This window comes from Typopeltis vanoorti, chromosome 2 (assembly GCF_054136105.1).
Source record: "Typopeltis vanoorti isolate ZY-2024b chromosome 2, IOZ_Tvanoo_1.0, whole genome shotgun sequence".
NCBI classification, from domain to species: Eukaryota; Metazoa; Arthropoda; class Arachnida; order Uropygi; family Thelyphonidae; genus Typopeltis; species Typopeltis vanoorti.
In genome coordinates, this window is record NC_143550.1 from 107,021,526 (window position 1) to 107,985,726 (window position 964,201).

General features: G+C 35.4%; 1 protein-coding gene, 1 long non-coding RNA gene and 1 other non-coding gene across 5 annotated transcripts; 1 reads left to right on the forward strand and 2 right to left on the reverse strand.

Moving 5' to 3' along the window:
• Positions 1-254,657: 254,657 nt before the first annotated feature.
• On the reverse strand, positions 254,658-280,400 carry LOC150109314 (uncharacterized). The gene is made up of 3 exons (XR_016549671.1): positions 280,177-280,400; positions 260,291-260,388; positions 254,658-255,244 (listed from the first exon to the last, which is right to left on the reverse strand). It is a non-coding gene; the product is annotated as an uncharacterized LOC150109314 (long non-coding RNA).
• A 104,349-nt stretch (positions 280,401-384,749) lies between these two features.
• On the reverse strand, positions 384,750-887,323 carry Nep3 (M13 family metallopeptidase neprilysin 3). Of its 3 annotated transcripts, XM_090407352.1 has the most exons (19): positions 887,224-887,323; positions 850,928-850,955; positions 722,648-722,963; positions 679,429-679,638; positions 651,482-651,609; positions 622,654-622,872; positions 596,558-596,674; positions 586,784-587,019; positions 581,866-582,088; positions 578,408-578,506; positions 564,636-564,713; positions 523,688-523,850; positions 510,332-510,383; positions 474,716-474,783; positions 437,658-437,782; positions 431,616-431,681; positions 416,578-416,750; positions 396,554-396,684; positions 384,750-384,874 (listed from the first exon to the last, which is right to left on the reverse strand). In XM_090407352.1, the coding sequence occupies exons 2-18, from the start codon at positions 850,949-850,951 to the stop codon at positions 396,585-396,587; spliced, it is 2,397 nt and encodes a 798-aa protein (XP_090263478.1). In that variant the 5' UTR covers positions 850,952-850,955; positions 887,224-887,323; the 3' UTR covers positions 384,750-384,874; positions 396,554-396,584. The 3 variants fall into 3 exon arrangements, with proteins under 3 accessions (XP_090263478.1, XP_090263494.1, XP_090263486.1); XM_090407368.1 differs by lacking the exons at positions 850,928-850,955; positions 887,224-887,323 and adding an exon at positions 829,280-829,306; XM_090407360.1 differs by lacking the exons at positions 850,928-850,955; positions 887,224-887,323 and adding an exon at positions 761,568-761,680.
• On the forward strand, positions 691,281-691,382 carry LOC150109316 (U6 spliceosomal RNA). Its single transcript, XR_016550568.1, has one exon. It is a non-coding gene; the product is annotated as a U6 spliceosomal RNA (small nuclear RNA).
• Positions 887,324-964,201: the final 76,878 nt, after the last annotated feature.

The following is a 964,201-nucleotide window of genomic DNA, read 5'->3' on the forward strand; positions in this document are numbered from 1 at the left end:
TCATCTTAAGACTCATTTGGTGACACATTAAGAGTATAAACTAAATCTTGTGAAATATTTCTAGGTAATACAGGTTCGACTTTTTCTATTTAAATATTCTTGTAAATAATATTTCAGCAAACTAAAATATGCATTTGTAAACTTAAATGAACAAATGTTTTGTGTTGTTGATGTGTTTTCCACAGAAGTTGATATATAAATCCATAATTTTATACCTTAATGCAATTCTGTTTAATTATTGTAAAACAAAGTTAACATTTATATAGGAAAAAGTAATGAACTTTTGAGATCTAGAAAATGACAACTATACAAACTGTTTGTGTAAAAATCGGTGACAAAGAAATCTTTAAGCAGATCTTTAACACAGATCAAAATACAAGAAAAAGTAAATGTGTGTGTGTGTGTGTGTATATATATATATATATATATATAAGATAAATATGAGGGAGAAAACTGATATCCAGTAATTAATTATTTAAAAAAATGTCTACTGCTACCTATTGACATTGTTTGAGTTACATATGTAAAACGATGATTGGAAACATAGGTTTCTGCTTAATTATGAATGAAAAAATATTCAAGATTTAATATTTACTCAGTTATTCTGCTTAGAAGTTAATATGTCATAATTTTAAAATTCATTATTTGATCCCTATTGACAAGAAAAATGTGACTACTACCTATTGACAAGAAAAACGTGAAAGAAAAAAATGTCTGTGTGTGTGTGTGTTTAGGGAGGGGCAGGAAAACACTGATATCCACTAGTTTATTACTGTAGAAATGTCCAACTGCTACCTCAAGAAAACTAGAATGTAAGAAAGGAGTGCAGTAGTACACGATTATGTTGGAAAATTCGTGCTGCCAACTATAGACAAATATTTTCCCATAGTTCCACAATCGTGCCAAAGACCCCAACACTTGACCATATCCTCCCAGAATTCCAATCTCTAATCATTAGTCATAATGCCATTGGGCTCAAAAGACCATCACCCAGAATTCCATGATAGAACCAAAAGACACAACCTGACATCATAGAGAGATGTGTTCCCCCAGGGAAATTCCAAGGATTCCATACTCTGACCATCTCTTAGAAATCCATATGCGAACCTTACCCACAATTCCAAACTCGAAACAAACACAAAACGTGACATCACTTATCTAATTTTTATCTGCACCTCAATCTTGTCAGAATTCCTTACTGAAATCATTACCCATAATGCACTACTGAAAACAAACAAAAAGAGGGCACTCATACCACTCATGCAGACAGGACACACACATGACGTCCACATCCCCACAGCTGACAAATGATGTTACTTATCTACATCTAATAACAACAGAAATGGATGGAAGTGACGTCACATTACCTCTTATCGACCAATGACGTCACGGTTTCTTATCTTATCTACATCTTGAACTGTTTTATAGTGACTGGACTACTACTCAGCTTGCATCATAATTTGTCGTCATCGTCATCAACATGGGTCCTATGCCCGTAGGTTTCTGATGCCATCTTCATATGATTCTTCCATTGCATTCTATTTTGTGCAAGATGACTCACTTTGTGTATATAGTTTCGCACCATATGACAATGTGATCGCGCCATTCTCTGTGTGGTCTTCCTTTTATGTTCTTTCGTTCAATCATCCCAAACAGCAGCATTTTTATTTTCCTCTCATCATTCATTCGACATATATGGCCAAAGAGACCTGGTTTCCTTTTGATTATTTTCTGGATCAGGTTTTCTTTCGATTGTATTCGTGTAGATTTCCTCATTGTTCACTTTCTGGATCCAGTTATTCTCATGATCTTTCTATAGCACTTCCTCTCGAATGCTAATATCCTCCGTTCAGATTCTCTCAAGTTTACCCAGTCCTTACATCCATACAACATGCTGCTGAAGATAGAGGTTTCTACAATGCGCAGTTTAGTTTTCATTATTATAGCTCTGCTCTTCCATATTTTGTCCATGGCTTTCAAAATAGTTATTGCTCTGGCTATTCTAATTTTTATCTGTATTTGGGGGTCCAAGTCACGCGTCATTTGGCAACCTAGATATGAGAAGTGTTCCGCATTTTTCAGTTGAAATCTGTCTATCGTAATTCTGTTCAGTAACTTCTGTTGTCCAAGTATTATTGTTTTAGTTTTTTCAAAGTTGACATTTAGTCCATATCTTTTCCTTCTGTGTATAGTGTTTGCAATGTCTGTTCCAGCCTTTCTGCGTCTTCGTCAATTAGGACGATGTTATCTTCAAAGCAGAGGTAGTTTATTCTCATGCCATTTATTGAAATGCCTCCACCTTCTTCTTTAATCTTATCTAGTGTCTTTCCAGATGTGTGATGACGATGATTGGTAATATTGGGTCCCCTTGTCTTGAGCCTTGACTAGTGGCAAACCAAACTCCAGTCGTACCTGCTATCCTGATTTTGGTTTGTGTTTGCTGTTGATATCTTTCAGCAGGCGGATCAATTTATTGTCCTTACCATAGGATTCCAAGACAGCCCATGTTATATTTTGGTCAATAATATCAAATGCTTTTTGGAAGTCCACGAAACAGTAGTGTACCTTTTTGTTCTTTCTTCGAGCTTTCTATGCTATTAGTCTTATTGCGAGTATTTGTTGCACTGCACTTCGATCTTTTCGAAATTTGTGGCAGAGCATTTCCCTAGTGCACCTAGTTTAGCGATGACGCCTTTTTCTTAAGACGGATGACTGTTCCAAAGGAGGGAAAGAGAACGAGAATGGACAACGAAAAGGTGAGATTTGTTCAGTAAGTTTCGAGGTGAATTTCGAAGGGATCGTGATCAGTTCATGAATGTGTGTGTTATGAGATTCATAGGAAGTAGAATTACCGATTGACGATGAACAAGAGCATTAAGAAAGTACAGAAAATGCACTCAGCAGAAACCGAACGTTTGTCGAAAGAATATTGGAGTTAATCGTTGGGAGATAGCCCACTGATCATCCTAATTGCGCCCCTTTGTTCTGAGTTAATAATATTTATGAAACTCTCATCCTGAACAGCTGGATCGATATTAAATTATACATTAGTTATATTGAATGATTTTCTGAAAGGATAGTGGACGTCAAATAGTTCCCTATAGAAACAGGATACCTTGATCCACTATATTCAATCTGAAACAAGGTTTTATTTTGGAATTTTGGGGCTTCTGAAATCGTACAAACAGTGCACAATATAACTGTTAATTTCGGAATGTTGAACAAGTCTGTACTTAAAGTGAGAAAAATCAGTCATGACTTAAACACAAGGAAATTTGTATTTATCAGTATTTGTTTTTGTGTCACTGCCATCACCATAACAATTATTCATACATTTATAGGTAAAGTTATTTGTTTTATAAACATGAGAACTTCCTTATAAAACAGTGCCTACTCTTTAATGACAATAATTCTCAGAGTAAAGTAACTAACTCAGGAATACCTTTGCTGATATTTTTCATCTCCCTTGGACCGTGGCTTCCTAGCTGAGAAATGAAGTGATAAAACATGAACATAATTCAGGTTATGAGTTCAAGCACACATGATTTCAGCCAAGCTTAGCATTTGCTAGAAAGCTAATCCTTAAAAATTGATTCTTATATCTTAATATCCACCACACCTCGCAGATCGTGAACCTTAAGGACTTGTGAGTGCTGCTGATTATTATTATTATTATTATGAAATTATAATAACACTTTTAAAGAATAATTTTTGTTAACCTAGAATACATTTTTAGAAATTACTTTAAGAATCTTATAATAATAGTATATTGACATGAATTGCAGGATGAGTACTGATGTGCAATAATACTTTGTTGATACGATAATTCCACTTCAACATTTAATTCGGAATATTCAAGTAGCATTTACACTAAGAGAAAAATATACATTGTAACGAAAGTTTTTACACAAAATGAGATACATGGAGTTGTTTCATGAGATACATGGAATGTGTTAGTAAGAGAGAGGTAGATAGATAGATAGATATTTTTATTATTATTTAATTGATAAAATATACATTCGAAGATAGGTAACAAAAGGACTATTTACATATTATAAGTATATAAGTGTATATATTACAGAGAAAGGAAGATTTTCCTTTCGGATATATAATAGAAAGTGCAATAAATGAATTCAACATTACTGTTCAGTTTCAGTCATAGTTATCTTTCAGATGAATCGTATTGTCGTCTTCAATCCAGAAGAGGGTACCAGTTGGATTCCACTCCTCTATGAATTTCGCGATAGTTATTTCTTTATTTCTTTTAGGTAAAAGCTGTAGATGACGGCCTTAGCGCAGATGAAGAGAGGAGATTGCATATTCTGTGTCTGTTTTCTTCTGTGTGAACTAAATTCCAGTAGTCTTCTTGGCTGTGTGCGTATCTACAAATGCTGAAGGCAGTATTCATCACTTTGTTTGCAGAACAGGTTAGATATTTGTATTCCAAGGTACCCTGGAACGTCACAGAATTGACATATTCGTTTCTCTGAGCTGAAGTTTGTAGTGCTTAGGAGTTGGCAAGATGTTATGCAATAGTCTCCACTGTATGTCAGAATCTGGTTTGGCACACGTTGATTTATATGGAAGATCCCACTGAAAACTGAGTGGCATATACAGCCTTGTAGATGAGAGGGCTACGGATGGATATAAGAAGGGCAAGGTTGGAGACACTGACATGAGGAAGTGGTATATTTTCTTGTAGTAGGAGGAAAGAATTGGAAGTGAGGCTTCAGATTGTACAAGATGAAATATCAGCCCCGAGCAGTTTATGGAAGGAATACAGATTTCCTGAGGTGTAGCGATATCTGGATAGGCTTTTATAATAGCAGCTTGCCTCTGTTGATATTGCTTTTCAGTTTTTGGGTTCTTCATTGGTAGGCTTTTGAATGTTTTCCACTTTAGGGTCTGGGTTAGGAGGTCCCCAATGACTCTTATTCCTGCCCAGTTCCATGTAGGGAAAAGAAAGGGCTGGCCAGTTGTGAGACTTGTGATGTTTCTGTTCGAAAATAGTGGATCTGTTAGTACAGCTGATTCTGTTGGTCCTGTCAATGTGTGATGAAGTTCTGTGTTTTTCAACCGCTGTAGAGCATCTCTGTAAAAATGAAGTAGTTTAGGACGAGATGGTGCAGGACTGGCTATTTGGAGGATTGCGGAAAGTGTTAATTCTCTGATGGATGATTCGTGATGTAATCGAAGGTGGTTACATAAGTGTGATTGCAATGAAGTGTCTTTAGGAGGAAGATTATCCTGAAGGATTAATCTTGTTTTCAAGGGAAATCAGGCCTTGACCTCCCTTACTGAGTGGCTTGCAGAGGTGAGGGTATGTTGTCCAGTGAGTTTTGTTCCAGTGGAAACATTTGATTGCCTTTTGAATGTGGTGGAGAAATTCTTCAAGAGGTGTGAGTACACTGAGGGTATGCCATAACACACTCACAGCTATCTGGTTAACTATTAGTACTCTTCCTCTAAGTGAAGACATGGAACCAATGCTTTTCCATTTACCCTAGCACCTGTTTAAAACATTTTGCAGCTGTGTCCAGTTTAGTGTGTTATATATTTTGGAGTTGCAAAGGTGCACACCTAAGTATCATTGTCCTTCGCTTGACCAGGTACATTCGATTGGAGAATCATTTCTAGCCTTCCATCTGCCTGCCCACAAGACAGTGGTTTTGCATTTAATTTGTACCCTGAGGCTTGTGCATATAGTCTGTGTGCTTCCTCGGTTACTCTTATTTCCTCTTCATTTCGACAGTTCCAAGAGAGATAGATAGATTGATATTTTTATTTTTATTTTATTGTAAAAATAACAATCTTATGTACATGATTAACCGGATTTTGGTTCTCTCAGTCAGGCAGAGAGGTTATACGGTCATACTCTTGTTGAGATATGTTACATCGAAATATTAGTTATAAGGTGAATTACATTTTTTTTAAATAAAAGCCATTAACAGTTATTTTGACTTGATACTATATAAGAACATACGATCTGACATGCATGTGGAAGAATGTAACAGTTACTATAGGAAATCTATCTATTTACATGAGAGTGACAGCTGAATAATATTCGCACTGTTAAGCACAAAAATCTTTTTTTTCTCTTTCTTTTGGGGGATGATGTCACTTCTATGCTGGAAAGTGGACTATGATGCTGTCGCCATGCTCAGCCAGGAGTTGATTCCGTGGTTTCCAGTCTTGGTTTCCGTGGATTCCAGTTTCACGAGACAGACTGATTAATTGGGTGTTCACTAGGCATTCCAAGTAGATATGCCGGACTGTTCCTGATCGGTAGATATTTTTATTTTTATTTATTTTTTATATTAAACTTGATAAAATATACATTGGAAGGTAGATAACAAAAACGGTCTATTTACATATTATAAGAATGTATATTACATACAAAAAATATTTTCCTTTTATATATACAATAGAAATGAAGAGAAAAACTACATTAATGGCAGAGAGAGAGAGAGAGAGAGAGAGAGAGAGAGAGAGAGAGAGAGAGAGAGAGAGAGAGAGAGAGAGAGAGAAAGCATCAATTAACTAAATGCTTCTTTTGGAATAGAGTTTGTTTAATTAATTGTCTTTCTTACATCATAAATGTAAGAGTAGTATTATAATCCTGCTCGCATTCCGGATTTATTATTATTATTATTATTCGTGACACCTCCAAGGAGTCCGAAGACTCATCGCGGGAGGACACCTAATATACAACACTCTGTCTCCACTACTGCACCGACCATCTACTACCAATCACATACATTAACTCCATCTACTGCCCACAACCACCACCACCACAGCTAGTATTTTTGTCTGTAAATTGCTTGTGTTCTAAAGGGCCTATTTGTTTGTATGCGGGATGAAAAACCCGCGTTTCTGGGAGAAAAAAACCCTGCTACCTCCGTATGACATCGGCTAACTCACCTTCAATTCAAAAAGCCCATATAAAGATTCTTCTGCAAAAGGGCAATGTACCGTGGGCGCAATGTACCGTGGTTCTTCCAATTGCGCTACGGAGGCGCTTGTACAGAGTTCGTAATTGGACAAATAAAATGTAATGCCTAGAGCAGTAAAGGACATGACTTTTTTAAAGCCTAAAGAGTCTTCAGATGTCATTGTCTGTGCCTGACGCTAGAGTTAAATGCCAGTATAAGTACTGATCTAAATCTTGCCAGCGAACCGGATATCATCAAAAGGAAAGGAGATGAACTGAGATCTTACGTGAAAAAAAGAAAAAAGTCTATGCTGTGGTAAAATTAAAGATGGTGAGTCATACTCGATTCATTGGTGGTGGGTTTCTCCTTCAGGAAAGTTGGGTTTTCATTCTCGCAAAATAGGCAAACCAGAGAAACAATCTCCAGACATAATATACAATACTGGCTTCATAGCCTTAGCCGCTTTTCCTTTATATGAACCAACCAAACGAAATCAGATCTCATACCGCGGTGTCAGGGATTTTCCTCCTGGAAACTCAGGTTTTTGATCATGCACAACAAACAAACCCGCCAGAAAAAAAGAAACGCAGTTAACATACATAATACGCTGGACTCTTTCTCTCAGTCACTTCGGTCATGATTCCATGTAGTATAGTAGCACATTCCCGCACGCAAAACGTGCGGGAATGTGCTACTATATATATGAATGTGCTACTATATATATATCTTCTCATCTTTCTCTTTCATTTCAATTATTATTTTCCCCTTTGGGAAAGCCTTCCCCACATTGTTTTCTCCACTGACGAATCCCCCTTCCCCCCACACACATTGGTTTTATTACGATAAGATAAGTTAATTTAATAAGATAAGTTATAAGATAAGATTATTTATAAGAATTTATAAGAGCAAGTGTACATTTAAATTAAGACTAACAGAATCTAAAGCAAAAGCTGGAACGAGATCCATCCTAATATTAGGAAACTAATAAGAAGATTATATTTCTCTATCTTCCATTTATAGGCTAAATCGAAACTCTAACTGGGGATATTTCCAGGAGGTAGTACAATTATAGGATGCTGTTTCTATACAGCTCTTAATCTCCATGGATAATGTTTCTGGAAATTTCTGGTACTGATATGGATTTCCCTCCGACATATTTTCTAAATTTTTGATACGAGAAGCTGCATATATTCTATTTGCTCTGATGTAATAGCTCTGGGATTTTGAGTTTGATATGCATCGCACCGTTTATTAGTGTTTGTGATGCAAAGGGTTTTTTTTTTAATCACTTTTTTGTAATAGCTGAAGAAACAGCTAAATGAGCTTAAATTTGGCGCTGTATAGTTAAAAAAAAGATATTATAAATCCATTGTTATTCTATAGCCAAGTCATTGAATTTGAAACTTTAAAAAGTTTCAAAATGTTGCTATTGTACTATTTAAAAGACACGAACTTCTACAAGGATATGCTCTGACTTAATTAATGCTTTTCTGATGAAAAGCAATAGGTTTCAACTGTTGTTAGCACCGGTGCTGAAAATGTATTCTCATAATTTCTGGTCAAATTAATTTTCAAATTTAGTTGTTCGGTATGAAAAATAACGATGGATTTATAATACTCTATTACTTTTAAAAAGTCGAAAAGCTACCAGTTCTTTCTTTAACTATTTAATGTATGCATATAGAGAGCATATATTTTTGAGGTCATTTCTGAAGCTGTTAAAGTTTCAAAAATAATCACATTCAGTTAGTTGCTTACGACATAAAATGGATTTATAATATCTTCTATTTCTACAACTCTATCAGTTTTTTTTTTCAAATGTTTCAGTTGAAATTGTATTGAATTAGGATTTATGAAACGTACTTTTTATGTTTACCAGCTGCATATCTGTCTAACATCGGATAACTGACATATATCATATCCATAATTCTGCAAGGCACTTGTATATTTTCAAGTGGAATTTCTGACATAACAGGTGTAATAATTGATGAGTTAGTCATCAATTATTACCCCTGTTATGACAAACACCTGTTAGTCAGCTTCTGTTTGTTACCTGCCTATGTTTACCAGCTGCATATCTGTCTAACACCGGATAACTGACATATATCATATCCATAATTCTGCAAGGCACTTGAATATTTTCAAGTGGAATTTCTGACATAACAGGTGTAATAATTGATGAGTGAGTCATCAATTGTTACACCTGTTATGACAAACACCTGTTGGTCAGCTTCTGTTTGTTACCTGCGTATCTATCTAACATTGGATAACTGACATATATTCATAATACTCGTGTATATTTTCAAGTGGAGTTTATAACGTAACAGGTGTAATAATTGATGACCAAGTCATCATTTTCGTTTAAGCTACTTTTATTACAAAACTATGTGAAATGCCTCAGGACACACACACACACACACACACACACACACACACACACACACACACACACACACACACACACACACACACACACACACACACACACACACACACACACACACACACACACACACACACACACACACACACACACACGCGCGCGCGCGCGCGCGCGCGCGCGCGTTAGTAGCAAATCCCAGTAAGAAACATCTTCCTATGCTGATAATATATGACATTCCCAGTGAAATTGATACGAACAATGAAGACTTTAGGCTTCATTCTGCATGAATGAAGATCTCTTCATTCATGCAGAATGGATAACTCTTCAGTACCAATACAAAATCACGCAGACATTTATCATGACAAACAAAAAAAAAAAAAAGGAAAGAACAAGTGAAACTTAATTATTGAAATCGATCCAACTGTGAGGAACAAATTGCTATAAACCGGTGTTAAAATGCTGTGGAGAATTGTCATTATGCAGACTATGGAAACGTGCTCAGGAGCTTTAACTGCAATAATTTCCACCATCACACACGAGGCTGCAGGGGAAATCCAGCTGCCTATTCTGCTCTAAAGAACGTACATTAAGCAAATTTATTCATGGAAAAAGTTTTTTCTAATTAATATATAGTATACATTGTTAATTTCTTTAAGTATACCATTATGGATAACCATCATATAAATCTTACCACTGGAATTACCTGGAATGTAGAAAAATTGCTTTATAATTCTCACGTTTACATGTAAATATATATATATATATATGAAGGCATACTATGAGCACAGTACACCAGTCATCAGGAATTCATCTTTCTAATCGATGCTTTTTGAATAAAACTGTTCTTCAATTTAGAGTATTTCTAATTAGATATCTTCTATCTCAGCTGCTTTCTATATTTCAATTTTCCGATGTTTTTTGTAATCTTGGGTAGATATGCACCCCTGATTGCATTTCTCTTGAATGACTATTTTCTACTTCTATCAATGCTTATTTCTTTGATTATTCCAAATATTTAGAATATCTTCATCTCTTGCTTTTGTATTGTATTTATCAGTTACAAAACGACAATCACAAATATCCTTGTCCATGGTGGGATTCAAATCCGCAGTCTGTTAGTTTGAATAGCAGACATGCTAAGCACTTTTCCAACCAGATTAACATCTGATTTTACATCAAGCCACCTTCCTTTACCTCCTTCAGTTCTAACTGTTGACTTACAGTTTAGTATAGACTATGAACTGATTGATATAATGTCTCATTTACATATATTGTAGTTCTGAACAGCTTTTTTTAGCACATGCCATAAGCCTTTCAAGTACACATTCTTCTAATATTTCCATGATTTTTTACACCGTCTTAAAGTGAAAATCTGATCCTTAATCCAACAATGTCTTATTTTGCTAGAACTCAACATGTTCTCCTGGTTTCTCTTCAACAATTTCTCTTAGCCTCAAGTATGCTTGCATAAATTACAACTAGAACATTCAGTAGATAGATTCCTCTGTAATTCTCACATTCGCTTTTAGTTCTGTTTTACTACGAGTGCTGTACTCCAATCATCAGTTCAACCTATGGGCCATGTCTTCTAAATTATGTAGTGCAGTTTCTGTAAAACTGTACCTTCATATTTGAGCACTTTTGACTTTTGAACAGATATCACCTGTTCAAGCTGCTTTTCGACATTTTAGATTTTCAATGGCTTTTGCATATCAAGATTGATATATACTCCCGAAAATAATCTTGAATATTTTCTACCACTCCACTATACTGTTATCTCTTGTTTCATTTAGTCTTTCAAAATAATTATTTCAGACATCTAGAATATCCTTATCTTTAGTTTTTGTGTCACATCTCTGTTTCCTTTCAGAGTACATTTTACTGTATTTCAAAGCTTTTTCAATAGCATCCTGAATGTTTGTCACCTTCTACGTATGTCTTCTATTCTTTCCACGGTCTTATGACTTTTGTTTAGGTTCTTTTATAAGTTGCTTTGCTCTCTTACATTTCTCTGTATTCTCTCAGAGGACATACTGATTTATTGCTAGGAGCTTTCTTCTGCTTGACCTTCGTCAAGACTCAGAAAGTTAAAGAGGTAGTCAGAGAAAAGAAGAAAGCTCTTTATCTTCCTGAGTTTTGATGGAATTCTGGGTTTCTTTCCTTGTAGACAATATTACTGCATATCTCAATGGCTGAAATGATCAATGTTTTCTTCAGTTTATGTAAGTTTAACTACATATTCCCAGAGTCTGCCAGTATGCTTTCTGAAACTCTCATTTCTTCTTGAATTGTGTTTATATATTTGAGTCTTTCAAATGCTTTTTGAAGGCTAACTGCTCCTGTCCACTCTCCTAAAGATCAACTCGCTCTGGTCTGTTTTACAAGGTGAATTTTTGCAATCTGTTCTGTTATGGTTGAACAGGAAGAAATACTACTGCATTTTTTCCTGTTCAACTTATTGTCTGTCTCAGTAGCGTAGCTAAGTTTTTGCTAACAGAAAAGCAAGAAAAATAACATTTTAGAATGTTGAAATTAAAGTTTTACTTCAAAAATAAACATAGTGCTTTAATTTATTTCCCTATACGTCGTTTTGACCTTTTGTAGAATTTTTGGTATGTATTGAGAGGGGCGGCAAACTCAAGGACCGCCCCGGACTAGCCACTGGTCTGTCTTTCTTGAAGAACACAAGAAATATCTCCTGCCACGGTTATGGTCTGTCAGATTTAACTAGGTTTTTGGACACTTTTCATGGAGTTAAATGGAAATAAATCAGTAGTAGATGTTACAAACTAACCAAATCTTAATAAATATGGTTACATGAATCTTCCTAAGATTTGGAAGGAGTAACGCTTGGGCCTCCTACCCATACAAGTAGGATAGCACACCATAATTATAAACCGCAGGCAAGAAGAGTCACAATTGTTGTATGTAAAGCTAAATCTGAGTATAAAAAGAAACTGCAAGCTAAAGACAATTCCAAAGAATTCTATCATTAGGCTGTAATAAAAGAAATAATGCATATGATAGAATAAATCTACTAAATGCAAACGATAGTGAGGATGACAGATGAAGAAGTTGTTCAACAAATGAGTCCATTTTGCTAAAAGCTATCAATCTGATGTATATAACATTACACTCACTGCTACCTCTTCACTGCATGAAAATACTCAGACGTATGATGAGGAGGTATTACAGATGTTGCACTAATGAAATAAGAATTCAATCATAGGAACTGATGGGAATATCAGCATGGGTGCTTATAGAGTGTTCAGCTGACCTAGCTATTCCTATAACCAGGGTATATAATTTGAGAACAGGGAAGATTCTCAGAACAGGGAAGATTCTCAGAAAGAATGTATGGTAATCCCATTGCACAAGGTTAGTGCAAAGGCGGACATATCCAACTACTGACCAAACAGTATCTCAGGAGTGGTGGTGAAGATTTTGAAAAACTTGGTTAGGGATAGCATTCAGAAAGGGGTTGACAGAGAATCTCTACTTTGCTATAAACAGCATTGGTTTACTAAGGAAAGGTCATGTTTTAGCAACTTGCGCACATTCTATAATAATGGTACTCCTAAGTTAGAAGAGGGGAATGTATGCGACATAATACTTTTGGATTATGAGAAGACTTTTGACAGAAGACAGCATGGAAGACTGTTACATGAATTGGAGAATATGGGTTTGGGTTATAAAATATTAGCATGGATGGCTGACTGACAGATATCAAATAGTGGTATATGGGAGGATGTGAGTGCAAGAGTTAAGATAATAAGTGGTATAACACAGAGATCAGTCCTTGGTCCACTGTTCTTTAATCTATACATTAATGACATTGGGAAGGATTTGACAGGTGACATACAGCTATTTACTGATGATACAAAGATAGAAAGGGTAATCAGGAATGTGGTTGATAAGCAGTACTCGAAGAATGATCTGAATAGGCTGGAAGTTTGGACATGGGAAAATGGCTGTCAGTTCAATGTTAGTCAATATAAAGTCATGCACTTCATTGAGATTAGATATCCAGCGTAGTATTATATTTACGTTCAAGGAAGTTTAAGTTCAAGGGCCATATAGCAAGAGGTATTACAAAAAACAAAGTATTGAACAGTGGAGAAGATTCCGAGGCAAGTTACCAAGATGGTGAGTGCTCTGTAGTATATTTCTTATGAAGATAGATTGAGGATGTGTAGATTGCAGAAGTTGGTCGATAGAAGAGAAAGAGGGGGATATGAGAATAGCATTTAATTTGCTTGAAGAGTTTATAGGATTGATGCAGGGGAAATGTTTCAAACATTGACAGGAGGGGTCAGAACAAGAGGTCATCCCTGGCAGTTCAATAAACGTGAGTTAGTAGCAGTGTGAGGACTAGATTTTTTTGCTTGGAGAGTTGTGAGTTGGGTCTCTTGGGATGAGGTTTTGGACTCCATGGAAGTATCCGTATAATAATAACAATAACTCAGAGGATAATTGCGATGCTGAAACAAGCTTTGACATGTAAAGATAAGGATGCCATTTTACCTCTTTACAAAGCCCTGATAAGACCTTGCTTGGACTACTAACGCAAGTCTGGTCTCTTTGTTTCTCTGGTGATTCTGACACAGTGAAGAGATTGCGAAGTAGAGTGTTAAAAAAAATATCAGAATTGTGGAATACTGATTATGAAGACAGACTGAGAATTTTAGACTGCAGACACCAGCAAATGAGGGAAAGATGGGTGATATGATTGAGACGTACAATTCTCTGAATGAATCATACCTGATTTAAGTTGAAAAATGTTTCATTTTATGGAAGGTTGAGAAATTACAAGAGGGCATCTCTTGGAAGAGCTGAGAGTGAATGCCATCAAGATATTAATTGCTGTAAATAGTAGGATAGCTTCTTTGAAATTGTACCAAGTGTACCGATAACCATTGGGATGACTATGGTATGTTTAAGCCACAGCCCGATGCCAGATCTCAATATTTAGTAATTTTTTCCAGTTCCTTGTTGTCAATGTTGTTACAATGGGTACTGTGATATCAATAATCCAAGCCTGTCTATGTTCGATAATTGTGATGTCAGGTCTATTGCGTACCAAAGGCAGGCCGATATCAGCATAAATTCTGAAATCCCAGAGAATATTTGCTGTTTCGGTTTCCAATATTGCCTATTTTATGGTGTCACCAGACGATATAGAAATGGAAAAGCCGTATTTTTTGCAAACATTCCAATGAATTATTTTGGCCACTTGATCGTGCTGTATTTATAATCATTTTGGGTTATCTTGCTGCAGACATTGATCAGATATTCTACAGTCTCATCTTTCTCATCGCATAAACTGAATTTGCTGTTATTACTGATGTTCTCAATTTTTGCTTCGAATGCATTAGTTTGTGACGACTGTTCTTCGAGTTGCTAGAATGAAACATTTTATTTCTTATTTAATATATCCATATTATATACGGATATATTGTAAAAATTGGTCATATCGATTTTTCCTCGTTGTCTCGTAGAAATTAGCCATTCAAGGGTTTATTTTTCCAGTGCACATATCGAATATTTTGCTGTTGTATTTTTGTAATCGGAGTTATTTTTTCCTATTGTATTTGGAAGAAGGCCTTTTTGTGAAATGGCTAATAGAATTTGCTTAGTGCTATTGTAGATGTAAATTTTTAAAACTAATTTTCCTTCAACAGATGGTTTCACTTGCAGCAGACCCTATCCACCTACTATTCTTTATAGATACAACCGGTCAACATCAATTCGTAGATGTATTGCATGTTATATCTATCTATCTATCCCAATGGCTTTAACAGGCCTTTAAGGCCCACAACCTTCCAAGCATGCTTGGATTTCGTAACCGAAATACGAGGATAGAATGGTCACTCCTATGCCTCAAGGTATTCTTGGCTGTATCCCTGTGTGTTCAAGGGGCCGGTTTGCCTGCTTGCGGGATGAAAAACACCAGATAAACTGGCGGAAAAAACCCTACTGCCCGCGCCCAAGACCTGGCTGAGGAAGATCCTTCAGCTCCTCACGTCTCCGACGGGAATCGAACCTAGGACACTCCTTCCCCAGGCATATGGTTGCGAAGCGCAAAGCCACTAGGCTAACCGCGCGGACATTGCATGTTATATAGTCATTAATTTTCGAGTTTATGGGTCCAGTTTGTCCAGATTATTTTTTGTCCAATCTGCTATGCCATGTGTATATCGGATCACTAGTGTAGCTGAAGAGTTCATTGCTGGAATGGTGTTCAATCCATTAAGTTTTGTTTTCAGAACTGACTCTTTTGGTGTATTCCGTTGTTGCCTGTTGTTTAACTTTCCAGTGAAGTATATCACTAGCTTCTAATATTTCTAGGTGTTTATAGTGTTAGTTAGCTGAAATTGCTTTTCTGTATTTCTCGTAGTCAAAATTAAAATTGCTGGCGTCATTAATTTTCCTCGTTTAATAGCTAACATTTCACATTTATCCAAACCAATTTCATTTTAATGTCTTCAATGTCCTCAGTTTATCTGCTATCCAATTTTACATATAACTTCAGTCATTCATATAGAGTAGATCATAAATTTTAATATTAATTTCAAGAATATCATATCCAAGTTTTGTTTTCTTAAAATAATAGACTTATCACCGTGGTTGGTAGAGTGGAGCACACCTGTTCATTAACCAACAGGTTGTGGATTCAAATCCCACCTTGAGCATAGATGTTTGCAAACGTTTGCTCTAGACTAGCATGGTACTTCTTTGAATTTATGGTACTTTGATTATAAAAAAATATATGCACTTTGATTGTAAAAAATAAAAAAATTCGTCAATGTCTAATGCTCATATCTACGAATCGCTCATTATTGATTATTTAAAGTTATTTCCCATGATTTCGTAGCAGCAGCCAGAAATGAATGTATGCTTTTGCTATTTTCAAATATTTATAGTGATTATAGGATCCACGAGTGTGGGAAGGAATCTAGTGCTTTTTCATTGTCTATCCATGCATGTTTAAGTTAGATTTTCATCTTTTTGAATTTTGATGATCATTTTATCGATACGGATCTGGTCTTTTGCTCCTCTAGATTTTTTTTTAAATGCACTTTTGTTCAATCGGATAAATTTGATTATTTGATAATAATGGTTATATAGAGTTGGCTATGATCACAGTGAACACCTTAAGCGTCGTTGGCAAGAATGTTGCAGAACGATAGTTACTTGGGTCAACATCCTAATCTTCATGAAGAGAAATGTAGGCCCTAATATCATCAAGTCTTTGACTGAGCCTGAATGCAACATAGAGTTAAGTTGCTCTGCCATTCGACCATGTAGACTGGTTAGATGCTTTTACCTAAACCCATGTAATTCATCTTTGCCAAATGCATTCAGTAATAACGACATTTTGCTTCTGTTTTTGTTTTTTGTTTCATTTCTGATTCTATTTCTTTAATCCATAAGGCATTTTTATTATGTTCAATAGGACTGACCTCCAAATGTCGAGTGTTTCTTATTTAGTTTTCTTTAGTTTATTCTATTTTATTTGGTAAATGGTTGATTGCATTAGTATTTCCCCATAGAGATTGAAAGACGTGACTTTCGTTCACTCAAATTGAATATTTTGTATATACTGGTTGATTCAACCAGTATATACAAAACCCATGTAATTCAGTTTGTATATACTGGTTGATTCAACCAGTGTATACAAACTTGATTCTTGTTCATATTTTTTTTAATTTTCTGTAGTCGCAATAATTCTTTGTTTTAGCTCATCAGTAACTTCAGCAATTGTTTTGTTGGACAAATTATATGTATTTATGAGTTTAGTTTTGAAGCTATTATTTTTAAGCCATCCTTGTTTAAGACTCTCTAAGTTGCTAAGATTACATCGAAGTTTCTCATTATTTCGTTCCAACTGGATTTTCCATGGTGCAGACCTCTTAATCGCTGGCCTTTGCTCTTGTGGTTTGAAAACAAGCTTTATTGTTATGATATCTGTACTTTATAAAAGCTGATTTCTTTCCTTTAAACGTTTAGTTCTGATTGTTTCTTCCACATTATTTGCATCTAAGAGGAACTGTTTTAGCCTTGATTTATGCATGGCTTTTAACTTGGTATACTTTATCCGGTCATATAACTAGTTCATGTTACATTATGGACAACTTCGTTTCAAACTCCATTTCGGTCAAAATATTCGGAGGTGCGTCGTTAGCGTGATGATCATCAAGTTGAATTTCAAAGTTAGATAGAGCTTTTTGCTGTTGATTTTTTTGTTATTGTAGCTATTGATTTATTATGTAACTCTTGCAACTCATGGTCAGTAAATATATTGTTGAAGAAAATATAATTATTTTTTTCCAGGGCAGCACTTCTTCCTGTAATCCACTTATCGCTGATGCCCAGTATCCCCAAGGATGTCCGAGTCATCAAGGACTGACGCAATCCTTGATGATCTGAGCTTCGACTGATCCGGTATGGATTTTTTCTTGCTTTTCACCATTAAGATGAGAGATGAAACACTGATAGTCTGATTTCTTAGTTCAGACCTGAGACCGGTCTGAGTAGTTGGAGCCCATTCTGGCAGCAATTCGCCAGTGTTCTTTGAAGGATTATATTATTATTATTATTATTATTATTATTATTATTATTATTATTATTATTATTATTATTATTAGGCCACTCAAAGAACAACTGAAGTTCAATTCAACAAGAGAAACTTCTTATAAGCCTTTCTTCGACAGGTTGCCGAATTAGTCTATCTCAAGCACAGGCAAGCGGGTTTTTCAGAGAGAAAAAATCCTGTTGGTGATAGTCCTGGATCAGCTCTTTCTGATATTGTCTGCCAGTAGAAATTGAACTTCCCGCTGTCTCAGTATTAGAAAGTTAGACATGGCTAAAACAGCGTCACTTACCTGCTATAATCGGATAAAAGAAGCTTTATGGCTTAATATTAAGATCCTCTATGGCTAAGTTGGTATAGACAAAGCCCTTTTGTGGAATAGACATGTGTTCGAATCCAATCCCATCTAGGATTCGAAGAACCTTTATCAGAGCTTTTCAGCTGGAGGTAAAATAGTAAATCTCATAGGGAAATGGCAGAGGTTTACCTCCTGGAAATTCAGATTTTTTTTCCCGCAGTTAGGCAAATCGGTTACAAGAACCCACGCAATTTACAACTGACTATTTATCTTTGATTTATGGCTACGAAATCCACGGATATTCCATTGATTGATTAAGCCATAATGTGGGGGTTTAGAACCACTGATTATTATCAGAGATCACTTACACCAGATGTCACACTTTCTCTTAAACTCACTCACACTAGATGCATTCATCACTTTAATAGCCAAACATTTCCTCACACTCACTGCTCTGCTCTACTGGAGAAAAATTGAATTTCGTTTCTTAAACACACAAAAAAACACATACTGCAAATTCTATTTTGCTCTTTTTTAAATACCAAAACCTGTGGTGAGATCATCATTAAAAGAAACACACGTATTAACCACAGTGAAAATTATTTAATTGTAAATATTTCATCCTAAGTATCTTAGGACATCATCAGTACAGTAATTTAAAACAATAATAGGAATAACATACAGTTAGGGCGCATGATTACAATAGAATCTCATTAAACGTGCGTAACGTGTTACAGAAGTAAAAAAAAAAAAATTATTATTATTTTACACAATTTTGTATGACAATTTCCCATACTTTAGGAATAGTAAGAACGTCGTTGCCGTTTAAATTTACATCAAGACCACATTCTTCTTTTTAAACCGCAGAAATCTGGCCTCTCTCAACACGGAATTGAAAATGCAAGCCATAGGATCCATTGGGAAAAGTCTAAACTTTTACATAGATCGTTATATAAAGAAAGTTCTGAAGCCCTACTACACAGACCAAATTCTACACAGACTAAAATGTTTTAGTTTTAGTATGTATGACTATAATTTTTTATTATTAAAATATAATAAGCACATGTTTAACTATCAGTGTGAAATGGCGCCTTTTTTATTTGGTAAATTAAATGTCGTATATTTGTAAAATAACTTTTTGCCGTAATACGGCGCCTACAGGAATATGGCTTAACGAGCGAACTTACTAAGCGGTGACGTGCGGCAGGCTGCTTCTATGATACGCCCTCTCGACGGTACTGAAAATATGTTGTAGGTCCGAATCCGTACTCCTTTATCAAGAAACGCTATATCACGCTAAGCTGCTCTATCGTATGTAAACTTATTTATGCGTTTCGTTTTTGTCATCGAGAAATACTGCAGACAGTTGCATTACGTTGTCATATTTTTGATTATTGAAGTTGGTTACGTGAAAGATGCCTAACATAAACACATGGCATCAAAACATGGCATAAAGAAAAAACTCTCCAAATTTGATATTATTCAGTTTCTCTGCCAAAATAATTAGAAAAGCTCTTCAAAATAAATATTACGAGAGCAGAATAGCTTAACTTTTCAATTAATATGCTAGATAAAGTTTCCGTACGGATGGGTATAAACGTCTTTAACTAGTCCATAATTCTTATCGCTCCCTGTGCGATCACCACTTTGGTTACTAAACGTCTGAAGTTTCTTGGAAAATTATTTGCCCCCTAATGCAGCGTAACCAAATTATCTAAAGCTTAGACTACGCATAGTACCAAAGTGCTAACCAAGCTTTCTTCTGCAGGATTGCCATAAAAAAGTAATAATTTTATTTTGATTGGAATAATTACTGCCGAAGGAAAGTCATGGAGCCAACATTGTGTCTCCTACCGGTTTGTTTGTGTTCTGCAGAATGCAAAACCCAGATTTTCCCCAGAAGGGAAACCCTGGGCACTTTCTTATGAGAACGATTAAATTATCTTCAAAAGAAAATCCTTTATGACGATTCCTCGCGTCCTCTACGTGATTCTAACTCAGTTTTTTTTTCCATCTGAAATACAAATGGTGCATCGTGTGTTACGGGGTTAACCAGATAAATTTATCAGTGCAAATGAATATGGAAAGATGGATAAATAATTAGGATCATCAAAATTTATTTGGTGAAATAATAATGACTGTTTGTCGAAGGTGTAAAACAGAAGTTTCAGAGTAGCAAGATGCTACTGATTTCTTTTTAAGACCTTTACTAAGTTATTAATGAATATTTATAATTATTCTTGACATTTAACAGTACTCAGTAGCAAGCTTGTTGATTAGGAAAATTACAATTTTTAGGTATTATAATCTTTATAATTAAAAAAAATAATTTTGCAAAATTTGAAAAGTCTGGAAATTTCACTTCAAAACTGCATTTTATTATAATTTGCTAAAATTTTGTTTTTAACACGAACTATTTTCGAAACGTTTTCACGATATACAGTTTCCACGGAGGAGCTATTTGAATCGCATATGGCACCGCTGCTTGGACTTTGCATACCAGGAGTTGGAGAGTTGTATTGGATGTTTCCATATGATCTATTCCCAAGAGTTTTTTTTGGCGAATGTTGTTCTGGAAAAGACGAAGTTTAGAAGATTTTTCCATCTTTCTATGCATCAGAATGCTCTCCCCAATTTTTATTCTAATTGGTATCTTGGCAATAATCTAAAATTTTGCAATCAGCACCTTATCGAAGAGCATTAATGTTCACTTTTTTCAGGTTAGCAAACAAAATGGAACACAGTGTTTCGAAGAGTTGTGTATGAAAATATACACAATCTTTACAATTGACTTGGTTATTAATGATAATTAATTTGAAGAGCTAAAAACAGTTTAAGGAAAACTAACACATCCCATACTCTGCTCTCTGTACATAAATAGTTTAGATGACCAATAAATAAGGAAAAAAGTTAAATAAGGAAACTTAACCACCCAACATACACTTTGCAATGTGTGAATAAGTAATATACTACCAATTACTTATGCAGAAACAATATAGTGATATATCCTGTGTATTTATCACATATATATATATATAAGTAGTTTACATAAGTAGTACATAAGTGTACATAAATAGTTTAGATGACCAATAAATAAGGAAAAAAGTTAAATAAGGAAACTTAACCACCCAACATACACTTTTCAATGTGTGAATAAGTAATATACTACCAATTACTTATGCAGAAACAATATAGTGATATATCCTGTGTATTTCTCACATATATATAAGTACTCTAATTTAGAAAACGTGATAAAAAACTCTTTTATTACTATGTAAAAACAGTGACATATAACTTTCAACTTGAGCAACTATACAATGTAACAGTTAAACTTTAGAGAGGCTGATAGGCATGGCTGCTTTGTTTCTATAATTGGGGAAGTTATTTTTCAGCGTATTGTTAACAAAATCACATTTTCATCAGAGCCTTGGTTAGTCGGTCTCATACGGAGATGGCAAGGGTTTTTGGAACCGTCTTGACTTCTCCATCCAAGTAATGTCCTATGACATGTTCCTTCAGTTCGGAAAGACATTTCGATTGTTAGATAGTTGGTCTAAGAGAGTAAAATCGGGGAAGGCGCATGGGAAGAGAGATAAATGTCTGCGGTCTTTCAAATCCATTTCGACGTCGCACATTTCACAGTCAAATTTTCCCCAACAACTAGCTCTTGGAGAACTGCTTCATTTGAGCTAAGCATTCGCTGTATCGTTGTTCTTCGTTCATGAAAGCAGCAGCAGCAGCTTGTATCAGTTGCTATATATATATATATATATCAATGCAATTTTTATGGAAATCGATGCACGAAAGATTATGAAAGTTATTGTTGCTAATTAATCCAGAAATTCTACTCCACAGACATGGAACGTTTACAAACAACTTCAGACCCTTCACTAAGTAACGCGATGAGAGTAATCTCACAAAGATCTGCACAATTTATCTACAATCAAAAGACATTCGCAAATATTGTTTTCAGGTTCGGAGTTATGGCCTGTTAGTAGTAGAGCACAAGAAACTGCTATCCACTTGGTCAACTAGGAAATCAAAACCGGTTTTACTGACGATGCAGCTGCCCTAGCAGCTTTGATTCTGAGGAAATTTATTTTAATTCCCTTTTGAGCTGTATTTCTTTTGCATTATTGCTGCTGTACCCGAACGTTATGTAAATTGATGATGGTGGAATAACTTCAGTGTGAACCATAAAGCAAACATTCTGTTATAACAACACAGAGATGTGTTTGTATAATAGGATAGCAGCATTTACGATCATAACACAGTTCTCTCTGATGAAAAATTGAAATATTAAACCGTGTTTCGTTGAGAGAGCCCTTTAACTAGGTAGTTGAATTTCCAGGATGCAAAATCATATACGAGTAACAGATTTTGTTACTCGTATATAGAACTGAGAGAATATTAAAATGTGCAGTGTTACTTTATGATGTACAAGTTGCACATTTACGATGTTAAACATTACACGTATATGTGTAACAAAATTAAAAATGAATGAATGCTTTTCGACATTATTTAATTTCGTTTTAAAAAAATTCACAGTACCTTTCATCCAGGCAAATGTATTCATATTTTGACTTTTCTCAAAACGGAATAAAATGGGATTTTAAAAACTCAAATTATAAATATTTCAATTCACGTGTATTTTTGTCAGATATTTATCAAAATGATGAAGCAGTAGTAATATATTAATTTTATTTTGTGATATTTGCAGAGCATTCAAACATTTTGGCTCCTGATCATCAACTAATGATTATACTCACCTGTTGTTGAAGCTAGACATTAACAAATAGCTTATCAATTTTGTAATCGAAGTAATCCTTTCAATTTTCGGCTTCACTAATTAGATTAATGAATATTTCCTAAATTATACGTGTATCTTACTTTTGATAAAATTCGACATTTCTGATTTCAATAATTTCTCTTTGTGAGTAATTTTTCTTTTACAAATAAAGTAGCTTGTTCGATATAACAAAATTAAGATGAAAAGTAGGATGCAATAACCGGCTTTTTTTGCGAAGTGAATGAAGGAATTAAAGCTGTCTTTAGGAATAAGTGTAAATCGCTGAAGGGGGAAAAATCGGGAAAAGGAGGTGAATATTTAGCAAGAGTTGAAAATCTTTTAAAACACGATGTTCTGAAAAGGATAACATCTCAATGTGGAGGCTGTGAAATTGTCCCCAGTAGAGACGTCGTATCACTATATACTTCATTCCCTCAGAATCTCTGTAGCACATTTGCAAAGATCACGCGAAAATTTGTTCTTCAGAACAAAATACATGTTCCCACTGATAAAAAAAAGCCATCTTTCAAATGTTTATTATCTTGACAACTTGCAACGAGGACAACTAATTATACTTCATTTCTTTATTATTTCAGCATAATATCATCCAGTTACAATGGAGAAAATAAAAATCTTCTCCTTTGTAATAGAATGCCTTAGATATTGTGTAGATAATTAGTTTAGAAATGAACATTATTTGAGGGCAATTTGACGATTTTTTTCGGAGAAAGCATAAAACTTCCTTCGAAATATACTTCTGATGTATATTTAAGATCAAAAGTATCTATTAAATTCAGGATGTAAATGAAGAAGCAAGATGAAAGGAAAAGTGTAAAATTATTGTAGCATAATAAGACTGTGAAACCTTACCTGTGAGATATGAGTTATTTCACTACGTGGTTGCTGGGAACCGAGTAAGAATATGTTGAGCAAGAGAATCAGGATCAGTTTATCATACACCGTTTCATTCTTTAAAGGTAAATACCGAAATATGTTTTATTTATTTAGTTAGTTAAAGTTTTTAGTGCAGTGACTGAGAATGAGTTCAAGCAAGAGTGTGATTGACGTTGTTTGATGTACTTGGGGACTTCTCGCGATGAGTTCGGGAATTCCTCGAAGTACCAAAATAACAATAATAATAATAAACGTATTTACAATCTATTCTCTACTATCCACCCTTTTCGTTATGTTTGTTATTAGGAAGTGCAATATTTTTCAGAGATATTGAGACCATGACTGTACTGACTGGAGGTAGAAATCAGCTTAAAAAAGTATCTTGTTTGGTTTCTAAAACAAAGTTGACACAGTATATATTTGTTAGAGCTCAGAGTAGTGATGTATTGTTGGTCTCAAAACTTTAATTGGTGTGATTTTCCTAAAATTCACTGGTTTCAGTTTGTCTTCATAAGCCCTTCTGAAAATTGTTATATGAAGATGTTGAAGTCCAAAATCATACTTTTTTTTCATTCTTCTTAGTCTTTCCAAGTAAACTGTAATAATATCTTACCGATATTATTTAATATAAACGAATATAAAGTACTCGTAATGGTGTGAGTCATATCCTATCGATACCTTCTTCACCCCATGTATTTTTTAGGTATGAATGAAAGAATGAATAAAAATAATTTCTGAGAATGGTAGATTAAGCAGCAATTCTTTACTGTTGAGAAAAATGAAGAATTATGGATGTTAAGTTCTAGTGATGGAATAACATAGAAGTATAAGCTGACACGCATGCTGTATGATAAGAAGTTGAGCAAATTATTGATGCTGGACTCATGTGGCTGTCTTCTGGAAAAGAAGCGAGTATTTTAATGAAGTTTTATCACCATCTATTCACTTATGGAAATGGTATTTTATTAGGGTTATTCAAGAATGAGAGAGAGAAATAATTCAGGAAAGAAAGAGCAATAAAGAACATCAATTTGGGATCGTCTCATTATGTTTGCATAAAACGTTAGCAAACGGTAAGAGTTTTTGTGCGTTATTATTGGCATTAGTTCTTATAAAACTGATTGCTCTTCCTGGTAATGGAACTGATTGTTAGTGTGATATACCATTTAGACATAACTGTTGTAGAAAGAACAAATTTTAATCAAAGTAAACACATAAAATAAAATGCTGTATATTTTACAGCAATCAGCCTTTATTTATTTAATTATTCTCCTAAACTTAAGAAGCTACTATGGAGCAAAACTAAGAAAATGATACTTACAATAATCAGATGAAATAAAAAAAACAATTAAGCTGTTTTGCTATTCGGTACTGAATATTTATTCTCTTAAATTATAAATTATTATAAGAAATTTAAAACTTTGAGATTAGATAAAACTTCGGTTGTACCGATGGATCTAAATGCAGTGGATTCGTATATAGTATAATCGTCAGGGCTGCGCCATGCGGTGTGCAGATTGTGCCCCGCACAAGGGCGCTAGAAGATGAGGAGCGTCATTTCACCACGGGAAATAATAAAAAAATATATATAAATTTTCTTATTCTTGAATTATATCGTACTATATAAATTACACAATTACAAATTATAGTTCATGAAATAAAAATGAAATTTAAAATCAGTCAAATTATTATGAATTCTTAATAATCTAACAATATTTTTTACTAAATACAACACCAGTTTTATTATAATTTGTTTGAAGTGAAACGTCATCAATATTACCACAGATTTTATTTCACAAAGTAAGCATCGACTCCGCGAAAATTGTATAAATATTCTCGATTGTTCATTATAATTTTAGTGGAAATTATTAGTTTAAGACAGACCGTGAATTCATTCTTATGCTGTGCTTTGCCCTTTGTGGATGTGTGATTGTGACTGAAACAGTGACATTGTTCTGCAAATTTGGAAGGTAAGAAACTATAACATAAAATAAAATAATTTTTGTTTATATATATATATATATATATATATATATATATATGTAAACATTTTTGAAAATTTTTATTATTAAAAATTTCTTATTAATGAACTTTAATGATTACAATGTTCTACTATTGTTAAATAAAATTTATTTTTATGTATGCGTATAAACTGTTTTGTACTTTTAACAAAGTAAAATTTTTCGCAAAAATTTTTCATGGAAACTTATTTTATGGGGGCGCTGAAACAGTTTTGCACAAGGGCGCTTCCTACTCACGGCGCGGCACTGATAATCGTTACAATTACGTAGTTCATATCAATTTATATTTAACTGTCTTTTCTTCGTATTAAGAAGTTAACTGTGTGAATATCAAGAAAAATAAGTTACTATTAACTTCTTTTCCTCATATTAAGATTTTTTAAATTTTATTTTTACAATAAATCTTATTAAAAGTTCAACTTAATCATAAAGATACGAAATAGCATCATAGAAGTGATCTGAAAACCGTCGATATAAATCTTTTAGCCATTATTAGTCCACTATATCATCAAGTTCTAAGATCGCATTTAAAGTAGCTAATTAACAGCTAGTCACGCTGATTAAGCAACTTAAGTTAATTTAGAAAAATTCACGTACTTTTGTAAATAACCAATTTTTGTTTTTAAGTCTTTACGCTTGCGATTAGAAAAACTAGATTTCCCTATGATTATGCTGACTGGACTTTCTTTACACACATTTCTCACTGCAACGTACTGGGATTTAAATGTTATTCAGTCACAATGAATATCATTAGCTTTTTGACATGTGGCAGCAATACTCATATATAGCATTCATGGATTAGTTTCCATAATAATCGTTACTTTGTAGGATGGGCGTAATAGTTGTATAATGCAATAAAAGTGTTTAACATAATAATGAGTCTTATATAATCGCATAAAATTTTGCACAGTCAAAATATTTGCTTTCTTCCAAATCTTTCAATAGTGGTGCATATATATGTATTGTTACTTTCATTAATCTTAATTACTGAAATGTGATTTATTATTATTATTTTTTCAATATCTAGAGTAATACTTAAAAGCTGTAATGTATTCCTCTTTCTCATAATATATCCGGAGGTCAGATTAAAAACATCTATTTTATATACACAAACGATCTGCCATACAGAACATACGTGCGTCGTTTTTACTTGATACTTTTCTTTTTAATAATACAAATAATACTAAATAGTTACTAATTAGAGTTACATTTTGATATCTTTAATAAAACTTATTAATGAAAGTAATATTTTTTTCTATGAATTTTATGTCAGTTACTTCTTTTCACTTTTGGATTTGATTGTAGTGGCTGCAATAAATCATATATTATTATTATTATTATTATTATTATTATTATCATTATTATTATTATTATTATTATTATTATTATTATTTTGTGTATAGGAAGGATCGAAAACGGTTTCTCTTCTTTGTGTGAATGAATTGGAATTCACACATAATAAAACAGTTATCTGAGAACCTAAAATTAATTTCTTTTATTTAACATACCCTGCTTGAAAATTAAAATCATTAGCCAAATCTTCATCACAGCTGCAGTAACGATTTGTATGCGTCTTTGTATGCGTCTAATCTATATTTGTGTTTCTGTAAATCTGGCAAGTTTAATACCTATTAATTTTAGTTATTTGTTTATTTATTTATTTATTTTTGCTAAATATTCCAATATTTTGCTACATATTTAGCAAAATATTGCTAAATTGAAAATCTAGGCTCTCAATGTATCGGGAGTCATATATGCCTGAAATTACTCCATTTTGTCTGAAGTATATTAATTTTATGTGAAATTATACATGTAGTAGATTTATTGTTTTGGGAGCCTTTCTATGTTAATATTTGCTAGTTTAAAATGTGAAAAGTATTTCAAATCACAAAAGGCACGGAGAGAATTGCTTTGTTTTCATGCAGGAAGAGGAAATTCATTCGAGTTATATGCGAATTTCGAAACCAATAAACAAAAAAGTATGGCGCTATTTAAATTAATATATAAATAATAACTTTATGGATTATCTTTAACGATTTGTCTTCTTCAACCGTGAATTAATTTCGAAACCATCAATTATTAGTGGTTCCATTATTACCTGTTATAATTAGGGAAATCCTGATACGTCACATTAAAAAGATACGAATTTCTTACATTCGACCTTTCTTATTCTTGGAGATTGTTATATTAAATAAAGCTTCTTCACTCTTTGAAGAAATATCTTGAACACAATAATAAAAGTATTGAAAGTATTTAAAAAGTATTGAATCATTTTAGCACTTACGTCCTTACAAGAAATAAATTCTCCTTAACTTAAACTTAAAAGAAACAAAAATTCTTCAACTATATAGCTTAAAAGAAATAACTTATCTTGACAAAGTAAATGATGACATACACTGTGTGCTAAGCAGTAAACCAAAATGAGAGTCATTGATTTCGCTGTTGAAATTTCCGATGCCTTTATTATGATTATTTTGATTATGTTGTTTATCACATTTGGATTCTTTTGAATTAGTTTTCATTTTTTTGATGATATTCCATCCAAACGTAGAAGTGATCTTTGGGGATTATTCTTAAGGCATAAATTATATTCTGTAGGAAATCTTCTCAAGGTTTACCGCACAATATGTAATGCAGGTACTGCAAATGAGTTCATTTTATTTGATTCAAACGTTAGCAACATTCAGTTATTCACTTATGAGTAGTATATGCAAATCCACTCAGGGAGTATTATGCATTCCTTCTATGTACTCGACATCGGAATAAGGAGTGATAAGGCGAAAAAAAAAAGTTTTTGATTATGTTGATATGTGATACTTGTACAACTGCTCACCTTGATAGACAGCGCACCGGTCGAAGCTGTTGCGGTAAGTAGAAGACATGCGACTAATATACCAATCGCTGTGAGGGCCATCCTGTGTCCGTTCGAGGTACGATGCGGAAGATCTACAAGTTGTTCTGCTGCGCCAGCGGTACCAGCCAGTTTATAGAAATGCGATTCCTACTGCTTGGTTGCCATCACATTTTCATGCTTAAGATTTAACGAAACGCGTTGCCAAGACCACCCCACCACACGATCTTAGTCAAGTAATACCAATTTCTTTGTGTAAAATCAAATCATGACGACATCTCAACAAGGGTAAGCAACCGTAGGTGGACATGTTTATAAACACGTGCAGATTTAAACACAGATTTCCTGTATTGACTAAACACTTTGTGCTGATTATGGACCTAATTGTAACGTTTATCTTTGATACGGAATCATGGCATGACATGTAGTACGTTCCAAATTACAAGAAGGACACAATATGGAAAAGACAGATACAGTGGCGAATTCTCCATGCTTGCCATGCTTGCTGCGCAAGCTCATTAATTGAGAAAGAAGTAATATTTATTTGTTAATAAATGCATGCATTTATAATCATTCCATTTAGGCTTTTATTTTTGTAGACAGAAGACGTTTTAAGCTTGCGAGGCAATAATTGAGCTTTGCGTTGTGTATCGAAGGCCGACGCTAGTCAAGCTACCTTGGCTTGCTCGGTAGTGCGAGCATCCAGGTCGTTGTTTCAGCACTGTGATTTTATGCGCACGCATTGCTATTTCCGCTCCTTCTACGTCATCTCACCCTGTTGCGTAAACACGGGCCATACGCAATCAAAGTAGCTCAAGCCAGTAAGCTTCAGCTAGCCTTTACAAGTGTGCGTGTTGCTTCGGAAAATTAAGTTACAACCAACTTTTTATGACGATGTTATTGATCACTTCATAAAGAAGAACTGTAGGGTAGAATTTGTATTCAAGTAGTTAAATTGAAAAAGATAGAATATCATTTGTAAAATAAATGTTGTATTTGTGTGATTAAATGTGCATAAATTTCTAATATAGTTTTAAATGGTCAGTAATTCATTATTCCGCTAATCAGACTTCAATCACACCTCTCATTCTCTGAATGATAACAAGAGCAAGCGTGAATTTCAAGAATAGTATTCACCACCCCTGATAGTTCGAATAGTTTTTTTTTCTCTACTCTTTCCTGAGAGCGGGGTCACTCCGAACACTTACCGTGAATGAGAGAGAGAGATGATGTAGTCAGTTCTTGGGAACAGTTAATTGCAAGATTGGATTGGCCTACATTTGTTCCACCAACCGTAGTGATGACAGTTCTTTCTCCTCTAGATAAGCGCAGGAAAGAGGTTGTCGGAAAATTTCATGCGACTGAAAACCTTCTGTCGTCAGTTGATTTAATCACAAGTATTCGGGAATGACTTGTTTCTGTCGCGTGTGACGTCAATGCACGTACGATGTGGGACGTTCAAACTGTCCCGTGTCAGGTCCTCATAATCGTTTATTATTGCACTTGTGAAAGTAAACAAACGCATTTGTTAATGGACCGTTTAAAGTGCAGCATATCCTGCTCATTTGGGATACCTGATTTGGAGACACAGCTTATTGTGTCATCTCTAATATGACACACTGCACATTGCAGGAGGTGAAATGATAGTGCGGGGAATGTATATGTAGAATAACGCATGGTAATATCTTTGAAGGAACAGATTTTTTTTTTCAAATTCATGTAACGCGTAATATCAGATATTATCAAGATTTTCGTTAGCAAATCATGTCTTATCAATAGAATACGTACGGTATGTTGTGCCTTATTTCTTGCCAAACTGATTAGAGATTCACTTAGTCTTTCTCGATTTAATTTATCAGTAATAATTTCCTCTTCAGTTTCCTAATGAAAATGCAGTCTGGATGGAATATTTTAAAATATTTCAAAGTACGAAATTGAAGCGGTTATCCATGCTGATCATATTCCAGTAATTACTGAGATCGTCTACAATTTTGATTACGAACATAATTGAACCCAAGTCTCTTGATGCGAGACTATCTTATGTATGTATGTCTGGGCGTTTTTTGAAGGAGATATCAGGTGCTAGTTAATTAAGAACGAAGGTATAGTATGATCACACTTCACGCTATGGCAATTACTTCTGACAAACATCGGTATATAACATCTGTTAGTTGTATGAATTCATCTGGCAGTAAAACAATTCAAACTTTTCCAAGTGTAGTAAACTTGCCCTTTCCGTTTGCAATCAGTTTGCTCATCGCCTGATTATATACTATTTTCATTATATATATGTATATATATATATATACATCCAATTCATGATTAGACATATCAGCAAACATTTTCCAGATGCAAAGTGTAACGGAATGATGTCAGCGTGGAATTCACATTGTTTTCATTTAAATGTTTCAAAAGAGAAAAAAAATCCTAAATTCACCCATCAAGGCAACAGCACAATCTTTTGTGATAAAATCGATTTTTTTAAATTTAGAACAAATTGATTAACATTTAGGTAAAGTTTTCAAAAATGTCTTCTCCACATGTTCGATCACGTAATGCACAAATGCGAAGCATTGCTTCCCTAAGCCGAAGACCTGAAGTCACATTTCGAAACCAAAATACTACACAGTGTCATTAGCATCTGTTGATTCATTAGTAATAAAGAATATACAAACACTCCTTTAGTTATTCAAGTAACTGGTTTTCTATGATAGTAATAGCATTCTGTAAACAACTGTTGATCGATTTGGTTGTAAATTATTTACCCTTTGAAGAATATCATCTTTTATTTTGGAATCATAAATCTCCAACAGAGGTTTAATGACCACAAGCAATATTTCGTTTACTATATCTGCATCGGAAAATGCTTTCGGTATTTTGAGCTAGAATCCAGGTTACTTTATTGCTGGTAACGTAACTAGTCCCATCGATGAAAAAATCGTTTTAGTCTTCTCTTTTGTCCATGAAGTTGTGCTTTGAGGCTGCTAATTTCATTAAAACGATTTTGGCTACCACTTGAAATTCAGCATCAGATCGCTGTGAAAATTGTTAAAGTGTCTCTTAAAGTTGTATAGATAGTTTTTTGTTTATTACTAAAAGCTTTGTTACATAAAAGGTTCACTGACTTATTTATTTCTATCATTACAACTCTCGCAACTTTCGCTAAATTTTCGTTTCACGTTTACCCAATCACGCGCCATTCTCCATTCTCCTTCCTGCAATCAATTAAATTGCCTTAACTTCTGAGTTTTCACAACCATCTTCTGAATTCTTTCGTTTTTGAATTGTCCACATCCATATTATGGATTTAAAATAAACTATATTTAAATACCTAAAATTGCAGAATACACACTTTTGCAAGTGCATGCAAAAGGAGCATAGGTACCTGCCAACACTTGCTGAAACAAGTTAGGTCAGACTGCTATTACAAAAGGTGCTGATTTGAGTGTGAAAAGGTACTCGAGATAGTGAAGTTGCCTTATGTTACCAAATTAGCGATAAAAAAAAAATAAAGTTTGGAAAACGTTGATTCCAAAACATGCGAATGAAGGAAAATAAATTTTACCAATGAAAATGTACCAAAAAGAATAATTATAATACAAATAATATAAATATCTTCATCATCCTTTCAGGGATTTAGACCAAGTGGCTTTTCCTGTCGTATTCTACCCCTTTCGTGGTGGTCCTTGGCTTCTATATCTTTCACCTGGGTGGTATCAGAGTATTCTTTTGGGTATTCTAAACTTCCCTGTTCATTCTTGCCATATGTTCAATCCGCTTCTTTCATTATTCCTATATTTTGTCCAATACTGAGTCTATTTTTGGTTCTTTACGTATTTTTGTGTATAGTTTGCTGTCCTTCGCAGCAATTTCATTTCTCCATGTTATATTCTTTTTTATTTTGCAATTTTTATGGTCCATAATTCACTTTTGTACAGTAGAGAAGATTTTGTCAAAACTTGATGAACTCTTCTTCTTGTTGTATGTTTTTGAACCTCTTATGTTTGAAAATATTGATAATCCCTGTTATCTCTAAAAAGTTTGAAATTTTGATGACAGCTTCTTTTGTATATATGACTAAGCACATCCAAGATATTTGACGCAGTTAATTTCTTCTAAAATTTTATTTTCCTTCATGATTTTATTTCTGATTGGAGATGTTCCTTTAAAAGCAATGGGTTTTGTTTTAGCTGTTGAATTTGCATTACAATTTTTGTTTGCATTTCTGTATAACGCGTATCTTCGGATTCATATTCACTTCTTGCTATGATTACCTGGTGGTCTGCTAACAAAAGGGTATTAAGTACAGTTTCAAGATCCAGTTTAAATGCTGGTTTTATATTTTTCTTCCATTTCTTTACTATTTCATTTATATAAATATTAAATAAGAGTGCGGACATTCAACTGAGATCCTTCTGTTTATTGATTTCCATTATGTAGCCTTTCCATTAATTTTTATAACTATTTAGTCGTTCTGATACATTTTATTTATTGTTGCAAGCAGCATATTTTGAATGTTTAGATTCATGAGTACGGTACATATTTGGCTCCTTAAAACTCTATTTTGGGCAAATGCTATGTGTGTGTGTCGATGTGCTGTAATCGTCATGTTTTCCATTAAGATTTTAATGTAAAAATGGTCGTTCTTTTCGGAAGCCATTTTGTTCTTCGAAAACTTTATCTTCTACATATGATTTTATGATAAAATAAAACAATAAATTTAATTTTAAATTTTTTCCGAAAGCACATTTGACCACTGCTGTGATACCCAGCGGCAACATGTGGCTATTGGTCATAGGGTTGAACAACCTTGGTCTACATGATAATTTCATATTGAAATTTAGAATGATTTTTGGAATACTTCAATTTTAGCGTTCGTTTTGTCTGGTAAGTTAAATGTTTTCTTTATTAATGAAAAACATTAAAAGTCTGTAAACATAACCAAACTGTTCAGTAAGGAAGAAGATTGAATTTGTAATTCTGAGATGGATAAATATTTTACTTCAAATGCATTATATATAGGGTAGCCTGTAAGTCACGAAAAGGTTTAAATTTGAATAACTTTTTTGATTATTAATTTTTTCAGAATTTTTTTTCAGGTAATCTACGGAACCTATGGGAAATTAATCATGGGAAAAGTTTACAACCCAACGAAGAACCAATATCGTGCAATTTTAATTTTATTGCAAATATCAGCCATTAAATGACCATCGCGTTCTTCAGAACTAATGGCGTCCTTCTTCCGATGAAAAGGTCCATGTGAAGAAGCAAGACAGTCAATCAGATTGAAGAAGGTCATTCCTGCAGAAATTAAGGCAATGCAACCAGAAACATTAAGAGCTGTCATACAGAACATGACAGAACGAAGCCCGTAGAAAGAGCCCGTCTTTGTGAATTCGAAAAGCATTTACTTGTTGCAATTTTTCCTAAATAATAAAAAAATCTCCTGGTTATGTATTTCTTTACAAACAAAAAAGAATGAAAATAAATAATAATTAAAAAATACCTATTAAATGTTAAACCCCTTTGTGACTTATGGGCCTCCCTGTATAACTATCTAAAAGTTAGCATCAACTTTATATAGGATTGCCCCATAAGTGATGATACTTTCTCGTCTTTTTAAAAAAAGCACAATGACATCGGTTGAAATTTTAATGAAAGATATATTCCTTTTTGTAATTTTATCCAATTTCCTACAAAACGTTTCTTTTAGTCCCAAGTTTTTAAAATTCCTTTATCCTTTAAGCCAAAAATGCGGAGCGATCAGTTTCGACTGACTCACAACTTTAAAGGTTGTCGCCAGAAGGCGACAACCTTTAAAGGATCATCAAGTTACCATCATATGGTAACTTGATGATGCAGGGACTGGTGAAAACGTCGCAAGTGGATTTACTTCCGAAATAAAGTTCTCTGTGTTGGGGCACGTGATCAAAGTGATATGAGGACAAGTAGTCTTCTGAAAAACAGCTTCTCGTTGGTCAAAGGATGTTTTTATTGTGATGCAGTGCAAAAACGTTCGCGTTGTTGGAAGCTTATATCGGCTGTGATAGTTTTAGTCGGTTCTGCCATTTTGAAATAAAATAGATCCTGTATCGTCATTGCTAACCAAACATTCGCGGGCGAGCACACTCACATACACACATGACAACCTATCGGTTGTGGATTTTAGGCTCGAGGACCTTTCTGTATTTTGAATTTCACGCTGCAGACCCTAGATGTAATGGAATATCCTTTCTTCTATGAAAAAAAATTGCTTCAATATTTGAAAAAATTAAACTACTTACTTTGAAGCCTAAACGGGTATGACGGGAGCAAATAAAAGTTTAGAATTTTTATGATACTCTTGCTAAATGACTATAAAGAAAAATAGGTCGCCTTCCATTAATTTTATCAGTTCAAATTCCACAGCCATTTGAAGAAATCTCTAATTCTGTTCATCGTTCAGCGTATTTAGTACATCCGCTTATAAAGATAATTTTTAAGTGCTTCTTATAGTAATATCAAATAAGCAAATTACATGTTGTAAGTTTTTCAATGGCACCAACATTATTGTAAAAGTAGAATAAAACATTAAAAAAATACTTCTTTTAGGTTACTCGGCAATGTCATTTCATATGGTTATATTTGCTAGGTATCAAAAATAGCTCACCTCGTTCTCGCCCCTTAAATATAATTTATTTTTTAAACGGATGTGATCTCGTTGTTAATTTTAATAATCATAATAATTATGATTACGAGACGTGAACGCAGCCTATGCTTCTATATATTCGTCTTCTGTTAGTGTATTTGATAAAGGTTTCACTGGCCTGAAAGCTGTTTCGAACCTGTTGGTTCTCTTCAACCCAATACACAGTTTTGCAGATTACAGCATTGCACTCTTCCCTTTCATTTGACAAACCCTCCTCTACACAACTCACTTCAACCCACAGAATATCAACCACCACTACCCTTAATTCCGACTTCAAAGCCATCTTCCAATGGGGCTCTAATAACCTCATCAACTTCAACGCTAATAAAAACCAGTTCTGTCTTATTTCTCACAAAAAAGAACCATTTCCTTCAGTATTATTTTTGATAACACTTAAATTCCCAGACAAGATGAGATTTTTCTTCTAGTAATTAACCTGACATCAGTCCTCTCTTGGCATAAACAAATCACTACCATTGCATCCTCAGATTCCAGAAAACTAGTATTTCTCTTTCACTCAATAAACTTACTTCACCACTAAACTACTGTTAACCTCATACAAATCACAAATACCCCCAGCTATCGAATGCTGCTCTCACATTTAACGTACTCAAAATGCTAGACTCAATACAGAGGATAGCAATTAGACTGATAAATGATCCATATCTTATCAACTCACTCCTAATTTTCACATAGGCGTCTGGTGTCTGCAAGTTGTATATTCTATAAATATTTCCATGGAAATGTTCATCTGCATCTGAAACAGCATCAATAATTCCTCCACTAAGTCCATTGGAACACGCACGGCTGCCGCCCAACATGCTTTCACCGTTCACCTTGCAGTTTCTTCTTTCCCAACCCACCGCCCATATACGGTACTAACGTACTATAGCTTGACCAGCCAACCTTTCGTATATGCGCCCAACATAAAAAAAAAAATGAGAGTTTATGTAACTTTAAAAATTCTATATGGTCTGTAATTTTTAATCCCATGATGAAGTCTAATGATATTAAATAAATACTACAAAGTCATGAGTTATATTATTCTTTATTTTTGAAGTGAAACACCGAGTGACAATTACAGTATTGTCGTTTTTTTTTCCTTTAAAGCAAATTACCATGAAATACAAAATGGAAAAACTGACATCAGTAAAATACACTGGATAAAAAATACTGCTCGAGTGAATATATAACATTAAATGCTGTGCTTAAACAAAATCTTGTCATAGATATTTTCCTCTCTTGGTTATTCCGAATATGAGTGATTATACATATGTGCTATAATAAATAATGTAAATAATAATCTTTTTTGTGAATTGGTATAATAAGTTATAAGAAATAATGAAGTAACCACTCCGGTAAGCTATACAGATTCCTCCATGTGTCACGAACTAATGTCAAGAAAGATGTAAGCAACAGCAAAAGATAGGGGAAAGGAAGAACTTGAAGGTCATGGTTTGCAATCGCATATAGTGCAAGTGAAACATCATGTTGGTATGTGCTGAAGATTTTTCACTTTTCATACAAATTCATGGATGAAGAATCAATCTCAGCCTATTCATTTTCAGAAAGGCAATGAAAAAGGTATACAGGTACATCGGGATGATCTGCACCTGGTTTGCAATATTTTCCTGCTGGGCAGTGACATCTGTAATGAGAAAAAAAAAAGTTGAACAATTAGAATTATGTGTTATACGAATATTTATTATTCATAAATTGTGATTGAAGAAACTGTCAAAAACAAACAATTACGCTTCCATCAGCCAAAAGGAGAACTTAATCAAGCCTAAACTTTATAACGCAAACAAACTTCGCACACAAATGCCCCAAATCAGAAACGTATGTTCGCATGTACAATTAAACTCGTCATTCGGAATTACCGGAGTGGATTAAATCTCTCAGAGAGATTCATTTTTTAATTTAATGGGAAGTTGTAATTATAAAATATATTATAATTATATTAATTTCATTTTATTATTAATTAAGAATATTAATCTTAGTAAGAAACTTTGTTCTAAATATTTTATTATAAACATATTACGACTCAGAAGAAAATGCGATTGCGAATATTAAACAAGTTTATTTCGCTGGGGATCGATGCCTGTTAGAAAACGTGTGGTGGGTTTCCATGATGAATGCAAAATTTCTCGCAGTATTAGGATTATTAGAAAATATCCAATTTTATAATAATGAAAATAGATGCAAATAGTTTCGCTCTCTTTTTTTCTGTAATGAAGAAAAATATTATTTTTCTTCATTACAGAAAGTTTCAGATACAACTTTAAATAGACAAAATATCTTCAGCCTCTCGTAATTATTAAATTTTTCGTGTTCTGCATAACATATAAAATAAATTCACAAATACTTAAAAAAAAAACTTGTAAAATGGACTCGGTGATACTTCTCTAGCCTAAACCCTATCAAGAAGTTGAGCAGAGGTTGAGTGTGCATTCCCACTATTTGCTTGATTAGAAGCAACGTATTGAACCGCAATTCGCATTTATCTGTGCATAGTAAAACATAAAGTAATATCTAGAATTAATAATTATCAAGAGCTTTACTTTTTTTCTTGACGCTCTCCCAACTTGAAGATCTTAGACAATGTCTTAGTTGCTTATAACATTACGGATGTTCTCTCCAAGGTTCTACAGTCGACTGTGTTGTCTTGATATTTTAAGAACCCTTGTTTCTTAAAAAAAAAAAAAAAAAAAAAATATATATATATATATATATATATATATATATACAGTAATTCCTTGATTAATGCGCCCCGATTAGCGCGTTTTTGATTAGTGCGTCATTTTTTTTCGATACCCAAATTCGATTAGTGCGCCTCTAAAATTCGATTAGTGCACCTATATACATCTTAAAAATAAATGTTACAGATTTTAAAAAATTTCTATCTATAAATTTTTATGGCTAACTATTTTAATAAATCACTCACCAGAATGAAATAATTTAGTTACCTATTTAAAAAATTTTACAAAGTTATTTTTAATGGCATACTACACTACTTCCCTGTACACTATGTATACTATGTTCCAAATTTTTACCGCCAAAATCGGTGTCACCTGCTATAGTACGCCCACAGATTCAAGACCGTTCGACACTTCTGCGCATGTCGCAAAAAGGAATAATCCATTCCGATAATAGGGTAATCAATCCGTCTTCTGGGATGAGTTGTTTATTATTACACGTTGGGAAATTAACTTCTCTTTTATGATCATTATAGTTTTTAAAATGAAAACTATCTTGCTTGTATAACAGTTGCGAAATTTTATCTATAATGGACCAATTCGTACGTCCTTCATTTCTTTCTCCCCTTCAATGATAACGACCAAGAGAGTTAATTAAATTTCATTCTGAAGAATTGAATGATTCCAACCTGATAAATTTAGATGCACAGCGGGAAGATCCCGAAGAATATGAAGAAAATATAACCACCGATAGTCAGCCAAAAGAGATTTCACAGAAACAATTTGAAAATAGTTTTCGTACAATCGAAGTTTTTAAACAGCGATGCCTAGAGGCAGACCCTGATGAAGAGAGAAGCAGTAAAATTTGCAGAGTAGAAGAGGCAATAGGGCCATACCGTCAGTTCTATGAAAAAAAAAAAAAATGCCAAACTACGTTAGCTCACTTCTTTGTTAAGAAGTAGAATAATAAAATTTATATTCTGAATATGTTTTATTGTCTTTCAGCTTCATGGTTTTCCTTTAACTAGGCCCTGAGACATACCTTAATTCTTTTATAAAAAAAATTAAGGTTTAAAAAATAAATTTGAGGAACGAATTATACTTTTTCCCATAGGTTATTATATTCGATTAGTGCGTTTTCGATTAATGCGCCTGTTTTAAAGAAAGCATTAGGCGCACTAATCGAGCAATTGCTGTATATATATAAAAAAAAGCTTCTAATCAGTGACTAGAATCCAACAGATGACTGTCTTTAATTCGCAGATCTCTCATAAACGTTACCATGGAAAGCATACTTCATAATCTGCAGATTTTTATTATACATATAACAAACAAGCTCTGTATATCGGAATTCTTCTTATTATTATTCCTTTCCTTTTGTTTTATCTTTCGGTGTCGAGGATTTTCTGTTCATTTAACAGCTACCGTATTGAGAATAAGGTGGATAGCCCTGTACCTCCTGTTGTGTCCTATGTCTGTTAGATGCTTCTATTCACGGGGCCGCTTTGCCTGTGCTGAGGACAAAATCCGAGTTTCCTGGTGCAAAAAAAATCCCCTACTTCCGTACGAGATCGGCTAATTCACCTTTATTCGAAAGAGACGAGATAAATGCTCCTCAGGTCATTGATGGGATTCAAACCCAGGTCTTTTCGACGAAAAGGCTTCGTCTATATTGACTGAACAACATGGCTTCGGAATTATTCAGAATCTCAAATTGTGCTATCATCTCTTGATCAATAACAGAAACGTACTTAATCAACTATACACATTAGAAGGACAATATCACATAAGCTGTAAATTGGCTGAAGCTAATAAACTTTTAAAAGTTTCTTTTCCCAAGAAGTAGGGTAGAACCATGCAAATCAATTAGTAATAACGCTGATGCGATATTTTCTTCTCTGTATGTATATATGTTATATTCAGTATTGAAGATGATGATGTTAATAATTGAAAAAAAAAAATAAAAGAGAGAAAGAAAGAATTTAAAAAAATCTGACTTAAAAAGTTTGAAATGCACATTTCTTAGAGAATTTCGAAACACAGAAATTTGAAATTCCGATGATAACATAGAAATATGTAACTACATTTATGCGACTATATTAAAAATTAATTTTTCTACTTAAGTATAAAGAGCTAATAAGCTTCATTTCGGCAATGAAAACATCCCCTTAATTTAAGTAAGTTAATTTTTCTATTTCGCGTTAAAAGAATGAATCAACTTCACTTCGAATAGACATGTCTGTTATTTAGAAAGAAAAAGGGAAAATTGCATGAAATTAATCCATTTATACTTAGGCAACAGAGTGAATGTATCCACAAAACAAATAATAATAATAATAATAATAATAACTCATGTTTATAATTTGAAAGTGCTGCTATTTAATTCTACTAGTCACGCTGAAAATAGGGATGTTTAAATCATCAAAATCAGCTAAGGAATATCCAAATTTTGTGTGCTGAAAATCATAGCGTGAACTTCTGTCACCAACCAACAGAGATCAAAGGATGTCTCCATTTTAAAAGTCGCACTACAGTCGCTAAAGGGAAGAATGTCCAAAGGTCACCGAGACAGCGAAGATCAAGCACAATGAGCTGTAACAAGTGCAATAAGCCATTAAGCAACGAAGGGGAAGGGCTGCATTGTTCTGGATGTGGCCGAAAACAACATTACAATGCTCTGGGATCTCACGAAGTACGTGGAAAGGCAAAAGGAGCCGCAAAACGGACCGAATGGCGTTGTCTACAATGGCGTGAGAAAACGAAGAACAAAGAACAGAACTAAAATTACAGATAACTTAGATTCATTCAAACGTATGGTTAAAAATTTGCTACATACACAGATGGAACAAATTAACAAAACATTCGAGGAGTATGAACGTTATATACAGCACAATAACATGACCGTTGAAGAAATGTTAGGAACCGTGCGAGAAATATAAAAATTCACGGTAGCGATAGAAACACAAAGAACACTCAATCGAGAAAATGAAAAATTACTGAAAGAGGGAAACACACTCAAGTGTCAAATGGAGCACATGCTACAAAAAGAAAGAAAAAAAGAATTTCAAATTGAGGGATTACCAAAAGAAAAGACAGAAGATTTAAGCAACATAGTGCATCTGATCGGCAGCAAAATAGGCATCCAAGTCCCAACCACTGACATCGCCTCTATTAACCGAGGTCCACAAGAAAAAAAAAAAAGAAAAAAAAAGAGACACCGCTATCAATCATCGGTCGTTTTACCAGGAGAAGTCTGAGAGGCCCCATTCTAGCAGCAAACAAGAAAACAAGGCCGACAACATCGATCTTAACTGACAAGAAACTCTCAACACTAATCTATATATCTCAACACTAGACTCCATACTTTAAAAATCTTTCATACCAAGCAAGGAAGACATAAACAGAGAACAACTACAAGTTTCTGTGGAATAAGGATTCATAGATAGTTATTAGAAAGAATGAAAACACCTGATTTTGTATTACTGCAAGAGAATACGAAGTTCACAGCCTACCAATATAAAGAACTAACTCTTCACATCCTTCAGAACAAGATTAGCAATCACTTAAAAACTATATAATGGAGTTATCAAATATAGGCGAACACATCCAGTCAGACAATACACACTTCAAGGTCTTTGAAACAATGGTCAGACAACATTTCCACTAATACTGCTTTCACTATCATACACAAAAACATAAGAAGTGTAAACAAACACTGGCTTACATTGATAATACTGCTCAACTACACCTTGACAAACGTAGATGCGCTAATAATGACCGAAGTTGCAATAGACGACAGAAATGTACGCATATAACATTAATAATTATAAACCTACAACTTATGTACACCAAACAAAAGAGAAGGAGTCATCGTGGCATTTATCAAAGAAAAATACAATGTGACTGAAAAACAAACTCATTTCGAACATGCGGAAACACTAATTTTGGAAATCACAAATAGCGAGAAACATAGTATCAAAAACACAATAAACATAATACAGACTCCCAGATAATAATCCAATCAGCTTTCTGAGTGAGTTAGATGCATGGCTAAGCGGCATCGAATCCCGTACAACACATAGGCTCATCCTAATATGCGACATCAATATAAATACTCTTGACTACGCTTATTCAACCACTAACACATACCTTGATATACTAAGCCAGCACAACATAATCTCTACTATTAAATCCCCAACAAGAGAAGAAATATTCAACCATACATATACATCATCAGTAATTAACGTCAAAATTGCTGATCACTACTTTGCCTCAACTTCGTGTTATTATGTTACCTAACAACCGACAACCGCCACAAAATTCGACAAAACTCGATCATACTAAAGAGCACTGTCGACAATCTTGTAAAAAATACAGACTGGAACTGCCTACTTAAAATAAATGATCCTGTAACATTATATGTGCATTTCCAACTGAAATTCACAGAAATATACAAAAAAGCAACAAAGCCTGCACAAACGAGGCGACAAACAGACTATAATCCATGGATGAATGGCGATATACTAAATAGTATTACTGTAAAGGAAAATCTATGGAAAAAACTAAAAAAGTCACCCAGTAACACACATTTACAAACATTATACAAAAACACAAGAAATCAACTAACAACAAAAATTCGTAAGACAAAAAGACACTACTACTTGCAAAAATTCATGGAATATAACGACAACATGAAACAAACGTGGGCTGCGCTTAACGAATTAGTAACTCAACAAAAGAAAACTTCAGCACAATATTTTATTGCAAAACGTTTCGGTTAGGACACAAACCAAGAGGAACTAGCAGACTAATTCAACCACGCCTTCATAAACAATATCACTCAATTCGAAAAAGACAATCTACCAACGATCAACAAAAAACTACCGATACAAGGTCAACAATAAACTATGTGTGTTTTCCACCTGTAACAAACAAAAGAATTGAAAGAAGAACTCTTACAGCTAAAACCAAAGACCACTACAAGAATAGAAAAAATAAGACTCACCCTTTTAACTCACTTCGAATAAATAAATCTAATACTTTTGAGACTCATGAACATAATATTCGACGCTGGCATTATTCCACAAAAACTAAAAACTGCAACAATTACGTTAATTTACAAACAATAGCTACCCTACTGGTCATTTCAAAAATTCTAGAAAAAAACAAACAAACATCAGACTACAGAACTATTTACAGAAGTACAACACCATCTCACAAAACCAATACGGCTTTCAGAAAACAAAAAGCACCATCACTTATTAGAAGACATCGCCGACACAATAAACAAAGCTCTCTATAAAAACAAGTACGCCGTCCTTATACTGCTTGACTTAACCAAAAGCATTTGATACACTTGAACTCGACATACTACTCACCAAACTATACTCAATAGGTATAAGAGGAACACTGCATACTGGTTCAGGAACTATCTCTCAAACAGACCACAAGTAACAAAAATAGGTACATGTCACAGCCTGGATATAGAAATAAAACACGATGGCCCTCAAGGCGCCATGTTATCACCCAATCTATTCAATATATACATTAACGATGTTCACAGTATGGCCATAAGAAGTCAAATATTTCAGTACATAGATGACACCGCACTACTAGCAATCCACACAGACATCAACACGGCTCTATCCAAAGCACAACAAGACCTAAATGAAATAACATCTACAAAAATGGAATTGTAATGAACGGCACCAAAACACAAATGTTAATAATACACAACCCAAGAATCATACGCCCCGCATCACTATTGATACACCGTCATACACACCGCTGCATTAACAAAAAAAAAAATAACTGCCAATGCCCCGAAATCAAACCTGTAACACATACAAAATACCTCGGTCTTTACATAGATTTCCACCTTAAATGGACGAAACATATAGAATACCTACATACCAAACTCCGGATCATCGCAGCAAAACTTTTCCAAGTAAACATTACTCCATCTCACATAAAAAAAAAACTCCTATATCACGGTATCTGCGAATCCCTACTTAGATATGATATAACAGTCTATGCAAACACATCAAACAGCCACCTAAAAAAACTAGAAGTATTATATAGAAAAATTGTGCCAACAGCGATTTGGACAACTTATACACAACAGCCAATACCCGACCAGCACATGGCGATTCACAGAATCCTGAGCATTGGAAATCTGAAACACTACTTAATATCACTAAGGAATTACTTCAACATCACCTATTGAAATAACAGAGACACATATCATATAATAACAAGGCCCAACAACAACTCTCTACATCCCTACACTCTTCAACAGCTCATACGGTTCTTTTGTGAGATCACATCACATACTCGCGCTACTCAACAACCTACAAAGAAATTCAAAACACATAAACAACTTATTCTTTCACTACGCGCTTTCCCGCTTCATATGCAGGGTCCGTCTGCTACTTAGGTGCGATTACTTGTTAGTACCACTCCCAACCGACCTGTCGCCTAGTATGCCGATGGCGTGGGGTGGATATATTTTTGGCTGTAGAAGCGTATGTTCAGGAAGCCGGTTTGCCTACTTGCGGAATGAAAAACCCTACTGCCCGCGTCCAAGACGGCTAACTTGGCTATTCCTGAGGAAGATCCCCAAGTTTCTCACATCTTCGACGGGAATCGAACCTGGGACATTCCTTCACTAGGCATATGGTTGCGAAGCGCAAAGCCACTAGGATAACTGCGCGGACAAAACACATAGACAACAACAGAACATTAAAACACGAACTCTGGAAAATATACCAAGAAAGTCAATATACCATTAACACGAATATACACATCAAAAATCACCAGCATTCGATGCCTACATCCCATCCATAAACAGTAACAACAACATAAATAGTAAGGTTAATCCCACTCTCTTCATAAAAGCTAACCCAAGCTTCGAAGTAGGTGGGATTACTCCGCTTCATTCATCTACACGTAATTCTCATAATCAAAGACTGCAAATTATGTAACAAAACAGTGAGTACAGTGTATAATAATAATAATAATAATAATAATAATAATAATAACGACGATACTCACATATATAAAAAGGTATATGAATTTGTATCCAAAGAAAAAAATATTGAAAAGAAATAATGTGCCTTAAACTACATACAGAATATTGTACAGAGCATCAAGTGTAATATGTATGATTGTAAATATGTAAATATTCTGTACGATGAAAATAGAAAAATTGTTATTTTATACATAATGTGTAAATAGGAAAAAAATGTCTGTAATAATCACCAATGTTAATATTATAATAATCTAAGTTGTAAACAACTATTATTATTTAAAAAAATACTATGTACGTGCACGTATCCGTTAAGAACAATTGTTTTCGTGTAATGTATTATAAATATTTATACATTGTATGTATATATATATATATATATATATAGATACATACATACATACATACATACATACATATATATATATAAATTATTATCATTGCTATTAATATAAGTATGTAATTTATCTGAGACATTATCATATTATTATATTTTTACCCATTATTCAAAAATTCCGTATACTCTTCTTGTAATTATTAGAAGAACACGTGTTGTAAATATAGATGCAAAAAATATCATTATCAAAATTTTAATTGAAATGCCATGTAGAAAACGAATCACATATGAAGCACTCAGTGCTAAATTTTGTAAAAATTACAAGTTGGAATATCACTAAAGATGAATATTGTAATTGCGCAAATATTTTAGGAATCAATAAAAACTACTACTACTACTACTACTACTACTACTAATAATAATAATAATAATGATAATTATTATTATTATTGAAGTGAATATCAAGAGAGGAGTTTTTCATGATTCACTATCATCTCTATTATTCATCTTTGCAATAATTCCTCTAACATTAATTCTAAAGAAAGCTAGACTTGGATATCAAACATCAAAGCAAACAGGAAAAATATATCATTTGACCTCAAGCTATACGGAAAATCATTCAGAGAAATTGAGTAACCTCAATACAGTCCGAATCTTCAGTGAAGATATTTGTATGGAATTTAGTCTTGAGAAATGCACAACATTCTTCATAGTACAAGGGCAAATAACAAGCAATAAAGGAATTTTCAATATTTGCAAATGGAATGAAAATTAAATATTTGCCACAGCCCGAATCCTATAAATGCCTAGGAATTATTGAGACAGACGACATTTTAAATTCATAAGTCAAAAAGAAAACATTGTGTGTGTGGATATCTGAAAAGAGTTAGAAAAATTTCCAAGTCCAAGCTGAATGAAAGCAGTACTGTAAGAGCAATCAATGTATGGACTATCCCTGTAATCAGACACACAGCAGAGATAACTCCCTGAGCGTCAGCCGATTTGAATGCAGTTACTCGTAAAACACAAAAATTAATGGCAGTGAATGAATCATGACTTTCACCCATTCGGTGATGTGGATCGATTATACATAGCCAGGAAAAGTGGAGGACGTGGTCTTTTTGCAAGTGAAGCGAATAGTAGAAGAGGAAAAGTGGGAGTTGAATGATTACATCAAGGAAAGCACCGAAAAGAAGTTAATTGAAACTTACAAAGAAAACGTAGTGAAGGTAGTAGATTCAAAAATTAAACAGTACAAGCAGAAAGAAATGAAAACAAAAATCAGATTGGAAAATTAAACCACTACATGGTCAATATTCAAAAGCTATTGGAGGGAATGTTGATAAGTCGCTTAACGTTGGCAATGGTTTGAGCAGGGCAGTATCTAGAAAGAGGAAGGTCTGATACCCGCAGCTCAAGGATAAGCACTACAAAATAATGCAATATAGGCGAAGATTGAAAAGATGTGTAATGATAGCAAATGCAGACTGAGCATCAAGAAGAGACAATGAACCATAAGTTCGTGCAGCAACATTGCCCATACAAATTACAACAGAGGCATGATCGGGTAGCGAAATCTGTATACACGTGAGAAAAGATGGTTTCCCAACTGGGAAAATCCCCTAGGTTGGTTCAAAAAAGTTATTGAAAATGAAAATGTAAAGATATTATGGGAATTTAAAAGTCAGATAGTTAGATATTCCAGATATCGCTTAAATCAAACAACAACAACATGGGAGATTTATGATGTGGCAATAACTGGAGATTGTAGAGTAGAAGAAAACATGCATGAAAAACTGACCAAGTATAGGACTCTGGAGATTGAAAATCAACAACTTTGGAGCAATAAACCAACAATAAATCCAACTGTCTTAGGTGCGCTAAGAGCAATACCAAACACATTTATGAAACATCTGGAAAAGTTGAGCCTCCCAGATATAACAACATCACAACTCCAGAAAACTGCACATTTAGAGACCACACATTTTACGACGATTTCTACACCTTCGGATAAGTTCTCAATTGGACTCATTTCCAATCAAAGATTTCATTATTTTATTTCATGTTTCTTCTTTATTTTCTGAGTGTGAATTCTGTTAATGAAATGCAATAATAATAATTACTGGGAGTAGTAGGAGGTGAAGGATTGGTATTGATATTAGTATTACGAAAAATTTTAACATTTTTTAAAATAATTAATCACTATAATATTAAAATATGAAATATAAAAAATATGAAAATATTCTCTTCATTATAGAAACAAGTCAGTGGCAACAAAAATAAAATAAAATTAATAAATAAATACTTACTGGTTACTGACATTTGCTATCACCATTCTACTTTCTTCTTCATAGAACACCCAACTGCATATTGCACCGTCAGGGCAGAGGTGTACATTTGAGCAGCTCTAATTAAAAATAAATAAATAAATAAAATGCTACAAAAATCAAACGATGTTTACTATTTGCAGAATTTTTTCTATATTAGTTTTTGCTAATAAATATAATTTGTTTTATTTAACGTTTATTGAAAATGTGATAAACTAATTTTCAAAACTGCCTTTAATAAGAATTCAGTGAAGATCATCAATAATGATTATCTACACTCAGTTATTATTATCTTCTAATGATATAGCTAAAGGATATCTGGTGACTTGGTTGATATTATTGAAGTACATTCACAGCCAGAAATTGCACATAAATATGAGTTCGGTTCGCAGCAGTTATGGAGTTGTGGGTATCTGAAATGCAAACTGTGCGTCCATAGACGAAGACATGCTCCGAGACAAGTCAGCACATTCGTAATCCTTCAATTAGTAAAACACGTGGTCAAATGTGTCGCATTAAATTTTTTACGCTTTTATTGAAAGGTAACCGTGAACATACCATTTCATTTTCCAATGAAGAATACGCAGATAGGCAATATGTAATAGTAGTACAACTGTTGATATTGGGGAGAAAGGAATGTTGTCGTTGGTTCGATGAACACCTCAAATTGCCTGCCTACATTTCATTTGCGTACGACATACCGTTTACTCTCAATGAAATCAAAAAACACGTGCCAATAATAAATCGATTTATGAAAATACTGGAGAAAAAATAATGGTGGTTAGCTATAATGTAGAAGTGGTAACTTGATAATGTTGAATGAAGAATAGTTGTTTATGGATATTTACGCGTACTAGTTATGCTAGTTATGATACTGTTCTTAATCTAAGTCTAAATGAACGGCTCCTCATCGAATTTGAAGAAAGATTTATAAACGGCATACCCATTTACCAAGGTATATATCCATTTTTAATGTGAACATTACACGACTTCCTTGTTCGTAGAATCGCAAAAGCAATGAGCAAGATTTCTTTGTTGTTATTATGTGAAAAATGTGGCTTTTAAATACTTGGTGGACGCATAAAGCAAGGTTATTCAATAATTTTTCCATGCTGCAATAAAAGTTAACAAGGCTAAAATAAAAGTTAACAAGGCTAATAAAAGTTAATGTCAATGAAATCTTTTTTTTTGTATACTCTCTACCTACAAATAAATAAGTTTTGTTGAAATCAAGATACGTTTCTAATATCCATAACTCTGTAGATGATGCCATCGTCAATGCACAGTTATAATAGATCCAGGAATAAAGTATTGAGAAATATGGCTATCAAGTCACCCTTTAATCATATAAACAATGCCCTATAACCATTTAATTAATAAAAATAAAATAACCGAATATCCCATTACATAGTTATTATTATTATTATTATTTTTATTATTTGTGTTAAGTGTTTAGTTGGAAGGTGGCGCTAACTATGCGCTAACTAAGAAAAGCAGACGTTGAAATCTGAGAATGTGTTGTGCTCAATTCGATTTCCCTGTTTTAAAGTTGAAAGTTAGTTTAAAGAATAACAAACGAAGATATTCCTTCCACAATATTTGAAAATTTGCTACTCAAAAAGATTCAGGTAATTAGATAACTATGAATTTGAGAATAATTATGTGAATTATTTTTGTAATGAAATTTATTTTGGATTAATTTTTGTTGTATATTTTGTTTTTATATTTTTCCCTACTTCTTGAGAAATGTTCACAAATTGTTTATTAGTTTTAAAATGAAACAGTACAAATTTTGAAACTGTACAGCAATTTTAAGATTTTAGAATCAATACAAACAAATACCGAAGTACAAAACTGCAAGTCGTAAAGAGTCCACCTATTCCTGTCTTAGGGTATTCTTTTCCATTTTCTTCTAACTTTCTTAATCATTGGATCTCCCTCCTTAAAGCTGGTCCACCAGGTTTCCTTTTGGATGGCAGTTTGTTACTCTGATCTATCTATCTAGATGAACTGACTACTGCATGCACAACCTTGCCCAAGAACAAATCTCCCTGACTTGATATAATCACAACAGAGTTTTTCCAAGTCCTCTGGAATCTACTCGGACCACTTCTTCTTAAAAAACTGCAAGAAGCCTACCTCAATGGGCTTCCACAATCCGTCACGACCTCAGTAGCACGCATAATACCAAAGAAGGGAGGGGGAACCACACGGCCATCCGAAACTGGCGTCCTATATCACTAATCAACACCGATTGCAAAATCATTTCCAAAGGTATAGCAAACCGAATAAAGCCAACATTGCTTGACATTATTGGCCAATATCAAACCTATTCTGTTCCAGGAAGATCAATACATGATAACTTCCATTTAATAAGAGATCTCATCCACATTGCAAAAAGCCACAATGAAAACCTGGCACTCCTCAGCGTTGATCAGGAGAAAGTTTCGACAGAGTAGAGCACGAGTACCTTTATGAAGACCTAAAGGCATTCGGCTATGGTCCTCTCATTATCGAAACAGTGCAATTGCTATAAAGAGATGCATTTGTCTGTTTAAAAATCAGCAACAGGTTCACCGGCACTTTGTCATACTCTCGAGGGATTAAGCAAGGATGTCCTCTCTCTGGCAAATTATACACACTGGCCATTGAACACTTCTTAAAAAGAGTACACGACACCATCATCTCCAAATGAACCAGTATAATAGAATCACATCAAAACATAAACCTGTCAGCATATGTCGATGACGTCACTGTAATAGTCCAAAATGAAGAAGAAACGACAGTAATCGAGGAAGCATACAGACTACATTCACAAGCCTCAGGGGCCAAATTGAGCTCTGCAAAAACCACTGGCTTATGGTCAGGGTTGGAAGTCTAGAACGGATTCTCCGATCGAATGTAGCTGGTCAAATGAAGGACAAACATACCTAGATGTACACCTCGGCAACACCAAAATATATAATAAACTGAACTGGACACAGCTGCACAACCGTTTTAAACAAATGTTAGGAAAATGGAACAGCATTCTGTCACTTAGAGGAAGAGTACTAATAGTCAACCAGATGGCTGCGAGTGTGCTATGGCATAGTCTCAAAGTACTCACCCCCCCCCTCCCTGGAGAATTTCTCGCTCACATTCGAAAGGAAATAACACGTTTCCTCTGGAACAATACTGACTGGATAACATACTCTGAACTCTGCAAGTCACTCAGTAATGGAGGTCCACGCCTGATTTCTCTTGAAAAAAAGATTAGAGACTTGAGGATAAACTTTCTCCAAAACACACTTCAGTCCCATCACACGTATGTAATCATCTTCGATTACATCATGAAATCATACACCAGAGGACTCACACTTTCCACAATCCTCCGAATAGTCAGATCTGCACTATCACCTTCTAAACTATCTCATTTTTACAGAGATGCTCTAGCGGTGGGAAAATACAGAACTTCATCAAACGCTTCCAGGATCAACAGAGTCAGCTGTCCTTACAGAACCTCTATTTTCGAACAGAAACATAACAAGTCTCGCAACTGGCCAACCCTTGCTTTTCCCTACATGGAACTGGGCAGTAATAAGAATCATAGGGGACCTCCTGACTCAGACCCTAAAGTGGAAAACATTCATATGCCTACCACTGGAAAATCTCAAAAGTGAAAAAGAAATATCAACAGATAAGCTGCTATTATAAAAGCCTACCCAGGGCCTCCAACTTTGCCCTTCGTATATTCATCCTTATCATTCTCATCCACAAAGCTTTATATATCATTCAGATTTCAGTGGGATCTTCCATATAAATCAAAGTGTGCCAAACCAGATTCCAACATACAGTGGAGACTATGGCATAACATCTTGCCAACTCCTTCTAAGCTCTACAAATTTCTACTTAGAGAAACAGATCTGTATCTATTCTGCGAAGTACCTAGGAACACGCATATCTAACCTGTCCTGCTAACAAAGCGATGATCACCTATGCTCTTAATACTGTCTCTAGCACTTGTAACAAAGCACATAGCCAAGATGACTACTGGAATTTAGTCCAAACAGAAGAAAACAGACACCGAATATACAATTTCCACTTCATCTGCGCTAAGGCCCTCATCTATACAGCTTCTAAAACACACAAGAATTAAGCAGTACCCATCCATCACCGAATTGGCACAAACTGTCATGTATAGCCTACGTCGGAAACTAAAAAGCAGGCTTTCACTGAAACTTGATTACTATAAAGAAACAAGAACTGTCGTCAAATTCACAGAGGAGTGGAATCCAACTGGTTCGCTGTTCTGGATTGCCGACTACAATACACTTCATCTGCAATGTTGATTCATTTATTGCATTTTGTATTGTATATCCCAAAGGAAAATCTTCTTTCTCTCTAATATATATATATATATATATATACACACATTTTGTTACCTATCTTCTAACGTATATTTTATCAAGTTAAATAATAATTAAAACTGGATAAATACTAGAGAATGTTGAATTCCCAAGGACAAATATTCAACTTTACATTTGAATCACTTATACTGATATTTTATAATTATTTGGGAGCCTGCAGAATACATTTAGTTTGCAAACGTTATATAGACTTAGGCGCGTTTGTCGTACTTTTAAACGACAACACCCCTGGATATTTTAGCGGGCTGTGCTTTGGTTTAGAAATAAGAAGTGCAGATATTTACAGAAAAGGCCAAAGGTGATATTGAATTTGAATATCTTCATAGAAATCGGAAAAGCGGAGCAATGTGTCACGATAAAGATGTCGAATATAATGAATGGGTATTACATTCTAAGCATATATTTTTATCAGTAATCATTGGAGCTCAGTACACAATTGGAGAAGAAGAAACCTAGCACATATCACATCATGATATACTAAAGTGCATAGATGTTATTGAACTATAGAAATGCTATGAGACAAATCTATCAACGATTATACTTATCTATCAAATCTATATAAATCTATCAACGATTAGTGAGTTTTTTAATGGTTTCACTGGTTTAACAGCTGTTTCAAAGTGGTTGGTTCTCTTCAGTGACGACAATATCGGTAAAGGGTCTACTCCAAAAACTAGCCGATCCCGCAGATCACTCTAAACTCGACGAGGAACGAAGGATCATTTAACTAAGCGGTGGCTCACCTCAGTGAGAGGCTCACCCTAACACCGAGGAGAATCGCTCATATTCCAGGGAAAGCACTCACCGACACGACCTCCCCATAGAGGCCACCGCTGAAAACACCAAGCACTGGATGGTCAAGGGCTCTCCTAAGTACCAAATCCAATGTCAGAGAGTTGATAATTACTATTTTATACTGAACAAGAGTTCACTTAGGAAAAACACAAATTATCAAAGAAAGAGCTAATATGGCTTCATTTCGGCGATATAAATTATATAGAAGTAGGGGATTTACAAATTTTTCATAATTACAACATGATGAAGAGAAATGATATTCGGATTTTTTTTCCATTTTTCGTCAGCACTGTTTCTTGATTATTTATTTTAATTTTTTTACTTTAAAAATTAATCTTACACTGCACAGCATTTTTGTACCTCCGTATATTTTATTTTGATATCGTTCTTATATTTTTCTTAATTTTACAGTGAAAACATGTTTTTATTTCACTATCAGAATCTCAGTTAAGAAACTGAGTTTGACACTTGTTTGATAACCTTTTGGGGAGTGCTTTGGTTACGTGAAAGATGCATAGCATAAACACACAGTATCAAAACATGGCATAAAGAAAAACTCTCCAAATTTGATATTATTTAGTTGCTACACCAAAATAATTAGAAATAGAAAAGCTGCTCAGAATAAATATTAGAGAGGAGAATAGGTTAACTTTTCGATTAATATACTAGATAATGTTTCCGTACGGATGGGTATAAAAGTCTTTAAGTAGTCCATGATTCTTATCGCTCCGTGTGCGATCACCACTTTGGTTACTAAACGTCTGAATTTTTTTGGAAAATTATTTTCTCCTAATGCCGCGTAACCAAATGATCTAAAGCTTAGACTACGCATAGTACCAAAGTACTAACCAAGCTTTCTTCTGCAGGATTGCCATAAAAAGTAATAATTTTATTTTGATTGGAATAATTACTGCTGAAGGAAAGTCATGGAGCCAATATTGTATCTCCCATCGATTTGTTTGTATTCTGCAGAAATCAAAACCCAGATTTTCCCCCGGAAGGGAAACCCTGGGCACTTTCTTATGAGAACGATTAAATTATTCTTCAAAAGAAAAAGGATTTTCTTTTGAATAATACGTGATTCTAACCCAGTTTTTTTTCCATATGAAGGATCAATGGTGCATTGTGTACTACGGGGTGTTAACGAGATAAATAATTTATCAGAGCAAATGAATATGGAAAGATGGATAAATCATTAGGATCATCAAAATTTCTTTGATGAGATAATTATAACACTTTGTCGAAGGTGTAAAACTTAGAAGTTATACAGTAGTAAAATGGTACTGATTTCTTTTTCAGAACCTTATTAAGATATAGATATTAATTATTATTTATAATTATTCTTGTCATTTAACAGTACTCAGCAGAATGCTTGTTGATTAGGAAAATTACAATTTTTATATATTATTATCTGTAATAATTGAAAAATAATTTTGGAAAATCTGAAATGTCTTTGGAAATTGTACTTCAAAACTGCACTTTATTATAATTTGCGAAAATTTTGTTTTTTACACGACCTATTTTTGAAACGTTTTCAGGATACGCAGGTTTCCACGGAGATATTTGAATGTAATATCGTATTTACCCTGTTTGGACTTTAAGGACTAGAAAGAGTTTGAGAGTTGTATTGGATGTTTCCCTATGATCTATTCCCAAGAGGATTTTTGGCGAGTGATTGTTCTGGAAAGGATGATCAGCGTTTAGAAGATTTTTCTATCTTTCTATGTATCAGAAAGCTCTCCCCTTTTTTTTAATCTAATTGGTACCTTGGCAATAATCGAAAATTTTGCAATCAGCACCTTATCGAAGCGTAAACAAAATGGAACACAGTATTTCTAAGAGTTGTGTATAGAAAACATGCGCGATCCTTACACTTTATGTAAATATAAAGTTGAATAAATTAATGGTATTTAATTTGAAGAGCTAAAATAATTTTAGGAAAATTAATAACCCCCCGCACAATTTGCTATATGTAAATAAGTAGTTTTTATTACCAATAAATGAAAAAAGCTAAATAAGGAAAGTTAGCAATTATAATATTACATATATATATATATATATATATATATATATATATATACTCTAATTTAGAAAACGCGATAAAAAATTCTTTTATTACTATGTAAAAACAAAGACATAAATTTCAACTTAAGCAACTATATAACGTAGCAGTTCAAATTTAGACAGGCCGATAGGCATAGCTACTTCTTTTCTGGGCAGTTATTTTTAGTTTAATTGGGCAATTATTTCGCAGCGTATTGTTAATATAATCACATTTCCATCATCATCACTTAGTTATTCAGTCTCATACAGAGATGGCAATAGTTTTTTCTCCAGCAAACAGGTCAGAAGAACATACTCAGTTATCAGGCATAAAACATTGCCTACATAGCCTTAGTTGTTTTGGAGATAATCCCTAATAAGACAGATAACCGTCTTGACTTCTCCATCCAAGTAATGTGCTATGAAATGTTCCTTCAGTTCGGAAAGAAATTTGAATTGTTGGATAGTTGGTCTAAGAGAGTAAAATAGGGGAAAGCGAGGGGGGGGGAGATAAATGTCTGCGGTCTTTCAAATCCATTTCGACATCGCACTTTTCACAATCAACTTTTCACCAATAACTAGCTCATGAAGAATTTCATTTCAGTTAAACATTCGCTGTATCGTTCCTCTTAAAAAAAAATAAAAGAAGCAGACGTTTGCATCAGTTGTTATAAATCAAGGCAATTTTTATGTGAATCTATCCACGAAAGATTATAAAAGTTATTGTTGCTAGATAATGCAGAAATTCTACTCTACAGACATGGAACGTTCACAAAGAACTTCAGAGCACCCTTCAGTAAGTAAGGTGATGGGAATTATATCACAAAGAGCTGCAGAATTCATCTACAATCAAAAGACATTCACAAACATCTGTTTTCAGGTTCGGACTTAAGGTCTGTAGGTAGTAGAGCAAAAGAAACTGCTATCCACTTTGCCAACTAAGAAGGCAAAATCAATGCAGCTGAGCTAGCAGCTTTGATTCTGAGGAAAATTATTTTAATTCCCTTTTGAGCTGTATTTCCTTTGCATTATTGCTGCTGATGTACTCGAACTTGATGTAAATTGATGATACCGATGGTGAAATAATTTCAGTGTGAACCATAAAGCATACATTCTGTTATAACAACGCATGGATGTGTTGGTATAATACGATAACAGCATTTACGATTATAACACATTTCAGTCTGAATAAAAATGAGATAGTAATCGTGTTTCGGTGAGAGAGACCTGAAACTGCGTAGTTAAAGTGCCAGGACGCAGAATCATATAGGAGTAACAGATTTTTTTTTTAACAAATATAGAATTGAGAGAATATTAAAATGCGCTGTGTTACTTTACGATGTATAAGTTATACATTTACGATGTTACATGTTACACGTATATTTGTACAAAATTTAAAAAAAAATGCTTTTGAACACTATTTAGTTTCGTTTTAAAATATAATTCACGATAACTTTCATCCAGACAAGTTTATTCATATTTTGAGTCTTCTCAAAACGGAAGAAAATGTGATTTTAAAAACTCAAATTATAAATATTTTAATTCACATATAGTTTAATGAGATATTTATCAAAATGATGAAGCAATAGTAATATGTTTATTTTATTTTGTGATATTTGTAGACCATTAAAACCTTTTGGCTCTTAATCATCAACTAATGATTATACTCTGCTGTTGTTGACGATAGACATTAACAAATATCTTAACAATTTTGTAATCGAAGTAATCCTTTTAATTTTCTGCTTCACCAATTACATTAATGAATATTTCCTAAATTACACGTATGTCTTACTTTCCCTGAAATTCATCAGTTCCGATTTCAGTAATTTCTCTTTGTGAGTAATTTTTCTTTTACAAATAAAGTAGCTTGTTCGATATAACAAAATTAAGATGAAAAGTAGAATGAAATAACCGGCTTTTTTTGCGAAGCGAATGAATGAATTAAAGTTGTCTTTAGGAATAAGTGTAAATGGTTGAAGGGTGAAAAATCGGGGAAAGAAGGGGATTATTTAGTAAGACTTGAAAATCTTTTCAAACTGGATGTTCTGAAAAGTATAACATCTCAATGTAGAAACTGTGCAATTGTACCCAATATAGACGTCGTGTCAAAATGTACTTCAATTCCCCAGCATCTCTGTAGCACATGAGTTCGAAAATATTATGTAGGATGCGAGGAATCTTTCTTTTCCTTTAAAATTGATGTTAAGTACAAATACATATTCCCACTAAAAAAATAAAAAGCTATCTTTCAAATTCAAATGTTTATTTATCTTGTCAACATTTCAACGAAGACAACTAATTATACTTCATTTTTTTATTACTTCAGCATAATATCATCCTATTACAATCGAAAAAATGAAAATCTTCTCTTGTAATAGAATGTCTTAGATATCGTGTAGATAATTATTTTAGAAATAAACAGTATTTGAGAGCAATTTGACGATTTTTTTCGGAGAAAGCATAAAACTTTCTTCGAAAGATACTTCTGATGTATATTTAAGATCAAACGTATCTATTGAATTCAGGATGTAAATGAAGAAGCAAGATGAAAGGAAAAGTGTAAAATTATTGTACCATAATAAGACTGTGAAACTACGTGGTTACAGGGAATTGGGCAAGTCGTCATGTGTGGAAGATTAGTAAGAATATGTTGACCAAGAGAATCAGGATCAGTTTACCAGACACCTTTCATTGGTTAAACTTAAATACTGAAATGTATTTTATTTATTTATTTATTTATTTATTTAAAGAAGTTAGTGCAGTGACTGAGAATGAGTTCAAGCTAAAGTGTGACTGAAGTTGTTTGATGTACTTGGGGCTTCTCGCCATGAGTTCGGGAATTCCTCGAAGTACCCAAATAACAATAATAATAAACGTTTTTACCATCTGTTCTCTACTATCCTCCCTTTTCGTTATATTTGCTATTAGGAGGTCCAATATTTTTCAGAGCTATTGAGACTCCGACTGCACTGAGTGGAGTAGGAATTAGCTTAAAAAAAGTATCTTGTTTGGTCTCTAAAACAAAGTTGACACAGTATATATTTGTTAGAGCTCAGAGTAGAGATGTATTATTGGTCTCAAAATTTTCATTGGTATGTGATTGTCCTAAAAATTACTGGATTTCAGTTTTTCTTCATAAGTCCTTCTGAAAATTGTTATATGAAGATGTTGAAGTCCACAATCATAAGTTTTATCATGCTTCTTAGTCTTCCCAAGGTAACCTGTAATAGTATCATATTACAGGTTACCTTGGGAATGCAGTGGATATTATTTAATGCAAACGAACGAAACTCGTAATATTGTGATTCATCTACTATCGATACCTACCTCATCCCATGTATTGTTTAGGTATGAATGAAAGAAGGAACAAAAAGAATTTCTGAGAAAGGTAGATTAAGCAGCAATTCTTTAGAGGAAATAATTCAGGAAAGAAAGAGCAACAAAGAACATCGATTTGGGATCATTTCATTGTTGGTTTGCAAAAAATGTTATAGTCCAACGATAGACGCGAGATCTGTCGTTGGCGGACTGCCAAGAAGAGGCGATTCATGTTGAAGGGGAGAAAGAAATATGGTGATGTACGAATTGTTCACCACCACGCGAAATCACATGCTTTATATGTAAAATTTTTCAACTATTATACAAGCAAAATAGTTATCACTTTAAAAACTACAGTGATCATAAAAGAGAAGTTAATTTTCCGACGTGTAATAATAACCACTCATCCCACAATATGGATTGATTACCCTATTATCGGAATGGATTCTCTTTCTTTTGACATGCACGGAAGGGTCTCGTATCTGTGGGAGCACAAATGTTAGGAATTTTTGCGCACAAATGTTAGGAATTTTTGCGCGTTATTATTGGCATTAGTTCTTACAAAACTGATTGCTGTTCCTGGTAATGGAACTGATTGTTAGTGTGATATACCATTTACACATAACTGTTGTAGAAAGAACAAATTTTAATCAAAATAAACACATAAAATAAAATACTGTTATATTTAACATCAATCAGCCTTTATTTATTTAATTATTCTCCTAGACTTGAGAAGCTACTCTAAGTAGTTTTAATATATGGCACTGAATCTTTGTTCTCTTAAATTAACACTTGATATCACAGAAGAATATACATAAAAATTATAAATTATTATAAGGAGTTCAAAACTTTTAGATTAGCTAAACCTTTATGGAGCTGAATGCTGAGGATTCATATATAGTATAATAGTTACAATTATGAGTTATACTTGAATATTGCTGCCAGATGTCAAAAAGGTAATATCCATTGTGACTGAATAATATTTAAATCCCAGTACGTCGTAGTGAGAAATGTCTGTGCAGAAAATATCCAGGTCACTATAATCAAAGGGAAATATAGTTTTTTCTAATCGCAGGCGTAAAGCATTTAAAAAATTTGGTTATTTACAAAAGTACGTGCAGGTTTATAAATGAACGTTAGCAGCTAGTTACGCTGATTAAGCTACTTAAGTTCATTTATAAAACAAAAAGACAAACAAGTTTCTCTTTTTGTGAATTTCAATTCATATATTCCGAGAACCTAAAATTAATTTCTTTTATTTAAGCTACCCTGCTTGACAATTAAAATCATTAGCCAAATCTTCATAAATGCTGCAGTGACGATTTGTATGCGTCTAATCCATATTTCTCTTTCTGTCAATCTGGAAAGTTTTATAGCTATGTTAAATTTAGTTATTTATTTGTTTATTTCTGCTGAATATTTCGCTTGAAAATCTATTGAAAATCGCTTAAAATTGTATGTGAAATTATACATGTAGATTGAAAGTAGATTTATAGTTTTGAGAACCTTTCTATGTTAATACTTGCTAGTTTAAAATATGAAAATTGTTTCAAATCACAAGAAGCACAGGAAGAATTCCTTTATGAAGGGGAAATTCAATCCAGTTATAGGAGAATTTCGAAACCAACAAACAAAGTAGTAAGGCTCTATTTAAATTAATATATAAATAATAACTTTATGGATTATCTTTAACGATTTGTCTTCTTCAACTGTGAATGAATGTCAAAACCATTAATTATTAGTGGTTCCATTATTACCTGTTATAATTAGGGAACCCTGATACGTCATATTAAAAAGATCCGAATTTCTTATATTCGACCTTTCTTATTCTTGTATTGTTATATTAAATAAAGCTTCTTCACTCTTTAAAGATATATCTTGAACAATAATAAAAGTATCGTAAGATTTTTAAAAAGTATTCAGTCATTTTAGCACTTAGTCCTTACAAGAAATAACTTCTATTTAACTTTAACTTAAAAGAAAAAAAATTCTTCGAAGATATAACTTAAAAGAAATAACTTCTCTCTAAAAGATATAATTCTTCTTGACAAAGTAAATGATGACATGCACTGTGTGCTAAGTAATGAACAGCAATTAGAGTTACTCAGTTCGCTGTTGATATTGCCGATGCCTCTATTATCATTATTTTGATTATGCTGTTTAACACATTTAGTTTGCATACTTTTGAATTAGTTTGCATTAGTTTACTGATAGTTCCACCCAAACGTAGAAGTGATATTTGGGGACTATTAGTAAGGCATAAATTATATTCCGTAGGAAATCTTCGGAAAGTATAGCACAAAATATGTAATGCAAGAAACGGCTAATGAGTTAATTGTATTTGACTCAAACGTTAGCAAAATTCAGTTATTCACTTATGCATAGTATATGCAAGTCCACTCAGAGAGTATTATGCATTTCTTCATATATAATCCACATCAGAATAAGGGGTGAAAAGGCGAAAAAAAAGTTTTTGACTATGTTGATATATGATATTAGTACAACGGCTCACCTCGTTAGACAGCGCACTGGGCGGAGCTATTGCCGTAAGAAGCCATGCGACTAACATCCCAATCATTTTGAGTGCGATCATCCTATGTCCGTTCGAGGTGCGATGCGCAAGATCTCCAAGTTGTTCTGCTGTGCCAGCGGTACCAGCCAATTTATAGGAATGCTATTCCGAATGCGTGGTTGCCATCATGTTTCCATGGCTACGATTTAAAGAAAGGTGTTGCCAAGACAACTCCCACAATCCTAGTTAAGTCATATTCAAATTTCTTCCTCCCCCCTCCAAGAACAGCAGTTATTCCGTCTTTGTGTAAAACCTAATTATGACGTCATCTCGACAAGGTAAGCAGCTGTAGTTGGACATGTTTAAAAACACGTACAGATGTAGACACAGAGTTGCTGTATTGGTAAATCGCTTTGTGCTGAATGCGGACCTATTTGTGTCGTTTATACACGAAAGTACTACATGACAGGATCATGGCATGTCATGCCATGATACTGTCATGTAGTACTTTTCAAATTACAAGAAGGACACAATAAGAAAAAGATAGTTCGAATATATATATATCCCCCCCCCTCTTTCCAGAGAGAGAGCGAGGTCGCTCCGAACACTTACCGTGAATGAGCGTGACGATGTCGTCAGTTCTTGGGAACAGTTAATTGCAAGATTAGATCGTCCCACATTTGTTCCACCAACCGTAGTGATGACAGTTCTTTCTCCTCTAGATAAGCACACGAAAGAGGTTGTCGGATAGTTTCCTGCGAATGGACACCCTCTGTCGTCAACTAATTTAATCACGAGTATTCGAGAATGACTTGTTTCTGTCTCGTGTGACGTTAATGCACGTACGACGTGGGACGTGCAAACTGTCCCGTGCCAGGTCTTCACAATCGTTTATTATTGCACTTGTGAAAGTAAACAAACGCATTTTTTAATGGACCGTTTAAAGTACAGCATATCCTACTTAAATTAATGTGGGGGACAACTATACTACCCTGAAAATATATTTAAATATTATTGATATTTAAGTTAAGAAAATAATATGCATCCCACATCATTTAAAATGATTTACGGATGTTCTGAATATGCAGAAATATATAAAATTTATTATTAGTTCAACTTGGTTGGGATTTTGACAAGAAATGGTGTACTACAAAAGTGGGTTCAGCGAGTTTTAAAGGGAACTATTTTAACAGGACAACATCGATTTAGTTTACGGCTGAATTTCTGATCGGTAATTGCTTGAGACCGTTACTTTCCCTCAAGATTTCACTTATATATTTATAGGTGAAAACCTATACGGTTTTCACCTATAAATATAACACACAAAAACATGAAAAAATATGAGATTCGGAATTTATTCACTTCTTTCAAACAGCATCTAGAAAATGTTAGGAAAGACTTTATTTGACTGTCGAGTGGGAGTGTAAATAGGAAAAGGATACCTGATTTGGAGACACAGCTTATTGTGTCATCTCTAATATGACACACTGCACATTGCAGGAGGTGAAATGATAGTGCGGGGAATGTATATGTAGAATAACGCATAGTAATATCTCTGAAGGAACAGATTTTTTTTTCAAATTCATGTAACGCGTAATATCGGATATTATCAAGATTTTCGTTAGCAAATCATGTCTTATCAATAGAATACGTACAGTATGTTGTGCCTTATTTCTTGCCAAACTGATTAGAGATACACTTAATCTTCCTCAATTTAGCTTATCAGTAATCATTTCCTCTTCACTTTCCAAATGAAAATGTAGCCTGAATGAAATATTTTAAAATATTTCTAAGTACGAAAGCGGTTACCCATTGTGATCATATCCCAGTAATTGCTGAGATCGTTTACCATTTTAATCGGTGTAGGTCATAGATGGCGAACCTATGGCACGTCAACGATTTACAGGCGATATCGTTTTATACTCTTATAAATTATTCAACTTTTTTTTTAATTGTTACAATACGTACGTGTTAAATTTTGTTTTACACCAGAGAGCAGCTATGAATATGTGCACGTGATTGGTGTGGTATTAACAAAAGGTCGCGCGACCCAAAGACAAAGGCAACCTACAATTTTTGAGTTGAAATGCTAATTCTCTTCAACTAAATTCCATAACATGTGAAACTGTCATAACAACATTCACTATATATTTCTTGGTTTTAACACATTCACGACGGGGTGCAGTTTATCGTTCTGTTCTAACAGAACTTCTATTTATCTGTGAGCTCAACTCACACAAAGTTTCAATCTTTGGTTGAATTTTATTGCTGCTTGTTTGCGTTTGAGCTGGCACAGGAACTCGCACATTCATTATATGGCATATTTCAATTCGTGGTAGAATTTTATTTGAAGTTAGCCTTTGTGATCTGCCATAATCACATCGAGAATTTCAAATACAATAAAACAAACACTTATTTCATGTAAGTGAAAAATTGGACAAGAGTTATTAGTTAAATACTGTGTTTCCAGTGCGACATATGGTTTTGCTTGAGTCTATACAGCATAGTTTCTCTACCGTTTTCATTCCAGCTGTTTCTAATTGCACTATTTGCATAGTGAGAAATATATTACACTGACTGCAAAAGCCTCCATACCTTAATCAGGGATAGAATAAAACTACTTGATTTTCTTGCATCTGCAGTATAATGGCTGTTGGGGGAGGGCGTGTTGTTAACCCACTATCGCCTCGACGTGAACATGTTTAAACATTTTTCGTGTGCGAGCCATATGCAACATTTTAATGCCTTTTTTCGTAAAATAAAATCACAAGTGTCAGTTATTTTCGAGTAAATATGGTAAGCGTTTCGCCAACAAATTGACATCCTTCTGCTGCTTCCCTTGCTCAGCTAACTTCGATGGTGAGTTACAATGCATAAATATTTTTCTCACTGCTGTTTTTTTTTCTCAAACCAACATAATGAAAATCAATTTAATAATACAATAATCAATTTTACACTGAATAACATTATAAATTTATATATAAATAAATATTATAAATAAAATAAAATATTATTCATAAAATATTATAAATAAATATATATTATAAATAAATATATAAATTTATATATAAATAAATATTATGAATAAAATATTATTTATAAAATATTATAAATATATATATATTATAATTTATAAATAAATAAATTAAGTTAGATTAATTTTCTATTAATTTTTTCCTTATTAAAATCTGCCGGCCATATCAGCAAATCAATTGGTAAATATTTGGCACGCGCCGGCACGTCAGCAACTCGATTTGTAAATTTTTTGGCACACGCACATAAAAAGGTTCGCCACCACTGGTGTAGGTTATACAGTCATAATTGAATCCAAATTTCTTAATGCGAGGCTATCTTATGTTACTCCATGTCTGGGCGCTTTTCAAGAAGATATCAGGTGCTAGATTAATTAAGAATGAAGAACTAGTATAATCACACTTCATGCTAAGGCAATAATTTTAACAAACATTGGTATATAACATCTGTTAATTGTATGAAGTCATCTGGTAGAAAAACGTTTTAAAATTTCCGAGTGCTCTTTCCGTTTGCTTTCAGTTTACTCATTTCCTCAAGAAAAGATGGAAAGAAATACACACACACACACACACACACACACACACACACACACACACACACACACACACACACACACACACACACACACACACACACATATATATATATATATATATATATATATTATTTTTTTTGCGAAGTATAATCTTATCGTTTTCAACAACATACTGTGTTATTCGAAGAAGTAAGGAAGTTCCAAGATTTTTCTTCTTACATCTTTCATTTGCAAAATTAGTAAGATCATCAAAAGTGCAGTCACCGCTTTTCTTCAATGTCTCAACAAACTGTTGACACATAAGAAAACTTCCATTTCTATTACAGTTTGTAGAACAATCCATCACAGTTTTCAATTCATCACTTTTAGACATCTGAGCACATGCACTTTCCAGATGCAAAATGCAACGGAAGGATTGCAACGTGGACTTCACGTTGTTTTCATTTAAATGCTTCCAAATTGAAAAAAAAAATCCTAATTTCCCATCATGGCGATAACACCTTCTATTTCAACAGAATCCGATTTCGCTAAATCCAGAACACATTTTTTATCATTTTGATAAAGTTTTCAAAAATGTCTTTTCCACATGTTTCATGCGAACAGTCTTTTAGTTATTCAAGTAACTGATTTTCTATGATAGTAATCGCATTCTGCAAACAATTGTTCTTCGATTTAATTATGTAAATCGAAGTCAAAGGGTAAAGACCCTTTGACTAATATCATCTTTTTTTTTTTTTTTTTTTTGGAATCATAATTCTCCAAAAGAGTTTGTGACCACAAGCTATATTTTTCGTTTACTAGTTATACATCGGAAAATACTTTCGGTATTTTGAGCTAGAATCCATGTTACTTTATTGCTAGCTAAAGTTACTAGTCCCATTGATATTAAAATCGTTTCACGCCTCTCTTTTGTCCATGAAGGCTTTGAGGCCGCTAATTTCATTAAACTGGTTATACCACTTGAAATTTTGCATCAGATCGCTGTGAAAATGATTAAAGGGTCGCTTAAAGTTGTATAGAGAGTTTTTTTTTTTCATCACTAAAATCTTTGTTACATAAAAGACACACTGACTTATTATTTTCTTCCATCATTACAAATTTCGCAACTTTCGTTAAATTTTCGTTTCACGTTTATCCAGTCACGCGCCATTCCCTTTTCGGCAGCAATGCTGAAATCAATTAAATCGTCTTTACTTTCTGAGTTTCCACAATCATCTTTAATTCTTTCGTTTTTGAATTTTCCACATCCATATTGTGGATTTAAAATAAAATTTATTTAAACACTTAAAGTTGCACAATACAAACATGTTTGCAAGAGCATGCAAAAGGTGCACAGTTATCCGCTAAGACTTGCTGAAAAATAATTAAGCCACACTGCAGCTACAAAATGTGCTGTGTTTCGTGTGAAAAGGATTTGCCCGAGACAGTGAAGCTGTCTTACATTTCCAAATTTGCGATAATGAATAAATACATTTGGAAAAGTTTACTGATTCCAAAACTTGGGAATGAAGAAAATAAGACTTCACTAATCGAAATATACAAAAAATATAGTTTTATAATACAAATAAAATAAAATATCATCATCAACATCATTCTTTCAGGGATTTATACCTTGCCTTTTCCGGTCTCATTCCATCTTTTCCTTGGTCGTCAGTGACTACTATATCTTCCAACTCGGTTTGTAACCGGGTATTGTTGAACTGCCCTGTCCATTAGTTCGATATGATCAATCTGCATCTTTCAGTATTCATATATTTTGTTCAATACTGAGTCTATTTTTAGTTATTTACGTATTTTTGTGTATAGTTTGCTGTTCTTCGCAGCATTTTATTTCTCCATTTTCTATTCTTTTTTCTTTTGCAGTTTTTATGGTTTTGAACCGGTTAAAGTTTCAAAAATAATCACATTCAATTAGTTGCTTACGAAATAACGATAGTTTTATAACATCATATTTTTCTACAACTCGATCAGTTTTTTTCCTCAAATGTTTGCGTTAAAATTGTAATGAATTATGATTAATGAAATGTACTTCCATAATATTTGTCAGCTGCATATCTAACATCGGATAACTGACATATTTTCATAATTCTGTAAGGCACTTGTATATTTTCAAGTGGAATTTCTGACATAACAGGTGTAATAATTGATGAGTTAGTCATCAATTATTACACCTGTTATGACAAATATGACAATTATTACACATGTTATGACAAATATGACAATTATTACACCTGTTATGACCCCGAAAAATCATATTTCCAGTCGGAATTTATGTACAAAGAACCTCGTACAGAGTTCGAGACTTGGCACGAAAATCAGCTCGACACTGAATACTGTCTGAAAGCGGAACTTTTAGCTTTCAGACAGTAACTTTAACTTATAGCTTTGTTTTGCATGACAGTTGCAATACTTTCGCACTCTCTTCATACAGCTCAGCCAGATTGATCCCTTTCTCCATGACATTACAATTACAGGAGTATGTTTGAGAGTATTTCTCCAGAACTTTTTAAAACCTAACACTTTGGCCATACTGCCTGCTCCGGGTTACAGGGGAAAAATGTGGAAAGTCAAGAGTCTTTGGTTTGGCTCAAATGGCAAGAATGACAGAACAACATAACCATACAACATGCATGTTCTGTGGGGGGGGCAGGGAGTCTGCAACGGACCTTATTTTGTTGATGGGAAATGGGGAACTTTTTATATGAATACTACGATTACGTCCACCATGGATGTCAGGAATTCTATAGACCAAATACTCACCAACTATACAGAAACACACACGATCACCTTTTTGAGCAAAAAAGGATCGCAAAAACTATTTTCGTACCAAAGGATTCGATGTGATCTCAATTTGAGAATGCCAATTTTATACAGAAATTTCCGAAAACACAGCCATGAAAAACTTTATGGCTGCTCTTAAAATTCCAGATCCCATTTTACCTCGTAGTAGTTGACTGAACTGACTGCTACAAAAGTATCACAAAATTCAGTCAGAAGGGGACGTTATTCGTTATTTGGACTTCAATAGCCTTTATCCATGGGTAATGAAATACCAGATATTTGCTAAGGGTCATCCCAAAGTTATTCTCGATGATTTCGACTATTCTTCTGGAGTATAATTTGGTATTTGCCATGCAAGAGTGGAAACACCTGCCGAACTCTTTTTACCGGTTTTGCCCATCACAGTGAACAAAAAATCTGTGGGATGTGTGCTTCCAAAACGGCCACATTAGGCTCTCATAAGGATTGATCTTTTACTGGATTTTGTGCACACCAGAATTAGATTTAGCACGTGCTTGCGATTATAAAGTTATAGAATTTTACGAGGTGTGGCATTTTTTCCAAAAATTTTAAGTTGAAGAAAACTTCTTTGCTCATTACATTGATACCTTTCTGAATCTGAAACAGGAAGCATCTGGTTCGCCTGAAGGTAAAAACCGACAGACTTATCTGGATTAATTTTTGCTAAGGGAAGGTATTATGCTAAATAGTGAACATATTAGTAAAAACCCTGTAAACGTTCGTTTGCTAAGCTTTGTTTGAATTCCCTATGGAGGGAAGGCTTGGTATGAGAATGTTGAGAACTCAGACTCAGGTGATTTACTCTTATGAAGACCTCGTAGAACTATTTTTAGATAACAGTAAAATTATCCAAGATGCCAGGCTAGTTTCAGAAGAGCAGATGATGGTTGCCTACTCTCCTATTGAAGGCACCGAGCTTGAAAATAGGAAAGGGAATGCTGCCATCTCCTCATTTGTAGCTGCCTACAGTAGGATAAAGATATAGGAGGTCACGGAACTTTTGCGAAGATGGCTTTTATGCACAGATACTGATTCTGTCATTTTCAGTGAAAAACCAGATGAATACTCACTCTCCACTGGTCTTTACTCCTTATTTCTACAGAACACGGGGGGAGGGGGTAAGATTATGACCATATGCAAAGGCATTACTTTAAATTCTCATGCTGCCACTGATATTAATCTGGAATCTATGATAGCAGCAGTAAGGGGTGAGCCACAAAACATCCAAATTCCTGTACAATATTCTGTCCATAGAGACAAATTGAGCTGTCAACTCAAAACGACCTCCATAACAAAAAGATTTGGATACACTTTCGCGAAGTGCATAGTGTCAACAGACACATTCACTTTTTCCCTATGGGCATTTTGAAGGATAATTCCTTACACAAAAAATGTTTCTTTTCAGGGCCATCAAAACAGTCCTTTTCAGAACTACAAATATTGATATAGAGATACCTGAATGTACTGTTTCCATTTTATCTTGAAGGCAAATTTTTAAGATCTTTTTATAACACAGAATGATATTTTCGTATTTTTGAAGGAATAAATAATAAGAGGAATTGGAATATTCTTTGTGTTTCCTCTTGAACTGGAAAGAGTATTCTGTTTCTTGTGTGAGAGAAAAAGGTAAAATGTCACTCTTATAATTATATTAGATGTTATAATGCCAAAAATAGTGAGAAAAAATTATTTGCACTTTCTCTTCAATACACAAAGAAAAACATTGTAAATTGAGACAATGAAAAAGAAAATACTACATATTTTTCTTCTGTTATCTGATTTTTTTCTTGTAGTACAAAGCAGAAATAACTGCATATAACATGGAGCATGCAGGGAGGAAAATCTGCAAATTGGTTACATTATAACGAATAGAGAAATCATGTTAGAAAAAATTATTCACATAAGATTCTAATATTAGCAGGCATAACATTTTCTTCTAGGTTAGATAACTAAAGTAACTACAATTTTACACTAAAATAAATGGGCATGTTCCCCAAGAGATTTACGTTTGTAACAGTTGTCTTAAAATAAATTTTCTGAAATATCTGCAGATTGAATAGATCTATACCCCCCCCCCAAAAAAAGAAAATTATGAAACGCATATGCACCTTTTCTTTTGATATAATTCCAATACTCTTTTTCAAGATAATTGTATGAAATAATTTATAATTTTTCGAAAATAAAGTGAAACAGATCATTATAAATTAAGAAATTATTTTGCCATAAATAATGTCTCAGCATGTAAAAGAAATGTCAGTATTTTTCTGTTAGGATATCTGTAATCAGCAATCGAAACGGAAACAAGACATTCTTGATGTATTCTGCACTACAGCTTGAGGCACTTTAGTGTGACTTGAGTATTCGCTCTTTTTTTTCTCAATAGCACTGAGAGTATAAGCCTTTAGCTTTACCTCAAGCTGAGAGGATGTTATCAAGTATTTCTAAGACGTAGATTATTTCAGAAATAGCACCCAGCAGCAGCAGAAGTAGTAATATTTAGATTTTTTAAAGAAAAACAAACAAAAATAATATTATTGAACTTTCTTTTGTGTGATATGCATATAAACCATTCTGCATGGTGAAAATATAGCATATTATTTCTAAAATTTCAAATAATTTCAGCAGACAGTAGAACAGCTGATTTTAGATTGCAAATAAATAGTACAGAATTAGAAACTTCACGGTACAACAATCTGGTTGCCCTATTTCTTTTGTCAAAATGGTAAAACGGAGTAATAGATTTTGAATACTTTCTAGAAAAACTTTCAAACCTGTAGAAATTTATAGTAGTTATGCCACTAAGCTCTAGGAGAAGATAAGGAGGGGGGAGCAAGCTTTAGAAAATCTTCAAAATGAGCAAACATTTTGAATCAATCCGTATATGATATTTTTCACATTATATTTTAAACATGCCTACGAGGATATGCACTCGATATTAGCGTAATGTGCATAATACAAATAAATAAATAAAAGATGAAGAATCACTGCTAAAATATCATTGAATATAAATTTTTGATACGAAAAGTCTCACAATCGGAAACCGAGTAATGCAATTTAACATATTAACATTTGTTGTTCATAACGACAAAATAAAAAAAAAGCGTTTATAAAGCTGATCCATATAATGGTATTTGACTAGAAACGAAAGCAAAAGGCGTATTCATTTCAATAAATATTATTTAAAAATATAAATATTTGACAATATTTTCAAAGCAAACATTTGAAAATTCTGAAATTCGAAAAAAATTTTTCTATATTATAAGTGCAACAACAATCAGTGCAACTCTTTGGTGCACTGATTTGTAGAATAAAATACACCAAATTTACTATTGCTAAATAAATTCATTGAAAAGGCTGATCGGTGGTCATTTCAGGATTAATTATTTTCGCACATGTGAAATTCGGTTCAATTTTTGGGAAGAGACACAATAAACCATACAGGCAAAAGGTCAGATATCTTAGGACAGTAAAGAAACTTCCAAGCAACACAATAGATGTAAAGACAGGGGGACACAAAGGTCACATCACCCAGCAACAGTTAATCCACTAATGGCTATAGAATAGCCGTAGCGAGGTTACCTGTGGATGAAGATAATGGCATGATAAAAGGTAGAATGCCGATGAAGTTCTGATCCATGAAAAAAAATAGGGAGGGCTGACTATTTCATCCACCTCAGCCAGTTGGTGGTTAAAATGGCTGGGTAAAAAGTAACTTCCATTCAGTGTTGCCAACATTCGATATTAGAATCATGGTACAAAGAATTGTAGTAATAAGTTTTGCTTTTGTTTAAAGTTGTCATAAAACATTTAGAAGTTTGAATTTTTTCTGTTTTAATCCCTGCAGGATGTTAGAAACATTGATTTTTAGAAAAGAGGTCATTAGTCACCAGCTATCCAGGGAATGTGCTGCCAATTTGCAACCCTCTGGCTCTTAGAGAAAGTACCACTAGTCAGTTATTAGATTTGAACCCATGTCTTTCTCCATGCAGTCAGGTGTCATAGAGTGCAAACGTCCCTTTTGCTGAGTTACAATAAAAATATAAATAATAAAAAGAAAAATAAAACTTTTTAATTATTGTTTCTTTTTATTTATTATTTTTCATTTTATTTATTTTTCATTTTATTTATTGTTTTCCTTTTTATTTATTTTTTATTTTTATTTATTCTTTTTCTTTTTTTGAAATAGAAGTGTGGTGATGAAGGGAATAAGGAGGAAGCATATAATAAAAATTAATAAAATGAAGCATGCATAATATAAACGAAATTATAAGAGAACGAATTCCATAGCTAAAAGGAAAATTAGAATGGTAGTATGGGAGGCACTGTGAACAAGATCAAGACCAAGAAAGATAAGGATTCGTGCTGTGATTGGCTGATAAGATCATTGACATCATTGTGTGTGATTCACTGTGTGACACCATGAGTGTGAGATGTTTGGAATTTCCCTGGGGGGGGGAACATGTCATTTATGTCACGTCGTGCGTTTTTGTTCATGTATGGAATTGTGGGTGATGTATAAAGATAAGACAGAGTATGGAATTCCCAGGGTGAGACATCTGTTTATCAACATCATATTGTGTGTTTATATAGAATTATGGGTAATTGTTCACATATGGAATTGTAGATGATGTTTAGAGATAATATAGAGTATGGAATGTTTGGAATTTTGCTGGGGGACACATCTCTCATTGATTTCACGTTGTGTTTTTGTTCACATATGGGATTCTGGGTAATTATTCGCGTATTGTGGGTGATGGTTAGAGATAAGATCGAGTATGGAATCCTTGCAATTTTCCAGGGTGACACATCTGTTATTGACTTTACGTTGTGTCTTTGGTTCAAGTGATGGTTAGAGTGTGGAATTCTGAGGGATATTTGGTCAAGTGTTGGGGTCTTTGGTTCGAAAGTGGAAATGTTGGAAAATATTTATCTATTGGTGGTAGCATGAATTTTACAATATAACTATGTGGTATTTCATTCCGATTATTGAACATGGGAATTTTTAGTTAAGAGTCAAAAGATGGCATCAGCAATTAGACATTTTCTAAATAACTAATTACAGGCTATCATTGGTGTCCCCATCCTAGTGCCTGCTCAAATACACTTTTTTCATGTTCACGTTTTCTAAAATAATGAATTACTGGCTATCACTGGTATCCCCTCACCCCCTTCAAGCACAGACACACATTTTATTTTCATATACTTCATCATCATCAAATTCCTGCCATGTACCCACAAGGGGTGTACAGGATATGACAGTACTACATGAAAAAATTATACCATTATTAACTTCCTATCTACAATTTTCCTCCAAATCAGTCTGTTACTTGTCAAGACTCCAACATTATCAGATCTTATATTTCTATCATCTAAGGCACTTTGTACCGTATCAATCCACACATATATCTTGGTCTTCCTCTGGGTCATTTTGCTGCCAACCTGGCAAAGAACACTTGTTTTGCTAATCTTTCCTCGCCCATTCTGTTTAGGTGACCATACCACCTGAGATTAGCTCTGCTAACGCATTCCTGGATGCAGACAATGTCAAGTTCTTTCCTAATATCCTCGTTTTTAATATGATATTGCCATTGATGCCATCTGTTCACACCTATAATCTTTCTCAGGACTCTCATATCTGCAGTCTCTAGTCTTTGGTCAAGTGTTTTACTTCTGACCCAGCTCTCAGATCCATAAGTTAAAACTGGTTTTAACACAGCTAATTTAGTGTTCCGACTAATTTCTCTCTTATTTCTCTTATATCTCTAATTTGGATGAGTTAAGTATATTTCATATACTTAACTCATCCAAATATTTTAATTTGTCTAAAATTTTAAGATCTTAAAACTTCATTACTTTTTCTTCATTAAAAGTTAACATTTTTACCATAATTAAACAGAATTGCATTAAGGTATAAAATTATATATCAACTTCTATACAGAATGACTGAGTAAAAATTTCCGGATAGTGAAAACATCCAACTACACCAAACGTTGTTCATTTAGGTTTAAAATTGCATATTTTTGCTTAAATATTATTTACGGAATATTTACGGAAAATATTGTTCACGGAGAATAATTCGAAACATGTAATTACCTACAAATATTTGCAAATTTTAATTTTCACTCTTAACATTTTCCAGTGAGTTTAATAATAAAAAATTTTCATGACTTACTTTTTTTTTTGGTTCCTGTACATCACAATATTTGGTCAAGCAAAAGTATCTCAATATTGGAAATCATAGAATTTATTATCGCTAACCATCTAACTGAATTTAGATGGTCAGCGATAATATTTTCCATGATATGAATACATGGTAATTCAGTTTGTCTCAATACATTTGATACAGTGTTAGTCTCGAAATGACACAATGCATGTTTATTGTTTCCATGTATTCCTTTGTCACCAGATATACACTATCCATCCACGTATAGTGTTTATAAATGTCCCATAATAAAGATTCTTTATCGAATTGAATAAAGTCTTGAAAATCTAATTTAACCACAGTGTGATATTAACACAACCTTGCAAACAAGTTTAACTATGATTTTATATTACAGGAGAGACAGCAGTTCACCATCAAGTATGCACAAACGGAAAGAATGAAGGTTGTCCAATCCCGTGTTTGACTTATTTCTGTTAGACACGATTGACTGTTGTCTCTCAAATAAGTATGGATGTATCTTGTTTGGAACTTGTAGCAGAGGATTTAACATGAAAAGTATAGGATCAGACCTAATGTTCACTTAAATATGAAAATGACAGCATTATAAATTTCTTTAATAAAGAAGTAATCTTTATAATGAAGACTCAACTTTATTTCCTAAATAAATTTGTATTTTGAATTGAACTATTGTAAGATTTACCTGAAAATCAAATAAGTGAATTCAGTTGTGAATTACTCAGAGTTCTATGAACTGATAAAAATAAGGCATTTCTTTAAAACGAAAGTTCATTCTTCTGAAAAAAATATGCGTGGTACAATTAAAGTAAAATATATTTATTTGAAGGTAAACATTTCATTTGTGTTTACTATTTTTATTTTTTTATTTTATTTTTTATGGTCAATATTGATGTATATTGTTCAAGAAATATGGTAATCCTACTTTTGGAAAGTTGTTAAGTTTAAAGTCTTAACCCATTACTAGGTATAAAAATTATGAATTTATATATCAACTTCTAAAGAGAATAATTGAGTAAAAATTTCACTGTAGTGTAATTTAAATATGGAAAACATCCAACACAAAAAATCGTTCATTTAGGTTTAAAATTGCATATTTTAATTTGGTGATATATTATTTACAACTATATCCACAGAGAATAATTTCATTTAACCATGCTGCCGGCCAAGACGTTTATGCTTCTATATATATATATATATATATATATATAGAAGACAACCAATCAATCTGATTGGTTGTTTTCTCTATTTTACTTTAAACATTGAAAATATGTTTTTCAAAATCTACTTTTTATGCATCATTTGTTGCCATACAGAAACTGTTTTTGCAAGCAAAACTGTGGGAAGAACTTGACCCTTCTGGTTATTAATTTTGCCTTCGATTCCTTGTGCTTCAAAGCTACAGAAGTATCTTTGAAGCACAAGGAATGTAGCTTCATCTTCATCATCATCATCATCATCATGCGTATCAACGATTTAGGCCTAGCGTGGCCTGTTCCGGCCTTACAAGTCATCGTTGAATCATTTAGAAGGACGTCCTGGTTTTCTTTTTCCTAATGGCTTGTACTTTAAGGCTTGTTTTGGTAATCTTTTTGTTTTCATTCTTCGAATGTGTTCCATCCATTTATGTTTATATTTTTTAATTTTTTCTATTACTGGTTCTTGGTTTAATTCTTTCATAATATCTTCGTTTCTTTTGTGATCAAATAGGGTATACTTTGCAGTTTTTCTCATAAACTTCATTTCTGTTGTTGTTATTCTTTGTTTGGCTTTTTGTTTTATTGTCCAGATTTCACGTCCATACATTAAGACCAGTAGGGCTAATCTATTGTATACTTTTAGCCTGGTTTGTTTTTGAACTAGGTTTGGTTTAAACATAGAGTTAATTACACCTGTTATTTTTAAATATTTTGCAATTTTTACATTTATATCTTTTTCATTTTCATATGCGATCATACATCCTAGGTAGTTAAATGAATTTGCCTGTTCTAAGATCTTGTTATCTATTACTATTTTACTTCTTGCTGGATCTTGTCCTTTAAATGGCATAGTTTTTGATTTTTCCATTGATATTATCATACCATAATCTTTGGATATCTCATTTAGATTTAAAATAGCTTTCTGTAAGTTATCTTTAGAGTTTGTAATTATTATTTGGTCGTCGGAAAAGAGGAGAGTGTTTAAGTTAACTGTAGGAGAAAGTTTAATTCCTTGATGTAAATTTTTACTCCATTTTATTATTATTTCATTTAAGTAGATATTAAAAAGAGTTGCTGAAAGGGGCCATCCCTGTTGGACCCCTTGGTTTATCTCAAGGAATGTAGCTGAAATTGTATTTCATTTTTTTATTTGCTACATTTTATTTTATTTCAGCTACATTTTATAAAATGTAACTGAATTTTATTTCATTTTATTTTATTTTTCAAAATGGTCTATTTTTCTTTAGCATTAGTACGTTTAAGTAAAGAATATGAGACAAACAAGGTTTGGACTCTGTGTTATCGTTTTCTTATTAGAAACTTCTTTTGCCAGCAGAAATAAATAGTTATTTCTTGTTATTTCAAATGAATATTAGCTCTGTAGTATACTTTGTTAGTTTCTATATTACAAATTAACTCACTCCCCAAACACTTAAAACTTTAGAGTGAGTGTAAAAGTCAATGGCGTCTAATCATGACTCATATCCTCCCTTTTGATATTTATACACGATCCTTCTGTAATGCTAATGTGACACCAAGATTCTAATTGAGATTATTAGTTCTGGGTTTTGAGTATATGGACATGTTTACAGATAACTCAAACAACGTCAAATAATTAAAATAATTAAGTAATTACTGGATATCAGTTTTCCCCACTTTGTTTTTCCCTTTCTTGACATTAATTTCACAGTAGTGATATATATATATATATATATTTTACATTTACATTTTCTTGTATTATGATGTATTATGACCTGTGTTAATGATTTTGCCTAAAGATTTCAGTCACCTATTTTTTCACATATAGTCTTCCTATAGATGTAATTTTATGGATCTTAAAAGTTCATTACGTTTTCCTAAAGAAATGTTAACTTTTTTACAATAGTCAAACAGAATTACATTAAAGTATAAAGTTATGATTTTATATATCAACTTCTAAACCGACTGAGTAAAAATTTCACTGTGGAAAACACATCATCAACACAGAACGTTTGTTCATTTAAGTTTACAAATGCATATTTTATTTTGCTGAAATATTATTTACAAGTATATTCGCACAGAACAATTTGAGCATATAACCTAAATTACCTAGAAATATTTTGCAAGATTTAGTTTAAACTCTTAACATTTTCCAATGAGGTCAATAAAGAAATGTTCATTACACACTGTTTCTTGATTACATTACATCAGGTCATGCAAAAGAGTCTTAAGAATAGTCACCATAGGAAGATCAGCTCCCTACATCTCATAAGGTGTTGGCCTGGATATGACACCATTCATCCCTAAACTTTCCATGTATTCTTTTGTAATGACATACACAAGCAGTCTTTGTATATTGTTCGTAAATAAAGAATCTGTATCTAATTGAATAAACTTTTGAAAGTCTAATTTTACCATTGATGAATTTAGATGGTTAGCGATAATTTTATCCATGATACAAATAGATGGTAATTCAGTTTCCAAAAGTAGTAAATGATTTTCAATGTCATGCATTTTTGGTGAAATGGATGACATTGATAATCACAACTTCTTCACAACATAGAGAAAACTGAATTTAGATGGTTAGCGATAATTTTTCCCATGATATGAATACATGGTAATTCAGTTTTTATAAATAGTAAATAATTATCAATGTCATACATTTTTGGTGAAAATCTCGCAGCTTCTTCACCACTAATAGAGAAAACTTTATTTTCACCTGCTCCAGTTCTGTCTTTTTTTGTTCTCCCAATGGAATGACATTGATAATCACTTCTTCACAACTAATAGAGAAAACTGAATTTAGATGGTTTGCGTGGGTTAACCATATAGTGTGGTTTGTCAAGTTTTGAAAAACGTTTCGACTGACAGTTACATGTTTTTAAACTTTTATCATGTACAAATGTGTGAAAAGAAAAGAAAACTGCACTTTCTGTTTATTAATGAAAGCAGCATAAACGTTTTCTGCCAATTTCTTCTTGTTACATTGTATAAAAATTAATTTATCTGGTGTTTTCACTCCCTAAAATTTGTGTTTATGTTATCTGAACAGTATGATACCTTTTTATTTTCTGCACCAAACTTTTTAATAGTTTAAGTAACATGATGGGTTAAAATATCTACTATCTCTCTCTGTAAAATAACCAAATTCTAACAGTTGTACTTCAAGTACAACAGTTATATTCTAGTCTACTGGAAGTATCTACAGATATAGTAACAAAATTGTCACTTTTCAGTTCATTTGTACTTTATTCACAAACCACAATTACGTTATTTGCTATGGCCTGTGTTTTTAATTCCTACACACTAGAACAGTATGGGTGGTAAAGTTGTGAAATAAGTTTCGACTTGCAGTCACTTGATTTTAAACTTTTATAATGTACAATTGTGTGAAAAGAAAAGGAAATGTACCTTCTCTTTATTTTTGAAAACTGCATCAAGAGTTTCTAATATCACTTGCTCTTACAGCCTTTGATATTTTTTGAAGTGTCTAGTTTTGTCACTCATATGTCAAAAATTGTTGGGATGGGGAAAAAAACATTCAACAAAACATTTAGTGGATTGTAGGGTTATTAAATGTTTCTTTTATGATATCGATAAGAACATGTTATCATCCCGGAGTCCTTGATTGCTTATAAAATCTCTGTCCAGGCCGACATACAGTAATTGAGTATTGTTACACAGTTTTGTCAAAGCATTGCAAATGTTTAAATTTCCATTAAGAGATTAGTCTTATGACAGCTTGAATATATTAATCACAAATGAATTACTTTAGCTTACTTTCACTATGAACTGTTGAATTATTATTGTTTTTTTTGACATAACTGATACACAGTAAAAACAAGATATCATTTAAACAACAGTTTGACTGGTGATTCAGAACAATTCAGATTCCAACCAAGAATCTAAGAATAGTCCGTCAGGTAGCGTCGTAAAATATGGCCTGTTCAAAGTAATGTTTTTTGTAGGTCATATGGAATCACTTGGATGATGTTTTATTGCAGTAAATAGTTGGATATTAACTTTGAAGTTGCACCAAGTGCACGGGTAACTATCGGGATGCTTTGGTGTGTTTAAGCCACAGCCGGCCAACTTCGATCTCGATATTTAGTAATTTTTTCCAGTTCTTTGTTGTTAATGTTGTTATCAGTGGGTACTGCGATATCAATAATGGAAACTTGTCGATGTTCGTCAGGTTATTATTATTATTTAGTATTATGATTCTTTCACACAAATGAAACACAGCTAAAACCAAATAACATTCAAACAACCACTCGATTGGTAATACACAGCAATTTAGATTCTACCCAAGAATTGTCTTTTTGGAAGTTTATTTTTTTCATATGATGAGTGATGTGAAGTCTTAGCTTACTTATACGAGTAGCCCCAGTCCTGAAAATACTTCAGGTGCAACTTTGTTTGCTTACACTTGGATAAAGGATTAAACCAAGTATATAATTTCTTGGTATCTTTAATCTAAGAATAGTCTGTCAGGTAGCGTCATAAAACATGCGCTGTTCGAAGTAATTTTTTTGTAGATCATACGTGGTTAACTCGTTGATTTTTAATTGCTGTAAATAGTTGGATAGCTTCTTTGAAATTGTACTAAGTGCATCGATAACTATTGGGATGACTTTGGTCTGTTTAAGCAACAGCCGGCCAACTTCGATTTCCTAATCTTAATATTTAGTACATTTTTCCATTTCTTTGTTGTTAATGTGTTATCACTGGTTTTTGCGATATCGATAATCCAAACTTGTCCATGTTCAGTAATTGTGATGTCAGATCTACTTCGTTTCAAACGCCGATATCAGTATGAATTCTAAAGTCCCAGAGAATTTTTGCTGTTTCGTTTTCTTGATGACTTTGGTCTGTCTCTATTTTGTGCTGTCACAGACGACATAGAAATAGGAAAGCCGTATATTTTACATACATGCCAATGAATTATTTTTGCCATTTGATCATGTTGGTATTTATAATCAGTTTGGGTTATCTTGATGCAGGCACTGATCAGATATTCTACGGTCTCATCTTTCTGATCGCATACTGCCTTTACTGTTAATACTGACATTCTCAATTTTTGCTTTGAATGCATTAGTGTGGGACGCTTGTTCTTCAGCTGCTAGAATGAAACCTTTTATTTCTTAAATTAAGGGGATATTAAATCCCATATAGTTTTAAAACCGAATAAGAAACTCAAAGATTGGAATCAGAGAGTTTCTTGCCGAATATAGTAAACTATAAAGTATCGGCGACACTAGCGTTAGCCAATGCAAGTGATCCTAGTGCGTAGTACAATACCAGGGCAACTCGTTGCAAAGGTGGGGAAAGTTCAGATCGCTATTCTTAGGTATTTTCCATAATGTAATAACAGCATACATTTCCTAGGAAATGTATGCTGTTATTACATTATGGAGGTAGGTCACTACCCAGACCGGTTTCAGCCTTATGAGTAAGTAAAGCCGTCTCTAAAAATTCAGATGATCCCTAGGCCACTCAATCGTAGGCAAAAGACCGTCCATCTCAGCGTTGGCTCCACTCAGTGATGGCCTTCCACCCACACGCCACCACCGAGCAGAACCCCCCATATTCCGAAGAAAAGCATTCACCGACAAAGTCCCTCAGCGGGCCGTGCCAGAGAACACTTTCCCCGGAGACTCAAATTGCTCCCTAAAGGCAAAAACCCTAAGGGAGCGAACTCATAATAGCCCCCACCGGTTTCAGCCTTTTTTGAGGCTTCGTCAGTGAGTAGCTAGACCTAATTTTTTGAGGCTTCGTCAGTGAGTAGCTAGACCTAATACCAAAGTCCTTATAGTCCTTATAAGGACTGGCTTAAAGGGGCGAAGCAGAATGCTTTTCATCTTCCCCGTTATCTGTAGAGGACAGTGTAGGGATAAGGTGTTATTGAGCTATTAAAGCTCTGATCATGGCAGGAGGGTAACAGCAATAGCCGAGCCTCAGTTAGAACTTCATTGGCTACAACATTGCCATCCACTACCCTCCAAGAGTATTGGATTGAATGAATCAATCACCGCATCTCACGGTCGATGGATCCCTCAGCGAAAAGAACTTATGTACTCTGCGAACGAGTTTTCCAAACAGGTGCAACCATTAAGTTACTTAAGTATAAATAGCTAATAAGCTTCATTTTGGCAATGAAAACATTACTTAAATTAAGTGGATATTAAATCCCACATAGTTTTAAAACAGAATAAGAAACTCAAAGATTGGAATCAGAGAGTTTCTTGCCGAATATAGTAAACTATAAAGTATCGGCGACACTAGCGTTAGCCAATGCAAGTGATACATTAACAGCATACATTTCCTAGAAAATGTGTTTTTACATTATGGATAATACCTAAGAATAGCGATCTGAACTTGCCCCACCTTTGCAACGAGTTGCCCTGGTATTGTACTACGCACTAGGATCACTTGCATTGGCTAACGCTAGTGTCGCCGATACTTTATAGTTTACTATATTCGGCAAGAAACTCTCTGATTCCAATCTTTGAGTTTCTTATTCGGTTTTAAAACTATGTGGGATTTAATATCCCCTTAATTTAAGTAATGTTTTCATTGCCGAAATGAAGCTTATTAGCTCTTTATACTTAAGTAACTTTTATTTCTTATTTAATATATCCATATTATATACGGATAAGTTGTAAAAATTGGCAACGTCAAATTTTCCTTGCTGCCTCGTAGAAATTAGCTATGCAAGGGTTTATTTTTCCAGCGCACATATCAGTTATTTTGCTGTTACGTTTTGTAATCAGATTTATTTCCTATTGTATTTGGAAGATGGCCGTTTTGTGAAATGGCTTTTAGCATTTGCTCAGCTATTGTAGACGTAAATTTTAAAAACTTATTATTTCTTCTTCAACAGATTGTTTCACTTGCAGCAGACCCTAATCCACCTACTCTTCCTTATAGATACAGGTGGCCAATATAATTTCCTGGATGTATTACATGCACATAGTCATTAATTTTCGAGTTTTGGGGTCAAGTTTGCCCAGATTTTTTTTGCTTAAACCACAATATCATGTGTGTATCGGATCACTAGTGTAGTTCAAGAGTTCATTGACGGAATTGTGTTCAATCCAATAAGTTTTGTTTTAAGAACTAACTCTTTTGGTGTATTCTGTTGTTGCATGCTGTTTAACTTTCGAGTGAAGAATATCAGTGGATTCTAATATTCTTAGGTATTTATAGTGTTCCTTAGCTGAAACTGCTTTTATGTATTTCTCGAAGTCAAAAATTAAAATTGCTAGCATCATTAATTTTCCTCGTTTAATAGATAAAATTGCACATTTTTCCACACCAATTTCATTTAGATATCTTCAATATCCTCAGTTTATCTGCTACTCCAATTTCCATATAACTTCAGTCATCCATATACAGCAGATGGTAAATTTTAATATTATATTTAGGAATATCATATCCACAGACAAAGATATGAAGAAATGTTTTTAAGAGTAATTAAGATAGAGTATCATCGACCGAGGTGATACTCTATCTTATTACTTAGTGGAATATTTCGTTCGAATTCCACCTTGTTGGTGTTCGAATCCCACCTTGATCATATATATTTGCAAACGTTTGCTCTAGACGAGCATGATATCTCTTTCAATTTGTAGTACTTTGATTATAAAAAATATATGTACTTTAAAAAATGTACTTTGATTATAAACAAGTAAACAAAAATCCGACAATGTCTAATATCACCGAATCGTTCATTATTAACTATTTAAAGTTGTTTTCCATGATTTCGTAGCAGCAGCCAGAAATGAATGTATGTTTTTGCTAATTCCAAATATTTATAGTAATTATAGGATCCAGGAGTGTGGGATGGAATCGAGTTCTTTTTTTATAGTCTATCCATGCCTTGTTTAAGTTAGTTTTTCATCTTTTTGAAATTCGGAGGATCATTCTTTTTATACGGATCTGGTATTTTGTTTCTCTAGTTTTTTGAAAATTGCCATTTTGTTCAATCGGAAAAATTTGATTATTTGATAATAATGGTTATACAGACTTGGCTATGATCACAGTGAACAGCTTAAGCATAGTTTGGCAGGCATGTTGCTGGACGATAGTTACCTGGGTCGGCATCCATATGCTGACCGGATTTCATCCAGTCTTTGACTGAGGTTGACTACAACATAAAGTTAAGTTGCTCTGCCATTCGCCCATGTAGACTGGTTAGTTGCTTTAACTAGAACGAATATAATTCATTTTTGTGAAATGCCCTCCAGTAATAAAGACATTTTGTTTTTGTTTCATTTCTATTCTATTTCTTTAATTCATGAGGCATTTTTATTATGTTCGATAGGACTGTCGCAGACTGACTTCCACAATTCGAGGTTTTCCTTATTTATTTTTTGTTATTTTATTTTATTTTGGTGATTGTTAGTAGCATTGGTATTTCCCCATAGAGATGAAAGAATTGACTTTGGTTCAGTTGAAATTGAATATTTTGTATTACATACTGGTTGATTCTTGGTTCATATTTTGTAATTTTCTGTAGTCGCAATAATTCTTTGTTTTAGCTCTTCAGTAACTTCAGCAATTGTTTTGTTGGACAAATGAGTTTGTTTTTGAAGCTCTTATTTTTCAGCCATCCTTGTTTAAGACACTTTAAGTTGCTCATATCAGATCGAAGTTTGTTGGCATTTTGATCCAACAGGAGTTTTAACGCGCAGATTGCTTCATCGCTGGCTTTTGCTCTTGTGGTTTGAAAACAAGCGTCACTGCAATGATATAAGCTGTACTGTATAAATGCTGATTTGTTTCCTTTAAACTTTTAGTTCTGATTGTTTTTATCACATCATTTGCATCTAAGAGGAGCTGTTTTAGCCTAGATTTATGCAGTGCTTTTAAGTTGATATCCTTATATATATATATATATAGGTCATATATGGAGTTCGTGTGTTTCATTATGGGTCAACTTCGTTTCAAATTCCATTTCGGTCAAAATATTCTGAGGGACGTAGTTAGTTTGATGATCACCGAGTTGAATATTGAAGTTAGATACAGATAATGCCTGTTGATTTGTTGTTACTAGAGCTGTTGATTTGTTACGTACCTCTTGCAACTCAAGTCCAGTAAATATTTTGTCGCAGAAAATAAAATTATTTTGGTCCAGGGCAGGAAGCTCTAATCCACTTATCACCTGCTGCCCAGGATCTCCAACATCTGATGTAGTCCTTTATGTTCCGGGTGTCGACTGATGCAATGTGGATTTCTTCTTACTTTTCACCATTAAGATGGGTGACGAAACACTGTTGGTCTGATTTCTCAGTTCAGACCTGACACCTGTCTGACTAGAGGTGGCCTTGCTGGTAGCTCCTAACATCATTGCCGCACGCAAGCCCCCCCCCCCCCCCTTCCCTGCATATGTTTTATTTCCTTGGGAATTATTATTATCATTATTACTATTATTAGGCCGCTCGAAAAAACTGAAGTTCAATTCAACTAAAGAAACTTTTTATAAGCCTTTCTTCCACCGGTTGCCGAATCAGACTATCTCTGGCACAGGCAAGCGGGTTTTTTCAGGGAGACCAAATCCGCTTGGTGATGGTCCTGGACCAGCTATCTCTGATCGCCTCCCAGTGGAAATTCAACTGCCTACTCAGTCTCAGAAAGTTAGACACAGCTAAAATGGCACCGCTTACCTCCTATAAGGGGATAATGGAAGGTGTTTTTATTATTGAGAGCTTCTATACCTCAGTCGGTATAGACAAAGCCCTTTTGTAGAATAGTCCCGGGTTCGAATTCAATCCCGTATAGGATTCGAAGAACCTTTATCAGAGCTTTTCAGCTGGAGATAAATTAGTAGATCTCTTAGGAGGTGGCAGAGGTTTACCTCCCGGGAATTCGTGTTTTTCGTCTCTCAGTCAGACAAATCGGTTAGCAGAATCCACGCAATTTACAGATTAAAGAATACCTCATAGGTATAGGGCTAACCACCTTATCCTCCATTTATAGTTACGAAATCCAAGGATATTTGGTTGGTTGATTGATTAAGTCATGGGCCCTTAGAACCACTGATTATTATCCGAGATCACTAACACCAGATGTCACACTTTCTCTTAAACTCACTCACACTAGATGCATTCATCACACTTTAGCAGGTAAACCATTCCATCCACTCAGAGCTATGCTAGAGAAAAATGTAACCCCTTTCTTAACCACAAAAACTTAACTTCAGGGAATTCCTCCTTTTCCTTCTCATCTTCCATATAAAGAAAATTTTCATCAGTCGATAACTTATAATACCTTTTCAGAAGTTTCAAATCTTCTATTATATCACTCCTCTTTCTCCTGTTTACTAGTATTTGTAGTCCACAAACTCTCAGTCCGACCATGTACATTCCATAATCACGATATCATCTTTGTCACTCGTCTTTCTATCCTCTCCACAGAATCTTTATCGGCTATGAACCCAGAAGACGTAATCTGCTCGAAATAGTTAGGTGCAGCCTTAATGCCTAAAGAGACAAAAATGAAACGGAAATTAACATATTTTATCCTGACATGTGAATGTTCCTTTCAACAACGCAATTATTCTGTCAGTTGTATTTGCGATGTTTGCAATGCGACGTTTAAACTTCAGTTTCCTATCCACTATAACTCCAAGATCCCTAGCCATCAGTTTCATGTAGCATAATCCCACCTACATAATATGCCCTGAAAATCTCATCACGTCAAACTGCAAACGTTTGCGCTTACCAAAACTAAAGTGTTAGCCGTTATCGTTTGCTCACACTTCCAGCCTATTCAAATCAAATGTTATATATCAGTAGCATCTCTGTGCATCTATATCCGTGCATCATCAGCAGAAACAATTGGAGATCTCCTCTCAAGCAATTCTCAGTATCATTAATGAATAGACGGAACAACAATGATCCAAGCACTGATTCCTGTGATACACTATTGGTTACCTTAAATCTGGAAGATTTACACCCAAGTATACCATTTGCTGATACTTGTTCTGTCATCTAACCATTTAACCAAGACAATAGTCTACATTCCAATCGCACATTCTCCAGTTTATGCAACAGCTTTTCATATTGTATTCTATCAAATGGCATAGCAAAATCCAGTAGTATCATAGTGTATTCATTTTCTTTATTCAACTCGGCCGTAACATTATTATAAAACATCATCATCATCATCATCATACGTATCAAGGATTTAGGCCTAGTATGGCCTGTTCCGGCTTTAGAAGTCATCGTTGAATCGTTTAAGAGGATGTCCTGGTTTTCTTTTTCCTAATGGCTTGTACTTTAAGGCTTGTTTTGGTAATCTTTCTGTTTTCATTCTTTGAACGTGTTCCATCCATTTATGTTTATATTTTTAAATTTTTTCTATTACTGGTTCTTGGTTTAATTCTTTCATGATATCTTCATTTCTTTTGTGATCAAATAGGGTATACTTTGCAGTTTTTCTCAAAAACTTCATTTCTGCTGTTGTTAATCTTTGTTTGTCTTTTTGTTTTATTGTCCAGATTTCGCTTCCATACATTAAGACCAGTAGGGCTAATCTATTGTATACTTTTAGCCTGGTTTGTTTTTGAACTAGGTTTGGTTTAAACATAGAGTTAATTACACCTGTTATTTTTAAATATTTTGCAATTTTTACATTTATATCTTTTTCATTTTCATATGCGATCATACATCCTAGGTAGTTAAATGAATTTGCCTGTTCTAAGATCTTGTTATCTATTACTATTTTACTTCTTGCTGGATCTTGTCCTTTAAATGGCATAGTTTTTGATTTTTCCATTGATATTATCATACCATAATCTTTGGATATCTCATTTAGATTTAAAATAGCTTTCTGTAAGTTATCTTTAGAGTTTGTAATTATTATTTGGTCGTCGGAAAAGAGGAGAGTGTTTAAGTTAACTGTAGGTGAAAGTTTAATTCCTTGATGTAAATGTTTACTCCATTTTATTATTATTTCATTTAAGTAGATATTAAAAAGAGTTGCTGAGAGTGGACATCCCTGTCGGACCCCTTGGTTTATCTCTCTTGTATATGATAGCTCGTGATTTAATCTTATTTGTATTTGATTATTTTCATATATACTTGTGATAGCTTTTAGGATATTATTTGGTATTTGTCTTTCTTTTAATATGTTAAATAATATGTTTCTTTTAACTTTGTCAAATGCTTTTTCAAAGTCAATAAATGCAATATGTGTTTCTAAGTTATATTCTCTTCTTTTCCTTATTATTAATTTTAGGCAAAAGGCTGGGTCTATACATGATCGACCTTTTCTAAATCCATTTTGTACCTCTAGAATAAAGTTTTCGGAATATTTCATTAGTTTGTTATTTAAGATTCTGCTATATATTTTGTAACAGGAATTTAGTATACTGATACCTCTATAGTTTTTAGGGTCATCTCTATTACCTTTCTTAAAGATAGGAATCACAATTGCTTTTTTCCATTCTATTGGGGGGATACCAGTTGAGTAAATTTTATTTAAAAATAATAAGAGTCTTCCTTTGAATCTTGTTCCTGCGTATTTATATAGTTCTGAACTTAGCTTATCCTCTTCAGGTGATTTTCCGTTTCTTCTTTCTTTCAGGCTGATTTCTAATTCTTCTTCAGTTATTTCCTTTTCATGTTCTTTAATTGTTTGCCAGTTGTCTTTTTTAAAATATTTGTCTGTCCACAGTTCTGTGTAGTAATTTAGAAATTCTTCTAATTTCAATTCAGTGTTTAATTTTATGTTTTGTTTGGTATCTGCATTTAGATGTTTCAAAATCTTATATACATTGGGTCTTATTTTATATAAATCATGTTCTAAATTAGAAACAAATTTATTCCATGATTCTCTATGTCTTTTTCTGACTTCTCTTTTAGCTATGGCTCTTATTCTTTTATATTCTATTTCATCTTCTAATCTTTTACTGGTTAACCATTTGTGATAGGCTTCTTTTTTCTTTTTGATTATTTCTTTGATTGTATCATCCCAGATCTTCAGTTTTTTCTTTTATTGAATTTTTTGGTCTTTCCTAAGCTTTCATTTGCTGCTGCATTTAGTATCGTTTTTATATTAAGCCATTCTATTTCTATTTCTTCATTTTGTTTTATTTTATCTAGATACTGGTTAATTCTTCGTTCATATAGCCATTGTACATTTGTGTCATTCAATAGTCTAGTTTTATAAACAAATGTTTCAATTTTTCTTTCTGTTCTTGTTACTTGTAGCCATTTAGGTGGTAATATTAATTTTATTTTAACAAGGAAGTGGTCACTGCTCATTTCATATCCTCTGTGAACTCTAACATCTAGTGAAAATTTTGATGTCTTTTCATTTAATATGAAGTAATCTAATATTGATTTCCATCCTCTTGCTGCTCAAGTATATTTATGTATGTCTTTATTTTTATAGAAGGAATTCATTATTTTTAGGTTATTATAAACTACAAAGTCAATCAATTTTTTACCATTTCTGTTTAGAGTGTGTTCTCCATGTATTCCTATATTATTATTAATTTTCGTGTTTCCAATTCTTGCATTTAACTCTCCTACTAAAATTATGTAATCATTTTTATTTATTTTATTATATATGTTTTGTAGCTGATTATAAAAATCAATATTATCCTGTTCTCTTCCTTCTTCTGGGGCATATAAACCAATTATTGTTAAATAGCCTCTATCTATAATTTATAATGTTTTAACATGATTTGGATTCATAACTCCTGTTTTGAAAGGGAGTTATGAATCCAAATCATGACTCCTGCTTGTGCTCTTTGGTCTCTGTCGACTCCACTGTATATCACATTAAAATTTTCAGTTCTCATAGTTCCTTTTAATTTCTTTTTTGTTTCAGTGATTACTGCTATTTTAAAATTTCTTTCATTTAATAACTGGTCTAATTCTATTTCTTTATATGCTATTCCTCTTACATTCCAGTTTGCTATGTGTATTATATTTTGTCGTTTCCATTTTCGTTTACCCTTTTCCATTCCAAGGTCGTTTCCCATAGATTCAATCCGATTATCTTTTTCTGTCAGCTTACAAGTACGGTTATGTTCTCCATGTCAGGGGACTAGCCTGACGATGGAATAGTTCAGTGGTAGGGCTGCTACCTTAAGGCTTCTGAACTAGCCTTCTTCCGAATTTAAACCCATTGGAGGAATAGGGTATATTGAAGGGGAAAGGGTAGATTATAGAAGAAATATAGTAAGGTTTATAGAGAGGGCATAGCTGTAAGGCCAGAAATGAAAATACCCCATGGCCCTCGAGTACTCTAATAGCATAAGGGTCATAAAGTAAGAAGAGTTGGCTGATGAGGCCTTATAGGAAAGATTAAAGTAAGCGGGTCTTCCTCAAAGTAGAAGAAGGAGAGGATAGATCCAGCTAGGGGTCGATGGGAGTGCCGCTTCCCTTACAATCAAGATGATTGCCCCTTATGGCCCTGTTGGTCCACGAGACCTTATTCAGTATATTCGGACCACCCCACCATATATATATATATATATATATATATATATACACACACACGCACGCGCATGTACACACACACACATGGTGGGCTCCCCCTATCCGCCACCCAGGGGACGCGCTCTCTAGGGGTTACAGTGTCCCCTGAGAGATTATAAAACATGACTTCCCTTTAATAAAGTCATGTTTTCCATTGCAAAGTATATCTTGTTTGCAAAACCCATTTCTGTATATGAGTTCTTATCTTCTTCTCTAAAACCTTTCCCATCGCTCTAGAGATGTTGATAGGTCGGCACTAAGAGATATCGGTTTTTGCACCACCCCTTTGTAACGGGAATATCATACATTCTTTCAATTTCTCTGGAATCCTACCTGAGCTGAGACTCAACCTATCCAAACATGTGAAGGCTATCGTCTGTTATGTCATTAATATTAGTGTCGACATTGACATGTCGGCTACACTTTCCTTTAGGATACGTGCTGATATTCCATCTGGCGCTATTTCTGAATTGATATCTAGGTTATCACAGGTTTTGGACTTCTTTCTCATGCTCCTCTATCCATTCATCCAATATATTGGTAGAGATGTGCATCATGTTACCTACACCGCTCATTAGGAAGATCAATATCATATGCTTCTTACAAAACAGTACTGTTTTCATACACTAAAGTTATTCTTTCAAATTTATTTTATTTAGATTTGGTCTGGTTGTAATTATAAAGCAACTATGAGGAGTTATGTTTGTTAATTTGTTTGTTCTCTTTGGTTAGTTTTTTCTGTTTTATGGAAGGAGAAAATCAAATTCGAGGTAAAGACAAACCCTCTCATCTCCATATGACACCGAATAATTCAACTTCAATTGAAAACCCTCTTGTAAAACTTCTTCACATCCTAGGTGGGATTCAAGTTCAGGTCTTCCTAATCTAATGGCAAATGGCAATTCAACTGGAAGAAAATTCTAATCTTTCCCTGATAAACTACTTTCAGTCGGAAAGTTATTATAAATTTTATTGCATTCTAGACGAGATTCGAATTTTTTGAGAAAATGTCGCAGCCGCTCAGTTTGGGATGACATTTCTCAAACTTATAGGCTGTTTTACAGAAGTATAAACTGACAGACAGGAAAAAGAAGAATTAAAAGTGTTTTGTTGCAGTATATTTAAAACTTTTAGAAAACACATTGTAAGCTTCTTCTGCGTTTATTCATTCTAATATTAATTTCACACGTTTCTAAATTTATACTGCTTTTATTTCGTGAATTTCTAGATAGCACATGCCAATAGTTTGCCTCTCCATTCTTTTAACTGTACTAAATGTACTGATGCAATAAATGATATAAGCAAAATATCCGCAATATCTACATAGTGCATTTCAGAAAACTTAGCTGACCTTACTATTATTAGTCTTATCTCACACACATTTGTATGGTATGACAATCTGATTAAGTTTATAATCCTTGGTTTGAATCTATCCAGATAATGTGCGACTGCAAGTACTGCCATCTTCCATAAACAGGATCAAATAAATTTGAATATTATCATTCTCAAATGGATAAAATCGTTTAAAAATGCTTCAATAATTATATATCCCTCGATTTATATTTATTTATCATCAGTTATTGACTAATATATATGCGGATCTCGAGGAAACCAGATCAACTTGTGCTTAGCATTGTGTCTTATAGTTTGATACAGCTATAAGCACAAAGATAATAATGAAAAGTAAAATTGATCTTCATGTCATAAATGGCATGAAGATCAATTTTTCCGACCAGAATGCAGGATTTTCATCAATGAATTTTATCTGAAAAGAGCTCGAGAAATCTCAGATGGATTGAAAATTTTGAGAATTTTCAGTTTACTCAGGCTTTGTTGAGTAAAATCAAAATATAATTCTATGATTACTCTATTAATGCGTAAATATTTCCTTGCCGTTATTTCAGGAGAGAAAAAATTTGGCACAGAATTATAAATATTTTACTTTTCATTATTATCACGTGATATGATTGTTTTTGTTAAGATATATCAATGGATTTTGGCTTAGACAAATGTGCAATCGCTGGAATAACAAGAGGAAAGTTTGAAGATATGAACGAAATCGAGCTGCTCAATGGTGAAATAATCAAAGCAATGAAATTCGAAGACAGCTACAAATATTTGGGAGTTTTAGAAGCATCACAAATTCTGCACAATAAGATCAAAGAAAGAACTAGAGCAGAATACATAAGACGATTAAGAAAACTCCTTAAGTCAATGCTTAATGCTGGAAATTTGATAAAAGCAATTAATAAAAGTAATTAATACCTGCTGAATATCTCAGAACAGGCCATCCCTGTTCTGAGATATTCAGCAGGCATTGTGTTGAATGAACACAGCAAAAGATGGAAGATTTAGATCGAAAAACTCGAAAATTAATGACAATGCACCATGCCCTCAATTCACGCAGTGATGACATTGATAGGCTATATCTATCATGCAAAAAAGGAGGTAGAGGATTATTACAAGTGAAGCAAGTTATTGAAGAAAAAAACGAAATTTAAATGATTATCTGCAGCAAAACGGGAAAATGTCTAATTGAGGTAAGGAAAGAGGGTTTATTTAAACTCATGGAGACAAAATTGGAATACAAAACCATCCAAGTAAAAGTTAGAACCGAAAGATGGAAAAATAAGGCATTGCATGGAAAATACTTTCACGGCATAGAGGACAGCGCTCAGAGCAACTTGACCTGGCAATGGTTGAGAAATGGAGCACTAAAGAAAGAAACAGAATCAGTAATTTTTGCAGCACAAGAACATGCCATTAAAACCAACGTTATGAAGGCAAAAATACAAAATATTCAAGAAGACAGTAAATGTAGATTGTGCAAAGAAAATGAAGAAACGGTAGGCCACTTTATAAGTGAATGCAGCAAAATCACAAATTGAGTACTGTAAAAGGCATGATAATGTACCTAAGATAATCCACTGGCATTTATGTAAAAGGTATGGGTTTGAAGTATCTAAAGACTATTGGAAGCATCAAGTTCACCAGAAAGTGGTTGAGAATGAAAAAGCTAAAATACTCTGGATTTCAAAATCCAGACTAACAAAAGCTTGGAATGTAATACACCAGATATTACAGTGGTTGAAAAAAGTGAAAACAAGGGTGTTACGTTTATCGAAATATCAGTACCAGGAGATAGTCGGATTGACAACAAAGAAAATGAAAAAATTACAAAATATCGCGATTTGCAAATCGAAGTTGAACGAATCTGGCAAAAGAAAACGAAAGTTGTTCCCATAATAATAGGTGCTTTAGGCGCCATCCCTAAAACATTGAAAAAAACATCTAGAAGCACTCGAGTTAGATGGATTAAAAATTGGGCAGCTGCAAAAGGCCGCTTTGTTCGGCACAGATTTCATTTTCAGAAAGTATTTCCACAACTCATAGGCCCTTGGGTAGGGCTCGAATTATATATATATATATATATAATATATATATATATAAATAAATATTTATATATATATATATATATATATAATATATATATATATAAATAAATATATATATATATATATATATATATATATATATATATATATATATATATATATATATATATATATATATATATATATATATATATATATATTTCATAATAATGGTAAGCAGATAATTTCAAAAACTCTTGTTTAATCCTTCTATACACTGTACAGTGGTCAATTTCTAAACGTATAAGCTCCGGGTCTCTTAATTATATATATATATATATATATATATATATATATATATATATATATATATATATATATATATATATATATATATATATATATATATATATATATATATATATATATATATATATATATATATATCGTCATTCTAGGATAAAATTTACAGCAGAACTAGAACTTGAAAGAAGCGACCTTTAAAAGTTAAAGTTCGCTTTTTTTTCTTGTTGTAAAACGTACATCAAAAAAAAGAAAACTTATACGTTAATCTAGAAATCTAAAACTCTCCATCTACAGGAAGCCTTCGCATACCAATACATATCTTCACGCACAGTCGCATCATTATCCACCTCCGGTACTCTCATGAGCAATGAAGAAGAGATCATCAATAATTTGAAGGTGTTTTTATCAATTTTTCATAATAATGGTAAGCAGATAATTTCCAAAACTCTTGTTTAATCCTTCTATACACTGTACAGTGGTCAATTTCTAAACGTATAAGCTCCGGGTCTCTTAAAGGATCATAAATATGAGGTTATTGCTAGATTGTCGCAACATTTTTTGAAATTTTATTTATTTATTTATTCTGGTGGAATTGAAGCCAATCAGGCCTTCTCACCACCAGAAACATTAAATACAAATACAGATACAAATACAAAATTACAAATTAATATAATACTTCTAATACATTAAAAGATAATTTAATTTAAGGTAACATTAGGTTTATGAACAATAAAAAAACAGTAGGTCTATTCGGGCTGGTTACGTAAATGCAGAAAGAAAAAAAATGGAAATACAATAATGATGAAAATAAATAACTCAAATTCCTTGGTAAATTTGTAATTTAACTTATTTAGACTGTAGAAGCATTGAATAATTGCCTTATTGATATTGATTTTTGAATGAATATGCTGTAAAATGTAAAATAATACTGTTCATTTTAAAGATAAAGTTACACAAACATGTTCTTTTACTCATATCAGTAAATTAAATTTGCTATATAACTAGTGAAATGCAGGAAAGTGTACAAAAATATAGGGGCTTTCCCTTAATTAACAGTTGCAGGAGGTTTACAATAGGCTCCACAAGGCTTCCTTCGATTTGTCTGTCTCTGGATCAAGTCTCTTTTTTACAAAAAGCAAAGGGCACTGTTTCTTCCTTGGGACATCCAGCGTTTAACATATGGAAAAGGATCCCACCGGGAAATTGGTGAACAACAACTATTTACTGCCAGCAAAGATGGGACATTATCAACCATGGGCGCATTTCTTGTCACCACAGTGTTCATAATGCTTAACTCCAACTCTGCATTGCTCACTGGTATTGTTTCAACACACTTCAGAAGTTTCTTCATGACGTCTGACACATGTTTACCTCCACTGTGCTTGAAATACTTATCCATCATCCAGCCAATCCTCAAGTAAAACTACTTTCATTATTTCTGAGAACTTTGTGTCCTTATCTGTCATGCACCGACTTGTCAAATTTGTGATTATACTCTCATAAAATTGTCCTTTATTTATTTCCATTGTGTTATTCCTACCCCAAAATACTTTCAATTCCTCAAAGAACAGGCCCCTAACCAGTTTTACGTAGCTTATTATCAAAAATAGCTCTCCTGGTTCTCGCGCCTTAAATGTAATTTATTTTTCAAAAGGATATGATCTCGTTGTTAATTTTAATAATCATTCTGTAGTAAGTCAATTTAATTTTAATAGTCAATATCTTAAACACGGTAAATATAATTATTCAATCATGGTGAAATAATCATTGATGGTCCAGTAGAATAGTGGCAGTCAGCAACATTTCCGCTTAAGTGGGATGCAGTTGTGATAATGTTCTGTGTCAGTTTTCTCTGATTTTGCAATCTTTCTTTAAACAGCTTGCCGTCCTAAATATCTTCGCTGAGTACAATAATAATAATAATAATAAAATAAATAAAACAATTACCAAAAATATAGCTAGAAAAGAATTTGAACATGGTTTTCGGTGACAATATGTGGTTTTCAATAGTCATGTATTCTATAAATTTTTCTTTGTAATTTACGTGTAATGCGATCCTTCAGTACCGTCACCATGGCCACTTTTTTGCCAGTTTTTTGTTCTTTTTGTTTATTATTTATTTTAAGCATTCATTCATATTGTATAGAAATTGTGGATATTAAAGATCCAAGATTATTTAAAAGCCTAATGTATGTAGAAACTTCGCAAGTTTGTAAAATTTGCAGTCCTCAGTATCAGAGTTGCCTTAGCTTGCACTATTCAAGAGAATGAGAGCTGTCTAAGCTTCCATATATTCGCATTCTCTTACCGCATTTCATAAATTTTACTGGCCTGACAGCTGTTTCGAATATGTTGGTTCTCTTCAATCCAATAAACAGTTTTTAAGATGATAGCATTGAATTCCTTCCTTTCATTTAAAAAACTCTGCTCTACACAACTGATTTAAATCCACAGAACCTCAACCACCACTCCCCTTAATTCTGATCTTCAAACCACTGGGGCTCTGATATCTTCGTCAACTTCAACGCTAATAAACCTCAATTCTATCTTATTTCTCACAAAAAATAACCATTTCCCCTAGTATTATTTTTGATAACACTCAAATTTCCAGACAAGATGAAATTTCTCTTATCTTGGCATAAACACATCACAACCATTGCATCCGCAGCTTCCAAAAATCTTGGATGAAGTAACGCTCAAGACGTTATTTCACCTCTAAATAGCTGTTCACCTTATACAAATCACAAGTCCGCCTAGCTATCGAAACTGCTCTCACATTTGGGGTGGGTTCCCAGGATTTCCCTCAAAATGCTAGACTGAATGCAGAGGAGAACGATTACATAGTTGGTAAGAGATAGATGACCCATCTCTTACTCATACCCCTCACTTTCACATATGCGTCTGGTCTCTGAAATTTGTATATTCTATAAATATTTCCATAGGAAAAGTTCATCTGAAACAGTATCAATAATTCCCCCTCTAAGCCCATTGGAACACCCACAGCTACCGCCCAACATCCTTTCACAGTACACCTTGAAACCCACAGAACAAGTTTCTTTTTCTCCTCCTCCATCCCTGCTACTGCAGCACGTTAGCACGTACAGTGCCCCCCCTCCTGACGTGTTTCCCAAGGAATACAACATACAGGCTTATAAATTAAATGTGAACAAGTTTCTTCTTTCCCAATCCACTGCCCATATACGGTGCTAATGTACTATAGCTTGACCAACTAACCTCTCGCATATGGGCCCAACATAAAAAAGAATTAGTTTATGTAACTTTAAAAATTCTATATGGTCTGCAATTTTTAATCACATGATGAAGTCTAACTACATTAAATAAATACTACAAAATCATCAGTTATATCATTTTTTATTCTTGAGGAGAAACATCGAGTGACAATTACAGTACTGACTTTTTTTTTCCTTTGAAGCAAATTACCATGAAATACAAAATGGAATAACTGACATCAATCTGCAGCATCAAATAGATGTAGCTTCACTTTGCGGTTGGCAAGTATAAATGAATGTAGATGAAGACATTTTGTCTTGATAAAATAAGCAAGATTCATCTTCATTACAGAAACATCTGTAATGAGAAAAACAAAGTTGAACAATTAGAATTATGTGTTATGCGATAATTTATTGGTGTTGTTTTTGTTGCTATTCTCCTACATTCAAAGTATTTTAATTCTTGGGCTCCATGTTTTTAATATACAGTAATAAATACATGCATTTTAATATACAAACATGAGAAATTTTCTCAAATTAAAAATATTAAATATTATTATTATTTAATATTTTATTTAATAATATTAAATTTTAATACTAAATTAAATTTTATTAATAAATATTACACACTAGAGTATACAGCCGAAACACTTCAATTTGGCATAAGTAAGATATTGAAATGGAAGGTGTGGACCTGTCTATAATTTATAGCCAAATATAGAAACTTAATAATTCGAAATTTTCCTGATAGCTTATGAGAATGTAAATTCGGCATCAGGATTGACTTGGTTTGATCTTTAAAAATAAGTACTCTACCCTGGATCATATATATTCGCTTTTTTTTTTTTTTGGTACTTAGATTTTACCGGCTCCTCAGCAGAGTCCATATCATTTATGACATGGACTCTTATGCTAAGGCCAACACTTTCCTTAACCAATTTGGGAAAGTTAATTAACTTAAAGATCTTCAGTAAAACTATAACACCAATATAATAGTTATAGTTTCAATTTCAATGTAGTGGATACGATGAATTCTGGGGATCAAAACAAGGCAGAAAAACTCACCACTAGAACGTGGAGTTTTTATTTTTTATGGAGCAAATCATAACTATCTTAAATACTTTTCCAATCTTTCACACAAATGTTGAACGATCGGATCATTCGACTAAATGCTGAACTATAGAAGATAAGTACGTTTATGCTTACTCCTCAGAAACCGATTTTTGACTCTATATACCCCATGATTTGGAATACTATTATACAGATGTAGGGTTTATTTTCCTACTTTATTATAGGTGTTCAGTTGATTTTAAATGAAGGGGTATGATAAGGCCAAGTTTTGTTCAGTTTGGTTGGAATTACATCTGAAGCAACTAAGGCCATTTGACTTATGTCTACTATGGAAAATTCAGGTTTCCAGGAGGAAAAATTCTGCCATTCCCGTATGAGAAGTTTTATTTTCGGTTGAAAAGATCTTATAGATGGTTTTCTTCGAATTCCAGAAAACCTTGAATCCTGGATTAGAACTCAACACTTTCAATCCAAAGGATAAATCTTGCGCCATCTTCGCGTCTGCTGCTGATTCGAAGGAACTACTAAGACAGGATTGCAGCACACGCTAAATCATCATCCTGAGAAATTAGAATGGTGATATATTGTGTGCTGAAATCTAATCTATGTGCTAGATTAGAAGCTTCTATGTTTCCAATGATGACATTTTTTCCCAAATAGCTTCTCCAAATATCTTTGAATCCTCTTCCGCTGTTGTGATTGAAGAAACTGTCAAAAACAAACAATTACGCTTCCATCAGCCAAAAGGAGAACTTAATCAGGCCTACATTTTATACGGCAAACAAATTTCGCAAACAAATGTCCCAAATGAGAAACGTATCTTCACATGCACCATTAAACTCGTCATTCTGAATTATCATAGTGGATTAAATCTCTAACAGAGATCCATTTTTTAATTTAATAGAAAGATTTAATTAAAAAATATATTATAATTATATTAATTTCATTTTATTATTAATTGCAAGTATTAATCTTACTAAGAAACTTAGTTCTAAATACTTTAATATATAAAAAATATTACGACTCTTAGAAGAAGAAGAAGAAGAAGCGATTGCGAAAGATAAACAAGTTTATTTTGCTGTGGGTCGAAGCCAGTTGGAAAAAGTTTGGTGGGTTCCCATGATGAATGCAAAATTTCTCGCAGTATTAGGATTAACAGAAACTTTTCAATTTTATAATAATGAAAATAGATGCAAATAGTTTCGCATCTATCTTTCTTTCTTTCTGTAAGAACAATAATTATTGAATTCTTGCATGAAAAATTTATATGAAAGGTTCAGATACAACGTAAATAGAGAAATATATTCAGCCTGTCATCATTATTAAATATTTCGTGTTCTACATAACATACAAAATAAATTCACTAATACATAAAAAAAAACTTTTTAAATGGACTCGGCGATACTTCTCTAACCTAAATCCCATGAAGTAGTCGATCGCTGAGGTTGAGTGTGCATTCTAACTACGAGCTAGATTAGAAGCCACGTATTTAACCGTAGTTTGCATTTATCTGTGTATAGTAAAACATAATGTAATATATAGAATTAATAATTTTCAAGAGCTTCACTTTTTTTGCCGTTCTGCCAACTTGAAGATCTTAGACAACGTCTTAGTTGCTTATAGCATTACGGATCTTCTCTCCAAGGTTCCACAGTCAACTGTGTTGTCTTGCTATAACAAGAACCCTTATTTCTTCCGGAAAAAAAAATACGTATAGAAAAATGCTTCTAATCAGTGACTATAATTCAACAGATAACTGTCTTTAATTCGCAGATCTTCTGTCATAAACGTTACCATGAAAAGCGTACACATAACCTGCAGACTTTTATTATATATATATATATATATAATATACAAGCACTGTATATCCGAATTCTTCTTATTATTATTCATTCTTTCTCTCTTCTTTTACCTGGCGTTGTCGAGGATTTTCTTTTCACTAATCCGCTGCCGTATCGAGAATAAAGTGTATAGCCCTATGTCTCCGGCTGTGTCCAATGTCTGTCGATGCGTGTGTTCAAGGGGCCGGTTTGCCTGTTCTGGGGGAAGAAAAACTCGAGTTTCCTGGTGCAAAAAATTCCCTACCACCGTACGAGACTGGGTAATTCACGTTTTATCGAAAGAGACTAAATAAAGGTTCCTCACGTCACTGACGGAAATCAAACCCAGGTCTTTCCGACCACACGGCTTCGTCTATATTGACTGAGCAACAGTGGCTCCCGAATTATTTAGTATCACAAATTTTGCTGCCATCTCTTGACCAATAACAGAAACATGCTTATTTAACTATAGGCATTACAATGACCAATATCACATAAGCTGTAAATTGGCTGAAGCCAATAAACTTTTAAAAGTTTCTTTTCCCAAGAAGTAGGGTAGAACCCTGCAGGTCACGAAATACCAATATTGTTGATGCGATATTTTGTTGTCTGTATGTATGATCTGTATGTATCATGATGATAAACACAATTGAAAAAAAAAAAAAAAAAGAGAAAGAAAAAAAAAAAAAAACTGGGACTTAAAAGTTTGAAATGTACATTTCTTGGAGAATTTCGAAATATAGAAATATGAAATTTCGATGATAATATACAAACATGTAACTATATTTTTCTTAAACGTTAATTTTTCTATTACTTGTTAAAAGAATGAATCAACTATATTTCGGATAGACATATCTGTTAACGAGAAAGAAAAGGGAAAATTGCATAAAATTAATCGACTTACGCTTAGGCAACAGTTAACATTGTGCAACACTCTTCATAGTTCGATGGGAAATAACAAGCAATAAAGGAATTTACAAATTTACAACATTTGCAAATGGAATGAAATTTAAAAACTTGCCACAGACCGAATCCTATAAATATCTAGTAATTATTGAATCAGACGACATTTTAAATTCAGAAGTGAAAAAGAAAAGAGTGTGTGTGTGAATATCTGAAAAAAATTAGAAAAGTTTTCAAGTCCACGCTGAATGAAAGCAGTACTGTAACAGCAATCAATGCATGGACTATCCCTGTAATCAGACACACAGCAGAGATAACTGACTGAGCGTCAGCTGATTGGGATGCAGTTAACACGTAAAACTCGAAAATTAATAACAGTGAATGAATCACGGCTTTCACCCACTCGGTGATGTGAATCGATTATACATAGCCAGGAAAAGTGGAAGACGTGGTCTTTTTGCAAGTGAAGCAAATAGTAGAAGATGAAAAGTGAGCGTTGAATGATTACATCAATGAAAGCACCGAAAAGAAGTTAATTGAAACTTACAAAGAAAAAGTAGTGACGGTAGTAGATTAAAAAAAAAACAGTACAAGCAGAAAGAAATGAAAACAAGAATCAGAAGATTGGAAAAATAAAGCATTCCATGGTCAATATTCGAAAGATATTGGAGGGAAAGTTGACAAGTCGCTTAAAGTTGGCAATAGTTTCAGTAGGACAGTAACAAGAAAAAAGGGAGGTCTGATACCTGCAGTCAAGGACAAGCACTACAAGCGAATGCAATATAAGCGAAGATTGAAAAGATCTGTAATGATAGCAAATGCAGATTGAGCATAAAGAAGAGACAGCGAACCAAAACTTCTTGCCCATACAGACCATAAACAGAGGCATGCTCAGTTAGCGAAACCCGTACACGTTTAGAAAATATGGTTTCCCAACTGGTAAACTCCCTTGGGAACAAACAATTGAAAAAAAGTTATTGAAAATTAAAATGCGAAGAAATTATTGGACTTTAAAAGTAAGACAGATAAATATGCCAGACATCGCTGCAATTCAAATAACAAAATGTGCGGTTTATGATGTGGAAATAACAGGGGGGGGGTTGTTGAGTAGAAGAAAACGTACATATAAAGCTGACCAAGTATAGGAATCTGGAGATTGATAATCAACCATTTTGGAGAAAGAAAGCAACAATAGATCCAACTTTCATAGGAGCGCTAGGAACAATACCAAGAACACTTATGAAACATCTGGAAAAGTTGAGCCTCCCAGATATAACAACATCACAACTCCAGAAAACTGCACATTTAGAGACATCCCACATTTTACAACAAATCCTAGACCGACCTTTGGATTAGACCCGAATTGGACTCATTTTCCAATCAATGATTTCATTAATCTATTTATATTTCTTGTTACTTTTTTGAGGTATGAATTCTGTTAATGAAATATGAAAATAATAATTATTGGTAGCAGGAGGAGGAGGAGAATTGGTATTAACATTAGTATTACAAAATATTTTGAGTATAACATTTTTATAAAATTCTTAACTATTATATTAAAACTTCGAAGGAAGCAGAAGAAAATATTCTTTTCATCATAGAAACAAGTCAGTGGCAACAAAAATAAAATAAAATAAAATAAATACTTACGGGACAATAGTATGTACTATTTGGGAAGTGTTTCGATTATAGACCTTCCATTTGCATGGCAAATTCTCAGCCGAGCAACGTAGATATGAGCTCCTCTAATTAAAAAAAATAACTAATTAATAAATTAGTATAAAAATCAAGATATTTGTTTACTATTTGAAGATTTTTTTCTATATTATTTTTTGCCAACAAATATAATTTGTGTAATTAAACGTTTACTGAAAATGCGATAAGCTCATTTACAAAACTGCCTTTAATAAGAATTCAGTGAAGATCATCAATAATGATTATCTACACTCAGATTATTATCTTCTAATGGTATAGCTATAGGATATCAGGTGACTTGATTAGCATTATTCAAGTATATTCACAGCCAGAAATTACACATAAATATGAGTGCGATTCGCAACAGTTATAGAGCTATGGGTATCTGAAATGCAAACTGTGCGTGCAGAGAGGAAGACATGCTCCTGGACAAGTCAGCACATTCCTAATCCTTCAGTTGGTAAAAAAAAAAGTGTATTCATATGTGTCGTATTAAATTTGTTAAGCTTTTATTGAAAGGTAACCGTGAACATACCGTTTCATTTTCCAATGAAGAATACGCAGATACGCGCATGTAATAGTAGTGCAACTGTTGATATTGGGAAGAAAGGAATGTTGCCGTTGGTTCGATGAATACCTCAAATTGCCTCAGTGATTAAATTATAAAGTAATAAGGACCTATACAAAATAACCAATTGTTTTAATCTTTGAATGCTATCCGGGAAAGCTGCAAACCTCCCCGCCCCTTTCATCATGCGTTCGTAATCAGGCGAATGTTGATGTTCAAAAATGTAAACAACTGTTAAATAATAACACAATAATTTAGGCATAATTACCGTAAAGGGAGAAAAGTCACAAAACAGATATATGTTCATAGAAAATAACCAATTGTATTTATCTTTGAATGCGATCCACTGGTCGAGTTTTCAGCAAGTCGGCAAATCTTTCCTTTCATTCAAAGGATTAATATTATCGCACTGCAACTAATGGAATTCTGTGTTACTGTGGATTTGTTACAGACCTCTTTTTCTTCAGAAACTACACAGAAATTGTCAAATTCGTTTTGTATTATCACTGTCATCCGATCTATTTTTCCATTTAAAGAAGATACCAATGTACTTATCCAAGTTGAAATACCGCACTTACTCGAATATAACTTGCCCTCACGTATAACTCTCACCCCCTGATTTTTTTTTCAAAAAAAGAAATTAAAGTTTTGCATAGACCTTGCACATGAAAAAAACTTCAATACGTTCAATATCTGGGCGATAGTAACTGCTCCAGCGCCCTGCCCGATAGCCACTATACAGCAGTAGTATAATAAAAGTCAGTGAATAAGAAAAGAGCAGTCTGTGTAATATATTTCTCAACAAATACTGAAATTAGAGACAACTGGGATAAAAACGACACTAATTAATGAATCTCACATCCCCTCATACAGAAACTAGGTTGTATAGACTCAAGCAAAACCGTATGTTGCACCAGCAAACACAGTACCTAACTAAAAACTATTATTATTAATTAGATGTGTGTGAGTTCGCAAAGCAGCAATAAAATTCAACCGAAAGTGTTAAAATTCGTAAACGTGTTAAAAATTAAGAAATATACGTATACAGTGAATGTTGTTATGGCAGTTTCACATCTGGAATTCGGTTGAAGAGCGTTAGCATTTCAACTCAATTGTCGGCTTGCTTTTATCTTTCGGTTGCATGATCGTTTGTTAATACCGCACCAATCATATGCACATCTTAATAACCCGCCATTGCTGTCTGTTTCGGGTTAGGCTTATTTACTGTATAGGGAGAGATGTCACAAAACAGAAAAATATTCCGGGTCCTGCACGGTGCATAAAAAAGTTCCGGGACAGGGCCCTTGAGAGCCCCTGCTGAATTTAACCACTGACTTGCCTTCCTACATTTTATTTGCCGACGAGGTAACGTTCATTCACAATGAAATCAGATAACACTTGTGATTGCCATTAATAAATGACTTATGAAAATCCATAAAAATTCTTCTTCTTTCACTACGCGTTATTCCCGCTTCCTATGCAGGGTCCGTGTGTTACTTAGATGCGACTTCTTATTAGTACCATTGCCAACCAACCAGTCGCCTAGTCTGCCGCTGGGGGGAGGGGATATATTTTTGGCTGTAGAAGGGGGACGGTTTGCCTACTTGTGGGATGAAAAACGCCAGATAAACTGGCGGAAAAAACCCTACTGCCTGCGCCCAAGACCGGCTAACTTGACTATGGCTGAGGAGGATCCTCAAGTTCCTCACGTCATCGATGAGAATCGAACCTGGGACACTCCTTCCTCAGGCATATGGTTGCGAAGCGCAAAGCCTAACCTAGGCTAACCGCGCGGAAAAAATCAATAAAGAATAGTTAAAAGAAATCAATTAACATGTTTTGTATGAAAAATAAACCAAACAAAAAAACCGGAGAAAAAAAGGTGGTTAGTTATAATTTAGGAAATGGCAACTTGGCAATGTTGAATGAACCATAGTTATTTATGGATATTTACGCGTGATAGTTCGGTTAGAATTTTGCAGAATGAACTGCAGGTCTTAATCTAAATATAAATGAACGGCTCATCATCGAATTTGAAGAAAGATTTACTATCATCATGACAAGGTATATACCCATATTTGCTGTGAACGTTACACGATTTTCCTGATCGTAGAAACCCAAAAGCAAAGTTACTGCACCGTGTTTAATGAATTTCTATCAACAAGATTTCTGTGTTTTATTATTATGTGAAAAACGTGACTTTTAAATGCTTGGTGGACGCATAAAGCAAAGTTATTCAATAACTTTTCCATGCTGTAATAAAAGTTAACGAGGCCACCGTTCATTTCAATGAAATCTGTTTTTTTTCTTAACCTCTCCCTCCCAACCAAATGACTTTTCTTGAAATCATGCACCGTTTTTCGAATATCCATAACTCTGTAGCTGATGCTAGAGTCCCTGGGCAGTTATAATAGTTCCAGGAATAAAATCTTGAGAAAAATAATTATCAAGTCACCGCATAATCATATAAATAATGACCTAATAACCATTTAATTAATAAAAATGAAACAACTGAATATCCTGTTACTTTATTATTATTATTTTTTTTTATTTGTAGGTGTTTCATTGGAAGGTGGAGGTAACAATGCAGACGTTGAAATCTTAATAAGTAGTGTGATGTGCGTAATTCGATTTCACGGTTTTAAACTTGAAAGTCATTTAAAATAATAACAAATTAACATATTCCTGCTGTGATATTTGAAATTTTGCCACTCAAAAGATTCAGCTCACTACATTACTATGAATTTTAGAACGATAAGTGAATTCTTTTTGTACTGTTTTGTTGTTTATTGTTTATATTTATCCCTACTTCTTGACAGATGTTCACAAATTGTTTATTAGCTTTAAAAATGAAACAGTACAAATTTTGAAAATGTACAGCAATTTCAAGATATTAGAATCAATACAAGTAATGCCGAACTATAAAACTACAGGTCGTAAAGGGTCCAGCTAATCCTGTCTTGGGTCATTCTTCTTCATTTTCCATTTGGTATCTCTCAGATACCAGTTTGTTACTCTGATATATCTATCTAACTATCTCTCTCTCGCGAAGCAGAAGGGAGCGGACGTGTCCAAGTTCGCTCCTGTCTAAAGTTGAATATTGTGTGGTTTATACTCCAATCAACTTAAAGTTGTACATCCGCATAATCGTAAGCATCTGACCTATCGCGTTGTAAAACTGGTTTTTTAAATTTGCTAGGCAAAGTTATTTTAAAATTTTAAAGCCCTCATTGTTCCTTTGGTTATTACCACAATGATATGCCCTCGAGTGCCGGGGAATTGTGATAGCTTACATTTTCCCGGATTCGCCCTAAGCAATGGCCAGTACAAACCCCAGTATATCACCACTAGCAGCCGATCCACGCCCGAGCTCAGCAGGAATCCGTCAAAGGTCACAGGGACCGATTCCTGCAGAGCTCGGGCGTGGAACGGCTGCTAGTGGTGATATACTGGGGTTTGTATCATCAAGGTAAAGATGCTGGCCACAGCTCCAGAGAAAGAAAAGACATCAGTCTCATCCCCCCCCCCCCAGACAACAAGGGACAAAGGTCTGTACTCTCTCTCTCTCTCTCTCTCTCTTATGCCAACATTGTTGCTAATGCCTCCTCGCGAATTAATACACAATAGGTCTTGTAACATTAGACCAAGAAAAAGCTTTCGAATGCATTGAACATCTATACGTGTTCAGCTGCTTGAAAACTTTCAGCTTTGGCTCAGGCATCATTCATTCTGTTAAGATGTTATATGCCAAACATACTTTTGCAAGAAAATAAACAACAGATTTACCATAAGTGTACCACATAGCAGCGGTATTAAACAAGGCTGTCCACTTTCCAGTCGTCTTTACACAATTGCCATTGAGACCTTTTTGTGTAGTTTAAGCATTCTGCTTAGGGCATCCCATCCTAAACTTTCCTACCAAGCCACAACCCTGAGAGCACCTGCTGATGATGTTACAATTATAGCCCGAAAACAAGTGGATTTCCATAACATACAAATAGCATACCAACAATACCAATTACTTTCAGGAGCCAAACAAAACACACATGAAACTACAGGACTGTGGTGTGGCAAATGCTAAAACCGAACATATTCCCCAATTTCTGGTCATTGGTCCCCAGAGGAAAACAAATACCTGGGAGGATTCCTAGGAAACACCCCCTGTTGTCATGTGAATAAGAACTGGGAAACACTAAATAAACATTTCTAGCAAGTACTAATAAAGTGCGCATCATTACATACCTCTGCCTCCACAAGAGGGAGAACAATAATTGTCAACCAAATAGCCACCAGTGTCCTTTGGCATATACTAAAGCTTTTCACGCCACCAGTGCAATTCATAAATCAAATAAAGTCAACCGTCTATCGATTCATATGGAACAAAAGAAACTGGCTTTGCTACTGCAAGCTACGTACTTCTCTCAAAGATGGAGGACAAACTTCACCTCCATTGACAACAGGATTACAACATTTACCGCTCGATTTCTCCTTAATACCCTACAATAGTAAAATCACAACCTTAAGAATGACAACAGGGCACATGCCAGTGAATCTATCAAACGTATACAAAGATGCTCTTCGAAGATGGAAGAAACTAAACCTCCAGAACACAGTGAAGATAGTATCCCTTCCTGAAATCCTAATGAAACCATTTCCACAACACGATGGAAAGAAACCGGATCACTCAGAAAGAGATTTTCTTTCCTCCATGGAGCTGGCTAGGCGTGAGAATCTTGGGTGACATTCTTTCTCTGAGCCTCACCTGGAGGTTTCCAAAATCACTCGACAACCATGAATACGGAAATCAGATACACACTGAAGGCCACTTTTCAAGCCGCTATGCATGATAGCATAACGGAAGAGGGGATTATCCCTCCTAACTCAGAAGATCCGGTGCCTATCTTTCTGATATAAACTAATAATTCATGGCAGAAACTTACACCCAGCAACGCTAATAAAATCTACAGCACTCTAACACAACAGTCGAACCAAAGCACTTTATTGGAAAATCCTGCATCATCCCACCAAATTTCAATTGGACCTACCATATCGCGCAATAGCCATCAAACCCGATGCAGATATTCAGTGGAGAATGTGGCATAATGTATTACCAACTCCAACTATATTACATAAGGTTAACTCAGATGTCTCAGATAAGTGCCTGTTCTGCTACTACTCAGGAACAGTACGTCATATCTACTTGGAATGCCCAGTCAACACCCAATTAATCAGTTGTCTCGGGAAACGGCAGTTTTCACCTGTGGTAGTCTTCATACAGAAGAGGAGTATTTCAATCTGGTCCATGCAGAGTCAAATAATCATTCATTCTGCAATTACCTCTTCATCACTGCGAAAGCGGTAATATACAGCTCTACCTCAGACATACAAGAGCAGACAGCTCAGCAACTTCAAAGAGAGAGACAGCTGACTAACTCCTTGCAACCTTCAAACAAAAGGTGAGAAGTCAGATCCTACACGAGCATCAGCACCACAGGCAAAACAACAGATCTTTTCCACCAAGACTGGAATCCACGGAATCAACTCCTGGATGAGCAGGGTAACTGCATCATAGTCCAATTCTAGCATAAAAGTGACGTCATTTCACCCCGCCAAAGAAAGGGGGAAGAAATGTTTTTTGTGCTTAACAGTTCGAGTATTAATCAGCTGTCACTGATGTAAATAGATAATATTATCCTATAGCAACTGCTATGTTCTTCACCATGCATGTCAGATTTTATGTTCTTATACAGTATCATGTCAAATAACTGTAAAACACGTCGCCATCAATATGGATAAAATACATCACTCCTCTACACTTCGTATCCATCACATATTTCAATATAATATCAATGGTATTACAATTGTAATATGCACTTCGAATCCATGATAACTTGAACGTATATATATATATATATGTCCAGTTTACCATGGATGCGAATTGCATATTAAAATTGTAATACCATTGATATTACATTGAAATATATGATGGATACGAAGCGTATGAGGATGCGTATTTGATCCATAATGGATGAAATCTCCTTAATATATATATAATATATAATATATAAAATATTATAATATATATATATATATAATATATATAAATAAATATATATATATTTATTAATTAAATAATAATTATTAAATAATAATAATTTATTAATTAAATAAATATATAAAAAATATATATATAAATATATTAAAAATATATATAATAAAATATAAAAAAAATATATAAGTCACCTTATAACTCATATTTCGATGTAACATACATCAAGAAGTGTATGAGCATGTAACCTCTCTGCCTGACTGCAGAGAACCAAAAAACCAGTTAATCCTGTACATAAGATTGTTATGTTCACAATTAAAGAAAAAAAATCTGGGTGGCCAAGGTGTTGTATGTGCGTTCATACTGCTCCTGCCTTCTTCTACCTTTTATACATTTATCCACAAGGAAGGATTTAGTTTTTTTATATAGATATATTCTCTAATCTGAGAGCTATCCACTCATACTAGTCTTATAGACGTAAGTGTAGTAATAAGTGATTCATGACAGTTTTCTTCTCCTGGTGTATTATTCCCATACATCTTCAACTTCGACGCCGTAATCCCTTCTTTGCCACCTGCAATAGCTGGATTCTTACCTACGGCTATTGCCAGCGAAGGATTACCTGACAATCGCACATTCCTGTACTACCACTGACTCAGCAAAGCAAGGATTCTCAAAACTTCGGACCCAGAAGGAAGAGCAAAGTTCAAGGGAGCTATGGACATGGAAAACAGGTCAGTCAATTGCAAATCTTATGCTAATGTTGTATCAAACGGAAATATCCTATCCTTCCCCAAAACACTGATTTCACTCAGGAATGTCACATCAGCCAGCAACAAACCGATTAACTCAAAAATAACTACCACGGTTAGCAACGTCATTTCTCGAGAAAATTGAATTGTTATTTAAGAAACCAAAAAAAAAAAAAAACATCGCACTAGAAGAGTATCTGACGGCGATCGCCAAAATTGTACCCACAAAAAAAATTACTGACGCTTCCAGCATAGCTGGCTATCGTGCAGGTATAATTCAGTCACATCTCATGGGCACAAAGTGTACTGCAAAAAGGCGTCGATATCTGCGATTATCACTTCGAAGCAGCCCCAATAGCAATGGCTCCGACAAAAGTAATGGTATCTAACGTTTCCCCTGAAATTTCCCATCAAATCATGAGATATATGTTATCAAGATACGGTTCTGTCACAGGAAAAATACGCACATTGTCGGCAGTCACGAAAAAGGCCGAAATCGCCCATGTTAAAAGCTTTCAAAGACAGGCATTAATGCACTTTCCAAACAACGACACACTACACGACCTCCCCAAATTAATCAACACAGACATAAATGGAATACCTTACACTTTCTACTTATCTTTCTCATCACAGTGCTTCTTCTGTCATGAAGAGAGTCACATTAGGAAACGATGTCCCTGTATTACCAAGGATCCATCAACAAATATCCCAGCCCAGAATAGCAAACCAGTTGAACAAAATCCAAGCATAGGAAAAAGTAAAAAAAAAAATTCTCTCCCCATCACGAATTTCAAAGCCAAAAAAAAATCAGAGCTGGAAAAGACAAGTTTCTGTCGAGTAATGAGATCCAAAGCTCTGAGAACGAAGTCTCGCAGCACACACAGTATGTAAACACTGATCCTCCCAACAGAGATGACCTGGATGAACTAATTAAAACCAATCAATGGGCACAAACACCAGAATTACCAACCCAGCCTCCCACTAATTCAAAACAGCCTCAAGATGGCCTTTCATCACCTGCATCCAGCCAAGCAGAAACAGAGTTCCCAGACGATGAGGAAACTGTACTCCCACAGGAAGACTTAGAAGACAAATAAGCTGAGGGGGGGGGGAACTTCCCCACACTGAGGGGTACCCTAACCATGAAGCAGCTGTCATTCTTCATACATTCAAAAGCCCTTAAATACACCACAAGAATCTGGAACTAATATCTCAACTTCAGGATCTATACTCAAAATTGAAATGTAAAAAGAGCAGAGCAGAGTTTAACGAGAGGATGTGCCTCTGCTTTACACAACAGAATAGTCCTTGACCAGGTACGAAAACATCATATAGACCTAATACTTGTGCAAGAAACAAATATCAACTCCTCATTCAGTTTATCTAGAAGATGGACAAAGTGGCCTTATGACCTACATCACTTTTCCAACAACATCATGGAGCAAGAGTTAGCGTACGTGTACGTCATCAATCTCCCTACAAACTAAAAGTGATTGCTGATATACCAGGATATGCCTTGCATGCAGGGGCGAATGCTGGTCTTGAAATTCACGCTTGCTCTCGTTGTCATTCAGAGAGTGAGAGGTCTGATTGAAGTCTGATTAGAGGAATAATGAATTATTGACCATTTAAAACAATATATTTAGAACTTTATGTACATTTAATGATACAAATACATTTATTTTATAAACCATAGTCTATCTTTTTCAATTTAGCTACTTGAATATAAAATCTACCCTACAGTTGTTCTTTATGAACTGGTCAATAACATCGTCATAAAAAGTTGGTTGTAACTTAATTTTTCCAAGCAACACGCACACTGGTAAAGGCTGGCTGAAGCTTGCTGGCTAGAGCTACGTTAACTGCGTATGGCCTGTGTTTAAGCAACAGACTGAGACGACGTGAAACGGCTATGCGCGCGTATGAAATCAGAGTGCTGCTGCGAGGACCTGGACGCTCCTACAACCAAGCAAGTCACGGTAACTTTGACTAGACGAGCAAGCATCGGCCTTCGATACACGATGCAAAGCTCAATTATTGCCGCGAAAGCTTAAGACGTCTTCTGTCTACAAAAATAAAAGCCTAAATGGAATGCTTATAAAGGCATGTATTTATTAACAAATAAATATTAATTCTTTCTCAATTAATGAGCTTGTGCAGCAAGCATAGCAAGCATGGAGAATTCACCCCTGCTTGTATGCTCACATAAAAGCACCCAACCATAATACCCTGCATGTGTTCAATATCTACATACCACAGCAGGATGCTATGGCATTACAAATCTTGGATTTCATTCAAAACCATCTTTCTAGTATTGACGATGAACATATCATAATAGCTGGAGACTATAATTGCACTCTTGACCAAGAAAAAGACAAACTTCAATGTACTGCACATCGTAGCTCATTAATAAACCAACTTCAAACATTAGTAAACGATAATGAACTCATTGACGTCTTTCGTCATCAACATCCAGATAAGAAGTCCTACACATGGAGGACAGCAATCACAGCAACTAATAGGATACACTACCAAGCACGATTGGACAGATTCTACTTTTCAAATGCACTGTTCCTCTAGTTAGAAATATCTCACACATTCCTTTGAACATCTCCATTGCTTCATCAAGTTGCAACTTTCATTATAGTTGGAAACATCCAATTCAGGAAGTGCCTATTGGATCTTCAACAATACCATCCTGAAAGATTCAGAATACATAACAAACACTCAGGCTTTAATAACTAACCTCACTCACTTGAAGGGGAATAAAGAACCAATAAAAACATGGCAGCCCACCTAAAATCACAAATAAAATCATTTACACAGATCTACAGTCACCAGAATAATCAACAGAGAAACATCATCATCCGACAACTTCAATAACAGTTCAAGTATCTCCTAGAAGAACCCGCAATATCATTCAGCCCTCCAAGCGATGCAAAGACACTCAGAATTATCTGCAAAAGGTGTCCTACTTAGATGATGGCCCATACAAATAAATCTTTCAGATGCCCCCCACAAAAATTTTTTTCTCTTTGGAAAAAAAAATCAGGCATCAGCTCTACAGGAACATCCCTTCACGCCATTCACCAAACTGAAAGAAACAAAGAGAATCTCTGCAACAGATCGAAACCACTTAGAAAACCCAATCACTCTACATGAACTGAAAACTGCATGCACAATCTTGCCAAAGAACAAATCTCCAGACCTTCATGGTCTCAAAACAGTTTTTCCACGTCTTCTGGAATCAACTAGGACCACTTCTCCTCAAAATACTGCAAGAAGCCTACCTCAATGGCAGTGGCGGCCAGTGAAAATTTTAAATGGGATACTGCATATACAAAATAAAAAAATATAAAAAAATTATTTTTTTCCTAATCAATAACCAATTTATTAATAAATAAATTAACATATTAAAAATGTTTTATTAATAATATTTCGCCCTTATCACGAACAAACACCAATAATAAAGTTTCGTATCTCACAGAAAAAACGCGCGCAATTCCTACACTGCCCAAACGAGCAGTGTAGGAATCACTTGTAACGTGTAATAAGAAGCGCAAACAAATATCGGCGAGGCTAGCTGCAATTGGCCTAACGCGATAAGTTTAACACTGTGTTAGATGGCAGTGTATTTGTTTCCTAATCTAAAGCGTTACTCGAACAATTCCAATTATTAACTATTCAATCAATATCAAAACATAAGCTGTAACCTTTAACATGTTGTATTGCATTTATATAATGTTGTAAGCATTGATATTATTTATAAATACAAACAAAATTTAAATTTTTCATTTTTTCCTTGGTGGTGCTGCAGTATCTCAGTGCTTATGTACGAGCCGCCACTGCTCAATGGGCCACTGTCACAATCCGTCACGACGTCAATAGCACAGCTGATACCAAAGAAGGGAGACCCCACGGACATCCGAAACTGGCGTCCTATCTCGCTAATCAACACCGATTGCAAAATCATTTCCAAAGTTATACAAACCGAATAAAGCCAACACTGCGTAACGTTATTGGTCAACATCAAACCTATTCTGTTCAAGGAAGATCAATACATGATAACCTCCATTTAATAAGAGATCTCATCCACATTACAAACAGCCACAATGAAAACCTGGCATTCGTCAGCCTTGATTAGGAGAAGGCTTTCGACAGAGTAGAGCACGAGTACCTTTATGAAGTCCTAAAGGCATTCTCTATGATCCTCGTATTATTAAAACAGTGCAATTGCTATACAGAGATGCACTCTTCTGTTTAAAAATCAACAACAGGCTCACCTGCACTTTGTCATACTCTCTAGGGATCAAGCAAGAATGTCCTCTCTGTGGCCAATTATACACACTGGCCATTGAACCTTTTTTAAAAAGAGTACACGACACTGTCATCTCCAAAGGAACCAGCATATAGAATCACATCAAAAAATAACCCTGTCAGCATATGCCGATGATGTCACTGTAATAGTCCGAAATGAAGAAGAAATGACAGTAACCAAGGAAGCATACAGACTATATGCACAACCTCAGTGGACCAAATTAAACCCTGCCAAAAAGCACTGGCTTGTGTTCAGGCAGACAGAAGTCTAGAATTGATTCTCCTATCCAATATACCTAGTCAAATGAAGGGCAATCATACTTAGGTGTATACACCTCAGCAACATTAAAATATATAATAACCTGAACTGGGCACAGCTGCATAACCGTTTTAAACAAGTGTTAGGAAAATGGAACATCACTCGTTCAATGTCTTCACTTAGAGGAAGAGTACTAATAATCAACTGGATGGCTGCGAGTGTGCTATGGCAAACCCTCAAAGTACTCACTCTCCCCCCTCCCCCGCGACGACTTTCTCCATCACATTCAAAAGGAAATCTCACGTTTCCTCTGTAACGATACTAACTGGAGAACATAATCTGAACTCTGCAAGCACTCAGTAAGTGAGGTCAAGGCCTGATTTCCATTGAAAACAAGATTTGATCCTTCAGGATAATCTCTTTCCAAAAGACACTTCAGTCCCGTCCCACTTATATAACCACCTTCGATTACATCATAAAATCATGTACCAGAGGACTCACACTTTTCACAGTCTTTCTAATGGCCAGATCTGCGCCATCACCTCCTAAAGTATCTCATTTTTACAGAAACTACAGCGGTGGAAAATTACAGAACTTCATCATACACTGACAGGATGAACAGAATCAGCTGTCCTTACAGAACCTCTATTTTCGAACAGAAACAAAACAAGTCTCGCAACTAGTCTACCCTTGTTTTTCCCACATGGAACTGGGCAGGAATAAGAATCATAGGGGATCTCCTGACTCAGACCCTAAAGTGGAAAACATTCATATAACTAACACTGAAAAACCCACTAACTGAACCGCGATGTCAACAGACGCAAGCTGCTATTATAAAAGCCTATCCAGATATCGCTACACCTCAGTGATTCCGTATTCTTTCTAGAAAGAGCCCGGAGCCGATCTTTCATGTTGTATCACCTGATGCCTCACTTCCAATGCTTCCCTCCAAGTACAATAAAATATATCACCTCTTGATGTCAGTGCCTCTAACTTCTCTCTTCGACACTTCATACTTATCCATATATTTATCCATATCCCTCTCATCGATAAAGCTGTACATAACACCCAGTTTTCAGTGGAATCTTCCATATAAATCGAAGTGTGTCAAACCAGATTCCGACATACATGGAGATTATGGCATAACATCTTGCCAACCCTTTCAAGCTCAACAAAATTCAACTTAGAGGAAAACGGATCTGTGTCTATTCTGGTTTGGCACACTTCGATTTATATGGAAGATCCCACTGAACACTGGGTGGTATGTCCATTTCAGGTACCTTGGTACACAACCTGTCTAACCTATCTGGCTAACCAAGCGATGATCATCTATGCTCTTAATACTGGCTCTAGCACTTGTCACTACGCACACAGCCAAGAAAACTACTGACATTTAGTCCATACAGAAGAGAACAGACACAGAATATTTAATTTCCTCTTCATCTGCGCAATGATCGTCCTTTATAATTTCTTCCTTAAACAGACAATAAATAACTAGCGCCCATCTATAACTGAATCGGAGCAAACCCTCATGTGTAGCCTATTGGAAACTACAAAGCAGACTTTCACTGGAACTCGATTATTACAAAGAAAAAAACTGTCGCAAAATTCATAGAGGAATGGAATGCAGCTGGTACCTTGTTCTGGATTCCTGATGAAGAAACACATCATCTAAAAAATAACTAAAGTGTGATATTGAACTGTAAATGTAATATTGACTATAACTAAAAGATTCAAATCCTGTCTACCACTGATGTGTCCTTTACCTCCTTTCAGTTGTATCATCTAAAAGGAAAATGCTATTTTTCTCTGTATTGTATATTCTTATAATATGTAAATAGTACTTTTTGTTGTCTATCTTCCTATGTATATTTTATCAATTTGAATCTTTCTTCTTTCAGTACGCGTTATTCCCGCTTCCTATGCAGGGTCTGCGTATTACTTAGATGCGACTTCTTTGTTAGTACCACTCCCAGCCGAATAGTCTGCTGCTGGGGTGGATATATTCTTGACTGTAGAAGCGTATGTTCACGGGCCAGTTTGCCTGCTTGCGGGATGAAAAAAACCCTACTGCCCGCGCCCAAGACTGGCTAACGTGGCTATGCCTGAGGAAGATCATCACGTTCCTCACGTCTTCGACGAGAATCGAACCTAGGACACTCCTTCCCCAGACATATGGTTGCGAAGCGAAAAACCACTACGCTAACCGCGCGGTTAGCCTAATGGCTTTGATAAAGAGAAAAAACAGTTTCTCTTTTTGTGTGAATTCGATTCATATATTCCGCGAACAGAACCTAAAATTAATTTCCTTTATTTAAGGTACCCTGCTTGAAAATTAAAATCATTAGCCAAATCATCATCACTGCTGCAGTGATGATTTGTATGCGACAACTTTATATTTCTGTTTCTGTAAATCTGGCAAGTTTAATATCTATGTTAACTTTTAGTTATTTATTTGTTTATGTTTGCTGAATATTTCGCTTGAAAATCTATTGGAAATCGCTTCAAAATTGTATGTGAAATTATACATCTAGATTGAAAGTAGATTCATTGTTTTGAGAGCCTTTCTGTGTTGATACTGGCTAGTTTAAAATACGGAAAGTATTCGAAATCAGAAGAAGCACGGGGAGAATTGCTTTGAATTCCTTCGTGAAGGGGAAATTCATTCTAGTTATAGGAGAATTTAGAAACCAATAAACAAAGAAGTATGGCGCTATTTAAATTAATATATAAATAATAACTTTATGGATTATCTTTAACGATTTGTCTTCTTCATCTGTGAATTAATTTCAGAACCATTAATTATTAGTAGTTCCATTATTACCTGTTATAATTAGGGAAATCCTGATACGTCACATTAAAAAGATACGAATTTCTTACATACGACCTTTCTTATTCTTGGATTGTTATATTAAATAAAGCTTCTTCACCCTTTGAAGAAATATCTTGAACACAATAATAAAAGTATTGAAAGTATTTTAAAAAGTATTGATTCATTTTAGCACGTAGGTCCTTACAAGAAATAACTCCTCCTTAATATGAAATATTTTTTTTTGATTTTATTGGACTATGAATCTTTATAATTATATGTATATAATCGTCTACCAGTTCCGCCAGCTTGAGTCTGTCCGGATGGCTTATTCAGGACGGGAATGGTTACATTAACATTAACTGCTAAAACATAAGAATACAGTAATGATATTAAATGCAATTAAAAATTGAAAAGACGCATGATATTAAGAGCGTAGAGCGTGGAGACTTAGTCATTGTTATTAGATCGCGTTTTATAGTTTTTCGCGGAATTGAGTTTTGCTAAATATAGTGAATTTATAAAACTTTTCCAAATGTCTTTTAATTTCATGCTTTGATTTCTATTGCGGCTGTCTCCTGTCCGGAGTACCACTGCAGCTTCTTTAAAGGTTCTACTTCTGAAATCTTCTTCAATGTACGGCTTGGAGCTGTTATCCCAATCAATGGAATGGTTCGAAATCGAGAAATGATGGGCTAATCCTCAGGTGTCTGTTCCGTTGTTGCTGACATCTCCTATATGTTTTTTTTTCCGGATATCTAGGCTTCGTGATGTTTGGCCTATATAATTCAGTCCACAGGAACATGGGATGTTATATATACCTGTATTTGTAGAAGGCGATGCAGTCCTTAGGAGATTTTAACATGTGCAGTGTAGTTAAAATAGGTTTGAAGGCAACCCTGATGTTGAAAGACTTCATGATTTTTGCTACTTTCATTGAAACTGAGCCGGCATAAGGTATGACAATGGACGATGTATAGTGCGTCACTTGAGGTTGTCGCTGCGGGCTGTTTCTATAGAGAATCTTTTGAATGATATTTTGTGGGTAATCATTTTTGGATAGAGTTTTTGATATGAGCGAGAGCTCATCAAGCAGATCTTTTTCTTCAGTGATGATATTTGTTGTTCTGTTTTTGAGCATATGTATGATGCTAAGTTTTTGTGCATAATGATGATTACATTTAAAGTGAACATAACGCTCAGTGTCTGTAGTTTTGCGGTAGATTATGAGCTAGATTTGTCCGTTATCTTTTTTTTAAGAGTACGTTCAAAAGAGGTAATTGATGGTTATTTTCCAACTCTACTGTGAACTTAAGTTTTTGGTGGAAGGAATTTTTTTTTTGAAGGAACTCATGTGAGGCATTTTCCGTGTCATTCCAAATGATGAAGATAATGCAAATGTCACGCGTCTTTTCAATTTTTTAATTGAATTTAATGTCGTTACTGTATTCTTCTCTTTTAGCATTTAATCTTAGTGGAACCATTCCGTCTTGAAGAAGCCAGACAAACTCAATCTGGCGAAACTGGTAGACGATTGTATACATATAATTATAAAGAATCGTGGTTCAATAAAATCCAAAGAAAATGTCTGTTATTTAGTATAAAAAGGACCAAATATTAACAGTAAAAATGAACTTCTCCTCAACTTAAACTTAAAAGAAAAAAAATTCTTCAAAGATATAACTTAAAAGAAATAATTTCTCTTTAAAAGGTATAAATCTTCTTGACAAAGTATGATGACATGCACTGTGTGCTAAGTAATGAACAGCTATTAGACTTACTCAGTTCGCTGTTGATGTTTCCGCTGCCTCTATTATGATTATTTTGATTATGTTGTTTAACACATTTATTTTCATTCTTTTGAATTAGTTTGCATTAGTTTACTGATAGTTCCACCCAAACGTAGAAATGATATTTGGGGACTATTCGTAAGGCATAAATTATATTCCGTAGGAAATCTTCGCAAAGTATAGCACGCAATATGTAATGCAAGAAACGGCTAATGGGTTAATTTTATTTGACTCAAACGTTAGCGGCATTCAGTTATTCGCTTATGTACATGCAATTCCACTCAGGCAGTATTATGCATTTCTTCATATATAATCTACATCGGAATAAACAGTGATAAGACGAAAGAAAAAAGTTTTTGATTATGTTGACATATGGTATTAGTACAACGGCTCACCTGAGACAGCGCACTGGGCGGAGATATTGCTGTAAGTAGAAGACATGCAACTAACATTCCAATCACTTTGAGGGCCATCCTGTGTCCGTTCTAGGTGCGATGTGCAAGATCTATAAGTTGTTCTGCAGTTCCAGTGGTACCAGCCAATTTATAGGAACGCTATTCCTACTGCATGTTTGCCATCACGTTTCCATGGCTACAATTTAACGAAAGGTGTTGCCAAGACGAACCCCCCCACACACAATCCTAGTTAAGTCGTACTCAAATTTCTCTCCCTCCCACAAGAACAGCAGTTATTCCGCCTCTGTATAAAACCTAATTATGACGTCATCTCAACAAAGGTAAGCAGCTGTAGGTGGACATGCTTATTGACAAGTGCAGGTTTACATCTGTATTGTCAAGCGTTTTGTGCTGAATGTGGACCTAATTTTCAAGTTTATCTTTGATACGGGATCATGGCATGTCATCTAGTACGTTCCAAATTACGAGGACACAATATGGAAAAGACTGATAGTTCGAATCGTTTATTTCCCTCTTTCCAGAGAGAGCGAGGTCGCTCCGAACACTTACCGTGAATGAGCGTGACGATGTCGTCAGTTCTTGGGAACAGTTAATTGCAAGATTAGATCGGCCCACATTTGTTCCACCAACCGTAGCGATAACAGTTCTCACACCTCTAGATACGCACAGGAAAGAGGTTGTCGGAAAGTTTTATGCGACTGGACAACCTCTGTCGTCAACTAATTTAATCACGAGTATTCGAGAATGATTCGTTTCTGTCCCGTGTAACGTTAATGGACGTACGATGTGGGACGTGCAAACTGTCCCGTGCCAGGTCTTCACAATCGTTTATTATTGCACTTGTGAAAGTAAACAAACGCATTTGTTAATGGACCGTTTAAAGTACAGCATAACCTAATTAAATTATTAATTATTATTGAGATGTGGGGGGGAACAACTATACAGCTCTGAAAATATATTTAAATAATTATTTATATTTAAGTTACGAACAAAATATGTATCGCACATTATTTAAAATGATGTTAGGACGTTCTGAATACGCAGAAGTGTATAAACGTTATTATTAGTTCAACTTGGTGGGGGATAACTATGACAGTTTTGATAAGAAATGGTGTACTACATAAGTGGGATCAGCCACTTTTAAAGGGAACAATTTTAACAAACGACATCGATTCAGTTTGTGGCTGAATTTCTTATCGCTGACTGATTTCTCATTTCCTAATAATTAATTAACCGTATAGGTTAATTCCCAAGATTAACCTATACGGTTTTGAACTATAAACATAAAACATAAAAACGTAAAAAGTATGCTTTTCGAAAGTGTTTACCATATCCGTTAATCAAGTATTTCAAACAGCGGCTCGAATGTTAGGAAGCTTTATTTGACTGTGGAGTGTGGAGTGTAAACAGGAAAATAAACACTTAATATTTCTCGATTTAGTATATCAGTAATCATTTCCTCTTCAAGTTCCAAATGAAAATGTAGCCTTGATGAAATATTTTAAAATATTTCTAATTACGAAATTGAATCGGTTATCGATGGTGATCATATCCCAGTAATTACTGAGATCGACTAACATTTTGTTAGGTGTAGGTTATACGGTTATAATTGAACCAAAGTCTCTTAATGCGAGACTATCTTATGTTAATATCTGGGCGCTTTTCAAGAAGATGTCAGATGCTAGATTAATTAAGAATGAAGAGCTGTTATAATTACACTTCGCGCTATGGCAATTAATTCTAACAAAGAGGTATAGAACATCTGTTAATTGTATGAAGTCATCTGGTAGAAAACCAGTTCAAAATTTACGAGTGTAGTAAACTTGCTTTTTCCGTTTGCATTCAATTTACTTATTTCCTGATGAAAGGAATGGAAAGAAATGTATATACAGGGTGTCCAAAAATTCACGCAAGATTTAAATTTAGCGCCATTTGTGCGGTAAAGTGTTGCCAACGAGAAAAAAAAAAGACAGCGTGACAGCTGACAGTTCAGGGTTATTAAAAATGGAGCGCTACACGAAAGAACAACGCATTTGCATTGTTGAGCAACATTTTAAAAATAATGAAGGTTTGGCAGCTACAGTTCGCAATTTTCGTACAAAATATGGTCGGAACAGTAATTTAACTTCATCAACTGTGAAAAGATTAATTAAAAAATTCAAGGAAACTGGATCAATTAGTGATCTTATACACTGTGGCCGTTCTTCAACAAGTCATTCAACAGAAAACATCGAAGCAGTTCGTGAGAGTGTTGCTGAGAGTCCAGGAACATCAATTCGGCATCGTGGTCTTGAATTGGGCATTTCGAGAAGCTCTCTACAGCGTATTCTCACGAAAGATTTGCATCTTTATGCTTACAAAGTTCAATTGACTCAAGAACTGAAGCCTACTGACCACACACACACAGCGAAGAGAGCTCGTTGAATGGATTATGGAACAGCAACAAAAAAAAAAAAAAAAAAAATCAGCTAACGCCTTTTTATTCCCGTATACGGGGAGTAGGCGAGGCCATTTAGCCCTATCTAACTTTTGGAGACTGAGTGGGCAGTTCAATCTCCACTGGTACCAATCAGAGATAGATGGCCCAAGGCTATCACTAATTAAGAGGTACTCAGTGAAGAGAGACGGCTCAAATGTGCCGCCATCTCGTGGTCCCTAACCCTAACACAATATATTTAATGTCTGAAATAATGTGGGTTCTACGGTCGATTTTCTTGAGTTTACAGGACGAAAAACCCGAGTTTCCGGGAGGAAAAACCTGCTTGCCCGTGCTAGAGATCGACTAACTCGGGAACCGGTCGAAAAAAGGCTTAGAAAAATTTCCTCTAGTCGTCGACTAGACTCGAAACCAAGTCTTCCTTCGTGCGGCCAAGCGCCGTGGTAGGCAAACGCCACATCCACTGAGCTACACAGGAACAGCAACAAGTGGATGCTTATTTTTCGAACAAAATCATCTTCAGCGATGAGGCTCATTTTCATCTTGATGGCTTCGTTAATCGACAAAATTGTCGTATTTGGGGTTCAGAAAATCCAATAGTGATTGTTGAGAAACAAATGCATCCACAACGTGTCAGTTTGGTGCGGATTTTGGGTTTAAGGCATCATCGGTCCATTCTTCTTCGAAAATGAGGCTGGTAAGGCAATAACAGTTAATGGTACTTGCTATCGCGACATGATAATCCAGTTCTTTTGTGCCTAAATTGCAAGATATGGATGTGGACGACATGTGGTTTCAACAAGACGGTGCCACATTCCATACAGCCCGAGAAACAATTCAATTACTGCATGAGTCATTTCCTGGTCGTGATCAGAATTGGCCACCCAGATCATGTGACTTAACGCCGTTGGACTTTTTTCTTTGGGGTTTTTTGAAGTCTAAGGTTTATACCAACAAGTCCACGACCACCCACGTCTTGAAAGAGGAAATTGAGCGCTGTATCAACGAAATTCAGCCATATTTATGCACAATGGTCATGGAAAATTTCGACAAAAGAGTGCATATGTGCCAGCAAAGCCGTGGAGGCCATTTACCCGATATACTATTCCATGTATAACCCTATACTGTATACTTTATGAATCAATAAGAAATTACAATTTTTAATTAAAAACCTGTGTTTTCTATCAAAATTACTTCTTGCGTGAATTTTGGGATACCCTGTGTATATATATATATATCTTTTTTTTTGCAAAGTACAGTCTTACTTTGCAAAAATCGTAAATCGTTCCAAGAAAATCTTTGAACGATTTACTTTCTCGAATAAGACAACATATTGTCTTATTCGAGGAAGTAATTCGTTCCAAGATTTTCTTCTTACCATCTTACATTTAAAAAAGCAGTACGCTCATCAAAAATGCATTCACCGCTTTTCTTCAATGACTCAACAAACTGTTGATGCATGAGAGAGCTTCCACTTCTATTATAGTTTTTAGAACAGTGTCCATCACATTTTTCAATTCATCACCTTTAGACATCTGAGCACATACATTTTCCTGATGCAAAATATAACGGAATGATGGCAATGTGGCTTTCACATTGTTTTCATTTAAATGCTTCCAAAGAGAACAAAAATCCTAATTTTACGCATCATGGCGAGAGCGCCGACTATTGTGACAGAAAGCGATTTTTTTTTAAATAGAGAACAAATTGATTTAGATTTCGATAAAGACTTCAAAAATGTCTTTTCCACGTGTTCGATCACGTAATCCACAAATGAGCAGCATCTCTTCCGTAAGTTGAAGACCTGAAGTCATATATCGAACCCAATATACTATACAGTGCCATGAGCATCTGTTGACTGATTAGTAATAAAGAAAATTACAAACAGTTTTTTAGTTATTCAAGTAACTGATTTTCTATGATAGTAATAGCATTCTGCAAACAATTGTTCTTCGAGTTAATTGTAAATTATTTACCCTTTGAAGGATATCATCTTTTATTTTTGGAATCATAAATCTCCAATAGAGTTTCAGTGACCACAAGCAATCTTTCGTTCACTATATCTGCATCGGAAAATGGTTTTGGTATTTTGAGCTAGAATCCAGGTTACTTTATTACTAGCTAAAGTTACTAGTCCCATCGATAATAAAATCGTTTTAGGCCTCTCTTTTGTCCATGAGGTTGTGCTTCGAGGCTGCTAATTTCATTAAACTGATTTTGGCTACAACTTGAAATTTAGCATCAGGTCGCTGTGAAAATGATTAAAGTGTCGCTTAAAGTTGTATAGACAGTTTTTTTTTCATGACTAATATCTTTGTTACATAAAAGACATACTGACTTATTATTTCCTTCCATCGCTACAAATTTGGCAACTTTCGCTAAATTTTCGTTTCACGTTTATCCAATCACGCGCCATTCTCCTTTCGGCAGCAACGCTGGAATCAATTAAATTGCCTTTACTTCTGAGTTTTCACAACCATCTTCTGAATTCTTTCTTTTTTGAATTATCCACATCCATATTATGGATTTAAAATAAAATTTATTTAAACACCTAAAGTTGCACAATACAAACGTGTTTGCAAGAGCATGCAAAAGGTGCTCAGTTACCTGCCAACACTTGCTCAAAAACAACTAACCCAGACTGTCGCTACAAAATGTGCTGAGTTGCGTATGAAAAGCATCTGCTTGAGACAGTGAAACTGCCTTATACTACAAATTTGCGATAACAAATAAACACATTTTGGAAAACGTAAATTCCAAAACTTGCGAATGAAGAAAATAATACTTTTCCAGTGAAAATATACAAAAAATATAGTTTTATAATACAAATAAAATAAAATATCATCATCATCCTTTCAGGGATTTAGACCAAGTGGCTTTTCCGCTCTCATTCCATCTTTATCTTAGTGGTGCTTGGCTTCTATATCTTCCTACTGAGTGGTATCAGAGTATACTTTTGGGTATTCTTGAACTTCCCTCTTCATTCTTTCCATATGTTCAATCCGCTTCTTTCATTATTCATATTTTTTGTCCAATACTGTGTCTAATTTTAGTTCTTTACGTATTTTTGTGTATAGTTTGCTGTCCTTCGCAGCAATTTCATTTCGCCATGTTATATTCTTTTTTCTTTTGCAGTTTTTATGGTCCATAATTCACTTTTGTCCAGTAGAGAAGGTTTTATCAAATCTAGATGAACTCTTCTTCTTGTAGGCTTTTGAACCTCTAATGTTTGACAATATTGATCATCCCTGTTATCTTTAAAAAGTTTGAAATTTTGATGTCGATGACAGCTTCTTTTATATATATATATGACTGAGCACATCCACTATATTTGACGCAGTTAATTTCTTCAAAAATTTTATTTTCAATAATGATTTTACTTCTGATTGCAGACTGTCCTTGAAAAGCCATGATTTTTAATTTATATGTTGATATTTGCATTATAAATATTTTATTTTTGCGTTTATGTTTAAGGTGTATTTGTTCTTAGGAGTTCATATTCCTTTCCTGCTATGATTATCTGGTCGTCTGAAAACAAGGAATTAAGTAAATGCTAGCTTTATATATTACTTCCATTTCTTTACTATTTCATTTATAAAGATATTAGTAAGAGTGGCGACCTTTGACAAGCAATTGAGACCCCTCTATTCATTGATTTCCATTCTGTAACTTTTCCATTAATTCTTATAGTTATTTAGTAGTTCTGATACATGCTATTTATTGCAGCAAGCAGCTGATTTTGAATGTTTAGATTTATTAGTACGGTACACAGTTGGTTCTTTAAAACTCTATCGACGTCAAATGCTATGTGTGTGTTAATGTGCTGTATTCGTAATGTTTTTATATTATTAATGTTAAAACTGTCGTTGTCTTCGGAAGCCATTTTGTTTTTCGAAAACATTATCTACTTCCTATGATTTAATGATAAAATAAAATAATCAGTTTAATTTTAACTTTTTTTCTAAAGCACATTTGGCTACTGCTGTGTTGCCCAGCGACCACATGTGGTTAGTTGACCGACCTTGGTCTAGAATCTAGATGATAATTTCATACTGAAATTTAGAATAACTCTTGGAATACCTAAATTTTAGCGTTTGTTTTTTCTGTTAAGTTAAATGTTTTCTGAACGTTTATTAATGAAAAACATTAAAAGTCAAGTAAACATAACCGAACAGTTCATTAATTAAGAGTGTTGAATTTGTAATTCTTAGATGGTTAAATATTTTTCTTCAAATGCATTATATATAGGGTGGCTCGTAAGTCAAGAAAGGGTTTAAAATATGAATAACTTTTTTGATTATTAATTTTTACATAAAGTATTTATCAAGTAATCTAAGGAACATATGGGAAATTAATCATGGGAAAAGTTCACACCAACAAAGAACCAATATCGTGCAATTTTATTATTTTTTTGCGAATATCTGCAATTAATTGACCATCACGTTCTCCAGATCTATTGGCTTCTCACTTCTTCCCAAGAAAAGATCTATGTGAACGAGCAAGGCAATCAGCCCGATTGAAGATGAACATTCCTTCATGTTATGCAGCCAGAAACATTAACATCTGTCATGGAACCTGACATTTTTTAAGTGCCGGTCATTGTGAACCCGAAAATCATTTAGACGTTGTGGTTTTTCATAACTAATAAAACAAATATCCTGGTTCTGTATTTTATTGTAACAAAAAAGAATAAAAATAATTAATAATTTAAAAAAAATTTAATTAAAAATTAATAAATTTAAAAAAATGTTAAACCTCTGCGTGACTTATGGGCCTCCCTGTATAACTATTTACAAGTTAGCATCAACGATAGGATTATCTCATAAGTAATGACATTTTCTCGTCCTTTTAAAGAGGGCACACTTAAAAGAGATATATTCCCTTTTGATTTCTGTATACTTTATCCAATTTCCTTCAAAACTTTTCTTTTAGTCCCAAGTTTTTAAAATTCCTTTATCCTTGAAGCAAAAAATGCAGAACGAGCAGTTTCGAGTTCCTCACAATTTTATGGTTGTCGACCTCTGAATATGATGGTAATTTGATGATGCAGTGACTGGTGAATACGTCGCAGGTGGATTTTCTTCATGCAGTGCAAAACCGTTCGCGTTGTGGGATGCGCAGATCGGCTGCGATAGTTTTGGTCGATTGCAACATTTTGAAACAAAATATATCCATCTTCATTGCTAATGAAACATTCGGACGTGCCCCCCCTCCCCCCACACACAATGACAACCTACTGGTTGTGGATTATAGGTCTAAGGGCTTTTCTGCATTTTGCACTTTATCCTGCACACCCTAGGTTGAATTCATAAGTTTGAGTTTTGAATGATTCATTTACAGGTGTGGTGGAATATTCTTTTTTTCTGGTATGAAAAACATTTGTTTCAGTATTTACAAAAAATTAAAAACTGCTAAGCCTGTCGGGAACGGATAAAAGTTTAGAATTTTTAGAATACTCTTGCTAGGTGGCTATAGAGAAAAATATGTCCCCTTCTATTAATTGCATCCGTTCAGACTCCACGACCTTTTGAAGAAATCTCTAATTTGTCTGTTTCATCTTTCAGCTTATTTAGTACATCCGCTTATAAAGATAATATTTAAGTGCTTCTTTATAGTAATATGAAATAAGCAAATTACATGCGGAGAGTTTTTAAATGGCACCAACATTATTGTAAAAGTAGAATAAACATTAAAAAACACATATGAAATGACATTGCTATTCGGCAATGTCATTACATATGGTTATATTTCGAAACGAACAGGCCCGTAACCAGTTTTACTTAGCTAGCTATCAAAAATAGCTCTCCTGGTTCAAACCCTTTAAACTCTAATTTATTTTTTAAAAGGATATGATCTCATTGTTAATTTTAATAACCCTTCAGCAGTAATTCAATTTAATTTTAATAGTTACCATCTTAAACACAGTAAACTTAATTATTCAGTTATGGTGAATTAACCTTTGATGGTGCAGTAGAAAAATAGCAGTCAGCAATATTTTCCCCCTTAAGTGGGATGCAGCTGTGATAATCTTGTGTGTGAATTTTCTCTGATTTTGAAATCTTTCTTTACGCAGCTTTCCCTCCTAAATGTATTCGCTGGATACAAAAAAAAAAAAAAATTACAATCAGTCCAGCTAGAAAAGAAGCTGAACATGGTTTTCTGTAACGATCTGTGATTTTCAATAGTTTTGTCTTGTATAATCTTTCCTTTGTAACTTACTGTTTAATTCTTTTCTACAGCACAATCACATGGTCTCTTTGTTCCATGTGAAGTGGCAAAAAACGGCACTGTGAATAAGCCAAAATCATTCTTGTGGTTATCCAGGTTAATGAAGTTTCTTTTTTTGTTTGTTTTTATTCCTTTTTAAGCATTCATTCATATTGTATGGAAATACAGGCAGCCCTTGGTTTGCGCCTTGCTTCGGTTCCTTAAAAAAAAAAAAAAAAAAACGGGCGTAAACCGAATAGGCGTAAAACCAACCCAATTTTAATGGGAGGTACAAACTGATGTTCCGTGCATTCAAAAAATATGAACGTGAAGTATGTGTAACATTATTATATTTAAAGCTTTGATACTACATACATATATATTTGTTAAAATAAAATTATTAATAACGAAAAGAAAACAAAATTATATACAAAATATATGAAACTTCGAGAAGATATTACATATTTCTATGTTGAAGTTTTCCTGGTTTCGGATCACCTGCATTTTTTTTAAAGTATCCAGTGTTAACTGCCTAGATTTTCTTTTTCTTTAAGGAGTTCAGTGTAAGGTCGAATAGATGCGATTACACTCCTTTTTTTTTTTTTTTTTTTTTTTTTTTTTTTTTTTTTTTACGTTCGAACTCCGTTCCCAATCGTGGTCCATTTCGCAGAGTTCATCAATCGATCAATGTCTCTACTTGCAAGGATACGCTGTAAATTGGCCGTTTATATATCTCTCAAAGGACCTCCTTCGTTTTCTTTCTCCTCCTTTGAATGTTGACTTAATTGTTTGGCTAATTCTTTTAAATCTTCATTGGAAAGCTCTCATGGCTCTCTAAGACTTCTGTCACATCTTCAGCTGTAATATCGTCCAATCCCAACTCTCGCGCAAGCTTGGTAACGTCTTCCATAACATTCTCCTCTTGCTCTAATTCCTCGAAGTCGTGTATAAATGCTGGAAGAAGTTTTCGCCATGTTCCTTTTAAACCCTTTGCTGACACGTTGTTCTAAGCTGCCGTGATGTTGTTAATGCCCTTCAAAATATTGAATGGCCACCAACAGTCTTTAATAGTTTTTTCCTGAAGTGTCCAAGACTCTTACCATTTCCATAAATGTTTAAGGGGGTAATATTCTTTGAAGATTGATTTAATCCCCTGATTCATCGGTTGCAAAAGTGATGTTGTGTTTGGGGGCATGTAAACAACCTTGATATCGAATGGTGTTCTTACTTCAGCAAGGGTTTGAGGATGTTCAAGGACATTATCCAAGAGAAGCAATCCCTTGGCTGGCAAATCATTTTATTTACAGGAGCGAAGCAGAGTAGGACAAAAATAATTTGTGTACCAATCTATAAAAACGTCTTGTGTAACCCAACCTTTCTTGTTCCATTTTCAATAGATTGGCAGCATGGTTTTTAAACCCATGAAGGCGCATGGTGTCTGTAAATGGTACACCAAGATTAGTTTAAGCTTCAAAGTTCCGGAGACATTTGCACCCAACAAAAGCGTAAGTCTATCTTTTGCAGATTTAACACCTGGAGCGGAACGTTCTACACAGGAAATGAAGATGTGTGATGGCAGTTTTTTCCAGTAGAGCCCAGTCTCATCAACATTAAAAATGAGATCAGGAGAATAACTTCCTTGTTCTACACAATCTTGAAATTCTTTAGGAAAAGCAGCCGCTGCCGCAACATCTGCACTTGCCGCCTCATCACATAATTTGACACTATGGCACTTACTTCAAAGGATCTTAAAAGTTCCTTTTAAGATCGTTTGAGGATTTTAAAAAGACACATGGAGGCGAAGAAACATTTTTAGAAAGCGAAGGTTGGTTCATGAGATGTAAGTATTACAAACAAATATAGATAAATTAATAAATATATTTATATATCGAGAAAAAATGAGGGTGCTGCAGTTCCGTAGTGCCTATGCAGGAGCCACCCCTGGATATGAAATATCACACGCACATACTAAAACCACCAAATCGATCTACCATGTGTTATCATTACTGTGAAATTAATGCAGGGAAAAAAAGAGAAAAAGTGGGGGAAAACTGATATCCAGCCATGAGCCAGAGTGCAAATGTTACAATATGAAGGAAATGGACAGAAACCTATAAGAAACAAGAATCCTGTGATTCTTGTTCCTATAAGAAACAAGAATCAGGCCTCAGATCATGTGTGTGTGTGTGTGTGTGTGCTGTACTGTTTTGTGTGTCGTCTCCTGTAAAGTAATAAAATGAGCGAGCTCAAAAGCCTTTGTGAAAATTTTCTTTTTTCAGGAAAATAGCAAGAGAGATAAATCTTGTGAAATATTTCTAAGTAATTATGTCTTAATTACTTGTAAATAATCTTTCAGTCAAATACTATGTGTATTTGTAAACTCAAATGAACAAATTTTTTGTGTGATTGATGTGTTCTTCCAGATTTAAGTCACATCTAATTTTGAAGTCACAGTGAATTCACACACAATTAATTTGCTCAGTTATTCTGCTTAGAATTTCTTAGAAAGTTAACATTTAATTATAAAAAGAATGAACTTTAAGATCTTAAGCATGATATAGAAGCAGTAAAACTGAGATTCCGGTAATTAATTACTGTATTTATAAAAATATCTAATGCTACCTATTGACAAGAAAAACATGAAAAAAATGGCAGTGAGTGTGTGCATTTGAGGGGGGGAAACACAACTGATATCTAGTAGTTAAATATTTTAGAAAATATCTACTGCTACCTATTGACAAGAAAATCGTGAAAGGAAAAAAATGTGAGTATGCGTTTGGGCCAGGGGGGGGGGTGGACAACACTGATATCCGCTAGTTAATTATTGCAGAAATTTCTAACTGCCACCTTAAGAAAACTTGAATGTAAAGAAGAAATCACTGCTGGCTCCATCTCTTGACTTTAAAGTAAAAATTCCCATAGTCAAAATAAGGAATGAAATAGTACACAGTTATTGGAAAATTCGTGCTGCCATTTATAGACAAATATTTTCCAATAGTTCCACAATCGAGCCAAGGACCCCAATATTTGATCAAATATCCTCCAGAATTCTAATCTATATAATCATCACCCATAATGCCACCCAGTGGCATTATGGGTGATGCTCTGACCATTACGCAAAATTCCATGCTAGAACCAAAAGACACAATGTGATGTCACAGACAGATCTGTCCCCCAGGTAAATTCCAAGGATTCTATACTCTAACCATCTCCCAGAATTCCATACACGAACCTTTACCCACAATCCCACACTCGAAACAAAGACACAACTTGACGTCACTTATCTAATTCATATCTTGTCAACATCTCAGTCTTGTCAGAATTCCATTCTCGAAACATTAATTCCATGCTCGAAACCATACTCCAACCATCACCCAGATTTCCATATTCCAACCTTTACCCAATTTAACACTCGAACCAAACACACAAAGTGTCATCACTTATCTAATTCTTAGTTGCATCTGAATCTTGTCAGAATTCCATACTTTACCCTTAATGCACCACTGAACACAATCCAAAAAAGGGCACTCACACAACTCATGCAGACAGGACACACATGATGTCACACATTCCCACTACGATAACAATCCAAAGTATTTTTCTCATTTTAAAATTGATTACCTAAAACAGTCAGCTTTAAAAAATTAGAAAAAAAAAAGGCTAGAATCATTCTCTATTCAAGGACTAATGTGACATAAAATATGACTAATATGCAGTAAAATATGATGTAATTAATAAAATTACACCATATTTTACTGCATAGATGAACAACTGGACCCTATATTACACTATACATTAGTTACACTGCACAATTTTCTGAAAGGAGATAGTGGAAGCCAAATAGTTCGCTATAGACACAGAATACCTTGATCCACTATATTCAATCAGAAACGAGGTTTTATTTAGGCACTTTGAGGGCTTCTGAAATCGTGTTAATTAACCTCTGAATATTGAACTAGTCTGTAGGTAAAGTGAGAAAAATCAATCATGATTTAAAAACATTAAGAGAAAACGATACATCGTGACGAACGTTTTTCCACAAAATGAAATATATGGAATTGCTTTCTGTTTATTATAGACCACTGAAAATAGAAGAATCTTAGATTCTTTTATTGGAACCGCAACCATGGAAGTAATGGTAAAAATCTGTTATGGTAGGCAGAGAAAACTGTTTACTCTGTTCAACAGGTAGTTGGAATGTGTTAGAGAGAGAGAGAGAGAGAGAGAGAGAGAGAGAGAGAGAAAGAAAGCTGCAATTTAGTAAATTCTTCTTTTTGGAATAGAGTTCGTTTAATTAATGATTTGTCTTTTTTACATCCTAAATGTAAGAGCAGTATTATAATCTTGCTCGCATTCCGGATTTGTACACAGTTCGTAATTGGACAGAGAAAATGTAGTGCCTAGATCAGTAAAGGATATCACTGTTTATGAAGGCTAAAGAGGCTAGAGATGTCATTGTCTGTGCCAGAGAGGCTAGAGTTAAATGTCAGTAGTAGAACTGATCTAAATATTGCCTGCGAACCGGATATTATCAAAAGGAAAAGAGATGAACTGAGATCTTACGAAAAAAAAAGAAAGAATTCTATGCTGTGATAAAATTAAAGGTGGCAAGTTAGGCTCGATTCATTGGTGGTGGGTTTCTCATGCAGTGGTGGGTTTTTCCTTCACGAAAGTTGAGTTTTCATTCTTGCAAAATAGGCAAACCAGAGAAACAATCTCCAGACATGAAATACAGTACTGTCTTCATAGTCTTAGTCGCTTTCCATTTATATGAACCAACCAAACGAAAGCAGACCTCATATAGCGGTGTCAGGTATTTTCCTCATGGAAACTCAGGTTTTTGATCATGCACAACAAACAAACCCGCCAGAAAAAAAAATAAACGCAGTTGACAAACATAATACGCTGCCCTCTTTCTCTCAGTCACTTCGGTCATGATTCCAGATAGTACTGTAGCACATTCCCGCATGCAAAACAGGTAAGACCTCAGTAGCCTTAGAACTATGGCAATGAAAGCAATACACCATGTCATTTAGTCGTTCATTTTGGCTGAAATTCAAACCAGGTTAACACCCACCACGTTAAAGAATGTCAAAAGGTCATTATTTAAGGCACTAGTTGGAAAAGCATGAAGTTTAGGATTGTCGGGACCTGGACGAAACGAACTGTCATCAGCAAAACTATGAATAAGGTTTGATGGAAGTCTGTGATGAAGGTGTTTTGTATATATGAGAAAAGAGGATATGTGATAGAACAAAGTCCTCAAACAGTGGTTTGAGGACTTTTTTCTATCAGAAAGAAAGAAAGAAACAGACCACCTAATTACAGAGAGTCAAAAGCAGACCATAGGAGGGCAACTTGAGGGCAGTCCCATATGTGAGACCTGACATAATGCCTTGGAAATGTTAAGAACAGAGCAGGTTTCCAGGCCATACATCTGTAAGTTGGATATAAGTAACAAAAATTGATTAAAATCTGGCAGTGGAATCCATACTAGTGGTTACCGATGAACTGGGTGTTTGTTGTGGTTAACTGGAGTTACGGCCGATATAACTAAGACTATAAAAGTGGGTGTATTATGTCTGAAAATCGTGTGCTCTTCTTGCCAGTTTGTTTCTTTTGCTGATGAAAAAACGCGAATTTAAGCGAGACAACTCGATCACCTCACTATGAGACCAGTTAACTCACTTTCAATAAAAAAACCCTTATTTCGTATATTGTCTTACACCGGATTCAAATTCGATCGTTTGAGTCTCTGAACTATAAATTGTTTATGACTCGACTTATCCATACTAACTGTTTAACCAACAAAAGTCCATATGAGAAAAAACAACATGTAGATATTTCCCCATAGTTAGTTGGTTTGTGATGTATTTTAGTTCTTACTATTTTATTTCAGACTTCTTTAAAGTCTGAAATTAAGAAGATAGCTGAGTCTTTTTAACGAGATTTTTTTTTATATCTGAGTCTTTTTAACGAGATTTTTTTTATATCTGAGTCTTTTTAACGAGATTGTTTTTATATATGAGGCTTTTTAACATTTTCTAATTAGCTTACCATTCCGCAAGTATCTCTAAAGAGCTCAGAACAGACTCGTTGTACCAACTTCTGTCTTCCCCTTTTATTCAAATTATTATTTTTTCCCTTTGGAAAAGCCTTCCCCATATTGTTTTCTCCAATGACAACAATCCCTTCCCCCACACATTGAATGGTGTTATTACGGTATGATAGGTTGTAATTTATCAGAGTAATTGTACATTTAAATTAAGAATAACAGCTTTTAAATTAAGGGACATTTAAATTAAGGCTAAATCAAAAACTTGAACGAGATGCATCCTAATATTAGGAAGCTGCTGATAAGACTATTATATGTCTCTATCTGCCGATTATAGGCTAAAACGAATCTCTAACTGAGGATATTTCCGGGCAACAGTATTGTTCTGGAATGTTATTTCCATACAGAATCCATTCAGGTTTCAGAAATAACACCTGGAATGTTATTTCTGAAATCTCAATGGATAATGTGAAGTTCACATCTTTGAAATAGATGAGCAGGTCTAATTATTATTATGCTGAATTCTTGTTTAAACCGATGGAGAAATTTCTAAAACTGATATGAGTTTCCCTCCGAGATATATTTTCTAAATTTTTGATACCAGAAGCTGCATATATTCTTTTTGCTCTGATGTAAAAGCTCAAAATCCCAGAGCTGTAAGAGCTCTGGGATTTTGAGTTTAATATGCATCCAGCGGTTTATTAGTGTTGGTGATGCAACGCTTTTTTTTTGTTTAATCACCTTTTTGTAATAGCACAATAAACAGCTAAATGAGTTTACGTTTGGCGCTGTAAAGGTTAAAAAAAAGATATAATAAATCCATTGTTATTCCATAGCCAAGTCATTGAATTTGAAACTTTAAAAAGTTTCAAAATTAACTAGAGAGCTTAAAAGAATACAATTGGTACGTTTGAATTGCCTTGCTATTGTACTATTTAAAAGACAAGAATTTCTACCAGGATATGCTCTGAGTTTATTAATGCTTTTCTGATGAAAAGCAATAGGTTTCAAACGGTTGTTAGCATCGGTGCTTAAACTTGTATTCTCATAATGTCTGGTCAAATTAATTTTCAAATTTAGTTGTTCGCTGTGAAATAACGATGGAATTATAACCCTCTCTATTACTTTCAAAACGGCAAAAAGCCTTCCAGTTATTTCTTTAACTATTTTAATGTATGCTAATACCAGAAGGTCATTTTTCACAGCATAACTTTCTGACATATGATTGTTATTGTATTTAAATATTAAAAAAATCGTTCTTGGCCTCTTAGAATTTCTGCCGGTTTACTAGGAAGAACGATGGGTCCAAGCATGCTGACGGGGTTTATCTGACAACGAGAGAAGACAGGCAAAATGGCGTTTTGTCTGTCTACCTATTTACCTATCGATACGTATAGCTAAAGCTTGAAAAGATGACGGCCTATGTCTACCGTTGAAATCGTTCGGTGCCCTTCCCTGTACACGAACAAAGTGATTTATTAAGACAGTATCCTGGAGCGATTCATGTTTGGAAGCAGCAGCAGCAGCAGCAGAGAGAGAGAGAAAGAGAGAGAGAGAGAGAGAGAGAGAGAGAGAGAGAGAGAGAGAGAGAGAGAGAGAGAGAGAGAGAGAGAGAGAGATGATCTTGGGTCAATCATACTTTTCTTGGATTGAATTTCGTACACATTTTTCCGCTTGGTCTTTGATGAAAATAAGCAGTACGAAAGAGTTGTCAGGCCACTGAAACTTTAATCTTAAAAATCATTAATATGAAAACGAAACTATCACATGGGATCTTTCGACAAAAATCTGCCTTCTGTACAGTACCAAGGCAATTTTGATGATGAACGTTATATTCTCATAAACGTTTTGATCATTTTTGAACCTGCTAAAGTTTAAAAAATAATCACATTCAATTAGTTGCTTACGAAATAACGATGGTTTTATAATATCGTATATTTCTACAACTTTACAGTTTTTTTTTTCAAATGTTTGCGTTGAAATTGTAATGAATTAGGAAATTAAGAAATGTACTTCCATAATGTTTGACAGCTGCATATCTATCTAACATCGAATAACTGACACATATCCATAATTCTGCAAGGCACTTGTATAATTTCAAGTGGAATTTATCACATAACATGTGTAGTAATTGATGACCTAGTCATCAATTATGACCCCTGTTATGACAAACACCTGTTTGTCAGCTGCGTATCTATCTAACATCGGATAACTGACACATATCCATAATTCTGCAAGGCACTTGTATAACTTCAAGTGGAATTTATCACATAACATGTGTAGTAATTGATGACCTAGTCATCAATTATGACCCCTATTATGACAAACACCTGTTTGTCAGCTGCGTATCTATCTAACATTGGATAACTGACATATATCCATAATGATAATTCTGCAAGGCACTTGTATATTTCCAAGTGGAATTTATGACATAGCAGGTATAAAAATTGATGACCTAGTCATCATCTTGTTTTAAACTAATTTTATTCCAAAACTATGTGAAATAACTCGGGATGCACACACACACACACACACACACACACACACACACACACACACACACACACACACACACACACACACACACACACACACACACACACACACACGCGCGCGCGCGCGCGCGCGCACGCACACACACGCACGCACGCACGCACTCACCCCCCCCACACAAAACACAAAATAGTAGATAATTCCAGCAATAAAATATCTTCCAAGACTAATTATATATGACATTCCCAGTGAAATTAATACGAACAACTCAGTTGTCTCAATGTAGAATGAAGAACTCTTCAGTACCGATACAAAGCTAACACAGAAATTTATCATGGCAACAAACAAAAAAACGAACAAGAGAAACTTAATTGTTGAAGTTGATCTAGGGGTGAGGACCGAATTGCTAAAAACCAATGTGAATATGCTGCGGAGAATTTGCCATTGTACAGACTATGTAAACTTGTTGAGGTGCTTTAACTGCAATAAATTCCACCATCATGCATGAGATTGCAGGGAAAAACCACCTATCCATTCTGCTCTAAAGAACATAAGTTCACTGCGTGACCACAAAATAAGTCCGAGATGAACTGCATAAATTGCCGAAATCACGACAAGCATGCCAAAACCAAAAACCACTGCAAACCCATGGGTCCAAGCAAAGACTACCCAACATACAACTGCTATAGTCAGCTCAAAACTCTAAACACAGATATGGAAAGCAATAATAAGGCTAGCAGAAACAGCACTACTTTCCTGGCATGCCTTCAAATAAATCTTGAACGGTCTATAAAGGTTGTAAATAACTTATCAGAACTCATAAAGAGAAAAACAAATACAGGACTTGCATTAATACAAGAATACAACATCAAAAACAAAATATGCGGCTTTCCAAGTAATTATAAAATATTTTCCAAAGGATCAGAAAGAAAGAGAGCTGCAATAGTTGTGGTCAACCTTGAACTCGAGGCAATATTACTTTCTCAGCACTGCAACGAGGACTAGGTACTTATCGAAATTAAGTACAGAGGAATTAAAACGTTTGCTGCAAGTATGTATCTAAACTATCACGCCTACATAAAATATGACTTAGAAAAAATGGACAACATCGAGGAATTTATATATATATATATATATATATATATATATATATATATATATATACATATATATATATATATATATATATATATATATATATATTCAGAATTCATTTTTACTCGGTTGGAATATTATAAAAAAGCTTCCATGACTGTTACCGAGAGATAAAAAGATGACAAGATATATTTAAAAAGATACTACTAGTTTACTAGTTTCGTTGAATAGATCAACATCCTCAGGTATCACAATCAAAGAAGTATATAAAAAATCACAGAGACTTAAAATTGTAATAACAGAACAAGTATAAAAAGACAGTAGCGTGTTTGAAAAAAATACGTTCTCTTTTCAGCTAACTCAGACGAAGGCCGCCAACACATTGTAAACTGGACTCAAACTTCTAACATCCATGTGTGCTACGATGAACTCGAAAGAAAGATTGTCGAATCTAGGGAAATTTCTCTAGATTCCTCTCATATCAACTACAGCCTGAGTTACTGTACAATCTCTCTGACGCACACATTGCTTCTGTTCAGTACTGGCTCACTCGCGACAGCGCGTAGTATACGTTTGTTTGGAACTCATATTCGCATTTGTTTTTCAAAGACGCTACTGTCTTTTTATACTTGTTCTGTTATTACAATTTTAAGTCTCTGTGATTTTTTATATACTTCTTTGATAGTGATACCTGAGGATGTTTATCTATTCAACGAAACTAGTAAAATCTTTTTAAATATATCTTGTCATCTTTTTATCTCTCTGTATATATATATAATATATGTATATAATATATGTAGAAAGTATTTTTAACTTGGGTATAGTTATATTAAAGATACCAAGCAATTTTAAACCTGGTTTAATCCATTTTTTTCCAAGTAAGCAAACAGACAAAATGGAAAGTTTGCGCCTACAATTTATGCAAGACTAGCTGATCCCACAGGTAGTACAAGACCAAGGCTTGCACTACCTGTGGGTAGTGCAAGCCTTGAGTAGTGTGGGTAGTGCAAGCCAAACTTCACATTTTGTTTGTTTGCTTACTTGGAAAAAAAATGGAGTAAAACCAGGTTTAAAATTTCTTGGTATCTTTTATATAACTATACCCAAGTTAAAAATACTTTCTGCATTTATATCTCCTCCTGAGAATTTTATTTAATAAGGTTATAACACCTTATGGTAACTCGTTTTGATAAAATACTTACAAGCTCTGCATTACTAAATCTTGGTATTTCTAGCCTGGCTCCCCACTGATGAGACCTCAATAAAGGTCGAAACCGGTCTGGGTAGTGGCCCCTTGCCTTTAATACAAAACATCATACATCCCCTTCTTGGAGATGTGTTTTGGCATTAAGGGTAAATAAGGGTAAATATTAAGATTAGTGATCAGAGCTTGCTCCACTTCTACTACGAGTTGCCTTGGTCTTGCACTACCTGTGGGATCAGCTAGTCTTGCATAAATTGCAGACGCAAACTTCACATTTTGTCTGTTTGCTTACTTGGAAAAAAATGGAGTAAAACCAGGTTTAAAAAAAAAAATATATATATATATATATACAGAGAGAGAGAGAGAGAGAGAGAGAGGGATACTTTGAGCACTATTCACCAGTCATCAGGAATTCATCTTTCTAATCAATGCTTTCTGAATAAAACTGTCATTCATCTTTGAGTATTTATAATGAGATATCTTCTACTTCAGCTGCTTTCTTTATTTCAATTTTCTAATAGTTTTTGTAATCGTGGGTAGATATGCTCCCTTGATAGCATTTCTCTTGAATGACTATTTTATACTTCTGTCAATGCTTATCTCATTAACTCCAAATATTCAGAACTTCATCTCTTGCTTTTGTGTTGTATTCATCAGTTACAAAAATACAATACATAAATATTCTTGTCCATGGTGGGATTCAAACCCATTGTCTGTTAGTTTGAATAGCAGACTTCTAAGTACTTGGCCATCCAGATTCTCACCTGATATAGAAAGCCATTTTTCTATATCTGCTTCAATTCTAACTGCTGACTTACAGTTTAGTATAGACTATGTATTGATTGTTATAATGTCTCATTTACATATAATTGTAATTTTGAACACCTTTCTTTTAGCACATGCCATAAACATTTTAAATACACATTTGTCTAATATTTCCATGATTTTTACACTATCTTAAAGTGCAAATCTGAACCTTATTCCAACAATGCCTTATTTGGCTAGAAATCAACTTGTTCTCCTGGTTTCTCTTCAAGAGTTTCTCTTAGCCTCAAGCATATTTGAGGCTAAGAGAATCCCAGAGAACATCTGGGATTCTCTAAAGACAATCTCAAAGAATACTATCATTAGGCTGCAATTAAAAGAAATAATGAATATGAAAAAATAACTCTACTGAATGCAAATGATAATGAGGATGACAGATTAATTTGTTCAACAAATTAGTTTCCATTTTGCTAAAAGCTATCAATCTGGTGTATGTAACATTACACTCACTGCTGCCTCTTCACTGCATGAAAATACTCATGTGTATTTTCTCATGAGGAGGTATCAGAGGTGTTCCAAAAATGGAATAAGAATTCAGCAATAGCAACTGAATGGGATATCAGCATGGGTGCTAAAAGAATGTTCAGCTGAACCGGCTATTCTTATAACAAGGGTATATAACTTGAGTCCCAGAACAGGGAGGATTCCAGAGAAAGAATGTATGGTAATCCTATTGCACAGGGTTGGCGCAAAGACTGACATATCCAACTATCGACCAAACAGTATCTCAGGAGTGGTGGTGAAGATTTTGGAAAAGTTGGTTAGGGATAGCATTCAGAAATGGGTTGACAGAGAATCTCTACTTTGCTACAAACAGCATTGGTTTACTAAGGAAAGGTCATGTTTTAGCAATTTGTTCACATTATGTAATAATGTTACTATTACGTTAGACAAGGAGAATGTATACGACATAATACTTTTGAATTTTGCTAAGGCTTTTGAGAGAATAAAGCATGGAAGACTGTTGCATAAAGTGGGGAATATTAGTTTGAATTATAAAATATTAGCATGTGGTGTACCACAGAGATATGTCCTTGGTCCAGTGTTATATAATCTGTACATTAATGACATTGGGAAGGATTACAAACAGCTATTTGCTGATGGTACATATCTCTTCATTCCTGATTATACTGCCTATCTAGGCAGGGTAATCAGGAATGTGGCTGACATGCAGTACTCGAAGAATGATTTTCATAGGCTGGAATTACAGACATTGGAAAATGGCTCAGGTCAATGTTAGTAAATGTAAAGTCATGCACTTCATTGAGATTAGATATCCAGCATATTATTATATTTAAGTTCAAGGGCCATATAGCAAGGAGTAATAAAATAACAAAGTATTGAATAGTGGAGAATATTCCGAGACAAGTGAGCAAGATGGTGAGTGCTCTCCACAATATTTCCTATGAAGATAGATTGACGTGTGTGGATTGCAGAAGTTGGTTGATTGGAAAGAAAGGGGGGGATATGAGAAAAACATTTAAGTTGCTTAAAGAGTTTTATAAGATTGATGCAAGGGAAATGTTTCAACACTTGACTGGAGAGGCCAGAACAATGGGTCATTACTAGGAATTGAATAAAGGTGAGTTAGTAGCAGTGTGAGGACTATATTTTTTGATTAGAGAGTTGTGAATAAATTCAGTGGGTTGCCAGAGTGTGTTTTACGTGCTTTGTCTGTTAATAGATTTAATGAAAGGTATAATAGATTGTGTGGATAGTTTGAGTCTCTTGCAATGAGTGTTTGGACTCCATGGATGCATCCGTATAATGATAACAATAACTCAGAGGATAATTGCGATGCTGAAACAAGCTTTGACATGTAAAGATAAGGATGTCATTTTGCCTCTTTACAAGGCCATAATAAGACTTTGCTTGCACTGTTGAAGCAGGTCTGGTCTCTTTGTTTTTCTAGTGATTTGACACCGTGAAAAGAGTGCAAAGGAGAGTGTTGAAAATGATATCAGAATTGTGGAATAATAAAGATATATAGACAGATTGAGAAATCGTAGACTACAGACACTAGCAAATGGGGGGAAGAGAGGGTGATATGATTGAGACTTTGAAACTTCTGAAAGGGTGATACTGGATTCCCGTTGATGGAATTTTTCATTTTATGAGGATGAAGAAAGGACATCCTTGAGGCATCCTTGGAAGAGCTGAGAATGAATGCTATCAGCAAATGGATGAGATCTAGATTTTTCTTTCATAGAGTGTTGCATGATTGAAATAGATTGCCATTGGATGTGATGTGTGCAAGTAGCATGAATGAATTCAAGAACAAGCATAACAGCTTGTGCGGTGAGTTTAGTAGTAGTAATTGGTCTCCCTTCCTGACTTCCTGGAAGTCTCTCACTCTTAATAATGAGGAAAATAAAAGTCTATGGAGGAGGTATAAGACAGTTGATGATCAAATCCATGAAGAGTACAAGCAAGCTAGAAAGGTTACGAGCATAGTAATGAAAGTAATGAAAGAAAAGTGCAGTGTGAGAAAAGATTAGCAAGTCAGGTAAAGGTTAACTCAAAGGAATTTTTCTGCTATTTGGCAAACAAGAGAAAGAATAATTATGCCAGGGTGAAAATAGTGAATAGTAACGGCAGCAGAATAACAGTTGCAAAGGATACAGTGGAATTATTGAACAAGCGCATTGTCAGTGTATATCATTCTAGTGTAAATGATAGTATACAATACATAGAATGAAGGCAAGTATTAGGATAATTGGAAGTGAAAGAATAAGAGGTGTATCGGGCATTGATTTGGTTGGATGTTATTAAGGCTGTTTGAATGGATGACATATCACCATGCATTCTTAAGGAATGTGTACAACAGTTAAGTATACCCTTGACCAGGTTGTGTAATTAAGTCTTGCAGTAGGTAGGGTTATCAAGGAGTGGAAAAAAGGCGAAATAGTACCAGTCCATAGGTATGGTTCTAGAACAGAATTTTCCAATTATTGGCCAGTCTACATAACTGCAGTTGTAGTCAGGTTGTCAGAAAGTTTAGTTAGGAATAGAATGCAGGATTATGTTGATGGACATAGAATGTTTTATGATCGTCAGCATGGATTTGTAAAGGGTAGGTCTTGTTTTAGCAGTTTACTTGCATTTAATGATAAAGTGACGAGTGTGTTCGATAAGGGAGATTCATGTACAGTGATATTCATATTCTTTGCAAATGCATTTTATAGATTTGGTAAATTAGTTACATTAGTCAGTGATTGACTCTCTGAATGATAACAGCAAGTTGTTTATGATGGAACAGATTCTAAAGAAAAGGTGGTAGTGGTGTGCTCCATGGTTCTGTTCTTTGGCCCCTGTTGTTTCCTCTCTGTAAATGATATATCATGTGGATTAACTGTGGATAATGCAATGTTGGGGAGAATTATAAGTAGCCGTGCTGATGTTCATTGCCTTCAGGAAGATTTGAATAGAGACGTGGACAAACTAGTGGGCGTTGCAGTTTTAATATTAAGAAGTGGCAGGTGTTGCATTTTGGAATGCAAAATATAAGGCTGTGTGCTATATTGATGGTGCTGTACTGCAAGAAATGCAGAGATTTGGGAGTGATGTTTGACAGTGTGCTGAAGTTTAGAGGGCTTGTTGTAAGTGTTGCAAAGACTACACATTGTAGTGCCGTTATGATAAGACGTGTTCTAACATGCTGTAATAAGGAAGTGGTTGTGCCACTCTATGAAGCATTGCTCAGACCACACTTGGACGTTTGTGCTCATATTTGGTCACCTGGTTTTCATTGTAATGTGGAAACATTGGAGAGTATCCAGAGACGAGTGATTATGATATCAGGACTTTGGAATGCTGGCTATGGATAGAAGATATGAGAAAAAGAGGTGATATAATAGAGGTATTTAATTTACGAATAGAATGTTTTGTATCAGTCCAGAGGATATTATCAAAAGAATAAAAGCGACAGGGGATGAACCAGGTGCTATCCCTGGAAATTATGTAAGAGTATTGTGAAGAAGGTTGTGAGGAGTAGATTTTTTAAAACGTGAATGGTCAGTAATTGGAACACATTACCAGAATGTGTTGTTAAATCAAGAGGTGTTAAGGCTTTTATGATTTGGTATGAGAAATATGTTGTCAGTCAAATGAACCGCCTGTGATGAATCTGCTGTCTCCAAGGAGGTATAATAATAATAATAAATCAGCACCTATGCCTGAATACTTCAATGCATATACACATACATAGTATAGTTGATTTAAAGCTTTAATTCCTCCACTTTTAATCTATTTAACCTCAGCGCTGTCGAACTCTTCATAAAAAAATTTACATAAGACGGAATCACATGCATTCACATCGAACAGTGAACACATGCAATTACTTTAGCAGAATATGATCAGAAGAATGTTCTTTGAGTAAATGTAGTAATATATTTGTTATACAGTTGGGTCCGTCCTCTTTGAAAAACAATCATAGAATAGCATGTATGCCACAGTAAATATCTTCTTTATTATGTAAATATTTCGTCTTATTTATCATAAGAAAATCATCAGTATAATTATCAAACAACAATAGGAATTGAATCAAAAAACGTATATATAAAGAAAGTACTGAAGCCTTACTTCATAGACCTAAGTTTAATGTGAACAAGTGTCTCACTATTTCAACAGTTTTGGAAATTGTTGTCATCATTTCTATAAATAAATTTATCAGTTATGTTTCAATTTAATTTGATTAGTTTTAATCTGTGAACGTGCTACTGTTTTTTTAATTCAATTCCTATTGTTGTTCAATAATTGTACTGACCATCTCTTATGACATAATACAGACTATTTACATAATTAAAAAGGCTAAATACTTTGGAATACTTTTTATTCCAAATTATAGATACTCTACAGGTGTATATGAGAAGCTTTTGGAAAAAAAGTTTTCTTGAAATTAATATCCATATCTTTTGAGAAATTTTTCAAGAATAAAGAGATTCGCTGTATTATTGAAACAAATTTTGTTCAGTTCTTACTGAAATCTAAAAAACATTCACTTCATCTTGACTATTTATAAATTTAAGATTGTTTTTGCTATTTCCACGCAGCACTTCTCTCTGGCAGAGATACTATATGGAATCTACACAAACACAAAAACAATAATATAGTCATTTTGATGAAATGGGTTTCATCTGTAAACCACCTTTTCGGATGGCAGAAATGTACAACAAAATGTATTATTTATTTGAAATCACAGTTGCAAAGTGTTTGATGTTTTATCTGAATTTTACACAGAAGTGATGTTGAAATCTTTCAAGCAATCCTGTATTTTGAAATTGTTAAAAGTTTGTTTTACAGATATTTCTGAACTGCACATTGAACTGATCATTGATTTCTGAAAAATGGAACGTCTCTAATCTAAATTTCTTGTTTTACTGCTTATTGATCACACTTTTCCTGTGGCTAAAATCTCTCTTCTCACTTATATAAATATACAGGGTGTTCGGGATAAATTTGACAGTTTCGTAAGGAAAAAGAAAATCTTCTTTGTATCTATTAAATTTAATGAATTGACAAAAAAACATTACAGGCAGAGTTAATTACAATACTATCAACAAGATTTACTCAAAATAACCACCATTAGCATCGATCACAGCTTCAATTCTGCTTCGGAACCTCGAACAAGCTGATGCTACAGTCTCCCTGGGAAGGGCCGCAAAAACTGTTTTAATTTTATCCATTAACTGGGCTTTTGTATTACTGGAAGTGCGATTGGTGTCTTTTTCAACTGCGCCCCATACAAAATAATCCATGGGGTTAAGGTCTGGGGAGTTTGGAGGCCAAACATTTGGACTGGTGAAGTCGTAGAAATTTTCAGACAACCATTTTTGACTTTTCCCAGAGGTGTGGCAAGGGGCCGAATCCTGCTGCCATACATACGGCCTACCATTGGCTACCCTTGTTATCCAGGGCTTGACTACCGTTAGCAACTCCACGAACAAAGCCCGAATTCCAATGCCAGGGTTCTTCAACACCTGTTCCTGCAGATTTGCGAGGAATTCTGCTGTACGAACGCAATCAGATCGTCTGCTAGGGATCTTTCTTCTTGCTACATCCTCGTAGTCACCATTGCAAGTCTCTAGTTCATGCCTGATTGTTTTTACTGTATTCAGGGAGCATTGGGCAGCAGTCGTAATATCCTTATTTTGATGGCGGGCACGAATCATCATGATACAAGTTATTCTCTTCCATGATTCAGGTGGGTTCCAGCTATCCATCCTTTCTGACATCTTGTATATGAATGAAGAAGGGTCCAAACTTTTAAATGAAGAGAAGTGTGTGTTAATACATGTAACTTACGGAAAAATATAATTAATTATAAATATGTCAAATTTATCCCGAACACCCTGTATATATATAGAAAGGTTTTTTACCTTCGGTGTACTATATGTTAAAGATACCAACAATATGACCTGCATTACTTCAACCTTAGTATCACCACCTATTGATCTGGCTCCCACTGGCGAGTCCTCAATAAAGGTCGAAGCCGGTTTGGGTAGTGACCTTTCTTAATGCATACATTATACATGTCCGCAAGGAGATGTGTTTTGCATTATGGGATACTAAGGCAAGTGATGTGAACTGACGCCACTTGTTGTATCTTTTTATTGTCGAAAGCGGCAACCTTCATTAGTGTTGAGTCAACTGTTTATGAGATTTGTTCTATTAAAAAACGAGTTATAGTGCAAAGAGTGACAGTGTGTTTTGACGAACTGTCGGAAAATGAGTTTCAAACAGACAGCTGCGATTGACTTTTGTGTTAAACTTGGTAAACGTTTTACCGAAACGCATCAAATGCTTCAAAACGCATACGGTGATGAATGCTTATCCCGTACTCAAGTTTATTTAAGCGTGGTTTAAGCGATTTCAAAGTGGTCGTGACACCCTTGAAGACGACGAAAAGCCGAGCCGTCCCAAAACTGGACTGAGCGAAGTTAACATCCAAAAAAGTACGTGATTTCCTCAAAGAAAACGAAATTGTCCGTGAGATTGATTGAATATAAATTGTGGATTCGAAAATTAACTGTACACAACGTTTTGACCGAGACTTTGGGCCTTCATAAATTGAATTCGCGATTTGTTCCCCACAAGTTAACCGACGACCAACGTTCTTGCAATGAGGTCCTTGCAGTGTTTAATATATCGAATTAAACACTGCAAGGACCTCATTAAAACCGCTCGTAAGGACTCAAACATCCTTGAAACGATCGCTTCTGGTGAAAAAAACGTGGTGTTTTGAGTATGAGCCCGAAACAAAGCGCCAGAATTCTAAATGGAGACCACCAGAAGAGGGGGATCGGGAAAAAAAATCGCTTGGAGAAATCCAAAGTAAAGACAATGCTGATTTGTTTCTACGATTCCAAGGGCATTATCCACAAAGAATTTGTTCCTTCTGGCCAAATGGTCAATGATGAGTTTTATCTCGAAGGTTTGAAGCGATTGATAGCCAGAATTCGTCGCGTACAGCATGAATATCGTGACGACCAACTATACACAAAACACACTGTCGCTCTTGTCGCTATAACTCGGCTTCTAATGAAACAAATGTCATAAACCGTTGAAACAACACTAATGAAGGTTGCCGCTTTCAACAACAAAAAGATACAACAGGTGGCGCCAATAGCCTCTTCAATTTTCGAAAAGTTCGGTTTCTTTTGGGACAGAGGGTGTACATATGGAATTGGCTGAATTTTATTGACTAAGTAATAATATTTTTATATTAATATCGTATATAAATAATCTTATCCTACTACTTGATAGTTCTATTAAAATTCAAAAATTACAGTATTATAAAATTATATTAAAACGTTTATCATCAGATATTTCCGCATGATTGCTGGCTTAATGCGTTAGCAGCTAGCATGCTTAATGGATGATTGTTGTGGCTTGTATGAATCCATTTGATGTAATTTCTACACACCTTTATAACCAGGGAGTGGATGCGCAGGGAACAGGACTTCTGTATGGTATGACAGAACAGACTGTTTATTAAAAATATTTCAAACAGAACGACTGATAGGTTTTATAAAGGTTGTACAGCTTATCTTTTGCGATTGGGCCCTCACACTGTGTTAAGTCTTGTGTTCTGGAATTAATTGCGTAAATTGCATCATTTGTATGAACAAAAAAAAAGCTTGCCAATCAAAACATTTGAAAGATAATCTGTAGTGTGGGGAAATGTTTTCAGCATACACATCTATTTCTGTAGCCTAATTTACATTCTTCTTCTTCTTCATGTATCTCCCTCAGTGAGAGGGTGTAGGACTATGTCCTTTCAGTTCTCTCTGTTGGTGGCTTTCCTTTTTGTTTCTGCATAGCCACGTGATCCTGTCCATGATCTTATATCTTTAAGCCATGTCCTTCGTTTTTTGCCTCTTGATCCTTTTCCCATAATTTTTCCTTCTAAAACTGTTAATATCCTCTGTCCTGCTGAACCTCTCAGTACATGTCCTGCCAATCTCATCTTTCTCTGGATCATTTCGTGTAATAAACATCTTTGTGTTCTCATTCTCTGTAGGATATCTGTATTTGTCACATGTTCTGTCCATGGAATTTTCAGAGCTCTCCTATAGCGTCATATTTCAAAGGCCATTATCTGTTGCCTTACTCTCGTCTTGAATATCCAGGTCTCACTTCCATATATGAAAATTGGTCACACTAATGTTCTTATCATTCTTTTCTTTGTCTCAATACTCACATAACTTCTGAGCAGATCTTTATTTTCCCAGAATGCATCTTTAGATATGGCTGTTCTTATTTTTAATTCTTTCTCTTGCTTTCCATCTGCAGTAAAGTAGGTGCCGAAATATTTGTATTCTCTTGTATGTTAAATGTTCATATTGTTTATGAATATTTTTGGCTCGGATCTGCTTTTGTTTGAGATTTTCATAAATTGGTCTTTTTTGCATTTATATCTAATCCAAATTCTTTACCTTCTTCAATTAGTAGCTGCAGTAATTTGATTAATTTGTTTCTGTTTTCTGTTGTTAGAATCGTATCATCAGCATATCTAAGGTTGCTGTATTGATACTAATTCCAATTTTTTTGCTTTTTCAACCTTTTTCATCACTGTCTCGCTATAGATATTAAATAGATTTGGTGAAAGGATACAACCTTGTCTAACTCCTCTTTTTATTTTCACTACAGAAGTCTCATTGTTAAACAGCTGCATTTTCTGTTTGGTGTAAATCAATTTTATAATCTTAAGTACATGATCTTCTATGTCTAATTTGTGTAATATATTGAACACTGTATTATGTTTTACGCTGTCAAAAGCCTTCTGGAAGGCTTCTAATGTTCCTATTTTTTTTGTAAATGTTCCTATTTCTTTCAAGTGATCTTTCTATTAGTATTTTAGTTCCCGGATGGCATTAATGGTTCCCATTCCTCTTCTGAAGCCTTTCTGTTGTTCACTCAATTCACCGCTTATGGCTCTTTCAATTTGTTTGTTAACAATGGTTAAATAATTTTAGATGCATGGGATATTAGGCTCACAGTTCTGTAATCCTCCCAATTTTGTGCATTATGTTTCTTTGGAATTGGCATGCAGATAGATGTTGTAAAACTTCAGTTAATGGTATTGTTTTATAGATGTCCTGAATGGATTCCACTAAATAGTTGTTATTATTGTCAGTCAAAGCTTTCAACAGCCCAAGCGGAATATTATCACACCCAGTGGATTTATTATCAGGAATATTCTTGATTGCGTGTTCAACCTCCTTTCTTGTGGGTAGAGTGGTATCTGTTGTTATGTTTAACTTAAGGTGTTGTGAATCAGCTAACATGTTACCATTATCATCATCATAGAGGTCTGATAAGTATTCCACCCATCTTCCATTTATCTCTTCCTTATCAATGAGTATATTTCCATCTTTGTCCTTGATGTTATTAGACTGTGTACGTTTTGCTTTTCCATTAAGTTCTTTCACTTTCAGGAATGCTTCTCTGGTTTGTGCCTATTTTGTAATTCTTCTATCTCAGTGCACTGCCTATTTATCCAGTTTTCTTTCAATCTTTTACATAACTGTTTGATTCTTTTATCCAAAGTTTTATATCTTAACCTTTCTTCGTTTGCTCCTCTTTTCTATGTTCTTCTTTCATCAATAAGGTTGATTACTTCTTGAGTTATCCATGTTTTTTTCTTTCTTTCTTCTTGTTTATTTATGTGGTTTTTAGCAAATGTTATGATGGCTACTTGTAGTCTATTCCACTAAGAGGGTTCGTTTTCGTTTTGCAACTGTGCAGACAGCAGTTCTGAAATATTTTCATTGAATTTTGATTTTATTATTGGATTTTGTACCATTTGCAGATTCCATTTTAGAGGTTGACTTCTTTTAAATTTTATTGTTTTCAGGCGAATATTCATCTTCATTAAGACCAGTCTATGATCAGATCCACAGTAAGCACTTAGCATCACCTTTGAGTTCCGTATTCCATTGAAGTAAAGTTTACTGACTACGATATAGTCTAATTGATTTTTGTATCGTCCATCAGGACTTTCCCATGTGTAAGGTGCTGTTAGTTTTTGCTCAAAATAATAAAATAAAATTTACATTATATGCTACATTTGTAAGTATATAATGTAAATAGTATAAATAAAATCAAAAACTGCATTCTAATATTATAATGGAAGCAAAGAAATGATTTTAAATTTAAATTGGTTTCATTCCTTTTTATAAGATGGAAATCTCAGTTAATGTTTAACCTGGAATGAACAAAAATTGATATACGCATTCCTTATATCATTATTTATGAAAACTGAAGAATACTAAATTCAGCTTTTGTCAATTTGTCCTATTCACTGGAATTGGTTTCAACTAATTGTTAATAATTAACTCTGATTTGCTAGTTTAATTATTTTAATTTTTTTAACTTTCACTATTTAAAAAGTTGGCAGTTAAATAAAACTTCAACAATGGGGTTTTCAATTATTTAATAACATTGCTCACAAAGACAAAATATTGATAAAGGCAGATTTTTGTTTTTGTAATTAATGTACAAATCATCCTAATTCTTGGATAAGTTGAGTTAGTTGTATTATTATTATTATTATTATTATTATTATTATTATTATTATTTTATTTTTCTCCCAAGCATGGCTGATTTTGAGATACTACTTTTGATTTTCCTTTATTTTTATTTCTTTAATTTTTATATTTATGGAAGTTTGGAAGAATACATTTTTTTATGTCATCTGTGTTGAGATTTTATATTCAGAATATTTATTGACTTCATTTGAAGTGAAACATAAATGATGTTTAATGTGATAGTGAACTTTGATAAATTGTAACATACTTCCCAAAAATGAAACAGCAAAATACCAGGAGAAAATTTCACTTTTGAGGTTATGAAATGTATTGAATACCCATATCTTGATTCCTTGATTTTTGAAATTTTATATGTATTTGTTCCATATATACTTTCATATTATTTATGGTTACATTATATTACTATGCAATATTTAATCTTTTCTTCAGTTGTTGACAGATGCTGATTGTTTTTTATATGTAGGAAGTTTTGTTGATGATATTCAATAGTTCAGCCAGCGGCGCACCTAGAGGGGGGGGGGAAGGGGTCGGAGAGAGGGAAAAAACACTAAACATTTTTCCAAAAACCTTTTCCTAATTAATAAAATTCTTTTTTTTTTATTTATGCTCTGTCGTGTCTTTTATTTCTATACTGCTTATGAATTAGCGATCATTGCAGATGCTCAGTCATAGGTCGTATGCGATGCGTTGTGTGTATTCTCAAATCGCCTACTCAACTCGCACCCCCCCCCTCCAAGATTAAATGCTGAATACACTACTGAGGTCAGCTACTGTTATTTTCTAATGTTCATACAAAAGGATAAATAGCAAAAAGAAAAGATAACCAAAACTCTGTGTAATGGATTATTGCAGTTAAAATTAATATAGAATACTAATTGTGCTCTGTACAATAAGTATATTAATTATATATGATAAGTAAATGTATCATATATAGAAAGATCAAGTAAAATATAGGTAGGTGTACTCTATTGAAAAAAATTCGCCCTCAAGTACTGTTAGAGATCTTATAGTTCATTTATCTTTTGTGCATTTGAAAAGTAACTTTCAATGTTTTATATTAAGCACCACACGTGAATAAATGCAGTTGTTTACAGCTTGTATATGAGATATAGTGAAATTATAATCCAAATGGTTTTCATTTTTTGTTTTTATTACTTCCTGTAAATACTTTGTATATAATATTAATTTCTGCTTAAAAATTGTTGAAATATGGTTTATGACATCACTTGTTGTAAGCTTCTGTTATTTCCAGAGAGATAATTTTCTGATCTGAAATGCAACTTAAACTTTATAAATGACATTAATATTATTTCACTAAACTCAATGATTAAAGACTCTGTAATTCTCTTTTTTTTCATAACTAGAACTTATTTGACAGAATTCATTTTAGCTTGTAGTTCTAATAGCTTTCATTTATGAAGTAACATAAATCTGAATTTAGATAGATGATGTATAATCTTTTAATACACAATATAAGTATCAGTTTTAAATTTAATACCACATAGTTACTAAAAATATATCCAATTATAAATACATTCTTTATATTTTCCAAGAATATCTTTTAAAAAAAATTGAGATTTTTTGAATTTTAATTTTTTTAAGTAAAATTCAGATCTTTGTAATTGCCCTGTTTCCTATGTTAATAATCTTGCTCCCCCTTCTATATTACTTAAAAATTGATAAATATAGAATTAGTTTGTATGGATATAAGTCAGTCAGTTACATAAACAAAAATGGACTCTAATCTGATCACCACGAACTGTGTTTATGAACTAAGCAGAGAAAAATTATATATTGATAACTTCTAACAGTACTGCTTTATTAATTCTCTTTTTTATGTTCAAATAGACAATTTGTTCTTTATTTCAACGACGTTATTCCATCCGTTTAGTATACACTTATTAAGATTTATCATATATAGAAAGATCAAGTAAAAATTAGGCAGGAAATAATGGTGAGGAATGATGGTACATTTATTATCACAAGTTGATAATGATTATAGTTCACCATATTGTATGGAATGATAGAATTGTAATATAGAACATTGTTCAATGACAACTATTCTCATAAAGTTGAGATTTTTAGAGATGTAACTAACTTGTAGAAATATTTACATTTGTTTATATTTTTGTAAATAAAAATATAAATATAATGTTGATTTTCATTGTTGAACATTAAGGTCTGATGCTATCGCGGTTAGTAGTTGATCAATCGTTCGATGCTGTTGGCACACTTCTTCGATGAGTCCTTGGACTCCCTGGTGGTGTCAGATAATAACAATATTAATAATTTCTGGAATTACCCCCCCTCCCCCTAATTCCATCCTTTTTTTTCTCTTGACCTTATATTCTATCTCCTCTCCCTATAACCAAAGATTCTATTTATCACTGCCTTGATCCCTGCCCTCTTTTTTCCCATAGCAATCACATTCTGTAACACCCAAATTGAGACTTACAACAATGGACGTTCTTTATTTATATTCCATCCTAAAGTTAAGTATAATGATGTTTAGGCAGGCACTCTATAATTATTGACTCTGCTATTCCTATACTATCTTATATACATATTTAAAATACTTTTCATTTCGAGGTTTGTGCAAGCAAATTTGCAATGGGCATTTCATAGATAATATGAAAAGCCCATTGTATGCTGAAACACCACTGCTCATTTTAATTGATATTATTATATATGCCATAACAACCACAGTTTGCTTCTTTAAAAAGATTTATACGAGACTTTAATTACTGGCAATAATTAAAGTGCCTGTTAAATGAAATCTAGAATATGTAGCTTTTATATTTAAATGGACTTCAATTTAAAAATTTTAAATTAGAAATTCTGGTTTTAAAATATGTAAACTTTAATATACACTATATTCAAATTGATTATCATGAAATTATGATTAGTCTATCAGCTGTACAATTTAGATGATCTGTGCAGGTTTCAAATCAATATGAAAGTCTACATTCATTTTATAGCTTTTTTTTTCAGTGGTGATCAAATGCTCTAATAGCAGTTTTTATGCATTATTAGATATACAATACTTATTCAGAGTTTTTCCCACTGTGAAGTTTTGAGTTTTATTATAAGTATTGAGAGAGAAGTGGATTGCATTTTGCCTTAATCTAGACATGGTCCAATTATTTTTATACATGTAATATTGTTTTATGGAAGTTTGTTGTGAGGAATTCATTATGCATTTATTTAAAAAAATAATTCCTCAAGTTAATGAAACATCTACATTTCATAAAACATCTACATTTCTCAGAGATGTAGATGTTTTATGTTTTATTAATCTTTGAGTAAACTTTATACACATTTCAGATATTGAAATCTCATTATAAAAGAAATCTTTTGTTTTAAATGATGAATTATATACATATAGATATATATATTGTGTATATGAATACTTTCCACTTTATAGATTAATAAAGTATTGCTACTGTTTGATGTTTTCATTGTTTATTTATTTTTATTTTATTTTATTTTATTTATTATTATTATTTTTTTTTTGCATATATGACATTCAGCATATATAACATTTCTGTAGCTGATAATAACTTGTTTATTATTAAAACATGGAGACTCCTCTGTTTATTGATTTGCATTCCGTAAGTTTTCAATTAATTCTTATAGCTATTTAGTCGGTCTGATATATTTTATTTATTGCAGCAAGCAGCATATATTGAATGTTTAGATTCATGAGTACGGTACACAGTTGATTCCTTAAAACTCTATCAACAGCAAATGCTATGTGTGTGTGTGTGTGTGTGTGTGTGTTTATGTGCTGTAATCGTAGTTTTTCCATTAAGATTTCAATAAAAACGGTAGTTCTTTTCGGAAGCCATTTTGTTCTTCGAGAACTTTATCTTGTACATATCATTTAATGATAAAATAAAATAATCAGTTTAATTTCAACTTTTTTCCCCAAAAGCACATTTGGCCACTATCAGCGACCATATGTGATTATTGGTGATAGTGTTGACCAACCTTGGTCTGGAATCTAGATGATAATTTCATATTGAAATTCAGAATAATTTTTTGAATACTTCAATTTTTGCGTTCGTTTTGTTTGTTAAGTTAGATGTTTTCTTTATTAATGAAAAGCATTAAAAGTCAGTAAACATAACCAAACTGTTCAGTAACTAACAGGATTGAATTTGCAATTCTTAGATGGTTAAATATTTTACTTCAAATGCATTATATATATATATATATATATATATATATATATATATATATATATATATATATATATATATATATATATATATATATATATATATATATATATATATATATATATATATATAGGATGCCCGTATATATGAGTTATCCCATAAAAAATTACACTTTCTCATATTTTTAAAGAAGACACAATGACATCGGTTGAAAATTTAAGGAAAGATACATTCCCTTTCGTTTTCTGTAACTTTTATCCAATTTCCTACAAAACTTTTCTTTTAGTCCCAAATTTTTAAAATTACTTTATCCTCGAAGCAAAAAATGTGTCGCGATCAGTTTCGACTGCACCATAACTTTAAAGTTGTCGACTTCTGAATATGATGATAATTTGATGATGCAGTGACTGGTGAATATACGTCACACGTGGATTTCCTTCCGAAATAAAGTTCTCTGTGTTGGGACATGGGATCAAAGTGATATGAGAACGAGAGTACGTTCTAATAAACGACCTGTCGTTGGTCAAAGAATGTTTTTCTTGTTATGCAGCACAAAAATTAGCATTGTTGGAAGCATCTATCGGCTGTGATAGTTTTAGTCGGTTCCGACATTTTGAAATAAAATAGATGCTGTATCGTCATTGCTAACCAAACATTCGTGGGCGAGCACACTCGAATACACACAATGAAAAACTACCGGTTGTGGATTATAGGCCCAAGGACCTTCCTGTATTTTGAATTTCACCCTGCAAAACCCTAGATGTGGTGGAATATCCTTTCTTCTATGAAAAAGCCGGAATGACTGGCCGAGTGGTTTGCGTATCCGCTCTCCAACCAAAAGGCTTCGGGTTCGAATCCCGCCGTGGGCATGGATTTTTGTGATTGTCTGTGGAAATACTAGTAGTGGTGGTCGGCGGTAAATAGCGTTGGTGTGGTTGCGGTTAGTTGAAGTTGGTGGTTGAGACGAAGAGTTGTGGAGCGCGTGCCCTCCCTCGATGAGGGAGGGCACGCGCTCCCTCATCGAGGGAGGGAGCGCGTCATAATCTCCATATTATGACACCTCCAGGGAGTCTTTGGACTCCCTGGAGGTGTCATAATAATAATAACAATAATAAAAATCGCATTAATATTTGTAAAAAAATTAAAAATTGCTAACTTTGCCTAAATAGTTATGTCGGGAACAAATAAAAGTTTATAATTTTTATGATACTCTTGCCAGGCGGCTGTAGAGAAAAATAGGCCCCATTCTATTAATTTATCCGTTCAGACTCCACAGCCTTAAAGAAATCTGTAATTTGTCTGTTTCATCTTTCAGCGTATTTAGTGCATTCGCTTATAAAGACAATTTTTAAGTGCTTCCTTCTAGTTATATGAAATAAGCAAATTACATGTTGAGAGGTTTTACATGACACCAATATTATTGTAAAAGTAGAATAAAACATTAAATAATACTTCTTTTAGGCTAATCGGCAATTTCATTTCATATGGTTATATTTCTCAAAAGAACAGGCCCATAATCAGTTTTTCTTAACTGGGTATCAAAAATAGCTCAGCTTGTTCTCGCCCCTTAAATGTAAATTATTTTTTAAACGGATATGATCTCGTTGTGAATTTTAATAAACATTCTTTAGCAAGTCAATTTAATTTTAATAATCACCATCTTAAACACAGTCAATATAATTTCGGTCATGGTGAAATAACCTTTGATGACCCACTAGAATAGTGACAATCACCAACATTTCCCCTTAATTAATTGGGATGCTGATCTCATAATCTTGTGTGTCAGTTTTCTCTGATTTTGAAATCTTTCTTTAAGCAGCATGTCCTCCTAAATGTCTTCACTGGATAGAAAGAAAAAAAATATTACCAGAAATATAACTAGAAAATAAGTTGACCATGGTTTTCTTTGACAATATGTGGTTTTCAATAGTCCTCTATTGTATAAGCTCTCCTTTGTAACTTACTGTTTAATGCGTTCCTCTTCAGCACCGTCACATGAGCTCTTTGTTCCATGTGAAGTGCAAAAAGTGACAATGTGAATAAACCAAAATCAACTTTGTGGTTATCATTCTGGTACGGTTAACGAAGTTTTTTTTCCGTTTTTTTTTCTGCTTTATTTTAAACTTTCGTTCATATTATATAGAAATAGTAGATATTAAAGATCTAGCATTATTTTAAAGCCGAATGTATGTAGAAACTTCGAACGTTTCGATAACTTCACCAGTTACCTTGGATTACCTTGGCTTGCATTACTTAAGAAACGTGAGCGCAGCCTATGCTTCCATATATTCGCCTTCTGTTAGTGTATTTGATACAGGTTTCACTGGCCTGAAAGCTGTTTCGAACTTGTTGGTTCTCTTCGACCCAATACACAGTTTTGCAGATTACACCATTGCACCCTTCCCTTTCATTTGACAAACCCTACTCTACACAGCTCACTTCAACCCACAGAATATCAACCACTACTGCCCTTAATTCCGACCTCAAAGCCATCTTCCAATGGGGCTCTGATAACCTCATCAACTTCAACGCTAATAAACCCCAGTTCTGTCTTATTTCTCACAAAAAAAAGAACCATTTCCTCCAGTATTATTTTGATAACACTCAAATTCCCAGACAAGATGAGATTTCTCTTCCCGCAATTAACCTGACATCAGGCCTCTCTTGGCATAAACACATCGCCACCATTGCATCCTCAGCTTCCAAAGAACTAGGTTTTCTCTTTCACTCAGTGCGTTACTTCACCTTTAAACTGTTGTTAACTTTATACAAATCACAAATCCCACCCCACGAGCTATCGAATGCTGATCTCACATTTGGGGTGGAGCTCCCAAGAGCTCTCTCAAAATGCTAGACTCAATACAGAGGAGAGCAAATTAGACTGTTAAATGACCCATCTCTTACCAACTCACTCCCGCTAATATTCATATAGGTGTCTGGTGTTTTCAATTTGTATATTCTATAAATATTTCCATGGAAATGTTCATCTGAAACAGCATCACTAATTTTCCCACTAAGCCCACTGGAACACGTACAGCTGCCGCCCAACATGCTTTCACCGTCCACCTTACAGTTTCTTCTTTCCCACCCCACTACCCATATACGGTACAAACGTACTATACTTTGACCAGCCAACCTCTCGCATATGGGCCCAACATAAAAAAAAATTAGTTTATGTAACTTTAAAAATTCTATAGAGTCTACAATTTTTAATCCCATGATGAAGTCTAATGACATTAAATAAATACTACAAAGTCATGAGTTATATTATCTTTATTCTTGAAGTGAACCATCGAGTGACAATTATAGTACTGTCGTTTTTTTTCCTTTAAAGTAAAGTACCATGAAATACAAAATGGAACAACTGACATTAAAAAAAAATACACTGGATAAAAAATAGTGCTCGAGTGAAAATATAACATTAAATGCTGTGCTTAAACAAAATCCTCTCATAGATATATTCCTCTCTTGGTTATTCCGAATATGAGTGATTATGCATATACATATGTGCTATAATAAATAAGTTAAGAAATAATGAAGTAACCACTCCAGTAAGCTATACAGTGTCATGAACTAATGTCAAGAAAGATGTAAGCAGCAGCAAAAGGTAAGAGAAAGGAAGACTTGGCTGAACTTGAAGGTCATGGCTTGCAATTGCAACATCGTGCTGGTCTGTGCTGAAGATTTTTCACTTTTCATACAAATTCATAGATGAAGATTCAATCTCAGCCTATACAGGACGGCAATGATAAACGTATACAGGTACATCTGTATAATCTGCAGTTGGTCTGCAAGATTTTCCTTCTGGGCAATTACACCTGTAATGAGAAAAAAAAAGTTGAACAATTAGGGGGATTATGTGTTATACTAATATTTATTAGTCTTGTGTTTGTTGCTGTTCTCCTATAATCATTTTAATACTTGAACTCCATGTTGTTAATCACCTGCGGCCATTATGGATCAAATACGCATCGCCATACGCTTCGTATCCATCATGTATTTTAATGTAATATCAATGGTATTACAATTTTAATATGCACTTCAAATCCACATTTACTTTGACGTCTATAGATGTCTTGGCCGGTAGCATGATTTTAATATATAATATTAAACACTTGCATTTTAACATACAGACATAAGAAATTTTCAATATAATACAGACATAAGAAATTTTCAATATAATACAGACATAAGAAATTTTCAATATAATACAGACATAAGAAATTTTCAATATCTTTTAATATAAAGATATTTTATATCTTTATATTAAAAGATATAAAATATTATTCATCTCATATCATCTTCCTTTACCCCTCTTTTACTTGGCGGTGTCGAGGGTTAGTTAATCATCGGACCTCAAACCGTTCACAGGATAAGGTGGTCAGCCCTATACCCCCGGTGTATCCTGTGTCCGTAATGTTGAGTTCTCAAGGCCAGTTTGCCTGCTTTGCGGGATGAAAACCCCAGAATAAACTGGAGAAAAAATCCCTACTGTCCACGTCCGCCTAACTTGGCTATGGCTGAGGAAGATTCTTCAGCTCCTCGCGTCACCGACGGGAATCGAACCTAGGACACTCCTTCCCCAGGCATGTGGTGGAGAAGCGCACAGCCACTAGGCTAACCACGCGGACTCAAATATTATTATTACTTAATATTTTATTAAATTATATTAATAAATAACTAAATGTATTAATAAATATTACACACCAGAGTATTCAGTCGAACCGCTTCAATTTGGTATGAGTAAGATATTGAAATGGAAGTGATGGATCTATCCGTAATTTATAGCGAAATATAGAAATAAACTTAATAGTTCGAAATTTCCCTGAGAGCGTGTGAGAATATAACCTTCGGCATCGGATCTGCCTTGGATTGAATTACTTCAAAGACAGTACACTGCCCCTGGAGCCAGTATATTCGCTTTCTTTTTTTCTTTTTCTTTTTTTTTTTCGGTACTTAGATTCTACCCGCTCCTTGGCAGAGTCCATATCATTTATGACATGGACTCTTATGCTAAGGCCAACACTTTCCTAAACCAATCTAGGAAGGTTAATTAACTTAAAAATCCTCAATAAAACGGGGATAACACCAATGTAATAGTTATAGTTTCGATGTATCATTACCATTACCATCTTTAGTTTTTATATTTTATGGAGAGAATCATAACTATCTTTTAAATACTTTTCCAATCTTTCCCACAGATGTAGAACGATTGAATCATTCGCCTAAATATTGAACAATAGAAGACAAGCAAGTTTATGTTTGCTCTTCAGAAACTGATTTGTGGTCCTACATACCTTATAATCTGGAGTATTATTATAAGCATGTAAGGTTTATTTTCCTGGTGTAGTATAGGTGTTCAGTTGATCTTAAAAAAAGGAGTATGCCAAGGCCCAGTTTTGTTTAGTTTGATTGGAATTACATCTGAAGCAACTAAGGCCATGTGACTTATGTCTGTTATGGAAAATTTAGGTTTCCAGGAGGATAAATCCTACCATCTCCATATGAGAAGTTTTATTTTCGGCTGAAAAGATCTTATAGAGGTTTTCCTGGAATCATAGATTGGAATAAAACGCAATCCTTTCATAAAGGATAAATCTTGCGCCGACCGCTGCTGCTGCTGCGGGAGGGCTACTAAGACAGGATTAAACTCGTCATTCTGAATTAAACTCGTCATTCTGAATTACCAAAGTGGATTAAATCTCTCAGAGAGATTGATTTTTTAATTTAATGGGAAGTTTTAATTATAAAATATATTATAGTTATATTAATTTCATTTTATTATTAATTAGGAATATTAATCTTAGTAAGAAACTTAGTTCTAAATACTTTATTATAAAAATATTATGATTCTTAGAAGATGCGATTGCAAATATTAAACAAGTTCATTTGGCTGGGGATCGATGGCTGTTGGAAAAGGTTAGGTGGGTTTCCATGAATGCAAAATTGGCGCAGTATTAGGATTATTAGAAAATTTCCAATTTTATAATAATGAAAATAGATGCAAATAGTTTCGCTCTCTTTGGTTTTCTGTAATGAAGAAAATATAATGAATGATGATAATTATTGAATTCTTGCACGACAAATTTTATATGAAAGATTCAGATACAACTTTAAATAGACAAATATCTCAAGCCTCTCATAATTATTAAATTTTTCGTATTCTACATAACACATAAAATAAATTCACAAATATCTAAAAAAAAATTTAAATGGACTTGGCAATACTTCTATATCCTAATCCCCCAAGAAGTAGTCGTTCGGTGAGGTTGAGTATGCATTCCCACTACTAGCTTGATTAGAAGCCACGTATTTAACTATAATTCGCATTTATCTCTGTATAGTAAAACATAAAGTAATATGTAGAATTAATAATTATCAAGAGCTTCACTTTTTTTTCTTGCCGCTCGACCAACTTGAAGATCTTAGACAAAAAGTCTAAGTTTTTTGTCTAAGATCTTCAAGTTTGGAGATCCCTAATGTTATAAGCAACGTCTTAGTTGCTTATAACATTAGGGATCTTCTCTCCAAGGTTCTACACTCGACTGTGTTGTCTTGGTATTTTAAGAAGTTTAAGTGGGAGGCAGACCCAGAAGTGGTCACCACTTCTGGGTCTGCCTCCCACTGACAAGACTTTACTAAAGGTCGAAACCGGTTTGGGTTGTGGCCCTTCCCTTAATGCATAGCATTATACATCTCTGTAAGGAAATGTGCTTTTCAATGTGGGAGATACTGAGACAAGGAATGATGAGAGCTTGGTCCACCTTTGCTACGAGTTGTCAGTGGGTTGTACCACCTTACCTCAGTCCTGAAGCTATTTTCAGGCGCAAACTTTGTTTGCTCACACTTGGATAAAGGATTAAACTAAATTTATTATACTCTAACCAATTTATAAATAAACTTCCAAGAAATAAACGAATTTGTAACATTTGCAAATGGAGTGAAAATTAAAAACTTGAAACAGTCCAAATCCTATAAATACCTAGGAATTATCGAGACAGACGACATTTTAAATTCAGAAGTCAAAAAGAAAAGAGTGTGTGCGAATATCTTAAAAGTGTTAGAAGAGTTTTCAAGTCCAAGCTGAATGAAAGCAACGCTGTAACAGCAATCATTGCATGGGTCATCCCTGTAATCAGACACACAGCAGATATAACTGACTGAGCGCAAGCCGATTTGGATGCAGTGACACGTAAAACACGAAAATTAATATGAGTGAATGAATCATGGCTTTCACTCACTCAGTGATGTGGATCGATTATACATAGCCAGGAAAAGTGGAGGACGTGGTCTTTTTGCAAGTGAAGCAAATAGTAGAAGATGAAAAGTGAGCGTTGAATGATTACATCAAGGAAAGCACCAAAAAGGAGTTAATTAAAACTTACAAAGAAAACGTAGTGAAGGTAGTAGATTCAAAAAAAAAGAAATGAAAAACAGTACAAGCATAAAGAAATGAAAAAAAAATCAGAACATTTAAAAATTAAAGCACTGCTCGGTCAATATTCGAAAGATATTATAGGGAAAGTTGAAAAGTCGCTTAACGTTGGCAATGGTTTTTAGCAGGGCAGTATCTAGAAAGAGGGAAGTATGATACCTGCATCTCAAGGACAATCACTAAAACGAATGCAATATAGGCGAAGATTGAAAAGATCTGTAATAATAGCAAATGCCGAATGAGCATAAAGACCAGACAGTGCACCATAAGTTCTTGCCCATACAGACTACAAACAGAGGCATGCTCGGTTAGAAAAACCTGTACACGTGTAGGAAATATGGTTTCCCAAATGGCAAAATCCCTTGGGAACAGAGAGTAGAAAATAAGTTACTGAAAATGAATATGTGAAGATTATGGGACTTTAAAAGTCAGATAGTTAGATATTCCAGACATCGCTGCAGTCGAACAACAACATGGGAAATTTATGATGTGGCAATAACTGGAGATTGTAGAGTAGAAGTAAACGTGCATGAAAAACTGATCAAGTACAGAAATCTGGAGATTGAAAATCAACAACTTGGAGCAAGAAACCAACAATAGATCCAACTGTCTTAGGACAACTGGGAGCAATATCAAGAATATTTATGAAACATCTGGAAAAGTTGAGCCTCCCAGATATAACAACATCACAACTCCAGAAAACTGCACATTTAGAGACATCTCACATTTTACGACGATTCCTAGACCTTTGGATAAGTCTTCAATTGGACTCATTTTCAAATCAAAGATTTCATTATTCTATTTCATGTTTCTTGTTTTTTTTAGTGTTAATGAAATATAATAATAATTAATATTGACAGTAGTAGGAAGTGGAGAATTGATATTGATATTAGTATTAGGAAAACTTTTAATTTTGGCATTTTTTTAAATACTTAATCACTATAATATTAAAATATGAAATATAAAAAAAATATGAAAATATTCTTTTCATAATAGAAAAAAGTCAGTGGCAACAAAAATAAAATAAAATAAAATAAATAAATAAATACTTACTTGTTCTTAATATTTGCTATTGTCAATTCAGTGTCTGGATGATAGAATACCCATTTGCATATTGTATCGTCCGAGCAGATGTGCAGATTTGGGCATCTCTAATTAAAAATAAATAACTAAACAAATAAGTAAAATGCTATACAAATCAAAATATTAGTTTTTTAATCAAAATAAACTAATTTTCTATATTAGTTTTTGCCAATAAATATAATTTATTTTATTAAACGTTTACTGAAAATGTGATAAGCTCATTTTCGAAACTGCCTTTAACAAGAATTCAGTGAAGGTCATCAATAATGATTATCTACACTCAGTTATTATTACCTTCTAATGGTATATCTATAGGATATCTGGTGACTTGATTGGCATTATTCAAGTATATTCACAGCCAGAAATTGCACATAAATATCAGTTCGGTTCGCAGCAGTTACAGAGCTGTGGGTATCCGAAATGCAAACTGTGCGTCCATAGACGAGGACATGCTCCGAGACAAGTCAGCACACTCCTAATCCTTCAGTTGGTAAAATAAAAAAGAGTGTGTTCACATGTGTCGCATTAAATTTGTTACGTTTTTATTGAAAGGTAACTGTGAACATATCGTTTCATTATCCAATGAAGAATACGCAGATACGCTGCATGTAATAGTAGTGCAACTGTTGATATTGGGAAGAAAGGAATGTTGCCATTGGTTCGATTAATACCTCAAATTGCCTCCCTACATTTCATTTGCGCATGACATACCATTTACTCTCAATGAAATCAAAAAACACTTGCGATTGCCATTAAAAAATCGACTTATGGAAATACTGGAGAAAAAAATTAGGTGGCATCTATAATGTCGATGTGGTAACTTGATAAAGTCGAATGAACCATAGTTATTTACAGATATTTACGCGTACTAGTTATGCTATAATTTTGCAAAATGAATTCCTGGTCTTAATGTAAGTCTAATTGAACCGCTCCTCATCGAATTTGAAGAAAGATTTATTAACGGCATGACAAGGTATACCCATTTTTAGTGTAAACGTTACGCGGTTTCCCTGCTCGTAGAATCGAAAAAGCCAAGTTGCTACACCGGGTTTGCTGAATTTCTCTCAGCAAGATTTCTGTTGTTATTTTGTGAAAAGCGTCGCTTTTAAATGCTTGTTGGAGGCATAAACCAAAGCTATTCGTTTTAAAGTCATTTTAAAGAATAACAAGCTAACATATTCCTGCTACAATATTTGAAAATTTGCTACTCAAAAAAGATTCAGCTCATTACATAACTATGAATTTCAGAACGATAAGTGAATTCTTTTTGTACTGAAATTTATTTTGGATTAATTTTTGTTGTTTATTTTGTTGTTTATATTTATTTCTACGTCTTGACAAATGTTCACAAGTTGTTTATTACTTTTAAAATGAAACAGTACAAATTTTGAAATTGTTCGGCAATTTCAAGATTTTAAAATCAATACATATAAATGCCGAACTAAAAACTGCAGGTCGTAAAAAGTCCACCTATTCCTGTCTTAGGCAATTCTTTTCCATTTTCGTCTAACTTTTTTAATCATTAGGTCCCCCCCCCCCTTAAAGCCTGTCTTCCAGGTTTCCTTTTGGCATCTCTCGTACCAGTTTGTTATTTTGATCTATCTAGATGAAATGAAAAAATGCATGCACAACCTTGCCAAAGGACAAATCTCCCAGACTGGATGGTCTCACAACAGAGATTTTCCAAGTCTTCTGGAATCAGCTCGGACCACTTCTTCTTAAAAATTGCAAAAAGCCTAGCTGAATGGGCTCTCACAATCCTTCACGACATCAGTAGCACGACTAATAGCGAAAAAGGGGGACCACATGTTCAACCGAAACTGGCGTCCTATATCACTAATCAACACCAATTGCAAAATCATTTCCGAAGGTTAGCAATCCAAATAAACCAACAGTGTGTGACGTTATTGGCCAATATCAAAGCTATTATGTTGCATCAAGAACAATACATGATAACCTCCGTTTAATAAGAGATCTCATCCACATTGCAAAGAGCCAAAATGAATACCTGGCACTCGTCAGCCTTGATCAGGAGAAGTCTTTCGACAGAGTAGAGGCCGAGTACCGTTATCAAGTCCTAAAGGCATTCGGCTATGGTCCTCTCATTATCGAAACATTGCAATTGCTACGACAATACACTTCATCTGAACAATAACTAAGAGTGAAACTGAACTGTAATGTTGATTCATTTATTGTGTTTTCTATTGTATATCCTAAAATCTCTGTAATATATATACTTAAATACTTTATGTAAATAGCCTTTCTTTACCTGTCCTCTAATGTATATTTTAACAAGTTAATATATATATATATATAATATTCATCAAAGCTTGATTTCCTTCCTCAGTCTTAAGAAAAGGCTGGTTATATTCCACTAATTCGGGCCCTACCCAAGGGCCTATGAGTTGTTGAAATACTTTCTGAAAATGAAAGCTGTGCCGAACAAAGCGGCCTTTTGCAGCTGCCCAATCTTTGATTCATCTAACTCGAGTGCTTCTAGATGTTTTTTCAATGTTTTAGGGATGGCGTCTAAAGCACCTATTATTATGGGAACAACTTTTGTTTTCTTTTGCCAGATTCGTTCAACTTCGATTTGCAAATCGCGATATTTTGTAATTTTTTCATTTTCTTTGTTGTCAATCCGACTATCTCCTGGTACTGATATTTCGATAAACTTAACACCCTTGTTTTCACTTTTTTCAACCACTGTGATATCGGGTGTATTACATTCCAAGCTTTTGTCAGTTTGGATTTTGAAATCCCAGAGTATTTTAGCTTTTTCATTCTCAACCACTTTCTGGTGAACTTGATGCTTCCAGTAGTCTTTAGATACTTCAAACCCATACTTTTTACATAAATGCCAGTGGATTATCTTAGCTATGTTATCATGCCTTTTACGGTACCCAATTTGTGCGATTTTGCTGCATCCACTTATAATGTGATCTATCGTTTCTTCCTTTTCTTTGGACAATCTGCATTTACTGTCTTCTTGAATCTTTTTATATTTTTGCCTTCATAACGTTGGTTTTAATGGCCTGTTCTTGTGCTGCAAAAATTACTGATTCTGTTTCTTTCTTTAGTGCTCTATTTCTCAACCATTGCCAGATGAAGTTGCTCTCAGCGCTGTCCTCTATGCTGTGAAGGTATTTTCCATGCAATGCCTTATTTTTCCATCTTTCGGTTCTCATTTTTACTTGGTTGGTTTTGTATTCCAATTTTGTCTCCATGGGTTTAAATAAACCCTCTTTCCTTACCTCAATTAGAAAATTTTCCGTTGTTTGCTGCAAATAATAATTTAAATTTCATTTTTCTTCTTCAATAACTTGCTTCACTTGTAATAATCCTCTACCTCCTTTTTTGCGTGATAGATAGAGCCTATCAATGTCACTGCGAGGATTGAGGGCATGGTGCATTGTCATTAATTTTCGAGTTTTTCGATCTAAATCTTCCATCTCTAGCTGGGTTCATTCAACAATGCCTGCTGAATATCTCAGAACAGGTATGGCCCAGGTATTAATTGCTTTTATCAAATTTCCAGCATTAAGCATTGATTTAAGGAGTTTTCTTAATCGTCTTATGTATTCTGCTCTAGTTCTTTCTTTGATCTTATATATATATATATCGAAGTGCGCCAAACCAGATTCCGACATACAGTGGAGACTATGGCATAACATCTTGCCAACTCCATCTAAGCTCAACAAATTTCAGCTCACAGAAATCGATCTGTGTCAATTCTGCGAACTCTCAGGTACCTTGGAACATGCATATCTCTCCTGTCCCGCAAACCAAGCAGTGAACACCAATGTCGTGAATACTGCCTCTAGCACCTGTAACTACGCACACAGACAAGAAGACTAATGGAATTTAGTCCATACAGAAAAGAACAGACACAGAATATGCAATTTCCCCTTCATCTACCTTTGACCGTCATCTACAGTTTCTACCTAAAACACACAAGAAATAACCAGCACCCATTATTCCCCGAATCGACACAGACCCTCATGTATAGCCTTCGTCGTAACTACAAAGCAGGCTTTCACTGGAACTTGATTAATACAAAGAAACAAGAACTCTACCGAAATTCATAGAGGACTGGAATCCAACTGGCACCCTGTTCTGGATTGCCGACGACAATGCACTTCATCTGAAAGATAACTAAGAATGAATCTGAATTGTAATGGTGATTCATTTATTGCATTTTTATTGCATAACAGAAAGGAAATTTTTTCTCTCTGTAGTATATATATACGTATATACTTATAATATGTAAATAGTCCTTTTATTACCTATCTTCTAACGTATATTTTATCAAGTTATATATATAAACAAACTCTATCTATCTATAACGCTAGGTGGCCAAGGTGTTGCACGTGCGCTCATACCGCTCCCTCCTGAACCGTATCAAGATACGGTTCTGTTACAAAAAAAAATAAGCACATAGTCAGCAGCCACGAAAACGCCCGAATTCGCCCATGTTAAAAGCTTTCGAAGACAGCCATTAATGCATTTTCCAAACAACAACGCACTACACACCTCCCAAAATTAATCAACACAGGCAGAAAGGGAATAACCTACACTTTCTATTCATGTTTCTCATGAATACGGTCACATTAGGAAACAATGTCCCTATATTACCATGGATTCATAAACAAATATCCCAGCCCGGAATAGAAAACCAGTTGAAAAGAACAACATCGTACGCGAAGAAAATCCAAGCATAGGAAAGAGTAAACCAAAAATCTCCCCTTCACGAATTTCAAAGTCAAGAAAATCCCGAACGGGATGAGATAAGGTTCTGTCGAGAAATGAGATCCAAGGCTCTGATAAAGTCTCACAGCATGAAAACAGGGATCCTCCCAACAGAGATGACCCGGTGAACTAATTAAAAGCAATCCCCGGACACAACAACCAGAATCACCAACCCAGCCTCCCACTAATTCAAAACCTCATCCGACAGAAGAAACTACTCATAATGGCCTTTCATCACTTGCAGCCAGCCAAGGAGAAACAGAGTTCCCAGACGATGATGAAACTGTACACCCACATGTCAACTTAGAAGAGGAAGAAGCTGAGGGGGGTGGACCTCCCCTAACTATGAAGCGGCTGTCATCCTTCATACAGAAAAGTGCGAGGCTCTCTTCACCACAAATTAACTATATTCCTTAAATACACCACAAGAATCCAGGAACTAATATCTCAACTCAGGATCTACAGAACACTCAAAATTGAAATGCGGAAAGAGCAGAGCAGACGTTAACAGGAGCAAGCGAATCTACTACCTGATTAATGGGCTAGAAACAAAATACCAGGAAAAATATTAAATTCAACTTACAACCAAACTTTCATAAACATAATGTCGATGAGCCTTTTATCTCTCAATGCAAGAGGATGTACTTCTGCTTTACGCAATAGATTGTTCTTGACAAGGTAAAAAAACATCATATAGATGTAATATTTCTGCAAGAAACAAATATCAACTCCTCATCCAATTTATCTAGAAGATGAGCCGAATGGCCTCGCGATCTTCACCACTCTACAACCCAAAAACATCATGGAGCTGGAGTTAGCTTAGATGTACGTCATCAATCTCCCTGCAAAATAAATGTTATTGCTGATATACCAGTATATGCCTTCTATGCTCACATAAAAGCACCCATCCATAATAACCTGCATGTTTTCAATTTCTACATACCACAGTAGGATGCTATGGCATTATTACAAATCTTGGATTGCATTCAAAACCGTCTTTCCAGTATTGAGAACATATCATAATAGCTGGAGACTTTAACTGCACTCTTGACCAAGAAAAAGACAGACTTAAATGTACTGAACATCGTAGCTCATTAATAAAGCAAATCAAACACTGATAAACAATAATGAAATCATTGACGTCTTTCGGCATCAACATCCAGATAAGAAGTCCTACATATGGAGGTAAGCAATTACAGCAACTAATAGGCCATCTACCAAGCACGACTGGACTGATACTACATTTTCAAACACACTGATCTTCTAGTTAGAAACATCTCACACATTCCTTCCTACATCTCAGATCATTGCTTCATCAAGCTGCAACTTTCATTATCGTTGGAAGCATCCTAATCAGGACGTGCCCATTGGACCTTCAACAATACCCTCCTGAAAGATCCAGAATACATAACAAACACTCAGGATTTAATAACTAATCTCACTTACTTGAAGGGGAATAGAGAATCAATGAAAACATGGTGGCCCCACCTAAAATCACAAATCAAATCCTTTACGCAAATCTACAGTCAGCAAAAGAATCAACAGAGAAACATTATCAACAAACAACTTGAAGAACTGCTAAAGTATCTCCCAGAAGGAAGCCCTGAATATCATTCAGCTCTCCAAGCTATGCAAAGCTACTCAGAATTATCTGCAAAAGGTGCCCTACTTAGATCGCAGCACAGACAAACAAACCTTTCAGATCCCCCCCCCCACAAAACATTTTTTCTCTTTGGGCAAACTACCAGGCAGCAAACTGCATCTCCTCTATTAGACTTCAAGATGGAGGCAGCTAACTAACTCCTTGCAGCCTTAAAACAAAAGGTGGGAAGTCAGACCCTACACGAGCATCACCACCACAGCCAAAAGAACACCTTAGATCTTTTCCACCAAGACTAGAATTCACGGAATCAACTCCTGGGTTATTCCAGGGAGACTGTGTAGTCCACTTTCCAGCATAGAAGTGACATCACCCCCAACTAAAGAAAGGGGGAAGAAACATTTTTTGTGCTTAACACTATGAATATTAATCAGCTGTCACGCTCATGTAAATAGATAATATTTTCCTATAGCAACTGTTATGTTTTTCCACATACATGTCAGATTTTATGTTCTTATATACTATCATGTCAAAATAACTGTTAATGGCATAAACCTAAAAAAAAAAAAGAAGTGTAATTCATCTAATAACTGATATCTCTATGTAACATACCTCAACAAGGGCATGAGCATGTAACCTCTCTGCCTGACTGCAGGGAACCAAAATCCGGTGAATCCTGTACACAAGATTGTTGTGTTTAGAATAACAAAAATAATATCTATCTAGTTCTTAACCGTACTGGATATATAACTGTACTATAACCCTTAAATACACAACAAAACTCTGGGAACTAATATCTCAACTTCGGGATCTACACTCGAAATTGAAATGTAAAAGAACATAGCTCTTTTTACATTTCAATTGCTTGAGGTTAACATGAGCAAGCGAAACTACTACCAAATTAATGGGATACAAGCACAGTACCAGGAACAATATTAAATTCAAATTACAATTAAAATTTCATAAACATAATGTCGTTGAGCCTTTTATATTTCAATGCAAGAGGATGTGCCTCTGTTTTACGGAATAGTTTTAAAAGAGGTAAACCGTGAGTAGACATATCGGCACACAATAAATAACGGAAAAAACTCACGTAGAAAGATTATTTATTACTATAATTTTCGCCTGTGTGTCACAGGCATCCTCAGTACATTAAGCTCAAAATTAAACACTAACTGACAATTCCAAAAGGCGCCACCTAAGTAGCTGGTGTAAGATAACTAAAAAGGTCAATAACTTTCCTGAAAAAAAAAAAAAAAAAATTAATACAATAAAAAGTTAGGAAAGATTAGCTGATTTGTAAAGTACTATCTCCCATAAAGGGGACAGACGTAAGCCGTCGGATCTGTTTAAGTTAGGAGAATGAAGTAGAGTTTCACATGCTTCTTTATAAAGGCGTTCCATGAGAAACTGACTTTTGTAAAGAACTCTTGTCTTTCTCCAATGAACTCTGTGTCTAGTGAAGATGGCCTCCATTCGGCTAGAAGAACACCAATCTTATATTGAATACTTTAAACCTGAAAAGTCTGGACTTTCTGAACATGCCATCTTCACTAGACACAGAGTTCATTGGAGAAAGACAAGAGTTCTTCACAAAAGTCAGTTTCTCATGGAACGCCTTTATAAAGAAACATGTGAAACTCTACTTCATTCTCCTAACTTAAACAGATCCGACGGCTTACGTCTGTCCCCTTTATGAGAGATAGTACTTTACAAATCAGCTAATCTTTCCTAACTTTTTATTGTATTAATTTTTTTTTTTTTAGGAAAGTTATTGACCTTTTTAGTTATCTTACACCAGCTACTTAGGTGGCGCTTTTTGGAATTGTCACTTAGTGTTTAATTTTGAGCTTAATGTACTGAGGATGCCTGTGACACACAGGCAAAAATTATACTAATAAATAATCTTTCTACGTGAGTTTTTTCCGTTATTTATTGTGTACCGTTACGCAATAGTATAGGCCTTGACCTGGTATAGAAATACCATATAGACCTAATACTTCTGAAAGAAACAAATATCAACTCCTCATCCAATTTAGCTAGAAAATGGGCAGAGTGGCCTTATGATCTACATCCCTCTGCAACCCAAACACCATGGAGCAGGGATTAGCTTAGGTGTACTTCATCAATCCCAAACTAAAAGTGATTGCCGATATACCAGGATAAGACATCTATGCCCATATAAACGCACCCATTCATAATACCATCCATGTGTTCAATATCTACATACCACAACAGGTTATTCCGGTATCACCAATCTTCGACTTCGTTCAAAACCATCTTTTTGTATTGACCAAGAACACATCATAATAGCCGGAGACTTTAACTGCACTGTTGACCAAGAAAAAGACAGACTTCAGTGTGCTGAACATCGTAGCTCATTAATAAACCAACTTCAAACACTGATAAACAATAATGAAATCATTGACGTCTTTAGGCATCAACATCCAGATAAGAAGTCCTACAAATGGAGGTCAGAAATCAGAGCAACTAATAGACCGCTGTACCAAGCACGATTGGAAAGACACTACATTTTCAAACACACTATTCAGCTAGTTAGAACCATCTCACACATTCCTTCCTAATCACAGATCATTGCTTCATCAAGCTGCAACTTTCGTTATCGTTGGAAGCATCCAAATCAAGAAGTGCCCATTGGACCTTCAACAATAACCTCCTGAAAGACCCAGAATACATAACAAACACTGAGGCTTTAATAACTAACCTCTATTCCACCTTACTTGAAGGTGGAATAGAGAACCAGTGAAAACATGGTGGCCCTACCTAAAATCACAAATAGTATCCTTTACGCAGATCTACAATCACCAGAAGAATCAACACAGAAACATTAGCATCAAACAACTTGAAGAACAGCTCCAGAATCTACCAGAAAAAACGCTGAATATAATTCAGCCCTCCAAGCCATGGAAATACACAAGTAACCGCAAAGGGTGCTCTACTTACATCGCGGCATACACAAATAAATTTCTCAGCTGCACCCACAAAATATTTTTTCTCTTTGGGGAAAAAAAAAAAAAAATAGGCAGTAAACTGCATCTTCGATATTCGATTTCAAGATGGTAGCATCACAGAAGATCCAAGTAAAATCACTTCTGAAATCCTATAATACTACAAGAATACATACAACTCTACAGGAACATCCCTTTACGCCATTTTCACGAAATACTGAAAGTATCAAATAGAATCTCTTCAACAGATCCGAATCACTTAGAAAATCCAATCACTCTAGGAAGTGATTGGATTCAATCACTGCCGGAAGATTTATTCCTTACCAAGGAATTAATCTTCCGGACTTGATGGTCTCACAACAAAGTTTTTCCAAGTCTTCTGGAATGAACTCGGACCACTTCTTAAAACCCTGCTTTAATGGGCTCTCAGAATTTGTCATGACCTTAGTAGCACAATTGATACCAAAGAAGGGAGACCACACATACAATACATGATAACCTCCATTTAATAAGAGATCTCATCCACATCGCAAACAGCAAAAAATGAAAACCTTGCACTGGTAAGCCTTGATCAGGTGAACGCTTTCGACAGGATATAGCACCAGTGTCTTTATGAAGTCCTAAAGGCATTCGGCAATGGCCCTCTCATCATTGAAACAGTGCAATTGCTATAGAGAGATGCACACTTCTGTTTCATAATTAACAACAAGCTCACCCGCACTTTGCCATACTCTCGAGGGTATATATCCTGAATCTTCCAATAAAGAGTACACGACACCATCATCTCCAAAGCAACCAGCATAATAGAACCACATCAAACAATAACCCAATCAAAATTGCTGATGACGTCACAGTAATAATCCATAATGATTAAGAAATGACACTAACCAATGAAGCACACAAACTATATACACAAGCATCAGGGGCCAAATTAAATTCTGCAGAAACCATTGGCTTGTGGTCAAGCAGATGGAAGGCAAGAAGTGATTCTCCAATTGAATGTACCTCGTCAAATGAAGGACAAACATACTTAGGGGGTACGCTTTGGCAACACCAAAATATAAAGCACTGAACTGATCACAGATATAGAACCGATTAAAACAAGTTTTAGGAAAATGTACCAGCAGTCGGTCAATGTCTTCACTTAGAGGTAGAGTCCTAATAATCAACCAGATAGCTGCGAATGTGCTATGGCATACACTCAAGGTAATAACAACCCCTGAAGACTTTCGTCATCACATTCAACAGGAAATCAAATGTTTCCTATGGAACAATACGAACTGGACAACATACTCCGAACTCTGCAAGCCACTCAATAAGGGAGCGCAAGGCCTGATTTCCCTAGAAAACAAGATCACATCTTTCAGGATAATCCTTCTCCGAAAGTCACTACAGTCCAATCATGCTCACGTAACCATCTTAGATTACATCATGAATTCATCCACCAGAGAACTTACACTTTCCACAATTCTCCGAATGGACAGTTATTACCACCACCTCCTAAACTACCTCATTTTTACAAAGATGCTCTACAGCGGTAGAAAAATACAGAACTTCATCACACACTGACAGGATCAACAGAGTCAGCTGTACTAACAGAACCACTGTTTTCAAACAGAAGCATAAGAAGTCTAACAATTGCCAGCCCTTCTTTTTCCCTACATGGAACTGGCAGGAATAAGAATAATAGGGGACCTCCTGACCCAGACGCTAAACTGAAAAACACTAAGATACCTACCACTGAAAAATCCAAAAACTGAAAAGCAATATCAACTGATGCAAGCTGCTATTATAAAAGCCTTCTCAGATATCACTACACCACAGGGAATCCGTATTTCCTTCTAGCAACTGCGTGGAACCTACCTTTCATCTTGCATCATGTGAAGTTTCACTTCCAATTCTTCCCTCCAACTACAAGAAAATATACCACTCCCTCATATCAGTGCCTCCAACTTCACCCTTCGAATATTCATCCTTAACCCTATCATCTACAAGGCTGCATATGCCACTCACTTTTCAGTGAGATCTTCGATATAAATCGAAGGGTACCAAACCAGATTCCGACATACAGTGGAAACTATGGCATAACATCTTGCCAACTCCATCTAAGCGCTACAAATTTCAGCTCGGAGAAACTGATCTGTATATATATATATATATATATATTGAGAAGTTTCAGGTACCTTGGAACACACCTATCTAACCTGTCCCGCAAACAAAGCGACCATCACCTATATCCTGAATACTGTCTCTAGCACCTGCAACTACTCACACAGCCAAGAAGACTAATGGATTTAGTCCATACAGAAAAGAACAAACACAGAATATGCAATTTCCTCTTCATCTGAGCTTTGGCCGTCATCTACAGTTTCTGCTTAAAAACACACAAGAAATAACCAGCACTCATCCATCACGGAATCGGCACAAACCCTCATGTATAGCCTACGCCGGAAACTAGCAGACTTTCACTGGAACTTGAATAATACAAAGAAACAAGAACTTTCGCCAAATTCATAGAGGTCTGGAATCCAACTGGTACACTGTTCTGGATTGCCGACGAAAATACACTTCATCTGAAAGATAACTAAGAATGAAACTGAACTGTAATGTTGATTCATTTATTGCATTTTCTATTGTATATCCGAAAGGAAAATCTTCCTTTCTCTATAATATATATATATATACTTTTAATATGTAAATAGTCCTGTTGTTACGTATCTTCTAACGTATAGTTTATCAAGTTAAATAATAATAAAAAAATAACTGGATAACTACCGGAGAATTTCCAATTCCCAAGGACAGGTATATATATAAACACCACAGAAATATTGACTGATTAATCAAATGTAAAGCGTTAAGAGGATTATGTCGAGTATCCATATGGATATATGTCTAGTGATAATCTAATCTGTGGAAGTAAGTTCTCTCTCTCTGTATATATATATATATATATATATATATTTTTTTTTTTTTTTAATTTTTATTGTGAACATAACAATCTTATGTACGTGATTCCTGGTTTTTGGTTCTCTGTAGTCAGACAGAGAGGTTATATGCTCATACTCTTGTTGAGGTTACATCGAAATATCATTTAAAAGGTGATTTACATTTTTTTTTTAATTTAAGCCACTAACAGTTATTTTAACATGATATTGTATAACAACATAAAATCTGACTTGTATGTGGAAGAACATAACAGTTACTATAGGACAATATTATCTATTTACGTGAAAGCGACAGCTGATTAATATTCGCACGGTTAAGCACAAAAAACCTTTCTTCCACCGTTCTTTGAGGGGGAGAGGGAGGGATGATGTCGCTTCTGTGTTGGAAAGTGGACTATGATGCAGTCATCCTTCCCAGCCAGGAGCTGATTCCGTGGATTCCAGTCTTGATGGAAAAAAATCCAAGGTGCTGTTTTGCCTGTGGTGGTAATACCCGTGTAGGATCCTACTTCTCACCTTTGGTTTGAAGGCTGCAAAGAGTTGGTCAGCTGCCCCTCTCTGTGAAGTTACTGTACTGGTTTTGTATGTCTGAAGAAGAAGCTGTATATTATCGTTTTCGCAGTGATGAAGAGGTAGTTGCAGAATGAATGATTATTTGACTCTGCATGGACCAGATTGAAATACTCCTCTTCTATATGAAGACAACCACAGGTGAGAACTGCCGTTTCCCGAGACAACTGATTAATTGGATGTTGACTGGGCATTCAGTAGATATGACGTACTGTTCCTGAGTGGTAGCAGAACAGGCACTTATCTGAGACATCTGAGTTAAATTTTCGTAATATAGTTGGAGTGGGTAATACATTGTGCTACATTCTCCACTGAATATCAAGTTTTTGTGGGATGATGCAGGATTTTCCAATAAAGTGCTTTAGTTCGACTGTTGTGTTAGAGTGCTGTAGATTTTATTAGCGTTGCTGGGTGTAAGTTTCTCCCATGAATTATTAGTTTATATTAGAAAGATAGGCACCGGATCTTCTGGGTTAGGAGGGCTAAGCCCCTTCTTCTGTTATGCTATCTGGCATAGCGTCTTGAAAAGCAGACTTTACACTGTGCATCTGCTCAGCATGATTCCCGTATTCCAGGTTTTCGAGCGATTTTGGAAAGCGCCAGGTGAGGCTCGGAGAAAGAATGTCACCCGAGATCCTCACGCCTCGAGGATTTTCTTTCCTCACTCCATTAGGAAAGAAAATCTCTTTCTGAGTAATCGGGTTTCTTACTATCGTGTTGTGGAAGATGGGCTCAGGAGGATTTCAGGAAGGAATGTAGTCTTCACTGTGTGCTGGAGGTTTAGCTTCTTCCATCTTCTAAGGGCATCTCTGTAGAAGTTTGTTAGATTCACTGGTGCGTGCGCTTTCATTCTTAAGGTTGTGGAGAAAGAGAGAGAGACTTCTAGTGGCAGAGGTGAAAATATATTCAGTGCATTTGTGGGCTATTTCCTGTTGTAGGGCATTAAGCAGAAATCGAGTGCAGAACGTTGTTATTCTGTTGTCAATAGAGGTCAAGTTTTGTCCTCCATCTTTGAGAGAAATACATAGCTTGGAGTAGGAAAGCCAGTTTGTTTTGTTCCATATGAATCAATAGATGGTTGACTTTATTTCTTTGATGAATTTCACTGGTGGCGTGAGAATCTTTAGTGTATGCCAAAGGACACTGGTGGCTATTTGGTTGGCAATTATTGTTCTCCATCTTGTAGAGGCAAAGGGTCGTATTGCTGCTCACTTTCCTAGTACTTGCTTGAACTGTTTATTTTGTGTTTCCCAGTTCTTATCCACATAACAGTGCGAGTTTTCCTAGGTAAATCACCAGGTATTTGTTTCCCTCTGTGGACCAGTGACCAGACATTGGGGAAACGATTCGGTTTTTTTCATTTGCCACACCACAGTCCTGTGGTTTTATGTGCGTTTAGTTTGACTCCTGAGGCTGCTTGGTTTTGTTGGTATGCTGTTTGTATGTTATGGAAATCCTCTTCTTTGCAGGCATATGCTGTCAGGGTTATGGTTTGGTAGGAAAGTTTAGGACGGGATACTCTAAGCAGCATGTTTAATCCACACAAAAAAGGCTCAGTGGCAATTGTGTAAAGCAGACAGGAAAATGGACAGCCTCTTCTGTATGGTACAGTTATGGAAAGTCTGTTTTTTATTTTCATACAAAAGTATGCTTTGGCATACAACGTCTTAATAGAATGAATGATGCCTGAGCCAAAGCCGAAGGCTTTCAAGAAACTGAATAGGTATAGGTATTCAATGCGTCGAAACCTTTTTCTTGGTCTAGTGTTACAAGACCCATTCTTTCATTGTTGCTGTTGGCTATGCTTATGAGATTCCTTATGAGGTGAAACTTTTCGTGAATAAATCATAAGCACCTGATCTATCGCATTTTATAACGCGATAGATCAGGTGCTTACGATTATGCAGGTATAAAATTTGAAGTTAATTGAAGAATTAGACCGCACAAAATTCAATTTTAGACAGGAGTAACCTTGGACACGTCTGCTCCCTTCAGCGTCGCGACAATTTTTTTTTCGGAGTACCCAAATAACAATAACAATAATAAACGTTTCTAGACTCTATCCTCTCTACTATTCTCCCTTTTCATTATATTTGCTATTAGGAGGTCCAATATACTTCGTAGATATTGCAATCCCGACTGCGCTGACTTGAAGTAGGAATTAACTTAAAAAAGTATCATGTTTGGTCTCTAAGACAATGTTGACACCGTATATATTTGTTAGAGTTCAGAGTAGAGATGTATTATTGGTCTCAAAATTTTCATTGGTATGTGATTGTCCTAAAAATCACTGGAGTTCAGTTTCTAATCATAAGCCCTTCTGAAAATTATTATATGAAGATGTTGAAGTCCAAAATCATAAGTTTTTTCATGCTTCTTAGTCTTCCCAAGGTAAACTGTAATAGTATCATACTGATATTATTCAATACAAACGAATAAAGACTCGTAATAGCGTGATTCATCTACTATTGATACCTTCTTCATCCCATGTATTTTTTAACATAATGAATGAAAGAATTCCTGAGAATGGTAGATTAAGCAGCAATTCTTTACTGTTGAAAAAAATAATGAATTATGGATGGTAAATTCGAGTGATGGCTTAACATAGAAATATAAGCTGAACGCGTGCTGTATGATAAGAATTTGATGGCGTAATCATCCGGTTGCCTTCTGGAAAAGAAGCGAGGATTTTAATGAAGTTTTAGAAGCATCTACTCACTTATGGGAACGGTATTTTATTGGGGTTATTCAATATTTGGGATCGTCTCATTGTTGGTTTGTAAAAAACGTCAGCAAATGTTAAGAATTTGTGCGATTTATTACTGGCTATTGCTGTTGCTGAAACTGATATTTTCAGTGTAATATACCATGTACACATGACTGTAGCAGAAAGAAAAAAATTTAATCAAAGTAAACACATAAAATAAAATGCTGTCATATTTGATAGCAATAAGCCTTTATTTATTTAATTATTCTCATAGAATTGAGAAGCTAGTATGGAAAAAAACTAAGCAAATTATAAAATCAGATGAAGTAAAAAACAATTATGTAGTTTGATATGCGAGTCTGAATCTTCATTCTCTTAAATTAACAATTAATATCACAGAAGAGCATATATAAAAATTATAAATTATTATAAGGAGTTCAAAACTTTCAGATTTGCTAAACCTCTGGTTAAATCGATAAAGCTGAATGAAGTGGATTCATGTATAGTATAATAGTTACAATTATGAGTTATATTTGAATATTGCTGCCACGTGTCAAAAAGGTAAAGATATCCATTGTTACTCAATAATATTTAAATCCCAGTACGTCGCAATGAGAAATGTCTGTGTAAAGAATGTCTAGACAGTATAATCAAAGGGAAACCGTTTTTTCTAATTGCAGGCGTAAACACTTAAAAAAAAAAGGAGTTATTTACAAAAGTACGTGCAGGTTTATAAATGAACTGAAGTAGCTAGCTACTTAAATTCATTTAAAAATCATAAAGAGAAACAACAGTTTCTCTTTTTGTGAATTCTAATTCATATATTCCGAGAACCTAAATTAATTTCTTTTAGTTAAGGTACCCTGCTTGAAAATTAAAATCATTAGCCAAATCATCATCAATGCTGCAGTGACGAGTTGTAAACGTCTAATCCATATTTATGTTTCTGTAAATCTGGCAGGTTTTATAGCTATGTTAACTTTTAGTTATTTATTTGTTTATTTGTTTATTTTTGCTGAATATTTCAGTTGAAAATCTATTGAAAATAGATTTTCAATAGATTTTCAGGATGTGTCTAAAGGATGTCGCTTAAAAATTGTATGCGATATTATACATGTAGATCGAAAGTAGATTTATTGTTTTCAGAACCTTTCTGTGTTAATACTTGCTAGTTTAAATTATGACAAGTATTCCAAATCACAAGTACGCACGGACAGAATTGCTTTGAATTCAGTCAGGAAGGGGAAATTCATTCTAGTTATAGGAGAATTTAGAAACCAATAAACAAAGAAGTTAGGCTCTATTTAAATGAATATATAAATAGTAACTTTATGGACTATCTTTAATGATTTGTTCTCTTCAACTGTGAATGAATGTCAAAACCATTAATTATCAGTAGTTCCATTATAACCTGTTATAACTGGGGAACCCTGATAAGTCACATTTAAGAGATACGAATTTCTTACATTTGACCTTTCTTTTTCTTGGATTGTTATATTAAATAAACTTCTTCACTCTTTGATGGAATATCTTGAACACAATAATAAAATTATTGAAAGTTATTAAGAAAGTATTGATTTATTTTAACACGTAGGTCCTTACAAGAAATAACTTATCCTTAACTTAAACTCAAGGATATAACTTCGAAGAAATAACTTCTCTTGACAAAGTAAATGATGACATACACTGGGTGCTAAGTAATGAACAGTAACTGGAGTTACTGAGTTCGCTGTTGATATTTCAAATGCCTCTATTATGATTATTATGATTATTTTGATTATGTTTAACGCATTTAGTTTGCATTCTTTTGAATTAGTTTGCATTAGTTCACTGATAGTTCTGCCCAAACTTAGAAGTGATCTTTGGGGACTATTCTTAAAGCATAACTTATATTCTGTAGGAAATGTTTGCAAAGTATAGCACAAAATATGTAATGCAAGAAACGGCTAATGAGTTAATTGTATTTGACTCAAACGTTAGCAACATTCAGTTATTCACTTATGAATAGTATATGCAAGTCCACTCAGAGAGTATTATGCATTTCTTCATATATAATCGACATCGGAATAAACAGTAATAAGACGAAAGAAAAAAGTTTTTGACTATGTTGATATATGATATTAGTACAACGGCTCACCTCGTTAGACAGCACACTGGGCGGGGCTATTGCCGTAAGTAGAATACATGCGACTAACATCCCAATCATTTTGAGGGCCATCATCCTATGTCCGTTCGAGGTGCGATGCGCAAGATCTCCAAGTTGTTCTGCTGTGCCACCGGTACCAGCCAATTTATAGGAATGCTATTCCGAATACATGGTTGCCATCACGTTTCCATGGCTACGATTTAAAGAAAGGTGTTGCCAAGACGAACCCCACAATCCTTTCTCCCTCCCTCCCCACAATAACAGCAGTTATTCTGTCTTTGTGAAACCTAATTATCACGTCATCTCAACAAGGGTAAGCAGCTGTAGGTGGACATGTTTACAAACACGTGCAGATGTAGACAAAGAATTGCTGCATTGGCAAATCGCTTTGTGCTGAATATGGACCTAATTGTGACGTTTATCTTTGATACGGGATAATGGCATGATATGTAGTACTTTCCAAGTTACAAGAACGACACAATATGGAAAAGACAGATAGTTCGAATAGTTTTTTTCCTCCTCTTTACAGAGAGAGCGTGGTGACTCCGAACACTTACCGTGAATGAGCGTGACGATGTTGTCAGTTCTTGGGAACAGTTAATTCTAAGATTCCATCGTGCCGTAACGAGGGCAAAGCCAAAGAGGCGCTCGCCACGGACGCAACTAGTTTGGGGTGCAAAACGTAAAAAATTAAAAATAAATAAAGAGATATAAAAGTCCGCTATTTTATATTGTATTTTTAAATTTCGGCAATAGACACACAAATTCTGCAATACACTGCAACTCATTTTGATGGAGTTAATAGTAAGTATTTAACATATTGCATTTAGTAAAAGTTAACTTGTTACATTTAAATTTTTCAACATTTTTGTCATTTTGGGGTTGGGGGGGCGGAACGAACGTTAGACACTTGCCACAGGCGCTTCATACCCTCATTATTGTACTGTTGGTTCGGGCCACATTTGTCCCACAATCCGTAGCGATAACAGTTCTCACACCTCTAGATACGCACAGGAAAGAGGTTGTCGGAAAGTTTTATGCGACTGGACACCCTCTGTCGTCAGCTGATTTAATCACAAGTATTGAAGTATGACTTGTTTCTTTCGCTTGTGACGTTAATGCACGTACGATGTGGGACGTGCAAACTGTCTCATGTCTAAACTGTCTTTACAATCGTTTATTATTGCACTTGTGAAAGTACATAAACGCATTTGTTAATGGATAGTTTAAAGTACAGCATATCCTACTTAAATTATTTAATGTGATGTGGGGGACAACTATACTGCTCTGAAAATAATGTAAATGGTAATTTATATTTAAGTTACTAACATAATATGCATCGCATATCATTTAAAATGATTTAATGACGTTCTGAATATGCAGAAGTATATAAACATTATTGTAAGTTCAACTTGGTGGGGGATAACTATGTCAGTTTTCATAAGAAATGGTGTACTACAAAAGTAGGATCAGCCGGTTTTAATAGAACAATTTTAATAGGCCATCACTTCTTTCAAACTCCCAGCTCGTAAAAAGCAGAGACTTTATTTGACTATCGAGTTCGGAGTGCAAACAGGAAAGTGATATCTGATTTGGAGACACATGTTATTGTGTCATCTCTAATATGAAAAATTGTATATTGAAGGAGATGAAATGATAGTGCGCGGAATATATGTAGAATTACGCACGGTAATATCTCTGAAGGAACAGTTTTTTTTTTTAATTCATCTAACGCGTAATATCCGATATTATTAAGATTTTCGTTAGCAAGTCATGACTTATCAAAAGAATATGTACGGTATGTTGTGCAGTATTTCTTGCCAAACTGATTAGAGATACACTTAATCTTCCTCGATTTAATTTATCAGTAATCATTTCCTCTTCACTTTCCAAATGAAAATGTTGCCTGAATGAAATATTTTAAAGTATTTCTAAGTACGAAATTGAAGCGATTATCCATGGTGATCATATCTCAGTAATTACTGAGATAATCTGCCATTTTGATAGGTGTAGGTTATAAGTCATAACTGAATCCAAATCTCTTAAGCGTTACTGTATGTCTTGGCGCTATTCAAGAAGATATCATGTGCTAGATTAATTAGGAATGAAGAACTAATATAATCACACTTCACGCTATATATATGTTAAAGATACCTAGTAATAACTTAAAACTTGGTTTTAATCCTTTTTCCCAAGTAAGCAAACAGACAAATAAGTAAAGTTTGCGCTTGCACATAGTGCAAGTCTAAGGCAACTCGTGGTAAAGATGGAGCAAGCCTGATCACTTTCTTTAGACTTTCCCCCTAATGCTAAAAACATCCCCTTGCGGAGTTGTATGATGCTATGCATTAAACGCAAGGGCCACTACCCAGACCGGTTTCGACCTTTATTGAGGTCTCATCGGTGTAGGCCAGACCCAAAAATGCCAAGGTTGAAGTAATGCAGAGTTTATAAATTTTACCTAAACAAGTTGCCACGAGGTGCTTTGATCTTATTTAATAAAATCTCAGGATGAGAGAAAGATGTAAAAAGCTTTTTACCTTGGGTATAGTATAAAGATACCAAGTAATTATTTAATACTTTTTAATCCTTTTTCCCAAGTAAGCAAACAGACAAGTAAGTCAAGTTTGCGTCTGCACATAGTGCAAGTCTAAGGCAACTCATTAGGGGGGGGGGGATTCTAAGGAAAGTGATCAGGCTTGCTCCACCTTTACCCCAATTGCCTTAGACTTACACTACGTGCAGGCGCAAACTTGACTTACTTGTCTGTTTGCTTACTTGGGAAAAAGGATTAAACCCAAGTTTTAAATAATTAATTGGAATCTTTAACATAATATATACCCAAGTTAAAAAACTTTATACACACACACACACACACACACACACACACACACACACACACACACACACACACACACACACACACATATATTATATATATATATTTTTTTTTTTTAGTTAATTAATTTTTTTTTTTTTTTTGCAAATTACAATCTTACTGTTTTCAATAAAATACTGTCTTATTCCAGGAAGTAAATCGTTCCAAGACTTTTTTCTTACCATCTTACATTTGCAAAATCAGTAAGATCATCAAAAGTGCAGTCACCGCTTTTCTTCAAGGTCTCAACAAACTGTTGATACATAAGAGAACTTCCACTTCTATTACAGGTTGCAGACCAATGTCCATCACAGTTTTCAATTCATCACTTTTAGACATCTGAGCACATACTTTTTCCTGAATGCACAATGCAAAGGAACGATTGTAATGTGGACTTCACATTGTTTTCATTTAAATGCTTACAAATTGAAAAAAAAATATCCTAATCTCACACATCATGGCGATAGCATCTTCTATTTCGACAGAATCCGATTTCGTTAAATCCAGAACACATTTTTTATCATTTTGATAAAGTTTTCAAAAATGTCTTTTCCACATGCTTGATCACGTAATCAACAAATTCGAAGCATCTCTTCCCTAAGTTGAAAACCTAATGTCACATATCGAATCCAAAATACTACACAGTGTCATTAGCATCTGTTGACTCATTAGTAATAAAGAGAAATACAAACAGTCTTTTAGTTAGTCAAGTAACTGATTTTCTATGTTAGTAATAGCATTCTGCAAACAATTGTTCTTCGATTTAATTGTAAATTATTTACCCTTTGAACAATATCGTTTTTTTTTTTTTTTTGGAATCATAATTCTCCAACAGAGTTTCAGTCACTACAAGCAATATTTCGTTTACTAGTCCTGCGTCTGAAAATGATTTCGATATTTTGTGCTAGAATCCAAGTTACTTTTATAGCTAACTAACATAACTAGTCTCATCGATGATAAAATCGTTTCACGCCTCTCTTTCGTCCATGAAGTTGTGCTTTGAGGTTGCTAATTTCATTAAACCGATTTTGGCTACCACTTGAAATTTTGCATCAGATCGATGTGAAAATTATTAAAGTGTCGCTTAAAGTAGTATAGAGAGTTTTTTTTTTTTTCATCACTAAAATCTTTGTTACATAAAAGACACACTGGCTTAATTATTTACTTCCATCAGTAAAAATTTCGCAACTTTCGTTAAATTTTCGTTTCACGTTTATTCGGTCACGCCATTCTCTTTTCGGCAGCAATGCTGGAATCTATTAAACTGTCTTTATTTTCTGAGTTTCCACAACCATCTTTAATTCTTTCGTTTTAGAATTTTCCACATCCATATTATGCATTTAAAATAAATCCATATTTATGGATTTAATCCATGAGCACCTTTTGCAAGAGCATGCAAAAGGTGTACAGTTACCTGCCAACGCTTGAGGAAAAATAATAAAGCTAGACTGCAGCTACAAAATATGCTATGTTGCGTATGAAAAGGAATTTGCTCGAGACAGTGAAGCTGCTTTTTATTACCATGACAAAAAATGAATAATTTTGGAAAAGGTTGATTCCAAAACTTGCGAATGAAGACATTAAGACTTTACCAATCAAAATATACAAAAAAATATAGTTTCATAACACAAATAAAAAAAAAAACATCATCATCATCATCATCCTTTCAGAGATTTAGGCCGAATGACATTTTGCGATCTCGTTCCATCTTTTCCTTGGTCGTCATTGGATTCTATATCTCCCAACTGGGTTTGTAACAGAGTATTCTTGAAATGCCCTGTCCATTCGTTCGATATGATCAATCCGCTTCTTTTAGTATTCATATATTTTGTCCAATACTGAGTCTATTTTTAGTTATTTACGTATTTTTGTGTATAATTTGCTGACATTGAAATTTTGATGTCAATTTCAGCTTCTTTTGTATATGATAGAACACAATTTTGAAGCAGTTAATTTGTTCAAAAATTGTATTTTCAATGTTGATTTTACTTCTGACTGGAGATGTTCCTTCAAAAGCCAAGATTTTTGTTTTATCTGTTAAATTTGCATTACATTTTTTTTTTTTGCATTTATATTTAACGCGTATATTGATCTTTGGAGTTCCTATTCACTTCTTCCTATGATTACCTGGTGGTCTGCTAACAAAAGGGTATTAAGTACAGTTTCAAGATCCGGTTTTAATGCCGGTTTTATATTTTCCTTCCATTTCTTTACTATTTATTTTCTTTATATAGATATTAAATAAGAATAGCAACATTGGGCAGTCAACTGAGACCAATCTCTTTATTGATTTCCACTCTGTAACTTTTCCATTAATCCTTATAGCAATTTAGTAGTCCTGATACATGTTATTTGTTGTAGCAAGCAGCTGATTTTGAATCTTTAGATTCATTAGTACGGTACACAGTTGGTTCCTTAAAACCCTATCAACCGCAAATGCTTCTGTTCTGTATTCTTAATGTTTTTCCATTAAGATTTTAATGTAAAAACGGTCGTTCTTTTCAAAAGCCATTTTGTTCTTCGAAAGCATTATCTACTACATATAATTCAATGATAAAACAAAACAATCAATTTAATTTTAATTTCCAAAAGCACATTTGGCCACTGCTGTGTTGCCCAGCGACCACATGTGGTTAGTGGTCATAGGGTTGGCCAACCTTGGTCTAGAATCTAGATGATAATTTCATATTGAAATTTAGAATTACTTTTGGAATACTTCAATTTTAGCGTTCGTTTTGTCTGTTAAGTTAATTTTTTTCTATTAATGAAAAGCATTAAAAGTCAGTAAACATAACCGAACTCTTCAGTAAGGAAGAGAACTGAATTTGTAATTCTTAGATGGATTAATATTTTACTTCAATGCATTATACATAGGGCCACCCATAAGTCACGGAAGGGTTTTAAAATGTGAATAACGTTTTCGATTATTAATTTTTCATATAGTATTTTTCAGGTCATCTAAGAAATCTATGGGAAATTAATCACGGAAACGTTCAAAACCCTACAAAGAACCAATATCGTGCAATTTTATTTATTTATTTATTTTTGTTGCGAATCACGTTCTTCAGATCTATTAGGTTCTGATTTCTTCCGAAGAAAAGATCTACATGAAAGGCAAGGCAATCAGTCCGATTGAAGAAGAACATTCCTGCAGAAATTAGGACACTGCAGCGAGAAACATTTACTGCTGTCATGGAACATGCCCCAGAAAGAGCCGGTCATTGTGAATCCAATAATCATTTACATTTTCATAACTAATAAAACAAATCTCCTGGTTCTGTAATTTCTTGTAATAAAAAAGAATGAAGACAATTAATAATTAAGAAAACTTATTAAATGTTAAATCCCTTCGTGACTTATGGGCCTCTATGTATATCTGTCCACAAGTTAGCATCAACGATAGGATTATCCCATATGTAATGACATTTTCTCGACTCTTTAAAGCAGGCGCACAATGATATCAGTTCAAATTTTAATGAAAGATATATTCCCTTTCGATATCTTTATCGAATTTCATATAAAACTTTTCTTTTAGTACACTTTTTAAAATTCTTTTATCATTGAAGCAAAAAATGTGTCTCAATCAGTTTCGACTGACTCACAATTTTACGGTTGTTGTCTTCTGAATATGATGATAATTTGATGATGCAGTCTCTGGTGAATGCGGCGTAAGTGGATTTTCTTCCCAATCAAACTTCTCTGTTTTGGGGCACGTGATCCGAGTGATATGAGGACGAGAGTTTCTTCTGAAAAATAACCCATTGTTGGTCAAAGGACGTTTTTCTTGCCATGCAGTGCAACACTGTGATAGTTTTAGTCGATTGCAACATTTTTAAATAAAATATTATTATTATTATTGTTATCTAAGACTTCCAGGGAGTCATGGACTCATCGAGGTAAACTGTAAATTACCCAACCCAGCTATCATACCTACCCTTAAATTCATTTACACTAGATGCACTCACTACCCGTAAGGGCAAATTATTCCACTCACTCACTGCTCTCTGGGAGACCTAGCTCTTAACCCTTTCTTCACTGAGAACAAACTTAACTTCCATGGATGCCTCCGTGTTCTCTCCCCGCGTTCCACATAACGAAAAATTTAATCAGTTGAAATGCTATAACACCCATTCAAAAGTTTATAGACCTCTATCATATCACTCCTCTTTCTCCTGTTAACCAGAGTCTGTAATCCACATACTCGCAATCTGTCCTCATAATCTAAATCCCATAATCTGGATATAATCTTTGTAACTCTTCTTTGCACCCTTTCCACAGCTTCTTTATCCCCTTGGAACCCGGGAGACCAAATCTGCGCACCATAATCCAAGAAGTGTGTCGTTTTATCAAAGCCTTATAAAGAGGCAAAATGACTTCCTTATCCTTACATGTCAAGGTTCGCTTCATCATATCCATTATCCTCTGAGTTGTATTTGCAACTTTTGCTATGTGATCTTTGAACTTCAAATTCTTAGCCATCAATACACCAAGATCCCTTGCCTCTTCAGTTTCTTGTAGAATAACCCCGCTAATATAATATGCCGCTCGAACTCTAATCACGCCCAAGTGCATAACTTTACACTTACTAACATTAAACTGACAGCCCTTTTCGTTTGCCAAGATTTCCAGTCTATTCAAATCATTTTGTAATTGCTGAATATCAGTAGCATCCCTGATTGCCCTGCCTATCTTCGCATCATCAGCAAACAATTGCAAATCTGATGACAGACCCTGCTTGATGTCATTAATATATAGCTTGAACAATAAAGGCTCAAGGACTGAACTCTCAGGTACACCACTGGTTACCTTAAATCTCGTAGATTCACACCCACTGTATACCACTTTTTGATATCTGTCTATCAACCATCCCCTAATCCAAGTCAATAGATTATGTACCAATTCCATATTCTCCAGTTTACACAACAGCCTATCGTGTGGTATCCTATCAAATGCCTTAGAAAAATCCAACATTATCATTGTGTATCCATTCCCTTTATCCAACTCGGCCGTAACATTGTTATAAAATATGAGCAAATTGCTACAACATGACCTTCCTTTAGTAAGCCCATGCCGTTCCCTGCAGAGTATAGAATGCTTGTCTACCCATTTCTGTATGCGAGTTCTTACCAACTTCTCTAAAATCTTCACTACCACACCAGAAATTCTAATACGGCGGTAGTTAGACACAGTTTTTGCACAATCCTTGTGCAACGGAACTATCATACATTCCTTCCATTCCTGTGGTATCATTCCTGAGCTGAGACTCAAGTTATACAAATGTGTGAAAGGCCTAGCTAATTCAGCTGAACATTCCTTTAACAAACGGGCTGATATTCTATCTGTCCCTATCGACAAATTCCTATCCAGGTTATGCAAGAGCTCTTCAACCTCATTTTCATTAACCTCTAACTCTTCATCCAATGTAGAAGTATCACCATGCACCATATTACATACACCTGGTTAATATATCTTAGCAAAGTGAGCCTCATTAACTGAACAATCTCCTTAGCTTCCAACACTCGTGTACCATCTGCATTCAATAAATTATTCTTCCGCGTTCATTCTTTCTTTTTCTTGTGATGACATAACGATAAAATTATTTTGGAATGCCTTTAGCTTGCATGGCCAATTTCTTTTCATATTCCGTTTTAGCTTTTCTCACAATACTCGTTACTTTTCTGCCCTGAGCTTTATATATCTCATAACTCCTCTCACTCTTATTCTCACGATATTCTTTCCACATCAACTTCTTCTTGTGGATCTCTAGCTTAATTAGGCTGCACATCCATTTCACTCTCAACCTATTTATTCTTCGAACAATCGGGATATATTCAGATACCGCCTTATTCAAGCACTTTTTCAAAGATTCCCATGCATTGCTTACATTTTTTCCATTCAGTAACTGACACCATGGGACCAAAGATAGTATTCTTCTAAGTTGATCATAATTTCCAGTTTTGTAATTGCATGAAGCCTGATTTAATCGAAGCTTCAATACAAGTAGTTACTTCCCAAGAAAGAATACCATGATCACTTCACCAATTAGTAGTAAAATAACCATATTCTTGACAGAGATCCCTTCTGAGGCTATGAGCAAAGCCAACACTCTTTGACCTCGAGTTCTTTATTTCACATGCTGCTTGAGAAAGTTATCTCGCAACTATTCAATAAATTCCTCTTCTTTCTGATCATGAGATTTCTCTTCTACCCAATCAATGTTTGAAAAATTAAAGTCGCTCATAATGATCATTCGCTTTGTACCCATAAGGCTAAATTGGCGATGCATTTCTACGTCCCCTACAACTGAGCTACGGGATCTGTAGCAACACCCCACCATATATTTCTTTCTGTTAACCTCCACTTCACACCAAATAGACTCAAACTCATCGCTACATGGAACATTGTTACCGTTATTGTTTTCTTGTATTTCTACCCTAACTGGACTGAAGTCATCTGATATCATTAGTAGCACTCCTCCTCCTCTCCTATCTCTTCTGTCATTCCTAAAAATAGTATATCCATTACACTCGATCTCACTTACCATATCTGATTCTAATAGCCAGGTTTCACTAATGCCAACAATCTTAGTCCATATCGTATTCAATAAAGCAACAAACTCAACCCCTTTGTTTCTAATGCTCCTAGCATTTGTGTATAGACATAATAAATTACGACCTAGCCTATTCTTATAATTAGAAATGCAATGTATTTAGTCTTGTTCTAGAATTTTCTCTTTTCCCTCCCCAGACATACTTAAAAGGTCCGAACCCAAAGCATATTTTTCCACTCCTTCACCACATACATAACCATGTTCAAAGGCATTCATATCTTTGACACGTTTGTATACCATAGTTGAACTTTCACACACATTTTCTCCATTCCTCCTTTGATCTAGTTTCCGTGACTCTCTGCATTAAGTCTCATGCCAACAAGTAATTTCTCCAGGCTTCGGATGCCAAATGAATTCAAGAGATCCTCTGTCTTCATTGCTAACCAAATATGGGCAAGTGCACACACACAGACATACACAATGACAATCTACCGGTTGTGGATTATAGGTCCAAGGACTTTTTTGCATTTTGTACTTTACCCTGCAAACCCTAGGTTGAATTCATAAGTTTGAATTTTGTAGGTGTGGTGAGACATCCTTTCTTCTATGAAAAAAAAATGCTTCAATATTTGCAAAAAATTAAAAACTGCTAACTTTGAAGCCTAAACGGGCATGTTGGGAACAAATAAAAGTTTAGAATTTTTAGCATACTCTTGCTAGCTGGCTATAGAGAAAATAGGTCTTCCCTTCTATTAATTTTATTCGTTCAGACTCCACAGCCTTTTGAAGAAATCTCTAATTTGTGTATTTCATATTTCAGCTTATTTAGTACATCCGCTTATAAAGACAATTTTAAGTGCTTCCTTATAGTAATATGAAATAAGCAAATTACATGTTTTACGTGGCACCAATATTAATGTAAAACTAGAATAAAACATTGAAAAATACTTTTTTAGGCTATTCGGCAGTGTCATTTCATACGGTGAAAGTTTTGCAGTTTTATTTGCTTAGGTATCAGACATAGCTCACCTGTTTCTCTCTCTCTCTCTCTCCTTATATGTAAATTATTTTTTAAAAGGATATGGTCTCGTTGTTAATTTTACATCATTCTGTAGTAAGTCAATTTAATTTTAATAGTTATCATCTTAAACACAGTAAATACAATTATTCAGTCATGGTGAAATAACCTATGATGGTCCAGTAGAATAGTGGCATTCAGCAACATTTTCCCCCTTAAGTGGAATGCAGCTGTGATAATCTTGTGTGTCAGTTTTGTCTAATTTTGTAATCTTTCTTTATGCAGCTTGCCCTTCTAAATGTCTTCGTTGGTTACAAAAAAAAAATTAACATCAATATATCTAGAAAAGAAGTTGAACATGGTTTTCAGTGACAATATGTGATTTTCAATAGTCCTGTTCCTTCATAAGCTTTCCTTTGTAACTTACTGTTTAATGCTTTCCTTCAGCACCATCACATGGTCTCTTTGTGCCATGTGACGTGGCAAAAAGTGACATTGCAAATAAGCCAAAATCATTCTTCTTGTATCTAGGTTAACGAAGGTTTTTTTTCCTTTATTTTTAAACATGCATTCATATTGTATAGAAATAGTGGATATTGAAGATCCGACATTATTCCAAACCCTAGATAAGAAATCGTGGCGTCATTGGTGATAAGGGGCGTGATCTCACTTCGATCCGTGCCTATTCTTATCAGATGTAGTTAAGTGAAATTATTTGTCACTTAACTAGAAAGGGGGTGTTATTGCAGTGGGGATGTGCGATGTCATTCATGTCCTGTCTGCATGAGTTGTGTGAGTGCCCTCGTTTTGTTTGATTTCTGTGGTGCATTATGGGTAACGTTTTGAGTATGGAATTCTAACAAGATTGAGATGCAGATAAGAATTAGATAAGTGATCTCACGTTGTGTTTTTGGTTGGACTGTCGAATTGTCGGTAAAGGTTCGCATGCGGAAGTCTGGGTGATGGTAATGTTTCGAGTATGGAATTCTGACAAGATTGAGATGTAGACAAGATATGGGCTGACCATACGTACTGTTTTTTTGAACGGGAGGACAGTACCGTTTTTTCATGAATCCCAGCAGTCCCGAAATTTTAATAAAAATGTCATTTTTCCCGTGTTTAATAAAAGCTATAAATATACTTTAATATTGGTCAGTCATAAATTATTATTCATAACCTATAATCGTTACTAAATCACTTAAGGAATTGACAACGTAGATACGAATATAAATTAAATTATAATTTAATGAGTTGCCTCAGCTTGCACTACCAAATGGGTCAGGTGCTGCACCATCCAGGTATTTGCTTAAGCTTGGAATCGCCGAACTTTATATAGTTTCTATATTCGGCATGAAACCCTTTGAGTTTCTTATTCGGGTAAGAAACAATATGGGATGTAATATCCCTTAACTTAAATAAGTTCATGTCGCCGAATTGAAGCCTTTGGCTCTTCATATAATTAGTAATTTATTAGGACACCTTCTTGGCAATTCTCATAGAAGGGATGTAAGTTCTGTTCGCTACAAACTTGATATTAACTAGGTCTACCTACTCACTGATGAGACCCCAATGAGGGTGGAAACCGGTGCGGGGCGGATCTAGCTTTGAGGGCTCCGCTTGGAGGTAGGTTTTTGCCTGTCTTTGAGTGGAGGCCACCGCTGAGATTATGGCTCTGCTTGGTGGTGGGATGAGCCTGCCACTGGGTAGAGCCAATACTGAGAAGTTCTTCTCGGTGACGGGGTGAGTCTGTCATCGAGTGGAACAACGCTGAGTTGGGCGATCTTTCGGGATCGTCTTATTTTTAGAGCCCGCTTCACCTATACATAAGGTTGAAACCGGTCTGGGTAGTGACCTTCTCTCATAATGTAGAACAGCTCCTAGGAGCTAAGTTCACATTATGGGTAAATACCAAGAATAGTGATCGGAGCTTGCTCCACCCTTACTATGAGTTTCCTCAGCTTGCACTACCAAATGGGTCAGGTGCTGCGCCATCCAGGTATTTGCTTACGCTTGGAATCGCCGAACTTTATATAGTTTCTATATTCGGCATGAAACTCTTTGAGTTTCTTATTCGGCTAAGAAACAATATGGGATGTAATATCCCTTAACTTAAATACTTTAATAAATATTTCCGATATTTCGGAAAAGTCACGTTGCCATCTTCAAAAGGAATTTACAAAAAAGGCACGTGCACGTAGGCACTACAACACAGTAACTGAGAATGAAGTGATGAAGCTATTATTCTCCTAAAAGTCCTGATGGTTCCCCCTAACGGACTAAATAAGTGTTCTTGGCCGTTAGCCTGAAGGTCTGCTGTGTAAGCCTCCCAAATTTTGGGCAGTCTCATACAACCAAATTTGTTGAGGTTTGGAGAGTTTCTTAGGGCTGAGGCTGATTCCATAAATAGTCTTTCGAATTTGTATTTGCTACGGTGTATTATTGTAGCTTTCTTCCACCGTATTCTGTGGCGTGTATCCAGAGCATGGTCAGCAAGACCAGAATGGCTGTACTTGTGAAAACGGATGTAGTCCTTGTGTTCTGAAATTCTGATATTCGCTGTCCTGCCTGTTTGGCCAAAGTAAGACAGTTTACAGCTGCAAGGGATCTAGTGTACGTCAGGTAGGTCTAGGGGAAGTGGCTAGTCTTTAGTGGAACGGATAAGGGATGCCAATGTTCTGTATGGTCTGTAACAGGAAGTCAAATCATGATTTTTTTTAAGATTTTGGTAATGTAATTTTCTACGAGGTGCCTCGGATGTAGGTGATGAATTTAGAGTAATCCTTGTTGTGGAGGGGGAGGGGGTTGTGGTTTGTAGGTTTCAATATTTTTTGGATTTTGTTTGGAGGGGGTAGCCATTGGCAAAGAAAGTGTTGAAGATGTGATTTAGTTCAGTGTTTAGGGCCATGTCGTTAGAACAGATTAGTTTAGCCCTGTTGAATAGTGTTTTTACCACTCCATATTGTTGTGAGGTGGGGTGGTGGTATTGTTGGTGAATGATGTACCTGCCTGTATGGGTGGGTTTTCTATAAACTGAGAAAACCAAGGTTCCATCAGGCTGGCGGGTAACTAGTGTGTCTAGGAAAGGGAGGCTGTTGTTTTCCTCTTTTTCCAGGGTGAACTTCATTCTGGGGTGTTGGTTGTTTAAGTGTGTTAGGAAGGAGAGGAGTGTATCAGAGCCATGTGACCAAATAGCAAACACATCATCAACGTAGTGAAGCCATATGGTTGGTTTTTGTGGGGAAGAGGCTAAGGCTTTTTCTTTAAAGGTCTCCATAAAGAAATTGGCCAAGGGTGGGGAGAGTGGTGAACCCATGGCTGTCCCCTCTATTTGTTTGTAGAATTTTCCCTGCCAAACGAAATATCCTGAGTTGATTGTGAACTGAATTAGGGCTGAGATATCGGGAGAAAATTTAGCTTGGATTAGCTCTAAAGTTTCCTTGAGTGGGATTTGTGAATAAGGAGGAGATGTCAAAACTGACCATTATGTCAGTATATTGGAATGTAAGGTTTTCTATGCTGGCTTTGAAGTGGGCTGAGTTTTTTATGTGTGATGATGTGTTGCCAGTATAGTGTGTGAGCGCTTTGGCCAAATGTTTCGCTAATTCGTATGTGGGGGAATGAATGCCATCCACTATGGGACGTAATGGCACATTTTCTTTATGTATTTTTGGGAGTGCATAAATACGGTGGTGGGGGTATATAGCTAAATGGCTTTAATCTGTTGGTAACTTCTACAGGCCAAGAAGTGACTTTCTTAAGGAGCCTGTGAAGTTTTCTGATTTGTGAGTTGGTGGGATTGTATTCGATAGGGAGGTAGGTATCCCGATCTAATAGAAGAGCATCAAGCTTACCTGTGTAGTTCTTTTGGTTAAGTACTACAGTTGCATTTCCCTTATCTGCTTTGGTGATAACTATTTCTTTATTATTCCTCATTTCCTGCACTTTAGATTCCTTGTTGGATATGTTGGTTTTTGGTGGTCTTACTTTGGAGAGGACACAAGCTACATCCAGTCTTACACTGTTGGCGATTTGATTTGGAAGGTGGCGGATTCCGTGTTCGATCTGGATCATAATAATCTCACTAGGTATTTTTCTGGGAGCAATGGCGAAGTTGTGGCCACGCGAAGTCACTTTCACGTGGCTTCGCGTGACTAACTTTTCCTGAACGTTTAAACAATAACAACTCCTTTGTATTTCAGTAAGTGATTCGTATTCACGAAGCCATTTCATGAAATGACCTGGGTTCAAATTCTAGGACGTGAAGAATTTTTATCAGATCTCTTTATGGAAGGTTAGTGTGGACGATGTTTTCTTCGAAAACTCGGTTTTTCTTTGCAGAAATCGGCCAGAAAAAAGCACGCAATTTAAGCACAAAAGTATATATGCAGGGCTAAATTATGATTACGAAAGCAAACTGAGTAGGTAGTGGACCTTAAGGGCCTGAGGTGCTGCTGATTATTATTATTATTATGAAATTATAATAGCACTTTAAAAGAATAATCTTTATTAAACTAGAATACTTTTTTAGAAATTACTTTACGAATCTTATAATAAGAGTGTATTGTTATGAACTGAAGTATGACTACTGATGTGCAATAATACTCCATGTATCTCATTTCCACAAAATGAGATACATGGAGTTGCTTCCTGTTTATTATAGACCACGGAAAATAGAAGCATCATATATGCTGTTTTATTGGAACGGCAACCATGGAAGTAATGGTAGAAACCTGTTAGAGTAGGCAGAGAAAACTGTTTACTCTGAGCAGGTAGTTGGAATGTGTTAGAGAGAGAGCGAGAAAGAGAGAGAGAGAGAGAGAAAGCTGCAATTTAGTAAATTCTTCTCTTTGGAATAGAGTTCGTTTAATTAATTATTTGTCTTTCTTACATCATAAATGTAAGAGCAGTATTATAATCCTGCTCGCATTCCGGATTTGTACGGAGTTCGTAATTGGACAGATAAAATGTAAGCCTAGAGCAGTAAAGGATATCACTGCTTTTGAAGGCTGACGAGTCTAAAGATGTCACTGTCTGTGCCAGGCAGGCTAGAGTTAAATGACAGTATAAGAACTGACATAAATCTTGCCTGCGAACCGGATATCATCAAAAGGAAAGGAGATGAACGATGATATTACGGGGGAAAAAAAGAAAGTCTACGTTGTGGTAAAATTAAAGAATCATTGGTGATGGGTTTCTCATTGAGTGGTGGGTTTCTCCTTCAGGAAAGTTGGGTTTTCATTCTCGCAAAATAGGCAAACCAGAGAAACAATCTCCAGACATAATATACAATACTGGCTCCATAGCCTTAGCCGCTTTCCCTTTATATGAACCAACCAAACGAAATAAGATCTCGTAGAGCGGTGTCAGGGATTTTCCTCCTGGAAACTCAATTTTTCATCATGCACAAAAGACAAATCCGCCAGAAAAAAGAAACGAAGTTAACATACATAATACACCGGCCTCATTCTCTAAGTCACTTCGGTCATGATTCCAGATAGTACTGTAGCACATTCCCGCACGCAAAACGGGTAAGGCCTATCCTTAGAACTATGGCAATGCAAGCAATGAACCATGACATTAGTCGTTTTAGCTGCAATTCAAACCAGGCTAACTCTCGCCACGTTAAAGAATGTCAGAAGTTCATTGTTTAAGACACTAGTTGGAAAAAGCTTGAAGTTTAGGATATTTGAACATTGTCAGGACCTAGAGAAAACGTACTATCATCAGCAAAACTATGAATAAGGTTTGATGGAAGTTTGTGATGTTGGTTTTTTTATATATATGAGAAAAGAGGATATGTGATAGAACGAAACATCTAATTACAGAGAGTTAAAAGCAGACCATAGGAGGGCATTCCTATATATGTCAGACCTGATCAGATGCATTGGAAATATTAAGAACAGAGCAGGTTTCCATGGTATACATCTGAAAGTTGGTTGATGCAAGTAACATGATTTGATCAAAATCTGGTACAGCGGAATCCATACTAGTGGTTCCCGATGAACCGGTTGTTGGTTAAATGGAATTACGACCGAAGTAACTAATACTATAAAGTCGGTGTATTATGTCTGAAAATCGTGTGTTTTTCTTGTCAGTTTGCTTCTATTGCAGATGAGAAAACGCGAATATTGTGTGAGAAAACTATACCACCTCCATATGAGACTAGTTATCTTACTTTCAATGAAAAACCCTTATTTCTTATTGTCTTATCTTATTGAAATTCGGTCGTTTCAGTCTCTGAATTATAAATAGTTTATGATCGACTTATCTACACTAATTGTTTTACAAGCAAAAGCTGATTAGAGAAAAAACATGTAGATATTTTCCTATAATTAGTTGGTTTGTGGTGTATTTTAGTTCTTTTTCCAGACTATTTTAAAGTTAAGAAGATACCTTAGTCTTTTTAACGAGATTTCTTTATATATCTGACGGTTTTTTACGTTTCTCAATTTGCTTACCATTCCGCAAGTTACCTCTAAAGAGCTCAGAACAGACTCTTTGTACTTTGAAATAAAAAAGCAGTTCTAATTATTATTATTATTATGACGAATTCTTGTCAAAACAACAGAGAAATTTCTGGAACTGATACGGATTCCCCTCCGACATATTAGAAAATATGTCGGAGAGGAATTTTTAATAATTTTTTCTAGAACCGCATATATTATTTTTTGCTCTGATGTATTAGTTCTGGGGTTTTGAGTTTGATATGCACCCAGCCGTTTAAATTAGATTTTTAAAAAAAGTTTTTTTTTTTAATCACCCTTTTTCTAATAGCTGAAGAAACAGCTAAATGAATATGTTTGGCGCTGTAAAGTTAAAAAAAAGATATTAGAAATATATTGTTATTCGATAGCCAAGTCATTGAATTTGAAACTTTAAAAAGTTTCAAAATTAATTAGAGAGCTTACGAGAATAAACCTGGTACATTTGAACTGCCTTGCTATTGTACTATTTAAAAGACACGAACTTCTACCAGGATATGCTCTGACTCTATTAATGCTTTTCTGATGAAAAGCAATAGGTTTCAAACTGTTGTCAGCATCAGTGCTGAAAATTGTATTCTCATGAAGTCTGGTGAAATTAATTTTAAAATTTAGTTGTTCGCTATAAAATAACGATGGATTTATAATACTCTCTATTACTTTTAAAAAGCCTTCCAGTTCTTTCTTTAACTATTTTGATGTACGCATATAAAGGATGTCATTTTTGAAAACATATTTGAATACATTCTGACATATGATTGTTACTGTATTTAAATACAGTATTTATAAAAAAACTTCTTCTTGGCCTCTTAGAATTTCTGACGGTTTACTAGGAAGAACGGTGGGTGCAAGCATGCTGACGGGGTTTATCTGATAACGAAAAGGAGGCAGATAAAATGGCGTTTTGTCTGTCTACCAACTTGCCAATCGAGACGTATAGCTGAGACTTGAAAAGATGACGGATTTAGTCTACGGCTGAAGTCGGTCGGTGTTCTTCCCTGGAAACCAACGAAGAGATTTCTTAAGACAGTATTCTGGAGCGATTCATGTTTGGAAGCAGAGAGAGAGAGAGAGAGAGAGAGAGAGAAACGATCTTGGGTCAATCATACTTTTCTTGGATTGGATTTTGTACACATTTTTCCGCTTGGTCTCTGATTAAAATCAGCAGTTCGAAAGAGATATCAGGCCACTGAAACTTTAATCTTAAAAAGTATTAATAATAAAAATAAAAAAAAACTAAACTACCATATGGGATTTTTCGACAAAAATGTGTCTTCTGTTACAGTACCAAGGCAATTTCGATGATGAAGGTTGTATTCTCGTAAACGTTTTGATAATTTTTGAACCAGTTAAAGTTTCAAAAATAATCACATTCAATTAGTTGCTTACGAAAAACGATAGTTTTATAATATCGTATATTTCTACAACTCTATCACTTTTTTTTCAAATGTTTGCGTTGAAATGGTATTGAATTAGGATTTATGAAATGTACTTCCATAATGTTTGTCAGCTGTATCATCTAACATCGGATAGCTGACATATATTCATAATTCTACAAGGCATTTGTATATTTTCAAGTGGACTTTCTGACATAACAGGTGTAATAATTGATGACCTAGTCATCAATTACTACACATGTTATGACAAACACCTGTTTGTCACCTGCGTATCTATCTAACATTGGATATCTGACATACATATATTCATAACTCTGCAAGACACTTGTATATTTTCAAGTGGAATTTATGACATAATAGGCGTAATAATCATCTTGGTTTAAACTACTTTTATTCCAAAACCATGCGAAACCTCGAGACACACACACACACACACACACACACACACACACACACACACACACACACACACACACACACACACACACACACACACACGTTAGTAGTAGCAAATTCCAGCGATTAATTATAATTTATTTTTACTGACACCTCCAAGGAGTCCAAAGTTCATCGAGGGAGGGCACTTACTCTACAACTCTCTGTCTCGGTGGATTTGAACCAGCAGCCTTTTAGCTGGAAAGCCGATACGCTCACCACTCGGCCAATCAGCCGGACAATAATTTTATGTGACATTCCCAGTAAAATTGATACGAACCATGTCATTGGCTTAATCCGCATGCAGAATGAAGAACTCTTCACTATACAAAGCTGACACAGAAAGCTATCATGACAAAAAAAAAAAAAAAAAACGAACAAGAGAAACTTAATTATTGAAGTCGATACAACGGTGAGGAACAAATTGCTAAAAACCGGTGTCAAAATGCTGTGGAGAATTTGCCTTTGTGCAGATTATGGTAACCTGTAACTCGTTGATATTGTATCACGTGGCTTAAAACGGCTGGGTGAAAAGTAACTTGCATTCAGTGTTTACTTTCATTCAGTACCATGTTTCCAACATTTGATGTTAGAAACATGGTACAAAGGACTGTAGTAATAAGTTCTGCTTTTGTGTAAAGTTGTCATAAAACATTTAGAGGTTTGATTTTTTTTCTGTTTTAATCCCCGCAGGCATTCGTACTGTGATTGGCTGATAAGATCATTGACATTATTGTGTGTGATTCGCTGTGTGATGTCATGAGTGTGGAATGTTGGAATTTCCCTGGGGGGGGGGGGTACATGTATCATTGACGTCGTGTCGTGTGTTTTTGTTCACGTATGGAATTGTGGACATTATTGTGTGTGATTCGCTGTGTGATGTCATGAGTGTGGAATGTTGGAATTTCCCTGGGGGGGGGGGTACATGTATCATTGACGTCGTGTCGTGTGTTTTTGTTCACGTATGGAATTGTGGGTGATGGTTAGAGATAAGATAGGTGGTTGTTAAGATCAGTGGCATCATTGTGTGTGATTCAGGGAGTATGGAGTGTTTGGAATTTTTCTGGGTCCACATCCGTCATTGGCATCATGTAGTGTGTTTTTGTTTGCGCATGGAATTGTGAGTGATGTTTAGAGATAAGATAGAGTATGGACTGTTTGGAATTTCCCAGGGTGATACATCAATTAATGACATCACCTTGTGTCTTCGGTTCGAGTGATGGTTAGAGTTTGGAGTTCTTGGGGATATTTGGTCAAATGTTGGGGTCTTTGGTTCGATTGTGGAAGTGTTGGAAAATATTTGTCTATAGGTGGCCGCACGAATTTTCCAATATAAGTGTGTGGTATTTCATTCCTGTTATTGACTACGGGGATTTTTAGTTTAGAGTCAAGAGATGATGTCAGCAATTAGACATTTTCTAAATAATTAATAACAGGCTATCATTGGTTTCCCAATCCTAGTTTTCCCCTCAAACACACTTTTTTTTCATGTTCACATTTTCTAAAATAATTAACAACTGGATACCACTGGTGTTCCCCATTACCCATCACACACACACACACACACACACACACACACACACACACACACACACACACACACACACACACACACACACACACACACACACACACACACACACACACACACACACACACACACAAAAAAAAAAACATTTTTTTCCCTTTCATGTTCACATTTTCTAATATAATTAATTATTGGCCAGCACTGGCGTCCCTTCAAACACACACACATTTTTTTTTTCATATACATAACTCATCCGAATATTTTAATTTGTCTAAACTTTTAATATTTTTTTACCATAATTAAACAGAATTGCATTAAGGTATAAAATTATATATCAACTTCTAAACAGAATAACTTGGTAAAAATTTCCCTCTACTGTTATTTAAATAAGGAAAACATCCAACAACGCCAAAATTTGTTCATTTAGGTTTACATTTGCATTTTTTTTGCTTAAATATTATTTACAACTATGTGCACAGAGAATAAATCGAAACATGTGATTACCTACAAATATTTTACAAGTTTTAATTTTCACCCTTAATATTTTCCAAAGAGATTAATAATTAAAAATGTTCGTTACTTACTGTTTTTTTTTTTTTTTGGTTACTGTACATCAAAATAACTGGTCAAGCAAAAGAATCTTAATAATGGATATCATAGTAAGCACAGCTCCATACATTTGATATGGTGTTAGTCTCGAAAGGACACCATTCATGTTTATTGTTTCCATGTATTCCTTTTTCACCAGATATACACAATCAGTCCCCGTATAGTGCTCGTAAATGTCCCAAAATAAAGAATCTTTATCGAATTGAATAAAGTCTTGAAAATCTAATTTAACCACAGTGTGAAATTAACACAACCTTGCAAACAAGTTTAACTATGATTTTATTTTACAGGAGAGACAGCAGTTTACCATCAAGTATGCACAAATGCAAAGAAAGAAAGTTGTCCAATCCTGTGTTTGACTCATTTCGATTAGACACAATTGACTGTTGTCCTCTCAGATAAGTATGGATATATCTTGTTTGGAACTTGTAGCAGAGGATTTAACATGAAAAGTATAGGATCAGACCTCATGTTCACTTAAATATGAAAATGACAGCATTATAAATTTCTTTAATATAGAAGTAATCTTTATAATGAAGACTCAACTTTATTTCCTAGAGAAATTTGCATTTCGGATAGAACTATTGTAAGATTTGATTCTTTAAGATACTTGTGACATTAGGATTATAAAATATATACACGATTACACAAGCATATCATTTAATTTGCCAAATATTTCAGTCTGAATATTACAGACCATCTTCAGTGGCTACTACTGAATGTGTATATATTTTATAATTATTGTAAGATTTACCTGAGAATCAAATAAGTGAATTCAGTTGTGAATTGTTCAGAGTTCTATGAACGGATAAAAATGATACAATTTTTTTTAAAGAAAGTTCATTCCTCTGAAAATTATGCATGGTACAATTAAATTGAATATATATTTATTTTTAGGTAAACATTTCATTTGTCTTTACAATTTTTATTTTTTTATTTTTTATTTTTATGGCCGATATTGATGTCGTATATTGTTTCAAGAAATATGGTAATCCTACTTTCAGACAGTTGTTAAGTTTAAAGTCTTAACCCATTACTAGGTATAAAAATTATGGATTTATATATCAACTTCTAAACAGAATAATTAAGTAAAAATTTCACTGCAGTGTAATTTAAATATGGAAAACATCGAACACCAAACATCGTTCATTTAGGTTTACAATTGCATATTTTAATTTGCTAATATATTATTTACAACTATATCTACAGAGAATAATTAGATTTAATTACCAACAAATATTATTCGAATTTTAGTTTTTGCAATTCAAAATTAGCATTACTCGATGTGGGATTTTGATATGCTTCTATATATATATATTTTTTCAATCTGATTGGTTGTTTTTCTGTATTTTACTTTAAAAATTCAAAATATGCTTTTCAAATTCTATCTTTTATGTCTCCTTCGTTTGACATACAGAAACTGCTTTTGCTTGCAAAATTGTGGAGATGAATTTATTGTCCCTTCAGGCTATTAATTTTACCTTCGATTCCTTGTGCTTCAAAGCTACTTCTCCAGCTGAAATTTTAATTTTTGTTTCAAAATGTTGTATTTTTCTTTAGCATTATTAAATTTAAAGGAAATGAGACAAACAAGGTTTGAACTCTGGGTTAGCAATTTCTTATCAGAAACTTCTTTTGCCAGCACAAATAAATAGTTATTTATTGTTATTTCAAATGAATATTAGGTCTGTAGTATACTTTGTTAATTTCTATGTTATAAATTCCAAACATTTAAAACATTACCCTATAGTGTTATGTTTATGTGAGTGTAAGGTCAACAGTGTCTAATCATGACTCATATCCTCTCTTTTGATATTTATGCGCAGTCCTTGTGTGATGCTAATGTGACACCAACATTCTAATTGAGATTATCAGTTCTGGTTTTCGAATATATGGACGAAATGTTTACAGATAACCCAAACAATGTTAATAGGTAGCATTAGAAACTTTTTAAATAATTAATTAATTACAGGATATCAGTTTTCCCCACTTTGTTTTTCCCTTTCTTGACATTAATTTCACAGTAGTGATATATATATATATATTAGAAATGTTAACTTTTTTTACAATAATTAAACAGAATTGCATTAAGCTATAAAGTTATGGTTTTATATATCAACTTCTAAACAGACTGAGTAAAAATTGCACTGTGGAAAACATGTCAACAATACAAAACTTTTGTTCATTAAATTTACAAATGCATATTTTATTTTGCTGAAATATTACTTACAATTATGTATAAATTGAATTCACAGCGAAAAATTCGAACATGTAACCTAAATTACCCAGAAATATTTCCCAAGATTTAGTTTACACTCTTAACATTTTCCAATCAGTTCAATAAAGAAAATGTTTGTTACTCACTGTTTCCTGATTATATTACATCAAAATAGCTGGTCATGCAAAAAGAGTCTTAAGATCGAACATCATAGGAAGTGCAGCTCTCTACATCTGATAAGGTGTTAGCCTGGATATGACACAGTCCCTCCCTAAACTTTCCATGTATTCTTTTGTCACCAGATATACACAAGCATTCTTTGTATATTATTCATAAATGTCCTAAAATAAAGAGTCTTTATCGAATTGAATAAAGTCTTGAAAGTCCAATTTTACCTTTGATGAATATAGATGGTTTGCGATAATTTTTCCCATGATACGAATACATGGTAATTCAGTTTCCAAAAATAGTAAATGATTATCAATGTCGTATTTTTGGTGAAAATCTCTCAGCTGCACAACTAATAGAGAAAACGTGATTCCCACCAGCTCTGGTTCTGTCTTTTTTTTGTTCTCCCAATGGAATAGCACAGGTTGTCATGTTTTAAAAAAAACTTTTCTATTGGCAGTCACATGTTTTTAAACTTTTTTCATTTGCAATTGTGTGAAAAGAAAAGCAAAATGTACCTTCTCTTTATTTTTGAAAGAAGCATAAAAGTTTTCTGCCTGTTTCTTCTTGTTACATTGTACGAACATTAATTTATCCAGTATTTTCACTTCCCAAAATTTGTATTTCTGTTATCTGAACAGTACAATACCTTTTTATTTTCTACACCAAACTTTTTAATAGTTTTAGTAACGTGATGGGCGAAAATATCTACTGTCTCTCTCTCTCTCTCTCTCTCTCTCTCTCTGTAAAGTAACCAAATTCTAACAGTTGTACTTCAAGTACAACAGTTATATTCTAGTCTACTGGAAGTATCTACAGATATAGTAACAAAATTGTCACTTTTCAGTTCATTTGTACTTTATTTACAAACCACAATTACATTATTTGCTATGGACTCTGTTTTTAATTCCCCCACACTAGAATAGTATGGGTGGTGAAGTTGTGAAATAAGTTTCGACTCACAGTCACTCGATTTTAAACTTTTATCATGTAAAATTGTGTGAAAATAAAAGAAAATGTACCTTCTCTTTATGTTTGAAAACTGCATCGAGAGTTTCTAATATTACTTGCTCTTACAGCCTTTTGATGTTTTGAAGTGTCTAGTTCTGTCACTCATATGTCAAAAATTGTTGGGATGGGGAAAAGGAAGTTCATAGGAAACAAGACACTGGGAGGGGGGGAAGATAGCATTAGGTGGTGGAGGGTGACAGGATAGTCGAGAGGTGGGGGTGCCGACAATCTTGCCTACAATGTCCCCTCCTCCTCCTCCCTCACCCCTCTCCTCCAGAAGATGTCTGTTCAGTCAAGGGAGATGTGTGACCTCTCCTTTTGCAGATATCTATTGGTGATGTGACTTATCTCAAACTGATACTGATAACTTCCAAGCAAAATAAAACGCGTTTTTTTGAAGGAACCTAATGCTAGCCAAGGATAAAAGAAAAAATGCACAGGAAGAATATCAGAAATTGGAACAAACGTATATAGAAAAATGAAACATGTAGAATATAAACTAAATTATAAGAGAATTAATTCTATGGCAAAAAGGAAAATTAAAACATTAATGGGAGATCAAATATGTGCACAATAATCCAGGTGTGGTCTGAGCAGTACGTTTTTCCAGCTCGATATGTCCATATGCTACCCTACACCATGACCCCAGCACCACCACTTTCAAGAACATTCTCGCGATAGTTAGTAGTACTGCTTTCATGCCAGATCAAGTGTTGTCTATAATTAGAGGAAAGAGTAAAACTACTCTCATCCATAAAGAGTACATTAGTCCATGGGTGTGTTGTCCAATTTTTATGGATACAACACCAATGAAAGTGTGCTCTGTGATGAGCTGTGGATAAAAGGACACAGATTATAGGCCTTCCGGTGTATAGGCATACTTGTTTCAGACTCTTGCCATAGTTTCTCGAGATATCCATGTACCTGTGTTTAAATGGAGCCTGCTTGCAAGCTGACCTGCCATGGTTTATCAATTACGTTTCCTGTTATAACGAAACATCTGTCTTCATGCTCCGTGGTAGAGCGAGAGCGATCTCTTAGGAAACGTCTGAAACACATTCCATTGATCTGAAGCGCCTGCTCAGACGCTGGATGCTATGTGAGATTGCAGTAATTGTGCGGCCTTCTTAAACCTTTCCAATATTTCTTCCTAGCGTGAAATCATCTGGATGGTGTCTTTGAGACCTTATAAGACATCTAAGTTTGCAACTTCATTCCTTCACGAAAAGAGCTTCCTTCAAACACAGTTCACTTAGAATAGCCGTTTTCCTTTTATCCTGCTGAGTGCTACCACGTGACTCCTTTGGGAACGATTCGAAAATTCGAATGTGTACTTAAGTTCTACTCGAAATCGTCAGTTATACAAAATTACACATGCTGATTTGCCTGAATTTTTTTATTCTTTGGAAATAGTGTTCGTCCTACGGTTTTGGATACCAGCGTATATTTAAATACAGTATTCAGTTAAGTAGAGGTAACATGAATGGTTATATTTCTATTACCGATCTCTTTAAAAAGATCTGGAGAAATCGAAAATAATCATCATCAAACATATTGTGGATATAAATATTAGAACTAGTGGACATAAATATTCGTCTGAATTTTTGGTTGGAATCTTCAGAAATACTGTTCTTCCTTGGGTTGACAGCAGTGTATGTTCAGTGTGGAGGATTGATTGGAGTGTTTGAAATTATTGCCATTAAGAATATGAGGTCAGTTTAGTATGTCTCTAATCAGTTTGTCTGCATTGCGGATACAAAACCCTGGTTTCAGGGAGGATAAAAAATCCTGCCGCATCCCGAGGGCAATTCACTATCATTTCAAAAACTTACAAAGGTTTCTCTCACCCTCTACTAAAAAAAATAAAAAAAACTTAAACTATTAGGAAGGTTCGCATTCTGGACATGATTCTAATCTAAGTCTGTGTAACAAAGGACATTTAGTGCGAAGCAGTGAACGAGTTTGATGAGCGCTTGTTTTAAAAAAGGACATTGATTGTGATTATAAATAAAGTAAAAGACTGCTTCATAAAACACAGTCGAACTCCCTTTAGAATTTATTCAAAAATCATAACCAAGGAAAAAGAGTTTATTTATTTATTTTCTATGAATGACAATTATTTATGGAACTAAGACATTGGTGTAAGGCTGAGATAAAAGCTGGAGAGGACAGAAAGATATCTTTGCAGGAGAGTAGGGTTAGTTAGCCTTAGCCCACTAGCCATGATTGTATGATGACAGAGATATATTGCTTGTACCAGAGTACAATGAACGGACAATGAATTTCTACAAAATGACTATTTCTAAGTAAGCAAACACTAAATGCTAGTTTGTCAAACCTCTGTAAGTATTGATATAACAAAATATGTTTTAAAAACTTATGGCTAATTTGAAAAACGAATGTGAATTTATGTGTAGAGAGCAAAATTCCTTACGAACACTTCAACAAAATATTTCGTGGATTGTAGGGTTAGTAAATTTTTCTTTCATGATATCGATAAGAACATGTTATCATCCTAGAGTTATGTGACCAGATGTACAGCATTATGCTGTATTGTACAGCATTTACCGGTCCTGTACAGCATTAGTATGTGTCAGGGCTGGATTAATCATTAAGCAAAATAAGCACGTGCTTAGGGCATCATGGAAAGGGAGGCACCACAGAATTTCTGCTTTAGTTAGATGACGAATTTAATTTAAATTAACTTTTAATTAGTTTTTCATTGTTTTTATCTTTTCTTACTGTTACCTACTTTGTTTCAATAAATAATGACGTGTAGAAGGCCTAATAAAACTCTAACCACGTGCATGGCGGTTCGTTTACACCGTATTATCGCTCAAGACGCTTTCTGGCATTACCATTGCATCAAATGAGGTATAATTTTTTATAATTAATGTAACCATTTTATTTTTTATTTTCCTGTTTGTTTTAGGTCTTGTTTTAATAAATTATGTCTTATAAAAGGCTCCAGAAGCAAATATAAAACAAATCATGTGGTTGTCTCAGAAATGCGCCTCCGGTAAAAGGCCTGGCTGTCGCAGAAGTGCGACTCCGGTAAAATAAGAGTTAATTAAAGCACGAAAGCACAAGATTCGGCTGTAAGCCGAAAATTAAATTGTTCGTATGATTTTGCCTGTGATATGTGTAACTGTGTTGATTGCCACCTAATATTAAACAAAATAATCTTTTTATTTCTGTATTTAACAGATCCAAAGAACCAAGATGAAACATGTTCAGTTAAGTGGTGCACAACAGCGAAAACTATCAAAAAAGAAACAAGAAGAGACTTTGGAATTAGATTCCAAGACTGCAAAGCTGACTGATTTCTTCATACAAGTTCCACAACATTATATACCAATTCCTGATCAGAGCCAATCTATCTCCGTCATCAGAAGTGTACACAAAAACCACCTTGATCACTTCAAAATCAAATTATGATGACGTAGTAATCATCAAGGTGACACAAGCAGGTTCATCTAGCACATGTCTCACTACTGACCTCACTTTGTCTGTAAATTCTCTTGATATCTCTACTGCAAATGTTGATGCAAGTTGTTTTACAAAACATTCTGAGTTGAAATAATTGCTGAAAATGAAAGTTTAGTGGGCCATGGTGATGGTGGTGAAACGAATCAGTCTGCAAAAGATGAAGTAAATATAGGAAAAGATCCAGGGTTATGTCTTGATTTCTCTGATGATGATGTGGCTTATTGGACTGCTTGTGGATCCAGTGACTGTCAACACCACAATGGGCCATTTGACAAGTCTTACTGACATTTCAGTAGTGGCAAACCAGTAAAATACTGTTCGCAGAAACTTTTTGTTGGGACAAAAGCCAATGGTGAGGAATACAAGAATACAATACAATTTCTCACATTTTGTTACAAGAGAAGAGTTCAGTGACTGGAGAAATACTATTGTAATTGATCAACATGAAAAAAGCACTACTCACCGAGACTTTATGCTAATATACTTAAATCGCAGACAAGGTGTAGGGTTGGGACAACAGTTGGAAAAACAAATTCAGGAAGAGTGTGATTACTGGGAACATGTCCTAAGGCGTGTCATAGCTGTTATTCGTACATTAGCTGAACGTGGCTTGGCTTTTCGAGGAACAGAAGAAAGATTTGAATCATTGCAAATGGGAACTTGTTAGGGCTGCTTGAGCTCATAAGTCAGTTTGATCCATTTTTAGCATGTCACATTGCGAAATATGGAAATTGTGGCAAAGGAAATCCTTCTTATCTGTCCAAAGCCACCTGTGAGGAACTCATTCAACTGATGGCTCAAAAGGTCTACGTGCTTATTGTTGATGAAGTAAAATCTTCTGGTTATTTTATTTTGTCAGTTGATTCAACACCAGATCTCTCACATATCGACCAGTTAAGGGTTGTACTTAGGTATTTAAAAGATGGACAGCCTATTGAATGCTTTTTACCTTTCTCGAAATGAAAAGCCATACTGGTGAGGAAATGGCAAATCAGGTGTTGCAGTACTTACGTAAAGTTTATCAGCTAAACTTTTCAAAATGTAGGGGTCAGTTTTATGACAACGCTGCTAACATGTCTGGGCGTTATAAGGGGATGTAGCAAAAGATTTTAGAAACAAACAAGTTTGCTATATATGTGCCCTGTGCAGTCATTCACTAAATTTGGTAGGCCGAAGTGCTGTTGACTGCTGTCAAGAGGCGGTTAATTTCTTCTCTACAGTGCGGTTGCTCTATACCTTTTTTTTTCAGCCTCAACCAGCCGGTGGACAATTTCATTTCTTAAGTTTTCATTTAAGAAATGAAAATGTCTTAAAATTCCTCTCTGATACCAGATGGGAAGCACATGCTATGGCAACAGCAGCAATTTTGAAATCTTTCCTTCAAATTTTAGAAGCGTTATACTGTAGAGCTGAAGACCAGTCACAAAAGGGAGATGCTAGAAGAGAAGCAGATAATATTGCAAATAAGATGCAAGAGCTAGAATTCATTTTTATTTGAATTTTTGGGATGCGATTTTGCAAAATTTTCATAGAGTAAGACAAGTTCTACAGAATGAAGATGTCAACTTGAAAACATCTGCAGATCTGCATGCATCATTAGCTGACCAATTGTGCACTTCACGAAATGAATTTGAAAGATATGAAGCAGCTACAAAGGAAGTATTACCAGATGTTGATTACAAGGCAGCTCAAACTCGCAAACGTATCAGAAAGAAGGTACCCAATGACGGAGATGCTCCAGAAGTATATCTGAATGCCAGAGGTAAATTTCGTATCACCACCTTTTACACAATTGTTGACAAACTTGAAACTGAGATGAGAAGAAGAGGAGAGATATACAAAGAAATATCAGAGATTTTCTTTTCTAAGTGATGTGCCACATAATGCTACTTCAGTGACTTCATCATCTACTGAAATTGAAAGGTATTCTCAGTGTTGTCAAAAGCTGATTAATGCTTACCCAGAGGACTTGAACACTAATTTCGCAGCTGAGCTTCAGCAGTTTCACTCATATGTGCGCCATAAGTTCAGTGCAACAAAAAATATAAAAACAAGATTCAGTCATGCTGAACTTCATAAAATAATTGTAGAAGATAATATTGAGTGTGCCTTTCCAAATGTAGACATTGCTTTTCGTATATTTTTAACTTTAATGGTCACAAATTGCTGAGCTGAGCGTTCATTTTCGCAGTTGAAGTATATTAAAAATCCCATCAGATCAACTATGCAACAAGGCAGGTTGAATGCCTTATCTCTACTAAGTATAGAAGCAGATGTGTTACGTAAGATTAATTTTGAGGATCTGATCAAAGACATTGCAATTGCAATTAAAAAAAGTAGGAGAAAACTTTTCAAATCTAAATAAAGTTGAAGTGTACAAAAATAAACATTATTTTCCATTTTACTATAAGTTTCGCTTCATTTTGAAAAATAAAAATTTGTTTTATGTTTATTATTGTTTATATTTTGAATTACATATATATGGGGCACTAAAATCTTTTAAGTGCTTAGGGCCTCTATGGGTCTTAATCTGGCCGTGGTATGTGTACAGCAAAACGTACAGCATTTGAAATATTTTATTCACCTTAACAGAAAGAGTAAACTAAGAAAATACATTACTTGTTTATTCTGAGGAACTTTTTCATGTAAAATTATTTTTTGATTATATGCCAAACTTTTAAAGTTCGACAAAATTATCATCGTCAATTAATGTAATCGAAATTTATATAATACCAACGTTTTATGTTTTGTTTTTATTACTATAATTTACATAGTGTATGTTTAATGCATGTAATTTGTATTCTGTTTTGTAAAACTATTATCTATTTTTACTGTGCCATTCACAACCACATGAATTGCACAGTAAAATTGTAACTGGGATAATTTCCGTAATAAACGTTATTATTATTATTATTATTATTATTATTATTATTATTATTATTATTATTATTATTATTATTATTATTATTATCATCATAAAATAGAGTTTAGATATGATATCTGTTGCTTTTAAATTTCATTCATAAAATAAACAATTACGCGTGACAGCAAAAGCTGTATTTTCCCTTTTGTTTTTAATAATAAAGGTAATTTAAGTTATGGTTAGTTTGAGGTCTTTCATTTCTTCACTCATGTTGATACAAAATCGATTGTGGAGCAAAGGAAACCACAAAACGATATATTGACCATGGTTATAGTAATGGTAATTTAAAGAATGATATTTTGTTGTATGTTTCAAAATCAAAGTTTTGCCTGTAGACATAGTATTACAATTGTTGTTTTTGATATCACAGATAACAGATATTCGCAGAAGTGATACCTTGCTATATATTTTTTTAAATGTTTAAAAATTGGAAAGTTTATAATTATTTTAAAATATTTAATTATTTTTTAATAATCAGGTTTAAACTATGTCAGTAAAAAGAAAACGAAGGGATTGCAAACTGACAAATAATTTGAAAAAATAGTATCCATTTATTAAGGAGTATAAATAGAAGGGATATGTTTCATGTACAATCTGTTTGGGAATATTTTCTGTGACCTCTGGAGGAAAGCGCGATATCACAAGGCATTTAGCTTCTGATAAGCATAAGAAAGCTCTACAGGCAGCTTCTTCATCTGTAATAATGTTTCTTCATTCTTGATGACCAATTTTCTCCATCAAACTGAATTTGGTATGAAAGAAAGAGCATTAGTGATTGCAGAGGCTGTGTTTTCTTTCCATACCTATATCACAATCAAACTTTTAGACTGGACTGCACATCCAAACTGATCCACAAATTATTCGACAGCAAATTCACATGTGCAAGGACAAAATCAGAAGCTATCATCAAGAATGGATTAGCATCACATGCATTGAAAGAGCTTGGTAAGGAATTACAAAATATAAACTTTATATTTCTGTTTTCTGATACATCAAACCGTGAAGATGTAAAACGTTTTCCTACTATCATTCGTTATTTTGATTCAAAAAGTGGTGTGAAGAATAAGATTATTGATTTTGGCTCCCTACCTGGGGAAACTGCAGAGCTTATCAGCAATTCTATCTTAACTATTCTTGGAAAAAAACAATTTATCTAAGAAGGTTGTTGCATATTGTGCTGATAATGCAAATACCAATTTTGGTTGTGTAGCTAGAAAGGGTATGAACAATGACTTCGCTATACTGAACAGAAGTTTAGAGCAAAATATTATTGGAGTAGGTTGTGCAGCTCATATAGTTCACAATGTCATTCAAACTGCTGCTGATCTTTTACCACTAGATATAGAGTCGATTGTAACAAAAATGTATAGTCATTTTTACATTTACACTGTCAGAGTAGAATCTTTGAAAGAACTCCGTGAAGAAGCAGAAGTTGAATATCACAAAATACTAGGCTACAGTAAAACTAGATGGTTAGCTTTAATGCCTGTGATTGAGAGGATTCTGAAATTATATAATCCATTGATGTCATATTTCTTATCCCTTGATAAGCGTCCAAGAATAATTGAACACTTTTTCAATGATAATACCCCTCAGTTGTGGTTAACATTTCTTCATAGTCAGGCATTAGTCTTTGAGGCAGTAGTCAGAAACATTGAAGGAAATGATTGTAAATAAAAGTTGCTTTAAATAAATATTTATTCATTGTATAAATAAAATAAATACGTTTTTTGGGGGATATTTACTTTTGCATCCATCATTGAGAATTTAAATAAAAATTTCTTGATAGTTTAGCAGTAACAATATTATTAATTAGTAATAATAACAAGAATAAAAGCATAATATTTTATTGAAAAGGTATGATTATGTTTCTGTTGGGATAAGAAATACAGCAATTTTAGAATATACGCCGGGAGGGAAGGCAAACCTGCAAAGCAGGAAACAAAAGTTATGCACCCAGTGGAACGTGTCCAGCATTGGTCCTTAGATAATCTGGTCACTATATCCTAGAGCCCTTAACTGCTTAAAAAAATCTCTGTTCAGGACGACGTGAAATTATTATTGTTGCACAGTTTTGTCAAAGTATTGTAAATGTTTAAATTTCCTTCAAGAGTTGAGTCTTAAGATTGAGCCTGGATCTATTAATCGCAAATCAACTACTTTATTTTACTTTCACCGTGAACGATGTTGAATTATTATTATTATTATTATTATTATTATTATTATTATTATTATTATTATTATTATTATTATTATTATTCTTTAGTATTTAGTATTGTGACTTTATCGTACAGTTGAAACACAGCTAAAACAATATTCATTCAAATAACAATTGGATTGGTAATACAAAGCAATTCAGATTCTACTCAAGAAACGTAAGAATAGCTTGTCAGGTAGTGTCGTAAAACATGGGCTGTTCCAAGTAATGCTGTTTGTTTTGTAGATCACATGGGGTCACTTCGTTGATATTTAATTGCTGTAAACAGTTGGATAGCTTCTTTGAAATTGCACTAAGTGTATTTATAACCATTGGGATGATTAGGGTGTGTTTAAGCCACAGCTGGCCAACTCCGATTGCCAGATCTCGATATTTAGTATTTTCTTTTTCAGTTCTTTGTTGTTAATGTTGTTAGAGTGGGTACTGCGATATCAATAATCCAAGCCTGTCTTTGTTAGATAATTGTGATGTCAGGTCTATTGCTTACCAAAGGCTGATATCAGTATAAATTCTGAAGTCCAAGAGAATTTTTTGTTGTTTCGTTTTCCAATATTGTCTATTTTATGCTGTCACCAGACAACATAGAATTAGGAAACCCGTATTTTTTCATACATGCCAATGAATCATTTTGGCCACTTGATCGTGGAGGTATTTATAATGGTAAGAAATGGCTTATAGCCTTTGCTCAGTGCTATTGTAGATGCAAATTTTTTTTAATTTATTTCTTTTTTAACATATTGTTTCACTTGTAGCAGACTCTGTCCACCTAGTCTTCTATATAGATACAGATGGACAATATCGTTTCGTGTATCTATTACATGTTACAGAGTCATTAATTTTCGAGTTTTGGGGTCCAGTTTGTCCGGATATTTTTTCTGTCCAATCTACTATGCCATGTGTATATCGGATCACTAGTATTGCTGAAGAGTTCGTTGCTGGAATTGTGTTCAATCCATTAAGTTTTGTTTTCAGAACTGACTCTTTTGGTGTATTTCGTTGCTGCCTGTTGTCTAACTTTTGAGTGGAGAATATCACAAGCTTCTAATATTCCAAGGTATTTATAGTGTTCGTCAGCTGAAATTGCTTTTATATATTTCTCTTGATCAAAATTAAAATTGCTAGCGTCATAAGCTTTCCTCGTTTAATAGATAAAATTGCACATTTATGCAAACCAAATTCATTGTAATGTCTTCATTGTCCTTCGATTGCTACTCGAATTTTCCATATAACTTCAGTCATCCATATAGAGTAGATCGTAAATTTTAATATTATTTTTAGGAATATCCTATCCAAGTTTTGTTTTCTTAAAATCATAGCCATACCACCGTGGTTGGTCGAGTGTAGCATACCTGTTCTCTAACCAACAGGATGTGGATTCGAATCCCACCTTAAGCATAGATGTTTTCAAAACCTTGCTCTAGACGAGCATGATACGTATTTGAATTTGTAGTACTTCGATTATAAAAAAAAATATATCCACTTTAAAAAAATGTGCTATATCTCCAAATCGTTCATTATTGATTATTTAAAGTTGTTTTTCATGATTTCGTAACAGCAGCCAGAAATGAACATATGAACATGTTTTTTCTAATTCCAATATTTATAGTAATTATAGGATCCAGGAGTGTGGGAAGGATCTAGTGCTTTTTTATAGTCTATCCATGGCATGCTTAAGTTAGTGTTTCATCTTTTTTAATTTCGGAGGATCATTTTATCGATACGGATCTGGTCTTTTGCTCCTCTAGAGTTTTTTAAAATTGCACTTTTGTTCAATCGGATAAATTTCATTATTTGATAATAATGATTATATAGAGGTGGCTATGATCACAGTGAACACCTTAAGCGTAGTTGCCAGGCATGTTGTAGGACGATAGTTACTTGGGTCAACATCCTTATCTTCATGAAGAGAAATGTAGGCCCTAATATCATCAAGTCTTTGACTGAGCCTGAATGCAACGTAGAGTTAAGTTGCTCTGCCATTCGACCATGTAGACTGGTTAGATGCTTTTACCAAAACCCATGTAATTCATCTTTGTCAAATGCACTCCAGTAGTAACGACATTTTGCTTCTGTTTTTGTTTTTTGTTTCATTTCTGATTCTATCTCCTTAATCCATAAGGCATTTTTATTATGTTCAATAGGACTGACTTCCAAATGTCGAGTGTTTCTTATTTTTTTTATTAGTTTATTCTATTTTATTTGGCAAATGGTTGATTGCATTGGTATTTCCCCATAGAGATTGAAAGACGTGACTTTGGCTCACTCGAAATTGAATATTTTGTACATAATGGTTGATTCTTGGTTCATATTTTTTAATTTTCTGTAGTCGAAATAATTCTTTGTTTTTAGCTCTTCAGTAACTTCAGCAATTGTTTTGTTGGACAAATGAGTTTGTTTATGAGTTTGTTTTTGAAGCTATTATTTTTCAGCCACCCTTGATTAAGACACTTTAAGTTGCTCAGATCAGATCGAAGTTTCTTGCATTTCGTTTCAACCGGATTTTTCATGGCGCAGACTGCTTCATCACTTGCTTTTTCTCTTATAGTTTGAAAACAAGCTTCACTGCAATGATATAAGCTGCACTGTATAAAAGCTGATTTATTTCCTTTAAACTTTTAGTTCTGTTTGTTTTTATCACATCATTCGCATCTAAGAGGAGCTGTTTTAGTCTAGATTTATGCATGATTTTTAAGTTGGTATATACCTTATATGGTCATATATGTATCCAGGGCAGGAAGCTGTAATCCACTTATCGCTTGATGCCCAGTATCCCAAGGATGCCCGAGTCATCAGAGTTTGATGACTCGGGCATCCTTGAAGCAAGAAGAAATCCAGTATGGATTTCTTCTTGCTTTTCAACATTAAGATGAGTGATGAAACACTGTTAGTCTGATTTCTCAGTTCAGACCTGAGACCTGTCTGACTAGAGAGTGGACCTGCTGGCAACTATTCGCCAGCATACCTCTTATCGTCATCATCATTGAAGCACTCAGCTTCCCCTCCTCGACAATGTCGTATTTCTTGGAGGATTATTATTATTATTATTATTATTATTATTATTATTATTATTATTATTAGGCCGCTCGAAGAAAAAGTGAAGTTCAATTCAACTACTACAGAAACTTCATATAAGCCTTTCTTCGACCGGTTGCCTAATTAGTCCATCTCTGGCACAGGCAAGCAGGTTTTTTCAGTGAGAAAAAAAATCCGCTTGATGATAGTCCTGGGTCAGCTCTTTCTGATTGCCTACGGGTAGAAATCGACCTGCCTGCTGTCTCAGTCTTAGAAAGTTAAATACGGCTAAAACAGCGTCGCTTCTCCTATAAAGGGATAAAAGGTGTTTTATTATCGAGAGCCTCTATAGCTCAGTCGGTATAGACAAAGCCCTTTCGTGGAATAAACCTGGGTTCGAATCCAATGCCATCTAGGATTCGAAGAACCTTTATCAGAGCTTTTCATCTCGAGGTAAATTAGAAGATTTGCCTCTTAGGAGGTGGAAGAAGTTTATCTCCCGGAAATTCAGATTTTTCTTCCCGCAGTTAGGAAAATCGGTTACAAGAACACACGCAATTTACAACTAACAACCTTATCTTCGATTTATGGTTACGAAATCCAAGGATATTTGGTTAAATGATTAAGTCATAGAGTGGAATTAGAGCCACTGATTATTATACGAGATCACTTACACCAGATGTCACACTTTCTCTTAAATTCACTCGCTCACACCAGATGCATTCATCACTTCAACAGACCAACCTTTTCTCCCACTCACTGCTCTGCTCTACTAGAGAAAAATGTAATTCGTTTCTTAAAGATACACAAACTTCCTTTCACGAATGTTCCGTTTTCCTTCTCGCCTTCTATATAAAGAAAATTTTCATCAGTCGATAACCTATAATAACTTTTCAGAAGAATATAAATCTCTATCTTGTCGCTCCCTCTTTCTCCTGTTTACCAGTCTGCAGCCCACAAACTCTCAATCGGGCCTCGTACATTCCATAATCACGATATCATCTTACTCGCTGTTCTTTGTACCCTTCCCACAGAGTCTTTATCTCCTAAGAACCCACGTCAGAGGACACATCATCTACTCGAAATAGTTAGATGCAGCAGTAAGGCCTAAAGAGACAAAAATGAAGGGAACATTAACATGTTTTATACTGACATGTTAGTGTTCCTTTCAACATCGCAATTATTCTGTCAGTTGTATTTGCGATGTTTGCAATTCAACCTTTAAACTTCAATCTCCTATTCACTATAAATCCAATATCCCTAGCCCATCAGTTTCATATAGCATAACTCCACCCTTGAAAATCTCATCACGTCAAAGTGCATAAGTTTGACGTGATGAGACACGCCAAACTTATGCCGTTCTTGGACTTCATTCTCATGCTCTCTGTTCATCCAATTTAGTGGTAGCGATGTGCATCATGTTACCTACACTGCTCATTATTAAGAACAACATCATCTGCTTCTGACTATACAGTACCGTTTGCATACACTAAGGTTATGCTTTCAAATTTATTTTATTTGGATTTGGTCTGGTTGTAATTATAAAGCAACTATGAGAAGTTATGCTTGTTAATAGAGTTTGTTCTTTTTGGCTAGTTTTTCTGTTTTATAGGATGAGAAAATCAAATTCGCGGTAAAGACAAACCCTCTCATCTCCGTATGACACCAAATAATTCAACTTCAATTGAAAACCCTCTTGTAAAAATTCTTCTCATCCTAGATGGGATTCAAGTTCAGGTCTCCCTAATCTAATGACAAATGGCAACCTCGCAGGCTTCGCAACTGCGCTGCGGAGGAAGAAAATTCTAATCTTTCCCTGATAAACTACTTTCAGTCGGACAGTTATAATTTTTTTATTGCATTCCATACGAGATTCAAATTTGTTGAAAAAATGTCGCAGCCGCCTTAGTTTGGGATGACATTTCCCAAATTTATAAGCTGTTTTGCAGACTAGAAACAGAAAGAGAGGCAGAAGAAGAAGAAGAATTAAAAGTGTTTTTTGTTGCATTATATTTAAAAATTTCAGAAAACACGTTGTAAGCTTCTTCTGTGTTTATTTATTCTAATATTAATTTCCCACGTTTCTAAATTTATACTGCTTTTATTCCGCGAATTTCTAGATAGCACACATCAGTATTTTGCTTCTTCATTATTTTCACTTGTACTAAATGTCATAATGCAATCAATGTTGCCAGCAAAATATCCACAAAATATGCAAATAATAATATATTTCACAAAACTTTGCTGACCTAACTATTATTAGTCTTATCTCACACACATTTGTATGGTATAGCAAGCTGATTAGGTTTTTGATCCCTCTTTAGAATCTATCCAGATAATGTGCAACTGAAAGTGCTGCCATCTTCTGGAAACAACATCAATTAAATGTGAATATTATCGTTTTAAATTAGATAAAATGTTTTAATAATATATATCCCCTACTTGTGTTTATTTATCATCAGTTATGGACTAACATATGCGAATCGCGAGAATAACTGATGAAGTTGTGCTCAGCATTGCGTTTTATAGCTGTATCAAACCATTTGTAATATAAAGATCGATTTGTCCGTTCTATAAATACATGATTTTCATCAATGACTTTTATCTGGAAAAAGCTCCACAAAGCTCAAATGGATTGAAAATTTTGCGAGTTTTCAGTTTACTCAGGCATTGTTGAGTAAAATCAAATTAATATAATTCTATGATTACTATGATATGCTCGTCCCTTTGAGAAGAGAAAAAACTTGGCAAAGAATTACAAATAGTTCACTTTTCATTATTATTACGTGATACGATTGTTTTTGTTTGTTGGTTTTATGTGTCTTCCGTCCACGAAAAGTTGCAAACCTTTAGTATATTAGTACCGATATTTTTTGTTTATTTTTTTTAAACTTATATTATAATAATAGAGACAAAAGGCTTCATTTCGGCGATGCAAAATATTATATAAATCAAGTGGATATTAAATCCAGCCATTATTTCAAAGCGCAATGCAGAAACTACGGATGTTTCGCACGAAATTTGATCAGACAGCTTACGGGAATACACTCGCCGGATTTTTACGAGTTGCCTTGCACGGACCTTATGAAAAAATGATCTCTTGCCCAAGCGTTTATATTCGCCTCTTTTGGTCCATTTTGATAAGGTTTCAGTGACAGGCTCCCCCAACAAATCAGCAGAACCGTTCATATTCCAGGGAAAAGCACCCACCGACACGGCTCCATATAGGCTGCCGGAAAACACTAATCGCGGAGACTCAAATTGTTCTCTCAAGTCGAACCCCACTCCCCAAAATCTTAAGCCCCCCCCTCAGCGGGAGCCAACACCCGGAGTAAAAATTAAGAGAGCGAAAACCCTCGTTCAGTACTAAGGAACAACAACAACGTTACTGACTAGATGGGTGAAGCAAACATGCTTTCATATCGTCTGGAAGATAGAATTTCGTTGACTTTCACCTGCATCTATCTATCCGAGAGATAGGATTGAATTAGCCTTTGTCTGAGAAAGGAAATTGTGAATGGGATGGTTTTGAGCTTTATGCTCGCCCCTTACAGGCATTGTGGTTAGTTGTGTTCAGCAGGAAGTAGAATTGATTTGGGTCTTTTGTGTTTGCAGCAGACTGCTTTATCATAATTGGAGACGGGTTTGATTAATGCGTTTGGGTGTGTGTGCGCGCTTTACTTGGCGAAGAACTATTCAGCTAAATCGCGAAGAAGGGAGGAGATTAATGGAATTTTGGTCTCTCAATGGATCTGGATGTTTATAATAAACCATGGGGCGTCTAGAATCATCCGCAAGCACTTGTTTATCCTCTGTAGTTTCAGGATATTTGATTTGGAGGTATGGCTCCATGCTGGGGAGGCATAAGTAATCACAGGACATATCACCATCAGGTATATATTAGCAGTTTGTTTGGTATGTGTAGTTTACTTCTTCGTTGATCAAGGGGTAAAGCTGAGCTATTGCTCTGGATAGCTTACAGCCAATAAGTTTGATGTGGCTGTTAAATCGGAGTTTTTTGTCAAGTTGTACTCACAGATATTTGGTTTCTGTATGCCATGGAATCTTATTTCCAAAAAGTTGGTTGTCGTCATTGGTAGGTGACTTTCCTTCTAGAGAAAAGTATGGCTGAGCTTTACTGGGAGTTGAACCATTTCACCAGAGATGAGATGATGCTATCCTGGAGTCGCCTGATTGCTAGCTTGAGGGATAAGAGATCTGGCCAATATTGCCGTCAACTGCATATAGGTCTGTGATGGTTGACCTTGGTTTTTGCGGGATATCTGCCTCATAGATTGAGAAGAATAGGCAGCCAGTAAAGAGCCTTGAGGAACGGCTGCTAGAATTTTTTGTCTGGATGATATGATTCCGTTGACTTTCGCCCTCATGTATCTATCCAATAGATATGATTTAATTAACCTTATGAGATTTATCGGTATGTTTGCTTTTATGAGCTTGTAGAGAAGGTCTTGGTGCCATACCTTATCAAAAGCCTTTGCTAAATCCAAAAACACGGCAGTGATGTGCAGATCCCAATTGAAACCATGCTTGATGTGTTCCACTATTCGGTGCATTTGTTGTACTGTACTCCCTTCAGAAGCCAAACTATTCATTAAGAATGATTCTTGGCTTTTATGTTGTTTCTAGTAATCTTGAAAAGATTACTTTCTCAGCAATTTTACCTAGGTTGGACAGCACGCTGATGGGTTTGTCTTTGGGGGAGTTTAAGATTATTTCCAGGTTTTTTTGAATGGCGTGATATTAGCAATTTTCCAGGCTATGGGAAAGTGTTGTAGTTTTATAATTGCATCTGTTATGTTAACAGGATGCACTATGGCTCTTCGAGGGAGAATCTTTACGATTTTACGATTAGGAATAGTAGGGGGGGGGGGAATTGGATCTCTCAGTTATCCTCTATTTGTCTGAAGGTTCGCTTGACATATCTATGAAGCTTATATATGAGATTATATCATATGAACGGCTGCACTGCTCCTCCAGCTATTAACTAGAGCTTTAACTTTATCTTTATTGGACATTCCCTGTTTAGTCTGCATGGAAGGGAGGGTGCTAAGGAACTCGAAGCGTCGGAGAGGTGTATTTTTTAAGCGAACTTTCGGTCGGTGCGGAAAGTAATTACGCACCTATTTATAAAGAGCCAAAAGGCTTCGTTTTTCAGCGATTCAAAATTATATAAATCGAGTGGATATTAAATCCAGCATTATTTCAAAGCCGAATGCAGCAACTATGGAAGTTTCGTGCAAAATTTGACCAGAGGGCTTACAGGAATACACCCGCCGGCATCTAATCAAAGTTCTCTGATCAAATTTCGTACGAAACTTCCATAGTTTCTGAATTCGGCTTTGAAATAATGCTGGATTTAATATCCACTTGATTTATATAATTTTGAATCGCCGAAATGAAGCCATTTGGCTCTTTATTTTAGTAAATATTTTACACACCAACCGAGAGTTCGCTTTCGAAAAATACACTTTTCCGTCACTTCGAGTTCCTCAGTACTTAACGAGAGTTCCTGATCTCTTAAGGTTTCTTCTGGGTCTTGTTCCACTGAGGAAGGGCTTACGATTTCGGGAGAGAGAGAGAGAGAATATTTTGAGTCTTTCGGGATCGGCGCTTGCCGGCAGGGCCTCTATCGGGGCCGTGTTGGTGGGTGATTTTTCCCTGGAACAGCAGCGGTTCTGCTCTGTGATAGGGGGAGGGTGTCTCTGATTGGAACCAACGCTGAGCTGGACGATTCTTCGGTCCCTCGTAGGGAGTAGTCTGAGGAATTGCCTAATTTTTAGAGGGGGCTTTACTTAAATAGTTGCCTGGTCTCTGAGGAGAACCAACAACTTCGAAACAGCTATCAGGCCAGTGAAACCTTATCAAAATGGATCAATAGAAGACGAATATATGGACACTTGGGCAGCGATCATGTTATCTATAAGGTCCGCGCTAGGGCAACTCCTAAGTGCCGGCGAGTATATATATATATCAAATAGATATTAAATCCAGCATTATTTCAAAGCCGAATGCACGAACTATGGCACTTTCGTACGAAATTTGACCATATATTGTCAAATTGACCATATATATATTGTCCGTTCTATAAATCATCATAGGATGAAATTTACAGCAGAACTAAAAGTTAAAGTTCGCTTCTTTTTTTCTTGGTGTAAAACTTACTCGTTCATCTGGAAAACTAAAAATCTCCATTTACAGAAAGCCTCACATACCAACATATATCTTCACGCACAGTTCCATCATTATGTACCTAAAAGTTCGGTATTATTTCAACTTTAAGAACTCGTACGAGTACTCTCATCAGTGAAGGAGAGATTGCTAAATAATTCAAACTGCTTTTAGCTATTTTCCAAAAGAATGATTATCCTAAGCAGAAGATTTCTAAACTCTTGTTTAATCATTTTACACATCATACAGAGGAGAGTAATGATGTGAAAAATTACATCACCATTCCATATATCAGCTCCATTTCTAACAAACTGGCAAAAATCCTGAAGAAATATAAAATTTGTACCTTATTCACCTCCTTAAGAAAGCTTCTGATCATAACTAGGGCGACAACTTTATCTAGTCATGTGCTTAATTTTTCTGATTCTATATATATAGAGAATCAGAATATATATATATATACGAGGGCTGTTCAATAAGTAATAAGACTAATATTACTATCGCGAAACCACTCATCACAATATTAATTTCTGTGGAATAAAGAAATGTTGCTGTGTGTATTAACAAAAGAAGTTGATAGATGACATATACGGGCTGATGTTCCAGAGTGTCACGTGACTAAACGCAAGCTTGTTTCGGTGCGCCTACGACCGCGACCAGTCGTCGAAATGGAAGCGTCCTTGGAACAGCGTTATGCGATTAAATTTTGTGTGCGTTTGCAAAAATCGGCATCGGACACTTTTAACATGATACGCGAAGCTTTCCACGATGAAGCAATGTCGAGGGCAAGTGTTTTTCGCTGGCATACATCTTTTAAGGAAGGAAGATAAAATGTGGAAGATCTTGAACTTGAGGGAAGACCTTCAACGTACATCACAGAGACAATGATCAACACAGCAGCGATTATCATCAAGGAGGATCGCAGAATTACAGGACGCCAGCTGCATGTTGTCCTGAATATTTATGTGGAAAGTGTTCACTCAATCATGGCTGAACATTTGGGAGTGAAACGTGTTTGCGCCCGATAGATTCCCAAACTCTTGACACCGGAGCATATGCAGCATCGAGTGGATGTGTGCACAGAATGGAAAGAAAGACGGGAACAAGATGGCGACAACTTCTTAAAACGCATCATTACAGCAGATAAAGCTTGGTTGTATCACTATGACCCTACAATGAAACAACAAGCAGTGAATGGAAGCACTGATCTTCGCCTACCCACAAGAAAGCAAAAACTGTAAAATCGGCTGGTAAAGTTATGACCATAATGTTTTTTGACTACGAAGGCATTGTTTACCAACACGCTGTAGAACCCGGGAATACTGTAAACGGCTCATACTATGCGGATGTTTTACGGACAATGGTACAGCACGTCAGAAGGAAGCGTCCATTGCTGAAGAATGGCTTCTTATTGCACCACAATAATGCAAGGCCACATATTGCTGGTGGTGTAGTGGACGTTTTGCAGAAGAACAACATGGATGTCCTACCACACCCTCCATACAGTCCTGATCTCGCACCGTGCGATTTCTGGCTGTTTTCTCAGCTCAAGAAACCACTAAGAGGCCGCCATTTCAAAAGCAACAAAGCATGTGTAAAAGCTGCGGAGGCGGTTTTGAAAGAACTCTCAAAAAACGGACTTTCACATGTGTTTAAGAAGTGGACGCAACGTTGGGACAAATGCATCGCGTCTCACGGTAGTCACTTCGAAAAAGACCATGTAAATGATGATTATTAAAGGTAATCTGTTTTTTTTTATATGATGATTATTAAAGGTAATCTGTTTTTTTATAAATATAGTCTTATAACTTATTGAACAGCCTCCGTATATATATTCTGTGAGCATTTTCTCAAAGAACGTTTTCCAAACTGTGTTCCTTGAGATGTGAACTACCATGAAACTTCGTCATTAATAATTAAAAGAATAAAATATTTCTACGTGTGGTTAGGTATAATTATTTTCTGCCTTATGCCTAATAATAAACGAGTTTGTGATTCAAAGACATTGAAACACCAATCCCTTAAAATGTCATTCATTTTTTCCTTTTAAAAATAATTTCTGTTGTTTTCGTATGTATGTATACAGAGGGTGGCCATAAATTAACTTTCCCTCTTTGGAGGTATCTGTAGCTAAAACTAATACACAGAATGAGACTACATTTTATATTGAGACTTTCGAAGGCATGGGGAGATGAATTCCTTGAAAAAAAAAATTTAGTACCAAATTCGCCGATAAGGGAAATTTTGGCGCTGGCGGAGCCGAAAGCAGTCAAATATTTGCAGTAAACACAGGTAAAAAGGATTATGCAAATTTTACTGTGCGTACGTGAGAGTAGCGCCACCAGTTTCAATTAAAAAGGGATTGGGTCCTGTAACTGCTCCATTACTGGAGAGATTTATCGACGAATGCTACAAAATTTTGTCATTCCTGCATTGAGCGAAGGCAATATTTGGCTGTGGGGGTATTTGAAATCCGTTGTGTATGTTGGTGGCGTTCCCAACTTGCATGTCTTAAAAAAGAACATAAAACGGGCTGTTACGAACATCCAATCCGACTCTTCACGCTCAGCATTAGAGCATGTCGCACACCGGATGCAATTTGTTGTACACAAAAAAGATCAGCACATTGAAAATCGTGTATGTGGTCCAGAGGACCCTGATTCCGATGAATATAACATTATTCCCAGTGAGTTCAATCACTATATTAATTTCTGTGTCTCTTGCAAGTTGTTGTTGTTTTAGTTTAATTATTATTATTATTATTATCATTGTAACGCGCCACATATCCAGCTGGAATGAGTAACGTGGCTGTCGCTTACACCGTCTAAATGTTATTATTCCATTATATCTGCCTTTAATGTAATTATCCGCTTGTTTTCGGCTCCACCAGAACCAAAATTTCCCCTATCGGCCACGACTTTTGGTACTAAATATTTTTTTCGCGGAATTCATCCCCCGATGTCTTCAAAAGTCTCAATATAAAATTTGGTCTCATTCCGTTTATTGGTTTTATCTACAGATGCCTCCATAGAGGGAAAGTTATTTTATGGCCACCCTGTACCTTTTCTTATAAAGTGTTCCGTAACTATATTGCAAGATAAAAAGTGTTTCGTGACTAAAAAAGTTTGGGAAACGCTGCTCCAGATAATCCTAGAAATTGGATTAAATGATGAGATGAAACAAGAGATGAAAATCATCTATCAAATTAAAATTCATCCACAAATATCCATGACACAGTGGGAGTAGAAATCACTATCGAATTTCTTTTTGTCTGGAAGGCGAATTTGTCATCCCACCGAACACTGAAGTTGTGTGTTCAATAATCGGATATTACTGACAAAATGTAAATTATATGATGAAAAAGCTTATGCTTTCTAGAGTGAAGCTGTATAAATAAAGCTGTTATATTTAAAGCGTTCGGGATCAGTTTCCATTAAAATCTATTTCTCTTGTATATACTCGCTTATTCCAGAGACTAAATTAATTCCTACGTTAATTGCAGCAGCTTTTAAATCATTTCCCCCTTTTATGTTGCTAAAAGCTCTCTCTGGTTTTAACATTTTGTTTAACCATACCAAAAACTCCTCTTTTACCTCCAAACTTCCTAAAGTTGAGGGTGGGGGGAAGGAGAGAAAGAAAAGAATGGTGTCGGAACCGCTTCCTGTGAAGGAAATAATCGTAGTTGGATGTTGTGGTTGGTCCAAAACTGCAACACAAGTTTAGCTGAGTGTGCAATGGTTTTCATTCATAAGATGTAAACAAAAACTTACCATTTATCTTTGGGGAATGGGAAATAATAGCTATTTTCTTAATTTATCATTTGGAGTAGAAGAATGTCCAAGTTGAAATGTTTCTTTGCTCTTCAGATGATCGGCCGTCTTTTAACATTGCGGAATCATAAAAAAAAATCACATGCCGAAACTGTGGCATAGTTTTAATGCATGATATTCACATATTTCGTTATGGTATTACTGATTAACCCAGCCATCCACCCAATTCAAAATTTTACCAATTTTTATTGGTAAAATATTTTTTTTTTATTTTACCAATAAAAATTTTATTATAATTTTGAATCAAAAATATAATTGCTGTCAAAAGACACGAATCCAAGGGTGCTTCATAACATAAAATCTTTGTTTTCTTTCCAAAGAAACAATATGAACCATAAGTTCAGAGACAATATAATATTATTCATTTAAATTTCTTAGTGGGGATATGGAAATATTGAAAGGGTGAAAAACACCGCTCTACAGAAATAAAATACATTCGATGTTACATCGTATTCCACAAGTGGAAATTCTCTTTAAGCCTGTGGGCTGCTCTAATTTCAAAATTTTCGATTTTGTTTCTAATTACGTGGGGTACAAATTGAATTGCATGGGGTAAGACCACCTCCCCACCTATTGGTAGCTTGAAGTGCCATAAAAATGTTCCATGTTTAATCTATAGAACAGGATTTCCACAATATGTAAATAAATAAATAAAACTACAATATATATATATATATATATATTTTTTTTTTTTTTTTAATTTTCAAAATTAATTTTTAATTTGACAAAATGAAACTAGCATCGTATCATTTCTCCAAACCTTTAGGTATTCCAATCATCCTGAAAGTATTTCGTATCATATTATGTATTTTTTTTAAATAACGAAACCTGTGGTGCGTTCATAATTAGAAGAAACACACGTATAAACCACAGTGAAAATTATTTAATTGTAAATATTTCATCCTAAGTATCTTAGGACATCATCAGTACAGAATTTAAAAAAATATAGGAATAACATACAGTTAGGGCGCATGATTACAATAGAATCTCATGAAACGTGCATAGCGTGCTAAAGTAGTACAAAAAAAAAAGGTAAATTATTTAACACAATTTTGTATGATAATTTCCCAACTTTAGTAAGAACGTCGTTGCGGTTTAGGTTTGGTCTGTGTAGTAGGGCTTCATAACTTTCTTTGTATAAACGTTCATGTTTAAATGAAGATCTATGTAAAAGTTTAACCTTTTACCAATGGATCGTATGGTTTGGATTTTCAATTCCGTGTTGAGAGAGGCCAGATTTCTGCGGTTTAAAAAGACGAATGTGGTCTTGATGTTCCGAGATGCGTTTCTGAACAGACCTACCTGTCTGTCCAAAGTAAGATAATTTGCATGAGCATGGAATCTCATTAACACCAGGTAATATTAAGGGTGAGAATTTGTCCTTAGGAGAAGGTAATAAGTTGTAAATTTGGTTGATAGGTTTGTAAGTGGTGGCAAAATTGTATTTCTTCATAATTTTAGAAAGACGTTCTGAAGTGCCTTTGACGTAAGGTATGGGAATCCTATGCACTTCTTCCTGTCTGGTTTGATGTATGCAGAAGTGACTGATGATTTTTTGAGTTGTTTTGGGATTATATCCATTTAGGATGGCTGTATTTTTGATAACTTCTAATTCCTGATTTAAAGATTCTTCAGAGGAGCAGAATTTGTGTGCTCTGGAAACTAGTGATTTAATAATGCCAGATTTCTGAGATGGATGATGAGCAGAAGAATTGTGAATGTAGCGCCCTGAGAATGTAGGCTTGCGAAAGACGGACGTGGCGATGGAACCTTCTTCTTTTCTTTGGATGTGTAAATCCAAAAAAGAGATACCCTGTGGAGATTCTTTTTCTAACGTAAAGTTGATGCGATGATGAAGAAGGTTAATTTTATCTAGAAACAGTTGTAATTCAGATTCGGGATGACTCCAGACTGCAAATACGTCATCGACATATCTTAGCCAAATCTCCTTTATCACAAAACCTAGCAAATTTGTTTCTAGAACACCTTGAGGAAAAAATATTCACTTTTGAACCCAAACCTAAAATTTGGCTAAGATATGTCGATGACGTATTTGCAGTCTGGAATCATCCCGAACCTGAATTACAACTGTTTCTAGATAAAATTAACCTTCTTCATCATCACATAAACTTTACGTTAGAAAAAGAATCTCCACAGGGTATCTCTTTTTTGGATTTACACATCCAAAGAAAAGAAGACGGTTTCATCGCCACGTCCGTCTTTCGCAAGCCTACATTCTCAGGGTGCTACATTCACAATTCTTCCGCTCATCATCCATCTCAGAAATCTGGCATTATTAAATCACTAGTTTCCAGAGCACACAAATTCTGCTCCTCTGAAGAATCTTTAAACCAGGAATTAGAAGTTATCAAAAATACAGCCATCCTAAATGGATATAATCCCAAAACAACTCAAAAAATCAACAGTCACTTCTGCATACATCAAACCAGACAGGAAGAAGTGCATAGGATTCCCATACCTTACGTCAAAGGCACCTCAGAACATCTTTCTAAAATTATGAAGAAATACAATTTTGCCACTACTTACAAACCTATCAATCAAATTTACAACTTATTACCTTCTCCTAAGGACAAATTCTCACCCTTGATGTTACCTGGTGTTTATGAGATTCCGTGCTCATGCAAATTATCTTACTTTGGAAAGACAGGTAGGTCTGTTCAGAAACGCATCTCGGAACATCAAGACCACATTCGTCTTTTTAATCCGCAGAAATCTCTCTCAACACGGAATTGAAAATCCAAACCATATGATCCATTGGGAAAAGGCTAAACTTTTACATAGATCTTCATTTAAACATGAACGTTTATACAAAGAAAGTTCTGAAGCCCTACTACACAGACCAAACCTAAACCGCAACGACGTTCTTACTATTCCTAAAGTATGGGAAATTATCATACAAAATTGTGTTAAATAATTTACTTTTTTTTTCTTGTACTACTTTAGCACGCTATGCACGTTTCATGAGATTCTATTGTAATCATGCGCCCTAACTGTATGTTATTCCTATATTTGTTTAAATACTGTACTGATGATGTCCTAAGATACTTAGGATGAAATATTTACAATTAAATAATTTTCGCCGTGGTGTATACGTGTGTTTCTTCTAATTATATTATGTATTTTCCTTCTCAACTTAGCAATATCTGTCGCCTTACAGTTCTCGCTATTGTTAACACAAACAAACGAGAAATGAACAGAATAGCAGTAATACAGAGACCTGTAGGTCTCCACTAATTACTCAGCGTGTCACTACCTTAAAGGTAAAAACAACTTAGCTCCTGTTTATAAATGGCATCAAATACGTTTCCATTTACGTAGTGTGTACTTTAAAATTGTTTATATTTTGAACTTATGTGTTTGGTAACATTGTTTTAATGAATTAAACAGATAGAACTAAATGGAATCAACTTAGAAATACGTGGTGGATACTGCCTAGAAATAGGTGATAGGTTCTTTCTTAGAGATAGAGAGAGAGAGAGAGAGAGAGAGAGAGTAACGATGTTTAAGTGGAATTTAGGGTGAACTGGTAATAATGCTTCGAAAGCCATTGGCATCTTACCAGATCTCATATACCGGTGATGGCATGCTAAATAGAAAACTTCGAGTCAATATCGGATACATGACCTGAAACAGTTGATCGATGCGAGAAGAGCGATTGACAGATAAAGTCCAATATAAAGTCCAAATGAAGTGAAAATGTGAATTTGAAGTGACAGCGTTATATACTAAAGATAGAGAAGAAATTCACTGAACCAGCATGGATTGGTGGATACTGACTCAGTCTAACAGAAACAAACAACTCATATTGGAAAAGTAACATCATCATTGGATATCAGTAGGTAAAAGTAAGCTCGTAACGAAGGAACGAACTCGTCATCATTGGAACAACATTGCAAAACTGGTAGAGTGACGAGGGACATATTTTCAGTACCGTCGACAGGACGTAGCATAGAGTCTCTATGCTATTAAGCCTGCCTCACAGCGCGGCTTAATAGCGCGGTCGCTTCTTTCCGCGTAGAAAGTGCGGAAGGAAGATTTTCCAAGCTTAAAAACTGATTAAAAATTATTTGCAAACAGCAATGACCCAAGAAAGATTGGTTGGTTTAGCGACTATATCGATAGAGGCGGACACAGCTTATAATTTAAATTTAGAAGAGCTTATTAAGTGATGTATTTAATAAATTGTCACCTAGTATATAAGTACAAGGTGTCACCCAAAGGTTTGGGAAATTTGAATAGCGCGCACGAACCCATTGTAGTATAGCCTTCCACCACTATAAGGGACGAGCAGTATCCTTTGCGAATCAGTATACCAACAGCTTGAGAGGCTGCGTTCATGGGTTACGTGCGTTTTAGTGGTTCGGGTGATTTTCTTCTCCTGTTGAAATGATAATTTTGAAGTACAAAAAGATTTTTGTGGTACAAACGCTTCAACGACGGACAAACATCTGTCGACGAGAGCACCAGAACACTCCTCTGTCAATCCAGAGGAGTGTTCTAAATGACCGTAGTACCTGGTATTTTAATTTTCAATTATTTTAAATTTGTAATAATCTTAAAATATTATAAGCATATCTTGCACGCTAAAATAATAAAATGTATTGTCAAAATTGTGTAATAATTAAATAACATATTTGTAAGAAAGAAAAAAAGTATTATTTCCTATTTGCCTGACCGGAATAATTTTGCCACGCTGACAACAACTTATTTTAACTCTTAACCTTATTTTCCATAATTTTAACAGCCTCCAGAAATGCTAGTAAGTTTATAACGCTCTGCCTTTCCTTTGGCACCACATGGGAGGTGTCGCTTAACTCTTCGACTATCCTAGAGTACTGAAATGATAACTAAAGGGTTATGATCCCTGAAACACACACACACTAATCACAGTATTCGTAAGCACATTTTACTCTGGGAAATAAATCTGTCATTAAATGCGATAAATGGTCAATGAAAACGTTGGTCTCGTAGCTTCGCGTCATACAAAACATCAACAGCCGTTAGAACGATAAGAAGTGTTTACTCTCAAATTCTATTGACCTTAATCCTAATAGATGAGTACAGGGACTGCAGAATTAGGACGAAGATAATATATTCATGTTTTTTAACAGCTTAGAAATATAACTGCACATTAACATATGAAAATTACCACGAGATGTTAAAAAAACAACAAAAAATTAATGATATATTCGCTACTTTAATACCTTCTCGTACATTATTTATAAGGATGATAGTTTTTATTGTCTAGGAACGATAATTTATTTTATACATAATCGTTCTCAGAGCGATAAATGAAATGGTTTTTGTCATTTCGAGAACAATAATTTATTTGAAAAGTTATCGTTCTGAGGTTAATAGAATTATTCAAATAAAGAAAGAACTTGCAGTAGAAATATCCCCCGCGCTAATTCCGAAACGTTATTATCGAGGAACTTTTAAGTTAAAATGGAAATTATAATGTAGGCAACTTAGCAGAAGGGACAAAGCCTTCGTGTAGAGAATTTCGCCTGCTAGACAGTCAACGGTTTTTAGTTGCAGTGCCGTAACGAGGACGTGGCGAAAGAGGCGCCCGCCACGGGCGCAACTAGGTTTGGGGCGCAAAACGTAAAAAATCTAAAAAATAAAAATAAGTAAATAGATATAAAGGTCTGTTATTTTATATTGTATTTTAAAATTTCGGCAATACGCCGCTTTAGACACAAATTCTGCAACACACTGCAACTCATTTTGATGGGGTTAATAGTAAGTATTTAACATATTGCATTTAGTAAAATTTAACTTGTTACATTTAAATTTTTCTAAATTTTTGTCATTTTGGGTTAGGGGGGGCCCAAGTAAGACACTTGCCATAGGCGCTTCATACCCTCGTTACTGTACTGAATAATTGCATCAAAAGAGTGGGAAAAATTGCAAAATAAGCTTACTGACGGGTATATGCTTTTCTCCGGGTCACTAGTCTCTGATTAGTAAGCACAGCAAATATTTATCTTTGAGTCTAGGTTAATGGCGTTGAGTCCTTTAAACTGCAATGTCCTGTCCGAGAAACAAAACATAGAAATAATATCAGTGACACTCATATTAAAAATGTAATCGTTTTACGCGATGTAGCTCTGTGAGAGTGGTGTTTGCACCCTCAGCGCTGGGCCATCCGAAGAAAGCAGTTCTCGGTTAGAATCGAGTCATCGACTAGAGGAATTTTTTCTAACCTTTGCTTTGACCGGTTCCCGAGTTAGTCTAGCTCTAGCACGGGCAAGTGGATTTTCTTTTTTTTTTCTTCCAGAAACTCGGGATTTTCTTCTCAGAAACTCAAGAAAATCGACCGCAGAACGTACATATTTCAGCCTTTAAATATATTCTATAATTAGTGATTGTCTTGGACATCAGCTATCTCTGATTGGCTACTGTAGGTGATGACGATTGATATTCTTCCTCCTCAGTTCCAAAAAGGTTAGATATGGCAGCTTGCCTACTTCCTATAGGGAAACAAAAAAAGATGTAGCGCCTAAGCGGTTTTACTCGAACACATAACAATGCATTTCTCGACCATGATCCAAAAGCAACATACTTGACACGCTGAAGGAATATGCAATCATTGGAATACTTCTTTACCTTAACTGAGATTCATCACCTCGTTCAAACCCAGCGAACATCTTTCCGAATGAGCAATTTCCCGACAGATGGACCGAAAGTGTGGAGATTCCATCACATAGCCTCTTAGGTGATCAAATTTGATCTCTCCTTCCATCCAGATTACCTTTCCATAGGAATTGATAAAAGACTCAGATGAAGGTGTCCATATATTGCTGAAATGCCATTCCAACACGCCAGTTATGTTTTGTTTGGGGGGGGGGGGCAAACAAAACACAACATTGATAAGGGGGATTTATTGATAAGGCACTGAAATATAGTTTATGCATCTGTTGGGGGGGGGGAATCTCTTGATGATATATAATAATAATAATAATAATAATAATAATAATAATAATAATAATAATAATAATAATAGAATACAAACTGATCGGCATTTGGAACACAATAGACCTGACATCACAATTATCGAACATCGACAGGTTTGGATTATTGATATTGCAGTACCCAGTGATAACAACATCAACAACAAAGAACTGGAAAAAATTACTAAATATCGAGATCTGGCAATCGAAGTTGGCCAACTGTGGCTTAAACACACCAAAGTCATTCCAATAGTTATCGGTACACTTGGTGCAACTTCAAAGGAGCTGTCCAACTATTTACAGCAATTAAAAATCAATGAATTGACCCCATATGACCTACAAAAAACAGCATTACTTGGAACAGTCCATATTTTACGACGCTACCTGAAGGACTATTCTTAGATTCTTGGGTAAAATCTGAATTGTTCTGAATCACCAGTCAAATTTTTATTTATATGATATCTTGTTTTGACTGTGTATCAATTATGTGAATATGTTGTAATAGGTTTCACGGTGTGTTCTTATCATACTGAAACCTATTACAACATGTCTGACGAACACATAAGCCTATCCACGCGTATAATTATGTGAATAAAGTAATAATAATAATAATATTATTATTTTTTTAAATAATAATAGTTCATTATCTCTCAAATAATTACATGAATATACTAAAATTTAGGCAACAGTGCAACTTTTTCTTGCAAAATGGTTCAGTAAAAATTATAATTACTCGTAATATTATTATCATTTGCAGTATTTCTCATTGACACGAGAGTAAAAAGCGTGTATTATTACCATTAATAATAATAATAGTAATACTTTACACTTAATAACTCACAAGTTAAACAATATTACTTATGTTGCAGTTTAAATAATAATAATTTTTTAAATTTAAATATGTAAATTAAATATATAATTTTAAATTTAAATATATAACTGAAGTATTACTATCACATTTTCTGCTTACTACAAGTATTCATTACAGAATGTTAAGTAAATAATGTTTGATAAATACTACTACTGGGATGTAACTCAACTGCACCCTCGAAGCTTTGTAATTAACTTATCTGAGGGTGATACTGGTTTTATATATATATATATATATATTTGTTATTGATTTGGTTGCTGTGTTGGAGGTAGGAAGATGTTTGGGAGGTCAAATGAATGATCTGAAAGGTCTGACCAAAGTGAAATTGCCGATTTATCCTGTGTTATTGCATCTGTCTTGATGGTTCACATTCTTTTTTATTGTGGGCTTCTTTTCGAACTATTTAGGAGGCTTTTTTTCACAGTAGAAGCCTTTCGATGTCTTCTGTGCTTTTAATTTGTATCGACTTTGAAGTTTGTGACTTCCTTATGAATATCTTGGCATCTCTGGTCCACAAAAATTGGTAATTTTTTTTCAATTTTTGCTTTTCTTGCTTGGTACAACAGATTCTGGTTGAATGGTGTTAAATATTCGGATACGAAGATTGGTGTATTGTCTTGCTGTGCGTTCAAGTCCTTGGCAACTGGTTTTTTCTGCCTGCTGGCTTTTATGGGATTGTCTCTTGTGGGCTTGCTCTTAAGACGAATTATGACTGGTGCAGGTCGTGGCAAGCCTTGGTTTTTGTTCTTCCTAGGAATCCGATTTACGGTCTGAATGTCGTTAAGCTGTAGGGGGATATCAATTACATGATATCTAATTTTAAAATCACGTCTCTGAGGTTTTCTGTAGGTGCAGTTTCAAGAAGACCGTTTATGACAAGATCTTCTTTATGTTGTTGCTGATTTAAACGTTCGTATTGTAGTTTTAGAGAATGAAGTTCTTGACGGAGTTCGGATGTCTCTTTCATCAAATTGTGTTGCCTGTCATTTAGTGCGTTAATGCTCATTTTAATGTCTTTTACCGTTTGCAACACTTCTATAACTGCTAAATTATTATGTTTTACGAAATCTTCATATTCGCTAGATTTTTTTGTTATTTGTTCGTTCTGTTTATTAAAGAGTTCTTGCACAAGGTCTACTAAGCTGGCTTTTATGGTCTCTGGACCGTTTCCTATTAGTATATTTAAAGAGTTGAAATTATAGGACTCACCTGCATTTTTTGGTCTGTTCAGTTCGTCGTCTGATTTTGCCTTCGGTATAATTGGCTGCTTCGTAGGTGGCTGCTTTAGGTGCGTTTCTTTGTTCTTCCAACAGAGTACGCACTTCCATTCCTCGCGTGTGACATCGGATTTATATTTATGTTTCCCGGTTGTTTCTGAAAAGCTGGCACATTTTAAGTGTAGAATCCTGCTGCATTTCGTACAAGTTATAATTTTTCCGTTGGACGATAAATCCTCTAGGCATTTGATACACTTCATGACTCACCTTTTTTCCCTTAGGCAGTATGGCGTGATTATAAAGATGGCGACGTCCTTTGTTCTTCGCTCGTTGTTGACCACGCTCCTCTCTGTTCCCTTTTCAACACTTCAAAATTTGGTTTCTTCTTAGCCGATCTCGTTGAATTTTATATCACTGTCTTCGGCGTGGTAAGTAGGGTTACATAGGAGCACTTTCAACTTAGAACAGGAGTTGGAACCACTTTTTCTAGACGGGATTCGAACGCATATATATATATATATATATATATATATATATATATATATATATATATATATATATATATATATATATATATATATATATATATATATATATATTATAATAATCAGCTAACGTCTTTTATTCTCTTATAGGAAGAGGTGAAGCCTTTTAACCCTATCTAGCTTTTTGGAGACAGAGTAGGCAATTGAGTCTCCACAGATGGACAATCATAGATAGCTGGTCAATGACTATCACTAATTATAAGCAGCAACTGATGAAGAGATGGGCAAACAACTGCTGCCATCTCTTGAGACCTAACCCTAACAGAAAGTGTACTGTCTGAAATAATGTGGGTTCTATGGTGAATTTTCTTGAGTTTACCCGACGAAAAACCCTTGTTTCCTGGAGAAAAAACCTACTTGCCCATGCCTGAGATCGACTAACTCGGGAACCGGTCGAAGAAAGCTTAGAAAAAGTTCCTCCAGTCGGCGAATAGACTTGAACCCAAGTCTATCTTCACACAGGCGCCTTGGATTATATATATATATATATATATATACATTATCCAAGTGTATCTTCACACAGGTCATTATATATATATATATATATATATATATATATATATATATATATATATATATATATATATATATATATATATATATATATATATATATATATATATATATATATATATATATAATCCAAGGCGCCTGTGTGAAGATAGACTTGGGTTCAAGTCTATTCGCCGACTGGAGGAACTGGAGGAAAATTTATATATATATATATATATATATATATATATATATATATATATATATATATATATATATATATATATATATATATATATATATATATATATATATATATATATATATATATATATATATATATATATATATATATATATATATATATATATATATGCGTTCGAATCCCCTCTAGGACGCAAGGAACGTTTATGGAAAGTTGCAGTCGAATTTCACTTTAATCTCATAGAGCAACTCACAAACATGAAGGACACCTCAAGTTTCCAATATGCTATGACAACGATAAAGAGCCAAGAGGCTATTTTTCCGGCGGCGTAAATTAACTTAAGGGGATAATAAATCCTTAATTGTTTTACAGCCGGGTACGAAACTCGGAGATCGAAATCTATAGAAATCTAAGAGTTTCATGCCGAAGAACTATCGGCGAGTCCAAGCCTAAGTCATCACTTGGGTAGTACAACACTATGATAACGCATGTCAAAGGTGAAGCAAGTTCCATCACTATCCTTAATAACTCTTAAAAACTCTTAGATTTCGATCTCCGAGTTTCGTACCCGGCTGTGAAACAATGAGGGATTTATTATCCCCTTAACTTAATGCTATGACAACATTGAGCAGAACATGAAAGGAAAATGGAATGGATCTTTTTGAATATTTTGTTAAATTTTAATTAGCCTGAAAAATATTCATTTTGCTTTCATTCATTTTGTACACAATTACATTCATAAACTTAAAATTTAAATACATAAATTTAAAAAGTTATTCAGCAATCACCAAATGATTTGAATAGACTGGAAATTTGGGCAAACGAAAATGGCTATCAATTTAATGTTAGTAAGCGTAAAGTTATGCATTTTGGCGTTTCAGCGGTATTTTATGTCATAGTATATTATATTATATTAGCGGGGTTATGCTACAAGAAACTGAAGAAGCAAGGGATCTTGGCATATTGGTAGATAGGAATTTAAAGTTCAGAGGTCACACAGCGAAAGTTGCAAATACAACTCAGAGGACAATTGCGATGTTGAAGCAAACCTTGACATATAAGGATAAAGAAGTCATTTTGCCTCTTTATAATACTTTGATAAAACCGCACCCGGATTATTGTGCGCAGATTTGGTTTCCCTGGTTCCAAGGGGATAAAGAAGCTGTGGAAAGGATGCAAAGAAGAGTTACAAAGATTATATCCGGATTATGGGATTTAGATTATGAGGACATATTGCAAGTATGTGGATTGCAGACTCTGGTTAACAGGAGAAAGAGGGGTGATATGATAGAGGTCTATAAACTTTTGAATGGGTGTTATAGGATATCAACTGATGAAATTTTTCGTTATATGGAAGGTAGGGAGAGAACACCGGGGCATCCATGGAAGTTAAATTTATTTGCAGTCAAGAAATGGGTAAGAGGTAGGTTCTTCTCCCAGAAAGCAGTGAGTGAGTGGAATAATTTGACCTTAGAAGTAATGAGTGCATCTAGTGTAAATGAATTTAAGGGAAGGTATGATAGCTTGGGTGATTTATAACCTCCCTCGATGAGGCTTTGATTCCCCGGAGGTCTCAGATAATAATAATAATAATAATAATAATAATTATTATTATTATTATTATATATTACTATTATTCTTCAGAGACAGTATCACGATATATTTTACTATTATCTCTGAACAAGGCAGTGGATTCTAATATTCGATTAATCATGGCAATGTATCCCTAAAGGTATTCAATAAAAATGCCGCTCAGTGTATATATAAATTATTTATACAGCTCAGTTTATTTTTACTTAACTTCCCCTTGATTTCAATATTACATTATATCGCATTGTGTAATACAAATTGTTCCCTGAATTCTACGTAGCATTTTTATTAATTAATGTTATTAATATTATTTTTATTAATGTGATGCTGAGAAATGTTCTATAAAATGTTTCAGTGTCATTTCGTTATATCGAATTTTAATCTATAACAAAGAATCTGTAATTTAATAATGAAGGATGCTTAGATATTATAATCCTTTATAAGGAATTTCTCTTTAAGGAAGATTTTCAAGGAATGTATCCCTTTCCTTATATCAAAAGAGGCACGGTTTCTTGGGATCGATAGCAAGAACTTTAGTAGTACATTTCTTGCATTTAACTATTTCCATAACCGGTTTAAAAGAACTGATAAGTAGCAACATAATTACCTAAATAATCAGAATAATTTAGCTTGTTTATCCTTAACGAATTCCATATTTCTTCGCCATGTAATCGCTAAAGCACAAACCCAAATATTCTTTGATAATACTAAACCATTCGACGCAGATATTGGCGAATTCTAATATTTCAGACTGTCAACAAAAAAAAAAAAAAAAAAAAAAATATTTTATCTTCGAAAATAAACTATCCAATAGTACAAAGATGTTATTTGTAGAAATCTGCATTAGACTGGTTTTTTTTTCCTAGAAATTCAAGCACATTTTGAGCATTTACTCTTAAAGGTTATCGAAATAATTCCTGATAATGTTACGGGGTCAGATTTGAAAATGTCAATGTTCACTTTAATGGGAGGTTGTAGAATAGTATTTCAAGAAACCCACGGATCTCGCTTATTAAACATGAATACTCTCTTCATATATAAATAAGTAATTTAACGAAGATAGGATTCATAAAATCAAACCACGAAAATATAACATTAATTCAATGCAGTACTATGAAGTTCCATAAGTTAACCAAAATTTTAATAGCTAAACGCATAAGAGAAAAAAATTAACAGAAACGGCTAAAACATATCAAAGCTAAACTAGAATATACTGTGTGTTGGGTCCTGGACAATCGGTCAACAGATATTTGTGATTTGACTGTCAGAGCAATTATTTTAATACGACGGATTCCTTAATTTACTGGTAGACTATACTAATTCTGAACGGTAATGTAACGACAACAACGCCCTCCTAAATTTAATATCGCATCAAATATAAATAATTAGCCATTACTTACTTTACTGAATCTGTACAGTTAAAATACAATTACAGTTTCCTGTTTGAAATAAATCTAATTACATCAATGTATGCTTTCAACAGACTTATAATTAAACTCATAATTACTTCTGTTGCGTAGTAATTGTCTAATAGATAACTGAAAAATACTCTTAATGAGTTGGTTATTTCTAGTGTAGTCAAAATATAAGCTATCCGATATTCTTAGTGTTCAATGGCCAAATATTTATATCTGCAGACAACACATTGCATAAATTGCAGCAGCCAGACAGATTATATTATTAACTTGCGAAGTTTGATATCCATGATTAAGGTTATTAATTCTAAGAGCATTTCAGCGAAGGGAGGTGAGTCATATTACATTAGACGTAGAAAACAATACCCCTATATACAGAAATCTAATTAGATGTAAATTATTCTATATAAATTACGTATAATTTATATAGAATTATTCATAGCGCTTATTATAAAAGTTTTAATAATTTATGTTAATCTTTGTTCGAATCTCGTGTAGGAATGTTTATAGGGTCTATATAAAGATTCTTCTGTAATTGTGTGCATCTCATATAGCTGCCGCAGGGTTTTGCCCTACAAGAAACTTTAGTCTTCCCGTGTTCAAAACAGACAACAGAGTCAGACAGTGCGTAACACGTACGGGCATTGTAGACTAGAATAACGGTTTGGACATTAATTACTTTCTCTGAAGCCATTTTAGTTGACTATGACACGTTCTTAAGTCTAACGACATTAAGAGAGTTCCCTTAACGTGTTTGAAATTTAAGTAATTATAAATTATAATAACGAAAAATAAAAGGAAGATTCACTGCCTTTTTATTCTCCAATTGTAGATTCTTTATCCCTACCTTTGTGAAAATCGGTTGGCGGCTGATCTCGAATTTTGTCATCACTAGAATATTGGAGCGACCTCCAGCCGATAGATCGATCAGTAATCCTAAAGAGTATATTAAACAGAGTGTGTGTGTGTGTGTGTGTGTGTGTGTGTGTGTGTGTGTGTGTGTGTGTGTGTGTGTGTGTGTGTGTGTGTGTTAAGGAAGTATTGCTTTTTTAAACTACATGAAATTGATGAGAGAGCCGTCAAACATTTCCTTAACCGAACTACGTGGTACTGATTACAAAATATGTGGTGTGTTCTCTTTCAGCTGAACAGAGTCACAAGGTCACGGTATACATAACCCCTTCAGTGTGTTTTACAAATAAATATCGGGTGGTACGAGATCTGGTGAAACTAGAAGAAACAGATAGTGTGTGTTCCTCTCGTGATAAAGCGTCACGTCTGGGATTTCTTTGCAAGAGCGAAAATAATGTTTGACAACCAAAATTTTCGGAGTTGTTGCACAGCTGAAAAAAAAAGTCACCATATATCGTGCTACAACCTTTTTAACTCTAGTACTAATTTTTTCAATTTATTTTATTTGTTGGCTAATTAACTTTATATATATATATATATATATATATATATATATATTAGGATAATCAAGTAATTTTATAAACTTGGTTATTTTAACTCCTAATCCCAAATATGCAAACAATTAAGTTTGCGCCTGAAACAAAGTTCAAATCTAAAGATGGTACAACACCAGGGCAACTCATTGTAAAGGTTGGTAAAGCTCTGATCACTATTCTTAGTATTTTCCCATAATGTAAAGCACATCTCACTAGAAGATGTATACTGCAATGCATTATCGTTGGGGTCACTACCCAGACCGGTTTCAACCTTTTTTGAAGTCTCCTCAGTGAGTAGCTAGACCCTAAATACCAATACCAAGGTTTTAGTAATACAGATCCTTATCATCTTTACCTATAGAAGTTGCAACAAGGTGTTTTTATTTTTAATAAAAATCTCTGGAGGAGATATAGATATAATAAATTTTTTAACTTGGGGATATTGTATATTAGGATAACCAAGTAATTTTATAAACTTCGTTATAAAAAATTTGGTATTAAAAAATTTATTACATCTATATCTCCTCCAGAGATTTTTATTAAAAATTAAAACACCTTGTTGCAACTTCTATAGGTAAAGGTGATAAGGCTCCGTATTACTAAAACCTTGGTATTTAGGGTCTAGCTACTCACTGAGGAGACCTCAAAAAAGGTTGAAACCGGTCTGGGTAGTGACCCCACCCATAATGCATTGCAGTATACATCTTCTAGTGAGATGTGCTTTACATTATGGGAAAATACTAAGAATAGTGATCAGAGCTTTACCCACCTTTACAATGAATTGCCCTGGTGTTGTACCATCTTTAGATTTATATATATATATATATATATATATATATATATATATATATATATATATATATAAATGGTATCTTGATATTTCAAGATTTAATCACAAAAGGAATACATGGTTAAGAAATCAAACCAAAGTCTCTGACATCAAAGGAAGCGTGAAACATCTGAAATGGCAATGGGCTGGGCGTATTGCTCGAACACAAGATTAAGAAGTAGTGGATTGAATTCCACGAGAAGAAAAACAACGGCGACGCCGACCTAAATCGCGGTGGATGGATGATATCATCAGATTTGCAGGAGTGACATGGAAATATATATATTATCCAAGAAACTCAGGATGAGTTTAATTTCAAAATTCAAAACAGAAAAATCGATCGGGGAATTCCCACCTGTTCACACAATATCAGTTAGGATTTGGAACAGAAGAAGAGCAGCTCTCTGTAATCTCATAGCTCTTTCATCTACGCATTGCAAACGATTATACACTGAATTGGTTTTACACTATTAACTCCTCCCCCCGATTTCTATATTAGGCGCGATAATGAAGTACCACGGATATCGACGTTACGTGCGGTTACTATAAATGAGAACACCTATCCTCTGTACGTAATCAGCAAAAGTTTGCCAGTAATGGGGAAATGTGGCCACGCGTTAGCTTTTTTGACCGCGTGTAGATAGTTAGGTCCCGGAATGCAGGTACCAGTATTTCGGAGATAACCACATTTGTTGGTTGCTATCTTACTACAGTGTCAAGAGTGTACCAGGACTGGATTAACCATGAATAGACACCCAGCAGAAGGACTCGCATTGGTCAGCTACGCACGGTTGATCCTAGAGGTGAATTTCGAGTGTTACGACTGGTATGTTAGCAACCACGTGCAACAGTCACACAGCTGATCCATCAGTACAACAGCGGGGAAGTTCGACACATTTCCACATGCACCATGTGCCGTACCTTGCTTCGTCTGGGATTGCACAGCCGGAGACTAATAAGGGCACCCATGATGACGACCAGTCATCCCAAACAATGCCTCGCATGGCCAAGAAACGTTGGCAATGGATAGATGGAAGAAGGTCGTCTGGAGTAATGATTTTCTGCTGCACCATGCTGATGACGGGGTTCGCATTTGGCATAAACAGAATGAAGCCATCTCCACTGATTGCACAGTTGGAGTTCAACAGGCCCATGGTGTTATGGTCTGGATAACTTTTTCGTGGCACGCCCTAGGTCCGTTGGTTACCCACCCACAAACACTGAATGATGTGAACGCTACAGGCACCTGTTAGCCGACCATCTCCATCCATATCTACAGGTTTATCCCGACCACAGTGCCATCTTTCAACAGAGCAACGCACCTTGTCATCGGGCTCGTACAGCTACCGAGTCGTTAGAGGAACAAGACGATGAATTCGGAACATTACCTTGGCCTTCAAACTCCCCTGATTGTAACCCAATTGAACATGTGTGGGATATGCTAGAACGGGGTGTGAGAACTGCTGGTCCTCCTTCTCCACGGAATGAGCATGAACTGACGGAGTTGATGCAGCCGACATGGGTCGAGTTACGCATGGAGGATGTGCGACACCTTGTGGAATCTGTTTCTAGGCTTCTGCGAGCCGTGATTGAACAGAAAAGTGGGTGTTCCTAATGCAAAGCGAAGTCAGCATAGATTGTATTAGCTTTCTGGATATGATGAAAGTGGAGATGAGCTGTCATCTGATTTCCGAATAATAGCGTTGGAGAGTGCTGCCTACTCCTTCTGGAGAATAAAATAGCTCGCAGAATTTATTAGATTTTCATTTCGCTAAATGAGTATTAAAGTCAAATGCCGAATATATTTGCAATTTAACGAAAGATTTTTAAGTAAGGTAATGGCGGAAATAACATCTGAACCGGACTTCCTGATCGCAAAATAAATAATTCTGAATATAAGGCTTCATGTCATAAGAGTTTTCATAGCTCAGTCATATACAACAAGGCTTTTTGCTTTGAAAGATCTGGTTTTGAGAGAAAAAAAACGTTTCTGATGTCACTGAATAGGCAATATGTAACAACTCCAAAATAATAATAATAATAATAATAATAATATTAATAATAATAATAATAATAATAATAATAAAAAAAAAAACAGTGCATACCCGAAATGAGCTTCTGTTATTTATTCAGTCGATATCGGAATCTGCTCAGTCACTCGTCGACAACCAAATAACCTTTTAGTTGTAGGGTCCAAAGACCTGGATTACAGTCCATTCTAGAACAGGAAGAACCTTGCGAACATTCTACCCGTTAGCTCAAGGATAAATGAATAGAAATAAAAATAAAAGTAAAAAAAAAATTATTAGCCATGATATTACAACTGAAAAATAACATGTCGTCCAGAGTCGAACGTTAACAACGGATTATTTCAAACACAAGATGAGCTATATGATAGTATAATGAACAGCGCGATGTGGGAAAATGTATTAATTGATATATAGATTGGGGAAAAAACTACTGGTGTCTGAAAATAATGAGACTCTCCCAGATATTTGGTAAAGAGAGGCAGTCATTCCGATTCAAATAGACCAATGCAGCAGGGCTCCAGCACTCTCGGCAAATAAACATTCAAATTCGAAGAGCTATACGTGGAATAGGAGCCAGCGACCATAAAATCTTCTAGGACAGAAGATTCTGTGGTCGGTTACAATTCCACGCTGCACTAGACTGGATTTCCTATAAATGTAAGAGTGACGTTTTTGTAATCTTTTTTGTAGAGAACATCCAGGTTCTCCGAAATAGGAGAGATGACAATAACAGAGAATTCGATAGACACCAGGAAGGGACAGCTGCGATTGCTTACCTTTAAAAGAAGGTAGTCCTGAGGAGAGTTTGTTGATCGGAAAAAATGTAAACACGAGGTTCTGTTTCTTAAAGATTCTTGAAATTAATTAAGAATTTCGTTACATATATGGAACTGGAACTCTTCGCACAGGTTCAGGGTTGTTGGAAGTAAGCTTAAGTGAGTCAATAAACTGCTGTACAGTCCGTCAGGAAGTGTCAAAGCAGTGCAGACTGTTGTACCGATCAGTAATGAAAGGTTTTTGTTAGAAAAGTTGGTAGGGTCTCTTCATTATGGGACCGTATGGCTTAAACATCATTTCAACCAAAAGGATGGTTGAGGCTGCGTGGAGAAGAGGATTTCTGCTAAGTGTTTTGGATAGAAGTTCGCAGTGCAGAAAAGTAGGCTTCCCATAAAGGTACCTTTTATTTGTTTGTAGAGATTTTGGCAAATAAAGTAGCCGAAGCTGAAACATGTCGAATAATTTGACTGAGAGCAACTGAAGAGAATCTTCAAGAAGAACATAGGTGATTAAGGATTCAGTATCGAAGCTAACCATTAAGTCCATGAAGTTGAAATCGTTGAACGGTTAAGTTCTTCACTTTAACTAGGATTTTTTTTAAATGAATGACCTGGAGTTACCAATTTGAAAAGGTAATTTCAGTAAAGAGATATGTCGATGCAATTAATAATGGGGTAAAGAGGTTTGCCTTCTTTGTGGATTTTAAGAAGACCTTATGTCTATATGTGGAACCTTCTCACCGTTCTCATCATTATGGCACAAGTATCTCTTAATCAATGAAGAACTTTTATGAGGGCTTTTCAAATGATGATCAGTTGGCAGCCATGTGGAACTTTTCACCTTTCATAGATTGGTTTTTCTCCGAGGTTTTTCATCACACAAAACAGTCAGACAAACCGGCGAAGAGAGCATCGCAACAAAAGCTTTGCAGAGTTTTTCTTGCGATGTATTTTATAATTACCGTATTTTTCGGACGATAAGACGCACCCCAAATTTATGAGATGATTTTTAGAAAAAGATATATTTTATTATATAAAGATATTTACAAATTCTTAATTTTTATTTATTGCAACAATCATTTGTATTAGCAATATTCAGTTCATCTTCACTCTCGGTACTATCACTCGTCTCGTTAATGTCACCGTTCGTATTACTTTCGTCTGAACTATTGTTGTCACTCCCTTCAAAAACTGTCATCTTCAGTACCATCCATCGCATTACTTATCCCGCATTTCTTAAATGACTTTATAATCGTCTCTTCTTTCACAGCTTCCCATGAATTTTTCACCCAGGTACATACTTCTGAAATTATTGGCCGTTTCATACGTCCTGTTGCTGTAACATCGTGATTTGGCTTTGCAATCCATTTGTTCCACTCTTCCCGCATAAAAGTTTTGAATGGTTTATTAATAGATCCATTCATCCAAGGGTTGTAATTGACGTGCCTCCAGGAATGACAGCTAATTCTGTATTCATTTCGTTTAGAAGCTTCTTGGTTCTTTTTTTATGCGCTCTGAATTGATTCCACACTAACATCAAGCTTTTTAAACAACGCACTTGGACGTTTTCCCCATATACTTTGTATCCATAATTTCATTCCTGTTTCGTCCATTCAGCCTTTATCTTGAATGTGGATAATAATGTCACGAGGAATTTCACCTCTCGATAACATTTTTCTCTTGAAGATTAACATGAGGGGGGGGGTAGTTTTGTTACCTCCGCGCAACAAGCTAAACTATAGTGTAGTGAGTTTTTTCGAGACCTGTTGTTTTAATCACTATTGATTTGGTGCCTTTTGAATCTACTGTCCGATTTGAAGGAACATCAAAAGTTAGAGGCACTTCATCCATGTTCGCAATTTGATTAAGCTCAAAGTTAAATTTCCTTCTCGCTGATATGACAAATCTATGGAATTCTATAATTTTAGCTTCATAGCCAGCCGGATTTTTTTGGGCTAGAGTGGTTTTTGTACGCATGCATAACCCGTGTCTTTTCATAAATCTAAAGCACGAAGACGGTGATCCGGTAAAATCTAAAATTCCATTAGCAATTGCCCATCGTTTCGCTTCAAAAATTATCATTTTTGTAGAAACAGATATTCCCGTGTTTTGATGATTTGTTACTAAATTTTTCATTTGTACTTCTAATTCTGGCCATTTTTCTAGGTGCTAATGGAATGTTTTCTTGTGTTTACATACCAGTTTTAATTGTTCCTCTTGTTTTCTCCACTCGTGAACCATTTTTTCTGTTGGTGGCGAACCAAAATGTCTTTCTGCTGCTCTGTTTCCATATTGTTTTGCATCATTCATCACATTTAATTTATAACTCACGTTATATAAAAGTCTTTTTTATTTTACACTCATTTTTTCTAATTTTAAGATAAAAATTTTAACGACTTTTAAAAAATAATTCAAATGAACCGTACAAAAGCACATATGTTTACACACTAATGACTATTGACGCTCTAAATCGGTGATTCATCCACATGCAGCGAAATAACTTAGGTACCTACCTACCTACCTTCAGTGGCGTACTTACTAATTTTATTAACATATTGCGCCAGTAATTGAACTTCGCTAACAGCTTCGGTAGAGTGTAAAGATTCGTATTTTAATGCTACCTTCGGACCATAAGATGCACCCCAATTTTAAGTCGATTTTTCTATTTAAAAAGGTGCGTCTTATGGTCCGAAAAATACAGTAATTAAGTTTCTATAAAGTCAAGTTACTTGTCTTTGGCCTAGATAGGCCATTGAGCCTTTCAGGTTAAAGCAATCTGTAAGTAATACTAATAGTAATAATTACAATTATATGATCTGAAAACTAAAAAAACTCAAAGATATATTAATAACGTTTCTAACTCAGATACCAAGCAAAATCCTCTTAGATCTTTTTATTTACTATTTTTTTGAAAACAGGTGGGGAACCAGTTACCTTTCTTTCAAGCCTTCATCGATAGTGAGCTGGATCTATCAATGAATCAAAGCTTTTCAGAAGAGAGAGAAAAAGAGAGAGAGAGAGAGGGGAGGATACCACAACTGTCGCTATCTCATGGCGCTAAATACTAAGTAAATAAAACATTACATCTTTCGATATAAATCACAAAATGTTGCTTTTACTAGAAAATTAATCTCCTTTGTATCTATAAGAAAGTTTTTGTGTTTTCGTACACCCAACAGTCGCTAATTAACATCATTTAAATTAATCCTTACAAAAGGACCTAAAGTCAATTCGAAATACCATTATTCATTGATTAAAGCATTCATTATGGTGCATATCTTAATGCATTGTTGTTTTTGAAAAGAAATAATGTTCTTCACATTTATCATAGTAATGAATATGAATATCTAATTATTTTGAAGTGCGATTTTCGATGGGCCTTAATCATTACATGTAATTATCAATTACTATATTGATCTTTTATATACTTAGAAAAATTAAAGAAATTTTCAGAAACAATCATATAAATTTACCTTTCCAGTAGACTCGTTAATTACAATACCTGAATCTGGCCATCCATCTATTCACTGGATATCTTATGGTAGCTATCTTATGATACCTTATGGTAGTTCTGTTTCTCGATGATGAGCCACACAAGTCCACGCCAGGTGGTCCTGAATAGGTAATTTTACTTTTGCTCATTTTGATCCTAAAGGTTGTGTGATTGAAATCAAAATTGGATTGACTCGACAAATTATTGTAAGGATCTTGACTATCGTATTTCTATGCAGTCTAATTTTAGACTTATAGATTTGCAATATGTAAAGTGGCAGGACCACCTGGCGTGGACTTGTGTGGCACATCATCGAGAAACAGAACTACCATAAGATATCATAAGATAGCTACCATAAGATATCCAATGAATAGATGGATGGCCAGATTCAGGTATTGTAATTAACGAGGCTACTGGAAAGGTAAATTTATATGATTGTTTCTGAAAATTTCTTTAATTTTCTGTTAAATTAAATCTGTTAAAGCATCCCTTTGTCTCTCGTGTCGCAGCCATTTCGGTGCTGCTTGTTATTATTATTATTATTATTATTATTATTATTATTATTATAGGAGATCGTATGGGGTCAGAGACTCATCGACGGAGGCTACATATCACTCATACCTCCTGTCATACCTTATCTTGAATTCATTCACACTGATTGCACACACAACATCCAATGGCAATCCATTCCAATCACGTATCGCTCTATGAGAGAAAAATCTAGCTCTCACCTCCTTTTTCATTACATTCATTTTCAACTTTCATGGATGAAAGGTCAGCTTTCAGTAGATGAAAAATTCTATCTACTGATATCCTGTATGACCCTTTCAGAAATTTCAAAATAGGTCTCTTCACATCACTCCTCCCTCTCCTTTCCCCTGTTTGTTATTATCAGTATCTCTGGAGAGGATATTTCGAAAAAGTTGGTAAAAGAGCCCATACAGAAATCGGTTGGCAAAGAATCTACGCATTGCAATGAAAAGGGTTCACTAATCGAAGGTGATGTGTGAGCAACTAGCTCACATTTTATAATAATGTTACGTTGAATTAGAAATGGGTTATGGATACACCATAATAATTTTGGACTTTGCCAAGGCTTTTGACAGGATACAGCATTAAAGGCCATTACATAAGCTTGATGAGTGTATGACTGTACGGGAATTGATTATAAACTATTAGTTTAGGCTGTGTGACAGATATCAAAAAAGTGTGTATAGGGGACGTGAGTCTGCAAGATTTAAGGTGACTAATGATATCACAGAGATCAGTTGTTGTCCATTGCTATTCTGTCTTTACATTAGTGATACTGGGAAGGATTTGACATAAGACATACAGCTGTTTGCTGATGATGCAAAGGTAGGTAGGGTGTTCACAAACGTACTGACATGCAGTACTTCTGGAATAATTTGAATAGTCCAGAAGTGTAGGTTGTGAATATGGCTATCGGGTCAGTAATAGTAAATGTAAAGTTATGCATTTGGTGTGATGAGATTTCATACTAATGGGATTACGCTGAAAAAAGTATCTTGGAGTTTTAATAGATAGTAAGTTGAAGTTTAGGGCCCATATAGCAGAGATCGCGAAGATAACGAATGTATATCTATGAAGCTAAGAGTTAAGATACTTTCCACTACTTCAAACTTTTATCGGTTCAACTTGCACTGTAAATAGACTGACAAAATGATGTATTTATGTACATGTTTTATGTGTGTATATATATATATATTAGGGTTACCAAGTAATTTTATAAAGTTGGTTATTTTACTCCTAATCCCAATTATGCAAACAGTTAAGTTTGCGCCTAAACATAGTTCAAGTTTAAAGGTGGTGCAACACCAGGGCAACTCATTGTAAAGGTGGGTAAAGCTGTGGTCACTATTCTTAGTATTTTCCATAATGTAAAGCAGATCTCACGAAGAGATGTATATATACTGCAATACATTATGCGTGGGGTCACTACCCAGACCGGTTTCAACCTTTTTTGAAGTCTCCTCAGTGAGTAGCTAGACCCTATTTTAGTAATACAGAGCCTTATCAACTTTACCTATACAAGTTGCTACAAGGTGTTTTTATTTTGAATAAGAATCAATACATTATGGGTAGTGACCCCACCCATAATGTATTGCAGTATACATCTCTTAATGAGATGTGCTTTACATTATGGAAAATACTAAGAATAGTGATCAGATCTTTACCCACCTTTACAATGGGTTGCCTGGTGTTGCACCACCTTTAGACTTGAACTACGTTGAGGCGCAAACTTAACTGTTTGCTTACTTGGGATTAGGAGTAAAATAACCAAGTTTATAAAATTACTTGGTAACCCTAATATACATTACCGAAGGTAAAAAAACTTATATATATATATATATATACGGGACTTGATTATAAAGTATTAGTTTAGGCTGTGTGACAGATATCAAAAAGTGTGTATAGGGGACGTGAGTCTGCAAGATTTAAGGTGACTAGGTAGCTGAAAAAAAAAAAAAAATATATATAAATATATATACAGTTATATATTTTTTTTTTCCACAAGAAAGTAAGTTGGTTAGAGTTACAACACAGTTTATTATAGAAATTATTTGCTATTTTTAAGATTTATTCTCAGAGTTTTCCATGGGTTTTCTTATAAAGCAACGGAGCTGCACACACACACACACACACACACACACACACACATATATATATACACACACATATACACACACATATATATATATATACATACACACGAGATATAGCCATAGGATATACCGGGAGGTATAAGGCTAGTCACCTTATCCTCGAGACGGGTACGACTTCGATGAGCTCAAGTCATCGAATTATTAATAATAATCTTATTAGTAAGGCCTAATACGTATAAGGGAGAAGAAGAAGAAGAATATATTTTTTAATTCATTAACAAAATATGGTTCTATGTTAGTTTAATATTCATATTCTCGTGAATATGAATATTGAACATGCTAATGTGAAAGGATGGGGTGTGCTCTCTCTTAGAATTATATCTATCTTTATAGTGGAGTAGAGATGGAGGAAAGGGAAAAGTCAGACGTAATGATCTTCATACATAAATCTTTGAAGAAATACATTACAACTCTGGAATTATAGAATTATAGAGACAAGACGAAGGATATATAGAGGATATTTAACAATAATAAGCACTTATGCCCCAGAAGAGGGAAAAGAAGAAGAATCAGAATTTTTTTTTTTTATCAAGAACTACAAAATATTATAGATCAAATAAATCCACCTGATTATATTATAATAATGGGTGACCTAAATGTAAGAATTGTTAATGCCTCACATAAACCCAATACAGGACCGATAGGAGAACCAACATGTAATAATAATGGGAAGAGATTAAGAGCATTCACCCTATACAACAATTATAGAATAACGAATAGCTACTTTAAACATAAAGATATTCACACAATTTACTTGGCAAGCAAGAAATACAAAAAGCATTATAGACTATACTCATATAATAGTTAATATAAAATTATTAAATATGATCATAGACAGACGTGAGGAGCTTAAGGATCTTCCTCAGCCATAGCCAAGTTAGCCGGTCTTGGGTGTGGACAGCAGAGTTTATCCCTCCAATTTATCTGGAGGTTTTCATCCCGCAAGCAGGCAAACCGGCCCCGTGAACACACAGGCTACAGTCATAAATACTTACGTCAAGGAAGGCAATGGGAAACCACCTTGCGTCATTATCTCCCTAGTAATCAGCTGCAAACCTCTCAAGGAGAGGAAGCCACAGGATTAGGATTAGGATCATAGACACCAGAGTATATAGAGGAGCAGAAATAGAGTCAAACTACTACTTACTGGCAGGGAAAATTAAATGGAAACCATGATGGGAGAGAAGAAAAAAATCAAAAGAAAATAGAAATACAGAACTATATAAAATTAAACTCTTAGACGATGAGAATATCAGAGGTCTGTATCAGAATAGAATTAGGGATGCTTGAGTAAAATCGAGGAAAGTAAGACAGTGGAAGAAGAATGGTCAAACATCAAACATCAAAAATGCTGCAAGAGAGAGTTTGGGAACAAAAAGAAAATGGATAAGACACAAATATCTAAGACAATGGGACCAAGAGATCAAACAGATAATTGAAGAAAAAATGATACCATATAAATAATGGCTCAGTTTAAAGACGGATGAATCGTTCATTAAATATAAAAGGAAAAGAGGCAATAGCAAAGAAAGCATGTAGGGAAAAAAATAGAGAAACGTATGAAAAATTTATAGCAAAATTAGAACTGGACTGTACATTACAAAGACCTAATACATATAGACTCCTGAAAGAAATAAACAATGATTTAAAAGAAAGAACAAAAATCGATACAATTGAACCAGAAACTTGGCAGGAGTATTTCCAGAAATTATGGCACGATAATTCCTTGATACAAGAACCCTCCTTGAAATATAACATCAGTAATATAGGTGAGTTTACATACGAAGAACTTCAAAACACCCTTAAACAAAGCAGAACAGGCAAGTCACCAGGTGAAGATAATATGAACACAGAACTTATTAAATTTGCAGGTAAAGAATTTAACACTAGATTTCTAAAACTTATAAACCAAATAAACAAACAAGGAAAATCCCCAAAAAAGCTGGGGTAGAGCACTAATGATCCCAATTTACAAAAAAAGATTTAAAAACAGATTGCAATAACTATCGTTGCATCATCCTCTTCAACACAGGATACAAAATCTATGGAAAAATATTAACAAACAAATTAATATCCTATATAGCAGGCGTGAGCAACTTCATTCTATACGCGGGCCAATATACAGTATATGACTAGTGCTAGCCGCACACTTTTAGACAGAACTTAAATAAAAATAACTCCGCATTTTTTCAAGGAAATAGTTATATATATATTCAATTGCTATATTTGTCAGGACTCCATTGTTTCCGTGTTGAGAATATAAATTGTTAAATCAATTTACTACTGGGAGAACAATATAAAATACTTGAAACTGAGTCCTGAAATTGATCACTGTAACCAGAGCAGAGCAGACTTTCAATGATGCGTTGCTCTGGAGCGCATTGAAATCTACCACTCTCACTACTACAACTCGCACAGAGAAGCAGTAGATTTTATAAATTGATTAATCCTTTAAAGCAATTTTGATTCCGTGTTGAGAATATAAATTGTTTTCCGTCATCAGAAATAATGAATATGACTAGTATATCAATCAGAAAATCTGCGGTCGAAACTAATAGCTAAATTGATAATACATATCATTTAATATAGTTTTTATCCTGTCGTGGGCCGCACAAAATCACATTATGGGCCGTATGCGGCCCGTGGGCCTGCTGTTGGCCACCTATGCTATATAGAATCACAGTTAGGAGTAGAACAGAACGGATTTCACAAGAGAAAATCATGTGTAGACTCAACTTTTATTTTTAAAATAATTATAGAAAAACAGAGAATACAGTTTTGAAACACACATAGCTTGTATTGGTTGTGTAAAAGCATTGGACAAAATTATGAGAAATAAACTATGGGAAATTCTAAAGGAATATTACATTCCAAACCAGCTATATAATGCGCTTTGAATATATACTAATAATAATAAAATAGCAATAAAGCAAACCTACTTGCAAACCAATAAATAGAGGAGTCCGTCAAGGCTGACCTTTATCACTCATATTATTTATTATATATATATATATATATATATATATGCGTGTGTGTGTGTGTGTGTATGGACAATATTATCAAAAAAAATAGAGACAAGTAAATGCATGTGGCTTCCTTATTAATCGATATACAAAAATAGACACACTACTCTTTGATGGGTGATCAGATCATCTTTGGAAAGACTGAAGACGAACTGCAGAAATCAATCTATAATTTAAATAATATTATACAACAATATGACATGGAAATATCAACGGAGAAAACTAAAGTCAAGCCTTTTCACGGAGATAACCCTATCTGAAGCAAAATAGTAATAAATAATGAAATAATTGAGCAAGTAAATAATTTCAAATACCTAGGCTGTAAATTATCTTACCTAAACGAAATAGATATTTCAGGCAGCAGAAATGAAATTCCTCAGGAAAACAGAAAAACTCACCCTAATAGATAAAAAAAGAAACTGCGAAATAATTAAAAATCTTAAAATCAATTCCATAACAGACTCGATGATAAATATAGGAAAAACTGGCTAGACCACATAGCAAGGATGCAGAGAGAAATATTGCCAAAAAAATCTTAACATATAAGACTAGAGGAACGAGGAATAGGGAACAACCAAGAAGAAGAAGAAGATGGACTGAGTCCGGAACAGTCCACTTGTCCTAGAACCAGGATAGGAAGACGACGACGATGAATATTCATTAGTTAAAGGAATTTTTTATTTATCTACCAAATGTTTCTTCGAACAATTGATTTCCTAATTGCAATTTGCATTTTATGTTTTTTTTTTGTATGTTTTCGTATCAGATGAGCTTTTTAACGAATTTATATAACTTTAAAAATTCTATTGGTCTAAAACTTTTAATCCCATGATGAAGTCTAAAGACAATAAATAAATACCACAAAGTCATCAGTTATATTATTCTTTATTCTTGAAGCGAAACATAGAGTAACAATTAGAGTATTATCGTTTTTTTTCCTTTAAATCAAATTAACATGAAATACAAAATGGAATAACCGACATCAATAAAATTATACAGTGGATAAAAAATAGTGTTCAAGTGAAAATATAACATTAAATGCTGTGCTTAAACAAAATCATGTCATGGATATTTTTCTCTCTTGGGCTATTCCGAATATGAGTGATTATACATATACATATGTGCTATAATAAATAAATGATAAGAAATAATGAAGTAACCACTCCGGTAAGCTATATAGATTCACCCATGTGTCATGAACTAATGTCACGAAAGATGTAAGCAGCAGAAAAAGGTGGGGAAAGGAAAACAGACGGTCATGGCCTGCAATTGCATATTAGGACAAGTGCAAAATCATGCTGCTCTGTGCTGAATTTTTTTCACTTTTCATACAAATTCATGAATGAAGATTCCATTTCAGCCCATCATTCTGTAGATCTGCAACGATAAACGTATGCATATACGGACAAATCATCTGTATATGGTAAGCAAGATTTATCTTCTGAGCAGTCACATCTGTAAAGAGAAAAAAAAATAAAAAAATTAGAACTATGTGTTATACGAATATTTAATACTGTTGCTTTTTCTCCTAGAATAGCAACAATATTAAACGCACGCATTTTAATATACAGGCATGAAAACTAAAATTAAAACTGCTATTGAATATTATTATTATTTAATATTAATAAATATTACACACCAGAGTATGAAGCCTTTCGGCTGTATATTGAAATGGAAGGTGTGGTTCTATCTATAATTTATAGCCAAATATAGAAATAAACTTAATAGTTCGAAATTTCGCTGAGAGCGCATGAGAATATAACCTTCGGCATCGGAATTGCCTTGCTTTGAACTACTTCAAAGATACGTACTCTGCCCTGGAGTCCGTATATTCGCATTGTTTTGGTACTTAGTAGAGTCCATACCGTCTATGACATGGACTCTACCCAGTATTACAAACCAAAGGAACTCCAATGCCGAAGATTATATTTTCATAAACTCTCTACAGCCATTGCCACGTCTTGTTCACGTCAATTTTGTCTTCGGTATCTCGAAGAAATTGGCCATGCAAGGGTTTAGTTTTCCAGCGCGCATATCGGTTATTTTGTTGTTGCTTTTTTAGAAGGCACTCTTGTGTAATTGCTTGAAGCATTGGCTCAGAGGTATTGTCGATGTAACTTTTAAACTAATTTCTTCTTCTTCTTCCACAGTCTGTCTCACTTGCAGCAGATTCCGTTCACCTATTCTCCTCGGTAGGTACAACCGGTCAACATCATCACTTCGTGGATGTAATGCATAATGCATAGTCATTAGTTTTCTAGTTTTGCGGTCCTGCTTGTCCAATTCTTCGTTTGTCCAATCTGTATCGGATCACTGGTTTAGTCCAAGAATTCATTGCTCTAATTGTGTTTAATTCATTTATTTTTGTTTTCAGAATATTTCTAACTCTTTTGATGTATTCTGATGCTGCAAGTTGTTTAACTTTCGAGTGGGAAATATCATTGGCTTTTAATATTCCTAGGTATTTATATTGTTCGTCAGCTGAAATTGCTGTTATATATTTCTTTTGATCAAAATTAAAACGGCTAGTATTTTCCTCGTTTAATAGATAAAACTGTGCATTTATTTAAACCAAATTCCATTTTGATGTCCTGACTGAAAATATGAACTGTGTTCAATTAAACAGTCTATTTGCTGGGCCGATTTTCCATATAACTTCAAGTCATCCATACAGATGGGAAATTTTAATATTACGTTTAGGAATTTGATATCCAAGTTTTGTTTTCTTCAGAATCATAGATAAAGGTATCAAAAAAAAATGTTGAAGAGCAATGGTGACAAGGAATCACCTTGAAAAATTCCACATTTAATGTTCATATCTTTGAATCGTTCATTATTCACTATTAAAGATGTTTTCCATGATTTCATAGCAGCCACAAAGGAACAAATGTTTTTCCTAATTCCAAATATTTATAGTGATTTTAGGATCCAGGAGTGTGGGAGGGAATCGAATGCTTTCTTGTAGTCTATTCATGAGACATGTTTAAGTTAGGTTTTTGTCTTTTTGAGCTTCTGAGAATCATTTTATTAATAAGGATCCGATCTTTTGTTTCTCTAGATTTTTAAAAATTGCCTTTTTGTTCAATCGGATAAATCTGATTATCTGATAAGTAGTGGTATATGGAATTTGCTATGATTGCAGTGAACAGCTTAAGCATAGTTGATAGGTATGCTATTGGACGATAGTTACTTGGGTCTGGACCCTTATCCTTGTCTTTCATGAAGAGAAAAGTGCGCCGAGATATCATCCAGTCTTCCACTGAGCCTGACTGCAATAAATAATTAAACAGTTCTGCCATTCGATCATGTAGACTGGTTAGATGCTTTAACCAAAATCCATGTAGTTCGTCTTTGTCAGGTGCACTCCAGTTTTTTAATTTTCTAGCTTGCGCACTGACCATTTCTTTAGTGATAATGACATTTTACATTTGTTATTGTTTCATTTCTGATTCTATTTTCTTAATCCATGAGGCATCTTTATTGTGTTCACTAGGATTATTCCAGATTGACTTCCAAAATTTGAGTGTTTCTTCTTTTCCTGGTAAATGATGGTTTGCATTTGTATTTCTCTGGAGAAACTGAAAGAACTGACGTTGTTCTGTCAAAATTGCATATTTTGTACATATTAGTTTATTCTTGCTTCATATTTTTTAATTTTCTGTGCAGTCGCTGTAATTCATTGTTTTAGCTCTTCGGTAACTTCAGCAATTGTTTTGTTGGCCAAATTATGTGTGTTAATCAGTTTGTTTTTGATGTTATTATTTTTCAGCCGTCCTTCTTTAAAACTCTTATTAATTATTATTATTATTATTATTATTATTATTATTATTATTATTATTATTCAAGTGAATATCAAGAGAGGAGTTTTTGTGACTCACTATCCCCTCTATTGTTCATCTTTGCAACGATTTCTCTAACATTAATTCTAAAGAAATCTAGTTTTGGATATCAAACATCAAAGCAAAAAGGAAAAATATCTCATTTGTTATACATGGATAGCACGAATCATATAAATACCTAGAAATTCTTGAGACAGACGACATTTTAAATTCAAAAGTCAAAAAGAAAAGAGTATGTGTGTGTGTGGGGGGGGGGGGGGTAAGAGCTAGAAAAGTTCTCAAGTTCAAACTGAATGAAACCAGCACTGGAACAGTAATCAATGCATGGGCCATCCTTGTAATCAGACACAGAGCAGGGATAATTGGCTGAACGCCAGCAGATTTGAATGCAGTTAATCGTAAAACACGAAAATGAATGGCACCGAATCATATCTTGCACCCACACGGTGATGTGGATCGGTTATACATTGCCAGGAAAAGTGGAGTTAGTGGTTTTTTGCAAGTGAAGCAAACAGTAGAAGAGGAAAAGTGATCGCTGAATGATTATATCAAGGAAAGCACAGAAAATAACTTAATTGAGGATAAAAGATATATTTCGGTGATTACACCACATTTTTTTATTATTCAGTTATACAAAATACTGAAATAATAGTTCCCGACAAGTTTCGTAAATCGTAGGATTTACATCTTCAGGGGGTAAATAGTATAACTTAAAGTTTAAACAAAAGAATTAATAAATACAAATCATAACCGTCTGACTATTCATAAACTCAAATAACAGAATGCAGATATAAAACGTTATTGACGTTGAACAATATTGGACGATGTCACGTGTTCTTGTTCTCGTTCATACAGTCCGAGCTCAGATTGAGGTAGATTTGTTATTAGAGCTGATCACGCTTGATGGAGAATTAAAGCTTGATATTTATTGCATTAGGTTGGGTTTTTTAGCATATTAGCAGCTTCTTTAAATTTTCTTATATAACTGTTGCTTTCTATGTATGACATCGTCGTTTTTTGCCAGAGTACATCGTGTCCAGTGGAAGTGGTATGGAAAGCAAGACCCGTTTTTTTGTTCTCTTTTGTATTGTACGTCTTTTTGGTGTTCAGCCATGCGTATTTCTCCAGATCTTCCTATCTGTCCTACGTAGCAAATCCCGCAAGAGCAATGGATTTTGCAGACTCCTGGTTTTTTTAAGAGGATGATGAGGTGGTTTTGGTGGATGTAGGAATCTTGAGATTTTTTTCCATAGGAAAAAATCAATAAACATCAAAGTTTAATTCTCCATCAAGTGTGGTCAGCTCTAATAAAAAATCTACCTCAATCTGAGCTCGGACTGTATGAACGAGAACAAGAACACGTGACATCGTCCAGTATTGTTCAATGTCAATAACGTTTTATATCTGTATTCTGTTATTTGAGTTTATGAATAGCCAGACGGTTATGATTTGTATTTATTATTCTCTTGTTTAAACTTTAAGTTATACTATTTACCCCTGAAGATGTAAATCCTACGATTTACGAAACTTGTCGGGAACTATTATTTCAGTATTTTGTATAACTGAATAATAAAAAAAGTGGTGTAATCACCGAAATATATCTTTTGAACCAATTAGCCACAGAATTCTATGCCTGCAATTAATTGAGGATTACAAAGAAAAAGTAGTGAAGATCGTAGATCAAAAAAAAAAAAAAAGAGTACAAGCAAAAAAGAAATGAACACAAAAATCAGAAGATTAGAAAAATAAAGAACTCCATGGTCAATATCTGAAAGATATTGGACGGAAACCATTGCCAAGTTAAGCGAATGGGGAGCCACTGCCGAGTTAAAAGATCCTTCAGGTCGCTCATTGTTGGGCGATTTGAGGGATTGCACGAGTTTCTGGACAGGTACCCCAGCATATTAATAAGCTGCCTTGAGAGAGCAACTTGAGTCTCTGGGGGAAGAGTTTTCGGGAGTGACCCGTGTGGGACTTTGTCGGTGTATGCTTTTCCCTGGAATATGAGCTTTTCTGATCAGTGATAGGGTGAGCCTGTCATTGAGCGGAACCAACGCTGAGTACTTGTAATCAAAAAGAAAAAAGTGGGGGGGGGGGGAGGGAGTTAGAAAAGTTCTCTGATTGGTCCAAGGGATCGCCTAATTTTTAGAAATGTCTTTACTTAAGTATCTGCCTGGTGTCTGACGAAAGACAACCAGTTTGAAACAGCTGTCAGGCCAGTGAAATCTTATCAAAATGGACCAATAGGAAGAGAATATATGAACGCTTGGGCTAAGTGATCATGTCTCCTACAAGGTCCGTCTAGGGCAACCCGTAAATGCCGGCGAGTGTATTCCCGTAAGCTCTCTGGTCAAATTTCATACGAAACTTTTATAGTTTCTCACTACAAGAAACACACGTATTAACCACAGTGAAAATTATTTAATTATAAATATTTCATCCCAAGTATCTTAGGACATCATCAGTACAGTAGTTTAAACAATAACAGGAATAACATACGATTAGGGCGCATGATTATAATAGATTATAATATTATAAACTCACAACAGGTGTCATTATGTAAGAAAATTTTATAGTTTCTCTATTCGGCTTTAAAATAATGTTGTATTTAATATCACTTGATTTGTAAAACAAAACAAAATAAAATAAAGTAAATACTTACGGACTCTTAATATAATATAATGTTTCTCTAGTGGATGGGTGATAGACCTCCCAACCACAAGGTGTACCAGTCGAGCAGATTTGATCATTTGAGCTCCTCTAATTAAAAATAAATAAATAAATAAAATGCTTTATTTTTAGTAAAAATTCTATAAAAATCAAGATATAGGTTTACTATTTGCAGAATTTTTTCTGTATTATTTTAGGCCAATAAATATAATTTTTTTTAGTAGTAGTTTACTGAAAATGTGATAAGCTCATTTTCGAAACTGCCTTTAATAATAATTCAGTGAAGGTCATCAATAATGATTATCTACATTCAGTTATTATTATTATTATCTTCTAACTATAGGGTATCCGGTGGCTTGATTGTCATTATTGAAGTATATTTACAGCCAGAAATTATACATAAATATGAGTTTGGTTCGCTTCAGTTACAGAGCTGTGGGTATCTGAAATGCAAACTGTGCATCCATAGACGTGGACGCGCTCCGGAGACAAGTTAGCACACTCGTAATCCTTCAGTTAGTTAAAAAGTGTAGTCAAATGTGTCGTATTAAAATTTTTACGCTTTTATTGAAATAACCGTGAACATACCGTTTCATTTTCCATTGAAGAATACGCAATATATAATAGTAGTGCGATTGCTGATATTGGGGAGAAAGTAATGTCGCCGTTGGTACGATGCACGCCTCCTCTTGCCTCACTACATTTTATTCGCCCAAGAGGTAACGTTTATTCTCAATGGAATCAAGTAACACTTGCAATTGCCATTAATAAATGGACTTATGAAAAGCCATAAAGAATAGTTAAAAGTAATCGCTTAAAACACGTTTCGTATGTTTTTTTTAAAAAAAAAAAAGAAAAAAAGAAATTACTCCAGTAATTCGCGCTTTATTTAAAAAATAAATAAAGTGCGAATTACTGGAGGAAAAAAAATGATGGTCAGATATAATTCAGTAGTGGCAACTTGGCAAAGTTGAATGTCTATCTATTCCCTTCTGCCATACGGACGGAAGTGGGGGGGGGGGCAGCTATATGCTACCATATTAGGGAGATGATTATGAGCATGGTGGTTTCCCGTTGCCTTCCTTGCCGTACTATATCCTATGGCTGTATCCTGTGTGTGTGCAGGGGGTTGGTTTGCCTGCTTGCGGGATGACAGACCTTAGATAAATTGACGGAAAAAACCCTGCTGCCCACGCCTGTTCCACAGTTCATTTCAATGAAATGTATTTATTTCTTTAATCCCCCCCCAACCAAACAACTTTTGTTGAAATCAAGCTAATATCCATAACTCTGTAGCTGTTGAATCGTACTCAGCCAGCGTCACTGGCCAACTATAATAGTTCCAGGAATAAAATCATGAGAAATATAATCTGAATATTCTGTTATTTATTTTTTTTATTTGTGAATAAGTGTTTCGTCGGAAGGTGGCGCTAACTATGCCTCAAGAAAAGCAGACGTTGAAATCTGAGGAAGTGGTGTGCGTAATTCGATTTCCCAATTTTAAACTTGAAAGTCGTTTAAAATAATAACAAACTAACACATTCCTGCTGCAATATTTGAAACTCATTAGATAACTATGAATTTTGAGAACGATAAGTGAATTCTTTTTGTACTGAAATTTATTTTGGATTAATCAATAATTTGTTGTTTATATTTATCCCTATGTCTTAACAAATGTTCACAAATTGTTTATTAGTTTTAAAATGAAGCAGTAAAAATTATAAAACTTGCTTTGGTTTAAGGATAAGTAGAATTTTAAATGTTTTTCTTATTTCTTTTTACTCGCATTTAGATAACTGCGAGTAACCCACAAAAAGGAAACAGTCTCCATCTTATTATTATTATTATTATTATTATTATTATTATTATTCGTGACACCTCCAAGGAGTCTGAAGACTCATCGCGGGGAGGACACCTACTAAACAACTGTCTCCACCATTACACCGAACCTTTACTACCAATCATCTCCATCACGCCATCCACCGTCCACCACCACATCTAGTATTTTTTGTCTGTAAATTGCGCCATCTTAGTATTGTAATTATGTTCATGCTTTTTCTCTAATAGTTCTGGAGTACACTGTTAGATTTTGTGACAAATATTCGGTCTTATATTTCGAATCACCCATAATGATTTTTTTTTGTAATTATTTGGAAACCTGCCAGAATACACTCAGTTTACAAACGTTATATAACCTTAATAGCATCTGCCCTACTTCCAAACAACTACATGCCTGGATATTTCAGCGAGCTGTGTTTTGGTTTACTCAGCACACAATAGTTGGAGAAGAAGATACCAAGTACATATTATATCATCATATTCTGAGGTGCGTAGACACATTATTGATATCAACACTTGTTTAAAACTATCAGCTAAGGATTTCTAATACGTTAGTCCAACAGATGTGCACAGTGATTAATAGCAACACACACACACACACACGCACGCGCACGCACGCACACACACACACACACACACACACACACACACACACACACACACACACACACACACACACACACACACACACACACACACACACACACACACACACACACACACACACACACAGCGCTATTCACTTTAAAAAATAGGGAAGTATTTGTATGCATTTAGAATGATTTAAGTCTTTCATTTCACAATTTCTCCCATAATATGTTAAGTACAGTTCCTTTTAGCAGAAGTTAAAGAAAGATGGTATGCTTAGTGGTGTTCAATTTTTTGACATTTCGAGCCTTTCGTTTGCTATTACCACAGTTTTGACTCAGTTGGTGCCGGTGACAAAAACTGCGCATGCACTATCTAATTTAGGATTGCTTTCAGTTACTATTTATATAAAACAGTTGAACAGTTCACTTGGCAGTTGTATTCAACTGCCAAGCGAACCTACAGACTTGGATTATCAAATAGAAGGGAGAACAAAAGCCTTTGGAAACAAGTGTTTCAGAACAATAAATAAAAAATCATGTACTGAAATAAACCAATCAGAAGATAGAGAACAATTACACTACCGTATTCTAATTATAGCAAGAATCAAAGAAAAATAATTGCAGTGCTGTGAATATATATGCAGTGTGTCAACTGAAAGATTTCCTCAAACTCCCCAAAAAACGGAAGAGTTCGGAATGGCTTCTAGTAAGACCAAGACAGAAATAGATAGAGCATAAATGGATTGAACTTCTATAGAAATTTAAATAAATTGGTAGCAGATAGATTGGACTTGAAATCCGTTCTTCATGGTGGCCTCAATCTGCTTTATGTAGATGATTATAATAACATATCATCTTATATGTATTATATACGGTATTATATAATGGTGGGTTAAAAGTTCTTTGGAAAGAACTTAATTTCAGTTAGTTTGGAATCTGCAAAACTGCTTTCAGAACTATTTTAAACCATTCCATTCTGCATTTCAGAATTCATACGCTATGCTCCAATCACGTTAAAATCATTCAAATGCATACTAATCGATTATTATTGCTTTAGTTTCTTGCCACAGTTGTTAATAATATGTAATTATTTCTAACGAGAGTTTAGCATCTTGATTACCCTACGTGAGTATGTGATTTATGTGAGGTTTGAACTTTACAACTTCGCACCTATTCATATTGAACGCATTTGTAATGTACTGGTAGTACATAATATGTTCACCGTTGCTTACAAATATATCTGGAAATGCTTCATGAAAAAAAAAAAATCTTTTTCTCACCTTAACCATCCCGCACAATTGCTCTATCACGAAGTATATTCGTCAGATGAGAAATACCAAACCAACAATCGACTCTATCTATTGTAGATCGAAGTTCACGTCACACATTTCGTTGTATTCATTTTCTGTCCTTATCACTCTGTAAATTGTGATAACTAACCTGATTTTCATTATTTATCTTTTAAACATTTTTTCTAGAGTATAAATATCCAGACAAAGATTATCTTCCTTGGAAACTTTGACTTCCACAACTGGTTTCCCTTCTTCGATTTGACGTAATAAACTGTGAAAGATGTCGTGGTATTCGCTAGTTGGCAATAAGCTAACACAAAATCCCCACAGTAATGATGTTTTGTAGAGTTCGCAACATTTCGTATGTTGGGTTGACAATTTTATTTAGTTTAATTCATCATCGTCATGAAATTCCTGGTATATACACCCTTAGGTGCCCATATACCCACTAGAATATAAAATAATCCTCCCAACACCTTAGACCTTTTATTAACTTATTCTCATTTTCCAAATATATTATAGATGTCTGTTTTCTTCTTGATAACAGGTGCAATAACCTCATTTAAATTTTCTTTTGATTGAAGATGGGACATTCTCTCCCAGCTTCACCCAGCCAATTTCTCATTCTCTTGTTCTTTGGCATTACAATTATGCAAAATGGCATTGTCTTCTGATTTTACTCCTTTCAGAGTCTGGTTACTGTTTCTGTTTTCCTGATCCGAACATCTGTTTCTATCGAATGAGAAAAACAATTCTAATTCGAATGAAGATCATCATCTCTCATTCTGCTCAAAATCCAAAAGCACCATCCAAGCCTTATCCCGGAGATAACAGTTCAGCATTTCTTCTGTGGCTCAAGACAAAAGCTTCCAGCTTAGCAATCGCCTAGCAGTTTGCAAGAAACGAAACACTGGCTTCAAAACGGCCACATATAGTGAACACGATTCCTACTCACATGGCACTCGAGCCTTACGGCTTTTCTCCAAGGTCAATGGGTTCAACATCTTTTGATGCTTCCACTCTCCCATATTCAGAGAATAACATCATGCAAAGAAACTCTTTGTTTTTCTTCTCCAATCATTTGCATAAATGACTGAGTAAGATAAATTACCTCCCTCTTTCCTATCAAGAACAACTCTATGCCAAACTTCATTTCATGGTGCCTTCTCTTTTGTTCTTTGCAATTGGATTGCTGGATTATTTTCTGGATATTCAGCACGTGTCATAATGGACAGTTTTCTCTTTTGGATTTTCCTTCTAATAGTAGATGAACTAGGGTTCTATACTTTCAATACAGTACCTTGTACTTTTTTTTCGCCTGCGTCTTCCTCCTATAAATAAATGGTGTTTTTTTTTTAACTTGATGAATTCCATTCCCTTCCCTCATTTGACGAATACTGCAGTGCTCGAGCATTTCAAGCTTCAAGATCGCCATAACAAATACTTTAAATACTATTCTCGCCTGGAGAACAAGTCCTCTATATGGGGACTACTATTTTGAATCTTAATGCTACCAAAACAAACCTTGTCTTATTTCTCGCAAAAAAGGTCTCGCTTCACTTTCCCTTACCTCTGAAAATACCTTACGTAAGTCTTCAAGCATGATCATATTCCTTTATTGAGCCTACCTACACTCCTAGACTTTCATAACACAAACAAATTGCATTCACAGCTTTCTCAGCCTAAAACCTGATAGCTATGGAACTATGAAAGCAATGTGTTTGTATCAGAGAAAGTTAGGGATGTACGTCTGCTCAAGATACGTTTGATACGTTTTCAGTTCAAGATATTACTTCTTATGTACAACAGATACTATATTAATCTGAAAAACGCCGAACTTCAGAATTCCGTTTCCTGATTTGTTATGGCGAACCAAAATCCTTTTTAAGATGTTTGGTACTTTCCTGAAGAAGGCAATCCTGTTAATATATGAACATACTCCTTCAGAAAATTATTCCCATCACTTTCTCATATACATTCTGTTTCTGCTTTATGTCTTTCCTTTAAGTAAAAACCCACAACTGGTCAACATCCATTCGCTGTCCAGATTCAAACTTCCTGAGCCAAATTCTCGTTGTCCTCTTTCACTGCATCTACCTCTATTCTTTGCAACACGCTTTCCTGTTTTGTCTGTGGACTGCGACCTATTCTTCATGAAATATATGAGCCATTTCCTTCGATATCCATAGCTACTTTTCTCCACATAGTACTGATGTTTTTTAGAGTTCGCAACAGTTCGCATATAGAGTTAACAGTTTTATTTAGTTTAATTCATTATCATCATCTTCACGAAATTCCTGATATACACCCTTATGAGGCGTACTGATTATTACGACAGTACCATATGAAAAAGTTAGATCATTACTAATTTCCTGTCAACAATTTTCCTCCAAATTAATGTGTTATCTGTCAAGACTCCAATATTATCAGAGCATATATTTTTGTCTTCTAAGGTATCAAATCACCTATATCTTCGTCTTCGTCTGGGTCTTTTCCTATATTCTGGCAAAAAAAAAAAAAAAAAAAAAAAAAAAACACTTGCTTTGCCAACCTTTACTCCCCCATTCTGTTTAAATAATTAACTCTGCTAACACATTCCTGAATGCAAATAATTCGTTCCTAATATCCTAATGTTTAATATGATACTGCCATTGATGGCATCTGTTTACCTTCCTAATCTTTCTCAGAACTCTCATATCAGTGAATGCCAATAGTTGATTAAGTGTTCTATTTTCTAAGTCCATTCTTAGGTTCATAAATTAAACTTGATTTGAACATTGTCTTGTATACAGCTAGTTCAGTGTTTTGACTAATTTTTCTCTTATTCCATATAATTTTCTTAATGAGCGCTCTATATTGCATCTATCTTTCCCAGAAGTATAATATTTTACTTCTCTTTTTGAATATTACTATATTACAATCACACTGAAGGACTGCTATGGTTGGTTTGAGCCGTTTGCCACTTATTCCCACGAATTTCATGTCAATCATTATTTATTGGATCACTGGTACAACTTTGATGATTAAGTGAAAAATGAAATTTCAGAAGTCTTACGTCACAAGTGCTACCATATTTGTTATATCGGATCTTTTGTTGGCCTTGTACTTTGTACGCTGCCAAAGTTCATGTTTTGGAGAAGGAAAAACATGCTTACGGTAGTATCGAAAGTTTGTAGCAGTTATTTTTTAAAAAAAGGATGGAAATTTGGTTTAATATTCGAATGATAAACACTGCAGCACCCTGAAACTTACTCTTTAATGCACTTAGTCCAGTGAGTTTTCAATTTATTAAAATACAATATTACTGAATTGAAACGTCACATTTCATAAATTGTCAATGACCGACGACCTTTTTAATTGCTGAAGGAAGATATCCTTTTTATTCGAGATTTTTTTTATTAACGAATACTTCACTAGCTAATGATTGTGACCGTATTTTTTTTTAGTAATTTAATGGTAGTACACTGGTCCCTTAATTTTTAAAGATGATTTTAAATTTGAAAAACGAGTAGTCCTAGTACGTAGTACAATCTTGGGCAACGAGTTGCCCGGTATTGTACTACGTACTAGGACTACTTGAATTAGCTCACGCTAGTAATCGCCGATATTTTTATAGTTTACTATATTCGGCATGAAACTCTTTGATTCCAATCTTTGAGTTTCTTATTCGGTTTTAAAACAATGTGGGATTAATATCCCCTTAATTTAAATGACGTTGTATGTGTTCATAATAAGAACTGTTTTCATTTTTTGACTCCTGCAGGAGATGTTCACATAAGCAAAAAGAGCTCTTGGTTACGTCTACAAACTATATTTTTCTTCGATCATCTTTAATTCCCTACTAGGAACTTTTAATCGTCCTTTCTTCAAAACAAACAAATGAACAAGAAAACAATTATCTACATAAAAGTTTCTTGTAGAAACTTTTATGTAGATAATTAACAGTACGTTTCGATGGCCACTATCTCTTTCACTGATTATTTGCAGCACAATGTTCTTATAGTCATATGCCAGTTTTGCAGATTGAAATGCTATTATGTTTTACTTCTAATGCTCTATTTTATTTGATGCACTTCGAAGAATGTGTAAACACCTATTAGATTTGTTTTATCTGGTCGTCTGTTTTGGTCCGTACAACACACTGTACCAGTTAGACAAATTTTATTTTTTTAGCATTTCATATACAATTTACTAAATTTCTCAATTCACTGGCATTTTTAGCTTAAATGCAAAGATCTGAGTGTGACAAAAGTTTGCAGTACAACTTGAAATTATACAACATAAGAACTCTGCTCTCATTAACTTTTGTCTTAAATTCAAAGAGTGACATAATTAAGCAAGAACGATTCTACGTGTGAAAAAATCAGTATGCTAGAAATGGTTGTAAATCAACTGTCAACTAAGCCCAATATAAATGACTCATATCTTTCAAATGAACAGTATATTCCACATATATAAATTTATTTTGCTAAAGCTGATTTTCCAGGCTGGTGGGCCAAATGGATAGCTACTCCAGTCTTCAACCTGTGCAATGGGTTCGAATTCTGTGGCGAGCATAGAGTTTGTCACTGTCTTTAAGTGTTCAGATGATTGTCATTGCCCGGTGCGAGACTACTTAGTGGAAGTCTGAAGTGACTTGAAAATGCTTCATGTTTGATCTACATAGCAGGATTTCCAGATTATCTCGTTCTTTATCCATCTATAGTGCTAGTGCTGACAGGCGTTTACTGTGTTATCATCACATAAAGAAACAAGGCCAAAACTACTTTAGAAGCACAGTTATGATAATGAATTATGTCATTATCTAAAATGATCAAAAGGAAACTGCAGTAAGGAAGGATCATCATCATCATTAATGCCCATGGGCCCAATGCACGTTGATGTCACATGTTTGTTTCGTTTTCCATTTCTTTTTATCCATTGCCAGGTGACTGAAATCCTGCAACCACTTTCGGCACACTACTCCTTCGCATCATCTACTCACTTGCCTTATTCATCATCTTCTGCTTATACCGTGTTTGTTTCAAGTATTAAGTAAAGAAGGATGCTGATTGTAATATGTGCTTGTTATTCTTAAATGTGTCTGTCTGTCTGCACCTTGTCATTTTCGTAAATTCTATAAGTTTTCAGACCGTTGAATTTTATAGCATGTAATCTATGAAATTTAGAATAGAAGTTTTAGATATTTATGTGTTTTTCTTTTATTTTCTTTCTTTTTTTTTTTAAAGAAGATTTCTAGGGGCGGCTCGTGCATAGATACTGCGGAAATGCAGCACCCCAATTTTTCTCGATATATAAACATATTTATTAATTTATTTATGTTTTTTTCTATTACAATATTGCTTGTAATATTAATTTTATCATCAACAATCCTATACAATTCTCTTATTTTGTATAAAAAAATAATAAAAATCCATCTTGTAGCACTTAGGAGGGCAAAGGATGCTAGCGGCACTGTGTTTACCACAGTGTCATATTGCTACGCGCGCAAGCATATGCATGTCATAGTATGATGCGAGCTATTAGCGTAATGTGGCACTGTCCGTCGCGCAGTTCCACCGTTGTTTATATGCAGTTTACTCCGACACTTTAAATATTTGGACATTACAATTAAAGGATTTAATTGTAATGTCCAAAAATTGTAAATCCATTCCTTTAATTACAATTAAAAGAATAGATTTTATTTTAAATAATTTTGAATTATACCAAACTATAAAATTTTATCGATAATAAACAATATTGTTTCATGTTTAATTTTTTTTTTTAATTTTTACCATAATTTTGATATTTTATCCAAACACGCATACACTGTACTTACAGTGTGTGTATGTATATTTCGAAAGTTGCAGCACCCCATGATTTCAAGCCACGAGCCGCCTCTGAAGATGTCGCAATGAAATAGGTTTTTCTGAATTTGCTAAACAGTTAAAGAATCAGACATTTTAAAAAATAGTCAATGCACATCACAATTAGAATTTGGAATATTTTATAATTTGCATATTTTATAATTATTTTTCAAATTTTTATAATTAATTACATGTTAATTATAAATTTAATCTGTATTATATAAAAATAGGGAATATTAAGGTTCCAACGTTATTTCAAAGCCGAATATATGTAGAAACTTTGAAAGTTTCGGGAATTTTAACAAGACACACACACACACACACACACACACACACACACACACACACACACACACACACACACACACACACACACACACACACACACACACACACACACACACACAGAGAGAGAGAGAGCTTATAAGAATACAATCCTCAGCATTGGGATTGTCTTAGTCTGTACCACCTAAAAGATACGAGCGCTTCTGTCTATTCACCTTTTATTAGTGCATTTGATAATGGTTTCACTATAGAGACTACTATATCAGTAAAGTGTCTGCTCCAAAAACTAGGCAATTCTCCAGATCACTCTAAACTCAACGAGTGACTGAACGATCATTTAACTCAGGTTCTACTCAGTGGCAGCCTCACCCAATGCCGGCGGAAGCGGGCATGCAGAGCATGCGGTGCATGCGGGCGCCGCTACGAAGGGGGCGCTGCCGCCGGGGCACCGATCATAAGTTCATTTTTAAGAAACAAAATTTTTATCATGAAAACAAAAAATTCTTAGAATGATCAATATTAAAATAAATAAGGCCGGATACACAGAATAAAAATTTTAAAAAAATTGTATATTGCCGCCTCTTTGATCAGCTGGCTGTTTACAATTTTGCAGCGAGAGCAGGCTAAATGCTTGCCTGCAGAGCTGTGTCTACTGCAGTCTATCTAAAGTGAAACGGTGAACGGTTTTTATGTGCAGAAACGAATTTTCTTACAAAACATGTGTTGCTAGTTAACCAGTCATATGGTACGCATCTCAGTAGGCTACTGACAGTAGCGCAGTGCGGACTATTATTTCGTCTCTGTGTCGTGTTGTGTAATAATTTCTTGTGGGTATAAAATAGAAATGCAATCTTAAAAAATTTAAAAAAAAGTTATCCGGCGCACAAAATCGTAAGCGTCATGCTGCGAAAGAAGCAGATGTTAAGAAACAAACTGGGGCTCTTAATAAATTTGTTAATATATTAAAATATTCTGATGCAGATTGTAACCAACTCGATACATCAGAAATCAAAGTTGAAGAACCATGCACATTATCCAGTTTGCATGAAAACACTATTGCAACTATTGAACAAAATAGCAAGATGCATGATTTAAGTGAAAAACAGTTAGGAGAAGATTTAGTTGTAGTTGACCACGAAACTAACACATCGTTAGTCTCTAAATTTAGAAGATCCAGGTGAATGGGGAAATATTGATGAAAAATTACGAGTTGTTTTAATTGAAATGGGGCCTGTTCAAAAGAAATATATAATATATCCCAGAGATACATATGGTCATAAATTTGGCGACACGTATTATAATAGAAAAATGGAAAACGGGGAGCTCGTACCAAGAACATGGCTCATTTATTCCGAAACTTTAAATTCTTTTTTTTTTTCGCTTCTGTTGCAAACCTTTCGCACCTACCGAAACAAGTAGTCTTGTAGAAAGTTATAACGATTGGAGAAATGCAAGTAGAACTTCGGGTATACATGAGACTAGTTTAACTCACATGAAAAATTTCTTAAAATGGAAGGAACTTGATACAAATTTAAAAAACAAAACTACTATTGATTGCCAGTCTCAATGGAAAAGAAACATTGGACGAGTGTTTTAGAATGCTTGATTGAAATTATAAAATTCCTTGGTAGCCAAAATATAGCTATTCGCGGATCATCTGATAAATTATATGAAAGTAATAACGGCAATTTTTTTCAAATTAGTCGAACTGTTATCGAAGTTTGATCCCGTTATGGAAAATCATGTTGAAAGGACCCTACAACGAAACAATAGAGTACACTATTTGAGTAAAGACAGTCAAAATGAAATATTGGAAACTTTAAGTAACGCAATCAGGAATGCAAGTTTATTATCAATTCGAAAACTAAATATTATTCCATAATTTTAGACTGCACACCTGATGCAAGTAAAACAGAACAAATGACCATTATTATTCGCTTTGTTTCCTGTGACAATGGAATTGTCAAGATCAGGAAAAACTTTTTAGGTTTTGCAGATATATCAGATTCCACAGGACGTGATTTATGTGCAACAATAATGGAACAACTGGAAAAATGGAACATTCCCATTGAAGACATGCGAGGTCAAGGGTATGACAATGGGGCAAATATGAAAGGGAAAAAATATGGGCTCCGAAATTTGCTTTTGAACAAAAATCCTCGAGCTTTTTACGTGCCATGTGCTGCTCATACTCTAAATTTAATCATTAACGATGCAGCGAAAGTGAATGCAGATACAATTAGATTCTTTGTAATTATTCAAGAAATACACAATTTCTTTTCATTTTCATACGAAGTCCTTCATGCTGAGTTCGTAAAAAAATTAACATTGAAATGGCCATCAGAAACGCAATGGGAAAGTAAAATTAATGCAATCCGCCCTCTACGATATCAGTCAGGAGATATTTACGATGCACTTTTTGAAATTTTAAATAATGAAAACTTTAATAAAGAAACTCAGCAGGAAGCACAAACATTATGTGCTAAAATAAAGGACTACAAAATTATTTGCTCTCTTATAACTGGGCATGATTTACTTAACAGAATAAACCCTGTGAGTAAAATGCAAAAATATGAACATTACTCTTGCTTTGGAATCTATTGAAAACTTAAAAATATTCTTACAAGAGTATCGATCAGATACAACTTTTAAAGAAGTTCTAAAACGGCAAAAGAACTGAGTGAAGAGGTGGACGGAGAACAAGAATTTAAAACTGGTATGGAAGTCCGACGACGAAAGACGACACGAGAATTTGACTACGAGCTTCATGATGAAACGCCACAATCGCCAGAAGATAAATTTAGAATGAATGTGTTTTATACACTTCTAGACGTTGCAATGTGTTCGTTAATAGAACGTTTTGAACAACTAAAAACATATTATGATAATTTCAATTTCTAGTATAGATTACTACAAATTAATAACGAAGATTTGCGAAAAAAGTGTGACGATTTAGAGATTCTCTTGAAGGACGGCGACAATAAAGACGTAAATGCAATAGAACTATATGACGAGTTATGTGCTTTCCGGGATATTTTTCATAAGGATAATTTAAATATTCAAAACCATTTCGATATTCTTAATTTTATTGTGTCCAATAATTTATCTTTCCCTAACTTTTCAATTGCTTTAAGAATACTATTAACCTTACCTGTTAGTGTAGCAAGCGGAACGTTCCTTTTCCAAGTTTGAAATTGATTAAAACCTACTTAAGAACAAGTATGTCACAAAAAAGGCTTGTTAGTTTGGTGTTAATAGTTATTGAAAATGATATATGTGCGGAATTAGACGTTAAGACCATTATTTCTAATTTTGTGAATATGAAATCAAAAATCCTAAAATTTTAATTTAAAAAATTTCAAGTATATTTATGTAATTTAATTTTTGTTCTGTTATTCTGAAGATGTTATTTTTTGAATACTTATATTAAATGTTCTAATTATTTCTGAATTCTTTTCTTATTTTCTCATCTATCTTGAGTTTCTTTTCTTTTCCTAAAAGATAGTTCCACTAAAAATTATTAAAAACTTTTTACAAATTACTAAGAATTTAGTAACTTGTAAAATGCAAAAAAAATTTTAACTTTAAATAAAATTCATTTTAATTTTGTTAGCGATTCGGGTTGGTGAGAAGGCTATAATCCCTGTATCATTATATTCAACGATTAAAATGAAGGAGCTTTATCAAAATTTGCTTTAACTTTTGAGAATTTTTTAAATATTCAGGTTTTTAACGATTATCCTGCCTAGTCAACAATCCCGGTTCGTTACATTTAGCAAACCAACGTGCATCTGTTCTGTCAAAATTTATTTAAGAAATTTCAAATAATTTAAATTTTTATTATCGTAAAAGAATCCCACACGCCCGGATGGTTACAAGGGCGCTTAGATAGACATTGCATGCGGGCGACAAAGACTCTAGCGCCGGCTCTGGCCTCACCCTAACATCGAGTAGAACCGCTCATATTCCAGGAAAGGCACTCACCGACACTGCCCCTATAGAGGCTACCCCGGAAAACACCAATCCCCGGATGGTCAAGAGCTCTCCTAAGGCAGAAGCCTTAAGAGGTCAAAACACACACACACACACACTCGTCCAATACCAAAGCAACCCTATAACCCTATATCAGAGAATTGTATTTTTCCTAAGTGATCTCTTGGTCAGTGTATAATAGTAATTATCAAAGAAAGAAGAACCAATATGGCTTCATTTCGGCGATATAAATTATATAGAAGTAGAGATTTGCATGTTTTTTTAATTATAACATGATGAATAGAAAAAAAAAAACAAACAGATGTTTTCCTATTTATTCGTCTGCATTATTTCTTGATCATTTATTTTAATTTTTTTTTTTACTTTAAAATTGCTCTTACAACGATCAACGTTTTTGTACTTCTGTATATTTTATCTTGATATCGTTATTTTTTCTTAGTTTTACATTGAAAACATGTTTTTATTTCAATCTCAGAATCTCAGTTACGAAACTGAGATATTTGACCTTTCTTCAATAACCTTTTAGTAGCTTTGAGCAGTACTTTTTAAATATATATATAAAAAAAAAAAATTACGATTCCTCGCGTAATTAATCTACGGGATTCGAACCAGGTCTTTCCATCTGAAGGACAAATGGTGCATCGTGTGTTACGGGACGTTAACGAGATAAATTTAACAGGGCAAATGAATATGAAAAGAGAGATAAATCATTAGCATAATCAAAATTTCTCTGATAAGAATAACACTGTGGACGGTGTAAAACTTAGAAGTCACACAGTAGCAAAATTGTACTGATTCCTTTTTAAGAATTTTACTAAGATATTCATTATTATTTATAATTATTCTTGTTTTTTAACCCAGTAGCATGCCTGTACCCAGTAGCATGCCTGTTGATCAGGAAAATTGCAATTTTTATGTATTATAATCTGTAATAATTCAAAAAACTAATCTTGGAAAATCTGAAAAGTCTTTGGAAATTGCACTTCAAATCTGCATTTTATTATAATTTGCGAAAATTTTGTTTTCAACACGGCTAATTTTGAAACGCTTTCACGTAGGTCCCACCTAATTCAAGACACGCAGTTTCAACCGAGCTATTTGTATTGAATATCGTACCACCGCTTTTTGGACTTGCACTACATACTAGAAGGAGTTAGAGAGTTGTATTAAATATTTCCCTATGATCTATTCCCAAAAAGTTTTTTTGGTGGGCGGCGGGTAGTTCTGGAAAAGATGAATAGCGTTTAGAAGAATTTTCCATCTTTCTGTGTATCTGAATGCCCCCCCCCCTCCTTTTTATTCTAGCACTTTGGCAATATTCCAAAATTATTCAATCAGCACCTTATCGAAACGCAATAATGTCCACTTTTTCAAGGTTAGCAAAGAAAATGGAACACACTATTTATAATAGTAGAAAACATCATATATCATGCACGATGCTTACAATTGACACTTTATATAAACTTTATATAATTAATTTGTATATAATATTCATTATACTTTATATAATATTCATTTGAAGAGTTAAAAACAGTTTAAGGACATTTCACACGCTCCCCCCCCGCACACTTTGCTATGTGTAAACAAGTAGTTCACACTACCAATAGAGCCTCATTAGCTCAGTTAGTATAAACGAAGCCATTTGGTTTTTTCCGGCTGAAATTTAGACAGGCTGATGGCATGGCTGCTTCTTTTTCTGTAATTTGGTAGTTATTTCTCAGCGTATTGTTAACATAATTACATTATCATCACCATTTTGGTTGTTTTGTTTCATACGGAGATGGCAAGTTTTTTCCCTACGGCAAACAGACAAACTGGTCAGAAGATACTCATTTATCAAACATAATACATTGGCTTCATAACCTTAGTTGTTTTGGCGGTAATTCCTAATAAGAGAGAGAGATAACTGTCTAGACTTCACCATCGGAGTAATGTCCTATGAAATGTTCCTTCAGTTCGGAAAGAAATTTAGATTGTTGGACAGTTGGCCTAAGAGAGTAAAATAAGGAGGGGGGGGGGGTAAATGTCTACGGACTTCTCGAAATTTCGAAGTCGCGTTTTTCACAATCAACTTTTCGCCAACAACTAGCTCATGGAGAACTTCATATAAGCTAAGCATTCACGGTATCGTTTCTCTCCGTTTTTGAACAGAAGCAGAAGTTTGCATTAATTGCTATAAATCAATGCGCTTTTTTATGTGAATCCCATCCACAAAACATTGTGAAAGTTATTGTCGCTAGATAATTCAGAAATTCTACTCTACAGATATGGAACGTTTACAAGCAACTTCAGACGCTTCAATAAGTAAGGCGGTGAGAGTGATCTCACAACGAGTGGCACAGTCTATCTACCATCAAAAGACAAACATCTGTTTTCAGATTCGGACTTGCAGCCTTTTGGTAGAAGAGCAAAAGAAACTGCTATCCACTTGGCCAACTAGGAAGGCAAAACTGGTTTTACTGACGATGCAGTTGAGCTAGCTTTGATTCTGAGGAAAATTATTTTAATTACCTTTTCAGCTGTCCTTTGCATTATTTCTGCTGTACCCGAAATTGATGTAAATTGATGACACAGATGGTGGAATAATTTCAGTGTGAACCAGTTGGTATAATAGCATAACAGGATTTATGATTACACAGCACACAGAACAGAACACAGCACTGTCTGATGAAAAATGTGATATTACATGTTTCGTTGAGTGACCTGCAACTGAGTAGTTGAAGTACCAGGAGGCTAACTGATATAAAAGATTTTTTAACAAATATAGAACTGAGAGAAAATTAAAATGTGCTATGTTACTTTACAAATGTATATGTGTAACAAAATAAAAAACTAAGGCTTTTCAACACTATTTAATTTCCTTTTAAAATATAATTCACCATACCTTGAATATAATGGTTTCATTTACAGCCAAAATTATTTATATTTTGACTCTTCTCAAAACGGAAGAAAATGCGATTATAAATATTTTAATAAGCATATAGTTTTACGAGATATTTATCAAAATAATAAAGCGATATTAATATATTTATTTTATTTTGGAATATTTGCAGACCATTCAAATCTTTTGGCTCCTAATCGTCAACTAACGATTATGTTCAGCTGTTGTTGACTAGACATTAACAAATGACTTATCACTTTTGTAATCGTAGTAATTCATTTAATTCTCTGCTTCAACAGTTACATTAATGAATGTTGCCTAAATTACACGTGTATCTTACTTTCCGTAAAATTCATCAGTTCTGATTTCAATACTTTCTATTTGTGAGTAATTTTTCTTTTATAAATATAGTAACTCGTTCGGTATAAGAAAATTGAGATGATCGGCTTTTTTTGCGAAATGAAAGAAGGAATTAAAGTTGTCGGCAGAAATAGGAGGTAGATGGCTGAAGGGTGAAAAATAGGGGAAAGGAGGTGATTATTTAGCAAGAGTTGAAAGTTGTTTAAAACAGGATGTCCTGTTAAGGATAACATCTCAATGTGGGACTGTGAAATTGTCCCCGATATAGACGTCGTATCACAATGTACTTCAATCCCCCAGGATCTCTGTTGCATATTTGCAAAGATTACGCGACAATTTGTTTTTCTGTTGGAAAGCATGGGATCGAAAATCTCATGTAGGATGCGAGCAATCTTTCCTTTCCTTTCGTTTTAAGTTGATGTTAAGCGTACAAAATACATATTCCCACTGAAAAAAAAAAAAGATGAATTATTTCAATTTCTCTTCATGAAGATGTTGAAAATCTTCTCCACTGTAATAGAATATCTTAGATATCTTGGAGATAATTAGTTTAGAAATAAATAGTATTTGAGCGTATTTTCAATTTTTTTTTCTGAGAAAGCATAATACGCTCTTCAAAAGTTAAGTATCAAAAAAGCAGCATAAGGCTGAAACGTTGTGTGTGTGTGTGTGTGTGTGTGTGTGTGTGTGTGTGTGTGTGTGTGTGTGTGTGTGTGTGTGTGTGTGTGTGTGTGTGTGTGTGTGTGTGTGTGTGTGTGTGTGTGTGTGTGTGTGAGATAAGGGTTGTTTTTCACTATGTTGTTGCAGGGAAATGAGCAAGTCGTCATCTATAGATGTTTAGTAAGAATTTGTTGAGCAAGATAATGAGGATCATTTTTTCATACATTGTTTCATTCGTTAAACTTAAATACCAAAATGTGTTTTATTTATTTATTTAAAGTATTTAGTGCAATAATATAGACTATTATTAGTGAATTCATAGACTATGAATGAGTTTAAGGAAGAGTATGATAGACGCTGTTTGATGTACTTGAGGCTTCTCGCGATGAGTTCAGGAATTCATCGAAGCATCCAGATAATAATAATAAAAATATTTACAATCTATTCTCTACTATCCTTCCTTTTCGTTATATTTACTATTAGATATTGAGACCGAGACTCTGCTTACTGGAGGTAGGAATTAGCTTAAAAAAGTATCATGTTTGATTTCTAGGACAAAGTTTCCACAGTATATATTTGTTTACAGCTCAGAGTACTGTTGGTTTCGAAACTTTCATTGGCGTGATTGTCCTAAAAATCATTGGATTTCAATTTCTCTTCATGAAGATGTTGAAATTCAAAATCATAAGTTTATCCTTTCTTCTTAGTCTTCGCAAGGTAAACTGTAATAGTATAATACTGATACTATTATAATACATGAATGAAGTCCCTGTAACAGTGGGATTCATCTACTATCGATACGTTCTTCATCCCATATACTGTTTAGGAATGAATGAAAGAATGAACAAATAAAAAAGTTCTGCGAATGGTAGCTTTTTTTCTGAAATTCTTTACTGTTGAGAAAATGATGAATTATGGATACTAAGTTCGACTGGATGATAAGTTGGAGTGATAGTATAGCATAGAAATATAGCGTGAAAAATAATAAATTACAAACTACTTTTAGTTGTTTATTTCTTTCTTTATTTATTTTTGCTGAATATTCTGCTTGAAAATCTAGGCTCTCAATGTATCAGTGAGTCATATGTGCGTGAAATTATTCTATTTTGTCTGAAGTATATTAATCGTATGTGAAATTAACTGTGTAGATTGAAAGTAGATTTATTGTTTTGGAAACATTTCTGTGTTAATACTTGCTAGTTTAAAATATGAAAAGTATTCCAAATCACAAGAAGCACGGAGAGAATTGCTTTGAATTCATTCAGGAAGGGGAAATTCATTCTAGTTATAGGCGAATTTAGAAACCAAAAAAAAAAAAAGAAGAATGGCGCTATTTAAATCAATATATAAATAATGATTTATGGATTATATTTAACGATTCGTCTTCTTCATCTGTGAATTAATGTCAAAACCATTAATTATTAGTGGTTCCGTTATTACTTGTTATAATTGCGGAAACCCTGATACGTTACATTAAAAAGATACGAATTTCTTCCATTAGACTTTTCTTATTCTTGGCTTGTTATATTAAATAAAGCTTCTTCACTCTTTGAAGAAATATCTTGGACATAATAATAAAAGTATTGAGTCATTTTAACATAAGTCCTTACAAGAAATAACTCCTCTTTAACTTAAACTTAAAAGAAAAAAAAAACTTCTTAAAAGATATAACGTAAAAGAAATAACTTTTCTTAACAAAGAAAAGTTATTTTCTTAACTTAGATATAACTTCTCTTAACAAAGTAAATGATGCAGTGCACTTTTTGCTAAGTAATGAACAGTAAATTAGAGTTACTCAGCGTGCTGTTGATATTTTTGATGCCTCTATGTCTGTTTAACGTATTTAGTTTGCATTAGTTTACTGATAGTTCCACCCAAACATAAATTATATTCTGAAGGAAATCTTCGCAAAGTTTAACACAATATGTAATGCAGCAAATGGCTAATGATTTAATTTTATTTGACTCAGACGTTAGCAACATTTAGTTATTCACTTACGTGTATTTTCAAATCCACTCAGGATGTATTATGCATTTCTTCATATATAATCTACATCGGAATAAAGAGTGATTAGGCAAAAAAAAAAAAGGTTTTTGATTATGTTAATATATGATATTTGTACAATGGCTCACCTTGATAGACAGCGCACTGGTCGGAGCTGTTGTGGTAAGTAGAAGACATGCGACTAACATCCCAATCAGTGTGAGGGCCATCCTGTGTCCGTTCGATGCTTAAGATCTGTAAGTTGTTCTGCTGTGCCAGCGGTACGAGCCAGTTTATAGGAACGCGATTGCTACTGCGTGGTTGTCATCACGTTTCCATGACTACGATTTAACGAAACGTGTTACCAAGACGACCCCCACAATCTTAGTTAAGTCATACTCAAATTTCTTTCTCCCCCCTTCTCCCCCCGCAAGAACCGCAGTTATTTCGTCTTCGTGTAAAACCAAATTATGACGTCATCTCAACAAGGGTAAGCAGCTGTGGACATGTTTATAAACACGTGCAGATGTAGACACAGAGTTTCTGTATTGACAAATCGCTTTTGTGCTGAATCTGGTCCTAATTGTGACGTTTATCTTTGATACGGGATCATGGCATAACATTCAGTAGGTTCCAAATTACAAGAAGGACACAATATGGAAACGACTGATAGTTCGAATCGTTTTTTTTTCCCTCTTTCCAGAGAGAGCGAGGTCGCTCCGAACACTTACCGTGAATGAGCGTGACGATGACGTCAGTTCTTGGGAACAGTTAATTGCAAGATTAGATCAGCCCACATTTGTTCCACCAACCGTAGCGATAACAGTTCTCACACCCCTAGATACGCACAGGAAAGAGGTTGTCGGAAAGTTTTATGCGACTGGACACCCTCTGTCGTCAGCTGATTTAATCACAAGTATTCGAGAATGACTTGTTTCTGTCGCGTGTGACGTTAATGGACGTACGATGTGGGACGTGCAAACTGTCCCGTGCCAGGTCTTTACAATCGTTTATTATTGCACTTGTGAAAGTACACAAACGCATCTGTTAATGGACAGTTTAAAGTGCAGCATATCCTACTTAAATTATTTAATGGGATGTGGAGGACAACTATACTGCTCTGAAAATATATTTAAATAGTTCTTTATATTTATGTTACGAACATAATATGCATCGCACATCACTTAAAATGATTTCAGGATAAGCAGAAGTATATAAAATTTATTGTAAGTTCAGCTTGGTGGGGGATAACTATGGCAGTTATGACAAGAAACGGTGTACTACAAAAGTAGGATCAGCGAGTTTTAAAGGAAAGAATTTAACAGACAACATCGATTCAGTTTGCGGCTGAATTTCTGATCGGTAATTGCTTGACACCGTTACTTTTCCCAGAGATTAAACCTATACGGTTTTGAACTACAGATAAATGTAAAATATGAGGTTCTAAAGTGTTTACCGTATCCGTTAATCACTTATTTCAAATAGCAGCTCGAAAAATGTTAGGAGAAACTTTATTTGACTGTCAATTTGGTAGTGTAAACAGGAAAGGGATACCTGATTTGGAGACACATCTTAGCGTGTCATCTCTAATACAACCATTGCATATTGCAGGAGGGGAAACGTTAGTGCGGGGAATGTATATGTAGAATTAGGCATGTTAATATCTCTGAAGAAACCGATTTTTTTTTTTTTAAATTCATTTAACGCGTAATATCTGTTATTATCAAGATTTTCGGAAGCAAGTCATAACTTATCAACAATAGTAGAATATGTACAGTATGTTGTGCAATATTTATTGCCAAACTGATCACAGATACCCTTAATCTTCTTCGATTTGGTATATATGTAATAATTTCCTCTTCATTTTCCAAATGAAAGGGTAACCTGGTTGAAACATTTTAAAACATTTCTAATTACGAAACTGAAGCGGTTACCCATGGTGACCATATCCCACTGATTACTGAGATCGTTTACAATAGGTGTAGATTATACCAGTGGTGTAGCTAGAGCTTTTGCCGCCCGGAGCGGTCCCTGAGTTTGCCGCCCCTCTCAATACACACCAGAAATACTACAAAAAGTCAAAACGACGTATAGGGAAATAAATTAAAACACTATGTTTATTTTTGAAGTAAAACTTTAATTTCAACATTTTAAAAGGTTATATTTCTTGCTTTTCTGTTAGCAAAATCGTCGATGACATTGGCGAAGTCTGTTTCATAGTAATGTAGATAATTCTTAATATATTTTATTTAGAAAACTCCTCTCACAACTAGCAACACTTACAGCAATTGTGAGGAAAATTCGCAGTGGTATTACAATATTTGGAAATGAGTTCTCGAGACTGTATTTTAGAATTAACTGTAAAAGTTCAAAGTGCAGCCCGGTGCGGACCGCCCCCTCTAGCTACGCCACTGGGTTATACGGTCATAACTGAATCCATGTCTCTTAATGCAAGACTGTCTTATGTTACTGTATGTGTGAGCGCTTTTCAAGGAGACATCAGGCGCTGGATTAATTAAGAATGAAGAACTAGATTAATCAGACTTCAAGCTATGGCAATTAAATCTACCAAACATCGGTGTCTAATATCTATAAGTTGTATGAACGAGAGTAGTAAACTTGCTCATACCGTTTGCAATCAGTTTACTCATTTCCAGATGAAAAGATGAAAAAAAAAATGTGTGTGTGTGTGTGTATATATATATATATATATATATATATATATATATACACACATATGTAGAAAGTTTTTTACCTTGGGTATAATAAATGTTAAAGATACTAAGCTATTTTAAACCTGGTTTTAATCCATTTCCCAAGTAAGTAAACTTGACTTACTTGTCTGTTTGCTTACTTACTTAGGAAATGGATTAAAACCAGGTTTAAAATATCTCGGTATCTTTAACACCTTTAACACACACACACACACACACACACACACACACACACACACACACACACACACACACACACACACATACACACACATATATATATATATACATATATATATATATATATATATATATATATATATATATATATATATATATATATATATATATATATATATATATTCGAGGAAGTAAATCGTTTCAAGACTTTTCTTCTTACCATCTTATATTTGCAAAATTAGTAAGATCATCAAAAGTGCAGTCATCGCTTTTCTTCAACGACTAAACCAATTGTTGATGAATGGGAGAGCTTCCACTTCTATTACAGTGTTTATAACAATGTCCATCATATTTTTCAATCATCACTTTTAGACATCCGATCATATAAATTTTCCTGATGCAAAATACAACGGAAAGATGGTAGCGTGGACTTCACATTATGTTCATTTAAATTCTTCAAAAGGGAAAAAAAATCTTAATTTCACCTCGATCATGGTGGGAGCACCGTCTCTTGTGATAGAAACCAATTTTTTACAATCCACAATAAAGTTTTTAACATTTCGATAAAGTTTTCAAAAATGTCTTTTCCACATGTTCGATCATGAATCCACAAATGCCAAGCATTTCTTCCCTAAGTTGAAGATCTGAAGTCCCATATCGAACACAAAATATCACCTGCACAGTATCACTAACATCTGTTGACTCATCTAGTGCTAAAGAAATGCAATCTTTTAGTTAGTCAAGCAACTGATTTTCTATGATAGTAATAATATTCTGGAAATAATTGTTCTTTGACTTAATTGTAAATTATTTACCTTGAAGAAAATCATTTTTATTTTGGAATCATAATACTCCAACAGATTTCAATGACCACAAGCAGTATTTCTTTATTTCTTTTACTAGTTCAGCATCGGAAAATGGTTTCTGTTTTTGAGATAGAATCCAAGTTACTTTATAGCTGGCTAACGTAACTTCTTCCATCGATGATAAAAATCGTTTTAGGCCTCTCTTTTGTTCATTAAATTGTGCTTTGAGGCTGCTAATTTCATTAAATCGATTTTGGCTACCACTTGAAATTTTGCATCAGATCGCTATGAAAATTATTAAAGTGTCACTTAGTTTGTTGCATAGATAGTTTTTTTTTTTAAATCACTAAAAACGTTGTTACAAAAAAACACACTGGTTGAATATTTACTTCCATCACTACAAATTTCAAATTTCACAGCTTTCGTTAAATTTTCGTTTCATCGTTTATCCAGATGAAAGCATTCTCTTTTCGGCAGCAATGCCGAAATCAATTAAATTGTCTTTACTTTCTGATTTTTCACAACCATCTTCTGAATTTTTTCGTTTTAGAGTTATCCACATCCATATTATGGATTTAAAATAAAATTTAATTAAACACCCAAAGTTGCACAATACAAACATGTTTGCAAGAGATTGCAAAAGGCGCAGAGTTCCTGCCTATACTTGCTAAAAAAACAACTCAGCCAGACTGCCGCTACAAAATTTGCTGAGTTGCGTATGAAAACGATTTTCTCCAGACAGTGCAGCTGCCTTATATTACCAAATTTGCGATAAAATAAAAATAAATTTTGGAAAAAGTTGATTCCAAAACTTGCGAATGAAGAAAATAAGACTTCACTAATCGAAATATACAAAAAATATAGGTTTTATAATACAAATAAAATAAGATATCATCATCATCCTTCCAGGGATTTAAACCCAGTGACCTTCTCCGGTCTCATTCCATCTTTTCCTTGGTCGTTCCTGGCTTCTATATCTTCCAACTGGGTGGTATCAGAGTATCCTTTTGGGTATTTTTGAACTGCCCTGCACATTCTTTCGATATGCTCAATCCTTTTTTTTTTCAGTATTCATATATTTATTCAATACAGACTCTGTTTTTAGTTCTTTACGTATTTCTGTGTTTCTTTTCTTTTTGTTCAAAAGAGTATAATTTGCTGTTCTTCGCAGTAATTTCATTTCTCTATTTTCTATTTTTTTTTTACTTGTGCAATTTTTATGGTCTATAATTCACTTCGTTGCAGTAGAGAAGGTCTTGCCAAAACTTTATAAACTCTTTGTATGTATGCTTTTGAACTGGGTTAGGTTTGAAAATATTATTGATAATCTCTATTATCTTTAGGAAGTTTGAAATTTTCCATGTCAGTGTCGGCTTCTTTTATATATGATGCAACGCATCCAAAGTATTTGAAGCAGTTAATGTGTTCTAAAATTTTATTTTCAATCATAATTTTACTTATGACTAGAAATGGTTCTTTAAAAGCTATGATTTTTACTTTGCATTTGCATTCCAAATGTTTTTCGCACTTATGTTTAAGGCGAATATTGATCTTTGGAATTTATCTTCAATTCTTGCTATTATCTGGTCGTCTGCTAACAAATAGGTATTAAATGTAGTTCCATAGTTTCACCATCCAGTTTAAATGCCGGTTTTATATTTTTGTTCCATTTCTTTATTATTTCATTTATATAGATTAATTAAATAAGAATGGCGACATTGGACATTCAACTGAGACCCCTTTTTCCATTCTGTAACTTTTCCATTAATTCTTACAGCTATTTAGTTGTTCTGATACATATTATTTATTTCTGATACATACACTAATTATTGCAGCGAGAGCAGCTGATTTTGAATGTTTAGATTCTTGAGTATGGTCGACAATTTGTTCCTTAAAACTCTGTCAAAGGCTTTCTTGTAGTCTGCAAATGTTATGTGTGTGTGTGTGTGTGTGTGTGTGTGTGTGTGTGTGTGTGTGTGTGTGTGTGTGTGTGTGTGTGTGTGTGTGTGTGTGTGTGTGTGTGTGTGTGTGTGTGTGTGTGTGTGTGTGTGTGTGTGTGTGTTTTAAGATTTTAATGTAAAAACGGTCGTTCTTTTCGGAAGCCATTTTGTTCTTCGCACACTTTATCATCTACATATGATTTAAGGATAAAATAAAATAATCAATTTAATTTTAACTTTTTTTTCCAAAAACACATTTGACCACAACTGTGTTGCCCAGCGGCCACATGGGGCTAGTGGTCATAGGGGTGCTTACCCCTGGTATAGATGATAATTTCATATTGAAATTAGAATAATTTTTAAACAGCTTCAATTTTTCGTTCATTTTGTCTGTTAAATTAAATGCTTTCTTTATTAATGAAAAGCATTAAAAGCCACTAAACATGACCGAACTGTTCAGTAAGCAAGAGGATTGAATTTGTAATTCTTAGATGGATAAATATTTTACTTTAAATGCATTATATATAGGACGGACCGTAAGTCACGAAAGGATTTAAAAGGTGAATAACTTTTTTTGATTATTAATTTTTTCATTTTGTATTTTTCAGGTAATCTAAGGAACATTTATGAAATTAATCATGGGAAAAGTTCACAATCCAACAAACAACCAAATTCGTGCAGTTTTATTTTTTCGCGAATATCTGCAATTAACTGGCCATCACCTTCTCCAGATTTAATGGCTCCAGATTTCTTTCTATAAGGTTTGCTGAAGAAAAGGTCTATGCGAACAAGCAGGACAATCAATCTGATTGAAAGAGAACATTCCTCCAGAAATTAGGGCACTGCAGCCAGAAACATTAACAGCTGTCATGGAACATGCCGTAGAAAGAGCCCATCTTTGTGAAGCATTGGCGTGTTGTGGCTTTCATAACTAATAAAAAAAAATCTCTCCGGTTCTGTATTGCATTGTAACAAAAAATAATTAAAATAATTAATAATTGAAAAAATTATTAAATGTTAAACCCCTTCGTGACTTATGAGTCTCCCTGTATAACTATCTACAAGTTAGCATCAACGATAGGATAATCCCATAAGTAATGACATTTTTTCGTCTTTTTAAAGAAGACACAATGACATCGGGTCAAATTTTAATGAAAGATATATTCCCTTTCGTTTTCTGTAACCTTTATCCAATTTCCTAAAAAAAAAAAAACGTTTCCTTTAGTCCCAAGTTTTTAAAATTCCTTTATCCTTGAAGCAAAAAAATGCAGACCGATCGGTTTCGACTGACTCACAATTTTATGGTTGTCGACCTCTGAATATGATGGTAATTTGATGATGCAGTGTCTGGTGAATACGACGCACGTGGATTTTCTTCCCAAGCAAGCTTCTCTGTTTTGGTGCACGTGATCCGAGTGATATGAGGACGACAGTTCCTTCTGAAAAACAACCTGTCGTTGGTCAAAGGACGTTTTTCTTGTCATGCAGCACAAAAACGTTCACGTTGTTGGAAGCGTATTCAAAATGTCGTTGGCAACATTTTGAAGTAAAGTACCTCCTGTATCTTCATTCTAACTGAATGCGCGCGCGCGCGCGCACGCACACACACACACACACACACACACACACACACACACACACACACACACACACACACACACACACACACACACACACACACACACACACACACACACACACACACACACACACACACACACACACACAAAATGACAACCTACCGGTTGTGGATTTTAAGTCCAAGGACTTTTCTGCATTTTGTACTTTACCCTGCAAACCCTAGGTTGAATTCCTAAGTATGAATTTTGTGTTTCATTTATAGATGTGGTGGAATATCCTTTCTTCGATGACAAATATTGCTTCAATATTTGCAAAAAAATTAAAAACTGCTAACTTTGAAGCCTAAACGGGCATGTTGGGAACAAATAAAAGTTTAGAATTTTTATGATGCTCTTGCTAGGTAGCTATAGAGAAAAATAGGTTCCCTTCTATTAATTTTATCCATTCAGACTCCACAGCCTTTTGAAGAAATCTCCAATTTGTTTGTTTCATCGTTCAACATATTTAGTACATCAGCTTATAAAGGCAATTTTTAGGTGCTTCCTTATAGTAATATGAAATAAGCAAATTGCATGTCGAGAGTTTTTAAATGCTACCATCATTAATATAAAAGTAGAATAAAACATTAAAAAACTTCTTTTAGCCTATTCGGCAAAGTCATTTCATATGGTTATATTTTGCAAAGAACAGATCCATATCCATTTGTAGTCAGCTAGGCACATCAAAAATAGCTCACCTGGTTCTCGCCCCTTAAATGTAATTTATTTTTCAAAAGGATATGATCTCGTTGTTAATTTTAATAACCATTCTGTAGTAAGTTAATTTTAATTTTAATGGTTACCATCGTAAAGAGAATAAACAATTATTCAGTCATGGTGAAATATCCTTTCATGGTCCATTAGAACAGTGGCAGGTTTCACTGGCCTGACAGCTGTTTCGAACTGGTTGTTTCTCTTCCGAAATCATTGCATAAGTAAAGGGTCTTCCCCAAAAACTAGGAGGCGCTCATTCAGATCACTCTAAACTCAAGGAGTAACCTGATCTTGTAACTCATTACACTCCATTAATCTCAGGAGTGGTTCCGCCAGACCAAACTTGCAGAAGCTACAGCTCCACCTATTGGCAGGCAAAAACGCACCACTAAGCCAAGTATCAACCTCTACAAGCCGTCAGCCAGAACCTGTCATCTTTCATCGAAGGGTCCAATAAAAGCTACGTTAGTAGAAACCATGCCATAGGCAGGGGTCTACTGGAATGCATTGATCGAGATGACTTCATCGGCTGTATAGTAAAAGATCTTCTCCCAAAACTAAGCGATCCTTTAACCTCAATGAGGGACCTGAAGGATCATCTTAACACATTAACTGTCATTACTCAAAGGTAGTGAGAGGCACACCCCTAACCACCGAGCAGAACCGCTCATCTTTCAAGGAAAAGCATCCACCGAGGGGCCCCCAGATAAGAAGCACGTCAGTAGAAGCCATGCCATAGGCAAGCGTCTAATGGAATGCAGTGATTTATGTTTATGTGTAGACTTCTCCAAAAACTAAGGCGATCCTCCAACCGCAATGAGTGACTCGAAGAATCATTTACCTCAGGCGTGGCCAACTTCATTCTATACGAGAGCCAATATATGATGAGTGGTAGCGTTACGGGCCCCACGCTTTTAGACAGAACTTAAAAATAAACTCTGCATTTTTTCAAGGCAATAGTTATACGTATTGAATTACTATATTTGTTAAATCATTTTACTACTGGAAGAACAATATAAAATACTTGATTGATTTAAATTCAATTTAATTATATATTTCTGTTTTCTTTACATGTAACACAACACTTAATGTTGTGTTACATGTGGGCGCTCATGTGTGGCAACAAGTTCATCAAAGTCGATTTTCAAAATTTTCGAAAGATGATTGCGTGTTGAGAATATAAATTGTTTCCCTCATCAGGAATAATGAATATAACTAGTATATCAATCAGAAAATCTGCGGTCGAAACTAATAGCTAAATTGATAATACATATAATTTAATATAGTTTTTATCCTGCAGCGGGTCGCAACAAACTCACGTTACTAGCCCGCATGCGGCCCGCGGGCTTGCTGTTGGCCACCTATGATTTAACTCATTAAATATCGATCATTCAAAAGATACTCAGTAACAGAGAGAAAGAACTCTCATTCAATACTAAATAAATCCAATGTCGGAGAGTTGTATGTTTTATAAGTGAACTATATGTGAGTGCATAATAGTAATTAATCAAAAGAAAGAGCTTCATTTCGGCAGTACAGTATATTATAAATTATATAGAAATAGTGGATATTAAAGATCCAAGAATATTTCAGAGTCGAATATATGTAGAAACTTCGAAATTTCAAACTTTTGACCAGACGACTTATAAAATGGGAACCTGGACAGTTCTCATGTCTTTTCAGTAGTGCAATCTAAGCCAACTCCGATGCTGAGGACTGTGTTCTCATAAACTCTCTTGTCAAAATTTCGAAACTTTCGAAGTTCATTCGGCTCTGAATTAATGTTTGATCTTTAATATCCACTATTTATATATCGCTTACATCGCCCGAAATGAAGCCATATGGCTGTTTCTTTTGATAATTCATTCATGTTATTTCTAATCTCTAATTTGTTACTATTCTCACTGGGCACATGCTACTAAAAACGTCTTGATGGGTGGATGTAATAAATACGTTGAAAGATGCAGCTAAAACAAATAGGGTTTGCTACATATGGAAAAAAAAATCTAGTCTGAAGAGATAAAAATTGGAACGATTTTTTAAAGCTACATATCAAGAACATCCCTCTTAAAATTTCAATTTTTCCCCCATTTAATATTTTTGCGCTTCAAAGTAAGTTTTAATTTTTTGTAAATTCTGAAGCATTTTTCATTTAGTTTTTCTTAGAATGCTAATAAGAAATCGAAACCTACATACCTTGAGTATTAAAATAACAGTAAAATTCAGAAAATAGATAGTTTGAAATAAGCTGTGATTAATTTGGAGGTTTTATCTCCGAATCCGCGGAATAAAAATGGCCGCCATAATTAATATGATGCTTTAATATTAATAAATTAATAATTAATACGGTTAATATATTAGATGTATGTATATAAGGGAAAAATTCTTCCATCTTAAAGATGGGGTAACCATTAGTCAGTCACTCAGTCGGTCATCAAAATGCAAACATTATGCAGCCTTGCCTCGGTTTAATTTTTAATTTGATGATTATACATGGAATACCCTGAAGTTAAATGATTTACGTCAGAACAGGTCAATAAAGGTTTACACCGTTCGATAACTGATCACAGGTTTCCAAGGAAAGTGTTTCTAGTGCTACCAGCATCTAATTCGTCATCATCATCATCATCATTATCATCATCATCATCATCAAATTCCTGACATTTACCCTGAAGGGGTATACAGGATATAATAGTACTACATGAAAAATTTGCATCATTACTAACTTCCTACCTTCAATTTTCCTCCAAATCAATATAATTACCTTCCAACATTGTCAGATCTTATATTTCTATCTTCTAAGGCACCTTTTACCGTATCAATCCACCTATATCTTGATCTTCCTCTGGGTCTTTTTCCTGCAAACCTGGCAGAGAATACTTGTTTGGCTAATCTTTCCTTCTCCCATTCTGTTTAAGTGACCATACTACCTGAGATCAGATCTGCTAACGCATTCCTGAATGCTAACAATATCAAGTTCTTTCCTAATATCTTTCCTCGTTTTTAATATGTTATTGAAATTGATGGCATCTCTTCACGCCCCTAATCTTTCTCAGGACTCATATCTGCGGTCTTTGGTTAAGTGTTTTACTTCTAACCCTCTCATATCCATAAGTTAAAACTGGTTTGAACACTGCCTTGTATACAGCTAATTTAGTGTTTTGACTAATTTCTCTCTTATTCCATATAAATTTATTCAGTTGACTTCCTACCATACCAGCTTTGTTAATCCTGTTGTCTGTTTCCATATTTAATTTACCATCTTCACTAAAAATCGTGCCTAAGTAGCCGAAATGTTTTACTTGTTCTATAGGTTCTCCATTCACAATGAAGTTGATGTTTTCTATGCTTCTGCCTATTTTCATTGTCTTTGTCTTATTAATGCTGACCTTCATACCATATCTATTACAACAGTTATTCGATTAATTCAGGGAAACTTGCAGACTTGTAGAGGATTTATTTAGAAGTATAACATCATCCGCATAAAGCAAATAGTTGATATTAACATCTCCAATTTTGATATCAGATTTAATACCACTTTCCTTCATAATGTGATCCATATAGATAATGAATAAGATAAGGGATAATGTACATCCTTGTCTGATACCAGATTTAACATTAAACCATCTTCCTGTAGTTCTTTCAATTCTAACTGCTGACTTACAACTCAAATAAAGATTAAGTATTGCTTGATAAAATGCCCCGCTGATATCATACAACTGTAGCGTTTTGAATAGCTTCTCTCTTGGCACCTTGTCATATGCCTTTTCCAGATCTACAAAACGTGTAAATAGTATAATAAGATATGAAACGCATTAATCCTAACATATAGCGAATTCTGCTGAGTTGGTTCCATAATTTAAGCGTTACATAATCCGAAAATCCTATCCTAAAGCAACATGTGTAACTTTTCAACCTCCAGTAAGCAGGATTGTTGTCTCAGACCGGAAGGTGAAATTCATCTCCATCTAAAGACTTTCATAAAACATCCATTCCCACTCCCACAGCCTACTGGTCGGAAAACGAATACGCTAATTACTCGGCCAACCAGGCCAGCAATTTGGATATATTCTATGCACACTCTCATAGAGACTTAATGGATTATAAAGACTAATGAGAGCACAGCTTGCATCATAATTTGTGGCAGAGCATTTTCCTAGTGCACCTAGTTTAGCGATGACGCCTTTTTCTTAAAAAGAATGACTGTTCCAAAGGAGAGAAAGAAAAAAAAACTAGAATGGACGAAGAAAAGGTGAACATTTGTTCGGTAAGTTTCGAAGGGATCGTGATCAGTTGATGAAGTATCTTAACCGATTGATAGGAGCTAGAATTACCGATTGATGATGAAGTGAGCACGAAGAAACTACAGATGATGCACGCAGCAGAAACCGAACGTCTGTACGAAAGAACATTGGAATTAATCGTTGGGAGATGGCTCACTGATAATCCTAATTGCGCTCCTCTGTTCTGAGTCAATACGTTTTATGAAACTCTCATCATCTCAAATCTAAGACCGGTAATCAGCGGATGGATGGTCTGTGATTAATAGTTTTTCAGAGTTAAAATTTCGTTTTGTCCAAATGTAAGAGTAAGAAAACGATTTTGAGAGAAATATCACTAATGGTCATTGATTTTTTCCTATTCACTATAAACATTTCTTTCGTATGCGGTGTATCAATATGAAGTCAATTGACTATGATCATAAAGTATTTTTCTCATTTTAAAATTGATTACCTAAAATAGTCAGTTTTAAACTGAGAAAAAAAGACTAGAATCATTCTCTATTCAAGGACTAACATGATTAACAAAATTACAACATATTTGGCTGCATAGATGAACAGCTCGACCGATATTACATTATATATTAGTTATACTGCACAATTTTCTGAAAGGATAGTGGACGCCAAATAGTTTGCTATAGAAAGAGAATACCTTGATCCACTATATTCAATCAGAAAAGAGATTTTGTTTTCGGAAATTGTACAAACAGTGCACAGTATAACTGTTAACCTCTGAATACTGAACTAGTCCGTACGTAAAGTGAGAAAAATCAAGCATGATTTAAAAACAAGGAAATTCCTATTTATAAATAATTTCTTCTTGTATCATAAACATCACAATAACAATTGCTGATAAATTTATAGGTAAATTCATTTGTTTTATAAACATGTGAATTTCCCTATAAAACTGCGCCTACTCGTTAATGACCATTAATTCTCAGTAAGGTGTGCCTAAGTAACTTAGGCACACCTTCGCTGGCATTTTTCCCCTCCCTTGGACCGTGGCTTTCTAGCAGAAAAGTGAGGTGAACTAAACCACAAACATAATTAAAGTTATGGGTTCAAGCACACATATTTTATCTCTGAGGTTTGGCAGCTGCATAATATAAATATGCATTCAAAACTTATAAGACTTTCTTAATTTCAAACAGTCGTAGCCAAAAAAAAAGTAGTAGAGTGCGCCATAGAATTAAGCTTTTTGTTTATTACTATATACTAAAAGTCTTCATAGATACTATACGATTCTTCTTACTTTATTTTAGAAAGCGAATTTCGAAAATAAGCCTTATTCTTAAACGTGAATGGTCAGAGAATAGAAGTAATGTTTCCTGATCATATATAGGCTGATAAATGTTTCTTCTTGATGGGGAGGAGGTGGAGAGGATCCAGAGGCGAGTGACCAAAATGATAGCAGGTCTGTGGAATGAACCGTATGAGAACAGGTTGAGGATTTGTGGGTTGCAAAAATTGGTTGATAGGCGGAGGAGGGGAGATATGATTGAGACATTCAAATTACTGAAGGGTTAATAAAATTAATTCAGAAGATATTTTTGAGAACAGGGCTGGTTGTGGGAGGACTAGGGGACATCCATGGAAACTGGGCAAAAGTGTGGTTAGTAAAGGTGTTAGAGCTGGGTTCTTTACTTTTAGAGTAGTGAATGAGTGGAATGCGCTCCCTGAGTCTGTGGTGGATGCTGTGACAGTGAATGAGTTTAAGGCGAGGTATGATAGATACTGTATGAATGTCGAATAGTTGTGATGAAAATGATTTGGGGCCTCCCTCGATGAGTCTAATGACTCCCTGGAGTTGCCCGTAATAATAATAATAATAATAATAATAATAATAATAAACTGTCTGTCATCGTCTATGTTAATGAAAATGCCTTGCATGACTTTGACTTAGTGTGCTATGTTCCGTTTGTGAGACATTCTTCACACAAATGTGATAGTTTATGATAAAATATTATTTATACTGTGATCTGTTTAAAAAAGAATACTTTTGATTGTTAAAACTAAATGTTAGTTAATTGTTTTATACTATTTTACTGTTATTTTATATAAACACATGAATGTGCTGTATTTTTGTTTTTTTTTTCTTTTATTCACGAAAAGTTACGTCATTAATTAAGAATTGTATAGCATTTAATAGAAACAGTAATTTTTAAAAATATTTCTTGTTACAGTGTTTAGAGAACGCGCCTCCTCTCAGTAATAAACAAAAGACTAGAATAAAATACGAGGATGCCTCGCAGTATAAATCTGCATGGCTGTCGAAATTCTCATTTCTAGTTCTCGTGGACATATAATTACACTCTACTTGATTATCTAATACCATCTACTGATTGCGTCATTTTCCTTCATCAGTGTTTTTCTTGTGAAGCCTTCTAAGTGGTATCCCACACAGTGCTTTCTTTTTCTCTGTGTCCTTGGTATAGGAATAAAGAATGCAGTAGTAACTGGAACACATTATGCAGCTTTCCAAGAAATTCATTATACGTTTGACATGAAATGAAAATGAATTATGGGTAACTGGAACACATGCCTACGTGTATGGCGAGACGATTTCTCAATGAATAATTACTTTGGCTGATATTTCGCAATGCATTGACGGAAGTAAAGATATCCACAGTTACGAGTGATATTTTTTTCGTAAATTATGCATTGCAGTAACAGGAGATGTTCAGTAGATCAAAAAGTTTGTTGTACAGAAAAAGTTGAAAATTTGAACATTGTTGCGAAAAAGATAATTATCTTCTGTATAAGACAAACCCAACAAAATGATTCCATGAATTTAGAATTCATGACTTTCTTGACTATTCTTAACCAAAATATTCATCATATGTAAAAAGCTTTATATATAATGAAGTCTTTATATGTAAAAAGCTTTATCTGTTGGTTAGTTCAAGACGGCTGTAACGTCATGCATACTTTTACGTAGTTTACAATGTAAATTATTTATTTTCCATATAAATATAATGGAACTTATATTATAACTGAATCAAACTCTTAAATATTTTTAAATATTTGCCAAATTTTTTAAAATATATTCTACACCTTTAAAAGTCTTATATCATTTCTTATATAATTTCATTTCGCACTTGTTCGAGATTGTTCAAACAGTTCTTGTATAACTTCCCAACCGGTGTGTCGCGACATATGTAATGAACGTAATCTTCAGTGTGCCACGCAAATGTTTTAATTTGATTAGTGTGCCACCTAAACATGTGACACCTCATTACAGAAATAATCAGGAAGTTGGTTTAACGTAGCATGTTTCATTCGTGGAGTATTTATCAAAGAATGCGATAAAATATTCTTAATTGGCTGTTAGAACAGCCTTGACTATATGCGCAATGAATGATTCTCTAGTTAATGCATATAGCAATATAAGAAATAAAATATTATTATTATTATTATTATTATTATTATTATTATTATTATTATTATTATTATTATTATTATTATTAGGTGTCTCCATGGAGTCAACAGGCTCATCGCAGGAGTCCAACATTAACATACTAACCATTATGGAAATAAATGTTATACTTCAGGAACGTAAATAGCTTTACGTATATACCATGGCCCCCACAAGGGTGGGGATGACAGAACTCTAGCCTGGGGGACCCGGAATTAGAGGAGCCGGTCTTGTCGGGTCGGCCAGTTAAGTGAGACTAACAAAACACAAAAAGAAACTTTATAAAATATGAATCAATATGTGCCGAGAGGGACTACTAGCTTTTGCAATCGTTTCCAACCCATTATCCATCTTTTCAGGCTTATGGTTACGCTTCTGAAGCTTCCCATTGGAAAGGATGTACTTTAGTTTTCAGTTTTCGTTCGCCCGTCTCGCTTTCTCCTTCAACACTGAACACAATTAAAAGCTTGAAAAAATATTTCAGATCTTATAAAAGTATGCTAATGACAATATTTGACAATAAGAACATTATTATACAAAGTAAAGGAATATCTCTTGAGGGCGAGTCCGCACTTATAAGAGAATTAGTACAAGAGATACACACTTACGTGACTCGTGGGAAAGTGTTGTCCAAGAAGCAAAAAGTAGTTGCTGAAGCAATTGGTGTGCAACCTCAATTTTGCGAAAATCGAGAAACTACTGTAGAACCTGAACAAGGTTTCAAAATTTTCGTAATTTATCCAGTATTGGAATTCATTATGAATGATTTAAAAACAAGGTTTGAAGCAGCAGATAATATATGTGAATTATTCTCACCTATTTTAAATTTACATAACTTGGATTATGGTCAACTAATCGCAAAAGCAGCAAATGTTGTGAATATGTATGAAAAATATCTGTCAGAAGAGTTATTGAATGAAATTATTCACCTTAAAAGTATTCATAAGATAGTTTTTGGCACAAAAACAAGTCTGGTGAAACTTCTGAACGCAATTTATGACAAAAACCTGCAAGGTATATTTGCCAATATCAGTATATTTGTCAATAAGATACGTCACTTGAATGTTGTAATTGGGTCGATTTTCATGTAACAGACTCATTCGTATAGCCCATCAAATGCCATGACTAGTCTTAAAGTTAAGTTTAAGAAGTTCATAGTTGAGACATATGCCTTTCTGACGTAAATAGACTGACGATGAAATTGTTGAATGTTTCCGATAGAACTCTATTACGTCAGCATTCGGAACACAGGACACTGTCAACATATCTGCCATAATACGTGACAGCTGAAAATAAAGATCCCAAGTATTTCTGGTTCATAGGTATTTTTTAATACGGTGTTCTTCTTGTTGATGGACAATGGTTTTGGAAAGGAAGAACAGTTTTTTTGGCAATATTTTAATTTTCATTGTATTTTTTATTATATCATTCCTGTTTTGATGTTTTCAGAGTACTTATAAATTTCTAATAATCTCACCAACTTCAATAGTAGTGTTAGTGAATTTTATAGTTTTCTTACAACATTTAAGTAAAGTCAGTGCAAAGTTCTTCCTGTTTTTTCCCGATAAACTTTTTTTTAATCTCTTGCAAAACAAATCATTCTGAGAATGCACACATTGCTCCGATTATAACGGACTGTGGAGACTGGTATAACCACAGCGCTCAAATAAGTTTAAATAGCAGCCTCTGTTGTATTTAAAGTGACAAAATTTCTACACAAAATCGAAACATTTCGAAATCTTAGTTCATCCTCTATATCTTATGAACCAAACCTTAGTTCATCAGTAATACTTACAGGCCCTAAATGCCCATTACTTGTCCAGACTGGATTTCGAAACCATATTTTCAGGATAACTTGGTCAGTCTTATGCCTAAATATGTAACTTATTGTAAAATATGTGTCTTCTGTTGGCCAGTTTACCTCTTTTAAGTGCCTCCGTTTGAGACTAAAAGTTCCTTCCTAGATGGAATTCGAACCCAGGTCTTTTTAAACAAGGGCCTTGTCAAAACCAACTACAGAGCTTCAGCTCCATCTTCCGTAGTACAATATATATTTAATCATATTTTCCTGAATTATTCCCAGTTTTGGCGTACTGTTCCTGAAGCATGCATGAGCACTGTAATGCAAATAATGCTTTTATTAGGATGGATTATGTGCAAATACATACCATTTTAACAAAATCTTGTATATCATCTGTACTTTATGTTTTTCAATTCTAAACGCCATTATGGTTATATTAAAATGGAAAATAATCTCTAGAGCTCAATTTAGTGCTATATATAAACTACATGACACTAGTTTCAAATACTGAACAAACATCGATCGTTAAATAAAATTCTATTTCGCTGTAAATATTATCTCATGGACGTTTGTAGAACTTCAAGTTGCAAAACTGAAGGAGATAAATTTGTCTAAATTAGATACTTTTACAGGGATTATGTCAATCAACTTTCAGTATAATCCTTCTGACCTCGTTTATAGTCATTTCAAAGACAGTAAACGAATTATTTCCGGCTACAACTGACGCTAACGTTACATCCGATGTCAGCCTTCCAAGCGCTGGAAACTTTTACTTTATACTCGTAATATACAGAATGAAAGAGACATGGTTGTACTACAGACACAAATCAGTTTCAGCGAAAATTGGGTAACTCAATTATGTTAAATGCTTCTGTCAATAATCATTATTACTAGAACAAAATATTCTCTTTAGCAACGATACAGAAAAATGAACATAGGACATGGGAATAATAGTTCCTGACAGAAAGAAAAAGAAAGCTAATGGAATTAAAGCGTATCAGCTCATGGAAGAAGATTGGGACAAGAGAGCGAAGTTATGTCCAAATTAAATCCCAACTCACGACTGATTGTAAATTTGTAAAATATTAATACCATGTGTTGGGTAAAGACTTCTTCCTATTTTCATCAATGTTTTGTACACACACACACACACACACACACACACACCGTTTTCGTTATATATCTTCTTTGATGTATTGTGCTTAGAATTAATGTATATGTAAACTTTTGAAAGTGGATAGGTATGGAACATCGAAATTGAAATATTCAAGTTAGATATTCCATTTGAGTAAGTACCTTCTGTTTTTTTTTTTAGTTTCCCTTGAATTTAGTATGGTCAATTTTTGGTAATTTAACCCAATTTCCGAGAAATTACGGACTATATAATCGAACTACAAATCTGTAATCGAGAGGAAATTGGGTTAGATGACCAAAAATGGACCATGCCAAATTCAAGTGGTATTAGTAAGAAAATGGAAGTTTCGAAGAACTAATGCTGCTTATTACTGGAACTTGAACGAAATGTCAAAATGTCAAAATACAGCGAAATTTAGAATTATACCAAATTATCAAGAGCATAGACACGCAGGTTTAATTTTTAATTTAATATCATTTTAGGGACTATTATAAATGAACTAGAAATATCACTATAATCTGTCTGAAGTATTATTATTATTATTATTAAAATACAAAATTAATGATATTCAGAAATAACAAATATTTAATCATCCAACACCCACTTTCCAACATAAAAAACACACAGAACAGCAAAACCACTACAGTCACTCAGGTTGAAACAATACGATACCTTGGAATTTACTTCGATGCAGATATGAACTGCAATAGCCACATAAACCATCCACACAACAAACTCCAAACAATAACTGGCAAACTCTACAGGTTAGAAGATATAGTTCCCACACGCCTAAAAACACTAATATACAAAGCACTATGCCAAAATATACTAAGATACGCTATAACAACGTATGCTTTCTGTGCACCCTACAAACTAAATAGATTAATGTCGCTACAGTACAAAATGATAAAACTGATCTTTTGGGAACAACAAAAACAATAACAATAACTTTATATACACTGCAATGTCAGAACACAAAATACTGACAGCAAAGCATTTAAGTCACTATTCAGCTTTGCTAAAACATTATTTCGATGCCAACTACAGGACAGTCAGAAATACATACCGTATAACAAGACCTCAGACAACTAATTATATCACATATAAATACAATAATCACTACGGAAAGGCCACGCGAAACTTCCATCCCAGACATGATAAACAAATTACCTTTTGAATACAGAAATCTTACAAACTACAATAGCCTGAAAAGAGCTCTGAGGACATACTATGAACAAGAAACACGCACCCAAAATACCATACAAACGCAATGAAACAGAATATATTCGTTCAGGCTTCCAGTTCAGCGACGCATCATGACACTCCAAGTTGTCGTGTATGCGTGTGTGGGGGGGAGGGGCGTGCGTGCGTGCCTGAATTTCTCAAACAACGGCTGCAGTGGAAATCAAGCCAATTAAAAATAGATTTGATTTCATAGCTTCCAAACACAGCAAATTAAGAAACAAATAATAACTGGTGTCATCTTCAGATAAGCTCACAAATAAGCTTCGAGGATCAAAGCGAAGAAAATACATCTCATCTCATCCAAGATAAAAAAAAAAAAATAAATAAATAAATGTATCATATGTAATCAAATGCATGTAATGTACGTATCACATATAAACAAATGTATGTAATGTTGTATCATATGTAATGATAAGTATGTAATGTATGTATCATAATGTTATAAATTATTATAATTATTATTGCGAAAAAAAATTATTATTATTGTTATCAGAATACAAGAATGTATCAAATGTAAAGAAATGTATGAAATGTATGAAATGTATCATACGTAAACAAATGTAAGTAATATTGTTTCATATGTAAACAAATGTATGTCATGTTGTATCATACGTAATCAAAACTATGTATCATGTATGTATCATATCATAATGTATGTATCATAATGTATGTATCATATCATAACAATCATAATTATTATTATGATTGTTATATATAAAAAAAAAACTGTTATCATCATTACTATTTAAATCTCATTATATGTAGGACAAAGTGCTGAACCTTGTAAAATAATATACTGAATAGATGACCATTGTACATATGTAAATATTTGAAAGAACAATAAAAAAAAAATTTTTTTAAATATTATTTAAAAAATATTATGTACATTTACGCAACTGTGTTCATGTAATGTATTCGAAACATTTTGTATAAATAATAAAGTTCGATTGAAAAACAAAATTATTACTAGAATTATTCAAAAAAAAAAAAAAAAAAAAAACAGAACGAAAGAGAGGAAGGATAAGGATTATTAGAAACAAAGATCTCTGCAGCGTCGATCACTATTTCAATTTGACATCAAGCTATGAATCTGAAATATCTTGTTTAAGGAAGCGGGTTTTTATTCCCTAAAACTATGAGAACAATTTTGGCTTACTGAACAATTTTTGACACCATTCAGAATGTTGACTTTCTTTATGCTCTTGCAGTTTGCTTGCTTTGAAGAATTGAAGAATATATCATACCTCGAAGAGTTGAAACTATATCTGCTATTAAATTATCTATTATAAAGTACTTCTGGTCTCCGTGGTATTAAATAATGTTAAAGCTTTGGAAAGTTGTGAGAATATGTTGTGTAATACGTTTGTTACATTAATAGGTTTACCTTTAGAACCTTACAAACAGAGATAACTGGAAGAACCCGTTTTTTTTATTCGCAATCATAAAACATAAATAGGATAGATTTATATAAAAGCTTATAAATTTACAAGATTTTATTTTTATTTTTTTCATAAACCAGTTTTTATATACAAAGATTATAAATAAACCAGCTATAACAAAAATTATGAGCTCAGTGGACGAATAATTCAGAATATTTAAATTGAAAAATTTGTAATTCGGAATGGTATTATACAGGGCGTTTCAAAGAGAATGCCCTAATTTGAAAATTGTATATCTCTGCAACCACGAACCACAAATGAATGCGACTTGTACCATGTGAACGGCCTTGGCCCAGAGTTTGATATGACGACCGCCAGATGTACAACGGTCGTCGTGTCAAACTCTGGGCCAAGGCCGTTCACATGGTACAAGTCGCATTCATTTGTGGTTCATGGTTGCAGAGATATACAATTTTCAAATCGGGACATTCTTTTTGAAACACTCTGTACATTAATCTTACTCTGATGGAATCAATCTAGTGGTATTATTGTAGTGAGTTTGTATGTTCTACATTTAGAGTAATGCATGAACTGGGGAGTATGCTAGAGAAATTGTTGAAATATTAAATACAAGCCTGTGAGAAGTAAATAATGTTACAAACAGCAGTTTTTGACTTGTACAGAGTTTAAACTTAGTACAAAATTTATACATGATTATGCACCTGATCATGTACCAAATGAAAAGACTGCTAAAAATGTTTAATGATAAGAAATTTGACTCATTATAGCTGAAAATGTCATTGACAGTAGAATTAAAGTTTGACTGAAAATAGTAAAGTTCATAGGTAAAAAAATGTACATGAATAAATGCATTGTATTAGTTCACAGCGTTGTCGATGAGACAATATTGGTCACAAAAATCATCAAAATTTTTCATCATCAACAACTTCATTCTTCAAATTCAGTTCCGAATGACGTTTGGTTCTTTCCAGAAGGTAAAACCATCTTGTACAAAATTTTATGGAACTGAGAAATCAAAAGAAAATGTTGCAAATTTTGAAGGATACACAAAGAACAGTTCAATAAGCGCTTTGACAACTGCAATATATTGTTTAAAAGTAATTTCCACAGCTGGCTGTTTGAATTCCGAAAGAAGTCACAACCAATTAAGAAAATTATGTTGCTATTCTCATTACGTTATAGATATACTTCATGAGTATTGAATTAGGAAAATCACGCATTTAGATTAAAATAATGCTTCGTGTAGTTGTCCAAGATGAGAGACACACACTCTCCCATCTTTAAACTTACTTGCTATTTAAACTCAATACACAATACATAAATAAACATTAATGTACTGGTACATTAATTTATGCTGGATTCGGTTCAAATTTGTGAAACAGTAATTATTATCTTGTATTTACTCTACATGCTTTCCCGATTAAGTGTCTCTCAAATTTTTGCTGAATAGATTTTATTAAATTTTCAATGCAGTCAATAAAATAAATTCCCCATAAATCGAAAGCTGCGAAAATATTGTTCCTTAATCAGTCAGGAGAGAAGACAGAATAAAAAAGAAAATTTTAAAATATTCCAAATTGCCCATCTCCTGGAAGTTCCAAGAGATATGCGTGTCGCAACTTACGTAGTTACCTGACACATCTCGAATAACTTATCTCAACGTTCCGCCTGTCATCTTGGTACATTATTATTATTATTATTATTATTATTATTACAGAATACTTAACGCCTTATTACCAGAAACTATTCTACCAAACAAGGAAAGTAAAAACAGAAAAAAATTACCAGTTTATATGGATAAGAGAAAGCAAAATATTCCTTAAAAAGACGCAAGACGCAAAACCAATCCAAATAAAATCCACAGAAGACTTCAACAGGCTGCCACATTAAAAGGCATTGACAACTCGTGAAAAAGGGAACAGCACACCAGCCTACATGAATGAAGACCATCAAGCAGATGTAATCACCCCGGAACATAATACTTGCCACATTCTGAAATCAGTAACAGAATGGAAACGAGTGACTATTCCCCAAAAATGAATATCTATTCTCCACATCAACATAAGAAGCATTCAAAAATACTGGCTGACTCTGCAAGCTTATCTGAAGGAAGATATAGACAACGTAGACATTTTAATACTGACTGAAGTATCTACGACAAACGAAGAGGCAACTATCTACCAAATGCCACACTTCCAACAACACAAACACTGCAGACAAACTAAACGAGGAGGTGGAGAATAATATTTACCAAACATAAACTAGAAGTAACAGAAATAAACTATAAACTAGAATACGCAGAAAACATATGCATCAAAATTAAAAACATCCAACAAGAAAACTCCTTGATATTAATCGCAATGTACAGACCATCCAACTTAAGCATCACAGATTTCCTAGATGAACTAAACAGATGGCTCTGAGCCACGAAAGAAGGCGCCTCAGAATACTTGATAATAGGAGACATGAATATAAACATTAGGAACATAAATAACAACACAGAACAATACCTAGACCTCTTATCAGCATATAATATAATCCCATCCATACACACGAGAAGAGATAGTCGGAAATACAACAACCTCATCCTGTATTGACCACATAAATATACGGGCCCCTCCAAACACCCACACAGCAGCCGTCATAACATGCAAACTGGCAGATCACTACATCACAGCATTATAGTTACACACTGAACCAGAACTCATAAACCTCACTGAGACTACAAAACAGTATTATAGCATTCTGAACGAAACAATAGTAAACGACGAAATCAGAAAAACAGACTGGATGCAGATAACATCTTCAGACTCTGCTGAAGCTGTATATAATAATCTTAAACTTGCATTTAAAAAAATATATAACAAAGCTATAAAGTATCGGCGACCACTAGTGTGAGCTAATGCAAGTGACCCTAGTACCCTAGTCTTTGAGTTTCTTATTCGGTTTTAAAACAATGTGGGATTTAATATCCCCTTAATTTAAATAATGTTTATGTCGCCGAAATGAAGCTTATTAGCTCTTTATATTTAAGTAACTTAATGGTTGCACCTGTTTGGAAACTCGTAAGCAGAGTATATAAGTTCTTTTCGCTATACACTTTGGTATTAATTGGTCTAGCTGCTCACTGATGAAGCCTCAAAAAAGGCTGAGACCGGTCTGGGTAGTGACCTTCCACCATAATGTAATAACAGCATACATTTCCTAGGAAATGTGTTTTTACATTATGGGAAATATGGGAAATACCTAAGAATAGCGATCAGAACTTCACCACCTTTGCTACGAGTTGTCCGGTATTGTACTACGTACTAGGGTCACTTGCATTAGCTCACGCTAGTGGTCGCCGATACTTTATAGTTTACCATATTCGGCAAGAAACTCTCTGATTCCAATCCTTGAGTTTCTTATTCGGTTTTAAAACAATGTGGGATTTAATATTCCCTTAATTTAAATAATGTTTATATCGCCGAAATGAAGCTTATTTGCTCTTTATATTTAATATAACAAAGCATTAACAAAAATAAAAATACGCTCCCAAACAAAACACAATCCATGGAAAACTGACAACATATCAACAGACATACAAAGAAAAGATGCCCTATGGAAACAACTTAAGAAGTCGCCAAAGAATATCGCTTTACAAGCTGAATACAAAAGAAAACAGAATCTCCTAACAACACAGGTTAGAACGGCAAAAAAAGAAACTACTATAGCAACAAATTCACAACAGCTCAGAACGACATAAAGGAAACCTGGCACCTGATTAATCAAATGCTGGACAATATACACAGAACCACTCCCTCAGAAACAATAAAACACAGCTTTGATTGCGACCCCAAATCCCTCAAACAGTTGGCAAACAACTTTAATCAGCACTTCGTGAACTCTGTCCAAAAACTACAAGAAACAACCTTTCCTCACACAAACGAACATTCTCCACTAGGTTCACGAGCAACCCAGTCGATGTGGTTCCCCACAGTAACAAAAGAAGAGCTATCACTGGTAATTCAACAAATTAACCCTAACATAGGACCGGGGATAGACGGAATCAGACCAAAAGACATCACGAAACACTCAACCAACCTACTTCCAGTTATACAAAAACTGTTAAATAAAATCTTCGGAACGGGACACATACCTGAAACACTAAAGACTGCATTAATCACACTCATACACAAACATGGAAAAAGAAACATTATAAGTAATTACAGACCCATCGCCACGTTGTCTGTAATCAACCAAATCATGGAGCGCATCATGCACTGCAAACTCTCCACATACGTCGAAAAATTTCAAATCATACCCAAAACACAATATGGCTTTCAAAAAAAAAAAAACGAACAGCCAAGCTCCTGGAAGATTTCACAGACCTAATAAACGCTGTTGGATAAAAACAGAATAACATTAGTCGTATTCATTGACCTAACAAGAGCATTTGACACACTAACACACAAAACCTTATTAACGAAACTAACGCATATCGGAATCGGAGGTCGTCTACTCCAGTGGTTTAAAGCATACATGGAAAACAGGAAGCACATCACACGTATAAGATCAGCGTACAGCAAAGAGGTACCGGTAACCTGTGGGTACCGCAAGGAGCTGTCCAATCTCCCATTCTATTTAACATATACACATGCGACATGAGCCATCTTCCCTTAAAAAGTAAAATCTTCCAGTACGCAGACGACACGGCCATAGTATCCATTCACAACAACGCAAATATCGCTTACACAAATATGCAACACGACATCAATCAAATCACTAACTGGTTAACCGAAAACGGCATATATATAAACCCCGGAAAAACGAAGCTAATGATATTCAAAAACCCCCCCAAACCCTGCCTAGAAACAAAATATCTCACTATCCGACATTCACCCACCTATACACAAAGCGCTGAACCTAAAACCACAACCATCACACAGGTGAAAACAACACGCTATCTCGGACTTCACTTCGATGCTGATCAAAGTTGGAATAGTCATATAAACGACCTACACACCAAGCTTAGGATAATAGCAAGCAAACTATACCGATTAAAAGACATAACCCAGACACACATAAAAATACTAATCGATAAGGCATTGTGTGAAAACATTTTAAGATACGCAATCACATCATATGCATTCTGCGCAGACTTAAGGTTACAATGGTTGCAAGATAAAGTGGTAAAACTGATATTCTGGGAACAACCCACTCTTATGCAGGAAGCACGGACGAAACACAAAATATTTAAGGTGAAACACTTATGCCACTACACAGTCATGTTAAAACATTATTACAGTTCATCCTATAGAGTAACCAGAACAACATATTAGATAACAAGACCACAGTCAACAAACTCCATAACATATTTCAAAACAATCATTTTGGCAAAGCAACCCGAAACTTCCATGTACCTGACATGACATGACAAGCTGCCGTTCAACGACAGAAACCTACGGACATACAGAGAGCTGAAACAGGCGCTATATTAATATTATAGCGAGAATGAAAAATTAGAGAAATTCATGTTTCTCACTCTCTCTCTCTCTCTCTCTCTCTCGCACGCACGCACACGCACGCGCGCGCGCGCACACACACACACACACACACACACACACACAAAAACCTATGCCAAACCCCTCTCAAAAAACACCACTACAAGGACACAAACAAACACACCAAATCCAAATCCAAATGTCCAAATCCAACTCTACTTGCAAAAAAAAAAAAAAGAGTTAAACTGTGTAACAGCAGTTGAAGCCTTCCACGCACGTACCAACAAACAGTGAAATCAACATCTGGCTTACGACCAGTATAGAAACATAACTACGAAACCACCACCATCTATTATCTTCCTCAGATAAGCTCTGCAAAGCTTCGAGGAAGAAATCGGAAATGCCTCCCAAACTATTATTATTATATCAGTTACTCAAAAAAAAATCTGTATAATCATCACTGTTAATATTAGAACATCCGTTGTAAATGCACAATACAGAGTTATTAAAATTCTTAACTGAAATCCAATGTAGAAACATTTTGTAAAAGTATACTCAATATAACTATTGTATATATAGCGGAAATATTTTAGCAATGAACAAAAATATTATTTATTAAAAAAAGTATTATTATTATTTAAAAATATTACTAATTCGAAAGTATCTGTTATTCACAATTGTAATATATTATGAATATTACACACACACACACACACACACACACATATATATATATATATATATATATATATATATATATATATATATATATATATATATATATATATATATATATATATATATATATATATATATATATATATATATATATATATATATATATAACTATTATTGTATCTATGTATGTAATTTATCTGAGACATAAAATGTATAAAAAAAATTACCTGATACCTTCAAGGTGTCCAAGGAATCATCGCGGAAGAAAAAAAAATAACAATTGGAAGAACTGCTGACTGTTTTATGCATGAGAGGGTTTCGACCAGTAGCGCACTCAGGATTTAATCTTGGGTGATGGAAGGAATTGGGGGGGGGAGAGGCAAGTTGAGGTAGACGATTTGAGAATACACACTGCTCATCGCATACGACCTATGACAGAGCATCTGCAGTGATCACTAATTCATAAGTAGTATAGAAATCGAAGACATAACACAACATAAATAAAAAAAAAAAGAATTTTAATTAGGAAAAGATTTTTGGAAAATTTTTTAGTGATTTTTTCCCCTTTTTCTTTGGGGAAGGCAGGGGGGAAAGGAGCTCCCCCGGGTGCACCACTGTTTTCGACTGTATATTTTAATTATATTTACATATTTTAAATAAATGACATATATAATAAACATGTCACATTTAAAATTAGGCAGCCAAGTTAAGCATTTCCCTTGCTAGCGCAATCACATGGCACTTCGTATACTGAATTCCTTAATGTTCAGTTTAGCTGCTGTGATTGAACAGTGCTTTTGTATAATTCATTTTTAGTGTGTTCATTTATTAAATTCAACGAAAGACGAATTATTAAAAAGTAAAATAAGTTATTTATAATTAACACCGAGGCAGCTGAAGTCGCGAGGTTAGTTATTATGTCATTTCATGAGCCAATATATTTGTTTCTCAGGAGAAACCCATGTTTTCGGCATGGAAAAACTCTTCCACCTTTTTCTGAGGCAGGCTATGTCAACTTCAGTTGTGATGGCCTAAAAACGTTCCTCGTGTCCTTGGTACAAACCAAACTTAACTCTTTCTAAGTAATGGAGCATATGTTATTATTGTTGTACGGAAAGAGTCAAGGTGAATGTAGTGAAGAATAAGATTAAATATCTCAGATATTTATTTACTGCACTAAGTCTTTTTGACCACGTGATTGCAAAGTACTGATGGAAAATCGGAAACATCGTAGTAAGAGGAATCGAGGTCAAGGTTGGGTCTTGCGAGAGGTCAAAGAACACTAACATTCTGTTTGTAAACGTATTTTATCGGTGTTTTTAAAGAGTGCAAAGGTAATATGGTCAACATGGGTGAAATAGGCACTAAAGAGTCATCGACTGACTTGGAATTACATACACGTAAACTGCATATATTTAAAGTCTTGAAAAATGCAATAAAATCAACTAAAATCCCATAGTTGCATCATCTGCGAATCTTAATAGTGCGAAGCTTTGCAAAGAACTGCTTATGATAAAAGATAAAGATATCTTGCCAGTCTCAGCGACGATATCCTTTAGATAACTAGGGAACGTTACAATTGAATTTTTTCTCTAGTTCAATAACCTTATAGTCAAGAGCAATAGGCGTATTATTAGCCGTATCTTGAAGCTGAAAAAAAAAAAGACAAGTTTAAAATGTTCAAGAGAAAGAAAGAAAGACAGAGAGAGAGAGAGAGAGAGAATAAAGAAAGAAGAAAAGATACTGTTACTCACGGACAACAGTATAGTTTGTTTAGAAAATGACAACAGAAATATGTTTACTTAGTATTGCAATTCGTACTTACAATTAAAATAGCATTCTGTTTGTAAACGCATTTTTATTTCAACAATTTTATTTCAACTGTAACTTAAAAGCATTAAATGAAGTATGACTAAGCAATGGTCAAATGAATGGATCCTTTTCAAAATATCATCTCTCCTTGAATGATATCATGCTAAAGAAGCTTAGCTCGAGTTCTATAGAAAAGTAGGCGATGCATCTATAGTTCTGTTATCTTTTAAGAGAAAGAATCAATACAGATATAAAACCAATTAGTAACATCATTACTGTATTATAACTAAGATGAAAAGCCAAACGGCTTTATCCCATTAACTTTTTATCCCATTAACTGATCATTACTGTATATTTGAAACATTCTGGATTAGAAAGGTGGAACAAGCACCGAACAGCGCAGCTTTCTAGCTTTCCTCAAACTTCAGTTCTGTTAATTCGTTGATCAGTTTCAGATATTATATTTCACATTATATTTTCGTACACAAGTGACACAATGGTGTTTACCATATTTACTCTGTTCTCTGAATAATCTTTCGTGTAAAATTTCATGCATAAACTCTTAATTTGTTTATAATAAAATAAAATTTGGATTGAAACGATAATATTTTATTATTAAGTATAATATACTATTCAGACTAATAGAAAAACTTGCTACAGCTTACGAGAGCAACTGGAATTTGGTGTGATTCCTCTAGCACCCATCACAAATGACTTGACGAAAGAACTGCAGCTTTGCAGTTCTTTTATCAAGAGAGGAGTGCAATGCATTTCATCTTTCACCTACATGTCTCCTTCCAAATTTCATTATTAATTCTTCAAAAAATAGTCTCACAATAGAATTTTATTTTATTTATTTTTTTTTTCATTTGTTGTGGTCGTCAAAGAAGAAGACTGAATAATGGTAAAATGATGAAGATCTTTGCTGTAAAAAGACTAAAGATTTTTATCCAGCTAAACTATATTTAATTTATAACTTTATGTTCCGTTTTAGTAGTTTACTTTGTATGTATATCAAAACTCAATCCATATTCATTAGAAAAATAAAATAAATTGTGATCTTCCCCTTTTATTTAAGCATCGCAAATAAATTTTTCACCAGATTATTATTTAGTTTCTGAATTATTGATTAGGTTGCAGGTTATCCGTAATATTAAGTTGCATTGCATTCGTCAGGTTCTGTTCATGTTATGGCATGAACTTCTTTCGTTCTTTCTAGTTTACATCTGCCATTTTAACGAAATAGAGTACACCATTGTAACACGATATTGTTTACCTGTTTGATTGTAATAGTCTATTGCAGATTCTATGAAAACTTACATATTGTTTTGGACTGCCTACCAAGGAGAGATGTACTTTACATCTTAGGGGATGTTAGTGCAAAAATGGGAAACAATATGAGAATCTCACCTGAGTGTAGCCTGTTTAGTCTTAGTGAACCCGTGGTAAAAAACTATTGGAATTTGCCCTTGCTAACAGATTAGTTATTACTAATATCTGCTCCCAGAAACACCCATCACGGAGCTATACTTGGACATCTAACATTCATAGGTCAAGGCGCCATATGATTACTCCTGGCTCTCGATGTGCATCGACAAGCATCTCTGATGTGCATAGAGATTTATTAAACCTTGACTCCTCCCCAAAGCATTTCTGGCGAGTTCTCCTCATTAGTCTCCAAAAATCATTCAACCGAACTTATGGTTCTTCTGTAAACCCACTAGGAATTATTCTGCCATCCAGTCTAGTAGGATGTGCCTGACTTGGAAGGTTGGACCTGGAACAGACTGTGGTACAGACCATCAGCTAGTAAGAACCAAAGCAAGACTCTGGAACCTTCCAAGTCAGGCACATCCTACTAGACTGGATGTCAGAATAATTCCTAGTGGGTTTACAGAAGAACCATAAGCTCAGTTGAATGATTTTTGGAGACTAATGAGGAGAACTCGCCAGAAATGCTTTTGGGAGGAGTCAAGGTTTAATACAGGATACAGCCAAGAAGTATCTCGGTCCAATAAGAAAACCAACAGACCCATGTGTATCAGATTCAACAGGAGATCTAATCGAAAGACGACTGTTGGAGAAACGAAGAGAGAGACAGGAACTGAAGAATATATGCTATTACATAGTGAAATTAGAGGAGCAATCAAGCAAAACAAGGAAAAGTTTTATACTAATAAATGTGAATAGATAGAGTTGCAGATGAGGAGGCACAATTATAAAAGGATGTTTCGTTTAGTTAGTGAGCTCAAGCATAGGTTTAAGCCCAAATTGAATGTCATCAAAGAGAAGAATGGAGCAGTACTAACCGAATACGGGAAATCAAAAACAGATGGAAAGAATACTCTGATGAACTGTACAGCAGAAAGGATAAATAAAATTAGGATGAGCCTTTTCACCAGGAAAATTTCGCTTTTGATCTTCCTCCACCCAGGCATAAGGTTGAAAGAACAGTTAAACAGCTTAATAGCAATAAGTCCCCGGATGCAGACAGAATCCCAGCAGAGTTAATTAAGGCTACAGAGGATGAAGGGATAAGAGTGTTTCATAGGTTGATTAAAAGGATATGGAAGGCAGGATATAGTTTAGCGACGAAGAACTCGGTTTTGATATCACTGCATAAGAAGGGAGATATGAATGATTGCAAGAACTATAGAGCTATTAGTTTAATCTCACATGAAAGCAAGATTTTATTAAAGATCATTTACATAGGATTGAGGCCAAAGTCAGGGAGAGATGCCTGAGGACAAGCAGGCTTTAAGAAAGGTAAGGTACCAGAGATCAGATCCTTTGCCTTAGGCAAAACATAGAAAAGTATAAAGAATTTAGATTCCCTATGGTAATGCGTTTCATAGACTCCTCTAAAGCTTTTGACTGTGTTGAGCATGTGAAACTGTAGGAAGTAATGAAAAGAATGGGTTTTCCTCAACACACTATCAGGTTGATAATGTATAGGGAGCAAGAAGCCACGGTAAGAACAGGTGTTGGATTGATTGAATGGCTTCAAGTTGGAAAAGGAGTTAGGCAAGGATGTCTACTTTCTCCTCACTTGTTTAGTATCTATGCCGAGGACATCATGCGTGAAGCATTGGATAAGCTCAGGACAGGAATTCTGATGGAAGGTAGATTGATCAGTAATCTGACTGATGATAGAGCACTCCTTTGTAATGACATGGAAGAACTAGGACAAATTCTTGACAAAGTTAGCGCGATCAGTCAAGATTAGGAATGGCTAAAACAACAGTCACTTGAGAATTTTGGATGCAGCTGTTTTTCCAACTTATGAACGTGAGACTTGGAACCTAAAGACGTCTGATATAAAAGGATAGCTGCTTTTGAGATGTGATATTACAGAAGTAGGATATCATATAACGAAAAACTGACAAATGGATGGATGCTAGAAAGGATTAGTAGAACTTTAAGGCTCTTTAAGGATATTGACAGAAGAAAATTAAAATGCTTTGGACACATTGAAAGGATGGAAAGACTTCTCAGAATAGTAATAGAAGGTAAAGTTTCTTGAAAAAGAGGAAGCAGTAGACCGTCAATGAGATGGATGGATGGTGTGTGGAGTGACTGATCTTCAGAGAGTTGAAGCCTCCATAAAAGCATACAATAGGACCACCTGCCGAGGACTGGTGTGGCACATACCCGAGCATCTGAGTGACCATACGGCATCTGTTGATGTCCAATAAACAGAGGAATGATTCCAGATTTGAAATGCGTTCTATTCTTTTTTTTTATCAGTGCGACGAGTCTTCAAGATTTGTATTTTATTATGGTTTGAAAGTACAGATGTACAGATAATTATATATCTATCCATCTGTTTGCATAGAGAATTCCCAGTTCATATTTTAGACAAATGAACAACACAAATTCTTCACATCCCTGAATTTATGGTTGTCAGGAGATAAATACATACACAATAGAAATTGTGTAGATTAGTCGATTTCCCAATGTGCTAATCTGGTATACGTTTAAATGGAATGAAACTGCAACTTTTTTTTAACGCTGAAGTTGTTGTTGTCTGTGAACGTCATTACAGTGCGATACATTATTATTATTATTATTAGAGAACTTCAAGGATCAACGACTCACCGGGGAAGACGACATATCACTCACGTCACGTCATACCTTCTCTTGAATTTGTGCACCTATCTGTACTCACAACCTCGAAAGGCGAGCCATTCCAATCGCTTTCTAAAAAAGAAAAAAACTAACTCTCACCCCTTTATTTCTTCACTGCATTCATCCTCAACTTCCATAGATGTCTTTCTTTCTCTCCCAAATCTCCATAAAATTACCCTTTCCGAAGTTTGTAGATCTCAATCATATCACTTTTCTTTCTCCTGTTTGCTATCGTTTATATTTCTCATATCTAAGGCTTACTATTTCTGAGCTTTCCCATTTGTAAACTCACCGATTTCCCGAACTCATGTTTATAATTAAAAATAAAAATAAAATTATTTTTATTTCAATATAAACTTTAACAAAATTAATGTTTACATACCAGATTTATATATGATGTAAAAAAATCGAAGTTTATAGGAACGTGAAATGAAACATGCCATAGAAACTACAGATAGTTATTGCTGAAAGAGTATTGGAGAATGAGTTGTTAAAAGATAAAAAAATACAAATTGGTTTTTATTTACAGTGCAGTTTCTATTTATATAGCGTAACGCCAGCCTAGTTAGCCGAATGGTTACAGCATCCGTTCTCCAATCAGCAGATCAGAGAATGGACAATAACCACAACCTGTTGACTGTAGGTTCAAAGCCTATTATGGACATAAGTGTTTTGTCAGTGTTTCTTGGTAAGAGATGAATTTCATTGCTCAATGTGAGACCACCATCCTGCGTTTACTAGAGTTCTGAAGCGGCTTGAAAAAGTTTCATGTTTTTGATGGCCAGAAGAGTTTTTGCATTATCTGGCCCGCATTCCAATCCATGGTAATGTACTGTGAGCTAATAGCCTTTTGTGGGTGGGTGGAATTCAAATAAAAATGATTTTGGATAGGTAATACTAAAATGAATACATATAAAACACAGAATATGAAATATAAGTAATCTTTAGAGGTACCCGTGGCATAATAAATTAATAACTTAACACGTATAACACCAACACTAATAACTTTAATGAATTAAAATACAAATATTTCGTACTGAAAGTAACAGTACATCATCAGTGTAGAACAAACAGTTAAAGGAATTGAATACAAAGTTGGATCACAGAACAGTCGGAGGATCACCAATTGAATTGTTGCTGCGTGCCAGAAGATTAATTAAAATAATATTAAATAATTCTTTAAAGATAATTATTCATTGATGGTTGCATAAGATAAGAATCTTCCAAACTTTTGGGAGAGAGAGACAAAACATTCGTGCAAAAAACGTATGCAAAAATATGAATCGTTATACCATAAGCAAAAGAAAAACATTACCTCTGATAACACTCCTACCAATAAATGGATTGTTAATATTTCTGGACGCCCTTTATCTGACTCAGAAACTAGTGAATTAGCTAAAGGTCTGGATTTTGCCGTTAATACCTGAACTCATTCCTTATCTTGATTTTTTGCATAACATCGAACGTAATCTGTCAGGACTTTCTAGCGAAGATGCTAATAAACTACGATTTGAAGTCGCTGCCTCACTTTTCAAAAGCAAGTTACCAACATGTAATTTATCGAGTGCTGAAATCCATGCGCTAACTTCATTAAGAAAAAATAATGAAATATCTATTTCAAATTCTGATAAAGGAAAAGCTGTAGTGATCATGGATAAGACTGACTATGAGAGAAAAATAACCAGCCTTTTACAAGATACCTCCACCTATCAAGAAATCAATCATAATCCTACAAATTTGCAAATTAAAAAAACTAAATAAGTTGCTTGATGAAGCTATCAGTTGGGATCAAAACACTACGGATAAACTGCGCAATCATTTTGGAAGAACTCCTCGCTTATATGGCCTCCCAAAAATCCATAAAGAAGGTTATCCAGTAAGACCCATCGTGGATTGTATTGAATCTCCCACTTATTGAATTGCTAAATTTTTGTCACGTTCATTAACTGCCCTTACTGGACATTCTAGATCATTCATAAAATATTCGACACATTTTCTTGAAAAAATCAAAGATGTTCAAATCAAAGAGCCTGACGTATTTTGAATTTTTCATACACTCAGGATATTTCAGGTGGAGAAAGATCCAAAGCAAGATCTACAAACACGTTGAAGGTACTGCCATGGATAGCCCTCTGTCTTCACCTTTGGCAAACTATTTTTTGAAACATCTGGAAGACACCTTATTTTCATCAATTCATCCCCAACCCTCTCTTTGGTTTCGTTATGTCGATGATGTCTTTGCTATTTGGCCACATGCTGAAGAGGAACTTACCACATTTCTACAACAGTTAAATAGCCTTCACCCACGCATTCAGTTCACCATGGAAAAAGAAAATTCTGGTAGTTTCTAGGACATCCTCCTTACACGCACATCCTCTGGTACCTTATCTACAAGTGTCTATCGAAAACCTACCTTTGCTGGCAGATACATTCATCAAAATTCTGCTCATCACACCTCTCAAAAAATCGGCATTATCAAATCTTTAATTAATAGATCACATAAAGTGTGCTCCTCTCCTTTAAGCTTACAAAAACTTTTCACCATAAAAAAGCTAATAGAATCTAATGGTTACAACCCTAATCAAATCCAGCAGATAATTGACTCCTATGTCCCAACACCTCAGGATTCTTCAACAGACCGCAGAGTTCCAATCCCTTACATTTCAGGTATCTCAGAACCTATTGGCAGAATTTTGAAGAAGCATCATCTTATTACCAACATATTTTCCCATCAACAAACTTTCTCACTTTTTACCATCTACAAAAGACAAACTGGCAACTGTATAGAGTTCTATATAGGCTAGTGTTTAACAGATACCATGTGAATGTAACTTATCATACTTTGGACAAACAAGCCGTTCTGTGGAAAAACGAATGAAGGAACATCAGTATTATATCGAATACATGAAACCTCATAAGGCTGGTCTAGCACAACATAGCATTGACACTAATCATAATATCCATTGGCTCTTTCTTTTAAGGTTACACGGTGATCAGCATTCATATTTATGAATTTAGAGACACAAAAGGGACAATTACTGACACGTGTTTCAACACGTGTGTTTTGTGTCCCTACATTCATAAATATGAATAATATCCAGTGGGATAAAGCTTGTCTGCTCCACAGATGCAGGTTTAAATATGAACGCCTTTTTAAAGAAAGTTGCGAAGTCCTTTTGCATCGACCGAATTTGAATTGAAATGACTGTCTCTCTCTCTCTCTCTCTCCCAAAAGTTTGGCAGATTCTTATCTTATGCAACCATCAATGAAATAATTATATTTAAAGAATTATTTAATATTATTTTAATTAATCTTCTGGCACGCGGAAACAATTTAATTGGTGATCCACCGACTGTTCTGTACTTTGTATTCCATTCCTTGAACTGTTTGTTCTACACAAATGATATACTGTTACTTTCAGTACGAAATATTTATACTTTTAATTCATTAAATCATTACTGTTGGTGTTTATACGTGTTAAGTTATTAAATGAAATATAAATTATATTTACACAGAGAATAAGAACCTGCTAAACTTTAGGATTGATTACTTGAATGATTTTAAGCAATAAAAGTTTATATCAATATGATTTCGATTCTAGATAGGTTACGAAATATATTTCATGAATCGACCTCTAGGAACAGTGTTGCATGTGACTGTATACATATTGTAATATAGTTACGCATTCTAGTTCTTGGAAAGTGTCTTCGGTGTCTGTAAATAAACAGCATTACGTTTTATGTTATTGTGACCGTGTTCACTTGTGAACTTTTTCCTGAAACGATGCCGGCTACGTTTTCATAAAGCACGCTGAAGAAATAGTGACGGCGATTTATCAACTGCATTGTCCTTAATCCAAGTTTTCGAGAAAATGGATCATTCGTTTTTTTATTTGAACGTGATAATCGTCGCATTCAAAGCAACGTACTTCGAGCAGTACAACGGAATCCTGAAACAAGTGCTCGGTAATTTGTTTACATGTCATAGAGTTCCTAAATAAGTGGTATTTCGAGGGCACAAAGTTAAGAGCGTTGACATGCTAAGCATTTGCACTTACTACACCTTCTCGCATTAATTTGAAGAGTCAAATTAATGCGAGAAGAGTGAGATTTTGCCATTGAGTGACAATGATTTGGAAATTCGGATATATGCAGATGCACTTTATTCACCGATGAAGTAACATTTATTCGAGATGAATAAATTCGTGAATAATAATATATGAGCTGATGAAAATTAAGAGTTTTCAGCAAATGCATCGTGTGGCCCTATTGGGAATCAGTTAGTTACAATATGTGTTCAACTATATTTTATTAGGGAAATACAAATATATATACCTTATGTCCAATAATAGCTACGGGATGTTTTGAGGTATGGTCCTTTAATGACGCGGCTTCGTATGTATTTCCATCACAGTGAAGTTCAACACCACGTTTTTTATGGGTTTACCATTATCTGAATCGTCATTTCCGAACTGTTGATTGATCGAGGAGGAACTTATAGGAAAGTATAGTGACATATAAGACGATTATATGTCTCTATCCTTTCATTTATAGGCTAAACTAAATCTCTAACTGAGGATATCTCCAGGCAGCAGTACAGTTCTGGAATGCTGTTTCCATACAGCTCTTAATCCTTAATGGATAATTTGCAGTTCACATCTTTGAAATAGAAGAGCAGCTCTAATTATTATTATGCTGAATTCTTGTTAAAATAATGGAGAAATTTTTGGAACTGATATCGATTTCCCTCCGACATATTTTCTAAATTTTTGATACGAGAGGCTGCACATATCCTTTTTATTCTGATGTATTAGCTCTGGGGTTTTGAGTTTGATACGCAATCATCCATTAGTGTTTTTGATGCATAGATTTTTTAAACCACTTTTTTGTAAATAGTTGAAGAAGCTAAATGATCTTAAGTTTGGCGCTGTAAAATTATTAAAATAAAAGATATAAATCCATTGTTATTTCATAGCCAAGTCATCGAATTGGAAACTTTAAAAAGTTTCAATAACTTTAGAACTCATAAGAATTAAACCTTGTACATTTGAATTGCTTTGCTATTGTACTACTTAAAAGACACAAACTTATACCAGGATATGCCCTGACTTTATTAATGCTTTTCTGATGAAAAGCAATAGGTTTTACAGGCCTGACAGACCTTTCGAACTGTTGATGGTCATCGATGCTGATCATTGTATTCTCATGATCGGTATAGTCACATTAATTTTCAAATTTAGTTATTTGGCTGTGAAATAACGATGGATTTATAATATTGTCTATTATTTTTAAAACGTCAAAATACCTTCCAGTTCTTTCTACAACTATTTTAATATATGCATATACAGTGAAGTCACTTTTGAAAACATAACTTTCTGACATAGGATTGCCACTGAGGAAGAAGAAGAAGAAGACAAAATGACTTTTTACCTATCTACCTGCCTACCTATCGCTGCATATAGCTGAGGCTTCGAAAGATGACGGGCGTTGTCTACAGCTGAAGTCTGTAGGTGTTCTTCCTGGAAACTAACGAAAAGATTTATTAAGACAGTATCCTGGAGCGATCCAAGTTTGGAACATAGAGAGAGAGAGAGAGAGAGAGAGAGAGAGGAGAGAGAGAGAGAGAGAGAGTGAGTCTTGGGTCATGTGTACAAAATCCAATCCACACTTTTCTGGATTGGATTGGATGAAAATCTCTGATGAAAATCAGCAGTTCGAAAGAGATGTAAGGCCACTGAAACTTTAATCTAAATCAGTGGTCGCCAAAGTGGTCGATATACCCCCAGGGGTTGATATAACATTGTTAGGGGGTAGATTCTGGCTGAGGGGTCGATTGGGGGTCGATAGAAAAATATAAGACATCATTGTACGGGTAATATTTAATTCGGTTAACTTGGATTACCTCCATCCTGAATGACAACGCAATTAAGAGTGAATCGTGGGAACAGTGACATGAATAGGACCGTAAGATGGAGCAAGGTCATGAAAATAGTTACGGAAGCCAATCAAGTAGGCCAAAATGACGTATTTACCAATAAACGGATGTAAGTGGTTCCCGCCTGGCCGGCTCGGCGGGAGCGAGATTGCAACACGTGCGCCGTTGCTTATTTACTTATACTTACAAGTATTCGATCCCAGTCTCCTTTTTGCGCATCGACATACAAGTGAGCGTTAATGTTCTAAAATTCATCAACATACATATTATAATTCAATCGTTATTCATTCACGACCTAAACTTCTCTATGTTGAAGAGTTGAGCGGGGCTGGTAGTAATACCAGTGATATTAATACCAGTAGTTTATTAATACCAGTATATTAATATCACTAGTAATACCAGTGATATTACTAGTGATGGTAATAGTAGTAGTAATAATAATATAATAATATATACTATATTATACATACAATAAACACTGTATCTATAAAACAAGCAATCTAAAAACTCACATAAGCGTCTTTTTTTGCTTGTCCTATTATAAATACGTAATATAATTACGTAATAGTAAAATAGAGGGGGTCGGTAAAAAGTCAAGAAACTCTTGAAGGGGTCGATGGTCACAGAAGTTTGGCGACCCTTGATCTAAATCATTAATAAAAAATGGGTCATATGGGATTTAGACAAAAACGTGTGTTCTGTACAGTACCAACGCAATTCTGATGATAAAGGCTGTATTCTCGTAAACGTTTTGATCGTTTTTGAAACTTTTAAAGTTTCAAAAATAATCACATTCAATTCACTTCATATTCAACTAGTTGCTTACGAAATAACGACGGATTCATAGTATCTATTTATACAGTTCTATTACTTTATTTTTCAAATGTTCGCGTTGACATTGTAATGAATTAGGATTTATGAAATGTACTTCCATAATGTTTGTCTGTTGCGTATCTATCTAACATTGGATAACCGACATATATCCATAATTTTGCAAGGCACTTGTATATTTTCTAGTGGAATTTATGACATAACGGGTGTAATGGCTGCAATAATTTATGACTTAGTCACCAGCTTGGTTTAAACTTTTGGGATAAACACACACACACACACACACACACACACACACACACACACACACACACACACACACACACACACACACACACACACACACACACACACACACACACACACACACACACACACACACACACACACCGATCATATTTAAAACACGCTTGATTCTCTTTCCTGGGATTTATATTGAGGGATATAGTCTCTCTCTCTGGTGCGATTTTAAATCTTCCTATATGGGGAGGAGAGATATCAAAACATGCAGATATCTTCAGTGGGAAATGGTAAGAACATGAAGTATAGCATACTTCAATCCACACCGGATGGACTGTTTAGATTAGCATAAGATAATTACGACTGATTATCACAAACTAATACTTCCCCATGAGTGAAAGGCAATCTTATTTGGAAGTTATGAGTACAGCGGTAGTAGAAACTGAAAATTTTCTCAAAAGTTCTCTGTTTATAAATTTCCTGTATGGCAGATACGTCTGGTCTTTCTATCTTTATCACATCCGTCTTATAAGTGGCCAAAGTGCTGGCATTTCATCAGTAACAGGCAACACACTCACCTCTGTGTTACATACTTCATTATTAATTTTCTCTTTTCCAGAACATTGACCCTGCCTCTGGCATATTTCATGAACTCCACCACATTTATATCGAAAAACTAGCATAAGATCATATACCACAAAAGGAAGGAATTCGTAAGGATATACTCACTTCCTGAGTAGCCTGTCTGTCTGCATTTCCCACTTATAGTGTCAACGCCTTTCTGAAATTGAGTAAGAATAGAAACAAGAACCGTTTCTTTAACTGTTTAGAGTATCGAAAATGAATATCAGTTATGACTGTGATTATGCTGAATGTATTAAGATTATTACTGAATCTGATTAGATAATACACCTCAAGTTTAAAGCATGTTAATATTTCTTTATTCTGGTGAGTGAGGTAGATATAGGTTGAACTCTTTAAAGCATTTAGGACTTTTTCGATTAAAGTTTTCAATTACTTTTATACTATCTTCAGAAATATTATGTGCATTCAAAGAAACATGCTTTAAACTTGAGACAGCAATCAGAATTTTCCAATCCTGGATTACAAGCTTACTTCTTTAATGTCTCTTTTCTGTATTATATATTTACATTGCCCAATAAGAGATAGTAGTGAAGTTAATTTGAAAGACATAAGTTCGAATCCGGTCTAGAACGCGAGAAACCTTTATTAAAGGCTACAGACGGGGAGGAACCGGTCTGTAGCGGGGATTTTAATTGATTTTTTTCAGGAAAGAAAAAAAAAATATGCTCGTAGTTTGTTTGTTTTTTTTATCCATAAAAGTTCGGTTTTTCATCCCTCAAAACAGGCCAAGTGGCGAAAAAGAATACTGCAATTACTCGATACTATACTGACTTCATAGTCTTAGTTGCTTCGGCCGTGATTACTATCAATGGTGGATAGTGGTAACAGAATTTCGTATTCTGTTATTCGCAGTTTTATGTTGATTCTTATTAGGCTTCGCAAAACAATGCATCATTGACTAGCACATCCAAATAATTGATGACTAACACAATCTGATGGATTGAAATCATATCCTTTTCTAAATTATATTTATTGATTGATTATTCTTTAATGTGATAATTAGTATGCTGTTTTGTGAATCGGTGCCTACCTACGGATTTGAATTTTACGACAGATCATTTTATTATTTTCCCCAGCGACTGTATGTACTGTTTTTCTCGTTATCATCATTTGTACTCTTTGGTATCAAATAAAGATAAGAACTGCTTATTACTCTGTAATGACTGTTTATTTTGGTTATTTTCACGATGTGAATTATGTAATGATCTACTGCTGAAACCACTACAAACATCTGTGAACCGATAACATTATCTGATCCACGTGCCTAACCGAGGACAACGATCTGTGTAAAACTAACTCAAATGAACGGTACACTGTAGATTAATTTTTATCCAGAATGATTTGTTTTACAAATTTGCAGAAATCAGAAAGTATCATAAAATGTACAGTCAATTTAGAGCAGAATTCCACAGAGTTCGCTGCATGATATGTACTTATTTTAAAGAAAGCTAAGTAAACCTTTACGAAGTGTTTATTTTAATTTTATATACATTTTATGGTTAATAAAAACAACAAGCGAAGTTCTTTCATTGAAATCTCAAACACGAAACGTCCCTTAGTAGCGCAGATTAGTGACGACTGGGAGGAAAGAATTGTGAAGCCAATTTCAGTACAGTGAAGTTGGAAATTTTCAGAAAACATGTGGCGGGAGGTGTTTCTATAAAGGTGCAATAATAAGAGATGAATGCGGCGAAGAAAAAGCGACAAATGTATAATAGCACTTTCTTAAGGAATATTCTCATTTAGTCCCATAGTTGTATCTTCTTTTTTTTTTCCCCCTTAATCAGCTCATCTTGGTCTGCAACTCGGGATTAATCTCTTTCTGTCATTATTATTCGCAATACTACAATTTGAAAAAAAAAAAAAAAAAAAAAAAGCTAATCTACTTCGGAATTTATAAATATGCATGATGACATCAAAGGCAAGTTGTAAAGTTGTAGAGCACGGGAAGTAACATGATTTGTTTTCAGCGGACGAAACTTTACTGCTTCCGAAGCCGTACAGAAACCCGCGTAATTAGTGGTCAACATTTTGCGACGACGACTGTTCTGTTTCTGACATGTCGAAACAATGGCATCATCGTGAATTGTTCATTTTAATTTGATATAAATCAGTTAGACTTCAATAATTTTTTTGTTGTAAAATTAATAAAAATGACAATGCAAAACATAGCTAGGACCAATTTGTTGCGCAGGAGATCAGTTCTCTGAAGATTATTTAATTTAATCAACTTTTCTTTATAAGCAAATAATAATTGCTTATTGGAGGCTTGAAATCGTTACATGTTTTTGATGACTAGTGAAAGATTTCCAGATTATCTAATCTAGATTTGTTTATAATCCTTTGTGGATGGATGGTCACGTTGTTTCAAAAGGGAAACGCTTTGCATTAATAGACTGTGAATTAAAATCTCACAAGGGCATGGATGTTTGAAACTGCTTAGGTATAATTTTTCATTGGCTACTCTGGTCTGCGACTGGTATCGAACCAGTCGCAGACCAGAGTAGCCCAACACTAGGAAGCAAACGTCTTTTCTACAGAGCTGCACAAGCACTGATGTAAATTTGTTTTGTTGATCAAATAGTATTCATTCAGTTAAAATTTTAATCAACTACGTGATTCGAATATTCGACTCATTTGATTCCTATTATTAAGTTTAAGTTTATGTCAAATAATATATAGAAATGCAGGAAGAGCTGATGTTGTGAAATAAACAAATAAAATATTCTGAAATCCAGAATAGGATTCGTGTAATGAATACAAATAACATAATCAAGTCTTACTTTAGCTACTTCATTAAATGCGCGAATGAAATAGTCTCCTGATAAAACAGAATATATTACAAATATGAAAAAAAAAATTATGTAAAGTAGCCTTTATGGAAGAGGCCTTAACGTTATTATGAATGGCTAATCATAATGCATCTGCATATGAAAGTTATTGAGACTAGTCATATTCATTCATTCTTTTCGTATGGTGATTCAACGGCAGCACTTCAATCCCCCTATTTTTTATCCGGGTTCGGGACCGGCATAGCTGACAATTCAAACTTATGGCTGCAGGGATTGTCTTAAGTATTCCTGACTGTATCCGTGTGTGCGTTCAAGGGGCCGGTTTGCCTGCTTGCGGGATGAAAAATCCCAGATAAACTGGAGGAAAACCCTGCTGTCCACGCCCAAGACCGGCTAACTTGGCTATAGCTGAGGAACATCCTTAAGCTCCTCACATCGTCGACGGGAATCGAACCCAGGACACTCCTAACCCAGGTATATGGTTGCGAAGCGCATAGCCACTAGGCTAACCGCGCGGGCGATTATCATATGGATAACATATCCGCTTTCGACTCCACAGGTTGTGGGTTGGGCATGAATGTGCGTAAAAAAACAAACAACAACAACAAAAAAGCCTATTTTGGACGAGTATGACAGCTCTTTGAGGCAGTTATATAATGTGTAAGCTTTATTTTACATGTCTATTTAGAAAAAAAATATTTAGAAATAAATTTAAGAAATCCAGATAAAACCGAAAAGTATTTCTCTGCCCTTCTCTTTATAAAGAGAAGACAGAGAAATACTTTCTTGGCAATTCCTTTATTTTCTTTAAATATCAACTCCTTAAAAAGAACTTTCTGTCAGTTTCTTTTAAAAGGAGTTGCCTTCTTAGTAGTAACAATGAACGAAGTATATTCTGTTAACTGCTAAAATTCTTCGCACCATCATCAAAGTAATATATAATTATGTGTAAGCAGAAATTTTACAATAAGCATGAAGGATTTCAAAATGTTCTTATGTTCTGTGAGAAAGTTTCATAACAAAAGTTCTTCATCTTTGTTGACAGTTATTATCTACAAAGTGAATGTATATTTTAGAATTACATACTTCGAGAACAGTATTTCTCAACGAATTCTAATGATTACGCAGCTCAACCGCCTTTTAGTTTCTTACGTAAACTGCAAAGGTTTTCATATTTTAGCAATATATTCAATTCCGAAACTATGAAAAAATGATAGGAATGATGATGAACAGCATACATATGCGGATAAAGGAGAAATCAGTTTACATTTATTTTCATTATTTTTTGCTCTTCATGGGTTTAGAAACATCGCATTTTTTTCTAGAGTACGTTGCCCAGGAGGAAGAGAGAGAGAGAGAGAGAGAGAGAGATTTTCGTTTTTGATTTGTTTAGTTAGTGCCCAAAGAAATAAAATTTCTTACGCTTTTCAAACCGAAAAACTTCATGTAAATAAACAAAAAAAAAATTAAGCAAAGAAAATCTGGAAATTACCGCATCCTTATGTTTCGAAAAATTGAATCGGTGTAGAGATTCCAATTTAGACTTAGCAGCAAAAATTTTACGTGACGGAAGTAACCGATAGAAAAAAAAAGTTACTCTCATATCGTGTATTAAGTCAACTGCACAATGCTGCGAGCTTAAATGACTCTCGTTATTAATTTCAGATAAGTTAATTTTCAAAAGGCGTATAAGGTGATGAAGATTCCCAACATTTGAAGTCTTCTTGATCGATTGAAAATTTCCGTGTTTCCCAAAGTATGGCTGGTGAAAAATTTTAAGGGATTGGTTGGAATTATGACCCGGGTGGCTTAGGCTATGAGGTCCATTTATTTTAAATATTAATCCATGTGTTCTTTAAGTCTGTTTGAGAGATGAAACATTCTAGATTCACGAAGAAACAGGCTCCCATATGAATCTGGCTAAATTTCAGTTGAAAAGCACTTATAAATGTTCTTATAAATTCGAACTTGGGTTCGAATTTATAAGAACATTTATAAAAAGCATCATCAATATCGAATAAGTTATGGAAGGTCTTTTAAGGAAGATATTACGCGGAAGAAAAATCATTAGCATACATTCCAAAGCAAAAACCCCAGACCATGTACGACGAAGTAATAGGGGAAAGAAAGCACCATCAGCTTCATTCCTCGCATTGTGTAACTTTTTAATTTCTAAATAAGTATGTGAATTTCAGTTTATAAATTATCAATTTACATTTAGCTGGCAATATTAATAAAATTCGTAAGGTTTTGTATAGTTCTTTATTTTTTTATACACTGTGCGCATTTAGGGACTACATCAAGAGAGAAGAAAATACGCAGTTATGGCATGCCGAGAAGTACTGAAAGGGATGCACGAATTAGTTTCAAGTTCGAACTATAACCATAACTTATTCCTAGCTGTTTCTGCACGCAAGAATTAAGCACCAAATTAACACTCCCCCCTGTGTGTGGAGGGATTACATGTCCTTAGTTTTTATTTCTTTTATATGTATTCTAGTAAATTACATAACAAATTAAACCTTCATCGTGTTTTAAAAGGTTTCAGTTGCAAATGACGCTAGAATTGACATTCTGCTTACTTAAGATAAAGCTGCTTGATATAAACACTTTAGAAATATAGATTATTGACTTTGTAAAGGAGAAAGGTGGATAGATTGCCATGATAGTTCTTTTTCCCCCCAAGTCGTTCAAGGCTGAGTTCATGGAAAATGATGCAAGTCGTGGCAACATAGATTCGATGGTCACGCCATTCACAAATTTCCCACTAAAGGGTGTGTGGATAACAAAAAAAAAAAAAAAAAAAAAAAAAAAAGCAGAACTAGATTTGCTTTTGGCGCGAATAACTACTTATTACTTGTCAGAAAGAGGATGCTTTTTTTCCTTTAATTACACTTAAGAACAAATGTAGTGTAAGTTATGAATTATTTAAACGTAATATGCAGTAAACTGTATTGTACCACATTAGCATTAATATATATATATATATATATATATATATACATAATATACACTATTTTACTGTTGTGCATTTTTAATAGTGTAAACAGGTTGACATTTGTAGGGTTTTATTCATTTTGTGTAGCTATAAAATGGATACAACTCCAGAAAAGCATTTATAAATATGTACTCTTTCTCTGCACACATCCATGACTCAAACACAAATTTCCAATTAGTTTGGTTTGGTTTTAAGTACTGTTAATGCGATTTTAAAGAGATTTAGGGTGAAAAGTACCTTTCTCCTGACAGAAAAGGAAAATGTGGGCGAAAAAGGAAAACTACACGTATTCAAGATCATTTACTAGTTAGAAAAAAAGGGAAATGAATCCAAAATTGTCTGCTGTAGACTTAAATAGAGACTTGGAAGCTAGTGGGATTAATGATTCTGATATGACAGTTCCATCGAAAATTGTTGGAAGCAGGGACGACTGCCTACAGACCAACAAAGAAACAGCTGTTGACGAAGACTATGCAGAAAAAGAGGCTCCACCAGTGGGCAAAAGTGTACAAAGATTGGACTGTTGAGAAGTGGAAGAAGGTCATATTTTCAGATGAGAGCAATTTCTTTATTCAAGGAGAGCGAGTACCCTATGTTCGCAAATCAGCGGCAAAGAAGACTTCCCCCCCCCCCCCACCTTCAACAAACACCCAGCTAAAATATGCTCTGGGGCTGTTTTACATATGATGGCCCAAGATTACTTGCGCCTGTTGACAGTATGATGAAAAGTGACCAACACATAGAAATATTGAAAAAAAAAAGTGTGGTCCCACAGATCCATAAAGACAAAGAACTCATCTTCCAACAGGAGCTTGTTCCGTGCCCCACTTTAGAGTGAAAGCATTCCTTAACAATCACAACATCCAATTGCTTCAGTTGCCGGATAACTCTCCTGACATTAACCTAATAGAAAATTGATGGGCGATAGCGAAAAAGAGACTTCGAAAATTCAATTGTGATACAAAGGATATCATAATACAATTACACAATTCATTTAATCATTATAATACTTAATAAAACTTAACACAATCCATTATAAAAGCATGGTTTTCGAGATGCAGAAATAAGCAAAATGTGTTCTATTAGTAGATTCCATGCCTAAGCGAATTAATGAACTTATTAGATACAGAGGAGCACATATAAATGATTAGATAAAGTTGGAGTTGAATTTTTGTACTTATTTTCTTGCGAAATTAAAATTTTTAGAGTTCGGATTAATGTGTTCGCTACTGTAGTTATTCACAAGAGAAGGGGGAGTAAAGAGACATTAGAAGATTTCTTGGTTGTCAGGGTATCAAGTTCAATCTTTCTATAATACCAGGCCTTGTCATGAAAGAAAAAAATATTGATATTTGTTCTGGATGGGAAAAAATACGAAGAATTGTTGCGCCTGGACTATATGCTTGATGAAAAATTGACAATTTCTTCTATTGTCACTTTGTGCAGAATATTTCGACAAATGTTGATGTTGCTAAGCTGATAATCACAGACCCCAGATAGTTTCTATCTGTAGTAGTACCGAATTCAGTAGACGATTTACAAGTACTTGTGGCCAGAACAGCTTCTACAACTTGATAAATTATCTCGTAATCAAATGTAAATAGTCATCTGGAACGAGATGCGGCTTCGCGATTGATATTGCAAGTTTGGACTTTTTTTTTTTTTGGTTTTTGAACCAAATGTGCTCTTCTTCATAACATTAGATGTCTCAGCTGTAGTATGCTTCTTATGAAATGAAAGTACTCGAATTTGAAGACTTACTTAAGCATTAACACAAATGATGGATGCATCATTGTGCTTTAAGAACACTCTCTAAATTTTGGTACACGAAATGTTTATTATAATGAACATGAAAATTAAATACGGAAATATGAATTCTATTTCACTCAAGTAAGCAGAGTAATGGCCATAGGGGAGGAGACAAATTATCTGCGAAAAGCGTTTACAAATATTCATGCCATAAAAACATACTTGATGCTGGGCGCGAAGAAGGCGCCGATTCACAAAGATAGGATTTTAAAAGTGCTCTGGAGCAACTTTACAATTGTAAAAACAAGAGTTTGAAAGACTTCCAATTTAAGACAAAATCGAAGCCAGATCTATCTATACAAAATACTGATTCTTTCATACATGTAAACACTAGATATCAAACAGAAGAGATAACCAACTCGAATGTTGTGCTACTGCCACGTAAAACGATTTAAAGAGATTTTTGTATATATTAGCTATCAAAATATAGGAGCCCTAATTCAAAAATAAGACTGGAAAGTAAGATTATGTTGATGAAACATGTTCTAATAGTAATTAATTAAGAACCGTTTAGATTATAGGTTTTTATGAATATATTTAACTTGATTATTATAAATTGAATATAAAACTGCGGTTTCTCCTTAAAATCTAAGTGGATATCCTGGATCCGTTGATTTCGAATAAAAATACAATGAACTTTGTTTTCATTGTTAATTTATGTGTAATATTGTAAAAATAAATAATTCGCCATCATTTAGACTTTTAAGGTCCACGACCTAATCAGATTGGCTTTCGCAAATCTAAATTTTAGAATCAAGTGATTTTTCTTATGTCTTAAACATTCTTGTTTGTAAATGCATGTGTTCTCTGGGCTGGTTTGCAGGATGAAAAACCTGCCCACTCTGCTTGAGAGCAGATAATTCTCCCTATCAATTAAAAGCCTTTAAAGGTTCTTCACATCCTAGATGGGATTCGAACCCAGGTCTTTGCAATTAAAGGCGTTGTCCAAACCGATTGAGCTATGGAGGCTTTCCGCGTATGTATTATTCCGTTCATTTGTTTTTCAGTATTGTATTTAAAGTTGTATCTTCTCCTGTAATCTATTCCGAATCTTGAGTCTTGATTATTATGAAAGCGAACTGCATTTGAAACTTTTTTTCCGTGAAGAGATAGGGAGGAAATAGAATTAAAGAAGAAAAATAATAGGAGCACCTTTTTTTTTTGTCTAATTGCTATCGATTACAAAAGCTCTTTCGTAGTAATATTTCATGCATAATCGCTGACGAATAAAAGTTTGTTTATAATATTATCTCTTAGGGTTAGTACACTTAACAGAAACTGTTATGTACAGTTGTAATTCCTATAGAGAAAGTCTTATCTGTCATCGCGATATCTAAAAGGTCACTCGGTGAACCGTTGTTGCCGTAATTTCGTTTCAATAGTCGCCACAGTGGCGAGGGTCTCCTAGAGAAAACTTGCTGTTGTAGATAACCTACGGAGCACAAATATTTACATCTGACATGTGATTGTGACAGCATTTAGTACGTGTTACACACCAAGCAATATAACTCTTGCAAGCAGGAGTTTTGGACAAAGTGTCACAGGTCACTGCCACGAGTACCACCGAGTGGTGAAACGATTATTCTCATGGTTAGGAATAGCTTCTTTTGAACCGGATTGCACACACTTGATTCATTCAACGCGTCTTAACCTGCCACAGACACATTCATTTTGACGCTGTTATCTTGTGACTTGTAAGTTCAAGCGTAACGTACTAACAGGCCATTCATAAATATATTTATAATTACGCGGAGGATGCAATCCGAAACTAACCGTGATGATTGAATTATACTTTTGTTCGAAAGATTGTTAAATAAAACATTAATGGTGTTTTATTTTTTTTCCATCATTCATTATCAATTTTACTTTAAGAGTTGCTTATTTACTCGATTAAAAATAATTTTTATTTTATATAATTTATTTCGAACATGTATTGCTTTAATTAGAAGAAAAGAAAAGAGAGAGAGAGAGAGAGAGAGAGAGAGAGAGAGATCTAAAAGTCTGTACTTTTATTTATTTTTAGGCATATATATATATATATATATATATATATATATATATATATATATATATATATATATATATATATATATATATATATATATTATTATTATTATTATTATTTTAACGGTGTCTCCATGGAGTCAAAAGACACATCGCGGGAGACCCGACATTGACACTAACCATTATTTACACAATACCTGTCATGCCTCTCCTTAATCCTATAAAATCCCTTTAACAATTTAAATACCTCTATCATATCTCTTTTCCTACGTCTATCAGCTAGTTTTTGGAGCCCACAGATCATCAATCTATCCTCATAGGGAACATCCCACAGACCTGTAACAATCTTTGTAACCCGCCTCTGAATCGTCTCCACCACTTCCGCATCACCAAGAAATCCTGGCGACCAGATCTGTGCACAATAGTCCAAATGCGGCCTTATTAATGCCTTATAGAGTGGAACAATAACTTCCCTATCCCTGCTTGTTAGTGTGTTCCTCAACAACCATGAAATTTGATGTGATGTTTTGGCAATCTTTGCAATATGCCCTTTAAACTTAATTTCTCTGTCCACAATAACTCCCAAGTCTCTTGTTTCATCAACTTCCTGCAGTTTAGTTCCGTTAATATAGTAAACAGCATGTGATGTCATCCTCCCGAAGTGCATCACCTTACACTTAGCTACGTTGAACTGACAGCCATTTACCTCAGTCCATACCGCCTGCCTATTTAAGTCATCCTGTAAAATATTCACATCATTTGAATTGATTATCGCTCTTCCTAATTTTGCATCATCAGCAAACTAGTGGATATTTCCATTCAAGGTATTTCTAATATCATTGGTGTACAAATTAAACAATAGAGGACCAAGAACTGAGCCCTGAGGTACACCAGTAGTCACTTGCCTTTTCCTGGACTCAGCTCCTCCGTAAACCACTCTTTGATATCTGTCCACCAGCCATCCTTTAATCCAAATCACCATCTTCGGATCCAAACCCATTTGCTCTAATTTATGTAACAGAGTTCCATGTGGAATCCTGGCAAAAGCCTTTGCAAAGTCAAGCAGTATCACTGAGTAAGGATTTCCTTTATCCAACTCCACTGTTACTGTATTATAGAACGTAAGCAAATTACTTAGGCAAGACCCACCCTTCACAAAACCATGTTGCCCCTTATAAAGTATCATATTGCTGTCCACCCAGTCCTGAATTCTACTTTTAACCAATTTCTCCAAAATCTTAACCACCACTCCAGATATATTGATTGGTCTATAATTTGCAACCTCAGTCTTAGAGCCTCCCTTGTGCAATGGAACTATTTTCCCCTCTTTCCACTCTATTGGCACTTTACCAGAACTGAGGCTTAAATTAAACATTCTGGTTAGAGGAGTTGCTAATTCTCTTGCACATTCTCGTAACATATGGGCCGATATGCCATCTAACCCAATGGTAGTGTTAGCATTAAAGTTCTTTAATATATTAAGCACCTCAATTTCATCTACGTCTATACTCTCATCAGTCAATGGCACATCTGACACTGCACTATCACTACGAAGATGGTACACTTTTGCGAAATGATCACTAAGCAACTCAACTATTTGATTAGCTTCAGTAATTTCCCTACCATCAACACTTTTTAAAGTAATCTTTCCATGGATATTCTTCTTTTTACTAGCCACATAGCGAAAGAACTCTTTAGGGTTTCTTTTGGATTCATCAGCTAGCTTCCTCTCATAATTAGCTTTGGCTTTCCTTACCATACAGGTTACTCTCTTTGCCTGTACCTTATATTACTCATTGGAACGCTCATCACCTTTTTCTTTATACGTTCTCCACAACCTTTTCTTTATCTGCAACTCCTTTTTAATAGTATTATTCATCCATTTTACTCCTACTTGATTTCTCCTTCTGACTCTGGGAATACAGTCTGATACAGCTTTCTTCAAATATTCCTTGAGAATCTCCCACGCACCATCAACATCTCTCCCCTTGAATTTCTCATGCTATAATACAGCTGAAAGCTGACCTCAGCTTGTCATAATCACCAGCCTTGTAATTCCACATATACCCATTCTTAATAGAATATTCAGCACGTCTTTCAATCTCCCAGGTCAAGACCACATAATTGCTTTCCCCAAGTGGAGACAATGTAACTAAATTACTTATTGATATATTCTCCGGTGTTATGACCAGATTTAACACTCTAGAATCTCTCGTCCCTACCATCACATGCTGTCTCAGGTAATTATCTCTTAACAACTGTATAAACTCCATTTCCTTTGTTCCTTGTGACCATTCCTTCCCCGCAATCTATGTCCCCAAAGTTAAAATCCCCCATAATAATTACTTGACCTTTACTCATCGTGCTAATTTGCCAATACATGCTATCTACATTCTCCCTTATTCCCCTTGGATTATAGCAACAACCAATTACATATTTCGCCTTGTTAATCTCTTTCCCAAACAGCCTCTAATGAACTGCCCTCTACATACCTGTCAGAGTGAGGTACTTCTATCTTTTTTGGCTTTAATGTTTCTTCTATCATCAATAAAACCCCTCCCCCATTCTGTCATCTCTGCCGTGCCTGAAAATACTGTACCCCTTACATTCAATCCCAATAACTATATCATTCTTGGTTAATCAAGTTTCGCTAATTCCTATAATTTTTGGCCATGTTGTACTAAGTAATGACAAAAATTCTTCACACTTATTCCTAATACTTCGAGCATTAGTATACATAAACTGCAATACTCCCTTCCTCCCATAATATCCCTGTGTGCGAATTACCCCCCTCTGTATACTGTTAACATTCTGCGAACAATTAATCCCAGTTTCACAACGATTAATGACCTTAGTACTATTTACAGCGGACTCTATCACCTGCCTCCCTAGCAAATCCCATTTCCCTGTTTATGACCCTTTACTCTGTCCTTTATCAATAAATGTTCTAAATGCCAAGCTCCTAATCAATTTAAATACAAACTATCTCTCTTAAAATACTCCTTCCTTTTATCAAACTCGTCCCAGAATATATGTATGTTTTCTTTCTTTAAGTTTAAAACTTTCTTTAATTTTAAATTTTTCTAATTCTACCACCATAAATTAGCATACTTTCAGAGCTCATAACTATAAATATTAGTAAACGAACCCATTTTGAAAATAATACGTAAAAAAATAAATATTTGCTATATTTAACAGATTGCAACGAATATTATTTGTAGTACCGTCGACAGGGTGTAGCATAGAGGCAGCCTGCCTCACGGGGCAGCTTTTAATAAGGGCGCTCGTTCAGCCGGTAGGCGCCGTCGCTACGCTGACAATTCCTCTTAGCGTAGCAAGTGCGGAAAGAAGTTTTTCCAAGCTTAAACTGATTAAAAATTATTTGCGAACAGCAATGACCCAAGAAGCGGACACAGCTTATAATTTAAATTTAGAAGAGCTTATCATCAGTCTTAGTGCAGTGTCCCCGTAGAACAAACATTTAATTAATATTATTATGAAATTGTTTTCTATTAATGTTTCTCTTGTAATAAAAACAAAATAGCAATTGGAAATTTTCTTATATTTTTGTCTTGTAATACATCAGGGGCGATATTCAATTGTTTGCCTCAGAGCGCGATCTAATCTGGCGACTGCCCTGATTATTTATCCATAATATAGAGCAGCATTTATAAGTAAACATAATATATTGATAAAATCAGTAAATAATAAATCCTCTAACTCATTTTAATCCCCGAAAGAGAGCAGTCGGAACTCTTTATCTTCGATTGACATTTAGAAATATGGTAGTCCTCATCATTAGGTCACCGGCCGTAGTTCAATTCATGATCACTGATGATTTCTAGATTTTTATTGCAAGAGTACGAGTATATGGTAGACAATTTCTTCTGCTATCTCTTGTTACTAAATCTTAACTAATATTTTATTGTCTGAAATGTAGTGTGAGTTCTACTTCCCTTTTTCTAAATTTCAGAATCAAAAACAGGTAAGAAAAAAAAAAAACTTACTTGCCTGCTCAAATATCGAAATGCAAATGGCTGCAAAGGTCTAGAAAATTATTATGATTAGTAGTAGTTTTAGTTGTTTATATCCACTGAAACGGCCAGCCCATCGTGGTAATGCCAGCTTGGTTTCTTTACTGTGTGTTTGCGCGTGTGTGTGTGTAGTAGCTCATGTTTTCAAATTTCTTTAAATTTCATAATCTTCAACATTGCCATCTGAAATTCGTTCTTTGTTTATTTTATTTATTAGTATTCTTTTGATATATCTCTACTGATATATTTAGTTTTCACTTTCCACATTGTTTTCTCAATCGTAATCATTTTTCGGCTCATTTTTAAAAATTTCATTTGAATATCGCTATCATTCTGACCTTATATAATATCCATGAATGACTGATTTATTATGATTTCAAAATTAAAATTTTAAATTAATAAATAACTCATTAACGTAAAGCATGCTAGTTGACAAAAAAGGAACAGCTCCCATTCATATAAGGCTCATATTATCTTACTTCCAGTAGGGAGCTACATGAAACATGTTTCAGAATCAAAGTTTATTTAGTCGGCAAGTCGCAAAACTCAATTAGAGAAACTTTGACTTAGAAACGTTACAAGGTTATAAAACCATAAAGTACTGACTTTTTTTTTTCAAACAGAGTTCTCTGTGGAAGTAGTTAATAACATATAACAAAAAATTATTCATCTTTCTCAACTGTCCAGAGGGAGACTCGATTGCAGTTGTATTATTGATTTTTTTTTTTTTTTTTTTTTTTTTGGCTACACCCTTGGAGCTGTATAAAAATGTCATATCAAAGCAGTTAACATGCCTCATAAATATTTTGAAGGTTCAGATTGATATAGAACTTTAATGCTCTTTAAAATATCTAAAAATTGGTTATGATCATTGTAAAACATATCGAAAAACCCGGTTAAATTTGAAGGCAATCTAATTTTTAATTTTTTTTTAATTAAGACGACTTTAATTGTGCGGATATTTACATGTGTACTCTTCTCAATTTGAAGTTGGAAATACTGAATTCAGTTTAATCTCCTACAAGGTTAGCAATTTTTAAACGTCCTCGATTGATGCTAAGTGATTCGAATTCCTCACAGACTGAGACCGAGATGGATTTTTTTTTTCTGGAAACTCCTGATTCTGATTTAAAGAAAGAAAGAAAGAAACATGGCCATTTCTGACGCGATAATTGTAAATAACACAACTTGTTACATTTTATGAACGAAATACTGTATACACAAATACTAATTATTAAACAAATAGTCCTTACGCATTAAAAGCTATATAATATATAGCCTCTTCCAGTTAAATTAACTCTACTTCCCACAAACAGAACTCTGCTGAGGCGAGTATTGCCACCTTAAAAACATACTTTCCCTAGTTGGAGAAAATGACAACTAGATATGTGTAATAAATGACTTTAATCTCCGTTGAAATACTACCACCGCGCTTATTGGGGGCGTGAAGTAGCTGATGCCATGCTTCACCTTCAGAGTAGGGATCTCTGGTTTCTGTATACTCCCCTCCCCTTCTTCTCATGCCCAGTGTGGTTGATGTCCTTGCCAAGTATCCCTAAGACCCTGTTATAAATGAATTAGGGAGCAAGCACCTGGTACATTTGTAGGTACAGCTTGAAGCAGTTTCCATAGACTGCTGGCGTCTTCCGGAACAGATGAAGAAATCCTACTACTACTCTCCCAAGTCGTTCCTGGAGTGAGACCGAGTATCAGCGTGCAGGAGGCGCTGTCGTTTCCTGACAAATATTAGCGTCATTGCGGATGTAAAAGAATCTTCCTTAAAAATATAACAAAAAATTCACAAAATATGAAACAACTGTAAAAAAAAACAAGTATATCCGAAAGTCAAATAGCACCAAACCTTTATCCAATATAAAGGTTTGGTGCTATTTGGACCTGTAGCACATCAATTTCATCAAAATCAGATCTGCTATTCCTAACCGAACTCCAATTGGTACTCTCCACGACTCATTATCAATATCCCAACTATATTAATTTCCCTCATTATCTCAACAATATCATTACAATGCGTTTCGTAAAAAGGAAGGAACGTGTGCTTTTCTCAAATCAAACATTCCTTGCTAAAGGCTATCAAATCTGGAATCCCCAGTTTTCGATCTGCTCTGCCTCAATATTTATCTCACTTTACAGCTTTCATATGCTCTCCTAATTCAGACAACCATGCTGCTCTTTTTGACTACTTATCCTTAAAAGTTGATTTCGCATATTGTAATTACCGACTTATAGGATTATCTTCCTAGGAGACTAACGCATAACGCAAACTGGCTTCCCTTCTCAAACTTCACAGATATAGCCAGAAGGAAAGACAGAGCATTTGCTATCAGTCATGATCTTAACACATATTATTAACTTACCAACCAGAATACCAAATAATTCTCATCATTCTATTAACACTCTGGATCTTTTCTTAACTCTCTTCAAATGTACTGTAGATAGATTTTCTGCTCTCCTATTGGCAGTTCCAACCATAATCTGATCTGCGTTTTCTTTGCTACAGGTCTATTCCCCGCTCTCATCCCAGCCTCGTGTACTGATAGCACTACGACGGTGCAAACTGGGATGACGTTCGGGATTTCTACCTCTATTTTCCATAATCAGATTACTGCTTCCACTCTCCTTATCTAAACACCTGCTTGGAGCTAATAACCGAAATAACTATTACACTGGAATGTGGACTTTCATTCTCAACTGCCGACATCTATCCAGGTTTTCTAAAATATGTGCCTGTCTAGCCCATGAGAATAATACAGCATATGTTCAGCGGCTAAACTCAACAACTCCAGCATCTCCTACAGATTACACTACAATCCAAAAAAAAGTGCAAAAAAGTATCAACAAATCCATTAAGGACGAAATGCAATTTTCTTGCCTCCTGCTCAACTGGCAATTAGGCCTTCTGGTTCCCTCGCTGAGGTTTGTGGCTGTAACTTTTGCTATTTCTGGTTTCCACCTCTCTCACACATCCTGATGGTATCATGGCAACATCATCCGAAGATAGACGTCTTGGAATCTGTCGTTTTCTCCAGCACTCTTGTTTAGAAGACTAAGGAAAATCGCTTTCTGCTTCCCACAAACTTCTCACTACATGCATCCTCAGAATTTTCTCTAAGCCAAGTACTAGATGAAAAAAAGTCTCATTAATCTCGCCCAATGAGGATTTTCTAATATTCTGAATATTAATACTAATACGTCCTTCCTGGTCCAGATGATATCTCTCCAGTTGTGCTCAAAACGTGTGCCCCCAGAATTATCGCTTATTCTGCATTGTCTATATAAGCTATCATATTCATCTGGCATCTATTCAGAAGCAAGAAAGCGAACCTTTCAGCCTGTAGCTGAAAAGGGAGATAAAATACATCCAATTAAATTATCATCTCATTGTTCTCACCTCAATCAAAGTGAATGAGAAAGCCATCAACAACAAAGTCCTCTTCACTATCTAGCGATCTATCGGTTAATTAATGATCATCAGTATAGATTCCTCCATTCTCGTTCAACAGCAGCAGCAGAAGCAGCAGACCTCCTCGTTCATCTTATCCACCTTAAGAATACAAGCCATAGAAGATTTGGAGAAACCATGTGTGGTTGCGCTTGATATCACCAGCGCATTTGATCATGTTTGCAATCGAGATCTCTTTAAGAATCTACCATCTTATATATTCTCCCTCCTGCCCTTTGTGATTGAATTAAGTTTCCTCTCTGATTGTTGAGTGCTTGCCATGGTAGATGGTCATCAGATTTCATTATCATTCCCAGCGTACCACAGGATTCTGTACTTTCATCTCTTCCTCCTTTTTACATCACTGACACTCTCTCTGACTTTATGTTGTATTCATAGTTTTGCTCACAACAGTACACTCTATTCCTTTTCTTCATTCGAAATCCTCTTCTTCTTCAAGATCGTTCCAAATCAATGTCTTGAACTGAGATATTCTCACCATTCTAAAGTAGGGTGAGACAGATTAGTAAATTTCAATGTCATTAAAACATAGTTCTGTCTTATTATCTTAAGAAAGCTTCTACGTTACTTCCTCTTACTTTTGGTAAAGTTCCAGTATCATTTCAAGATTAATTTCCGTTCTTCGTGCGAGGATAAGCTGAGTCAGCTTATCCTTGCACGAACATATTACATCCGTAGGTTATATGGTAGGTTAATATCGTTCTCACATTTGGATGAGTGAACCTGAATCCTCCCTAAGAATTCTTGACTGCATATATACAGAAGAAGATAATGCGCGTAATAGGTGGTTCCACTCTCACAAGCAGTATCCATTCACTCTATTTCTGCATTTTACATTTTTATACTTAGTTTTGGGAGTTGCCCTGCTGAACATGTCACTAACATTCTTGCATTTTCCTCTAATCAGGTAAGAATACCAGCAGGTACTGGTCAACATCTTTAGGCAGTCCAACTTCAAACATATTGAACCAACGTCTCATCATCTTTCTTCATTACCTCTACCTCAGCTCTACAGAACAGCAATCCCCATATTGTTTTTCCGCAATTATTACAATCACCATCTTTTCATGAAACATGTTAATCGATTACTTCTTTCTCTTTAATCATTTGTTCACATATGGCAGTGTTGTGTTATAGGCCTTGTCACCTTTCATGTGTGGGTCAGTAAAAGAAATATATATACATCATCATCGTCATCATCATCATATCTATCAAGGATTTAGGCCTAGCAGGGCCTGTTCCGGACTTAGAAGTCATCGTTGAATCGTTTATGAAGACGTCCTGATTTTCTTTTTTCTAAAGGCTTGTACTTTAAGGCTTGTTTTGGTAATCTTTCTGTTTTCATTCTTTGAACGTGTTCCATCCATTTATGTTTATATTTTTTAATTTTTTCTATTACTGGTTCTTGGTTTAATTCTTCCATAATTTCTTCATTTCTTTTGTGATCAAATAGGGTATACTTCGCAGTTTTTCTCATAAACTTCATTTCTGCTGTTGTTAATCTTTGTTTGTCTTTTTGTTTTATTGTCCAGATTTCGCTTCCATATATATATATATATATATATATATGGAAATATAAATAATAATAATATGTGTTAATAATATGTGTTAAGATCATGACTGATAGCAAATGCTCCGTCCTTCCTGCTGGCTAGATCTGTGAAGTTTGAGGAGGGAAGCCAGTTTGTGTTATGCGTTAGTCTCCTAGGAAGATAATCCTAGAAGTCGGTAAGTACACTTCCAGAAATATATATATATATATATATATATATATATATATATATATATATATATATATATATATATATATATATATACACACACACACACACATTGTATGTTTTCTTTACGGGATCCAAGGGTGTGTTATTTGCGCCTTTTAAACGCGATAAAATTTTATGTTTGTACAGAGATCGTCATGAGTGGAACAGCATGTTTTTCTAGCACTTGGAAATCCAAACGAAATCAGTGATTACGACTATTTCTTCGAATTTCAGAAATCTTGACAGATATGATGCTTGTCAACAGCTCTGCTGAATATCAAGTGACTTCACTAACGTATGCTATTATCTACTATTGTGAACGTCATTCGAAAAAAAAAATTATTTACATAAAAATGGAAAGAAATTAAGTTTTTTTTTTTTTTTTTTTTCACATGTTGTCCTCAGTACGTTTTTCGTTCAAGGAATGCGAACACAAATATTTACATCTGACACTACAATATGATGTGACGTCATTTAGTAGGTGTTACATTTAAAGTTATCACGGAATTTTGATTGGGTATTGAGCACTGTAGTACGATTTCGATTACTAAATTTATTATTATTATTATTCGTGACACCTTCAAGGAGTCCGAAGACTCATCGCGGGAGGACACCTACTATACAACTGTCTTCACCACTAAACCGAACCTCTACTACCAATCATCTCCATCAACGCCATCTACCGCCCACCACCACCACCACCACCACAACTAGTATAGGAAAGTAATTTCAGTTTTGTTGCTCATGAGGACCACTGTTGTAAACCAATGAAAAGAACTTGATTAAATTAATATGAAACGAAATAAAATATTTCATTTTGAAATATTTCGTTCAAGGAACGCGAACACAAATATTTGTGTTCGAGTTCCTTGAACGAAAGACATTTGAAAAAAAAAAATTAATTTCCTTCCATTTTTATGAAAAATGTTTTCCTTAGATCTAAATGTTCTTAAATTTTCAATCTGACTACGCGTATTCGAGTAATCATAACGGAGCGTTGTTCAAAAGTTTTCAGTTACGTTATAAAAATGGCAAGGACATCGGAGAGCAGACCTTGCTACCCGGAAATATGGCTTATTGGGCTTCTTTTTTTCCATCAGAAAAAAAAAAAAAAAGAAATTAAACAAACAACAAGGGAGCCCATTCCACAGCCAAATATGCTATTGAACCTTCATAAATATTATTGTCTTTTCCCAGATTCAAAACAACCTGAAAAATTTTGGAAAGAGCAAGAACAAAGCAAAGAATTCAAAGGTGTTAATGAAGAATGAAAACGAGTTGAAGGAAGGTCTCGAAGATCTCTTTTACATAGCCCATTCAAATGCCTTGGACATGATAAAAATTTCAGAATACAAAGAATTGCTGTTGGAATTCCATGCCAGGTGGAAAGCGAATGATATCTTTGAAAATCTGGTTATTCAAGAGTCCGTTTAAAATAACGAAGCAGCAAGAAGAAAACCTGAACATCTGCATATTCCCTTTATTAAGCTCTATGATGGACGTCTGTTTCCAGCTCTATTGCTGAGTCTGTCCTTAGGAATGACCTGAAGTTCCGGAAGGATATCTACCTGTACAAAGAAGTTAAAATTCCTAGAGCACCTCTGGTACCTTTCAGAAGAACTGATCGCATTTGCCCGTTTCGAGGACAAAGTTTATTTTAGGACGAAGCTAAAATTCATCGAAGCTTTCAAGGAGTATAGAGAAGACAGTCCAATGAATCGAGCTACATTTGCTGCGGTAGACCTAACCGTGATCGTTTCTATGCAACCGGAAGGGAACACTGTGACATCAAACACTCAATCACCGGATTTCCCACTGGTTTCCTGAACAAGGATGCTGCTGACTGCGATGAAGGCGAGTCATTCTAATCAGTAAAAAATGAGCGTTCAATGCATGAAAGTTGCCGACATTGCAGAAAGAGGAGTGGCCCTGATGGGCGAATACAACAAACTTCACACCAACGATTAAGACCATTGGTCGTGAGTGACTACAGGAAGAATTACCACAATCGCAAGAAAGCAACGCTGCTAAAATAACAAAAATAATTAAAGCAACAAAACTAGTAAATTTAAGAATTTGTAAATTTGGTATTTATAATAATGAAGTTTCCTTTTGTCATTTCCTTCATATATGAAGTCGATGTTTGTTGGAAAAAATAAATGCTAAAAATTACTAATTAAATTTAAAAAAATAATTCACTTTGGACACTAAATTAGATTTTTAAAATTAAGAAAAAAGCAAATTAACCTAATTTTATTAGGTATGACATTAAAAACTAATCGTCACGATTCCTAAATGTACTCTAAAGCATTTCTGATTTTACTACGAATGAGCGGATGCCTCATATGGAATTCAAAAACTTCCTATTTTTAAGAAGCACCTTAATGTTGTGTGTGTGTGTGTGTGTGTGTGTGTGTGTGTGTGTGTGTGTGTGTGTGTGTGTGTGTGTGTGTGTGTGTGTGTGTGTGTGTGTGTGTGTGTGTGTGTGTGTGGAGAGAGAGAGAGAGAGAGAGAGATCAAATTATAAAAATATGGAAAACAACAATAAAACTGAGTATCCAATTAACCAGAACAACTACTATCCATACAATGCTGTATGCAGATGATCATATGTTACATAATAATGAAGATTACCAGTTTACGAATTCAATGATATGATGATAATAAAATACATTAGAAGAGAATTAGGTATTCATAATTTAAATGAAAAGATCAAGGAATGTAGAGAGAAGTGGAAAGAGCATTTATATAAGATAGAAAGTTATCGGCTATCAAACGATGTGGATAATTATAGAAAAGAGGAAAAGAGAGAAGAAGTTTACTTACTAAGTGGGAAGATCAGTGAGGCCAGAAGAGGTAAATACCCATTCTTTGATGAGAAGAAGAAGAAATAATATATATGATGCAATATGTATCATCATATTACAGTAATGGATACAAAAAATCATTATGGGTGACTAAAGTTATCGGAATGATAATCATTATGAGTTCCGATAACTAAAGTTATCGGAACACTGACTGGGTAGCAGAAAAACTCAGGTTAAGAATGAACGACAATTTATTGAGCTGTTACCAGACACTTTTCTCAGGCATGATGTGAATGAAAGAAATCGAAATTAGTGAGCATTACATTTAATCACAGCATCGGAATTGGTTTCAGAATTACTCTTCACAAGTTTAGCGATGATATCCCAAAAACTTCCTTATGAACTTTTGATGGTGGTTCAACTTGAGGGCGATTCGATTGAGAGAAAGGTGATCCTACTATCGCTGACCAACTTTAATCGCTATCTCACCGACATTCTCTTTCGGCTCTATCTCTTTTGCATAGGTACTAGCATAGACGTTGTACCTTGACTGACCTGTGGACCGGAAGGTGACAGAGTCTTTTTTCATGAAGTTTTTTTTTTTTAAATCACGAAAAACAAGCCAATCATCCAGCAGAACACGCGCAATTAACAGACATACTACACTGACCTCATGACCAAATTTTCTTGGACCGTAGTTCAAACCGACCCAAGAAATTCCCTCTTTTATTTTATCTGCTTCTGTTCTATAGAATAGCCTTTCTCATGAAGTGTTTCCTTAACAACTACAACCTCCAGTTTTTCAATAAAAATATCGGCCAATAAGAATGATTCGACTGCAACCGAAACTGAACGATGTGGATGTTTTCTGGTGTATATCCCAAATCGCAAATGTTATTCATTTTACTGAATTGCTATGTGGGTACTAGTTTGCATATGAAGCATTTTGCTCCTCTTCTCTCTCTCTGCAAATTCTCCGATTAAAAAAAAAAAGATAATAATAATAATAATAAAAAATAAGAAACAAAGAAAAGCATATTGTTGTAAGGATTGCAAATATCGAATATCAAATAATCCATCCACCAAAAGTCTAGAAATGCTGCATAAACGAAGACGCCAGAAGAAATGTGATATGTGCTAACGTATTTAAACACCTAAAACAGACTGATATTCCAAAAATGCGCTTTCCCGTTTGATAACCAGACTTTAAATTTTTACCATTTTGTAGAGATATTTGAATATTGTAAATTTGTCACAGAAATCATAATGGTTATTCCGAAAACGAAGAAATATTACAGTCTAAAATTCCACCTTAAACAAGTCTGTATTGTTTTTCCCGCTATGTTTTTAATTCCAGGGTTCAAGACAAGTTTAAGAAATATATAACTGAACCGTTTTTATTAAAGATAAAAAAAAAACGCTATTCGAAATGATAATAATACCCTCTCTCTCTCTCTCTCTCTCTCTCTCTCTCTCTCTCTCTCTCTCTCTCTCTCTCTCTCTCTCTCTCTCTCTCTCTCTTTCCTGGCTTTGATGCAGTTTATTGTAATCTGGTATTTAGGATTTTCTTATTATAATTTGGCGAGTTTAATTCAATGGTCCATCGTTTATCGTTTCAGTTGAACCATTTTTATTGCAAAATTAGTCAAATAAAAATCATATATGGAGTATACGCCAAAAACCTTCTAAGTTCAAAAAATGTATACGAATGGTATTATGAAACACATTCGCACAGAAAATAGTGGGTTCTGAAAACCGAGTATTACTGACGAAATAACTGCTCGTGCAAGACACAGCGGTCATTTTGTCCCTAATGCTCAAGCGTCTTATGGCCCTTGATAACGAATCCCGAGCTCGGCTTTGCAGTAAGAAGGAAGCAGCTCCAGTTTTATCAACTTTTAGCAATTAAGTAAAAACTATTAAAAAAAAAAATTTTTTTTTTTTGGACTGTTACTTGAAATGTTTTGCCAATCTATAACATACGAATACACATTTTATACACATTTTTTATATCATACATACGAATGCACATTTTTGCACTATTATTAAAGTAAAATCCTTTCTCCTCAACGCTGGATGAATTTTCAATATTTGGAGCAACTCCCTTCATTGCTCCAAATTGCATAAAAATACGCTAATCGAAGGTAAATAATTAAAATAAGTAATAAATAGTTTAGTGCTACATGGGATATATCAGAAAATTATTATTAAAAATTATTAAACAATGAAATATTTACAAAAAATCATGAATATTAATCGCAAAGTTGCAGATACAATTACTATACCATTATGACCCTGCACTGGCTTATTGCAATTGTCTCGTTTTTATACCAATCTAGTCAACCATTTTTTTTTTGTTTGTTTGTTTGTTGGTTTGCTTTGGCATACAGTGCAACCTATAACTTAATTTTTTGGACCAAAAATAGAGCTGACTCCTTTGTGCAGCAATGACTTCAATGAAGTTATGTGCGATAGATATAAATCATGGCATGTTTGCATTTATTTTTCAACTATTACACAAAAAAGGGATAAGTCATTTGTGCCAAAATCATTCCCCCCCACACCTTTTTTTTTTTTAATCACATTCTGGAATGATTGTAAACGCCAACGGTTAAATAATCTGAAAACTATACCCTAGAGAATAAACATAGTACGCGTTCAAACCTCTTCAACCGTCCAATAAACACGACACAATACATGCCCCGTAATGAAATTTATTCATTAGAGAGAAGAGACACCACTTGACAAACTAAGTCAGTTGTACCAGCTCTCATTTCCATGTATTTCTCTGATGAGGTGAGTACTTGAAATACCTTCAAATTCAGGTAATTTCATGGAATAACGCTTAGTCTCAGTTCGAGATTATATTTGTCGTAGGGAAATGATGAAAATAGGGATTTGATCAAATCCCTAAGGGATATGATCAATTCACGGAAGATGTTAAAATAACAACTCTGTGGGGTGATTTCCCTGAAGAAAGTAAGTGATTTGATCAAATCCCTTAACTGTTTTAGTGAAAAAATGAAATAATATTGTTTAGATATTAAAAGTATTTATTTAGTAAACCATGCATTATTAAATGTAGAATAGTTAATACAACAACAGTCATTTAAGCTGATATTTTTAAAAACAAAAACGATATTTTTAGTGAAATTTTAAACATTTTTCGTGGATACAAGCTCCCCTCTGGCGTCCGTGCCGTCCAAACATTACGCGAGGAAGGTTGCGCGCATTTTTATTGTTTTCTATATTTCGAGTTTTATCAAGTACCTATCGTAGAAAAATGAGTTCAGATATAGAAAAAAATCAAACTCTGACCGAATTTGTATCTGAAGAACAGTTCAATGAAACTGTCAGGACGTTTTTGAACAAGCGGCATGAAAAAGAAAAACCTTTGTGGACTCGCGAAAGGATAGAAGAAGCTGTCACAATCATTGAACAATTTAAATTAGCACCACTACTTAAACTGCAACGGACACATAAACAGTACTATTATGGAAAAAAATACGATGTTATGGAAGTAGGTACTAAAAAATCTTTGATTTTGAAGAGAAAGTCTGAATTCGAACCAATTGTGAAAATAGTACCAACGGAAAATTTTTACCACATACTTCGGGAAACCCATCAGTCAACTGGCCACGGAGGAAGAGATAAAATGCTGTATAGTTTGAAATCGAAATACCTAATACCTACTTCAGTTGTACTGGAGTTTTTAAAGCTGTGCACGGTATGTCAGTCTAAAAAAAAATTTCCAAACAAAGGAATCGTTGTTTGCCCAATTGTATCTAGCGACTTCAATCATCGTGGCCAAGTCGATTTAGTTGACTTACAGTCGACACCATATAGAAATTACAAATGGCTATTAAACTACCAGGACCACGCGACGAAATTCAGCTTTCTTCGACCGTTGACTACAAAAAGAGCTGCTGAAGTAGCAATGGAGCTATTAAAAATATTTTTGGAAGTAGGTTGTCCTCATTATACTACAAAACGACAACGGTCGTGACTTTACGGCTGCTGTCATACAAGAATTAACAAGCCTGTGGCCAACGTGCAAAATTGTAAATGGTAGGCCTAGACATCCAGCTAGTCAAGGATCTGTTGAGCGATCAAATCAAGATGTTGAAGCTATGTTACGTGCTTGACTAATTGACAATGACACAAAAAATTGGGCTATAGGTTGTTACTTTGTTCAATTCCAAAAGAATTCCTCTTTTCATCGAACCATTAAACGATCACCTTACAAAGCTTTATTTGGAACAAAACTAAAAACAGGACTCCAATCTAGTCATATTTCGAAAGAGTTGCTTGAAAAACTTGTTACTGAAGAGGACTTGGATCTACTTCTTAATCAGCAGGACCACGACATTATTTTAATACCAGAAGACTTACCAGAAGCTTCCTTAGAGAACAACAACAACACTTCAACTTCAAAAGATCCACCAGCATCTAAATTAATTGATTACAATGCTTCAACTTCAAATGATCTATTAATAGTTAAATCAACCAACAATAACACTTCAATGTCACATGATCTACCGGTAGCTGATTTACTCACCAGAAAGGCTATAAATTTAGAGGATCTACCAGAAATTGAATCAATTTCTTTATCGACAATAAGACAACTCGAACCAGTTAACAACTCTACTTCAACTCCTGCTTCAACAGTTAAACCATCTGTAGTGTTACTTGCATCAGAAGGGGAAGCAGCTGTCAGCGACAGTAAAGCATGTTGCGTTGTTTGTAGAATGGAATCTACTGGAGCCCATTCATGTGGCATTTGTAAAAATCCGGTGCACCCAATATGTGGGAATACAGTACGAGAAGAAGGATATGGATCGAAAATTCTATGCTATTTATGCCAAAAAGAAGAGAGCATTAAAGATCAAAGGGAAAATGCTGCAAAACACCTGAAAAGATCAGCTGAAAAATGAAAGAAGTTTCTTTGAAGAAATTTAAAGACGTGTTAGTGAATTCCACAGTTTTGGTGTATGTACCTAAGGTAGATAGAGGCCCATTAGATGGAAATAACATCGTGGGGATCGTATTAGATATAAAAAATAATTTATACCAAATTGGTACCTCAGTTGGAATTATAAAAGATTGGCTACCTAAAACGCTCTTCAAATAGCTACTACAACATTTACCGAAACAGTTCCACAGATTAACCTAAGTCTGCGTGAGATTGCAGGAAAATTATCCGTATTTGGAGGTCAAGGATTTAAGAAGTGTTCCTGTGAGCAATCCAAATTACAATGCAAAACAAAAAGATGTGTCTGTAAAAAAAGTAACGCACTTTGTAACTCGAGATGCCACAAATCAACAACGTGTTTTAATAAAAATGAATAAACATTATTATTTATTAATTACATTCATGAAAAATGTTTAAAATTTCACTAAAAATATCCTTTTTACTTTTAAAAATATCAGCTTAAGTACCTATTTCTTTTGTTAATTAGTTTCGAATAAATAATTTGTGTTTCAATGACTACTGTTGTATTAACTACATTTAATAATGCATGGTTTACTAAATAAATACTTTTAATATCTAAACAATATTATTTCATCTTTTCACTAAAACAGTTAAGGGATTTGATCAAATCCCTTACTTTCTTCAGGGAAATCACCCCACAGAGTTGTTATTTTAACATCTTCCGTGAATTGATCATATCCCTTAGGGATTTTATCAAATCCCTATTTTCATCATTTCCCTGCGACATTGTACGTAATATTTTGTTGTCATGACAAAGGGGATTCACTATCCATTAAGTTTTGACAGTCTGGTTTCGCCACTGCTGAGCATTTGTATTTTAAGGATACTTACAATAAGGAACACTTTAGCACGGGTAGCACGTATTTGTTTGGAGTATTTTGTTTAGGCCGCTGTAAAACGTTATGGCACTGACGAGCCCATGGACTGATTTCCAAGTATAGCAAAGTGGTTGGCCAGGAAGTTAGTGTGTAGTATGTTATTTCAGTACCACTTTAAATTAAATGAACAAATATAAATAAATGGCATCATCAAGAATAAATAATATGATCCGGCAAATAACAACTACTCGTTTCAGCTGAATGATTCTTATTTGTCGCTAATTCTATCTTTAGAAGACTCCTTATTAAAAATGCCAGGGAAAGGGATGCTTCTGGCACAAATGACGTCTCCCCTTTTGTGTAATAGTTGAAAAATAAATGCAAACATGCCATGATTTATATCTATCACACATAACTTCGCTGTAATAGTAAAGATTACAGTGGTTTGCATATTTCAAACCCTCTCGCTGTATTTTTGACACTAATGTCATTAGTCTTAACTTTTAGTATGTAAATCTCATAACGGACGCTTCTACGTGGAAAAATATACGAGTTCATAGTCAACAAGACTGTCTAGACGACCGAAATAATGTCAATAAAACAGTCTACTCATTGGCATGAAAAATGTTCGTGTGAATTCCTGGATTAGTCGGTTGTGGCTCACTTCACTTAATGCAAAAAAAAAAAAAAAAATCGCATTTCTCTAGAACAGACAAGGGTAACCGGGTGGTTAAACTCTACGGATGCAAGATGGAATACGAAAAGTTAACAGAACAACATTCTTAGAAGTATAAACGGTCTATGAAAACGTACAGCAGGAAACAAGGGATTAGGTTAGTCGATGAGACTTCTATTAAGAATTTATTATTTTTATTTTTATGGAGAACTTTAAATTCTATACTGGCTTTCTGATATTGTGTAAATAAACGGGATATAAAAAAAAGACTTTGAAAATGAAAGCTAAAGCATTCCAGACTTCCAGACCTGTGTGTGTGTGTGTGTGTGTGTGTGTGTGTGTGTGTGTGTGTGTGTGTGTGTGTGTGTGTGTGTGTGTGTGTGTGTGTGTGTGTGTGTGTGTGTGTGTGTGTGTGTGTGTGTGTGTGTGTGTGAACAAATTCACTGATAGTGTTAAAGGAACAATAATTAGTTGTTTAATAATTTCAAAACTATTTCGAAATGGATAATTTCAAACAGTTTTATGTTGGCATTTTATTAGTACTTCGATTATAGTTCGTTTCTTTTAAGTAGTGCAATAGGTCGAAGGCTGTATTCTCATGTCTCCCGTCGATTTTCAAACAATATTTGTTTCAAATTCAATTATTTGGCTATGAAAAGATGATATATCCATAACATTCCATATTTCTATTTTTTACAGTATTTTTTATTCTTTGTCTGAAACTAAATACTTGTTATTCTTTAAATTATTAATTATAGTAATATTTGACAACTTGAAGCGGTTTTATGTTTGACCGATTTATTTCAGCACCCTCAGCGGTTTTCTTATTACAAGAAAATCAAAATATATATAGGTATTATTTCTGGGAAAACTCCCATGTTACTCCTCTTAAAAACTATTATTTTTACGGCTATTTTGCCTGCTTTTGTTTAGGAGTGCCCTTGTTTTAATGTCATTGGATTTTTAGTCAAGAATTCTTAGGGCATTACAGATGTATTTTTTAGAGACAAATATATGTAGCATAATAGAAGAAAATTCGCACATACCTTTTCTTGGATGTTGTTGCCTGTCTTCTTTCTGTGGTGTGCATACTTCTGCTGTTATGGTGTTGAAAGGGGGAGGGGGGGCTTAGGCAATGTGCGAGAATTAATTTGAAAAAAAAAACCGTTTTTTTTGTATAATATATACATATATTATTTTTAAGGATGGGCGGAGCGCTTTTTTGTAGGGTGGGAAAAAGATGAAAAAGGGGGGTGAAAATAGCAACTGTTTTTTAGGGGAAGGGGAAGGTCCCCAGACCCCTTTTCCCATAAAACCTTTCCTCTAAAAAACAGTTGCTATTTTCACCCCCCTTTTTCATCTTTTTTCCACCCTACAAAAAAAGCGCTCCGCCCATCCTTAAAAATAATATATGTATATATTATACAAAAAAAACGGGTTTTTTCAAATTAATTCTCGCACATTGCCTAAGCCCCCCCCCCCTCCCCACTCCCCTTGCAACACCATAACAGCAGAAATATGCACACCGCAGAAAGAAGACAGGCAACAACATCCAAGAAAAGGTATGTGCGAATTTTCTTCTATTATGCTACATATATTTGTCTCTAAAAACACATCTGCAATGCCCCAAAAATTCTTGAGTAACAAGCCAATGACATTAAAACAGGGGCACTCCTAAACAAAAGCAGGCAAAATAGCCGTAAAAATAACAAAATATATATGAAGAGTCAGTGTTCCTTGGAGGTCTCAGATAATAATAATAATAAAATATTTTCCAAATAGAAAGAGGAATTATTACTTTGAATCAATCAATAAATTTCGTCGATCTTCATATTTCAAGATGGCGGAAACGCTCTTGAATTGCAGATATAATAACAAATTTCATTATTATTATTATTATTATTATTATTATTATTATTATTATTATTATTATTATTATTATTATTATTATTATTTGTATTTCAAAAACCAGAATTTTCTTCAATTCGTTCGAATTGAAGAAAATTCTTTTATGTATTCTTCCTTTTTATACATAAAGAAAATTCTTCATGTATTGCTGTATTCTATTACCTCAGTGAAATGATTTACAACTTTTCTCAGCGCCAAATTCTAACTTCAGTGCTAAAAGGAAATTTAATTAGTAATTTATTTCAGACATTTTTGGTAATTCTGATTCTTTTACTGGTTTTACCCGAAGTTTGTGTTAATGCAATTATAGTCAAATATCTGCAACGCCATGATAACTAGATTTTTCACCTTCCCAGAAAAGCTTCGTAAAAACAAGTGTTATTGGCACATTCTAGCAGAAATCGGACACATTTCAACTCGGGTACAACAATGTTCTTGTAGCACCACTGTCCGCTGCCATTGTTTTCATTTAATATTATGTTCCCAAATTTATAGTCAGGGGATGGGATAATATCACATAGTAAGAAAATTGTATAATCGTTGGGGTTTGAAGGCCCCATCTCGGATTATGGCTTATTGGTTGTTCACGGCCTATAATGGTTAACATAATATATCCAATTCATTTGGAACCTCCTCCATTTAGACATGAAGTTGAAAGAGCAGTTAAGTAGCTTAACAACAATAAGGCACCATGTGCAGATGAAATTCCAGCAGAATTAATTAAGGCCACAGGGGATGGAGGGATAAGAGTATTTCATAGATTGATTACAAGGATATGAGAGACAGAATCATGGCCTAGAGACTGGAAGAAGTCGGTTTTCATACCACTACATAAGAAAAGTGATATGAAGGCATGCAAGAACTATAGAACTATAACTTTAATATCTCATGCAAGCAAACTTTTATTGAAGATCATGCTAAATAGGATTGAGGCCAAAGTTGAGGCAGAGATTCCCGAGGAACAAGCAGGTTTTAGGAAAGGTAAGGGCAACAGAGATCAGATCCACAGTATCAGGTTGATAGCCAACTTTATAGGGAGCAAGAAGCCACGTTAAGAACAGGTGTTGGATTGACTGACTGGCTTCAAGTTGGAAAAGGAGTTAGGCAAGGATGTCTACTTTCTCCTCACTTGTTTAGTATCTATGCCGAGGACATCATGCGTAAAGCATTGGATGAGATCAGGACAGGAATTAGGATAGAAGGTAGATTGATCAGTAATCTGAGGTATGCTGATGATACAGTATTACTTTGTAATGACATTGAAGAACTAGGACTAATTCTTGACAAAGTTAACAAGATCAGAAGTCCTCTGTAATAGCAGAGGACTTCAACTCAATCCTAGCAAGACAAAGATTATGATTGTCAAAGGAAATACAAACAGTGACGCTCTTGAGAAACAAGTGTACCTTAATGGAGAAAGAATTGAGGAAGTCAGCAAGTTTGAGTACCTGGGATCCATTATTAATGTGAAGAATTGCTGTTCAGAAGACGTCAAAAGAAGGTTAGGAATGGCTAAAACAACAGTCAGAGACCTGTCTAAAATCTGGAAGGATAAATCTATGTCCATGGGAACAAAGTTGAGGATTTTGGATGCAGTGTTTTTCCAACAGCGACTTCTGGATGTGAGACTTGGAACCTAAAGAAGTCAGATAAGAAGCGGGTATCTGCTTTGAAATGTGGTGTTACAGAAGGCTGTTGAGGATATCATATACTGAAAGGCGTACAGATGAATGGGCTTTAGAAATGATCGGTAGAACTTTAAGGCTCCTTAAGGATATTGACAGAAGAAAGTTAAAATATTTTGGACACATAGAAAGGATGGAAGGGGGGACTTCTCAGAACAGTAATAGAAGGTAAAGTTCCTGGGAAAAGAGGAAAGGGTAGAACCATCAATGAAATGGATATAGTTTGGATTTTCCGGAAGGTTTCTTCGGACATCATAGAGAAATCTGTGAAATATCTCCAGGTCCTGTAAATTTTCTTACTGGAGGTAGATAATTTTCAACAAGAATGTCCCGTTGTTCAAATTACACGACCATATACCTGAACTCGAGAGAAAGTGCATTTGGTTTAATGGAGTGTTTGGATATTATGTTTTATTTTTTATCTTTCAGATTTTCTTGAAATTCATCAGTTATGGAAGTAGACAGAGCCGACTCTAGGGTCTTTGCCGCCCGCATGCAATGTCTATCTAAGCGCCCCTGTAACGCTCCAGGTGTGTGGTTCTTTTAAGATAATAAAAATGTAAATTATTTGAAATTTTTTAAATAAATTTTGACAGAACAGACACACGTTGGTTTGCTAAATGTAACGAACTGGGGGTGTTGACTAGGCAGGATAACAATTAAAAACCCAAATATTCAAAAAATTCTCAAAAGTTATTCTCAAAAGTTAAAGCAAATTTTGATAAAGCCACTTCACTTTAATCGTTGAATATAATGATACAGGGATTATAGCCTTCTCACCGACACGAATCGCTAACAAAATTAAAATGAATTTTAATTAAAGTTAAAATTTTTTGAACTAAAGTTTAAAAAATTCTTGCATTTTACTAAATTCTTAGTAAGTTGTAAAAATTTTTTAATAATTTTTATAAGTGGAACTATCTTTTAGGAAAATAAAAGAAACTCAAGATAGGTGAGAAAATAAGAAAAGAATTCAGAAATAATAATTAGAAGATTTTATTAATATTCATATAAGTATTCAAAAAAATAAAATCTTTACAGAATAGCAGAAAATAAATTGAATTACATAAATATACTTGAATCACATCTACTTGACACATCATATGAATCACATCATATACTTGAAACATCACTTGAATCACATCATATAATCACATCATATAATTGACACATCACTTAAATCACATCATATACTTGAAACACATCTGCAATGCCCTAAGAATTCTTGAGTAACAAGCCAATGACATTAAAACAGGGGCACTCCTAAACAAAAGCCTTAATAAAAAAATTTTAATAAATATTTTTATTAAAATTTTAGGGTTCTTGATTTCATATTCACCAAATTAGAAATAATGCTCTTAACGTCTAATTCCGCACATATATCATTTTCAATAGCTATTAACGCCAAACTAACAAGCTTTCCTTTTTTGTGACATACTTGTTTTTAAGTAGGTTATAATCAATTTCAACTTGGAAAAGGAACGTTCACCGCTCGCTACACTAACAGGTAAGGTTAATAGTATTCTTAAAGCAATTGAAAAGTTAGGGAAAGATTAATTATTGGACACAATAATATTAAGAATATCGAAAGAGTTTTGAATATTTCAGTTATCTTTTCGAAAAATATCCCGGAAAGCACATAACTCGTCATATAGTTCTAATGCATTTACGTCATTTACTCTAATGTATTGTCGCCGTCCATGAAGAGAATCTCTAAATCGTCACAATTTTTTCGTAAATCTTCGTTATTAATTTGTAGTAATCTATACAATAAATTGAAATTATCATAATATGTTTTTAGTTGTTCAAAACGTTCTATTAACGAACACATTGCAACATCTAGAAGTGTATAAAACACATTCATTCTAAATTTATCTTCTGGCGATTGTGGCGTTTCATCATGAAGCTCGTAGTCAAATTGTCGTGTCTTCTTTCGTCGTCGAACTTCCGTACCAGTTTTAAATTCTTGTTCTCCATCCACCTCTTCACTCAGTTCTTTTGCTGTTTTTAGAACTTCTTTAAAATTTGTATCTGATCGATACTCTTGTAAGAATATTTTTAAGTTTTCGATAGATTCTAAAGCAAGTGTAATGTTCATATTTTTGTCTTGAAGCATTTTGAAAAGAGGATTTTTGTTCAAAAGCAAAATTTGGAGCTAATATTTTTTCCCTTTCATATTTGCTCCATTGTCATACCCATGACCTCGCATGTCTTCAATGGGAATATTCCCTTTTTCCAGTTGTTCCACTATTGTTGCACATAAACCACGTCCTGTGGAATCTGATATATCTGCAAAACCTAAAAAGTTTTCCCTGATCTTGACAATTCCATTGTCACAGGAAACAAAGCGAATAATAATGTTCATTTGTTCTGTTTTACTTGCATCAGGTGTGCAAGTTATGGAATAATATTTAGAAAAATCTAAAATTATGGAATAATATTTAGATTTTCGAATTGATAATAAAATTGTATCATGATTGCATTACTTAAAGTTTCCAATATTTCATTTTGACTGTCTTTACTCAAATAGTGTACTCTATTGTTTCCTTTTAGGGCAATATCAACATGATTTTCCATAATGGGATCAAACTTCAATAACAGTTCGACTAATTTTAAAAAAATTGCCGTTATTCCTTTCATATAATTTATCAGATGATCCGCGAAAAGCTAAATTTTGGCTACCAAGGAATTTCATAATTTCAATCAAGCATTCTAAAACACTCATCCAATGTTTCTTTTCCATTTCATACATGCTTTGAGTCTGGCAATCAATAGTAGTTTTGTTTTTTAAATTTTTATCAAGTTCTTTCCATTTTAAGAAATTTTTCATGTGAGCTAAACTAGTCTCATGTCTATGCAAAGTTGTACTTACATTTCTCCAATCGTTATAACCTTCTACAAGACTACTTGATTCAGTAGGTGCAAAAAGTTTCCAACGAAAGCAAGAAACAGAATTTAAAGTTTCGGAATAAATTATACTTTAATCTCCAGTATTCTAATACAGCTGTGCGTGCTTTCTCTCTCTCTCTCTCTCTCTCTCTCTCAGAATCTCTCTTGTTTATATCATTACGTGCTATGTTTACAAGAAAGTCAAATAACATTTATTTACATTACTATGAAATGTATACGAATTTAAACATTAGGGAGATTGCTTTCTCTATCCTTCTATAAAAACTCTTTAGCAAAATTTAGAACCTTTTTTCTTCAACTTTAAAATACTTTCTTTAACATAAAACGTTATCTACTCTCAGTTTACAGATTTTACTTATTAAACTCGAAGCTTACTTGCAAAGAGGTTACCCAAATCTCTCTGTTAAGTTATCTTTACAAATTTGATATCAACTTCAAACATGTCAATTGATTCTCTTAAGGACTCTTCTTAACCTTATTAAACATATATCTTAAAAGTCTTTCTAATACAACTATAAGAGGAATTATATAAAAGTTTTGAACTTACAAAGGCTCTGTATCTCACAATTAGTCAAAAGTCTTTCACTAAAAGTTCTATGGCAATTCTTTCATCTCAGATTTTCATCTGGAATTTTGGCTTCGGCTATATCAATTGGGAATGTAGCGGGACTCGTACAGTTCCAGAAAAATGTTATTCTCCCAGGGCGAAAAGAAAAACTTACGAGCGAAGGTACTTCGGGAAACTTGGCTCACCTTTTCTCCTCTACTTGGGCTCGCCGAAAATTCCTGGACGACTGCCATCTCAAGTAGCTTGAATTGCCGCCTCTAGAAACTGAAAATGCCGCCACTAAGAAAAATGAAACTGTTGTCAACTGTCAATCAGGATCCCTCTGGACTGGAAACGTTTCTCTTCTATGGCGTTTGGGACTTCTCCTTTCAGCAATTTGAAAGCCCTGTCTGTGGCCTAGAAGTCGTTTCTCTCTAGCAACGTCTTGAACCGAGAAGCTCCTTTCTGGAAGCGGAAAACTCCTCTCTCAACCAATGTCTGGATCTGGGATGCTCTCTGACGATGTCTGGAACTGAGTGGCTCTGTCTCTCTTCGGCAACGTCTGGGACCGGGCAGCTTTAGCAATGTCTGGAACCGAGCAGCCTCCTCTTTGACAGCGTCTGGAACCGGGCAGCCTCTCCTGTCTCTCTGTGGACGTCTCTGGAACCTGCCCCCCCCTACTTCTGCAGCAATCTCTGGATCCGTGCAGCCCCTTCTGTTTGCTTCAGTCCCTTTTTATTATACCTCCTCTGAGACCTTGCATGAAGTTTGGCAACCCACAAAGAATCCTGATTCTTTGCGGGTTGTTTCAAGTTTCAAGTTCGGCATGCCTTTTGTTCTCCTCTGCTTTCTTTTAATTGTAAGTTGCCGGCCATCGGAAAGTTGTTTGAACCTTTCTGACTGACTTAGCAGATGTTTACACTTAAAGCCTGCAAGTTTTTCTCATACAAACAGATTTTAATAACAATCTTTCTAATGCCGCCATGTAGATCTATTACATGCAGCTTCGGCGATATAAACATTGCCTTTGTTTTTAACACTCTAACATATTCTTATTAAAGCAGTATATACAGTTAACTTCCAGAGTGTTATTTACAATAACATCTAAAACAAACTATACAGAGACAAACAAAGTTTATTTTTACAATACTCACATGGGACTTAACCTAAGTAAACAATCGAATGTAATGTGCTTTGGAATATTTAAGCTACAATCGAGTTTTTACAGTACCATATGACTGAGTTACGTAGCAACAAACGTTTTGTACGAAAATTCGTTTCTGCACATAAAAACCATTCACCGTTTCACTTTAGATTCTGGAGGCAAGCATTTAGCTTGCTCTCGCTGCAAAATTGTAAACAGCTAGCAATATACAATTTTTTTTAATTTTTATTCAGTGTATCTGGCCTTATTTATTTTTATATTGATCATTCTAAGAATTTTTTGTTTTTATGATAAAAATTTTGTTTCTTAAAAATGAACTTATGACCCATGTCCTGGCACCCCCTTCATAGTGGAGCCTGCATGCACCGCATGCTCGCTTCTGCCGGCCCTGGAGGTAGAAACTAAATTCACATTCTACTTAAAGTATTTTTCCTTTCTTCTTGTAGAACTACATCTATTTGTTCCAAAAATTAATTAAACGATCCAGATATGAGGGTAGTCTGAAATGTTCTGGGCTTAACAATGGAAAAACGAATTTATAGTTTCAAAATTATTTTTATTTTTTCACCATAATCTCCCTTATTCCAGCAATGCTCCAGCGCAATTATCCCGTCCCTGTAGTGGTTGTCAGTAAGATCTGCAAAACACTCCTCTACAGCTGCAATCACCTCTTGATTCAAAGAAAAACGCTGACCAAAGAGGAAGAGTTTTAGTTTTGGGAAGAGATGGAAGTCAGAGGGAGCCAAATCTGGAGAATAAGGTGGATTTTCCAACAATTCATAGTGCAGATCCCTTAATTTTCCCATTGCCAAAACACCTTTGTGGGCAGGTGCACTGTCCTGATGAAAGATGATTTTTTTCTTCTGCAAACCGAGTTTTTCTCACGAATTTTTTCGTCTAGTCTGGTTAAAAGATCAGAATAATATTCCCCAGTTATTGTTTTACTCTTTTCAAGATTAATAAACAAAATACCTTCAGCATCCCAAACCACGGATGCCTGACCTTTCCTACAGATGGAACCGAGGTTGTCTTCTTTGGCGCTGAACAACCGGCTTCTGCCCACTGTTTTGACTGCTGTTTAGATTCTGGTGTGTACTGGTGAATCCAAGTCTCTCATCCATAGTAATAAATCGACGCACAAAATCAGTTTTATTCTTGTTAAAACACTCCAAACACTGTTCAGAGTGATTCAAGCGAGTGCGATTTTGATCTGCTGTGAGCAAGCGAGGCACCCATCTTGTGCAAAGCTTTTTCATTTGCAATTCTTCATGCAAAATGTATCCTACACGTTCTTTTGAAATGCCTATAGTCTCAGTAATTTCACACACTTTGACTAGCTAGTCATCCAATACCATATCGTGCACTTGATTATTTCTGGTGTTGTTACACTTTTTGGACGTCTTTCACGTGGATCATCTTCAAGGCTTGTATGGGCAGGTTTAAACTCTGCAGCCCATTTCTCAATTGTCGAAAACGAAGGAGAAGAGTGTCCATAAATTTTTATGAACTTCGAATGAATTTCTTTTGGCGTTAAACCTTCTTTTACAAAGAATTTTAGAACCGCACGATACTCTTTATCCATTTCTAGGGATACTGACAATACTTTTGCTTCAGATAGCTGTATAAATCAAACTACTTGATAGAATGACTTGCAATTTCACATGGATGGTTATGACAGATGTATCAACTTAGAAAAACAAATTATGCCGATAGCTTTGCCATCTATGGTCGAGGCAAAGTACTTTTGAGACCACCTTATAATTTTCGTTTATTTTGTTCTCCAACGGCTTCCGTTTTCTCTTATATATATATTCGAATTTTTGTAGTCATTAAATTCTCCTAACAAATAAATATTCGTTGATAGGAGATCTAGCAGAAAAGTAATGAGAGAAAATTCATATTTATCGTCTGATACATCGTGGTCCCCTTTATAGTAACTCCCCCCCCCCCCCCACACACACACATGAAACTCACGGTTTCAACCTTCCTTCCATGCTATTTAACAGGATTGGAAGTCCTCTGACTCGATTATGCATCCCCCCCCCCCCCATCATGGCTCTTTGGATGTCTACAGTCTCAAAATAGGTACCTTTCATCTTGTTCTTGAGTTTGTAAAAAAAAAAAAAAAAAAAAGTCACTTCAGAAGTCGGGCGAGTACAGGTCTTTTCCAGCACTGGAATACATTTTTGGCTAAATACTTGCGAACTGATAGCTCCGAATGTGAAGGTGCATTGTCGTGATGCAAGATTTCAAGGATTTCTTTAGTAAATTTGATTGACAGTCATCCTCGCTCGATGTTGTTGTGTCAGGCTGAGCTGCATGTTGCTTATCTTCCATGCTTTCTCTTCTTTCAAAAACTTGTGCCATTTAAACATTTGAGTAGGTGATAAAGATTTATTACAGTATGGCTGCTTAATTTTATCGAAAGTTTAGATAGCGCTGTCCTTCAGTTTAACATAAAATTTTGCACAACGTTGCTCAAGAATCCGCTTCTTCATTGACTTGATGAACATAGCAAACATACACTTACTAAAAACACAATAACTCAAAAGTATGTCGATGTATTCATTTACCATAAATGAATATTAGTCATTACATAGCGATTCGTCATAATGAAAGTATGTGTAAATTAGGAACTTAGCAATACCATTCTGGTACTGTATTTCATTCTGTTAGCCACCATTTCACACCTGCCTAGTAATTGCATGCATTCTACATTATCTTGCAAGATGAAAAACTTAAAGTATCAAAGGGATGCAAACCCTGCTGCCTCTGTATGAGATTAGCTAATTCGCTTCCAGCTCGAAAAGTTATAATAATTGTATCATGGATGGAATTTAAAGCTAGTTCCTTCCGACCAAAAGGCAACTGTTGCGTCATCCTCGTGGCTGTGTTACTGATGTATAACTGACCTGGTTGGCAATGCATGTTCTTGTGTGGATTTATTCCATTCTATTTTTTTTTGCTATCTACTTTACAGTAGACAAAAAGAAAAATAGAATCCAATTAAATTATATAATTTGCATATCTATAAACTATCTTCATAGCTCATATCCCATATTATTATTATTATTATTATCTAAGATCGAATGGAATCACAGACTCATCTAGGAGGTCTATTTCATCATACCATAACTTAAACACATTCAAATTATCTGCAGTCACCACACTCTCAGGCAATACATTCCAACCAATTACAACTCTACATTCAATGCTAATCCTATAACAACCTCTTAGCAACTTGTACATCTCTATCATATCACTCCTCTTCCTTTTATCCACTAGATTCTGTAAATTGCATCGTCTCAACATTTCTTCATATTCAAACATTCAAGATATCAGAAACTATTTTGGTCAATAGCCTCTGGATCCTCTTCAACATTTCTTCATCCTTCTGAAAACCAGGTGACCAAATCTGTGCATAGTAGTCCATATGTGGCCTAATCAGAGCCTTATACAAAGGAACCAGAATCTCCTTCCTTCTACAAGTCAGTGTCCTCTGAATCATTGCCAGAATTCATTGTGTTGTCCACACAATTTTGGCAATATGTCCTCTAAATTTTAGACCCTTATCCACCATCATCCCAATTTCTCTTTACCTCCAACAATATATCCCTGCCAAAAGTAAATTCTACATCCCATTTTTGTTTTTCAAATTTTAGAATCTTACATTTCCCAACTTTGCATCATCTGCAAAGATAACCGATATCCAATCCAATGCACTAATCTAATATCCAACACCAGGCACTGTAGTTTAACTATCAACTTATCATGCAGTAATCTATCAAAAGTTTGCAAAGTCTAAGTAGGCTACTGTGTATCCATCTCTCACATCAAATGCTGTCACCTTATTATAATAAGTAAATAGATTACTTGATCTCCCTTTAGGAAATCCATGCTGTTCATCAGAGGTTAATATCATTGCTGTCAATGCAATTCTTGATCCTTATTCTCACAAGCATTTTCAATTTTGTGGTTAGGAACATTTGTATATTTTTTAGTGAGAATATATTGTTGGAAGTAAAGGAAATAAGAGATCTGGGGGTGATAGTGGATAAGGATCTAAAATTTAGGGGACACATCACCAAAATTGTGAAGACAACACAAAGGCTTCTGGGAATGATGCGGAGGACACTGACGTGTAGAAGTAGGCAGATTCTTGTTCCATTGTATAAGGCTTTGATTAGGCCACACATGGACTATTGTGCCCAGATTTGGTCACCGTGTTTTCAGAAGGATGAAGAGATGTTGGAAAGGGTCCAAAGGCAACTGACTAAGGTAGTTTCTGACCTCTGTAATGTTGAGTATGAGGAAAGATTGAGAAGATGTAATTTGCAGAGTCTGGTGGAGAGAAGGAAGAGGGGAGATATGATAGAGACCTACAAGTTGATAAGGGGTTGTTATAGGATCAATGGTGGAGAAGTTCTACAGAGAATAGTGGGAGATCAGGGGAGAACCAGAGGTCATCCCTGGAAACTGTATAAAGAGGGTATGAGTAGGGGAGTGAGAGGCAGGTTTTTTTCATGCAGAGTTGTGAATGACTGGAATGCCTTGCCTGAGAGTGTGGTGTCTTCAAGGAGTTTGAGTGTGTTTAAGACATGTTATGATGAGATGTGTGTGTGATAAAAGGACCTCCCAGATGAGTCTTTGACTCCATGAGGTCTTGTTTAATAATAATAATAATAATATTTTCCTAACCACATCTGACATATAGATTGGCCCAGTGGTTAAATTCTAAACGAATAGGTTCCAGGACCCTATATAAAGTAACCAATTGTATTTACCTTTGAATGCTATCCGGGAAAGCTCCAAACCTACCTGTCCCGTTCATCAGGCGTTCATAATCAAGTGACTGTTGATATTGACTTCATATACATATACAAATAGTGCAATTAGAGACAACTGGGATAAAAACGACACTAATTAATGAATCACATCCCCTCATACAGAAACTATGCTGTATAGACTCAAGAAAAACCACATGTTGCACAGCAAACAGTATCTAACTAAAAACTATTGTTATTAATTAGATTGTGTGAGTTTGCCTGCCCATTCAACCGAATGTGTTAAAACTAAGAAATATATATATATATATATATATAGTGAATGTTATGGCAGTTTCACATATGGAATTCGGTTGAAGAAAGTTAACATTTCAACTCAATTGTTGGCTATGTTTTTGTTTTTCAGTCATGTGATCTTTTGTTAATACTGCACCAATCATATGCACGTATTAATAACACCTGCCATTGCTGTCTGTTTCGTGTTAGACTTAATTACCGTAAAGGGAGAAAAGTCGCAAAACAGAAAAATTTTCTGGGTCCAGTGCATAGAAAAGTTCTGGAGCTGGGCCCTGCAGAACTCTGCTGAATTTAACCACTGGATTGGTTTATAACTCGATGCTTGAATTCTGTCACCTCATTTATGAAGTAGTACAATCTTGCCTTCCTTCCACTCCTTTGGAACTTCACTAAATGTAAGACTCATATTAAACAAATACTCATATGTCAAGGCAGATATTAACCTCCTGGCACATTATTTCAAAATATGTGGTGATATATCATCAAGTCATACAGCTTTATTAATATTCCTATCCTATCCTATCCTTCTCATCCATCTAGGACGGGTTGAGTCCCCTCCTAAAGAGGAGTTACTGGCATATTGATGCAGCCGGTTTGCCCGTGAACACACATGGATTGTATCCGTGTGTGTTCACGGGGATGGTCTGCATGCTTGCAGGATGAAAAATCCCAGATAAGCTAGTGGGGAAAAATCCTGCTGTCCATGCCCAAGACTGGCTAACTTGGCTATGGATGAGGAAGATCCTGAAGCTCCTCACGTCATCGACAGGAATCGAACCTAGGACACTCCTTCCGCAGGCATATGGTTGTGAAGCACATAGCCACTAGGCTAACTGTACAGGCTTATTAATATTAGGTTTGCTTAAATTCCTCATATACCTCTTCCTCACTCACAGTCAGTCTCTCCTCCTCATCATTGCTCTCAAACTCTCCATGATGTCACATTCACAAGAATGAAAGACCTTTAAGAACTGCTCAATAAATATCTCAACTATATCATCCACAGCAGTTGTCCTTATGCCATTTTCTCCAATCAATGCGATCCTACCACAATCATTCTTTTTTTTGCTGGCTACATATCGAAAGAACTCCCTAGGGTTTCTTTTTGGCTTCTTTAGCTAATTGGTGCTCGCACAGAATTTTTGCTATCCTTATTAACCGAGTCAACCTCCTTGCCTGTTCTTTGTGTTCTTCATGGAATTATTACTGCACCTCTTATGTTGCCTCCATAATGCCTGCTTTTTCTGTATTGCATGCTTAATCTAATCTCTTCATTCATCTTTTTTAACCTTCTGACCTTTGGAATATATTTAGCCATTGCCAGTGGCATAGCTAGAGCTGTTGCTGGCCAGAGAGATCCCTGAGTTTGCTTCCCCTCTCAATACACACCAAAAATACTACAAAAAGTCAAAACGACGTATAGGGAAATAAATTAAAACACTATGTTTATTTTTGAAGTAAAACTAATTTCAACATTCGAAAATGTTATTTTTCTTGCTTTTCTGTTAGCAAAATCATCGATGACATTATCGAAGTCTATGTCATAGCAATGTAGGTAATTCTTAATCAGATTTTATTTAGAAAAACTCCTCTCACAATTAGCAATACTTATAGAAATTGAGGAAAATTCGCAGTAGTATTACAATATTTGGAAACGAGTTCTCGAGACTGTATTTTAGAATTAACTGCAAAAGTTCAAAAAGGATCAAAGTGCCACCCGGGGCGGGACTTTGAACCTTTGAACCCCTCCCAGCTATGCTACTGGCCATTGCATCTACTAGATACTTCTTGAATATTACCAAAGCAGCATTGATCTTCTTTCCACCCAACTTCTCATTCCATGCTCCACATATTAGATGTGACTTCTCCATACTTTTCTCAAGCCATTTATTTTTCTCTTTGCTCATCCAAGAATCTTCTTCAAATCCAACTGTTTTGCCCTATATTCAAGGTCATACCCAGTACCGTCGACAGGATGTAGCATAGAGGCAGCCTGCCTCACAGTGCGGCTTAATAAGGGCGCTCATTCAGCCATACTGTAGTAGGCGCTGTCGCTACGCTAACAATTCCTGTTAACATAGCAAGTGCAGAAAGAAGTTTTTCTAAGCTTAAAATGATTAAATAGCATTTGCGAACAGCAGTGACCCAAGAAAGATTGGTTGGTCTAGCAACTATATCGATGGAGGCAGACAAACCTTATAATTTAAATTTAGAAGAACTTATAAACACTTTTATTGTGCGATATCCCCATAGAGCAAACATTTAATTAATATTATTATGTAATAGTTTTGCATTAATGTTTCTCTTATAATAAAAACAAAATAGCAATTGGTAGATTTTCTTATATTTTTGTCTTATAATCCATCAGGGGCGATATTTAATTGTTTGCTTCAGGGCACAATCTAATCTGGTGATGTCCTTGGTCATACCCTTACCTTTTTTGTCTATACATGCATTCACATTCTCTTGGAGCATCAACCTTTCTCACTCTGTGTTGCCCTGTTCACTCTGAGTCTCTCCATTTCCCTGTTTGTCTTGCACACATTCTCTCATTCGCTACACTTATGATACCCACTTCTTCATTCATAAGCACAACTTCATTCTCTCCTTCCTTACTTTCCTGCTCTTTCACATCACTTCTTACTTCAGATTCATTCTCTACACTTATTCCAGCAGCAGTTTCTCCAATGAATCACACCAAAAACCATTCAAATGCAGTCCATCATTCTTATACAGTTCAATTCTTCCTTCAAACTCATTCCACAAATTAACAAACTGCACTGCTTTCTCTTCAGATTTTTGCTAAAATGTCATTCATAATTCTTGCTCCCTGTCTCATCTCATCGCTGTCATACACTGGGCAACACACTGAGCACCTTTTGTATTATACTATTATCTTTTATCCTTCTCAACAACCTTCTGATATCCAATCTTACACTCTCCTTGTTCCATAATTATACTTCTTTTTTTTTTTTTTTGCTTGCACTGCCTAGGATTTTTTTTTTTTTGGTTTCATTAGCTAATTGCTGCTCATACTGGACTTTTGCTACCCTTACCATCCGAGTCACCCTTCTTGCCTATTTTTGGTATTCTTCATGGAATTGATTATTCCTACTCCTCAATGCAATCATTTCATTTCTGCTGTTTCTGATACTTCTAGTATTCATATACTACCATAACAACTCATTTCTGGATCTATAACGTGTTAAATTTCTCTATTAACTTAGTTACTGATGATGATACCAGCCTGCTACATCCTACTGCTGGGCAAAAGCCTCTCCCAAATTCTCCATGCTTATCTTTCATCCTGGCAAATGGCCAACCAATTTCCACTTTAATTGCTTGGCTTTTTGAATAACATTTATCTCTTTTTCCACTAGAGTACCAAAAAGAGCAGCACAAGCTAGAATCAAATGCTTTATTATAATCAAATAAAAGCAATGTACAGAGGTTAGTTGTATTCATTATATTTTTTGATCATTTGATTTATTGTACATATGGGTTTGCTTAACTTCAGTGGTCAGAGGAGAAATCGTGCCTTCAAACCAAGTTCATCACTAAGATTTGGGCTACTAATGAGCAGTGATGCACAATATACAACCTGTGTAGCCTGTTTCCACAAAAGAGAGATTCTGAGCATTCCCACCACAAAAGGATACCTACCTTTTTTTTTTTTTGGAAGAAATGCAAAGGCTTACCAGGTGGTAGACGACCTACACTGTGTGGTGAAACCACCCTGTTGATCACTGGGACAGTTTCTGTAGTAGTTAGTTGGTTGGAGTTAGATTTGCTATTTTAAAGATTTCTTCTCTCTCTTTCTCTCTTTTTTTAAGTTGTTTTGATGCATCTCTTATCGGTAGATATTCCCTCCTTTGCTATTTTCCTTATTAATGCATCATTAGCATTCTGAATGTCCTATCTGATCTCACTTTTTAGGAGTTTATTATTATTATTATTATTATGTGTCACCTCCAGGGAGTCCAAAGACTTATCAAGACAGGACACCTACTCTACAGCTCTCTGTCTCTACCATTCAATAAACCAATTACAATGAACTGCAACTACGAGAGCAGAAGTATGAAAGATAAGATTAGGAAAATGGAAGAGATAAATGCAAGCCGAATCAGAGTAGGGGTGAGAGAGAATTTTGGGAGTGTTAGAAGAGGAGAGAAAGGAAATAGAAGAGAGGGAATGAGTGAGAGGTATGTGGGTGCTAGAAGAGGAGAGAATGGAAACAGTAGAAGAGAGGGAATGAGAGAGAGGTATGGGAATGCTAGCAGACGAGAGGATGGAATGAGAGAGAGATATGGAGGTGCTAGAAGAGGAGAGAATGGAAACAGTAGGAGATATGGAATGAGAGAGAGAGGTATGGGAATGCTAGAAGATGAGAGGATAGAAACAGTAGGAGAGACGGAATGAGAGAGGGATATGGAAGTGCTAGAAGTGGAGAAAATGGAAACAGTAGGAGAGAGGGAATGAGAGAGATGTACAGGAGTGCTAGAAGAGGGGAGAATGGAAACAGTAAGAGAGAGAGGTATGGGAATGCTAGATGAGAGAATAGCAGTAGAGGAGAGGGAATGAGAGGGACCTATGGGAATGAAAGAAGAGGTACAGGAGGAGAGTGTGTTTCAGATACTGAGTACTCTGGATGTCAGAAAAGCTTTGGAACTGGATGGTATTTCACCACGAGTTTTGAGAGAATGTGCTAGGGAACTGACAGTGCCTTTAACCTGGCTTTTCAATGAAAGTCTGGCTTCGGCAAAGGTGCCCAGGGAATGGAAGGAAGGTAAGATAATGCCATTGCATAAGGGTGGTAACAGACTGGAAGTGTCTAAATATAGGCCAGTCTGTGTGTCATCAGTAGTTGTTAAGATCTTGGAGAAAGTAGTGAGGGACCGTATACAGCATTGGGCAGATGAGGGTAATGTTATCTGTGAGAGTCAACATGGATTTGTGAAAGGGCGCTCTTGTTTTAGCAATGTGTTAGCCTTTTATAATAAAGTTACAAGAACATTAGATGAGGGAAAGGCATATACTGCAATTTTCTTAGACTTAGCAAAGGCATTTGACGGGGTGCCACATGATAGGCTGATATTTAAGTTGCAGCACATTGGTCTGATGTCAGAATGGTCTACTGGATTGGGTATCAGAGAGTTGTTATGGTGGAGCAGTTTCAAGGAGGCAGAGGATTACAAGTGGGGTCCCACAGGGCTCAGTACTAGGACCTATATTGTTTAACCTTTATATCAATGACATTGCCAGTGGATTGCAAGGGGATATTCAGTTGTTTGCAGATGATGCAAAGCTGGGAAGGATTATTAGTAATAGTGCAGATATGGTAGCCCTGCAAGAGGATTTGAATAAGCTAGATAGACGGGCAAATGAATGGGGATGTCAGTTTAATGCAACAAAATGTATGGTCTTGAGGTTTGGGAAACATCGATGGGTGCTGCATACTCTATGGGAGGAGTTATACTGGAGGAAGTAGGGGAGACAAGAGATCTGGGGTTGATGATTGATAGAAACCTGAAGTTTAGGGGACATATTGCAAAGGTGGTGAAGGTAACACAGAGGATTGCTGCAATTATGAGAAGGACACTAACCTGCAGAGATAAGAGGGTTATCATTCCGTTGTATAGGTCTCTGATCAGACCACACTTGGACTATTGTTCTCAGATTTGGTCCCCAGGATTTGAAGGGGATAAATTAACTGTGGAAAGGATACAAAGACGATTGATGACAAGGGATCATCCCTGGAAGTTACGAAAGGAAACTGTGAGCAAGAGGGTGAGGAGTGGTTTCTTTGCGTGGAGGGTGGTTGAACCGTGGAATGCATTGCCTGATGGAGTGGTGAGAGCGAGAATGGTCAATGAGTTTAAGGAGTGGTATGATAGACTTTGTGTTTCTTAGGGGGGACCTCCCCTTGATGAGTCTTGACAGACTTTATGTTCTTAGGAAGGACCTTCCACGATTAGTCTTTTGACTCCATGGAGGCCTGAATAATAATAATAATAATAATCATCATCATCATCATCTACCACCCACCACCAGTAGGATTTTCACAGACAATCACAAACATCCATGCCTGTTGTGGGGTTTGAACCCACAGACTTTTGGCTGAAGAGCTGATACACTAATCACTCGGCCAACCAGGCCAGTAAATTTATGCATTATTGATCTCATAGCATATTCGATTTTATTTCTTGTTGAGTTATCTCATCTTTGCCAGGATTTTTCCATTTTTCATCTCATGCATAGAGCATTCTTAATTCCTGTGCTGTTGATCACTGGGACAATTTCTGTATTCTGCAGTATCATAATTCAGAATATAGAATTGTATTCTATATTCTGCATTATCAGGCCTGATGTGCACAAGAAAGTAAGCTAGTTGGAGTTACAACACAGTTTATTATAGAAATTATTTGCTATTTTTAAGATTTCTTTTCTGATGTTCACAGGTTTTCTTTTATATGTGTGTGTGTGAATTGTATTTCTGTTAAAGAAGCATGTGCAAATGGCACATCTAACTAATTTGTGATCTTTATTAAAGTTAAATTTATGTATTATCTCCATCTTCAACAACTGAAATAGATTATGCACTAATTCATTTTGAATTAGTGCATAAGCTATTTCATCTATTGATTTATTTGGATAAACCATCTCCAAACTCTTTTCAGTTTCCTATTGAAGAAGGAATATGTCACTATCAGGGATTTACAAACTGAAGTAACTTTTCTGCTCTGAGGTTTTGGGATTCAAAGCTGAATATCTTTGTACCTACCTCCAGACTTTCTTCACTGTATCCTCTTTCTCTCCTACATCCTCAATCCAGGTAACTAAATATTCATACAGGGTTATTCAATTATAGTCTTAATCTGCCTTATTAAATGGAATAGTACTGTGTTTAGTCGAATATAACTCACCTTCACATATATCTCACACTCCTGATTTTACTTTACGAAAAAAAAATGAAAAAGTTTCACATCTTTCACACACTATTTACGCACACGAAAAAAGTTTCAAACTTTAAGAAATAGATAGTGAATGTTGTTATGGCAACATTTCAGAGATTTTGGAATTCGGTTTAAGAGAATCATTATTTCAACTCAACAATCGTCGGCTTTCCTTTGTTGTTGAATCATGCGATTTTTTGTTAATACCGCACACAGCAATAGCGAATGGTAGATTCTTGGTAAGTCATACCATTTTCAGTATTTTTAAATCATGGTTATCTTATGATTCCAAAATTATAAGAAGACAAGCAATATTGAAACTGTTAGTTTTAATTTAATTACAGAAGCATTGTCGCTAAAGGTTCAAAAATAGCATGTCCTCCCTTTGTCTTCATTTTAAATGTTCATAATATAGAATAAGTGTGCATCAGTTTGCTTTGGAACAAATGGAAAGATCTTTGTAAAATTTGACAAATAAACCACATAAAATTGTATTAGTTTTGCTGGGTTCAGATTCTTCAGGAACAAGTGTAGAAATTATTAGATTAAGTTCTAACATATAAATTAACCAAAACAACAGTTATACATCATTGTTTATATCAATGAGCATGACTGTTTCAGTTGATACTATTTTGTACTAACTTAATACCGTAATAATAGACTACAGCCATACCAGTCCATTCAAATATTAGAAAAGATATCATCCTGAAAAAAAAAAAAAAAAAAAAAACTGAAAATAAAATTAAAAAAATAAACAAATAAAATAATTTCTTTTAAAAAGAAAGTTTGGTTGGAATGTTTTTAGGTTACCGTGTTTTAATCCTCGATATGTTTTTAAAGCAAATCAAAAATAAAATGTTAGTGTTTACATTATTTTTTCCAGTCTCATGAACACTGAATACATAATAATGTTTTTATTTTGTATGTAGAATGCAGTACAAAGCTAATTGGCAGTTAAATAATTTAGTAGCTTTTCCCGATATTAATGTTGATTACATACCACTGTATTTTTTTTTTTTTTTACAATACAGGTTTAAATTAGAAATGAATAACATTTTATGATAGATAAGCTCTGTGATTTAAGAACTTTGTTCTGATTGTTCCTGTACATAGCATTTCTACAAAAAATAAATAATTCCATTGTCATCATTATTTCATGTACACAACGATGTATAACAATATACATTCAAAACTAGGTACAAATGCACATACTACTCGGAATAAACAAGTATAATATCATAAACATTGTATTCAATATACATAAAGAACTGTACAGACAAGAAGGCTTTTTATATATAATTACATTTTACGGTTTATATGTACTATATATATATAAATATATAGTTACATATTGGATGCATATGTACATGTTGTGTATATAATCTGATATGATTTCATCTCCAATATAGCATACACACAAAACATCACTGAACATAGGCAACACTCCGTAGGAATGAGAAGTACCTGTTCAAATGGATATATACAAAAAAAGGAATGAGAGTGATATGTGCTTCCATGGGACAATATCATCATTTAAAAATTTGAGGAAAATATATAATTACATAACAGATTAAAATGTATATAAATTATCATTTTACATATTGCTTAATTTGAAAAGAAATGCAAAATTCTGAAATCTTCTTATAGATCATAACAAATTTCATTTTACATACTGTTTACTTCCAATAGGAACAAAAAAAAACAACAGCAAACATTATTTCAGAATTTAAAAAATTTTAGTTTAAATTTATAGGGTTGTATCACATAGAAACTTGCTAATATTTACAAAAAACTTCTATTTACAAAACACACATTTATTATTTAGCATAAATCCCTCGTATATTTTTTTTTTCCAAATACAGTGTGACTTGATTAACAGAATGACTAACTGTTTTTGAAAAATATACTAATGTGTCGTATCCACGGGGCTGACCACTGAACATGTACTGCTTTTGTAAAATATGCCGTAGGCACATAGTAGTTCAGCTTTGGTAGCAGACTGCCAAGGAAGACAACTATTATTATTATCCCAAGATCCCATATATAATTGAACTCGATGACGTCCCCCCCATAATTGAACTTGATGATGCAAGCTAAAATGGAGTAATCACTATATTTTCCTAACAACTATCTGAATTATCAAAGATTAATACATTGTCAAAACCCACAATCATGTGTTGTGAATCGATAAACTGAAAACATCAGCTGAACAAAGAAGAATATTTTAATGTGCCTGAATAGGTGATCCAGTATTTACACTAGAAGCACTTTTATAGACTGTTCTGACCCTGACTTTGCTCCAATTGTTGCTAGGACAAAGCAGGTATCTTACCTGTCTTATCTTAGTAACAGTACTGTCAGGGGCATGCCAGTAGTGTCCGGCACCTATGTGCAAAACTTTATTTGGCACCCCTATACCCAGTACCACACCAGTGGTGTCCAGCGCCTGTGTGCAAAACTTTAGTTGGTGCCCCTATCCCCCCCTCCAATAAAAAAATCACTTTAAAAAAACGTTTTTTTTTAAGTATTTCCTCCTCTTTGGCGCCTTTACTATCCTGGTGCCTGTGTGTGTCGTACACTTGCACATATGGCCGGCACGCCCCTGAGTACTGTACTTGATATGTTAATTTGATAACATATACATACATACAACACTGAAGCAGCCAGTTTCAGCATGTAATAATACATTATCTAAGAGAGATAGAATACAGTATATTACAATTCTGAAGATTTTGCCAGATACCAGAACAAAATTCTCTATTTAAAATTTATACCAGTTTTATCAATGCATAAATTAAACCACATAAAACAGTTTTTTAAGGAAACTGATAATTCATTAAACAGCTGTTTTTAATTATACAATGCAGGATAAACACATAATAAAGATTATGGTATCTGCTCAGCTGTAGGGTATACAGAAAATGCTTTATTTTATATAAAGCAATATGTTGCATTATATGGAGACGATAAGAATGATAGAAGAGGTGGAATATTAGAAGAGTTATGTCCTCTTTGTGCAGAACATCAAGGAAGAAATTGAACAACATCGTGTTGTTCAGTTTATGTATCAAAGATATAGTTTATGGTTTGAGAGGAGATATTCAGCTGTTTGCTGATAATGCTAAATTGAGGAGAGTAATGTCGATAAGTACTAATGTGATGTTATTACAAAAGAATTTGAATAGGTTGGTGTTCTGGGCAGACAAATGAGGATTTATGTTCAGTGTTAGCAAGAGTAAAATCATGCACTTTTGCCAGAGGAGATGGAATCAGGCATATTGTATTTATGACTTCATTCTAGGAAGCAGAGGAAATTAGGATACAGAAGGTGTTGGTGGACAGAGATAAGGAACTTCAAGCCACAGCTGGAATTTTGTGTACGGATCTATTCACCATATCTGGATGATAAGGATGAAACATATGAGAGAGAGAGAGAGGTGGTAAGTGGCTAAGATGACTCAGTACTTTTGAATGTCAGTTGCAAGGACAGATTAAGAGGATATGCTCTACAGAGCTTGGCACATAGCAAAAGATTTGATATGATTGAGATATGATAGATTCCTCAAATCAAGTTATATGTCATCTTCATTTGAGGAATCTATCAGATAGATATGGGAAATAATGAATAGGTAGTGGAAGAATGAGTAGTCATCCCAGGAAATTATATAAGGAAGGAAGGGAAAAGTAAATTTTTTGCATGGAGAATGATGCATTTCCTAATGCTGAATGCCTTCAAGGTTATGTATGATATATATTGCAGTCTGTATGTAGAGATCTCAATCAGCAATACTCTTAACATTCACAACATACTCTGACAAGACATCCACTCATCTGCCAATCTACTTCCTCATTTTCTTGTTACTACTTCCTTATACAACTTGTTAGAATCTTTTTAGACTGATTTTTTTTTAATATAGTATTAAATTCTAAAATTTGTTTAATTAAATTCCTGAATTAATTTGGAAAAGGAAAAGTCCATGTTTGGTCTCTCCAAAGAGGATTTCCAAATTATAACTTATAACCTTATAATTACCTTATTATCTTACCTTTTGACCTTATAATATTATAACCTTATAACTTTTTTTGTAAAAGAATTTTTATGAAAAATTCACTTGCTATGTTTTAATGTCAATCACACTCTTGTGGCTGTTACAGCACGTACACAAATACTGTGGATCAGAATTTATGTTAAAAAATAACAGCAACAGAATTTTTTGTAACAATTTTTTTACAAAAACTTTTTATTACAAATCTTTATTGTAAGTCTTCAAAGGAATGGAATATTTAATTTCAAACTTCATTTGGAAGTTTGATGGGAATTTGGGAATGAATCCCAAATCCCCATCAATTTTTCCCCACATTTCATTCAATATCTTATCTCAAACCAGGTGGTTCCAGTCTTGATTTCATCACTTCATTTAACCTAGCATAACTCAGTGGTTTTTCCCTTTATTTTTTTGACACTCCTCTCATTCTCTCTTTTTTTTTTTTTAGTCATGATCACAAACAATGTTACTGTGCAAATATCCATGTAGTGGAGTTATTGTTGGATACTGGCAGCATTGGTCACACTCCATGAATGCAAGCTCAACCATGGGGCAACTTGTGGAAAAGGTGAAGGCAAGTGATGAGAAGTTATACCACCTTTACCACAAGTTGCCCCAAATGATAATACTTCAGGTGCAAACTTTGTTTGCTTACACTTGGATAAAGGATTAAACCAAATATATAATTATTAGCATAGCCAAGTGAAAAAACTTCCATCAACTATCTCTAATCCAGAGAATTTTAATAATAAGGTGTGACACTTTTGGCAACTCGTATATGGAAATATGACTTCTCCATTACTTCCACTTTAGTAACACCACCTCTGGGTCTAGCTCCCACTGATGAGACCGCAATAAAGGTTGAAATCGGTCTGAGTAGTGACCCTTCCCTTAATACATAGCATTATACTATGTCTGCAAGGAGATGTACTTTGCATTATGGGATATTAAGGCAAGTGATGAGAAGTTATACCACCTTTTCCACAAGTTGCTTCAGTTGCCCCTTGAACCATGTTCAATCATGGATTGGAAATTGAATATGATCTTTCTTTATATCTATCTATTCAGATTATCTAATCCTTATCCAGCCCATGGCATTGACACTGTTGTTTTTCAGTTATCCTAATCATGAGTGTGATTATCACTGAAAAAAAAAAAAAAATCCAGGAATTCAGTCCTCCAGTTGGCAACTATACATTTCCTTCAGTCTATCTTCATACTTAGCACTTCTTAGATGTGATGTTACTTTAGATTTGTGCACAGTCATCTAGATGTAGTCATATCAAGGATTTATGTTACAGATGTCACTCCTTCTACCTGACAGTGTCTTTATTTCATTACAGTAATCCTCTATTACTGTATTATGATTCCCACCCATAGGACTGACCTTGTCTGCAAAGGATGGATCAGTTTTTTGTTTTATTACTTTTAAGTTGGTTCATTTGCTTGAACAATTTTGATGCTGTCAACTAGTATTTCATAAATTAAGTGCTGAAGGCTGTGCAGCACATTGTCGATATGTAAAGACATCACAAGCCGAGAGAAAAGGAGGTAATTACCACTGTACAAGGTCTTGATCAGACCATATATGGACTATTGTGTACAAATTTCGTTATCAAGAAGACAATTCTGAAGGTCCAGAGATAAGTTATAAAGGCAATATCAGGATTTTACCATATGATACCTGAAGCAACTAAGGCTGCAAAAAGGCAGTGTGTGTATGCATGTTCTTTTTGGCCAGTTCCCTGTTTTGCAGGATTCAAAATAAAAAGAAAAAAAGTTTCTGGGAGAGAAACCTGTCACCTCTGCGTGACACAAACTAACTCACTTTCAGCTGACAAAACACACACACACACACATATGTGTGTGTGTGTGTGTGTGTGTGTGCATGTGTGTATCCAGGCAAGGTGGGGTGACTTGGTTGGTGAGGGGTAGCTAAAGTGAGCTATGAACAGCAGTTAGCTAATGAAGCCAAAAAGAATCCTAAGGAGTTTTTTCGATATGTAGCCAGCAAAAGAAAGAATGATTAGGGAAGGATGACATTGATTGGAGAAAATGGCATAAAGACAGCTGTTGTGGAAGGTATAGTGGAAATACTTAATGAGCAGTTCATAAAGGTCTTTCAATCTTGTGAATGTGACTTCATGGTGAGAGATTGAGAGCAATTGATGATGGGGAGGAGAGCCTGACTGTAAGTGAGCAAGAGCTGTATGGGGAATTGAGCAAACTAGATGTAAATAAGGCTGTGGGACTTGATAATATATCACTACATATTCTGAAGGAATGTGTCAGGGAGTTGACACTGGCCTTGACATATTTTTTTAATATTGCACTGGGTCAAGTTCCCAAGGACTGGAAGGAGGGCAAGATTGTGCCACTTCATAAAGGAGGTGATAGAACTCAAGCATCAAACTATAGGCCTATCTGTGTGTCAGGTGTTGTAGTTAAGTTGTTGGAGAAGCTTGTGAGAACTAAGATCCAGAATTGGGTTGACAACAATGGTATTATCTTTGGTGGACAACATGAATTTTCTAAAGGGAGGTCATGTTTTAGTAATCTACTTACTTATTACAATAAGGTAACAGCTTCCTTAGACAGAGGAGAAGGATACACACACCTATTATTAATAATAATAATAAGAAGAAAAATATTATTATTATTATTATGTGACACCTCCAGGGAGTCCAAAGACTCATCAAGGGAGAGTGTGCCAACAGCATCAAATGATTGTTTCCCTTCCAACTACTAACCACGCTCAAACTTGCTAAACTTTTTGCATGAGCCATTAGGCTCTACCAATCGACCAACGATTTTGCAAAGGCTTTTGATAGATTACCGCATGATAAGTTGATAGTCAAACTAGAGTAAATGGGGTTGGATATTAGATTGGTGCAGTGGATTGGAGACTGGCTATCTGATAGATACCAACAAGTTGTGCATGGAGGGAGCAATATCCAGGAAAAAAAATCACTAGTGGATGCCTCAGGGGTCTGTTTTTGGGCCATTAATGTTTAACTTGTATATTAATGATATTGGTGAAGATTTGGATGGAGATATTCAGTTGTTTGCAGATGATGCAAAGTTGGGACAAACCATGAAGAGCAGAGATGTTGTGGCCTTACAACAAGATTTGAATAAATTGAGTAATTGGGGATGGGGATGCGAGTTCAATGTTGCAAAATGAAGGTTTTAAAATTTGGAAAACAAAGATAGGATGCAGAATTTATGTTTGATGAGGATATATTGTTGGAGGTGGAGGAAATAAGAGATCTGGGGGTGATAGTGGATAAGGATCTGAAATTTAGGAGACACATAGTCAAAATTGTGAAGACAACACAAAGGCTTCTGGGAACGATGCAGAGGTCACTGACTTGTAGAAGTAGGGACATTTTTGTTCCATTGTATAAGGCTTTGATTAGGCCACACATGGACTATTGCACATTTTGGTCACCTGGTTTTCAGAAGGACGAAGAGATGTTGGAAAGGGTCCAGAGGCGACTGACTAAGTTAGTTTCTAACCACTGGAACATCAAGTATGAGGAAAGGTTGAGAAGATGCAACTTGCAGAGTTTGGTGGACAGGAGGAAGAGGGAGATATGATAGAGACCTACAAGTTAGTAAGGGGTTGTTATAGGATCAATGCTGGAGAGGTTCTACAGAAAATAGAGGGAGAAACAGAGGTCATCCCTGGAAACTGTATAAAGAGGGTGTGAGTAGGGGAGTAAGAAGCAGGTTTTTTCATGCAGAGTTGTGAATGATTGGAATGCCTTGCCTGAGAGTGTGGTGTCTGCAGAGAATTTGAGTGTGTTTAAAACACGGTATGATGAGCTGTGTGTATGATAAAAGGACCTCCTCCTAGATGAGTCTTTAATTCCATGTGGTCTTGGGTAATAATAATATACAATGGTGCACTCGGGGGGGGGGGGGGGGGCAAGGTGGTCCTCTCCCTCCCCAAAAAAAAAAAGAAAAGGGAAAAAAACTAGAAAATTTTCCAAAAATCTTTTCCTAATTAAAATTCATTTTTTTATTTATGTTGTGTTGTGTTATGTCTTCTATTTCTATACTACTCATGAATTAGCAATCATTACAGATGCTCAGTCGTAGGTCATATGTGATGCGTAGTGTGTATTCCCAAATCATCTACGCAACTCGCTCCCCCCCACCCACCCAAGATTAAATCCTGAGTGCGCTTCTGCACATATATATATATGTGTGTGTGTGTGGTAGCAATGGTCTTCTCATCATAAACAGTCTAAAACTGAAGTCTTTCTGAGCAAAGGATACCATTGATACCAACTGAAAGACAGAGACTCTGTAATTAAAAGAGGTTTAGGAAACAGAGAGAGAGTAGTATTCTGATTTTTGGAAACCTGAAGCAGACAAAAAAAAAGATCCATGTTTGGTGTCTACAGCTGTGTTTCCTGATTATCTAATCTTTATCACATCCACAGTACTATTTAATTTTCAATAGGTTTATAACTTTCATGAGATTTAAATTAAAATCAATGTAAATCACCAGATTTTAGTATATAGGTGGAAAAGAGCTGATATGTTAGTTAATGAATGTAATGAATTAAGTTGGTGAGTGTAATAAATAGTGATTTTACAGAATTAATATGGAAGGGATTATACACAGAGTGGAGTATGTGAATGAGAAGCCACTTCTAAAATTTGAGCTGATTTTCTAGTCATTTTCAAATGGGGTTGAGGATAAATTTTTATGCTACCAAAACACAGTCTTGCTTTATTTTTTGGAAGAAAAGTCATGTCCCACAGACTCCATCCAATCACTTTTCAACAGACACTATGTCTGCATTATGTTTCTGATATAGACATGGACACTTAAAATGAACAGGCCCAACCATTCCTCCACTTCTTTGTATTCATGTTTGAAGATGAGCAGCAGCTGGTCAACACCCACCCAGCTCCAAGCTGCTCACCAAACCAACTTCTCATCTTCAATTGCACACACGCACGCACGCGCACACACACACACACACACACACACACACACACACACACACACACACACACACACACACACACACACACACACACACAGAGTACTGTTGCATTATAGGTGTCTTGAGATATCTCATATGTAGCATCATTATCAATTTACTGATATGCGGATGTTCAGCATATGTGGCATTAATATTTTACAAAAAAAATCAATGCAACAATTTTGTCTTCCTATTATTTCTGATGCTCCTGGAATTAACAAATACAGTGGATCATTTCTGGGTCTGCAACCAGTCCAACCCGTGTCAATCCCCCCCCCCCCTCATATCTGACTTTCCTCACTGCCTCTGCCCACTCATTTTTTTTTAACTCTTTACCCCATATAAATCCATAGACTGAATCACGTTCTAATGCATTCCAGACAACCTCACTCCTCTACTGATCATCACTATACATACACATTCATTACTGCGACCTGGAATCTACTCTTCTTACACTGTGCTATCTGGTCCACTTGGACTCTCTCTCTCTCTTCTCCCCCTCCATAGGGGTACGAGGCTTTTTTTTCCCCTAATTTTTTTTTTTTTTTTTTTTTCCTTTTGTAATTTTGTTGCCATAAATGCAGGTCTATTCTATTCTCATCTACCAAGTAAGGGACCATGTTCTTTCCCCTATTGCAGAGAAAAATGATACTCGACTCAATCACATTTTTTGATGCTCTTCTTAATTCTAGAATTCTCAATTGCCATGTTCATTCCATTACATGTTGCAAGATAATTAGCACTCAGGGACTCAGACTTTACTTTCTTTTATCTCTATTAGCTGATTATTCCTTCTATTCTTTCTAGCCTGCATTGCTATAATCAAAATCTCCTATAATGATTACATAAGTTTTCTTAAACATTTATTATTATTATTATTATTATTATTATTACTCGACACACCCAGGGAGTCCAAAGACTCATTGAGAGAGGGCACCTACTCTACAACTCTTTGTCTCTGCCATTCATCTACCAACTACAATGAATTGCAACTACCATCATCATCTACACCAATGCCATCTACCGCCCACTACCACCACCACCACCACTGGTATTTCCACAGACAATCACAAACATTCGTGCCCATGGTAGGATTCAAACCCACAGCCTTTTGGCTGATACGCTAACCACTTGGCCGGATACACTAACTACTTGGCCAACCAGGTTGGCATAAAGATTCCTCCTGTCTCGACGAGAATCGAACTTACTCCCTTTCCAATAAATAGGAGTAAGTTCTTTCTTCCAATTCTGCTATTTCTTTGTCATTCTCTTCATATTTCCAGATCTAAAGCAACACTCTACTAAATATTTTGTCCTGCTTACCTCTGTCTCCCATAATACATTTTTAAAGCCATACCTTCCTCTTTTTATCCTTATTGTTTACTCTGAGAAGATATAATTCTTCGGGTTTTTATTAACTAATACTTTACCTGCACTACTGTCTTCCCTAAATAAGTTATATCCTTCTACACCCTCTGTCCAAAAAAGAAAACCAAACTTTTTGAAAATAGAAGAAACTAGTGGCGCCACCTGTTGTATCCTTTTGTTGTCGAAAGCGGCAACTTTCATTAATGTTGTGTCAACTGTTTATGACATTTGTTTCATTAGAAGCTGAGTTATAGTGCCAAGAGTGAGAGTGCGTTTTGACGAATGATCAAAAAATGAGTTTCAAACAGAGAGCTGCGATTGACTTTTTGGTAAAAGTTTTACCAAAACGCATCAAATGCTTCAAAAAGCATACGGTGATGAATGCTTATCCCGTAATCAAGTTTATTATTATTATTATTATTATTATTATGGGCGACTCTCCCTCGATAAGTCCTTAGACTCATCGAGGGAGACCCCAAACATCATGTCCACACAACTATACAACATTCTCACAGTATCTATCATACCTTGCTTTGAACTCACTCACTGTCATAGCACCCACAACAGACTCTGGCAGCTTATTCCACTCATTTATCACTCTAAAAGTAAAGAACCCAGCTTTAACACCCTTGCTAACCACACTCTTGCCCAGCTTCCATAAAGCTTACGGGTGATTCAAGTGATTTCAAAGTGGTCGTAAGATGCTTGAGGACGATGAAAAGCAGATCCATCCAAAAACTGGACTGAGCGAAGTTAACATCCAAAAAGAGCGTGATTTCATCATCAAAGAAAACCGAAATCGTCAGTGAGATTGATTGAAGATAAATTTGGGATCCCAAAATCAACTGTGCACAACATTTTGACCGAGAGTTTGGGCCTTTGTAAATTGAATTCGCGATTTGTTCCCGGCAATTTGACTGACGAGCAAAAAATGTATCGAATTGAACACTGCAAGGACCTCATTAAAACCACTCGTAAGGACTCAAACTTCCTTGAAACGATCGTTACTGGTGATGAAACGTGGTGTTTTGAGTATGAGGCCGAAGCAAAGTGCCAGAGTGCTAAGTGGAGACCACCAGAAGAGGGGCATCCGAAAAAAAGTCGCTTGGAGAAGTCAAAAGTAAAGACAGTGCTGATTTGTATCTATGAGTTAAGGGCATTATCCAAAAAGAATTCATTTCACCTGACCAAACGATCAATGGTGAGCTTTATCTCGAAATTTTGAAGTGATTGACGAGAATTCATTGCGTACGGCATGAATATCATGATGCAGGTAGCTGGCCACTTTTGCACGCTAATGCACCATCTCATCGTTCGAACATTGTGAGACAGTTTTTGAGCAAAAACCAAGTTTGTGTTGGATCACTCGCCGTATTCACTTGATTTAGCACTCTGTGACTTCTTTCTCTTCCCCTGACTCCATTTGCCGATGAAAGGAAAGCGATATGACATCATTGAAAACGATATAAAAACTCATTTAACGAATTAATTGACCATGCCATATCGAAGCTGAGGGAGAGTATATTGATTGAAATAAATTATTTGAATAATTATAATTGGCCTGTATTGTATTTTCTATCAAAAGTTCAGTTTCTTGTTGGACAGAGGGTGTAGTTCTCAATCAACATGTTTTGGTAACACTGATATTTTAGGAAATGAACCCTAAGGCCATTAATTCATTCAACTCATTTTTAATCATGCATCCACCATTGGTCTTCTCAATTTCACATGAAAAGAGCAACTATATTCTTCCTCCTCCACACTGCTGTAATCTCGATCAATATCCTTGCTATATCTAACTCCTGATGGACAATTCTAATTTTCCTCATTCCTATTTCCAAACAGAAGCCTTAATGCAACTCATGCCTTGCATACAGATCCCTTCTATATGTAAGAGATGGGTTACATCTCTTGCATATTAAATATTTCCAGTTCTATAAACTACAAGTCTCTCTCTCTCTCTCTTCCCACACATTCTGACTATTATTTGATCCATAATTTATATTCTTTTACAATATTACAATATTACACTGTGGAAAAACTCACAATCATATACCCTTTGGCTTTTAAAAATTGTTGCACTATCCTTAATGTTTCTCTCATATATTTCGCCACAAGATTCATGCCACTTCTCAGATAATTTGTAACAACTATCCCTGTCATTTTGAAAACAACCACATCTATACTTCATAATGTCAGTCATAATTTTATCCACCATCTCAGGCAAGCATTCCTTGTAAACACTCCTATCATGCACACTCCAAATCACTGAATCACCTTACAAAATATTCTTTACTACCCTACCTCGCAAATCATCATTACCACCTTACTTCCATTTCATTCTTTTTTTTTTCCTTTTCACCCTCCACATTCTGACTTTTTTCCATCTCACTTCCATTTCCCCCCACACACACACATTCACACATTTGTCACTCATTCTTTCGATTGACACGTTCACATGTGCCTGCTGTACATTTATTCCTTCTCCTCAAGATTTGCCCATTACCACTCACTTCCTTATTTATTATACTTATATCATTTACTTTCTTCTTCAGTTTCTCCAGTCCCAATCTGACTATCACCTAAATTTCTAAAGAAACATGCATACAATTTTTTGCCTTTTTACCTACAGTTTAATTAAAATGTTTTAATTGAGCATATGAATATCAGTATAAAACACTAATCGCTATTTTAGGAATCGCAGCCATACTTTGTTACAATGTTGCTATTCTGAATTTCTTTTAGCATACTCTGTATGGAACTTTGGTTAGAATTTTTTGGCACTTCGTTATAGCAAATGAGTTTGTTATAGTTTGTTGTAATGAAAGTTGACTGTATATGTTCTTGTAACAACAGTCATGCAAGGAGGACAGATGATATAAATCAAAAATCTATATAAAACTATAAAGCAATATGTCGTATTCTTCATTTTACTGATCAATATTAAATTTATGAATCCTTGAATTTCTTTAAAATTCAAACTATCAACTGACTGAGCCAATGCAGTTATTTTCTCAGAAACATACTATCATAATAAATTTAAAAAGTTGATCGGAAATTAAAAATTGTTTTAAAATAATCAAATGATCAACTTTAATTCAGAAAGAAATATATTCAGTAGCTCATATATTTATCATTAATCAATTGAATAGTGAAGAGCATAACAGATTACTGATTATGGCTATTTTTAAGTTTTTTATACATATATTTTATATATTGTATCATGCCAGCCTGGTTGGCTGAGTGGTTAGCGTCTCCAGCCAAAAGGCTGCGGATTCGAATCCCGCCACATGCATGTATGTTTATGATTGTCTTTGGAAATAGTAGTGGTGGTGGTGGGCATTAGATGGTGTTGGTGTAGTTGGTAGATTGAGTGGAGGAGACAGAGTAGGTGCCCTCCCTCGATGAGTCTTTGGACTCCCTAGAGGTGTCACATAATAATAAAATAATAATGAAATTTCATGTAAATCATATTAGCATATACCTATCATGCTAGTCAGGCACTAAGAAACCAAATTTTCTTTATGTAATACTGGCTCCTTGACAGCAAGAAGGAGCTAAGAGGTGTGTGTGTGGGGGGGGGGGGGGGAACTAATGATTCATAATAGATATTTGTTAAAAATATTTTAAAAAAAGAAAGAACAGAGAAATGAATATTATACGAATATCTAAGTCACACTGTATTTTTATTAACAGAAATATTAGATACTTGATAACAGTAAATTTTTTTTCTCAGTTCATATATGGAACATCTGTGTTCAAGACATTAAATTAATTACTATCAAATGGCTAAAAAAAAAAATATATGACTGATACATATAATCATTTACATTACTTCTGTACAACATATGCATTTCAATGTGATAATCTGTTTCTAGTCAATATTTTGCACTCAGAATTTGAAGATTGGGGTTTATACTTAGATAAACCATAATTCCTTACATGTGAAACTCCTTTAAAATGCACATAAATATTTAAATATAAATTACACTGTGGTAATTAATTTATGGGTAGGGAGAAATAGCAACAGCAGTGTATTATTATGCTTTTAGAAGCCACCTACAAAAGTGTTCAAAAATAATTTTTTCTGTACAGTGGTCATAAATATCATCTTGATTTCTGCTATGTGCTACTCCTTTATTTTAAAAAATTCATGTTCACTTAAATTTAATGTAATTTAAGAAACTTTCCCTAGTACAGTATTCTTGCATATTAACAAATTTGAGTATTATTTATATCACTTGAAAAAACTTCTGCTATCATTTCTCACTTTATAAGAATACACTGGCTTTCTAAAAATTATTTTTAGTTTTGCTTCTTATAACCACTGCCTGCAAACACACTGAATATTGAAAATAGTAATAATCTTTTATTTTTATTTTAATCATCAGACTACATTTCTAAAACTTGACTATTTCAAGACAGGAGTTTTTCATATAGTGACAGCCAAAAATATACTCAATTGAACATAATCATTTTAACAGCTCTCATTACAGAAAAACATATCAATTTTTAAAATGGATAATTAAATAAATTCTGGCTTGAAAATTTTAAAACTTCCATGGTGAATTTAGTTATATAATTTATCTTCACATGTATAGTTGTATACTGAAATATATTACTTCTATACTAAAAAACATGATGAATAAGGCAAGAACATTAACAGGATAATAATTTTACAAAACACATGATGATGATGAGTCAAATAGTAATACATCTTTGAAATGTCCAATGTTTTCTATTTACTTGCAGTTTTATGTTTATATATATACATATGTATGTATGTATGTACACACACACACACACACACACACACACACACACATGGATAAAACAATGAAGGACAAAAGCAACAAAACAAACTTCTTGCCTCATATGCAAACACATTAGCATGCACTGCTACAAATCAATGACTTCAGTAATTTCTGTTTAGTGCTGAAGGATCAAACTCAGTAAACTGGCTGTATTATGACATTGGCTTCTGTTTTCTATTCCAAAATGGCCCCTGAAATGAATGCTTCCTATTATTGTATAATCATAGAATATTTTTGTCATCTTAAATTCAAGTGCTAATTAATTATTCTCATTGAGTATTTGATGCTATATTAATAAATCTTATTAAAGCTTATTAATGAATATAAATATTCAACAACTTAGAATCACTGGTAATAATTTTTTTTTCCAAGATGCTTTTCCACTACTCTATTTTAAGTGGGTCTGAATTCCCCCCCCCCTTTTGTTTGTTTATCTGTTTTGCAATTACTATTTCTTGATTACGACTAAAACTTACATACTATGAGTATTTAAGTACTTAAATTTATTATTATTATTATTAAGTGATGCCTCCACAGAATCATTGAAGGAGAGCACTCCATTCTGTCCAACCCAGTCTAGACCACTTAATCCTCCATCACACAGTACCATTATCTACTCACTATGCCACCATCTATCAGCTACACATAACACCATCTACTGCCCATTAACTATTTTTGTAGAGTTAAATTTTATTTATATTCTGGCCGATTTGCCTGTATGTGGGATGAAAAACCTGCATTTCTGGGAGAAAACACCCTGCTACCTCCATATGAGATACTCACCTTCAATTGAAAATGCTAATGAAAAATTCCTCTTGTCACAACAAGAATCAAACTAATATCTTTTTCAGACAAAGTGCACATTGGTCTCATCATTCTTCCAATTGTACTATGTAAGATTTAAATAATAATGTAGCAGTGCTATACTGATAGGCAATAATTTAATGCCTTTAATATGATCCACATGAATCATATCAAACAATATGATTCATGTGGATCTCACCTCATATGGATGTCAGAAATTAACCAAATGCAATAATTCAAATTTATAAATGAAAACATAGCTTAAAAGGATAAACATTGGCACTGAAACTTATTAAAAAAGAAGAAAATAAATACCCCTATTTGTTATATACTCTAATTTATGTCATTGTGTCAACAAAGTAAGTGAGCAAGAGGTGTTTGGGGAGTTGAGTAAACTAGATGTAAATAAGGCTGTGGGAGTTGATAATATATCACCGCGTATTCTGAAGGAATGTGTCAGAGAGTTGACACCTGCCTTGACATATTTTTTTAATACGAGTCTTGCACTTGGTCAAGTTCCTAAGGAGTGGAAGGAGGGCAAGATTGTGCCACTTCATAAAGGAGGTGATCGAACTCAAGCATCAAACTATAGGCCTATCTGTGTGTCAGGTGTTGTGGTTAAGTTGTTGGAGAAGCTTGTGAGAACTAGAATCCAGAGTTGGGTTGACAACAATGGTATAATCTTTGATGGACAGCATGGATTTGCTAAAGGGAGGTCATGTTTTAGTAATCTACTTACTTATTACAATAAAGTGACTGCTTCCTTGGACAGAGGAGAAGGATACACAGTAATATACTTGGATTTCGCAAAAGCTTTTGATAGAGTACCTCATGATAAGTTGACAGTCAAACTAGAGCAGATGGGGTTGGATATTAGATTAGTGCATTGGATTGGAGACTGGCTATCTGATAGGTATCAACAAGTTGTGTATGGGGGTGCGATATCCAGGAAAAGGAAAGTCACTAGTGGAGTGCCTCAGGGGTCTGTTTTAGGGCCATTACTATTTAACTTGTATATTAATGATATTGGCAAAAATTTGGATGGAGATATTCAGTTGTTTGCAGATGATGCAAAGTTGGGATGAACCATAAAGAGTAGTGAAGATGTTGTGGCCTTGCAAGAAGACTTGAATAAATTGAGTGATTGGGCAAGCAAATGGGGATGTGAGTTCAATGTTGCAAAATGTAAGGTTTTAAAATTTGAAAAACAAAGATGGGATGCAGAATTTATGCTTGGTGAGAATGTATTGTTGGAAGTAGAGGAAATAAGAGATCTGGGGGTGATAGTGGATAAGGATCTAAAATTTAGGGGACACATCGCCAAAATTGTGAAGACAATACAAAGACTTCTGGGAATGATGCAGAGGACACTGACGTGTAGAAGTAAGGAGATTCTTGTTCCATTGTATAAGGCTTTGATTAGGCCACACATGGACTATTGTGCCCAGATTTGGTCACCTGGTTTTCAGAAGGATAAAGAGATGTTGGAAAGGGTCCAAAGGCGACTGACTAAGGTAGTTTCTGGCCTCTCAAATGTCGAGTACGAGGAAAGATTGAAAAGATGTAATTTGCAGAGTCTAGTGGAGAGAAGGAAGAGGAGAGATATGATAGAGACCTACAAGTTGATAAGGGGTTGTTATAGGATCAATGGTGGAGAAGTTCTACAGAGAATAGTGGGAGATCAGGGGAGAACCAGAGGTCATCCCTGGAAACTGTATAAGGAGGGTGTGAGTAGGGGAATGAGAGGCAGGTTTTTTTCGTGCAGAGTTGTGAGTGATTGGAATGCCTTGCCTGAGAGTGTGGTGTCTGCAAAGAGTTTGAATGTGTTTAAGACACGGTATGATGAGATGTGTGTGAGATAAAAGGACCTCCTAGATGAGTCTTTGACTCCATGGGGTCTTGTTTAATAATAATAATAAAAGTGCAGACCAACTTTTCACTCCACTGACATGATTTCTAAAGGATTCACATGTTCACTGTTTATTCATTTTTATTGCTTCTGATAAAGTATTCCAACTTGGTCTGGCAGCAATAATTCAAACTCATGGGGTTACTTCAAAGGATAGAACCTAGAATACTGAAAACATCTCATCTATCATGATCAAAAGTTTCCTTACTACAAACCTAACTTTCATATATATATATATAGACTCAGAGATAGCTTTTGTTTGAATAAAGCAACCATGAGAGTAATCCATACTAAAGGTATTGTAACTCTGTAAGCTACAATTGTATATCAAAAATTGTATATCAAGTAGGCCAACAATATCTGTCTGTCGTTTGAAATTTTTTGTAGTTTCAAAGGACAGATATTGTTTGCGAACTTGATATATAAGCAATAATTCAAAATTCCAAACAAACATTTAGTATGCATACTGCCTTAGTGCTGTGAATAAAACATTTTTCTTTTTCTCTGAGTGCCTAATGAGGCAAATATCTGAGATTTTGTGTGCAAGTGATGAGGAAGCATCAGGGTTTGCAATGATTATGACTTTGAAGGTGAGAAAAGAATGCTGAAAGGGATTGGAGGAAGTTGCTGTGATAGATGAGGAGAGAGTAGAGTTGATAAATTACAAGATGATTGAGCTGTACAAGGTAAAAGATATACAGTTTGCAAATCTAGTGAACTTGAATAGAGACTCAAGTAGTTTAAAAGAGGTGGGCTGCATTTTGACAGTGTTTGGTATTGAATATTTGGAGCAACTGTTGTTGGGTGAGAGGGAATGCACAGGATTAGAATAGAGGAAGTATGTATAAGAGAACATGACAGGAGGAAGGCAATGGAAAGACGGGAATATGAGAATGATTGTGACAGGGCAAAGTACAAGAGTTGACAGTGAGAGCATACATGAGTGAAATGAAAAGGGAAATAAGTAGTCAATAAATGGAAAGGAGGAAAATGAATTATATGTAGAGAGAGCATCAGCTAAAGTGGAAAGACAGAATGTAGGAGGATCTATTCAACCCTCAAACAAAGCAGAAGGTAGGTCATACTTGGGACAGTATGGAATCACAATGATAGGAAGATAAAGTTAGTGAGGTCAAGGACTGGTAAGGCAGCACAAAATATCAATAACACAAACATGATTTATGAGTATTCACATAAACTGATACACTTGTACACTAACTTGTATATATTCTTCCTTTTAAGTTTACACGATGGTGAGCATTCATAGTAAAGAATTTATGGAGACAAAAACACACGTTGGAGTAATTACTTTACTTATAATTATGAAAATAACACTCAACGTTTCAACTCTGTATTGAGTCATCATCAGGAAAACATACATATGCACAAAACACAAGCTAAGTGAACCTATCCAACCCTCAAACAAAGCAGAAGGTAGGTCACACTTGGGACAGTATGGAATCACAGTGATAGGAAGATAAGGTTAGTGAAGTCATGGACTGGCAAGGCAGCACAGAATATCAATAACACAAACATGATTTATGAGTATTCACATGAACTGTAACACTTGTACACTAACTTGTATATATTCTTTCTTTTAAGTTTACACGATGGTGAGTATTCACAGTAAAGAATTTATGTCTTTCCTAAGATAAATCTAAAGGCTTTGTTAATTATCTACCCTAGCCTGACCTGTGATGAAAAAATAAAAATAATAATATATATACAAAAATATAAATTAATTAATAAAATAAAACTAAATTTTTCTTGTTTCTTTCAGGCTGATTTCTAATTCTTCTTTAGTTATTTCCTTTTCATTAATTGTTTGCCAATTGTCTTTTTTAAAATATTTGTCTGTCCACAATTCTGTGTAGTAATTTAGAAATTCTTCTAATTTCAATTCAGTGTTTAATTTTATGTTTTTTTTGGTATCTGCATTTAAGTGTTTCAAAATTTTATATACAGTGGGTCTTATTTTATATAAATCGTGTTCTAAATTAGAAACAAATTTGTTCCATGATTCTCTATGTCTTTTTCTGACTTCTCTTAGCTATGGCTCTTATTCTTTTATATTCTATTTCATCTTTTAATCTTTTACTGCTTAATCATTTTTGATAAGCTTTTTTCTTTTTGATTATTTCTTTCATTGTATCATTCCAAATCTTCAGTTTTTTCCTTTTGAATTTTTTGGTCTTTCCTAAGCTTTCATTTGCTGCTGCATTTAGTATCGTTTTTATATTAAGCAATTCTATGGGTGATTATTGTGGGCAATTTTAATTATGGTGGTATGGATTGGAATGAAGAGATAGCCTTTGGGAATAAGGAAAATGAATTTGTTGAATTCTATTTCTATTTCTATTTCTTAATTTTGTTTTATTTTGTCTAGATATTGGTTAATTCTTTGTTCATATAGCCATTGTACATTTGTGTCATTCAAATGTCTAGTTTTATAAACAAATGTTTCAATTTTTCTTTCTATTCTTGTCACTTGTAGCCATTTAGGTGGTAATCACCTGGAGAAGATAAACTAGGTTCAGAACTATATAAATATGCAGGAACTAGATTCAAAGAAAGACTCTTATTATTTTTAAATAAAATTTATTCAACTGGTATCCCCCCAATAGAATGGAAAAAAGTAATTGTGATTCCTATCTTTAAAAAAGGTAATAGAGATGACCCTAAAAACTATAGAGGTATCAGTATACTAAATTCCTGTTACAAAATATATAGCAGAATCTTAAATAGCAAACTAATGAAATATTCCGAAAACTTTATTTTAGAAGTACAGAATGGATTTAGAAAAGGACGATCATGTATAGACCCAGCCTTTTGCCTAAAATTAATAATAGAGAAAAGAAGAGAATACAATTTAGAAACACATATTGGATTTATTGACTTTGAAAAAGCATTTGACAAAGTTAAAAGAAACATATTATTTAACATATTAAAAGAAAGACAAATACCAAATAATATCCTAAAATCTATCACAAGTATATATGAAAATAATCAAATACAAATAAGATTAAATCATGAGCTATCATATACGAGAGAGATAAACCAAGGGGTCCGACAGGGATGTCCCCTCTCAGCAACTCTTTTTAATATCTACTTAAATAAAATAATAATAAAATGGAATAAAAATTTACATCAAGGAATTAAACTTTCTTCCACAGTAAACTTAAACACTCTCCTCTTTGCCGATGACCAAATAATAATTACAAATTCTGAAGATAAACTACAGAAAGCTATTTTAGATCTAAATGAGATATCCAAAGATTATGGTATGATAATATCAACAGAAAAATCAAAAACTATGGCCTTTAAAGGACAAGATCCAGCAAGAACAAAAATAGTAATAGATAACAAGATCTTAGAACAAGTGAATTCATTTAATTACCTAGGATGTATGATCACATATGAAAATGAAAAAGATATAAACTTAAAATTGCAAAATATTTAAAAATAACAGGTGTAATTAACTCTATATTTAAACCAAACCTAGTCCAAAAATAAACCAGACTAAAAGTATACAATACATTAGCCCTACCAGTCTTAATGTATGGAAGCGAAATCTGGACAATAAAACAAAAAGACAAACAAAGATTAACAACAGCAGAAATGAAGTTTATGAGAAAAACTGCAAAGTATACCTTATTTGATCACAAAAGAAATGAAGAAATTATGAAAGAATTAAACCAAGAACCAGTAATAGAAAAAATTAAAAAATATAAACATAAATGGATGGAACACGTTCAAAGAATGAAAACAGAAAGATTACCAAATCAAGCCTTAAAGTACAAGCCATTAGGAAAAAGAAAACCAGGACATCCTCTTAAATGATTCAACGATGACTTCTAAGGCCGGAACAGGCCATGCTAGGCCAAAATCCTTGATATGCATGATGATGATGATGTATTTCTTTGTCAGTTCCCAAGTAGCATTTATTTCCTTACTGCTCAACTCGTCATTCCATGCTATAGCTCCAAGCTGTCTCCTAAGATTGTCATAATCACAGTCTTGTACTTCCACATATATCCTTTCCTCAGAGAAGTCTGCATATAGCTAGCCACAACCCATGTGATCACCTCATGATTACTCTCACCAGCTGAAGGAAAGTGCAAAACGTCACTCACAGTTACATACTATGCTCTCATTCTTTGCATGCCCTTCTTTACATGCTGCCTGATATAGCTGTCTCTCAAGAATTCAACAAATTCATTTTCCTTATTCCCAAAGGCTATCTCTTCATTCCAATCCATACCACCATAATTAAAATTGCCCACAATAATCACCCTGTTTGCAGATGATGCAAAACCAGGGAGAGTGAGTGTGGTTTTGCATTTTCCTTTCCTTCAGTTGGTGAGAGTAATCACAAAGTTATCAATGGGTTGTGGCTAGCTATATGCAGACTTCTCTGAGGAAAGGCTTTATGTGGAAGTACAAGACTGTGATTATGTACTGTCAATTCAACGTTGCAAACTGTAAGGTGATGAAATTTTGTAGGCAACATCAGAATGCAATATATACACATTCTGAGGAAATTTTGGAGGAAGTCGAGGAGATAAGAAAAGTTGGAGTGGTGGGACAAGGATCTGATGTTCATTGGTCACATTGGACAAGTTGTGAAGACATCACGTCAGATTATAGCAATCATGCAGAGGACCTTAACTTGTAGAAATAAAGAATTCTGGTTCCGCTGTATAAGGCCTTGATCTGGTCTCATATGGATTATTGTACATAGATTTTGTTCTCTGGTTTTCATGGTGATGAGCAAACATTGGAATTGGTCCAGAGAAAACTGACTGAGGTCATAACTGGTCTTTGGGATGTGAGATATGAGGACAGATTGAGGGAATACAGTTTGCAAAGCCTTGTAAATAGGAGGAAGAGAGGGGATATGTTTGAGACATTTAAGTTGAAAAGGGTTGTTAACCTGGTAACACTGGTTACCAGGTTAATGAGGAAGAATTTTTTTGTAGAATGGGAGATGGGGGGGGATAGAACAAGAGGAATACCTGGAAGCTGTATAAAGAGGGTGTGAGTAGGGGCATAAGGAGCAGATTCTTTGCATGGAGAGTGGTTGGTGAGTGTAATGCAATATCTGACATTGTAGTGAATGCAGATACATTGAATGAGTAAAATGCAGGGCCGTCTTAAGGCATGGGCACACTGGGCAGTTGCCCAGGGCCCCCATGTTGCCATATTGTTTATGAGAGATCTCTTGGCAGAGTGTATAAATTACTCGACCTCTTGCTGGAACACTGAGCTAAGAAAGAGAACTGGAGATGGCACACAATACGTCAATAATTAAATACTTTTCATACTGCCGGTTAGCATTGTTATGTTATTTTTTCATATTATACTATAAATAGAATTTTTAAAAAAATATTTTTTTTTCCGGGTGGATAACCTTTTGAGCAGAAATGAAGCATACTTTTATGATGGAGCACAGAAGAGGAAAAGAGCTGCAGAGGAGAAAGAGAAAATGAGCAAACTTCCAAAGTTAACATCTTGGTTCAATCCACGTGCAAATTCAATTACTAGTACTGCTCCTCCAAATACAGCATCGCAATCTACATCCACTCCTGCATCAAATCATCCAGTTCTAGACATACCATTGCCTGTTCCTGCTGGGGACATTCCACAAGAGGAAATACACAAATCTGTAATGGCAAAGGAGTTTGCCGTTACAGATTTGTAGTGGGCTGACATCATGTCAGCCCACTATGATTTGCGTCACAGATCCTGGTATATGGGACATTAAGAATACTAATAGAGTGGATTACTGGATTTGTAGTGGGCTGACATCATGTCAGCCCACTACAAATCCAGTAATCTACTGTATGCCCATGATTGCAACCTTTCAAACTCATGACAAGTGTATGATGGGCTGGAGGAGAGAGAGAGAGAGAGAGAGAGAGAGCTCAGACAAGGCATTTATAAAAGAAAGCATTTAAACGTGAACTACAAAATGGCAAGTGTGTAAAACACGAATGGCTACTCTGTTCACCATTCCAAGGTCGTTTGTACTGCTTTGCATGTCGCCTATTGTCCAAGAAAGAATCTCCCTTTGCTATATCAGAATTCAATGACTGGAAACACAGCAATCTTTTTGTAGAACAAGAAAATGGAGAATGTTGCAAGTGCACGACAACATATTTGATTTGCCATAAAGCAATCAGATGTATAGATTCTTTATTAATCAAACATCATCGATCGGAGCAGGAATACTGGCATAAAGTGTTGACACGTGTGGTTTCTGTTATTCGCTTTCTTGCCTCCAGAGGTTTGGCATTTCGTGGAGAGAATCAAACTATGGTCAACAAAAAATGGAAACTTTTTAGGTATTCTAGAGCTGTTGAGTGAATTTGAACCTTTTTTTGGAAGAACATCTCAAACTGTATGGAAATGCTAGAAAGGGGAATTCATTGTATCTATTGGCAAACATTTGTGAGGAATTTATTCAATTAATGGGACAACATGCTCTTTGTGCAATTCTGAAGAAATGAAAGAGTCAAAGTATTATTCAATAAGTGTGGATCCCACTCCAGACATCTCACACATTGATCAACTGACATTTACCTTCTGGTACATTCGAGGATGTGAGCGTGGGGAGCGTTTCATCAAGCTCATCCCCATCTTTTTTCATGGAGCAAAGAATCTAGCAGACACTGTTGTGGATTTCCTGAATGAAAATAAAATTCTGCTATCAAACTGCTGTGGTCAGTTGTATGACAATGCCTCAAATATGTCTGGAAGCTATACTGAATTCTAAGCACAGATCCGTCAACTGAATGAGCTCACCATCTATGTTCCCTATGCTGGACACAGCCTGAACTTGGTGGGAGTGAAAGCAGCAGCCTGTTATCTATAGATTGTAAAATTCTTGGACTTTGTTCAACATCTGTATTCCTTTTTTTAGGCTTCTACATATCGATGGAATTTTCTGGCATCATCATTAGGAAAAGATCATGTTGTGGTCAAGTGTTTGTCTGACATGCGATGGTTGTCACATTTTGATGCTGTCCATGCTCTGCATGGAGATTTTGAGAAAATTAAACATGCACTGGATTCTGTATCAGTTGATACTGACCAGGAAGTGAACGCAAGGCAAGAGGCAAAAGGATTGAGCAAGAAAATGGAGAACGTGGAAACGATATTTCTGACAATTCTTTGGAATGACATTCTCGAAAGAGTGAAGAAAACAGGTATGGTCCTGCAGCCAAAAGATGGGGACATACTTGTTGCCATGAATCTTCTTGAGTCTCTGAAAACGTATCTTCAGGAAATTAGAAACAAATTTAGTGAATATGAAGTAGATGTCCAGATTTGGATTATAGCGATGTGAAGAAGTGGAAATGAAAGTGAAGTGTACGTCTTACTGGATATGATGAATACTTCTAAACAAAAGTGAAAAAGTTCAAGATGGAAGCATTCCTCTCTGTTCTGGACTCTCTGAACTCTGACCTGACAAAATGTGCCGAAGCGTATTCATGGATTGGAAATCTGTTTTCCTTCTTCAGTCAACTGAAAACAATTAGTTCCGATGAGCTAAACAAAAAGTGCTTAGCTCATCAGAACTTGAAATTTGTGTTTCCAATGTTGAAATTGCACTCAGTATTCATGTGCATGATGGTGACCAACAGTACAGGTACTTGAATTCATTTTCAAGATTGCAACTTACAAAGAATCAGCTTCACAGCACAACAGGGCAGTATCATTTGAACTGGCTTTCACTCATGTGCTTGGAAAATTACATCCTGAAAACCAGCAACTTTAAGCCAATTATAAATCAATTCTCTGCAAAGAAATTTTGCAAAAGTTTGTGTTGATTAATCCTCACTTTACACCATGTTTTTTATGTTTAAACATTGATTTTGTTAAAAGTACTAATACTGCTTACATTTTTATTCCTGTAGGTGAGTGGGTAGGGGCCTGCAGTGCATTGCTTTGCCCAGGATCCTACAATACTGTTAAGATGGTACTGGTTAAAAGCACAGTTTGATGGGCTTTCTTGTGTAATAGTGTGTGTGTGTGTGTGTGTGTGTGTGTGTGTGTGTGTGTGTGTGCCTTCCGTGAGGAGTCTTTTGATTCCATGGAGGTTTAATGTTAATAATAATAATTAAAATAAAAATAATAATAACATGGATTTTTTTTTTTTTTTTTTTTTTTTTTTTTTTTTTTTTTTTTTTGTATGTTAGTGTTTCATTTGAGAATCATTCTAGGTTTCCAACGAACAATATTTCAGAACTGTGTGGATAATCAGTATAAGAACAGACTGGAAAAGTCTGCATAGCTTGGCAGATAAATGAATAAAAGGAGAAACAAAATAAAGTGGTGAGAGGAGTGAGAAGTAGATTCTTTGCACAGAGAGTAACAATGAGACGATTCTACTGAATCTTCACTCATGGATTGCACTGCTAAAATCAGTAGAGAGAGAGAGAGAGTATGAGGGTATGTAGAGAATTCAATTAAGATATGATACAGATATAGAACAGAAGTACATTCCAAGATGACTGCATGGAAGTCAAGAAATAATACTCTTACTGACATTTTAACCACTTTTATGTTTTCATGCACAGTTCTATATATCTCTAATTTTTCTTGTTTAATTAAAAGTTTCCTGACATAAGTACAACAAAGATGAAAACACAATATCAAGAAATAATACTCTTACTGACATTTTAACCACTTTTATGTTTTCATGCACAGTTCTATATATCTCTAATTTTTCTTGTTTAATTAAAAGTTTCCTGACATAAGTACAACAAAGATGAAAACACAATATCAAGAAATAATACTCTTACTGACATTTTAACCACTTTTATGTTTTCATGCACAGTTCTATATATCTCTAATTTTTCTTGTTTAATTAAAAGTTTCCTGACATAAGTACAACAAAGATGAAAACACAATATGTAATTATTAAAACCAATGTTTTTTTTACAATCTGTTAATCTAATCTGCTAATTTTAAATTAAACAGACATTCAGGTAATGTCTATTATTATTATCATCATTCTTTATCACAAAAATTATGAAAATAAAAAGTCTATTTCAGTTTTTATTCTTTAACATTTCAAAATATTTAATATAATAGTAAGAAAACAAATATTCATGTGAAAAAAATTGAATGAAATTTAAGAAATTAAACTAACCATTATTGTATTAATCCCAATGTAGTTTTAATCACCAAACTTCACATTTCTTTAGTGGATTCATAGGACTATCTTCTGCACATTTAAACTCTTTTGAAAACTCTACAGAATTAGATAGAGTACCTGCAACCCTGAATACATTAAAATGAAAAGCAATTAATTATATTTCGTTTTACATATATATATCTTAAATAAAAGAATAATATTCATTAATAAGAAATGCATATATAGAAAAAGAAGCATATATTTAATTCAAAATTAAGTTGAAATTTGAACTATCCAAATTAAAGTTGAATAATCTTTTAATTCTTTCATTTATTTATGAAATATTTGAATTCAGCCGGGCCTTCTTTATATTATTTAGCAATTACTCACCATTTAGTAAGTATTGTTTAATTCCTTATGAACACATAAAATTTAAAATGAAGGATCTACTTACTCCAATGAAATTCAAAGGCTTTTCTTCATACTGTTTGGAGAATCATGTATAAATCTGTAAGCTTTACTTTTTGATTAATAAAAGCATGTCCTTTATACATATTCATAAAATTCTGTTATAGTTTGAACATAAAATGCATACTCCATGGGAGGAGTTATACTGGAGGAAGTAGGGGAGACAAGAGATCTGGGGTTGATGATTGATAGAAACCTGAAATTGAGGGGACATATTGCAAAGGTGGCAAAGGTAACACAGAGGATTGCTGCAATAATGAGAAGGACACTGACCTGCAGAGATAAAACAGTTATCATTCCGTTGTATAAGACCCTGATCAGACCACACTTGGACTATTGTTCTCAGATTTGGTCCCCAGGATTTGAAGGGGATAAATTGACTGTGGAAAGAGTACAAAGGAGGATAACAAAGATGGTTTCAGGACTGCACAATGATAATTATGAGGATCGACTGAGGGAATGTGGACTGCAGAGTTTGGTGGATAGAAGAAGGAGAGGTGATATGATTGAGACTTTTAAACTGTTGAGAGGTGGTTACAGGTTTGACATTGGGGAGTTCTTTCGCTTGGTTGAACAGCGGGAAGGAGTGATGACAAGAGGCCATCCCTGGAAGTTACGAAAGGAAACTGTGAGCAAGAGGGTGAGGAGTGGTTTCTTTGCATGGAGGGTGGTTGAACCATGGAATGCATTGCCTGATGGAGTGGTGAGAGCAAGAACGGTCAATGAGTTCAAGGAGTGGTATGATAGACTTTGTGTTTCATGGGGGGGGGAACCTCCCCTCGATGAGTCTTGATAGACTTTGTGTTTCTTAGGAAGGACCTCCCACGATGAGTCTTTTGACTCCATGGAGGCCTGAATAATAATAATAATAATAATAAAAGACAATATAATCATTATATTATATTAGTAGGATTATGCTAGAAGAAACTGATCAGGCTAGGGATCTTGAAGTGTTAGTTAGCAGATAGGAAGTTGAAGTTCAGGGGCCATGTAGCAATGATTGAAAATACAACTTAAAAGATAATTGCAATGCTGAAACGAAGTTTGAGACTGAAACAAACTTTAAAGATAAGGATATCGTTTTGCCTCTTTACAAGGCCTTGATAAGACTTCACTTGGACTTTGTGTTCAGGTCTGGTCTTCTGGTTTCCATTGTGTTTCTGATACACTGGAGAAAGTGCAAAGGAGAGTGTTAAAAATGATATCTGGATCATGGAATATAGATTATGAAGAAAGATGAGAATTTGTAGACTATAGACACTGACAAACAGGAGAAAGAGGGGTGATATGATTGAGACTTACAAACTTCTGAAAGAGTCATGAAGGATTTCAGTTGATGGAATTTTTCATTTTATGTGTAGGGAAAGGACAAGAGAGTGTCCTTGGAAGCTGAGAATGAATGCTACTAAGATGGGAGTATCTAGAATTTTCTCTCACAGAGGGGGTACATGATTAGAATGGATTGTCATTGGATATTGTGTGTGCAGGCAGTGTGAATGAATTCAAGAACAAGTATGATAGCTGGTGCATATTATTATATGCACCAGCTATCATACTTGTTCATACAGCTATAATATGCACTGGTATCAAGGGAGGCCACCAGCATGTGGTCTCCCTTGATGAGTCTCTGAATCCCTGGAGGTCTCACTTAACAATAATAATAATGTATGATAGTATGATACAATATGAACAAGTATGATAGCTGGTGCATATTATTATATGCACCAGCTATCATACTTGTTCATACAGCTATAATATGCACTGGTATCAAGGGAGGCCACCAGCATGTGGTCTCCCTTGATGAGTCTCTGAATCCCTGGAGGTCTCACTTAACAATAATAATAATAAGAAGAAGAAAACTGTAATAAAACAAAATGAAATATGAATGATAACAGGTGAGGAGAAACATTTCCATTTGGACAAGGCATACATTAGTTGTAATGGGTAAGAGGCAATAGCTTAAGAACAAAGAAATTTGGATAACTGTAATTTGTTTTTTGAAGACATCATTGAAGTACCAGATATCAGAAAGTTTACATTTAATGCTTTTTTTTTCTGCAATATGTGGATTTTATAATTTTTATTCTGATAATGATGATGTTGAATTCTGCATGCACACATATTGCAGTGGAATTTGGAATGTGGTCAGTTTTGGGATCGTTGTTGTTCAGTTTGTATGTTAATGATATTGGGATGGGTTTAACCAGTGATCTGCAGTTGTTTGCAGATGATGCAAAATTGGGGAGAGCAATGCAGAGTCAAACAGGTGTTATGGTTTTACAGCAGGACTTGAAATATTGCATGAATGGGCAGGTAAGGGGCACGATCAATTCAATGTTGCAACGTGTATGGTTTTGAGATTTCGTTAGCAACAATGAAATGTAAAGTATACACTTGGTGGGGAAACTTTAAAGGAAGTAGAGAAGATGAGAGATCTGGGAGTGGTGGTGGACAAGGACCTGAAATTCAGGGGCCACATTGCACAAGTTGTGAAGATGTCACATCAGATAATGGCATTGATGCAGAGAACCCTTACATGCATAAATCAAGAGGTTATGATGCCATTGTGTATCACCTTGATTAGGCCTCATATGGATTATTATGCACAGACTTGGTTGCCAGGTTTTCATGGTGACAAGAATATGTTGGAAAGGGTCCAAAGAAGATTCACAAATGTGGTCAGTGGTCTTTGGAATGTGAAGTACAAGGACAGACTGAGAGAATATAAATTGCAAAGACTCATGAATAGGAGGAAGAGGGGGGAAGGATAAGATTGAGACATATAAGCTAGTCAGGGGTTGTTATCAGGATGACATGGAAGAGATTTTTCATGTCATCCTGATAACAACCCCCTGACTAGCTTATATGTCTCAATCTTATCCTTCCTCCCTATTCCTCCTATTCATGAGTCTTTGCAAGGTACATTCTCTCAGTCTGTCCTTGTACTTCACATTCCAAAGACCACTGACCACATTTGTGAATCTTCTTTGGACCCTTTCCAACATGTTCTTGTCACCATGAAAACCTGGCGACCAAGTCTGTGCATAATAATCCACATGAGGCCTAATCAACGTGATTAGGCCTCATATCACAATGGCATCATAATCTCTTGATTTATGCACGTAAAGGTTCTCTGCATCAATGCCATTATCTGATGTGACATCTTCACAACTTGTGCAATGTGCCCCTGAATTTCAGGTCCTTGTCCACCACCACTCCCAGATCTCTCATCTTCTCTACTTCCTTTAAAGTTTCCCCACCAAATGTATACTTTACATTTCATTGTTGCTAACGAAATCTCAAAACCATATACATTGCAACATTGAATTGATTGTGCCCCTTACCTGCCCATTCATGCAATATTTCAAGTCCTGCTGTAAAACCATAACATCTGTTTGACTCTGCATTGCTCTCCCCAATTTTGCATCATCTGCAAACAACTGCAAATCATTGGGGGGGGGGGGGGGTAGAACAATAGTCCATTGCTGGAAACTGTATAAGGAGGGTGTGTGCAGAGGAGTGAGGTGGAGATTCTTTGCATGGAGAGTAGTTTTTGAGTGGAATGCATTGCTTGAGTGTGTTGTGAATGTAGACATACTGAATCAGTTAAAGGCATGGTTGAAAGAGCATTGTGTGCAACAATATGTACCTCCCACAATGAGTCTCTGACTCCATGGAGGTCAGATGTTAATAATAATAATAATAATAGTAGTATAAAATATAGCTTCTTGTATTTTTATAACTTTTTTTTTTTTTTTTGGTGACTGTTTAAGGATCTAATCTTGATAATTGAGATGAGACCCTCACAAAATCTATAAGAAAAGCAGACCAGATTGGTATCAGAAAATTCACTGAAAACAAGTCATTGAAAGGCAATTTATGAAAAAAACAAGCAATCGAAAAACAGCTCATCGGTCAACACTTAATCAAAAAAGAAATTAATCGAAAGGCAGTTCTTGGAAAAAAGCAATGCATTCAGCAGCAATTAATCAAAAACACAATTTATCGAAAGGGCAATTTGTCAAAAACCAACAATTCATCGAAAAATCACAATTCACTGAAACTACAAATCATCAAATGAACATTTAATTGAAAAATGAATTATATAACATGTGAAGTGTATATATCAAAAAGAAATGCAGTTTTTAATGGATTAACTTGTGATGCAATTAAAGCTTAGCATGATATTCCCAAGATATATGTTATGTAGATATGTGTGGCATTTTTTTTTTTTTTTTGAAGGATATTCCTTTCAGTATATGCATTTCATGTGTTTTACACACACACACACACACACACACACACACACACACACACACACACACACACACACACACACACACACACACACACACACACACACACACAATCTGGAAAATATTATGTAAAAAATCTTTAATCGAGACAACATGGATTTTTGTTGAACACTTACATCAAGTCGTGTGTGTTTAAGTAGTGTGATAGAAAGAGAGGAGGAATCATGACTTGCCTGAATGATAAACTTAGCCAACTGGATTTCTCCTCTGAATTCTCTGCATTATCAATCACTTTAATGTGCCATGACAAATGTGAGAATATATTCCAATGTAAGGCTATATGGATTTATATAAAATTAAGATCTTATTGGTGACAACTATAGTCTACAGCAGGAGAGGACTTCAAACTTTTTTTAGTCTGGGGAAGATATATATATATATATATATATATCATGTGTTTCTGTTATGAAAGATAAGGGTAAATGTTATTCAGGAAGATATACTCATGAGCCAAAACATTATGACCACTTACTTAGTAGCATGCTGGACAGCTTTTGAGCTGAGATATGCTTACATCTGTCTCAACATTGATTCCACTAGACTATGGAAGGTGTCCTCAGGTATCTGTCCCAACCAGACAAAATAATGTCCCCAAGTCAGCAACCAAGCAAGGCACTGACAGATCAGCAGATGCTGTCACAAATGTTCGATGGGATTCAATCAGAAGAATTAGGTTCTTTGCACAATGGAAGTCTTGTGACATGTGGCATAATCTTGCTGAAAGAGGTCGAGATGTATTCAGTGGGGATGAAAGGACCCAATGATGTCCATAAGAACAATTCCCATACAAAGATGCCAACAACTGTCTAACCATGCAGTCTGGTTCACCAGAAGCAGGCCAAGTGATCATAATATTTTGGCTCATAAGTGCAAATTTGATTTCATAGCCATATACTGCAATTCCATGTATTTGTATTTAGGATATATTTGGACACCATAAAACATTTTGCCAAATGATAATGAATGAAGTGTGCTATCATCAGCTGTAGTGGGGATTTGAAATCAGTGAGATGAAGGTTTTTGATAATTAGCGGGATGAGTGTCAGTGACGGATTAAACCCTGTGGAGGTCCCTAGGCAGTTGAAATCTTGGACCCCCTTGCAAATTATCTCCTAATACATTTTTAATTTTACAACAATTTTAATAAACCAATTTTATTACACAAAACAAACATTAACAATTATTAATGTTATTAAACAAATAAACATATTATGTTATTAAACATAAAGTAAGGGATTTTTAATTTTAATAAACAAACAAAACTTTAAACATTCACTTTCCTCAATTTTTTATGACAAAATCTTTCAGGATATCTTGGAAGTCTACCTTTTGTAAGATGCTATATTCAGTGGCCATAATAGTAAGTGAGTTCAGTCATTCTTGTGTCATTGAAGATCGATGACATTTTTCAGCAGTTTTAATTTTGAAAAGATTCATTCACCAGTAGCATTCGTGATCATGAGACACCTGTAAATTCTTAACACTGTCATAACATTTGGAATACCATATGCTTTGAAATCTTCTAACTGTGATATGAAATACTTGAAATGAACCATTTCATCTGCAAACTCCATCTCGATGTCCTCAGGGTAATTCTCTCTAAATCTTTGGGCAGCTTCTTTAATTTCAGTGTCTGTCTTCGATGGGAACTCAACGAGGAACCCAACTCCACTGGAGCACTGAACTCCGTTATATGCTTCCATATGATGGGAAAGCTCTCCACATAACTTATCCAATATTGGTAGGTAAGTTTCAATCTTGAACTTTTCTCTTCCTTGAAGCACAACCTCTTCCGCTTCATCATCGTCGCGATGTTTTTTTCTCATGCACACATGCCTGCTTTCATCAATGTATTGCGCATCGATTTTCTCATTTGCCTTCCTCTCATAGTCATCAAACATTTCTCTTTGTGATGTTAAAAAATCGAGCGGTGATTTCAGAAGATCGTCGGCTGTTTGAAGTTCTATTGTTTCCTTTTGTAGAGATTTGCTGACTCCGTTGATCCAGTCTAGGATTGTCACATAGCCTCTAAATGGTGTGGGACCCATAGGCCAGTGCCTACTCTGCCTATTTGGTAACCCAGCACTGATGAGTGTATAAAAAACAGAGGTGAGACAATCTGCCATTGAAGCTGAGCTTGAAGGGAGAGAGAGAGAGAGAAGTCTCTACTATGACATGCATTTAGTGGCCAAAGAGAAAACTCATTATCTGTTAAAAAAGGGGGCAAAGTCATGCCATACAGTAGTAGTAGTTTGCTTGGAGAGCCTTTCAACTATATCAGATCAAATTTCTTGAAAATGTCCATTGTGCTATATAATTTTTATTAATAAACATGCTGTAATAATCTTTCTTAATTATATAATTCACTTCATAAATCAATCCAGTGTTGCTGCTTAAACTTAAAACTATGATCCACAGAAGTATTTCATCAAATACCATATTGCAACTGTGTACTTTTGTTTAGCAGTGTGGTATCATCTCAGGAAATGCAGGAGACTACTCCAAAACTCAGTTGGTTTCAACGAGGCTGTTTGTTTTGAAAGACACAGGACACAGGTTCGAATCCAGTCTGGGATGAGAAAGAACCTTTATTAGGATTTTTCATCTTAAGGCATGCTAGCTCGTTTGGTACTGAGGTGGAAAGGGTTTTTCATCCCACAAAACAGAAGAACTCATGAAATACAGACATTAAAATCTAGGAATAAGAATTAACCACCATATTCTTTTGGATATAGTATCGAATATTTGTATGGTACAATGTGAATCTCTATGCATGAGCATAAAATAGCATAGAACTGCTAATAAGCATTTCACATTAATTTTAGCTTAAGGAGGGATGATGACAGGAATGCCCTCAACACAATCAGCCTGAACACAGGAGGGGGAGAAAAAAAAACAGTACTTTGTTTGACCTTTGTATTCCTCTGTAAAAAGTTTGCTGTTTTTCTTACCACATATTTTTCTACTAATTTGACATTCACAGGAATATATTTCTCTTTAATGCCATTATATCTTTATGTACAATACACATTTCTTCATCTTAAGCACTCCTTTATCTGATTTTTACAGAAAACAGTTGAAATGAGGAAATCGGAAGAAAAAGTATTCATCTAACAGAAGACAATCAATGGCTCTGTCTGCAAGTTTGGCTAGTGACAGCTTTCCAGCAATGATTTATAATTTTACCTGCTCTCTTAGAGGTAGCATCACCATCCATTGTTCTCAGTGCTGCTTGTTATGATGTGCATGTTCAGCAATGTTATTATTATTATTATTATTCAGGTCTCCAAGGAGTCAAAAGACTCATCGAGGGAGTTCCTTCCTAAGACATAGAGTCTGTCAAGACTCATCGAGGGGAGAACCCCCCCTGAGAAACACAAAGTCTATCATACCACTCTTTAAACTCACTGACCATTCTCGCTCCCACCACTCCATCAGGCAATGCATTCCACGGCTGAACCACCCTCCACACAAAGAAACCACTCCTTACCCTCTTGCTCACAGCTTCCTTTCGTAACTTCCAGGGATGGCCTCTTGTCATCACTCCTTCCCGCTGTTCGACCAAGTGAAAGAAATATTTCGCTTGAAACTCCCCAGTGTCAACCCTGTAACCACCTCTCAACAGTTTAAAAGTCTCAATCATATCACCTCTCCTTCTTCTATCCACCAAACTCTGCAGTCCGCATTCTCTCAGCCGATCCTCATAACTATCCTTGTACAGTCCTGAAACCATCTTTGTCATCCGTCTTTGTATCCTTTCCACAGTTAATTTATCCCCTTCAAATCCTGGGGACCAAATCTGAGAACAATAGTCCAAGTGTGGTCTGATCAGAGACTTATACAACGGAATGATAACCCCTCTTATCTCTGCAGGTCAGTGTCCTTCTCATAATAGCAGCAGTTCTCTGTGTTACCTTCACCACCTTTGCAATATGTCCCCTAAACTTCAGGTTTCTATCAATCATCAACCCCAGATCTCTTGTCTCCCCTACTTCCTCCAGTATAACTCCTCCCATAGAGTATGCAGCATCCCATCGATGTTTCCCAAACCTCAAGACCTTACATTTTGCTGCATAAAACTGACATCCCCATTCATTTGCCCATCTATCTAGCTTATTTAAATCCTCTTGCAGGGCTACCACATCTGCACTATTACTAATAATCCTTCCCAGCTTTGCATCATCCGCAAACAACTGAATATCCCCTTGCAATCCACTGGCAATGTCATTGATATAAAGGTTAAACAATATAGGTCCTAGTACTGAGCCCTGTGGGACCCCACTTGTAACCCTCTGCCTCCTGGAAACTGCTCCACCATACACAACTCTCTGATACCTATCAGACAGCCAATCCTGAATCCAGTTGACCAATCTGACATCCAGACCCATGTGCTGCAACTTAAATATCAGCTTATCATGTGGCATCCTGTCAAATGCCTTTGCCAAGTCTAAGAAAATTGCAGTATATGCCTTTCCCTCATCTAATGTTCTTGTAACTTTATTATAAAAGGCTAGCATATTGCTAAAACAAGAGCGTCCTTTCACAAATCCATGTTGATTCTCACAGATAACATTACCTTCATCTGCCCAATGCTGTATACGGTCCCTCACTACTTTCTCCAAGATTTTAACAACTACTGATGACACACAGACTGGCCTATAATTAGACACTTCCAGTCTGTTACCACCCTTATGCAATGGCACTATCTTACCTTGCTTCCATTCCCTGGGCACCTTTGCCAAAGCCAGACTTTCATTGAAAAGCCACGTTAAAGGCACTGTCAATTCCCTAGCACATTCTCTCAAAACACGTGGTGAAATACCATCCAGTCCCACAGCTTTACTGACATCCAGAGTACTCAGTATCTGAAACACACTCTCCTCCTGTACCTCCAGACCTCGAACCAGTCCTATCCCTCTAGCATTAAAACTGACTCCTCCAGGATGAAATACTCCAATAAAGTGTTCATTGAACAATTCCACTATGTCCTCTGCATCAGTCACTCTATTACCATTTTTATCCCACAATATCATTCTTCCACAGTCATTTCTCCTCCTACTGGCCACATAGCTAAAAAATTCCCTAGGATTTTCTTTGGATCTTAGGGCCAATCTCCTCTCATATTCCAATTTCGCTTTCCTTACCACACTAGTCACTCTTCTGGCCTGTGTCTTATATTCCTCATGCATCTCTTCACCTGTCTCCTTATATCTCTTCCATAGCCTATTTTTCGCATGTAATTCCTGTTTAATATTGTTTGTCATCCACTTTACTCCAAATTGCGTCCTCTTCTTCACTCGTAGTATACAACTTACCATTGCTGATAACAAATATTCTTTCACAATTTCCCATGCACTAGTGATATCCCGGCCTTCCAATTCCTCCCTCCATGAAACTTCCCGAAGTTGACGTCTAAGACTATTATAATCACCTGCCTTATACTTCCACATAAGTTCCCGTCTCTTTGATACTCCTGCATGTCTATTCATTTTCCAAGTCAACACCATATGGTCACTTTCTCCAACTGGTGGGAGAGACGTCAACTCAGTTATTATCAACTCTTCTGATGCTATAACCAAATCCAAAACTTTTGAACCTCTTGTTCCCTCTGTTACATGTTGCCTAAGACATTTGTCCCTCGAGAATTCTAGAAATTCCATTCCCCTATTGCTACATGCATCTTCCTCTCTCTAATTTATACTACTGAAGTTAAAATCTCCCATAACAATCATTCTTCTTGCACTTGCCAAACTTAGCTGTCTAAACATCTCCTGGTCCCCATCCTCTGTGCTCCTGGGTCTGTAGCAATACCCCACTAAATATCCTGTCTTGCCTACCTCTACCTCACACCATACGCTCTCAAAATCATTTGTCTCACTTCCTTCCAAATTCTCCACTCTTAGAGGACATAGGTCATCACTTATCATAAGCAGTACCCCACCACCACGCTTTCCTCTCCTATCCTGACGAAAAATGCTATACCCAGCGACTTCTATTCCTGTTGTTATATCCCCTTCCGTCAACCACGTCTCAGTGATCGCAATAAATTTTGGCCAGGCTGATGCTATCTGTGCCACCAATTCCTCTCCCTTATTCCGGATACTCCTGGCATTAGTATAAAGCATATAAATGCCATTGTTTCTATACCCAGCATTATCCCTTCTAGACTCCACTGGGCTCAGTGTTACCTGACATTGTCTCCCTTCTCCCAAGTATCCATTCCCACAAGAGGCCACCCCTGCTATCATCCTCCCTGGGACACACTGACTCGTTCAGAACAGCAATCTCTCCAGATGCCTACGTCCTTCCTCATTCAAATGTAAGCGGTCTCTCGCATACAATTCCTCTTTCCTCAAACGCACTCCAAGCATCCACATATACCAGTCCTCTCTTGTCACACATTCTCGCTATTATGCCATTCAATATCACTGCTCTTCTGCTCAGCTCATCATTATCATACCTAGGCAACACGCACACTATTTTTCCTCTCTCTGTCTTCTTCCGTACAGTCTCAAGCAAAAATCTCATATCTCTCGCTGCCCGACTTACATTACCACTCAAGTTATTCGGTCCTATCATCACAATCATCTCATCCACCCTTTCACCTCTCTTAATTGCCATAGCCACCCTTTCTATTGTTCCTCCTAGCAAACACTCCTCACGCATCCTATCTTGAACACCACGGATCATTGAGTCGCCATACATTATACCTCTTACCATTCCCTCGCCCCTATTGTTTCCATTCTCTCCTCTTCTTTCATTCCCATATCTCTCTCTTCTACTGTTTCCATCCTCTCGTCTTCTAGCATTCCCATACCTCTCTCATTCCATCTCTCCTACCGTTTCCATTCTCTCCTCTTCTAGCACTTCCATATCTCTCTCTCATTCCGTCTCTCCTACTGTTTCCATCCTCTCGTCTGCTAGCATTCCCATACCTCTCTCTCATTCCCTCTCTTCTACTGTTTCCATTCTCTCCTCTTCTAGCACCCCCATACCTCTCACTCATACTCTCTAAATTCTCTCTCTCTCTCCTACTCTGATTCACCTTGCATTTATCTCTTCCATTCTCCTAATCTTATCTTTCATACTTCTGCTCTCATTCACAAGACATTCCACCTCTTCTTTCAACTCATCTATTTAAATATTAAAATATTTTATTTTGCTGTCTTGATTTATGAATTTTAATATTCTATCCTTAATTAATTTAGAGCGAGATTTTAAAATGATTGACAACAATTACAGCATATTTAAGCAGAGAAGAGTGAGTCCGTGGAATATATTACTCATATTGGCTGCATTCATACATTCAGTAGCCAAGTTATTAACAGTATTTTCTCACAAAGAGAAAAATAATGTCTAGATGTCATTAACTGTTTGGAAGATAAATGAAACACAATGACTTTAAAAAATAACCTAATAAACAAAAATAGCTATTTGAACTCTTCCGATAATGATCATTTCCTATATCTTTATTATTATTATTATTAAATGACACCTCCAGGGATTCCAAAGACTCATCGAGGGAGGATATCTACTCTACAACGCTCGACAGCGTTGTAGAGTAGGTGTCCTCCTCTCAATCCGCCAACTACAACTAATCGCAACTAGACCAACACCATCTACCGCCTGCCACCACCACCATTAGTATTTCCACAGGCAATCCCAAACATCCATGCCCACAGCAGGATTCAAACCTGCGGCCTTTTGGCTGGAAAGTGGATATGCTAACCACTCGGCCAACCAGGCTGGCATCTTGGGGTTGAAGTCATATTGTTTATATTAAAATTATAAAATGGCACAAAAATATATTATTAATATTCTAGAGAATTAATTTGAATATTTAAAAAGTTTTTCAAAGAATCGAAAATGCCATTATAGTTGACATGAAATTATATTTTTCATGAAATCCCTGTATCGAGAGCTCATTAAAATTCGAAACTAGGAAGTAATTCACACAATAATCAGGCAAAATACACCTGTATATATGCAACTGAATTAGCATTATGGAATGCTAATTCAGTTGCATATATATAGACACACATATAAAGTATGAAATACGATAATGTAATTTCTTCTTCTTTAGCGATTTAGGCTATAAGTTTCGGCATCTAAATAATTCACTGTCATTTTTTTTTCCAACCTACCTTATATCTCCTTTCTCTTTAGGTTTATATTTAATTATTTCGTTTGTTAGTCTAACATTTGTAACTTTTACTGCATTTAATTATGCTGCTTGTACTATGATTTACTGCACTTATTTGTAATTCATTTCTTATTTCTTCATGTTTTATTATATCAAGTAATAAATTTCGTATAATCCTTTATCCAAGTGTGAGCAAACAAAGTTTGCACCTGAAAATATCTTCAGGACTGAGGAAAGGTAGTGCAACACCAGGTAACTCGGAGCAAAGGTGGACCAAGCTTTCATTACTCCTATCTCAGTATCTCTCATAATGCAAAATACATCTCCTTGCAGATATGTATAATGTTATGCATTAAGGGAAGGGCCACTATCTAGACCGGTTTCGACCTTTATTGAGGTCTCATCAGTGGGAGCCAGGCCCAGAGGTGGAGATACCAAGGCAGAAGCAATGGAGAGGTCATCTTTACCTATAGGAGTTGCCAAAAGGTGTGCCATCTTATTATTAAATTACTCTCGATTTAGAGAAAGATGTTCAAAGTTTATTTTGCACTTGGTTAGACTATAATAAATTTAGTTTAATCCTTTATCCACGTATGAGCAAACAAAATTTGTGCCCAAAATATCTTCAGGACTGAGGAAAGGTAGTGCAACACCAGGCAACTCAAAGCGAAATCATTTCTCATACACCCTTCAAATGATTTAGGAATTTTCATTTCGGCTGCTTTTATATTACTTTTGTCTTCACCCCCATGCAACTTTTTTATTTTTTCAAAATAAAAATTATTACTGCCCATTATCTTGTAAAATTTTGTGTCTCTTTTTTCTTTTGCTTTTTGTTGTTTATATAGTGTTATTTATTATTTACATTGTCATCAATAACAAATATTACATCACAGCCCTGTTGCTAGATATTGCATTTAGCAACAGGGCTGAGATGAGATGCATTTGGATGAGATATTTAACCCAGAATACTCTAGTTTTCTTTCATGAAATTCTTAAGTCATATTCAGTACTTAAGCAAATAATAAATCTTTGGAAGTCTTCTGATTTTTTTGTAAGATATTACTTGATGGTATTCAATAAATATTTTACATTGTATTTACTTATATGTTCATTAATATTTATGATTAATGCTATATTACCACACATAAGCTTTTGATCTTTGGATAGCCTCCATTTTCTGTTATTACAATTGATAAGTTTTTGTCTGTGGATTCGATCAAAGGCTTTTTCATAATCTATACATGTCCAAAGGAATCTGCAAAGTAAATATCTCCTTTTTTTTTTTTTAAGTTGGCTCTCAATGCTGCTTGCTTCTCTACTACCTAATCATTTTTGAAGAAAAGTATATTAGGCTTATCTCAAATGCCTTCTATTTTATATTGCAAGTCAAACACATTTAGTCCTTTATTTTCGATTATTGCTGAGTAATACACAAAGATGAAGGGAGAGAAAAAAACAAACATTACAAATACCCTTAGTACAATATTTTAAAAAAAATAATTTTGCTTAAAAAGTACATCAATCCAAAAATATTTAAAAGAATACTCATATGAATTTTAAGCACAAAAGTAAAGCAAGAGTTTCAAACATTTTTGCAATGTTATCTCGAAGTCAGTCTTATAACTTGGTAGGAATACATTTCAGGTAACTGAAGATAGACTAAATTACTGCTTTTAAGCCATTCTTGTGTTAACGTGCTTATAATTCTTAAATTTTTAAAAAATCAGCATATTACGGAAATTTTTCGAAGCTCTAAGTTGAAACTTAAATTCATGTGAATAATTTTTAAGTATTTTGTGAGGGAAGGGATAAATACAAATAAAAAGGCCAAATATCTAACAGTAACATTAGAAAATAAATGTCTAGGTTCCTCTGCACTTTGTCTAGTCCGTTTCTTTCCATGATAATTTCAAAACCAAATTATTATTATTATTATTATTGTTCAGGGCAACTCCAAGGAGTCGACAGACTCATCGAGGGAGGCCCTAACATCATGTCAAGAACAACTATTCAACATTCACACAGTATCTATCATACCTTGCCTTGAACTCATTCAGGGTCGTAGCACCCACAACACTCTGGAAGCTTATTCCACTCATTCACTATTTTCCAAGTAAAAAAACTAGCTCTAACACCCTTGTCAACCACGCTCTTGCCCAGCTTCCATTCATGGCCCCTAGTCCTCCCACCACCAGTCATATTTTCAAAAATATCTTCTGGATCAATCTTATAGAAACTTATAGTAATTTGAATGTCTCAATCATATCACCCCTCCTTTGCCTATCGACCAATTTCTGCAACCCACAAATCTTCAACCTATTCTCATAAGGTTCATTCCACAGACCTGCTATCATCTTCATCTTGGTCACTCGTCTCTGGATCCTCTCCACTTCCTCCCCATCACGAAGAAACCCTGGTGCCCATAACTGGGCACAGTAGTCCAGATGGGGTCTTATCAAGGCTCGATACAGAGGAACAACTTGTTTGTCTCTGCATATTAAAGTATTTTTCAGAAGCCAAGTGATTTAGTGAGCTGTTTTAGTCACTTTTGCAATGTGCCCACTAAGCTTCAATTCCCTATCCACCAACACTCCCAAATCCCTGGCCTCATCAATTTCCTGGAGTACGGTTCCACCAATGCGTATACTGCTGCTATTCTTTTCATCCCAAAGTGCATAACCTTACACTTTACCACATTAAATTGACATCCATTTTTCCTAGCCCAGTCCTCCAAACTATCCAAATCATCCTGTAAAATTCTGTAAAAATGCTTTCAAACTTCCCCAAGTACACAGTTATATCATATACAGCTTTAGAATTATTCTGCAATGAATTATTAAAAGAACTTGAAAAGGCTTCTGCTTCACCAAGAATATACTCCCTCTTGTTGTTTATGGTTATGCTGGGGGAACAATCGAGTTTATTATATGTGTTAATTGAATGAACTGATTAACCCACCTTTAGTTGAAAACCTCACAACAAAAAATGGGCTGGAAACGTTTTACAATATCTCTTTCACACAAATATTACAGAAAAGGTTGCATTCGAAGATAATATCCATAGTTCATCCAAATACAAGATTGTTTTCTTTTCTGCAGGTTGATCAATTTGTAGCAGAGGTGCTTCCAATTGGAAGTGCCTCTGCTACAAATGGCTCACGCAAAAAGTTAAGCAAGTTTGAGCACGGTTAGTAGTTGAAAGGGATAAATTATTCTATGCTGTTGGCACACTCTCCCTTGATGAGTCTTTGGACTCCCTGGAGGTGTCACATAATAATAATAATAATGATAATTTCTTCCTTCTTTGATAATAATAATAATGATAATAATTATAATAATAAAATAATTCATCTTTGATAATAATAATGTCAGCATGAAATGACTATTATTATTATTATTATTTAGCTTTTACTAATTTCATGAAATTACTGCAGGTGATGCCCCTCTCCATCAAATCATCTTCTTCGGATTCAATTTTGTAACTATATATGAATCCATTATTAATATCCCATAAACTGGGAAAGCAGTTGTGTATATATACTTCGAACTTAGAAATGAGTTTCTGGTTATTTTTCCATATCAAATAACAAAGTGTTTTTTTCCGTCATTCCTTCAGCTTGGATGAAAGAAAAAAAACAAACATATGAATCATATTACATTGTAATTTACATGTTTGTATAACTTAGATAGGGCAGGTTCGAGGTTTAGAGGAGAGTGTGTTCCAAATACTGAGTACTCTGAATGTCGGTAAAGCTGTGGGACTGGATGGTATTTCGCCATGGGTTTTGAGAGAATGTGCTAAAGAACTGACAGCTCCATTGACCTGGCTTTTCAATGAAAGTCTGGCTACAGGAAAGATACTCAAGGAATGGAAGGAAGGTATGATAGTGCCATTGCATAAGGGTGGTAGCAGACTGTCTAATTATAGGCCAATTTGTGTGTCATCAGTAGTTATTAAGGTCTTGGAGAAATTAGTGAGGGGACCATATACAGCATTGGGCAGATTAGGGTAATGTTATCTGTGAGAATCAACATGGATTTGTTAAGGGGGCACTCTTGCTTTAGTAATAAGATTGCCTTTTATAATAAAGTGACAAGAGCAGTTGATGTGGGAAAGGCATATACTACCATTTTTTTGGATTTTACAAAGGCATTTGACATGGTGCCACATGATAAACTGAAATTTAAGTTGCAGCACATGGGTTTGGATGTCAGGTTAGTCAACTGACCTTTATCCAAGTTTATTTTTCATTTGGTTAGACTATAATAAATTTAGTTTAATCCTTTATCCAAGTGTGAGCAAACAAAGTTTGTGCCTGAAAATATCTTCTGGACTGAATATGGTTTGTGCTACCTTACTGGGGGTAAGGCAGTACAACACCGGGCAACTCGTAGCAAAGGTGAACCAAGATAACACCACTCCTATCCCAGTATCTCCCATAATGCAAAACACATCTCCTTGCAGATATGTATAATGTTATGCATTAAGGGATTGGCCACTACCCAGACTAGTTTTGACCTTTATTGAGGTCTCTTCAGTGGGAGCCAGAGGTGGAGGTACCAGGCATGTGCAATAGCGAGGTCATCCTTACCTATAGGAGTTGCCAAAAGGTGTGCCACCTTTTTTATTAAATTACTCTGGATTTAGAGAAAGATGTTGAAAGTTTATTTTTCACTTGGTTAGACTATAATAAATATAGTTTAATCCTTTATCCAAGTGTGAGCAAACAAATTTTGCACCTGAAAATATCTTCAGGGCCTGGCTCCCACTGAAGAGACCTCAATAAAGGTTGAAACTAGTCTGGGTAGTGGCCAATCCCTTAATGCATAACATTATACATATCCACAAGGAGATGTGTTTTGCTTTATGGGAGATGCTGGGATAGCAGTGGTGTTAGCTTGGTTCACCTTTGCTACGAGTTGCCTTGTGTTGTACTGCCTTACCCCCAGTAAGGTAGTACAACACCATATTCAGTCCAGAAGATATTTTCAGGCTCAAACTTTGTTTGCTCACACTTGGATAAGGGATTAAACTAAATTTATTATTTTAGTCAACTGGATTCAGGATTGACTGTCTGATAGGTATCAGAGAGTTGTGTGGTGGGGCATTATCAAGGAGGTAGAAGGTTACAAGTGGGGTTTCCAGATAGCTCAGTACTGGGATCTGTATTGTTTAACCTTTATATCAATGACATTGTCAATGGATATTCAGTTGTTTGCAGATGATGTGAAACTGGGAAGGGTTATTAGTAATAGTGCAGATGTGGTAGTCCTTGAAAAGGATTTCAATAAACTAGACAGGTGGCAAATGAATGGGGGGTCTCGATTTAATGCCTCAAAATGTGAAGTCTTCAAGTTTGGGATACATCGATGAGAGCCTGCATACTTGATTGAAGGAGCTATACTGAAGGAAGTAAGGGAGACAAGAGATCTAGGAGTGATGATTGATAGAAAACTGAAATTCAGGGAGCATATTACAAAGGTGGTGAAAGTAACCCAGAGGATTGCTGCAATACTGAGACGGACATGCACTTGCAGAGATAAAAGAGTTATCATTCCATTGTATAAGACCCTGATCAGACCACACTTAGACTACTGTTCTCAAATTTGATCCCCAGGATTTGAAGGGGATAAATTAACTGTGGAAAGGGTACAGAGGCAGATAACAAAGATTGTTTCAGGACTGTACAATGTTAGTTATGAGGATCAGCTGAGGGAATGTGGATTGCAGAGTTTGGTGGATAGAAGATGTGATATGACTGAGACTTTTAAACACTTGAGAGGCAGTTACAGGGTTAACACTGGGGAGGTCTTTCACTTGGTGGAAGCAGAAAAGAGCAATGACAAGGGACCATCCTTGGAAGTTACGAAAGGAAGCTGTGAACAAGAGGATGAGGAATGGTTTCTTTGCATGGAAGGTGGTTGAATGCATTGCCTGATAGAGTGGTGAGAGCAAGAATGGTCAATGAATTCAAGGAGTGGTATGATATACTTTGTGTTTCCTAGGAAGGACCTCTCACAATGAGTCTTTTGACTCCATGGAGGCCTGAATAATAATAATAATAATAATAATAATACCAGTACACTAAGTTTCAATTGCCTGTCTGTAATCTGCAAATGGGTTTCAGCTGAAACAATATAAGCATAGCATAAGATTTTATTGTCTTCCATGAGTTATGACATTAACACAAAAGGCATATGACAAGATTAATATACAAGACATCCTGTATTCATTGTTTTATCCAAATGCTTTTCTAGCATCATAGTAGTAAGTTTCTCGTTTCTCTCTTCTTCCCTCAGCTCACATGGAACACTGATCATCTGGGAAGTAATTTATCAGTGAACTGGAATTAATGTAGGCACAGCTTATGGGCTCGGTGGCAATTGAAGGCATGTATTTTGCATTTAATAATCTTTTGCCAAAATTCAAGGTGCTTGTGTTTGCATTGAAACAAATACAGTATAAGGAGAAGTAAATCAGGGTCAGTTTCACAAAAAGCGACTGGTTTTTGTAAAATTTTATGTTACTGTTGACTGCCATATATCAGTACCTAACTGACATTATTTCCTTAATTTTTATAATGAATTCTGCTCACTGTATAATCATGAAGGAGAGGTGGATAAAATGTATTTTTGAAATGTTTTATCTGCAAATTCATAATTTTTCTTCCATTTCATTACATTACATTACACATCATGTGTTCATTATGTTATTAGCAACGAACGTTTCACTTTCCTTTCCCTTATTTACATATAGTACTTAAACACCATTTATTATGTAAAATGTGGACATTTCAAACCAGATGTTATTGTTGACAAGGTAGGTATGAGATGCAAAAAAAATTGATCCAGTCAAAGCATATTTATGGCAGATATTTACATATGGAAAGATATTTGTATGAAACCTATGAACTTCTGTTCAAAAGATACAAAACCACATGTCAGCTTGAGAACTCCAAAATCTCATCTAGAACATAGAAAACTACAAAAAACATATGGGTGTGATACATAAAGCATTCCATTTGTTTATTTGCTAATGTATATGCAGAAAAAAAAAAAGCTTCTCCATTCTAAGCCTGTTTTCAAGAAAACTGTCTGAAAAAAGCATACCTGAAACGTGCAGGACTGTGTGCATCATTTAGCATCTGCAGATGCATAGCCTCAGGAGTACTAGTAGAGCACCATACCTGGGCAAAACCAATAAAAAACAACTGCTGGTGTGTTAAGTTAACACCTGGCAAAGGGAGCTCCACTTTATGATGTTTCAGCCAGCCTTCATATGCCTAATTAGAAAACAGATTAACATCAACTTACAGGTTATAAATGTACATATACATACAACTTTTAAAATTCAATATGCAATATTTTGTACAAAAAAATCATTCAGTAACAGGAAACAAAATACATACAGAACAACCTATAGTTAATAATGTAGTTAATGTTTGGAAACATAAGGTTTTCTTTATTTAATATATTATACCAGGGGTCGTCAAGTCAACTAGGCTTGAACTATGTTTTCAAGTCACAAAATACTGTCTAAAAAATTAAATTATTAAAGACATACAGATGCACAGAATTATACTTGCATTAAGCTATTTAATTACTGTTCATAGAAGACTTAGATTGGGTCTTCATTTTGCTGTTAATGCTTTAAAGTGTAGTTGGTGTGATATGATTTGCTCGTGAAGGCAGCACAATGGTTTGACTACAAACTTTATTACTTAGAAGAGAGCATCAGAGTAATGAGTTGTCTCAAAAACCAATTTTAAAACACACTAACTCATCACAACATAATTCTTGCAGGGTAAGTTGGGGGGGGGGCGTAATGCTGCTTACTGGTGAGTAGTCATTGGCGTTATTGTATTATTCCATTAGTGCCTGTCAGGCAGAACAAAATGTTATATGCATGACGTTTTATTCTCAATTCAAATTTTCTTAATTTTTGGTGTGTTCATATTATGTGCAAAATATTTGTGTACTTAGTGAAATAATTAGATGTAATAAGGATATCTTATCTAAATATTTGCCCTTAGAAATATTTAGATGCAACAGCATGCAATATACAAGATCTTTTAACAAAGACGTCACCAATTTGTACCCACCGCCTCCAAGAATTTCCCTCGATGAGTCTTTGGACTCCCTGGAAGTGTAATGTAATAATAATAATTTTAGGTGCACTTAGTCTTTACTGTTACAATTTCTGCACACCATAGTAGTCCCAACAGAATTGTGCAAGCCTGGTTTCATTAGCAGCACTGCACACAGCTAATATTTGCATACTTATCAGGAGAGAGAGAGAGTTGTCTAGCTGTACAGGTTAACATGCAGTAGAGAGATTATGAGAGCCATGTAGCTATAATAGCACTTCACAAGGTTGGAATGCAGCTCCCTGTTATTTTCAACATGCTAAAAACACTCGGGATCAGTAGGATTTTTGTGTATAGGATTGTTAACCATTATAATGAAGATGTATCTGACGTATCTGACTACCAGAGAATAGGTCTTCCACACTGTGTTAGGATACAACAGCTTGTGAGAATGCAGAAAGTGATGTCACGAGAGATGAATATTTAACAGAGAATGATGTCACATGTACTAACTGATAACCTGGGGATGAAAGCCTATTATCATTCTATTGGACACTTCCTAAGGTGCAACTCATGCACCAGAGGGTGATAAAATCAAAGGCACTTCTCCAGCAGTATGCAAACAACAGACACAAAGATATCCTCTTTACAGATAAGAAGATTTTCACCATTGAAGATTCATTTACCAACAAATGATTGGATATATGGATGGTCACACAGCACATGCCATAGCATCCAGGATTCAGAGAAGTCATCATCCCAAGACGCTGATGGTTTGGGGGGGGGGGTATATATCAGGAATATCCAAGTTTCATTTCTGCAAGAAAAGGGTCAAACCCTATGCCAAAGTGTATCAAAATAATGTGCTGAAACCTGTGATATGAACCCTGAACCACACCTTCTTTTATGGTATTCAGTGGACCTGCCAAACAAGACTCAGCCCCTGCACACTAGGTGAGATCCACACAACAGTTGTTGGAGTCAAATGTGCCCAACCACATATCATGATCATATGATTGGCCATCTGGAAGTTCTGATTTGAATCATCTGAATCCGTTGAGCTTCAAATTGTGGTTGGAGCTTGAGAGAGAGTAGCCTGCAAGAACAACATCCCAGCATCGCCAGCCTGAAAGTGGATCTGGAAGTTGTGCTTTCTGCCATTGATATGTGGTCTCACAGACTTTGGACATGAGTGAAGACAAAAGGGGGGGTTTCATGTTGGAGGCTTAATGGATTTTTTACAACACTCAAAAAGGATTAAAATAAAATTTAATACTTCCTATATTTCGTCCTAGTCACTAGGACATCTACGGGGATTACAAAAACAACTAATGTAACATGCACACAAATATCATACAATACTATGCCCAACCACGTGGGTGACACTAAAGTCCTATCTAGGTGGAGCGCCTTCTAAGGGCGGTAGTAGGTGGCCTGGAATGTAAGGTGGGACCTCTGGTGATGAGTGTTTCCCAAATCTTCGGAAGCTTAATGCAACCGTATTTATTAAGATTTGGTTGGTTTCTGAGAGCTGCTGCTGTTTCTAAGAAAAGTCTCTCTTTCTTGAATTTGCTGTGGTGGAGCATGGTGGTTTTCTTCCATGATACCCTATGGGTGGTGTCCAAAACATGGTCAGCCAAGCCTGAATGACCATAGTTGTGTTTACAGATGTAAGACTTGTATTCCTCCAGGCGGAATGGATGCTGATCTGCCTGTCTGCCCAAAGTACGCCAGCTTACAGGAGCAGGGTACTTTGTAAACTCCAGGTAGAGAGCGAGAGAGAGGAGGGAGCTGATCTTTCGTAGAACGGATAAGGGTAGCAAGTTTGCAGTGGGGCTTATATGCTATGTGTAGGTTATACTTTTTTTAGAATCTTGGCTATTTTTTCAAAAGAAAAAAAAATTTTTTTTCTCCGCCTGAAGCTGGTTACTCTGAGTAGCGCCTTACTTCAGCCAGTTCCAAGCCTGGATGAAGGAGGAGGGTTGTGCATTGGGCTGGCAACCCAAGTACATAAAAAATTTGATGCTATGAAACCGATACGAACAAATGGCAACCGACCTGGAATGGGAAAAAAGATATGATTGGATTACAAAATAAACAGAAAAATAAGAATAAAATAATAAGAAGAGATATCAAAATGGCAACATGAAATGTAAGGACATTGAAACAAATAGGATAGATGAATGAAGTTGCTAATGAAATGCTGAAATATAAAATAGACCTCATTGCATTACAAGAAATGCAATGGCGAGGACAGGGGAGAATTGATAAACAGCATTATAGTTACTTAAATATAAAGAGCTAATAAGCTTCATTTCGGCGATATAAACATTATTTAAATTAAGGGGATATTAAATCCCACATTGTTTTAAAACAGAATAAGAAACTCCAAGAAGAAGGAAAGAAAAGTGGAGGCATATTTTAAAAGTTATTTTGGATGCCATTCTGCACTGCGTAAAAAATAATGATGCTTTGAGAGGAACTTGTGAAAAATTGGTCATCTCGAATGTGGAAAATTTTTGAACACGATAGCATTAATTAGTCCTTACTATCCTATTACTTCATAACATATTGAAAGTCATAAGAAAAATCGAGTTAATTATTTCTCTCCTATAATACAAAATGATATAATTAATATAGTTGCTTCTAAAATTAGACAGCATATTATTTCAAATATTCAAAAAGCAAAATATTTTTCTATTTTATTTGGTAGCACACCTGACACTTCTCAACAGGAACAGATAACCCAAATTTTGCACAATGTTAATGTTGATCCTAACACAAATAAATGTAGCATTGAAGAAACCTTCATAGATTTTATTGTGAAAATCATATCAGATTTTCTGTGAAAAGTTAATATCAGACAGATTAAATATTATTAATATAAGAGGACAGTCATATGATAATAGAGCGAATATGGCAGGTAAATACAAGGGGGTACAAGCCAGGATATTACGTTTAACCAATATGGAGAGATTTGCTCCATGCACTGCTCACAGCCCTAATTTAATAGGCGTTCATGCCGCACAAACATCTGTTCAAATGAAATCATGTTTTGGAACAATTCAACAATTGTTTAACTTTTTTGTAAATTCTACTAGTAGATGGGATCTTTTAAAGGAAAAATTATCTGTTCGGCTTAAAGGCTTAAGTGACACAAGGTGGTCCACGAAAGCTAATGTGGTAAAAGCCTTACGAAATCAAATTTCTTTAATAATACAACTTCTTAATGAAATGTGTGATGGACAAAGACAAGTTACAAGTAGACTCAGTAACAAATGCTCAAATGTTGCTAAAATGATTAACAAAATTTAATTTTGTTGCACTATTAATATTTTGGGATACAATATTAGGAAATAATAAAATTCGTTTAATCCTTTTTCCAAGTGTGGGCAAACAAAGTTTGCACCTGAAAGTATCTTCAGGACTGGGGTAGGGTGGTACAACACGGTACATCCGCAAGGAAATGTGTTTTGCATTATAGGAGATACTGAGATAGGAGTGTTGGTATCTTGCTCCACCTTTGCAACGAGTTGCCCTGGTGTTGTACCACCCTACTCCAGTCATGAAGATACTTTCAGGCACAAACTTTGTTTGCTCACACTTGGAAAAAGGATTAAACTAATTTTATTATACTCTAACCAAGTGAAAAATAAACTTTCAATATTAGGAAAGATAAAAAAAAGTAAAGAAAGTACTTTTACAAGAAAAAAACCCATCTAAAATGCTGCAAAAATGATAAAAACTCTAAAAAATGAAATTCATCATCATCAAATTCCTGACAGGTACCCTCAAGGAGTGTACAGGATATGATAGTACTACATGAAAAATTTACATGTTAATTACTAACTTCCTATCTACAATTTTTCTCCAAATCAGTCTGTTACTTGTCAAGACTCCAACATTATCAGATCTTATATTCCTATCGTCTAAGGCACTTTGTACTGTATCAATCCACCTATATCATGGTCTTCCTCTGGGTCGTTTTCCTGCCAACCTGGCAGAGAACACTTGTTTTGCTAATCTTTCCTCGCCCATTCTGTTTAAGTGACCATACCACCTGAGATTAGCTCTGCTAACGCATTCCTGGATGCTGACAATGTCAAGTTCTTTCCTAATATCCTCATTTTTTTTATATGACATTGCCATTGATGCCATCTGTTCACGCCTCTAATCTTTCTCAGGACTCTCATATCTGCAGTCTCTAGTCTTTGGTCAAGTGTTTTACTTCTGACCCAGTCCTCAGATCCATAAGTTAACACTGGTTTGAACACTGTCTTGTATACAGCTAATTTAGTGTTCTGACTAATTTCTCTTTTATTCCATATGAATTTATTCAATTGACTTCCTACCATACCAGCTTTGTTGATTCTGTCATCTATTTCTATATTTAATGAAATTCAACAGTACCAAAACGATTTCCTTTATCCAAGTGTGAGCAAACAAAGTTTGTGCCTGAAAGTATCTTCATGTTCATGCCTGCTTATGTTAGCTTGCTCCACCATTGCAACGAGTTGCCCAGTGTTGTACCACCTTACCCCAGTCCTGAAGATACTTTCAGGTGCAAACAAAGTTTGCTCACACTTGGATAAAGGATTAAACTAAATTTATTATAGTCTAACCAAGTGAAAAATAAACTTTCAACACCAAAATGATTTTTTCGATTCGCTTCACAATTCGGCAAAAAGTTTAGCTGAAACAATAAATATTGAAACTTGCATTCCAGAAAAAAGACGGCGCAAAATAAAAAATATGCCTGGTGAGAAAGCTACTGATGATTCGTTTACCATGAATGAAACTGCATTACTAAAAAATAAAATGTGTGAAGTTTTAGATCTAATACTCATACAACTCAATGATAGATTTACTGCTTTACAAGAGGTCGCAAATGACTTCAGTTTTTTAAATGGGCACGCTTTAAAAATTATGAAGCTAGATGCTATCAAACAATGCACAGCTGACCTGGCATTGAAATATAATAGCGACTTAGATGCTCCAGAATTTGTATGTGAAATTGAGAGTTTCAAATATCAAGCCATGGAAGTTTTTGAAAATTTAGGTGATATGGATGCTTTTCAAATCTCGCAAAAAAAATTGCGAACTCTCATTACAAAATACGTATCCAAATCTAAACATAGCATTAAGGACTTTCATAACAATGCCTGTAACAACAGCTTCCTGCGAACGTTTGTTTAGCAAATTGAAAATTATAAAATTGTATCTTCGTTCTTCTCTTGGACAAGAGCGATTGACAAACATGTCTATAATATCAATTGAAAAAGATATTGCAAAAACATTAAATTATGACAATATAATAGATGTGTTTGCAAATGAAAAAGCTAGAAAAATTTCTTTATAAAATATGCTGAACTTATTTATTTTTTTATTATATTATTTTATATTATACCTACATCGTGTATTTCTTTAATTTATTTGCCACTGAATATCAATAAAAATCTGTTCTTATTTAATACATTATTTATTTATACAAATACATAATTGGATTTACAGGCAACTCATTTTGATGGGGTTAATAGCAAGTATTTAACATATTGCATTTAGTAAAATTTAACTTGTTACATTTAAATTTTTCAAAATTTTTGTCATTTTTGGGTTGGGCGGAGGTTGCAAGTTAGACACACAGGCACTTCATACCCTCGTTACGGAACTGATTAGACCTATGGTTACATATGGAAGCAAAGCGTGGACTCTTAGTGAAAAAGACCAAAACAATTTGAGGAAATTTGAAAGGAAAATTATAAGAAGAATTTATGGACCTATTGAACAAAATAGTGTATGGAGAATACAGTACAACAAAGAAATTAGTCAGATACTAAAAGAAGTAGATATTATTAGGTTCATAAAAGCACAGAGATTGAAATGGTTAGGTCATGTAGAGAGAGTGGAAGACTTCCGTATGGGGAGAATACTGAGAGAGAAGATATATGCAACAAGGAAAAAAGAAAGACCAAGATTAAGATGGATTGATAACGTAATCCAAGACTTGCCTAGTATGGAAGTGAAAGGCTTGGAAAGATTAGTCAAGGACAGAAGATTGTGGAGACTATTCAGAAGGCTAAGGCTCACAATGGACTGTAATGCCGGATGGTAGGTAGGTATATGAATAGTGGGTTGGAAAAGGAGGAACTTGTTTACATTTGATTTAAAAGCCTGTATATTATACTCCTTGGCAAACACATCAAAGGGAAGACTGTTCCACAATACAGCAGTAGCAGGGATGAAGGAGGAGGAAAAGAAACTTGTTCTGTGGGTTTCAAAGTGTACTGTGAAGGGATGGTAGGCAGCAGCTGCACATGTTTCAACAGACTTAGTACTGAGTGGAGGAATTATTGATACTGTTTCAGATGAACATTTGCCATGGAAATATTTATAGAATACACATAATGCAGAAACCAAATGTCTGTGCAAAAGTGGGAGTGAGTTGGCAAGAGGTTAGTCATTAATCAATCTAATTGCTCTCCTCCATACTGAGTCAAGTATTTTGAGGAAGCTCTTAGGGGGCCCCCAAATGTGAAGGCAGTATTCAATAGATGGGCAGATTTGTGATTTGTATAAGGTTAACAGCTTTTCACAGGTGAAGTGACATCTTGAGTGAAAGAGAAATCTTAGTTTTTTAGAAGCTGAGGATGCAATGGTTGTGATGTGTTTATGCCAAGAGGAGCTTGATGTTAGGGTAATTCCAAGAATAAAAATCTCATCTTCTCTGGAAATTTCAGTGTTGCCAAAAATAATACTAGGAGAAAATGGTTCTTTTTTGTGAGACATAAGACAGAACATGGTTTTACTAGCATTGAAATTGACGAGATTATCTGAACCCCCATTGGAGGATGGCTTGAAGATCGGAAATGAGAACAGTGGTAGTTGATGTTCTGTAGGTTGAGGTGAGTTGTGTGGAGTAAGGTTTATCGAATGAAAGGGAGGAGTACAATGTGCTGTCATCTGCAAACCTGTGTATTGGGTTGCAGGTCAACTGAAATAGGTCATTGATATATAGAAGAGGGTGAGAGAACAGAACCTTGTGTAACCCTGGCATCAGTTGAAGGGTGAGAGGATAAGGAACCATCTACCATCACACAGTATTCACCCAGATAGAAAGCTGACAATCCAATTGCAGAAGTCCCGAGACGGACGAAATGATGGAAGTTTGCTTAGTAAACCTTTGTGCCAGACCCAGTCAAAAGCTTTTGGAGATATCAAGTGCAATCACTTGAGATTCACCAAACTTCTCCATGGTATTTGTCTAGAGATGGGTGATATATGTGTGTAGACCTCCTGGTGATCAGCAGCGATGATATCCACACTGGTGGTTATTTATTAGCTGGGTGCCTTCAAGGCAGTGTAGGAGTTGGAATTGATGATTTTCTCCATTACTTTAGCCAGGACTGAGGTAAGATAAGGTGGTAGTTGGACAGCAGTGATTTGTCACTCTTCTTGGGAATGGGTTGAATACAGGCCAATTGCCAGGCTGTGGGATAAATTATCAGTGGAGTAAGAGAGTGTATACAGGCAACATAGGATAGGAGTCAGTTCTGGTACACGAGCTTTCAGGACAATTGGAGAAATGCCATCAGGGCCAGGAGACTTTCTTGTGTCTATAGACAATATTTTTCTGATCTCTTTCTGGCAAAAGGATACAGGGAGCATTGTATGTTGGGCATCTGGAATGGTTGGGGGACAATTACCATTGTCAGTTATGCATGCATTGGACAAATCTAGTTTGACATAAATTAAACTTGTTAATTCTTTAATATATTTTAAACTAGAATCCTAATATTTCAAACTTTCTTTTGTTTTATTTTCTCAAAGGTTATTAACTTATATAACTGCGATTACTAGCCTTATCAGTTTCTTCAAGAATGATACCACCAATATAACATGGTGGAATTATAAGCTTGGAGTTGAAAACTGCATTATACCAATTTTATATTTACTAACACTGAATTGATGGCTATTGTAATTTGCCCACAGTTCCAGCCTACTGAAATCATTCTGTAAGTGTTACATCAGAGCAATCCTGATTGCCATTCCTATCTTTGCATCATCAGCAATCAACTGAACATCTCCTGTCAGGTCCTTCCCAACATCATTAATGTATAGATTGATGAACAGTCATTCAAGGATAGATGTTGAGGTACACCACTGGACACCTTAAATCTGAAGATTCTCCCTTCCATTATATACCACTTTCTGATACATGTTCATCAGCTACCTGCTCATTCAAGTAGTTTATATTCTAATCCTATATCCTCCAATTTATGAAACAGCTTTTTTGTGTGGTATATTGTCAATTGCTTCAGCAAAATCCAACAGTACTACAGTGTATCCAGCTCGGCTGTAACATTATTATTATAAAATATGAGCAAATTGCTCAGATGCAATCTCTCTTTAATAAACCCATGCTATTCTTGCAAAGGATAGCTTGTTTGTCAATCCATTTCTGTATCCAAGTTCTTACCTACTTCTCTAAAATCTTCATGGTAATTCTAGAGATACTCAGGTCCATAGTTAGTCACAACAGTCTTCTCACCATATTTGTAGGGTCTATCATACATTCTATCCATTTGGGGAGGGGGATGGGGAATCTTCTCCAAGCAGAGACTCAAATTACACAATAATGTCAAGCACCTAAACAGTTCAATCTGACATTCCTTTAGCTGATATCCCATCTGTTCCCTATTGTCAAATTCTTATCTAGGTTATGCAACAGCTCTAGAACCTCCTTCTTATCTACTTCTATCTCTTCATCCCATGTAGTGGTAATACCACCATGTACTATGTTACATATACCAGGTTGATAGATTTTAATGAATGAGCATTGATTTGAACATTTGCATCTCCTTCTGATGCAAACATACTGTCTGCATTCAGGAAAATTATTATTATTAGCACTAACCTCCTCTAAAGGCTCTTCATGGGAGGCAAACAATTACTTACTTTTATTCTTCCTTATTTATTATTTCCTATATTTGCAGTGTCTGTGCGGTTAGCCTAGTGGTTATACGCTTCACAACCATATGCCTGGGGAAGGAGTGTCCTAAGTCCGATTCACGTTGACGACATGAGGAGCTTAAGGATCTTCCTCAGTCATAGCCAAGTTAGCCGGTCTTGGGCATGGACGGCAGGGATTTTTCCCCCAGTTTATCTGGGGTTTTCATCCTGGAAGCAGGCAAACAGCCCCATGAACACACACACGGATTACAGTCATGAATATCGCTCTTAGGAGGATGAAGCAGAGGAGTGGCAAACTGGCTGCATTAATACTACAGTAACTCATCATTAGGAGGGGGACTCAACCCATCCTAGACAAGACAGATGAGAAGGATAGGATAGGATATTTTCAGAATAACAATAAATATCTTTGTGGTTGGCTTTAGCCTGAACAGTCAATTTCTTTTCATACTCTGACTTTTCTTTCCATAAAATACTTTTAAACTTTTTTTGGTCTATACTTTATATATTTTTCATAACTCCTCTCATTCTTATTCTCATGATATTCCTTTTATATCATCACCTTTTTCTTATGGATCGCTGGTTTAATATGTTGCAAATCCATTTCACTCTTATCATTCAAACATTTAAATACTCCATCATTTAAGCACATTTTCAAATCCATTCACAAAGATCCCATTGAGCTAAACATAGTATTCTCTTGGATTTGTCATAATTTTGACAAACTCTTCTAATTGGAACATCCGTATAGTTAGCTACTTCTCAGGAGAGTCAAGTATGACTACTATCATCAGTTGGAAGCAAACCAATCACATTCTTAACTGAGACCCTTTCTGGTGCTATGGTCAAATCTAACACTTTCACTTGAGTTTCCTTCTTTCACATCCTGCTTGAGAAGGTTTATTATTATCCCAAGACCCCTCCCCATGGAGTCAAAGACTCATTAGGAGATTCCTCTGTCATATATACATACGGCTCATCATACCATCATTCAAATTCTCTGCAGACACTATACTCTCGGGTGATGCATTTCAATCATTTACAACTCCCCATTAAAAAAAGAAAAGAAAAACATGCTTCTCATTCTCTTGCTTACATCCTCCCAGCTTCCAGGGATGACCCTCTTGATCTCCGCAATCTCCCACCATTTTACGAAACACCTCTCAACGTTATTTCTATAGCAACCCCTTACCAACTTATGTGTGTCTCTATCATATCATCCCTCTTCATTCTATCCACTAAACTGCAAATTGCATCTTCTCAACCTTTCTTCATACTCAACATTTAAAAGATCAGAAATTATCTTAGTCAATCATCTCTGGACCCTTTCCAATATTTCTACATCCTTTTGAAAACCAGGTAACAAATATCTGCAAAGTAGTCCATATGCAGCCTACTCAAGGTCTTTATACAATGGAACCAGAATGTACTTGCTTCGACAAGTCAGTGTCCTCTGCATCACAGCCAAAATTCACTGGTTGTCCCCACTATTTTGGCAATGTGTTCTCTAAATTTTAGATCCTTATTGACCATCACCCAATGATCTCTTATTTTCTCCACCTCCAGCAATATATCCTCACCAAGAGAAAATTCTAAATTTCATCTTTGTTTTCCAAATTTTAAAGCTTGACATTTTGCAACATTAAACTGGTATCCCTACTCCCATGCTCATGTACTCCATCATCGTAATTGGATTGAATATTAGGCTAGGTCATTCGATTGGAGATTGGCTATCCTGATAGGTATCAGCAAGTTGTGTATTGGGGAGTCAGAAGAGAAAAAATATCCCAGAAGAGGAAAGTCACTATTCGTGTGCTTTAGGGGTCTGTTTTAGGGCCATTGCTATTTAACCTATATGCTAATGACATTGGGTAAGATTTGACTGGGGATATTCAGTTGCTTGCAGATGATGCAAAGTTAGGTCTTCTTGTATGGCCTACATCTGCTCTACTCCTCATAGTTCATCCCAACTTTGCATCATCTCCAAGCAACTGAATATCCCCAATCCAATTTTCCCCAATATCATTAGCATATGGGTTTAACAACAATGGCCCTAAAATGGACCCCTAAGGCACATACCACTAGTGACTTTCCTCTTCTGGGATATTTGCCTCTTCTGACTCCCCAATACACAACTTGCTGATACCTATCAGATAGCCAATCTAGCCAATCTCCAACCCCATCTGCTTTAGTTTGACTATCAAATTATAATGGGTAATCTATCAAAAGCTTTTGCAAAATCTAAAATCACTGTGTATCTATCTACCTGGTCCAATGCAACTGTCACCTTATTGTAATAAGTAAGAAGATTACTAAAACATGACCCTTTAGCAAATTCATGCTATCCATCAAAGATAATACCACTATGGTCAACCCAATTCTGTATTCCTGGTTCTGACCAGCCTCTCCAACACTTTAACCACAACACCTGACATAGATTGGCCTATAATTTGATGCTTGAGTTCCGTCACATTCTTTATGGAGCAGTACAATCTTCCCTTCCTTCCACTACTTTGAAACTTGATCCAATGTAGGACTCACAATAAACAAATATGCCAAAGCAGATGTCAACTCTCTGTTGCATATTTTTCAAAATACATGGCAATATACCATCAAGTATAATAGCCTTATGGGACTTGATGGTTATATCTCCTCCTTATCATCCAATGCTCTCAGACTCTGTACGATGTCACATTCACAAGGATGAAAGATCTTTATGAACTGCTCATTAAATATATCAAACTATATCCTCTGCAGAAGTTATCCTTATATTGTTTTCTCCAATCAGTATCATCCTAACATAATGATTCTTTTTTTTTTTACTGGCTGAATATCGAAAGAACTCTCTGGATTTTTTTTTTGTTTTTTGGCTTCATTAGCTAACTGCTGCTCATACTGCACTTTTGCTACCCTTACCACCCTAGTTATCTTCCTTGCCTGTTCTTTGTACTCATGGAATTGATTATTAATCACTTGTCTTATGTTGCCTCCAAAATACTTTCTTTGCCCTCTGCCTTTCTGGGCAACACACTACCTACCTTTCGTATCGCACTATTATCTTTTGTCCTCCTGATATCCAATCTGACATTCTCCTTGATTCCAGTAAAGTTATTTGTCACTACTACTACTACCAACTCCTCTTCTCGCTTATCCCTCATATCCATCACATCAATCACTCTGCTCATTTTACCTCCCAGAAAACAAGCCTTGCGCATCTTCTCATTTACATACTCAACCATACCTCTAATAATCAAATCCCCATGCAATAACATTTGAAGGTCTTTCTTTACCTTGCATACCAACATCATTCATTCTTGTCTTCTTCTTCATTCTTTCATATATATTTACAAGTCTCTTCATTTCACTGTGTTGCCTCGTGTTCACCAACTCACTTTCAGATCTTGTATCATTTTGCCTTGCAAGTTGTTGCAAATTGTCTTGCAACATCTCAATAAATTCTTCTTTATTTTTTTTCGTGAGTTTTCTTTGCTACCCGGTCAACATTTGAATCATTTAAATCATCCATAATGATTACTCATTTAGTACATATCTGGGTAATTTGGCAATGCAGCATCCCCAGCAGCTGAACTGCCAGGTTTGTAGAAACACCTCACAATAACATTCATTCTGTTAGATGCAAATATGACAATGACATAAATGTTAATGAGTATGGTTATGAATTTTGTGAAGGGATGGACTTATATGCTTTAGGTTTGGACTTTTTCAGTGTGAATGGAGATAAGATGAAATGGAGTTTCCCAGCTGGACCAAGCAGACTGTAGATGTAATTATACAAAAAAGCCAAGAGGTAACTTGTTATGCCAATACACAGATGTCAGGAGCATCTGTATATGACTTCATACTAGATAGCCTCAAAATGTTACATGGGATGTTATTGCTAGTATTGCTTTCCCGACTTTCCAATCTAACTGGACTCAAATCATCAGATATCATTAGTAGTACTACCCACTCTTCTGTCCTTCCTAAACATATTTACACCCTTCCAGTTACTTCATATGAATCTGAGAGCTAAGTTTTACTAATGCCAATAATTGTAGGCCAAAGCGTATTCACCAAGGCAATGAACTCAATCCCGTTATTCAAGATGCTCCTGGCATCTGTGTATTGGCATAACAAGTTACCTCCTGGCTTTTTTTGTATAATTACATCCACAGTCTGCTTGGTCCAGCTGGGAAACTCTCTCATCTCCATTCACACTGAAAAAGTCCAAACCTAAAGCATATAGGTACATCCCTTCACAAAATTCATAACCATACTGATTAACATTTATGTCATTGTCACATTTGCATCCTTAGCTGAACATACACACACACACACCCTCACTATTCCTCCCAAGATGATTCATTTTCCCTGACTTTCTGCATTACATCTCATTTCAGTAAATAAATTCTCCAGGCTTCTATATGCAAAATCCATTCAGGTGCAGGCAGTCTCTCTTATTCAAGATATCTAACCATGAAACTCATTTCACACATTGAAAATCAAACAACCATTTCTTCTACACAGCCTATGCAACAAATCATATGCTATTATAGCTCCTAAACTCAGTAGTATCATCTCTTAGCAGCAGACTAACAGTTTCCATTCTCTCACACTTCTATCTCACTTTTTTTTTCAGCAGTTCTTTCATATCCTTCCTTGATATTATTAAGAATCCTTCATTTCTGCAAATAGGATTGATTTTCTATGAATATATAACATATGTCAAATTAAATAGAAAATTATAAATTAATTAATAGTAGAACAACATGACAATTAAAGTCAAAATTGCGCAGGTGTAAAATATAAACATTAAAAATATAAATTCCAATTGAAATTTATGTAAATAGATGAAGTATATATATATATATATATATATATATATATATATATATATATATATTGCATGATGGAGCATGGAGATATAAAATTGCCTCATAGCAGGACTACAAGTCACACACACACACACACACACACACACACACACACACACACACACACACACACACACACACACACACACACACACACACACACACACACACAGCATGCTTGTATCAAAAGAAAACAGCATATATACATAGTACTTACATGAAAAGCTGCTTTTAAACCACCATTATCTGCAATATTTTCTCCTAAAGTCTGTTTTCCATTTAGCTGAAACAGTTTCAAAAAGTCAATACAAAATAAATATATTGCTAATAAATAATGCCTCTTCAGCAATATATTGCTAATAAATAATGCCTCTTCAGCAATATATTTAATAAATATAATATCAGAAATATAAGATAATAAATATATTGCTGAAGCAGAGAACTAAAGAAAGTTTATTATTATTATTATTCTCACCATCTTTATGGAAGCCATAAGAGTTATCGTGGAAGGTCTGCCTTAGAAAACACTATTGCACCCCTCGTTACACTCATTCATTGTTTGTACCATCCACCATCCTCTCAGGCAATGCATTCCATGCTCCTATTCTCCATGTAAAAAATTATATTTTAACTTCTTACTAAGTACTTTCTTTTGCAACTTCCAGAAATAGTCCCTTGCTGTTGTTCCTTTTTCTTATTCTACCACATTGAAAAATCTCTCCAGTGCCAATATAGTAAATATGAGGTGCAACCCAAAAGTTTGAGGAATTTGAATAGCATGTGTGAACCAGTTGTAGTATGGCCTTCTGCCACTATAAAGGGCGAGAAGTAACATTTGTGAATCAGTATGCCAACAGCTGGCAAGCTGAGAAGCTGTGCTCCTGGGTTACAAGAATTTTTGTAACGTCATGTTTTAGTGGTTCAGCAGATTTATTCTCCAACTGAAATAGCTGATTTTAAGGTGCAAAAAATCTACATCAAATTTTGCTTCGGCCTCAAAAAACTGTTGCAGAAATCCACCAAATGCTTAAGGAAGCATTTAGTGAAAATACTATGAGCCAAGGAAAAACGTCTTTGTGGTACCAACAATTCAAGGATGGATGGACTTCTGTTGTTGATGATAAGTGTTCTGAAGGATAATCGACAAACATAACACTGAAAACATTGGCAAAATCTGTGCCAAGACTGCTGAGTGATGACCAGAAAGAATATCACACTGCTGCCTAAAAGTCATTATACTCTCCCCCCCCCATTCACCTGACCTTGCCACCTGCAACTTTTTCCTGTTCTCCAAAATGAATTCCAGCTGAAAGGGCATCATTTTGATGTGAGTGAGGAGATCCAGGCAAAATCGCAAGAGATGCTCACCATAATGCATCCTAGGAATTCCAAGGATGCACAGAATCATGCATCTGTTATGCATCATAAACAATGTTATGGCTAGACTAGGTAGTATAATTGGTCGAGATAACAGTATGACTATGTTATCTTCTCCATACTGTTATCTGTACCAATTAGGTATAATTGGTACAGATAACATATATACAGACTGCTGTTATATGCCATAAATATTCATGGATGCACGGAATCATGCATCCAAGGACCTCCAAGAATGCACTATGTTGAGCACCCTTTGTGATTGTGCCAAATTGTGCTCAGGGCTTGAGAGTAGCCTGCGTGAAATGACACCCCAGGATTGGCAGCCTGAAGATGGATTTGGAGTGAACAGTGGCAGCATTTCCATTGGATGTTGTGCATGCTGTCAGCGATATGTCACACCACTGACTTCGGGCATGAGTGAAGAGCAAAGGAGACATTTCAAACATTGACTGCTGTTATATGCACATTATACATGTGCGTTGAATGTGCTGAAAGCTGTAAATGATTTACTGATAGATTAAAGGTTTATGTGCTGTTCAAGTTGTAACAGTATTTATGGCTAGACTATGCACTGTTATCTCTACCGATTGTATGTGGTCTAGCCATAAATACTGTTGCAACTTGAACAGCACATAAACCTATAATCTATCAATTTTGAAATAGCCATTGTATTGGGTTGGCAAATAAGTTTGTTCGGTTTAGGCGTTAGTACAAGTTTACACTGCTCGGACTATCGCTATTATTGCGCAGTTGAAAGGTGACATTTCACATAACCTTTCAGTGAATTTTTGTTCAGCCTACTTCAGATGCGTGTGTGTAACATATTTTTAGAAATGGAAGGAAATAATGTACATTACCAGCAAATTTTGCTTTTTTATTTCAAAAAAGGCAAACAAGCTGGAGAGGCCCATAAAAAAATATGCAGCGTATATGGGGATGGTGCCTTAACAGAACACATATGCCAAAAGTGACTTGGGAAGGACAGGGGAGATCATTTATTCTTGGTGGATGGTAACAAAGAAGAGAATTTGTTGACAGGAAGAAAAAAAAAACATGGTAATGCTTCACTGATGCCCATTTTTTTAGAGGCATTATATACTGAATCTTGCTGCACATAATGGCCAGTGAAGGCAGATTTATGATTATGCAACAGAATGACTTCTTCCCACAGAAGATTCAGTACATCTTTCATTCTTGCGAACCTGTTCTTAAGAGCCCTAAACCTGCACAGAGAGTTCCAATTCCTTATGTTTCTGAAATATCTGAATACATTTCAAAGTTCCTCAAGAAATATAATTTAGTACTTTGCATCCGAAGAAGATCATGTTCTCTGTGTGGTGGGATTATAAAGGTGTTGTCCATTACAAGGTGTTGCCAGGCAGAATGATTGATTCAACTTTCTATTGCTCACAGTTAATGCAACAGGTATGTGCAATTAGCACAAAACGTCCTGAATTGGCAAAGCGGAAAGGAGTTGTCTTTCACCCCCACACATCATTAACAACCTGGAATAAATTATTACATCTTGGCTGGGATGTTTTGCCACATCCTCCGTATTCACCGGACCTGGCACCTTCCGATTATCACTTATTCCGATCATTGCAGAATTCTCTGAATGGGAAAACTTTCACTAATGAGGCTGTCAAAAGACACCTGGATCAGTTTTTTACTAGTAAACCTCAGGAGTTTTATGAATGCACCATGATGAAGTTGGTGGACAGATGGCAAGAGGTCATTGATGAAGAGGGTCAATATATAACTGACTAGTATGTATTATATATATTAAATAAAATGTGTTTCATTCCACTCTGAAAAACCAAACGAACTTATTTGCCAACCCAATACAACGGATAGAGATAACAGTATGACTATGTTATCTTCTCCATACTGTTATCACTACCGATTGTACCTAGTCTAGTGAGGAGATCCAGGCATAATCGCAAGAGGTGCTCAACATAATGCATCCTAGGACTTCCAAGGATGCATGGAATCATGGAAAAACTGCTGGGATCACTGTATACGTGCCCAAGGGACTACTTCAAAGTAGACAGTGGAAACAAGGAGCTAAGGTAAATAAATTTTTATAGTCAAATTCCCTGAAATTTTTGGTCACACTTTGTACTTCTCAAAAGCTTGAATGTCTCAGTCATGTCTGTAGCTTCAGTAGTGATAACAGTATGGAGAAGATAACATAGCCATACTGCTACCAAACTCTGTACTATGCATAACTTCAGTCTATGTGAAGTCTAGCTAAGAGAATTCTGCATGATTTGTCTAATAAAAATTACAATTTATATTGCTCCTCACTATCAAACACAATGTTCATCGTCAACTCTTTTAGTAGCTTTCACGCACCATACTGTACTGTACAGTACAGTACAGATTTCAAAGCAAAATCCTGTTTCTGAATTTCCTGCTTACACTCTACTTATACAACTTCCAGGAATGACTTTTTATTCTATCCTCATCTTCATCTGGTCTTGCAGTAATCTGGTAAAAATCTTCACTAATTTATATATCTCAATAACATCACCACTCTTCCTCTTATCCACCCAGTTTCTACAGGCATTTTCTCTCTCTCTCTCTTTCTCTGCATATGAAGCCAGATTGAGATCTGCTTAATTGTTCTTCCATGAATCCTCCCTAAAATATCTTAATCCACTTTCCCATTGATAATCTGGTGACCAAATCTGCAAAGTAATCCATATATGGACTGATAAAGGACTTGCATACTGTGGAATCACATCTTCTTTCTTTGTGCATGTTAATGTTTTCTACATATCCTGTTGTTATGGAACACTTCACATTCCTCCATTTACAATCCAATCAGTAATTTTTTAATCATATTAACACAATGCGTGCAACAATTTTTTCCAGCATATGTCTATTTCTGATACTCCTGGCATTTGTAAAACATACTACTGTAATTTGTTTTTGATCTACAGCCTATCCTATCTACCACTCAACTCTGACTAATCTACACCAATCACAAGGAACTTGGTAAACACTTGGGAAGGACAGGGGAGATCATTTATTCTTGGTGGATGGTAACAAAGAAGAGAATTTGTTGACAGGAAGAAAAAAAAAACATGGTAATGCTTCACTGATGCCCATTTTTTTAGAGGCATTATATACTGAATCTTGCTGCACATAATGGCCAGTGAAGGCAGATTTATGATTATGCAACAGAATGACTTCTTCCCACAGAAGATTCAGTACATCTTTCATTCTTGCGAACCTGTTCTTAAGAGCCCTAAACCTGCACAGAGAGTTCCAATTCCTTATGTTTCTGAAATATCTGAATACATTTCAAAGTTCCTCAAGAAATATAATTTAGTACTTATATTTTTTTCCTGTTAACAAACTTCCTTCCTTTACCTTCCACTAAGGAAAGGAAAAATGGTTTCCTCTGTCCCTCCCAAGTATTCACCAAGTTCCTTGTGACTGCCATCTCTCTCTCTCTCTCTCTCTCTTATTCTGGCACATAAAATGTTCTGTTGAGAAATGATTACAGGAACTCTTATCACTCTTATATTATCTATAAAAATCTCAGTGCTCTGGTCTCGCATAACATGGGCATGATTCCAACTAAAGAATATTCTGGTCAAATACTCATTTACTAGACCACTGTCATTTTAAATCTAAGGGTTTGTTCGAACGAGTACTGAAGTGCTTACTAAATTAAAGAGCTGAAAGGCTTATGAAGTACTGATGGTACTGAAATGCTACTACATTGTCCTAAATTATTATTAGTAGTAGTATTACATGACACATCCAGGGAATCCAAAGACTCATCAAGGGAGGGCACCTACTCTACATCTCTGTCTATATTATTATTATTACTATTGAAAGTTTATTTTTCACTTGGTTAGAGTATAATAAATTTAGTTTAATCCTTTATCCATATTTATTTTTGGGAGCCAGGCCCAAGTGGAGATACCAGGCAGAAGCATTAGCAGGTCATCATTAGCAGCTCCCACTGAAGAGACCTCAATAAAGGTCGAAACTAGTCTGGGTAGTGGCCCTTCCCTTAATGCATAACATTAGACATATCCGCAAGGAGATGTGTTTTGCATTATAGGAGATACTGAGATAGGAGGGTTGGTAGCTTGCTCCACCTTTGCAAGGAGTTGCCCTAGTGTTGTACCACCTTACCCCAGTCCTGAAGATACTTTCAGGCACAAACTTTGTTTGCTCACACTTGGATAAAGGATTAAACTAAATTTATTATATTATTATTATTATTATTTATTATTATTACCACCACCACCATTATGCTAGCACATGGCACATATATTTTGAAATCCATTGTTGTTCCTGGTGTTGAAGTGTTCTTCTCACTGATGATGATCTGTTATTTTTCAGATCAAAATATTTCATTTAATAGAGTTTTATTAAACCTCTTGTATCTATGTGTTTCAGTGTTTGATATACTATGACACAAGTGCCATTAAAAACTTATTCTCTTTGCAGCAGGAAAACATGATTTTGCTCTCATCAAGAAAACATGTTCTCATTAATCCCCCCCCCCCCCATCATGGCATTACAATCCTCTCTCTTTCCTTCCCTTCTCTTCAATCTGTTCTTTCTTTCTTTCTTTCTTTTTTTTTTCATTCTCTTCTTTACCATTCATTAATTCATTAGATATTTTCATAAATAAAGGATGAGAAGATATATATATATATATATATATTTATATATATATTTTTTTTGTCAGGTATATTTATATATTATACATGACAAAATGATAGATTATGCAGATTATGTTTATTAACATACTTTTTAAAAGGTTAGTATAATATGAAATGAGTTAAATTATATGCAGAAACATTTTGTCTTGTTTTTCTTTATGACATATGAAGAAAAAAATCTTACTTACATGCTCTCCATTGACTTCATATGAAGAATACTGATTAATAAAACACTGTGCTCTTTCTTCAAAATCACGAATTGTTGAATTTTTCCACCACTTATGAAGATTGCCTTGTTTGTCATATTCCCTTCCTGTTGCCAGACAACATTTTAATTTGTTTATACATATACTGACATTTATTTATTATTAAAAGTTATTAAAGCTAAAGCTTACTTAATAACTAATAAAAGCAAATAAGAGAATAATCATAGACAATCATAAAATGGTGCATTTTTGTAATTACATTTTTGTAGTGAGGTGATTTATTATCATAAATTACCTCACTACAAAATTTTTTTCATATCACATAATCAGATAATATTATCATAACACCAGTGCCTCCATAGCGCAATTGGAAGAATAATGGTAGTTTGTGCCCTGCGATTGGAAAAGGCCTAATTCGATTCTCGTCGACATGAGAGGAATCTTTATATGGATTTTTTCAATTGAAGGTGAGTTAGCCGATCTCATACGGAGGTAGCAGGGTTTTTTCTCCTGGAAACTCGGGTTTTTCATCTCGCATACAGACAAATCACCCATGAGTACACACGCAATTTACAGACAAAAAATACTAGTAGTGGTGATGAGTAGTAGATGGCATTGGTGTAGATGATGATGATGATGACAGTATTAGCAGTTCTGTGTAGTTGATGGATTAAATTGTGGAGACGGAGAGTGAGTAGAGTACATTGCTCTCCCTCAATGCGTCTTTGACTTCTTGGAGGTGTCACGTAATAAATTATAATAATAATAATAATAATAATAATAATTGTATCTAGTGAGGTATACTCAATTGTTACAGAAAAAATACGGCAAAAACAATCGTAATTTTGTTTTCCTGCACTTTTGCAATTAAAATGCTCTATTTGAAATAACAAATGTTAATGGAAAAATTAACCAAATTAAATTAATTACTATTATTATTATTATATGGACACCACCATGGAATCCGAAGACTTATTGAGGGAGACCCAATCTATCCACACAATCTATCATACCTATCCTTGAACCCACTAACAGACAAAGTACTCACAACTGACTCTGGCAACCCAGTCCTTATCTATGCCTTATACCCCCCTACTAACTACACCTTTATTCAACTACCAGGGATGACCTTGTTCTGGTCCCTTTAGTCAAGTGCTGAAACATTTACCCTGCATCTTTTCTATAAAACCTTGTAAGCAAACTTAAATGCTTCTATCACATCCCCTCTTTTTCTCCTATAACCAATTTCTGCAATCCACACATCCCAATCTATCCTCACAGAGAACATTCCACAGGCCACTCTCCATCTTGATCACTCACTTCTGAATCCTCTCCACTGCTTCCTCATCCCCAAGAAACCCTGGGGATCAAACTTCAGCACAGTAATATGAATATCTTCTTCTTCTTCTTCTGCAGCTTATCCCACTTAAGTAGGGTCACTGTTTTTAATGAGTCTCTTCCGCATCCTCCTGTCTTAGGCTGTAACCACATCCAAGTTCTTCATCCTCAAGTCCTCTTCCACCAGTTCGATCCACCTCTTCTTTGGCCACCCACGTTTCCTCCTCACCTGCACATCCATCTGCATGACCTTTCTTCCCACATACTTGTCCTCCTTCCTCATCACATGACCAAACCATGTCAACCTTGCCTCCTGTATCTTCACTCCTAAGTTTGTAACTTTTACGATTTCCCTTACGTAGTAATTTCTCAGACAACTCAGACAATCCTTTCTGGTCACACTGCACATCCACCTAAGCATTTTCATTTCCACTACCTCCATTCTGCTGATGTTGTTTTCCTCAGGGCCATAGTTTCCATAGCATACGTCATAGCTGGTTTCACTACTGTCCTGTAGATTTTGCCTTTTAGATTGATCAGCACCCTCTTATCGCACAGCATTCCAGACATTTCTCTCTCTCTCCAGTTCCTCCATCCAGATTATATCCTGCATCGCACTTCCTTCTCAGCCTCTCCATCCTCTTTCACTGTTGAACCTAAGTATCTAAAGTCCCTAACCTTCCTGATGACATTTCCTTCCAGTTCCAGATCTGTCTTTTGGTGGCCATCCGCTTTGCAACACATATACTCTGTCTTACTTCTGATCAGTCTCATACCTCTCTTCTAGTACTTTACTCCTTCTTTCCAGTTTAGCTGCCACTTCCCTTGATTCTGCACACAGCACAATGTCATCCGCATACAACACTGTCCAAGGTGTGTCTTCTCCCACCTCCTCCGTCATCACCTCCATCACAATATTAAACAGGAAAGGACTTAATGCTGATCCTTAATGCAAACCAACTGTCACTTGAAAACTTTCTGTATCTCCCAGGCAGGTCTGAACTCTTTTCTGCACATTTCTGTATATCTCCTGCAACAACCTGACATATTTCTCTGGTACCTTCTTCTCCCTCAGACACCTTCAGACTTCTTGCCTTGGCACTCTATCATACACTTTCTCCTGATCAATAAACACAGATGTAGCTCTCACTGTTTCTCTCAAAACTTTTCCATCATCTGCTATAACCCAAAGATAGCATCTGTCATCGATTGACCAGGCATGAAGCCAAATTACTCCTTTGAAATCTCTACCTCCTGCCTCAGTCTTCCATCAAGAACCCTTTTTAGGATTTTCATTGTGTGGGACATCAACTTTATTCCTCTGTAATTCTTATGCATCCCCTCTACTCTTGCAGACAGAGACAAGAGTATTTTCTTTCCACTTCTTGGGCATATTTTCCTGTTGGCAAACTTTTAGGAACAGGTCCCACAGCAGGTTAATTGCCTCTTCATTCAGTACCTTCCATGCCTCCACTGGAATCCTGAGAAGGCCCACCGATTTTCCATTCTTCATCCTCTTTATGGCCTCCTTCACTTCCACTCTAGTGATGTTCTGCACCATCACTTCATAAAGCTGCCCATCTTCTCTGTGAGCCCTTGCATTTTCCTCATTAAAAAGCCCTTCAAAGTATATTTTCAATCTGTTTTTTTATATCCACATCTCTCCTTAATACTCCTCCTTCAGAGTCTTTGATCTGCCATGTTGCAGATCAAATGACTCACATGTAAGATGTCCTTTGATGCCTTATTTCTACATTTTGCCAATCAATAAATTTTTCTCTGTCCTTCCTTTGTTTCTAATTGATCATAAAAATCTTGATATGCCATGGAATTTGTCTGCACAACTCTCCTGGCTTCTCACTTTCTCTCTCTATACTCCTCTCTGTCCTCTTCCACTCTTGACTCGTCCCACTTCTGCTTTGCCTCTCTTAGCCGTCACTGCTTCTTGTACATTATTATTCCACCACCAACCCTCCTTCTACTCTCTCATCTTTCCAGATGTTTCGCCACTTACCTAGAGTGAACAGTTCAGAATTGCTTTTGAATTATGTCTCCAACAATCTTGTACACTTTCTAGTCCATCCAAACTCCTCTCTAAAACCCCGTATTTAAAATGTTCCTCACACTCTCTTCTTTTAAGCAAAACCACTTATGATGGTCTGAAAGGTTCTCGGCCTAACAATGAAAAAACAAATTTATAATTTCAAAATTATTTTTATTTTTCAACATAATCTCCCTTAAGACTAATACATTTATTCCAGTGATGCTCCAATGCCATTATCCCATCCCTGTAGTGGTCCTCAGTAAGATCTGCAAAATAACACTCTACAACTGCAATCACCTCTTTCTTACTGGAGGCAGATAATTTTCAATAAGAATGTTCCGTTGTTCAAATTACACGACCATGTACCTGAACTCAAGAGAAAGTGCATTTGGTTTAATGGAGTCTTTGAATATTATTATTTATTTTTTATCTTTCAGATTTTCTTGAAAATCATCAGTTATGATTGACATGACAGTAGAAACTAAATTCACATTCTGCTAAAAGTCTTTTTCCTTTCATCTTCCAGAATTACATCTATTTTCTCCAAAAATTAATTCAACGATCCAGATATAAGGGTGGTCTGAAAAGTTCTTGGCCTAACAATGAAAAAACAAATTTATAATTTCAAAATTATTATTATTTTTCAACATAATCTCCCTTAAGACTAACACATTTATTCCATATGCCCCAGCACCATTATCCCATCCCTGCAGTGGTTCTCAGTAAAATCTACAAAATACCCCTCTACAGTTGCAATCACCTCTTGATTCAAAGGAAAAACTCTGACCAGTAAGGAAGAGTTTTAGTTTTGGGAAGAGATAGAAGTCAGAGGGAGCCAAATCTGGGAGAATAGGGTGAATGTTCCAACAATTCATAGTGCAGATCCCGTAATTTTCCAATTGCCAAAACACCTTTGTGGGCAGGTGCATTGTCCTGATGAAAGATTATTTTTTCTTCTGCAGACCAGGTCTTTTCTCATGAATTTTTTCGTCTAGTCTGGTTAAAAGATCGGAATAATATTCCACGGTTATTGTATTAATTTTCAAGAGAATTAATAAACAAAATGCCTTCAGCATCCCAAAATACTGATGCTATGACCTTTCCTGCTGATGTAACTGACTTTGTCTTCTTTGGCACTGAACTAACGGCTTCTATCCACTGTTTTGACTGCTGTTTGGATTCTGGTGTGTAATGGTGAATCCAAGTGTCTTCTATAGCAATAAATCAATGTAAAATCAGTTTTATTCTTGTTAAAATGCTCCGAGCACTGTTCAGAGATTTTCATGCGAGTGCGTTTTTGATCTGCTGTGAGCAAGTGCGGCACCCATCTTGTGCAAAGCTTTTTCATTCGCAGTTCTTCATGCAAAATATATCCTACATGTTCTTTTGAAATGGCTATAGTCTCAGCAATTTCGTGCACTTTGACTCGTCGGTCATGCAATAACATATTGTACATTTGATCAATGATTTCTGGTGTTGTTACACTTTTAGGACGTCCTTCACGTGGATCATCTTCAAGGCTGGTACGGCCAGGTTCAAACTCGGCAGCCCATTTCTTAATTGTTGAAAATGAAGGAGAAGAGTGTCCATAAACTTTTATGAACTTCGAATGAATTTCTTTTGTTGTTAATCCTTCTTTTGCAAAGAATTTTATAACTGAATTATACTCAATTTTATCCTTTTCAAGGGATACAGATAACACTTTTGCTTCAGACAGCTGTATGAAACAAACTACTTGATAGAATGACTTGCAATTTCACATGGATGCTTATGACAGATGTACCAACTTAGAAAAAAAAATGTTGCAGATAGTGTTGCCATCTATGGTCTAGGCCAAAAACCTTTCAGACCACCCTCGTAAAAGCGAAACTTCCTTATCTCTACTTGTTAATGTGTTTTTCAATAGCTAAGTAATCTTACAGGCTACGTTAGCAAGATGTCCTCTAAACTTTACCTCTCTGTATAATAAATTTAGTTTAATCCTTTATCCAAGTGTGAGCAAACAAAGTTTGCACCTGAAAGTATCTTCAGGACTGGGGTAAGGTGGTACAACACCAGGGAACTCCTTGCAAAGGTGGAGCAAGCAACCAACACTCCCATCTCAGTATCTCCCCTAATGCAAAACACATCTCCTTGCAGATATGTCTAATGTTATGCATTAAGGGAAGGGCCACAAACCAGACAAGTTTCGACCTTTATTGAGGTCGCCTCAGTGGGAGCCAGGCCCAAGTGGAGATACCAGGCAGAAGCCCTTTCGATGCCACTCTGGACCTGGCTCCCACCGAAGAGACCTCAATAAAGGTCGAAACTAGTCTGGGTTGTGGCCCTCCCCTTAATGCATAACATTAGACATATCCGCAAGGAGATGTGTTTTGCATTATGGGAGATACTTAGATGGGAGTGTTGGTATCATGCTCCACCTTTGCAAGGAGTGCCCTGCTGTTGTACCACCTTACCCCAGTCCTGAAGATACTTTCAGGCACAAACTTTGTTTGCTCACACTTGGATAAAGGATTAAACTAAATTTATTATACTCTAACCAAGCGAAAAATAAACTTTCAACATCTTTCTCTAAATCCAGAGTAATTTATTAAAAAAGGGTGGCACACCATTTGGCAACTCCTATAGGTAGAGATGACCTGCTAATGCTTCTGCCTGGTACTGCCTGGTATCTCCACTTGGGCCTGGCTCCCACTGAAGAGACTTCAATAAAGGTCGGCCCTTCCCTTAATGCATAACATTAGACATATCCGCAAGGAGATGTGTTTTGCATTAGAGGAGATACTGAGATGGGAGTGTTGGTTGCTTGCTCCACCTTTGCAAGGAGTGCCTAAGGTTGTACCACCTTACCCCAGTCCTGAAGATACTTTCAGGCGCAAACTTTGTTTGCTCACAATTGGATAAAGGATTAAACTAAATTTATTATACTCTAACCAAGTGAAAAATAAACTTTCAACATCTTTACCTCTCTGTCTAATACTATCCCTAAATCTCTATATTCATGATTGATGGCACAGATGTTTCCTGAACATCTGTGCCATCAACGTGATACACAGCTTATAGTCCATTTATCCCAAAATACATAACATTAGATTTCTCCACAATGCAGTGACATCCATTATCTTTTGCCCACACTGACAGCCTATTTATATCATCCTTCAAGCTCTCCACATCACCTTGATTAACTATTACTCTACCTAATTTTGCATCATTAGCAAACAACTGAATATTTCCTTTCAGGTCATTTCCTATATCATTTATGTACAAATTAAGCATCACTGGTTCCAGCACTGAACCTTGTGGCACACTATTACTCAACTGTTTTCGTCTCAATTCTGTCCCTCCATATAACACATTTTTTTTGGAAATCTGTCTGGCAGCCAATATTTTATCCATTTAACTGGTGTCATATCCATTCCTACTTGTTCTAATTTGCATAACAGAGTTCCATGTGGTGTTCTGTCAAATGTCTTTGCAAATTCCAGCAAAATGATTGCATAGCCATTTCCTTTATCCAACTCAGCTGTTACTCTATTATAAAAATTCAGTAAATTACTAAGCATGATCGACCCGTCACAAAGCCATTTACCCTCATACGATACCATATTTTTACCTACTCATTCTTGAATTCTCTTTTTGACCAACTATCGCATTCCCGATAGGCGGCGCCTGTGAATAAGTTTCATTAAACTTTTGCTCTGAATTTTATCGTAATTGCAAGTATCTTTTTTGTGCAAAATAACCAGTAAATGGAATACACAGGGTACTAAGGAGCCAGTTACTTCTACACAACTCGTAAGTACCTATAGTCCTTCATATCAGTTATTTTTCAATTAAAAAAACAGCCACTTGAAAGTGCCTGATATGCCTACCATGTGAAGTAAAGATGATGGCAACAAAGAAAGATTAGTTCTAGTCCTGTCAGCGTAGCGCAGCCAATAGCCAACAAACCGAAAGACAATACGAAATGCTGCAGTTGCGAAACTGAAGTTACTGAAAGGAAAAAGGTATATCGTGCAATTTCTGTTGCAACTGGCTACATACCTCCTGCGCGAAAATAGATGAATTGGAGCTCCAGCTTTTTATCAAACTGAACTAGCCTTTTTTCTGTTCAATGTGCCTTCCTTCTGTTAAACAGCTGCTGAACCTAGGCAAATGAGTTGAAAATCTCGAACAACACCTTAATAACACGATTGATACTTTCTCGTTCAAAATCTGAAAGTTGGAAACAAAGCTCGAGATACTCGACGACCAGCGGCTGATCACAAGTGCATCTGTACCCACTAACAAACTCCGTGATTTAACCGCATCAACGGTACATGCATCGCTCGAGGCCGAAAACAGAAGACTTAATGCTGTTATTCTGAACTATTCGGAGGAAAGCGGGAAATCTTTAAAAGAAGAAGTTAGCAAACTAGAAGGTGAATGCAACTTCGATCCCAGGAATATCATCAAATGTCATTGCTTCGGTCCCATAAACAAAAGAAAGGATAGAACGAACTTTCCACATCTCATGAAAATGATCTGTGATACACCGAAAAACACTTCCAAATTAATAAATAGTAAGCTAAACGACAGTTTCCCCCAATCGCGTGTACATACTCGACCTGACTTAACCTTTGAACAAAGACGCCAACTCCAAAGACAGCTAGAAGAAAAACGCAAAAATGGAGACAACAGCTGGACCATAGACTACAAACAAACCAAACCAGTGCAAAAACTAAGGGATGCCACTAGTAACCACCAAGGAGACCAGTATGCAGGCACTGCATAGGGAACGTGCAAGATCCTTGCGGTCAAAGCCATGCCCCACAGACCCTTGCATATCCATTATACCAACATCCGTAGTCTCAACTCCAACCTTAATAGTGTTCACTATCATCTATAGCAGGGATTCTCAACCTATGGTACGCATACTACTGGTGGTACGTGAGCCACTGCCTTAATGGTACATCTAATATATTGAATTAAATATAATGGTACGCCACTGGAAAAGGTTGAGAACCCCTGATCTACAGTCAACCTAATCCCCGTTACTCTTCTTAACAGAAACTCATATTTCACCTTCCCCAGCACCATCCATCTCAACCATCCAAACTATTCACTATTTAACTCCTTTCGACCAAGGGTGTTGTGTGTGCATACATCCTCTCTGACTTACCCCGCCAGAGAGCACCTAACCTAGAATCGCCCAACTTTGACCTTCTTTGGCTAAAAATATCCCTCCCCCACTCAGTAAAATTCATCTGCTGTCTCTATCACTCTCCCAATATCACCAACCACTCCGAGCTCTTTAATTTCCTCTCCTCAAAAGTTGATTTCCTCCAGTCCCACTATCCTAATAGTGAAATCATCCTCCTAGGTGATATTAATGTCCATAACACCAACTGGCTTTCCTCTGCCACTTGTGCAGATCCTGCAGGCAGAGATGCCAAAATATTTGCCATCACCAATGACATTACACAAATAGTTCACAAGCCAACCAGAATACCAGTTAAACCCAAATCACTCCCCAAATACCCTAGATCTCTTTCTTACCAATGACCCTTCCAAATATACAGTGAATGTAGTGAGCCCCCTGGGTAATTCTCCTGATCATCATCTAGTGCTCATCTCCTGCCCCATGCAATAATGCTTACACAGTCACACAGTGCCAAATGGGATAGCCTCTGAGACTACTATGCTTCATTCCCATGGTTGGACTATTGTTTGCAGTCTTCCAATCCAAACATATGCACCAAACACATCACCAAAGTAATCCTCACTGGTATGACAACATACATTCCCCACACCACTCTGAACTGCCATCCCCTATCCAAACTCTGGTTCTCCAAAAGATGTGCCAAGGCTGTACTAATGAAAAACCAGGCATACAACAACTGGCTAAAATTAAGAACTCCATCCTCCTTCAGTGCCTATACTGAAGCCCGAAACAGATGAAAAAAAAAAATCAATGATTCCAAAACAGAATTTGAAAGGGCAAAAAGCAGGAAACTTGCAGCCTGTCCTAGTGGCAGCCATGCCTTTTGGTCTCTTGCCAAAGCAATTGATTGCAACTTTTTCCCTACACTACTCCCACCCCTATCATACCCAGATGGCTCAATTGCAACATCACCCACAGAAAAAGCTAATCTCCTGGCTTCACACTTTGCATGCAATGCATGCATAACCGACAATGGCAAATGCCCTCCAGTCATTCCAACTGCTCAACATACAATGCCCCCACGTATCCTTTTTCCAGAAAGAGATCATAAACCTGTCATCAAAATTAGACACAAAAAAGCCCCTGGCTTTCATGGCATTCCTCCAATTGTCCTGAAGGTCTGTGCAGCAGAACAGACTCCTATCCTATGCCGTTTGTATACACTATCTTACTCCGCTGGTATATATATCCCAAAACCTGGAAATTGGCCTATATTCAACCCATTCCCAAAAAGGGAGACAAATCGCTGCCATCTAACTACCTCCCTATCTCACTCACCTCAATCCTATCTAAAGTGATGGAGAAAACCATCAATTCTCAACTACTACTCTACCTTGAAGGTACCCAGCTATTAAGCGACCACCAGTATGGATTCCGCTGATGCCAATCAACAGGTGACCTACTCTCATATATCACCCATCTCTGGACATATACCATGGAAAAATTTGCTGAATCCCAAGTAGTTGCACTTGATATCTCTAAAGCCTTTGACCGGGTCTGGCACAAAGGCTTACTAAGCAAAACTTCCATCATTTGGACTGTCTCAGAACTTCTGCAGATGAATTACTAGCTTCCTATCTGGACGCACATTATGTGTAATGGTAGATGGCTCCCTATCCTCCCACTGTCCAACTAATGCTGGGGTCCCACAAGATTTAGTTCTCTCACCGACCCTCTTCCTTCTATACATCAATGACCTACTTCAGCTGACCTCCAACCCAATAGTTTTGCAGATGATAGCACATTGCACTTCTCCTTTTCATTTGATAAATAAACCTTAGCCTACACAACTCACTTCAACCCACAGAACATCAACCACTTCCCTTAACGCAGACTTCAAAATCATCCTCCGATGGGGCTCAGATAACCTCGTCAACTTCAATGGTAGTAAAATCCAATTCTGTCTTATTTCCCACAAAAAAGAACCATTTTCCCCCAGTATTATTTTTGATAACACTCAAATCCCCAGACAAGATGAAATTTCTCTTCTTGGAATTACCATAACATCAGGTCTCTCCTAGCATAAACACATCACAACCATTGCATCCTCAGATTGCAAAAAACTAGGCTTTCTCTTGCACTCAAGACGTTACTTCACTTCAAAACAGCTGTTAACCTTATACAAATTGCAAATCTGCCCAGCTATCGAATACTGTTCTTACATTTGAAGTGGGGCTCCTAAAAGCTCCCTCAAAATGCTTGACTCAACACAGAGGAGAGCAATTAGACAATTAGACTGATAAATGATCCATCTCTTAACCGACTCGGTCCCCCCCCCCTTTCATATAGACGTTTAGTCTCTGCAATTTGTATATTCTACGAATATTTTCATGGAAAATGCTATTCTGAAACAACATCAATAATTCCCCCACTCTGCACTAAACCCATTGGAACACGTATAGCCACCTTCCAACATCCCTTCACAGTACACCTTGAAACCCACAGAACAAGTTTCTTTTCCTCCTATTCCTTCAACCCTGCTACTGCTGTACTATGGAACAGTCTTCCTCCTGAGGTATTTCCCAAGGAATACAATATACAGGCTTTCAAATCGAATGTTAACAAGTTCCTCCTTTCCCATCCCACTACCCATATATACGGTACTAAAGTACTATAGATTGACCAGCCAACCTCTCGTATATGAGCCCAACATAAAAAAAAAAAAAAAAAAAATCACGCCTGAGATACTGATTGGTCTATAATTTGCTACTGTTGTCTTAGAAATTCCTTATGAAACAGAATAATTTTGCCCTCTTTCCACTGCCTTGGAACTACCAGAGCTGAGACAAATTAAACAGCTTAGTCAAAAGCATTGCCAGTTTCCTTGCACACTCTTGCAAAACCCTAGCTGATATCCCTTCTAATCCTAGCTGTATTTGCATTGAGATTCTGCAATATCCTAAGAACCTCCAATTCATCCACCTCTGTTCCTACATTAGTGTCTGTCACATAGGTTAAAGCAGTAACCTCACTAGGAAGATATATGCATGCATCGTGATCACTCGGTAACTCAACTATTTTATCCACTTCTCTCTTCTTGTGACCATCATCACTCATTAAGGTTAATCTTCCATAGTTATTCTTCCTCTTATTTGATGAAAGAACTCTTTGGGATTTCCTTTGGCCTGCTCAGCTAAATTCTTCTCAATCTGATTTTGCCTTGCTTGTCATGTTGGTCACCTTTCTCTTTATATACTTCCACATCATTTTCTTCTTCTGCAACTTGTGCTTAACGATATTACTCATTACCAGATTAACCCTCCTTTCCCTAGGTATACTGCTTCTTCTAGAAGACCCTTAACTACATCCCATGCACTAATAACATCCTTACCCTGCAATGTTTTATGCCATGGCACAGAGTTAATCTTTTTCTAAGCTTGTCATAATCACCTGCCTTGTAGTTCCACATATGTCCCTTTTTGACAGAATATTGTTCATGTTGTACAATCTCCCAAGTCAAGAGTGCATTTTCAGTTTCACCATTGGAAGCAATCTGCTCACCTTGGTTATGGATAGCTCTTCTGATCCTATGATCACGTCCAATATCATCACACCCCCTAGTCCCACTCCATCACATGCTGTCTTAAGTAATTATCTCTTAGTTGTATAAATTCTATTTCCTTCCTGATATGTGATATTTCTTCCTTGCAGTCTATATCTCTATAGATGAAGTTTGCAATAATGATCACCTGATTTGTACTCATTGTGCTAATTTTGCGATGTGGAGGAAAATTGTAGATAGGAGGTTAATGGTGATGTAAGTTTTTCATGTAGTACTTATCATATCCTGTACATCCCTTGAGGGTACATGTCGGGAATTAGATGATGATGTCTTCCAGATCATCTGTGGAACTCCCTGGCCTATAGCAACAACCAACTGCATTTTGTCAGCATCCAGGAATGCATTAGCAGAGCTAATCTCAGGTGGTATGGTCAGTTAAACAGAATGGGCGAGGAAAGATTAGCAAAACAAGTGTTCTCTGCCAGGTTGGCAGCAAAACGACTCAGAGGAAGACCAAGATATAGGTGGATTGATACGGTACAAAGTGCCTTAGACAATAGAAATATAAGATCTGATAATGTTGGAGTCTTAACAAGTAACAGACTGATTTGGAAGAAAATTGTAGATAGGAAATTAATAATGATGTAAATTTTTCATGTAGTACTATCATATCCTGTACACCCCTTGAGGGTACATAGCAGGAATTTGATGATGATGATGATGATGAATTGCATATTTTTTCTTACTGGCCTTAATCTCACAGATTGTTTCAAATAAACAACCACCCTCCCACATGTCCCCTATTCTTTTTGGCTGCAATTCATCTGCTATCATTAGCAGTACCTCTCTCCCCATCCTATCTTCTCTATTTTCCCTGAAAATACTAAACCCTTCGCATTCAATCCTTGTAACTACATCATCTGCTGTTAGCCAAGTCTCACTAATGCCTATAACTTGTGGTGAGGTTGCACTAACCAATGCCAAAAACTCCTCTCTCTTGTTCCTGATACTTATGGCATTAGTATATAGAAACTGCAGCATCCCTTTAGTCCTCCACTCACCTTTACTTCCTGAATTGACTGACTATCCTATTCAATATTTTTACTTGAGAGACTAGATTCCACACTTGGTCATTCTCCCACTCACTTACCTCATGGGTGCCTTCATACTCACTCACATGTCTCCACCCAAATTGCTTAAGTTTTATTGAATGTGCGTTTCAGCATGCTCAATGAACAAAGCTCTCTCCACACACCTACCACCAAACCCATTTAGATGCAGTCCATCAGCATTGTACAAATCTTTCTTTCCATCAAACACAGACCACAGATCAAGAAATCCTACATCATTCCTTCTGCACAATCTACATATAGACTCATTGGCTACCAACATCCTCCTCCTCAGTTTCCCTCTATCATAGCGTTGTAGGAGACTTACAATATTCACCTTCAGACTCTTCAGTTTTGCCTCTTCTAACAATTCCTTTACATGTTCTCTCTCATAGAATACTTCTTGCCTCTCAAATAATTTGTACTAACCAAGACAATCCTTTCCTTCAACTTACCTTTTTGCATCCAGACGGTGTTGCTAATGAATTTTTGCGCCTGGGAAACAGGACTTTATAACACTTTAATTAAGTACTACCCTGATCCTTTCTTTTAGGCTTACACGGTGATCCGAATACATTTTTGAAAATTATGGAGACAACTACCGTGTTTGAATAAAAACTTTAGTTTAATATAACTAAAATCTACATTCGACGTTTCAACATTTATGTCAAGGTCATCTTCTGGAGCATACAACTATACACAGGAAACAAGCTACACTACAATCAAACTGGTTTGTTAAAGACACTGACCAACCGTTACAACAATTGTTGGCCTGACCTCTGGTGGGAAAAAAAATTATTACATCAACGCTAGAGTCCTATTATTAGTGTTATCTGTTGGTTGTAGAAATACATTGGGCACAACAACAAGTATCTATCTATATACATATATTAACATCATGTACACATTCCAGCCAGTTGGTATGGAATGGTTTCTAATACTAGCTGAGGATTGGCTAGAGTCCTGACTTATGCTGGATGATCTTACATATTAGGTAGGCTGAATGTGTGCCATCCAGATCCTTGGAATTTTCATGCCATCTTTGTTGTTGATATTTGGGTGGTTTATCAGGATTTCGCAGGATTCCTTAAATTTCCTTTCGTACCAGGTTTTTGTGCAGTGTAAAGAGCAGGTGCTTTTCCAGTTGATTTGGTGTAAGGTGTTGAGTGCGTGGTCTGAGAGGCCTGCTTCACCATAATGGTTATATTTAATGTGTCTAATGTGTTCTTTCTTGCGTATAGGGATTGTCCATCCTGTTTCACCAATGTACGGTAAGTTACAGGGGCAGCGGATGCAATAGACTCCAGGATTTGCTAATGGGAGGAGAGGATCCTTAGATGAGTTGAATATGGTTTTAAGTTTAGTGGGTGGTTTAAAGGTGGCATTGAAGTTATAATGTTGTAGGATTCTGTTGATTTTTTCCGATAACCCTTTAATGTATGGGATGGCTATGGTTTTACTGTAATCTAGATTCGTTTTTGTTGTAGTTTTATGGAGTATTTTATTAACAGTATTTTTGTTATAGCCATTATTTATGCATCCGTCGCTGATGATTTTTAGTTCTTGTTTCACGCTTGCTGGTTAGAGCAAATTGTTGTAACTGTTTTTAAGGGTGTTAATGACTCCATATTTTTGTGATGGGTGGTGGTATGAATTAGCATGTATGTATTGGCCAGTGTGTGTCGGTTTTTGGTAGACCGTGAAGGATAGACTGCCTGAAGGAAGACGTGTGACTAGTGTGTCTAGGAACAGGAGCGAATTTTGGTTTTCGATTTCGATGGTAAATTGTATGCATTCATGTTGTTTGTTCAGGTGGTTAAGGTTTGTCGCCCGTGCGGCCAGATCGTGAACACGTCGTCAACGTATCTAAGCCAGACTGTTGGTCTTAGCGTGGTGGAATCAAGAGCTCTTTGCTCAAAGGTTTCCATGTAGAAGTTAGCAATTGGGGGGGATAGTGGTGAGCCCATGGCTGTACCTTCTTTTTGTAGGTAGAATTTGTTTTGCCACACGAAGTAACCGGACTGTAGTATGTGGGCAAAGAGGGCCGTAATGTCGGGAGGAAATTTGTCCTGTAGTAGGAGAATTGTGTCATTGATGGGGTCATTAGTGAAAAGGGCAGAAACGTCGAAACTGACTAATAAGTCGTCTTTGTCGAGTGTTATGTTTTTAATTTTGTTTATAAAGTGTTGTGTGTTTTTTATTTTATGTAGGAGGGGGAATGACCTACCAACTCCTTGAGTGTTGCCGCTAATTTCTTGGCTAAGTGGTAATTGGAACTGTCTATTCCTTCCACGATTGGTCGAAGGGACACATTTTGTTTGTGTATTTTCGGAACCCCATATATTCTGGGGGGGGAGCATAGTGGGGTTTGAGTTTTTTAACCGTGTCTGGTAGCCAAGAAGTGATGGACTTGAGTAGTTTCTCTGTTTTATCCTTTATCCTTTTTGTTGGGTTACCATTTTATATGTGTTGTTATCGGCTACTAGTTGATTCATTTGAAGTACGTATGTTGACTTGTCAAGGACAACAGTGGCATTGCCTTTATCCGCTTTCGTTATTATTATGTTTTGTTTGGCTTTTAATGATTTAATTGCTGCTAATTCTGTTTTTGTCAGGTTGTTCTGTATGGTTTTCTTAGTGGTCAAGACATTACTAGTTTCTAGTCATATTTTATCTGCTATATTGTTAGGTAGGGACCTGATGCTTCTTTCAGTGTGGTAGATAATATCCAATTTGTTTACCATTTTAGGTGTTTTGTGTAGTTCAGTCCTTTATTGGCCAATACATACATGCTAATTCATACCACCACCCATCACAAAAATATGGAGTCATTAACACCCTTAAAAACAGTTACAACAATTTGCTCTAACCAGCAAGCGTGAAACAAGAACTAAAAATCATCAGCGACGGATGCATAAATAATGGCTATAACAAAAATACTGTTAATAAAATACTCCATAAAACTACAACAAAAACGAATCTAGATTACAGTAAAACCATAGCCATCCCATACATTAAAGGGTTATCGGAAAAAATCAACAGAATCCTACAACATTATAACTTCAATGCCACCTTTAAACCACCCACTAAACTTAAAACCATATTCAACTCATCTAAGGATCCTCTCCTCCCATTAGCAAATCCTGGAGTCTATTGCATCCGCTGCCCCTGTAACTTACCGTACATTGGTGAAACAGGATGGACAATCCCTATACGCAAGAAAGAACACATTACACACATTAAATATAACCATTATGGTGAAGCAGGCCTCTCAGACCACGCACTCAACACCTTACACCAAATCAACTGGAAAAGCACCTGCTCTTTACACTGCACAAAAACCTGGTACGAAAGGAAATTTAAGGAATCCTGCGAAATCCTGATAAACCATCCAAATATCAACAACAAAGATGGCATGAAAATTCCAAGGATCTGGATGGCACACATTCAGCCTACCTAATATGTAAGATCATCCAGCATAAGTCAGGACTCTAGCCAATCCTCAGCTAGTATTAGAAACCATTCCATACCAACTGGCTGGAATGTGTACATGATGTTAATATATGTATATAGATAGATACTTGTTGTTGTGCCCAATGTATTTCTACAACCAACAGATAACACTAATAATAGGACTCTAGCGTTGATGTATAATTTTTTTTTCCCACTAGAGGTCAGGCCAACAATTGTTGTAGCAGTTGGTCAGTGTCTTTAACAAACCAGTTTGATTGTAGTGTAGCTTGTTTCCTGTGTATCGTTGTATGCTCCAGAAGATGACCTTGACATAAATGTCGAAACGTCGAATGTAGATTTTAGTTATATTAAACTAAAGTTTTTATTCAAACACGGTACTTGTCTCCATAATTTTCAAAAATGCATACTACCCTGATCATTGAGTCTCCGTACATAATTTTCATCTTAATTTGTTTTTCTTGTTTGTTTGGTTGGTCATTATTATTCCTTCGGACAATCTGCTTCTTTGTCTTTTCAGCCCTGCTAATCCCTTGTCACTTCTGCAATTTTTCAATTTTGTACTTTGTCCTACGAAGGATAACATTTAAGCATGCTATTCCTTTATTAATGTCGATTTCATTCTCCTCTATTTTCATGGCCACACATTCGACATTCACAATTTATCTTACCATCGGTATTTGCTGCATTCTTGTCACTTAACAGACACACACTTTTAAAACACTTAATACGTACTCTCTCTCTCTCTCCAGTTTCAATTTCCTTCCACATAGTCTTTAATTTTCTTGATGAATACATTTCACACACACTGCACTGAATAAAATCCTGCAAATTCAAATCACCAGACAACGTGGGCTTTGCTGCCATTGTTGGTCACACTGGTGCCATTCCGATAATTTAGCAATATATCACAATAAAAATGTTATAAATACACTAAATACTGTAAAGAATAAAAAATCTACACTATAATACACTAATTTTCTGATGAAAAAACACAATAAAGAAGATAAAAATCGCCAATTTTACAAAAGCGCTAAATTACACGGCCACTCACAATACAGCCACAAACCCGATTTCCCAAACAAAAAGTGGAGATGGGGGGGGGCGATAGAAGTCTTTTCATCAATCTCCTTTCACATGCAAAACTAACACTCTACCACTGAACTACATCCCCAACTTGCTATCAAATTCATATGCCAATAATGGCTCCTAAATATCATTAAATTTCATTTCTAATAATAATTATTATTATTATTATTATTAAGGGGAAGGTTAATACTCTCAAAAGAAGATAAAATGTGGAATTATAAGGTAACCATGTTGCTAAAAGTGTCCAGTCAGAAACTGTATTTCTCATCATTTCAGCATTTCTGTCAATATGAGGTCGGTCCTCCTTTCACTGCTATTACAGCCAATACCCTTCAGGATAGGGTCCACTATCTGGTCAACTGCTGCTGGAATTTCTTTTCATTCCTCCTGTAGTACGACAAAGAGCTCATTCCAAAGATGTTGAATAGGACTGAAGTTAGGACTTTGGACTGGCCAGTTTAGTTCTTACACTTCTATGTCTTCAAACCACAGAACTAGGGACCCTTGCTTTGTGAGAAGGTGCATTATCGTGCTGATACAGGAAAGAGCCTTTTTCCAAACTGTTGCCACAGTATGGGAAGAATGGAATTATTATTATTATTATTACTAACATCTGATCCTCATGGAGTCGGAGACTCATCGTGGGAGGTACGCACCATTGCACAAAATGCTCATCCAACCATGCTTTAAACTGATTCAATGTGTCTTACACCCACAACACACTCAGGCAATGCATTCCACTCACCAACCACTCTCCATGCAAAGAACCTACTCCTCACTTCTCTGCTCACAATGTCATCGTAGGCATCAGTGTTTAAGGATCCGGACACAGAAACCACTGGACCCAGTCCAAACTAGGAAAATCCCAGAATATTATGCTACTGCTTCCAAATTTCAGGGTCAATACAAGACATTCTTGTATCATTCGCCAGGCTTCTGCCAGCTCCAGACACATCCATTGGATTGCTAGATCGTGTACTGCAATTCATCACTCCACATGACCCTCTTCCATTGAGCCACAGTCCAATGATGATATTGTTTGCAATATCATCATTGGACTGCGTCTACATGTGTAATGCCTGTGTAGACACCAGGCATTACACATGCCAATGCCTGGTGTCTACTCCAGAAGACACACCAGGCATTGGCATGTGTAATCAAGGACTTGTGAACCGTAGCATGACCATGAAACCCAAGGGAAAACACCTCTCAGTGAATAGTTCTGTCACTGGCATCCATACCAGAGCTCATGCAGAAGTCGTTTGCAAGGTTTCTGTAACAAATATGCTTGAGAGTTCTTGATTCCTGATTTGTCAGTTTCTTGGACCTACCAGTTTGAGGGAGGGATTTGGTAGTTCCATCACATTTCCACTTCAAAATAACCTCTCTGGCAGGAGATTGGGTCATGTACAATGTGGCAGAAATCTCTTGGACTGAATGACTAAACTTGTGGGATCCAACTATCACATCACTTTTCAAAGAATGTCTACACTGCTACACTGCAGAGACTTTTGGCAAAACACAGCATAGATAATTATGACAAATTCTATAATCAGCTAGCATCAATATCATGAATAAATAAACTGTGGGGAAAAAGAAAATGACAAACTAAACAGTGACAATACAATGACAAGTTATGAAAAGGTGATGTTGGTGGAGATTATGGTAATAGGATGACAATGGCAACAGATATAGCTGAATTATTTAATGTGCATTTTGTCAGTGTATATCATGCTGGTATAAATAATGCAAAATAACATTTAAAAGGATGACAAATTATTATTGTTAACATCTGACCTCAATGGAGTCAGAGATTCAATGTGGAAATGACATTGTGAAATTTCAATCACACACAAAGTTGATCCCATCGTGAATTAAACTGATTCAATGTGTCAACATTCACATTCAGGCAATGCAATCCACTCATCAACCACTCTCCATTTAAAGAACCTACTCCTCACTCCTCTGCTCATAACCTCCGTATACAGTTTCCAGGGATAATCTCTTATTCCCCCCCCCCAACAAAAATTTCTCCCATATCAACCTGATAACAACCCCTGATTAACATATATGTCTTTAACATATCCACTCCTCCCTCCTGCTATTCATAAGGCTTGGAAATTTACGAATTTGAAAATTGCGATGATGAAGAAGGTTAATTTTATCTAGAAACAGTTGTAATTCATGTTCGGGATGATCCCAGACTGCAAATACATCGTCGACATATCTTAACCAAATTTTTCGTTTGGGTTCAAAAGTGAATATTTTTTCTTCAAGGTGTTCTAGAAACAAGTTGTCTAGGTTTGGTGATAAACAGTTTCTAGATAAAATTAACCTTCTTCATCATCACATCAACTTTACGTTAGAAAAATAATCTTCACAGGGTATCTCCTTTTTGGATTTACACATTCAAAGAAAAGAAGATGGTTCCATCGCCACGTCTGTCTTTCGCAAGCCTACATTCTCAGGTCGCTACTTTCACAATTCTTCTGCTCATCATCCATCTCAGAAATCAGGCATTATTAAATCACTAGTTTCCAGAGCATGCAAATTCTGCTTCTCTGAAGAATCCTCTAAACCAAGAATTAGAAGTAATCAAAAATACAGCCATCCTAAATGGATATAATCCTAAAACAACTCAAAAAATCATCAGTCACTTTTCCACACATCAAACCAGACAAGAAGAAGTCCATAGGATTCTCATACCTTACGTCCAAGGCATCTCCGAAAGTCTTTCTAAAATTATGAAGAAATACAATTTTGCCACTACTTACAAACCTATCAACCAAATTTACAATTTGTTATCTTCTCCTAAGGACAAACTCTCACATTTGATATTGCCTGGCGTTTATGAGATTCCATGCTCATGCAAATTGTCTTACTTTGGACAGACAGGTAGATCTGTTCAGAAACGCATCTTGGAACATCGAGACCACATTGTTAAATCTCAGAAATCTGGCCTCTCTCAACACGGAATTGAAAATCCAAGCCATAGGATCCATTGGAAAAAGTCTAAACTTTTACATAGATTTTTATATAAACATGAACATTTATATAAAGAAAGTTCTGAAGCCCTACTACACAGACCAAATTTAAACCGCAACGATGTTCTTACTATCCCTAAAGTATGGGAAATTGTCATACAAAACTGTGTAAAATAATTATTATTAGTTTTTTTTTTTTTTACTTCTGTAACACATTAAGCACGTTTAATGAGATTCTATTGTAATCATGCGCCCTAACAGTATGTTATTCTTATTATTGTTTAAACTACTGTACTGATGATGTCCTAAGATACTTTGGATGAAATATTTACAAGTAAATAATTTTCACTGTGGTTAATACATATGTTTCTTTTAATTATGATCTCACCACAGGATTCGTTATTTAAAAAAAAACAGAATATATATATATATATATATATATATATAAACAAAAATTACTATTATTTTAATATAAAAAGAAATATTACATAACAAAGATAATTTGGAGAAATGCTTTTAACTATATAACAATTAGTATAAATGTAGATTTATTTTACATATTTATCCATCTTGCTTTAGCTGCCACAAAATTTTTAATAATATCTTTAATGTCTAATGAATCCAAAATATTATTTTCAATTGATATAATTGATAAATCCGTTAGACGCTCTCCAGACATTGTTGACCGCAAATAATTTTTTATTAGTTTCAGTTTTGAAAAACTTCTTTCCCCTGATGCTACGGATTTGGAGGAAAATTGTAGATAGGAAGTTAGTAATGATGTAATTTTTTTCATGTAGTACTATCATATCCTGTATACCCCTTGAGGGTACATGGCAGGAATTTGATGATGATGATAAATAAATACGCATCACAATTGCAGTATTCGGAAACATGTCGGTTAATTTATTTTCGTATATATAATTTAACACATCCTGAGGAGCCGATTCTTTTTTAATAAAACATTGCAAAGTTTTTAATTACTCAAATAAAGTCATACCATCAATATCGCGATTGTCGGAATCTTCATTGTTGCTCAGTTTTAAGTGCAAATCTTTACAATGTTTCATTAAATCTTCATCGCTCCAATTTTTTAATTTGCTAATGTCTCTTATAACTTTAAAGTCCTCGCTATGTTGTTTTAAGAGTATGAATCTTTCTGTGACTAAAGTTATTGTCATGTAGAAAATCGTGAAGAAAAAATTTTGGTTAGGATCATGCGTTGTCTCATCTGATACTTTATAACCAAACATTTTTGTTTTTGTTCTTTTGCGAATGTCTGGAAAAATAGGATCAATATTAAGATCGTTTGCTACTTCTTTTGCAGTTCTAATAATATTTTCAAAATATTGGTCTGTTAGGTGAGTATTTAATTCTTATATAACATAATCAAGAATTTCTGTAATTTTTCCTATATTAAATGTCAGATTCTGCATTATTTTGCTTGCAACTCTTTGAAATTAAGTTGTCTGCTTGAACTCTAGAATCGATATCTTTAGTTTCATCTTCCGTAATATCAAAAAGAGCCTCGTAAATTTTCTTGATATTATTTTTAAGTGGCTTTATTGCTTCTACTCTACTTTTCCACCTAGTAGCAGAAAGTGGTTTCAAATTTAAAACATGAATATGTTTTTTTTTAATATAGCCAAACACTTCACAGATATTGAAAAATAATTATATAATTCCTGTATTAGCCCCAAAAAATTTACAGTTTCACAGGATATCTTAGCTGCATCATTAACTACCAAATTTAATGAATGAGCAGTACATGGAATAAAAAAAGCCCTTGAATTTATTTCAAGGATTTTTTTCTGCAGTCCATTATGTTTACCTCGCATATTTGACAGTTAACATAAGCTTGGCCGCGTAAATCAGAAATGTTAATATTCAAGAATTTTAATATTTTTTTATAAATTGAAATAATCCTTGCAAAGTGGTATCTTCTGCAGATTGAAAACCCAAAATATATTCATGAATTTCTGCTATATTTGTATCTTTTTGATTAACAAATCTAATAACAATAGATAATTGTTCTGTGTGGCTTATATCCAGAGTAGTGTCAAGAATTAATGAATAATGAATGAATGAATAATGCCGGCCTGGCTGGCCAAGTGGTTAGCATATCCGCTCTCCCGCCAAAAGGCTGCGGGTTCGAATCCTGCCGTGGGCATGGATGTTTGTGATTGTGGGAAAACTAGTGGTGGTGGTCGGCGGTAGATGGTGTTGAGGTAGTTGCAATCAGTTGGTGGATAATTAGTGAATGAGTGGTGGAAGCAGTTGTAGAGCAGGTGCCCTCCCTCGATGAGGCTTTGGACTCCCCGGAGGTGTCAAATAAATCTTTAACCATTTCTAAACTTTTTTGTTTTATAGCTTCAGAAATTATACGGAATGATTTCATTTTGTATTTTATCACCTAAATAATGAGCAATGTTCCTTTTTCTGTGATGTTTGGATGCGATGTATGTGTTCTGCATTATCGAATCAAATTTAGTGACAGCTTCTACTAACTTTAAAAAATTGCCGTTATCATTTTCAAAAGGTTTTTGTGAAAAACCTCTAAAAGCTATACACTGTCTTGATAAATATTGTATTATGTAGATTAACTGTTCTATAACAGATTGCCAATATTTTTTCTCCGTTTCGAATAATCTTTGTTGTGTGCAATCAATAATGCATTTCTTAATCAACGACATTTTAAGTTCGCTCTATTTTGAACAGTTTTTAATGTGCGCGGAACTTGTCTCGTGTATTTTTAGTATATGACTCAAATGTTGCCAATTGTTACAACCATATTTGTTAGTAAGTTGGGAATTTTGACTACCAAATATTTTGCAATAATAACAGAAAACCGAATTTTGCGATTCTGAATAAACTAAATAACTTCTTAAAAGTTTTTCTTTATTGCTAAAGTTCAATAATAGTATGAATCGGAAAACTTGCGGCCAGATTCATCTTTGGGAAATTCTTTATTAACTACTTGATGCAGGCAATGCTCAACTAAACAATCTCTAACTTTGGTAGGTATATGATTCATCCAAGTACCTGGATGATTAACATTAAAATTTAAAGTAAAATTTGAAGTTTCGTGTTTCGCTGAATCGGAATCCAATATTTCTTCTGCTGCAACTTCTGTAGACAGTTCTAGTCAGGCAAGTGTCATCTTCGCATGTAACATTTGTTTCTTCGTAGTTATCTTGTGTCCTCTCTTTTTCTGTAGTAGAGCTGCACGAAGTACTTGCTTCGTGAGAACTTTCTGTTCTTTCTTTTTTATGTGATCCTGAAGTTAAAAATTTATTCAGCGATCCAGCCAATTTGTGTTCCAGTTGTACTCATTGCAATTGTCTTTTGCTGTTTTTTGCACCAGATAACTTCTTTGGTTTTTTTTCCAACATCTGGGGTGTTGTTAACACCCTTGGTTAGACTTTAAAATAAGAAGAGCGGTAAAAGTTGTCCACCAAAATAAATAATAATTGCTGAAATTTTCCCTTAAACTTATTTTTTAACCCCTATTATATTTAAGGTGAATGGCCCAAAACTGACTATTTTTTTTTTTTTACTAAAGAATTTGATTTTTCAGATGTTTTAAATAATAAATATACTTACATTTTAGGTATTTTTTTGAAAATTAACATGCAGAGATATTAGGCACTGATTGATTTCTCACTGATATTTATTTAATATTTTTTTTACATTCTGGTAATTGTTTAATAATTAAGAAATTTCTAGAATATTAAAATTATTAAAGAAATTAGTAAAAGGACCCCAACCCCAATGTCTTCCAACCATAACAAGAACAAATCTATAAATAAATCTCTTATTGAAAATTATTTATTTTCTAGACATCTACCCAACATAAGATAAAAATCTTTTGTTTTCAAAATAAGATAATTAACTAAAATGAAACAATGAAACTGAATTTCAAACTTAGCTAAAATATAATAGACATACTTACTTTACATGAATAATAATCCAAATTCACAAAAACAAGTTAAATATTGTCCAAAGTCACTTAAACATACACTATACACTCAATATGTTTCCCATTCAAAACTGAAATGACGCTGAAAAAAATGTAAGTGCATATTTGGAAAGATGCTATTTTGTCTATCCAAATTCGAAGTTGAATTTAAGAAAACGAACATCGTACTATACACTTATGTTTCAGATTAAATATTTCGATAGATCAGTGTTTCTGAAACTTCAGATATCTGTATACCCCCCCTTTCTTTAATTTTTATTATTACATATAATAAAGTACCTTTTCAAAATAATAATAATAATAATAATAATAATAATAATAATAAATAAAAATATATTTCATTATAAATGTCTGTTTTATTTGAATTTAGATGTACATTAAAACAAAAAAAAAAGATTTTTTTCGGTCTGGGTAGTGACCTCCCACCATAATGTAATAACAGCATACATTTCCTAGGAAATGTGTTTTGACATTATGGAAAATACCAAGATTAGCGATCAGAACTTTCCCCACCTTTGCAATGAGTTGCCTGAGAATGTACTACGTACTAGGACTACTTGCATTAGCTCACGCTAGTGACCGCCGATACTTTTATAGTTTACTATATTCAGCATGAAATTCTCTGATTCCAATCTTTGATTTTCTTATTTGGTTTTAAAACAATGTGGGATTTAATATCCCCTTAATTTGAATAATGTTTATATCGCTGAAATGAAGCCTATTGGCTCTTTATATTGAAGTAAAAAAAAAAGATTTATTTGTAATAGAACAAAATTTATAAAGATACTATACATTTTTACTTAATATAAATAATTTATCATCAGTGAGACAAGTGAAATTGCCTGTTTCTATATCTGCTATATTGCTCTCTTTTGTGCGTTTTATAAATCCAGTCTTTAACCAATGATCCATACTTAAGAATTTGAAAGCTAAAAAAATTACCGTATTTACTCGACTATAACTCACACTTTTTTCCCAAAATTAAAGCTAAAAAATCGTGGTGCGAGATATGTGCGGGGTTTTTCTGAAACTAATGTTTTTAGAAAAAAAAAATTGAAAATCGGTATGACTTACCAAGAAGCTTCTATTCTCCATCACTTCTGTCCTCAAGAGCGGTTTCCTTGTGTGCAATCAAAGTTATCTAACCAAATAGCTTCATCTTCTTTCCCATTATATCAAGCAAAAATTACCAGTAATTTAAGACTTGAGATACGTAATGAACAATTTTTGACAAATTACTAAGGAGAAGTGAAGGATGTGCACGATTGTAGGCCAGTAGAGAAAAAGCAACTATTAAAGAAGTGCATATCTGGTGTGGTATTAACAAAAGATCGCGTGACCCAAACAAAACAAGCTGACAATTGAATTGAAATGCTAATTCTCTTAAACCGATTTCCATAATATCTGAAATGCATTCACTATATATTTCTTAGTTTTAACACGTTCATGATGGGGTAATGTCAAGCAAAACCATATGTTGCACCTGCAACATGTGGTTTGTATATAGCAGTTTCTGTTGGAGGGAAGATGTGATTATTAGTTAGTGTTTATATATTCCCAGTTGTCTCTAATTGCACTATTTGTTAAGAAATATATTACACAGTCTGCAAATGTCTGTGAACCTTATTCAGTGACATGATAAAACTAATTGCTTTTCGTGTTTTTGCAGTATAGTTGCTGTTGTGGAGGACATATTGTTTACTGCAGGGAGTAAACAATACTGGGTATTGCCAGGAGTAAAATGTGAAAGTTGGGGGCGATAGTGATTCACAATTTGAGTAGGAGAATTAATGCATAATATAATTTAATATATATATATATAGACTATAAAAGTTTATGAAATTCACATCGTTTTTAGGTAATATACCCATAAAGTATCATAGGTTGTTTCCTTAAGTATCTAATAAGTGGGTTCTAAAATGTTTAGTTTTAGTATGTAGGACTGTAATTTTTTCTATTAATAAAATATAATAAGCACATATTTAACTGTCAATGGGAACTGGTGCCTTTTTTTATTTGCTAAACAAAACGCTGTATTTTTGTAAAATATCATGTTGCCATAATACGGCTGAACAAGCACCCTTATTAAGCAGCGCCATTAGGCAGGCTGCCTCTATGCTACACCCTGTCGACGGTATGACTTCGTGGTCTGTCTAAAACTAACAATTTCCACTAAAAATATAATAAACAATAGAGAATATTTATACAATTTTCGCTGAGTCGATGCTTACTCTGTGAAATAAAATCTGTGGTAATATTGATAACGTTTCACTTCAAACAAATTATAAAAAACTAGTGATATATTAAGTTAAAAATGTTGTTAGATTATTTAGAATTCATAATAATTTGAGTGATTTAAAATTCATTTTTATTGCATTAACTATAATTTGTAATTGTGATATTTATATAGTACGATATAATTCAAGAATAAGGAAAAAAAATTTTACCACAGGAAATAAAAAAAAAATATATATATATATATATATATACACACACATGTATATATATATATATATATATTTCCTGTGGTGAAATGATGCCCATATCTTCAAGCGCCTTTGTGTGGCGCACAATCTGCACAACAGCATGGCTCGGCCCTGCCCTTTTCATCCATTAACATTGAAGAAAAGGGTAGAATGCTTTCTGGTCAGCTCTTTATACTCCACATGCAATTGATTGCTACCATTATTCACTTTGTATGCTTCACAAGTAACCTCTTCTTCCAAATTTCATGCTTAATCCCTTTACTTATCCATTTGATACCTGCCTTATTCAGACTATTGATCTTCAGAATACATTTGCATATCGATGTTGTTCAAATATCTTTTAGTCAGTTCCCATGCAGCATTTATCACCCTCCTGTTTAACACACCATTCCATGCTATAGCTCCAAGCTGTCCTCTAAGCTTTTCATAATCACTAGTCTTGTAACTCTGCATATATCCTTTCATCACAGAAGCCTTCATATGGCTAGCCACAACCCAGGTGACCACTTCATGATCACTCTCACCAACTGGAGGGAGTGTTAAAACCCACTCACAATTGAAGTCAAAATGATCAAATCTAAAACTATCAATCCTCGCCTGCCCTCCTTTACATACCGGCTGAGATGGTTGTCTCTCAAGAATATGAGAAATTAATTTTCCTTATTCCCAAATGCTATCTCTTCATTCTGGTCTATACCGTCCTAATTAAAATGACCCAAAATAATCACCTTTCCCTTCATGACGTCTTTTTCACAGTATTAACAACACCACACACACTTTTATCACAAAGATGTTTTATTAACACTTATATTTCGCTGATTTTCAACTCAGCATCATCAGAGCACAACAAACTTGTATACGTGACAGTGAGTGAGTGAAACAATATAATTGCAAAAGACAAAAGATCTAAAGTCCTATTTTTGGCGCCCTCTAAAGAAAAAAAAAAAACAAAAACGCAGTTATCCAGGAGTTTTTCTTAGGATAACCGTTTCCCAAATTTTTGGCAAATTAATGCAACCATATTTGTTAAGGTTGGGAGAATTCTTCAAAGCCATTGCTGATTCAAAAAATAATCTTTCAGATCTATAACGACTCCTAAATAGCACATTCGTTTTCCTCCATCTAATCTTGTGTGAAGGAGCATCCAAAGCGTGGTCTGCCAGTCCCGACTTGTCATAATAATAGTAGTGAATGTATCTTTCATGTTCTTCCAGGCAGATGTTCACTGAGCTTCCTGTTTGCCGATAATAGGCCAAGTCACAGTCACAAGGAACTTCATACACTCCTGGGTGTGCTAAAGGGTGAAGTTTATCCTTAGGCAAGCGGATCAGAGTTGCCAGCTTGACATGAGGTTTGAAAGTGGTGTGAAGGCCATGTTTCAACAATACTTTGGCTATCTTCTCCGATGTACCTCTGATATAGGGAATAGAAATGGTCATGTTGTATTCTTGTGTATTAGGGGAGGACAGGGTAAAGGGCCTATGTAGTATTTTATCTGTTTTGTAGGGATTGTAGCCGTTGGCTAAGAACGTATTGCGCAGGTATTGGAGTTCAGTGGTCAGAGCTGTATCGTTAGAACAAATGGCTCTGGCTCTGTGTGTAAGTGTTTTTAAAATGCTGTACTGTTGGACTGGATGAGGATGTGATTGTTTATGTAGGTATCTTCCTGTGTGTGTGTAGGCCTTCTGTAAATAGAAAAAGATAGTGATCCATCTGAAAGGCAGGTGACTAATATGTCAAGAAATGGTAAACAGTTATTTGATTCATTTTCTACTGTGAAGTGAATTTTGGGGTGTTGGCTGTTTAGGTATGTGACAAAAGCATCCAAAGTGTCTTGTCCATGGGGCCAGATGGCAAAACACATAATCTACATAGCGTAACCACACTTGTAGCTTGTATGTAGCTGTGGTAAGAACTTTGTTTTCAAAGTGTTCCATGTAAAAATTTGCTAATGGGGGAGAGAGGGGGGGAACCCATAGCAGTACCATTAATCTGTTTGTAGAATTTTCCTCCTGATGTAAAGTAACCTGCATTCATGGTAAATTGAAATAATTCAAAAATATCTGGGGGAAATTTTTAGACTTGATTAAATCAAGAGTGTCTATAAGTGGTACATTGGTATATAAGGAGGTGACATCGAAACTAACCATTATGTCTGAATCTTTTAGGATTAGATTTTTAACCAGTGTTTTGAAATGGATTGAATTTTTTACAAAAGTAGAGGAGTAGCCAGTAAGGGGGGGGCAAGCGACTTGGCTAAATGCCGGGCCAGTTTATATGTGGGACTATCTATGCTATCGACTATGGGGTGTAATGGGATATTAGTTTTGTGGATTTTTGGTAATCCATAAATATGGGGTGGTTTAACATGAATTGGCTTTATTTTCCTGATGATTTCTTTGGGTCATGATGTCACTTTTTTCAGTAATTATCGGACTTTTTTCTTTTGAGACATCATAGGGTCTCGATGTATAATTTGATACGTGGAACTGTCACATATGAGCTCTTGCATTTTTCTGTTATACTCTTCTTAATTCATGATAACTGTTGCATTTCCTTTATCGGCTTTTGTAATAATAATATTTTTATTATTATATAACTTTTTTTAGGGCAGTTATTTGCTTTCATGGCATATTGCTTTTTGGAGGCTTAGCCTTGTTTAGAATACTTACTATATCTAGTCGCACGTTATTGGCCATTGCTGGCGGGAGATCGTGGATACCCCTTCTACTTTCATCATAATTTCTAGTTTTGGAATTTGTTTGGGCATGATGGCAAAGTTATATCCTAGACTAAGAGCGTTGTTGGCTTCTTTAGTCAGTGTTTCAGACGATAGGTTTACGACCACATGGTCTCTTTGAAGTTGCGGTCGGGACTTCGTATGTTGGCGCTGTTGTAGGAGTTCATATTTCTTTAGGTGTTTGCTTTTTACTTTTGTGAATTCTTTTTTTCATTATAGATCTGAAAGATTATTTTTTGAATCAGCAATAGCTTTGAAGAATTCTCCCAACCTTAACAAATATGGTTGCATTAATTTGCCAAAAATTTGGGAGACGGTTATCCTAAGAAAAACTCCTGGATAACTGTTTTTTTTTTTTTTTTTTTTTTTTCGTTAGATGGCGCCAAAAATAGGACTTTAGATCTTTTTATCTTTTGCAATTATATTGTTTCACTCACTCACTGTCGCGTATACAAGTGTGTTGTGCTCTGATGATGCTGAGTTGAAAATCAGCGAAATATAAGCATTAATAAAACATCTTTGTGATAAAAGTGTGTGTGGTGTTGTTAATACCATGAAAAATAAGTCATGAATAACCATCAACACCTAATCTTATCTGTTAGATTCACTTTTCCCTTGTTCACTGACCCAAATTGTTTATACATTTCTTTATCATAATTTGCCTGCTATAATCAACAGCATATCCTCCCCCCCCTTCTTCTCCTTCCTATCCTCATGGAAAACATCATAATCTTCCATTTCTATTACTGTCAGGATATCATCATCAACCATGTTACATTTATTCCAACAGTTTTTTGGTGAGTAAACTCAATCAACGAAACCATTTCATGTACCTTATTTTTGATACTCCTGGTATTTGTTGTGTAAATAAACAGAACAATTCACTTTTAGGTACTGCCCATACCACTTGTAGCTTGTGATTTACCCACACCTAACCATTCCCAATTTTCCTTTATCACCATTTACCCATCTATCTCTTCAGATTCAACTACAACTCGTACATCCCAGGCCATTCCATTCCCATACTGACCATCCCCATTCCTACACACATACACACATTCGCTACTTCCAACATCCAATCTCCTTATAAAGTGTCTCCTTGTCCATCTTGCATTGTTGTTCATCATTATCAATCTCAGTACTTCTATTCTCATTTACCATCACTTCATTCACACCAGTTCCTCTCTTCTGATCTTTTGCTTGACAGCTTACTTCCTCTGCTCTATACTCACATTTCTCCTTGCAGCAATAGTCTCTCTAACTGAATTGCACCAAATCCTAAATGCAATCAGTCACTTTTGCGCATTTCCATCTTTCCTTCAATTGAGCCAAGTCCCACACATTCACAAATCCACTCCCTTCTCCTCACACAGCTCTGCCAACATACCATTCATGATCCTTGCTCTTTTTCTTAACTTATTATCATACCTAGGCAAGACACCGACCACCCTTCTAACCACACTTTTATCTTTCACCCTCCTAAACAAATCTTGATATCCATTTTTACATGATCATCTTTATGTACAAACAAGTCAGTTGTTCCAACAATCATCACCAGCTCGCTTGCTCTTCTAAGCTTCCCATATCTAATGCATCTATTATCTTGCTAATTCTTCCTCCTGGAAAACACACCTGGAATCTCTCATTTCCCACACCTCTTATAATGGAATATCCATATATCTCTATTCTTGAGTGGTTTGTAACCTCTTTTTCTCTGCTTTCCTTCATTCTAACCTTTTGTACTCATCCATTCTTATTCAACAAACTTCTCATCTCCTATGCATTTTTTTTTCATTTAACTTCTCCTTCTGATCAAGTCATTTTTCAAGTCTTGCATCCTGACAATTACATGTTAGTCTATCATTTATTTCTTTTCTTTCTTCATTCTCACTTTCCTTAGCTTCCACAGTGTCATCACTTTCATTTCATCAGCTATAATTTTTTCTGCATCTGTAATCCTGCTCACTTCCATTTCCATGATTTATAGTCATTTGTGTCTGTAATTGCTTATGCTCTATGATTCATATGATCATTTTCTCCATAATTATGTGTTCTTTCATTCCATCTGCCAGTTTTTTATTTACTGATAACCCATAGTCCAACAGAATATCACACTTTCAACATATCCATACCCTTTCTCATTCCTGTTTGGTCTCTCCACAGTCTGCAATTTATTTCACGACATGGTTGCATTCACAACAAACGTATCATTCTTGAAAAGTCCATGCTGTTAATTACGCTTGATTTTCAGGCTATGCAATATGTGCCAATCTTGTTTGTACTGCCATTTTGTCATCGTTCACTGCAAGTTTCAAAAATAGTAAAAATAAAACTCTATTTCAAAGACAAATCTCCACGATCACTCAGTTATGCTAAGCTATTAAAAATAAACAATACTACCCAAAACGCAAATCTAAATCTCTACTTTAATACAAAATTAAAACTTATTTTCAGCAGCAACTTTTAATGGCCTTTCACTAAGAGGATGTTTCACTTTCAGCAACAAAATCATGTTTAGCAACAAAAGAATACCTTGTATGACAAAATTAGTCTTTTCACTTGGTTAGACTATAAATTAAAGATGCCAAGAAATTATATTCTTAGTTTAATTCTTTATCGCAGTGTAAGCAAAGTTTTTGTGTGAAGTATCTTCATGACTGTGCTACTTGTATATAGAGCTTAATGACTTTACATCAGTTGCCTTAATTACATTAATTGCCATAATGCAAAGCACGCCCCCTTATGGACATGTATAATAATAAGCATTATAGGAAAGGGGTGTGTGCAAAGCACACCAGTTTCCCATTAAAACTAGGGAGAGTTATAGGGAATTCTGATGTTAACTCCCTAATGAATATTTAAATAGGCTTTATCTTGGACAAATGATCAGAATTGCAATTATAATTAATAAATACAATAGCTGCCCTTTGGAGTGCAAAGGTCATAGGAGTTTGTACTGTATTGGTAGAACTGTTTCAGGAGCTGGATGAGATTCGAGATTGGGGAGGGGGATGATGGCTGATGGTGCCCTGAAGTTCATACCTTGCAAATGTTGCAAAGACTGCAGTGTGCATTGCTACTATGATAAGGAGGTGGTTGTGCCACTGTTTTATTATAACAAACCTGTATGGTGTGAACATACTCATTGTGGTCAGTCTCACTCAGTAAGCAAGCAACATATTCAATCTGCTATGGATCTTTAGAAACTGATTATCACTGATGTTATTGTTCAGAGGAGAAAGCACACTAGGAAATAATACTTAAATAACTTTATTTAGTTACTAAGTTATCAGACCAATATTTTGTCTTGTCATGAAGGCATCTTCACAGAGACAAAGATATGTACTCTATATGTACCTACAGGCATACCAGTAGAAAGGCAAACAAAGACTGAGCCTAAAAGGAAAGAATCCTAAAGACCTAGCTGGTGCCCTCTATGGGCAAAGTGGAAGGCTAGGCCACTGACACAGATCAATGGATCCAATGGAATATGGCTAACTCATCTCACACAAAATCTGAGTGACAATCACTTTGAGGCCAGCAGAATAAACAAGAACTCATCACTGCACCAACAGAGAGTGCCAGGACATTAAAATTCCACCTTTTACATTCAGTTTTTGTCTGCTTTTCTACTGATGTGCCCCTGCATGCATATGGAATATATCTTTGTGCCATTGGAGACAAGACAAAATAATAGTTTAATAATTTAATAACTAAATAAACACAACAACACATTCTGGATGCATTCTGCCCACCTACCACTCTTCATGTAAAATATGTAATTCTTACTCCACTCTCTGCCACACCTTTACACAACTTCCAGTGATGACTCTCTCTCTCTCTCTCTCTCTCTCTCTCTCTCTCTCATTTTGCCAATCTCATCTTACAATCCATGTATAGTCACTTCAATTTTAATCTGGTAGAATCTCCTTGTTAACTTAAATCCCATTATCATATTATGTATTTTCTACCTGTCTGCTAAACTCTGCAATTTGCATTTCCTCAACCTCTCCATAACTAGTATTCTAGAGTCCTAGTATTGTGTTAATAATTTGTCTCTTTTATGCTCTCTCTCTCCAAAGCTTCCACAACACAATGAAACTATGTAATCCAATCTGAATAACAGTCGATGTGTGGTCTGACCAATATTTTATACAGTAGCAGAGTGGATGTGCACTGTACAAATACCAAATTTTCATAAAATCCATCTAGCTAAAGTCTCGGAATGTATGTTTGTTTATGTATACATGAGAAGATGAAAAAAATTAATAGATGTACTTGCGAAATGCATTCAAAAATGGAGGAAAAAGACTAATGAGTGTTCAGCATGTATATTAATATTATTACTATTAACATCTAACCTCCATAAAGTCAAAGGACTCAATGCAGAAGATCCATATTATGTTATTTCTATTTTTTTTTTAAAAAGGTGCATAGCATTCATGATTAAAGCTTTAGTGAATTATCATCATTTTAGAAAACTGTATATATTCAAGGCAACCTTACGAGTATGTTGTTATACTCGTAACAGCATACCCATGTGTGTTTAACATTACCACCCCACACACACACAAATGCAAGAAGTCAATTATAATACAAGATTGTGCTATATAAGAAGCATCAAGGAGAAAGAGCCATTTGATCTGTTTTTTGACACTGCTGAATGCTGCAGACTTTGGAAAACATAGTGTAATGAAATATACTTAAAAGATCAGAAAAGACAGAATGAAAGAGGAGGTTGAAAAAGTTTGTTTGATAAGTTGAAGTTGAAATGTGAATGGATTCTGACTAGCACTTATTTGTGTTTTTATATGCATAAAGGAATAGCAAGGGCATGTGGAATGATTTGAAGAAACTCCCATGAAAACACTTGTAGAAAGAAACAGATCATCTTATTACACTGGCCAACGAAAAAAAAAATTTTTTTTTCTGCTGATTATGATCTGACACTTGTTTTTTTACTAATTTGGGTGTGCTGATTTCAAATATCAAACCCATTTTTCTCCATCACGTCAGGTTTTTCCTCTATGGCATTTTCTTTTTGCTAATTTGTAAGTTTTTGATAGTTTTTAGGAGGCAGTACTATTTAGAGGATCAAAAAAAATCGAATTTTTTTTCATAAAATATTATTTTCTGAAAGTATGTACTTTTAAAAATCTGTTCCTAACTTTCTATCAAGACATTCGAAAAATTCCCGAAGATATAGCCTATTATTCAAAGCGGTGCACAGATCAGAATCGGAGTGCTCACTGCTCTTGCTTGTTAGTAAACGAATAAATGCGCATCAAACTAGGTCTTATGAAGCAGTATGTTAAAGCTTTAGATTTACAAGGTGACTGTTTCCAATACATATGTGAAAAATTTCCACGACTTAGTTATGAAAAAATTAAAGCCGGTGTATTTGATGGACCGCAAATTAGAACTTTAATGAGAGACCCAAATTTCATCAACTCTATGAACAAAATTGAGAAAGAGGCCTGGACTTCATTTACGATGGTCACGAATAATTTTCTTGGAAACAAAAAAGCGTGCAATTACAAAGATCTAGTGGAAAAAACAATGCTTGAAAATTTCCAGCACCTAGGTTGCAACATGAGCATAAAGCTTCATTTCCTATACAGTCATCTTGATAGATTTCCCTGGAATTTAGGTGCTGTAAGCGATGAACAAGGTGAAAGATTTAATCAAGACTTAAAAACTATGGAAGATCGGTACCAAAGAAGATGGGATTCTCACATGATGGCCGACTACTGTTGGAGTATTCAAAGGGATTGCCAAAACAGAACACACAGCAGAAATTGCTACAAACAAAAATTTATTCCCTGAAACTCATGTGTAAGTAAAATTATTTTTTTATAAATATTCTTGTAATTTTTAATGAATATTGTTAAGTAGTTATGTATCTAATTATCGGCCTCTCTCGCATTCAAAGTGCCAGTACGTGCCGTTGCAGGTTCTTATGCATTTATTCGTTTACTAACAAGCGAGAGCGGTGAGCACTCTGATTCTGATCTGCATATCGCTTTGAATAATAGTCTATATCTTCGGGAATTTTTCGAATTTCTTGATAAAAAGTTAGGAACAGATTTTTAAAAGTACATACTTTCAGAAAATAATATTAAAAAATCGATTTTTTTGATCCTCTAAATAGTACTGCCTCCTTAAAAATATCAAAAACTTACAAATTGGCAAAAAGAAAATGCCATAGAGGAAAAATCTGACGTGATAGAGAAAAATGGGTTTGATATTTGAAATCAGTGCACCCAAATTAGTAAAAAACAAGTCTCATATAAAAGTCAGCAAAAATTGTGTTGGACTGTGTTATTAATTTTTATTATTCAAATGATTAAATGCACAGGCTGTGTGGAAGAAATGGGTGTGCATTTTGAATGTGAATAATGTAAAAGAAATGGATGTGCATTTTGAATGTGAATAACGAGTCTGATGGTGGAAGAGACGTGTAAGATGAATAGCATGCACTTTAATCAATTTAGCATCAGGAGTCTGGATAAATTATTTATTCCAGCATAAATGCTGGAATAAATGCAGAAAGCCAGGAAAATCAGATCATCATAAGAGGACCATGAGAATGTGTGTCTGCAAGTTCAGCTATAGTATTCAAACATGATTATGATAAGAATGTCATAAAGCATGGTTATGAATCTGGTAAGGGATAGAAATGTACACTTTGGGTTCATACTTTTTAAACATGTTGAAAAAAAAAAAAAAAGGACAGAAAAAGAGAAAGTTTCCAAGTAGATCAAGAAAATTGATTTTGGCCAGTTACTGAATGCACAGTTAGATATTTTTGTTCCATTAGTCCCATTGAACATGTCAACTCTTTAATGGACTAGTTAATTAGTTGAGGAATGAATAACTGACTGATCACTGCATAGTTTTATGCGGTTTGGTAGTGAGCAGGAAAAGTAGATCTCACGGTCAACACTGAACTAGAAGATAAGATGAGGAGGGAAGAGAGAGAGAGATTCATACCACACATGCATGTATAAACAAGCAAATAAGTATAGCTTTTTAATGTCAAGATTATTTTAGTATGAATAACACATACATTTACAAATAATAGGTTAGAAATACCTTGGTCGTCAAAAGCATGTGTTAGTTCATGTCCCATTACCACCCCCATTGCACCAAAGTTCAAAGACCTAGAAATCAAAAAAGAATATGGTTAGGAATATAAGAGAATAATAAAGAAGTACATTTTACATAAATGTTTAAAAAAACTTGCAGAAAAACTTATTCAGAAATATTAAAATAAATCGTAATATGAAGTAAGCTATATCCATATAAATAGACTTAAATGTTGATGATTATTTATAACAATACTTCATGGTATAAACAATACCAAGAAGAAAAATATATAATTAATTTATTGAATATTCTAATATTTTGCTGGTTTTCTACTCAGCATCATTAAAGCACAGTTGCAACTGTGGCAAGGAGATAGTTATAGTTGGAGCCTTCAACGAGATAGTTGTAGAAAGAGTCATCATCATCATCATCATCCAGTCCAGTAGTAGGTGTAGTTGCCTGTTACAGTCTCAATCCATCTCTTGGTGGGTCTTCCCCACCAAGAGATGGATTGAGACTGTAACCTCATATGCCTCCTGCTTGCTCACAATTAAATCATTTATTTCCTCTTCACCTGTGCTACATCCTTTCCCTAGGGATGTACTGAAGAACATGGTGAGGTATTCTCTTGGTCCTATCCATTCTGTTTACATGTTATAACCATCAATATTTATTGCTTCGCATCCAGTCTATCACTATTAACATCAGACCTCCATTGAGTCAGATGCTCATCAAGGAAGGTACAAACTATCACACAAAGCTCATCAAACCATACTTTAAACTCATTCAATGCATCCACATTCACAACACACTCAGACAATGCATTCCACTCACCAACCATTCTCCATGCAAAGAACCTGCTCCTTACTCCTTTTCTCACAAACTTCTTATATAGTTTCCATGGATGGCTGCTTGTTCTAATCCTCTCTTCCATTCTAAGAAAAATATTTACCATGTTAACCAGGTAACAGCCCTGGACCAACTTATATGTCTCAACCATATCTCCCTCTCCTCCTATTCATGAAGCTTTCAAATTACATTCTCTCAATCTGTCTTCATACCCCCATATTCCAAAGACCAGTTAGCACTTTTGTGAATTTTCTCTGAACACTTTCTAACATATTCTCATCACCATGAAAATCAGGTGACCTAATTGCACAATAATCCATATATGGACTGATCATACAATGGAACCATGTCCTCTTTACTTCTGCACACCAAGATACAACCACAGAGAATACTACTGTTATCAACCCATTTCTGTATCCTAGTTCTCATTAATCTCTGCAGTAGTTTAACCACAACTCCAGCTATACAGATTGCCTATAATTTGTAGATACAGCATTATCACCATTTTTATGTAGTGGAACAATTTCACCTTCTTTCCACTCTTTTGGAACCTGTGCTGTTGTAAGACTCTTATTAAACAGGCATACCAATGCTACTGCCAATTTCCTGGAAGCTTTTTTTTTAAGATGCTGGTGATATGTCATCAAATCCTCTAGCCTTAGTGACACGATGCTTATTTAATTCCTCATATGCCTCCTGCTTGCTCACAATTAAATCATTTATTTCCTCTACACCTGTGCTTCTCATGATTTCACCCTGATGAGGATGAAACACCCTTATAAATTGTTCACTGAATATCTCAAGTATGTCCTTCATCACCATTCCATCATCTTCATCCATTTAACATAATCTTATCATAATCATTTTTCTTTTCACTTGCCACATATCTGAAAAAAACTCTCCAGAGTTTTTTTTTGGTCTGATTTGCTAATTTCTGATCATGCTGCACTTTTGCTTTTCTTACCGAGTTGCTTACCTGGCCTGTTCTTCATACTTCTCATGCAATTAATTTATTACCATGATTCATTTTGTGTTGCCTCCACAGTATCCTCTTCTTCCAGATTTTATGTTTAATCTTTTCATTCATCCATTTGACACTACCTTATTCGGCTTTTTGACCTTCAGAAAACATTCACACATTGATGTTAAATATCTTTTGGTTATCAACATAAATATCTTTTGCTCATTTGAACTAATGTAAGCCATTGTGCATATTGTTTTCTAATGGTACAAGTTTCACTCCCATAGATAAGTATTGATCTTGCTAGTGTGTTTAATGCTTTAATTCCAGTACGCTTCTGTACTTTTGCTGGATTAAAAGTATGAATAATTATTCTAAGTGCTCTGCTGTACTTTTTGAATTTATTATTAATGTAAATTTTGTCTTTATAAATCAGACTACAACCAAAATTCTTAAAGTTGCTTACTTGCTCAGGTATTGAATTTTCAATACATATTTTACTATGAACTGGTTCCTTTCCTTGAAAGGCCATAATTTTGATTTTTGTCATTAATATTTGCATATTAAAGTTTTCAGCAATAAGATTTAAATAGTGCACAGAATATTGCAATTCATCTTCATTATTTGACAGCAATACTTATTATCTCTTAATCCCCCCATGGAGTTGAAAGACTCATTACAGAAGTTTAACACTAGTGAACACAAAGTCTATCATACCCCTCCTTAAAATCATCCACAGTCTGTACATTCCCCACCCTCTCAAGCAATGCATTCCATGCTCCTACCACTCTCAATGCAAAAAAAAACTTACTTCTTAACCTTTTACTCACCGCCCCCTTTTGCAACTTCCAGGGATGGTCTCTTGTCCTTGTTTCTACCATATGAAAAATTTCCTCAGTGTTTATATGATAATAATCCTTCAACAGCTTCAATATCTCAATCATATCCCCCCCTTTGACTTCTATCTACCAAACTCTGCAGTCTGCATGCCCTCAGTCTATCTTCATAATTGATGTTGTACAGTCTTGACATCATTTTTGTTATCCATCTCTGCACCCTCTCCAAGTAACCTTGGGAAGAGTGCAGATCCCTTCAAATCCCAGTGACCAGATTTGAGCACAGAAATCCAGATGTGATCTGATCAAATATTTATACAAAGGGACCAGCACACATTTATCTCTTATGGTCAATGTCCTTCTCAACATTGCTGCAATTCTCTGTGATGTCTTCACAACCTTTGCAATATGTTCCCAAACTTCAAATCTCTATCCAAGATCCATTGCTTCTTCCAGTAGACCTTCAAATAAGCATGACGTATCGCTCATGTGGATCTCAAATTTTAAAATTTTACATTTAGTTGCATTAAACTGACATCCCCATGCCTTTGCCCACCTTACAGTTTATTCAAATCCTCTTGAAGAGCTAAAACATCAGCACTATTACTAATAACCATATCAAGCTTCACATCATCTGCAATCAACTGCACATAATTTTCCTGTAGTCCTGTGACAATATCATTGACATAAAGATTGAACAGCAATAGTCCCAGGATTGAACCCTGTGGAACTCCACTTGTAACCTTCCTACTCCCTGATACTACACCCCATATACAACTCTCTGATATCTATCAGAGAAGGGGTTTTATTGTCAGTGAGTGTTTCTAAAAGTTGACTTCCACACAGTAAAAGGTTTTATTATAGTCTATAAATGCTGCATGTGTTGGTTTATTTAATTCTTTGTTCTTTTCAAATAGTAATTTCATTCAAATAATAATTTCAAACACAGGATCTGTCCTTGCAGAATCCAATTTGTTCCACATCTATCTTATCTCTGTAATGACTCTCTGGTTTGTGGTTATTCTCCATTCAGGAAATCTGAATAATCTGAAATATGAGTAAGTCTTGGTTTAAGAGCTTCATAAGCATGTTTGAACAGTTTCATCTCTAAGTGACTTACTGTTTTTGAAGTTGTTAAATATATCATTCAGTTCCTGTACAGGAATGTGTTCTTCTAGATTATTTTTGGATTGCAATATTTGCAATTATTTTCTAGTAGTTAGTTATTCATATGTGACATAATTTTGACACTGTATGGTCACTTCCGCACCTCATTGGGTTTTGAGAGTGATGCCTTCTGCTAGAAGTAGTAGTAGGGTCACAGATGCCCTTTCCAGAAAGAGTTAGTAGGATGATCACAAACATCCTTCATACTGGTAGGATTTGAACCTGCAGCCTCTTGGCTGGAGAGTGGATATGCTAACCAGGCCAGTATCTTTTGTAGTATGTGACCATAAATCCTGAAGAAATGAGACCATGCAGTTTTATCAAACACATCGATTCTTATATCCTCTTTTGTTTCTTGATTCAAATTACTTAAGATTTTATAAGCTATGGGATTGAATTTTGTTAAATCTCTCTCTCTCTCTCAGATACAAGATTAGATACAAAATTATTCCACCTTCCTCTGTATCTTTTCTGCGCTTTTCTTTTAGATATGGCTTTCTTTCTGTTATATTCCATTTTATCTTTAAGTGATTTGGTTGGTAAATACTTCTTGGTACCACTTCTTTTATCTTCTGTAATTCAAGAAGGATCCTCATCCCACTGTCTAAGAGCTAATTTATGATGCTATCTCTTCTTTTTGCCTAAGCTTTCAAATTCTGACTGTTTTAATATATCACAAATGTTTAACCATTCTTCTTCAATCAGTTCACTGATTTGTATATACAGTCATACCCTGACTTATGCTACCCCGACTTATGCAAATCCAGAGTTACGCGGTTTCTTATATGTACTTATTTACTTCACGCCTCGCCACTAGTTGTATCTTTCCAGCGCCTGCCGCATTCGCCAGTGCAGCACATGTTGTGAATAAGCACTGACATGTTTCGCGCAGTCTCCATTCATACACGATTTTTATAGTTCTACAAACCTTGTGATTGTTTAATGTTATGTTCTTGATAAAATTTTATCACATAAAAAATAATAATGTCATCCAAAAGAAGCAAGTCCGATTCTTCTACAGCTAGCAAGAAAAGAAAAACATTGACTTTGGAAACAAAACTCAACATTATTAAGGATTTTGAAGGCGGAATGAAAATTTGTGAGCTAGCAAAGAAGTTCGATCTACAGGAATCCACAGTAAGAACAATCATAAAAGAAAGGTTTACAGATTTTGAAGGACATAGATTCTAACAAGGAACGAATTGTAGCCACAAGGCAAGGAATAACAAAATCATTAGCTTGCTATGAAGAAATTTTGCATGACAGGAAAAGGACATTATGACATCAGAGATGAATCTATTAGATTTTATGAAACTATCGACATCGAAATAACTTTCTTTTTTTTTTATGTACAAAAAACTACAATTATGATTATATTTCTTAAAAAATATAGGTGTTTTTGTAAACCTTTGGTCCCAATTAACTAATATTTTGTATGTTTGTATATATAAATTACATGCAAAATTATACCCCGAGTTACACGAATTCGACTTACGTGCTTTTTGTTGGTCCCACCTACTGCGTAACTTCGGGGTATGACTGTACTAATATTTTAACTCTTAGTCACAGGATTACTTCCAAGTCAGTCTTTTAAGAGACTGACTTGGAAGTAAGCCTCTTCTTCAGTTTCCACTCTCATTATTTTTAAACCTCATGAAGGAAATAGAATCGGTTAGAAAAGGAAGTGGTCAGTTTCCAAAACAAAACGTCTACAAACTCTTGTGTGAAGAACAAATTTTGCTAATTTATTCTTTACTATTATACAGTTTATCACTGATCTTTGTCCTTTTGCCATCCAAGTATATTTATAACAATGTCTCTATGTGGGAAAAATATGTTTGTAACTTTAAAATTATGATAAACTATATAATCAATTAGCCTTCTCCGGTTTTTATTAACTGTTTGCTCGCCACATATACCAAGGACTGAATTAATTTTATTAATGCCAGTTCTAGCATTTAAGTCTCCCATCACTGCTATGTAGTCAGACTTATTTACTTTGTTCATTATTTTTGGCCAGAGGGAATAAAAGCTTTCATTACTTTCTTCATTGCCTTCAACATCTAGAAAGTAATGAAAGCTTTTATTCATTTTATTCAGCAGTGTATTTACATTGTGTTAAAAGTGTTTTTTTTTCCTTAATAATATCATGTAGATGTGTATAATAGTGTTTTTGTGCAATAGCCAGACTGGATATAATCATTGAACTGTAGTATTGTAGTTCTAAAAGTGTTCGCTTCGGTTGTTATTTTGATTAACATGGAAGTGCTAGTTAATGGCCAGGAGAGGGAGTTCCATATATGATCTGGAAGACATGAATCACCAAATTAGTACAACAAATACAGGTCAGGTGATTATTATGTGGGACTTCAACTATGGAGATATAGACTGGAAGGAAAAAAGATCACATGGCAGAAAGGAAACTGAATTTATACACCTGCTGAGGGATAATTACTTAAGGCAGCATGTGATGGAGGGACTAAGGGTTTGATGGTATTGGATGTGATCATAGGATCAGAAGAGTAATCCATAACCAAGGTGACCTCATTGCCTCCAACTGGTGAAAGTGACCATGAACTCTTGACTTGGAAGATTGTACAACGTGAGAAATATTCTGTCAAGAAGAGGTATTTGTGGACCTACAAGGCAGGCAATTAAGACATGCTTAGGAAAAAGCTTAAATCTGTAACATGGCATAAAACACTGCAGGTTAAGGATGTTAGTAGTGCATGGGATATAGTTAAGGTCTTCTAGAAGAAACAGTATTAAATTGTGTACCTAGGGGAAGGAGGGGTAATCGGGTAGGAATTCAATGGATAAATAATATGATTAAGCACGAGCTGCAGAAGAAGAAAATGCTGCGGAGGGTATATAAACAGAAAGATGACCAGCAAACTCCTGAACAGTACAAGTCTCAGGCAAGAAAAGGTGATCAGCACGGCAAGCAAGGCCAAATCAGATTGAGAAGAATTTAGCTGAGCAGACCAAAGGATATCCCAAAGAGTTCTTTCATTATGTGGCAAATAAGAGGAAGAATAACTATGGAAGATTAACCTTACTGAGTGAAGATGGTCACAAGGAGAGAGAAGTGGATAAAATAGTTGAGTTACTGAGTGATCACATTGCAAGCATATATCTTCCTAGTGAGGTTACTGCTTTAACCTATGTGACAGACACTAATGAGGGAACAGAGGTGGATGAATTGGAGGTTCTTAGGATCTTGCAGAATCTCAATGCACATACAGCTGTGGGAGTAGAAGGGATATTATTATTATTATTATTATTATTATTATTATTATCCAGGACTCCATGAAGTCAGACTCATCTAGGAGGTCCTTTTATCATACACACAGCTCATCATACCGTGCTTTAAACACACTCAAATTCTCTGCAGACACCACACACTCTCAGCAAGGCATTCCAATCATTCAGAACTCTGCATGAAAAAAACCTGCTTCTCACTTCCCTACTCACACCCTCTTTATACAGTTTCCAGGGATGACCTCTGGTTCTTCCCTGATCTCCCACTATTCTCTGTAGAACCACTCCAGCATTGATCCTATAACAAACCCTTGTAGGTCTCTATCATATCTCCTCTCTTCCTCTTGTCTACCAGACTCTGCAAGTTGCATCTTTTCAATCTTTCCTCATATTCGACATTCCAGAGGTTACAAACTACCTTAATCAGTTGCCTCTGGACCCTTTCCAACATCTCTTCATCCTTCTGAAAAACTAGGTGACCAAATCTGGGCACAATAGTATGTGTGGCCTAATCAAAGCCTTATAGAATGGAACAATAATCTCCCTACTTCTAAAAGTCAGTGTCCTCTGCATCATTTCCAGAAGCCTTTGTGTTGTCTTCACAATTTTGGCTATGTGTCCCCTAAATTTCGGATCCTTATCCACTACACCCCTAGATCTCTTATTTCCTCTGCCTCCGACAATATATCCTCACCAAGCATAAATTCTGCATCCCATTTTTGTTTTCCAAATTTTAAAACCTTACATTTTGCAACATTGAACTCGCATCCCCATTCCCAATCACTGAATTTATTCAAATCTTTTTGTAAGGCCACAACATCTTCTCTACTCTTCATGCTTCGTCCCAACTTTGCATCATCGCAAACAACTGAATATCTCCATCCAAATCTTCATCAATATCATTAATATACAAGTTAAACAGCAATGGCCCTAAAACAGACCCCCAAGGCACACCACTAGTAACTTTCCTTTTCCTGTTTCCTGGATATCGCTCCCCATACACAACTTGTTGATACCTAACAAATAGCCAGTCTCCAATCCAATGCACCAATCTAATATTCAACCCCATCCACTCCAGTTTGATTATCAATTTATCATGCAGTAATCTATCAAAAGCCTTTGCAAAATCTAAGTATATTACTGTGTATCCTTCTCCTCTGTCCATGGAAGCAGTCACGTTTTCTGGTTTCTTTCGTTCTGCATATTTCGTTTCCTTCCACCATATTCGCCTTGCTTTCATTCTTTTTACCATCTATTACAGTTTTCAAATCACTCGTTTTCTTTTTCAATGTTTTCTTAACAATTTTATGCCTTTCTTTCACACCATACTTCTCTTTCGAATGAGCACTCATTCTTCCCGCAACATTCTCGCTACTAACACTTTCGGTCATCTAATTCATATTAGCACTCATCAAACCCTCGTTTAGCTCACACTTTGCAAATACCCTCCTTCCATCAGCCCTAAATGTCCACAAACCATCTATGTAATCAAAAGAATACATGTAGCACACCTCTCACTTCACGAAACGACTGAAGTCTAAGTTAAATCATGCACTGACAAAGCCGCCACCATTTTCCCGATGACAGTTACTACTCTAAGGGCCAAAAACAACAAATTTGTAATTAGGTTTAAGCAAAATATTCCTAGGGAAAAATATTAGCTAGGGTTTTGCAAGAATGTTCAAAGGAACTGGCAATGCTTTTGACTAAGCTGTTTAATTTAAGTTTCAGCTCTGGTAAAGTTCTAAGGGAGTGGAAAGAGGGCAAAATTATTTCTTTGCATAAGAGAGGTTCTAAGACTACAGCAGCAAATTATAGATCAATCAGTATCTCAGGTGTGGTGGTAAAAAAGAAGAGGCGGTAAAAAAGAGAAATCAAGAATGGGTAGATAAAAATATGTTACTGCAGGAGGGTCAGTATGGCTTTGTGAAGGGCTGGTTATGACTTTTTTTTTACTAACTTTTTATAATAGAGTAACAGCTGAGTTGGATAAAGGAAATGGCTACATGATGATTTTGCAAAGGCATTTGATAGAATATCACACGGAACACTGTTACACAAATTAGAACAAATGAGGATGGATATGATGCTGGTTAAGTGGATAAGACAGGCTGCTGGACATATCAAAAAGTGGTATATGGAGGGGCATAATCGAGATAAAAACAGGTGACTAGTAGTGTGCCACAAGGTTCAGTGATGAGACCATTGCTGTTAATTTGGACATAAATGATATAGGAAATAACCTGAAAGGAAATATTCTGTTGGCTGATGATGTGAAATTAGGTAGAGTAATAGTTAATCCAGGTGATGTGGAGAACTTGGAGGAAGATTTAAACAGTCTTTCAAGTATGGGCAAAAGTTAATGGGTATCAGTTTAATATGAGAAATGCAAAGTTATGCATTTTGGGAAAAATAGATTACAAGATGTGTATCACATTAATTGCACTGTACTCCAGGAAATAGATGAAACAAGAGATTTAGGCATGGTGGTAGACAGAGAGTTAAAGTTTAGAGGACATACTGCTCAGGTTGTTAAGGTAGCCAGATTACTTGACTATTGAAGAACACATTAACAAGTAGGGTTAATGAAATTGTAATAATTCCTCTTCATAAGGCCTTGATATGCTCACATCTGAATTACTTTGATCAAATCTGGCCCATCTCATCCCAAGAAACCCAGCAGATGAGAAAGTAGTGAGAGGATTCAGAGGTGAGTGGCCTTTGGAATGTTCCCTATGAGGACAGATTGAGAGTGTGGATTGCAGAAATTGGTTGTTAGGAGAAAAATCAGAGATATGTTGGAAACATTTAAGTTGCTTACAGGATTTTATAGGATAGATTATTATTATTATTACCCCAAGACCTCATGGAGTCAAAGACTCATCTGGGAGGTCCCTTTATCACACACACATCTCATCATACCATGCCTTAAACACACTCAAACTCCTTGCAGACACCACACTCTCAGGAAAGGCATTCCAATCATTCACAACTCTACACAAAAAAAACCTGCCTCTCACTCCCCTACTCACACCCTCTTTATACAGTTTCCAGGGATGACCTCTGGTTCTCCCCTGATCTCCCACTATTCTCTGTAGAACTTCTCCACCATTGATCTTATAACAACCCCTTACCAACTTGTAGGTCTCTATCATATCTGCCCTCTTACTCCTGTCCACCAGACTCTGCAAATTACATCTTCTCAATCTTTCCTCATACTCAACATTCCAGAGGTCAGAAACTACCTTAGTCAGTTGCCTTTAGACCCTTTCCAACATCTCTTCATCCTTCTGAAAACCCGGTGATCAAATCTGGGTACAGTAGCCCATGTGTGGCCTAATCAAAGTCTTATACAATGGAACAAGAATCTCCCTACTTCTACATATCAGTGTCCTCTGCATCATTCCCAGAAGCCTTTGTGTTGTCTTCACAATTTTGGCGATGTCCCCTAAATTTTAGATCCTTATCCACTATCACCCCCGGATCTCTTATTTCCTCTACCTCCAACAATATATTCTCACCAAGCATAAATTCTGCATCCCATCTTTGTTTTCCAAATTTTAAAACCTTACATTTTGCAACATTGAACTCACATCTCCATTTCCGTGCCCAATCACTCAATTTATTCAGTCTTCTTGTAAGGCTACAACATCTTCACTATTCTTTATGGTTCATCCCAACTTTGCATCATCTGCAAACAACTGAATATCTCCATCCAAATCTTCGCCAATATCATTAATATACAAGTTAAACAGTAATGGCCCTAAAACAGACCCCTGAAGCACTCCACTAGTGACTTTCCTTTTCCTGGATATCGCACCCCCCTATACACAACTTGTTGATACCTATCAGATAGCCAGTCTCCAATCCAATGCACTAATCTAATATCCAACCCCATCTGCTCTAGTTTGACTGTCAACTTATCATGAGGTACTCTATCAAAAGCCTTTACGAAATCTAAGTATATTACTGTGTATCCTTCTCCTCTGTCCAAGGAAGCAGTCACTTTATTGTAATAAGTAAGTAGATTACTAAAACATGACCTCCCTTCAGCAAATCCATGCTGTCCATCAAACATAATACCATTGTTGTCAACCGAACTCTGGATCCTAGTTCTCACAAGCTTCTCCAACAACTTAACCACAACACCTGACACACAGATAGGCCTATAATTTGTTGCTTGAGTTTGATCACCTCCTTTATGAAGTGGCACAATCTTGCCCTCCTTCCACTCATTAGAACTTGACCAAGTGCAAGACTCATTTTAAAAAAATATGTCAAGGAAGGTGTCAACTCCCTGGCACATTCTTTTGGAATAAGTGGTGATATATTCTGAAAGAATGTGATATATGCAACAGCTGTCTTTATACCATTTTCTCCCATCAATGTCATCCATCCATAATCATTCTTTCTTTTGCTGGTTACATATCGAAAGAACTCCCTAGGATTCTTTTTGGCTTCATTAACTAACTGCTGTTCATACCTCTCTTTAGCTACTCTCACCAATCAAGTCACCCTCCTTGCTTGGTCTTTGTAGACCTCATGAAATTGGTTATTTCAACTTCTCTTATGCTGCCTCCACAATGCCCTTTTTCTGTATCACATGCTTAATCTCTTTATTCATCCATCTCACACCTACCTTATATAACCTTCTCACCCTTGGAATACGTTTAGACATTGCATCTACTAGATAGTTTTTGAAAAATCCCCCAAGCTGCATTGATCTCTTTTCCAGCTAACTCCTCATTCCATGCTACACCCACAAGCTGTCTCCTGAGCTCTTCATAATCACCCCCTTGTAGTTCCACATATACCCTTTTCTCACCTCGCACTTCTGGCAATCACCCAGGTAATCACCTCATGGTCACTCTCACCAATTGGTGGATGATTTGACACCTCATTTATAATTACATCCTCTGATGAGATGACCAAATCCAAGACCCTTAATCCTCGTGTGCCCTCTGTTACATACTGTCTGAGGTAGTTATCCCTCAAAAACTCAAGAAACTAATTTTCTTTACTTCCAGTTGCTATCTCATCATTCCAGTCTATATTGCCATAATTAAAATCACCCATAATGATCACCCTTTTCTTATTTGCTTGGCTAATTTGACTATACATTTCACTATCATCACCATCCACATTACCTGGTCTATAACAACATCAAACCAAGTATTTGATTCCATTCACCTCTATCTCACACCATACTGCCTCAAAACCACTGGCACTATTTCCATCTTGCATCTCTACTTTGTATGGACATAACTCTTTCTCTATCATCAATAGCACTCCCCCTTCCTTTTTACCACTTCTATCCTCACGAAACACATCATTCCCTTACATCTCTATTCCTGTCAGGATGTCATCCTCTTCCAACCATGTCACCCTTATTCCAACAATCTTTGGGTGAACAGACACAATCAGGGCAACCATTTCATCTGCCTTGTTTCTTATACTTCTGGCACTGGTATACAAACACAACAGCTCATTTCTGGATCCACAGCTAGTTCCACTGATACCACCCACTTGATGTGATCTCTCCATGCTAGACTGGGGCCATTTCCCTTTCTGCTTCTTCATTTTAGAACCCTTTTCAATTCCAACTGTTTCCTCTTGATCCTTGGTCATCCCATTCCTTTCTTGCCTACACATGCTCTCACCTCCTCTTGGAGCATCCACCTTTCTCACGCTATGTACCCCTGTCCACCCTGAGCCTCCCCGTTTCCCTGCTCCTCTTGCACACCCATTCTCTCATTTTCTATACTCATACCACTCACTTCCCCATTTATATCCACTTCTTCAATCTCTCCTGATCTTCCACATCACTCCCCTCTTGATCTCGATGCAGGCAAAATGTTTCAGCACTTTGCTAGAATGACCAGTCAAGTGGTCATCCCTAGAAGTTGAATAAAGGTGTGGTCAGTAGGGGTGTGAGGACTAGATTTTTTGCTTGGAGAGTAATGACTGAGCGGATTAGTTGCCTGAGTCAGTTGTGAGTGCTTTTTCTGTTACTGGGTTCAAGAAGAGGTATGATAGATTGGGTCTCCCACAATGAGTCTTCAGACTCCATGGTGGTGCCCGTATAATAATAATAATAATATGTTTACAAAAATGGCAGCAGTGGTAATAAAGAAGCATAGAACAGCAACATAGAAGATCTTAACTTAGAGATCGAGTTTTTACTGGATGTGATTTTATACATCATTGTTTTATACATGCATCCAAAAATGTTAAAAATTTATGGAGTATTAGACTGAACGATAAAAAGGAATGTATTATAGTATATGAAAAGTGCAATGAAAGGTTAGAACACTTCAAAAATGAGAATGGTGTTACCAGGAATAATCAGAAAATGGATGGAAGTGCTTGCAATGGTAATAATAGAGGTGATGTGGAATAGCTTAGGCAAGAGCTAATGAAAATGAAGAGTTCAGGTTAAATGTATGGAGGAGGAAATTGAATGTTTAAAAAAGAGAATAACTCATGTAAATGACAAGGAGGTTAATAAGAAGAAGCAAGTATCTAAAGATGATTGGGTTGCTTTATATTGTTGACTCAATCATTAAAGGAGTGGTAAAAAATAAGGTGCATAAGATGTGTTTTACAAGCATACAATAAAACAAATATCAGATGCTTTGCATAGAAGGAAGAATGGGTGTCAGAATTAGTGTACAAATGAATTGGACGGTGAAACAAAAAATGTGGAAAAGGATTAGAAGAAGTTGTTGCAGGAGGTGAAGAATAATAGTGTCATTGGGAAAGTGGTTAGTTTGTTGCTCAGCTATGAGAGTTGTGAACTGAGAAGGAGAGCAATGATACTGAATGACAAGATGGCCGAATTGTTTCAGGCAGAGTGTGTTTAGTTTGTGAATGTATGGAATGAATACAAAGGGAAGTTAGAATGGTTCAGAGCTGATGGGAATGTATCTGCATGGGTTTGGTGTTGGTCATTTGAAGTAATTGTTTACTAAGAGTACACAGGTTTCATACAAAATCAATTAGTGAGAGAGAGAGGTTGAGAAGTAGGTTGTAAAAGGACAGGAATAAAATGGATACAAAGGTGAGGAAGTGATTATAGCAGGGAAAAGTAATACAGTGCAAAATTGTGGGGATGATAAGAATATGAATGAAAATCTGAGTCAGGATCAGGAAAATGGGGATGGTCAGAATAAAGTGAGAAGTGCAGTATACCAGAAAGAGTTAAGAGTGATTGTGTTGATACAATGGCCTCAAAGAGTGAGGAATTGTGCTTATATACTAATGTATGGAGTATCAGATATAAAAGGACTGAATTTGTAGCATTGATCTAATCAGTATGTCCAAAGATAATTTTCATAAGTGAAACTTGGTGTTGACTGAGGATGATATACTGTCAGGACTTGAAACGGTAGGATATAGAACTTTCTGAAAGGATAGGAAGATGGAGAGAGATGAGAGGAGAAGGAGTATTGTTAATGGTGGCAGAGTTATTGTATCCTTTAAGAGTGGAAATGGGAAACAGTAGTATGGGTGAAGATTTTGAAGCTGTCTGGTGTGAAGTTGAGATCAATAGAATAGCATATCTAATAGGATGCTGTTATAGGCCAAGGAATGTGGAGAGTTCTGATTGTGAAATGTTTACACAAATCAGTTGAGAAAATAAAATGAAGATGATCCCAATGGGAGATTTTAATTATAGGAATGTGGATTGAAAAGAAGAGATAGTATATAGTAATAAGGGAAGCCAATTTGTTTCAGTTTCTGTAGGATAACTCTCTAAAGCAGCAAGTGGTCGAAACAATACAAGGTTTATAGATGTTAAATTTAGTGATATCCTCACAAAATGTAATTGTGAATGAGGTATTGGTTTGGAAGGTAGTTAAACAAGAAAAAGTTGTTATCAAGAAGGTCTATATGTGAAACTATAAGGTGGGTGATTATGAGAAGCTCTGTAGTCAACTAGCATCAATAAATTGCATTGATGAATTATGTAGAAAGAATGTTGACGTGCATGGGAAATGACAAGGCAGTATCTAACATAAGCAATGAATAACTGCATACCAGGAGAGTAGAAGTGAGATGGATGCAGAGTGAAATCAAGCAAGCAGTGTTACAAAAGAACTTGTTATTGAGGAAGCACAAGACAGTTTGCAGTGAATAGATGCATGAAGAATATAAACTGCAGGCTAGAAAAGTGACAAGCATGGTTAAGAAAGAAAGAGTAGAATATGAAAAGGGATTTGCCAGTCAGGTTAAAGATAATCCAAGGGAATTGTTCTGCTATGTGGCAAGCAAGAGGAAAAATAATTATGGCAGGTGACTGGTGGATAGTTATGGTAGCAGAGTACCCATAGCAAATGATATAGTGGAATTATTTAATGAACACTTCATCAGTGTATATCATAGTGGTGTAAATGATGCTGTGCAATATGTAGCAGGAAGGCAAGGTTTAAGAGAATTAAAGGTGAAAGAATCAGAGGTGTATCAAATGTTGCTTGGGTTAGCTGTTAATAAGGCTGTAGGAATGGATGACATATCACCACATATTTTTAAAGAATGTGCAAAAGAGTTAGCCACCCTTGACCTGATTATTTAATGCAAGTCTTGCAGTGGGGAAGGTTCCTAAGGAGTGGAAAGAAGGCAAAATAATACCTCTCCACAAGCATGGTTTGAGAAGAGAAGTTTCCAATTATAGCTTGATCTGTATATATGCAGTTGTGATCAAAGTGTTGGAAAAATTGGATAGAAATAGAATACGGGATTGGGTTGACTGACATAAGATTCTCTGTGATGGTCAGCATGGGTTGAGAAAGGCCAGATCTTGTTTTAGCAATCTGTTTATGTTTTATGATAATGTGATGAATGTGTTAGATACTGTATATAGATTTATATACAGTGATTTTTTGGACTTTCAAATGCATTTAATAGATTATCACATGACAGATTGGTGTATAAGCTGCAGAAGATGGGATTAGATAGCAGATTGGTTAGATGGAATGAAGTTTGGCTTTCTGAAAGATACCAGCAGGCTGAGTATGATGGAGCAGTGTCCCAGAAAAGGAAAGTGATCAGTCAGTAGTGTGCCTCAGGGTTCTGTTCTTGGGCCCCTGCTGTTTAACTTATTTGTTAATGATATTTCATGTGGATTGACTGGGGATCTTCAGATGTTTGCAGATGATGCAAAGTTAGGTAGAATTATCAGGAGTAGTGTTGATGTTAATTCTCTACAGGAAGATTTGTTAGACTTTCAGCTTGGACAGATGAGTGGGGGATAAAGTTTTAATATTAATAAATGGGATGCAGTGATTAAGGCTATGTACTGCATTGGCAGAGCTGTACTTTAGGAAGTGGATGAGATTCAGGATCTTGGAGTGATGGAAGACAGTGGACTGAAGTTCCGAGGGCACATCACAAGTGTTATAAAGATTGCACATCATATTGCAGCGATGATAAAAAGTACACTGACATGTAGGGATAAGGAGGTGGTGCCGCCTCTGTATAAAGCATTGGTTAGACCACATAGGTGGACTGTTGTGCTCATATTTAGTTACCTAGTTTTTATTGGGATGTGGAAACACTAGTGAGGGTCCATAGACAAATAACCAAAGTGATATCAGGAGTGTTGGCTATGAAGATCAGTTGAGGGAATGTGGATTACAAAGGTTGGTGGAAAGGAGGAAAAGAGGAGATATAATTGAGACCTTCAAGTTAGTTAAGGAATTCTATCAGATTAATACAGAAGGAATTATAAACAGAGTAGATGTAAGATGGGAAGAACAAGAGACCAGGCCATCCCTGGAAGTTGTATAAAGATGTGATGAAGAAAGGTGTGAGGAGTAGATTATTTTTATGTGGAGAGTTGTTAGTGAGTGGAATGCATTGCTGGAGTGCATTGTCAATGCAGGTGGTGTAAATAACTTCAAAGCTCATTATGATAGACGTTCTAAAAAACGTTTCTAACCTCAACAAATTTGGGTGCATGAAACTGCCCCAAATTTGGTAGACTTTCATTATGAGAACTTCAGCCCAACTGCCAAGACTACCAAATTAGCCAGCAAGAGGGCACCATTAGGACTTTAGGAACAATACTAGTTTCTTGCTTTCTTCCTCATTTGCTTTGTGTTAGTTCCTGAGTGCACATACCATATCTTTATGTTTCTGAAGATGGCAATGTGACATTGTCGAAATATAGAAGTTATTCATTAAAGTTACCTTTAATTAATATACTTTATATGCGTTGTTAATTCCGTAAACTAATTACCAGTTATGTCTAACCAACGTATAAATCTTACTACCAGAATCATTAAAAAAATGCAGTTTTTTTTTTTTACTTCTAGACTAATAACTTGCTATGCAGGCAATGTAATTTCATATTGCTAGGGTTTGCAAAGGACAAATGCAATGCAATGCAATGCAGTTTGAATGCTTATAAAATTGCTTTATTTTTTGCTTATATTTCCATACCTGTTGCAATAATTCATGTTGAAGTTTTGTGGAACTGGAATGAAAATATATAATTTATTAACTAAATGTCCGCACGGTTAGCCTAGTGGCTGTGTGCTTCGCAACCATATGCCTTGGGAAGGAGTGTCCTAGGTTCGATTCCGGTCGGAGACGTGAGGAGCTTAAGGATTTTCCTCAGCCATAGCCAAGTTAGCCAGTCTTGGGCGTGGACAGCAGGGTTTTCTCCCGGTTTATCTGGGGTTATTCATCCTGCAAGCAGGCAAACCGATTCCCCAAAACACACACAGACTACAGTCTTGAATACCTCCAATAGGGATGCAGCAGAAAAGTGGCTGTATTATTTTGCCATGACTCCTCATTAGGAGGAGACCCAATCCGTCTGAATCAGATGGAATGGAGAGATAGATAAATTAACTAAATGGTTATTTATGTGCCGACATTTTGCTATCACAAGATAGCATTGTCAAGGGCACTTAAAGACATGCTCTCACACATCCACCCGCACACCCACCCACACTCAACAAAGATTGAGAATAATATGACCTCAAGATGAGAAATTGTCAATGTAGAATCCAGCATTTCAAACAGAGAGAACAAACCAACTTGGTTAGAAGAAAAGAAATATATTCAGTATAGGAAACCTAAAAGCAGACTAGCAGCACAACATGCCTTGGATAAAGACCATTTCAAAGGGAAAAGAAAGGCAGGCTACTACATTGATCCCAGTTCAAATCATAGACACAGCTCCTGGAAGCAGCTCATATTCTACAGAATCTAGTTTTACTGGATTCTACAGAATCCAGTAAAACTGATGATGTAATCTAATACAAATTTTGGTACACTATCCTATCTTCCCATTTGCAGTAAAACTGATGATGTAATCCAATACAAATTTTGGTACACCACCCTATCTTCCCATCTTCAGTAATCACAGATGATTACCACACAGAGCATTGCTGTTATCCTCCATACACATGACTGTACTTGTTCTCAAGGTAATTTCATTCTCAGTCTTTGCTGAGCACTTCTTTGAAGTACCTTTGATAATGCTAGCTTGGCAAAATGTCAGATCTAAATAAATAAGTTAATTAGCAAATTATTTATTTTTATTCCAGTTTTGCATAAAGGTTTTGTTCCAGAAACTTCAGCATTAATCTTTACTTTGTTTAGTAATAAAAATATGGTAACTGGTACTTATCACTTAAATGTAATTTCCTTTTCCAAAGGATATGTATGATCTTGTCAATGTTAATAACAATTCTATAGTAACTAAATTTTAATTTTAATAGTTAACCATTTTAAACCCAACAGACAATCATTCAGTCATGATATAACCTTTGATGCTCTTGAGTGGCTTTAACAACTTCAAAAACTCTCTGAAGCAGAATAGCAGCAGACAGCATAACAACCTACCCTTTGTACCATACTCTTTCCTTGGTTAAATTATTACCACATCTAATGCTGAGCAATGCAGCATATGGTAATACTGAGCCCAGTGGAGTCTAGAGGGGATAATGCTGGGTATAGAAACAATGGTATTTTTATGCTTTATACTAATGCCAGGAGTATCCGAATTAAAGGAGAGGAATTGGTGGCATTGATAGCATCAGCCTGGCCAAAGATTATTGGGATCACTGAGATGCGGTTGACAGAAGAGGATATAATAACAGGAATAGAAGTAACTGGGTACAGCATTTTTCGGCAGGATAGGAAGGAAAAGCGTGTTGATGTAGTACTGCTTATGATAAGTGACGACTTATGTCCTCTAAGAGTGGAGGCTTTGAAAGGCAGTGACACTAATGATTTTGAAAGCATATGGAGTGGATGACAGGATATTTAGTGGGGTGTTGCTACAGACCAAGGAGCACAGCGGGTGGGGACCAGGAGATGTTTAGACAGTTGAGTTTGGCAAGTGCAAGAAGAATGATTGTTATGGAGATTTTAACTACAGTAGTATTAACTGGGGAGAGGAAGATGCATGTAGCAATAAGGAATGGAATTTCTAGAATTCTTGAGGGACAAATATCTTAGGCAACATGTAATAGAGGGAACAAGAGGCTCAAGAGTTTTAGATTTGGTCATAGCATCAGAAGAGTTGATAATAACTGAGATGACATCTCTCCCACCAGTTGGAGAGAGTGACCATATGGTTTTGACTTGGAGATGAATAGACATGCAAGGGTATCAAAGAGACGGGAACATATGTGGAATTATAAAGCAGGTGATTATAATAGTCTTAGATGTCAACTTGAGTAAGTTTCATGGAGGGAGGAATTGGAAGGATGGGATATCATTAGTGCTTGGGAAATTGTCAAGGAATATTTGTTAGCAGCAACAGTAAGCTGTATTCCACAAGTGAAAAAGAGGACACAATTTGGAGTAAAGTGGATGACAAAAAATATTAAACAGGAACTGCATGTGAAAAGAGACTATGCAAGAGATATAAGGAGACAGGTAAAGAGAAAATGCATGAAGAATATAAGACACAGGCCAGGAGAGTGACTAGTATGGTAAGGAAGGCAAAACTGGAATATGAGAAGAGATTGGTCCTGAGATCCAAAGAAAATCATAGGGAATTTTTTAGCTATGTGGCCAGTAGGAGAAGAAATGACTGTGGAAGAATGACATTGTGGGATAAAAATGGGAATAGAGTGACTCATGCAGAGGACATAGTGGAATTGCTCAATGAGCATTTTATTGGAGTATTTCATCATGGAGGAGTAAATTTTAATACTAGAGGGATAGGAGGAGAGTATGTTCCAAATACTGAGTACTCTGGATGTCAGTAAAGCTGTGAGACTGGATGGTATTTCACCACGAATTTTGAGAGAATGTGCTAAAGAACTGACATCACCTTTGACCTGGCTTTTCAATGAAAGTCTGGCTTCGGCAAAGGTGCCAGGGAATGGAAGGAAGGTAAGATAGTACCATTGCATAAAGGTGGTAACAGACTGGAAGTGTCTAAATATAGGCCAGTCTGTGTGTCATCAGTAGTTGTTAAGATCTTGGAGAAATTAGTGAGGGACAATATACAGCATTGGGTAGATGAGGTTAATGTTATCTATGAGAGGCAACATGGATTTGTGAAGGGGTGCTCTTGTTTTAGCAATATGCTAGCCTTTTATAATAAAGTTGCAAGAGCAGTAGATGAGGGAAAGGCATATATACTGCCATTTAATTGGACTTAGCAGCAAAAGCTTTTGACAAGGTGCCACATGATAAGCTGATATTTAAGTTGCAGCACATGGGTCTGGATGTCAGGTTGGTCAACTGGATTCAGGATTGGCTGTCCAATAGGTATCAGAGAGTTGTGTATATGGTGGGGCAGTTTCAAGGAGGCAGAGGGTTACAAGTGGGCTCCCAGAGGGCTCAGTACTGGGACCTATATTGTTTAACCTTTATATCAATGTCAGTGGATTGCAGGGGGATATTCAGTTGTTTGGAGATGATGTGAAGCTGGGAAGGGTTATTAGTAATAGTGCAGATGTGGTAGCCCTGCAAGAGGATTTGAATAAGCTAGACATATGTGCAAATGAATGGGGATGTCATTTAATGCAGCAAAATATAAGGTCTTGAGGTTTGGGACACATCAATGGGATGCTGCATACGCTATTTGAGGAACTATACTGGAGGAAGTAGGAGACACAAGAGATCTGGGGTTGATGATTAATAGAAACCTGAAATCTAGGGAACATATTACAAAGGTGGTGAAGGTAACACAGAGGATCGCTGCAATAATGAGAAGGACATTGACAGGCAGAGATAAAAGAGTTATCATTCTGTTGTATAAGACTCTGATCAGACCACACTTAGATTCGGTCTGCAGGATTTGAAGGGGATAAATGAACTGTGGAAAGGGTACAAAGGCAGATAACAAAGATGGTTTCAAGACTGTACAATGTTAATTATGAGGATCAGCTGAGGGAATGTGGACTGCAGAGTTTGATGGATAGAAGAAGGAGAGGTTATAAATTTAAGAGTTTTATACTGTTGAGAGGTGGTTACTGGGTTGAATACTGCGGAATTGTTTTGCTTGGTTGAACAGCGGGAAGGAGTGATGACAAGGGGCCATCCCTGGAAGTTATGAAAGGAAACTGTGAGCAAGAAGGTGAGGAGTGGTTTCTTTGCATGGGGGGGGGAAGGGTAGTTGAACCATGGAATGCATTGCCTGATAGAGTGGTGAGGGCGAGAACGGTCAATGAGTTTAAGAAGTGGTATGAAAGACTTTGTGTTTCCCAAGAGGGACCTCCCACAATGAGTCTTGATAGACTTTGTGTTTCTTAAGAAGGACCTCCCATGAAGAGTCTTTTGACTCCATGGAGGCCTGAATAATAATAATAATAATAATAAAATAATAATAGGGACCATATGTGGAAGCTTCGTAGTTTCATAGAGAAATAAGGAAGAAAGCAAATCCCAATGCTCAATAGCCATATTATTTTATCATTTTACTCATATTTTACTCATAAATTCTATTGTTTCTATTTCTTTTTCTCTCTCTCTCTCTCTCTCTGTTGAAAATGAAATAAAGAAGCAAATTGTAAAAAAAAAAAAAAAAGAAAGAAAGAAAAAGAAATGTTAATTACATTACAGATTAAATGAGAATTCTTCTGATTAGATGTTCAACCCTTTATGTATTGCTATATAAATGCTATTTTTTAGAGCATGCATGCATTCATTAATCCTATTTTTTTTTCTTCTTTTCTTTTTAAGCATTCATTGATTTCTTTTGTACTCTTCTGTTTCCTATTGTCACATGAGACACCACTCATGGTCCTAAAAATATATGTTCTGAAAATTGGATGCATTAAATATGTTGAAAGATATAACATAAAAATACAGTTTTCCTCATTTACAAAACTTTTCTAGATGAATATGTGACAATAACAGAATGGACTAATTTTTCTTTATAGTTGCAATTAAGAATATCTTTCATAAAAATTTGCCACCCTATAACATGTTTTTTTGGTTTCAAAGTCAGCCATTTTAAATTTTTTGCAAAATTTGAGACAAAAATTTTTTTCTTAGAAGAAATGCTTCAATCAAGGTGATTTGGGGAAATCATACACCACATACTCATGAAACACTCAGAAAATGAGACCTGTGGATTCAACCTAGGGCCTGCAGGGTAGAGTACAAAATGGGAGCAAAAATAGTAATTTACATTTACAGATGAAAAATCCTTGTCAGAAAATGAAGGTAAGAATCAAAAAAGAACACACACAAATTTTAGCATTAAAATAGTGATTAAAAAATAAGACAATTTCGCAATCTAGAAAGAAGCTATGATTAAATTAATTTTAAAATCCTCCAAAATACTAAAAATTCCGTGGATTTGCTAAATAAAAATAGTTGCCACAATTAATAGGTTACTAAGAGAAGAGGATATATATATATATATAATTATTATTATTATTTCCCCCTGTATTTAAAGGATAAGGTAACCAAATAACTAACTTTCATCAAAATAGAAATTATGCAACTTCAATTTAATTTTTAATTTGATGATTTTACACAGACTAGCCCAACAGAAAAGGAGAAGCTTGGTAGTTTCATAGAAAAATAAAGAAGAAAGTAAACCTCAAAACAAAGGAAGGTTGATATAGTTATAAAGAAGAGAAAAACTTATTCCTGAAACCTAGTGCAAGAAAGCTGAAATAATTAAGATGAAAAAAAAAGGAGAGTTTAAAGGAGAACAAGAACAATTTCAGATTGATATTTAAGAAGTCAAAGTGGCACTGAGGAAAGAAAAAAGGAGAATCACTTTGACAAGAGAAACTGCAATACAGCTTTTGAAGTGTGATTGTAGCAAATTATTGCATCTGATCTCTAGTTGAATTATACATTGCTAGTAGAAAGATATGTCCAGAATGAGAAGTATCAGCCTGATGAATCAGATCCTTTTCTGAAAACTACAAAACAAAGAGTTTAAAACCAGAACACCAGAATGGCTTCAAAACTTGCAGGTCACATATTAACATGTATGAGACAAACAAATTAAGTGCTAGAAGATAAAGAAGTACATCACCATTATCATCAATTCCTTATGTGTATCAAAATTGGGCCTCCCTCGATGAGTCTATGGACTCCCTGGAGTTGCCCGTAATAATAATAATAATAATAATAATTTAATCACCTCTGTAGCGCAATTGGAAGAACAACGGTACATTGCGCCCTTCGATTGGAATAGACCTAAGTTCGATTCTCGTCGCGATGGGAGGAATCTTTATCTGGACGATTTCAATCGAAGGTGAGTTAGCCGATCTCGTTCGTAGTAGAGGTTCGGTGTAGTGGTTGAGACAGCTGTAGGTGTCCTCCCGTGATGAGTCTTCAGACTCCTTGGAGGTGTCACGAATAATAATAATAATAATAATAATAAAGAGTGTGGCTGACACTATGACAGCATAACATAATTAAATTTACATTATTACTAGCTTAATAATATAAATGAATAATAATTATTATCATTTTTTATTCAGTAATTTTGTTCCTAATGAAATGTTATTTGTTAGTTCTCCAATATTGTCTATTACTCATGCAACAACATATCCCCCCTTTTTTTTTGTCCATATTGAAATAGTCCCCATGAACATCCTATTCCTTAGTGAACCCTAATACACAGATCTACCACTGCTTCCAGCATCTATATTCTTCCTTATATCATTGTTTCTCTGTCCATCTTGCATTCTTGTTCTCTCCATCTCTCACACCACTCCCCTCTCCATTCACATGTCCAAACACATTCACATATCCAAAGTGTCACTAACTTGACTCACTGTTCCTCCTGGAAAGCAAAAATCTTGTGCACTTTCTCATTTACTACAGCACTAATAAAAAACACAAGAGAATATCTATACAGTATATATATATATATATATGTGTGTGTGTGTGTGTGTATAAAAAAGGAAATTAAAGGACTTTATACCTGGAATGACAAATTTATTGTTAAGATACAAACTGCTAAATCCATCCTTTTACGCGTGGAAGAACATCAAAGAGACATTTCTTACAACAGAACCAGAGCCAGCGCTCTCTCTAGCCACGTTCTCTTCTCCATCAACGCAGATCATGGCCACCAACACATCGTTGACTGGCAAAAAACCTCTAATATCCATGTGTGCTATGATGAACTGGAAAGAAGAATGATTGAATCTAAAGAAATATTGCTTGAATCGTCTCATATTAATAACAGCCTTAGCTATAATATTTCTGATGCGCACATTGCCACTGTCCAATACTGGCACACTAATACCAGCTCACGCACGTAGTCAACTTCAGTTGGAACTCTAGCACGCATTCTTTTTTAAATGTACTTGTTTTATACTCGATCTGTTAATGTATTTTTTCATGTGTCTGTTATTTTTTATTTTATTCTTTGCCCATGATACCTGAAGAAGTTGTATTTCAACAAAACTAGTTGTATCTTAACAATAAATTTGTCATTCTTGGTATAAAGTCATTTAATTTCCTTTTTTTATATACAGTTCTACCGAGTAAATAATGAACATTAATATATATAGTGCCTTAGGTGTGAAATGGATGAACAAAGAGATTAAGCATGCAATACAGAGGAAAAAAAAAGTATTATGGAGGCATAATAAGATGAGTGGTAATAATCAATTCCATGAGGAATGCTAACACTTTCATACTAACTCTTTGTACTGCCTTGCTTCATGATCTCTACTCTCATTCAAACCTCACAGTCCATGAGAATATCATTTTCTGAATACTAATACTTACTCATTTCTCTTGTTTATCCACTACACATACACATCTTCCACATTACCCCATGCATATATATACTGCATCCATGGCAATAAATCGCCTTAGAAAAATCCACACTATTCAAGACATTTTTTTTTACATATTGACTGATATAACAGCCTCACTGTTATTGCCATTGTGTGTGTTAACATGGCTGTGCACGCACACACACACGTGCATGCACACACACACACACACACAACATGCACTGTTTGGTTCAGTGAAAACCTCAACTAACACTGCATATCAACCCAACTATCACAAAATAAAATTCAACTAACAATCTATAGGATACTAAGCATTATTCAATATTTAACTACTTTGTCAGAGGTCTTCAAATAACAATCTTTGTACATCTTAGAGATTTCTCACATTCTCTAATGTTCAACCATGGCTACACCATGCTGAACATTCCAATATAGCTTTGGTCCATAATCTTGTTACTTTGGTGGCTTTCAGCTATATCATGACCTGGGAAGAGGCAGAAATATATACTGCTTTCCCACAAATTAACAGACGTAACATTTTCCAGAAAATATGATGAGAAGCAGTATTTTTTCTGTACGGCTTGGCCATCAATCATTGAGAAAATTCTCACTTTATTATTATTATTACCCAAGACTCCATGGAGTCAAAGACTCATCTGGGAGGTCCTTTTATCATACACACAGCTCAACATACCGTGCCTTAAACACACTCAAATTCTCTGCAGACATCACACTCTCAGGCAAGGCATTCTAATCATTCACAACTCTGCATGAAAAAAACCTGCTTCTCACTCCTTTACTAACACCCTCTTTATATAGTTTCCAGGGATGACCTCTGTTTCTCCCCTCATCTCCCACTATTTTCTGTAGAACCTCTCCAGCATTGATCCTATAACAACACCTTGTAGTTTATTTACTCTTCAAGTTGCATCTTCTCAATCTTTCCTCATACTCGACATTCCAGAGTTTAGAAACTACCTTAGTCAGTCGCCTCTGGACCCTTTCCAACATCTCTTCGTCCTTCTGAAAACCAGGTGAACAAATCTGGGTACAATAGTCCATGTGTGGCCTAATCAAAGCCTTATACAATGGAACAAGAATCTCCTTACTTTATTGTTATTTATTGTGATATTGAACAATTATTGTTATTGATATTACATGGGCTACAGAGTCAGAAGACTCATCATGTGAGACTGGTACTATCAATTCTTCACACAATACCCATCACCCTCCTTCAACTCATTAAGCAGTGAATGACTGGCAATCCATTCCAGACATTCATCACTCTCCAAGCAAAAACTCTAGCCTGCAACTTATAAACCACACTTTTAAATAACTTCTAAGGATGACTGGCTCCTAGTTCTCTCCCCACTCATAATGTACTGAAAAAATTTCTTTTTAATTGATCAAATAGTTCCCCTTTAACTTTCTAGAGATCCCATTCATATAAGATCCATGTTCCTTTTTTCTGCCTATCAAGTAAACATTGCGTCCCTTCCACCCACACACTCACACACTTTCATATCCACATAGTGAGCATTTTGCAGACCTGCCACCATCTGGTAACTCGACTCTGGACCCTCATCACCACCAGTGCATTTCCAAGAAATACAGGAGAACAAATCTGTGCACAGTAGTCATGATGCAACTCTATTATAGTCTTATGAAATGAGAGAGAGAGAGAGAGAGAGAGACCGTCCTTATCTCAGTGTGTTTTTCAGTATCTAAGTAATCCCCCTATGAGTCTATTTGCCAAATTCTGCAATATGCCCCTTTGAAGTTCAATCTCTATCTATAATCACCCCCCCCCCCAGATCACTAGTTTCATCAATTTCCTGTAGTCCAGTACCTTCAATGTAATACATAGTGCACAATCTTTTCATCCCAAAGTGCATAACCTTATGCTATGCTACATTAAACTGACAACCCTTATCCTTTGCTAATACTAACAGTTTATTTAAATCATCCTGCAGTATCTCCACATCACCTTCATTAACTATTGCCTGCCCCAGTTTTGCATCATCATCATCAAACAGTTGAATGCTCACTCTCAAATCATATATCATCAATATATAAATTAAATTGTAGTGGCCTTAGTACAGAGCTTTGAGGTGCTCTACTAGTGTCCCTTATTCTCCTGGATTCCACCCCACCATATAGTGCTTTGTAGTGTCTGTTTGTCTGTCACTCTGTATATCAATTCCGCTCACACAAAAAAAAACCTGTTAGTTTATTGTACATTATAATGAGCAGTAATGTGGAAGAGCTCAGGGTAAGATAATATGAAAAAACCATTGTAAAGTCAAACGTATAACTGTTTTTAAAGTTTCTTTAAGCCTCCAATAAGCGGAACTGGTGGTCCCACATCAGGATAGACGAAACTTATCTATCACCTATCATCAAGACAACAATGGCATTATTGTGTTATAGGTTCTGCAACCTTTCATGTAGGCTTTTTTTTTTTTACCTTTTAAAATACTTTTAGTTCACATTGTAACTATTTCATTGGAATGTTGGCTCTGTTTTTAATTTCAACCATGTATTTTTCTTCTCTTATTTCTCTAGTATCCCTGATTAAAGTAATGGATTCTGAGCTGAAGTAAATTCAGGTATTGTTGTGTTGTGTCGGAATAAAATGATGAGTCATCCTTTTTTCCCACCCAACACTAAGTTACCTCATAAGGAGAGTATAAGGACATGCTTATGCCTCCGGACAGAGAATGTGCCATTTGACAATCCAAGAACATGTAAATATCCAAATGTGCGAGCTCTAGACAATGTTAAAATAGCCCATGAGTTAAGTAGAAATAGTTGTAAGTGAATTAAATATATAATCATGTATAAATTGCCAAGTAAATGTGTATAAGCTAGAGCAAACTTTAAGCCATGTAAAAGCAGCTCGTAGCCACGGCGTCCAATCGGCAGCCGCTGTATGCGTGACGACACCACCGCGTGAGGGAGCTGTTTCGGAGTATAAAGGTTTCGGCGGGAATTCGAATTGCTCTCTTATCTCTTGTCTCCGGGTTTCGTTGGCACCTAGTCCTGTCGGAGAGCTGTGTAGAGCTTGCCGCAACGTGTAGCAAGAGCTACGTGGGCCAAGGCTGCAACTACAATGCATTCAGATCCATAAGAAGAAAGAGCCACTGATGAAATCAACGTCAGTGTTCAAATCTGTGTATGAGTGTTTTTCGGTTCGTATGAAAACAAAGAAATAGCAAGACCACCATCAGTGAAGGTACAGTAAGCCGACCAAAGTATCCAGTAAGCGGAAGATTTTCTTATGTTAAATGTTGAATTAAAGTAACCGAAGAGTAGGGAAACAGAAGTTAAGGAAGCATGCTATTTCTGTGTAGTGTTATAGGAACAGTCTGCGATTTGGACACTTTTGTCTACAGTTGAGAAGAAGGCATATTAGGCTCCAGCCAAACTGGAGGCCGAGGTCCGAACTGTTTGTGTGATTTAAGAACAGTAATGTTATATGGTCAGAACGTAACTAATTGTTAACTAAAATTTTGGAGGGGAGATTAAGTAAGAATAAGAAGTATTATCCTAGAGAAGTTCATGTCAGAAGTATTGAGTTGTCTTGTGTATATATGCAATATTACATGTGTGATTATATTAGGTAATTTAGTTAAGAGTCTGAGAATAGATGTACGTTTAGAAGTGAGGAATTGTCAAGTAAGGGACTATAGCATAGAAGTTTTGTATGTGATTAATTAAGTAAAGGGAACCCAGACTCTTTTAAGTTTAAGGATTTGATTAACATGTATACTTGTCTTTGTGCAATAATAAATGTGTTTCTTAAAATATAATCAAATGAGTTTGTCATCCTTTCTGCAGATTTTGAGCTACCGTTTGGAAAATTTCGTACCGTGCATTTAAGGGGAAACCATTAGCGATAGAAGAATTGGGACCACGACTGCTTACTTCTTGATCCCTACATTTCCTTTAAGTATTCTTGGATGACATATCAGAATTTAGTTGCCAGCTGGCGCAGTCTTTAATTAATACAAATTCGTCAGCAAACGAATATCTGATATTAAGTGATACAAAAATTTATGCTAACTGTAAGGCTAAAGTAAAGACAATTAGAGATATAAAGATACAAGGATAGTCAAAGTCACACACGCCAGACGCTAGACTTCCAAGATAAAACAGTTGCCTCATACTTGCATAAAATATAAAAACAAGAATATAATTTCTTCTTAAGTGCATTTATGTAGGCAGTAATCAATAAATAGTTAGTTAATATGCAGTATCTGACTATTAATTCTAGTTATTATTATTATTATTATTATTAACATTTGACTTCCATGAAGTCAGAGACTCATAGTGGGAGGTACACACTATTGCACACATTGCTCATCCAACTGTGCTTTAAACTGATTCAATGTGTCTACACCCACAACACACTCAGGCAATGCATTCCACTCACCACTCTCCATGCAAAGAATCTGCTCCTCACTCCTCTGTTCACACCCTCCATATACAGTTTCCAGCAATGGCCTCTTGTTATACTCCCCTCTCCCATTCTATGAAAAATCTCTTCCATGTCGACCCAATAACAACCCCTGACTAGCTTGTGTGTTTCAATCATATCCCCCCCCCCTTCCTCCTATTCACGAGACTCTGCAACTTACATTCTCTCAATCTGTCTTCATACTCCACATTCCAAAGCCCACAGATTACCTTTGTGAATCTTCTCTGGACTCTTTCCAACATATCCTCATCACCATATAAACCCGGTGACCAAATCTTTGCACAATAATCCTCCTATTCACGAGGCTCTGCAACTTACATTCTCTCAATCTGTCCTCATACTCCACATTCCAAAGACCACGGTTTACCTTTGTGAATCTTCTATGGACTCTTTCCAACATATCCTCATCACCATATAAACCCGGTGACCAAATCTTTGCACAATAATCCTTATGAGGCCTGATCAAGGCCTTATACAATGGAATCATAACCACTCTATTGCTGCATGTCAGGATCCTCCATATCATTGCCATAATCCAATGTGATGTCTTCACAACTTGTGCAATGTGGCCCCTGAATTTCAGGTCCTTGTCCACCATCACTCCTAGATCTCTCATCTCTACTTCCATTAAATTTTCCCCACCAATTGTACACTTTGCATCCCATCGTTGCTTACCAAATCTCAAAACCTTACCCTTTGCAACATTGAGCTGATGGTTCCACTTACCTGCCCATTCATGCAATCTATTCAAGTCCTCTTGTAGAGCAATAACATCTGCTTGACTCTGTATTGCTCTCCCCAATTTTGCATCATCTGTGAACAGCTGGATATCACTAGTTAAACCCAGCCCAATATCATTAACATACAAAATTGAACAACAATGGCCCCAAAACTGACCCCCGCAGCACACCGCTACTGACCTTTCACTTTCGGAAAAGCACACCCAACATACAACTTTCTGATACCTATCTGACAGCCAATCACTGATCCAACTCAGAAGTCTGTTATCCAATCCCATCTGTTTCAATTTATTTAACAGCTTGTCGTGTGGCAGTCTATCAAAAGCTTTAGCAAAATCTAAGTACACACCACTGTATATGCATCTCCCCTGTCCAAGGTATTTGTCACCTTGTTATAGTACATAAGTAAGTTAGTGAAACATGATCTCTCCTGAACAAACTCATGCTGATAACCACAGATAATACTGCTATTATCAACCCATTTCTGTATCCTACTTCTCACCAATCTCTACAGGACCTTCACCACAACTCCAGATACACAGATTGGCCTATAAGCAACAGTCTTATCACTACCTTTATGCAGTGGAACAATTTACCCTCCTTCCATTCTTTTGGTGCTGTTGTAAGACTCTTATTAAACAGGCATGCCAACTATTGCTAATTCCCTGGAACATTCTCTTAATATGCATGGTGATATGCCATCAAATCCTATTGCCTTATTGACAACAAGGTTATTTATTTCCTCAAATAACTCCTGTTCACTCACAATTAAGCCATCCTTTCCTATGTTATCTACACTTAAGTTCCTCTCGATCCCACCCTATCAGGATGAAACACCCTTATAAATTAATCACTGAATACCTCAACAATGTCTTCTGCCACAGTTACCATTCTACTTTCATCCGTTAACTTCACTTATCATGATCATTCTTCCTTCTACTTGCCACATATCTAAAAAACTCTGTAGGATTTTTCTTTGCCTGATTTGCCAATTTCTGCTCATACTCTACTTTTGTTTTCCTTACTAACTAAGTCACTCTCCTGGCTTGTTCTTTATATTCTTCATGTGACTGATTATTACCATTATTCATCTTGTCCTTCCTCCTAAGTACTTTCTTTTTTCCAGATTTCAAGCTTAAGCTCCACATCCATCCATTTTGCACCTACCTTATTCAGCCTTTTGGCCTTCGGAATACATTTGCACATTCTTTGTCAGTTCTCATGCAGCATTTATTTACTTATCACTCAACTCCTCATTCCATGTTATAGCTCCAAGCTGTCTCCTAAGCTGGTCATAATTACCAGACTTATAATTCCACATATATCCTTTCCTCACAAGTCTGCATATGACCAGCCACAACACAAGTGAGTACTTCATGATCACTTTCACCAACTGGAGGAAAGTGTTTAACTGCTCTAACAATTACATCCTCTGATGAAATGATGAGATCTAGAACTCTTGATCCTTACATTCCTTTCTTTACGTGCTGCCTGAGATAGTTATCTCTCAAGAATTCGAGAAATTCATTTTCCTTATTCCCAAAATTTGATCTCTACATTCCGATCTATACCACCATAATTAAAATCATCTTAATAATTACCCTTCGTTTGTTCACTAATCCAAGTTGTTTATACATTTCTGCATTACCACCTTCCATATTCCCAGGCCTGTAGCAATATACAACTAAATATGTCTTCCTCTCAATCTCCACATTACACCACACTGCCTCATAACCATTGCTACTACTGCCTCCTTTCATATCTACCTTATGTGGACTTAATTCCCCTGCTATCATCAGCAGCACTCCCCCCCCCCTCCCTTCTTGCCCTTGCAAAAAATACTGTACCTTTCCATTTCTATTCCCATTATGATATCATCTTCATTCAACCATGTATCACTTATTCTATTGATTTTGGGGCAAATAAACTCAATCACTGAAACCATTTCATCCCCTTTATTTCTGATACTTCTGGCATTTGTAAAAAAACACAGCAGTTCATTTTTGGTGTAGCCAGTCCTATCCAAGCCATGTTTTAGTTGTGATTTCCCACTACACCTGACCAATCACCTTTATCACTGCTTATCACACACATCTGCTCAGTCTCAACTTCTCCACCCACATTGCAATTCTCCATATTCGCTGCCACTTTCAACATCCACTCACCCTATGCCATGTCTCCCTGTCCACCCAAACTCCCCCAGTTTCCCTGTTCCTCTTGTATTCCCGTTCTCACTTCCTCTCTCACTCACCCTACTACTGTTTCCACTGCCAAGCAATTCTGTCTCTTCAGTACCACTCTCCTGATTTTTCCCTTCATCTCTTTCTTCTGATCTCTGGCACATGTCACACACTGTACTTCCGCACGCGTGCGCGCGCGCACACACACACACACACACACACTATACTTTCATCCAGCTACACCTTCTCCAGTACACTCACTCCAAAGCCATTTAAATGCAACCCATCTCAGCTATATAATTTCATTCTTCCCTCAAACAATACCATACATTCACAAACTCCACTCCCTTCTCCTCACAGAGCTGTTAACATACCATTCATGATTTTAGCTCTGCATTGCAACTCATCATCATCACACCTGGGCAACACACTGACAACCTTTCCTACTATGCTGTCATCTTTCACTCTTCTCAATAGTCTCCTGATATTCGTCCACACATACTTCTTATGTTCACTTAGATCATTCGTCCCTACAATCACAACTAACTCTCTTGCTCGTTTCTTCCTCAAAATTCTGTGTAACTATCCAAAATCAGTTCAATTAAAGGTGAATTAAATCAAAATTTTGTTTAAAGGCCAAATTAAATAGAAGCAACTTAATTAAAGTAATCAGGATACTTCAAAAACTAAGTAATCTTGACAGACAATATAAATTAATCAAGAAATGTAGAGCATTCTAATTCCAAAGTGCATTTATATATATCATCATCATCATCAAATTCCTCATATATGCCCTCAGAGGGTGTACAGGATCTTATTATTATTATTATTATTACATAACACCTCCAAGGAGTCCAAAGACTCATCAAGGGAGGGCACCTGCTCTACAACTCTCCGTCCCCACCATTCCACTAACCGCAACTACTTTCTTCATCTACATCAGTGGCATCTACCACCGACTACTATCACTATTTTCACAGACAATCACAAACATCCATGTCCACGGCAGGATTCGAACCCACAGCCTTTTGGCTGGTGAGCAGATATGCTAACCATTCAGCCAACCAGGCCATCTTATGTTAGTACTACATGAAAAATTACATAATTACTAACTTCCTATCAACAATTTTCCTCCAGATTAGTCTGTTATCTGTCAACATTCCAATATTATCAGATCTTATATTTCTGTCTTTTAAGGCACTTTTTACTGTATCAATACACCTACATCTTGGTCTTTCTCTGAGTCTTTTTCCTGCCATCATGGCAAAGAACACTTGTTTAGCTAATCTTTCCTCTCTCATTCTGTGAGAGAGGCCATACCACCTGAGATTAGCTCAGCTAACAGATTCCTAAATGCTAACAATGTCATATTCTTTCCTAATATCCTGGTTTTTAATATGATACAGCCATTGATGCATCTGATCAGTCCCGTAATCTTTCTCAGAACTACTCTCATATTTGTGGTCTTCAGTGTTTGATCAAAAGTTTTATTTCTAACTCAGTTCTCAGATACATAGGTTAAAATTGCTTTGAACATTCTCTTATATACAGCTAGTTTAGTGTTTTGACTAATCTCTCTCTCTCTCTCTCTCTTATTCCATATAAATTTATTCATTTGGCTTCCTACCATACCATACCAGCTTTGCTAATTCTGCTGTCTATATCCAAATTTAGTTTGCCATTGTCACTAAAAAATGTGCCTAAATAGCTGAAATGTTTTACTTATTCTGTGGTTCTCCATTCAGGATGCAGTTGATGTTTTCAATGATTCTGCATATTTTCATTGTCTTTGTCTTTTTAATGATAATTTTCATACTACATTTATTACAGCAGTTATTATTTGATCAGGGAATCCTGTAAACTTGACCTGGATTTATTTAAAAGTATAACATTATTTGCATAAAGTGAAGAGCTGAAAATAACATCTTCAATTTAGATATTGGATTTAATACTACTTTCCTTCAAAATGTGATTCATATAGAGGATGGATAACAGTGGAGAAAATGTACACCCTTGTTGCACACCTGAATTAACATCAAACCATTTTCCAGTACCTTCTTAATTTCTGACTGCTGACTTACATCTTAAATAGAAACTATGTATTGCTCAATATAATGTCCCATTTAAACCATATAACTGTAGCATTTTGAAGAACTGCCCTCTTGACATCTTGTCATATGTCTCTTCCAGATCAACAAAACTAAAACAGAGATCCTTGTTATATTCCCATGATTTCTAAACTATTTGTCTTAAAGTGAAAATCTGATCCTGGCAACATATATATATATATATAGTCTATCCATAAATACTGTTACAACTTGAACAGTGCACAAACCTTTAAGTTATCAGTAAATCATTTACAGCTTTCAGCACATACAAACAACATGTATAATATGCATATAGCAGCACCTCATGACCTCACTTTCTGCATTCTCACAGAATTACGATGGAGGCATGCCTTTACAGCCATCACAAACTGTTGCATCTTAATGCAGTACGGTTGACCTGTTCTTTGGCAGTCAGATATGTCTTCTGTATCATTATAACAGTTAATAGTCTGATACACAAACATCCAAACTGATTCAGAGTGTTTTTAGCATGTTGAAAATACAGTTAGCTGCATTCCAACCTTGTGAAGTGCTATACAGCTACATAGTTCTCATCATCTTCCCCCACTACAAGTTAGTTAACCTGTACAGCTAGACAACTCTCTCTCTACTGATACATACGTGAATGTTGGCTGCCCAAAGCACCAATAACTGAACCAGGCTTGCACAATTCTGTGGGTAGTGGAGGGAGTGCAGAAGTTGTAACAGTATTAATGGCAAAACTCTGTGTGTGTGTGCGTGTGTGTGTGCATACATGCGTGTGAGTGAGTGAGTGAGTGAGTGAGTTTTATTTCATGCTATCTATTTATAATAAAGAGAAACATTTCTGAGACATTGCAGACTTACTTTGGATATTTCATATCATAAAATGGTGCTTGAAGAATACCAGCTGGGAAAACTGAAATTATATTCATAAAAGCATCAGTTGATGAATTACAGATTAATACAAATGCATTTGGATAAATACAATTGCAGCATTTTTCAATGATTAGTAATAATAATAATTATTATTAATAATAATACAAGGTAAAAAAGAAAATAATTATAGGGAGAAAAAGAGCTTTGTAACTGATTTTTATTATTTTCATAACAATTAACTGACTTGTGATTTCATTTCAAAATAAATGATTAAACTGATTTATAGAATAAAGCCTTGTTGTTCTTTTTGCTTCTACATAATGTAATTCTAAAAAAAAAAAAAATTAAAGCAAAATCATACAAACAAATGAATGCAATCTAATTAGGTTTCACTTGAAGAATTAATTTTAAAATAAACATTTAATGAAATTTGAAAGTGAATGAAACAAAGCGATTAAGATTGAACTCTGTGTGCAGATAGGTGTGTGTGTGTGTGTGTGTGTGTGTGTGTGTGTGTGTATTTGAAAAGTAAGGATTATTCTGAATATGGTGGTTTTGATGCCCTATATGTGTGGTTGGGGAGTTAGCCAGATGGATGAATGCTTAGTTGCCAGTTACTAATTTGAGGTCCGTTGGCTTGGGATTTATTAGTACAGAAGGATAGCAAAAGTCATACTACTCCATTACAAAGATTACAGCAGTATACAAGGTAATGAAAATAAGCAAAATAAGTAAATAACTACTACTACTTATTATTATTATTATTATTATTATTCAGGTCTCCATGGAGTCAAAAGATTCATCGTGGGAGGTCCTTCCTAAGAAACACAAAGTCTATCAAGACTCATCGAGGAAGGTCCCCCGCCCTAAGAAACACAAAGTCTATCATACCACTCCTTAAACTCATTGACCATTCTCGCTCTCACCACTCCATCAGGCAATGTATTCCATGGTTCAACCACCCTCCATGCAAAGAAACCTCTCCTCACCCTCTTGCAAACAGTTTCCTTTCGTAACTTTCAGGGATGGCCTCTTGTCATCACTCCTTCCCGCTGTTCAACCAAGCAAAAGAACTCCCCAGTGGCAACCCTGTAACCACCTCTCAACAGTTTAAAAGTCTCAATCATATCACCTCTCCTTCTTCTATCCACCAAACTCTGCAGTCCACATTCCCTCAGCCGATCCTCATAACTAACATGGTACAGTCCTGAAATCATCTTTGTTATTTGCCTTTGTACCCTTTCCACAGTTAATTTATCCCTTTCAAATCCTGGGGACCAAATCTGAGAACAATAGTCTAAGCGTGGTCTGATCAGAGACTTATACAATGTACAGAAAAGAAAGCAAATTTTAAAGATTGAACAATGATGAACGTAGATCATCCAGGTAGACTATAATGGAGTGCGTGCTGTCATTAGCAATAATTAAATTTATCCTTCTGTAGCACTACATAGTGAAATATCTCGTTTGTAATTCCTTTGAACTGCTCGACTAATATCTTCTCATAATGAAAATAAGCAAAATAAGTAAATAACTACTACTTATTATTATTATTATTATTATTCAGGCCTCCATGGAGTTAAAAGATTCATCGTGGGCGGTCCTTCCTAAGAAACACAAAGTCTATCAAGACTCATCGAGTACTCATTTGAATTGCCGCTAGAGGGATTCGTAGTGTGTAGTGTTCGTTGAGAGCTCCTGATAAGATAAGTGTTATTTTAAGTTATCATTGACAGATTTACTTGAATATTACGTAGTTTTGTTTGCTTTGCATATCTTAGTGTGTCTGTTTGTGTTTTTTTGGTGTTTCAATTATTAATTTGATAAAGTACGATAAAAGTGAGTATGACTCCTGTAAGAAGGAAAATGGTGGCTAGTAATAATGGTTCGCCGTCTTTATTCAATAACTGTAATATAAAGGAGATTATTCAGTGTACTATCTGCGAAATGTAGGCTTTGCAGAGTGTATGGATAGATGATAATAAAGGAGTGAATGTGTGTAGAAAATGTTAGGAAAATGAGGAATTAAAGTGTATTTCAAGTCGTGAGTGTGATATTTTTGTCAAACTTCAGAATGAAGAAAATAGTGATATGACAAGAAATGGCGAGGTTGTACCAGAGAACTGTCAGGGCGTGAATGTAGAAAGTGTGAATGATGATATTAATACAGAGCAAATTAATGGTTTAACAGAAAATAAAAAAAGATGAGATAGATCGCGCTGTTGAGCGGAGCGATACAAAGAGCAAAGTGGCAGCTAGAGTGTATGAACAAAAGTCTACTGAGTGTACCAGCCAATAATAAAAAGTATGATAGGAAAAAGTATGAGTGTGAACTTAAACAAAATAAAGGAGAGAGTGCTGTATGGAGATTCGTTAGTACGAGGTGTGTTAGTAGAGGATTTGACAAAATCATACCAACCTGGTGCGACCATCAAGGACGTAACTGAGTCTATTAGAGAGCAAAAGGAAAGGGTGAAAGAAATTATTGTTGTGGCAGATACGAATGATTTGAAAGGAGATAAAATGGAAATGATAGAGGACCTGAATGAATTGTTTGAGGTAGCAAAAGAAAAGAGTGAGAGAGTTAGGATGATTAGTCTTTTGCCGTGGTATGACAGTGAAGTGTTTAAAAGGAGGGCCATAATTGCAAATGACTTTATGCGTGGGTTATGTATGACGAGTGGTGTTGAATTTGTGGACGTGTGGAGTTAGTTCGATGGGCGAAAGGATCTATATAAGATGGATGGCTTGCATTTGAATGGATTCGGTGTAAGGAGACTTGAAAAAGTGTTGTTGAATGAAGTGGATGTGAATAATCAGGGAAAATAGATTTATTAAGTGGGGGGGGGAGTAGATATGTAGACCTTAAGGAGGCAGTTGAGTGTATGAATGAGTATAATATGCCTGAGAGAATAAGGAAAACAAGTCAGAATGGGATAGTTAGTATAAGGCATCAACGTAGGGATGGGGCAAATGGGGATCTGCAATTCATGTATACTAATGCTAGGAGTATTAGGAACAAGAAGGAAGAATTTTTGGCCATGATTGGCACTTCCAGACCACAGGTTATTGGCATTAGTGAAACATGGCTGACTGTAGATGATATAGCTAGTGGGATTGAATGTGATGGGCATACTGTGTTCAGGAATGACAGGGAGAATAAAATGGGGAGAGGAGTATTGTTGATGATAGCTGATGAGCTGCAGCCAAGGAGAATAGAAGTTGAATTGCAGGATAGAGAAAAGAGCACATTTCAGGCCATTTGGTGTGAGATTGTGGCTAGCAGAACAAAATATACAATTGGGTGCTGCTATAGACCAGGTGATGGAAAAGATGGTGGAGATAATATGCACAAGCAAATAGCAGAAATGAGTGGAAGGAGGGAAATTATTATGGGAGATTTCAACTATGGTCACATTGATTGGAGTGAGGAGAGGACACACACGAAAGGAAGGAACTGGATTTTATGCGGTTATTAAGGGATAACTATCTGTGACAGCATGTAATGAAAAATACTAGGGGTCAGAGAGTGCTTGACCTAGTAATTGCATCTGAGGATTTGGCTGTAATAAATATGACCACACTGCCACCAATCGGTGAGAGTGATCATAGGATCTTGACTTGGGAGGTGGCTAAAGGTGTGGAATTTACAATTAAGACAGGGTACATGCGGAATTATCGGGCTGTTAAATATGACAAGCTTAGGAGTTTGATTAGTTCAGTGCCATGGCATGTACAACTGCAAGGGCTAGAAGTTGATAGTGCATGGGATGCGGTTAAGAAGTGTTTGCATGAAGCAATGGCTGACTGTATACCTAGAGTCTGAATAATAAATCAAGTAGGGGTTAAATGGATGAATAACACCATTAAGCTTGAGCTGCAAAAAAAGAAACAACTATGGGGGAATTTAAGGAGAAAGGTGACTGGCAGGCGCATGAACGGTATAAAGCACAGGCCAGATGGGTAAAGAGTGTGGTAAGAAAAGCAAAAAAGGATTACGAAAGAACATTGGCCATGCAGGTTAAAGAGAATCCTAAACAGTTTGTTCGATATGTTGTAAGTAAAAGAAAAAATGTATATGGCAGAATGATTTTAAAGAATGCCGATGGTAGGGAGGTAACTGAATCAGTTGATATAGTTGAGTTACTGAGTGAGCACTTTGCAAGAATATATCATCCAGGTGGTGACATTGCAGAAATGAATGAACCAATAGATTACATGGGAATTGTGGTAAATGAAGTGGAGGTGAGTAGTCTATTGCATAACCTCAAAGTCAATACATCTGTGGGATTGGATGGTATACCAGCTTGTGTCGTACGTGAAGCGGCTAAAGAAGTGTCAGTACCCTTGACCATTTTGTTTAATTTGAGTCTCGGGTCTGGGTTAGTCCTCAGGGGAGTGGAAAGAGGGGAAAATAGTTCTACTACATAAAGGAGGTTCCAAGACTGCTGTTGTAAATTACCGACCGATTAGCATATCAGGAATCATTGTCAACGTCTTGGAGAAATTAGTCAAGAAAAGAATACAGGATTGGATAGATGAAAATGGGATATTGTATGGGGGACAACATGGTTTTGTGACGGGTAGATCATACCTCAGTAACTTGCTCACGTTTTATAACACAGTGACGGCTGAACTGGATAAGGGTAATGGGTTTACAGTGATTCTACTGGACCTTGCAAAGGCCTTTGACAAAATACCACATGGAACTCTAATCAGTAAACTGGAGCAGATGGGGATGGATATAGGGTTGGTGAGATGGATAGGAGGGTGGTTGATGGAGAGATACCAGAGAGTGGTTTATTCAGGAGTTGAGTCCAAAAGATGGCTTGTGACTAGTGGTGTGCTGCAGGGTTCTGTTCTTGGACCATTACTTTTCAGTTTGGTCATTAATGATATAGGAAAAGATCTGAGAGGAAGTGTTCACTTGTTTGCTGATGATGCAAAGTTGGGTAGAGCAATTGTGAGTGCACAAGATGTCAAAATTTTACAGGATTATTTGGATAGTTTGGAAGACTGGGCTAGGGAAAATGGATGTCAATTTAATGTGGCAAAGTGTAAGGTTATGCATTTTGGGGTGAAAAGAATAACAGCAGTATATCACATTGGTGGAACCGTACTGCAGGAGATTGATGAGGCCAGGGATTTGGGAGTGTTGGTGGATAGGGATTTGAAGTTTAGGGGGCACATTGCAAAAGTGGCTAAATCAGCTCATCAAATCACTTGGCTTCTCGATACTTCTGAACAATAACTTGTTTGTCTCTGCTTCAGAGACAAACAAGTTATTGTTCCTCTGTATCGAGCCTTGATAAGACCCCATCTAGACTACTGTGCCCAGATATGGGTGCCAGGGTTTCTTCTTGATGGGGAGGAGGTGGAGAGGATCCAGAGATGAGTGACCAAGATGATAGCAGGTCTGTGGAATGAACCTTATGAGAACAGATTGAAGATTTGTGGGTTGCAAAAATTGGTGTTGATAGGCAAAAAAGGGGTGATATGATTGAGACATTCAAATTACTGAAGGGTTTTCTATAAGAATAATCCAGAAGATATTTTTGAGAATAGGACTGGTGGTGGGAGGACAAGGGCCATACATGGAAGCTGGGAAAGAATGTGGTTAGCAGGGGGTGTTAGAGCTAGGTTTTTTACTTGGAGAGTGGTGAATGAGTGGAATAAGCTGCCAGAGTCTGTTGTGGGTGCTACGACCGTGAATGAGTTCAAGGCGAGGTATGATAGATACTGTGTGAATGTCGAATAGTTGTTCTTGACATGATGCTAGGGCCTTCCTCGATGAGTCTGTAGACTCCTTGGAGTTGCCCAGAATAATAATAATAATAATAATAATAATTGATTTTGCCCTCCTTGGCATGCTGGTTGCTTTTCTTGTTTTGCTTTCCTGTGCCTTCTACTACTTGTAAGACTGCTAACCACCTTTCCCCACCCTTGTACATCTTTCTCAACATTTTCTTTCTTTCTTTTCTTTTCTTTTTTTTTTTCAGCTCTTACTTAGTGATACATCTAACTCCTACCTGATTTATCCTCCCAATTATAGGTATGCAGTTTGATAGTGCTTTATTCTAACTTCCCTTGACCATCTTCCGTGCACTGTTAACATCCCCTCCTTGCAGATTCTCATGTCATCTCACTGCATTGAGCATGTCTCCTGGAGCTTCTCATAATGACTCCTTTTTTTTAAATGTGTCTCTGATGCTGCAACCGTTAACCCTGTGTTTAATTCTTTCATTGTACTGTTTTCACTCCATTAAACCTTAACATGAGTTTGCACAAGCATCTAAGCCTAAATACACAACTTCAGAACAACCTGAACAATTCTGAACTAACATTTCTATTAAGATATCTGTGTATGAGAAGTTGTGCAGTCTTCCAATACATAGAGATTATTATTATTATTATTATTAGGTAACATCTCCAGGGAGTCCAAAGACTCATCAAGGGAGGACACCTACTCTACAACTCTCCATTTCTACCACTCCACCAGCCACAACTACCTTCATCATCTACACCAACGCCATCTACCGCCGACCACGACCACTAGTATTTTCACAGATAATCACAAACATCCATGCCCACAATGGGATTCAAACCCGCAGCCTTTTGGCAGGAGAGTGGATATGCTAACCACTTGGCCAACCAGGCCAGCAATCTGATATTCTGAAAATTATTCTGAAAATTCTGACAATTGGAAAATTAGTATATTGGTAATTATACTAGTTTCTCTGCCACAACAATGCTCCTGATCACTTTTTTTTTTTTTAATTGTTGGGCTCATACATGAGAGAGATTGGTTGGTCAACCTATAGCACAATTAGTACTGTGTATGGGAAAAGAATTGGGAAACGAAGAACTTGTTTACATTGGATTTGAAGGCCTATGCATTGTATTTCCTGGGAAACACATGGAAGGGAAGATTGTCACGATATAGCAGCAGTAGGAATGAGGATAGTTCTGATGAACATTTACGATGGAAATATTTAAAGAAGATGCATGCAGTAGATGCTAGACACCTGTGCAAGAGTGGTTGGAGAGAGAGAGAGAGAGAGAGAGAGAGTTGGTAAGAGATGAATCATTAATCAGTCTAACTCTCTAACTCAGTCTAAATGCTCTCTTCTGTAGTGAATTAAGCATTTTTAGGGAGCTCTTAGGGTCACCTCCCTAGATCTGCATGCAGTACTCAATGGATGGGCAGATTTGTGATTTGTATATAGGGTTAATAGGTGTTCAAGGATAATGTCTTGAATGAAAAAGGAATCTTAATTGCCAAGGAAGCAATAGTGGTAACAAGAGAATCTTGATGTCAAAGTAATCCCAAGAGAGAGAGATTTCATCTTGCCTAGAGATTTGGCAAGACAAAATACAAAAGAGAGCAGTCAGTCTGACTGCTGCCTGTATTAAATTGAGCATTTTTTGGGAGCTCTTAGGGACATCTCCCCAGATCTGTAATCAGTACTCAATGAATGGGCAAATTTGTGATTTGTACAGGGTTAATAGGTGTTCGAGGGTGAAATCTGATCTAAACATGATCAGATTTCTCTACTCAGACTTACGCGCACTTCCTATCTTTCCTGGCACAACCACATTTCAACTATACCTTCTATATCTGCCAAAAAACTTGGTGTACTTTTTCGCACAAGACTCTATTTCACACACCTTCACAGCTGCTAACTCTATACAAAGCTCAAATCTGCCCAGCCATGGAATATTGCTCCCATATTTGGGATGGAACACCAAAATCCTCTCTAAGATTGTTCAATTCTATCCAGAATCGAGCTCTCTCTCTTAATGATCTGTCTCTCACATACCCACTTCAATCCTTCTCTCAGAGATATTCAGTTTCTGCCTCTTCTATAGATACTTCCATGGACAGTGCTCTGCCGAATTGGCTACTATTATTCCTCCACTCTCCTCCAAAATCAGTAAAATAAGAGCCACCGCTAAATAACACCCTTTTACAGTCTACCATCTTGAAACTCACCAAACCAACTTCACTGCCTTCTCCTTCATCCGATCTATTACTATTACTATTATTACGGGCAACTCCAGGGAGTCATTAGACTCATCGAGAGAGGCCCCAAATCATATTCATCACAACTATTCAACATTCATACAGTATCTATCATACCTCGCCTTAAACTCATTCACTGTCACAGCATCCACCACAGACTCAGGGAGTGCATTCCACTCATTCACTACTCTAAAAGTAAAGAACCCAGCTCTAACAACTTTACTTACCACACTTTTGTAATCAGTACTAAATAACACCCTTTTACAGTCTACCATCTTGAAACTCACCAAACCAACTTCACTGCCTTCTCCTTCATCCGATCTATTACTATTACTATTATTACGGGCAACTCCAGGGAGTCATTAGACTCATCGAGAGAGGCCCCAAATCATATTCATCACAACTATTCAACATTCATACAGTATCTATCATACCTCGCCTTAAACTCATTCACTGTCACAGCATCCACCACAGACTCAGGGAGCGCATTCCACTCATTCACTACTCTAAAAGTAAAGAACCCAGCTCTAACAACTTTACTTACCACACTTTTGCCCAGTTTCCATGAATGTCCCCTAGTCCTCCCACAACCAGCCCTGTTCTCAAAAATATCTTCTGAATTAATTTTATAGAAACCCTTCAGTAATTTGAATGTCTCAATCATATCTCCCCTCCTCCGCCTATCAACCAATTTTTGCAACCCACAAATCCTCAACCTGTTCTCATACGGTTCATTCCACAGACCTGCTATCATCTTGGTCACTCGCCTCTGGATCCTCTCCACCTCCTCCCCATCAAGAAGAAACCTAGGTGACCAAATCTGAGCACAGTAGTCGAGATGGGGTCTTATCAAGGCTCGATACAGAGGAACAATAACCTGCTTGTCTCTGCTTGTCAACGTATTCTTCAGCAACCAAGTGATTTGATGAGCTAATTTGGCCACTTTTGCAATGTGTCCCCTAAATTTCAATTCCTTATCCACCAACACTCCTAAATCTCGTCCCTCATCAATTTCCTGGAGCATGGTTCCACCAATGCAGTAAACTGCTGCCAATCTTTTCACCCCAAAATGCATAACCTTACATTTTGCCACATTAAATTGACATCCATTCTCCTTAGCCCAGACCTCCAATCTATCCAAATCATCCTGCAAAATTTTGACGTCATCTGCATTCACTATTGCCCTACCCAACTTCGCATCATCTGCAAACAAATGAACTGTTCCTCTCAGATGCTTTCCTATATCATTTATGAACAAATTAAACAGCAGTGGTCCAAGAACAGATCCTTGTGGCACACCACTAGTCACAGGCCATCTTGTGGACTCTACTCCTGAGTAAACCACTCTCTGATATCTCTCCGTCAACCACCCTCCTATCCATCTCACCAACCCTATGTCCATTCCCATATGCTGCAATTTACTGATTAGAGTTCCATGTGGTATCCTGTCAAAGGCCTTAGCAAGGTCCAGTAGAATCACTGTAAACCCATTACCCTTATCCAGTTCAGCCGTCACTATGTTATAATACGTGAGCAAGTTACTGAGGCATGACCTACCCTTCACAAAACCATGCTGTCCCCGATACAGTATCCCATTTTCTTCTATCCAATCTTGTATTTTCCTCTTGACTATTTTCTCTAAGACCTTGATAATGATTCCTGTTATGCTGATTGGCCGGTAATTTTCAACAGCAGCCTTGGAACCACCTTTGTGCAGTGGAACTATTTTCCCCTCTTTCCACCCCCTTGGGACTGACCCAGTCCTGAGGCTCAAATTAAACAAAATGGTCAAGGGCACTGACAATTCTTTGGCGCTTCACGTATGACAAGAGCTGGTATACCATCCAATCCCACAGATGTATTGACATTGAGGTTCTGTAATAGACTAGTTACCTCTGCTTCATTCATCACAATTCCAGTATAAGCTGTTGGTTCTTCCATTCCTGCAAAGTCACCACCTGGATGATATACTCTTGCAAAGTGCTCGCTCAGTAATTCCACAATATCGACTGATTTGGTTACCTCCCTACCCGCAGCATTTTTTAAGATCATTCTACCATGAGCATTTTTCCTTTTACTTGCAACATATTGGAAAAACTGTTTGGGATTCTCTTTAGCCTGCATGGCCAATTTCCTTTCGTAATCTGCTTTTGCTTTTCTTACCACCCTTGTTACCATCCTGGCCTGAGCTTTATACTGTTCCTGCACCTGATGGTTACCCTTCTCCTTAAATTCCCTCCACAATTGTTTCTTTTTTTGCAGCTCAAGCTTAATAGTGTTATTCATCCATTTAACCCCTACTTGATTTATTATTCGGACTCTTGGTATACAGTCAACCATTGCCTCCTGCAAACAGTTCTTAACCACCTCCCATGCACTATCAACATCCAGCCCTTGCAGTTTTACATGCCATGGCACTGAACTAATCAAACTCCTAAGCTTGTCATATTTAACAGCTCGATAATTCCGCATGTACCCTGTCTTAATTGTAAATTCCACACCTTTAGCCACCTCCCAAGTCATGACCTTATGGTCACTCTCACCAATTGGTGGCAACATGGTCATGTTCGTTACAGCCACATTCTCAGTTGCAATTACTAGGTCCAGCACTCTCTGCCCCCTGGTATTTTCCAATACATGTTGCCGTAGATAGTTGTCCCTTAATAACCGCATAAAATCCAATTCCTTCCTCCCATGTGCCCTCTCCTCTTTCCAGTCAATGTTACCATAATTGAAATCACCTATAATAATTACCCTCCTTCCACTCATTTCTTCTATTTGCTTATGCATACTATCCCCACCATCCACTCCATCACCCGGTCTATAGCAGCACCCAATTGTATATTTTGTTCTGCTAGATTCTATCTCACACCAAACAGCCTCAAATGTGCTTTATTCCCCATCCTGCAGTTCAACTTCTATACTCCTTGGCTGAAGCTCATCTAATTGTCCTTTGGAACAGTCCCCCCACCACCACCATTCTGCACTCTTTGTGGAGTGCAGAACAGTCCCCCACCACCACCATTCTGCACTCCACAAAGATTGCAACCCTCAGCTGTTCAAGAAAAATGTAAACAGATTCCTCCTATTCCTCTTGCCCACACACAAAACACTAATGTGATATAGGTCTTATGGCCTTTTGTGTGTGCGGATCAGATATTATTAAAAAAAATAATACTGGGGGGGTACCCAAAAAATGACCAGAATTTGAACTTGGCATGCATGCATTTTCTAGTTATGGATGATGCCACTAGGTCATCATGAGTGTGCAGTTTTTCTGCACCAGTCTGGTAAGTGGCATCATCCTGTATGAAATGATTTGTTGTTTTGGCTGCTTTTTTATTAGTGCTTGTAAGCAAGTTTGGTGATTTTGTGATGGCTGGCCACAAGGAACAAAGAGTGTGCATGAAATTTTGCCTTCTTTTGGGTAAAACTGCACCTGAAACTACTGTTATGATTCGGCGAGCCTTTAAGGACGATGTTGTAGGTAAAAAGCAGTCTATGAGTGGTTTTCCTCTTTCAAAAATGGGGATATGTTAGCTGAAGATCAACCATAATCTGGCCAACATTTGTCAAGCAGAAATGATGAAAAAGATCAAAAATGTTTGCCAGGCAATCAATGAAGATTATCGAAAGACTATTGAGCAAGTTTATGAAGAGAGGAATTTGTCATGGAGTTTGTGCCAGTGAAGTTTAATGGAAGATTTGCAAATAAAACATGTGTCTACTAAATTTGTTGTACCTTGTATGCTCACAGAGAATCAAAAAAAAAAAATCATGTGAATGTTTGCCACATTTTGAGGGAGCAAGTTCTTAATGACCAAAACTTGCTTTAAAAAGCTATGACCAGGGATGAGTCTTATTGTTTCTTATGATCCAGAAACAAAACAAGCTTTAAGCCAATGGAAACATGCAAATTCACTGAGACCCAAGAAGGCACATCAAGTTCGATCAAACATCAAGACAATGTCGATTTGGTTTTTTGATGTGATGTGCACATCAAATTTTACACAAAGAATTTGTTCCTCCTGGACAGACAGTGAACCAACATTTTTATCTCAATGTTTTGAGAAGACTGCATGATAGTGTATAATGAAAATGGCCAGAAATGTGGAGTAGTTGAGATGGGTTGCTGCACCATGACAATGCCCCAGCCCACACAGTCTTATCTGTCCAGCAGTTCTTGATGAAAAATAATATGGCAGTTATTCTCCACCCTCCCAATCTCTCTCTCTCTCCATTTCACTTTTTTTATTCTCACGAATAAAGAAAACTAGGAAAGGCAGCAATTCGTTGATGTGGACGAAGTGAAAGAAAAAGTCACTGAAGACCATAAACAGAATTCCAGACAGTGGTGTAGCTAGAGCTTTTGCTGCCCGGGGCTTTCCTTGAGTTTGCCACCCCTCTCAATACACACCAAAAATACTACAAAAAGTCAAAACAACGTATAGGGAAATAAATTAAAACACTATGTTTATTTTTGAAGTAAAACTTTAATTTCAACATTCTAAAATGTTACTTTTCTTGCTTTTTCTGTTAGCAAAATCGTCGATGACAATGTCGAAGTCTATTTCATAGTAATGTAGGTAATTCTTAATCAATTTTATTTAGAAAAACTCCTCTTACAACTAGCAACACTTATAGCAATTGTGAGGAAAATTCGCTATAGTATTTCAATAGTTGGAACTGAGTTCTCAAGACTGTATTTTAGAATTAACTGCAAAAGTTCAAAAAGGTCCAAAGTGCTGCCCAGGGCAGACCCCCCCCCTCTAGCTACGCCTCTGATTCCAGACGAAGAGTTCCAACAGTGTAAAAAATGTGTAGACAAATGCATTGACTCACATGGAGAACACTTTGAAGGAGACTAGATTATGGCATTATTCTGGTTATTTTTGGGTACCCCTTATATATATTTTCCCAGATGATACTATTATACTACAGTTGAAAAAACGTTTATTGCTTGTGGACACATAAACCATTATAATTTTGCAAAATTTGCCTAGAAATTTTAAGTGCTATATGAATTTCATTGCTAGCAGAAATTCAAGTGCCATCTATTGGGCATCTATAATAGCACAAAAAACTATACTGGGTAAGTTATTAAAGCATGATAGCTGCTTATTTAAGCCTAGTGCTAGTGAACTACTTGATTTTGAATCCTTCATATATGAAATTATCATTAAATACAGTATTTAAAGCAGTATATACATCACTGCTATAATCAGCACTATTTGAATGCAAATGTTTAATAGGCTATGCTGTTAAAAATAATGATATATAAATCAACTCAAACTACAATTAATAAGTAGATGTATACTTACCAATTTGATTTTTGGTTGGGGCATAATAAGCATTGACAGTTGGTGGAGTCATTTCCCATTCTGATTTATTTGTGGGTTTATCTAAATGTCGCATACTGCGCAAAAGAGAAAATTTACTTACACGAATGTTATTCATAAAGTATTCATCTTCTGAGAATTCAAGCTGTAAATATAGAATAGTTTCTTATAATTTTGTGTTAAACATTTTTGCAAGAATGTTATAAATTGAATATTCTACTTCAAAGTTCATTTCATTTTTCAAACAGATATTATTATTATTATTATTCAGGACCTTCATGGAGTTACCAGACCCATTGCAGGAGGCCCATCCTGAACAACACAAAGTCTATTATACCACTCCTTAAACTCATCATTCACTGTTCATGCTCTCACCACCTATCAGGCAATGCATTCCACCATCCAACCACCTCCATGCAAAGAAACCACTCTTTACCCTCTTGCAACTTCCAGGGGTGTCCCCTCGTCCTCACCCATTTAATATGTTCTACCATACAAAAGAACTCCCCAGTGTCAACCCTGTAACTACATCTCATTAGTTTAAATGTCTCAATCATATCAACTCTCCTTTTTTTTTTTTTTCCTACTGAACAAGCTCAACAGTTTGCATGTCCTCAGTTTATCATGATTAACATTTCATAGTCCTGCTGATATTTTTGTTATCTGCCTTTGCACCCCCCTACAAGGTTAATTTATCTCCTTCAAATCTCAGCAACAAAGTCTGAGCACAGTGATCCATATGTGGTTTGACCAGGGATTAATACATTGACACCACAACTCTGCTATCTCTTAGCATCCTTCTCAGTACTGTAGTAATCCTCTGGGATGCCTTCACCACTTTTGCCATATGTCCTCTGAACTTCAAGTTTATATTAATCATTATCCCAAAGTCCCTTCTCTCCCTAACATCCTCCAGTATAGTTCTTCCAACAGAGTATGCAGCCTCCCATCGATGTATCCCAAATTTCAAGACTACATTTAGTTGAATTAACCAATACTTCCATTTATTTGCCCATCTGTTCAGATTATTCAAATCCTCCTGAAGGGCTACCACATCTGCACTATTACTAATAAGCTTTCCCAAATTAACATCATCTCTAAACAACTGAATATTCCCCTGCAGACCACTGACAATGTCATTGATATAAAGGTTAAACAATACAGGTCCCAATAGGAGTCCTGTGGGACCCCACTTTTAACCTTCTGCTTCCTTGATACCACTCTCTCTCATGCACAATTCTATGATATCTATCAAACAGCCAATCCCCAATATCTCCCTGCAATCCACTGATAATGACATTGTTAGTGGATTGCAGGGAGACATTCAGTTGTTTGCAGATGATGTGAAGCTTGGAAGGGTTATTAGTAATAGTGCAGATGTGGTAGTCCTGCAAAAGATTTGAATAAGCTAGACATATGGGCAATTAATGAATGGGAGTATCAATTTAATGCAGCAAAATGTAAGATCTTGAGGTTTGGGACACATCGATTGGGTGCTGATTGGAGGAGCTATACTGGAGGAAGTAGGGGAGAAAGAGATCTAGGGTTGATGATTGATAGAAACCTGAAATTCAGGGGACATATTGCAAAGGTGGTGAAGGTAACACAGAGGATTCCTGCAATAATGAGAATGCTGACCAGCAGAGATAAAAGAGTTATCATTCCATTGTATAAGACCCTGATCAGACCACACTTAGACTATTGTTCTCAGACTTGGTCCCCAGGATTTGAAGGGGATAAATTAACTGTGGAAAGGGTACAAAGGCAGAAAACAAAGATGGTTTCAGGACTGTACAATGTTAGTTATGAGGATCGGCTGAGGGAATGTGAACAGTTTGGTGGATAGAACAAGGAGAGGTAATATGATTGAGATGTTTAAACTGTTGAGAGGTGGTTAGAGGGTTGACACTGGGGAGTTCTTTCACTTGGTTGAACAGCTGGAAGTAGTGATGACAAGGGGCCATCCCTGGAAGTTATGAAAGGAAACTGTGAGAAAGAGGGTGAAGAGTGGTTTCTTTGCATGGAGGGTGGTTGAACCATGGAGTGCATTGCCTGATAGAGTGGTGAGAGCAAGAACGGTCATTGAATTTAAGGAGTGGTATTTGTGTTTCCTAGGAGGAACCTCCCACGGTGAGTCTTGATAGACTTGTGTTTCCTAGGAAGGACCTCCCGTGATGAGTCTTTTGACTCCTTGGAGGCCTAAATAATAATAATGATAATAATAATAATATACTTCACATTTTTTCTCATGTCACGATTTCTGAGTAGCCAATTTATGATTTCAGGTTATCAGTTTATACATACATTCAGGTTGTTTATATAGCAGAAATAGTTTCATTATATTTTTCTCATCAAGCAGCAATTTGAAATAAACATCATAGTTAATTAACATCATAAGACACATCTACATAATCTTTAAATGTATTGACAGCTTCTTACAAATTTTAAGAAAAAGTTAAAGTAAAATTCATATTTCTAATTTATTTCAACAAAGAATAACATCAGCAGAAATGCAATTTTTTAAAAGAACAGCAGATACACTTAAACTAGATAAAAAAAAATTAACACAAAGTTTAGAAAAATTACAAGAATCAACTTTATATATATATATAAAGAGAGAAATGGAGAAGGATTGTTAAATAGATGGTGTCAGACCAGAACAGGCCTGTAGGCATAATTTGAAAAAATGTACAGAAATGTTGGTAAAGGTGCACATAAGATACTTTTGGTTAATGGTAGCAGGTAACTGAAATTAGGCAATGATCTGAAATTTAGAGATGATGATGCTAGAATTATGAGGACCTCCTGTCAGGTGTCTTCTTCCTCCAGGAGATTGACTACCATGTGTCTCCACCATGTCCTATTCTGCACCTCTCTGCTGCATTCCTCATATGAGAGATAGGTCCAGTCTTCTATATTTTTCATCCACTCCAATCTTTGTCTTCCTCTTTCCCTCAACAGTTCCTTTGAGAAGTGTCCTTTGTAGGTAGTTATGTCTCAGAATATGTCCAAAATATCTGACTTTTCTCTTTTTAATTTCTTTCATCACGTTCCTGTTGATGCCTGCCATCTCTAGTACCTCTTCATTTGTCTTTCTTTCCATGATATTCTCATAATTCTTCGCAGCATCCACATTTCAAAGGCCTCCAGTTTTTTCACACTCAGACTGGAGAGTGTCCATGTCTCTACTCCATATAATAACGTAGACCATATGTAGCATTTGGAGATTCTTAGTCTTGTTTTCAGATTTAATTCTCTAGATGTTAGTAGATTTTTCATACTGTTGAAAGTTGACCTAGCGATTTCAATCTTTTTTCTAATTTCATCTTCTGTCCTGCCATTCTCTGTGATCAAGTGTCTGAGGTATATGTATTTTTGCACCTGTTCTAATTTATTTCCTTTTATATCGATGCATATTTTTGGTATTTTCTTTTCTCTTGAAATTATCATGATTTTTGTCTTTTTAAAGTTGAAACTGAGGCCATACTGTTCGCTATACTTGAGGGTTTCATCTATAAGAGTTTTGAGGTCATATTTGTTTTAAGCTAGAAGAACCGTGTCATCTGCATATCTTAGGTTATTAATATTTCTGCCCCCTACAGTGATTCCTTTGAGGTTATTAATTTTATTAAATATTTCTTCTGTGTCGGAGAATTGGAGAAAAGACACAGCCTTGTCTCACACCTTTCTGAACTGGGAATTCTTCTGAGGTCTCTCTATTTATTCTCAAAGATGCAGTCTGTTCCCAGTAAAGATTAGTTAATAGCCCTAATGTCTTTTCCATCCATGCCTACTTTTGAAAGGATTTCAATTAATTGTTCATGTTGGACATTGTTGAATGCCTTTTTGTAATCTATGAAGCAGAGGTACGCATCTTTTTGTTTTTCTAGATATCTTTCTATGATGGTTCTGACGTTGAAAATACCTTCTCTTGTACCTACATTTTCCTTGAAGCCACTTTGTGTATCATTTATTTCTATGTTTATTTTTCTTTTATTTCTTTCAAGAATAACATATAGGAGGACTTTTGATACTTGACTGATGAGGCTGATTGTCCTGAACTCTTCACATCTTGTAACTTTTGTTGTTTTGGGAATTGGAAAGAAATTGAGTGATTAATATCTTTGGGTAGAAATCCAGTCTCGTATATTTTATTGCATAATTTTGTTAGAAATTTCAGTCTCCTCCTTCATCGAGAGCTCAACCATTCTGCCAAGATGTTATCTATTCCTGCAGCTTTATATGGTTTTAGTTTTCTGATGGCATTTTCAACTTCACAGAGTAAAATGGATGGTCCTTCTAAATCAGTCTGTTCAGGAATATCATTTCTTTGTTGTTCATATAATTTCCTTGTGTATTCAATCCATCTTTCCATGATTTCTTTTTTATCCATTAGAATATGGTCGCTTGAGTCTCTAATGACACTTGCATGGTTTGCTGTATTTGTCCTGCTTGTCATTTCTCTGATCTTTTCATGCATTTCTCTGCTTCTGTGTTTTCTATCAAGGTTTTCTATATCTATACATTTATATTTAATCTATTCCTCTTTGGCTTTCCTGCATTCTTTTTTTATTTCTTTATTCATGCTTTTATATTCAGTTTGTTCTTTAACTTTTTTCTTTGTTCCATCAACGTCAGTATTTTTTCATTCATCCAAGGTTTATTCCTTTTCCTGGGAGTGTATTTTTGGCTCCTTCATTGATGCTATTCTTGAATGTTTGCCAGTTCATGTTAATTTCATCAATTGGCGTTCTATTTTCTGTGTGAGTTGTGGTGTCAGACTTGTTAAGGGATTCTGTGAATTCTTTTATAAAGCAGTCTTTAACTTCTTGGTTGTTAAGTGAGTCTGAATTATAAGTTTCTCTTATGAATGGTTGGCTTGGTATCTTAAGTTTTATTTTAATTTTTGCAATCACTGGGTTGTGGTCCGATCCTATGTCTGCTCCAGGATATGTTTTTGTTTGTGTTATTGCATTTTGGAATCTTTTGCTTATTATTATATAGTCAATTTGGTTTCTATAGATGTTCCCAGGGCTTGTCCAGGTATATAGTCTTCTGGGAGGATGTTTAAACAGTGTGTTGGCAATTATTAGGTCATTGGTTTCACAGAATTGAATTAATCTCTCTCACCTCTTTCATTTCTGATTCCAAGCAAAAATCTGTTTTCATTCTGTTTCCTATGCAAAATGAGATTTTTTCCGAGTCCACTTTTGCATTTAGATCGCCCATCAGTATAATAACATCATCTGACTTAGCACTGGAGATTGCAGTTTGGATGTCTTCATAAAATTGTTCCAACTCTTCATCTGGGTAATCTTGGGTTGGTGCATATACTTGGATAATATACAGGTTGAATGGTTGTGCAGTTATTTTGGCTGTTATGATTCTGTCATTTATGGGCCAATATCCCTGTAGAGATTTTGCAATTCTATTACTTAGGACAAACGCTACTCCATTAAGGTGTAAGTCACTGCCAGAGTAGATTATAGTGTGATTTTTTCTTCTTATTATGCCTGTATCTGTCCACCTCACTTCACTGATACCTGCAATATCGGCCTTCATCACTTCTAATTCCTGGAGTAGGTTATCTAATTTGCCTGCCTCGTAGAGTGTTCTGACGTTCCATGTTACTATTTTCAAGAGATTGCTCCTGGTTTTCAGACAAGGGATATCTGAGAATATCCTCCCTGGAGGGTTTGAGATATTATCTTCATAAACTACCTTAGTAGTTCTTGTCTTACAATTCCCAGTTTCAAGCTCTTCTTCCCTGTAGCTATAAGAGCTGATGGTTGCAGGGGGTCTCAACCACATCTCTAACTTCATATTGTGACATGGTGTGTTTCATGGTTGACAATGGATAAATACATGGTGAGGCTCCGATCTCTTCCACGACGGCTGGCCACAAGTCCCTTAGATGTCAGGAGTGTGCCCTCGATGTGCTGCACATCTTGCTGTCACGCCCTTGATCAGTCAGTGTTGGCCATTCCAGACTTCGTGCACATAAGGGAAGACATTCCCTATTTACAGCATTCTATATTGTTGATACCCTTATGAGGACACACAGTGAATTAATGGTAATGATGAGGGTGCATATGGACTACTCTGTGCAGATTTGGTAAATTGGTTTCCAAGGAAATAAAGAAATTTTGAAATAGTTTTCAGAAAGTAACTAAAGTAGTGTTAGGTTTCTGGAATGCTGGATATGAAGATAGATTTCAAAATGCCATTTACAGAACCTAGTGGAAAAGAGGAGGAGGTTTTATATAACTAAGACAAATATGTTGGTTATATAAGTGTGAAAAATATATACATATATTTCCTTATGTGTGTGTTTCTACACTTAAAAATGTTCGTACCATTAGTATTATTTGGTTCCTTTCCAATATATTTATTTACTTTAAAAGAGTACTACTTTTCTCCAAAAACTTAAGTGAATGCAATATGAGATTTGTTTTATCTTAGTCTCATAAAGAAGACAAGAGAATTGAAATACAAAAAAAAACTATTTAATTAATATAAACGAAAAAATTATACAATATAATTAGGGGAACTTTTTCCCCTAATTATATTTGTAATTATTAGGGAAACTGTGTCTCTTAACAACAAAAGTCAGCAGAATTGCCAGAACAAAGATGCATTATTTTTTGGAATATTTTTTGAAGAATTATATGCATTTTGCCAAAAAAATTATTTAATTAGTGATACTGAGACTGATTGCATATTAATTATTGAGGTTGTTATTAGGTTTTGTAGAGAATTTTGTGTATAACAGAAATATTCGAAATAAGGGTGAGGAGTTTTTGGCATTGGTTAGCTCAACTTGGTCAAAAGTTATAGGCATTAGTTAGACTTGGTTGACCGAGAATGATATAATCATAAGAATAGGATATTTCAGAGAGGAGAAAAGGAACAGGATGATGGGGAGGGGATTTTGATAATGATAGCAGATGAATTGAAGTAAAAAAAAATGCTGTGGGCAGTTCATTTGAGGCTAATCTGGTGTGAGACAGAGGCCAATGGGAAGAAATACATAGTTGGTTGCTGCTGCTGTAATCCGGGGGGGGGGGGGGGTATATGGGAGAATGTAGATGACATGCACTGGCAAATTAACACAATGAGTATAGATTGAGTAATTATATGGGGAGATTTCAACTATGGGGACATATACTGGAAGGAGGAATGGTCACAGGGAGGGAAGGAAATTTAATTCATACAACTACTGAGAGATAATTATCTGAAGCAGCATGTAAGGGAGAGGACATAAGGTTTGAGAGAGCTGAATCTGATCATAGCAGCAAAGACCTCAACAGTAAACAATCCAGCAATGCTGCCTCCACTTGGGGAAAATCATGATGTAGTTTTGATCTGGGAGATTGCCAGATATGAAGAATTTTCTGTTAAGAAGGGGTATATGTGGAATTACAAAGCAAGTGATTATGACAAGCTGAGGAGTCAGCTTTCAGCAGTACCATGGCATAAGAATTTATGGATGTTAGTGGGTGGGAGAGAGAGAGAGAGAGAGAGAGAGAGAGAGAGAGAGAGAGAGAGAGATGTTGGTGGTGCATGAGAGGTAGTCGAGGGATATATGAGGAAAGAGATATCAGAATGTATAACCCAGAGTTAAAAGGATAAATCAGGTAGGAGTCAGATGAATAGCTTCATTAAGCAGGAGTTGCAAACAAAGAAAAAGGTTGTGGAGGGATTATAAAGAAATGGTGATGCATGAGCAGTACAAGGCACATACAAGAACGGTGACATATATAGTAAGGAAGTCTAAAGCTAATTATGAGAGGAAAGCTAGCTGATGAGGCTAAAAGAAATACAAAAGAGTTCTTTTGCAATGTGGCAAGTAAAAGGAGGAATGACTCTAGAAGGATGGCTTTAAAAAGTGCTGATGGTGAAGAGGTAACAGAAACAAACCAAATAGTTGAATTGCTGAGTGAGCATTTTGCAGGGGTGTACCATCTAGGTGATGTTGTTGCAATGCCAGATGTGACATTGACTGATGTGAGAATAGAAGTTGAAGAGGTGCTTAAAATAATGCAGAACCTCAATGCAAATCCAGCCATGATAGATAGCATATCATATCGGCCCTTGTATTAGAAGAATGTGCAAGGAAATTATCAGCTTTTCTGACCAAGCTGTTTAATTTAAGCTTCACTACTAGGAAGGTGCCAATGGAGTGTAAATAGATCAAATCAGTCCCACCAAATAAAGAAGACTCCAAGACAGAAGCAGCAACTTATAGGCCAATCAGCATCTTAGAGTGGTGGTGGTTAAGGTATCGAAGAAATTGGTCAAAGGCAGAATTCAGGACTGGATGAACAGGAATATGATACTCTATATGGGACAACATGGTTTTGTGAAGGGTAGATCTTGCCTTAGTAATTTGCTTACTTTTTATAATAAAATGAGAATAGAGTTGGATAAGGGAAACAGATACTCAGTGATATTGCTAGACTTTGCAAAGGCATTTGAAAGGATTCTACATAGAACTGTGCTGCATAAATTGTCTGTGGAAATACTAGTGGTGGTAGTAGTGGGCAGTAGATGGTGTAGGTGCAGTTAGTTGTAGTTGGTGGAGACAGAGAGATGTAGAGTAGGTGTCCTCCCTCGATGAGTCTTTGGACTCCCTGGAGGTGTTGCATAATAACAATAATAATAAATTAGTGCAAATGGGGATGGATAAGACTCTGGCGATTTGGATTAGGGGATGGCTGATGGACAGATATCAAAAATTAGTTTATGGAAGGGTTGAGTACAGGAGAGGGCAAGTGACCAGTGGTGTGCAAAAAGGTTCAACAGTTGGTCCTGTTATTTAATTTGTACATCAGTGATATAGGAAATGATTTTACAGGAAATATTGAGTTGTTTGCTGATGATGCTAAACTGGAAAGGGTTGCCAGAGGAGTGGTTGTGAGTGCTTCATTAGTGAACGAGTTTAAGGAGAGGTATGATACATATTGTGTGAATAATGGATCTCCTAAAATGAATCTTTGGACTAAATGGAGATACCTGTACGATAATAATAATAACAGTTAATGAAGGCAAAAATGGCAGTAAGAACAACCAGATGCATGGGATGCAAATCAAGTTTGATGAATGGTGTGGATTTTATTAAGATGGTTCACAGTCAGGAGTGTAACATGTATGTGTGGGCAAATATCGCATGTGTCTGTTGAGATATTAAACAAGAGAAGTGAGTTTCTGCAGAAAGTGTGATATATTAATGGACTGTAGTGATCTGAATGAAAGTTGTGAACAGGAAGTGAAGAATACAAGATAAAAGGCAAAAGGCAGTGATGGTGTAAGACTGAGAATGAAAGCCAGAAGAGTAAGTGTAAGAATGCGAGTGTGGAGAATGTGATAGTGAATACAGAAATGACGGAAAAAGGAAAAGTGAGCATAAATGTTGAAAATGACATGAGCCTGATGAACAGTGCAAGAGCTGGCATGACTGTGAGAATGGAACAAAGCCTGACTGTCAGAGCATGAATGAGAAGGATTGCTGGAATGCAAGAACGAATGGATGAAATGATTAAGATGAGAAAAAGAGATGAGGTGTATGAAAATAAAATTAGACGTACGTGAATATGAATGAAGAGATGAGATATCTGGGAGTGATGTTGGACATAGACTTGAAGTTTAGGTCACATTTCTAAAATTGCAAGAACATCACAATGGATTATGGCAATAATGAGGATATTAATATGCAGAAGCAAAGGGGTTATAGTTCCCCAATATAGGGCTTAGATCAGGCCACATATGGAGTCCTGTGTACAGATTTGGTAACCTGCTTTTTTTCAAAGTGATGAGGATGTATTGAACAGGGACCAGAGAAGGTTTACTAAGTCAGTGTCAGGTCTATGGAATGTCAGATATGAGGAGATCTAAGGGATACCTTAGATCTCTTATGGGTATGCAGATCCCATTAAAGGAATGCAACTTGCAGAGCCTTGTGAATAGAAGATGTAGAGGAGATATGATCAAGACATATACGTTGGTGAAAGATTGTTTACAGATTAATGTGGAGAAGACTTTTTCATAGAATAGAGTGAGACAAGGAGAAAACAAGAGGTCATTCCTGGGAGTTGTATAAAGAGGGTGTGAGCAAGGTAGAAGCAGGTTCTTTGTGTGGAGAGTGATTGGTGAGTGCAACACATTGCCTGAGAGTGCAATAATAATAATAATAATAATAATAATTTATATACCGCAAGATGGAGTTACTTTGCTCCTATGGGTCAAACTTTGCTCCAATTGGCAAAACGTTTTCAATTGACTCTGGAAACATATTTACTATTTGAAATGATGTAGTAATTTTTTTTTTTTTTTTAAAGTATTGTATTAGTATTGGCATTACTGCTGTACCATACTCTCTCTGCTCATGTTAGCTTCTATAGGAGCTCTAATTCTCAAACATAGCAGAATTGTGTGTTTGGTTAACTAGACATATTTACTTGCCTCAGCAATTTATTACAATTTTTTTAAGGCAAGGCATATATAATTCTTTTCCTTAATTCCTCTAGTTTTATAATATCTACATTTTTTCTTATTTTATTAACATTTCTTGACTTTATAAAACATTAATTTACTTCAAAGTAAATACTGGAGATACTTTGTTTTTCACCTGTTTTTGAGTTCCATCCGAAAACGACGTCGAAAATTACTGTGAAAAACAGCTTGCTTCCATATCTGATGATGATGAGGAAATAGCAACTTCTTCAACAAAGTTAAAAGAGGTAGAAAAAAAAACATTTTGTTTCATCAGTTGGGCAGTATGTTATATTCATATATGAAGGCGAATATTTTCCAGGGCAAATTTCAGAAATAAATAAGGAAGAAGCAAAAATAAGCGCAATGCAGAAATCTGTCAAGTCCTGGAAATGGCCTACACCAAAATATGAAATATTTTATCCTTTAGAGGACATAATTTGTTCTATTAAACCCCCAAAAATGATAGATCGTATAGGCATGTTTTCTGTTCGAGAATTGGAAAACATTTGGAATCCTTGAGCCTAAAGTTCTTAATTCCAATGATTTTTTTTTTTTTTGCCACAGTTTATGTATCTGATTTTTAGAACTTATTATATATTAATTTTGCATTAATTGTTACACGTAAATTCTAAATTTTTAAATTTTTTATATTTTCATTTCTAATTTTCCAATTTCCAAAAAAAAAAGCAATTTCGTATGCTATTTTATGTTATAATAAATAAAGGTTGTGTATTCTTATTTTGTGAATAGTTTTACTATGCTCCATTCCCATTATTCCATCTTAATTAGTAGTTTTTACTAGTTAGTGCAAAGTATACCCATCCTAGGGTAAACATTGCTCCAACTTTTTGAAAAAAATAAAAGAAGGAATAAAACAATTGTTTTCACAGAAATGTTACATAAGGGCATTCAGTATACCCTGTACATTAAAAAAAATATATTTCAGAAAATAAAAACCTCTGAAAACAATTTTTTTTTTTCAAATTACTAAAAAAAGATAAGAAAAATGGAACAAAGTAACCCCATCTTATGGTAAGGAAAAAATAATAAGAATTTTAAAACACAATATGGATTTGTGAAGGGGTGCTCTTGTTTTAGCAATATGCTAGCCTTTTATGATAAAGTTACAAGAGCATTATATGAGGGAAAGGCATATAGTGCCATTTTCCTAGACTTAGCAAAGGCATTTCACAGGGTGCCACATGATAAGCTGATATTCAAGTTGCAGCACATGGGTCTGGATGTCAGACTGGTCAACTGGATTCAGGATTGGCTGTCCAATAGGTATCAGACAGTTGTGTATGGTGAAGCAATATCAAAGAGGCAGAAGGTTATAAGTGGGGTTCCACAGGGCTCAGTACTGGGACCTATATTGTTTAACCTTTATATTAATGACATTGTCCGTGGATTGCAAGGGGATATTCGGTTGTTTGCAGATGATGCGAAGCTGGGAAGGGTTATTAGTAATAGTGCAGATGTGGTAGCCCTGCAAGAGGATTTGAATAAGCTAGATAGATGGGCAAATGAATGGGGTTATCAATTTAATACAGTAAAATGTAAGGTCTTGAGGTTTGGGACACATCGATGGGACACTGCATACTCTATGGGAGGAGTTAAACTGGAGGAAGTAGGGGAGACAAGAGATCTGGGTTTGATGATTGATAGAAACCTGAAATTTAGGGGACATATTGCAAAGGTGGTGAAGGTAACACAGAGGATTGCTGCAATAATGAGAAGGACACTGACCTGCAGAGATAAAATGGTTATCATTCCGTTGTATAAGACTCTGATCAGACCACACTTAGACTATTGTTCTCAGATCTGGTCCCCATGGATTTGAAGGGGATAAATTAACTGTGGAAAGGGTGCAAAGGCAGATAACAAAGATGGTTTCAAGACTGTAAAATGTTAGTTATGAGGATCGGCTGAGGGAGTGTGGACTGCAGAGTTTGGTGGATAGAAGAAGGCGGGGGTGATATGATTGAGACTTTTAAACTTTTGAGAGGTGGTACAGGGTTGACACTGGGGAGTTCTTTCGCTTGATTGAACAGCGGGAAGGAGTCATGACAAGGGGCCATCCCTGGAAGTTACAAAAGGAAACTGTGAGAAAGAGAGGTGAGAAGTGGTTTCTTTGCATGGAGGGTGGTTGAACTATGGAATGTTCAACCATCGATGAGTCTTGATAGACTTGTGTTTCTTAGAAAGGACCTCCCACGATGAGTCTTTTGACTCCATGGAGGCCTGAATAATAATAATAATAATAATAATAATAATAATAAAAATTTAATAAATGTAAAAAATTTTAAATTAAAAAATAAATATTTTTTTTTAAAATTTATATAATTTTTTAAAATAAATTTGTTAAAAAGAATCCAAATGAGATATACTTTCTCTCTCAAAGTCATGCAAATTTATTTCAGGAATTAAGAGAAAAAATCTTCTGACGACAAAAACAAAGAAAACAATTTTTTTTTCTCATTCTTTCCAGAGATTAACAACTTTGGCCTTCCACTAGATTTCAATACACTCAATACAACACAACTCAATACAACACAACACAACTCAATACAACAATAGTTTCAAAATGAGTCATCTCACTCTGACTCAAAGCAAACATTCTTCTCAAATTCTTCTTCTTCCTTAAATTGAAAGAAAGAAAGAAAGAAGAAATATTCTTGTTCTACCTCATTAGACTTTAATGCAAACAACTTATCGGAAAAATTACCCTGCTTCAGAAAATTATCTATTATGAGATAACACTTTTGCCTCATTAGTTTTTACAGTTCTCTAAACAATCCTTTTGGTACTAATGAAATTAATTCCCCTTTGTTTGAATACAGTTTCCTTCTTGTTTCCAGCATTCTACAGTACACACTATCATGAAGAACACTTCTTAGAAGAAAATACAACTTTCTGCTTGAAAGAATAAGACATATAAGCTAGTCAGTAGTTGTTATCAGGTTGACGTGGAGAAGATTTTTCATATAATAGGAGAGGGATGTAGAACAAGAGGCCATTGCTGGAATAAGAATTTGAATAAGAGGAATAAGAGGCCATTGCTGGAGTTGCTGTATAAGGAGGGTGTGAGCAGAGTAGTGAGGAAAGGTTCTTTGCATGGAGAGTGGTTTGAGTGTAATGCATTGCCTGAGTGTGTTGTTAATGTGAACAGATTGAATCAGTTTAAAGAACAGTTGGATGAGCATTGTGTGAGATAGCATGTACCTCCAACGATGAGTCTCTGACTGTTTTTTTTCCCACTCTTTCTCTGTTTGTTCTGTCTCTAAAATGTCTCCAGCTATGAGTCTTTTGACTGCACGGAGTGGCCATATAAATAATAATAATAATGAATTCACCATTTAATAAAGCAAATATAGAGTGAAAAAAATAACTATAGGAATTTACTTTTTCCAAATTGTGCTGCTGTTTATCTTTTTAAAGAAACAGTATTAGAGACCTTCTGGATTTTTATCTTCTGATGGTTTTTCACCATTTGAAAGAAAATTACCTTCAGATAAATCTATAAGTCTCTGGGGAGGTGTTATATGACTCAGACATACATATTGGTTATATAAGTTAATGCAGAAAAGATTTTTTGTTGAGTAAAGAGAAAGAGAGAGAGAGAGATGAAGCAGATAAGAAGCCATCCTTGAAAGCTGTACAAGGAGAGCTTGGACAGGGAATTGAGAAACAGGATTTCTTTTTGGAGACTAGTTAGTGAGTTGGATGCATTGCCTGAGAGTGTGGTAAATGAATTGAAAGCAAAGTTTAATTAGTATACTGTGTGTGTGTGTGTGTGTGTGTGTGTGTGTGTGTGTGTGTGTGTGTGTGTGTGTGCGCGTGTGTGTGTGTGTGTGAGATAGTGAAGACCCCTATAATGAGTCTGATTCCATGGAGGAGTGATGATGACGATAATAATAAGAATAATAATAAACATGCCTTAAATAATTTTACATGGTTCATTATTATGTAGGGGAGACCTGGTATGGTTGTCACATTTTGATATTTTGATTTTTTACACATTATATCTCAAGGGAAGTTGATTCAGACATACTTTAATATAAATAACCTACGTCTGACCTTATAAAAAATTATTTGCCACAGCTACTTCATATGCAATCTTTCGAACTTCCTTTGGACTGAGACCAAAATATATGTCAGAGGCTTGGAGGAGATAGACCTCTAATTCATTTTCTAATTCATTGGAAAAAATTTGCTTATTAATTATTCCTATAGTTTATTGTATTTGCTTAACAAGATTTCCATTAGCAGACATTAATTGATGGATTAATTAATCGCGTTAAGTGAGGTTTTCTTGTATTCATCTTAAGATTAAAAGATTCAACACTATGACACACACACACACAGGGGCAAGCTGGCCATATGTGTGCAATGCACACAGGTGCCAGGATAGTAAAGGCACCAAAGAGGAGGAAATACTTTAAAAAAAAAACGTTTTTTTAAAGTGATTTTTTTTATTGGAGGGGGGGAAAGGGGCACCAACTAAAGTTTTGCACAGAGGCGCCAGACACTACTGGCATGCTACTGGGTATAGGGGTGCCAACTAAAGTTTTGCACATAGGCACCGGGCACTACTGGTGCGCCCCTGCACGCACGCACACACACACACACACACACATATTAAATGGGCATTAAACCATGCCTTAAACTCAGTTGTTTCCACACTCACTATGCTCTCAGGCAATGCAATTCTACTCACCAACCACACACTCTGCAAAAAAACCTGCTCTTCACCTCTTTATTGACATCCTGAATGGGAATCTTCAATTGTTTGCTGACAATGCAAAGCTTGGATAAATAGGATGAGTATTGCTGATGTCACTCCCCTTTAGGAAGATTTGAATAGTCCTTTAGCTTGGACAAATTAATAGACTTGTAGTTATATATATATATATATATATATATACTAATGACCAACCTATAAACCCATGGTCAAGAACCTTGTTATATGCAGATGACCCAGCAATAGCTTATCAAGCAAAATCCTTTGATGACATTGAGAAGCAGCTCACATGAGAACTAGAAACCCTTACACTTTACTATAAGGAAAACCAACTGAAACCAAATCCCAGTAAAACCTAGTGTCTTTTCAATCTCAATAATAGGGAAGCAAGGAGAGAGTTGAATATAGAATGGAATGGTGTGAAATTGGTCAATATCCAAATCCAACTTACCTAGGTGTTACACTAGACAGGACCTTAAATTATAAGCAACACAAAGAGAAAACAGTAGCTAAAACCTCAAACACGTGATAATATTCTACACCAACTAACATCATCTGGGTGGGATGCAAGTCCACAAATACAGCACACCTCTGCACTGGCACTTTGCTTTTCAACAGCCAAGTATGCTAGTTCTGTTTGGGAAAGATCATCACATGTCAAAATTATTGACAAGGTTCTTAATGAAACATGTCAGCACATTACCAGCTGCCTTAAGCCTACAAAAATTGACCATCTATACTCACTGTCTGGAATTGCACCTCCTCACTTCAGAAGGACTACACAGAGTAAATATAAGCAGAAACAACAACAACTAAAGGATGAACAGCATCTTTTGTATGGACATGTTGCAGTACATAGGAGACTAATATCAAGAAAAAGTTTTATTCACTCAGTGGAACTGTTGGTTGATTCCATAAAAGCTATAAGGTCAACAATGTGGCAAGAACATTCTCCAGAGGTTCTGAAACTTAAACGAATCTCTTCCTTCTGGCTTACATCTAGATTGGCAAAGATTGATGACACTAAATAGACTTCGTTCCAGAATGGGCAGATCAAATCAGAATATGGCCAGATGGGGCTACACAGACTGCTCATGTGGTGAAACACAAACCATGGAACATCTTTTGCAATGATGCCTAATAGTCATTAATAATATATGTACCTGAGAAGATGATTTAATGCAGTGTAATGAAACAGCTTTAAAGTTTGTTAGTGAAATTTGACATTTTATGTTTTTTGCATAATATTTTATGCAAGTGTCATTTTTGTCTTTTAATGTATGCTTTTAATCCCTATTGTTTTAATGTCTATTTCTTTAAATGTATGCTTTTAATCTCTATTCTTTTAATGTCTATTTCTTTAAATGTATGCTTTTAATCATTGTTATATGTATGCTTTTACATTTTCTGTAGTTTGCACACGAAATAAATAAATAAATTGCCTTTTCTGCTCTTCTGCTTCTCTCTTCATCAGGGTCAGCCTCTAAGCACTGATGCCTAAAAACTTTCATATGAAAAATATTTTCAAATCGTTTCTGTGAAATCTCTTTTGGCTGACTGTCAGTGATTAAATTTTCTTCATATTTTTCAGGATCTTCCCGCTGTGCATCCAAATTTAGCAGGTCAGAATCACTAATTTCCTCAAAATGAGATTTAATTAACTCTTGGACGTTATCATTGTCAAGCTCATCAAAATCCAGTTCACACCTGATGTTCGCAATTTTTTAAACAACATTAACCATTTCATTTGAAAAGCCTCTAAAATCATTTACACAATGTGGAAGAATGTGCTTCCAAAAATGCTTGCATATTGTTAGCAGTAATTTAATTCCAAGATTGATGAATATTTTCAATAGCAGATTTAACATTAAATTTTTTTCAAAATTCTACTAATGTCATAAAATTCTGTTTCCTGTTTAAATGTTCTTCTCAGGTAGTATGCCTTAAAGGCTGCGATGATCCCCTGTTCCATATGTTGTATGAGAGAAGTTGTATTTGGCGGTAAAAATATCATTTTAATGTTCTCACACAATGAATCAAGAGAAGTAGGGTGACCAGTGCATTGTCTAAAAATAAGCAGAGCTTTAAAATCAAGATCATTTCATTTGCAAAAATTCTCAACTATTGGACGAAAATAACTTGTGAACCATCTTTCGAATAAAGATTTAGAAATCCATGCTTTCTTATTAGTCTTCCAAATAAGGTGGAGGGAAGCTTGATTAATGCCTTTGAAGGCCCTAGGATTTTGTGCCCTATAAACTATCATGGGTTTTAACTTTAGATCACCTTTGGCATTGCCACCTAATAGAAGAGTCATTCTATCCTTTGCAACTTTATAACCAGGGCTGAGATTTCTCTGATTTGGCCAGAAAAGTCTTGGAATGTATTCGCTTCCAAAAAAGGCCAGTTTCATCTACATTAATTATTTGTTGGTCACAATAGACCCCTTCTTCTTCCAGAATTTTCTTCAAAATCTCTGGATAATTTGTAGCCACCTCCTTATCTGCTCTTGCAGCTTCGCCTGTAATTCGAACATTATGTGGGCTATTTCTCTTTTTGAAACACTCGAACCATACAGCACTATGTCAAATTCTTTTCCATCATTGATAGCTCTTCCTTTCAAGGTAGCAAAGAGATTTAATGCTTTTGATTTAATAGGGCAGTGCTTAAAGGGATCCATTTTTGGTTGCAATCTTTGATCCATGTAGAAAGAGGTCTCTCTCTAATTCAATCATTATAATACTTTGCTTTTGAGTGATCTGCATGCATGATGAACTTGAAGCAACCTTATCTTTCACTTTGTATTCAGTAATGTTGCTTAAAATTGTTCTTATAGTTGATTCACCCATTTTTTATTCTTGTCCTATCATGTTCTGAACTTGCCTTGTTAATTTTTCTTTAATGTCTAAATGTATTCCAAAGGTGAGAAGGTTAAATAAGGTAGGTGTGAAATGGATGAATAAAGAGATTAAGCATGTGATATAGAGCAAAAGGGCATTATGGAGGTAGCATGAGAGAAGTGGAAATTACCAATTCCATGAGAACTACAAAGACCAGGCAAGGCGGGTGCTGGATTGGTGAGGGTAGCTAAAGAGAATGACAATATATGAGAATAAAGACCTTACAAGAAGACTTGAATAAATTGAGTGATTAGGCACAGGAATGGGGATGTGAGTTCAATGCAAAATGTAAGGTTTTAAAATTTGGAAAACAAAAATGGGAGATGCAAAATTTATGCTTGGTGAGGATATATTGTCAGTGGTGGAGGAAATGAGAGATTTGGGGATGATAGTGGATAAGGATCTGAAATTTAGGGGACACATAGCCAAAATTCTGAAGACAACACAAAGGCTTCTGAGAATGACACTGACTTGTAGAAGTAGGGAGATTCTTGTTCCATTGTATAAGGCTTTAATTAGACCACAATTAGGCGACTGACTAAGTTATTTCTAACCTCTGGAATGTCAAGTATGTGGAAAGATCGAGAAGATGCAATTTGCAGAGTCTGGTGGACAGGTGGAAGAGTGGGGGAGATATTATTATTATTATCATTAGCATCCTATTATCATTTCCATCCTGGGAGGTCCTTCCTAAGAAACACAAAGTCTATCAAGAATCATCGTAGGAGGTCCCTCCTAGGAAACACAAAGTCCATCATACCACTCCTTAACTCACCGCTCTTGCTCTCACCACTCTATCAGGCAATGCATTCCATTGTTCAACCACCCTCCATGCAAAGAAACCACTCCTCATCCTCTTTCTCACAGTTTCCTTTCATAACTTCCAGGGATGGCCCCTTGTCATCATTACTTCCAGCTGTTCAACCAAGAGAAAGAACTCCCCAGTGTCAACCCTGTAACCACCTCTCAACAGTTTAAATGTCTCAATCATATTACCTCTCCTTGTTCTATCCACCAAACTCTGTTCACATTCCCTCAGCCGATCCTCATAACTAACATTGTACAGTCCTGAAACCATCTTTGTTTTCTGCCTTTGTACCGTTTCCACAGTTATTTTATCCCTTTCAAATCCTGCGGATCAAATCTGAGAACAATAGTCTAAGAGTGGTCTGATCAGAGTCTTATACCACAGAATGATAACTCTTTTATCTCTGCATCTCAATGTCCTTCTCATTATTGCAGCAATTCTCTGTGTTACCTTCACCACCTTTACAATATGTCCCTTAAATTTCAGCTTTCTATCAATCATCAACGCAAGATCTCTTGTCTCCCCTACTTCTTCCAATATAGTTCCTCCAATAGAATATGCAGCATCCCATCGATGTGTCTCAAACCTCAAGAGCTTATATTTTGTTGCATTAACCAACACCCCCATTCATTTGTCCATCTATCTAGCTTATTCAAATCCTCTTGCAGGGCTACCACATCTGCACTATTACTAATATCCCTTCCCAGCTTCGCATCATCCGTAAACAACTGAATATCCCCCTGCAATCCACTGACAATGTCATTGATATAATGGTTAAACAATATAGGTCACAGTACTGAGCCCTGTGGGACCTTACTTGTAACCCTCTCACTCCTTGAAACTGCCCCACCATACACAACTCTCTATACCTATCAGACAGCCAATCCCTAATCCAGTTGACCAACCTGACATCCAGATCCATGTGCTGCAACTTAAATATCAGCTTATCATGTGGCACCCTGTCAAATACCTTCACCAAGTCCAAGTATATGCCTTTCCTCTCATGTACTGCTCTTGTAACTTTATCATAAAAGGCTAGCATTATTGCTAAAACAAGAGTGCCCCTTCACAAATCCATTTTGACTCTCACAGATAACATTACCCTCATTTTCCCAATGCTCACTAATTTCTCCAAGATTTTAACAACTACTTGTTGATGACACACAAACTGACCTATAATTAGACACTTCCAGTCTGCTACCACCTTTATGTAATGGCACTATCTTACCTTCCTTCCATTACCTGGGCACCTTTCCCCTAGCCAGACTTTCATTGAAAAGCCAGTTCAAAGGAGATGTCAGTTCTTTAGCACATTCTCTGAAAACTTGTGGTGAAATACCATCCGTCCCACAGCTTTACTGACATCCAGAGTACTCAGTATTTGGAACACACTCTCCTCCTGTACCTCTAAACCTTGAACCTGCCCTATCCCTCTAGTATTAAAATTTACTTCTCTAGGATGAAATAATCCAATAAAGTGTTCATTATACAATTCCACTATGTCCTCTGCATCAGTCACTCTATTCCCATTTTTATCCCACAATGTTATTCTTCCACAGTCATTTCCCCTCCTACAGACCACATAACCAAAAAATTCTCTAGGATTTTCTTTGGATCTGAATATGCAATCTCTTTGCATATTCCAGTTTTGCCTTCTTTAACTAGTAATAATAGTTAAGGAAGTAATTAATACTAGTAACTCTCCTGGCCTGTGTCTTATATTCTTCATGCATCTTCTCTTCACCTGTCTCCTTATATCTCTTCCATAGCCTCTTTTTCACATGCAGTTCCCTGTGGAATATTGTTTGTCATCCACTTTACTCCAAATTGTGTCCTTTCTTCACTCATTTAATACAGCTTACTATTGCTGCTAACGAATATTTCTTCACAATTTCTCAAGCACTAATGATATCCCATCCTTCCAATTCCTCCTTCCATGAAACTTCCTCAAGTTGATGTCTAAGACTATTATAATCACCTGTCTTATAATTCCATATATGTTCCCATCTCTTTGATACTCCTGCATGCCTATTCATGTTTCAAGTCATAACCATATGGTCACTCTCTCCAACTGGTGGGAGAGATGTCATCTCAGTTATTAATGACCAAATCCAAAACTCCTGAACCTCTTGTTCCCTCTATCACATGTTTCCTAAGACATTTGTCCCTCAAGAATTCTAGAAATTCCATTCCCTTATTGCTACATGCATCTTCCTCTCCCCAATTTATACTACTGTAGTTAAAATCTCCCATAACAATCATTCTTTTTGCACTTGCCAAGCTCAACTGTCTAATCATCTCCTGGTCCCCACCCTCTGTGCTCCTTGATCTGTAGTAACACCTCCATTAAATATCCTGTCTTGCCCATCTCTACTTCACGCCATATGCTTTTAAAATCATTAGTATCAACGCCTTCCAAAGCCTTCACTCTTAGAGGACATAAGTCGTCACTTATCATAAGCAGTACTCCACCAACACGCTTTCCCTTCCTATCCTGCCGAAAAATGCTGTACTTCTATTCCTGTTATAATATCCTCTTCTGTCAACCACGTCTCAGTGAACCCAATAATCTCTGGCCAGGCTGATGCTATCAGCACCACCAATTCCTCTCCTTTATTCTGGATACTCCTGGTATTAGCATAAAGCATAAAAATGCCATTGCTTCTATACCCAGCATTATCCTACAAGTTATTAAGGGGTTGTTATAGGATCAATGCTGGAGAGGTTCTACAGAAAATAGTGGGAGATCAGGTCATTCCTGGAAGCTGTAAAGGAGGATGTAAGTAGGGTAGTGAGAAGCAGGTTTTTTCATGCAGAGTTGTGAATGATTAGAATGCCTTGCATGAGAGTGTGGTGTCTGCAAAGAATTTGAATGTGTTTAAAGCACGGTATGATGAGCTGTGTGTTTGATAAAAGGACCTGCTAGATGAGCCTTTGACTCCATGGGGTCTTGGGTAATAATAATAATAATATTTCAAGTTTTTCTTCCAACAAGATTACTTTTTGAATCTTTTTCACACTTCCATATTTTTGCTGACTAATTCTTTCTCATGATTAAAGGTTGGGAAAATACTTTAAAATAAAAAAGTAAGGAAAACAACTGCAAAGGAGGCACGAGATATGATCAGCAAAATGCTATGTAATTAGCAGATGACATAAATTTTGGCAGTAAATTTGGAATATAGTGTACATGGAAATAGTATAGTACTATATGCCATTAAAAATTAACTTTGTAAAATGTTTTAAATTGGTAACCAAATTATCTCATCCTGGGGAGCGATTTTTTTGAAATAGTTAGCCATAAAAAAATGCATTGATAGAAAATTTAAAAAAAATCTATAATATTTATTTTTAAGATATATATAGGCACACTAATTGAAAATGCACTAATCGGAGATGCATTAATCGATGGATTGCTGTACAAGGTATTAGTCAGGCAACATATGGCTACTGCGTTCAAATTTTGTCGCCTAGTTTTCATTGAGATGCAGGAGTTATAACACTGGAGCGGGTTCCAAAGATGAATAACCAAGATGATATCAGCATTCTGAAAGGAAATATTCAGTTGTTTGCTGATGATGCAAAATTAAGTAGAGTAACAGTTAATCAAGGCAATGTGGAGAGCTTGCAGGATTATTATTATTATTGTTCCGGGAAACTCCAAGGAGCCGACAGACTCATCGAGGGAGGCCCTAACATCATGTCAAGAACAACTATTCAACATTCACACAGTATCTATTATACCTTGCCTTGAACTCATTCACGGTCGTAGCACCCACAACAGACTCTGGAAGCTTATTCCACTCATTTACCACTCTCCAAGTAAAGAACCTAGCTCTAACACCCTTGTCAACAATGCTCTTGCCCAGCTTCCATGCATGGCCCCTAGTCCTCCCACCGCCAGCCTCAAAATATCTTCTGGATTAATGTTATAAAAACCCTTCAGTAATTTGAATGTCTCAATTATATCACCCCTCCTTCGCCTATCGTCCAATTTCTGCAAATTGGACGATAGGCGAAGAAACCCTGGTGCCCATAACTGGGCACAGTAGTCCAGATGGGGTCTTATCAAGGCTCGATACAGAGGAACAACAACTTGTTCGTCTCTGCATGTTAAAGTATTTTTCAGAAGCCAAGTGATTTGTTGAGCTGTTTTAGTTACTTTTGCAATGTGCCCCCTAAACTTCAACTCCCTATCCACCAACACTCCCAAATCCCTGGCCTCATCAATCTCCTGGAGAATGGTTCCACCAATGCGATATACTGCTGCTATTCTTTTCATCCCAAAGTGCATAACCTTACACTTTGCCACATTAAATTGACATCCATTTTTCCTAGCCTAGTCCTCCAAACTATCCAAATCATCCTGTAAAATTTTGACATCCTGTGCACTCACAATTGCTCTACCCAACTTTGCATCATCAGCAAACAAGTGAACACTTCCTCTCAGATCCTTTCCAATATCATTGATGAACAAATTGAAAAGCAGTGGTCCAAGAACAGAGCCTTGTGGCACTCCACTAGTCACAAGACGTCTTTTAGACTCCACTCCTGAATAAACCACTCTTTGATATTTCTCCTTCAACCACCCTCCTATCCATCTCACCAACCCTATATCTATACCCATCTGCTCCAGTTTACTGATTAGGGTTCCATGTGGTATCCTATCAAAGGCCTTGGCAAGGTCCAGTAGTATCACTGTAAACCCATTACCTCTATCCAGTTCAGCCGTCACTGTGTTATAAAACGTGAGCAAGTTACTGAGGCATGATCTACCCTTCACAAAACCATGTTGTCCCCCATACAATATCCCATTTTCATCTATCCAATCCTGTATTCTTTTCTTGACTAATTTCTCTAAGACCTTGACAATGATTCCTGATATGCTAATCGGTCGGTAATTTACAACATCAGTCTTGGAACCACCTTTATGCAGTGGAACTATTTTCCCCTCTTTCCACCTGCTCGGGACTAACCCAGACCCAAGACTCAAATTAAACAAAATGGTCAAGGGTACTGACAATTCTTTAGCTGCTTCTCGTACAACACGAGCTGGTATACCATCCAATCCCACAGATGTATTGACATTGAGGTTATGCAATAGACTACTCACCTCCACTTCATTAATCACAATTCCCGTATAATCTACTGGTTTATTCGTTTCTGCAATGTCACCACCTGGATGATATACTCTTGCAAAGTGCTCACTCAGTAACTCAACTATCTCAACTGATTCAGTTACCTCCCTACCATCGACATTCTTTAAAATCAATCTGCCATGTACATTTTTCCTTTTACTTGCTACATATCTAAAAAACTGTTTAGGATTCTCTTTAGCCTGCATGGCCAATGTTCTTTCGTAATCCTTTTTTGCTTTTCTTACCACACTCGTCACCCTTCTGGCCTGCGCTTTATACCGTTCATGTGCCTGCTGGTCACCTTTCTCCTTAAATTCCCTCCATAGTTGTTTCTTTTTTTGCAGCTCAAGCTTAATGGTGTTATTCATCCATTTAACCCCTACTTGATTTATTATTCGGACTCTAGGTATACAGTCAGCCATTGCTTCATGCAAGCACTTCTTAACTACCTCCCATGCTCTATCAACTTCTAGTCCTTGCAGTTGTACATGCCATGGCACTGAACCAATCAAACTCCTAAGCTTGTCATACTTTCCAGCCCGATAATTCCACATGTACCCTGTCTTAATTGAAAATTCTACACCTTTAGCCACCTCCCAAGTTAAGACCCTATGATCACTCTCACCGATTGGTGGCAGTGTGGTCATATTTATTATAGCCAAATCCTCAGATGTAATTACTAGGTCAAGCACTCGCTGACCCCTAGTATTTTCCATTACATGCTGTCGCAGATAGTTATCCCTTAATAACCGCATAAAATCCAGTTCCTTCCTCTCATGTGTGTCCTCTCTTCACTCCAATCAATGCGACCATAGTTGAAATCTCTCATAATAATCACCCTCCTTCCACCCATTTCTTCTATTTGCTTGTGCATACTGTCACCACCATCTTTTCCATCACCTGGTCTATAGCAGCACCCAATTGTATATTTAGTTCTGCTAGCCACAATCTCACACCAAATGGCCTCAAATGTGCTCTTTTCTCTATCCTGCAATTCAACTTCTATTCTCCTTGGCTGTAGCTCATCAGCTATCATCAACAATACTCCTCCCCCCATTTTATTCTCTCTGTCATTCCTGAACACACTATACCCATCACATTCAATCCCACTAGCTATATCATCTACAGTCAGCCATGTTTCACTAATACCTATAACCTGTGGTCTGGAAGTGCCAACCATGGCCAAAAACTCTTCCTTCTTGTTCCTAATACTCCTAGTATTAGTGTACATGAATTTAAGACCCCCATTAGCTCCAACCCTACCTTGATGCCTTATATTAACTATCCCACTCAGATTTGTTGTCCTTATTTGCTCTGGCATATTATATTCATTCTTACATTCAACTGCCTCCATAAGGACTGTATATCTACTCCCCCCCCTTAACAAATCTAGTTTCCCTGAATTTGCACATCCGCTACATTCAGCAACACTTTCTCAAGTCTTCTTACACCGTAACCATTCAAATGCAATTGGATTTTATGCGATTTATGCATAAATGGATTTTATGCGGTTATTAAGGGATGATTTAAATAGGTTGTCGTTATGGGCAAAAGATAATGAGCATCAATTCAATGTGAAGAAATGTAAAGCTATCCATTTTGGGATAAACAGATTACAAGCTGTGTATCACATTGATGGCACTGTACTTCTCGAAATAGAGGAAGCTGGAGATTTAGGGGGGGGGGGGTAGACAGAGAATTAAAGTTTAGAGGACATATTGCTAAGTTAGTCCATAAGATTACTTGACTATTGAAGAACACACTAAGAAATACAGAAAGAATTTGTATTTGGAAATTGTTATTTCTCTTTATAAGGAAATTGTTATTTCCTTATATATAAGGAAAGGAAAATTTTATTTGCTTTCCTCCCTTTCTTTATAAGCCCACATCTGTGCTCAAGTCTGGATTACTGTACCTTGTGGCCGTCGATAACTCAGTTGGCAGAGCAGTGGATTGTTGAGGATTATTACAGTTATCCATAGGTCACTAGTTTGACTCTGGCTCGACAAAATTTTTTGCCGGCCGTTGGCCAAGTGGTTAGCATATCCACTCTCCAGCCAAAAGGCTGCGGGTTTGAATCCCGCCATGAGCATGGATGTTGTGATTGTCTGTTAAAGTACTAGGGGTGGTAGTAGTCGCCAGTAGATGGCATTGGTGTAGATGATGATGGTAGTTGTGGTTGGTGGAGAGAGAGAGTTGTAGAGTAGATACCCTCCCTCATCTTTGGACTCCCTGGAGGTGTTATGTAATAATAATAATATATTTTAGCCGGCCTCATTGGCCGAGTGGTTAGCGTATCCACTCTCCAGCCAAAAGGCTGCGGGGGTTCAAATCCTGCATTGGGGCATGGATGTTTGTGATTGGCTGTGAAATTATTAGTAGCGGTAGATGGTGTTGGTGCAGTTACGGTTCGTTGTAGTTGGTGAATTGAATGGTGGCGACAGAGAGTTGTTTTAGAATAGGTGCCCTCCTTCGATGAGTCTTTGGACTCCTGGAGATGTCACATAATAATAATAATAAAGTCTGGTCTCCTGGATTTCTTGGGGGATGTGGAAGTGGTGGAGGAGCTTCAGAGGCGAGTGATCAAGATGGTGAGTGGTCTGTGGAATATTCCTATGAAGATAGATTGAGAGTGTGTGGATTGCAGAAGTTCATTGATAGGAGAAAAAGAGGGGATATGATTGAAACATTTAAGTTAGTAAATGTAAGTAAATGTGAAGTTATGCATTTTGGGATAAAAGGGTTTTATAGGATCGATGTAGGGGAAATTTTTAGCACTTGGCTGGAACGGGCCAGAACAAGAGGGTCATCCCTGGAAGTTGAATAAAGATGCGGTTCGTAGAAGTGTGAGGATTAGATTTTTTTTGCTTGGAGAGCTGTGAATGAGTGGAATGGATTGTCAAAGTCGGTTGTGAGTGCTTTGTCTGTTAATGGGTCCAAGGAGAGGCATGATAGATTGTGTGGATAGTTTGGGTCTCCTGTGATGAATCTTCGGACTCCATGGAAGCACTTGTACAAAAATAATAATAATAATTCTGGAATGCTGGCTGTGCAGAGATATTGAGGGAATGTGGTCTGGAGAATTTGGTGGACAGGAGGGACAGAACTGATATGAGAGACACCATCAAGTTAGTGAAAGGATTTTACCAGATTGTAGAAGAAAGAGAAGTTTATAAAAAGAGTGGAGGAGAGAATGGGAGAATGAGAGACTGTACAAATAAACTGTATAAGTGGTGGTTAAGAAGGGTATGAGAAGTAGATTTTTTATATAGAGAGTGGTGGGTAAATGGAATAGCAGAATGCTGGGAAAATAAATCAGTTCAAGGTTCATTACAATAGGTATGTTACTAATTAAGTGGGCCTCTCATGATAAATCTGCTTAACTGATGGAGGATGGTGTAATTATTATTATAGACCTCCACAGAGTCAAAGGCTCATCAAGGGAGGCCATACATCACCCATGCCACCCATCATGCCTTCTCTTAAACCCATTCACAGCAAATGTGCTTACAACTTAAGCAGGCAAATTGTTTTGCTCACTTATCCCTTTCTTAACTACACACAAGCTTAACTTCCATAAATGCTCCCTTGTCTTCTCCTCACCTTCCATGTAATAAAAGGTTTTATAAACTGATATCCTATAAGATTATTTCAGAAGTTTATAAACCTCTTCCTTCTATCTACCAGTGTCTGCAGCTTTTCCACAGCTTCTTCATCCCTTTGGAATCCAGGAGACCAAATTTGCAAATAGTAGTCCAATAGCAGTGTATCAAGACCTTGTAAAGAGGCAAAATGACTTTCATATCCAATATTCTTCTCAACATCGTAATTATTCTCCAAGGTGTATTTGCAATTTTTGTTATGTGATTTTTGAAGTTCAACTTTCTATCAACCATAACTCTAAGATCTCTAATCTCATTCACTTACTCCAAGCATAATCCCATCAATAAAATATACTGTTGGATATCAAATCATGTGCCAAAGTATATGCTTTATATTTACTCACATTGAATTGACAACCATTATCCTTTGCCCACACTTCCAGCCTATTCAAATCACATGTAAATGCCATATATCAGTAACATTGCTGATTGCCTGCTTATTGCATCATCAGCAAACAACTGAAGATCTCCTGTCAGCCCTTTTCCAATATCATTAATTTATGGATTAAACAACAATGGTCCAAAGACTGATCCCTGGGTCACACCAATGGTCACCATAAATCTGGCAGATTCATTCCCCCATATACTACTTTCTGTCCATATACCTGTCCAAAAGCCACCCACTTATCCAAGATAATACTTTATATTCCAATCCTATATTCTCTAGTTTATGTAACAGCCTTTCATGTGGTATCCTTCTATGAAATGCCTTAGCAAAGTCCAACAGTATCATAGTTTATCCACTTCCTTTATCTAACATATGGTATCCTTCTATGAAATGCCTTAGCAAAGTCCAACAGTATCATAGTTTATCCATTTCCTTTATCTAACATGTGGTATCCTTCTATGAAATGCCTTAGCAAAGTCCAACAGTATCATAGTTTATCCACTTCCTTTATCTAACTTAACCATAACATTATTATAAACCATCAGCAAAATTGCTCAGATATGACCCTTCCTTTAGTAAACTCATGCTGTTTGTTACAAAGTATGTCTGCCTTTTCTGTATACAAGTTCTTACCAACTTCTCTTCCAAAGTTATTTAAGTTAAGGAATATTACATCCCATATTGTTTCAAAGTCTTCCAAAGTCTTTACAATTGCTTCAGAGATGTGATACATCAGTATTTGCACCACCCTTGTGCAATGGAATTATCATATTTCTTTCCATTCTTGTGGAATCTTTCCTCAGCTAAGACTTGAATTATATAAACATGTCAAGTCTAGCCAATTTGAATGAACAATCCTTTAGCACACATGCTGATATTCCATCTGTCCCAATTGCTGAATTCTAATCCAGGTTATGCAACATGTACCTCTCATGTACCTCTATCTCTTCATTCAATGTGGTGGCAACATTATGCATATGTTACGTGCATCAGGTTGATAGTTCTCAATGAGGTGAGCACTCGTTATTTGAACCACCTCAACAGGTTCTAATAATAGGGTACAGTCTGCATTCAGTAAAGTTATTCTTCCTTAATAACATACTTATGAAATAATAATAATAATAATAACAATAACAGTATCCTGTACACTTGAGGATACACATTAGGACATTCTAGTCTGAATATTTACTTGAAAGACATTTTTTAAAAATTAATTATTTAGAATCTGTATAATACTTATATTTATTTTCACTAAAAACCAGAGTGAATAATTTTAATAGTCCATACTTATTTGACATTAAGTCCTCAGTAGAATTATGTTTGCAACTCACTGCAAAATTTAGTATAAAAAATGTTAATATCAAGTTTGTTATGCTGTGCATTATTATCACATAATACAAACATTATTATTATTATTACCAACCTAAGACCTCATTGAGTCAAAGACTCGACGACACACAGCTCATCATACCGTGTTTTAAACACATTCAAACTCTTTGCAGACACCACATTTTCAGGCAAGGCATTCCAATCATTCACAACTCTGCACGAAAGAAACCTGCCTCTCACTCCCCTACTCACACCCTCTTTATACAGTTTCCAGGGATGACCTCTGGTTCTCCCCTGATCTCCCACTATTCTCTGTAAAACTTCTCCAGCATTGATCCTATAACAACCCCTTACCAACTTGTAGGTATCTATCATATCTCCTCTCTTCCTCCTGTCCACCAGACTCTACAAATTACATCTTCTCAATCTTTCCTCATACTCGACATTCCAGAGGTCAGAAACTACCTTAGTCAGTCTCCTTTGGGCCCTTTCCAACATCTCTTCATCCTTCTGAAAACCCGGTGACCAAATCTGGGCACAATAGTCCATGTGTGGCCTAATCAAAGCCTTATACAATGGAACAAGAATCTCCCTACTTCTACACGTCAGTGTCCTCCTCATCATTCCCAGAAGTCTTTGTGTTGTCTTCACAATTTTGGCGATGTGTCCCCTAAATTTTAGATCCTTATCCACTATCACTCCCAGATCTCTTATTTCCTCTACTTCCAACAATATATTCTCACCAAGCATAAATTCTGCATCCCATCTTTGTTTTCCAAATTTTAAAACCTTACATTTTGCAACATTGAACTCACATCCCCATTTGCTTGCCCAATCACTCAATTTATTCAAGTCTTCTTGCAAGGCCACAACATCTTCGCTGCTCTTTATGGTTCGTCCCAACTTTGCATCATCTGCAAACAACTGAATATCTCCATCCAAATCTTCGCCAATATCATTAATATACAAGTTAAATAGTAATGGCCCTAAAACAGATCCCTGAGGCACTCCACTAGTGACTTTCCTTTTCCTGGATATTGCACCCCCATACACAACTTGTTGATACCTATCAGATAGCCAGTCTCCAATTCAATGCACTAATTTAATATCCAACCCCATTTTCTCTAGTTTGACTATCAATGAGGTACTCTATCAAAAGCCTTTGCGAAATCTAAGTATATATCTGTATATCCTTTTCCTCTGTCCAAGGAAGCAGTTACTTTATTGTAATAAGTAAGCAGATTACTAAAACATGACCTCCCTTTAGCAAATCCATGCTGTCCATCAAAGATAATACATTGTTATCAACCCAACTCTGGATCCTAGTTCTCACAAGCTTCTCCAACAATTTAACCATAACACCTGACACACACAGATAGGCCTATAGTTTGATGCTTGAGTTCGATCACCTCCATTATGAAGTGGCACAATCTTGCCCTCCTTCCACTCCTTAGGAACTTGACCAAGTGCAAGACTCATATTAAAAAAATATGTCAAGGCAGGTGTCAACTCCCTGGCACATTCTTTCAGAATACGTGGTGATATATTATCAAGCCACAGCCTTATTAACATCTAGTTTACTCAACTCCCCCATACACCTCTTGCTCACCTACAGTCAGTCCCTCCTCCCATCATCAACTGCTCTCAATCCCTCCATGAAGTAACATTCACAAGATTGAAAGATCTTTATGAACTGCTCATTAAGTATCTCCACCACATATTCTGCAACAGCTGTCTTTATACCATTTTCTCCCATCAATGTCATCCATCCATAATCATTCTTTCTTTTGCTGGCTACATATCGAAAGAACTCCCTAGGATTCTTTTTGGCTTCATTAGCTAACTGCTGTTCATACCTCTCTTTAGCTACCCTCACCAACCAAGTCACCCTCCTTGCTTGGTCTTTGTAGACCTCATGGAATTGGTTATTTCCACTTCTTTTATGCTGCCTCCACAATGCCCTTTTTCTCTGTATCGCTTGCTTAATCTCTTTATTCATCCATCTCACACCCACCTTATTTAACCTTCCCACCCTTGGAATACATTTAGACATTGCACCTACTAAACAGTTTTTGAAAATTCCCAAAGCTGCATTGATCTCTTTTCCAGCGAACTCCTCCTTCCATGCTACACCCGCAAGCTGTCTCCTGAGCTCTTCATAATCACCTTCCCCCCCACTTGTAGTTCCACATATACCCTTTTCTCCCAGAGGTCCTCACACTGCTGGCAACCACCCAGGTAATCACCTCATGGTCACCCTCTCCAATTGGTGGATGATTTGACACCTCATTTATAATTACATCCTCTGATGAGATGACCAAATCCAAGACCCTCAATCCTCGTGTGCCCTCTGTTACATACTGTCTGAGATAGTTACCCCTCAAAAACTCAAGAAACTCATTTTCTTTACTTCCAGTTGCTATTTCATCATTCCAGTCTATATTGTCATAATTAAAATCACCTATAATGATCACCCTTATCTCGTTTACTTGGCTAATTTGATTGTACATTTCATTATCACCACCATCCAGATTACCTGGTCTATAACAACATCATCATGCGCATCAAAGATTTAGGCCTAGCATGGCCTGTTCCGGCCTTAGAAGTCATCGTTGAATCATTTAAGAGGACGTCCTGGTTTTCTATTTCCTAATGGCTTGTACTTTAAGGCTTGTTTTGGTAATCTTTCTGTTTTCATTCTTTGAATCTGTTCCATCCATTTATGTTTATATTTTTTAATTTTTCTATTACTGGTTCTTGGTTTAATTCTTTCATAATTTCTTCATTTCTTTTGTGATCAAATAGGATATACTTTGCAGTTTTTCTCATAAACTTCATTTCTGCTGTTGTTAATCTTTGTTTGTCTTTTTGTTTTATTGTCCAGATTTCGCTTCCATACATTAAGACTGGTAGGGCTAATGTATTGTATACTTTTAGTCTGGTTTGTTTTTGAACTAGGTTTGGTTTAAATATAGAGTTAATTATACCTGTTATTTTTAAATATTTTGCAATTTTTACGTTTATATCTTATAATCTTACGTTAAGATATCTTTATATTTCACGTTTATAACAACATCCAACCAAGTATTTGATTCCATTCACTTCTATCTCACACCATACTGCCTCTAAACCACTGGCACTATTTCCCTCTTGCATCTCTACTTTATATGGACATAACTCTTTCTCTATCATCAATAGCACTCTCCCTCCCTTTTTACCCCTTCTGTCCTCACAAAACACATCATACCCTTCCATCTCTATTCCTGTCAGGATGTCATCCTGACAGGAATAGAGATGAAACAGTAAGAAGGAAAAACAGCAATTATGTTAACAACAGCTTGTTATTGTAATGGATAAACATTTCTAAATGCACTATACTATTCTAATTAAACATAACTGAAAACTAATAAATGCAATCTAGTAAAACAAATTATAAACATACATATAAACCCTATCTAGATATAGAATTAAGTTCTAATGACAAAGGTAACAGTAGCTACTGTTTATTGATAAAAAATTATAAATGATGATGACTTCTCCTAGCCTATATGATATATGAAAGATTATTATTATTATTATTCAGGCCTCCATGGAGTCAAGAGACTCATTGTGGTAGGTCCTTCCTAGGAAACACAAAGTCTATCATACCACTCCTTGAACTCATTGACTGTTCTTGCTCTCATCACTCTATCAGGCAATGCATTTCATGGTTAAACCCCACTCCATGCAAAGAAACCATTCCCCACAGCTTCCTTTTTGCAAATTCCAGGGATGCCCACCCCATTGTCATCGCTCCTTCTCGCTGTTCTACCAAGCAAAAGAACAACCCATGAGGCACATACCCTTACAGACATGTATAATATATTCATTGTGGGATGGGCCATTACCCAGAATGGTTTCAACCTCTATTGAGGTCTCATCAGTAGAAGCCAGACCCAGAAGAGATACCAAGGTTGAAGTAATGCAGAAGTCATATATTTCCTATATACAAGTAGTGAAAAGGTGTTTGTCTTGCATTATGGGATACTAAGGCAGTTGATGTGAAGTCATTAGTCTTTATATACAAGTGGTCTAGTCATGAAGTTACTTGTGCATAAACTTTATTTGCTTACACTTGGATAAAGAATGAAACCAAGAATATAATTTCTTGGGATCTTTAATTTATAGTATAACCAAGCGAAAAAACTTTCAACAATAAATTTTGAAGATGTGCAAAAGCACAGAACAATATAAAAACAGAAATATAGGGGTCTCATGACAGTCCCAAGCCTGGATAAAGGAAGAGGGTCATTCAGATGACTGTCGATGCTCTGACCGTAAAGAAAAAACACGATTGTTATCTGATGCCTATATGATCAACAGCCAAAACATGCCAGCTCGGACGTCACCCAGATCAACAAGGTCCGTGATCGAACAGTCTTACTCTCATCACTCTATCAGGCAATGCATTCCACAGTTCAACCCCACCCCATGCAAAGAAACCACTCCTCATCCTCTTGCTAGCAGCCTCCTTTTGTACTTTCCAGGGATGGCCCCTTGTCATCGCTCCTTCCTGCTGTTCCACCAAGTGAAAGAACTCCCCAGTGTAATTTGTTCCACCAAGTGAAAGAACTCACTCTGAATAATTTTAATAGTCCATAAAGAAAAATAGACCGTAAAGTAAAAACACGATTGTTATCTGATCAACAGCCAAAACATGCCGGCTCAGACGTCACGCAGATCAACAAGGTCCACGATCGACCATTCTTACTCTCACCACTCTATCAACCAATGCATTCCACAGTTCAACCACTCCCCCCATGCAAAGAAACCACTCCTCACCCTCTTGCTCGCAGCCTCCTTTTGTACTTTCCAGGGATGGCCCCTTGTCATCGCTCCTTCCTGCTGTTCCACCAAGTGAAAGAACTCCCCCAGTGTCCACCCTAAATAATTTTAATACTCCATACTTATTTGACATTAAGTCCTCAGTAGAAGTCCTTAAGGTCCTTACACAATCCATTAATAAAGAATGAAAATCTTTAATTTATGATAAAACCAAGTCTATAAAGAATATTTTTTGGTGTAATTTAAATGTTACCTAATTTAATGCATGAATATACAAACTCCATTCTCCTCATGAAGTTCATTAAAAGAGTGAAATTCTCATTTCAGTAGGCTGAAACAGACTTCACATGATCAACATATAAAATAATACATAATGTACTGGATTAATTTTAGCATTTGTAAAATATGAAATAATATCTCATATTATATGCCCACACTTCTTGCAGTTAATAACACTTCTAATTAAATCAGCACAAACCTAAAAATATGATTTTTTTTTATTCTGTTATCTTTTGCATCTAGTTATCACTCTTATTTGTTTTTAACTGAAGTGAAGTGATAATCAAATTTTATCTCTATATTCTGAACTTTTCTTAAATAAGACTACCATATATTATCGCGTATAATGCGAAAAATTTATGGTAAAAAATACTACTTAAAGTTAGGGATTCGCATTATATGCGGATATTAAAAATATAACATCTTATTAGACTTGCACACAAATATATACTACCTAATGCCCATGCAACCAAATCTACTTGACCCACTCGCATTCAGCGACCAAGCACGTATTGTATCTGCACATAAAGCTACTTACATTACTGGCATTATGCGCAGATACGATGCGCTCTCTGTCGCCGAATGATAGAGCACAGTGAGATAGATAGAGCACAGTTAGGTATATCGGTTTAACCACAGTTCATTTTAAATATTATTCGTTAAACAAACCTAGCCTGAAAATGAGCCAACAGAAACGTTCATCTTTTGAAACAGGATTTAAATTGCGTGTCGTGCAGTTTGCGGGAAAGAACATAATAACAGTGTTGCTATGAGAGAATTTGGTGTAGCAGAGAGTAATATTCGACTTTGACATAAGCAAAAAGACAGTCTTGAAAAAATCCCCAAAATGAAACGTGCCCGTCATGGAGATGTAGAATCCTTTCCAGAACTCGAAGAAGAGCTAAATGAATGGATTTTGATGCAATGACAAGATGGCATTATAGTAACAAGAAATGCAATTCGTTTTCGAGCTCTACAACTCAAGAATGGTAAATTCAAGGACACACCAGGTATTTCATCTTTTCTTGCTTCGCCTGGGTGGTGCAACAGATTTATGGAATGCAAAGCATTAACATTACAACACCCAGCAAAAATTGCACAGAAGTTATCAAAGCAGCTTGAAGAAAAAGTGCAGTCCTTCCATAAATTTATCATAAAATTACGGAAGTGTCACAGATATGAACTTTCCCAAATTGGCAATATGGATGAGATGCCCATGTACTTTGATATGCCTGGGAATTGAACAGTAAACTCAGTTGGTGAAAAGGATGTCTTCATAAAAACAATGGGACATGAAAAAACGCATTTTACCATTGTTCTAGCATGCATGGCAGACAGAACCAAATTAAAGCCAACAGTGATATTTAAAAGGAAGAAAATTCCGAAGCATATGAAATTTCCACCAGGTGTAATTGTTCGCACCAATCAGAAAGGTTGGATGGATGAAGAAGGTGTACAATTGTGGCTGGATCAAGTATGGAACATATGTCCAGGTAGCTTGTTACGTCAACAAAGCATGCTAGTCTGGGATATGTTCCAGGCGCATTTAACAGAGGCAAGCAAAGAGAAAGCACATGAGCTACGTACAGACCTAGCAGTCATACCAGGTGGTCTAACTTCCGTTTTGCAGCCGCTTGATGTCAGCTTGAATAAGCCATTTAAAGATCACTTACGTGAAAAATGAAGAGAATGGATGTCATCTGGTTTGGTGAAGATGACAAAGGGTGAGAATTTTCAGTAGCCTGAGATCACCCTAGTCACCAGCTGGGTTAAAGAATCATGGGATTCGATACCATCTGAAATGATTCAACGCTCATTTCTTAAATGTAGAATAAGTAATTCAATGGATGGATCCGAAGATCATGTCATATACGAAAGCGAGGATGACGCACAACAAATTGGAGAGCATGAAGACGATGACGACAACTGCTACACTGATGACGCAATCCCTACAGATGAATTTATAAATGAAATGTTTAACGACTCAAAAGATGAAGAAGAATTTAAAGGATTTTGACATTTTGTTTTAAAATAAATATTTCTTTCGTTAATTCGTATTGTATTATTTATAATGTTATGGAACAAGATTAACAGATCGCATTATACATGGACATGGCATTTTAGGGCTAGTTTTCAAACAAAATTTCTAGTTCGCATTATACGTGGATTGCATTATACGCGATAATATACGGTACTTCAAAATGCAGTCTGTCAGGCCAATACTGAGAAAGAAGCTTTTGCTGTTGATCACAGAGCGAACTGCCAGTACTGAAATGTAAATTATCCCTCTCTCTCTCTCTTAGTACCTATGGATTTAGCACTATCCAACTGTTATGTTGGATAGTGGAGACCTTGCTACTAACTGAATTCCTATGTAACTTTTCATACTTGTAATGTCCCAATATTTCATGAACTAGTCTAGGATATTATATAATATTCTATTACACTAGTTTTCAAATTTAAACAAAAATACACACAGGATTAAAGATAAGCTCTCAAAATGGCACATCTAAAACTGTATTGTACATATAAACAGTAAACTAAATACTTTTCATTGAATGTATGGATACTTGTGCACTACAGTTGAGCTAATGTGAAAGAGATAGTAGACAAAAAGCCTCGCCTCCTCTTCCAAATTTGACCACTTTGAGTAATTTAAATATTATTTATTATTATTATTGTTCATGACATCTCCAAGGAGTCCGAAGACTCAACGCAGGAGGACACCTATTATACAACTCTCCGTCTCCACCACTACACACACACACACACACCGATCCTCTGCTACTAATCATCTACATCAGCGCCATCTACTGCCCACCACCACCACAGCTAGTATTTTTTGTCTGTAAATTGCATGTTCTGAAGGGCTGATTTGTCTGTATGTAGGATGAAAAACCCGAGTTTATGGAAGAAAAAACCCTGCTACCTCCAATATACCAACCAAATATAGCATTCTCCTTCATTATTGCTTTCTAATGTACAGTATTTTAAAACAAATACAATGCTCCCCACTCTGCATAGATTTTGTTACAATTAATTGATAATTAATTACAATTAATTGGCCTGGTTGGTCGAGTGGTTAGTATATCTGCTCTCCAGCCAAAAGGCTGCAGGTTCGAATCCCGCCATGGGCAATTCAATAAAAAATTCATTTTTCAATAAGAATCCGCAAAAAAAAAAAAACACGGGTTGTTGATAGATTTCAAATGCATTAATTAAAATTGTGTTCAAAATATATTCCCGAATAGCAAAAAGTAACCGTAATCCAAGTTATGGTCTTTCTGACTGTAAAAGGCCGGTTAAAATGGACTAACGAAGAAAAAAAATTTAAAAGAATTCAAAACGAAATAAAAAAAGTTACATCCGAATAAACTTTTTTTATCAACAAAAAAAATTTATGTTGCACGAAATAAAAACACTTAAAAAAGTTGGTAAAAACATGGTTTAAATGAACTAACGAGCAAAAAACGAAATAAAAACAAAATTTCCCAATCTGTATTCATTAAACAAAAAAAAAAATAACAAAAACCTGTGCAGAATTGAATAAAAAGGGTGAAGCAGAATTTCTTTCTTGTTCACAAAATTAGTTATTTCAGATCTTATACAACAATTTCAGAAGCGATTTACTGATTCGGGAGGCAATGTTAGGGAAATAAGATTGTTTCAAAATCCATTTGACTGTGTTGTTATTGATGTCCCAAGTCAACTTCAAATGGAAATTATTGAACTTCAGGCAAATGAACATATTAAAGATAAATACAAGGAAGGAAACTTGATCGATTTTTACAGATTTTTGAACTCTGGGCAGTTCCCAAATTTGAAAAAATTTGCTTGTAAATTTATCTATTTTTGGGACAACGTATCTTTGTGAATAAACTTTTTCTCGAATGAAATATATCAAGTCAAAATACAGGGCAAATTTATCTGATGAACATTTGAAATCGCTACTTGTAATTAGCACTTCAAATGAGTTTAATAAGATATTAAAAACACAAACACAGTTACATCATTCACATTAATGGTTTTATTATAATTTGTGATAAAAATATGAGAATTTGCTGATCATTATTAGTAATCTACTTACTTATTACAATAAAGTGACTGCTTCCTTGGACAGAGGAGAAGGATACACAGTAATATACTTGGATTTCGCAAAAGCTTTTGATAGAGTACCTCATGATAAGTTGACAGTCAAACTAGAGCAGATGGGGTTGGATATTAGATTAGTGCATTGGATTGGAGACTGGCTATCTGATAGGTATCAACAAGTTGTGTATGGGGTGCAATATCCAGGAAAAGGAAAGTCACTAGTGGAGTGCCTCAGGGATCTGTTTTAGGGCCATTACTATTTAACTTGTATATTAATGATATTGGCGAAGATTTGGATGGAGATATTCAGTTGTTTGCAGATGATGCAAAGTTGGGACGAACCATAAAGAGCAGCGAAGATGTTGTGGCCTTGCAAGAAGACTTGAATAAATTGAGTGATTGGGCAAGCAAATGGGGATGTGAGTTCAATGTTGCAAAATGTAAGGTTTTAAAATTTGGAAAACAAAGATGGGATGCAGAATTTATGCTTGGTGAGAATATATTGTTGGAAGTAGAGGAAATAAGAGATCTGGGAGTGATAGTGGATAAGGATCTAAAATTTAGGGGACACATCGCCAAAATTGTGAAGACAACACAAAGACTTCTGGGAATGATGAGGAGGACACTGACGTGTAGAAGTAGGGAGATTCTTGTTCCATTGTATAAGGCTTTGATTAGGCCACACATGGACTATTGTGCCCAGATTTGGTCACCTGGTTTTCAGAAGGATGAAGAGATGTTGGAAAGGGTCCAAAGACGGCTGACTAAGGTAGTTTCTGACCTCTGGAATGTCTATGAGGAAAGATTGAAAAGATGTAATTTGCATAGTCTAGTGGAGAGAAGGAAGAGGGGAGATATGATAGAGACCTACAAGTTGGTAAGGGGTTGTTATAGGATCAATGGTGGAGAAGTTCTACAGAGAATAGTGGGAGATCAGGGGAGAACCAGAGGTCATCCCTGGAAACTGTATAAAGAGGGTGTGAGTAGGGGAGTGAGAGGCAGGTTTTTTTCGTGCAGAGTTGTGAATGATTGGAATGCCTTTCCTGAGAGTGTGGTGTCTGCAAGGAGTTTGAATGTGTTTAAGACCCGGTATGATGAGATGTGTGTGAGATAAAAGGACCTTCTAGATGAGTCTTTGACTCCATGAGGTCTTGTTTAATAATAATAATAATAATAATAATTAATATACGGTAATTTAATCTCACATACTCTGTAATCAGTTTTTATCTGCTTTCAATAAAACTCATATATCTAGTTCTAGAGTTTTTTTTTGCTACAGCCCACTGAACAGTGCTGAAGTACCCTATGTGGCCCTCACAGCGAGAAGTTTGGAGACCACTGGTGTAGATCATGAAGGTAGTTGCAGTTGAAGATGGAGAGTTTTAGAGTGGGTACCCTTCCTCAATGAGTCCAAAGACTCCCTGGAGGTGTTATGTAATAATAATAATAATAATAAATTAAAGTATTCAAATTTATCCTACAATTAATTGCATTAGACCAATTAAGATGAACATTGATGTGCTATACATTCTTAAAACTTTCAAACATTGATAAAAATGCAATCATATGATCAAATGGATGAGAATTTTGTAGTTTGGGTAATAAGCCATGATAGCACACCCAACCAAAATGGGCATGCGATGGCACTGGTCTGTATGGATATGTGCAGTGCATTATGGGATACTAAGACAATTAATGTGAAGTCGTTAGCCTCTATATATGAGTTGCCCTGTCATGAAGTTACTTCATGTGCAAACTTTGTTTGCTTACACTTAAATAGAGGATGAAACCAAGAATATAATTTCTTGGCATCTTTAATTTATGATAAAACCAACTGGAAAAACTTTCAACAAAAATGTGTGCAATTACCTACCAGACTAGTTTCATATTAATTTAATTATGTTCTACCTTTTCAGAATTGAGATGATACTTACTTTCAAATACTATCAAATAATGTCTAATACAATTGGATAGGAATCCAATCAAATCAATGCTTATGCAAATCTATGTGTAGAATTGCCATATTAACCACCTTACCGGCCATTAAAGATCAAATACGCATCCTCAAAAGCTTAGTATCCATCATCAATTTCAATGTAATATCAATGGTATTACAATTTTAATATGCACTTCGCATCCATAGTAATGTGGACATATACATACATCCTGGCCAGTAGCGTGGTTAACAAGGACAAAAAAAAAAAAAAAAAAAACCTATTGTAGTTGCATGCATATATCCACATATGTTTAATAATAAACAAAGTTTATGGCTTACCCCATCATACTTCTTGTCCAGCTTTTCAGGATTCATAATGAAATCGGGGAAGCCTATCATATCAGTAATAGCATCTGCCTAAAAAATAAAAATATATATATTTTATACATTCTTTGTCAAAAAAGTAGCACATCATAATGACCATTTATAGGTGCCGTTTTGGTGAATCTTATAATTTTAAATTATAATTTAATAGTTATTTTTATAATAATGTTTTCTTATAATTGGATAGCATATTGCTAGATTAATCTAGAAAAAAATTAATTAATAAAAAGTTGATTTAATTGTTCTTTAGAAAGTTGATAAAAATCAAATCAAACAATGATTTGACTTCATTCTCTCAGGAAAATCATTTATATATCACTGTTCCATAAATATCATTAACTGCAATTTGAAAAACTTCAGAAATATTGTAAACTGATTCAGTCAGTAATCTTTCTGCAATAAATACATAGACTGTACATTTTATCATATTTCAAGTATATGACTTGAATGTGCATCTACATATATACACAGCAATTCCTCAATTAATTTGGTAATGTGTTCTTTAAAACAGGCACATTACTCGAAAACACACTAATCGAATATAATAACCTATGGGAAAATGTATAATTCGTTCCTCAGATTTCTTTTTTGTCCCTTAATTTTATAAAGCTTTATAAAGATGTATAACTGAGAGGAGACCTCCACATAGCCTTTAAAGGAATGCGGAGAACCGACCAGGGCTTCTGACCTAATGTCCAATCTTCACCTTCTCGTTCGTTCAGTATCCAGGCAATTTGGAATTTAGCTGACCAAATTGTATTCTTATTGGCTTAAATCAATATAGAAAATGATGGTACAACATGACAAAATTTCATGCCGGCTGGAGCGTCGCCGGGTTAAACAAAGCCCCCGTTGTTTTCGCCAGGGAACCAGGGCGAACAGTGAAAAGTCAGCTACTGGAACAAATCTGAAAGCACACCCAACTCAACATCACCAGAGTTAAAGATCGGTATTATCAACATAAGAAGCCTGAATGGCAAAGAAATGGAGCTAGCTGAGGAATTAGATAAGTACCAGATTGACATATTAGGGGTGACTGAAACAAAAAAGACAAAAACTGGTGAGATCTTTCTGAGCAATAAATACAAATTGTTATATTCAGGAAATGACAATCAAGGAAAAGAACAAGTAGCCATAGTATTCAACACAAAATACGAGGCTAATCTTCTTGAATGGCAGGCAGTCTCAAGTAGAGTGATGTGGGCAAATATGAGAATTGGGAATTGGACAATGAGACTTATTTGTGCCTATAGTCCCACAGAAGGTTCTACTAAGGTAGAAGTGGAGGAATTTTTTGATGCTTTAGAAAAAGCAACAGACACAATGAAAAAGGAAAAGTTGGTCCTTGTTGGGGATCTAAATAGCAGAGTAGGAAATGATTGTCAGACATACAAAAATATTTTGGGAAAATTTGCAGAAAAGAGCAAAGCTAATAATAATAATGGGAAATACCTGTTGGATTTCTGCTCACGACATGGACTGGTTATTACTAACACCATGTTCCAACATAAAAATGTGCACAAATTCACATAGAGAGAAGAGGCAAGGAATAAGAAAAGTCTCATTGACTATGTTATTGTTGATGTCGCACTAATCGAAAATGCGCTAAACGGGGGGCGCATTAATTGAGGGATTGCTGTAAACCCCATAATACATGGAGTAATATATATTTACGTACATATTATTACCTGCAAACCTGTAATTTAGCTTCATATGAACATAATTAATATTATGATAGAGCAGTTAATCCTTACACAATCTGTTATGGCTGCTAACTGCTTGTATTTTTTAGTAGGAAATGAAAAATCCCAGTTTCTGTGTGAAAAAACTCTGTCACCTTATGTGGTAGTGATGGCAAAGTTTTCATTACACAAAAGAAACCAGATAGCTCTCCTGCAGCTAAAAAACTCCTGATAATGGTTCTTCACATACTTGGCAAAATTCAAACTTTTATCTCTTCAACAACAGAGCATTGAGAACTGACTAACTTCCTGAGGCACTTGTATGTTTTTTTTTTTTTTAATTTTCATTTAGAAAAAAAAAAAAGATAGCATGAAAGTAGTAGTAGTAGTGGAAGATGATGAGAATGGTGAGACAGCAGTAATGAAAGAAATATCCATGTACATGTTCTTTCACAACAGCATGAGCTTGATTGACTAGACAAACACCTATCAAGTGGTGGGACAAAGAAGAGAAAGAAAGGTATGAGGAAAAGGAAGTCAGTATGAAGGAACAAAAAAGGAAGAGTAAGGAGTTAAGAGTTAATCTGATTTAATGATGAGGAGTGTGCATTTGATTTCATGTGGAGAAGTAATGATAAATGATGTTTTTTCCAGGTTTCAGTCTTCTAAGGCACTTCTTACTATATTAATTCACCTAGATCGTGGTCTGATTCTGGGTCTTGTCCTGCCAAAATAAAAAAACTCACTTGTTTTGCTAACTTTCCTCTCTCTTTCCATATAATTGACCACCTGAAATTACCTCTACTCACACATTCCTGAAAGTGCATTTTCTTTATCCTATATCATGAACGCTGCAGACAAAATAGCAAATGTTCTACAAAAACATAACTTAAAAGTTGCCTTTAAACCTCTACAAAAAATCTCCATGATGTTAAGAACCTAAACAACCACATCAACTTACGAAGAAATCATGAGTTTATAAATCAATTTCAATGCAGTGTTTGTTACATTGGACAGATGGGATGTTCTGGAGAAATCTGAAGTGTGATTGCATAAATCTTGCCAGGAAACAATAAGTAGGACAATTCCTCTGTAATTCTCACATTCGGTTTTATTTAATCCCTTTTTATAGATGCTCTGAATGAATGAATTATGCAGAGCATCTATTCATTTAAATTCATCTAGTATGTTTCATTTAGAAATTTTTTTTAAAGTAATTACTCCAGATATCTAGAATATCTTTATCTTCAGTTTTCCTGCCAGCTTTAGCATCTGATTCCTTTTACAGCGCTCTTCCTCCATTTCTAAGTTTATTCAATTGCTTCCAGAATATTTTTCCACCATCCAAATATTTATTTTCTATGGTCTTATCAAGTCTTTCCATGACTTCTGTTTAGCTAATTTTAAGCAGTGCTTCGCTTTCTTATATTTTTTCTCTATATTCTCACAGAGCACAAGATGTCTTGCCAGGAACTTTTGATGTACTTTCTTCTTTTCCTTGATTGCGTCTTAAACTTCCTGAGTCCATCATGGAGTTCTAATTTTTCTATCATTGTTGCTGTAATCAACCTTATTACATGTCTTTCTGGTATGTGATAAGGTTGACAAGGATAGAATGAAAAGATAGCAAAATTCAGTGGCAGATCCTGAATGTTTTCTTCAGGGTCTGCCAAAAGTCAGTTTATACATTAAATACTTCAAGGGTTGGTTGATTGATAGGAAGGTCAGTTATTTGAAGGTTAGATAATTGAGAGATCACTACAGTTTGAAAACAGAACAAACTACCTTTTCCCCATGTTGAATTCTTCATGACCTTTGCTTACTAGTTACATTTTTTTATGTGAATCTCGCCCACAAAAAATGAAAATCTATAGTACATTAGTACCATGGATAGGTTAAGGGGTTAATAATCTATAATCTCAGCACTAAGGACAAAACACAGACCTTTTTTAGCTAAGAACTTTTTTTTTAATTCACTTTGGGCCTCCAATAAGCAGAGTGCATGCCTTACAATAGGTGATGAAATTCATCTATCACATAAAATTATAGCATTATGTATATGCCAGATGTCAGTGGTATACCATAGCAGATTGTGCTAGTAAATAACATGAAAATGTGCTTGAAGTCTTTGAGAAAACTTTTTTTTTATTATTATTATTATTTTGAGTAAGGAAGGATGGGCAATAGGTTCAGAAACATTGTCTGGAAATAAAAATTTACATTTACATGCAAATAAATTAGTAGATTAGTATCTAAGTTTTACATACTAAGTCAGATATAGCATGAACAAGGGATTACTATCAAATTATATGTGAAAGACATTTTTCACAAAATAAAGAAGGATAAACTGAGAAGCTATCTATAGAAGCTGTATAAAGATGATATAAGTAGGTGAGGTGTATATTATGTGTTTTGCACAGAGAGTGGGTGGATGGAACCACCTAAGAGTGTGATGACCACAAAAACAGTGAATGAGTCTAAGGAGTCCTACAGTAAGTCTCTGATTCCATGTAGATCTGATGAAATAGCAAAAAAATGATTCCAAGACAACTGACACTGATACTGCTCAATAAATTGTAGTAATCATCCATGACGAATATGAATAAAATTCATCTAGAAGTAGTGTTATTAAATGGAATGCAAAGTGGAATCTATAAGCTAAAAAACAAAAAAAGACTGAAAAATATTGCTACAGAGAACATCGAGTCTTATAAATCATGTACATTATAATAAATATTCACAATTCATTATGAAAAGTGGGCATTCTTTTGCTGCAGTTAGCTTAAAATTATAAAATGAAAGCACACAAGAAAAACACAAATTATCATCACCCTGTCCAACAGTGGGTCTAGTGGCTTGCTATAGTCTCAAGCCATCTCTTGGTTGGTATTCCTAGTAGTCTTGTTCCTCTAGAGATGCATTAAAGAACCTTGAGATATTGTGGTCATTCCATCCTGTTTGTATGCTGTAACCATTTTTGTCTATATTGTTGAATATATTGTATTATAGGTATCATATTTAGTTTATTCGTTATTCATTGGTGTTTTTTCATCCAGTCCAGTAATGAATATTCTGCAGTTATTCTCATATATTTCATTTAAACTGATATAAACTTGGACTATCAAGATGAGCTATTGCTCATCTTGATAGTTCAAGCATCACTCCTATAGGCAAGTATTTGTCTAGCTAGCATCTTGTATGCTTTAATTCTGACATGCCTCTATACTTTGGTTGAATCAAAAACTGGATTAATTATTCCAAGTGGTGCTCTGCTCTAGTTATTATTATTATTACACCATCCATGTAATCGACAGACTCATCGTGGGAGGTTCATTCAACTGACAACACATTTATGATATAGAATCTTAACACTCCTTGCATTAACAGCACATTCTGGCAATGCATTCCATTCACTGACAATTCTCCATGTAAAAAATCTACTCCACACTTTTACATAACTTCCAGGAATGACCTCTGGTTCTTCCCTTCTCACCTTCTATTCTTTTTATAATTCTCTCTGGATTAATCTGATAAAATCCTCTCACTAACTTAAACATCTCTATCATATTACCTCTCTTCCTCCTATCCACCAAACTCTGCAATCCACATCTCTTCAACCTCTCTCCATAGCCAGCATTCCAAACTCCTGATAATATCTTAGTCACTCGTCTCTGGACCATCTCCAATGTCTCCACATCACATTGAAAACCAGGTGACCAGATCTGAGCATAATAGTCCAAGTATGGTCGGACCAGTGCCTTATACAGTGGCACAACCACTTCCTTATCCTTGCATGTTAGAGTACTTCTTATCATAGCAACACTACAATGTGCAACCTTTGCAACACTAGCAATATTCCCTCTAAATTTCAGTCTACTATCAACCATCACTCCCAAATCTCTACTTTTATCCACTCCCTGCAGTGTGGCACCATCGATATAGTACACGGCCTTATATTTCTGCACTCCAAAATGCAACACCTTGCACTTATTGATATTAAAACTACAACCCCACTCTTTTGTCCAAGTAAAAAAGTCTATTCAAATCTTCCTGAAGGGATTCAGCATCAGTAGTGCTACTTAATTCTTCCCAACTTTGCATCATCAGCAAATAACTGAAGATCCCCAGTCAGTCCACATGATATATCATTTACAAACAAGTTAAACAGCAGGGGCTCAATAACAGAACCCTCGGGCATGCCACTGGTTAGCCTTCTTTTTTGAGACATTGCTCCGTCCTGCTGGTATCGTTCAGGAGAGCCAATCTCTGATCCATCTAACCAATATACTGTCTATTCCCATCCTCTGCAGCTTGTACACCAACTTATCATGTCGCAATCTATCAAAGGCTTTTGCAAAGTCTAAAAATATCACTATACACGATTCTCCCTTATCTACATACTCATCACCTTATCATAAAATGCAAGTAAATTACTGAAACAGGATCTACCCTTTACAAATCCATGCTGACCTTCATAAAGATTACCATATTCTTCAACCCAATTCTGTATTCTATTCAATACCAATCTCTCCAATACCTTGACCACAATTGCAGTTATACAGACTGGCCTATAGTTGAAAACTTCTGCCTTAGAACCATGCTTGTGGAGTGGTACTATTTTGCCTTCTTTCCACTCCTTAGGAATCCTACCGTCTGCAAGACGTTCATTAAATAACCAGGTCAAGGGCATAACCAACTGTGGTGCACATTCCTTAAGCATATGTGGTTCATATGTCATATGTCATCAATTCCCACAGCATTATTCACATCTAACCCAACCAACACCTGATACACCTCTGTTTCTTTCACTTCCAATATTCCTAATACTTGCCTCTCTTCTATATATTTCACCAGATCATTTACTCCAGTATGATATATGCTGATAAAGTGTGCTTGTTCAATAATTCCACTATATCCTTTGCAGCTGTTAGTCTGCTGCCATGACTATCCAACAATGTTAGTCTCCCAAAATTATTCTTTCTCTTGCTTGCCATGTAGAGTAAACTTTCCCTTGGGTTAACCTTGGCCTGACCAGCTAATGTCCTCTCATACTGCACCTTTTCTTTCTTTACCATGCTCGTCACCTTTTTAGCCTGGACCTTAAACTCTTCATCGATCTGATCACTACCAACTGTTTTGTACCTCCTCCAAAACATTTTCTTTTCAAGCACAGCTTGCTTGATTTCACTGTTCATCCATTTCACTCCCACCCTATTTACTCGCTTAACCCTCGATATGCAGTCATACATTGCTTTTAGTCATACATTTGCAGTATCAAATGTATCTTATGAGTTTCCATGCATCTTCAACATCTTTTGCACTCAGCTCATCTACCCAACGTACTGATGCTAACTGACTACAGAGCTTCCTATAATCACCTGCTTTACACTTTCACACGTATCCATTTTTGGCAGTGACCTTTTATTGTTTTATCACTTCCCAAACAAGTACCTCACGATCACTCTCACCAATTGGAGGCAGTGCCAACACCTCATTAACAACTACATCTTCTGAAGTTATCACCAAATCCAAACCATAAAAGCCACGAGTTGCTTCAATCACGTGCTACTTAAGATACTTATCTCTCAGAATATAATAAATTTAGTTTAATCCTTTATCCCAGTGAGAGCAAACAAAGTTTGCGCCTGAAAATATCTTCAGGACGGAATATAGTGTTGTACTATCTTATCTGGGTAAGTAGTACAACACCAGGGCAACTCGTAGCAAAGGTGGAGCAAGTTACCAACACTCCTATCCCAGTATCTCCCATAATGCAAAACACACCTCCTTGTAGATAAGTATACTGTTATGCATTAAGGGATTGGCCACTACCCAGACTAGTTTCGATCTTTATTGAGATCTCTTCAGTGGGAGCCAGGCCCAGAGTTGGAGATACCAGGCAGAAGCAGTAGCAAGGTCATCTTTACCTATAGGAGTTGCCAAAAGAAAGGTTTGCCACCTTTTTTTTTATTAAATTACTCTGGATTTAGAGAAAGATGTTGAAAGTTTATTTTTCACTAGGTTAGACTATAATAAATTTAGTATAATCCTTTATCCCAGTGAGAGCAAACAAAGTTTGCACCTGAAAATATCTTCAGGACTGAATATAGTGTTGTACTATCTTACCTGAGTAAGTAGTACAACACCAGGGCAACTCGTAGCAAAGGTAGAGCAAGTTACCATCAATCCTATCCCAGTATCTCCCATAATGCAAAACACATCTCCTTGTAGATATATATACTGTTATGCATTAAGGGATTGGCCACTACCCAGACTAGTTTCGACCTTTATTCAGGTGTATTTAAGTAAAGACCTCTCCACAGTGGTCGAAAGACCTTCCAACTCAGTGTTGTTCCACTCAGTGACAGACTCACTCCGTCACTGAGAAGAACTTCTCAGTGTTGGCTCTACCCAGTGGCAGGCTCACCCCACCCCAGAGCCATAATCTCAGTGGTGGCCCTACTCAGAGACAGGCAAAAACCTATCCCCAAGCAGAGCCTTTCAAAGCCAGCCCCACCAGTTCCGACCCCTATCGAGGTCTCATCAGTGGGAGCCAGGCCCAGAGTTGGAGATACCAGGCAGAAGCAGTAGCAAGGTCATCTTTACCTACAGAAGTTGCCAAAAGGTTTGCCACCTTTTTTTTATTAAATTACCTGGATTTAGAGAAAGATGTTGAAAGTTTATTTTTCACTAGGTTAGACTATAATAAATTTAGTTTAATCCTTTATCCCAGTGAGAGCAAACAAAGTTTGCGCCTGAAAATATCTTCAGGACTAAATATGGTTCGTGTACTATCCCAGTGAGAGCAAGCAAAGTTTGTGCCTGAAAACTTTCAACATCTTTCTCTAAATCCAGAGTAATTTAATAAAAAAAAGGTGGCAAACCTTTGTTCACACTATATTCAGTCCTGAAGATATTTTCAGGTGCAAACTTTGTTTGCTCTCACTGGGATAAAGGATTAAACTAAATTTATTATAGTCTAACCTACTGAAAAATAAACTTTCAACATCTTTCTCTAAATCCAGAGTAATTTAATAAAAAAAAAAAGGTGGCAAACCTTTTGGCAACTCCTATAGGTAAAGATGACTTTGCTACTGCTTCTGCCTGGTATCTCCAACTCTGGGCCTGGCTCCCACTGAAGAGACCTCAATAAAGGTCAAAACTAGTCTGGGTAGTGGCGAATCCCTTAATGCATAACAGTATACATATCCACAAGGAGATGTGTTTTGCATTATGGGAGATACTGGGATAGGAGTGTTGGTATCTTGCTCCACCTTTGCTACGAGTTGCCCTGGTGTTGTACTACTTACCCAGGTAAGATAGAACAACACTATATTCAGTCCTGAAGATATTTTCAGGTGCAAACTTTGTTTGCTCTCACTGGGATAAAGGATTAAACTAAATTTATTATAGTCTAACCTAGTGAAAAATAAACTTTCAACATATTTCTCTAAATCCAGGTAATTTAATAAAAAAAAGGTGGCAAACTTTTTGGCAACTTCTATAGGTAAAGATGACCTTGCTTCTGCCTGGTATCTCCAACTCTGGGCCTGGCTCCCACTGATGAGACCTCGATAGGGGTCGGAACTGGTGGGGCTGGCTTTGAGAGGCTCTGCTTGGGGATAGGTTTTTGCCTGTCTCTGAGTAGGGCCACCACTGAGATTATGACTCTGGCTGGTGGTGGGGTGAGCCTGCCACTGGGTAGAGCCAACGCTGAGAAGTTCTTCTCGGTGACGGAGTGAGTCTGTCACTGAGTGGAACAATGCTGAGTTGGACGGTCTTTCGGCCACTATGGAGTGGTCTAGGGATTGTCCTAATTTTTAGAGAGGTCTTTTCTTAAATACACCTCAATAAAGGTCGAAACTAGTCTGGGTAGTGGCCAATCCCTTAATGCATAACAGTATACATATCCACAGGGAGATATGTTTTGCATTATGGGAGATACTGGGATAGGAGTGTTGGTAGCTTGCTCCATTTTTGCTACGAGTTGCCCTGATGTTGTACTACTTACCCAGGTAAGATAGTACAACACTATATTCAGTCCTGAAGATATTTTCAGGTGCAAACTTTGTTTGCTCTCACTGGGATAAAGGATTAAACTAAATTTATTATAGTCTAACCTAGTGAAAAATATACTTTCAACATCTTTCTCTAAATCCAGGTAATTTAATAAAAAAAAGGTGGCAAACCTTTTTGCAACTTCTATAGGTAAAGATGACCTTGCTTCTGCCTGGTATCTCCAACTCTGGGCCTGGCTCCCACTGATGAGACCTCGATAGGGGTCGGAACTGGTGGGGCTGGCTTTGAGAGGCTCTGCTTGGGGATAGGTTTTTGCCTGTCTCCAAGTAGGGCCATCACTGAGATTATGACTCTGGCTGGTGGTGGGGTGAGCCTGCCACTGGGTAGAGCCAACGCTGAGAAGTTCTTCTCGGTGACGGAGTGAGTCTGTCACTGAGTGGAACAACGCTGAGTTGGAAGGTCTTTCGGCCACTAGGGATCGTCCTAATTTTTAGAGAGGTCTTTACTTAAATACACCTGAATAAAGGTCGAAACTAGTCTGGGTAGTGGCCAATCCCTTAATGCATAACAGTATACATATCTACAAGGAGATGTATTTTGCATTATGGGAGATACAATGATAGGAGTGTTGGTAGCTTGCTCCACCTTTGCTATGAGTTGCCCTGGTGTTGTACTACTTACCCAGGTAAGATAGTACAACACTATATTCAGTCCTGAAGATATTTTCAGGTGCAAACTTTGTTTGCTCTCACTGGGATAAAGGATTAAACTAAATTTATTATAGTCTAACCTAGTGAAAAATAAACTTTCATTATCTCTCAGAAATTCCACAAACTTGCTCCTTCCAGTATATATTCCTGTAATTAAAGTCTCCCATCGGGATCACCTTCTTTTTACATGCCCAAGTAATTTGCCTAAACATTTAACAATCAGTATTCTCTGCATTCCTTGACTTATAACAGCATGTTATCAGATATACTAACCTGTTTATTTAAAGTTCGCACTACACAAATTCAAAATCTGTGCATGCACCATCAATTTCCACACTTTTCAGACACAATTCCTCTGCAATCATTAACAGCACTCACCCCCCTCTTCTTTTCGCATCTCTGTCCTTCCAGAAAATTATATATCCTTCTAATTCTATTCCCGACATCACATCCTCCTCAGACAACCAAGTTTCACTTATTTGAATTACTTTTGGGCATACTGTCTCAATCAATGCCACAAGCTGAGCTCTCTTGTTTCAAATACTCCTTACATTTGTGTATAAACAAAACAATCAGTGTGTGTTTGAGGCCATCCTACCAGCACCAACATTTATTTTATTATCTAAATATACTTTTGAATTTTATTATTACTATTTTTTTTTTCTGCTCTTTGTAAGTTAGACTAAAACCAAGGCAGTTAAAGCAGTTTACCTTTTAAAAAATCTATCCTCAATACATATTTTAATGCAAATTATTTTCTTTCTGTAAAATACAATAATTTTGGATTTTACAGTGGATATTTATATATTAAATTTTTCAGCAATAAGAATTAAATGGTGTACAGAATATTACAATTCATCTTCCTTATTGGCCAGGAATACCTGTTCATCAGCATTTATATAACAATGTGTCAGGATGGTGCTTACTGTTTAATGGGATAGTTCCATGAACTGTCAGTCTCCAATGTCTGACAGTGGCATTGATATATATATATTAAACTATAATATATTATTATTATTATTCTTATTATTGTTATTATGGGCAACTCCAAGGAGTCGACACACTCATTGAGGGAGGCCCTAACATCATGTCAAGAACAACTATTCGTCTTTCACACAGCATCTATCATACCTCGCCTTAAACTCATTCACGGTCATAGCACCCATAACAGACTCTGGCAGCTTATTCCACTCATTTACCACTCTCCAAGTAAAGAACCTAGCTCTAACACCCCCTGCTAACCACATTCTTGCCTAGCTTCCATGTATGGCCCCTAGTCCTCCCACCACCAGCCCTATTCTCAAAAATATCTTCTGGATTAATCTAATAGAAACCCTTCAGTAATTTGAATGTCTCAATCATATCACCCCTTTTCTGCCTATCAACCAATTTTTGCAACCCACAAATCTTCAATCTGTTCTCATAAGGTTCATTCCACAGACCTGCCACCATCTTGGTCACTTGTCTCTGGATCCTCTCCACCTCCTCCCCATCAAGAAGAAACCCTGGCACCCATATCTGGGCACAGTAGTCCAGATGGGGGTCTTATCAGGGCTCGATATAGAGGAACAATAACTTGGTTGTCTCTGCTCGTTAAAGTATTTTTCAGTAACCAAGTGATTTGATGAGCTGATTTAGCCACTTTTGCAATGTGACCCCCCCCCCCCCTAAATTTCAACTCCCTATCCACCAACACTCCCAAATCCCTGGCCTCATCAATCTCCTGGAGTACGGTTCCACCAATGTGATATACTACTGCTAATCTTTTCACTCCAAAATGCATAACCTTACACTTTGCCACATTAAATTGACATCCATTTTCTTTAGCCCATCCTCCAAACTATCCAAATCATCCTGCAAAATTTTGAAATCCTGCACTCACAATTGCTCTACCCAACTTTGCATCATCAGCAAACAAGTGAACACTTCCTCTCAGGTCCTTTCCTATATCGTTAATGAACAAATTGAAAAGTAGTGGTCCAAGAATAGAACCCTGCAGCACACCACTAGTCACAAGCCGTCTTTTGGACTCCACTCCTGAATAAACCACTCTCCAGCTTATCTACTATGAGGTTATATCTACACGGATTGTTGAAAGTTTATTTTTCACTTGGTTAGACTATAATAAATTTAGTTTAATCCTTTATCCAAGTGTGAGCAAACAAAGCTTTCACCAGAAAGTATCTTGAGGACTGGGGTAAGGTGGTACAACACTGGGAAACTCGTTGCAAAGGTGGAGCAAGCTAACATCACTCCTAACTTCAACAAAATTCAACATCTTTCTCTAAATCCAGAGTAATTTATTAAAAAGGTGGCACACTGTTTGGAAACTCCTATAGGTAGATATGACCTTGCTAATGCTTCTGCCTGGTATCTCCACTTGGGCTCCCACTGAAGAGATCTCAATAAAGGTCGAAACTAGTCTGGATAGTGGCCCTTCCCTTAATGCATAACATTAGACATATCCACAAGGAGATGTGTTTTGCATTATGGGAGATACTGAGATAGGAGTGATGTTAGCTTGCTCCACCTTTGCAATGAGTTTCCCAGTGTTGTACCACCTTACCCCAGTCCTCAAGATACTTTCAGGCACAAACTTTGTTTGCTCACACTTGGATAAAGTATTAAACTAAATTTATTATAGTCTAACGAAGTGAAAAATAAACTTTCAACATCTTTCTCTAAATCCAGAGTAATTTAATAAAAAAGGTGACACACCTTTTGGCAACTCCTATAGGTAAGGATGACCTCGCTATTGCTTATGCCTGGTATCTCCACCTCTGGGCCTGGCTCCCACTGAAGAGACCTCAATAAAGGTCGAAACTAGTCTGGGTAGTGGCCAATCCCTTAATGGATAACATTAGACATATCTGCAAGGAGTTGTGTTTTGCATTATGCGAAATACTGAGATAGGAGTGATGTTAACTTGCTCCACCTTTGCAACGAGTTGCCCGGTGTTGTACCACCTTACCCCAGTCCTGAAGATACTTTCAGGCACAAACTTTGTTTGCTCACACTTGGATAAAGGATTAAACTAAATTTATTACACAGATTGTAAATTGCTGCAATTATCTGGTTTGGGATTTCACCAAACTTTTTTTTTTCTGTTCACATAGTCAAAGGTTTTTGTTTAGTCTATGAAATGCTACATGTGTTGGTTTATTGAATTCTTTCTTTTCGATCACTAATTTCAAAGAAAATTAATCATCTGTTCAGGATCTGACCTAGCAGAATTCATTTGTTCCTCACCTCTTTTATCAATGTAATGACACTAGTGCTAAATTACTAAACTAATATCATTTGATATTTGTCTTACCTTCTCTTTAGCAAGTTTTAGTGTATCGGGATCCATCCACTGAAGTAATGGAAGATTATTTTTAAAAGCTTCTCGTACATCATTTATCATTTGTTCTGCCTAGAAAATTGAATCAACATGTGAAACGTTATGATCATAAAAAAACAACAACAACAACAACAACATAATTTTCTCGACAGAATATTAAACTATTATTGTTACCATCCTAAGATCCCATGGAGTCAAAGACTCATATAGGAGGTTCTTTTTGTCATACACACAACTCATCATACCATGCCTTAAGCATATTAAAATTCTCTGCAGATGTCACACTCTCAAGCAATGCATTCCAATCATTCACAACTCTCCATGCATAAAACCTGCTTCTCACTCCCTTGTTCACACCCTTCTTATACAGCTCCCAGGGGTGACCTCTTGTTCTCCCTCCATCTCCCACCATTTTAGGAAAAACCTCTTCAATGTTAATCCAATAACAATTTCTTACCAACCTGAACATCTCTATCATATCACTCATCTTCTTCCTATCCACTAGACTCGCCAAACTGTATCGTCTCAACCTTTCTTCATATTCAACATTCCAGAGATCAGAAATTATTTTGGTCAGTTGCCTCTGGACCCTCACCAACATCTCTTCATCCTTTTAAAAAGCAGGTGACCAAATTTGTGACAGTAGTCCATATGTGGTCTAATCAGAGCCTTATACAATGGGACCAAAATATCCTTACTTCTACAAGTCAGTGTCCTCTGCATCATTACAGAATTCATTGTGCTGTCCTCACAATTTTGGCAACATGTCCTCTAAATTTTAGATTCTTATCCACCATCACACCAAGATCTGTTATTTCCTCCACCTCCAACAATATATCCACACCAAGAGTAAATTCTACATCCCATCTTTGTTTTCCAAATTTTAAAACCTTACATTGTGCAACATTGAACTGGTATCTCAACTCCCATGTCCATTCAATGAAGCCAAAACATCTGCTCTACTCCTCATAGTTTGTCTCAGCTTTGCATCATCTGCAAACAACTTTATACAAGTTCAAATCTTCTCTAATATCATTAGCATGCAGACCCCCCCCCCCCCGAGGCACACTGCTAGTAACTTTCCTATTCTGGGAAATTGCTCCTCCATACACAATTTATTGATACCTATCAGACAATCAATCTCCAATCCAATGCACCAGTCTAATATTTGATTCCATCCACTAGTTTGACTATCAACTTATCATGTGGTAATCTATCAAAACCTTTTGCAAAGTCTAAGTATGCTATTCTGTATCAATCTCCCACATCCTCCGTCCTCCTGTCATCTTATTGTAATAAGTAAGTAGATTACTAAAACATCCCTTTAGTAAATCTGTGCTGTCCATCAAAGTTAATACCACTGCTGTCAATCCAATTCTGGATCCTGATTCTAACCAGCCTTTCCAACACTTTACCCACAACACCTAACCCACAGATTGGTCTATAATTTGGGTTGATGATCCAAGAGGATGTGAATGCATGTGTAGACAAAAAGGGAAGAGGATAACCTTGGATCTAAGGAAAAATAGTTGGATTTGAAGAAGGTTCTGAGATAGGTAAGGATAGAAATGGCTTGAAGAAGGTATGGAGAAGTCACATATAATAAGAGATAGCAGTGATACTTGTTTTAGATCGAGGAATGAGCTATTATGTTTGTATAGGAATCAGTGGTGGCCAGTGAAATTTTAAGTGGGGGGTGCTGCCTATATAAAATAAAATTTTAAAAAATTCTTTTTTTTTCTAATTAGTAACCAGTTTATTAATAAATAAATCTACAGATTTATTTATTAATAAATTGGTTACTAATTAGGAAAAAAAGAATTTTTTTATTTTATTTCGTATAGGCAGCACCCCCATTTAAAATTTTACCGGCCGCCACTGATAGGAATGCTAAAAGTAAGTATCAGAAACAAGGGAAATGAAATGATTGCACTGACTGGATTTGTTCACCAAAAAACTGTTGGAATAAGTGAGACATAGTTGATGAGGTTGGCATCCTGACAGGGATAGAGATGGAAGGTTGTAATGTTTTTCATGAAGATAGAAAGAGTAAAATGAGAGGTGGAGGGTTATCGATGATAGAAAAGGAGTTATGTCTATATAAGGTAGAGATGCATGGGGGAAAAATAATGCTAGTGGTATTGAGTGAGATAGAGGCGAATAGAATGAAATACTTTGTCAAATGTTAGATCTGGTGATATGGAGGGTAGGTTATGAAATGTATAAGTAAATTAGCCAAGCAAATAGGTGATCATTATGAGTGATTTTAATCATGGAAATATAGTATGAGATGAAGATACAGAAATGGGAAGTAAAGAAAATGAGTTTTTTGAGGTTTTGGGGGACAACTACCTCAGACAGCATGTAAGAGAGGGAAAGGAAGGATTGAGAGTCTTGGATTTGATCATCTCATCAGAGGATGTTATTATAAATGAGGTGTCAAATCTCCCTCCAGTTGGTGAGGGTCACCATGGAGTGATTTCCTGGATGGCTGTGAACTATGTGAGGAAAGTGTATATGTGGAAGCTCAGGAGACAGCTTAGAGTTGCAGCATGGAATGAGGAGTTGGGTGGAAAGGAGATCAATGCTTCTTAGGTGTTAGTTAAGACCTATTAGAAGCAATGTCTAAATGTATTCAAAGGTCAGAAGGTTAAATAAGGTAGGTGTGAGTACAAACACAAGGTGAGGAGGATAACTTGGTTGGTAAAGGTAGCAAAAGTACAATATGAACAGTAGTTAGCTACTGTTCATATTGTAGCCAAAAAAACCCCAAGAAACTAGGAGTTCTTTCGATATGTAGTAAGCAAAAAAAAAAAAAAGAATCATTATGATAGGATGACAATGAATGTGACTGACATTCCATTCAAGCAAGTTCCATTGTATAAGACCTGGTTGGTCACCTGGTTTTCAAAAGGATGAAGAGATATTGCAAAGGATCCAGAGGCTATTGACTAAGTTAGTTTCTGGTCTCTGAAATGTTGAGTATGAAGAAAGGTTGAGATACAATAGGAGAAAGAGGAGTGATATGATAGAGATGCATAATTTGGTAAGGGGCTGTTATAAGATTAACGTTGAAGAGGTTTTTTCCTAAAATGGTGGGAGAACAAGAGGTCGCCCTTGGAAGCTGTATAGGGAGGGTGCAAGCAAGGGAGTGAGAAGCAGGTTTCTTGCATGGAGAATTGTGAATGATTGGAATGCATTGCCTGAGAGTGTGGAGTCTGCAGAGAATTTGAATATATTTAAGGTATGGTGTGATGAGCTGTGTTTATGACAAGGGTCCTCACACAGTGAGTATTCAACTCCACGGAGTCTTGGATTAATAATAATAATAATATAAACAAAAAAGTTGTTTATATAAAATAAACATGTGGGGAGATTTCTTATGGTTTTACCATTGAATACAAAGACTCCAGTAATTTTATTCAACTTACCATTGGTTTGCTTTCTCCATGAAAAACTTCTCTCACAAACATAGCTCCTAAAGCAAATCCTATAACACTATTTGTATCTGAAACACAGTATCTCCAGGGTGATTCTCCTCCTTCAGATCCCACAAGAGCTTTTCTAAGGATTTTAGAAGCTTCTCGAAATGATTTTGAGAGACAAGATGTCAGGGACTGTACTAATGACCATCCAAGGTAATTGCTAAGAATGCTATGTAATACAGAATTACTATTAGTATAATAGCCATAATTATTATATACTAATTATGGCTATTATGTAAGTCACAATTTGGTTTATGCATAAAAATATAATATTTATCTTTATAATTAGCTGTATTTTTGATTTGATATTAAAAATCATGTCTCTTTAGAAATAATAAACAAACTGGTAAAAATATGAAAACAACAACAAAAAATAAATAAATTATTCTTATAATTTCTATTTCAAGAATGAATTAATAAGACTAATCAAATAAGGTCCATTCCTGATATTACTAAGTCTACCATGTTGTGGCTTTATTTATATCACTGTCTGTATACCAGACAATGACTAACATGAAATCAAATAAAATATTGCAACTTTCTCTGGTTAATGGACACAGGTAACTAACCAGTTTTCATTTTAAAAACTAACAATTACTTTCTTACTTGCTACAGCATGAAACAAGTATCTTCTCTAACATTTTTCTGTTATTTACCAAATTCAGCAAACATTTCTTCAATTTATCTGCATAGTTAGTAATCCCAGGTCCTGAAACTACTTCAGTTATTCACCTATACATTTTGAAAGATGTGAAGAGCATGAGTGTGTTTAAAATACAAGATGACATGTATGTTGCTGGTTTAGTAATATTTTCCAAGATGCATCTATTGACACCACAGAGGTTTGCTACTTATAAAATGTTGATGATCAAATCTATCCCAGAAATAGAAAAAGAGTACTAATAAAAGGTGAACATATAGGCTCCTGGACAGAACTCGTTTAAGTAGTGTATACTAAGGAAACTCTAATGCCAAAGATTATACTATCATTAGCTCTCTAGTCAGTTTCAAAACTTTCAAGTTTCTTTCTATGTTTGGCTATAAAATGATGGAACCTTAGTATCCCTCATTTTAATATCTTACTTATGCCAAATTGAAGTGTTTCAGCTTTATACTTTAGTAACTTTTTTTTTTCATGATAATCCTTCTCATAAAGGGTTGCAAACCCTGGTTGGTGAGGGTAGCTAAAGAGAGGTATGAACAGCAGTTAGCTAATGAAGATAAAAAGAATCCTAAGGAGTTCTTTTGATATGTAGCCAGCAAAAGAAAGAATGATTATGTAAGGATGACACTGATAGGAGAAAATGGTATAAAGACAGCTGTTGCAGAATGTGTGGTGGAGATACTTAATGAGCAATTCATAAAGGTCTTTCAATCTTGTAAATGTGACTTCATGGAGAGATTGAGAGCAGTAGATGTTGGGGAGGAGTGACTGACTGTAAGTGAGCAAGAGGTGTATGGAGAGTTGAGTAAACTAGATGTTAATAAGACTGTGGGACTTAATAATATATCACCACATATTCTGAAGTAATGTGCCAGGGAGTTGACACCTGTCTTGATATATTTTTTTAATATGAGTCTTGCACTCGGTCAAGTCCCTAAGGAGCGGAAGGAGGGCAAGATTGTGCCACTTCATAATGGAGGTGATCGAACTCAAGCATCAAACTATAGGCCTATCTGTGTGTCAGGTGTTGTGGGTTGTTGGAGAAGCTTGTAAGAACTAGGATCCAGAGTTGGGTTGACAACAATGGTATTATCTTTGATGGACAGCATGGATTTGCTAAAGGGAGGTCATGTTTTAGTAATCTACTTATTATTACAATAAAGTGACTGCTTCCTTGGACAGAGAAGAAGGATACACAGTTATATTTAGATTTTGCAAAGGCTTTTGATAGAGTACCTCATTGATAGTCAAACTAGAGAAAATGGGGTTGGATATTAAATTAGTGCATTGAATTGGAGACCGGATATCTGATATCACTCCCCCATACAAGTTGTGTATGGGCAAGCGACGTCAAGGAAAAAGGAAAGTCACTAGTGGAGTGCCTCAGGGGGGGCTGTTTTAGGGCCATTACTGTTTAACTTGTATATTAAAGATATAGCTGAAGATTTGGATGGAGATATTCATTGTTTGCAGATGATGCAAAGTCGGGATGAACCATGAAGGGTAGTGAAGATGTTGTAGCCTTACAAAGACTTGAATAAATTGAGTGATTGGGCATGGAAATGGGGATGTGAGTTCAATGTTGCAAAATGTAAGGTTTTAAAATTTGGAAAACAAAGATGGGATGCAGAATTTATGCTTGGTGAGAATATATTGTTAGAGGTAGAGGAAATAAGAGATCTGGGGGTGATAGTGGATAAGGATCTAAAATTTAGGGGACACATCACCAAAATTGTGAAGACAACACAAAAGCTTTTGGGAATGATGCGGAGGACACTGACTTGTCGAAGTGGGAAGATTCTTGTTCCATTGTATAAGGCTTTGATTAGGCCACACATGGACTATTGTTCCCAGATTTGGCCACAGGGTTTTCAGAAGGATGAAGAGATGTTGGAAAGGGTCCAAAGGCGACTGACTAAGGTAGTTTCTGACCTCTGGAATGTCGAGTATGAGGAAAGATTGAGAAGATGTAATTTGCAGAGTCTGGTGGACAAGAGGAAGAGTGGAGATATGATAGAGACCTACAAGTTGTTAAGGGGTTGTTATAGGATCAATGCTGGAGAAGTTCTACAGAAAATAGTGGGAGATCAGGGGAGAACCAGAGGTCATCCCTGGAAACTGTATAAAGAGGGTGTGAGTAGGGGAGTGAGTGGCAGGTTTTTTTTTTTTTTTCAGAGTTGTAAATGAATCAAATGCCTTGCCTGAGAGTTTGGTGCCTGCAAGGAGTTTGAATGTGTTCGAGGCATGATATGATGAGCTGTGTGTGATAAAAGGACCTCCCAGATGAGTCTTTGACTCCATGAAGTCTTGGGGTTATAATAATAATAATAATAAAGGTATAGTTTTACTAAGGTTTAGATAATTGGGCAACTCTACTTGTAATCTACTCAGATACTTTTCCAAGTCATTTCAGATGATGAAAATCATCTACTGACTAAATTTGGTGATATGGTACAATCAAAGCATATGGTGTCACTACTGTTTCTACTTGTCAATATCCTTTGTGGTGTCTATTCAACTTTTGCAACATAACTCCTAAACTTCTTATTTACTATGTTAACTCTTATTACAATGAATTTGTGGAGACTTTTAAATATTTTTTAAATATTTAAAATTATTTAAAAAAATAATTTTAAATAATTTTAAAAAATGGAAGGAGTCAAATTTTATTAGAAGTTTTGACAGAAGGCTTGTTATGTCAAATTTCCTTTAGAACAGCAAGCTCTGAAGTTTCAAGCAGAACTTTTTGGTAGTTTGTTATAAGTGAATTATTACTCTTATTAAATTGATATTTCAATGATCTCACAGTACAACAGCAATCATACATCTCCTTAAATTCAATCATTTACCAAGCACTCACAACTATCTATAGAAACCCAATGTAATTTTCATTTGATATTAAAAGCTTCATGTCTCTTCCACTATTCACCATTTCTCTAGCAAAGAATCTGGTGCTCACATCAGTCTTATAAAATACTTCAGTAACCCATATTTTCTATCCTATTCCCTAAATTTTATAACAAACCCTCAATCAATTCTTATAGGAAGAATTCCACAAATCTATCATTATCTTAGTCACTCATCTCTCAATCCTCTTCACCACTTCCTCATCTCTGCAGGGAACCAAATCTGTGCATAGTAGTAGTCCAGATGTGACAGAAAAGTACTCATCAATATTTGTTAGTGTTGATTTCCTAATCCTAATCGTGTGGTCTCCTCTCTTTGAGAGGGGGGGGATGCAGCTAATTACTAAGGAGATAATTATGAAGCAAGGTGGTTTCCTATTTCCTTCCTTGCCACAAGTACTTATGACCGTAGCCATGTGTGTTCACGGGACCAGTTTGCCCGTTTTGAGGGATGAAAAACCAGAGTTGCTGGGAGAAAAAAACCCTCCACCTCTGTATGAGACCGGTTAACTTACCTTTAGTAGAAAGAGACCAGATAAAGGTTCCTCACATCATGGATGGGAATCAAACCCAGGTCTTTCCAATCAAAGGGCTTCGTCTGTACTGACTGAGCTACGGAGGCTCAAGTGTTGCTTGCAACATCCAGATAATCCGACGCTATTTTTGCAATATACCCTCTGAACTTCAACTCCCTGACTACCATTACTCCCAAAGTCTAATCTCATAAATTTCCCAGTTTAGCTGCATCAGTGCAAAACACAGCGTATAATACTGTAATTTCATCACAAAATGCATCTTACATTTTTTTTTTATACATTATACCTTTGCCACACTGTCAGTCTATTTAAATCCATTAATCTATTAGTTCTTTATAATAATAGTGTTTGCTATAGTGAGAACTCTACTCCAGTCATCAAAAAAAAATGATCCACATGAAAAAAAAAAAAAAAAAAAAGAACAGTCATTTAGATTCTTCTTCCAAAATAAGTAAATTGTACATATAACCAAAAAGCAGTGTATGCATGTGTGCAATATTATAATTAATCATAGTAACAAAAAATGATCTAACAATTTGGCACATTTATGTCAACAACAACATAAAAAAGTTATTCCTGTACTAGCTATTACAGTAAAAGGGATAACATATATACACACATATATAAAACTAAGAATGATGTACAAAAACAAAGACATATTAACTAATTTATTTTTACTAATTTGCCTTTAAAATTAACATGATTTCATAGAATGGCTATTTAATAAATTAAATGTTCATTTATTATGTATTACTTACATCTTGCCCTCATCTGTAGACAAATAGTGTGTAACTAAAGCTGACATATTTTTCAGAAAGTCTGGTGCATATACAACAATCTCCTCTGCATCACTAATTTCTCTATTTACTTGATGAAATGCAGATGTAAAATATCCCTGCCATTTAATAATAGGAGCAATTTCTTGAAGTTTACTAATATTCATTTTGTGATATAAACTTTCATCATCACGTCTCTCGTCTGCAGGCACTGTAATCTGTCCAGAAAATAAAATAAAATTAATTATTAAAAAATTACTACTTTTGAAGTCTAAGAAGGTATTATTTTCTATTATTTTTATGGCTAATATAGCCTACTTTCGTTTAGGAGTGCCCCTTTTTTTTTACAATGTCATTGGCTCTTTACTCAAATTTTAGGGCATTATTGATGTGTTATAAAACTAATATATGAAGAATAATATAGGAGAAAAATTTAGACATACCTTTTTTGGATTTTGTTTGCTGTCTCCTTATCTCAGCGATATGCATTCATCTGCTGTTAAAAGGAAGAGGGTTTTGGGAAAGTGGGGGTAAAGTAATGTGGGGGAATTATTTGAAAAAACCTGAATTTTATTTTATGTATAATAATATCATTATTAAGGGTGGGTGGAGAGTGTTTGGGAGGTGAGGGAAGGTGAGAGAAGAATCTGAAGATAGAAATTATTCTTTGGGGAAGAGGAGGGATTGGTGAGAAAAGTCAGGGGTGGGAGTAACGGGGTATGAGCCATTTCAACAGTGTGTTGTCTTCGGAACACTTGGGGGAAGTGGAGGCTATGTCATGTTGGCTAGGTGTTTCTGCCTTTGGTGTGCTTGTGTGTGTCTCCCATTGGTCGGAGTCATAATTTTTATGTTATGGAGCTTCCAACTCTCAAAGATCATGTATGGTCGGTGGACGTTTATTGAGTTTTCATCACATCAAATTAAAAATAATAACAATAATAATAATAATAGTTTATTTTAGAGTAACATGGGAATTTTCCCAGAAATAATACATATTGTTTTCTAATTATACCAATATTTTCTTGTGATACAAAAAAGTCTTAAAAGCAGAGAGAAGCTATTCTGATGCAGTACTAAACCATGAGGATTAATTATTTTGTTTAAGTATTCTTCTTGAAGAGTTAAAAGTTGTAGTCTTCGAGAAATTCTTCATGGGAGGCTATTCCACATAACTGAGATAGATGGAATGAAATGTGAATGGAAGTAGCAGGTTTGGTAAGTCAGCAATTCAGTTGTACAGGGATATTGAGCAGTTTTTGCTCATGTTATGATGGGTTTAGCAGAAATGGAGAGGGATGATGGAGATGCCTGTTCTGTTGAAAAGTGTCTATGGAAATCTCTAGACGAAACACATAAAGCAAAAAACTGACTGTATGTGAGACAGTGGTTAGAAAGAAGCTGTGAGAGGAAGGGGGTCATCAATTAGCTAAACTATCCTCTTCAGAACAGTGTACAAGAATTTTTAGAGGTCTTAGGTGCACCAACAGATAGCAACAAGATTGTAATTAAAATGCTTGTGTTTAATTTTGATGGATTATCAGCAGTTGAAGAGTTGCTGTTTTATAAATCAATAGAAAGAAGAGCCATAGCACTGAATTGTTCAAAATATTAAACGATTTTATATGCAAGGCAAACATACAGTGGAAAAATTGTGTTGGAATTTGCACTGATGGTGCTCGAGTTATGTCTGGAAGGTTTAAAAGTTTACAAGCCCTTGTGAGGGAAAAATCCCCACAATGTATTGGATGTACTGCATGATTCATAGAGAAGCTCTTGCTGCAAAGGAAATGAGTCCTGGTTTAAACATCTTGTCAACAACAGTTATAACCATGGTGAATTACATAAAACTGAGACCCTTAAAATCAGGACTGTTTTCTGAACTTTGCAAAGACATGGCTGGAGCAGAACGTTCAGCATTACTATTTTACTGTGAGACAAGATGGTTATCACAGGCAAAATGTTTACAACGTGTTTATGAATTAAGAGATGAAATAACAATCTTCTTGGAAGAGGAAAATCATGAAGAAGCAGAGAAGTTTAGAGACCACTTATTTGTGATCAAATTGACTACTTGGTGGACATATTCGAGAAACTAAATATATTAAACCTGCATCTCCAAGAAAAATTACACATATTTTAAAGATGAGTGACAAAGTGATGCTTGTAGGCATAGGTTTCTATGGTTTAGCAGTTCAAAAGAAAGATTCTGGTATTGCGACCACATGTTTATTCAGATAAATAAAAATAAACAAACCCAACAAGTTTCATATGTTGTTTGACTTACATCTTCAGGGTTAAAGGTAACTAAAAGTTTAAATACAAGAAATGAGAAATTACTCAAAATAGTCCATTCTATGATGTTATGGCCGTATATAAATGTTCATTAAATTAAAAAATCCGAATGCAGAATCCGTGCATGCTAAGTTTGAACAATGCTGGATGTTGTCACATTCTGTTGTTCACATTCTTCACATTCACACTGTCCTAGGTCTGACTTAGGTATATTTTTAATCAACGCTGACCAAACTTGGTGTACAATTAGGCTCTGGTTTTTGTTGCATTGTGTTGTAATTCTAAGCATATTTGCAGCTTCTTTAAATTTCCTTGTGAAATAATTTTTTTTAATATAAGACATTCATTTTATGCCAGAGTACAATATGGCTAGTGGAAGTTGTGTGGGATGCTAGGCCTGATTTGTGTTCTCTCTTTTTTTGCACATCTTTTTGGTATTCGTTCATATGAATTTCCCCTGATCTTCCTGTCTGGTCTACGTACCAGATGCCACAGGAACAATGAATTTTATATACACCTGTTTTTTTAAGAGGGTGATGTGGAGGTTTTGGGGGATGTAGAAATCTTGATTTTTTTTTTTTTTTAGCAGAAGAAAAGCAACTTTAATGTTATGTTTGCTTAGTAATTTGGCCAATTTGTCTGTAACATTCTTGATGTATGGTAGCGTGATTGCGTTCTTGAAATCTTGCTTTTGTGAGATGCTTGTGGGAGGTGTGTTGAGGATTTTCTTGATTATATTAGGTTCAAAACCATTTTTTCTGAGGATCTGTGTTAAATAATGTAATGCTTCATTTCTCTTTTTTTCTGTGCTGGAAATATTGTAATCTCTATCCCTCAAGGTTTTTATTAAACTTATTTTTTTCCTGGGGTGGCAGTGTGAGGCCGCATTAAGAAATCTTCCTGTGTTGGTGGGTTTTCTATAAATGGAGAAAGATAATCTATTATATTTTTCATTGATTTCTCTTAGGATATCAAGAAAAGGAAGTTTTTTATTTTCTTCCTGTTCCAAAGTGAATTTTATGTTGTTGTGTAGATTATTAAGATAATCTTTAAAAGTAGTGAGCTCCTGGCCATATGATGAAAATATTGTCTACATAACGAAGCCAAATTTTCGATATTTTATGATAGTTGTTTAATGCATTATTTTCAAAATTTTTCATATATAGGTTAATTAAAGCTGGGGGGGGGGGCATTGCCAGTCCTTTTTTTTTGTTCCCAAAATTTGTCTTGATACATGAAAAACATATTTTTTATGCAATGTTTATATAGTTCTACAATGTCCGGTGGAAAAAGTCTTCAAGGAGATTCACTATTTCATTTCTGGGAACATTTATAAAGAAGCTGACTACATCCAAACTTATAATCCTCTGAGTCATGAACTCAGAGGATTATAACAAAAAAATGAAAATTCTTCTTGAAGATGCTAATACCTATACACCCTTAGACAGAGATCCCACCTGGCGAGCTCACAATAAAACCAATGATCTAATTAAAAATATACCCAATTGGACATTGTAGAACTATATAAACATTACATAAAAAATGTTTTTCGTGTATCAAGACAAATTTTAGGAACAAAAAGAAGGACTGGCAATGGCCTCCCCACTCCCCAGCTTTAGCTAACCTATATATGGACAATTTTGAAAATAATGTATTAAATAATGTATCATAAAAAACCAAAAATTTGGTTTCGTTATGTAGATGATATTTTCATCATATAGCAAGGAACAACAGAGGAACTCACTGCTTTTAAAGATTATCTTAATAATCTACACAACAGCATAAAATTCACTTTGGAACAGGAAGAACATAAAAAACTTCCTTTTCTTGATATCCTAATAGAAATCAATGAAACCAGATGGGAAGATCAGGGGAAATTCGTATGAACGAATACCAAAAAGACATGCAAAAAAAGGAGAGAACACAAATCAGGCCTAGCATCCCACAACTTCCAATAGCCATAATGTACTCTGGCATAAAACAAACATGTCTTATATTGAAAAAAACTATTTCACAAGGAAATTTAAAGAAGCTGCAAATATGTTTAGAATTCCAACACAATGCAACAAAAACCAGGGTCTAATTCTACACCAAGTTTGGTCAGCATTGATAAAAAATATACCAAAGTCACACCTCAGACAGTGTGAATGTAAACAACAGAACGTGACAACATATTGTTCAAACTTAGCATGTACAGATTCTGCATTCGGATTTTTTAATTTAATGAACAGTTAGACGGTCATAACATCATAGAATGGACTATTTTGAGTAATTTCTCATTTCTTGTGTTTAAACTTTTAGTTACCTTTAACCCCTGAAGATGTAAGTCAAACAACATACGAAACTTGTTGGGCTTGTTTATTTTTATTTATCTTAATAAACATGTGGTCGCAATACCAGAATCTTTCTTTTAAAGTGATGCTTTTTGTAAAAACCTAGAGTTATGGAACAAAAAGGTAAAGCAACAAAAATTAGAAATGTTTGCAAATATGGATGAATTTATCAAAACCTACAGGGCAGAAGAGCAACACATCAAAGTTTTATTTGCAACTATTGAAAATCATTTAACAATGTTGATGAAGAATTTTAGAAACTATTTTATAACTGACAACAAATGAAACTTGTTGGGTTTGTTTATTTTTATTTATCTTAATAAACATGTGGTCGCAATACTGGAATCTTTCTTTTGAACTGCTAAACCACAGAAACCTATGCCTACAAGCATCACTTTGTCACTCATCTTTAAGATATGTGTAATTTTTCTTGGAGATGCAGGTTTAATATATTTAGTTTCTCGAATATAATGGCAATGTATGAGTGGGTTAGAAACCCATTTCAAATTACCTCTGAAGGTTTCTCAATTGAAGAAGAGGAACAATTTATAGACTTCACATCAAGCGGTGAAATCAAAAGACTTTCAATCAAAAGATTGCATCTAAATCACTGTTTGAATTTTAGACTGGTTTGATGATGAATTTTTTGCACTAAAGTCAAGAGCTTTCGTACACTTTTGCATTTCCAACATCTTATCTTTGTAAAATCAGGTTTTCTGCAGTGGCTGGCTTAAAAACAAAATATAGATCTCATATTAAATATAGAAAGAGAACTAAGAATGTCAATTTCCAATGTATTACCATCATATGAAAAGCTTTGCTCCACAACACAGGCCAAAGGAAGGGTAATAATTTTAAACCATTGATTTTTAGATTCACTGTTATTATTTAGTTTTAATTAGTTGCTCAGTATATTTTGCAATACTGATATGTTCCCATAAGAGTAACTAGTTTATTCACTACAGTGGATTTTATACATTTTATTATTTTATTTTCAGAGTATATTTTATGTTTTTGTTTTATATTGTTCTAGTGTCAATAAATAGTTTCATTAAATGCTTTTGTTTCAATAAAGTAGTTTTTCAATTTTTCCTTTGATTTCCACTTTCTTTGCTTTCTTCAATCCCCTTTCAGGTATTTCATGTCTCTCAAAGGGGACGTGCCCAATAGGGCGAGAATCACTGCATTATGGGATACATACTAAGGCAAGTGATGTCAAGTCATTAGCCTCTATATACAAGTAACTCAGATATGAATATATTACATGTGCAAAACATTGTTTTGCTTCCTTGGGTAAAGGATTAAAACCAAGTATATAATTTCATGGTATCTTGAATGCATAAGACATACAATCTCTTTTGTCCATCAAATTCACTCCATAAATCCATACACACAAACTGCGCACCCTTTCTCCTATACACTGAATTTAACTCAATTTGTTCCCATCATCATAGAAACAAATTTGCAACTTTACTCTCATGCTCTTATTTTTCATTTGTTCTAGTAATTCATTCATATCCTTTTCCATTCCATGCTTGTCACCTTTCAATGATTCATACATCCCATTGCTATTAACTCTTTGCATTCAAACAGCATCATAAACATCTTCAATCTTTTTTTTAAACATAAATATTTCTATGGTTTAGTAAATCTTCATTTAATTTCCAATATTGAGACCCACATATTTCTAAACATAAAATAGGTTTATTAAAATGAACATTATTATTATTATTATTACCCTAAGACCACATTCAGTCAGAGACTCATCTGGGAGGTCTTTTTCCAATCATTCACAACTCTGCTTCTCACTCCTTTGTCACATTCTCCTTATACAGCTTCCAGGGATGACCGCTAATTCTTCCTTGATCTCCCACTGTTTTCTGTAAAGCCCCTTCAACATTGATCCAACAAGAAACCCTTACTAACCTTTCCTCATATTTGACATAACCCAACAAGTTTCATAAGTCATCAGTCTTACATCATCAGGGGGTATAAGACTTGTGTACTTCAAAACTAGTATATGTCAAAGTAACTAGAAAAAAACATTGTATTAACTCATATGTAAGCATTACAACAATGGTAGTTATTGCTGTCGTGTTCTGTGGCATAACGTCTATCATATCCTAGTTCCGTGGCTGTCAGATTTTTGATGAATGCAGACCAGACTTGGTGTAGACTTAAAAAATTAGTTTTTTTTTTGTGTTGTATGGGGATACTTTTCTGTGGTTTCTTTAAATTTTCTTATAAAATAGTTAGAATCCAATATATGGCATTTCTGTTTCTTTCCAAAGTATTTTGTGGCCTGTACTTGTTGTGTGGAAGGCTAATCCTGATCTGCACTTTTTCAACATCTTTTAACATATAAAAGTATATATATATATATATATATATATATCAGGGGTGAATTCCCCATACTTGCTGTGCAAGCTCATTACTTGAGAAAGAAGTAATATTTATTTGTTAATCTTATTCTTCCACTACGTGTTATTCCGGCTTCCCATGCAGGGTCTGCGTGTTACTTAGATGCAACTTCCTGTTAGTACCACTCCCAACCGACCTGTCACCTAGCCTGCCACTGGGGGGTGATATATTTTTGGCTGTAGTAGCGTATGTTCACAGGGCCGGTTTGCCTGCTTGCAGGATGAAAAATGCCAGATAAACTGGTGGAAAAACCCTACTGCCCGAGCCCAAGACCAGCTAACTTGGCTATGGCTGAGGAAGATCCCCAAATTCCTCCTGTCTTCAACAGGAATCGAACTTGGGACACTCCTTCCCCAGTCATATGGCTGCAAAGTACAAAGCCACTAGATTAACCGCATGGACAATATTTATTTGTTAATAAATGCATGCATTTATAAGCATTCCATTTAGGCTTTTATTTTTGTAATCAGAAGATGTCTTAAGCTTGTGCGGCAATAATTGTTCTTTGCATTGTGTATCGAAGGCCGATGCTTGCTAGTCTAGTCAAAGCTACCTTGGCTTGCTCAGTTGTGGAAGCTTCCAGGTCCTTGCTGCAGCACTGTGATTTCATGCATGCGCACAGCCATTTCCACTTCACGTCATCTTAAACACAGGCCTTACGCAGTCAAAGTAGCTCTAGCTAGTGAGCTTCAGCTAGCCTTTACAAGTGGGCATGTTGCTTGGGAAAATTAAGTTAAAACCAACTTTTTATGATGATATTATTGACCAGTTCATAAAGAAGAACCGTAGGGTAGAATTTGTATTCAAGTAGCTAAATTGAAAAAGGTAGAATGTCATTTGTAAAATAAATGTTGTATTTGTATAATTAAATGTACATAAATTTCTAAATATATAGTTTTAAATGATCAGTAATTCATTATTTTGCTAATCAGACTTCAATCACACCTCACACTCCCTGAATGATAACAAGAGCAAGCGTGAATTTCAAGACCAGCATTGGCCCCTGATATATATATATATATCCAAACTGTCCTGCCTGGTATACATAGCAAATGAATGCCACAAGAGCAATGAAATTTGTATACTCCTGTTTTTTTTTGTTTTTTTTAATAGATGGACGTGGAGGTTTTAATGGATGTAATGTTACAACTTTGTCCATAACATTCTTGATGTAAGGAAATGTAACTGCATTTTTGATATCCTGTTTTATTTGAAGGTGTTGTCAGAGGCATATCAAGAATTTTGTTAATCATCTTTGGTTTGTACCTGTTAAGGATGAGATTATGCCTCAGGTAAAGCAGTTCTTCATTCCTTTTTTTCTGACATACTAGAAATGATGTGTCCCAAAATGTTTGGAATGTCCTCTAATGAACTGGAAGATCACAGAAAATTACCATTTCTTGACATCCTTCTTGAAATAGCTGAGGAAGAAAAAAATTATCATTTCAGTATATAGAAACCCAACCACAACGAAGATTCTTATATGCTGTTTCACACCACCAACCCTAACAAAAGATAGGCATGATGAAAACATTATGGGGAAGAGCCTATAACATTTCCAATACATCAGAAAGCAAAAAAAAAAGGAATTGCGTTAGCTGAAGCATACTCTTTCCCTCAATGGGTACAAACTGAGGATTATAAGCAAAATTCTAGATATGCCTCTGACAGTTCATTCAAATAAATAGATATCAAAAATTCAAATGCATTACCTTATCGAGAATGTTTTAGACAAAGTTGCAACATTGCTTTGTGATTATAATGATAAGTGCTTACTTGTCAATATATAAGAATTCAAGATTCTTACATCCACCCATTAAAAAAACCAGTAAATAAAATTCATTGTTCTTGTTGCATTTGCCATGTAGGATAGATGGGAGAGTCAGGAGAGAGATATGCAGTAAAAGTCTGAATAGTAATACATTGAAAAAAAAAAAAAAATCACAGATCAGGATTAGCCTTCCACACAACAAGTACAGGGGCCACCAAATAGTTTGGAAAGAAACAGAAATGCCATATATTGGATTCTAGCTGTTTTATAAGAAAATTTAAAGAAGCCTCAGAAACGATCTGTATACCCACACAACATTGAGAAAACCAAGATTTAATCCTACACCAAATCTGGTCAAGTCTGGTCTGCGCTAATCAAAAATCTAACAGCTATAGAACTGGGATATGATCCACGTTATGCCATGGCAGCAACAATCACCATTGTTGTAATGCTTACATATGAGTTAATACAAAGAGTTTTTTTTAGTTACTTTGACATATACTAGTTTTGAAGTTCTGATAACATCTGATGTTTGTATTTTTTGTCTAGTTGTTTTACACAAGTTTTGTACCTTCTGATGATGTGAGTCTGACGACTTATAAAACTTTACGGGTTATATTGTTCATTTTAATAAACTTGTTTTATGTTTAGAAATGTGTTTTGAATGTTAACATTTTGACATATACTAGTTTTGAAGTTCTGATAACATCTGATGTTTGTATTTTTTGTCTAGTTGTTTTACACAAGTTTTGTACCTTCTGATGATGTGAGTCTGACGACTTATAAAACTTTACAGGTTATATTGTTCATTTTAATAAACTTGTTTTATGTTTAGAAACGTGATCTCATTACCAGAAATTAAATGATGAATGTTTAATCTTTACCCAAGAAACAAATACAATATGCTTAAGATTAATTACAATTAACATTATCACATACATTAGCTAACTGTTTTTCAAACTCAATGACATTTTCCATTTGCCTAAGAGTTTCATTTTCTTCTCCTCCAAGCAGTACTCCTACTTTTGTCATATATGATAAATATGCATTCAGTACCTGAAAAATAAAGAATATATATATATATATATATATATATATTAAAGAAATTTAAGTTAATATTAACTTCAGATAATTAAATTATTAATACATTCATGCTGGACTGTCACAACAAACAGAACAAAGATACACCCCAAGCTGATCATGTTAATATTAGTCAACTACACTAAAAAAAAAAAAAAAAAAAAATATATATATATATTGCTATTCTCTAGTTTAAATGAAATATTTAAGAAAAAAACATGAAATACAATCATGCTTTTAACATTCAAAAATTATATTTTAGGCAGAAATATTTGCATACAAGTAATGTACAATAAAAAATGATTAATAATAACTAGATATCTGGGCACATACAATTTTTTAAAACAATAATAAAGCATATAAATTCATCATCATCAAATGCCTGATATGTACTCCCTATGAGATAGTATGATACAACAACATTAAAAGTTTATTATTAGTATCATCTAATCAAAATTTTTCCTCCATATTAGTCGGTTATTTGTCAGAACACCAATATTGTTAGATTTTATATTTTGGTCATCTAAAGAAGTGTTTCCCAAAGTTATGGATGTCAAGGCCCCTTTGGAAAAACTAAAATATTTCACAGCCCCCATCAAAAAAAAAAAAAATCGTAATACAGACATATATTATTATAATATTTATTGTATTTATATTCAATACAAAACATACACAGCGAATATTGCAAAAATCAATTGCCAATATTACATTTTTAGCATTGTACATATACATTTGACATGGAACACAGTCTTAAAACATTTGTTTTCATTATTTCACAGCCCCTCAACAAAAATAACGGCTCCCAAGGGGGCTGCGGCCCACAGTTTGGGAAGTGCTGATCTAAATCTAACTGCATCACTATCCACCTAGCTGTTAGTCTTCTAATGAGTACTTTTCTTGCCATATTGGATTAAACGGGCTGTTTTGCTACTCTTTCCCTCTCCCATTCTGTTTAAGTAACATACCACATTAGATTATATTAGATTAGCCTTTGCTCACACATTCTTGAATTCTAACAATGTTGGAAGGATTCTTCCTAATATGTTCACTTTGAATAAATTGCTGCCATTGATACCATTTGTTCACTCCCTTAATTTTTTAAAATCACTTTTCTTTTTAAAGTTTTATTCCATGGATGAGAGAACTTTAACATAACACATACATTAGTCTTGTGTGTGTGTGTGTTGGGGGGGGGGGGGGAGTGGTTAAGGAGAAAGAAGAAATGTATTAACATGTTTATTGAAAAGCTGATGAATGATAGTAATCATTAGGTAAAACAGTATATGAAGGCTGGTTCAATATGTTTGTGGAGAAACCATTGATGGATATTGACTGCTGGCTGCTCCTGTTCTTAAAATGATTAGAGGAAAATTAAGTAATGGTAATGGCTGCTTTGGTAGAGCATAATTCATGAAAGTGCCTATAAAAAAATGAATATTTCAGAAATAGAGCATCTATGAGAAAGTGACTGGAGGGAGCTATGAAAGAAGAGGTCACTTATTAGGTAGACTGCCATATTCTATAAACAATCAAGAATTCATAAGGTGATTTTGGGCATATCACTCCAAATGTATTTATAAAGTATTAGGAATTAAGTAGGAGATAAGTACAAGGTCTTACCTAAAAGTTCAGAGAATTTGATCAAGGACGGATGAGCATTTGTTGATGACAATGAACATTCTGGATAACTGTCGATAAGCAGAAACTAGGACCTGCCCTAACTCCTACTTGACACCATTTCCTTCAAAGTAGTGTCCTTGGGTAGTAATTTGGTTTTTTAGAGATCCATGATTCCATGCATCCCTGGAAATCATCAAGTGTGACTGTGTTGAAGCAGCTCCTGTGATTTTGCCTGGATCTCATCAATCATGCCAAAACAGTGCTCTTTCAGCAGAAATTTCATCTTGGGGGGGGGGGGGATTTGCTGAGGGCAATACCAGGCAAATAGGTGCATGGGAAATGAATGTTATGTTTATGGAAGCCAGAAGAAACTGTCAAACAAGTTGAAAGTTTATTTTTCACTTGGTCAGACTATAATAAATTTAGTTTAATCCTTTATCCAAGTGTATGCAAACAAAGTTTGTGCCTGAAAGTATCTTCAGGACTGGGGTAAAGTGGTACAACACCGGGAGACTCCTTGCAAAGGTGGAGCAAGCTACCAACACTTCTATCTCAGTATCTCCCATAATGCAAAACACATCTCCTTGTGGATATGTATAATGTTTGTCAAACAAGTGATGTGTGGTGGGAGCATTGTCACGGTACAGAACCCAGTCGTTTTTAGTAGATAGTTCACTTACGATCCACAAGGATAGCCTTGTGCACTTTTGTGATATTCTCTAGTATTGTGCATGTTGATGATCATCCAGAATGTTCAGTGTCAATGGACGCTCATCCATTTCTGAAGTGTTTGTACCACAAAAAAGTTGTGCTTTGGCTCATAGGATTATCACCAAATACTTCCATAAACATAAATTAAAGATGCCAAAAAATTATATTCTTGATTTAATCCTTTATCCAAGTGTAAGCAGACAAAAGTCTGTGTGTGAAGTAACTTCACAAATGAGCAACTTATATATAGAAGCTAATGACCTCACATTATTTGCCTTATTATCCCACAATACAGAGCACATATCCTTACAGACAAGTATAATTCTATAGCAAGCAGTAGCAAGCACGCTATTTCGATGCTCCCATATTTTAAGTTGCAAAGTAGATTTTTTCTTGTGAATTAAAATTTAAAATGTATCAGTGAATTTCGTTCTTCAAGCCAAACATATTGACGTAAAAACTGTAAGTATCTGTTACGTAGTAAGTAAATTATAAGTATTCAAAGTTCGAAGTATAATTTGGTCAACTATGCAAGAATAGAACAAAGGAAGTCGCCATAGTAGCAGTTACAGCAAGATCGTCAAAACAAGAAATATGAAGTGCTACAAATTCCAGGAAGATTTAACAGGGGAAGAAAGCCACATGAAATGCAGAAACTGCCAGAGAAACATGCATTTTCTATGTTCAGGATTGTCTGAGGCCAGTTGGCAGTGAAAATCAAACATCCTTGGACAGAGGAGAAGGATACACAGTTTCGCACCCCCATACACAACTTGTTGATAGGTATCAACAAGTTGTGTATGGGGGTGCGAAATCCAGGAAAAGGAAAGTCACTAGTGGAGTGCCTCAGGGGTCTGTTTTAGGGCCATTACTGTTTAACTTGTATATTAATGATATTGGCGAAGATTTGGATGGAGATATTCAGTTGTTTGCAGATGATGCAAAGCTGGGACGAACCATAAAGAGTAGTGAAGATATTGTGGCCTTGCAAGAAGACTTGAATAAATTGAGTGATTGGGCAAGCAAATGGGGATGTGAGTTCAATGTTGCAAAATGTAAGATTTTAAATTTGGAAAACAAAGATGGGATGCAGAATTTATGCTTGGTGAGAATATATTGTTAGAGGTAGAGGAAATAAGAGATCTGGAGGTGATAGTGGATAAGGATCTAAAATTTAGGGGACACATCACCAAAATTGTGAAGACAACACAAAGACTTCTGGGAATGATGCGGAGGACACTGACTTGTCAAAGTGGGAAGATTCTTGTTCCATTGTATAAGGCTTTGACTAGGCCACACATGGACTATTGTTCCCAGATTTGGCCACAGGGTTTTCAGAAGGATGAAGAGATGTTGGAAAGGGTCCAAAGGCGACTGACTAAGGTAGTTTCTGACCTCTGAAACTGGTCATCATCATATACGATTATTATTATTAATCCTTTATCCAAGTGAAAGCAAACAAAGTTTGGCCTGAAAATATCTTCAGAACTGAGGCAAGGTGGTACATCCCTTAGCAACTCATAGCAAAGGTGGATCAACTCTCATCAGTCCTTGTCTCAGTATCTCCCATAATGCAAAGCACATCTGCTTGAGGACATGTATACTGCTATGCATTAAGGGAAGGGCCACTACCCAGACCGGTTTGACCTTTATTGAGGTCTCATCAGTGGGAGGCATACCCAGAGTGGTGATACTAAGCCAGAAGCAATGGAGAGGTCATATTTACCTATACGAGTTAACATATATACTGAGATATATATAGCATATATAGATACTGAGACAAGGAGTGGTGAGATCTTGATCCACCTTTGCTACGAGTTGCCAAGGGATGTACTACTTTACCTCAGTCCTGAAGATATTTTCAGGCGCAAACTTTTTTTGCTTACACTTGGATAAAGGATTAAACTAAATTTATTATAGTCTAACCAAGTGCAAAATAAACTTCCAACATCTTTCTCTAAATTCAGAGTAATTTAATAATAAGGTGGTACACCAGTTGTTAACTCGTATAGGTAAATATGACCTCTCCATTACTTCTGGCTTAGTATCACCACTCTGGGTCTGCCTCCCACTGATGAGACCTCAATAAAGGTCGAAACCGGTGCTGGTCTGGCTCTGATGATTTGAGAGGCTCTGCTTGGGGGTAGGTTTTTGCTTGTCTCTGAGTGGGACTACTGCTGAGATTATGGCTCTGCTTGGTGGTGGGGTGAGCCTGCCACTGGGTAGAGCCAATGCTGAGAAGTTCTTCTCGGTGATGGGGTGAGCCTGTCACTGAGTGGAACAATGCTGAGTTGGGTGATCTTTCAGAATCGTCTTATTTTAAGAGCCCATTTACCTATACAAAGGGTAGTGGCCCTTCCCTTAATGCATAGCAGTATACATGTCTGCAAGGAGTTGTGCTTTGCATTATGGGAGATACTGAGACAAGGAGTGATGAGAGTTTGATCCACCTTTGCTACCAGTTGCCAAGGGATGTACCACCTTACCTCAGTCCTGAAGATATTTTCTGGTACAAACTTTGTTTGCTTACACTTGGACAAAGGACTAAACTAAATTTATTATAGTCTAACCAAGTGCAAAACAAACTTCCACCACCAAAAACGGACTATCTATTCTCCACATCAACATCAGAAGCATTCAAAAATACTGGTTGACCCTGCAAGCTTATCTGAAGGAAGATATAGACAACATAGATATTTTAATACTGACTGCAGTTTCTACGACAAATGAAGAGGCAACCGTCTACCAAATGCCAAACTTCCAACAACACAAACACTGCAGACAAACTAAACGAGGCAGTGGTATAATAATATTTACCAAACATAAACTAGAAGTAACAGAAATAAACTATAAATTAGAATTTGCAGAAAATATATACATAGAAATTAAAAACATGAAAAAAAAAACCTCCTTGATATTATATGCTCTCCTTTGATGAGTCCAAAGACTCATCAAGGGAGAGCATCTCCTCCACAACTCTCTGTGTCCACAACGTAATCCACCAACTACATTGAACCACCACTACCATCATTATCATCTATACCAACACCACATCTACTGCTTACCACTACCACCACCACTACTAGTATTTTTTGTCTGTAAATTGCATGTGTTCTGAAGGCCAATTTGTCTGTATGTGGAATGAAAAACCTGAGTTTCTGCGAAAAGAAACCTGCTATCTCCATATGAGATTGGCTAATTCACCTTCAATTGAAAAAACTCATATTAAGATTCCTCCCATCATAATGAGAATCAAACTTAGGCCTTTTTTTCCAATCAAAGGGTGCAACATACCATTGTTTTCCAATTGTGCTACGGAGGCACTATCAACAACTTTGGAGAGTTTTTTTTATCAACAACTCTCCATGCAAGAGAACCTGCTTCTCATTCCCTCTTTCCAGGGATGGCCTCTTGTCTTCCTCTACTCTATGAAAAATCTCCTCTGCATTAATCTGGTAACAAACTGCATGCTACTGATTATTACCAGCATTTATGTTGTGTTGCCTCAACAACATGTTGGCTTCCAGATTTCATGTGTAATCACTTTATTCATAAATGATACTCCTACCTTATTTAGCCTTTTCAACTAGGGAATACACTGAGACATTGCTGATAATAAATAGTTCTTGATCAATGCCCAAGCTCAAGTCTGTCTCCTTTCCACTCAACTCCTCTTTTCATGTTAAAGTTTCCAGATGTCTTCTAAGCTTTACATAGTCACACATTATTTACACATATCCCTTCTTCATAGAACTTCAAATATAATTGGAATATCAAACATAAATGATATGATCAGACTTTCACCACTTGTGTGTCCTCTGTTATACAATGACCAAGACAATTGTTCCTTTAGAACTCCAAAATCCATCCTTCTTATTCCCTGCTGTTATATATTCATTCTAATGAATATAGCCTTAATTAAAATCACTATAAAGATCACCCTTCTCTTTCTCACTAAGCCAATTTTGTCTGTACATTTCTTTGTCTCCTATAGCAACATCCAACTAAATATCTCATCCTATTAACCTCAATTTCAACACCATACTACTTGAAAACCACTATCACTACTTCTCCCCCCCTCATATCTCAACCTTGCGTAAACATAATTCTCTCACTATCATCATCAGCAGTTCCCCTCCTTTCCTATTTTTCTATTCTTGCCTTTTCTATTCTTGTGAAAGCATCATATCCTTCCATTTCTATACTCATCCAGATACTATTCTCTTCCAACTATTTTCAAGTGCATAACCTAGATCAATGCAACAATTTCATTTCCCTTATTTCTGATACTTCTAGCATTTGTGAATAAGCATAGCATTTCTTGATGTATAATCAATATCCCCCATGCCATCCCTCATATGTAACTTTTGTCATAATTAGATCCTCTGATGCTATGACCAAGTCCAAAACTCTTCATCCACATATTCCCAACACCATATGTTGTCTAAGACTGATGTTCTACATGTTCAAAAATTCAATTTGTTCCCTTATTACTGTATGCTGCTTCCACAGTCCAGTTTATATTTTATTTATACTGCTATAGCTGAAATCCACCAATTGTGAAAAGTACAATTGAAAAGTATCATGACAGTTAGACCACTTTAATATCAAGTGGAAGCAAAACAAACATATATCTACAATACATATGCCAGAAATAGTTCCAGGTTTTAATATTTTAATAATAAATGGTGTCAGCAGAATGCTATTGTGAAATTAGTAATTAGAATTAGTGGTACTTCTGAGCTTTCAAAGAGTCTGAAGCCTCATTGTGTCAAACATTCACATACCACAATAGCTATCATATCTTGCCTTGAAGATATGCAGCACCGAAGTATTCATTACCCACTCAGGCAATGCATTCCACTCATTCACTCTCTTCCATACAAAAAATCTCCTTCCCAATTTCTTATTCAAATTACATTTGTACAGTTTTCAGGAATTATGTCTCGTTCTCCATTCACCCATTACCCTATGCAACAGATCCTTCTGTATATATCTGACAGACTTCTCTAAGCAACTTATATGTGTCAGTCATTCTCAATCATAACCTCTCTTTCTATCAAGCTCTGTAGACTACATTCCCTTAATCAGGGTAAATGGGACTGTCAGTTCAATTTTGCAAAGTGTAAGGTTTTGAGATTTGGTAACCAATGATGGGATGCAAAGTAGGGAAACTTTAATGGAAGTAGAGGAGATGAGAGATCTAAGAGTAATGGTGAACAAGGACCTGAAATTCAGGGGCCACATTGCATAAGTGGTCATATTGGATAATGGCAATGATGCGGAGGACCCTGACAAACAGAAATAGAGAGGTTACGATGCCATTATATAAGACCTCGATCAGGCCTCATATGGATTATTGTGCACAGATTTAGTTGCTGGGTTTTAATGGTGACGAGGATATGTTGGAAAGGGTCTAGAGAAAATTCACAAAGATGGTCAGTGGTCTTTGGAATGTGGAATACAAAGACAGATTGAAAAAATGCAAGTTGCAGAGCCTAGTCAGGGGTTGTTATCAGATCGAAATGGAAAAGATTTTTCATAGAATGGGAGAGGGGAGTAGAACAAGATTGAATCAGTTTAAAGCAGCACGGTTGGATGAGCACTCTGTGTATGTGTGTAATAGTGTGTACCTCCCACAATGAGCCTCTTATTCCATGGTCAAATGCTAATAATAATAATAATAATAATAATAATAATAATAATAATAATAATAATAATCTTCTTCTTCTTCTTCATCTTATCCTACTTATGTATGGTCACTGTTTTCAATGAATCCCCTCCACATCTTCCTGTCTTGGGCTGTAACCATATCTAAGTTCATCCTCAGGTCCTCCTCCACCAGCTCCCTCCATCTCTTCTTTGGCCACCTGCGCTTTCTCTTCCCCTGCACATCCATCTGCATGACCTTTCTTCCCACATGCTTGTCCTCTCTCTCTCTCCTTGTCACATGACCAAACCATCTCAACCTTGCCTCCTGTATCTTCACTCCTAAGTTCGTAACTTTCACCATTCCCCTTACATAAGTCTTTTCTCAGACAATCCTTTCTGGTCACACCACACATCCACCTGAGCATTCTCATCTCTGCTACCTCCATCCTGCTGATATTTTTATTCAGGGCCACAGTTTCCATAGCATACGTCATAGCTGATCTCACCACTGTCCTGTAGATTTTTCCCTTTAGATTGACCAGCACCTTCTTATCACATAGCACTCAAGCCATCTCTCTTCAGTTCCTCCATCCAGCTTGTATCTTGCATCCCACTTCCTATCTCAGCCTCTCCATCCTCTTTCTCTGTTGAACCTAAGTATCTAAAGTCACTAACCTTCATGATGAGATTTCCTTCTAGCTCCATATCTGCCTTTTGGCTTCCATTCCATTTGCAACACATGTACTCTGTCTTACTTCTGCTCAGCCTCATACTTCTCTCTTCCAGTACTCTCCTCCATCTTTCCAATTTACTTGCCATTTCTTCTCTTATTTCTGCACACAGCACAATGTCATTCGCATACAACATTGCCCAAGGAGCATCTTCTCTCACTCCCTTCCGTCACCATCTCCATCACAATATTAAATATGTACAGATTTAATTAATAATAATAATAATAATAATAATAATAATAATAATAGTCTTTCCTCATACTCAACATTCCAGAGTTCTGAGATAGTCTTAGATATTTACCTTTTTACTCTTGCCAATGTTTTCCTTAATGCCAATATAATCAGGTGACCAGATATGCATAGAGAAATCCAAACGAGGCATAACTGCCTTATACAACAGAACTATCACCTGCTTATCTGTGCTTGTCAAAATTCTTCACATTGTAGTCCAGTTTTCTAGGTAACACTTAACTTTTTGAAATGTGGTGCTCAGTTTACTTAAGATCCTCAGATACCTTGCCTCCTCCACGTGGTGAAGCAATGTTCAAATTTTTAATGTTCAATGAAGCAAAGTTCCTCAAATATGATAAACCTTATTCCATCTTCTCTGGCTAAGGTGCTTAAATTTATACTTAGCAACCGATTTTTCCGCCCAAAGTTCCTATTGTGATCCCATTGCAACAACATTAATCAAAACTTTCTGACATTGCCCTTTCTAATTTAGCATTATCAGCAAACAACTGAGTATTTCCTCTCAAACATTGAACCATATCATTGATATATAAATTAAACAAAGATGATCATATAACAGGATCCTGTAGTACTCTACTTTCCATCCTTCAGGTTTTTTTTGGGCACTGCATCTCTATACACAACTCGGTGGCTCCTATCAATCAACTGTCCCTGTAACCAAGTTACAGGGACAGTTGATTCTATTCATCTGCATCCTCCTCAATTTTAAAAGTGGTTTATTATGAAGTAACTCACAATTCTCCTATCAGTTGTTTGGCAAAATAAAGGTAAATCACTCTTTAAACATCTCCTCTTCTCAATACACTAACACCCTATTATAAAATGTAACAAAGTTACTAAAGCAAGACCTCCCCTTAACAAATCCATGCTACTCTCTTGAAACATTTCCATTCTCATAAATTCAAGTTTGTATTCTGTCTCTAACTAGCCTCTCTAACATCTTCATCACTATACCTAACATACACGCTGAACTATAGCTGGAAATCCCTAACTTGGATTCTCTGTTATGCAGTGCATATTTCTCCTTTTCATTTTTCTGGGGCTGTTCCTGTTGTTACTCCTGTTGAACAACCAAGTCAAAGGCACTGCTGTTTCACATATTCCTGTAATATACATATATACATGGTGATATTCCATCTAGCACTGCAGTCTTACCAACAACAAGATTACTTAATATTCTAAACACACTTCCCATTCTTCAACTGCTAGTCTTCTATCCTTCTTCCTAGCATTATTCAATACTACTCCTGCCTACGATGTACCCCCATATGATGTACGCTAATGAAATACTTATTGAACATTTCCAATATATCTTCAGCAGAAGTGACTCATTTTTCATCTGCTGCTACTAAAGTCAGTCTTTCATAATCATCCTTTCTTCTACTGGCAATGTAACTGTAGAAGTCTCTAGGGTTTTACTTTACTACTTCAACCAATCTCCTCACATATGCCAATTTCTTCTTTCTCAATATGCTTGTCACTTTCCTGGCCTGTGGCTTATCTTCCTCATGATGCTGAAAGATACTGTGTTCTTTATACTTCTACATAACAGCCTCTTTCTCAGAATCTCCTGCATGATTCCATGATTAATCCTTTTCACCCCTGCTTTAAGAATACCATCTCACACTGCCATAAAATAACTGATTTTGGATTAAGTCCCAGGCACTGCTTATTTCTCTGTCCTTCAATTGATCAAGACACTGTTATGGGCAATCCTATTTCTCCTGCTATCGCCAACTTCTTTATGGAGTACTTTGAACAACTTATTTTTAAACAACATTTCACCTAGACCTACAAATTGGTTCAGATATGCAGATGACATTTTTGCTATCTGGAATGGCTCGTCTTATGAATCACAACAGTTTCTCTCTAAATTAAATGCACTTCATCCAAGGATCCAATTCACCCTAGAGCAGTGTTTCCCAACATGGGGCATATTCCCCACAGGGGGGGGACAATTTGAATATTTTGGGGACAATTAGAAAATGATGTTGCATTCGTCAATATACTCAAAAAACTCACCACTGTCAGATAAACTGTCGATGTTGCAACCCTGACTTTCCGAGAAAAAAAGCTGACATCACTAGTACAGCAGTCAACATAAATACAGTATCAAGAAGAACTCTCAGAAAAGCAAAATTATGAGTCTATTAGAACTTTATTCAACATAAAAAGAACAATGGCATGGCTTTCTGATGAGACAGAAATAAAATACCGAAATTCAACTAGTTTTGCAAAAAAAATACTGTTGCCCTTCCCGTCATCATATTTAGTTGAATGTGGCTTTAGTGCTGTAAATGCCTTGCTACTGAAAAAAAAGAAATCATCTGGATATCACAAACCATGGGGACTCTTTCTTTTAAGGTTACATGGTGATCAGCATTCACATTTGCGAATTTAGGGACACAAAACACACGTGTTGAAATGATTATTTTACTAATTATTAATATTAATATATTATTAATTTTATTAATAATTAGTAAAATAATAATTTCTACACGTGTTTTGTGTCCCTAAATTCGCAAATATGCATGGAGATTTGAATTTTAAAATGACTAAATTAGTACCTCAAATAAAAACTGTTTGCAGCTCAGCGCATTAACTTGGATTTTATTTTTCCGAGTTCAGTTCAATTTATGTTGTATAATATACAAAGTGTAATATAAAATGTATATTCATTGAAGAAAGTCAAATTAAAAACAGTTTTACCTATGTTCCTTTTTTATTTACAGTACATATTTATATTATATTTTTTCAGAACTTGGCTGACTATTATGCTGGGGGGGGGCATCAAAATCTTTGAGGCGTTGAGGTGGGGAATGATCCAAAAAAGTTGGGAAACACTGTCCTAGAGGAAGAAGTAAATAAGCAGTTAGCCTTTTTAGATCTTTTAGAAGAAATAACTCGTTTTCCTATCCCTTATGTGCAAGGCATTAGTGAACCTTTCTCATTTCTCCAAAGGACAAGCTTTCACATCTCAATTATCCAGGTGTCTACCAGATTCCTTGCTCTTGTGGGTTATCTTATTTCAGACAAACAGGAAGATCTGATTTTATTTGGCTAGAAGAACACAAGTCTTATCGGTCTGGACTTGCAGAGCATGCCATCAACATAGAGTTACTGGAACAAAACAAGAGTCCTTCACAAAAGTCAGTTTCTCATGCTTTATAAAAAAACATATGAAACTTTACTTCACTCTCCTAACTTAAACGGATTCTATGGTCTATGTCTATCCCCTTTGTGGGAGATAGTACTTTTTAAATCAGCTAATCGTTCCTAACTTTTTTTAAATGTATATATATATATATATATATATATATATTAATTCATTAATTATTGTTTTATGTAATTTTTTTAAGCTAGGAAATTTAATGACCTTTTTTAATTATCTTGCATCAGCTAGTTAGGTGGTGCCTTTTGGAATTGCCAGTTACTGTTCAACCTTGTATTGAAGATATCTGTGATACTCAGACGAAAATTATACTTTCTTCTTCACTTCACTGGGCATCTACAGATGCCGTATGGTCACTCCGATGCTCGATGATGTGCCACACCAAGCCTCGCCATGTAGTCCTGTTGTTTGCTTTTCTGGCGGCCTCAACTCTGAAGATCAGACGCTCCACACACGCCATCCATCCATCTCATTGATGGTCTACCTCTGCCTCTTTTTCCAGGAACATTACCTTCTATTACTGTCCTGAGAAGTTCCCCTTTCATCCTTTCTATGTGTCCAAAATATTTTAACTTTCTTCTGTCAATATCCTTAAGAAGACTTAAAGTTCTGCTGATCTTTTCTAACACCCATTCATTTGTACACCTTTCAGTATATGATATCCTCAACAGCCATCTGTAACACCACATCTCAAAAGCAGATATACGTTTCTTATCTGAAACTTCTTTAGGTTACAAGTCTCACATCCATAAGTCGCTGTTGGAAAAACAACTGCATCCAAAATCCACAACTTTGTTTCCATGGAGATAGATCCATCCTTCCAGATTTTAGACAGGTCTCTAACTGTTGTTTTAACCATTACTAACCTTTTTCTGACATCTTCTGAACAGCAATTCTTCACATTAATAATGGATCCCAAGTACTCAAATTTGATGACTTCCTCGATTCTTTCTCCATTAAGGTACACTTGTTTCTCAAGAGCTTCTCTGTTTGTATTTCTTTTGAGAACCATAATCTTTGTCTTGCTAGGATTGAGTTGAAGTCCTCTGTTATTACTGATCTTGTTAACTTTGTCAAGAATAAGTTCTTCCATGTCATTACAAAGGAGTACTGTATCATCAGCATACCTCAGATTACTGATCAATCTACCTCCTATCCTAATTCCTGTCCTGAGCTCATCCAATGCTTCGTGCATGATGTCCTCTGCATATATACTAACCAAGTGAAGAGAAAGTAAACATCCTTGCCTAACTCCTTTTCCAACTTGAAGCTAGTCAGTCAATCCAACACCTGTTCTTATAGTGGCTTGTTGCTCTTTATACAAGTTGGCTATCAATCTGATAGTGTGTTGAGGGAAACCCATTCTTTTCATTACTTCCCACAGTTTCACATGCTCAACACAGTCAAAAGCTTTAGAGTAGTCTAAGAAACACATTACCAGAGGGAGTCTGAATTCTGTATATTTTTGTATGATTTGTCTAAGGCAAAGGATCTGATCTCTGGTGCCCTTACCTTTCCTAAAACCAGCTTGTTCCTCGGGCATCTCTGCCTCAACTTTGGCCCCAATCCTACTTAGCATGATCTTCAATAAAATTTTGCTTGCATGAGATATCAAACTAATAGTTCTATAATTCTTCTTCTTATTATTATTATTCAGGCCTCCAAGGAGTCAAAAGACTCATCGAGGGAGGTCCTTTCTAAGACAAAGTCTGTCAAGACTCATCGAGGGGAAGTCCCCCTCTGAGAAACACAAAGTTTATCATACCACTCCTTAAACCCACTGACCGTTCTCGCTCCCACCACTCCATCAGGCAATGCATTCCACGGCTCAACCACCCTCCACACAAAGAAACCACTCCTTACCCTCTTGCTCACAGTTTCCTTTCGTAACTTCCAGGGATGGCCTCTTGTCATCACTCCTTCCCGCTGATCAACCAAGCGAAAGAACTCCCCAGTGTCAACCCTGTAACCACCTCTCAACAGTTTAAAAGTCTCAATCATATCACCTCTCCTTCTTCTATCCACCAAACTCTGCAGTCCACATTCTCTCAGCCGATCCTCATAACTATCCTTGTACAGTCCTGAAACCATCTTTGTCATCCGTCTTTGTATCCTTTCCACGGTTAATTTATCCCCTTCAAATCCTGGGGACCAAATCTGAGAACAATAATCCAAGTGTGGTCTGATCAGAGACTTATACAACGGAATGATAACCCTCTTATCTCTGCAGGTCAGTGTCCTTCTCATAATAGCAGCAATCCTCTGTGTTACCTTCACCACCTTTGCAATATGTCCCCTAAACTTCAGGTTTCTATCAATCATCAACCCCAGATCTCTTGTCTCCCCTACTTCCTCCAGTATAACTCCTCCCATAGAGTATGCAGCATCCCATCGATATTTCCCAAACCTCAAGACCTTGCATTTTGCTGCATTAAACTGACACCCCCATTCATTTGCCCATCTATCTAGCTTATTTAAATCCTCTTGCAGGGCTACCACATCTGCACTATTACTAATAATCCTTCCAAGCTTCGCATCATCCGCAAACAACTGAATATCCCCCTGCAATCCACTGGCTATGTCATTGATATAAAGGTTAAACAATATAAGTCCTAGTACTGAGCCCTGTGGGACCCCACTTGTAACCCTCTGCCTCCTGGAAACTGCTCCACCATACACAACTCTCTGATACCTATCAGACAGCCAATCCTGAATCCAGTTGACCAATCTGACATCCAGACCCATGTGCTGCAACTTAAATATCAGCTTATCATGTGGCACCCTGTCAAATGCCTTCTCCAAGTCTAAGAAAATTGCAGTATATGCCTTTCCCTCATCTAATGCTCTTGTAACTTTATTATAAAAGGCTAGCATATTGCTAAAACAAGAGCGTCCTTTCACAAATCCATGTTGATTCTCACAGATAACATTACCCTCATCTGCCCAATGCTGTACACGGTCCCTCACTACTTTCTCCAAGATCTTAACAACTACTGATGACACACAGACTGGCCTATAATTAGACACTTCCAGTCTGTTACCACCCTTATGCAATGGCACTATCTTACCTTCCTTCCATTCCCTGGGCACCTTTGCCAAAGCCAGACTTTCATTGAAAAGCCACGTTAAAGGTATTGTCAATTCCCTAGCACATTCTCTCAAAACTCGTGGCGAAATACCATCCAGTCCCACAGCTTTACTGACATCCAGAGTACTCAGTATCTGAAACACACTCTCCTCCTGTACCTCCAGACCTCGTACCAGTCCTATCCCTCTAGCATTAAAACGGACTCCTCTAGGATGAAATACTCCAATAAAGTGTTCATTGAACAATTCCACTATGTCCTCTGCATCAGTCACTCTATTACCATTTTTATCCCACAATATCATTCTTCCACAGTCATTTCTCCTCCTACTGGCCACATAGCTAAAAAATTCCCTAGGATTTTCTTTGGATCTTAGGGCCAATCTCCTCTCATATTCCAGTTTCGCTTTCCTTACCACACGAGTCACTCTTCTGGCCTGTGTCTTATATTCCTCATGCATCTCTTCACCTGTCTCCTTATATCTCTTCCATAGCCTCTTTTTCGCATGCAATTCCTGTTTAATATTGTTTGTCATCCACTTTACTCCAAATTGCGCCCTCTTCTTCACTCGTGGTATACAACTTACCATTGCTGATAACAAATATTCTTTCACAATTTCCCACGCACTGGTGATATCCCGGCCTTCCAATTCCTCCCTCCATGAAACTTCCCGAAGTTGACGTCTAAGACTATTATAATCACCTGCCTTATAATTCCACATAAGTTCCCGTCTCTTTGATACTCCTGCATGTCTATTCATTTTCCAAGTCAAAACCATATGGTCACTCTCTCCAACTGGTGGGAGAGACGTCAACTCAGTTATTATCAACTCTTCTGATGCTATAACCAAATCCAAAATTTTTGAACCTCTTGTTCCCTCTGTTACATGTTGCCTAAGACATTTGTCCCTCAAGAATTCTAGAAATTCCATTCCCCTATTGTTACATGCATCTTCCTCTCTCCAATTTATACTACTGAAGTTAAAATCTCCCATAACAATCATTCTTCTTGCACTTGCCAAACTTAGCTGTCTAAACATCTCCTGGTCCCCATCCTTTGTGCTCCTGGGTCTGTAGCAACACCCCACTAAATATCCTGTCTTGCCTACCTCTACCTCACACCATACGCTCTCAAAATCATTTGTCTCACTACCTTCCAAATTCTCCACTCTTAGAGGACATAGGTCATCACTTATCATAAGCAGCACCCCACCACCACGCTTTCCCCTCCTATCCTGGCGAAAAATGCTTGCACTATGGAAGATCGGTAACAAAGAAGATGGGATTCTCACATGATGGCCGACTACTGTTGGAGTATTCAAAGGGATTGCCAAAACAGAACACACAGCAGAAATTGCTACTACAAACAAAAATTTATTCCCTGAAACTCATGTGTAAGTAAAATTGTTATTTTTTTTATAAATATTCTTGTAATTTTTAATGAATATTGTTAAGTAGTTATGTATCTAATTATCGGCCTCTCTCGCATTCAAAGCGGCAATACATGCTGTTTCTGGTTCTTACGCATTTATTCGTTTACTAACAAACGAGAGCGGTGAATGCGCCGATTCTGATCTGCGCACCGCTTTGAATAATAGGCTATATCTTCAGGAATTTTTTGAATTTCTTGATGAAAAGTTAGGAACAGATTTTTAAAAGTACATACTTTCAGAAAATAATATTAAAAAATCGATTTTTTTGATCCTCTAAATAGTACTGCCTCCTTAAAACTATCAAAAACTTACAAATTAGCAAAAAGAAAATGCCATAGAGGAAAAACCTGACGTGATAGTGAAAAATGGGTTTGATATTTGAAATCAGCGCACCCAAATTAGTAAAAAACAAGTCTCATATAAAAGTCAGCAAAAATTGTGTTGGACAGTGCAATCATCTTCACAAAGAATATGGAAGACAGGATCATGGCCTAGAGACTGGAAGAAGTCAGTTTTCATATGCATGCCTTTATATCACCTTTCTTATGTAGTGATATGAAAACTGACTTCTTCCAGTCTCTAGGCCATGATCCTGTCTTCCATATCCTTGTAATCAATCTATGAAACACTCTTATCCCTCTGTCCCCTGTGGCCTTAATTAACTCTGCTGGGATTTCATCTGCACCTGGGGCCTTATTGCTGTTGAACTGCTTAACTGCTCTTTCAACTTCATGCCTAAGTGGAGGAGCTTCCAAATCAAAATTTTCCTGGTGGGAGGGCTCCACATTTTCTTTATCCACTCTGCTGTACAGTTCCTCACAGTATTCTTTCCATCTGTTTTTGATTTTCAACTCTTCTTTTAGTAATGATCCATTCCTGTCTTTGATGACATTCAATTTAGGTTTAAACTTGTACTTTAAGTCACAAGCTAAATGAAACATCCTTTTATAATTGTGCCTTCTCATCTGGAACTCTATTTCTTCACATTTGTTAGTATAGAACTTTTCATTGTCCTGCTTGATGCTCTTCTGACTTCTCTGTGTAATCTCTTGTATTCTTCAGTCCCTAAGCCTAATTTGAGTAGAAGCTTATTATAGTACTTTGTTGTATGCAACTGCTTAAGGATTTCTGTCACTAGTACTATGCTGCTCAATTTAGTTAAGGAATCCTAATATAAGGAGAAGGGTTAGCAAGGGGCCAAAAACCCCCTCCTGTAAAAACACTATTGGTTACGAAACAAGCACCACAGAAGCCTCGGAATTCAGACGCCTTTGTGAAGATGATTACACTGTCCAACACAATTTTTGCTGACTTTTATATGAGACTTGTTTTTTACTAATTTGGGTGCGCTGATTTCAAATATCAAACCCATTTTTCACTATCACGTCAGGTTTTTCCTCTATGGCATTTTCTTTTTGCTAATTTGTAAGTTTTTGATAGATTTAAGGAGGCAGTACTATTTAGAGGATCAAAAAAATCGATTTTTTAATATTATTTTCTGAAAGTATGTACTTTTAAAAATCTGTTCCTAACTTTTCATCAAGAAATTCAAAAAATTCCTGAAGATATAGCCTATTATTCAAAGCGGTGCGCAGATCAGAATCGGCGCATTCACCGCTCTCGTTTGTTAGTAAACGAATAAATGCGTAAGAACCTGAAACAGCATGTATTGCCGCTTTGAATGCGAGAGAGGCCGATAATTAGATACATAACTACTTAACAATATTCATTAAAAATTACAAGAATATTTATAAAAAAAATAACAATTTTACTTACACATGAGTTTCAGGGAATAAATTTTTGTTTGTAGTAGCAATTTCTGCTGTGTGTTCTGTTTTGGCAATCCCTTTGAATACTCCAACAGTAGTCGGCCATCATGTGAGAATCCCATCTTCTTTGTTACCGATCTTCCATAGTTTTAAGTCTTGATGAAATCTTTCACCTTGTTCATTGCTTACAGCACCTAAATTCTCGGGAAATCTATCAAGATGACTGTATAGGAAATGAAGCTTTATGCTCATGTTGCAACTTAGGCACTGGAAATTTTCAAGCATTGTTTCCACTAGATCTTTGTAATTGCACACTTTTTTGTTTCCAAGAAAATTATTCGCAACCATCGTAAATGAAGTCCAGGCCTCTTTCTCAATTTCGTTCATAGAGTTGATGAAATTTGGGTCTCTCATTAAAGTTCTAATTTGCGGTCCATCAAATACACCGGCTTTAATTTTTTCATAACTAGTCGTGGAAATTTTTCACATATGTATTGGAAACAGTCATCTTGTAAATCTAAAGCTTTAACATACTGCTTCATAAGACCTAGTTTGATGTGTAGAGGTGGAAAAATGATTTTTTCTCTGTCGATTAAAGCTTGATTTATAACATTCTGTTCTCCAACATTTAAGGATATTCTAAGAGGCCAATGTTTCTGACTCCAGTGTTGGTTTCTAGTTCGACTATCCCAGAAGCATAGAAAACACGGAAACTTTGTATATCCTCTTTGAAAGCCAAGTAAAAAGTTCACCATTTTAAGATCCACACAGATGATCTAGTTATGGTCTGTATATTTTAATAACTTCAGAACCTTTTTAATGTCCTCATATGTTTCCTTTAAGTGGACTGAATAGCCAATAGGAATTGAGCCATATACATTCCCACTGTGTAGTAAGACACACTTGAGACTTCTGCTTGAACTGTCGATAAATAAACGCCACTCATTTGGATGATATTGTACAACACTCATTTCGGTTAGTAAACCTGACAGTAAACAAACCCACACTAGTGTTTAAAATATTGTACAAGATTACTTTCCCCTGCTACGATAAAAAGTTATCTTCGTATCTTACTCCAGTAAGTTTTTTTCATTTAATCTTGAAACTAACAATTCCGATGATTCCTTTGATAGGCCCAAATCTCTTACTAAGTCATTCAATTCCGCTTGAGTAAAATGTTGCGGTCCAGAACTAGAAATTAAATTTTCATTGTCTAAATCAACATCCGGCATATCCCGATCATACTCATTCTCAAGTCAAGGAAGTCCTTTATAAATTGGCACGGCTATTTCATTGGAATGAGCAACTGGCCAAATTGCTGAGTTGAGATTTGGATACACAATTTTTTTCTTATTCTTCTTATTATAACCAGAAGTCTGAACTAAACAAAAATAGCAATCATCTACGTGATTTTTCGGTTCACGCCAAATCATTGGAATGCCAAAAGCTAATTTTTGGCATTTTCCCTTGCTCCACTGTCGTAAATTTTCTACACATGACTTACACACTTTATTTGGAGCCATGACTTGCCCTGATCTGCAATTTTTACGTCAAAGTATGCAAAGTACACTTTCTTAATGAAATCAGTGATATTTGTCCTTTGACTGGGAACAATAAAGCTGCCACAAATGTAGCAGAAGGAATCTACACTATTGACACAATTTCGAGTAGTAGACATGATGTATTTTCTTCACTGCCGACTAACATGCAATTAACAAGACAAAAAAAAAACCAGAGACTTTATTGATACATTATAAGCGCTCATCATACTTTCATGATCGATTAACGATTGATTGATTTCGATCATTCTTTGTCCGCTATGACGCATATAGCATTCATTTGTTTTAGGCAGTTGTCATCGTCTACTTTTCATCACCTAAATGTATTAGATCGGTTATCGGCCTCTCTCGCATTCAAAGCGCCAGTACATGCCGTTGCAGGTTCTTACACATTTATTCGTTTATTAACAAGCGAGAGTGGTGAGCGCTCCCATTGTGATCTGCATACCGCTTTGAATAATAGGCTATATCTTTGGGAATTTTTCGAATTTCTTGATAAAAAGTTAGGAACAGATTTTTAAAAGTACATACTTTCAGAAAATAATATTAAAAAATCGATTTTTTTGATCCTCTAAATAGTACTGCCTCCTTAAAACTATCAAAAACTTACAAATTAGCAAAAAGAAAATGCCATAGAGGAAAAACCTGACGTGATAGAGAAAAATGGGTTTGATATTTGAAATCAGCGCACCGAAATTAGTAAAAAACAAGTGTCAGATTATAATCAGCAGAAAAAAAAATTTTTTTTGTTGGCCAGTGTTATTGATCGTTTTGAGACCAGGAATATATGAAGTTTGGTGAAAGAAGGAGCTCTTTTTAATGTTACGAATGTCTTACGACAGTATAAAATTGGACTTTGTGCTGTACAAGAGGCGCGATGGCCAGGACATGGCTCGACCCGCAATCAAGGGTACACGCTATACTATAGTGGTGACGACAGAGGACGAAAAGTATTCGGAACTGCGTTTTTAGTTGGTGATAAACTTTTGTGTGATATTTTAGATTTTAAACCTGTGAACAATCAGCTGTGTACTATTAGAGTTAAGGGATGTTTTCAAAATGTGTCTATTGTGAACTGTTATGCAACAACTAAAGAGAGCTCGTAAGAAGCTAAAGATTGTTTCTACGGAGTGCTTGAGCATACTTGTGCTAATCTACCATCTTATGACATCAAGCTAGTATTGGAAGATTTCAACACACAGCTGGGAAGAGAGGGTGTGTGGCACCGTTTTGTGGGTAGTGAGAGCCTACATGAGGAGTACAATGATAACGGGATCCGACCTGCGAGTTTTGCCACCGCTACGGGATGCTTTGTAAAGAGCACTATGTTTGCACATAATGCAAACACAAGACGTCCACAGCAGACCTGGAGATCGCCGGACAGTAGAACAGCTAACCAAATAGACCATGTACTAGTGTATCGACGTCACCACAGCTCCATCTTGGATGTGAGAAGTTTCAGAGGAGCAGATGGAAATAGCGACCACTATCTGATAGCCTACGATTTCAGGCATAGAATTGTGGTTCAGAAGCCCGCGTGTCCAACCATATGATCGGCATGGGACCTGGACAAATTGAAAACAGTGGAAGGCAAGCGGGCTTTCCAGTTAGAGTTTCAGAATCATTTTGGGGAGTTACAGGAGGAAGAGGATGATCCGGATGGGATGTGGGACACCATCAAAAATACAGTAGTATTAGCTGCCTCGAGAACTGTGGGAAAGAGAAAGAGGAGGAGGAAAGCATAGTTTAATAGAGTGTGTGAAGAAGCTGTAGTGAAACGAAGGGAAGCACTATTGAACTACCTAGCAGATAGCAGGAAGAAAGCTGCATATGAGAGGGTGAGAAGAGTGGTGAATACATGTTTACACAGGGAAAAACGGAAGTATCTTAATCAGAAAGTGGCTAGTATAGAGAGAAATACGGTTAAGAATAATGGATGGGAGATGTACCAGACGATCAAAGCCATGCGAGGTACCGAGACACAAGCGGCAACCATAAGAGATGAGAGTGGAAATCTATTAACAAACTCAAAAGATGCTCTCGCTCGGTGGCGTAGATATTTCAAGAACTTGCTGAATGTTAATATTGGAGGATTATACTCCTTATCAAACTGTTGATCCATTTATTGAACAGCCGACATTTAGTGAGATTACTCATGCTATCTGCATGCTGAAAAATAATAAGGCTCCAGGAGTGGACTGCATACTGGCAAAGTTCCTGAAGAATGGTGGGGGGATGTCCTGCTAGAGCAGCTGCACCAGCTCATCTTGATGATCTGGCTAGAAGAACGGCTGCCGGGCGAGTGGAAGGAGTCGCTGATCACCCCAGTATATAAGAAAGGAGATAAGGCTCAATGCGGCAACTATAGGGACATCTTGCTGCTGTCGACTGGCTACAAGGTGCTGTCTAACATTATGCTAATGCACCTCACACCATATGCAGAAGAGTGCCTTGGTGACTACCAGACGGGCTTCAGGAGGAACTGTTCTACAATAGACCAACTCTTCATGCTGCGCCAAGTTTTTGAAAAGTGCTGGGAATATAACTGGGAAGTTCATAATATTTTCATAGACTTTTGTAAAGCCTATGACTCAATAATACACCCAAAAATATGGCAAGTGTTAGAAGAGCTGGGAATTCCTCGAAAACCCCAAAAAATGGTGCAGATGTGCTTAGCTGGTTCGAGAGCAAGAGTGAAAGCAGAAGGTGACCTGTCAGACCTGTTTCAAGTACAGACCGGTGTGAAGCAGGGTGATGGGCTTTCTCCGATTCTCTTCAATCTAGTGTTGGAAAAAGTAATTAGAAACACACAGCAAGTGGCAGGTGGAGTCGACATGGGGATGCAAGTTAGAATTCTTGGCTATGCAGATGACCTGAACGTCATGGTGCATCAACGGGACGACGAAACGACATTGGTTACTGCTATGGAAGAAGCTGCAGAAGAAATTGGCTGAAGATAAACGCCAAGAAGACAAAATACCTTTTTATGAGATGCCATGCTGCTCAAGATTCAGAGGGAGCTGCACAGTTTGAGAGGGTGAAGGTATTTAGGTACTTGGATTCTTTCGTGACTGAAGACAACAAAGTTGAGGCTGATGTCCAGAGTCGGGTAAATGCTGCGAATGTGGCCTATTATCAGGTGCATCCCCTTTTCACCTCATGCTTGCTGCCTTGGACCACAAAGGTGGGACTATACAAGACTTTGATCAGGCCTGTTCTCCTCTACGATGCTGAAGCGTGAACTCTCACGGCGAGACAAGCCAATCACCTGAGAGTATTCGAGAACAAGATGCTACGACGTATCTATGGAGGGGTCAGGGCAGACGGAGTCTGGAGGAGGTGGTCCAATGCTGCCATACACGCTTTATACAACTCGGCAGACATCTTGATGGAGCTGTGAGCCTGGCGTCCTTGGTGGCTGGGGAACCTATACTGTATATGCCTCGAAAGGACTGTGAGACAAGTGTGGAAGGGCTGATCCTGATCAGGGAGACCGAGAAGGAGATGGGCGGATCAGAAGAAGGAAGACCTGCAGGTTGTCAGGCTGGAGACCAGAACATGGCAGACAGTCACAGAGGATCATGCCCAGTGGCGACATGTGGTGCTTGAAGCCAAAAGTTCCCCTGGGCTGATAGCGCCTGACTAATGTATGTAAAAATGTAATGTAATATTCTTCAGTCCCTGTGTCTCTTTGTTTTTGCCAATTGCCTTCTCTTGATTAGTTTCCATGTTGAATCTGATATCCATAGGTCTCTTGGTTTCTTATTGGGCTGAGATACTTCTTCGCTGTATCCTGTATTATCACCTTGACTCCTTTCCAAAGCATTTCTGGTGAGTTCTCCTCATTGGTCTCCAAAAAATCATCCAACCAAGTTGATGTTTCTTCTGCGAATCCACTAGGAATTACTCTAACATCCAATCTAGTGGGATGTGCCTGACCTGGAAGTTTTTGGAGTCTTAGTCTTACTTTGGCTCTTACTAGCTGATGGTCTGTACCACAATCTGCTCCAGGACAAGTATGCACATCAGAGATGCTTGTCTTCCACTGCTGGAGAGCCAGAATGTAATCAATCTAGTGCCTTGACCTATCAATGTTAGATATCCAAGTATAGGTCCATCATGGATGTTTCTGGAACCAATACCTGTTAGCAAGGGAATTTTCCCTTGCTAACAGATTAGCAAGGGAAAATTCCCAGTCTTTCACCACTGGTGTTACATACACCCAGACCAAACATGCCACACTCCGGCCTGACTTTCATACTCTTTCCCACTTTTGCATTTAAGTCCCCCTAAGATATACAGTATGTCTCTCCTTGGTAGGCAGTCCAAAACAGTTTGTAAGTTTTCATAGAATTCCTCACTCTCTTCTTCAGGCCTATCCATGTGTGGTACATAAAATACCACAATTGATACGCTGGTAGGCTGAGCCTTAAGTCTAATAGAGAGTATCCTATCATTAATGGGGTTATAACCAAGTAGACTTCTTGCCTGAGCTGTCTTCAGTATCACAAATTATACTAATAAATAATATTTTATGTGAGTTAACCCCCCAACCGGCCACGACGTCTATAGACGTCGAGATAAATCTAGATACGAAGCTCTAAAACCCATTGAAAAACATGGATAAGACATGCAATTTGGTGTCACTATTTCATCCACATTGGCTGGTAGGGAGGTTAATTCTGGTATTATAATTTATTTCAATATGCCTACTCATGGTATTTCCTTATTGCAACACAAAAAGCATAAAGTTAAAATGAATGATAGCTATGCTTCACGTGCACCATTTATGTGAGAAGCACAAAGGATTTATGCTTCGTGGTGATCTTAGATTATTATTGGCAAATACTAGAGTGAGACATAGATCATTTGAATTTTGATTATCATCATCATCAAATTCCTGTCATGTACCCCTCAAGGGGTGTACAGGATATGACAGTACTACATGAAAAATTTACATCATTACTAAGTTCCTATCTACAATTTTCCTCCAAATCAGTCTGTTACTTGTCAAAACTCCAACATTATCAGATCTTATATTTCTATTGTCTAAGGCACTTTGTACCATATCAATCCATCTATACCTTGGTCTCTGGATCGTTTTCCTGCCAGCCTGCCTGAGAACACTTGTTTTGCTAATCTTTCCTCGCCCATTCTGTTTAAGTGACCATACCACCTGAGATTAGCTCTGCTAATGCATTCCTGGATGCTGACAATGTCAAGTTCTTCGCTAATATCCTCGTTTTTAATATGATATTGCCATTGATGCCATCTGTTCACATCTCTAATCTTTCTCAGGACTCTCATATCTGCAGTCTCTAGTCTTTGGTCAAGTGCTTTACTTCTGACCCAGCTCTCAGATCCATAAGTTAATATGGTGTACCAAACACATCAGTTCACACTTCATGCAAGCAAGACAGATGAAACTCAGAAAACAAAAACAGCAACTACTCAACCTGCCTTGCCTTCTGGGCAGTTTAAAACCACTGGAACACTAAGAATTTGACCTGCTGTGCCATCTGTACGTCTGTTCAAAGGGCTCAAAGGTGTAGGTATTTGCGACTGCACACCAGGGCTATTAATGCAAATGCAATGCAATGTTTATGCATCATCAAATGAAAAGTGTCTTCATGAAGCATTGTATGTTGTGTTTAATTTTAATTTTAATCATGGAAATCCAGGAAACAATTAGGGGAGTCTTTAACAGGAATACATGCAAAAATATAATATCGTGATATTGCTATTCCATGGATGTGTGGCAAACACCTAGCACACCCTGAATATTTGCCCCCTATATATATATATATATATATATTTTTTTTTTTTTTTGTAAAGCAATGAAAATGCAATCTTTATTTTTTTTTAAATATTCAACTACACCTTTTAGTATTCTTAAAAACTTCTGGATTGTTTTGATTTAAGAAAAATATATATTAATATTTTAAATCAAAAAGAGACAAGTCATACATACCTCATCATCACTACTTTTATTCAGATAGTAATCTCTTGCAGGAAGTATTAAACCACCTTGGTCTATCTGAATAATATTACGGGATGAATTTTTTTCATCTTCTCCAACTCCCCATGAAAATAGCCCACCACGATTATATATATTATGAAGAATTTCTAATGTCTTTTGAAAATCCCACTTCTCAACTGCAAAATTTCCACTAATATTCCACCCTCCAACCTGAAAATTATTGGAATATAATCAAAATATATTTCTCTACACAGTACCATATATCAGTTAAATATTTTTTAGAACCTATGCAAAAATCCTATTTCTCCTAGAAAAATGCTCTCATACTTAAAATGGCTTTTTTTTTTTTAAACTTTGAAATACTATTATTTACATGCAGAATGTTTAAAAAAATATTTGAAATTTTGAAAAATTCATATCCTCTGGATGGCTAAGTTTGCATATGATTGATGCCAGTAGCTAATATTGAACTGAAAGACAAAGTTAATTTTAATTAATTAATTGATATTCCCCTTACATTGCTAAAAGCTAATAAATCCTTAACACAAATGCCTTTGACCTTTTTCCTTTCTTGGCCATAATCCAGCGTGTCAAAGCAAGGAAATTCTCTTCTTCTGCACTCCACCCATATTTACTTTCTTTATTCCTTTGCTTTTTGCTACCTTCATTATATTCTCCATGTACATACTGAAAAGCAAAGATAAAAGATAATAGTGTACAACCTTGTTTTAATTTTTTTATTTACTCTACCTTTTGGTTGCTATATAGCTTTTTAATTAATTTTAATTCCATTTTTTATTAATTAAAAATATAGAGGAAATGTATATAGAGAAAATGAATCATTGAATAAACATAATTTTTTCATCATTTTTACACTTTGCATATTCCCCATTCTTAGACATTATTACTACTAGATTTTCAGTGAAATCATTTACTTTATTTTTCCTTGTAACAAACTGACAATCATTTAAGCAATACTTCCTTTGTTCTCTCAGAGATTTTTAAAATTTGCCAATATCTCATCTGTTCCTACAATTTACCAGTTAGAGTAATTTCTTCATCAGCAATTCTGGTGCAAGACTTTCTTTTTTCAACTTCATATTTAGGTTCGATAATTTCCTTATTCATATTTACACATTATATAAGTCATCAAGATATTTCTTCTATCTCTGTTATCTCAGTTTTACCAGTATGTTAGTTTCTTTTTCTTTTTTTTTTCTTCTTCTTTTTTTTTATTTGTCTTATATTGCCATAATTTTTGTTCTATCTGAAAACAAGCAGTAATATTCCATATGCCGTTTCAGCTCTACCTGTATTTAATTACATATTTACTCCATCCTGTTTTTCTTTCTTTCTTTTCTTTTTTCTGCAGTCTACCTTAATTGAATTTCTTAGTCTCTTTAATACTGTTTATTTCCTTCTATAGTCTTTCTTCTTTCTATCGTTGCATTATTTATTTCTCTTCTATTAAATTATTTCAGTTTGTAATTCACACTTCCTAGGATTTAATCTTGTCTTCTGAACTTTTAATGATTTCCTTTACGACCACCTAAATCTTTCTCTTCTCCATTCATCTTAAACATAAAACCTGTTTCTTTTTAAGTTCATCAATTATATCTGAGGGTTTTTTTTTTTTTTGTAAGCCAGTAAATGTCTCTGTAGCACAATTGAAAGAACAACAGGACAGTGTGGCTTCAATTGGAAAAGACCTGAGTTTGATTTTCATCATGAAGAGAGATATCTTTATGTGTTCTTTCAATTTAAGGTGAGTTAGCTGATCTCATACAGAATTAGCAGGGTTTTTTTTCTGTAATGCTACATGCTATTCCAATTTGTTAGATATATCTGAGTATGGTTAATGCTCAGAGAATACTTTTTTACATGACAGTTTCCCCAATGATGAAGTTTGGAGGTACCACTGTAATAACATGGGATCACTTCTCATGGTACAGATTAAATCCATTGGTGTAGCACATGGAATCATGATTGTTCAGGTTTATTTACTTTTAATGGTCTGTACAATTGTATATGTATCATATTATAAAAATTATATGATATCAGTCAGTACACCTTCCAACACAAAGACACTAACTCTCATTAAGCTACATTTATAAACGTATAGTCTGAAAAGAATACCATCAGAGGACAGCACGGCAAAGGCCAGCATAGAGCCCCAACCTGACATGAACGAAACACTTTCATTAGTTGAACTTATTAATGCTAAAGGAGATATGGCACAATACTCTCAACTTTTTACTAGAAATTAGTAGAGTTTTCCATGATGCAAGAAAGTGCTCAGATATTATGGCCAAAGGAAGGGAAAAACACAAAATGAAGTCAATTAATAAGGACATAATTTATTTCTTATAATAAAGATATAACAGCATGTTTTGTTTATATATGCAAGTATTTCATGACATTTGATTGTATAGTGTAGATAAATAGATAAATGAAAAATAAAATAGTATAAACAATAACTTAATTACATAGGAGATGACTATACTAATATATTTGTTTAACAAAGTGCAGGCTGCATATTCTGGAAATGTAAATGAGGAACCTTCTCCATAAAGGTAAAGGTGGAATTAATAAATGAAAAAGACAAACAATTAGCCCCCCCCACACACACACATAGAATGCGTTTGACCTTCCAACTAGCCAAAATGATCAAATATATGGTATTCCCCCCCCCCCCCAAATGGTACTGAACTTTACTCCATAACATATATCACTAGTCATTCAGTACTATTTTTTTGCACCAAAACAAATAACTGATGCATTGTAGAAAAGGAAAGGCCAGGCATCAAAATTAGTGGCAGTCATGGCCACAAATGACTTAGTTGGGGAAAAAAAGAATGTCAATAGAGAATTTAGGAAGTTGTTGCAGCAGATAAAGAATAGCATTGTTGTTGGAAAAGTCATTAGTGTATTGCCCAGATATAACAACAGTGAACTGAGAAGGACAGGAGAGATAATGAATAGGAAGATTACTGAGTTGTGTGAGGCAAAGGGGTTTCAATTTGTAAATCTGTGGAGTGAATTTGAAGGAAAGTTAGAATGGTTTAAAGTTGATGGATTGCATTTGAATGAGTTTGGTGTTGGGCATAATTAGAAAGGCTAATGTTTTCTGAGAAGACAAACAATCAAGGAGTTAATGTAGTAAATGATCAGAGTCTACTTGTGAAGCAGAATAGCACCACTAAACAGATTATATGACAGGAGTAAGATGGATTCAAGGTTGAAGATGTGGTTGCAGCAGTACAAGGTAATGGAATGCATAAAGACAGGGTTGAGACATGTAGGAATGGAATTCAGAGTCAGGTTCAGGAAATGGGAGTGGTCAGATCAAAGAGAGAGAGGTATGGTATAGCAGCTAGAATAGAGAATGTTGGTGCTGGTAGAAGATCCTCAAAGATAAAGGGATTGATGCATTTCTACACAAATGTAAGGAGTATTCAAAACAAGACAGCTGAGTTTGTTGTATCACATCCTCCTCAGACAACCAAGTTGTCTCAGGAAGATGTAATGTTGGAAATAGAAATGGAAGGATATATAATTTTCCTTAGCAGATCAGGAAGGCAACTTTGTAAAGAGAACAAAAATGCAGTATGAGCAGAAATTAGCCAATGAAGACAAGAAAAATTCTAGCAAGCTCAATGGATATGTGGGAGGATGATATTAGCATTAGGATGATAATGGTAGACCTGTAAATTCTGCAGGGGATATAATTAATGTATTCAGTGAACACAAGTATATCAGGGTATTTCATCCTCGTGAATGCCACAACATAAGAAAGTTAAGTTCAGAGGTTGTGTGATGGAGAGAGGAGGTATAGCGAGTGAGCAGGAAGTATATGAGGAATTAATTAAACCAGACGTTAATAAAGTAATAGGGGTTGATAATATTATTATTATTAATATAAACATCTGACTTCCATTGAGTCAGGGACTCATTAAGTGAGGTACACACAAAGCTCATCCAATTTTTCCTTAAACTGATTCAATGTGTCTGTGTTCACAACACACACACTCAAGCAATGCATTCCACTCACCAATCACTCTCAATGTAAGGAACCTGCTTCTCACTCCTTTGCTCATACCTTCTTTATACAGTTTCCAGCAATGGCCTCTTGTTCTTCCCCGGCCTCTCTCATTCTATGAAAAATTTCTTTCATGTCAACCTGAGAATGACCCCTGACTAGCTTATATGTCTCAATCATGTCACCACTCTATTCCTTCTATTCACAAGGATTTACAACTTACATTCTCTCAATCTGTCCTCATACTCCACATTCATAAGACCTTTGTGAATCTTTTCTGGATCCTTTCCAACATATCCTTGTCACCATGAAAACCTGGTGACCAAATCTGTACATAATAATCCATATGAGGCCTAATTAAGCCTTATACAATGGTATCATAACCTTTTATTTGTACATGTCAGAGTCCTCTGCATCAAAATCTAAATATACTACTATATATGCATTCCCCTTGTGCAATGTATTCATCACCAAGTTATAATAAGTAAGCAGATTGCTAAAACACAATCTTAGGTTGTGAAAAGGGATTCCATTATCAGATGCAATGTCTTTTCACAACCTAAGATTGTGTTTTAGCAATCTGCTTACTTATTATAACTTGGTGATGAATACATTGCACAAGGAGAATGCATATATAGTAGTATATTTAGATTTTGTAAAGGCTTTCAATAGATTACTACATGACAAACTAGCAATTAAACTGGAACAGATTGGGTTGGATACTAGATTAATACGTTGGATTGGGGATTAGCTGTCTGATATGTATCAAAAGTATGGAGGAGTAATATCCCAGAAGAGGAAAGTCACTAGCCCCCAGGGATCAGCTTTGGGGGGCCATTGTTGTTTAATTTGTATGTAAATGACACTGGAAAGAGCTTAAATGGTGATATACACTCTACCCAACTGTATATCACCATTTAAGAGCTTAAATGGTGATATACAGTTGGGTAGAGTTATGAAGCAGAGCAGAGCAGATGTTAGAGCTTTGCAAGAGGACCTAAACAGACTGTCTGAATGGATGAGTGTATAGAGATTTCTGTTTAATGTTGCAAAGTTTAAAGTTTTAAAATTTGGGAAGCAAAGATGGGTTGCAGAGTATATGGTTGATTGAAATATTTTAGAGAAGGTGGAGGAGATGAAATATCTTGGGGTGATGGCGGATATGGGCTTGAAATTTAATTTTGTGGATATTTTGCTAAAATTGTGAGGACAACTAGCAGATTATGGGAATGATGAGGAGAATACTGAAATATAGAAATAAGGATGCTTTTATTCCATTGTACAACATTTTCATTAGGCCACATATGGGCACAGATTTAGTCACCAGGATTTCAAAAGGATGATGGAGTGTTGGAGAGTTCAGAGATGACTGACTAGCTGCTTTCTGGTCTCTGGAATATGAGGATAGATTGAGAGAATGCAAATTACAGAGCCTAGTGGATAGAAGGAAGAGGGGGGGAGAGACATGATTGAGACATATAAGTTGGTAAGGAGTAATTACCAGATTAAAGTGGATGAGATTTTACATAGAATATCGAGAGACAGGGGTAGAATGAAAGGCCATCCCTGGAAGCTGTATAAGGTGGGTGTAAGCAGGGGTGTGAGGAGTAGATTTTTTGCATAGAGATTGGTGGGTGATTGGAATGCACTGCCTGAGAGTGTGCTAGTGCAGGTGCAGTGAATGCATTCAAGTCGAGGTACAATGAGCTGTGCATGTGAGAGTGGGACCTCCCACGATGAGTCTCATGGAGGTCTGTTGATGATGATAATAATGATAATAATAACACCTCCTGCCCACTCACAATTAAGCCATCCTCTCCTATACCTCTACACTTGAGTTTCTCATGATTTCACCCTGATGAGGATGAAACACTCTTATAAAAGGATCCCTGAATACCTCAACATCTTCTGCAGCAGTTACCATTCTACTATTTTTATCCATTAGCATCATCTTACAATAACCATTCTTCCTACTACTTGCTACATATCTAAAAAACTCTCTAGGGCTTTTTATTTGCCTTATTTGCAAATTTCTGCTCATACTGCACTTTTGTTTTACTTACTAACTGAGTTACTCTGCTGGTTTGTTCTCTATACTCTTCATGTAATTGATTATTGCCATTATTTATCTTTTACTTCCTCCAAAGTACCTTCTTCTTCTTCCAGATTTCATGTTTAAGCTCCTCATTCATCCATTTTACATTAAGCTCATTTAGCATTTTGACCTTCAGAATACATTTGCACATTGATGCTCTACGTATTTCTTTGTCGGTTCCCAAGCAGCATCTATTTCCATACCACTCAACTCTTCATTCCATGCTATAGCTTCAAGCTGTCTCCTAAGTTTGTCATAATCACCAGCCTTGTACTTCCATATATATCCTTTCCTCATGGAAGTCTGCATATGGCAAGCCACAACCCAGATAATCACTTCATGACCACTCTCACCAACTGGTAGAAAGTGTGAAACCCCACTCACAATTACATCCTCTGATGAAATGATCAGATCTAAAACTCTTGATCTTTTCATGCCCTCCTTTACATGCTGCTGCCTGAGGTAACTATCTCTGAAGAACTCGAGAAATCATATTTTCCTTATTCTCAAATGCTATCTCTTCATTCTAATCTATACCACCATAATTAAAGTCACCCATAATAATTCCCTGTTCTTTGTTCACTAATCCAAGTTGTTTATACATTTTCTTAATCACCACCCTCCACATTTCCAAGATAATAGCAACATCCAACTAAATATATCTTCCTGTCAACCTCCATGTCACCACACTGCTTCATAACCATTGTCACTATTTCTCTCTTTTGTCTACCTTATGTGAACATAATTCCCCTACTATCATCAGTAGCACTTCCCCATCCCTTCTTGTCCTTTCTATCCTCACAAAAAATACTGTATCCTTTCATTTCTATTCCTGTTAGAATATCATCTTCATTTAACTAAGTTTCACTTATTCCAATGATTTTTGGGGTGAATAAACTCAAACACTGAAATCATTTCATCTCCATTATTTCTGGCATTTGTAAACTAACACAGCAGTTCATTTTTAGGTCTATAACCAGTCCTATCCAAGTCACTTGGTTGTGATTTCCCCACCATACCTGCCCTTGCCCAATCACCTTTATCACTTCTTGCCACACATATTAGTGAGAGATAGTATACAAAATTGGACAGATGAGGGTAATATTATCTATGAGGTTGAGCATGTATTTATTAAGAGTGTCCCTGTTTTCAATAATCTGCCTGCCTTTTATAATCATGTAACAAGAGCAGTTGATGAGGGAAAGGCATATAATGTTTTTTTTTTCTTTCGCACACACATTTGAGAAAATGTCATATTGATATTTAAGTTGCAATGTATGGGTTTAAATATCAGGTTAGCAAACTGGATTGGAAACTGGATGTCTGATAGACATCACAGAGTTGCATGAATGGGGGAAAGGTATCAGACCAGCCTGGTTGGTCTGATTTGGCCGAATGGTTAGCATATCGCCCTCTCCAACCAACAGGCTTGTGGGATCAGATACTACTGTGGGCATGGATGTTTATGATTATCTTTAAATGAATGGAAGAATGAATTTCCTCCCTGCTTACTGAAGGCCTGAAGTGGCTTGAAAAAGTTCAATGTTTGGTCTCTACAGGTCTGGATTTCTGGACTGTAAAATGAATGGTTGGCCGAATGGTTAGCGTATCTGCTCTCCAACCAAAGGCCATGGGTTCGAATCCTGCCATGGGCATGTTTGTTTGTGATTGTCTGTGAAAATACTAATGGTGGTGGTAGGCTGTAGATGTTATTGGTGTAGATGATGAAGGTAGTTGCGACTCATTGTAGTTGGTGGATTGAGTGGTGGAGACGGAGAATTGTAGAGCAGAAATGAATAATGTAAAAACATGAAAGTTCTTGAAATTTGGAATCTATTAATGGAAAGTAACATATTGTATTGGCAAAACTATGTTATAGAAAGTGGAAGAGGAAAAGGATCACAAGGTAATGATGTATAGAAATTTGAAGTTTAGTGGGTATATCATGAAGATAATGCAGCAGTCCTTTAGGTTATTCTATGATCCCACCATATTTTGATTACTGTGATGAAATCTAGTCACTTAGAGTAGAAGTGGATGGAGTAACCTTGAAAAGGTTACAGAGGCAGATAACAAAAATGATAGGACTGTACAATGTTAGCTATGGGGATAGACTGAGATGATGCAAAATGAATGTCTCCTAAGTCTATCCTCAGTTTGCACAGTTTGGTAAACAGAAGAGGAAGGGATGATATGAGTGAGACAATTAAACTGTTGAGAAATATTTACAGCATTGACACTGGTGAGATTTTTAGTATAACATAAGAAGAGAAAGGAAGTAAGACAAGAGGCCATTTCAAATATGTGTGAAAGGAAGTGAGCAGTAAGAGTGTGAAAGTAGCTTTTTTTGGATGGGGAATGGAGGGGAGACCATAAAACGTATTGCTTAAGTACCTGAGAGGATGGTGAGAATGCAGATGGTGAAAAAGTTAGGATGGTATGATAGACTTTTTGTTGTCTAAGATAGGCCTCCCATGATGAATCTTTTGACTCCATAGAAGTTCTGAATCACTCTCTCTCTCTCTCTCTCTCTCAAAACTGTTTCTACATTTAACATTCTTGATCCATTAGTCACCATCACATGCTGCTTAAGGTATCTGCAGTAATTCTTTAATTCTCTTTCCCTCATCCTACATGCTTTTCCCTCCCTCTACATTTTAGTTGAAATCACTCATAATAAGATAGTCCTTCTTGTATCTATAACTTTTAACTATGTTTACAGTCTTTAGCGAATGGTATGCAGCTGCACCACACTATTCTGTTAACCTTATCTTACACCAGACAATGAGCTAATAATGGGCAGATGACATGCAGTATAGAGCCATCCCTATTAACTGTCAACCTTATCTTCTTGTGATATGGCCTGAATTTACTTTAGTCCCACCACAAAGTACTCTAATGAATTCAGCAAGCATTTACACTCCAAAAGGATATCATATTAGCTGGAGGAAATGCCAGCTAGACACAACAAGTGGTAGATAATCCTCAGTATTTTGGAAAATACCATTGCCATGCAGCTTATTGGAGGTCTCAAGTAGCCAATTTCATATTTTGATTGAGTAGGGATGCTGGATTCTATTTCTATTCCTCTCTCTCTCTCTCTCTCTCTCTCTCTCTCTCTCTTTTCCCTGCAGTTAAAGTGATACCTTCAAGAGCACACCATTACAGACTCAAATCTCTTCCATTTCAGTAGTATAGCAATGAAACAATTCTGAAAACCAGTCATCAGATTTCACAAGCCCAGACCTGATGGAAACATGTGAGGAGGCTTCCCAAATGATCAGCTAGTGCACAGTCCCTGTCACAAACTCTGTTAGGTCATGTTATGGCTAAAAAGACTGGCTGCTCTTTGTATGGATGAAATGCCAAAGAATCAATTGCCATTTACTGAAATCAGCTATCTATCCAACTATTCCCAAATCAAACCATAAAAAGCACAACAAATAACCAGAGTGTCACTATGATTAAAAAACAAGTATAAAACACACAACAAAACAAAGAGGTAAACAAAATATCATAACACCAAAAAAACCTACTCCCCCAAAATCTTTCAGATTTAGTATTCTACTAACATTTGTGTATCTACATATATGTGTATGTAGCTCAGTGGAAATGGTGATTGTACTCCTCAGCACTAAACCGCCTGAAGACAGACTTTGAGTTCAAGTCTAGTTGCTGACAGTGGCGGCTGGTGACAATAGAAACAGGTGGGGCCAGAGGTCAAAACAACTTAATTTTTTTATATTTATATAGTGTTCTATTATTGATTTATAGTTATTATTTCTATTACAATACTGTTTAGTCAGAATCCACTGATGCATTGAGCTATTAATTTTTTAAAATTGTTAAGACGTAACATATATGGGCTCAACATATTAATAACATTGCAGTTGTGGGCATAGCTCAGCAGACTAGAGCAGTGGACTGGAAATCCAAAGATGCTGGGTTCAACTCCAGCAAAATGTTTTCATTTTTCAAGTGTTAACAAAAAAAAAGTTATTATTTCTATTATTTATTTTATAAATCAATGTCAAAACTTCAGAGAAAATAAATTTTTAAAAAGTTAAAATTGTTTAATTAAGATTGACTAATAGAATCAATAAATATAAACACATAAATGTCAAAGAAAAATCATAAATTTTATTTTTTACAAAGTAAACATAATATGTAGTACATATTAGGTGTTTTAGGTCTTTACAGCCACAAGCTCTCACCACCAAACAAAATACAATAAAAACAGAACAAATATTTTTTTTCATCACTCACACTAAGCCATGATTTCTTGTCAAACCAGGTTACATAAAATGTTCTTGTTTTTTTACCATCTTGTTGAGTAATACGCACATCTCTGGGTTGGTATGCGCCAAATCTTTTGATTTCCAATTTTTCTTCTAGACTTAATAATGAGAAACGTTTTTCCAATAAACTATCGATTTTGTTCATAGTTAAAATGTATTGTTTATGGACGTAATAAAAATTTAAACTTTAAAATAAATTATAACAAAAAATGACAACAATAATTAAACACACTAAAAACAATAAAACAGATCAACAACGAGAATAAATAATAAGACAATGAAAGAATTGTGCTCTATTTACGTACAAACGCAGTGACTGGGCCAAACTAAACTGGCCCCAATATAAGCGTTGCACCCGGTAAACAAACATGATTGCTAGTGCATGTGCTTCACAATCAAAGAATCGTGTGCTATGTACATATGTGCCAACACAGTGACTGGGCCAGACTAAACTGGCCCCAAGATAAGCATTGCGCCCAGTAAACAAACACGATCGCTAGTGCACGTGCCTCATACATGCCCTGTGTTCTACACTTATAAAATAGGGCCAGCCGTGGCTGACCCCAGAGACCGTACTAAGTTGCATTAAATAATATTGCCACAAAATACTATAGTAATTTTTTTATTAAACAATAAAACGTGCTGGAAATAGATCAAAAAATTAATAATTACAAGAAACATATTTTTTAAAAGCACAATTATTGGGCTAGTTATACAAATATAGGTGGGGCCCAGCCCCTATGGGCCCTATAGACGAGCTGCCCCTGGTTACTGACTTTTTTTTCTAGCAGCTGTCAAGATCAGTTTGAAAGCACCAGATCTCATCTGATCACTGAAGTTAAGCAAACTTGAGCCCAGTTAGTACTTAGGAGGGTAGTCACCTGGGTGCTGCTAGTATTAATTATTTTTAGGGTATATTGCTCACCAGTGTGGCTAAATAGCACACATGTTAAACTTGTTGATAAATAACTAAATAATACAATGAGGCTGATTTCTGGTACAATTAAATTCAACTCGCACACACACATTGGCTTCTGGCTCTTAGCAACATTATTCCACCAAGTCTGACCAGAACTAAAGCTCTCTCTCTCTTACAGGAGTATAAGAAGATTCTGGAGAACACAGTCCTACCAATACACTTAGATCTCTCAGAGTGTAAAACGATTGAGATTGAGACATCCACCACTACAAGTAACTAAACAACTACTACAATCAAACTTTGATCTGAAGCAAAAGTGACAAAAACAGTGCGAGAGCCAGACAGAGGATATTACAAAATTTTTTCTCAACAAATCCACGAAAATCCTAGACTCAGCTTAATAGAATACCAACTGGTCATGACGCATGTGTGGACATGTTTTTTAAATGGGGTAAACGACTGTGCCCACATTGTGATTGTGGAGCTCAAAGACAAACTGTGGACCATATTGTAACCCAATGTTATTTTAGAGCATATTCAGGAGACAAATTGACTTTTTAAGTGCTACTCCCGAAGCTACAAACTATTTGACTAATATGGATATAACCTTTTAATTTTACTGTTTTTTTTTTATAGGGGTTTTTAATTTTATGTTTTTAAAAACATATATTATCTTATTGAGGTTACTGCTTTTACCTATGTGACAGATGCTAATGTGGGAACAGAGGTGGATAAATTGGAGGTTCTTAGGATATTTTTTTTTTTTTTTTAATAACGAAACCTGTGGTGCGATCATAATTAAAAGAAACACACGTATTAACCACAGTGAAAATTATTTAATTGTAAATATTTCATCCTAAGTATCTTAGGACATCATCAGTACAATAGTTTAAAACAATAATAGGAATAACATAGTTAGGGTGCATGATTACAATAGAATCTCATTAAACGTGCATAACGTGTTACAGAAGTAAAAAAATAATAATAATAATAATAAATAAAAAATAAAATTAAAAAAATAAAATTAAATAAAAAAATAAATAAAATAAAAAATAATTATTTAACACAATTTTGTATCACAATTTCCCATACTTTAGGAATAGTAAGAACGTCGTTGAGGTTTAAGTTTGGTCTGTGTAAAAACATGAACGTTTATACAAAGAAAGTTCTGAAGCCCTACTACACAGACCAAACTTAAACCACAACGACGTTCTTACTATTCCTAAAGTATGGGAAATTGTCATACAAAATTGTGTTAAATAATTATTTTTTTTTATTTTTTTATTTATTATTTTTTTATTTTTTATTTATTTATTTATTTATTATTATTTTTTTTATTTTTTTACTTCTGTAACACATTACGCACGTTTAATGAGATTCTATTGTAATCATGCGCCCTAACTATGTTAACTAACTATTATTGTTTTAAACTACTGTACTGATGATGTCCTAAGATACTTAGGATGAAATATTTACAATTAAATAATTTTCACTTTGGTTAACACGTGTATTTCTTTTAATTAGGATATTGTAGAATCTCAATGTAAATACAGCTTTGGGATTAGATGGGATATCAGCTAGGGTTTTGTGAGAATGTGCAAGGGAACTTTCAAAGTGTATTGTACTGCATGTTTTATTTATGCCATATGAATAAATAAATAAATAAATAAAGGATAAGGAGGATTAATTGAGTAGGAGTTAGATGGATCAATAATATCATTAAGCATGAACTGCAGAAGAAAAAAATGCTGTAGAGGGTACATAAAAAGAAAGGTGAGGCAAGAAAGCATGGCAAGGAAGGCAAAATCAGATTACGAAGAATTTAGCCCAACAGACCAAACGAAATTTCAAAGAGTACTTTTGTTATGTGGCAAGTAAGAGGAAGAATACTATGGAAGATTAACCTTAATGAGTGACGATGATCACGAGGAGACAAAAGCGGATAAAATAGTGGAGTTACTGAGTGACCACTTTGCAAGCATATATTATCCTACTGAGGTTACTGCTTTTACCTATGTGACAGATGCTAATGTGAGAACAGAGGTGGATGAATTGGAGGTTCTTAGGATATTGTAGAATCTCAATGTAAATAGAGCTGTGGGATTAGATGGGATATCAGCAAGATTTTTGTGAGAATGTGCAAGGAAACTTTCAATGCCTTTGACTAAGCTGTTTAAGTCTCAGCTCTGGTAGAGTTCCAAGGGTGTGGAAAGAGGGCAAAATTATTCCTTTGCATAAGGGAGGTTCTAAGACTACAGTAGCAAATTATAGATCAATCAGTATGTCAGGCATGGTGATAAAAGTATTAGAAAAATTAGTAAAAAAGAGAAATCAACAATGGGTAGATAAAAATATAATACTGTATGAGGTCAACATGGCTTTGTGAAGGTCGGTCATGCCTTAGTAGTTTATGAACTTTTTATAATAGAGTAACAGCTGAGTTGGATAAAGGAAATGGATACATGATGATTTTGCAAAAGCATTTGAAAGAATACCACATGGAACACTGTTATGCAAATTAGAACAATTGGAGATCAATAGAAAACTGGTTAAGTGAATAAAAGGGTGGCTGCTGGACAGATATCAAAAAGTGGTATATGGAGGGGCAGAATCGAGGCATAAACAGGTGACCAGTGGTATGCCAAGTTCAGTGTGCTGGGACCATTGCTGTTTAATTTGTACGTAAATGATATAGGAAATAACCTGAAAGAAAATATTCAGTTGTTTGCTGATGATGATGCAAAATTAGGTAGAGTAGTAGTTAATTAAGGAGATGCGGAGAGTTTGCAGGACAATTTAAATAGGCTGTCAGTATGAGCAAAAGTTAATGGGTGTCAGTTTAATGTTGAGAAATGTAAAAGTTATGCATTTTGGGATATATAGATTACAAACTGTGTATCACACTGATGGCAATGTACTTCAGGAAATAGATGAAGTTAGAGATTTAGAGGTGGTGGTAGATTGAAAGTTAAAGTTTAGAGGACATATTGCTAAGGATGCTAAATTAGCCCATAAGATTACTTGGTCAGTGAGGAACACATTAACAAGTAGAGATAAGGAAGTTGTAATAATTCCTCTTCATAAGGCCTTCATATGCTCACATCTGGATTACTGTGCTCAAATCTCCCCCCCCCCCAGGTTTCTTGGGGATGAGAAGCAATGGAGAGAATTCAGAGTCGAGTGACCAAGATGATGAGCGGCCTATGGAATGTTCCCCATGAGGATGGATTGAAGGTGTGTGGATTGCAGAAGTTAGTTGATAGGAGAAAAAGAGGGAATATGATAGAAACATTTAAGTTGTTTAAAGGATTTTATAGGACAGATGCAGGGGAAATGTTTCAGCACTTGGCTAGAGGGACCAGAACAAGATGTCATCCCTGGAAGTTGAATAAAAGTGTGATTAGTAGGGGTGTGAGGACTAGATTTTTTGCTTGGAGAGTGGTGAATGAGTGAAATGGGTTGCCACATTCAGCTGTGAGTGCTTTGTCTGTTAATGGGTTCAAGGAGAGGTACGATAGATTGTGTCTCCTGCGATGAGTTTTTGGACTCCATGGAGGTGCCCATATAATAATAATAATAATAATAATAATAACCTGTGTTATAAATGATAGACATGATTTTTTTTTGCCACAAAGTTAGCACCTGTACCTTTTGTGAGATCCAATATTGCTTTCGAGACATGCCAAATTTAGGATCCTCTGCTTTTGACATTGTCTGACTTAAGTTTTCGTTTTCCTTCAATTCAATAGCATTTATCTGTTGTATTTATCACCTCTAAATTCCCAAATCCACCAAAACACCTCTTCAACATGCTGTCCCTAAATCTTGACTTTTTGCAACCTAAACAGTGAAATCATTTTCTGTTCATCCCTTTGCCAATTTCCTGCCAAGCTGGAAGAGATCTCCAGAATTTCCTTTCAATAGTCAGACTGCTTCCAATTTTCTGATCCAAACACATGGGCTGAGTGAGTTACAGAAATTATTCTCATAAGAATGGAAGCATTCGTTCCCCATTCCATCCAAATTTCTGCCTGCTGTCCAAGCCATGGTTTACAGTAGGTGTTACAGCACAGATCAAGAAAAAAAATTTAGCATATTGAAAGTAACTTCTAATAAGAATCCCAGCTTCATACTTATCCCACACTGAAGCACACAACAAATGTAAAACAGCAATCATCAAATCTAAATCTGACTTTGAAGGGCAATAGCAGAAAACTCACCTCCTGTCCAAATGGCAAATGTGCCTTCTGGTTCCTAGCAAAGGCATCAGATGCAACTTTTTTTTACTAATCTGTGCTTTAGCATGCTCTCTTTCTTATTCTGATTGCATCTCTGCCTCTGAAGATAAAGCAGACCTTCTGGCATCATGATTCTCCTATAACTCCTGCATAGATGAACCAAGCAAATTCATCATCTCCTTCTCCTACAATACTAGAAGATGTGTATCACACATGTACTGTGATCTTTCAGCAAAAAAGACATCATAAAAATCTTTTTTCTTTTTTTTTTTTTTTTGTGACGTCCACTCACAAAAGATTATAAACTTATACCCATGGAGTGGGTTAAGGAATTATTTCTTCTATTTTAGTAATTTTCATATTTTTTTTGCATTTTTATTTATTTCTTACATAGGAAACCCTGCTCCAGAGTCCAAAAATTGAACTTTTTCAAGCCACTTCAGACCTCTAATAAGCAGGGGGCAATCTCACACTGAGTGATGAAATTCATAACCAATCTACAGATAATCACAAACATCAATGCCCAGTTGGATGTTTGTGATTCAAATCCCATTGGGATTTGATCCACAGCCTGTTGGTCAGAGAGCAGATATGATAACCACTAAAGCCAATGAGCCAGTAAACAATCTTGATACCAAATAATTTTTTGATCCTGATTGTACTTCTCCAGTTGTACTCACAAGTTGTGCTCCAGGATTAACACACTTGTTCTATATCACCTAGACACTTTTATACTTGGCTGCCATCTACTCTAGTGTATATCTACCCCTATATTCAACCCATTTCAATAAAGTGAGATAAAACTCTGCAATTAAACTACCAGTCCATTGTCTTTAACTCAGTCCTCTCTAAAATAATGGAGATGATCATGAACAGTTAACTTCTTCACTATCTGGAGGTCCACCAGTATGGATTCAGCCACTTTATATCTCCTGGCTTATATCATCCATCTAGTTCTGTAGCCTACTCAGGCCACATAAAGATTTGGTAAAAATGTACTGTTGCTCTTGACAATTTCAGTGTATTTGATCAGGTATGGGAGTGAGAGGCCTGTTTGGAAAAATTACCATCCTTTGGTCTCTAGCTTTAACCTTCTGTAATTGGGTATCTAACTTTCTCTAGTCATTCACTGCATGTCACAGTGGCTGGCCTCATCTCTCTCTCTCTCTCTCTCTCTAAGCATCTTCACCAATGCAACAATGCTTCATGACACTGTTCAATGGGACAAGAATAACCCAGTCTCTCCTTCAAATACCATTACTACAAAATGCAGGCTTGTCTTCTTTTTTTTCAAAAAGGATCTCACCTTTCTCATCTTCAATAATACACAAATCACCAGGTGGGAATAAATCTCTCAGTCTCAAAAGAGAGAGAGAGAGAGAGAAAAAAAAAATTTACTTACATGACATTACTTCTAGTCTTGCCTGGCATAACACATCACATCAATAGATACCTCAGTCTCTAAGAAACTGGGCATCCTTTTCTGCTCAAGACACTACTTTTCATCTATCTACCTTCCAATTCTGTACAAAACCCCCAAATCTGGCCATCATTAAAATACTGTTCATATGTCTTGGACAAAAAACTTCCCACTTGCTGTTGTTCAGAGAATAGTGATTTGGATGGTAGATGATCTCTCTCTCTCTCTCTCTCAGTGACTCACTTCAAGCACTATCTCAAAGATAGCTATTTCAACTCTTTATCTTTTCTACTAGTACAGGGTGATTCAAAAAGATGGACTCAATTTCATACGGCTACATTTCCGGGACTATACATCATAAGTGAATGATCTACAAAATTTCAAAGAGGAAGTCCTATAGTTTGAAATATTACCGCAAGAGTGCTTGCCTAGTGCACAGAAGTGCAGCAGCATCAGTTGTGAACAAAATGGCTACTATACAGCACAAAATGTTTTGCATTCGTGAGCTCATTAAAACTGAGTAGGCGACTGCGGTGCAGTGTGCATTTTGTCGTCATTTCAACATTAAACCTCCAATGAAGAAGAGCATTTTTTGTTGGAATTATCAATTTCAGCAAACAGGTTGTCTGTGTAAGGGAAAAAGCTCGGGCATCCTTCTTCGGGTATGGGATGAATTGCGCTACCACCTTGATGTTATCCGTGCGGCCGGAGGGGGCACATTGAACATCTATAAACTTTATTGTGAGTATAATCAAATATTATAGTAAAGCAAAGATACAAGATTAGTGTAAAAAATGCATGCACATATCCTGAACAGGATATTTACTCTGACCAAAACCTACTATTCATAGAAATAAATGTGAAACTAAAGAAAATAAAAGAAGCTATGAAAAGGGAAAAAATGGAACTTAGAGAAATTAAAAAATACCAAGGAATTTGGAAATACATTGGAGAAAGAATTAGAGGAAACAAGTTTTGTCAAAACTGGAGATCCAGAAAAGAAATGGGAACAAGTTAAAGAGAAAATAAAGAAAAAATTGGATATGTAAAAGCTAAAAGAATAAAAAAACCTTGGATAACCAATGAGATGTTTTCTCTAATGGACGAAAGAAGAAAATGGAAAAATAAAGACATCCCAAAAGGGAAAATACAATATAGAACCCTGAGTGACAAATTGAGAAGGGAAGCAGAAAGAAGTAGAGAAGATTGGCTTAAAAAACAATGTGAAGAAATGGAAAATTATGAGAGAGTGGGAAGGTATGATCTTTTGTGTTAAAAAGCAAGAAGCATGAATCACAAGAGAAATGGAATTCAAGCTAGAGGCATAGAAAATAAGAATGGAGAAATCATAACTGAAGAAGATAAAATCCTAATGAGATGGAAAGAATACATTGAAGATCTATATGACAAGGAAAATAGACCAAATGAGTTGCCATTAGAAGATATAAAGAAGGTAAATGAAGATGATCTCGACCCAGAGATTTTGAAGACAGAAGTAGAAATGGCCATTAAAGAACTAAAATATGGACAGGCAGAAGGAATAGATGAAATACCTGCAGAATTCCTGAAACAATTTCGGAAGAAAGGAACTGAAGAAATAACCAAAATAATAAATTTAATTTATAACAAAGGAGAACTACCAAAAGATTTTATGACCTTAATCGGTAAAAATATCACAACAGGGCCAACACTCTCGCACACAGTGAGAGTGTTGGACCTGGTTATTGTTTCGGAGGATATATGCATAAGTAAGGTGTCCTCGTTACATCCAATTGGTGAAAGCGATCATGTGGTATTGACTTGGGAGCGATCATGTGGTATTGCAAAATCTGTGGAGTTTTCTGTTAAGAAGGGGTATATGCGGAACTACAGGTTAGGCAATTATAACAAGCTTTGGAGTGAGCTTGCAGCCATTCCATGGCAGAATATATTGCAGGGGAAAGATGTTAGCAGTGCGTGGGAAAAAATCAGTGGGTATCTGAGGAAAGCAATATCAGATTGTGTCCCCATGGTCAGGAAGACAAACAAGGTAGGCATTAGATGGATGAGCAGTAGTATCATACTTGATCTGCAAAAAAAGAAAATGTTATGGAGAATGTACAACGAGAAATGCGATCAGTACAAGGCTCAAGCTAGGAAGGTTACCAGCATAGTAAGAAAAGCTAAATCAGATTATGAGAAGACCTTAGCCAATGAGATCAAGGGTAATCCCAAAGAGTTCTTCCTCTATGTGGCAAGTAAAAGGAAGAATGACTTCGAAAGAATAACTTTAGTGGGTGCTGATGGTATTGAGGTGACAAAATCAGATGTAATAGTCAAGTTACTGAGTGATCACTTTTCAAAAGTCTATCACCCAAGTGAGGATATCTCTGTACCTGCAGCAATAACTAATATGAGAATTGAAGTTAAGAAATCAGAGGTATTTAATATATTGCAAAATTTAAATGCAAACACTGCTGTAGGTTTAGATGGAATATCAGTTTGGGTGTTGTGCGAATGTGCAAAGGAATTGTCAACCCCCTCTTACTTGGATATTTAACTTAAGTTTGAACTCTGGTATGGTCCCTAGGGAGTGGAAGTTAGGCAAAGTGGTTCCTTTGCATAAAGGTGGCTCTAAAACTGCAGTAGTTAATTACAGACCAATCACCATCTCAGGAGTAGTGGTAAAAGTATTGGAAAAGTTGGTTAAAGACAAAATTCAAGAATGTTTGGACCAGGATATGATACTCTATAGAGGCCAACATGGTTTTGTTAAAGGTAGATCCTGACTTAGCAATCTATTAACTTTTTATAATAGAATGACATCTGAGTTGGACAAAGGAACTGGCTACACAGTGGTACTTCTGGATTTTGCTAAGGCGCCTTTGACAGGATACCCCATGGAACACTGTTATGCAAATTGAAGCAGATGGGAATGGATACTAAATTGGTGATATGGATAGGAGAATGGCTCAGGGAGAGATACCAGAAGGTGGTGTATGGAGGAGCAGAGTCCAGGATGAGGCAGGTGACCAATAGTGTGCCTCAAGGCTCTGTGCTTGGGCCATTGTTGTTTAATTTGTATATAAATGATATAGGAAATGGCTTAAAGGGAGATATTCAGTTGTTTGCCAATGATGCAAAGTTGGGTAGCGCAATAAAAAATCAAGCTGATGTCGAAAGTTTGCAGGATGATTTAAACAAGCTGGTAGAATGGGCAAAAGGTAATGGATGTCAGTTCAATGTGGAAAAGTGTAAAGTCATGCATTTTGGGATTAAAAGATTACCAGCTGTGTACTACATTGATGGAACAGTACTCCAAGTGATTGATGAGGCTAGGGACTTAAGGGTGTTGGTAGATAGGGAGATGAAGTTCAGGGGACACATTGCTAAGGTGTCCAAGATTGCACATAGGATTACTTGGTTGTTGAGGAACACACTGACATCCAGAGATAAAGAAGTTATGATTCCCCTTTATAAAGCGTTGACACTTCCACATTTGGATTACTGTGCTCAGGTCTGGTCACCTGGATTCCTTGGAGATGAGGAGGCTGTGGAGAGGGTTCAGAGAAGAGTGACTAAGTTGGTGAGTGATGTAAAAAATGCTCCCTACATTGATAGATTGAGAGCTTGTGGATTGCAGAGGTTGGTTGAAGAGGGGATATAATAGAAACATTTAAATTACTGAAAGATTTTTATAGGACTGATGCAGGGGAAATGTTTCAGTTGTGTGATAGTGATGGAAGAACAAGAGGTCATCCCTGGAAATTAAAGAAGAGTGTGGTTAACAAGGGTGTGAAAACAAGGTTTTTTGCTGGAGGGTGATGAATGAGTGGAATTCATTGCCTGACTTAGTTGTGAGTTCTTCGTCTGTAAATGAATTCAAGAAGAGATATGACAGATATTGTTTTACTAGCTTGGGTCTCCTGTGATGAGTCTACTGACTCCATGAAGATACCCATAATAATAATAATAATAATAATAATATTTATACCTATACCAAAGAAAGGTAATGCAGTGAACTGCAAGGATTTTAGAACAATAAGCCTCATTTCCCATACATCAAAAATACTTAACAAGAAGAATTGCATGGGAATCTTAACAAGAAGAATTGCATCTAAAGTGGAAGAATTTCTTATCAAACATCAGTTTGGTTTCAGGAAGGGTAGGGGAACAAGAGATGCGATTGGACTGTTAAGAATAGTAAGTGAAAGAAGTCTGGAAGTGAATAAAGAAGTTAATATCTGTTATATAGATTTTGAAAAAGCTTTTGACTTTGTAAAATGGGATAAGATGATGGAAGTAATGGAAAAGATTGGTATAGATTGGAAAGACAGAAGGCTAATTATTTCACTGTATATGAAACAAACTGCCATGGTGAGAGACATATGTGGTACAACAGAACCAGGTATCATTGGATAGTAAAATTGTCACCAATTTTGTTTAACATGTATTCTGAAAATGTTTAAAGAAGCACTGGAGAATTCGGAAAAAGGAATAAAGATTGAAGGTAGACAGATATTTGCAATAAGATATGCAGATGACAAGGCATTATTATCAAATACTGAAACAGGACTACAACATCTGTTGAACAGATTACTGGAATCCTGTATCAATTATGGAATGAAAATTAACATAAAAAAAACAAAGGTAATGAAAATAGCAAGGAAGGAGGCAAATATGAATATCAGAATAAATGGGGGAAAATTGAATCAAGTAAAGGCATTTAAATATCTGGGAAGTGTTATTATGATGGAAGATGTAAAAGTGGCATAAAAGCAAGAATAGTGATGGGAAGAGATGCCTTTAATAGAAAATGGAATTTATTCAGAAGTAAAATGGATAGAAACCTAAAGAAAAGACTAATAAAATGCTATGTGTGGAATGTTGCCCTCTATGCAGCTGAAACATGGACATTGAAGAAAGCAGAAATTAAGATTTTGGAATGCTTTGAGATGTGGATTTGGAGAAGGATGGAAAAAAACCAAATGGACAGATAAAATACTTAATGAAGAGGTCTTAAAAAGAGCACAAGAAGAAAAAAGTCTGTTAAGGAGGATAAAAAGAAGCAAGGGAAACTGGATCGGACATATTCTGAGAGAGAGAGAGAGAGAATGGAATCATCAGAGATGCCATCAAAGGAAAAATAGACGGAAAAAGACCCAGAGGAAGAGTAAGGAAAACAATGCTAGATGACATGCTGAATGGAGACAGGTACACAACCTTGAAAGAGACATACCTGTCACAGAACAGAAGAGAGTGGAAGGAAAGTTTCTGCTACTAAAAGAAGAACCTGCTCAATTGAAGAATACTCAAGAAGAAGAGAATCAAATATACTTTACATCATATTTGTCACTTATTCTATGTTTGATATATAGACTTCAAAATTGAGTCCATCTTTTTGAATCATCCTGTACTTCCATAGATACTGCTCTACCAAACTGATGCCCATTACTTCTTTGCTTTTTTTGTTGAGCATGTTAAACATTGAGCAGCAGTGTATGAGATTCTAGTAGCAAGGCTTACGGAATTAACAACGCATATAAAGGATATTAATTAAAGACAACTTTAATGAATAACTTCAATATTTCGGAAATGTCACGCTGTCATCTGAGAGCTGGTAGGATTATATTCAATAGGGAGGTAGGTAGTACGGTCTAGTACTAAAGCATTAAGCTTACCTTTGTAGTCCTTTTGATTGAGCACCACAACTTTCACGTGGCCACAATTTTGCCCTAGCTCCTAAAAGAATACCTGCCGAGGAAATCATGATCCAAATAGAACGTGGGATTCGCAACCTTCCTAACCATATCGCCAACAATGTCAGACTGGATGTAGCTGGTGTTCTCACCAAAGCAAAACCACCAAAAACCAACTTATCCAAAGACGAATATGCAGCTCTACTAGAAATGAAGAAAAACAAAAAAATAGTAATCACCAAAGCAGATAAGGGAAACGCCACTGTGGTGCTCAATCAAAAGGACTACAAAGGTAAGCTTAATGCTTTAGTACTAGACCGTACTACCTATCTCCCTATTGAATATAATCTTACCAGCTCTCAGATTAGAACTCTCCACAGACTCCTTAAGAAAGTCACTTCTTGGCCTGTGGAAGTCACTAACAAACTAAAACCTCATAACTCTAGACCCCCCCCTCCCGATTATATGGACTCCCAAAAATACATAAACAAAATGTGGCATTACATCCTATAGTGGATGGCATTGATTTCCCCACATATAAATTAGCCAAACATTTAGCCCAAACGCTCGCATACTATACTGGCAACACATCATCACACATAAAAAAACTCAGCCCACTTTAAAGCCAGTATAGAAAACCTCTCACTCCAACACACTGACATAATGGTCAGTTTTGATGTCTCCTCCCTATTCACTAATGTCCCACTCAAAAAAACCCTAGAGCTCATCCAAACCAAGTTTCCTCCTGATATCTCAGTCCTATTTCAGTTCACAATGAACTCATGCTATTTCATTTGGCAAGGAATATTCTACAAACAGATAGAGAGGACATCCATGGGTTCACCACTTTCCCCACCCTTGGCCAATTTCTTTATAGAGACCTTTGAAGAGAAAGCCTTAAACTCTGCCACACAAAAACCCACTATTTGGCTTCGATACATGGATGATGTGTTTGCTATTTGGCCACATGGCTCAGATACACTCCACTCCTTCCTAACACACTTAAACAACCAACACCCAAGAGTCCAGTTCACCCTAGAAAGAGAGGAAAACAACACCCTCCCCTTCCTATACACTTTAATCACTCGCCAGCTTGATGGATCTTTGGTTTTCTCTGTTTACAGAAAACCCACCCTTACAAGCAGATACATTCACCAGCAATCCCCCACCCCCCACACACCAATACGGGGTTATAAAAACACTATATAACAGGGGAAAATTAATCTGCTCAGATGACGATCCCCTAACCACTGAACTAAACCACTTCCTCAACTCTTTCTTAGCCAATGGCTATAACCCCCAAAAAATACTAAAACCAGTAAACCACAACCCCCCCCCCCACAATAAAGATTACACCAAATCTATCACCATCCCCTACATCCAGGGCACCTCTGAGAAAATAACCAATATCCTCAAAAAATATGCCCTGACTTCTTGTTATAGACCATATAAAAAGTTGGCATCCCTTATCCACTCTACCAAAGACCAACCACTTCCCCTAGACCTACCTGGTGTATACCAGGTCCCTTGCAGCTGCAAATTGTCCTACTTTGGCCAAACAGGCAGGACAGCAAATATCAGGATTTCAGAACACAAAGACTACATCCGGTTTCACCAGTATAGCCACTCTGGGCTGGCAGACCATGCCTTAGATACCCACCATAGAATTCTTTGGAAGACAACTAAAATAATATACTGCAGCAAGTTTAAGTACGAAAGATTATTCAAGGAATCATCAGCATCTCTAAAAAACATTCCAAACCTCAACAAATTTGGGTGCATGAAACTACCCCAAATTTGGGAGACTTACATTATGAGAACTTCAGTCCAATGGCCAAGACAACCAAATTAGCCCACCAGAGAGCACCATTAGGACTTTAGGAACAATATTAGTTTCTTGCCTTCTTCCTCATTTGCTTTTGTTAGTGCCTGCGTGCACATACCATATTTTTATGTTCCTGAAGATGGCGACGTGACGTTGCCAAAATATTGAAGTTATTCATTAAAGTTGCCTTTAATTAATATCCTTTATATACGTTGTTAATTCCGTAAGCTAATTACCAGTTAGTGTATGAGATAAATACAAAAAAGTCTTGAACCCATTGTCTGTATTATTCACACTACTACCACTGCCAGTCAAGATTTCTACTCAGACAGGTTTTAATTCCACTGCAATCATTAGCAATAATCCCTTTTCCTTCATAACATGTGTGTCCTCAAGAAGATGAGTCAGGAAGGATAGCGGATTTGGTGAACTTATAATGGATCATTACCAACATATGATGATTCATAATTTTACTATGTATCATCATATAATATTTTGTCTTCTGAATTTCTCTGATAGAACAACTTTTTGAGTGCATTAATAGAGAAGTATTTACTATTCCACCCCTACACACTTTCTATGGAAACTAATTATTAGACATTGTACTAGAAACTAAATTACTCCATGTGTTAAGGCTTAAGCGCTGGGAGGACATCATGCTGGAGGATTAATGGAATATTTACAGCACTAGAAAAGGATTAAAAACTAATTTTAATGCTTCCAATATTTCTTCTCAGTCACTGAAACATCATCAGAGATTACAAATAACTTGTAATGCACGCACGCACACAATACTAAATGAAACATGCGAGTGACTCTAAAGTCCTATTTAGGTGGTGTGCCCTCTATGCACATTTGTAGATGGCCTAGGATGTAAAGTGGGACCTCAGACAATTATTGTTTCTCAAATTTTGGGTAGTTTTATGCATCTGTATTTATTTAAATTCGGTTGATTTCTCAGTGCCACCACAGATTCTAAAAATAGTCTTTCCTTTTTGAATGTCTGATTTGTGTTCCTCTAAACAAATGGTTACTGATCTACTTGTCTGTCTGAAGTAAGCCAGCTTGCAGGAACAGGGTACTTTATATACTCCAGGCACTGAGAGAAGAGGGATCTGATCTTTGGTAGAACAGATAAAAAAAACCTCTCACACAAGCAGATACATTCACAAACTTTCCCACCACCACAACCCCTCTCAACAGTATGGCAGTATTAAAATTCTAACAAATAGAGCTCATAATCTTTGTTCCAGTGGAACCTCTCTTTCAACCAAATACACAACACCTTCTTACAATGATTGCAGAATTAATAAAAATAAGCAGTTCCTCCCCCATTCCTTGGCCATTGCTTCAGAAGGATTTCAGAAATGCAATCACCATCCCCTACATCCATGACCATTCCATTCATGTGTCATCTCCTATCTAGGAGGTTGACTATCATGATGTGACTCATGGTTAACTATGGGCGTAACGACATGTGGTGAGGACCCTATCTCTTCCACATCCATGACACATCATAAAAAGTAGCCAGGTCTTTAAAAAAAGTACAACTTCTACACAGCTTTTAAGCCCCACTGGAAACTTGCTACACTTATCCATTCTACCAAAGATCAGCTTCTTCCTCTCTCAGTGCCTGGAGTTAGTGACACCTCCAAGGAGTCCAAAGACTCATCAAGGGAGAGCACCAACTCTACAAATCTCCATCACTTATTCACCAACCGCTTCTTCCATCACCATTTTATTATTTTATCATAATCCACACCAATGCAATCTACTGCCCACCACCACCACTAGTATTTTTTTTGTCTGTAAATTGTGTGTGTGTTCTGAAGGCCGATTTGTGTGTATGCAGGATGAAAAACCTGAGTTTCTTGGAGAAAGAACCCTGCTACCTCCGTAAGAGATTGGCTAAGTCACCTGTAATTGAAAAAAAAACATATAAAGATTCCTCCTGTCACAACGAGAATTGAGCAGTGCTGTCGCATGCCCATTTCAGTTGGGTGTGCTGTTGTGGCTTATGCAACCCACACTACAACATTCACGTCAGTTTGACTGTATGATTGCATTATTATCGATGTATGAAAGTGTTCAGAGTGTATAGCACATAAGTGCTCATTTTAATTGGTCTAATGCAATTAATTGTAGAATGACTTTGAATATGCTAATTTATCAATTAATTGGAATCAAATCTGCACAGAGTGGGAGACAATGTGTTTTTGTTTTAAGATACTATATATTAGAAAACAATAATGAAGGAGAATGATATATTTGGTAAGTATATTTGAATTACTCAAAGGTGCAAAATTTGGAAGAAGAGAACGAGGCTTATCTCCTTTGACTACAATACGGTTTCCCACTGAGGAAACAGTATTGTAGTATTTTTTTAAAAATACTACAAAATTTTTTTGTAGTAAAAAAAACAGTATTTTTTTACTACAAAAAGTTATAAATTTATTGAAAATTATATATTAAACATTGTCTATATTATATATAAAAACTTGCCTATCAAGTCACTTCACACTTCATGCATGCAAAACAGATGAAACCCAGAAAACAAAAACAGCAACTCATGACAAACAACAACGTTCAATTGGATTGGTTGACACAATAACCAATCACAGCCTCTAGGTGTTATTGTCTCAGAGCTCACCCTGCCTAGCCTTCTGAGCAGTTTAAAACTACTAGTATGTTAAGAATTTAACCCACTGAGGTATCTGTACATGTTTTCAAAGGGCTCAAAGGTGTATGTATTTTGATCACACACCCAGGCTATTAACATGAATGTGATGCAATGTTTATGCATCAAAAAGTGGCCTCTTCATGAAGCATTAGTGTATTGTGTTTACTTTTAAAAATCATGCGAAGTCAGGAAACAATTAGGGGAGTCTTTAATGAGAATAAATGGCAAAATATAATATTGGTGATATTGTTATTTGGTGGATGAGGCACTGCACACCTAGGCTGTTTCCAATCAAATGGCACAATGTATCATGGTTCTTCCAATTGAGCTGCTCCTGCAAGCTGGCATACTTTGGACAGACAGGTAGATCAGCGACCATCCATTTAGAGGAACACAAATCATGCATCTGCAATCACAACAATGGTAAATCTCACCTTGCAGACCACGTATTAGATACAACCAAAAGGATCTCCAAAAAGAAAACAACCACTATGCTCGACCATAGTCAATTCAAAAAGGAAAGACTGTTTTTAGAATCTGCAGCAGCACTCAGAAATCAACTGAATTTAAATAAATACAGATGCATAAAACTATCACAATTTGGGAAACAATAATTGTCACAGGTCCCACTTACATCCTAGGCCACCTACAAATACCCATAGAGCACATCACCTAGATAGGACTTTAGAGTCACTCACATGTTTCATTTAGTATTGTGTTGTCTGTGTGTGTGTGTGTGTGTGTGTGTGTGTGTGTGTGTGTGTGTGTGTGTGTGTGTGTGTGTTAATATTAAACTAATCCAAGTCAAAATGATAAAAATTTAGATTTAATGAAAGATGTCTGTGTTTTTAAAATGTACTTTTCCTCTCCCACAATATCAGAAACATTCCTGTTAAAATATTATTTTATCCATGTCTTCATGAACTAAAGCATAAAATTATTTCATATTTTCATCATATATGATTTTCATCACTCTGTTTGAATTCTACTTATTGGAAGCCTGAAATAATTCTGGATTAAACTTACCTTTAGTTCCACTAACAGTACTAATACATTACAGGTGTACAGTATTCTGTGGATGGGAGTCACAAAAAAAAAAAGTTGTTCTTTTTTAGTGTTTAATTTGACAGCCTCCAGAAAAACTTACCACAGGAAAAACCACATACAAACAATATAAACCCAATAAAAATTATAATATGATGAAAAATAATATTTCTGAACCCAAAATCTTCTTCTTATTATCATCATCTTCAGACCCCCTGGAGTTAAAGACACAACGTCGGAGTTACCCCCCCCCCCCGCATCAAACACATACACATATAGCTCATCATGCCATGCATTAAATACATTCACATACTCTGCAGTAACCACATTCTCAGGCAATGCATTCCAATCAGTGACCATTCTCCATACAAAATACCTACTTCTCACTCCTTTCCCTTGACTACACTCTCATTATACAGTTTCCAACTTATTAATAACAGACCAACTTGTACACAACTTGCAATCTATATTAAAAATCAAACCAACATATTAATTTTACATATACATATGTTACACTTTGTCCATTTTTTGCACACTGTTAGATGCTATTTTATTTTAAGGACAACTTTGGAATAATACTTACTTGTGCTAATAAATCAAGCATTGGTTTTGCTCCCAATTCTGCAGTAGTTTCATTTTTATCAAGACATGAGAAGTAATACATTCGAGCCTTTCTCTCTGCCTCACTCTTCAGCTGAATCTTTTCATCCTCTAAATATATATATATAAGAGTAAATTATTCTTGAAGAAAGAATACTAATCATACAAAATTATCAGAGAACAATTCAAAAGTTATTCCAACAGTGGGATTGTTGGAATGATTAGCTACTGCTAAACCAACCATTTCAACTAAGTGGATATTACCAAGAGTTAAATATATGCTGCTTGGAAAGAAGTCAATGGATACCATGGTGTGAAGAACAAACAGCCATGGCACCCACCTTAATAAGATGTAGGACCTCCATTCACTGCGATGACTCCAGCAATCCTATGGGCATACTTTCCAAGAGCATATGATAGCAATCAATGGGAATTTTGGACAATTCCTCCTGTAGGCATGTAATGAGGTCCTGGACTGTTGTGTGTGTGTGGGGGGGGGGGCATCCCTTGACCTCACCCGATGTTGAAGTTCATCCCACAGATGTTCAATAGGGTTGAACCATAACACCAGATGTTCAATAGGGTTGATATCAGGACTCTGTGGAGGCCAGTCAAGTGTGGTGATGTTCATGCCTACAAACCATGCAGTTACAGCAGTAGCAGCCTTATGATAAAGTGCATTGTCTTGCTTAAAAAGACAATGGTCAGTTCTGTAGAAATGCTACAAAGCAGGAAGCATTGCATTGTCCAAAATGTTCAGATACCTCTCAGAGTTCAATGTTCGTAGTACCACAAACTGAGATCCAAGGCCAAAGCAGGAATAAACAGGAACATTCAAACACACTGCCACCTCCAAATTTCATAGTTGGAGTTATGCGCTCTGGTAAGAGATGTTCACTGGGCATCTTCAATACCTACCTCTGTTCATCTTCTTGGTAGTGGATGAAGCATGATTCGTAATTCCATAATGCAGCTTTCCAAGCTTTCACTTCCCACTGTATATGCTCTTTCCAACACTGAAAAAGAGCATATTACCCAAATTGCAGGTAATATGCAAGCCCCACATTATCCAAACCAACTGCATGTTGGTTTGGATAATGTGGGGCTTGCATATTGCAGTCCTACCATGGACCATGTTGTGAGTCTCAGTTCTGGATGTTTTTGTGCAGATTCATGCTCCACTCAATGCTGAAACTCCACATTCAACATGTCAAGTGCTATAAAGGATAATATGTAAAAACCTCCATTCATTAGGACTCTAATGAATGGTGGTCAAAGAAATACCCCACGATAAATACGGCAGTGCAATATCTACAAAACAGAACTTGATCCCATCGTCCATTGACTCAACGAACAACAGAAACATTGAGATTATTACGATCACATTTAAAAATATCTCAATCACCTCAGTCTATAAACTACCAGAAGAAGCTTTCTTCTTTCCTGACATCCTCCTCAATAATAATGCATACATGACTAATGCTGTATTAGGTAAACAATCAAACTTGTATTAGGTGACTTTAACAGCCATAGTGTTAACTGGGGTTACACAAAGTCCAACGAAGATGGAGAACTTGTTGAAAAATGGGCTGAAAACCTTTCTCTAAACCTGATACATGATCCAAAACTCCCTGCATCTTTCAACAGTGGCAGATGGAAGCGAGGCTATAACTGTGACCTCATATTTGTTAGCTCAAAAATATCCAACATCTGTGTTAAAAAGGTTTTAAATCCAATTCCACATACTCAACATAGACCTATAATGCTTCAACAACCCAGCAATTATGCCTAACACCGTCCCTTACAGATGACGATTTAATTTCCAAAAAAGCTAATTGGAAGGGTTTCATGGAAGATCTTGACCACTCCATAGAAGAAGTCCCTCCAAATCCTCAAGAGTATCCAGGACTCATAAAAATACTGATGAAAATCTCCACCAAACACATCCCTCGAGGATGCCGCACAAACTACATTCCAGTGACATACAAGCCCGGTATGCTGATTACTTAAAACTTTGCAACACCAACCCCTTCTCAGAAGAGACTATCCAAGTAGGAGAAAAATTATGCTCCAAGATGGCAGAGGAAAGGTGTTCCTTATGGAAAAAAGAAATAGAAACCCTTGATATGACCCATAGTAGAAGAAAGGCATGGAACTTTATCAACAGAATATGAGCATCCACAGGTAACAGCTAATCAAATTGCTCACCAGCTGCTGCTGAATGGAAAATTCACTAAAAAACACACAAAAAATAAGATACTTAGAACCCCAAGAGGAACAAAATATGATTAACTCAGATTTCACCATCACTGAACTCAACACTGCCATAAACTTAGAAAATCTGCAGGCCTTGATAATGTCTGTAATGAACAGATTAAACATTTTGGAACCAGGACTAAAGAGTGGTTATTAAACCTATACAACACTTGCCTCAGAACCCTAAGGATACCAACTATCTGGTGGCATGCCAAAGTGGTGGCCTTTCTGAAACCAGGGAAAACCCCAACCGAAGCAAAAAATTACAGCCTATATCACTACTCAGCAACCTCTTTAAACTCTATGAATGATTAATTTTGAATAGGCTACAACCCCTAATCGAACCCCATTTTATTGCTGAGCAGGCTGGCTTTAGACCAGGCAAATCCTGCACATCACAAATTCTCAACCTCACTCAATATATAGAAAATGGTTATGAGCAAAAACTAGCCACAGGAGTAGTCTTTGTAGAACTAACTGCAGCATGCGAGATGGTTTATGATACCATAAACCATCTCACACTCAGAAATGAAATATACAGAATAACTAGAGACTATCGCCTTGTCCTCCTGATCCAATCACTCTTGGAAAACAGACACTTTTATGTGGGCCTTGGGGTTAGGAAGAGCGGCTGGCACCACCAAAAAAATGACCTCCCCCATGGAAGTGTGTTATCACCATTACTTTTCAACATCTACGTCTATGATCTCCCCATCTTTCCAGGAACTAGAAATTTTATCTATGCTGATGACCTTGCCATAGCTACTCAGTCAAAAAATTTCAAGTCCATTGAAACTACTCTATCACTTGCCTTAAATAGTCTAACCACATACTATACCAGCAATCAACTAAAACCAAACCCCTTGAAAACCCTGACTGGCCTTTTCCACCTTAACTATAAGGAAGCCAACAGGAAGCAACAGATTTCTTGGGAAGGCTCTAATATAGAACATTCCTGAAAACCAATCTACCTCGGTGTGACTTTCGATCTCACCCTCTCATATAAAACCCACATAGAAAAAACAAAGGCAAAAGTGAATGCAAGAAACAACATACTAAGAAAGCTTACCCTCCTCCTCCAAATGGGGTGCAGACACTAGCACACTGAGATCTTCTGCCTTGGCCCTTTGCTATTCTTCTGCTGAATATGCCTGCCCAGTATGGTCCAGATCCTGCCATGCTGAAAAACTTGATCCAGCTTTGAATGAAAGCTGCCGCTTAATTACAGGATGCCTGAAACCAACACCACTAAAAGACCTGTATACTTTGGCTGGTATTGCACCCCCTTCAATTCGCAGATCTGCATTCTCAGCTGATGAAAGAAACAGACAAATGAATGATGAACGCCACCCACTGTTTGGCCAGACCGCAGTGCCCCAAAGACTAAGATCCCGACATAGCTTCCTGACAACTATTGAACCACCTAAAAACCTCCCAGAGACAAGCTTTCAACAATGGCTTGCACTATATCCTGAAAATAATACTGATATTCCAACAGCCGAACATCTTCCACATGGTGCCCACTTGGACTGGAACACTTGGAAAAGCCTAAACAGACTCCAGACGACAGGACACTGCAAACAAAACCTCATCAAATGGGGATACCTCACTGGCCCAGACAATTGTGTGTGGGACAACTTAGTCCATGGACACCTTCTTTCTTATCCCTTTCTTCCATCGCCTTGTGCAAAAGAGGGCCTTATATCCTGCACAGAAAGAGCAGTTGATTGTGCAAGATACTGGAGGAACATCTGACCATCTTTATTGTATATAAGTTATGTAAAGTTTTCTTTTTTTCATATTTAATTATTATTCCCTGTATAATTCACCTACCAAATCTAAGCTGATCTCATTGTAATGTATCCTAATTTGTTGTAAATCATGTTGTACCACTTACTTACTACTGTACTACTTGTGTTTGGATGCGAAATAAATAAATTAGGACTCTATGGAGGCCATGTTCAGTGAGTGTGGTGGGTTATCTACTGTGGGTAACTTATAGTTGACTCCCTGCATTTCGATCTTAGTAAGGTATCACTGACTGTGGACCTTGGGATGGCCCAATTTGTCAACAATTTGTCAAAGAGATAGCGCTGCAACATAGCATCCTATCATAATGCTTCTTTAAAACTCTATCAGTTCCCTTTTCACAGCCATTTCACCCAGAGACACAGCTGCACTTACCATATTCCTCCAATTTATACCAGCTTCATGAACTAAAGCATAAAATTATTTCATATTTTCAAGTGATATATGTGACTCGTTACATGGCAAGATGCAACTTGCCCATGGGGGAGTCCGTTGACTTCTTTCCAAGCAGTATATGTTTAAACTCCTGTTCTACCACTGTATCTATGTGCCACATTTTTCAATCTTTCATTGGAATACTAATAATAACTAAAATTAATGGATGATCAGAGGGCAGTTTACTCAGGATCATTGTGTATCTTAAAATGATTCATCGTCAATGCATCTGTCAATCTCTTCACCTGCAAAATAGCATTACATTCACAACAAAACAAAACAAAATGTATTATGATTATTATTAATAATTAACCTCTATGGAATCATCATGGAAGATATCACTCTAAGAGTGACATCTTCTTCAGTATAATTATCATACTGAATCTTAAGCTTATTCACATTCCTAACATTCACAGCACTCTGGCAATTCATTCCACTCAGTCACCATCTTCCATGTAAAAAAACCAATTTCTCACTCCATTCTTTATCTCATCCTTATAGCATTTCCAGGGATAGCATCTTCTTTTTCCTTCTGATCCTCTGCTCTTTTTTTGTTTATGTCCACGAAATTGGTCGATCGGTAGAGCCTCTGTGACTAATGGCTCGCAAAAAGTTAAGAAAGTTTGAGCTCGGTTAGTAGGTGGAAGGGAGCCAATTGTTCGATGCTGTTGGCACACTCTCCCGCAATGAGTCCATGGACTTCCTGGAGGTGTCTAATAATAATAATAAATGCAACTGTTCATATTTTCTCATCCCCCCCCCCCAAACCAGTAGTCCTGATATTGGCTTAATTACTTGTCTCTGATCCTCCCCAGAATTTCCTTATCACAACAGAAACCAGGTGACCAAATTGTTGTTTGAACAGTCAAGTACAGCAAGCTCTGATCAAGGTCCTGCATTGCCTTCTACTTTCTGGAATACCCAATTATTTCTACTTGTCAGCTTCAATATACAGCTAAAGACTTCTTGCACTCCAGTTTATCTTTTACATTCCTACTTACTGCACCTCCATGGGAATTTCATCTCTTGTCCATAGCTATCCTAGAAAAACCTTATTATCTATCTGATAAATTCTTCTAATTTACTTTCTCTATCACATCGTCACATCTTTGCCTTTTTATTTATTAGGCTCAATCATTAGAATTAACACACCATAATCCTCACATTTTGCTGAGCTGTGCATAACTATTGATAGTGCGAAGATACTTCAGCCTGAAGTAACTTGAAAAGTACCAATTGTACTTTAGAGCAGAGTTTTCAGATTTAATATACTGATTAGAGCTTTCTAATTTTTCATTGGTGGAAATGTAATAAAATTCTTTCAGTATTGCTGACATTATTCAATTTTCAAGTATTCCCCACTTTCAAGAGTGTCACGATGCCTATCCTTCAGCTGTAAAGGCCTGGGTTCAAATGATATGAGGAACATTAGCATAGGATTTTTCAACTGACAGTGAAGTACCAGGTCCCATAGAGATGTAGCAAAATATTTTTTACCTAATAATTAGGAGTTTCCTTCCACAAGTAGTCAGACTGGTCCATGAACACAAAATATGTGTGTTCATGGACCAGATAGACATAATTATTATACAAATTAAGGGGATATTAAATCCCACATTGTTTTAAAACCGAATAAGAAACTGAAAGATTGGAATCAGAGAGTTGAGAGATGTGGGATTTAATATCCCCTTAATTTGAATAATGTTTATATCACCGAAATGAAGCCTATTGGCTCTTTATATTTAAATAACTTAATGGTTGCACCTGGTTGACAACTCATATAGCAAAGTATATAAGTTCTTTTCGCTATACCCTTTGGTATCTTTTGGTCTAGCTACTCACTGATGAAGCCTCAAAAAAGGCTGAAACCGGTCTGGGTAGTGACCTCCCGCCATAATGTAATAACAGCATACATTTCCTAGGAAATGTGTTTTTACATTATGGAAAATACCTAAGAATAGCGATCTGAACTTCCCCCACCTTTGCAACGAGTTGCCCGAGATTGTACTACGTACTAGGACTACTTGCATTAGCTCATGCTAGTAATTCGCCGATACTTTATAGTTTATAGTTTACTATATTCGGCATGTAACTCTCTGATTCCAATCTTTGAGTTTCTTATTCAGTTTTAAAACAATGTGGGATTTAATATCCCCTTAATTTGAATAATGTTTATATTGCCGAAATGAAGCCTATTAGCTCTTTATATTTAAATAATTATTATAGATTATCCAGGCATTTTCATGGAGTCCAAAGACTTACCATGGGAGGCACAGACTAAACATTATTCACAAAATGTCTATCATACTTTTCCTTAAATTCATTTACTGACATTGAAGTTGCAACCAAACGTTCCAGGAGACATGTTAAGGCGAAGATATTTTTGTATAAAGACTAGAATAAAGGTAGGTTATTTAATTTTTTTTTTTTTTTTTTTTAATGAACTGTGGGTTTTTATGTGTGAGAACTGTTGCAGAATAATGTGCCATATTTTAATTATTATTATTCAGGCCTCCATGGAGTCAAAAGACTCATCATGGAAGGTCCTTCCTAAGAAACACAAAGTCTATCAAGACTCATCGAGGGGAGGTCCCTCCCCTAAGAAACACAAAGTCGATCATACCACTCCTTAAACTATTGACCATTCTCCCTCTCACCACTCCATCAGGCAATGCATTCCATGCTTCAACCACCCTCCATGCAAAGAAACCACTCTTCACCCTCTTGCTCACAATTTCCTTTCGTAACTTCCAGGGATGGCCTCGTCATCACTCCTTCTCGCAGTTCAACCAAGCGAAAGAACTCCGCAGTGTCAACCCTGTAACAACCTCTCAACAGTTTAAAAGTCTCAATCATATCACCTCTCCTTCTTCTATCCACCAAACTCTGCAGTCCACATTCGCTCAGCCGATCCTCATAACTATCACTGTACAGTCCTGAAACCATCTTTGTTATCTGTCTTTGTACCCTTTCCACAGTTAATTTATCTCCTTCAAATCACGGGGAACCAAATCTCAGAACAATAGTCCAAGTGTAATCTGATCAGGGTTTTATACAACGGAATGATAACTGTTTTATCTCTGCAAGTCAGCGTCCTTCTCATTATTGCAGCAATCCTCTGTGTTACCTTCACCACCTTTGCAATATGTCCCCTAAATTTCAGGTTTCTATCAATCATCAACCCCCAGATCTCTTGTCTCCCCTACTTCCTCCAGTATAACTCCTTCCACAGAGTATGCAGTGTCCCATTGATGTTTCCCAAATCTCAAGACCTTACATTTTGCTGCATTAAACCGATATCCCCATTCATTTTCCATCTATCTAGCTTATTCAAATCCTCTTGCACGCCTGCCACATCTGCACTATTACTAATAATCCTTCCCAGCTTCGCATCATCTGCAAACACCTGAACCCTTGCAATCCACTGACAATGTCATTGATATAAAGGTTAAACAACATAGGTCCCAGTACTGAGCCTTGTGGGACCCCACTTGTAACTCTCTGCTTCCTTGAAACTGCCCCACCATACACAACTCTCTGATACCTATCGGACAGCCAATCCTGAATCCAGTTGACCAATCTGACATCCAGACCCATCTGCTGCAACTTAAATATCAGCTTATCATGTGGCACCCTGTCAAATGCCTTCGCTAAGTCTAAGAAAATTGCAGTATATGCCTTTCCCTCATCTAATGTTCTTGTAACTTTATTATAAAAGGCTAGCATATTGCTAAAACAAGAGCGCCCTTTCACAAATCCATGTTGACTCTCACAGATAACATTACCCTCATCTGCCCAATGCTGTATACGGACCCTCACTACTTTCTCCAAGATCTTAACAACTACTGATGACACACAGACTGGCCTGTAATTAGACACTTCCAGTCTGTTACCACCTTTATGCAATGGTACTATCTTACCTTCCTTCCATTCTCTGGGCACCTTTCCTGCAGCCAGACTTTCATTAAAAAGCCAGGTTAAAGGCACTGTCAGTTCCCTGGCACATTCTCTCAAAACTCATGGTGAAATACCATCCAGTCCCAAAGCTTTACCGACATCCAGAGTACTCAGTATCTGAAACACACTCTCCTCCTGTACCTCTAAACCTCGAACCTGCCCAATCCCTCTAGCATTAAAACTGACTCCTCCAGGATGAAATACTCCAATAAAATGCTCATTGAACAATTCCACTATGTCCTCTGCATCAGTCACTCTATTCCCATTTTTATCCCACAATGTCATTCTTCCACAGTCATTTCTTCTCCTACTGGCCACATAGCTAAAAAATTCCCTAGGATTTTCTTTGGATCTCAGGACCAATCTCTTCTCATATTCCAGTTTTGCCTTCCTTACCATACTAGTCACTCTCCTGGCCTGTGTCTTATATTCTTCATGCATCTTCTCTTCAGCTGTCTCCTTATATCTCTTCCATAGTCTCTTTTCACATGCAGTTCCTGTTTAATATTTTTTGTCATCCACTTTACTATAAATTGTGTCCTCTTTTTCACTCGTGGAATACATCTTACTGTTGCTGCTAATAAATATTCCTTGACAATTCCCAAGCACTAATGATATCCCATCCTTCCAATTCCTCCCTCCATGAAACTTACTCAAGTTGACATCTAAGACTAGACTATTATAATCACCTGCCTTATAATTCCACATATGCTCCCGTCTCTTTGATACCCTTGCATGTCTATTCATTTTCCAAGTCAAAACCATATGGTCACTCTCTCCAACTGGTGGGAGAGATGTCATCTCAATTACTCCACTCTTCTGATGTTATAACCAAATCCAAAACTCTTGAATCTCTTGTTCCCTCTATTACATGTTGCGTAAGATATTTTTCCCTCAAGAATTATATTCATGAGGGAAATAGAATCAATCATCTCAATTACTCCACTCTTCTGATGTTATAACCAAATCCAAAACTCTTGAATCTCTTGTTCCCTCTATTACATGTTGCGTAAGATATTTTTCCCTCAAGAATTCTAGAAATTCCATTCTCTTATTGCTACATGCATCTTGCTCTCCCCAATTTATACTACTGTAGTTAAATCTTGCACTTGCCAAACTCAACTGTCTAAACATTTCCTGGTCCCCACCCTCTGTGCTCCTTGGTCTGTAGCAACACCCCACTAATATTCTGTCTTGCCCACCTCTACTTCACACCATATGCTTTCAAAATCATTAGTGCCACTGCCTTCCAAAGTCTCCACTCTTAGAGAACATAGGTCGTCGCTTATCATAAGCAGTACTCCACCATCACGCTTCGCTTGCTATTCTGCTGAAAAATGCTGTACCCAGTGATTTCTATTCCTGTTATTATGTCCTCTTCTGTCAACCACGTCTCAGTGATCCCAATAATTTTTGGCCAGGCTGTACCACCAATTCCTCTCCCTTATTCCAGATACTCCTGGCATTAGTATAAAGCATATACAGGGTGTTCGGGATAAATTTGACAGTTTCGTAAGGAAAAAGAAAATCTTCTTTGTATCTATTAAATTTAATGAATTGACAAAAAAACATTACAGGCAGAGTTAATTACAATACTATCAACAAGATTTACTCAAAATAACCACCATTAGCATCGATCACAGCTTCAATTCTGCTTTGGAACCTCGAACAAGCTGATGCTACAGTCTCCCTGGGAAGGGCCGCAAAAACTGTTTTAATTTTATCCATTAACTGGGCTTTTGTATTACTGGAAGTGCGATTGGTGTCTTTTTCAACTGCGCCCCATACAAAATAATCCATGGGGTTAAGGTCTGGGGAGTTTGGAGGCCAAACATTTGGACTGGTGAAGTCGTAGAAATTTTCAGACAACCATTTTTGACTTCCCAGAGGTGTGGCAAGGGGCCGAATCCTGCTGCCATACACACGGCCTACCATTGGCTACCCTTGTTATCCAGGGCTTGACTACAGTTAGCAACTCCACGAACAAAGCCCGAATTCCAATGCCAGGGTTCTTCAACACCTGTTCCTGCAGATTTGCGAGGAATTCTGCTGTACGAACGCAATCAGATCGTCTGCTAGGGATCTTTCTTCTTGCTACATCCTCGTAGTCACCATTGCAAGTCTCTAGTTCATGCCTGATTGTTTTTACTGTATTCAGGGAGCATTGGGCAGCAGTCGTAATATCCTTATTTTGATGGCGGGCACGAATCATCATGATACAAGTTATTCTCGTCCATGATTCAGGTGGGTTCCAGCTATCCATCCTTTCTGACATCTTGTATATGAATGAAGAAGGGTCCAAACTTTTAAATGAAGAGAAGTGTGTGTTAATACATGTAACTTACGGAAAAATATAATTAATTATAAATATGTCAAATTTATCCCGAACACCCTGTAAATGCCTTTGCTTCTATACCCAGCCTTATCCCCTCTAGACTTCACTGGGCTCAGTGTTAGCTGATGTCGTCCCTCTTCTCCCAAGTACCCATTCCCACAAGAGGCAACCCCTGCTACCATCCTCCCTGGGACACACTGACTTGTTCAGAACAGCAATTTCTCCAGATTGCTGTTCTGAACAAGTCCTTCCTCATTCAAATGTAAGCAGTCTCTTGCATACAATTCCTCTCTGTCCTCAAACGCACTCCATGCATCCACATATTCCAGTCCTCTCTTGTCACACATTCTAGCTATGATGTCATTCAATATTACTGCTCTTATGCTCAGCTCGTCATTATCATAGCTAGGCAACATACACAATCTTTTCTCTCTGTGTCTTCTTTCGTACCACCTCAAGCAAGATTGTCATATCTCTCGCTGCCCTATTTGCACCACCACTCAAGTCATTTGTTCCCACCATCACAATCATCTCATCCACCCTTTCACTTCTCTTAACTGCCAAAGCCACACTTTCTATCTTTCCCCCTGGCAAACACTTCTCACACATCCTATCTTGAACACCACAGATCATTGAGTCCCCATACATTATACCTCTTACCATTCCCTCTCTCTTATTGTTTCCATTTTCTCCTCTTCTTTCATTCTCAGACCTTTCTCTCATTCCATCTCTCCTACTGTTTCCATTCTCTCCTCTTCTAGCACTCCCATACCTCTCTCTCATTCTGTCTCTCCTACTGTTTCCATTCTCTCCTCTTCTAGCACTCCTGACACAGTAATTAATAAATAACATAAAATGGATTTACCATATGCATATATTTTTATTAGTATAAAATTTTTCCCCTAATGTCAAGGCCATCTTCAATATGGCCTTCAAATTAAACAACAAAAACAGAAACCAGTATATTTTTTATTATTTATTTATTACCTATTGTAGAAGTTATGTGCTTGGAGAATTTGTGATGTATGTGCTTGTTTGTTTCAGTTTTCTAACAAAGTTTTTAAACTTAGACTGACATATGATGAGCATTGAAAGCAAGATGGCAGCAACTTTGCTATGCATGAATAAAATTTTGATTTTAACCATTTTGTGAAATGTGAAGCATACTACATGTGCTCATTTGGTTTTTAACAAAGTTTTTAAACTTAGACTGACATATGATGAGCATTGAAAGCAAGATGGCAGCAACTTTGCTATGCATGAATAAAATTTTGATTTTAACCATTTTGTGAAATGTGAAGCATACTACATGTGCTCATTTGGTTATGTGGATAAGTTATGAATTTTTAATAGAGATAGGTGTGTGTGTGTGTGTGTGTGTGTGTGTGTGTGTGTGTGTGTGTGTGTGTGTGTGTGTGTGTGTGTGTGTGTGTGTGTGTGTGTGTGTGTGACTTGAATGCGCAGGTGATGAATAGTGATGTATCAGTGGCTGATGATGAGAGTAGCATGACTGTAACAAGAACAATGAATGCCTCATTTGACAGCAAAGAGAGGTGATATGAAAGAGCAGCAAATGAACATTAAGCTAGTTATCAAAATAACAGATGAGTGATCTGAGGAAAGAAGCAATCAATAGAACCATAAACGACATAAACGATACAGGCATAGTGAAAGTCGGGACTTGTGCATGTGGTACAAATATGGTGAAGGCACAGCAGAGAGCGATAAGACAGTGGAAGATGTGAAACCAATAGAACAGCAGAAAAACAAAGGCAGAATGATAAAGAAGATAGCACAAAAGATATGAACATAAGAAAATATATTAGAAAATAATTGGTAAGGTTGAGGAATAAATTGAAATGTGTGAAGATGAGATAGTAGATTCAGAGATTGAGTCCACTTCCCTCAATGAGCCAAAGATGAATAACTCCAGTGGAATGGTGGAATAGCATAGTAATGTATGGGGAAGCAGTGATGAAAGATGTGAAAATGAGAAGGTGTTGAAAGTGTCTAACAATGATAAGAACTCAGAGTGACTGAGTTCTTATGCACATGCTCTTATGCAACATGATCATATTGGTAGGAACAAATGATTTGTGAGGAAGTGTGAATGATGTAGCACAGAATATGGAAGTGTTGCCAGACATGGTAAAGTGGGAGATTTTGAGTGTGTTACCAAAGTATGATTGCAGGGAGCTGAGAAGAACAATGATTACGAATGTCATGTTAACTAGAATGAATAGAAAGACAGGACTTGAGCATATGGATGTATGCGATAAATATGAAGGCAGGATAGAGCTGTTTGCTGCAGACAGTCTGCATTTGTGTGAGAGTGGCAGTGTTAAGCAGGGTAGACTGATAATGACAAGAGGAGAGTGTGTAGCCAGTCAGGAAATTCACAGTAAACAGTGATATTGCAAGTGTATACTAGGATCAGTATCAGACAAATGATGAAGAAAGACAACATAAGTATGCAGGTATTGCCCTCAATGGAAGCAACAATCAAAAGACTTTTATGATGAGACGAGGAATTGTGGGAAGGAAAGGTGCATGAGAGGAGAGCTATTATGCTTCTAAGTTAAGACATAGCCTTCTGTGTCAGTGAGATATGGTCAACGAAGGATGGTGTACTCAATGGAATAGAATATGATCTATAGCATTTTTCACAAAGACAGAAAATGAAAAAAAAAAGAGGTGGTGGGGTATTATTACTAATGGTTTCAGAAGAGTTGTGGATCTTGAAGGAAGCAGTAATGATAATGGCTTTGAAAGCATTTAGTGTGATGTCAAAATGAGCATAAATTTTAGATATTTAGTGGGGTGTTGCTATGGATCAAGAAATGCAGATGGAGATGATTCTGAAATATTCAGTGACAGGAGGGTGATAGGTGACTAACTATGGAATTGTTAACTGGAAGCAGAGAATAATGTATCATTAAGGAGATTGAATTCTTTGAGGTACTTAGGGAAATCACCTGATGTAGCACCACATGGGATATGTGTGTTGGATTTAATAATATCATCTCATACAGTGATAACAGAAGATGTCAGCACATTGATGCCAGTTGGGAAGAGTGATGATGTGCTTTTGACATGAGGAGTGTACAAGCTTAAGAGAATAAAATAGATGTATGGAATTTAAGAGCATAGGACTATGATAAATTCAGGAAACAAACTGGTGATGTGCAGTGGCTTGATCAAATGAAGAGGAGAGAAATCAGTAGTAACTTAGATTTAGTCCAAAATCATTAATTTGTGACAATATTAGATTATACTTGTAAGGTTTCGAGAATAAATAAGGTAGTGGTGAAATGGATAATCACAGACTTATGCAGGAGCTTCTGAGAAAGAGGATGTTAGGGAGGCCATATAAAGAACATGGTATCTCTCAGTATAAGGAATAGGGCAGAAAGGTGGCCATGAATGTAGTGAGGACTGTGAAGGTAGGCAGTGAAGAGGGAGGAACTGGCATATGTAACGAGGTTTGCTGAGCCAATAAAGTAAAACCACAGAGAATTCTACAGTTACTTCACAAGTAAGGAGGATAGAAGCAATTCAAGAATACAAAGTATTTAGAAAATTTAGTAACTTTGATATTAATAAGGCTGTGGTATTGGATGAGATATCATCAAGTATATTATTGGAATGTGCAAAAGAGCTAAAAGTGCCTTTGACTTGGTTGTTCAACAGGAGTCTGGCAACAGGAATAGTTCCAGAAGAGTGTAAAAAGAGGAAAAAAATAGTGCCACTTCATAAAGGAGAATCCAAGTCAGTTGTATCCAAATACATGCAACTGTGTATAAATCAGATCAAATGGTGAAGGTGTTACAACAGAATATAAACCTAGATTGATCAGAATGGAAATCTTTTGAGAGAGAAGCATGGGTCTGTTATGAAGAGATCTTGCTTTAGTAACTTTGTTACATTTAATTTTTTATTATTATTATTACACCCTCCATGGAGTCAGCAGACTCATTATAGGAAGTTCGTTCAAATGACAACATATCTATCATATTGAATCTTGAAATCCTTAGCGCTCTTTGCATTAACAACATATTCTGTAATGCATTCCATTCACTGACAATTCTTCATGTAAAAAAATCAATTCTGTACACCTCCTCCTCACCACACTCTTATATAACTTCCAGGGATGCTTCTGGTTTTTCCCCCTCTCACCTTCTACTCTATTTGTAATCCCCTCTGGATTATGATAAAAATCCTCTCATTAACTTAAATGCATCTATCATATCATATCATATCACCTCTTTTCCTCCTGTCCACCAAATTCTGCCATCCACATATCTTCAACCTCTCTCCACAGCATTTCAAAGTCCTGATATTGTCTTAGTCACTTGTCTCTGGACCCTCTACAATGTTTCCACATCACATTGAAAACCAGAGTACTTCTTATCAGAGCGGCACGACTGTACAGTCTTTGCAAAACTTCAGTCTATTGTCAACCATCACTCCCAAATCTCAAATCTTCCACTTCCTACAGTACAGTAATATCAGTATAGTACAGAGCTTATATTTCTGCACTCCGAAATGCAACATCTTGAACTTATTAATATTAAAACTACAATCCCACCCCTTTGTCCAAGGAAAAAGGAGTAGGATTAGCATATTGGGCAAAGAGGAGGCTTATACAATGATTTATCTGTATTTTGCCAAATCATTTGATAGAATTACCATATGATAAAGTACTGTTGAAATTGAGAATGGAGATGATGAAAGATTTTTCACTTGGTTATACTATAAATTATAGATGCCAAGAAATCACATTCTTAGTTTCATCCTTTATCCAAGTGTAAACAAACAAAGTTTGCCCGTAAAGTAACTTCGCGACTGGGCTACTTGTATATAGAGGCTAATGACTTCAATATCCCAGAATGCAACACACACATATCCTTAAGGACATGTATAATGCTATGCATTATGGGAAGGACCACTACTCAGACTTGTTTTGACCTTTACTGAGGTCTCATCAGTGAGAGACTTCAATAAAGGTCCAGACCCAGAAGTGATACCAAGGTTGAAGTAATGCAGAAAATTATATTTCCACATTCCAGAATTAAGAACTATTTCTTTTTCACAAATTCCATCGTTAAGTCCATTGTTTCTATTTAGATTTATTTGATGTAGAAAGGTTTCACAACTTTCTTTGTATAAACATTCCAAAATATTATTACTTTTATGGAGAATGTTGATTTTTTATCAAAGAACTCATTGTCTGTTGGGGGAAGCGTGCTCTGTAGGTTCTTGATTGCTCTGGCTCATGGCACTTAATGGAGTTGAAAGGTTCATCACAACACATTGCTACAGATCTACCAGTTTGGTCAAAATACAATAATCCACACTGGCAAGGAATTTGATACACTACAGGATGGACTCCAGAGCTTAAAGCAGAAGTTTATCTTTAGCTGAGCTTAGAAAACTAGATATCTTTTCTAATGAGATCCAAGTTTGCCAGCCTGCTTGGCTAAGTGGTTAACATAACTGCTCTCCATCTAGCAGGCTATGTGTTCCAATTCTGCCATGGACATGGATGTTTGTGATTGTCTTTAAGTGGAAGATGAATTTCGTTGCTCAGTATAAGATCACAGCCCTGTTTATGGGAGGTCTGAAGTAGTTTGAAAAAGTTCCACGTTATTATTATTATAACCCCAAGATCTTATGGAGTCAAAGACTCATCTGGGAGATTCTTTTATCACACACACACACAGCCCATCATACTGTGTCTTAAATACACTCAAACTCCTTGCATACACCACACTCTCAGGCAAGGCATTCCAATTATTTACAATTCTGCATGAAAAAAAAACCTGCTTCTCACTTCCCTACTCACACCCTCTTTATACAGTTTCCAGGGATGACCTCTGGTTCTCCCCCCGATCTCCCACTATTTTCTGGAGAACTTCTCTAGCATTGATCCTATAACAACCCCTTACTAACTTGTAGGTCTCAATCATATCTCCCCTCTTCCTCCTGTCCACCAGACTCTGCAAATTACATCTTCTGAATCTTTCCTCATACTCGACATTCCAGAGGTCAGAAACTACCTTAGTCATTCGCCTTTGGACCGTCTCCAACATCTCTTCGTCCTTCTGAAAACCAGGTGACCAAATCTGGACACAATAGTCCATGTGTGGCCTAATCAAAGCCTTATACAATGGAACAAGAATCTCCCCACTTCGACATGTCAGTGTCCTCCGCATCATTCCCAGAAGCCTTTGTGTTGTCTTCACAATTTTGGCTATGTGTCCCCTAAATTTCAGATCCTTATCCACTATCACCCCCCCAGATCTCTTATTTCCTCCACCTCCAACAATATATCCTCACCAAGCATAAATTCTGCATCCCATCTTTGTTTTCCAAATTTTAAAACCTTACGTTTTAAACATTGCAACATTGAACTCAAATCCCCACATTAGTGCCCAATCACTCATTTTATTCAAGTCTTCTTGTAAGGCCACAACATCTTCTCTACTCTTCATGGTTCATCCCAACTTTCCATCCTCTGCAAACAACTGAATATCTCCATTCAAATCTTCACCAATATCATTAATATACAAGTTAAATAGCAATGGTCCTGAGGCACTAATGACCCTCCTTTTCCTGGACATCAATCTCCAATACACAACTCATTGATACCTATCAGATAGCTAGTCTCCAATCCAATGCACTAATCTAATATCCAATCCCATCTGCTCTAGTTTGACTGTCAACTTATCATGAGGTAATCTATCAAAAGCCTTTGCGAAATCCAAGTATATTACTGTGTATCCTTCTCCTCTGTCCAAGGAAGCAGTCACTTTATTGTAATAAGTAAGTAGATTACTAAAACATGATCTCATTTTTTAGTAATAGTTGTCAACATTGTTGACAACAATTACTAAACATTGTACCATTGTAGTCAACCCAATTCTGGATCCTTCTGTGTATCCTGTGTAATGTTTGGTCTCTAGAGCAGTGTTTCTAGACTATGTAAAAAATTAATACAAAATACAAAAAAAATGTAAACTTCATCAAAAAAAAATATCCTTAATCCACCTGTATATAACATACTATAGGATTGCATATAACCTTCCATGGGTGCAAACAACATAAAAAAAATATTAAAAAAAACAACAACTTCTGGAATGCCTTTAATATAAAGAAACAGTATACAATGGCCCACTTCTGTATCACTGTTTTGATGAGAGCATATAACAAGGAAACTCTATAATTATTAATTATCTTGTTCATAAATGATTTGATAAAACCATTAGTAAGGAAAGTGGACTTGATGTGATTTATTTCTTGGGAGAGCAGGCAATTCAGTGGAGCAAAGAGAGTGTGCTCGATGTACTAAAGTCTTAATGGTACAAGATTTTTTACAATTATGATGGTGCGAAAGAGAATGAATGTAAAGTCTGAATACTAAGTGAAGGCTACATCTGGTTGACAAAGTAACAGGAGATCTTAAAAGTTAATTTGATTGTTCTCTTATAACTCAAGGGTGAAATGGATACAATGTATTGATCTTAGTGACAAATTCGTGTAGAGCTGTATGGAACCCATGTCAAACATGAAAACATCATCAACATATCCGTACAATAAGGTTGGTTTAGGGAGGATGCTATTCATTGTTCAAATCTTTCCATAAAGTAGTCAGCTAGTGTGGGAGAAAGAAAACTACTCATCAATGCGTCTTCAGCTTGTTGGTCAAGTTTTTAGCATGTGAAGTAGCCAAAATGAATGACAAAGTCAAATAGGCTGATAATATCTGCTGGAAACACTTAACCATAGGATGTAAAGATTTATTCGTTTTGTAGACTACCAAAAGTCTAAACTATAGACTAAACTATAGCAGAAGAACTGATGCAGTTAGGAGTACTTTAGAAGACAGAAGAGTAATGGCTGTTGTTGTTAACATATGGGATATCCAGGATACCAGTATTGGCATTTGGATCCAAGATGAGGTATTGGTCAGAAGTTGCTATTTCCTAGCCAGGGGCGAGTGCAGGTTACTATCATTCCCCAATATGTTTAATGTCTGTAGATCTGTTTGTTCACAGGGCCAGTTTACCTGTTCTGAGGGATGAAAAACCCAAGTTTCCAGGAGAAAAACCTCCCCCCCCCTTCCATATGAGACTGGCAAACTCACTTTTTAGTTGAAAACAGCTGATAAAGATTCCTCACATCACAGATGAGAATTGAATCCATGTCTTTTCGACCAAAGGGCTTCATCTATACCAACTGAACTATGGAGGCTCCATGTAAGACTCGTGAAATCGGAGTGATGACAAACAGCAGATCAATTTGGAAGAAAACTGTTGATGGAAACTAATGGACCATCATAATAACTAGTAAGATGTTCAGATGGAATAATTAGTCAAAGGAAATAAAGTAATTTGCAAGAGGACTGACAATGTTCTTAAGCTGGTTATTAAATTTTGCCACAATACAGGTAATGATCCTGGAGAAGTGAAAGGAAGTCAGACAATTCTGTTTCATAAAAGTGGTACCAGAATACATGCAGCAAATTACATGGCAATAAAGGTTTCAGAGGTATATACACCTTTCAACCCTTTGAAACAATTGTGGTCTTGTGTATTAATTGAAGAACAAATGGGGGGCAGGGGATGACCTGAAATATTTTATCTATTTTTAGGGAGGTTATAGCAGCTGGCTACAAACATGTCGTGAAGATAGCCGAGTTAAGGGGAAAGATTAGTATCATTAGAACAGATAGTCCTTCAAGGGATGGCTTCTGGTTCTTCTCTTGTCTCTCTCTCTCTCTCTCTCTACTCTGAAAAATCTCCTCCACATTAATCTAGTACCAATTCCCTCACTAACTTATATGCCATAATCATATGCCCTCTCCTTCTTCTTCTCACAAGGCTCTGCAAATTTTATTCCCTCTCAATTGCTCTTCACATCCTCCTTATACAACTTCAAGAGATGGCCTCCTGTTCTTCCTTTGTCTCTCTCTCTCTTTCTCTTTACTCTATGAAAAATCTCTATGTGCTAGTGTTTTTAAGACACTGTACTATTGGGCTGGATGATGTGTGATCACATGTATGATTAGTATGGACAGACAGGAGGATCTGTTGACATCTGCTTTGGGTAACATATGAAATACATTCATATGTTACCCAAATAACATATGAAATACAAGTTGGAGAGACTGATTCTGGAGTCAGCACCAGCATGTGTGAAATGTTCCTCAAACCTCAACAAATATGGCTGTATCAGTTTATCAAAAATATGGAAGACAGTCATTTTAAGATTGAATTACTATCTGTAAAATTTCTCTGTACTGAACAAAAGATAGAACCAAATTAGGACTTCAATTCTTTTTTTGTCCGGTATAATTTTAAACTATTTTCACCATTAATAAATTGTTGCTGTTTGCATACTGTGAAAAAATGTTTGTTCTGAAGTTGCTTGATATAAACCAGAAAAAATATTAGCAACTAAATAATTAAACAAATCTATTTATTTCCTTATTTGTTTTCTTTGTACTTAAAATTAAACTGCAAAAAATTAAAGATGACTGCCAACACCTGAGTTTTTCTGTATGTCCCTTACTAACTTATAAGTTTCTACTATATCTCCTCTCCTCCTCTTCATCTATACCTCAAACTTTGAAGACCACATTCCCTTCATCTACTATATCAGATATGTACAATTCCGGTGGCCAGCTATTTATCTTTATCTGCTGCTGGATCTAATCAACTGTCCTCTCATCTCCTCAGAAACTAGGTGACTATACATGCACACAGTAGTCCAAATTTGGTCTTATCAAAGCCTTGTGCAGCAAGAGACACGTGTTTTTCTTAGAAGAGTTAGTGTTCTCTTCAACAGCGCAGTTATCAGATGTGATAACTTAACTGCCTTAACAATGTTATTACTAAACCCCCTAACTCTCTTCCCACTATAAGACTCTAGCTCCATTGACTGCTTGCAGCAAATTCCCATTAATAATGCTCTGCTTGCAATGTCCTCCCTTCAAAACATGTAATAGTACACTTGGCAACATTGAACTGACTTTTCACTGTTATTTGTCCCTGAAATCAGTTTGTTTGAGTCAGCTTACAGGGAATCTTCAGCTATGTCTATTATCACTCTCTTCAACTTAGCATCATCAGCAAATAACTGAATATTGCTCTTTAGACAATCCCCAATATCATTAATATAAGTTACACAATGGTCCAAGTACAGAATACTGTGGTATACCACTGTCCACCTTCCTTCTCTTAGATTCAGAACCTACCTACGTACATCACTATTTAATACCTTCCAGTCAGATACTCTTCCAGTCATTTCTTTGAGTTTGCATTTTGCATAACATACCAAAATATTGGTGGAAACCTGCGACATGTCTTGAACACATCTGGCAGTATTGTAATATATCCATTCTCCTTTTCAAACTCTGCTGTCACACTTATTATAAAATGTTAGTAGACTATTAAAGCAAGATATACTTATTTCAATCAACAAAACCGTGCTGTCCTCTATAGAGGATCTTGGTATTATCTATCCACCTTTGGATGTGATTCCTAAACAAACTATCCAATACCTTGATGACCACACTGAGATTCCAAGTGATCTATAATTCACTGCATTAGTTGTTCTAGCTCCACCTATGGACAATAGAAACATCTTACTCTCTTTCCACTCATTAGTAACCTTGGACTGGTTGTTCACCTTGAGTGAACAACCAAACCAAAGAAAGACACACACTGCTAACCCTCTAACACATTCCTTCAGCATCCTCAATGATGCTGCCCAATCCATTCTGACTGCTATATTCAAATTACACCCTTGCAATAAATTATATACTTGACAGAAAATTATATTATTGTTTTTATCCCTTACCCAAGAGTGAGCAAACACAAGTTTGCACATGAAGTATCACCATGACTAGACTACTTGTATATAGAGACAATGACCTCCATATCAAATTGCTTCACTACTCCGTTATGCACAGCCATGTATCCTTTAGAAGTTTGCTCCTACAATGTATATACACTACTTAGAAAGAAGTCAACAGACAATCCCATGGGCATGGTGCATGATACATTGTAATGAGTCACGTGTTTGTAGTTGATATAAATTGAAGGAATATGATGCTCCAATCAGTACAACTGTATCCAGGTCAAATGGCTGTGAGAAGGGAACTGATAGAGTTTGAAAGAGGTATTGTATAGGACCATGTAGTAGGCCTATCTGTTCAGCAAATTGTTGACAAATTGGAACATCCCAAGTCAATAATCAGAGATACCATACTTAGATGGAAGTGCAGGGAGTCAGCTGTAAGTAAGAGATGTAAGTACTAACTTGCTGAACGTGACCATAAAGTGGTAAGAAGGATAATATGTAATGTAGAGTTCCAGACATCAAGTGGAACACAAATCTGCACAAAAACATTCAGAACAGAGGCTCACAACATGGATTATGATATCACTGCAACATGTGAGTCCCACATTACTCAAACCAACATGCAGAGTCATCTTCAGTGGTGCAAAGAGCATGTACAGTGGGACGTGGAAGCTTGGAAATCTGTGTTATGGAGTGATGAATCACACTACACCCTCAACTGAGCAGATGGACAAGTGTGGGTGTGGTGGATGCCCAGTGAACATCTCTTACCAGAATATATAACCCAAACTATGAAATTCAGAGGTGGTGGTGTAATGGGATGGTCCTGGTTTCCTGGTTTGGCCTTGAATGCTGTGGTACATGAGCATCTCTGACAGGTATCTGAACATTCCGGACAATGCAATGCTTCCTATTTTGCAGCGTTTCTACAGAACTGACCACTGTCTTTTTCAGCAAGACAATTCACCTTGTCATAAGGTGAATTGTCTTGCTAATTCATATGCAATTCATAAGGTGAATTGCCTTGTCATAAGGCTGCTGCTGCTATAACTGTGTGGTTTGTGGAAATGAATGCCACCACAGAACCCTGATCTTAACTCTATTGAAAATCTGTGAGATCAGTCAGATTGGCAGGTATCAACAGATATCTGAACCATAAAACTCCAGGATCCCATTACATGCTTACAGGAAGAATGGTCCAAAATTCCCATTGATCACTATCGTATACTTGTGGAAAGCATACCCTGCATGATTGCTGCAGTCATCACAGCAAAAGGTGGTCCTACATCTTATTAAGGTGTGTGTGCCATGGCTGTTTGTTCCTCAATCAATGGTGTCCGTTGACTGCTTTCCAAGCAGTGTGTGTTTGCATGCATGCATTGTGGGTCCACTACCCAGAGAGAATTCTATCTTTAAATCATTTGTTTAAGTCACCAAGTGCTCCAAAATCTGAGATGATTTAAAATATTACTCTTATATTCCAAACTTGGATGATTCCAGAATACTTATCTCTGTGTTGGTTCTGACAGATAGCACTGTACCTAGAATCAAAGCCACACATGTTGTACGCAAACCCACCACTGTAACAGCAATTAATAAAAACACACTATGCACTGAACCTTGATTTTACTTGGTAGCAGGAAAACTGAGCAAAAATCCTGTGATTTAAAGCTATTTTAGTAAATAAGAGTCACTAACCAAAACTAATGAATTTCTAAAAATAGCACCCAACTATTATTACAATAAACATGCAAACAGCTGTTCATCATTAGTTTGGTTTTTCTACATTATCTTTCTGGAAAAATAATACTGAGATGCATTAGTCTAACAGAAAATTTCAATGCTTTAGTCCATGTCTGCTGTAATAATTGAAATTTGCAAAATAACTACATACTGAAAGATGATTTCACCATAGGGATCCTACTTTGATTTTAACACCACTTCCCCCCCACAACTTTCTCACCATCAAGACCTTTGAAAAAAATCACACATTTGGGGAAAAACAGTGAGCAAATATTCTTAGTGGTGAATTTTCAAAAAAAAATTAAATGCTGTTCCTGGCTTAGACACGAATATTTATGGTTATGCTACATATTTCTAAATTCACTTTCAGGGTTAATATAGTAGATCCCTGCTTTTAAAACCTAACTAGTTCCCTGAAAACTCTCTTTATATGAGCTGTCATAGAAATATTTAAGTTAGTTACTTAAAGGGTTTATAAAACTGATGCAAAGAAAATATTTTAGCACTTTGCTAGAGGGGGGGAAGAACAAGAGGTCATTCCTGGAAGTCAATTAAGAGTGTGCTTAGTAAGGGTGTGAGGACTAGATTTTTTGCTTGGAGAGTGTTGAATGAATGGAATGGGCAGCCAGAGAGTCAGCTGTGAGTTCATTGTCTGTTAATGAGTTCAAGGACAAGTATAATAGATATACTGTGTGGACAGTTTAAGATCTCCCATGATGAGTCTTCAGACTAAATTAGGTGCCCCTATATATAATAATAATACTAATATGTGAAATTACAAGGCTTGTGATTATGCCAAACTTAGGAGACAAGCATGGGATCTATACCATGAAAGGAGGAATTAGGTGGAAAGAAAACATGCTGTTTGGAATGTGTGAGTGTATTCAAAGATGAAATGGCTAAATAAGATAGGAGGAAAATTGGATGAATAAAGAGATCATGCATGCAATCTGGAAAAAGCAGTACAAGATGAAGGGTAATAATTATTTACATGAGGAGTACAAAGTGCAGGCTAAGAAGGCAACTCAGTTGGTAATGATAACAAAAGTGCAGTATGAGCAGAATTAGCCAATCAAGCCAAGAAAAATCCTAGAGAGTTTGTTTGATATATGGCAAGTAGAAGAAAGAATATTTATGGGAGGATGATGTTTATGGACAAAACTAGTAGATTGGTAACTACTGCAGAGGATATATAATTGAGGTATTCAATGAGCAATTTATCAGGGTATTTCACCCTGATGAATGCTATATTGTGAGGAACTTAAGTATAGAGGATAGGGTGGATGAGGCACTGATAGTGAGTGAGCAGGAGGTATATGAGGAATTAAGTAAACTTGATGTTAATAAGGTGGTGTAAGCTTGCAATATATCACCATGTGTTGAAGGAATGCTCCAGGGAATTAATGGCACTCTTGCACACCTGTTTAATGTGAATCTTGAAACAGGACAAGTCCCAAAGGAGGAGAAAGCAAGTTGGGATAAGACTGAGAATATAAACAGTAGACTACTCTGTGCATCTCAAGTTGTGGTTAAGGTGTTTTGTAAAAAGTTTGGTGAGGGAATTGGGTTAATAATAGCAGTACTTGCTGTAATGGTCAAATTGCATTTGTTACAGAGAGGTAACATTTTAGCACTCTGCTTTATGCACTACAATAAAGTAGCAAATTCAGTGGATAACGGAGATGTATGCGGTGGTGTATACTTGGATTTTTCAAAGGCTTTTGATAGACTGCCACATAACAAGCTGGTAACTAAATTGGAATGGAAAGGGTTGGATAATGATTGGCTGTCAAATAGTTATCAGTGGATTGTGTATAGTGAAATGTGGTATCAAAAAAAGAAGGTCACTAGTGGAGCACAAGAAGGATCTGCTTTGAGACCATTATTGTTTAACTTGTATGTTAATAACACTAAGATAGATTTAACAGGAAATATGGAGCTGTTTGCATATGATACAAAATTGGAAGCAGAGTACACTGAGAAAGACTTAACAGGAGATAGAGCTCTTTGCAGATGATACAAAGTTGGGAAGAACTATGAGAAGCAGAGTAGATGTTGTGGCCTTACAAAAGTATCTGAACAAATTGTGTGTGGCAGCAAGGAGCAGTACTGGCTTAATATTGCAAAATGTAAGGTATAGAAATTTGTTAATGAATGATGGGATGCAGTACAATTAATAGGAAAATTATGAACAAGGTGGAAGAGATCTGGGAATGGTTGTGATGGGCAAATAGCTAAAATTGTGAGAACATCACAATAGATTATGGGAATGATGAGGAGGACCTTAACATGTAGAAGCAAAGATGCTATGCTTCTATTATATACATCCTTTATCAAGCTGTATACAAACTACTATATAGAGATCATATGACTGGTTTTTCAAGGAGATGAAAATATATGAGGTCTCTGGAATGTGAGATATGAAGAAAGATTGAGAGAATGAAATTTGCAGAGCCTTGTGAATAGAAGAAGCAGAGGGTATATGATTATGGCTATATATGGTATATAAGTTGGTGAAGGGGTTGTTACTACGAGGATGGTCTGAAAAGTTCTCTGCCTAACAATGAAAAAACAAATTTGTAATTTCAAAATTATTTTTATTTGTCAACATAATCTCCCTTAAGACTAATACATTTATTCCAGCGTTGCTCCAGCACCATTATCCCATCCCTGCAGTAGGTTCTCAGTAAGATCTGCAAAATACTCCTCTACAGCTGCAATCACCTCTTGATTCGAAGAAAAACTCTGACCAGAAAGGAAGAGTTTTAGTTTTAGGAAGAGATAGAAATCAGAGGGAGCCAAATCTGGGGAATAGGGTATATGTTTCAACAATTCATAGTGCAGATCCCGTAATTTTCTCATTGCCAAAACACCTTTGTGGGCAGGTGCATTGTCCTAATGAAAGATGATTTTTTTCTTTTGCAAACCAGGTCTTTTCTCACGAATTTTTTCGCCTAGTCTGGTTAAAAAATCGGAATAATATTCTCCAGTTATTGTTTTACCTTTTTCAAGATAATTAAGAAACAAAATACATTTAGCATCCCAAAACACCGATGTCATGACCTTTCCTGCTGATGGAACCAACTTTGTCTTCTTTGGCTGTTTTGACTGCTGTTTGGATTCTGGTGTGTAATGGTGAATCCAAGTCTCAACCATAGTAATAAATCGATGCACAAAATCAGTTTTATTCTTGTTAAAACGCTCCAAGCACTGTTCAGAGATTTTCATGCGAGTGCAATTTTGATCTGCTGTGAGCAAGCGCAGCACCTATCTTGCGCAAAGCTTTTTCATTCGCAATTCTTCATGCAAAATATATCCTACAAGTTATTTTGAAATGCCTATAGTCTCGGTAATTTCACACACTTTGACTAGCTAGTCATCCAATACCATATCGTGCACTTGATCAATGATTTCTGGTGTTGTTACACTTTTTGGACGTCTTTCACGTGGATCATCTCAAGGCTGGTATGGCCACATTTAAACTCGGCAGCCCATTTCTTAATTGTCGAAAACGAAGGAGAAGAGTGCCCATAAGCTTTCATGAACTTCGAATGAATTTCTTTTGGTGTTAAACCTTCTTTTACAAAGAATTTTATAACCGCACGATTCTCAATTTTATCCATTTCAAGGGATACAGACAACACTTTTGCTTCAAACAACTGTATAAAACAAACTACTTGATAGAATGACTTGCAATTTCATATGGGTGGTTATGACAGATGTACCAACTTAGAAAAAAAAATCTCTTGCCGATAGTGTTGCCATCTATGGTCGAGGCTGAGAACTTTTCACACCACCCTCGTAGATTAATGTGGAGGAGATTTTTTTATAGAGTAGAGAGACAAAGGGAGAACAGGAGACAATCCCTTGAAGTTGTGTAAGGAGGATATGAGGAGCAATTGAGATGGAATAAAATTTTCAGAGCCTTGTGAATAGAAGAAGGAGAGGGCATATGATTATGGCATATAAGTTAGTGAGGGAATTGTTACTAGATTAATGTGGAGGAGATTTTTCATAGAGTAGAGAGAGAGACAAGAGAAGAACCAGAAGCCATCCCTTGAAGAGTTGTGTAAGAAGGATGTGAGGAGCAGGTTCTTTGCATAGAGAGTGATTGGTAATTGGAATGCATTGCCCAAGGGCATGGTGAGTATAGAAACTGTAAATGATTTTACAGCATTGTTCAACATTCTTCTGGTGTGAGAGGATGGACCTCCCATGATGAGTCTTTTGACTGTATAGAGGTCTGATGTTAATAATAACAATAATAATAAATATCCCACAATGAGTGATGAACAATGCAAATTAAATTCATGCAAGGAAACAGTATAAAAGTGTGTAGGAACTTAGAACAGTTATAGTCACCATGTGATGATGAAATGCAGCATACAGCATATAGCTAATAGCATCACGTTAAAAAAATGAGATAAGCTGAAGATGACGAGTATATCCATTAATTACAAAAGAAATTATTACATTAATCACATTTTGAATGTCTGAATTAGGCATGAAACTTCTAAAATGTTTCTTACCCAACGCATTTTTCATTACCAGCTGATTTTCTTGCCATAACTTTCCAAACGAGCTCCATATGGATTTACCATCAGGTAGAGGGTTAGCTTTAATCCATCCTCCACAAGAATATTGATAGAAGTCTTTACAAGGATGTGCTGAAAGATCCATTGCATTGAGAATCGCACTTGCTACTGTCACACATGCTGGTGTGACACAGTATTCGGTACCTAAAAATAATAGAATAATGCTTTTACTGTTCACTATAATTACAATTTTAATTAGATAGTAATGAATAATTAATATCTATGCTTTTGAACTATCTTTTTTTTTTAACTTACCTAATGAGTGTGCAAATTATTCTTAAAATATGTTTGCACCTGATTGAAGAAAAAAATTAAGAATACGTATATATATTCGGATTTCACTATAATGTATGGATAAATTTATCCTTTCATATACACGTAACTGAGTTTTAATGCCAAGTGAAACCTTATAGGCTTTTTATTAATAAATACAATTTTGACTACAATTGACAGTTCATAGAGACCATAACTTACAGATGTAAGTTCTGTCTCTATGCTCAGGTCACCTGAGTACTCAAAGTACTAATAAATGGCATCAACATGAACTCTGCAAAGATTGTGTCATTTAGTATAATATTGTTATTTATGATAACAGATGAGTGGTGCCTCTCAGGGTAAAGGAAAATTGCAATGATGGCCTTGAGAGCATGGTGTAAGGTAGAGGTAGGCAGGAAAGGCTATTTAGTGAGATGTTGCCAAAGGTCAGGGAACACAGAGGATAACAAACAGAAAATATTTAGGCAAATTAACATAGCAAATGCAAAGAGGGTGATCATAATGAGAAATTTCAACTACTGAAATACAGATTAGATGGAAGAAATGATATATGGTAATGAAGGACCTCAATTTCTGAAATTCTTGCCAAATGATCATGTAGTACTAGGCAGAAACAAGAATCAAGAGTTTTGAATTTGGTCGTAGTGCCAGAGGATATGATTATTACTGAAATGTTACTTTTGTCTCCAGTTGGCAAGTGTAGTTACACAATCTGAGGAACTGACAATGTCATTTAATAAGATAATACCACTGCATAAAATGACGCCTCAAACTATAGACCAGTTTGCATTTTTTTTCCGTGGTTCTTAATATTTTGGAAAAATTAGAAAGGACTTGTATCCATCTGTAATTGGATACAAGAGGATAGCATTATTAGGAAGTTTGACATGAATTTGCTAAAGGACACTCTTGATTCACAAATCTATCACATTGTATTATCATTATTATTGTTGTTGTTGTTGTTATGATTCAGAACCTCCATGGAGTCATAAGACTTATCATGGGAGGCACCCCCCATAGAAAACAGAAAGTCTATCATACTACTGCTTGAATTCACTCACCATTTGTGCTCTCACCACTCTATCAGGGAACGCATTCCACAGTTCAACCACCCTCCATGCAAATAAACCACTCCTCATCCTCTTACTCATGACTTCCTTTTGTAACTTCCAGGGATGGCCCCTTGTTCCGCCAAAGACATAAAAACTCCTCAGTGTCAACCCTGTAACTATTTCTCAACAGTTTAAATGTCTCAATTATATCACCTCTCCTTCTTTTATCTACCAAACTTTGCAATCCATATTCCCTCAGTCTATCCTCATAACTAAAATCGCACAGTACTCATATCATCTTTGTTATCTGCATCTAATTCTTCCAAGGTTAATTTATCCCCTTCATATCCTGGGGACCAAATTTGAGCACAATAGTCTGGATGTGGTCTGATCAGAGCTTTATACAATGGAATGACAACTCTTTTTTTTTATCTCTACTGGTCAGTAACCTTCTCACTATTGCAGCAATCCTCTGGGTACTTTCACCACCTTTGCAATATGTTCCCTGAATTTCAGGTTTTTATCAATCATCATCCCCCCCCCCCAGATCCGTTGCCTCCACCACTTCCTCCAAGAGAGTATGCTGCCTCCGATCAATGTATCTCAAACTTCAAGACTTTACATTTAGCTGAATTAAACTGAAATCCTCCCACTCATCTGCCAATCTATCCATTTTATTCAAATCCTGTTGAAGGGCTGCCACATCTGCACTATTACTAATAACCTTTCACAGCTTCACATCATCTGCATACAACTGAATATCCCCTCCGTCTTTATATCAATGAGATTGTCAATCCATTGACAATGTCACTGATATAAAGGTTAAACAATACAGGTTCCAGTACTGAGTCTTATGGGACTCCACTTGTAATCTTCTGCTTCCTTGATACAGCCTTATACACAACTCTCTGATACCTATCAATCAATCCCCCAATCCAAATCACTAACCTAACATCCAAGTCCATGTGCTGCAACTTAAATATCAACTTATCGTGTGGCATCCTATCAAATGCTTTTGTGAGATCCAAAATATAATAAAGTAAACAAGAATAGTTGATGAGGCCTGCATATGATTTTTCCAGATTTTGCAAAAGCATTTAATAGGTTAAAAGAGTAGAAGAAGAAAGAAGTCTGTTAAAGAGGATAAAAAGAAGAAAGTAAAACTGGATCTGACATATTCTGAGAGGAAATCGAATCATCAGAGATGCCATCGAAGGAAAAATAGATGGAAAAAGATCCAGAGGAAGAATAAGGAAAGCAATGCGAGATGACATGCTGAATGGAGACAGATACACAACCTTGAAAGAGAAGGCTCAGAACAGAAGAAAGTGGAAGGAAAGTTTTTGCTACTAAGAGAAGAACCTGCTCATTTGCAGAATACTTAAGAAGAAGAAGATGACAAGTTGGTATTTTGTTGTATGAAAGGAAGGAAGATTATCTCTGTCCCCTTCATAAAGAAGAACCAGCTTCTGGACCTAATATAAATAAAGATGAAGCATGCTGTTCACTTCTTGGCACGCACTTAACCAGTTTTATTTATTTTTATTTTAATTAATTTTTTTTTTTTTTTCTTAGAGAGAACTGAAGGAAAGAATAGAGGTGGATGAGTTTTATAGGTATTAAGCTGTTTCAAGAAACTGATTCAAGCACAGCAGTGAAAATTAATGGGATAATGGCACAAGTGAAGAACAAATTGACATCCTTGCAAATGAAGCAGAGTGTAGTATTGAATAGTTATGCCTCCAATTGAGCTCTAGTAACTACTACAGTTTCACAGGGATTAACTTTTGGTCTACTACTATTACTCTTAATTTTTATCAATGATACTGATCACAGAATTAAAAATTTAATTCCTCCTAAAATTTAATTAAATTTAATGAAAAGCAAGAACTATTGTTTCAGTCAGACTTAAATAGGATATTTTGATCTAAGATATTGCAATTAAGATTGAATGGATTAAAATGTAAAGTCCTTTAAGTAGACAGAAAAAAATCCAAAGATAACCTACTGTTTGTATAAGATTAAACCTAAACCAGTGGAAGACGAAAAGGACCTAGAAATATTGCTACTGTCTACTTGAAGTTTTCTAAATAATGTTGTAAGGAATTCAGAACTGTAAATTGAATTCTTTCATTAATTTGCAGGATTTTTATAAGCTGACAAATTGTAATTTTTTTTTATGCAAAACAATGGCTAGTCCTCCTTATGAGTATTCAAAATGTATTCAAGTTTGGAGTCAGTATCTTGCAGAGAATAGTGATACATTGGGAATGAACACAGATGGATGACAAGAATTGATATTGTTATTATTATTAATGCTGAACCTCCATGAAGTCAAAGACGCATTGCAGGATGTACACACTGTCACACACAATGTTCATTAAACCATACTTTGAACTTATTCAATGTGTTTGCATTCACCACATTCTCAGGAGGCAATACATTCTACTCACCAACCACTCTTCTCCATGCAATGAACCCTATTCTCACTCCTTTACTCATGCCCTCCTTATACAATTTCCAGGAATAACCTCTTGTTCTATCCCCATCTCCTCTATCATTCTATGAAAAATTTCTTCCATGCTGACCTGGTAAGATGACCATGTTATGTCTCAATCATATTCCCACTCCTCCTATTCATGAGGGGCTTTGCAAATTTCATTACCTCAATCTTTCTTCATACCTCATTCCCAAAACCAGCTATCATCTTTGTGAATCTTCTCTGGATACTTTTTAACATATCCTCATAACCATGTAAATTAGGTGACCAAATCTGTGCACAATAATCCATATGAGGCCTGATCAAGATCTTATATAATAGACCCATAATTCTTTATTTCTACACATCAAGGTTCTCTGCATCATTGCCATGACCCAATGTGATGACTTCACAACTTGTGCAGTGTGGCTCCTGAACCTCAGGTCTTTGTCGACCTCCACCACTCTCATATCTCTCATCTCATCTCCACTACCTGCTTTATTTTCCTGATGAAGTGTATACTACACATCCCATCATTCCATACCAAATTTCAGAAACACTTAACAATGAACTGATAACTTCACTTATCTGTCTACTCTTACAATCTATACAAGTCCTCCTATAAGGCCATGACATCTGCTTGACTCCTCATTGTTTTCCCTAATTCTGCAAATCTCCAGTTTAACTGATACCTGACAGCCAGTCATCTAACCAAACAACTACTCTGTTATCCAGTCCTATCTATTTCAATTTAGTTACTAGCTTGTCATGCATTTCAAAGACCTTCGAAAAATCAAAGTATACAACTGTATATGCATCTGCCCTGTCCATTGCATTCATTGCCTTGGAATAGTACATAAGCAAATTTTTAAACATCACTTCCTTTTAACAAACCCATGCTGACAATCAAAGAAAATACTGCAGTTATTAACCCATTTCTGTATCCCACCTATCACTAATTTCTCCAATACCTTAACCACAACTCCAGATATACAGATTGGTATATAAGTTGTAGCTACATTCCCATCACTACCTTAGTGCAGTGGAACAATTTTTACCTTCTTTCCATTCCCTTGGGATCTGTGCTGTTATAAAACTCTTATTAAATAGCTATGCCAACACTACCTATTTAATATCAACTGGAATACTTCTTAAAAACAAGTGGTGATATGTCATCAAATCCTATTGCCTTATGACATTAAGCTTATTTAATTCCTCATATATCTCCTGCTTGCTGACAATTAGCCATCTTCTCCTATTTCCTCTACTCTTGAGTTTCACAGTGATGACAATGACACACCTCACACATGTGTCATTTAATAAGAGTTTTATATGAGATATAAAGTTGTCCTTACCAACTGTGTTCTTCCTGGCCTGCTCTTTATGCTCTTGATGGTAACTGATTGTTACCATTATTCATATTGTGCCTGCAGTACTTTCGTCTTCCAGATTTTATGTGTAATTCCTTCATTCATCCATTTGACTTATTCAGCCTTTTGTCTTTTGTAACACATTCATATATTGATGACATTAAATATCTCTAAGTCAGTTTCCAAGCTATAGCCCCAAGCTGTCTCCGAAGCTTCTCATAATCACCAGCCTTGTAGTTCCACATATTGTATATCCTCTCCTCCCAGAAATCTTCATATGGCTGGCCACTATCCAGATGATCTCTTGAGATGGTCACTCTCACCAACTGGAGGGAAATGTGACACCACACCCACAATGACATCCTACAAGGAAATGATTAGATCTAAGACTCTCAATGCCTGTGTACCCTCCTTTACATACTGCCTAAAATAATTGTCTCTCAATATTCCGAGAATATCATTTACCTAAAACCCAAAAGCTATCTTTTTATTCTTGATTATATAGAGAAATCTGTGGAGAATTCATGACTAAGTTTAACACACGTAAATCACAGTAATAGGTTTTTTATTGCGTAAATATCTCGTCCTAGGTATCTTAGGGCATCATCAGTACAGTAAGGCAATATTAGGAATGACAAAAGAAAGGTCACGTTCGTACAAAGGAATCCAAATTGCGTGCAGTGGCACGTTGCGGCCTGAACTTAAATTAAATTGAACTAAATTACTTAAATTAAATTTAATTAATTACAGTTAAGTTATTATTTTACACAATTTTGTATGAAAATTTCCCATACTTTACGGATGGCAAGAACATCATTGTGGTTTAGAAGTTTTGTCTTTTTACATTAGAAAGAGAATCCCCACAAGGCATCCCCTTTCTGGATTTACACATCCAAAGAAAAGAAGACTGTTCCATTTCCACCTCTGTCTATCGCAAACTGATATTTTCAGGCCGCTATATTCACAATACTTCAGCTCATCATCCCTCTCAAAAATTTGGCATCATTAAATCATTGGTAACCAGACCACACAGATTATGCTCCTCTGAGGATTCTCTAAAACAAGAATTGGAAATAATCAAAAACACAGCCACTCTAAATGGTTACAATCTCAAAACAACTAAAAAGAAATCAGCAATTTCTCTGCACTTCAACCTAGACAAGAACCCATAGGATTCCCATACCGTATATCAAAGGCATCTCTGAACGGCTCTCGAAAATTATGAAGAAATACAATCTTGCTACCACCTACAAACCCATCAACCAGATTCAAAACTTGTTAGCCTCGCCTAAAGACAAACTTTCACCTATGCTACTACCTGGTGTATACGAAGTTCCATGCTCCAGTAAACTCTCCTATTTTGAACAGACAGGCAGATCAGTTTTTAAACGCATTTCAAAACATCAAGACCATATCCACCTCATCAAACTGCATAAATCAGGCCTTGCTCAACACCCAGTGGAAAACCCAAACCACAAGATCCATTGGAAAAAGACAAAACTTCTACACAGATCTTCATATAAATATGAACATTTATATAAAGAAAGTGCTGAAGCCCTACTCCACAGACCAAATCTAAACTGCAATGATGTTCTTGCCATCCCTAAAGTATGGGAAATTGTCATACAAAATTGTGTAAAATAATAACTTAACTGTAATTAATTAAATTTAATTTAATTTAAGTTCAGGCCGCAACGCACCACTGCATGCAATTTGGATTCCTTTGTACGTACGCCCCCTTTCTTTTGTCATTCCTAGTATTGCCTTACTGTACTGATGATGTCCTGAAATACCTAGGATGAAATATTTACACAATAAAAAACCTACTACTGTGGTTCACGTGTGTTAAACTTAGTCATCTTTTTATTCTAAATATTATCATAATCAAAATCACCTATAATGATCAATCTTCCCTTACTAACTAATTCAAGTTCATACACATTTCTTTATTAGCATGTATACTATGGGGGGGTAGAGGCATGGTGTTGTGAAGAGTAGGTCAAGCCTCAGTAACTTGCTCACGTTTTATAATACAGTGACATCTGAGTTGTATAAAAGCAATGGGTTTACAGTGATACCTGGTCTTTGCAGAGGCCTTTGACAGGATACCACATGGAATTTTAATCAGTAAACTGCAGCACATGGGGATGGATATAGAGTTGGTGAGATGAGGAGGATGGTTGATGGAGAGGTATCAGAGAGTAGTTTATTCAGGGGTAGAGTTCAAAAGAAGGCCTGTGACTAGTGGCATGCCACAGGGTTCTGTTCTGTTCTAGGACCACTACTGTTTAATTTGTACATTAACAATATAGGAAAGGATCTGAGAGGAACTGTTCAGTTATTTGCCAAAGATGCAAAGTTGGGTAGAGCAATAGTTAATACAAATGATGTCGAAAGAGAATGGATGTCAGTTAAGATTATAAGCTATATACCGCATTGATGGAACTGTACTCCAGTAAATTGACGAAGCCAGAGACTTGGGAGTATTAGTGGATAGGAAGTTAAAGTTTAGGGGGTGGGCACATAGCAAAAGTGGCTAAAGCAGCTCATCAGATTACTTGGTTACTGAAGAATACTTTGATGAGCAGAGACAAGCAGGTTATTGTTACTATTTATCAAGCCTTGATAAGACCCCCCCCCCTCCATCTTGACTACTGCATGCAGATCTGGATGCCATGGTTTCTTGGTGATGAGCAGGTGGTGGTGGAGAGGATCCAGAGGCAAGTGACCAAGATGATAGCAGGTCTATGGAAAGAACCTTACAATAACAGGTTGAATAAAAAATAAAATAAAAATAGAATATATTCTATTAAAATAAATTTTTATATAAAATATTATATAATATAAAATATTAAATAATAACATAATAAAATATTAAATATAATTATATAAAATATTAAATAAAGTATTCTATTAAAAATAAAATAAAATAATAATAATAATAATAATAAATAGAATAAAAGAAAAAAGAAAAAAAAGAAAGAATAACAGGTTGAAGATGTGTGGGTTACAAAAACTGGTTGATAGGCAGAAAAGGGGTGATATCATTGAAACATACAAATTACTGAGGAGTTTTTACAAGATTAATTCAGAGAAAATTTTTCAGAACGGGTGTGGTGGTGGGAGAACTAGGGCCACTCATAGAAACTGAATGCTTCTATGAATGCATATACTTTGCTTTGAACTCATTCACAGTCATGAGTTCAAAGCAAAGTATAATAAATACTGTGTAAATGTTGGATAGTTCTTGACATGATGTTTAGAGTCTCCCTCAATGAGTTTAAGGATTCCTTGGAGTAGTCCGTAATAACAATAATTATAATTATATAGCAACATTCGATTAAATATTTATTCCTTTCCATCTCCACTTTACACACTATACTGACTCAGAACCATTGCCACTATTTCCCTCCTGCATCTCCACTTTGTGTGGACATAATTCCAGTGTTATTGTCAGCAGCATTCCCCCCCCCCGCAACCCTTTCTGTACTCACCAATAAACATCATACCCTTCCATTTCTATTCTCTCAGGATATCATCCTTATCCAACCATGTTTCACTTATTAGTATTAGTATATTAGTAATATTACACTTCCAAGAAGTCTAAGGACTAATCAAGGAAGGGAGGGAACTCTATCCTACAACACACAACTCGCTGCCTTGACCACTCAGTCTAACTACACATGCCATCTACCATCCACCACTACCACCATTAGTATTTTTTTATGTTAATTGCATATGTTCTTCTGAATGATTTGCCTGTATGTGGGATGAAAAACCCCATAAGTGCCATAAGGACCTCCCTGAAAAATTTTCAGGGAGGTCCTTATGGCACTACTTCATGCATAACTCCATTTTGAATGACAAGTTTCTTTATAGGTGAGGAAGTAAATGATGTGATGTTTAAGCCAAAAAAGACTATAGGTGAATTAAAAGTTAGCATGTTAAATATAATCCGAGAGTTTAGAGTGTCTGCCAGGTTGGCAGGATAAAGATCCAGAGGAAGACCAAGATTTGGTGGGTTGATAGGGTAAAAAGTGCCTTAGAAGATAGAAATATAAGATATAGCTGCATTGAAATGGAGTTATGAAGTTTGAAGAAGCTGCTGCTCTAAAGCAATAGTTTCTTTAAACATTGCATGGCACAGAGTTTATCCATATTCGTACAGTAAACTAGGTTTAGGAACATGGAATGACTGCATGTACATAGGAACTGCTAGTATATAGGAATTTGATGATGATGATGAGTTTCGAGTTGAGGAAACAATCAGTTTATGCCTGGAAGGCTAAGGTAAATGTCAATCTGAGAAGTTGAGGAAATAATTGATGCAATCGGTTTCTGCCTGGAAGGTAAATGTCAATCTACAGAGAGAGAGAGAGAGAGAAAGAGATCTGAACCTGTTAGTTGATTTATGGTATTATCAGTGTAAGAGAAAGTTGACTGAGATTCTTCTTGCAGGACACAAAACAGAACTGTTTTTTGGTGACATTGAAGCTGACTAAATTTTCCTCATAGAAGATATGCCAGCCTGGTTGGCCGAGCAGTTAGCGTATCCGCTCTCCAGCCAAAAGGCTGCGGGTTCGAATCCTGCTGTGGGCATGGATATTTGTGATTGTATGTGGAAATACTAGTGGTAGTGGTCGGCAGTAGATGCCGTTGGTGTAGTTCTGGTCAATTGGGGGATGGTGAGTGGTGGAAACCGAGTTGTAGATAGGTGCCCTCTCTTGATGAGTCTTTGGACTTCCTGGAGGTGACAAATAATAATAATAATAATAAGATATTTTTCATGGAAGAATGAAATGAAAGTGTGCATTCAAGGATAAAGAAAGGCATGATATTTCCTCCCAGAAACTTGGATTTTAGACCAAAACAGACAAACAGCCAGAAGTGCAGTGGCTCATTAGCTTAGTTTCAGCTGTAATTCAAAATAAATACAATCTGTATTTAAGGCACTGGATTTGTAAAAACCTTTGATCATAGATTGTTTGGACATACTGTGTTTGCCATGTGAGCAGGTAAAATGAAGTGTTCAGTCATTAGACAAACTGTGAGGTTTATCGGTCAGTGAATGAGAGAGAGAGATTAATTTGTGTATAATAAATAAAACAGTTGACAGAGCCTTAGGATACTTCTGCATTTTTGATGAAGTCAGAAGAAAGATAGTCATCTGCCATGATGTGTAATAATCAAAATATGCCACAGTGATCTGAAATAGACCAAAAGATGGAACAAAGGATGGCAATTTTGTTGAACAGGCCTCCCTGCTAGTTCCAACTGTGTTTGAAATCTCAAGAACAGCATATTTTTCTCCATATCCTTTTATGGTCTGAGTCTAGAGATGGATGATGTAGGTTAGTAGATCTGCAGTGTATCTAGAGTAACAGAATCCATATTGGTGGGCAGGACCAGCCTTCTCTATAAAGGGGCCCGGGTGCAAGAAACCTTTTGGGGCCCTAAAATATTTTTCAAAGATAAAAGTTAAAAGATTCGAAATAAACGTATTGTAAAACCTCTTACCTGCAAATGATTTTGGCACAGGAAAACAAAAAAAAACACATTCGAAATATCATACGTTTCCGCAAATGTGTACCGACTGTGCCCACTCGATCGTGGGGCCCGGGTGCATTGCACCCACTGCACCCCCGAGATGGCCGGCCCTGCTGGGCATTAACTCATAAACCTCAAAGTAAGTATCGATGACCATCTTCATTATTTTATACAGAACTGCAGTATGGGCAATAGGATGGCAATTCGATGGTATACTTTTATCTCTCTTGGAATGGACTGAATATAGGCTATCTTCCCTGTACTATAGTAGATAACAGTTGAATATAAACAAGCATAGAGATGATATAGGGCCACTTTTAGTTTTAGCACACAATCTGTTAGTACAAGGTAAGTTTCCAGTTAGATAATCTGGAAATTCTGCTCTACAAATTAAACGTGGAACCTTTCTCAAGCTACTTGACATTAATAAGCAAGGGTGGCATTTCCACAACTTTCACCTCAAAACATTCACAAGGCATCTATGCTTGTGGAGGATTTGAACCCACAACCTGCTAGCAGGAGAGCATACACTAACCACTCAGCTATGTTGAACGATACCAATCATGCCCAGAAAAAAAAAATCATTTATATATTCAAATTATTTAAGATTCTTTTCATAGCCTTCTTAAAAGATAATATACAAGTCATGTAATGCATTGTTTAAGTTGTGCAAAATTTTTCTGAGACAGAATATTAGAATCTTGTCTAATCAAGGAACTTTTACAAGAGCTATTCGGCCTTTTTTTGTAGGTGAATTAGACAAATTCATAGGAAGTGGTAGGTTTTTTTTTTTATTGAAACAGGCAAACCAGACAGAGAAAATCATTCAATTGTTCAGATATGCACTGGTCCTGTAGCATTACTTGCTTTGAATGTAATCCAAACAACAATGCCTTCTTAGTTACCTGGGATAAAAATCCCAGTTATTTCCCCAGGTGTGTGAAATAACAACCAACATACTGCATGGATAGGACTGATAATAGAACTAAAAGTGAATTGTTGTGTTTATTTACAAATGTCAGGAGCATTAGAAATAAGGGAGATGAAATGATTTTACTAATTGAGTACATATACTAATATACTAAAAATAGAATGATACGTATAAGATTAGCATGGCCCCTGCCCAAGGATGATAAGCAAAATCATGAAGCTTTGACCTGGAGGGTCAAACCAATCAATGCTCCATCTCTCAGCTCATTTCAACTATTGTCTCATATGCCATCCATTTCAGCCTCATGTCTCTTCCAGAAGTATTTCCATGGTTATAGCTGTATTGAAATGGAGTTATGAAGTTTGAAGAAGCTGCTGCTCTAAAGCAATAGCTTCTTCAAACATTGCATGTCACAGAGTTTATCCATATTCATACAGTAAAACTAGGATTAGGAACATACGATGATTGCATTTATCGTCCCTATTTTCGAACAGAATTTGTGTATTCCCTTTAGCTAATAATTGTACTAATCTTTCGGCGATTTCAAAGGTCTAGCCAAATTCTCAACCAATTTCTAATAAGGAAAGGAGTGCTATCCACTGCGTCTGGAGAACTAAAAAAAGGGTAAGGAATTTATTTTTATTTTAAAAATAAACAAACCATTCCTGCACGCATGCGACTCATTAACACACTTTAAAGGGCTCAAAATCATTTTTTTAAATTAAATTATGATAACATACGATAATATTTATTGCTATCAATAAAATGGAGAAAAATAATAAATGTAAGTGGAAATTATGATAACATACAATAATATTCATTACTATCAATAAAATGGAAAAATAATAATAATAAATGTATGTGGAAATTTTAAAACTAAAAACTAAACTGTATTTAATTTCTTTCATTTTATTTATTATTATCATTATTATTGTATTCATTTTTTTATTGTGTTTCATTTGGGACATGAGATGGAGGTGTGGGGGCGCGCGTGAAGTTTTCGGCAGGATAAAAGTAAGGCGCTAAATCTTAGATAAACGCCGTTTAGAGGAAATCATATAATTCAAGAATCGCCCTAATTTTAATCATCCGTTTGCGATAGAATTTACCCAGGAGTTTGAGCTTACATTGTGCATGTACTTAATTATTAGTTCACGTGACCAAGATATTTAAATCACTTGGTCACGTGATATACATTTTCTGTAGACAAAGATAAAACACTTACTTCGTAAAGCGAAAAAATACAATGGCCAGTAATTCCCATTATGAAATAATATAGTCAAGCAAGGAGTAGTCCAAGGGGATAATAAGACGACTAATAAAAGAAACATATCCCAATCTACTTTGAAAATAACTTTCGGATAGTATAACTACACTGAAAAACAGGATGATAGTATCTCTTTCCTTATCGATATATATATATATATATATATGTGTGTGTGTGTGTGTGTGTGTGTGTTGAGAACAAAGTACCTACGTTCGGAACCTGCTTGTTGTAGTATAATATTCTGCACAGTTATACGTTTTAGCTATCTCCCGTTCAGTTCTGTTTGAATAGATTCCAGCTTATAAACTTTGTGTGGTCAAACTCGCTGAGCTGTACATTTTAACAGATAATATTTATTTCTCTCTCTCTCTCTCTCTCTCGTGTGTGTGTGTTGTCCTCCTACACTGACGTCCAAAAGCTAAAGACAATCTCATTTTTAGCTATATATGAAAACATTTTCATATATATTTCCGCAAGATGCAATGTCCCGTTGTTCTTCCAACTGCGCTACGAAGGAATTTTTATCATTCAGCCTTTTCTCTAGATAAGAGGCAATGCTTCCACATGCTAACTAGTATTTATTTGAATGTACAAGTGTTTGTTGTATACTTTACTGAATTAAAAATTCCTCTGGTTAGTGACTAGAAAGATATATCTAGAATGGGATTTCTTCTATAGACCGATGTTACAACAATGTGATTTGTTGCTTGAACTAGGTTGTGTATATTTTTTGAAATAAACGATATATATGAAGTCTAAAAGCATACACATTTTTAACTCATTATATATATATATATATATACATACACACTTCTTGGAACGAAGTCAACGGACACCCCATGTGCATTGTGTATCGTGTCATGTAACGAGTCACGTGTTTGTAGTCGCTATAAATTGAAGGGGCGGTGGTACTGCGATTTTTATTAAAATCTACACTAAACAATTCAATAACCAACCCACAAACCTCAAATTTAGAGATTACAGGCATTGAAGTCTGCACCAACACAGCTGGTAATCTCAAAATCTATGCTGCCTACAACTCGCCAACCAAAAAGTTACTGTTGTTACTTTACTGTTTTTACTGTTGTCACTTTATTGTTCTTTAGACGCCTTTCTAAGCATCAGGGAGTCCATCAGCATTGCTGGAGATTTTAATTTAAAGCACCCATCCTGGAACAGCAAAAAAACCAATAAAAGTCTCATTCTATATAATTATGCAGGGTCAAATTTATATTGTAGTGGCTGGTCCTACTGAGCCTACTCATCACAGTCCTATTGGCAGATCAGATGTCTTAGATATTGTAATTCTAAAGAATGACGTTAAATACCAATACAACGTTCAATCACTAAATGACTTGTCCTAAGACCAAAACCCTATCTTACTTAAATTACAATCAAGAACAACTAACCCCCCCATTCCTTCATAGCTTGGGAAAGATTATCAAAAGTACTCCCTGAATATATTGGTCCTCTACCCAGCATAAAATCAAAGGAAGAGATTGATAAAGCAATAGAAAACCTCACTGATGAAATCAGCACTCACCAAAACTATATCTATTTATAAGCCTAACTGTCTTCCAGAAGATATCATGAATAAAATTAAAGAGAAAAATAAAGCAAGGAAAAGATATCATAACGCACGTGCTCCTCAAGATAAAAAAAACTCCTCAACAAACTGAACAGTTTTCAATGAAAGAAGCTCTCCAAAATCCATTGGAATTCTTAAATCTCCATTTAAGAATTTCCATCTGGAAATTCTTAAAAAATCTCAGAAACAAACGCAAATCCCCACCACCACCATCCAATCAGATCAGAGTTTAGTACACACTGACGTTGAAAAAGCAGAACTATAGCATGTGATCTGGAAAAACATTCATATGCTTTAAATATTCATATGCAGGACTGCACATGAATATTTAAACATCAATGATGTATATAAGGTTCATCCCATGTTAGATGCACACTAAAACAACCTGACTATAATTCAAATCTGATTACTCCTACTTCATCAGTAGAAATATTTAACATCATTAAGTATCTCAACAATATAAAAACTCCAGGTCCGGATGGCATCACAAACAAAGTTATCAAATTACTACCTCGCAAAGCTATTGTGCATCTTGTCAACATCATAAATGCAATCTTTAGAATACAATATCTCCCGCCCTCTGGAAAAATTGCTGACATCATTCCAGTTCACAAGCCTGGCAAAGACCTTCATTTACCCTAAAATTATCGCCCCATCAGCCTGTTACCAAATCTAGGAAAAACTGCCGAAAAATTATTCTCTCCAGACTTCAAGAATCAGTTGGTAGATTAAATATTATACGATATGAACAATTTGGCTTTCGTCGAAATCATAGTACCACGCAATAAAATCATCACTTAACTGAGTTCATTACTACGGGATACAACTGGAAGCAACACACCGGTTCAGTATTCCTTGACATTGCAAAGGCATTTGATAAAATGTGGCACTATGGTTTGCTTTATAAACTTATTACTGCTAATATACCATTGAAGATGATACGTTTAATCAAGTCATATCTTACCGATAGAAAAATGCAGGTCAAAATAAATGGAACAAGCTCTACCTAACGTAGAATTTTGGCTGGAGTTCCACAAGAATCCTTACTGCCCCTGATATTGTTTGCAATCTACATGGCAGATATCCCACAGACAGGGCCGACTCTGGGCTTAGGCACAAGGGGCACTGACCTCGGAGCGGAAGCTTTGGGGCGCCAACATCGAAAAAAAAGTAATAGTATTAGTCGAAGTAATAGTAATAGTTGAAGCATTGGTAATACAAGCAGTGTCCCCCAAAATGCTGTATATGCATTTTTTTGGCAATAAATATAAACTCTTTTTAACAATAAAGAATTTTATGATGCCTGTCTTGTCTTACAATGCACTGATAAAACTGGCCTAGGGGCGTCACATACCCTCGAGCCAGCACTGTCCACAGAACCCCCATGGCGTCCATCATGGTTCCATGTGCAGATGAGAAAGCAGTATTAACCAGATCACTCCGTCCTCACCTAATAACCAAAAAAAAAAAAAAAAAAACATCAGATAGCATTTTAAAGCTAGAAAAATAGTTTTCAGAAACCCTCAAAAAAGTGTAGCCATACTCTTCACTAAAAGATTAGCATCTTCCAAAAGGGACAATATTTAGTACCAAAATTCCATGGCAAATAGAAGCCAAGCCAAATACCTTGGGATACTAGACAGATGATTATGCTTCAGCAACCATAACAGGAACATCTGAAGTGTCTAATACTATCACTCAACTCTGTCCCTTGATCAATCGACACAGCAAATTTCACATAAGGAACAAACTATTACTCTATCAGATGGTGATTTGTCCTATAATTATATATGCCTCCCTACCATGGAACACCACCTCCAAAATTAACATACTAAAATTACAACGGGTGCAAAACAAATGCTTGCGAATGATACTATATGCTTCGTGGTTCGTCAGAAATGAACAGATTCACTGGGATACCAATATGCCATTATTATTATTATTATTTGACACCTCCAGGGAATCCAAAGACTCATCGAGGGAGAGTGTGCCAACAGCATCGAACGATTGGTTCCTCTTCCAACTACTAACCGCGCTCAAACTTACTTAGCTGAGCAATTAATAGCAGAGGCGCTACCAATCGACCAACCTTTGCCGGCAAATCTCCACATTCCTTCGCTCTTTAGCAGTAAAGTTTTTTCAAAAGCGGCTATGCATCCTAATCAGCTGGTACAACAAGCTGCAGACTACAGCAAAAATGACCTCAACAGGACAGAAGACCTGTAGCGATTCTACTTCCCAATGATCTCGCTTAACTCCCTTGGTCCCCAACAGGGTAAGCTAAATGTTTGTAAATTTTTCCTACCAATGTTCTTTCTGTGTCAGACAACGGAAGTATAAAAAGCGTTAAGCTTCACCCTTTTGCAATAGTGCTGTTATGCGTTATACCCCTAGTAAGTGCAACTGTGTCTGAGTAAAATGGCTGCGAGAAGAAAACTAACGGAGTTTGAAAGAAGCGTTGTGATGTCATGTTGCAGGTCTATCTGTCTGCAAATTGTTGACAAATTTGGCCATCTCCGGTTATATATTTATTAATGGAATGTATATAAATAATTCACCAGCAAAATTAATCATTTACAGCCGACGTTTTGCTAGCGTAAGCTAGCATTATCAAAGACAATTTCAAACTACACTCTCAGGGAAGACATAAACAAATGACCTGAATAACAAGGACAGTCACGTGCAAGGAGGGCGACAGTGGCACTCCTCTTAGCGATTCCTGTTGTTAATGCTGATGGATAGATAGGGCAGTGCGAGCATAATAAGAGTATAAGTGCTTATACATTTTACGAAATTCATCCATAAAACTAAGCAATCCTCGTTGTCCATCTCGAAACTAATGTTTCAGCCCACTATTGGACAAACACTCAATATTCCAGAAACACGTGGCAATAATGTTGGAAGTTTTTTCCCACTTGGTTAGACTATAATAAATTTAGTTTAATCCTTTATCCAAGTGTAAGCAAACAAAGTTTGTGCCTGAAGTATCTTCAGGACTGAGACAACTCGTGGTAAAAGTAGACCAAGCTCTCATCACTCCTTGTCTTAGTATCTCCCATAATGCAAAGCACATCTCCTTGCAGACATGTATAATGCTATGCATTAAGGGAAGGGCCACTACCCATACGGTTTCGACCTTTATTGAGGTCTCGTCAGTGAGAGCCAGACCCCGAGTTGATGATACTAAGGTGGAAGCAAGGAGAAGTCATATTTACCTATACGAGTTGCCAAAAGGTGTCTCACCTTATTATTAAATTACTCTGGATTTAGAGAAAGATGTTGGAAGTTTTTTCCCACTTGGTTAGACATGTCTGCAAGGCGATGTGCTTTGCATTATGGGAGATACCAAGACAAGGAGTGATGAGAGCTTGGTTCACTTTTACCACGAGTTGTCTCAGTCCTGAAGATACTATAGGCGCAAACTTTGTTTGCTTACACTTGGATAAAGGATTAAACTAAACGTGGCAATAATATTTCAGTCATGAGAATTTATTGTATTATACAGTACATTGTATTATTTAATAGACATGGTTCGGTTGGCGAAGAGAGCAGAGGTCACCCTAGCGGGGAATAATCGAAAGCAACAACAACAACAACAGAAGGCGGAGGGGGAAGAAAGAAAGAAAAGAATAATACAGTGACTGGAAATAATGTCCCCCCCTCCCTCGAGGAATGGTTATACACGTCTTTTTTTTCCCCGTAATTTTAGTTAAATTGACTTGTATCGCCATTCTAATATTCATACAGAAAAAATAGAATTTTATGACCTGAAGAACTTATAAACAGAACGAAAAGCATATCCTTATGTTTACAAACGTACATAGTAAGATAAATATGACAGATATACAGCATATCTAATCTCCAACTGCACAGTGTTTGTCTTATAAAGTGCATTCCCTACACTTCATTTCTTCCGGTATGATGACATCATAACCAAAACACGTCTTTTGCAATATATCAGCTGTTATAGTTTTAGTGCTTACGTTTGCTAAGTATGGTGAGAAAGCACTTCTTTGTTCTTTTCAACGTAATCATTGTTAATGTTTTGCCTACGATACATTAACCAATACGCATATTAATGACTAAATATCTATTTTTCGTGTCACAAGGACAAAACCGTATACCATGTAATGCAACTTCATAACATAACTTATATTTTATTATGAAATAAGCAAGTTCTTATTTTTGAAGGTCCAGCATCTGTTTTTTTTTTGTTTTTTTTTTCAAAATCCGAAAAATCAAGCAAATTTCCTAAGGATAGCATTATTTATTTGATAACGTTACTTTTCATGTACGGTGCTGACGATGTACTACATAATATAATTCTCACGTTTTTTTTGTAGGATTTATTTAGTAACTTTTTAGATGATTTCAATATCTTGTAATGCTTAGTTTTAATATTTCCTACGATTATTCGTCATAGTAATTTGATGTGAAGCCTGTGTAGCTCAGTGGATGTGGCGTTTGCACACCACCGCGCTAGGCCGCACGAAGGAAGTCTTGGTTTCGAGTCTAGTCGGCGACTAGAGGAAATTTTTCTAAGCCTTTTTTCGACCGGTTCCCGAGTTAGTCGATCTCTGGCACGGGCAAGCAGGTTTTTCCTCCCGGAAACTCGGGTTTTTCGTCCTGTAAACTCAAGAAAATCGACCGTAGAACCCACATTATTTCAGACATTAAATATATTGTGTTAGGGTTAGAGACCACGAGATGGCGGCACATTTGAGCCGTCTCTCTTCACTGCGTACCGCTTAATTAGTGATAGCCTTGGGCCATCTGTCTCTGATTGGGTACCAGTGGAGATTGAACTGCCCACTCAGTCTCCAAAAGTTAGATAGGGCTAAATGGCCTCGCCTACTCCCGTATATACGAGAATAAAAAGGCGTTAGCTGATTTTTTTTTTTTTTTTTGTAATTTGATGTCCATGCCAAAGCCTAAAAAGCGGATCCCATCCTTTAGTTCCTTTTAGTCTATTTATGTTATTTGAAACTTAGAAACAATATAAAGAATAATAAAATACAGACCATATTGTTTGGGATAAATATGATAGATAGTACTTTCATTTCTTCCATTCTGGTTACCATGCAATGCCAATGGCCTCAAGGCCTCTAAAGTGACGCATAAAATATTCGCTGTAATTTATCGTGATACGAATAGTTTCGTAATATTTAACATAGTTGGGATCCAATACAACGAGAAATAGCATTCCATACTTTAGTTATTTTTTTTATCTATTTGTGTTATTTCAAACTACTTACAAACAATATAAAGAATAATAAAATACAAACGGTATTATTTTTAATAAATATAATTGTTTGTATTATTGCATAATATATTAAACGCATGTTGTCATGTCAAGGACCCAGGGTTTACGAAAAATCTTGAAGATGTAAATATATCTTTCCTGGCCTATGATAGTGTTCTTGACTTGGTAAATGGTTCTGCTTGTCCGTTTGCTGCCATCTAGTGAGTTGAGAGTGTACTATAACGAAAAACGAAATAAACATATTTTAAGTCGATAGAGTAAACCACTACATAGAAAAAATGTTTTTTATCATGGAGAAAGAGAAAGAGAGAGAGAGAGAGAGAGAGAGAGAGCACAGAAAATTGAGAAGATAATCCAAACGAACATGTGCAGATTGGTATTATTTATATATCTGTACACATATTTTTATGTGGCTCTCAATAACAAAATGTTGTAAGCCTACAGAAGCCTACAGTATATTAGTACTGTGGATGAACTATTTTTTTTCTATTTTAATTATATTTTAAATATATTTTCTGTTTTGATTTATTCTTTACATAACCTGGAAACCCTGCTCTGCTTCTTTTTCAGCTGCTCCCATTTCTATATGGGATCGCTGTTTCTGATGAGTCTTCTCTACCGCTTTCTATCGTAGACTGCATCTTTGTCCAGGTTTCTCATTCAGATCTTCCTCTACATTATCTTTCCATCTCTTCTTTGGTCTTCCACTTTTCTTCTTCCTCCTTGTATTTCCATCATCATGATACTTCATCCATCATATTTTTCATTTCGCCTCATCACATGTCTATACCATCTTAATCGCGCTTCTTGTATTTTGTTTGTAATTGCAGTCACTTTTACAGTACCTCTGACGTGTGCATTCCTCACCTGTTCTTTTCTTGTTCTTTGATCTTTTCACACAGTCATCGAAGCCTCCTCCTCCTTTATATAGCACTAATCTTGCTTTCATTGAACTTCTTCATAGGCAGTGACTCCATTATATATAGCATTGTAGGTCTCACTACGGTTCTGTATATTTTTTCCTTTCAATTTTACTGAAACATTTCTATCACACAAAACTCCTGACATTTTTTTCCCAATTCTTCCAACCTGCCTGAATTCTGTTATTGACTTCCCCTTTCACTTCACCTTTACTATCCACTACTGAACCCAGATATTTGAATTTATCTACTTTCTTGATGACCTCTCCATTCAGCACTATATCTTCCTCAGTGTCAACATTTTGACCATACACACCAGATATTCAGTTTTTTTCTTCTACTAACTCTCAGTCCTCTTTCTTCTAATACTCTACTTATCCATCTTATCAGCTTTTCTTCCACTTCCTCTCTTGTTTCCGCGCAGTCTGCATATAACACATACTCCAAGGAGCTTTCCCTTTCTCTCTTTGACTTGCTCTGTCAAAGTATCTGTTATTGAATTAAAGAGAAAAGGACTGAGTGCTGATCTCTGGTGTAAACCAACTGTTACCTCAAAACTCTCTGTTATTCCCAAACAGCTCCTAACTGTTGCTTGTACATTTCTGTATATTTCATGTATCAATCTAACATATTTTTCTGGTGCTTTCTTTTCTCTTAGACTCCTCTATATCTCTTTTCTTGGTATTGTGTCATATGCCTTCTCTAGATCTATAAAATCGACATGTAGTGGCCTTTGTACTTCCATGTATTTTTTGATCTGGAAACCCTGCTCTATAGACCAAAAATGGAACATTTTCAAACCAATTCAGATCACCAAGAAGTTCACGATGAAATTTATCGCTCACTAAAGCCATCACAAACAACTAATGTAGACTTATCTTGGAATAACAAAGATAGTCATCGATTGGTTTGCTGGTTGTTTGGGGATTTACAGCAGAAACAACTTAAAGCTATGAGGTTAGTATATTATGTCCGTAAACTGCGTGTGTTCTGGTCGGTTTGCTTATTTTTCGGGATGAAAAACCGAGTTACCGAAATGGGAAACTCCGTAAATTTCTTATGAGACTAACTAACTTATCTGTAGTTGAAGCTTGTGTTCTAGGGTAAAATCGAAAGAGAAGCCATTTTCATTTTTTGGAGCCTCAAGTGTCAGAAGTTTGAAAATAAATTTTTGGATAAATGCATGAAGTTTTTCTTTCGTTAATTCCTTCAATAATTATAAGTAATAACATCAACAGTACCAAATGCTGTATTTAAAATCGTGATTTCGTGAATTGAATTCTGTTCGTTTTCAGAATTTTTTTTTCTTAATAAAAGGATTTTTAAAAATGAGGGATGATACTATCTTTTTAATCTGAAAAATTAAATTTTCTTTCTAAGAAAATGAACTTTAACTTTTCGAATTCGTTTTCAAAATATCTCCTGTCAGAAAATTTGAATATTCACCGCAACTAAATTACAGCTGATTAATTGGATTTCATTGCATAGCATTGCTTACGACGGGGGGGGGGCTTCGCATGTCCCGAGGGCCACTGTGGCACGGGAAGCTTTTTGCCGTGGCCTGCCGGCCATTTTGAAAAAATAACTACTTAACATTAAAACGCGATTGAATAAAAAATAATTTCAATGAAGTCCGAGGTCCACTAAGCTATACTGCGGTATTTAGAATTGTAAGATGCTTTCCAGATTCTCAAGGAACGCTCTGCATTTGATACTTTACATAAAATCCTATAAAAATAAACATTAAATAGACATGCTTCTCCAACCACCTACCAGCGCCAAGCGGTATTTAAGTACTATTACTAACGTTGCAGGTAGATGGATGAATCAGTAGTTCGTTAGAGCGCGCTGTCTAGTGCCTTCCAGATACATCTCGAAGGTTCTCGATATTTCTTATTTTCATATAAATACAAGAGAATCTCATCCACAGTCAGTCGTGAACAGTGTGCTATTCGTGTATAAGCGCACGTAGGTTCGCAGTGTCAGCCATATCCTATTGTGGTTTTATATTGCCCGACTTTTTTTTATTATTAGTGTGAGACATATTCAGTGGATAATAACCGTTACACGGCCATTTTGGATCATTTTTTGAGTTTACCTTCCATCACTATGGCGTCTACGAGTAAAAAAGCGTAAATCAAGTGATTCTTGTCGTTTTTTAATGAAAAGCGGACCAATTTGTACTTTTTTGTGCAGATCGACGATAAGCCAGTGTGTGTGTTTAATTTGTCATGAGTCAGTGTCACTATCAAAAGAATACAATATAAAACGACACTATGAGACAAAGCATGCGTCCAATTTCGATCACCTTCAAGAGCGGCTTCGTGTAGACAAAGTGAACCGTCTCCAAATTGATTTAAAATGCCAGCAGGGTACGTTTAAAAGGCAGAGGGGAAAAGAGCGAAGCGTGAATCAAAGTAAGTTATGTAATAGCTGAACAAATTACTAAAAAATCAAAACCCTTGGACAGCGAGTTTGTGAAAGAGTGTCTCATCACTGCTGAGGATATTCTGTGCCCAAATAATAAGGAAGTGTTTAAAAAACCGAGAGAACTTGCCAATGACATTGAAGAAACTTTAAAAAACGGTCGTACGAATTTACGTCATATTCACTTGCTTTAGATGAGAGAGCACAGATGTGAAGGATACAGCACAACTAGCTATCTTTGTCCGTGGCATTGATCAACAATTCAATGTGACAGAAGAACTGCTAGCGCTCGTACCTATGAAGGGAACGACGAAAGGCACTGATATTCTTGAAGCCGCCAAGAAAACGCTCCAGAGTTTCGACCTCAGCTTAACCATCCTTGAGGGTGTGGTAACTGATGGTGGCCCTGCTATGGTGGGAAAGAACGAAGGGTTTATTGTGCTGCTACGGAAAGAACCGGAACTAGAAGGAAACGATTTCGTCCATTATCACTGTTAAATCCACCAGGAGAATTTGTTCGCGAAAACTATTGGATTTGAGAATCTCATGAAAGTTACTGTGACTGTCGTCAACATTATCAGGACAAGAGGACTGAATTATCGTCAGTTCCAAGAGTTTTTGACCCAAAAGTGCGAAGCGGATCACGGCGATGTGGTTTATTATAGTGATGTGCGTTGGTTGAACAGACGGAAGGTTCTTAAGAGTCTTTGACTTAAGGAGCGAAATACAGCAGTTCATGCAAACCAAGAGGAATCCGATTGCGGAATTTAAGTGGATAACAGACTTTGCCTTGGTGACCGACATCTCGTTGCATATGAATGACCTAATACGCGACTACAATCCAAAGATCAACTGGTGCACACTCTGTTTGATCGCATCAAAGCTTTTGTGGCCGAGCTCAAACTTTGGGAGGCACAACTCGCAAAAAAAAGACTTAACTCATTTTCAGCTTCTTGCTGAGGTTAACTGTTCGTCTCTTGATGAATACGCTACAAAGTTAACAGTGTTGCGAAGTGAGTTCGAAGAGAGATTTAGTGATTTTCGTAAAAACAGTCTTCTTTAGATTTATTTTCAATACCATTCAGTGTCAATGCTGCCGAAATGCCAGGCTCAGCACAAATGGAGCTGCTTGAACTCCAAAGCAACTCTTCTTTGAGAGAAAAGTTATTCAATGTACCTTGCTTACATTTTACAAAGACTACATTTCTGAGGACGCATTCCCTAATTTTCACCGGCATGCTTTGACGATGTGCGCTTTGTTAGGAAGCACATTCTTATGTGAGCGGTTCTACTCCAGAATGAAGTATGTGAGGTCCTAAACAAGAACTTATATTACGGACTAGCATCTCGAGAATCCTCTGCGCATAACGACTTCCAACACTGATGCCAACATCGACAAGCTGGTCAAGGAAAAACATTGCCAAGTTGCTCATTGACATTGTAAAAAATGAATGTTTTTTTTCATTAAATTATCTTTTTTTCATGTATTGATTGTATTTACCTATCATGAACGCGACTCCTACCTACGCCCTTAAAGCTACGTTTGTTTATTTTTATAGATTTTATGTAAAGTATCAAATGCTCAGCGTTCCTTGTGAATCTGGAAAGCATCTTACAATTCTAAATACCGCAGTATAGCTTAGTGGTCCCCGGGCTTCACTGAAATTTTTAATGCGGCCCGCACTGTCTGAAAGGTTGAAGACCCCTGGCTTACGCCTATAGTGATCTTTCAAAAGTCTAAATTTTTATGTTTAATTCTCTCGCTGGTAAACTGCATAATGTTTGTTGTCAAACAAACAAGTACTACTAAAATAAATGCTTCGTCATGAAATCTGTGCGTACTACGAAATGAACATTGAGTTATATTTTATTCAGTATCACAACTAATGTTACTCAATGATAAATATGGCGAAAGAAATACACACATACTCAATTATAGAAAATCTGTTTATTAGAGCAGTTACAGAACTACAAAGATATTATGAGAAGTGAAATAAGAAACTTAAAGCAAAACCAGAGAGAGATAAGAGAAAAACAAATAAAACATAAATATTAAATTCGTATTTATCTTTCAAACTCGATGTCTCTAGTTCTTGTAACTGGAAATGAGAGCTGTAGCACTTGAAACCTTCTTATAAGCCAGACAAAGTAGACAGAGCTCAGTAATTATGCTTGTAATACCGAAGAAGATGGAAAGGAGGGATGGGGAAACCAAGAAGATGAAAGGATTTTCGGATTTAAAAAAAAAAAAAAAAAAAAAAAATATATATATATATATATATATATATATATGTTAAAGATACCAAGCTATTTTAAATATAAACCTGGTTTTTTTTACTCCATTTCCCAAGTAAGCAAACAAGTTTGCGCCTGCAAACTTGTTTGCAACACTTGCAGGCGCAAACAAGTTTGCGCCTGCAAGTGTTGCAAGTCTAGCTGACCCTGCAGGTAGTGCAAGTCAAGGCAACTCGTGGTAAAGGTAGAATAAGCTCTGATCACTATTGTTAGTATTTACCCTTAATGCAAAGCACATCTCCTGGAGGAGATGTATGATGCTATGTATTAACGGCAAGGGGCCACTACCCAGACCGGTTTCTATTTATTGAGGTCTCGTCAGTGGGAGCCAGGCTAAGAAATACTAAGTTTTAAGTAATACAGAGCTTATAAATATTTTACCAAAACAAGTTACCATAAAGTGCTTTGACCTTATTAAATAAAAATCTCAGGATGAGAGATAGATGTAGAGAGTGTTTTTACCTTGGGTATAATATATGTTAAAGATACCAAGCTATTTTAAATATAAACCTGGTTTTATCTCTCATCCTGAGATTTTTATTTAATAAGGTCAAAGCACCTTATGGTAACTTGTTTTGGTAAAATATTTATAAGCTCTGTATTACTTAAAACTTAGTATTTCTTAGCCTGGCTCCCAGACTAGTTTCTACATCAATAAAGGTAGAAACTGGTCTGGGTAGTGGCCCCTTGTCGTTAATACATAGCATCATACATCTCCTCCAGGAGATGTGCTTTGCATTAAGGGTAAATATTAAGAATAGTGATCAGAGCTTATTCTACCTTTACCACGAGTTGCCTTGACTTGCACTACCTGCAGGGCCAGCTAGACTTGCAACGCTTGAAGGCGCAAACTTGACTGACTTGTCTGTTTGCTTACTTTGGAAATGGAGTAAAAAAAACAGGTTTATATTTAAAATAGCTTGGTATCTTTAACATATATTATACCCAAGGTAAAAAACTCTCTACATGGGTATATATATATATATATATATATATATATATATCTTGAAAATGGAAGATAATAAAAATTACAACCACGGGTATGCATTTATTTCTTAGAAGATATTCAATAATACCTGAACTTCATCAGATAAATAAATGTTCGAGATACAGTCACAGAGATTGTCAGTATGGAAAAGGAAGCATACCATTGAAATAAGAAGACCTTTAGTAGATGTAAAAGAAAATTTACTAAAGTGTAGTTCTCCTTGAGACCAATTATTATGGAAAGAGTAAGGAAAAGAGAAGAAATTATGCAGTAATAACAAAATGGGGTTATTATATGAAGAAAGTTATTGGGATGTTGGTACAAACTGATAGAAACTCTCAATATGGCAGAAGTTCTACGAATATACATAAAAATCACGTACTCCCAGATGATGTTATGAAACTAGAAGGATATAATTTTCTGATCTGAAAAGATACAGAAATAAAATTGAAGAACTATAAAAAAAGAGAGAATATAAGAGTGTACAGGGTAACTGAATAAAGGCATGCAATGATAATTTGATATTTTGAGGTTAAAATCTAAACATGGTATGCGAATCAAATATTTAAACAAACAGGCAAACCAACAAACACACTGTGAAATGCATAAATAATAATGAAAAAAAACATCTGAAAATATCAACATCAAAAAATCATCATCGAAAACATCAAAATATCAACTGAATGAAAAATAGAAATTAGAGAAATGAGGTTGATTTTTTAATTGCTAGTTTAATCATGAAATAAAGAATAAGAAAGATTCGCTGACAGTAACTAGCAAAGAAATAAAGTATCGTTTTGTTAATAGTGTGCAAAGAACTGTTACTTTTATATTAAAAAGGAAAAAAAAGTGCAAAACATTTTATATTACTTTCTAATTTTTCAAACTTCATGATTTCAAGCTCATTTCTTGATAGCTATCTTTCAGCTTAGAGCGTCTTTTGTTGCAAACATCTGCAGAGTCCTCTTCATTCAATCGGAATAAAGAAAAGCCATTAAAATCATAACAAAGTTGAAATATCCGCTTAGTGCACTTAAGGAAATTTATGCAGATTTTGCTTCGCTATTAGAAATACTTTAAAAAAAGTAATTTGTTACCAGTTAAGGCTGATAGGTAGCAGAAAAGCTATATGGATTATCTTCTCATTTTTTTTCATCTTTTCACCTGCATGATGAATTTTGATGAAACGTGGTATTAGATTCTTAAGTAAAATATATTCTCCTGAAGAAGAATGTTAAACATCATCCATCCATTTCTGGCCCGTCCAAGACAGATTGAATCCTTTAATTAGGAATTTTAGGTCATTGATGAAGCCGACTTGCTACTGGTCTGTTACATCTCCTAAGGGCAAGTATTTTATGTCTGTAGATATATGTATATATTCACAGGGCCGGCTTGCTTGTTTTGAGGACGAAAACCTCAGTTAAAAAACCCTCCACCGCCGTATGAGACCAACTAACTCACTTTTAATTGAAAAAATCTGATAAACATTCTTCACGTCTCTGATGCGATTCTAACTCAGGTTATTTCCACCCAATAGGCTCTTTCGAAATCACGAGCTACGAAAGCTTTAATTATGGTATAGTATTGTGAAAATGTAGCAAATGAGATGGAGAAGGAAGAATGAGAACTCGGAGAATGAAACTCACAAAGGAACTCAATGGATTCAACATTTCAACTTGTCCTTTTTCTTCTACCGGATCGAAATTGAAACGATCAGTTTCGTTCCAGATTGAATAATTTAATTTACATACTTTTGGATGGTTGTTATGAGGAGGGAATACAGATTCTATAACTTCTAGTTTCATTACCTAAGCTCCTTTCTTTTCAAGTTCCACTATACTAAGATCCATTAATCTACGATGTCGATATACACAAATCTTTAAGATGAGACTTATAATCTTCTAATCGGCTAGCTCTATGCCTATCGGTGTGGTCTATGTCTGTAGATGCGTGTGTTCACGGGGCCGGTTTGTTTGCTTGCGGGAGGAAAAACCCCAGATAAACTGGGGAGAAAAACCCTGCATTCCACGCCCAAAACCGGCTAACATATCAAGAGTAACATTAACATAACAACATACGCAGTAAAAGGTCACTTATTTCATTATTGGCTGTGAGGAATAAAAACATTTGGCTACTTAAAACTACATTTCTGTTATGATTATTTTCCTTGTTATACGTCGTTAATTACTGATTATAATAATATTAGTATTATAAAACTTGTCAGTGAGTGATATCACAGTCAATATTTTATACAGAAAATTGTTCTAAAATATAATTTGATCTTGGATTAAAGTAAACAAGCTCTAAAGATAAGTAAAAACAGAGGAAAAATCGAATATACTGTATTTAAAACCTCCATATAGCCTCCCTATCTCTGTCGATATTGGCGACGATGTTCTCTGCTCGAAAAGACCTGGGCTCGAGTTCTGTCTAGGATACGCAATTTTATACAAGTTTTCAACCGAAACTAATCTAGTTTCGTAATGATGGTTAGTGTTTTCCATCCCTCTAAGTAGATAAACTGCCAGAAAATACACAATTAACAGACTAGCAGACTATGAGAATAAGGGAGCCATTCTTTCTGTCGTGATAGGATAGGAAAGTTCGCATGATACGGTGATAGTCTGCGCACAAGCATAAATGAGCTGAGCGATGATTTAAACATATAAGAATGGATGTAAAGTACTAAGGTACAAGGAATATTTCTGGAATATTTGCGATTTAAAAGTAACTATATGACTAATGGGTGCTCAAGAAGAATTTAGAAAACATTGCAACTTATTGTGGGCCCATTATATGCCGCTCATGAATGTTGGTGAGTTTGCAGGATAAAAGTCGGATGGAAACATTTCCACTTTATTTTCCCAAAAGATTTTACTAGTGGAGAGAGGGAGAGAAAGAGAGTCCATAAAATACACACCCTTTACTAACTGAAAGGAAATATACTGTATTTGTTACCATTAAATATTAAGTAGTTATTAGGAATAAGTGTTGAATCATTAGACAAAACTGAACACACATTCCTGTACCAAACCGCATCATTTCCAAAGCCATATTTAAGGAGGGTACATTTATTGAATATATTAGGAATATATTAAAAGAAGAATAGCCCTAAAGAAGTGTATTGTTCATTCAACAACATGTCTGAAAGAAATTATTCAGACATGTTGTTGAAACGTTTAGGTGTGGAGTTAGGCTGCAATTAAAGCTGGAAATCATAAAGAAGTAATCAGCTTATATCCAAGTACGTCAAGATAGGGGGAGACAGGGTTCTATTGAAGACTAATTTCCTTCATTCTCACCGAGATTTATTTCCTAGGGATGTTGGTGACTGTGATGACGAGCAGTTTGGGTTCTTCTGGTTTGAACTGTGGTCGAAGAAACTAAGACTATGAAGCTACTGCATTATGTCTGTTAATTGCGTGTGTGCTCTTTTAGCAGGTTTGTTTGTTTTGCCGTGTGAAAAATCGGAATTGGTTTCCTGGAGAAAAACCCTACCACTTCTGTACGAGATTGATTAACTCATTATCAGTTGAAAAGCAAGTTCCTCGCACCCTAGACAGCATTCGAACACAGGCCTTTTCCAGCTGAAGGACGAATATTGCACCTTACTCAAATGCACTGCTATGGAGACGTTCGACGCCAGAGAACAATGAATAGTAATATGATGGGAGATCCTACTATGGGTTTTTATTTTTATTGAGTATCATAATTTTTTTTTTATTTTCTTACTTATTTAAATATAGATAAAACATGCAAGTACTTAAATATTTGTTTTTACAATTATTGTTTTTTTTTTTATAATTTTCAAAATTTCAATCTATTTTCTTGTTGGTTATTTACTGATAGTTATTTCTTTCTTTTTTAATCACTGGACAACGAATCCTTAGCGATGAAACATTTTGGCATATAACAGAAACAAAATCATCAAGATTAAAATTCCATTTTTAAATACGACGTCCTACTAATAGAGCTATGGAATCCGTGCGATTTTATTCTATTTACAAAATATTTAGAGTAATAATTGTATTACAATATTATCATTTTGATGCTCTTCTACTTTTATTTCAAGCTCTGTAGATTTATTTTTACTTGTGCAGTCTTGACTGCACAAATATAAATGAACAAAACTTGAAATAGCAATAAAATTCGTTGTTTTGAAGTTACAGACAAGAAACTACTTTTCATTTGCAGCTGTTTTCAATAGTTCTAATGTTCTTTCGCTATGATCTTGATATTTAATGATTATCTTCATTTTTTTCATAATGCTTATTGCTTTGTGCTGTCACTTAATCTCATAAGTAAAAAGATACAATTCTTTGTTAATCTGTTAATGCATCGAGTTTGACATTTTCGTAGTGTCTCTCTCTCTCTCTCTCTCTCTGTCTGTCTGTCTGTCTTCTTTTATTTGCTTTTAACTAATCTTTTCTTTTGCACTATCTAATAATCTCATCATCTGGTGAATAAGCAGCCGTGGACCAACAGCGACTGAGCTATCAGGGCGTGGGGGAGCAGAAGTGGCAAGTCTGTCTCACTTAAAACCTCACAAAGCCCAATGACAACTCGGTGACATGGCGAGTAGTGCCACGATTAAATAAGCACCTGCTGGGGTCACTGCCCCTGATATTGGGAAGCAGCATTGTCAGTACTGACACAAGGTTGAAGCCAAATGATGACGGAAAAGCTTGTGATCAGAGATTTGCAGATGGCAATATGATTATATTGTGTACGTCTGTAATGCTGCGGAGCAGAAAGCAAACGGAGAAACTACTGCTCTACCTTATCTCCAGAACAACCGCCATGGCGAGCAAACCCTTACAATTGGCCCCAAGTTCCCGGCGCCCCTTAAATGGGACAGGGGGTGCGAAGAATCTCCGGGCTCAAAATGGTGTCCACTTTTAAAATTGCAACTTGGAATGTCAGAACTCTGTATGAAGCTGGAAAATTAAGAAATGCCACAAGAGAAATGAAGAGGCTGGGCATCCGGATTTTGGGAATTTGCGAGACAAGATGGCCAGGATCTGGAAAGTGTCAACAAGATAATATGACAATGTATTACTCTGGGAATGATGAGAACAAACATCGACATGGTGTAGCTGTAATAGTAGATGAAGAAATCAATAAATCAGTAATAAATTGGATTCCATTTTCTGAAAGGATAATGCTGTTACAACTTAAGGGAAACCCCGTTAACATAAATATCATCCAAGCTTATGCACCCACAGCTGACAAAAGTGAAGAAGATGTTGAAGAGTTTTATGAACACCTAAAAGAGATTAAAAACCTAACAAAGAAACATGATATAAACATAGTGATGGGTGACTTCAATGCAAAAGTGGGAAGAGGGGGTGATGGAGAAATTGTTGGCGAACATGGCTTAGGCACCAGAAATGACAGAGGAGATCGCCTAGTCCAATTCTGTCAGGAAGAAGATCTAACAATAGCAGATACCTGGTTTAAACTTCCACCCAGAAGACTGTACACTTGGAAATCGCCTCAAGATAACCAACATAATATTGTCAGAAATCAAATTGATTATATACTGATAAATAAAAGATTCCACAGTAGTATAAAGAGTGCAAAGACTTATCCTGGAGCAGATATCTCATCAGACCACAATCCCATAGTTGCAGAAGTACGTCTTAGATTAAAATCAGCAAAAAAATCACAAAAGAAGAAAAAGAAAATTGATGTAGAAAAACTGAAAGATCCGAACATAAATAAAAGTGCCAAGACACAGCTTAACCTGCGATTACAACAGATTAACATAGAAGAAAATAAAAGTGTGGAATCTCTTTGGAATAGCTTAAAGAATGCCATCGTAACAACAAGTATTGAAGAAGTAGGTTATGTGAATAATATAAAACAACAGGAATGGATGACAGATGAGATTCTTTCTCTTATTGATACAAGAAGAATGTATAAAAACAAAGACCTAGCCAGGTATACAGAAACACATATCATCAAGAAAAAAATAAAAGAAGCCAAGGAAAATTGGATGAAAAATTTATGTACTGAAATTGAACTGCTTCAGAAGAAACATGATAATTTCAATCTGTATAAGAAAATCAACGAAATTTCTGGAAAACTGAGGAAAAATCAAATAGTGTCTCTAAGAGATGAAAATGGAAAAATAGTTCTAGAAGAGAATAAAGCACGGATTTGGATAAAATATGTAACAGAACTTTTCAATGATACTAGACAGAAGCCTATAAATATAAAAGATAACATTCAAGGACCAGCAATCATGAAATGCGAAATAGAGAATGCTATACGAACAAGTAAAACAGGAAAAGCCAGTGGACCAGATGGTGTGCAAACAGAATTTTTAAAATTAATAGAACCAGATAACATCAAACTTCTTGAAAAACTATTTAATAAAATATATGAAAGTGATGAATTTCCATCAGATTGGCTCAAATCTACATTTATCACTGTCCCAAAGAAACCCAAAGCGAATTCCTGTGGTGACTTCAGACTTATTAGTCTAATGAGCCAAACATTAAAAATATTTTTGAAAGTAATTCAGAATCGCATTTATAGAAAAAGTGAAGAAACTCTAAGTGAAACACAATTCGGCTTTCGGAATCGTTTTGGTACTAGAGAGGCCCTTTTCTGTACCCAAATATTGATACAAAAATGCATAGAAAAACAGAAATCTGTCTTTATGTGTTTCATAGATTTTGAAAAAGCATTCGACAATGTCAGACACACTAACTTAATAGAAATCCTTCAACAAATAAGGCTAGACGAACAAGACATAAGACTAATAACAAATCTGTATTGGAATCAGTCATCTACCGTTCAATTAGACAACATTACCACCAGTGATATTAACATCAAAAGAGAAGTGAGACAAGGATGTGTGCTCTCACCACTCCTGTTCAACATATATGCAGAGGTAATCTTTAAAAAAGCATTGGAAGAATGTCCAGAGGGAATCACAATAAATGGAAAGATTGTTAACAACCTACGATATGCAGATGACACCGTGCTAATTGCAGATAACATTATGGATCTCCAAAAACTCGTTGACAGAGTATACATAGAAAGCCAAAGAATGGGAATAAATATAAACATCAACAAGACAAAATACATGATCATCAGCAAACATCCAGCCTCATCAATGAAACTGATGAAGAAACTCAATGGGAAAAATATTGAACAAGTGTCAAGATATAAATATCTTGGTTGCTGGCTTAATGAACGGTGGGATCCAGAAATAGATATAAAGACAAGGATTGAAGTTGCACGGCAGTCCTTCATGAAAATGAGAACACTATTCTGCAATAAAGACCTAAACATGGAAGTCAGATGCCGAATGCTGAAATACTACGTGTGGTCTATTCTGCTCTATGGAGTTGAAGATATAAAAGGCATGGACATTGAAGGCGACAACCATCAAGAAAATCGAAGCCTTTGAGATGTGGCTATACAGAAGAATGCTAAAGATATCATGGACAGAAAAAATTACCAATGAAGATGTCTTAAAATCCATTGGCAAAGCTAAACATCTTGTACAAATAATCAAGAAACGAAAAACATCATATCTTGGCCACATCATGAGAAACAGCAAATACCAACTTCTACAAACTATTTTGGTAGGAAGAATTGGTGGCAAAGGAACTAGAGGAAGAAAAAGAATATCATGGTTTGACAACATCAAGACGTGGACAGGAAAGAGCAGTGCATAACTGCTCAGATTAGCACAAGAGCGCAGTTTGTTCGCCAAGATGGTCGCTGACTTTCGATAGAAGATAGCACAATAATAAGAAGAATAATCTCATTATCTGTGTATAGATAAACAGATAAACATGAATGTGTTATCTATTCACGTGTGTTTTTCTACATACATATGGTTGTAAGATATAAAATAATCTTAGATCTCAGTGTTTGCAGGTCACATTAGCTCTCATTTTGACCTGCAAAATGAGAGAGAGAGAGAGAGAGAGAGAGAGAGAATCAGAAGAAAGGCAAAGAGAGATATAGAAAGAGAGCTGGTCACTTGTAAGTGACACACCTTTGACCACGTAAAATACAAGTGATCAAAGGTAAGAAAGATTAATAGATGTGAAAATTCTGGTGAACAGAGAGAGAGAAAGAGAGAGAGAGAGAGAGAGAGAGAGGAGCAAGAAATGAAGGTAAGGAAATGCGTGAAAAACAATGCACTTATATTATATGATGTTTCCGTAATATGGGATGTAATGTGTTGATAGGTAGAAATGATATGAAACGAGGAGAAAAATGGAATGAGAGAGAATATGACAGTGTTATTGAAAGAAGCGATACAGAAAGATTTTAATTTTTCTGTATCGCTTGTATCACTGTATGTATTACTTTCTGTAATACAGAAAAGAGTGAAGACTTGGTTTATTGATACGTCATGAAACGCATTGGACAGTAGAGCCATGCTAATAGTTTATAGATTTATGGAGTGGATTTGATGGACGAAAGGAATTATATATGAAGGATGGCATGTATTTAAATAATCTTACATCTCGATGTTTGAAGGTCAAAGTAAGAGCTAATGTGCTGGACCAGGCTATCTAGAAATTGGGTAGAGCAGGTGTGTACAGGGAACATTGAGGCGAAGGGTTCCAGTGGACCCAATGGATTATTAAAATTTATATATTAATGGCAGAAGCATAGGAGTTTCTAGCTTTGATTAGTATTATTTGGCCAGAAATATAGGTATCGCTGACACTTGTTTATCAACGGATAATGTAGTTACAGAAATAGAGTACAAAGGTTATTGTACTTTCAAAGAAGACAGGATGAACAACATTTGAAGTCGGGTGTTGCTGAGAATGCAGTGTGCAGTAGTAGGATCGTGAGAAGCAGCGCGTTTGAATCTATTTGTCCTGAGATAAAAGTCAACAATATAAAACGTACCGGTTGTTGCTATAGGAGAGGGGATGAAAAAGTAGATATAGATATCACGCATCGACATTTATATCTGTTCTTAGACTGAGCGATAAAATACTTCCAGGTGGTGATAGATGCCCAGGTAGATGTTATGCATCAACCGATACTCTTTTACTGGCGAGATATAGATGTTATGCATCAACAGATTAGTTGAATGAGCACAGGAAAGGTAATTTCTATATATATATATTTTTTTTTTTCACATTTGACGTCCATAGACGCCGTATGGTCACTGCCGTACCTCACATGGTTTTGGCAATGATGTCTTCTGCTAGAATAAGTGGTAGGGTCAGAGATTCCCTTTCCATACAAAGTTTGTAGCACAATCACAAACATCCATGCCCATGGCGAGATTCGAACCACTCGGCCAACCAGACCGGCTATTTTCTATGGGGAACATTAAATATGGCGATATAGATTGGAAGGAGGAAATGAAATTTGTACAGTTACTGAGAGAAATTTTATCTGAGACGGAATGTGATAGAGGGAAGTTAGGGTTTGAGTGTTCGATTTAGTGATAATAGAGAATCTGTACTAAATATGAGACATTTTCTATGGATTTTATTGGACCATGATTCTTTATAAATATATGCATATAATCGTCTACCAGTTTTGCCAGCTTGAGTCTGTCTGGCTTCTTCAGGACGAGAATGGTTACACTGACATTAAATGCTATAACAGAAGAATTCAGTAACGACCTTAAAATCAATTTAAAAATTGAAAAGGACGCGTGACACTAAGATCATAAAGTGTGGAGACTTAATCATTGTTAGTAGATCGCGTTTTATAATTTTTCGCGTAATTCAGTTCAGCTAAACATAGTGAATTTATTAAGCTTTTCCAAATGTCTTTTAATATCATGCCTTGATTTCTATTGAGATTGTCTCCTGTCCGGAGTACCACTGCAGCTTCATTAAAGTTTCTACATTTGAAATCTTCTTCAATGTACGGTATGGAGCTGTTGTCCCAATCAATGGAATGGTTCGAAATTGAGAAATGATGGGCTAATCCTGAGGTGTCTGTTCTGTTGGACGTTCTCTTCATTTTAAATCTACTCATCATTATGCACAAAAACCTAGCATCATACATATGCTCAAAACCAGAGCAATGAATATCATCACGGAAGAAAAAGATCTACTCGATGAGCTCTCACTCATATCAAAAACTCTATCCAAAAATGGTTATCCACAAAATACAATTCAAAAGATTCTCTATAGAAATAGCCCACAGTGACAACCTCAAGTGACACAGTACACATTGTCCATCGTCATACCTTATGCAGGCTCAGTCTCCACCAAAGTAGCAAAAATCATGAAGTCTTTCAACATCAGGGTTGTCTTCAAACCTATGTTAACTACACGGCACATGTTAAGATCTCCTAAAGACAGCATCACTTTCTACAAATATGCAGGAGCCTACAACATCCCATGTTCCTGTGGACTGAATTATGTAAGCCAAATATCACGAAGCCTAGAAATCCGAAAAAAGGATCATATCGGAGATGTCAACAACAACAACAGAACAGACACCTCAGGATTAGCCCATCATTTCTCAATTTCGAACCATTCCATTGATTGGGACAACAGCTCCATGCCGTACATTGAAGAAGATTTCAAATGTAGAAACTTTAATGAAGCTGCAGTGGTACTCCGGACAGGAGACAATCTGAATAGAAATCAAGGCATGATATTAAAAGACATTTGGAAAAGCTTAATAAATTCCCTATGTTTAGCTGAACTGAATTACGCGAAAAACTATAAAATGCGATCTAAAACAATGATTAAGTCTCCACGCTTTATGCTCTTAATGTCACGCGTCCTTTTCAAATTTTTTTAAACTGATTTTGGTCGTTACTGCATTCTTCTGTTGTAGCATTTAATGTTAGTTTAACCATTCTCATCCTGAAGAAGCCAGACAGACTCAAGCTGACGAAATTGGAAGATGATTATATACATATATTTATAAAGAATCATGGTCCAATAAAATCCAAAGAAAATGTCTCATATTTAGTATAAAAAAGACCAAATATTAACAATCAAAAAGAGAATCTGTACGTTTTATTTCCAAATAGAGAGAGAGAGAGAGAGAGATCATGCCTTGTTGTCCTTGAAGGATAAAAGTCATGTCGTTTTAAAGTATAAAGAGGTAGATGTAGAATTAGTCCAAATAAGGAGACAACTTGGAGTAGCGTTATGATATGAGAAACTGCAAGAGAAGGATGTTGGCAGTGTATGGGAAATTAACAGTGGTCGTTTGAGGGAAGGGAGTGTTGGACTGCTTTCCTAGAATCAGGTGAAAGTAGCAGTTAAATTGATGAGTAGCATCATTAAGCATGAGCTGCAAAAAAGTCTATCTTGAGAAATGAATATAACATAAAGTGTGAACAACACAAAGCATATGGCAAGAAAGGTGACCTACATAGTATGGAAGGTAAACTAAAATTATGAGATGAAATTAGCTAAGCGAGTCAAAGGGAATCCCAAATGTTGCATTCGTTCTGTAGCGAGTAAAGCATTATGAAATCATTATGAAAAGATATTTTTAGTGAATGCTGAAGGTATCATCAACAACAACAACAATCGCTAACGATATGTTTCTATAATCATTTTTTCAGAAGAAATAGTTGAAATTGAAGGAGAGGAGGAAAGAATGGAGGAAAGCAGTGATCTATGCGACAGGATCCGATGTGAGATTTCAGTTAAATAAACTGGAGGTTCTTAGGATACTGCAAAATCCTTATGTGATTTACTTGAATATAACTCGCACTTTTTCCCAAAAAAATTAAAGTAAAAAATTTGAGATATATGCCGGAATTTTCGGAAATTAAAGTTTTTCAGGAAAAAAATCTAAATTGACGCTTGTAAATCCTTAGTATTCAATATAATTTATAATTGCTCACATTATTTATAAAAGGAATGCATTTAAATTTTAATTATCAACGTTATTGATGCGATCAGCCGCTAATGTTCATCACGCGATATTTTTAAATCTTTATCGGCAATGCTTCTGTAATTAAATTAAAACACACAGTTTCATTGTTGCTTGTCCTTTTATCATTTCGGAATCATATGATAACTATTACTTAAAAAAACAAACTGAAAATCGGTGATTCTCAATAATTTCCTATTCGCTATCCCTAGATCTCTTCTGCGGTATCATCTACCCGAATAGCGTCATCTTCGTTCCTATCCAGCATTAGACATTTTTAAAACCTCTTGGATCTCAAAATCCAGTTGCAAAACAGTTCTAATGATGGTCTCTTAATCTTCCCTGCCGGACTCAGGTCGTCCAGTAGAATTTTCGTGCGTAGTCCTTGAATGGCTTGTTGACCGATACATCCACGGGCTGTAGACAAGGTGTAAGACCACCAGGAATAACGGCCGCATCGGTCTTCACATCCGAAAGCTGTTTTAATATTTCAGGTCCTAAGTGTCCACGGAAACTATCCCACAGGAGGAGAGCCAGAATAAGGCTCTTGGCCGTTTGTCCCAAACAGTTCTAGTCTAATCCTGAACCATTGTAGATTTGTTTATTTTAAGTCTGCACTGGCAAGGTCCAAAGAGAATGGGCTATCATGACTGCTATGCTCTGATTTGGTCGCTTAGGTTTCTTGGATGTGGAAGTGGTGGAAAGTATTCAGAGAGACGGGTGACCAAGATGACATCCGACTTGTGGAACGCTCGGTATGAGAACAGATTGAAGTTTTGCGAGTTGCAAAAATTGGTTGATGGAAGGAAGAGGGGAGATATAAAACATATAAGTTGCTAAAGGGATTTTTATACAATGAATGCACGGGAAATTTTTCAATATGTGGAAGGAGCAGAAAGAAAAAGAGGTCATCGTTATATCATTTAAAGTTACTTGAAAGTGTGGTTAGCATAGATGTCAAGTTGAGATTTTTTGCCATGAGAGTGGTGAGTAAGTGGAATAGAAAGGTGGTTGTTAAGTGCTATGTTGGGAAATCAGTTTAAAGACAAATATGATAAGTATTACATGAATAATATTTAGTTTGGGTCTCCCGCGGTGAGTGTTTGGACTCCATGGAGATGCCCTGTTAATAAATAAAATCTCCACAGGGTTTTCGACCATAGAATCCATACTATTACAGGCAATAATGTGCGTGTTAGGGTTTAGGGCCACGAGATGGAGACAGTCATATACTCTGTCTCACTTTCTCTCTTCAGAAAACATTCGCATTCACAGTTTGGGTACACTATGAATGAAGGCTTGAAGAATGGAGACTAGTTGCCTGCCTGGCTAAAAACAAAAAAATAGGGGGGGGGGGGGGAACGAGAACAACAAGAGCTGCCTACTCTGGGGAATCAAAGACAAATATGGAGATTTATTTATCTGAGGATTTATTTATTTCATTTATGTATTTAATATTTCCTTTGTTAATTTTAAAGGAACGATTTGTATGTAAACTGTTTTTATTTTATGAAATAAAATAAAAACAGTTTACATACAAATATACTTCCATCTATACTTCCATTCCAAAATTTTACTCCTTTTGTTTTAAATATTTCATTTTTCTTTCCAGTCTTCTTTTCTTTAATGAATCATATCCATACTTAAATATATTAACAATAACAATATCTAAGTGACTTCTATTCGTTTTTCAATATCTCTAATATCTGATGGAGATGCGGTGATAAGGACTATTCGTTTTTAATTTATTTATTATAATCCGATCATTTACCGGAAGGTATTTTGAATTTGAATTTTCCATTTTCTCTCAGGCTAAAATGGCCACTCCATTTTAGTAGGGGCATTAACTCCAATTAATGCCCCCACTGATCTACTCCAATAGATAACATATAATAATCGTCTATATTTTTTTATTACTTTTAACTTCTGTTTTCTTTCTTTTATCTTACACTTATTTTGTATATTGAAATCTCATATTTTATGCCCTCTTGTCAACTTTTCCTCCCAAGATATCTTTCTGCTATTTTGTAGTCTATAATCTTCAGGGGATCATATTCATCCTCTATTCCTTCTTTTACATTCTGAACTTCACTGGTATTTATAATATGTTGTCGTGTGCATTTATTTTGTTTTCTTTCCGGAGATATTTAATCAAAGTTTTTATTCGATTTTCCTTCTTTCTTCGGAGAAGTGATATTTTTATAATTAATACTAAATGATTTGTCTAGAACTCTTATTCTCTGAACGCCTCCGTTGGAATTTTGCACCTTGGTTTGAAAGACACAGGTTCGAATCTGGGGGACTTTCATAAGTTACTTTCAGTTAAAAATGAGTTCATCGATCTTATGTTGAGATGCTAGCTATTTATTCCCTGTTCTGCCGCAAGACAGGACATACGCAATTTATAAACTGTGTATGTTCTTAATATACAGGCTTCATAGGCGCTTTGGACGTATTATTATCCATTCTCTATATCAACATTCATTTTAATCAGTCTAGGTGAAGCATAATTCTAAGCATTCATTAAGATTTTTCTGTCGGTTTAGTCTGCCTGTTTTACACTCCTTATAAAACAGTGTTATTCACTGCTCAGCTGCGACCAAACAGCTTCCATTGATATTAAATATGGATACCATTTTTATATTTATATTCCTACTTAATTTTATCATTGAATATTGAATCTGTCAAAGATTCTTTTCTTTCTTTTTTTTTCTTTTCTTTTCACGTCACGTTACGTTGCACAATTTGTGCTGGTAAGAATATCTAAATATGTATAAATTTAAATTTGTACATATTTAAATTTAAATCACCAAAGACAACCACTATGGAAATAAAGTGTTGAACTGTCCTTGCTATTTTTAATATGCAGCTCTCTAATTTAGATTCTCATGAAACTTTTACTCCCCGCTAAGTGCAAAATATTAAATTTAGAGGAACCACTCTTTTTTATCCGAAACCCTATAATTTTACGCAGAGTTTGGTTTGCTTGCAAATCAGTGGAGATATGTATTGATATGAGAGCGCCCTCTCTGCTGATAAGATTTATTATATCGGATTATTAAAATTCGCTAATTGTTTCTCTTAAAGGGAAACTGTGAATGTCTTTTATCCTTTCTTTCAGTTTGGTAAGTAAGAACAATACATAAAAATAGTAATTGACTCTGTGAAACAAGTACACGTATAATCTTTTATTAATTACACGTTCTCTTTAAATTAACTGATTTAGCTGACTGCTTAACCTTTAGATTGGTTTCATGAAGAAATACAGGATAATTCGTTCTACGGTTTCCTTATAAAAACACTCTTTCACCTACAGCCTTGAATATCTTTTTATTCTTTCTTTCAGTTTGGTAGCAGTCATTATTGGTACGAGCAGCAATGCGAGAAAATAATGATTAACTTTGTAAAACAACTGAAACGTATTGGCCTTTGTTAATTAGAAATGTTCTTCTCTGAACTAACGCATTTACCATTCTCTTCTTTGACAGAAGAGATTTATTTCATAATTAATGCTTCGACAAGTTATTTTAAGTATTTAGCTTTTTCGACTCCATTTATTAACATATATTTCATATGGGATGCAAGTGCTACCTCCTAGCGCTTCTTTTCTGATTTAAATAACTTTTTGTTTATTAATGTGATAGTTAAATAATCAGCGAGACACCATGAGTAATTTGTGTATGTTGTTAATTTAGAAACCAAAAGATCTGTATTGAAAAAACAAACAAACTAGATTTTAAAGTTAATATTTAAATATCGCAGTTTCACAACTGTCAAAAAAATCAAGTAGATGTGAAGTCAATGCATGCAGTATGGATTTTCTTATTTGAACGAATAGCAGTGTGGTGTGCTACTTGTGAATTTTCTTTTCGTAAAATTACTCGTGAAGCCTTTCAAATCATTTATGCGTTTCGAAGCGGAACAGCAAAAAAAAGTTTCCTATAAATATGTAATGACACGAACCGATAATTTATTTCTTGTGCTTTATGTATAACAATGTTATCTTTTATGGAAAGAGTTATTGTGTGGCAATCAAAATTCACTCTTGGTTGGGTTGCCAATGAACGTAGACTAGAAGTTGTTCTTGGAGCTGAAATGCAGAGCATCTAGAACAGATGGTCAATATAACGCAATACAGTAGAATTGCTTGGAGAGGATCTTCAGATTTAGATTGATCCAGGATTTATATGGAATACAATAGGTTTAAAGAAAAATGCGTGATTTTTTTTTTTTTTTTGTATTTCAGTTCTTAACAAAAGAAATTCTTTAGAATCAATTTAACTCTTTTTCAATAAACACAATGGTGATAGAAAAGCAAAGCCTGCAATATAAAATTCAAATTGTTAATCCCCTATCCAATATGGAAAGGAAAAATTTACAATTTCTCAGTTCTCCTCGCCATTTATTCAAAGAAGGAACGGAAAATGTACCTTTTGAAAGAAAATCATAACTGACACCTTGACAAGTAGCCATTAGAATGAGAATAATTGGAAAGGTACCAGAAGGAGAAATAAAAACTCTCTTTTTATTCACATCAACACATCAACAAATATCATTCTGAAATTTACAAGTTGTTCTTGTGCAGTTTTTTATTTTTTATTATTTTTTTTATTTTGATTTTATATGCAATTATCTTTATTTTCTCGTATTATTTTTATTTGTTAGCGAAACAAAGGGATTTTTACGTCTAAAAACGGTGCAATTCTTCTGCTGCTGCTTAATCTTGAACTTAACTTTTCACTTCATATTTTTTTATGAAATTTAATTGCTAAATACAAGTAAGCTTATAGAAGAATCATCCGAATCTTCAGATTGTTGGACAGAAAATAATTACACTAAATCATTTAAATGCACCTTTTTTAGAATAATTTTTTCCACTAATTGACTAACTTACCGTTATCTGTTGATTGCGCATAATTAGGACCAGACACGTGCACTACTTTCACAGGTCCTGGTCTTGACCTGACGTCCAGCAGTGCAGCCAGGATAATCACAACTAGAATCAAAGCTAGAACGACAATTATAAGTAACTTTTCTAAAGGTGAAGCCCTCTGCCATAAGTTTCGTTTCCTTCCTTGGTGATATCTTACGTTTGGTGCGGATCCACTAGACATTCCAGCTGCACTTCCGGCCATTGGAGCATCAGCTTGCATACTAGCTGTGCTACTGGTTTCATCTTCCTCAAAATCGGCACGCTTGTACCGAGGCATCTGAAAAGAATGAGAAATCCGTTAATTTTGATATATCAAATTTAAATGATATTTTATTCTGTATATGTTTATCAAATCTTTATAACAGAATGAATATTAAATAGCGAGATTATTAGTGTATATATTGTGATTAAAATGTATGTGTCGAATTTCAGGGCTTAAAGTTGTCCATTACGAAAATGTCAGACTCGAAGCATTAACAGATTAGTAAAATAAATCGCGTAAACTAAGCCTAAAGAAGAGCCTGTTAATATTATTGTTTCCCCTGGCCATGGTTTGTGTTTCATAAGACTGCAATTTTTATTTGTACAGATTAAAAAAAAAACACGTTTTTCAGTTTCGTTATCAGAAGCATTAAAAGCTATCATTTGTTTTCAAGCAGTTGTTTTCTTCATTTAGAAAAAGCGTTAAAAGTATCAGTGAAACGAGCTAATTTTATCTTATCTTTGTTTCTTTACTGGCTAATTTTTAATTGTGTAATACATTTCAATTAATCTCATTAACTGCATCACCATTAAAATTCATTATTAGATTTAAGCATGTCATTTGCAAGCCATTAAACTCAAGTGTGTTCTACGAATAACGATAGAGATCAAATAATACAGTACTAAGCTCCTTAGAGAAACAGGACTAAAAATAAGATTTATTGACTCATGTATTAGCGTTTTTTAAACAAGGACTGCTTCAAAGAAAAGAAAAGAAAAGGAGAGAGAGAGAGAGAGAGAGAGAGAGAGAGAGAGAGAGAGAGAGAGAGAGAGAAACTTTACATGGGGTGTCGATATGAAATTCTGAACAGCGTCATCAGAAGCCTTCACAGAAGTTATTATAATATAAATAATTTCATTATAGTATATCTTCAGTTCCACTGGTTCTTTTGCTACATGTGTTCTCCTAAATATATAGCTGTGATTGAAACTGGAGCTTTAAACACATGACGCTTGACCATGTCACCTTTTGAATGTTGTTTATCGTTTCTCTCTCTCTCTCTCTCTCTCTCTTTCTCTCTCTCTCTTTCTCTTTCTCTCTCTTTCTCTTTCTCTCTCTTTCTCTTTCTCTCTCTTTCTCTTTCTCTCCCTCTCCCCAACACACACACACACACACACACACACACACACACACACACACACACACACACACACACACACACACACACACACACACACACACATATATATATATATATATATATATTTTACCTTTGTTAAAGTTATTCATAATTTAGTATAATACAGTACTATACATCACGACAAAGATTCAGTACTCATGAATCCTTCCAATAACAGAATTACTATTAGAAACTTATAAAACGAAGACTTTTAAGATAAATAACTTTATGTTTATCAGGATTAATATATAAGTTATAAATCTACTTAAAAATGCCAAGATTTAATGGATGCTAGCAGATTTCATATTTATGGAGTTTACATGGGTGCTGTAGCATCTTCAATGAATATTTAAAAACGTCTTAAAGTATATTATTGCTATACGGAGAAGTCATCCACTTCACCGCACTTTGCAAATTATACACGGAGACATTTGAACAAACAGCCATTAATATTAATCCCACAAAACCAAGACCTTAGTTTAGGTATGTGAATAACATACCTAAACTAACGATGAATCGATGAATGACATCGTTATTTGGCTTGGCTCAGAAGATACCCTCCACAAGATTGCGGAATTCCTGAACTGTTTAAATCAAAAAATACAATTTATATTAGAAGTAGAAAAAGACAGATCCTTCACTTCCTAGATACTCCCGTCTCAGTAGAAAAAAAACAGCAATCTTACATTTAAAGACTATTGGAAAGATTGCTCAATACTGAACGATATCTACACATGCCACATCACATTACCACCAGGCGCAAAAAGGAGGCATGATAAAAACTCTTAATGACAAGACCATTGCATCATCACATGATTAAAAAAAAGAAGGAAAGAAATAACATATATTAAAGACATTCTTCAAAAAGTGGATACAATCTCAAAACTATCAAGAAGGTCTTAAATAGACCATCGCATATTCCAGAGAATATTACAACAAGACAACTACAAATGTATTGTTTCTTTACCGTACATGAAAAACGTTACTACAGATAAAACAGCGAAAGTTTTAAAACAATACAACTTAAAAGTTGCCTTTTGACCACTACAAAAATATCCATGATATTAAGATTGCCGAAACAACCTCATCCGCCTCTTAAACGTCCTGGAGTGTACAAAATCTTCTGTACTTTCAGCATTTGTTACGTTGGACAGGCGGGGCGATTTGGAGAATTCCACCAAAAAGAAAATGTCAAGACTATGGAGAAAAAGAGCGCACGTAAATCAGAACTGCCATTTCATATAACCAAAGAAAAACTCCAAGTAAACTGGAAACTCACTAAACAGTACCTTGCATTGAATTCAACAGTTGTGTATGTAGATTTAAAGAAGCGAACGAACTTATACGATGTCCTACTCAATATAATAAAAACCAACTATGGACAGCGTATATAAAAGATCTGCATATCAATGAATTCTGCTATGAGAGAACTTGTACAGAACATTGCAACCATGAGCCACCTGTTCTGACCTCTTGCAACGATTTTCAACATTTGGTTCAAGATTACTTTGAATAATAACAGTTGTTAATTTAGAAATCTCCCTGTGTATATATTTTTTCTACTTGTTTCTTGATCTTAGGAAATACATGAAAATGGTGTAACAAATTATAGTAATTAAATAATATTTAAAAAAAAGTTGGATGTGGTATTAGCCAGCCAAAAAGCATGGATAATTTCTGTTACACGATCGGTATCAGGATCTGAAGAATGAAAAGCAGGCACAAACTCGAAATGTGATCCAAAGAGCGAAATAAGATTAATAAATGGTAAGAATAACTTATTAAATTCATTCTGAAAATCTCTCGCTATATAAATAAATGATACGATTAAGAAAATATAGAAATATAGAAAATCTTTGGTACCAACTGTAACAAGATTATAATTGGACTAAACAACGATGATAGCCGACCTGGTTGGCCGAGTAGTTAGCGTGTCCGTTCTCCAGCCAAAAGGCTGTAGGTTCGAATCCCACTGTGGATATGGCTGCTTGTAATTGTCTGTAGAAATAGTAGTGGTGGTGGATGTTTGGTGTAGTTGAGGTTCGTTGTGGACTGAGACAGAGTTGTAGAGCAAGTGCCCTCCCTCGATGAGTCTATGGACTCCCTGGAGGTGTCATGTAATAATAATTTTACCTATTTATCACTAAGAAATTAGAGATCCTATATAGGTTTACTATCTAACATGGGTCTGCAGAAAACTTTCTGGGGGAAAAGCAATTTTTTCCAGGGGGGAGGCAAAGCTTGGAGACAAATAATTACATCAATAAATTTTTATTTAATTATTTTCCCCGTTTGCCGCCCCCCTCTGCGGATTAGCAAAGCTTGGAGACAAATAATTACATCAATAAATTTTTATTTAATTATTTAATTGTTTTTTTTTCACAACTAGATCCCAGGGGGTGGCAAGTTCCCCGTTTGCTCCCCGCTCTGAGCCATATGCACTTATCTTCTTTTATTTTTTTCGTTAAATAATGTATCCAAATTTCCAAAACATTCCTTGCGTTTCTGGAGTACAATATGTAGTCCAGAAACGTAAGGAAAAAATTCGGTTGATTAAAAATTTGAGTTTCTTTGTATGAGAAAATTGTGCAGTGGTATAGTTCTCAAGTCTCTTCCACTCATATATTTGTGACGTGTTAGCGAGAGGAATCTTATTAATTCCGGACAACGATATTCATTTACAAAACCATTTTGCACTTATCGTCTCGAAAGAAGAGGTTTAGATTTTAAACCTTAGTATTAAAAATGTATTATTAAATACGAAATAATACAACAGTGAAAAATTTTAAATACTAGAGTAACTAAGTCTTGATAAAACTTGCGAGAAATTCATCTGAATTTAGCAATCTATTAGTTTTGACTACAATTAATCATAAACTAAATAATAATCTAAATCAAACACTTACATATCGAGATAAATATCATTAATTATACGATCATTTTAAATCATAATGCACTAATCAAAAACAGCCACCCTTTTCCATATGTTTGCTCTGCCATAGTTTAACACGGTGAAATTATTGTTCGTATAATGGCAACATTATCGATCACTTATCTTCTGTGTATCGCATGAATAATATCGATCATTTTAAGCAATTAGAGCAACTATATATGCATGTAATCTTCATCTATTACTCTTTTACTACAGTCCTTTAACCTCAAACTGTAGGTAACGAATGCATGAGACGAAAGGCCGTGATTGATTTAAAAGAGAACCATAACATTCTTATCAATTATTTAAAGTATTTAAAATAAAATGTCTTTGCTCTCTCCATTCCATGATGACTTCAAATCCCACATTACTTTGGATGTTAATGAATGTCTTTAGGTAGTAGATGGTTTTAATAATCCATTCAACCGCTACCTTACTTATTGGAAGTCCGAGGTGACTTGAAAACGTATACGATTTTTGTTCTACACCAGAGTTCCTGGATTATACAACTTTTAGCCCACCCAGGACTATTAAATGTGCTATAGCTTTTCAATCTTTCGCAGGTGGTATAAGTTTCAACAAAAACTTATATCAGTATACAAAAATCAATTCATGGAGTAATTTCCCGAGAAAACTTTTATTTACTTATGTAGAGTATAATATGAATGAAACGAAAGATGTAACTTCTGGCCAGACGTAACTTAAAAAACTTAAAAACTTAAACTTAAAAAGACGAAAATCTGTGAAGTTTATCAACGTAGCTTGCTTAGAAATAAATCCAGGAATAAATAAATAAATGTTTAGGAATAAAAGACAAAAATAGTGTCTTCCTCCTTTTTATTATTTATTAACATAACAGAAAAAAACTGGCCTCTTCATGTAACTATGATTACGGCATTACTACATATAAAAGATAAATCCTCTAACACATTTTAGTTATCAAAAGGAGAAGGAGAAACTTGTCCTAACTTTCGGAGGTCATTAAGCATCTAGTCATCACCGATAAATTAGACATACGACATGGCGGCAATAACTACTGCCATATCGTGTGCCTCATTTTAACTGGATTATTGTCTGAATTATTGTCATTTCTATAATAGATTTTTCAGAGTTGTGGGATTAAAATACCGAACTACTTACATCTTAATCTTTACTTACATGCACTAAGATGGAATAAATGAGGAATCAGCTCCGAAAAAGGTCCAGGAATAGTCTTCTATTCGACGATTTATAATCAAAATCAAAATAGCAATTGAGCGTCATGGGAGTTTTATCCCAAGGTTTCATAGGCACTTATGTTGAGCGTAATTTAAAATAAATAAATATTCTTAATTTTCGTCTTATTCGCAATTTAGTTCTGAAGTAAAAATATATTCACGAAAATTCTGAATTTTGTCAGTTTTTTTTTTTTGTTGTTGTTGTTTATTTTTTACCCGTAAAGACTGGCTTTTTTTAAAGATTTCAGTCTTTAAAAAATGACATAATTTTAACTAATTTGATTAATTGACATTGACATAGAGGACGATATCATAGTTTTAATTAATTCACACCATTGTACTTGAGATGAATTTCTTTAGATTTAAAGAAATAAGTTGAATAAAGCTCCAAAAAGCTCTAAGTTTATTATTAATTTTATAGCTATTTAGCCTATTTTTTGTTTACGTTTTTGTTTAGCCTATTTTTGTTTGTTTCTAAGTTTGGTTTTAGAGGCAGTTTACATTTCTTGGAAGGACTCACATTATATATAGTGATCTGAATATCTCCTATTTCTTTTTTTTTTTTTTTTTTTTTACTGGTAGCTAAGTTAGCTTCGAACAGAATGACCGGAAATAATAGTGAGGATATTGCCAATCTGTTATTAAATTTTGTTGCCATGGAAACCTATTGTTTTCATCAAATGATAGTTTTAATTATTATTACTATATATCATCATCATCATATACTGAGCTTCTGAATTAGAAACCGACCACTTTCTTCTTGTTTCAAACCTAAGATTCCCACCTCAATGGTTAATGAGAAAAGCCCATTCATCTGAACCGAAAATCTTTTTTTTTTTTTGCCTTTTAAATGGCCCTAGCATTAAATGGCTCTATAAAAAAAGAATTAATGAAAATAAAATATAATATAAACTTCCGCAAAGCTGTCGAGGAAGAATGGAAAAACATCACAACAATTATAACAAACGCGGCCAATGAATCACTGGGAAAGAAGAGGAAATGACAGAGAAGAAAGGGAATTAGAAGATGGGATGATCAGATCGCCCAAATTATTGAAGACAAAAGGAATGCTTTTAAAAAATACTTAGCAACATAATCTGAAGATGACTATATAGAAGACAAGAGAAAAAGAGCAATCGCTAAACAATCTGTAAGAAAAAGAACACAGAGAGTCCTGGAAGAACTTTGTCTCTGAACTTGAAACATATATTACATGCCCACAATCCAAAACTTAAAATATTAAATAATTTAAATAGAAATCTAAGAGAAAATGCACGTCTTACATCCATCTAGCAGAATACTTGGCTAAGCAATTACAAAAAACTTTGGACCTCATAATAAAGATTTGAAATAATAAACTTCGATAATGAGATACTTTTGGATCCCATATCAATGGACGAGTTAGAAACTATTCTAAAAACTGTGAAAACCATAAAACACGAGGGATGGGTTAAATACTAAATCAAATATGTAGGCCTGAACCTCAAAATTCGTTTCCTTAAACCAATAAATAAATGGAAAGGTGAACCACCGCCAAACGACTGGTAAAAGGCAATAGTTATTCCTAAACACAAGAAAGGCGATATTAATAACTGTGAAAATCATAGAGGAGTTAGTCTCCTAAACTCTGGATATAAAATGTATAGTAAAATCCCGAAAAATAGACTATCCCAATTTTATGAAGATACGAGAAGAGCAGAATTGATTCAGGAGAGGACAATACTTTACCTTAAACATTTTATTGGAAAAGCATAAAGAATGCAATTTGGAAACCCATATTGCTTTTATTGATTATTCTAAGGCATTTGACAGAGTTAACCGCAATAAACCTTTTGAGATATTAATAGAGTTAGAGTTCCTCATCATCTAATTAAAGAAATCCATTATACATATACAAACAACATGATTGCAGTAAAAGTTAATGGAACAATCTCTGACCGGGAACCTATAAACAGAGCAGTAAGGCAAGGCTGTAGCCTATCACCCATTCTCTTCACAATCTATATGAATTTTATAGTAAGACATTGTATACTCACAGTACATGGTTATATACCAATTAACAATGATCAAGTGATCATTATTAATTGCCAGTTGCAGATGATCAGGCTATACTTGCAACTTCTGAAACTGATCTGCAATACTAAATCCATCATCCTAATATAATCGTAAAAATATTAATATGGAAATTTCAAAAGAGAACACAATGGTACTTGCCTTTAAGGGAAGAGAACCAAAGAAGTAAAATCTGTTTAAACAATACAATTATTGAACAAGTCAACTCTTTCAAATACCTTGGATATCACCTAACCTACTATAGTGTTAATCTTCGAGATTTTTATCTGGTCTAAAGCGTTACCTACGTGGACATCACTTGAATAGGGATGAGGAATTAACAATAAAGCCATCGAAGACTGGTTCAAAAACTCACGACCATGCAATTTTTCTAAGTTTGTGTTTATTGTTCAGAACAAATGTATCCAAAATCAAAATGGTAAGGCATTATTAATTTACTTATGTTAAAAATTTTTAGTTTTATTCAAAAATAGGCATTACTTTTCGGTCCACTGTTCATTTTTTCTGATTATTAGTCAGGCAAAAATGTATGTATATTATGAGTATTTTCGACAATATTCAAACTCTGCACGATTACTTTCATGCGAACTAAACTTTATTTATGAAATAATACAATTTACTTTATTATTTTTTTCTTCTGAGAACGGCATCGTTCGAAAACGAAATATTAGTAACAAAATCGCGATCAACTTATTGAAAAATGTCAAGTAATTTTACATTGTCCCAGTTTTCCAAGATCCATGACAAATACGTTAATAAGTAACGTCCAGCAAAATTTCTTTTCTATTTTTATTTTGAGAGCTGTTTGTAATCGGTTTTTATTAATGCAGGATAAGAGATTTTTGCACTCTGATAGTTGTACTTAATGTTTATTTAGTTTAATAATTCTTGGCACGATAATACTACAAGTTTTAATAAATTACGAACAAGTGAATTCTATACAAGGCTTTAGACTGATTTTCAAACATCCGATTTATGCGATCTCTCTTACTCAAAATAATAGACAACCTGATATTAATTTAAACGTTATTATTCACATATTGACTTACACGTAATGCTAGGATTTTATATACTGTACATTGATTCTTAGCTGTCTGTTTTTCTTTTATTTTCATGTTAAACTAAGTTTTTGACTTTTTTGTTATTTATTTATTTTTACAGAACATATTCCTGAATTCTGGAAGGCTAATTGACTTCTTGGAAAAACACACCTTCGCATAATTTTTTATTATCATTTTTGGCAAAATTATCAATTTTTACATAGAAACCATTATGCACTAGAAGAAAAAGTAAACAGAATGGTTTATCTCTTACCATTTAAGAGAGAACAGGAGGCATAAAATAACTGATTTTTCCGATCACAAAGAAAAACCAAGGCAAATGGCCATTGACCACATTCTTACGAAAAAAGAAAAAAAAACGATCAATTGGATGCGAGTTTCCAACGGATGAAATGAGAACCAAACACGGAATTCTTCCCACTCACTGAAGAAAGCCAGAAACAGAAAATAATCATAAAAATTGACAGCCCTACACCCCTACCTTACAGAGTCCAATATAGAAAATCCAGAACAAAAAAGAGCTTACTTCTCTCAGAAGCAGAGATACGTCATAACTATCCCTGAAGATATGAAAATATTTTCCGCACACTGCCTAAAAGAAAGGGCCTTCGAGCTCAGTCAGTATAGACGAAGCCTTTCGGTCGGAAAGACCTGGGTTCAATTCCCATCAGTGACGTGAGGAACCTTTATCTGGTCTGTCTATTTCGACGAAAGGTGAGTTAGTCGGTATCATACGGAGGTAGGGTTTTTTCACCCGGAAACTCAGGGTTTTTTGTCCCCCAGAACAGACAAACCGGCCCCGTGAACACACATGGATTACAGTCATTAATACGTCCCAGCCATATGCCGCTCCTGAGCCAGGATAACATTGGGGGATTGGGGAAAGCAATGGTGAACTACCCTGTAAAAAAATCGCACCAGGAATACTTTGTGGGCAATGCTTACAAAGTCACCTACTGTCGGAAACGACTGAAAGGGAAAATCAGCAGTACCAAAAAGAAGAAAAAAAAATCCAAGTAAACAATGCGAATATAAACCTCACTACTTATGTACAATGCTCCCCCCTTATCAATTTAATGCTTCCATACTCTCCAATAATTCTTTATAACCCAAAGACTGATGTAAATTCATGCACAGTGCTATATCTTCTTCCCTTCGTTAGGAATCCGGAGGCAAAAGTAATCTGCATTTCGATGGTATATGATTTTCATCACCAGATCTGAAATCACCACTTACTGAAGATCTAAAATTGGTTGTAAGAAGTTCTCTGTTTAGTCTCAGCAGCAGGATTATGTAATTATTGGTTCACTGATGATTTTAATGCATGAACATAATGCGTCTAGAGCATAGGTTCCCAAACGTTTTCGGGCCACCGGCCACTTTGCTAGACATAAATTTTGTAACGCCCCCCCTATTATACACACATATATGCATGCTCTATTTTCTCATTTACATAGAAAATTGCCATCTATTTCTATCTGACATGGTAAATTTTCAAATGATTAAAAAATTGAAATAGAAAATTGATAAAAAAATTGATCGTGTAAGACGGACATAAGATGAATTAAAATGCAATATTTAAATTTTAAATGATTATCTAATCGCAAAATCACGAAAATAATTACTTTTTAAATATATATTATTAATTTCTTCTATAAAGAGCCACCGACCCCTAGACCGCCTGAACGCCTCCAAATGCTTCTGATCCCACTATAGCTCCCCTAGAAGGCTTCAGCGCCCACTGGGGGGCGGTACCGCCCACTTTGGGAACCTATGGTCTAGAGCCTTTGTGGATGGGATTATCATAATAAATAAATACAACAAAGTTACGTCTGTGTTCTGCGACTGGAAGTAATCCATGTCTATTGTTTCCATGTGTGTTTTGATTAAGAGTTCTGCATTGCATCTGACACTGGAAAATTCTTTCGAAAACTCAACTTTCTCAAGGATATGTAAATAAATAATGAAAACGTTTAAGATTTATTTTCAGTCGGTGAGTCAGTAGTTATGAATATAATTTTATGAATATATAAATAAATCAATAGGGCACATTTACACTCATGTGCCAAAATATAATGATCACCCAACCTGTTCCAAGCCAACTAGACTGCACAGTTGACCTGAAACAGGCCATTAGTTGCAATATTCCTGGTATTCTGGATTATTCTCATGGACATCACTGAGTCTTCTCTATGCCAACCAATTCTTACCTGAGGATTGTTTCGGACTAGGTATTGTCTCACTGGTGAATTTGTGGCCCGATGGACCTAGTTTCTTCCGGCAAGACAACGTTCCGTGCCAAAAGGATCGCATTATGGTAGCACGGTTCGAAGAGCATATTTAAGCACTCCGTGTCCTTCCCTATTCGTTTACTTTTTCTTGATTTAAATCGCATGGAACGTTTTTGGGATCATGTGGAAAGCAAAATCTTACGGTTGATGCCAGTGCTTCGTTCTGTCGCTGACCAGGACTTTATTCTGTCTACTTAGTCCAGAATACCTCAGGACGCCTTTTGTGGTCTAGTAGAGTCAACCCAAAGGCAAATGCAAGTGGTTGTCTCGGTCAAAGGAGGCTTGACACGCTTCTAAGTAGGTGGTTATAATGTTTTGGCTCATGAGCACTCAGGGCTTATTTTTTAAGGGACAGGATAATTCAAGTATGACAAGAAATATGGATGGACAAACTTTCCCATAACATCACTTTAGCGATCTGTTAACCTCGCAGGAGCGTGTGATTTAAATCCATATTGTTACCTTCTACTCTGAATATAGTCATGCATTGATGAAATAATTGTTGATCGCATACAGAGATGGCAGGGTTTTCCTCGCGGACACTAAGGGTTTTGTATTCTACAAGCAAGCAAACCGCCAGGATAACATGCAGTTTTCTGGGGAGGGGGAGAGAATTAAAGCCAATGTGGCAGATCAGATCATGAGTTTTTAATGCATCTAAGGAGAGCGAACTTTTTAAAGCCCAGCTCTCCAACCAACAGGCTGCAGGTTTGAATTGATGTTTGCGATTGTCTTTCGGTGGGAAAATGAATTTCATCGTTAGGTGTGACACCACCGCACTGCTTATTGGAGACTAAAAGTTGCTTGAGAAGCTCTATCTGTTCTCTAGGACGGAGTTTCCAGATTATGTAAAAAATAAATAAAACATAAAATAATAATAAAATAAAAAAAGTAAGAAAAAAACTGAGTTCACCACCTCCGTTACTTCCGTTAATGTGCTGTAGGTTCTCAATCTTTCGTGGGTGGGTGGGAACGCATAAAAAATAAGAAAGATTAGATTAGACTAATACAATATTTGTAATGTTTAGATTGAATTATTTATACATGTGTTTTGTTTTATTTCTTATATCTCCTTTTTCATTATACGTCATACTTTACAAAAATTCAAAAATTTAGTTTAACGTAGAATCGGATATATTTTCCTTTGGTATTTTCCAATTTCCATTCTAAAGCACGCTCAATCTTTTCGGCTTGTTTTATCTGGTAAAGGCTACCTTTGAAGAGAAAAGGGAGCAGTCGAGTCACGCGCCATATCATCTTTTATTTAAGTCCGCAAGGTAAATACTAGAAGAGCTAAGGTACAGAACTTGTTCTAACCGCTCCTTGTCAGGTGCAGAAACGAATCGTGCGTGTGTGTTGCTGTGACAACCTTTACTGACGTCATGTGTGACGACATCGTCGTTAACTACTTCACTTGATCTCTTTCTCCTTTCCCTGCAGGTACTTATAAAGTTAGGCATAAAGATGAATTTCCCCAGTGCAATACTAAAGAGAGAGAGAGAGAGAGAGAGAGAGAAAAAAAAAAAACATGCATCATTGAAGTCATCGTCCCCAGCCAGAGCATTCGGTGTGTTCCAGAATTTTTTATTTTTATTTTATTGACAAGTTAAAGAGTAATTTAAAAGAAAGCTGGCCATTTTTAAAGTTAGAAATTTGCGATTTCCATTAAAATGCCATCACTCCAACCATTAAAAGACGGATACGAGGTTATTTAATTCGCTGGAGACCAACTTTCATTTCAACTCGTAACTAAATGGTTTCTAAATTTTGCTAAGTTAAAAACTATTTTTTCGTACCACCTTGGGATCTAGTTATTCTCTATCTCTTGATTTTTTTCGCCATCTTACCATGCTGAACATCTTTCCTGATTTATTTTAAATTATTATTTTTTTATTTCTAGAGGTTTTCAAAATTAACTGTCATATTTTTGGTAAGAATTTTAATAAAAGTCTGACAAAAACATGACATTAAGAAAATAGTTTGAAAACCTTGATTTTTATTATTTATTGTTATTTTTATCATTATTATCATTATCATTATTTTATAATAATGATATTTTTTTAAAATTTTTATATTAAAAGTATTCAGTTAAATTAGGTAATTTATATATATATATATATATATATATATATATATATATATATAAACTACCGAAAAAAAAATTAAATTTTTAATCCTCAACTTACTGAAATCGATTATACATAACACGTGAACGCACAGAGACAGAACATACAAGTAACGCTAGTTACGATATTCCGAAAACAAAACAAGGTGGCTGCAGTTTGCTACATTCTTCTCTTCGTCTAGCAACAGGCTGAAGGAAATGCACTTAGTGCTACAATGGCAATGAACATTCAAATGACATCCTATCGATTTTCAAATATCATTATCGTCGTTACTATTTCTTGATATAAACTCTCAAGGGATGTAGAAAACACCATGATAGTGCTGCATTATTATGTTTATTTTATTACTAGTTCCCGCCAATAGTTTTCTTCCAAATTAATCTGTTATTTGTTATATCTCGGACACTATCAGATCATATGCTACATAAGCAGTATTAACAGAATCAATTTACCTAGATCTTAGTCTTCCTTTGCACCTTTTGTTTCTGTCATTCAAAGAACCAAACACCACATCTTTTAAGTTATCATATACTATTATATTAATAAATTTACTTTTCACATGACTGTGCTATTGATCCCACCTGAATTATGCTGAACATCTTTCCTGATTTATTTTAATTTATTAAATTTATTATTTAAATTCTCATTCTCCTAATTTGTCTCAAACTTTCATAGCCTTCGATTAAATGTTTTATTTTCACCTCAACTTTTAGATCCAGAAGTTAAAATACTCTGTATACTTACTTCAGTGTTTTGACTAATGTCTCTCTTATTCCATATAAATTTACTCCAATGGCGCCCCAAAAATTATGGAAAATAAAAGTTGAATAATCGAACGAATAGAATAATGAATATTTTTTTTATCTAATTCAACACGTAATTTTGCATTTTCAGTTTTATTGAAAATATTTTTAATTTCCTCAATAGCGTAAATATTTTACTTTATCGTTGGATTCTTCATTGAGAATGCTGTTCATGTTTTCCATATTTCTACATATTTTTATAAGTTATTTTAATTGCTGATTTTCATACTCTCTCTCTCTCTCTCTCTCTTAGTGATTTTACTTCAAGCCATCCTTAAACTTCCTTCAGTTCACATTTCAAGCTTTCACATTTATCACATTTCGAAAGCTTTTTCTACCTCCTTTCTGAAATGTACTAATATATATATTTCTCAATGTTCAGTCACTACTATCTCGTATATGTTTTCAACGTACATAATTACTCCAGACATGTATAGTAATCTTTTGTTTCAGTTTTTGTCGCATTTGGCATCTGTGATACCTTTGCTGGTATTCTATCCTCCAATTGTAAGCTTTTCCAATATCTTTCGAAACATTTTCCGCCTTCGTGATATTTCTTTTCTACATTCTTCCCACAGAATAACTTTTCTTAAGCTATATATAAAAGTTTAGCTATTTTTATGTATATCTTAGCTTTCTTACATTTCTCTCTGTATTCTCTAAGGGTACATACTATGCTGATTTACTTGTCCGGAACTTTCGATGTGATTTCTTGTTTTCTTGGAATGCCCTTTAACTTCTTGAGTTCGTCACGAAGTTCTGATTTTCTATCCTTGGAGAAAACGTCTCCACACATACTTCTCTTGGCACTGAATCAATGTTTCTTCGTATTCTAGTATTGGAGGTCTCTAAGGTTTGGTTCTTGTTTCCAAACTATTTCACTTTTTCTTTAATAATATTTGTATATTCGAGCCTACAGTACACTTCCAAAATGCTGCTCGACTTTGATTATTTTTAGTACTTTCGTACATGTTCACTTTTACATGCTGAGAATTAAATGGGATCATTTCCCATTTCAAATTCTAGGTAGAGTTTTTTTAAAAAAAATCCTGAAACATCATTAAGATATAACGTTGTGAATATCATTCTTTTGGAACAAGACATGGTTCTAGTAATGATGACTATTCCGCGTTCTAAGCATCCCCAGCAAGTACTTACCACATTGTTATTTTTGTTTACTCTTTGCTCCAAATTTTTCTCAAAAATATTTCTTACGTTTCAGATTTATTTCCAGTTTAGATCTTCAAAAAGAACCAGCTATTCCTTTTTTCCTTTATATCAGCATCCCTCTCTAATGAAGACATACATAGAAGCAAACAAGGGCATGCATTTTTTTCCCGCATGCTCAGAGACGTTAACATTTATCCGTAGCTACATCTATGAACATTCTTAGAAGTCGAATGGTCTCATTTGGTTATCTCAAGAATTAATAATAAATTAATATTGGAGTTTTGATTTTTGTTTTAATAAAATAATATAGAGACATTTACACTAATTACTAAAATACTGCATCTGTGTGGTTAACTGTTTCGATTAAATGAATAATAATTATATTAATATAATTTTAATAACGTAATTAGTACTTTGAAATAAAACCACTGGATCTTTTGTCATTTGGGTTTTCTTATTGCTTGACCAACATATGATTGCAGCTTTTTACTTCTCAGTGACCAAAGTTCTACTGTTGTTCACATGGAACTCTTTTTTCTTAAATCTTAGTTTTCACATGAGTATGCAGACTCCTAATACCAAGATCTTCATCAATAGCAGCTGTAGTAAAGAGTCAACTGTTGCTAAACACGCTACTATGCCCCTACTACCTATGTCCCTTAAGGGTCAATCTATAATGTGACAAAAACCGGATATAGACTCGAGGCTAGAAAACATTTTCAACTTCAACAGAAAAGCTGATCCAAGAGGGAATTCCGATATATATGTTCACTATATTTCCGTCAGTTCTACCTGATGTGTCTTAAATTGCTTGATTTACTATATTCTTTCTACGCCTGAGAAATTTCCTTGTCTTACAGTACAGTGGTCTAGAGACTGTGACTCATTTGATCATCAGGTAACTCTTTACGGTTAGCATTGGATCTGATGCGATTGGTAATATGATACGGTCCCAAAGAAAGATTCGTGACAGTTTCGGAAGCAACTCAAATCGTAATTTAAAATATTTTGGGAAACGTAATAAGTTCTTTGGTCAAGTTATCGAAGGAATAAACGTGTATATGATTTTAAATTCAGACGTTGAATTGCTTATGAATATAAAAGGAAAGATACTTTCTGAGGTTAATCATCAAAGTATGGGTGTGCGTAACACACACAGACACACACACACACAAATAGAGGTAAAAATATTTACCTCTATTTGTGTGTGTGCGTGTGTGTGTGTGTGTGTGATTGGTGGGATACTATGAACAAAATAGGGGTGGGGTGAATGGGGGAAGCGACATCATGTCTTGGATGTGTATTGTTATGAGTTGTAGATAAGTAAATGGTTTGCATATGGCATTATGGGTGATGGATAGTGATAAGATAAAGTTTGGAATGTTTGGAATTTCGCTGGTGCCCCCTTCTGTCAGGGACAACACGTGGTGTGTTGGGTTCGCGTATTGCATTGTGGGTAGTATTTAGAGATAAGCAATCGTGACGTTATGTGTTTGGAAATTTCTGGGGAACATATGTCTCTGTGATATCACATGATGTTTTGGTTTGCCTATGGAATTGTGGGCGATGTTTTTGAGATAAGATATCTTGGAATTTTCTCAGGGTGATACATATCCATCATTATCGTCATGTTTTGTCTTTGGTTGTCTATAGATGGCTGTACTAATTTTCCAATATATTTTGGGGTATTTCTTTCCTGTTAAAGGGTGGGAATTCTTAGAGTAGGGTCGTGATGGCAGCAGCGTTTAGGGTTTTCTGAATAATGTAATTATAGGGTGGTGTCCCTCAAACACAAACTTTTTTTTTCCATAGCTCATACATATTTTATTCTATATTCATATTCTAAAGACTATTGGAATTCTTAGAGTATAGTAGAGTCTAGTAGCGGCAGCGTTTAGGCTTTTCTGAATAATTTAATTATAATAGCTGGAAACAAATATAGTAACAAAATTGTCACTTTTCATTTGTACTTTATTCACAAAACTACAATTCTGTTATTTGCTTTGACCTCTGTTTTTAATTTCCCTACACTAAAATAGTATGGTTGGTAAAGTTGTGAAATAAGTTTTGACTCGCAGTCACTTGATTTTAAAGTTTTTTATCATGTACAGATGTGTGAAAAGAAAATGTACCTTCTCTTTATTTTGAAAACACCATAAACGTTTTCTGTCTATTTCTTCTTGTTACCGTGGATGAACATTAATTTATCCTGTCATCTCAATCCCCAAAATTTGCATTTGTGTTATCTGGCACAGTACGATACCTTTTTTAAACAGAATTGCGTTAAGGTATATAAAGTTATGGATTTTTTTTATCAAATTGTAAACAGAATAAACGTGTAAAAATTTCATTGTGGAAAACACAACAACAACATCACACATCTTTGATCATTTAAGTTTATAAATGCATATTTTAATTTGCTGAAATATTATTATTTATAGAGACAAAAATTAGAAACATTTAATTACCTAAAAATATTCAAAGACTTGTGGTTCACTCATTATTTTACTTTACTGGACACAAAACATCACAAAACAATACGATAGCTGCATTGGGTGAACAAATTGCAGTAACTGAAAAGCCCATAGACTCGATTGTTTTCCTTATAGTACTGTTTACCTGGCCCTTACACTGACCATTCCTTCCAAAATGAAACTTTTGCGCAGATGATTCACAGACATGTTTCCGCTTATCTTATTTCATGGGGCAAACCTTATCTCTGTGACTCGAAGGGTATTCTATATTATTTGTCCTTATTAAGTATTTTATCCTCAAACAGCGTTTTTGATGTTAGAGAATGTGACCAGTTCTCTCACTCATATGTCCGAAATTGTTGGGTTGGGAAATAAAATAGCATTAGGTGGTGGAGGTGAAAGGGTAGGCAAGAGGGTGACAGTGGCCTTCCCTGCAATGCTCCTCCCACCCATCCCCTAATCCCTCACCCTACTCTCCTCCAGAATATGTCTGCTCAGGATGTAAGACCATGTGACTAGTTTACTCACAAACCTCGATATTTCCAAGATGTCCCATTCTGGAAAGAAATGTAAGTAATATCTGTGAAATAAATGTGTAAACTTAAAAGAACAAAGAGTGTTGTTGATGTGTTAGGCATATTTAAGTAAGATCACTTTTGAAATCACAGTGAATTCACAAACAATTTGTTTATTTATTTATTTATTGAACTTTAAGTTCTCAAATCATCTCAAAGCTTTCCAAAATCTTAGTTTCTTCTTTCTCCAATGTCCACGTTTCAGATGCATAGAGGGCACCACTCCACACATAACATTTATTAGTCTTTTCTTTAGGTTTCTATCCATTTTACTTCTGAATAAATTCCATTTTCTATTAAAGGCATCTCTTTACATCGCTATTCTTGCTTTTATGTCACTTCTTCATCTTCCATCACTGCTAATAGCACTTCCCAGATATTTAAATGTCTTTACATGATTCAATTTTTCCCCATTTATTCTGATATCCATATTTGCCTCTTTCCTTGCTGTTTTCATCTCCTTTGTTTTTCTGAAGTTAATTTTCATTCCATAATTGATACATGATTCCAATAATCTGTTCAACAGATGTTGTAATCCTGTTTCAGTGTTTGATAGCAATGCCTTGTCATCAGCGTATCTTATTGCAAATATCTGTCCACCTCCAATCTTTATTCCTTCTTGCGAATTCTCCAATGCTTCTTTTAGCCTTGCTGCGGAATACATGTTGAGCAAAATTGGTGACAGAGAACAGCCTTGACTTACTCCTCATCCAATGGTACCTGGTTCTGTTGTACCATATATGTCTCTCACCATGGCAGTTTGTCCTCCCATATATACTGAGATAATTAGCCTTCTGTCTTTCCAATCTATACCAATCGTTTCCATTACTTCCACCATCTTATCCCATTTTACATAGTCAAAAGCTTTCTCAAAATCAATATAACAGATGTTAACTTCTTTATTCACTTCTATACCTCTTTCACTTAGTATTCTTAACAGTCCAATCGCATCTCTTGGTCCCCTACCCTTCCTGAATCCGAACTGATCTTCTCCAAGAAATTCTTCCACTTTAGATGCAATTCTTCGTGTTATGATTCTCATACGTATTTTTGATGTATGGGAAATGAGGCTTATTGTTCTAAAATCCTTGCAGTTCGCTGCATTACTTTTCTTTGGTATAGGTATAAATATTAAGGTCATAAAATCTTTTGGTAGTTCTCCCTTGTTATAAATTAAATGTATTATTTTGGTTATTTCTCCAGTTCCTTTCTTCCGAAATTGTTTCAGGAATTCTGCAGGTATTTCATCTATTCCTTCTGCCTGTCCATATTTTAGTTCTTTAATGGCCATTTCTACTTCTGTCTTCAAAATCTCTGGGTCGAGATCATCTTCATTTACCTTCTTTATATCTTCTAATGGCAACTCATTTGGTCTATTTTCCTTGTCATATAGATCTTCAATGTATTCCTTCCATCTCATTAGGATTTTATCTTGTTCAGTTATGATTTCTCCATTCTTATTTTCTATGCCTCTAGCTCGAGTTCCACTCCTCTTGTGATTCATGTTTCTTGCTTTTTCATACAAAAGATCATACCTTCCCACTCTCTCATAATTTTCCATTTCTTCACATTGTTTTTTAAGCCAATCTTCTCTACTTCTTTCTGCTTCCCTTCTCAATTTGTCATTCAGGGTTCTATATTGTATTTTCCCTTTTGGGGTGTCTTTATTTTTCCATTTTCTTCTTTCTTCCATTAGATAAATCACCTCATTAGTTATCCAAGGTTTCTTTTATTCTTTAAGCTCTTAAATATCCAATTTATTCTTCTGCAATCTTCTTTATTTTTTCTTTAACTTGTTCTGATTTCTTTTCTGGATCTTCGGTTTTGACAAAACGTGTCTCTTCTAATTCTTTCCCCAATCTATTTCCAAATTCCTTGGTATTTTTTAATTTCTCTAAGTTCCATTTTTTCCCTTTTCATAGCTTCTTTTATTTTCTTTAGTTTCACATTTATTTCTATGAATAGTAGGTTGTGGTCAGAGTAAATATCATGTTCAGGATATGTGCATGCATTTTTTGCACTATTCTTGTATCTTTGCTTTACTATAATGTAATCAATTTGATACCTTTCCGTATCTCCTGTTTTTTTCCATGTGTATAGTCTTCTCTTAGATTTTTCAAACCAAGTATTTGTAATTATTAGCTTATTTTATTTACAGAATTCCACTAACCTTTCCCCTCTCTCATTTCTATTACCTAGTCCGTATCTTCCTACTACACTCCCATCCTCTTCTCCTACAACTCCATTCCAATGTTCCATTATAATCATATAGTCTTTTCTTTTTTCTTCTTTAATTAGTTCTTGTAATGTACATTTCATCTATTGCCTCATCTGAATGGTCACTTGTTGGCATATACCTGCATTATTGTTATGTCCACTGGTTCAGCCTTCAATTTTACTACCATAATCCTGTCATTCAGATAGTTTATGCTAATGATGCTCTTTGCTGTTCTTTTATTAAAACCTAGTGCAACTCCTTTTTCCTTTTTATCTCCACCTGAGTAAATTACTCTTACTTCGTCTCTATAAAAATCACCTATTCTTTCCAATCTGATTTCATTTTGTACGCAAAACAAATTTAGCTAACAGACTCATTTTCAGTCAGTAATGAGTTCTGGATGAAATAAACTTTACCTGCCTTCATGATGTAACGATGTACTCCAGAATTCCAGTCTTGTTCTCAGTGATGAGACATCAGTAAAGACCAAAACTAATCTGGGAGGAGGTTCTCACCTTAAAGTAGGAGAATATGCACTTCTCAGGAAGGGTGCACTGCATGGTGAAATCAATTCTCATACCATTAGCTAGCGGTGATGATACTTCATTTAAAAAATTTTATTGTTTACTTACACAAGAATAAAATATGAATAAAAAAAATATAATTACATTATATAATGGAACCGCACAAAAGAACTCTCCCCCCCCACAGGAAACAAATGAAATACAGAAACGCAGGGCTTGTTATGCGACATTTTGGTAAAACATTTAAACTGTTTTGAGATGTCTAGTTAATTATTTTCTTCACTTCAAAAAATGCAAAAGAAACCACCTTTGTCTACTAAATACTATTAATCATGTTCGTATGGTATTCACCAGGAAATTCTTCGAGACAAACATAATCATAGTTTCCTAACAACCCACTTTAGAAATTAGTAGAGAAATAATTACTTTGTCGATTTAAAAAAAAAGCTAATGAATTTAGTGATTTCCAACAAGAAGTAAATAAATTTAAATATTCTATCTTCTCCGTTAAATTTCATTTAATGCTATTTTTAACTGGCTTGTTTTCCTTGACATTCTGGATCATCAATTATATTTCGTGCATTTCTTTAACTGCGCAGTTTTTTTCTGCCTTGCTAATACTTATTGTTGAAAGTTCACTTACACTTCCTATGATTTTAGCCCAAGTTTTGAAATATTAGATGATGTCAGGCTAATTACAGTGGCTTAATGCATGAAGCATTTCACATCTGTAAAAGTTGATTTTATCCACTCAGTATAAAATGTGAAGGCGTATTTAGCTTCGTGGTAGTATTCACACTACTAGCACTACAGAAAAAGAGATTCAATTGTAGTTACTGAGCCGTGAAACGTTTTTTTAGCCTAATTCTTCCGACATTCAGGTTTAGTCAATCGTTGGCACAAATACGGTTATTTCTCCAGAAAACACAAGATTATAATTCTGCAACTTCTGTACTAATTTTCAGACAATTATATGAGCCAGGATTAGGAATATTAGATGAAGGAAGTCAATACAAAGGGTCAGTAAAGTTGAACCAAACTGAACTAAACCATCGATGATGACTAAGGGTGCAATTTCCCTGACTACCAATTAAAAAAAAAAGTTGCTCTTAAAAGAGTTCCGTCTTACACTTTTTGCAGAATGAAAGATTAGAAGATTTACTTATTTATTTGATTTTGTTACAGAAAATTTATTCAGTGGAAATTTGTCAAATTTAGCAAAGGATACTGAAACACAAAACACCGCAATGGAAAATTATGAACTAAAGCAAAGATTATTACGTTGTGGTCTACAGACTACCAAAGTATTTTTCACGACAGCTGTGAATTTCAGTTTAAATATAATAAACTCTATATAAACTTCAGTTTTACATTTGTGTATATCTTTATTTTGAATTTAAAAAGTTCAGTTGCAAGTAAGCAATCAGTGAATACCTTTCTTCGTGTCACAGATGAAATAGGGAAGTGAATTCTATGAACGACAATATTTACTAGAAATAATAATAATAATAAATCTGTCCTGTTTTTGTCCTAACAATAATAATAAATATTCAATAGTGCATAATAACAACGCGTTTAAAGAAAATGAACTTCAAAAGAACAATATCAGAAACCTGAAGAATACAATTGCTACTTCTCTCATTAGCTTAAAATTGCAATTTAATTTATATATCGCCTGCAATTTTTCTCTAATAATTCATAAAAAACAGGAAATAAAATCATGTGTTGAAATATAATACTGATCTGATGTTTCATTAATTTTCGGTTACATAAAGAAAATACTAAATGAAGACCATTGGCCCAAAATGTATCCTTTGATATCACAAGTATCTATTAATGTCATTATAATTTACACCAAAATAGCAGAAGTTCACGAAAGTTTGTCCATTCGTTTTAATTCACCAACACCATGTGCAATAATCACGTCTCTTGAATGAGCCTGTTATTGGATTGTCGTTCCCATATGTGATTGACATCAATATTACCGATTGCATAATGTAAAGGTTGTGCAAGTTTGCAATCACTGCTTTTAAAAGTGCCACAATAAACGACAGAAAGCCGAGATAACACTCGGTACGTTTCTGAAGCATAATAACAATTCACCATCCTCATTAAACTTATCACCCTTCAGATCACCATCGCACAGGACATCTATGAGAGCTCCTGCAAAGTGCATTCTCTTCCTGCATTCCTTTTCCACGTGGAATTAATCGAGAGAAATAGAAATGCTGCATTCCCGAGCACTTACCCTCCGGAAATATTATCATATGGTACCCAGTTTATGACACATCAGATACTCTCTGTACGTGCACGTCGCAAGGGACCAATCGGTTTATTGTGATAAGGTTAGAAATGAATTAACTAGCATGTACATATTATTAGTTGGTTCGCTGTAAATACAGAGAGAGAGAGAGAGAGAGAGAGTATAAAATGAAGGTAAGTTCGACCGTAACTCCCAATATAATAATTACAGCATGGAGACGATACAAGATAAGCTTTAAAAAAAAGCGGTGTTTCGACATGTCATTACCGTAAAATGACAGTAATCGTTATCGCAGTAATTAAACTGAAAATCGTTTTCATGTGTTTCACCAAATTCGTAAGCACCCTATTAGATTAGTTTCGTTCTTCCGTCAGTCCTGTTCACATTTAATAACTCCGCTCTTGTTTGACGAATTTCGCTGAAATTCGATATTTTGATTATATTTATGTGCTTCCCACCCACAAAAGGTTGTAAATCTATAGAAGATTATGGAACTTTTTAAATCTACTTGAAACCTCCAATAAGCGAAATGGTGGTGTTACACCGGACGATGGAATTCATCCACTACCTAAAGACAATCACAAACATCAATGCCCATGGGAAGATCCGAACGCGCAGCCTATAGGTTGGAGCACAGATATGCGAACCACTCGACTAACCAACCAACCAAGCAAAGTGATTTGCACCTCCATGATGTCTACGACTCATCATCAATCTACCATTTCTGGCAGTAAATGTTTTTTGTCTATTAATTTGTGTGTGTGTGTGTGTGTGTGTGTGTGTGTGTGTGTGTGTGTGTGTGTGTGTGTGTGTGTGGTTATCTTAATGCATACTATTATTATTCCCAAATTAATGCCACAGAATTCGATTATTTTAATTCCTTCCTTCTGAAAACCTAAACATCACAGACAGCAAAAGACATGCAATCCTCTTATGACTTTCACTTGCCGACTTTATATAAATCTGAATAATGAAAGACGTTAATACGGAGGCAAAATTATCTGACTTCGTCGATCAATGATCGCATTTTCTTCTAAACTTAATAATGGTGCATTTCCCCCCCGCAAAAAAAAACATTCAATTTATTTCCTGAAATACACTGCATGCATTATTCTATATTTTGAAATAATAAAAATAAAAATAATAATAATGAGTGAAGCATTCTAGACCTGTGCGAACATGATATTCACTGCTGCACATTATTTATTGAAAGTTAATATTTATTTCAATATTTTATCGTATGTACATGTGTGTGTGAGGAATCAGATTATCAATAATGCATTAGTTATATTCCTATTCTCACAGCCATATGGCTAGTGGGGGTAGCTATATGTTACCATATTAGAAAAATTATTATGAGCAAGGTGGTTTCCCTTCCTTGCCGTAGCATATTTATGACAGTAGCCGTGTGTGTTCACGGGACCGGTTTGCCTGGTTTGAGGGACGAAAAACCCGAGTTAACCGCGAGAAAAACCTCTACCGCCGTATGAGACCGGTTAACTCACTTTTAGGTCGAAAGAGACCAGATAAAGACTCCTCACCTCATACGGGAATCGAACCCACGTCTTTCCAACCAAAGGGCTTCGTCGGAGACTCTCATGCATTAGTTACCCCCCCCCCAGCCATAATTCTAATCAATCAATTATGTTAAAATGACGCGGAAGGATCATTTTCGCTTATTCTCAAGATTATTTATGTGGAAGAAAACCCACGCATTTTCCAAAGGTATGAACCATGTCATACGTCCGTTAAAGAGTAAGTAACAGCGAAAAATAAATAAATCCATCGCTCGATGGCAATAAACTTTGAGCGCCATTGTATGAACAATGCATTATTTAGCATTAACTGAATTGAACCAAAGTGTCGAGAAATATGTTCACCTCAATCAAGTGTTTATTTAGTTTCTGTCTCCCACTCACCCCCCCTACACACACACAACCACATACAAAACTTTCTGATATCTTAGACTGTTCTGAGTCAAGAGAGAGAGAGAGAGAGATAAAGTATTTTTATGAAAATTTAAAAAATTTAAAACTTCGAAATAATAATAATAATAATAATAATAATAATAATAATAATAATAATAATTGTGACATCTGATTTTAAGAAACTAGATTTATATATACGTGATATAATACTTCCATTAAATATACAAAACCTAGCAAACAAAATAAGCAAGAATGGTGTCATATGTGCGTGAAATATAGAATCAGTATATATATATATATATATATATATATATATATATATATATATATATATATATATATATATATATATATATATATATATATATATATATATATATAAACGGTAATGTGAGCAAGTAAGAACGAGTAAAGAAGATATAAGAAAGAGAAAAAACTGATGCCTGCCAAATCGATGTCTTAACATAAAATTCACTTTCTTTCTTTTGCTTTTTTTTTTTTTGCATATCTTGATTTACTCGTTCTTACTTGCTCACATTCTCATACTTTTTTATATTTATATTCGTATAATGCACGTGCTGTTCGTTTCTATGTAAATAATATATACTATATCTTTAAAGAGCCTTGATAACTCAGTTAGTATCGAAGATGTCCTTTGTTTGCAAAGACTTGGCTTCAAATCCCGTCTAGGACATGAAGAACCTTTATCAGAGATTTTGAGCCCAACATGAGACGGGAGGGGATATATTTTTATATGGATGCAGATGATTGCTATAAAGTATATTTACTATTTCCATACAATTATCTATACATTATCTCATGAAAAACGGAAATTTCGATGATTATAATGATTGAATAAATTATATTATGATATCACCTTTACGCACACAATGGAGTTATTTAGAATGGTTACGTTAAAGGTTATTATAAAGAAAATTTATAATAACTCTTATAATAATAGCAAAAGTTTAAAATTCTCTGTGAGTTTTATGTGTGTATTCCTCAACTTAGTCGTTGCTAGAGTAGCCATGGTACTTAACCAAGGAATTATTATAGAGTAAGGTAGTTTCCCGTTGCTTTCATTGGCCGAATAACTCACCTTTGAGGTGAAAAGCTCCGATAAAGATTCTTCGCTTCAGAGAACGGGATTCGAACTCGGGTCTTTCTAGCCTAAGGACTCCATCGAAACCAACGCAGCTACGAAGGACACGTAAGTATTATAGCACAATAATAAATTTAGTTGAAATAAACTCAATGCTATTTTTATAATACATCAATGTTTCTCGAATGACTGGTGACTTCAGCAGTGGAGATAAGTATGATTTGCCTATGTTTCGAGCATTGAAAAAAAATCATACTTATCTCTGTATACATTGTATTTGCTCAAAGCATGATTTGCGATAATAATAGTAATGTAACCAAATTATTACTGCACAAGGGAATGTAAACAACAAAATATCGTTAAGTTCCTTTGTGCTTTCAGCCATTACTAAAATCGATCCAGTCATTTCACCATTCGCATAAAAATCGCTTTCACTTAGGTTTTGAAAGAATTCAGTCATGTTCTTTTCGTTCCATTGCTGTACAAATAGTGATTTAGGTATACCATTTCACTTCTTTAAATACTGCTGAAACATGAATTGTCCTTTCGAATTCTTTAAGGATCAAATGAGCAATGATACTTTTAAAAATTATTTTCTTTATTGGATAAAAATTCTTACTGCAATTGCAATTGCAATTTTGTTTAATTCAGTTGATTAAACAAAACCACACTGTATTGGTTTTGTTTAATCAACTGAATTAAACAAAAGTATATTCAGATGTCTGCGTCATATTGAGGGTAGTCGTCAAAACAAAACGTATCCCTTGATTGGAATCCTGTATTTGAATCTCTTATAATACATGGGAGAAATATCACTAAGCATTTTACATCGAAAAGTGAATTATCTGGTCATATGTGTGAGTATTGGAATTTTCCTAGGAAGAAACCTCTGCTAAAAACTCGGTTTTTCCTTGCTTTCTTGTATTTATCCAGATCACATTTCAGGCAAATATTGTCTGCTTCCATGTTTCAGCTAGTATGTTACATATCCATCAGACATCTTACGAGGAACATTCTACTACTACTTACCAGCCATTTCAATAGCAGAAATTTTCATCATGTCGTGGGAGATCATCGTACTGTTTATTAGAGACCTAAAGTGGCTTCAGAGATAAACTCATAACAAAAATTGTTATGAGTTTATCTATAGAGAGAGATTCATGAACTATCTAATCCCTAGTCTGGATTCTAATATAAGCTAATGATTTCTAATTCTTTCGCTGTTGGAAATGTAACAAATAAAAATAACAATAAATAAATAAAAGAATAAAAGCATATTCAGGTGAATAATGGAAAGCAATGTGAGTTAATGCAACCCATGTCAAGAGTACATGGATGCGATGTTAACTACAGCCATTAAACTCAAGTATAAAGAGGTCCATTCACGCTCTTCGTCTCCGTTTTATGTAATTATATCACAGGTCTGTGATATCTTCTATTCTAGCGCAGACCTTACTATCTTTAAAGATTACCATAAGACAATGGACAACTTTCTCTTGCGCTAGTTATGTAGGTAGAATAATCCAGAGAAGCACAGTTTCTCATCAGACGTCTTAAGTCAATCGAATCAGAAACTCTGTGATGAAAGAAATAATTCGTAGAAATGCCTGAAAATATCAGTAAGAATGAAATGAAATGTACTCACCGTCTTTGGCTAAACGTTCTGAGAAATATTTAACTATGTGTACACAACCTGAGTTGGCTTACCATTCACATAATGCACCAGAGCACTTAACTATAAAATAACAAAACCACCTCCCATCTCAACAGTCACTAATGAACACAAAATGACTGAAAAAAATTACACCGAAATAAAATCTAATGAAAGTTTGAGTAGAATTAGCGCACGGTAATTGGATATCACTAAGTAAAGCGATGTATACAGAGAGGGTCATTCACTATCACGACGTTAAAAAAGTCTGGTGTTTCGTTTATTTTTAGATATCCGTGGGAAATAACAGACTTTTGTTATAACAAGAGAGCTTAGAAGTCCGTGTTACTAACATTGCCATTGAAATGTATTTTAGCCACTTGAACAGTTTGTGGCAGAAATAAACCTTGGAAATATGATATATATATATATATATATATATATATATATATATATATATATATATATATATATATATATATATATATATATATATAAAATCCAGAATACAAATACGCATACGAAGAATACAAATGAAGCAAAAAATAAAAAGAATAATACCATGATACTCCACAAACTGTGTATACTAACCACTACTTGCGATTATTGAATTAACTTTAAAGTTTTTTAGTTATTTAAATTTATTTAAATTTCAAAACTCAAACAACAATATAAACTTAAAATCATTACTATAACTTTTAAGCTTTGCATTAATTTCATTAATACGAAGACGAACTATTAGAGTTTTTAAGTGAAATTCATGTGTGTTTTTACTTTCCTGTTAATAATTTTAGGCTTAGCATGAATTAATATGTGTATTTTCGACTTGCTACATTATAAACGTTGTCGGAATTTCATCAAGTCAATTTAATTGTTGCATAAATAAAATTAGTAAGGTGAATAAAATCAGAATTTCAAACAAATAAATATTCCGAATGGTTTTGTGAATGTATTGATTTCTTTTAGTATTCCAAATGGAATACTAAAAGAAATCAATACATTACTTTATTTGGCCGCTCTCTGCTAGCGATAAAGTTAAAACTGACAAATCTTAAAAATGAAAAAAATAATTGGAAATATTCTGACCGTAAATGTCTATTAATGAATTGTTTTTTTAGGGCAAAGTTTAACTTAACAAATTTAAGCAAAATTATATACTAATGGCTGGCCGGCCGTTAGGCGAGTGGATAGCGTTTACTGTTTACAGTCAATAGACTGTAGGTTCGACTCCCACTGTAGGTATTTGTAAATGTTTTGAAGAAGTAGATGAGTTTCGTCGTTCGGTTGAATTATTATCCTGTAAAATTGTTAGCATACCTATCGTGCGATAGATTTACAGCTTTTGGATGAAATTCACTTAAAAATATTTATAAGCTATAATAACCCTAGTATTGTCAGGTTTTAATTGGTAAGGCTGTAGATAGTCATAATAAGAACTCTTTAGTATAGTATCATTCTCGTGAAATTAACTGTACTAGTAATTTCTCTCATACTTATTTTCAGAATAATACACCAATATATATATATATATATTTTTTTTTTTTTTTTGCATGAGCTCCTGTGATTATGATTTGTTACCATTCTGAGTTTGGATTTAGTTCTGCAAATTATTTCCATTTAGCCTCCAAGATTAAGAGTAATAACAGAAAAAGCCTTAAGCATGATGTATAGTTAGCTTTATAAACTGTCAAGGTTTCAAATTAAATGTTTACATTAAGTAATTTAACATTGTTATTAAATATTAAATGCCAGCCTTGTTGGCAGAGTGGTTAGCATATCCGCTCTCCACTTAACAGGCTTTGGGTTCGAATCCCGCATAGGGTATGGATGTTTGAGTCAATGAATTTCATCGACTGCCCGCTTAATGGAGATCTGAAGTGGCATGAACAAAAAGTTCCATGTTTGGTCTCTAGATCATGGTTTCCGGACCATGTAAAAATAAATTTAAAAAATATATAAAATAGATAAAAATAAATAAATAAATCATTACCCCACTCAGTACATTTGATGATGATAGGTTCTGAGATAGGGTTGCATATAACCTTTTGTATGTATGAGCTAGATAAAAATAGAATATTGGCTGAAGAAACATACGTAAAATTCTTTAGCATAAAAATTATTCATGAGTTGTTTAAATAAGAGATTTTATATTTCGATATACAGTATATAACACCGAAGATACTAATGAGTCAAGACAGTATAAAATTTAGAAAATGGGAAAGTATGAAAAACGATTACATTCATATGGAAGAGCAAGAATATAATACAGTTCAAAGAAAGAATAAAAATTAAAATCTATACTATACATGAGTAGCTAGCAATAAGACCAATACGAAACTATTACGGTTACCACTATTTTTTTATTTCTTGAAAGAGTCGATGCACATTCTTAAGAATTTCATAAGCATGTCCAAGAAAATAAAAATCCCCATAATTCACCTTAGTAATTACTGCGAAGAATATCGTTAGACCAAACGGATTTGATGAATGTTAGCAACCGCAATACTACAGTTCTCTTTCGAGTTTTACCAAATCGATAAGTGACTGTCGACATACCGCTTGTGATTGTCGACATTCACACACACTGCAAAACGTTTTTATAAAAGGCGACTGCACAATATTAAACTTTTATCATTTTGAATTATTTAACCTGAAATAAAGGTCTTTCTTTCTTTTAGATTCTACTTTTTTCCCTATTATTTTCTTGCAGACCTTCGGTTTCCAGCAATGCATGTTATGTGCGGAATGTACGGATACTGACAGGAACATAATGGTTAATTTATTCACGTTGCTAGTCGGAGACAAATCTACGAATCTCCCGCAGAGGCAGTTATTAAGTGTAGTATTGGGTAAGTTGCGTTCTTTCTTTGAGAAATAACAAAGGGCGTTTCTGTTTTTAAAAAAAATAGAACAGAGAGAGAGAGCCAACTGTCCGAACATTATTGAAGAGTCAAACGAATTAAAGGAAAAAAAAAGATTGAAAACTTTCAAAAAATTGATTTTATAATAATTTATTTTTATTTGTTTTTAGAAATCCAATTAGCGCCTTGCGTCCTATTTTGTTATTTTTTTATTATATTGAAAAAAAAATATTCGAAATTGTCATCTTGTGAATCGCATTCCGGTGAATAAAGAAAAAAAAACGAAGTAAAAAAAGTCTAATTATTTTGTATTTTATTATTATGCAGGGTGATCAAAATTAAAGTATCCCTGTTTAAGGCCTTGTAGAGCGCCATCTAGTCAACCAAATGTTGCGAAACTTTGCAGGAATACATTGTGCGTCATGCGAGGCGATATCTGAGATGAAAAAATTCCATGTTTGGTCTGTAGAGCCGTTTTTTTTTTTCTGGATTGTATAGCCTGTGAGTGAGTCATAACTTTACAGTTTCGTGAGGGGGGGGGGGAGATTCACAGATAAAAATTCTCAAATACCACCGATAGAGATAGATAACAAAAAAAAAAAGTACAAAGCTTCGCACACGTCTATCTATTAGACTGAAACTGCAGATCTCAAAAATATGTTTATTAATTATTCTCATGTTTGAATTATAATTTACTTGAAAACATAAAAATAACATTTTATTGCGTAATATAAAGTCAGAAGGATAGTTACAAATAGCTGCGTTTCTCGCATCGTTTAAAGCATTTTGAAAAATACACTTTCGCTAAAAAAAAAAAAAAAAAAAAAAACGTTTGCAATATTGGCGGTTCTTGAAGCAGTGCTGTGAACTTTAATCCTGATTGGACAGAATTTGATAATCGCTGCTTGAAATTAAACACTCGATTTCCTAGAATCAAATTTTATTGTGATTTACAATAGATGAAAAAGATATGATAACTTTGACTCTCATTACGTAGTTTTTCTAAAAGTCAAGCACAAAAGGACAAACTACACGATAATTATAATTACAATTAATTTTTAAAGTTTGCGTGACTTAAATCGACAATGCGTGCACTAGGAGAAAGTTTACACAACCAAAGTTATTTTGAGTTCAACAAAAAATGTGATAAATTTTTCTAAAGTACAGCAATCCCTCGATTAATGCACCCCCGATTACTGCGTTTTCGATTAGTGCGTCATTTTTTTTCGATACCTAAATTCGATTAGGGCGCCTCTAAAATTTAATTAGTGCGCTTATCTTACAAATAAATGTTACAGATTTTCAAAATTTTCGATCTATACATTTTTTATGGCTAACTATTTAAAAAATCACTCACCAGGATGAAATTATTTAGTTACCGATTTGAAACATTTTACCAAGTTATTTTTAATGGCATCCTACACCATTTCCATGTATACTAGGTTCCAAATTTACCGCCAAAATTTATGTCGTCTCCTTTACATAGCATTTTGCTGATCATATCTCACGCAATTGTTTTCCTTATTTTTTTTTATTTTAAATTATTTTCCTAACCTTTATTCATGAGTAAAAGAATTAGTGAGCAAAAAATAGAAGTGTGAAAATTATTCGAAAAGTAATCTCATTGGAAGAAAAACTTGAAATAATAAAGAAAAATGAACAAGGCGAGTCCAGAGCAGAGATAGGACAAGAACACAAAAATGGTTGAATCAACTGCTGAATACAAAGAAAAAGGTAAGGTTGCTTCAAGTTCATCATGCATGCACTCGAACTCAAAATATTATAATGGTTGAATCAGAGAGACTTCTTTTTACATGGATCGAAGATTGTAACCAAAATCCCGCTAAACACTGGCCTTATTAAATCAAAAGCACTTTGTAACCTGGAAAGAAAGGGCTATCAATGATGGAAAAGAAGAAGAATTCCACGTTAGTTCTGGGTGATTTGAGCGTTTCGAAAAGCGAAATATCCTACATAATGTTCTAATCACAAGAGAAGCTACAAGTGCAGATAAGGAGATATCCAGAGATTTTGAAGAAAATTGTGTAAGAAGGAGACTATTGTGATCAAGAAATATTTAACGTCGATGAAACCGGCCTTTTTTTGGAAGCGAATACCTTCCAAGAGTTTCCTAGCCAAATCAGAGAAATCTCAGCCTGGTTATAAAGTCGCTAAGTCGAATGAAATTACTGCTAGCAATATGCGAGTCGTTTGGAAGCACATTCTTCCACATTGTGCAAATGATTTTAGAGGCTTTTCAAATGAATCTAAGTTAATTAAATCTCATTCTGAGAAGTGGAGTGATTCCGACCTGCTAAATTTAGATACATAGCGGGAAGATCCTGAAGAATATGAAGAAAATTTAATCACTGAAGAAATTTAATCACAGCCCAAAGAGGTTTCACAGAAACAATTTGAAAATAATTTTCGTACAATCGAAGTTTTAAGCAGCAATGCTTAGAGACTGATCCTGGTGAAGACAGAACCAGTAAAATTTGCTGAAGAGGCAATAGGGCCATGCCGTCAGTTGTATGAAAAAAAAGAAACAGAATGCTCGCCAAACTACGTTAGCTCAATTCTTTGTTAAGAAGCAGAATAATAAATTTATATTCCGAATATGTTTTATTGTCTTTCAGCTTCATGGTTTTCCTTTAATTAGTCCCTGAGACATACCCTAATTCTTTTATAAAAACAATTAAGGGTCAAAAAAGAAATCTGTGGAACGAATTATACATTTTCCCATAGGTTATTATATTCGATTAGTGCATTTTCGATTAATGCGCCTGCTTTAAAGAACGCATTAGGCGCACTAATCGAGGGATTGCTGTATACTTATGGCGTACTTTAGAATTTCATTCCCATTAAATACATTTGTTTTTGCTCTGCTAAGTAGAAGGATTAACGTCACTGTCATGCTGATAAGAATTCAAACGATGGATAAAATCTCCAGTGGAATGAAATATTTTTATCTTTCTTTTAGCAATTTCTATCTTAGTTATTGGGAATTCAGTTGTTTTTGTATGTTTAAAGCGCCTTCTTACCCTATCATTCGCACACCCATCTGCATACAGTCATTGTCTGAAGAGCACATGTTGTTGACAGGCCATCGTTTTTCATCGGATGTTCGTTGTATGATTCAAATGCCATTCGCATTTAACCTAAATCTCACCAGGTGATTTGTTGACGTAGCATGGACGTGGGCGGAAAATTCTCACGAAATATAAATTGATACGTACCTTATATCATTTCAAACCTTATAAAAACCATAAAACAATATGAGCAACATACTAAGGTTAGAAAAGATTCCGAAATTGATACATCAATAAATGCGTTTTGTTTCAGGGCAATTTCTGCAATTGTTATTTATCGAAATAATGAGATAGCATAATACAGTACTACGCAAATACAATGAAATCAATGATAGGTCTTTTTCTCACAAAAATTGTTTTCTCATCCCTCAAAACAGAAAAAAAAAAAAAAACGGCCGAAGAATACACTCACTTTACAGACATAATATATACTGGTCTCACATCTGAGTTGCTTCAGCCGTAAATCCGAAACTAGTAAATATCGCGCAAAGTCGGGCTTCTTTCCCCGAGTTTGGAGAAAAATTGTACATATTCTTCAACTACAATGTATTCTCCAACATTCAAAACCTGTTGAAGAATAGATGCAGCATGATACGCTGGTGTCCAAAAGCTAATGCAAACTACATTTTTTTTTTATCTATATACGAAAAAAGTTTCATGACTACAGCCAAATGTGGGCATAAATTTATTGCCTGTATACTAATAAATTATATCACACAAAAATGTGTTATAGATTTCGTACAAATTAAATTGCAATACGTTTTTGGCAAAAGTACAAATTGCCTAAAGACGTAGTTAAGGAATTAATGTACAGTACTTAGAAAACTATGCAGAGATTCATTTCAGTATGGAATATGTCCACTCCAAACTGAGATGCAGCTCTCACAACGTCGTAGCATGCTTATCATTAAGTGATTCATTAGTTCTTGAGGTAAACTGTCCCACTCCTCTTTCAGAGCGAGGATAAGATTAATATCCGATTCAATTAATATCCTCAGTCTCTCTCCAGAAGATCTCCACTTCTCGTGTACAATGTGATGTGGTATTATCATCCATAAAAATGAATTCTTCGCCTACAGCGCCACGGAATAATCGAACATGACGTTGAAAAACTTCGTTGCAATATCTTTCGCCAGTCATAGTCCCTTTGCCTGCACTTTTAGTTTGGTGCGTCCATTAAGCATAATATGTCCCCACACCATGACCCCAGGACCACCGTATTTATAGAACATTCTCGTGATGGAAAACACTTTCAAGCCAAATTAAGTGTCGTCTAGAATCGGAGGAAAGACTAAAACGACTCTCATCTATAAAACGTACATTAATCTATTGGTGTCTTGTGCAATGTTTATGGTTACAACACTACTGAGAACGTGCTCTATCTTGAGATGTAGTTAAAGAAACGCAAGATATCAGCGTACCGGTGCTTGAATGGAGGCGACGTGCAAACTGATCTGCTGTGGTGCGTCGATTACGTTTTGCTGTCATAAAAATCTGTCTTCATACTCCGTGATAGAACGAGGGCGACCTCTTAGCAAACGTCTGTAAGACATACCATTGGTTTGAAACGCTGCCCAGAACTTTGGTACAACGTTATGTGAGATCGCAAACTCTAACAATATGATTGATTCTGAGGCCTTCTTCAATATTTCCAATAATTCTTCCGCACATGAAATCATCTAGATGAGTGTTTGAAAGATTAGAAGGCGTCCAAGTTTGCAACTTTATTCCTTCCTGACAAGAGCTTCCTTCAAACACAATTTGCTTAGCGCAGCCTTTTATCCTGTTGAATGCTACCACTTGACCCCTTTTCGCGATTCGAAAATTTGAATGTGTACCCACGTTCTACTCGAATTCTTCAGTTATACAAATTGCCACAAGCTGATTCGTCGGAATTTGCGGTTGTAATTTTCAGAAATAGTGTTTCCTTAGCTTTTGGACATCAGTATACATTGCCTTCGTTAAGCTTAGTTGCTTCTACGTAATGCTGAATAGCTGTCTAACAGGGTATTTAATGTGTATACCCAGTTACAGCTTTCATTTTTAAATCTAATTCACTGCAGCGAATAAAAAGACAATTTTTTTTGCACTGACTTCGTCCTCTTGCATTATTTTCAGCTCTCAATTCCAAATGGAAACAAAAAAAAATTTCATATAGAGATTATGGTATAAAACTGAACCCTGTTCTCTATCTGATATGTTTCGATTCCTCAATATCCTTCTAGATTAAGTCTCCAATATTTCTTCAACTTCCAAATCCGATTACGGTGATCCTTTAGATTACTCTTAAACCAGATACTTCGCTTTCCAGCAAACGTATATTTCACTGAATTTCGCTGTATGTTCTCAGACCTTTTTCTCTGTTTACGAGATGGAAAACCAGAGCTATCCTTAGAATAATCTTTCTATATGAGACGACCAAATCACCTTCATTTGAAAATATTTTTTTCCTGGAAATATTTCTCATTTTAGCGATGAGAATCGAACTTCAGGCTTTTCTAAATTAAGTGGAATATGACGGGTCATCATTTAACTGCTATTTGGAGGCATGTAATATGCTAAAATAAATGAAGTATTTTTCTACACTTCGTAGGCAAATAAAAGACGGAAATCTTTACCTAATTTATTCTATTTTTTAAAGTTTCGCTGAAAGTAGGAAATGTATTGAATGGTAGCCACGCGTCATGGGAAGTGAGAATGAATTCATTATAACAAGAACGTAGTCAAATCATCAATGTCAGCTTACACCTTGATCACGCCCTTCTTGCAGAGAAATAACGCAGATGTTTCACCTTTACTTAAAGAGAATGTGAGAAACAGATATCGATATAATAAAGGAAAAGCACATTCAAGTTCTATCTTTAACAGTAGGGAAAGAATTTTCCTTTGATGCCAAACCCTTACACTAAATAAATTAAGTCTATATCCATTCTCAGTTCAGCTTCAAAACCTACAGAAGCAATTTCTCTCCCTCTTTCATTTCTCCTCGGTTCTATTCTGCGGAACAAATTTCGTCGAATTGTGCTAATGAAGAATTGCCACCTCCAGCTGTTCATGAACAACATTAATAAGTTGCTTTTTTTCATGACTATTAGCCCGCACGATGCACTGAGATTCCATAGGTTTTGTGTATTTGATGTTATATTACATTCAGCAGTATAATATAATATCTATCAAAACGTTAGAGCTAAAGGACGCAATTCGGTATAAATGCAATATTTCACGATGCTATCAGGTCGAATCATGAATCCCAGCTAGAAAAATCTTCCTCAAGGAGCCCTAAGAAGTTTTAAAGGCAAGAGGGAAAGTTAGGAGCAAAGAACTACATGAAAAACAGCAGCTTGGAAGGTTGTGTGACAGTATAAACCAAATAGGGACCGATTTTTAAATATTTGCTATAAACCATTTTGTGTTTCCAGTCCGCTTCTCGAGTAAGTAGAGTTTTGACACAGAAAAGCAGACAGCAGTACGAAATAATAGACAGTTTGACACCTCGACTTAATCTGAGTTGCTTGGCATTAATCCAACTAACATTAGAACTGTTTAAAAATCTATAAAACTATATTCCTTCCTGATTTACTCTATGCGTAGACCACGCAGGCTTTGAAAACCAGATCCAACAGAATGATAGTCAATTCATATTCCAGTAATATCCTATGTCTGTTAGTTGCTTATGGCTGGTTAGCCTACTTTCTGGGTTGAAAAACCTTTAAACTGCCGTATGAGACCGACTAACTCACATTCAGTTGAAAAATACTGATATGCATTTTATTTAAGAGCTTTGAGTAACATTCTAGGTTTAATCTGTCTTAAAACTATAGCCGGAATGCTTATTATATATCGCATTTCAGGTAATGTCTTACGGCACGTTAATTAAATAGTCATTTTCCATTGTTGGATTTTTATTACTATACCTTAATCCTCATCTAAATGAACTGTTCCTTAATAAACTTAGTTTAATCCTTTATCCAAGTGTGATCAAACAAAGTTTGCGCTTGAAAATATCTTCAGGACTGGGGTAAGGTAGTACAACACCGGGAAACTCGTAGCAAAGGTGGACCAAGCTAACTTCACTCCTATCACAGGATCTCCTATAATGCTTTTGAACTGTTCCTTCGTTTGCTAGGGAAAAGATATAAATAATGATAAAAATATGGCATTCGTTCCATTACTTTGTTTACCGTACTGCTTCAGACGGAGTAACTCCATTAATTTTATGATGTCTCATTTATCATTAATATTTCAAAACCCCTTAACATTTTAAGCTGCTGCGACTTGGGCGTTTATCGAGAACTTCGTGAACACCTGCAACCCATTAATTTTATGACGTTACCTTTCCTTTTATTAATTTTATTACGATGACACAGTTTAGTCCCTCGCCGACTAAATGCTTCTAAGACAAATTAAATTTTGTCAGCAACACGTTAATATTCTCACGTTTCTACAATATTCTGTGGAAAACCCTGGTGTGGAGAGTATTTGCTTTGTTGACATGAACTATTTTTCGAATTTTCATCATTATGAAACCATCTCAGGTGTTCCACCGTGTATATTGATATTTAAATTGTAGTCGAAATATTTTCGACTTCCTTTTCAAAACAGCTCCGTGCTTTACAATATCAACATTGTAGGCTACGGATCACGTGTGGTTTTGCACTCACTCAGATGCTAATACCAGTCTCGTGCTTGCGTTCTGCAGCTGATACCAGTCTTTTTCTTCCCTCCTACATATATGGTACTTGATCGAGCTAGCGGTGAACTTCTAAGCAGTGAAAGTGGCATGACGTCAGTAAGCAATAATTGATCGAAGTTGGTGCACTCAAGATCTCATGAGACACAAGAAAGTGTCAAAGTAATATGTAGTCAATTCAGGTCATCTTCTACCGAGTGAATCGATCTACGAGTAATCGAAGTGGGCCACTAACCACTTAATAAAAAATGGACACTGCAATGCAGCAAATTAAGTTATAAATGCATCTAGAAAAATATCAAGATGTTATCGTACAATTAAGAAGAATGACCTAACGTGACATTCACTACAATTTCTGAATTTATATAATTTTCCGCTCTCTCCCATTCCAGTTATAGATAATAATCCAACTCAAGTACGGCTTATTGAAAATATTAAAGCAATTACTTACATTACTTTCTGTATTCTTCCGCTAGGGGTCTCTCGTTCTAAATTGAATTTAAAGCATTTTCCTATCGTCTTCCAAACTTGCTCCAACTTTTTACCATGTGTGTCACAACAATAATGTCACAAAGAGTGAATCGATGGTATCAAGCAAAGTGCACGCGCGCATTTGTCTGAGTAACAGGTGTCTGTACTCGGTGAGGTTGCTACGGTAACGCAAACGTCACGCGTGGTTTTCACTCAGTCATGCTGACACCACACTTTCTGCACTAATATTTCATTCCGACCTGCACTCTGTCTAAGGTCTAACGACTACCCTACTTGTCCTAAAAGTAAGCTTTTATGTTCAGAAAATGATGTCACAAGATGGGCCGTTGACAGCTATTTCCCCCCCCCCATCTATTTCTTCCCTCCCATTCCTTGAAATGTGTTCAGTGTTATGCAGTTTTTCATTACTTGTGTTATCAGTGAAGGGATTTAATGTTTACAAATGTTTAGAAGAGCCGTATGAGTGGCCACCACACTAGCGCTTTCAAGTCACGTTTATATTGCAATAGACGTTGCTATAGAAACATTTCAATTCAGCTATCCCTTCCTTACTAGTTCTGCTAAGCAGCAACCCAAATCCGAAATGTAAACACATTTATCTCTTGGGAAAAGTCTTTATTTGTATTTCAGCTGGGAGATTTCTACTGCTCTATAGCCATTTTAATTGCACTGGTAGATTACTGGTTGTTGGTCTAGCAGAAGACGTGTTTGCTTGGGATATTGGGTAGGCGGTTCATTACTGAAGTTGAGACTTGTTTGGATTCAGCTGTATCCAAATAAAATTCGGATATAAGCATTTATTTAGCACCTCTCTGATGCAATGGACAGATAAATGTCCAAACAAACTCAGAATGATTGTATCAACGTTAGAAACCAGTGAACCAGTGATTCAGCCTACTTTAGTCTGAATCATTGTTTAGCGTTAATTTTTTCTCATTTTGACAGCCAATTATTCGACTATTTTATAAGCATTTTGTTCATTTTTCAGCCGTGTCATTATTTATTGAAAACTATTACAAGTATATAGGTTTTGTTTTGTTTTGTTTTTGTCACACTAGATGACAAAAATCGTCTGCTGCCAAAGACATTCAGAAATATAGGTAGACCAAAATGAATAATATTCTGGCTTTCAAATTTTACATTAAAATGCATTAATTTGCAAACGAAATATTAATTAATATTTAACTTAAAAATACCGACTTTCAAAGAATTTAAAAAAATCTATTTATACAACTTATGAAATATAAATAAATAATAAAAAAAAAAGATAAAACGCTTGATTATTCTTGCCATGGGTAAGGAAACTTATCAACACCTGAGTCGGTCGCATAATTGTTGTTAACATTTTTGTTTCATTTCATGTAAAAATGCAGTTTTAATCTAAGCTTTTATCAGACTCTTCCTTATTCCTTTACTTAGGCAAAAGCAAAGTTAAAATATTTTCCAAAGATTTTTATACTTAGGTAAAAGAAAAGTTAATTGAATATAAAAATTAAATAACAGGGGTTTAAAATATTTTCCTAAGATTTTTATATAATGAAACGCAATTTTAACGAAGATTTTATCCGATTTTGTCTCTTTATTCCTTTAATATTCCTTTAGTCCAGGAAAAAGAAAGTTATTTAAATAATATAGATATTAATTTTAAATAATAGGTGTTTATACCTTTTCAGAAGATTTTTTATAAATATATTTTAAAATCTTCTCTATTCATGTCAGTTTGCCATAAATAATAAAATTGCTATTTTATTTTATTATTTACTTATTTTTTTTATTATTATTCACTGCATCATGAGCCATGTAAGCTATGCAGCACTTTTAAAGAGTGTTGCATAGTTTATACTGCATTGCTACGAAATGTTAATAATTCACTTATTGAAACTAAGACAAAGGGAAATAATATGTGAAATTGATGGAATGCGGCTTATAATTACTTTTGATATTACAATTAACTACACACGACTTTTTATGTCAAATTTTGATTTGTTTTACGTCTTCTTTCCAATACAGAATAAAATAATGTTCAATGATAATTCTACGAAAAAGTATCAATGGAGATTGAATCTCTCTCTCTCTCTCTCCCCAAGGAAACATAGATATATTAAAAGATATTTCGTTTTTTACGCGATTGTGCACCTTATGATGATTATTGATCATTCCTTTTTCTTCCAGTGGTCGCGATTTTTTCCCCTTTCTTTCTCTCTTTATAACCAGACGTTATTGGCCTCAGGGACCATAAGGGGAAATAAGTTCTTTACGTTTCGATGATTCAAGGAGAAAGGGGATGTGACATAGCTTCCAAGTATGTGAAGAAACTATTGAGGATTTTGGCGGAGAGAGAGAGAAAAACGTAGACGTTACCAAGACTGACACAAGTAAAAAGAAAAGAAAAAAAGGAAACAAATCGGGAATATACGCTTGGATAGACTTATTTTTCCAAGTAGTAATGGCCATGGGCTTTAAGCATGTCTCTCAGAGCAGTTTCGTAGGAACTCGTTTGTTGTTTTGGGATTAATGAAATCTCAAGATAGCTGAAACTGAAAGGTCACCTTTAAGAGCATTGTACACACAGAAAATGACTTCTTACTATTGAAGACATTCATCTCCGATATGTCATCTGTAATGGAGTTTAAGATGTACAAATGGAGAATAGTGAAATATTAAGCTGGACATAAAAATGTCGATTTTTAATATTGCTGAAATGGCTAATTGATTCAGAAATTATCGACAATCACATGATTGTGATTATCTAATGATTATTTATAAAAATGTGGACTGATCTGTATTCGGAACACTGACCTTAAGTCGGGATCAAAACCTTTGACCTAAAGAAATCTACACGTTTTAATTGTTTTCAAAATAAAACTAAAATGCTTATTGTTTTGAAATAATTCGGTGATTACTTCGCCTCTTCATTTATATGTGGAGTTCCATTTTTGTTATAAATATGTATAAATAACTGTTTACTTTTTTAGGAAGAACAACAAACATCCTTTTAATTTACTTCTTTATTCTTTTAACGATGTTTAAAAGGAGCTGGATAACATTAATTCAGAAAAAATATTTTAAAATTATGTTTTTTTTTAATTAAGCTTTTTTTCTAGTTTTAGAATGTTTCTCATCATAAGACTAGTTGTGTGATGGTAAGGCAGCTAAATAATTTTATAAAGAACAAGAGATAGAAATCAGCCAAAACACCGAGCTAACAATATAGAAGATAAAATTAGCACCGATATTTATGCATGGATCTGAAGGTTGAGTAAAAAATAAAACCGTAGATGAAAGTCGTATGACCACAGATGAGAGAGACCTAAGAAAAATGATAGGCATTGATAGATGACATCAATGGAAGGACCATATTAAAACCACAATATTAGAAACGAACTTGGCATTATAAAAACTCAAGGATTGTAATTACATCTGATTTCAACCAGAGGGACAGAAATTCTAACAAAACGGACGACTTAAACAAAAATGGTAGCAACAATATCCACACTAGGATTAAGATTTAGGTATTTAAGTTGAAGCACGGATTATCCCAGATAGTAGGAAGAGTAGACAGCAATGTCGGAGATCTTACAAATACAGGTTAATTTGGATTTTAAAATATACTTTTAAAATCTGTTAAACGAATAACCTTAAACATTGTTTTGAGCAGAATGAAAGAGGACAATAAATTGAAATAAAAAACAATTAAAATAAAAAATGCAATTTATGATTTTTTTTAAACTAAAAAACAAATTTTAAATGATTTTTTTAATTTTAAGAACAACTGAAGAGATGGAATTTGGAAGATGAAATTACTGAAACTGATACACTCAATACTTGTGTTTCTCTTTTAATGCACTAAGTATCAAACATCAGTGGCAAAAATCTCTCTCTCTCTCTCTCTCTCTTTCTCCCCCCCCCTCTCTTTCTCTCTGTGGCTAACTGAAAGATCAAATACAATGTTTGCGCAACCAAAGGAAATTGATCAACTGGGACGTTTACAATTCTTCGTTAGTTTGGTTAAAGTATTTTTTTTTTCGTTTCCGATTTGAGAAGAGTTAACTTATTCATTCATTTCCTGCTTGTGGCAGTACTCCTATGAACACTCCATGCGGTAAGAAAATCCAAGTGAAAGACTAATAGATAGAGCCAACATGATTAGACACTCAGTTTTCATTAGTGTGGGAGAGGATTAATTTCAAATGACTGCCAGCTACACAGTTGATTATGACGTTGGACTGATGCTTATGGTTGGACTGGTGATTATGGAGAAAGAAATGAATGATCCATAGATGTCTTTCTAGGCAAATATTAATTAAAACAGAACTGAAATGGAAGGGATCTTTAAAAATCTTAAAATTCCCTTTTACTCGTAAATGATATTAAAAACAAACACAAGAGAGTTTATAGAGTATTTATTATTGATTTCATTTTGAAAATCCCGAACCGGTCTTAAGTTTGGCAAATGAAACCAAATAAAGTTATTATTTATAGCAAGCTGTTTTAGATAAACATGATAAAGTCTATTTAACCAATTTGGGATCAAACGATATACAGAAGTATCTCTTTTTGTAGCTGCAACTTCAAAGTTGCAGATAATAAACGATTCAACCAAATGGAGATAGTCAAACCTCACGTATAAATAGAGAAAAAAACACCATTTACATTGCGTATTACAGAGATAGAGATATACCCTAGTTTTGATGTTTGAAAGATTTATAGGCCATAAATGCAAGATGTCTCCGTTAGCAAACATTCAGACCGGCAGATAGCTACGTCGGTGTAAAATAAAATGTCCTCTGAGCCGAGAGGGCACATGATGGAATGTATCTGTTCAAAGACGTGGTATGTAATCATTGCTGCTGAGTTTCGAATAGAAATTTGCTAGCAATATATCACAGAAGAACATAACTTGGAATATATTATGTATGTCCATCCGCGGTACTGATATACTATAGTTTGGATAACATCACGTGTACTGTACTATATATATATAGAAAGTATTTTACCTTGGGCATAATAAATGTTAAAGATACCAAGCAATTTTAAACCTGGTTTTACTCCATTTCCCAAGTAAGCAAACAGACAAACAAGTCAAGTTTGCGCCTGCAAGTGTTGCAAGTCTAGCTGACCCTGCACGCAGTGCAAGACCAAGGCAACTCATGGTAAAAGTAGAATAAGTTCTGATCACTAATCTTAATATTTACCCTTAATGTAAAGCACATCTCCTGGAGGAGATGTATGATGCTTTGTATTAAAGGCAAGGGGCCATACAAAGAGAAAGAGAGAGAGAGATTATATTAGCTTCACACGTTACACACATTATCCGCGAATACCAAATTTCCTTTGCAAATAATTAACAACTAGACAAAGAGCAGAGTGGAAGCAATTTGTAGCATAATTTGAATTACAGGTTTCGAACGTCACGATTTAAATATCTTAGGATATTTTCTATACGTATAAAAGATTTGAAACCTGAAAGAAGATCTCCTGTTGAGCGATAAAAATAACTTTAAGAACTATTAACCTATTTAAGGAGAATTTTATTTTATTTTTATAGGTCAACTCTTTGGTCTGGACTTTTGACTATTAAGTACTATATTATGAAATCAAACCGGTAGATTTTATGATCACAAGTGGGAAGAAACTACAAATACATTGGCACTAGTATTGAAGTAAATGATAAGCACAGAGAATATATATATATATATAGAGAGAAAAGAAATACTCCTAATCCTTTCGCATAAAAAATCTTAAATTAAAACCACTGACCAGTATGAATTTAAGTGTCAGAAGCAGTTAATGGATTATAAAACGTTGTCCAGTTTATTAAATTTTGGAGCTTAAACTGACATAACTAGAACTTACAGTAATTTTGCTTTTTAGATAATCGAGATAAGGATTGAAAAAAAAAAGATGATTGCTGTCAACTTATATAGCTTAAGCTTCAGTGTGCAACTTATATTTGCACACTGAACGAATTCATCGAAACCATTCCCCACTTTCTGGTTTAAATTCATATAATTTTGGGAACTTGGCGTACTTTTCTATGTAGAACTAAAATGGCTTCAGCCTGTATGAACTCTGTTCTATGAACGAAGTTCAAAGTTTTAAAGATGCAAAGAATCTTTAAAAGATTTTCAACTAACGGTGAGTTTGCTGGTTTCACACAATCGAGGAGGCATTTTTTCCTCTTTGAAAATCGTTTTTTTTTCATTTCTCAAAACAGGTAAATCGGCCTGAAGAACACCCACCCACAATCTGCATACATTCTACCTTAACCTCATAGTCTTACTTGCTTCGACTAATTCGAAACAAACCAACCCATCTCAGCTTGAAGTTTTGCATTACAATCAGGTGACTGATCGCAGCGCCGCTCACTGTGGTTAAACTAAAGACTACTACTACTATCCACTAAGTGATGCATAAAGTTTTCTGAGTCACACGAATCGAAACTACAAAGACCGACATTAATAATATGAAAACATTTACGAAGTTTTAAGCAACTTATGATTGAAAACAAGTAATTGCACGGTCTTGTTACAGGTTTAAATTTATCTAAACAACAATCGGAAGTGATCGGATCTCGTCTTCAGCAATCGGAACTTATTAGCGCAGAGAAAGAGCCAATAAAATTTAGCCTTTTCAAAAACAATTTACAGTAGGAAAAGAGAAAAAAATCATAGTCCAAGAAAATATTTCTGCACCATTTCATACTAAACCTAGTGTCACTAAACTTAAAGCCTTTGAAGCACTGAACAAAAATGGACATACTTAAATGCAAAGTTCAAACATTTCAAAAGTTCAAACATATATATATATATATGTGTGTGTGTGTGTGTGTGTGTGTGTGTGTGTGTGTGTGTGTGTGTGTGTGTGTGTGTGTGTGTGTGTGTGTGTGTGTGTGTGTGGTTTGGCAACCATATGCCTGAGGAAGGAGTGTACTAGGTTAGATTCCCGTCAGCGACGTGAGGAGCTCAAGGATTTTCCTCAGCCAAGTTAGCCGGTCTTGGGCGCGGGCAGTAGGGTTTTTCATCCCGCAAGCAGGCAAACCAGTCCCCGTGAACACACATGGATCACAGTCATTAATATCTCCATTAGGGATGCAGCATTAATTTGCTACTATTTTAGATAATTAAGTCCTTTGTTGCGTGTAATGAGATTCTCTGAAAATTCATGATGAATATAAAGACACCGCTTAACTTCTTTTAACTAATTCAGCTTGCAAAACATTGCAAATGAGTGTCGGAAAGCGTTGGATATAAAAACACTAAAATTACGCCACTTTATATTAATAGCTGCTAATATTGTACAACTTTACTAAAGTTTTGTGATATTTTCGCAGAAATATGACAGGCATATGAAATTAATGCAAAAAATTCCACTTGAATACGTGAAATAATTCTAGAAAACGTTTCAAGAAATGTTTATTTTAAAAATTTCCAATTAACTCCTCGGAAGTTAAAGCTATTTTGGATGAAAACAAGCATGTAATGTAAACCATTTAACTTTCGATGCAGTAAATTTTTCCTTAGTAAACCACTCAATATAGTTCAGTTCTCTTAAAAAGGTATTTAAGTATGCTGTTTACAACGCAAAGATATCGTCGATAAAGTTATTGAATTTTTTTTTCTTTTCTTTTTCTTTATTTTTTTTACATCAAGATACATTTCCTCGACAGCCTTTTCGTGCTTATATATTCCCCTTGTCGGTACAACTTCTACTCATGCAAGTAATTACTCCAGGTTGTTCCTATGTAGGCATGGGGCGTTGCTGTAAGGTCACAATATTGATCGCATGGTAATACCAGCTAGCCGAAGTCTAGAACTGGCTGCGAGTTTCAGGAATAACGTTTGTGATGCTTCTATGAAGACTTGCCAAGCAGACAACGTTATGAATCCATGATTTATAGTCATCATTATCGGCCATCTCTTCGAACTTCAATACCTTCTTGACGTTTCTGTGTGTGCCAACAGATGCACACATTTACTTAAGCACAAGCATATACACACATAACATTGTTATTATCATCAATGAGAAAGTCATAGTTTGCCGATGCAATTACAGGTGAGTAGAGAAAACATTAAACTTAGCGAAGATACTACAAACTCTCGCATAACTACGCTTCCAATCAGCCATATGGTGATGTTTACTGCCAGTTTGGTGATAATATGTGGTAATGGTCATAAATAGAACATTATAAATTAGAGTTTAAATAAATTACTGTGCGAAATGTATGTGTGCGTGCGTGCGTATGTGTGTGTGTGTGTGAGAGAGAGAGAGAGAGAATATTAATAAACAATTAACCGAGTACCTGTTCAATATATTATTATTATTATTATTATTATTATTATTATTATTATTATTATTATTATTATAACCAGCCTTTCGTTCGGCTATAGTTTTTAAAATTTGTTATTAATAACAGACTTATATATGGATGATATAATTGTAAGAGTCCCGAATTCTATTGTAAATTCTGAAAACTAGGTTGTTTGTAAATCAGTCTAGTGTAATTATTTCTTCCATATAAAATGAGAAACGATGTTATGGAATGAACATTTCTCCTTCAAAATCTTCCGTTAAAATGTCAATGATATTATTATATTTGGAAGTGCAAGTGCATCATATTGTAACACATTCATATATCGTTGTGCTGCTCGCAGAGTGAAGAAAGGAGGATGCAAACAATTAAGAAAAGAGAAAAAGTGCATTCTCTGCGTTAGAAATTTAACTATTCCTAAAGAATGTGAATGAAAGTTATGTGCTAATTATCTAAAATCTTTTAATTGTTTATAAAATTAAGATTTTAAATGCTATTTTATAATAACACCTTTTTATAGTTAGCATAATTTTTGTAATTTAAATTATGGTAAAATTTATCATTTAATTCGAGGTGGCGTGAGATGCGGTGATTAATACCCTTGGAGGGTAATGAATGGCAATGCTGTAGCCAATGAAGTCCTAACTGAGGCTCGGCTATTGCTGTTACCCTCCTGCCATGATCGGAGCTTTAATAGCTCAATAATACCTTATCCCTACACTGTCCTAGTCTACAGATAATGGGGAGGATGAAAAGCATTCTTGCTTCGCCTCTTTAAGCCAGTCCTTATAAGGACTATCATTTAATTGGATTGATAATGTTCGATTGAGTGATGGTCGATTTAGAGTGATTTTTTCATGATTATTTTAACGGTAGCTATTGCAGAAAGCAAACTTGTGAATTCAAAAAAACTTTACCAGGTGTGAGATTCGTTCAGCGAAAGGTAAGGTTTCGCTATTAATTTTCAGTATTAGTAATTGACCTCCCCCCCCAAATCAAAACCTACTAGACGTAATTATGACTGAAATAGACACCGACGCCCTGATAGAAACACTAGAAAAAGGACTGGCGCTAAGCCTACTCAAAAATTGCTAAAAAAATTTGAAGTGGAATGGCCAGGCTACTTTAACCTGTACTCCACAACGAGGGACGATGAAGAAAGGGAAGATACTGCTAATACAGAGGAAAAACTGGATTTGGTGGTCTCCAATCCCCCCCCCCCCCCCCCAGGAACAAGGAGAGACCGACCCGCGGAAAAAAACGCAAAACACAGACGACAGAACCACCCACAGATGAAGGTATGGAGGAGGACGGACAAAACTCTGACCCCACTGCTTCCACTAAAGAGAAATTGCCCCCAATTATCTTAAGAGAAAAGAACAGGTGGACGGAACTAAGGGCCACTATGACTAATCTACAGAGAACATACACAACAGCAAAGAATTTAGACGATGGCATCAAAATTCAACCTGCCACTATAATGGAATACCGCAGACTCACAAAAGAGCTAGACAATAAAGGTGTACAATACCACACCTTCACTCTCGACTCCGAGAGGAGCCTGAAGGTGGTTCTCCGTGGAGTATCAGAGCACATACATACAGAAGACATAGCCGCTGATCTCTGTTACCAAGACCTACCACCCATCAAGGTCAGCAGAATGACCAGAGAGCAGATAAAAGTCCGATGCCACTCGTCTTAGTAGAGATCCACTAGGCATACAAAAACATATATGACCTAACATCAATTTGCGGGCTAAAAATCAGCCCAGAACCACTAAAAAAAAGGACCTCATCAGGACAGTGCCACAGATGCCAAAAGTATGGTCATGCCCAGAGATTATGTAAAGCTGAATACAAATGCTTAAAATGCGGTGAGAGACACCCCACAAACACCTGAACCAAGACAAAATCCACCCCGGCTAAATGTGCAAACTGCGGGGGCCCGCATCCAGCAAACTACGAAGGATGTATACTATACAACACCCAAAAAACAGACGATCTGCTCCCTCTACTAATCTACAAAAACCAGTAGCAGTAGCCCCAGCTCCTCAACCCACCAGAGGTCGACAAAACACGATACAGAACCAACTGCCGCAACCAGAAGCCCCGATCGAAGCAAACCAACTACATCTGCGTAGGTCTTCGTCTGCCGTTTTTGGTTTGCTCAACAAAGGCCACTCAGGAACAATACCACCCAAATTTAGCAGCCGTCGTCACAAACTCCCTCGCAAATATGCTGCAAGACTTCAGTAAATCTAATCCCACATCGGACTCCAGAAAACGATTTCTACAAGAAACCCAATCCATTCTAGCAGCTCTCATAAATGCATAAAAACAAAAGCATCCCAGTTTCCCTACAGATCATCGCATGGAACGCGAACGGACTTAGAAACAAGATTCTGGAACTCCAAGAATTCGCAGTGAGATACAACCCAGACATCATCCTAATAAATGAATCCCACTTAAGACCAGCAGACAACCCCAAAGTTAAAGGATACCTTCTCCCCAGAAACGACAGAATAAACTACAGAGGCACCGCCATTTTCATGAAAAGCCACATCGATCACTACTCTGTAACCAGCCCCTCAACCAGAAATCTAGAGCTCACAGGAATAGTAGTACCCACTACCTCAGCTAGGAAACTAAAACTTTATGCAGCTTACAACCCTCCATCAAAGAATCTACTACATTCAGATCTGGATGCCGTCCTGGGAAAAAAAGAGCAAGTCATCATTGCCGGTGACCTAAATGCGAAACATCCTGCATGGAACAGCAAAACCACCAACAGAAACGGCTACACCCTCTTCAGCTACTCCAGTTCAACCTATGCAGTGGTAGCAGGCCCCGCAGAACCAACACATCATAGTACGTATGGCATAGCCGACATACTTGACATTGTTATCCTACAAAATATTAAGCTACAGTATAGCCTTTAAACGAGCTGACATCTGATCACAATCCAATGCGAGATGCGGTGATTAATACCCTTGGAGGGTAATGGATGGCAATGCTGTAGCCAACGAAGTTCTAACTGAGGCATTGCTTACCTTCCTGCCATGATCCGAGCTTTAATAGCTCAATAACACCTTATCCCTACACTGTCGTCTACAGATAACGAGGAAGATGAAAAGCATTCTTGCTTCGCCCTTTTAAGCCAGTCCTTATGACTATTATTTAATTTTTGCTGTTCATATGTTTTACAAAAGCTGCATTAATGCACAAATGGAATTTTTATTAACAAAAATTAATTGTTAATAAAATATTGAAAAATACTTCTAGATAAAAAAAAATCTGTTGTTAAATTAAATGACTTCGATTTGGCATACAACAGACTACGTGGCGAGATCTGGTGTGGCATATCACCGAGCATCGGAGTGACTGTACGGCATCTGTGGATGCCAGTGAACATATAATGATATGATGATGACAATTTGGCATAAGTAAGATAATAAAATTGAGGATATTATGGATACATCTATATAATGAATAGAATGATGAATATGGGTTATCATAAATATAACTTTCTAACAAGGATCGTTAAGGTATAGAACTGTTATTGCTCTCTTTGAGTTTCTGCCTAGTAGCTTCTGGATAGAGCTCGTGTCCTTTAAGTCGTGCATACCAAGGCAACTCCGATGTTGAAGGTTATATTCTTCTAAACTCTCTGGTGATTTTTTCGAAATATTTAAGTTTCTATATCTTGCTATGAAATATGGATGGGTTCACATCTTCCATGTTAACATCGGTTCTTAAAATTATCAGTGTTATTTTTATAAGGCAAAGTTAACTTTAATTTTCTTTGAATACTATTTCCTTCTTTAGAAATTTTATTTTGCTAGAAGTTGCTTTTATAAGATTATTCTTGTATTAATATTCTACACCGTCCCCTTTTATTTTATTATTTTTTTCAGACTGACAAAGCGATCGATAATTGTATAACTGTGTTTGTAATGTTGGCGGTGCCCTTGAAATACAATTGATTTTTTGTGCTGCACAGTTTTCGACCGAGCACACCATTCTTTGTCTATCAGACATCAAGAATTTTAGGACTATTTAAAAGTACGGTGACTAGTATGACTTTTCTAATTTCATTCTAGTATCTCCTATGATTTAATTTATCTGTTTACTTGTCTTAGCAACAATTGGGTATTAAACCGGTAAATTAAATTCAATGTCTACTTACTCTCGACATGAAACAATATATTACTGCTTTCATTGAACGTAACAATCACATTTAATTCTCATAATTCCACGGTTCTGCGTTTAGATTCAGTGTATAATAATGTAGTATTGTTTTATTATTTAGGGTAAGAAACATTCTAATTTAGGATGTTTATTCTACAGATTACAGTGTTTTCTGACAGAATAAGATATAGATGAAAAATGCGGGTTTGTGTGGCATGGATGAGGATAATTGTCAAGCTACAAGAGAGTCCGATGCAAAGAATACTGTATCGGAAATATAAGAAACTTTTATTGGTTGTAATGAGAGCCAGTTTTATTACAGGACTTTGAGTCATTTTCTGCAATTGGATACACAGTGCGTCTGACAACATAGCGTGGTTATTTATTGCCAATTTCAACAGGATTATTGATTGACAGTAACATAAAATAATTTACTTTATCATATCGACCAAGTTGAATAAATTACGAGTAATCTTTCGGTTTTCATTTTTTTAAAGTGTTCCATCCATTTGTGTTTATATTTTTTAATTTTTTATATTACTGATTCCTGGTTTAATTCTTTCATAATTTCTTCGTTTCTTTTGTGATCAAATAGGGTATACTTTGCAGTTTTTCTCATAAACTTCATTTCCGCTGTTATTAATTTTTGTTTGTCTTTTTTTTTTGTTTTATTGTCTAGATTACACTTCCATACAATAGGACTGATGGGGCTAATGTATTGTATACTTTTAGTCCGGTTTGTTTTTGTACTAGGTTTGGTTTAAATATAGAGTTAATTACACCTGTTAGTTTTAAATATTTTGCAATTTTTAGGTTTATATCTTTTTCATTTTCATACATCCTAGCTAATTAAATGAATTCATGTGTTCTACAATCTTGTTATCGATCATCGAAGTTAGTCTAAGAGCATTCTCTATAGTATATACTTATGGATTTGTTTAACAAAGGACGCTAAGTGAATTTTGATTAACTGTTAGCTCGAACAAAAATAATATAAGTTTGAAAAACTAAGAGAAAGTATCTTACAGGTAAGGTGCACAAATACGACATTCAAACATTCGTATGTTTGAGTCCTGCTTACGTCCAGAATGTTCTTGTGATCTTGAGGGGGGGGGGGGGGGGCAGGAGAAGTGGAAAGAAGGAAATGGACGGTATTTTAATGCAGTATGCGGATTGAACAGGTAGTATATAAAACTTCGCAATAAATAATTTCGTCTGTCTTTATATGGTAAGATATTAAATCTAGTGTTACACTGTACTAAGCGACATGATTATTTGTAAAGCAAGTTCGTTTAAATTTAAGCAATATGGCCGCCATTGGGTGTTACTAATTACTCCGGATGTTACATGCAAAAATAAATGGTGTAAATGATTCTCTTCATTTCTGTTGACGGAAATAAGTGAACCCACGTGTCTACCGCACAATCCATCAAAGTCTGGATCAGCGCTGTAACGAGATGAGAAATGCAATTAATCACTTCGTGTTTTTCTTATGTCACGGCGATGTCGGCACTCCCCGACTTTTAGGAGAAAGAGTAGGAGTTTCAACAACAACGAGACATCTCGTGCACTCAAAGACGCAGGGAAAATGAACTGGTCAACACTACAAACCGTTATCCCATTATGATATTAGCCGCCTGGTGAAGCATTTACTCTCTCTCTCTCTCTCTCTCTCTCTCTCTCTCCACTACTTATTGCACCATCACCATAGAAACAACTTAATCACTGCCCATCAGGATTACTAATGGATTCTGGATGTTGTGTCTTGTAATGTCAACATCTTCGTCTAATATGCTGTCCACAAAAGAAACAAAAATGAAATGTTGCAGCGTCTCTAAATTGGACAAGTTACAACCTTTTGCAATTTGCCGTATTTTAGACGTTAAAGTTAAGTATTAGTTAATAAAAGCTTATTATATATATTGATTAACAATACATAGACATTTATGCTGAAAGACGAAACATGGAAAACAACTTCAAAACTCATAAAATTGTCCATTATTATGCTGATACGTTTTTTTTCTTATCTGAATCCTATTTTGTAATATAAATAAAATATATAATCTTTTGTAAAGTATAATATGCTACTTAATAAATAAACAAATTTATATTTTTAAATTAATTGTAAAGTTTATTTAACATATTTTATGCACCGTTTTATATTTTATAAATAAAAATTATACTATATGGCATAATGTAAACTTATAGAGGAGGAGAAGGATGGATGAAACCTTGGGAGGGTAATGGATGGCAATGCTGTAGCCAATGAAGTTCTAACTGAGGCTCGGCTATTGCTCTTACCCTCCTGCCATGATCAGAGCTTTAATAGCTCAATAACACCTTATATATCCCGACACTGTATAACTTATACATTATGTATAAGTTTACATCCTTATAAGGACTGGCTTAAAGGGGCGAAGCAAGAATGCTTTTCATCTTCCCCGTTATCTCTAGAGTACAGTGTCGGGATAACGGGGAAGATGAAAAGCATTCTTGCTTCGCCCCTTTAAACCAGTCCTTATAAGGATGTAAACTTATACATAATGTACATAATGTAAACTTATATATAGTTCGCCCACCGTTGGTAGGTCCCTGCTTCGCGTCTTTCTAAGAATAGTCGATTCATGCTGAAGGGGAGAAAGAAATGAAGGACGTCCGAATTGGTCGCCAACACGCGAAATCACGTGCTTTATAGGTTAACTTTTCCAATTGTTATACAAGCAACATAGTTAACTACAATAATCATAAAAGAGAAATTAATTTTCCGATAGGTAATAATAAACAACTCATCCCACTATACGGACTGATTACCCTATTATCGGAATGGATTCTCCTTTTTCTGAGATACGCAGAAGTGTCAAAGGATCTCTAATCGGTGGGCGAACTTTTTTTTTATACTAGCTTTCAAATAGTGCGTAATAGAGTTTGCTGAATAATGAATAATATAACTCGAGAGTAATGTGTAACTTCTAATTAGTTTTCTGATCTGATTAGTAAAGGTGTAAATGTTCTTTATTAAATGCAAAATCGTAAAGTTATATGATATTTTTATTTAAAGTATCACGCTTGGTTGTAATCAATAAAATGGATGTAGTTCATAGTTTAATCTTTATAGCTACGGACATAATCCAATTGTTATCGAGAAACAACAAAATGTTATTTACGAATTCTATATTCCAATTTGAAACAGACAATTGTCGTCGTTGTTCGTCCATCAACCTTCACTCGGACCGTTTATATTTAGTTTTAAAGTTTACAACGGAGATTAGAGTCATGGTACGTAAAATATAATTCTAATCTCTAATTTAGTTGAGGTGAAGTTTGAACTAGAATTTCGTTCCTAACTATATCTCAGCATGATGAAAAGCTCAAATAATAACTTCGAGAACAGGGGCGGCTCGTGCATAGGCACTGTGGAACTGCAGCACTCCCCAATTTTTCTCGATATATAAATATACAGTCATCCCTCGACTTACATCCGTTCTTTCGAAAGGACGTAACAGAGGTTACGTCCTTTCGAAGATACGTTCGTGATCCCATAAGGGAATAAATAACATTTTCTGCTATACTTTCGAACAAGACGCAAGCGAGCGTAAGGTAAAGCATGCACAGTGGCAACAGCGCTTTCAGCGGCAAACCTCCCTTGGCAGTCGGCACGTGTCTTTAACAGGTTCTCTGTTGATTTTGTGTTTGATACATGGGTTATTTGTGTATTAATCGTTATCTATTTCGCGATGTTATGCAACAAGGCCCCTACACGCACAATCAAAAAACCTAGTGAAGAATCACAAAAAAAGAGGCGAGCAATTGATCTTGATACAAAGTTGCAAGTTATAAAGCAACATGAAGCTGGTAAGCCCGTCGATGTGATCGCACATGACTTCTCATTCTAAAGTGACAACTATTTTGAAAAATAAGGATAAAATCGTAGAAGCTGTGAAAGGATCTGCTGCCATTAAATCGATGACATGGCCCTATCGGTGATATGGAAAAGCTAATTACATCATGGATAGAGGACCTGAACCAAAAGCGCATACCCCTTAGCACTATGATCATAACCGCTAAAGCAATAAGTCTCTTCAACATGTTGAAGAAGAAGAAAGTAGGACCCAATTACGACTACAAATTCAACGCTTCTTCCGGTTGGTTCATGAGATTCAAGCAGTGTTTTGCCCTGCATAATGTGAAAATGTATGGGAATCTGCAAGTGCTGAGAAGGCTGCCAAGGATAAAATTATTACTGAGGAAAATTATTTGCCACAGATATATTTAATATGGATGAGATGTCCTTCTTTCGGAAAAAAAATGCCGGAGCAGACATTCATCCACAAAAAGCTAAAATCTATACCTAGTTTCAAAGCTCTTAATGCCTGTATTACGATTCTGTTAGGAGTAATGTAGCTGGATATAAACTGAAACCATTTGAGATATCGCACAGTGAGATCCACGAATGTTCAAAAACATTAGGAAGTATACTCCCAGAAATTGTTTGAGGATGCCTTAATCAACTGTTATGCGAGTGAAATAAAAAGCTATTGTGTGAAAAAAAATGTAGAATTTAAAACTTTATTAATTCTAGACACTGCTCCAGGTCATTCGCCTTATACTTCTTATAGCGGTGATCTTCACCCAAGTTCAATATCATGTTTCTCTCCCCCCCCAAACACTACTTCATTGATCCAACCTTCATTGATCAGGGAGTTCTTGCAGGGTTTAAGGCTTATTTTCTACAGAGAACTTTTTCACAAGCCATTTCTGCTATCGAAGGAAATTACCTGACTCTAATGCAATTCTGGAAAACAATACTTATCATGCTATTAAAAATATTGCTGTGGCTTGTGACGAAGTGACTTCTCAATGTATGAGTGGCATACGAAAAAAGACATTAAAAAGGTTTGTGCATGATTTTGGAAGTTTGTAATGGTGGGCCCAGCAAACAATCCGAATCTCGAAGTGAATGATGACGACATAATTCAACTCGTAAAAAGTTCTCCGGAAGAGTTGACCAACGAAGAATTGGTCGAACTGGAAGAACAACTGTTCCAGAAGAGGAAAAACGAGAAAAAGAGAGGGAAAAGAGAAACAGGATAGGTAGTTAAACAATTTACAGTAAAGGGTCTTGCAGAAATGTTCTTTGCAGTTAGCGATTTCTCAAATTGGCTGAAGACATGGACCCAATGTTGAACGCTACTTAATAATAGAAACAAAAGTACATGATGCGTTTGCTTGCTATGAACAAATTTATGATGAAAAAGAAGAGGAATAAACAAAGCACATTGGACATTTTCATCAAAAAAAAAAAAAGGTTACACCAGAAGAGCCACAGGCCTGATCGTTCACACAGGGAAGGTAATGAAGATGTGATTGTAGAGGAAGATTTGGGTGATTATACTCCTGTTTTATAGTGGCAGTAACACACAGTACAGTTTTATAATAAGATTTAAAAATGAAAATGACAATATACTTATTACGGTTGATTTAATGTATCGACTTACGTCCTGCCGAATGGAACGGAACCCGGACGTAAGTCGAGGGATGACTGTATTTATTAATTTATTTATATTTGCTTGTAATATTTAATTTTATCATCAACAATCCTATACAATTCTCTTATTTTATATAAAAAATAATAAAAATCCATCTTGTAGCACTTAGGAGGGCGAAGGACGCTAGCAGCACTGTGTTTACCACAGTGTCATATTGCTACGCGCGCAAGCATATGCACGTCATAGTGAGATGCGAGTTATTAGCGTAATGCGACACTGTCCGTCGCGCAGTTCCGCTATTGTTTATATGCAGTTTGCGACAGTAGTAGAGTGTTCGTAGTGCTTATCGTGTTTACTCCGTCTCTTTAAATATTTGGACATTATAATTAAAGGATTTAATTGTAATGTCCAAAAATTGTAAATCCATTCCTTTAATTACAATTAAAAGAATGGATTTTATTTTTAAGTAATTTTGAATTATACTAAACTGTATAATTTTATCGATAATAAGCAATATTTTTTCATGTTTAATTTTTACAATAATTTTGATATTTTATCCAAACACGTATACACTGTACTTACAGTGTGCATGTATATTTCGAAAGTTGCAGCACCCCCACGATTTCAAGCCGCTGGTCACCACTGCTCGAGAATGAAAAGAAATGGTTAGTCATAATCTTTAGATATTTACTGTTTATAATTAAGAGAACTAGAAGGATTATTACACAGTTGTAATATATCCAGCAGCCGAGTGAGTTCAATCAAATTTGGTACTCAGCCATTTTTAATTATTATCAAACGCTAATAAAATTCATATTAATTAACATTAATGAAATAATTGTTGAAAATTATGGTATGGAATATCTGTTTAAAAATCAATTTCTATTTAACAATTCAATTCTGCTTACGATCTTTAAACAATAAACGCATGCTAAATCTACTAATTTTTTTTCTTCACTTAAAACATAGCTTCTAGATTTGTGTCTATTGAAAGGTAGATCTAGATATACCTTTCAATTTCAAACTTTGCGTTGCTGTTTGTTTCCAAACTACTTAATTCAACAGTGTTTATTTCACGTGAATGTTTCCATCCAATCATACTTAATTTATCTTAGATGTAATGAAGAAACAATAAAAAGTTTGCTTTAATCATTTGCTGTTATCAACGTAAATTGAAATTTCAGCGCGTGAAATTCGAGAAAGATTTTGACCAAATTGCAATATCTAAAATAAAACACTAAAAGGCTAAAAAAACCATAACAAACTGTATATATATATATACAGTATATGCAGAATAATAATTTTTGAAAGACAGCAGCTTTTGTTCTCGAAATAAATAAAACAATATTTTCAAACATTATAATCATTAACAAAAATTGTACTTTCGAATCAAAAAAGATAATTTATCTCTTTAAATAGATGATTAAAATAAAACTATGTGAAAGAAAGTTGCCATCTTAGTAACGCAAAATTATTACACGCTTGCTATTTCTTTCATTTCCAGTGGTATTCTTTTGTCGCCTAAATAAGTGAATATCCGGAATCAACTGTGCAAATTAATTGAGTAAACGAATATTCAAATAAAAGCGTTGCTTTTTTTTTCGCTTTTTGCAAGTCAGTTCTTTCAGTTTGGGAAACACAAAAATACCTCGACGGTCTTTGTTAAAGCAAATGCTATTAGAGCGAATTAAAAGTAAAAATAGTTTTAAAAGATGCATACTTCCTGTGATGGAAAAAGTACTTTTTATTCTTCTGAATGTGTTTTAATTAAGACGCAAAAATTTCTGTTGTGCATCAGTGACGCCTAACAAATCCAATTATAGAAACCTTCTATTTTGTTGCATGCACATAATGACAACGGCTCTCTCTCTCTCTCTCGCTCGCTCTGTTTAATATATTCATATTATTTATTTTATAAGCTAAGGAAAGCTTTCGGAAAAACTATTCATTCTACTGCACAAACAACACAATAAATAGCATTACTAAAAGGCTCTGCATGGCGTCCACAAGGGCTCCATAATTGAACTGAACCTTCAACAATTACTTAGAGTAGAGAGGCAGAAGCTTGCGTCAGATGAAACTAAACACCATTTCAGCAGAGTCGGTGATATACTTATGGAAAATGAGAAGCCTATGCTGGTTTTTATTATTCCAATTTTCTACTGGAGATGGTTTAAACCATTACAGTAATTTCTCTCGTAGTCATAACAGCAGCCTGTTCATTGTTGTAATACTGAATAAACATTAATTTATATGAACATTTATGGTTTGAAATAATACAGTGGATGAAAGTTGTGTATGAACCAATCCTATTTATTTTATCTAAATGTTTTAAATTATTAGAATTATCTCGACTGTTTCCATAGAAAATCTGGCTCAGAAAGTCAAAACTTAACGCATTACTTAGCTAAGCTTTTAACCACTGGCGTTCGCTAACGAATTTTCTTGCTCACAAAGCAATTTTGTATAGTGAAATGAGAAAATTGAAATCCTGCTGAAACTGGGTGACATGCTACCATTTTAGTTTCCTGTTGTCAACAACCTTCATAACTAAAGTAATAGGAATTCTGTTTTGGGGTTAAATTTTTCCTGTGACTACTATTCTCTTATAAAATTAAGAATTTGTCTGTAGCAACATAAAATATTCTAAGTTGAATATTGTCGGTCCACGGTAATGTGAGACGTTCAATCCAATTCATGAAAAGAGTAGAATAAAAGCGGGATTTTCTTTTTTCCCCTTCGCCTCTTTCTTCTCTTTCTCCTCCTCACACACACAGACAAGTCTATATTTGATTGCAATTGATTTAAACATTTCAACATGTTTCGACCGAGGGCGACCAAATTTAAAATGTAGGTGTGCTTTACGTTACCAATACTCCTCCCCTGACAGTTTCCGAATACTTGTCCAAAATCGAAAGATTGTACAGGAGCGAGAAAGAAACGAAATGGAAAATCACTGCTATATATTGTATCGTTTAACTAATTTTAATCACTTATTTGTTTGAAATGTTTTACTATTTCTTTGAAACAGGTAATGTCTCATTAAACACTGCGTATATAAACTAATGGGCCAAGTAATTCGAAAACAGAAGGAGGTTGACTACATTTTACAAGTGCTTAACTGATATTATTATTATTGTAATTTTTAGAATGAATTTCTCTTTGAAACTGAATTAATATTATAACAGAAACCGCAATGCTAATAAAAATAATGTTAGCCAATTAGCCACCTCTAAAATAAAGCAAGCTGTTGCTTCCTCAGCAGTCGACTCACTTCTTCACTTATGAGACTAATCAATTAGCTGGTCCTAGTTTCAACATTCGGCTCTGGCCATAGCAATAGTTTTCTCGAGGCAGATCAGTGCAACTCCCAGAAGTGTCATTTGCGAATAATAAACAATGGTAGTTATATTCTTTGCAGTAAGATATTAGGTGTTAGAGCCGGTGCTTTCTTTAAGCTTCAGGATAATTATTGTATCCTATCCTTCTCGTCCGTCCTAAGACGGGTTAAGTCCCCTCCTAACGAGGGGTTACTGGCGTATTAATAAGCCGGTTTGCCACTCTTCTGTCACATGTTTGCCACATGGATACTGTCATTCAAGACTGTATCCGTGTGTGTTCATGGGGCCGGTTTGCCTGCTTGCGGGATGAAAAAACTCCAGATAAACTAGGGGAAAAAACCCTGCTATCCATGCCAAAGACTGGCTAACTTGGTTATGGCTGAGGAAGATCCTTGAGCTCCTCACGTCGTCGAAGATAATCGAACCTAGAACACTCCTTTAGAAGGCATATGATTGCAAAGCGCACAGCCACTAGGCTAATAGCGCGGACTCAGGATAATTATGTGAGGCAAAGGAAAGGAAAAGTCATTCCCACTATACATTATTTAAACCTAATGTATCTATAATATAGAATTAATAGACTTCTCTGAGATTATCAACCTTAGTCTTGTGCAGACCAATAAACTACTTGGGAATTATAATTATAATCTCTATCATAAGTATCAAATGATTTATTTCAGTTGAACTTCAGAGTACCGAGGATCCATACACTTCGTGTAATGTATGACTAATACTGAGGTGATTCAACCTAGCTTACAAATTTAAAGAAGAATGTTCTTTTTCTTTCAGGTGTTAATTTTGCAGATCATTTATCTACTTTCCTCTCACTGAATACAATAATGATTTTTTGAAACGATATCCGCCCCCCCTTATATCAAAGAGTTTTAATTAATCCCGTCATTTTCACGACATATTTTATTCAACCCTTATTCCTCTGGTAAAGATGTAGATGAAAAATTTGATTGCATTGAATAGCTCATTTTATACATACCAAATTAAACATTTGTTAGATTTATTGTTTTAGAGTATCATTCATATCTGTCCTTAATTTTTTCATCACATGCTATCTGGTTAGAATCATTATCCTTCCATTTTCCTCCCTATCTATAAAACTGATGGGAAACCAGTCTCCATAACCATTTATTACTATTACAAAGTTTTAGATATTTATGATAAGTCCCGATAACAGTAATTTATGTAATGGAAAGAAATACAGATGTATGTGTTCGTCTTTTCATACTTTTTATAGGAAAAAAGTTTTCAAAATAGATTATCTACCGTGTACTTAATCTGATCATGTGAAGTCCAAAAATGATCTTTTCGAGACATCACTATCAGTTTGTCATTACCGGTGCTTGTAGAGAAAAAAAAATGTACAGATTCCATAGACAGCAGGAATAAAGTTTAATGATGCGATGTTGCGTGTTACAAACGAGTTGTACGAGTTGTGTGTGTGTATTGTTTCCGAACAAACGCGACATAAATGTCATGAAGGTTTGTCATATTTGTGGCGAGGTCGAAGTTTGTCTATCTACACACAAGCAGTTCGATTATGGGAAAACACTTTAAATGTCGTTAAGATTTTCGGAGATAGAAGCCTGCACATTTCTTCGACATTCTCTCTCCCTCTTTCGCATGCACACACACACACACACACACACACACACACACACACACACACACACACACACACACACACACACACACACACACACACACACACACACACACACACACACACACACACACACACACACACACACACACACACACACACACACACACACACACACACACACACACACAAAATTCCTGTACTACAAATTCTTGGGATGTTATAGCATTTCACGAGAAACACAAAATAAATCAATCTCGAAAAATATAAAATTAAACCAATTAAATGCAAACAACAATAAAATGAAAGAGAATGAAAGCTAGAAAAGGAGAGACAGAAATCGAAAATGTAAAGTTTTAAGGTTTAATACTTGATTGTAAGGATGTAGTAAAATGGTTTTAAAATATATCGCAATCTCCTTCAGAATGCAGAATGTGTTTCCAAATATAAACGAGAGAAAATATGGTTGGTTATTGTTGAATTACCCTGAAATAACAAAGATTCTGGCTGTTTGCATATTATGTTATAAGAACGAGCGAGAGAGAGAGAGAGAGAGAGAGAGAGAGAGAGAGAGAGAGAGCGGTAAATATTGCTGGATTACACAGAGTAGCGAAGACTGGGAGGTTACATATTATGCCGAAAGAAAGAGAGAGTGAACTGGGAAATATACAAGAAACTGACGGATAATAGACATTAATAGATAAAAGAAACACAATAAAAATAAGCGAAACAGATAGAAAAAAAGAGACAAATGTAAGAGGGGAGAGATAATTTTCCATAGTCCTTTGTGTACTGCAGGTTTAGAGACTTCCCAGACAGTTCTTATATTGTATAGTGAGTCATCTCACAGCTGTGTGCTTTTATTTTGTGAAAGAAGATAATTAATTTATTCTGAAATGGAAGTTTAAGCTATTTTCCAGGTCGTTGTGCGAGGGCGCTATCATCGCAGTAATAACTTTCTGACTACTAATGCATCACCAGAGGTTGCAAGAACAAAAGCAAGTGCCACGTATGACAAGCCACTTCCACTTGGCCTCAATTACTGCCTCTTAACTGAGTAGCCCTTCATGATTTTTTTCTAATTTCTCGTATCTTTCATCTACAAACGAAGGGATGTACAGCCAAATAAATTCAGCGATCCAATGCTATCGAAAGAATTATGAGTGCAATAATTCACACCGTTTTTCTTCACTCCTTACGGAGTTGAGGGTTAACATAATTCATCTTCCCTGGTTTTGCTCCTCCGAGAATCACCGAGTAAAATTCCAAAATAAAAAATATCTTAGAATCACCTAACTTTGTAAGCAGTTCTTTTTTTTATCTGTCAACAAAAGACGGCTTTATGTACAAGTGATGCAATGGCCGTCAGCAGCAAATATATAATATTTTAGCCTGTAACTTCTCAAGAGCTAAAACATCGAACTCTCCGTCTTTTCAGAATAGAATAGAATATTAATTGACAGACTCTTCAGGTGTTTCTTCATTTTCGGATTTATGTTTTCACAAGGAAATTGTTTCATTCATTAAAGCTCCTAATTCACCTCATCGTATGATTTAGGTAGACATGACAGAGGTTCTGATTGTTGACAAATAAAAAAGGAGGATAATTCAATTTAGTCAGTTAATTAGAGAAAAAAAAACGTCTAATTCAGTTAAAATTAATTTTTCTAATTATACTGGATAATATTCAGTAAACGAATTAGAGATTGGTTGATTCTACTTTCTTAATCTTCTCTCTCTCTCTCTCTCTCTCTCAACACACACACACACACACACACACACACACACACACACACACACACACACACACACACACACACACACACACACACACACACACACACACACACACACACACACACACACACAAAGCGATATTTTGTTTTAGTGAATCTTTAAACTCTTTCAGAAAACTTTAAGATCAGCTTAAAGCTGATGCACCCTACTTTTCAATGCCGAACAGAAAGTAGTACCGTCTGGCAACACAAATACTTAGTGTAACGGTAAAACTCATTAATGCTCTAAGTTCTCCAGTTACAGTGTATCCATGCATACTCGCAGTTTCCACATCAGTAATCAGGAATAGAATTCATCACAAAAAAGCAAACAACAAACAAATAGAAAAAAGGACAGATTTTTAACAGAAGGAAAGAACATCGTATCACTTATCCGCCAAAACATCTAAAAGAAAAATTGTACTACTTATCCAAGTAAAACACAACTGTAGCCTGCATACATATCCTTATACCAGAAATGAAACTACTAATCAATAAATGTCAAACGTTATATCATATTAGCGCAACGTATTGTTCCAGAACATGACAAAATAGCCCTTTCTTCTTCTTAAGGATACAATTATTAAAGGAACAATATTTTAAACTTATTATTAATAATTACTTTATTATTATTAGTTATTCCAATCGCAATGGCCATGTTGTCGAATGAGAGTGAAAACAGCGATCAAAATTCTAACTTGATAATGCTGGAATGTGAACACGAATCTCTCTCCCAAGCATTTGATTTCGCTTATGTTCTCTTCCTGCAATAATTACATCCACTGTATGGCAGTGTTCGACAGTTTGGTATTTTAAGTAACACAACTTGACAACGGAAGTGCCGAGAACCTCGCTTTATTTCCCGAGGCCTTGATGTCTAGTGATCAAAGTGCACGATATTAAATTCATGGTGGCACGATGTCAGTTTTCTGTTCAATGGTAATGTCACTTCTCCCTATGTGAAAAGGGGATTTCAAACTACTTGTGACTTATAGTCGAAGAATTCGGGAAGAAAATGAAACCAATCTGATCAGTAATTTAAAATGAAGATTGGATAGTTTGATGTGAATGTCGCTTTCCTGCATAGTACGAGTGAAGTTAGGAGAAGAGACATCTACAGGGGCTATGTCTAAACTGAAGTAACGTACAATATTGCAGATTTCGACATAGGTCGATATAATTGTTAGGTGAGAAGGTCTTTTTGTAGAAATAAAATCTGCCTTGTTTAAATAAACACTATCCAAACTGTTCGCTTTCTGAATAATAAAAAAATAACATGACTCCATTAATATTTTATGTATATGACAATGTTTCTGTATTCTGAATTCTGAGAAATATATCATTCTTTTTTTAAATGCCCCATACATTCATTCATTCATGCATTCCCAATTGCTTTTATTTGCAGTCTGTGTTAGAGAAAAGCTGCCTATTTAGCTACAAGTCCTTTAGTAGTCCAAAACTAAGAAAACATAAAATTAGTATTATATTTCAGCACACTTTTTTTTTTCTTTTATTAATTATTGTCGAGTAATTAGTATCGAATAAATAAAATTGCGAAATTAAACATTGATTAATGAGATCAATGACGTCTCTTTTCTGCGATAAATTTTCCTTATCATGAATTCAAGCTAAATTTAACTTTGTTTTTCACATTCCAATATAAACTTTTACTGATTATTTTTAAGTTCATTATAGTAAATACTGATGTGCATTGTACAAAAGTAGATCATTGCTGCTCTTCCGCAATTGTTATTTCAAGGAAATACTCACGTTAATAGCACATTCAACTCGAATGTCATCAGTGACATCATTTAGACCACTTTAACAGAATTGGTTAAACGTGCAACCGAAATTACGAAGTAACAAACTTGCAAAAATACAAAACTGAAATAATTATTTTAGATTGGAGATTCACGTCTCTAAAGAGCAATTCGAAAACGATGGAACATACATCATTTAGTTGGAAATGACGTGAGTTCGATTCTCGTCACGAAGACAGGAATGGTAATAAAGACATTTCTAAAAGTGAGTTAAAAGATCTCATACAGTGCAAGGTAATTTTTCTCCCAGAAACTCAGGTTTATCCTATATAAAAAAACTGACAAACTGGGCAGAGAAACACATGCGATTAAAAAAAATTGCTATGTAGTGTAGTATAAGATACCTGATAGAAAGAGAATTGTGTGGTATATAAATGATCATGGGACTCTGCGGAAGTGATAGGAATAAGAAATAAGATTATTGATTCCGGTTAATCTGAGAAAAAAAATCCTAGAGAAGACTTTGTTCCGTTCCGATTTGGGAATGCTTTCGTTATGAAAGTCACATTTCATATTTTATTGGTTACTATCCTGAGATAAAATTGCCATAATGAATAAAAAAGAACAATTTATTTAGCAAATTATATGCATGATCGATGGAAAACAAGTACTTGTTTATTTTAAATTAAATATATATTCAAAGTGTACTAGTGCGAAATCATTATGGCAATGTCCCCAGAAGGGGGAATGAGAATGAGTTGATAGGCCGTATTTGGATTGAGTTTGATCGAATTATGGCCGTAATTCGATCGGGCGTGCTGTTCCCTACAATAAATCGGGCGTTGTACTGTGCCTACTAAATGTGTGTGTGTGTGTGTGTGTGTGTGTGTGTGTGTGTGTGTGTGTGTGTGTGTGTGTGTGTGTGTGTGTGTGTGTGTGTGTGTGTGTGTGTGTGTGTGTGTGTGTGTGTGTGTGTGTGTGTGTGTGTGTGTGTGTGTGTGTGTGTGTGTGTGTGTGTGTGTGTGTGTGTGTGTGTGTGTGTGTGTGTGTGTGTGTGTGTGAGAGAGAGAGAGAGAGAGAGAGAGAGAGAGAGAATTTAAAAATGAGAGGTATTAAAGAGAAATTACAAAAAAAAAGCAGCTAAATAATCGAAGGAAATTTCTAAGACAGAAAAAGTAATAAACATCTCTAGACACTCCGAAAAGGCAATTTTCAGCAATATTCCCTACCGAAATCACCTTTTTAAGTCGTAATTGTTCTTTTATATTTGACAATAGGGCTTTTAAGTGTTTCTCATGAGAACATCTAAAGAGAAAGACATTTGAATTCCTAAGACACGAAAATACTTTAAACTTGGAAGTTTTTTAAATTAAATTCACTTAAGTGCTGCGTTTTTTGCTTTTAGCATTCAGCAAGCCAATGTATTGTGTGATAACATGACATGCTCTTGAAACTTTTACATTCTGACCGTTTACTAGATAATGCTCTCTCTCTCTCTCTCTCTCTATGTATATATATATATATATATATATGTGTGTGTGTGTGTGTGTGTGTGTGTGTGTAGGAAGTTTTTTACCTTGGGTATAATATATGTTAAAGATCCCAAGCTATTTTAAATCTGGTTTTACTCCATTTCCCAAGTAAGCAAACAGACAAATAAGTCAAGTTTTCGCCTGCACGTAGTACAAGTCTAAGTGACCCGTAAAGTGGTACAAGTCTAGGCAACTCGTGGTAAAGGTGGAATAAGCTCTGATCAATCACTATTCTTAATATTTATCCTTGATGCAACGCCATCTCCGTTAGGAGATGTATGATGCTATGCATTAAAGGGAAGGGGGGACACTAACCATACCGGTTTCGACCTTTATTGAGGTCTGATCAGTGGGAGCCAGGCTTAGAAATACTAAGGTTAAGTAATACAGAGCTTATAAGTATTTTACCAAATATTTTTTACCAAGTATTTTACCAAAAAACTAGCAAGTTATTATAAGGTGCTTTGGCCTTATTAAATAAAAATCTCAGGATATATATATATATATCTCAGGATATATATATATATATATATATATATACAGGGTGTTCGGGATAAATTTGACAGTTTCGTAAGGAAAAAGAAAATCTTCTTTGTATCTATTAAATTTAATGAATTGACAAAAAAACATTACAGGCAGAGTTAATTACAATACTATCAACAAGATTTACTCAAAATAACCACCATTAGCATCGATCACAGCTTCAATTCTGCTTCGGAACCTCGAACAAGCTGATGCTACAGTCTCCCTGGGAAGGGCCGCAAAAACTGTTTTAATTTTATCCATTAACTGGGCTTTTGTATTACTGGAAGTGCGATTGGTGTCTTTTTCAACTGCGCCCCATACAAAATAATCCATGGGGTTAAGGTCTGGGGAGTTTGGAGGCCAAACATTTGGACTGGTGAAGTCGTAGAAATTTTCAGACAACCATTTTGGACTTTTCCCAGAGGTGTGGCAAGGGGCCTAATCCTGCTGCCATACATACGGCCTACCATTGGCTACCCTTGTTATCCAGGGCTTGACTACAGTTAGCAACTCCACGAACAAAGCCCGAATTCCAATGCCAGGGTTCTTCAACACCTGTTCCTGCAGATTTGCGAGGAATTCTGCTGTACGAACGCAATCAGATCGTCTGCTAGGGATCTTTCTTCTTGCTACATCCTCGTAGTCACCATTGCAAGTCTCTAGTTCATGCCTGATTGTTTTTACTGTATTCAGGGAGCATTGGGCAGCAGTCGTAATATCCTTATTTTGATGGCGGGCACGAATCATCATGATACAAGTTATTCTCTTCCATGATTCAGGTGGGTTCCAGCTATCCATCCTTTCTGACATCTTGTATATGAATGAAGAAGGGTCCAAACTTTTAAATGAAGAGAAGTGTGTGTTAATACATGTAACTTACGGAAAAATATAATTAATTATAAATATGTCAAATTTATCCCGAACACCCTGTATATATTCTTATATATATATATAGAAACTTCCTTTTACATGTAACAATATATGGAAAATGTAACACGGTAATTTTTATCAAATCATTCAGCCCGTGAAAGAAATCTAAATTTGAATATCCCCTGTACAGGAAAAAGTTGGATGTCACTCTGTTAGAGAACCTAAACTTGAGGAATAAGCTAATAAGCGAAAATTGAGGATTCAAGGTTTTGTAAGTGGAGATAAATATTGAAATTCTGTCTCTGCATTCACATTTGTTTTTTTTTTAATCTCTGGTAGGACTCTGGGAGCATTTCGAAAGCCACATTTTGGTTCCTTTCACATGGCAAAAGTTGCGACTATTAACATTAATGAAATTTATTGGCCACTATAAATTTTGTTTCAACATTTCCAATTTCTCTCTCTCTCTCTCTGCAGCTCTATGGTTAGGATTTTTGATACAGGTGATAAAAGAGTAACTGCTATTTATAAGAATTAGAGATTCATTACCCTTGGTTAATTTATATGTACGTGCACTTAGAAATTTGTTTCACTTGTTAACCTACTGTAACTTTTCTGAGTACGAAAAGGTATGAGAACTCGGCAGCTGAATCACAGGAGGCGCCACTGATTTTGCAATTTTTATTTAGTCAGAAGTCAGCTGTGTCACCTGATTTTTTTCGATAGAGATATTCGTACAATTGTTTTGGCATATCCACTGCACGAATCATTCAGTCTGTTCTGATAATTTCTTTCCATAACATGGAAAGAAATTATCAGAACTTCTTTGAGTGCTCATAGTAATCAATACAAAAAAATATTGATTACTTAGAGCACTCAAAAAATATCAAATATTACAATATGGAAAGTTTAGAGGTATTTGATGTTCTTAGAAATGTATTAAAGTCTTAAACATTTTAAAGTGTTGAATTTTAAATAAAATATAAGCTACGTTATTCTTTTGAAGAGAAATAAATACATTACGATGGTAAACTTATAAAAAGATATGAATAACGTAAGATTTAAATCAAATTATCAAACAAAACGTCTATTATACAATGGTATATGGTTCTCTGGTTTAATAATAAATCGCACCAGCTAATGTTTTGTATCACAGAGAGAGAGAGAGAGAGAGAGAGAGAGAGAGAGATGAAAAGTACAATAGGATTCTACTGTTAAAAATTCGAAACTTTTGTTTCAGTAGGAAATCTTCTATTTCCTTCCTATGATTTAGTTACTGTGATTGATTTTTAAATATCATAATAATATAGGATTAGTACTCAAAAATGTACTTCAATTACCAATTTAAAATATTTCTCAAAACACTCTTGCGTACTACTTTCATACAAAAAAATATTGATTACTTAGAGCACTCAAAAAATATCAATTAGCCAATATCTGAAGTACTCGAGGGAGTACTTTCTGTATTTCAAGTTTCAGAAATGGAGATGCATGGATGTCAAGTACTTGAGATACTTTTCGGTACTTTTTTTTTTATTTTAACTATTTTCAAAGTACTCAAAGTACTTATGCAAGTATAAAATATCAAGTGTTTTTATTATTAGGATTAGGTATAAAATTTGGTTTTTAAATCTACTTCCAGTGTTATGTAAGAAGAGATTTGAAGCATTACTTTAAGTGCTATCCAATTCGATCAAAACCAAACTATCTTAATGGAATTAAACATGAATGGAACATACGAGCTTAGTAGCTTTCCTTTTGTTACACAAACAAACAAATACTGTTTTTTATTTCGAACTTCACTTCTCAGTAAATTCGAGAAATATTTAGAAGATATCATATCCAATGTTCTCTTTTCCCTCAATACTCTCGTCTTAATTTTTGAAAAAACTTTCAGTCTAATAAATTGAAGACTCAATTATCCGAACGATTTCTCTCCCGAGGCAGAATTTAACGACATCGAATTCGTCTCGGTTGCCACTAACTATAAATATCGCACGCAGTTAAGAGGAAGTTGAGAAACTACTAATTCCAACCTTCTTTTAGCCTGACAGATAATGTTATCTGACAAGTGTCCCCCCCCCTCCCCCAAGCACCTTGGCATTATCTGAGTCTTCGCACACAACTGTACTTTCCAGTGGCTAGACCTCGCCTAACGATCGATAAGGAACTGTATCCATAACGACCCTTCCGAATTCTAATACCAGTTAATTATACCCACAGTTGTTTGCACAGCTGGGATTCGCTCATGAACAGCCTTCTACCATTTGAGTTTCCGATATAAGAAGGTAGAGACTAAAGGAGACATGCGCTATCGAATGAGATGTCAAATGTATGTTGCCTAGCTGTACAGAGGAAGAGGAATAAACAACTGAAAACGATCTGGCTGGACAACAGGCTGGTACGTAATGATCCATGTTGTTTACACCAATAAAAACCGTTCGATAGCTCTTTTCTGCATCTGCCCTCATTTTAGGTCATCGGCATGACAATTGTGGCGTCATGGCTTATCCAGACATTTTGGCACCCAAAATGTTTACTTCGACGACAATACACTCTTGTAGTGCACAAACTAATAGTAAAATGATTTAAGGTTTATCGATTGTTGCAAACATCGTTTTAACCTCTAAATTACGGGACTTAATTTTAAGATACATATGGTTATTCCGGCAATTTAGAGAATTGTAAATGTCCGGAAGAGAGAAAAGAAAATTCATTTCAAAAACCCAAGACGACACTTGAAATTAACGATGAACTATCTATAACATTAATTCCAAACAAGGCAATTGCCTCTGAGAACAGCAGTTAATTGGCAATGTCTGTTGTGGCTTGTCACAGGACGCCAATCGATATACAATAAACTTTGCCGGGATTTAGTTGCAGCCCAACCGATCTAGTTGTTGCTGGTTAATAACAAATCAGTGTAATCAGCATGTTTAGCTAAGCTTTACAATTTCCTTTTCTTGTTTCAAATGTTTCTTCTAAAAAGATTATGTATAAAAAAAAACACGAAATTGCTAATGTCCGGCTTTACAATTTAAAAGGCCTGTCTATATATATATTCTGTTATCAAGAAAGTTAAATCAATAATGGCAAAAAATGAGACCGGGTAACTCACCTTCAACTGAAAAAGCTCTTATTCCTATTCCTCTATTATTATTAGTTTTTTATTTTTTATTTTTTTTTTGGGGGGGGAGGGGGGATTATATATTTATTTTATTTCATTGTGAAAATATTTCTCCGATTATTTGCAACAATCTTTCTTAAAGCGTGTTATTATTATAATTGCCGAATAAAAATATGTTCATCATACTATTCATGTTTGGAAATGATTTTCACTTATATCTTTTATATATAGCTATATTAATTTCCAGTGAAACACAACGCAGAAATATAAAATGAAGGCAAGCGACAACTTTCAGATACAGTTGCTAAATTAAACTTATAGCGCAAGTAAGACGATGCTATAACCAGTCTTGGAATGCTGCCAAAAATATTAAAAATAAGTACTCGCCCAAAATACGTTGCTTCAGGTAACGGTATTGGGTCGTGATAAATCAAATTGTCTATGATTCACTTAAATTTGAAGATGAATGAAAAGTTTAGTAAGGATACTATTCAATATTTTACCAAAATTCTTAAAGCGAAATAGGGAACAACACAAAAAAACCGAAAAACAAACAAACATGAGGTAACCCTAAGATACGGGTATTTCCGGTTTGCTAGTAAAAATACTAAAACTGAAATTGACTCCACAGTACCTAAAGCTCTCATTTACGGGATATTCAAAAATAACGTAATTATGTCTTAAGAAAATTACTAACGATAATGATAGCGATGTATAAAAAAAAGTAGTGGAAATGGCTAAAACCACAAAACTGTTTATATAAAGAAGTAGTTTGGCTCACTTCAATTACATATTTACTATGATGAGAAAATGAGCTTAAGGACTAACAAATGAAGATACATCCACCAGGGTTGGTCGAATGGATAGCGTACCTACACTATACCCAGCAAACTGTGGATTTAAATCTCATTACAAGCATGGATGTTTATGAATGTCTTTAGATGGAAGATGAATTTCACCTCTAGTGCGAGACTATCATCCTGCTTACTAAAGACCTGAAGTGGCTTGAAAATGAAACAAATAGAATTTGTTTATTGATGAAACAAATAAAAATGAAGCAACAATCTTGATGGGAGATTTCAACGCTAGAGTAGGAAATAACTCAATAACAGGATGCATTGGATCAGAGGGAGAATCAGTAATCAATAACAATGGAATTTTATTAAGAGACTTCTGCATATTTAACAGTCTAAAATCTGCAATACTTTCTTCAGGTATAAAATATACATAAGTACACATGGGAAGCAAGAGGAACTAAATCAATAATATATTACATTATTATTAACAACAAACTAATATCAAGGATACAAGGATTTTTAGAGGAAGCGAAATTGATAGTGATCAGATGTTAGTTGAAAGCAGATTTGAATTCATAAAAAGAACCACATACTTCAAAAGAAAAAAAGATAATGAACCAACATTTAATAAACAGTTTAATTCACCTCCTAGAACAGGTGAGTATCAGAAACTTATATAAAAGTAGAATAAGAGATAAAATAAAACCAACCACAAACAATATTGAAACTGACTGGAAAAATATAAAGGAAACCATACTAAAAGCAGCAGAAGAAAATTTAGGATATAAATCAAGGAAAAACAAAAAATGGCTCAGAACTTGGAATGGTGACTTAAAGGAATTAATCGAAAGGAAAAAAAAGGCTTTTAAAATCTATCTGCAGAGTAATAGGAAACTACGGACTTTCGAGAAGTATACGCAGAGAAGATTGGAGTAAATATGTTAAATCATTAGAGTAGGATATCATTGGATCACAAAGAATAGTTTTAAAATATTCAGACAACTACAAACAGCAATAAATGACCAATTAAGAAATAATCTAATTTCCAAAGCGGATTGTATAGAACACTATAAAACATTGTGGAATGAAAAACAAGAAATACAAAACAATGACAAAACTCACAAAATTTAAATTATCAATACACAAGAAAGTACAGAAGAAATAGCAATGGAAGAATTAGAAAAAGAATTTAAAATTCAAGAAATAGAAAAATTCCAGACCTGGATGGAATATGCGTTGAGCTCTTTAAATATGCAGACAATAGCTTAAAAGAAAACCTACTTCAACTATTCAATAATATCTGGAAATATCAAAAGATCCCAAAAGAATGGGAAACAGGAGCAGTAATAAATATTCACAAAAAAGGTCCCAAGGACAAATGTGGAAATTACAGCGGTATTACTCTCTTAATAACAGCATCTAAACTATATGCAAACATTTTAAAGAACAGACTAATTAAATATACAGAAAATTATTTAGAAGATGAAGAGTGTGGTTTTAGAAGAGGGAGAGGATGCACAGATGCCTCTTTCACAATGCAATAGATCATAAAAAAATAAGTTAATCTGCCCACATTTCTTCTATTTATTGACTACGAAAAGGCGTATGATAACTTGAATAGAAATCTACTCTAGAAAAGTTGATAAAATACCTCCTCAATTAATCAATGCAATACAAAGTCTATACAGAGAAACAAAAATATACAGATGGAACATTTATCAGAACCTATAACTATAAATAAAGGAATAAGACAAGGTTGTGGCTTATCCCCAATCCTATTCAACATTTATATAAACTGAATCGTAAAAGAATAAAAAATAATCTCTCAATACAATACTGATTCACAATTGGAAGCAAGACTAGAAATTTACAATAGAATGAATGGCATAATTAAACGAAATTTTGGAAAGCAAATGACTAAAGAAACTCAATTAAGATTACGTAACATGACCTCTAAATCACCTCTCAAATTTGGAAGGGAAACCTGGATTCTAAAGCAAAGAAACAAACAAAAACTAGAAGCAGCACAGATGAAGTTTCTAAGACCTCTCCTGGGACTCATTACGTTAGATAAAAAGAAAAACACAAAAATAAGAGAACGATTAGATACAAAAAACATCTTACAAGAAATAGAAGAATATCAGCAAAATTGGTTACACCACATAGAAAGGATGAATAACAATAGGATCCCCAAATTAGCGTATAAATATAAACCTACAGGAAGAGGAGATGTACAAGATTAAGGTGGAAAGATCAACTTCATCTGCAGAGCAGGAACAGGACATAAAAAGCCTATACCTGAATTGCTCAGACGACGAGGAGTCTTTAGAGTAGGCGTTCCAGATAGCCTAAAGCTTAGCCGCCTATTCACGGTACTAATTCTAATATGCTACTGGACTACAACCTTTCCTGAGTGGAATAGCATAAAAAACCTACGAAGCTGCTGTTTGCTAATGTCTTTATGAATGAGCTGTGTGAGAGACCTGTTACAAAAGAGATACGTTTTCTAACAATGGAAGCTACAAAGATAGGCATATATAATCTTAATATAGAGAATCTGGAGGCCTACTGTGGAAATGTTTTACATCAATAGCACTAAGCAGCCTGAAGAAAGATCGCTCTAAATTCGATTTTAGTCGACGATTAGCAGAACGTTTTCCTTACCCTTTCTTTGACCTGATTAGGAAATCCTGATTAGGATTTCCTAATCAGGAAAACTAGGATTTCCTGATTAGGATATCTGGAAATAGTCGATCTCTTGCACGGGCAAGTTTTTTTTATTTTTTTTATTTTTTTTTTCAGGAAACTAGGTTTTTCATCTCCTAAACTCTGTAAATTCGATCGTAAAAGTAACCCAATGCCAGACAATAATGAATACTGTTAGGGTTAGGGACCACGAAATGGCGATAATTGTCTGCCGTAATCACTGAATGCTAATTAAAGCCACTTATAGCGTTGGGACAGCTAGTTTTGGCTAATGGTGAACACTAGCTGCCCATTAGTCTTAAAATTTAGGGTTAAATGTCCTCGCTTCTTCCCTTTGGGGAATAAACGTTGTTACTTGATTTTTGTATAGAGAAAATGGAACTGAACAGAAATACGAGTAGTGGTAATTTCAACGGATAGGCATGAAGTAGGAATAGTCCTATATAAATGAAAGTTAGTAAAATGTCTGTTATAATATATTCCAAAAGAGACAATCGGGAAGGTGCTGGAAATGCTGGCTCAAGAGACACGAGTAAAATTCCAAAGATAAACAAAAATGCAAAAGATGTCTGAGAATCATAGATGAGAAAGCGAGCGAATAATTCAGGAATTCAGCTGATTAAAGCCACTTATAGCGTTGGGACAGCTAGTTTTGACTAATGGTGAATACCAGCTGAGCTGCCCATTAGTCTTAAAATTTAGTGTTAAATGTCCTCGCCTCTTCCCTTTGGGGAATAAAAGTTGTTACTTGATTTTTGTATAGAGAAAATGGATGCATTACATGCATTCATAGACAGTTACTGATTTCAATTCACTGAACAATTTTTTCTTGTGATACCTCCCCTCCCTCCACACTTCCATCTTTGGAAGAACCTTCTTTCCTATATAATCCTTGAAAATTATTAACCTATTGATATTCGAATGCAAAATAAATATTTAGGTATCATTCGCAAGTACATAGATCGAATAAACCTTTATGATAACGGCTGCCATAAAAAGAAATCTGGATAAAGAAATTGTTTCCTCTTTATGCCATAGATGGCACACATGAAGAATGCTGGGCTCAATGCAAAAGAAAGCAAGTAGTTCCACTTTCACACAAGATGGCGTTAGTGACGAAGCAGACAGTGAGGAGTATACTGCATTAAATAAATATTAAATGTATAACATCATTTACTTATCGAAAATCAATTTAATAGATGTATATAAATACCAATGAATAAATGCAATTTAAAGTATAATCAATGGCTGGAATTATGAATCGCACATAATTTGAGTCAAGACACTGAATAGAACTGCTAGCTGGTTCGAAGATGCAATTTATGTGGTAATGCCTCAGCTTCGGCTTCCTATTAGCGCCAGGAAGAAGAAGAAAAGTCTGACAAAGGAACCGAAGATGCAATTGCGCCACATTATTTACTGCGAGTAACCTCTTCGAGGTTAATTACGTCACATATGAGTTATTGCTTCTCGTGAGGAGGTGAGTTTCTTTTCTGGTCCGCTCACTGCATGGAAAATATACTCATCTTTTCTAAACATTTCCGGTTAAGGATGTGATCAGTTATCTGGCTGATAGCAGCTTCCCGTATCGAATGAATGATTGTTAACTCCTAACTGGTCACCGGAAGTTTGTCACTAATAATTGCACTCTTAATTTCTTTTTATTTCTTCATTGTTATTTATAATTTATTCTGCATTTTAAGAGATACAGTAAAACTGTTGCGTGTCAGTGATAAAGTATATTTTGATAGATAGATAGGTAGAGAGAGAGAGTTATTTGCAATAAATATGATTATGAATTGCAAAGCAGTGACATAAATTGAAGATTCATCGAACAAAGAATTTGTTTGCGTTGAAGATTCCATTTCATGAAATTACCTTTCGTACTATTCTACTAAGTAATTATATATATATATATATATATATATATAATTAATTACTCAGTTCCTACTAAGTAATTGCTCTCTTAAGAAATTAAGAGAGAGCAATTACTTAGTAGAATAGTACGAAAGGTAATTTCACGAAATGGAATCTTCAACGCAAACAAATTCTTTGTTCGAAGAATCTTCAATTTATGTCACTGCTTTGCAATTCATAATCATATTTATTGCAAATAACTCTCTCTCTCTACCTATCTCTACCTACCATCCGTAAAGGTTATAAACATATAATATATCAGGTTAGGGGATTTTAATTTATTTTATTTTATTTATTGTGTTTTATTTATTTTTTTTACACAGTCCAGAAATCCTCAACTATAGATCAAACATTGGACTCTTTCAAGCCTCTTCATGCCACCGATAGGCCTCCTTGAGTACTTGAATGTTAAATATAAGTGAGTCGGTCTCATAAGGAGGTGGCAGAGTTTTCCAACCATAAGTTTATAATCCTACAAAAAAAAGCAAAGTGAACAGAATAATACATGTCATTAACAGGCATAAAACACTGGCCTGATAGTTTTAGTCAATTCGGTCGGAATTCAAAATAACAACAATCTATATGCTTGCTACTTCAATATTGGTAGAAGTATATAATCACGGATATTTATGAACCTCCATTTAACTTGTAATGTCTTTGCAAGTAAAACAAATACAACGGAAATTCAATGTAATAAGAAGCACTTTCTGTAACAAAGCACCACTCTTCGTGGATGGTCGATATAATGATGTGAAATATACAAATAGTTTGCGGTTACAACTGATGCCCTGGATCATTATTTTTCCTATAATGAGGAAAAATAATGATCATTTTCTCTTTAGGATTTTCCACATGCTTTTATGGAACACTTGTTTCTTAATTATTTTCACAGAACAAATCGGATTGTATTTCGTTATTGCCTAAACACATGGCGTAATTCAGGGTTTCTCAAACTGTGTTCCGCGAGAAGTTCTGGAATTTGTCATTTTAGTTTTCTAAGCATTTTTCATGAATAAATATTTTATAGTAGAAATATTCTGAGGAGAATAATATTCGTGAATATGTCGACAAGCTCAGACCTAGAACGCCTAAAAACATCTGTGTATCGTAAATTTTCACACATCGAAACCTTTCAACATTTGAGAAAGGGAATACTGCTGTTTATGGTGGGTCATAAAAATTGCCTGCAAGCGGATTATAACAATGGGTGGCATATCCTCTGTTCTCAAAACTGAAGGAAATGACATCTGTGTAGCAAATGTCAGTGACCAAGCAGCATATTTATAAACATGGAAATATTCATGAATTATCGTTAATTTTCACACATCGAAATATTTCAACAATCGGGAAAGAGAATACGGCCGTTTATGACCGATCATAAAAATTGCTTGCAAGCCGATTACAACAATGAGCAGCGTATCCTCTGTTCTTAAAACTGAAAGAAATAACATCTGTGTTGCGAATGTTAGTGACCAATCAGCAAGGAAGTATAAAGAAAATTTTTCCACTAAAATTAAAGATCAAGGTAGTCTGTATCCGGTTCTCAAATCTATTACTACTGAATACTTTCTTCGCAAGTTCGTGCTGTAGTGTGTAAGTGCTTGTTCTGAAACTGGAATGCCGTGATTTTTTTAAAAGTAATTAGGAATACAGATTTAAATTCTAATATAAATAAGAGACAAGGCACTTTATTTAATTTTGGTAATTAAGAAATCTTTTATTGAAAGTGTTTGTGATGGAACAGATAGTAAGTCATTCACTACCAGCCTACAAAGTGATCTACAGGATGTGGAAAAGTCTGCATTCACTCGTAAGTACTTATAATAATATTATAAATTTTTGGTGATCAGAATGGGATGTGTCAATGAAAATCAGCACAAATTACTTTAATGATGGTTTAAATGATGTTTAATTAATTATTAATTAATAATTAATTATTAAGTATTAATTAACATTAAAATCAGCTATTATCAATTAATTATTAATTAATACATTACAAAATAACCAAGGTGTTCGGTAAAAATTTCAGGATTTGTGAAGTGTTCCGTCGTAGAAAAACTTTGAGAAACCCTGTCTTAATTGCTAATATTATGGGTCGGCCGCATTTTACGAGTATTGCATCGTTGTTGATCTTTAATCCTATGGTTGGAAAGGCTAGCATTCGATTTTCGTCTCTCTTTGTTTATTACTTCTTAGGTTATTTGATTCTAAATGTCACACAGACTGTAGATTTACAATATCAACTTTATATGAAGCACTGTATTCCTTCTAAATCAGCCCTTAATCTCATCCGAGACCAGTCACAGTTAATAAATTATTTATGTTTATTCTACTTTACTCTTTGCATTTGTTCATCTTGTTGTATTGAATTAATGTAGGATAATGTGCCATAATCACTTTCAAATCAGACCGACTGATTTTTTTTCAGTACTTTATTGTTAAGAGAAGTAAAATTACGTATAATAGGAGTCGGTTGTAGCATTCCTGTTATAATCGACTTCTATTTCATTAAGTTCAGCTACTAAATTTACGATCATGACCCAAGAGAAACTCATAATATTCAAATTAGTATAAAATAAAAGAGACTTTCCCACTGCACTCTATAGGTCACAACTCTCATCTAAATTCCCACCACATGGCACGAAATTGAATTGCCAGTTAAGAATTCACAGCTATATTTTCTAGTTCTCACTTCGTACTACTCTGTTTTGCTACGATATAAGTCACGCATGGTTTTCTAGGTAATACAGTCGTGTCTAAAATGGTTTTCATAATGGATGAAATTCATTAAAGAATGTTGAATTTTAAAATTGATATTTTACTGAATGAAGGCATTTTATATACTCACAGCTACATTCGTCTTTAACTAAGCTACATAGTTAAACTAATTCTGCATACATTTTAGATATATTTGTATTCATTGTGTTGTGGTGATTTCAAAGAAAATTTCTTTGTATTTCCCATGAGCCTAACGATGAAGTGACAGGAAAGTGAAGACACATTGACAAGCAATTACACCAATAAACAGTGGCGAGCATTTATACCATGTATTAATTAAAATTACTCTTCCTCATTTAGTACATACATTTATTTACTTTTTCAACATTATCTTTAATTTTTTTCTCCCTTTTCCCAGTTACATCGAGAACTAGGGTAAAGATTAATATGTTTCTATATTTTAATATCATGGATTTTTTTATACAAAATTAGAAATGGATAGATTATTACATGTTTATTTATTGTTTTGGGAAGAACAATTTTTTAAACTCCAATTTCAAAGTTTTATGCTATTTAATTTATTAAATATACTTTTAAATAATTTATCATTAATGTTATGATAATCTAAATAAAATGAATTATTTACGTCATAAATAATTATTATATTGATGTTATTTTAAGTAAAAATAAATAAATTTTAACATTTTATATAAAAAGGTTAATTTTAATATTTACAAAGGTTAGGTTATTTGGGATTTACGACGGAAGAAACTCAGGCTGCGAGACCAGTATATTACATGTGTTAATTGCGTGTGTTCTAATGGCCGGTTTGCTGTTTTGTGGAATGAAAACTTGAGTTTTGGGAAGACGAATCCTTTCACTTTCGTATGAGACCGGCTAACTCACCTTCGTTGAAGAACCCCGATAAAGGTTCTTCGCATCCTAGACCGGATTTCCCAACCGAAGAGCATCGTCGAAACAGTTTGAACTCTAACGAGGCTCTTTTACAAAGGTAAGCAAATACGGTAATCTTTTTTTAAATTTATTTTTGTATTTATTTTTTTTTAGAGTGGTAACCAGTGTGCCCACGAACATTAGCATTAAACCTCATTGTTAATTATAAGTAAGATATCCGATCTTTTTTCATCTTGTGTGATTTTTTGCATAAACATGAACACTTTATTAGGTATGGTGATCAAAAAGAACAGCGCGCAGTGATTACATTTTTCGAGCTGAAAGTGCTATATTAGGAAAGTTCAACGAAGACGTAAGTCTTCGTTGAACTTTCTTGAACGGACTCATTATTGGACTTATGATCTGTTCATACAATGGACTTCTGTAAACAGGGGCCTCATTAGTGATACTTATCGAGTCACTTTTGAATATGTGAACCCATTTGAAAAGGACTGGGTTGACATATTCAAAAACGACTCAACATATTACTTGATGAGGCGCCTGTTCGTTTTCACCTAATAAAAAAAAATGTGGTAACTTATTAGCAACAACAAGAGAGTGGTTATTTATTGACTGTCAGAAAGTGTGCAGATTAATCAAGATGCTAATGTACAGAAGGACTTCTAACCATCTTTGAAATAAAACTTATACGATATCATTCCGATCGAATTCACATTGTCACCGGACAAAGTATGAATCCATCATTACGAGCAACATCAACAAGAGAGTTTCCACTGGAGGGCACGCGATGATCCCTGTTAAGAAAACAGTTCAGATCATAATCTTAAGGTGAAGAAAAGTAGTGATAACGCATTTCTGGAATTTACAAGGACAAATATCTCTGAGCATTCTTACGATAGGATAAGGTGGTAAAGGTGCGCACAACAAGAAGGTGTTGTGTGATTTCCTAGTTAATAGGTGTCACAAGGTGTTGTGTTATTACAGGATAAAACTCATCCCTGTACAATACTGCAAGTCAGACGCTGAAAACACTGCAGAAGTGTTTTAACGGTGAAGTACCTCTTTGGATCCTCAAAGTACCTCAAATGAGCTTCAAAAGCTATCATTGCCAGCAATTAAGAAGCGAAGGAGCTTTGTATATATTGGTCGCTTCCAAGCTGTTTATAGATAGTTAGAATCAACATTTCATCATGTTTGGCATAAAAATTGTCATATGTTATCTATGTATATGCATTCCTTCGATAAATGTTAATTCAAGCTATCCTATTGGTTGGCTTGAATTGCTTGGCTATTGGAACTATTCGTTCTTGAAGAATTAATTGTATTTCATTCACTGGATATGTTAATTATGGAGGTGATGATAACTTGTAGTTAGTAGAGTATCTATTGAATCATCCAAAGCATTCTGATTCGTTGGATGTATTATTGCATTATTAGGTCATCTAATTAATCAATAAATTGTACAGAGGACAAGACAAATTGCTTAAAGAAGGTGCCATCGTCAATATTTCATAATTCATGTATTTGAGTTTTAAGAATGACATATTTGTTCGACATAAGAAATATTTAATATTTCTAGCAGTACCGTATATGAAACTACCAGTTACATGACAGAATTTGTTGTATAATTTCGAAAAAAATGGAAAATTATATATATTAAAAACATAGATTTAATGACTAAAAACCGAGATAACTTATAAAGATTTTAATAAGAATAATACGACTAGTTTCGGCTTATAACAGCCTTCCTCAGGTATTCTTAACACGTTTTCCAATCACGTGATATCGCGTGGACGTCGCTAACTAAATAAAAAAAATAAAAAAAATTTGGCCACCACACGAAATTTCAATTTTCAGCTTGGCAATGAACGATATCGCGCGATCACGCGATGCGAGTTCTCACCAAACAGCCGACCACGCGTTATCGCGTGTACGCCGCTAACTAAATAAAAAAATTAAAAAAAATTTGGCCACCACACGAAATTCCAATTTTCAGCTTGGCAATGAAAGTGTTAAAGGACAAGAATAGTAATAAACATTGAAGTAGCAAAACCAACTGGAAATTACAGGTAAAAATTGCCACACATAATGGATACATAAAAAACGTTGTATTTTTTTTAAGTTGTTCTAACAGGCGTGACATTGTTTATTGCAAATGTGCGTGCAGGCTCACGTGAACGCCAATATTCAATAACTGCAGCATGGCTATCTGGGATGTTATACCTCAAATTGTTGATTAAGTGTACAGGGTTCAGCAGGATTTCTCTTGATTCTACAATTTTCCTCTCAAACTCATCATCACAGCGAAAGATATTTTCTGATCTATCCCAGCAAACGGAATGGCTTTGTTGATCATCATTAGGATTATTTGAAAAAAGAACATGACTGGATAACGCAGTTGCATGAGATCTTTTGTAAGAGATGTCTCTCTTATGCTCTTCTATACGTTGCTTAATAGATTTGTTAGTTTGTCCAAAATAAGGGATATTGCAATTGCACCATAATTTATATACACCTGGATATTTTAGGTTGTGATGAGTAGGTTTTGGATGCCTGATTAGAGAACAGATTTTAGGAAGTGTGGTGAAGAACGTCTTGATATTATATTTTTTAAGGACTTTAGCTAATTTTTAGAGACTGTGCTAATGCATGGAATGGAGATGCTACCCTTTAAAATTAATAGTTTCTGTTGTGTACTGCCTAGGAGCATCCAGAAGAAATTTCTTAATCTTTTTTCAGAGTATCCATTTTGTTTAAAGATAAGAGTGAGGTGATTTAGTTAAGATAAAAAGTCAAATGGCTAGTTTTCTGGCACCGTAATATAGAAAATAAGGGGATAAACATCCTTTGTTGTTTTATAGCCAGTAAGCGAAACTAAAGATCGATTAACTACGATCTATAAGTTTCATGCCGAAAAACTATCGGCGAAGGCAATTCGAAGTAAAGGTGGAGCAAGCTCCCTCACTATTCTTGATATTTTCTCATAATGTAAAACACAGCTCCTAGGAGATGTAATACTGTCATTACATTATGAGGAGAGGTCACTACGCAGACCGGTTTCAACCTTTTTTGAGGTCTCATCAGTGAGTAGGTAGACCTGGAAGATATCAAAGCTTAGTGAAAAGAACTTACATACCTTCACTATATGAATGCCATAAAGGTGTAATTATATTTTAGTTAAGATATTTTCTGATCTATCCCAGCAAACGGAGTGGCTTTGTTGATCATCATTAGGATTATTTGAAAAAAGAACATGACTGAATACCTAGACATTTGGCTTTTTATCTTAACTAAAATATAATTACACCTTTATGGCATTCATATAGTGAAGGTATGTAAGTTCTTTTCACTAAGCTTTGATATCTTCCAGGTCTACCTACTCACTGATGAGACCTCAAAAAAGGTTGAAACCGGTCTGCGTAGTGACCTCTCCTCATAATGTAATGACAGTATTACATCTCCTAGGAGCTGTGTTTTACATTATGAGAAAATATCAAGAATAGTGAGGGAGCTTGCTCCACCTTTACTTCGAATTGCCTTCGCCGATAGTTTTTCGGCATGAAACTTATAGATCGTAGTTATCGATCTTTAGTTTCGCTTACTGGCTATAAAACAACAAAGGAATGTTTATCCCCTTATTTTAAAGTGAGGTGATTTATTTCTTTTTGTAGTTCATCTAGTTCATTCAAGAGAGAGCGTGCTCTGTGTCCTAAGGTAGATATAGTTCCAAGTTTTTGTGGTGGAAAATGATGAGAAAGATTATGCAGATATCTATTAGTATGAGTAGGTTTTCTGTACATAGAGATTTTTAATCTTTCAGAGCATCGTGTAAGCATGACATCCAGGAAAGCTAAGGAGTTATTATTTTCTAGATCAGCAGCAAATTATATATTAGGATGTTGGATGTTTAGATGATGAAGGAAATCTGTGAGAGATGTGTGCCCGTGATTTCAAATAATGAATATATCATCAACACATCGTTTCCAAACTTTTGGTTTAAACGAGAAGGAAGATATGGCTTTCGTTTCAAAATCCTCAAGGAAGATGTTAGCTAGAACTGGGGACAAAGGATTGCCCATTGCCAGGCCTTGTTTTTGTTGATAAACGGAGTCCTGATTCTGAAGTAACCAGAATGAATGCAATGTTTTAATAAAGTAAACATTTTTTTGGATAATTTGTCCTTTAGTAATGTAAGTACCTCGTCCGTAGTTACGTTAGTAATTAAAGATATAATGTCAAAACTTTTTAGAATGTCATTTTCATTGATGGGAATATCTTTTATATGCGAAACAAAATCTGTGGTGGTTATGATGAAAGATGAAGATTTATTGGAGAAACACTTGACGTGCTTTGCTAGATATTTTGAAAGTTTATACGCAGGTGAGTCGATTCCTTCTACAATTGGGCGAAGAGGGATGTTTTCTTTATGTATTTTAATATCAAAATATCTAGCAAAGTACCTCAAGTGTTTCTCCAATAAATCTTCATCTTTCATCAAAACCATCACAGATTTTGTTTCGCATATAAAAGATATTCCCATCAATGAAAATGACATTCTAAAAAGTTTTGACATTATATCTTTAATTACTAACGTTCCTACGGACGAGGTACTTACATTACTAAAGGACAAATTATCCAAAAAAATGTTTACTTTATTAAAACATTGCATTCATTCTGGTTACTTCGGATATCAGGACTCCGTTTACCAATAAAAACAAGGCCTAGCAATGGGCAATCCTTTGTCCCCAGTTCTAGCTAACATCTTCCTTGAAGATTTTGAAACGAAAGCCATATCTTCCTTCTCGTTTAAACCAAAAGTTTGGAAACGATATGTTGATGATATATTCAGTATTTGGAATCACGGGCACACATCTCTCATAGATTTTCTTCATCACCTAAACATCCAACATCCTAATATAAAATTTACTGCTGATCTAGAAAATAATAACTCCTTAGCTTTCCTGGATGTCATGCTTACACGATGCTCTAAGGATTAAAAATCTCTATGTACAGAAAACCTACTCATACTAATAGATATCTGCATAATCTTTCTCATCATTTTCCACCACAAAAACTTGGAATTATATCTACCTTAGGACACAGAGCACGCTCTCTCTTGAATGAACCAGATGAACTACAAAAAGAAATAAATCACCTCACTCTTATCTTTAAACAAAATGGATACTCTTAAAAAACGATTAAGAAATTTCTTCTGGATGCTCCTAGGCAGTGCACAACATAAACTATTAATTTTAAAGGTAGCATCTCCATTCCATACATTAGCACAGTCTCTAAAAAATTAGCTAAAGTCCTTAAAAAATATAATATCAAGACGTTCTTCACCACACTTCCTAAAATCCGTTTCTCTAATCAGCCCAGCCATCCAAAACATACTCATCACAACCTAAAATATCCAGGTGTATATAAATTATGGTGGAATTGCAATATCCCTTATTTTGGACAAACTAACAAATCTATTAAGCAACGTATAGAAGAGCATAAGAGAGACATCTCTTACAAAAGATCTCATGCAACTGCGTTATCCAGTCATGTTCTTTTTTCAAATAATCCTAATGATGATCAACAAAGCCATTCCGTTTGCTGGGATAGATCAGAAAATATCTTTCGCTGTGATGATGAGTTTGAGAGGAAAATTGTAGAATCAAGGGAAATCCTGCTGAACCCTGTCCACTTAAACAACAATTTGAGTTATAACATCCCAGATAGCCATGCTGCAGTTATTGAATATTGGCGTTCACGTGAGCCTGCACGCACACTTGCAATAAACAATGTCACGCCTGTTAGAACAACTTGAAAAAATACAACGTTTTTTATGTATCAATTATGTGTGGCAATTGTTACCTGTAATTTCCAGTTTGTTTTGATACTTCAATGTTTATTACAATTCTTGTCCTTTAAGAATACCTGAGGAAGGCTGTCATAAGCCGAAACTAGTCGTATTATTCTTATTAAAATCTTTATAAGTTATCTCGTATATATATATATATATATATATATATATAATATTTTAGGATAAAATAATTCCTAAACGACGATGTTCACAGTTGTATAAAGACTACGTTAAACGTAGAATTACTCAGTATATTTCATAAATGCTAACATAAAGCTCTTTATTTTAATCGATTCCATAGGTTTAATACTGGAGACACATATCGTCCTTTTAGATATTTTTGCTAATGACCTGAGAAAGACCTTGAGAGACTAATATATTTCAGTTCTTTTAAAAGTCTTTACTTTGATCACTTTGACTTTCTGTAAACCTCTTTCATTTTATATCAAATGATTTTTTCCGTAATTGAATATCATCAAAGAACTTTTCCTTCTCAAGAGAGCCGACATGTAAACATTTAAAGAAGAGAGCATTTCAAAAGTCTATCGTATCTCGCCATGTTAGTTAAACCGCAAATAAATCTAAAACGTCTTTAAGCAGTTAACTTGGTCTAGCTTAAATTATCTCTATAGTAATGTAAGAAAATATACTAAATACAAATTGATAAAAGAAAAATTATTGACAGGGGTGCATTTATCAAAAAATATATACAGTATAAAAAGTTCCTTAAATTAAAATAGGACTTTTTTTTTATAAATGTCAACTAAGTTTGTGGTGTAGCAGTACGCGCATTTTTAAATTACAGTGATAGCGGTTCATAGCTTATTTTTATCTACAGTTGTAGGACTTTCTTTGGTGTCAAAAACAAAGAGAGAGAGAGAGAGAGAGAGAGAGAGAGACTAATCTTAAAACATACTCATTGCCAAATGTTATTCTCAGTATCTCACTGAGTAAAATGAATGAGGACTGAACTAAAAAAACTCAGAGGACTGAACTCTGAAAAACAAATGTTAATTTTAAACTTAAATTGCTCAAATTCAGTTTATCAAAACTGATTCAGTGAAGGCTAAACTATACATCCATGTTTTACATAAATATCATTATATAAGAACGTACACCTGGATCTGAAACCTGGGTGATAAATAAGGAACCAAGAAAAAAAGAATTTTGGCATTTGAAATAACTTATTAAGTTACAGCAAGATTCTAAGAATAGGATGAGTACAGAAATTTACAAATGAAGAGCTCTATCGGAAGATACAAGCAAAGAAGAATCTTATGCAGAAGATTATAATACGCAAGCTGCAATTATTTGGACCCATCTGCAGAATGAGTGAGGACGGGAAGATAAAGACATTCACGTTTGGTATTATGGATGGTGTAAACAGAAGAGGTAAACCATACAGAGAATGGATAGACGACATAAAGGACTGGTGTGGAATGGGTGTACAGAAACTGCGACACTGTGCACTGGACAAAGAAAGGTGGAAGAAGATGGTGAAGGAGGCATCGGACACCAACGGGCAGTGAGCCCATGGTTCGTGATAACGATGATGATGAAGAACGTGCAGTTATGGTAAACAGGGTAAAGTGATAATGAGTGCATGCGCAGTTAATGACTGTATTTGTTATCATTGCTAGAAATACGGCTTGGTTCAGAGATAAATGACTTCCTTAAGTATCAGCAACATAAGTTGCCATACAGTACAGAATAAAATATAAAAACTTAATGGGGAAAAGAAACTTAAAAAATGAGGCAGACCTAAAACAGATGCAAAATTGGAGAAGTATGTTGAAAAATGATTATGCATTACTCTTTCTCCTATCGTGCACTATTGGATTCTTTCAACCAGGAGTTTGGGAAACAACGGTTCGCTGTTGTCTATTCACAGATCATTGTGTATGGAGTGATGAATGGTGATATAATATATTATTCAAATCAGATGGGGCTGATTTTGGTGTAATGACTGCAAAGAGAATTATAGAATGTATTGGAATTTTGTTCAATATATGAAGCGCATTAAAAGTGGTGTTATGGTGCAGACGTCTGGCTCATAATTTGGACTCGAACCCATTGATGCAATGCCAGGAAAAGTGAAGATTGAATATTATTGTATTGAAATTCTTGGAAATTTTCGATGCCTTCAATAGAGATCTATGGAAAGTTGAACATCGAGTTATAATAGATGCGGAGATTTAATTTGAGGATAAGGGACTATAAATGTTAGATTAGTCTATACACGTCTAGTCTGACGCTATAGAAAAACTTTAAAGAAAAGTTAGTAGACATGTATCTAAATTCAATTTAGAAAAGTCAGTGTAAATTCAATTTAGAATCTAACTGCCATTTTTGGAAGAATAATATCCGTGTCTCTTGATCGACATTTAGTGGAATGTCTACACAGGATAGTGACATTTATATTCCGCCCAAAATAAGTGAATATTAATACAAGTTTGTGAAAAAACTATTCAAGAAACATTCAGGTTTCTTTTTTTTTTCTCACCAAGGCATGTGTAACAAGACTAGAGAAGAAGTCAAGTCCCTTGATTGAAAAGACCGAGGTTCCAGTCACTTCAAGGACAAAATAAGCCGTTTTATTTTAGATTCCTCAAACAAGACCGAGGTAGTAAGCATTAGACGTAGTCAAGAAAACAAATAACGACCGGGCATTCACGTTTAGTAAAAAAAAAAAAACTTAAGTTTAACTAAACGCATACAACATTCACTTAGGCTTAACATCTTCCATTTAGATTTCAAAGAGATGATAAATTCTGTGCTATATTTAATATCACTCAAAATATAAGATATAATCTCTTTTCACGATATCTTCCATTCTCTTATAAACAGTAAAGACTGCACTGTTATGCCATACATTTTCATAATCTCTCTCTCTCTATATATATATATCCACAGTATAGTAAACAGCATTAATTTCACAGTCCTTTTAAATTGAATAAAAATTCATTCATTACAGTATATTTCATTATTACGATAATGAGATATAATCCATTATATTGGATTATTTTACATTTAAATCAAGACTTTTTTGGGGAAGGAACGTAGTGTAACAGTTCTTTCTTTATTTCTCCATCAAAGTTGGCTATTCTTCTTGTTTTTCAACTTTCTTTGAACCGCTCCTCGACTTGCATTACTGTCGAGCGCTCCTTTAAACTTCACATTCCATTCTATAAATAAGATTATGTCCTGAAACGCCTAAGGAATACCATTCTGTCAAAACTTCTTTGTATCGGAAGCTTGCCGGCGCTTGACAAGGTTCTACTCTAGTCTTAATTAGTTTTATTTCTTCTTGGAGAATGTACTAGTCGAGCCTTCTTATTGGACTCTCTCTTTGAAAGGGCGATGAAGCTGTTTCTGAAACAGATGCTAATTCTTAGTTTGAAAGACGTGTTTTTTTTCTTAATAGGACAGCGGCCATCAGTAATGGTTCAACAGTGACACGTCTTCTAAGCTGATTTAGAGACAAGCTTTTTGTTATCTTGTAGCAACAAATATTTGAGATGAAATCTTCAAAACCACTTGACACATAAAGAATATCATATGGGTCATGACTTCTATTTGCCCCAAATTTTAAAATAAACTACATACATACAACAGCAAATATTGAAATAATAAAAAGACACTCTCTTATCTATGATATATCTGTAGAAATTAATGAAAGCTTGTGTGCTGATATTAAGATATTATTTTCAAGTTTGTCGAATGGTTCTTAGTTCTTATTTGTATTAACATCTTTCTTTAGAAAAGAAAGATGTATTCGATATGTAATATTTTATAAAGTAAAATCATTCTAATATGGCTCTAAAGAATTAAAATATTTTATACTTTTATTTATTATTATTTTTTATTTGCCAGCTTTACATAAAATTCAAGTGAAGCTGGATGAGACGATTTTGTAACGTCAGATGGTTTCGTATATGCCCTAGCATATACATTTCAGTTAGCGTATAGTATTACATTGTGTATGTGCTATTACAATAATCACATGTTTGACTCCTAAAAACCACTAAAAAAATAAAACTTTAAAATATCCTACCATGAGATTTATCCACAAGACTGAACTGAAAGCAAAGAATAAAGCACATAAACTTTCTGAAATAGATACTAATACTTAATTCGAAAGACGTTTTTCCCAGCTTTTCCTTAATGAAAAGACAGCCAGCAGCGGTCAGAAAAGGTTCAATAGAGACAAGAGAAAATCAACTATTTTTATAATATATGAACAAAATGTATTTAAAAATACTTTATAAATATCTGTAGAATCCATTGTTTTTGTTAAGAATGGATATCATGTGAATAACAAGGGATAAGACTCGAAATTCTCCAAATCCAAACGTATCGGGACCTTTCCAATCCTGAGGCTCACCTAATGAGACTTCAACTACTTATCATAATATACTAAACTCGCTAGTCATCCGTTTCCCAAATTTTACTTTGTGACTCTATCAAGTCCCCTGGAGTTCCTATTAAGCATGCCCGTTAGGGAGAATTGGGATTTCAATCTAGTTAAATTAAACTGAATTAAAAAAATAAAAAAAATGAAAAATCGAAATTAAACGTAAAACATAAAATACTGTACAACATAAAATAAAAACCTAACAAAGCGTAAATTATCTATGATGATTGAGAACTTGGTACTCTAAACATCATTGCTAGTAGTGCATCAATCAACACTAGTAGAATGTTCCTCAGATACTCTTGAAGAAATTTATTTTCTTCGATGATATATAATTTCTTTATAATTTTAAAAGTTTTTAACAAAGCCTAATTGTTGCCTACTTTTACAATGTTCATAGTTATAAATCCAAAGGTTAAATATAAATATCAGCTCTTCAAAAGAAAAATGTCAAAAGTAATGCTAGATCGAGATATTATTTCTATGAATTATGAAAAATTAGTAACTACATTTTATTTTTCTGTTTTAATGCTAGTATCTGTATAAAACTTTCTTACTTAATGATTATTATTAAACAGCTTTAATTTATAAGTTTGTTTGTAATATTACAAAAAATATTCGTTCTAGTAATTAAACCATAATATAATTTATATGAATAATGTACATACTATAAGTAGAAACAATTCTGAGATTCGTGTATAGGAAAGTGATACGGTGTAGGTGTATGTTTGGTGGTAAAAGTATTTTTACCTTTTCAGCATTGAAATATGTTGCTGAGGAAGCCTGCCTAATTATCATTATAACAATTACTAGAAGTTTACAGAAATACATTGAAAAGATATCTAATTCAGACATCCTGTCTGAGACCATCACATGTTATCTAACAATCATTTAAGTGATCATAGATGAGAAAGGATCACTGTGCAAAGAACTAAAATATAAACAAAATATATAAAGGAATTGCGAACAACATGCACTAGCAACTGTTCAATGTGAGCAATCAAAAACAAGGAAAGCACACGTGAAATGAATTACAGTTACTTATTATACGCGAATATTTTATGGGGATATCACTGTTAATAGACTTGTAATCCAGACATGGAGTAAATCAAATGTTTCGTATTATACGAAAGAAGGGGGGGGTTGAAAAGTTCGATAAATAGTTCTGACATGGTCCTACCTCAATTCCTTCATGATGATTATCACATCCTTTCAGCACACTCTCGTACAAAAAATATTTCTTTTATTATTAGAATTATTAGTAGTGATATCCCCATAAAATATTCTAATTTAAAATAAAGACTTTTACAGTGATTTTTAAATTTATTTTTATTTAAGTAGTATCCACATTTCTACATTTATAACACCAAAAGAAGGATGTTATTATTTTAAAATTACCTTCATCTAAAATAATTTCTGGTGTTACTGTACGTTCTTAGATAATCTTGTTGTCTAATAAAGCAACACCATTCACTTCTCTAAAGTTATATTTTTGTTTTTTTGGGCTAGATAGGTGAAGCAAGAATGCTTTTCATATTCCCCGTTATTTGTAGAAGAAAATATATGGGTGGGGTAATATAGAGCTATAAACTCTGATCTTGGCAGGAGAGTAACAGCAATAGTCGAGCCTCAGTTAAAGCTTCATTGGCTACAGCATTGCCATCCATTACCCTCCCTGGATACCCATTTTAGTCTCCTCATACGACATGCATGGGCTACAGTGGGGCTGGTATGTAAGTAAAGCCCTTTCTAAAAATTAAGACGATTCCCCGGACTACTTCGTACTAGTGGCCGAAAGACCGTCCAACTCAGCGTTGGTCCCACTCAGTGACGGGCCCCCCCCACTACTGAGCAAAACCGCTCATATTCCAGAGAAAGCATCCACCGACAAGGCTCCTCACGAGCCACGCCGGAGAACACCCTCCCCAGAGACTCAAAATGCTCCCTCTCAGGGTAATTACCCCAAAATCTAATCCCCTCTCACAATTCCGGAAGAAACCTAAGAGAGCGAAACTCTCGAAACTTTGCTTCCCATTTTAGTCGCCTCTTACGACATGCATGGGCTACAGTGGGTCTATATTCACGTCTGACCTACTACTTGTTACTAGGTTAATGTGGAAAACATTTTTCATAAAATAAGAGATGCGTAGATCAAGAAAGCAATTTGGAAACTGTATAAGGAATGTGTGAGTAACGGAGGAGAAGGAGCAGGTCATTTTCATAGAGTGGCTAGTGAGAGTATAGTACAGTGAACGAGAAACATACTGACTGAGTTTAAATCATGGTAACCTGGCCACCGCTCGGGGAAGTTCTAAAAACGATTTGTTATTAGTTTATTTAAAATAACAGTAATCTAAAAAAAATTCTGGTGTTACTTAATACTTCTTTGCATTTTTAAACATTACAAAAATAATAAAAGGTTTTTTTAGAAATATAACGATATTTTAATAGTTTGCATCTTTTTCGTGATCATCATAGTTAAACAAAATTTATTTTAATATAGATAAAATTAAGTAGATAAAAGATGAGGACATAAATGAAGGAAAAGCAACGCCATCTATTTGCAGCTTTACAATAGTGGTCGGTTATTTATTTGTGTAGAAAGCCTTGTAGATTTCATTTATCTCCGTATCGTCTCTTTTCATTTTCAATTATAGATCTTGGGTATCGCTTATGAGCTTGGGAAAAAGCAGAAAATAAACATAAAAAAGTCTAGCTCACTACAAAATGAAAATAATCGGGAAAATTTGACGGTTAAGTAGACTTATAATTCTAGCCGAGTCCCAGTGGTGTTGTTGGAGACTCCGTTTAATGATATAATTTGTGAAATTATCCCGGAGCCTTAATGCAAACTATAAACAATGTACAAGGCACACTCATTATGTCTCATAATGAAATTAAACGAAATTTGGACCGCACAAGAATAATAACATACTGAATATAGCCAAGGGAGTCACATTGTTCAATATCTAAACAAAAAAATACGCACTTTGAAGATTTATTGGGATTCAAATATTTCAATTAATTCTTTAAAAAGGTTTCATAATTTTCATTGTAAAGGTTTCCACTCTTTCAAGCTTTAAAAAATGCGTCAGTGTGTGTGTTAGATTCCTGTTTGTCTACGTTCATTCTCGCTTCTGGCTGAATGAATTTCATTTTAATTCTGTAGCTGAGTCCTTCCAAAAATAGGTTGTTGAATATTTTCTATTTCGGTTTTTAATGACCATTTGTAGGGAAGAACAAAAATTTAATTAAATATCGGGAAACTACATAATTATTTTGGCTGGATGGAATTTAGGATATTCCACTGGGCTCAGTTTAAATCCACTTTATTCTCAAAAACTGTAAAAGAGGTTCGACGTGATGTTGTTGCTCTATTTTATGGAACAGGCAAAACAAAATTCTGCTTATCTATAAGTATAAGCCAAAACGGTTCTGTGGTTCAATTACTATGAAAATGAATTGTGTCATGATAAAAGGATTCAACTCCACAGGGCACCTGATTATCGTTATCTATGATTATTATTTTTATTTTTTATCCATCGTTACCAAAAGATATTTAGTTTTTAATTTTTATAGGAAATGTAGATATCATGTGCAGGAATTAGTAAATGTTTCTAATGCGCTTTCTGTGCTAATAAAAAAAAAAACACGAAATGATAAAAAAAAAAATCACCGAAAAAAAAAACAGTCCCTACAGATATGCTTCTCTGTAAACGCATAGACAAGGCAGAGAAACTAACATAAAAATCCTAAATTTAGAACGGAAATTACTTTCAGTCGCTGTCATCAACAGCAGGCGCTTTAGCTTTTACTGAAAAATATAAACATCGGATGAACAGAGATTGCTGTGGATTCTGATCGACTGATATTCTTGTCATCTCTTCTCTGAAGTTGTTCTTGACAGCTCTTCATCCCCAAGGATTTTGTGAGCTCTTTTATAAACACAGTAGAGTTATTGAGGATTATGTTTAATTACTCATGAGAGCCTTCCTTCTTTGCATCTTAATGAAGGAAAGATCTGAGAACGAGAGTAGTCATTAATGTTAATAGAAAGGATTTTTCATGTTTTTATTTTACACTTAACATAAAAGTAAACCTCAGGAATTCTCGTTTACTCCTGTTCGTGCAGCTCTGAACTAAAAAGAGTCGCATGAAACGATCTAAAATTTTCACACGTTTCATTAAATTTTCTGTTATTTCTGGCTCAATGATTAAAATAATTATGAATATATTATTGATAATAGTAATTGTTAATATAGATTAAATAACTCATAATGAAATTGATTGATAATTGTGCAAATTTAATAATAATTATTATTATTAAATATCAGTAATAACAGGTAGCATTTAGCAGCATAATAAGCAACAGTTTTGATTAATATTAATTTAAAATAATAATCGATAATGTTAATAATAGTTATTATATATTTCTAATATCTATATATTTTAAAAGTAATAGCATAGACTGAGTGTTTCTTTCTTAAAAAGGAGACAGCAGAATCTTTTTAATTGCAGTCCCACCCTACGCTGTATAAGTGGGATGCACATAAGAATATTATAAAGCATTGTACATTACATTGTATAGTACATTGTACATTAGATTGCAGGTTGGCTGATAATTAGATAATCTGGAAACATTGCTCTAGATACTGTGCGGATATGTTAATCCTTGGCTAGACAAGCAGAAATGATTCAAACCTCGTTCAGAATTTTTAATACTGTAGGATCGGATGAAAAGGTCAAAGAATAAGTAGAAAAATAAGGTTGTGGCATTTTTGATACCAACAGATTGAAGTTTCTTGGATACGGTTGGAGGAAGCTCGTTCCACACGATTGTATGGAGCCTCTCTACTGTGATACTGAGCCTCCGTAGCTCAGTCGGTATAGATAAAGCCCTTTGGTCGAAAAGACCTGGATTCGATTCCGGTCCATGATGTTAGTATGGGACGGGAATCGAAGGTAGAGAGTTTTTTTTTTTCATCCGGAAACTCTGGTGTTTCGTCTCTCAAAACAGGCAAACAGGCCGTAAACACACGTGGATTTACAGTCATAAAATACATACTTAATCCCTCATTAAGAAGGCTCAACCAGTCCTAAGGGACGGTGAAGAACGGGTGAATCTCATACAAATAAATAAATAAATTTGATACTCATTATGATCATTGAACATTCGCTGGTTCAGTACTTAATACGGTGAGTATGAAGTGAACCCGAAATTTGATACCGATTGATGAGCAAGAAATTGAATAAGGGGAGGGAGAATTTATAAAGTCCACATCATACGATGTTATTTATTTGAAGACACGCTACATTATGAAATCATAACAAAGAATAAAATAATAACAATAGAATAATAAATTCATTTATTTATAATCATAACTAAATAATTGTTTAAAAAGATGTTTTTGGAGACTCAAAACAAGTTTGTAAACTAAACTAATCGTATAGAAGTCTCAAAGCATGTTTAAAGGAACATGTTTTCAGATTGGGGACATATTTTGAAAAATTATTGTAGCAATATAAAAGTAAATGATTTATTATTCCATTTTTGTATTTTATTCGTTTATTTCTGATCAGTTATAATGCCGGATGCCCATTAAATAAATAACATCCTATAACATGTGCAACTTTATGAACACTGTACTTTTGCAAAGAGTGATAGACTACAGCTGTAAATTGGGATGATCGCGTGGAGTTTCTGTAGAAGCGGCAAGAGAATTCAGAGCGTCTATTCATCAAAAATTGGAGCGAGTTCGTAAGAGAGAGAGAGAGAGAGAGATTCATTAATTAATGTTTCTACGTTAGAACTTTTAAAGATGTTCTGGGCCAATTACAAAGATTCTAAAGGAGTTTCCCCACTAGAGTGGATTTACAAAAGGTAAATAGTAGCTTTTCGGAGTAGAAGATGTTTAGATGATGACGCAATAATAGAAGTTACATCTTTAAGCTAGGCTAAATTTAAAGCTAAATATTTCAAAAGAAAAATTTGCTCTTGAGTGGAAAATTGCATAGCGATAAAGTTATAATGGATAGAACAAGTTCATTTATACGAGAAATATGAAATGGTGAGTTTTGAAAGGATAACTCAACTAGCTCGACACTGGAAAATGGCTGTGAATATTTTGAGAGTTTGTATCCTCTTTATAAGAAAATGTTTCTACATTAACTATTACAAACACTTCTTTCAGTCTTCCTTTCAAGATAATTCAAAATAAATTAAAGCTGTTATTATTTTTTAAAAGCATTACCTCTGATAATTACCATATCTATTCATGTTTACGTATTATAACGTCCAATAGCTTGTCTTAACCACTTAACCTTGGCAATGATAACCCGCTGGAAGAGAAGAGAAAGGATTTTAGATAGTCTACTACTACGACTGTTAATGCACTTTTTCTCTCTTTTTTTCCTTTTTTTTTCGGGAGGAAAGACCACCTAAGTTTCAGTTTCTGAGATGAATCTATTCTATCTCTTTAAGAGATCGGCTAATTCACCTTCATTGAAAATAAACTTAAGAAGTTTTCGTATCCTAGATGATAGTCGTACTCAGGCCTTTCCACTCAATTCATTCCTCAAAACAGTCACATCCCAGAAGAATTCCTGAACCTAATAGACATGTATACAGTGGCGTATCATACTCTTAGATGATTCGTCCATAATTCAAAACAATAACTTCCAGATTGAAAAAGTTGCTAGTAACTAAGCTGCGTAGGTGACAATATATATATATTTCCGAAGACCGATATACATGGTCTTATACCCTTCTTAGGATATAAATAGCGCTTTTCAATGTAATTGAATTTTGTCCACAATGAGGTCACTTTATTTTTTATCATCACTAGTAATACTTCGATTACGCAGGGAATCTGGTAATAAGTTAAGGTAAAATGTTATGATTGATACACATGTTGCTACGGCAAATTTTGTTTAGTGTCAGTCTTAGGTATCATGGCTTCAAAATAAGCATATATATATGAGTGGAAGAAAAAACTTTTGTAAACACAAGAGAACAGAAATCAATAATAGATAATATTATATGTAACAAAGTAATACACCCATCAAAAATAGATGTTAGAGTGTTAACATCAGCAGAAAGTGGAAGTGATCAAAATTTGTTAATATGTAAACTAAGACTTTACAAGAATTGAGTTGAAAATAAAATCTAAAGAAAATCAACACAATACCGAAATAAAATTTAAAGTGGAATTATTAAAAGAAGAAAGTATAAAAATAGATTTATAATCTTATTTATAGTTTTAACCTATACTACAATAGATTAAAACAAAAGTTCCAAGATAACCTTAAACAGAGAACAACGTGTAGAAGATAATTGGAATATTTTTAAAACAAATTTAACTGAAATAGCAACTAAGAAATAAAAATATTTATAAAAGAAAAGAAAGAAAAATATCAACGATATCTACAAATGAAAACAACAGATAATTGGAACGAATATAAAAAAAATAAGAAATAAAGTTAATCAAAAGAAAATAAAAAGCAAAAATCAATTTTGGGAATCATATACAAAAGAACCTGAACATGATTTCTATGGTATACAGAAACAAATGTGGAGATTTATTAATACACAAAAGAAGGAACAAGCATAATATATCCCAGTAGAAATAGAGGAATTAGAAAATTATTTTAAAAATCTTTATAACCAAGCAGTTGAAATAAAGGTAGAACAAACAAATCAAGAAGAAGAATAAGAATAAGAATATACAACAAAAACGAAAATTGAAATAACAGAAATTGCAAATACAATTAAAAAATTGAAAAATAGAAAATCACCAGGTCTAGATAATATCAATAATGAATTATTAAAAATGGTAAAGAAATTATAATTCAGAGTTTAAATATACTATACAAGCAAATAATAAATATAAAAAAGATTCCGGTAGAATCGAAAAAAATATAACAATACCAGTATTTAAAAAAGGAGATAAAAATCAGAAAATTATAGAGGGATAGATTTATTACATTCCTCATTAAAAGTACTAACAAGAATCCTAAATAATCAAATAAAAAAGGAAATTAATCTATTAGATGAACAAGGTTTCAGAGAAGATAGATTATGTACAGATGCATTATTTATAATCAGTCAATTTATAGAGAAAACAATAGAATGTAATAAGAAACTATTTAAATCTGGAAAAAGTAATTGACAGAATATTAATTCAAGATGCAATAGAAATATTGCAGAGAAGAAAAGTATCAGAAAACATAATACAGATAATTATTATTATACACCATGCTGACTGTTTTGTAACATAATTTGCAGTCTTTGATTATGAGAAATACGTGTGGATGAGTGAGGCAAATTAAATAAAATAAATTAAAATAATTAATGTAAATTAAAGAAATATATGATAATAATAGCTGTATAATAAAAATACAAGGAAAAATAAGTAAAGGGATACAATTTAATAATGGCATTAGACAAGGAGACACTTTAAGTCCAGCAACATTCAATATAGTAATGGATGAAATAATATGAAAAGTTAATAAAATACAAAATACAGGAATGAAAATAAATAATAGAATAATAAGAACTATATGTTATGCTGATGATGCACTATTAATTGTAGAAAATGAAACTCAGCTACAAATATTACTACATACGTTTAATAAAGCAGCAAAAGTATAACTTATAATATGAAAATATCAACAACTAAAACAAAATGTATGACAATATCACAAGAACCACAAAGATGCAAATTAGAATTGGAAGGTACTATTAGTGAACAAATAACAAATTACAATTATTTAGGTATGCAACTGAACTGGGAAGGAAGGCCACATCTAGAAGTCATAGAACAAGTTGCAAAAGCTGCGAGAATATCAGGATGCTTGAATGAAACAATATGAAAAAATAAAGATCTCAGAGTAGAGACAAAAACCAGAATTTATAAAGCAGTAATCAGGCCGATTATGACATATATTGCAGAAACAAGATCAGACACTAGGAAAACAAGACAAATGTTAAACACAGGTGAAATGAATATATTAATAAAAATAGTAAATAAAACTGGATTAGATAAAATAAAAATACAAGCAATAAACACCCGAAGAATAAAATGGATTGAACATGTGGAGAGAAGAAGTGAAGATAGAATAATAAAACAAGTCTATAGTTGGAAACCAAAGAAGAAGAGAAGAACAGGAAGACATAGAAAAAGAATAAAAGATACTATTAAAGAAGATGAAGTCTTGGTTGCAACAGATATTACATCTAATGCGTGAAGCGTGAAGAAGAAGAAGAAGAAGAAGTAGATGATGATGATGATGAGTGGAAGAGATTTCATTTGGAAATATGACACAGCTGTCTTGTTGGGAGGTTTTATGTTTGTTGACTGTTCTGTATGTGTGTGTGTGTGTGTGTGTGTGTGTGTGTGTGTGTGTGTGTGTGTGTGTGTGTGTGTGTGTGTGTGTGTGTGTGTGTGTGTGTGTGTGTGTGTGCGTGCGTGCGCTCGCGTACATGCATGTCAAAATCCATCTAGGTTTTAAAAGAGACGAAAATTGTGCCATTATTTATTTGTTAACAGGGATATACACAATGTATCGCTCCATTGGTAAAGAACACCTGAAATATTCTTAATCATGAATACTTTTGGAGCGTGTACAAAAGGTCAAGGTACATCTGGTTTCGGAATTGAAATGCAATACCAACAAGATGGCGATCAGTGGACAAAAAAGATCTCGTAAATGCCAGTATACAGAAACCCGCTTCGTTTTCTTATTCGGTTTCATTGTAATAATACATATTCAGGGATTCAAATGTGAATAAAACATACAAATAAAGGCGTTTCATCTTTCAGATGCATAAGACATGCTTTTTTTTTCATATTTTCTTTCACCAAAACATTCGGATTAAATCAGACTCTGCTCTTCTGTCTCTGGTCCCCAAAGTACTTTATCGGTGCGGATTCTAAAATTTTATTTCCGGAGAAGCAATCTTACAAATCTACCGTGTTTTGAGATAAACAAGAAAATCGAAGTTATCATCTTTCTACTTTTCAAACCGTCATAAAAAAGGCCATTTCGTTTCAGTGATCGAATTTACTAGAAAATGTAGTGGTGGTAGCTTTAAAAACGTTGTTTAAATATAATAGAAATGGGATTTAATGCCATTTAAAAGACACTATAAAAATTTCGATATTCAGTATCTACACTAGAACTAAGCGGCTAACACTGACTTGCATTTGTCATTCGAAATTAATGCTTGTTTCTTGTTGAGGGAACCATGCAAATAGATGAATTTTGTCGATATTTAATACGATAATAAATTAATTTATTCTGGAAAAAACGTCGTTTATAAACAAACACAAAAAAATGTTCTATTCTAACGCCCCTGTAAACCATTAACCATTAACGCTACTGACAGGATGGGTGAAGCACTAGTGCTTTTCATATTCCCCTTTGTCTGTGATGAGAGTTATTTGAGAAAGGGAGATTTGTGAGCAATAAAGCTCGCCCTCTGGGGGCAGTTGTATTAGGTATGATCAGTTCGGAGTAGAATAGCCTTCGGTCTTTTATATTTGTAGTAATCTGCTTTATTGTAATTGACAGCTTGTACGATCAGCGGGTTTGAATGTAAACTTGAATTGACGAAGAATTTTTCTGCGAGATCGCGGAGAAGGGAGGAGATGTATGGAATTCCGGTTTCTTGATGAATCTGTGAATTTCTAATAAACCACGGGGCGTCCAGGATCATCCTCAGGCATTTATTTTGGATTCTTTGTAGTTTTGAAATGTTTGATCGTGAAGTGTGACTCCGTGCTGGTGAGGCGTATGTAATAACTGGACGTATGACCATACGGTAAAGTGGCAATTTATTTTGTAAGTTTAATTTGCTCTTGCGGTTGATCATTGGGTAGAGCTGTGCAATGACTTTGGAAGTCCTGGAGCCAATGAGATTGATGTGTTTGCTAAAAAGGAGTTTCTTGCCCAACAATACCCCAAGGTATTTGGTCTCTGATTGCCATAGAGTCTTTTGACCAGAGAGCAAGATGTCTTCTTTAATGCAGACCCTTCTTCTTGAGAACAGCATAGCTGAGCTTTTGAGAGGCGAGGGGGTTACCTGAATCCTCTAGTTGGTGAGCCAGTTTTCTAGCGCGTTGATACTTCCTTGGAGTTTAGTGATTGCTAAGCGAGGGCTGATGGACCTTGCTAAAATAGCAGTGTCGTCGGCATAGAGGGCCGTAATGGTTGTTCTTGAGTTAAGAGGGATGTCTGATACATAAGTTGTGAAAAGTATTGGGGCCAGGAGAGAACTCTGAGGTACTCCAGCCAGGATTTTGCGCATTGATGAGATAATTCTTGAGTTTTACTTGCATGTATCTTTCACTAATGTATGAGTATATAAGTTTCACTAGTTTGATTGGGATATTGTTTTCAATTAGTTTGAAGATAAGGCCTTGATGCCAGACCTTATCAAAGGCATTGGCAACATCCAAAAATACAGCAGCAGTGTGCAGGTGCCAGTTAAAACCATGGGTGATATGTTCTGTTAGTCGGTGAATTTGTTACACTGTGTTGCGAGCTTTGCGAAACCCAAATTGCTCATTTGAAATTATTTTCTGTTTGTCCACTGCTGATTGTAGTCTTGATAGGATGACCTTTTCTGTTACTTTGCCGAGACAGAAAAGAAGACTGATGGGCCTGTAGCTTTGGGGAAGTTATGGGTTATTACTAGGTTTTTTCAGAGGTATAATGTCAGCAATTTTCCAATCTGCGGGAAAGTACTGGAATCTTAAAATGGAATTGGTGATATTAACTAGATGAATTATGGCTTTCCTTGGGAGTAGCTTTATTATTTTATTGGTAATGCCGTCGGGGCCTGGAGCCTTTTTGTTCTTTAGATGGGATATAATAGTGATTATTTCTGTTGGAGATGTAGGGGTGATGATTTCTGAATCTTCATTGGACTGTCTTAATGCTTTTCTAACTTTACGATGAACTTTGTAAATGAGATTAATATTTAAGTTTTCATAAGATGGGGTGCATCGATTTTCCAGATTGCCAATTAGGGCTTCTACTTTTCTTGATCTGAGTGTGCAATTCTAAGTTTGGTCTTCATAGGGGAAGGTGTTGTCTTTTGGTACAAAGAGATTTTACAAATTTCACACATGGAGTTATCTTCTGGGTTGATTTCCCTGAGTTTGGATTCCCTTTTGGAATTTCTGTGTATCAGGAGGGGCTTCTCGAACCTGTCTGTTCAGGTTATTTAAGGTTGTTTTGTCCTGTGGAGCTCTAGTGTTGTGATATAGCTTTCTGGCTTTGTTTTTGTCCTAATCAGGTCCATTGTCTCTTCTGGGATCCAGTTGGATGCGTGGAAAACAGTGGTTTGAGTGACTGACGCTGTTCCTGAGCGGATTTGCCTAGTTAAATTGCTTACAGCTAGGTCTGTGTCTTCTTTTTTGTGAATGATGGGGTGAGCCAATGTGGACTGGGAGAACCTTAAAGAGTTTGTCCCATGCTAAGAAAGAATGATGGGGAAAGAGCTGATCCTAGAGTCCTAGCTTGAGCAGGATGGGATTATGATCTGAGTTAAGCTCTTCTAATGCCTCCAGCTGCTATTGATATCTGATGTTCCTGAGGATAACTATGTCTAGTACGTCAGAACTTCCTGATGGGCTGTAGTGGGTGGGCTCAGTGGGTCCAGCTACTATTGATGATTTGAGTGACGTGTGGTTGAATAAGGTACGGCCTTTCGAGTTGATTGACGAACTGAACCAAGCCGTATGTTTGGAGTTGAGGTCTCCTACTATAATTATGGAATCCGTGGAGCTGATGATGGAGTCTAAGTCTGCTGTCAATCGTGGAATTCCGGGAGGATTGTACCCTGCGTAGATTTGGAGTTTGCCTGCGTTATTTGTGTGCACCTCTACGCCTGTCACTTCAAGGTTTAAAGTTTGGGGACTGGTCAATGCACTGTGGCTCAAATAATTTAAAATAAAAATATCTGTGCCGCCACCACTAGAGTTAAGTCTGTCTATCTTATATAGAATATAACCTCTTATTCTTGGGTTGTTTGATGGTCTGAGGTTGGATTCACTGATTAGGATTATGTCCGGATTGTATTTCTTTGAGAATTCTTGCAGCTCAAGAATTTTATTTGTTAAACGATTGGCATTCCATGCTGTTATCATGAGGGAATTCGGTTTAAATTTTTTAAACATTATAGAGATCTGTTAATATAGATTGGGTTTCTTGATAAAATCTCTTTCTGGAAGATGGTGAGGTGCTTGCTTTGCTGAATTCGTGCAGCATTGTTGCAAGTGAAGAGGTTAGAGCTGATGTGAGTTTGGAGCTTGTTTGCTCTTGCGATGAAGGAGTCTGAGTTCTTACCGCCTCCATATGTGATTTGGACATGGATGAAGGTCTAGTGCCTTCCTGTGCTGCTGAATGTGAGGTATTATGATCTGGAGGGCGACCTGCTTGGTCGTTTATTGTGTCAATGCTTGGAGGAGCGTGGTTCGTTCTTGTTGATCCACGGTTTTTTTGGATGGAAAAGGCATCCCTTGTAATTAGCGGGATGTAGTCCTCTACAGTCGGCACAGCAGGCAGGTGTGGATCTGGGCTTGATGCAGGAGCTGGTTTGGTGACTTTCACCACATTTCAGGCATCTGTAGGCAGCTCTGCATAGCTTTTGGGCGTGCTCAAACCTTTGGCATCTGTGACACTGCCCTGCAGATGTTTTCTTCCTTAGAGGTTCGGTTGTAATTTTGAGATTACAAATGTCAGTCATTTCAACAATTCTTTTTTGTGTATTGTTGATTTCGACCAACACCAGGGTCATTGCCCTTTTATATGACCTCAGCATCCTGCTGACTTTGATTGGGGTCAATCCTTGACTGATGAGGTCAGCTGTGATCTCATCAGTTGAGATGCCCTCAGCAACCCCTCTTAGGACCACTTTTAGATTTTTCTCGCTTGCTAGTGCAAAGGTGTGGAAGGGCAATTTGGAGTTGTCCAACATTTTCTTCATCATGCGATAATCTGTAACAATGGTAGGATGAATCTTTATACCCTCGTCAGTATTTCTTGCCCAGGAGAAATTGATATTTTGTTCCTCTAGGGACCTTGAAACTGTGGTCCATTTTTCGTTATCTCGAAGGATAACTGGAGGGACCTTTTCTTTTCTATCTTGAGTGTCGTGTGTTGTTACGTCCTCTTCCATTTCATCTACAGATGTTCTACGTCTTTTATTAGATTGTTCCTCCTGCGAACAACCGAACTGTCTGGGAGTTTTTGTAGGTGGAACAGGTGTTAAGTCCCCTTCCGTGTCCACGTCATCTTCTTCCGTGTCATTAACTTGAGTGAAGAGATTCAGACAACCAGGATATTCCGTTTCAGATTTCTTTAGAATGAATTTAAGAATGTCAAGTGACATATCTTTGTTTAAATTTTGAATGGCATCCTTAATGTCTTTTACGTTCTGCATCCTTGCACACCGTTTGTAATCAATGAATATTCCAATTCCAATGTCTTTAAATATTCCGATCTACCTTGGAGGGTTTACTGACAAATTTCGTAGACTCACACAAGAGTCTACCAGCTACAAAAATAGTCACAAAAAGAGGAACGCTTACCTCTAAATATCATTCGGAAATCCCAAAAATATCACACTAATCAAAATGCGAGACTAATAATAAATACACGTAAACGTTGACTAACGCCATCTTTTTCCTAATCGCAAATGACCTCTTCTAAAGCGCCTGTAAGTCCTTAAAAGGAATGGCTTATCTGTAGTTTATTTATATATAGTTCAATAATAACACCTTATCCTTACAGTGTAAGGATAAGGTGTTATTGAACTATAAATAAAGCATAAAGCACTGAACATAGCAGGAGGGTAACAGCAATAACCGAGCCTCAGTTAGAACTTCATTGGCTACAGCATTGCCATCCATTACCCTACAAGGGTATTAATCACTGCATCTCACAGTCGAATAATCCATGATCAACGCGCCTGTCCTTATAGTCCTTATAAGGACTGGCTTAAAGGGGCGAAGCAAGAATGCTTTTCATATTCCCCGTTATCTGCAGAGGACAGTGTATGGATAAGGTGTTAATGAGCTATTAAAGCTCTGATCATGGCAGGAGGGTAACAACAATAGCCGAGCCTCAGTTAGAACTTCATTAGCTACAGCATTGCCATCCATTACCCTCCAAGGGTATTGGATTAAATGAATCAATCACCGCATCTCACGGTCGATTGATCCTCTTCCAACGCGCCTGTTCTTATAGTTCTTATAAGAACTGGGCGATGGACTGAGTCCTTGACTCTTTATCCCGTCATCTGAATGAAATAAATCTGTGTGGATGGAGTATTATTGAGCTAAATAGCTCTGGTCATGGCTGGGTAACGGCAATAGCCGAGCCTCAGTTAAAACCTCATTGGCTACAGCATTGCCATTTATTACCCTGGAAGTCCTAAAAAGGACTTCATCTCATCCAACGCGCCTGTAAAAATTAGTTAATTTATTTATAACAAAAGCAAGGAATAATAATTTAGGTGTATTAATCTAACTTTAGCAAACAACATTTATCCAGAAAAATAATCATTTATTTATTTTTACTAATTTTTTTATTTATAATTTCATCTTTTTCAATAAAAAATTATAAAATTACTACAAACAATCTAAATTTGATGATATTTTAGTCTACCTGTCGCACTCATTACTGACAAGCGAAAGTTGGCGCCATCTATCGACCAGATGGTAATTATGATTCTATTACCATCTAATTTGTATTACAGAATTAAATTTTCATTTATAATTTACTTAGCTTAACAAACTGGGAATACAAACACTTACTCTTATAACTTGATTATGCCGTGCAAACGATAGATATGGACGACTTTACTTGTTGGTTTTACTGAACGCCTCGACTGTAGCTGATCATGGCAAAAGCCAGTCTAACTTCTCGTCATGGGCAGCATGTGATATCCAGTCACCAAACAGCCCTAACAGCTGCATGGGTTTACTGTTTACACAAACGTCACTTCCACAACTAACACCTGCAATGGGATATTTTCTTTCTCCATCGTTACAAAAAGAAACTCGTACAACATGATCCAACCAAGTAATGGACCTTTGAACCTTTATTTCCTTAATCTTTTTTTCCATGCATTTGTATTTGACAGTTAGCCTTCTTTTCGGAGAGTTCAATTTCTCACACAGGTCACAAAAACAATCCTTTTAAAAATTTCAAAATATTTTTCTTTAATTCTATCACGAAGTTGAGATTGCTTTAATGTAGTACGATCACAGATTAAATAGATTATTCTTAAATGATATCATGCTCTCAGGGAGATTCATGAAAGGGTGTGTGACGAGGAAGAATGGTATATTCGAATATGAAATTATGTTAACAATATTTGACCTTTGGAAATAGATTAAAATTGCAATCTATTTTGAAAATCATTAAAAAAAAATCTTCAAAATTACTGAATACAACAAGAATCTAATAACAGATTTATTCACGATTTTAAAATATTCTAGCAAGTATACCTATTAGCATTACCATTATGAAAATATAAAAATAAATTAAAATCTATTTTAAAATATTAAAGACAAAAATTTTTGTTTACGTAAATTTTTGTCTTTAATTTTTGTATATTTTTTGTTTAACATTTTTACTAAAAATATGTAAAAATAGATTAAAAACCCTAAAAAGCGTAACAATATTTAAACATAATCCCAAAGGCCGATATTAATATTCTTATTACTATGCTTTCTATCAGGACACTTAAAATCATCTTGAGCGGCAACAATATAAACAAGCAAATTAACGAAATACATTTGAAATAGTTGTGACTACTGCCAAAAAGGCATTTTCGAGATTGTTTTGTATTTGTAAGGAAAAAACCAGAGCACCCGGATGAAAATCAACACAGCTATATTAACCACATACCTTATGATATAAACCATGAATTGACAGTGAAATACAACATTTCAGTATTTCTGCATTTTTTTTTCGAACTTTGCTACTGAAATAATCAAAGTTATATTTAAAAACATTAGATCCCATTTAAGAAAATAGAATCATATTATTAGAACGTCATCTGGTAAATAGACTAGATCAAACTCCAGTCCAAGCACTAATTATTGTACTAAAGAAAGAATAAAATCTTTTAAATGTATTTTAATAAATTACAATAAATATTTTCAAGCTTTAGATTTTTAACTTTTTATACTGTAAACCAGATATAAGTCTTAGAATTTTAAAAGTAATTTTACTGATAACTATTAATAATTATATATGTTTCTTTATCCAATTTACGGTTAGAATTCATGGAAAGGTGCCAACATTTTCTGCTCACAAAGTGATTACTTTTAAATATCTTTTTCTGAATGCAGTAATGTGAATTAAGGTTATAGCTGAACAACTTTCTCACCAAGTGATAATTCACTAAGTTATAATTTGACTTTTACGACAGCCTTCGCCAACAGATTATTGTATGAGCTCCCTCGTTCTGTGAGTGGCAACATCTGTCGCATTCTAGTTATCATACGAGATTGTTCCATGATTGCTAAGCGTTAAGAATAACCAAGTGATTAAAAATTAAGTTGAAGACACTTAAAACGAAAGAAGTTAAAAAGCAGAGAATTAACTTTAAAATTATTTGAAGGATAATTAACACTTTACTCAGTTATTATAGTTCACGGCATTCTAAATAATTAGAAGTAGCATTTATCTTTTCAATGAGTCCGCAGATTTAAAATACTCAGCTGGTAGTTAGAGAGCACCATTGTCGTTTAATCAAGCTATTTCTAAGGAATTAGTCTTCGGAGGCTTTTGTAGCTGGGTTGTTGCATCTGAGTAGTCTTTTGGGATGTTTCATCACCTTTAAGTCAACCAAAGAGACAAAAGATCCCGAAGGACAAGTCACGTTAGATGGACAACATTTTCCCTTATTAAGGAAGTGCACAGCAACGCAGGACAGCAGCTTTCGTTCGATAAATAAGGGCTCCAATACTTACGTTTCGCAAAAACTATGTTAATAAAATGCTATAAATTTAGAAGAAATTCACTCAGCAAACAAAATGATGTTTAGCTTACTACACAGAACAATTTGCTTATATTTCATTGTTAGTGTTTGTCTTTACACCGCCTTATCAAGATAAATATTTTAGCTTTAACAAGTAGCATTCAGAATTCTCACCATTTTTGTATCATTTCCTCATATTTTTGTTCAATGCTTTCCATTTCTTCATATTGAAGTGCAGTAGGCCCCCCCGTATCCGGGGAGTTTGGTTCCATCGTCTTCCGCGGATAGCAGCGAACCCTATATATACTACGTTTTTTCCTATACATAAATACCTATGACAAAGTTTCATTTATAAATTACGCCCAGTAAGAGATTAACAACAATAACTAATAATAAAACAGAACAATTATAACAACATACTGTAATAAAGTTATCTGAATGTGAATGGAATCTTAGCAACCTCAGATGTGTGTGTATCTTTCTCCACCTTTGCAACGAGTTGCCCTGGTGTTGGACAATCTCTGCGATCAGCCGAACTGTCTATTACTAAAAGAAAGAGCCATACGGCTTCATTTCGGCGATGTAAAATTACATAAGCAAAGTGGATATGAGATCCAACATTATTTGAAAGCCGAATGTTTGTAGAGACTATGAAAGTTTCTTAAGTTGACCTTTCGTATGTTAATATCTTCGGACCGGGGTTGACCGCGGATAACTGAAACCGCGGATATCGAACCTCGGATACGGGGGTCCTACTGTATTTCCATATTTCAGTTACAGTAGCTTATCAGGTGGAAGAAAGCCAGATCTCGGTTCAAATCACAGAGACTATCCCTGGAAGCGGGCTTATGTTCTACAGAATCAAGTAAAATGCAACAGAGCTGATGTTGTAACCGTAGACAAATCCTTCCGTCAGCAGTAATCACAGAAGACTGCCACGGAGAACGGCACCGTCGTCCTAGATACACGAGATTTCATGGTTCTCAAGATCATTGCAATCTCAGTCTTCGCTGTAAATGCTAGCTTGAGCTGGAGAAACGTCAGCGTGTAAATAACTAATTAAGTTAGCGAATTACTTATTTTACTTCCAGTTCCACGTAGTTTTTATTCTGGAATCTTTAACATGAATTCGTATAATAAAGCTTCAGTGTGTCGTACATTAAATGTCTTTGTACTAATTTCTGTAAGAAACATGATAGTATTGTGCTAAATTCGAATTTAGCTAAATTATTGTGTGAATTTAGCTAAATTATTGTGCTAAATTATTGTGCTTAAAATGATTTTCCTGGCAATGCCCTAATTCGATATTCTAGTTCATTGAAGAGCGAACTAGAATATCCTGCTGGGATACTATTGAAGTTCTATACTGGCGACCACAATGTTTTAATTATGTTATTTCTCAAACTACACGTTTCCAATAATTGGTTTGTGAGAGAAGTATATTTGTATTGGAAAGTTGAAGAGTGGGCATTATAAAATTGTGACAATGCACTACGACCCTGGACCTAATTCATACCTACCACAAGAAGCAGCTCCCATCATCGCATTGTGACATTTAATCTTCATCGATGAATTAAAACATCCAGATAAGAGGGGGAGGGGATTCTCCAGGCATCCTCCATATTCCACAACACGTAAATTCCTTCAGTCTGGACGATAGTCGAGCCTGTAGCTTGGCTTATTACTCCACAGGGACGATTTTCATTTATACACTGCCAACGTTCCGTGTGTTGACGCATGCTACCCGATTGTGTGTATGTTTGTTGTTGAAAACAAAGGCATGGGTAGGCTGCAGCCTCCTCTTTGAAAATTCATCGCATGTGCCTTTCTTCGTGTGGTGGTGATATTTAACAGTTTCATGTGACAGTTCGCATCTCCAAGCACAGATACTATGGGGGATTTAGAGTCGAGAAGAGATAATCAGTATTCTCAAGGAGCGCTAACTCCTATTAGTATTTGACGTTTACTTAGACTTTTCTTGGACTGGTATCATTCCCCTGTGGACTCCCATTTCTTCAGTATCCTTGCCACCTACGAACTTGGGAATGCTAAATTCTTTCTTGCGCGATATCAGGTACAGACATTTCCACCCAAACAGCATCCGACTATAAATGAATTAAAGAAAAAAAAGTTGAAGAAAGTATTATCTTCTGAATGACCAGCGAAATCTCCTTCATACTCCCTAGTATTTGTACACTTTCAGGACAGTTGTGCTTTATAAATGTAGGTGATGATAATCTAATTTCCGTAGCGCAATTGGAAGAACAATGGGACATTGCGCTCAACGATTGGAAAAGACCTGAGTTCGATTCTCATAGTGACGAGAGGAATCTTTCCATGGACTTTTTCAATTGAAGGTGAGTTAGCCGATCTCGCACAGAAGTAGCAGAGCTTTTGTTACCGGAAACTGGAATTTTTCATCCTGCATACAGGCATACAGGCCATGAGAACACATAGAATTTACAGACAAAAACGACTATTTGTGGTGGCGATGGTGGACGATAGATGGTGTTGTTAACAGATGATAATAATCTCGTTGTAGTTGAAGGATCAAGTGGGAAGACGATGAGTTAGTTGTAGTAATAATAATAATAATAATAATATTATATTTAAAAGGTATTGAAAATAGATTTAACGCCTTTCAGCACCATAAGTGTCTCTATGATCACTCTGTACAAGAGACGCAATATTCACTTCATATATATTAAAAATTTTTAAAAAATATTTATTGCATACAGAAAATAAGGAAATTTACTTCAGAATAAAATTATCAAAATTACAAATCGCATAACAAGCATTGGAAATACAGAATTTTATTTGTTAACGTATTATATGGATTATTGCGAAATGAAAAATGCATATATATATATATATATGATATATATATATGATATATGATATAAAATGATATATATATATATATATATATATATCGTGTCTATTAATAAAGACGATTCAATGCTAGTTTATCATTGTTTAAATTTATTTCAGTTTCTTATCGATATACAAATGAGGCATTTTTGAATTTACTTCTCGTTTAAATTTGTTTCGTTTGCTATAATCAGAAATAAATTTTCTATTTCTGAAAGCAATTACAGTTCAACTTTTTTTTTTTTTTTACGTGCGACAATTCTCTTACTATTGTATATCACAATTTTTTTGCGCATTTGCATATCACTATTCATGTCATTCACGTTTAAAAGTGGGATATTCAAAATAAAGCGGAAAAAAATTCAACAGAAAAACACAAAACTCTATCTGTGTGTCTTGCTTGAAGAGATTTAGTCTATCACTGGCTCCAGGTGTTTTCAGTTCAGTGAAGATAATCAATATTGCTGATATACGGAAAGCCTTGCTTCCAGTGTTACCACAATGATATTATACGTGGACGACAAACATAGAGAAGGCCGTTTCAAGGTCACCTTGGAATGGGTATTGTGTTAGGAGATATCCCACTTGGCATAAATAAAAAGAGAAATCCGTGCCAATAATACATTTTATTTACTTCGTGTAATGTCAATGGCTAAATACACGGGTAATCCTCTTTGCATTACTTAGCAAAGAGATGTCGAATTTATGAAATAACAGGCGCACACCATTTCCGAACCTTAAGCTCGTGATGTACATATTTAAGAGCATTTTCCTGTTAAACAAAAACAGCTGAAACAGGATTTCTAAAGCTTAAACCAATAAATTAATGTTGTGCCGCGTCAGAAGATCAGCGATCATTCTAAGAATAAGCCAAATTAGCTTATACGATAAGAATTTGACTATAGCTTCTACGTTTACCATCATCTAAAAGAATCTTGCCATTGTCTTGCAAATATAACGTATGTATATGGGCTAATTTACGAAGTATTTCTATGTAATTATTTATTTTCTTACGTATTTCTTTCATTCTTTACAATATTTGAATCATTTTTACTTTACGAACAATGCCAGTTCTTTTTTTTTAACTATAAAATATGTTCTTTATGCCATTGCAGTAATTTTATTTTCTTTGTGGAAAATTACTATTACTGCAAAATAACTATTTTTTAATAACGAGATAAATGTCAAAATTTAATTGTAACAGAAATTGGGCAAAATTCCAAGAATCAAACAACAAACACAATAATGCCTGCAGCAGAATGTTTTTATTTTACATAGTAGATTCTTCTTAGAGGGAGCTGCAATCGCCATACTAAATCTGATCAGCACGTTTAGTGACACATAAATGACTTCAATATAAAAATTGCACGAAGTAATTTCCTTTAGCAGGACTGTTCTGCTACACGACATTCGTTTCATAATGGGTACGATAGAATTGAGTTTTCTTTCATACAACGATAGAAGATTTTTTTTTTCCAGCTGAAGTGCGGTCTGTAACTTGGAATTCAATTCTCCGAGTTAAGTTCAGACTTAGCAAGAAATTTGGAAAGAACTTAATAACTAAAATCAGAGTGAAATTAAGATTTCTGTGAACTATTTTTCGATACATCTTTATCTTATTTAGAATATAATAATAATAATTATACGTTACATCCGCATGATATTAAATAAAATGTACAAAAATACTTTAGTATATATTATAATAATTTAATTTAATTTAAAATATTATATTAAGGAAATTTGAATTATTTCCTATCTTTAAGTATTGCCTTTTCTATTAATGCACCAAGACAATAACTAAATAAAATATAAAGTATCTTGTAATTACCCCAAATCCAAGTTCGCAGTTTCCTTTTCATTATATACTGAAGTTGGTAGTGCTTATAAAAACATCTAGTCTAGTTTTGAATAAACCAAGCGTCCAAAAATTCTTCCATATCCAAATAGCAGTTTGTACTTTTGGGGGGCAGGAGAGATTTGCTAAGCCATGGATCTATCGCTTCTACTACATCCTGAGATTACTTTGACAATATCGCCAAAGATAAATTACATATTTTGATACATACTTTTCCTAAAATTTCTATTGCATCAGTAGCCAAAGGAAACTCCCTTCTCCTACTATGCCAAATTCTTCACAGCTCATTCAACTAATATTCTTATGTCTGCGAGAGAAAAAATTTCGAAGTAACATAACATTAAAAGGTTTTGAGTCCTTATAGTATTCTGCGAAAAAATTTCTGATCCAGTTAAAAGCCTTCCGACAAATACATATAATCAGTATGGAATCCATCATTTTAGAGGTGGCATATGACTCACCTCTGGACAAATGATATGGAGCGTGGAAAAACCTAAGGACTTGCTTATTGATATCCCAAGCCATTTCATCGTGTTTATCGCCTCTTTAGCAAGCTACCACTACCATCCCATGGTATTCTTGTTCCTTTAAATATCTAGTTTCTCATCTAATTATTCAGTGCGTACGATAATGGATATTGTCTTCTAACTTCTCTTCCACCGCTGGAGTATTCTACGGCTCTTCTTCCATGATATGGAGAAGAGCCGTAGAATACTCAATGATCTTATTTCCCGAAATACAAGCTCTATTTATGACTTTTCACATTCTGTATTTTCTTCTCTTTTAATAAACCAGCAATGTTCAAAAAAAAAAGTTTGGAAGATCCACAACCACATTCCTAACTCACAAGACTCTATCTTGCCTTATTTCTCATAAAAAAGAAAGAATTCCGTCTCCAGTAAAAATGAGACTCGGTTTCTGATGTTATCTTACTAATTCCTACTTCATCCTCATCTTTCATTCCTTTTATCCCTGTTATGCAGATACTACTAAGACTAACATCATCTTTTTTTAAACGAGTATATATTGAATGATGCTTATCCCAATTCTTTCGTTTCGAAATTTACCAAACTTAATCTAAAAGAAGTTCTACTTTTGACATCACCTTTTTGTTTGTTTGTTTGTGTTTAATCAGCAAATTTTAACTAGCAACAGCTCACGACACTCGAACATTCCTCCTTAGTTTTATTACTTAATCCGTAAACACGGTAAGCAACAGGAAGTTGTGAGAGAAACTCATGAATACCAAAAGTGACACGGATCGATACTGCTCTCCGAACGTCTTAAGCCAAATTGGCTTTTTCTGTACATTATCTGTTCAACCGTATTCGTTGCAAACCACACAAAGGAGCCATCACCATCGTTGCTTTAGAATTCTTGTGTCAGATAAGAAATGTGTACACACAAACTATGTGGATGAACACTAATAACAGTACGTGATGCGGTTACTTAAAGGGATAATAAAAGTTATTACTTGGATTGCATTCTGGGATATGGGTTAGTCTACCAGAAAAAACAGTTGATGATTTTGTATAGCGTTCTTCAGAAACTTGGCATATATATATATATTTTTTCAGAATTCAGTCATTAAAGCTTTTTCATTTATATATATAATCTTTTCTCGTATCATTAATGAATTATTGATACAGGTAAAGATTCTTCTCAAATATGGATAAAATAACAAAAATTAGTATTTTTTTAATGGACCATGCCAGAATATACTAAAGGATATTTACAATAAAAGATGACATGATGTTAGAAAGAATATTGAAGTACAATGTTGACTGTTAACTTCTTTTAGTGATGGACTGCGTCCTTGACTCCTTATCCTTTTATCTGAGTTCTTGTTTGCGGGTAAGAGGTTTAGTGTGGGTGCTCTACCCGCTCTTTGTGAGCATTTTTTTGTTGTTTCAGCTTTCTTTTGCGATGAAGGCTTTTGATTTTCTATGTTTTAAGGCGATCTGAGGGTTTATAATCAGCTGCTTGTCGAATTAGCTGATCAAGATATGAACCAGGGAGTGTATAGCTCCATTCTGAGGCATTTGTTCTGGATCAGATCGTTTGCAGTCTTTGGATGTTTCTTTTAGTCGTGTGTACCCAGGCTGGTGAGGCATCGGTTAGTTGAGGTCTTATCACTGATTTGTAGAGGAGAATTTTGTTGTGTATGTTTAGGGGACTGATCCTATTCAGGAGGATTATTATTATTATTATTATTATTATTATTATTATTATTATTATTATTATTATTATTATTATTATTGAGACCTCCAGGGAGTCAAGGACTCATCTAGGGAAGCTATACATCACCCAAACCAGCTATCATGCCTTCCATTTAACGAAATTTTCATCAGTTGAAATGCTATAACACCCATTCAAAAGTCTATAGACTTCTATCATATAACTCCTCTTTCTCCTGTTGCCACAATTGTGGATTGCAGAGTCTGCAATCCACTTACTCGCAATCTCTCCTCATAATCAAAATCCCATAATCCGGATATAATCTTTGTAACTCTTCTTTGCACCCTTTCCACAGTTTCTTTATCCCCTTGGAACCCAGGAGACCAAATCTGTGCACAATAACCCAGGTGTGGTCTTATTAAAGCCTTATAAAGAGGCAAAATGACTTCCTTGTCCTTACATGTCAAGGTTCGCTTCAACATAACAATTATCCTCTGAGTTGTATTTGCAACTTTTCCTGTGTGACCTTTGAATTTTAAATTCCTATCCATACATTAAGATCTCTTGCCTCTTCAGTTTCTTGTAGCATGACCCCTCTAATATAATATGCCGCTGGAACTCTAATCACGCCAAAGTGCATAACTTTACACTTACTAACATTGAACTGACAGCCATTTTCGTTTGCCCAGATTTCCAGTCTGTTCAAATCATTTTGTAATTGCTGAATATCAGTAGTATTCCTAATTGCGTTACCATATCTTCGCATCATCGGCAAACAATTGCACATCTGATGAAAGACCCAGCTTGATGTCGTTAATATATAGATTGAACAATAATGGCCCAAGGAACTTGAGTTACACCACTGGTTACCTTAAATCTGGCAGATTCTCACCCACTGTATACCACTTTTGTATATCTGTCTGTCAACCAATCCCTGATCCAAGTCAAACGATTATATTCCAATTCCATATTCTCCAGTTTACACAACAGCATTTCGTGTGGTATCCTATCAAATTCTTAGAAAAATTCAATATTATCATAGTGTATCCATTCCCTTTATCCAACTTCGCCGTAACATTGTTATAAAATATGAGCACATTGCTAAAACATGACCTTTTAGTAAACCCATGCTGTTCCTTGCAGATTATGGCATGTTTTTCTATCCATTTCTGTATGCGAGTTCTTATCAACTTCTCTAAAATCTTCGCTACCATACCAGAGATACTAATAGGTCGGTAGTTAGACACATTCGTTTTTGCACCGCCCTTGTGCAATGGAACTATCATACATTCCTTCTATTCCTGTGGTATCATTCCTGAGATGAGACTCAGGAATGATACCACAGGAATGGAAGGAATGTATGAGACTCAAGTGTGAAAGACCTAGCCAATTTCACCTGAACATTCCTTTAGCAAACGGGCTGGTATTCCATCTGTCTCTACTGTCAAATTCTTATCCAGCTTATGCAACAGCTCTTCACCCTCATTTTCATGAACCGCTAACTCTTCATCCAACATAGCAGTAGCATCATGCCACATACATCTGGTTGATATATCTTAGCAAAATGAGCACTGATTAACTGAACAATCTCCTTAGGTTCCGACACTCGTGTACCATCTGCATTCAATAAACTTATTCTTCCATATTTATTCTTTCTTTTGCTTGCGACATAACGATAAAATTCTTTTGGATTGCCTTTAGCTTGCATGGCCAATTTCTTTTCATAGTCTGTTTTAGCTTTCCGCACAATACTCGTTACTTTTCTGGCCTGAGCTTTATATATTTCATAACTCCTCTCACTCTTATTCTCAAGATATTCTTTCCACATCATGTTCTTCTTGTGGATCTCTTGCTTAAAAAAGGTGCACATCCATTTCACTCCCAACCTATTTATTCTTCGAACATTAGGGATACATTGAGATACCACCTCATTCAACAATTTTTCAAAGATTCCCATGCATTGCTGACATTTTTGCATTCAGTAACTGATATCATGGGACCAAAGGTAGTATTATCCTAAGATGATCATAATTTCTAGCTTTGTAGTTTAGCACGTAGCCTGCTTTAATCGGAGCTTCAACACAATTAGATACTTCCCAAGAAAGAACAGCATGATCACTGTCACCAATCGGTGGTAAAATAGCCATATTCTTGACAGGGATCCCTTCTGATTCTATGAGCAAATCCACCGCTCTTTGACCTCGAGTTCCTTCTTTCACATGCTACTTGAGAAAGTTGTCTTGCAACAATTCAATAAATTCCTGTTCTTTCTTATAACGAGATTTCTCTTCTACCCAGTCAATGTTTAGAAAATTAAAGTCATCCGTAATGATCCTTCGCTTGGTATCCATAAGGCTAAATTGATGATACATTTCTTTGTCTCCTGCAGCTTAGCTGCCAGGTCTGTAGCAACACCTCACCATATATTTCATTCTGCTTACCTCCATTTCACACCAGATAGACTTAAACTCATTGCTACATGGGACATTGTTATCATCATTGTTTTCTTGTATTTCTATCCTAACTTAAGTGATCTGATATCATTAGTAGCACACCTCCTCCTCTCCTATCGCTTCTGTCATTCCTAAAAATAGTACATCCGTCCGTTACATTCGATCTCACGTACTATATCTGATTCTGATATAGCCAGAGGTTTCACTAATGCCAACAACTTAGGTCAAATCTTATTTAATAAAGCAACGAACTCAACCCCTTTATTTTTAATGCTCCTAGCATTTGTGTACTGACATAATAAATTACGACCTAGCCTATTCTTATAATTAGATATGTAATCTATTTGGTCTTGTTCTAGAATTTTCTCTTTTCCCTCCCTAGACATACTTAAAAGATCCGAACCCAAAGCATATTTTTCCACTCCTTCGCCACACACACACATCACCATGTTCGAAGGTATTCATATCTTTATCAGGTGCTATGGTCTGGTTGACTTTAGTAAAGACACTATCGATGCGGGTCTTGAAGTTTAGGCTTTTATTCAGCTGAACTCCTAGGTATTTGACTGATTTGTGCCAAGGGATGGTTTTTCCCAAACATCTGTATGGTTGAATTCGGTTCTGCTTTCTAGTGAATATCATTGCAGAGCTTTTTTTTCTGGGATGATTGAGATGCGCCATTTGCTCTACCCAATTCTTTAGATTGTTGATTGCTATCTGCAGTTTGTTTCTGGCCAGTTGTGGTCGGAGAGATTCGAGTATGATGATCGTGTCGTTGGCATAGAAGGCAGTGATAGATGGGGGGAAACTTGGGAAGATCTACCATGTACATGGAGAAGAGTAAGGGAGACAGTAGAGAGCCATGGGGGATTCCAGCCGTGATTTTTCTTTCAGTGGATCTGATTCCATTATTCTATTTTTTATCCTAAATGTTCTGTTATTCAAATATAATTTTGATGAGTAAAACTAGTGGTAACGGGATTCCTACTTAGTGTAGCTTTAAAATTAATCCATAATGCAGATATAGCTAAAAACGGCCTCTCCTACTCCCTGTATATAAAGGAATAAAAAGGTTAGCTGATTTTTTTTTTTTTGCGAGATTCAAATCCCTGAGCTATGTGCAGGAAGATTGTGCCAGAGTGCTAGTGCCGTTCGTATCCTTGGGTAATGTATTTTATGATTCTGTAGATTTTTTGAGTAGTGGAGTGCTCTTTTCTAAAGCTGAATTATTCGTATGGTATGACGTGGCTGTTTTCTGCTACCTCTTGGATCTGTGCAAGTATTGCGCGTTCAGCGACCTATCAGCCTACTACCTACGCATGATAGTAGGCTGATGGGTCGATAGTTATGTGGAAGGTGTGTATCTTTTCCTGTTTTTGGAATTAAGAAGACGACTGTAGGGTTCCACCTTTATGGGTAGTGATTTAGCCATAGGATGGCATTGGTGATCGTTACTAGATGCATAATGCCTTTTCGTGGAAGCAGCTTGAGCGCCTTGTTTCTGCCTGGGGTTGGTATTGAATTTTCTTATACAGTAATTTGGTGTATTTCTGCTAGCGATGAGTTTGTTATTGGATCGGGTTTGGAGTTCTGTATTATTTTGCACACTTGAGTGTGGAATTTTCTTATGAAGTTTAAGTCTAATTGGGCATACTTAGGACTGCATTGAATTTCCAAGCTATTTGTGAATGCTTCTGCTTTTTCTTCATCTTTATAAGCTATTCCGTGTTTATCTTTGATTAGAGTGAGTGAGTGAGTAAGTGAATATATTGTGCTTTCAGCGAGGTGACCTCATAACTTTCCATACGGAGCCACACTCTACGGTGGCTCCGTAGAATGTGTGCTCTGTGGGTCCTATTATTGTCATATTTCTTATAATAGCATATGAGTTGAGCGTTCTGCCGTTGCTGTATGCATTTCTGCTGCTCCAAGTTGGCTGTTTGGAGTTAAGACCTCCGGCTGTAATTACTGCTCTACACTGGAAAAAAAATCATAGAACACTGAGTCTAGGAGTTTTTTTTATTTTGGAAGTCTAGGCATCAAATATCTCGAGGCTGTTTGTGTTGTGGACTTCGATTCCTGTTGTTTGAATGTGTTATGTTTGGGACTTAGCGATATAGTTATGTTTTATTCCTTTTTCGATGAAGATGGTGCCTCTCCTCCTCTTGTGTAGGATCTGTCATTGCGGTAGGTGATACTGTAGTAACATATGCGCTTGGACGCAGATGTGTTTCGTTGATGAGGATAATATCGGCTTGGATCTCTGCAGTAAATTCCTGTAGTTCTAGGATCTTGTTTGTCAGTCCATTCGCGTTCCAGCTGACAATCTCTACTGAGGTGGGTTTCCTATTGTGTTAATCCATTGAGGATTGCTGAGAATAGGAGCTGAGTGTGTCTAAGGATGATATCTTTGGCTTCTTGTATGGGGATTTGTCTGTTGGAGTCCTAATAGCATTTTCTGATGCAGCTTGCCAAATTTGACTTGTCAGGTTTACTGGAAATTTGTTGGTAAGTTGATCGTTGTATGGGATCTTGGGAGTAAGTTGGTCTTAGCGTAGCTGCCTCTATGTAAGATTTTCTGAGGTTTATTGATCTGGGTTGAGTTTTTGGTCTGTGGGAATGTAGTTTGCCAGACCCAGCAGTTACCACACCCTTTGCTGGGTGTGTGCGTGGTTTTTGGCATTTTGTCGTTGCATGTTTGCCACCTCATTTAACGCATCGTTCTTGTTCTTTACAACAGCGTTGTGAGTGGCCAGACTTTTGGCAGCGATGACACTGCGTCGTTGTTAACTTGTGTTTCAATGATTCAGTCTTTATGACTATATTGCAGACAGTTTGAAGATCGTAGATGTGTTTTTGCCATTGCTGATTTCTACCAGAATTAGAAGGGTATGGTGTTTTGTTGGCTCTGTGCGTGGGGGCTGACCTTGACTGGTCTGAATCCTTTGTTTTGGAGGTCTGGTGTGTCTTCTTCTGTTGATAATGTTTCGGTTACCCCTCTGAGCAATAAAATTGAGTAAAGTGAAAACGGGTGTCCAGTGATTTGTATCATTGTCAGTCTCCATTTCCATTGGTTTGAGTGTGTCTCTGGTAATGGAGATTTTCTTGTTTCTTTTTTGTTTGTTTACTCTTGTGTGCCTGATGTATTCGGTATTGGGTGGACATTGGTCTGGAATTTTGCCGCATCCTCAGGATTTAGTGACAGGTCTGAGCTCTGTTGTTTAGTGCTGTCATGTTCTCGTGGTTAGAGTCTTCCAGATTGTCTTCTGTCGCAACTGTGGGGGTAAATGTCTCATTGAGGTTTATTTTATCTGGCCAATTGTTATTAAGTACTTCCCCTAGTCTGATAAACTCCAGATATACGTCGTCGAATTTAGTTTCGTCTGGTAATTTTTCTATGTCTACCAGTATTTGTAGATATCAGCAAAGTTTCCTTATCTGAAATTGCCTCAATAGGCTGTTTTCTAGCAGACTTCATGTGATTTTTGTGGAAGGAATTATTTCGTGAATCACAAACTGAATTTCTTTTATCCTTTTGTAGCACTTATAATACAATTCACGATTCAATCACTTAAACTATATTCACGATTTAATTTAAAATAAATACACTAAAATCGAAGATCACAATTCACCATGAAAATCAAATTTCAACTCGTTTATATCTATCTCTATCGTTCTATATCCAATTGGTCTAGATCGCACATTATTCAACGATAGGCGACATTCTATAGGTTACCTGAAATACAGTCGCAGGACGCAGGACATATATGGCGCAGAGGGTGAAGCTTGACGCTTTTTATATTTCCTGTCGTTTGTTTCGGGAGCAGTGATGGGAGAGATTCGTGAGCTATTTTAGCTCACCCTGAGTGGGCAGAAGTGGTTACATGTCGTTGAGTGTTAGGATGGCTTTCGGACTTTTATGTTTCCAGTGGTCATTACCGTCATAGTTTCCGGCTTGTTGTATTAGTTGGTTTGGATGCGTAGACATCTTCATAAAGAATTTTTCTGCTAGGGAGCGTAGTAGTGGAGAGATGTAGGGGATATTTATGTCCCAGTGGATCTGGGCGTTCCTGATGAACCACGGGGCGTCCACTATCATTCGCAGGCACTTGTTCTGTTGTAGCTTGAGGTTGTTTGTCTTGGAGGTATGACTACAGGCTGGGGAAGCGTATATAATGGTGGGACGGATCACTGTCTTGTAGAGTAGAATTTTGTTTCTTGAGCTTAGTTTGCTGTATCTGCTGATCAAGGTGTATAGTTGGGCGATAACGTTTGAAGCTTTGGTGCATGTGTTCTTGATGTGGCTGTTGAAGCATAATCGTTTATCGAGAAGTATTCCGAGGTATTTTGCTTCAGTTTTCCAGGGAATTTTAAAGTTGAACAGGGTGATGTCTCCTTTGGGGGATGCTCATCTTCTTGTGAAGAGTGTCGTTGTGCTTTTCTAGGGATTTAATTGTAGTCGCTAGTCTTTAAACCATTTTTCTAGATTCGGGATGGTGTCTTGTAGTATTTTGGTTACGAGATGTAGTTGGTGGGATCGCGCTAGTATATCCGTATCATCTGTATAAAGGGCGATGGTGGATGTGAGAGGATTTTGAGAGATGTCTGCCATATAGATGTTGAACAGGATCGGAGCTAGCAGTGATCCTTGAGGAACTCCAGCGAGGATTTTCCGTTGGGTTGAGACTGTTGCATTGATTTTGAATTGCATTCTCCTGTTTGAGAGGTATGATTTAATCAGGTGTATCATGTATAGTGGTGTATCAGGTGTATCATGATAAGTTTGTAAAGGAGGCCTTGGTGCCAGATCTTATCGAAGGCCTTTGAAATGTCTAGGAAGACGGCTCCAGTGTGCTGATTCCAATTAAATCCTGAGGTGATGTATTCTACCAGTCTATGGATCTGTTGGTGGTTCTGTGATTTTGACGGAAGCCAAATTGTTCTTGTGGAATGATATTTAGTTGGTTGACATGATCTTGGTGTCTGATGAGGATGATTTTCTTTACTATTTTCCCTAGGTTGAATAGCAAGCTGATGAGACGGTAATTTTCAGGTAGGTGTGGGTTTTTGCCTAGTTTGTAGATTGGGATGATGTCAGCTATTTTCCATGCCTGGGGGAAGTGCTGCCATTTGAGGATGGAGTTTATGATGTTTGTCAGATGTGCTATGGCTTTGCGTGGTGGTGCCTTGATGACTTTGTTAGTGATGCCGTTGTGACCTGGGGCTTTTTTGATCTTGAGATGGTTCATGATGCCGATTATTTCGGTAGGTGAGGTAGGCATTATAAGGCTTGGATTGTCATCGGGACGATTTACTGTGAACCTGACTTTACGATGGATCTTGTATACATGGCTGATGTTTAGGTTCTCATATGCAGGACTGCATTGTTTCTCTAAGTTTCTTGCTATGGCTTCGGCTTTGTCAGCATCTGTGTATGCAAGGTACTGTTCTACTTGCAGAGGGGAGGGATTTGCGCTTGTTCCTGAGGTTGTTTAGGAATTTCCATATGGAATGATCTGCTCTGGAGATGGCGGTGAGCGTGTTGTCCCATTGTTCCCTGTGGTTCTGAAGAGCTCGAACAGATTTGTTTAATCTGTTGAGGGCTGTTTTGTCCTCGGGAGCACGTGTGTTGTGGTATCTTTTTCTTTGTCTGTTTTTTTCCCTTATTAAGTCCATGATTTCTTTCGGGAGACGGTTTTGTTTGTGGGTAATCGTGGATACTGTGGCTGCTGTTATGGCTTTATTGATTTGATTGGTGAGGTTCTTTATTGCCGTGTCTATTTCTTGGCTTTTATATGGGGGAACCGGGCCAATATGTTCTGGTAGCACTTTCCTAAGTTTCTCCCAGACATTGGAGGTTTGGGGAGAAGGTAACTGGTCTTTATTGCCTAAGTGAAGTAGGATTGGGTTGTGGTCTGATGATAATTCGTTCAGTGCTTGAATGCTGTGCTGGTATTTGATGTTGTGTAGGATGGCGATGTCTAGGATGTCGGCTGTACCAGATGGGAGTGGTGGGTTGGTTCGGTGGGTCCTGTTACGACAGCGTTGTTAATCCTGTGTAGCTGAAGAGGATACCGCCATTTTTATTTCTGGTTCTCCTGTTCCAGGAGGAATGTTTGGAGTTTAAGTCCCCAGCGACGATGATGGATTCATTTGTGCCTAGTACAGCATCCGAGTCAGAAAATAGCAGGGTCTTAGCGGGGGAGTTGTAGGAGGCATAGATTTTAAGTCTTCCAGTTGAGTTTGAGTGGACTTCGACACCGGTGAGTTCTAGGTTGGAGGTTGGGGGGGGGGTGAGTATTCCATTGTGCCTGATGCAGTTTCTGATAAATATGGCTGTACTACCGCTTCTGTAGTCCAGTCGGTCATTTCTATACAATGTGTAGCCTCTCAGCTTTGGACTGTCTGCAGGTCTTAGATGAGTTTCACTAATTAGGATGATGTCAGGGTTATATCTGTGAGAAAATTCTTGAAGCTCCAGTGTCTTGTTTTTTAGGCCATTGGCGTTCCAAGCGGCGATCTGTAGTGAGTCTGGGAATAATCTAGTTTTGTTCATTAACAAGCATTGATAAGATGGTTTGAGTTTCTTTTAGAAATCTTTTTGAGGAGTTTGGTGAAGGGTTTGACTTACTGAAGTCTTGAGCATGTTTGCCAATGAGGCTGTGATGACTGTTGTCATGTTTGGAAGAATTCGGTCTGCTGGATATCTTTGGATGGGCGGGCTACTTCGGCGTATGTCCTACTTCGACGGTGACTTTCCAGACTGTTGGTATTTTCCATTTGTGAGAGCTGGTATTTTGTTGTCTTTTGTTGGGTTCAGGCAACTGGGAAGCCGTTGACTCTGATGCCTATGGGCAGGGTTAAGAGATCTGTTTCCTTTTGTTGTCTGTTTTATTCTTAGGGTAGTGACTGCAGCCTCTGTAGTTTTCCGGGTGGGGGCTCCGCAGTTCGCGCATTTGGCTGGTGAGGTCCTGGGTTTTGAGCAGGTTGTTGTGGGGTGGTTTTGCCCACATTTGAGGCATTAGTCTGCTCTGCAGAGTTTCTGTGCGTGTCCGTACTTCTGACATCTGTGGCACTGGCCCGATATGGTGCCAGAATGTTACGGACTCTTGTCGGCCCGTAACATTCTGCTGACCTTGACAGGTGGATGATCGTGGAGGCGGAGGTCTTCAGTTATTTCATCTGTGCAGATGTTTTCTATTACTCCCCTGAGTACAACTTTTAGGTTTTTCTCCTACTTCAGTGAGTAAGTATGATATTTAATATCTAACTCACCCATGGGTTTTGTGAGGTGTCTGTAGTCGCCAACTGTGGCAGGCTGGATTTTAACTCCGTCGTCTACGTTTTTTGCCGATGAATAGGCAATTTGCTTAATAGGCCTGAGGGCCGTCTACCGTTCCCCGTAACATGTTGGGTGTGGAGAGGTCAGTGTTGGGGGCATCTCCTTCCATCTCCACGTTTACCTGAGACTCCGCTGTTTTACGCTTTTTTCGAGCATGGGTTTTTGTATCGTCTTTTGGTCTGGGAGCAGAGATTATCAGGTTCATCTTCCCTTCTTCCCCTGGTGTTGAGTTGTCCCCTTTTGTGGAGTCATCTGTCGCTGAATATAGGTTTAGAAACCCTGGCCACTCTACCTCAAATTTCTTCAACAGTTTTTTGAGGAGGTCGAGCGCCAGCTTCTTATCCAGAGATTGGACAAAGTCGTCGGGACTTAAACTGTTCATATTTAAAAGTATTCAAATATGCTTACCTGAGTAATATTAAAATGGCGAAGAGAACCGGCAAGGGCCGGAAAATTGAATCAAAAGTAAAAGTCTTACCTTGTATTCCGCTATCAAAGAATATTCACAAAATCTAAAACTCACTAATCACCACTGAAATCAAAAACATTCTTCGCAACAACAACCGTCATGCCTGTTTTCTGAAATACAGTCGTTACGGTCACAATGATATATAATTGTTAAAATAGAAAGGAAAAAAGGCGTTCTTTTAAAATTGATTATGCAATTCAAAATTTTAAAAATTAAAGTGAATATTTCATAATACGAAGGATATATAAAAATTAAATTATATTCTTTATAAAATAAATAAATTTATAAAAAAAACTATATTACTTCTCCTTCTTTTACTATTCGGACTAGTTGCTTGTAGTGCCTGTTTGAAGACCATGCTACCATCCGTCTATCTTCTGCTCTTCTTTCCTTTTGGTATCTGGTTCTTTGCTGTCTTTGTCTTTCTGTTATCCTCATTCTTTGTATATTATTTATCATTCTTATTTCTGTTTTTGGTTGGAATCATTTATGCTATATTTGATAGTGATTAGAAAATGATTTCACAAATCATTTTCTATGATTTGTAAGTTACTGATTTTATTTAATATTGTTACTTTTAGTTTTTCTTAATGTGTTCATCTCAATGGATTCATTAATTTGTTTCTTTTTTTTTGTTTTTGTAATAGCTGTTTGTTTTACTGCATATGTTAGTATTGGTCTGAAATCTCCGTTATAGATTCTTATATTTGTTTCTTTACTTATGTTCCTTTCTTCCAGATAGGGCTTTTGAGACAACCATATACTTTATTAGCTTCTATTGTCTGTTCTTGTACATCATTTTGTGTGATGCCATAGTTATTTAATTCTATTCTCAAATATTTTATCTCAGTAACTTGTTCAATTATTTCCCTTTTGATTTTTAACTTTCTTTTATGAGTTCTCTCTTGTGACGTTCGTGATTCTATTTTTTTATTTTTATGTTATCTTTATATTTTTCGGTTCTGTTGCATTATTGAATAACTACTCTGTGAAACCGATCATAGAGTTTTTTGTTTTTTTTTACAGCCTGAAGGATAATTCGTGTAGCTGATAATACACTACACAATTATTACACTAGATATGCATGCACACAAAAGCGAAACACGTGACAAATGGTGGAATAATTACTTTAAACAGCGAGAGCGAGAGAGATAAATGATCAAAGTATTCGAAAGACATAAAGACAGAATGAAAAGTACGATCAAATAGATTGACAGAGAGAGAGAAAGATAAAAAATGAATGCATCATGAGAGAGTATTTTGAGGCTTTTTTTGTTCTTTTCGAATATTCCCTTGTCGTTTTCGTTTTTCTTATTCTATCTTTTCTGATGTCTTCAGTCATTTTAAAGAACTCTCTCTTTCTCTCTCCCCCCCCTCTCTCTTTCCTTATCTCTGTCAATACATTTTTCCGCAGTCTTATCGAGACGTCATCACAGAAAAAGCCATTTACTTCTTTCGCTCTAGGAATCTTCCAGTTATGTGTTTGCAGCGTGTCTCTAGAGTTGTTATCAAAACACGTATTTCTTCTACAACATCCACTAAATTCATCAATTTCCCGTTTATTAGTAAGGAGAAAGGTATACTGCGCGTCAGTGTTGTCAGTCTAATAGAAATTCGCTTATCGGAGAGCTTTCAACTTCCAAGAACATTCGTGATATTTATGGTTTTCTGGATACGTGTAACCTACTGAGTGGCTACAGTTTGTCGAATGTAGCGTACCGTCCTCATATTCGACAGCATTTCCTGAGAGTTGCTACAGCACTGTGGAAAACAAAATACATTGTAGATATTACGATAAACATGGGTAAATATTGATTTATGGGAACAAAGCTGGCTAGCAGTTATCGTTAATATGGTTTCGGAAATGATTTCGTATGCATGCTATTATGTATGCAGAGTTTTCATAAAGGAATGCCTTTCAAATGCAAATATTTTTCGAAGTAAAATGTTCATAGTTATCTAAGAAGTTCGTTTGTTTTGAGCATGCGCAACTTCATCCCATTGTAATCAGTTGGTGGTCAAAATTGCCAAAGTATATGGTACGCACAAATCAGCGATTTGGCAAAATTTGGCAAAAGATTGCTGTAAATAAGCGTAATTGCTTTGCTATTTAATGTATTCTTGTCTGTTAATTTCGTTTTTGGTCAATTACTTCTAATATACCAAATTCTGCTCAACCATTTATTAACTATGCTGCAGTAGACTAGTAGACTAAATGACAATGATATTGATGGGCGTGGAAAAATAGTCTCAAGAAAAATCTTTAATACAAACTACACGAACGAAAGGTGGAAAAAACTTACCGGTTGCAGTTGAATTCCATTCATGGCTCTAAAAAGAGAAAAAAAAGGAGGTTAATATTGTTACTTTTCATTCTTACAGAAACATTAAATATGAAATGTTATTTATTATTTTTTGAATAATTTAAATTTTATTTAATTTCAGCAGGCACCGATATGAACTAAACATTTTGTCAAGTATTGCACGGCTGTTCGATGGCACTTGTTGAGTAAATTGTAAATCGTGCTAAAGGCAACTGTTTACATGAGTGATGAATCAATACCACAACACAAAGTTCAGATCTGGGGGGGGGGGGAAGAACACCTAATTAAATCAAATCAGGTGACAATAGTGAAAACTGATAACTATAAAGTAAAGTAAATATAACGGAAGGCATGGCAACAGTGTAAAGGTGTATAACTAAGATGAAAAGCCAAACGGCTATTTTTTTCTGGCGAGGTTCATAAGTTAAGGGGATAAAAATCCCTTATTGTGAAATAGCCGTTTGTCTTTTCATCTTAGTTATACTATGTGATAATATAATATAGTGACACACCTTTCTGGCAATCGTATAGCAAAAGTATGTAAGTTCTTTTCACTTAAACTCTGATATTCTATATTCTAGGTCTAGCTACTCACTGATGAGACCTCAAAAAAGGTTGAAACCGGTCTGGGTAGTGACCTCTCCTCATAATGTAAAACAGTACTATAAAACAGTACTATATCTCCTAAGAGCGGTGTGTTTTTACATTATGAGAAAATATCAAGAATAGTGAGGGATCTTGCTCCACCTTTGCAACGAGTTGCCGTGGTGTGGCACTACCAAGTGGTCACTTACGCTTGGATACGCCGACAGTTCGTCGGCATGAAACGTTCAGATGGTAGTCTTCGATCTTAGTTTCGCTTACTGGCTGAAAAACAATAAGAGATTTTTATCTCCTTAACTTAGTGTAGAGGTGTGTTTCTTGTTAGATGAAAATAGGAATTTACAACCATATATTATCACGAGATTAAGCGGGTTGCAAGCATATTCAGAGAAAGAGAAAGAGAGAGAGAGAGAGAGAGAGAGACTATGATACACTGAAAATTCTATTATAAGGATGCCTACCAACTAATGAAAAACCAAGTCAAGGATGTACAAGGTACAGAAGAAACCAGCGGGATTCCCAAAGATGTCGTCAAGAAACTCACTGGTTTCGCATACTACAACGTTTAGGTATAGAACATTAGGTATAGGTATAGATATAGAAGTTATCAGGAAATAATATGGAAGGTTTAGGCTTAGAAAAATATTATTCAAGAAGAGGAAAAGTTTGAAAACAAGGATCGAACCATGCACAGTATTGGCAGGTCCTGAAAAAAAAACATTGTTCGATTCAGCCAAGAGGCATCTGGTGAAGTTGTGTTGAAGGATAGAAAAATTAGAATCGATGGTAGATTCAGGAAGTTAAAGAGGTAGTTATGGAAAAGAAAGGCGTATCGAAAATGACTAGAAAGTAAGCCAGTATGTACTCTAAGAGAATACAGAAAAAATGTAAGAAAGCGATGTAATGTGTTTAAAAGTAGCTGAATGATCATGTGAGGAAAAAGTACTTGTAAAGGAATGAGAGATGACAAACCTAACATGAAAATTGAAGATATTCTACATGACTGGGATAATTACTTTGAAATGACTGCTAAATGAAACAAGAAGAGGAAGGTGGTTAAAATATTCAATACGAATACAATCAGGAGTACATATGAATACTTGAGGTAGTAAAAGCCATCAAAAACTTGGAATTCGGAAAGGTAACTTAAGTAGATGATATTCGACCAGAAAATAAAATATGAGGATATAAAAGTTTTACTATGGCTGCACTTCATAATTCGGATGGCCTGCATGGATAGGAATTCTAGAATGATTGGAGAGTTCTCATAGCATCTATCTATAAAAACGGAAATAAAACTGAATGTGAGAATTACAGAGGAATTTCCCCTGTGCGGCGTAAGATTTATGTAATCATACTTGAGTATTAAGAAAAATTGTGGAAGAGAAACTTGGAGAAGAACAAGTTTGGTTCAAGTCAAATAAGTTAAACGGATCAGATTTTCACTTAAGACAAATAGCTGAGAAATTGTAGAATTGTAGGAATATAACAAGAATCTGAATGTAGATTTTGTATGTCTGGAAATGAAATAGCCTCCAACGTAAAAACTGTTCAAAATGTTACAATTATATGGTGTAAAAAACGGAACATTATATCGAGAAATACATACTCTCTATTTAAAGATTATGTGTTGCTCTATATAATGTCACGTTAGAATTGAAAGAGGTATAGGAGGCTGGATGAAGAGGGAGGCTTGATATAAAAATCAGTTAATATTTGCACATTTATTCATCATCTGTATGACCGCATCATGAAGGAAAGTGGCATTAAAATTGGAGATATTGATTGACCTTAGCTCTTTACTTTCTACACATGACATTATACTTGCAAATAAATTCAATATAAGTCTGAATTCATTAATTAAATATAATAACTGCTCTAACAAATTTGGTACGAAAATCAGAAATAAAAATACCAAAACTATGAAAAGAGGGAAGAACGTAGAAAACTTCGATTGCATTCCGATTGGGAAAGAGAACAAGTAGCACATTCAAATATTTAGGCACGGCATGAAGTGAGGATAGCAAATTAAATATGGAGATAGACAACAAAATAAGCAAAGCTGGTATGGTGAGGAGTCATTGGAATAAATTTATATTGAATGAGAGAGAAATTTGTCGAAACACTAAGCTAGCTATATACGAGGGGGGGGGGACGTCTGGAAAGTTCCGATAAACACCTTGAACAAAAATAATATTAAAGTAACAGATACGAGTATAGCCACAATAATGAACATAGGAGGATATAAGAATATAAGAACAAGTTACCTTCATAACTCTGCTACTAGTATGTTATGTATCGTGGTTGTATCAGTTTTTTAATTGTCATTTTTGTTCTAGGTGTTTATCAGAGCTTTCCAGACCCCCCCCCCCTCATACAAGACAGAGTTCGAATGAACTTTAACTTATGGACCTAAAAGCTACCTTTAGATATACATCAGTTGATTGAAGACTAGACCACTACGAAAGTTGAGAAAATTACTTGCGAACATCAGTGTTTGGGCTTACGATAGACTTACGATCCCTCATATTTTTAGCCTATAATACAAATACAGTAAACTAGCCAACTGGTTAGCATATCTGCTGGCCAATCAACAGGCTATGGGTTCGCGCTAAGTCGTGGGCATGAGGATATTTGTGATTATCTTTAAGTACGTCATCTCCCGGTATCTCCACTTCAGTCCTCCACAACCCCGCTTAGTGGAGGACTGAAGTGGCTTGAAGAAGTTCCAATGTTTAATCTCTAGAGCAGGATTTCCGGACTATATAAAAGTAAATAAAAACGCTATATACATAAAGAAAAGAGAAAATTCCTAGGCATGTAGTATAGGTTTTCAAAAGCCTTTCGTTGGCGAGCGCCGCTTAAAAAAAAAAAAAAAAAAGGCTGAACATTTGAAAAACCGTAGGTCTATCGTATCACCATTCTACTCATAAACTTGAATTTTCGAAACTTTAATCTCCAGATCAGAGCGAATTTCGTCGTCGGGACCAGCGTTGCACCTGTAAATAAGCTCTTCTTACATAACTCGAACAAAATGAATACAACAGAAAAAACCCTGGCCAAACTCCTTAGAAGAATAACAATCCCACCCTCCTTACTAGACTATATACTATCATATCTAAACCCTACATCAAAAGTACAACAGATAAAGTGGGCTTTTCCTGAAACAACACAGAATCAGAACTGTATAGAAACTTCGAAACAGTTTTCACCTTCCAGAGAGAGAGAGAGAGGTCAAAGATCGCCAGGATCCTCTCACTTTCCAGGTATCTAAATCATCCCTTGTCACTGTGGAACTCAGATTTCGGACAGATAGGACGAACCATCTTGGTCAAGAAAAAATGAACATAAAAATACACCAAGTACGGATGACCAAAAAGGCGAACTAGCACATGTCCTGAAGGATGATAATTTCATCAGATGGAGAAAGCCAGGCTACTTTACAGATCCCAGTTTAAATAAGAGACTGTTCCTGGAAGAGGCACAAGTTTTACGAAACCCGATTAAATGCTTCAGAAGTGATGGTATGATCTTGAAGAGATTTTGGCCCATCGCTCTATCTTCCTGTCAGCATTCATAACAGATATTAGCACAGAGTACGCCACTGCTGCCCTCCACGTGCGAGATTGTTCTTGCTTTCGAGTTAATTTTATTCTCTGTTTTCGCTGTAGTGTATTGTTAAAATGCCTCTGATACTGCTGAATTCCACTAGTGAAGTGTTGGTTTGTAAATTAGTTATTTTGGTCAGTAAATTATTTTTTGTTCCAGAAACTTCGATATAAATCATAAAATCTGACAATATTGAAGTCCTGACAGATAACAGAAAAATTTGGATAAAAACTGTCGATAGGAAGTTAGCAATGCTGGAAATTTTTCACTTAGCACTCTTATTGTATCATCCACTTGAAAGCACTTGTCAGGAATTTGATGATGATGGTTCAGACTCAGGTTACTGGGTTCTAATAAAGTGCTTACACTTCGCGCCCCGCTTGAGACTGCTTACTTCGTAGAACATCGTTGATCAACGAAGGTGCTAACTACGCACGATCCTATAATCTTACGCTGCTACTTCACGGTCCAAATGCTTTGCTGTCATTATGCGGAAATATTTTTACGTAATTAATTCCCACAAGCAGCTCGACGTGATTATTGAGCATTTATGCGAATACATTTATTCCGTCTGCCCAAAGTTCACGTACTGGCTGTTCTTATGCAATGAATATTACTAAGGCAGAATAAAGATACATTGTCGGCTAGTGCGTTTCGTGTCAGAGTTTGTTGAGCCAGAGAAGAATTGACTCATTAACCAGATACTTGGATCGCATGTCTTCGGCGTCCGTCTCATGTTTTGCAGGATCACGAGAACCAGTTGCGTAATAAAGAAGAAAGTATTAAATACATATTTTTAGCTCTAGACATCATATCTTAAAAGTTATCTTGGCGTAAACGTCTCAGAACCCTGCAATCTTAAAGTACTAATGATTGGCCCAGAATTCACGACTGTAATATTCTCTTCGTATATTTTGTAAGAATGGCATTCGGAACCCACTTGACCGAAGCAGGTATGCTGTTGCCATGAATTTCACTCGATATTGCTTTGCAGAATTTTTGAGAAGACTGGCTATCTTCTTCGTTTGTTATTTATTTATTTTATTTTATTTTATTTTATTTTGAAACAAATAATTTTTACATTTATTTCATTAACTTATAAGTGGGTTGGATTAAAATACTATCCTGTCATAGTAGAATAATTAAAGTCATAACAAATGCAAAAACATACCACGGCAATCATGAACAACAGTGACAATAAACATTAAAATGCCAGAAGCATAGCGTGTTTTAATGATATAAGTAAAAATAAAATAAAACTTTTACGTCGATCTACTGAAGCATGTACTACAAATCGATGGCATGTATATTTTAGCTGGCAAGAACTTGATTTAAATTCCGTTAAGACGTGCCTCTGGATCTTTTCTTTTCAGTTCGTTGTAAATCTTTCTGTTAATAACTTGCCGTGTTTTCTCTTGATGACATGCTCCCTAACTGAAAGTGATCTAGTTTAGCTGAGAGATGTTGCTGCTCTTTATACGGAGCTGTTAATACGAAACAGCAGATAACTCTGCTTGTAACTCTGAGGAAATGGTTATCCTACAACTTCAGACGCAAACTTTGTGCTTTAGAATCTCTGAGAAAGTCTGAACATGACGCCATTTTCCCTTCATGCTATTCGAATGCTTCTGCAAATGGATATATTTCCGTCTTGTTAATTATTGATTTAAAGTTCAGTTAAATGTGATCGTTTAAATATTGGCTAGACATGACATTTCGGTAACAGTCGATATTACTGTCCCCACCCATCCTACAAACCCTTGGTTACCAATCGTGTTCGGAGTGGAAGCCTCTCTCTCGAGTCTTTGGGCTACATAGCGAAATGCATTGTTTGTTTTTTTGTTTTTTTTTGTGTGTGTGTGTGTGTGTGTGTGTGTGTGTGTGTGTGTGTGTGTGTGTGTGTGTGTGTGTGTGTGTGTGTGTGTGTGTGTGTGTGTGTGTGTGTGTGTGTGTGATCAACTCGGAAGAAGCAAATCTGGAGATTATTTTAAGTTTAAGATTAAACGTAAAAATATTCGTATACCCAAAAATAATTTCAATGTCAGCATTGAAAATAATGTAATATTTTTATCTTTAAAAATCGAAAGTTGAGGATATGTAAAGTAAAAATAAATTAGTCCTTTAGTGACTTCAAGATGGACGCTAATTCTATTTTCTTTAATTCTCATTTAAATTTAATTCTATCTTAGATTTAATTTAAATCTAATTTAATTATAGATTTATAATTTAAATCTGTAATTCTAAGTCTTACCCTGATATCTTGAACTGTATTCGAATTATAGTGGAAAAATTAACCGTTTTGAATTTTTACATTAATTTTGCGTTCTATGATTCTCCTGTCGGTTGCATACTGAAAACTGCCTCCATGAAACTTTCAGCTTCCCAGAATTGTGGCAAGTTTGTAAATATGTTGATCTGTGTAATGTTCAGTCAGTAAATAACTTATCTCATTTAGCAGCTGCTAAATAAGATAAGTTATCAGTGCAACTGTGGCCAGACAAAACAGCTGCGAGAAGGGAACTGAAGGAGTTTGAAAGAGGCGTTATGATAGAATGTCATGATGCAGGCTTACCTGTTCGGCAAATTGTTGACCAATTAGGCCATCAGAGGTCAACAGTCAGTGATAGCATACTGAGATGGAAGCGCAGGGAGTCAACTACGCTCCATCTTTTTACATGTTATCCTTCGAAGCACCCTACCACACTCACCGAATGTAACAGTAGGGTGCTTCGAAGGATAATATGTAAAAACCACCATTCGTCGGTCGACATGTTCGGAGTTCCGGGTATCGAATGGAACACGAACCTGCACAAACACTATCAGAACCGAGGCTTACAACATGGGTTTCCATGGTAGGACCGCAATATGCATGTTCCACATTACCCGAACCAACATGCAACGTTGAATTCATTGGTGCAAAGAACGTGTACAGTAGAACGTGGAAATTTGGAATCTGTGTTATGGAGCGACGAATCAAGCTACACCCTCTACCGAGCAGAAGACGGTGTGGACGTTGCGAATGCCTGTTGAGCGTCTCTTACCGGAGTGCGTAACACACGACTATGAAATTCGGAGATGCTAGTGTGATGGTATGGTCCTGTTTTTCCTGGTTTGGCTTCGATATGGCTTTGAATATTGAGCTCCAAGAGGTATCTGAACATTCTGGACAATGCAGTGCGTCCTACTTTTTAGCATTTCTACGGAACTGACCATTGTTTCTTTCGCAAGACCGTGTCATAAGACTGCTGCTGTAACTGTGTGATTTGTGGATATGAACATTACTATGCTTGACTGGCCTCCAGAGCCCTTATTTCAATCCTATCGAACATCTGTAGGATGAACTGAAGCTTCGAGTAGGTCAAGAGACATCTGCCCCACAATAGTCCAGGACCTCATTAGATGCCTAGAGGAAGAATGGTCCCAAATTCCTATTGACGCTATCGTACACTTGTGAAAAGTATGTCCCGTAGGATTGTTAAAGTCATCGCACCGAAAGGAGGTCTTACATCTTATTAAGGTGGGTGTCATGGCTATTTGTTCCTTACAGAAGCAGAATCTATACTTTCCAACGAAAACGTAGCATGGATTTATTAAGGGAATGTCATGTTTGAGCAACTTGCTCACATTCTATAATAATGTTACCGTTGAGTTATACAAGGGGAATGATACACCATGAGAATATTGGATATTGGATTATAAAATATTGGTATGGATAAGAGGATGGTTGAATGACAGATATCGAAAAGTGGTATATGGAGGATGTTAGTCTACAAGATTTAAGATAACCAGTGGTGTATCACATAGATCATCCCCTGGTCCACTGTTATTCAATCTTTATATTAATGACATTGCGAGATTAATTAATTAATGACATACAGCTGTTTGCTGATGATGCAAAGATCGACAGATTAATCGGCAATGCAGCTGATATGATCTGGTCGACTAATTTCTGTAGTCATGCTGACATAGTGAGAGAGAGAGAGAGAGAGAGAGAGAGAGAGAGAGAGAGAGAGAGAGAGAGAGAAGAGAGAGTGCAAAGGAGAGTGTTAAAGATGTTGTGGAATACAGATTATGAAAACAAATTGAGAATTTGGAGACTGCAAACAGGCGACTGTGAGAATAATATTATTGGGACAACTGAAAGGAATATCAGTAGATAAAATTTTACATTTTATGTGGGTCAAGAGAGGGAGAGGACAAGAGGGAATTCATAGAACTTGAGAATTAATGCAGTCACGAAGGGGATAAGAGCTAGCTCTTTTCTCTCATAGAGCAGTACATGAATTTGGAGGCGGTGAGTCCGAGTAGTATGAATAAATTCAAGAAGAGGTATGGCAGCTGGTGAAGGTGATAATGTGGCTTCCCTCGATGAGCTCCTGACTCCATGGAGGTCTCACTGTAATAATAATAATAATAATAATAATAATAATAATAATAATAATAATAATAATAATAATAATAATAATAATAATTGTGTGTGTGTGTGTATACACGCTCTCACTCATATACAAAGCAAATATAGCAAATTATTTATTTTTTACCAATGCCTATTCTGAGAATGAATTCGATGTCATTGATGTCATATGAATTTTAGCGCAATGGTGGATTTAAATAAGTTTCATTTATTCCTTATTGCTTACAAAGATTAATCACAAGAATCAATATTGTAGAGGTCATTCTTTGATTGATTTTTGTGTAGAAGGAGCAGTGTTAGTGCCAAACCAAAATCTTCCCCCCCCCACACACACACACACATACCCAAACCGAAATGTAGGAGTAAACCCTCTAGAACCGAATATTGGTTTAATTGTGAAACTAGAATGTTTGTAAAGTTTATGCAGATCTATAGGGAATTAGTGTGAACTGATAAGCCCATAATATTCCACCTTGGATTTGATTTGTCCTCACGTTTATCTCTTACGATGACAAATGGGCAATAATTCCAACATGATAACAGTACAATAAGTTATGGTAACACCAAATTGGACGAACTGTTTCAAATTTAAAAAAACAAAATGACTGAACGTAAACAAAAAGTTCGAGAAACATAATTATACAAAAGAAAAAAAATTAAAACGTGTCCGAACCAGTCTAAACCCGTTTTCTGCAGCATGATTTTAATATACGAGCATAGCAGAAAGAATGACGTTGCTGGGATTACTTAGCGAACGTGAAGAATGCTTGTAATTTTATTCGCCAAACTGCACTTGCACTTTCAGCTCTTACGCTTACGGCCGATGGAATTATACCGTTGCACGCGCTCTTCCCTGTTTTCACGTAACGATCTTTGAGGCACACGTCCGCGCCTCCTAGAGCGAGACCACTTCGGAACTTCAGTATAAGCGCACGTGACCCGAATCTTGCGGTTGCAACGACTTTCTCCTTCACCCAATCACATTTCATGATGCGGAAGACTCGTTTTCATCATGCAGGCGGTTCCAAAGGCGGCCTTCTTACACTGCTCCATCACTGGTACTGACAACTCATGATGACATACAAGCATCCATCGCGATTAAATTCTGTTAATGAGATCGGCCTCTGGGATTTTATTCTAGCGGCCTTCAAACTCACAGGGAGATGTGTATAACGGGAACCCGATATTCTAACATTGTTATTTTCAACTGTTGAAAAACTATTCAACTGTTGTTGAATAGTTTTTCTGTGAAACACATGGTGATATTCGAGTGTTCCGTAAAGTAAGTTACTATGAAACTATGAAGTTGAGGTAGTAGTTTCATTCTGAGTCATTGCAGCTGGCTATGTTGAACAGACTTGCAGCATTTGAAGCAATTCAACATTTCTTGCTGAAATAATCACTTTTGCAAAATGTCCCTGCACGTATTGTTTCGTCAATATACTTGTGAATACTGACGAAAATATATGAATATGAAAATTAAAAAGTTCAACTACTGTTGGTATCCTTTCATGTTTCCATGAACATTGGTCTTTTTTTTAATGACAAAAATATTTAACACCAGGCAGCGCAACTGTAAACATAAAAAAGTTCTATATTCCCATTGTTGTAATCGGTGATAACGAGTTGTGAAAAGGCATCGGCACTCATAATGTAAATATGTTAATAAGATCTTAAATTCCATTTTGCAATTGGAATGCAGCTGCGCTATCTGGTGGCGCGTATATTTAGCTGCAGAAAGCTCGACTTAATCTTAAGAGAGGAGGAGCCAACAGTACTCTAAGTTATCTCATTTCAAAACCAGATAATAATGAGCAACACTCTCTCTCTCTCTCTCTCTCTCTCTCTGAAAGGAAAAAGATCAGATTATTCCAAATGAAACGAGTATTCGTAAAGATTTAGCCTTTTTCTTGAAAAGCACTTTTCAGATTGCACACCTGCCTTTTATTTGCCAAATTGCTGTACGTTTCCAATGGTTGAGTTCTGCATCAAATGTGTAACCAGAAATTAGCTATTCGGAACACTGTTGAGCGGCCGAAGAGAAAAGGTTATTATTATCTGAGACCTACAAGGAGTCAAGGACTCATCGAGGGAGGCTATAAATCACCCAAACCAGCTATCATTTACCTTCCCTTAAATTCATTCACACTAAATGAGCTCACTACCACAAGGGAAAATTATTCCTTCTCACTCACTGCTCTCTGGGAGAAGAACTTAGCTCTTACCCCTTTCTTGACTCTGAACTAACTTAACTTCCATGGATGCCCTCACCGTGTTCTCTCCTCACTTTCCATATACGAAAATTTTCATCAATTGAAATACCATAATACCCATTCAAATGTTTATAGACCTCTATCATATCACTCCCTCTTTCTCCTGTTAACCAGAGTGTGCAATACACGCACTCGCAATCTGTCCTCATAAACTAAATCCCATAATTCGGTTATAATCTTTGTAACTCCTGTTTGCACTTTTCCACAGTTTCTTTATCCCCTTGGAAGCCGGGAGGCCAGATCTGCGCACAATAATCCAGGTGTGGTCTTATCAAAGTCTTATAAAGAAGCAGAATGACTTCCTTATCTTTACATGTCAAGTTCGCTTCAGCATCGCAATTATCCTCTGAGTTGCATTTGCAACGTTTGCTATGTGACCTTTGACCTTTAAATTCCTATCCACCAATCCAAGATCCCTTACCTCTTCATGTTCTTGTAGCATAACCCCGCTAATATAATATACCGCTGGAACTCTAATCACGCCAAAGTGTATAACTTTACACTTACTAACATTGAACTGATAGCATTTTCGGTTGCCCAAATTTTCAGTCTACTCAAATCATTTTGTAATTGTTGAATATCAGTACCATCCGTGATTGCCCTACCTATCTTCGCATCATCCGCAAACAATTGCACATCTGATGTTAGATCCTGTCTGATGTCATTAATGTATGGATTGAACAATAATGGTCCAAGTACTGAACCCTGAGGTACACCACTAGTTACCTTAAATCTGGCGGATTCACACCCATTGTATACCACTTTTGGATATCTGTCTGTCAAACAATCCCTGATTCAAGTCAAAAGATTATATTCCAATCCCATATTCTCCAGTTTATGCAACAGCCTTTCGTGTGGTACCCTATCAAATTCTTAGAAGAATCCAACATTATCATAGTGTATCCATTCCCATTATCCAAGTCGGCCGTAACATTGTTATAAAATATGAGCAAATTGTTCAACCATGCCCTTCCTTTAGTAAACCCATGCTGTTCTTTGCAAAGTGTAATATGTTTGTCTACCAATTTCTGTATGCGACTTCTTACCAACTTCTCTAAAATCTTCACTACCACACCAGAGATACTGATAGTTCGGTAGTTAGACACATTCGTTTTTGCACCGCCCTTGTGCAATGGAACTATCATACATCCCTTCCATTTCTATGGTATCATTCCTGAGCTGAGACTCAAGTTATACAAATGTGTGAAAGGCCTAGCCAATTCAACTGAACATTCCTTTAGCAAACGACTGATATTCCATTTGTCCCTATTGAGAAATTTTTATTCAGATTATGCATCTCCGCTTCAACCTCATTTGCATGCACCTCTTACTGTACATTGAATGTTGTAGTAGCATTTTCGCAATGCGACATACACCTGGTTGATATATCTTAGCAAAGTGAGCACTCATTAACTGAACAATCTCCTTAGCTTCCGACACTCGTGTACCATCTGCATTCAATAAACTTATTCTTCCATATTCATTCTTTCTTTTGCTTGCGACATAATGATAAAATTCTTTTGGATTGCCTTTAGCTTGCATGGCCAATTTCTTTTCATAGTCTGTTTTAGCTTTCCGCACAATACTCGTTACTTTTCTGGCCTGAGCTTTATATATTTCATAACTCCTCTCACTCTTATTCTCACGATATTCTTTCGACATCATGTTCTTCTTGTGGATCTCTTGCTTAATAAGGTTTCACATCCATCTGACTCACGACCTATTTATTCTTCGAACACTAGGGAGACATTGGGATACCGCCTCATTTAAGCACTTTTTCAAAGATTCCCATACATTGCTGACATTTTTCCTATTTAGTAACTGATACCATTGGATCAAAGATAGTATTCTCCTAAGTTGATCCTAATTTCCAGCTTTGTAGTTCAGCATGTAAATTATTGTATTATTTTTTCTAACCTGACAGATCAATTTTAAATATTAATGTTTCTGCATTTACATCGTATTCTATTATGACTAGAAAACTATATCAGATTTTCATTAACACTTATAGTAAGACAATGCATGAATTTCTTTTGATTTTAGTTAACTGAATTGAAGAAGATGCTACTAATGCCATGATGACATTATGTCTGTTAGCTGCATGTATTTTAAATTAGGTTTGTCAGATGAGAATTTCGGGATAAAACAGATCGCATTGCTTCCATACGAGACCGACTGAAACCTCTTTAATATGAAGAGTCATTATAAAGATATGCTTCCATCAGAAAAGATCAGAACGATCTTTCAATTCGAAGGATAAATGTCGCATTGTCCACACAACTGCGCTATGGAAGCTCTAGCAACTAAACAAAATTAGCAAACTATGTTTGTATTATAGTAGATCACGATTATAGTTGTCAAGTAAAAAATCCATTTTCAAATGAAACCTTGTCTTTATTTCTTTTTTTTTCTTATTTCGTTTTGTTTTTCCTAATTTCGGTTCCTAATTTTACTACTTTTCATTATACAGTATTTGCATGAATTATGTGACAGGCATCCAATGACGATGAGCCAATATAAAACACTGTCGAAATCCAAAAACATGTGTTTGACATTGAACTTCTTTTTCTAACCGCTAACATTTTCACCTCTTTAGATGTAGTAGGAAGTTCAGCATTTGTATGATGAGCTCTCGATTATTCTCTACATTCTTATCTGTCTACCACAGTCTTTAACTTTTGTTTTGTCCATTTCAATCTTAATGGAGTTTATTTGATAACACTATAATTTCTTTTTCAGAAAGAATTTTAAATGACCTACAGTATTTTGTAGGACTCTGATTTTCCAATAACAACTAGATATTCAGACTCCGTAAAATTCTCTTCATTCTCTAGGGAGAATATCGGACATCCAAATCAATCCATCGGATATTTTAGCCAATTTAGACGTGGTGTTATTATTCACAAACATTCCTATTGAAGAAATCGTCACCATCTTGAAAAATGTATTCCCACCTGACACAAATCTTTTCCTACATTGTCACCTTCATTTATCTTTCTTTACTAGAAAATAACACCATTATTTCCAGAAACGCGGATTAGTAATGGGCTCCCCATTGTACCTCCTATCATTAAATTATACATAGAAAAATTGGAGAAAGGAATTTTGTCAGAGGCTACCTTAAACGCCCACGTATGATTGGCGTTACGCGGATGTGTGGAAATAGACTCTGAAAGACCTAGAAGATTTTGTTTCGTTCTCACCGGTTACTCTAAAATAAAGGTCTGCTTTAAATTTCATACTGGAAATCGAAAAGGAAACCAAACCTCTGCTTTTGGATGTTCTAATAGAAAAACAGCCAACGAAAGAACATCGTTGGACATCAAACGAGGACGACATCAGCACAACAAAAGCTGGGAATTATCAAACCATAAAAACCTAGTTTCTAGATTCATGAAAGATAACAGGAAAACAATAATAATGTCTGATATCATCGGAGTTTCAACACCCATCTCAGGTGATTAACCAGGTCAACGTTACCATTACTTTCGGACCAGTCCGTGCTTTATAGAATTATCTAGGTTCACCAGAAGACAGAATTCCTTCCAAAAAACTCTTTGAAGTATACATGATTCCATATTTTTGAGGCAGAAAATACATCGGACAAACTGGGAGAACTTTAGAAGTCCGTAAACAAGAATACCAGCAGGACACCGAATATAAACGAAAACTAAAAAAAAGTAGCCTCACTTCACACATTTCATCCGAACTTCATTAAATGGTCATTCTACCCCAATGCCTTACCTAGAACACCATCTCTAATACCATTTAAAGTATTATTTGATGTATCGCGATCACAAGAAACCTTAAACAGAAGCCAAGGCTTCGTATTACATTACACTTGGAAGTCTTACACGATATGCATTTTATTAGACCTGCATTACGTCAGTAACCATCAAAAAGCCTTGCACAATTATGAACGGCTTAGACTTGATATATGTAAAATAACTCTCGTATTAGAAACATTATATAAATATAATATACAGCTCAAATTCAAAATATTCTCTTATTATCTATATTATAATACATGTAATATCATAAAATATATCATAAAGACCAACGATAGCCGGCCTCCATATGAAGAGGATTCATTCCTTTTCAGCAGAAAAGCCCTTATGATACATCGTTGCGTATAAGATGATATTCTAACGCAGGTCTTTCCAATAAAAAGCCATCGTCAATATAAGGTTTCTCAAATGGCTGTCCTTGGGTCAGTTCCAGTCACTCCGAGTTGTTAGAACTGTCTCGCTAATTATCAGCTGAAGAATAAGAAAAATGTAGAAAAATTAGTGCACGAATTCATAATAATGTGTGCTAGTACACGTCTTATATGAATTAGTTTTCATGGAAGTTATTTTGGATTTGCCACTAAGTAAACTGAAAAGCTAAATTGTAGCAATTACTGATATTACTGAAAGAGGTAGTATCTCATCTGTCGATAATGATGAATTCACTTCACGAGAGCTATCATCATGGTTACCAATAGAGTAATTTTATAATTTAGTGTAAACTGCAGAAAATGTAACTCTTTTCAAGAGTAAAGTAGCTCTTCAAAAATAGATATTTATCATTTTATACGTTGTGTCATTTATTGGTATTTTTTTAAAATAATAAAATAAAATAAACGACACCTTTTCTATTTTATCTCTATTGAATGATAATATGTGCTCTAACAAGGCACCGTGAATGGATGGCAATGCTGTAGCCAATGAAGTTCTAACTGAGGTTCGGCTATTGCTGTTACCCTCTTGCCATGATCAGAGCTTTAATAGCTCAATAACACCTTATACCTACACTGTCCTCTACAGATAACGGGGAAGACGAAAAGCATTCTTGCTTCGCCCCTTTAAGCCAGTCCTTATAAGGACAATAAGGCCCGTGAAGCAAGGGTTGGTCGAAAATCCTGGGAGGGTAATGGATGGCAATGCTGTAGCCAATAAAGTTCTAAGTGAGGCTCGGCTATTGCTGTTACCCTCCTACCATGATCAGAGCTCATAGCTCAATAACACCTTATCCCTACACTGGGGAAGATGAAAAGCATTCTTGCCTTCGCCACTTTAAGCCAGTCCTTTTAAGGAACAGTGAAGCAAGGAAGGGAGATGAAAAACGTCCTTTTTAGGACTTCCAGGGTAACGAATGGCAAATGTTGTAGCCAATGAAGTTTTAACTGAGGCTCGGCTATTGCCGTTACCCAGCCATGACTAGAGCTTTTAGCTCAATAACACTCCATCCACACAGATTTTCGTCATTCAGATGACGGGATAAAGGATCAAGGACGCAGTCCATCTCCCAGTTCTTTTAAGAACCGTGAAGCAAACTAGTTTTTATGTGAAGTACGCAATTAATTGTGCATATATTATTTTTTATTTTTAGTAATTTTTTATATGAAGAGGTAGTACACATTAATTTTATTTTTTTTTTATTGATTTGTATCTGAAAATGTTATTTCTCATACTCACCAATGACTGGTATACTAGACATTCAAGTCAAATGGTTAGTAACCCTTTATTCCATTTAATTGAGAAGCAGTGGTCTTAGATTATCTGCATAATTCAAACTTTTTCTAAGATACAGTATCCAATTATTTAACTACGTCAATCGTTAAATCATGGAAAAAAAATTGTAACGAAAGATTGAGGATATAGTAAAGAAAGATTGAAGAATACATTCGTCATTTGTTATACGCATAACAAACCACGCGTAATTTTTAAGATGCTCATTACATAGAACATTCATTTAAAAAATAAAAAGGTGTCTTTAATTTTTGAGAAATAATTAGTTGCTTTTTAATTATTAAGCGTTTGAAACATTGTAATGAATATTTTGGTAAATATTTATAGGTTATTTATAATTTTTTTTTAATTTGTCAGAAATTTTTATTTCACATTTAAATCTTAGCATAACCGTCGTTTAAAACTCCAAAAGTGTATTATTATTATTATTATTATTATTAATTCTCTCGTAATGAAAACTTCAAAGTAAAGTTCAGTATTCAAATTATATATATATATATATATGTTAAAGATACCAAGCAATTTTATAAGCTAGGTTTTTAATTAATCCTTTTTTCCAAGTAAGCAAATAGACAAGTAAGTCAAGTTTGCAGCTGCACGTAGTGCAACACTAGGTAACTTGTTGTAAAGGTGGAGTAAGTGCTGATCACTTTCCTTAGAATTTTCTCCTAATGCAAAGCACATTTCCTTGCGGAAATGTATCATGCTATGCATTAAGGTAATGCTCACTACCCATACCGGTTTCAACCTTTATTGAGGTCTCATCAGTGGGAGCCAGACCTAAAAATGCCAAGGGTGAAGTAATACAGAGCTTATATATATTTTACTTAACAAGTTGTCATAAGGTGCTTTGACCTCATTAAATAAAAATCTCAGGATGAGAATAAGATGTACTTTCTACACACACACACACACACACACACACACACACACACACACACACACACACACACACACACACACACACACACACACACATATATATATATATATATATTTATATATAATTAAGAAAAAACACTAAACACTTAAGGTTAAAAGACTATGAACAACATAGAGAGTTTCTAATTAAATATTTTCATAATTTAATTAACTAGATGGGAAATCGATTTCATTTGCCCAGTATGAGATTACTGTCCTGCTTATAGGAGGCCTGAAGTGGCTTAAAAAGTTCCATGTTTGGTCTCTAGAGCAGAGTTATATATATATATAATCAATAAAAATGGGGAAAAATCTTCAGCCCGCCGACTGTACGACATCTTCTTATTATTATTCCTTCCCCTTCCTCTTTTATCTTGCTGTGTCGAGGATTTTCTATTCATTTACCCTCTGTATCGAGGATAAGGTGGTTAGCTCTATGTCTCCCGGTGCGTCTGATGTCTGTAGATGCGTGTGTTCACGGGCCGGTTTGCCTGTTCTGGTGAGTGAAAAAAAACCTAACACCGTATGAGATCGACTTAACTCACCTTTATTCGAAATATATATATATATATATATATATATATATATAATACAACTACAACGTTTTCATGCTAATTATGTATAGAGACTCTCTATGTTGTTCATAGTCTTTTAACCTTCAGTGTTTAGTGTTTTTTCTTTTTTCTTTCTTTTATAATGTCATCTGATAAAGGCTGTTACAGACCGAAACTAGTAGTGTTTTTATATTACAACCTTTTTACTTAAATCTCGGTTCTAGTAATTCAATTTTTCATAAAAATCTGTATGTCAACCGAGTTAATGATCATTCTTTCATATATACTGTATATATATTTGTATTTTTTTACACAGTCCATAAACTCTGCTCTAGAGTACAAACATGGAACTTTTTAAGCCACTTCAGGCCTCCTATAAGCAGGACAGTAATCTCATACTGGGCAAATGAAATCGATTTCCCATCTAGTTAATTAAATTATGAAAATATTTAAAACACACTCAAAAAAAAAAAACAGAAATAAAGAAAGGAAAAGTTGATTGCTTCTCAATAAAAATATTGTATTGATGTCTGAAATTTGGACAAATACAAGTCAGTGTGCTGAATTATGCATTTTTTAAGCATAAATGATTTCAATTTATTCAGAATAAAACAAACCCACCACAGAAATGAAATTTTGTCACTGCTGAGATGATTTAAGAACCAGTCAATGGAATGGCTACTCAAACAAAAAATCTCACTAGCTGATTTTCGTCCCTTAACATAATCTATCATCGTACATCCCAGTTTACCTGGTGACTCTGATGAGACCTAAATTCAATTTTCTAACTCCACCCAGTATCGATAAAGCTCTGCTGTTGGCGGAAAACTAGCAATTAGAACTAAATTAAAACGGTTCAGAGAGATATTGGAACGACGGAGCATAAGTAAATCGAATTAGTTATCCAAACACTCAAAATAACATTAGACAAAGGTTCCACTGAATCTTTCTTTCTTTTTCCTGACTTAGCCTTGACATTTTGCTACTCTTAGCGATGACGCGTTTATCAATAAACTGACCCTGTTATACTCATACATAAACGTAGAATGAAATGTGAACGAGACTGAGCATAATTAGCTGTTTACTTGCACAACTTACTGAGGTACTGAAAGATGAGATCAGCAATCGAATAGAAAATAAATGCCCTCCATGGTAATATGTTGTATAATAATCTTAATATTTAACTTTAAAAGAAAAATGATCCGCAATTTAAAAATCGATATTCGAATCACTGAATATGTCCTTTACAATCAATAAAAAATATTTGGGCAAAGAATATCGCGTTGCTATGGCAACGCTATACTTGTTTGTGTGGTAGAGGATCTTTAAGTGCAAAGATTGTTTTTAATCGCCTTATAAAATACGTTGAAGAATGAACCAGTAAAGTTAAACTAGAATGAAACAGCGAAAGAGAGAGAAGAGAGAGAGAGAGATAGAAGCTGTTTTATTTTTTGATGTGACAAACAAATAATACCTAGTCGGATCTTCAATCGCTCATAATCTCTCCTCGGTATAGACAGACAGCTTAACTCTCAACAGCACAAACATTTTCATTAAGGAGAATCTTTTCCATCTAATCCCAGCAAAGATTTGGGGGATTTAGAGAACTACAATAGAATGTGGTTGCCGAATGAAAGAAAACTCGCAACCCCTATCAAAGCTCCATTACCTGATGTTACCTCACTGTAGTATTCCTTGATTCAACCAATTTTTTCAGCTATAAAAGGTCAAAAGAAGAATTTTCTTTCCATGTTCAATTTCTTTGCTATTTACAATGCAGTAGAATGAAATTAAGAACATAGTGATCATTATTAGACTTACGAGGAGAGGATTCGACAGTCTTTTGGGAGTGATTTGGGGAAGATGAGATAGAAGTTTGTTAATGAAAAAAGTTTGTTAGTGGAAGCCTCTAAAATTCTCATTTTTCCTTGCTTTCTTTAAACGAACTTAAAAGGGGTGTTCAGTTAAATGGATCCCTGTTTTTGAGAAGTTTATATTGTTCTCTTTTATAATAATCAAAATATCTACTTTGAATTTTTACTAAAGATAAGTCACTTTAAAAAAATAACGGCAATGACGTCACTTCATTAATTTTTCTTTGATTTTATTTTCTTCAACTATTCACGTTTCGATGCATTGATTTTATCAATAAGTATTAAGCAATCTTCCATATCAGTTTGTTCCTATGCGCCACCTGGGGGTGTGCAATAACGGCTGAAGCATCATAATATAGAAGACAGCTCATGACTCTGCGAAGACCATCGGAACCACAGCTGTAGGAGACTGCGATCTGTCTCTATAAAAACAACGTTACTTGCTGCGCTTAATATTTCTTCTTTTATAACAGGAGGACGTTTCGGTTCAGGGAGGATTACAGAGAGAAATACAATTTCCGTTGTTCAAGGGTGTGGCTTTAATAAATAAATCATGGTGAAAGACAATGACTGTATGCGAGTAGTAAACTTGCAACTATAAACTGATCTATGCGAGTAAATGTGCTTCCTGCAGATGAACACGCTCCCTGGCCATTTTATTAGTTACACATGTATACTGCACGTTATTTATATTTATCGATTGCTCCATCGATTAGATGTCGATGTAAAAATGGCAGTTTAATTAATTTTTTTAATAAGGTATGATGATGAATCCGGGAGAGTGACCACCCCTCCCTCAAAAAAAGTCCCTTAAAACACCTAACTAACGTGAATATTTAGATAAGGATAAGATAAGAAATGTATGCATGTTTAAAAATAATAATATAAATATGTTTTAGTAAAACCAGAAGTAAATCATTAATAAAGCGTGAAATATAATGGATGTACGACGTCACATAAGGGGATCTTTCATGTAACGTGAATGGTATGATTGCAGATATTGACCAGTATCTGCAATCATAACAAGCAATATTTAGACAGCGGCTGGATTGTAGGCCACAAACAACAATATCCAAGGTTTTACTAAAAAGGGCCCATATGTAACTAAACAATAAGCCAGAGAAATGCATATAGTCATACAACATTAGTTGGTATCTTAGCGCTACAACGAATTTCTTTGAACAAAAGTCTCATATACAGAACACAGCCGAAAGCGCTTTGTTGTTTGAGCTAAAGAAGTAATAGACGCCTTTCGACGTTTACTTAGTTTATCATCGAATCAGGATGCTTTACTGGAACACACCTAGTTTCCCCAATGCTTGTCAAATACTAATATTTGACAATATCCATTGTAAATACGGTTGAAGAATGGGCGCATCCCTTCTTGCGTATTGCTTAATCTTCATGCAATGGAACCACCTTTCAAGTTAGATGATGCGCCGTGTGATAGCGCTAGCATAATGTAGAAAGACTTCCAGGAGTGAGAGTCCACCTTCTCTCGACCTCACTGAAATATTCAATGAAATAGAGAGAAGGTATTTATGTGATGACACATAACAAGCAATAAATGTATGGAATCCATCTGTCTATCGTATGCTACAATCAAGAAATGCTATATTTTCTGAGGGATCAATATTATTCGGAATATGACCCTAATTTCTTTAGCCTGGTGAATCTTAGCACAGTTTAGACTAAATTAGTTTACGTTAATGAATATTAGCTCTCATTCACGAAAGGCTGTAAAACTGTAGCGTATTAGCATTAGAACAATGGATGAGCTGAAGATTAGATAATCCGTAAAACCGGTTTTAGAGACATATACTGTACTTATTTTCAAGCAACTTCAGGTATGTAATAATCAGGATATCGGTCGTTTCAAACCAGGTGACAAAAGTCGTCTACCACCTAAGATTACCTTAATTTATAAGTAATAGTCTAAGCACATCGAAAACGTCCCAGCAAAGGCTAGGCACCTCCATAACTTTGGCAAAGAACTCACTTCCCATAATTTCAAAACTTTAATAAGTCAAAGTTTAATATAGATGACTCAGATGACATACGACAGAATACACATTTCGATTAAGAGGTGAGTTAGGTTCCCACACCGTATCATTATGCCATCTTCTTTTTGAGTTAATGCTGTTCTGAATATGACCCTAGTTTATTTAGCCTGATGAATCTTACGTTGCATGCTAACTTTCCATGGTAAAACCTCAATATGCAAGCCCCACATTACCCGGATCAATATGCAGCGTCGTCTTCAGTGGTAGAAAGAGTGCGTACATTGGAACGTGGAAGCTTGGAAATCTGTGTTATTGCTATTACTATTATTACGGGCAACTCCAGGGTGACATTAGACTCATCGAGGGAGGCCCCAAATCATATTCATCACAACTATTCGACATTCATACAGTATCTATCATACCTCGCCTTAAACTCATTCACTGTCACAGCATCCACCACAGACTCAGGGAGCGCATTCCACTCATTCACTACTCTAAAAGTAAAGAACCCAGCTCTAACACCTTTACTAACCCCACTTTTGCCCAGTTTCCATGGATGTCCCCTAGTCTTCCCACAACCAGCCCTGTTCTCAAAAATATCTTCTGAATTAATTTTATAGAAACCCTTCAGTAATTTGAATGTCTAAATCATATCTCCCCTCCTCCGCCTATCAACCAATTTTTGCAACCCACAAATCCTCGACCTGTTCTCATACGGTTCATTCCACAGACCTGCTATCATCTTGGTCACTCGCCTCTGGATCCTCTCCACCTCCTCCCCATCAAGAAGAAACCTAGGTGACCAAATCTGAGCACAGTAGTCGAGATGGGGTCTTATCAAGGCTCGATACAGAGGAACAATAACCTGCTTGTCTCTGCTTGTCAACGTATTCTTCAGCAACGAAGTGATTTGATGAGCTGATTTGGCCACTTTTGCAATGTGTCCCCTAAATTTCAATTCCTTATCCACCAACACTCCTAAATCTCGTGCCTCATCAATTTCCTGGAGCACGGTTCCACCAATGCAGTAAACTGCCTCCAATCTTTTCACCCCAAAATGCATAACCTTACATTTTGCCACATTAAATTGACATCCATTCTCCCTAGTCCAGACCTCCAATCTATCCAAATCATCCTGCAAAATTTTGACGTCATCTGCATTCACTATTGCCCTACCCAACTTCGCATCATCCGCAAACAAATGAACTGTTCCTCTCAGATCCTTTCCTATATCATTTATGAACAAATTAAACAGCAGTGGTCCAAAAACAGATCCTTGTGGCACACCACTAGTCACAGGCCGTCTTGTGGACTCTACTCCTGAGTAAACCACTCTCTGATATCTCTCTGTCAACCACCCTCCTATCCATCTCACCAACCCTATGTCCATTCCCATATGCTGCAATTTACTGATTAGAATTCCATGTGGTATCCTGTCAAAGGCCTTAGCAAGGTCCAGTAGAATCACTGTAAACCCATTACCCTTATCCAGTTCAGCCGTCACTGTGTTATAATACGTGAGCAAGTTACTGAACATTCTGGACGGTGCAATTCTTCTTAGTTTGTGGTGTCTACGGAACTGGCCATTGTTTTTTTCAACTAGACAATTTGCGGTGTTATAAGACTGCTGTTGTAACTGCGTGGTCTGTAATATGGGGATGAACTGGAGCGTCGAGTGAATTCAAGGGACGTCCGCCCTACAACAGTCCAAGACCTCATTACATTCCTATAAGAAGAATGGGCCAAAATTCTCATTGATCGCTATCATACGCTTGTGGAAAGTATGTCCCATAGTATTGCTGAAGTTATCTTACCGAAAGGAGGTCCTACATCTTATTAAGGTGGGCGCCATGACTATTTGTTCCTTGCACTATCTATGGTGTCCGTTGACTTCTTTCCAAGCAGTGTATATTTTCATTGGTAAAATTTTGTTTTCTTAATTCGCGAGTTTATAATGAAGTTTTTTCAATATTTATTTTTTTATCGCAAATTTGATAATGTGCGGCAATTGCACTGTCTCGAGCAAATCGTTTTCATACGTGACTCAGAACATTTTGTAGGGCAGTCTGGCAGTCTATAATTGGCTTAGTCGTTTATCAGCAAGTGTAGGTAGGTAATTGTGTACCTTTTGCATGCTCCTGTAAACATATTTGTATTGTGCAACTTTAAGTGTTTAAATAAATTTTACTTTAAATTCATAATATGAATAAGTGAATAATCCGAAAACGAAAGCATATGATTGGAAAAACTCAAAAAAAGTAAAGACAATTTAATTGATTCCAGCATTGCTGCTGAAAAGAGGATGGCGCGTGACTGGGAAAACGTGAAACGAAAATTTAACGAAAGTTTGGAAATTTGCAGTGATAGAAGTAAATAATAAGCCAGTGTGTCCTTTATGTAACATAGTCACACAATTTTCAACAATGAATTTGATGTGTAACATTTCTCGTTTGTAGCTAAAATTGGCTTCATGAAATTAGCAGACTCAAAGCACAACTTCATGAATAAAAGAGAGGCCTAAAACGATTTTTATCATCGATGGAACTAATTAGTTCCATCGATGATAAAAACGTTAGCTAGCAATAAAGTAACTTGGATTCCAGTCAAAAACCGAAACACCTTCCGATGCTGAATTAGTAAAAGAAATATTGATTGTGGCCATTGAAACTCTGTTGGAGAATTATGATTCTAATATAAAAGATGATATTCTTCAAATGGTAAATAATTTACAATTAAGTCGAAGAACAATTGTTCGCAGAATGCTTGCTACTCAGCGAAAAACAGAAAAGCAGTTGCTTGAACAACTAAAAGATTGTTTCTCTTTTTCTTTAGCGCTAAATGGGACAACAGATGTTAGTGACACTGCGTAGTTGATATTTTGGGTTCTATATGTGACTTCAGATCTTTAAGTTAGGGAAGAAATGTTTGGCATTTGTGGATTACAAGATCGAACATGTGGAAAAAGACATTTTTGAAAACTTTCTTGAAATGTTAAAACTTAATCTAGATTTAAAAACGAAATGGTTTCTATCACAACAGACAATGCTCTTGCCGTGACTGGAGCAAAATTAAGATTTGTTTCTTTTTTTAAAGCAGCACTTAAATGAAAACAATGTGAAGTCCACATCACAATGCATCAGGAAACGTTATGTGCTCAGATTCTAAAAACAATGAATTTGTATTAGAAGTGGAAGCGCTCTCAGTCATCGGCAGTTTGTTGAAGAAAAAAGCGGTGACTCCACTTTTGATGATCTTACTGATTTTATAAATGTAAGATGTTTAAGTAGAGGAAACATCTTGGAACGATTTACTTCTTTACTTCCTCAAATAAAACAGTATCTTGTTGAAAAAAGGTAAGATTGGAAATTTCCTTGAACTTAAAACTTTTTCATGGCAGTATGATTTGCACTTTCTGTGCGATATGATGGCTTACTTGAATAATTTGAGTACGAAGCTCTCAGGGAAAAGGTAAAATAATAATTGATCAATCACAGTCTGTTCATGAATTTCAAATAAAGTTGAATCCCCTTGAGGAACAATTCCAAAGGAATGATTTGACACATTTTGCAAAGTTGAACAGTTTTCTAGAAAATCATGACTGTGATTTCTCTGATGCTAATGATGATCTTTGTGTAAACTGGATCAAATATCTATCTCAAAAATTTGGATGCCAAATTTCATGCAACTCGTTGATAAAAATCCTCATCGATTGCCACGTTGAAGGTAAGTTGAATTATTTAGTTTTTTATTTTTGCATAATGTAGCCAACGTTGCTTTCATTTGGCACAGTTGTGTCCACTATGAAAAATAAGTTGCCCCCCCCAGTCCAGAAAGTAATGGCTACACCACATTAAAGCCTACTTATTAAGTAAACAAACTGATGAAATAAAATTCATAACATCAGTGTAATTTGGACACGATTAGAATATGTAAAAATGAAGATATTATATTAGAAAAGAGATGATATGTATATTACCGTCAAATGATAAAATAATAGGAAAACGATTGAAATATTATGTGGAAAGAAAGAAATTTATCAAAGAATTTCTACACTATCGTTCTAGAGAAACGTGAAACAGTAGAATACAAAAGAAAAAAGGGGAAGGATCAATTTTGAAGGCAGAATAGATAATAGTAGAAAAGAAAACGTTTAAATTAAGCCTGTAAAATAACCTCCCTATTACTGCTACAAAAGTTTGTATAAGTTGCATTGTTTTGATATTCCGATGGTTTAAAATGCATATATTATCACGCATAGCCATTTTATATAATTGACGCAATCTACAGAATTTTTTAAACATTTTCTTAGAAATATTAATGGAACTTTTATTCTATATGTAACAATTTAAAAAATCTTCAAAAATTATAATTTCTTTTTAAAATTCTAAAACTATTGCATATACCATTACTTATACTCCGATCCCTTCGTCGCTAATCTTTAATACAAGATTATTTCATAGCGAAGAAAGGATCGGAGTCCATGGGACTGATATCCATCATGCCACATCAGTCAGATACATACACAGATAGGTTAGTGATGGGTACCTTGGGAGAATGGAATCGACCGTGAGATGCGGTGAATGCTGTAGCCAATGAAGTTTTAACTGAGACTCGGCTATTACTGTTACCCTCCTGCCATGATCAGAGCTTTAATAGCTCAATAACACCTTATCCCTACACTGTCTTCTACAGATAACGGGGAAGATGAAAAGCATTCTTGCTTCGCCCCTTTAAGTCAGTCCTTATAAGGACTATAAGGATGGGTACCCAGGGAACGTGGTGTGTGGAACCAATCGACTGTGAGATGCGGTGATTAATACCCTTGAAGGGTAATGGATGGCAATGCTGTAGCCAATGAAGTTCTAACTGGGGCTAGACTACTGCTGTTACTCTCTTTCCATGATCAGAGCTTTAATAGCTCAATAACAGCTTATACCTACAGTGTCCTCTACAGATAACGGGGAAGATGAAAAGAATTCTTGCTTCGCCAAAAGTTTGGCGAATCAAGAATTCTTTAAGCCAGTTTAAGGATAAGCCAGTTTAAGCCAGTCCTTATAAGGATAAGGACTACCCAGGGAGGGTAATGGATGGCAATTCTGTAGCCAATGAAGTTTTAACTTCTGCCATGATCAGAGCTTATAGCACTATATTACCACATCCATACATTTTCTTCTACAGATAATGGGGAATATAAAAAGCATTCTTGCTTCACCTATCTAGCCAAAAAAAAAAAGTTAGTGATATATATATATATATATATATATGTGTGTATTAAATCCTTTAGACACAGCAGAGTCATCGCTAATGTTATCAAAATTATTCAGACTAGTGTTACTATTACTGTCAATATCTTCACAAGATATGTCACTCAATATATATATATATACTAGGTGGGGTCCGCCTCCTGACGCCTACGGCGCCCAATCCCCCGACTTCCGGACTGGTAGGCCGGTTCTCCTTGAATTCTGATGACTCGAATTTTGATGACTCGAAAAGGGGGTTCCGCCCCCTTTTCGAGTCATCTTACGAGTCGCTTACGGCGCCCAACCCCCCGAGTTCCGGACTGGTAGGCCGGTTCTCCATGAATTCTGATGACTCGAATTTTGAAAACTCGAAAGGGGTTCCCCCGGCGCCTATGGCGCCCAATCCCCCGAGTTGCGGACTGGTAGGCCGGTTCTCCTTGAATTCTGATGACTCGAATTTTGAAGACTCGACACTCAGGGTAGTCCCTGAGTTTCAAAACGTTTCAAATAACCTGACAAAAAACGTGACACAAAAACGTTACAAAAAAGGCTTATCATTTTATATTATAGAGTATATATATATGCATGCAGGACGGAGGATAAGGGTTCGCTCCAGAGGGTAATGGATGGCAATGCTGTATCCAGTGAAGTTTTAACTGAGGTTCGGCTATTGCTGTTACCCTGCCAAGACCAGAGCTTATAGCTTAATAACACCCATCCATACTTTTCTTCTACAGATGAAGGGGAATTATGAAAAGCATTCTTGTTTTACCCATTTAGCCTCCAAAAAAAGTGATATTCAGTTACAACTAGAAATTTGAGATATTAAATACTAAAAGCTGCTCGTTTTCATGAAAGTTATTAATTCAATAATCAAATGCAATTTGAATCCATGGTAAAATTAATTCACACACACTCTCTCTCTCTCTCTCTCTCTCTCTCTCTCTCTCTCTCTCTCTCTCTCTCTGATTTATTTCGCTTTGCTTTAGCTTTTTGAAATATTAGGTTCCTACTCTAAAGGTCTTTAGTCATTGATTCTCAAGTTACATCACAATTTCTTAATTGTGATGTACATTAATTCATTTCACGAATAGATAGGATATTTAAGTCATGAACAGTTTCCTATGCTGAAACTGTAACAAATATCGCATTATGTTGAAAACAGTTTTGAATAATAAAGAAATCATTCTCTAATTTGTGATTGTACTTTTTATTTTTTTTTTATTATGATTTACAATTTTGCCAGTCATTAATTAATGGTAAACAAATGAGTGAAACCGTAAGATACTTATTCAGTTGTTATCTGGATTTTACAGTTCATATACGCTTTTCAATGATAAAAAAATAATAAATATATATAAGCAGAAATATTTTCTGAGTTCATTGTTGAAGATGTGAAAAATAGATAATTAAATACGGAATATTATTTTTAACGGTTTGTTTGTGAAATTGTGAAATTGGTTTCACAAACAAATGTTCTAAACCTGAATTAAAAACCATCTAATGAGGGCCAATCAGAAATTATTCGAGAGACACTGTTTGTGAATATATTACCAACAATATCGAACTTCCAGCTACGTAGAATCTCTTGGAACATCATCAAAACACCTACTGGAAAGATGGCAACCTGTGAAATGGATTGCTGAATGATCTTCCCGTTTGCATCGTGTTCTGCTGCAAACTCGGTAAGATAACCACAGATATAAGTACATTATGTACTTATATCTGTAGAATTCCATAATTCTAGAAAGACTACAATAATTAAAGCAACCGAACTCAATTGTTTTAAATTTGGGTTTTGTTGCCTCAAATTATTTAACACGTCAAACGTATATTAATATTCCCCTAACACTGCCCTGTATTCGCCAAAATCTTAAAAGCCTTAATAACCGCTTAAAAGAGCACAATTTAGATGGGTAGCTATAGTACTTGTTAATGATCTACAAGCAAGCCAAGGGTCATTGACGAAGCCACTAATGAAAGTCTTAATGAAAATGTATTCGGAATAATTGTCACCCGCCACTTTAATAGTCGCCAAAGTGTCAGCGTTGTCTTAGAGCCAGCTCATTAGTTATTAATCCATTATATTCGCCCTTTAATGCCAGTCACGCTTTCGCTTTGGGAACAATAGCCAGCTGTCAATGTCTCTGATGTTTGTCATTATTTTATCGGACGTGTGGTGCATTCCCTTCATATTGTACGGGACGATTCCTTCTTTTGTCACCAGTACATAGAGCTGATAAATTGTTAATGTCAAGTTTCAGATAATGTAATTAGAAATGAAAATTTGTTGCGGGATGATGAAAGGATGTGACATTTTATTAATACCGTTCGTAATATTTTGTTCATTCAGTGTATACATTGATCATAGCTCGAGAGACTTGACTTATTAAAAAAAAAATACTATATTTGATATATCAAAGAACAAGTAAAAGCAAAATTAGGCAACAATCCTTGTTGTAATTCGTATCAAACAAACAACTCAATTAGTAGCAAAATTGCTCTCCTATATATCTATTGACTGCATCAGCATTCCAATTCTATATAGACCAATAGCTGCATTATCCATCTGGTGAAGAGTGCGTTTTTCCCCTTGAAACTCAAGTTTTTCTATGGCAATTGACTGATAATACAGCAATATACAAATATTTAAAATCCTCCGTAACTCAATAATAAATTTAGTTTAATCCTTTATCCAAGTGTGTGCAAACAAAGTTTGCACCTGAAAGTATCTTCAGGACTGGGGTAAAGTGGTACAACACCGGGCAACTCCTTGCAAAGGTGGAGCAAGCTACCTACACTCCTATCTCAGTATCTCCCATAATGCAAAACACATCTCCTTGCGGATATGTATAATGTTATGCATTAAGGGAAGGGCCACTTTACCCCAGTCCTGAAGATACTTTCAGGGGCAAACTTTGTTTGCACACACTTGGATAAAGGATTAAACTAAATTTATTATAGTCTAACCAAGTGAAAAATAAACTTTTAACCTCCGTAACTCAGTCAGTTTCGATAAAACCCTTTGGTTGGAAAGATCATTTGAATCCTGTCTAGGACGTGAAGAACCAACATGAGCATTTTCAGTAGACGGCCAGTTAACCGATAAAAGTCTTTTCTTTCCAGAAAATCGGGTTTTACATTCTACAACCAGGCAAACCAGCAAATACACACAGATCCATGCACAACATCCAAATCGACCCAAAATTATTATTACTATTATTATTATTATTATTATTATTAAATTGGCTTCTTCTTCTTCTTCTTTGAGTGCCATCTCCTATCGGAGGTATGCGACTTGCGACTACCTTGGCAAATTTTGAGCGATTCTCAGTCACTCTGAGCAGTCTCTCAGAGTTCACGCCAGTCCACTGTCTGATGTCTGCCAGCCAAGATTTTCTTCGTCTTCCTTGTCCTCTTCTTCCATTTATCTTCCCTTTTATAATCAATTTAAATATCTTGCATTTTTCATTACGAAGTAGGTGACCAAACCAAGATATTCAGTTTTCCTTTTTTTTATGGTATCTAAAAGTCCACCTGATTTCCTCATTTGTTCCAGTACTTCCTGATTGAACGTTTTTTCTGTCCATGGGATTTTTAACATTTGTTTGTATAACCACATCTCAAAGGCCTTCAAGTCTTTTTATTGATGTTGTCTTCAAGGTTCAAGTTTCTGCATCGTACAGCAGTACAGACCATACATAGCATTTAACCATGCGCACTCTAAGCTCTAAATTTAAACTGCGGTTACAAAGTGTTGATTTCATCAAGAGAATATTTTTTCTTGCCATTTCACTTCTAACCTTTATTTACATTTCTGGATTGCAATCGTTATTTAACCAGCACCCGAGATATTTAAACTTTGCCACGCTTTCTATTTGTTTTCCATTTAAAGAAAGTGCTGAATTAAGAATTGGTTCCTTGCTTATCACCATAAATTTAGTTTTGGTGATATTTATTTTCAATCCCATTTTTTCACTCTCTTCATTCACTAGTTCCAGAAGATTTTGAATGTCCTGAATATTGTCAGCCAGGAGAGCTATGTCATCAGCATATCGAATGTTATTGATGATTTCACCATTTACATTAATTCCTTCCTTTCTTCCTTTCAAGTCTTTTTGAAATATGGCTTTTGAGTATATGCTAAAAAAAAAGAAGAGGCACACATCCTTGCCTTACTCCTCGTTTGATATTAATGGAGTCTGTAATAATGTCATCAACTTAAACAGATGCCTTTTGGCATCCGTTTAATGTTCCTAAATAAGTTAATAAGTTTTCAATGATCCTGATGTTTTTACCATATAATCCAATTCTTTTTAATAGTGCAATCATTTTAGCATGTTTGACTTTGTCAAATGCTTTCTCGAAGTCGATGAAGCAAATGAATATTTTCTAGTTTTGGTCAATACATTTTTGGAATAAGATCTGAGAACAGAAAAGAGCCTCTCTTGTTCTCAAACCGTTTCTAATGCCGAATTGGGTATCACTGATGGTGTCTTCATATTTTCTGTATATTCTTTTTTGAATTATTTTCAGAAACATTTTGAGAACGTGACTCATTAGGCTGATCATTTTATAGTGATTACAAGGTTTAGCATTTGCTTTTCTTACGTAGCATGATGAAGATTGACTGTAACCAGTTTTGAGGGATTATGCCTGTATTGCAGATCTTATTAAATAGTTTTACTAATATATTAATGTTGTCACCTTCTAATAACTTTACTATTTCTGCTGATATTCTATCCGGGCCTAAGGCTTTACCATTTTTAGCTGAGTTTAGTGCACATTCTACCTCTGATCTTAGAATGCCTGGACCTTCCATATGTTCATAAGTATTTTCTGGGTTCTGTCTGTTATCAGTAAAGAGTTCTATATATTTCACCCATTCTTATATTTTGTCATCGTTTTCGGATATTATATCTCCCTTTTTGTTTCGAAGGATACAGAATTGTTTTTTCATAAATATACGTTAAGTCTCTTTCAGCTTTTTGTGTAGATTAAAATCGTCATGCTTTCCTGTAGAATTTCTATTTCTTTACATTTTTTATTCATCCAGATTTCTTTTGGTTCTTTGATCTTGCGTTTAATAATCTTTTGAACCTCTTTATAGTTTGTTGTATTATTCTTTTTATATGATCTGCGTTGATCCATGAGAGAAAGAATTTCATCATTTATCCAATCTTTCTTTTTTACTGCTCTATTAGGACACAAGGTACATTTCTCTATGAAGACAGATTTCAATTTGTCCCACGATTCATCAACCCTCATGATGTCATCATTCTTGATAAGTGCTAGTTCTTGATTCAGATTTTGACTCAATTTGTTTCTTATCTCTGTGTTTTTTTAATTTTCCTAAATCAAACCTTTTTTGTTGATGTTTCTTAAGTATATCTTTCAGTCTAAGTTTTAACTCTGCCACCAATAGATTATGATCAAAAGCAATATCTGCACTAGGATAGGTTTTTTGTACTCTTTATAGAACTTCGAAATCTTTGATTAATTAGCAAGTAATCAATTTGGTTTCTGACTATATTCCCATTATTATCCTGTGGTGATCGCCAAGTATACAGCCTTCGGGATGGTAGCTTAAACCATGTGTTTGTGATTATTAGCTCCTCTTCCTGGAAGAATTGAATAAGACGGTCGCCTCTCTCATTTCTTGTTCCCAGTCCATGTTCACCAACTACATCTCCACTTCTACCTTTCCCAACTTTAGCATTGAAATCACATGTGATGATGTTAATATCATGCTTTGTGTTTTTCATTAGTTCTTTTAATTAATGATAAAATTCTTCGATCTCGGTATCACTCTTGTCAGCAGTAGGGGCATAGACCTGTATAAAATTAACATTTAGTGGTTAACCTTTCAGTTTTAATAACATCATCTTATCTGAGTAGGGGATGAAGCTCAACAGTGACTTATTGACATCTTTGTTTAATATTATTCTAACTCCGTTTTGATGGTTGTTTTCACTACTTCCAGAATAACACATTGTCATGTCATTAACTTGAGTTTTGCCTGATCCTGGCCACCTAACTTCACTCATTCCTAAATCATTCCTAAATGCGTTTTATTCCCTAAATACGGCTACAGCCCTCACTTGTAACAGTGTTTAGCTTTTGGAGAGTGAGTGGCTAGTTCAATTTCCACTGGTAGCACCGATCAGAAATAGCTGGCCCAAGACTCATTATAAGCGGCAACTAATTATTATTATTAGTAGTAGTAGTAATAGTACTTAGGCATTTAGTGTAATGTAAACATACAACTAAGTAGTCTCACCTTTTACTTATACACCTAAGTATACAGGTGGCTATCGTCCAAATCTGTATTCTGATTAACTTTTCCTGAATTGTACAGTAATAGAAACATTCGATTGTAGTCTTTGGAATGTCTTTGGTATAGTGGTATAGCCCACGCGTGAAGACAGGAATGTACATATCAGTGTGTTTCATTCTAAAACATGAGAAGGGCGTCCCAATCCTTTTTTAATATATTCGAGTTCTAAAGCACAAGCCAAACAACTTGGCAAGTTTTTTACTTGGCAAGCTGAAATTGGAACTCTATATTATAAAATGATAAGCTGAAATTGGAAACGGATGTGACGTCAGCTTTGAAACGGATGTAGGCTTTTAAACAATGAAAAACCTGCATCCTACAAATCAAACAATCAAAATAACAGTACGTGTTCAGTATCCAGCCCGGAACTCTGAGGGGCTTAGGAGCAAGGGAGGCGGAACCCCCTTTCGAGTCTTCAAAATTCGAGTCATCAGAATTCAAGGAGAACCGGTCTACCAGTCAGGAACTCGGGGGTTGGGCGCCGTAGAAGCCAGGGGGAGAGCGGTTCCCCCTTTTGAAGACTCGACACGCAGGGGCTACCCTGAGTGTCGAGTCTTCAAAATTCGAGTCATCAGAATTCAAGGAGAACTGGCCTACCAGTCCGGAACTCGGGGGGGGGGGGCGCCGTAGGCGTCGGGGGGGAGCTCCCCTAGTGTATATATATATATATATATATATATATATAATAGCAAGCAAATTCATGTTTTTGAACACCTCTTAATACTAGCTTTGTTAAAGGAAATGAAAATTAGTTACAGTAAATTTATTTATTTCGTATGGGTTCCCCCTTTCCTCTCCCGTCCCCTAGAACGGATTGAACCCTCCTAATTAGGAGGATTGAGTATGAATTTTATGACTGTAGATCCGTGTGTGTGTGTGTGTGTGTTCACGGGGCCGGTTTGCCTGTTCACCCGAGTTTTCGGGTGAAAAAAAAAACCCTGCCTCCGTATGAGACTAGCTAACTCACCTTTAGTCGAAAGAGACCAGATAAAGATTCTTCACATCTTGGACGGTAATCGAACCCAGGTCTTTCCGACCAAAGGGCTTCATTCATACCGACTGAGCTACGGAGGATCGACAGTAAATTATCAAAGGGTAAGGACATGTTCTTAGAGGGAAATAATTTGTCTTAAACTCATACCTTTCCTTAACAAGAACAGACAGGTGAAAATTCCGCAGTTAGTAGAGAACTGTTCGAAGAAAGGAAGTTTTGCAACAATGCACATTTCATTTTTCCCTTGCAAAATATTATTTTTAAGGTTTCGGTATTTTCTCTAACCATATTCATAATCAGACAGATCTACATTATTAACTTTGTATATGTATTGTTAGACTGCGCTATTTTTTTTAAAATTTGGTTATAGTTTTGAGAAGAATTTTCCATTTCTGGACTAGGTAATGTCCAGTCTTCTTATGGGCGGATATCCAGCAATTCCAGTAATTGCCTCCATCAATCATTCCTGCACGTTTTTTCCTCGTCTCTTCCACTATGATTTCAGTTTTGAAATAACCGGAAACTTCGATTTTTATCTCTCTTTATATACACGCGAAAAGACTCTCAAACCTCTTGCTATAGTTGTTTTGTTTTTTATGACAACAATATGAAAAAAAGTCTAAGTTTCTCGTTATTTGAAATATTGTTTCTTAATATTCTGAAACGCATTGTTTTTTCTATTAATGTTGATCTGAACTCTGTTTAGAAGTATTAATTTTCGTTCTTTATATTTTCCATTCATGCTACTTTTATTTATGCAACAACAATTGTATACTACTTGAATAATTTTTGTAGTTCTGATTCCTTCATCACGTTTTCTTTCATGCACCCTTTAGAAAGGAAAACAAAAATTATATTTTAAGTTCGACAGTGTGTGTTTACACACACACACACCCACTAATACACGTACGTGTGTAATTTAACCAATATTATGTTTGTAAGAATCCAAGTTATCTGAAAGTTATAGGATACTAAGCTTAATTCATGAAAAATGACAATGGAAGGATATATATATATATATAAAATGATACAGTCATAATAAAATAATATATCAAATATTTTAAAGGTTTCTACACAGCATTTTGAACTATCAGGAGTTAAAAAGAGATGATTCAGAAATTAAATAACCAAACTTGAATTTGTATTAACAAATTGAAATTTCTGGAAGTAGCAGTGATATGATGGTTTACATAGTCATATGACATTCTGCATGAAATGTCTTCTTATTGCACTACCTAAGCATTAAATTCGGGAAAGGAGACATTTGGTTTTTTATTACTGCATATGTGTGAATAATTAATACACTATGCCTGAAGGTTATAGATATACGAGAGTTAGGAGAACTTTCTTAAAATATGTGTACATTTTTAATGCAAAATAACAGCTAATTGTGATCGGACTTAAGGACACACATATTCCTTAACTAAGATCATTTCGCACACATAATATGACACATTATATGTGTCCTTAAGTCCTGCACAAACACACACACACCGGTTTATGTCGTCTTCTATAGTAATAATATTAATTACAACTAATTAATATATGAACAAAATAATAAATTTCATTGATCACATGCTCGCATGTTTAAAGAATAAAAAATTATTAATAATATTAATATTAATTATTATTAAAATATATTAATTTTTTTATTCTTTGTTCTTCTGAAATAATATTTTCCAGTTATATTATTCTGTGGTAGAGCAATACCCATAAAAAAAAAAAAAAGTTGCTTCCATCACTAGACCCTCAGTATAATGCTATTCTCAAAAGACCAATAAGTTCATGTCCACGCTAAACGGCTACAGTGACATGTTCAGTCGGTGGACGGTCATACAACAGCAACTGGTCAAGCACTTCAAAGAGCGCAACCTATTTGATAATCCACAATACAATCTTAAGTTTCATTTCCGACAATAAGCAACAAATTCACTTACCCAGTAATGACCCAAATAGGTTTATCCGAGGAACGTTCAACCCTGTATTAGCAGTGTGTTTTACAGCAAAGCATTCATAACAGGGGAAAGAACCTGACTATGTAAACGTTCGGGATGAACACTGTGTCAATCGTTCACTCGAGCCAACGCGTTCACATGCACGACACTATTCCAGACAGACAGACACCAGCAAAGAACGGCACTCCACCGAACATGCACACGACAATTCCCCTCAGTTGCGATAACAACGGGGCACCTCTGCAGCCGGTGTTTGTTACATTACTGCAGGAATTCAACGTCATTGTTCAGCTGCGCGGGCGACCAGCGCTGCTTGCAGAGACCGTATGATAAGCTAACGGGAAACTGTAGAAGTCCGGCCGGGAACCACGTTCACACACACACACACACACACACACACAGAGGATGTGACTACCTGTATGTATGCTTGTGTGAGTGGATGGATGGGTGTGTGCCAGCGCGCGCATCTTATCGCTAACCGTACAATACAAGCACGGAAATTCTAGGGGGACTTACCTCAAGGGGGTATGCGTAGATATCGTTAATACGGGAGGGTTACGATATCACCGTGATTTGACAACGACAGTTCGGTGCCTCAGGGAGACGCCATGTTTTTGTATTTACTTCCCCTCTTCGCCCATAGGGGGCGTATGCGTGCGGAAACCATCCTCTCGAAATCCGAAGACTGATGGTGGGAGGGTAGGAGGAAGGGAGATAAATTGTTGTTACAGGAAAGGCATTGAGAACTTCCGACATTCATATCGCATCGATCGTTTATCGCCAAAGTATAAATTGTAATAAGCATGGCTTCCTTGACTTAACTATATTATTTCTCCGTCCTCTTCTTGCCCATGTATACAGACGTTGATTTGTCAACTTATTTTTTCTATATTCTGTTATCGTAAAAATATCAACAATTCTCTAATCTTAGAAAATTACATGCTAATATTTTAAGGTTATTTAATTATCTCTTAAATATTATTTTACTTTGCCGAGTGTTTCATTTAGAGTATGTCATGTGGTATTTTAGCTCATATATATGTTTGAAAAATTGCGTATATTGCTCAACCGTGAAAAATATCTTTTCAGGCATATTTTGAAACACGAATACTGAAATATCGATGGTTTATGTTTCTTTTTTTTTTCTTTTTTGTAGAGAGAGAGAGAGAGAGAGAGAGAGCATTTTAAATTTAATAGGGAGGTGTTCACTCTTTAGATATACATGCGCCACGTCTGAGCAAAATTAAATGCAAATTTCTTGTTTATCTCATGTAGGAATGTGAAGATGACGTTGATTTATTTAGTAGTTATTTTAAAACGCTAGACATAAACGAGTATTAAGCAAATAACTTGAGGAAAAGAACCATCTTCTCAAGTTTTATTTGTTTACTTATGGCTATATATACTGTGTATATTTGCATTTAAGCATTTTCAAAAATAAAAAGAAAGTTCGTAACAGATCCATCATTGAATGCATCCGCCTTTTTTTTGTGTGTGTGTATGTGTGTGCACTTGTCGCTGTTTCACTATATTTATACAAGCGATTCTACTCCCGCCCAGTTTCACTAACAAACCAACACGTTGCTACAGCAACGAGGGGCTACAAGATAACTAAGACGTCAAGGTCAGATTCAGATTTCGTCGCAACAAGTCACGTGTCGTATGTGGCAATTACTCCGCTTTCTGCAGTGGATCTATTGAGTTTTGCTTTCAAGGTCAAAGAGAACGTCGAGTAGATAAACTAAGTATAATAGGAAGTTGAGCAAAATGAGCCCATGCGATGTGTTTGTATCAGTAAATGTGACAGTTCAGAATCTCATACAGTCATACAGATGGAAATAAAGCAATATTCACGATTCTTTTTGAACAGGAATTGCCTATCGACTGAACAGGTCACTGCCTCCACTTTGTAGCCATTAAGCTTCTGCATATGTATTTTAATTTAAAAAAATAAAGAAACACACACACGTGCGCAAGTACTATCATCCATCTATGGCTCAATAGTCTTACATGGATTATTTGCCTTGGTAAATAAATTCAAATCACTCAGTCATTTTTTCAGTTCTTCTTGGTTTGAAACTACATTACTTTTTAATTTTTACTTTCCTTCAGAATGCAAACCAAACTCACTTATTTGTGTAGGTATAGGATAAAAGAAACTTATCCTGGTAATGGTTCGTCCATAAATTACGTAATGTTATTAGAGGTTGGAATCATCGAGATGAATTTGCCGCGTTGAAAATCGGAGATGATCTTGATGCCGCACTTTCAACTTAATATATTCGTTTGGATGACTATTTAAATTTTATCCGAGAAGCGTCAGTATAATGGATTAAAGATATTAAATAAAGAATATAAATTAGAAATACTTTATTATTATTATTATTATTGTTGTTGTTAGTTATTATTATTATTATATTATTATTATTATTCCTGATACCTCCAAGGAGTCCGAAGACTCATCGCGGGAGGACATCTAGTTTAAGAATAATAATTACCAATAATTTTATGTTGGAATATAAGGCATTTTGAGCATGTTTTACTTATACAAAAGTTACAGTGATAACTATATTGTATGTTAAAAACACTGTAAATGCCTTATATTCCCCAAAGAGAGTAGGCAAATTTATGCAAAATTTTATCTTTTATGCAAAGTTTCCTTTAGCATATTTTGCAGCTCAGTAACAAATATATTAAATTTCGAGTTTGCCGCCCCCAGAAAGTGTAAAATATTCCGGAATTTTTGAATAATAATCATTATATTTTCTTATATTCTGGAACAGATGGTCACAGATGTCGTTTTAAGAGAAATGATAAAAGGCAAATTAAATCATCGCTTAGAAATAATTCTTTTTTAGCTTTACTATTTTCATAGAGTGAAAATTCTCTTATTATAATATAAATCTACTGTATATGCAAATCATTTAACACTTCTGTACTTTGCAATAGAATATTCATAAAGGAAGAACTCCGATTGTTGAATGAATGGCATAATGCTTCACTCATGATATTATTATTTTTTTCATCTAATAAATAAATACGCAACACTAGATGGCGCAGTTTTACCCCAGCCTGCAGATGCATTACACAAAGAAGAAACAAGAGACATAACTACTTGTATTCTGTTGCTAGTCGTTTTCCCACAAGAAACTCAGTGCTGGGAAAACAAACAGCCAATTAAGTATCGCGAAATCACAATGTAAATTGTGCACACAGAAAAAACCATGGCTCTTGCACTAGCAAAACGTTCTATCTTGATATAACAGCGAAGAAGCTAAGCATCAGTGATACAGAAATTTCAATCTGTATATCGAATACATTTAAATTGATACCGCAAAATACAACGTTTAATTTGAACTTTGCTTAAAACTAAATCTGTTTTCCAGAAAAATAGCTTACTTTTTAACGAATTTTCAGCCAAAGTTAAAACAAAATGTTTAACCAAATCGTTAGTAGTAATCGTTATATAATCAATACGAAACATAACCGTAATAAGACACATTATAATTCTCTGACCAATGAGAAAATAGGATTCAGCATTGCTTTTTGCATTCCAATCTAAACTGTCTGATAGATACTTAGGCAGTGTCTAGATAGAAGGGCTTTGATGCAAATAGTGGCCATCTGTTCTCTAGAGAATTTCATTCAGAACGGATTATTTCCCTTCAAGATGCCTGTGATTTGAAAAGCAGGGAGAGGACATTTGTCCAATTGTTTGCAACCGTATACAAACTTTTTCACCTGAGAACCTATTGTAGATGAATTTCAATTTAATGTAAATGCAAAAGCATATATTAGGGTATGTGTGTCGTTCTGTTATGTTTTTTAACAACTTCTTCTGGCTGGAAATTGTAATGAAATTTAACATTTTTTTTATTATAACTAGTCTCTTCATCCCTAACTTTTGGTTTAAATCAGTTTAGCAGCAAAATTAAGCAAAACGATTTGAAACAATAGGAAATAATTTTTTAAACATGATGGTAATAAGTAAGCAGTCTACAGTACACAAATCAAAGTGGTTGTATAGTCCGACCACAGAAGCGCGAGCCGTCGTTGGTAAGCTGCCAAGAAGGGTCAATTCATGTTGAAGGGGAGAGTGAAATAAGGTGATGCACGAATTGAACAGCGCCCCAACACGCGAAAGCATGTGTTTTATAGGTAAAATTTTCCAACTGTTATACAAGCAAAATAGTTACCACTTTAAAAACTACAATGATCATAAAAGAGAGGTTTATTTTCCGACGTGTAATAATAAACAACTCATCCCATAATACGGATTAATTACCCTATAATCGGAATGGATTCTCCTTCTTTTGACATGCGCAGAAGTGTCGAAGAGTCTCGCATCTGTGGGCGTACTGTACTTAAAATTGTTGTGGTAATTGAGGTTTTCTATGCAAGAGAATGCTATGCACTTTTTTTCTAGGTTCATTTCTATACATGCTGAAATTTATTTTCTTTAAGAGCCAATTATTTACTGGACTGCATTCAACAGTATTATGAACTTAACGAGGCATCTGGAATTCTATGGAAGAAAAAAAGAAAAAGTTTAAAGGGTTCCCAGGATTTTCTACTCATTAATTTACTCAGAATACTAATAGTGCTATAGATATACAAACTTGACTGAGCGTGATTAATATAAAAAATAAAATAACTACATATTTTAGCATTATTTTAATACCAGAAAAATACACCAGTACTTTGCACACCAGTTAAAATTTGCAAATGAGCTGGATTTGTTAGGCAAACGCAATTTCCATACCAAGAACTACGGAGACCCTTCAGTAAATGAGTGAATGATGAAATGGTTGCGAAAAAATGTTTACTCTATTTAACACGCTGCAGAATCAGATCGCGATTCAAAATACAAGATGATCAAAATTAAAGTATCCCTGTTTAAGGCCCTGAGGGGAAATAAAAAGCAGTTCCAAATTCTCCACCAAAGGAGTTGTAAACGTTACAAATGCATCGAAGTTTCATATCACGCAACTTGGGGGGGGGGTGTTACAAAGATGGACACGGGATTTTACCCTTCATTCTGGTTGTTAATACCGTCCACAGTGATGGTGCTAACCTTTCCCCAACGTGCTTCGCTCGTGAAGCTGTACTACCTAAGCAATTGCAATGCTGTTGCTGCACGTTGCGAATTTCGTCGACTGAACAAATATCGACGAGGTCCACTATCTCCATGTGCTCTGCGACGAATGATTAGTCACTTTGAAGAAACTGGATCGCTGAGAGTTTGATCTGGCAGAGGTCGCAAAAAAATCAGTTCACAGCAAGTGAATGAAGTTTCTACTGACGTTGTGGAGTGTTAGTTCCTGCAGTGTAAGTGCTGTATCAAGACACATGGATGTGTCTTACCCAACTGTCTGGAACATTATACGGAAGATTCTGTATTTCTGTCTAATCAAGATAATCCTGTAATCCTGCCAGGAGTTGCGCCTGCAGAATTCAAGACTGAAAACCTGACATTCATTCATTTTCGCATTCCATAGTCGAGTGGAGTTGAACGCTCTGTGGCCATGGATGATTTTACGGGAGATGATGCTCACTTTTACCTGAACGGGCTGTCAATACCGACAGTTGCAGGGTAGGGGTTACGCAAAACCCCGCATGCAATCCAACAAATTCCTTTGCATTCACCAACAGTTACTGTCTGGTGCAGATTTACAACTTCGTTTTTCATTGGACCATTCTTCTTTGAGGATATTCGCCAGTCGGTTGCTGTGACCTGCTCAGTTACTGCTGAGAGGTATCGTGATGTGATAAACAAATTTGTTGTATCACAGCTACAGCAGCGGCTGTGCATGGATTCAATCATTTTCATGTAAGATGGAATCCCTCCACACATCTGTCTATCCATACGAGAGGTTCTTCGAGAACACTTCAGGGAAGCCAGAGTGATCAGCCGTGCGTTTCCCACTGTATGGCCGCCTCGTTCACCTGATAGGACCTCCCCCCCCCTTGACTTCTGGCTCTGGGGATTTCGATAGACAGACTTTATTGTGATCATCCTGAAAGCTTACCAGCGCTGACAGCAGCATATGAGCAACGTCAGTCCCGACCAGCTGATCATTGTGGCTTCTGTTGAACACAGTGTGCAAAGGTTGCAGTTTGTGACTTACCGGTAAAGGCAGCACATTGAACAGTACAGCCCGTGAATGCATAACGGAAGTGAATAAAAATGTGTTATTTATGCTTGAGTCGCTTTCCTCCTCCTTACGCACACATGTTGAATTACATGTACATTCGGTACATCATGCAGCGCCCCTGGTGGTTAAATTTGGAACTATCCCCACCGCCATAGATATCGCTTCAGCATGACGCTCAATGTATTTCTGCAAATTTTCACCAGCATTCGTATGACTACTTGGTGGCGCTCCACAAGGCCTTCATCAGGAATACTTTAATTTTGATCACCCTGTATATCTTTAATATAGCTCTACAGTATAACGAAAAAATAAGTCAATAATTGGAAGAATTGTAGTATTTTAGAAGGAAAAAAAATATGTAAACGCCTAAACGAGACAACGGCAAAGTTTTTTCTTTTCTTTTTTTTTAAATATGTTGCACATACAAGAATGGAAATTGAAACATTGCATTGCTGAAGGAAATAATAATAATAATAATAAAGAGTCATTGTAATAAAACCGTCCAGATATTTTTACTTAAGATGAAAATAATCAAGCAGAAACATTCCGATAACCGAGCAAAAAAAAAAAAAAAACTTGGTCTAAATGGCCGGGTGGTTAGCGTGTCTGCTTTGCAGCCAGCAGGCTGTGGGTTTTAATCTCGCTGTAGGTATGGATACTTGTGTTTGTCTTTAGGTGTGAGATGAATTTCATTGCCCGGTGTCAGACTACCTCCTCGCTTACTGGATGCCTGAGGTGGCTTGGGAAAGAGGTTTGATTTCTAGAGCAAGGATTACGAATTACGTAAATAAAACTACACACATATATACATATAATAAAAATAGGGAAGAAAAAAGTACCTATACTACCCTTGATATTAATGTACTAAGGGCTTACAACTTATCTTCATGGGCTGAGAGTAACATAAAAAAAAAGGAAACTGTGTGACTTGCCAGATGATTTCTTTCATATTATCTTAACGAAATTACTGAGTATATGTATATATATATATATATATATATATATATATATATACACACACACACTCGTATAGATAGATAGAGATTCCTTATTACATAAGAATTTCAGCACACTGTATTCAATCACAATAACAAAAGAAAGAACGAAAAGAAATTCTTGATCAATAAAAAGACTAAAATAACAGTGCGCTTCCTTAAGAAGGACAGACGTTGCTTGCTTTGGAGAGCGTATATTTTATGACGTATTTAGTTTTGTTGTGAAACGGATCGCTCTGTGAGATACTGGAGAACCAGTGACTGTCCTTGACACCAAATTCTCAAGGATACTTTACGCTTAAATTAAAATGCCTTTTTATTTTTACGACAGTTCAGCTATGTCATGCAATTTAATGCAGTTATTTTCCATTCATGCAGAGATATTTGAAGAAAAAAAAAATCGTAATAATCATGCCTATATTTGAACCAATTAATAATTCAATAATTATAACTCACATTAAAATTTAAGGTAGTTATGAACTTTTTTAATAAAATTTTTAAAAAGACACTGTTAATTCGTGTCGAATATAAAAATATTGGAAACAACATTGGAAATTAGCATTAGGATACTAACTAAACATAAATATTCATTTGCGAATTTTCCTAGTCAAAATCTAAAAGAACTGTCATTATTTTTTGAAGAATTTCATTTGCTAGCAATTTTTATCCGAAGCGAGATATGTCCCTCAAAGACGTCTTAGTCAACAATGATAGCAAACATCATCACAGCGTGCAGTCAACTGCATTGCCGATAATACTTTTTTTTTTTTTTTTGACCTTGGGATCGACAACAGAACCGTTCCCTCCCACATTCTACATTCCTTATCTTTGAAGAAGAAAAAAAATAAATAAATAAAATAAACTTCTCCTTAGCAGCAAAACTTTTGTACACAATCTTCTAGTGTTATAAAAGCAAGTTTGATAGGATTTCTGTGAACGGAGTCAGAACTACGACATTGCCAGTCGGGTACAAAAGCAAAGTTCACATTGATAACTTCCGGGTTCAGTCGATCAAATGTTAAAGCCATTTCCTACTGAGTAAGCAGCAATGAAAAAAAACTCTTCAAAAATTTGGAATTATGTTTTCATCGATTTAGTGAATTACTAGCGATTGCACTTTGCTCTTCATCCGAGAAAATCCATCACACATTTTTTCTTCTCTCTCTCTCTCTCTCTCTTTGTGTGTGTGCGCGCGCGCGCGAGCGCGCGCGTGTGTATGTGTTCTTTTTCACCTTTTTTTCTCTTTATCATTTTTGCCTTATCATTTTTTTTAAAATCCTAACTGTTTGAAGAAACTTATTCTCTGAGGACTTCTTTTTAAAAAATATAGCAAAAGTTACTTGAATTTTCTTTAAATGAATTAAATCAGAATGTAGATTAACTGAGAGTAATTTGATCTGGACTCTACTGTATGTAAAATATTTGACTTATAAAAATTTTTAAAAAAAATTCTTAAAGAAAGTTGTATTCATTAACAAATGGTAATAAGGACACTCCTATAGTTGAAAGAATGTCTAGAATTACAAAAAAAAAAAAAAACTATATTTGAACAAAATACACCACCATGAATTAAAAAAAAAACAAATTCTGTTTTGATGAAATTGTACTGGTGGTAGTGTTTTCGTTTATTTTTCTGTTTTTTTTTTATATTTTCTATTTCTGTTACTTTTATTTTAATCGGAAACTGAAGCCAAGTTAAAATCCCTCACTGTCAAATGTTAGAGATATTCATAAAATAAAACTAAACAGGCTTTAAACAGGCATCGCTAATGGATAACGTTTCTGCTGTCTAACCTGCAGGTCGAATTACGACAAAGCGATTCGTTTCGGATCAGTTTGTAATGTGCACTTTTTTAAATTAGAGGACATGCAATACACCGTCTGGAAGGTGTGAGAATGATTGCATTTTGAATGCGACTGTTTCTGCTTTTGATTTGGTTTCTCTTTACCTTGACAATTGTTGTCTCTATTTAGTGGCGCAGCTAGAGCTTTTGCCGCCCGGAGTGGCCCATGAGTTTGCCGCCCCTCCCAATATACACCAAAAATACTAAAAAAAGTCAAAAACGTATAGGAAAATAAATTAAAACACTATGTTTATTTCTGAAGTAAAACTTTAATTCCAACATTCTAAAATGTTATTTTTTCTTGCTTTTCCTTTAGCAAAATAGTCGATGACATTGTTGAAGTCTATTTCATCACTCAGTTGCTGTTCTATAGAGAGTATGGCAAGATTTCTTAAACGCAAAGTGCCGCCCGGGGCAGACTTCTCCCTCTGTCCCCCCCCCCCTAGCTACTCCACTGCACCGACCTTATAGTCTTAGATAGTTCGGTCATCTCAAACAACAACAATCTCGTGTTGTATTTTCACTATTTCACTGATCAGGACTACAGGAATGAAGTTTACGATTATTAAAATGTTCTAATTTTGCTATGGAGCAGGAGATTGCAGTGAATCAATTACTTATAAAATTTCTTAGCGATAAAAGAGCAAAAAAGTCAATAAATAACGTGTCTCTTCTTAAACGTGCCTTGCACCCTAAAAAGTGAAGTCCGCCACTCATTTCCTTTTAACGGACTTTGGTGGAAACACACGTGCAAAAATAGTTTGGAGCAGTTAGGCTTTGGAATTTTTAGAGTGCACGTGATAGTGGAGTATCCATCAACCAATCTTTGTCGGAGAATAATATTGTAATTGATTGTATAAGAATTGAGGATGCAAAGAAGACAAAGTCTCGCTCAAGTTTCATGTTTGTGAAGTAGTTTAGATTAAATCTCATTTTTCAAGAACAGCCGAAAATAAAACGTGGCAGGTTGCGTGGTCAATGATTGATGCGTATTCTTTTAAAAGAGTGAAAACATACAAAAGAAATAAATCTAAAGTATGAGATCTGTCTGTCAATGCACAGTCTAGAAATGAAGGTGCAGTCAGTGAAATGAAACTTCCATTTTTCCTGTAAGTCGTTTATATTCTTTCATATCCTGATTCCAGTTCTACAGGTTGAATCATATATACTAACATGCATTAACAGAAGATGTATTCCTACCGAAAGTCAAACACAAGTTATCGGAAACAGTTCTTATCCACTTCAATAATCAGAATAGTATTATGTTTATCATCATCATCTTTTTGGATATCATCGCTTATTATTATTATTAGTAGTAGTAGTAGTATTGGATTTCCTAACCTAAGGTCGGAATTTATAAAGCGTTCAAGTTAACCTGCACATATACGTATTATAAATAGAAGTAACAACTCCACGTGTTGATTATGTATCGTATTGTAGTTATGGTGACATATTTCTTTCCCCCCCATTTATCTTCCTTTCCTTACAGGTTTTAAGAAAGAGAAATGTATATACATCTAATTCATTTATACAGTAAATTGATTCTGCAAAAGCACCGCAATGAAAATCCTATAAATAGAGACTGTGTGTATAGAAAATCGTGGATAGAAAAATGATAGGTTATGTTCAGTAACACTTAATTAAATATTTAAGAACTTTAAAATTTAAAAAAAAAATAATAAATTTAACCCTTTACTGTTATGTGTAGATACACAAACAAATACTGAAGCATAATAAAACCTACCATAAAATAAAACAAATACTTTTATTTAAACAATTTATAATTCAAGATACAGTGCAGCTTATACTGTACAGCGATGTTTGAACAATTGCCTCATTATATTATTTTTAACAATTTAAGTTAATAAATAATACAGCAGTAATTACATTAGCTAGTGGACCAGTTATATGCTTTTAATAACCGATTATTTAAATCCACATTGTATAGAATACAATATTATTTTACACCTTAATTATTACATCTTAAAATTACGCACACGTATCTGGTAGACATACATCGGTACACCGTAACAGTCAAATAACAACTGGCGTGACATATCCAATACCTGTACGCTACCCTGATCCTAATTTACGCTCACTTGTAGACCTACACCTTTTACGGTGTAGGCATTCGGAACCGAGATCCTACTGAATATGTTGATTACTTCTTATTCCTGGAGGTATCCTCTGTCTGCAAAAGCGTGTGTTCACGGGCCGGTTTGCCTGCTTACTGGAGGAAAAACCCCGGATAAACTGGGGAGAAAAACCTTGCAATCCACGCCCAAGACCGGCTAACTTGGCTATGTCTGAGAAAGAGCCTAAGCTCCTCACGTCAGGGACGGGAATCGAACGCAGGACACTCCTTTCCCAGGCATATGGTTGCGGGGCGCGTAACCGCTCGGCTAACAGCGTGGCAGTACACTACCAATGGGTATGAAACCCATAACAATAGATACAGGGCACCTGCATAGCTTTTTAAATACAACACACACACACACACACACACACACACACACACACACACACACACACACACACACACACACACACACACACACACACACACACACACACACACACACACACGGGGCGTGTTAAACCGAAATCATGTAAAACATAAATTGTAACATTTTTCGACAGTGCAGAACCGAAATCGTGCAATCCGAGGATTAGGTGTATATTGAATTTTTTATATAGATTGGATCTTAGCAATCAAATGACTTGATAATGAAAAAGTTTTCATCATCAAGTCATTTAAAATGGAGACGAAATTCAGTGCTGAGATGACAAACATTTCCTATTAATTAAAAAGAGAACCATCAGAGTTTCGGTTTCTTCTGATATGTCAATACCAACATGGTCCCCATAAAAACAAGACAAATTTGTTTCTTGAGTTTCTTGATTTGACTTCATCCAGAGAAGCCTCTGTTTGTTAATTCAGTTAATAAATGGAGACCATCTTTCGTTAACAACGTTACTCTTTGGTTTTAAAACACCTAGATTCGAATCTTATCTAAAAGGCGAAGAATCTTTATAAGGATTTTTCAAAAATTAGTACTCTGAATCAATTAAAATTTTCATCTGTCTGAATTAAAAACTAACGGATTTATAAAAAAAGTTCTTTTACCTGCAAAAGAAACCTTCTTAAGCGAACTTATATCTTTGAAAAGGATTATTTGCAACTTGATAGCAAGGCTTAACTTCTTCCTGGTCTAACCGCCTATTTAATATTTAAAACTTTCAGTTTTGATTCTTGTTAGAATCGGGCAATAATAAACTTCCACTTAACATGTAAACCGAAATACCGCGAATAAATGATGTTCACTGATCCCAGTAAACGCAATCGTACCACTCTATAATTTTTTTTTATTTCCTTCCTCTTTCTTTTCCGCCTAAATGATGACGTCACGTATCATGTAGGATGTTGATGCCTGTCTTGATTTCGAAGATTGTTTATCTTCAATTTTATATTTGAAGCTAACCAAAAAAAGAGAACACACCACGAAAAACTCTAACAAGGCGTTATTCTAATAATGTGTGCAGTGTACTCCTACATAATCATAAGCCAGTATGCAACTGCCGCATTATATTTACCAAGAAGCTAGAATAACACCCGTAAACATATACATTTCCCCTATATTGTTTCAATTACTTTCTCAAAATAAATCTAGAACTTCATATTTTAATCTGCTTTTGTGATATCAAGAATCAAAACCTAAACACCATGGCGAAAGTATAATAAAATCAAAAACTGTTAAGTGAAGAGTCATATTTCGCAGTAGCAGTAAACGTACGGTGTGGCACATTTAAAACAAATACAAGAATGTAACTCTTTGACCTGAGTCTGCAAATGATATAATCATTCTACAGTCCTGAAACTACATCTGAAAAGAAGTGTACATGAAATCATTATTACAGCCAACTGTTTCTTTTTTTTACCAACTTCCTTTTTAGCGATGTAGCAATTCTTGGGTACTTTAATTAGCATTATTATTATACTGTACAACTATATCTAGACCATATACATAACCTTCATATGCGTTTTCCTTAAATTATAGCGGTGGTAGGAGATGACGTTGTTCTGTTTTATTGTTTAATATGATTCGCAAATTCTCTCCTTCTCTCTCTCGCACTCTTCAAGTTTCTGACCAGGTGACCCAGATGATAAAGTCCCCGTTTTTTAATGTATAAGCTGTGGATTCGAATCCTGCTGTAACATGGACGTAAATGCCTTTAAGGGGTGGGTGATTGTCGCATATTTCGTTCTCTAAATCAAGGTGCCAGGACTATCTACCCTTTATTTCACTCGCAGTACTACTGTGCTATAAGTTTATAACAACTTTTCGTGCGTAGTGTCATTAAATAAATATAACAAAAATGGCATATTCTCGCGCTTGTTTTGAATTCCATTTAGACCAGGAGAAATAGAGATGCGCGTGATTTTGTCAATCTTTTTCGTCTATGAAGATTTCTGTAAGACTTTTGAATTATATTGTCTTTCTTCATTCTGTCTTGATCTGATTTTGGTCTCTGAAATTAAAGCCTTCTTTCTAGTTAATATCTGAGATCTCTGAATCGTACCCAGTTGTTCATTGTGTATAACATAGCACGCGTATTGTGTTTAGGAGAACCCCTGAATTTTGAACTTGCTAGTATGGACCTGTGATTAGTGATTAAAACTATTATAAGTTGCACTAAACCAACAACAGATAATATTTTGAAAACATACCTGGAAATTAGGGCTGAAATGAAATACTTCATACTTCTACTATTCTAATACACTTCAGTAAAAAGTCATCAAAACTTCAGTATTAATATATTCCCCGAAGACACTAATACTAATCAAACGACTCGGCTGTCGCAGTTCTTGCTATAGAAGCATTTACTAGACATGCACCAACAACTATGCTTATTCGAAATGCTGTGAAAGCATTTTCTTTCCTTATTTATAGTGAACTGACTGCAGTATCAGTGGCTTTTAATAAGAATCACAAACATGATCACGCACATTCATGTATAGAGTCAAAACCGAGACGTTTTATAAATAGAATGATTTCGAGAAAATGTCTGAATGATAAAGAAATATTCCATTCTTTAATTATGATTCTCTGATAAGATGACGATGCTGGTATTTATTGCAATTATGATTGCATCGTTTGCTAAAATCTGTTATTACAGTCCTTGAAAAAGAAATATGAAAAAATGGTTCAGTATTCGATCCCGGTTGGGTAATAATATAACCTTGCAGATTATAAGGGCGTAAATGTTACTACGTGGGTCTTAAAAATCGTTTTAACCTTCACACTTGATGGAATAATAATTGCTACGATGTCACTTCACTATCTATGATGTACGGGCGAATAAGAACTATTAATAACTTTTTGTATTTTTTGTATAATTATATAAACTAGCAGATCTTATGTTTATGCAACTGTGAATGATTGTTGCTAATCATACTGCAAATGTAAAACATCGAGTGACTTTTATGATAAAATATTAGTTGCATTTGACTCAAATTAAAAAAAAAATCATTTTAAAACAATATTCGAAGAAAGTATAATTTTAATAGTATTCAAGATAATGTTTGAAATATAACTTCTTGCAATTAAGTTAGTAAATTCAATAATAATAAATGAAAAAAGCGAATTTGTATTAGACATTGATGTCTAATACAAACTACAGATCTGTCACGTTCAAAAACAGCAGGTGTATCCGTTAGTTTCCAACGTCATGAAGCAACAGTGTGATTTCCGCTGTGATTACGCAACGATTTAAAAATAAAAACTCTCATAAGTGAAAGAGTTGAAACTCCGGTTTTGCAATTCAAAAAATAAAGTTAAGATTTTGTATTATTATATTTGAATCTACAAGGTAGTGTACGCCATTGCTCTCTAATTACGTCCAAGATTTCTGTGGGCACAGAATTTTTGAATCATAAAAAGACAAGGCTCATCGCCCGTCCCTATCCTTAATATATTTGCAATATATTAAGAATTGCATAACTTAAAATCAACATCAATCCTAATGCCGAAACTCATAAAACAACTATTGTTACCAAAAATAAAAAATAAATAAATAAACGAACTCTGAAATAAACTTGCTCAGCATGTTATGAAAGTGACAAACATTCTGATTATTGACTATTATTGATTAAGTTAACCATATTTTTGGAATACAGTTTAGATTTACTTTAACTGCACCTCCGTCTCCATTAGCATCATTCGTGTATGGGGTCAAATAAATCCATGATATGTGTGATGATTAATAACCCTCTAGCTGAGGAATGCACAAGTTGTAAGCTAGTATTTCTGTGCATTGGTAAAATGTTAATTATAGTTCTCCAAATTTTTGCACCCAGACAGAGATATCCATTAAGTTCTCATTTCCAATGAAAGATTTGGTTCTTGTTTATTTTTTAATTTTTTTATTAACCAATTGTTTGGTAAATACTCGTACACCCCTGACTTGGTGTACGAGTATGAGGCTAATTTCTCGCACTTCCGCCCTAGCTAAACACATGCGCTGTACCGTTTATTTTTTATTCAGTATCCCTTCACTATCTATTCATTATTTGCAATTATCTGGTTAATGGAAATATATTTAAAAATGAGTGAAACTATCTTGTCCTATATCTCAACTATTGTTCATTCTTCTTGGAGATTATATTACAAACGTATTAACATTTGAGCATTGGGTTGTTTGCGATTTCAGTTAGCTCTAGTCTTCCTTCTTCAAATTCGTTTCGTACTTTATTTATTTCCTGTCTTTTAAAAGTCTCTCTCTCTCTCTCTCTCTCTCTCTCTCTCTCTCTTCTTTATACAAGTTTACAAGATAGTTTTCAGCTAGATTTATTTTTCTTTCTGTTCTCAGAGGACGAAGATAATGGAAGCAAACTTCACATTTCAGAATAAGTACTTTGAAAGAAAAAAAAACTGTTTTCAAAAAGGTAATTAAACTACAATTTAAGAAATTTTCTTCTTTCAATTCATTCATTCTCGACAAACTTTCTCTGCTGTACTAACAGAGAAAGTTCTAATTCTTTAATTGATAATGGAGAGACAGGCTGCTCGCTCTTGGCAGTACTGATTTTTAGACTGGAAGAGATTTCTTGTGTGCAAGGTTTCTGGTTTCTGGAGCCCATTGATTATTCATTCTTTTCTGTCGACATTCTTCCTGGATGGAATAGTGGAATAGTGTTCCATTTATTACCGATCTCTGTATTTAATACTAACATTTTTCTAGTTCTTCACTTATTAAAAATTTTGTATTTAGCCTATTTTCTTGACGCAAAATTAAAGAGAGCACGCAATACACCAAACCGGAGAGTATCTTAACATGTCTTGCCAATCATTATAGTTCTCAATTGTAGACATATTTCATATATATCGATCTTTTAAATGAAAATTTTGAAAAATTATGAAAATATATTTCATATTTTTTCTTATAAATAGAATAAATAATTTTGGTTATTTTAATATTTCAGCTAACTTGTGCTTCTTCTTTAACGACTCACAAAAAATATCATTTTATTTTACTGGAATTGGGTCACCATCCTTCATTTTACAATATATTTAGAATTGCAAATTTTGAAATCTCAAATTAATACATAATATTATGCATAACGTAAAACTAGGTATCATCAACAGTCGAAATAACAAAATACAGCACAATCTTTTTTGATACCCAAGAAATTTTGTTTTGGCGGTGTTGTTTAGTTTAGTATTGGAAGTTGGAAATTTTAATGCTGGTTTTAAGTCACTGAATAAAGGAGATATAAGTTCCAGTCTGTTGAATCAAATTTGCAAGCTCATACATAATTCAGTTGTAATCATCTTATGTTCTTGAAAGTTTTCTGATTTAGGAAAACTTAGCAAACTGTATTCACTCACTTGCCGAAAAGTGCATTTTATATTAAACAAAATGTATTTTATTTTATATACTGAAGGGATGCAGCCTTCAGTATAATGAAGCGTTTCGATGTTTGCAAAATGTCTCTCTATCGTACTTTTCCTGTGAATTTTGGATGGTAGTAAAAACAGCTCACGACTGAGATTGCCATAACTGGAAGAAGTGAAATCGGGAAACAAAATATTATATTTATACAAATATCCTGTTAGTCCTGTCATATTCCTAGTTGCCAAATAGAAATTTAATCTGTAATACGACACTGAAATGAGAAATTAGTTTCCTACTTCGTTTGTTTTTCTTTTTTCTTTCTTATTTTTGATTGTTTGAAGTTCTGGTTCAGGGATGAGATGGAAAACCTACCAAATGTTATTTTGCACACTTATTTAAACAAATACAGATAAATAACGATAAATTATGATTTGAATATCATAAAATAAAATACAAACATCAATTTAATAATAGATTTATTAAATGTCACATTCCTTGGGGGGAATATAAACATTTGAATTTGAACAAATGTTAAAGAATGAATGTGGAAGAATAACTTTACTGAATGCAGATAGTACTCTAGTGTCAGAAGCTAATGAGATTGTTCAATTAAAGAGTGCTCACTTTGCTAATCAACTAGGTGTATGTAACATGGTATACAGTGCTACTGCCAAATTGGATGCATAGTTCGAGGTGCATGAGAATGAAGGTGAAGAACTTTTTGAATAACCTGGATAAGAATTCGGCAATAGGGACATATGGAATATCAGCACTTATGCTAAAGGCAGGTTCAGCAGAATTAGCTTGGCCTTTGACATGTTTATATAACTTGTGTCTCATATTAGGTAAACTATTACAGGAATGGAAAAATGTATGAGAGTTCCGTTGGACAAGGATGGCGCAAAAAAATGATCTGTCTAATTATCAGTATCTCTGGTGTAGTGGTGGTGGTGGTGAAGATTTTAGAGAAGATGGTAAGAACTCGCATACAGAAATGAGTAGATGTATGCTCTGCAAGGAACAGTATTGGTTTACTAAAGGAGGGAGGGTCATGTTTTAACAATTTGCTCATCTTTTATATAACAATATTACTACCGAGTTGAATATAGAGAATGTATAAACTACGATACTGTTGGATTTTGCTAAGGAATTTGATAGGATACCACATGAAAACCTGTTGCATAAACTGGAATTGGAATATAAATTCTTGTCTTGGATAGGTGGATGATTGACAGACAGGCATGAAAAAGTGGTACAGTGGGTGTGAATCTGCCAGATTTAAGGTGACCAGTGGTGTATCTCAGTCTTCAGTCCTTGAGCCATTGTTGTTCAATCTATGCAGCAATGACATTCAGAAGGTTAGGATCTAACAGGAGATGTTAAATTACTGATGATGCAAAGATAGGCAGAGAAATCGGGGATGCTATTGATTTCCAGCACTTACAGAATGATTTGAATAGGCTGGAAATTTGGGTCAATGAAAATCAGTTCAATGTTAATAAGTGTCAAGTTTTGCACTTTAGCGTGATTAGAGTTCCAGCAGCATATTATATTAGCAGAGTTATTTTAAAATAAAACGATGAGGCTTGGGATCTCGGAATTATGGTGGATAGAAAGTTGAAGTTCAGAGGTCACATAACAAAAATTGCAAGAACAAATCAGGGGTTATTGCGATTTTGAAGTGAAACTTGACATGTAAGGATAAGGAAGTCCTTTTTGCGTCTTTACAAGGACTTGATAAGACTGCAACTGGACTACTGTGCACATATTTGGGTTCCAAGGTAATAAAGAATGTGGAAAGGACGCAAAGAAGAGTTATAGAGATTACATCGGGATTATGGAGTTTAGATTGTGACAGATTGCGAGGATGATATATGAGAGGGGTGATATAATAGAGGTCTATAAACTTCTGAATGAGTGTTATAGGATATCAGATAAAATTTTTCGTTATAGTTTGTTTGCTGTTAAGAAAGGAGTAAAAGCTAGATTTTTCTCTCATAGGGAAGTGAGTGAGTGGAAAAGTTTGCTTGTTGAAGTAGTGAGGGCATCTAGTGCGAATGAGTTTAAGGGAAAGTATGACAGCTGGTTTGGGTGAAATACAACCCCCCCCCCCTCGATGAGCCCTTGACTCCCTGGAAATCTTAGATAATAATAATAATAATAAGACGATGCTCCTAACCAGTGTTTAGTTATGTACGTGTTCTATGGTAGATTTTTCAAGTCTGGATTAAAATTTACAGTTCCATCCAGACGAAAAGGGATAGAAAAGCAGTCAAGGAACATTACATCGGTGACTGGAATCGAATCTGTGAGTCTTTCTTTCGCCGATCTGTTAACATTTAAGTGTTATGTAGATCAGGCATCTTGATTTTATTTGTAATATCTTGGTTTATTCTGGTTTCTAATACGTATCTTTTTTTGGCACTAGATACAAGAATGAAATTTGTATTTGTTCATTTCTGTATATGTATGCAGCATATACATTACGAAAAAAAAAAGTACTCATGGTTGTTTTTTACATTACATATATAATTTTCGCTGTCATGATAGCGTGTAGCTAGATGACAACTTTTATGAAATATCTTGTGCTTCTAACGAAAAACAGTTAAAATAACTTCTGGCGTACCAATAAAATAATTATGATAAAAATACACTTTTATTAATACAGACCAGTATTTTACAAATAAACATTTATTAAAACCTACCAGTTTCGCCAGCAAACTGTCTGGCTTTTTCAAGGTATTACGGAGATATGAAAGTAAATGCAAATTAAAAGGAACATAAAAAACGTTGTAAACCAAACTAGTATCTATGGTTACACGTTTCGCGTGACAGAGATGGCTTATTGTTCTTATTCATTATCACGCATGCGCGTTTGTTGTAGACTTGCAATGTGATTACTGGCCAGCTGTAGTTCAGATTGACTGAGAGAGAGGATCAAGTTTTTCCACGAACTGTTGAGAATTATACCCTGATTTCTGTTGAGGTTTCCGCCGGTTATTAGTACTATTGTGGCTTCCTTAAAAACACGATGCCTGTAGTCGTCATCGAGATATGGCATGGAGCTGTTTTGCCAATCTATCGTGTGGTTAGACGTGCAGAAATGATGTGCTAAGCCGGAAGAAATGCTTCTGTTGTGGTTTACGTCACCAACATGTTCTTTTTGTCTAATTTCTAAACTTCGTGAAGTTTGTCCAATGTAGGCAAGACCACAGGAGCAGGGAATGTAATATACTCCTGGATATTTGTAGAAAGGAACTTTATCTTTTGGAGATCCTAAAACTTGTCTGATGTTGGTGGTTGGTTTGAAGACCACTCTGATGTTGTTGGCTCTTAGTATTCTTGCTATTTGATAAGAAATTGACTTGATGAAAGGTATCACTACAGTAGAAACGTGCTGACGGTGGGATTCTTCTTGTCTGGGGTTGTCATTGTATAGATATTTTTTGATGATGTTTTGAGGGTATCCATTTTGTGATAATGTGTTGGCTATTAGTGAGAGTTCATTCTGTGTATCCTCCTCTTCTGATATAAACTTTTTGCCTCTATGTTTCAACATGTGGATAATACTCAGTTTGTGTGACTTGTGATGGTTTGAAGTATAGTGAAGATATCTTCCAGTATCTGTGGGCTTTCTGTAAATGGATAATTTGACACTGTTAGGTTGTTTTTTTTATCAAAATATCTAAAAAATGTAGTTGGTTGTTGTTTTCTACTTCCAGAGTGAATTTTATCTTGCTATGTATTGAGTTGATTTTATCCACAAACGATTTAAGGTTGTCTAAGCTGTCTTGCCATATGATGAATATATCATCCACATATCTCCACCATGTAGATGGTTTCGGAGAGATTGCAGAGAGAATTTCTTTTTCAAGTTTTTCCATGAAAAGGTCTGCACAAGATGGTGATAGTGGGCTTCCCATTGCTAGGCCTTCTAATTGTTGGTATATGGTGTTGTTAACTTTGAAGAAATTAGATTGAAGGCAGTGTCTAAACATCTGTGTGATGTCTAGAGGAAAGAGGTCTTGGATGATGTTTATTACCTCGTCTACTGGAACATTGGTAAAAAGGGATACAACATCTAGGCTGGCTAGCATGTCAGTTGGTGGAATCGTAATGGCTTGGAGTTTATTTACAAAATGTTGACTATTCTTGATATAGGATTCTGATGATCGTATTTTATAATAGCCAACACATTATCACAAAATGGATACCCTCAAAACATCATCAAAAAATATCTATACAATGACAACCCCAGACAAGAAGAATCCCACCGTCAGCACGTTTCTACTGTAGTGATACCTTTCATCAAGTCAATTTCTTATCAAATAGCAAGAATACTAAGAGCCAACAACATCAGAGTGGTCTTCAAACCAACCACCAACATCAGACAAGTTTTAGGATCTCCAAAAGATAAAGTTCCTTTCTACAAATATCCAGGAGTATATTACATTCCCTGCTCCTGTGGTCTTGCCTACATTGGACAAACTTCACGAAGTTTAGAAATTAGACAAAAAGAACATGTTGGTGACGTAAACCACAACAGAAGCATTTCTTCCGGCTTAGCACATCATTTCTGCACGTCTAACCACACGATAGATTGGCAAAACAGCTCCATGCCATATCTCGATGACGACTACAGGCATCGTGTTTTTAAGGAAGCCACAATAGTACTAATAACCGGCGGAAACCTCAACAGAAATCAGGGTATAATTCTCAACAGTTCGTGGAAAAACTTGATCCTCTCTCTCAGTTAATCTGAACTGCAGCTGGCCAGTAATCACATTGCAAGTCTACAACAAACGCGCATGCGTGATAATGAATAAGAACAATAAGCCATCTCTGTCACGCGAAACGTGTAACCATAGATACTAGTTTGGTTTACAACGTTTTTATGTTCCTTTTAATTTGCATTTACTTTCATATCTCCGTAATACCTTGAAAAAGCCAGACAGTTTGCTAGCGAAACTGGTAGGTTTTAATAAATGTTTATTTGTAAAATACTGGTCTGTATTAATAAAAGTGTATTTCTATCTATAAAAACGACCAAAAATGTATACCTTGAATTATGATAAAACTTGAAAATACATTATAACTATGTAATTTTTGTTCTGATTTTTTTTTTTTTTTTTGTCTTCCTCAAATGAACTGGTAATTTCCAAAAAGTTATTGTCCCCATTAGGTGGCGCGATTCCAACTGCGCATTTATATTTGAAATAAATTATGAACTGGTAATTTCCAAAAAGTTATTGTCCCCATTAGGTGGCGCGATTCCAACTGCGCATTTATATTTGAAATAAATTAAATAACTCACATTCTATAATATTTTTAATAAACATCAGGATTTTAGCAAGTTTAAGTGTTTTTTTTTGGAACACTTTAAGTAGATACAAGAATGAAAATTATATAAATATTCATCAAAAAAATAAAATAAATTCGGCTCGAGAATTGTAAATTATTATTTTTTTTATTAAAATGAAAGTTATTTTAAATTGAAACTCACTATTTTATGGAGTAAACGCCTAAGAGAAGTTCGGTCTATTAGCAATGAGAGGGGGAAAGTTAAAAGCTGGAAATAGCGTTGTAAGAAGTTGCAATACATATTTGGGACGTTTCAACCTATAGATGTACCCGGAAGTCACGGTGGTTCTGCTTCTTTGGGACCCTTGTCAGAAGCTTATATAAAAGTCAATGGTAAATAAACACTAAAATGATTTGTAATGATATGAATGAAGGTGACTGAATTATATTGAGAGTAGTTATATGTGAAATAATAGATCTATGCCTACTAAAGCGAAACTTTATGTAGGGACTCAGTTAAGTTCAATACTGGCTCTGATTCTGGTAAGAACTTCGTAGTAAGTGAAACATTTTCTTTCAATCCAAACCAATCTCACTCCGTGGAGTGGGGGGGGGGGAGGTTTCCAATACCACTGTCTATAAGGGGGGAGTTCTTCCAGAATCGCATATTTCATTATGCAAAATTAAACTTTCCCCGTTCATTAATGAACGGGGAAAGTTTAATTAGCGCATTTATTGGTGGGGTACTAATCGAAAACAAAGAGAAATGTTTCTAATCGACTCATTCTTGATGGACTCTGGATAAAAGTTAAAAATAGAGGCCACTTGCACATAGGCTAATGTAAATATTTACTCTTCATTAATTAACAATTAATTATAATAAAAATAATTAATTATAAATTACACATATAGAAATTATGAAATTAATGTTATTAATTCAAAGTAAGTATTACATTTTTAACATATGCATTTTTGAATAACTTTAGGCCGTTATCCTTAAATTAGGTTTTCGAAACTTTGTTAATTAACATGAGATAGATTTTGATTACCATAATATCGAATTATGTATCTCAAAGTACTGGGGAAGTTTGAAAATTATACCCTCTTGGCAGCGCAGTAAACACGCCATGTTCATGTAGTTTATCCTGCCTTCCCTCTCCACACACCACTTATGCTAAATACACCCCAGTACGAACTATTGGGAGCTCTACCTAAAGAGCCTGACATCGTGTCAGGCTTCCATTCGATATACTATAGATACATTCGGTTTCTCCTTTTGACTCCACCCTTCTCCCTCTCTACCGCCAGTCTGTTTATTACTGTTATTTGGAATTGGACAAAGCAGCTAAGGGTGTGAAGCCACTGTCTATAAATTGGTGTTCTTATGGCCGATTTGTTTGTTTTACCAGATGAAAAATCCGAGTATTCTGGAAAGAGAAGAAGAAAAAAACTCTGCCATCTCCATATAAAAACCAAAAATGCGTTCTCCGCATCCTAGTCGGGTTCGAACCTTAGTCTTTCCATCCAAAGGGTATTGCTAATACCGACTCATCGGTCTGAAGTAACCTTAATTCGGTATTTAAATTAGTTCGGGGTTCGTTTCTTTTGATTATGTTTTTTTTTCATATTAGATTATATTTCTTTGATTATTCTCATTATTCATTTTGTTTTTATTATTCTGATTTCATATTTCTTTGATTATTCTAATTATTTTTATTACTATGCTGCTCGACTACAAACTTACAGTTGAGCAGGTCGACATATAACTTTTACGCTAAAATGCTTAAAAATATTTACTTTTACTTGAAACTTGATTGCATAATTTGATTTTTTAACTTGTTATATTTTAAAAATATATTTAAAAATAACACTATTTTAATTTAAATTAATGAATAAAATATAATTGATTTAGTAGTTAACTTCACAGTTGCGAATCGTAATAACTAGACCCTTGTGAAGGGGTGGGGAGGAAATAGAATTCCTTTTAGAGAATCAATTGATGAAGAACATCGCTAATACTAAATGCTCTCGTTAGATAAATTTAAAGAAGTAAACGGACCGAATTTAACAGATATTAAGGAAACAACAAATTACAGCAAAACATGAGAGTTTTTAATGTCAATCCCCCTCTTTACTTAACGAGGTAAGAAAACGGGACTTGATCGTAAATCAGCCACGCTACAGTGGATTGTATCCTATAGATTCTTAATTCGCTTCGTGAGGCCAGCGACACGATATTTAATTCGCAAGGGGCGTTACAAACAGTGGACAATCCAAAACAGCATAGCTGTAAAACTTTATGACGGCGACACCGTCGATAAAGGGCGGTAATCGGTTTCCGCCTCTATCGTGTTTCCGCTCATCTAAGTTTGAAAGGCTTGACAGGGTCGAGTGAAAGTCTGGATAAAAACCAACAGTATTTTCTCTTTTTATTTTTGTTATTGTTTCGGTTCTTAAAAAAAAAAATCCCTTTACTCAGTCCTAAATGAAAACTGGGGTGAAACTTTGAAACAAAAAATCTCACCTTTCATACTAGCTGAAAGAGAAAAGGTCATTGATTTATAATAGAAGCTCTAGCAAGATCAAATCATAACAAACATTGTATCACAAACTCAGTGTTTATGACACAATAGAGTATTTTATATTTGAAATTCACCAGGACTAAGATGTTATGGATCTCATAAATTATGAGCTGACGTAATTGCCTGTTATATCTTAACACACTAGAATTAAACGCTGTATAAATTCAGTTAAAATAATTGAAAAATAAATAAAGAAATGTGTACCCTATCTTGTGGAAAAATGTTAAACTATCTCCTGTGCATAAGTGAGTCAACGTTGAAACTCGTGGATGAAACTCGTTTCCAACTATGATAAGATTAGGCAGAAACTTGGGAAGAGGAATCATCCGTATGTCATAACCCAATAGAAAGAGATAGGCGACTGAAGCATTATGATAGGGGAGCTTTATTTGGAATTTCTTGGACGGTGGTCATATTTCTATATATATGCCTCCCCCACAAGTCTTTATTACCCGATTTCTCCTTTATGATTCACCAGTACAGATTTACCCACTGTAATAATTTTGAAGCAAATAAATATGGACAATAAGGGAAAGTTGTTACTACAAAACGTCGTATAATCCGATGTAAAAACTTCCAGTTAGACAAGTAGTGTAGTTTTGTAGTGGAATTATTTGTTACTTTTTCAAAAGATATTCCAAGAGTCATAGCATGTTATCAGTTGCCATCACTATCAGTTTATTTATTTTTATTAAATCCGTATATACTACTACACTTAGATATAATAGTACAATATAGTATAATAGCTGATAACTGGCTGTATTCAAAAATGAATTGTTTTGCTTGAAAATTTCTGATTTAAAAATTTTTGAAAAAATTTGATTTTTTTTTTTAATAATCCTGTTCACACTGTTATCTCTATCTTATTTTGATAAGTAATTATGTAATAGCATAACATCGTTTTACTAATGAAATCGAGCCAAAACATAACGGCTTCTACCCGAACCTTGAACTCAAAAGCATAAAAAAATCAGATCGTTCCAAACAACACCAATGAAGTGATTAATATAATAGCAATATTCTAAGAGTTATATATTAATACACACCTTTTCGATGAGATACATTGTGGAAAATGTGACTGGTAAGAAATAAGAGGCGAATAACAAAATCTGCTTTCTTTACGCGTCATCATAGTTTGCTCGTTGATAATGCTTTGTGCCATTTCTCTGTCAAGCAGTATGTGTATGAGGTACGTGTATATGCAAAAATGATGGGTTTCGTACATATTTCAAAAGAGTAAGTGAAGCATGCAATAGTCATAAAAATCATCTCAGATACCAGTTGGCGCTGTAGCAATAATTACTAGATGAAATATTACACAATCGTCATTACGTCAATAACGTATTTTTGGAAAGAACTTGGTTTAAAACTTCTCAGTCATATTCCGTGTTAGATTTTTCTGTTTAACAAGAGATATCCTATACTGACTGCATATTATATAATTTAATGGAACCAACATGAAATGCTTTGAAGTGAAATCTGTTTAGCCCAGCTTTTCCCAAACTTGATATAAATAGAACCGATGTTTTAGTCTAATGTTTTTGCGAACAATTACATACTTGTATGTGTGTAGTTGGCCAAACTAAATAAGTTAATGTGTAATATTAATACCAGTAATAATATCTGAAATTTAAAATTTTCAGATATTTTTACCGGTATTATAAAATCGGTGAAGCAACATGCCTCAACTAAGTATATGTGTGTGTCACACACACACACACAGGCATATCCTTGACATAGTTAACATATTTACTATATGTTAGAACTGCAGTTTCGAGGGGAGAGGGCAGTGCCCGTATATTCACCAAAAGCAGGTTGTCATTTCATTCAGATCTTATGTTTTGTCATCTTCAAAGCAAGTTCATTTAGATCTTGTGTTTTGGAGATCGACAGTGTTGGTGTCTGTATATGTTAGTAGTGCTTGTGTGGGAAGTTGTATATTTGCTGACAAAGAAGTACTAATATTGCATCTCGAAGTCATATATGTAGCTACAACACTTATACAACTCATGCTGTAGCTGCTTAACTTGTCTATGATTTGTGCCTGTGTTGAGGTTCTGGCTGACTTAAACTAGGTATGCAGTGTTGGACTTATTTCAGTAGAATAGAATATACTGATATACAGGTCGTACTTGCACTTTTCCTGAGGCGGGAGAGGCCCGAGGCGTTGGAGTGTTCCTGGGCCCCTCCCTCATTGTTGTTGTTGGGGGGGGGGTTCTTAAACTGGCCCGAATTTTTCGAAGTGGTCCCAGCTAGAGTCGCACCTGTGCATAAGTACGGCCATGCTGATATATCAGTATAATAATGGTAAAATAATCTAATTGTAGTATAATAATAAATATTATTAATATAATATTAATATTTGTAAAATAATAATAGCACAATAACAATATTATCTTTTAAAGAAACTCAGTATATTATAAAATATAAGAAATTATAAGTATTACATTTCCATATGTACTAAGTATTGATGCATTTGTTGCAATTTTATATTTTAAAAAATATATTTTAGCTTAAAAATTAAAATTTTATTTTCATATTTAAACATTTTTGATTTTTTTAAAGAAAATCATTAATAAAAACTGAAAAAATAAGTATTAATAAAATTAATAATATTTCCTTCGCCTAATTTAGAAAGAAATTTATTAGAATGCAGTTCGCAGTAGTATATGATATAATTTAGAATTTCAAATAGAGAATTAAAGAGAGGTGAAACAAAACTAGAAGTGGATCTTACCAGCTAGTAAAAGCTAAATAAAATAGATAAATAATAATAATATAATGATGACACTGTAAAATAGAATGAAGATAAAATTAAAGTCAACAAAGTAATGGTAATAAAAGCAAAATTATTTTTTATTTGTAACCAAGAATGAAAAAATATTAGTTACGGTGAGGGGGGGTTATATAAGAGTAATAGTGAAGAACAATGCAATATAGGCTAGTTATATAAGACTGTATTATACAGTATAATAATAATATAACAGAAAAGCCTCTGTAGCTCAGTCGGTATAAACGATTGGTTGGAAAGACCTGGCTTGCTTCGAATGCCGTCTAGGACTCTCAGAACACTTATAAGGGTTCTCCAATGAAGGTGAGTTAGTAGCTCATACGGCGGGTGAAAGGGTGCTTCCCTCAAGGATCTTTTTTTTTTTTTTCGTTCGGAAAACCGGTTAGGAGAATACATTTGTACATACAAATAATACTTATAGTCACAGGGTTAATCACCTTATCTTACAATTCTTCTTCTTCAGCCATTTTCTGTCACTGCCGGACGAAGGCCAACCCCAAAGTCCTCCATTAAGTCCTATTTTGAGCCTTTCTATGCCAATGAGTTCCAACTATCTCTTCAATCTCATCCTCCCACCGTTTCTTTGTTCTTCCTGCAACTCTCTTTCCGTTCTCTGGATAAATCCACGAAATCTAAGGATACTTGAGAGGTAATGGATGCTTAAGTGCCTGTAGAAATCAGTGATGATAATATCACAATAATGTAATAACTTGTTCTACAGTTAATAAAAATAATAATAAGTTAATAATAATATTTGCTATTATGAAACATATATCAATATTTTTATTATTTATTTTGATAATTAGCATTTATGATCAGCATTTTATGTTTTGTAAATAGTCGATAGTCTAAATCCTGCTAAAATGAAAAGTGTAAATTATGCGTATGTGTAATTTAATTTTAGTTGGAATTGTCTGTAAGTTAATATAAATTTTAATATTGTGTATCGAAACAGCTTTTAATGTAGTTAGCAGTCCTAAAAAAGGCCGATTCTTTTCAGAATACACACCGATAGCTTTATGACGCATTGTATTCAAATTGTTACGAATATTCTTACCTCAAGATTTTTCTCAGAATTAAGAGACACGGTTACTATCTGATAACCTAATATGCTGTATTGTAGTTAGTATTATCACTTACAGTTATTTTCATGGATGTTTAATAAGTGTATTGTTGCTTCTTCTGATGATTTCCAATCTTAACGTTAGCGAAATGTAGACCACTTGTGTTACAGACACAAGACTATAACAATTGTGTTGTTATCTGAGTGAATAATGTTTTCACTTTTCAAAAAAAAAAAAAAAAAAAAAACACGCCGTATGGTTCAAATTTCATTGTGACGTGGCTGTTTGTAAAAGTCTTTACGTGCCAGATGATTTTCTTGCTGGAGGTCTCAAGCATAAAAAAATAAAAAACAATTCTACATACGATCTTCGGTACAAGGTTTCTGGAAAACCTAACCCTTGGACCACTGTCTTTTTTAATGGACGGTGATACAACGTTTCTAGGGGGGGGGGGGGTAAAAGAATGAAATTTTTGTTGTATTACTTTTTTTTGTAATTACTTTCTTTTTCGTTTGTATTCAACTCGAGTCCAGTATTCTTGAGATACTTCTTAATCCTGTATCCACAGTACATATTATCCTTGTATATCTAAGAACATGCTGATATCCATAGATTTTGTTTAGTTTGAGTAAAGATTTTAATTTTCTTTATTTGCTATGTTGAAATAAGTTTCGTAAAAGCACTATATTTGAGAGAAACCTAAATTTCACACATCTCATAGAATATGTCGACTCTATTGAGTATATCACTTCCGTAGAACATTTGCTACTCCTTAAAGAGCGAGCTGTGGAAGCATAGCACTCCTCCCTCTAGACATACTCTCCACCAGTCCGTGATAACATGAGTCAAATCTTCTGGGCTACTCTTACTTCAAGATTGTCGCTAGTCATGTATCGTTGTTGGACGAATTTGTCTGGCCCGCACATTTCACTTCATCCATAGGGTCGAAATTCTACGTGATTGTGTTGAGATTGGAACTCTTCAATGACCAATCAAGTTTTTCTATATCGTTTTCTTCAAACTGGGTTGCAATAGCAGTTGCAATATTACATGGTGCATTGCTTTGTTGCTAGAGGCATGGATTTGGGTCAAATCCCTGTCATCTACGAACCATCTTTTGTTTTTCCAATTGAAAAAAATGTGTAGCGTGACTTGATGCCCGCCAGGGCCGGCTCTAGAATTTTTAGCGCCCCATGCAATCCATTACTTGCCTCCCCAGTACAACCTCAAATTAATTTTTGGATTTTTGAAAATCATTATGTTCAACATTAGCTTCGTGACCATTAATTTTAAATATAGTACCATTAATAATAATGCACTGATAAAGTGATTAAAATACTGCATATTCATAAAATAAACCATCGACTTCATCAATTGACAATTAAATGAAATGTAGTAATAATTTATTACTTACATATATGGAATGATCTTCACTTGTACAATGATGAACTGTTGAGTTACACTTAACTATAGAATGTATACGTTATAGTTTTAGCACTAGTGTCACATTATTTTAATTAGAACTTATATTGTTTTTGGTATCTACTGATTAAAAATACATTTTTTTTGCTTTCATATTTGCAAAATCACAAATTAGGTCTGCATAGTCTAATTTCTGACCGATTTCATGTTCATTTGAAATCATGGCAAGACCTTCCAGTCTAGTTTCGGCCATTGTTGAGCGTAAGTAAGTTTTAATAAGATTCAGTTTTGAGAAACTACGCTCACCACTTGCAACCGTCACAGGCAATGTCAGTAATATTCTTAAGGCGACAGCGACATTCGGAGCAAAGTTATTTTCAACAATAAAACGAAAAACTTCAATTGGCGGCGTATTTTCTGGTACTAATTTGGACCCTACTTTCAGTTCATCACATAGCTCAATTGCATCGATGTCTCTATTTTCTTCATGTGTTAAAACGGCTTCTAGGTTTTTACAATGGTCTAAGAGCTCATTTGTCGTCTCAGATTTTAATTTAGAGATGTTATATAAAAATGAAAAATGAGAACTGTGATGTTCCAATTGCTCGAACCTTTCTTCAATAGAATTAGTTGCAACATCAATAATAAAAAAAGAAAAACTCAACTTTGAATTTTGTTTTGGGATCAAAAATAGGTTCATCTCTTGCTTCATAATCATGCTGCTTTTTCTGCTGACGCAATCTGGTACTTTCGAATGTTGGTTTCAAATCAGCATCAGCTTCGACTTTCTCAGCTAATGTTGTAGCAACGACAAGAAAATTTTGAAATGATTTTATCATTTCTGAGATTCTTAAGACTTTTTGAGAACATTACTCAATGTTGTTATGGCGCTAGACAATTCCATCTTTATGCTTTGCAACAGTTTACTTGCAACATTAATTTCATTTAAAACATAGTGCCATATAACCAGACAACATAAAAATTTAAAGTCTCTAAGTTTTAGAGCAAGGGTTTCAGCTTCGTGTCTCGCCATTTTGTCTACCGACTCATCATCAGCAATTTCTATCAGTGCATAATAAAACTCCTCAATATAGTATCTTCAAGGACGAATAGCGTCGATTCTAGATTCCCAGAGAGTTGTACTTAATGGCTTGGGCGTTAGGGTAGTAATATGCGTCTTAAGGGTTCCCCAACGCAGCGTTGACGCTGATAAAAACACATACAATTTCTGAACCGTTTTAAAAAATGAAACCCCTTCTCTAGATGACATTGCGGCATCACTGACCACCAAGTTGAGAGAATGAGAACAGTAAGGGATATAAAAAGCTCTTGGGTTCAATCCCTAATGCGTTGTTGAACTTCTGAATGCTTTCCTTTCATGTTTGATCCATTGTCATAACCCTGGCCACACATGTTTGCGATTGAAATATTCATGTCTGATAATTTTCTTACGATACATTCGGTTAACGCTGAGTCTGTAGTGGCTTCTACAGGAATGAAACCAAGAAAATGTTCATGAATGTTGATATCAGTTGGATCCGTATTAACAAATCTTACAATTAATGTTAATTGTTCAATGTGGCTTACATCGGGAGTACAGTCAGCAACTATGCTGTAATATTTAGCTTTCTCGACCATAGAAATTATTTGTTTTTTTATGGTTCCAGAGAGGAGAGCAAGGAATTCATTTTGAATATTTTTCCCAAGATAATGTTGGGCCGAACCACAAGCTACTCTCATTAAATGTTCAGACATAGCACTGTCAAATCTGGCAATCAGTTCAACAAGCTGTAAAAAATTTCCATTATTAGGGTCATATAAATTATCAGATGTTCCACGAAATGGTAAGCATTGTTGACCCAAGAACTGGACAACAGCAATTAGGCGTTCTATTATGCTCCTCCAGTGCCGAATTTCTGAATTTAATAACTTTTGCTGCATTGAATCAATTCTCTGTTCTAATTTAAGCCTGGACGATAATTCAATCCACTTTTTATGTGACTCCAAATGGTTTTTGGATTTCTCGTGTTCATTAAGATACACATACAAATGACCTCAATCATTATACCCATCAGTAGTGAATGACATTATATTACAGGAAAACAACTTACAGCAGAAACAAAATACAGAATCTATTTCTATTGAATACACTAACCATGATCGATTAATATGTTCTCCATTGCTTAGTTCACTGGTGTAAAAATTTAATGAAAATTTCCTACCATTAGAGCTGCGCGGAAAAATGAAATCACTGTGTGGTTTCTCTGGCAGGCACTTTTTTAAGATTTCCAGTCTTTCGGCTTAAAGAAGGATTCCATCTAGCTGGATCAGTGTACCTATCAAGTTCATCACTGAAATCTCTAGATTCGGAAATTGTCATATCAGTCTCATTTTCGAGATTCCTTGCAATGTCTATGTTACTGGGATCCGAGTTAGAAGTACTTGCCATGAGCTCAGAATCATTGATTTCGGTACATTTACTTATTTCCTCCTGCCCTACATCATTTAATTCAGTTTTTAGATATTTAAGTAAAGTCCCGCTATGTTTTTGAATATCACGTTCTTTTCCCAGTTTCCGTTTGCGATATTCTGCACCTGATAGTATTTTTCTTTTATCGGACATTATAATCTATTTGAATATTAAAATTGTTTTAAGCCCTACAATAAAATATTATTATTAGTATGGTATTATTTAGTAATTAATGGAGGTTGAAACACTGTACTAACTACTAATTTATATAAAACTCAAAAAAATCTTATCACTGTAACAGTCACTAACACTGAGCAAAATCAACTTTCCGTAATACACGCTCAAAAACAAGTGAAACGTTCTGGAGATTATGGTATCGACGGCCGTTACTCTAAGAGAAGGACTCTAGTGAAAATTTCAATTACTTCGTATATGACTCGTTTTTTAGTACACGTGTCTTGCCTTAGGCTGTAATTCATATAATCGGATTAAGTTCCAAGTTCCCGTGTTTAGTTCACAATGTATGCATACCCAATACTAAGAATTAGCATGATTAATACAACTACAAGTTTTTACAAATATATTACAATATATTATACAAAATAGTGACACACAACAGTAGGTAATATTTTAACATTTATTCAGATGAACAAAATTGGCCTTGGGAATGGCAGATTATGTTAAACTCTGAATGAGATACTATTATATCATAATTCTTCTCATTCAGAATTTAACACCAGCTAACAGTGGGAAATTCAATTCATAGTAAGTTAACAAGCACAAGATGGAAATATAATATCGCATAATGAACTTTTAAATGCAGTTTTATTGCAGACTCCATTGTTGCATATGCAAGGAATAGAGAGGAGAGGCGAAAGGGAAAGAGAGTAAGTGAAGAATGACTCATATAGCTTCCATTACCGAAGAGCATTACGCGAGTATCATTGGTCGACGGATTGTCGGAAATAGAAATAGCATCATGGGCATTATAAGTCACTGGTCAACTTATTATAAAAACTGATCTTACGCAATATTATTATCATTATTATTATTTATTCCACATCTTCATTTTATTCACTTTCATTTTGGCTGCCCCCCAAAAAATTGCCGCCCCGTGCAAATGCACTCGTTGTACCGTCGGTAGATTTGGCCCTGATGCCCGCGTAACACACTTTCTACTCCAGACGGACCAATGAGATTTTACACCAGTGCAATTCGCGTTGTTCATTGCAATCGCTAATATGTCGTATATGTACAGCGACCTGTGTAAAACCTAGACTGCATCTGCTTATGTAGTACCCTATTGTTATTATTATTAAGTGACACCTTCAGGGAGTCAAAGACTCATCGAGGGAGGGCACCTACTCTACAGCTCTCTGTCTCCACGACTCAATCCACCAACTACAACGAGCCGCAACTACCAACGCCACCTACCACCCATTATCATCACCACTAGTATTTTCACAGACAATCACAAAACATCCATGTCCACGGCGGGATTCGAACGAGCAGCCTTTTGGCTGAAAAGCTGATACTTGGCCAATCACTCGGCCAACCAGGCCGGCTATTACTAACTTGAAACTATTTGTCGACTCATTGAACTCCTGATTGATTGTTTCCACATCGGAATTTCAAACTTTTTTCACCACTCTTTCCAGAACTTTCTAGTCCCTTAGTTTTCTGAACTTAAGTTTTATTTTATTTTATTTTTATTTTTTTTCTTTTCGCTAAAGTGGTGCAGCGCCCTTGCATTTCCAGTGGCTGATAATGTTGCCTATAGCTGATTTCTGGGTGACTCAGTTTTATTAACAATAACACGAACAGATAGACCACTGATATGCCATTCTGTGATTACGCTTGTTTTGAAGTCCCTAAATTTTTCTTCTTCCCTTGCCACTGACAATGCACAAATACACAGTTGACCTAGTCATATATATATCAGGTTGTGTTATGTAGCAGTCTAAGTTTAGTGTCGGGAGGAATATACATATCAAGTGTGTTTCATTCGAATTGTCTTCCAGTATTTATTTCAACATGCTGTACATAAATTGCGAATTTATATTAGCATACAGAGTATCAGAGTTTGAAATTACCAACTAGGTCCAGTCGATTTTATTTTTATTTTTATTTTTTTAGTTTTTTTTTCATAGTGTCTTGTAGACTTAGCATCCTTCAGACATCTGAAATCTGAAGCAAATGGTCTGCTAGTTTGTATGATATGCAATATCTTCAGTCTTGATATTTGGTGCTGCCATATGTCACTTCATCCAGTATTGATTGAAATAAATCAAAACTGGATGAAGTGATTGTCTTTCTAACTGTTTCTTCCATGATGTATATCATATAGATGATGATATGCGATGTTAATACACTCATGACGATGATAATACTACTACTACTAATAATAATATGAAGACATTCGTACCCTCATAACTTCGATGATAATAGATTTACAGAAAAAAGGCCACTATAGGTTCGATTTCCTTCATAACTCAATCGGCATCGACGATTTTCTTTGTTTGGAAACACGTAGGATCGAGTCGAGTCTAGGACAAGAAGAATTTTTAAGGTTTTTCAATTGAAGGTGAATTAACCAGTCTCCTACAGAGGCGCAACAGTTTTCCCATTCCGGAAACTCGGGCTCTTTCATCCCATAAAACAGAAAAAAACCATTGGCCAGAAGAACACAAGCAGTTAACAGACATAATACACTCGCTTCAACGCCATAGTTGCTTCGGTCACAACTCCGACTATTCAATGGCTGATTTCATCTACCGTATAGGAAAGCTTCTTGTATGTGTGTTTTCAGTAGATTTCAGAATTAACTAATTTTCTTTACGAGTAACTAAGTTTCTCCCCCTCCCCTCCCCAGTAAGAAACTCGTATTTTGAATCCTTCAACTTAACAAATTTGACCCTCAAAACACATACACTAGTACATATAAATACTACTTAGAAATAGGAATCCTTGTATTTTTATATAACATCGTAAAGATGTGCTATCTTCTACAATGGTGAGACGTTGAAACTGCCTGCCTACAGATTTCGAAAAGGTTTCAGGGCTAAAGGAATGTTGTCTACTCCCTTTAAGGAACAAAAGTTCATTTCAGGATTGCGTAGCTACCGAATTAAAAAAAGATAACTGGCTCGAGAAAACACACTCAACAGACATAACAGAATAGGGGAATAAGGGATAATTCCGAAGGATTTGGTTTTCGGAAGCCCTAATGGTAGGGAGTAGACCTCCGCACAGGGGTTTATGATGAATGTAGAGGATGAAGTTGCATTCTCGTGATGTAAATTTCGAGATTTATTTTGTGTAATATTCTATAACAAGAAAGGAATGGGAAAGTATAAAATTCTAGAAAACAGCATGACGTAATTTATAAAAAGCCCTAATCACTATCTAATTATTATTCTATTTTTAGTTCTGTGAACTTTCATGCAATTTATTATGTAAATTGTTACGAGAAGGAATACCAAATAACTTTTCTTCTTTTTTATTTTAGTATTTGCATGAATAAATGCTGAGTTATTAAAATGTCAGTAAAATACTTAGTATTTTTTTTAAATACTCCTAACATGTATCCGAAATTTTGAATTTATTCCAAGCTGAGCAATAAATTCAGATAATAAAAATATAACTTGTTAATTATACAAACTTATTCAATTTAAGCAATTTAATTATTTTTTTCCAAATAGACTGCTGAGTTTGCATTAACTTTTATTCATTTTCGGTTGGATATCAATGTAATAGTAGATTCAATAATTTTCGACTTGTATAGTCCTGCCATCTAGCGAGATAAATTCGCATGCCTAAAATAACATAACCCGCAAAAGCAAAGTGTAACAAAACCTTAATTAGTTCCTATTTAATTTATTAATTTAAAAATTATCAAAATAACAATTGTTAGAAAAGATTGCGCTACGTCCTTTTCAATATTTTTAAGGTAATGCACGATAAAAATATTCACGTCCTTACTACGTTCACTTTACAAAACAGATGAAGCTCTCAGTGTTACTCTACTAGTAGCATATACAATTGCGTAAGCACCACGCTGTGACACATTGCAACGAGCACGAGAGAGAGATCAGTGAATCCTATGAAAACAATAGATAGCTTTTAAGAGATACATTGAAAGCTCATTACGGGAAAGTCAAAAAAAAAAAAAAGTATAGTTACGCCACTGTAACTACGTACAATGCGTATACCACTTCAGGCTGAATTTATAGAGGAGAAGGAAGAATCTGGAATATAACGCGACAAGCCCACACGCACTTATCACACATACAGTATAAACTTGACTTTGTATATAAAAAACGATCCCTTGCTGTGAAGCGCTTGAGTTGCGCATTCGCCAGGTCGCCGCAATCTGTCCTTTAAGTAGAAAGACCTGAATTTAAATTCTGTGAGACTCGAGGAAACCATTGTAAAGTTTCTATTTTTTTTTTTTTTCAATTGTAGGCGTATTATTCGGTCTCATACGGAGGTGCCAAGGTTATTCCTTCCATAAATTTAGTTTTTATTGTGACAAAATGGCCGGGGAACACAGTTATCAGACATAATATAGTTTCCTTATATCCTAGTTATTCTCACTTTAATTACTCAAATTAGAGAAAACCGTTTTACTTTGGTTTCTATGGAGACTGATCATTTATTTCTTCTCCTTTCTATTTGCTGTCGTCCGATTTGTTTTTCAGCCATTTCACTGTGCCTTTATGCTCTATTGCAGGGGTATTCAACCCGCCGATCGCGATCGACCGGTCGATCGCGGAGCGATTTTTGGTCGATCTCTTGTATATTCATCCTTACTTACAAATTTAATTAAAACTGAAAACATAATATTTTATTTGTCATTATTTTGTATTATTTTTAAGTCGCTTTAAGTGTATTGCTATTGTTTATTTATTTTTCGTTAAAATTGTCAAATCAGTAATTTTCTTATAAGTCCGGGTAAATGAATTAATTTGGATCAGTGGAAGTCAAACAGCGAGCCGAGTGAATACGATTATAAGCAAAGTATAAAAACTCGATTGTAGCTTAAATATTAAATATTCCAAAGCACATTACATCGATTTTTTACTTAGGTTAAGTCTTGTGTTATGTATGTTATGTCATGTGAATATTGTAAAAAAATAAACTTTGTTTGTCTCGATATAGTTTGTATTAGATGTTTTTGTAAATTACTCTTTTGAAGCTAACTGTATATACTGCTTTAACAAGAATATGTTAGAGTGTTAAAAGCAAAGACAATGTTTTTGTCGCCGAGACTGTACATGGCGGCATTAGAAAGATTGTTATTGAAACTTTATATATGAGAAAGGCTTGCAGGCTCTAAGTGTAAACATCTCTTAGACATGTTTACACTTAGAGCCTGCAACTTACAATCAAAAGAAAGCGGAGGAGAACAAAAGGCGTGCCGAACTTGAAACTTAAGATAAAAGACACATACCGATTCTTTGGGGCTGCCAAACTTCATGCGAGGTCTCAGAGGAGGCCTAATAAAAAGGGACTGAAGCAAGCAGAAGGGGTCCCGGTTCCGGAATTTCTGTCAGAGAGGAGGCCGCCCGGTCCAGAGTCGCCGTCAGAGAGACTGCCCGGATCCACGTTGCTTGATAGAGGAGTTTCTCGCTTCCAGAAAGGAGCTTCTCGGTTAGAGACTTCGCTAAAGAGAGACTACTTCTAAGCCGCAGACAAGTTTCAAATTGCCTAAAGGAAGAGTTCCAATTGCCGGAGAAAAGTTTCCACGCCAGGTTAATGTCAGACATTCACCAGTGTGTTGCGTTTTCATTACAATTTGATGAATCAAACGACTTCACTGATATTGCTCAGCTAATGGTATTTATTCGCGTGGTATTTCAAGATTATTCAAATAAAGAAGAACTTTTGAAAATTATTGAAAATTATACCATTATTGGGAAGGACTAGAGGAGAAGACATCTTTTCGGCATTTGATGAATTTGTGAAACAACACAAACTTCCGCTTTTTAAACTTGCTACTGATGGTGCTCCTGCAATGATAGGTAATAAATCAGGCTTCATTTCATTATGTAAAAACGATGACAAATATCCAGATTTTTTAATGCACCACTGTATTATTCACCAACAAGTACTGTGTAGTAAAAGATTAAACACAAAAGATGTTTTGGATATTACATTTAAAATTGTAAATTCTGTTCGAGGAAAAGCCCTGCAACGGCGGTTATTTAAATTACAGGCAGATGATGATAGAGAACTTCTGTTGTACAATAATGTTCGCTGGCTCAACAGAAGTCAATTTTTAGAAAGATTTCTTGTATTAATAAACGATATAAAATTTTTTCTTGATGAAAAAGGAGATATTTATCCACAATTGAGTGATAAAGATGTTTGTTATAGTTCGCCCACCGATTAGAGGTCCCTCGACACTTCTGCGCATGTCAGAAAAAAGGAGAATCCATTCCGATAATAGGGTAATCAATCTGTCTTCTGGGATGTGTTTGTTTATTATTACAGGTAAAATTTAGCTTTTCTTTTACGAACATTGTAGTTTTTAAAGTGTAACTATTTTGCTTGTATAACAGTTGGAAAAATGTACGTAGAGTATTAACAAAATTAAAAACGGTATAGCATAAAACAAAAATTTAACTAAGTTTATTTTTAAGAAAGTTTTCTATAAAATAAAAATAATTATACTGAAAAACAGAAATTTTTTCAAATGAACTTAGATATTCTAAACTTACAGTTGAGAGAACTGAGACACTTTAATGTCCTAAACCGATTAATTATTTATGACTTGTTGTGACTATTTTAACAAACCCATGCAAAAAAAAAAAAAAAAAAGGTTGGAAAAAATACCATTATTAAATCCTTTTAATCTTCATAGTCATCTGAATCGGTGTCCGAATCGCCATCACTTTCACTTAAACTGATCACCAAAGGTTCGCATAATTCTTCGATAATTCCGTCTCTGTCCCAGTACATATTTTCCAATGAGGTGACATGAAAGCAATATTTTCCCCAGTTTTGAACTGTAATACTTTTTTTTAGGAGATTTAAATTTTGGCTTACCTTCACCTCTTGATTCCCTAAATTCTTTTAACAGTCGACCCCGATACGCCCGCAATTGCACTTGCACGTTTTATGACTTGAGAAAGGGGAACAAGGAGACGATTCTTTTTCGCAGAATGTCAGCACATTATTCAATATTCTTTTGCAAGAGCTACTGAAACTACAGTCAACAAGTTCTGTTGTTAAACAACAACAGAACTTGTCGACTGTACTAGATTCATCATGCAAATTAATAATAATAACAAAAAAGAATGCAAAAAAGCGACAACAAAAATCAAGCTAGTACTAGTACAGCGACAGACAAGAAAGTACGTGATTTCGCATGTTGGCGACCAATTCGTACATCCTTCATTTCTTTCTCCCCTTCATCATGAATCGGATATTCTTGGCAAAATGCCAAGGAGAGATCTATAAACGGTGGGCGAACTATACACTTATCATTTTTAGTAGATTTCTTTACGAAATTAAGAAATTTAAATTTAGAGTTAAAAGGTAAAGATAAAAATTTAATTGACATGTTAAGTTCAATAAAAACTTTCCAACAATACTTACTTTTATTAAAGAAAAATATAAATGACTGCGAATTTAGACATCTCCCATATTTATTAAAATTTTTTGAACAAAATCAAGAAATGCTTCCCTATGATTTAAAATAATTTATTCGTAAAATAGAATTAATTGAGGAAGAAATAAATTCAAGATTTAAAGATTTTAATAAAACTGAAATGATTGTATCTTTTATCAATAATCCATTTTAAGAAAACTTGAACATCACAGAACTTTCAAATAAAATTAGTGGGCTGTTTGATATAAACCAAGCTGAAGTAGAACTTGAGATAATAAACATTCAGAATAGTTTTCATTTAAAATCAATAAACAATGAAGTCATTTGGAAGTATGCACATGAAAAATTCCCAATATTAACTGATATTGCGCAAAAAATTCTGTCGTGTTTCGGATCGACATACTTGTCAGAATCCGCTTTTTCAAATATGATCGTCATCTTCTGGTTCCCATCTGCCATACGGCCGCGGGAGGGTAGCTAAATGCTACCATTCTAGGGAGAGATGATTACGAGCACGGTGGTTTCCCGTTGCCTTCCTTGCCGTAAGTATTTATGACTGTAACCTGTGTGTTCACGGGGCCGGTTTGCCTGCTTGCGGGATGAAAAACCCCAGATAAACTGGCGGAAAAAACCCTGCTGCCCACGCCCAAGACCGGCTAACTTGGCTATGGCTGAGGAAGATCCTTAAGCTCCTCACGTCGTGGACGGGAATCGAACCTAGGACACTCCTTCCCCAGGCATATGGTTGCGAAGCGCAAAGCCACTAGGCTAACCGCGCGGACATTGATCGTCATAAAAAATCAATTAAGAAACCAAATTACAAACGATCATTTGGATGATTGTCTGCGATTGGCCACTTCATATCAACTTGACTATGAAAATATTGCGAGGTCCAAACAATGCCAAATTTCACATTAACTTTTTTTTTAATCAACCAGCATTTCCTGTTTGTGAGTTTGTAATCAATCTGTTGTTTTTTCTAACTTTGGTTTTCCAAAATAGAGAAATAAATAATTTATTTATTCCAATATATTTGTTTGTTTGTTTTTTGTTGTATTAAAATAATTAAAAGTGATAAATAAATTTTTAAATACACAAAGTTTTTAATTGTTTATTTTTAGTTGTTTATTTGTGCGTAATCAGATATCAGGTTGGGGGAATATGATCTATATAAGAGAGTAGATCGCCGAATAACTTTTTATAGAAAAGTAGCTCGCGTAGTAAAAAAAAAAAAGGTTGAACACCACTGCTCTATTGTTATGAAACCATCACAGATATTAAGATAAGTAATATTTTTTTAAATATGAATCCCATCCATGAAAAGCCATAAACCTATCGTACATTTAATACAATGTAATCGTAGAATATGATATGAATTCCTGCATTCTCGTTCTACAGCTGACCTAGCTAATCTCACCAACCTTTTGAAAGAGGTCATGGAAAGATTTGGAGAAACCTATGTTATCGCTCTCGATATTTCAAAGGCATTCGATCGTGTCTGGCACCGAGGCCTCCTGAACAAACTGCCATCTTATAGCCTCACTGGTCGTTCACTGCATGTCACGGTGGTTGGCTTCCTCTCGTCAGATTTTTCCATCAATGCTGGAGTGCCTCAGGGTTCTGCTGTCACCCATGCCCTTCCTCCTTTACATCAATGACTCTCTCTCTCTCTCTCTCTCTCTCTCTCTCTGACTTCAAATCCTATTCAAAGCTTCGATGACGATACTACCCTTCATTCCTCTACCTCATTCGAGAAACCCTGTAGTACTTGAATGTTAGACGCCTTCAGATCTTCCATACCCAATGACTTAAACACTGATCACCTCAATATCCTCAAATGGGGTGATGACAACATAGTACATTTCAATACCTAAAAAACTCAAGCCTGCCTTATTATCTGCAAGAAAAATTCCACCTCATCCCCTCTTACTTTTGATAATGTTCCAGTTTCTTTTCAAGATCAGCTTTCTCTTCTTGTATTGACTGTCACATCCAGTTTATCCTTGCACAAACATATCACATCCATAGTCTCCACGACTTCTAAAACTCCTAGTGTTCTTTTCCGTTCTAAGCATTACTTGTCTTCCTCTCAACTGCTAACACTTTACAAGTTTCAGACACGACCAGCCTTGGGGAATTGTTCCCACATTTGGTGTGAAACACCCAAGACTTCCCTAAGAATTCTTGAAGATATTTAGAAGAGGACACTCCCTTTAATCATTGTCCCATATGCTTTTTATTTCTATGCTGTGCCTCTTCTATAGATATATTCATGAAATGATTACTACCATCCCTCCATTTTCTTCTAACCATAAAAGAACTAGATAAGCTACTGGCCAACATCTTTACGCTGTTCAGCTCTAAACATACCGAACAAACAAACTTCTCATCAACTTCTGTCATTATATCCATTCCTATTCTTTGGAGCAATCTCTCTATACCGTTTTCCCCACTGAGTACAACCTCATACCCTTTAAGAATCATATCAGTAGGCTACATTTATAGGCTACTCTCAATACTATCTCTTTAATCATTTTCCCACACATGTCACTGTGGGTTATAGGTCCTGTGACCTTTCAGTGTGGGTTCATAATAAAAAATGACATCATTCAACTAATCAGAGGAAAGAACAAAGCCCGGAAAAGATATTACAGCGCTCCAAGACCATCCTAGCTCTTTACGTTGACAACACAGCAATATTAAGATCTACACGTCCCCACTTGGCGACCAAAAGACACCAAGGCCGCATCACAGCTCTAGAAAACTTGTTTACAAACGCCAATTTGACGTAAACGTGCAAAAAAAAAAAAAAAAAAAACGCGGTCATACTCTTCACCAGATGACCAGCCTCAGAAGGAGACATGATGCAAATATTTAACACCAAAATCCCATGACATATGGGAACAAAATGTCTTGGTGTCTACCTAGACAGAGGTCTAATTTTCACCGAACACACTATACTCGCTCGTAAGATTTGCAACCAAAGCAATTGCACAACTATATCCCATTAATCAACTGACGCAATCTTAACGCAAGAAACAAACTACTACTCTACCAAATGCTAATAAGATCAATAATTACATACACCTTACAGACCTGGAGTCAGTCAAATCTAAAATCCCAAGGACTACAAAGCGTGCAAAATAAGTGCATACACATGACTTTAGACACAATAACTTTAGACACAATGACTTTAGACACAATAACTCATTAGGAATGAACACATGTGCCGAAATACCAGCACTCCAGATATCCTTTTCCTTCTCCACTGAATTGGAGTAAAGCGCTTCGCAGATGCAGCCGGCTACTTAAACCAACTCATCAAACAAGCTACAGACTGAAACGAATGAGACCTCTAAAGAAGAAACGACCAAAAGCATTCTCCTACCTACAGATCAAGCGTAAATTTGCATCCCCCCCCACCACCACAAAGGGCAAGCATAAAGCTTACAAATCACCCGTAAACAAGCAAATCCTCTCTACAAATAAAGGAGAATGTGAAAAGCAATCTGCTTCACCTATCCAACCAATATCGTTATCAGGTTATAAGGCACAAACTGGAAGTGATGGTGGTAGTAGTAGTAATTTAGTAGGTGATAGTAGTTTGAGTGAATGATAAGGGTTTCTGGAGAATCAGATACAACCATAAGTTATGTCAACTTTATAAAGAATCCACAATATCCAGTGTAATCAAGTTCAAAAAGTTGCAGTGGACAGGAGTTTTTCATATGAAAAATGACAGTATTCTTAAGAAGACAATAAATAGTACAATTAGTTGAACAAAAAGAAAACCTACAACAAACTGGATAGACACCATTAGTCAAGATAATAACATTACTACACTGTCCAAATTGACGAGGTAAAGTTTTTGACAGACAGGGTAGGAGGTAACAAATCCAGAAGACCAAGGCTCGATTTAAGCCATAAGAAGAAGAGTAGTGGTGGTGCCAAATGGTTACCTGAAATGAAAATAATTCTTTATAAAAAATATTCTAGCCACATGTTCTACATGCTGTTAAGCAATACGTTGATCGGAACTTGATATTAATATTATGCGTTTTTAGTTTAATTGTACTCATAGTTAATTTCAAGTATGCATTAAGAGAACTGATAGCTGTGCTTAAAAAATAATTTAAAAAGTTAGTGATAATAAAGTTTAAAAATCTAGTGTCAGGTTCAATTATTTATTGACAATTTCAGAGTCACTACTAAAATAAACAGACATCCACCACATTTACTAAATCAAATGACAGAGTTGTTTGAGGTAAGAAAATTTTAGGGATGACATCACAACATGGTGCACTCGTTGGATAAAAACTCGTATTTTGAGAAGGAATTTTAAAATAGAAATAAAAGTAAATGTTTAAGCGGCTAATTCAGTTTCGATTGAATAAAGCATTAGAAAAAAGTTTTGCGCGCTCTTGACGCGGTTGAAAACCGTCTTTTCAGTCAGAAATTAATAAAAAGAAAGGAACAAATGCACTGTTTTGATGACGAAAACCATCGAATTAATCTCTAATCAGGGGGATCAGAATATCTTTTCTTTACTTGCACTAGTTATTGCAAACGAATTATTTTAGTCCAACGTTCTGATATTCAATCATTTCTTCCCCGTATAATATAATATGTGATAATAGTACAAAGACGTGAAAACTTATTTTAACGGATTATAATTCTTAAAGAAATCACAGTCATGTTGTACCATCAGTTTTTATTTTGGGAAGGTGGATTGATACGGTACAAAGTGCCTTAGACGATAGAAATATAGGATCTGATAATGTTGGAGTCTTGACAAGTAACAGACTGATTTGGAGGAAAATTGTAGATAGGAAATTAATAATGATGTAATTTTTTCATGTAGTACTGTCATATCCTGTACACCCCCAAGGGGTGTACAGGATATGATATGGCAGGAATTTGATGATGATGACGATGATGATGAAGAAATCACAGTATTTATTAGATATTTTTTTCTTTTTCTTTTGTTCTGAAGAAGGATCATTCCAAATTGGTGATCGAGAACTTTAGACACGCAACACCCCCCCACACACACACACATACATACACGCAATATTATTATTATTATATTTCTTTAACCTGATCCGTATAGGAATATTTTTTTCAACTTCTCAATAATGAAATATTGGAAAATAATTTAGTTTTTCCTAAAATTTCTTTATATATAACTTTCAAAGGAGATACAAAAGAATAACGATTTGGAATATCAAACAATTATTATATTTGCTGGGACAGTTTACAGCAGGGGTATTCAACGCATGGCCCGTGGAGCTCTTTGCCGTGGCTCACCGGCCATTTTGAAAAATAACTACTTAACATTAAAACGTGATTAAATAAAAAATAATTTCAATGAAGCCCGCGGGCCACTAAGCTATACTGCGGTGTTTAGAATTGTAAAATGCTTTCCAGATTCACAAGGAAAGCATTTCATACTTTACATAAAATATAAAGTATCTGTGCATTTGATACTTTACGTAAAATCCTACAAAAATAAATATTAAATAGAGATGCTTCTTCAGCCATCTATCTGTGACGTTAGTCGCATACTTCGTTATTTTCATATAAATACAAGAGGATCTCATCCACAGTCAGTCAATCAGTCAGTCGTGAACAGTGGGATATTCGTGTATAAGCGCACGCAGGTTCATCGTGTCAGCCATAGCCTATTGTAGTTTTATATTGCCAGATTTTATTTCATTAGTGTGAGACATATTCAGTGGATAATAACCATTACATGGCCATTTTAGATCTACGAGTAAAAAGCGTAAATCAAGTGATTCTTGTAGGGTTTTTAATGAAAAGTGAACCAATTTGTACTTTTTTGTGCAGATCGACGATAAGCCAGTGTGTGTGTGTGTGTGTGTGTGTGTGTGTTTAATTTTTCATGAGTCATTGTCAGTATCAAAAGAATACAATATGAAATGACACTATGAGACAAAGCATGCGTCCAATTTCGATCATCTTCAAGAGCGGCTTAGTGTAGACAAAGTGAACCGTCTCCAAATTGATTTAAAATGCCAGCAGGCTATGTTTAAAAGGCAGAGCGAAGCGTGCGTCAAAGTAAAGTTATATAATAGCTGAAACAATTGCTAAAAAATCAAAAGCCTTCTTGGATGGCGAGTTTGTGAAAGAGTGTGTCATCGCTGCTGGGGATATTCTGTGCCCAAATAATAAGGAAGTTTTTAAAAAACCGAGTTTGTCTGGGGTAACTGTAGCACGACGTCTCGAAAAACTTGCCAATGACATTGAAGGAAATTTTAAAGAAACGGTCGTCCGAATTTACGTCATATTTACTTGCTTTAGATGAGAGTACAGATGTGAAGGATATAGCACAACTGGCTATCTTTGTCCGTGACATTGATCAACATTTCAATGTGACAGAAGAACTGCTAGCGCTCGTACCTATGAAGGGAACGACGAAAGGCACTGATATTCTTGAAGCCGACAAGAAAAACGCTCCAGCGTTTCGACCTCAGCTTAACCAACCTCGAGAGTGTGGTAACTGATGGTGCCCCTGCTATAGTGGGAGAGAAAGAAGGATTTGTTGCGCTGCTACGGAAAGAACTGGAACTAGAAGGAAAAGATTTCGTCCATTACCACTGTTTCGCTCACAGAATTTGTGCGCGAAAACTATGGGATTTGAGAATGCCATGAAAGTTATTGTGACTGTCGTCAACATTATTAGGGTAAGAGGATTGAATCTTCGTCAATTCCGAGAGTTTTTTGACCCAAGAGTGCGAAGTGGATCACGCGATGTGGTTTATTATAGTGATGTGCGTTGGTTGAGCAGAGACTTAAGTCAAAGACTCTTTTAAGAGTCTTTGACTTAAGGAACGAAATACAGCAGTTCATGCAAACCAAGGGGAATCCGATTGTGGAATTTAACGAACCGAAGTGGATGACAGACTTTGCCTTTGTGACCGACATCTCGTTGCATATGAATGAGCTAAATACGCGGCTACAACCCGCAGATCAACTGGGGCACACTCTGATCACATCAAAGCTTTTGTGGCCAATCTCAAACTTGGCAGTTCTCGAAGAAAATGTTGACCAGTATTGGAGAGAGGGGGGGGTGCTGCCCATAGTATTTTAAGGGACATTTTAATTTTGAAGAGAAAATTTCTAAACAGAATAAAGGACTAGCTATGGGCAGCCCCCTCGTCTCCAATACTGGTAACATTTTTTCTTCGAGGATTTCGAGGAAAAAAAAAAAGCCATCTCTAAAGCAACATTAAAACCTAGAACATGGCTTTAATGTTCTAGGTTTTATGGACGTTATTTCAGAGCATGGTGTAGATAATCTTTACATCTTTCTAAATCATTTAAACAACTTCCACCAAGACATAAAATTTACCGTAGAGATTGAAGAAAATGGTTCTCTTTCATTTCTTGACAAACTTACTAAGATGTCTGATTCTTTAAAAATCTCAATCTTCAGAAAATCAACACACACACACAAATAGATACCTACATGCATCCTGACATCACTATCCTGCACAAAAGTTAGGCATCATTTCCAATTGGCTCACCGTGCACGCTCAGTATTGTCCGATGAAGAAGAACTAAAAAATGAACTAAAATATCTAGAAAGAACTTTCTCTAATAATGGATACTCTTCAAAAACACCAAGAAGCAACTATAAAAGCGCCATCAAAACAACACAGAGATTCCTAACAACCCCAAGGGTTATATTTCTTTACCTTACGTCAGCACGCTCTCCCGGAAACTAGGAAGAATTTTGAAAACATTTAACATTAAAACCTGTTTTTCAACTCTTCCAAAACCAAGGTCAGTTCTAAGCCAGCCAAAACAAGCTCAAAACCATCTTCAGTTCCCCGGTGTATATAAACTAATATGTGATTGTGGGAGGCCATACTATGGCCAGCCTGAGAAGTCAATGGTCCTACGGCTAGAGGAACATCAGAGAGAATGTCATACAATAGAATCAGAGTAAGCGCACTCTCAAGTCACGTCTTATTCTCAGTGAACATAAAGGACGAAGGCCACCAACACGAAATAGACTGGAATGCAACATCAAACGTTGATGCATAGTGAAATCCAAAGAAATTATATTATACTCTTCTGACATCAACAGCAACCTCGGTTATGGTTTACCTGACTCGCATAATTCTGCCATTAGATACTGGCGTACCCGTGAACTCCAACGCTAGCATACGAACAACAACAGAACTATAGCACGGACTATAACGACAATTCAAACTTAACTTCAGTTAACAAGCCTGTTATTATAATGGTACAGTGTTTTTATAGTTTCTTTCATTTGCCTTAAGTGTTCCCACACCTGAAGAAGTCATTTTTGACGAAACATGTTGTGTGCCTCATTAAATTAACTTGTATATATATATATATATATATATATATATATATATATATATGACTACTACTAATACTACTACTAATTCCACACACGCTCAAGTGTACAACAATAGAACTTTAACACGGACTATAGCTGAAGTTCATAATAACTGTAATTTACAGTCGAATATCATAACTTTATAATTGTATAGTAAAGTGTCTCAATGTTTATTTCAGTGTCTTTTAATATCTTTCTATGTTCTTAACGCTTGATGAAGTCAATCTCGACGAAACATGTTGCGTTTTCAAATAAATCTCAATTTGATATAATTCTCGGGTTTTTAGTCAGTTTATATTAAAAATGAATATATATATATATATATATGAAGTTCATAAAAGTTCATATGAATATATATCATTTGAAGTTCATAAAAGTTTGGGCACTCTTCTCCTTCGTTTTCAACAATTAAGCAATGGGCTGCCGAGTTTAAATATGGCCGTACAAGATCCACGTGAAGGACGTTCAAAAAGTGTAAAAAATACCAGAAATCATTGATGAAGTACATGATAGGTATTGAATGACCTGAAAATCAAAGTGGGTGAAATTGTTGAGACTATTGGTATTTCAAAAGAACATGTAGGATATAGTTTGCATGAAGAATTGCAATTGAAAAAGCTTAGTGCCGCGCTTACTCACAGCAGATCAAAAACGCACTTGCATAAAAATCTTTGAACAGTGCTTGGAGCATTTTAACAAGAATAAAACTGATTTTGTGCATCGATTTATTACTGTGGATGAGACTTGAATTCACCATTACGCACCAGAATCCAAACAGCAGTCAAAACAGGTGGACAGAAGCCGGTTGTTCAGCGCCAAAGAAGACAAAGTCGGTACCATCAGCAGGAAAGGACATGGCATCGGTGTTTTGGGATGCTAAAGGCATTTTGTTTATTAATTGTCTTGAAAAGGGTAAAACAATAACCTGAGAATATTAATCCGATCTTTTAACCAGACTAGACAAAAAAATTCGTGAGAAAAGACCCGGTTTGCAGAAGAAAAAAATCATCTTTCATCAGGACAATGCACCTGCTCACAAAGGTGTTTTGGCAATGGAAAAATTAAGGGATCTGCACTATGAATTGTTGGAACATCCACCCTATTCCCCAGATTTGGCTACCTCTGACTTCTATCTCTTCCCAAAACTTTTCTCTTCCTCGCTGGTCAGCGTTTTTCTTCAAATCAAGAGGTGATTGCAGCTATAGAGGGGAGTATTTTGCAGATCTTACTGACAACCACTACAGGAACGGGGTGATGGGACTGGAGTATCGCTGAAATAAAATACATTTATTAGTCTTAAGGGAGATAATTTCAAAATAATTTTTTGAAATTATAAATTTGTTTTTTCATTCTTAGGCCAAGAACTTTTCAAACCATCCCCGTGTGTGTGTGTGTGTGTGTGTGTGTGTGTGTGTGTGTGTGTGTGTGTGTGTGTGTGTGTGTGTGTGTGTGTGTGTGTGTGTGTGTGTGTGTGTGTGTGTGTGTGTGTGTGTTTCCCTTTTTTATTTGATAAAGTGTTATCATTATCATACTGCTATTCATTTAGCTATTCACTTATTATATTTTCGATTTAGAACAGAATGTTATATAATAACAATAATAATAATTATTATCATCATCATCATCATCATCATACGTATCAAGGATTTAGGCCTAGTATGGCCTGTTCCGGCCTTAGAAGTCATCGTTTAAGAGGACGTCCTGGTTTTCTTTTTCCTAATGGCTTCTACTTTAAGGCTTGTTTTGGTAATCTTTCTGTTTTCATTCTTTGAACGTGTTCCATCCATCTATGTCTATATTTTTTAATTTTTTCAATTACTGGTTCTTGGTTTAATTCTTTCATAATATCTTCGTTTCTTTTGTGATCAAATAGGGTATACTTTGCAGTTTTTCTCAAAAACTTCATTTCTGCTGTTGTTAATCTTTGTTTGTCTTTTTGTTTTATTGTCCAGATTTCGCTTCCATACATTAAGACCGGCAGGGCTAATGTATTGCATACTTTTAGACTGGTTTGTTTTTGAACTAGGTTTGGTTTAAATATAGAGTTAATTACTCCTGTTATTTTTAAATATTTTGCAATTTTTACGTTTAGATCTTTTTCATTTTCATATGTGATCATACATCTTAGGACCTAGGTAGTTAAATGAATTCACCTGTTCTAAGATCTTGTTATCTAATACTATTTTAGTTCTTGCTGGATCTTGTCCTTTAAAGGCCATAGTTTTTGATTTTTCCGTTGATATTATCATACCATAATCTTTGGATATCTCATTTAGATTTAAAATAGCTTTCTGTAAGTTATCTTCAGAATTTGTAAATTATTATTTGGTCGTCTGCAAAGAGGAGAGCGTTTAAGTTAACTGTAGGAGAAAGTTTAATTCCTTGATGTAAATTTTTACTCCATTTTATTATTATTTCATTTAAGTAGATATTAAAAAGAGTTGCTGAGAGGGGACATCCCTGTCGGACCCCTTGGGTTATCTCTCTTGTATATGATAGCTCATGATTTAATCTTATTTGTATTTGATTATTTTCATATATACTTGTGACAGCTTTTAGGATATTATTTGGTATTTGTCTTGCTTTTAATATGTTAAATAATATGTTTCTTTTAACTTTGTCAAATGCTTTTTCAAAGTCAATAAATGCAATATGTGTTTCTAAATTATATTCTCTTCTTTTCTCTATTATTAATTTTAGGCAGAAGGCTGGGTCTATACATGATCGTCCTTTTCTAAATCCATTTTGTACCTCTAGAATAAAGTTTTCAGAATATTTCATTAGTTTGTTATTTAAGATTCTGCTGTATATTTTGTAACATGAATTTAGTATACTGATACCTCTATAGTTTTTAGGGTGATCTCTATTACCTTTCTTAAAGATAGGAATCACAATTGCTTTTTTCCATTCTATTGGGGGGATACCAGTTGAGTAAATTTTATTTAAAAATAATAAGAGTCTTCCTTTGAATCTTGTTCCTGCGTATTTATATAGTTCTCAACCCAGCTTATCTTCTCCAGGTGATTTTCCGTTTCTTGTTTCTTTCAGGCTGATTTCTAATTCTTCTTCAGTTATTTCCTTTTCATTTTCGTTAATTGTTTGCCAGTTGTCTTTTTTAAAATATTTGTCTGTCCACAGTTCTGTGTAGTAATTTAGAAATTCTTCTAATTTCAATTCAGTGTTTAATTTTATGTTTTCTTTGGTATCCGCATTTAGGTGTTTCAAAATCTTATATACATTGGGTCTTATTTTATATAAATCATGTTCTAAATTAGAAACAAATTTATTCCATGATTCTCTATGTCTTTTTCTGACTTCTCTTTTAGCTATGGCTCTTATTCTTTTATATTCTATTTCATCTTCTAATCTTTTACTGCTTAACCATTTGTGATAGGCTTCTTTTTTCTTTTTGATTATTTCTTTGATTGTATCATCCCAGATCTTCAGTTTTTTCTTTTATTGAATTTTTTGGTCTTTCCTAAGCTTTCATTTGCTGCTGCATTTAGTATCGTTTTCATATTAAGCCACTCTATTTCTATTTCTTCATTTTGTTTTATTTTATCTAGATACTGGTTAATTCTTTGTTCATATAGACATTGTACATTTGTGTCATTCAATAGTCTAGTTTTATAAACAAATGTTTCAATTTTTCTTTCTGTTCTTGTTACTTGTAGCCATTTAGGTGGTAATCTTAATTTTATTTTAACAAGGAAGTGGTCACTGCTTATTTCATATCCTCTGTGAACTCTAACATCTAGTGAAAATTTTGATGTCTTTTCATTTAATATGAAGTAAGCTAATATTGATTTCCATCCTCTTGCTGCCCAAGTATATTTATGTATGTCTTTATGTTTATAGAAGGAATTCATTATTTTTAGGTTATTATAAACTACAAAGTCAATCAATTTTTTACCATTTCTGTTTAGAGTGTGTTCTCCATGTATTCCTATATTATTATTAATTTTCGTGTTTCCAATTCTTGCATTTAAGTCTCCTGCTAAAATTATGTAATCATTTTTATTTATTTTGTTATATATGTTTTGTAGCTGATTATAAAAATCAATATTATTCCTTCTTCTGGGGCATATAAACCAATTATTGTTAAATAGCCTCTATCTATTTTTATTCTCGCTTCTATTATTCTTTCATTCCATAATTTATAATGTTTTAACTGTTTTGAAAGGGAGTTATGAATCCAAATAATGAATCCTGCTTGCGCTCTTTGGTCTCTGTCGACTCCACTGTATATCACATTAAAATTTTCAGTTCTCATAGTTCCTTTTAATTTCTTTTTTGTTTCAGGGATTACTGCTATTTTAAAATTTCTTTCATTTAATAACTGGTCTAATTCTATTTCTTTATATGCTATTCCTCTTACATTCCAGTTTGCTATGTGTATTATATTTTGTCGTTTCCATTTTCGTTTTCCCTTTTCCATTCCAGGGTCGTTTCCCATAGATTCAATCCGATTATCTTTTTCTGTCAGCTTACAAGTATGGTTATGTTCTCCATGTCAGGGGACTAGCCTGACGATGGAATAGTTCAGTGGTAGGGCTGCTACCTTAAGGCTTCTGAACTCGCCTTCTTCCGAATTTAAACCCATAGGAGGAATAGGGTATATTGAAGGGGAAAGGGTAGATTATAGAAAAAATATAGTAAGGTTTATAGAGAGGACATAGTTGTAAGGCCAGAAATGAAAAGACCCCATGGCCCTCGAGTACTCTAATAGCACAAGGGTCATAAAGTAAGAAGAGTTGGCTGATAAGGCCTTATAGGAAAGATTAAAGTAAGTGGGTCTTCCTCAAAGTAGAAGAAGGAGAGGACAGATCCAGCTAGGGGTCCATGGGAGTGCCGCTTCCCTTACAATCAAGATGATTGCCCCTTATGGCCCTGTTGGTCCACGAGTCCTTATTCAGTATATTCGGACCACCCCACCATATATATATATATACACACACGCACGCGCATGTACACACACACACACATGGTGGGCTCCCCTATCCGCCACCCAGGGGACGCGCTCTCTAGGGGTTACAGGGTCCCCTGAGAGTCTTATACCTTAACTGATACCTTAACTGATAATAATAAGGATGATAATTATTATCATCCTTATTATTATCAGTTAAGGTATTGTGCTTGAAAGTTAATTGTAGTGACTCGCTAATGAGGGTTATTTGATTAAGCCATGTTAATCCCACCTACTTCGAAGCTAAGGTTAGCTTTTATGAAGAGAGCGGGATTAGCATATCCTATTATAGATTATAGATTATGTTTTATGGATGGAAAGTAGGCATTGGATGCTGGTGATTTGTGAAGTGAGAATAGGTGTGAGTGCTATATTAATTGTGTTGGTATGGCTTCCACAATTCGTGTTTTAATGTTCTGTAATTGTCTATGTTGTTTTAGTTTTGTGGTAGATTTTTGATTAGCGTGGGTATAGGATGTGATTCACTGCAGAACCACATGAATTGTTAAACGATCTTGGGACGTAAAGAATTTTGGTGGGTCGTGTTATGCGACACGTGTCTCTGTTGTTATGATAGGTGTTGAAGTAATTCCTTATTAACATAAGTAGTGTTTCAGAGATCTTTTATGCTCAGGATTTGTGCATGTACCTTGCCATAAATTTGGTTATTGGCTGTTGTATGTATGTATGACCTCCAAATCACTGTTAAAATAATTTTCCGATGTAATGTTTCTATTTTCGCTAGATGCCTGTTTGATGTGTTTGTGTAGATTGTTATGCCGTGCCTGAGTAGCGATTCGCAAATACCGTGATAGAGGAGTTTTTTACATTATATAGAATCATGTCTTTTACTTCGAAAAGTTTTACTGCTATAATGCGGAGTTCAGTGTGGAGGAATTCTATATGTTATGTCCATTTGCTGTGGCAATTTATGTAAAGGCCAAGGTATTTCGCATGTGTTACAGGTGTGATTTCAGGACATTGGCAACTATTTTTGTTGTTAAGGCAGCGATATGTATGATAGTTTAGCGATAGTGGTGCGGGGCGCATGATTCTCGGATTATGTATAATTAACACGTGTGTTTTGATGCTATTCATTATAATTGAGTTTTGGTAGAAGTTGTGATTTCATTTAGGTCTTGTTGTGCTTTGGAAAGAGTAGTGTTGATGTCTTTGTGGACTGCTAGTAGCGCAGTGTCATCTGCGTATGATATATTTTACTTCATGTGGCCAAGTTGTGAACGTTGTTAATTTGAACAGTGTAGGTTGAACAGTGTAAGTGATAATATCAATACCGGATTAAAGCCTGTGGAGGCCTCCAGGCAGTCGTAATCTCGGGACCCATCGCAAATTATCTCCTAATACGTTTTTAATTTTACCAACCAACAATTTTAATAAACCACTTTTATTATACAAAACAAACATTAACAATTATTAATGATAATTGTTAATGTTTGTTTTGTGTAATAAACGTTTTGTGAAATAAAATAATTATTAAACAAATAAACATATTATGTTATTAAACAATAATTATTAAATATTATTAAACAATATTACACAATATTATTAAACAAAAGTAAAGAATTTTTAATTTTAACAAACGAACAAAACTTTAAACATTCACTTTCTCAATTTTTTTTTTTGGTGAAATTTTCTTGGAAGTCTACCTTTTGCAAGACGTCGTATTCAATGGCCATAATGGTAAGTGAGTTCAGTCGTTCTTGTGTCATTGAAGATCGATGACAATTTTTCAGTAGTTTTAACTTCGAAAAGGTTCGTTCACCAGTAGTGTTCGTGAACATGAGACACCTATAAATTCAGGTGTCGGCGGGAACTCGCGACACACTAACTCACAGGAAGCTTCATTTCTGGAGATTTCTCGTGCGCGCGCTCTATTGGGATAACATTGAACTAAGTAGTGTGCACGTCGGCCGCTAGATGGAGATGACCATCACTACTGTACATTACACGTGCGTAGGTTGCACAGAAATTTTTTACTGACTAACAGCTGACAAAAAATGAACTTTTAAAAGACAAACTGTAATGTGAACCTGATGTCTATGGTTTATGTACTTTAAGTTATTAATGGTATATTACATTAATACAGTATTTTCTCTATAGAGTCTTTAATGTAAAGTTTCCGTTTCTTTGAGTTGATTCATTTTTTCTATCTTTTGGAAACAATTTAAGAAAGCTTGGTTGTAATTTTCTTTTAAGAGCAAATCAATATTATTTTGATCCGTTGTTGTGGGGCCCCACAGGTGCCTACTCTGTCTATTTGGTAATCCGGCACTGGATAATATAGCTCCTTGTGGGACTCCGTGTTTTATCTGTATAGCCCGGCTGTAATGTGTGCCTATTTTTGTTACTTGTGTTCTGTTTGAGAGAGAGTTCCTGAACCAGATATGCAGTCTTTCTCTTATTCCGAATGAATGTGGTTTGGTCAGCAGTATGTTATGTTCAAGTGTATCAATAGCTTTAGTCAAGTCAATAAGGACAGCGAACTTGTTTTTATCGAGAGCTATGTTTATGACATCGGCAATATCTTCTAAGGAAGTGATAGTGCTTCTAAGAAGGTGATATGTTTTATGGAAGCCGTATTAGTTTTGTAGGATAGCATTGTACTTTTGTAAATAGTACTGTAGTCTAGTGTGTGTGTGTGTGTGTGTGTGTGTGTGTGTGTGTGTGTGTGTGTTATTTTTTCAAGAATTTTGGAGATGACTGGTAGGTTAGCTATTGGTCTGTAGTTATTATTATTATTATTATTATTATTATTATTATTATTATTATTATTATTATTATTATTATTATTATTATTATTACTACGTGACACCTCCAGGGAGTCCAAGGACTCATCGTGGGAGGGCACACTACTCTACTCCGCTAGATACATCTCATCCTCTCCACTACTACTTAATTCTCCAACTACGACGCTACTATCATCAACGCAAAGTTCTGTGTATCGTTTCTTTTGCCATGTTTGTAAAATGGCGTTATTATCGCCGTTTTTAGTTGTTGTGGAATAATACCAGTGTCGAAGGTTTATGAGTCTTATTTTGTCTGTTCTTGGAGTGGTCTTTGTTTTTAGCTGTAAGAGCGCTTCCTCCAGTTCCTGTTTTGTTACTGGTGAAAAATACATGGTTTGCTGTTGACTTTGTGTTGGTAATTTTTTGTTGATCGTTGGTAGATTATCTTTTTTGAGTTGTGTGATATTGTTTGTGATGAACAGGTCTACCTAGTTCCTTTTGGTTCATATCCTGACCAAACGTTTGCGATAAAATCTTGCGGTGAAGTTTTCTTTTTTCTAGTTAGTAATTCGTTAAGTATATCCCATATCTGCTTCATATTTTCATTATATTCCGTAAATTTTTGATAACAGTAGCGTCTTTTTATCCTACGAATTTTTATTGTTAGTTGATTTTCTTGTGTTTTTATATAATGTTTGCAGGTAAGCGTTACTAGGTGACTTTTTTAGTCTTTCCATAGATTTTCATTTACAGTAATACTATTCAAAACATTGCCATTTATCCATGGATTATTGTTGGTTTGTCGCCTAGTTTGTGTAGGCTACGTTGCTTTTTTGTATATTTCTGTGAACATTAGCTGGAAGTTCTTATATAAAGTTACAAGATCATTTATTATAAGTAGGCAATTCCAGTCTGTATTTTTACAAGGTTTTCGACAGTGCTCTTTAATATGATTGAGTTTTGTAGAGTTTTGCGGTGTTGGCAGGGAGAGAGGTGACATAATGAAACGAAGTTGAGACAAAACAGTGGTCGCAATTTTGACGTTAATTACCGATGATGTATATGTATGGATGGGAACCATGTTGATGCGGGCTCCCATCCATACATGATCCATCCATGATCAATGCATGATTGTGTTAGTGAATATTTCTTCTCTTGTTGCGGAATTTATGGCAAGGTTTATGTTGTATTCGCTTAGTATATCAAAGTATATGTTAGTGGTTGAAGAAGGATTGTCAAGAGTATTTTTTGTGAATGTCTCCTATTAGGGTAAGCCGATGTGCTGTACGGGGTTCAGTGCCGCTTAGCCATGATTCTAATTCATGCAGAAAGCTGAGTGGATTATTATTTTTTTGTGATTTGCAAAATTAGTGTTTCCGCATATTCGAAACGAGTTTGTTTTTCGGTCACACTGTAATTTTTTTTTTTTTTTTTTGATAAATGCCACGATGCCATCTCCTCTTTTGTTTGGTCTACATAAGTTGTAGGTGTGGTAGTTATTAATGTTGTATGCGTAAGTTTCTGTGTCGTTTATAGCAACTTCTGCCAATATTAATACGTCTATGTGTATGTCAAGGCATACGCCTTGGTATTGTCAAGGCATAGTTGAGGCAGTGTTATCAATGCAAGTGAGTATTTTCTTTAAACTTTTTATTATTACGCGACACGTCCAAAGGCTCATCGAAGGAGGGGGTATCTATGCTACAACTCTCTATCTCCACCATTCATCCACAACTACAGCGAACCTTATCATCTACAGCAACGCCATCTATGTCCACTACCACCACTAGCATTTTCATGGACACTCACAAACATCCATGCCCAAGGCGGGATTCGAACCCGCAGCATTTTTTGGCTGGAGAGCGGATACGCTAACCACTCGGCCAACCAGTCGGCTGTATTTTTATTTTATATTTTTATAACTAAATTTATATTACTTGACTGGATATATTCGCCTAGATTTGAGATCTCCATGATATTGTTTTTAAAATAATTTTAACTCTTGTTCTTAAAGATGGGGAGAGTAGTTAATGTATTATATTGGTAGACTGCGTAGATCTAATTCTCTTGCAATTATATAAACTCCAGTTTTCATTTTGTCTCATAAATATCTGTGAATCCTTAGTCCACAGGAACTTGTAGCTTTTCTCTGTTTTTTCTTTTCTTCCTGGTATAAAAGATTTTTAAATTATTGAGTCCAGTGTTCAGATATATAGATTGGAGTTGGGAGTTTCTTGTCAGTTACGATCAATGTTGTCGGCCTTCTTTTCTTGCTTGCTGCTACAATACGATCTCTCAGACTTCTACTGGTAAAACTAGCAGCGATTATTGTGGCGGTCCCTCTTTGTTTTGTGGGCCTCTGTTAAACAGAGGTGATGTCTGTGGTTGTGACTTGGAACGCCAATTTAATAATAATAATAATAATGATGATGATGTTTTTCATCCCAAAAAACAAGCAAACCGACCAGTGCAGAAGAATACATACAATTTACAAATATCACACACACACACACACACACACACACACACACACACACACACACACACACACACACACACACACACACACACTGGTATCAGAGCCTTAGCTACTTCTTCCATAAATCCAAAACAACCGACCAATAATGATAGCGGTTAACAGTAACAAAACATAGGGATAATAAAATAAATAAAAATGACCATGGTTTGCTATATAAAGTCATGCAAAAACAAGCATCCTTAGGTCAGTTCTAAACGTAGCATTTAAACATCATCTGATCATGATTCGAAATCGTCAACTTCATCTAAAATTTAGTCAATAATAATCATGATTCCAATTTTTTGTGGTAAATGCTACTTTTTACTGAAATAATTTGTGCCAAAAGGTGACCATAAGTCATGGAACATTCCGCAGAAAAGCTGTGTCTTTGTAAAGCCGAAAATGGAAGGCATTTTCGTGATGTGGTTTTCATATGAAATTAAAGAAATCTGGTGATGTTAAAAAAAACTTATACAGTTGCTTCACGAAGACGGGATCTTTCTACAGCATGTTCCATGACTTATGAATCACCCTATATTTAAGTATTTATTCTATATGACTACACAAAAAGTAGACTACACAAGCTAGAGTATATTAATATCTGCGTGGGCTAAGATTTTTCATTCGTCATGATCATCGCCACCTTCATTATCAGTTTCCTGATTTGTATCCGCAAGAAATGTACAATGATTGCTAATGTTTTGTTGACAATTTACTTCCAAATTATTCTATTACTCGTCAGCACCCTTATCTTGTCAGATCTCATATTTCTATCTTCTACGGTGCTTCTGACTAATAAACCCACCTAGATCATTATCTTCCTTTGGGTCTTTTTCCTGCCATCTTTACTCAAAAGCCTGTTTTGTTACCCTTTCCTCTCCAAAGCTTTTTCTTTCTTTCTTTCTTTCTTTTATTATTATTATTATTGTTGTTGTTGTTGTTGTTGTTGTTGTTGTTGTGGTTATTATTATTATTATTATGATGATGATGATGATGATGATGATGATGATGATGATGATGATGATTATGATGATGATGATGATCTCTAGAGAAGTTTAGGACGTGTGAAGCCTAAGGCGAAAACAAAAACCGTGCTCCTGGGTGACAATTTTTTATTTTTATTTATTTTATTTTATAATTTTTTTTGTACTGTAAAAAAATAATAATAAAAATCGCACCTACACCCAGAAATTAAAAATCAATTATCATTATTTAAATTAATTTTCCCCTTCGTTTTTGCTTTAGAAAAACGATCATTAATTTTATTAATACCGAAGTTCTTTGCACGATTTTCTACTTTTGGTTGTTGTTAATCCCGAAAAGCGTTGTTGTGACACTGCACTCCTTAAATAATTCTTGATTCATTTAAAAGTGGAAACCGATCTTTCACAATTGGCGACAGTCACAGATATAGTTAAAAATAAAATACGGAGTGTGTGTGTGTGTGTGTGTGTGTGTGTGTGTGTGTGTGTGTGTGTGTGTGTGTGTGTGTGTGTGTGTGTGTGTGTGTGTGTGTGTGTGTGTGTGTGTGTGTGTGTGTGTGTGTGTGCATATCAGAAAAAGTGGGCGATAGCAGGAGTAGTTTTATAATTAACATATCGCCTCCATAGCGTAATTGGAAGAACGACGGTACATTGCGCCCTTCGATTGGAATAGGCCTAAGTTCGATTCTAGTCGCGACGGGAGGAATCTTTATCTGGTCGATTTCAATCGATGGTGAGTTAGCCGATCTCATACGGAGGTAGCAGGGTTTTTTCTCCCGGAAACTCGGGTTTTTCATCCCGCATACATACAAATCGGCCCTTCAGAACACACGCAATTTACAGACAAAAATTACTAGTTGTGGTGGTGTTGGAGGTGGGCGGTAGATGGCGTTGATTCGTAGCAGAAGTAAGGTGTAGAGACAGTTGAAGATGTCCTCCCGCGATGAGTCTTCGGACTCCTTGGAGGTATCAGGAATAATAATAATAATAATAATAATAATAATATCCGAAAGTTTCCTTATTGTGATTTCCTTAATTTCAGAGTTTAGACTGTCTTGAAAAGATATTAACTGATGAGGAAATGATTCAGAAATATCATCTGGATATTCTTTTACCAGTTTCATACAGCATTCAAGCAACTTTTCCTTAGAAAAATATATCAAATTTGATGGTATTAGGGCAAAAAAAAAAAAAATATCAGTTACATTTTGAGGATCAGTAAGTCTGTTTTGAAGTTAGGTCGTAATCATCTTTGCCAATTGTATTGTAGAATAATGAGTATTTAAAACAACTGAGTTTACACGGTTTACTTTTTTTTTTTTTTTCATAATAAACAGAGTTAAGTTTTGGTCTTTTTGGATTGAAATAAGTGGCTAGAAAGGTCCAAATTTTTTTTTTTTTTCAGCATTTAAAATGGATGTAAAATTTGCTTTATCTAGTACTCGTGATTTATAAATTCACTGTTGTTCTCTACCTTTACCTTAGTTACCGACTGCTGATGCATAATTACATTTGACATGTTTTCTGGTAATTACTCTTTTAGTTCTTTAGAATTCAAAAATGCTCTAATTTTAAGAGGTCACTATTAGTATCAGCATAAACATATATATATATATATATATATATATATATATATATATATATATATATATATATATATATATATATATATATATATATATATATATATATATATATATATATATATGTAGAAAGTTTTTTACCTTGGGTATGTATTATGTTAAAGATACCAAGCAATTTTATAAGCTAGGTTTATAATCCTTTTTCCCAAGTAAGTCAAGTTTGCGGCTGCACGTAGTGCAACACTAGGCAACTCGTTGTAAAGATGTAGTAAGCTCTGATCACTTTCCTTAGAATTTTCCCCTACTGCAAAGCACATTTCCTTGCGGAGATGTATGAGTATATTAAGAATTATAAGCTTGGTATCCATGTTATTACAATACTATGTACTTATTAACTCGAATGGACATTTCGCATCCATGTAATTATTGACATGTATACACGTCAGTCAAGGCCATTTCGGTGGTTAAGGGCGAAATTTGCTTTACATTTACAAACGGTTTGAATGTCAGTTTTCCTGAAAGCGGTGTGCTTTACAGGAAGCTTCAGTGTCTAATCATGAAAGCGATGTCTGCCTTCAGGCAGTTTGAATATCTGATCTTGAAGGCAGCGGCAGTTTCTTTCGTCGTTATATGTACATTTATATATGTGTGTGTCTCGGTGTGTCTTTTCTTAAACGTTATAGCTTGTGGTCACAAAGACCTTAAATTTAGCTCTACGCGCAAGTTACCACGAATCTAAATCAGGCTTTCATCAGTTATAATAATAATAATAGTAAAAGTAGCAGGGCCACAACTTGGCAACAGTTTTCACCCATACTCTCTTTTTCTCTTGAAAAGTTCTGATTTATTGATAGTTTGAAACAGCTTTGGCTGGTTGCGTAGTTAGGGCTAAAGGTGCTTTGCTTACTCCCTTTAGGGAATAAAATGTATTAGCGTATTTATAATTTTTTTTAATAGTAATAGTAATTTATTGATTGCTAAAATATTTACACATACAATAGACATCTTGAGTGACATTGCAACTTATAATTTTACAGAATTCAGCTCTAAGTGCTTTATTTTCTACATTGATTTCAACTAAAATTTTTAATAGTATTTTTTTGCCTCTATATTATGTATTTACAACACATGTTCTTCTAATGTTAACAATGAAGATTATTCAGAATTTTCTGAATAATAATATTTTTTTTGTTTATATATTTTTTTAATTATAAGAATAATTTATTACATTTTTTTTCATGTTACATAAGAGTATTATATTAATGATATTATCACATAATAATCAGTATTTTCAGTATCTTCTTTATTGTTGTATACTTGACTAACTGTTTTATTACATAATCTGCTTCTTTAGTTATAAGGATTACGTGTGGTTGAGTGAGGCGAGAAGCTTGGGTTAGCTTTTGTGAAGAGAGTGGGATTTAGGCTTCACTATTTATGTTGTTGCTACTGTTTATGTATGGGATGTTGGCATTGGATGCTGGTGATTTGTGATGTGTATATTAGTGTTAATGGTATCTTAACTCTGTTGGTATATTTTCCAGAGTTCGTTTTTTAATGTTCTGTAGTTATCTACGTGTTTTAAATTTCTTGGTAGGTTGTTGAGTTGCGTGGGTATCTGATGTGATCTCACAAAAGAACCGTATGAATTGTTGAAGCGTGTAGGGATGTAGAGAGTTGTTGTGGGTCGTTTTATACGATATGTGTCTCTGTTGTTTCGATAGGCGATGTTGAAGTAATTCCTTGTTAATGTCATGTAGTGTTTCAGGTTTTTAATGCTCAGAATTCTGTGTATCGTCATGTGCTTGTCGGATATTGGTTGTTGCGTGTAAGGTGCCCAGATCACTGTTGACACGATTTTCCTGTGTAATGCTTCTAATTTTGTTAGGTGGCTGTTTGATGTGTTTGCATAGACTGTTATTCCGTATCTGAGTAGGGATTCGCAGATACCGTGAATATAGGAGTTTTTTTTTTTTTATGTTGGATGGAATAATGTCTTTAACTTGGAAGATTTTTTCTGCGATTATCCCGAGTTTGGTGTGTAGGTATTCTATATGTTTTGTTCATTTAGGGTGGGAATCTATATAGAGACCGAGGATTTTGCATGTGTTACAGGTTTGATTTCGGAACATTGGCAGGTATTTTTGTTGTTAATGCAGCTGTATGTGTGACAGTGTATCGATAGTGATCCGGGGCGTATGATTCTTGGGTTGTGTATTATCCACATATGTGTTTTGGTGCCGTTGATTAGAATTGCATTTTGGTGGAAGTATGTTGTGATTTCATTTAGGTCTTGTTATGTTTTGCAGAGAGCCGTGTTGATGTCTGTGTGGATTGCTAGTAGTGCAGTGTCATCTGCGTACTGAAATATTTGATTTCTTATGGATATGTTATGAATATCGTTAATGTATATGTTGAATAGAGTGGGTGATAATGTGGCACCTTGAGGTACACCGTTTTTATTTGTATGCCCCGTTACTTTTTTTTTTATGCAGTGTATGCAGTTTATTTATAGCTTTGTTTATTGTGTTGGCGATGTCTTCTAATAAAGTGATGGTGCTTTTTGTTTTCTGAAAGCCGTATTGGTTTTGTGAGATGATATTGCACTTCTGTAAATAATTCTGTAGTCTGGTGTGTGTGTTATTTTTCCTAGAATTTTTAGATGGCTGGTAGGGTAGCTATTGGTCTAGTTCTGAGTATCGTTTCTTTTGCCGTGTTTGTATATTGCAGTAACTACTGCAGTTTTTAGTTGTTGTGGAATAATAATAATAATAATAATAATAATAATAATAATAATAATAATAATAATAATAATAATAATAATAATAATAATAATATTGCGTAATGTTGTTCCTGGTGGAGGTGGCAGTTTTTTCTTTTCTTTTTTTTTTCTTTTAAGAAACTCGCGATAATCATCACAGCAAAATAGACAAAATTGGAATGGGGAAAAACCGAGTTAGAAACCCTAATGCATTCACATCATGTTGAATGTATTATAAAGATATAATTCAAAGCTTTTGGAACTCATAGAGATGGTATATGGTATATTTCTACCAAGGAAGGCTGAAGGCTAGCCAAAGTAAATAAACGCTGTTTCTCTGTATTTCGAGACGTGATTTGTTTCTATGTACATGTATATGTATGCACATATCAGTTCGAACATGCTGCTATTAATACAGAGCTTTAGCCAGCATTTTCCTCAAATATTATTATTATTATTATTATTATTATTATTATTATTATTATTATTATTATTATTATTATTATTATTATTATTATTATTATTATTATTATTATTACGTGACACTTCCAAAGAGTCCAAGTACTCATCGCGGGAGGGCACCCCCACTCACTCTGCTACACACATCTAATCGTCTCCACTACTTCTTAATTCTCCTACTACATTTTATGTCTGGATTAATTTCCTATTCTGTTGTTTTAGACCCCAACAAGAACTATTCTTCCTTGTTTCCGACCGATTAACCCTCTTTCTAACGATTTGAACGACTCCTAGACTTCTTCCACTTACAGCATCATCGGTAGGACCATAAGTATAAAAAAACTGAAGTTTTGATATGAAATTATGTATGTAATAATTATTTTCTATTCAAGAAAAGTTTATTTTATGATCAGCGTCGAATATTTCAGCTGGTACCGCCTTTCACTAAATCTTGTTGCGTGAATAAGATAGCATTCCCACTATCAAAGGATATCTTCCTAGTTTGAAGAAATGACAACTGTAACTTCCAGGCTATAGATGACTTTCATCACCAGATGAAATCTCATCATCTTACTGGGATGATCGAGTGATGCTATGCTTGGTCCCCTAAGCTGGTATTTTGGCTTCTGGTTCCTGTCTCTCCCCTCCCCCTCCAGTTTTCTGACATACCATGTGAGTGATACTCTTCAAGTACATGTCAAACCTACAGAGGTCATCCAGAACTTCCATACCTTCGAAGGCATAGCAATTAAAGAAATTCCACTAGCTGACTGTCAGATAGTGTACGACATCGAACCAAATGGAAATCTTTTGAATACTTCCCGATCAGTTGGGGTATAATTACGCTACCATCTACAGACTAGACTTTGCCTTGAAGAAGGCTGAGTAGAGAAATACAACGAGTACTATCGAGACTACGTATGGAGAATCTGAGTGTATAGCCGACATGCTAAGAGCCTTTCCTCCTCTCGTTTAATGTTCTTCAGATGTTTTTCTATTCTCTGAAATACTAACATGACGATAAGGTAAAATAGACATATTGTCACTGTGGCTAAAACAAAAACAAACCTTCCTCGAAAAATTCTCCCCAAAATTTAAAAAGAAAAAAAAAATAGAAACATTCAAACCTGATCTCCGGTTTTTTCATAACAACACGTCTATCTTACATGAACATGTATACCCTATATGATTCCTTTTCCCCCAAGGGTGGCAAAAGGTACCTGTTCTTCTGTGGGACATGTATTCCTTGATAGAGGATGCTGAATTTTGAATTGCTTCGTTTCGATCTTCTGTAGCTTGAGATTTCTTTGCACCATTATGCATCACTCATCATCGGTCCCTGTAGATCCCAAATTTGAATATCATTCTGTCTCTTTGATTTCTTATTATTGAAGCTTGATTTTATGCTGTGTAATTGTCCTAAGAGTGAAAAGTCATGCTTGGTGAGTTAAACGTGCGCAACTCCAAGTAGCTTCTACGATTCTTCCTACGACTCCACTTACCAAGCCGTAAGAGAAGCTAAAGTATTTGTTGTAAGCAATAACCTTATACAGAATTCTCGTCAATCATCAACACTGGACTTTCTTTAATTATTTGTGATTCCCAGTGTAATGATGAGATGACCTCTCTTCGATCATAAAGTCGTCCAAGTTTTATCTCTAATAGAATGACCTCCTGTCACTATTCACGGCCTCTTATCATTTTGATAGTAGGAAGAACTCTGAGACTTTAACGCCCCACCCCTCTTTTCCATGGTCAGTCAATCATTTTCATTCTTCAGATAAAAATACTTCATGCAATCGTATTACAGAAATTATCCATGTTGGAATGTAGGTCTTCATTTCTCGCATAATATCTTATTTCTCTTACAAAACATCTTATTTCTCTCGCATTATTTCTCTTACATAATATCCAACTGATGGTTTTCCAAGAAATGCCTCAGGAAGTTTCAAGAAAAAAAATAATGCAATAAAAACAAAATAAGTGGCGTTTGCACACCACAGTGCTTGATCGCTCGAAGGAAGACCTAGGTTCAAATCTATTCGGTGACAAGAGGAATATTTTCTAAGCCTTTCCTCTACTGGCTCCAGAGTTAGTTAATCTCTGGCACGAACAAGCGGGTTTTTTCTCCGGAAACTCAGGTTTTTCGTCCCGTAAACTCAAGAAAATCGACCGGAGAACCACACTATCTCAAATAATAAATATATAGTGTTCGGCTTAGGGACTACGAGATGGTGGCACTTGCCAGCCACCTCTCTTCGCCGGATACCGGACACTGTTACTGATTAGTCTTGGGCCAGCTATCTCTAATTGGCCTCTGGTGGAGATTGAACTGCTCCTCAATCGTCAAAAGTTAGATAGGGCTAAGACGTCCTGCATCCTGTAAGAGAATCAAAGACGTTAGCAGGATTTTTTATAAAATAAATAAAATAATATTATAAGTGGCTCGAGACATAAAAAAATACTTCTCCTTTCATTCACAGCCTACAATGAATCCTCCAACATTTAAAAAGCAACAATTAATAGTGTTAGGTCTGACACTTAAGGCGAAATTCAGAAAAGTGGCCTCTAGTAGAGTGAATGGCAGTTACGCCTTCTGGTCCATTGCAGAAGTTCCTGGAGAGTACTTCTATCCATCTGTGCTACTGTACTAATTCTCTCTCTCTCTCTCTCTCTCTCTCTCTCTCTCTCTCTCTCTCTCTCTCTCTCTCTCTCTCTCTCTCTCTCTAAGTGACTAGATTATCTCCTCATCTTCAATGCTTCCAAAATACAAATTTGTCTTTTATTTTTTTTTCTTCCAAAAATAGACCTTAGTTTATCACCCCTTACCTTTTGATAACGCTTAGTTTAACACTTAAGACAAATCGCCTCCAACTAGACCTGGAACATAACATTGCAATGCATCATACTACCTGTGATCTTCTGCCAAGAAAAGAAAAGAAAAACAGAAAAGAAAAACAGAAAGAATCTCGAGAGATGTAGATAGCAAAAACCGCTCCTAATGTTGATAGATCTCACCAGCTATGCTCAGAAGATATGATCCTGAATTACCTCCTGTCATTTATCATTAAACCCTCATTCTGCTAATGCAAGAAAAGAGAGATGTGTCTGCCATCAAGCTTCCGGAAGAACACTCATACAAGCCGTACGTCCATGCTGAATCTCATGACCATCCTAGTCAAAAGGCTGTAACTATTAAAACATTAGAATATCATGTGCATAACATTAGTGAACACATGGCGAAAGTTTTAAAACCACTGAATATTTTTGTTGCCTTTCTTCCCATCAGAAAATCTCCACCTTTCTCGCTTCTACTAAAGACATGCTTCCACTACTACTCAATTATCCAGTTGTCTGCCAGATTCTTTGCTCTTGTGGGTTATCTAATTTCAGACAAAGTGTAAGATCTGCTTTTATTCGCTAAAAGAACACAAGTCTTATATTAAGTACCACGAGCCTGAACAATCTGAACTTGTGTATCATGTTATCGACACACTAGACATCGAGTTCATTGAAAGACGACAAGAGTTCTTCATAAAAGTCATTTACTCATAGAATGGTTTCATAAAGAAAAGTGTGAGACTTTACTCTACTGTTCTAACTTTAAAAAGATCCGATTGCGACATCTATCTCCCTTTGTGAGAGATAGTACTTTTTAAATCAGCTAATAGGCTGTTCAATAAGTTATAAAAAACTATATTTATACAGAAAACAGATTACCTATAATCGTCATCATTTACATGGTCTTTTTTGAAGTAACTACCGTGAGACCCGATGCATTTGTCCCAACGTTGCGTCCACTTCTTAAACACATGTGAAAGTCCGTTTTTTGAGAGTTCTTTCAAAACCGCCTCCACAGCTTTTACACATGCTTTGTTGCTTTCGAAATGGCGGCCTCTTAGTGGTTTCTTGAGCTGAGGAAACAGCCAGAAATCGCACGGTGCGAGATCAGGACTGTATGGAGGGTGTGGGAGGATATCTATGTTGTTCTTTTGCAAAACGTCCACTACACAACCAGCAATATGTGACCTTGCATTATCGTGGTGCAATAAGAAGCCATTCTTCAGCAATGGACGCTTCCTTCTGATGTGCTGTACCATTGTCCGTAAAACATCCGCATAGTATGAGCCGTTTATAGTATTCCCGGGTTCTACAGCGTGTTGGTAAACAATGCCTTCGTAGTCAAAAAACATTATGGTCATAACTTTACTAGCCGATTTTACAGTTTTTGCTTTCTTGGGGGGTAGGCGAAGACAGATGCTTCCATTCACTGCTTTATTGTTTCATTGTAGGGTCATAGTGATACAACCAAGCTTCATCTGCTGTAATGATGTCTTTTAAGAAGTTGTCGCCTTCTTGTTCCAGTCTTTCTTTCCATTCTGTGCACACATCCACTCGATGCTGCATTTGCTCCGGTATTAAGAGTTTGGGAATCCATCAGGTTCAGTCCCAAATGTTCAGCCATGATTGAGTGAACACTTCCCATAGAAATATTCAGGACAACATGCAGCTGGCGTACTGTAATTCTGCGATCTGCCTTGGTGATAATCACTGCTGTGTTGATCATTGTCTCTGTGATGGACGTTGAAGGTCTTCCCTCACGTTCAAGATCTTCCACATTTTGCCTTCTTTCCTTAAAAGTTTTATGCCAGCAAAAAACACTTGCCCTCGATATTGCTTCATCGTGGAAAGGTTCGCGTATCATGTTAAAAGTGTCCGATGCCGATTTTTGCAAACGCACACAAAATTTAATCACATAACGCTATTCCAAGGATGCTTTCATTTCGACGACTGGTCGCGAATCGTAAGCGCGCCGAAACAAGCTTGCGTTTAGTCACCGGACACTCTGGTACATCAGCCCGTATACGCCATCTATCAACCTCTTTTGTTAATACAGACAGCAACATTTCTTTATTACACAGAAATTAATATTGTGATGAGTGGTTTCGCGACAGTAAAATTAGTCTTATTACTTATTGAACAGCCCTCATATATATATATACTGTATATATATACCGGGTGACCATAAAATATCTTTCCCTCTACGAAGGCATCTGTAGCTAAAACCAATAAATGGAATGAGACCAAATTTTATATTGAGTTTTGAAGGCATGGGAAGATGATTTCTGTGAAAAAAAGATTTAGTACCAAAAGTCGCCAATAGGGAAAATTTTGGCGTAGGGGAGTCGAAAGCAGTCAAATATTTGCAGTAAAAGCAGTTAAAAAGGATTATGCAAATTTTACTGTGCGTACGTTATGTGACAGCAGCGCCACCAATTCCACTTAAAAAGGGATTGGGAACGTTCAGGCAATTATTCGAAAAAGAGCGGGATTTCAAAAAGAGAAAAGATTTTTTAGTGTATAAAACGATCGACTGAAAATAAAATCGAGTGAAAACCACTATGAAGAGATGAATGGGGGGGGGGGGGAATGACAGATAACAGAAGAAAGTTCTAAGCTGACTAAAGCCATACCTGATGATGAAACTGCCTTTAACGAGTCATCACTTCATGTGCAGAGTGACACCTAAGTACGGCCGGCTGTCTCTAATACCGTTAATTTTCTTCCGAGATAATTACATCAGAAGACCAATCATTTACTCTCCACTCCCTGTTAGTGGCGTTCCCAACTTGCAGGTCTTAAAAGAGAACATAAAACGGGCTGTTATGAACATCCAGTCCGACTCCTTCCGCTCAGCTGTTGAGCATATTGCACACTGGATGCAATTTGTTGTACACAAGAAAGGTCAGCACATTGACAATCGTGTCTGTGGTCCAGGGGACCCTGATTCTGATGAATAAAACATTATTTCCTGTGAGTTCAATCACTACATTAATTTCGGTATCTCTCGCAAGTTGTTGTTTTAGTTTAATTATTATTATTATCATTGTAACGCGCCAGCTGGAATGAGTGACGTGCTGTCGCTTACACCGTCGAAATGTTATCATTCCATTTTATCTGCCTTCAATGTAATTAACCGCTTGTTTTCGGCTCCGCCAGCGCCAAAATTTTCCCTCTCGGCGACTTTTGGTACAATATCATTTTTTCGCGGAAATCATCTTCCCATGCCTTCAAAAGTCTCAATATAAAATTTGGTCTTATTCTGTTTATTGGTTTTAGCTACAGATGCCTCCAAAGAGGGAAAGTTATTTTATGGCAACCCGGTGTATATATATATGTGGAAATTTTTTTACTTTGAGTATATATTATGTTAAAGATACCAAGCAATTTTACACGCTAGGTTTTTAATCCTTTTTCCCTTTTGTTGTATGTTACAAAGTTCTAATGTTACAACAAACGAAAGAACAGCTTTAAATACAACCACAACGTTTTAATGTCAATTATGTATAGAGACTCTCTATGTTGTTCATAGTTTATTTAAGCTTCAGTGTTTTAGTGGTTTTTCTTTTTCTTTCTTTTATAATGTCACCTGATGAAGGCTGTTACAAGCCGAAACTAGTCGTGTTTTAATATTAAAACCTTTTTACTTAAATCTCGGTTTTAGTCATTCAATTATTTAAAAAAAAAAATATATATATATGTATATATATATATATATATATAGAGAGAGAGAGAGAGAGAGAGAGAAGATCGATATATATATAAGAAAATCGACCGTAGAACTCACACTATTTTCAGACATTAAAAATATTGTGTTAGGGTTAGAGACCACGAGATGGCGGCACTAGCTTGCCGCCTTCTTCACTGCGTGCCGATGAATCAGTGATAGCCTTGGGCCAGCTATCTCTCTGATTGGCTACCACTCGAGATTGAACTGCCCACTGAGTCTCCAAAAGTTAGATGGGGTAAGCTGCCCCGCCTACTTCCTATACGGGAACAACATAGGCGTTAGCTGATAGCTGATATATATATATATATATCAGCTATCAGATCAGTGTGTGTATATACACACACACACACACACACACACACACACACACACACACACACACACACACACACACACACACACACACACACACACACACACACACACAGACTGGTTCAAAATTCCACATACTAACTTTGAGGGGAATTAGAGAACATCAAAATCAACCATATTCACATAGGAAAGCAGTACGGGACCCCACCGAAGGTACTAACAGGGAAACAAAGATACAGAAATGACAAGGCAGTAACTAGTGTAAAAAACTTTATTAGGCATAACTGAACAGTTCAATAATAGTTGGATACATAATATGGTAAACAACGTGCATGTCTGCCATCTCAGCGTTCGTAAAACGACGCATGTTCTTCGTAAGACATCGAAAGCTTGAACAAGGAAGCCCCAATTACTCACCTGGAGCGCTTGCGAAAAGCGCCACCTATCAATTTCGGGTGGTTTCCGGTTATGCTTTCCCATGTGAATATGGTTGATTTTGATGTTCTCTACCTCCCCTCAAAGTTTGTATGTGGAATTTTTGAACCACCTCATCTATATATATATATATGAGGTGGATCATGTCATATCATCTTCTTTATACCCTCTTTCACCTTGCGGTGTCGAAGGTTTATTAATCATCGGACCTCAAACCGTTCAGAGGATAAGGTGGTCAGCCCTACTCCCTGGTGTATCCTATGTTCTGTAGTGTTGAGTTCTCAAGGTCGGTTTGTCTACTTTGCAGGATGAAAAAAACCCAAAAATAAACTGGGGAAAAAATCCTACTGTCTACTCCCAAGACCGGCTAACTTGGCTATGGCTGAGGAAAATCCTTTAGCTCCTCATGTCACCGACGGGAATCGAACCTAGGACACTCCTAGGTTCGATTTATATATATATATATATTTTTTTAAATTTTTATTATATATATATAAAAACCCTCAAGGGCTCACTGTAGTGAGTACGGGCATGGCGAACCCGAGCCACTGAAGCTGGACCACTCCTTACTTCATGTAATATACACCTGTTATATTATCTGTAGACTGGTCCCAACTCTTCTTTCCCTCTGTATTTCTTTTCACCTTACTCCTTCCCCCAATTCTATTAGAGTATTCGAGGGCTAGGGGTGATTCTGTCCTATTTACCAATTTCTTTATCTCATGCACCTTCCCAACCCAGTTAAAAATGGTTAAGACAAATCAGAACTCTATACCGCATCGGTCGTTACGCGGGTTTCCAAGGACCGAAATGGATGTTAGGCTTCCTGGACAGCCAGTGACAAATGGGCTACCGGAGCAAGATCCACAGAACCCGAAAATATTTACTAGGAAAAAGTGGAGCATGGCTGAAAATAGACAAGTCATGCAGTGCTTCTACAGTTCAAACCTCAGTTAGGGGATTTCAGAAACGAATGTTCCAACTTTGGCTTGAATGACACCCAAATTCTGAAATTTCATTCGAAAGGCTGATGCAGCAACGCATCATCATTATCAAATGCAAGGTATTTAGTGAACTTTAGCTGGAAGCACTGAAACCTCAAGCTGCAAAAGGAAACTGTACTCACCCTGAAGTGACCAAGAATATGAATGGAACAGAACCAGATTCCAACGCGCAGAATGCTGAAAAATTTGAAAATATACAAATATTTGAAAGGAAGCTATCAGATAACGAACAAGAACTCGCATGAAATATTATCGAACAAATGAACAGCAACCAGGAACGAGTAAGGCTTCCAGTATTGAGACAAGCACCTCAACAAAAACTGAAGGAGCTCCTACAAGAGGTCAATAAAACTGCAAGGGATATTCCTACTGGAACTATTGGGCAAACGAATCAACTTATGTACTCAATAGTCTACGTCGTAACATCTGAATGTGGATATAAGATTAGTGAACCCAAAAGCAGTAAGGAAGTGAAGCAAAAAATAGTTGCAGTTGCAGCTAAAATAACAAGATACACTGCACGCATTGAACAGTACAAGCAAAATTCGATGTTTCGTGCAATCAGCACCAGTTTTACAAGAAAATTGATTGCTGCAGGAATGATAACCTTAAAGAAAATATAAATATAAATACCAGAGACGAAGAAAATGCACTAAAGTTTTGGAAAAACCTATGGGACAACCCTAAGAGGCACAATAACAAGGCAAAATGGATTGAACAAATTACGAACGAATCTCAAGAACGAAAAATGGACCAACTGAAAATAACAACTGAAATGGTTCAAAAGTAAGCTAAAAAAATAAAAAATTGGTCAACACCCGGGAAGGATGAATTACATGGCTTCTGGTTGAAATATCTAACAGGCTTACATGAAAGACTTGCTACCAATTTTATGATGTTTTCGAAGGAAAAAGCAAAGAAGAGTGGCTCACAGCCTCACAGCAAGGAAGACGTTTTTGATCATAAAGGATAAAGAAAAAGGTCCAAACCCAGAAAACTTCCGACCAATAACCTACCTGCCAACAACTTTTAAGCTACTCACAGGCATACTAGCTGCTAAAATATTCAGCTATCTTAAAGCAAATTCTCTTCTCCCAATTGAACAAAAAGATAACAGCAAAAATTCAAGAGGCACTAAAGACCAATTGCTGATTGATAAAATGATTCTTAAAAATTGCAAACGTAGAAAAACCAACCTTCATATGGCTTGGATAGATTATAAAAAAGCGTTTGATTCGGTGCCTCACTGTTGGATTTTAAAATGCAGAGAACTATTCGGTATTAGCGAAAACGTGCAAACATTTTTGCAATCCAGCATGAAAAACTGGAAAACATGTTATAAATAGAGAAGAAATTGAAGAGGTAAACATAAAAAGGGGCATCTTTCAATGAGACTCATTATCTCCTCTATTGTTTATATTGTCATTGATCCCCTTAACTAGAATTTTAAATAAAACTGCTCATGGTTATCAAACTGCGCAAAAGAGTGCAAAGATATCTCACCTTTTATACATGGACGATCTGAAGTTGTATGCAAAATCAGAGAATGAACTCGGATCGTTGCTAAACACTATGCAAATAATCAGTCAAGATATATCAATGGATTTTGGCTTAGACAAATGTGCAATTGCTGGAATAACAAGAGGAAAGTTTGAAAATATGAACGAAATCGAGCTGCTCAATGGTTGAAATAATCAAGGCAATAAAATTCGAAAACAGCTACAATATCTGGGAATTTTAGAAGCATCACAAATTCTGCACAATAAGATGAAAGAAAGAACTAGAGCAGAATACATAAGACGATTAAGAAAACTCCTTAAGTCAATGCTTAATGCTGGAAATTTGATAAAAGTAATTAATACCTGGGCCATACCTGTTCTGAGATATTCAGCAGGCATTGTTGAATGGACCCAGCTACAGATGGAAGATTTAGATCGAAAAACTCGAACATTAATGACAATGCACCATGCCTTGAATCCTCGCAGTGACATTGATAGGCTATATCTATCACGCAAAAAAGGAGGTAGAGTATTATTACAAGTGAAGCAAGTTACTGAAGAAGAAAAACAAAATTTAAATGATTATCTGCAGCAAACAACGGAAAAATTTCTAATTGCGGTAAGGAAAGAGGGTTTATTTAAACTCATGGAGACAAAATTGGAATACAAAACCAACAATTAAAGGTGAGAACTGAAAGATGGAAAAATAAGGCATTGCATGGAAAATACCTTCAGAGCTTAGAGGACAGCACTGACAGCAACTTGACCTGGCAATGGTTGAGAAATGGAGCATTAAAGACAGAAACAGAATCGGTAATTTTTGCAGCACAAGAACAGGCCATTAAAACCAACGTTATGAAGGCAAAAATACAAAAATTCAAGAAGACAGTAAATGTAGATTGTGCAAAGAAAAGGAAGAAACGGTAGACCACATTATAAGTTGATGCAGCAAAATCGCCCAAATTGAGTACCCTAAAAGGCATGATAACATAGCTAAGATAATCCACTGGCATTTATATAAAAAGTGTGGGTTTGAAGTATCTAAAGACTATGAAGCAAAGTTCACCAGAAAGTAGTTGAGAATGAAAAAGCAAAAATACTCTGGGATTTCAAAATCCAGACTGACAAAAGCTTGGAATGTAATACACCCGATATCACAGTGGTTGAAAAAAGTGAAAACAAGGGTGTTAAGTTTATCGAAATATCAGTACCAGTAGATAGTCGGATTGACGACAACGAAAATGAAAAAATTAAAATATCGCGATTTGCAAATCGAAGTTGAACGAATCTGGCAAAGGAAAACGAAAGTTGTTTCCATAATAATAGGTGCTTTAGGCGCCATCCCTAAAACATTGAAAAAACATCTAGAAGTACTCGAGTTAGATAGATTAAAAATTGAGCAGCTGCAAAAGGCTGCTTTGTTCGGCACAGCTTTCATTTACAGAAGGTATTTCCACAACTCATAGGCCCTTGGGTAGGGCTCGAATTAGTGGAATATAATCAGCCTTTTCTTAAGCCTGAGGAAGCAAATCAAGCTTTGATGAATAATATATATATATATAGAAAGTTTTTTAACTTGGGTATAATATGTTAAAGATACTAAGTAATTTATTAAACTTGGTTTTAATCCTTTTTTCCAACTAAGCAAACAGAGATGTAAGTCAAATTTGCACCTGCAAATATTACAAGTCCAAGGCAACTCTGTGTAAAGGTGAGTAAAGCTCTGATCACTTTCCTTAGTATTTCTCTCTAATGCAAAGCACACCCCCTTGCGGAAATGTATGATGCTATGCATTAAAGGCGAGGGCCACTACCCAGACCGGTTTCGATTTTTATTGAGGTCTCGTCAGTGGGAGCCAGGCCCAAACAATACCAAGGTTACTGATGAGACCTCAATAAAGGTCGAAACCGGTCTGGGTAGTGGCCCTTCCTTTAATGCATAGCATCATACATCTCCGCAAAGGGATGTGCTTTGCATTAGAGAGAAATACTAAGGAAAGTGATTCGTGCTTTACCGACCTTTTCACCGAGTCGCGTTGGACTTGTAGTATTTGCAGGTGGAAACTTAACTTACTTGTTTGTTCTTACTTGGAAAAAAAAGGATTAAAACCATGTTTAATAAATTACTTGGTATCTTTAATATATATATATTAGATTACTTTTTTATTACTTGCATTCTTACATTACTTTTTATGTAAAAATTCCACGTTAATGAAATTTTTGAGTTTCCATCAGGTTTTATCATTAGATTTCTTCCTGATACAATGATGCATCAAGTAAAAAGAACATAGATATATCTGGGTTCCAGCTATTCTGGTGTTCTCTTCAGATTTCCTTACCTACTCACTGTTTCTCTGAGATGTACGTATTGTTTCATTCAAACTCCTATATACATAAACGAACTTCCCTCAGTAAGCGCAGACTATATCCTCAGTTTGTTGATGACAGTACGCACTTTCTGCTTCTTCTACTGAAACTTTGAAGTTTCAAAGATCCTAACACCGTAAAATCGTAAAGATCATCTACAACCAGAGCCCTAACCACTGATCTCCATATCATTTTCAGTAAGATAACCTAGTCTCCTTTGTTGCTTTC

What these genes read in the sequence shown, in the direction of transcription:
- Nep3 (XM_090407352.1), bottom strand. Translation starts at nt 850,951, where the DNA reads ATGAATGGAATTCAACTGCAACCG. An exon ending in TGCTTGATTTATTAGCACAA is followed by an intron (nt 622,873 to 651,481) that starts GTAAGTATTATT and finishes AATAATTTTCAG; the next exon opens with GTTGGAGGGTGGAATATTAG. An exon ending in TTGAAAAACAGTTAGCTAAT is followed by an intron (nt 587,020 to 596,557) that starts GTATGTGATAAT and finishes TTTTCTGGACAG; the next exon opens with ATTACAGTGCCTGCAGACGA.